The sequence below is a fragment of the Cyanistes caeruleus genome, chromosome 6, assembly GCF_971803275.1.
Source record: "Cyanistes caeruleus chromosome 6, bCyaCae1.hap1.1, whole genome shotgun sequence".
NCBI lineage: Eukaryota > Metazoa > Chordata > Aves > Passeriformes > Paridae > Cyanistes > Cyanistes caeruleus.
Genome location: NC_141706.1, coordinates 26,818,784 through 27,972,216, shown reverse-complemented (window position 1 = coordinate 27,972,216; position 1,153,433 = coordinate 26,818,784). Strand labels below are relative to the sequence as shown.

At 37.4% G+C, this 1,153,433-nt stretch overlaps 3 protein-coding genes and 8 long non-coding RNA genes across 38 annotated transcripts; 2 read left to right on the top strand and 9 right to left on the bottom strand.

Moving 5' to 3' along the window:
• Nucleotides 1-13,240: 13,240 nt before the first annotated feature.
• On the bottom strand, nucleotides 13,241-53,710 carry LOC111930138 (uncharacterized). The gene is made up of 5 exons (XR_015287801.1): nucleotides 53,519-53,710; nucleotides 50,697-50,863; nucleotides 36,696-36,840; nucleotides 14,130-14,186; nucleotides 13,241-13,451 (listed from the first exon to the last, which is right to left on the bottom strand). It is a non-coding gene; the product is annotated as an uncharacterized LOC111930138 (long non-coding RNA).
• An 8,540-nt stretch (nucleotides 53,711-62,250) lies between these two features.
• On the bottom strand, nucleotides 62,251-118,365 carry TTC17 (tetratricopeptide repeat domain 17). 9 transcript variants are annotated; one of them, XM_086892232.1, is made up of 26 exons: nucleotides 116,610-118,365; nucleotides 104,419-104,508; nucleotides 102,897-103,066; nucleotides 101,842-101,953; nucleotides 100,638-100,769; nucleotides 99,831-99,940; nucleotides 99,398-99,542; nucleotides 98,857-98,996; nucleotides 98,470-98,630; nucleotides 98,038-98,150; nucleotides 96,970-97,110; nucleotides 96,459-96,574; nucleotides 95,172-95,346; nucleotides 94,602-94,679; nucleotides 92,218-92,442; nucleotides 89,872-90,058; nucleotides 74,097-74,267; nucleotides 73,484-73,734; nucleotides 72,785-72,950; nucleotides 70,363-70,483; nucleotides 69,886-70,045; nucleotides 69,325-69,408; nucleotides 67,713-67,832; nucleotides 64,676-64,819; nucleotides 63,148-63,308; nucleotides 62,251-62,463 (listed from the first exon to the last, which is right to left on the bottom strand). In XM_086892232.1, exons 1-25 carry the CDS (start codon nucleotides 117,168-117,170, stop codon nucleotides 63,177-63,179), a joined length of 4,005 nt encoding a protein of 1,334 aa, XP_086748358.1. In that variant the 5' UTR covers nucleotides 117,171-118,365; the 3' UTR covers nucleotides 62,251-62,463; nucleotides 63,148-63,176. The 9 variants fall into 9 exon arrangements, with proteins under 9 accessions (XP_086748358.1, XP_086748356.1, XP_086748363.1 ...); XM_086892230.1 differs by having other exon boundaries at nucleotides 63,283-63,308; XM_086892237.1 differs by having other exon boundaries at nucleotides 116,116-116,611.
• On the bottom strand, nucleotides 87,751-89,795 carry LOC147652545 (uncharacterized). Its single transcript, XR_015287798.1, has 2 exons — nucleotides 89,665-89,795; nucleotides 87,751-89,518 (listed from the first exon to the last, which is right to left on the bottom strand). It is a non-coding gene; the product is annotated as an uncharacterized LOC147652545 (long non-coding RNA).
• Nucleotides 90,919-91,450, bottom strand: LOC147652544 (uncharacterized). The gene is made up of 2 exons (XR_015287797.1): nucleotides 91,313-91,450; nucleotides 90,919-91,120 (listed from the first exon to the last, which is right to left on the bottom strand). It is a non-coding gene; the product is annotated as an uncharacterized LOC147652544 (long non-coding RNA).
• A 92-nt stretch (nucleotides 118,366-118,457) lies between the features above and the next one.
• On the bottom strand, nucleotides 118,458-135,725 carry API5 (apoptosis inhibitor 5). Its single transcript, XM_086892240.1, has 14 exons — nucleotides 135,420-135,725; nucleotides 131,833-131,994; nucleotides 130,952-131,045; nucleotides 129,839-129,904; nucleotides 129,324-129,475; nucleotides 127,806-128,012; nucleotides 127,179-127,283; nucleotides 126,407-126,496; nucleotides 125,670-125,851; nucleotides 124,392-124,485; nucleotides 123,844-123,900; nucleotides 122,687-122,763; nucleotides 122,212-122,348; nucleotides 118,458-120,596 (listed from the first exon to the last, which is right to left on the bottom strand). Exons 1-14 carry the CDS (start codon nucleotides 135,486-135,488, stop codon nucleotides 120,517-120,519), a joined length of 1,572 nt encoding a protein of 523 aa, XP_086748366.1. The 5' UTR covers nucleotides 135,489-135,725; the 3' UTR covers nucleotides 118,458-120,516.
• A 35,807-nt stretch (nucleotides 135,726-171,532) lies between these two features.
• On the bottom strand, nucleotides 171,533-313,911 carry LOC111930134 (uncharacterized). Of its 9 annotated transcripts, XR_015287791.1 has the most exons (6): nucleotides 313,218-313,911; nucleotides 305,440-305,559; nucleotides 190,301-190,426; nucleotides 188,156-188,241; nucleotides 187,284-187,346; nucleotides 171,533-171,607 (listed from the first exon to the last, which is right to left on the bottom strand). It is a non-coding gene; the product is annotated as an uncharacterized LOC111930134 (long non-coding RNA). The 9 variants fall into 9 exon arrangements; XR_015287789.1 differs by lacking the exons at nucleotides 188,156-188,241; nucleotides 190,301-190,426 and adding an exon at nucleotides 234,663-234,823; XR_015287794.1 differs by lacking the exon at nucleotides 190,301-190,426.
• Nucleotides 313,912-422,129: 108,218 nt separating this feature from the next.
• Nucleotides 422,130-443,575, bottom strand: LOC111930048 (uncharacterized). The gene is made up of 4 exons (XR_002865011.2): nucleotides 443,497-443,575; nucleotides 428,767-428,846; nucleotides 425,234-427,875; nucleotides 422,130-422,245 (listed from the first exon to the last, which is right to left on the bottom strand). It is a non-coding gene; the product is annotated as an uncharacterized LOC111930048 (long non-coding RNA).
• Nucleotides 443,576-493,283: 49,708 nt separating this feature from the next.
• On the bottom strand, nucleotides 493,284-497,481 carry LOC147652543 (uncharacterized). The gene is made up of 2 exons (XR_015287796.1): nucleotides 497,416-497,481; nucleotides 493,284-493,575 (listed from the first exon to the last, which is right to left on the bottom strand). It is a non-coding gene; the product is annotated as an uncharacterized LOC147652543 (long non-coding RNA).
• A 24,984-nt stretch (nucleotides 497,482-522,465) lies between these two features.
• LOC147652542 (uncharacterized) lies at nucleotides 522,466-536,600 on the bottom strand. The gene is made up of 5 exons (XR_015287795.1): nucleotides 536,310-536,600; nucleotides 535,206-535,264; nucleotides 527,799-528,075; nucleotides 525,551-525,679; nucleotides 522,466-524,434 (listed from the first exon to the last, which is right to left on the bottom strand). It is a non-coding gene; the product is annotated as an uncharacterized LOC147652542 (long non-coding RNA).
• LRRC4C (leucine rich repeat containing 4C) lies at nucleotides 529,445-1,117,148 on the top strand. Of its 12 annotated transcripts, none has more exons than XM_086892221.1 (9): nucleotides 529,445-529,549; nucleotides 536,145-536,598; nucleotides 836,555-836,644; nucleotides 912,016-912,153; nucleotides 982,642-982,720; nucleotides 1,020,071-1,020,156; nucleotides 1,021,468-1,021,604; nucleotides 1,065,269-1,065,401; nucleotides 1,115,038-1,117,148. In XM_086892221.1, the coding sequence occupies exon 9, from the start codon at nucleotides 1,115,080-1,115,082 to the stop codon at nucleotides 1,116,994-1,116,996; it is 1,917 nt and encodes a 638-aa protein (XP_086748347.1). In that variant the 5' UTR covers nucleotides 529,445-529,549; nucleotides 536,145-536,598; nucleotides 836,555-836,644; nucleotides 912,016-912,153; nucleotides 982,642-982,720; nucleotides 1,020,071-1,020,156; nucleotides 1,021,468-1,021,604; nucleotides 1,065,269-1,065,401; nucleotides 1,115,038-1,115,079; the 3' UTR covers nucleotides 1,116,997-1,117,148. The 12 variants fall into 12 exon arrangements, with proteins under 12 accessions (XP_086748347.1, XP_086748350.1, XP_086748349.1 ...); XM_086892222.1 differs by lacking the exon at nucleotides 529,445-529,549 and adding an exon at nucleotides 617,097-617,258 and having other exon boundaries at nucleotides 536,162-536,598; XM_086892224.1 differs by lacking the exon at nucleotides 982,642-982,720.
• Nucleotides 1,117,149-1,143,093: 25,945 nt separating this feature from the next.
• LOC111930043 (uncharacterized) lies at nucleotides 1,143,094-1,145,218 on the top strand. Its single transcript, XR_002865007.2, has 2 exons — nucleotides 1,143,094-1,143,219; nucleotides 1,145,081-1,145,218. It is a non-coding gene; the product is annotated as an uncharacterized LOC111930043 (long non-coding RNA).
• Nucleotides 1,145,219-1,153,433: the final 8,215 nt, after the last annotated feature.

Below are 1,153,433 nucleotides of genomic sequence, written 5' to 3'. Positions count from 1 at the left end.
GTGTTGACTCTTGTTGATATTGTTAAGTGTCTGCCAGATAAATAACAGTTAATTTGTGGTTTGGGAAGACCCACCAGAACCTTTCCACTTATCCTTGTACAAAGCATTCTGGCACAATAGGCTGCCTTCTTTCCTCTTTTCAAGAGTTTTAAAAAATGGAGAGGGACCAAATCACTATTCCAGACAGGACCCTTCAGAAATTATCAGAAACCAAGATATTCAGATGGTATCAGCAAGCTGCATTCATAAAAGAAATGAAGGAGAATAAATGTGTGTATGCCAATCTCCCCAGATTGGTAACCAGCTACTAGGATCAGACTACCCAAAACCATACCTGCTTGTTGAAGCCTCCATTTTGCTGAAATATGTTTCACGTAAATAATACATACCACTTGAAAAAGAGATGTCTGTCCAGATTTATACTGGAAAGCTGGGGGACCCTGAAGGAGGACCTGGACATCCTGCTTACTAATGCTTTATTTGAATCACAGAACCTAGCAATTCATTTGGGTTAGTCATATTTACAGGACAGAGGAGCAAAGTCATTACATAGCAGTCTGAAGAGGGAATGATGGTCAGTATTTCTGTCACTCATTTTAGCAGACAGTCTTCTGTACTATGAAGTTCTACATGTGAGTAAATTCCCTCTTCCCTGTAAAAGCCAAAATTGCCATTTGTCATTGCTATGTACTATTCAATAGATATTGTGTTTAACTCCAGAGAGACTGCTCTCTATGCCTGATGAAATCATCTCTCTATACATCGGCAGATCAATTTGGGATCCTCTGATCTGGAAGTCACTCCAGAGTCATCTGAAAATAGTCTTTTTGGTTTGGTTCCAAGTCACATGTGAGATGCTAAAATCTTCCCTCTCGATGCCATCAGGCAATATATGAGTATATCTAAGGGCAGAATTTAAGTCTTATAGCTTTTCTTAATTTCACTACTGTAAAAGCAGTATTTTTTAAAAAACTTAATTACCATTTCCCAGGTAGATATATTTGTCATATTTGCAAACATGGCTTCTGAAACATTGATTTTTCTTGCTTCCTTATTTACCATTGACTATATGCTCAGATCCCTTTTCTCTCATTGCACAGGCTTCTGATTACATTATAAATATTCTCCAAGTTGTGAAATACTATTTTTATGTACCTCTGTCCTTCTGCTTTTATACCATACCCCTCACGTCTAAAACTGATATTGATCCCATTAAATTAAGTACGAGCAGTATTAAGAACCAAGCAAGTAGCTTTTTCTTAGGCAGTTTTTAATTTGTGGCTGCAGTTTGGAAGGGGTGTGGTGAAGGGGGAAAAAAGGCCTAATTAATCAAAACAAATTTCTTAGTGAAAAAACATAGCACTCCTAACAACTTTTATATCAAACCGAAAAGGCACTTAATTTGATAGCATCTTTAAAAAGTCTTTTGACCCCCAGAAATTTTAGAAACTGATTCCTGATTTTTCAAATTTGTTAACCAGTTATCATAAGATGGGAAGATTTTTAGATGTTTGAATGTTACCTAAAATTTAACTAAATCAGGACCAAAAGTTTCAACAATGACAATGGTTAGATTCGATTAAGATATCAGGTATTTAGGTTAACTTTATCTTACGGTATCAAATCAGGCAAACATCTTCATTTGTGTTAAGTGTCCCAAACAGTCCATTTCATGAAATATACTGTCATATTTCTTGATGATCCTGGCAGGCATGTGTAATTAAAAATAAAACTTGGTCTCTGTAGCCCTTCCCTATCGTCTCCTCCATCCAAATATCTCCAGGTCCCAAGCCTGCAAACATGTACTTGTTTGAGGAGCCCTGCTGGCTTAGACTACTCACAAAATTAGACTTACTCATACGTACAGAAGTGTTTATAGCCTCAGACCTGAACCCCTAAGCTTGCAAGAAAGACTAACCCAAATGCTGACTGCTCAAAACAAGATAACTTCTGTACAGAGTGTTTAGTGTTTTGGGTAATGAAGGTAAAGTTACAGAGGGGAAATTCACATTTGAAAGGCAAGCTATTTCTAAGGAAAATATTAGTACTATATGTAGAAATAAAGGATTAGAATCCTACAGAAATTAAAACCTATTTCATATACTGTCCAGAAAAAACAGCAAGTAAAATATCAGATAAAAACAATAATTGGGATGGTCAACAATAAGTGACAAACAAATAAATCGTTAATCAATTAGTAGTTTAAATTGAGGGGAGAATAAAAATTCAGCCTTTGTTCTCAAGAGCAAAATGTTTTTATATTTTTAATTTTAAAATTAAAGAGAAAAACATGACTGTTACCGTGGAGTTAATAACAAAAGAGGATTAACATTTATTTTTAATATTCATATTTACTTCATAACATATATATTAACAGATGAGAGTGATAAAATGGCAGTATGCTGCTCTGACAATTTTTTTTTTTTTGATCCTCATTTGTTTAACATTTAGTTTCCCCTACTACTACTGCAATCAAATTATTTTCCTTTCTATTTGGGGTTACATTCATGTAAAAAAAAATCACCCTAAACCTGCATTTTTAGTTATAAATGTGCAGAGGAACTTTTGTTTACAGATGACTGAGCCAAAACCTGCTTCTTTTCTGTATCTGAATTGTCCATATGAAGCCAATGGGCTCAGTCCTGCTTACATGAATAGCAGCAGATTCATGGGACAGGACAATATGGATTTGACTGTTACTTAAGCATGCAATTTGTATTTATTTGACTACCTGTAACAGTCATTATGCTCTTTACATATCAATAGCCCCCTGACTAGCTGTAGAAAGAATAACAGAGTAAAGGGTTAGGTTTTTTTTTTGTTGTTGTTGTTTATTCTCTGCTTCATTATAAACTTGGAATTTTATTTTTTTTTTTTTATATTTATTTTTTTAAGAATACGAAGGAATAATACTCCTGGATGCAAAGGAATAATACCTAAGGCTAATTTTTAATGCAAGTTTCTGCTCTGGCCACTCAGATAAATCCTTTCATTTACTGGAAACAAGACTCTGGTAATTGTATAAAAAGTGAGTTACATTTGGCCTTGACACACATGGGCTTGGAAACAGTATCATGCCTAACAGACACACTTATCTTTCACCCCCCCTACAAAATATTCTCTTGCTTCCATGTTGGACCCTTGAGTAAGCAAATACAAACTAAAACTTACATTACAGCTTATTTATACTAGGAAAAGGTGCTTCTAAAGCAACTACTTAAAAAACATCTTCAAGGTCTCCATTACAAAACTATCTAACTTCAGAATATATAAAACAAAGCTGTTAAAATATTCCTTCAAATAAGAAGTCAAGCCTGCATTTATCATGCATCCCAAACTTTTAATTTCAGAGAGAGCCCCCAAGTACTTTTGCTATCTTTTTGATGTTTAATTTCTCTTTTTAGCATATAATTTGCTTCATTTTTGTTCATCCTCACTGGACAGATTAGCTCAATCCATGACACAGCAAGCAGTGAGGCTGGATGCTGGCTCAGCTGACCAGTATTGGCCACCACAGCTCCAAGGGACTTCACACTTGTTACACACCTGCCTGTTTACAAGACTAAAACCCTCTAAAGTTAAAAATTGTTCAGATAAAAGATCAGATGCAAATATATTCCATTTTTCCTTTGACCCAGACTCCCTAACAGGCTGAGCTACTGTTGCGGCAGGGCAGTGGATACACCAGCAGGGCACTGTCTGGTGGCAGAGCTGCAGCTAGCTCCAGGAGGATGGTGCATGTCCCCTCTCCTGCCCACTCACCCAGTCTGACATGCTGCCACAACCTCACGTGTCTGCTGGATTAAGAGAGTGGGGGACTGCCTGCACATATGGGTTTCATCCTAGGCTGATGCTTAGATGACCACATTTCATCGTGCTCTATTAGCACAATTTGCATTGCTTGTCCTCAGATCCAAAATCTTCTATTCATTCCACTAAGTTTCTGTTACTCAAATTCCATACTGCTCAGGGCTGCTAGAAATGACAGAGAACAAGATGTCTTGTTTCCTTCTTGACACCTTTTCCCAAAACTCCATTAGAGCTAACTATGGTTAGCTTTTGGGTACCAGAGAGCAGTACTTCATTTATTTTTAAAGCTGATAAAAAAATAAGTGCTGTATAGTTTGGGGACCATCTATAAGGTTAGAAAACAATTGCCTAAAATTTCAAACTTGCTTGTCTGAGGTTAGGCTCCTAAACTAGGCAACAGGAAAGGCAAGCCAAGCCAATACAAAATCACTGAAAATCAAAGAAGAATTATTTACCGTAATACGTTACACACAAATACTACAGCCACCAATGAAAGAAAACACTATTTTTAGCTCTATAATTAAGCAAGTGGACCTGGTTAAAAAAATGTGGAAAATGTAGTTAGAGGGTATTGGCCCATATTTGCTTTACCACTATGGAGTGGGGCAAAAAAAAATCTCTTTGGATGTGTTAGACACTTCTTAGATATGTGTTCTTAACTTCTCATTCCCTGCGCCAGAGACATTACAGTCTGTTTCCAAATAAAAATCGTGACATGAAGTGATCACCAAAATAATTTTGACCTTCAAGGACAAATTAAAATGGAAAAAAACAGCAAAAAATCTGCCATTTTCCCCCTTGAAGGTTAGATGATGGCTATCCCCTAGATATAAAAATAAAAAAAAAATACTTGTGCATAAAGAAGGGACCACTGCAATACAACTCCTTCCACAGACTACCTCATGGACATGTGCCTACGTTATACATGCACAAAGCCACAGTAAAACTACATAAAACTTGGGGTTTTTTTCTGTATGATTATATATGAATAAAATTTACACAGCTACACATGCATACACACATTCTCACACAAATTCTGACAGCTGTTACTCTCAAATAAACTAGGCTACTGAAGAGACTGATACAATTCCTAGTCAGTTAAAAACTGCCCTTAATTTCAGAGGGATTTGGATCAGGTTTGATTAAACTCAGTAAGGACTAGGTATGCACTTTATAGACAGGTATGATCAAACACATTTTCAAAGCAGCTGTTTGTGAAATCCCTCTCCAGCATAGCTGTTTCACCATATAGGAGAACTATACTGCAGTTTCATGAACAAATTAAAATTCTATGATTCTAACCAAATGCCTTAAAAACAAATGACTTAAGGACAGATTAATTTGATTCAATTTGTTATTTCAAGTTGCTGTATTTTTCCTGTATTTTTAATGTGCATATGCCTACATATATGCACATATACCTAGTTCTCCACATACAGAGTTCTACTCTACCAGTTCAAATTTATACAAGAAATTCCTCTAAAATAAATGAACCAAGAGGCTGATTTAGTTAATAAGAGTGAAAAGCAATGACCATTATTTAACTGAGAAAATGTTAGATAAAATTTCACCTATGGAGTGTGGGAATACAGGGGGACATGCTTATATACCAGTACCCAGTGGCTTACATGGGTGTTAGATAATGTGGGGGCAGGGAGCAGACAGACTGTGGACTTTTATACATCAGAACACCCAAGTTAATCTGAAAAGAAAAAATAAAGATGAAATGCAATGTTACTTTATGCAGAACAATATTTTCTTCCATTTCAACCAAATCAAAATTTTCTGATTTGATTTTTTCCAAGATGGTTTTTCTTGCATGTAATATCTGCTTAAATTTGGACAGAATTAAAATATCTAAACCATGAGTTTCTACTGTATAGAAATATATATCAACTGAAAAAATATATGAAAGGGATGAATATGCCTCAAAAAAAAAGAAGTCAACTTCAGAATAAGAAATTATCACTCTTGAACAAGTACTTTTTGTATACAAGTCTAAAGGAACTTTACTAATGGCCTCACTGTAAGAGCAGAACTGACTCCATAATCTCACAAACCATATGGGAAAGTAAATGAAGGTATTATGCAAAAAGATATGGTATAGCAGGTTACAAGGGTTTCTGCACTCATGTTCATTTGGGAATCTTTAAACCTATTGGTATGACAGTACTTGGGAACATTTTGTTTACTGGGTGCTAAACTGCAGGATCTCCATTGTCAATTTGTGAGCTGTATTATACATATATTTTTAAAGCCCATTATATTGAAAAAGACTTAGTATGACTATGGATAATCAGAGAAGAAACAAGCAAGGTAGAAATACTTTGTGTGATACAAGTTTGGAAGGTCTCTGTTCAGTTGCCAGGCAATAATTGTTAGTGGTATTAAAAATAAAATAAAATTAAAAATTAAAAATAAAGAAAATACCCAAATTTTTTTATTTTGACAACCTAATCAAAAAGGACCTAGAAACCCAAATATTCCTCTCAGGATTTGAATAGTCCCTCTGCCCTGAAGCAGATGTAGCATGGAGCAGGGAATTAATAAAGCCAGAATATCTATTGCTAATAGGTTTACCAAGCGTGGGAACAGATAGCCAATCACACAATGCCAGGACTGAATCCTATGGAAATTGTTCAAACTGACAAAAAAATAGACATTCACAGAGACCAGGCTCCTTTGGGGGGGGGGGGGGGTGTGTAAGACCTTTATCCCCCTTCTGTAACTGGACAGTTAAAAGTAAAGCACAATTCAACAAGAGCTTGATTTTCAACACAAGCCAGATATTTTTACCCATTGTAAAAAGGAAGAGAAAAAAAAATCTCAGATGCAATAGTGCAAAACAAAAGGCCTTTCCCTGCAAGAATCTGTGTCTCTTTACAGCATTTACTGCTGTGAGGAACCCTGTTGTGGTCAGGCTAAGTCCTGGTAGAAGTCTGCTTGGAGGAGGAAAGCCCTTGCTGGATCAGGATGTAGTTACTTTTCTCAAGAAACAGCTGCTGGGTTTGCAATCTACGTACCAAGCTTTGAATGGCAACAGACTGCTGGTAAATGCAAACAGACAGAAAATATTTTTTTGACTAAATTGTTAAAATTGGTGTTAAAAAAACACCTGAATGGAAGTTGCAAAAATGCAGGCAGTCACTGGTCAATAAACATTATTTTTTAAAATGTCCTTGACTCCATAGACTGTGATATAATAAAATAGTCTGCCCTGTACTTGAGCATAATTAATACTGAATAGGCCTTTTAAAAGTTAGTAAATAATTATGAAATGAACTGTAATTTTCTTAGTGTACATTAAAACCTCTGGATCAGTAAACCATCTTCAATTTTTTGTAAAAATTATACCTATCAAGAAAGAGATCACATTTTGCCTTTATTACTTCTACTATGGATTTGCATGTACCTGTATTAGAGAATATGTCTACATGTGCAGGTACACATCTATCCATGCACATAAAGACTCTCTATTCACAAGTACTGGATAAGAAAAACTAAAGAAGAAGTAAAAAAACACCATGTATAATTGTTATAATAAGTTAAACCTATTGAGTAAATTTAAAATTATTATGTAAAAATGTCATGGTTTCTGACATTATTTTTTTTAAAGAGCAAAACCAGAAAGCACTTGGAGAAACTAAAGGAAAAAAAAACAAACAAGGGGAAATCCTGATTTCCCCTTTTTTAGGGTCTTTATTATTGCATTTCATTCAGTTTGGCCAGTAAAAAAATCCTCAACAACCTAAAAGATCAATTATTTATCTTCCTGCCCTAGCTATATAACCTCCTTGCTGTCATGAACTAATAAAAATCAGCTGCTTTTGGTTTTTAATATTAACTATAAAGTGTTTTAATTTAATTTAAAAACAAAAGATAGGAGGTTTTTTATTTTCCTTTTCACAAAATACTACTAAATTTTTTTAAAAAGAAAAACATGGGACTTTAAAAAGTCATTGCCATAGGTTCTTCAAGATTACTTTGAGGGTCAGACTTCAACATAATGTCTCTTATACTGCAAGCCTGATGAGCAGAGCTTCCAAATGTTTCAGCTGCATGACTTGGCACTCTGTTTTTTTAAGTCATGCTATACACGAGTCCTTCCACCTCTTAATAAAGCCTAGAGATGAAGGTGTGGGAGGCCTGCCAGTATATGGACTCGAACAGTTGAGAGTAGAAATCAGTATTGTAAAGTTGGGGTTTTTCTATTGCTCCTGTTTTTCTTAATTCGGTTCAGTTAGCTTGGCCTTTTTCTATAACTGTGTGATGTAAACATATGCATGTGAAGATACACACACACGGTTAATTACAAAACTCTATATAAAAATGTGTAATACATGCCAGTAAATTCTATTTTTGTGTAACGGATTCCTCCTTCCCATCCTTTCTGGCCTCAATTGTCATAAAGCAGGGAGCGTGTGCTCCCCTCTATGCCTTGTAACTTCCATCGTGATCTGCAACATACTGCAGATGGATAATCCATTTCTAAACTTCCTGCAAAGTCCACATCAGCCCTGTGCAACAGGCACAGCAGCAAGCACCTCTCTAATTTACCTACAGAGCAATTAAGCTGAGGAACCCTAAAACCAAACTCAGTAGGTGAGGGGAAGATTTCTCACACTTACATTGACAGGCTCTGATGTCTGCGCACTCTGCATCTGTGATGAGCACTGTAAATGTCCAAGTGCCCAAAAACAGTGGCCAAGCCAGCTACTGATCACGCCTGTTAAACTGGCTGCTCATGCTCACTCTTCTACCTTCTGCCCTGACTCCCAAATTTCGCCTCTTGTGCTCACCAGGAGCACACATCTTGTGTGCATTGTAGGAAACAAGGTCAGAGGAGCAGTGTAGCAGGGGAATCAGTTGAGGGCCCTTTCCAGGAACAGGTGTCCATGGAGGTGGGTGAAAATCTGGGAGACACAATGGAAGGAAAACAGAGAGACAAGAGTGCATGTGCCTGAGTCAGGACAAAGGAGAAAGAACAATGAAATATAAAGTAAGGGAAAAACAGGAAAATAAAAAAAAAAAAAAAAGGAGGGAAGATTGAAAGTGGATAAATGGGAACTGTCTTTCCATGTTCCCATCACGAGCTGCATTTAGTAATTTCTCTACCTGTGCCATATCATGCTTCCCCAGCAGACGTTCCTGTGAGGGTAAGGAGAGTGACTGAGAAGTGTTGCTTTGACGAAGGTGAGTCTGGGAACCAACAGTGGACAGATCTTTCTTAAAAGCCTACCTGTCATTCTGCTAATTTGTTTCTTTTTTTGGCTTCATAAATCCTGATTTGGAAGGAAAAGAGAGTTACCAAGTATACTGCCAGAAAACAGCACCCCCCAAAATTAATGTCATCTGTCCCTCTCTTTCTACGTCTTTGAGAAGAAATCTAGCTTCTTTTCCAGCCAGGAATTATGTGTGGCCTTACACTTGGGACACATGGGCTGGAGACTCTGAGGAGTGAGAGGCCACAGGAGCAGATCTATGACAAAGAGATCTATGACAGCTGAGAACTGTGCCCAGGCAGAGAGCCCCTCACTGCACCATCCTCACACTGGAGACAGATCAGAAAATGGCAAATTAGCAACGAATATATATGTATAACATATATATACGTTCACATCCAAACTGGCAAATGTATTGGCACAGCCAGGAACTTCTAACAGGTATGTCAAGATTTTTCACATCCTCTTAGCAAACAAATAGGTTTTCTCTTAAATCACTGGCCATTTTTAATGTGACAAAACAGAGCATATGAATACATGCTGAAAAAATAACTAAAATATAACAGTATAATTAAAGAGATTTAGAAAGGAAATCAGAAAGTGATAGAGACCTGGCATCACTAAGGACAAAGGCAGCTACACCAGACATGCAGAATTTTATTGAGTTGCCCAGCCAGACTTTCCAGAAGGAGAAAGACAAAGGCATTGAGGTGTTTTTGTGTTGCCTTTTGTGTCTTGTTTGCAGCTCATGGTACTTCTGTTAAATTAACAGTGCTGACTATATATTCTATATGTTAAGGTTAAATAACTGATCATGTCATGGCTGCTGGCCACTTGTTCCCAGCCCTTTTCCTAATTAACTGGCCTTTTTTGTCTCTACTCCTCTCCCAGGAAATGCTGGTGTTTTTTCCGGGGTGGACACTGTGTGCCATCCATTCAGTGTAAGATGAAATGCCCTCCCTTCTAGGCCACTTCCCCCTTTACCTCCTGTTTGCAGTGAGGGTGGACACCTGCATGGGCTGACTTACATCTGTACAGCTGGGACTGTGCTGTGACAAGCTGAACAGCAGCATATGTTTTCCCAGTGCTCGTCCCAGTTCCTCTGTTGGAAAATAACCTTATTTCCTTCAGTAAAGCCATAAACTCAAGGGTGTGGTGGGCCTTGATTCGGCAGTGCTTTCTGCCTCCCACACCTCTCTGGTAAAAACATTCACATGAGGGTAGATTATTTGAAGAGAACGAAAATAGAGGAATCCTATTATTTAAAAATGATGTAATTTCTCTATGGCAGTGTCCCACTACTTTACATTTTTTTTTCCATCAACCATGCAGTCATTTTGAAAAGGCATCATTTAAAACAATCAAATTCTCAGAAAAAATATATTTTGCAACTCCCCTTTTTAGAGAGGTTTGCACACAAATTGAGAATTTTCAGGTTTCCCAGGCAGATAAGCTTTGTCCGCTCGGGCAGAAGCCCATGTTAGCTTACGTTATTTAGCATGGCATTATTCCATGCTGCTTACTTATAGCTTGTTGAAAATAAGGGATGATGAACACCTTTTCCAGGGCACACCCTGAATTTATTCTTAGTAAATTGTCTACGATGTTCTTGGCCTAAAAACTCATAATTCTCTGAGCCCTTTTTAAAAAACTACTTGCCCACTTTCAGCTGTGGGGAGAAGGTGACAATAATCCCTTCAGTACCTCCACTGGTGAGCAAAGGGAGCAACTTCAGAAGACAGCCTGGCCACCTCCCAGGAGACAGAGACGCTGCAATGGGAGAGCATGGATTTGTCAAATTCAGAGAATGAGCTTTGGGGATGAGGGAATCCTCTAATAAAATAAACAGAAAATTAAATTCACCTCCCTTTTCCTCTCACATGTCTCCCATCTATGTCAGCTTGGGAGAGAACGTGGTGCTTAGACATTAGCACTAAAAACACCACAACTCATTGACAAACACAGGGGTCACATTTCTTCTCTGGCTCGACTCGAGGGAATCATCTTTTTTCTCCTTCAGAAGTTAATGCTGCATCCTGGTGACCAGCACAGGTACCATCAGTGCCTGAATGCATGTCTTTGTGACCACACTTACAGCTCAGCCCGTGATTACCTGCACATAGACAGGAACGTGGGTCACGGGAAGCACTTGAGCTGTGCTGGAGTTTGGACTGTGGCCATATGGAGTAGATGGTGTGTACTAACCCCAGAGAGGTTCTGCAGAGACTAAAGATGTATTAGAAATGAGACTCATGTCATGCTGCCATGATGCATTTCTCCATGTGTACATAGAAAAATTAATAAAGCATCTTCTATCATCCTTCCAAACCCATCTGAACAACAGCATCAAATATGCTATAAAACACAGATAGCGCTTCTTAATTTAAGTGGAAACTTTGAATTTCACAGGGACTACCTTTGTAACTCTCTTTTACAAATTAAGAAGCTTGACTATCCAGAATTAAAACAAAGTGCCAGAAAAAAAATACATTTTATATTCACATGCACATGCATTTTTTGTGCATGCATGCAGCCAACCCTGTGCCTGTGTGTGCTGTTCTGAACAGTACGTGGCCACTTACACAGAAAATTGAATGTATTTAAATAAGGTGCAGCTTCTCCCTGCTCCAAACAAAGTTCATGGACAATGCTTCTCTCTTCTGGTTATATTTACAAATGGAAATGGATTATATTTACAAACAGAAACAGCACTGTGTCATTTCAGACTAAGTTTGGCTGCTGCAGTGCTCCTCTCTGAACTTTGGTAACTCTACATCCTGTGTTTTTCCCCCAGACTACATATCACGTCTTCAGTACCATAAATCTGCCAATCTTTCCTACCATTTCTACTGCTAATTAGGCTTCATTGGGGTTTCACTCTCCCACTCCCTATGTTAGATAAACGCAGTGTCACCTGAGCAAGCTGCAAGTACTACTACTTGCATAGCTGGTTATTAGGGCACTTCCACTGGTCATGCTAAACCAGTGATGACAACACTGGGAACATTTTGACAAAACACGCTTCTGTGGACACTGCCAGTGAGTCAACAAACCCCATTTAGTATTCCACAATTAGGTCACATAAAATATTTCAGAAAAAGAAAGAGATATAAAAACTTTTTGTCCTTGTCTTTGAGGGGGGGAGGGTGGGGGCATGTACAGAGGGGCAACAACATGACACGAACCAGATTAACCTGCCCTGTAGTAGAAAAGCTGAAAGATATTTATTTTAATTTATAGTAAAAGCCCCTTTAGACATATATTTAAAATCATCTAGTGTTTCAACAAGGCCTGATAGTTACTGAAAGTTACACGAAAAACAACCACTATACAACTTGTCTGAAAATATAATAATACAAATAAAAGGTAATTTACATGAGTCCTTTATAAGAGCAATCTCTATATCCAGAAATGAGATGGCAGCATACTACAGCTAATGCAAATATTATTGCTAAATATATTTGTGGTAACACATCTAAAAGAGAAAGAATGAGAACTAACATGCAGATGATCTGTAAAAGACTCAAATACTAATAAAAACTGGGGGAGAAGAAGGGTAGAAGGACGGTGGGGTAAGACTGTTAAATCATTATTTCATGAGGCCCATATTCACAAAGCAATTTTTTACAGATGGTTGGAGGTATTTCTGAACCCTTAACTGACAGGAATACAGGAGGCTCCGAGGCCTTAAGCAGCAATTCTATTCATAGGCCCTTAGCCTTTATATAATTGTATTAGGTGCAGTAACAGACATAAATTAACATGCACTGACCCCCTGCTCCTAGCAATGTATGCCTTGACCTTTTAAGAAACCTCAAGAGCAGTACTAGTTTAGTATTTGATACATTCTCTTTTAGGGGAGATTAAATGCTGGTCTAGGAGTTGCATGTATTTGAGGCTCTAACAGGCCTTACCCATCTTTGGCTATGAGAAACTGCTTTTCTTTCATATCTTGAAGTAAGCAGTTTGTCTACTTTGGTTGCAAACAAGCTGATACCAGTAAAGCAGTGCTAAGCTTTATGGGTCCTAACAGAGCTAGTTTGATGTAAGTCAGGTGGCAGGTTAGGAGTTCCTAACCCCTGAAGACATCTGCCCATTATGGCAGCTTTCTGAAGGAAGATATTTTTGTATAAATCATATATTGCAATTAGTGAGTAGATAATGTCCATCAAGAAATTAGATGACAAAATAAAAAGACAAAAATGGACTTCTTGCAAAAGTCTTTCCTATGTATTTAGTTTACTAATAAATTGAATTTAAAATTTAAAATATGAAAAAAGAATTTAAAACTCAAAATATCACAAGACCTTTCTGTAGTCACTTATCTGTAAACTTTTCATTTTGTAACTGGAAGGCACTTTGTCTTTCTTTAAAATTGCCACGTCTGGAAACAGAGCAGGAGACCATGGCTAAAAATGACTGAAAAAAGAATACATTTGGTTGTTTACTGGGAGAGGGTCCTTTTGCTTTTGAAACATGTGCTATCAATTAATTTGGCTCTCAGTTTTCTACCTCACGACTATACTGGTAGACAGTAATTTGTGCTAGCTGTCTCAAGGATGGTGGACTAAAAAAAAAAAAAAAAAAAAAAGAAAGAAATCTACCAGGCAAAAACTACGAGAACTGCAAATGTCGGACAATGCATTTAACCATGAAGTGAAAGAGTGTTAACTGGTTATTGAAGAGGGAAAAATGAGGGAAGTAAGGAGATTTTAGGCACTGCTCACTAACTTTTTTCCTTGCCACCTTCCTAAGACGACAAGTTTCACTAGAAATCAATGTGACTGCCTGTCTATGTATAATTTGTATCAACTTTACGTGGATTTGCCCCCCTGTTTCAATGCCCTGACCTCCCTTCCACCATCCTGGGCTTTCTCCCATGCGGGATGAGGCTGGTTCCTGTGCCTGGGGGCAGCAGGTGCTGGGGGTCCGGGGGCAGCTGTGGCCTAGTGCTGTGTCAGGCCAAGCCTGGCTGTAACCAGCACCGGGGTCTGAGGGAACGGCAGCAGCTGGGAACCCGGACGGTTCCCCGGCTTTCGGGAGGGCCCCGTGTGAGGAATCCCCGGGGGTGTGGGGAAAGTCCATCGCTTCTCTCACCTGCCTGCGGTCCCCGCTGCTCCCGAGACGCCTCCGGCCTCGACGGTGCGGCCTCACCTGCGGGGAAAAGCAGAGGGAGAGGAGGGTTAATCGCACCGGGATGGCTCCCGCAGGGGTCTCCGCTCCTCCCCGACTCACCTGGCTTCGTCTCGCCCTTAAGCGTCGAGGGGAGCGGAGACCGGCTCACGGCCCCACCCGGACGTCCCTATCACCCGTGGGGATACACACACACACACACACACACACACACACACGCACACACACACACACACAGAGACACACTGACACACACACACACACACACACACACACACACACAGACACACACACACACACACACACACACGGAGTACTGGAACCAAGCCCCTCCAGCTGCCTCAGGCCCAGACCCGGCACAGCACGTCGGGGGAGGCGAGGCCAGCCCGGGACGCGCCTTGGCAGGGCCGGGCAAGAGCCCGACGGCAGGAGGAGTGGGCCGGGGCTCCCCCGGAGAAGCCCGGAGGGGCTGCCGGGGGTGGGTGCCCGCTCGGGTGCGGCAGGCGCGGCAGCGGCCCGGACCGCCCGACGTGTCCAAGTGTCCTGCAGCGGACAGGAGCCTGCGAGCAGCGAGGGCAGGGAGAGGGGCAGGGCAGGGAGCGGGGCAGGGCGGCTGGCGAGAGGAGCCCTGTGGAGCTGCTGCGGCCGCGGAGCCCGGCCGGGGGCAGCCCCCAAGCAGAGGGGAGCGGCTCCCGCTCCGCCCGCAGCAGCCGCAGCCCTGAGCATGGCAGCAACAGTTGGCTGGCAAGGTAAAGAGACGGGGAGCTGCTCCAACGTGGCTCGGATTTCCCCTCGCGCCTGAGCTGCCCCCCCAAATCACTCCTGGTTTCCATCCTCTTGAGGGACGACAGTAGGCAGGGAACAGATAGGATGTTTTTTTAGCCTTAGCTTGGCTGATCCCTCTTATCACATCTCTCTTCTTTTTTTTTCCCAAGTTCCCTCTACCTTGTCTCTCCCTTTAGAATATGTTCACATGAATAAAACCCCTGTTAAGATGTTTGCTGGCGACCGGAAAGTACAAATGTCTTTTTTTTCCCCCCTCTAAATAGAAGAGGATAAATAGTTATGAAAATGTGAGACTACTTAAAAGATATTGTGACCCTTCCACCTTTGTTTTCATCAAGCCAGCTAGTGCTCAAGCTACGTGTCCTGAGCAAGAAGGAAAGGAGGGAAGGGAGCAATGAGGTGCTTTTGCTTTGCTTTCTTTCCTTGCTTGTCCCTTACCCGGCCTTTTACTCTTTTCTAAAGTGCAAGTAAGTCTTCAAAATATCTTTTATCTCTCGAGAAATATTGACTCTTAGACTGTGGTCCTCACCCGATCTCTCCAATGCAGGCTTCCCTGAAATGCAAGATCAGCCCTTTCTCAGCCGGATCTCCCTCCGTGCCGCTGTCGGGGGGGGGCAGATGGGAGAGCCCTTGTATTTTCTAACAGCTGAGACATTAGATCGCACCCCCACCTCCTTTTTATTTTACAGCCGGGAGAACCATAGGCCCCTGTGTTGCGTCAAGCGGCCACTCTGCTACCAACTTGCTGCTTAGATCTTGTCTCTTTCACGAGGCTGATCTGCACGGACAGATCTGCGCTTAATCGCTCCTTCTTTTGGGGAGGCAGGGAGGGAGGATTTCTCTTTGCTATTTATTTCTTGCCCACGGAATCCGGGCTGGTAATTACTGCAAAGAGAGGGAAAATGCAGCTTCCCTAACTCCTGCCTGAGATGCTCTCAGTGCTGTGTGCATGCACAAGGCAGTTTCAGAACCACAGAGCTGGTGCTGATGCTGCTTTGCTCGCTTGCAATCACCTCGTCCAAAAGCATCGCCTCGGCTGGGTTTTCCCTCGGATTCTGCCTTTTTTACCCTTTTTGGGGGCACTGGTTTTTGCGGAAAGAGTGATTTGAGACATCACCGGACTGCAAGTTGCTTAAAATCAGGTTGGAAGTGGGCAGGGGGGAGGGAGGCGCCTTTGGCAAGCGCTTCCATGGTGCATCTCCTGCTAACTGGGGTCTCCCCCAAACCGCGGCGGCTCCGTGCACCTCCCCCTCCTCCTCCCTCCCTATTATTTATGGGGTGATCCCAGTAAATCCCACCCTCCCCACCTCGAAATAAACCGAGGCTCACGATTACAGAGCATTTAATTAATCGCTCCGAAGAAATTTTTTTTTTATGAATTAATCTCGATCAACTAGGACACCCATATTTTCAAACACGGCTATGCCCTGGAAGGAGGGGGGGGGGTCGGCGGGGGGGGGTGGGGGGGGGGAAGGTGAGGATAGGAGAACTTTTAGGAAGTTTTATTCTATTTTTATTTTTCCATTAATGAAATAAAAAACGCCATACAGTTATCCGAATAAACGTGTGATTTGCTCCTTTAGGTAAAAGTCGATTAAAAAGTTAGGCTACTAGGCGACGGGGAATATTTTGACGTCTGGGGGACCAAGCGGAGTAGGAAAGGGGGGAAAGGGTGTTTATTTCTCTCACTACATAAATATCTAGAGACACATATATACACTCACAGCGGGAGGGGGGTTGGGGGGGTGGGTTGGACGGGGGAAAGGGAAAGGTGCCAGGAATTAATAATAGAAGCCCACAGAGTCTAGATAAGTCCAAGGCTCGGCGATCGCAGCTGCTGCTCCTTCGGCGAATGTGCCCTCCGCGAATGCTTTTTGGGGTAAGGGCTTCCCGGGTAGGTAGTTATGTACAGCAAGCCCAGACCGCAAAAAGATTCGCGAAGGACAAAGTCTCCCGCAGCTTCCTACATCCATCCATCCGGCTGCCACCATAACATCCACAGGACCCACGGGCGATCGGCTCCGCCGTCCCCCGCCACGCCGGGTCCCCACCCCCATCCCCGCCAAGTCCCGTTCCGAAGCCCAGGACCCCGCCGGGGCGAGGCGGCGCTGGGAGGGAAGGGGGGGTGTCCCGCCGCCCCCCTCCCCCCCGCGGCGGGGCCGGCGGCGCGGGGCCGCGGGAGCGTGGCGGAGCGCGGCGTGTCCGCGGCCCCGCTCCGCGCGGAGGCTCCGACGCTGGGCACGGGCGCTGCGTAAAGAGAAAACTCTCCCCCCTGAGCGCTAAATAAATAGAGAGCAGGCGGGCCTCTCATTGGTGCGGGCTAAAATCGTCACCCACCAATCAGAGGGCTCCTCACACTGCCTCGCTCGGCTTTTTTTTTTTTTTTTTTTCCTCCTTTTTTTTTTTTTTTTTTTTTTTTTTCATTTTTTTTCCCGAAAGGGGGAGAGGACAGGAGAGAAGAGCAGGAGGGAAGGAAGGATGGATAGAAGGAAGGAAGGGGGAAAGAAAAAAAAAAAAAGGAGGAAAAAAAAAATCCCTCTCCATGTTCAATTAGTCACCAAATCCGCGACAAGAGCACGTCCAAGAGTGCGGCTGGGCCAGCCCAGATCCCTTCTCGCTTCTGCCGCTCCCCGAGCCCCTCTCCGGGAATCCTCTGCCGAAGGGGCGCCGTTAAGCTAAGGACCAGCCCCGCCGCGGGCTATCCCGGGCGCAGAGCCGCTGGTCCCCCCGGCGGGGGCGCCCCAGGCCGCTCGCCACCTCGCGGCGGGCAGCCGGGGACACGGGCACCTGCCGCTGCCTTCTCCCCTGTTCCCCCCGCCACAGCGCGGGGAGCCTGCCAGACCCGAGGAGAGACCCTTCCGGGTCGGCGGGGGACGCGGGACGTCCCCTCCCCTCCGCTCCTAAGCGCCGTCCTGGGCGCTGAGCCACCTGCCACCGCCGCCAGCGAAGACACCCTCTCGCTAAAAGTTTCCAGGACGTGTCACTGAACTCCAGAGGTCTTCTCCTGAAAGCCTGCGGGGAACCAGAGGCCCCGCCAGTGCCAGGCGGCAGCGAGAGCAAGGCAAACACACCGCGTCGCGGCCCGCCCGCCGGGATGCCGAATGAGCTGGGGCAGAGACCCGCGGGGGACCGAGGGGACTCGCATCCCGGCCCGAACTCCAGAACTTGCAGTTCCGCCACTGCCCCGCGGCGGCAAAGGGTCCCGCGCGAGCGGCACGGGAAACCCACGCCTGACGCCCCCGCGCGTGTCCCATCCCGCACGGCCGCAGCTCCCTCCCGACGCTCCTGCCCGCCGGCCGCCACGACTCGCCGCGCCTCCCGAGCCCCCGGCGAGACCAGCGGCAGCGGCGCGACGGAACGGAGCGGAGCGGAGCGGAGCGCAGCGCAGGCAGGGCGGGCAGGGCGGCCGGGGCAGCGCAGGCAGCAGAAGTTTGAAAACCTCCAGCACTTACCTGGCGGGGCGCGTCCCTGGCCGCTCCGGGGAGTCCCGCGCAGGGTGCAACCATCACCAACAGTGTTTTGGTGTTTTTTTGGTGCTTTTTTTTTTTTTTTTTTTTTTTTGGAAAGCCCAAAAGCAAGGTCCCTTCCTTCAGGTGTGTATATAAGTTACTGTACTGTGTGGGAGGGTCACGATCTCACTAGGTGCAGAAGATTCCCCAGGATTAACCCCTCCTCTCCCTACCCCTTCTGCAACTTGTTGAGGATTTTATACACACACGCGCGCAGGCACGGGCACACGGGCACACACACGCACACACACACAACACGGACGGGAGAGCAAGGAGAAAGCGAGCTCCGCGGAGTCCGGCTGCCCCCCGACGCCGTTGTGATTGGATGGTCTTTTCATGGAGAGGGGACGTCTCAAGTCGAAGTCACGATTTCTCCTCAGTTTGGAACCATCTGTGACTGGAGCCATGACGCAGCCAGAGCACATTACTCACTTTTACAGTCACGACTTGGAAATCCGTGCAGTTTCCAACCAAAATTACACCGCCACCATTGAATTATTTAATAGGATCCAGTTAAGGGTAATCTTATGCATTGTGTCAAGTGAGGCAACGATCTAGGAGGGGAGGGCTGGGAAGGCGAGGGAGGGGGCGAGGAAGGAGGGCATTTCTTGTTTTTAATGCCTGTTTTGTAGAGATATATTAAGAGTTGCAACGATTGGCTGTACGTGTTGTAAGGGGATTTTTTTCTTGCTTTAAAAAAGCAACCAAAAAAAATAGATATCTGGTCCGTTTGTAAATACGACCACGCAAGCTCGGGGAAGGGATGGTTTAGACATTAAGAGGAGCCGTGGGTGGAGTACCGTGCTGTGAATTCAGGCGCTGGTGTTTGATTAATTGCAAGAAATTATGTCTTTTGTATGCCTAGATTAGAGCCATTGCATGCGGTCTTGGCCAGGAGGTGCTCTCACCCCAGCCCAGTGTACTGTGCTATACTGATGTTCATGGCTGCATCATGCCATTGTCTGCAGGATCCGCAATTGTTGCTGGGCTTTGTGTGGTAGGTGCACCATTTTCTAAGCTTGCTTTTACTGAGAGTCTATGGCTAAACGTGCTCCGAGGGAAGCTCCTTCTTTGGCTATTGTCTGCCTCGTGCGTTTTCCGTCCTTTGCAGGTCTGAGTCTGCTGCTAAGCCCCCTTCCACGGCGGTTTCGGAGGGGATACCATTGTCCGGGATAACGCGGTGGTGCATGTGAGTGCCAGACGGTGTTTCCTTGTCTCTTTTAATGCAGTCTGATGACATGCCTTTGCTAGCCGGAATGCCTGCGAACCTGCATGCTCGTAGCCTAGCGAGAACTTCCCCGGCTCTCAGAAGCAGTGAGGGGGTGACGGGTGGTTGCAGCACCGAGGTAACCCTACATAGCTACTCCGTACACACCACAACAATCCCCCACTACTTCGCCTCTAATTCAGTCATTCCACCAACTCCTCTGGTGAGGGCATGACTAAAGACGCGAAGGACGGGCAATAATAAAAACAGACGCTCGCACACACACGGTCTGCAAGAAAGTGTGAGCACTTAGAGGGGAAAAATGAGGTGGGAGGAGAAGGGGTGAGTCCAAATAAAGCAACCTATAGCCTCTTATTTTGCGGAGCACCATCATCAGGTACAGGCTCTTTCAAACGCACGGGCGGGAAGGGCAGGCGGCGCCGGGCGGAGGAGCGGCGCCGGGGAAGCCTCCGCGGGAGCGGCGCTGCGGGAGGCGCAGCGCGGCCCCCGCCCGGCGGGCACCGGGGCCGGCACCGGGACCGACCCCTGCTCGTGGCGGCGGCGGAGCGGCGGCGGGTTCAGCACCGGGGCGCGGACAGCTCCCGGCGGCCGCCCTGCGGGGAGCGCCCGGCCCGCGCCCCCGGCCCCGCCGCCGGCTCTGCCTCTCCCCCCGCGGAGGGCGAAAATAGAGGGGGGGGCGGGCAGGGAGAGGGGCTCAACAGCGCCGACAGAGAGAGAGAGAGAGTTGCAGCTCGCTATTGATTCAGAGATTTACCGACAGGGTGATTCCCCTTTCTACAAGAATTCCCTCTGTCTGAGCTCCGGGCATGCACCAAAATTCATTATGTAGACGAGTATACCCCTCTCGCTTTAGAGGAAAAGTAGAAAGGAAGGAAAAAATAATCCAGGCATGCATAAAATAAAGACAAGACTCACAGCCACTCTCTGCATCATGCACAGGAAAGATCACTACTTACCCAAACGGGAATTCCTCGGTTAGAGGAGGGAGGGGGAGGAGGGGGAAAGAGGGGGGGGGCGAGGGGGGGGAGAATCCAACAATTAATTTCCAGACAGGAGTTGGAAAAAAAATACTGCGGTGATGTCCAGGTTTTCTTCCACCCGCGCTCGCTTTTTATACAAGTGCAACCCTCTGTCTATTTCTGGAACGCGATCAAAACCCTGATGCTATTTTTAGCAGGTACTGGGGAAAAAAATCCACACACAAAGGCATTTTGCTGGAACGCTACGTCCAAAACATTAAATGTGCATTTAGTCTGTCCCCCTACAACACAACAACCCCCAACCAGGCACCCCCATACCCCAGCTTCTTTCTGCAACACCGTCTACATTTGCTTTAGATGCATCATTGCAGAGAAAAAAAAAAAAAAAAAAGCAAACCCACAACAAAAACAAACAAACAGAACCCTCACCAAACGACCCAAACTGACCGCCTTCCATGCTGTCCTATTGCACAAACCCCTAATCCACAGTTGTACTGAGTCTGTCTCTGTGCCTCTCTGCCTGTTGCCTTGCAAGCATTATTGTGTCTGTCTTCCTCCGGAGTCTTTACAAAGTGGGCTTTGGAAAAAACACAACCACCATGCACCCGTTTGCCATCATGCACAAATGTGGATTTCAGGCAGGGATGCTTGCTTTGCTGAGACACAGAGATGGTTTCATATACTGAACTGCACCCAGCACCAAGAAGGGTTGTTTTTAAAATAAATTCTCCCCACCCCACCCACTGCCTTTTCCCCCTTTAAGAAAATCCTTTGTTTGGAGAATAAAGGATCTATAAATATATATGTAAAAAAAGGGGTGTGTGTGTTTGCGTTCTAGTAATTCACTACGAGGGGGGACTGGGGAAAAAATAGAATCATTAGGGCTTGCAGGCTGCAAGGAGCCAGCCTGAGACTCCTTTGCAAGGCTGCGTCAGTTATCAGCTATTGACGTCACGTTCAGATTCTCCTCTTCAGAGGCTCTAGTTCATCATAAAAGATGTCTGTGCTTGGAGCTTTGTGCTTGCAGTAAGGCACTTCAATTCGAGGAAAAGAGTTAATTAGCAAGCCCCATATTTTGTGTAGTGCGGTTGTCTGTTCAGTTGCACAAAAATCCTGAGGGGGCTGGGGCCGGGGGGGGTGGGGGTGTGGGGATATGGGCTGGGGACAGGGAGATATTTCTTAAAAAACACACACATATCCCATGCAGAAGCACAGGCAGGGAAAGCAATCTGCATAGCCAGACCTTGCAAGAACATTACCCCCCCTCCATCCCCCTGCCCCTCCAGCCCCCTTCTCGTGGTTACCAATTTTAACAAAAAGCAATTTGGAAACATAAGCCTGTTTTCTGAATATTTGTGAGGAAAACAGCATGGGGGTTGATGAATATATTTTAGCATCCTTACTTTCTCTCTCTCCCTGTCACCCCCCCGCGTGCCCCCCCTCCCCATACCAACAACAGCACCTGCAGCAAGTCCCCCTACCACTTTACACTTGTATTTGGCTACTGTAGCAAAAGACAGATATTGATAAAACCAGGATTAATTCTGTATATTTGTCAGGCAAACAGCCCCGTCTCCTAGAATGACGCAAATAACAGATTCTATGGCTCTGGCTTTCTATATTCTGCACCCACGCACTCTGCTTGGTCTCCCACGGAATCAGCTACAGAGAGCAATGATCCAGATTATACAGAGAGAGGGGTGGGGGAAAGGGAGAGAATATCAAATGAAATTGCAATTAAAAATTATAATGCTGCTATTGTCTGTACGCAAATGGCTAAACCTGAGCTTGCACAGTGGTACACATACTCGCACCCCCGACCCCCCCTCGCCTCAAATCCAGGCATCAATAGCAACCAGACAAAAGAGAATTGTCTTGCTGACAAATGCGGGGTTTATCTGGCCAAGAGAGGGATTTTCTTTAAGCACCACACCTTTCCCTGCTCCCATTAAGCAAAACACATCTCTGAAACGACCTCTCTTGCCACTAAGTGTGTGAAGAGGGGTCAATTAACAAATGCAGCCGGAGAGGGGAGGGCACCAGGAGCCCTTCCACGGTCCCAGAGGAGCTAATGAGAACCTTGAAGAGCAGATCGCCTTCCCTGTCTCCCAGTCAAAGGGATGCAGCTGTTTCTTAAAATGCCTAAAAAAAGGCAAGCGCAAAGGGCTGTTGCTATTTTTAAACACATCTCTCATTTGTTGGAAAATGGCACTAAAAGCATTAAACAACCTCCTCACCCCGGGGACAGGCTCAGGCACACACGCCAGCACCCGAGGGAAAGCCAAGGTTTATGGGACCATCTCTTCACTTATTCAGGTGAGATATCCTACCATGCCCTGCTCACCATTAGCCCTTTTCACACCTTGTATGAAGAGAGAAGCAAAATGCTGGGGCAATCAAGAAGCCAGTAAGTTATTTACTGTCTAATCTGTACACACACATTCCTTATTTATTAACTCACTTAATTATTACCAACTTCTTTTGCAGACAATGAATTTCCTAATGTCAATAAACTGCAATCAATGAGGTAAGGCTGTCTCCTCCTCTGTCTCTTAGCCAGACAATGCCATTGCGAACTATGATAGTGATACAGCAGCAACCAGGGAGGGGGACATCACACACCTCTATGAGATCACATCATCGGCACTGCCAGGCTTGGGGAGACAGATTAAGCATTTTAAAATCACTACACACACTCTCTGGTAGAAATGAGCATCCATTTTCATTCATACACCTCTGGCATGCCAGCCACAAATCCATCTTCCCAGGACTGGGACAGATGCTGTGCTTCAGATCTAGGAGAAAAGCCCAACCTAAATCGTGTTTTTACCATATACACCTGGGAAAGTGGCCTTTATAGCAGTAGCAGCCCAGAAGCCAGACAGATGCAGAGAAATACCACTGTAGGGAAAGACCTTATACCAAGAACAGATCAAGAGACCTCAAGAGCCCAGAGAGCCAGACACACAACATACCTTCCTTGAGAAACTGCAACAAAGCTCATCCTGGGTTAATAAAAATATTAGGACACATAGGAGTTTGAAGATGGAGGAGTGCATACCTAAGCCATCTTCTGTCACTCAGACCCAAGAGTTTTCAGATAACCATGGTCTACTGTGGAAGGAGGGGATGATCATCTACTCTATCCCCTCCCACACACACCCCAAGGGTTTTGCATGTCTCTGTAATGTTCACCTCTGTGCACATAAACAGAGGAAAGCTGTTCAGCTTTAGTTTTTCTCTGTCACAGAGAAAAGGATATCAACCTGGTAGTGGACCAAGGATGATCTCTGATGTAGGTCAGGAGTGGGCATACTGGCAAGCCTTGCAGCTCCTGGACCTCAGGCCCTCTGTAGCCATAAAGAAGCCTGGAACTCCCTGCTTCACATCCTGAGCAGTTCCTTGCAGCCACATGTGTGGATTATTTAGGTTTGGTTTTGATTGTTTGTTTGTGTTGAAGGATGGAGGGTTGGGGTTTTTTGTGGGGTTTTTTTGTGGTTCTTTTTTTCTCTAAGCTCTCTAGTCTTAATGAAAGAGTAGATCTTCCTACCAATGGGTTTAACGTGTTCTCATGGAAGCTGTTGTACCGTCTTTCAGCCTCATTTTCATAAAACCAGTCTGCCTTCCTCTTTGCTCTCACCTGCTTGTCCAGCCCAATGCATCATCTCCATCTCAGCAGAACCATCTCCTGTCTTCCCTGCCTGCTGCTAAAGGCTTGGCTGAAGTGAGGTCCAGTGCCCAAAGGATCTCTCTCATGAAAAAAAAAAAAAAATGGAAGCTATCCAAACTGAAAAGAATGTTTGGCAGGTGACCATGTACCAAACAGAAATTCCCATTTCTCCTGATCCTTAGAAGCACTAAAAAGAAAATCTATCTTCTATCTCGATATTTTAGTTATTAGCCATCTCATTTTTGAACAATTAAGCCTCCCTGCCAATGAAGTCTTAATGAAAGAAATGGATTCTGTAGTTTTTCCTCCATTGTAAAGTGATATCTGACAGAGACTGAAGCAGCAGAGCCCCCATCAGCTGCAGGTATGTGGCCTTTCACCTATAGCTACTGAAGATGCCAAAGGGGCAGCCCAGCTTCTAACACATATGCTCCACATATCCAACTGTCCTTACTCTTGGAAATTTCCCTTTCAGACTTTGCCCTGATGGATAATGCCCCAGACTGGGATACTGCTATTATTACTAGTAAAACATTAGTGTGCACAAAATTGCTGCTCAAAACCAACTATGATTAAAAAGTAGTATACTTTGAAAATAAAAATACTATAAAATAAAAACTATTTTAGCGGCATTCATAATTTGTTTGGGGTTTTGATCCAGAAAATTCAAGGTACCACCTCCTCCTCAATTTGGCTTTGCTGTAGTTTTACAGTTACGACATCAGAACCTTGGAGTTCTGCTCAACTGTGAGCCATTCAATAACATAACTGCTATAAAATATTATCTTAACCAAGTCTTATTCCCACTAACATTTCAAGTCTGTTCTTGGCCTAGTTCACCCAAGCAGCTGAAAGACATGTGATATGTTCCAAACATAAGGAGAACAGAAGATAAACAGAAACAGAGTGAAACGCCACCAGGATATACTAGGATCTCACAAACTCACCTCATCTTTTTAAATAAAATTCACCTTGTATCAGGCCAACCAATAACTTCTGCTAGTTAAGTCTTGTTACAGGAAAATGTAGAACATAGAAGAAAGAGCAATCACATTGAAATGGAAATAAATTAGAGCAACATCTATTCAACAATTTGCTGTTTCTTATAGGTGGTAGAGTATATGCTAGCAAAAGGACTGAAGAAGAGTAATTTCTAGTTAAAGCAGAGGATTAGAATCTAGATATTCCTCTTCAATCACAAATTTGCTACAAGTGTTGATCTGAAATTTTTCATGGAAAGGCTTTTTCCTTGAACAATTTTGAGGTCCTCCTCAAATTTTAGATGAAGTGCCAATCACTTTATGCTTGGCATATCTACTCATGAAATGAAGATAAGACAATGCTCACTTACCTAAACAGGATGTTCTTGAAGATATCTATAGCATTGAGATAATCAATAAAAGTCATCATTAAGAAGACAGAAATATTATAAATAATCAGAGATCAGAGCATGCAAGGAAGCAAAAGGAGGTAAGGAACACTTTACCTCCAACATCAGAATGAGAAACTGCAGTAAAGAAAATCTCACCTGTGTCAGAAGATCAAGGGCTTATTAAGACTTCAATTTACCATTTTGAGAACCTGAGTGCATATACCAGGACACCAATAAAATAGACAAGTTGTGCAAGTATCATCTCACGCAGATTGTATTAATAAACACTTTGAACAGTTTGGGGTTGAAATGTCAGTATACGTGGGTTGCTTTGTCATCATTAGCTTTTCTATTTACATTATAGATATATATCATTACTATAACATGTAAAAGGATAGAAACTGGATTTTCCTCCAATGGCTGCAAAATCAGGCCCTGGAGACATACTTCTGTGTAACAGGGATGAAAAGAAGAAAAGCATTAGCATAATGAAGCTGGTGGAAAAAGAGTACTAAGGTCTCAATATTGAGGATGATATCAAAAGAAAATCATATCACTTCTTAATAAAAGTTAAACCTATGGAAGAAATACAGTGAATAGGCATCATACTTCAGATACAAGGAGCATAACCTTTGAGGAATCCTGCTACAAATTTGATAAGCCTTTACACTAAGATTTGTTTTTCATTAGCCTTTAAAATGGAACCTGTCACGAATGAGACCCATGACCTTTAACATAATGTGAGCACATGTCTGGCAACCACCTTAAAGAAAGAGTTATAAACAAGACCAAAAAGATAAGACAACACTTCAAGGTAAATTATACAGGAACTTGAACAGGTGGAAAATAAGGGAAGGCTGTGATGAAGAAATGCCAAAAATCTGTGTCAGTCTTTACCTCAAGGTATCCAGTATTACAGTCAGTGTGAGAGAATGGGATATGGATAGGGTGATATTGAAGTAATTTAGGAAGAATTTATTTACTGAGATAATAACACATTAAGACAAAGAATCCATCAAAGAAAAAAAAAGTCAAGTTCTCTCGAGGCAGAAGACAGTGAGGTGGGAAAAAGAAAATTTATTCATTTCTTAGATGGTGAGGTGAGGGACAAGGTGAGATGCCTAGGGTTATGAAGACACGGCCTTGTGAGTTCTTATCCTGATCTATGGTGCTCTTGTAACACTGTTCTTTCCTAATTTGTTGCTTCTGATTTGCTCTTCTTTATAATGTAGTTCAATGTGGCTATCAAAAATTGCAATAAAAAATTGCTACTCAGCTAGAAAATGTAACACATATTCAAATAAGGACAGGATGGTGATTTCATCAGTCACTCCTCTACTTACCTTTTTGGGCTAAAAAAAAAGTCCCAAATTCACACTGTTCAGTAGTCCTGGAATTCCTATCTCTCTAGACCCCCAAATTACAGAAATCCACATTCAATAAAGCAGAAACATCTGGCAGTTTCTAATAACATGAAGGAAAATTAAAACACAAATGGATCAAAAGATCTAGATCACATATGACTTTTTGTCTGAACATCTATTTTTATCCTTGGTTACCATTTATGCACTGTGTGCTAACAGCAAGTTCAACCCTATAAATGGCACCAAGATCCAAGCTGTTTGTGCTCAGATCCAAGCTGTGTTTTCTATGCAAGCCACTGGTTCCCTGACTGTGACTGGAAAACCATCAGTGTGTACAGAACTTGTGGAAGTCCCAGGAGGTCCAGCTGGGCAAGCACCAATGGCTCCTACTTTCCCAGATGCTGAAATCTTCTCAATAGAAACATGCTAGACTTCATATTATTTTATTTTGCCAAATAAATGGCAATGTCTATTAGTACATGGTGTTATTTGGTCATGAACTGGGAGGAGATAATTCATGTGACTGGGCACAGGAGTGGAAACATCTACAAGTTTTTACGTTAAGACATGCTTCAGCTCCCCTAGGGAAAACTGTGACAGCTGCTGACTAACAGCTATCACTGAGAAGACAAGACATGCCATGAAATTCACAGGAAGAAGGACACACTTCATTACTTGGAAAAGTATAGGCCCTTAAGAAAGTCCTCAGAAACTCCACTGCATTGCACACACCTGATCAAACCACTACCACCAGCCAGTATATGGCCAAATGCAGGTAGGGGAACTGCAGTGGTTCTCTCCATTTTGTCCCCTCTAAAGTACAGGATGGGCAACAGCTCTGTCTCTGGTCCTTGCTGTGGCTGTATGTACATCCTTTTCATGACAAGAGATGTGCATTAATACTTACCCAGCTCATGATGTGAACTGGATGGAGAAGTATCATACATAACTTACAGAGTATTAGTAGAATATCTGGAGATCCATGGATGAGCAACAGAGAAGTGCAGGCTATTATCATATTGCTATAAATGCCTGCTGCAGAGCCAGGGGATGAAACCCATATACTTATGCAAATGCCTCACAGATCACTGTTTTGTGCTGCTTTTGCAGTAATTGCAATTATTATAGGACTATATGAACAGAGATACAAAGATTGAATTACATTCCATGTAATGATTTTCTGAGTAGTTCAAGGTTTGCATGTAAAAGCTATTCTGAGTTGTTGTTCAAGACTGACAATGAGCATTTAGCTAAATTTAGAAATGTGTTAATTTTTGTTAACGTTAATATTGTATCAGCTGATTGCTCCTTACATTAGCAACGCGTCACAAGTTAAACTTTCAAACGTGAGCTACATTATCATATGCTGGCAATCTCAGATTAAGCTCCCATCCTACTGGATGCTGTGAAAACCCAGAATAAAAAAGTAACAGTGTGGAACATTCTATATGGGAAACAACACTTGAAAACAGGTTGGAGCACTAAAATAAATCTTGGTCATTACTCAGGGGGGACAAAAAGTAAAAATAATGACAGACAATGTCATTGTTATGTACCTATCTGTGATGTGATAGGTACTGGACAAAATAATGAACAAGACTCAGTACCTGCCCCATAAAGTTACAATTCAAATGGAAGGGCACAGAACAGAGTCCCATAAAAAACAGAGGGAAATCATTTGTGTCCCAGCATAGTTTTGTATTTCGGGATGGTTATCTTTTGCAGAAATATTATTTTTACATTATAAATTATATTATGGAGTTAACAGATTATTTATATTATAAATTATATTATTTATATATAAATATATATTACAATACATATATATAATAAATATAATAGATATAAACGATATTGTGCAGATAATTTTGATAGTATTACAGTAAGTGACAGACAAGCTTATAGGAAGGAGATCTTGGGTTGTACAAAGAGAAGTGGAAAGCAAGCAGTAAGAGCAAGATGCATGGCCTCATACAGTGGGAGTCAACGGGAAGCTGGTGGCTAAGCCTGAGAAGCAGGAGGAACTGAAGGTTCTACACAACAAGAATCTGCAAGAATGTGTTGCAATAGAGCAAATATGAGGGCTGAAACAACCTTTGAATCTTATTTGTGATCCTGGTGTTTCAAGGGGAAAAATGTCATAGAATATCAAAAAATACTCCAATGAGTATGAGGATGAGTGGAGCCACTCATCTTGGCTTGATACTAGGTTTTCAGTTGAGAAAGTAGAGGTGTAATAACTGGGCAGTGGGACTGCACATAGGTGTCACTGAATTTTGGAGTGTCTTTCAGAGAGGTCTGTAGTGGAATTGAGAGAGGGCAGTTCTTCTGCCAGACAGTTTGTGGCCTTGTGTCCTCTTGCTCATTTTTCTATAAACTAAAAGGGAGTCCAAGCAATAAACTGTTTTGCTCTACCTCACCAGCACTGACCTTTTGTCCAGTCCTTCTACAGAACGCACAGTTTAGTAGAAGAAAGAGTTTTGCTTCTTGTGCCCAGAGTTTATAAGGTGGTGTGGGGTTGCCTCTCTGAAGGCTTTTAATGAGAAAGTGGTACTCTCATTGCCCATTTCCTATGAAGAAGATTGTATCTAGACCTCCAGAGGTACTATACAATTCTTGGTAAGACCATTCAAAGAAGTACTTTGAGAAGAAATACAGGATTTTCATCTATATGGCTGTCCACCTGACACCCAATATGGTGACATAAACGACCACCATCTTAAATAAAATCTTCACTTTGGCATTAGCTTATGCAGTCTCCTTGAGATAAGTTGCATCACAGCACATAGTTTAACATGAGAAAATCAGGAGTAGCAGAAGACCATACAAATCAGAAGGAGTCCTAATAAGGAATATCCTTCTGCACAAGCATCTAAACCAACACAAGCCTTTTCAGGGTAAGATCCTGCGTTGATGCGCTCCTGTTCACTGTTGGACTAGGAGGAGATGGTAGAAGAGAGAAAGGACACAGCAGAAAAAGAAGTATCAATTGGCTCTTTTGATACAGAGAATCCTTCTAAACCTGACATGAAAAGACACAGCATCTGGAAAGCTGCAGAAGGGTAGATGAGCAGTGTGCAAGCTGGAGAATTCCCTCTATTGCACAAGCTATGCAAATGTAATTGTAGGCTAGAAAGTGCAGTGACTCATAGGTGAAGTGGATGTGAGAATATCTGGGTTAAAGAGAGTTTGTACAGAGAAGACCTCTGTGTTCTGTGTAGGACCTCAGAAGTTCCCAGAGAGAAAGAAGTGAAAGGAGTTAATGAAAACCCATTACCAAGAGTCATGCTGCCACAAGCTGCTTTCTTGAAGTATCAAGGGAGGAGCTCCTGAAGCTGTTTAAACCTGGTGGCATTTCAAAACATTCAGATATCCAGAGCAGTAGAAGATTTGGGGGATGGGACAAGGAGCAGAGAAAAGAAAAGATGAAGCACAAACTTCAGTAAAAAAGGGTTGGGAACAGCTTGGGCTTTTGACAGAAGATGACAGAGGTCATTGAAGCAAAAATCAGAGGTGTTAATGCAGATTATGAGGGCACAGGTTGGACCTGAAACAGCATCCCAAGGTGACACACTCCTGCTGCTGTAATGTTATGTGGAGGAAACAAGAGAGTGGCACTGTCCTGGGATGTTTCACCTTTTGCAGTCTCATTACTTAGATGACATATTCACAGGAATAAAACACAGGATTTCCATGTTTCCTCAGCTGGACAGGCAAATGAGAGATGAGGGGTCAACAGATGGCAGTAGAGGTGATTCAAGTCCAAGTTTACTTGAGATCTCCAAATTTCTGCAAGGGAGGTGGACCAATGATACAGCAGGCATCAGAAAAATTAAGTGTTGGATATGTTCAAGACCAGGTTGGATAGGGCCTTGAACAACATGGTCAAGTGGACAATGCCCCTGGAGGTTGGAACTTAAAGATGATCTTTAAGATCCCTTCCAACCCATTCTATGACTCCATGACTAAGAAATGAGTGCTTTGTAACCAGCACCCCATTCTTGATAGATCTATCCTTCATGACAAGGGGTGAAAATAGTGTATGAGCAAGTGTGAAGGGAAAATGTTACCTCCTAACCACCTCACTTTTGACTTTCTGCACAACCTGCAACAGCTTTGACTTCCACTGCCACCTCACCCTTCTGAGGCACTTGGTCATCACCCTGCAGTTGCATGTTGTGTGCCCTCTGAGGTCAGGCTGCTTCATGGCTCTGCTGAGTGCCCTGAGATTCCTCCGAAGAAAAGGCATTGCCCAAGGTGTGACACATTACTCATATTGTGCCTTGTGTCAGTTGTCACAAGGCATTATTCTTCTAGTTATATAGAACTTGAGCAGGATTCTCTGAAGGAAAAAATGCTTTCCACTGGTTACAGTAGTTAGTCCCCACAGCTACTTTGGAAACCTTCCCCTCATACAGTGAGGACCACCCAACTTTTTCCAGTTAAAAAACCTGCTCGAAATTAGTAATAAATCAAACCCTCTCTTCTCAGGCAAGACATCTCTTGATAACCACATCGAGTGCAGCAGCAGTAAAGAAAAGCAGGATGTGCACCACAGATGGCTGCAGCCAAGGTGGAGACTAAGATTCAGTAGCTGCTAAACTCCCATTTTCTCGAGCTAACAGTATCTGCAATTTGCAAGCCACCAAGAATTAACCGAGAATTTTGGCATCTTGGCTTGCACATTGCAGAGCAGCAAAGTTTGGAACATGTAATTCTCTTTAGTTTCTCTATAGATCAGCTTTCAGAAATTACTATGTATAAAGATTTCCCTCTACAGGTGGTTAGAGCTTGTAACAGCCTCTCACTTTCCTGCATCAGTTTAATTAGAATTTTTCTCATCATTTACTTTGTTACTATTTTGCCTATTTCCTCCCCTCCACTATGGACTTTCAATCTATTCCCAGTGGTAGCAAATTGTCTGTGCAAGAAATGTCAACTCCCTCCCATCCACCTTAAGCTTCAGCACTGCTGACTTTGACTCTTTCTGCAATTAAAATTTCATTTGCAAGCTCGTTTCCCCAGTGACTTGACGCCTTTCTTCTCCCCCCTCCCCAAAATGTGACAAAATGAAAGTTGCAGCCTCTATAAAAAGTGTGTGGGGGTCTTAAATGCATAGCTCCCTGCCTGCAGTTTGAGCTCGCAAACTAGCATGCTTTCCTGCAGGAACATCAAATGCACAGGACACACGACACGACAGTCTAGAGAACTCTTCACAAGGAGGGGGAATGCAACGCTGTCCAGTCTTTTCCAAGGCAGGCAGCCGAACAAATCAGAAAAGTCTGCTTTTTGTAAAAGCATCTAACAACTGAAATCAGAAAACTTTGCAAAAAGCAAAAGGAGAACACCTGCACACACACACACACGCACGCACACGCACAGAGAAACCTACCTTGCAAAATCTTCTTCACTTATTTTTGTATGCAAAGAAAAAAAATCAACAAAGCAAAACAATCCCCAAACAAAACAAAAATAAATAACTCCCTCCCCTCCAAAACTGCTTTCTCCTCTTCCCCACGCCTTAGCTGGATTTCTAGGGAATTTGGGGACTGGTGGGAAGAGCCGAGGGTGGAGGGGCTATATAAATAAACTAGAGCGTTTCGAGCTGTGTATCGCGAAAGGCTGTGGGTTTCGCGTAATGTGTGCCTGCACTCTTCCAGGAGAAAGGCAAAAAAAAAAAAAAAAAAAAAAAAAAAAAGAAGAGGGGAAAAAAAAAAAAAAAAAAAGCCAGTTCGTGTTCAGAGCCTGACTTGGAGACAGGGAGAAGCAGCAGCCCCCTCCTCCCCTCCCCCGCCGCCCCCCCGCCCCGCCGCCCACGCACCACCCCCGCACCGCCGAGCCCGGCACCTCCTGAGCGAGTGCGCGGGACGGAATCGCTCAGCCCCCGCCGCCCCGCGCCCCCGCCGCTATTTATAGCCCGCGGTCCCGGCCGGCCGGGCGGGCACACGCGTGTCCCTGCCTGCCTCCCTCCCTCCCTCCCTCCCTCCGGGTGCGTGCACCGCCACAATAACGCTGCCTTTCACAGGTAGCGAGGGGGTGGGCTTCTTTTTCACCACACTGCCTCTCACCGCGGATTTTTTTTTTTTTTTTTTTTTTTTTTGGGGGGTGGGGGGAGCGGGGGGCGACTACAAACAGCCCCCGAGGTGCGTGGGGGGCGGGGTGGCCAGGGAGGCGGCGGGGGTTTGTGTGCGGGAGCCGGGGTGTTGGAGCGGGCTCCCAGCCCTTGGCTCCCGGTAGCACAGTCAGTTCCTCCAGTGTGTGCTATTGACCTGCATTGACGTCATTGCGTCATTAGGTCTCCCTTAGAAACACTGACTTTCAAAAATAGTATCAAATTAATTCAACTGGCAGAGAGAAGCCACTAGCTGGAATGAGCCATAAAACTCCAGAATCTTCAGCCCGGCTTTGCTGTGCCAGCCCACCCCCCTCCCCCCAACTCCCCACCCCCCCCCCCCCCCCCCAGCCAAGCGGGCAGAAATCAGATTGTATGGAAAATACCACCGATGGAATAAAAAAAGAGAGAAAGAAAAAAAAAAAAAAAAAGGAGGGGGGAAGAGGGAGACCAAATTAGATTGCAAACCCTAGACCAGCCTCTCTCCCTCTCTTTCCTTTCTCTCTCCCTCTCCCCTCCTTTCCCTTTTCTGATCTAAAAATATCCCCCTTGCTTGAGCTGACTGCGGTATCTTTTGTGTTGCATCTTTCTGTTTTTAGCCTTTGCATGAGCCATTGAAGGGTGGCCTGCAAGAGATCAGAAGCACAAGATATTGATCTATCGATACCCTCTGGGGCCAAGAATTAATTTTAAATGAAAGAGCTGCACCTTGATTTTGGCAGTGGGTGGGTGGGCAGATGACAGGGGTTATTTTAGGATACCATTCACATTCTATGAAGCCGCAGCTTCCACTTTCTCCCTCTAGATTCATTTTAAAAATATCTTTCCTTCCTCACCCCACCTCTCTCACGTGGACCTGTGGGCAAGCACATGTCACCCCCATTCATACAAACACAATGCAACGGAGCAGCGGTAATTTGCAGAGATGGTACATTCACAAACAGCAACCCAGTCGCTTTAATGCAGGTTGATTTCACAGAGAGGACACCGCAGCCCAGAGGAATTTGATTAGACCGGTGACTTAAATTTGCAAGCTGCTTATTGGGTTCCTTATTGTCTTCATTCTAAGTTAGCAAAACTGATTTAATGTCTCTCTCTCTTCCTTTTTTTAAAAAAAAATAAATAAAAGAAAAATTCCATTTACACTGTAGATGGTAGACTTAAATCTTAGAACCAGTGGTAAAGGACAGTGAAAAACATTGATGGCGATCAGCATTTGAGTGCTTTGCATCAAGGCACACACCCATGGCCTGATACAGCTATATCTATCCATGACCTACACGATGCAGAGCTGTATATACGTACCAAGCAGCAAATCTAATCCTGCAATGTTCACAACACAGGAGACTGAGGATTTTTTTTTTTTTTGCATTGGTGAAAATATTCAGAAACATAGCCACAGTGCTAGACAGTAATAATTTGCAAGATCAGGCCATAAATAGGGCTCTAGCCCTGCAAACATTTATTCACGTGCCAAGTGTTAAGACTGTGACTAATCTAATTTGAAATCAAGGGGATTACTCATAGTAGTAACATTAAACTCATGCATGTTTGCAGGATCAGGGCCTAAGTGATTAATCACCACTGCAGCTAGGCACTTTTGGGTACACCATTTATTACTTACAATACTTCAGCACTGTATACACTCAGATCCATGCTGGAGAGTGTGCATTGCTCTGCTGTAGCGAAGAATGAGCATCGTATTCTGCTGAATGAGGAAGTATGCAACACACCCCAATACTCATATGCTCGATCTGATTTTTGCAATACTGATGAACTTCCCAGAGGCCCTGGCTAAAACCACTTGGGGCAAATTTGGAGTCATTTGAGCAAGGAGCTGCAGATGCACAGCCTGCCTGAGATGGGCATCTCACGTGTCATTTGTGTGCACAGAGGCTCCACTCCTAGTTCCGAGGGAGAAATAGAGAAAGACTAAAAGCACGGCCATTGTATGAATCATTCATTCATGCATTCATTCATCTTTGTATTACTACTGATATTATTATTATTACTACTACTATTATTATTGTCATCATTATCATCATCCTCATCATGGTTTTGCAAAAGATGTCTTGGCCCTGTTCAGACTGGTTTGTTCTTTGATATTCATTTCTGCTGCTGCTCAGCACCAGTGATGACACTACTGCAAAAGTGATTGACCTTTGACCTTAGGTCCACACACAAGTTTGTGGCAAACTATGGAGTCAAAGAAAGTGAGTTGCATGTGAGAAGGAAGACCTGCTGAGGCAAGAAGGCTTCCAGGCAGCTTGCTGGGAAAACAACTGAGTGATCCACGTGGATCACAGGGTGCCATGGGCTGTTGGCTAAACCTGAGCAGCACTCGTGCACTGTGCAGGTGACTTCTCTTGACAGTTTTGGGAACAGAGTGATATACATGCTGCTCATGTTTTACAAGAGCTCCTTTTGTCCAAACCCCACTATCTCTGGTTTAAACCAACGTTTGTGAGTTCTCTAAAATAAACAGTCCAATGTTGTTTTAGAAACATAAGTAGCCAGGAAAAATCAGTAATGACTTACTGAGGGAAGATAGAAGACAGTTAAAAACAACAGGATTAGGTTACCTGGAGCAAGGAAAGTGAATGCAGTCAAAGAAAAACAAGCAATTTGGTCATCTACTCCAATATGTCACTGACAAAAAAATCCCTTTAGCACAAACTATTCTGAAGTTCCTAAATTTTTTACATTCTGGGGGTAGTGGACAGAAGGAAGGCTTTGGGGCATGTGCACCGGCTGAAGAGGGGCAGGGTGAGTTGGCTGGATGCAGAACAAAGGAGTGTCTGGAGGAGAGCACAGAAAGGAGAGGATAGGATTCTGAAAGCACAAAAGCAATTAGAGTGAGTGGGTTAGAAGACAACAGGAAAAAAGGCAAGGGAGTAGAGCTGGGGCCTGGTGTAGAATGAAGACCATGTAGGCAGTTATGAGGACAAATTAGAAGCACCTCCCATTCCTCTCTGTGTAAACGCAGTACAGAGGAATTCTGCTGGGCTCCAAGCTTGTCTCTGGCCAGAGCCACCTGGTGCTGTGTAGACATTGCTTTCCTTCATGTGGCACTTTTGCTTGACCAAGAATGAGTTTCTGAATTTCCAGAGCTGTCAACACCCTTCCCAAGGCAGCCTGGGGCTGACCCTTGGCTCTCGTCCCTTGTGCTGCCACTCTGCGCATGGTGCACTCACACCTCAAAGCACTGCTGTGCTCTTACTTGCCCACAGATATGTCAAATAACCTGCAAGTGTGATGTGGGAAGCAGAAGGGTAAAGCTGGGATGGACATGTGGGAGGAAACAAGGGAGGAGAGCTGCAAACAGAGCTGCATGGAAAGGAAGGGGAAGGTGTCAGAAGGTATGGAGGTAGAAAGTGTGGGTGCAATGAAAGAGATTTCAGAGGACCTGAAACGTTGTAGGAAGTAAAAAGAGCACAAAGGAATATGGTAGATGAAAGCAGGGAAAAAAAATGAGAGGAGCTGATCAACTTCAGAACCAACACCCATACCTCACAAGGCTTTGTTTCAGGTCTCCTGCTTGTTGTATGCACTCCCTTCACATTTGTCACACAGTCTCCACTACAAAGTGTAGTCAGTGGCCCAGGCTACTCCACAGTCTTTCCCAATGTCCTCTTCAGAGATTCTTGTTGGTACCTGCAAACACAGGAACATTAAGAGGAAAGTAGTGTGCAAGACAGTGAACAAAATCCAGTGCGGGGACCTGGGCTCTCAGCATGGAAAAGCTTATATTTTTCTGGGTGTGTGTATGTTTGTGTGAACTGAAGAAGACTTGGTGTGACTTGGTATCCAAAACTTTGCTTAGAGGGAATTAAATTTCCTTCATTTCCCTTCAGGAAGTAGAGAAGCAGAGAGCAGGTAAAAGCAAGCAAGGAAACTGAAGAGACCCAGAACTGTTGCAGACATTGCTGTTTGCAATGTGAGCCCAACTTTGCCCTCTGGGTGCTGTCCCACATCAGGGCTCTCACCTGCCATTGCATGTACACTGGAAATTAGTATGGAGGACTCCTGGACAAAGTCTAATGTCTCCCTTGCTGTGGCAAAACACAAGGCAAGGTCACACAAGCAAACAGGTGCAAGTTAGGTTTGGCCTCTGTTCCAGTGCTGAGCCTACATACATCACATAAAAAGATGTCTTGACTTTTCCCTTTCTTTACAGATTCCTTCTGTGCAATGGCCTAGCTCGTCCCTTCCAGTGGCCATATCACATCACTAGGCTGTGGACAATTCCTGCAGACACATTGGCCAGACTTGCCAGTGAACCAAATAACCCACACACCATCTCTCAACATAGACCTTGCAGTGTATCATGATATCAGCTTTCCCAAGCTACACTGGCAGACAATCAATACAGCTACAGTCAACACAGTTAATATACTCAGAATAGATGCAGATAAATGCTGGATTTCCAATTTGTTGTCTGCGATTCTAATAATAGCACACCCAAAGAGAGTGTCTCAGGTCTATTTATTAGGCTCCTCAGTGTTTGCCATGCCACTTCCAGGAGCTAATGCTAGCAGCTCACAGTTAGGATCGTGTTGGGAAGAGATATTTCTTTTAGCATTTCATTGTTGACTTCTTAGGCATTGCAGTCCTATGACTGTTGGAATTTTCTAGAAGAGCAGGGAGTTACCATACCACCTGTGCAGCAGCAAATGTTGTAAGCACTAAATAATAGTGAAAGGAGGCAGTTAAGTGCACACAGTGCTGTATGGTTCAGTATAAGAGAGCGTGCTGTACACAAGGAGATTGCAGTCTAAATGAGGGACTGTACAAAGAAAAACAATTAGAAGAGAGGAAGAAGGATGGACAAAGTAAGTTACTAAATTTCACTGTGGGTGGGACAGATACATCTTGCTATTTTCAGCTTTTAAATCAAATTGGCATCCTGTATTTAAAGACTATTAGGAATTACTGCAAGAGCTTCAGTCCTGGAAGAAGAACCAGGAGATTTTCAGTCTGGATAAGCATCATGGCACATGGCTTTAGGGGTATTAGAGGCCACAGGCTACAGAGAGCACACAAGCAAGTGCCTGTGTCTAGCCTCGAGTCAAAGGAAGATGTCTTTTTTCCCACATGCAGAAGTGTTAGCCTTGGAACTTGATGTCCAAAGGGAAATTTCTGGTCTGCACAAAGTGCAAGGAGTCTGATGGATGGAGAATTTTCCTGGAATTTAGCAAAAGCAAAAAGTACTACCAAAGGCCTGAAAAACTGGTAACACCGTGAGATGTGACTGTCCTGCATCTCACCTAACCAAACATGACCCAGGGGAAAACTAGGCTTCCTGAAGCTTTGCCCACACCACACACAAAATGTTGAATGGTGTTGTGTTGCTGTCAGCATAATGAATTAGCTTCTGTAAGGAGACCCTTATGCAGCAGCCTTGGGTATGATATCCTTTAGCATACTTCAGGCTCTTTGTTTCTACTGATTTCTCCAACAAATGTTATCATACACACATGCCACTGTTTTGTCAGAGCATCTTACATGACAGAAAGCCCTTTGCAGGTTTATTTCTACCTCTGCTGCATTGTACTTGAAATTTCCAGACATGCCATTTTGGAAAACTCATTCAAGACATTAATCTTTTTCAGACTACAGGTAAACCCAGACTGTTTCCCCTCATCTTTTTTTTGTATAAAACCTTGCAGTACCTATGTCTTGCTTGTTCCTGTGCAGAGGCAGAGAAGGACAAAAAGGGCAACATTACCTTCTGACCTGCATGATGAGGGCATTCCCTGCCTTTTTAAAATGAGATGAAGGGGCTTGAAGACTGAATTATCAAAGTTAAACAACAGCGGCTGTAGGCCTGGTCCTCCCATGCCTGGTTACCTAAGGAGGCGTTCCTTGTGACACACCAGTTTGTCACTATGGAGTAATCCAGTATCTCCCCTCTGCACACTGTAGGGACAGCTCTGGTACTTCTCCTTACTGCCTGCCTTTCCTCCTCCCCATCAAAGAAAGTATAGGGAAACAGGAAATAATCCAGGGAGCAGAGGAAGACTCGCTGTCTGCAGCCCTGCCCCTTATTTCAGTGCAGTCTCTAATGACTGCTGGAAGAGTCCTTGACTGCGCCGGCTGGTCACAGCCCATGGTGGGTGAAGGTCTGACAGCATCGCCCAGACACTTGGAGGGGAAGGGCTGCAAAAGAAGGGCGTGGGTTCACAGGGCAGGCAGAATGAGGGTTGCCTCCTCCATCCTGATATCACTTTAGACCATCCTGATCAATTCTCTTTTGTCAAATTCATCCTTGGCTGAACTCCATATCTTGGAAAGTTATGAACTAACTCCCGGCACATCTGGCTCGTTTGGATTAAGAATATAGGTCTCTAAAAAGCCAATGCACCAAATATTTTTTGTGAGGTCCTCAGACAGAAAAGCCTCTGTTCATCTCATATTTTCTTTAATCCATTTCATTGGGAAATTTGTTTGAAAGCAACACTTTACAGTGGTCTTTAGTGGTTCCTAGGGCTTTAATTCATCAGACTATTCACACACACCTGAGACCATAGAAGGACTGGGCTAAAGCATCCCCAGGGGTCCATGCTTCCTGTTCAGTGCTCAGCCCCTCTCTCTTCCTTCTACACTGGTTGCCCTTCGGTGAAACCACACAAGTCCCAACACAGTGCTGTAAGGCAGGAAGAGACAGCAAAAGGTGGGGAAATTACCATGGTGAGGATGGGTTCAGCCACACCGGGCTAGGAGATGGAGGTGGATGTCAAGTTTGCTTAGAAATAAATATTCTGCTTGTAAATATTCTTCTTAGACATTAGTCTCCTCTACTGTCACCTAGTGAAGGAATTAAAAATGTTTGGCAGCTGAGAGCATTTGCTACAAAACCTTAAAAAAAAAAAACAACAAGAAGGCATCCCCAGAGCCAGCTCGAGCCTGTGACTATCACTAAGATCTTCCTGGCTTTAGAGTTGCTGCTGTCATTACTTTCAGTATAATCTGGAAGCAGAAATTCGGCTCCCTGACTCTCCCCTCACCAGAGCTCCCTGCTTCAGCAGGAGAGAGGCACAGAGAGACCCCAGGTGCCCTTTAGCCCCCACCACTTCTGGGAACATCTCTGTTTCCCTGGGCACAAGCCCCCTGGCCAAAGCTCCCCCGTCACTACCCGTGTGTTCTCCAGCAGCATTAACTTATGCACACACCATTCACCAATTGTTCAGCTTTTTTGTCAATGAAGGCACATTTTATGAATTAGAAGAGCACATGCCCCCTTGTGGCTTGACTTCGCTCCCTGCTCCACACCGCCAGCCCCCTCCGCACCCCGGCGGGGGGACTCGGGCGAGGGGAGGCTTTGCTCGAACCTGCACAGAGGTTAAAAATAGCTCACGGCACCCGAAGAGATGGCCGGGGCGTTTGAAGGATGAGCTGGAACGACAGCATGCAAAGAAACACAGAAAAGAAAAAGAATTTTTAAAAAAGGAAAAAAAAAGAAAAAAAAAAAACCCAGTAGCTTGAGCAATAGAGGGATATCTACTTCTACAGGGTTTTAAGAAGGGTTTAGCTAATTGAACTAAACAGAAAAGTAAGGCAGCTAACACATATGCAAAGTGCAGTCCCCTGCTCATCCATGGAGCAGGTACAGCACAGCAAATGGCTTCTGCCTGACCTATATGGCTCAGACACTCGCTAGAGAGCGTGAGTGGAGCTGATTCTTCACAGCCTTTTCTCTCCTCACCCCCTCCAGTCCTTAACACAGGATTTTCTGGGGTCGACTTTGGTAGCAGTTTAACCACAAGAACCAGTTTTACTGAGAACTGAAATGAATCCCATGACCTAATCCACAGAGGGACCCCTGAGAGGATCCAAGTACAACACTGATTTGGGAAATACAAGATTAAAGACCAGAGGAGAAGAAACAAGGCTGACAGTGCACAACCCACCCATGGACCTCATTTACAATCAGGATCATATCCTGCAGTTGTTACTCATGGCAAAACCCAAGGAGATAGAAGCCAGAACAAACCTCCAAAAGCCAGAAAGAGCCCTGGCATCCCAGGTTGCGGGATTGCTGTCTCTGGGATTGTGTCTGGGGTTAGGAACTAAGAATGCCAGACATCCAATTCCGACTATCATATCACTCCTTTCCTAGACAAGTCTCTGTAAAACAAGGATTTAGTTCTCCACCTCCTGGGGGCTATGTGGCTGAATTATAGATGGTAGAAGGTGAAAAGCAATAAACAAGAAATCAACCAAATTGCTAGCATGTGGGAAGAACACGTATTAATACAATTATGAAAAATAAAATCTTTGTTTGTGCAAATGTGGGAAGGAGTGCTGTCTCATGGTTACTGGAGACAGGGAGAGGCAGGACTCCTGGACTGCAATGCTGGCATGCATGCAGCAGCACGTTAAGCTCAAACTAAGCACTCAGGGCAGCTTGGTCCTTACTTGCAGTTGCACATTCTTTGGTCAAGGATTTCCTGGTTATTTTGGGGGGAAGCATCTAGCACTGTGGTGCCCATGGGTGATATTGTGAGGAGACAGGATGCTGGACATAAACTACACACACACACACTTGTGCATGTGCATATTTGCAACCCTTTTGAGCATAACTGTCTGCTTACATCATTAAAAACATTTTTGGCTTGGTATCTTACCTTTATATTTGTGCACACAAAGACCTCGATCATGATTAGGGCTTCTGAGAATGGACATAATAAAAGTTTAAAAATACAAACAGTAGTGGGTGTTATGAATGACCTTTGTTTCCTCTGCCTTAGACAGAAAGACTTGTTTTTCAGTAAGCCTTACACAGTCTTATATAGCTTGTGGGATGTTTTAGTTCATGTGACTGTCGGTTTAAAATACTTGTGTGGAATATTTCACTTGAATGCTTTCCACCTTCTTCTCTCATACTTTGCATGAACCAACACAAGTTTCTTCTCCTGAGTGAGCAGAGTGTCTCTAATACAAGCAATGGAAGCTAAACCTGAAATTGCTGTGTATTCTCCTTCCTAGGTCTTGGTTCAAAATATTCAGTCTAGCAAATAAAGCCCCTTCACACATGGGGAGAGCAAAGTCAGTTAACTAGACCTCTCCTTCCTCCTCAGAAATGCAGAAGAAAGCAGCTTGCTAACTTATCTTTCTTGGGGCAAGGGGCCAGCTCCTTTGGCTCCCAAAACAAGAAGGGGACTCCACACCCCATTTTTTTGGTGAGAAAATTGTCACTGGCACCTGTTCACCTGGAGAAAATTACCAGGACTGCATCCCAAGTTTTTCCAGTATGCTTTTCAAAGGTAAAACACACAAGATTCTACCCAGGAGAGCAAAGATGCTTTTGTCTTACTAGATTTGGAGCTCCTGTTAGAAATGTCTGGAGGATTAGTCCAGTTAGCAAAGACATCCTAAGGATACAATACAGCCCAAAATATCCTTGGTTCTCTGTGCTACAAGGACATAAATTCTGCTAAATTCATTGTGTCATGCCCAGGGTGCCCCCATCAAACTGACCTGATACAGTGGGAGCTGGGGGTGATCAGGGCTAACTCCAAAGGGCACTGGGAGCTGCCGCCATCACTGGTTGTTTGCTCGGGAGAGATCCAGCCCTGCAGCTGTGGCCACCGCCACTCCCAAGTGCAGCGCAGAGGATGTTCATTCTTGCTCACCACACTTGCTCTGGTGTAGTCCAGGGACTTTGTTCCCTGTTTGGCTCATCTGGGGTGGCTGAGATGAAAGCCCTCGCCTACCCATTCTGGGGAAGCTCTGAAGAAGAAAATTGCTTTCCCCTGCCCATGTCTCTGGCACACCTGGTGGTGCCTGTGAGGGTGAAGCTCTTCAGGTCTTGCATGGATGCAGGCTTAAACAGGGAGTGGGAGGAAGATGGCCGGTGATGGGCTGCAGAGCTCTTTGTACTGATGTTATTTCTGCATGATAGAAATTATGAATCCAGATGGTTCATTCCTTTTGGACCCAGAGTTGGAAGAGTGGATGGTAAGAAAGCACCACATAAACCAGGCAAAGGTAGAGGTACAGAGGACAAAACCGTCCTATCCATTACCATGGTGTAAACCCCTGTGGGGTCAGAGCAGTCACATTGCCAGTTACTTGAGCCCACTGCAGACACAGCTGTATTTTGTATTTTACCGTTCCTCCTTTTCAGCTCCTTGTCACAGTGGGGATGTGACTTTGACTCAGGCAGGGCAGGCAGCCTGCCGTGGCTTGCGAATGGAGGTGGGCAGGGGCCGGTGGTGGGGAAGTGGGCTGCGGCGGGGAACACATCCTGCCCCGCAGCCGGGTAGCTACATTCACCTCGGGGACGTCCGGGTTTGTAAGGGGGTTGTTTGGAGTTATTCGCCCCCCAGCACGCAGGGCTTAGGTGCCTGTGCCTAAAAATAGAGTGGAGCTGGGCAGGCCCTCGGTGCCGGGAAGGAGGGCAGAGGCTGAGCTGCCCCAGCGCGGCGGTGCCGCAGGGGCGCGGAGGGGAGCGTGCCGCTGATGTAACCGCGTGTGTCCCGGCCAGGGCTGGGATGTGCGCTGGCTCCGTGCTGGCTCTGTGTGCGGGGCTCACGTGGAGCCACTCCCGCAAGGTGGTGGTGTGGGGGTGCGTGGGGGCATGAGGAGGCGGGGGGGCTGCCGGCGAGGCCACCCGGGCTCTACCCCCGCGGAGGGAGCACGGGGCGGGGGTGCGGCTAAAGCTGCGCCGAATCCCCTTTAAAAATCTGCAGTTTGATGCCTTACTGGGTTTTATTTCTCTCTCCTGTTCATCTCTCGCCCTGGAGTTCTGTAGTAGCCCTGAATTAGCATGTCACGTGTATGGCATGTGGAAATGAATCAGGGGCATGTGAGGAGGAGGAGGACGCCTGTGTCTGTGTTTGCATCCAAGGATCTCCTCTCACTCTGTGTTTGCGTAGGTGTCTAGCTCCCTTCTCCCTCCTCCCATCCCTGCCTGCCTCTCTCTCCCTGCCTCCCTCTCATCCCTCCATCTGGCCAGCCCAGCTCTCCCTGCCAGCTCAAGCAATACCTAAAGCAGAAACTGCAGCTTTTTTTCCCTGCACCCCATTAGAAAAATAGGGTGGCCCTAGGCTCTGGACATGTGCTCAGGGGAGAGCATGCACGCACAGACACTCCCAAATCAAGCTCTCTTTCCCACTCTCCACCTTCCCTGGATTTTTGCTCCTTAGTCAGCACCTCAAGCCCTGCAGACTGCACCAAGGGCAAGCTTATTAATGCTAACAACAACAGAACACAGCCGCAAGCCGAGCCCCAGAGCTGCTTCTGGCAGTGGTACATTGCCCTCACCCCATTTTAGGGAACTGCCACCAGCACACATCTGCATATAAAGCCAGGCATGAATCAAATCCACCCATGAATAGGGAAGGGAAAATGTCCCCAGTGGGGCACAGGAAGCAGTCAGCATCTCCAGAGAGAGGGGCCAGGCATGGCAGGGGGAGCAAAGGCTCAGTGACAGCTGAGGGAGCTGGGGAGGAGGCACTGAGACCCTCTTGGGGACCCTCTTGGGGGTTGACACGTACATGCCATGGTTCTGCCTGTCTGCTCCAACCAAGGTCAGAGCTTGGCTCCCCAGGAAATGGATGATGCCGGGAGAGGGTTGGGGAGCACGCTCTGCACTCATTCCCTTGGGTCACATAAGCTTAGAGTTCCCAGTCCCATTCATGACTCTCCCTGGACTTCCCACCCCCTACCCTTGGGACAAACTCCTCTTTTTTTAGATTCTCCTGCTGTACATGGGATGTTTCTACACTCCCTCAAAAAGGCAGGTCTCACTCTGATCAGCTCCCAGGTACTCCCCAAGGCACAGGTTGCCTCGAGACGACTACATTCAAAGTCTCCATACTAACCAGGAAATAGCTACCTGACATCTCCCTCCTCAAATCTCTTCCAAAACAGCTTCTGTCCCCTGTCAAGCACGGGAGACAGGTCTCCTTGTCCACCTGCCTCCAGCTCCTCTCCACCTTGCAATCCATGCTCATCCAGTCTGCACCCCTCCTGTGCTCTTCTCCCTGCCCCTCGTTGTCTTCCAGGCTTTCCCCTGCCCTCCTCTCCTTGCCTGGGGCCCCGTGTCCTGCCCCGTGGATTGGCCTGTCCTGTTCCCCCCGGGGGGCGGCTGCTGCTGCTGCTGGCAAGGTGCAGCCTAGTGTGGCGAGAGGCTATAAATAGCTCTGTAAGCTCCGCTCTCACTGACACCGTTTGGACAGAGGATGGAAAAATAAACAAAGGAAACTCCAGGCTCCAAGCAGCAGCTACATTCCTCATGCTAAATAATGTCAGATTTTCCTCCAAGGTGTGTGGGTAATATACAGATTGGCACTGCGGGGTGGGGGGGAGCAGGAATCAAAACAAATTATACACACCCAGTGCATGTCAATATTTTGGTCCCTCTCATTCTGCCCTGTAGTAGTTAAGCACACGCAGATTGCCTATATTTAGAAAAGGGTATATTTTTAAATACTCTGAGATGGAGATTGTTTCCATTAATAATGATGGAGCACATTGGAGGAGGCAGACCTGGCGAGGAGCTGTCGAATGTTGCTTTAGTGACATATAGAGGCCTGAGAGATAAAGGACAGGGCAGGAGCAGAACAAATATTTTGAAATCAGGCAGTGATTACCCTGAAGTTTGCAGTTGTGTTGCTATTTTTACACAGGGGGCTGTTTGCACTGGGAGATTGTTCACAGTTCCCTGGTGCAGAGACTCAGACAGTGGAAGAGGAATTATATTATCAGGCGTTTATTTTATTTTGTGGGTTTTTTCCTTTTTTTTTTTTTTTTTTTTTTTTTTTAATTGAGGACAGAACATACACTGCAGCAGAAAGATTCAGCTCAGAATGGATGAAAGAAGGGATGGACACAGAAAAAAACGTAGCATTTATTGCCCAATTCTAGGATGCTAACTCGGTCTTGCTTAGGAAGGGCAATGACTGCATTTTAACAAAATCCTTTTTTTTCCCCCCCCTCCATCCTGTCATTCTCAAAATAGCTTCTCCCAATCTCAGTTTTCCTACAAGGATATGTGAATACTGAATTTTTGTTTATGTTATGGGAGGAAGTAAACAACCAAATAAGATCTGCACCATAACATGTGAGGAGCTAGACATGCTGGGTATTAAAAGGCTACCCAAGGAGCTCAGTATGTGAAAAGAGAAAGAAAAGGAAAATGATGAAGACAAAAGGAAAAAACTGTTTGCAATTACTTTATAACCGGGTAAATAGAAGTTGAGTGACTTACCCAAGGCTGTAGAGATACTCTGTGGCATTGCTGGGACACAAAGCCAGTTTTTTTTGTCTTAGGGCTACACCCTTCATATGATCAAGAAGATACTTACATTTTTCTTTCTCCTAGATGTTTCTGCTTAGCTATTTCACAGGCAGAAATCCCAGTAATCTTCCTATTACTCTCTCATGGAGGGACAAGCACTAGTTAGAGCTGCCCTTCCCAGCTGGTGTCCAGCACGGTGCAGGAAGGCAGCCCCAGCAGCCTCCAAGGCTCTTTCATGTTGGAGTCATTCCTGTGCTCAGCCTGGCTATAGCCAGTGGGCACCTGGGGTTTGGGGTGGCAGCTGTCTGCGGTGACACTGCTACCGCCTGACCCACATGCTGGTAGGGCTGCCCAGGGGGGTGTCCCTGCTCCTGTCCCCTGCTGAGCTGAGTCAGCCCTAGCCCAAAGCTTCCTCACTCCTGGGGAGAAGAGGCCAGAGGAGGCTCCAGCATAGCTCTTCAGATACCTAGTGCAGGGAGCTTTAGCTCTTCCCCCAGAGGTCTATCCTGCTGGCACATGGAAAATCTACTCCTGAAGGGCCATGACTTGTCTCCTATCTCCACCTCCTGGTCAGGGCTCAGCCCCTCTCCCCAGCCATGCTACTTAAGGAAGGTCATCCTTCCTCTGTAGCCTCCTAGGACAGAGAGCTGGTCTTCACCAGCTATGGCAGTTGCCTAATTTATCAGATCTGCACATGCAAATAAACTCCCAGTCTCCTGGGAAAACCCATTCACACCAAATTTTCCCCAAACTTGAATCCAGAGAGAGCAGATATGAGCTGACAGATAGGAAAGCACTGGGGCCAGATGTTTCTCAGGCTTTATCTTGCTTCTGTCATGGCCTGACCTGGGTAAGTCATGTCCCTTTACCCAGCAACATAGTGCAGGGGTAGCTGGGGTAGTCACAGGGTGAGATTAATCAGTGACTTGTAAATATTTCTAAACTCAGAAAAAATGAAAGTTGGGTGATGGAAGACACTGAAAAGTTTGGAATGTGTGAGAGCTCAGAACCAGAGTTTTTTAATCTGCCCTGCACACACACACATGCCACACACTGCTGGGCAAGGACAAGGTCCTTCCTCAACTGGTCTTCACCAACATCAGGGTAAACCTCAAGCTGTCAGAACGCTTGAGAGGATCATGGTGGTTTCTGGGCTTTGTTATTTTTTATCTTGGAGTATTCAGCCCACATATTTGAGTTTTCTCTCACAACTTCCTTACAGATACAGTGAAAGGCAACAAATTGGGCTGCCTTCTTTCTCCAGGGGGAGAGGGGTGGATAGCGGTGGGCATTTAAGGCTAAGCCTACTACACTTGCTGAAAAAACTTCCCTTGAAATACATGTGCGGAGTTCAAATCTATCTTCAGCTAAACCTTTGAATGAAAAATAAGTCGACAGCCTCATTCCGCCCATCTGATGCACAGGCGGCACACCCCACACACAGGAGCTTGGGATTTGGGGGAGAAGCAGTGGAGGGATTCCCATCAAGGAAACCCCGCTCACTGTCTGCTCTGGTAAGATGCGGGGGAGGGCTCCTCTCCTTCTCAGTGATATGAACATGAGATCCGTTGCCTCATGGTTGCGTAATGCCCTCACTCATTTGGGAATTCATGCATTACTCCAATTTAGAGCCAGTAAGAAGAAACCCCTTCTTCTGGGGACTGGGGGCTAAGGACTGCTGCTGAGCAATGTCACCGCGCTTGTGTTTCCAATGTTCATCTCACACTGCATGGAAACCCTTCCCTCTTCTAGGTTTCCTCTCCAAGAGAAATAGCTGCTTCACCTGGGGCTGGAGCTGGAAGTGAGTTAGCATGAATAGCTAACTATGTGTGCTGTGCGACTCCCTCGGAGAACTGGGGACCACAACATGGGAACTGAACGGATTCGAGCTTTTAGCACAACACGGCTTCTTCAATGTCAGCAGGCTGGTAAAGAGTGACATAGCATAGAAGACCAGCCATTTCTGGAAAACTCATCTTGCCCTTACAACCTCCCTCTAGCCTGCTCCTTGGCAACAGAGGATGAGATGGACCCTGGTTTTAAACTATGTCAGGTTACCAACTTCTGCAATTGCACTATAGCTGTATCTATACTAATACAGGTTTGGAAGTACACTAATTTACTCTAAGCTCTCTTCCCAAACCAAAATAGGCTCTTGGCTTCTCTTTATGTTTTGGTTGTTATGGCTCATCAAGCTAATGGTGGCACAGACTGCTCTCAGGGGGTTGTCACAGAGTGGCAGAGCTGGAGGGCACTTGGGTTGCTTTATCTAATCTATCCATCTAGCTGGTGCAGAGTCAGTCGTAACCAGCGTCATTCCTGACAGATGCCAGTTCAACCTTTTTAAAGGCTTTGCCAATATCCTTTACACACAATCTCCTTTTCACAGAGGACCTCTCTGTGCTGCAGACAGTAAGTGCAATGGTTCAGCACTGGCCACACTCATGCCTCCAAACGGAGAACCTGGATGGACCTGGCCAAGGTCCGTGGTAACACTACATAAAGTGGACTGGACTGTTAAATCTGGCAGGCAGCAACCAGCCTCCATGGTAGCCCAGAAACATTAAGCAAGCGTAGGTTGAACATGCACTGCAGAGCTGTGAATCTTGGGGACAATATAACTAAAAGATGAGAGACATCATACCTTCTACTCCTTCTTTTGGAGACTCTTGGAATCATGAAAATGAAATGGAGGCATAAAAAGAAATATAGCTACAGAAAACAGCTCCAAGGAAGACTTGCAATAGGAGGCTGAGGTATAGGAATACTCTTAGCTGAGCCTCAGGACTAGGATTTCTACTGGCCTTGATGACAATAAGCCTGACAATGCAGGATGCTGTTATGCTCTGATATAGCTACAGGGACAGTGGCACCATGCCAGCTGGGTGTTTTATTCATATTTTGCTACTCTTATAAAGATAGGCCCAAGTGACTCTCATGTCACTGACCACATACTACACATTTAAGGTCATTCTCATGGATTTGATTTCTGGGGGTTAGGTTGTTACTGTTTTGTTGTTTTGTGGTTTTTGGCGTTTTTTTTTTAAGATATTAATTTCTTTCCCTCTGCTCTTCTCAATTTAATTAAGGCCATGTAATCTGGAGATCTGTAAGGCTCTAGCATGAAGTCTCTGGCTATCAAGTTCCCATGCTCACAATTAGTAAATGGAGACAAGAAGAGCAGCACTGGAAGAAAGGGGTTTTAACTTAAGATGCTTAAGAGGATCTGTGATCCTGTTGTCTCATCACTGACAGGAGGGCCACAGGTGAGGAAGGTTTTAGGTTTCAAGCCAAGATTCAGGACATTTTAACCAGTATGAAAATCAGACATTGTTGGACTTTCTGGAGACAGACATAAGGAGGAATTCCTAGGACATTGGAATTAGGAGTACTAAAGGGATTTTAAGCCTCCCCCTGTAGTGTTCAAGAAACATTGAACAACATTGATGTCTCCTTGATCTTAACTGAGAAGTTCTCATTTCCTCTCAAATGTCAATGAATGCTGGCTTTTGAGCAACAGAAGCCTGAAATTACCAAAATTAATTTTTTCACATTCTGATTATCAGCGAGTGCTGTATCCTTCTTTTCTTACCCATATCATGCCATAATAGCCTCAGAGACATCTCACTTAAACTTTGCACTTGCTTGTAGACAGATTCTTGCAGAGGGAAAGGGCCTTCAACACAGTCAAGTGGAAGACAAGAGGCTTGGAAAAGTCTAGTTTGGCACCTATGGTGCTTCCCCCAGGACTTCTACACTGCACTGATGTATGGAGAGCACAAGCACACGAAACAGAGGGCACACTGACTCGCAACATCATCCAGGAACTTGCTGGCATGCTTTTGAGTTCAGTACTGGTCTGCCATACTTTCCGTGTCGTGCATGAAAAGTTGTGTCTCATACCACACTCCTGCAATGCTCAACTAGGCATCCTCAGCATAGTTTTATCTTATCTTAGGATGAACTCAAAGTATAGATTCAGAATGGTACCATCCCAGAATTAAGAAAAGTAGATGTGGTGTTTTGGGAAGATTTCAATTAAGTGATTGAATAGAGCTCATGAACATTTTCCATTTCTAGAACAGATGTACTGACATGAGGAATTCCCTGCTATAAATCTCTTCTTTCCAAGAACCCATTTCCCCCCTTTCTTCTGAGGGAGAATTTTTTTTCTTAGATGTTCTCAAAGTGCAATAGAGTGTAAGCTAGGAAATATTTTACACTTGGCTTTCTCAGAGAAAACACCATACCTGTTATGACATACCTGTCTCCAAGGATCTTGCCTCTGTCATGGGATTTTCACTGCCATCTCAGATGCTATGGAGCCTCTTGCTCATGTCCTGTGCTGTACCACAGTAATGGCTTGTCAGTGAAAGTCTCTACACATCTCTCATATAGGCACCTCAAGATGTTGGCTGTGTCCACTCAGACCTGAAAGTAAAAAAATGAGAAAAATCAAAATTTGCATATTTAGGCAATGCTATGATTCAATTGTCATGGGTATGGAAAAATTCTTCTATGCTGGTTCTTGCTGCAGCCACAGCTGAGAACTTCTGTGGGCTGTATCCCTGCACAGGTGGTCTCATGGTGAGATTTTGAATTGCCCACAGATGCAAGGAAAAAACATTGGAATAGAAGTAGGTGGTACATTGGGAAAAACATCAGACCTTCTCACTGTGCTTAAACATGGGACAGATGCAGCACCTAAAGAAGTAATTTCTGTGTAACTCCCTCCTCAGTGATGATGCTCCATTACAGAAATGAAGGATAATACAAATAGCCAAAAGCATGAATCCCCTGGTTCAGCTTCCTAAATGGAAATTTCCTCAAAAGGCAGGTGACTGTCTGGGGGCTTGCAGCCTCCACTCTGATGTGGTACCAAAGATGACGAGAAGATGGAGGATGCTGTTGCACGTTTGATACTGCAGTGGTTTGGCACTGCAGGTTTGGGGAAAGGAGGAAACCTAGCTTGAAGGTTAAAGTCAAAACTGAGAATCCCACCTCCTAATTTGTGTTCCAGGAACTGTCTGTTAGGTGGCTTTGCACAGATAAATGTGGCTCACTGCCCCTCCTTTTATAAGCAGGTTAGTGACACCAGCTGTCTCCTGGGAGTACCTGAGACTGAGTGAAGCAGTGGCTGCAAAGGGCTTTAGGAACCTCAGTTAAGGGATGAGGGTAAGAAAATATTAACTGGCTGGTAGTAGACATGCAAAAGATGCCCTTCTGCATATTGACTATAGGAAAGCAAAGGGAAAAATTACTCTAAGTGCTTCTCCTTTTCATTTTCCTTTAGACTTCTGCTGCCTGATTCTTGTTTCTGCTTCACAGGGAATTTTTTTTTTTTTTTTTTTTTTTTTCATCTGTCATATAGGCAGAAAACTCCTGGACCAGGACTGTGAGGATTTTTTTGGGTGGGGACAGCTGCAGATAGGTAGTAAGCCTGTACATTTTAATCTCCCTATCTGGCTAGATTAAATACATTTATAGCACACAAAATGTGCTGCAAAGTAGAAGCTAGAAGCCTGGCTTTGTTGGGCAGGAGAGAGTTAATCCCTATGGGGTGCTCATGTACGTCAGAGCAGGTTCCTGTCTGTGCAGTGCTCAGCTAGGATTGAGAGCTTTTGTTCCTTGTTGTTTTTCATGATTTCTTTGCATTTAATAGTGTTTGGATTTTTTTTTTTTTTAATACATTTTAAAGAGCATTTCAAGCTGGAAAATGGGGGGCTGTCTGAGAATCCTGTGGACTGCATTCCCCTTGGTATTCTAAGATATTAAAGAACATCATAGACACAGGCAGGACAAGTCCTCACCATGGCTGTGGTTTCTGTACCTCAGCCTTTAGTGCCCGTGCCACACCCTGCTTGGTCAAGTTCCTAAATCATCTCTCATCACCTGCCAGGGGGCTGAGCAGGGACTAACAAATGGTGGTGGGACTTGGGGTGGGGATGCTCGCACCAGTTCTCCAGCTCTGTCCCTCTCGGTCTCCAAAAAGCAGCTTTTACCTGTCCCAGCAGGATTGGTGACTATCAGGTGAGAAGACCTGATGTTTTGCTCCCAGGTTCCAAGTAAAGTCCAGCTCGAAGCATGACTCTCCTGTTTGATTTTTGACTGAATTTAAACAGTTTGGAAGAAAGTGGTGTCATTCTCCGAGCATGAATCCAGCCCGAAAGATTTGAAACTGACAGAGCCTGAGGTGCTTTGTGCTCTGAATTACAGACATTTCAGGACAGATGCAGTGCTGGATGCTGTCTCTACCCGCTCCAGAAAAGGTGAGCAGGGAACTCCCTGCCAATGGGCTGTCCCCTGGGCTCTGGAGAGACAGGCTGCTGTGAGAAGCTGGAGGGCACGCAGAGGTGAGGCACTGAGCTGGTGAAAAAAGCTGGGGAGGGTCATCTGGAAAGCAACGATCGTGAGCTTCGTGAAATAAATAAAGATTAGCCCAGCTGTGACTGAAGTTTTTGCCAAAACAACAACCCACAGTGACAGGCGAGGGAATCGCACACCGCAGCCCGAAGGGCGGATCGGCGTGAGGCTGCACAAAGGAGCATTCCGTGGGCTGGGAGGATCGCCCGGAGAAACCTTCCACGGGCAAACCCTCCCCTTACAGAATCTAGAGCTGAAGTGGGTAAACCCCTCAGAAGTGCAGTGCTGGACTCCTCCTGCCCCGGAGGGGATCGCCGGTAACACCGCGCCGCCTCCTCCTTTCCACCCCCGGCACCCGCATCCCCCGAGTTTCAGACCGTGTGGGCGGGAGGGAAGATCCCCCCCAGCCGCCGGGCGCTGCGGTGCCCGCGGGGAAGCCGGGCCTCCCCCGGGGCCGCTCGCCGGGCGGGGAGGCGGGGACGGGGCGGGGGTTTCCCCACAGCCAGGGCTGTCCCGGACCCGGGGGTTCCAGCCGGGCTGCGGGGCGAAGTGCGGGCGGCCCCGAGCAGGGGAGCTCAGGAACACCCCCGCAAAACCTGGCGCTCCCACGGAGCTACCGTGGGGGCTTCCGTCCCCAAAAACTCAGAACACATCACCCCTTGCCTCCCCCATCGGCCCCTCAAGGGGCGAACCCGGGCCGAGGCGGGAACCCCTCGGCCGCACCTCGAGCACGGAGGGGAGCGGGGGCGGCGCCCTCTGAGGCAGCCCCCTCTCGGCTGCCGTGTGGGGAGCAGCCGGGTGTCCGCGGGGGCGAGCCCACCGGGCTGGGGCCGCGCTCCGTGCGGGGGGCAGAGCGCGACGGGGGAGCCCCGACGGGAGCCTCGGCCCCGCGGCTGCGGCGGCGCTGCCCCGCCCGGCCCGGCCGCCTCACGCCGGGCTGCGGCTGCCACCTGCCGGCCGAGCGGGGCGAGGCGCCGCCCCCGGCCTGCCCCGGGCTCCCCCCGCCGCCGCCGGGCCGCTGAGCTGCGGCGGGAGCGGCGGCTTTTGTCCCTGCCAGAGAAAGGGGCCGGACGGGCACGGACCGGGACATCTGCGGCACGGACGTCCCCTTCCAGCATGAAAACCTCTCGCCCATGGTGTTAGCTCAGCCCGAAGCTGGGGGTACTGAGGAATCAGCGTTACCCTCGGCGAGTTCCTCAGTGCCCATCGCCGGCACACGTCGCACTGGCAAAGCCTGGCCGGGAAAGGAATACAGGGGACAGACAGAGGGCTGCTATGAATCAGCAGCTAGGGGCTCAATACGAGGACCCTTTGGAGGGCAGGAAGGGGGATGTGGGTGTACCTAGGAGGCTCCAGCGCTGCTGCAGGTGTGTAGGCACAAAACTGCGCTACCAGGGAGTCACAGGGCCAAAGCTGGCACACAGAGAATGGCAGAGCAAAAACTGGGCCCTGCGAAAGTGATTCTGTCAATGGAGACCAAGACTGTGGTGGAAGAGGAGGAGAAAAGGTAGCTCAACAAACCCGATGTGCCCAGACTAGCTAAGAGCTGCAAGACCCTTACATCACACTGACTCCCCCCAGGAAGGTGCTAGGACAGTCTGTGGCATGGGATAGGAGAGATGTACTGGGATAGGACAATCTTACCTGCTCCTAGTAGGACAGACCATCCATCCAAGTGCAAATACATCCAGAGAGGAGGCAATACTAATTTTGTCCTTGGCCACTTCTCATCTTTGCTTCAGCTGCCCATTCATTAACTTGGAGGTAGAGAGAATAAGGCATGACAGTGCTGGAGCGCTTCAGTATCAGTGACAGCACTTTTCCCGGCATGGAGAAAGACAGAAGCACGGCAAGGGGGAGGGAGGTGGTGGGCATTGCCCTACAGCCACTGCTCACACCACTACCTGCTCCTCAGCTTCTCTGACGTTTTTCTAGGTGAGGAACAGAAACACAGCTGGAGGGGGCTGCGGAGGGGAGCAGACAGTGAGGCTGGCTCTCAGCCCCTAGGTGCTCTTCCCTCTTCTTCCTCCCACTCCTCCCACTTCCCTCCAGCTGCTGGTGCTGCTCTTTCCTCCCACACAGCAGCTCTAAGAGGCTGGAGGAGACAGTAGGAACAGGGGAAGCACTTACAAGCTGACAGATGCCATTGCCTGGTTTCTTTCCAGAGCCCCATCTTCCTTCGACCTTCACTGTCTCCTCCGCTTGCTCCAAGTTGGCAGCAGTACTCACAGAGGTGGCTGAGCTGCATGATGTGGGGCACAGAGAAATGTGGGTGCCTGGGAACTAAAGCTGGTTACTGAAGCCCTGGGAAGAAGTCACTTTGCTGCAAGTAAGGGAGGATTAATGTAAACAAAAAAAAGTAAAGATCATGGGTTCTCCCCCCCAGAAACCAAGCCATGCCATCCAGGATTCGTTTTGCTGGAGATCTCGTCAGTAGTGTGCAAGCAAGGCTCTGAGATGGTAATCAAGGGTTGCTGGTGACACTTTGAAGAGTCACAGGGATGAATTAATTTCCATTTTATCTGCTGTGACCTTGCTGCTCGTTCTAGTAATACCAACTTTTAAATGAATATTGTGAATTCATTCACACTTCGCATTCCCCTCTCAAACTTCCTAGAGTCATGCTGACAATATTAGAAAGTCTTGTTCTTCTTTTTCACCCACTTGAAAGGTTGAACAAAGAAATCACAGTAACCTGATATGCTAGGACATGCTATCCAGACTGATAGAACTGCAACTGCTATGCAGTCAGTCAAAAAGATTAAAAAAAAAAAAAAAAGCTCAGGGCTAAGCCAATAAATAAAAAGATGGAAAGAAAATAAAAGCCCTGTCCCTGGATTCACACTGGTAATGGAATGGGCTCTACTCCTCTGCCCAGCATTGAGGAAGGTTGAAACTACAGGCAAATAGAAGGGGTTTGTCTTGGCTTCTCTTCTGAAGAGTTTCTAAAGGAACTCCCACCCATTTGGGTTTTTTACTTATTTTTGTCTCTTCCAGGTCCTACAACTGAAGAAAGCAAGCCTTGCCTACACTAAAATACACCAAATTGTTTGTTCTTCTGGTCAAAATGTCTTTGAAACTTTTTAGGAGCAAGTGTTTCATAAGAAACACTCTAGGCTTCTAAAGGCACAAAATATCCTGTTACGAAAAGAGACAGAGGGCTCTTTGTCAGGGTACCAGAAGCAGTGCTGCCCTGATCTGATCTGCTCCTGAGGAAATGCTGTCACTTGGGTTGCAGCCACCCAGTTTTCTAAGAGCTTTCGGTGACTCTCCTGCTAAGGTTGGTTACTGTATGCAGGTGTAGGGTGGCTGTTGCTATAGATATTCAAAGGAAGGCCCATGTAAACCTATGGTGACAAGGATAAGAACTGTTTTAGAGCTCTTGCAGCCTGATGTGCTGACTAAGCTGCTCCAAATAATTAAAATTGCCCTATGATGACAGTCAGGAATTAATTAAGTAGGGTTTGTAGGATCATTCAATTCACCTCTCTCAGATCACTGAAAAAGACTCTAAGGCTGTACTCTAATCAAGATAATATACAGATTAAATAAATTTTAAACCAAATTTTCACTATTGCAGTCTAAGAGTTAATAGAAATGGTTCAGTGACTGAGGTAGGGTTATCATGTTGTGCAAATGTGTGCATCCAGCCATGCTTAGGGACATACACACGCTGTCATCATGCCATCCACTTGCATAGAAAAAACTGCCCACAGACAGACAGTTCTGTGTCACACAAGACACAGAACTCACTATTTGCAGGTTCCCAAGAAAGAGGGCCAAGAATGAGTAGGCCAAATGTGAGGTGTAGATTTTACACCACCCTGGTGTTAACACCTCAGTTACCAGAATCATATCCTGACCTTTCTTTTCCAGAGCTAACTTCAATCTAGGCTGAAAAAGCAGAAAAAACCAAATTATGGATGCTGTACAGTCGTATAAAAACCTTAAAATTTCTTTTAAGCAAGTATTCTACCCTCTCAAAAGAAGTCTAGGCTAAAATCCAAGCTGAATCTGGTCAGGTCTCAGTTTAGTCAGGAAGGCATGTCTTAGATAAGCATGTCACAGAAAAGGTGAGGGAGAAAAGCTGTTAATGATCTTTTATAACACAAGAAGCAGCAGGCTCAAAAAGAACAGATATTGCTTCACTGGAAACTGACCTCTGGAAATCCTGGCTGTAGGTGACCATGGGAACTTCCATTCCAGGGTTTACAGGACACTTCTGCACTTGTTCCTTGGCCAGGGAGGCTGAGCAGCTGTGGCCCTCCAAACTCCATGGACACACTTGACTGTGCAGGAATGCATGTCAGTGCCAGGTGCCCCACTGTCTGAAATGGCTTTGCAGCATTGACTCACGGCTTTTCAGACGTCCCTCTCCTTGTTTTCTGATGTCTCCAGACAACCAGAAGGAACCATCCACTCAGGCCACTGCTTTGTCCTTTTACCTTGTCTAGTTCTACCACCAAAGTCTCTGATGCTACAAAAAGCAGGACCCTTCTCTTCCTTGCTTCTACCTGGAGCTTCCTCTCCTTTCTTCAAGGGTCTCACCACTAAAGCCTGATATATTTAAATATATGATATAGATAACAGAAATACTTTCTGTTTTCACAGAGAAAACATTTTCCTACATTAGCTCCTAGAACAGGAGTGGGATAAGACTGACTCCTCCATCCATTTAGTTTGTTTGGATTGCATCTGTCCACAAGTTAGTGTCCCTTAACAACTTTTATGTATCAATTTTTGCTCCTCAGCATATGGATCACAAGACAGGGTACAGCAAACCACTCCTAAGACATAGTGGTAACTCATGCTATCATACTGTAATCTGTAACAGCTGCAGCTCTGGGAAATAATTTCTTTAAAAAAAGAAAAACTAAACCAACAGTAGAATTAGACTATTAGAAAGGACATGATTTGATTTAGATCAACAAGCAGAACAACCACAAACTTTCCATCGAATTGTAATAGAATGATGATCATTGATTTGTCAGAGTATTATTCTCAGAGACATGTGTATGGCTTGGATTTTAAAACCAAGTGGTGTCACCATGCAGGGACTGTGGCCAGAAGGTTTGACTCAACAGCTGTCTGATCCCAGGCTAAGGCACTAGTAACCACTGAAACTCTTCTGTGGGCCAATGTCTGGGGCTGTACACCCTTCAGAGCAGAAAACGGTTCTTCTGAGAAGTACCTGGCATGCCATAGGCACAAATAAATATGCACAGCAATACTCTGTTAGACTAGTAATAACTCAATTCTGATGGACTGAAAATGGAAGTAAAAGCCTGACACCAGATAAAAGAAAAAAACCTCAAAAAATCAGAACACCTGCATTAAGAAAATACCCCTAGATTATAAATATCACAAAGCTAACTCCTGCTCACCTGTATTCAAAACCATTCCTTCTGTGGCACTGTCATTGCATCTCCTCTGGGACTACCAAAGTTTAATACTATTATTTTTGTTCGGGAATCCAGAAGTAGATCATTAGGTGTAAAAGTTTAAAAAAAACCAGCTACTTGCAAAAGTTTGAGGGAATGCTTTTTTAGGCAGTCAGCCTTATCAAAACACTGCTCCAAAACAATCCTGAGCTCTTCAATACTTAAAAATGAAAAAAGCTTAAAGTACAAGAACCCTTTCCTTTAATTCAGACTGTCATTTGCTTAACTTTCTTTTTGTGGAATATAGGCTGTACCACTCTTGTGCAGATTCCCTAAAAATGGTAGTGAAAACAAATTGCCTTTAAACTCACTGCCTGTCCCTTTGTGGCAATCATTTGCACAACCTTCTGCTGGCTCTCACAGATGACCAGCCATTGGACTTCAGCAAGATGACCACAAATTCATAAGCCTCTGTTCACAGGCCCAAATTGTTTTGTTTGAATAAATACTGGCACACTTGAGTACATTCAGCAAATCGAGAGTCTCATTGACTCAAACATGGCCAGCTGGTCCTCTAAGAATCAAGACAACCTGCAGCACTCCAGAAAGACACATCTAAGTAATGCTTGAGATGGGAGGATCACCTGAACCTGCCATACAACATCCAGTTGCTCTGGAAAAGAGGAGCTTGTATTTTCCTGAATACCCAGGCAAGTGCTTCTAAAGCATTTTCGCTCTTTCAGTGCTAACACAGACTATTAAAAAATTGGCCTATTCCCTGTTTCATAGGCTGTTTTTAATTTGAGTTGCTACTATTTGTAATCTTTGACATTACAACTGTTTCTAACATGAATTCACAAACAGCAATAATTTCACTTCCAACCCCCCTCCCCACCCCCCAGTATGTTCTAAAAAGACATCAGAAAATGTGTGGGAGGGAGAAGTACAGCAAGAAGAGGATATGTGTTGCCTGAAGTCATACAGGAGGACAGCAACAAGGATAGGAACATTACTGACCTGGGTCCAAATCTGGGGGTTCCTAAATTGGTACCCAGAAAAGTTAATGGCAGCTACTGCAAATTGTAGAAGCAAAAGCATCATAATACTGCAGTAGAACTAAATAGCCTCTTCAGCTATACCATACCATTCTTAGAGAAAGGTTGTGGGTTTGTTGTTCTAATTCTTTTCCTGTAAGAGGGAAAGACAGAGGGTTATAGAGTAGGGAAAGAAAGTTGTAAGCTGCATCAGAAAACTTCTCTGAAGGCCATTTTCTACCATAGGTGGTACAAGGCACCCACAGGTGATCTCAGTCTCCACTGCATTTTCAAACCTCTTGTTTGAATATGATCCTACGGTCACTCTGGATGCCAACATGGTATTTTACTGTTTCCTTTTTTTGTGTGCCATGAGTACAGTCCTGATCAGTACTATTGAGGCATCAGCAGTGAATTAAATTCAAGCATTTATAGATAGAAGTGTCTGAATCTTTTCCTGTATCATTCTACCTCAAAAACCCCCGAATGCCAGGAGCTTTAGAGGCTGAGAATTTTAAGGATGCTATCTGCAAACAAATGGGAGACTTTTTTTCCCATTTGTACTTCATTTCTGGATATGCTCTGAAAACAACTGAGAAAACCCCTTTTTTGGGGGATGAGAGGATTTTGCCATTTACCTATGGTTATATCATCCCTAAATCAGACTACTTTGGTGATATGTTAAGCAGAGCCAGTCAATATGAAATGAGTTATCAAGCCTCATTATTAGAAATCGTATTGAAGTTCAGTTTGTCAAAGTATCTCAAGAGTCAATGGAAAGGAACAGGCAGTTTGAACAGGCAATTTGTGACACTCTACAACAGGAAGGGTAGATCACCCTCTCAAGATAATAATCTTTTCCATTTATGAAAGACAGAGCCTACACAACCATCTCATCTTATTTGGAAGGAGATGCATGTACTCTCCAAATAGGTAACTTACCCTGCAGAGAATCACACCTCTGCTCTTAAAAATTCAGTGGCCTCCATTTCAGCATGTTGTCTAACTTGTTTCTGTTCACAGGATCAGCATAATTAATTTTAATTGACTGACATTTGAATGCAAACCACTGAAACACACCACTTCTTGGCATTTATAGAGGAGGGTTGAAGGCATGGAGATGAGTGTTCCATTAGCCTTCTCCAAGGGCAGAAGCCAGCATTCCTCAGCAGATTCACCAGTGGGTGAAATCTTTTAAGACACACACTGTTGCTAGCATTAGGTCAAGTTTATGCTCTCAAGTAGAACTTACTTCCCTGCTTCAGTTGGGTGTACTTCTTGTGCAGTACACATCCAGGAATTACCTAAAATTTCAGAAAATATAGTTAAGAGGGAAGCATAGGCTATTTTAAAATTGGTTGTATGGCAGAGAGACCACACAGTAGCCAAGTAGCAGATGAACATCTATACATAGAAGTTTTATGGGATTAAGGCAGTACACATTCAAGTACTTACCCAAGATTCAGAAAAATACCCCATCATCAGATTACTGCAGTTTTCAGGAACCATTTCTAACGGGCAAATTCTCTGAAAATGCGAAGATGGCAAGAACAGCAATGTCCTGCTGCCTCTCCTTGGTGCCAGTTTACAGTATGGCCACACACAAACTTAGTCTTCCTACATTTTGCTTGATGACTGTACAGCGCATCTTGCTGCATTTCTTAAAGAAATAAATTAGTAAACACTGTACTAAGCAAGATGTAAGCTGGCATGAGTATTAATGACCTATTTCAAGTGCCCACCAATACTGTCTATGAGCATAATCCTTGCTGATCCAGAAAAAGTCTACATTAATTGGATCTTTTGTCAAAGCCATGAATGACCACCTGTGCTCCACATATTGGTGGTGCTTTAGGTTCTCTTAAGGACCAGCCTAACTCTTCACTTAAATCCCAGCATCTCCCATCAGCAGTGAGACAGAGGCAGTAGAAAAGAGCTCAGCACATGGCAACCACTTGATTTAACCACGTGATACATCAGGAAACCAACTTGTAAGGTATGTGCTCCGTACCAAGCTAAGTTGTTGCATGCTGCATTTTAAAACCAGTACATGAAATGGAAGATTTACCAAATGTATTTAAGTGACTCCCAACTATTTATCAACCACTATAAAAGTGAAGCAGATCAGTTAACAAAACTGAATAAAAGCAGCTGCTCTGCACATTAATTCAAAGAAAAACCTTTGCTCTTTTTTTCTAGCTCAAATGGAAATTCTTTCCATTTACTTGCACCTGCCTTGTTATTTTTCCCTCCCACAGCTCTATGTCAGAAATCTCTGTAATTCATTATCCCAGTCCATGATCCTAGTGGTGATATTAGACTTTACATGTAGTGAATCTTCCTCTTGGAGTTTATACAGAGATACAGCTATGCCAGTCTCCAGCCAACAACATTCAACCTTCCAGTAACCTTGGGAAGAGAATAAAATTTGACATGCTCTTGACTCTGTTGACAAATTTAAACATGTTCACCCATTTTTAATAAAAATCTACCCAACACTAGCACTCACTCATACCTCTGTCAGGCTTCTTACCTAAATGGAAATTACTTGCAATAAAAGAGAGGTAAAATTTGCATTGGAACTGCTCATTTTCAGTCATACATAAAAATATTCAGGGATCCTTTTATGAAGTAGTAAGTTCCAGTATTATGAAAATTACACTGATGTCATAGTTTCTACCACTGCCATAGTTATTCTTAATTTGTATCAAGACAGGAAAAATATTGGGGGAGAAAAAAACCCAGTAAATTCATAAACATCGTTAGTTCTTTAAAATGAATCACTAAGAAGCATGTTTAACACTAGAAGCTGTAGAGTGGGTTATGTAACTGCTGAGTTAGTTACCTTTTCCTTATTTCCTTTTGCCACAAACAGAGTCAGACACAGAGGTACAAGGAATTTTCCAAGGGTATGCATGAAATTATTGGCTGATTAGGAGTGTCAAAGGCTTTCCTGGCTCCCAAGGAAAGGCTGTAACTCCTCCAGGTTAACCTGGACTCTCGCAAGTGGCGCATGACACACACAGTACAGGAGAAGCTGTGACTTGTTCATAAACAATTTATTTTATTTCAAATATGTGCCCTTTTTGATTCTGGAGAATCATGTCCTCCACCAACCAAAGACAGAACTGATTTGGTAATCTTCCACCTGACTTTTTTGCTGTTGGTACCTTGACACCATGTCCCTCCTCCTCCTTGGCAGCTGAAAGTATGGCTCAGGATGAGCATAAACTTGCACCTTATTCCAAAACGGCTAGAAATACAGTGAACAAAGAATTAGTAAATCAACCATTCAGGGAGGCAGAGGGCTATGAATATACAGACAAATATAAAACATCTTATTGGGATTTTTACCAATTTTTTTTTTCTGCAAGTATGATTAAAAACTACTTTGACTTTAGGATCCTGCTGTTCCCTCCTTCTGATTCCCTAACAGAAACAATTCCAAAAATGCTTAATGTTTCTCATGTTTTTTAATAAATATGTAGAAGTCTGTTCCTCTCCTTCCAAGAAGCAGGTAATGTGGTATGGAGTGAACAAGACTGGACAAAGCATGAGTTTCGCATGGATGAATTGCTTGATTATCTCTTACTATTTGGTACATTGTGTGCTTTGCATTTCCAGTGGCTTAGATTATACGACATGAAGCAAGTTATTTTGGATGCTGATGCCAATCTGAGCATTACGGAAAAACTAACAGTGCCTAGGTCCTGTTACAGGTGGTCATGGACTCATGGAAGTTTCTTGGTTTAATATTTACACGGATGTTTTAAAATTATGGTCTGTGAAATATTTTCCAAAGATGATCCTCTATTTGACAAAAAAAATAATAAAAGAACCCTTGATCCAAATACCATCTCTTTTTAACAGTCTTGTTAAAAATTTAGATTCATCAATTTATCTTAGCACACTTAAGAGCAGAATAGAGAATAATGACATTTTTAAAAAAGAGAAAGATGCTGATCTCTAAGGAGACCGTCGCTCTTTTTTCAGAAGTAAATGACACTGAATGGTGCGGATTCGATTCTTTGCTGGGGCAAACTCCGGCTGAAGCTTTAGTGTTGACTCATACCATTTCATGGCCTTTTCAAACTCCTCCTGTGAAGAAAGAAACCAGAGTGCAAAGAGTCAGATTCTAAAAACAGTAAACACATTTTCTATGCCTTTCCCATCCCAACCAGTTGTGCAGCATGATATGCACGAAAGTAACCGAACCAATCCTTGTGATTTAGGATTTTTTTCCTTCTCCCACAAATAACTGATATTTTCTTGGGCTAATTATGCAATTCTGCATAATCCATGGAAAGGAGTTGAGTTATTGCTGAGAATTATTGATCAACGTTCTCGCCTTTTCTTTTTAATAGTACACCTCTGTATTCTTGCTGTGAAAGTAACTTTTAAAAACAGATTTCAGTAAGAATTTGAGTAGATCAAAGCTTTAAAATCATGGACAATGCAAAACCATCAACTTTTCTGAAAAGCTAACATTTTTAGAAACAACCTGAAATTATTTTTAAAAGATTACTCAATAAAAAGGGTAAAAACTGAACACCCCTCCCCCACCAAAAAAAAAAAGCCCCAAAAACTTAAAGAGCATACAATAGCAAGACAATTTCGATTGATAAGCTGGACTCCAGGCTGGTAGTTAGAAGCATTCATGTGGAAATAGCATCTATTTTTGTATAGCTGAAATCTCATTACCTATGCCACCCTGCTTTTTTATTAACTAGGAAAGCATGCCAGTATCCAATAATGTATTAAGAGGAAAAATGTGAGGAGAAAAGACCCAAAACATTCTGGGGTTTTCAGACAGTTTCATCACTCATTTTTTTTTCCTAAGCGCCTCTTCTCAGTAACTTTAATTATGTAGGGAGTAGTAGGGATAGTATGAATCTCTGGCCATATCATAAAGACTAACTACACCAAGGTGAGTTGTAAATATTGATTTTTTGAAAAGGTGTATTTTAATAGTATATACAGACAGTATGAAGAAATTTGAGTTCAATCTGCAAATTACGTTGGGCATTGATAATACAGATATTGAAAATGAACTTCGCTTGTGTTTGTTCACCATACACTAACTCTGAGTTAGGTTTTACTTATTACTCCAAGCCTACCTCTTCAAGATAGCGACCAAATTCATCACTAATTTTCTAGTATTATAAAAACATCCTATATTTAGGTGGGTGGGCAACCCAAGTTACCAATTGTTTGCTATTGTCTTCAGAAAGCTTTGCACACAGCATTCTTAAGCCAGCTTATAAAAATGTTGGCCTTAAAGTACCAAACGAGAAATAGGAGTAAAATAAGTAATAAAAATATTGACTTTCTAAAGATACTCCTTGATGATCATACCCCAATTTCTTGAACGTTGCTCCTTCAAAATTATTTGTGGGAATAAAAACTTTCATATGCCTGTAAATAGTGTCCCAAAGACAGCCATACCTGGGCGACAGCACACTCACCATTGCTACATAGACATTTGCCAGTGTGAAATGATTGACCACAAAGTGCGGCGCTATTTCTACTGCCATGGTAGCCACAATGATGGCATCATTCCAGAGTCTGGCGTTGTGGAAGATGTTTGCTAGGCTTATTAGTGGTACATCCTGGAGGAGAAGAGCAAGCAACAAACAGTTTCTTTCCATTGGAATTGTCTCAGGATCAGCAAGACAAACAGAAGAATCCACCATCAAGCTGCACTCATCTGGTTCCTACCCACTTCCCTCTCTTTTGATGCTGAGTAAGGATCCAGACCTATTTTAACAGAAAACTACATTTGGGCCTGAGTTACAAACAAAAAAAACTCACATCCATATCCACCCACAATAGTGAAAAACATTACTCTTGGATAGAAAAAACAACTCAAAAATTAACTCACTTAAGTGCATGTACATTTAGTTTTTAGAAGCTCTTAGACTATTTTTCTCCCCAAAGATGAGATACACTCTTTAGAGACAGGAGAAGCTGCTTTGTTTGAACACCCTCCTTCAGCTCTTGCATAAAAGGAAAGGAAATCTGAACAAAGGGGACAGCAGGAAAGTGAAAGCATGGTCTAACCATTAGTGCAACAGATGCATCATTTTTTGTCCTGCCTGTGCCACAGAATTGTTATTCTGATGCTGAGTAATAGCTATAAATAAAATTTTCTCAGCTAGACACTGATGGTATGTTCTTTATTTCCTGGATTTCCAGACTGTGACCTTGTCTGACTGCAAAAACTGTAGAGCCCTGGCAGCCATATCAGACACTCTGGGAGCTTGGCCTCACACCTTCAGAGCACAAAATACCGCTTAGTACCAAAGCTTAGGTGCCTTCAACAGGACAATAAAAAGTTCTGGATATATGTGATCACAGATTCCTTAACCTTCGCATGTCAAGGAATACCTGTGCTGGACAAGTCATTGATGTTTGCAAAAGCAGGTATTATGAAAGTCAGAATCACAAGAAAAGTTCATAGGAAAATTAATTACCTTTTATTTGCATGAGAAAAGTAGCCAAGTAGCATAAAAGCAAAGAGGAGGATAAACCAAAATACACAAAATAGCTTTTAATTCAGTGCTAACTCTGAGTAAATGTTGCAGCTCTGTCTTTACAAACAAGATCCACAGTTTTCTTTGGAGGCAGCTTCAATATGGAGGATAAAAACAAGGCACAAATTGGAAGACTCATATGGTCTCAAGCAACATTGTATCATACTTCTAGAATACAGCACAACTCCACCATAATCTTGCTGAACTGGTTTCCAATCCATAGTGTGACCCTTATGAGTCACACAGCTAGGGACTCCTTTCCTGAGGAACCAATTACATAGAAAGACAGGAAAATAAGCAAAACCTGCATGCTTCAGGTCTTGGATCCAACCTTGTTTTAAATGGATAATGCAAAGAAATAGAATTATAGAAAACATACAAAGGATGTGCAGTGGGGATATGCATTTCTTAGTTGAGGCATTTCTGCTGTTAACGGCTAAATCCTCCTAATATTATCTTGAAAGCGTTAATTACTTTGTCTCCAAATTTTCAGAGAAAGGTTGAAGACCAAGATTCCAGTGCAGTTCACATTTTTTCATGCTGAACAATTCATTGCTGAGGTCCCAAAGAAAAATCTGCTATGTTGAGTAAGGAGCCTATATTGCATTTATCAGTTTGCAAGGGGGAGCCTGGTGTTTAAGAGCAGACATTACAATGCTCAGCAAAGCACCTGGCAAGGTGAAAGGTACAGAGCACTTCAGACAACTGAAACACTAAAGACAAGACTGTGGCCAAAGTACTGCCTTTTTTTTTTGAGCAAGAAACTACTGCACAAAGTCTAGGACTAGTGTACAACTGACATTCACAGCCCAAATGCTTAAGACTCAAGCATTTAAGTAATTCCTCTAGAAAATCACCTCCCACCATCTCTAAAAGCACAACCAGAAGACATACTTGTTGGGAAGGTAGAATTAGAAAGAAATTATAAATATGACTCTGTATAGCCAGAGTAGCCAGAAAGGCTAAGGAAGAAATACAAATGATAGCATGGTTTGAATAATTCAAAGAAACTGGGCTGCTATGCCAGAACACATTCTTTCCTGCAATAAAACCAAGCTGAGTCCCCTCATCCTAGCCTTATAAGGAAAGGTCTGAAGGACCCTGAGATAACTAAAAATATGCAAAAATAGTGATTCCTATAGGTTGCACACAAATGTTACTGTATTAGTATACTTAGAAAGATTGGTCAGTGAAAGAATAGAATACTCAAATGTATAGTTATATAAGTAATTGCAAAAGAGAATTCTCTCTCTTGTTTCTCTTTGTCTCTCTTGTTTCTCTTTGTCTCTTAGTCCTCTTGGTCTTTCTTGCTACTCTCTTACTACAGTCTGGACTCTCTCTTTTTTCCCCGGCTCTCTCTCTTCTGTTCTGTTACTCTCTTTCTTAGCAATCCTAAGTCTTAAACTCATGCATTCATATTTTACCCCCTTTTGTATTGTTCTCTCTGAGTCCACTTGGAGCTCTATCTGCTGGCTCATAGCTGGCTTCCTCTCTCTCTCTATCCCACGCCCTGAAATAAACTTCTAACACCTAACTCGATTACAGAGGTCTTTGCCGTGTCTCAGACCATCCCCAGAAAGCGTCTCCGACACATACACCCCTCTCTAAAAGCATAACCAGAAAACATATTCCCACCTCTTAGGTTAGAAGATTTGTCCAAAGGCTGATGAAGACTCGGAGTCCTAACTAACAGGAAGAAGTTCAAGTCCGGGATGCCCAGAGAGGTGTCAAACCCACTGAACTGCAGGAAATTCCACTGAACATTTTCTGCAGTTATTTTTTTTTTTTTTTAAGAGACAGTCCATACTAAACAAATGGTGAAAATGGTGAAAACCTCAACTAGCTAATATCTAACACATTAGAGACACCTGACATACAGTGTTTGCCTTAATAATAGTCTGTGAAAGCTTTGCCATGACAAGCAAAACATTCTTTCATCTGAGTAGTGGGCACACACACATGTACACACCTTCATGTGATGGGGTGCATAGTGCAACGCTTGCCGTAAACAATCAATTGCCTTCTTTCCTTGGCCTTTCACCCTCCAGTAAAGAGCTGCCATGCTAGAGAGGACCCACGAAGTCTGATTCTGGCAAAAGAAGAACACAAAAAACTGTCACGTAAACACCAGTAGTGAATAGTCTTCCTACCTTTCACTCTTCCAATTTATTTGATACACTGAGGTAGAGGATGTTACACTTAAAAAGAGCATTAAACTATTTCAAAGCAGCAGAAAGTTTCTGACAACATATATGCAATAGCCAGGTAAATGAGTCTGCCAAATGAAACAAATTCCAAATGCAACATCATTTCCTTAGGAATGAAGTAGCAGTTAAATAGCTTTCAACAGCAACAACAGTTTCAGCAGCCACAACAGCTTCTAACCAGCTCTCTGATGCTGAGCATCTATATGTGCACACACATTACCCAACATGAAGGAAAAAACTTAGCTAAATTAGCTGACTGGACTTGTAGGCTCCCTGCAGTCACTGGAAAGAGAAAGGATGCCCTGGGATGAAGCTCAGTCCAGAAGCCTGACAAAGCCCAGCCTCTAGCTGGCTGACTCCCATACCCTGTGTTACAAAGGAAAATACTGAGAATTCCATTTCTAATTTCTGCACTAAATATTCAGTTTATTTGGATAAATCTTGGTGTCTGCAGGGGAAACTAGCATGTAAGAGAAAAAGCTATATAAGTATACATCTAAAGTGAAAGGAAACTCAATCTTGTAACATGAGGATAAGAGTAATGCCTTTACTTTAAGGGGATGGGCAAAGCTATATTGGTTTTAATTTCAAAGCGCAGTAAGTACCTCAGACAGCCTTCAGTCCAACAGGCTAGGGGCACCAAACTATGTTCACTGAGCCCTCTATTTTGGGATATAGCAGTTTGTCCGTACTAGTTGTAAATACAGAACAGCAATCCCTGGCATCCTTGTCTGCTTTGTCGATCCTGTGAAAATTATGTCCTTAATCCTCTCATTCTAGGACTCACAGCTGAGGTCCTTAGTAGCCTTTAGCTAGGAAGATTTGGTTTCTCTGAGGAGAACAGGAAGTGCAGGCTTGCACAAGGTACCACACCTCTGCCTGAATACATCTGACACTTCAGGCCAACACTGCACCAGCTAGAAGCAGCAGGCTGAAATAACAGGAAGCCCCTTTGAGCTGACTGCTGCATGCCAGGAGTGTTACTGGAGAGGGGAGACATGGCTTAACTCCACTTTCCATAAGCCCCAAGTCAATGTAGCATAAAGTGAAAGAAGAGTGCTGAGAACTGCTGAAATTGTTTAATAAATCAATAATCAGCAATGCTGCTCACTATAGGGCAGGAAATACTGGGACATTTGACAGGCTTAAGTATCAGCAGAGAGATACAGAAGACACTTGATGGTATAAGCATAGGCTATACCTCAACAAAATACCTGTGAGGGCATTACAGATGCTAAATAGACACAAATCCCTAGTCCAAATACTAATACATTTCTTGAGCAGGATTTCAGACAAACGATTCGAGACCGGATTGACCACTATGCCAGTCATGAGCAGTAAGCCCAGACTTCTCATTTTCTCCTTTACACATACCTTTTCCAAAGCTTTGGCTATTCGAGTACCAACTTGTTCTAGTGACTGTGGTGAGTAGTGGTCTTTGCCAAGGTTCTGTAGGACCTGTGGAAGAGAAAGTAAAAGTGTTTAGATGCTGGAATCTGGTAAGAGATGTCCCCTTGCTTGTCAGTTGCTTTTTTGCCTGGGTTTTTACACATGCTGTAACCTACTTCAACCTAAACATCACTGTCTATCTTGAGTTGATACTATTTGTAAAACATGATGCTATAACTCCATGGTACTGAATACTAAGAACACTAGAAAATCTAAGTATGCTGAGTTGGACTTTACTTTCACTAATTCATCCATGAGGAGCTATAAATACAGAGACACTAATGGCGTTTTAGGATTTTCCTCAGGCCAGATTGTTGATGGCTGGGAAAACATTCTGGTAAAATTTCATGCTGCACTGTTTTTAAAGTTTTATCCAGGCATTCAATCACTGAAAGTCACCTCTGGAAACAAGGCACTGAGCTAAATGCACCTTGAATCTGCCATGGTATGGCCATTTTCGTGTGACAGCCTTCAGCTCTGGCATACCTCTTTCAGTTGACTTTCTCCAGTGTAATGTAAGCTGGCCCGACTAGAGACACCTTGCAGGTGGTCCAAAGTATGCATACTGGCTGGGAGATTTGGGTTACAAAGGGGCTCCATGGCTGGCTCCTGCAGCTGTGTGGCAAAATCAATGTGTTCTGTAATGCTACAAATGTCATAAAACAAGTCAAATTAGTTAAGAGAATAGGTCATTAGAAAGCTCTCTAGTGAAAGTAAACTGCCCAGAACTTGGCAGAATCTCATTTGAGCAGCTTAGGAAGCAAGAGAAACTGGTTCTTTTATCTGCACTTGCACTTTTCAAGTCTAACCAATGAAATTACACATGGTGTTTTCAAACTGCTAAGAAATCCTGGCAGTTCTTTCTTACTAACATAAAATCGTCCGTTTACACACACTGAAGACCATGTAACTGTCCTGCTTTGAGTAAGTAACTCACTAAGGACTCATATCCAAGATACTCACTCAATGTTCTTAGCAGAAACAGCAAGCCACGTGCTGGCCACTGTTGTAAGCTCGACCCTGCGGAGTTTCAGGCATTCATCAGGACTTGGCCAGCCAAGGCTACGGTAGTCACGCCTTTTTCCTTGAGAAAGTGAAACAAACATAGAAGAAACTTTCTGGAAGGTGAGCAGATACATCCCCTACATTATGAAAGTCACTGTCTTGCAGACACATTTCTTTAACAACATTCCTGAATCTAAATGGAGTGAATGGTACTGATAGTCTGCACAGACAGAACCAGATTGTGCACATGACAAATTATCAGATAAAGTTTCAAAACCTGTTTCATTACACCTTTTTCCAAAACTACAGATTAAAAACAATTGTCAATCTTGTTTACAGGTAATGTCTCTACTTAAATTCCCTTAAACTTAATTTGTGAGTCATCATTAATGTTTTACAGCTACAGTTAAAAACTAATAAAAGTTGATTGGTCTATCTGTTGACAATTCCAGGCAAAAAATACTGCTACTACTGTTCAATGAGTGTTGTCTAAGACAGTGGTTTTACTGTATTCTTACACTCAAGATAGAAACCTTCCTGAAACTATTTAACAATTACACTTCAGCTCTCCCATTTTGCAGAGAACCAAAGCAAGGCAGGGAAAGGTTAAATAATTAGCTTTATTTTAACAAACAGATCACTGAGAGAAACGTGAACCTGGTCTTCACACCTGAACTAAAGCCTACAATAATCTTTCCCTCAAGTTTAGTGGATACTGTATCAAGTCCTAGGAAACTGGTCTGTGTTAAATGTTAGGAAACATTTTTCTCTCATATCAGAAACATCCAAAGTATTTGGAACATAAGAAAAATTTACTATAGCAGTAGATTTGCACAGTGGGAAGCCAAGTTTAACAACATGCCAGTCATTCAAACCAGCTATGTAGACAATATTTCAGTATTTATTTATAGTTACATGAAATTTTGCCCATTTGGATGCAATTCCTATTTCTCATCCATGTTATAGTAAACCACTTCATCATATTTTGCAAATAATGAACAAGTCTGCAATACCATGTATTTTGTAAAGTATTGTGATAAAAGGGAAATTAATTTCAAGATAGAGAGGGACATTTCAAAGGGAAATTATCAGTTCTCATCATCACCACTGTGAACTATCTGATTGCAAGTTCTTATTGGCATGAACAGCAAAGGACATAAAGAGGTATGGAAATGCTACAGAGACAGTTCGGTAGTCTGGGAAGGAGTGAAACACAAGACATGTACCATCATTCCTTCGCTCTACCAAGAACTCCCCAGGTGACCTTTAATTTGTTACTCAAATTTTGATTATTTAGTTCTTGCAAAGAGTTTACCAGCAGACCCTGCCTCACAGGAATGTTGGGAAGATTACTTTACAATCAAGGGATGCTATGTAACAAAGCCACAAAGTAACTCAGAGGGAAAGAAGATAAAACATTGAGGAAAGGACAGGTGTGTGCTCACAAATGATATTTTCATGTATTCCTTCCCCCTCCCATGCCAAATTTAAATATTTAATTCAATAACCTACATTTGTCAGTTGCTAAAAAAAGGAGGTTGTTAAAGATTTAATGTAAAAGCCTTCAAAATGTGAAATCACTTTCCAGGTCATTAAATCGTCAAGGACTAAGATGCATTGTAGAACTTTGCTTACACATCAGTCCCACAACATTAAGATTTTAGCTTCACTGAGAGGTAAGACAAGAAGTATGGGGGTCAGTTACTTGGGTTTTATTCTTTGGCATCATATTAACAGATTACTCTCCAATTCCTCTTATTCAAGAAGCAAAAACTCCATCTGCCTCTCAAAATCTCATCTGTGTTGGTGCAAAACTTACTCTTCTGTAGCTATAGTGTTTTGGAAGACAGTCTCTAAGTTTTCTCTTATAATATCACTGAACAATTATAGCAGAACACTTGATTTTTATTTATTTACTTCATTTCTATTAAACTAAGCTTTCAGCTTTTTCTCTTTAAGCTGTATGTCTCATGTTTAGGCAGAAGTCAGAATAAATTCTTATTCTGTATCCTGATAAACTAACTCCTCTGCCCATTCAATTTATCAAAAGAGATCACCAAAGTCCCCTCTCTCTTTCACAATTTCTACTCACAGTATCTACCTCTTCCATTCTCCACTCTCACCACCTCATCCCCAGAAGTTCAGGAAATTATCTATTAAGTTTTCATTCAACACATAAAGCTAGGCTGCACTTCATCAAGAAGGTGCAGATAGAAGAGATTTCTTATTTTTCTATCTAGAAAGGAACATTTCACTATGTAGTTTTTGTGATGTTTATTTTCAGTAATAAAGCAGTGTAATTCAAGGCTACAAAGGAAAAAAAAATCATGGTAATACAAAAGCTGCAAATTATTTTCTTTCTCTAGAAGCAGCAGGTTACCTATTGGTCCAGGAGAAGGTATCTTTGGTCCACTGATCTCTAGAGCAGTTTGGTAAAAGTTTTCATTTTCTGCATTAGTCCCTTCTTCCTCATTTCTCCCAGCTGGCTCCTGGAGATCCAAGCTTTCCGCTTTCGGTTTCTTTAAACGTTTGACCTGAAAAGTGATCTACCAAAAAAACAGTATTGGGCAAGGTTAACAGTAAGAAACACCACAACTCTTACCAGCTCCAATGCACTACTTGTTTTAGCCCAAAGATGTTACAGATGAGATCTTTGTCTCACTCCTTTCCTCCCCATCTCAACACATTCTCAAAGCCTGCTCCCTTTCACTGCATCAAACTGAGCAACTTCTGACCTCCAACACAGGAGAAAATCAATTTAACTGCTGGAGAACTGAAAGGCATTTTTCATTCTCTATTTTACTGGTAACATGATGACAAGAGGGATTTCTGTGTTTTCATGCTAACCAGAACTTAACAGGTTAAAATCTTTCTTTTTTTTTTAACTGTGAGCAAGAAGTTGGTAATGCATTGAAACTACTTGTTCATTTCACACCAGCCATCAATGACTACATCTTTTAGGCTTATAGGGGAATTTCACAGATCTGTATCTCCCAATGTTAAACCGCCTGAACTGTTCTCATCTTTCCCTTGTCCACAACATTTAGTACAAGACTTAAGTAAACTCATTCAAACTTACCCATTCAGCTTCATCATCATCACCACAGTCTCCAAAACAGGAACTAGCAAGTCCATCCTGAGATCCCTTCTTCAGGACCCGGATTCCCTGCAAGTCCATCCGACGACCTTTTACTTCCAGTGCCCCTTCAAAAGCTTCTTGAGGCCAAGAATTTTCAAACTCATCCACCAAAGCCAGCATCTCTTCAGACATCTGATTGTCTTCTAAACCCTCCACTCCTTCTGAACCGTTGCTCTCTGCAGTGACTGTGTCTAAGAGGGAATACCATAAAAAACTTCAAAAATTATTTTCCCTCTGCTTTCACAAATTGTACAAAAAGAATCTTTTCTGTGACCTGACTTTTCCACTTGCACAATCCAGGTTATCACTGACTATTCACTGCACACTGCAAAAACAGACAACTAGTCAATGCAGACCTCCCCACTGCAAATAAGCATCCCTGTTGGGCTTGGAGAAGAATGGTGAAGATGAGCAATGATGTTGCTCAGAGGTTACTTCTTCCTTTATGGATAGAGAGGGGAAAACACAGGCTCTCAGTGGAAAACAGACAGCTCTTCTGAAAAATCTAGAAGCCATTTCATTTGCCAGACCTGATTTGGTAAGGCTGACTTACTTTCCAGTCTCAGGAAGGAGGGATCTCTTGCTGAACTCTGAGTAAGGACTTCTGGATCTTCTGTACCTCCCTCAGAGTGTCCTTCTGTCACTGCTGTAGCTGACTCATAGTGGTTGTCAAAGTATTTCTCCTTGCCATAACTGCCATCTGGATTTTTCTCATGACAGTGGCCTGAAAGAGAGAAATTTACTGATATACCATGAGAGAAAGCTCCTCCTGGATACAAGTGCAGAAGCTGTATTGTGGAAGCTACCATCTTCCAGTTTTCTGTGGATTTTCTATGTTTTGCATCTGTGGATTAAAAGAATAATTCTAGAAGCATGAAAGACTTCATTCAGTGATAAAAAAACTGGTCTGCCCATTGACAAGGGTGATCATGTAAAGCAGTTACAGGAAACTATGTTGTTAGGTATATGCTGTGAACTACTAATGCATGAAAAATCAGCTACTTTTCAAGGGAAGGTTGCACAGGAGATGAGAAATTACTGTGTGTTGGCAGTCACTCCAATAAATACGCCCAACACATGTTTTAGTGGCAATGCACCATATGAGGTGTTTGCCCGCCACATGAACTTCCACTTAAGACACAATGGTTACCATGCTTGTGTGCAAGAGAAAAAGGGCCAAGGCAGACTGATCTGGCAATGCCAGACTGACCTTCTATGCCAGCAACAGACAGCATGTGGGTACAACTAGCTTGTGAAACAGAAAGACAAAAGTGAAGAGCATTAATCTGTGCAAAAAATCAGAAGTTTAAACAGCTGAAAATTTAATATCTATAGATTATAAGTTCACATTCCACCAAATGCAAAGATCTAGGAACAGCATTGGAAAAAATCCAAAGGTAGAGTCAGTAATAAGCAGAAATAAAAAAGCACACACTTGCAACAGTAGCCTTTGAGCACCCTTCAGTACCACATAAGCATTCAGACAGTTTAAAGGGTGGCCACCTGCATCTTTGTAACAATACTTTTGATAATAAGTACATTTTAACTACAGACCCCAGATTTTTTAATACTAATTACTTTCCACAGCCAGAGGTGCTTATGACACAATTCTCCACACGTGTGAGAGGATGGGAACTGCCCTGAACCCCAAGGTGCACCTACGGGGCTGAGACATGAACTGGGGGCGCTGGTCTCACCACATGGGAAACCCGTGCCCACTGCAAAATACATATTCCATGTCCACAGCCACTCAGTCTAAGCTCCTCTCACACCCTTCCTTCCTTTATTTCAATCACTTGTGACTGAAAATAGTACACACAAATGAATTAAGAAGCGCACAGCTGAATAAAAGAAAAATTAAATGCAAGATTCTCAAGTACATTCCCCATTCTACCTTCTCTGAGCGCAATTGTACTTCTCCATGCTTATAGGAAGCATTATTTTTTTCAACCAGCAGCACAAAATAACAAGAATGTGAATAAAGTAGATCAGTGACCCCTTTCTACTTCACACAGTGATCCCAACATTACAAAAGAATAACTTCAGGTTTTACTCCTTTATCAGTCCAGTGGGATGAGAGGATGGTTCTAACTCTCATGTAAAGGTAACTTGTTCCACTGCTTCTCTGCAAAGTGAAACTACAGCTTTTAGCTCTCTGCTTCTCCATCTGGGAACACTCAGGTGTCGTATCTGGAGGAGAAAGCAGACTAGTATTTTCTCTGTGCGTGTGATCAAAATCAAAGAAATTAAACTATATTTATAAATACTTCTGGAAAACTATTTCTTGCTCTACCTTGTCTGCTGTATGTAAGACAATAAATGTTATGAGTAAATATATAAAACAGAAGTAGTTAACTTCATGAACTCTTCTAATATCTACCATACAGTTATATTCAGCCTTTCATACTCAGCAGTCGATTCTTTCATCAATCCCCTGCCCAACTCTCCTATTCTGCCAATAAAAAATGTATTGGTTTCATAAATAAACCCCAAAAAACAACAACAAAAACCCAAACAAATAACAAAAAAACCCCCACCAATCATTCAGTATATGGAGTGCCTCATGTTTAATTACGAGAAATGGTGCACTTATAATAACACCTAAGCTGCTCCCACCTGACATCATGCCAGCCTGATTTCAGTGCAAGTCAGGTGCTTCTCAGAAATGTGATGACCACAATTCCCTGTGCTGAGGATCCACTCATTGTTAGTATAAAGAAAGAAGCAGACAACTATTTTTGATTGAAATAAAAATGCCAAAAATAATTTAAAAGGCTGGAAAGCACAAGCAGAAGGAAAAAAAATTGATGGCACTTAAAATGGTACTTAACACCAACTCTGTTAATATTAATTTACAAACACTGACAGCTAAAAACAGACTAGATGACTGTGCTGGCTTTCTTGGGATCTGAGAGCTGCTATATATGGAAACCTGAGTGACCTAATTTTTTCAAATTGCTGCTTTTGGTTGTCTGATGTTGCTGGAGACAAAAATGCTAGCTGAAAAACCAGTGAAACCAATAAAGTGAGTGAACTGTGAAGCTGCTGGTACCGAAACACTGCAACTCAGAACTGCATAGCTTCTGTCAGCCAGATGCCTGCAGCCCACCAGGGAAGTACAGTGGGGAAGAGTGTGAGACCAGCAAGGGAACAACACAGCTCCAAACTCCAGGCACATTTTCTGTCTGTAGAACTTTGGCTGTATCCCTGAAATGCTTCCAGCACCTTCGTTGTGCTAAGGCAATTTTTTGCCCAATGTGAATACACTTGTACAGCATTAGCACAAACCAAATTTTAAATATTGGAAAGATTTGCTAGATTATCCATCCCATTTTCATGATTTTCAGGACCCCTCTCAAATGTCCACTAAAGCTGTGATAACTACTGCAGTTGGTAGGGCAGAAAAACCCTAGACAAAAACTCAGTCTCAAGTTGTTTAAGAATGGGGTGATTCTGAACTCTTAAGTAGAAATCCAGTTAGCATAAGGAGGGAAGCACCCGGAGCGTTGGCATCTGTCACAAGGAAGGAGAAATATTAGGAGGGAGAAGCATTGCAGCAACTTAAAACTTGCTCCATATATGAATAGATAACAAATCTGAACCATATTTAATGTTGTCACATTTCTCAGAAAAGTCACACCTGGAAACCATTATGAACTTTCCTGGTGCTATGTGCTGGGGGTTTTTTTTGGTTTTTTTTTTGTCTAAGAGCAAATTTCTGTCAATTAGGTGACCCCAGATGCTCAAATTGAAAGCGACTCACCTAAGGCAAGGAAAAAAATGTGGGAAATATGGAAAAGAGGAAAGATAAACAACACCCCCAGAGTATCACATGGAAGTGCTGCACCTTAAGTAAGGTCTTTAAAGTAATCAGACCTCACCATTAAATAAGGCATTGATTGTTCTAAAAATATAAATTAACTGTATCTGTTTGTTACTTGTGGTACATCTGGCAGAGAGAATGAGGCCTCATTAAGTATTTTCAGTGTTTGATTCCTATATACCAACTAAAGATATACGATTTGGTGTCATCAATAGCATTAGAAATAAAAACTAAAATTATCTCCAAGTGTCTTTGGTCAGCACAATATTTTTACTGACATTTAGTTCTTTGTCACTGCAGAACCTGCAAAATATGGCATTCCCAACTCCACCACCTATGTTCCAACATCCTAGGTTTATGAAAATTATTGGGTCCTAACTTGTAATGTTATAGGGACTAGTTCCCTTAGAATTATTTTGGTACATATTTAGAAATTACAATGGCAGAATAATGCCTCAGAACTGAAAGTCAAGTAATTTTAAATTTAGGTACTGATTTTTTTTTCTCTACCATTTGGAATAAACAGAGCTGCATTATCTCTTGAATTATTACAGGAGTCAAGGACTGTTGCTGTAGCCAGTGACTTGAATTAGGTTAGGCAAAATGCACATTATCTGGAGATATGTGTCACTTAAATGTTTTGCCTCTTTATGGGTAAACACAGCCAACAGAGAACTGTACTTAATACAGATGTAAGTCAGCCTAATACCTGAGTTGTCAGAGTAGAGAACAAACTGAAACCAAGCCACTAACAGGAGTTATTAACTCCATACTTATTTTTTATGAACGCTTAAAACTAGCATTCCCCATAGTGAGATTCAGTAAAGACAGGTGTTTTTTTTTTCCTTTTTACAGCAGGAATGACATATCACTGAGCTCAGTGGAAATAAGTTTCAATCCCTGAATGCAGATGAACAGTCTCATCTACAGACATCTCAGCAGCAGTGCATCAATAAAGAGTCTTCTCTTTTGCTAGTCACTGCTTACACAGATGCAGAGACACGTAAGTAAAAGGGGTGGTGTATTACCACCATACATATGTGAAAGGGCAATGATGCTGCTCAGAGGTTACATAAAGAATTTGGGTGTGCTCACTACTTGAGTGACACTGTATATTTACAATTAGGCTAAAATATATTCATTACAGAAATTAAACTGAAACCCACCACATCATCACCCATCACTTTTACAAAACCTGTTTTGTTCAGTGCTTTGTGTCACAGGCAATATAATTTCACAGGGTTTATAAAAATAATCTAGAATGAGAGAATTTACCTACTGGAACCTTTTGTGCATCTAGAACTACTGGGATCTCAGCCATCAACATTTGGGCTAACTGAGCCCCTTAAGAACTGTCTTACTTTCTGCACCACAGTGACTCTCTTGCAATCTTACATTAAGCCAGGCAGTGTCACAGGGAAGTGCTGTTTGGGAGACCATCCTCTAGACAACATAAAAACATGAACTTTGACTTTCATGGCAATGTTAACACTGGTGATTAACACACTGCATACTCTAATTATCTTGATCTTTCAAGGTGACCATGGTAATTTCCTATTCAGAGACATCAACAGCAACCATGTTATTCCAATCACATACAAACATATATTTGATGGCAAAGCATTTGCTAAGGGAAAAAATCCAAGCCACTTATTTTGAGTATTTTGAGATTTATGAGTTTTAAGAGCAGTAAGATGAGCAGTAACTACAGAAGAGATCTATCTTTAGCAGCTATTGTTGCTCTGCTTACCTTAATCATAAGTTAACATGGTTCTATTTAGATTTTGCTCTAAAATTAATGCAGTCCTTTTCTTACTGTTTTAATGAAAAAATACATATTTATACTTCAAAATGTATACTCCCATAATTGAGCTCTGAAAGCAGAAACTACAGAACCCTTAGGACTGAACAGGATTGCCATCAAAAATGTTACAGGAAGGTCACAGGCCATAACTGCTGAAATGTACAACAGAAGAAGCAATACCAAAGGAATTTGTTGCTCTCCACACACACAAGCATAAAAAAATACAACTGAAGAATATGCAGTTAAGTTTTAGTGAAAAATTATCACCAAAGTGATAGAGCAGGTAGGTAAAAGGAGATGCAAACTAGAAGTTTTAATTAGAATTAGTTAGTTGTGCAATACAGATCTGTGAATGTTTGCTAGGTCTGTATTTAGCTCAAGAGAAATACACCAGATGTACCACATATCCCCTGTGCACTACAGGACCCAGGAACCATACAAAGCAGATGGGCAACCTATATCTGCAGAAGCATAAAACACTTCACAGCCTTGCTGATGACTTGAAAAGCAACCAGGCCAAGCAGTGGTCAGTTCTGCTCTCTCTGAACCCAACACTACCACTCCTGATTTCAACCACGCACGACTCAACCCCAGAACAGGAACACCAGTGGACCCCCAGTGCCTTTTACAGTTGTAGCACACTGGATGAACCACGTAAAATCTACCACCCACATATCAACACAGAGTCTATTCTGGATATCAAAAGATTGCAGGAAGTTCCCTCTCTGATGAAGTAGCTGTATGGGTACTGGAAAAGAATGAGGAGTGTAGTGCTCAAATTCTAAACTAAGCTTTTAGTGCGTTTTCTCTCTACACACACTGTTAATTTTTAGCTTTCTCTTTTAATATAAATCCTCCTTTAAAAAGCCAGAACTTACAGGACAAAAATAAACATTTTCAAAGGACAGGACAAACTACTATTTGAAAAAGTGAAGTATTGAAAACAAATAATCCAAAGCAAAATTATTTTAAAAGCTGATTTTCATAAATTCCTCCCTTTGATAGCCAGTGGCCCTTCTTCAAAGATGATGAGAGGCATGCTCAAAAAGGAATAGTCAAAGAAAACACTACATAAAAAGCTTTCATTTGATGCATAGCAAACCCCAGGATGATAATTTATGCCATCAAAATTTAGACAGAAGCACATAATATGAAGCATACAGAAGTTCTTCCTTTTTTATTATTTATTCCAACAACAGTTTCCCAGTGAAGAGGTTTATATGGTAACACTGTTGTCACTCTAGAAGTTTTAAAATCTGATTTGTAGCAAAAAAGCTGCCTCTAAATTGGCTAAGCTATAGATTTAAAGGTTATCTCTTTGTCTCATCACAACAGCTCTGATTAAACCTTTCAAAACATACAAATGGCAACAATACATAACCAGATTTCTTGATCATATTGAGAGAAATACCTCACCACTGCATAACAGACCAGTCCCTGATGAACAGATACAAAAATTCTCCTTATGAAATATAAAGAAGTAATAAATAAAAAATGGGAAAAAAATTAAAGAGAAAGACAAGCCTATTTAAAGTAGAACATAATGGAGTTTAATAAGGGACACACATGCAAAACATCCTGAAGAATTCAGTAGGCTACTCTATAACAGAGCAGAAAATGTCAATCTTTCTCCCAGCATCAGGGAGGGGAAAATCAAAGGGATTGACTACCTAAAGCCTTCACTTGCCACCCACTAAAATAGGAGCTTATTTTTTTCATGATTCACATCTAGAAGCAGAAACTTGCTCTATGATGCCAGGAATAGGGCCTAAAGCATAGAAACATATAAATATCTAAATGTAACCCCCCCAATCCTCTCAGTGAATGAAAGAAGACTAGAAAATGTCTCTTTCAGAGGACCTAGTTTCTATGTATAGAGTACAAAGGTAAGTAGCCCTCCAGTCTGAATTTCAGTCTGTGACGTAAGGATAATGATTTTTTTCTGCTCGTTTGTTTTGGGGAAAGAGAGAAAAAAAGCAAGAGAAATAAGCACATAAAAGTCTGAAGACAAAGGCTTGTCCTCAGTGGCCTCTCCTTGGGCCATATTTTTTTACTGTAGATAATAATTACTTATGAATTTCTTAACAGTAAACACTGACCCGCAGTAGATCACAACATAAGGCTTGTTATGAATATTAAGTTACTAATATTTAGATCCCTGTAAATGATACTATTCTGAAACCTGTTTATGATTAAGCTGAAGAAAATGCTTAGTTTAAGTATCAACTAGTGTAAGCAAAGCCTACAGTGGCCTGCATTTTTGTGCTCTTTCTAGTCTTTCCTCTTTTCCACATGTCTGTTATGCTAAACATCACATATTTTTTAAATCCTGCTAGATCCTAAGTATCTATGAACTCAAGTCTAGAAAGGACTTGAAGTACAACAGTAACCTTCTACTAAGAAATGGCATCATATAGTTGAACTCTACGAGAGTTAATACAAGAGTTGCTCAAACAGCAAACCAGTGTTAACTAGTCAGGTAGGCTTGTCCCTTACCAATCTAAGAGGGCTTTCAAGTGCTTGGCAGTTTGCCTGACAGGGCACATTCTACACAAATCCATTAAAAAGCAGAACTGTTGCTGTAAATAGGATTAAAAAAAATAAATTCCTGGTGTTGATGGTTGTGATGATCAAGATTAGCCTTTTCTTAAGTAAGGAACAGAAGGTTATGTTTGACAAGAATACTGCCGGCCACTCTAGATTAGAATTCAGCAAGAAAACACTCTCCTCACACTGCCAGAACAGTACAAAGCCATGGAATAGTTACTGCAGAAAGAATAAAAATTTTTGGAAGAATGTCCTTTCTCCCCAAAACGGTTACATTCAGAAGCTTCAATCTCTTCTAGGGAAATGCTGAACTGTCCTAGTTTCAGTCTCTAGTAACCAGAACAGATGATAGATTTTAAGCTTTGAGGACAGTCAGAGCACAACACAAACTCAGATGAACCAGGCAACCAACCTTAAAAGGAAAAAACAAATCAATAAAGCAGACAGATCAGGGGTAGTTAAGTGCCTGGCACTCCATGGCTCAGCGTGCAGTGCTCATTTTAATCTGAGCACATGGCATTGCATGCTGCTTCAAGACAACTGCCACATGACTCATTACAGGCTGAGGCCACACATCACCACTTTACAAGTTCTCATATTTAAGCCAAGTTAATACAGGCTTCAAGGTCTCAGCCAGCTGCTAATCACACTAAACTACACATTGTCACTTTTCCCATATGTGGGGACCACTTGTTCTTTTCTCTTCCAAACATGCTTTAACCAACTCACTAATCCAGTGTGTACAGCTCATCTAGGAACATGTCTGTGAAACTGCATCTCCCTGCAGATGTAGCTGGGGAATTACTACTGCTCCTAAAAAGGCTGTTGAACATATGCAGTTGTTGGAACTTTTTTAATAGGTCCAGCTCTAGGTGGTGCATCCAATTAAAGTTCAGTAAGAAATTTTAGCAGCAGCATGTTAAGTAACTGCCACAGGCAAAGACAGCCTCTCAAACAGAAAGGAAGACACAGAGAGTCACAAATTTCTCATTTTTCTCTACATTATTGTCACAGAAAAGCACCACAAGAGAAATGTCAATCTGATAACTGGAGTATCAACTTTTGAAAATTTAATTGGAGAGAGAATCTTTTCCCTTCATGCAATGCCTGATGTTTCTCCTCGTCCTACATGAACGTGTAGCTGTTGCTCAAGTAAAGGAAAGATCCAGGTAACATATGAAGAAGAATCTTTTGCACTGTAAAGGCAGATAAAAATGAGAAATGTCATATTACATTTAGTTTAATACTGTACTGCTTTTTCTTAATGCTGAATGGTTTTGCATCAGTAAACTCTCCCTGAATTCCCCTAGTTCGAAATTCCCTTCCACAGTGCAATTCTCATTTCCTTAGTAATTCCAACCAGCAGCTGAGGCCAAGATTTTCTCCTCTCTCTTCTGCTAGCCAATGGCCTTCTGATCTTGGGAAAAGATAGAATGGATACAGAACACTAAATTTTGCAGGCATATCATTCTTAACAGAGCATGATGCAAAGTGAGACTGGTGGCTGTTGGGAGAAGCTGTCAGGTACACAGCCATGCAGGAAATAAGCAGGCCATGTATATAGGATAGCAAGATATACTTTGCACGGTGAAAGAAGCTGCAGAACAAACTCACCCATTAGCATATTTAACACATGCAAAAGAGAATGACATTTGAGCAACAAAGATATACTTAAGGAATCAAGCATTGTTCACAGAAACCTTTAAGATTCTTAATGGCTTTCCAGCAAGCAGCAGCTTGGAAGTAATGTGAGTAAGCAGTGGGTACACAGCCTTTGGATACTGGTTTAGCTAAAAGTGCCACATTCAACGTAGTACCACGCTCTTCAATTTCTCAATTTAAGAATCTCAATCTATACATTTTTTACATAGTTTTGACACAAAAAATACATGGAAAGGAAAGACAGGTTTCCAAGTGAGGCACAATGATATTAGGGAAAGATCATTCACCTTCAAATTCCTTCAGCCACTCAAGAGACATTACATGAAGACTTTGCAGGGAAAAGCATGATTTATAAATCAGGCTCCAAGGAGTGAAAAGTACCAAGAAGACTGCATCTGGTCAGGTATTTTCAAGATCACATCACTAATATTCTAAGCTTACTGCAGCAAAAGCGGACTGTGAGAGCTGCTTCTTCCCTTACTGGGCTAGTGGTGCAGAAACAGTAGCACAAACCCACAATAATTGGGTCACATTTTTCTCACAGAGCACATTCTCACATTGATTTCTCCAAGATCTTCCACTCAGAAGCACATCTGGTGTTTCCCAATACCCTCACTCCCCAGGGATGTTGGCTTCCACCAGGACAAAAAGCAGACCTCCTTCTCCCTATCTCCCACCTGCTGGCATTCTCCAAGATGTTTTCACTCTACACAAGTACAATTTAACCTCCTCTTACTCCTTTAACACTACAGAGCCCAAATATGGTGACCTAGAGTCCACCTGTGTGGCACCCACCAGACCTTTCACATGGATGGTCACTGTACAACCTTCGCTGCCATAGAAGCCTGACTGCCAGAGGAAGAAAGAATCCAGCTTGATTTTCAGATTCCAGGTGCAGCTTGCAGGGTGAACAACAGGCACACAGGTGCACTCCTGTGCATGTACAGGGCAGCAGTAAGCAACTGAGTATTTAACTTTGAAGGATAACAATGATCTTGGAACTGCCACTGTTTCACAAAGAACCCACTTTATGCTACTCCTAAACGACCATGGCAAATAATTGCCATGATGTGCTTCTGAGAGCTCTGACAAGCTGTTCATGTGCTTCACAGAATTCTGCTTGTTGTTTAAAAACCCTACTGGTGTTGACTCTTCTGTTCATACAGATGAACTTTACCATAAGGCAAGAGAGAGAGTAAAAGCAACAGAGAAACAAATGGTCACAGATTTCACCCCTTTCACTAACTCCAAGATAAATAAGAGTACTAATATATGAAGTATTCTCAATAAGGTTCTGCCTTCTATTCTTAGAATTCTGCCTTCTAATATGCGTATCAAGGTGGGAAAAAGCTGAATTTTAAACATACAGAAGTGCTCAGTTCAGAATCCCATATAATTGGTATAGATTCTGGCCTTTTGCTTCAACTAAAACACAATTAAATTCTGAGCTAAACTCAATACCCTTTGTTCCAAGAGTAAAAATCTTAGCGGATGTTTATTCCATTAACATTAATGTAACACCATTAACACTGTAAGTGGTAAGTATTCCTTGGAAGAACAAAATACAGCAGCTTGAGAAGGAGGAAACTACTTTTACAATAACAATGACTAAAAGGACCTCATGCTACAGGAAATGGAACAAAAGTTTAGCAGTCTCTTTTGCTGAGACTATCAAGTCAGTCATAACTGGTAGGGAAAGCTGAGTTAAGTGAAAGGTGCATTTATAAAATGCAAAGTATTTCACATCCCTGTGTCTTAACATACTATAGTAAAGAAAATTATGTGATGCTTTTGCTTAATGTTTTTGTATCTCAAATCACTAAAGGGACTTGAGGTGATTGTAGCTGTCAAACTTGTGTCAGAGGCTTAAACTGGGATGTTGATTTAAGGAAGTTATTTAATCTGTCATAAGCTTACTATTAGAGTTTCAAGCAGAGATTCTCCTTTCAGGTCAACCTCTCCCCTTTAGGTCAATTTGCTTAAAGATATAAGCTTATTAACTGTAACTTCCTTTAACTTGTAAGAACGTAAGTGCTGGGGGATAAAGGGAAATCCATACACACATAAGCTGAAGCACCTTTTCCATGTTTTATTTTAAGGGGAAATAGATGGAATAAACCAGGAGTTTTGGTTCCATGTGGTACAGAGTATTGGTACCACAAGAGGGCACTAAAGCCACACCTAAAGCGGATGCACATTACAGAACTCACTCTGAGGAACAAGAACGAACTGCTTCCACAAACACCCCCGCTGCATACAAGGATTTGGGTTTCTTGGTGGCATGCACATACCCTAACAATGAATTCACACTCCCTCGACTTTCCACAGAGCAGCACAAAGCCTTTTGTAAAAGCACTATCCTGCCAAAGATGAAAGACAGTGAGACTTAAAGCAAGTCAAGTGTCATGTTTTTGAACAGCATCAGTCTATTAGTAAGATTTTGAATTTTGGTCTTGTCTAAAAGAATGTGAAGTGCATGAGCTCATAACCAAATGGAAATGTGAGTCAGAGGCAGATGCTTAGTCAGATAAAAATATTATGAGTACAAATTACTTCTGTTTGCCCAGGCAACAATCCTGTTTACACATACAAAGAAAAGTGTTATCCAACAACAACTAAGAAATCAACGTTTTGATGGACAGCTGACCATCACACTAAAAACACGTTTCTTGTATTCTGTAACCTTTTTAATAAGGCTTGGCAACATCTGAATGTTTATGCCAGCTAGTGAAGTGCCACAGGAACAATCCCATAGCTGGAGAATCCTCTACAGACCTTAATATCTGATAAAAGCTACTTGCAGTGTTTTAAGCCATGAAGCATGCAAGATAAATCTCAGCAATGCACCAGACTCAGCAATGCAATCAGACAAAAATGATGTTGGCTTTCTCTACTAGCTTAGTAAGCCACACAAATATTTCATTTCTGCACCTTTGAGAGCTGACCCTTTTTCTCACATTAAGCTTTTTACACTTGTTAATACACATCACTTGGCCCTGTCAGCTGTGTGTCAGACACGGCTGCTGAAGTTATCTGTCAAGCAACACGAAGTTTCTTAACCTGCTTCAGGAATGACTCACCCATAACCTAACAGCTGATGTAGCAACACCCTTAACACTGCCTAGTCACCTCTAGAAGGATCACCACAGCATAATGCTGGAAGAATGAAGTCTTCCAATTGTTTTCTCAGGTATTTGGGAATAAGCACTGTGTGGGCTCTTGGTGTACAGCATCTATATTAGATGCAACTGCCTGAACTCCTGCAGATGTCTAAAATACATGTCACAGATGATAGGGTTGGAATAACTTAGGACACTTCACACATTCACCTCCATGAGAAAAAAAAAAACCCAAAAACCTCTGCAGATTTAGAAATATTTTACAATGAAAACAAATGTTTATATAAACTTGAACACAAGATGCAAAAGTTAAATAGCAAACTGTTGGTCTGAGATTTTTAATTGGTATTCTCATGTGCATGAAGTGACTTGGGTGTGAAATATAAGTTATCTATACCAGAAGTAAGTTACTGAAAAACAGTTCCAGGCAGTAGTACAGACAGGAACATATAAGCAAGCATCCAAGAAGTCAGCGTTAGTCTGTCACACTTCCAAAGTCCTGTGCTAACAGCAAACTTCCCAACATGCTTGAGAAAATGCCTATTTCGCTTACTTGAAATAAACACCAAGCACATACTGTAATCAAAAATCAGGCCATGAATTCAGATTTTTGATCCCATATTCCATCTCATGCTAGCATATATTTCCCACTGACCATGTGCTGGATTCTGCCGATGGCTCACGGCAGCAGAGCAAGGAATTCCATGTCTCGCTACTTTGTTCAGTTTTCATGAACAGAGACTTTTGACAGGCGAAGCAAAAACACAGCTATCACATGGGCCTACAACCCAAAGCACAGGAAGCCTACTGCTGTTACTTTCAGAAATACTGAAGAAATGCTCATCAAAACAAGATATTAAACCAATGACATTCCAAATTCTTGGTAAATTTTTCAGCATAAGATATTGATCTCAAAGGATATGAATATTTTATGAAATGCCATCAAGTGAATAATAACAATCTCTTTTCAACTGCTTTCCTTGGACTGAAGGAGCAACAGAAGACTCCCAAAATTTCAGGATACTTTTAAGTGCAAAATAAGATTTCTGAGTACACATTCTTGAAATCATTCTGGTTTTAGAGACTTAACCTAACTTTCATATGGCCTGTCAAGGTTCCTCTTGAGTCAGCTGAAGTCTACAATAGCGGGGAAAAAAAATTTCCCCAAACCTTATGCAAATAAGATAGGTAAATCTACCCTTCCATTTTTAAATTTTGAGTTTGCACTTAAACCACAAATCATCATCAAGGCTGAATTAACCAGTATCTTTATTTCACACTCTGCACAAGAATGTACAAAGAGTATTTAAGCTATTTGTCAGGTTTATATTTTTTTAAGTTTCTTGCACTAAAATAAAAGATGACCTAAAGGATATTATAAATAATAATACAAAAAATTAAGACAAGAAGAGTCCTAGAAAAAGGCAAATGATATAAATACAGAATAAGACAAATAATGGAATACTGAAATTTCATGAGCTCATTAACATGCTAAGGCATATTCAGCTCCCTCTTGATTTACCAGCTTCACAAATTCCTTATTGACTACAACCCAACTCCAAGGTATCAGATGAATATATTCATGCTCGCTTTGCTAACTAGTGGCCCAAGCTGGCAAAAAATGGGCAACACTTTTCTCTTAAGCACTTTTGAGATGGGTTTTCCCTCACATTCAAGAAACACAAACTTCCTAAACAGCATATGCTGTAACAGCTGACCTCAAAATGAACATCCTGGATCAGGAACCAATGCCAGCAGAAGCCAGGAATCAAGCAAACTACATTATGACAAGTTTAAGGAAGAAAAGCATATAAAACAAAAGATGTCAAGGATAACTTCGGAATTCAGATACAACCACTGCTCGTTACTGTTTCTGCTCTGTGAATATACTTCTAAATTGCTTTCTGCTTAACTTCAAAATAGAGTAGCTATTACTAAGGTTTGACTGGAATAACTTTAACCTTGTGAGTTACAAACTTTTAAAAGATCTTAATTAAAAGTAAACAAACATTGTACTGTTTTTTATTTTTTAGAATAGCGTGTCTCATGTGATAAAATGTGCAAGTTCCATTACTACTTACAGTATCTCCTAGGATTTTTCTAAGAAGGGCAATCTGAAGTTAAGAGATTGATTGTGAGGTACCAGTATAGGAGGTGACATTATGGATATCAGCAAGAGATCTACCAGCTGGGCTGCTACACCACTCACTACAGCCCACTCAGCCAAACAGCATTCATTTCTCTGCACAGCTGATGGGCTCTCAATCACAGCAAAATGCACAGGGCCATAAAAAGTAGTATTTCAATGGCATAATCCTGGAATTTAATCTATGACAGCATCATCCATATTGGATGATAGGAGGGCTTCCAGCCTCTGTTTAGACAGCACAATTCTAGATGCTAAAATCAGAAGTTTGTCCATGTCTTCTCTTTGGAAAGGGAATTTAAAAAAACCTTCAGAGGAAGTCTTAGCAATGCTAAAAATCACAAGCATTTCTCTGATGAGGTTTACACTTGAAAATAAAGAAAATAATAGAAGGAAAGAAAGATACCTTACTAACAATTTGAGACAGAAGGGATTGGGAAATACATTAATAAATTGTCTTCAAGATTGCTCATGTGTATCATATTGGCCATATTCAAGTACAGATAAAGTACTGAAAATATGCAGTGGGATTGAATAAAATTAAAGAATCCATCTCCAAAAGCTATTATTCTTTTAAAATATAAGTAGCCATTAATGACAATAAATCATTCTGTTGAGAAGATTTAAAGATTTTTTTGCAGGGAGAGATTGGATTCTTAGTCATTATTACAGATTTCTGGAAGGTTAAGAACAGTGATCACAGGTGCCATAGAAATAATATAATGCTGACACAAGACAGTCTATTCCTTGAAGACTGAATTTTAGAAAATTATAACCAAAGTACTGAACACACTGAAAGGATATGAATTAAAACTAAACTGCTCTTCATCAAATTCTTCAGCTTTAAGGAAACAGATCCAGCTGAGTGTAAAACCTGAAGGGATATACAAAGGGGCTGTTGAGCAGCCTAGCAGTAGATGTGCAGTTCCATAAATACTGAATCTAGCATTCCTCATCTACCAGTAAGAGATACTGGTGGTGCTGTTAAGGTATTATTGACAGGAAGTAATTTGCACTCACTGGAATCTCTCTAGATATTCAAGAAGTCATCCTCAAGCAATTATTTAATGAACTGTAACTTTTCCATTAAAAGTAATGTCTCAGCCTTGATCCTTAAAGGTAGAATGCACTGTAAAGCAAAAGGGTGGAAACTTGGAAAAAAATCTCCAACTCCCAAGGCAAACAGACATTACTTGACTTGTGCTACATCTTTCAGCAGTTGCTTACCACTGCACACAGAAGAGGTGATGTTGTACAGGAAAGGGTAAAACTGCAGACAGCGGATCATCTTCAGGCTGCTTTCACACTCCAAGCACTTGGCTGTCAAATCCAGTGCGTGTCTGAAGGCCTGCAGTGCTCCACTAACATTGTTCTGAGCCAGGTATGTGTTTCCTAGGCTCAAAAAAGTCAGGGGCTGTGAAGAGAAAAGCAACACACTGCAGCATAAAAGCATGTTTGCTGTTTGAGATTGAAGCCAACTAGGAAAAACCTTTAAGTCACACCCTCCCAAATTTGATGGGAAAGAATTTAGAAAACTTCTTAAACAGGCATTGCCTATTCTTACAATGGAGAGCTAAAAGTTTGATGCATTGGTGGTAACCAAAAGCTGTTTTGCCATAGGGTTGTGTTAGGAGTTCCATCTTTCTACAATTAAAAAAACAGCTGTTAAATACACACAAACTGAAATGAAGCATTAAGTACTTACTTATAACCATCAGAAACACAATGCAGAGAATACCAAAGGACTAAACAGAAACGCGCAAAGACAATTTAAAATCATTAGAAATCCACAAAAAAGCAAAAATATCACTAATGTTTTAGCAGGACAGATGCACTGCATTTGCCAATTCAGATTTACCTTAGCAAAGCTAGGTTACTGAAAACACCACTGTCACACTAGCCTAGGGGTACACATTTATGGCCTTCAATTCTTTGTAAAACAGTATTTTTGTACACTGCTTTTGGCTACTATCACTAAAACATGTATTTTTTTTGGAAAGTAAAGATTATATTCACCTTTTACACTGGGTAGAACTCTACACTTTAATACAGGCACACAGTAAAGCATTACATTTATTGGTTAATTGAAAAGTCTTTCAATCAGACAAAGTAATTTGCTGCAATTAACCATACACTGCTAGAATAATAACTACAGCATTGTAATTTAGCAGTTATTTTTCTCACTGAAACATTTTTTACAATGATTATCTACAAATATGAAGACTGAGCACTAGCTGAAGATTTTTCCAACTCAGCTTGTATTACTAAACTGCATTCAGAAAACGGTGCAAGCTGAGCAACAGGATTTTTTTTTCTTTTTAACTGCTTTTGCTGATAGAGCACATATTTTACTTCCAGTATCTGTAATAAATTTTAATTAGTATTTACTTTCCATTATATTCCAGGAAATACCATTCAAGTACAATGCCTCTTGCTAGTTTTTCTGGTACAATAGGTATTACAGGACTGAGTACACCTGAAAAAAACATGAGCAGGCATTACTGTAATGAGGAAGGATTTATTAGTATCCTTGAAGAAAAGCCCCACTCACACATCATTGCCCTAAGGATTCCTAGGTTCCTCCCCCTCCAAGGCTGTGTTTTCAAGTGTTGTTCTTAAGGCACATCACTCAAGCACAGTTTTTCCCGTAGTTCCTTTTTGCACTTACCTACCACCCAAATGGACTACATTCCTTTCCAACACCTGAAAATTTGTTTCTGAATGCTACATTGAATAAACTTATTCTGGTTTTGGCTTTTTTATGTGCTAGATGACTGATGGCCTGGCAGGTTTAAATGCTGTTAACCTAAGCAGAGAGGCAGAAGCACAGGAAAGAAATCACTTGAACTTACTGAAGTGTCTCTAATGTGAGACCAAAATTATCTGCTAGAGAAAAGGTGTTCCCTGCTATGCCATTCCCTCCCCCTTCCTTTTCACAACTGTTCTGGCCAGTCCAGTAATTCAAACAGTGTATACAGAAACTGTCTGTCTGACACAGGTGACAACCTGCAGAACATTTATTGTGTTACTGTTCAGAAATACAAAAACCTGGTTTGAATCTATGGTTGGAAGTAAAACCACCAAACAACTAGAAAACAACACATTTTCCTCTACGCATATATACAAAACCTAGGGACAAATAGAACTGTACAGATAAAAAGTCAAGTGTCAGAAACATGTCTGTACAGTCAGAGATATTGGTGGCACACATGCTACTTAAAGGGTTTAAGAACCAAGATACAAAGCTGACAGCTTGACAGATCTCTGTTTTATTTAGGATAAAATGTTGCCAAACAGCAGGATTAAATTCCTTGGAGGCACTGCTGATAATAATAGGTTTTGGGAGGCTGAAAGTCTGTCACTGATTTACAAGAACTTCTCTAGATGTTTATACTCTCAACAATCAGCATCACCCCTGGTGCAGTCAAGAATTTATATGAAAATTAATATCCATTGCAAATCACAAGCTGGAAGATGAACTGCATGCACAGGTAAGCACAAGTAACATGTATTTAGAAAATAATGAGGGGAAACACACTCACTGCTGAGCAGACATAAACCCCATCATCTTACCTCAGAGGCATTGATGGCCAAAGCCTTCAGCAGGAGCCTGCTGGCATCCGAATGAAGACCATAATGAAACAAGAGGTTAGCAAGATTGACCAGAGGGATGTCCTGATACTCATGTGGAGCCAAATTATATGCTTTTTGCAAACAGGTGATAGCAAAGGTGCTATTTCCAACTGCACGCCAGTACAATCCAGCTTCATTAAGCACAAGCCATAGAGGATCTTCTGGCTATAGGAGAGTCAGGGAAAAGGATAAAAACACCCACAAAGAGGTGTCTCAGGAAGACAGAAATGCCTGCTTTTTAATAAGAAGTAAACAGAACTCACTCTTGCATACTACATTGTTAACTAGATACAAATTAGACTTTGCTGTGACTATTAGCAGATTATTCAATCTGCACCGTTCTACTCAAATGGACAGGATTTACAGGCTGAACTGTAATTTAGTAGCAGCTCTTGCTCACACTACTCATATGAATGCTTTGTATCATGACCATAAAATCCCTTAAAATGTACAAGTGACAATGGTTAGTTCACTACAGGAAGCAAGGCTTGTCAAGCACTTCAGAGTCTTAAAATTATACAAACACAGATCACAGATCTATGTAAAATGCTGGAATTTGAAAGTCAGGCAGCTATTAAATTACAGTTGGATGTGCTTTCAGATCTGCTGTCTAACATTACCTTTCCCTGTCAATTTAAGGTTACACAGTTGCTTTTTCTTAGATTTAGTTATCTATTTGTCTTATGAAAGTTGACAACTGGCAATGCATTAGATACTGTTTAAAGATTATAAAATAGCAAGCAATAAGTGAGGGCAGGTGAAAGAATGGAGGAAGTGTCAAATACACCTTGAATGTTCCTTCCTCCTCTTTAACCTACAACAGCAAAAACAAGCACTCAGCCTAAAGGAGAAATAGCAAAATTTAAATATACTGACAGGCTGACAGAGGCAGGTAAAACACCCGCTTTCAGATGCACTTAGAAAATATTTAGAAGCATGTTCTAGTTTTTCATATTTTCGTCATTCTGTACTACCCAATTCTACAAAACATTTACAGTATAAAAGCAACACCTGAAATGGATGTCCAGTCCTACCTACATGTCTGAAGCCTAAGTGCATGCCTGTGTAGGAAACACGCAGCTAGGATTAAGGAAGCAAAACTATAGTGATACTATGTTGAATTAGTCAGTAAAAAGATGTTTGTTCCAGGTTTTAAAAACCCCCTCACACAGAAGTGTTCTAACTGTGTCTCCAGATGAACTGGAAGAGATCAACATGATAGAAAGTTCTTTGTTTGGAGTTTCTTACATCATCTGTCATTTCAAGATTATTAATGACCCCTGTTTTGAAATGCACATACACAACATTGCTTGCATGTTCTTCATTCCAAACTCCTCACTGAATTACTCTCCAGACACAGGTCTCAATCACTTTTCCAAATCGTCAGCAAGTTATTAGCATTTTGTCTTTCCCAATACAAAGATGCTAACTGTGGCATTCCTGCTCTAAGTAGTTTATCATTACAACAGGTAAGACACAAGCCTGTTCTTAAATCAGCAGACAGAGAAGTTCAGGCTTTTAGCATGACAGCAACAGAATACTACAGTTAAAACCAAAATACTCATGCACTGCAGAGCAAGATATTAGACATGTATAGGACTGTTCTGAACAACATAATAATAGAAATCAACTCCTACTGCTCATTTTTCTCCTGGCTAAGACAGATGCACATAGTAAATGGTACTGATTTTAGACTAAAAAAAAAATCTACATATAATACCTTGACACAACTTCTGCAAGAAAGTTAAATTGAGAAATATCAGCTTGACATGTCAAAAAGAGTCAACGTCTCTCTCAATGCTTCCTGTCATTTGACTCTCAAAGGCCCCACGCAAGATGGAGGTGGCACTCCACAGGGCTCTATACAGAGGTACATTCTTTGCCCCAGAGTGCTAATTATCCTGACAGAAGATTGACAGAGGGTTGGTTTCCTTGGAGGGAGAGTAGGGGGAAAAGCAGGGTAGTGGGAAGGAGGAGGAAGAGCACAAGGCAGGCATGCAGGAAGGGGTGGCAGACGGAGGAGTAGTTCCAAGGTACTTCTCTCAATTAAGCAAATGGCTGCCAGAATTAGCTAATGTATTGGTGCTCCATATCCTTGCAACAAGAACAAACAACTACAGGGCTGTCTGATGCACATTAGGCTAAATTAGATACATCTCTATATATTTCTTCTTTACTTGTAAACATAGATTCTTAAGTCAGTCTCATCTCAGTTACAGGCAGCAAATAAACTCCTTTCTAGTGTGTCACTGACTACTTTAGAAGTATAAAAACAAATCTCAAGTACGAATTCTGAATTCATCTCATGTGACAGTCTGACATACCTTTTTCATGGCATGATCTAGAAACACTCCTATCTTCGGCAGTGTAAAAGTTTCATTGTTGATACGAGAATGCAAAACCTGGAACACAAAGATTTGTTTTTCCCCAAACCACTGAATAAATTTTACAGTCAAGATCTATCTATAAGGGCCATTCAACACTTGCTTCCTTAAACCTCTTTAGCAAAGGGAAGATAAAGATATTGTACTAAAAAGAGGATGTGAACACGTAACACCTGAAGCAACCAATCTCCAGAACGCAATATGAAGGCCTTGGTACAATGCAGTAGTAATTGGAAAGGAATTGCATCAAGTGACTCTTAGATTTAAAAGAAAGATATGCCTTCAAAGAGTAAATGAAATTTCCCATTTTGTGTGCTTTAGGTCAGCATCTGAAAGAAGTCAGAAAAATTAACCCTTTCTCCACTACTATTAGAGAGAATTTGCCCATGTTTTTCAGAAGTACTGATTACCTTGAAATATCAAAATCTTTCATGATGTGAATAACATTTTTAAGGAAATAAAGAGGAGGATTTGAAACCAAAAGAAAACCAACAAGAAAACATCTCTTACTTGTCTTGCTTGATCGTCTGGCATCCTGAATTTCAAATCTAGATTAGAGTCTAGTTCCTTGACCAGTATGTTTAGAGATTCATTATTACGAGCATCAGTAATGGAAGAACAATCTGGTGCCTGTGCTTCTCCATGCTCAACAGTATCTCTTGAGGTATTCAGTATTGTCTGGATTCTAGCAATAAGGAGAACCAAGACAAATTAACAGCATGTGCTGCATGTCATCATGTAGAAATACAAGAATCTGCTAAGCGTTGTACTGAAGACTGCTATCAGACATGTGCTGCAAACATGAAAAACTTGGGGATCACCCTTCCCTTGAGAAGTAATTTGTAAGGTCTTTACATTTTTAAGCACATAATAACAAGAACAATAAACAGTGCAGTAGAGATAACAGTAGAGAAGGTTCTCATATTATGCTAATATGGATTCTGTGAAGTTTAGGACTACACAGATATGTGACCAAAAAAAAGCTGAACTTTTATGCACTAAATCTCGATTTCAAAATCTTCAAGAGGTAGCCAAATTACTTACAAAGAACACTCTAAGATGAACACTTTTTTTTCAAAGGAAGCTGCTGGATGTTTGTAGATGGTAACCTTTAACACAAGCTCAAGACTAGTATTATACTGACTAGGTAGAACAAAATAGCTTTTTTACTACCACAGTTACAATGTAAGCAACTAGGGTATTAGAACACTGCATTGATCTACGTAAGTTAGCTATTGCAGTACAGACACATTTGTTTTATCCTATATAATAACAAATATTACTGACTCTTCCATGACCAAGCTGATTTTCTACCTCTGTCTCAAAGGGATGAGCTGGAGTTTTCCACTCCTAATCCTTTTTTAGTGTTGTCTGGTCTTCATCATTTTCTGTTATCATAACTAAAGCTCAGAGGATATATGTAATGTACAAGAGTTAACTGTAGTTATTAAACAGATGCTCACCTCATTCTCTCTGTCAAGGCTTTTTTTTTTCTGTTAATATATCCACAAGACATTCAGACTTGTGCTTAAATCCTCATTCTGTCTGTAATTAAGGTGTTCACCCTGAACTAACACTCAGGGAAGAATCAACATGAAATTAGATCTGGCTGTTATACTTACAGCAAAGACAACAATCAAGGAAAGGAAGGAAAATACCTTCCTTCTGTGGAAAGGCCAGAGAAAGAGGTGTGAATAACTCTGCTGTTGATGACTAACTGCATCCATCTTCTCCAGAAAGAAAATACTCACTCAAAGTGAAGATTTACAAATACAGCTTTTAAAAATCAACACTTGCCTGAATCCCCTGTTTTCTGGAGGTAAGAAGTAAGTTGGGAGTTCTTCTGGATGAGGAATTTTGGGGAAAGATTTCATGCATTCTGACCGCTGAGGCCAAAGAATATGCTGTTTGTCCTAAGGGGGAAAAGAATTATTTTTTATTATTTTCTCAATATTTTTAATATTCTAATGAACAAAGTAATAAAAGGGATATTAAAGGATAGTCTGAAGAAAAATAACAAAACCAGAGATCTTTAAAACTATTTTTTTTTTTTAACATCAGCAGTTGCAATATCTATCTTATCTGTATCGCTTTACATGCAGCAGATGTTTACAGAACTCCCTCTGTGCTGCAGTACTTTCAAAGGATGGGAAACCCGTACAGAGAAACTAGACAGATGCTTCTATATTGAAGAAATTCAGAATGCAATGTTCTCCAGTGCTGTCACACATCAAAACTGTGGCCCAAATGTTAAGAAGTTTCACATAAACAAGGAGAGGATTCACTTTCACCCCTCCTCTTCACTCACTCTGCTGGGCTCCACACTCCACACCGAAACAACAGAACGAGCCACAGGGGAAGACTGCAAGGACTGGCTGTGAACACTTTGGTTTGCATGAAGATCCAAATTCATGGATGTCATACTGGAAGTTGAAGAGTCTTCACCAAACTAAAAACAACAGAAGGATAAATTTTAATTAAGGAGATGGTACATTCCTTGTTGAATTTGTCCATGTTATTTCCCCTCCCCACTTAGGTGGTTAAGCCTCACTGATGAGCTGAAGTGTGGGTAGCAAAAAACACAAAAAGGATTTAAGCCTCTTGATCCACTCAGACCATGCAAGAGTAATATTCATATTGTAAATAGGTCAACAATGAAAACACAAGTGCAAATCAAAGAAAAAAGTGCTAAAAGGTAAAAGCAGATACTTGTAATAGACCACAAATAAAATCTACTTATCTAGATCGCACAGCTCAAGATCAAGGCTTTCAGAATTATCTCAATAAGCTGAATTTATAATTACTATAATAGGAAAACCAATCAAAGACAACAAGAAGACAACAACAAAATTAAAAATAATTATTCCTGTTTCTTAAACTAGTTAAGGGGAAACTGCAGAACAGATTCCACACTGCAAAATAACTGAAATCATAATCCTTATCTGTAGCTCTAACACAGCAGACGAGTTGATCAGGTGGCTGTAATTCTGTATTTTCAGTGTTAGTACACACTTTGCTTCCAAAACTACTTAGTACTCTTGTACCAAATTTTCTTGGTGCAATAATAGGAAACTAAGGCTTTGGACTAAAATGAAGATTTTGAATTCAAGTTATTTTCTTTTCTAAGTAAAACAAAGTCTTTTACAAGAAACCCTCTGCATTTCTACAGTTCACAATCTCTCAGCTTGTATTAATATCAAAAGGAATGCACATTAAAATACTTTGCACTCTGGAAAAGAAAGAGACTAAGATTTCTCACTATAATTACCACACCCAAAATGTAGTCCTTTTGTCAACCCTGAAAAAATTGAAACTATTTTACTAATGAAGCAAATGGGATGTAACTTGAAGCAGTGGTATCAGTTCACAGACAAACCTGAACATATTCCACATTTTCAAAAATGTCTCCACGGTGATAACGAACAGGCTGATCCCACTGACAGTGCAAGCTATGCTGCTGGTTGCCCAATCTGCAAATCTGATGGTTCCCTGCAGAGCACAAAATATTTTTATATACTAGAGAAGTGTGGTTTCTGAGAAGACAAAGACAGCATACAGTCAACCTCTCCACCCCCAGTTTGGTCAATCCTTTTTATTTTCTCCATCAACCCAGAGGAAACTCCAACCCCAAAAGACTCAAAAAGAATTCCCTGTTCCAGAACATACTGCAATCTCTTGTTTTAATAAAAAAAAACCAAAAGAGCCACTCAGGGACATCTTAATATATGAAGAAGTTATTTCCTGACACTTATCTGAGTATGTGGCATATTTCATTGCTTTAATGAGCATGAACACCAAGAAGTTGTACCTAATTGAGCTTCTTTTGCCATCTGTGTCTCATGAATGATGTTCCTCAAGATTTGTTCCTCCTGGATGAGCTTGTACTTGTCTAAAACATCTTGTTGCCTAAGGTAATGGTCATGCTGCTTTTGATATTCCTTTAATTCATTTAATGTTCGCTGAAGTGATCTTGGAAATTAAACAGAGAAGATTTACTTTGAATGCTTTCTAGAATATCATCTTTTCCTACACTCTTGTATATTTTCAACTCAAGGTTCCTTAAAGTATTCTTATGCTTAATTCTATTGCATAATCGAAGAAATACAATAATTTAAAAACAATTCTTCTTGAAATGTAAAAAATTGCTGCAACAGAACTACGGGGGTTTCATTGTATGCATTGCCACTTTAGTTACCTATGCTGGGCTTCCAATTTTTGCTCAAGTTTTTGCTGACACAGGACAGCATGCTTCCTTTTTACAGCTTGCTCAAATCCTGGTTTGGCCTGTAGAGCATGATCATAACACAGGACTGAGTGGTTGTACTCTCCAAGCATCTGAAGAATGACCAAATGAGAGAATTAGCCATTGTGCAGTAACATTTAATAAACAATACTCAGTAACATTTAATAAACAATACTCGGTTCTTAAAGACGCCATTAACTTAAATTTTATTTTATGGTAACAAGCAGCCTGTCATTTCTGACACTCAAGCCACTATATCTATTAAAGAAAGGCTCCAGAAGAATTTTATTGGAATTTATTTCCAGCTGCAAATAAAAGCCTTTGCTAAAAGAGACTTTTGAATAAAAGCATCTTGACAGAATCTTAAGCATTAAGCATGAAATGCACGTGGAGCACGAGACACACTGTAAAAATAAAGCATTACAAGTCAACCCCAAAAGATTAAGTAACATTTAATTTTCTTCAAGTCTTGGAAAATAAAGATTATATTTACTGCGTATATATTTCCTAAAGTGTAATAGCTGGTAAAGAAGTCACTGTAATCCAGAGCTGCATGAACCACAATAGCTGCATCTGCAGAGAAGTGAGCCCGGTGCAAAATATTTGCCAAATTTACCAGTGCAATGTCTTTATTTTGTCTAAAAAAAAAAGAATATAAAAAGGGAAAAAATTAAAAACTAACATTAAAGGAAGGTAAGACTGTAAGAATCATGCACAAGGATATATTAATTTGCCAGTCACACATTAAATATATCACTTACTAGAAAAATGTCTCAACTATTTATATGCCTAGTATAGCACACAGAGACCAAGAACAAGTAACACAGATTACTGCTTAGGATACCGTCTTAGAAACCAAAACCTGTTTACTAATTAGGGTAACTAGAAAAGCAATCTGAGAAGAAATCCTTATTAGCAATTCTTACCTTGAAGAAAAATGAAGGGCACGCATGGCACATTCTACTACTTGGTACGGCTCATTCTTTATTCGCCAGTAAAAAGAAGCCATGTTATAGAGTACCCAGGAAGAAGAGTTCTGCAGTAAAGAGAAACACATGAACTGTACTAGCTACTAACACATGAACTAAAAGGTTAATCAGGGCTTTAATTACTGTAAAATGAAAAGCAGAGCACCAAAGTTGGTGCTCAGCTGCACTAAGCTATCCTCTTCCACTGGGAAGCTGCCATTTGGCCACAGTTGTCAATGTTTAGGAACACTGAACTAGCATATTAGTAATGCATTAAAGAAACAGAATTTTTGCATTTCAGGCAGGTAAAAATACAAAATGAAGTGAAATGAGAGGTGACAGTAGTTTAGGCATCAGCATCTCAGCTGGAGTTCAATGAGGGTTCCTAGATTTTGCAGGAAGACATTTAACAAAAATATACACACTTCAGTACAGTTGTTTCTTCTTTGCTCTTCAAGTACCTGCATTTTCTGTTTAAAAACTCTTATTACCTTGACAAACCAATGAATGTGGCTTGCCAGACAACATAACTACACAAGTCCTTAAAGGTGACAGTAAATATTTATTTACTGGCTTTGCTGATGCCTTCTCCTGCGCCTCTACTTGCCTACCAGAAAATGGTCTCAGTTTGCCTTTTGAAATGGAACTGTAAACCAACAATACACGTGCGAAACTAGATCTGACTGCTTGTACAAGGTGTATCTAAACTTGTGAGGCCTTTCCAGCAGTCTTTTTTGTGTATCCAGCAAGATTACAGTTTCATACCTTCATGAGCCCATCATAAATACGGTGACCTATTTCCTCTATACTTCTTCCCAGCTTCCGTGATAAGTATGTGAAGATTGGATCTTCTTTGGGTAACAGGGGTGCAGAAAGGTTAACCCTTTCTTGGACGCCCTAAAATAAAAATTGAATACAGATATTTGCTGACACTTAAGAGTAGACGAATAAAAACAAAAGCATGACTCCCAGGAAAATGTGCGGCTTGGTTATTTTACAATCTTATCTTGCTTTCAAGATCTCTGGGAATTGATAGAACAATCTCGCCTCTGACAGATAACTATATATCATTGCAGATAGGAAAACAGTAGAAGCAGCCAAAAGCAGCCTCTGCTTGTGAGTTCTACAGGGGAAATATTCAGTTCTGGTAGCACTGTGTATCTAGCAGTTACTGATTTCACTAACGACCACTGAAGCACTTAAGTCAGGGTTGTCAGATGACATGCACACAAGGGAAGTATCCCAACACCTCTTCCTTCGTTCCCCAAGCATAAACATACTTCTTTCAAAAATATATCCAGACCTAGGAACAGAGCTAAAAAACTCCACTTAGTGTTTAGCTCTAAGAAAATCCTTATTTGTTGATGAAAATACTTGCAGTAAAATAAATATCAAGATAAAAGCACTAAAGCTGCATTAGAAAACCTGCTCATATAATGCTGTTGACCAAACCAATTTTCCTACTACTCTTCCATTGTAACTTTTCTAAAGCAGCTGAACTTTGTACTAGTAGGGGACAATTACCTCATCCTCTGGGTTAGGGCTTGGCATTCAGATACCAAACAGACATTCACATTTGTTAGGGGCTACCAACAAAACTGCAAACAATTTTTTGATCCTGAATCTTCATACATTTTAACGACCCTGTTCAGCACTCTCCAACTTTTAACTGAGACAATTCACAAGCTAGTAGTAGTCCCAATGAAAGCTACCAATTTGCTAATGAAATGCGTTATGAAAACAAAATACTCCATTTTCCTAAAAATGTCCTCTAAAATAAGGCCAAAATAACAAAAGAGAAACTGTATACTGATACACAGCTACTTTAATCAGGGTCCAACTGTAGTTTTATAAAAGTGTGAAAGAGTCTTGGAAGATTCCATACGTTTCAACCCTGAGTGAGAACTGCTAGTAAGAATTTTCTATTCCTCCTCCTCATAGGGAAAAATAATTCCATTTGTTCACTTACCCGTAAGTGCTGAAAAGCATGAATACTGTATGGAAGATCTAGAACTTTTGTACAGTCTGGCTGCTGCAGGTCTGGAGGCACTGGGGACTTTGTGTCTATATAGTCTTCAGGGCTGAGGACATAATGACACAATACAAGTTCCTAAGAGACAGTATGGTAGCTGATATAGAGAGTACTCTGATTTAATCATTACAGAAATCCCCTGTTTGGGCACATTAGCCCATTTCTGTTGTATTCCCAGATTTCAGTTGTATCAGGATGTCATGACCATAGGATAAAGAAAATAAATTTGTCTGCTTGAAAATATCAGCATTTGGATAGCCTCCAATACGTATCAGTGTCAACCTAGTGTATCATTGCTATGATTAATGATCTATCTGCCAGGCAAATGGCAATGCATACAGACTCTTCAACTGAAACAATCAAACCAATCCCAAATATGGGTGATGAGAAGTCCAAATGAAGGTGTATGATGATAAAAGGGATCTTTTCTCCCTTCAAGCACTCATGCGATCATGATTAAAAAAAACCCATCTAAAACGGTCATTCCTGAAGATGAATTACCAATGATGCTGAATGTCAAGTACACTGTCTGCTCATCCTTCACTTTCTAAACACAGGGGACAAAATATGACCAGAAAGTTCAACAGCTTGGAAAACAATGGAATTTCATTCAAATTTAAGTCAAGACAGTTTCCACTAAAGCAAATACCTAGTTTTAAACAGTGAAAGCACACTCAAATTCAACCCTCTACTAACATGATGTATTTCACTTTTATTCATGTGTCTGGTCGTATCAGTACAGAGTAACAGTAGTAGAACTGGGGAACAGAAAGGAACAGTTTCAGGGCAGGGCTAGCATAGACAGTTTGGGGCAAACAGCATTTGTATGTTGTACCTGTTCACAACTAGTGGCATAACACAAAACAAAAAACTCCCATCTAAAGAAAGCCAATGCTAGTAATTTTTCAGCTGTATTTAGTGGTACTGTTTATTTTTTTTCCATTCAGTAAAAATCTTAGAATATAAAGCACCTTATTAAAGCATCTTATTACCGGATATCTTTGCTCTCTAAGGTGATGTATGTGCCATCATACAGATCAAGGTCCCCCAGGGGCACCTTTGCTTTAATGCAGTCTGGATCTTCTTTATTGTGCCTTTGTTCCAGCCCTGTGTCTCTGTCCTCATTTTCCTCTATATGAATTTTTTGAGCAACTAACTGTTTCTGTAAGAAAAAAAAAGGAAACAGAAGCATGTAATACCAATGAAAGCAAACACTATAGTTGCTATGATTCAACAGTCCAACTTTTTCCTTAAAACAAAGTTCATCTGAAAAAATCTAAAAAAATTCTTATTAAATTTTGGGAATATCTCCTTATCTTTTATAACATCTGTAGGACTTTTTTGGATTTGGATGGCATATAAATGCTTTCATTAGAGATAATGGAACTTGAATGAGCCCTTATTTCTTCTGTTGAGGCTAAAAAGTAGGTTAGTAACATTCCAGATCCATGGTAGGCAATGTAGGAAAAGAAGAAATGGCTGCTACAAGTACATCCAATTTTTCACATTTGGCCCCCTTTTTTTCTAAGACCTTGTGGAAATAATACGAGACATAGCAACATCATCATCATCATCTTAACTGTTGAGTGTGCTAAGTTCAGCTGAACATGAGTACATGTGAATAGTACTGTACATGAATACCTGTGAAATGAGAAAACCTGCATTTTTAATTAAAGCCATACACATTTGCTTACATGCTACTATGAAACAATAGATATATATACACTAGTAGCAATTTGTACAAGAACTTACAATAGGTAACTTCAGCTGAAAGCCATTTGTGTATCAAGTTGGACATTTGTAATTTCCACACCCACAACTCACACCTCAAAAAGCTTGCAAGTATTATTTTATCCACAGCTAAAACGCCCATCACCACAAAAAAAGAGTATACCCTGATGAGAAAGAATGGCTGAATATAGTCACACCAGGGGCTGTCCTGCTTATTTTCCATTCTCCTACTTCTCCCATTCACCTAAAGCTACCTCCAGCTTTCATCTGGCTTTCCACTTAGTTATCCATCCCAATCTGATAAAACCAAAGCTGGCACAAGAAAGGGGTGCATGGCCAGAAGGGCTGTGAGCTGTTTGCTTACCTAACCCCTACTGTATTTAAACTTCAGTTTATCAGTTCAGTTCATAAAAGCCCTTTTCAAAAGGGTGGTCTCACACTCCTTCTCAAGAATAAATGAGCTTGAAGAAAAACAGAGATGATTTGCTCCATGCTCTTTTGAAATACAGTACAATAGAATCTAGTGACTTCATGCAAAAATGTTAGGATTTATGGCTAACAACAGGGAATGTTGGAGACCAGTTGGAGACAACTGGAGACCAGTTAGGCAGACTTGAGGTAAAAAATTCTTGAGATCTGAAAAATTTTTTATCCTTTCACTGAAGCAGAACTTTGCGAATAATAAATTATTTTCCCCATTTAAAACCATCACTATAAAGTCTACAGAAAAAAAAAAAATCTGTATTTTCATAAATTAGTTAGTACTTAAATGTTATGCTTTACCTCCAGTTCTTTGAGGTAGTTAACTGTTGTTTCTTGTCTCATTAGTATTACCAAATCATGTGGGTTTCTCAAGTTCATTGGTGAATCCACCTGCAAGACATTTTAACAGTCCATCATGTAAGACATTCACCTAATTACAGTGATTTTAGAAGAAGGCAGTTATGTTCATTCAATCAGTTTGCCTGTTCAGAGGCTTTCTGTCCAGTCAACATTCATTATAATGTCCATTATGAAAATCCATACTTCAAACAACATTGTCATTTGAGAATCCAATTCAGCCCATGCTTTAACTTTAAACTTATATTAATTTAATCAGACACACAAGTTCTAAGCATAAGAGGCAAATCGATTTCCACAACAAATATTACTAAGAGTACCTACTGCTGAAATACTAGATGCCTTAAACTGTAATCACAGAAACTTTGTTTTGTAACTTTAAAATTCCTCCACCACGTCCCTCAAAAGGCATAAAGTAGTTCAGCTTCAACTTCTTTCTGCAACTAATTTAACACACTAGCCTACCATTAGGATCTACTGCCTTCAGGACTAATAAATAAAGGAACTATTATTATTATTAAATAAATAAAATCAAGAGGGAAGCAGGTAAAGACTGAAAACTGTGTTACTGAAGACCATGCTACAGCTTCCACAGCTGTGCAAAGGAGTTCACAGCTCCATGAAGAAGGACATTAGAGGCAAGTCACTCACAGAGCAGTTCCACATCAGCCCCTAGCTGGGCTCTGTAAACTACAGCACTTCACCCCAGGGCTGAAACACCCAGCCTTGTCCTCTCCAAGCTCTGCTGTCTCACTGGGTGAGGGAAAGTCCCTACAGTGGTGTAGCAGCATCTGAGCTGATGCAAAGGCTCACTTCCCGGCTTGCAGCCAGTGTTTCCTTCCATATGTCAGTGCGAGAGCAGTAACACTGGCTGCACACCAGCTGTGGTGACCACCAGGATCTCTTGGAAGCTAACCCAAACTCAGGAGCTGAACAGAACATAACTCCTTCCTGGTTGCTTTGTCTGAACTAGTAAACTAAATTGGTTCATGAAGGATTCAAGGAGCATGAGAACAGAAACAAGGAAATAAGAGTATGTGATGACAGCATAAAAAACCACAGTGACAAGAATAGCAACATCTCACACATTTAACATGACTGTTAGATGGCCTACATCAAGATGTTTTTCCTGGATCTGCTCAGTTTCCACTCAAGCTTTCAGGATACAGCTGCTGCATGAAGATGTGAGTACTTACCTGTTTTCAGCTCTGATACTTCTAAATGGGCTGTCCACCCCATGACATCTGTGCAAACTTGATGATATTACAATTTAATGGAAAAGTCTGCCATATACAGGTGCAGGAGAAGCTCCTGAGCTCCAGTTCCTCCTTTTTTGTCACCTTTCCAAGTAGCAAATGTCTGTTACACTCCCTTACTGCAGAGAACTGCATCTCCAGCATATTTTCTGGTCATCCTAATGTGTCCTGTCACCAGATTATGCCTTAGGGCTGTATTCTCTTGGCTGTGAGTCAGATAAGAAGTTCAAATCTACTTTCTATGGACTACTGACTGTGAAGTCTACACGTTGCAAGATTCTTGACTGAGTAAGGACCTTGTCCTCTGAGATATAAACACTTGTTCCTTTCAGTGGACTCTAAGCATGCTTTTGGCTAAATCTGGCTAAGTATTTCTTTCCAAAGCAAAAGCTGCAGTGCTTCTTTTAGTATGGATCCATTTTGATCAGTGGCTACCTGTACAGCCCAAACAGTTACATATAACTCATTTTCTCCCTTAGCAAATTAATTCTCTTATATCATCAGATGAATAGAAAATAATGGGTGCTACTGATACTAGTCCATTTTTACACTATGAATTTGGAGATAATGGATTCTACTGTTGCAAATAAAGGATGACCAAGTATCTATCCATCATGATGCAGAGACGTATAGAAAATACCATTTCAAAAAAAGTCTAATGATTTTGTTAGTCAAAGTATTAAAGTCTACAGCATTTTATTCATGGTCATATTTCCTCCTATGGGCCCCACCTCACTTTGAACTGGTTGGGCACAAAGCCAGAGCTATGCACTGAATGTAGCACTGGTTTATGCCTCATTTGCTGAAGAAACAAATGTGCAAATGAATGAGAGTTGAATTTGAAAAGAAAATAAGTTTCACTGTGTTTAAAGCACTTCATCACCCATTCCAAAATAGCACTGCTCATCTGACATCTAAAGGCTGCATGCATGATACTACACAGTCACTGAGGGCAAAGTCAACTATCAGCTCTGCTTTCAGTGACAAACAGCATCTGGGCAGACATTTTTGGAGAAAAGTTATGCAGGGATCACCAACTAGAAAACCTTATTCTGAAAGATGAAGGATCTTGGCTTGTCATTCATTCAGAAACAGAATGATATTCAGGGTCAGATTCTGTTTTTAACTTTTGGTAAGACAGTCTCATTGAGAGTTAGGTCTGAATTTAGTACTGGAGAATTTGGAGTGGTATGTTACCAACCCAGTGTGTGTGGGTTGACAGGAAAGCAATGCAGGAAGTACCACACTTCCATCAACTACTATCTGGCAGCAGAAACCAAAGTTTCAACAATCAATCAGCAATATCACTGAATTAATTAATGAAGTTACGGAAATCCACCAGGAAATCACCCCAGTCAAGGATATTTTTATTCAGTCTTCAGATTTACTTTTCCACATCTGACTCAGTTTGTCACCAGCAAGTACTTTTTAATAACAGCAGAACCCTTCAGCCTAATAGGAAGTTAACCTTACCAGTGTGCAAACACAAAGTTCCTAACACAGAATTTTAGTAGCTGTATTAGGTTTGCATGGCAAGGGGTGCCTTCTGTGAGAAGCTAGCAGAAGCCTCCCTTAAGTCTGAGAGAGAACACTCCAAGATGGACTCGCTGCTGGCCAAGGCCAAGCCCATCAGTGACTGTGGTAGCACTGCTGGGATAACACATTTAAGAAGGTAAAAGAAGTTATTGTGGCCAGAAAAGAGAGAAGTGAGGATATGCAAGAGAAACAGCTCTGTAAACACCAAGGTCACTGGAGAAGGAGTGGAGAAGGTGCTCCAGGCGCCAGAGCCGAGATTTCCCCAGAGCCTGTTGTGAAGACCACAATGAGGCAGGCTGTCCCCTGCAGTCCACCAGCGAGCAGAGATCCACGTGCAGCCTAGGGAGAACCTCACACCAGAGCAGGTGGACACCCAAAAGAGGTTGTGAACCCGTGGGAAGCCCACATTGGAGCAGGATTTTTGGCAGGATCTGCAGACCTCCAGGGGATCCACACTGGAGCAGCCTGTTCCTGAAAGATGGCATCTTGTGGGAGGGACCCTGTGACATCCCATGGGAAAGAGCCACACTGGAGGAGTGAGTGTATAGAGGGAATCAGGAATAGTGTTAAGTCCAGGAATAAAAGGATGGGTTGGGGGAAGGTATTTTGAAGATTTCTTTTACTTCTCATTACTCTGATCTGATTTGTAATAAATTAACTAATTTCCTCAAGTTGACTCTGTTCTGCCTGTGGTAGCAACTGGTGAGTGTTCTCTCCCTGCTCCTTATCCAAACTCTTGAGCTTTCTCTGGTGTTTTCTCTCCCCTGTGCAGCTAAGGAGTGATAAAGCAGCTCTGGTAGGCACCTGGTAAGCTTTTCATTACCCACTTCTCTGTAGTGACTTTGAAGGTGGCCTTTGAACTGAAACTTACTCATCTCAGATCCAGCCTCATCACCTGATTCAGTCAAATGAGAGAAAAATACACAGATATTGTGACTAAGATCATCTTTTTCAAAACATAACCAACTTTCCACAAGGTTCCTCTGAGATGCAACAGAACAGACATCAGCCTACATAACAAACACAGCCCCATGGTGCGGAGAGTGGAGCCTCCTGCACCAGAACAGATGCTTTGTCCAACTTACTCATTTTTAACTCAAAGTGTTTGGCTGATAGCAAAGCAAGACATTCATTTACTCTTCCTCCAAAGTGCTGAAATTGTGACATTCAAGATGAAGCGCTTGAAATGCAAGAATTTGACTTCAATTCCAACACAGTAAACAGGGAAAGAAACTGTTGCGCTGAAAAGCTTTCTTTGAATTTTGACAGCTACTATAGTTAAGACTGCACTAAGCCTGCCAGTAAAAACACTTCTAGAATAAGTGTTCTCTGTTCAACTTTGCCCAAAGGTGAAAGTTTCTTTATAAAGCACGGTACAAATGTATTCACTGCCACAAAGTACACCAAGAACCTTATTCAGCAAGAAACACAAAGAATTTGTGTAATGAAAAAAGACACTGAGTTGAATCAAACCCTGAAGTTTTACAATCTCCTATGTTACCTCCATATATCAAAGTCTCTCAGCAATTAGACTTGAAAGCTTTGCCAAACCTTCCACCATATTTTCCCCAACAATCCAGCACTAGGAAGTAAATTCTTTAAATAAGAGTTGATTAATGCCTTAGTCAACTATTTTTAAATAAGACTTTTTAAAAAATACTGTGGAAACACCACTGTTACCTGAGGCACAGGCAAATTAAAATCAAAACAGCTGTTCTGCTGTTCTGCGCCTCTGCACATCCTAAAAGCATTATACTACATGCAGAAGGCAGATTATTAGAGAAAGAAGCTGAAAAACACACTGTATCAAATGATGGTGTACAGAAAAATGGACTCTACATATTTGTTTTATAGGCAGTGCATGTTTTGTCACTGTACAAAATAAAGGCAATTCCCCCTCCAATGAGTTGGACCTTCTTGCAGTTTTGAGGGGGAGCCAAGGATCTGAAAACTGGTGCCTGCCTTTTGGTATATTCTTGCTGACTTGAAATACTTTACACTCCAACATGATGCTACATGGAATTTCTGAGGAAGCTGCAAAAAAATCTGTACAGGTTTCAGTGCAAGACAAACTACAAAACTGGAAAATAAATAATGTGACTTATCCAAATGATGAGCAGGCAGTGTTAGAAGATACTTACTATTTCCAAGGGATGTCACTGAAAAAATTCACACAGACAAATGATGTAGAAATGAGTTTTTTAAGTATTGAGCCATTTAAAAGCTTAATGCTGCAGAATCTGTTAGCAAACAGCACTAGATATTTTGAAATTAAGCACTAGTACTTAATACCAGCTGTGCTACAGGGAAAACACAAATTTTTAACACCTGTAGCACTTCAGAAATAAAACCTAACAAAATTGCATTACTACTGAATAGCTCTGCTCAACTAAGATCACACAAGCTATGAATATCCTAGGTAACAGATCTAAATACATCAAAGGGAAACAAGACTTTATTTGAAACATCATGAGCCCAATGTGTTGCTGGTCATACTTAAGGGTATAAATTTCCAACTTGTATATTCTAGGTAAGGTTTATATTCTCCAGTAGCCATATGCTCAGCTGAATGAAAACAAGATGGAGAGATCATTCAGATATACATCTGTAATGAACAAGGACTTTGTTTTATAAAAGCAGACTGGTTCTTGATGTCTTCTCACTGCCAAATCCTAAAAATTTCAAGTCTTCTAATATTGAAAATACAGACAAGAAGACATTATTGCTTACTTAAGACTTATTACTACTTACAAGATACCTAAAAAAGATAAACCCTGAGCAGTAATTTCTTCAGCAAATGAGCAGCAGAAAACCCTTTTTTTTTTTTTCTGTTAAACTTAGAGGGAAATAACTTTCTCCAGCAGTGTATTTTTAAAGCAGGCAGGTACATGAAATAACAGTGGATTTCAGTCTTGCTGACTTTGCTCTTCTGGGCTTTGGTGGGGTCTTTCTGCAAACATGTGCTTGGGCCAATTCCAAGGCCAGCCTTCGGCTGTGAAGTTCACAATACAGGGAAGGCATTCCAGGCACCAAGCATAACTCTCACCACAGAATAACCAGTTTTGAACAGATGATTCATATCATCTTTTCAGATTGTCCAATCCTTACTTTAAAGGTGACAGAAAACAGGATGAGAGGCCAGGAAATCGAAGTGTGAGACCCTAAGAGAAAAGGGGCCTGGGAACACACCGTGTCCAGAGGACAAAGGCTATATGGAAACACCAGGAGCTGAGGAATGAGCAGGACATGCCTACACGTGGTCAGAGACACTGCTACAGTATTCTGGACTTACAGCCTGAACCACCTTGCCGTGTATTATCAAGCTCAGCTAAATCCAGACATCTCTGCACTAAAGCTTTTCTGTCAGCAGTCAAAACCTGGCATAAAATTATGTGCTGGGCTGTGGCAGGTGTGGGCACGGCCACCAACAGCTGCAGCTCAGCAGCCCTTGGGATCTGCCTCTTAGCTCCTCCACCTCAGATGCAAATCTCTGACTGCTGAGTTGAGAGCAGTGGAAGCAACTTCACCACTGCTGCTCCACTGAATGAAACATTTGCATTTCTGATGCCATATACATCATACAAGGCCTATTTTTATAAATTCAGATCTAGTCGTGATGTTCAGAGTGACACAGAAATACATAGGCTGTGCTCCCTTGGGAGAAGACAGTGCAGCTCTAAATCCCCACCTGGGACAAAGATGCTGGCAACTACAAAGCATTCAGGTTCAATAATTTCTTATACACTTATGTAAAGGCAGAAGATTTGAAGAGTTTTGTTTTTTTAAACTACTATTTTTTCACACCACATGATGGCCTATGCTCCTCTGGTGATCAAGAGAGAAGTTCTAAACCAGAAAAAGTATTCCCTTCCTTGAGGAAAACCTTACCTTACGCCTCAGAACCATCCTGCTGCAGCTCTTCACCCCAAGGCTGGATGACATCTAGTGAACTACAGAACATTCAAACCCATCAGCTCAGGTGTCTTTGCACACCCTCATAAGGAGGTACTGACAACTGCTTTGGGGAAGGCATGGTTCCACCTTACACACTTCGGTAGAAATGAACAACTTTTTTGGTGTATGTGTGTGGGTTTTTTTGTTTCCTTGTTGTTGTTGCTGGTTTTTTTGCACACAATAGACTTGGAAGGATAAGAAATTCAGTCAAATAAGAGTTCACACAACCAAGCAAACTAACTTTTAGAGTAAGAGCAAAGCAAACATTCACCTGTCATTTTTAAGATAGGACTGAGCAACTACTTCAATGTATCACAGAAGATGCTTTTGTAAGCAGCAAATACTTTTTATTTGGCTGCACTAGAATCACAGCTTTCCTTAGGTTTGGATGGCTGCTTCTCCTGTAGCCTTGAGCACATGGACCACTGCTCTCATACCAACATGTTAGCATACATGTGCACTCAGATGCCAGACAGAGTAACGCATTAACTAGCTCTAAAGCCACCCATAATCAACTTGCCTTGCTCGAGGTGCTCTTACACTCAAATGAACAACTGGTAGGTATTGTCTCCCCTCTCTACTGCACCAAGCCAGACTGAAGCACACAACAGCACTGCAGGAAATTCAGATGTCACATCTGTTGAGCAGCTGGTTGTCTTAGTCCCAAATAAGCTAGCCAGCATTGCTCTTTGACTCTTCTCTCCAGATCATCTCTCATGAACTTCAAAACACATGACAACATATTAAAACTAAAGCAACTTTTTGCCAACTCAGATTCCTTGCCAGGGGCTCTTTGCTCCTGACAACACTTTCCCAATCCTGCTTTGGATCATCTGCCTGGAAGGCCTCTGCGCTTCTTTTACTTTAATTACTCTAACTTCTTCAGAGTTTACAGCAGTCCACAAGGCAGCTCTTTGAGTCCCCACTAGCTTGATCAGTTTGCATCACCTCCATCAAGGCATCTCTAGCAAGCCCCTACCTCAGCTCTCGTGTCAAGTCTCTGAGCCATGGTAGCAGCTGGTCCCCACCATTAAAGCCATGAATGACTATATTCTGCATTGCATTTAATTTGACAACTGTCTGTCCTCTCTTTATGCCAAGTTTCTCTCTTCTCTTGAAGTACACTAATATTTCTGTAGAGTGACTAGCTTCCCTACAAGCACTGTCTAAAATCAGTTATATATTAGCCTGAACTTTATACTGTGAGTTGTGAAATGGCTTATAAACATGTGCACTGAGCAGATATAATCTCACTAAAGAGAGACGATTATTCAGTCCCTGGCTTTGCAGGCATACATTTGAAGGTAGACTCAGACTAAAAGAAGGACATGAACTGATCCAGAGAACGATGTCTTTGATCTGAAAACCAGCTACTAGAGCAACAGATACAGCTTGATGGTTTTTTTCTTGATGGCTGAGACTTGGAAGTATTACATACGCTGCCAGTAATTTCTTATGTCATTTAGAAATGCTCACTAGAAACTTGAAAAACAGTAACTACTTACTGTTTACTAAGTGTGAAAACCTGTTTACTAGACGAGATCTTGCTGATATATGGAAAAATGTTCAGTCTGTGTTAATTTTGCCACTGCTGCCAGGTTATTGTACCACTAGGAAATCAAGTCTGAGCCAGGGTGTACCTGTGGTCTTGCGTCACAGAAAAGTCAATCTCATTTGAATGCTTGAATGTAGTCTCATATTAAATGCTTGCACCCTTGCTGCACTGTAAGGAGAAATAGCTAAGAGATTTTAGGTCAATAACATATAATAATCTCACCTTTTTTCCCTCAAACACATTCCAGCAGCTACACTCTGTATTTAGGTCAGGATCTGTGACTCCTGCTGTCAGCTCCTCATCCACAGTGCACATTGGTAACAAGGAAAACAAAGCTCACAGTAGCAAACTCAAAGCTACAAGGAAGTCAGTTGTCACTGGTGCTCATCTGCATTTTCACAGATAGTGGCTCATTCAGCAGTGGGAATGTCTGGGTCTTACCATCAATTAAGTTTTGCCTACAACTTAATTATACAGGCTTCACTCAGATAAACTGAAGTACTTCAAATGAAGACCAAGCCTGTACCTCTCTAAAAAGGTAATCTTTGAAGATGTGTTTCAGACTTTAAGAATTAGTATTTATTATTTTTATTAGTAATAATTTTATTAAGAGTAATACATTAATATTAATTATACTTAATATTTCCAAAATTAAATCATATAAATGCAAATTAATACCATTCTTTGCCATCAGCAGCCACTTCCATCAGAGACTGCTGTGCTGGAAGCATTGCAATGAGCAGTGCAAGGTTCAGCAACATCTGACCACCAGCAATATCCCTCAGGGATCAATACCAATCATTACTAACACAGGTCTTTACTACTGACAGTGGGTAAAAGAGGACACCACAAGCTCGGTGTCCTCTGCAAACGTGGGGTAGCATGGCCATTGCAGCGCTGCAGCAAGACAAGGTGCTGGAGAAAGGGCCCTGTCAGCCCAATCCCATTAAGTCAACAATGGTAACGCAAGCCCATGGGATGAAATAGCCCCATGCAGCAGGAAAGGCTGGGGCTGAATGACAAACACTTTTCAGAAATAGCATTTGGGCTCTGGTGGGGAGAAAGCTAGTGGTGAGGCAGCAGCAAGCCCTCGCAGCTGAGGCAGCCAACTGCACCCTGGGCTGCTGCAGCAAGTCTGGAGCCAACTGGGCAAGGGGTGAGACCGTGCCCCTCCACCAGGCACCCATGTGAAGGTGCCTGCTTCAGGTTTCTGTCCTCACTTGGAGGGCCAGCAAAGCCCATCTGAGGTGGTGAGGGCCATGGAGCACACAGCACGCAGAGGTTCCCGTTGCCAATGAACAAGAGTATCTCAAGTTGGAACGGACCCATGAGTTCTCACGATGTGTAACAACTTAATGAAGAATATTTTGAAAAAATAAAGCAAAGGAATGGTCTGCAGTGAAGTTTGAGGCTTTTCTCCTGCTAATAAGTCCTTGGTATTAGGAGGAGAGCTTAAATATTTTGGAATATTGTGGTTCTACTAATGAACTGATAAATCACTTATGAATTCTCCAAGATGTTAAGAATCCTGCCGAGATGCTGCTTGACCTCTGACACATTTGGTGCTGTGACCACTTTGCTGGGGAGCCTGTTCCATTGACCAGTCTGTGAAGAACCTTTCCTAATGTTCAGTCTGAACTTCCTCTGGCACAGCTTCGTTCCATTTCCTTGTGTCCTCTCACCAGAGAGGAGATCAGCACTTGCCCCTCCATTGCCTTGCTTGAGGAAGTTGGAGGCTTGGATGAGGTCTCCTCAGAACGAAGCTGAACAAGCTGAGTGACCTCAGCTGCTTCTTGTAAGTCTAACCCTCGAGAGCTTCCATCCTCCTGGTTGCTCTCCTCTGGGAGGGCACAGTCTAAGAGTTTAATGTCCTTATGCTGAGGCACCCAAAACTGCACGCAGCACTCAAGGTGTGACTGTACCAGTGCAAGGTAGAGTGGGACAACAATTCCTGCCTGTTGCTGAACATGTGGAGACTGTTACTTTTGCTGGTAACTACTGAAGTACTGCTACATTATGGCACTTAAAACAACACTGATGTTCACTAAAAAACTGGTCCAGCAATTCCCCAAAACACAAGGGAGTGATAAAAATAAAATTCAGAGGTGTTATGCAGAATGGGCAATAGCAATAACCACGAATTTAAATATAATGTTCATGCGAGCCAGTGACATGACAGTAACAGATGCCAAAATGCATCTAATTACAAAAGACTCACTGGACAATTCCCAGCACTACATTCTGGGTACTGAAGAATCTGGATCCCCACGTTCCAAGTAACAACATAATTATAACTGGAATTTCCTTGCTGGTAATGGGTGAATGAATTTTGACCATGCAAGTAAGAGCAGTTATTCCTCAGATACTGTTTTCTCACCTCACCTACAGGCTTTGAGAACTTGACAGAGGGAACATGGGGATGCCCCTGCTTACAAAGCATTTGGAACTGTAATAGAAAAGACTAAGGCATAGCAACAGTACAGTGGAAGCCTCTACCTGTAGCATCAGTTAGCTGACATGGTGCAACACCATTCCTTAAAATCAGTAATGAATTCAGCTAATAAGGTTTTCAAGTCATTTTACCTAATTGGATTTTTCCAAGTCACAGCTGCTTTTCATGCAATAATCAAAATCAACACCTGACCCAGATGTTATAATATACACTCAGTATACACACACAGATGCTTCCAGACCATTATCATATACTTACACCACTTCCTCACTATGTTAAGTGGGGAAAGGAAATGAGATAGCACTGGAGCTGTTGTCATTAATTAATTTATTATTAATGAGGGTGTTAGAGCACCTGGATCCACCCAGACAGGCGAAAAGTCCAAGAAGCATAAAGAAAGCAGGAGTTTCCTGCAGAGAAAAGTCTGCTGCACCTGTCTGAGGATCTTAATGCATTTTGACAGGAAAACCCGATTAAAAATCCTCACAAATGGAAGGTGATAATGGACATTCATTCACGTCTCCACTCTTTTCTACAGAGGAAAGGCCACATTGCTTACTCCAGCAATCAACTCTTCCACTCCAGAGGGAAACGGACAGGTCTGACACAAAAGTAAACTTCTGCTCCCTTTACAACAAAAAGGAAGGCAAGCAACCAAGAAAAAGCCTTAAACACGAGATACAGATCGACTCTTTCAAGCCGCTTAGTGAACGTGAGGCACAGCCCACTATCAAAATAAGACATTTTGACTAAAGAAATTTGACTAAAGAAAGGGCGTGCGTGTGCTCCTGCACCGAGCACACACGCCACCGCTTCTTCCCTACTTCCAGCAGGAAAGAAAAGCGGCCGGGTGGGGTGCAGCTGGACGTGAAAAATCGCAAACTCACTGACATCTCCTCCCCGCGGCGAGGAGTCCGGGGATGCCCGGGGCCGGCGCCGCTCGGCTCCCGGCTGCGGGCCGGGGCCGCGGTACCGCTGCTTTCACCACCAAAGCGGGACCCGGCCTCGTGCCGGAGGCTCCCCGAGGGCGGCCCCTGGGCAAGAACCGCCGCTGCTCCAAACAGAGTTGCAGCCGACATCCATCGTCGGCTCGCCCCGACCCACCGACCGCCCCTCCCCGTTGCCTCGCCCCGGAGGATTCAAGCCACGTTTCACAAGCGCCGCCAGCTCGCCGCGGGAGACCCCCGTGCCGGGGCCGCGGGAGCGACCGGCACCGCCAGGCGGCTGCTGCACGGCTGCGGGAACAGGCTGGGCTTGACACCGGGCCGAGGAGACCCGTGTCCCGCGCCGCAGGGCTCGGGACAGAGCGGGGCTATGGGTGAGCGGCGGCGCGGACAGGCGCTCCCCGTGCCTCCGCACCCGCGTCCCTAGGGCCACTCACCTGCTGCTGGATCTTCCCGTCCTCGGTGACCACCCAGTGGGTGGTGGCAGCGGCGGGCCGCGTCCCCGAGGCCAGCAGCGAGCACAGGCCCAGGGCCCAACCGGAGAAGACCCATACGCGCCCCAACCCGCCCCGCCCGGACGCTCCAGCCGCCGCCATCTTCCCCAATCCCGGCCTGCTCGCAGCCCCCGGAAGCGGAACGGCCGCCGCCGCCATTTTGGGAGCGGGCGGTGCCGCGCGCTCGGGCCGGTGCGGCCGCGCCGGGGGCGGGGCGGGGGCGGTGCCCGAGGAGGCACCGGGAGGCACCGGGAGGCACCGGGAGGCACCGGGAGGCACCGGGAGGCACCGGCCGGAGCTCTCGCAGGCCCGGAGCAGCCCCGGAGCCCTGGAGCACCGCTCCAGCACCGCGCACCGACTGCCCCGCGCGGGCAGCCGGGTACGGCCAACGGCGGCTTCCCGCGGCCCTGGCAGCCCCGGGTAACGGCGGAGCCGCTGTCCCGAACACAAGACCGGCGTTAAATGCCAACAAGCGCCGTGTGGCGACACGCTGAACGCTTCCATTTAAAAGAGGCGCAAACGAAGCGGTCCCTGCAGCCATGCACACAGAGGGTGCCAGCGCTCCCAGCAGCTGGGTGAAGAGAGCTCTGAAGAACACATCGCGCCTTTTCCCTTCTAATGCTCTTCAGTTACACAGCAAGACCTGAGCTTCTCCTTTCCTGTTCTAGCTGACGGTAAATACCAACCCATCAGCGAGAGCCTGTTTCCCTAGTACCGAGAGAAATCTGAACGCTGCCCCCTTCAAATTCTGTTCTGTTCGATCTTTCTGCAATCCTGCTCCTTGGGAACATCAAACTTCCCAGCGCCCATTAAACAGCCACTCCCAACTCAAACTCACTAAGTGGAAACAAGAACAAGTTTACAAATGGTGCGCCAGTGGTTCAAGGGATTCTGTTTCCATCAGCCTAGAGAAAATACTGCACAAGTATGACAGTTCCTTACTGCTTCCAGAGTTTTCAAATCAGGTATATTACAGATTTCACAAAAAACTCTAGGCTGCCCTTCCAAGTGGCTCTTGCTCCATCATAAATGTCAGGAAGATCCAGAAACGCCAGAGGTTTATGTCCTAAAGCAGACAGAGGAGTCCTGCAACTTCATTCGAATAGAGAAGAGTCCACCAGGGCACACGCCCGCGGGGTTTTCGCTCTCGGGGTTTCGGAGGGCGCAGCCTCCTTTTATCCTAAACTCCCGGCCGCATGTTGCTCTCTTCCTTCCCCACTGGCTGAGGCACTAGGAAGGTACAGCCTTCCCAAACAGCCTTCCACATATTCCCCCTTGAACCTGCTATTTAACCCCAAAGCCCAGAAACTCAGGCTTGTGCAGATCCTTGTCTGTTTCAGGAGCCCGGCTGTCCGGGCTCTGCAACAAACCTGCTGCCCAAAGTTAGACCAGACATTAGGACCTATTTGAAAAACTTTAACACCCACACCTTCACCCATCACATTGTTTGTAAACATTAACTTTCACAAGGTACTAACAAAGTGTATCACACTGTCAACATCGAGGAGTTTGACAATGACTGATTCCTTTCCACCGCATTTCCAAATAAGATTTATAACATGCAGCTTTCGATGAATATTTAAATTCCCCATCAAAATTCTACATTTGAAAGTTGAATTACTTCAAACTTGAAACAGTTAATGCAGTCTTATTATGATCCATTACTTAGTGGCAAACACCTTTCTGCATCTACAACAATCTAAGGAGTAACTCAACTAACAACAAAAAGGTACCACAGAACCTCTTTTACTAAGGTGACACAAAGCTGCAGAGTAACTGTGAAACAATGAGTCAAACAAAATTACAAAATGAATTTATTCCAAAGCTGTAAGGGAGCATTTACAGTTCAACAAGATGGTAAACAGGTGTTTCCACAAGAACTCACTGTGTTAAAATAGATAGGAAACTGGGGAAAAAGAATCTAACTACTTCTGAGGCCACAAGAACTTTGCACATCACCTCTGAAATACAGGAGTCACACAAAGAAAACTCAAAATTCAGTGAGAAAAGAAGCAGCTAGTACCTAGTTACTAATCTAAATACAAGCTATGTTTAGGCTTTGGGATTACATTATTAAATCCCCTCAAAATACCAATTATAGCCTCAAGTGCAAAATGTCTTTTTTTTCTCCCAAAAGAAGCTTTTTACATATCTAGTGCCTATTTTCAGAGTGACATTTTGACCTCACAAATTTCTCCTTCAAAGCTTTTAGCCAAGTTTCATGCTTTTAATGCCAAAACAGTTTAGCAGCTGGCATGTAATGAGAAATACAAAGTCAGTTCATGTGTCCTGGAATGTCCAAAGTTTCCTACCTACTGCTTCAGAATTAAGCAAAAATAGACTTTGAATTTAGCATCATCATCAATGTTTCCAACTTTGACATAATTTTGGTATTCCGTGCCTTCTGATTGTAGTGATAAATATCAAAGAGTGTTAATGAAAACACCTCAATCAGATTCACAAGCAAATACAAATGGAACTAGGGTGGGGAGACATCACCTGTGGATATCACTGGGCAAAAAAAAGGGAGGATAAGAAGTATTATTCACTTTCTAAAGCCTAAGGTATTTTACATCAACATGCTCTGAAACACTTAATTAAAATTCTTTTCTGATTTGACTTCTTTTTACTATATACTAATTTCTTTACAATGTTGAATGACCTGAGAAAATTTTGAGTGGTGAGAACAAAAAAAAAAAGCATTGTGCTCTTACATTGTATTTTCTGGGTGCACACCAGTAAATAAAAATCTTAAGTTGCTATGGAAAAAATAGCATGGAATTGTTAACTTTTCCACCTGAATTGAACTATGTAGCTGGAATTTTTCAATGTTACCCAAAATACAATTTTATTTATATATTTTTAAATGCAGTTATTGGTTAAAAAAAAGAACCAAAACACACACACACACAAAAATCACAAAACAAGAAAAACCAACCAACCAACCAATCCACCCTCAAGTGCCAACTAATCCAGAAATCTGCATAAAACAGAAAAGAGCCAGAAACTTCTATAGTCCAGCTCCAGCCTATGAAGCTTAATCACTGCATCAGTCTTTACCCATTCCTGAAATAATTAATCATTTATTGTTTTGGTTTTTTATGCTATTCATTTACTGAGATTTCACGGCATAACTATATGCACATATTCATATTAAACATTAAAAATTAATTTTCAAAACATCACTTTTGTATTACAATGCACGGAGAAGAGTAGGATGTGCAAACCAAAAAACGCCACATTCTCCACATCTCTAAGTAAGAAGATTGCTTCATGCTACAAGCAGAATAGATTTTCAGCCATGTTGCAAACTTTAAAAAAAACAGCATGTATCTCATTCAATTCAATTAAAGAAGGTAAATCAAAGCAAATTTAACAATGGTACTCTTCTCCACATATTGCAAAATATGGTTACAGATGAGGAAAGGATTACTTCAGCTGCTAAGCTTATCTAACACGTATCTCTGTTGTCATGCCTTTCCTGTCCATTAATACATAAACTCAATTATATAGTTTCAATTATATAGCTGACTTTTAGGTTAATATACAAACTGTCAAGATGCAGCTTTTGATGAAACATCTATGCTCTTTTCCAATTTTGAATCCTGAAGACACTTCAAAAGAAAGAACCCAAAACTGCTGACTGTAAGCATCCAAAAATACAGTTGTAGTTTCACTATGGACAAGTTGTAGTCCGTTAGAAAAGTAGATCATACATACAAAGGTATAAAGAACATTTAAGTCAGTCTCAATGGAAGGCAGTCCTTGAAGAAAACAATGCTCCAAGCAAACTTGCTGAGTAGCACTTTCACTTTAGCCCTTCAGGGGCATGGAAGATTTAGCAGTCTTCTCAGTAGATTCTTCCTCGGCTGCGATTGCCACGTCCTCCCCAGCCTCTTCCTCGTCCACCCCGGAAACCACCTCTTTGCTCTGAAATAAGAGTCAAAACTTTTAAGGCAGGTTTTATGCTGTATACAGATCCAAACTGAATAGCAGGGTCTGGAGGTACTAAAGGGTAACTTCAGTCTCTGAGCTACGCCTGCTCATGGACCATGAAATTGCTAAGTTATTTTCTGATGGAAAATGGACCCCACTAATTTTAAAAGGAGGTCATGAGAATGAGCCCATCTAAATTAAGTGCAGTCTTTCAGCATACTAATGCTGTGATACATAACTGTCCCTGTAATTTGGGACTTTATTTAGGCCAATCCATCACCACAGAATTGAAAACTGGCTGCCTAGCTCTTCCTCCTGTTCAATAACACAATATTAATCTTGAGGTGTCAGTCTGACGTGCAACTCATTTATATTCATTTTATAGAATGATGGAAACCCAGAACTTTGTCTTTCTATCTGTCCTTTCCTATCCTTAACATTAAGTTATCATCAGCGTATTATTCTTTTTCCTGTGGCTGATATCATCATTCCATTAGAAATGCTAGCTAGAGATGGATACCACACAAATATTTGTATACTCTAGAAAGTTTTTCCTTTCTCTTTGTTAAGAACAAATCTAATCACAGAAAAAAAAATCCCAACAACACAAACCCTAATAGTTTATATAGTTTCTTTGGATTTGTCTGAAAATGTGCCAAATCCTCATTCCCCTTTCATGACTTCTTTTCATGTACAGTCTTAAAATACAGTTTATACTGATCTACAGAGAGAATTGCATGCTGGTTTTAAAGGCTACAGGAATCAGAAGCTGACAGAGGAGGCTGAAGCATCTCACTAACAAGAAACAGAAGCAAGCAATAGAACATTTCTGTTTGAAAGCTTCCCAATCTTTAGATCTGCAGGATTACAAGCTTCTCTTAAAAGACACAGGCGTGTTACCTGAAGTTAGAAAAAGAAATTTGCAGGTGGTGTTATCTCTTCTCTTTGCTTTATATATCTACCAATGCTTTATATTACTTTTTCAACCTGTGGGTGTGTGTGGGTGACAATTTGTCATAGCAGACTCTTTACTTGCCAGGGGTAGGACCAATGGGCCTACAGGAAAGAAAGGGATGGGCCGCTGCCATTGCTGGGCCTACTCATCCGGTCTGCAACTGCTCTTGTGCTTCACCCAAAAATATGACTTGCAGAAAGGCAGATTCAGTGTCACTGGGAGCACAAGGACATGACTGTGTGCAGGCACAGTCAATCTCGCAATTCCCAGAATTTCTGGATCAGGTCCGCAACACCAGCAATGGCTGTATTAGTAATGGAGCACAGGTCCAGTCGTATGACAGGAGGTGACCCAGCTCTGCCGCTTGCTGTAACTGGCCTGTTCAATGGGAAACTGGTGCACTGTGTGTCATAACAGAGAACACAACAGTGCAATTACTAACTCTGGGTTTTAAAACACTACTAAAACTAACTTGCAAATTATTTACGTTATAGGCTGGTAACATTCACTGCAATACATCAACAGCTAGGAAGAGACCATCACAAACAAAAACTCATGACAGTACAATTTGATCTTCCAAGGTATGATATTTATTTGCCCTGCCCCAAGAAACAACTGTCACTAGATAAAGCTCTTCCAAGCTGCCTAACTTACCGTAAGAAAAACTACCCAGGTTACTGCTGTATTTTCCACTGGGAGGATTATATATTTGCCGGGCATCCCTTTTTGGTCCTGCTGAAGCTTTCTTTGGGGGTGAACTTGAGGTTGTATCTTCACTTGCTCTTTTTTGACTGACAAAAGAAAACAAAAACATGTCATTACAGCCTTGTGGTGACAAGTACACTAATAGCAGTTCAGCCACCAAGATTAACCACTGGAAGCCAGCAGCAGCCAATGATGATACCCTGAACAGTAGTATCTCAAAAAAGCCTACAGTTGATTCAGTTTTTAGTATCCCTAAAACAAGACTAAGAACATCTCTCCACAGCCACAGGAAAATACACAGGTGTTATTTTGATGTGAAACTTTAGCTCACATGCTGTCTATATTGTACAGACACAGCTTGGGAGGTTAATTTTTACTGTTTACAAAATAAACCTCACTGTTTTATTACATGAAGAACTCTTACCTTACATCTGTCTTCTGTACTGGTTTCCAGGACAATGTAACTGTACTTTTGTAAGAAGGAGGAATGTGGAAGAGATCCTAAGGGAGGCAGAATTGGACAGTTTATTCTACAGTTAAATTCATGTTGATTGCACTTCAAAATTTTAGATACTTACTGAGACTCCAGAATAACCACTACTTTCCAATAATTTTAAACCCTTTAGTCCCATGGCAGAGACAGAAGGCAGTAGCTTACTGCCTTATCCAGATGCCATTACTAGGAAATTCAAGCAGAATTTATCTTAGCTGATTAGTGTCTTACACTGACCAAATAGAGAATCATAAACTAGTTTGGGTTGGGAGGGCTGTTTAAATACCATCTACTTCAGTGACCCTGCAATGAGCAGGGAGATCTTCCACAAGATCAGGTTGCTCAAACCCCCATTTAATCCAGCCTTGAATGTTTCAAGGAATGGGGCATCTACAGAGAAAGCACAGGCTTCCTCTCCCCTTCCCTACACACATCAAGCATCTTACCATGAACTACAGTGCCTCCTGCTGGAAGACATCTGATATCCCTATGATGGGATACAAGATAGGCTTCTCAATTTGGTAGACCAAATTTTTCGTTTATTGTGAGTGAAAGTGAGATTGAAGAAAGAGAGGAAAAGGGGATTAGAAGATATCAGAATGGTTTCATGGGCTCCAGATGAAAGTCTCTTTCTTGCAGCCCATATATTCTAGGCTTTTTGGAGAAACAGGTTCTGTACAGAAGCTTGCTCTGCCTCCTCCCTCCTTTAATCTCCTTGTACCTCTTTGAACTACTCCGTACTCTTCACTGAGAGGACTACTCTTCACTTCCACTGTAGGAAAGGGAAATGACAAGAAAATCTAGAGACCTCTAAAGAAGCAAGATGATCTTTTCCTGGGGACACTAGAGCTGCAAGAAAGTGTATCCACACCTCATCCCAAGAGCAGTAGCAGCAAAAGCTAACCTGCTTGCAGGATCAGCAAGATACACCTCTTCAGAAAATAAATTAGCACCATCAACTCTGAGCTGGCTACCACCAACTAACACAACAGACAATAACACAATACAACTTGGTTCAAATCTATTCCTTTCTTCTGCATAAGTTATTCTGCTGTGGGAACTTAGTTCTTCATAATGTGAGGACTTACCTTAATTAAAACATTAATGTTATTGGTTATTTTCAAGGCAACCACTTTAATCTTGTTCTGTAAAAAAAATAGAATCACTGAGCATCTAGTAACTTTATGCCAACCTCATTTCATGATGTCCTAACATTAAACTGGTCTTCCTAGTGAATTTCTATAGTAACAGTGGTAGTGAAAGGTGTGTACACTTCCAAGTTTTTATCACAGCTGCTTTTAAGGTTCTTGTAGTTTCATATTAACTAGCTGCTTTTAATGCTCCAGTGTAGCTCCCACTGGATTTTTTTTTCTCAACATATGAAAATTTCCCCTTCAAAACAAAGCCCAGAGCACAAACCAAATACATGTGGCTGCAACAAGAAGCGAACAGTGGTAACTAAATCATCTTCACTTGCAAAATGTAGCATAAGGTAACATGCATTTGCAATGATGTTAGCACTATCATTCCCTTAATCTATTTGCATACTTAAAACTGACTGCAGCCTCTTAATGTGTCCCAACAGTTCTTTCAGTAGGCGCAATGAGAAAAATCAGAATTCCTGAACAATTCTTACCTCCTCTGTTTTCAAAGCTTCTCCTGTTTTTCCTTGAAGTGCCAGACGAAGCTGTCGAATGTACACCTGCAACCCTCGAGCAAAATACTGTAGCCTAAAACATTTAAAAGCAATTCCTTAGTAAAATGTACATAGTCCTGTAGAAAAAAAAGCATAAGCAAAGGGAAGCTGTCATCTTGTTTCTTCCCCCTTAGAAGAAATGCTCAAAATAAGTCTTCCATAGATCTGATTTGTGCTTCTTTAGCATCAGGACAATAACTCACATTTTCATAGAGTCAGAGAATTATAAAGAAGGTTAGAAGAGACCTACAGGATCAGCTAGTCCAACTGTCACACCTAAACCATATCCCCACATTCAGTGGCACATTCAGATGCCTCTTGAACACTTCCTAAGACAGTGATTCCACTACCTCCCTGTGCAACTTATTCCAGTGCCCAACCACTCTTTCAGTAAAATTTTTTTCTCTAGTATCTAATCTGATCCTTTCTTGGTGCAACATAAGGCCATTTCCTCATCCTTTCAGTTGAGACATGGCAGAAGAGACTGACGCCCACCTCACTACAATCTCCAGTCAGGCAGTTGTAGAGGGCAATGAGGTCACCCCTGAGCATCCTTTTTTCCAGACTAAACAGTTCCTACTCCCCCATCAGACACGTGCTCCCGACCCTTCCCCAGCTCCACTGCCCTTCTCTGGACATGTTCCAGCACCTCAGTGTCCTTCTTGTAGTGAGGGGCCCAGAACTGGACACAGCACTTGAGGTGTGACCTCACCAGTGCTGAGTACAGCGCGACGATCACTGCCCTGGTCCTGCTGGCCACATTATTCTTGATACAGGTCTGGATGCTGCTGGCGTTCTTGGCCACCTGGGCACACTGCTGGCTCATACCCAGCTGGCTATCAGCCAGCACCCCCAAGCTCCTTTCTGCTGATCAGCTCTCAAGCCACTCTGTCCCAAGGCTGCAGTGCGATGTGGGGTAGTTGTGGCCCAACTGTAGCACTCAGCACTCCACCTTATTAAATCTCATGTAGCTGTCCTCAGCCCATCAATTCAGCCTGTTCAATACCTTCTGCAAAGCCTTCCTACCTTTCAGCTGATAAACACTCCCACACAACTTGGTGTTGCCTGCAAACTTACTGAGGATGCAGCCAATCTCCTCATTCAAATAATCGATTAAGACGTTGAACAAGCCCCAGTGCTGTGCCCTAGGGAACCCCACTAACACTTTTTAATGAACACCTTGTAACAGAACATCAACACTTGCCTCTAAATCATTACCTGATTTTGAAGTCTTTCAATTTCTCTGCATTCAGCTTGGCTGTGAGGAAGTCTGGAAGTTTGCGACCCAGCTGATGGAAGCTATACAATAAACACTCCACATAACTGAATTGTAACTTGGGCTCTTCATTGCCAGCATTTTCCCCATTTTCTGCTTCCTCTGGAGGAAGGGGCATATACTCCTGAAGAACAGAAAGGAAAACAAATACGTGAGACACATTTATGCTGACTTCTCTTTCACAGTGTTTGAACTGGATGGTTTATCTGTGCTGACAATTTGCAAAGTATCCACCTATACTATTGAATAAAGCCCTGGTGCAGGTGGTTTGCCTACACTTCTGTGGCTCGACTCAAAGGAAATACCTATGGTGGCACTACTGCCACAGGAAGCAATAATGTACTGCACCAATGCTTCTGGAACAGTGCTGAATTTGCTTATAATAGTCAGTGCAGATACAGTGTTTAATGAAATCAACATGAGTCTCTCATGACTATGAAATTTAAAAAATAAAAACACACATGAGTTTACAGGACTAAAAACATTATTCAAGTACCAACTCTATCTACAAAGGCTTTAAATTGTAAAATTATGTTCAACCTTCTATCAGTGGACAGGACTATCTCTGAAGTAGCCACTTCAGAAAAAGGATAAAGAGATGAATACATAAAAATAACTTGTTTTGATGAAAACTTAATTTCTTACTGTTTTACATGAATAAAAATTGTATTAGTCTTACCAGTAATTTATCGAACAGCTTCTTCAAATTTGACTCAAGCTTTTCCATATCACCACAAAATGAACTCATTTCAGCAAGAAGCTTCAAAACCTACAGATAAGGATAGCCAGGTTTTTGTGTGTGAACTGAAAGTATACAATCTTAACATTCAACCTAAAATCAATTCTCACATCACTATGGCTGGCAGAGTAGAGGCCAGCTATTACAACCAAATCCCTCCCAAACTGCAGGAAGGAATACAAGGAAGTACCTGCCTAATTTGTTTTTCCTGTCTGTTAAGAGAACCACAGGTTTGTGCATCTAATCCCAACAAGCATTAGTCAACAAGTAAACAAAACTTCATCTCCCACATCTGCAGCTCAGCTCACCTTCAAGTAATAGCCACAGAGATCTAACTGAAGCTGTAGCACTGATTAATGTCAACAAAATTACAGACATTAAGCCACTCCCTTAGGAGGCTGAATTAGCACAAACTATGCAGCCATCATTTCAGTAAATGCTATGTGCTTAAAAAAAACTGAGAGTAATATAAAAATGATTACACTGATTTACTTATTCTACCTTGCTTCAAAAGCTTGGGACAGGTGACACATGCTTTAAAAGGCAGTGCTCAGTCATGCCTCAATAGAGCTAATGTTTTTTCTAGGGCAGCTACTTTTCCTACAAGCCAAGATATGAAAACTACTTGAGGAAAGAGATTGTGATTTTTAAAACAGCTGTCTTTAGGATGGTTATTAGCCACTGTTTGGAAGATATTTTAGCTTTGGCTTACCTCTAACTGGATATCAAGACCTTCCACTAGAGTAGTCAAAGAGCTGAGGTTTGGCAGAACATGCTCACAGAAGTAAGTAACAAACTTTGTAGAATGAACATTTTTCTGAAAAAAAACACAAAAAAACCATCACACATTATTCATGTTACTCTTGAGTCTTTTTTCCCATCACCCCTCCATCCTTAAAAATGCCTGCCTCACAACTGTACCTTAAAGCTTTATTAAACTTCCCTCTTATTCCTAAGCCACAGACCTCCTTGAAGGTAACCTAAATTCAGAGGATGTCCACAACAGCAGCTGAAAAGATTGCTTGCAACCCAAGTATAGGCCCATAACTGCTGCAATTGCCTGGTATTTTTGGTAGATTTGAAATAATCAAATTAACACAAAATAATGCGAGACTCTTGTCCTAATTCACTGTAACATCTGTAAAGAGAAGAGAAAAACACAAGGTATCTTTGCATTTGGAGGCTTTAAGGATGTTTCCAACCTTTGGATACATCAGAGGTTAAAGGTGGAAAAGTACTGATTTGTGGTCTTTCAAACATTATCATTGGGAACACCAAAGCCAAGCTCCAGTCATTAACTTTCCTCAGTACCTCTCATGCAAAGTAAACAAATACATACTGAGAACAATGGCACTGCCTGCCGAGTGCACTGCAGCAGCCTGTCCACACAGTCCGTATCTGATGGATTGAACGTTTGTTCCAGGTCAGCCTGTTCAGCCACCAGCTCCACCAGTTGTTGCCTCCCACTGACTGTCTGTAAGCTTTTTAATCCAGACAATATTTTCATGAACAGAACAAATTCCTCGCCTGTCACATCTTCTAGGACCTTGACAGAAAAAACAGAAAACATATTTCTGTGGTGGTAATTTGCAAACCTCCAAGTCAAACTTACGGCATTTGAAAAGGTAAAGTGTGCAAATATTTAGCATTTAGTTATTTAAAAACACAAGTTTGAAGGAACACATGAAAACATTCAGTATAATTGAATGCACCTACAAATTAAAGCATGTGTCATCAAGCTGTTCATAGGTAACAGTATTTTTTAACTCTAAACTTAAGAACAAACTCCTATCTAACAAAAATCAAATGCTTCAGGCAGAATAAATCTTAAACAAGTATCTACTCATTCCTGGTTGTTTTAAAACTTTTCACATCTTTCTCAGCTTAGCGAATGCGCGGAAATCCCGTAAGATTCCACAAGGAGAAATGCCAAATCCTGCACCTGGGATGAACTAACTTCCTTGCATCAGCTCATGTAGGGGACTGACTGGCTGGGGAACTGCTCTGCTGGGAAGACTGAGGGTTCTGGGGCACAGCAGGCTAACACAAGTGACATCAGCATTCCTTGGGTGACAAGCAGTGTTCTGGGCTAAGGACAGGACAGACTACGGGAAACAAAGGGACAGAAGACTGACAGGTCCTTGGCTGGGTTCTCATCTGACCAAGTCTGGAATACTGCAACTAGTGTTGGGCTCCTCTGTATGAGGAAGTGCTTGATAAGGTTTAGGAAGGCAAATCAACAAGGTGATCTGTGTCTGGAGCACATGAGCTGTGAGGAGAACTTAAAGCAATCAGGCTTTTCCAGCCTAAGGGAAGAGAGCTGTGGGTGTGGCAAACCAACTAATTTTCCAACACCTCAGAGCAAGACACCACCCATAGTAGCCAGGTTCTTTGATGAGGTAGACATGGTTGGAATGAAACAATGACAAAACTAAAATGGGAGTTTTCAACAGGATAGAGGGGAAAAAAAAATCTGTTGGGGACAATTGAACATTGAAGCTGGCTGCCCATAGAGTATAGGAACTCTCCTTTGCTAAAAGGCTTTCAAAACCCAGCTGGAAAATCCACTGAGACTGATCAGAATTCAGCTGAGCATGATTCACTGAGCAGATCAATCTCTCAAAGACCCTTTCCAATGTGAATGATTGTGTCCAATTCTAATCAAAGTCACTCTTAAAAAATTAGAAGAGCCATGATTTCAACATTACCACAAAAAAATGCTGCAAACTTCGGAGTATATCAGAATAGGTAAACACAAGATCACATTTGTACAGTGCTCAAATAGACCTCCAAAGCAACACCAATAATAAGGGATGGTTGAACAATACTTCAGTTTGAAGTGAAATCAGGCACTCACCTTCTTTGATTCAGTCAATATGAACTCTTCCACCTCCTTTGTCATCACTTCCTCTGGTAAGGTTTTCAGTTTTGTAGAAAGGAACTTAATGGCTCTCTCTCTCACGATATCCTCTCCCTGAAGAATTTGACTGAATAAACCTCCCAAAGTCCCTGAATGAAGAATAAATCGGGTAACACAAATTATTTCAGAAGTTATGACCTGCACCTTTTAGGCAGAAGGAACAAGTTTTATCTTTTAAGATTCCATGACACATTTTAAAATAACTGCTATACTAACTTTTAATAAAATTTACAATTATCATGTATCTTGACATATAAATCCACACTTTTATAAGTCTGTATGATTCAGATTCACAACTAAGTTCAGTACTGTTGGCAAAACCAAAAAATTAGAGTGTGTTTCACTTCTGCACTTAAAAATTAAATTAAAAATTAAAATTAAGTCCTGTTCTCATCCTACCACAGACTGAGGAGTGTTCATAAAAGCCATGTATAGAAAACTGTATCCTTTACCTTTAGCATCCATCTTAAATATACTAAGCAAGGCATTGTTCACCAAATTGAATTCTGCAGAATCATCTGGAGAGAGAAAAACAATTAATATACATCCACTCGAAATGGAAAGATAAGAGAAGAAAAACAAAGACTGCTAATACTGCACAAGAAGTATTCTGTCCTCAGCATTTAGCTATAAACAACATAGCCTGTATTTTTTAAAAACTATTAGACTGAGGAAGTTCAAAGCCATGATTATGGAAGTTGGAAGCAAAAAAAAAAAAGGTATTTGTTGCTTTAGTCTCTCTGTCAAAAGTAAACCTTGAAACTTGATAGGACTGAAAACTTGAAGGGAAGTTGTTAATCTATATATTTGAGTTACGTTAATAAACAAGCTAACTTTCACTTAATTAATGTAAAATAAGCAGTTATTTATTTTTAAACTCTTAAATAATCAACAATATTTCTATGTGGCAACTATTTCTCTCTTAAACCAAATGTAGAATGGTGTAAATCTCAAAAAACCCACATCAAAACCTAACTTCAGAGATGCCCAGAATCTTAACCATACAGTTTTAAAAGAAGTTTGAACACCTAATATTTAACACTTTATAACTCACTGAGATTAAATGTATATTAAATTCTGAATTTATCCCCAAAATATTTGTTTTGCGCCAAAAAATGCAACTGTATGGAACAAAATGCCCTCAGGCTTTTTCAGGTTCTAGAAACTGGATCAGAAATTCAGTAATTCTTTTTCAGAAAGCAATTTGCTGCAGTCCATAACTGGAAGGTTCCCCCCATTGCCTTTTTCTAAGATGCCTTCAGAGAACTTGAATGAAAAAAAACTTGAATGAAAAAAAAATTGTTTTATTTAAAATAAAGATTTTCAGTTTAGATTAGAATAGTTAGTGACTAATTAGAATAATTAGTGACCTTTCAGCAGAAGCAGGAACCTAAGTACAGCAAATAACCTTTGTACAGCAAACATAAAGCAGGAGAAAAAGAACACAAGAAGGACATGAAAAGCACTGGGATAAATTATGAATCAATGGAAAACGTTTTACAGAGCCAAAATTGTATACATATTTAGGTGTGCCATGGGGAGATCAGCCAGGATATGTCTCCTACCTGACTGCAGAAGCTGGGTCAGTATGTCTGCTACCCGAGGAAGATTATCTCCAGTGGCAAACTGAGGCAATTCCTTGATTGCTTGTCGCCGGATCTGTCAAAATTGTCAATAATGTAGAAATTTAAAAAATTTTAAAGATTTCAGGAATTATGTTAACATCCCAAATCCCCCTATCTTGACATATTTATGAAAAAAATAATGTCTTTTTCTTAGATCTAGGCAGCACTGGAAAAAAATCAAATTCAAACAGCACTTCAGTTCACAAAATCATTCCGATAATCAACAAAATAAAGGCTGGAATGTGTATTGTTAATGAGTTTTATTTACTAACAGGAAGGATAGTTCGACAGTTGTGCAAATGACAGGGGTAAACTCTAAGGTTTGTTCCCAGCACTGAAAGAAATCTTTGAATGATCTGTCCAAATCCCTTATGACCTGATAAGCAAGGATGCTTCAAGAGTACAGCTTCTACCAGCACCACAGAAGCAGCATGAAGCATCTCAAGAAGCTTAACAATTAGAATCACATCCCTGTGGTTCTCAGGTGCAAACAAGATTCCATCTCCCAGCAGTATTTACTAGGATCAACTACCACAAAGTGCCTTTTGATAGGAAAACACGTAAATACTATTCAAATAAACTGTAAGTTTCTTTCTACAGAGTTATTCCTCTGATCAGTGGTGGGAGCTAAAAAAGAGAAATGAAAACATCCATCTTCCCAAACCATCACACAATAAATTAAATGCAAGAATATAATTAAATTTATGATTTCCAAAGACCAACCCTCCCCTCCCAAAAGACATAGCCCATTAAACAAAAAGAGAAAAAATAGCAAAATATAAATTCAAAGTATCAGCTTGCTACAAGGTTCTTATTCTTACAGAAACATCTTCATCCTCGCAGAGGTCCAACTGGGCATTGATAGCTGAGTCAGCTAGCTCAGGAAAATGCTTGAAAAACTTGGGAATAAACTGGGCTGCAAGTCTCTTCTCCTTGGCACCTCCTTTCACACCATCCAAGATCACCTGGTAGGCATCCTTATGCTGAAAGAACAAAACAAATACATTTCTTACAAAGAACTATATTCTCTTAGACTGATATATCCATGCCAATTTGGTAATATTCGCCTCTGTTGCTTGGCTCCTGTCTGTTCAAACGTGTACCACTCCAGCTGCCAGCCCCAAGAGTAACACCTCTTGCACACTGTGATTAGATTAGTGCAAGGAATTCTATGATCACTGCCACTGAACTTGGCCAGTTTTTCAAGGAGTTTCTACCTTTTGTATGCTCATGTATTGTCTTTGAAGTAGAGATTACCTTTCCCAGTAACTGTGCCACTGCACATTCTTGTTAACATATACGGTGCTAAAGTATCTCTGGCATTGATTCAGGTAGTTAAGTTCACCTGGAATCTCTAGTATCTATTCAGGCAGTTAACCTGGGATGAAATACAGTGCTTGGAAAAACTATTAAGGGAAACTAGATTAAAAAAAAAAAACAACCCAGAAACCTCCAGTTTCAAATATAGGAATATATATTCCAAATATAGGAACAAACACTTCAGCAACAGTAACATATTCTCTAGCTGCTCCAGCTAGAATCACACAGGTGCTTCTGATTCTGTGCTTGCAGGACTGAAACTTTAAATTAATTGAAGTCTTTGTTGTGGTTAGCTGTTTGTTTGTGAAACAGAAGTCACCATTACTGGGATACTAGTGGAAATCAGGACCTTCTAAGATTAATTTTTCTCATGGTTGTGAAAAAGAATTCTTAGAACAGCTTATCCTACTTTGAAGTGCAACCCTGATAGCACAGGATACTTTCTTTGCTTTATTTACATTAAATTTTCCAGAGGCACATATATCATCACCACTACTCCACATGAAAGTTATCCCATAGTAAATACAGATACTAATTTACACAGCAGTACACTACATGAATACCCTCTAAAGCAAACTGCATTTTAAAATGTAGTGCCCACGCCCCTGAAGCACTCCCTACAGCTTGTTGATAGCTCTGTGTTGCCAGAATCTGGAGTGGGATACGAATCTGGATGAAAAAGAAGCGTGAAAGAATTGGTTGCCTTTCAGCTGAACCACGTCACCACCCAGTTCACTCTGTAGTTGGGCCAATGCAGTGCACTCAGCAGCAAAGGCAGGAATGAGCCAGCACAAACTAGCAATGAAAACACACATCATCACAGACATGAGTTCTCAGGCTGCATGTTAAGAACAAGTTCTGTTGTAGAACACATAAAACTTAATGCATAAGAAAAAGCATTCATGCAGCAATGGAACAAAGTAGCCTGTGTTCCCTCCATTTGTGCTCCTGCATGCTAATTACTCCTACCATGTAGGCAAAATACAGTTCAGGCAGGAGTTTGTTTCACCTGTACCTGGCAGCATGGAATGCTGTAGAAAAACCACAGGCAACTACAGAAGCAGCGTGATCCTTCTGTTCTGTGTGTTCCCTTCCTCTTTACAAAGGAATGTCCTAAACCGGAGACAAGTGTCCAGACTTTTGTCTCTAGTAACTGTTAATTGATCAATCATCCATTAACTTAGTTCTTGAGGCAATTCATACCCTACAGTGCCCTGTGACAAGTTTCACAATGCATTATGAAAACAAATTTGTCTTCCTCTCTATTTTCATCCAGCTTCTTAATAGTTTTTTTCAACTTCCTACCTTCATTCCACTTGTGGACATCTCATACCTGAGCCCCTTTCTCAACTGAGACACTCTAAGCTCAATACTTCCAGTCTTTTAAACTACTTCTCTTGATATCATAACTTCTACTAGTCCCCATGCCTGTGTTCCATGTTTCTTAATTTGAGACAGGGTGACTGACTTTTTGCAGAAAGAGATCATGCTCATAAAGGTTGTTAAGAGATAATAAAGCATTAAGTGAGATAAAATTGATGAACATGGAATGAGCCAATTACTCATGGATTCTCAGAATGCAAAAACTGGGAGACATCAAGGAAGATTATGAAATGACAAATTCAAAGAGGTAATTCCGTCACAAAGGTTAATGAAATAATGAAACGTTTTAGCACACAACCTTTATGTGCCAGAAGCACACTCAGTTCAACAAAGCATCAGAAAAGTTCACTGAAGAACAACCCCACAAGCTATGCTGGTTACAGAGACACTTCCTCTGGGAACCCAAAAGCTGCAGAGGGGCAAAGCTGGGAGTGTGTTTTAGGAATCCTCATTCTATACTTACCTTCAGAGGTTCTTATACACCATCCCTGTCACAACTGCATTTCTTAACCACCCTGGAGCTGGTTCTATCTAAGATGGCCATTCCTTCCTCACAATGGCTACTCACAAGAATCAAGGTGAGATGGAACTGCATGTTTCTAAAGTGCCAAGGTGACAGCACATTTTATTTGCACTTTGTTTTTGGTTCTGAGGTTTCTGCTGGACTGTCTGTAAGGACGCTTTGTTTCACTAGGGCATAGCCACACAAGCGAAGTGAACGGACATGAATTAAAATGAAAAAAAGAAACTTCAGCACCCCCTGCTCCCAATCAGCCACCAAATTACTTGTTTTCTTAAAGAACTTTCTAAATGACCTCATATAGCAGCGTTCTCATTTAGCTTAAAATGCATGGTTAGATATAGAAATGGCAAAAATACTTCCCTATTTATTGATATTACGACCAAAACAAAAAAAAAAGTATCTTCTGCTTTTTCAGGAGGCGATTTGGGAAAATGAGGGACTGATGCAATTCCAAAACTAGCTGTAACTAACCATAGTATTTTCAATTGGTAATATTCTAAGTCATCCTCTTTTCTTGAATAATTCAGTAATAGTATAAACAAATGCTTATATAAATAAATAAGTAAGTATAATATATAAAAATATATAAACAAACATTGCCAAGATTTTACAGAAAAAAAATCAGTCGTAAGGGTCAACCTTACGTGCTTGCATCAAGGAAGAAAAAACCCAAAGGCTACGGGCAGTTTTCAAACCGTAAGACCTCACCTTCCCACAGCAAACCTTTTAGCAAGACAACCCTGCCAGACGCCCTCCGGATCTGCAAGTGCGCTGGATCTCCAAGTGCGGTGTCAAACACTTCAAGACCTGAATTCACCAGTCGAAATTCCCCGCCCCCTTGCGAAAAACAGCCTGACTAGCCAAGAACTGGTTAATATCCGCGACGCCACATTTAAAGGAGAGCTGCCGACACGCCGCGGATGCTGCAAAAGCGACGGGAGCTGCAGCGGTCCTTGCAGGTCCCCGGGCGCGCTGCTCGTTTCCACCCGCCCCGCGCCGCCGCGGGCCTAGGGAAACCCACGCCGAGCACAGCCCCGGCGGCTTGCCGGCTCTGCGGGGAGGCGAGCAGCCCCTCTGACGGCATCCCGGCCCGCCCGCCCCGCCTCGGCCCGGAACACCCCGCGGCGGCGCTACGCAAGCCCGAGGCCTAGCGAGGCCTTGCAGGCCGCGGCCACACCGCACCTGACCCGCCGTCTCCGTGGCGTCAGCAAGGATGCCGTAGTTACGGTAGAGCTCCTCCACGGTGGGCATGGCGCGGCGGGGAAGGGGCAGAACCGCCGAAACACCGAACGCGCCGCTAACGCCGCCGCCGCCGCTCCGGCCGCCGATCCCGCTCGGGCCGCGTCGTCAGCACCAGCGAGGCGCCAGACCCAGAGCGGCCGCGCGCCGCCGCCCGCGCGCCGCCCCCTGGCGCTGGGAGGTGGCAGCGCAGGGCCGGGAGCCGCGGGAGCGCCCGGCGCGCCGAGCTCCGCAGCGCCCGGGCCGAGCGGCTGCACCGCCCCCTGCCTGACCCAGCACAGCCTCGGCTGCGCGCTTCTGCTCACAGGCGCGACATGGACTTCATCTCTAGCAGCTGTTTCTCCCCACCCCGGGCCTTTCTTCACACTCATCCTGTCCTTGACTGATGAGTTCTCCCAGCGCCTCGTTTCTGTCCTGTACAACTACAATACAACTGCTGTTCCTTTTTGTCTGTCCTATACAATTACAATGGAAGATGCTCGGGAAGTGCTTGTTGCACGCTGAGCTCCTAGTAGCAGATGGAGACTGCTTTTCTGTGATTTGGTGACTTACATCTTTTCCTGCAGAGGAAGATGCTCCCTAATTCCTGAAACCAAGGTATCTGCAACTCATGCCAATGACAGCAGCATGTGTTCATTAGACTCTAGTCCCCAAATACAAATTGTGGCAAAAGTTTTAAGGCTAAGGTAGCAGGTCTTCTCCTCATATCTCAATACACTTTAACCTCCTGCAAATTTCACAGGCACTTAAAATGAAAGAGGATTCCCCTTATGTGAATCTGAGGCTGAACGAAGCAAAGCACTGGACTTTACTTTAATATCCTTCTCAGCAGCATGAAGGATGCTGTTAGAGGCATTTGAAGCTCCAGCCTGTCTCCAGAGTCCATGCTGGTAGACTGCATGCAGCAGGGACGTACAGCAGCATCAATCATTTGCTGCCTTTTGTTTTTCCTCTGTTCAGTGTTTCAGCCAGTGGCCGTAGTGACAGCATCAGCCACCTTTGTCCCCTTCCCTGAATTGGGGCTCAGTGTCTTTACCTGTCCACTGGTGGATTCATGTCATTCCTGCATACTGTGATGGGGTCTGAGGGTGTGGGGATCTTCTGGCTGCTGTCAGATCCAAGAGAGCTCTAACCACATCCTCTCCCTCGGTGTGCTTGTGGCCATCACGTTTACCCAAAATAATCTTAAAAGAATATGCTGAATAATCTTAGTAGCGGGAACAAAACACAATGTGAGAGAAGAAATATTTTTAATATAACAAAAGACTGTTAGGAGAACCTGTCATTTTCTAGGGAGGGAGAGCTTCCTCAGACAGACTGGTGGATATTAAGAGATGTCAATCTCTTGTCCTCTAGCATTTTACAGGCAGCATTGCATCTGAATGCAGATTTTAAAATTCATTATAATAATCTTTATCAGCACTTCCACGGCAAGCTTTTACAACTTGGCCAGAAAAGGGGAAAGATAAACATCTAATTTAACTGCTTTTTACTTTCCCTTCTGAAGTGTCTATATAGATGGAGCTGCCTTGTTATCTCCTTTTCTTGCTTTTTTCCTCAAGAACACTCTATCAAACTGTGATTACGTTCCATAGCAAGCATGGATAAATATGCAGCATTTTTGCATTGTTGTATGTATATATGACAGTTGTGGAGAGAAAAAAGAAGTAAGCATGAATGAAAATGTTTATGAGAGGGGCTGTGTACCTTCTGGGAAAGACTGGCTCTGCATTCCACAGCAGAGCAGAGGGGGTACTTCAGACGCTGGAGAGTGATGGGAGATGAACTCCAATGTTGGACTTTGGCTGCATGGCAGGAAGATTAACTGGTAGGGTGAGATGGTAAGCAACTTCAAAATGCTATGACAGCATTATATATTTTGTTACAACTATTTTAATCACATTTTTATAGCATCTATTATAGGCCTTGGAAGTATACTTTTCCAACTTCTGTAGCAGTGATGCATTCAGCTGTTGTCATTGTCTTTCTAGAAAAGAACACACAAAATGAAAATGGGTGTACAGAACCACATTAAAAAAATTGTTTTCTCTGAGGTTTGATCTGTTTCCATCCTTTGATCCTGGAATTTTATTTCCTTAACTATTTCCTTGTTTCTTTACATCTTTCATTTTGATTTTTCTCTCCTTACAAAAATTTCTGTTTTCTAGTATTTAGTTTTCACCTACTTATGAAATATATATATTTTTTGTAATGGACCTGTTTAAAATTAATCACCGTTAGTCTTTAGCTTTTATACAGAAGGAAAATAAATGAAGAACTGATGGTGTTACATGTTTGGAAGAAATTACTTTTCAAAGTTAGTCATTGATCTCTTTGTTAAAGCTGTGATGTTTTGAAATTGCAGCTTTAGGAACTCAGAAGCTTGAAATGGACATTTGAGAATGACACAGCTTTTTCAGACTGCAGTGCAAATCTCCTATTTTCACAAAACAGGGTTAATCTGGCCATTAGTCAGGATTTTTCTCTCTTTTTTTCACCTCAATCTCTGCAAACCCAAGCATGTGGAGGTAACCCTCTGGTAAATTTGATAATGAAGTGGTGTCATTAGACATTTGACTTCCTTTCCAGTGCATAAATCAAGTACTCTGGAATCAGTGCAGGTTCTCCAGAGGAAAAAATAATTTACTTGTGAAATTAATGAAGTTTTCTGTTTTCCTCTGAGGAAAAAAATACTATTCCTATCCCACAAGTGCACTAGTCTTTGGTGGAGGACAGGGTTCAGACAAAGCCATAGTTGGGGCAAGAAAAGACTTCCATTATGACAGAAGGAGAAGACATTCTTAATGAAAATTTCACACTGGAATAGTGGTTTAATCCCATGAAGTAAACTTGGAAAGTTTCTGTGAATAATAAAGTGACTGAAATAGGGTCCATTTGTTGGCTTATGCTGGATGAGCAATTGATCCTGAATTCTTCTAATCTCACTTTTTAGAATTGGGCTTGAGTCACTAGCAGAGGTTTTATGTGTGAAAGGGTACAGCAATTAACCCCATATCCATCTTAAAAATCTGTGGAGAATTTTCAGAAAATGGTGTCCAGATATCACAGGGGAATACAGCGAGTGCATAAATACCTTCACAGATGTAAAGGCAATGTAAATCTTTATTGGCACGCACTAAAATTATCCTGCACAGCTGTAAGCACCTAGCTGCTCCCTTCAGACAAGCGCAGATTTTCCACCGATTCCTTCTAATATGATCGGGTTTTCTCGCAAAATTTTTCCCTGCAAGGAGAGGAATTGTTCCCGCAGGTCGCAGTGGCCGGGCGCAAGGCGCGGTGCCAGGCGGTGCCGGCAGGCGGCGCTCGGGCCCCGCGGAGGAGCCGCTCCCGGCAGCAGCGCCCGGGCCTCGCTGCATCCCGCCGCGCTCGGAGCCGCGCCGCATGGCCCTCGGGAGAAAACCTTATGCCTAGTCTGTTCCAAGTCACATCTCCAAATTCAGCCGAAAAAAGGGATTAGAGAAGTAGAGCCGGGTTTTTCTTTCACCCTGTGCTTTTTTTTTTTTTTTTTTTTTTTTTCAGGTTGCTGCCTTTGTACACAGTCTGCTTGTATCCCTCTTACTGCTTACCCTGCCACAGTGTGTAGGAAATGTAGAACATCCCTTTAAATGGTTTGTGAACGTATAATGCTCCTCTCTTCTACAGTTCAGAACAGACCCAACAAAGCTTGTGCTGTGCACATTAACTGTGGTCAATAGGTGCTCTTGTTTGGAGACCGAGATTCTGCGTGTCTTTCCACACGGGCAAGGCTGGGTAAAGATTGAAAACCCAGCCCTCTTCAGAGTCTTTGATTGTCTTGTTTGTGTGGAACATTCATACATCGATATTCGAGGCAAAACATCTTGAAGAGTAAGAAAATGGGACTGTGAAATATGGTATTTGGCAAGAAGACTTAAAAGCAGACAAAACATATAAGAATTTGTTATCTCAAAGAGCATCTATGGAAGAGGGACACATGACTGTTTTATACTGAGTTTATTCTACTTTTGTTGAAAATTCCACATGTATACAATGCTGCCTAGGGAAAATTAATAGGACAGATAATGGGTACTGCATTCTTCGTTGAAAAGACATAAAATGATTTGGATGTTACTTTCCTACAGGCTGAAGTTTGGATGCATTGTGCCTTTCTGCTATGATGGTCATCATTGACTTGCCATGCCATGATTCCTACCTCCTGGACATTTCAGTGTGAGTCTGCTGCTTCTCTGGGCTCACTCAGGACAATTCATCTCTGAATTTTGCCTTCGAGCTTTTGCATTTTCACACTGCCAGTTCGTGGCCCCCCACAACATCCTTCTTTTCAAACTGGAGAGTGATGGATTTGATGGGTGGAGTGTTGGATGGATTAGGAATCACTTAGAAGATCACCTCCAGAGTGTGGTGTTCAATGGCTCAGAGTCCCAATGGGTATCTGTGATGAGTGGTGTTCCTCAGGGGTCTGTATCAGGATGAGTGTTATTTATTGTCTTCATTAATGACATAGAAGATGGGAACAAGGTGACAGATGACATCAAGCTGAATGGTGCAGTTGAACACATGAAGGACAGGAAGCCATCCAAAGGGAGCTGGACAAACTTGAGATGTGGTCTCATGGGAATATCATGAGGTTTAATAAGACCAAGTGCACCTAGTTCGGGGCAATCCACAGTATGAATATTGTCTGGGAGATGAATAGATTGAGAGCAGCCCTGCTGAGGACTTGGAGGTGCTGGAGGATAGGAAGATGGACATGACTCACCCATGTGCACTCACAGCCCAGAAAGCCAAATGTGTCCCGGGCTGCATCCAAAGAGGTGTGGCCAGCAGGGTGTGGAATTCTTCTCCTCTGCTCTGGTGAGACCCCACCTGGAGCTCTGGGATCCTCAACACAGGAAGGACATTGACCTATTGGAGTGAGTCCAGAGGAGGGTTACTAAGTTGGTCAGAAGTTTGAAGCATGTCTCTTGTAAGGGAACACAGAGAGCTGTGGTTCAGCGTGGGAAAGAAGAGGCTTTGGGGTGAGATAATTGCAGCCTTAGAGTACTTGAAGGGAAGTTACAGGAAAGATGGGGCAAGAGTTTACAAAGTATGTAGTGACAAGACAAGGGGGAATGGAGTTCAAATTGAACGAATATAGGTTTAGATTAGATATTACAAAAAAAAATTCTTAACCGTGAGGGTGGTGAGGTACTAGAACAGGTTGCTCAGGGATGTTGATTCCCCCATCTCTGGAGGTATTCAAGGCCAGGTTGGATTGGGCTCTGAGCAACCTGGTCTCCCCAAAGGTGTCCCTGCCCATGGCAGGGGGGTTGGAGCTGAATGATCTTCAAGGTCCCCTTCTGTCCCATTCTATGACTCTATGAATTTCCCCACCACTTGCCTCTTGCTTGATGAATTCAGCCATGGATGCTGACCTAGCTCCCACGCTGAGCAGTACATTCTGTACCTTCCACTGCTCCTGAGGCTGCTGCTGGTGAGACAGCTGTTGCCACTGCTTCTGAAAACACGTGAGAGCTGTTCTGCAGCACAGTGACAGATTGGAAGTGCTAAAGCCACATGGCAGCAAGCTGTGAAAACTTTTCCACAGCTTCTGTGTATTTGCAGTGGCATTTGCAATGGCATGGAGCACTGTTTTCATCTTTGCTGGCTGATAAGAGTAGAAAATGACAGTGGCTACACAGAAGGAGCTAGGCGGTGACAAAAGAGAAAGAATTTGGAGGAGTGAGGTTTGTTTTTAGTTGGTCCTGGCAATATTATCCAGACGTACTTCAGAAAAATCATGGCACTGTGGATTAAAAACCTGGAATATTCTGAATATAAGTTCAAGTAGCACTTAATAATGGTCCATGCCACCTGGATGACACACTGTGGGCTGTAGCAAGCTGTGTAAACATGACTATGGAAACCACAGTCTGCAGCGCTTGCTGTGCTCCAAGTCATAGTTAAAACAGGATCTCTAAGCAGGTGATTCTTTTTGACTTGGAACTTGACTAGATTAGATTGAAATAGTATTCCTCCAGCACTTGGAGCCCACTCTAATGTGAAAAATCATCCTAAGTAGATGCAGGCCTTTGTTATAATGGAAAAAAATTGATGGCAAGTTGAATCTCCAATTACTCTGAAAAAGAAGCAAAATATTCTTTTTCCTTCTCCCATTTCTTGAACTAGAGATATTAGACTGCCAGAGTTGTTTTTTTTCTGGCATAGCTCTAAGACTTCTGTTGTCATGGGGATGTCAATTAATGGGGCTGTTTTTTATGTTCCTAACCTAACTGTGCCAACTAAGCTTTTGCATGCAGACCAGGTTTTACACCAATCTGAAAACTCATAATAATAGGAACTGGGCTTTCTGTTTAATATATTCTCTTCTGAAGACTTTACTGTATGCCTTAATGTTTTTTTCTCCTCAATACCATACTTTATTAAGTAAATGAATGTATGGGCATGTATTGTATACATACAAATTGGAAGATGTCTTAAACACAGGTTTTATTAATGCACACAGATATAAGTAATCTGAACTTTGTTAGCATGTCTGGATGTGTGTGGGTCCTGCAGTGATGTGTGTTGCGAGGTGCAGGCTGTTCCTGCACTTTGTATGATCTGCAAAGACACTCATATAACATAATGCACAAATATGTGCACATGCACAATGTCTGGCATCATGCATGTGTCAAATACATGGGCATGTGTGTAGTGCATGTCCGAGTGCATGATTACATATTTTGTTGGGTAAATACAAGATGTTTTATACTTTATATACTTATTTGTCATAAATGTGTAGGAGTGTATAGAATTCAATGAAGAGATTTTAGAGTGGGCAGTGTGATGCATAATGAGACTTAAAGCCTGGAAAGCGTCTTTTTGAGCATGTCTCACATTGCATAGTTCCCATGAAAAATATTTTAAAATTATTTATATTTTCAATTGAGCTGTGTCTACTACGATTGCTAAAAAATGTGAGCAGGAATAGATATTACAACAGTTTCCTAGATGTTTTGCACTGGAACTCTTCAGCTGTCTTCTCTACATCAAGAATCCGTGTTTCTTGGAGCACATGAATATTCTGTGCTGAGTAGAGACCCTTGCTGTCTGCCAGCAATATGTTGGTAGTACCCTTTGTTGGCTTCCCTGGGGAGCTCACACAAATCACTTTGAAATACAACAAACAATAAGATCCCTAAATGCTTTTAAACAAGACCAAATTAGAAAAAGTGTTCACATTGAAAACATAATTTTCAATTAGTATCTATTCAGTAGGAATGGGAATGAGGTGGGGGAAAGCTGGCATGTGAGATAAACTGGATTTGTTAACATGCCTTGAAAACACTTGCTGGCTAGCATGTCTTTTTTCCCTTGTGAATACCTTGCTGTAATTTGGTGACATTTCCATAGTCTCTCTGCTCTTGTGCTTCAGATGGAAATGAACTCTGCCCAGCAGGAGGCTTGAGACAACCACCAGCCTACTGTGTTTATGCATCATGTGGAGAGCTGAGTGTTGCTGCACAGGCTCCAAGCTGGGGAAGGAACAAGTATTTTCTCTCCTCAGTTCCTACCTATTACTATACACCAGTTCATAGAGGAGACCACTGAACAGTGAGGTGGATGACTGAATGGCCAGAGACCAAAGTGACATCTCATTCCCTCAGGAGTAATTTAATGTGTCTAATCTGTCACTGATGTGGGAGGTGTTTTTACATGGATAGAGAGTGCTAGTCTGCAGGAAAGGCCCTGGGAACCCTTTACTACCTGAGTGCATTTTGTCAGCATTTCTCTCTCCTAACAGAGGGAGAGCAGAAAGTTATTTGCTGCTGCAACTGCTAACAACTAGAAGAGAGGCATGAAATACAGCATAACTAGCTGCTTCTTTTTTTTTTCTTTTACCCTTTATTAATTTATTCTCCCTACCCTCCAGCATGTGGCAGCATCAGCTGTTTTTCCTTGTGTTTTGCATAAGGGTGAGTGTACCTGGTCCTTTTTTTTCCTGCTTTGGTTTGCTTATATTAGTTTAGCTTGGACCTTCTTTAAATGACCTCCTTGCCTTAGCTTCTCTTTCCATTCTCACTTCCTTTTGTTTCTTGTTTTTGCTCTTATTCAGAATTATCATTTTCTTGCCTCTGTTCTCAGGAAATATCAGCCCTGCCACATCTTGGCATGGCTATGCCATGTTATTTTACCCAATGTATAGAGTGGCCCATCCCTGTGTTCATTTGTACGTGCTGTGTAGGTTACCTGCTCTCTCTCTTGCACTTCAAGGCCCTGTGCTAGAGATGTTCTTTCACATCTGTTTGTGTATCCCTGAGACCACAGGAACTCCTTGGACCAGTGCCTCTCAGCTCATCACCTGACCAGCTGCTCAGTCCCTGCTCAGCCCAGAACAGACCCTGGGATGTGCAGTGCTGCCCCAGGTCCATAGCACTTAATTCCTCACCTTCATTTTTCATTTTGGCAGCAGGGTCTTACGGTATTTGTAATGGTCAGGAGAATCAGCACAGCACCTACTGGAAAGAGGAGTCTAAAAGTTCCTTTATCAAAGCCTAGGCCAGTAGCATTTGGTATTTTCAGGGGTTTTCTGTCAGGACATGCAAGTTCGAGGACACTCATTTCACTAGTTGCACCTGCTGTGGTGAAAGTGTCAAAATTTTGTCACACTGTTCTGAATACTCTGCCTAGCTGAGTTTCCCTCCTTTTTCAAAAAGAAAGACCTAATTAAAATATGCACCTAAGCAAGTGCAGAGATATAATGAAAAACTAAGAAAGTACTTGTAACATTTTAGAACTAAAGCTAGCACGTGGTTGTGTTTTGGGTTTGTGTTGGGAAGAGTGTGGATAATGGGGAGTTATCAACAGTGCTCTGCTGAGCAGTGCTTAAGGCCTTCTCCACTCCTCACCCCACAGGTGGGGAAGCTGGGGGTACACAAGGAGCTGAGCAGGGACACAGCACATCTGACCCCAAGTGACCAAAGGGACATTCCATACCTTATGGCAACATGCTCAGCTTATAAATCTGGGGGAAGAAGATGAAGGAAGGAGAGGGATGTTCAGAGTGGTGGTATTTTATACCCAAGTAACCAGGGTATGATGGCTCCCTGCTGTCCTGGAGATGGCTGAACACCTGCCTGACCATGGGAAGCAGTGAATGAATTCCTTGCTTTTCTCTGCTTGCGTGCATGGCTCTTGCTTTACCTTTTAAAATGTCTTTAGATCAACCCATGGGTTTTCTCACTTTTACCATTCTGATTCTCTCCCCCATCCCATGGTGGGCAGTGAGTGACCAGATGTGTGGGGCTTGGTTGCTGGCTGTGGTTTAATGACAGAATTCTCACATGCCTTGTTTCTCTCACCTCTTTTCCCAGGCTCTAGAGCCAGAGGTGTTTATTATGTACATCCTCTTGTTAGTCTCTGATAAATTGTTCCTCAACTCTATAAAGTGACCATTTTCCTCTCTCCCAACATCTCATCTGTAATATATTCTGAATGAGGACCAACACCTTGATTCAGTGCCTCTTTCATCTCTGCATCGTTTAGAGAATCCCAAGCAAAGGGCTATGTACTATAATTATATCCTTTCATGATGGAAATCTGCAGTTGCAATACAATCTTACACATACTATGGAAAGCTGAGTATAAAATATAGTAAAAGTAAAAAACAAATTCACTCTAGAATGATGTTGCAGACATCATGTAATCTCACAACAGTTTGGAAGAGGCATAGGCTTGGTCTCCATTTGTATTTTTTAAAGTGGTGTGAAACAGTGATTAGTGAAGATATGTGAGGGTCAGCAGAGTTTGTGGCAGTTTGTGGACTGGCTAAACTTTCTCCCTTAACAACTCACTTCTCTTTCCATTCTGAATTTGTGACAACAGGAGACCACTGAAACACCTTCTCAGCTTTGACCTAGTATTGCCCAAACCATCTATTTTTCAGTTCAAACTGAACAAATTTGGTAAGAAGATCCTCTGCAGCTATGTTTTCCTTTCTGCTTTGTTTTATGCAGCACTGAGAACTGTCTCATGTAGGGGACAAGGAGGGAACAGTCTGTTTCTCTTTAGCTTAAGAGACAGTCTGGACTTTTTCTTCTGGCATGGGTTTAAATTTCTTGATTATGTATGGCTTACATACAGACAGAAATATCAATTACTGTCAAGGAAACAGCAAAAGGTTAAACTTCTGGACATGCACTCTTTAGAAGTTTACAATATGAACTGTTTCCTCATTGGTTTTATTGGTCCCAGTGAAGCATTCCAACTGCTCCCTTTCTCTTGCCATTGAATTTGTCCCTTTGGGCAGCCAACTCAACTAGCAATTGATTATTTATATAAAACTTACCAAAGGCAAAATTAATTGCCTTATTCACAAATGGAACAGAGACAAGTTTCTCGGAAACACCAGTTGTTTCCTCAGAACTCTGCATGTCATAGATGAGTGACTGATATCCCACGCAAAAGAGGAATTAGGTTGGGCTGTTCTCTCTTCTGGATTTATTTAGCCTTTCCTGGAGTCAACAGACAACCTACTCAAATGTCATCTTGAACGTACGTCAAGTGATAGAGAAGAATTTTGAACCAGTCTTGATTATTCAAGATCCACTTTTTGACGATGCTGATGCTCAAATCAAAACTCGGATCTCAAAGAACCTCTTTATATGTGAAAGAGGTATGTGAATCTCTTGCATGAGATATTCATGTGTAACCCTTTCCCACCTGCACACCTGCAAAAAATATTGGAGTAGAACTGAACTAACCTGAATTTTTTATTCATCCCTATTAAAACCCTGTATAACTTCAATTGCATTTTTAATTGTAAACAGGCTGTGGGTTTTTCTGTGCTCTTCTGAACAGCTGCAGTGTTTTCCCATGTGTTTCCTGTGTTTTATTGGCAAGTCACAGGATTTATGAAAGGGATTAGATGATATTGTTGCCTGTGATAGCAGAGGACCAGACTCAATGACCCAGGCAGTCTCTGCCAATCCTATGTCCCTATTTTCCTGTAGATGATATAAATGATATTAGGACTTCTGGCATGAAAGCCACAATGCTAATCTTTTTTATTATTGCTTTATCCATTTAGAGCTGGCATATCCAAATCACAGTGCTTGATTTTCTGTTGTCTTGCCGCTTATGCTGTCATTTGAAGTAACCCATAAAGCATGTCAGAACTCATCTGAATCAGACTGGAAAAGCTTGAAGTTCATTTTACCCAGATGTAAAATGATTACCTAGGCAGGGGGAGATCACTTCTCCCCCCACCATATGTTTTGACATACCAAAACTCCAAAGACATTTTTGCACTGTTGATCTGTGAACTGTCTTTTTTTTCAATGATTTAACACTTCAAAGTACAGATACACCTGTACAGGCAAAGGATTATGAATACAGGAGAACTTTAATGCAATGACAGGCTTCTTCACAAGAGAATTAGCATAATATAAAAACTTATAGTTCTAAGACCAAATGAACTAATGAAGTCTGATTTCCTATGGTTTTGTATATTGTGGTTGGATTTTCCAGTATCCTGTAATGCACACACTGCAGGTGAGGCATTGCAGACAAGTTTCTTCGTCAGAACTCTAATGCCGAGTGAAGATGATCATATCTCAAAAATCTTCATTTTCACAGGAAACAAAAATACCAGATAAGAGCAAGACTTACTTCCCAGCATTGTTGTTAGGGCACACTAACCATCAGAAAGAAGCTGGAGCCTTTCCTCCTACTTGTCCATTTATATGACCTGTTACAGCGCACTACTGGTAGATTCAGGAAGAAAAGTGCTGCTCTGCAGCCCATCTGCATCATGGGCCACATCCAGTTCTGCAGCTGTTTAGCTGTGAGAAGCTGATAATTCAGAGGCAGGGCTGCACATGCTTTCTGTGAGATGTTGGCTGCTCCTACAAGAGCCTCTGCCTGCTTTCTGTCACCCTGGAACCCATTACAGAATAAGCATTTTTCTTGTAATGACAAGCATATAATAAAGCACCCGTGACCCAATCAAACACGTGAATCTTCATCTTGGCTCTAAATAACTCTGCAGCTCTTTCATTTTATTAAGGCCCCAAAGTAGGCATTTTGTTGGCCTCTGTGAGGTAGGGAAAATTAGATTGCTTTGCACTGCATAGCTCTTTTATTATAATAAATGCATTGAGGATTGAGCTCTTTAATTAATATCTGGAGAAGAAAGGGAAGGATCTACTACTGAAGCCCTTGGGCCATCTCAAGGAGAGGGTGAGAGTTAGAATTAGCTGGAGAAAAATAAATAAAGCAGCTTTCTGAAAAGAATCCTCCATGATACTCACTTTATGTCGAAATACCATGAGAAACAGGATGTTTTTTTAGTGGAGGAGACATTGCAGGACCATCACAGAGAGAAAATCATGGTGTCATTTGGTCCAGCATCACATTTTATCTTTCACGAATCACTTTCTCTGGAGGTTCTTAAAGCAATTGAGCAATGACAGTTTGGTCCTCTGCCCTCTGGAAATCTGTGTAAAGGTTGTGGTTTCCTTCTACTTGGCAAAGTGCAGCACTGGAAAATGACAGAGCAAGGCACACAGCAAAGAGGTCAAGAGCCTTTGAAAGCAGTGCTCCTCTATCCTCTCCCCTTCTGTCTGTGGTGTTTGTGCAGTTTTGCCAGTTACTTGTATTTTCACATTTAGAAAAAAACCCTGCCTTTGTCTTGCTGGACAACCAGAAAGATGGACTGGCAACTTTCACAGTCTCAAGCGAAGGCGCCAGGAGAGGGTATGCTTCTGACACAAAAAACTGTTCCCCCAGGCTGAATGGCCAGGACTGCAACAGGCCTCTTACAGATGTAACACACACAGCTTAAACACACCAAAAATTGGGAAGATTAAATACCTCCCAATGGAAACTTTGACAGGCAATTCATCTTTTATAAATATTGAATTTTCATGTAAAATAAAAGTGTAACAAAAGAAAGAACAAAGCTGGTCTTTGGCAAAATACAACAAATCATGTTGCATTCTTGAAAGAATGTCAAGAACAAGTGAGTGGTGAGTACAAAATGAACTCTACAGTCTCTTTGGCAGCTGTTGCTCATTCTGCCTCCTAACTTGCCAGCTTAAATATTTAACATTTAAGAGATCCATTTTTTCACTGGACTGGAAGGATCCACGTAGAATCATAGAATGTTAAGGGTTGGAAGGGACCTTAAAGATTATCTATTTCTACTCCTGCCACCATAGGCAGGGACATCTCCCTCTAGACCAGGTTACTCAAGGTCTTATCCAACCTGGCTTTTAGCACTGTCAGGGTTGGGGCATCCACAACCTCCCTGGGTAACCAGTTCCAGTGTCTCACCGGTCTCACAGTAAGAATTTCTTTCTGACATCTAGCCTAATTTTCCCTCTTTCAAATTGTACCCATTACTCCTTGTCCTAGCATTACAGTTCCTGATCAATAGTCCCTTCTCAGCTTCCCTGTAGTCCCCCTTCAGGTACTGCTATGAGCTCACCACACAATCTTTTCTTTTCCAGGCTGAATAGCTCCAACTTTCTCAGCCTGTCTTCACAAGAGAGGTGCTCTAGTTCTCTTACCAAGTTCATGGTGTCCTCTGGAATTGCTCCAACAGTTCAATTTCCATCTTATGCTGGGGATACCACAGCTGGATGCAGCAGTCCAGGTGGAGTCTGACAAGAGCATAGTAAGGGGTGAATCCGCTCCTTCAACCTGCAGATGACACTCCTTTAGATGCAGCCCGGGATTGGTTTGGCTTTCTAGGCTGTGAGTGCACAGTGCCAGCTCATGATGAGTTTTTCATCAACCATTGCCCCCCAGTGCTCTGCAGGGCTGCTCTCAAGCACTTCTCCACACAACCTGTAGGCATTTCTGGGATTGCTGCTATCCAGGTGTAGTTTCTTGCATTTTGCTTTGTTGAACTTCATGACATTTGCCTCAGCACACCTCTCAAGTGTGTTAAAGTCCCTTCTTCATCACTGACTCCATAAATGTCTCCCTCTTGGTTCAAGAGATATTTTACTTACCATAATTCGCAGTGGTTCAACCCCAGTAACTGTTGGATGGTACTCCAAAAAGTGGCTTTTAGCTTTTGCATAGGTTTCATTTTTAACTTCTGCCATTACGACAGAACAGCTATACTGCTTCTGGATTTGGTTCCGGCCAGGTTGGCATTAGTGGGTGTCAATGGATAAAACAGCATTGGGGAGCTGCAGACAGAATTCAGTCATTCTCATTCCTACATCATGGGCTCTGAAGGAGCTGTTTCAGCTTGGCTTCATTTAAGACAGAATCAAACAAAAATGTTCATATTACCAGGTTGGGTGAAGTTTAAAAGGGCTATGGTCTGGCCCCACAAATTTAATTCAGATGAGCTATTACACAGAATCACTCACTCTTGGGAAAGGCTTGAGGCTATACCACGGAACTAAAACGGCACAACAGCTCCTCTTGTCTTTTTTTCCAAACCTTTTCTAGAAAGGCATAAGGAGAGGCTGGATACACAGAACTGACTTGAAGTAGCATCCTTTGGTAATTAAGATCTGACTGACTTTGACGAATTTCTGAAGCACCGAACTGAAAAAAGAGGAGCAGATTCTCTTTTGGCATGCTAATACAAGCCTCTGCTATGAGTAGCTCCAAGGATACAAATGAAGTCAGAAGATGAGTTTATGAAACAAATACCAAGTTTGTCTTTCATTCTCTTTACTTTGATCTCTGCAACCAATTAAAAGATAAAAAAATTTACAGCACATATAAGTCCAATTAGATCTTGTAATGAAATCCTCAAGTATTACTGAGGTGGAACTTGCAATAATTAGTTTTGATACATAAATAAATTTTCCAAATGCAATTTTGTTCTTTTAAGATCATGTTCCACTTTGAGTTTATAGTGTTTTATTATTTCACTGATGTGTGAGAAGTAGCTTCCAATGTTTCTGTTCCCTTGGTTCTTACAGCCTCTATGCTAATGCATTAAAAATAACTAGGATTAATGACATATCTAGTAAGTAATTATTCTAGTGGCAATGCTATAAACTGGAATTCAGCTTTCAGGAACAGGTGAAAAATATTCATAGTCCCTTAGTTTCACACCCTCATCCATGCAGAGAAGGACAAAGACACTGGATTATCAAGGCACTGAAAGCTTAACATAGATTTTACAATGCCACAGTCAAAGTCGTGGCTAAGATGCTGTGTTTGAAGTTATGATGAGTTTTGTAAGCAGCTAATAATTTCACAGGCTGCAGTGACAATTGTCTCCTTAGTGAGGTTATTTGAGTAAAACATCACATATCTGTCCCACATCCCCTTTTTTGGAAAAGATTTAATGAATTTACACAGTTAGAGCTCAAGCCATACATAGGTAGAACTTTTTTACTTGCTGCTTTACTACACTCCTCTAAGACTTGTTTTCATTTAAACAAAGTAAGATACAGTCTCATAGTTTACACTAGGACAATACACAGAAAGGATGGTTTTCTGGCTAAAAACCATTACAAAAACTGAAGATCATGAAAGCCCCCTTCTCCATGCTGCACATTTCTGAATTGATATAGACCTTCATGTACAGTGAGTTTTGGGGGCTTTAGCCTATATGTTCAGAGGGTCAGAGCCTGTCCCCTTTTTGCTGGCAGTTTATGTCATTCAGGTGCTTAAATCCTTGTTTTGAAGGATCAATAAGGGTGTTGTAAAAATAAATACATGAATATTTATAAGAAACATATGGAAATTCAGATAAAAGTTGATTTAGTCATTCTTAAACAGCAATGTTTTCAGGTGTTTGTACCATGGCACTGGGAACTGAGTTACTGCACACAAAAGATAGGCAGATGCTAATTACCATTGCTCATGTCTGGCTTATCTTCAACAGCCATAGACATTCAAATGACAGGGGCTTTCCAGTCTTGCAGGATTCGAGGCATAGTGTTGCAGCTGCTACCAGGCCTGCCTCTTCTAAAATGCTCTAAGCCCAGTCTACTGACTTTTCACCTCAAAAGACTCTTCACTGGACTCCAGTCTTGGCTGCCTTATCAGTGTACTTCTCATGCTGTCTTCTTTCTTTCTTCTGACTGACTCTCTGGGCAAGTAATCCTAGCTCTGTCAAAATAATTTAATGCTACATCCTTGCTGCACGTCTTAGGGTTTATCTTTGCTGCCACAGAGGGAAACTCAGGTAAGGCTTGGGCATATACGTTTCAGACCTAAGTCAGTGCAGACAGTAGAAGGGGGAAAGGCCAGGCTTGTTTTCCCACAACACAGTCTGTGGTCAAAAGAAATCTTCCTGAAAAGAATATGTCAAGCTGCAAGGGGCTGGGAGTTGGTGCACATGGTAGAATAATGAGTCTTATACTCCCCTGATAGCTTCTGTTGATTAAAACATCTTCCTGCTCCAAGTACCACAGAAGGCCATGCAAAGGACTTATCACCTGATTTGCTCTTTATAGATATTTACAATTAACATAAGTTAAATAAGCCCTGGTTTAGGGCAAATCTGGGAGACAACCTCCAAATGGGGTTCTTCCAGAAAACAAATTGAAGTGGCTCCTGTGTCAACTGCTTTGGGAAAAGATTTCTCTGGAGAAAAGTGGAAAAAACCTGTTTATTTAACAGAAATTGAATAATACTAAACAATAAAACCTCTTGCTGTTTGATGAGATGGCAAATCCAGAAAAGTCCTTTTCATGTGATGTAGCTTGCTCAATCTCTTATCAGTCCCTCCGGTGCTGGAAAGTGCCGAGGCCCAGGCCCCAGTGGGCCACAGGCCTGAGCTCCGGGGTTTGGCTGGGTTTTCAGTCCAGAGCAGGTTTGAACAGATCCAGGAAAAGGAAAAAAAACAGTCCAGGGAACCTCTCTGCCTCAGCTAGCTAAAAACTAACAGCACAGGAGAGCCCTGTCCTGCTGTCTGTCTGTGCTGCAGACAACACAGTCCAGGAGCAGGATGCAGGGGAGTGAGGGCTCGTTCTGAACACGAACTGCGGCTTCTTCTTCCACCACTTTGCTGTGGATGCTAGCTTTGGAGCAGGTTGCAGGCCCCATGGCCTCTCAGTCCTGCCTGAGAAGCTAGCCTGAGAAAATTCATAGGAGGATTTCAAAACAATCCTCAGAGACAGAAAACAACTGCCAGGTGCTGTTTGTCTGTCCTCTTGTTTTCCTTGCAAGGGAAAGTCAGGGGGTGGTGAGCCCCACTGACCAATGATGGTGATGTGGTGATTTACTAACCAATAAGAGTTTCCTTTCTGTACTTTTCCACGTATCTGTCTATAAGACAAGCCTAGAGCAATAAACTAAGGGATTCTCCTGTTGTGACTCCCTTGAGAGTCAGTGTCGTTCTTTCCTGCCATTCCCAATCAGAAGACACTTTGCTCTCAGAGCCAGTCTCAAAGGTGCAGAACTTAATATGTAACATAAATAAAGCATTTGGGGATACAAGCATCATAGAGTCACCCCAGCACAAATGCTTATTCTGATGGGAATATTCTCAGCATCACAAACTGTGGATCCAGCCTGATGTACACTGCCTGCTTTAGCAATCTTGCTAAAAATCTCACAGTCTTTATATTTCTGACATCAGGATTACATCAATTTCTATGGCTTTAGGTGGGGATGCACAGACTGGCTTCATTCCATCTAGTCTGGGATGTTTAAATCAAACACTTTGCTGGGGATCAAGGTATAAAGATATCTGTAATCAAGGGAAAGACAGAGATGCACCTCCAGAGGATTACTCAGATTTATCTAGTGAGATGTTGTTTTGTATTAACATCCCTTAGATTAACAGAACAAGACGACTAACTGAAGTAACACCTGTAGTCTGGAATATTGTTGCATTAACATGGCTCTGTATCCCAAATTTTCAACAAGAAAATTTGTGAAATGTGGTGCCTTTGAATGATATACAGTGTTCATGAGCTCCTTCCAAAGTAAAGCTGGAGCTAAGCCAATTTACAATGTTGCTTCAGTACCTTACAAAGAACTGTCAGTGAACTCCCAGCTCAAAGTACAGCTAATGGCAATATGGCTACAGAAGTCTTCTTTTCTCTCCACTAGCAGACAACAGGCATTTTTCATCCCATGACTGTTTAGGCAGTGAAGGTATCAGCCATTTGATGGGGTGCTCCTTCATGTAATTTGCAATTACATGAATTAGTGAAAACAAAAAAAAAACTTGCTTGTTATGACTCTCAGCAATCATGACCATAATAAAATGTCTTTTATAAGACAAATCAATCAAAATCTTATTTCTTAGATGGCAAAATAAATGTCTGAGTATCAAGGATACTAAATCCCACAAAAAAACAAGTGCTAAGGACATGTTACAGATGACCACTTACAAGGATAAAAAAGTTTAATTATCTCAAGAATCATGGGGAATCTGCATAATCATTGCATATCATCCTCAGTGAATCATTTTAATTCAACAAAAAGAGGTGAAATGTTTTTTTCAAAACATCTGTCAGGAGCCAGGCAGCAGAGCAATCCAAGGTGTCTGGTCTCAGCGTTTATTAGAAAGTCTTAAAATAAGCCAGCATGTGGGAGCACACAGAAGCAGCCCATCAGCATCTATTCAAGTCCATGCACAGCCCTGGCAGTCAGCAGGGACACAGTGAGGGGATTGTGGCCCCCAATCTGCCAAACCAAAGCAGGGTATTACTCAGCTTGAAAGAGGAGGTACACCAGTGGTGGCATTTCCAGTGTTCTCAAAGATGAAAAGGGAGCTGGATGATAATATCCCAGAGCAAAAATATTTTTTTACACTTTTTAAAAATACTCAGACCTGTAGTGAGTAACACACAGCGTCCCTGACTTTATTTCTCCCCAGGCAGGCCCTTAGAGAATGATGAGATGGGTGACAGAAAGGATCAAGAACAGCAGTGTGTTCACTTGTGATGGTGGCACCCAGATTCAATCAACAATGGCAAAACTTCCAGTTCATGCTCCATTTCCCCATGGGCTTGGCAGGGTGCTGTGGACACTGTTCTGGAGAGGAGCTGGGTGTCACATCTTCACCCAACAACAATGTGCTGTGGTACCCTGTCCCCTTGGTGAAATAAAAAGTGAATTTAAACAGGACTGGAGAATAGGCAGAGAAAATAAGGCTTTCTTTTCACAGAGATCTCCCTTCTCCTTCATCCCAAAGATTTCCTCAAACTTGCAAACATGCTTTTAATTGAAAAGTTTAAACCATCAATCATATAAAAGAGCTTGCCACATTCCGCACTGCCTACCACCTGCTTATGAGGAAAAAACAGAAAGTACCAAAGGAACATATGAATTGAATTGTACTGAAAATTTACTCATTCAACCTTTTGGGACCAATTCTTGTCTCTCAAAACTGATTTTACTGCACTATTTGTCTTGGTAATATAACCAGAAGCATTTTCTTCCTTCTGGGAATTGAAATGCCTCTTGCTCTAACCTGCCTGGCATCTGAGAACATTGGGGCTCTATTAACTTCTGAGCAAAGTCTCAGCCATTAAAACCTTTCTATTCTCTATTGTGGCCCGCTTTCAGGTACCCTCTGTTTTGAACAGGAAAGACATCTGTTGGGCCCAATAAAGCATTCCTTCAGAGATGCCCAGTCAAGTGCATGCCAGGACTAGCCTGCCTTACTGTTCAGCAGTGAAAAGAGAAAATTGTGATAGACAATGAAAAAGTAGCCTTTACACAGGATTTGAACACCACAACACTTAAATATTGCTGATGTTTTCTAGGAAAAACTGATTTTCTTGTAGCTAAATCCTTTAAAAAGAAATGTAATTCTGAAGCTGCATACTTTTGATGTGGACACTGAGAATGAGGCATTAGAAACATAGAACCACAGAAAGTTTTGAATTGTAAGGGATCTTAAAGATTACGTAGTGGCAGCCTCCTGGACATTGTAAGGGACACCGTCCATTAAACCAGGTTACTCAGGGCCCTATCCAGCCTGCCCTTGAACACTGAGGAATGGGACATTTGCAGCTGCTCTGGGCAACCTGTTCCAATATCTCAGCAACCTCACAGTAAAGAATTTCTTCCTTAGAATCAATCTAAACTGGCTCTCTTTTAGTTAAACTCCATCCCCTCTTGCCCCATCACTACATGACCTCGTAGTGGCACTCAAAAAGTGCCATTTTGGCTTTTTTTTGTAGGCTTCCTTTTGGTACTGGAAAACAAGTTAAAGCCTGGTGTGCAGGCAGGTGACAGTGCAGTTAGCTCTCAGCTATCAGTATTTTTGCAAAGACATACCTCTAACATGTTTGTATTGATCCTTGAAGTACAAGAAAACCCTTTTGACAAGAACCAGGTTTTTTTCCTGTCTTAAATATTCCTCACAAAGCATCTGTTCCCAAATATCCTTGGTTTCATTTCTTGCCTTTTCTTGATCCTTCTTTCAAGTCTTATTCTAGAAGATTGATTTGTCTGTAGTGTGCATGGGAAATCCTCACATGTCCAGTCTACACAACCCTCTAGTCCAAGTAATTTCTCACCTGCTGCTACTGTGATCTATGGGAACAATATATATTGACTAGCGGCTGGACATGAGCCTGTGTAAGGCTGAAGGACGCTTCTTTTATTGAGAACCAATTCCCTGCTTGCTCCATTTTCCTGTTATGAGTTCCAGAAGCAGAGATTAATGACAGCAGTTCCACTTGTTTAAACAGCTGATGTCTCAGGCCTAGATCCCACCTGGGGCTCCCGTCTGGACAATAACAACGCTATTTCTGAGCTAAGCAAAAAAACACTGGTAAAACCAGCAAAGTTTTAGCTTCCAAGCTGGCAAAGAAAATAATTTCTTCAGGAGCAGAAAACAAGTTGAAGAACAGAAAATGAAAACCACAGTGGGCAGCTACAGAATTTTTATGTATAGTCCATATAGTCCTATAGTCCATTACTACTGAATTGTCATAGACACAGATTGAAAAATGCAGACCCTGCTAGGGTGAGATGCAGCTGAGGTGAGAGGGATATGAAGAGACACAATTGCCATAACTGTATGATGGATGTGTTCACAGTGAATGAAATATAGAAGATGACAGGGTCAATGATAATAAATGTGTAGATACAGGGGGAGAAGCTGGAAGAATGGAACAACAAAGGAGAATAGGAAAAAGCATACGGAGCTATTTTGGGCCCTTACAGAAAGTGTTTTTGACACAGAGAATAAAGAGGATATAGACAGCAGACCAGCAAAGCTGGACCATGGATAAAAACCGGTGCTTTAAAGAGTGCTAACCTAGGAACAAACTTGGCATTTCTAGTTCCACACCAAAAGGCCTGGATGAAGATATATATGGCCCAAAAAAAGATGTAGGTTGCTTTGCTTCTTTGGCTACAAGAGAAAGAGGCTGGGAATATTAATGAAACATAGAGAGATTGTGTTGCTGCTTCATGTGCTACAGTTATTCTTTGTTTAGAGGACTTTGGATTCCAAGGTTATTTTTCTGGTACAAAAATAAAATTATTGGAAAAAGTGGCCAAGAATAATAGCTAGATTAAAGGACTACTTGAAATACTCCTACAGGCAAGTACTAAGGGTTCATTGCTTTCTATTTCTGCAAAAGCTCTATAGTCAGGTAATTTATTTTTTTTTTCTATAACATGTATTCATATTTTTAAGTGCAAAATTTCACAATTAACTCTCAGGTGCAATCAGAGAAATAAGAAATAGGCATCATGCAGCCATCAAGCTTGCCAAATATATTTTCTTTCCTCGTTACACATGAAAAATAGCAGCTGAGCCTTGAGTTATATTGCATACTATTGTTACATCCTGTAGCTGCCCTTAACTTGCAGAGATGGGGGAGTTTGGAGAGCCATTTATTTGACTAAGAAACAAATAGAGAAAGGAAATACTGAACCCTCCACCCCCTGTCATCACCGCTTTGTCTATCTGCATCTGTCATACACACAGGCTCTTAGTGATTAAATTTACCAGCATTTTCAGACATATTGAGTGAATACTGCTGAATCAGGAGAATCACAGGCTGGTCTCAGCAATGAGTTAATATTTTAAGCCTCATGTTAGTTAGATCTCCTTGATAAAAACCCAGCTGTTATTTTCAGAGAATTTGAACCAGAGGAGAGCTTTTAGATCCCAGTTTCTGCACTCTGAGACTTTGGGGGAGGAAGGATGAAGAAAATGTTATTTATCTGTGATGACCCGGTTTGTCTCCCTTTCCTTGTTTTGGGCAAAGGAAAGCTACTAAACCTCACCAATACAGTGAGGAGGCTGGGCTGGCCTGGCTGCCACTCTAAGGTGTTCAAAAGGACAAACAAAAAAGTCTGGAGGGGCCTTATTCTGCAAGGTGCTTTGGCCTCAGTGAGCTGCAGAACAGCCTGGCTGAACTGCTGCTGTCGTGATGGAACCAGATGCTCTTGTCTGCTGACCTGATTGCGCTACTCTGCAGTGATGATCCAAAATGACAGAGTGCTATTCTTGGTATTGACAACTTGATAAAGGCTGCCATTGCCTGGGCTGCTTGGGAGGTAAATAAAGATAGGAGCTTCTCTCTGGAAATTTTGTAGATTTTATTGAGATGTCAGAGAAAACCCTGGCTTTTGAGCTTACTTCGTACTGTTGCTTTGGGCTTTTGTGTAACTATCAGGCTTCCCTATGCGTCCTGATGAATCAAAGAGGTTGCTATGTAAAAGTCAAATAAGGCACCCTCAAAGGTTGAAATTTTGAGATGTCAAATAAAGGATTTTAAGGAGACAAGATGGTGGCAAGCTGCATAAACCCCACATTTCTGCTGAAAAACAGCTTGACAGCAATTTCAGGCAAAGGAATCCTGGCTCTCAAGTTAGGACTATATGAAATAAAGCTCCATTGATCCCTTCTGAACTGTCTCACTAAATCTAGTTTGACTCTTCAAATAGCATTCTTCAAATAGCTCCTGATAAAATGAAGACTCAACCTCCAATGTAAGTCTTTAGCCACTCCTTTCCTTTTGCAAACAGCACATAAATGTCAGAGTGGTTTTACTGACCTCAATAAATGCTTGCAGGAAAGCAGGGATGATCCCAGACACTGCCAATAGGAGACCATTAAGATTGATGCTATGTTTCCACAGATTCTGTCAGCTGGAGAGAACCTTTGCAGTTTTACAGTCTGGTGGTAAGCTTGAGTCTGGTGTTGTTCAGGCAAGAGACAGGGCTGGCTGAAGCACGGGGGGAAAAACCAGGAGATTGTTTTCCTCCATTCCATGTCTGGAATGTCATGCTGAGCAGCACTTGACAGGCAGCTCCCATACAGTCAGGTGGGATGGTGATTGGAAAAAAACAAAGTGAAAGGGAGAAGCTGCAGAGATATTGTTCTGTTTCCTACTCAGTACCAGCCAGTAGAGTTTGCTCATTGCATGGGTGAGAATACATTCTGCCTCAGGATGGATTTTAGGAGCAGGAGTGATTCTTTGCATGCCAGAATGCTCTGACGGCTTTCTTTAGAGTCCTGAGGGGCAAATTTATCTCTAACATGAGTCAATGGATTTTCACAAGAGCTGAATAAACTCCACTCACTTTTGTAAGAAGAAAAAGAATGCTTTCAGCAGCTAGGAAAAAAAAATAATTATATGAAAGGTCTGAAATCAAGCTCACATGTGGTATATTGTTTTGGAGTGGCAGATATAAGTGTCTTTCCCCTGCTCTCTCCAACAGCTTCCTCCAGAGGATGCTCAGGGTGTGCAGCTCCAAATATTACAGGAATGCTTCCCTGGTAGTCATTGGGGTGGCAGAACAGCACCCACATAGCCTGACCAAGTAAGGGCTGTGCTACAGAGCATTTGGCTGCTTTGCAACTGCAAATTTTCACAGGCATTTCAGAGACAATGAGGCCCTGGAGAGAGGAATCCAGTGCATTGTGACTGTGTTTCTTCCAATGTTAGAGGCAGAACATTGTAACATTTATTACTTGCTCAGTTTCCCGGTGCTCACTTTCAAAGCATCCATAGAAGAACTTTGATTTGTTAGTGTTTTCTAGCATTGCCCTCTCATTTTGTATTTTCTACTGTACTTTACACAGATTAACAGAAGGAAGATTGAGCAGAAGGTGAGAAAACAGGATGCTGGCTCATATTTATTCTTATACTTAATTTATGAAAAGAAGAAGTCTGACCTCAGCTGGAGAACAATGACTCCTGTAGTGGGATATGAATGTTGATGCTTCAGAAGCCTCAGATTAGTTTTAGTTTTCCATCTCAAGGACAGGAATCCCATAGTGCAGGTAGAGCTTCTCTCTGAAGTTGCTAGACCACACAAAATAGGCACATACATTTATAATGAAGGAATTTTGGCCAGAGCTAAATAAAGTTGGATTCTGGTCTCAGTTATAGCAGCAAAAACTGAATAGGAGTTCTGATGCCAGTGACATAATTCTGGATTTGTTCCTGAATCCTGAGCGAATCTCCAGCCCTCAGTCTTCCCTTCTTTATACTCACAGGAACTTTTGACTGAGAGTATGCATTAGTTTGTATCTCTCATTTCATCTTTCTTTCAGCATGTAAAATCCCAGACTCAAAGTAGAATTTGGAAGTAATAGTCAAGAAACAGATGGAGCCAAAGAAGATGTAGAACTCAAAGGATGATTTTGTCTGTACAGATCTCACACAAATGTTAGTGAACTTGTTGAATATCTTTTCCAAGTTTATTTCAAAGGCTTCCAGTACTCTGAGGAAAGCTGGCTTTGGTCATCCCTTCCTTCCTACATTGTATTCCCTCATCATCCTTTGAAATACTTCACTGTTTCACAGGAGCTTTTCTCAGCCTAACTCGTAGTCCTTGCATCTTTGAACAGAGCAAGGACAAAGTAGAAACAATTGCCACTTCTTCTTTTGGTATTAGAGTGAAACTTACTTTCCAAGCAACTGCATTTGCTACCCAGCCTGTGGGTTTGACAGTCCTGAGGAGTGAAGTTTCCTGTGGAGCAGAGTTCTGTATTGAAAAGCAGTGACTCTCCAGAAATCTAGAAAGAAAGCTTTCCCAGAAAGACTTTCTCTTGCTGCATCTCATCTTTCCCTTGGAGGGAACTCCAGCTTTCAATGTTTTATCCTTTTTCAATTTGTATTTCTTGTAATTTCGATGAACAGCTACTTTGGAGGAAGCACTTACTTCTTTATGCTTTAATCTAATTTAGGCAATTCCCTGATCACAACATACCAATGATATCATATTTAGTGTGTGCTCATTGCAGGTTGTTTTCAAAGACTTCCAATATTTTGTGAATCTTCTGCTTCAGCCATATCTTTCCTACTCTTTTTCTTCATATCTTATTTTCATTGTTTCTCTATCACACCAAAACACCATATTTAAATCTATTTTTCACTGTCCCTTTCGCTAATAGTGCCCCGACAACTGCTGTTGTCAAATCCCATATTAATTTTTGGCTTATTTTTAAACTCTCTGGAGATTTTGAACTTCAGCATTTCTGGCCCTAATTAAATGACTTTAATAAAGCCATCCACATATGAAAATGTGCTAAGTGATTTATCTCAGGAGCATTATGCAGCTGCAGCACTTCCTCTTTTTTCTCCAGACAGAGTCCTAAACCAACAATCCCAGGAGGGTTACAGCCCTTTGATGGCCAAAATATAAACCCACATTCTGGAGAATGTAAATAGATGGAGTTTTGTGGGCACAATACTTGTAGGGAATGTTTTTGAGATTTTGGGATATATCTGTATTTTAATTAATATTGTTGTCCTACATTCTTTTCTGGGAGAAGGGCAAAAAAGCACAATTTTAATGATCTCTCATAGGTTCTTTTCCAGGTAAGTGATAATGTCCAGAGACAAAACTCACAGATCAAGTCAAGGGAAACATAAGAAAATGTCTGCTTAATGGATCTGACTTTGTGTAACAGGGAAGCACAGTTGTTATATGTGAAGAAACTGTAAAAGAGACTTAAAGATAGAACACTAATTCATATAGGATTTAAAGAAACTCTGACAGTAACAGGGAAACAGGAAAGAGGTATGAAGATGAATTTAGGAGATGCATGTGAATGGAAAGGTAAGAGAGTTTCCAATTATGAGATCAAGAAGATGTGAAGTACTAGAAGGAAAATGGTGATGTGTTTGAACAAGCTTTCATTTAGATCTGAAGATGAGGAAAACAGGAGTGAAGTTAAGGGGAAGGAGAATTAAAGTTGATGAAAAGCACCATCTGTCTTTTTGTATGTTGGTTTATTTGAAACATATATTTTCACTTAGATGTTGGTTTATGTTTTCCTCAGATTTTCCAAGGTAAAATATTTTTCAACAGAAATTGGAACAGAATTATATTCTTTAAAAAATATACTCCTTTTTTAGCTGAAAGAAAGAAGAAACTTTCTGTAAATATTATAACTGAAAACAGTATGGATATATTTTCCCAACAGAAAAAAATGGTTTGAAATCCAGAAATAATTAAACTTTCTCAAGGAGTGAAAAAGAGTGCCTTTGCTATACAAGGGAAGAAAGAAATTGTAGCACCAGGAGTAGGACTTTGGTCTGGATGTTGGCCACAGGTATATGGCCCTCTTGCTGACTGCAACCAAGCACTCAAAAGTCCTTGTTCTTCAGCAGCAAGAAAGCAGAGGTGATTTTGTTACATTGCTGATAACTGAAGACTTATCTATGGTTCACTTGGGAGAAGCTTTTGGTTTTGAACCAAATGCCTGTATGAGCATTCTTCAATTACAGAGGGGTTAATCTGCCTGACCAGCAGGATTGATACACCTAAGGACAGACCACAGCACTTGTGGTTTGCAATGTCAAGTTCAATACTGCCATGCATAAAGTATTATTACCAGGCAGCTGCTTGCTGATGTGGCTAATTGCCTGACTAACAAATTGTTTGCTAACAGCAAAGCACAGAAATCAGAAGATGGAAGGATCCCAGTGGCAAAGTAATAATTTATCCAAATCAGTCAGTTGGGTCTACATGAAGAATCAAGATCATAAGTCATATTTTAATTTGTTGTGTCTCCTTCAAAAATTGCTCTACTTTAATATATAAGTTTCTGTATAAAATACATGATACATTTTTAAGTCATCTTTTGTGGACATGGTTTCTGAACCCGAGAGAATTTCAAGCTCTCAGGGGCTGACTGTTCTCAAGGGAAAGTCTTGGGAACCTTTTCTTGCTCAAGGATTTTTTTGTGTAAATAATGTTTTCCTTCCCAAAACTAAACATATATGTTCTAAGCGTGTTTTCTCTCTTGTCCCACCAGTGGGATGAGAGAGGTGTTATTCCTTCTACCAATCAGGGTAACCTGATTGAAACAGCTTATATAAGGGTCCTAAAACCCCAAAATAAAGGCTTTTTTACCTCATGAAAAAGCATCTGTGTAGCTGTGATTTCTCGGAACCCTCACAATACTTCGTGTCCCCTAGTGACAATCTTTGCTTTGCTTTTCATTGCTGTTTATTATATCTGAACAATATATTTCTGATTCTAGTTCAGTGAAAATCTCAGATGTGTCAGACTAAACAAAGAAATTTAGCCTAAACACAGGAATAAAACTTAACAAAGTTGTGGCTGGAAAACAAGGTGTTAACATTGTCCACCTGCTGACAAGCTCTTGCCATAGTGAAAGATAGATTTTTCCCTCAGTTCTCTCAGTTCTGATTAACCTTAGCTTGTCTGGAGTGTCTCTATTCACTTTAAAAACAGAGAGGCAGTATCTGCAAAGTCCAAGGTGTTCAGAGCCTGGGGATTGAAGCTATGGTCTGTTGTTCCAGTGAGCAACCAAGGAATATGGAGGTCTCTATCAACATCATTTCCCCTTACCCTTTACTCGTCTTTCTAATGTTTAACCAGAGTTTCAAGATTTTTAAAAAATTTAATGATCAAACTTGATATTTCTGAAGCAAACTGACTGGAAGAATAATTATGCTACCAATTCAGGCCCAAAACATATAATTTAGATTCTTATGAAGCTTTTTTCAATAATTTATATAAAACATCTTATGCATCAGAATCTTTAGAACTTAAATATTCTTGCTTGTTCCTTGCTTTTCTTCTGAATAGAATGATTTTTTAATTTACCCTTGCTGACCTTCATTTCTCTATCTGCTTCTAGAATTTCTACAGGAGTTGCGCTTTGTTTTATGAACTGCCTTTGTCTGGGCTGCTTCTGTCCTGAGTGCATTTTGTTTTGGCTTGCTGTGTTGCCTAAACCATTCCATGTTGTTTGATGATATTAACAAATTGAGCTGCCTCACTGGATTGGCTTTTGTCCTCACTTATTTCAGAGAGACTTTTGGATTGAAATCTCCAAGCCCATCACAACTGCCATTGTAAATCAAGCTGACAGTCAATTACAAGATGGACTATGTATTTGAACAAGGCCAGCTTTGAAAGCCCAGCTATTTCTAACACACTTAGAGACCTGCAAATGCTCTTTGTTTGCAGGACACAGGGATGCCCACTGCATGTGAATGGCTGGTGGTGGGGTGTGGCATAAAAAATCAGCAGCACTTCAAGACAACTCAGAGGAATTTCGTCAAAACAGTAAGAAAATTGTTGTCTGCCTCCCAAGGAATAAATCTTAGTTGGTGGGATACTATTTTTTTTATGAAGCTTTATTGTATCTGATGCATTGACACTTGCACTGCTGACAGAGAGCAGACAGGCTGGGATGTACCGAGGTGTTTCAGAAACAGCCGGGCACACTGGAGTACATAGGAAACTTGTGATCCATGAAGAGATGCACAATAATGCACCCTGCACCACTTTTAGTTCTAGTAGAAAAATATTGCAGCAAGACAGTTTGTGATATGGGTGTATGTGTCTGTGAGTAAACTCCAGCTAGCACTTGGCATAGTTTAATTCCTCTCCATTTGGCAATTCATCTGGTGTTCTCCCTTCTGTTGCATTTCTCAGAATAAAGTTGAAGGGGCTGTCTTCAAGTGTACAAAAAAAGAGGAAGCTTAGGATGCACAATGACCATGTTCTTAATGCATAAGAAATAAAAGTAGTTCTGTTAGATTTACCATTCTATTATGGTCAAAAATCTGCAGAAATGTGGAAACAGCACTGTCTGGACAACCCTGCAGAAAGCCTGAATACCATGGTATTCAGTACAGGCTTTTCTCATGACAACTGCTCCACTGGGCTGGTGTATATTACTCTGTATAATCTTGTATTGAAAAAGGTCTGACAAAAGCAAGGAAAATAGCTCTTACTTCTGGGAAGATGCAGAGAGTCTAGCCCAGGTGTAGTGAGACAAACAAAATGAATATTCTCTGTGAGTCTCTCTGTCAGTCTTCCAGTTTATGGCGCCAGTAAATCTGCTGGCTTGATTTGAACAATAATAATATACAATAATCTAAAGAGAGAATGGTTTTGTGAGCTGATAGGGGAAATAGAAGATTTATTTTTTAAAAGTGTGACTGTTGAAGCAGTTGAGGAATATCTTCTTGCCTTGGGAATCAACATATATTCTGTGACTCAGACATGGACTAGAAATAAAGACAGAAGTCACAACTCACATGCTATGCTCATGTTACAAGCAATCCTCTCTCCCTTGCCTGCAGGAACTTTGACAGCACAAGGCAAAGCACAGGAACTGATGCTGTGAAGAGTGTACCAGGATTAGCGGGGAACAGGCCTGTCCCCATCTGCTTCTTTGGCCCCTGCTGCTCTCCAGGAACATCCTGTCACTGTATTGGCTTAGACTGGGGCAGAACAATAAGAAAAAACACCACAGTGTTCAAACTTGATAAAGTGCAGTAGATGCAGACCGTGAAATGACCAAGTGCTGCTCTTCAGGTGCTCTACTACTGACTTGACTACCCTCTCCAGGCTGGTAGGAGAGGGGTTAATTGAGATTCCTGTCTCATATTAACTCTTTAAAAACCCTCTTCACCATCTTGGCAAACCTATGACTGAAGATGTTCTTCCCTTTCTGTGACAGGTGAACCCTACCTGTCCCCTCAGTGGACCAGGTTTCCCAGAGCAATTCCCATGGTCTCAGTAGTAAAACATCTCAGTAGGCTGTTGCACTGGTCCTGTAACCCTTTGATGAATTTCCAGACCTGACTGACCTTTTCAAACTCCTTTGATTGGCAGAATTGATGAAAAAACTACCTGTGCTCCAGAGTACTTTACCACCTTCTCTTCATCTACATCATTTACCACCACCACTCTGCATCTACTGCAGAGCTCTGTAATCCTTGACACACCTCAGACTGCCCCTGGCTGTATCACTGGCACCCACAAGAAGGAAGAGCAGTGGGTTGTACAGCAATTGTATGGACTGTACAAGGCTCAGTAGTGTCTCAGTGACAGCCCTGACAGGAGCCTCTGCATCACACCTCTCTACAGAGTGTGTCAGGTCAGCAATTGGATGCCTACATAGCTCTCTGAGGACAGTTGCCTACTTCTTCTACCCATCACCTTTTCTTAGCTGTGCTGGTTTTTACATAAGGAGAAGGCTGTGCTGCCTTACTCCAGCTTCTTCTGATGTGATGGGTATTTCCTCATCTGTCTGCAGAGCCATCAAATGATTGTGCAAGGACACCTCAGGCTCCAGGGGAAGCCTTTTCCTCCTGCAGGTCCTTGCTGTTGCAAGCTTCCATTCTTGGGCATTATTGGCTACCCTCCCTTCTGTGTATTCCTGTGAAGGAGTTTTTGATGGCAGGCTGTGAGTCCACTGGAGATTGTGCTTGGAACCAGCTATCCAGTTCTGTCTCAGCCTTCTTGTCACTATGCAGCTCTCACTGCCTCCTGCATCTCAGCCACTTGCCACACAAAGTGGGGGACTGAGTGTTTCTCCTGCCTCCATATTCTTGTCAGCTGGCAGCTTTGTCTGTTGACAAGATTGTCACCAAAACTGCAGAAAAACAAAATCTCTCCAACATTTTTTAGTGTTAAAAAATTAAGACATTACTTTATTCTGGCCAGGATGTTGTTCTGGCCAGGATGTGCAACAGAAATTTCATCAACACATTGCCTGGGTTGTGCAGGGAAAGTAATTCCAATACACATGCTCTTTACTAGACTTCTCATGTACTTATTCAGTCAAAACCCAGAGAAATTCATTGTTTTAACATTCATTGGTCCCAAGTTATACAGGTCTTAGTACTTGATTTCCTATTGGTTACTGACCCCTTCGCCTTTGATGTTAATTAGTTTCTCATTCTTTGTTCTCTTATCTATCTTTTCTAGGTGTCTCTGTGCCAGGCTGATGTTTGGAGTTGATGTTCCTTAATGATCATTATCTTTTTTGTATCTTCTGTGCTACTTCCAGTCTGTTGAGATGTTAAACTCATCAGGCCTCAAGTGGTGAAAAGCTCCTTTGAAAAGAAACTTCAATTCCTTTGCACCTGAGCAAAGGTGAACAGAACCCCTGACTAAAGTTATGTAAAAAATTTTAAACTTTCTGTCATTTCCAAGAAGATGAGGCTGAAGTGAGAATGACCCGTTTGTTGCTACTAGTACCACAAGAGGCATGATAACAAACTGTCCCTGCCAGCTACTCAGCATCACCCACCTATTGTGTGTAGTTCTTTGTCTTTCACTCAGCTGTAACTTGAATTTGGGCCATATGTTCTGCCGGGTGGATGAAAGAAAGACTCGCTCTTCTTGGATCAACTGTAGTTATTCCAAACTTGCCTCAGGTAGAAGTTGTACATTGCACATTTTATTCTGGCAAGGTTATTGCAGGCAGTGCAGTCTGGTTATCAGAGTAAATTCTCAGGACAGGTGTCTACTCCATGCTATGATTGTGTCAACATCTCACCTAAAAGCTCACAGTGAGTTGTGGCAGAGCTGAGAATGGCATCCATAAATCCTTCCAGAACAGGAGACAAAGTCTCCTGCTACTGCTATTCCAGCAATGCTGCAAGGAGCTGTAGTGGCCCTAGGTCTGTCTCAGGTGTTGAAATATTCCTGGTGAAGGAATGCCCATCACTCCAGAGGCCATACAATATGCTTTAAACGACTTCGAGGACCTATTCACTCTTCTTTTGACACTGTTTTAGAAAAGAAACATCAGGCCTGTGTTGTGGGTGATAGTGGGGGCTTCAGACAAAGTTTATTAGAGAAACCCTGTTGCTGAGCCATGAGGTGCAGAGATAACCCCCTGCATTGTAAACTCCTTCTCAGAAAGGAGTCTGGGGATGGCTAAACCCAGATTTAGCCCCAGAGTGTCAATGGATTAAGTAATCTTGTCCTACAGGATTAAAGATGGCAAATCAGATTTATTTCTATAAAATGAATTATTTATTATGGCAAATTATTAGACCATAATATTAGTTTTAATTAATTACTACACAGTGTAAAAGCCAAAACCACTTGTAGTGTATAGTATAATGCACTATATGAAAACAATAATACTAAAGCTATCAAAAATAAACAATTTTTAAGCAAAGATTGATGTTCCTCACTGTACTAATGTTTGTGTACAGATCTCTTTCACTCAGCCTCAAGGAGTATCCTTGAAGGGCTGTCCCCACTTTAAGGGAGAAAACTTCATACACACTCTCCAGGAAGGAGTATGTTGGAATAAACTATCATATAAAAGTGGACTGGACTTTTATGGTGTTAAGTGGTGTGACTGCCAGTCATACTGATTTTGTTTATCCCGCAATTTTGGTGACAATTTGTCTCCAAGTCAGCCTGGCAGTTTATCTGCCAAATCTTTGTTTCACTATCAGGATGTTAATTGAGAGTTGATGCATCAGATTGGTTTTAGTAGAATTCAACACCAAACCCAGCATGACATCCCCTGTCAGTCCACCACTGATAGCCTTAAAAACAGGGCATTGTCTGAGTTACTTGACCCCATTCCAGGGCAGAGTGTCCTGCTACAACCAGCAAACAAAGTCTGCTCTATATGCTGCAAACTGCTTATGCTTGTGATAAGACTCAAGCAAGAAACAGCAACGATGCAAGTGGATCAGAAGGTCCAGTTTTTGAAGAGGGCATGTACAGAAGGATGTCTGGAAATACTACTTTTGCTGTTTGGCATCCCAGAAAGAAAGGATTCCAGTAAGCTAAAATGAGATCAGATAACAAAGGGATGAAGAAAATTACTTATTATGAAAAAGGAAGGAAATATATACAGACTCATTCTGGAATTTTTCCGCAGTGGTAGCTTATTGTAGTTAAAAATAAGGAATGTGTGAAATACTCATCTCTGTGTAGAGTCCCAGGTATTCATACCTGTTGCCTTATATTTTTCTTGTCCTCATATATGTTTTAGATAAAATTCGTGAATTTCTCTTTTTCCTTATCTGAGTATTTTATGGCTCCAGCACTGTTCTCTACCTTCACCTTACATTTAAGTTTTTTCCCTTTCTTTGGTCATTTGCATAAAATCACAGATACAGCATTCTTGGCCAATTAATGCTCACCAGTCCTTTGGCACATCCTCTGACATTCTTTTTCTGGTTATATACCCACATTTCCATTCACATGTCATTTATACCAACATGAATATTTCCAATGCTAATAATTCTGTAACAGGTTTCTTGGATGAGTAGCAAAATCAGTCACTTTAAAAATATACACTACCAAAGACTGGAATTTATTCTTTTGCAGAGAGCCACCACTAGCTTTAGGTACTGCTCAAGTCCCATTGTCATGGCAGAACTCTCTGAGACTTAAGCAGAGGGAAAAGTGAGACTCATTCAATAGCCCTACTTTGGCTGTCAGATCTCAGCCTGGAGGAGGGAGAGCTACAGTAACTCCTAAGTATGACTAAGAAGTGAGAAAGAAAAGAGCTTTCTCATTTAGTTGACAGCACTCCTGGTGCTGAGGCATGGCTGTGACAAGACTGCTGCAAAGTGCATTGTCAGGCAAGATATGAGGATGGTCCGCTTGTGCTTGCTGCCAGCTTCTGAGCTATCTGAAACCTCATTTTGAACTACCCCTACATTGTTCCCTTTACTTCAACTGCATCACCGGTTTTAATGAATATCACCTAATATCATGCTGGGGAGGAGAAGTCTGTGAAAACAGTATGTTTGCAAATTTGATCTAAAGTTTCAGTCAGCTCATAACATGGGTCATCTGCCATCTATGCTATGGGATTATTTTATGTGCTTGTGATTTATAGACCTCTTGGGTGTCTAAATATTGTGTTAGTTAAACTTCCTTAAACAAAAAGATATTTACAGGTACCTAGAGCTTAAAATAAGCCATTGTAAAACACCACCTTATACTGGCATTTAATTTTTCAGAAGTTTAAATTATCTATACACTTAAAGAGTTTTTAAAGACCTTTTTTTTAAGAAATAATGAATATACATGGCCAGATTTCTCTCCCTGCTCTTGGTTATTTTCTCTACATTCCACTTTCTTTTCTACATTAGCAATAATAATAGTAATAAAAACAAATCTAGCATCCTTTCAAATCATTACATTTTTGATCAGTCTTCATGGAACAGTGACACCAAATTTATTCTAAGTTCTTTTTCCTCCCTTGTATTTGTGTAAGGCAGCTTGTTTCATGGAAGAAGTGGGTGTGCTGGGAAAGCAGTGGTGCTGTCTATGATGCTGGAGTAGGAGAGCAGGCAATAAATCCCATGGAAAGAAGATAGAATCCAAAATATATTCCTTCACTGCAGGACAAGGAATCTTTTGGACAAAAGATAAAATGTAAGTCTTTTTCCATGTACTTCTGATCTTTACCTGTTCTTAAAGAGATATTCCAATATTGCTGCCACTATTTTGCCATGGGCATTTTTCTTTCCACTCTCAGCAAGTAGAAATAGATTATGACCCTTGACAGCCTATCTCCTATGCCCCCACTGTCTTTCAAACATAGCAAACCCAGGACCCAGTAAGAATTATTTTCAAATCTACAATTATGTGTTAAATTGATTTTTAATCCTCCAGTCTTTACCAATCTCCTCTGAATTTGCCATAAATTCAGTGCAACGAATCACTTGGTTTTAGACAAGACTCACTACTTGGAATGAACAACTGTACACTTGGTCAACTCAAGGCCTCTTTTAATATTCTTTTAATGCAACACCACCATTTTGATGCTCTTTGTAGGACTTTGGCAATAAAGAGACATTGAGTTCAACTTCGAACAAAACGAAACCCATTCTAAATAATTACACAGAAATTGTGAACTATGTATCCTTCAATCTATTCCACTCATTTTCACCTAGAGATAAATGGATATGGGTATCCCTTTACTCCTGAGGGTTCTCTGGCTAGTTCTCTTTCATGACTGTTAACTTTACCTGAGCAGTCAGAATGGATGTCTAGGGGAAGAAGAGGAAAAAAGCAAAACCAAAAATCCCATTATACCTTAAAACTGACAGACAATATCTTGATGAAGTTATTCCCTTTCTGTGTAATGATTTAATTTCAGAAGTATATGAATATAAGAAATTTTAGTTGTAGTGTTCAGCTTTCATGATTAATAAAAGACCTGGGTGTGGTTTTTGTGGGTTGATTTGGGTTTGTTTTTTTTAATTATTAAAATTTTGTACAGAGCCATTTTGGTTGAAAAAAGTTATGGTATGCTTTAATATTAGATACCCCTTGAAGGAATTTTTTGAATATTTTTTCACATGGCAGGGTGACCTTTTAATGTATATTTTAGACAATTCAGCGGTTTGTGATAATGTTGTAGATTATTGTATTTCCTTCTTGAGGCTTTATGTTAAATGGATAAACATTTCTGGGCAAGCAAACTCTTCTCCAGTTTTAAAGTTTTTTCTCCTTGCACTTTATGGCAATGTATTTCAATTAGAAAAGCTCTTATGACTGTTTTTTTCTCCTGGCTTTTCTTATGAATGTTTTTCCCTGTGGAGGTAGCAGCACAAATCCTCTCTGCCCCATACTGGAAAAGGACATAAGACATGGACCTTGAGCTCCATGTATGGAGGCAGGGGAGCTTAAACTCACTCTCCCATTCACAAAACCAGGAGCATCTCAACTTTATCAACTGAGTCAACTGAACACTGCAGTTGCTTGTCCAAAGCAGCTTTACACTGGTGTACATTCATTGCTTAATATGTGGTTTCTTAGATATGGAAGACAGATATGGAAGATACATATATATGGAGTCGTGTCCCAGAAGGATGGACACACAGTATTTGTGTTTCAAAACCAGTTCATCTTTTCTGCAGCACTGATTTTAAGATTCAGGCACTTACATTAACAGAAAGTGAAGGCACCAGCTGTTCTGTGTATGAACCAGTAAAGAATGTGAAGTGTTGGGTGGGCGTCATCTGGAGAGGCAGAAGAGACCTGTATTAAAGCCAGTCTATATTTACAGAGTTCACCTTGCACAAAAGCTGTGACTTAAAAAACATTAAATTAATTAAAAATTAAAAATACATTTCATTGAGACCTTGAGCAACAGAAATCTCACCTACATGGCATTGGAGCATGAACTGAAGTCTCTGCATGCCCACGAAGCAGGTTGTTACACATAGGTAGGGCAGTAACTCGTCCTGGAGATAATGGTTTTTGTCCTGAAAGCAGTGTGATCAGCTTAGCAAGAAGCTCTCTACAAGTTGTAGGCAATTGTCTCCAGACCTGGACTGGAATGAAGTGCTTGGGGAGCTCTTTGCATGTGTGTCTCTCATGTATGGTGTAATACAGTCACGATGGAAACCTCTTGTAGGAATGAGCATAATCTTTCACCCTGTGCTCAGAGAAAATTTGATCTATTAGAGACACAGTCTGCTTATGAAGCTTCTGGTCATTCCTTCTGAATTTCTAAACCCTTATATTGCAGTTCTTAATCATGGACATGATAAGTTAGGTGCTACTTGGTGTATAGAGACCAAAGAGCCTGATGAGCAGGAGACTGTAGAGATGGGGATCTGTGCTGTCACCTTGGGTCCTGAACCTGCACACAGCCTAGCAGATCTTCAGCTCTAGTGCAGGTAGGGAGCTAAGGAGACAAAAAAGTGTGCTTTTGCTGTGGTACATACCTGGCATAGATAAAATATCACACACATAAATTATCATCTCCTTTGGAAGGATAGATGCTGACAGTCTATACTAAAGAAAATGATTTATCTGTCTGAGTAGGTAACAGTAAATGCCTCGCAGAGAGCTGTACAGCTCCAGGTCTAAAGATACCTCAGTGGTAATAGAGGGATGAAAATGCACGAGGTATGTTAATTGAGCAATAAATTAAATGTATGATTAAATGAAGAGGTAACCTTTCCAAGGAAGTCCCTCTTAATGTGTGTTACTTCACATTTTGCCTTTGGGCTTTTCTGCACTAGAAAAATAAGCTGAAGTAAGGTCATGTTGGGTTCAGTTAACTCTGACCTAAGAAGGATGACTGCTTTGCTAGTATAGTTGAGCTGCAATGTTTTATGTCTCAAATGAGCAGGTCAAGGGGTAGTCTTGACTCCCTGCAGAATCAGAGTGATCATAGAAACAGCGTTTTCTACCACCTGTGCTTCTGCCTTATCCACTGCCTGCACATGCCACTGCAATCTGTCACATTGTGACAGGCATCAGGCGCTAGGGTGAAGTACATGATTGTGAGCAAGAACAACAGCAGGTGGTTAATTCACACTCCTGAGATTCCTCCCAGAAGAATTGGGGCATGGCTAGGAAATATGTAGGGAAATCCCCAGTCTGTTTCACCCTGCTGATGGTCAGAAAAAGTTTGTGAAATTTGGCAGCTGTGAAGCTATTCATATGTCCAGAATCTACAGTACTGATGAACAGGGGATTGGCTGAGAGCATTGTTTCCCTTCTTGACCATGATCTGTTATTGCAGGTAGCATGAATGTATAGTTTTGCTGGCAAAAACATGAGACAGTTGTCTCATGGCTTTCTGAGTCCACCTTTGATTATTTTCTGTCTCTGTAAAGGAATTTTTGCCATTTGCTGTTCATATTTAGTTAGTGTAATGCAATGCCCTTAAATGGACCACTCACAGCATGTCTTGTTCTCCCTAGTTTGGAAGGAATTTTTCTTTTTTATGCTTGTGAGGTCCTTTGTTACTCTTTGAATCGTGTGCTTCCCCATGCTTGAATGGTTAACTGCTGAGATCCCCTGAATATTGCTGGTATAAGTTCAGGCTGCCTTGCTCTTCTCTGATCAGCTATTTGTAGGTACTGTTGTGCCTGTTCCTACAGAGTCCACAATTTGGCATTTGCCTTAGTGCATGGGTAGCTCAGTGAATTCCAACTATTTCCATACCCACATTTGGACACTGCAGCTCATCTTATGTTTGGCATTTCTTGTTCTTCCTAAGTGTATGTGCTCACATGCTCCACAGGCACTCTGTGATAAGACTGAGGAGGATTAAAGTAACTCAATCTGCAAATCCAGTTGTGATGCTGAGGAAGAGCCAAGCCAGATAAGCATAGCAGTCTCCATGGCTCTGTGATATAAGGCAGGCACCCTTTGTAGTAGGTTTAAAAAGACATTGGCAGTCAGGTGGCAGGGCCAGTGCTTCATGCAGATTAATTCTCATATCTTGCAACTCTACAAAGACTTGTACACGGTATCTTTCCTTCATGAATCACAATTACATTCACTCTGCCATGCCTCTGCCATGTTCCAGATCCGGGTATCCCTTTTAGCCTTGCCAGGAGTGGACCCATTTGTAAGCAGCTGGGCAGCCTAGGGGAATTCAGAGCACCAGGAATGTGGTGAATGCTGGTGTGACTGGTCATGCAGAGTTCACTGACTTCTTCTGACTGCTGTGTCTCGGATTTAAGCTGCACCAAGGTCAGTGAGGGGACTTCAGACAGAAGAAAAAGGAGATCAGACTGAACACAGTAAAAATTATTTGGGAGCTGTCCTTTGAGTATATATAAGGACTTTAATTTACAGCCAGTAAGTGGAGCTAAAGCTCCATGAAAGGTTATTTCTTTAAAAAAGTATGGTTAAAAATTTCTGATGGAACTTTTTTCTCCCCATTTCCTTGTATTTATTTAGTTCTTTTGTTGCACATAAACAATCACACTGCTGGGAGCTCATGGCGTGAGCTCTTAACTTTCCTATTTCATTCCTTGAGTCATAGACAGAACACAGGATCTTTGCTGCATTGACTGTGCAGTTAGCTCTTTCCCATGTTATTTGTTTGCTTTGCAATAGTTCTTCTCCTTACTAATTTCACACAAAATTTCCCCTGTCAGTTAAACACAAAATAATTGCATTTGTGTATATGTGAGTAGTCATGTTTGCAAAGGGACTTTCATACTCATATTAATCTAATTAAATTAATTTCCTCAGTGGCAATATTGTGTACAAGCTTTTGGGAAAAGCTGTGTTTTGGCTACATTGTTACTCAGCAGTTCATGTACAATATCTAATGCTTGTATCTAGAGTTTTGACTTGCACTGCTTTATTGCATCTGTACTTCCATAATTAGAAACATTTTGCAATTGCACTTATTGGTCTCCATTTTTGACTAGTCTGAACCACTTTATGCTTTTATTCATCTTGTCTCCTCTTTATAAATATTAGCTCCTCATTTGAAAAATTTAGGCAGGAAAATACTTAGACTTAAGTGTACCTTTAAGTATTGGATCTGTACAATAGATTCCAATGGGTTAGGAATGTGATTGAGTGCTTCCTTGGGTCAAAGTCATTAATACTTCACCTTGACTTATATGACTAAGAATCCAGCTCAACAGTGGACAACCAGAGACTCAGGCAGTTCTGTGATGTTTATTTTTTCAAAATCCACTAGCAATAATACAACTACAAGTCCTTTGCTGAATAAATGCAGACCTTTGTTTTTTTTTTCCTAACCTGGGCTATTGCTTGAAGCCATAAAATGTATTTTATAGAGCTCAGCTCAATCTCTTCTGATTTTGACAAACTCTTATTTCACTACTGCAATGGTTGGCCATTTAGCTTGAGTTCTTGGCCTGTGTTCTGGGAAAACAATGATCACAGAACAGCCCAGATCTATCATGTGCATTTGCAGCAATTCACGTCTGACCCATATCCATTTGGTCTGGTTTTTAATTTAGTAAATCTGTAAAACGAGCAGTTCTATCCTGCAAAGTTTCAGTGTGATCCTTTAAGCATATTTTGGTGACACAGGATGGGAAGGAGAGGTCTGCGGAGTGTTAAAGAAGAGAATTTCTGGACCTCAGTTTTTCCTTAAAGTTGACTAATTCACCAGCTGTTGCAGACATTCTGGATCTTTTCTTCTGGGTCCCTTTCCACTGACAGTGGGGAAGGTATTTCAAAATCATTACACAAACACATGCACACTTGCTTGTATCCCTAAAATCTCTCTGATATAAACAAACATTTTTGGCATTAGAGTAACACTAGAGAAAGCACCACAGCTGTTTGAGATATGAGGGGATGGAAAAGAGGACTGGCCTTCCAGGGTGAAGTTCTGCCAAAGACATTTTTATATGAGAATATTTTTATGCCCACAAAAATGCTGTGTTAAATCAAGGGAGAAACTGCCTGTCCCTGCTGTGTGCTCCATCCACAGCTGTGCCTATAGCAACATAGACAAAGGACGTATGGGAGCATCTATTCACTGGACAGGGTCCCACAGTGACAACTGGACAGGCTCAGTGGAGATGGTAGCAGTTTCAGGAATACCTTGCCAGAGTCAACAGAAGAATGGAAATAGTTTTAGAAGGCCCTTGTTTGATGAGGCTACTTGCAGAAATAGTCTTTCAGGATAATCAAGTCAAATTATGAGGTGTTTTAGAAACACTAAAGTGATAGTATAAAAATATTTGTGTCTGAAATCTTTGTAGGCTGATTATAAAGCATAATTTTATTTTGAGAATCAAAATTCTTTTCTTCTCATCCATTTCTGGAGACTGAAGTAACTAAAATTATTTAGGGGTTAATTTTCATGAAAGAATGGAGTTATGTCAGGTATGATACTCTTTAGAAGTTTGCTTTATTTTCTCAACAGAGGTTTAAAGTCCTATCTATGCTTTTAATGCTTTCTGCCTTCCTGATATGCTTCATTTTCCCGTGGAAATATCTAATACAAGCACTGGCTATGAACAATTGTTTTAAAATATGTTTTGACTTGTTCAGTACACCACTCAAGCCCTCAAACAAAACCTTTTTCCCTTAGACCAGTTTTATCTTCTTGAAAATCACTATGCATTTAAGCTTTTCCCAATGAGAAAAGGTGATGAGAAAAGAGCATCATCTGATTGTCACTTCCATCACAGTTTTGTGCACTCAAAGCACTTGAAATACTCTGCCAGCTCTGGGTTGGAACTTCTATTGTCTTTAATGGGTGTTTGGGCAGGCATCAAAACCACTTAAACTGCTGCTCCCACACCATGAGCTTTTGTCCTTTTTCAGACCATTTTACCTAAATCTGAGAAAAGGGCTGATTGCTACAAAGCTGAGACAAGTGCAACATGTACTCTAACAAGTGAGAATCTGTAGATAGTGGCAGGCAAAATGTCACCAGCCTTCAACGACTGGCATTCCTTCTGCCAAGATGTGCCACTCACAGCCAAAGTAACTTGCTACCTGACAAGGCCAGGTTGTGCTTTTGCAAGTGTTGAGTATACAGTGGATCATTTGCTCTCAGCCTGACCTTGGACATTAGCAGCCTAGGACTGGGGAATTACAGCACCCTTGCACTCCCCCAGTGAGAAAATAATACGCAGTAGCAGAGATAAGAAGCTGCTAGGATCTGGCAGAACCTGGTCAGAATAGCTGACCATAACATGACCATTCTGAGGATGAGGCCAAGGGCATGAGGATTGCTATCTCTTACCTGCAGCAGGCTGAAAGGCAGCTCAACATCTAGGCCCAAACTACTGGATGGAAAGAAGATGCTCATAATAAATTCCAGTTTTGAACAGACAACCTCTTATTATTTTTAACATGCTGTCAGTTCAACACAAAACTCTTAACATGGCCAGTCAGTGCACTACCTTTTTCCTCCATGGGTAAATCCCCTGGACTCAGTTGTCCCAGGACATGCAGAGGCATAATTATTACCTGCTACTTCTGTGGTAAGAATTTGTAGACTCATAGGACTCAAGGCCATTTTCTGTCGCTGCTCTGAGAACACAATGACACACCACAGAGATGGTATGAAGGAAAACCGAGGGAATGGAGGACAGGAGGAACATGAAGCTCTGATCCTACACAGCAGCAGCATTCAGAGTGTGTACCATCCAAGCTAAATTTTAAACATTTCAGTCAAACAAGGTTTTATCAACATTATCCTGTGCTTGAAGAGGCACCTCTTCAAGCAGGACAAGAGAGTAATGATTTTATGGATTGGGTCTAGGTCTTCAGGAGCAGATTGACATGCTTGAGGGATCATCATTCTCATAGGAGATCTGGTCTTGCCTCCACAAAAATCCTTGAGAACTCGCTTTTCAGTTCACACTCTCAGGTAGCATCTTTTGAGAAAAGCTTCACTCAAAACAGGAATAACATTAAGACTGTGAATTCTCCTAATCAAAACCCAGTAAATGTTGTATAAGAAAGGTTATGTTTTTATACTAGCTCAGGGGCCCAGGTGGCAGTCAGGCCCAATCTAGTGGATTTGCACGCCGTGTTGTGTTTGCTCACCTTTTCACTCTAGGTCATTGCACCATCTGGGCAATATAAGTAGGACAGCTTGGATAATGGGGTCTTAACCTGAGCAAGAAACGTTGATGTGACCAAACTTGCCCTTGAAATCTGAGCTGTCCTTTTATGCCTCACAGTGTGTGCTTTGATGATGCAGCGGTGGTACCTTTCCGTATGGAGCCTCATTCACAGCACAGCATGGGCCCTGCTTGTGGACCGAGCCAGGCTTACACAGGGCGTGAAATCATTTCATGTGAGATGCCTTTGTTGTGTGTTGGAGATGTTAAACAATGTGCAGCCAATAAGAGAAGGAGTGTCAGGAAGAAAAGGAAATTCTTCTGAGTTGGCACCTGCCTGACATATTACAGACATAGATGTTATGCTTGCTTCTGCATTTCTTTATCTATTGTGAAAAAAATCTTTGTGGGAGATTTCTATTAGGAAGTTGGCAAGTCATTTAAAGCTTTTTTTTAGACACAGCATGTGTGTTTCTCATTTTCTGGGTGCCTAGCTTCTAGCTTTCTTTGGCCTCAAGCCACTGAACATGTTGAGGATAGAGACCAAGAGTAAGAGCTTAATTTCACATCCTCTGGGAAGCTCATGTACACAGCTGAAGACTGGTAGGTGCATTTGCCATAACCCCTGTAGCTGAACTAATGTGCTGTAGCTTTCTTCACTAGCTGGATTTTCCTACAAAGCACTGTGAGAGCTTGCCATTGAAAACTGAGGAACCCAATTTATGCACAGCATTGACCAAATGGGGTTTTATATCAGTAGCCTTGGGTGCCTGCACTAGAACTGCCAACTCCATGGGCTGTGCACTCTGCCAGTTGGCCTAACTTGCTTGAATTCAACTTCAAGCACCTGTTTTTCATCCATGAGCTCTGTCTGAATGCAGAGAAAAGAAACAGAACTGGTCCTCTGATTATCACTGACAATGACTGAATCTGTAGTTGAAACTCTTCTTGAAGCACTTGAGCAAATGAAGAAACATGATGGATACTTCCAAAAAGGTACTGCACTGCTCTTGAGAGCTGTATCCAGCTTTTCTTTATCTTTGGAGAGAAGAGGAAGATACCTGACAGCCCATTTCAGTGTGAGTGAATGGGGAACTAATTTCTACAATATACAGTATTTTTGCATTTAGGTGAAATTAAATGAGAATTATACATAGATGCTTATGAAATACATGGAGTATTTGCTATAGGCATGATTGAACTGCTCTGGCCAACTTTTCAGCCACCTAGTCAAATACACTTCTTTAGAAAGAGGGCAAGTACAGTCCACTTTCCCGGACAGTTAATATTCCTCTGGTTAATTTCTCTTCATCCCCAGGACTGAGCACCTCTGTGTAGAGTAGTGAATGTGCCTTCTATAATCTTTGATACTGCCAGCGATAAGATGGGTTTTATTTGCATGCTCTTTCACTTGAGATTTTGCTCACAACCAGCAGCTGGGTGTTTCTCTGTGTATCATATTTTTGCTCCAGGCTGTTCAGAGGCCAATATTTCAAGGCCATAACTGGTGATCCCACTTTAGTCTTTCCCTTATAAGCAGCTGAAGCATCTCTTTTGCTGTTCTTTAAAACATAATCTGAACTATTGGTTTTGATCATTAAGAGGAGAAGCAGCTGGTACACAGAGAGATCCCATGTTATCTAGCTGGGAAGATGAAGTCAATATCAAGTTTAGCGAAATCAGAAAGAGGAGTGGAGTTAAAATGCACAATTGCTTTTGATGTTTGTTTTTTTTTCTCCCCTCCATATTACTGTGGAACACAAAGGAAAAAACAATGAGGGAAAGATTTTTATTTCTGTAAGGGGCAGGGAAAGGGGCAATGCTGACTCTACTATGGTAAGAGCTCCCAGTTGAGATAAATGGTGCTGCTGTTGTGGCACCAAGCTTTTTCTAGGCTTCTTCTTGGCTGTAACATGAGAGTGAATTTGGATCTGTCTCTGAAATTTTATGCTCTGCATTTGGCCACAACTGGTTGGCACCTAGTCCAGTGCTGCATCATGCAGGTGCTCTTAGCCCTGACTTATTTAACCATCTCTGGTTCAAAGATGAGCACTGAAGGTAATAGTCAGCCTGTTCGACTTTCTGCAGTTCTATCAAAAATACGAAAATTTTAAGGTGCATCATAGTGGGGAAGCAGAAGGGCACTAAATATTTAATACCAAAAAGTTAAATATTATCATAAAAGTAATTTAATATAAATGGCTTCCAGCAAGTCCTTATCCATATTTCATGATTGAAATGGGTGTCTGGCTTCTAATGTTTGCATGCAATTAATTTTAATGGGTGTAGCACATTACTTCCAATCCTTTGTCCCTCAGAGACCCTGGTCCTATTAAGAAAAGAAAATAGCAGGACATCAAACGTCAGTGACACTGAGGGTGATGCAGTGCCCTGTGTATAAATCTGAAAATGACAAGTTAATAACCTATTGATAGTTCCTGAAGTGTATAGAGACTAATTATTCTGTGTATCTGGGGGTAAATGAGAAGTGGCAAGAACTCCATAAGGTAAAGATGTCTAAAAATATGAATATGCATTAGCAACACATAAAGCTTCATTTTCTCATGTCTTTGTAAATGTGAACTGAAGTCTCTTTAAATAGGTGTAGTCTTCCCACTGATTTTACAGGATTTAGAAGAGGTCTTCAGTGAACTTTATATGTGTATTAGAGACGGCGTAAACAATTTTGCTTGGGTGAGGTCAAAGAAAAATCCTCCAAACACCTTCATGCTCACTAAGATCTGTGAAGGGCAAGGCTGCAAGATGAAGCAGACTCTATGTTTTGTGAATGATTTAAAGAGCAGAAATTGCTGGATGTTCACAAATGTCCCTCCAGATTGCATGAAGATGTGTAAGGTGTCTGATGACCTCTGAAATAACTGCAGAGATTTATAAAGCTAAACAAATATGTCTCAGACCATTAAACTGGACAGAAGAGAGGTCTGGCACATTTGATACCAGAAGGAATTTCTTAAATAGTCAAAGTGAAAAAAAAATAGGTGGTGCAAGACACATTCTAACACTAAAACTGATTTCATTGTGGGCTTCTGGGGATGAAACTCTCCAGCTTTAATTAGCATCAAACTTAACTGTCTTCTATTTCAAACCTGAATATTAATTAGTGATGCCCTTGGGGTAATCAACCCTTGTGGATCTCTGAGAAAAATGAACTGATTAATAGATTGACCTTGAGAGTTCCAATGGAAGATGATGAAAATACAGACTGTTCAACTGTGCTGCACTGTAAGCTTAACTTAGCGTAAACTAGTGAATTGGGAAGCCCAAAGGAAGAAGGATGAAAACTTAATGAGGAGGTTAGTTACAAAGGATGCCATTCATTTTTCCACTTAAAAATGCAAACTCTTGTTGCTTTGCATTCAAGCCATGAATGGAAGTTCATCTTCAAATACTTTCAGAAGAATCTGACTTTAATTGTATGAACCCTCAAAAAAGTTCTCTGACACATATATCAGTCATTTCAAGTTCAGTTTTTGCTGCTTCCCAGCAAGCAGTTGATGTTTTCAGAAAACAGAAATTTTGGAAAAAATGGAAAGTACAGCACCATATTTGGAGTCAGGAAAATCTGCCTCAAGCTCCCTCATCATGCCATGGATTCTTTGCTAGGGTCTTCTGCCTTTGTCAATGTCTGTGCAATCCTGGATGAATAAAATGTGTCACTTGCCTTTTTTGAGTAGGAATGGAGAATAAAAATCTCCATTGTCCATGATACCTCGTGATCTGTTGATCTGAGATGCTGAGAATGCAAAGAAAAACTTAAATTTCTATCCCTTCTTAGCCTTTTGTATTAAATCTTCCTGCTTCTCCTTCCCAAGGCCTCTTTCTTATATAACAGTTTATCCTCGAATAACTGTGTTATGCCATTTCCAACTTTCTTGTTCTCCAAGTACATCTTACAAAATGGAACAGCTCCTCTGTCTTTGTTGTGCCTTTCAACATCCTGAAGCCTTAGCTAAGAATTCCACTGCATGGGCACATGACCCAAAGTTGCCATTCAAATGTGCTTTTCAGTTTTGATTTCCCAAAAGTGATCAGAAGATGTGAAAGTGTCATTATTGCAAAGCCATAGGTTTGTATTTCAAAGCACATTTGAAGCTAGATAAGCTGTAAAAAGTACTTTAGGCAATGAAAGAATCTCAGGCTTACACGGTAAAATAGAGAAGATAAGTAGTGATGTGCTCTTGGCACACAGTTAGGTGGTCCGGATTTTTGTTTTATTGTTATTGCCGGGTAAAATCAGATAACATGACGACGTGCATTCCCTAATAGAAATTTCTAATATAGGACACATAGTGATACTGAAGGGTAGATAAGAAAATTCTAACTTCTGTAAAACTCATTGATGTCATCTTACCCCTAAGAACAAGTCAAACAAAAGGCATATATTTATAGCACTGGAAAATTGCATGCCAGTTGAAGGTGCTAGCTTTTCTTGATATCCTTGAAGACTCAGATTCTCAGTTTGTCAGTTCAGGTATAGTAGAGCTTGAAGCAGTCAGAGGAAGTCACCTGCCAGGGTGCCTAAAAAGACCCTGCTGAAGGATATGGGCTGTTCACACCATTTAGCCCTTCAGAATAAATCTCCAAGTGCCACCAAAGGAATTGTCTGGTCCCAGCTTGTTGTCATGATTCAGTGAAAATATCATATATGTTCAGACTGAGGCTCGTTGACAGCAAGAACAGGAATGTCTCCTGCTGGATGAACCAGAAGTCAAACCTCAGAGAAGACGACATGACGGTCAGATTGTGGTGTAGTATGAAGAACCTGGAATGGTTTTAGATAGATGCAGGGGGTGGATCAGGAATTAGAAGGTGAGGTGATCAGGATGGGCCATGGCATAGACCATACCCCATTATTGCCAGGCTTTGTAAAGGCAGAGAGGCCCAGACAAGGGAGCTGGGCTGTAGGTAGTGGCTGCTGTAGAGGGTAAGAGTGAATGATTCCCCACCAGTAGCCTGTGAGTCCATCAGTTTAGATGTAAAATCTTGCCTAGTCAGGATTCTTCCATGTTTGTTTTGTTCTAACTCTCCTTGGACTGATTTCCTGGGACCACATTTTTTTCTGTAAGTGCTGCATCAGAAAGAGTGATCCTAATGCAGCAAAGATTGCCTGGGTAAAGTGTAAATTAACTGAAACTGACACCTCTGTTGCCATAGCTAAGCTATTTTTGGTACCTAAGGTAGTTTTTTTCAGCCAGCTAAGGTTTTGTATGCTACATTAAATTCTGCAGACTACAAATATCCCTGCCATATAATTAGAACTAGATTTGGAATATCAGAATACATTGAACGTGCTGGGATGGTGATTTTTGTCCTTTGTACCACTGAATATCTGCCAAATTTAAACTTAATGTTAGACCATTCCATTACATACTGTTTAACAAGTCAGAAATAATCTAAATAAGCTGGGTGAGAGACTGTATTTAACATTATGTAGACTGAATTTTAAATTTTCTTTCCTTCTCAGTGTTATACATCTTCCTCTGCTTGTAAGTGTTTTCAGAGAGAATTTGTATTTTTTTGTGTGTGTGTGTGTGTGATATGAATGCAGGGACTCCAGACCCAATGAAATACCCCACAGAAGTGCTGAAGGTCTATTGGCTTATAAAGAAACACAATACTTTTGGCCCTAGACATCCTGACTGCTAAAGCAGGCAGCACTCTGAGAGGGATGTGGTGCCTGGAGCATGGGAAGCAGCTGTGAAGAGATGAGTAGAACAGTGGGGGGTGGCTGTGGATTAAAAAGCCAAGTTGTGGAGGAGCACAGTTCTGCTAATCGATTGACTAGTGTGTGTCTGAGTAAAATTTAAGGAAGAAATGCTTAGGAACAATCCCAGATGGCAGAGAAATGAGAAACTATTTAATTATTGCCAATGTCTAACAGCTAAAAATGCTGTGTCTCCTTATTTCAACCAGCATTTTATAATTTATTAATTCAGAAATAGATCTGAGTTTTGCTAAAAATCTGGAGCAAGTAAGGTAAAAGACCAAATGACCTCCTCATAAAGTGCTGGTTCCTTTAATTCCTTCAATGGCAAAAGTCCTGATTACTACGTATTATGGTGGTAGCTACTGTGAAATTTACTTGTTAGCTGTAGTTAAACCCATCTGTTTCAAGAATGCTGACAAGGATTTATATTTACAATGCATTTATAAAATTTGGACCTTAGTCTAAGAAGCATCAAAGGTCAGAGGGCCTAGGAAATTCTTCAGCAGATCCCCAGCAGCAGGCTGGGCTCGATGATGGGTCAGCGGTAGGGACTCAGTGCCATTGTGCAATTAGTGGTAGGATCAGAGATTGCAGGCTTTTCCATGGTGGCCTGTGGATCAGCACTTACTTCTGAGCACCTATGGCAGAACTGTAACTTCATATCATCTCTTTCCATGGTCTGGAACTATCTTCCATTCTGTTGCTCTTAAAAGCCATAGTCACTTTTAGAATACTGGACCTCTGTCTGGTCTGGTCTTCCTCTTCATCTAAAACTTTGACCCTTAGGATCTCAGTATCCTTCAGGTTGTTATGTTTTAGTTGTTTATTTATTTATTTTGTTAGGGGTTTCTTTTAGTTTTAATTTTTTTTTTTTTATTTTTTCCCTGGAGGAAAGCAGGGAATAGGGAGAAAAAAAAAAATCTACCTTTGATTAGAAGTGCTGTTAGTGCTGGCAAACTGCTAATTTTTGATTACTCTGTTGGAAACTGTTTAAGGCAATGGTGGTACTCCACTTAAGATAGATGCATTAGGAAAAATGCTTCTAGCCATCACATTCCAACCACAAATAAAAGTCCTAATATGCTACAAGACTCCTGGCTTTGAAACAGCAGTCAGGACAATACAGGCAGGCAGACTGGCTGCTTCTGCACTGTCTCCTGTCAGGTTAACAATTAGTTAATTGTTGCTGCTAATTACAGTGTTCATTAAACAATCCCAGATGGCAGGTTTACCCTTCCTATCCATATCACTGAAACATTCTGAATAGGATTTCATGCACAAGTGGAGGTAATGGCACTTTCTGTCTCTCTTGTACACAGACATAGCATGGTAGCGTGAGTGATATTCAACCTCCCATGTCATGTACTTCAGCTTCATCTGGGATTACTACCTGGCCTCATTTCAAAGAGAAGAATGGCATTGTTCTGTTACAGAAATGCTGCTCTGTTTTGGTTGTTAACTTCTACAGGCTTTGCCCAGTAGAATAAAGATGTTTGGTTTCATGAGAATGATACCATTAATAATGCATGTGACTTACAAAGAAACAGTGATTTACATGGCCAGAGTCCTGTACAAACAGTAATTCATATTAATTTGTATCCCCATAATCTCAGAAATGAGAGCCAGGAAGAATGCATTAGGCTCCAGTAACCAGCCATTTCCATACTGCTTTCTGGGTAGCTGCAACTACTTGTTCAAAGCAAATCACCCAAGCTCCATGTTGTTGCTGTGGTACCCCACTGACTCCTGCTTCTCTAGACATCAATTAACATTTCTGGAGTTCTGGGATTGTGGTGCACTCTCAGCTCTTCTTCTCCCCAATAAAGCAGATTTTTTCTCCAAGGTTCTGCTTTGTACTTCTACCTAATCAATAACTTTGCTCACATTTCAGGTAAAAATCCCCTGCTTTCTCTATGCTTTTATCTCTTCAGGTCTTTTTTTTCTCATCTCTTCTGCTTTAACTTCAAGGTAATGCAGTACATTGGTTCGAAGCACTGGCTGTAACAGGTAATGTGGATTGTATTTCTGACTGAGTTATTTTGAGATGAAAGAAAGAAATAAGGTGTCCCTACCTCAGAGTCCCAGACCATTGAAAGTTGCAATTGTCAGCTAAAAGACACTGTGTACATACAGTGTACCATTATGCACTCTACAGCTCCTCTATATGGCTCTCTCTATATTTGATTTTCTTCTGCTGGCATGATTTGTTTAATTCTCTAGATGTTCTTCAGTCTGTAAAGCTTTTTGTGATGCATTAACCTGAGTGATGCTACATGAACTTTATGATGATGATTCTAATAAAATTGTGGTAATGCACTACATGATCCTGCCTGTGGGACACAGACACTACTTTTCATTTCTTTTCTGACGCAGAGGAAAAGACCATGTGTGTTTTCCAAGCACTCTGTGCACTTTTCTCCCTTTCTGAAGCTCATGTTTCTTCTAATCTCAGTGAAATATCCATGCTGTAATGGTGAACACTGTGCAGAAAAAATTTTGAATACATTGGAGAAAGAATTTTAACAAAGCCTCTCAGATGATGCCTAAAAGAAACTGCTCACAAAGCTATTCCATTTGAAGGTTTATACAAATTCTCTGGCAAGTGTATCGTATGAATGCTTATATAGATAATTTTGGAAGGATAACCAAAATGCAATCCTACTTAAAATTTGGAGGATAATCAAAGCCTGAAGTCTCTTTTCATTCCTTACACCATGGTTTTGCTCTTTTTCTGGCTTTTCTGTAAACTGCAGGAAAGCCCTTGAGAAAATCTCATCAGGACAAGAAACTAATTCTTGCCAATTTTAATATTTTCTTCATAAGGCATTGACTAGAACAGTTAATTTAGGGTTTCAGTGTACTCCCTGGACCATTCCAGAGAGCTCTACGTATAGGCAGCTGAAAATAATTGCTGCATGGAATAAGTTTTTGGCCTTGGTGTGTGGTTCAGCTCTAGGAAACAAAACACTTTGAGCTGAGCTGGTGAATAGTCCAGGCCCTGCTCTGTGATGAGCTCTGAATCACATAAGGCACTAAAAGTTCACAGTGACCTCAAGAGGAGACTGAGGTCTGGCCAGGACACTTTGTCTTGATGAAAAGACACTTTTTTTGTCCAGTGCTTCAAAGTCCTTTCCTCCTCCACCAAACAGTTTCCCTTTTAACTGTTGTGGTTTTTTTTTTTTTTTTTTTTCCTTAGTGTTTCAGATGCACTTTCATTTCTTTTTTAGTGGATTTTTAATTATCCTGGTGCCATACTGAGATGTGGCTGAGATGAAGACTCTAGCTGGTTTTGAGTCACATCTGCAGGTCTTGTAGGTATAATCTCTATGGTAACTGACCCATGTTGTGTAGAAGAAAAAATGCTGAGAACTAAAGGTTAATTGCTGTTTTATTTATACATGTTTTGTGCAACTCCAGTGTTGCAAATTAGGTATCCAATTAGAATATGGCTATTAATAGATTGAGCATTGTTTTTATTTCTTGATATCTGCTGAACTACTTGAAGTACTTTAGAAATATCAGTTTCTTTTTATACAATCTTGTGCAGGGAGGGATTGTATATCAGTAAACTCTTTTTTAAAAGGGAGAAGGAAGGTACCTGCCACTGCAGAGGGAAACCTTTTTCTTTATATAAGTGAAAAGACCTACCCATCATTCTTCCCTTGTCCAGAACAAGAATAGCTTTGTGTGGCCACTGTTCTAGCAGCACACCTAGAGGAAGAGCACAAGGAAAAGCAACTAACTAAACAAATCAACAGATGAAATTTCTCTTATATCACCCATGACAAGCTAATATTCTGTACAAGGCTTTTGAAATCCTTTTGCCATTCAACATGTACACACTGGTCTTCAAATGAAATAGCTCAGGTCTTAAAAAATCTACTAAGTGTCTGGTTTATCTTTCAGGGGATTTCTTAGATTAATTTAAGAAAGTAAAACATTAATTCAATTTAAGAAATAAAAGGCTTGCTGATTAGTTTGCTCTCCTTACAGTATTTTCTGTCTCTGTGAAAATGCTTAAAAAGTACACTGGGGGTTAACTTTGTCACTGGAAAGAATACTCTGTTAAAAAATAGTCTTACTTTTCATGGCCAAATATCATAGACTTCTTTCCTAGAGACGGGTGTATCTGTGATGAAATATTTTTCCTGATTTACTGAGATACTGAGACAACTGGTAATTATGGATTATAGTCAGTTTAAAGATTGGGCTGCCTAATATGGATTATCATTGTGGTTTCTCATGTGTGTGCTTTTGGGTTGTGCTGCTCATGAAAATAGTCTTTCTTCTTTTTCAGTGTGTTCATCTTTTATATTAGGTTGTTTGAGACTGCTATTTTTGGCTTTCCATGCATCCACTAAAACCTGCTTAGAAAAACCTGTATCTTTTTTGCACTTATACACACCAAAGCAACTCTCCTGGGGCACACCATTGTTATCCTTCTACATGAACATGGAAATTTCTAGTAGTAACTTCTCATTATTTTACTTATTCTCTAGGAAGAAATGTTTCTGCATAACCTTTTTGCAATTAAAATTCTTCTAACAGTTCTTCATGAACTCTGGGGAGGTCTCTCTTCTCATAGATCTTAGCAGAGTGAATTAATCTGCATTCAAACAAAATTAGAGATGTAATTACTATAACCTTTAAGAGAATAATTATGTTCCTAATACAATCACCCATGATTTTGGGGACCATATTGTAAAGTCTTCTGGCCCCTGTTGCAGACTTACTCCTTTTCCTCATACTCCCTAACAGAATAGAAAAATTAGACTTTTGAGTCCCTTGAGTGCAAACCAGTGACCTGTAGGTTCACAGTCTAACATTTGGTATTTCTGGCTGTGTTTTTCTTACTGTTTTGGGAATTGCAACTCAGAACCTATGAATGACATTTTGAGTGTAGGAAATCTGCTTTAATTGAATGAAAAAAAAATTGCCAGAGATACTCAGGTCTAATACTTTTCTAAATGGTAAAATATTTTCCATTTGTTTATGTCAGTAAAATGAGAAATATTATGACACATCACATGCTTGGAAAATATTATCTTTCACCATACATTTCTGAAAAAATGTCGTAAAATGTCCTGGAGATTTAGATTTATTGCCTTTATGTATTTCTAAATTAAATCTGCTCATCTGACAAATACAAAAATGTTCTGCTTTAAAACTAAGTCCTAAATCTGCAAGGCTGCTGCTTGCCTGCATGCTTGTACACCAGAAAAACTCAACTTTTTGAGTAAAGCAGTATTATTGATGATCTCTGTGCTAGCTTCCTCACAAACCTATAGGCCCTGCATGATTATCAAAAATAAAGAGAAATAAATTATTTCAGTCTGCAGAATCAGCAAAATGCTACAAATTGATGTTAGAAAGGTAGAAACTTAATGGAAATGATGGCCAACTTGTTCTGTGTACAATGAATATTCATCATAACATTTAAATAATGACGGAAAATGCTCTCATTATAAAAATTCAAGTCTAAAAAATGTAACATGGAATACATTTTAGCAGCACCCTTAAATCCTTTCTATCTGTTTTTGATATCTCACTGTGCTGGTATCCAGTGTTTACTCAAATATATATGTACAGGAGGACTAGCTGTGATTTTTAGAAACAGCACAATCTTATCTATATGGTTTTAACAAACACATAAAATACATGTGTACCTGCAATCAGAAGATATTACATGGCTGAAATGCTTGGGTACCACGTTACGAGGACAAGATGCTATATCACAAGCAGTAATATAAATTCGAACACAAAGGTAACAACCAGACAAGTAATAAGATATGAGACACTCAATGTAGCTAACAGGTCTCTAGTAGCTATCCCTTGTGTATTCTGCACTGTCTGATCCATCTGGCTGGAGAGTCATTGGGCTCCCTGAATTGACATCCACACAGAACCTGGACTCTCCTGCAAGGGAGGCCTGTATGGTTTCACAAACACCGAACATGATTCATTTTTGTCCCATCAGCTCTTTAACTGGATTAAAGAAATATACATTAGTAAGAAAACTAACAGCCATGTTTGCTGTCCTTCTAGGATCTATACCAAACCTGTCAAAGTCAGAGGGAATTTGATAGGTTACTCTGCTAATCAGGCAACAGGTAAAAGCTCCTTTTGAAGAAAAATATAACTGCTTGATCAAATTATGGTAGTAATTAGTCCAGGATACCACTCTCTGCCTTAAGCAGTCATATAATTTGTACATGTCATTTAATAACTGCAGAACCTCATACCAAGATGAAGGTATTTATGCAGCTGGATATGTCTTTAAAGATCTTTTGGGATGAAAGGCATCATAAAAACTAAAGTTGAAAATGAAAATGTGCAGCAGGACAACTGTAAAGAAGAAAATGTCTTGTCTAGGTAGACTTTCTTGAGTAAAGTAGGTGATTTCACCTCTGTACCTTATCACTAGTTGCTAACTAAACACCCACTGCTGCTCAGTTCTTATGTAAGATGCATTTCAGGCTGACTACTTGCCTAAAGGTCTGAACACAGATGAGAGACAAAGGCAGGTTTTTCTGTACACTCTGGATGTTTCTCTCTTGTGGAGGATACGTCTCGCATGTTTTGAGGGGCACAGCTGCCTCTCATAAATAAACGTCCACTGAAAAATGCTAAAGAAATTAGGGGAAAACCATATGAAACTTTCCTACCTTATTAAGAGCTGCAGGGAAAGGCCTTGAAGTTATTGTAAAGATGGAACAGGAGGGTTGTGAGGAGGGTCTTATGTATCCTGGTCACAAAGTCTCTGAGTTGTTGGTTTATATTATTGAAGCATTCTGTACAGAAACATTAATTTAACAAAGAAATTATTTTGTTGCCAGTGCATATCCTATAAGGTGAAGTACATACCTCCTAACTTCTGTGACTTGAAAATAAAGGCCAGGATACTAAAGTAGAAGATGTGTCTCTTTCCCTCTGTGCTTTCTTTCAGATTTTTCTTGATGTTATGTCTCTGTTTATTTTATAATGAAATCCATCTTTGCCCCAAAGTGTATCAGTATTAACGCATTTCCATGGACCTTTAAGGCTATGAACACAGTAAGCATTTACTATGACTTAAGACGTGAAGTGTCAGGATGATGATGCATTAGAGGCAAGTGAGACTCAGGGACATCAGGGGGCCATGAAGTGATAGTTCCTGAAGTTTTCTGTAAGCTTATCAGAAAATCTTCCATGACTAAGGTGGGGGCAGCACTGTCCATACCAGGAACTTTGGTTGCCCAACCGAGGAAGGGGACAAGAGATACCCAGTCACTCCCAGAGAGTCTTAGAATATTACTTGCCTGAATCATAGCACAAGAGGAATGATACCACTCTTATTGGACTTTTAAAAAATCTACAGACCTCTTGGAAAAGGCTTCATCATCACAGTTTTCTCATACAATATGAGTCACTCTGCTTAACTTTGGTGCTGGGTAACCCCAAACACTTCTTAGTTTGACAGGGGCTGACACAGCACCCTGATAAGATTTCAGGGAAGATGGAGAAGGGACTGGTATAGACATAGGTGATTTACTTCTCACAGGGTGCTGTGTTCTCTTGCATAAATACAATCACATAAGCATTTGTCTGGCAATAAAACATTTTCTGCTGTAAGTACACAGGTTGGTAGTGGCAGCTCTGGGCAGTTCAGCCATTTTTGTAATTTATTAAGAGTTGTCAGAGCAGACATTTAAAAATACTGGTCTGTTCATCATTGCAAAGTATTTCCAGTGAGATTTTCATGTGAAAATCATTCTTGATCCATTCACTAATATTTACCGCCCCTTTGATTTTTAGGTCAAATACAAAATTATTGTTTCTTCAGGGAACCAAGTGTGAAAGTCAGACATCCCCCGACATGCCTCTTCTGCAGAGCTAGGCACAGGTGTAAACAGGGCCATAAACTAACTGGGCACTTTGATTTGATGATGCAAGATTTCTTACTGGCTAAATCTGGTACAATGTAGTCCTAATCCATGCCTGTAGCTCTTAAAAACTATGGAGCTAGAAATAAATAGCAGTTTGTCTAATAGCAAGGATATTGTTTTTAGTAGTGACAATAATGATAACAATATTGGTGGTGATTATAACACCACCAATACAACAAAAGCAGCAGCAGCAGCAGCAGCAATAATAATAATAATAATAATAATAATAATAATAATAATAATAATAATAATAATAATAATAATAATAATAATAATAATAATAATAATAATAGTAATGCTTGTTTATTTGCATGTGTTTGATAAATATCTTGTACTTAGCTGCAGCTCAAATCAGCAAGCCAAGGCTTTAGGGAATGAAGTTCATTTGCTGTGTTTTGAACAGGCTTTGGCTGGCAGAATCCAAATCCAAATCCAATTCCAGTCAGGGAAGACCAGCCTGACTAGGAAGGAAATGCAGATGTGTGATGCTAGTATTTTTGGGTTTTTTTAATCTCAGCCAGATTTTTTTTCTTCACTGATTGGCTTTTGGGGCTTTTTTTTTAACTGTATTTTTTGAAGAGGAGTTGTCTTGATGGACATAACTCAGTTGGTGAATTGCTTAGGTTGCTTGTAACAACCATTCCTTTGAGCAATCACCACAGAGAGCTCACAATCTCCTTTGCCTGACTGGTCAGCTGTGTTATTCAATGTGGTTTCTATTTTCTCTGAATTGTCAAGAACAATAAATTTTTATGTATCTGCAGCTTTTCACAAATTTTCATTCATGAAAAATTTCCTATATTTGGAAAAATATAATCTTCTAACAAAGCAAACAAAATACAGCTGTTCAATTCTTCACAGAAGTGAAGCTGAAAAGATGATTAGAGCAACTCACTTATCCTCACAGCTCACTTATGTTTTGCATTTGCAGGACCAATTATGTCACGAGAGGACTGTGACACAAAAGAGACATAAATATCATGGAGACATGCTCTGTAAGGGTCCCGTGGGAGGCACATCACCAGGAGGGTCTGAGGCATACAGGGAGCTGAATATGTGCTTTGATGGTAAGGAAGATGTTACCTACACTGTGATGGTCTCTGTGACATGGCCTCATCTGGTCCTTACTGTGCACTGCATCTCTGCCAGGAGGGGCCATGGGTCCCCTCCACCTCACCCATGGGCCCTTGTTTCCTTGCAGGGAAATACACAGAGAAAGGCTGGGAAGCCTCTTCAGTGTACTCAAAGAAGATTCATTTTCTGGTCAGAGAGACCATATAGCAACCTATTCCAAAAGGCTAATGCAACCATTAGAATGAAGAAATAAGGGAATAGAGCAGGTACTGAAATATCTGCAGTCCAGGGAGATGATTGGCTATTAGTCTGAATACACTGAAGTGGCCAGCTAAAAAGTGCTGCAACACAGTGACAAAAAGAGCCAGCTGAGGTACTAATACCATGCTGAATGTACCCAGGACAGCTAAAGAGAGGGTCAGTGCTGGAAGGAGCAATGCCACAATTGTGAGCGTGTGGGAGACAAATGTCAGAAAAGTTTTGGCAGTGGTAGTCGAATACCCAGTGTCGGCAGTGGAAGCATTAGTGTGCCTTCTATTACCTTTGCACTTAATGTGCAGGGCTTGGCACTTTCTGGCCATAAAGTTAATTCTGTATGTACAGGAACAGATGGATAGATAAGCTTCCAGCTGCAGAGCATTCATCTAAGGGAAAATACAGAAGGAATGTAAATTCATATGCATTTCTAATCATAGAACCCTTTGGATTGCAAGGTAGATCTCATGGGTCTGTTTCCATACACAAGAATTCTTGATCTGAAGCTTTAATATTATCCTTGTATATAGATATTTTCCTGAAGAATCTTCATTTTGGTTTTCATAGTAGGGGCAAATATTGGTGCTAACTAGATATTCAAGACATTTTGCACTAAAAGAGGTTGAACTAGGACTTTACTTTCACTTGGGCTTTTGTCCATCATGTTTTCTTCCTACACACAGAGTTAAAAGAAGTACAGACAGAATTCTCTTGCCCTCTTTGGTTTCTGGCTTCTGAGGAGGTAACAGGATTCTGTCTTGGCCTCCTCCCCCCTCTCCAGGCCGACCAGGCCGCGGGGTGGAGGTGGGGAGGGGGAAGAGAAGCAGCGCTGGTCAGCCGAGCTTGGTTTTCAGTTTTTGCTGCTAGACTGAAACTTAACACCATGAACTCTTGCAGTTTTCCTAAAGCTTTTAATTCTTTTACTACCTGGATAAACATACAGATTACTCCTTTTCTCAGAAAGACAGAGAAAGAGAGAGACAATCAACATAGAGAAGACATCATAGAACCACCAAAAACAGTGAAGAGTTAAGTTTAAATAAGAAAGAGAGAATAAGGAGATGCTTTACATCTGAAATATCTTTCTGTTAAAGCTATGGAGATGGACAATAATAGTATAAAAAGACTCCTTTAATTCATGATGAGTATTGGGAGGAATAAAGTATTAAAAGTGTAAGTTTTGAGCAAAAGAGAGAGAGTACTTGTGATACTGTGAGCTGCTGGAATTGAGTAGAGTGAAGATTTTGAAGCTTTGGGGGGCAAAGAGAAAACTGTTTTCCAGGAAGGCTCACAGAGACAGATAAAGAAGACTTTTGCCTTTGGATGACGTATCCTTAAAAATAAAATCCCTAAGCTCAGTGACCCATACACACCTCGGAGAGATGTGAGATGGGAGGAGAAGATCTAATGACAGATTTCCGGGCAGCTGGCATTAGAGAAATAGAAAACTATGACAAAAAATAGTTTTCTCATGAGAAACTCCGTAAGCTAACAGAAAGAGACTTCTGTTTCTCTACAAAGACTGATGAAAAGACTGTAACAAGAATTGAGACTGTTTTTAACCACCAAAGTTCTAAAGTTATTTGTCTCTATGTTGTCATGTGTACAAAGAAATAGTTAAGATGTGGAAGATAAGGGAGTTTTCTGAAAGTTTATTCTGGTGTTCTTATTCTTGTAGTTTGTTAATAAACTGTCTTTATTCCTTTTAAGTTTTAAGCCTGTTTTGCTCTTGTTCTAATCCATATCTCACAACAAGAAATAAGTAATTTTTTTAGTTACTGGTATAAAACCATGACAGTGGGGGAACTACAGAGCTGAGGCAGCATCATGCAGAATGTGAGCACCTGCCGTGTTGCTCTTTACAGAAAGAAGAGTAACCTTTGTATAACCTATAGTCTCAGGTAAATGTGTGCCTGGCAAAACCCAACATGGATGCTTCAAAAGAAGGGGATATTTATTCCCTCATTGAGCCATGAACAATGTATCTCTGGATTTCTATTTTGACCCCTAGCCCCACCTTTGTGGTAGTGGCAGAGCCTCAGCTTTGTATGTGATACAATGCAATAGTATTCAAGTTTGTGATGTTTCTTTGGAATAGTGTGCCATCAAGATACAAAGGTATAACCTTGACTTGTTACTCTGACATGACTGTATCTAAATGGAGTGGCATTAGTACACCTTAAGGGAGGACAAAAAAGATGAGAAATGAGGTCTGCATTGCTTGCTTTATTCTCTGCTGCAAGCTCCTTTATTGCTCTCCCTATAAAGCATCTTTGTTCATGGGTGTCATGTGCATAAGGAAGCACCTGCTCTCCTCTCTCACCATTTGAAAGCAGCTCTTTTGTGCAATGCCACTCTTCTCATTGCTCTGAAATTTCATAGAGAAACTCTCTACTGTCTCTCTTAGTGAGTGCCTTGTTTCATTATGAGGCTAACAGAGAATCTGTTAATAGGAAAAATTCAAAACTAAACAAACAGATCAATGTGAGAGTTTTAATGTTTTCATAGTGAAGTGCAAGTCAGCTCAGTCAGAGAAAGAAGGACAACTTGTTTGTTTTGACTTGCTGGATTGGTGCATATTTAGCCACATCAGCACCTTGCAAAAAGCCCTTATTTTTTGAGCTTTTCTTTTTTTATCTTGAACTTTATTAAGTAAATAAATTACATAATAAATAAAAATTCTTATATTTGGAATATAGGGTGACATTCAGAAAGCTGCATTTGTATGATTACATCTGCTAAAGAATTTAGCTCATTTCTAAACATAAGGGTTGTTTTAGAACATATCAGCTCAATGTGTTGTAAATCGAATACTGTGATATAAATATTATACATATATATGTACAGACATATGCAGCCACTGGGGCTAGGTTCTCATTCTCTGCCTCCACATTTCCAATTCAATTTATCTGAGCTAGAAAACAGTTCTAGTAGAGTGAACTTTGTTGGTTTTCCATTCAGTTTGGAGCTCTATTCAGACTGACTGCTTTATCTCCCTGAAACAGCACATTTTAAAAAAAGGTTTGTATATGCGTTAAAATTATGGCTTCTTCATTGTAGCAGTTCTAGGCAGCATGTGAGGTTTGAGAGGAACAGACCACCCCTCCTGTCTGTCTCTCATTTCAGTCTGCCTCTGGTAAGAACTGTTTAGCTAGAGTGTGATGCCCGAGATGGCAGCATCAGTAAACTGCTTGCACACAGTGAGTTAACAGGTTTAGAATGTAGGGTCTGCATATGCCCAGTACTTTTCATCCTGTTCAAATTAAAGTGTGTATAAAAATGGGAAGCAACTCACTAGATTTTAATCACTCTGCACAGTCAAGGCTTTAAATACCTTAGTTGGTTTTACACAGAAAACCCTGCACAATGATTTATTATACATAGGGGAATAAAAATTTCTTTCTTATGCTTCAATTTTCATGGGAATAAAGTTGCATAATTGAGTCTGGGTGGCTTAAACACAGTGCTGTAAAACAGTTCCTCCTCATTATTGCTTTTAACTTTATCCAAGACTAATAGCATTTAAGTGTGTTATTATATTATGACTGTTTGGTACCATCTGAAGTTATTTTTATGGGCATTCACATCCCTTAATGTAAAGCAAAATTGTGTCATTCATACCAGTTCAGCTTTTGAGTCAAGAACTGAATTTACACAGAGACTGAATTTTCTTCTGGTGTCTCAAGTAAGACCTGCTGTGCACTGGATGTGACAGTATGTGAAGGAATCCTGTTTTGCTGCTGACACAGCTTAGAGACTTCCTGCTTGAATGCTGATAATGTACATTTTAGTTTTATTTAATGCATAAATTCAATTTCAGAAGACTTTTTTTTGTTTGTATAGTCCTTGGATTCCTGCCATGATGACAATAAACGGCTCATGAAATAAAGGGGCTTTTACACACCTGTAGGTGATGAAGTTAGGTGAGATTTTGGGCTCCCTTTCTAGCTGAACAGGTAATTTCATCTTAGTGCAGCCTATGATGATAACCCATTGACACATTTATTTATGAGATTTTCCCTCTAACTGTTTTCTAACACATTGTGTCTTATTTATACAGAAATGGATTGACTTTTTGAAAATCAGATGAACATCACATAGAATATGAATCTATGTTTCCCTATCTGGATGTGACTGGATGTTCATGACTTGAATGCTTGTTAAATTGTGCTGAGCTGAGTGTAGCCAGATGATGAGTAGAACCATATGAACAATGCTTCCATCAGCGCTTGAAGCAGATAAGTCCATGAATAATTCAGCACAGGAGAGTGCCTGGCTCTTCTATGGTAGCTTCACAATAGGTCACAAGTGACTAAGCTCAGAAGAGGATGTGCCCTCAGTATAATTAGTCTTTCTTTAACACTACTGAATTAGCACTTCTGTTTTATTGTACCCTGAAGGTAAAATGGTTATCAGGTTACAGAACAAGCAAATTATTGCTAAATGCCTTGGGCAGATTACTCAAGAGCTTCTGACTATCACTTTATTAACTACAATTTACGTCATCAAAAAATATTAAACTTGCAAAATTGATAAAAACTACAAATGTTACTATAAAAATCAAAAAACAGGCTACAGGGGTGAGAAAGGAAATTAGAATTCAGCAGTTGTCCAAGTCTGATGCGCATTATTCACATAACACATCAGCCATTGTTCCCTATGTCATAGTTGTTCAAATTTTTTTATGTAAGATTTCCATTTTATTATGTCATAATTAAAAAAATACAATTTGAATATTTGGCTTGAACATAATTTAAAAAAAATTGTAACACCTCTTCCTCCCCCCCATTCCAAGGCTCAATGCTGCTGCAAAGAAGTTCTTTCAATTGCACTAAGATTTCTCTTTACAGAAACCCAAGCTGAGGCAACCAGGGGACTATTTTCCTGGAGCAATTTCATAGCTAAATTACCCTCTCTAACCTGGCTTAGAAAGCTTAGAAGGAGCCCTTGCTGCTTGATTAGTTCTTCCTGATAGTACCTTCCAGGTACAGGGCCCTGAACAGCAGTGCCTTGGCTGGAATCATTACATGCAGGCTTTTGGGAGACTTCCAGGAGCTCCATCCCAAGGAGCCTTATGATGCTGTCCCAGAGGATTATTTTACAGCTGGTTTTACTGACCTGATATAGTGCAGGTACCTCAGCAGGTGTGTCAGGGTAACTTAGTGGCTCAATGGGATGCCGGGCTAAGGAGAAGAATGAGCAACAGTTCTTGGAAGTGCAATTGCAGCCAATGTTACCACCTTGGGAAATTAGAGTCTATGTCACTTTGGCACATAGATTTTTGGCCTGAACACTCACAGGTATATCTCCTGGGCATTTAAGCCTGCCTGCAAGTTAATCTGAACCACTGTTACAACATACTCTCTGTCTGTTTCCTCTTCAACCAGTTAGAAGGGGGTGACCAGAGTCCTGATGTGGGAGATGGATGTGTGACAGACTGACCCAGGTGCTAAAGTGGTGGGATGGAGCCTACAGACAGCTTAGCAGCAGCCTGTCCCAGATAGATGGATGGACCCACCTGCTTGGAAGACTGCAGTAGCAGGTTCAGTGGCAGGTGCCTGTGTATCTGATGCTTTGTCTTTGGTAGCCCTACACATATAACACCAATCAGAGTGAGAAAGTGTTAAATCTGATGAGTGTGGCTGAAATATTCTGTTAATTTGAAGAATCATCAAGAATAAGCAGCCTCACTTTTGGTGTTGTACTACACCTTTGTGAAGGTGTATGGATGTATTTTAACAGGTGTGCATTTTAATATAAATTGTGTCCACAAAAATAAATCACAGAAAAAAGACATGGAGGGGTATATTAAGTCATGAGTCAAGGATTCAGCAGAAAACAATTTCCTACAAAAATCATTTTATGTTGGAAATAAATAATGTTTAAACTTTTAGAAGTACATAAGTCACTTCTCAAAACTTGAGGATTCAGAAATAAAATATGGCAATAAAATATGTTGGGAAGAATCTCAGGACTAAAATTGCTAATAGCTATATTGCACATTTTGACATGCAGCAGTCAATTACCACAAAAAAAAAGGAAGTTATTTTGTGACATTTTAGAGCTCTTAAGTAGACAGAGAAATCTACGTAAAGTATAAAGAATTTCAGAATAAATGCACATCTTTTAAATGCACATTGGGGTGTTCTTTCATTTTCTGCGGGGTTTTATTAAAAGGCATCAGCTTTCAATCAAAGGGCCTGAGAAGAGCCTTGCTGCTGCTGAGATCAATAAATTGGTAAGGAATGAGTTGCATACAGCTGAACCAATAGCAACCCGGTAGGGGAGCAATCAGGGAGAGCCTTATAACAATGCAAAGACAAATTCTCCACATTGCAGATAGTTCACACCTTGCATATATGTCAGACATATAACTTATAGCATATTTAAACATATTGAAGCACTGCATAACCCATAGAACCAGCTTTTATCTGGGCTTAATTGGTATCATATAATTTTTGTTAGTGTGTCTAAAATGGTTGGTTTTTGTTTCTCTAACCAGATCAGCCGTCCTTCCAGGTAACCCTCCCCTGTTTATATACTGGCCATCACATTCTATGAGGGGAATATCCCTCTGGTGAGTTTGTACCTGTCCCAGCTGTGCTCCCTCACAGGTTCTTTTATTGACCTCCTCTCTGGCAGAGCATGAGACAAGGAAAGAAAATCTATGACTTAGGAAAAACATCAAAAACTAAATCAGCAGTGTGTTATCAACCCCATTCTGCTTCTGAATCTAAAACACAGCACTGTAACAGCTACTGAGTATAAATTAACTCTACCCTAACTAAAACCAGGATAGAAGCTAAAGTGCTGCTATTTCTCTGCAATTAAACTTTTTTGTTTTCCTGCTATGCAGAAGCTTCTGCTAATAGGAAAAGATGACATGAACCCCTTTTGGGTATTTGTTTGACAGCTCAGTGTTAAAGGTTCTCTGATAACCATTCCCTACCAGAGGTGATGGCAGTATTGGATTTTCTCTCCCTTTAATAGCTTAGAGTTAATGACCTGCAAAGATTTATGAATAGAGTTGTGTTAATGTGATCTAGTTAAGTCAAACTCTGAAGGAAAATAAGGCTGGGGGAAGCTTGTGTTTGGATTTTGGGATCTCTTTTTGTGTGTTATTCCACTATATTCCACAGTAACAAAGTGTAAGGCAGATGCTCGTTATGGTGCTTTTTCTTAGCATGATGGTGTTTTTTTTGTGAGATCAGGAACCGAAAGGCCAGGAAAAAATAATGGAAAATCCCAATATAAAAACAAATTAAAGATAAAGATGATTAATTTGAATGAGGCTGCTATGAAGCAAAATCTATAAAACAGTCAAATTTCAATTTTCATTAGTTTGCATCAGAACAAAAGAACTGCTTTGAGAAAGGTAAAAGGGTTACAGCTGCTGCCATGCCAGTGGCCTCCACGCTGAGATTCTCCAACAGATCCCTGCCTTCCTACCAAAGCGCTGGTGGAAGGGGAAAGACACTGCCCCCAAGCTCTTAGGTTAGTCTGGGATCAAACAAAAGGTGTTATGAAAAAATAATTGGATGCAACTTGAGTGACATTAGGCAGTGTAACTTCCAGTATTAATTGAGTTTCCATACTGTGCTAAATAAAGTTTTAACCGACTGAAGCATGGAAAATTTGTGGATGCAGCAGGTTTTCTATTTGTATAGTACTACTATGTGCACATAATTTCATAGAAATGAGGGCATTGAATATCCCATTTATATTCCACCTGATCCCTCCAGGGCTGCAAAACCTTATGGCTGTGGACAGTAACTAAAGGTGATGATGAAGGCAAGAATAGTTTTGGATGTGGCAAATGATAACAAACTAGACAGAATCCACATTCAATAACTTATTCCCTTCTTGAAACGTGCTGAAAGATGTGCAGATAAAATGCTAAATTAAGACCTTATTAATGGATATTGCTCAAAACCAAAAAATACATTTTGGGTGGGTATCCAGAAAACCAGAATCTGACTTAAAGACAAGTCTGAACATTATTTCCTGTTGAGACTGATCTGGAGATATTTCTCTTTTATCCCTTAAACTCTCTGAACAGAACAAGAACCTTGCAAACAGTGTAATATGTTAACAAAGATAAGTTGTACAGTACCAGTTGTAGGTTTCCATGGCAATACCTATTGAAGCTCTTTGAGTTACCAGCACTGAAGCTGACAATAGTGAGACAAAGAGAAACCTGTCTTATTGCTCCTTTAAGGAAAAAAAAAAAAGAAAGATAATTTCATGCTAACCATATGCAGTGCAAGTTTTTCTTTACAGGTCACAATATGTTTTCTGCAAAGGTTCTATGTTTCTGGATACCATCCAGGACAGCATGCTTTCAAACTTTCTAAGAAACCTTGGGAAGTGCTCCTATTATAGTGACTGGCTCAACTCTATAATCCATACCAGATTTTAAAGCATGTAATTATTTTTTACTTAGTGGCAACATAAGGTTTCTTAGGGCAGGAGTTCCAGTTCCCATTTACAATCAGAGGAACATACTTGTCTACTTGTTCCTTACTTTGTAAGGAACATACTTGTCTAAAAATTCATTATTTCTTTATTGATTAGGGTTATGGTTGGAGTGATTCTGTTACATGGTGGTTGATGAAGACAGAAAAGAAGACAGAAGAGAGGAAGAAGATTCAATTTGGTTATCTAAGGCCTAGATGAAATTCAATGCAATTTTGGTGCCTTTTGGTGATACTTAAAAGCCATGAAATGCAGCTGATGTAGATCAGCAAAATAAGAGTTTTCTCACACAGCTCTGAGTTGGAAGAAGATGTGCAATATAAATTTTACTGTTTTGACCTTGAAGTGAAATTAAATGTCCTTGTGAGCTGCCTTGAAAATCCTGGATTTGGCAAAATCACAAAGCCATTCTTTCTTGCTGTGATTTCACATTGCTTGTTCTTCTCTTCAGCAGAAAATCAACTGAGCAAAACAGACTGAATATAAGAAAAGAATAAAACTTCGTGATGCTTAACCAGACTCACTTAGCAATCACATTCTGACTGAAAATTCTGCTTGGTTGGCTGGGTTTTAAGTTACCCATGTTTTATGTTTTCTGATGTCTCCCTATTCCACAGCAGTGGCATTATTTATTTATATTATTTATGGATTAAATATTGCAACCTGAATTCAGTGGTATTGCCTTTAACCAAAAAGTCTGTTTCAGCTGGTGTATTACATGGCAATTAGAGAACACAAAATAACAGTATTCAAAATATTTTTTTGCTATAAAGTACTTTGATTTCTACATATTAAAAATATATGAAGGGCTGTAAATTATCCAGATTTCTACAGCTTAAAACTCTATAAAAGTGGGTATTATTATTGTTTTTGTAATTATTATTGTAATTATAATTTTTTTCTAGGAATTGATTTTACAGCTCTGGACCAGTCTTAAAACCAACATAATCCACCAAGCACTTAGCAGTTCATTAACTCACCAGTGATGCTGAGTTCTGTTATTAGCAGTTTTTTATGTGAGCTATTCAGGTCTGATGGGCAAAAGGCTTAATGGGCAAAGGATCAGACTCATTCTTGAGCTCCAAATCCAAAGGAAGAAGCAATGGATAGCTGGCTGTGAGTGCTGCCAGGATGATATTTCATTTTGAAGTAAAAGCTGTCAGACAGTTATTCATGTTGATGCCTTGTAGTGTTTGCTTAGTATTGAAACACACGTTTTAGCCACTTACTGATTTCCATGCAGTGATAGAACATATAATCTACTTCATCTTGCATGATATTCTGAGCTTCCTGTTTCAGAGGGAAGTATAAGGGGCTGATACATAATCTGTAACAACTGGGTATGAAGTTATTAAAAGAACAAATTGCAGTTATTAATAAATGGCTAACTTTCACTGCAACTAATCATAGAGCATCATGAGTTGGAAAGACCCACAAAGATCATCAAAATCCAATCATGTATTTACACAGAATAGTCCCAAGAGTCACACCATGTGCCTGAGAGAGTTGTTCAAACACATCTTGAATTCTGTCAGGTTTGGTGCTGTGACCACTTCCCTGGGGAGCTTGTTCCAGTGCCCAGCTACCCTCTGAGTGACTTTTTCCTGATATCCAACTTAAATCTCCCCTGACTCGGTTTCTTGTCCTGTCCTTGAGTCCTGCCACTTGTCAAGAGAGTGAAGAGATTGGTACCTGACACTGCTTCCACTTGTGAGGAAGTTGTAGACCTCAGTATTTCCCCTCAGCCTCCTCTTCTCCAGGTTGAAGAAGCCAAGTCACCTTCGTAACTCCTCAGAATCTTATTCCCCAGTCTGTCCCTACATCCAGGGTTGTCCCAATACAGGTGCAGAATCTGGCACTTATCTTTGTTAAACTCCCTATGAGGCAATTGAGGAAAACTGGCCCTAGAAAGAAGCCCTGAAGACTGACTTGTCACCAGCCTGATATAATGCCATTTATTATAACCCTTTGCACCCAGACCATGAGCCAACTGCTCACCCATTGCATAATGTTTTTTTTCTAATGTTTACCTAATATTTAGAATGCCACTGTATCATTTAATTTCTCTCATATGAATAAAATTATAACTATTCTGCATCCTGTGCAAGTTTAGTAAGGACAACTAGAGAACACTGCTTGAAATATTAATGATTTTTATGAAATGTAGTCATATATATTTCTAGCTTTGGACTGTCAAAGTAGAATCCTTCCCAAATCATTCTTTTATTAAAAAATACGAACATGAGTATACAATATACAGATTCAGGCTGGCAGATATAAAATATTTTACTTAGGTTTTATGCCTGAAAATTTGTCTCATATGTGTTGTAGAAAACTGTAGGTTTATAAAATAGCATTTTCTAGAAAGAAAAATATTCTGCTAAATATTCCACCACCTGCCTCATGATGGCTAACTTATAGGCAACAGATTATTTTTTTAATAGATAGCATTATTAGGAGCTACTGTACAAAATGAACATTTTTTCATATTAAATAGAACAAATTCTCTGATATAGCTTTGTGAAACAGGAGTATTTCTGCAGTACTTTTTTTTAGCCAGAAAAAAAAGAGGAAATAGTCTTCCTGGCTTGCACCAGATTGTTTATGTTTTTGAGTGACAAAGTAAAATGATATCTGGCAGGAATTTCAGAAAACTGGGCATACCCTGTGCCTCAGAAATGTGTGATTTATGTGGGGAAGTATAGAGTGAGGGGTCTGTGTGCAGTATAAGCTTTCACAGGAAATATACAATGAAAACCCAGGATGCTTGCATTCATTGAAGAGCTCACACTGATTTTCACAGGACAGAAATTCTTTCTCCAAATTGTATAGTTCATCAAAAATGTATCTTAATTATCAAACTACTGGAAGATGATCTTATTACTGTCTGCTAATGAGCATGCCCTCCTACACAGGCACAGCAGACACCTGTTAGAGAGGTTTCTGTTATAGGTTATTGTTAAATATTGTTAAACAGTCACCATGTTGCACTCCTATAAATACATATTTCATAAAGTGTTTAAATTCTACTGGCATTCCATGAGAGATAAAAGCTATTTGACTCATTATTATGGTGGGAAGAAAGCAGTAAAATGTTTGTCAGTCGGCCAGAAATTACCTACCTAATTAAAATATGGATACAGAGAATATTTATGGGTGCGTACAGCTGAATAAAAAATGTTAAAGCTATCCAAACCATTTGCACTCCAGCACATAAGTAAATTGCTACCTGTTGGGTGGAAAAAAATTTAGAAATCTTCATGAAATCCTTTTTCATGAAGAAAATTGTTGCAGAGGCATCTTATTTCAAAATTGTCTGACAGTTGTTAAGAACTAGACTACTCATATTTTCCCTGTTAGTAGTTTTTTTAATATAAGTATATACTACCTTCCCTATCTCCACTATAAAATTTTTCTTGCCTCATGCAAATATGCCAATGTGAATAGCACACAGTTGCTCAAGGGAGGTGCTAAGAGTTACTGATGCAAAGGCATTTTGTTATTTTTAATGCTATTATTCTGATGGGAAAAAAGCAGCAAAATATTTGTTAGTAGGTCAACTATTTTCTATTACTGAAACATGGCTTATAAGAAAAAAATGGCTTATAAAGCCACTGAAAAGATTTCTTCAAGCATGGGAAGAGTGAATATGGTACTGAACCCACATTCTTGGCAAAATAGCTTTCACTGTGCTTTGCCTTATACTTTCTTATGTATACTTAAGTATTTTGGATGAAAGGACTTTAAAATTCTTAATGTTCTGTTCCAGTACCATGAAAGTCAGTAATAAATTTTCTTTAGCTTCAGTTGCAGAGAAACTGGATCTGACAGATTAAATCTTATAATTTCCCATCAAAATACAGGTAGGTTGTCATCATTTAGGCTGTTTTGCAGTGGGACATGCTTGAAAAATGAAATGTCAAGAAAAGAGAGGTGACAGAGATGTAAACAAATGCAAATTTGCTAATTCTTAGGTCTTTCCCTTGGCTCTAAACATTAGGCTACACAGTGTGTAGGATTTTTTTATTTGTAGACTCCAAGCATTTTGAAACTGTCTCACACAGGTGTGCCCAGGATGCCTAGGCTGAGAATGTTCCAGGTGACACCTGGCTTCATTGGAGCACATTTTTTTTTTTTCTATGTGAAATGGCTAAATTTCTTTGCTCAACAAGCAGATTTACCAGCAAATAGATTAGACATGGCTTTCACTCCTAATCAGCAACATGACAGCTTCTTAAGCAGACTCCTGTTCACCTATTTGCTGTTCTGTTTGAAGGAACTTGCCAATCACTATTAAGGTCTCTTAATGAGTTTAACCTGAAAAATCAGCTGCTGTGCTGCAGATGTCCATCCATCAATTTGTTCCTATACTTTCCATCAGGAATGTATGACTGTATAGTTATTTATCTGCTAGGGCAGTAAAACTGTCCCAACTTCTCATATATTCTGGATGGGTGTTTAAGAGACCATGATTTAGAATTATAGAGCTATAAAGCCATCTTCCTTCATTATTTAATAAGCAGACTCTAAATTAATGTTATATATTCTTCCTTGTTTGTAGATCTCATGTCCTTTCTGTTATACCCATATATCCATGTTGTTCTGGCAACGATAATAAAACCTTACCATAGAGAGAGACTTTATTCTGAAAAATAATTTATTTCAATGGTTAAAGACAAAGTAATATTGTAACCTATATTTAACACTGGACAATCTGTATAGACATGGAGTGAAGTGAAAATGTAATGAATTGGAAAAAAAATGAAATGTGAAATAGTGAATAAAGTTTCAACTGGAAGGAGCTCTTAAGTCGACAGCAGGGAATTCACTACTCAGACAAGATTTTTTTTCTGTTTAAGTAATTTATAACATCTTTCTCTGGTGTTCACTGAAGACTGCAGTTTTACCCGCCTAAATGGCACTAATAAGGTACCTCAATAATTGTGGTCATGAAACTTAGCAAAATCTAAATCTTAGATAATTCTACTTTTCTCTCAACTATATTGAAATGGAATAGTGGGGAAAAAAAACCCCATAGAGCAAAGCTGTACAGAGTCATTAAAAAAGAGTCTAATAAAATGTGAAAATTATACACAGAAGTTCATTATCTTAACTTGCATTCCCTATGGTTAATTTGTAAAGATGTTAATTATTTTCTGTAAAGCTCAGTTAAGTACATCATATGTATGATTCTGGTCTAATTGACTCCTAAGTCAGTTGAAGCTTTCTTAGATCTGTCACTGCACATCCAAAACACAGATCTCCCTCCCGTAAGGAAAACCTAAGTGAAGGAAGGGCACAATTGTGCTGTGTAATTGTGGCACAGTGGAAACTTGACCCTAGAGAAAGGGAATTCATAATCACCTAAGAGATGGACCGTACTTCTCAACACCCAAATGCATATAAAAAAGGTCAGGAAAAGAGCATATTGGAAATATCAGGAACACAAAAATCTCTTCAGTAAGGAGGCATGGTGTCAATTTAACAGCTGCAGAAAAGAAAAGAAACAAGGTAATATAAAAGGATGAAATCAGAGTCAGTCAGATAATCCTCCCTGATTCTTTCTCAGGGAGAAAAACAAATGAAAGCTAGTGAAAATTATTATGGAAATAGATGTGAAGAAGTGCTTTTTAAGATGAAAAATAATTGTTGGTGCCATTAGACATGATTGAGATGAAGCTTAAAGGAAGTTTCAGAAATGAATTGCACATTTATATGAATAATAAACACATAGAATGAAATTACAATAACCAGGGTTTATTAGGTTCTTCTAATTCAATATCATGCATCTACCACATATGCTAGAATTAAACTTAGATCTATATCATACTATAATACAATAACAAAACAACAAGAATTATACTCCTTCACTTAATGGACCCAAGAAGGCCTAAAAATAATTATAAATGATTGACATATATAAAAAGTTGTTATATGCAACAGGACCATGTGGGACAAGCAGCCTGCATCAGTATCACAGCCAAGTAAAAATTAGAGTTCTGTTTCATGTCCTGACTAGAATAAAGATTGAACAGACTGCAGAAAATCACACTACAAATAATTGACCAGCTTCTTCTCAGAAAAAACTACTTTCCTAGAGAGACAGTTTGCTTGGTAATTAACAGAATATTTTGCTCTAAAACAGAAATTTTATGTTGCAAGTCATTATTTTCTAGGAGCAATTTTACTCTGGTTGCTGACTGAAATGGCATTTTCTGAAGGAGACAATCCCAAGGCTGCCAGGTTCTTTCACTGCAATTCATGAAGCCAATGCAGCACCTCTACTTGCATATCTCAACAACCAGATATTGAACCTGTGTCTTGGAACTTATTGGTAAAGGATAGGAAAGTGTGGGGAGAAGAGGAAAGGAGAGAGAGAGTATGGGTGTGTGGGTGTGTGTGTGTGTGCAGGTGTGTGTGTTCACTCATGCCATGGGATACGGCTCTTGGAAAGTGTGAAGAGCTACTTCCAGGTTATATGGTCTAGAAGAAGGGGTAAAAATTTTCTGCCAAAAAAAAGGGAAGAGGAGATAAAAAAAGCAAAAGGACTAGACAGCTGGTCCCTACTTCATTTTTGGACCAGGTATAGCTTTCCTTTGTGTCACTACAATTATCTACTGGCTTAGATAGAAAGGCATCTGCAAAGGTCTGCTTTTTCCTGGCTCAGGGAAATAGTTACCATTCATAATTAGAGATGACAAGCTACACTATATGGGCCCCATGATTTGTTTGCTCCTATGTGCAAATAATGCTTGAGATGTTTCTAAAACATCTAGATAAATTAATTTTTCCCAACCCAAAACTGTCCTAAGGGAATTAAACTGTCAAATCTCTACCCACACCTCTGTGCCTCAACCAGAACCATGGAGGTGTTGTGTCTTTTATGGCCTTGCAATAGGAACAATGTAGTTATTGCCAATTTCACACTACATGTGATGGATGGGAATAGATTAAAATATTGTATTAGAGACAGTAGGATGTTTACTTGGAATATTTTTATTTTTATTTAGTAAATGGTAGAATTAATAAAAGAAACTGCTTCTATCAGCTTTCACAATAGTTTAAAACTTATTGAGCACAACCAGACAAGAGTTTAGTTATCTGGAGGAGAAAGATTGAGCAATGAGCTGGAAAAGCAAGGTCTTTTAAAATATACCCATTTTTAAGATTTAGTTTTAGTCTCTTCTTTCCCTCCTCCCTGTCAAGTAATTAAAGTTCTTGACTTGTTTCAAAATGACTCAGATTAAATTTCATTTTGTTAAGCACCTCAATTTTTCAGCTAGGAAAAAAAAAAAAGACCATTAGGAATTTGCATTATCCATTACAGCCTCCTTCATGATCTGAAATTTATATGGGAAATACTAATTGGACATTCATCATAATAAAGATAATGATTTCTGTAGTCTCCGCAGTGATAATTAAGATGAAAGATGAAAATGATGCAGAGCGAACATTGTATTCTTTATTTGCTGTGAATGGAGAATGGAAAATTAATTCTGTCCTTGTCTGCAGAGTAGGGGTGCCAGGCAGGGATAGAGAGGAACATGTACAAGAAATTGTTTTGCCTAAGACATCTGAATTTGCTTAGGGGAAAGATGGTCCTGCTGATTTTACTCCAGTACTCAGATGAAGAAGGCTGATATTGAGTGTAACCTCCTCCTACTACTGGGAGCTGTCCTGAAGACAGATGTAACTAATGAAGTATTTTTCATTATGCTTGCCTTCTTTTGCTTTCCAAACAATGTGTGTTCCCGTTCCTTGAGGGGAAGAGTCAGCTTCCATGGTATGGAGTTTTAAGTGCATACAGTGCCAGAAGCAGGCTTTGTGAGTTAACTGGTCAGAATATTCATTGCCATGTCTATGTGCATCTGTTTTGAGACTAAAACTAAGTCAGTAAAACAAAGTTTTGTGAAATAGAAAGAATTTTACACAAAAATCTTTCTCTTACATTTGTTTTACTTATTCTACAAAAGAGATTTGGTAAATCAAATCCAAGATTGAGATTGTTGTCTTATTTTTTCTGAAACTGGAATGAATTTACACTGTCAGTTTGAAGTCTTTGATGAACCCACAAAGGACCCAAGAAAATCCAATATCACTAATTATCCATTCAGAAGGCCAGTGTGACTATGGATAGGCATAATTTATCAGGAGCTTGCTGGAAACCTATTTGTCAGGAAGGATTTATGGCTTCTAGGTGCTCCTGTGGGCTTCTGCTCTTGAAAGGAGAGTTGGAGACCAGACAGAGACTACTCTGAGGCTTGGAGGAGCCACAGATTGGTTCAGGCTGGTGGGCACTGTGCTGCAGGCCCCTGGGAAAGTGGCAATCTGGAAGTAGGTGGCCAAGGCTGGACCCATCAGGCACCTTCACAAATCATCTAGTCCTTTTGCCACTGAGGGCTAATTGGAACGAGCCCCAGAATGAGCTGGAATGACAATGCCTGCTTTGACAAGGGTTGCTCCAGCTGGTGGCTTCCCATTGCAGTAGGATCAATAATATTTGGTGAATAGAGATCTATGATTCACTCCTGGTTTTGGAGAGTGAGTTCTATAGATCCTGATATCGTTCAATAATCCATAACAATCTTTTACACCTGCCCATAAGTGTGGAATGCAAGAGAAACAATTGCATGTGCAGAAAGACAGACCATGGAATCTGGCAAAAAGCTCATTGTGTATACACTGGCACACAGTTATAAGAAGGAGGCTGTACCTTTTTCCTTTCCAAATGGAAAAAATCAGAGACAATTCAAATAATACTCCAACTTGTTTTAATACCTACTGATTTTAAGTCATTTCAGTAGCACCCTACAGGTTTATGAGGCGATAATCTGGTTCCTGAAAGGAGGAGCTTTGAGGACAAGTAAGACAGTGAAACATAAGCACTATGCCTGGTGTGAACAGCTTCACATGGGGCTGTGCAAATAACTGACTTCTTGGTTTGCTTGCAGAATTATGGGGGAGGGGGGAAAGCTGGGCCAGCAGCAGTGAGAACAGAAAGACAATTTACTTGCTTCTTGATCCAATTGGATCAACGCAAAATGAGTGAACAGAAGAATACAATTAGGTGATTGTCCTCAAATAGTGCTTAAAAAACAACAGAAAAATTCCTCTTTTTGGAGGTATTCCACACCATAGAAAAGATTGGACTAGACACCAAAGGGTGTGGCATGGGTGGTTAGGAGATTCACCTCAGACTGAGCTATTTTAGCAGCAGCCTCTCTGCTGATGGCCTTCTGTTATCAAAAGCACAATGGAACAACTTCAGAAAAACAAGTTCTGAACTTCAAACTACTGGTCAGAACAAATACATTATTATCTTCTGGAGTTTGCAAAACTGCCACTGAAATATTTTCCATTTTTGGAGAATGATCTCTATGTGGGGTTTTATGTATTGATACTGATTTTTTGCTGAAGAAATCAGCATATTTTCTTTACATATAGTGGGGAAGAAAGTTGCAGAGAATTAATTTTTCTCCTGAATTGAAGTGTTTCCTAGATTATAATCATATTTAGAATCAAATGGGAATTTGAGGTCCCAAGAGATAGATTTTTCAGAAAGTCCTTAGGTGCTTTGAATTAGTTCAGAGATTGTCTGGAAATACTCTGATTTGGCCATAATAAGATGCCTATCTAGAACTTTTAAAATAAGGCTTTAATGAATTTCTGCATCAGCCTGAACTTTCTTTTTCAGCTTGCTCATATTCAAAGTTGATCTATCTTGAACTTTTATATACAACTCAGTCTCAAGCAGGACATCTGATAAATCATGAATGTTGAAAGCATTCCAAAAATTGTCCTGCTTCCTTTTTTCCTGGTCAAATTCTACATCTGTTCCTGGACCCCCAGTGTGTCCAAGCAGAAGAAGCAAGTGACAGATGTTTCACAGACTTTTTATTCCAGGAGGTTCCTTGACCCATTGCAATAGGCTTAAGTGAGTAAAATTACTGGGATGAACTAGAATAAGAGCTCAGATCCAAATCCTACTTTTCATGGTGCTTGAGCCACTAAGTTGAATAATTGTTTTTCTGACAGTTTAATGCTTTATGGAAGACATGGCAATTATCCACAATTTTTACAGATATTCAGAGTATCTTTCATTTAATAAAGATACTTTTGCTTTTCACACACATTTTAAAGCACTGTTCATTCTGTTTAAAAAGGGGTACAAAAGTTTAAAACTGACAGCTAATTGAAAGTGTATATAATTATTTGCTCATGAAAAGAAAAGTCTGCATGATCATGGGATGGCTGCTCTCTGCCATCCCATGCCATGTTCATGGAAAGCTCTAAAGCAGTCACACTGGAAATAAGTAATTATCCAATCAGTGCTGCACAGAGGGGTTCACAGGTGATGTTTACTTTCTCAGGGAAACTGAATTTATCTTCTTGATACTGTTCCTCTCTCTTCTTCTCCCTCTAACCTACATAGCAATACACACACTGTGTAGGAAGGTTGGTGCTTTCTAAGGGAATAGCTTTCAAACCCAGACATTAAAGGAATGTAAAAAGACCCCATGATAATTTTGATTTTTCAGTGCAGTAGAGATCTAGGAAAGGAGACATAGTTTCCAAGCCTCTACTTGTGTCATCTCAGCCTTTGATTTCTTCAGTTCTAATGGATTCAGTAATTTTAGGATTTGTTTGCACTGGAATGGAAAGTTCTGAATTTCATGATCAGGCACATCAGGGAATGATCAGGGAAGAAGTCTTAAACCATCACATAATTATCCATCCACCTATGTGCATGCACAGACACACACACACACACACACAAAAGAGCTTTTTAAAATTTATATAACTGCAATTTTGGGATTATGCTCTGGTCAATTACTATTGATGAATCCATTTTCTGCTATTCTTAGGCTATGTAGATTGGTCTTGAAATAACCAACAAATCTAAGATTATTTGTTTGGAACCCAAGAAGATGAGGAGCCTTGACTACAGATAACAAGTAGTTTATCCTGCTAAGTATCTTCTTAAGGGTACTTTATAGTGTCACTGGATTGAAGAATTACATAAATTTGAAAGGAACTAGTATGATTCATTAGTGCTGCTATTTGAAGTGGTATAGCACAGCACTGTGCAAGTCCTAGGATAGAATTTACAAAAGATTTGTTACCAGCCTACACTTGACATATATCACAAGACTTCATCAAATTCAGTATTACTTTTCTTTTTCCAGGAAGTTAAAAAAAGATGCTTGATTGAATTAGCATGGTGTGTGAAGAGAAATGAGGATGCATCTTTAATCTTAATGTGTTTGCTCTACATCAATGAGAATTCTTTTGTATCAAGGTAGTGTTTGTGGAGAATCATACCACAGCCAGATGTATTCACAGTAGAGTTACTAGCAGCCTTAAGGAGAAAAGCAGAAGGGGAAGTGACAATGCTTTCATGGAACAGGCTGCAAAATAGATTGCAAGCAGGCAAGCAGGGAATTTTAAAGAGATTGAAAGATACTGTGGAATAAATAGGATATGAAAACCTTAACATGTGTCAGGATTTTTCACAATAGTTACTGTAAAGACAGTTTCTCTTTTGGGAAAACTCACAGCTGTAGGAGCATTTGTAACAGTATCAAGAACATTTTTTCTTAAGCAATACTGTCTTGCAGCATACGTTCATCAGATCTTGTTAGATAACCAGGCTCAGACAGGCAGTATTTGACTGAGGAGGCCCAGAAAGAACATTTACAACTGAATGGATGGTAGAAATCTGTAGGTGAAATTCTTCTGACGCAGAATCAGTTGTGTGGTAGAAAAGTTGTTGTAACTTAGCCAAGTCTACAAGGGCTCCCATTATATATAGTGTACATGGTTTGTGGGTGGATAATTGTACCATGACAAAATTTCACTTTGGGCAATTTAGTTGAGCCTATTCAGCTTTATTTGGTGTTTTCAATGTTCTCCTTTGCTTTCTTTCCTGTGAAGCTTTCCAGCTTTCCTTTGGGTACCTATGGACATGCTCCAATAGTGGGTTTGCCATGGCATACAAACTAATCATTTTATACTTTATCAAGTTTGTAAACATAACCTAGGTCCTATGTAGACACTGGTGGTATAAACCTAGCTTTGAAACAATTGCTTAAATAAAAATGGTGAGGTGGAGAACCTCCAGCTAATAAGGAAGATGACAAAAGCCTTGCATTTTTCCAATAGTGTCTGTTAAAGGGCATAGCTCTCCTGTGGTTACAGGCACAGAGGTATTGTATTTGCTGCTGTATAAACGTGCATACAAAATACAAACACCAGAGGATTATCATATAATTAGAAGAATATTTGGGTACCTGTTTGACTCATGTAGAATCTGTTTCCACTCGTTGATTGAGATGGAATTGGCTGAGCTGCCTCTTGAGGATGAATAACAAAATTCATGTTTCAGGAACCAGGGTTTCATATAGCTAAGAAATGATTTTGAAAGAGGCTGAATGAAGAGTTGATGACTAGAAAATGGAAATCCAGGTGACAAAAACCATTAGAGTGTATAAGCTAGATTCTGCTGCCTTCAGCTAAAGTTTTAGTGTTCAGTCTTTGTTAAAAACTAGATTGCTTGCTCCTAAGAGAGAAGATTTTCCCATTCTCCTCTCAGTGACACTTGAGTTTAGCACTTCCAGCTAAATAGCTAATTGCTTTTCTCAAAATAATAAAACATGCATTGGCCAAAGAAAGTCTTTATTGACAAAAAAGGCAGTAAGAATGGGCTTGTTATTAAAATTTCATATGAAAGCATCATAAAGAATATGTATAGTTTTATAATTTATTTATGTGCTTACTTCTAAGCTAAAATATTGCAACTAACCTTTACTCGGATTTGAACTGGGAATAAAAATTACTGATATATTTTCTTTTTGAAAATCTTTACAGCCTCATGGCAAGTGTTTTTCTCCTTTTCTATGTTCTTTCACTTTTTCTCAAAATCAGAAGGTGTTTCCTTCAGTTCTCAAATAAAATGTTTGAGGATTTCTTTTAACAAAACATCACTCCGTAGGAGTTTCACTTCAAATACTATAATTTCTGCTGTGACTCACTCTGTTCAGCTTTTCTAAACATAGCTAACACAGTAATCCTGTGGCTGGAAACCATGTCCTAAGGCAGGGAGCCGGCTTTGATGCCTCCAAGCTGCTCCAGCCCAGTCATCTTGATTAGACAATTCCCTATGTAATTAGGCTGCACCTTAAGCTGGGTGACCTAGAAACCAGGACTGATGGAAGCACATATGCTGCCAAATCTCCATGCCTAAATGGGTGATATCTACTGGAGTCCTAATGAAACAAAGTTAGTCCTCAGTACAGAGAGAATCATGTTGCTGGCTGCAAACTATTTAAACTGGAAATTCTTACTCTTTTTAAGCACTGCCTTATGTTTCACTGAGTAGACAGTAGAATTCACCATGGTTCAGAAACCCAAAACATGGTCTATGCCCCCCTTGAAATCATTGAAACTGACTTCAGTCAGTCAAGTCATATTTATCAGTCCTTAAGTTACTGAATCTGGCGTTATGATAAGAATGTTATTCCTGTGGTTAAGGAAATATTCAGAATACATTCCTAAAGCAACAAGGCAACTTCCAAGCTCAGCTTTGGCAAAATATATCATGCTATTCAGTTTTCATACTCCTATGAGCTAGCATGCCCTCTATATCTGCAGATTACTTATATGGCCTTCATCACTTTAGCATTTTGGTGCTATGAGTTATGCATATTATAATATGCATAACTTTAATGAGTAACTTCTTGTCTAGGGAATTAATGGGAATTCCAGATAGGTGAGATTAATAGTTCTTACAGGCTGAGTGGCTCAAGTGACTTTAAACAGGATGTAGAGCTGGCTGCTAATTCAAATTCAGCCTGGGTGAGTGATTTCCAAAGTTCTTCCTTTGACAAATGAGAAACAGGACTGGCTGCTGTGAAAGCAACAGGGATGAAAAGTCAAAAAGTTACTGGATGTTGGCATGAAGGAGCCGAGCTTTAGCAAAAGAGGCTGCAGGGAGTTTCAGAAGAAAGTGAGAATTATGGTGTGGATGGCAGTCACTGGTGACCTTCTGGGCTGGAGTAGTAAGATGTTGTATAAGCCTTCCCTGAGCCAATAGGTCTGGTTAGGGGGGAGCTGGAATGGATGTAGCAAGGCGCTGTGCAGGTTGATTAGAGGTGCACCAGCAGAGTGGTATGTGGGGAGTTAATATAAAACCTTCCTAAGATGCTGCTGGCTTACTGCCAGCAATATTAAATTCTTGACTTTCTGTTCACGATATACACTCAGGATAAAATTTATGAACACATTGCTGAGAAAAGAGTCCCTGATCCCCACACAAGCTGTACATTTCTTTTGGCATCTTAGTTTCTTTCAGTGCTTAATCCCTCTTCACCTTCCCTGTCTTTATCTGCAAAGGCTTTTCAGCAGCTGAAAGGATATAGTTTCTAATAGTTTAAATTAAGTAGCGCATTTACATTTTGGTGTAAATTTAGTTTTGGTTGGTTCCCCCCCTTTTTCTTTTTTTGTTGGCTTTAATTTCAGTGAGATGTCATCACCTCTTGGATTTTAGATTATAAAATGCAAGGAGATTTTTGCATGAATTGAGGAAGGATGAAATGCCTGTTGACAAAATTGCACTGTGAAATTTGGGATTGCAAGGATTTGTTTAACATTTATACTCGGGTATTTTTCATGGCTGTTTATATATTCTGTTCCAAATAAATATATGTATATATATCCTTCATGCTTTTCATAGTGCACATTTTGACATTGTAAATTTCAAAAACCAGAAAACATATATTTTATAAAAAATTTATATTTCGAAATTGTACACAGTAAGTGCACACCTACACAATGAAGTGTTTTATCTGTACTTATGAAAAAAAAGAGAGAATTTTATTAATTTCAGTGCTGCCTTCAGGAATAAAAATAAGTTAAAAACAATATGCAGAAGCAAGGAGTCCTATCTTCTCAAAAGTCACCGAGGTCCAAGGGAGACAATAAGGGTTTAGCTGCAGCCACTAGATGCTGGGACACCTCTTGGCTTCCCGGAGGCACTTGGAGCAGTGGATGGAGACTACCATCATCTGGTCATGGGAATTGTTCCCACACAAATAGAGTCATAGGATCAGAGCGTTTTTCTTCCAGCCTAGATGTGAGGGAAGCCTGATGCATACTACATATTTTAGGAAATGCAAAGAGGGACATGGATAGACAGAACACTGTGCATGCGTATTGGTGGACTTGCAAAAGGTGGAAAATCAGCATTACAGCTGGCTACTTCCAGCTTTGACAACATGGGAAGATGGAATGGAATGGGCTTCAGAAAGATTTTTTTTTCTAATTTTACATGAACAATAACAAGATTTGAGCTTGCTGATAACCACAACTTTCTAATAAAATTTTCATACAGAAAAGTTGAGACAATATTATTTTGAGCTTATTAAATGTTTGTCTAACCAGCCTGCAGACTTTTGAGTCAGCTTGGTGTCTCAGGGATGTTGTGAAGTTCTTTTATAGGTATCAGGTCTTTTTTTGTTTAGATGAGAAGGTAAGACTGGAATCTAAAACACTTTATTTTGAAATATTCGTCCAGCTTTAATTGAGGACAGACTGTGTAAGAAAGGTTTGCTCTACTTCCATTCTGTAAGTAGTACTCTTTATCTTCACCCAGAACTGTCAGCCCTTATTCTCCATGAATGCTACATGAGCTTAAAAAAATTAAAGTATTTATTTATTATTTATTTACACATACATATACTTTCCATCTCATGAGAATGACCTTCAAATAATAGATCAAAATATGAGAGCATGCTGAAACATGTTTGAGCTGAAGCTATGGATATGCTTCAGAGAGATAACAAAGTTTCTCATTTATATGGTTCCTTTCATAACATAAAATTAACTATTTATATGGTTGATATTGATTTATACAAAATGATGGGCTTTAAGCATATTGTGATCGTGCAAGATTGAGATATTTCACTCACAATAAGAATAAGAAGAAGAAGTTTTAGGAAAACTATGGCAGTGCTGAGCAACAGTCTTAAATATATTCTAGTTGTTAGGGCCAAGTGAGTGAACAAAATAGGGAGCAACATTATACCATTCAAGAAATTTATGCTGCAGTTGTGTGATGTACAGCCCTGTTCTGATTATCTTAAAGAGGATATAACAGAATTAGAAAAGATTCAGAAAAAGGTTGGGATTGGTTTTCACATAATGAGTGACCATGAGTCCAGGGCTCCTTTGAGCCTGGAAAAGAGATGACTTGAGGTCTATAAAGCCATGAGAATCATAGAGATAGTGAACACAGACCAGTTTGCCTTGTCTTCCAAGAGATGTTCTATGAGTTGTCTTAATGATGTACCAGCTGACAGGCTCCAAACTCTCCAATGAAAGTGGTTCTTCATGTGATGGAGATGTAAACGTTGCAACTAAAACTCTATTCAGATGTGAGAAACAATCTTCCTTATTTTTAATTTTACCTTTATCTTCTCTGGAACTTTAGACATTATATGAAAGACTAGGCCCTGAGCTGATAGCTCCCAGCTGGCTTGCTGGAGTGATTTCTCTCGAGCAGCAAAGACTCAGTAGTAAAGAACCCAAAACTAATTCAAATAAAATCCATCAGGCCACACTTCCCTTTAGAATGGACTGAAAGCAACCAAAGCAAATTGACTAGCCACTACAACTCACATTGCTAAGTTCAAGAATGCTGTTCAGACACATTAGATCTCATCTTTGTCAGTCCAGGAAGACAGGAATGGGATGAATTCCTTGTAGCTGTTGTTTCATACACCACTCCTTAGGCAATGAGAGCTTTATTGCTGAGACTACTGACACTAGATCAGGTCTTTGGGAAAAAAAACCCAAAACCAACAAACATTTTATTTTGTGAATTATTACAGTTGTGGACTGAAACCCTGCTGCTGTCTCGAGTAAGCTGGGGCTGACTAATGTCTGCAGCCACAAGGAAGGAAGGTTTTGTAATCTACACTCTCTCTGAGAAGATACAATTGCATCCACCATACTAAATCACAGGAAACGTTGCCTCTTGTTGAAAGTCTGAGATTAAGGCAACAACAATTTCTTTTTCTTAACTCTGTTTCTTGTTCTTTGTCCATCTGTCTTTAAACAAACAAGCAAGCAAAACCAAATAAAACTGAAGCAAAATAAAAAAAAACACCCAACAAAACCTTTCCAGGATGATATTCTTCAGACCAATACTGCATTTCAAACGTGTCTTTTTCTAGGATTTTGAATACAGTGAGACTTTACAAAAAGACACTTTATGCAGGAAATATGTGTCAAATTAATGGTCATAGCTTATAGCCCATTTTAAGACAAGGCTGAAGAGACTGATATTTTACTGTTCAAAGAACAGGGCCACTGTTTTTAGCAGTTGTTTAAGAGCATCTTTAGTTGTACAAAGCAGTAAAGTGCTGATGAGAGCTGTTCCTACCCAGTGGAGGGTGGCAGCAAGGGGCTCTGCCCTCCCAAGTCTCCTGACACCTCAGCCACCATAGCTGAGATTTTTTCTGTGAATTTCTGCCATCTTTCTTCAGGCACAGGGAACTGTGTATTACTTAGTCTTCTGTAGTGCACATACAATCAGGAATAAATTAAGCTTTCCACAGCAAATAAAATTTAATTGTTTCTTTCCAAAGAGCAAAACCAATGAATTTTTTTTTCTTGGTTATCATTTTTGTTACCATAAAGTCAGCTTTCTGGCTGTTTTTTTTAAGTCATGCACAGCAAACTACCATGCTACTCTGCAGTAGTGTTTGTCCTTGACCACACTGCAACCCCTTTCCTTGAATTCTTCCAGCCCCTGTGATTACTGGTGCATGATTTGTTGTCACAAGAACAAGAGAAGAACTAGATCAGACTTAGGGTCAGCATTTTAACCACAGCACTCCCTAAACCAAACATTTCTCAGTCACATGAAGGCCATTCGTGCTGCAGGTGATGTTAGCAATGGTGGAGTGGCACCAACAACAGCAGTGGCAGAATGAGTCAAGGCAACTTGTCTAGACAGGAACCTTCTCAGAGCACACTGCTCTTCTACTTTGCTTTCACAGACCTACACCTTAACTACACCTTGAAATATACAGGGGGTTGTTGTAAAGGGATCTAATAAAATTCCCTTTATTACTGAAGGCCTCTGTATTTCTCAGGTTATGAACATTTTTGCAGCACTGCTGGACATGAAGGTCTTACAGAAGCTGAGGTCACATTTTGCTGGATGGTTTATGGACCATGGACCAAAAAACATATATATACAGACTTAAATGTGTGTTTGTGGTTTATGATTATAAAAAAAGGACTATTACTAGAGACTGCATTTTGTTAGAATCTGCTGATAACAAGAAAAATGGACAATTTTGCAATACACAAACTTCTTTTCATTAGAACAAAAACGACAAACTTCAGAGAGCAAGCTGGGATCAGTGACTCTAACGTAATTTAATTATGCTAATCAGATTGAGAATTGGAGGGAAAAGGCGACTGGTATCCATGGAAGGAAAGGTCCTAGCAAAGAGAGATGTGAGAATATCGTTAACCCTGTGGGGGAGAGAGAGGAAGATAATTATCACCTCAGGAGATGGATCACGGGGTAAATTCCAATGTGCACTACACAGCTATGTATTTAAAGCCATTACCTACAGAAAAATATTTATAATCAAACCAGGTTAAGGGAAACAAAGGTGAATAAATGGGAAGTAACTCATTCTTTTCTCTATCTTCCTCTGCTCTAACTTCCTGTAGCAAATTGCCTCTCTTACAGCTCCTGATACACATCAATCCTTAAGAGAGAAAGGATGGCCTGATGAGGTGAGGCAGCTTAACTCCAGCTGCCCCGTGAATAAATCATCAGCAGAGTTAGGAGCTGTGACCTCTCTCATCCCAGTGAACCTTCCAGACATAACTCCTCACTCCTGCTGGAGGCTGAAGTTGGATCTCAGTTGAATGGGCTTTTTTCTTCTCTGTTATTAGGTGTGCCTGAAAATGTTGTTTTATTAGGCAGCTCCACTTCTAGGAGAGAATAAAAAGCTGAAAAAAAGGTTGAAGAATAAAAGCCACCTCTGAACTTTGGAGCAGCATGAAAATGAAAGCTGTCGGGAAGAATGTCTGCCTTTTAAATTACTCATGCATCATTCAACTTGGACAATAAGCAAACAGCTGGGTCTGGTGGAGCAGCTTCACTCTCTGGAGGAAAATGGTTTACATAGGGTGAGGGTTTATATTTCCCCTTTATTGTCTGACTGAATGTGTAATAAAAGACAGTCCAAGTGAGAGAGAGATCATTAGCATCTGTTAATATGGGAGGATTTAATAATTTGACATATCCTGGCCAAAAGATGGGATGAAAAATCAGAGAGAAAGTAAAAAAGATAAATTAAAAATGATGTCTACCCTAACTTTCATTACATTATTAAAGCTCTTTCCATCTGATCTCAAATGCCATGTGGATGGGTCAATTTGCAGATTGCCATGGACATCCTAATGTTCATGTAGGCACTTCAAGACAAGCTGTCATAAATAGTTAAGTTGCCCTGGGAGCAGCGCCAAAATGCATTTCAGTGATGACTGCAGAGATGCCTGCTAAAAAGCAAACAGCACATTAGCAGCCCTCAGAGTTATTGTGCAAATGGAGTGTGAAATTCCAGTCCATTGCTCTGCACTATAACTTTTTGTCTCCCTGATAATGATTAAGGGAAGCTTTGCTTGATTTGATGGTGGGTGGAAAGAAGGGTGTGAAAAATGAAAAAAATCTCCTTTGGATGTTTCACTTGACCTTCCGGAAACTGCAGGGAGGGTTGGTTGTCTGAACTACACACAGAGGAGTTAACTGGCTTTGTTTGTTCTAAAATCTGGTGCTGAATTAAGAAGCCCAGGGATGCATGATGTGGAATCACCATAAAATAAAATGTCCCAAGCAGTTATTAAATATTTAAAAAGCAATCTGAACCTAACTGTTGGTTGAAATGAATGAAGGGGGAAAGATCATACTGTAGCCCTTGGGAAGAAATGCTATGCTTAAAACCCACAAGATCGGAACTGATTTGTGGTTCTGTGTTAATTTACTGGAAATTATTTTTTTTGCTCTTTCATTATTATTATTAATGATAACACTTCATTCTTTCAGACCATCTTACATCTCAAAGTATTTCAAATAATTGAGCCTCCTAGTCATAGAATGATTAGTGCTGGTGGAGCACAGAGTGCAGTGCCTTAGAAGGTGGGTAAGTATCATCCCATTTTACCTCTAAGATGGAGAGGGATGTAGAGATTTGTCAGGGCTCACATTGGTGGCAGATGCAGGGTCAGAACATAAATTTTCTGACCTGTAGCTCCACTTAACTGTGCTGCCTGTCCAAAGCATTTGTTTCATCTGTCTTCTGCTACCAACTGATAGGCACAAAAGTAACGGCCTGAGAAAATGACACAAAGATTGCTGAAATCAGTGGCAGTGCTTTGAAGGAGCTTTAGAGCAGCCTTAAAATTTAAAATCTTTAACTTCATGTGGATTTTATATTCTGCTTTCCAAACACAGGGGCCTTTTAGGTTTTAAACAATGAATGCCTCCAAAATTGTAAATTACTTTTGAAACCTCAATGGCAGAGCCAAGCCAGAGAAAGGAGGGGTCTAGTGTGCTTTAGCACTAGACTAAACTTCTTCCTGTAATTGTTTTTAGTGTCATGCAGTAGATAAAATATATTATGGAGTTCAAACACATACATTGGGCCAAGCTGTAATTCTTCCAAAGAACAGATTCAGGCAAAGCATTTGTAGATTTGCCACTACCACAATTTTTACAGAAAACAGGATGGATACCTTTGATTTGCAGTGAAAAGCTTTCATCACTAACCATTTCTCAGAGGGAAAAAAAAAAAAAAAGAAAAAAAAAGAAAAAGAAATAGAAAACAAGGCTTAATCAGTAACTGAAAACCAGAAGGGAAAAGTTTGCTTGTGTCTTATGACATTTTGTGTAGTTTTTCAATAGTTAAAGATAAGACTTTCTTTCTGCCAGTTGAACAGTTATTCTAAGTACTATGTAAGAAGTCCATGAAAGCTTTAGTGAGGCCTTGAGAGTATGCTATAATCAATTAACTAGATCAGTTTAATACACAAATTAAAGACATTATCCAGGCATCGCAGAAGGCAAGGAAAGCACCCCAAATTAGAGTCACATCCTATCTAAATGAGAAGAAACAAAGTAAGAAAAAGAAGAGATGGATTATATACTCACTGCGAAAGTTGAAGCAATACATTTCCAACTTAAAATTGCAGCTCTGTTGTATTGGAAAACTCCATAGTGGTAAATAATAAAAATATTAGTTTTCCTACTGACTGTCAAGCATGAGAAAAATGAAAAAAAACCCCCAAAGAAACAAGAATACTGAGTGTCATATATTGTGTTTCAGTCACTGTAGGGACCAACATAAAGATGCCTGTGGTCTGTGTCTCTCCTCAGCTGACAGATATAGGCTGATGGATACTTGCTTTCCATCATAAGACAGTACCTTAAGAGAAGCCAGTTGAAACATGGTTGACTTTGAATGCACACTCACACACATGTGAGACATAGCAGCACATATTGGGATATGGAGAGGGTCTGCTTGGCTTGGCTGACTGGCCTTTGGGTCTGTGGGTCAGACGTAAGGGAACGGTCCTGGGCTTGCTGAGCCACAGGGTCTGAGATCTCTTTGTTTCAGAGTGGCTTTCCTTTGTTCAAGTTAAACTGTTCCTATTGTATAAAGGTTGTTGACTGCAGAAGCACCAGCATTTTACCAGAGTCAAATCCATGCATGCACGCACAGAAGCTTGGAGTGAGCTTCTTTACTCTGAAGTTCATAGCACCTCAATTATTCGCAGTATGGATTTTTTTCCTATAGTGACTACATAAAGCACACCAGCTGAGACATGTTCCAATGGGCATTTGGAACAATGGAGTAGCTTTGGGCAAACACTGTAGAGTTAAGAATTTGTTTGACAAATTTAGCTTCCTTCTGTATTTGCAGATTATTCATGAACAGACTTGGATTTGTTTGAATCTGCAGAGCTGGTCAAACAGAACTTGCCAAATCCTAGGTTCTCTCAGCAGTGTCCTTGACCTGGTTTGGGGAATATATTTGTGCCTGAAAATATCCAGCTAATATCACATGGGAATTTAAAGGACAATAATGAAATAAGACAGTTTCCCAATGAATTTCCAAATCTGAGCCTGACTTGTCATCAAATACTTTAGCTGCTCTTCACCTGACTGGATGAACAAGGTCCCTGCCTCCCAGCAGGATGAAATAAGTGCTTGACTTTCCTACCTAGATTACCTCCAAAGCATTGTGAATATGAAAAGATGCAAACACAGGTGAATCCAACCAGAATTCTAGTTGTTTTCAAAATAATTTAATCTCTGAACTGACTTCCTTCTTACCTATGTCTTGAAACTAATTCAGTGGTTTATTTAAGCAGTTGAATAAACTTCTTGGCTGCTAAAGGATATTGGTCACAGATGTTGGCTGCCTTTTTCCACAAGCCCACATAGTGTTTTCAAATCAGTTGCATAAATGTGATATAAATACGTTCACATTTATACCCATGACCCTTTCTAGAAATAGTTTTGTGAGAATAAAGAAAGCTATGCAAGTAGTTAATAATTCCTATACAAGTATTCCACAGATCCTATAAAAAAGGAATAATAGATTTTATTCAAAAAATGTATCCAAACACTTTTTAAGTGTCTGTTTTGTTCTCTCTGTTCAGTGTATTTGTTTAATATATGCACTGCAAATCAGAAGAGAGATCTGAGCTTAAAATATCAACCTTTTTAATTATTAACATTTATGCTATGTGATTAGTATAAATAAGAACCAAGTTCTATTGAACTTTTACCAACTGGTGTGTAAAGACCCTGGGGATGATAAAACTGCTACAAAGCACATTCAAATCCCTGCAAGGTCGTATGTTTCAACTTCCTGAGGCTCTGTTCCTAAAATGAACACTGTACTTTTATCCTGCATGCTGTGTGCAGTTTCATCTGGATAAAGTCTGGAGAAGTGCTTTAAGAGTGGGTTTCTGGCAGGTATATATGGCATTTAAAGAGATATTTTCTATTTTAGAAATTTACTGCATAGCTCTTCAGGTAAACCTTTTTAATAGAGCTTCCTTTACTCATGAACTTTGTCTATTCTAAACAATGAATCAAATTTTCTAAAATAATTTCACAAGATTCCTTTAAATCAACGTTCTGGTTTCACACACGCTAATTCCTCACATTCCTTCAACCTCTACTTCAACCAAATTGAATATAATATGAGAAACACTGTTGGGGGCTCAGGATTTCATAAAGGCTCTGGATACAAGTAGGAAATGTGAAGACATTGTATCTGAGTATTAGTAGCAGATGAATTTTGCATTTCATTATTACTACTTTTCTGAGCACTGTTTAATTAGAAAGTAAATCAGATGTGAATTGCAAATGGTGTCTTTAAATACACCCCAACAATATTTATTTAGGAGCTAATAATTTTTGGCAGAAGCTTGAGAATTTTTTTAATTCCAGGTATTCAATGTAATATTGACCAATTTTAATTTTTACTTGATGTTTATGTATGCCTTAGCACAGTTGTTTTGGTGGCTTTCTATAGCTTCTTTTAATTTATTTTTTTTTTATAATTTTTGGACTCTTTCAAATATATTGTACAAGACAGTCCTCAGTGGAGGAAAATGGCAGATAATAAACCAGAGCTTTAATTTTTATCCCCTGTACTGCTGGGTAGACAATGGCCAAAGCTTTCCATTTTTAACATTATTACACATCATATAATGACTATCATATATTCCACAACAGTTGATGAATATGTTTGTGGTCTGGAAATCTGAAGATACTCAAAGAAAATGCTGTGGACAGTGACAAATGTCCGGAGCATACTCTAACACACAGACAGCCTGAACCACTCAGCAATGGGGGTAGATTACTACAGTGTGAGGAGAAAACAGGAAGAACAGATCAGATGTTATCTCCTTGGTTTTGGGACACAAGCAGACATATTGAAGAAAATGTTAGCTGTGTAAGGTCACACCTTTTTTAAGAGATGAAGGAGTTATCTATAACCCAGGCAGGAGCATAGATATTTTCTTAGTTTAGAGTTTTATCTATTCATTAAATACAAATATTTCCAGCAGTCAATTTGTTTTCCTTTAAGAGAAAGCAACTCAAAAAATCTGTAAAGAAGAACAAAATTAAAAATAAAACAAAACTCAAACTAATTCTGACATCAAATGAAACATCAAACTGGGCTTCTCCAGCACCCCTAACCATGATCCTTCTGATGACATGATACCTCAAAACTGAAATCTCCAATATCTTGCATACTCCTGTTAGACATGGAGGACTCCTGATCTCTGTGATTTGCTCTTTTACCTCACCAAGTTTTGCATCTGAAATGTTCTCTCCTTCTCTTGAATGGGAGAATTACTTTGAGAGGAAAGTCAGGCACAGCTCATGCAACTTGTGCTCTGGTCACATTCTGTCTCTGTGAGGTGACCCACTGAGGCATGGTGGGCTCATCTGTAACATGTATGGGACAGGAGAAGCCTCTTTTGGCCTCTCAGGTCATGGTTTTGGTCCCAGGAAGAGTATATGTGTGTCAGGGTACAAAACCTCTCCTGTTGTTCTGGGACTGTGTAATCTCTCCTCTGTATTATTTTGGCTCTTCCTCTGTGTGAAGAAGAGAGGAAAAGAGAAAAATGTTTGGCAGAACAACTACACTGGAGGCAGAAGGCTGAGGGTCTACCTGCAGTGGCTCTAATATTGACAGGAAAACAGATGATATGAAAACATGTCCCCTGTCTGGTCCCTGACCTTAGAACCCTGCGGGCTCCTCTCCACAACTTCTCAAACAGCATCTTCAGAACACTTTTTCTGAGTGCTTCTTGCAAGAGTTTTAAGTATCAATTTATTTCTGATGAGAGATTCTGTGTTTACTCCCTGTGTGGTTTTCTGTAAGATCTATAGCTGGTTGATGTCAAGAACTATTACAATCACACACTCTCAAAGTGGCATAATGAGATTTTCTTCCTTTATCTGCAGTGTTCTTCAATGTTTTCCATAAAGACTCTGTTTGTGATGAATTCATTCCTCTGATTGTGATGTAATTTGCATTTATATTATAAGTTAGAATTTTGAAATAACAGATTCTAGCTTTGTTAAAAACTTTGTGACTTAGAAAATCTCATAAGTACAGATAAAATAAAAATGAAGCAGTCCTTTGTTTAACTAAGCAGGATTTTTTCCTGTGCAGGTGAATCCTTGGGTATTGTAAAAATTTTTATCTAAATCTAATGTTTAGGTCACTTTTTAACACATGACTTGCTTGAAAGCTTAAAATAAACAAAAATTCATTTAAATAGTTAAGGATATTTGCTGCCTATGAATCTGGAATATGAATGACTACGAGCATCTATCTTCTGAGAAGTAAGCAATATATTGGACTTTGTTATTTTAATTTTCTTTTACCAAGTTCATTCATCATGTACCTGTCAGTGAAATCCATCTTCTTTCCAGTCCATCAAATAAACTTGTAATAGCATTTGGTTTTGACTGGTTTTGAATAACAACTTTCAGAACAAGATGGAAATTCAGTAAACATGAATTGTGAATCTGGTCCAAAATAGATGTTTCCTACTGTGAGGAAGATGTTTTCAGTTTTTTCTGCTCCTACCCAGTCATTCTTTCCCTGTGGCATCAATGTCTTGCTTTTCTACCCCTCATTCTAATAGTAAAACTGTTATTTAGGGGTACTCCATAAAGCTGATCAATAAAATGTTCCAAATTAAGAAAAAATTAGCCAGCAAAACATTGTTTTAAACACTGGAGTAATTTTGCAACCAATGCTAGTATATCATGGAGCTATGTTCTTAATATCCTGGTCTGTAAATCAAAGGAATAGATGTTTTCCTGCTGAGAAGATGGCCTAAACTTATTATTAAATTACAGGATAAAGATTATGACTTGGTGCCAAAAGTTTGACTTGGTGCTGCATGGTATTGGCTTAACATTAGCCTTGATAGCCTACAGGATGAAAGAGGAATTTGTTCTTGTACTCATAACAATTTCAGCATCTTTCCTAAGACTGAACATCTGGCAAAGTAGCTTTGGAGTGGTGGACATTTGCCTTCAAATATTGTGGACTAAATCCCAACCATTCTTGTTGAAAAGTAAAAATTAGGCAGCCAGCAGGCAACCATCAGACAGTAAAATTTATTTGATATGATTTTCTATCTATGATCCTCCACTGGTATCATTTGTTCATACAGGGCTAGAGTACTCCTTGCCCTATTTCAAATAAAGTTGCCTTATAAAGGTACTTGAAAAGAAAGCTGAGGCTGTAATCAGGTAACAGATCACATCTTCCACACAGTAGTTCAGCCTAACAACTTTCAAAATAACCTAATAGGAATGTGATAAAACTTGCTTATATAATAAGTCTTAATTTCTGTGTGTCTGATGCTGTTTGACATGGCCCGCATAGTTAGAATATTTCCTGGTTTGCATATCCTTTCAGTTTGCCTTTTATTTTCCTTGCATTTTACACAGATTCAAGTAGTGCTTTGTGAGGCAACAAAAAGTTTGAAAAAGTGCTCTAATATTTGCAAAACTGCATGTCAGGTAATGGAGATGGGAGTGCTGTATGAAGACTGTGTTCAAGGGAACCTGACTTTTACCACTGAATAGGAAAACATAGATTATTCTGGCAAGATTTGCTCTCTAGGATCACAGGCAATTTAGCAGCATAGCTGCATTTAGCAGAAAATATAAATGATCTTTCCTTTTAAGGCTTTGACACTGCCGGCCCATGTACATTTTTATGCATACAAAACATACACTTTCAAGTTCAACCAGTCAGTTATAAAAGCTATTTTTCCTGTGTGCTTATTATTCATCTGTCAGGAAAAAAATGCATATTTTGTAGGTGAACTGAAAGGCCCACTTTAAAACTGAGAGGCACTAGACTGTTTAAGATCAGATTTAATAACTTAGCAGTATGAGTGCTGACATTTTAAAATGACCTACGAACAGAACAGACTACAAGGTTGAAACTCATCCCCAGTTTAACCCTTGGAGTCCTAACTTCAGGCTGAGATTAGAAGGTAGCCCAAAAAAATGACCTGTAAATGCTGTTCTCAACACATTATTTTTATGGGAATAAATAAATGTCTTCAGGTTTCCTTGCTTGTTTGTGCTTTTGTTTGGAAAAAAATGAAGGGTAAGAAGAATATCTCCTGATCTGTCAGAGAAATAAATTCAAGAACACTTGTCAGGGTGTGTTTGCATAGTCCTCCTCTTTGAACTTTAGAGCTGAAGGATGAGGAGCGAAGTCTGGAAGAGAAGCAGGAGAGGCAGGAGCAACAGCTACTTTGTGTACGCCTTCCTCAGCAGAAGGATGAAAACATAGCCCAATGCTGGGGGCACAGCAGCATCTTCCAGGTGAGCATGGAGCATGGGCACACAGAGATAGCCTGAACAGTCACAGGTGCCCCAGATGTGGGGAGAAGTGTAGGAATGTGGCAGAATGAAGGAGAAGAACCTGTAGGCTGAATCTGATATCTTGATCTGAAAAATCAAACCTATCTCTTATTGGTAGGCAACCGTTGGCCTAAAAAAGAGAATGGTGTTTGATAGTAGCAGGGTTTGAGAACTGGAGACCACGACATTCAATAAATGCAGTAATGAGAGGCTGGACATGTTGCACATAAGATCCCACATTCCACACCAAACCCCACAGTTAAAACTAACTGTCAAATGTGAAGGGTGAGGAATTATTCTACAGATTGGATCAAACCTGCAGTTATTCATTGAATAATGGAATTATTTTGTGAAAATATAATTAAATAGTGTGTGAATAATCCTACCTATAGCTACAACATGTCAGATTGAAATGCTTATTTAAAAATGTGTCTACTTTTCTAAGAATATTCTATTAAGAAATAAAATAAATACTATCCCCATGTAAGTTCTTCTAGATAAGACTGGTTTTGAGAAATGCTCCTGTTGAATCTTTTTGCTCTCAATTAAAATAAATAAATAAATAAATAAATCCTTGTATTTATCTTACTACACCTAATTCCAGGAAGATTGCCTATGAAAATACAAGAGGACTTTTTTGTAACAATTTTAATTCTGTGGTGAGCTCTCTATCACATTTAATTTAGTTCCTCTAGTTTTCCCCGAGAATAATATTTCCCCTTTTATTGAACTGTAGCAAATAAACAGGTATAGGAAGACATGCTCATTATTCAGCTGTGGCACTCTAATGTATTTAGACCTGGTGTAACAAAAGAGCAAAGTGACAGGTAATATGGTATGGGAGTAGGGGTGGACAAAGTTACAAGAGATGGTACCACATGCCTTGTATATTTGCTATTTAATTTCTTTGTAGAAAACATTAAAAAAATGTTACCCTAAATTCCCCAGATTTCAAATCAATTGAGGTCTTGGCTCAAGAAATGCAGACGTTCTCCGCACAGCTCAAAGACTCCACTGGCAAGTGCTGCAAGAAGGCAGGTGATGTTTTTGCCATGTCTATAGGTTGAAGCTGTTATACTGGGTGCATGTGAATCAAACTCAGACTCTGCCTTTTCATCAGATCCTCTGATAGAAGAAAGGCAGCAGGGCAGGCATTGGCTTTGAATGTACTTCATCTTTTCTACAGTAAAGACTGTGTAGCTGCCTAGTACTTCTTTCAAAGTCAGCAGTGCTGGTTTGAAAGAAAATATATTTCTCAGGACACTTGGCTGTCTGCTTACTCAGTCCATTTCTGTCTGCCCACCTGACTAACCGTGTGTACCAGGGTTCTCACCATGATATCTTGAGTACCAGATCTAAAGAAGAAAGTTAAAACCTTTCTTTCTTCTGCTGCGTCTCACCACCTCCAGAATATATACTGAAGCTTTCTTGGAGCAAACATTAAAAAAGTATCAAACCCTCATCAAAAGATGTTAAACAATAGGGGGATGGAAAAAGGAATAGAATTAATTTCTCGTAAATTGTTTATTTATGAGCTCCTGATAATTCTCTGAAGAACAAAAAAGGAAAGACAGGCCAAGGAAATATTTAAAAGGCATCTCTTAAGTTTCTGAATGTTCCTCTCTTTAAATGGAACAATCCAGGATTTTGATTCATAATACACAAAGCCCTGGAAGTAATAGATTTGAGTTCTATAACTTGAGTTAATTTCCAATTAATATAACAAGTAAAATGTTGGACATGCTTAATTCAAGAGCAAAGAAGCATTTAACATCAATATGTGTTTTTCATCTATCATAACTGACAGCCAGCTATACCACCCAGACACCTTAAATACCCTTGTCTTGTGAAGCATAACACTGACATCTTACTTAGATCAGAAAATAAATGATTTTACTTGTCATTATAAAATTTTAAATCACCACCAGACAGTGGAGCTAAAGAGCCACACGCAGCACAGAAATGAACGTAAGGTTTCTTTTCTATATATTTGTGTGGAGTATGTGAATTTACAAAAAAGTCAAGCAGGTATAATTCATTTCTATATGCAAGTGTTAAGTCATAACACATCTGATTGAATGCAAAGTAAGAAGAAAGTAAGTTTTGGGCTAAATTGAGTCCTGTCACAAGGGAAATAATTTTGGTTAATTCAGAAGTGAATTTTGTCCATCAAAAGAAACACAGTACCTCTTCTTTCTGGTTCCTTTGGAAAAGAAACAGAAAATGCAGCTATAAAGTCTTCCCCATCTGATTTATTTCATGTTGCATGCAAATGACTTAAGGCCAACTCCAGTGAAATTGTGGGAGGCTTGGTCCTGCAGTGCTTATTGAAATGGGGAGAGGCAGAGTGGGGCAGGTTCACACAGGACAGAGGAGAAGCAGCTGTCTCTACCATCACATTTCTGAAAGGTTGAACAATTTCACAGAACAGCTCCAGACTGTTATTTTAAAGGAAGTGACAGAGGGCTGCTGAGAAGAAATTGCACATGGACATGCTGTGCTGAGATGCAGCAAAAAGCCTATAATTTAAGGTCCACTCTTACTGTTCTGAAAGCCTTTTCTGGCATGAGGAATGCAAAGTTTTTTGGCTTATTAGTGGTAAAATGTAAGTTTGGAAAGTTTTTTTCTATCCCAAAAGATGGTGAGCTCCTTTAGGAAGACTTGAGGATCTTCCTGCTCTGATCTGCAGCTTTAATACTATCATGCTTTTTTACACAGATCTCATCTATCAGTTCATCAAAACAGACAACCTGTCTTGCTGCTAAACTGCAGTCTTTTTCCACCATGGGAATTCAGATATGATGAGGGTGAGTTTGGGATGCACAGAGATATCAACACAAAGCCTGGATCAGCTGTGCTTTATTAGAACTGATATCCTCTTCGTAGGGATTCAGCCACTATAGAGACAGTCACAAGCATGTGATTCACTGCCCTGCAGCTATTGTTGAATTGTAGCACATTCATTTTAAAAATCAATTGGTATTTAGTTCATGTTTGCAATAGTGAAATAGGATTGAGTCAGATGTTAAAACCCAGAGACATTGTACATTTGGTGATTGAAAATGAAGAGATAATTGTCTTCACTTCAACTTCCTTATGTTGATATTCATATAAGTAAAGCAATAAAAACGGTTGCTTCAGTCCCTCATTTCATTCACTAGAGAAAATAGAAGCTTATTTCCTTTTCTTAATTGATAGGCACTGTAGTCTGGAACAATATCTTGAGGAATAGTTATTAACTTCACCTCTGAGCTAAATCCTGTGGCTCCTGAGCTTGTTTAAGCAGAGATCACTGAGAAGAATGCACCCTGAAATTATTTTCAAAATGACTGCTACATACAGAAATCCCTTCCATCCTCTGCTCCATAATTTCTGTCTGTTACTGGAGAATATTCTTGGTATTACTACATAGCTTTTGGGGATGTGCCTCCTTCTATTCATCCTGAAAGAAATTTGCAATGTTTTTGTGAATGAGGGTTAGCTGGAAATGCTGTGGTATTGGACAACCTCAGTGGCATAAATCTTTGCTTAACTATAGGCAGGCAGTGTACAGATAGCAGCATGCAGGCTTGCCTTTCACTTCAGTAGCTTTCAAATCTAGTTGAGGAGGGATAAGGGGTGGTGCTCAAATCTGAGCATCCATGTTGTGCTTGGCTTCTCTCTGTGACACCAAAACAGCAAGGGTGACTACAAGTCTTACAGTGTTGCACTCAAAGCACATTCTTCCTACAGGAGCAGGATAAATATGGGAACCATGTAAGCTTAGTAGTATAATAAATTGATCAGACTTTGCATTCACAGCTCCCTTCTGCCTAACTCGGTCTAAGCTATACACTTTTCCTGGGGGCTCTCCACAGCTCAGAGATAAAGAGATTTTCCTCATTGTCCTCTCAGTTAAGTTGGTTAGTGGCAACGCTGAAATCCTTGGTGGGCAAGAATTTGTTTCAGAATTTATTTAATATTCAAAAAAGGTATATTAATTTCAATGAACATTGTGAGGATGAACATGTAGGACATTAAATTTAAAATGATACTGCTGTGTCTAAAATCACTAAGAGTTTTTCCTATTGTATCCAGTGAAGCACCTTGAAATTTTGTAGCATGACTATGCAAGAACTTGAATAGTAAATGCACTCTGCCATGCTCCTTACGTCTAATCTAGGCCTGCTCTGTTTCAGTTTTCCACTCCTGTTTTTACAGCTTTCCTCTGGTTTGTTTCCAATAGTTTACACTCTGCCAGGAGTATCAAGAGCTTGTGGATATCTCCATATTGTGACAGGATAGGAATGGAACTCCAATGGCACAAAAGTATGAACTAGCTAGGGACAGAGCAGGGATGCAAGATAACAGCCTCATGACGAAGCACTTCTTCATTTCTCAGGGTGACTAAGGAAGACAATGCATGTCCACTCCCTCAGTGTCCCTAACCAGGTCATCACTAAAGCTTTGCATTAATAAGCACTACATTTAGCACTAACAACAAGAGTAGAAGAGATATCATCTGGATAATAGACTGGTTTTGAGCTCTTACGCTATAACTCCACAATTTTTTTGAAATTATCCTTCATGGACAGAAGAGTATGTGAAAGTGAGCTGAGACCAAAGCCCCAAGTAGGATAAAAGTTAATTTTCCTATCCTAGGGCTTGTCTACAAAAGCATGTTGCACAGGTTTAATTCAGGTTATATTTTTAATTGATGTAGTGAAAAGTAATACAAATCCTTTATGGATCCAGTTAATTCAATAATTGAACTGAGGCAAATCCATATAAATCAGTTATAAATCAAACCTATTCATATGGGATATAGAACAATTTAACTAAATCCATACTCATGCCTAGGTTGTAACCAAAGCAATGGGATGCTTCTGTGTCATCAAGGTTGAATAACCCATTATTCTCTCAAATTTTTACAATTAAGCTGGAAGATATTTTTGAAGCAAACCAGTGTTACTGAAATAATTTTTTAAATTTAGAGCTTCTGTTGTTTATGGTGTACTTATTGTAAACATGGATAAAGTAAGTATATAATTGAGTTTTTTCACTAAGACATCTCTAAAATTGCAGAAGTTTATTTGCAAACACAAATCCTTACAAGTTTCATGGTATGGACAATGTTTTATCCTTGTTACCAAGAGGATAGTGAGATACAGAAAAATTTCTGTCAAATATTTCCAAAAGTACTTTTTTCTCAAGTCCAGAAACAGGTGTGCCATAGCAGGAGGCAGGCTGAGAGCACAGAACCTTACATGCCCCGAAATCTTTAGGAGAAACATCAAGAGACCTGCATGGCAGCAGCAGCAGGAGGCACTGCTATGACACGGAAAGGAACTGTGCTGCCAAGTGAATTAAGAGGGATAAGAGATTTCTTTTGACCCTGCTCCTCAAGTATGAATTTCTGAGCTGTTGCCTGTAAATTACAAAGCTTTGATTTTCCAGTGCACAATTTAATACACGCTTTGACCTTTCAACATGCCATATGAAACTTTGATCCTTACCAGCCGACTGTCAGGGTGAACTTTGCATAAGATGAAAACAATACATTTCAAAATCGTATTCCTTCTCCCTTTTAGAAAACCCATAAAATATTTCTGAGGTGGAGAAAACTCATCTTTATACACTGACTCAGGGTAAATGCTAGAGAAGTGCTACATTTAAATGGGTATGGTCAGAAGCCTTGATTATCAAGACCTTTATGCAAGGCTGATAAGAAGCACAGATTGTCTAGGAAGAAGGTAAACGCCTAAGAAGAATATCAATCAAGAAAGAGTATTCTTACTTCAGTCTTACCTTGGAAAGGATGGGGAAATCATTAACAGGGCAGTCCATAGCTCAAAATGTCTTTGAAACTAGGAGGTAGTTGAATAATTTCATGCATAATTATCGGGTGAGTTCAAAAGGTCTAGTTCAGTCCAATTTAAGAAGAGCTGGGAGATATCTGAACTGTCCACCTGAGAACAATGAAAATTTCATAAACTCAAAATCCTGTGATATTTCTAGTCTTGCTAATCCTATAAAAGTAAAAAAACCAAAACCAAAACCAAAACAAAAAAAAACAATACCCCCATGATGAAAAAAACTAAACCAAAAGCATAAGTAGAAAGAAAAACAGTACACAAAAAAGGCGAAAATAAATGTTTGCAGCAGAAAGTACTCTTTATTTTGTTTTCATTGAGCTTTTTCTCTCTGGAATCCCTATAAAATCAAGTTGCAATGTTTTAAAGACTAGATAATGTATTACGCAATTTCTCCTATGCATGGTAACCCTATATAATTTTATATCATACATTGTAACCTATTTTCATCAATTTAAAACACAAAGAAATTTGCAAATTTGCTCTCAGTGAAAAAACTGTTCATGTTTAGCATGGATGCATACTACTTCCTTTTTTTTCTTTTTTTCTTATGGAAGGATATTGTGGAAACCTCCCTCCCCCAGAAAGAAAAAAAATTATATTTCCTAGTCTATGTGTGAGCTGCAACATTTCCCAGAGTTGTTGTGCTGCTGGTATTTAGCTCATTGTTTTACAGTGCACAGTGAAAACCTGCAATATCACTTCACAGTCTGCTCTAAACATTTTTTCATATCTACAAGCCTTGGATGTCAGTTTAAAGGCAGGCTTTGTCAGTTTTAAAAGTCAGTTTTTTCTAATCTGGAAAGTGACTCTAGAGGCAGCATCCCTGGTACCGCATCCTTCCTTCATCAGTGCTTTCTCTCAGAGTCATTCTGTTCCCAAGCCAAAAGATTTCCTGGCTTTCTTCTGACTGCTAGTAGGCATATATTCCCCATATTCACAGAAAATCCACCAGCATAAATCTCTCTGACTTTCCTCCCTTGTCATCATGTGATCAATGGGACTGGAAAAATGTGCACAGCTGAGTGCAGTGACAGGACTCCACAGCCCAGCAGGAGATCTCAGTTGTGTTCGTGCTCAGCGCAGACCCTGAAGGAGGGGACACTGCTCCCCTCTGACTCTAGGCAGCCTGGGGTGCACCTTCTGCCATTTGAGCCTGCTTGGCATGTACAAACACCCAAGCCATGCTAATTCCTGTACAAAGGAACTCCCAGGGAAGGGTGTTTTAGCTTTAAAACTGGCTATACAGATTCCACATCAGTCAGGATTGGCTTTTTTCCTTTTCAAGCCTATTTTGCTGCCAGTTAATGCCAGCACTGCTACCTGACCTCCTCAGCTGCTGGCATAAATTGCTGAAACACACCCCTAAATTTCCTCTACAGGGAGCAGATTTGTTGAATTAGAAGGTGGAGTCTTTAGATAGCTACTTTTCTGGATAACATGTGGAAGCCAGGAAAAACAAAGAGTGCATCAACTTGATCTGTGCTCAGTGAGGAACCAAAATGTCACAGGAGCCAGCCCTGGCTGCTGCACTGTGGTGGTTGGGAGGACAGCAGGACTGATTCATAATAAGGGGAGACAGACATGGAAAGTGAGAAGAGCCATGATTACAGAAGAGAAATGAAGAGTTGCCTGACAGTGTCACACTGGGAAAGAAAAAGGCAGGGAGGATTAAGGATGGTATCAGAAGATATATCTCACTGCTCTGTGACTCCAGCATGGCCCTGCTCGCAAGCCAAGGGAGAGGGGGTGTGTTGAAAAAGTCCTGTCTGGGAAAGTGATGAGGGCCTGTGAATCACTGATGATGATTCCTGCTTTTATTTTGATTGCATTAATGGTCTGTGGTGTTTCACAACCTGTTTTCAGTAAGGCATTTCCTTGGTAACAGGAATATAGTTTCAAATGCTCTTCATGCAAGATGTAGAAGTAGTACTAGAAACAGAAGTCTGATATGTAAGTCTAGGATAGGGCCAGGTTGAATAAAAGGTGAGGTAATTTCCCCTAACTCCTCTGTATTATTATTAAAAGGCCACTAATTAGAAATAGAACATAATGCTCCTAGACTTTAGGCAGATTCACCACAGCTGCAGTGATGTTATTTGGGAATGAGAGGGAGAAAGGATGAGATTATAAATGAGAGGGATTGTAGCACAGACTTTCAGCACCACCAATTAAACTGTGCCTCAAGGACTATCTTCACATTTTCAGTCATTTGGAGACCTCACCATAATTTATAGGAATAAATCACATGGCAAATCATGTGATAATTCCCTTGCAACCTTAAATAATTGAGACTCATTGGGGTCAGCTAAAGTCAGCTGAAGTAATTTTCACTTGGTTTCTAAACATGCATTAAAAATTAGCTTTGATTCAGCTGGAGAAGGCAAAGGAAAAAACCACAAAGCAAAACAAACAAAAACAACATGCATATGTTCTCTCTGATGTCTGTATTTGCCTGATCCAGTGTAGCCTGACTTTCAGTGCATTCTGCAGGTCCTCACTCAATGATATTTGATAGTTTTCCCAACTTAATAATTATAATCTTGTCTTAAAAGATGTAATTTTTTTTTTGGAAACAGAACAGGATATGATATATATATATTTCCATTTCCAGCAAATCTGAAAACATGATAAATGAGCACCTGACACGTTAGATGGGTGACATTTGAGATGCCCATGTTCAAGAATTGGAAGAACTTGGAATATTTGATCTGGGACTTGTTTATAAGAGATGTTAGCTAAGCAGATTTTATGCAGATGTTCAGACTTTCAGACTAGTTTCCTATTAAACAACAGTTTGGAACAAATTTTGAAAACTTTATACATTACTTCATGTAGTTGACTTCGCAGAGATTCTCCATCTTTTCTATTAGTACTATCCCCCTACCTCATTAGTGCACTGAACCTATCTGTACTTAAACAGCTTCCTAGTGTGGATCACTATAGGCTGCTGTCTTCTAATTGCTGAATCAAGTATGCATAAATAATTTACTGAAATTGCATTGTTGCACTTAGACAATTTTTGAAATTCCCTCATGTAACTTCATTAAACTTCAAATCTGGAACATTAATTTGAGGGAAGAAAAATCACTACTTCTGTATTATTAGATCAGTCAGGTGATAAACATGTTCTCAAAAAAGTCACCTGATGAGTTTCAGTCATCACATTCAAAGTGTAAATGGAATAGTTGTCTATGTATTAGAAAGCACATGCCATGTTTTGTTAACATAATCAGAAAAATGGAGCTGCCACAAACTCTTTCCCCATCTGCCAGTCATTGCATTAAATGTTTCTGCAATTTTATTAGAATTCTCTGTCTCTGCAGATCCTGCTCAACTGTGAAATTGGAATTGCAAACAGAAATATTACATTTCTACATACAGTAGTGAATAAAAAGGTCCAATTTTCACATGTAGAGAGACAGGGGAAATGTTTTCTTAAGATAAAAAACAGCAGAGAGAATATCCTCTCTTCCCCCAAGTATGAGGCAGAAAGTAAAAGTGTCTGTTTCCTTTATGATATTTTTCTATGACAGCAGGTAGAAACTGAGAGATGCAGGAGCAGCTTTCTGTCAGTAGCTTTAACACAGAAAGGGCAAAAGACTGCCCATCCTTCTGATCAGTGGAGATGGACACCAGTTGAAGGTTAATAAGCCTGAGTTGCTCTGATTGCTGCAGATCAGACTGCCAGAATAGATGAGTAAAGGCTGGAGAAAGAGTGTGCAAACCCTGCTGCCTAAATCCTTGCTTGTAGCCCCATTCTTAATCTACACTTGTTGCAATAATGCTAGAGGTGTTTGGAAGGGTTTATCTAATTCTGATAACATCACCTGTATTGATATTCCTGAAGCATTATCCAAAGCTGGTAAAACACAGTGGTCAAAAAGAGTTTGGTGGGTCTGATGATTGAAGCATTTTGTCTACAGGAAAAGTGTTTTCACATGACTCTTAATAAAAAGTCTCAATATAAGGTGTTTCTCCACATCCTCACTTTCTCTTCTCTTCTCTCATTTTCCTAGTCTCATGGTATTTCTTATATTCTTTTAAAGGGTTTTTTCCAAGAGTCAAATGCAAACATTTTTGCATTTTCAGTTTTCCTGCAAAGCACATTTGCATCTCTTCTGGAAAATGAGAAATTAAAATGGAAAGATGGACATGAGAAGACTTTGCTTGTTTAGCCCCTTGTGCAAGCATCCTGCCTTCACCATTCAGAAGAGGTAAAAAGAATGACCTCTGGGTTATCTGGGAAAAAATAGCAGTGCCTCTGTAGAGCTGCTTCTTTTTCCCCTGTTGACTGCAATGGTCTCAGTCATGAAGTTTAATCTGTCCTGCATCAGCAATACTTGATTTTTCAGCTCTTTACATTGATTGACAATTACCTGCAAACAAAAGGCAAAAGCTATACACACTTAGTCCAGTGTTCCTAAAGGACTACTACTATCTCCTTTCACAAGAGTTAATGTCCTTGTTTTTTTCTTTTAAGTTAATAGAATGTCCAAGAGCTGTTCAAAGATTTCTGTCTTTTTCCACAATTTTTTCTTCAGCAGTCTCCACCTTGGATCAAAGTCTTGGTCTACTTTTCTTTCTCATCATAACTGAACTCAGGTATTAGCCATGGCTTCTTGGGATTTCTATCTAGTCTAGCCTACCATAATGATCCATGGAAAATGGCACTCGGAGGAACAGCTTTGTCACACTACCTGACTGAGGACACAGAATCTGCAGCTGCCTTCACTCTCTGATGTCATTATGAGTACTTCATAAATACTGCAAATCAGCCTCCTGCATTCATCTTTCTCTCCCTAATAACATTTAACCTTATATATTTTTTAAGAAATTTAGCTACAGCTGTGTCCTCTTCTTGCATGGGGCACAGCCCACAGGGTGCCTACTGCTGGCATGCAGAGTTCTTACTCACGACAGGAGTTAAAGGCAGATTCCCTCCCTCCCTGGTCTGTGGGCATCAGCATCTTTCCCTTTGCTGCAGCCTGGGCTGACATGATACCTCCAGAACAAACCTGTTACAGAGCAGTGTCACAGCTGGTTACAGGACTCCCCTAGGCAACATCCACCAGTCCCCACCCTAAGTACTCTTTTCTGAAGCTGCTTCTTTTTCTGTTTGCATTTTGAAGTGTGTAGGCAGATGTTTGTGTGCCCACACATACAGAGCTCCTCTCACAGCTAAACCCTTAAAATTAACTCCCTCCTTCATTTTGTGGTGGATGACTATAAGTACATCACTTTGGCACCTATTATCCATAGCATCTTGAAGCAATTTAATCTTGGTTCTTAATTATTTACATCAGGTTTAGTCTAGTGTTGATAAGGTGCAATAGCAGTGATGCAAAATGTGTATAAGCAGATAAGGAAATGAGACCCCATAACTCTCTTTATAATCTGCCTTGAATCAGCCTTCTCATAGGTTATTTAGAAGGATTTCTTCTTCCCCCCCCCCCCTCATTTGTAGGTTCTACAAGCTGTGCTTTTGTTACAAGTCTTGTTTAATTAGGATTTAAGTTTAGAACAAAGACACACTTACTTGGAAGGTCAGGGATGGCTAGATTTTACTCTCAGACAATTTCCTCAAATCAAATTCACCCAAGGATAAACAATGAATTCAGAAAAACTGTGTAATGCCCTTCTAAATGTCCCTTGATATAGGCAGGGGGCAACATATGAAGAGCTTCAACATTTTGCAGTCACACTATAACACGTAATCTAACAATTTTACAGAAGAGAGATTTTCATACCTCTGCAAACTTGTCTAGAGTAGTTTTAAGATCTGAGCTTTCTTGACAGGACCTACTCTGCATTTCTGAATTTCATATTCCATGTGAAAAGAAACTGGCACTTTCAGTCTGAATAATTTTGCTTTACTTCAAAGAAAACCAGTGAAAAACAAAAAGCAAACACAAATTTGTTGTGAGGGTGTATGACATAGGGACTTCTTCTTCAAGCTGCCATCTTGAATCTTTTCACTGTAGCCATCAAGCAGAACTGCTTAAATTTAAAAGTGTTGCATAGGGAAAATAATAATGAAAAATAACATCTTTGTAACACTGTAATGAAGAATGAGATTCTGCTTTCACCCATGTTTCATTTCCTTCCGTAATGACCTTCTTGTACTTGACAACATGGAAGCAGGAAATGAAGCTTACCATGGCATAAATTTATTGTTATGACCTTGATGCATAACTAAGTCATAAAAAGGGACAAAGCTAGGGTTGTGTAACAACTACAACAAATGAGCAAAGTCTTGAAGAGAAATTGAACTGATTTTCTGCAAATGTACCTTGTTCCGTAGGATGTCGAACAGTATGCAACAAAGCCAAGTCAGAGGACCACAAGCCACAAGTTGGCAGATTTTTCTGGAATTTTTTACTGACTTTAAGTGAGGATGTGGATGTGGATGTGTCTAAACACAAGCTGAACAAGGTATTCCAGTTCAGTTTATCCTAACTGTATCTGTCTAGGTCTAGATCTAGATCTTCATCTTTTTCATTATAGAAGAGAGAAAATATTTTAGCTTGCAATCTCAGTGTAGTATTTCCAAACTTTTTGTTTAAACTCAACCACTTAAAGATTTTGCCTGTATCTGGAATAGTTACAAATTTATAACTGCCCTTTCCACTTTCTTAAGAGATACTATCAATAAATTTTCATCCCTACAAACTATAGGGTTTTTAGTAATAGATATCATTGTCATCTGGCTTGTCTCAAGCTGGTGCAGCACAAATACATATGATATTGCAGACTTAGTCAAAATCAGGCCATGACCAATTTACTCCAAGATTTCAAGGTGACATAAGATTTTAACTTTGCAGGAGATCTCATTCCTTGTGAGGCCTCCTGTTAGAGACTTATTTAATATAGATTTTTCTTACATGATCTATAGATTTGTAGAAATGCAAGACCTGTGTGAAGATGATTGGGGGTAAAATTAGAGAAAACTGGGAAGTTAAATTTACATTCTAACAAAAGTTATAAGAGTACAGAAATTATAGTAAAATGCAGCTGCTATTTCCTGGATAGAATGCGGTTGGCATGCAGAAAATCTCTTCAACAATGATTTCTCCCACCTCCAGCCAGACTGCAACCTTAAGCAAGTGCTAAGAGGAAATAAATGGAGGGTGGAGTCGAATTGAAACACTATGGCCAGGTTCTGCTACATCTCTCCAGGGATGTAAAACTGATGGTACCATGTAGCCAATAAATTGCATAGCAGCCATCAGCCAAGGCACATGGGACATGTCTTGCTGTTGAACCAGCAACTGTGGCAAAATGACTGTCCTTGGATTAACTTGCTTCACTGTAATCTCATTGCAATATCAATGCACACCTGAATCTGTGGAGTTAAATCCAAAGTTACCTGCCTCCAAGGTACGACAGCCCCTCACTGACCTTGCTCTCTATATTTCATTGACTACAGCTTTAAGAGTGAAACCAGAGAATTTTACGCCAGTCTGTAATGAGGGTATGTATGACTAGTCAGTCAAGCCCCACGCAAATATAAAGAAATAGTATAAAAGTGAGGTAAGGGTGGGGAGAAATTAGGGAAGACTCCATGATAACTTCAGGAATCGGTAAACAGCCTGAATCTGTATTGTCCTCCATAGAGATGCCTATTGGTTAAGAACCTTACTCTGTGAACACTAAATGATTATCTCAAGATAGAACAATTTTGTATTGTCAGTGTATTTATTAATGAAATGTATTATTCCATCCTTATAGGGTGCTAGCAGTTCCTGGCAGTGATAACATACTCAGCTAGGAGTGGAGAGATCCAGGAAGAGGATTGTCCTGATGGGACACTTGTGGCTGGGTTCTTTTTCCCCCTTGGACTGATATTGATTAGAGAGAGGCAGTTTTCTCTTGTTCGGACTTGGTTGTTTATTCTCCTTTTATCCACATTACATGTATACAAGGTACAAGGAGCTACGTGCACTAAGATAAAAAGGTGAAAAATGGTTAATAAAGAACTTTTTCAAGGTCTTTTATATGTCCATTTATCCAATTAACAAATGCCAAGTAAATTATTTTTTTTAGTGACCCAATGACCCAACACCTGTGTGCTGCACTGCGGCATTCTCTATCCAATCACTTACTACTACCCAAAAACCTCTAGAAGAAGAAGATGAAGAAGAAAGAAGAAGGAAAAGAGACAACCCCCTAAGTCCTCCATCTTTTGTTCTCTAAACTAGCTTAAACCTTAGATTTTAACTTTTTCACCCAGTGACTTAAGAAAACTATCTAATTTAGACACTTGCACTCCTAGTTTTTCTATTTAACAGTTGTTTTCATGGTGTTTTATGAAATTCAGTGCTTTCTTGGATGTCAGAGCCAGGTATCAAAGACAAGGGCACACACTCTGTGCCTCTGACTCCAACAGGGGAACTCTCTTCCTAAACTGAAACAAACAACTTGCTTCTGATGAGATGCTGGCGCATGTCTCTGAACAAGTCAGTTGAACTGGCCACCAATATGGTTAGCTGTTCCTTGGAGATCCCACGATGGGACACTGACAGACTGATCAGCCACAAAGATCTCATTATCTCTGGGGCACTGGCAAGCTGATCCAACATAGGAAGGTTCAAGAAAACCAGCTTTTCACTTGACAATATTATTAGCTGATCACTGATTTTCTGCAGTCTCTAAATCATTTATGAAATGGCAGGAAGTGACATTCCTCAGTACTCCAGTAACCTATTCCTCCAGTAACATAACTATGAGATGAAAGGCTTACAGTATTTTCCCCATGGCCTGAGCTACATTTTCTTCAAACACAAAAGAAATTGCTGTTTATGCACTGGAATTATTACGTACAGTGTTAAAACAGTTATAATATAACATTAATTTGTATATATTTATTTCCATCAAATCTAGCTATTGAAAAAATAAGAATATCATCTGGGTAGCAAATATGCTTTTCCTAGCTGATGGCAGAATCATATGCTGCCTGGCTGAGCATATAACAACATCCAGGGATGCCATACATTTGTGCTCTCAGGGTTTTGTTACTATTTCACAGGTGGCCTCTGGATTGAGACATAGTAGGCTGACTCAGCCTATTCTGTTTTTTTTACTCTAATCCCACTGTGAGATTGAATGCTGCTCTGGTATGAATAGCGGATGACTTTTTTGAAGTCAACAGAACAGTACCCACTTGTGCCAAATGAGAATCTGTCCCATATTGCTGTTTTAATTACAGTCATGTCAGAGCTGCTGTTTCATACATATCGATTAATCAAAATGTTACATGAAACATATGGCACCAACAGGCGCACAGTAAAGGACATCATCCTCCACTAGTCTTATCACATGAATATTAAGTCCTCATTGCTATCAGATAATACTTAATGCAAGCATATTTCAGTCAGGTGTACAAAACCACAGGGATATAGTCATCACTATTAGGCTGATGCAAACAGCGGTCCACAAGGGATAAATTTAATGACATACTCCAGATGCTGTTGAAAACTGGCTCCAGAAATCTAGCAACCTGCCACTACTCATCCTTCCAGATCCAAGCTCCCAGCTTCCAAACTGAGCTTTTCATCTTTTAACAGTGCTTAATGATAGCTGATTCTGTAACTTCATAAACAAATCAAGAGATATGGCCCAAGACCAAAATATTTTTTCCCTGAAGAGAAGTCTAGACACATCACAGTAGCTTTTATTTTGTTGGCTATTTTTTCAGCGCTGATTAATCCACCCAGGCTGCATTTTGAAGCATCACCAGAGGCAATTGGCATAAGCTATTTTGTGTACATGGTTTCTCTCCATCTTTTCAATGTCTTTGTATCACAGGAATCACTCTGATCTATCTCAACTAAGTGTGGTGGCACCTAGCAGCTGCTGCTCTGCCAGAGTTCCAGATTTCCAGAAATATAGAACAAAGGTCCCAACCTTTCATGGTCATTAAAGCTAGTCTTGCAATTTACCATACGGATCAAGCTGTTGTGCTGCTATGCCCTTGATGGAATCTTGTCTCTGATAATTGCTCTGCCTTTATAAATTACTCTCTGCTTTTCAGCTTTACAGTGGTTTTATGCTGATTCCACTGAATCCCTTGGGTGGTTTTGGCACTTCACTACTTAGCTCAGTGAAATTGCTTTTTTAAACAACTAAGTTGCCACTTCTAGTGTTGAATGTGACAGCAACTTCAACACCATTCAAAGATATTCAGTCTTTAAGAAAAACAATGATGAAAAATGTTGAAAGTTGAGTGTGGATTACTCAATAAACAGTTATTGTGTTGGATTTTGGCCAGATAGGTTTGCATCTCTATTCTTATGAGGAGTGACATGAAAGCCACACTATTGAAGACTGGAATTGACATCAGGATGTGTAATGGGTAGGAAAGGATACTGATGTGCCACAGTACAACTGCAATCTCTCTTGCAGGTCTGTATGCAAAGCCAGCTGCTTCCACCTTTGACCCTGATTCTTGTGCAAAATTACAAAGGATACATCTTAAGCCATGCTCTTCCTGAAGTAAATTTTCTACCTGGAAAATGATCTGAATTTCATTTGTGGCTTCATAAACCATCACGATGGTATGTGGGGCCAGATGCAAGATGAAACCACATCCTATTCTCTTAGTTGTGTGGGTATTTCTTCAATTATAATTTAACATAAACAAATGTCATGAGCACATTTTTTTCTGCATACACATACATAGGAAGAATAAACTATTTACTTCACATTTCAGATAGCGTTATCCCTAAATATCTCTTGTTGGGCAGGCACTCTGAGAATGATTCTCAAGCTACAAAAGATAACACCAATACTATGAGCCTGCATCTCAGGAGCATTTGGAACATAGAAACACATCTATGTGATAAATGCCAAATGAAATTATTTATGCTAGATAAAGGAAATAACTGGCCTTAATCGACTGCACTATGTCATCTGTATCCAGAGTTATCTGTCCTGTCATTTGAGAATTATCCAGTCACAACAAAATTTCCATGACAAAAACCACAGGTGTTTTGCACCTGAAGTGAATCTGCTAATGCAACAATGAGGGAAACTAGGCCCTAAAGAGAAACTGACAATGAATTTCACTATACGCTTCATCTGAAATGCTCATGGTTCTTTTATTAAGATATAAGCCGTTCATCTTAGAATAAAAGGAGAGGTATTTGTATCCTTATGCTTGCTTTTATTTTCTATCTTACAAAGAAATTAAACAATTTTCTGACTTTTCAAAAGATCCTCTAATCTTGGGCACCTTTTCCAAGATACTACAGACACTGTAGTGTCTGTAGTGTCATGGGCAGCTGCAAATGTGCTGCTACTTAGGAAAATCTGGTGCCAAATCTCACCCTGCAGACAGTGCACTTGGAAAATATGCAACCAGGTGATTTTGTTGGATAGCCTTGAGAAGGGGCTAGACAATGGATTTCTCAGTCACATGTTTTCTTTTCAGCTGAGTACAGTAAAGAGTGAAGACTGAAAATCTTATTAAAAGAATTCCTTCTAGGTGCTTACAGCCCTTACTATTAATATACATAAATGCATCTTTCTGCGAACTATCTATCTCCAATGTAGAAACTGTTTGCAAACAGTGAAATTAATAACTGGAAATTTTATCACAGTACTGACACCTTTCAACTGCAATCTCCAGAAGTCAACACTTGAAGTTTGATGAAGAAAACTGAGAGGTGAAAAAACTCCTTTCTGTCCCAGAAGTAATCCCATACACCTATAGTAAAGAAAAGCTGCCAAGGCTTTGGGAGCTTAACTACAGTTTTTGAGCTTCAGTCACATCAGCCATCTCTGCATTGTTTGAATTTCCACATCCTAGGAGAAAGGCAAACCTATACATTACAGAATTCATATGCGTTAATGTTGGGGTCAATAAAAACCTTGATGGAAGGCTGTGGGAAAAACCCTTGTAGTTGTGGAGAGTAAAGTATTACCCACAGTGCCCCCTGAAAAGTTATATGTTAATTGTGCTAGAAAGTTCTATGGTTTCTTTGTTATTATTGGGTAAATTTTACTGCATTATTTTACATATTCCTTATTCCCAGTTTTTATTGGTTCCTTTCCCTTGAACTCCACCCTTAACCTATGTTATCTAAGTTACTGTAACACCCTGGACCCCAGCCTTTTGTGTGCATCCCCGTATGCTGTTAGGATTCTGTGTTTTTTACTATGCTTATTAAAGGTCTTTACTTTTTGGGTTACACATTTATGCCCATCCCTCTTTTTTATCACCGCCCTTGGACCTCATGCTGGTTTTCTCTGAGCTAGCACCTGGCCTGACCATCCTGGCCTGGTGTGCTACAGATTAATTCAAACCCTTTGTACATTTTCCTCAGGTCCTCCTTGAAGAGATGTCTTAACACGGTGATATCTTATCAAAACCTCTCACAAAATGATTTCAGAAGAGAGTTTTTGCAGACTAAATTGTGTTAAGATAGAGCAGGAAAGGGAATAAGAGACAACATGCCACTATTCTTATGCTATGCATTTTCTAATTTTTAATCATTATCTTGGGACTGGGTGCAGGTGGCACTGACCAGTTTGACACAGGCTGTATGTTTGTTTGCATTCTTATAGAGGGCAGGATGACATCTTGGAAACTTGTCAAGGTTGCTACTGTCTTTTAGAAGAAGTTCTATTTCCTGGGGGTACAACAAAGCGCTCACAAAAACATTTCAGAAGTATAGAAGCCTAATTGACATTTTACCCAAGATCGCAATGCATTCAACTAACTTTTCAAAGTGATTTCTGAAGTACAAACCATAATCTGCACATACACAAATTCAAGGTCATCTATGCGTTACATTTTTCTTGCATGGAAGGCACATTGATGCTTTCATTCTGAACAAAACTCAGTTTAGTCATGGAGACAATGAAATCCAGAAGAAAAAACAAGAAGTCAGCATACATCTCTTCCCCCTGTGATCATCTGCAATGCTCAATGCATAATGAGAGCTGTTACAGGCTCCCAGCCTCTTATTGCTATTCTTCTGTTCCAGGGCAAAGTCAGCTGGCACAGCATAGACAGCCTTCACTAGTGTTTTTAGCTATAATGTTTTCCTTGTGCTGTAGTAGATGAGGATCACTCACAAAACAGTTCCTTTCCTTCTGCTGGCCTTGTTGTGGGGTGGGCAACCCACAACAGAGGTGTGGTACCAAACTAGATGAGGTTTAACAATGTCTTATATCTCTGTAGCTGAAACTGCAGAGAGTATCTGAATACAGGCTGAATTATTACATTGAATGTCACACAGAAGAGTGGCTGCTCCTGCAGCTAGGAACACGTGAAAATTTAATGTTATGGTGGTACAGGTGGCACTAGAACACTGCAGGGCACAATTACATAAAATAAGGAAAGTTTTGCCAATTTGCACCAAAAGCAAAGGTGCAAATGAGTATAGCTGCTTGAGAAGGGATGCTTCTAGTCTGTGAGCTTATATAAAATTATGTCTTCTGCTAATATGAAAATATGTTAAAACTATGTTAAAGTAAATATTACCACTTTTTCTTTTCTTTTTGAAATGATTAACTCTACCATACTCCTTAAGATGTACTTGAGCAATTGAAAACTCAATTTGAATTGATGTTGCAATTGTATCCTTAAATAATGACCTTTACAGTTGATGAGGGATGAACTCTAAAGCAGGTTACAAATGATTAATTATTAGGTCTTAAAGATGGTTGCACATATATTTGATAAATTTTATGTTTGTTTCATTTTATCTATGTACCAGTGAAGTTGTGTTGAAAAACTGGTGGCTAGAGAAGCAGCTTTGTTTAGTTGCCATTTGGTCATAGAAGAAAAATACTGACTGAAATTGACTGTTTCAATGTAAGCACAGAAATGTCTTTCATTCCTCATTACAAATTGCCATTCACCCTAGTCAGAAGTTACTTGCATGGAACTTTACTGTCTCTGCAGTAGTTTGTATTAATCTGATCTGGAAGGAAGGACTAGAGACAAAGTGTTTGACCTGGAAGGTGAGGCATTCTAGGGAAAGAATTCACTCTCTGAGTTTTGCCGTGGTTGTCTTGGTTAGCTGTAAATTCTTAACAACAAACTACACATGTCACTTCTTTTATTGTCATTGCTTTTGGGTTTTAATTAAAATGCAAACACAGTAAAACAGTTTATTTCTTTGAGCTATGTGCAGGCTTCTTAATGGGAACTTTTGATTCTTGCTTCTTTAAAGAATGGAGATTCATATGTGAAAAAAGAAAGACAGATCCTGTTCTTCCTTGTAACAGTAACAACCAGAGGCCATTAGAAAAGCTATAATCCAAACTGAAGGAGAAGTAGACAGAGAAAACCAAAGTAGACTGATAGATATGGTCTTAATTCAAGGTACTGGGATCAAGGGGTAGGACATCTGAATCCAGTCAAAATTTGGCAGAGTTATTTCCCAGGCTTCCAAAAATGATTTTCAAATCACTTACATTTGGTCTCTCCAAAATCCCGCTCTTGTTGCAGATCTTGTTTACGTGATTGAAAGTTGTTTTGCATGAGTACTATTTCTTGATGTAGTATTCCTAGATGTAATATCCTAAATGTACTCTTCCTAGCCATCAAGGCCTTTGGGATCACTTAGGGCATCTCATTTCTTTTGAAATACAAATAATACTCATAAATAGAATCTGGTTCACTTAGGAAAGGAAGGTGGCATTTAGCTGTTTCTCTGGCCACTAGTCAATAGACCAGAAAGACAGAGAAGAAAGACAAGAAAAACTACAAGAGAAAGAATGGAATATGTCTAGAAAGAAGATTATGCTGAGAAAGAGATGGGAATGGGGTCTTGAGAGACTGAGGTTACAGGAGGGTAGAATGGGATACAGAGCAAAAAAAGTTTTAAAAGAAGAAAGAAAAGGAAAAATATGAGGGTGAGAAAGGACCTGGAAAAGAAAGAATAAATGGGAAGACTAGAAAAGCAATGAAATTTGGGAGAAAATATTTAGGAGAAACAAATACACTACAGAGAAAGGAAGAGGATAAAAGAGTAAAGAAAGCATGAGGGAAAACAAAGAAACTCAGAGCACTGCGATACCTTTGTTCCCAGAGCATATGCATCCAGTGGACATAGGAGATAAAGAAAGTCATTCTGGTCCATAATGAACTCTTTGATTCTGTAGGATGGTCATTAAATACCTATATACTCATTTGTGTGACTGTATCAGGCTAGAAACTACTTTATCTCATCACTGAAATAACAAGACTTGTCTCTGAAGTATTTGCCTTGGGTATTTTCTCACTAAGCAGTATTTTAGCACTAAAAGAATGCAGGAGTAGATGGAGTAGGGCAAAATTGGAGAAGAAAGAGCAAGAGAAAAAACGAAAAGAAAACCCAGGTTTAAAATTACAGTTGACACTTTAGGTAATTTTATTGGCAGGATCATTCAGCCTCTGCTCTATTTCATTAGACTGCTGTACCTCTTAGCTTTTCCAGGGTGTATTCACAATGTTTACTGTGTTCTGTTCTTCAGCAAAAATTACTGACCAGTATTATTATGATCAAGATAAATAAAGAAATAAATCAATTTATCTTGTATATTATTTATAATAATTCAGATACTCACTCTGACTATTCCTTGCAGTGGCATAAAGAATTGCAATCAATGGAGTGTTAGAAATTATTTATATCTTTCCTTCTAAAACTAAGCATGCTGCCCTTTGTTTTTAATCTACTAAGTGACATTAAAATAGTCATTTGGAAAATGTCCTCTGAGGCTGCTTTGTTCAGTTGACTGTTCTTGATTAGACTTGTATTAGTAGCACTGAAACCCCCCTTTGTCATCTGGAAGCTGTAATAAGACTTATTCTAGTCTTATGTCATATTTTATATTTAACCATATTTAACATTATCATGAGCCCTAGAAAAATTGTCTATATTATTTACTGATAATTTCCACTGTCTCTGGAGATTTACCAGTGCTCTGTGTTAAGCAATAAAGCTGTAGGTGCATGTTCTTTATGTGGGCCTGTCTTTAGATAGGTAATCTAGACACTTAAGGTATTTAGATAGAAAATGGACAGATAATATTGCTCATTCATTTGGTAATGAGCAGGCCAGAGAACGTGTCATGAATGGAATCAGAAATTACTAGTAGCAAGGTTCTAAATTGCTACTAGTAGAGGACATTCTTAAAATGGCAAAGGCTGATAACCCTTTTAACCTCAATTACTTTCTTATTCTATGATAAAAGTGGTGATACACAGAGACTCTGTGCAGAGACTCTGCACATTTCCATCTGTTACATGAGACAAGGATGTATTTCTGAGGTCACAGATGCAAAAGGGACAGAAAACTAAACATATCTGTAACTGTTCTTGAGTTAAGTGACTCCAGTCAGCTTCTACTGTCCAGGTGATACACCTGTCTTTCCCTCCACAATAATGATTTTCTCATTAGACTACGTCAGGTCAAAAGACTTGACTGGACCTGTCTTCAATTGACTTCCAGATGTCTGCTGTTTAAACTATGATTTAAGATAAAACACATTGACTGCTTTTGAAGAATAAAGTAGGGGAAATCCGTATTGCATAGTTTCAGTAACTTGCATGGGATTTTTCTTCTTTTGTTATGCATTTTTAGAAGTTGCTTGTTTTTTGAGGCAGGAATTTCAAGAAGATAAAGTCTCACAGTTAAAGCAAACATATGCTGAACTCAAGAATCAGAAATCTTTTCTGATGAATTCTGATGTGTTGCTTAGCAAGTGACTTCAAATCCAAGTGGGGTTTTCAGATGGGGCCGTTTGTTCCCAGGGTGCCCAGCATGAGACTCTTTTTCCTGATTGGCAGGAGTGTAAAATCCTCACAACTATAGCTGGAGTCAATCAGGGATGTGCTCTCAGCATACAAAATCAGATCAGCTGCTAAATACTCTGAAAATAGAGATGCTACATATCTCAGATAGTGTGCTTGGTGTTAGTGGCTGTGTTTGACTTGAACTCCTCTGTGGCTAAGTTTTAGGTCTACAGTAAGAGGATAATGACAGCCTTCACCTCACCTAGGTTGGAGAAGATAAATTCATTAATGTTTGCAAAGCACTTAGATATTAGTCATCAGCACCATGGAAAAGTCCACAAGGAAATGAACAGTTGTGTATTCAGGGCAGGGTTTGAATGTAATGAAGTAAATAAGAACCAAGAGCACACACTGAACTATAAGAAGAAAATCAAATAATAAAGAGCTATTCATTAGGCACATCCTGTGAATTCTGAGCACTGATTGAGACAACAGTTCTCTGTAAATAGAAGTGAGTGATCATGGAACTAAGAGATCTATTGTGATGCATACATACCAGATGCTAAACTACCTTTGCAGGTACTCCCTTAGTCCTGTCATTTCCTAATTGTCAATTCTTACCCTTGAAACTTTGATAAAAATCTTAAAATTGTGCATGCAATAATTTCATTTTGATGTAAACATATTAATATATACACACATCCTCTCATAAACACACACAATCACAGACCACAATCTATTTTGCACTTTTCTATATATTTTGTTTTTCCTCATTCTTCTGATGCCATTTTGGCATCCAATCTGGTTCATAACAGTAAATGTAGATGTTGTGTTTAATGACTTATACCTGAGTATAAATCTGAAGGATAAATAGTTAAAAATATTAATAGATAAAAGAATGACTTCTTGTAAGTAACCAAATACATTTTTCCAGACACATTTTCATCCCAATATTCCAAATTATTAACCTGGCAGTATCCCATATATCTCCCTGATATATTTCTTTCATTGCTTTTTATGATCAAGCCAGGTTTACATTTGCAAATGAAAAGTATTAGTTTTTTTAGTATGTGAATAACTTTTAGTGCTGGAGTCTAAAAGCACATTCTATATAGGTAATTTTAAAGCCATTTCAAAGATAAAGGGCTAACAACACAGCAAGTCAGAAGTGTTGGATATTGCAAAACTGAGTTGCCACCACACAAAATATTGAGGGCGAATCACTTTTGTATAGAAGTCAGTGCTTATTTCGCATATACAAATAAGATACAGAGATGTGTTTTTTATTTAAAATAGATCTGGGTAGTCCATGCTCTAACAACATCTTAAGCAGGTCATTAACTTATGACCGGTTTTAAGATGAGCAACAAAAATTGCCTTACTGCTGTTCTGATCTGTTCTAATTCCTGTTGCAGGGCAGTTTTTCAGGATGTCTCATGGAACATTCACTTCAGGTTTTCACCAGAACCACAAAATTTGACTTTGCTGTGAAATTTACACTGATGTGCCCAACTTCTGACAAATGATTTATCCATTTATCCATTGAATGCATCTCTGAACAAATGTATAGAAAGGTGTGGAAAATACCTGTTTGTAAGAAACAGGGATTTCATAGACATACACTCCTTTTGCTATTGTTTTAATCCAGAACCTTGTATGGCTCACAAGCAGGATGTAGTGTCTGTACAGAACCTGAGGATGGGAGCACAGCTTGAGGGATGGTTTGGAGATGATATGGAGTGCCCTGTCTTTATACACAGAGTGAAAATTATAGCTGATGTTCCAACAGCACTGAACATGGGTTTACTTAGCAAAGACTATTTCTAGTCTTTCATTCCTGTGAATCCTCCCACTATGCTGTGCAACAGGATTTGTACCATTTATAGCTTTACAGAAGAAACAATCCTGGGACCACGCAAATCCATGAGAGACAGATTCAGGAGTAAACATTTCAGTGTTGGCTTAATTTTGAGACTGATATAGTACAAGTGATGTAAAATAAATGTCAAGGTGTGATGAATTCATCATAAAGAATATAATTAGAGAGTGCTGATTATGTAAACAAAATACCATCCTTCTCTCCTGTACAGAAAAATGAATTCCACAGAATTAATTTTGAACACATGCTCCTCTCTGTCAGTGATTTTTTTTCTGACATTTATAGCCAAGGGATAAGTTGAATAAATTAATTTTTCTGATGCCCACATGACCACCCTTATTTTTTGACATGGAAGTTTGCCTATGCATTCAGGCTGGTAACATTTGGATGTGTTTTTTGTTCAGGGCCCACTCTGCAGGAAATTTGTACATGAGCAACAACTAATGAAAGCTAATTAGAAGTGGTCCAATGATCTGTTTTAGAGAAGATATAGTGATTGACTTAATTCTAAGGAAGTATGGATTTAATTGGATTACTACGTTTTATTTTCAACATTGATATTCAGGGCACAAGTGGAAAAAAAGAAGAGCTTAGATGCTGGACAATAACTCATTTGGAAGGACATGAAATAATTTAGACATGTCTGTGAATTGCAGGGAAGAGTAATGGTGTTACTGTATGTACCATGGCTCTATACCTGAAAAAATAACAGGATTTGATCAATGATAACTTATGTAGAGGAGGGATGGGAGATGATGAAGAACCAGCAGAGGCATCCCTGAGAGAATAATGATATCTTCCCCCATGGTCCACGTCGCCCTACGCAGCAGGTGCGTTTGGATTGATGAGAGCTGTGCCGAGGGCAGTCAGTAGTAATTTAGTGTGGTAGGCCATGCACAAACGACTTTCGTTACTGCTGACAGCTTCATTACAGCAGGACCATCCTTCACTTTTTGTAGACCTTCCTCCATCAAGCTGAAGACAAATGAAGGAATGACCTAGACCCTATATGTTTGCAATATTATCCTCTCCATTACTGTATCCTGGCCTGTTTTTGTCTGTAAATTCCACAGTTGTACCTTCTAAGTTGTACCCAGAAACATCTCTAATGCCTTAATCTGCATGTACTTACTGTATGTACTCCAAAAGATACACTAGGAGAAAATGAAAGAGGGGCCTTAGGGTAGCCTGAAAGTGCAGCTTTTCTGATATCTTATAGGAAATTTCCAGAGCATGCTGGGTCACCATGGAGTCCTTTTCTTTCTGGCATGGCATCAACCATCTTTCTCTAAAACTTAGTTTCCAACCAATTTTCTAATACCTTTTCCAAAAGAATTATTAGGTTTCTGTAAAGCAATAAACCCAGATATGAGTCATCCTCCTTTAATCTTTTATGGAGGTGTATGCCATAGAATGGAACAAGGCTGCAGTCAAGTCTGAAAATTCCTTTTTCTCACAGCAAGTGACTCAAAGCAAAAGGGAATTCCTGTCTCCTGTGATAGAAAAAAGTATCATGAAGGAAGCAAGGGGGCTGCTCAGATGCTTTATGTATCCAAGAACTGCAGGAACACAGAATGATGGAATAAGGAATATACATGCCAAGGTTGCATAGACCTAGATACAAGAAATCAGAGAAATGAAAGTTTAAAGGATCTTAGACTGTCTTATAGTCTCCAAATGCATGTGAGAAGGTGCATTTATTCCTGCTGGTGAAAGGGGTTTTACTAATGCTACAGGACTGATTGAATTGTTTGTGAGTTTCTATAAGCCCTGTAAAATCACTGTTTATGACAGCGTTTGCCTCTGGTTGTTATCATCCCACTCAGGAGATCTGTCAACGCCAAGGCAACAACTGAGATTCTTCCTGGGGTAAGTTCTAAGACATTTGTTAAATTATACATTCACCTACCTAGAAAAAGACCAAGACACTGTACATAAAATGAATAGACTCCATAATAATAATATTAATAATAATCAGAACATTGAATGAATATAAAGTTCTATGTAAATGTTTTATCTTGGATTTGGAAGGTGTTTGAATTTATTATTCTAAGGCTGCATACCAGATAATAATGTAAGTTTTTTTATTGACTATGGTCTCTCTGACTGCATTGCACTAGCTTTTATAGCAGTCCCTACTGGAGGCTTGGCACTGCACCATGGAAGCTCAGTACTCGTGTGTATGAATAATGTTCTGTGCATTTGTTACACAGTAAGTTCACTACTGCAAGGGGCATGTGCGTTTGTGTGTGTATCTGTTAAATCATTACACTCCCTGCCTACTACAGGAACTCTCTGCAGACTCAGGTCTCTGAGGGAATATGCTGACTGTGCTGTAAAGAGGGGCCATCCACCTGGCACAGGCAGGCAGAATGAAGGTGCAGCCTATGTGGTAATTGGTAATTGTGGATTATGACTGGACTTTAATAGTAACTCAGGAATTACAGAATAAAATGGAAGCCTTCCAAGTCTGTCCGAAAGACCTGAAACGTGACTCTTGGGTCAAAGGCAAGAGACTGGACACACAGAAATCTAGTCTAAAGCAGAGAAACCACTGGCACACTAGGTTGGTATAAAGTGAACATATATTCACAGCTTACCCATTGTTAACTATTATAAACATATGGTAAATGAGAGCTTTGAAGGAACACTTGTATGAAGACAATTAAATAGCTTTGTAAATGCTCATCTTAGGGTTCTTGAGTCAATACTCTTTCTTCCATGCTTCTTTGGAAACAACTTGTAAACACTCTGTAACAACAGGATCTGGCAAAAAAACCCAGTTAGAGTTCCTAATTGATTTATTTTAAAAACTATATGTTTTATTAAAAAACCCTCCACATAAGTACCTTATGCATGATGACTTTTCTGCCAGGTGCGGAAGTGGCAAATTTCACGAGCCATCTGGACAATTACCTAGAGAATGTTTTTCTGGAGCTGCTGGTGAATGTTCATGTGGATAACAGCAGCACTGGGAGAAGTAACAGTGGAGTTATGGGGAAAACCTACAGCTATGAATGAGACAGTTGGCGTGACATAAATCTCAGGCACTTCGTGGAAGGGCAATAAATAGTGGAACTCTAGAAAAATCAAAGAGGAAATTAGAGACTAAAGCTTTATGCTGAGGAAAACACAGGGACAGAAAGCGCATTATTGGTCAACGTGGTTAATATAAATTAACATTAAAAAATTAAATCTCTAAATTTGCACCACAGAAATGTTTCACATTAAAATTTTGTGCTTTTAATGAAGAGAATATTATGAGTTGTCTTGACTTTGTGATCAGGAGGGGAATTCTGGTTATGCAATACTGTCAATGAAAAGGGAACCTGCAAGGACTGAAACACATCTTCAGTGAGACCTGTCTTTTCCCATTATTGTTACCTAAGTGTCAGGATAAAACACTATGCAAAAGTTACATCCCTAGAAATCACTGGTTAGTGTCCCTTGAAGCAACTATCTTCAAAAGGAAGAACAGTTACCACAGATTCAGATTCAGCAATCTTATAGAAGTGAAAAAAATCACTACAGTAAAATTTAACTTCAGATTGGAAACTGTGGTAACCAGGAAACTTTTTTTATAGGATGAAGGGGAGTAATAAAAATGGTAAAATATCTTCAAGAACTTTTAAAGGCACCATATTGCATCCTCAACATAAACGTTTATTCATATATAAATAATCTAAATGACAAAAAAAATTAGAATGTGGTTAAACAACAGAGGGAAAAAGGCAATTATAAGTAAAATGGCACCCCTCAAAAAGAAGAATTTGCATCCAAAGCTGCAAAACAAATAATGTGTAAAAGTTCTGATATGCAAAATGTAAAAACATAATAACCTGTATCAAAACTGATTCTGAGAAGCAATCTGCTAAAGGCATGTAAATTGGTAATACAGTCTCTCTAAAACACATGAAAACCAAGCATCCTTCCCAAGTCTGTAGAGCTGACAGATGGCTCAGCCATGAAAAAAGCACTGGAGGATGCTGTGGCCACAGCAGAAAGGCTGGGAGAACTGCTTACATTAGTGTTATCCACACAGAGCTTAGAGAATTTCTGCCTTTACTTACAGGAAAAGAGTCCGAAAAACTGCCTCAAAGTGAAGTGTCAGCAGAAGGGGTTTTAGAGCAGATCAATAAAATGTATAATAACAAACACTGTAAGAAACAGATGGTATTAACCCAAGAGTTCTCAAAGTTGCTGCTGAACTACTAACTGCTCTGAGTGAACTCTTGGATAAATTAGTGTTTACTCCAGAGAAAGAGCAGGTGGCAAGCAGAACACCCATTTTTAATGGACCCCTGGCGTGTGTGTGGGTGGGGAATAAGCAGGCTGTGAAATCTACGAACAAAAAAAAGTCTGATATTCTTATCAAACAAATGGATATGAGCTGTGATAAAGAATAAAAATAACAGATGTGGATAAATGTGACATTCTCAGGCAAAGTCAGTTAAGCAACAGTAATCTGTTCTTGAGATCTTTGGGCATGTCTCAACCTTCTGATATAATGCATTTTGATTTCCAAAACACTTTTGATCTTGTCCAAAAGTCTGCTGGTCTTAAAAGAACACAGTCTCATAAAAAGAGAAACTGACAATGTATGTCAAAGATATAAGATCACAAATAACTTGAAGAAGGTAAATAGAGAATGATTACGCACTGACTTTTATAACACAAGGAACTGTGTTATGTATAATAATAACTGTGATTATTAACTGAAATAGCTTAAAAAACTTGGAATAAAAAAACCCAGCTTTTTACTCAATGGGTAATTCAACTGTTGAACTTGCAGTCATGGAATGAAGAAACCAAAATCATTACAAGGTTTAAAAAGTGACTGTAAAAACTGATAAAGTGTAGACACAATATGACATATAACCATAAAATGTGTATTTAAACACTGACTTAATCTTTGGTCTATATAAAATGGACTGACCTCCTTTCATGTTCTTTCCAAAAGCATAATTTTCTGATCAGTGTTAGAGAGAGGATATTGTCCACTTCAGATATTCTTTTTGATGTTCCTCTAAATGTCAGTATGGAAAACAGACTTTATAAGATGCACCTGATATAATAATATTAAATACTGTATGACTCAAAAGAGTAGAGAAAGTGATGGAAATTATTAAATTAAAATATTAAAAAATTACCACTAATTTTTTTTGTTCAACTGATATTTAAACTTGAGAAATACATTAATTCAAACCAAACACAAATATAAACAATTTAGTATATATAGTTCTAAGGATATGTGGGAGAAATTTATCAGAAAGTGTGGTTCTACAACTAGAGTATTAAACTGGATTTTGAACTTACCAAAATCCAGGCTGGTGCATTGCAAAGTCTCTCCAGGCTCTTCTGTCTCTCATCTGCAAAACTGGTTGACCTCCCACAGTAAGTCCTGACTTCAAGAGTGTTGTTAGTATAAGTACTTATCGTTTCAAGGCACCCAGAAAACGTGTTGGAGAAGGCTCCTAGCAAGTTGCAGTGTCATTAATCTTTGCAATTTGTTTACAAGCCTTCAGCCACTTTTCAGCCATGCGACAAAGGCTTACATCCAAGCCTTTCTGAATTAATTCTTGTGAGGCATTGAATCAATATAGTGTTTTCTGTTTAACTTACACTTTGAAGAATATTTTACATTAATATAGCTCTTCTCAACCTGAATGGTATTGAAATGCTTTGCAGAGTATGTTAATGTAACTGCAGCACAAAAATGCTGTACTAGCAGAAAGTGTAGAGAGAGAAAAAAATTACAGCCAAGGACAACAGGGCACACTTTCTGTTGTAAGAAACTGTTTCAAAGCCTTTACTGCACATTGAAGTTTGCAAAGAGAAATTGTAGAATGGTATGTCATTGATAACAGTGCTGCCAAAGCAAGACAGAAACTGAAATATCACGGGGCACTCCACATCAGGAGTGCCCCGTGATATTTCAGTTTCTGAAGGCACACATCTTGTGCCTTGACTGGAATCTTTCCTGATCCCATGGTGTCTGTCATGTCTTCTGCTCTCTCTTCTTCTGTACCCTTGGATGTGATGAGGGCTATGCTGCTCTGAAACTACCCTGAAGCCACATTATCCCAGGGATGATGAGAAATGTGTTTCTCAGTTTTCTGGACTTTAGATTTGCTTCAGAATCTCTGCCTTGCTGCAAAACATTTGGAACTGGTTTAACTCGCATTCAAAAAAGGGCTGGTTCTTCTGCTGAGTAGGAAGCTGTGATGCTGAAGGCAGGAGCTGTGCCTATCATCAGCTTCAATGCCTCACCATAACTGCAAGTTGTGGGAGTGAGATTTGGAATTTCTCCTACCTGACATTGACTCCAGGACTCTTTCCATGCTGCTCTAATCCATTCAGGAACTGTAGGCAAGTTTCTGATATTTGTTTTTCAAATTCCTTTTATCTAGGAGTGCTGGCAGCTGTATTCTGCTCTGCATCCTCAAAGGCTCTTGAACTGAACTCCAGTTTTTACCTCCTTTTTGAGACATTCACAGTCAGAGAGATGGATGTAATGAAGGAGCTGGAGATACAGACCAGTATATAGTGTGAAGTGAGGGCTGTGAAAAGATAGACTGGACAGGTACTTTGTCTCTGCATGGAGTCTCTACTGAAATGAGGGATCAGAAACAGAGTGAAATTCACCATTACAAACCCTCTGGGGCAAGCAGAGAAGATATGGGCCTCAGGGTCACATTAATGGACTCTTCACTGTCACAGCCCAGGCTCCAGGATTACAAGGAGAGTGGAGCCACAAGAACCTATCAATCATGAAAGGTAATTGCTGAATTGTACATCCATGGATCTCCATTGTGAAGTGCCACCATGGTGGTGTGGGTAGGTGACAAGAGTAGGGCTGAAGGCTGTTTCAGAATTTTTCTTATCTCAGACTTTGCTTTCCTGCTGCTGTTAAGCACCACAAATTGACACAAATGTCAACTGGCATTCCAAGATTTTCTAAGTGCACCAGTGTTACTAACTGTGGTGTATTCTTTAATGGTTCCATTTCTAAAACTGCAGTGGCTACCTAAATTTCGCATGTCATTTTCCTTTATGTCATTTCATACCTACAAGTAAAATTCTTTCTCTCCCTTCATCACAGGATTTATACAGCTAACTTGTGAAGAAGGACTGCTACTGACCCTGGTCTCTTCCTCTTTTCTTTCCCGAATCACTTGCAAAGTTTTGTCTGATATCAGAGAAACAAAAACTCTCAGCCTGACTTTACCTCCTGAAAAAAAGAAATTGCCTTAGGTCCTGAAGCCAAGGATGGCTACACATGACCACTTTTTTAAGGTTTAAGACAAATATAAATGCTAGGTTATGAACATGCAGCACCATCTAAAGTAATTTACTGCTTCATGGGTTGCCTGGCAGGAAGAAGCAAGTTGAGCTGTTTAGAATTTTTTTATATGTAATTAGAATAGTTTTTTATTAAGATCAAGTTTGAGTCAGATTCCCAACAATAAATCTGATGGCACATGAAGTCCTGAGAACTGCAATGCAAGCAGAAGCAAGATGTGAATTTTAAGTAGAAATGTCCCACTTTTCTAGCCCCCAACAAATCTCACTCCTAATCTTTGCTGCCCACAAAAAGCATGCCAACCCAGTAGGTTTACTGTGGCAATGGAAAAAAGAAAAATAACTGTAATGATTCACAATGGATAGTTATCATTAGGTCCCAAGAAAATTAGGATGTAGCACATAAGCAGCAAAACCTGCTTTTCCAAGCTAGATTCATTTTGTTATTGCCAAAATTTAACAGTGATAATAAATTCCATGAGGTGCATATCAGCTTTTTGTTCTGTGCTTACAATGTCCAGCATGATGAGGTTCTGATCCACATCAGAAAGTCCTTAATTCTATCAAACTATAAATAAAATAATTATAAAGCCTTTTAATAACCATTCCTTCTCCAGTTTTTTTATCCAAGCCTAATGAACTTGTTGTTCTGAATTTGTTCTCAAAGTACCTATGTGAGAGCTACTAAAAGAAAATGCATTGTTTTTTACTGAAATTTTTATTAGAATTTATGTTTTTGGATTTCATCTTTTGGTGTTACTTTTAACTGAATATCCATTCCTTCTACCTTTCCTTCCTCTTTCTTTCTACGAAACATCTGAAACAGTGGGAGGAGAAGTGGGATGGGTAGAAAGAGAGTGAAAAAAATAAAAAAGGAAAGGTCCAGCAGAGAGCCTGCTGAGATCAAAAGTGGAAAACCAGCCATGGTCATGTTACCTGCAAGCTATTCTTTGCCTGAGTTACTTCAATACTGGGCTGTCCACCTAGAACAGAGAGGGCGATTCTGTAACCCAGCAGCAGCTGCATGAACATGGGTTAAGATGTGCTCTGTTCTTGTCACAAATAAGCATCTCAATTCATGTGGATTTTGTGACCAGACCCAGGCAACGGCAAGCACATTTGCCAGCACATGAAAAGTTATTGCCTGTAAATAACCTGTCTTTAAATTAGCATATTCACCTTTTTCTCCCCATGATATATTTAAATACATATATGGCTCTTAGCAGCCAGTGTCTAATCTACAGGATTTGTGAGATTTTCAGATTCCTGGACCCTCCGGATTTTTGGGTCTAAGCATTTATTCTGGCCACATTCAGACTCACATGACAAATATGACACCGGGGATGTACTTTTATTTGTTACTGTTGCCTTCTTATCCTGGAAAGGAGCCAAACTGCAGAACTCTGTTGTTTCCTCACTGAACTGGTTGACTGAGCAATTTTGTAAATATATCTCCATATGTACATGGATGCTCCTGCTTTTTCTTATTATAGAGAAAGTTTATAACTAGAACATATAACACAGGTAATGTTTAGATTGAATGTGAAACAGTTCCACATAAAATTAGAAGAAAATCACTTCTTCCTGCAGTTTGGCCTAAAAGGAAATTAACTTAATTGAATATGGACAGCTGTATTTTGCAAAAATATCACAGCCAAAGTTAATTTGTTTTTTGAAAATATTTTAGTAGACTATTTCAATTTCAATGAGATTGCTTGCTAGAAAATTAAATACATTTTTGCTTAAATGCAATAATGAATTCTATTGTCTGCATTGCTCAGGCAGAACTATAATATAATTGTGTTAAATACAATTAAACCCAGTTTTTATTAAAAGTAATAATGCAGACTATTGTCTACATTACTCAGGCAGAACTACAATATAATTAATGTCTTGTATCAAAGTCAGTCAGAAAATATATATGCATTATTACATGCTCATTTTGAACTTTCCATCCTCACAGCTCTCCATGCTAGTAAAAAATGTTTTTCCTCATTCTAGTGGACCCCTGTTGTTATCAGCTGGTAACAGATTTGCACAAAGTAAATTTAGTGGTTTTACCCCAGTTATTAGTGTACTCAAACCAGCAATCTTTTAATATCTTCTATTCCAAAGCATTTCTCCTCAGTTTTTACCATCTCTCATGCCTTTTAGATAGGGGTCTTAATGCTTAAATATCTTGTAAAGGGCTCCAACAATCCTGAAAACCTTCAAAGATCCCACAGTGAAAACTGCTATATACTCTGGTTAAAAAAGTACTTCTACTTAAGAATTGTAACAATTTAAGTAATTTCTAATGCATGATAACAGAACAAGGGCGTTAAACTGACTAATGAAGTAACTTACACTTCTTGAAAAAGCAATGCATGCTAAAAATTGTCATAGAGTGTCTGGTTTTTATAAAATACAAACAGAACATTGAAGAATAGGAATGGAAACAAAAATTTGTGGAAAGTAACAAATGTGATTTTGGAAGGGGTTGTGTCTAACTGAGCAAATATTCATTATTCATTATTTGACAGAAAACCTTTAATAAACCTTATTTCTCTTCAAAAGGTGATGAGAGGGAGAATGGGAAGAGAAGGATAGTCACCAAAAGTGACCAAAGATAGAGGAAACAGAGTAAAGAGATATAATATGAAGTAGGGAAATAAAGGTGGAAAAAAATCCTGGAAAATTTGTTGATATGGCTCAGAAACATTCTGTGAGCATCAGATCAATCCTGGTGACCTGCTTGGCATCATTCTTTCTAGAAGCAGAATTTACCCCTGAAAGAGCATATCTGCTAAAAACAGTTCTTGCCTTTTACTTTGATCATCTAAGTTTTTTTTTTGGGTGGGTTTTTTTTTTTTTTTTTTTTTTGTTTGTTGTTGTTGTTGTTGTTCTTTCTGTTCCTAAACACGAATTTGGTCTTATGTATTCACCCAATGACACAAGGAGGCAACTCCTATTCCCTTTCCCCCCTCTCTACTTTTTTCCTATTATTCTTTTACCTCCAGAAGGCACTGAGGTTCTCACTGTTGTGGAATCAATGTATAGCTGCATTGCTGTATTTTAGCCTCCAGCACAACTTTGACTAACTATGGAAAATTAAACTTTTTAACATTTTCAGTACCATTTTATAAAAAAAATAGAAGTATTGCTAGTAACTTTGAGGCCTGGGTGGTGAAAAGATCATAAATTGATGGGAAGATTTCTGGTTCCAGGATTCATTGCCTTGGTTGGGTTCCACTCAACCACCCACCCAATCACAGATTTCTATTTTTCACTAAAGTTTTCTTTCTACCTCTAGAAAATCAGCTTCTTTTTGGGGGTGGGGGGTTTATAAAATAGGGGTGTAGAAACCTGCTCCAAGAAAGTTCTTTTGCATCTGTGTGGATTTTGTTTAGTTCAGTTTAGAAACTACATAAAACCTGATACAAGGATACATTGACTGTTAGCTGTAGAATTATTTTTTTTGGTAATTCAGGAAAATAATGATGGAGAATTTAATGGTTTTAAAGTGTTTGTGATACAAAGGGCTCCTACTGCACTGTAGGCACTTGTCTGCTGTTATGTCCATTCTAGTATTTCAATTTAAATTTGACACTTGGATTTTGTTCCATTGGAGATAATTATAGTTATTTTCATTAAAATAATGCCTGGTGATTTAAATCAAAATTAGAAAACTTTTGCCAGGTAGTATAAAAACATATGACAAGACATAATTCCAACCCTGAGAAGTTTACAATTTAAATAGACAGGATGCACAATGGGAGACCTAATTGCATATGCACGCATCAAACCTCAGACCTTGAATACCAGACTGCAAGTGGCTTGCCCAAATATAAGTGGGATTTGATAATACATTTCCTCAGTTCCTGGCAACTCTTTAAAAAAAGACTGTAATAGCTGCAGTGTGAAGAATTATTTTCAGTTTTCTGAAATTAAGTTCTGATCTGTAGCCATTATTTATTATGTGTTGTGGAATTGCCTGTGTCCCAGCTCACTGCTGTTCTCAGGACTCACAAATGCTGCTGTTGTATTCACTTTGACAATACACCTCACCCCAGTCCTGTAACTTCCACTGCCAGCCAAATGCTCCCCACATGCCTAAACCTTCCAAAGTGTTACTGACCTTACCTAAAAATCCTCGGTTTCTCTTTTTCTAGGGTCTAAGGGATCGAAGGATGATACTAGGATTGTGCAAATAATTCTCAGCATGTACGATCAATAATGTAGATGTCACCTAACTCTTAATTTTGGTGATCAATCTGAAAGCAAAACCAGCTATCCAAAGGTAAGACATTCAGTACTTTTTTCACAGCTCAGTTTTAGCAGTTCCCTGCACTAAACAGTTTTATGGGAACACAAGGTCTGAGAAAAACATAAAAGAAAATAAATATTTAAAGTCATACAACATTTCCAATTGGCTAAATCAGTCTAAGCAGTAATTTTATATCCAATAGAAAAAAAGAATTAAAAGAATTCAAAGCCTTTTGCACTAGATCTATTGTATACTTCAGTACATCCTAAAGGCAGAGTGATTTTATTGCTGTTTACTCACAAAGAGACTGAGACCAAAGTATTGAACAATTTCTACTTCTATTAATCACATGACTTTCATACTTAGACTTCATAATGTATCATGTATGTTTCTTTGTTTAGATTTGGTGGGGAATTTTGGTTTTTGTTTTGTTTTTTAATTTGATTCGGTTTGCCTTTGAATGGAGCAAAACCAAAACTGATTTCCTTTCAGAACACTTTGTGGTTTTGGGATGTCTACAGACATCACTGGGAGAAATTAATCTGATGTCCTTTGTCTGTAGATGTAAGTCAATATCTCCAAAACCTGAAATAAATCTGAAAACCTTTAAAAGGAAATAGTTACAAAAATCAGGGCTGTAAATAAAGAAGAACCCCCCAAACAATATCTCTTATAGGCAATGCAACCTAAATTATCATAGCAATCTTTGCAGTAACATGGAAGGAATGAGTGTGGTGAGGCAAAAATGGAGGAGAAGGCTTTGCCTCTCTTTACAGTAGGTATTTATCTAGTCTTGCTGCTGAAATATCTGAGCACACAGCAGTTGAAATATATTTATTCACCCAGTGCTACTGAAAATAGAAGCTTTAACTATCAAGAAGTCCTGTGAATTGTAGGTAGTCATAGTGAAAATGCAGATATTTGAAGACCTAGGCTTGTGCAGTAACTTTGAGTAGTCCTTTCTTTCTCATGAATAATCACAATTACTTCAGATGGAACACATTAAAGCAGTGGTACTGTGTCTAGTCTTACAGAGTCTGCCCTGATTCCTCAGCAAGCTCCCAAGAACCAGGAAAGGCACATAGCATGGATAGCTATTTGCTTCGCCTGAAGCTTCCGCTGCACTTGCGACACACATCTCAAGAGTTAAGTGAAGCAAAGGATAACAACTGAGCAAAACTATGTGAGCTCATCAGCTATCCATATGCTCCAAAAATTCTATCCAGCCATCTATTTGTGGCTATCAAAATAATTTTGGCTATCATCTATCATTTATTCTATCCAGCCATTCCATCCTCCCCTCCCCTCTCTTTAAATTTTTTTTTAAAATTTTGTTTCTCCTGGTTAACATATTATGAAGTATTTAAATTTAGGATCTTTCTATCCCATCTTATAGGCTCCATATGGTTCAAAAGTACTTCCCCTGGTTAAAATGCAGTGACTGAAAAACCAATTTTTTTCTCTAACAGGCAGAAACAAATGTGGGATCTTAATTAGACATGTCTTGTAAGTGACAGAAAGCAAACACTGGGGCCAGATTCTGTTCTATAACCTCCTTTCAAATTGATTCAGGTGTACAGTGTAGCAGGAATGAAGCAGAGAAGGTGTAAATGCCGTTAAGATCAGATAGATATGGACAAGGTGGAAGTTCTGTTCATTGTCAGTGTTCATCTTAACATGAAAATGTATTTGTTTCTCCTCAAGGGGCTTAGAGCTGCTGGAAATAAACCAAATACAGAATATTCCCATTAGAGTTAAGAATTATCTTAGCTTTTGGGGAGTATTTGGTCTGCTCTAGTTCAGGTCTGATTGATCATAGTTTAATTAATAACCAGAGAGATGAATTTCTGGCAAGTCTATTATGTCAGGTTTTAACTGCTAGCAAAAGCTAAGTGTGAAGTCTTGGAATAGACTTGAGTTTTGGCTTACCTATCTCCTTTGTGATATGCATATATTGGTAATGATTCCTGAATTGATGTGGCACAAAGAGAAACAGAAGAAAATTAAGTAGACTTAGAAAGCAGTAGAAACAACAGAATAAACTAATGGAAGAAAAATCCATCAAAGACCATTGAAAACAAAGAAACCACCCCTAATTCAGAGAGTTTCTGAGCTGCAGACCCATGGGTATGGATCCCCTATAGCTGGTATACATTATCTGGCACTCGCCTACTCTTATATTCTGCCCTAGGCAACTGTCTAGGACACTGTTTGAAGCACTGATCTGGCTGGACCAATGTTCTCACTCATTATGGACATACATATTTTTGTGTGACAAAACCTCAGATTTCACTAGCATTACTGTGGACGTCATTGCTATGGAAACTAACTACTGCAATTTACTGTCTACACTTTAAAAATACATTAGTGTTGATGCATTTCCATCAAACCTCATAGAAATTGACCAACACCTTTGTATTTTTTTACACTTCTGTGTAATGATCCAGCAATAAGGAGCTGTCAGGCTTGACTAGTGACTGGCATAACATGCAGAAACATTTTACAAGCTCCATGCTGATGAAGCTATGATATCTGCATAGGGCCATCAGGGCAAACAATTTTGTTTTTATAGTGCAAGACACAAGAGGTGAAGAGTCCAGGGCTGTTCAGCCCAGAGCCTGTTTCCTCTCCTCAGGAGCTGCCAGGAAGAAGCAGAACATGAGTTGTCTGGAAGAGGGTCTTGTTACCACCCCAGCAGCTATTAGACTGCTATCGCTGTAGTGTTGTGCTGGGAATTTCACTCCTTGGAAGAAGTTCTAACAATATCAACTGCATCTACAATCCTTTGGCCCAAATATTTCTAATTGGATTATTGCAGGCATAAATTTGTTCTACAGAGTTTATGCTGAAGTTACCATTAACTCAAATATTTATTTCAGACATTTCTCCCAAATTTTCTGTGCCTGCTAAAGGCTGTTCCAGTGCTCAGGGTCGTTACTTTTGTGCCTTGTAAGTTCTGAAGGAGACACTTTGAGGCACTGAATTTTTTCCGATGAGATTGCTGTGGTGTACATACATCCTCCTATGCACGTGAAAAAACAAGCATCACCTCTTCTCTCCCTAACTGATTAATGGTGAGGATACATTATCAGAGCTAATAGGAGTCAAATGAAGAAAGCTAGTCGAGTGAAACCCTGTAAATTGGTTCCTGTGCTTTTTCCATCACTTCTAATACCTAATGCCAGGAATTTTCATTCGTGTCCAGCCAGAGCTAAAAGGGAAAGGATTAGAAAGCAAATAAATCCCACACCTGCACTAGGGGAGCAGTCAGCTGTTTCATTGCCCCATTTATTAGCAGGACAGAAATGTAAATTTACATAACGTATTTTTTTTTCCTGTACAACCTGTCATTATTCTTGGAAAAGTAGATGTGCATACTAGCTTTTCACCTATATGTCCACATTAGTATGTCTATGCATCTTTATTATTCTTTTCCCTGACCTATATGACCTTTACCTAGGAGAAATTTTGCTACCAGAGAGCAGGCTAGATTTGATCTGATGCTCTTAGATGTCCTATTTTAACACTTTGGTTTTAGCTTAAAATTCCTACCATAAAATTCTGCTTTAGTGCCAGGTGGCAAAAGAGTCCTGTAAGCATAAACCAGTGGGTGGTGTTCTGAAGACCTAGTTCTAAGACCTACTGGGAAAATACTGGGAGGTACACTGTCTAGTTTTCCATCAGTCATTGCTAAGGACTAGCAGTGGTGGGAAACCTTATAGGGGAAAGCTGCGTAGATTGGAGCAATATTCCTTGCTCTACAGATACCCAGATAATAAGCTGCTGCTGTCCACCTGTTTTCCATGTTGATTTCCCCTTCTGTCTCATTCTCTCTCATTTATCTACCACAGAAATGAATTTAAAAAATTTGTAATTGCTATTTAGTTTCTGCCACAAAAAAATGCAATAGAGAATAAGTGAAAACTATCAGTCTCTTGGAACAGAACAGATAATTATACTGATCTGTGCAGCCCTACTACTTGCAAGGATAATAGTGAGAAGCTGGGGAGATTCTGTAACACTGTAACAGTGAGCATTCAGAGTGGCCTGATGTCTGTGTGCCTCTGAGATGCCCTGGGCTGTTCCCATGCTTTGGTATCATTACACTTTCTGTAAATCATGCTGCAGGCACCTGGGAATGCAGGATTGCTCCTCTGGATGAGACAGAGAAATGCACAGGGAGATAAAGAACAAACTTGTTTCCTATGCATAGAAAGATGAAATTTCTCTACATGCATACCTTGCAGTTGCTCTCTCTCTTTCTCTCTCACTTTGCTTCTGTCACCCTGGCAATAGTTATCTCCCAACACTGGTAGTCAAGGTAATCTCTCCACCTTGACATAGACTTTGATTCAGTAAGCCTCTCTGCCTAACAGCTGCTGTGACAGAGCACAGAGTCTCAGGATTTCCTTACTTGAATGCCAGAGAAACTGTCTGTTTTCTTTATCTTCTTTTCTCTTTCTGTTTTAGAAGCACTACATTAACAAAACAAATGACATAAGCAGACTGGACTGTCTTCTCTCCTTTCTCCCTTCTCCTCTCAGTATTGATTATTTGAAAGTAATGCAAAGACAATTTCCATGCATAATATTGTTATGCATATCTTCCCTCTTCCCCAGTTAAAGAGTATTAAATTAAATGTGTCAAGCTGTAGGACAGTGTAATCAAACATTGTGAGCACAACTGGTTTTGCTTCTTGTTTGAATGACATTTTTCTTGTTATTTTTCAGCTTGGATCCCTGGAAAACTGTAGAATTAGTTTAGTTCTTTGTGTTTTCTTTCTAAAGTTTTATTTAACATCTTTCTAAATAAGAAAGCCAGTGACCACACTTGAGCCATCAACAACAAACTCTTCAACTAGCAAATAATTAGTGTAAAGCTCTGAATTAATAAGTAGTATGAACACATTAAATCACAAAATGTATCTAATTCTCTATCTGACAAGCAACTATTCCTCTTACTGAACTGTAAACCTACGTCTGAATAGCAACAAGCCCTGAGGAACTTGACCCAGATTTATATCTCTTATTACTATAGCAGGAATTATATGGTAATAATAACTTTATCAATGCACTCCCTTTCTTAGCAGTTCTGAGTATCCCAGATACACACTTGCATGCAAATGCCTAAAAGCAACATCCCAATAACAAACTACGTTATGTTCCACACCATTCCTGATTATTTCTACGGTAATTTTTTTCTATGCATGTATACTATTTGTAAGTAACAGTGGGAATGAACTTAGGAGCTGCTCATAAACTTCATTATCTTCTGGTAGGTAATCAAGGCACATGATTGCCACCTAAGCTTTTTATACTTAATTGTGGTCCATGGCTACAAGAATAACACATTAGTTCACAAACAATGGCCAGTGATGGTTTGATGTCAATATAGATGTTACATAAAACAACGAATTCCCAATTTTTTTGTGAATGTGAGAAGATTTTCTACACAAGATTTTGTTACAATCACAAATATAATTCAATTTAACAAACTGGTTATTTTTAGAAAACAAAAGGTTATCACAGTATGGCTCAGCTAGAATTGCTGCATAACTTCATCTACAGAGCTAAAGTGGCAATGTTGTCCATTTGCTAACAACAACTCAAGTGATCCAGTAAATACGGAAAACGAAAAAGCCCTTATTTCCATGTCAATATAATCCCACTTTGTTCTATAATTCTGTATCTCTCAGAATGTCTTTTTGTCTCCTCTAATAAAAGGCATGAAACCAGAAATGCTGAAAATAGTAACTAGAAGCTACAAAGCCAGCTGATCTCTCACATAATACTGCCATTACTATTTTGTTTGGGTCAGTACTGGACAGTCTTGGCTGTTAAACACCAGCTCATTCATCCTTTACAGGACTAAAATAATATTTCACACCATACTTACTAAATTCCATAAAAAACTGCTACTCTTTTATGATCTAGCTACTTTACTATGAAGCTGCAATATTGGTATGAAGAGTATGTTATGCTGGTGTGAACAGCATTGTCTTTTTAGACATTAACTAATAGTGGTTTAGATATCTATCAGTCATACAATTTTCAGTTTATTGCTGAGGAAAGCACACTATTAACAAATGGTGGTGAGCAGACCAAAACCCCAAAAAGGAATAAATGTTCACAGTGAAACTAGATTGGAAGAGAGAGATTCATCATTACAGACTTGTGCCTATTTTTAAATATAACATTGCCTCAGGCCTGGGACATGTATTGGAATACACAGATCTCCGTGACTAAAGGCACAATGTCATGTGCACTATATGCAGAATAATATCTTCATTTCTGTGTCAAAGGGAAAGGAAAGCTTTAAAATGTTTAGCAAAAAAAATGTCTGGACACAGTAAAAAATATCCCTCTAGAGTTATTTGACTTCAGTGAAATGCTCCTATTATTTCCAAAATTACTCAGGTATGAAAGCCCTTCTTTGTACTTTTGAGGATAATGTCTTAATGGCAATTCATCACAGCAGCCATGAAATCTTCATGACAAATCCATAAACCCTGAAAAACATTTTAAGGAACGTAATCTCCTAATTTAAACATGAGCTAGTCTTGTTCTTAATATAATAAAAAATGAGAAGTAATTTCCTGAGTAATGTGCACAGATATTTAGTGTGACTTGGAGTGTACACATCTAAAAAGACTCCCAACCCTTGGCAGTTTAATTCCCTTGTGAAAATAGCCCAGCCCTGTCTCTCAGCTACTCCTGTGCCAGCTCACCCACTGGCCTCTCTAGTCCTGCACATGCTATTGAGCTTAGCAGCAGCAACATTTGTCATGTCCTGACCTCATCATGGTATGAAATGAAGGGTTCACCTTGCAAGAGCAAAATATGCTTCTTCCAATCATTTTCTTAAAGTCCTACTACCTGCTGTGCTAGCATGTCTGAGCTATTTTATTTTATTTTATTTTATTTTATTTTATTTTATTTTATTTTATTTTATTTTATTTTATTTTATTTTATTTTATTTTATTTTATTTTTTTATTTTTTACCAGCTAACACAATCAGTATTTAATCAAATCAATATTTTTATTTTCTCTCTGAAAATATTTTACTTTACAGTGGAAATTCCTGTTTCTACAAATTTCAGTTTTAGATGTCCTGATTTCAAACAGTCACATAACCTTCTGGTATGGTGATTGTTTTATGATAGTTTCTTTTTACATGGAGAAGTTAGGTACAAATGTTTTTAACTAGTTCTTCTTTATTGTTAGTAAACCAGGGCTAGAAGTCATAATAAGTCAGACTTCTTACTGAGTTATTTCAGCCTATGACCTGGCAAAAACACATCAATAAAAACATCACAAATAATTTCTAGAATTCCCCTCTACATCTTACACAGTATTAGGCTTTAGGAACTTGTTATGTAAACCAGACTTTCATGAAGCTCCAATAACGTCGCCCAGCTGAGGTCCAGTCATTATAAAATTGAATTAACACTATATTTTATTTCTGTGAAATCTAATGAGTGTCACCAATAATTAAAAACTTTTAATTAAAAACTATTATTTTTTCAAGTTTAATTCTGTTTATTACTGGATATTTTAGCAGCCTCAGGAACCCAGGAAGAAGCTAGTACTCATAAATTTGTGACTGATATACAAATCTTTACCTTTAGGTAAGGCCTGCTTAAGTTTTTTTATTAAAAATCAAATCAAAACAAAACAAACCAACTATATATCCAGCATAAAATTCAAACTCCATCTTTTTTACCCTCTCATAATTTCCATTCTTCAGTGTTTGTGCTAGTTTGTTAGACTTGTGAGGTAATGTTTGTAGCCATCCTGCAACTCCTGCAGCAGACAAGCTGCTGCCCACAGCCCCACAGCTACTCTGCCAGGCAGACAGGGGGGAACAGTTTCATCAGCAAAACAAAAAATCTTTCCAGACCAACACAGCCCACAAATGATGACAGACCCAAATTTGTCAGAAGTCTTTCTGATGCCTTAGCCAGCTTGAGCAGAGAAAAATCACTTTTTCTACTAAACTAACCACTATCACAACTATCTTCTGTCCAGTTCTATGTCCCTGCTGAGCAACACCCTTATGACAAATAGGAATTTGCTGCAATATATAAATTAGTATTTGTAAAATTCCTTTCCACAGTATCCTTCTGTCAATTCCCTCTTATTTATCATTGTAACTTATATATATCTCCATGCACAAGAGAACAAGCGAGGGCATGACTGATACGTACCACATGCACAGAAACTTGAAGTTGCTGTAAAAATCTAGCAGTTTTTTAAAACTGAAACATTTAAAAGAAGTGATTTGGTTTTTACATAGTTGTGATGTGACAAGGATACTGTCAGATCTTCAGTCTGGTGCCCTGGGACCCGAACACCTCAGCTTCCCATCTGCTGGGCTGATCAGAGTTGAGAGTATAAAGATCCTGGCATCCAACCCTCAGCTGCTTGTCAGTCTGGACTCCCAGCTTCTGGGACAGCCAAACCCACAGAGCACTTCCACAGGTTGCACACCCCAGGGAATCTGTGCCATGAAGACCGTGGGGGTCAGATCTCTAGCCCATTTACCAGAGAATTACAGACAACTTGGATTTTTGTCCTGAATCAATCCCAAATTACATTTCAAAGTACTGTCTGTGAACTGGAATTCTATATCTCTGCAAATCTCATGTTATTAACAGCAAAGAAATACAATATATGAATTTTTAGTAGACCATGCCCCAAGGTATTTCAAAGCTTTTATTTCATGTTATAGTGAAAGATGCATATAAAATGGTCTTCCAACATATAGAGATAGAAGAAAATCAATACTTTGGAAATGCAAAGAACTTTCCATCTTACAATTATAGGCACTCTTGGATTTAGCCTACATACCTTAAGGTACTTTACTAATTTAACTTGGCTGTAGCAATGAACTATACAGAACTAAAATTGATTTATCCAATATGACACAGGGAATCTTGAGAAAAGCCAAGCTAAGAAACCAGATCTTCAAAATTCACGTCCTATGATTTATCCATGCATTTGCTGTCACTCTGTATTTCTTTACATGGTCTGTAAGGCTTGGAATTTATGCAAAGTGAGTGGAGATACGCTAGGTTGTGTTCCCTTTACTGTCACAGAAGACAGTGTCAGAAATACTTTGGTAGACTGTATAAGGAGTAATGGATTGCTCTTTGCCAATCAAGATGCCAGCTGACAGGGCGCCTTTTCATCCACTGCAGTTACAATATTAATTTACAAAGCAATAGTTATACTTGGAATTGCCAAAATCATTAAAACCAGAGTTTTCATCACCTGACACATGACACAGGCATTTTCAGTCGTAAGTGATGTCCGAAGTCAGTAATAAACACTGGGTATTTTTTATGCATTCTCTGTTACTTTATCTAAGTCAAACAGATATTTGAAGTGCATGCTATGATCTCCTGAGATGAAGGCACTACATAAGTTCCAAAGATTAAAAAGGTGCTTATTCTCTAAGACCTGAATGTGTTTGCAATTCTAATAACTCAACAAGAAAGCAATAGAAAGTAAGTTTGGTGTTCTGGTGCAAGGCTGAGAAGCTGCTCTTGAGTACATTGCTGTTCATGACCCAATAAAGACAGGGTCATACTGTCAGTGGTTTTTGGCTTTTGAATTCAAAAGGGTATTTATCAGGAAGCAAAAGGAACCAACCTAGCAGTTCTTAACACTGAATTCCTTTGCAAAAAAACTTTATCCACACATCCTGCCAATGTGTGCCTTCAATGCTAGGCAGTGAATGGCCACTGAGACCAGAGTATCTCTCTGCCTGAAGGCATTCTCTGCTTCAGAGGTGAGGAAGGTCTACAGAGAGAAATGTGTGCAGTAGTGTCACTGCTCAGACTTCTCTGAACATAAACAGTGGACATCAGTCTCCAGGATTGTTAGCCTACCACTCAATCTGGCATTAAACTCACTTTTAAAAAGAACACACTACTGATTAATAGAAAAGTTTAACAAGGGCAAAACCAAGTCTCTGGATGACCTAAACGTGTGAAAAGAGCAGAGGACACGTTGTTCTTTTTCGAGAGTTTACTTCAGAGTCTAAAAGACTAATAGCAAATGGATGAAAGGAAGGATACACCAAAGGATATTTTCAATGTTTTTTGGTGCCACAGAGTTTCAGTAATGTGAGATGGCTAAGCTTGCATGAAAACAACAAAAGGGAAAACTTAAAAAACTGTAAGGAGAGATGCTTGGTTAAGTTAGCATTTCCTTTCTCAAAGCCCACAGTGCTTTCCCCAAGGAAAAGTTATGGCTAATTTAACTATTTCAGATTTCTGTGCTGTAAGAGAGAGGCTATCAGGATCAGGTTCTTTATAAAATAATAATCTGTAAGACAATCTGTGACTTGATTAAGTAAAGCATGTTTTAATTGCACAGTCAAAAGAAAATTCTTGAATTGTGGTCATAGACAGCTTTCTAAAGCCTTACAAGTGGGAAAGATGGATTTCTAAATGTCTCAGATGTTGAAGAGTGATGGAAAAGAAGGAGTGATGGTGAAGTTATCTGAAAAATGGCTGGCAAATTTTAAAGTATCAGAAGGTAGAAAAGTAGAAGCAACTGCAGCCCAGGGGAGTAATGGAAAGAGTGAGGAATGAGGGTATTTCTAAAAGAATAGCAACTGCCTTTACTTTGTGGCTGATCCAGAGATGAAAAAAATGATCAGCTCTTAGGGATCTGTGCTTCTAATAGAGAAGCTATGAGACTGGCTAACATCACTAGTGAAATCTTGTTCTGCTTTGATAAAATTTTAAATGAAAAAACCAAAGCAAACTAAAATCTCTGGTTTCTATTGAACTATGTTAAACATATCTCCTAAGGTCTCTTCTTGTTAAGATCATTAAATTCATTACTAAGTTTCCCATACTGTCTGAAAGTGCTGGTAATCATAAATGAGAAGACTAGGAATAGAAGCAGAGTTGATATCAGATTAAAACTATAAAGCCTCTCCATAAGATTGTCAAGGACAATAATTTTCAAGTACATGAAGTTTCTCCATTTTTTTCTTCTTATGACTGTTTTATCATAATAGAACTTACTGGCTAGAGTGAAGGGTGAGCTGCATGGTTCTAGCTGTATTTACAAGTAGAAAGACAGAGCTGGTATCCTAGAGAGCTTACCCATTAAGTAGGTAATAAGTGTGAGGATGAAAATCTCAAAAGCCTGGGATGCTTAATCCTCCCTTTTTGCTTAACATATGACTACAGGATAGTTCACGTACACTAGGAAGATTCTGAGATGTAGAGTTGTAAATGGCTATGAGTATCTACTTTGTTTTTAATTAATTGTAAAATTAAGTTCAAATATTGTAATTTCCTTTTGAAATGTATGAAATACATTAAAACCTCAATGAGAAAATCACTTTAATAAAACAGATTATGCCATTCATGTACAACTCTAATTTTGTGGTTAATGCAGCCTCCCTAGCTGTCTCTATGTAATCTTCCCAATCTGTCCTCATGGGACATTTCAAAGTGTTCTCAGCCTGTACTTCAGTAATCAGGTAATATCAAAAGAAGAGACTCTAGAAAGGGATCAACAAAGTTTGCTATTGTGCACTGTTAGCTACTGCATGCAGCAACACTAGGTTAGGTTTAACAGGAGAAGTAATATTTTTGAGCAAAAGCTAGTTTCTGGAAGTCAAAACTGATAGGAGAGCTCCACTTTTTTTTTTTTCTTTTAAGAAAACAAAATACTTTGAAGGTTTGTGAGTCAATGGAGGATGACAGATACAAATCTTTAAATGGCATTATTTTTTGTTCTGAAGGAGGTAGCAGAGACACAAATATACTGATATTTCCTTGTTATATGGAGGTAACAACAATAGTCTTGCATGAAAGATTCTCTCTCATTGCTGCAAAGGGATTTTGGCTAAAGTCAATGCAAGTATATTTGGTTTAAATTTCCACATGAGACTGAAATCTAACTCTGAAAAATAACAGATCATTCTAATACAAATATGTGTCAAATTAAACTTATTGATACTAATGTATTAAAAAATCAGTCCACCAGTCAAATCTATATGTCTTGAGCTTCTAATGTATTTTAATATTTTTTTTTCCCCTTTCTTTTCACTTGAACTCTTTTGTTGAATGTTTCAAGTTTCATGGGCAATACACTCAGTCTTTAAGTCCTTAGGTGTGCACAGGCATGCAGAGTTACTTGAAAACTTCAGCACTGTCCAGCTGGTTGCAGAGAAAAGACTGCTTGGTTACACAAGTAAGGGAGTAAGGGACTATGGAGACATCTTCATCTGTGGAACAACAGGCTTCAGTGTTTGATGCAAAGCTGGAAATATGAAATGGAGGGATAAAGGAGAAATGGAGTGAAAGGAGAAAATGTGGCAAGACAAAAGCCATTTTCTTCTCTTAGAATATGAATAAATGTTTGCCATTTAGGTTCTAATGGTTACTGAAATTTAGCAATTTGGAGCCATGAGTTCTTTGCTGCATTATGCCAGTCTGGCAGGTCCTGGCATTAATGGAATTCACTGATATCCAGAAATATGTTAAGAAGATTTAACTACAGGGAACAACTACTGTAAAATAAATTTTGTCCTGGTTGAAGTGGTAGAGACCTGCTTTGTGATCTGATGATAGATAATGTGCTAAAGTGGCCAACTAATAATGTATTGTACAGGTGCCTACTGAATGTAACCTGCAGCTGTAATGTAACCTGAGCAGATCAGATCTGGGAGCACATGGATGTACAGAGCAGATAGTACACAAAGAAATTTGTCTTTGTTGCCCATGAATGCCTGGGAAATACAGACATTAACAATTCAAAGCTATAGAAATTCACCTTTCAATACCAAGATCCTGAAGCAAAGTCTCAGTCAGTGTACCCAGGAATTTCAATATGTGCATCATCTCTCCTCTACATGTGGGAACCACCTTGCATTTTGCAGTGGGCTTTAACAGTCCTTTCTCTGTGTCCTGGGAGACACCTGGAGGAGTTCAGGGGCACGACAAAGGTCTTCAAGGGGTGATAGGGACAGTGTGTGACCTGCAGCACCGAAACACTCTTTATGCTCCTCAAATGTCAATGCATATTTGCTGACATTTAAAACTGAACCTTTTTATAATTGGGGATTCATTTTGAAACTACAATGAAATAAAGATTCTTTAGAAACAGGAAATGATGGAAGAATCCAGAAAGGATCACCTGCATTACCAATGACAAAACTCACTACAGTCATTCTGATGCAAATTCTCCTCCTTTACAATTTTTTTCCCCTCTCTCCGTGCCGCAAAATCAGAGATAACAACAAATCTAGATTCTCTGCATTAGATTGTTTCCCTGCTTTCTCCAGAGATTTTCCTCTACAGTATAAATCCAGTACAATGTTTTAAGATTAGTAAAGTTATTTAGCACACTGTCCAAGTGGCACACTTATTAACACTATATGTAATGAAGATTTAACTGTGTAGTAACTATAGTGTCTTTATATTTAGCATAAGAAAAAAGGGACTCCCCTCCCTAACAAAACACACAACAACAAATGAAGTTTAGAGTGTTGGCTGATTGCCTTCAAGGATGAATATGATATTCAAATAGCCTTTAAACATATACTGGAAGTTTATAAACCAGTTAACTGTGCTCTAATTCACAGAATGAAAAGACTCACATCTGTTATTTGTTTCAGATGCAAAAGAATAATAAAAAGAATCATAAAAATCTGCCTGCTACCTAGCAGAAGAAGGAGACAGAAATCCTGCACTGATGCTAGGCAACCCTGGAGGAAGAAAGCATTGATTTGGAACAGTCCTTTCAAAAATGGTGTTACAGCAGAATCCCACCAGCACTTTCAAATCTGTCACAGCTTTCTAAAGACACAGTGTGACCTGTATTTGACAGCACAAGAATAAGCAGTGACAGATAGGAACTCTTCATTTAAGAACACCAGGATATAATGATATTTTGAATTCTAGCAAAGATGCAGCCAGTATAAACAAGTTACCATACCTTTGCTGTTATGTAGGAATGCAATTGAAATTTTTTATTGGAAGAATCAGAAGAAATAAGGCTCTCCCACAGAGACTTTTCCAGATTTAGGAGATGATAAATTTTAGAGCAGATATGCAAACCTTCAAGTTGGTTTAACATTTTAAAGGCAAGTTTTCACAGAAGTCTTAGAAGTGAATAACATCCAGTTTTTGATGGGTAGTTACTGCCGTCACTTTGCTAGATGAAAGGAGAATTGCCTTCTCCAAGCTGAAGGGAGAGATGTTGAAATACTTGATATATGGGGAACTGTGGGTAGGGCCTTCTCCAGGAGTGAGACCATCACTTGGCTAAAGGGGAAAATTCTCACAGAGCATCTTTCACAGACTTTACAATCACCCAGGATATACTAGATCCTCTCAGTTCTGGTTACTGAGATAACCAGATATCTGTTTGGATAGCCCTTTGTTCTGAGGTGAAGAGTATATTTTCATGCACAGAACATACTTACTGTTTATACCTATAGTCTGCCTCAGTAACAGTTGATTTACAGACTTCCATAAAATATATGCCACTAACTAACAGATTATATATTTAGAGACATAGTATTATGCAGTTTACTCCAATATTTATGCTAACAATAAGTTAGGTAAGGAATAAGTTGGGTAAGGAAGATTAAAGGAAGATCTCTTTCCCTAGCACTAATGAAAATAACTCACAATTTTCACAATGTTAGTCATTCAATATTTAAATACTGAAGGAAAAAAACCCCTAAACAGTGGTTTGTGACTCATCTGAAGTGCTTACAGGTCCAGAAAACCTATATGATTGCACATGTTGGTTGTTAGATGTAGAATCCTTATGAAAGCCATAACTGCTAAGAAGCTATTCAGAGCCTCCATACACTGATGAAGATGATCCAGTAGTTTTATTAAATATTTTTCCTAGAGACTGACTCTACCGAATCTTCTGGCAAGCTTCTACTCCCTTTCTCTGTTTTTTACAGTCATTGTAATAGTATCTGAGTACTCTGCATTTCACTTAACCTAGCTTTAACTCTTTTTGTTTCATATAAAATAAAAAATTGTTAACTTCTTGAATGTTGTGTGGTATTCTGAATGGGTTATAGAATACATCACATAGAATACATTTTAACCCGGAGAGGCAGGGAGCTTTCTGTCATCTGACTCTTTCTTGAAAAATTAATTCTAATATCTTTTTTTTAAAAGCTCTGACACTGATGGGTCACAGCTGGGAAAGGAAATGCTTCACAAAATCAATGAGTCACTTCTGAACTGTTGCCTACTCCTCTGCTAAGGTCACCCCTGCCCAACTGCTGGAGATCATCTGCTGGAGATAACACAATGTCAGTGGGTATCTCCAAGGGGAAAACAAAAAACCCCATAACAGCTCACCTCTTTATCTGCTGTCTGTAAAACATGATTTTTCTCTAGAAACTGAAGTAATTTTAGTCTTGTCCTCGGTACAATGAATACAATCTTGGAGGTCATTAAACTGAATTTAGGTAAACAGCTTCAGGGACTGTGAGTTCCTTGTCACTGTTCTTTCTGGTAAAACTTCCTGCCACAAAAAATCCCACCAACCCTTTAATGACATTGCAGAGGATGTACATATTTGGCTGCTGAGAGCTGATCCTAGACTGTTAATCCTGCAGGTTCCTGGCAAAATTTGTTCTATGGTGGTCACACTGTAACAACATAGATCATATCCTTTCTGATCATGCTCTTCCTATACAAGGCCCTTTCCCAAAGATGTTATTCAAGGTGGTTATTCATTCTTCATTGACACATCCAAGCCCACACAGTTTAAACAATTTCCAAAAAGACAGAAGCTACTTTTTAAACCTTTTGATCTTGGGCTAATTTTAAACCTACTCCAGCTGAAATATTTACTGCATGTCTTCCTCATAAATTATGTCATATTCAAAAAGTGAAAACCCTCATTTCAGCATCATCAGCTCAAGTGGAAAAACTGCAAATCCTCCAACAGAAAATTAGGGAACATTTGTTCTGTCTGTAACAGCTCAAGTGTGCAGCAATTTTTTTCCCTGGCACAGATGTATTTAGGTTTGCTAGCTGGTGAAACTATTGTAGCTATTCTGCTGTGTCCCTGAAGCCAGGCATCCTATGGCTACAAATGACTGTATTATTTAATCATGAAAAGACAAGACTTTGAATAAGAGAAAGCATTTCTAAAAGAAAAGTTACCAAGAACTCTGGGATCTGACTGCATAATTCAATCTCATTTCATTTTTTGAATGAAAATGGAATGCTGCTGAAATGATGTATTCGTGCCTTGGGAGTACACTCAGCACACACTGAAGTGCAATGATGTACTTTTTTCCAGTCTTGGATAAAAATCAGCTTTGTCTATAAGAGTACAGGAAAATATGCTCTCTGAGCATTTCACAAACATTAAACACTTCATGCCTCCATTGGAAAGATATGCACACTGTCCTTCATTTGCAAAGTAGATAGGTACTAGCACTGCTTTCAGCTTTGGGGTGCATCTGAAATTCTTTCAAGGGGTTTGATTTTTAGCAAGCATTTTGTATTTTCTCCTGCAAAATATGTTTGGCAAATACCTCTATGGAAATACTCAGTTTTAAAACGTAAAAAACATCACATCATCAGGCATGTATGCACTTTTATATTGAATGGTACCATTTTGCTCATGTAAATGCAAGATACAACTTTTGTAATTTACCCAGAAGTGACTCAAAAATAAAAGACCTGGTGAAATTATGATGAAGCCTAAGCATCAAATACATATTGTAACTAACTACTAGATGGCACTTTGAGTGCACTTCATTTCTTCTTGCCCTTTAGATTTCCTTTCATCCATATCTGATTTTTTAACTTCAGTTATAGCAAGTCACATTTTTACCTGTTCAGTCACTGAGACTAAAGCCAGCTAAAAGTAGATACACTTTATAATAGTCTAAAAGAAGCAACAGATTTAGGAAATATGGCAAGTAGAAGGAAAGTAATTTAAAATTATATCAGCAATGCAACTACAGGAACTTTATCAGAAATAAAGTAAATTTAAGTCTTATATCTTTGAAAACTGTAGGAAATGCTACCTTTTTGCTGTCCTTGAAAGGCAAAAATGTTCCTTTAAATTGGAACAAGTAAAGAAACTTCACTTCTAGATTAATTTTTGAGATGCGAACAGATGTGGTTCTTCTGTGTTCTTCTTAACCTTGTATGCCTGTTAAAGTTCACACAAATGAATGAGTCCCAGCTATGGGAGATTAAAAGAACCTAAGGTTAGTGTTTAATCACATTTCACTACACCTTTCAATTAACATCTCTCTACTGTTTTCCCCTCCCCTTGACAGTGGCTCTCATGGTTTGTTCATAGCTCATCACTGAGAAAGAGATTAAATGTTGTCCAAGGATATAGAAAGTGGCAATCTGTACACTGGGGCTGAGGCAGGTCACATTCAGTTTGACACCTGACTGCAGGAGCTGATTCCACAGCAAGCTCTGCTTTGGTCTCTGTAGGTGTCACCAGTGTTGTAGAGAAAAACATGCAGTGCAGATATGGGAACATTCCCTCCCGGAGAGATGGACTCAGTATCGAATTGAACACTTGACAATGGAGAGTTAAAATATTCTGGCCCTCACTTTTTACAACATGCCATATATAAAATGGCACAAATGTTCACATTAACTGTTAATTTTGTCTTTGGTTTTTATGACCAAAATCTCAAGTGTATCTGTGAATGGAAAGGATACAACATGCCTGTAGTATATTGTCACATTTTAAGTGCTATCACACTGATTTATATATGATCACAGAGAATTATAGAGCCAGTTAGACCTGTGGCAAACAGGCTGCACAGTGCACTATTATACAGTCTCATTTACCAATTTATAAAAAAAGTCAGGAGTCAGCTGCTTTGAAGTTTTACTTTGATCTCACTTGAGACCTACAACCTGGCTTGTAGCCAAAGGAAAGGAGCCTCCAAGAATGAAAAATTGAGCACCAGAATTTTAGAGTAATATCAAGAACACAGACAGATGGAAGCTGAGATTGTTGGGAAGTCAAATTTCATTTTATAATCACTAAACATTGGGTGGCATCACACAAAGGATATGAATACATTTTTGTAGTGCTGAATCCCATGTTATGCTTTGAACCTGCTATTGAGATTAGCCAATTCAGTGCACATTTAAGGTCCAAAGGAAAAGACATGCAGGTGGGCACACTAGTCAGGCATGAACTCCGACAAGCTTCATCTTTAAACTGTGATTAGATGTAAAACAAAAACATTTTCATCCTTGTCTTCAATCACACTCTTCAATGATTAAAAAATTATCCTCAGTTCACTACTACAATTATCACTCTGATATCCTTCATGAGCTCTCAGATTTTTAGCTCCCCATCTGAGGTCATAGTGTGGCCCAAGGGTAGGGGTGATGCACCACCACACCTTCCCTCCCTCTTTGAAGCCTCTGGGATGTTATTTTGCCAACTACTTCAAAAGAAAATCAATAGGTCCTCATGCACGTATGCTTGCAGTTTCACAATTTTGCTGACACAAAATCCTTATCTTGTAACAGAATATTATGATTTTTCTCATTGTATGCTCACTATATGAAAAGAACTTGATGTATTTTTACAAAGTTACCCATTCTTTACCCTAAATTGAAAGCCCTATGATAACACTCCATTTTGTCCCTTTATAGGCTAGAAGATCTTCAGACAGAGCTTTCTTTTGCCTGTCCTTTGTTCTTCCCTCCGTTCTCTTCATTCCTCCCTTCCTCCCTCCCTCTTGGCATAATTTATCGACATGGGCTGTCTGACATTTCATTGTGATGATTACCTCTGGGAAGGAGACTTGATTATTAACAGGTCAGCTGGACTCTTTATGCTTTAAAGAACAAAGTTTCCCTCTCTTCCAAATGCACCCTCAGTTTAAGGATACCTAATTTAATACTTTGACTCTTTACAAAGAGATCACAGAATATTCTGAGCTGGAAGGGATCCATCAAGATCATCAAGTCCATCTCTTAAATGAATAGTCTATGCAGGGATCAAGCCCACGACCTTGGTGTTCCTAGCACCATGCTCTAACCAACTGAGCTCACTGACATGCTGAAGAGTGGCTTACTAGCAACTACATCTGGCGTCAGTGACAGATAAATTGAAATCAAAATTAAATGTTCTGGAATACCACTTTGTTTCTTGAGTTAAACACCCAAGGCTAATCCAGAATAGCACCTTTGTTTTCCATGTGTAAAACAGAACTGTAACTCTCTTCACACAGCTGATATAAATATTAATGTCTTTGCTGAGAACTATGACACAGCATTATGAAGACAGTAGACTGGCCTTTAATTCTTTAATTTATTCAGTGAAAGTATTAGATGGCATTTAGTAAATAAAACATGGGAGTCTGTGCAATAAAGGCTGAAAATGAAAGGCACTGTTGAATGGCTACCATTCAGTAAGTACAACCCAATTGGTGCACTAAATGAGGTAGGGGACCCATGGGAAACATTTGATCTTGTAATTAAAGACCATCAGAAAACCATATGCAGAGGGGATCTGAATAAAGGTTGCACTGGAAACATTAATTCTGGCATTTTGTAACTTCAGAGTGTTAGATTTTTCAAACTTGATTTATTTTTAATGTCATTTTAAGGAAATATGTAATATATACAATATTTGCAGTCCTTTATACTAAACTGCGGTTCACTCACAGCTTCTGAGGGGAGGAATTTTATTGTCAAGGGCATCAGTGAATGGTAAAATATCTTTGAAATCACAAAGGAGAGTGACATACCCTAAGCAGACACACTGAACATTGTCAGAATAACAATAAGATGTAAGAGGGCTTCTATAAGTGCAGCTCATAAAAGAAAAGTTTGTTTCTGGTGAAAAGCCCCATTACTCAACAAATTTTAGGAGTAGGCACTGGAAAATTCATGAATGAGAATGACCTTGTTTTGACAGGGAAGGAGAAAAGGCCTCAAAGAATCTGAAAGATCCCTTTCTAGATAGCATTTCAGCATTGTCTCAATCCACTTCTGCCCTGGATTAGTTCACTGTTATAAATGTTGCTGCTCTCTCTGCTATGGGGCTGGACTTTATCTTAAGTAAATGTGGAAAGGCTCATAGCCAAGCGCTCTGATTACTAGCCAGAGAAGACTTTGCATAGGATCATTGACATGGTTCCTCCCAGATGTTCTCTGACGGTGTCACAGTCTGAGGGAACTCTGTAGCTGGTTAAATGTTACCCAAAGGTTCAGCTCAGCTGCAGAGATGACTTTAAAGGCTTCTGCTATGCAGAACCTGGAAGTAGATTCTTAATGTGAATAATCATATTGGTATTATTATTGAACCATGACACAAAAGCATCATTAGGATTGTGTCCTATTAGTTTGAAAGCTATGCTTTTCCATGTCCAGAAGTCAGGCCTTGCCAGCATGAACTCATGTCAAAATCTCAGTGAGATTGATGAAGCTATATGCAGATAAACTATACAATGTCGTATATTTTGGACTTTCCTACAAAAGGTGTGGTGCAACCTACACCATGTTCACTTCTCATGGACATTTACCTACTGTCAAGGAAAGTCATAGAATCAAACATCACCATCCAAACATTCTAGAGTGAGCCCTGGATTGCAGTAGGCCTTCAGTGCTGGAATCACACTATTTATATAAAGAAGAGAGAAGTAGCTTCCATGTAGTACTGTAGTACATCAGACTTATTATCTTTGCTTAGGAGTGTGTTGCATTATGTGGGCATACAGTATATTTAGCAGGGGGTAGTCTCCAGAATGGTTCCCTTCTTCATGCAAGCAGCTCAGACTGATTTTGTCTGCAGTCAGAGGCACCTTCCATCACAAAAAAAGTCACTTAGCCAGCTGAAAATAGGACTCTAAGTAGTTTTGATTAATTAAAAAAAATGTTTATAGTGCGTAAGTCTCTCAGCCAGTACTGCTAAATTCAAATTCTACAAATCTGTATATTATGACGTGCAGAATTTAAGTGTTCATCACATTCTTCCCACGCCAGACATTTAGAACACTATGATATATATCTACAAGGTACAACTGGCACAGCATATTGCAGAGTTGATCATTATGTAAATGAACAGATTTTTAGGTCAGCAACTTGACAGAGACTACACTTGTTCGAGTCTCCTTGTGAATAACATTATTTATTTCTTCAAACTTCTACACTGAGAAATTAAAAGAAATACCTTAACACTACAAATTCACAAGTACTTAAAAAACTTAAGCATTTCTGTTCTGCACAGCATAGTTTGTGACTTTGCCAGTTTGCTTTCCTTAAAGCAAACTAAATGGCAAGAAATCTTGTCTGATCTTTCTAGTAAACACAACTTCAGACACAGGGACAGTTTTATGGTGTAAATAACAGTCAGGTTAAATTGCCACTATAAAAACTTTCTATTCATGATCAGTGGTTTCTACTTTTCTAGAATGTATTTGCATTTTGACATTGCAAAAGCAGAATATATATATATTTATTTTTGTTGCTCTTGAATATATAAAGAACCTAGCCCAGCAGCTAAATCAAGATAAAAGACATCAGTATTCTCTTTTCCTGGGATGTATCAACCATCATTAGGAATGCAGACAGTAAAAAGGCAATTTGGGACTCTGAGAGCAGGTTGAAAAAATAATTTACAGTTGTGTTCACTGTTGGCATAATACTAAATCACATCAAGACTCTTCATTTGTTCAGCCTACATTCAGTATGGTATTAAAAACAAGTCTTTCCACTGGTATTTTTATTGTTTTTTGCAAATAGGATATTTTCTTCTAGAGGTCTAATGTGCCAATAGAGACATCTCTGCACAGATACCAATTAGTTACTTACGTTGTAATGATAGACATTACAAATCAGGCACAGTGTGGAATGAAAGCAACTTATTACAGCATTTGTCAGGCAAAGTTGCTTCTCCTTCCTTTTCAATTATATGCAGAAGCAGTTCTATCAATGCTCATATATTAAATTTACTGCCAGTTTTAATTACTGAAAATCTAGGATAAACATACTGAAGTCTTACCTATTTTACACGCTTTTTCCTTCTGGAATATTTTTCAACTGAATGTTATCTCAAAGTGCTTCATAAACTGTGAGTTAATCAGGAGAGCCACATGTAACAGTTAATACTGTTGTCCCTTTCTGTGAGCAGTCTGTACTTAAATTTTTCCAGCATCTCAGACTGAACCAGTAGAAAAACCAGAAAAACTTCTCAGATTTTCATAACGACTCAGTTTGGTGTGTACCAGGTAAAGCTACCTTCTGTTCCCTTCAACAATGATCTGACACAGAAGTTGGGATATAACTTCAAAATATGATTACCTTTGGTTTATGGTGTTATTCTCTTCTGCTTAGACAAATACTTTCTCTTTGCTGGATTCCCTAGTTTCTTCTTCCATGAGCCAGTGACTGCTGTCACTGAGATGTCTTTTCACTGCTGCTGCACTGCTATGCAAACACTCTCCTATCCCTCAAAAACCAAAGGACTGTCTGAGTCCTTGTCCTTCCCTTTGCATGAATCTGATCTTTATATTGTGAAATACATATACTAACCTTCTTTTCTATACTGCTTATTTTCAAGCTCTGTAGCTCTGTAACTCTGGGTTCCAGACAGGGAAGAAAAACCCAATAAGTGCAGACATGAGCCATTTCACCGAGATTTAAAGCTCGTCTTTTAAGACTTCAAAGTAGTTTGGATCAGTAAATAACTCTCCTCTCTAAAAATGTTAAAATAATTTCTTGATTAGTAAATTTTAATGTTCTTCTTCCTTATTTGTTTGGAAGGTTAATACTCTTAAAAAGAGAAAGAAAAACTTTAGCAAAAGAGGAGTGTTTTAATTATGGACTCCAAAGTATCTCTAATCCTCCTGAATTTTCAGGTGCTTCTCTGAGGGACCCTCAGATGCTGTCTGGGTCACAGGCTGCCCTCTTGGCTTTGAGACTCCCAGTTCTTTTCTCTAGTGTAAGAGCTCCCAGATTATTTCCACATTACTCACTCAACTCACAAGTAGTGACATGCTTTTGTCCTCCAAAGCAAGGCTTTTACAGGGTGGTAACAGTGCTAAGAACTCATTTCCTCTGAACAGCAAACCTGAAAAGAGGCTACGATGGCTTGTGGCACCCTGTCACATATTGTAAATTGTTCTCACAGCACCGTATTTCAAAGCTGATGGCAGTGTAAACTTATGGGTGGGTACAGTTGGAAGGTTACACCCACAGCGAGATTGTGGGGTATCAAATCTGCTCTCTGCCAAGGAGGTCAGAACAAATTGGCTCACTTCAAGAGACAGAATATTTTTTCTGTCAGGTCTTCACAACCAGGCTAGATTCCAAATCTTATTTATGTTAATTCTATCTTGTGTATTAATAACTGATCATATGTGAGAATGGAAGAAACATGAAAGCAGAAACATTTGCTCTCCTGTATTTGTATTGTCTTGACATGGAAAGTAAAAAGAAATTTTTGTCTCTATTGAACCTTATTGATGACTCTGGCACCAAATCTGTGCCATTCTTTTGTGAACTATTTCCAAAGTTCAGTGGATTTTATTGAAAAAAAAAAACCAATCCAGTAGTGCTTCAAGACAGATGGAATATTAAAAACCTCTTCAATCAAAAAAAAATGTAAAAATATTTTCTATTTAAATGAAAATCTATATGATGACTTAATTTATTGCTGTACTAAAAAGCATATATATTATATACTAATAGAAAAAAGTAGTATGCTTGCTCTCGTACTGTAAATGCACTTACTAAGCTGAAGAAGTAAATTGTCAAATTCCAAACATTCACTTTATTGACTTGAGAAATTAATCAAATTGGCGGCAGTCTTTTCCTATGGTACAGAAAAGAAGCCATTATTAAAAAAAAATTATTTTCATTACAGATTCCATTTAAAGGGGGAAATTTGGAACTTGATAAAAAAAGGGGAAAATTTTGTTCCCTCTTCTGGCCCATAAATAAAACCTGGGTATAAAAAAGAGAAGATGAACTAGTTGTAGAAAGATAAAGGATTTGGTGATGAGAAAAAGTATATTTGATACATTAATAATAAGTGATTTTTCTTTTTTCTACTTAGAGACCGTTCTTGGTGGTTTGGAAAGACTTGAATGAGGTCAGGCTTAAAGTTTGCTAATTTTGCTTGGATTTAGAAGAAAATGAAAAAGAAAGCCAAGATTTTGGTGCTTTAAAAATTTTCTTTCAAGTGCAACTTGCCATAATTTTTAAGACAATCATTACATAAAACATAAAAATGTAGAATAATGTTCAAAAAAATTGATGTGATATTTAACAATTTTAATGGCTATAGAGTCAGCTTTCTAAATGATCTATATTATGCTTACCATGTCCTTTTGCATCAGTAAAGACAAATGCCATATACAAGAAATGCCCTACAGGAAATTTTATATGGAAGTATATATATGTATATTATATAATAGGAAAAACTGGAATGCACCATTAGAAATAGAATTTAAGAAGTTTAAAACAAATTTTCTACTCACTGATTTGAATAATGATCAAAATCCTCTAATTTCAATCTCTTTGAATTAATTCTGTCCCCATAAAAAGCACAATAAAACAAAGAAAAGCATTATTGTAGAGATCACCTCAAGGACTTGTAACGGCTTATAGCATGTTAGCTTTGTAAGAAGCTTAGCAAGTAAATTTTGGGGAAGCCATTAGTATCCAAGAGATTATTGGCCTGAGGCAATGAACCAATTATAAGAACACAAGGGATGGCAGCATTTCTTTTTTCTACTCTGGTTCTATGGATCCCAAAAGATGGTTAATGATAATTCTCTATTGTGCTTTCTTTTTCCTCATTCCCTTTCCATAAAATGCAGGCCTAGTAGTAAGTGTGAAGAGGTTTTTTTTGACAGCTAACATAGCAAAATGAAACATGCCCAGCAGACACAAAAGACTGGGTGCATGCGGAAATTAAATTTGTTAGTGTCCCATTGCCCATCAGTCTCACAATATGATTATTCATTTTCTATGGTAAGTGTATAGAATATTTCAATGAATTAAAGAGAAAGATCTGAACCTAAATTATGTTTCTAGTGCAGCTTAATCAATAGCATCAGGTAATACTGTGTTTAAACTATGAATATATTTATATTTACTGAAGCTAAGGATTATGAAAGATACCCTGGATGACAAGCCTAAAAATTAATTCCTATCATTCTATTTGGTCTCAAGCCTATCAGTTATAGAGAGGGTATAGACAATTTCATTTAGCTACGTTGTACAACTCAAGTGAGTCCTATAAGACTGAATACAGTCAGCATTATTTATAAAACCAGCCTATGCCCTTATTTAATGATTTGGCAGTCGTGCTAAACCACTGAACCTTTTAGTGAATGGTGTTAGCTGAATGTCAATACATACGTATGATTGCCTTTCATCTGCACAGAGAAATGGTAATTAGGATTTCCATTGAATTTCTGACAGAGGCGAAGCTGAATTAAAGCCTATTTATAAATATTTTAATATCATAAAACAGCCTTAGAGCATTCAATTTGAGCAGCACTGTAAATATGCCCTTCATTATGTAAAGGTTGGCTGTTTAATAACAATATGCAAATATCTTTGCAAGAGTACTTGTTTTTGTTTTTTCCCTTTGTTTTTTAGGCACAATGTTTCTCCCACTGGGGAAAGTGTACAGACAACCTTACTATTCCTTTCATTGTTTATTTGTATATATGGAACTTCTTTATAGTTTTCAGCTGAATCAAAAACTTATACTCCTGGCAGCTTTTTTCATTAAAGCTTCTATTAAAAGTTGACTTAGTATCATGGGAATATTCATTATTTACAAGTCAAAGTCTAGTGACAGAAGCAGAAATCCAGACACTTTTTAGCCTGTATGAATTGCTGCAACTCCACTGACTGCAGATAAGGATCTGTCATAATAATCCAAATTCTTGCTCATGCTAGCATTTCATCCATTTTGTCTGTTTCTAGATAAAGCTGAATATCTAGCTCCAAGGGTGACTTGCTGTGGCCATAAGTGACTTTATTCTGGAATAAGATTTTCTGCCTAAAAAAAATCTGAAAACAGCTAGATAATTCATGTGTTCCTTTTTTAAACAGGAATTCCAATAATGTTAGGATGACACAGAGACATCAAAAATGAAATCAGAATTTGAATGAGTTTTAACACACAGATGCAGGTGAGATTGATAGTAAACCAAGAAGGTGCAAGATGTAAAACTGTCATGACAAACACAGGAAACAGACCCCAACAAAATAATATTCCTATTCACTTGTGGAACCCCAACAGGGTTAAAGCCTATACTCTGCAATGAAATCAAGAACATTCTGACAGATTTACTGCTAGTAAGTTATAGAACTTCAGGGTTTTGTGTGGAACTGTCTTTCTATTCAGAGCAATATCATGTGTTCTGTGTCTTCTGTCTCTTTCTTTTACAAGGTAATTTCATCCTTCATCATCAACTTGTGGAAGATTTTCAAAAAATTAAATTCCTGTTTTGGCCATTATGCATAGAATTGCTTTAACTTATCTTTCTGAATTTATATAACATTGAGACAAATTTGCTATCTTTCCACTTGCTCCGAAGCTTGTTGCATTAATTGAAGTCATATACTATTCATAGATCAGTAAGGAATTTTGTTTACAATGCCAGGGATCATTTTTGATCTAATTTTTGTGTGGGGGTCAAAATAAAAGCAGCACAAAACTTTTATCTGTGCTTTGAAAAATAAGCACAGACAAGTAATTTTGCCAAAGTTTTTGATCAAGAATTGCCTCAAGGAACCAGAGAGGAGAAATGGAAATGACCAAAGTGATGGAGATGTTCCCTTTCTCTCAACTGGATTTCCCAGCGTGTCCATCACTGAAGACAATTACAACTACAGAATGGTAGCTCAAAAATATTTGGAACAGTTGAACTAGAACACCACAAGGCGTTCTTCAACATTAACTAGTGTACCAGCAAAAGAATTTTACACCTCAGTTTTTACATACTGATCATGTAGTACCATTCTGGGTCACAGGGAAAAGTCCCAAGTAGTTCAGTTCCTCTGTTGCAAGGATGCAGCTGTTTGCCAAGGGAAAGTGAGACTTTCACTTCTTGTCCGGGTAGACATTGCAAACCTAACACTTGGTAGAGTATCCTGTAGGATAGCCACAGTCTCAAATATCCATGCTGTTTGGATGGAGTATGATTTATCGACTCGGTTACTCTTATTTCAACTAGGCAGCTCTCTAGAAAAGTTCACCTGTTTTAGTAAAAACTTGGAGGTCACTAAAAGCTTTGAAAATGGGCCTAAGCTGACATGTCTTCATCAAAGAAAACAAAATATTAAGCACTACTTGTATCAGCAGTTTTGTGTTTGTGAGCACAAAAAAAACCTCGCTTGTGTAAACATCTGCAAAAGAGCTGAAGTCAACTGGTGCATTAAGACAGTCAAAACACATATACAAAAATCATGCTTTGAGGTAGCTCTCTGTATTTTTCAACAAACTCTGATCTTTATTATGAAGCTAATAGGCTGTCTAGAACTGGTCAGATATTAAAGGAAAAATGAAAAATAATATTGGGTGAAATACTTTAAGATTCCACTTACGGCTGCTTTGTGTTTGCTTTCTGTCACATTTGAATGGCATTTTCCTTGGATGAAATATCTGGTTTTTATGAAATCTAAAGGAAGTGCTTACTGTATGTACAAGTTATCTTCTAAGACTGATTTGGCCTGTCCTTACTTTATGAGAACGGACAACACAGTGGATTTCCAATAAAGACACCTGGAAGAAAATGCCATTTATCCATATCCAAGCCAAAAAGTGGGAGAACATAAAGAATTAAGCAGTTGTCATGCTATTAGAAGGACAAAATAATAATTTTTCCTAGGAAATTAGTATTATTGTAAATAGTACAAACTGTGAGTGTTAACTGAAGAACCAGTGGTGTTTTAAAGCTATTTCTTTAGTTCCAGTCAGGAAAAGGCTTTGGTTTATATCTCCTGGGTGTCCCCACTTACTGTATTTTTATTTATAGCTCATTAAATGGCTTCCTGTCAAAATGAGACAGGAAACCAGACAATGTGCTCTAGCAGATTATCTACTGGGCTTCAGCTACTAATGGGTACTCAGGCTACCAGAAAAGACTAGATACAGCTAGTCTGAAATGGGATTGCTGGTAAGGGAATAGTGTTGGTAAGGGAATAGAAGCCAATACTGTTTACTGTAATTGTATTGTTGATGTTTATTACCTTCTAGTATCCACTCCTATTGCATCACCCTATTCGCTAACATAGTTGCATCCAATTCTCTAACTGGCAGCTTCTCCAAGTTCTTGCTTCATGTTGATCAAATATACACAAGACACATTGTAAAAGAGTTTATGGTCTTGTCTATAGGAACAGCCTTTTTGGGGACTTTATTGAGAAATATGAAGATCTGGAAAAATCTTTAAAACTGCTGTCACTATTTCAGTGAGTTGCTTTTTATTTTAGTTCTCACAGGCAGAGGCAACAGAGAGGAGAGAAAAATACCAGTATCACTTTCTTTCCATGACCAGGTAGAAAGAAGATTTCTGTACACTATTGTCAATGTTGTATATTCATTTGATGCTTCTCTGTACTCATTATATCGTTTGTCATGAAAGCACAAATATAAAAGCTAGGTTTTAACTATAGGTAGATTTTTCAAAGAACAGTGGCTGTGCTTTGGGAAGACAGAAAGTGTCTGTCTTCCACTAAAATGTCATAAAAAAATTTTCATGTCAAGACTAACAAGGGTCAAAAGGCAAGATGTTAATCTACTCTACCCACATTATGATCACAAGACTGCAGTGAAAAATGAGTACATTAGATCATTCTTATGTGGATTTTTTATTTTCTTTGGCTGAAGTTGACAAGTAGACACATGATATTACTAGATGTGGGTCATTGAAAAGAGCTAATGATCACCTGTAGCAAAGGCTACCTGTAGGAAAGGCTAGGGATGGGATACCACACCTCAGCATCAGGCTAAATACAATGAAAAGCTTTCCTACCTACTCCAGTCTCAGAAGGTACATAATTACTAATACACCATCACAGATATTAAACCTTGTTCCAAATAAAGCTTAATTGTATTTTTGAGCCTACATAACACAATTTCTGCAACCTTAGCTAAGTACTGTAAAAGTATTGTTGAGGCAACCTATGATCTCAGAATTTATGACCAAGTAATAATCCATATACACATATCAGCTTTTAATTTTGAAAAGTGAGATTTTATTGCGATCTTTTAAATTAATCCAGGAGTTAGCTTTCTTTAATGGTATTATTATAACTCCTTTCCCTTCACAAGATAAATTTGTAATTTAAAGTTGGAATCTTTATACCATTTAATAAGACCCGGAGGAGAGAATACAATATTACGAAAACTATTTGCTATTGATTGCATTAAAATCCTGTTAATGACAGAATTTTAAAAATACCCTAGATATTGTATAGACTAGGATCCCTGGTAATTGCCTTCATCTAGTAATAAAAATGTGAGAAACTTGAAAAATATACTAAACAAGCAGGATAGGTGAGTGTGTTGGACAGAGAATTTGAGTAGGTATGGTTAAAAACAAGTAGGAAGTATACAGTCCTTAAATATCCAGCTGTAGCAGTAACAACAGCTTTTCTGTGAGTTCCAGAAGACCTGTCAGTAGAAGATCTTCAATTTCCTGAACTGAGGCATAAGATGTCATCCTAAATTGTCCCACGAGAAGTATTTTACACATTGCAGTGGCATAGTATAGGGAAGGTAATGGACTATATGAGCTGAGAACTGTTTACTGTTTCTGAACTTTAGAAAATATCCTGTCTCCCTTTGAACTCATGGGGAATTTAAATTCCAAAAAACTTGAAGCTAAAATTACAAATACAGGAGAGTCTTAATTGGTAGCTGACTCAAAAAGTAGAAAATGTGTAGATGAGTGAATCAGACAAGAGAAGAAATCCTTAATATGACTGTTCTGGAGACACACAATTCCTGAAGTAATAAATAATAATAATAAAAAAATTACCCAGGACCAATGTATCTTGCCTGCCTTTTCGGTGATAAACAGAGAGAAAACAGTGCAACCACAAGTTTGGTCATCTCTGAAAAAGATCTCACCTGACCACTCCCTGTTTCTTTTTCCTGAGTGTTAGATTTGCCTCAGAGACCTTAAGTATTGTCTGTATGAGCTTGTGAAACCCAAAAGTGTCCTCCAAGATATGTATGACTGGTAACTTTGGTTCGTGCTTGTGTCAAAGAAAAATGGAGAGGGGTAGCTGTATATTTATTTTTCTTGTAATCAAAGTATATAATAGCTTATGACAAGGTCTATTATCCCCTGGAAGGAAAAGAAAACAAGAAAATGCCTTTATGCTGCAACAAAGGCTAAATCACTTCAACTGTCATCCTCCATTAAGACACAGCTTCCCTCCATTAAGGGACAGTGATTGCTAAGCCAATTTGTCTATCAGTTTTGAAAAGTGCCAGCAAATATAAATAAAGAAATAGAGATGAATGTGTTTCTATAGGCATTATTATGGTTGATTTCCATAGATATAAGCCACCCCTGCTGATAATTTTCATGTCATTTGGAGATCAGTGCTAGGAGCAAAATGCAGCTCTGCTCCAGGATGCTGAGAAACAAAAAGTAGTATTTCTTTTTATGCTAATAAGATTTGAAGAATGTCCCTTCATCCCTGGAGGTTTATCTTTCAAAGGACAACAGCAGTCACTTTCCTGTGTTTAGGTTTGATTTATGCATTTTCTAATATCTCTAAATTAAGCAACCTGTATTAGAATTTCAAATCTTGGTTATCTTCCTGTATCCCAAAAGTTCTCGATGCAATTCAAAGTCTCTTTCCATATGGTACTGGAGCAGTTTTCCTGCTTAAGGAAGAAGGTGGAAGCCTGCTAGAGGCAGAATCACTTGGGCTGATGATTTGCCAGCAGGTTCTCAGCAAGCCCATCCCACTGAGAAATGCAGCCAGTAGAATATATTCAATGTCCATGCTTTACAGATCTGGTGTTAGTCAGGCTGAGAATTCATAAGGCTATATGACAGAGTGTGCTTGGTTTGGCTGGGGCAGAGTTAATTTTCTTCACAGTGACTGGTGTGGGGCTGTATTTTGGACTTGTGCTGAAAACAGTGTAGGTAATACAGAGGTGTGTTTATGACTGCCGGAGCAAACTCACACAGACCCAAGGCCTTTTCTGCTTGGTTGCTGGCTGGGGTTGAACCATGACACATAGAAAAATAGTCTGTTCCAAAGAGAAGGAATTACTTTTCTTGTCCAATATGAAAATGTATGCTTTTCTTAAGTAGTAGGTGGGAATTTGTAGATTTGTATCTTGCATTCACTACCACATCTAGTCATCTGAGCTTCAATTAGATCAAGCAGCATAGTTGTTTGCCTGAGGTAGCTACAGATCATAGTATCTATCATAGATCATAGTATCTATCTACCCCTTTTTTTTAACCTACTTTATTAGGGTGGGTCAAAGTACTTGCTTGAAACTGTCAAGAAAATTTGACTCTGAATTCTTCTCTTGGAAGTGCAGAGATGTATGGAGATGAAGAAAAAGAGAAGAAAATATGAAAAGAATGTTCTTCCAAGGCTTGAAAAGAGTGGTGGATAAGTGTAAGGGCTTGGTCATGACAAGAGAAAATTTTAGATATGTTCAATGATACATTAACATGCTGAATTCTAGGGAAAACAGCTGGGCCTGATTTTTGTACAGGATAGCAAATACTCATGATATAAATACCAGAAAGTCTAAGCCTTCTTCAAAGAGCTGCCTGATGGGTGTCAGTTAGGCCTCCAAATCTCTTTCTTTTACTGTCATCTGTGTGATGGGGATAGTAGCAAGTATGATAAACTTTTGTTTAAAATCCTTAAGAGTCTAACTTCTTATGTTAGTCACATTTTAACTATTCTTTGATCAGAAATCTCATCATTCCTCTTTTTAGTTCTGTTTTTGTTTCTGTTTCCATTAAAGGGATTTTTTTTCTTCAAATTATTAGAAATTGAATGTTAACAAGCAATAATAGCAGGAAAAAGAACTCATAGATATAGGACACATCTTTCAGGAATATCAATTAGCAGCATTAGGTTCACTGAAATTGATGTGAATTGAGTCACTGACTTCAGGAGTGCTAAAAGGCCACCAAGGATGTTTTAGATGGAGATATGAAAGGAAACCTGGAGAGATTTTTCAGGCAAAGGTTTTCTTTTGTTTGTAGCAATCTCACTGATTTCCATAGGGATTTCTAACAAGGAGAAATAAAAAAGAACTGCTCAGCCTGAGTGGCCTAGAGGATAAGAGCATATAATCCATTTAAAACAAATTAAAAATTTGGTTTCATCTATAACTGTGCTTTTTCATTTTGATGTGTAAAAGAGAATTTGGAATCCTAAGAAAACTCAAAATACTGTTAAAATTTGCAGACATAAGTTTTCAACATTGTAATAGCCTTCATTAATTTCTGGAAGTGCTTCAAAACTTAAAATGTGCTCTGCATTGCTATTCAGTTCATATTTCTAGTTTCAGGAACTCATCTCCTGACTTTGAAACAAGTATGTTTTCAGGTGGTTTTAAGTGTCTGTACCTCCACACAGTCACCATGATTGACAGCTATGTAACTCTCAATAGTAAGAAACCAGACTGATAGCTGTATAATCAGTTGAGAGGGCAAAAAATTCCTGATTATACCATGTTCTACCAGTATGTACCTAAGTTTTGCTGTAGAGGGAATTTAATGAAAAAAAGATGCTAGAATAAGCTTCCCTTCCTGGAAACTGGTGTTTTGAACAGTAACCTGCTTTATGAAGAGCTTAAATTGTGATTCATTAGCACTGCTAAGGTGAACTCTTAAACACGACAACTGGCTTCTGCAAGAGCCTTCAGGTGCAGACCTGTACATATTCCTTCTTCAGCCAAACTTAACAAAACAGTGACTATAAACATGACAAGGATCAGCCTATAACTACAGAGGTTTAACTATATGCCTGATATAATTAGGCTCAGAAATGCCTAGGGGGTGTCCCCCCAAACAGTGAGTGTTATGGTGTCACATGGCTGTAAGAGCCTTCATTGTGGTTCAGAACAGCCTGGGGCTTGCTGTTCTCAATCTCTGTGGCCTGGTCCATTTCAGCTTTTCACTGCAAGGATTTTGGACCTTTGCTGTTTATATATAACCATTCAAGGTGCAATCTCATTAGATCACAGTGTGGATTCCTGTGACACCTCTACTATTTGTCACTACTACTTCCCATGAGGGAGTAGCACTGCAGAAGGCCCCTGAGGTAATTGTAGTTTTCAAGGCCCCAAATTATACTGAGGTTTTTGTTTGTGTCTTTATACTTCTGTAAGTCTCCAAGGACTCTGGCTTGAATAAGGAAACTCTTGTTTTCAGTTTTCTGCTCAATAAAAAGTCAGCAAAACTCAGATGATGTTTTCAGCAATAGAAATATTTTTGCTCTTTTTCCCAACATATTTTCTTACTTGAAAGTGTATTCACTTCCATTCTTAGATCACATTTCTCCTAGGAACATCATATTTGGAACTTATTTTTCATTTTAAACTTAATTTAATTAAAAAAAATTAAATTAGCCTGTAATTTTAAATTAGCCCGCATATGCACTTAGTTTTGATGAAACGACTGAAGAATGCCTAAAATAAGACATTTAAATACTTAGTTATTCCAAGTTAACTGGTAAGATTTAACATGAAATAAAAAATTCTAGTGAAGATCATTTCCAGACTTTATAAAACCTTGGAAAAAAAATGTAGAAAGTTCAGGGGTTTAGGATTTGCAACAGCAATTCTCAGCCCATGTTTTGGCATCAAATTTAACTTCCCCACATCCACAAGGTGTAGAGAACCCCTCTCGATTACTGTGACAGAACAGCATCTTGCAAACAGCATTTGACCCTTGAGAGGCTCAAGATCAAGTCCTCCTCCTGATATCTTTGGAAGTGGTTAGATTAACTGAAGAGAGTGAATCCTCAGCCTTCACTTTCCCCCAGAGCATGATATGGACAGCTGAGAGGAGCATACAGCAGTCTGCATAGGTCTGTCAAAATCTGAGGTATCAGATATTCTATAGAAAGTAGGAGGAAGGAACATATTTCTGAGATACTGAAGTACTTTGGCAGAATAGACCTACTAAGAACCTCTGGGCTCTGCTGTTATTATAGCCACATGTTGATAACGGAGAAAAGCTATATGTAAAGTAAAAATAATTACATCATAACAACTGATACAAGAGCTTACAAGTTTCATTAACATAAGAGAGCAGAAAAACCTTTTTATTGAGAGCTGATAGAGTGCTTGACTTGCAAAATCACCTTGTTCATGTTTTCCTCTGCAACAAAACTAACAAGATTTGGTAGATATAAAAATTACATATACAGACATGAAATTTCTTACCTAGCTTTATAAGATAAATACATAGGTGCATTTAGAAAAAGACTGTAGACAAATAAACAACAGTTATACAGAGATATTCTATAGATGGCTGAATAGGATGAAAGGTAAAAATTATTACCGAAATGTTTGGACATGTTAAAACAACAAACAGTTCAATATGATTTATTTAGTCAGGGTAGACTAAAATTCACTAGTATAATAACAAAACCATTTGTCTTAGCAAGTATCTTGTTATTGGTGATCAATAATGTAGCTAAGATGACTGATGGCTTTGTTTTCTTGTGGTGCCTCAGCCAGACTAAATTATTTATTTGACATGCTGCCTCTTGGCAAGTGCTAGGAAACAGTGATAAGAAATTTGCATTCCTCCATATATACCTCTGAATGAATATGAGATATTCCTCAAACTTTTGGTGAATGACATATGGCTGTAGTTTGAGGGACAGTTTTGCTGACCGGACATGATTTTGTCTCCTGAATAGCAGTGAGGACATCAGAATGAAAAACAAGGGGCTACTTTTTTTGTTGTTGTTGTACATGGCAGAGGAGAAAATGATGGCATTTTCAGAAATATCCAGAATTTGGATGCCTCTGAATGCCCAAGAACCTGCCTCAGTTTGCCAGGATGTTTAAGTTGTTAGAGACAATTTTAATTTACCTTGAGACAGGTAAAGTGTAAAATAATAAAAGAGCATAAAAACTTATTAGCAGGACAGAGAAAAAGTCTCCTAAGCTCACTAAGCTCATTATTATTGCCCCTGACAGTGGCCAATGGAGGAAAATGAGTTGAAGAATGAATATAAGAGTATTGTCAGTTCAGAACAGTATTTGCCCTTTTGTATCTTGCCATTTTTGTGTCATCTGTTCTCCACAATGAAGAGTTCTTTAATTAAATATATACAAGCCTTTCAATAACTCCAGGCATCCTTGTTCTTCTCTGTGCTGCTGTGTTACAGTCTATTCAAGATACGGTGATCAAAACAGCACTCAAGGTATTTGTGGAAAAGGATTTACGCATGGTTAAATAATATTAATTTTTCCTCTCTATGTTTTCTTAATACATAAGTCATAATATTATCTTTTTATATTTAATCCTATTTCACAGATTATTTTAAATTCTTGCTGGGCATGAAGCTGATACTTTCAGACATCTATCCTCAATAATTCCAGTGTCTCTTCCCTAGGTGTTAAGAAAAATGAGAGTTTAGAGACAGGCATCATGCATTGTTTTCTCCTTACACGTTACTTTGGTTTTTTTTTTCCATTTAATTTAATATAATGTTGTTGAGGGTTAGGTGTCCTTTTTTTTTTTTGTTTTGTGTTCTGGCCTGCCCGTGGAATTTTTACCCATTATATGCTGGCTTTCTTCGGCTTCGGGGAAGGACGTTCGTGTGCTGGGTCGCGGAGCTGCTGCGGTAGAGAGAAGGGAATTTTGCCATCACCCAGACGGAGCTGCTGCTTCTTCTCCTTTTCCCCTCTTTGTTGGTGGCCTCGCACCCCCGCCCTGCTGGGACGTGTGGCAGTGCCAGGCACCGCCGCGGAGCTGCTGATCCACCTCAGCCACCAGCCCAGGTGTATCAGGTGGCCACTGGCTCAGCTCATCCCTGCTGTTCCAGCCGAGTGTTCCTCAGAGCCCTGCAGGAGCACCGGGACTGACTGCCCGAGGGGTTTGTGAAAACAAAGCTTCTCCTCCATCCCATCTCAGCCGAGAAGGCTGTCCCGGGGTCCCTGTTTCTGTTTTCTTGTTATTGCTGTAGTTATTATTTGTTTGTTTGCCTGGTTATACTAGTAAAGAACTGTAATTCATATCCCCAGATCTCTGCCTGAAAGCACCTTGATTTCAAAATTATAATAATTCAGAGGAAGGGGGTCTACATTCTTTCATCCCAAGGGAGGCTCCTGCTCTCCCTAGCAGACACCAGTCTTCTAGAACCGAGACTAATGTGTTATAAACCAGTTGCTTAGTATCACAAGACCCTTCCACAAAGCTTAACTATCTGGCCTAGTGTGCTGGTACCAGCCTGGAAAACATGCTCCTGGTCCTATGGTGCTGCATTGCAGCTCTGCAGGCCTCCAACAGCCACAGCACTTGGCGTTTGTTTGGATCAACCAGGACACCTAGGGGTCAGTGCTGGAGGATGGCAGAGCTCTGCTAGTTTTGTTCTTTTGTAATTCACAACTGGGCACCACCACACTGGCTTTCCACTGCAATTTTTCCAGTACCAGGAACCAATTTTGATGCTCATGTGTGGCTCATGACCAGTTTTGTAATAGCTTCCAATATTTTTGGTCTTGAGATCTGTACTGCAGCAAGATGAATCTCTGGAAAAAACTCTTGTGTCTTGCTGTGAATCTTACATAGCAGCCAACAGCACTCTGAAACTTTTGTTTATTGTACCTATTCAGAGAAAATTAGTGTGCTTTGAAGAGGTAAGGCAGAATGGATGATTACTAATGCTGTTAAAAACTATTACTTCTCATTCCATTAACAGAATTTCCTAATGCACAGCTCTAAAACTTTTCACAAGACCTTTAAAATACAATCAGTTTTCCTTGGCTATTTCCTAATAATTCAAACTGAATGCAGAACCTGACATGCAATCAGGCTAATACAGGTCGATATCCATTTTCTTTCAGTTAAACAGGAATTTTAACACAGTGATACCAGCTATGGAATCACAAACTGCTACTGTATATCTATTTGTCTATTTGCTGAACAGGCAGGGTGGGGACTGACTCAGCTGCCGTGGAACCAACCACTGTAACTCACTAGGTAAAACAAAGCATATCACTACTGATTAAGACAAAACTAGTTTGAGAATCATTCAACATCAACCATATCTTTTTCATTTACATTTCATTCACAAATACAAGACTTAAACACTTTAAAAATTTGGTGTGATCTCACTTGGGAAAGTGGAGAGAAGATATTCTCTAACCAGAAGAGTTAAAAACACAGCTTATGAGATCAAAACCAAGCCCTACATAAAATACCTACGAAAAATCCTGAAAAAAATTATCCGCTTGTCTGCAGAAAGATCTGCTCTGTTTTTAGAAACGCACAGTAATGGAAGTTGATGGCTAAAATCTGCAAAACAATTCTCCACCCAGCTGAAATTGCCACAAAAGCTTAGGATACCATGAGGAAAGGAACTGTCAGAAGCTTGCCTAAAGACCGCAGCTAGATATTTGTCAATAGAACTGTGAGATGTCCAGGGTTTAATTTTACATGTCATCCAAAAAATGCCACAGTCCCCCCAGATGACATAGCAAATTATTCATGCATAAACTTAATTACCCATATGACATTTATCACAAACTTCTATCTGCATTGGCTGGTTATGATAACCTGAATTCTGAGTTTTTAATGTTGCTATGATGCAGTCATTAAAACAAATTAGGGACAGATAATATTAATAATTGCTTCATTTTTTTTTACAACAAAGTTCTTGTTTTGGTAACTGTTTTCAAGGCTGAGTGACTGAGATTTTGCTGATGCATCACTCCATGCAGGTGTAATAGTCTACCTGAAAATGACTGATTTCATTCTGCCATTACAGGACATGGCTAAAATGATTAAATTCAGTTTTTTTCTAGGTCTCAAAGTATCATTTGCTTGTGTTTGGAAAGAAGTGCATGCTAGTGACCAAAAGGGAGGAAAAGACACATAGCAGACAAAATTATTGAGATGAATAGTGGACTACATAAAAAAACTCTTAGAAAGAGTTGCACAGACAACAAGAAATCCAGAGAAATGGAACTGGGAGAGGATTTCCATCTGATAAGGGTGTGCTTTATTGTCATACTCACCTGGCTCCTTTTCATTCTATTTCACTGCAGGTGGGTGAAGGAGCTATGACAAAGTTGCATTTAAAGCAATAGTTGACTGTGAACACATAGACAGCTTTAGGGTCTGGGAATTTTAAGCCAACATCTGTGAAAATCCTGTGAGATTGCTCAACCTGTAGTTGATTAGTAGACAGTGATGTCTAATCCAAGAGCTATGAATCCTAGTACACTTGTGAGCCCTTAGTTACCATTTTGCACAGAGAATGAGAATGACTGTCACTTATGGTTTGGGTCATCTGAAGGATAACATCTATTGGAAGAACTGTGTGATTTTTTTCTGTGGAAATAGTGAGGGGGAATGTCTAAAAGAGTTTAATTAATTTGCATCCCTACAGGTGAAGAGTTAGACACTGTTGAGAATTAGAGAGTTAATGTAACTGTGAAAGCTACATGGGATGATTTGGTGTGTCATATTGAATTATGGCAGCCTATATCCATGTCAAACAATGTATCTCTAAGGAGAAGATGTGAAAGTCAAGGACAATTTCTAGAGGTACCACCAATAGGCATTAAATAAATATTAAATATTCTGAGTAAAAATGCAGTCGAGAAGGAGCAATTTGGAACCAAAACATTCAAGGGCCTTGAAACCACAGAAAATTTCTACAAAATGTTAGGGGAGAGATAGTGGAGACACCTACACCACATTTTTAATGGTTTAAAAACTTTTACAATTATATCATTGCTTCATTTGCACTGCATATAAGATGGAAGATCAATGCCACAGCATTAGTGACTATGATAAATCTTTACAACCAGGCACAGCCTCTTGCAAAGAATTTTGTGCTATTGAAAATACTGAAAATTATATAGAGAGCAGGAGCTCTTGCCCTCCCAGAGATTATTGTGGAGCCACAGGCTGCTTTACACAGACAATTTTCTGAGGATAGGCACAACTAAAGATCTCATCTCAGTTGAACAATGAACGTAAAAAAAAGTATCTACAGGAAATTCTGGATGCAGAAAAGAGCAACAGGTTATTCTTAACACAATGATGTGCATCTGATGGATTGCTAAGGATCTAATAACTGTCCAGTCTATCCTGATAAATCCTGATTCTAACCAGAACTCCTCCTTCCTGACCTCTGAAAACAGCCCATTTTTTGTGTTGCTACCGTCTTCAGAAAGACCCATTATTCACCTGCTTGAAAACCATATAGGCTGGCAAGGTTGAACAGTTCATTAATACTTCTAGTCTTGCATTTACATTGGGCATGAGAACCTGAGAACCAAGTGTTTTGCAAGAGATCAATAGACAATCTGGACTGGGTTGCAGTGTGCTAAAGTATATGTTCCAGTTGCAACAGGACACAAAGTAATCATCCTGTCAATCAACACCACATGTAATGGTGCAAATGCAAAGCTGAGGAAAGGAACTCTCCTTGATTTTAGCAAGTCCATACAATATACACAAATATTTGACAAGACCCACTGGCAGACATTCAAGCTGTATTGGAGTTTACTTTGGCATGAAAGAGTAACCCAAGCAACAAAATGATTTGGTGATAAGGGTGCTAAAAAAGGTGCTCACACCTTAATTTTTTTTCAACTGTTTAGCAGGTAGTTTTTCACTGGCAGCTGTCTTGCAACCTCTACTATGATCTATTTTGCTTCAGAAGGACAGAGTAGAGACTACCATCCCTATGCTGTGCTCTGAGTTCAGCATCTTAAATTCACTGAATCTGCAGTAATCTTCAATAGAGCTTTGGTATTCTTCATAATGTATCTAATGTAAGAGGTAACTATATTATTTGTCTATATACCTGATTCTTTTTAAATACTACACAACTGGACTAATATTCAGTGCCTGCAACATTCCATTGTGTTCTGGGTTAAAAACAAATTTCTTTGTTACCTCTTTAAAAATTGTCTTCTGAATTTTCAATAGGTTTATTTTTATTTTTATTTTTTCGTGGGTCTGTAGCAAAAAATAACTAGAAGCATTGGAATTGCCTCCTTTGCACAGCTCATTGCGTCAGAATTTTCTCTTAATCTTTGCCTTGCCACTACAATTTTGTTTGTCATCTCATGCATGAAATGGGCACTTTGCATGAAACATATACTTGGAGTAACTATTATTTTATTTTTGTCCTTTGTGTTATTTTAGTGTTCACTGTGTCTTTGGCCTGTTTACAGAGATGGAAAAATCCCCTGTGTCTATATTTTAATCATTTTATTAAAGTTGCTGATATGATTAACCTGTCTAAGTTTGGACTAGGGATATTCTGAAGTCAGTGGTATACATCCGGAAAAGTTATTCAGACAGTTCTAGATTGTCTTTACCTGTACAGCTCCATTTGCTTTAAAGGGGTAGCACTGGGGATGTGAGCTCTTAAAGTAGTCCAAAGTCTTTCTATCATGCACACCATGCAGCCTTGGAGGTGGAGAATAAAATAGTAGAACCTGGATGTAAGCAAATTAAAATGATCAGAATTATAGTTCTTTAGTTCTCATTTTTTTTATAGAATGTCTGTTAAATGTTTGTTAAAATCTGGTTAAGGGAAAGGATTGGGAGAGTCACCATCTCCCTGGTACTTTAGCAAGCTGAACTCCTGCCCTGAACTAGAAGAACTAGCATTTCTACTGCTCTGGTATTGTTGGGTCTGTGACATCAGCCAGTGCATTTCATTTTTTGCTAGAGAACTCAGCCTCTGTCATTTCACTCTGAGACACTGAGAGCCTACATTTGTATGTGTCCTGGGGTGACTTTATGATACTGGTATCCCCAAACACCTGGTTTATGTTAATCTATTAACTTCTGTACCTTTAAGACTGGCTTTGAGAGCTAGGGAAGTTGAAACTGCTGGAGGCTGATGGGAGTTTTTCTCCTAGCCAATAACTAATAATTTCTAAGAATTGACAGTGGTTTTGACCATTGAAAAGTGAGATCAACCTGTGAACACCTACCTTAAGATGTAAGTCTGGGAATTTCTTGTTCTCTTTGGTTTCTGGCTTCTGAGGAGGTAACAGGCTCCGGCTCGGCCTCCCCCCCCGCCCCAGGCCGGACAAGGCCGCAGAGGGTGGGGGTGGTGGGGGGAAAGTGGGGCCGGCCGGGTCAGGCTCGGTTTGCAGTTTCTGCCGCTGAACTGAAACCTGACACCATAAACATCTGCAGCTTGAGCAAGACTAACTCTTTTACTACCTGGATGAGACTTGCAGATTAATCCTTTTTTCCCAGAGAGAGGGGAAGACAGAGGGGGAGTGATCAACATGTAAGGAGACACCAGAAACTATCAAAGAGAGTGAAAAAATGAATTACGTTTTAGATGGGGAAGAGAAAATAAGGAGATGCTTTAATAAGCTGAAATATTTTTCTGTTAAAGCTATGGAAATGGACAGTAGTGTTCTGAAAAAAAAACCTAATTTCATTCATGACAGAGTATATTGGGAGGAATGGAGTGTTTCAAAGTGTGGATTTTGAGCAATGGTGAAGTAGTTGTGATCCTGTGAGATGCTGGAACAGAGGGGGAGAAGTAATAGTTGATTTGTGGCCTTTAAGAGGCAAAGAGAAAACTTCTGTTTCCAGACAGGCTCACAAAAACAGATGAAGAGAACTTTTGCCTTTGAATAACTCATCCTTAAAAATGACATCCTTAGACTCATTGACCCATAACACACCTCAGAGTGATGTAAAATGGGAGGAGAGAACTGATGGCAGAATTTCCAGGCAGCTGGCATCAGAGAAATAGAAAGCTATGAAGAAAAATAGTTTACTTGTGAAAAACTCCATAGATTAGCAGAAGAAGACTTCTGTTTCTCTACAAAGACTGATGAAAGGACTAAAGCAAGAATTGGGACTATTTTAACCACCAAAGTTTTTTTTTTTTTTCTGTCTCTATGTTGTCATGTGAACAAGGGAATGGTTGGGTAGTTGGAAAAAAGGGTTTCTGGAGGTTTTATTCTGGATTCTTGTAGTTTTTGTTAATAAACTTTATTTGTTCCTTTTAAGTTTAAGCCTGTTTTGCTCTTGTTCTAATCCATATCTCACAGCAAGAAATAAGTAAGTTTTCTAGTGATTTTTTTAGGTACTGGTTTAAAACCATGACAGTGATATTGTGCTGAGGTTTTAAAAGAGGAGCTGCTAGATGAAGTGGCTAAAAGTGATTTCAGAAAGAGGATTCATTTGGGTCATTACACTGTGACAGGCACTGTGGGTCAAACCAGTGCCCTCAAAGGTGAAAAACAAATGGATTAGTCTAGTGCCCTTTGCATCCATAACCATCATACCAGATGTCAGCAGCTCTACATTTAAGCTGAAGCATCTTGGATACAGTTTCTTCCAGTTCCTGGAATGACATACTGTGTCTCCTCCAGCCGTTTTTAACAAAAGCTCTTGGGACTCAGATCATCTTTTTTTCCTTTTCAGTCAATTTCCTTATAAAGCAGGGAACATTCCTCCTGCATATTTCAAATCAATACCAAAGCAGCAGGATGATCTGCATACAAATCGACTTGCAAATTTACACCCTGTCTGACTCTGCCAACAGGATTAAAAATCGTTCATGAAACAACAGCTCCCTGTAATCACATCCAGGCAGATTTCAATAATAGCTCAGGCATATAAAAGCTTCTTGGTTTCATATGTATTAAAAACAGTTTCTTCTCATTTTCTACCTCTTCCTTGGATAGTAACTTCCCATTTTCTTGAAAGCTTTCTGTTCTGTGTTTTATCATCCATTCTCCAAAACCCCCATCTACTTAGTGACAGGAAAGATTTTTCCCATTAACCAAAATATATGGCAATTCTTTATACCCTAGTCTGATAGTAGACAGGATTTGGGAAAAAACTTGAGTCATCATCATTTCATCACAGATCGCAGCCACTATTGCCAAATTGTCACTAAATTTTGATGTACAATGAACCTGGTAGTTGTAATTCTACTCTCCATGGACAGATGTCCACTTCAGAAAAAACATCAGTATCCTGTTCAACATCTTATGAACAATAGCAGGCAAAACAGTTAAGACTTCCTCACTGGGCTGCTTTGATTTCTGCTTCAGATTATGATGTGACTGTGTAATTAAACGTAGTTCCTGCTGTCTCTAATTACACTGCATTTTTTTTCTGGTTCACAGATTCATCTTGATACAGTGTCATTTTCAGTTATTGTGGAAATAGAGCAGAGAAAAGGGGGTTTTCTAAAAATTGAAACAATACATAAATACAAAAAAACATACTTCATTCTGCAGTTCCTTTTGTCCAGGAGACCTGAGACAGAAGTCAGGAGCTGTGAACAATTTTTGTCTTTCGGTGACAGGGCTGTGAAAGACCGATTCCAGTCGGAGTTCTTGGTCGCCTCATGGGGACGATCTGTCACCATTTGTCAGGGGTGATTCCTGCATCCACAGCTTTAGAAAGAGTAGTTACTGACTGCAGGTATAATAGGATGCATGAGTTTGGAGGGCAAAGCAAGGTTTTTGGCAAACATAATAATCACTGCAGAATGAATTCAGTCTGAAGTGCCTGAAATCTACTTGTATCTTTTTAGTTACTTAACCATTTCAGCACTCAGAGCACAGATCTGAAACTCAGCCCAAACTGCCCCCAAAGTGAAATGATAATAAAAGCTACAGTGTATTAATTTTTTTCGTATTACTTTTTTTTTGAACAAACATAGTTATTAATTAAGCAATCTGGAAAAACATCACTTGTACTAATTTTTCTTTTTTCTTATTAGGGGGGCCAACAAATTGGCAATCCCAGGAGAAAGTATGTGAGAAGAGACAAATAGGCTGAGTTGCTGAGAATAAGACTAACTCAAACCAGTCACCTTCAATGCAGAACTGTGGATCAACACAGTGGTTTGGTTTCCCTTGTGCACACAGTAAAACTGGCCTTGGCACTCATATATAATGTGCAACAGGCACAATGCCTGTGCTTCTTGAGTGTTTTATGAAGAATATATCTTGCAAATATCCAAATTCAAAGCAGTTTGAAACAGTGAAATGGGTATGAAAGCAACTACCAAGTGGTTTCTTTTCCATTACATGTATTGCTCCCTGCTGGCATACAGGAAGAGCTTCTCAGCCATACCATTACTTCTATTGTCATTATTTAATAATGCCATTATTTATTTTTGCTGCTTCCACAGTGAGCAGCTGGGATGCTGCAGGCATGGGAAGAGGAGAGTGGGCTGTGTAAGTTAAGGCTGAGAGCTGTGGTGAGTGAATTGCTCTTAGAGCTGCTGGAGTGGTGGTCTATAGAGAGGGGGTACAGTAATTACTGGTGCTACTGGGAAGGAATACTCCATGCAACATCACTACCTCTAAATGTCATCCAGTCCTACTGCTGGCATCAGGTATCAATTCTGAGGCTGACAAAGGCATTACAGAGTAAACAGGTGGAATGTAACTATTTACTGCTCTCACCCACAGCCTGCTTTGCTCATATCTTTGGCCTGGGGCTCACAAGACCCCATATGATTAATCCACCCCTACTCAGTGAATTAGCAGAGGCAAGGAACAGCATCTGCTTGACTTTGTAGACAGTATATTGCTCTAGTGAATTGAAACTATGAAGAATTCTTTAATGCTAAAATGAATCTGGCTTGAGAAGCTATGTCATGAATAGGATCCTAGGCTTGCAGGTCTTAGATGCACCTGGATCTGGGGTGCAGAAGTCACAGAAGAGTTTCAGTGTAGTTTGGCAGTAATGTGAAAGTGAAAAATCAGACTGTATTAAAGGGAGTGCTTACTTTCTGTATTTGATGGAATAATAAAATTACTTCTATGTTAATATGTTCTGCAACATCTTTAATTCTTTTGCTTTATACAAGGACCTCTTAAATCATACCTTTGCTGTTAGAATCAAAATAGAAAGCAGCTAGGTCTGCTTAATGCATGGTTCTGGAACTTGCCTGTTCAGCAAAGGGCCTCAACAGAGGCAATCAAAAACATCCTGTAAATTAGGTTGTAGTACTTCACTGTGATTTTTTGACTCTAGCTATTAACATAAATGGACTCCTTACGCTCTGAGCTCTCTTAAAATGAAGACTGGAAAGTCTCTTCAAGGGAAGTAACTTTTTGTACCTAAGCAACTAGTTTTCATGCTTTCAACATGTGCTCTTTACATATTTGTATGTTCAAAATACACAAATCAGACTGACTCTTATGACTAAGCTATATTTGCCTAATATAATTTTTTCTCATGGAAAAGTTCTGTAGTTATGAGTACATTATGGCAAAATGAAACTAATGCTGATAGTGCTTTCACACATGCACTCAGAACTGCACATTATGCATCCATTATGTAAAGTAGGACAAACAACACACAGCAACTTCCTGTTGCGACACTGATACTTTTTGGAGATGTGAAGAAGAGAGGTAATACAGAAATGCAAAGTGCTTTCTTCTGTGCAGGTCTGTGGATTTCCATGGCCACCATCACCCTGGCCTTTAATTGAGATCACCGTTCACTGGTAGAGCTGGAGGCAGAACTTTTGGGATGGTGAACATGGTGAACATGGTGAAATGTTGCAAGCTTTTCTTGAAAACTGTCTCTGCTAATAAATCCTAGCAAATTCCAAGGGCATTGAATCTTAATTGCTAGAGTGGCACCTGGCATTTCGCCCATGACAAATAGCAGTTTCCCAAATTATTCCTGGGCTTTGCTTATTCTCAATAAGCAGTTTGCATGCAGCACTCTGTTTCAGTAGGTCGCAGAATAAACCAGCACAGGCATGGGACATCCTTTGCCACTTGGCATCAGTATCTAGGAATGTTCCTGCTCACATTACATTTACTACCATGTGATGTGGCCAGAATGCCTCATGCACTGGGTGTATTAATGAGGGACTGCAGCCCTCCTGGTCCCTTGGCAGTTCTGCACCTGTTTAAAGCAAGCACTGTATGCATTATGTGCATCATAAAAGAGAAATCGTAAAGAAAACAAGGTATGGAAATTAAATTCTTTCTAAACCATTTGGCTTGCATTGCTTAATAAACTCAGTTTTGGAATATCTGCTTTGGTGCTTATTTTCTGGCCAGGGAAATGTAAACATACAATCCAGCCTCTTTGGGAACACATGTCATAAGACATTAAGGAGACAACTGGACAAATGCCAAGAAATATCTATAGGACTTTGACAGATATGCCAAATAGCAAACATCACACTTGCTAGTCATATCCCCCTGAGTCATCATGTAATTGGGCTGTGAAATTGTGTGCCAATGCTGAAGGCTGTGCCCACCTCCTTAGCTACAGCCAGGAAGTGAAAGGAGGGAAATGTCGCTCATGTCCTTCCCATACTGGACTACTGCTGAGCTCTAAAATATCACCTACTGACAAGGTGGGCCAAGCCTGACAGACATCAGGACTGGTGCTTGACACTGGAAACTCAGTCTCGATTCAGTGATACAGAAAAGGTGGTTATCACAGGAGAAAATATTAATGTTAGACACAAAGCTTTTCCCTCCTTCCTCTGAGGAGAAGACAAGACACTGGATGGAGTATACCAAGGTGAGATTTGGTCTGCAGGATACCAGCCTGACTCTACCTGTTTAGACCATCCTGAGGGCTACTTCAAACTGCATTCCCAAAAAAGTCACATTCAGACATATTTTGTTTAGGCCTAAATCCTATCAGCATTGTGGCACAAATACCCCACTGCTTTGTCTTTATCAGACTATGGTCAAGACCATTTTCTTGAATACGACAATGAGGCACTACTTTGGTTGTACCATAACTTGGTCCCCTCCCCTATTTCAGTTTAAGTTCTGAGATAGGAATCTGGGAATGAAGTGCATTACTGACAAAACAGGCAAATTAAGTAAATGGAACAGAATGTCTCTATTTCAGAGTTGCAGTTACTTTTGATACCTGCAGTGTGCATCAATGAACTGTAGAGCAATGCTTTACAAAAGTTATTAAGACTTGGTAATATGAGACCACTTGACGATAACCACTGGGAGAGATGTGCTTAGACCTGGGGTGAGTCTGTAATGTCTTTCCAGGGGAATAAAAAGCACTGATGCCATAGACTTAAGCATTAGAATCCACATGGTTCTGTTAACTCCCAAGAGAGAGAAAATTGATAAAATGTTGTCATTAGGATGCGTTTCCATAAGTGCTTTGCAAGACCGCTATTTACATGTGATAGTAAAATGAAAAAAACCCATTGATTTATATGGGGGTTTTATCACTTTGAGCTAGATGTGCACAAACCACCATGGTTTTCCTATAAAATGTCACAAGCTAATAGCATCTCTGGTGTAAAAGCTGACTTATTTAGGATAAATTCAGATTTCTGATTAAAACAGCAATTGGTATTAAGCATATAGGGAAATTTATAAAGAATTTTTCTGATGGATTGTTGGAAGTACTAATTTGTATGAAGACTATTTGTTACTAATTTATATGAAGATTATGCATAGTGCATAATCCTCTTTCTTTCTTGTGAGGCTAACATAAAACTGATTGTTGGAGAGGTGCTTTCAGGAGAGTAAGGCAGTGTCTTAGATAAGGAAATCCCTTAAACATCACCTGGTCAGGTGAATTCTAGCCTTGACTGTTGTTATCAATGAATGTTTGAGATCACTGAAATAATCACCAGCAAAGGTATCAGTAAAAACCAGATTTAGTATCTAGCAACAGCAGGACAGAGTTCATTGGCAAGGATTACTCTACTGCTTACTAGGTGGTTAAGGCATACCAGAGGAAAAAAAGAGCTACAAACAAAATCCAGTCAATTAATCCAAACTGAAATTAACCAAGAACTGTGTGTGTGTTATGTGTGTGTGTGTGTGTGTGTGTGTATTTGTGTGAGACAAAAGGATAGGAATGGCAAGGATAATAAGGAATACGGCCTAAAGGCTCACAGCACTCAAACTTAATAGTACTTAACAATTTAGCAAAGGAACAAGACTTTACCAGTATTTAACTTAGCTGATAACTTTTCAGGCCTAACTGATTAAATACCTAAAGTACTTAAACACCTAAGAGAGCAGCATTTCTTCCAAATTTGCCATAGCATTTGCATATGTCTGTGTTAACACACACAGACTTAAAGAGTCAGTGCAAGGTGCCTGTGACAAATTCCCCTGGACGGCAATGAAATGCTCACCTTGGATGCCTTTGTGTCTCCTGACAGCTGAAGGGTTGGGCCTCGAGGAGTGGGGGTTTCAGCCCAGGATCCATTGTAGTTCAGCAACCTCTGAGTACAGCAAACAAGAGCTCTCTGGCTCTAGGAGGTGCCCCTCAGAGGGAGGGTGCTGGTCCTGGAGAGCTCCAAGGGCCTCATTTTGGATCTCTGTCCATAGGCCGCAAGCAAGGGCCTTAATCACAGCAATGTTTCACCCTGGCCACGGTTTGGGGAACTTTCTTTGAAAGAACAAAACTGTTATGCCATTCAGGCAAGAAAAGTCGTTTCCAAGGCTGTTCATAATTAAAGAACCCCAAGAGCCCGTTAGAGCAGCAGTTTCTGGAGCAGATGATGTTTCTGAGGCACTCGAGATGCTGAGTCCAGGCGCTGCTCATCAGGGCTGAGGCCTAACGAGCTTCTGGGGTCATAGTGCGGCCTGCAAAGGGATGGGGGAATGCTCCTCCACATTGACAAATGGGCTCTCTAGCCTCTGATTACTTTTTCATACCGCTGAAAATCTGAGATCTGTTATTGTACCATGTCTGTGTTACAGGGTGCTAGAGAAATCTGTGTCCTGTTTTCCTGACAGATCAGACTGACAGAGCATTAGAGGCAGAAGAAAGAGCTGGTAAGGCTGGTACAGGCATGCCACAGCTGAAGTATCGGGTTTCAACCCACAGGGTGTGGGTAACACAGCACAAGTACCAGTCCTCCTGATTGTTTGAAATATATGCCTTTAAATCCTTTGTTGCAGTTAGGCTACATCAATTTGCCTGTGACTCTGTCAGTGAATCCTACTGCTGCCTACAGGATTGTGAGAGAGAAATCCACTGGGTGCAGTGCTCATTGGCACTTCTGGAAAAACCCCACTGGTTTTGAACTGTACCCACTGTAGAGTTTTAATTGGTGCAGTCTGGCCAGACGACTGCAGATGACAGACGGGACAGACTATTTCAGTACTGTCACAGTATCCATAACATGATTCTGGATACACACTGTGCTATCCTAAGTGTAAAGTCACTCAATCCTATGCAAGACAGCAGTCAGAGTGAGTGGAATAAAAGATACCTGAATTATGACTTTCTCTGATGCTACATTTTGTAGGGGCAAATTGAGTGGTTATTTAATCTTATAAATGTCAGCTTCCCCTTATTTGACTGTGCTGAATTTTCAAAAAATTTGTATTGCAAAGCACTAGAAATCTTTAAATAAAATGGACTACCTAATGGTAATTTCCCCAATATAATGGCATACTAATGTCCAAGATAACATGAGATTAATAAGTTTCTTGGCCTTTTCTCTGTACAATGAATGAATCAGGTAGATTTATATTAATGTTTGGTTATACACAGAAGATATGATAATATATGTACTTAGTCATCATGCTATCAGAGTCAGAATGGAAGGCAAATTTAAATATTTGGCACTTTTGTATATGAGAAACAGACATTGTCACATGCATCCGTGAGCACATGTAACAATTTCTGTTACATGAATACTGGATCTGGGAAGAAGCCATGTCATAACATCTGCACTTATAAAATCTGGATTTAAAACTCTAATTTATTCCAAAATTTACTTGTTTAACTTAGTCCATAACACAACTGTAGGAGAATTGTATCTCCAAGATCTCTCTATAAAGAATAAAGAAAAATCAAATTCTATATAGGGTGATATATAAAGTGATTTAGGCTACTTTTACCTTTTCACTAATCATAGAAGAAATCTCTGGCTATCAAGGTTTTTACCAGGCTTTAATTCCATGATGATTTAAATTGAGATAAATTCAAATCCTTGTTAAATTATTTCCTCCTCCTCCCATGTTCCAGCTATGATGCTCATGTGTCCCTCTGGTGAACATGTTCAATGAGTGAAACTGGGAAAAAAACTATTTTTAGAGAAAAAAACCAAAAATAACAAAACAGCCCAAAAAGTAGCTGTCTATAAGTTTCATTCCCTGTATTGGATATTTTTACAATATGAAATACCTAGATATCTAATAACTAATATTTAAATTATATATATATATATATATAAATAATATCTAAATCTAATATCTAAATATCTAATATCTAAATACCTAATTACCTAAATATCTAATATCTTGGCTGGCCCAAGAGATTAGGCAAGCATGACTGGAGACAAGAACAGAGATCTGGGACTAAGGACAGGATCATGACAATGTTAACTTACATCTGCTTTTCATTAGAAGTGTCTGGATTTAAATGGAAAACAGAAATTGTATACTGTAATTGAAAACAAAAGATGCTAGGGAAATTCAGGAGCTGTAGATACCTACAGAATTTCAGGCCTAATTTTAGGCTTGGCTGTAGTTTTGTTATGTGTTTATAGGCAAAGATAAGCTTTAATCTGTATCCAGATTTGTGCAAAACAAGTGCAGAGTGAGTTCAAAACATTGTCATATCAGGATGGAAGCTGTGTCTAATTAATTCCCCTGATACTGTAGGATAATTTTCCATTGCATGCTCAAGAGTATTATGTTCAATTGTGAATTTTAAATAATCTATCCTTTTGGGTGTCTGGTTTTTGTAAGAAAAGTAATTCACAGCTCCAAACCAATGCTGTTGGAAATCCTTTGAATGATCCTTTATTTTCCTTAATTTAGTCTTAATTTTTCTATTTACTACTTTATCAAATGTGGCAGGCATAGTGATGGGAGATAATGAACTTTTAGCAAGCTTTTATCTTATCTGGAGGGAATGATAGTATGCAAATCTAGCTAATTAATAAAACAAAGAAAACTACAGCTCTAGGTTTGCCAACGTAGTGTCTCTTGCTAACCAGTTCTCAAGAGCAAACAAGCTCTGCCGTTGGAAAGGTGTTGGAAGCATAAACTTCTCATAGTATAGCTGCACTGTCTTAAGAATGGGAGCTGTGTCTCAAATGCAGGCTCCCCAGGGCTTCCATGCTAGCTCATATCTGGAGGAAGTCATATGGCTGGCAGGCTGTAGATGAGGCAAAGCTGGAACTCCAAGATGGAGGCTTGAACTCCCACCCAGGCAAGCAAGTTGAGTCCTTCACCTGGCACATTGAACTGAAGCCACAATCAGTCAGACATAAAAATGTAGTTCTACAAATGACTTCTGGATGAGAGGAAGAGGCTGAAAATGTGTTACTTGAAACCCATCCTCAGGGTTAAGGAGAGCTAACAGAACTTGTAAGCTGCAATGATGTCAATAAAGTATTTCCTGTGGTAGCTCATCAACTGACTGCAGATAAGAATTTAAAATTTCCTTTATTTGCAAGAATAAGAAGCAGCATAGCCATTATCTCACTAAATTATGTTTTTACTCGATCACTTTCAATTAAGCATATTTTCAACAAGTCCATTCCATTTTGCAAGATAATACTCCTTAGTGCATATACTTTGGAATGTCTGAGAAGAAAGAGAACCAGCAGTTTCAAACCTCACCTCATCAAAGCCTTGAATAATATCTGGTAATGGCTTACTCTGATATCTCTCATCATGATGGACATTGAAACCACTTGAGAAAGCAGGGAGAGAAAATGACATCACCTTTCACCAAAATGCTGCCACTTAAATGCTGCCACTTCTGAGGACAAACACTCAAGTGGCAAACAGGGGAATGACGGCAGATGAAGGATGCTTTCTGCCATGAAAAGAAGAAATAATGAAAACTAAGTACAGCATCCAATCATGAAAACCATTTAAAACACTACCCTTCCCTCTATCAATAGGAAAAATTCCATTAGTATTTAATAACCATAGAATATTAGGGGGGTTCTTGGTTTTTATTTCAAATTGAAAAATGACACCTGGCAGCACAATGACTCATAAAAAATACTGGAGACCTCGTTATTATTAGCTTGGAGTAGAAATTGTTATTATTTTGTACTGCAGAACTACATCATGCAAACCCCTTAAATTTCACTGGAAGTTTGCATCTAACTACTGACCCATGTTGTGCCATTTGAAGAAATCATAGGCTGAGGCAATATAATAATAATGCTATTTGGCACTTTACATCTTTAAAGAACTATGGAAATGTTAATTAATTTCTACAACAGCCTGGGGAGCAAATATTTTCATACTGATTTTACAGATTAAGGGGATGAAACATAATGTGTGGACATGACTTCTCCAGGCCACTCTATCAAATAAGTGTCAGATGTGGGACTAGAACTCAAAGATTCATCAGGCCTTTAAACAATGTTGCCTGGGGGCAGCCACTCATTTATTTATTAAAAGTAACTTAAGCCATTTACAGCTTCTCTTTAATATGCTATTGCACTGTGTATTGATTATTTACAATAAAAGCTGATTATGAGGACTTGTTTTGTTCCATTTTTACAAATATTTTTTTTATATTTAGACTCAACCTCAATATTCTTTTCCATAAAATTAAGTGCATTCCAATACAGAAATCAGGTATCTTAAAATATGTTCAGAAAAGATCAGGATAGTGTATTGGAGCAGAATGCCTGTGTCAGAATGAATGTATTAAATTTGTCTTTCCTTCCCCTGTTTAGCTGCTTTTTCTTAATGATATTTCATTTTATAAAAGTGGATCCTATTCTTTTGGCCTGTTGTTTTGTTTTTATTTTATTCTTGCTTTGAAACAGTAGAGAGAAAAGTTTTGAATACATATTTAAAAAAATTATTATTAACTTAAATCTCCTTTACCCAAGAGCTCCAATGTATTTTGGAAACATTTTTAGTACACCAAAACAAAGGCTAAGAAATGTAGCAACTTGGCCAACAGATCAACTCAGTGGCCAAAATGCAAAGTATTTGAGCAGATAATAAACCTAATTTACCAAACCAATACATCTCAAAATTCATATTAAATACAAGGACAAGAAAACAAATAAGACAGACGTGCTACCTTACTTAACATAATATTTAGTCTGATAAAATTTTTTAGCCTGGGACAGTCAAAGAACAAATCCAAAAGCTGAGGAGACCTTCTTCCTCTACTTGATTGTCTCCCTAAGTATCTGAGGTCTGGTCTAACAGAACTAACAGATGTTTTGCTTGTGCTGCCCTACAGCGCATCTAGAAAAATACACTTTATAATGCAAAAGGGAATGATCCACTTCCAAAATAAGCACAATTCTTTCCAGTCAGTGTCCCAGTTTTGTCAGTCTTAAGACCCTGAATACACTTGAGAACCAAGAGTGCAGAATTCTCCTGACAGCATTAGGCCCATACAAAATCAATCTGTTTCATTTTCTCTTATTTAGAAAAGAAGCTCTTCAGCTTCACCCTGCAGAGCATTCATTCATCTATGCCTAAACAGTGCATTTTGCTTCCAGTTCACAAGAATTCATTTCAATCACTATTTGAAGACTGAGACAGCTGAATTGAAAGCAATATATTTTCCTATGAAAGAAAAATAAAGATATTCTGTAAAGTCCTTTGGAAGGAATTCTGATAGGAATCTGATTAGGAGTCCCACTCCAGATTTTCTAGAACTCTGTCTACATTTTAATTCTGTTACAGCTACCAACACACAATAGTGTGTTCTTTGCAGTAACTTGTGGCAAATATCAGTGCCAGTTCAATTGGTTTGTTGGCATGGTGTTTGGGAAGATGACCAGGATTCTAGCATACAAAGAGTCTTCTAAGGGTGCTCCAGTGCAAAAAGGAGAAAGAAGTGAGGGAAAAAAAGGAGAACAGCAAAAAAAGTGCTTGTCACTGTTTCTGTTTACACCTTTAAAGGCAGGTGAGTTCTTGGGCCCAAATGTAGCCAAGCCAGAGGGCAGAAATCATCTTCCAAATCCAACATGACCAAAATGATTCCAAGCATAATTCCCAACATAGTTCCAAATGATTGGAATCTGACACCAATGTAGAAATCCCATGCTCTTCAGGTTAATTAATTAATTTTATTATCATAATAAGCTCTACTAAATCTTTAATTAACATCCAGACAAAAACTTGTTTAGTTAGAACAGCCCCAAAATCTGTTTCCTTCTCTACTGTCCTCAAAGACTGCTGATGTTTCTTATTAATATCCACCTGAGAACATGGAATCCTGTCTGCACAACCTGATTTCATGGCCACAGCAATTTCAGAAGAATGAATATGGTACCAACATGTTTCTGCTAAAGAAGCTTTCCTTCTTTAAGAAGACTGCCCTTAGCAGTCATGAAATTTCAGTGGAGGAAGCTTTCCACTGGCCTATTTCTCCTTCCTCATTATAGGATTCCTGGTTTTCAGCAGTCTTCACATAAAGAACTTGTATTCTCCCCACTACTACTCACCCATATAGGAATATTGTCTCTTGCTGCACAGGTATCTAACTAGAATCACAGCCTAGCCCATAACATCCTATAGTTAAGAAAAACACACTTCAATCCACTTGGAGTGATCCAAGGAAGTAGACAGTGCCATTTTTTACTGAGAGAAACCTTTATAATACCATGCAGGCTAAATTGTGGACATTGTAAAGACTTCTTAACTACTATTTTACATTTCCATGTAATGGAATGGATGACAGTACTGATTTCATATAAGGTATGGAGGGTCTGTCTGTTTTGGTGAAAACCCTGACCGTTGTGGAACTAGGTAAATCTAGAGCTAGGGGAGCTGGCACAGCCTACATTTGCTTGAACTACAGCTCTAGTTAAAAATGGCTACCTAGAAATTATTCCTACTGGTCACCATCTCTGTAGCACATGATTCAAACCTTCCTGCTGAGACTTCTGCAGGAAACCCACCTCTTTCATAGGCCTGTTCTCATCTCCCTCTTAAAACAGTGTCCATTTTTCTTCTCCCCTCACTGGTAGTGAGGACTACCAAGGCAGCATTAAAATTTGGGTTTTCTTCCATCCAATGACGAACAGAGTGTCCCAAAGACCTTTATGTAAGCCTTCTGGAAGAAGGCATTCAGTACCTTGTTTAGTTATGGCTCCTCCATTAACATACATATGATGATGCTCTGAAATCCTCTTGAAATTTTTTATTAAAAAGACCTTTCCCTTGCAGTGTCTGTTCAATACAATACTCTGTTTCCTACCCTTTTCTGTGGTGTGGTTATGTGCTCTTTGCTGTAATAAAAAGCCATAATTCTTCACTTTTGTGGTGGCTATTCTTCATATCAATATCATATAATATGATGGGAATCCACAGGATGACAGATTGTGCAAATGTACATCAGTCTCAATACTGTCTCAAGTACTGTCTCAGCACTGTCTCAAGAAGCATTGAGCTTTGGATGCTTTAGCTTTTTATACTTAAGTAAATGAATTCTTCAGACCTGGAAACAGGTATTTTTGTAAATTGTTGTTTGTTTCGGTTCGTGTTTTTCTAAAGGTTGGTTTCAAAGAAAGTTAGGTCAGAGCATTAGTCACTGCTGTCAGCTTCTGTCATCTTTGATCCCCTGTGACAGGATCTGAAGGCCTGTGTGCAGTCATACCTATCTCTGTCCTAAACATGCATCGGTGGTTACCTGAAAGGCTGTGGATGAGAAACTGCCATCTCCCCTTGAGTAATTGTAACAAGGAAGGAGGACACTGTGTGCACTGGTTTGACAAAGGATTAACCTGTCTCCTCTCCTGTAAAGTTGTAATGGGCTCATTCATTACTCACAGAGCTTCATGACACATCACATGTTAGGGAATGATGCCTCTGGTTCATTCCAGGAGGTGAATGGTTAGGATGGAAGAGATGGGAGCCAGACAGGAATGTTGGAGGAGGAGGGCTAAGTTAGATAATAACCATTAATGCTGAAAATAAGCTGGGATAGCAATTATCTGATTTTAAGCAGTGTTTTAGGGCTTTCAGAGTGCTATGGAAACATTAATTAACCTTTACAATTGCCATTCTGAGATGGGTAAATAACCACCAGTACACTATGATTTGCCCAAGAAATCCACATGATTTGAGACAGAAAAAAAAAAAAAAAAAAAAAAAAAAGCAGCCTGGTTGTGATATGTATGTATATTTGAAAAATAAAGCTGTGCAAAAATCATTCAACCCCATGGTGTATGTCTTCACCATGCTGTAAATGGCTGTTGTTTTGGGGGCTACCAGTTGCACAGAATGGAGCCCTGGAGCAGTGGTGAGGTGATGCTGGCTGGAACAGTCGGCCCCCCCCGGCCCCGTGCATTGTCTCAGCCCTAGCACAGGCAGGCAGCACGTGTAATTGCCCACACTCCACTCTGGCAGCTTCCCCATGTCAGAAGCCTGGCCCATTTCCCTACGCTTAAAATTTAATCAGAGATTTTACTGCTCATCAACAGCTTAACGGGAGCTGTTAGAACTCTAAAACTTTGCATATTTTGGCTTAATTACCACTAACAGACAGATGCCACTTTCAAGCACTCTCCTTTCCCAGCCCTTGCTCCCTGCAGCTGCTCAAACCTGGAACATAAATTCATTGGTTAAATAACCGATAAGAGGCAAAATGATTAGGGATTAATGGGAAAGCCAGAAATCTCCTTATTTCTCTTTGATGTTTTAATTTTGGTTATCTCTGCTAAATTGCAGTCTATACCTCCCATTTGGCAAGATAACAACTCCTCTTATCCCTCCTTTAAAGCAACAAGTAAATGGAGACAATATAGAATGGTATAGATCTTGAAGTGTCAGGGCTTACTGCTACCATGCATGATTTGTGTGTATAAGCAACAGTAGAATTCAAACACAGTAAAGAAGCAGCTCCTGACACCCCTTCTCTGGATAGACTGTTCCCATTTGTTCCTTTTTTGCATGCTGGGTTTCTCCTTTGACACAAGCGGTAGAGCAGCAAATATGCAAATAGCTGTTTTAAATACAGGACAAAAACTCAGGTGATCCTGGAACAAGAATTAAAGTGCCCATGAATGATGATGGCTGTTCCTGGGACAAAGGAGCTGTATTCATTTGGGGCACACATTAATCTCCTACTTAATCATTTCCCATTGCTTCCAGAAAACCACATTTTAAGTGCACTTCTGTTGATTGAAGCAATAAGGAAACTAGCACATTGAAAGAGGAGCCAAATGGTCCACTTTTTAAGTTCTCCCAGAGGAATGGATCCTGCCTGCACTTCCTTAAGTTTTGTGGAAATGTCTCTTGAAATGGAGAAATGCTCTTCCTGCACATCTGAATATTCTCACTAAGGGTTAAAGGTTTTGGAAGGTAGAACCTAGTATGCTGTTTGTTGTCTTATTTATAAGGTAACTTGTGAGGTTAAACTAGATCTTAGATTGAATGTCTGCACTGTTACCTGCTTTTCTCAAAACAATAGGTAGTTTTGGAGACAGAAAATTGTTGTGAGCTCATAAGAAAAATACTTAGTTGAAAGCCATTTCTATGGCTGGATGCAGGACCAAACACAGATTCAGGATTTATCAGAGTCTATTGAGAATTTGTCATTGCTTCCTAGAAAACAAGGGTCATACTTTCGATGATTTTTAAAAGAATTAATGACAGTTAGAGGAACAGATTCTTTTATGCCCATAAACTACTCTGGGGAGAAAGGAAAGAAGAAAAGAAAACCCAAAGAAAAAGTCAGCTATGAAACACAGCAGAACTTTCAACCAAAGAACAGTCAAAACCTGATTCCCAATCCATGTGAGTCTACAGTTGCAAAAAATTTTTTCTTGCAACATTTTTTTTTGCCTTGTCAGAAACTCTGAGAGAACAGAGAATGAAGTTTGTTCTGTCTGTTCTGCCTGCATTTTGCATATATGAAAGAAAATAGACAACACAAGTTCAGGATTAACAACCCATGAGAAGAGCTCATTACTACACTGTGAGACAGATCCTGGATTCCACCATGCGGCGTTGGTTTCACATCACTAACTCAAGAGAGAAGATACTCTGCTTGTGTCTTGCCAGTGCAACAAAAGTGGCTTTCTGCACTTGCTCACCTGCCTGATTTGAGGGACACCTTGAGGGCAGGGCAAAGTCTCAAACAGAAACAGCCCTGATACCGTCCTGTGTTGACATGTAAGCAACAATGAGTCAGCAAACAGAGGTCCAGTAGATGGTGCTCAAGACTGCAGCAAAATCCTAGGTTTTGTAAGGGTAAACTTCAAATGGATTTCACTGTACAGCTCTTTAAATCCACCACGTATCCAGCCACCTCCCATTTCCAGAAAGCTTTCAGTAGGACTTCTCAGAGTTCCCAGAATTTAGAGGCACCTCTGCTCTTAACTTTGACAGAGTCAGCATAAATCTGACTAAAATTAAAAAAAACCCCATTTTTTCAGATGCTATAGTCCCAGTATGGATTGAATATAAAAGAGGATCAGTATTTTTAACTTCTAATAGCTCAAGATTTCAGCGAAGGGCCTAGGGTTTACATTTACCAGCCTTTTTGTCACTATTTTCTACTTTTCTGGATTTCTCTCTGCTCATTGCAAACATATTTTTAGAAGCAGTAAGACAATCTTTGTTCCTTACTCACCATGGCAACTGGTGGCTACACCAGCTTTACAGCTCTTTTATCAAAACATTAAGGCTGACTAAAGGTGTAGTAAAGTCTGTATTACTGAACACTGTGATCTCTGTTTTGCATAATTACAGCTTTAGACATGGCAATGTAATTTGTCTCATTGTGTGGAGAAGAGTTTGATTTTGTTCTCTGAGTGATCAAGAGATCTGGGTTCATCTGGTTTGGCCACAGACTTGTGTGACCTTGACTAAGCTGTTCAATCTACCACTCCTTCATTCCTGTTTGTAATGGGAGACTCTTTCCAACTTTTCAGGTTGTTGGAGAACTGTACTTGTTAGTGTCCAGTGTGAAGATTTCTACAACTACAATGATAAAAGCACTTAAAATGTCACAATACATTTATATACCTATCTAACTGACATCAGGTAAAGACATCCTTTGATAGAAAGGACATAAGGAAGTTTAAGCATTTCAACATATCTGTAACATCACAAACAGTTATTAATTTCCAAATATTTAACCTCCAGAATATTCTCCCTTCAATAAACAATAGAGCTTGTGAATTCTGCAGCAATTACTTGTTCTTCAGCAAAGCATTCTTGGGAGTTGTATTTTTAGATATGGGAATTAAATGACTCAATTTTCCCTCTTGTTGTCTCCTATCTCAGCAAGCAATAAAATGTCAGCACTGTGGTAGGTAATGGGAAGGAAAAACACCTCTATTGACTGAATAGAGTTATAGCTGAATATTTTCATGAACATTCTACTGGTGCCTTAAGCACAATAAACACTGAAGGTAAAAGATATTAGAGATAACAAAAAATGAACTGAATACAAATAAAATCATTCATCAGATGGCAAAATACCACAATTCATAAGGGAGAGCTTTTTAGACTTCAGCCAGTTACTGCACTTTATTTTTTCAAGCTACTTTTGACAGGTTCAGATAGAAGATGAATACAATATCCACCAAAAAATAAGGTATGCTTCAGTAATCTACCCCTGTCACGGAACTTAAATCATGAAGCCAGTTATTGAAAGATTGTTGTACATTGGTTTCCCAATTTAGGTAAGGAATATAATTAGAATTAAAGAGGTGAATTTCAGCTCATGTTCTGAGTGTTGAGCTTGGAATACAGGAGGGATCATCAGAATATTTATTACTGCTTTAAATAAAGCTGAAGTTTCCATAACACAGGGCTGTGGTTTAAACCTAGACAGCAGTTCAGCTGCTCACTCCCTCCTGGTGAGATGCAGGAGAGAATGGGAAGAGTAAAAGCAGGAAAACTTGTGGTTTGATATTAAGGCAGTTCAATAGACACAAGCAAAACAAAATAAGGTATTAATTTGCTGCTTCCTACGGGCAGACAGATGTTCAGCAATCCCTAGGACAGCAGGACTCCACCACTCCTGATGGTTACTGGGGAAAACAAATGCCATCACCCTGAAAGCCCCTTCGATTTTGTTCTTCCCTCAGCTTTATATGCTGAGCATGACACCATATAGTCTGTCATATCCCTTGAGTAACTTGGGTTCAGATGTTCTGGCTGTGTCCCCTCCCAGCTCCTTGTGCAACCCAAACCTGCTCACTGGTGGGATGAGGTGAGAGGCAGAAAAGGCCTTGACTGTATAGAAGTGCTGCTCAGCAGTAACAAAAACTTGCCTGTGTAATCAGCTCTGTTTCTAGAACAAATCCAAGGCATGGTCCCTCGTACCAGCTACTATGAAGAAAATTAACTCTGTCCCAGCTGAAGCAGAACAGCAAACAGCTCAGACTAACTGAGCCTCCAAGCAGTGTGGCCAGGCTGAAAAAGCAGATTCACCTATGGCTTCTGATCTTTTATATGTCAAGAATATTGAACTTTTATTGTATAAAATTATATTGATGCCCCACTTATGTTAAGTCTGGCCTCTTCTTAACACCTCCCAACTTACTTTTTCTCATGCTCCTTTCCAGCTGACCATGAAGTCAGCAGCAAAGAACTCCCTCAAGCCTTTTCTCCAAGAGTTATATAGGACACATGCTTTCTCTGTCGAGTTCTCAGGTCTCAAATAGCTTCAAAGAATTCAGAGCATCTTGCAGGAACTCCCAGCTAGTCACCTATATCTTTCATCATATCTGCAAGCTCTTTGGTTTGACCATACAGGTCACAGGTCTAGCTTCCCTTTAAAAGTTACCTAGATGGAAAGCAGACCCTGTCCTTAGAGTCTGAGAGTTGATGAGGTATGTCAAGAGCTTTGAAATTTCTTGGCTAAAAGCCTGACCTAACCTTTTCAATTTCTTTCATGTGGGAGCTGAGAGTTTTACTTTAGAGATCAGAATAGAGCTTTCCATATGTCTGATGGCATGTATATTACACACACACACACACACTTAATATATTACCTAAGTTACATATATATGGATGTCTGTATTTATATCTGTCTGTTCATCAGGTCCTCTGATGAAGCTGAGAAATAATTCCAGACAATATAAAATCCAGACAATGTAAAAAGGGAGAATTTCATGTGGGGCACATCTAATGGCAGTAGTAACTGTTTTCCCCAAAGGCTGCATGCAGTCAGGCTGCTGGATGGCTTCATTGAACTTATCCAGGCTCTATTTTCATGATCAAAAGAGTAAGAAAAAATAGCTAGGAGGAATCACCAAAGATTGCCTGGTGAGTTAATAAGGATCCTGATCACACAGCAGGGATGATAGGGGGTAGGGGGGTTGTGCAAGTCTGCACAGCTTCTGCCTTCCAACTGAGTTGTATTCATGGTGTGTGTAATTAATTGTTACTGTTCATTTATTTGTACAAATCAATGAATTTGCAAGTGAGTGCCACCCAGTGACAATCTAACAATTGACATTGGACAGCAAAGGCAAAATTTCCTTCTGAATAGCAAAATAATCTCCATCTCATTTTTATTCATTCAGGTCTGCCCAGAATTGCTTATTCCAGTTTTCTTAGGCTGCAGAGGAGTCTTCTTTCCCAGAGGAGTTGTTTATGCCCCATTTGTGGAAGTGTTCAAGGCCAGGTTGCATGGGGCTTTGAGCAGTCTGACCTAGTAGAAGGTCCCTATCCAGGTAATTAAATCTGAATCCAAGGACAAAGGTGTGTGTGTTTCTTAGTGATATCAATGAAAAATACTGTGTAAATAAAAACACATATGGTTCATTGCCCTAGTTTGAGACAAGTTAGGAGGATTTATCAATGTTCTCTTTTCTGATTTGGACCTCAGGCTTTTTATCCTTTACAAACTTTTCCTTATGTTACTATCCTATCTTAATGAAAACATAGCCTTGACTTTGCATAGGCAGAAACCTTTGTTTCTAAACAGAATTAGGTATATTCTGTTTCTATTTCTAGGGGACTTTTTTTTCAAATGACCTTGAATGAACTTGAAGATAAAATAAGCCAGAATTCTACATCCCTAACATTGTAATTATTAATCATCCTGTTTACAGTTGTTTTAAACATAACTTGGAGTTCATAGTATAAATGAGAAGGGGTATGTGTGTCTGTATGCACGCATGCAGACATTTAGGAAGCTGTGAAATCTCCATGACCTTCAGTGCAATGTTCTTATGCTGAAGCAGCAGTTTTCTGCAAAAGACATGCCTAGTTTAAAACAAAATCTCATTTCAGTCTTCCTTAACTTAGGTTTAGAATATTCATTTGTCCTTCTGAATTACTTGCTGATGAGCCTTGAGGTATTTAATTTATCTGAGCCTCTGTTCCCCGTCTGTAAAAGGCAGGAACGAAGAGCCTTGCCTTTCTGTGTCAGGTGCTTGAGCATTTGTGTACTGAATCAATCATCCAGAAGTTGGGAGCTGTAACTGAGATGAGATGGGCAACTGAGTAAGAGGGAGGATTAGTTCACAACGCTGCTGGAAATGAAGGTCAAGATTTCTTTCCAAAGATGCACAATTAAACCCAGCAATTTCTAAGAGAGAAACTGTGAAGGGAAGCACCTTTGACATACACACAGAGAATGCCACTTCCTAGGATATTGTATAACTCATGAGTCAATGTTCAAGAAGCATTTCCCCCCTGCAGAGCAATGAGTTTGTTATCAGCTTGCACATCTCCTAAAATATATTATACTGTGTAAAATTAATACATGCTGCCTTTTTTATTACAACTCGCTATTGATTCTGGCTTATTTATAGCATATGAAAATAAAATGCTGTGGACTGTGTCCTATATGTAATTACTTCCAAAGCCTTTTATCAGTGCAGAGAACCTAGCTGTTAGAGAAGCTGTGGGTACATTTCCTTCAGGGAAAATATAATCACTTTTTATTCCATTCTAAACCTAATTCTTTCACTATATCCTCACTGTAAATTGAGATGACAGACATGAGCTGAAAGATTGTCAGAGCAGCTCCCATAATTTGCTGACTTCCAGTAATAAATGTTCACCTGAAACACAGTCCACAGACTTACACTGAAAGGGCCACATGAAGAAATAAAGGAAGGAATTCTGCAGTGATGGTAGAGAGGAGCAATAAATCTCACATGACACAGAAGTGGGAAAATAATGACTTTTTCTGTAGCGTTCACTCTTTGCTTTTTGTATTGATTATTAGGTCTCAACCTCTTATGTAAGCTCCTATAGTTTTAATATCCTTAATGTGCTACCCATGCATCCACTAAATTGCTTTTCTGATTCACTTTCACCTCACACCACCTGTACCTAAGCAATAGCTAAACATTTGCAGAGCTAACCCTGCTGTCGTGTTACTGGATTGCCACTAATTTTAATTTTTTTCACATTGGGTCCTGATTAAGGTCCACACCCCAATAAAGTGATATAGAGATTAGACCCATAGGACATCAGGTTCTCCATGGACATTGTTTGGATTTAATCTTGGAAATGGGACTACTGTTCTGAAGTGAATGAAAGATGGGGTGGGGGAACAATTTAAAGAAATCAAAGTCTTTTTCCTTGCCTTTTTGAGGAAGAGATGGATCAACATTTGTATTCCTAATTAAAAGATTTAGAGCAAATTTTGCACTATCAGGGTGCTATTTATTTTAATTTGAACATCTGCTGAAATTTGCTGGGCAGTCCTGATAAAGAAAAACCAACCCTGATCCAGGAGGCAAGAATTAATAAAAGTTAATTGTGTTTTGATGTCAACATTGTTTATCAGCAGCAGAACAGCACAATCCTTCTGCTGTGGATTTCCCACCAAAGTGAGGACTACCATCCTAAACATGCTGGAAAAATGCATTTTAGTAGCTTCTTGGAGCAGATCATAGTTTCAATATGATATTAGTTTAAAATTAAAACTACAAATTCCCAACTGAGAATTAACAGCAGTGAATGATCTGTGGTGAATAAAGCAGCATTTTCCAATTAACAAGTTCCATAATGTTATGAATTAAGTTTTCCAGTCAATCTGGAAAAATGATGTGATGTCAGTTTATGCTTTTTGTGCTGTCTAGAGAAGCACAAGGAAATGTTTGGAAATCCCTTTAACAATTGGCGTTAGAGAAAGATTATCAAGTAAATGTAGTCACAAACTGCTTTCAAAGTTAGATACTAGTTAAGGAAAGCAATCTAAAATACTTTTCTGCCCCCCATAACTACTGTCTAGAGGGTCTAAAAACTAAACTGGTTTTCTTTACTTATCTACAGCAAAAATACTTATGCTCTGTATAATTCCAGATCAGGTTCTTCTAAAGATTGTTCGAAGCATCTTTACTGCTTTCATGTGTTATCTAAACTTTGTTTTGACTGAATAAATCAGTGAAATTGGTATCTCTTTTTTTTTGTTTGTTACTTTGCTTGCATTTTTCTTGTTTTGATTTATTAAAATGAATTAAAAGGACACAGTGAAGAACTTTTTTCCTCTCCCCCTCACTACTGTTCTATTACTTTAGTATGTTTAATTCCACTCACGTTTGCTATCAGTTGCAACTTTTAGACAATGGCATTAATGACATGTAGGCCAAAAGTTTAATGTATTGAGGTATATCTTTTTCTGTATTATCAAAGACCAATAGAAAACTGTTTTATAAATAGACATCTTCTGTATCTTATTTTACAGACAAGAAACGAGTAGCAATGAATATACAGTCAAAGCCTACTAACTTTTCTCAAAAAGGCTGCCCCACTAAACTCATGCTTTGAACTATACTAAGACTCTCTAACTAATATCATTTGTCAGCTAATAGTAATCTGCTTCTTCAAAAATAAAGCCTACTTTTTTTTATACTACTAAGCAGCTTTGAATAAAACACTTTGAATGCTTCAAACTATTGCAAGGAGTTTGTATTTTATATTGCTGGCTTTTTCAAAATTTTCTATAAAAAGTCTGTGTGGGAAATATTCTGCTATGTTTTCTGCTTTAGCTTTCTCTGACTTTTTCTTACCAGCTAGGAAATAGATGCTTATTTATTACAAACTTATATCGAGAGGAAAAAGAGCCTAGTTAATGCCACAAAATAGATCATCATGTGATGTAAGTGTTCCCTTCCTTTTCTATGAGGCTCTTGACAATGCAAATAAATCCATCTAAATTCCACCTTTAACAATTGTCAAGTTGTTTCTTTGATGGCTGAAGAACCTCTAGAGTAGTCATTGTTTCATTCTTTCAGAGAAAGAACAACCCCAAATCTAAGTCCTTGAGGAGGTATATGATTGGAGTGAAGAAAAAGAACCATTTGTTTTCATTGTAGAGGAAAAAGACATCAGATGGGTGCAGCTTTCTTTAAAAAGAAAATCCAGAAGAAATGAAGTTTTGCATTTAACAAAGTCTATGCATCTTTCAATGGCATGAATATAATTTTTTTCTATTGCATATATCAGTGTGGTTCTAGTTGATGTTAATGAATCAGAATAATTGCCTCAATTGTATTATCTAATATGAGGGCTGCTTCCTGATTTCCTTATAGAGCAACTTTGGCATACCATTATCCTACTCCTCTTCAAAGGGACAGTAAATCAGACCTACCTGGTTAGCAGCAATCCTTTGAGGAACAAAGGACTGTGCATTCAGATAAAGAAGAGCTAACTAAGATTAAAACAGTAAGAGCCCAAACTCATTTCATACATTGCATACATATCTATACATGTTAAAAAAAGAAAATGTAAAAAAAACAGACAACCCATAAAATATCTCCTCATCTTATCTCTTTCCAGTAAAGGGACATCTACATCTAGAAAGGGGTTATGTTTCAAAACATCTATACTCTATTGTCAGAAAACCCAGCTTTCCCTTGCATATTTGATCTCCTATTTGCTGGCATAGTTATGAAATTAGGCTATTGAAATCAATGTAGTATTTTATGCATTTCATCTTGTGTGTGTAAACCAACTCCATTTCAACACTTATTCACAATTTACCATCATCACAATTTATATCACATCATTACAATTTACAAAATACGCCTGTATGGGTTTTCATTGGTACTCAACAGCTGTAACCTAGAATGAAGTCAGATCCTGGCATAAATCATCCTTTTTTCTCAGAATATAAATGCTGTTAAATAGGTGTCTTCCCCATAGGCATGTTTTAAATCTAAATTCCATTACATATAGAGAAAAATGTGAAATATTTATACTGAAATCTGGATTAAAAAATGAGAGAAAGAAAGATCACTGTTCAACTCAAAGCGACTCTAAAATAATATGGGAAAAGGTTTGTGATAGATGCCTAGAAATGACCTCAACAGATATTTAAAATCTCTGTTTGGGGGGACAGGGAAACAGGAATGCAGTTGCTGATAACAGATCATAAAATAGCAGGAGAAATCATGACTCAAAGATGTCTTCAAAAGATGTAAGGATCAAAGAAGAACGTGTATTCTTAAGATATGATCAGTGTTACCACTTCCTTTAGGAAGAAGATATTTGACAGAATAATTGGCAAGTACAATATTAATGCAAAGATAATGGATGATTAATAAGGGTTAGATACAAAAAATGAAGCAATTTCACCTTGTACATCAAGGATGCTTACTTGACACATGATAAAAGTCTTTAGGAGACTAAAAAAAAAGGCCTTGAAAGAGTGAGATACTATAGATCAGTAAACCAAGACAGTATTATAGATGAGGCCTTTTGTGGCTACCTAACAGGTTATCTATAGCAAAAGATCATATGATAACAAGAGACTTCAAATACACACATATAGCCTGGGAAAGAAAAATGGCAGGTTAGAGGATGAAGATAGGCTACTTACCTAAATTTAATACAAGAATTTACTTTGGGCTATTCACCTCAGTTTGGGATATTATTGCTTTGTCCAGCAATTCACATACAAGTGATTCAACAAATTCTTAAGTGTTCCAATATTTTTTTGACTATAAAGGAAGGGATATGTGAAGGTAGGATTGAGCCCAAGTGAAAAAGATAAAGTGATTGTATTTTCCAGCCACAAAGAAAGAATGGAAAGCAAAATACAAACTTTAAGAAACTACGTGGGTCGGCATCACTTCAGGGTGAAAGCTAAATGAAAGGTAAAATATAGGCAATAGATTTTTATGTTTGGTGTTTTTCTACTTTCTCTTCAGAAGTTGACTCATGCTGTTGAATTTTACAATAAATAACCCGAGGCTGAAACAGCCGCAATTTTTTAACTGTTATCTGATAACTCATGCAAGGCAGATAAGGCATCAGAAGCCCAGAGAGGACACATCTTTAAGCAAGAAAAAGGAATGCTCAGTGACGCAGCCAGCAGCTTACTCTCAAGTTCATAAAGTACTTCAATGAGTAATCAAAAAATAGTATTTATGAGCATTGGAATTTTTGTCAGAAGGCGAATGACAGTGAGTAAGCATGTAATGAATATATTAAATCACACTTATGCACAATGTCTAAAAAGGTAGTAGGATTACTAGAAGGATAGTGGAATAGTAGGATAGTAGGAGTAAGAAGAAAGTACCAGAATTTACACAGCTAGACTTCAGTGTTAGGGAGTAGTGTAGGACTGTATTTGGTCTTCTCTAGTATGTTGTACCTGAGTGAGTGACTAGAGAAAATCCTTATTTCAATTTGTACATAGTACCGCATCATGACAACAATAAGATGAGGCTTCAAAACTTTCCTGACGTACTGGGGGAATGGTCTGAAATAACAAAATGCAGTTTAACAAAACCAAGTGCAACTTGCCACATTGATACACCCAGTCTAAACCAACAATCCTAAACTCTAGGTGAGGTCAGTGAGGAAATCATGTGCATCTTCTAGGAAGGTTGGCTCTTTCAAATTAGTTAATGTAATGGCTATTTAATATACCTGTGTCCACATAACCCTATGCTCAGATTCCTCTCCCGGCTTTTAGAGAAATGTGTTTTAAAATTTGGATAATTTGCAATCAGGTAGCAAATAGAAAAGTCTGAATTTGTAGTCTAGTGGCTGGTGAGTTGAAAGTAAAAGAAATATAGAGAGTGTGTAATTCTAGTCTGCCATAATTTCTTTTTTTTCTGTTGGTTGAAATAAAAAAACAAAAAACAAAGCCACTGAGGACAACACTGCTCTTTCTTTCCCTCTACTTCCCCATTAGTACTGTGCTTAGAAGCAGTGCAAAGATTTAAATTCCATTTCATTGGTCTTTTACTGTTCTGTATTTTTCATAGTGCAGAATTTTCCATTGTGCTTGTATATTGTGGGCACAGGCATATATAAGTGGTATTTTTCTATGCCAGTCTTCTGGCTGTGTGAAGTAGCAGGAGCCAGTAGCAGGCATTCATTATGCATGGGACAGCCTTGCATGAATTGCATGCTGAATAATAAAATTGCTGTGTTACTTACATGGAAAATACACATTTTTATTTTTGAGACTGCTCCTCTTTTTAGAATATGCCAAGACATGATGATACAAAGACAACACAGGACTAGTTATGATAAGCTATTAGTGGAAGAAGGATTCTTGTATCCTGTAAGGAACAGTTATCCTGTATGCTCTCAGATGAATTTGTGTTATCCAAGATGGTTTAACTATTTTTAGTATATAGGAAATTTTCTCTCTATTTTGCTTAAAAAAAACCATCCTGAAAAAAGCCCTGTCTGATCTTAAAATCTTAAAATACTTCTATGGTCATGAACCAGTGACCAGCATTTTGGATTCTTTTGGAAAGACAAATCTGAAAACTCCTAAAGTTCAATTTCAGACATGCCTATACATAGGATATTAACATTTTATATATATATATATATATGCGCAACTATGTAATTTCATTTGCAATGTTTTGCTCTGAGGACCTATAAAAATACATTCAAAAAAAGCTCAGAGAATGAATTCTAGGGATTCTTATGGTAAAAACAAGCCTTTAGTGGTATGAAAGGTGACATATCTTGCATTGTAGCAATTTAATACATGCCCAGACTACTTTTCAGAAAAAGCATGAAACAGATTACGAGCCGAGTAAAATTCTGGTAAAAAAACTGCTACATTATTTAAAACTAAATTACGTTTATTTCTATTTTTACTATTATACTGTGCAATAAACAGTGTTCTTTCTAGATCCATGCCTTTGGTGTCAGTGAGCACAGTTGGGGAACACAGAGAGGCTAAATGTCACACCATCTGGAACTTGCAAGTGATTTTGGCTACAAATTCAGATTTTTGTATCTTGTGTTCAAAATCAAAATCTGAGCAATGAATGCTTTAGAATATTTCTGCCCTTCTATTACTTTGAATTTATCAGTTCCCTAAAGGAAATCCAATTTAGGCACTCAAAATGCAAGCTAAGTGAATATTGAGATGTCCACTTTACATAAATATATAATATATAGATAATACATATTATAAGCAGCATTTGATTTGATAGTATGGGGGGAAACCACTGATTTTTTTCTTACTGGTGTAAATGAATTCAATTGAATGACTGTCACCATTGTCATTGACAATCAATGCTGATTTATAGCAATTTATTGACCTGGGCATTTTATGCTAACACTGACAGGCTTCCAATACAAATCAAAGAAAGTCAGTCATGCATTTCATTACAAACTTATTCATTACTTCACAGTACTCTGAAGTCTAGTAATAAATTCAAGTATTGTGGAAAGGTCCTAATGAAAATTTTTTCTAGAAATGGAAAACTGTTGGTTTTTGCTCAAGGCCTTAGGGTTCTTAGGTTTCTAATTTACCCAAAAAGAACAGAGTCCTCAAATGAAAGCCTAGACTTTACCCACAGGTTTTTCCCTATTTATTTCTTCCAGGACAAAGTAACTCTATTGAAATACTATGCTATGAGTGGTGCACGTTTCACTGTCCTACTGAAAAAAAAATTATCAAAAAACCCATGAAAAAATGAGATCATTAACTCATTTGATTCCTTTCCAAGATGGCTCATTGCTATATACAAAGAATGTTACAGTAAATAAAGGACTGCATTCAGTAAGTCTCAAAAAACACCGCTGTAAAGCCAGCACAAGTAAAACTTGCACGTCTCCAGCTCTTCTTACAACTTTACTTATCTGATTGAGACCTAAGAAAAATTTCTGTTTCAAACCAAACAGGAATATTTACACAATTGCTCATAAAATTTGCCTCACCTCTTGTTCACCTCCAACACATTCACTTTTTTGCAGCTATTCCCATGGTCACTCAGTGACTTCAGGAGGGGTCTTCTATCCAGCATTAGCCAGTGCTAATGTAGCTGGAAACCTCCAAACCTAAATTCCCATTCTGCCAACTCCCTTAACGCTTGTGGGGGAATCCCTTGGGGTATGCCTGCAGCATACAGTCAAGTACAGCATGAAGATTGGAAACTGAAGCGTTCACACAGCATTGCTTAGTCGGGAGGAGAATCATGAGATGTGAAAGCAGACTGGCCACACTTGACATTGCCATGCCAGACTCATAAGTTCAGTCTTTCATCACTGCAGTGTATTTGCTCAGAGGCTGAGCTGAAACTGTAGTGCTTCTGGTTTGGAAGCAGCCATGAGCATCGCTGTCTCAAGGAGGTATGCTGCACACTCCATTGCATTGTGCAGATGTGCCAGCAGTCTGCCTGAACCTTGAAATCCTACCTGTAAAACAGGGACAGTGGTTTGACCTATAAAACATACAGATGCAGTAAGTAATACATTTTGACAGTATTGTAAAGTTTCCCTAGAGCTCAGTGTAGTGATGAGGGCCAGATGAATAATGCAGATGTTTGAGCACTCATGCAAAACTGCACAATCCTTACATTTGTTTCCTCAGAGTTAGTGGATATTTTTGAAAGTATCACTGATTTTTCCCTTGTTCTAAGGTGAGGCAAGGTCAGCGCAGGTGTCGCATCCCTGAGGGCACTCACAAGTCTAAACATCTATGAACAATGTCAACTGGAATCTCTATCCACCTTTGCTGCTGTCAGGACCAGGGGCTTTATTTCTGGTCAGGACTTTCATCCCTTCTTTGGCTTGTGCTGTGGATGTGCTTGTTTCCAATTATGCCTGTATCTCTCAGCCTCACAGCACAGCTGTTTCCTGCAGAATTGCCAGCACTGCCCAGAGGAAGTATCTTGCCATGCCTGGGGCTGTTGCAGGGTCCTATCTGTGCCTGACTCAGCCCCCACAGGACAGTACCAGCTGGTGAGCACACAATCTGTGCTGGGCTCACCTTGGCTCCTGCCCTGACCCACTAATCACAGACAGCTAGCCCTTTCTGTCCCCTGGCAAGTACTAGACTGGAGAAACCCTGGACCTTCTGCTGTCCTTTTGGGACCAGGACTGCACATACTGGTGCCAAGCACAGCTCTGCTGCATTGTTCACAATTGGCTGCTTCTGCCCAGTCTTGACCAGCAGCCTTGTGCTGCCACTCTGGAACCCTAAATAGCTGAGAAAGGGGTCAACATGAATAACACTGGGAGGTTGGATCCAAGTGATTCTTACTCCCAGACCCTGATGTCACTGAATTAGAAGTTAATACGTATTAATGAAGTTAATTCATATTCTCAGTTTTCTGAAAAGCCAGAATTATTCCTTTATGTAGTCAGAAATGTGGGGCATTTGAGAGACTGATAATGCTGGTGGGGAAAGCAGCAACGGCCTTCTAACTTGGGAGACAAGAAGAGATTTCACCAAAAGTAGTAGACATTGAATTATGAGGCTACTGGAGGACAGGGCATTAGCCTGCTTAGACTGTATGGAGATAAGGTACTTGCTGTCTCCATTTCAGTAGCTGATTTTCAGTGATACTGTTGAATGCTTAACAGGGCTGATTTTGCTGTGTGCTAAATACCTAGCACTTGTACTGACTTTTACATCTTCAAGGTGCTTTTTGGACACAAATTAACTGGTATCATTTTGATAGCAAGAAAGATGAAGAGAGAAGGATTAGAAAGATCAGAATTATATCAGCAGCAGTGTATGACTGTGCCACATGTTTTTCTGATTTAGTCTCAAAGACCAGATAAAACATAGCACTGATAAGAAAAGTCCGTCTGTTTTTCAGGTTAGTTCTTGCTGATAGGATCTGAAGAAATAAGGGTGAGAGGGAAATATAATAGAATTGCTACCATGCTCTTATAGAGTACTTTTGAAAAAGAGGGCAAAGGATTTTTAACATATAAAAGTGATGGGAATTTTACTCTTGGTGACTGAAGACCCCAAATTTCCCACAGAATAATATAGCATAAAATCACATTGTACATTACTAACAATTAGTTTTTCTTTACGTGTTTTTCTTAGAAGTCCTTATTCCTTATATATATTCCTTATTAGTTTTCTGTTTCTTAAGGAAGTACCAATGACAGTGGTTTGTGGTTAGACTGAGACTGTCTAAATATTCTGCATAGTTCATCAAGATAACATCTGCTTCATCTGGTCCGAATCCCAAGTCAACAATCAGGAGGTAAAAATTTGTGTCCATCTATTTCTGCTGTTCTGTATTGTAACAGGTGGGGTAAGTATTGGGAAGACTTGCCTGCTAGATGTTTACCTGTGTGTATGACTTCTCTTAGTGATTATTCCTTCTGTTTTAAGACAATTACCTGTATTTGCATGCACCCATAAACTTTTCAATAAGATAAATTTGATGTCAAAAGCAGAGGTTTACACCTCTGAATGAAGAAACTCTTTCTTAGCAGGTCCTACCGTTGTCTTATAGATCAATTAAATCCATACTATATGCTTCAGTTTTAGTGGAGCACATGCTAATGGTGCAAATACTGTCACAATTTGATGCAGAACTGTTGCCAGAAACTCCTAGGATTCCTACTGTTGTATCTTTCTCTGCCTTGACTCTTATCTGCTTTATCACTAAAACCATACAATTAGTGCATACAGCTACTGCAGTGTTAACTCTTCCCAGTTAGACACTGGTTCAGTTTCCCCATCCCATATTTTATGCCAATTAACAAGTTAGAATGTGAGTTAAAGGCATAGAAATAATAATTACATCCTATTTTCCCTCTCCCTGGAAGGGCTCAATTAGTTTGTAATGAAAGTTCATACACTTTAAAAGTGCTTTGATCATGTTAGATAGGTGATCCTTCCAGTATCTCTACAAGGTACTGATTTCACCTTGTTTACTCATTTTGTACATCAAGAGACTGACAAAATTGGATACCTTTCCCATGGCCTCAGAAAAGATGAGGGTATGTATTGGGGGCCATGCTAAAACTGATATTTAAAAGTTTCCAGAGCCAGTGACATTACAATATAAGTCTGACTCAAAAATAAGTACTATTTTCCCTTTCAAGGAATTTTTGCACTATTTCTCTATAAAGCAGCTTACAAGGTGTGTAGTTTCTCCTTCTCTAGTCTTTGGCTACTGTAGTATTTCTTATGTTAAAATTCCTGTATTTATTTGAAATTTAGAGGTTCAAATTGTGGTAAATTCAGCAATATTCTCTCTCTTCTCTGTTGTAACACTCACTTTGTTTAAACTAAGTCTCATTCAAAGGCAGCAGTCTCATCCACTGAATTAGGAGGACAGTTATCTGAATGTCTGTAGGATATATAAATCTTGTTTGAAGATATAGATAAGTTATTTGGAAGATAATCCAGGAGGACTGGATGTGTATTCACTATTTCAGAGGAGAAACTCAAATTTTATTTGTCTCCTTCCTTTAAACAATCCACTCTAGGACTCCAGCTCCAGACACCAAAACAATTTGCCCCTCTTTCCTTTAAGAAGCTGTGCATGGGGAGCTGAAATATGGCCAGTGATTCACCATAAGAAAAAGCTCCTTTTAACTTTCTCTGTAATGATCCACTCCTTGTCATTGTCTGGCTTCTCTGTCAGAGAGATTTAGTGAAACAAACTTACAGTTCTTTGACAAAAGACTAGGCATAAACCTTCTAGTTTGTTGCATGAAAGAATTACTCCGTTGTAAACGAGCTATGAATAAATGTGCTAAAGGAATGCATCAAATTTTGTGGGTTCATATAGTATACAATAAAAACACATAGTTCCCCAGTTATAAAATCTATTGAAGTTTTTCAACAGTCCCATATTTTTAACGTGCCTTCACAACTGCGAGCAGCTGCCTCTACATATGTTCCTTGATTTTTATGGCCATATTACAATGGCATTGGAGCACTCCTGGCTGTGCAGGCACATTTTTTATCCACCTCCAGCCTTCTGTTGCTGGGAAGGTAAATGCATTTGATAGAAGAGTAATGGGAGTGTGGGGTTAATATAGAATATGTGGCACAAAGTCTCTGATGGAGGTAAGGAGGATTAAAACCTGGATGTTTCCTAGCTGAACTATGGCATGATATCCTGTATGAAGCATTCAGTCAAATATATTCAATCTGTCAGGCCTGCTTTACAAGAAGGCTCTTTTATATTCCATGATAGGGCCACAATTTTATATAGAGTCTTTGATCTGGAATTCTCAAAATAACTAAATAGATTTTCTATAAATGAATGCTGCTCCTGTCATAGCTGGAGCATAGCCAGAAAAGAACTCTGCAAAGGCTTTGTAGTGGAGTGTGTAGGGAAACAGGGGTATCCTCTTTTCAACAGTGAGGAATCTGGGGGCAGGTCAATGGTGCACTTCAAAAGGTACTCCTCACTGGAAGTGCCATTAGAGGGAAAACAGTACTTTTCAGGTCTCATTCACACATCTTTTTAGTAAATTGACTTGGTATTGACTAGAGTGGTTTCTTCAGATTGTTGTGTAAAGAAAAAAGTTGCAGCAGTTTAGGACTAGAAGTGAGGGCATACAGTCAGCTGCAGGAGTAAATGGACAAAATGTAATTAGTCAATGAAATTTGATTTGCAGTTTTGTGACAGTCTTCTCTTTCTTTTTAAAGGAGAAGTATCAAGTAGCCTCCATAGTTTCAAGAGTGATGTTGACATAATATATAAATATAACTCTAAATTATTCTCTTTTAATCTTCCTAATGTTTTCAAGTTTTCTGTTAATTGGTCCTACTTAATTTGTAAATTTTGATCTTTTAAGAGAACAGGGTCAGCATGCCATGCTGTGTCTGCAAGTAATACCTGAAAAATACCTGAAAAAAGGTAAATAAGGAAATAAAGGAAAATAATCAGTGTAATTATTTATTGTGTTGTACAAAATCTGGCTACAATTCCAATCCAATTTCAGTTACTTCTTCATGTTTCTCTATGCTCTACAAAGAAATTGCTGATTAATACTTCTGAAGCACTATAAACACTAAAAACACTTGGTCCCTCATGACTTAACAATGCCAGTAAGAGCTAAAGAACTTTTCCTGCTGCTATCTTCCATGACAGCAAACTCAGGGCTTTGTCCAGTCTATTTTAAAACCACTGTTTAAAGAAGTTTCACACATTTCTTCTTTAAGACAATCAGAACCTAATAAATATCTCTGATAGGAAATATCTCTTAGTCCAGCCCCAAACTGTATAGCTACCATCTGCTTAGATAAAGAGAGAAAGAGGAGTGTTTTTATCTGTCTCTCTGAACATCAGATAAGTAGACATGCTTTCTTGCACTCTTAAAGTTATCCCAATGCCTTGCAATGTGTCAGGAGAAAACAGCAGTTACTTGACCAGCAGAATAGGCCCCCAACAGTTCTTATGGTGAACATACAATCATTTTCTTTCAGTCAGACAACTTTTGGCAAGCTTATTCTAAGGCAGGGGAAAGTTAATTTGGGCACATCATGTCTGTCACTGGATTTCATATGACAGAGGGAGTAAGAACTCCTGGTGAATTTATATTCCCAAATAAGAAGAACACGTTTTCTGACACTTTTTTTTTTTTTGCTTCACTGAATGGGGCTCCCATGTGAATTCTGCATTAACAAAATGTTGAGTTAAGAGTGAGGAACACACCAGCATTTTTCTCCTGTGCTGCTTTCCTTTGCTTAACATTGTTGATGTGTGAAACCTCAAAAGCTCATCTGAATTTCAGCTTGATGACATCTACTAGACTGAAATTACATCTTGTCATTGAGTATGGGTGGATAGAGACACAGGGGCTGGTACAAAGTGTATACAGTGGTAGGAGCTGCTGTAAGCCAAAGAAATTTTCTGCTCGAGTTCTGTGGCTGAGTGCCTGCCTCTTTATGCTTGTGAAATAATAGAAAACAGCCATAGACCAGCACAGGTCTATTATGGCAGTCTCTTGTGGGAGTAGATTTTTTTTTTTTTTGTCTAGTAACAGAAATCATTCCTTCTTAGAGGAGCCTTATGCAGGGTTTTAATCATGAAAACACATCCAGATGTCTTTGCCAATCTTTGCTATGTGTTTACCTTAAAAGGCGTTAAGAATAAAATGAATTAAGGGAAGGAAAAAAATTGATAGCACAAGAATCCCATTTAAGTTACTGCTATTGAATCTCATCTAAGCTAAATAGTGCAGTAATTAAAGCAGTATTTACAATGCTATAAAGACAAAGCTAATTACTGGGAAATATGAGATGGATGATGCTTTTACTTAGGGAAAGTAGAGAAGAATCAGGCCAGAGCAATAAATCCTTCAACAACCTCATTTGTTAATTATGTTCATAATCCTCTTGCTTGTAATGATCATCTAATTTATTACCAAACAGAAAAGTAATGTGAGGTGAAACAACTGAGGCAGTCAAGTAAGTCAAGTTTGTAAGCCTAACTCTTCGGGCTGTGTGCAGGAACCAGGGCTGTGGAACAGTGATTTTGTATATTGACTTGTGCCAGTTGAAACTGAAGCAGAATCTGTCAGAAGGCAGAGGCTTCATCTTAGATAAAGCTGTGAGTTGCTGCTAAACAGCAGGCATTCATGGGGATCTTCTCAAAAGATTTTCCTACCACAATTTAAAATCAAGGGTTTCCTACCTATTCTAAGATTTTCAGGGAGGACAAATAAACCAGATTATTCTATCAAGCAAACTGGAAGAAACTATTTTAAGTATATAAGTAGCCCCTAATTAAATATGGTACATTGCTTTTCAGAAAACGCACCAAAAAACTCAGAGCTTACATACTGGTTTCCATTCTCTGAAGGAGTCAATGGCTGTAGGTGTGAAAGAACAAAAAACTGATTTTTATGGTATATGGTTTTTTTCAAAGTAAGTGAATGAATTCCTTTTCCAAGGGTTCTTAACCAGGTAGGAAGAAGCAAAGATCACCATAGAGTTAATTAACTAGTTCAAATATAAAAAACGTGGGAAGGAATGGGCAGTGTTGATAGTAGAATGAGGTCACTTAATTGTCTTTCTATGTCTTGTACCCTTTGGCACAATTAAAACACAAGAGAAAAGACAGATTTTCCCTGAGAGATCTTCCAAGTCTGATGTTGAGCCTTTATTGTCCAAGACAGAGTTTCCTGAGCTGACTCTTAAGTGAATTGAACTGCAAATGGAGAGTACTACAACCCCATACAGATGTTATCTTAAATCCCCAAAGCAACTTTGCTGCATCAGTGTGGCTTTGCATTTAGACCAGCCTGTCCTGCTCATTGGCTGAAATTCATTTGTGAAGGTTCAATGCCATGGTGGCATGGTCATATAGCATTTGATGGTGATCTGTAACAGCACAGGACTACTGTGCCAATTCCCACTATGCTTAAATCAGACAGATCTTGAGAGAACAGAAAGCAGAGATGCCCATGTCTGGGAACCAGTGTGACTACCTGAGAACCACTAGTATATATTTAAATCTTAGTAAAAATCTAAAATGTAAAAGGAGGAGGAAAGTAGGAAGAACACTATGAAAAAAACAAAAAATGTCTCCAGAAAGATGGTATGGAGTCGTGCTTTTGAAACTCCTGAACAAAACATAGAGATGGTTTGTCAGTCAGTGTCCCTCAGTCCCAGTTTCCCCAGGTACATGTTACAGTTCTCAGTCACATTCCTGAGGAAAGCTTGCAGCCAAGGACAGTTGCCTGCAAATGTGAGGCTGAGTAGGATCTGCTGGTCACAGAGAGCATCTGGCTTGGAGAACAGGTAAGGGTGGGACCAAATAGAATTAAAATATTTTTTACAGGTCTGAGAGCTGAATGACTGATTCTTTCCCTGAGCTGTGCAGACATACCAGGGCAATAAAATATATTTTCTAGACATGACATGCCAGCAGTGAATCATTGATGGTGACGACTGTTTTATTCTTTCTGCTTTCTAAGCCCCACATTATTACCCTTTTGCACTGTCAGATATTAAAATCATATTAATGATCAGGAACTATATTAAACTGTCTGAAAATGAAATAACATGGTAGCACATTTGAAGGTTAGAGAGAGCCCTTGGGTGTAATTCACTAAACTGTAATCTGCTTGCCTGCTACTCTGCAGATGAAGCAGGAAACACTGTTTGTGGGAAACTAATTACCACCAAGATATACACTCCCCTACTCCCAGACATGCACACAAACGCTATTCTTTGCATCTCAAGCTGCTGTTGAACCTGGACAGCTGGGAAAGGATAGTCATCCATACACAAACCAGCTTAATAGACAACTTCTGCATTGCCAAGTCACAGTTTTCTATAGCATGGCCATGAGAAGGAATATGTTGCTCCAATTATGTGCAAAGGTATGTGAAGGAGGGAAGAAAACCCACTCTCTAATGATCAGAGAAAGAATTAGAGGTCCAGCCCATTGCCACAGCAAAAATAGGCAGTTACCAGCAGTAGTTTAGGAGCTCTTTGAGAAGTGACTGAAATCCCCTAGAAGGAAATTAGTTTAGTGAAGGTAACACAACTCAGCCAATTCTGCCTGCTGGTGTTTGTAAAAAAAAAAAGTCTGTGCCCCTGCTCTTACATGAAGAGTTTCTTAATGAAACAAATTTAATTAATGTTTAAACTTACTCTTCTCTATAACACAGATGAGCTATTAATCCAGATTCCAAAGAAAATATAACTCAATCAGTTCCTTATGGAAGGGTTGTACTGTGATAGATGTGCCATAAATCATGTAGAAAGGTGATGTCCAAACCCTTTCTGAATTTTTATAATCTAATTTTATCCTCTCCAGAATGAAGAATGTCTTATCTGGCAGACAATAAAACAGAAACAACTTTATTAATTATGTTTATAACACAACTGAATTGAAAAAGTTTCTCCAAAATTTAAGTTTTTTCTAAAAGGGTCAAATATATATATAATATAATATATATATATTTAATTTGAGGACACAGTAGAGGGAAAAGGCAGGGAAAGGAGAAAACCATTCGGATATTTTCCCCCATATCTTGATTTTTTTTTAAGCTTTTGCTTCTTCATGGTTCTGTAAAACTGAGTGACAAATCTGTTAGAATGAAAGATTTTGAAAATAAGAGTATTTTACAAAAAGCTTGGTGCTATCCAGAGACTTTTATTTGGTCTCATTGCTGAAAAAGATCACAAGTCCCACAGTTGCTATGTGTCAATGAGCTTGCTACTGCCTTACTGATGTGGAAACAATTTCATGATGCTTTCTCAGTGACAGTTAGAATGAAGGAAATATTAATTATCATCTTATTTTTCTAATGTGGAAGTATAAAGGCTTGAAATACTTCACTCTGCAATGAAATCAGCTGCAAAGAAAGGACAAAACATCTGAGATTTACTGTAGAATTCACAGGCAAAAGAGGCAAACTTTTTAAGGGAGTAGTGAGAGGGACCTTCCTTATACTGCGCATATATATATATATATATATATATATAAACATATATAAACTTTGACAGGAATGACTTCTGTGTATTATTTGATGTAAATAATCTAGACAAAGAACATCATCAACTGTCAGATTTACTCCCAGTTATAGTGTCAATGCAAGTAACATATGAATATTTGAGAGCAAAACTCTAGAGCACAGTACTTCAGTAAAAGGATTTGCTAGTTAATTGTGACAATTATTTGTGTGTCAGAACAGCATCTTAATTTCACCTTTCTCTGTCCATCAGAGTGCCAGGCAGACATGATGTTCTTCTACTAATGTGCTCAGGTACTCATGGATAAATGCTACAATAGACAATGATGCACAGGCCTCTGCACTTGGATTAGTCTGTTTGGCATTATTGCTATATCTTTGGTACTACTTACTGAGATAATATATATTTTTCTGTGTGAAAGGTAGTACAAATAACTTTTTCAGGCTGAGCTGCTACAATCTTTTTTGCACAATCTATTGTTTCATATGCCTGTCAAATCTACCAAACGCTCAATGTTCATATCTTCTCTGTTTCTCCACTACAGTTGGCTCCCAATTGGAAGCAAAAAAATACAAAAAATTCTAGCAGCACTCTCCATTAATCACTGAAGTCCTTGATTATTGTGTAGTTGCTATGGTGGATGTCACAACCCACTCATCTAGTCTTCTTTTTTTCCTAGAAAAAAAACATTTACTTAGTATTTCCACCTCTTGAACCACGGGAAGCTTCTGTAAATCTGGAGTTATCAAAAGACAGTTGCATTTTCCCTGCTAATAGAAGATTGTCATATTATGGTCATGTTAAACAGAGGTTGAGTGAAATGTCTTAAAAAATTGAAGTGTGTCACTTTTAATGAGAAAGCACACATGTCATTATATACTGCAAGTGAGAGTCACCTGCAGGTAATAAAATGGAAGGTTTATGTGCATTGAGACAAGGATATACATTGTTCTGTTCTCTACAGGAAATTTTCCTTTGTGAAATCTCTCTAAGATGGCATACACTGCTTAGTGAATGTCATATACTTTTGCTTTCAATAATCTCAGAATACATTTAAATACTTAAAAAAAAAAAAAAAATAGCTCTCCTGAGAAGTAAATTTTGTATTTCCTAGTTGAAAATGATAATTTTAAGTCCAGCTTCATGTAAATCCTGTGAGAAAAGAATTACAGTCCTTTTCTGTTTCCTGCAGATCATTGAACTAAATACGGAAGTACAGATTCTGATATTGTTTGGGTGTTAATTAGGCTAAGCTTTGACTGAGGTCTCTGGGAGATTAAAACCACAGTTCTCAAAAATATAATCTAATTGCAAGTATACAGCAAATGGATAGTCTCAAAAGTATTTTTAAGATAGGTGCCAGAGAATCAGCTTATGTGTTTGATTTCTGCTTCATTTCTTGCTGCTCAATGTCCTGCTCCAGTTAACTATGGAAGGATTATTAATATATGAAAACAGTTCATAGTTAGAGGGATGTTGATAAGTCATTCCAATTCATGAAGGATCATTTGTGATACAACAGCGTTTGCACATTAGGTTCATTGACCTAAAATGCCTCACATGATCTCCAGGACTGAGGCAAATTTTGGCAAAAACCTGACATTTGGTACATGCTTTCCAGTCAGAATTAGGGTCCTGGGACTACTTAAACCATGTGAGAGAGTGTCTCTGGCCAGCGGAGCCTTAGGCAGCAGTGAAAAGATCTTAGGGACCTTTAGTTTCCCACTTTGTCACCAACAAATTCAACAGTCAGGAGGTTGGTGGAATGAAACTGTAGAACAAAAACCCCATAATTTATTAGATCAAAGATCTATTCTAACTAATAGATGCCTGGCATCCTTTTGAATGAGACATACCTCTTCTGCCTTTGAAATCACAGTGTAATGCTGTTTTCTGCAATCACCAGAGTAATCACACTATTTGACATAAACTCTCCCAATATTTCTGCTGCATTCAGGATTCTGTTTTCTCCCCTTTTCAGAATGGTTGATTGGCAGACACAGCTCAATAGCTGCTGCATTTCACCCTGCAATAGCTGCTTCTCAACAGTGTCTGTTCAGTAGTTACTTCAGACATATATTCATAATTTACTTTATTGTGAGCAATTGGTATCTTTTGGGATGATGGTGACATGATAAATCTGACTTTTGCTACAGGGATATTTGAGTGAGAGATGTCTTGCCTTTGAAAATTACATTTGATGCTACTTCTCTTATAATTATCAACCAATGCTTTTCTAATTGCATTTTGCTTTTAACAAAATGACTATGAAATAGATAGAAATTATCCTTGCCAAATGACTGTTTTTCCTGCATGCTAAAGCTCTTCATAATTGCTTCCTCTGTGGGAACATAACTTGGAGGATTTTTATATTGCTTTGAAATTTTAGGTCTTTCTGATTTGAAATTAAAAAATGGAGAGCTCCCCTTCCTGTTTAGTTTAATTTTGAGACAGGCTCAAGGCTCTGTTGAGCTATTCAGCATTCAGACTCAGTATTCAGAAGGTTGGGGTTTTGGTGTAAAAGCTCCTCCAAACATAAACGTCACTCCATCTCTCTGAAATCATACTTGTAATCCATGAGTTATGTCAAATACCTAATGCTATGTCTCTTGTGAGACACTGTTAATAGAGCATCGTTCCAAAAAAAATGGAATTCTTTTTCTGTCAGATGCTTAGGACAAAAAGCAAAACTGCGTAGAGAGAGGCCTAAATAGAGTCCTGTCTGCCTGCTGTTCCGAGTCTGTTGTGTTTACCAGCTGCCAAAGAAATGATAATGAAAAATAGTTACTGACTATTCCTCCGAGTCAGTAAGTTTATAGTTCATCCCAGCAGGAGACTGAACCTCATGGGTTTTGCAGGTATTATCTGCAAATGAAACCAGACACGCTGCAAACTCCCCTCCACCCCTGTGTTTGAAAGAGATTCTGGAAGGCATTCACAGCCCAGCTGGTCATTCTGTACCAGCACTGTCATGCTGGTGCCATGTGACCTGTAACATCTGTTCCTTCACCAATTAGACCACTTCTAAAGGATAAATTAAAAACAATTTTAATTAAACACTATAATGGAACTATCAATCTGTGTTCCTGAGGAAGAATAGGATGTAATTAGTTATTGATACAAAAAGATTTATTTAAACTGTTTTGGTTTGCTGTTAGCCATCATAGGCTTTTAATGAGCTTTACACAACCTGAAAATAACCACCACTGTATCTTTCTTTTAATCGAAAGAGACACATGGGAGCAGATCCTTGTAAACTCCTCAGTCAGTCATTCCATGTTCCTCACTACTTTAGGCAAGAGATTTGCACATTTTCTTTAATATTTTCTGTTTTGACTGGCAATGCATTGCTTCCACCATTCAGATGATCTATTTAAGATATATTGTATTCACAGTATAAGTAGTCTTTTCTTTAAATATCCTAAAACCTGGAGAAGAATTCTTTACGTTTCAGCATTTTCCAACCAGAGCAAATGGTGTTTTAAACCCAGACAAAATCCTGCACAGTCAGATTTAAAAGGAGAGTGTGGAGACAACATGGTTACTGTATATGAAATGCAAGAGGATGTGGGAAGTTTTACCTGAATGGGAAATTAATGTAAGTGACTCTTCTTTGCAACACAGAAATCTGATGTGTTTTTTTCTGGGGGGTGAACTGTGATGAATACACAAAGTGCAAGTTTATTACAAGATTGCATTGATAAAAATCAGAGGTTTTACCAAAAAGAAATATGGAAATAGCTGGAAGTGAGCTGGCTTTAGTAAACCAATATTGCATTTTATTCCATTTTCATTTAATCATTTTAATTAGTTTTCCTTCCCTATTTGCTCTATAGTTGTTCATGATCTTATGGTAAGAGTAGTCATATTGTTTGGACTCTGTCTTAAACCGAATGAATTGTGCCTGTTCCTCAGATACTGTGCTAATTCTAGTATCATAGATTATTTATAAAGCTGCCACATATGCATCATTTTTAAATGTGTGCCTTCATACATCTACAGGTCTCACAAAGGCTGAACTGTTCATCAGGGAAAGAAGCAGAGAAATTTCTCCAAGAGTCTACTGGCAATAGTTTGTAATCTCTGCTGTAATTTGCATCTTCTCATCCACTTCTGCTTCCCAGGCAACAGAAGTGAGTTCTAATGGAACAGAGAGATAGATATTACACTAGAGTAGCAACTTCATCTGAGTTCTAAACTGTGAACAGTGCCTTTTCCCCAAATTAATTTTATTAGAAGATTAAATAAAAGGAGAGTGTAGCCCGATAGTAGTTTGTTTCTCAGTAAATAAAAAATCTAGTAAAAAAAAATATATTTAAAAGTATTATAGCTTTGTGTTTTGGTGTAGTTTCTTTTCAACCTTCAAATTGCCAAGTTGTCCATAAGAAGCCTAATAAAAATTTGGACATTTAGAAAATTAAAATATTAAATTCTTTTGGAATAGATGGAGGAAACGGTTTGTAAAATGCAGGCAGATGGGGTTATTTTGTTCTGATATAAGTACACCTCTACTGAGATGAACACTGTACTCCTCAGTCATATCCTTAATGGAAAGCAAAGTCAGCACCAGATCACTGCTGCATGGAATTTTTCATGTGCTACCAGACAACAATTAACTCCTCTTTGCACAACATGGAAACTTGTTAAAAAACACCCTTCCATCAACCTGGGTTTATTCTATTAAGTCAAGACCAAACTCTTTTCCTCATACTTCCCTCTGTCAATCTGAAGGAGAATTACAACTAATATAAGAGAGCATTTTATTTCCAATCATAATTTAGACACAGAGTTTTAGTTATAATCCACATATAAGGAGCCAGTGAATGACAGATACATCATATTAAATTGTGGCATGGTCATATCACCAGCCTATTTGCTGGTGTTCATCGATAAAGCTGTCAGATTTTGACCACATTGGCTACAGACAGCTTAGGCCTGATTTAAAAAATATCCATCTACAGAGTAAAAGGCTCTTACCTTTTTAAAGTCAATTCCACTGCTCAATATATTGGTTAACCCACAAGTGTTCTAGTCTGTGGGAACAAAAGCAATTGCTAACACATTAAAAGAGCAGCATGTCTCTGTTGCAAGGCTCACAAGGACTCTGCTGTATTTTTCGTTTTGTTTGGCACTCTCTTCAGTGAGGCTTAACTCAGCCTGTGTAGGAATAAGTTATGTAAAAAACCATCTGTATATGGTTTAGATTGAAACAAAGATGTACAGCCTTATAATAGATTTTATAATCTAATTTTCTGAAGTTCATTCTTGCTTCTTTCACCCTCCTTTTTTAAAGAGTAGAAGAAAAATATGGTAATTTTATTCTGTCAGACTTAAGTCTGTGATGAGAAGTGCTAAAAAATAACCAACCAGCTAATGCATCTGAGATATCATTTGTTTTATTCATACTAATGCATTTGTGCAATAAAAACTGTGCTTTCCCCTGCCTGTTAGGGAATAGTTGGTAGAGCATAATAGTCTCTCAAATTAACTGTGAAAACAGAATTTAAGTTCCTTTCTTTTTATTTAGTTTCTGTGTATAATCTGCTATAAGATTACTTTCAAATTTGTAATTCCACTTGGAGACAAGAAAATAAGGAGTCATGTTACAAATTACTACAGAGGGAGGTGCTTGATGGGAGTAACACTTGAAGCTTCTTTATGCCATTCATATTGCATTTTAAGGCCTGGAATCTCCTGTCACCAGTTCTAGTGAGTAGTGAGCATTGCTTTACATAAGTGTAGACTATTTTTTAAGCTTTGGGAGAACAGCACACCACATACATGACACCACATTTGTCACAACATACAAGAAAACCAGGCCAAAACACATCAGTAGAAGAAAGTTAGACATGTAAGTCACATAGGCATGGCTAGTTAGCAGTGTCTTCATAGTGCCTAGGCAGGTAAGATGAATCATTGTCCAAAACAAATGTGAGTTAACACAGCTGCTGTCTGCTGGGATAGATTATATCTTAAACCCATCACCATTCAAGTTGCATTTCACCAGCAAAAATTTTCACACATCCCAAAAGCATTAAGATTTTATAAGCAATGTCCCTGGTGTTGTGCCATTGCGTGTCATGCATCATAAATTTCACCAAAACCTATGAAAAGTGAATATTCAGAAAGTAAATGTTTTTGAGCAGATGTGCAGTTAGTTCACAGGAGTGAGTATTTTGGTGAGTGTTTGGATATAGTGAAAACAGCAGAAATTTTTATTGAGTTATAAATAGAATTTTCTTCATCACCAAGAAAAAAAAGTTTTGATTCAATAGCTAATTTCTCACAAAATAAAATTAGATGAATTCAATTATTAGACTGGGAACAACACGTACAGTGATGTTTCTAACTTGAAATAGAAACATCTTAAGGAAGGACTCATTTTCTATAAAGTAAATATACCTTTGTGTTGATGGATGCCATGGTGGCCTTTGAAAGAAAAAAAAAAATCCTATATAATCTGGGTGCTGGACCCAAGTACAGGATTTCTATGTTTAGAATAATTGAGGATGTACAGCCCTAAGAAAACAGTCCGCCCTTGCTTATAGAAAATAAGTTTTGAGTTCTGTTCCTCTACTAACTTGTACAGCTGTAGATTGTAGCAGATGGAGTACACCATGAGGCCCACTGGGATTTTGCTAGTATTTACAACCAGCTTCCATTATCACATTCCCTTCTACTTTTGCCACTGCTGCAGTCTAAACTAAGACTAATATTTTAGAATGATGGTATTACCAGACAGGTGTCCTGTTTTGGTTTGTTGTTTTTTTTGTTTTTTTTTTTGTACTGGAATATCTTCATTAATTGTTATGTGATTTATAGATAATTTTAGAGTATGATGTATGAAATACCCTGTTGATTCTCACAAGCCATAGAAAATATCACCATAGGGGCCTGGTAAAGAGTGTACTGTGAATATATGTGCCTCAGCAGTCCCATGAGTTATACTTGTGCAACTATTATTCATTACAAACCAATAACATGGCTGGAACATTACAGAACATAGATGAAGTGATAGCACTTGCTACAATAAGGTTAGAGCTGAGAAGCTAACTGATTATGTTTCAGAACCACAGGGTAAGGGATAACCAGAAGAGAAACTTAGTGCAGATTGGTACCATTAATTTTCTTGAGATACATTAGTAATTAGCTGGCTGGATTAGCTGGATAGGTAGAACTTAATTATTTGGCAGTTAAGAGGATTGTACATAGTAGTATTTTAAATAGGAGTTTAAATTCTGTATTAAAGGCACATTTTAATAATTACTTAATAAAAAAAAATATTAATATATACCAAAACCAAGTTATAGACAGGAATATCGGGGCTCTATATTTCCAGTTGGAAACAAACCAGATTATTGTAAACCATAGTTCCAAGCAGCGAGTTCACTGCCTGGCTTTGGAACAACTTAATAAACATCATGTTTGCTAACACACTGGAGTTTTGCTTTGGTAACTTCCCATACACCTATATACTACTACAAGAGAAAGACATTACATTTCTGTCTGTTAACCAGAATAACAATAGAGTGAAGTGGTGATTTGGACTGTTCAGAGACTTTTTTTATTAAGGGCCATTTACCAAGAACTGCAAGTGTAGCCTCTATACTATTCACTCCCCTGGAAAGAACACCCAGACATGCAAACACCTGAGCAAAGCTTGGCTGCAAAGCTACCAAGAGTAATGCATTCTGAGTTATGTTTCCCTTATGATATTCCTCTGTCATGCTTCCCTGTAGAAAAAATGGGAATTTATGTGATAAATCCATGGCAATTTGGCATTCAGTGTTCATTCATGTTTCAGAAGTCTGTTCTGGAAAGGTGGTTTTCTGTCATAAGGCAAAGTGTGCTGCTGAGTTATGTACAACCTACCTGCTAAAAGCATTATCTAAGTCTCAGTGAAGTGACTGGATATATTTGCACTATATTAAAAAAAAAAAAAAAAATTGGATGAGGTCTGCTGGTTCCTGCAAATTTCAGTATATGAACAAAATGATAGAACTGTGATTTAATTTCTCCTTAATTAGTGAAATTCTTTTGATAACACATCCTTCTCTCCCTTGACAGAACAATGAGGAAGGCATGAATTCTGTGCTTGAGTTCTCTGTGGAGGATCAGGCCTCGTAGTTCTTAGATTGGAAATGACCTGGAAGATCATGTTTCCAAGTACTTTGGTGTTTCATTAACATTTTGGCTTACAGTCAGGAGATTTTCAAAAGCATCAGCCTAGTTCTATTATGTGCTGCCTTTGTTATACAATGATATGTGAGTAAAATGGAGCTCTTGTAAAATACAGCATAGAATTTCATTAAGAGGAAGTTACTATATATTTTTTCACTCTTTTTACAATTCTGAAAGAGGATGTGTCCTGATTTGGGCTGGAACTGCAATTTTCAGCTTGCAAACTGGCACAGTTGGCTAGGAGGTACCAACCACTGTTTGGGTTTGGGCTGGGCATTGGTCAGTGGTTGGTGAGCAGCTGTCTTGTGCTTCACTTATCTTACTTGGGTTTTATTCCTCTCTCACTTCCAGTACTGTTGTTGTTTTTGCTATTTATTTAAAAAAATTATTTCAGATAGAGTCTTCATATCTCAGCCCATGGGTTTTACCTTTTTCTGGTTCTCCTTGCCATCCTAACTGGCATGAAGGAGTGAGAGAGTAGCTGTGTGGTACTTTGTTGCCAGTTGAGGTTAAACCATGACAGAATGTTGTAACTTTATTGCCATTTATTGTGACTATCAGTGTGTCTTAGGTGCTTCTCCTCAGATGTAGACCCCCTCGCTTTATGCAGTGTAAAAGGGCTGAGTGTTATTTTGTACTCCTTGTCTTGATATCTAGCACTTTGTTCACCATATAATTTCCTCCATATACTATACTTGAAATGGCTGTTTCCTGATACTTTTTAAAGTAACTGCTCAATGTAGCATTTGAAAGTGCTGTGGAAACCTGTGTGAGTTAATTGTGTAAAGAGGACTATATAAATGGCAAAGGATAAAGACAATATAAAGTATTGATTTTTGAGATGCTTTCCAGATTATTATAAAATCAAGGTGCAAAATGTGTTTAATTGCAACATTGAGTTCTAGCTGATGTCCCTACCCATCCACAGTAGGGAAATAAGTTAATTTTAATTTAGTATACAGCTTTAAAAAAAACACCAAAATGCACATCACATTGAAGTACATACCAGTTCTTCTAAGAGAGAAAAACAAATCTCTGCTTCTTTCAGTCTGATTACTTCTGTCTGTCTCTGTAGTAATTACAGATCAGACCAGCTAGTTACAGGAGGATAGGGCACTATGTTTCATTTAATTCTTATTTTAAAAGGAAATCTTCTGCAAATATATTATTTACCCTCAAATGCATGGAAAGTAAAAGGCCGAATTTCTTTCTGAAAAATGCTTCTCTTTCTTTGCCATCACATTTCTGATATGTAAAATATATCCCTGCAGGGTACAGAACAGAAGAGTCTGCAAAGTACACTGTAGGAGATTCTGTGCCAAGGGTTTGGGGGATTTTATGCAGGCTGTGGTAAAAACTGTCTGGGCAGATAAATCTAAGTGGAAGCTATGGGACATAGCTGAGTTAGCAAACATATAGGTTTGGCAAAAAAAACCCAGGTTAATTAAATAGGAGAGAGGGGTTATAACAAAGGGTAAGCATAAAGATTCTCACATACATAATGGTTTTGGTCAAAGATTTATTGCTTGAATTATTTAACCAGTTTCTATTAACATGTGATAGCACATTGGAAATGACCTGGGTATCTCCTCAAATTTCTGAAGGGCCTAATTCTCACCTCAGCTAGATGAGGAACCTTTATTACTACCTGGATGTTCCCAAAAGAAAAGCTCTGTTATCCCTTCTTTATTAAAACTCTTTAACTCAGAAGAACAGAAGAAATGTATTCAATATAAATAGTTCAGTGTAAACATTTCTGTATCAACTGGAAATGAGAGGAAAAGCTAATTATTTTTAATGTGAAACTTCCAAGCAGAGCACTCTATCTCATTTCTTTTTAATTATATTAATACCTAAATCCCACACAAAACAAGAATATAAATCTAAGCAATAATATGGTATATTAAAATCGATATTGATTATTGGGAGTACAAGTGCTTTATGAGAAATTATAACAACCCTTTAGGATCCCTAAGGAAAAAATATTGTAATAAAACTAGAATAAATTACTACAATCTAATCACCTTTTAAATAACTAAAATTCTTTAGTGGAATTTATGTTGTCAGAAGAGCTGTTGCTTTTAGGCACAGAGCAAACAGCTGCTGCTGTTGCTGCACGTAGTTAGAGCGTGCAGGAGCTGTGTCGACAATCTGCTCTCCTGATTAACTGTTCATTGACTCATTATTTTTCCCCCTGAACCATTTTTTCACACTCTTTTTTTTTCTTTATCTTGTGCCCTCTACCTCTGCCTGTCCAATCCAAGATTACCCTTATGGGCATGAGAAGAGTGGGGCAGTTCATGTGGATCACCTGCCCTAGAAATGGCCTTTGATCTCACTTGTGCTAATAGATTAGGAGAATTAGACAATAAACTGCCCTTTGCAATATGTGTCTTGTAGTCTTGCTCTTCTGTAGAAGGAAGCCCAGAATGTCTTATTTTGAATGGTGTATTACTTTTCTTCAAATCTGTTAGAAGAGATAAATACATTAGAAGAGATAAATCGAAGAATTAAACCTTACATTTTGGCGGGGAAAAATGAGATTTGTGATGGCCATTTGCTGCTGGGAGTGTTCAATGACAACTTCACACAAATGTCTAAGGCAATTTTATCTGCACACATGAACTTTCCTATCCCTGAGAAGGGTTCAAGGTCTAAGCTGTTATTCCTGCTCAAACTTTAGATATGCCAGGTCCAGACAATTGAATGGTTCTAGGGAAAGCTGTGACTTTGAACTCAATTCAGTATTTTATAGAAAGAGATTTTAGTGAAGTGAGGAAAAATTTGATGTACTTTCAGTAGCCTGTGTTGCTAGGGAGACGTGTTATAATACAGTATTAGGAATCCAAGTGCACAAAGACATTGTGCCTTGGTCATGCTGTCATACAATGAAGACATGAGAAAGGTATAAACATGCAAATCCCATTTATCACCCATTCTAAAGTGACTATTTGAAATCTGTTTAGTAGATATGACCCCTTTTGTTAAGACCTATGATTAGTTGCTAATTAAAAGTTGCTCCAAAATAACTTTCAGAATCAAGTATGAATTATTTTGTTCCCTCTGGTACTTGTAACAACTGAGAGATAAGAGCTGGCTACTGCACAATATTATGCCAGAGGAAGAGGCTGTCCCTGAATAAATTCATCTGAAATGAAAGCTGGCAGTAAAGCACTTGAGTTAGTTAATGCCACCTCGCCCATCTTCACTCTAACCACTGAGGCCTAAAGAAAAAGCTGTGGAGAGTGTCAGTGTAACCTATGAAATACTGATATTGCAGGGCATTTTGCCTAGCATACTTCTGACAGCCTTGCTGAAGTGATGAAATTCTGAAAGAGTAATCTCTATTATTTATAGCAAAAGAGATCTTTGTTATTTTTACTGGCATGTTATGGGACAAATTGAATATTCCGTAGAACTGCTGTTTACCTTCAGTTACAGTCTCTGCTGATAGGACCAAATACTTATCTGCAGCTGAAAAAGTGATGCTTTTTTAGTTTGTTTCCTGGCTATACTCTTTGTACATGTATACTTTGTCTTTGTATGCATGCTTAGATACACCAGTGAAGGGTGAGAGAGCTAAGGAGGTGTGCCATGTTGCACATTAATATCAGGACCGACTGACTGGCTCTGTAAGCCTCGTATAACCATATCCCAGTCTAGTGAGGCGCCATAAGGGAATGTGTCCAGAGCATGCAACCAACGCTGGGGCACCACCTGGTCAGTAGGCTAAAGACTCATCAGTTAGCACTGGGACTATACTCATCCTTCTGTTGTGCATCTACAGTTTATCTTGTGACAGTTGTGGCTCAACAAAATTAATATCATAAGCAAAGCAGAAAATTTCCTGATTTTGAAGGGTCTTGCTTTTTCAGAAATATGATTGAGTCCAATTACACAAGAACAGATTAAAAACCACACTAGCTTAAGAAAATTTGATGGGAAAATTCATGTGCAGGTGATGTTTATGCTCTACATATTCTTCCCTCAGGTTTGTTTTGTCCCTCAACAAAGTGAATCCAAACAGGCTGCATCAGAACGTCCCAATCTGTAATTCCCAGGTAATAATATATCCTTGAAAAGAACAGGAAATATTCTTTACCATTGGCATCAATTCATCCATTTACTTGAGCAGGCAGGGGGTCACAGACATCTCTCAGATGCTATAATGCAGGTTCAGTGATGCAGTTTGGAGATAGGTCCCAAAGAGACCCCTGATATCAGTATATGCAGACTATTTGTGTTTCAAGCTGCAGTCAAAATGACACCACCAAATGGCATAGCCAAAGTTGGATCCATGACTAACAGATACTTTGAGCAAATTAGTGACATCTTGAATTGGTTCAGATGCCATTTTTTTGCATTAAACACACATGATTTCATGCTTATATATTTTGGATGTTATTGCTTTAATGAACTAACTATTTCAATGATAATAATAATCCACACTGGATCGGAAAGAGGCATGTGTGGGTGCATGTATTATTTAGACAAATAATTAAAAATTTCATATTAAATATACCAGTCTACTCAATTTGAAAATATGTCAATCAGGCTTATCTCTGTGCTTGATATAACAAGCTTCTCCTCATGGACTTTTTTCTACCTTCTCTGAAAGTATGGGATACATGGTCATTGTGCCTGAAAGTCTGCATGCATTCATTCATTCATTCATTCATTCATTCATTCAGTCATTCATCATAATGCTGTGCATTTCTGAACTACATGTTTATTTTGATGTATATGATATACTCAGACCCTTCTATGTCTTACAGAAGCCAGAGCTAAAAAGAATTCTGAAAAAAGCCCCACAAGATGGGTCAATGCATTGTAATTTTTTTAATTCCAAGTGATGTTTCATTTTTTCTAGAGAAAGCAGATGTTTGAAGACCTGCAATGGAACATTTCACCCATTACAACAGTGTCACCACTGACTGGTTCCACAGAACAAAACTCAAATCAAGGTATTTGACTTGGACAAAGTGTAGTTGGACATAAAGGAGATTACATGAACACCATGTTTCATGGCTCTGTAAAAATTATATTTCGGGGCAATCAATTTACTCTTGGAAGCTCCCAGGTATAGACCTATTATTGTGCAAAAACTAAGTCTCATTTTGCTTATTTTTCTTATTCTTGTGAGAAAGATAGCAAAAGGGAAAATTAATACCTTGAAAATATAATGACCTTCACACTAAAGATTACTCATAATAGAATTTAAATTGTTGATGACTTTCATAATTGTCTTTTTGATTTTATATCATTTTCAATTCCTTTACTATAAAACATTATTCCCTTCCTCACCTTAGATGCTTCATTACGCATAATATTGCACATTAATTCTCAAATACTACATTATTTCTTTGTCATTTTGGTGCTCAGTTAGGGTTCACTGAGTTTGTAATTGGGAATCTCCTGTATTTTTCCAACAGTTGAAGACAGAATATCATATTCTGGAATACTACTGAGACTATTATTTTTCATTTGATTTCTCTATAACTATGAAGTGTTTCACTTAGGTCAACACTCTTAGCAGCAGAATTACTTCCTTACTACTCTTTTTTTCTATTCCTATCTCTGCTAATCTGAAAATTGTTCAATATCATGTCTGAGAAGAATTGAAAATTCAGTCTGTGAAGTGTGCACTGGTTTATTAAAACCATGTTTACCGCATCACTTTATGATTTCAACGTGACAAATGGTTAGAAAAGTAGGGTGAGAATTTATAACATGTTCTGGTTTTTTGTAAAAGAAAATCCCACTGACCAGTCTTTGCTATGGCTTCCTTATGGCCTTATCTTCAGTATTCATCAGAGGACATTTTGATGCTATCCACGTCTCGGAATTGATGCTTGATTTTGAAGCTTGGATTTTCAAGTTAAATTACATTGATCCCTTCTTTGACTCCTGTGTTGAAAACTATCCTGAGTGGTTTTAGCATAGTGACCCAGAAAGTTTAAATTTTAAATGAATGACCAAGGGTTCAGCTTTAGTCCCTGTCATATTAGGAATTATACTGAAAAATCTCCAGCAGCCTCCCTGTGTGCTGGAAAAATCTTTTGGATGACACCTTGTCAAAATCCTCACTTTATTCTTGCTAGTTTTATGTTAAGTTGCTGTCTGCTGGAAACAGGTTTAATCACAGCTGGAGTTCAAGCCAAGGTATATTTCAGAACCCGCAAGCAACCCCTCAGAGCTGTCGCAGTTCTAGAAATGGGTGTTCTTCTGCCTCTGCCCCACATGGGCAGGGGATGTGCTCCAGGTCCTGCTGAGGACAGGGGCTGGTAAAAAGAGCTTTGATCTACAGTACTACATCAGCCTGCACAAGCTATTGCAGTCAGAGCCATAGACTGGCTTAGTGACGGTAGAGTGTGACTGACAGTCACATCAACCAGCCTGCCGAGATCATGTCTTGCCTGGGTGAGTTGAGAATGCCCTTCTGTAGTTCACACACCATAGTCTGAGCCAGGAGCAGTGCTGTGGTCAGGGAGACCCCAGCTTGTAATTTAACCCTGCCACTTGGAAGACATTGGGGATGCGGTAGCTGTAAGGGCTGAAAAAGGGATGCCTCTTAATCAATTATTCTTTTAATGTGGATAGTCAGGAGTTTACTTCTGTGGTGAAGTCTAACCACATTCTCTCTTCTCAAATCTAAGTCAAAACTTAATAGATCAGGCTGCTCAGAGCCCCATGAGCCCCATCCAACCTGACCTTTAATGTTCTCAGGGATGGGGCATCTACCATCTCTCTGGGAAACCTGTCTCAATGTTCCACCACCCTCATTGCATAAAAATTCCTCCTTTTTGAGAAAGATCCTTCCTTATAAGTTTCTAAGATTCCAAATTTATCAGTTCTATGAATGATAAACCAGGTTTAACCATTTCTACTCTCAATGTACCTAGTGAAATCTAAACTTCTCTCTTTTTCTTTCTACTTATTTTATTCCCAGTCCATTGTCCAAAACTTAATTGAAGACTTCCTTTATTACATATGCTTCTAAAGGTCTTCCAATATCAACTTCCCAGAGAAAGAATAAAAATTATCTAGAATAAGTATCAAATTTTGTAGCTGACACAAAAAAATCTATGCCTGCTTTGCTTCAGAAGTCATTTTTCTCATGTGAGGTCAATGTAGCTTTTCTGCTGTATTTTTGACATTTGTAATATGCCAAGTCAGTATTTGTAGTATTCTTATTCTTTATTAAAAGTTTTTACCATTTTGTTTTAGATTTTTAGTCCCTTAATGACCTACAAGATCTTTTTCATTAGTTTGCTCCAGTAAGTAGTATAGCATGATAAAAGTAGAGTATCATAATAGGGCTGAAACTTTTATTTCAGAAATGACCAACCAATCTGTGCTAATAGCTTACATTATCTTCTGAAGGTTTTCAACCTGACCTGCTGTTTTCAATCACAGTTCAAACTGACATCTTTCCAAATGTCTATTTGCTGTTACATATGAATTTCTCACCTCTGTTTCTTTTCTTGTTTGTAAGGATGGTATTGATGATGACCTCAGAATTATTAGGATTATTAGCTGTGCAGCTCTCTGCATTAACTCCAAGGTATACTTTTCCCTACACTCTCCTCTGGTTTGGAATTTTTTGGTTTTTTTTAAATCTTTAGCTCAACACCTCTTCCTCTCCCTCAAGACTTGCCAGGATTCTCTAGATGCTGGCTTTTTCCCAGATAAAAACATCACTAAATCTTATTAATCTCAATAGCATAAAAATATTTTATATTCTACAGAAAAAGCTCACATCCCAAAGCAAATCAAAATAACAGTGTTCACTAAGCTGCTAAAGGAGTATTAACTATTCAGAACATATCTCGTGATGGTATAAGGGCAGAGGCTGATGTGTCTATTTTAGGTAGCTGTTTGTCATCAGCCATATGGCCTAAATTTTATTCCTTGGTTGGTTATTGAAATATGTTTTCTTTTTTACATCTTTATTTAGTACTTTTAGGTCTCTGTACAATCAGAGCGTTCTGTTAATTTCTTCCTTTGCATTAATAATTTCTCTGCTGGTTTATCTTATTTCCAAGTCAAGAAACCTCTTTAGTTTCTCTCAGCCCTCAACTTTCAGGCAAAGAAAACTCAGGACAGCAGTGGCATATTGGGTGCACTTTTCTGGCTCTACTTTTTTATTTTATTAAGAGCATCCCTATTTTCAGGATGTCGACCTCCAACTCATCTGCAATTGTATGCAACTAAACTTTACACTGTACTTATTGCATAACAGGGGTAAACTAGCCCCTGTATGACCCAAGTTTTTACTTTTATTCTCCTCCTACTGGGTTCTTTCAGTACCATCTTTTTTCTGCTCACATGTGCATGCCTTTAGGGTCAAAACCTCCTAAATACTTAATTTTGTGACATTTCTCCCTGGCATCCAGTGATAGGATGTTCATGAATGGTCCAAAGCTATACCACAGAAAGTTTAGGTATTAGTAGGCATTTTTTACTGAGAGGGTGGTCAAACACTAGAACAGGGCTCCCAGAGAGGTAAGCAGTGCCCCAAGCCTGTTAGTGTTTGGAAAATATCTTTAACAATATTTAAATTTTGGCCAGGCAATTGGACTAATCTTTGTAGGTCCCTTCCAACTAAAGGTGTTCTGTTCTGTTCTGTTCTGTTCTGTCCTGTCCTGTCCTGTTCTGTTCTATTCTATTCTATTCTATTCTATTCTATTCTATTCTATTCTATTCTATTCTATTCTATTCTATTCTATTCTATTCTATTCTATTCTATTCTATTCTATTCTATTCTATTCTATTCTATTCTATTCTATTCTATTCTATTCTATTCTATTCTATTCTATTCTATTCTATTCTATTCTATTCTATTCTATTCTATTCTATTCTATTCTATTCTGTTCTGTTCTGTTCTGTTCTGTTCTGTTCTGTTCTGTTCTGTTCTGTTTCTTTCTAAATATAGAAGTAAATAAATATTTCTTGCTTTTATACTGAAATAAATACTCCTTAAATACTCATAATGAGAAGAGCTTCTTCTCTGGAGCAACAAGAAAAAGTTTCACACACTAAGTGAACTTGTTAGTGAAAGAAATCATACAATCTATTAAAGGTCTTCTAAAAACCCATCACTTGTTGATACAGGTTCAAGGCTCTTGTCACTGTGTTCCAGTCAAATTCAGCTCTAAAAATTCCAACAGCTCTATGTTTCTACTCAGTATAATTCTCTCTACAATTTATTTTCTTCAGACACAATGCAGTGTATGCAGTGTTTAGTATAAAGTAGCCTGATATTTAATTGTTTTTGCATTGCAGTACTTGGGTTCCTACAGCCATTCTCCAAATATTGGTATTTGGGGCTATACTATTTATGCATATTATTCACACACAATATTATACAAATTATGCTGTTGTGCTGGGAGGGAGAAGTGCACACAAGGTGTTCCTCTAAAGAAAAATAAAGGATTAGAGACTTTTATGATGCAAAGTTGTCATGCTCCTCAAAAGTCTCAAAATTAAATTAGAATTTAGAAGAAAAGTATGAGAAGCTATTTCCCAGAGTTCACATATTTCAAGATGTTCTTTTCCTTTCACCTTTTGTATTCTTCATCTTCTCCTATGATTGCTAAATGACTTCCTGATCTCTAATTTTGACCCTACTCTGAAGTGCATGCTCCTAATTCTGTACTATTATACCTTGATGATTAACTGGCTTGTCAAATAAATCACTATGAGCACTCAGCTACCATTATTAATCTATTAATCACTTTAGCAAAGAAGATGTTAATGCTATTCTGTCACCTTCAGACGATTCTAGAACAGAAACACATTGTGGACTTGAGCTTGCATTCTAGCGTGACTCTGCGCATGCACACCAACAGCAATACAAAACACAGTTTATTGGTAATTCAGCATTTTTGTAGGAAGACTCGAATCAAGCCAGCAATAGTACATGACATTAAGATCTATTATACAAAAAAGGCACTATTGCATGCTTGTCTGCCTGGAGTTGACCAATGACATCATTATCAGAACTCATGGTGAGAAATGGGGGTCATGATGGCACTTAATGACACCAGGATGAGCAAAGTCTATGAGCAATGGCCTTTGTCACTCCCACAACATCATTACATCAGAGGGATGGCTCTGAAAGGGGCCTGTTTCACCTTTCCAAGATGGGTCATCTTGTCTTATATCTTTCAGCTCTGGGTGCCTCAGGATGCCTACTCAAGGCTTCTTTCTGTTCTTTGTTTTCTTCAAGTTTCTTCCTTTCTCTAGTCTCTCTGCTTAAGCCCTGCTTTTACCTTGATAACTTATTTAAGATCTGCATCAACTCTTGGCTTTTCTACTCTTCATATTCTGAATCCATTTCCATCAAGGCTTATTCACAATTAGAATGTTACAAATATTTAGTGTACTAATTATTCTATTTTACCTTGAAACTAACCAAAATGCTCAGAAATAGATCCACCTCCTCTCCTGCAAAAGAATTTAGGCTTTATTGTTATGTTAAATGTTTTCAGAGATAACAAAGGCAAATTACTTGTTGCACTATATTCACAGGAAATCCATTGTCTTAATGGCACTGACAGGGAGTAATGTTGTAGAGAAATGGAGAATTTTAAACTACAGATTTTGTTTTCATTCAATATCTTCTCTCAATTCCACTACTTGAGTCTGCGGGTTTTGAATGACAAAATGGCTACTCAGTTTTAGACAGGTTTAACTGGCATGACATTGTTTCTTTTCTGTATCTAACAAATTGCACTTTTACAAGGAAGATTGCACTTTTGGTCTGTTTGCTGTAGGAACAAAAGGGATATTGCTTTGATTCATTTTTATAACCCTTCCTAAGAACAACACATATTTCTTTATTTTTACTTAGGCTGACTTTTTACAAATCTTAAGAGACTGTAACAAGTTCCAGAAGAGAGATGTTGAGAGAGACATTTCTGAAGGACTGCATCTTTTTCCATTGAACAGGATTAACTTTGCTGTTGTGTAAGAAAAATCAGTTCTATTGAGTCTCAGTAACTTTTTCACACTTGGAATAAAAACATAGGTAACTAAAACAAAAGCCATAATTTATGACTAGTAATGAATGGGTCCTTTTACTTGGCTCTTCTCTTTAGTGAATGGAGTATCAGGAATTGACAAATTGAAATTGTATTAATATTATGACCACAATATATTTGAATTCTGTAGTCCCTGGTTTGGGTCTCCTAAGGTAGAAATAGGACAAGTGCAAGAGATTGAATACAGCATTCCTGTTATTTAAAAGCTGAGATACTCAACTTCTCTAATAATTAAGGCTGGGACAAAATAGGCTGCAGTTGCAGTTTCAGGCTTTGCCTTTTTTGTGTATTTGTTTCTACCAAAAACTTGTGCCCAACCCAAAGCACCAGCAGGACAGCATTAGAAATGCATAGGATTTGCTGAGGCAATTTTTATTAGCAGGCGTGAAAGCAAAGAATTGCTGGGAGTCAGCAGAAGGCCTCAGAAGGTCCTCTCTAGGAGTTCTTCTAACCACTTCTCAGGTCATGGCAGATAGTTTCCTCTGTCTACAGAGCACATAATATGTTAGGAATCCCTCAGCTTTTTAGATGCAGAAACATAATTTGATTCACTGCACTGCCTGATGTACGGCAGACTAAGTGCAAGTAAGTTTTTGGCAATTCAGAAACAGAAACAGTAACCACAAAAATAAAAAGTCTCCTTCAAATCAAATAAATAAGCTCCAAGGACATTGGAGGTCTGTCTTGAAGACTGATAGCAGAATACTATTGGCATTCTATTAGGAGGGGCATGCTAAGAGTTGTGCATATTTTTCTAGAGACGTCTTCAGAGCAATTTGTTTAGGCTAATAAAATGAAGCAAAGCAATGCTTGATGGCAAAGTACTTGATTTTCTTGGGGAAAGGTAACTTCAGCTTTCCTTTGTGTTATAAGTATGTATTTTATCAGAAGCTTTGATATATGTTTTTTTCTAAACAGGACCTTTGGCTCATTCAATATCTAGAATGAGTGCAGAATTTTACAGATTCAGCATTACACGTGCTTCTGAGGTTTTCTTCCATAAAAATTCTTGATTTATCTATTGGAAAAAAATGTTCCTCATGTAATTTCTCTGCATTTCATATTAGATATATAAGATACCTATCCATTTACTGGGGTGTCTAAGGGAGTATTGCCTGCACTCTGAGACTTTCAGCTGTGTGCTCTGACCTCAGGCTATGAGGCAGGAAACAATATCTTGAATCCTCTAGACCCTTCTCTTCTCTCTTACACAGCCAACAAATTTCTGAGGATTTCTTATACCAAGGGCACATATTATACATGCTGAGCACTGCATGCATTCTGTGCTAAGAGCTGAGTCCATACAGAGCAAATCACCTCAAAAGTTGTTGCCAAAGTATTTACTGACCTGGGTTTCTTCAGTTGCTAACAAGGAAAACTTATTCTCCTATAAGAAAGCTGCCATCTTAAGAGTCAGCTAGGCCACTGTCTAACAGAACTTGCAAAAGCCACAACTGAATAATGTTTTAAAATAATGAATATTCTACAAATAATGTCATATTTGTATAATAACAAAGTAAGAAGATTAAGTAAGAATAGAAGCAATGAAAAGGAAAACAAACCTGTCCGTTGGGACCGATAAAATATTCTGAGTCGAGATTCCTTAAAATATACACAGAATGGACTTGGTGGGAAAACTCCAGGGTTTTTCTTTTTTAATGGATCCATTCCTTTTTTTCCTAGTGAAGTTGATTAAAAAAAAAGAATTTTATTATCAATATTGGTAAGAAATGCTTTACAAGCAATGACTGCTGGTGGTTTACATGAAGCAATTTTGCACTTATAATTTTAAAAATGGTAAATCGGTCTACATACATCATTCCTATGGAAAATGGGGCACAAGATGAACTCATTATATGACCTCATTATTATTTCATGTCTTAAAGCAGAATCAATGAGAGCTTAAACATTGCTGAGTAGCAACCTGTCCAGTTTGCTCTTAAAAACCTTCTCTGGTAGAAAATCACAAGCTCTCTAGGCAAACTGTCTTATTACTTAACTATCCTTATAGCAGAAGGGTTCTTTAATGTCTAACCTCAATCTCCACATCTGCAATTTTAATCCCATAAAACTGTTTTACAAATCATGAGATTTTTAAAAGTAATATCCCTTGGGATTTTTTTATTACTTGCTAGTTTATATTACTTCTAGTGTTTGATCCTTTCAGATTAACCTTTCCAAATGTCTCCTAGCAGCCATGAGAACTTGGAGCTTATTTTCTGAAAAGAAAACTGAAAGCTGGATTTCTTGTAAAATAATGTAACTCTGTAAAGTGGGATTTCAAGGGAAAAAATCCCACCCAAAATTGCAGGGCTTGCAATAAATCTACAAAAGCAAAAAATTGTGAGAAATACATGATGAGTGGTGTGCCATATTCTGTTAGTCCACATCATAATTAGATATGCGTTTATATAAATTAATACAAATTTAAGGCTTGTTTCAGAACTCCTAGACTGGTGAAAATAAGGAGAAGAATTGTTATAGTCAGTGAAATGTAAACTGATGTAAAGTAAGAGTAGATCTCATGTTTAAGAATGCAAAGTTGTGTGGTTTCTCTTGTAAAACAGTAACTTTTTGAAATTATTTCTATGAACTGTTTAATGCTGTTGTATGAACACCATTAAAAGAAATGCTTGAGAGATAAACATGCTCTGCATGTTTAAGTATTATAAACCATATCAGCTGGAACAAGCAAATGTGGAGCTAGATTAATTTTTGAAAGCATTTCTAATGTTAACTAATGTGTGTTCCTGAAACCTATTTATTAGACACCATTAATGCAAGGAGGTAATATAGCTTGGCTACATCTCTGGGAAGTTAGACATTTAAGTTTGTTCTCCGTGTGACCAATTACAACTTTAATTTTTATAAGTAAAGGAGAAAAAAAATCAAAAATCATGCTTAGCACTACTAATATGCAGTTTTCAACCTAATTAAAGGGCAACATCTCTCAATCCAGCATTCATTGTATTGTTTGGGAAAAAAATGAACAATATAGTAGTGCATTTCTTTAGCAATCTTTCAGATCATCAGTGTATATATCATTATATATCAGTGCTCTATATTTTCTTTATCTGATGTAGGACAGCAGATGAAGGGCTGTAAGACTTTTAGATGTGCTCATACCTTCCTGTGCCAAAATTACTTTCTTTTGTATTTGCAGATGCGAGTACACTGCTGCTACTACCCATGCCTGACTTACCTGGGAATTGGATTACTGCAATACTCTGTTCATGGAAACAAAGTATAAAACATATTAGGAGAGCTGATGCAGGAGTCAGTGAGCTGAAACATGGGTGCTGTTTGCCAAGTGCAATACAAATTATTGGCTTTGACCTATAAACACTGTTGTGACTTCAAATCTGAAGATCAGCAGGACTTTACAATAATGTTGCAGGTGCTATCAGTGACTATGTTAAAGTTTACCCTGGTTTTAAAGGATCTTCCATCAATGAGACCTCAGGGATTCATCCTGACTATCAATGACCAATCCACTGATCTTCAGGATAAACTGCAAGCCATCTTTTTTGCCATACAACAGATGTCACTAAGGTATAGCAAATGGAGAAGATAAAAAGAGGTAATAGACTAGGAAGTGGAAGTGTTTGTTTAGTTCTGCCACTGACATATGGGAAGAAGCCACTTTCCTTTCTTGTGCCTTTATTTCCCTTCTATAATTTAACTGCAGCTAAAACAAAATATGTGAACATCTACAGCTGGTTTTTACACTTTTAGATTGGTTACAAGGAAAAGAGCTAGAGGGAAATGTATACAGACCATCCTTAGACTTTATCAGTCATTGAATGAACCTTGACTCTCTTTTGCCCCAGTATCTTTTCCTTGAAATACATCCTCCTCCCAACTATAAAGCTGATACATCAAGAGGGAAACTGAGTTACAGACTGACTTTATTAACTTTGATATCCATGTTGGACTATTCCAAGGAACAACTGGTCTGATGCAGCTTCCATGATACATCCTCCCAGCTTTTGACAGTCAATAATCCAAATAATCATAGAATGGGTTGAATTGGAAGGGACCTTCAAGATCATACAGTTCCAGGCCCCCTGCCATGGGCAGGGATGCCATCCACTAGACCAGGTTGCACAAGGCCCCATTGAACCTGACATTAAACACTTCCAAGGATGCAGCACCAAGTTTTCCAGACAATCTGTTGCAGTGTCTCACCGCCCTCACAGTGAAGAATTTCTTTCTAATATTTAATTTAAACTTCTCTTCTTTCAGTTTAAAGCCATTCCTCCTTGTCCTATCCCATAAAACTCCCCTTTTTCCCTTTCTTGTTTAGATATTGGAAGGCTGCTCTATGGTCTCCCCAGAGCCTTCTTTTCTCCAGGCTGAACCTGAACTCTCTCAGACTGTCTTGACAGGTGAGGTATCCCACCCCTCTGGTCATTGCTGTGGCTCTCTTCTGGTCTTACTCCAACAGGTCTGCATCCTTGTGTCGGGGGCCCAAAAGGTGGATGCAGTACTTCAGGTGAGGTGGAGTGGCGGGGAAGAATCTTCTCCCAAAGACTCCAAGTGCCAGAGTCTGTACCTAAATGGTTCTGTGTTTTTTGCTCTTTGACTTACCCTCAATGCAGTTTTGTGGTCTCTTTTTGGAAGCATTCCTGCTTTTGGCTTCCAGTGTGCTCTCAGAAAGAAAAGCACAGCAGATATCAGTATCTCTTTGTGCTGCTTTTGGCTGAGGTAGAATTAATTGTTTTCACTGTGCCTTGTAAGGGGTTGTATTTTGGACTTCTGCAGGTCTCATTTTGTGTTATAATAATCACTCATTTTTCATGAAGACATACACCTCTGCCAAGGTCCAACACAGAGAGTATGTAGAGTGAATGTCTATGTTCCTTATCAGATGCCTAGCACAGGAATATGCTGGAAAGCAGATTTGATTGCTACTATTGTGCTCTGTCTCTCACATATATCCAGTAGCTTATTTGAGAATAATGGCTTAAAGGAATAAAGACAGTGCCTGTCTCCCTGTGTGTCTGACCCTTCCTTAGCTGTGAATCAAAGAATCACCAGGAAAACATAACCCAAACAAAAGCATACACTCAAAGAGGAAGATTTGGATTGATTTTAATGAAAAGTTCTAAATGTTTCTCTTCTGTTGTAGCATGCTTCTTACTGATACCACATAATAAGGCGTCAGGCATCACAGGCCACTAAAACAGGAGTCTTTTTATGCTGAATTTATTCATCAACCAAGCTACAATAATTCTCATTTTGCTGGAGATATCCATTTTAAAACATGCATTAATATATTTCAGAACTGTATAATATTATTATTATTATTTTATTTATAATTATAGTAATATGGAACTGTCAGGCTGGAATGTCTCACAGGAATTATGCTCTGATTTTGTGTTAAAATAAATAAACCCAGATATTCTTACAAGAATATTTCTTGTTTACCTTGTGAAGCAATGCAAAAATGACTAGGACTTATACTTTGCTTTTCATAAAAATATGACAGAGACCAACTTCTGTGGCACTAAACAAACAGAAAAACATTAGTCTGGAAAGACCCCCAACAGAGAAGTGAAACCATTCATTCTGCTGAAGCTATTAAAAACAGTAAGGCAAAACCTGATGTAGACCAACCTCCTTCTGTACAGGCTCACTCCATTTGTTATGAGAAATAGCCCAATTATGCTCCATTTCAGTATGCATAAAAATGATCCAACCAGGTAACCACAGATAATAAATCCAACATGAATGAATGGTCCCAGTACCACTGGTTGCTAGACCGAGGGAGCTTAGCCCAAAAGAAAACTAATAGCTTTAGCACTCACAGAGGAGAGATCCAAGATGATGTAGAGTGCCTATGCCCTGGTTCAAATCCCATTACCGAGAGGAACAAAAGAAAAATAATTTAATTTTTTGGTAAATATGTAGCACAAACAAAAAAGCTCCTATGTATCATAGGGAGTCAGGAGAGAACCCCCTAATCTAGTTGTTGACATATCCTTCAGAGCTCAAGCTCTGGGCAATGGGGTCAAAGTAAAGCCCTCTGAGAGGTCTTCTAGTTCTCACTTTTCCCAAGTACCTTTAACTAGAAGAAAGGTAGCCTGGTAATCTGAGGTAATAAAGCAGTTCACACCCTAGCACACACATGGCAGTTGCATTTCTGAAAGGAGAAGCTACACTTTCACTTCTTGATCTCGGTGATCATCCAGCTCCCTTCCACCAGCTAGGAGCTGAAGTGTGAGCTGGCTTCTCTTCAAGGATAAAAACTTCATAAAATGAATGACAAAATGAAGGATGCCAGAGCTTTCGTGATATGATGGAAGAAAGGCTATTCAGTATATTTCTAGCTTTCTTATACAGTTCGTCAGTCACTGTTGTGAGGCATTCTCTTACAATTTTGAAGATGCTTTCCTGCCTAAAGATTCTTTTCTGGAAAGGAACATAATATGAAATTTGAATCTGAAAATGCTTCATAGTCAAATAGCTTGTGATTTAAGATTGCCTGCACTTAATGGAGAAGAAAGGAAAAGCCTGAAGAAATAATAAATGCTGTAGTGCAGAGCAGTATTGAATTAGACCCTATAATTCCCAGTTCTGCTGCAAACTCAAGCTCAGCAATGGAGCATTGGAGACAGCATAACAAACGCTGAAGAGAGAGTTTTGATAAAGGAGCAGAGATGTAATTCTTTATCAAGTCCCAGAATTTACATAAAGAACTGTGACCAAGTGATAGATTCTGGAAAGCACAGGACAAGTTAGGAAATTCTCAAGGCTTCTCCTGTCTGACACAGGCCTTGCTGCTGAGTGACGGGAGATGACCTAATGTATTGATGGCTGTGGACCTTTTCCCATATATCTGAGAAAGACAGAAATAGAATAAGACAGTAAAAAAGCCTGTCTGCTGCATGTTGATCAGGTAGACAGAGGAGATTTGATGTTTCTCTTTAAGCCTAGTGCTTCTGAAGGGACACATTTTAGATCTGCTATGACCCCCTGGAGGCACATTGGCATTTCTGGTTACACACTCATCATTACGCTTTTTAGTTTCTGGCTTAGCATAGCAATTACTGTAGTACACCAAATGTTACCAAGAACTTTATCAGAGTGTTTGAAAATGAAAAAAATTTACCATGTGTGCCAGCAGTACCAGTGGTGGACATGCACGTGTATGAGGAACTGGAATGTCAGAACCAGGTGTGCTGGAGTCCTAGTATTTGGACATAATTTTGCCTCTGAGCATTTAGTAAGAAATTCTACTTCTCTGTTGCTGTAAAGAAAAACAAGCTGCAATCTAGGCTATTGTACAGACCTTTGAAATGTGCTATATACAACAGAAAAGCTACATTGCTGATGACCTCTCTCTGTAGCATTGCCACTGAAGGCAGGACAAAGTGCAGTTCCCTTTTCTTTCAACTTTATTTAAAATTGACAATAGAGATTTTATTTTTGTACACTGCAATGAAAATGCCTCTTGATTATTCCATCATGATGCTGTTCTCATGGATGCAGTAGAAAATAATATCTTCTAAATTGCTAAGTATCTTAACTCATAAAATTTTGCCACATAAATATGCTGTATTCCATGCTACTCCAGCTGGGAGCCATATATATTCTTCTGATAAACTAGGTGGATATTCTTCCATATACTAAGGTAACATATGGCATCACTGTCACATAGTGGCTACTGCTCTTCTCTACCTATTTGGACTTTCAGCTTCCTAAAAGGAATCACATCTAGGTTTCTTTTCCTTCAGGGGTGAAGGAAATCAAGCAGATTCTTTAAAATTATATATTAATATATATTGTTCTGCAGATATTTATCTGAGTTCAGACCTTTTCTCACTACTTGCTTTGAATAAACTTTGAAGTTCTTATCTTTGCAAAAATGCACTTTTCTGATGTACAGAAAATGTATTTTTACTGGAATATAACTATGTTTCACATGTATTTTTAAAATACCCAGACCAAAAAGTCTTTTTCATTTGAATCTACCACAAATAGTCTACAGTTTTTCTACTGATTGACAGCTGGAGTATTTGAAAAGAATCAAAAGCAGGCTGAATACCTTTAAAATTAAATATATTGTGTTTTCTAGTCATATGTTGTGATTTCTGGGAGACTGTCAAATACCACCCTGATGCCACTGTTTATGTCTCTCTCAGTGGCACAGTTTGACTCAATTATCCTTACTCTAAAAGCTTTTGATGTGAGCTGTGATAATTGGAGTTGTTTATGCTGCATTAATCTAGGAGGCTACAGATCAAAACTGCCAGAGTGTGAGATTGAGCTGACTTGGAAGAAATGAATTCTACAAGACCAGCTGCCAAAATTGCCATAGAAACATTAGGAATAAAGGCTATGAATATGCCCTATCTGATTTTTTTTTTCTCATGAGGCAGAAACTGTCACAGAGTTAGTCATGTTGATTCATGTCTAACTACTTCAGTGTTTTTTCTCATTGTGTTTTGTTTACAAACTGACCGAGGTGCTTACAGTACAGACTAGGACTAGAGGCTCTGAAAGGCACTGTGGGGTTTCACAGAACCTGGATATTGGTGAGGTAAAAAGCCCTTGACATCCTCCCTAGAGTCCAGGTAACACTTGAACTAAGGGATATTTTGTCACCTGGGCTGCAAAACTCAGTTTTCCCTCTCTGAAACCAATAGTGTTTGGCATCACAATGCCAGAAGGAAGGAGTATCCACCTTCATCCCAGTGCTTGCTGCACCTAATAGTAAGAGATTGCCCAAGATGTGAGTGGATTTTGGACAACTTCGGCACTTACAAAGGTTACAGCTGTGGTTTAGTAGATTCCAGGGTTCCTACAGAAACACATGAAGTGTTGCAAACAGCTGAATCTCTGTAACAAAATTACTCCCTTTGATTGTTAAAAATTAGGAAATTATACCTTTGGTCAATATGTTAAGCACATTTACCTGAAATTCATGGAAAACTGAGATGTTTAAGTATATTTTTGTTTGAGATTCCAAAGCATTAGGAAAGAAAACACAGCTGTCTTGGGTAGTGAAAGAAAAGAGGAAGGGAATTATCCTCTTAGATAACAGAAATCAGCATTTGGTTAAGTCTCCCATTCATAAAATCAACAGCCACTAAAAGTCTCTGGAATGTCCTCCTTTTCCCCCATATGAATTAATCATGTAAGCATTCTAACCTTAAAAATTGCTGCAAGAGGTCTTTCTTTGTGCTTTGCATTGCCTAAAATTTTTGATCCCCTTTAATTTTCCTTTCCTCACTTTCAAGTAGTGTGAAGCTGTTGGATTGAATACCTGGAAACAGCAAGACAAATGCAGGCAAGACTGAAAAGGCTTTTCTGACAAGGCAAGTCAATGAGTAAATTTATGGTTGAAATGTTTACATATGAACATCTATATTTGGGAAAATACTGATTGACTTAGACTGTCAAATCATACTTTAATTGAATGCACTCTTATTTTTCACAACAGCATTAGAAATAACATGTTACATGAAGGGTGGTTAGTAGAAGATCTGTTAGAATTATTCCTTTGGGGAACTCAAGTGGGAGAGGAATGATGTCTTAGAAGAGGTAAGTCATCTGTAGACAGCTGGGTCCTACACACCTGACATAGCTGGGGCTATAAGACCTCTGGATGAATACTTAAGATCAAATGTTAATAAATCCAAGCAAGGGAATTATAGTATCTTTGATGAAGTAAATCCCCATATATAATAGAATATAGAAGTTTTACTCATGAACACACATAAAAAGCAGATAAATCCTCACTGTGCTAGGATAGTAATGGAGTCCAGGTAGTAATTTTGTTAATATCCTGTGCTGGAAGAAGTTTGTACTCTAAGTTTTATTGGCCTAGGATACAAAAGAGTCTATGAGTCATAAGAACTTCAGCTGTTTAAACATTTCATCAATTTATCCTAAATTTTTAAAAATTATTTAGTGCCACTACCAAGTGTCTGTCCCTATTCTTCTCATTTTTTCATTGCTTTTTTTTCCCTTTCATTGGTCCTCTACATACTTCCTCAATTTTTAAAAATAATATAATCAAAACAATTGTAGGTAAGCAATATAAGCTGAGAAAGGCCCTCAGAGCAGAATTAAAATCAAGGAAACAAAATATTTTTTTTTTGTGAGGAAGATGGATTGTAAAAGAATTCTCATGGAGAAAATATAGAGGAAAAATTCTAATATGAAACAGAATGACCATGGGGCAGGCAAGCTGAGGGAGCCTACAGGAGATGTGGAGCTGGTTGCTGCTGTGAAAAGGGCCCCTTTACCAAAAAAATATTTGGGTGACATTTTTTGTAAATTATCCTAGTAACAATTCTCTAGTGTATCCCCAGAATTCCCAGAGAGATGAAATATGACTTAATGTGGCCTAGAGTATCCTCTCTCAGTTATCTCTAACTCTGGGGCCATTTCCCCAGAAACGTGGGAATGTGTTTTCTCATGGGACAAAGATCATGTGGGTGTCTAGTGCAGATCAGAAGAGAGATTTAAACAAGCCCATTTCGAAAGGCAAAACCTTATAAAGTAGTTAAATCTAATGTAGGACTTTAAAAAACTTGGATAGGACAGCACTGTCTGAAGTCTGAGAAAGGAAAAAATGGGTACATTTCAGTTGAATTTTTTACACTTTTGGGACCTGGCCTTCCTGTGGATAAAAAATTTAATTTTGTTAATGCTACACATTTTTGTGTTCTGGTCTACTCCTTACCAATAAAAAAGTCTAATTCTCTTTTCTCTCTCCTCATATGTGCCTAATTAAATCTGTTTCCCCAGAAGACCAAAGTACACAACTTATTCTTTTTTTCAAAAGTGAAACTTGAAGGATTCATCAAACTTCATTTGGGTCTGTGTTTCTTGACCAGCCTCAAAATGTTTTGCTCTGTGTGGAAGCAACACTGTTTTATTTCTGCATATCTATGTTTATCTAGCTGCATAATGGTGTGCAAGGATCAATTCAGAAATGTGCATCCCAGCCTGAACAGAAAGCAGTGAATGAAATTTGCAAACAGACATTTTGAAAAGAGGTAAAAGCACTTGCCTGAATTTACACTCAGCTAAAGTATTGCTTTAGTGTGATTTAATATTCTATTAATCAGACAGTAATTTGTACAAGAAGTCCTCTTCATCCTTTGACCTTTGAATCATTTATCATTGCTCTGACAGGACAGCCATTTGAAGTGAGCTCTTCTAGGTCCTCCATTGTACATCTTCTGGATAAATTTGCAGTTCAGTGTGGTAAGCAAAAGGTTAATGCAGGATGATTCGGAAAGGTTCAGTTGGAACGGAACACTTAGAGCACCTCTCCTTTTTTTCTATTTCTTTGTCTGCAAATGTCCAGCCTGCTCAGCTTCTCTCCCATTGCGCAGCCTTGACCTGGCAACCTGTCATGACAATAAACGTGGGCTGAAAGGGCAAAGATGTGTCTGGGTTGTAGCTTCTACAGTGTTTGGTTAGTGGGGTGCCACCTATGTTTGCGGATTTGGGACCATCTCACAAGACAGACCGCTCTGTAATATCCAACCTCCTTCAAATCTGGAACTTTAGGCAATAGATGGCAGTGTTGGACTAAAAACTTAGACTGGCAAGGAAGGTGACTTCAGGGTCCTGCTGATGGCACCCTCTATCTCTGCTGCAGGAAGAGTGAACCTCTTCACTGTTGCGTGCACACCCCCGCTGCAGTCCCCCTCCGCCAGGGCTGGGAGGCTGCTCTGCACCTCTCCCGGGGTTCACTGCCCACCTTAGAGCTGCATCAATGGAGAAATAGGCTCATCACTTCTCCTCTCTCCTTTTGATCTTTTGTTTGTAGTCTGATGATTAATAGCTCCAGGTGAGTAATAACAAAAGAGAAAAGTTACTTGTATGTGCTGCTGTTATTGAATAGCAGACAGATTAAATGCTGCATGATGCTGAGTTTTCTAAATGAGAGTATTTACTCGAGTCTGCTTCCCTCTCATGTGTGTATTTTTTTTTTAATGCTGGTAGAGAGACTTCATTAATCAATAGGTTTTACAAGGGACTATGTATTTTAGCAGCAAATTGTCAGTTACAATTCTTTGCTGCTTAGTTTGTCCTCCAGCACTGTTTACTTCATTGTTCCCTATTAATCAAAGCAGCAGAGGTGAGGACAGCTAGGAAAACTTGTGCTGGATGTTTCTGTTCATTCATTTATTCTGTGATTTGTTATTCTGCCCATCTCTCAGAATCTTCCTGCACTTACTCAAGTGGATCTATGTCATCATCCCCAGGGTTACAAGAAGAAAGCGCTGATTTTTAATTTCTACTGAGCTGAGGTCTCAATTTTTTTAGCTACAACAATGAAAGCCTCTATTTTGCAGTTTTGAGTGGTTCTGCACCAAGATGTTAAAAATTGAAGCTCACAGCCCCCTCAAAGGCAGGTCAGCCTTGCCTAATTTAGCAGTTGAAGCAGTAAGTCATGGATTTTAAATGTCTTGTCCAAGGTCACGCTGCTGCTCAGTAGCGGAACAGGGACTAGGACACAGAATCATCACCTCTCCATTTTGTTTCTACTCCTCTTTACCCAGATTTAGTCACCAGACTGCACTAGAAAAACTGATTTTCAAGTACAATTAAATCTTAAAAACTGCAGACAGAATGCTGTTTCAAGTCCCAGTGATAAAAACACTCATTGAGCCATGCTGATCAACTACATTTCTCAAATGGAAAGACTGCATTTCCCTCATCAAAATTTTTCCCTGTAAAAGGAAGTCTATGTGTAGACCTCAATGATTTCTTTGTATTCTTACTGTCTTTCCAGATACTTTATTTCACTTTCAAACGTTTGTTTCATTTCCAAATAACAATGCTGTAGACAAAGAAGCTTCATTAATGTAATATGGAGGCAGTTCATATTCTTGAAACAGAATAGTCATACCAAAACTTCCAAGGCTTTAGGCTCTCAGCATTTTTGAAAGCTGGCAAAATGCAAGAGTTTTGATCAAGAAGAAATTGGTCAAATATATTTCAGTTTATCATTAATGCAATAATTGAACAGTAGTAATTTTGCTGCTGTTGTTATTTTTTCTTGACTTTTTGCAATGGTCTCACTCCTGCAGAACAGAGGAAATAAAACAGTGTGTTGTAACAGTCCATTTGGAAATTGTTTTGATATGTAGCCTATGAAAAAATGTTGTCTGGGCTGCTGCGATGCTATTGCTCTCCAGATCAACTAGAAGTAGATTGAATAAGGAGAACTGGTAGAAAGATTCAAATGCATAACTGCAGAAGGAGATTGATGGTACCACGAGAAAGCATTGTGAGGAAAGCTAACAGTCCAATTAAGGTGAGTGTGGAAGGATTAGAGTGACTGAGAGAAATGTATATATATAACTCTGAATTTATTGAGATTTGCAGATTAATATTTTCACTCACAAATTAGTCCACTTTTTCTGCATCTGAGACCTCTGTTTTTGCCACATAAAATCATGTGAAACAATCACTGTTCCATGACTTTTTTCAATTTGTCACAAAATAGACACCATAAACATTTGTGATCAAGCAGAGACTAACAAAATCTAAATTATATCAAAATGTTCTACTATTTAATAAGTTTAGATCAACATCTTCTGGCAGGAAATCCCTGAGAAAGGGAAAAAATGTCTTTCTTTGTGTGCATTAATTATTGAAAATTACTTGCTCATCCTGGGAATGAAAATCTACCAACCAAGCTTGATAAAGGAATGAAGAGAAATGTTTGGGAAAGGGGAAAAAAGGGGCAAGGAAAGCATTGTGGATTCAATCAGCTTGTTGGGAAAAGCACATCAAAGGATAATGACCAAAATGTTCTTTCTCTGTGTAGAAGTTAGTGGTTTCGGCAAGTGTGTTAGAAAAGAAAAGAAAAAAGATGAATGGAAATGAAAAATATTCAAAAAAGGATTAAATTAGTAAGGTGTGTCTAATGTGTCTGATCTACTGAGTTGCCTTTAGAAATTATATTTAATGATGCACCTAAGAAAATGAAAGAAGAAATCACAATCTCAAATTAAATGTTTGAGAGTTCTTTATGGAAACTAGGAAATATTTCTTTTTCCATTACCCTAAAACACCTGACCATCTAAGTCCTGTGGGGCAGTGTGTCTCTGTAAAAAAATCTTTTCTACAATTTCTATTTCTGAAAAAATCTTCTTTCTACATAGCCAGAGTGGTCATTTAGATTTGGACTATAAAACATACACAGAATATCCTTTACCATTGAAATCAGCAGGAACATAGGAGCTGCAATGCTTTTTTCAATGTCACATTCCAGTTTTTGTCTCCTTTTCAGCAATGATTACTAACAGATGCATCAGAGACACAGGATCATAAATGGCTTAGATTGGAAGGGACATTAAAAATCATTTTGTTCCAATCCCACTGCAACGGGCAGGGGCACCTGGTTGCTCAAAGCCCTATCCACCCTGCCCTTAAACACTTCCAGGCATGGAACTTCCACAACTCTGGACAACCTGTTCTAGTTTCTCAACACCCTCACAGCGAAGGATACTTGTTCAAGCACTGCACACTATAGTACATGTATATAGTACAAAATTCTGCTACAATCCGGGTCTAGATAAAAAACAGGTTTATGTCCCTAAGTGTACAGCTTGAAATTTATAAAATTAATTGAAAAATTAAGATATTAATCCATTTTTAACCAAATAATTTTTTGAAATGTAATGTTAAATATGCCCTGATTCTCTATGGTTGCAGTGGGGCTATTTATTAAAACATAATCAAATATGTATGCTTGTAGGCCAGGCCTGAGGTCTTTGAGAGTTCAGAGCTTTGGAAAGATTTTTGCCATAAATGAATTAGAGGTTAAGAATAATAAAATGGATATAAAGTTGCAAAGTGGCAGAGCAGCCAGGAAGAAAAACAGGATTTTACACAGTCTAGATTCTGGTAGGACCAGGCAGCCTGAGCGTGACTGTAACAATATATTAAATTTCATAGTAACTTCCGGAATATTGTTTTCTCTGTTATCTTGTATCAGGAACTCTCTCAGTTTCCCCAACACTGAGATGTTGTTCAATTAGTGAATTGCTTTTTGTGAAGAGTTCTGGTAAATGGGAAGTGCTTCATATTGGCAGTCAAAGCTACAGAATAATCATCCAGGAGATTTTTCTGAAGGTCACATTGATTTAGTCATTTGCAGCCAAATTGGACAAAGCAGAGGAGATTGTTTTGTCAGCAACAGTCCTGCACTAGGATGAAATTCAGCCATACACGGAGGATCAGAGCAAAACTTAAGCAATCAAATCTTGTTTGGAGATGTTAAGGCAATCTAAGTGAGGCACAAGGATTCTGTGGTACTTTTATGATATTCACAAATATTGTAGGGGAATATAGCCAACACCTAAACCAGAACTACTGAACATTTTCTTTCTTTATTTGTATTTATTATGGTAATATTAGAGGGTACAGCTATTGGATAACAGTTACTGCAGGAAGATAAAAGAAACCTGAAATCACTATTGAGCAGGAAAGAAAATTTTGCATGCAATCTTAAAATGTAATCAGCAGTTGTCTCCACTAAAAAATATCTGTTTCTGTTGTGTGTTCTGTATTGTATTCCATTGTGTCTAGTCTTACACTCCACTTTCTGTCTCTTTACAGACAGGTGCTGTGAGGTGAAAGGTGAGAGCAGATGTACTAATGGAACTATGATTCAGGTTTGCAAGTGTAATTTCTGGCTTGATCCCAATCTTTGTGGGTAAATTATATGATTTGTGCATCTACCTTGCACTCACTGAATGAGATGTGTTTTTTCCAAAGTTTATTTCCTTCTAGTCAGTACTTAGATATATTAGAGCAGTCTTTGTCTCTAGTCTGTACATGTGCTAGTAGCTTGAAGTCCCAGTGAGAGTACTGAGTGATTCAGTTCATAAAGCAGTTAGGAAACCCCCATAACATTGCTTAGGAGCAATTTTTGGCCTGACATAAGTAATCATAAGAAGTGCATCAGAAAGTATTTCATATTACCAACGATAATGTATTTCCCAGTAAAGAGAATGAGGACACTGCCTCTTTAAAAGTGAAGCTAATTCTGTGGCAGATCCAGCATTTTCTCCAAGAATAAACATGAAACTTGAAATTATCAGAAATCTCAGTAAAGAAGAAATCAACATCTATGAAATCAGCAGTTTTTAAAATAATGATACTTTTTTTCGTCTTTTGAAAAGTATCACTTTAAAAACATTAATGGTCAATAAACTCCTATGTGATTAAGTATGATTATTTCTGATCTTATAAATGAAGAAACAAAAATCTTCACTTTCATAGGAAATCATAGGACAATGCTGCCTTTTATGCAAAGAAGAGTCCGTCACTGCTGCTTGACTCTGAAAAAAGTCTCAGTGGCACAGAGATCCCTATGTGAGAAAACAAAACTGTGGAGTTGATATTTCATTAAATTAGCCTAACTATAACTTTTGACTTTGGGGTCAATCAGCTGCTGGCAATATTTCATAATTCCACTGCCTCTTTGGTTGTAGAGCTCACCTTTGACAGCATTTTTGCCAAATGAAATACCAAGAGAGACTAAAAGTGGGCCTGAAGCACCCCAGAAGCGTCTGCTTTCTTAGTGAATTTAGAGGATTCTGTGTCATAAGCTGAGCCAGTGAGGTTTTGAAGATTGAGTAATCCTTCTTAGCCTTGTATCCTGCAGGGAAAGGGGCTTGGAACAACATCTAACAGCTCACACATATGAAAAGACTCACTCAAAGGCAAAGCTGTTCACTCAAGTAGTTTTATTTTCTGAAGTTCTACACTGGCTCTTAGGACTTTACTATTAGAAGAACAGAAATGGTTATATTAGGGTGTCTAAATCAGATTCCCTGTGCTGGTCCTCTTTATATTGTATAGGAATTCTTGAAAGAGGAAAGCATCCTAAAGAAATATATAGTATTATAATGCACTGTAACCCAAGAAAATAAAAGTAATACATCACAAATGGAGAAGAACACAAAATGAAAATTTGGGCCAGTATTATTATGTTTTACAGCTCAGATGCAAAATCTGTAGATTTCTGCATATGAAGTGAAGAGTCCTCCTGAGAAGTTATGCATTGGGGTTGTATGTGCTTATGTTTCTCTCTTCCTCTCTTAATTTTTTGTCTTAATTACATACAGGATTTTTTTTCCTTTTTGACATATGTAAGGGTAGAAAAAGTTCTGTCTCAGGAGCTCCTAGTTTTTATTGGTGTTGCACTTCAGGTTTGGGGATGATTCTGAGAAGAAGTAAACACAATCACAAAATTCCTGACTGAAGAAAATTTTCAGAGTTTCAGAGGTGAGACAAAAATTTAGATTCTTTCTATTTCCACACAATTTCCCTTAAAGGCATGGTGAATTCTTCTTCAGGAGGTGCATTACTGATTGTTAGTGCTTGGTACAATAACAGGATATAATGAAGGAAATCTGCCTTCAGGCCTTGCCTTTTTTTAAAAGAACATATTCATGTTTGGCTCTCAAAAATACAATTTATCAACAGAGTGCACATTGAAGTTACATATGGTTAAAGACTTGCTGGTAAAACTTTTACTTTAAAAGTTATATTTTTGAATGATACCTACCTCAGATTTTCATAACAAAAAAAAAGTTTAAAAACTCAAACTGAGACATCCAACTCCTGAACCTACTCTTTTAATGTCTAAACTATTTTTATTTTACAGCCATTTTCAACTGACAATTAGTCTGATTGCTGTATTTTGCTGCCAAAAAGTTAGCAAAAAAAATTCAAAATACATAAAAGGAAATAGTTTCCAATTATCTCCTTGTAAAGGAGACAAAATTGCATGAATTCCCCTTATAAAGAGCTGTTCAGCCATCTAAAAGATTTAACATTATTATTAACATTAGTAGTCATAGGCCAGAATTTTATTAATTTTAAAATGAAGATAATTTTAAATTTTTGAGAATTGCTGAAAGCAGCTAAAGACTTAACCCCACTTTTAGCCTAGCAAAACAAAGGGGGTCATGGTAAATGCAGAGGTATCTGAAAATGTATCAATATGTCAGAATTGCAAGAGGAAACACCAATAATGAGAAAGCAGTAGAAGCCTAACAGTTTGGAAAACATTCAGCGTGTGTTTCTTAATATTAAAAGATTGAAGAGCAATCTTTTTTTTTTTTTTTTGTGTTTTATTTGTGTGTTTAGGACTTTTCATCATGTTAGGAATTTCCCTACTTTGCATCACAAAAATGCTTAACTGCCCATTCTGTATGAAACACAGTGCAGCACTCTGATGAGTTTTTGTGACTGTGTGAAGAAAATTTTGAGAGCAGAATCCAAGGGCAACTGAAACTGAAATCCAAATGCTGCAAGCTTTGTCTCAGATATGTTAAAAAGTACCTCTGGGTGAAACAGTACTGTGTTTGTCCTTGAAGCATCATGTCTGACTGTGTTTTTACAGGCTCTCCAAACACAGGAGAAGAATACTGTGCTGGCCAGCCAAAAATGGCCCGTGGTGTAAGAGACAAATTGACAAGCTCAGGAAAATACTCATGCTGAATCAAAAAAATAATGTAGAGAGTAGAAATATTTGTAGAGAATTGTATCTACCAAATAAAGCAGGCGGCTTTCTTCAGGTCGCCTTTCTGATATTTTTCTTTTCTAGTATGAAATAGCTTGTAATTTTGAAAATTCTTTTTGCAATCAAAGAATTGTTGAGAAGTTTTGTTGTCAAATGACCATCAAAGCATTTCAGCCATCTAGAAAGAAATTAATACTTCCATATTTTTAATATAATTTCCCCTTCTATTGTACCTGAAAATATTCACAGAGCTTTACCTGACTTCTGGAGTTTCTGGGAGTTTGAGATTTCATTTTACTGCTTGTGAAAAAATGTCATCAAACCCTGGTCATTAGCCTTGCATTTTAAAAATATTTGCAGTGTGTCCTCTGCCAGCAAACCCTGATAGAGTCTCATATCAAAGGAAAGCAGAAATTACTGAATTTGCTACTTGCAACTTTCTAAGATTAAAGAAAACTATTTACTGATAACATAAAAAAAAAACATATTCAGGAATAAATAAATGAATAGTGTTTTTCTTCATTTGTAAGATGCAACTAAAAGGGACTAAATTGTGTTTAAAACTACTCCACTGTGTATTTCTTAGGTAAATGTCATTGCTTCTGTTAGAGTTTTCTTAGCACTTTCTTCACAGTTAGATGTCTGTGAGTTCAAAATATGTTTAATTAGCTGTAGAGGCTTAAAATCACTTGCAATCAATGTGTGCAATATCATTGGCTGATTTTTTTTTCCCTACATTGAAAATGCATCAACATTTCAATGAAATCTACTGGGAAAAGAACTGTCAGGTGAATTTTTTGCAAATATGTTCTTGTTTTTGTACATTCTGTTCTACTATGGTATGAAATCCTGCCTGCTAATCCTCAGCCCTTCTTATAATCACAAGGTCACATTTCTTCCTTGATTTTAGGCCTTTTGGAAGCCTGTGCTTGCAAGTGTAATACCAAACTTCCACTAATTCTTGTAGAAAATGTTTGTAAAAATACTGCAACTTTAATAGCAAAATTGGCAATTGCTAGCAGCTAAGTTTCTTTGCCAAACACTAAATGAAATAAAGCTTAAAAACGTAGCATATATTCACAACAATATACTGTAATTGGAAATGCATGCTGAGGAAGGAATATCTAGATTATGTTGAAAATCCCCACATTTCTGCACAGCCTTTGTAATTGCCGTGCTTCTATTATCCTGAATGTATCTGACTGCTGCATTTACATTAAATCAGGCATTTAAAAATCTCATTTAATAGCAGAAACATGTATTGAAATTGGAATAATAATATCTTGATGCTCATTTGCAGATAAACTTTGTTAGATAATTTGTTAGCAACTACACATAAAGTCTATAGATAAGAATAACCTGACTGTATTTGTTTGCACATTCTACAGGGAGCTGGATATTTATATTTAAAATTTTAAATTAATTAGAAATCATATGTAGTACATCACAGCTTCTTCAAATTTAAAAGTTTACAACATTCCATAAGGACATTAAGTATTTATATGCATAATTTTACAGAATGAACAAACAAGGCCAAAAGAATCCTGCTATAAACATAACTTCTGATGAACTCTGGGCTCTCACATCAATTTCTTCTCTTTCTGTGCTTGACCCTGTGACTATGTTTTGATTGGAAAGATGAGTTTTTGAATGAAATCTCATGTTAGTTAGTATGTGTGAGGCAGTGGTTGAAGTTCGGTTCTCCTAATGGTTCATTCCAAGGAAAAAGTTAGGATCCTGTCATTCAGCATAGAAAATTTAAAATCTCTGTGTTTTCTTATAATAAAGAATGTACAATTTTAACTAAGCAGGAAAAAGTAATTTATGAATATCTTATGAAGAAAAACATTCTGACCCTTATTAGTATTTCCAGAAATATACTACTGTGCCCAAAGGAACTACAAAAAATGTATACCTCACTTAACAAAGCTCCTGATTAAGTACTGTGGATAAAATTAAGTATGCATACAATTTCTCTTTCACCTGCTTTTGAAAATCCATGAGATTTCTTACCAATGGCCAGAGGAAGTTTACACTGTATTTTAGATAAAAAAGCTCTGATTTAAGATGTATATACAGCATTGTTTGTGTCTTTGATTTAAAATGAAGTGTATTTGGAAAGAAGGCTGAATCATGGCACAAAGATGAGTAATTACTGTTGGTTTTATGCTGCTTCTTACAAGTGACATCACCCTTTTCCACTGAGCCTGCGGAAAGCATAATTCTCCTTCCACTGTGAAAATTAAAGTGGTGTCTCAGATGCCAGAGAAACCTGTTCTAAATATATCTTGTCAGAACAGTGCATGTTAGTTTTAGATATGAGTGCATGTGTTTCTTTTCCTCTTAGCATTCTTTGTAGTTTTTCTACAAGACTGATGTAGAAACTCCTACTAAGTATTTACAGCACTTTATTTTATGGCAATATTTTTTAACTGGGGTCTTCCTACACCTAATTAATTAATGACTAAGAAAAGAAACATTCCACAGGTCAACAAGTAAGAAGTAGTTTGGATAGACTTACAAGTGAAAAATAAGTAGGTCTACCCTTGATGCACATTTGCAGCACAGCAGTCACTGAGATCCATTTGAACCTGTGAAATTTTGAAACCAATATCTAGTAAGATGAGCTTAGTAAAGAAGACATCTCTGTCTCAATCTTCTCTGCAAGGAGAGCTTAATGATTTGACCAAGTTAACCTAAGAGATGTCTGGTAGCAAACTGATTTTTCCATGTTAGGTTTGGCTTGAGAGAGTAAGTAGCACAAGTAGAGTACAAGAGTGTACTCCATCTGTAAGTAGTACAAGTGTAAATTTTACCCAGAAATGAATAAGTTAGAATGATTCTTCTTCCTAATAAGCACTTTCCTGGGGGGTGATAGTGTTGGTGGTGAGAAGGTGGATGAGGAGTGATAGAGACTAAGGCAGGAAATCAAATTGTTAATTAGATTAACATTCTTGCAGATGGCTAGAAACTGGAAGGAAACAACAGCATTAAAATGTGACTACTTTGAACTAATTTAGTTGTCTTTAGTGTATTTGTTAAAGGTTGCAAGAATCTCCAGGGCATGGCTCTTCTTTTTTTTTTTTTTTTTTTTTTTTTTTTTTTTTTTTTTTTTTAAAGATGAGCTCAGTTTAGGGAATTAGCTAATATGGGAGGACTTGATCTCTTTGTCTTTTTCATAAACTGAGTACCATTGCATTCTGTGAGCAGTGTCAGTGATGCATGATGCTTGAATTAAATGTCACTTTGGCTGAGGCCATATGTCTCTGACTAGACATTTAGTGATATAACTCTCCCATTTGCTTGTACAGTAAAAAAAGAAGATATCTACACAGACATAAATGACAGATTAATGTTAAAATGTGAATTCTGATAATCCTGGTCATTATTGTTGAATTTGTAACTTGTGTGGTGAGAGGAAAGATGTTGGGTGCAATTCCAACCTTTGATATTAGTAAAGTTTGTTTGTGGAATTTCAGCTGTCAGAATTCAATGAAAGAACTATCTCTGTGTACATTTTATCAAGACTATATTCGCAAGCACATTACTGTTTTCACACAGATTTCCAACCAGATTAAAGGTTTTCTCTTCACTTGAGTACTTGAAAGAGGGAAGAGGTTAATTTATTCCTTCCTGAGCAAGGGAGTCCTGCATGATTTAAGATGCAGATCCCTAGGAGATATACCCCTTGGATTCAGAGGCATAGCTTTCTTACTTTTGGCAGGGCAAGGCTCAAACATGCTCATTTAGCTCTGTAGTATTTTCTTACCCAAAGCTGTTTTCCCAGCAGTCTGAGAGTCCCTGGGGAAAGAAGAGGTGGAAGCCTGAAGAGAAGATGCTCAAACTTTCCATTCTCCAGGAATGCCAGCTATAGTAGACCTGGCTCTGCAGCCCAGGTCTCCATGACCTTTCAGTTGTGATACCTGTGGCTGGGGATCTGAAAGCACCTTTAAGTCATCCTGGAATTCAGGTTATGTTCACAGAGTTGAACAGACCCCAAAGGAGGCCTCTGAAAACTCTTTACTCCATCTTTTTTATTTTAATTGGGTGAAATGAGAAAATATGAATTTATCCTTGATTTGTAGCCCTTGGATACTCCTCTGGCAAATAAGACTATTTTAAAGCTGTACTGATGACTACACCCACAAACACTAGGTATTGCACCAGCATAAGCCTTTCACACCTTCTCACTGGAAATGAAAACAAACTTGAATGAAAGACTAGGGGTTATTTGTCCTAGTTTGTCTCAGTCTACCACTAAATATACTTAAAGCACATTCCCCAAAAATCCTTGTATTCACTGGCCTGTTCACTTTTATCTTCCTTATTTACTTCAGATTTCAGAGTTTGAGAGAATTATTTCCACGTAATACACTGGCACCTCTGTGTAAGTACAGAGCCTTCACCTGAGACTTCATAAATGTGTTCACCTGCAGTTGCTGTCACTCTGCAGCACTGTGGGAAGGTGTGTACAAGCACATACTGACCACTGTGTCCTGATTTGTGGAGGTGTTTCGAGTTAGAAAGTATTATCTCAATCTGATCACAAATGATAGCCCAGTGAGACAAGGCGAAGACACATCTGCCTAAACACAAGGGCTGATGTACTGTCCATAAATCCTACAGTGTTTTGTTCCCAATGACACCTGCCTGCCACAATCACTATTAATCTAGCCCTCATTTTACATTATCTTTAATATATCTCAGGTATTACAGAGGTGCTCTGGTACAGCTGTACAGCTTGGGACATATAATGAAATGCTGTTTTTTTTTATTTTTGAGTAATTTAAGACAAAGAGAACAGCATAGTTTTGGTGGTTTTGTTTAAACAACCGATAGAAAGGATAGAAAGGGTCATCCCTGATTATAAAAAACTTTGGAAAAATTTTAATCATCTTCCTCTAAGATTGATTTAATCATTATTGTAAAAAAGGGATGCAGAGTTACTATTTTTATAAAAATGTTATGTCAGTATGAATCACAAACAGTAAGAGTGAGGAGGAAGAAAGCTCTGAGTATACAGCAATTGTAGCCTTGCCTTGCATAGTGTAGTATGGCATATGTAAATACATACATACAAATGACATATACATGCTATAACACTCGTACCTTTTAATTCAAAAATTAAACAATCAAAATACATGGGAGGTTCTCATGACAAATGCTTCTCTTCTAATATTCCTATTTCTTATCTTAGCTATTCAGGGATGAATACAGCAGGACATGAGAATAGGAAAGAACAGTAGACCCTATTTATGTATTGCAGAAAACTTTAATATATAAAAATAAAGAACAAAATCAATAGACCCATCAAAGCTTTGTGAAAAATCACAAATCAGGAAAAAACAATATACTCTGGCATTACTCTTTTAAACCTGTGTGAAGTTCCCTCTGAAACCACAAGACTTTTCAATTTCTCATCATAATGATATTTTACTGCCTGGGACTTGAAATAATGAATTTGTTTCCAGTACTGGCTGTTGATAACATACAGTCTGTGCCCAAAATCACAGGTGGACATAAATGACCATTGCAAAACTCTGTTACTATTCCTCTTTGAAAGAAAATAATTAATTTTTCTGTCATCAATTATCAATCCTGCAACAAAAATTGAATGCAAGTCTTAATGTTGTGATTCATTTTTCCAGACAGATCAAGAAAGAAATAAAACTGCAACTAAAAGTGTGAAAATACTGAATTGTGTTCACTGGAGAAATTAGACTTTTTCTGAAGGAACTGCTAGGAGAAAAAAATTCAATGTAACATCAAGGTCTGGCTGAATAAAAAGAGTTGTTTTCCATTTAAAAATCAGGATCTTTCTGTAGATCATTGAATATATGTATGGAAAGGAAAATATATGGACAAGTGTTTGAGAACTTTGCAAACTCTACTTTTTTTCAATTATTTCTTTGGGACAGACTTTAGTGCTTGAAGTTTTCTTAGCCATTTGTAAGTTGATTCTTAAATGTTTCATTCTTTTCTCATTTGTATATGTTAACAGTACGAGGTATGTGGCATAAGATTAATTTCCAGTGCTGTTCACCATGCTACAAAGGTTATTGTTAAAAAGCCAACATTGATCCACTGTAATTGAATCTCAGCTAATATAGCCACTGGATCAATGGCTGACATTTTAGTGACAGCTATAAAATTCTAGCACAGAGAAATATTTTGCAAAGCCCTGTTCTTTAAGTGTATCTCATACACTACAGTACTTTTAGATAACAAAGATTTTTTTTCATTCAATTATGTACAGACCTTTAGCAGTATTAATGCTACATGCAAGAGTGACACACGGTTTTACCACTGCTCAGAACATCTATGCACCACTTAAGACTGTTACTAAGAAATACTTTTCTGGAAAGAAAACAATTTCATGGTTTTAAGGGTGTTTGTGAATGTTGGTTGACAGCTGGCTGAACATGAGCCCAGGGAGGCCAAGAAGGCCAATGGCAGCCTCGCCTGTATCAGCAATAGTGAGGCCAGCAGGATCAGGGCAGGGATTGTTCCCCTGTATTCTGCACTGGTGAGGCCACACCTCGAGGGCTGTGCCCAGTTTTGGACCCTCACAAGAAAGAGTTACTGTCCAGAGAAGGGCAATGGAGATGGTAAAGGGGCTGGAGCACAAGTATTATGGGGAACAGCAGAGGGAGATCTGAGTTTGGAGAAAAGGAGGCTCAGGGGAGACCTTATCTCTTTCTACAACTTCCTGCTTCAAGTCCTATATTTCTTCTACACTGGTTGTATTTTAAAGGGTAATCACTGATTTTACAGAAATTAATAATTCTGTCATTTATAACCAGAACACCTAAAACAAGTGATAAAATCTCATGTATCAGTGTATCTTTACAGTTGAAGAGTGGTCACTTGAAGAAAAATGACCTTTCATTAGAACATAAGATAACAACTATTGCCAGTGGCAATGGAAGAAATCTAAGATGTGATAGTTCAGTGACAGGATAATGTACAAGAACTTATGTATTCCAAGTGTTTATTAGAGTACTTTGTTCTAATAAAATGTCAGTCTTAATCAATGTTATGCTCTAGTGACTGGGAAAATGAATAAGCAAATCAAGAGCTTTAGATATCCAATCAGTTGTATCTGAATAACATTTCATTTCATTTGTACTATTCCTTTATCACAACAAGCAAAGAAACAAATGAGCAGAAAAAGCCAAGAAGAACCACCAAATAATAGGGGTAACACCCTATAAATATATGATGTCTGTGATTGTGATATCCTTCCAATTAAACCACCGTCTTAAAACACTGAAGCACTGCAGAGTAGAGGAATTCTGGTGTTAAAGAGTTCCAGTGACTATTTTTCCTATATCTTGTGGATGAATTTTCAGTTCTGGTAATTGAAATGATGATACTAATATGATCCCCCAGTTAACAGACCCCACAAAACATGTGAGCTTATATGGTCATCTGTCTTGCTTTGTCAAAATGGAATGCAAAATATTCTTCAAGGCTCAACAATTATGTAGGCTAGAAAGCAGAATGCAAAACATTTGCGTCTTTAGATATCAACACTTGCACCCACTGAGGGGCAGGACTAAAATAAAACTAAAATAAAGGCTTAAAATGTAACATCTGTCTCCCTCTACTTCTGTAACTACACTATCTGATGAGATATGACACTAATGTCTGCTAATATTGACTGGAGAGCAATTTCCAGTAACAGTAATAGATTCATATTGACAACACGTTATTCAATGCCAAAAACATGCCCTTGGCTCTGTCTGGAGGGATCTTTCTGCTGTTTTGGGAACACAGCACCAGAGAGAGAGAATCAGGGTTAAAGTGGGTGTAAATGTGTTTAGCAGGCTGATCTGGATGTTCTGCCTTGTTAATTCTCCCATTGCTTCAACAGACTGGAACAGTTAGTCTCATGTGATGTGGAAAATCCCTGTGCATACAACATCCATTAAATAAAGAGAAAAACGACATAGTAATGCAAGCGTGGTCCCACGTGTTCTGAATAGAAGGGAATAATCCCTTCCCTCAAACTACAGTCTTGCTAAACCTCTGGCCTTCTTTGTCTAAGTCACTCCTAACTGACACTCAGCCTGCTCTTCATGAACAACTCTCTGCCCATTTCTGCTCAGCTGCTCTGTCGCACTGTATTAGGAACAGCAAAGTGATGACACAGACTCTCTAGCCTTAGTTGCAAAAGGAGAGCACTTTTTATTCTTCCAGATCTTCTTTTACAGACAGTTATGAGAAGATCTGAAAAAGTAAACCTCTCATTGGTCATCAAACCAACACATCACCATCACTGGACAGTTAGGAACACCACCCCTTGACCTTTTCTTGCAAGTAAACAAAGTGAGAAACACCACAAAGGTTGTTTTCCTTCTCTAAGGACTGTTTGGACTCCTACTTATGATTTCCCAGGCCAGAGTGAGAAAGTTGTGTACTTGACTTTCCCACAGGTTCAAGCTAGTTCTTGAAGTCTAAAAATCTCTTATTTGACCACTGTCAGTCCTCACACTGCTCTAGAGCAACTTGCCTGTTGCTTGTTGCCTGCTGCTTACACCTCACTTACAGGATTTCTCATCTGCTTTTTATGGACTTTATGTAGCTCCTGTTAGCCCATGACTCCAGACTGTTGAGGTCTCTGAGTAACTGCTGTGTACTTCAGTGCATTAACAACTGCCCACAATTCATGGACATGCTGATGGTACATCCATCTCGTCACCAAGATGAGTAAAAAAGATGATGAACACTATCAGTGTTTTATCACTGACCCCTGAGGAATGCCAATAGTAATGAGGTACCAGCTGGTAGGGGAAGTAGCTGGCATAACATGCAGAGAATCAATCCATATTTCCTTGTAAAACAGGGTTTGTGCCAATAGAAATCTCTTGAAGTTCAAGAAGGAAAAGTGGAAAATTATGTGTTCAGGGTAGTCCCCATCACTGTGGGCTGAGAACCAGCTGGCTGAGTATCAGCCCTGCTATAAAAGAATATGGGGCTGATGGTGGACATTAAATATCGATCAATACAGCAGTCTTGTCTGAGTAAAGGAAAAGTGGCTAATACACATTAGACTATGAGGGCATTTTATATGATATGATTTTATGTGATATGGGGGCATTAGGGGACTGTATGGAACTACTATGGACTATATGCCTGTAACACAGAGGGACAGTGTGGCAGCCAGACCAGAGGAAAATATCAGCTTTCTCCACTCAGCATCACTGATGCCATACCTGAAATACTCTGGCTACTTTTGGCTCTCCACCTCAGGAGAGATACGAACGTATGGAGGGGTTAGTTCCAAAGACAATGAAGCCCAACTCTTCTCATTAAAGTCAGTATAAAGTAGTGCAAAAGCCACTTATCATTTATGCATGTTTAGAATAGATGATGGGGGAAAAGAAGTAATCACAAAGCTGGATTGCAAGGGGAGAAATTACCTAGAGAGGATGATTAATTTCCATCCTTGAGATTTTCAAGACCCTGCTGAACAAAGGCATTGCTAACCTGATTTGGAGCTTTACACGAGTAGTTGGAAGTAGTACTTTCCTCCCTAGTGCTCATTACCATAAACCCAGAAAATCATAGGGTTTTAATAGGACTTTCTCGATCTCATACTAGTCTTGGAATCTTGTAGGGTGCTGTGTTTTAACTTCAGATGTCAACTAAGTGGCTAATACAAAGTCACTCTCACTGAGAGACACACACCCAGGTGGGAAGGGGAGGATGATCAGAAAGAAGGTAAAACTAGTGAGTTTTCCTAAGAACTGTTAAATAATGGAAACAGAATAAATAACATAATGAGCCCACCTGGATGATGACTGAAATCTTTTTGGTTTGTACTCACTCAGGGATAGTGCTTACCTCTTATTCTGCCTCATTCTCCTTTTCTACTGATGGTCCTGTTTCATCCACGTCTACTAAAAAAGGTGATTTTCACAGTAATTTTTTTCTTGTGTAGAAGGGCAATTGATACTGGCATGGGTTGGTGCTCTTGTTCAGTGCAGTGCCTGTTGCCAGGGTTGGAGTACCCACAGTGCCTGTCACAGGACATGCAGAAGCCACAGTGTCTGTCACTGTGTTTTCAGATACAAAGATCTTCTCTTCCCCTTGAGGGTATTCAATAGTATTGAGGAAGTCTTGGGGAGCATATGTCAGGTCCCAGCACCTTCCAGTGATTTGTGTCACTCTGGAATTGCCAAGGTGACATAATTATATTTTATATATCTATATAAAATAAAATATTTCTAAAAAATATTTTACTGTTTATTTTTTCAGATTCTGGACTTGTTTAGGGGTAGAGTTCCAAAAAATTGAAGGCATCTAGCCCTAGGCATTTTCCTGTTCTATCCATTGCACACTACTACTCATAGTTACCCAACTTAGGGCATATCTCTAGGTGATAATCTTAAATAGCTGTTAAACCTCAGGAAAGCTCTGGTACCCATTCAGCAAAACATCTTACTTCCTACCAATAGGTTCATGTTGGTTTCGATAACTCAGTGATATTCAAAAATTTCCACGTTCTTAAATGGTGCTTCCCCTTTCCCACTAAACTTGTGGGAAAGGGGAGGATGTGGTAAGATGTCTCCTCCATAGGCTGAGCCTCTGAGGAGAAAAGTTGAAAAGTGTAATTATTAATAGTTTCAGATTGATGACTCACAAAGTATGGAGACCACAGCAATGCTGAGTACAAATACCAGACTGGTTTCATTACCAGAAGTTCTATTGTATCATAAGCCAGTGTTACCACGCACAGCAGCATGATAAACTTAGCCCTGCTCCTGCAGGTGGTAAATTCCAACAGGGAGCATACACTGCAAATAGGAAATAAGAAAATTAATAAGAAAATTAACTCTATCCCAGCCTAAACTAGGACAAGACTGCATCTTCAGTGCACCTTTGGAGAATTCCCAAAATGGGGATCAAATCAATCTCCAAAATGGCTTCTTAGGAGAGTAAGTAAAAGGCAGACTTTGCTCATTTCATCTAATCCTTGTTATCATAGGCAACCATGTAATGACTATATTTGACAGATTTGCTGCCTTTATGAACTAAAGATACTACACTGAAATTCTCACAGTTGGAATTCTGAGGTCTTCAGGATCTCTGAGACAGAAGCATAGCTTACAGAAACTAATACTCTGTTCTTAAGGTTCTGCCAGCCTCCTAGGTCTGATGGATTTGCTTTTTCTTCCTATCCAGGTAGAAAGCATTCTAATTAAAGACTTTTGAGATAGTTTTATTTGGTTAATTCATTGTGAGTTTGGTTTCAAACAAGGTTTCCCCAGGATTCCTTTTGCAATTATACAGTGGCTACTTGCTCCTTTGCTTTCCATAGAGATGTTTCAGTATCTTGTAAAGGCATTAATTCTTTCAACATCTTCAGACACCTCTACAAGCAAAGTCTCATAAGTGAACATCTTCTGCTAAAGCTGAATATGAGCAATATGACCAGATTAAAAAAAAAAAAATCCAGAATTTAAAATACAGATCTAAGCCCTGATATGACCTTCATTAATGACTTTTTCATTTCAGTATTCAACACCAACAGAGTCCCTGTGCTGAATATCATGTACCTGGAGACCATTTAAGTACTATATTTTTTATCTGAGGTTCAATGTTTTGATATCTCATTTTACATGAAAACCTAATGATGTAGTTAAGTGACTTAGTGCTACAAATTAGTTCAATGTAAGAAGTTCATCTGTATACAAATGCAACAGGGTTGGGTTTTTACTGCAGGAATCGATGCATATATGCTATTTACTTCACAGCAAAGCAGCAATTCCAGTTCCTCGTTTATTTGAAAACAGAAATACAACATAAAATTTGAGTTTTGTATGACACTTAGGTTTTCCAGTTACAGATACAATGGGAAAACAGAAAGACAAGAAAGATTCTTCTGCTGATAATTCCACAGCCAGTTTTGTCATAGGAATACCAAGTTAATATATTTGGTTTAAACTCAAAACAAAACAGGAAGAGAAGAAAGCATTTTTGCAAAATAAAATAAAAATAATATGCAGTTTAGTTTTCTCTCTAAACTCTTGATGCTCACTTACTCCCCAAAACTGTGAAAATACCTGAGGGAAAAAAAATCTATCAAAAGGCAGGTAAAGAATCTCAAGAGAGTGACTAGACACCTCTGCTGTGGCCATCACATTACTTGCTACAGATAGGTTATTAGTAAGTAGAATACAAGGCTAATAAAACCTGTGTTATTTATTCTGCAGAGCAGTTCCTTCTGAGGCATGTTTGCTTAGAAGATTGATTAGTCTATTTATTGTGCAAACTTGAAAAATGCGAAATGATTAGACACAGCAATTTTTTTAAATCCTGCTCTTTACATCAACGGTGCCATAGTCCTTCTGGTATTGCCTATGCTAGTGTGAAAGCTGAAGTTCAGCCAGAATGGAAAAATATCTTGAAGGGCAATTTGACTGCATTATAATGAGAGCTGGGAAAAAAAATTAAAGTTTTCTACCTTCACATTGATTCATTAAGTTTACAAGGAAAGTTTTACATGAGGGGAAAAAAAGGATGCTTAAAGCACAGAATATTGCTATGTAGATCAACTACAATGCCCTTTGCTCCCCAGCCTGCTCAAACTGAAGAAAGTGACAAAACTCTCTGTATCTGTAAACTCTATCTAAGACTGGAATTCCTCTGAAGTAATTACTTAAAATAGTGAGGAGTGCTTTAAATTTTGCCCATATTGATTTTCACAGGTGCAGGAGTACTTATGTTGACATAATCTGGAGCTCTGTGTTCCCTTCACACCTAAGGGTCAGCTGGCTATACTGGGTTTTAAGTCTCAAGGGTTTTTTTTTAAAAAGTAGGACTCCTGTATGACCATGTTTGTGATAGCAGCTAGCAAAGATCTGGTTACAGTTATTCTGTATCCAGGCTTATGAACCAAGCAAATACAGTCTTACCTGTAAACTTAAAATGAGATTTAAATTCTCATCAATTGCCTTGGAAATCCTACCAACAATGGTGATTTAGGATCAGCAGTTGGTCAACAGAGAGATGAATAAAGTGCTTTTCATCCCTTTTGTTTCTTTTTTGGACTATTTGAGAAATGAATTCTTAAAAATGCCACAAAGGACAATCTGCCTGCTAGACCTGTCACTCCTCTCAAGACAGAAATTTTGGTATTAACAATCTCTCTGAAGCAGAGTTGAGAAGCAAACCACAGGGAAAATGTACTAGTTGTACTTTCACTGGTATGTTTACTACCTAAAATATAAGTACAGAGGAAATAAGAAATTAATCCTTTGCTCATTCCTAGAAGATGGAGAAGTTGTAACCTGAAATATGCCTTAAAAGTATTACAATTGTTACATCTAAGCATCCAAGATTTAATGAAATGATTTAAAGAAAGAGAAGTACTGGGCCCTGTACAACCTCCAGCTTTTCAGAGGACTTGTGTATGTCTATATCAGGAGTGAAAGGGCACAGTCCAGAGGACTCCTTTCACAGATTTCTCAATAAAAGGCTGTTGAAAGCTGTACAAGTATATTAGATCTATTCTGCACCATCATCTCTCAGGAAAGAGAGGTGAATCTTTCACACATATTTGTAGTAATAAGTGTAACACAGTGGGCTAGATCTTGGAGTATTAATTTTGATCTAAAGGCATGAAGATGTCTTACAGTAAGCAATAGCATAGTCTAGTACTCTCCAGCACCTCTTTTCAGCTCTGTTCAGTTTAATGGGCCCTGCTGATCAAATTGTTCCCATAATGATACAGAAAGATGGGGAAATGCCATGCCATGACTCAATGTGATCCCACCCAAAGACAGACCAATGCCGTAAACACACAAATGGAGCTTTAATAATTTCCGATGGATCACAGCTGGGAGTTGACCTCACTTAACAATAGTGAAGATAAAAGGACCCAAGTCCTGCGTCCTGTTCATTTATACAGCACCAGAATAGAAATCCATTGGCATTGCAATGCGACTCCTGTTTGGGTGACCCAAGCATTTGACATCCAATTCTGTGAGAATTTTGGAGGGCAGGAGCACAGGCTCCTACTTACTGCGCAAGTAGGATAACAAGCTCCATGGTAGTTTTAGCTGTGCCACTCCCTTTTTGCATTCTCTGACCTTAGGCAAATAATTTTAACTTTCTCTGTTGATATTCAGCTTTTCACAGGTACAGTGAGAACCTTGTAAGAACACAGCTACAGTCAAGTGTACAGCACTTTACTCACGAAAAAAAGATTCAAATCTTCCTTTCAGGGATGGATAATAAAGTCAATTTCTGACAGTAAACCAAGCAAAATCCCTTGAAAATACAGTTTGATAGGAATTTACATCTTGCTTGATGATTCATTTGAAAGATGAAAGCTATTTTTTATTATAGGAAAAAATTAACTTTAAAGACAAAACTTCTGAAAAATAAACCCTAAAAGCCTCAGTTCATGCTTTCCCCTTCTTGAGCTCTAGAAAATAAATATTCTGAACACTCAGGGCCTCTTAAATAGAATAATTTAAGGGAAAAACAAACCGCAATTGTATGATTGTAAAGAGAAATTAGCATTTTGCTCAAAAGGAATAGCAATTAGCAATGATGACATTGTGATTTATACTAATTGAGATTAAGTCAGACAAAATGGCAACATTAGTAATCATTTGAAGTACTGTATTACTCATTATACTGTGCTTTGTAAACATCTCTCTTGAAATTAAAAAGTAATTAGTAGCATTTTAGTAATTTAATTCACTGTAATTAGGATTTTAAGGAAACTACAGCACTGATGCTGGAAGCCTTTAAGGTTTTGAATTGAAGGAATGGTGGGTTTTTTCAAATCAGCTTTTAGTGGTGCCTCATTTTCTGTGGTCCACAGAGGGAAATGATATTATTGGAAGTAATATGAAGGTATTCATCAGAGATGGCTTGGAATCGACATATTTATCAATCTTAATCTAGTACTGTGAACTCACTGGTTTAGAGAGATGTTAATAGGGTCACAGGGCCACATCCAGATCTTGATTAAAAGTCAGTCTTGACAATGAGTAAGTAAAATTGTTACTTTCAAGGGGACCTAACTATGTCCAGTGCAAAACAAGTTGTCATCTAAGCAGAACATGTGGCATGAAATCGTCCTTATATAGGATCAAGTAAAAGGAGACACTTGAGCCATATGCTTTATGTGCTTTAAACAAGCAAGCATTCATCCTTAAAGGTAAGGTGTGTCTGCAGAATTACCCTTCTCAATGATGAAAGGACACATTGGTAGAAAATGAAGCGTATTTGACACCTTCTAGTGTGAGCAGTCAGTTGGCTCAAGGAAGATGTGAAGACCTTACCCTACCTAATATATCCCTTGAACTTTCATAGGACTTCCTGTAGCATGTGCTTAAAGACAGTATATTAAGGGCTAAGGAAACTAATTATGGAATTCTAACACACAAAATCAGCCTCACTTGTACACAAAAAAAAATGGGATAACACCAAAAGACTGGTTACCAACAATGGCTGCAGCGCTACAGGAATGCTGCTTGAGGAATCTAAAGCAGGAGCTTGAAACTCCAGTGCTGCATGTCCAGCTCAGACCTTTTGGTTTGAGGACACAAATGTTTTGTTTTTCTTGGTCTCTCCTGACAGTGGTGCTAAATAATTTAGCACTTACTGGGGTACAAAACTGACTCACTCCTCTGAGTCATACACAAGAGGGAATGCGAGTTCAGGGTTTGCGAACCAAGATTTTAACAAGTCTCATTACAGTGACTGAATACCTGAACAACCAAGATGTTGTTTAACAGGGTTGGCCTTCTTGCTGTCCCACTATATGTTATATAAGGAGCTTTAAATCAGTTTCTCTTAAAATAATGACTTATATAATCTGCATCAAAACTGTAACCAGCTATACTAAAAGCATACTGTCATCTCAACGTATATTAAATTGTGTTATGAAAATTAAAACTGATTATAGGATTGTGGAAAGACAAAAGTGCTGAAAATCTAGTTCTGACTGTCCTTACAGGAGTGTTCAAAATGGCTCAGAGATTAAGATTCAGTTTCACTGTATTCATTACAAAATAATCACAATAAGGGAACTTCATTGGTTACTGTTTTCTGGTTTTAAATAAAAAAATTAAAATAGCACTTGAGACACCAGTCTAAAGTATACTTACTATATATATGTTTATGTTTACTTAATGAAACACTGTAATTTCTCATAAATATACCCCCAAAAAAGCGTCATGTTAATTGCTTCTGACACAAGTAAAAGACAAATGACCATCAAAAAAAAAAGGATTTTTTTTCATTTTTTTTTTTTTTTTTGCATTTTTTTCCTCACAGATGGGTTGCAGTAAAAGAACGGCAGAACAGCACAAGATATGGTGGAAAAAGAAGGCAAGTGCCTGACAAGCTGAAATGTGTTTATTTTAACATGACTTCTAAATTTAAAAAATGGATTTTATCAGAAGATTCTTATAATATTTGAAGCCGTACAACCAAAGTAGTGGCAAGCCCAGAAAGTAATTTATTTTAAGAACTGATATTAATTTTTTCTTTACCAACTAGATTGTCTTCAAAAAGTCATTTGCAAGTGTTATTACTAGTGATCTACTTTTCACTACCCTTTATAAGCTTTAGTTAATTTCCTTTGGTCAAATCTTCATGGATTTGTTCCATGTCTCAGACTCCATGCCCCCTTTATGCAATCCTTGACTCATTTTCCTGCTTCTTAGACATTTCTTCAGTGTATTTTTAGGCAGGAGACAGAATGGAAGGAAGGAAGAGGATTTAATCTGAGGAGCTCCCACTGCCATCACAACCTTGTGCTGTACTCATTTTAGATGTGAGCCCTTTTTACACTTATTATCTCTTTATTGTTGACCTGCAGTATCTTATTTTTTAAATCTTCCTAATCCTGTTGTTTGGTTCCAGTCTGAAATCTTCTCTTGGATGTCTTGTCATCCCTTTAAAATGTCATTTGGCCAGAATAAAGTTCTCAAATAAGAGTTGGTCCAACATTTTAGTTATACCAAAAGGAAAGTGAAGAAAGAAAGAGTACTCTGACATCTATTTTTCTGCCTGAATTGTGTCTGGTCCCTGCAGAAGCCATAGGACCTGGCATATGTTAACAGTGATAGGTTTCCCTGCCATCTTCTGGGATTATTTTGGTTATTTTGGCTTTAAGGCATGAAAGAATATCTCTCTGTCAAGGGATGTTCTTCCATTTATGGCAGATGCTTACCTGATTTTCCTGCTGTCACTGGAAGAGGGGTGAGAAGTTGACCTAGAGTGTTTTATACATGCCTGCAGGATTCTGCAGGAAGACTGCATTGCAGCCCAGGGTAATGTAAATGAGCATATTTAAACAGGTTTCTGAACTAATTTACTGTTAGAGGCTCCTTCTATCACTGCATTCTCCTGGTGAAAGGAGGAATTAGGCATTTTTTAATCCCCACAGACAAGATAGAGCTTCAGTGGGCTGATTATATATTAAACTTAACATAAACAGTTTTGTCCTGACTTTGATACTGTTGTATTACACCTAAAAATAGAGACTGATTTATGCATAGCATCCACTCTATTTATTATTTAGATTTTTTTCTGTGTTATCAAATTAATTTTTGACCTTCTAATTCCTTAGATGCTTAATCTTTACCTTTTAATCTTCTCCAGTGTTCAGTTCCCATTCATCACCAAAATCTACTAGATGGAACACAAACTTTACAACTTGAAATCAAGCTACCCCATCCACCATGTCTAAGTACTTTCAGAATCAGATGAAATGAATCAATCTGTTTTCTCAGCATAAAAGAACTGTTGATATTCTTCCTGATTCTCCTGAAAGATTGTTGTTCCCAAAGAGAGTTACAAAATCTGTAGACATTGCTCTTATGAATAGTAAATAAACAATCCCACACCACACAAAGTTGCAACCAGCTTTGGAAAGGCAATTCACTCAATGAGAGCTGAAATCTCTCTCTTTGTTAATGTGTGCCTTGCCCATCTGTGAGAATGTGCAGATCTGTAGCTGGAGGGTTTTGTATAGAAACATAATGCCAGGAAGACAAAAGCTTTATGATCCAACAGGGTCATTCCACAGGATAAAGAATTTGTTAGTTAGCATATTGATAGTGCACTGGAATTAATGAAGGTTGACATGCCACTTGAATTGACATAATTTGTTCCTGTAATGACTAGTGATTCTACTGTCCAGATTGCTCTACTACTTCCTCAAGCTCCATTAACAAACTTCCTTTCTTCTGCACAGGTGGTTTCTTTTCTCTTTTCCCTTCCTCTGCTAAAGACAATAATCATTGCCAACTTACTATCTAAATAATGAATACTGAGGAGGATGGGCCCCAGCTTGATCAGAGCTTTGATTGTCTTTAAATCAAACTATCTGTTTCTTCCACACGAACAGCGTTTTTATAATTGTCACCATGCCAATTAACTGAGGGTTCAAGTCTCCTCTGGTGCTTGTGGGTAAAAGTGCCAAGCCCATTTAGCAGCTGCCAAATATTCACAAACACACCGAAAACAAATAAATACTCCAGTCAATGATACTGGAAAACTGGAAATTCTCTTAGGAAGATGCAGATCAATGGCATAATATGAGGGTCTGGGGGTTTGGGAATCTCTCCTTAACAAAAATATATTTTTGTTATTTTTAAAAAGACACTAATAGCTGATACATGCTGATAGTTTTGCGAGGGGTAATAATGTCCCCATTGCATTCCACTACTTTTATATGTATTTTCTCTTCCTTAGGGGAAGTTCTTTATATTATATCTGCTTCCCTTTAAGTAAGAAGAGCTGGATACATCTCCTAAGTCAGGAACATTTCTAGGTCAGCTTTGCTTTACTTCTATCAAGGAAAAAATTGTGCCATCTGTATTTCATTCTGTATACTTGTCTCATTTGGACTGATTTGAACAAGGCTCCCTTGGCAACAACTGCTAGAAAGAGACTGGGTGGTGTAATGACTGGTGTAATGCCATGTCATTACAAGAGACACCCCAAAAAAGTCAATCCTGTCTTGAAAAAGGAGCTCTAAATACTACTTGGGAAGGATATATAAGTGAAAGGATTTGGATCTTTAATCAAAAATAAGGGAGTGGGCTGGATTTAAGAAACATTCCATCCCAAGTCCTAAACTGCTATTCTAAGATTGTAGTTATTTATTTAGAACAGCCAACTTTATGAGACTTCCATTATACTAAACTTTTTTTTTGGTTACCTTTAAAATTAATTGTTAGTGTACTGAACTCAGCATAATTACTCTGCAATTACAGTGATAAAAATTGTAAACCAGGCAATTAACCTTATGACTACAGAAGTGTATATTCAGTACAAGCAACAAAACATGTTAGTTCAGAATAATGACACTGACATGAACTGAGTATGAAACTCATGAGATGATGATGAATTCACTTCTGTAGTTAACCTCCCTGTTACATGAATTAGCTGTAACTACTAATATAAAATCATCCATTATATAATTGCATCACAGTTCAAGGAAAAGAATGGACACAATCTTGCAACTTGATTTATCTAGTAAAGCCAAATAATTTCAGTCCATAGGCAACAGAAAAATAATCCCCTTTCTGAGAACATTTTTAAGACCTTGACACAGTTTTGAAGATTATACATCTATGTTTTTGTCCTAAAATTTCAGTGCAGACAAATAAGTGGACCACGTGTACTATTTCCATAGTAAGACCATCAGCCCAGATCTCAGTGTGGTGACTGCTGGTTCAGTGCATGCAGAATAGACCTATACTTTGATTTCTGAAGGACAGGTAGCTTAGTCAAAGCTCTGCCTTGCTTTAGCTGCCTGACATCTCAGAGAAATGAATGAATTTTCTCTCCTTCCATTCACAAAAATTCAAAGCAGAAAGAATGTATGTGTGTTGAAATTCCAGATGGATAGTACAAAAAGAGTCAGCTACTGAACCCTGGCTAAATTATGTGCTTCAGGAGATAAAAATGTTATTATTTCTGTATTAATTTCCTCTATTATTTTGTGCCAAAAAGCAACACAGAAAAGCAGAAAGAACTTCTCCTGTGTTAGAGAAATTAGATCTTGAAGCTTATGGTTGGATGTGAGCCCTCTTTTACAGTGCAAGTTTGGAGAAGTAACAGTAAAAAAGTGTCAAGAAGTTATGCAAGAAATCTGGCCTACCATTGCAGAGTAATGTTCTGTTATTATCTGTAAACTCTATGTGATTCTTTCCTTAAAAAATCTCTCTCCACTGCTTGAATAGAACTACCTATACTAATATTCCACAAGTGCAGCTGTTGGCATTTTTCCTCCTGTTCCCAATCTCAGCTGTGTTTGATTTGTTAGTAATAATTAAAAACATAATGTGCAAACATGTAATTCTATTTTATCTCTCTAAGTTCCCTTAGTAGTTTTAATTTCTCAGTTCCTAGATTGAAGTATTCATGAAGTTACTATATGCTATTGCACAGTTTCATCCTTCACTGTATTAGCAGCTCATTTCTAGTCATGAGTAAAACTTTATTTTACTCTTTTAAAATAAAACAGAACACCAAATAATCTTAACAGGTAGAACTAAATATTTTCCAAAAGAACTGTCCTGTTTTTCTCTCGAGGAAATAGAGACACAAACTTGTGAAATAAATTTCCAAGATTTTCAGGAATGGTAGTAATATCAAGGAAGATGAATCCTCTCTCTTGAGCTAAAAGGTAATCTAATTTTAGTGTTCTTTATAAAGGTGTAATATAGAATACTCTCTTCAAACGCAGGAATATGTGTATACAATTAAGTCAAGATAAAATATTTTAGAAAAATAGAACCTTGCCATGTCCTGAATCCTCCCTCTCTAGCCCATGGTCAATGAGTGTAGCAACATGCAAAGACAGTTACTCATTTTGCATCAAGTAATCTGTGCTTTTGACAGTGAAATTTATTTCAAAGAGGCTTAATCCCTTAATAATGTAGGAACCTGAAGGAAATGAATGATTAATGTCATTTATTTTATTCACAGTTAAGATCAGAGCAGGAAGAATCTCCTTTGTTTCTCATAGACAACTCCTCAATCATTTAATTAAATTTTTTCTACTAATCTGTACAATCACAAAACAGGTCACTGAAAACAACCTCTAACTGAGGTATTCAGTCTTTTCATGTTATAGATTTTCACCAGGCCTTTTAAAATATGTAAATAAAAAATGCATTAGTCCATTATACAACAAATAGCTGGTAATGGCAGAAAGCCTATGAGGATTAAGCACAGATAAAATGAAAAAGTGATAAATTTGAAAATATAACTGTTGTCATGAGGTGTACCATAGTTTCCTGGAGATTCAAGTTAATAGGAAAAAAAAACCAGTAGAAATTTTAGCTGGGCAATTATGAGGCAGAATATAAAAGGGAAAGGTAGGTCACAAACTTTTAAGCTGCATAGGTGATTAAAAAAATACTGTGGGAATTGTGTCAGAGGGAGCACAGCCCCAGAAACAAACTGCTAAGAAGTAGTAAGAAACTAGTGGTTTTGCAGTGAGAGTGGCTACATCAAGCCTTTTGGTCCCCTGATTTCCGGGCAGAGGGTGGTGAAAATAAATAGGGGCAGGCACAATTGTGTGATCTGAAAAGTGAAGATCTTTAATAAGCAAAATAACAAACACATAATCCAAATATCATGTAGGGATGCGCACAAAAGGTGAGGAGGGCCAAGGGGTTACAGTAATTTATATAAACTAAGGTAAGGGGTGGAGTCTGAGGGGAAGGAGCAAAAAACTACCAGGGATTACAAATATATTAAATAATGCTGCAAAATATAACCAATGGTAACAAACAAACTATGGAACCTCCTAGTCTTATTAACATGTAACTTCAGGGGGCGCTCTAGGTGATACTTTACTCTCTGCAACTAGGAGGGCTTTTCCCACGGCCTTCTATCAGGGCTTTTAGCAACCCCCAGCATACTGCATTGAAAGCAAAAGATTTGAAAGATTAAATAAAAAGAGGAAACCTTGCCTGGAGGGATTCTGTGGATTTCAGTTGAATTCAAAGTCAGAAAATGTATAGCATTTACCTCTTCTCCTGTTTTCCCAGGAATTAAAAAGGCAACTTCAGACAGTCCTCTGATGGACAACTCCTTAGAAATCCAGTAGGAGGCAGAGGAAAAGGCTAGAATAAGGTAAGAAGTAATTTTCATATCTTTATTAATGTGCTATGATAAAAATATGCAGATAATGAATAGAAGCTCTTCAAAGAATGAATTGAAAGACTATCAAACAAAAGTTAATCAGAGGGACAAAATTCAAACTACTCATAAAGAAACTCACTCTTGAGAAAATATGACAACTGGGAAGTACCAAATCTTCTTCCAATCTTCTCCTTAACGCTGAATATCTTTCTTAAATCTGAAATTTAGTTGTTTGGAAGGTGTTTTTTTTCCAGCCAGCTAGAAGAGACTACCTTACCCCTCTCCCTGGAGTCCCACTTGTTCACTTTTACTTTGTCACCTTTGATTTATCACCTGCTAAAATGAAGGAAGAATGAAATGCAGCTCTTGAGGCCAGAATCAATACAGTTTTCATGCTGAGAGGCAATAGAGGAAAACTTTGGGGAAAAAATGTCACCAAAAATGTTTGCGTGGGAATTGTATGCATATTGCAAAGTACATTTGCATTGTGACAGTGGAGTTTTGCTAAATGTGTTTAAAACTGTAATAAAAGTTTGTAGAATATAGGAAAAAAATTCTTAAAATCAGGGAGATTTTAAGAAATCTATAACATTGAAGGAAGGTATTATGCAGGTATTTTAGAAAACATTTTCTAGTGCTTTATTTGTATCTGCAGTTAATATCTATGAGAACCATAGATGTATTTTTGAATGAAAGCAGTATAAAACTTACTGTGGTAAAAGTACAGCAAAAGTACAAAATTTAAGATCTCTCTTCCTGATTTTCCTTCCATCACTTGCAATAATGCTGTGCCTTTTCTAGGTCAACACCTCCATGGACTGTCCATTAGTAACAACATCAAGGTTTAGTGTACCTACTTCTGCTATGCATTCCAAACAAGTCTTCTCACATCTTTATACTTAAAAAATAGAAGACAATATATAATTTCATCTTTTTTCTTCAATGACAGTTCTTTCATGTAATTCCATCTACAGAGTTCCCATGCTTCCCTAGGCTTTCCCTCACCTTTTACACTTTGAAAACACTTTGTAAAAACTATCACCTTTGATCATATTGGAATCAGACGGGGGAATTGTTTCAGTTTGTTTGTCAGCTACACGGACTCTTTATTAGTTAATTATCTTCTCCATCCAATTCTCTACATAAGAAATGAAATAAAGACATTTCATTTTTTTCCTCTTTCTTCTCCTCTTTTTCTGTGGGTTACCTTCACTGCAATTAATTCCAGATCACAAGAATTTCAGAGGAGTGGTCTCTATATCTTAGCCAGTAGTTCTGGTCATACTAGAAGTGCTTATACATTAATAAAAAGGAAATAGAATTCCAATATTCTTACAAAACTGAGAATATATATATGCTTTAATCCCTTCTCCAGAGAGATAGAAGAAACTAGGATTGAACTAAGCGTTGTTAAAGTCTCAGGGAATTTATTTGCCAGAACGTATCCATGTTTGGGGGCATATATACACATTGTATACATGGATGACTCCCATACATTTTTACACAGTATATAAATCTGTATGGTAGTGGCTAAAGGACAAGAGACTTCACAGACAAATTGCTATCTAAAGTCCTGATGGAGGTGAAGCACTATGATGTACATGGACACAAGAACTCAAGAGGAACTCCAGTAACAGCTTGTATTAGCTTTTCTGTGTAATATCCTATAGCATTTGACAGGAACAGAGAGAGTTCAATACATTCCAAGGTTAAAAGACAAATTGAAGCAGGGAACAAAATCAAGTTGCAAAGCATCTTTCTAGCCCTGAAACTTTATTTCTAGTTTTGAATAGAAAAACTTCTTAGTGGGCTTAATATTGTCTGTCAGAAAATCTGTGATACTTGCACTCTCATCTGCTGCATGGATGAAAAAATGAAAGAAAAAAGAGAAAGTCCTTACATACATAAAGCATAAGCATTTTAAAATCTAGAATAGAACTTAAAAATAATTTTAACAAAACAAGCCATATAAGGTACTATCTCTATTACTCAATAGCTCTGTACTAAGGAACCTTCTTAACATTAAAGACTTTTAATTAGCAAGACCTTTGTTTTGAAGTACTCAGACTAACCATCCTAAAGCTCAATGTGTTACAAGAGATACTCTCATCTGCTGATAACTCAAATATGCAAATGTATTCAAATTTATTCAAAACAATTTTTTTTTTTAAAATTTCAAATATATTCAAATGCCATGCTGCAATATTAGTTCTCAATCAACTGGATGTAATGTCTGCTGTAGACCAGAGGACAATTTTAAAGTCTACAATAAATTAACAGTAGAAATCTACTCTTAAATCATAACCTTCTTTGTGTAATTAATGAGCAACTGATCCTTTAGGATTCTTGAAATTAAAATTGTATTTTTCATTAGTATTTAATTCTCAATCCAAACCCCAAGAATGGGCTCAAATTTCAGTTCTACATTTTCAGATATGAAAAAAACCTTCCACTTATTTCAAGAAATCATGTTAAAAATGTATTTTACCTAATGAATTTACCTCTTAGAAATTTTACATGATCAGTGTATGAAAAGACTCAAAATCATAGAATCAGAATGGCTTAGGTTAGAAGGGACTTTAAAGATCACCTAATTATAACCCTCCTGCCAGGGACACCTTTCACTAGACCAGGTTGCTCAGAGCTACTTTCAGCCTGGCTTTAAACACTCACAGCGATGAGTCATTCACAACTCTGTTCCAGTGCCTCATCTTCCTCACAGTAAAGGATTTCTCCCTAATATTTAATCTAAACCTTTCAGTTTTCTTTCAGTTTGAAACTATTCCCCCTTGTCACTCCATGGCCTTGTATAATGTCCCTCTCCATCTTTCTTGCAGGCTCCCTTCAGATACAGGAAGGTCACAATTTTGATAATTTCAACTAGTTCTCATCTTCCATATATACATAATAGACAAGTTTTTATGCATTACTTTGATTCTGTGATGTAATTAATTAAAATCTAACATGAACACCAAAACTCCTTATACTGAAATTTTGTGTTCCTGAGCTTGATTAATTGCATTGAAAATACCAGTCCTTAAGTCAAAATACCTTAAATTAATGTGATTTATTCTTGCTTCATTCATGTTTCTGACTAAACAAATATGGCTAAACAAAGTATGTCTCCAGCTAAGGTGAGATATTGCTGACAACACTTCATAATATGTGCCCACTTGATTTATATATCCTCTTATCTTTCAAGATCTAAGAAAAAATCTAGCTCCTTTGACATTGCTAGTAATATATAAACACTTGAGCACTGTTTCTAACTTGGACATAAAGTCTGTATTGAGTTTTGCACACTTGCAAAGCTGAATTTCCCTCCTCATCCAAAGGCCCCAGAAAACACTCAAATAGATTATTCTTCTTTCTCAGATAAATCTATACAGATTATTTATCCAGAATGACAAAATTAGCCTGCTGAACCAGTTCTGGGTGACTTTTTCATTTGTTTCTCTTCATTCTGATGCTTTACTTCAGTGATTGGATTTTGAAAATAGAGATTTCATTGTATCTGACACACAGGATTTGAAGTTTAAAATAGACTAAACATCTTTAAAGATATAAGGTTTCCAACTACAAGTTCCAATATCTACTCATTATCCTTTGTCTTCTTTCTCATAATGGAAAAAACATGTATCTTTAAAATTTTCTTTAATTCAATAATACAGATAATATCTGTATTTTTTAATATTCTAGAAAACCAGGACATTTGAAAGAAATAAAATATTTATAATTTATTGGGAAAAAAATTAATGTTTTGAGTCACACTCTTGAAAATTAAATATCTCTTTCATCCCACAGCATTTTGATTTCTTTAAAGTTTTTATTGTGAAATTTTTTAAAAACTTAAAAATGTCTTCTTGCTTTTTTTTTTTTAACAAAAGCAGGTAATTTTCAACCAGTTGAAAAAACAGATTCTCCTATTGAAACAAATCTTTTAGCAGAAATTTTTCAGTCTAAAAAAGAGTAGAATATTCTCCAGGTCTTTAACCCACCCTTGACAGGTACACTGAGTTTATCAAAATAATTCCAAGAAAAATAGAACAATGGCATTGATATTCAATATCTTTCTTCTTTAACTACTGTTATACATGCAGGAGCTGCTGCATTGATCTCTAAACTCAGGCAATAAAAATAAAATTTTTTAGTAAAAAACCTCCTCAGTGATAGTCTGTTTCTCTTGAGGATATTTCCACAGGACCAAAAAGGCCTGAACACACCTAAACAAACAGAAATAATTGCAACCCATATTTAAAAAAAAAAAAAAAAAAAAAAAAATCAAGCCCCTTTTCATTAAATTTGAACTTGTCACTTACGACTGCTCTAATGATACATTCTTAAGAGAATAATCTCAAGATCTTGTCATTAGTCAGGGCAAACCTCCAATTCTACCTTTCCTTTCCCTTCACTTCTTGGCATTCGTGTTCTCTTTAGTGCCTTTACTAACTACTGATATGAGTATTAAATGTGTTAATTAATCTCAAGGAATAAAATAATTGTTTATACAGGTCATGTTTTTTTCTTCTCCATGTGACATTCAGGGACACAAAATATAGTCCTCAAAAATTTTTGATTTATTTCTGAAAATTATTCTATATAATCTAAAATTAATTTTAATTTCCAGCTGGATTAGATATATTTCTGAAATTCAGTGTGAGGTTATTGAAAGTTTTGATCATCATTTTAACAGCTACTGGGAAAGAAGACATTCAAGTCAGGCTGATGTTTTTAACATTGACTCTAATATACTTTTACCCAAACTGAAAAAAAGGCATGAAAAATGTTTGGATACAATTTGGAGTTTGAATCAAAATATGCTCTTCCAAAAAGATCTAAAGACAATTTTAGAAATCTGTCTAAAGATATTTTAGAAGATAGAACACAAATGAAGGAATAATCAATCTCAGCTAGGCCATAGCTAAATGAACCGGTTTTGCATCCTTTAGTGTACGTCTATTATTGTTCCTGTGACCTGCTTCAGGGAATAATAGCTGAATTATCGGTCCTGTTAATCTGGGCAGTGTGCATCCTTCCCACTCATGGCTAGAACTTTTTAAAACAAATTTGCTATATCAACATTGTATAGCATTTGTAGCAGCACCAGCTGGGAGCACATTCCATAATCTGCTGTGCCTACTTAATGAAGGTATGTTGTTCCGATTGGGAACGGCTAGAAAGAATGACACTGGACTCTCAAGGGAGTCACAACACGAGAATTCCTTAGTTTATTGCTTCAGCCCTGTCTTATAGACAGATACGTGGAAAGTACAGAAAGGAAACTCTTATTGGTTAGCAAAGTGCTACATCACCATCATTGGTCAGGGGCACTCTGCCCCCCTGACTCTCTCCTGCAAGGAGAAACAAGAAGACAGACAAACAGCACCTGGCAGTTGTTTTCTGTCTCTGAGGATTGTTTTGAAATCCTCCTTTGAATTCCCAGGCTAGCTTCTCAGGCAGGACTGAGAGGCCATGGGCCTGCATTTTCTGCAGCTCCCTGCAGCCTGTTCCAAAGCTAGCATCCATAAAGGTACCCTTCAGCACGGCACACTGACCATCTGTCTGCCCTCATGTGCCACATTCCTGCACCAGCAAATTTTGGAAACAGCCATAAGATGCCAAACTCTTTTCAGAGCTCCTGGAGACAACAGGCTGCAGCTGCAGCTGCCACTGCTGCATTCCCAGTGTGACAAGTGTTATAATCCTGTCGGGTCTGCCACTGCACACTCTTGTGGGCCCAGAAACAAGGTCAGTCTTGGGATAGGACATCAATGATCAAAAAATACCTTTGAGGAAGAATGGAGTTGTTGGTTGTGTGTGGAGACTCACAAAGTTGCACTGTGGCTTCAGGAGTCCTAACCTGGACATGGGCCTGGTCTTCTCAATTGCAGAGTAGAGGGATTACTTTGCTGGATCTGGTTTTCTTTGCTGCCAGGGTGCACTACTGGCTCACAAACAGTCTGCTGCCTGCTGGGACACTTGTGTTCTTTTCTTCAGAGCTGTTTTGAACATACAGTTCCCACATGCCAGGTGTGCAGGGTTATTTTTCGCTGAGTGTTGCACTGCCTGCCTCCCTCACTCCCCATGTTTTGTGCCCAGACGCTGCTCTCACACAGCGTGCTGGCAGCGCCCAGCAGCAGCAGCAGCAGCAGCAGCAGCAGCAGCAGAAGAAGCAGCAGCAGCAGCAGCAGCAGCAGCAGCAGCAGCAGCTCTCCTTCTGGGCCTAGCGCCTCTGCCCTCAGCCTGCTCCTGAGGGGCCGCAGCCTGTGGGCAGCGTGGAGGAGCCCCACGGGGAACCTCCAGCAGTACTGAGGAGTGCTGACTCCAGAAATGGATAGTGAACCCCTTGGGAATCAGTTTCATACCAGGTGGAGACTGAGGGGAGAGAGGGCTGGGGAAGTCAGGCTGCTGAGGGGGCTTGTGAGGGACACTGGCTCCTGGTTCCTGGCCCTCCTGGGCCATGGCAGCCTGGGAGCTGTCCAGCTGGGATTGCTGCCGGCTCTCAGCAGCCATCAGCTATCCCGGCACACCACTGCTGTGACAGGCAGGAGCTCCTGACCTGCTGAGGAAACAATGTGCAAGAGCAGCAGCACCATTTTTCCTGGTGCATATGGCTGAGGATTCTGAGAGGGCGCAGGCGTGAACGTTTGTCACTCCTTGCAATGACATTTTGACAAGTCATTTATTTACTTCGCTTGTAGCTGCCACTAGAAATGATGATTATTCTGTTGCTGGATCTGACCAGTTTGAATTTTATACATCCAGTCCATAAAAGATTTTAATTTTTCAGTAGAAATGTATATGCACTTACTGGTCTTACTTGTGTATATTTATGTGTCTTACAGAGACAGGGACAACAGCTATCTTAATTTGGTTGGGTTTGTGTAGATTGTCTTGATTTTTTTTGGACCTAGCATAATTTAATTTTGCTGGCAGAATTCCAGTCCCAATTAGGTTCTCACCTTTGGTGATGTTTGTTTGAGTGTTCAATTGTCACCATCTCAAAAGCAAAGTGAAAAGACTGTTAAAGTGACCTGACTTAGTCTGAGGATTTGTCAGCAGCTGAAGGGGACACCTGTTCTCTCAGGTCTTGGTCACTAACAATGTCAAAGGCTAAAAATATTTATGAAATAACTATCTGATTTTCATGTACAGATAGTTTTGGGTACAGCTTTGACATTTAACCTTTCAAGTTATGTTATGCATTTTATTCTCTCACAGACTTTTCAAGGTAGTTTCTGTGACACTAATGATCAAATACTATGAGTGACAGCCTATTACAAGCTTTAAGATATTCAGGGCATGCAGCATATACAGTGACTTGCTATAACATCATTCCCTTTCTTTGAAGAACCTCATGTGGCCCTCATTTCAAAACTAGAATTCTTCTATATTAATAAATATAACTGGTTAGTTTATAAAATCTTGCCAGTGAGTAGGCTGGGGATGCACAAGAATCTGGGAGGAAATACAGCCAGCACAGTTAACCCCAGCTGACCAAAGGGTTATTCCTTATCCTATGATTTCATGTCCAGCAATAAAAGCCAGGAAAAAGAAGAAGGGAAGAAGAGACTTTTGGAGTTTCTGTTTTTGTCTTCACCAGTCACCCTGGCACATGGATGTAGCCCTGCTTTCTTTGGAAATGGTTACACATCTGCTTTCTGATAAGATGTAGTGAATGAATCTCTTATTTTGCTTTGCTGTTTTGTGTAGCTTTTGCTTTGCCTATTACTGCCTTTATCTCAGCACACCATATTTTTTTTTTTTTACTTTCACCCTTATGTTCCAATTCGCCTTCCCACTGAAGGGAGGAGCAAGCAACTGTGTGGGGCTTAGCTGCCTCCTGTGCTTAACCCACAATGTAAGTTGTTTTAAAAGGAATATAGCAGTTTAACATCTCAGTAAACGGCAGAATAAAACAGGATGGGACTGAGCATAGTAAGAAAGTTCTTCCTAAAAGTGATCAGTAGTGAAATACTCAATATTAACATATAAATGGTCATTTTTATGTTTCAAAGTTAACAAGCAATAAAATGAATGAAACAGCTTAGCTGCCTTGCAGAAAATGCAGATTAGCAGCAGAATTCAAATTTTTTAGAAAATCTATGTATTAAAGTAATACATCTACTATGCATTATGCTGTTCTTGAAAACAGAAAAGCTATCAACATACTTGTTATGTTCTGAACAATTATTCTTACTGTGAATCATGAATACCATGATTAGATTTCTCACCAATAACTCAAAAAATATGCAGGTTATTTACATCTTAAAAATGGAGATATTTTTTCACGTCAGTACCTCTCTCATCAGTTTAGTTAAAAAATAAGATTTGGCTTCATGGATATGCATTTTGCCTGTCTTTACAGTATTAACTAAGAATTTTGTTCCATTTTTCACAATGTCTCTGGCTAAAGACCCAGGTTATCTTCATTGGAATTCCTGCCAGTATTTCTTCATAAAATACTCCATAACAAGAAAATTTCAAAATTAAGTGTTCTTTGGGGACCTCATATTCTCCAAGCCCTCATTAAATTGCCATTTATACAATATGCTTCCTAACCACCAGGGTCACTTTGCTGTGAAGGTACATCACAAAGGGAAAGCAGTAAATCTCAGTGAATATTTCACAACCCTCTCTGGCAATTAAAGTTTTAAATGGCATCTTCTCTGCATAGACAATAAAATGAAAATAAGAAGGCAACTGCAGGATAGCCCAGATAAAATGAGCCCACTGCTGTCTCATAATATTTCACATTGAGAGAAAGAACACACACAAAACTGAAAGACAATATACATTGTTATGGCACCTCACTGTGCAGCAACAAAAACTTCTGTGGAGTTCTACCGACTCATAGGGCAAAATACTTGCAGGAGCTAATTTCAAATACACTGAATAACTTTATCATCTTAGCATTTAGAGAATGAAAATCCATTTTCTTTCTCCCTGTTTGAGAAATGCAGTCTGTTGCCAAGGAGCCGCTGTCTAACTGTGAAAGGCCTTCATTGAATTCAGTCTGGACGATCTCTTCAGTGCTTCCCTTTTCCATTAAACTGGGAAAAGGATTATATGGTATTTCCAGCCAATTTTAGAAGTTTTCAATCCACTGATCATGCTAACACTTTTTGCAGGAACATCATAAGTGAGTGAGGCTAGACTTGCAGAGGCTGGAGGGTTGAATGTTTTTTGGAAAAGTACTTTTGCTCATTGTATTTTGGATACTTAAAAATGTTACAGAGTACTGTGTCAATGCACCTCTCTGTTTTTGTGCAGAAAAAAGAAAGTCCAACAATGTATCCAGGAATTTTATATCTAGATACTTCTCAAATACTGGATGATTCTCCTATTGTCTGTGAAACTTATTATTTTAAATTACCTAATATTTCAAATTACACTTTGAAAAATTGGGAAACTATGGAAGAAATTCTGGAAATGGTTCAGTGAGGGTAGAAAATAAGGCACTGTCACATATATGTGGATAAATATATAAAAGATGCATAAATATGAATTTACTACTCAAAAATGGTAGTCACAGATGAACGCTTTAAGCTGTTACTGATGACCCTCCACTTGTTATTTATTCTAGGTATAATATTTAAAATTTCATATGTAGGGTCATTTATTAACTCCTGTCACTGAATGTTATCTTTCTACAACTGTAGTCCATATGAATTAGTAAAAACCAGTTATTTACCAGGTGAGAACTTGAGGAAGTCAACAAGTTCAAAATTTGCTTTTAATGTTATAAATTTAGAAAAATAATTAAACAAGTAAGGCTGTCTCAGAATTACCTGCATGTATCTTGATAGTCTTAATGGAACCTAAAAACAAAGATTACTAGTCTATAAGCATAAAAAATGTTAAGAATTATTAAATATTCTGAAGGTATATTTTCTTATATAGCCCTCTTACAAATTGTGCATCTCCTAAAATAAACTTATATACTTAAACAAACACATTAAATCATCAAAGCATGTTAATTTTAAAATGCTCAATTAAAAGCTGGGTTTCATCAATAATTATTTTACAGAGATCTTGTGTTCCAGAGATTCTCAGCCTTCTTTAAAAATGTCACTTAATTGTGTAATAAGGGGTAACTTTTTTGGCATGGAAAAAAAAAATCCCCAACACTACCAAGGTTATGAAATATTCAATAAAGCCCCATAATTTTTAAGTACAGATGATATTAATGAGTCTTTGGTCTTCCCATCTATTACTATTGTAGGAAGCTCCATCAAGGATGTGAAGAAGATGAATAAGATGCTGTGCTGTGTTGCTGATTAGATAAAAGTTACTCAAGACTTGAATATTGGAAAAGTAAGTCCTCTAGAATCTTACAGGTGGCACAAAGTTGTTGTGAGGTAAACATGAAACACAGCTTTCTCATATGACTCTAGTATTGCATATTACCCCTGATTTATTGCATACAGAGGTTGTGGATGTCCCATCCCTGGCCTAGTGTTTAAGGCCAGGCTGGATGAAGCTCTGAGTAACCTGGTCTTGGGAAAGGTATCCATGGAAGCGGATCAGAAATAGGTGATCTTTAAAGACCCTTTCAACCCAGGCCATTCTATGATTCTGTGTTTCTATGATATGTGCTCCTAGAAGTGATGATTTTGCCATATTTTTTAAAAAGCAATCAAGCACTTAGATTAAAAATCGAGAAACAATGAAGTTATATTTCTCATTCAATCTTTGTGATTGCAAGCGTCTGTGACTTAAAACCCTATGAAAAGCCATTTTACATTCAGCATACCCTAGGCAGAAGAAAAGGAAGCACAAATTCAGATAAAAGATAGTCTAGATTTTACAGTTTTGTCTCAAAGGGTAAATGACACCTATTTATAAGTGTAATACGTATCTAGGTATCTTTGAAAACCAGAGATAACACAACAGACCCACTTGAACTTACTGTGTGTTTTGAACTGCAGTGCAAAGACAGGCTGCAGAGAATAGATGTGTACTGTGTGGACAGAAATGATAGAGGTGATAGAGGTGATAGAGTGATAGAGGCTTAAGTGTAATGAAAAATGTTATTTCTCTGCAGTCTGTTTCTTCATACAGTAGATCTTGCAGAAAGAGTTGAAAAACACTGTTCCAAAAATCTGGAAACTTAGAAAAAATAAAAATGCTCAAAACGGCAGGATATTTCACAGTAGAGATAATGAAGGTTTTCTTTTAAAATTACGCTTCATACAGTGAAGTTTCTCTCATCTGCATACCAAGTCCTGCACACTCTGAACTGTCAACACTTGCTGAACTAACAGACACAAGGAACACAGGACATGAATTTCAATGCAGTAGTCAAACCACAGCAGTTCAGCACTCTTTACTTGCAAAATTATTTCAACTGTTTTGACCCTTCACTATTGAATAAGTTATTATGCTTCTAGTTGTGAAAAAAAGAATAAAAAGAAAAAACTTGGTAAAAAAATCAGGAAATTTAATTTTTCTTCATTTTAACCCCAAAAGCATAGGGTTCAAAGGAATATGGGAACGAAGTGGGAGGCTGACACACGTGCAGGGGCTATTCCTCAGCTGTGTTTCTTCGTGCTTTTCCTTTACACCTTCTCTTTAACTACATGGATGCTTCACAGCAAAGTAGAAGTTAATTAAAGGCTAATCAAATGTTTCTAGGGAAGCTCTTTCTCTTCCTCTTTCCAGAAGCCTGCTGTTGTGATGTATGAGAGGATAATAAATCTGCTAGGGAACAGCATTACTTGGAAAGAATGCAGCTGACTTTGTTCTGGTGATGTTGCATTGACCAGTTATTGACACTTAGAGATTAACTTTCATATAAATAACCCAGGTTTATTCTTGTGCACTGGATTTTTACAATAACCTCTTCATGTGCTTGATTCAGCAGGCTGAGTTCTTAGAGCTTAGGGAAAGATGTTAGAAAAGACTGCTAAGGAATACTTAAGTTCTTCTTTAGCTCTCTTTGTATAGATTATGGCAAAAACTTTCTGCCAAAAGTGAGCTCCTCTTTGAAGGTGAAAACTCATAAACATTTATTTTGACAGTATAGGGTCTTGTGCTTTTGCAATATCTCAGGATTTACTAGTTTATTTTAACAGTTACAAGTTTTTCTTTTTCTTTTTTTTCTTTTTCTTTTTCTTTTTCTTTTTCTTTTTCTTTTTCTTTTTCTTTTTCTTTTTCTTTTTCTTTTTCTTTTTCTTTTTCTTTTTCTTTTTCTTTTTCTTTTTCTTTTTCTTTTTCTTTTTCTTTTTCTTTTTCTTTTTCTTTTTCTTTTTCTTTTTCTTTTTCTTTTTCTTTTTCTTTTTCTTTTCCTTTTCCTTTTTCTCTTTTTCTTCTTCTTTCTTCTTTTTTTTTTTTTTTTTCTTCTTTCTTTTTTTATTTTTCACCTCTTCACCTTTGAAAAGCAAGACTCTGGAAGTTACTCTACCTCTTCATTCCCCAGTGGCAGCTCTGACAATAAATTCAGTTATCTAAATTTCATTACCATCATGGTTATGACTGTGTTAAACACAGTGTCCAGTCTCACAGCCTGACACTTGGGAGTCATAAATGTACCATCTCCAAGGAGAAAGCAAAGGCTATCATTGTCATTTAGTGTGACATTAAGTTAGCTGAAGTTGCTCCTGTGTGAAAATGTTATCTTTTGGGAATACTCAGGAACAGTTGGAGAGAGGAGAGAATTTCTTTGCAAAATGGTTAATCATTACTGCTTATGCTTGCCTTTGAGCATTTGAACACATAATTTGGTAATTAGCAGATTTAATTGCTTTCTGACACTGAGGATTAAGTAGCCTGCCCTGCTCTCCACTCCCAGAGCCATTAGTGCGCCTGTTGCCAAGGTCAATTGAGTTCATTTCGGAACTATTTCTCATCTATTTCCCTCTTATGAAGTGAGTACTCCAGGATGCCTAAGAACAAAGCTCATATCAAGGCCCCATTTTCTCTATTCTCTACAGCAGACAATTTCAAGATAATCATACCCAATTCTTTTACTTTGGAAGCCTTTATTTATATTAAGAGATCAACCAACAAAGCTTACAAATTTTTCACTGTTCAATACCTTTTTCCTGATGCAGTGTAATTAGTATTAATAATAATAATTACAGGAAGCATGGCATCATCACCTGATTATATAGACTCAGAAAGCAGAATTCAGCTGCAGTGTTAAATCCTATGATATCATGCGGATTGTTTAACTTTTCTTTAGTTTCTCAAGTTGGGTGCAATTTTTTTAACTTCTATTTACTCTATTATTTATAGCCATTTGCATGTTGTTTTCTTCAGTCCTGAAGATGCTAGGACCTGAAAGAAAAATGCTGGCCTTTTGTATGCTTTTTGTGAATTTCTGTGGTTAACTTATAGAAATTAAATTCTTTATTGCAGTGATTATATTCACATGTATGCCCATGTGCCATGTCTTTCATATTACCTGACATGCATACAGGAGTTTAATACTCACTAAGTTCCTTACAATAAATGAATGGCAATACAATGTTAAATTATACTATTACAAGGACCATTATCCTTACCATGAAACATATAGAAATGCTATCAAAACAGAAAGCATTGAAATAAATGCTTTCCACTGGAACAAGAGAGCACAGATTTTTTTAACTCTCCAAAACCCCGTTTGAGTTTCCACTAGGGAAAACTGCAAAGGGTTTGTTATATCAGTGAACCATTTGAATTGGCATGGCCAAAAGAAAAACCAAGGAAAATATTCTTTGTTCACTGATGGAAAGGTAAAATTTGGTCAATTAAATTTATTTTTGTCTAAATTATTTTTTCAAGTGTGGGGAAGTGATTGCACTCTGGGCTTTTTAAAGAAGCCTGTGGATGGTAGAAATTGAGATGGATTTGGAAAGCAAACAAATTAATAGAAGAAATATTCATCTTGAAGTTCTAAATATAAAATCTTCATCTCTATTTGCTAAGGTCTACAAATGATACACTGCTGGATTCTGGAAGAATATTCAAAGTGTTCCTCCTCTTGCTTTAATTTTTATGCTCTTTCCAGAATACCGTAGATTATTTTGTGCAAAGAACACTGATTTAAATGGGCTTCACTCTATTTTCTTGCAAATTACCTGGAAAGGATTATAAATTTTAAGGTGATTAAATTTGCTTGTGACACTTTCATAATAATATAGATGACGACCATTGTCACAGAATAATATACTTTATAAAGCTCAGTGTTTAATAAAATAAAAAATACATATTTAGTGAGATAAATGTCAAATGCTATCTAACAAAAATAAGATTTATTTTCATATGTAAAATGATGGTTTCAGAGCTGGCCATTACCACCCAGGAGTGAGATTATGGGGTTATGACTCACAGCTCTGTAAAAGCATCAGTTCAGTATGTAGCAATTGTGTAAAAGCAATACCATGTTAGAAATCATTAGTAAAGAAATAGATAACAAAACATGATTTAACAACTTCTTGGACAGTGAGTGTATAATACAGGAAATAAGGCTTTTATTAACTTGTTCTTATACCATCATGGAGGACAGGACACATGATTAGATGATGCATCAGTTTTTCCCAGTACTTCCCCATATTTATGAAGTTATCTTTGGATATTCAGATTAATTCACATGCAGAATTATTTAGACTAACTTCAAAGAGCAACCAAGAAAAGCATAAGCACAAGTCACCATTGCAGTTATTAATGTAATCAAGAAATATTGAACCTTTTAAATAGCCAATAGAAATTTTGACCTGTCCAATTAATGTTACTTTGACCTTAAATTCATCAGTCTTATGCAGGACTAGGCCCTCTGACAATATAATGCATCAACTCTCCGTTTGAGACTTTTGGAACTGATGAGTTCAGATGTTTTAATTACCTAACTGATTCTTGTGACTGTCCACATTGACATAACTGTTGAAAAAATTTGCATTAGAACAACCACCTCTGCAAAATGTTGCCCTCATGATAGGAAGAGCAGCACATGGCCAGCGTTGCACTGGCGAAGATGAAGTTTGCTGGCTAGAGTTAACCTCGTAGGTTACATGAGCTTGCATTTTGACAGCTCTTTACCAGTGTCCAGGCTCTTCTAACTTAAAGCCAGTTTTCAAGATAAAGTTGCAGTGGGGATAATCAAATAAATAAAGACTTTTGTGGAAGCTTGACTGTGAGTTAACCTGATAGCAAAGCCACATTTTTTATAACCAGTAACAAGATTGTTTTTACTTTGATGACCTCATGCTTTAAAGTGTAGATACAAACCTGGAGTTATATCCCAAAGAAGCACTTGGTCATTAATAATGGAAGCTTTTACCTTTCATTTTAGACACTGTCAGATATATGGTCTGATTCAGGATATTCTTGTCTGTGGAATATTAAGATACACTCCTTGTCTACTCCAACCACCCACATATAATTGTCTCTAAGAGGAAAGCATAAGAACACTGGAAGAAAAATATAATGCAGAGCATTAGGAGACTCAGCTGATTCCAGTAAACAATAGTTTGTTTGGTTCCAACACTTATTTCATACACTAACATGTTTAGAGATGTTGATTTTGTCAAGAAATGGATGATTTGATGTAACACCTTTGATGTTAACAACCATTTTTGTTTTGGTCTTGAAGTTTATAATAGCCCAAGAACCCAAGCAAAATATTTCAATTTCTTATGTGCAATTTGCTTTATAATTCCTCTATTATTATTCTGATTATTGCTCTCATCCTACTAGCTTCTTCACCTTGAGCTAATGTGACATTGGAGTGCTATGGGAAATCAATGTGGCAAAAATTTCTCATGCTACCACAACAATATTGATTTAGGCACAAAGACTAAATATCAGATAGAATGGATAAAGAGATTAAAAGAAAGAATACTCATGTGTTTCTGGATATCTATAAGTTGTTTTGTAGTCTGTGGGGTAGAAAAAGGCTTGTTTATTGAGTGCATGTAAGAGGAATAAAGCTTTCTTCCAGCATAAGTAGCAGTAGCCTTGCATCTGAACCTGGCAGCATATTTCAGGCTTGACCAAGATGACCAAAGGGATATTCCAAACCAAATGACATCATGCTCAGTATATAAAGTGTGGTGAAGAAGCAAGAGAGGATGCTTTGCATTTTGTCTTCCCAAACCTACCTGTCCTTTAGGACTATTGTCCATGCCATCATTTATATTTAGGGTTTTTAGGGACATAGAATGCATAAAGACAGAGGTATATGGTGGTTTAGTAGTATCCTTGAGGTGGTGACCCAAACTCTGTCAGGTCACCTGGTTAGTTGCATCTAACTGGATCATGTCTTTCATTCTTTACTCTGTTTCCTGACTTCCTTTGTGCTTGTGGTTTTTCTGGAAACTGTTTACAGTTTCATCTATATGTTTGTCTGAGAATTTTAGAGAGAGACAATCTGAGAAAATATGGAAAAACATAGAGAGTGTGTCTGAAATTAGATTAATTTGCATATAGCTGCTACCTAAATGAAAAAAATTAATACCCATTTTCTCTTATCAACAGCAAAGAATGAAATTTTCTTAATTTTTGCCTTGTAACATTCTTTTTCATGGTCAGAAGTAAGATTTATCCAAACTTGACTTGAAGTATCCATAAGTCCTTTTTAAATTTTGTTCAATGTAAATTTATATGGATATTATTTGTTAAATATTATGTTGTAGATAGCCACAGTGAACCGAGTGAAATTCTCTCTCCTATTGCTCTACAGCATTTTGTCAACATTTCTACAGTACAACTGATTTTTTCACCATAATGCAAGAAATTTTCTTAATAGTATTATATATATGTAGCATATATATATATATATATATATAGTTTTATTATATGTATTTCTATAGTATAGTTGAATAAGATAGAATTCCATGCTAACATCAACTATACTGGATGCATAATAAACCTTCAGTACTTTGAATAGTTTCAACTAGCAATTAATTTCTATAGGTCTGCAGATAGTGCAAGTAGGAGAAGTTTATATATTTTTGGACTGATCAATGTGATATAAACATATAAGAGGTAACATGTTCCCTTTGTATGTACAAAGCAAAAGAAGTGTTTCCTTTCCTGAAATACAATTTTCTAACACATTCATTTTTAGGCTATTATTTAGAAAATATATCAGTCTTTTAAAAGGCTGCTGCCATATTTTTTATTATTCATTGGTTTGGTGAATTGTCATTCCCTTCTGCTCTCTTCTCTTGCCCTTATTTAGAAGGCTATTTATTTATTTTTCCTGTTGGAATGTAGAGAGAATGAATTTACATAGTTCATCTTTAAGTGCAATAGCAGTCTTCCTCATGACTAGAAAAGAGCTTTTGTCAGCATATTTTGACTTTTAAAATTAATTTTAGATAATGTTTGAACAGCAGTAAAAGTTCTTGGACAGTTCTGATTTTGAAAAGGTGCATCCAATATTTAGGATGTTTTGGATTGCTCTTTTTTGCAATTGATGACATCCTTAGACTCTTGTGACAAGTTTTTATCATAGCCGTCAGACAAAAAAATGAAAATAATGAAAGGAAGCACTGGGGACAAACAAATCACCTTCCTCATAAATATTAAGTTTCTTTGGACAAAATAGGCAAAGAAATTTTAGGATGCCATTTTTCTGCTTTCTTCAAATGAGACAGAAATAAGAATTACAGTAAGACAAGAATCTCTACCAGCTTAGTTTTAGAAAAAATATTTATTCATATCTTGTTGATTGGTCTTGCAAATTAAGGTTGCTATGCAAATTAAGGTTGGCTATGTAATGCAAAACCTTTTTTTCCAAAGGTGACCAGCGTACTCTATTTGGATAGATATTCTGATTCATTTCAATCTCTTGCGCTGCAAAAAGAAAAAGACTTGGAAGAAAGATAAAGAATAAAGTCTGGTCGATGGGTTGTTATCTTAACTTTCCAGTACTTGTATGGTACTATAATATTGAATTTTTTTTTTTTTTTTTTGCTTCCTTTAACAACATCTCTTTTTATTATGCAGGTAATTTGCTTATTAGTATAACAATATTCTCCAAATATTATAATCCATTTGAAAACACTCCACAAAAAAGTGACTCCCAAGGTGCACTTCATCCCTCTTCAGATAAATTATTTCATTGACAGTTTTTTTCTCATGTTTCCCCGCTTGATTTTCAGCATTTAGTATAAATAAATAGCCTTAGCATGTTCTCAGGAGTTAAGCAATCAAAAATGTTTTCCTTTTATCATCTTAGCAGCATATGCTGCCTTTAGGCCACCAAAAAATGGAGTGTCAAACAAGGGTATTAGAGATTTCCTTACTACAGGAGAATTCAAGCACCCCCAGAGTGAGGCCTACTTAGAGCCAAGACTGAGAACTGGGTTCAGAAATGACAAAGGTGGGGAGGGAACATTTCCATAATATGTGCACTATCAAAATCCTACCTTCTAGACAGCCTCTGAATGTCCATATATCTACAACAAAATTATAACAAACCTTTGGTGTGTTCTAATATACAGAAGTGGTTCCTGCAGGTCTAGGCTGGCAAGAATTTGAGCTATACAAATATAATATGATGTATGGACTATGTTCCTAATCATCATTTTGTCACTGTGAACGTGACAACAAGTGAATGTTCTTTACTGACATTGAGCACTCTCTTTTTGCCAAGAATATTTGGAGAGGACAAATACCTTTGGAATTCTCGTATTTTTATACTTGGGCCTGCCACATCCTAAATAACTGCTTGTGAGTTTTGAGAACAGTGTGCATGCCTTTTCATAAATCACAGGGAGCATTAAAACTTTAGGCTGTCACCTTAGAAACTCTCCGATGGGTTTTTAATCAGGGTAATTGCCGGCACACAGAACCCATCAGAAGAACTATGGCACCAAAGTGCTTTAAAGCAGACAGAGTGGAAAACTGTCAGTCAGGAACTTGGCTGTAAAGACTTCTAAACCAATACACTTATTCAGATGGGCAGGACTTGATCCACCAAAAAGCAAAGTTGCACCAAATGTAATCATTAAACATTTCCCAGCAAAAAAATCCCAAACAAACAGACCAGAGAGTATGTGATAGCCACTTTGAGTAGTGTTGCATCTGAGCTGCTTGCATCTTTAGTCCCATTAAAAGGTTAAAAGATTAGTTGTACTATTTCCCCTGTTACATGATAAATTGGGAAATGGAAAAATCAAGAGATTACTGATACTTTTTCCCATTTAAACCACTTGTTTGACCTTCCTAGTACAGAAATAGCAGCTTTTCCCCCAGCAGCACAGATTCAGAAGTGGATTAGAGACAAAGCAGCAGAGTTAAGAACTCAAAGCATCAAAATAGAGCATTTATCAGCTAAACATCCCTGTGACCTTGCTCCTCAAAGAATGCAAGTCTATTTGTTACATGTCTCAGATATGAACACAGAATGTATATTTTACTCAAAATCAACAGTGTGACCTGTGAAAAACAATTTCTGTTACCAGGGACCAAAAGTCAGAGGTTTTTTGGTTTTTTTTCTAGTGAAATATTAAGCTAAAATTCACATGTCAGGATTAACATAGGAGTGTGATTCTGTGTCTCAGCAGCCACCAGATCGGTAGGAAAGTTTTCTCTGATAAGCAGCTGTCTCAAGAGATGAACAAGGTTGGAACAGCAGAGCATCTGCAGATACATTTCTATCAGAGAATTGATACACAGCTAGAAATCAGGATAAAGGGATATTATTAATATCATAAACAATTTAATTTTCTTCCTGAATACCTGCACTGCTGATGGGAGCATGAAAAAGATTGCTTTTGTGAAGCACAAATAATCCAACTTTTCCAATTATTTAAAGTGTACATAATTCCTGCTGCTTTTTTTGAATTTTTCTTCCCTGGAAGGTAGCAACATGCTTTTAGAACTACATCTGCTGTACTGTTTTTTTTGCCTCTGACAGTGGTAATCTCTTAGGTTTCCACCAACAGCCAAATCCAAAGGCACAGGAATGTAACAGCTATCTGTTTTCAATGACAGGTACTTTGTAAAGTGCAGAGAACATTTAACATCTAGGTTAGGAGCCTTGCCAAATAACTTTACTACATTTCTGAATGTAAGTACTTCTCCCTCTCATGGAGTCTTAGTTTATTGAGAGAAGGAGAATCAGGGAGAGAAATCAATGCATGAACATAAAGGAAGAGTCTCCCTATTCAGGATTCCACTCAGCAGGAGATGAACATTTTGTAATGATATCTATTATCATATATAAGTTGTAAGCTGTCTGTGTAAAGGACAGATTTTTTGAGTGTTTGTGCAGCATTAATGAAAATTAATAAAAAAAAATAACAAATGTGGAAGAGCTAAGAGCTTCAAAATGAATAGAGGATTGCCTGAACTAAAACTTAATGTACATCCCTTATTTTTAGAAAGCTTCCTTAATAAGATTTTATTTGAGAAGGTATCAGTGTGTGTACTTGATCTTATTTGTTTCATATCATATGATATCTGTATGTCAGCACAGAATCCCCTGGCATGGATCAATGTTTCTTTATATTCTAAACTGCTTGAGAACACACACAAAGACCTCACTCAACTGCCTGATGTAAATGCTACTGCTAATGTTGTGGTACCTGCATAGCTGGAGGCAGAGTTTGACAGTAATAGCCTGGATGATAAACATTAATGTTTTCACTCTGATTTGTGCTGCTGAATGTGTTGAGATCTTCTGGGATCTGTATTATATCATAAGAGTCTATTCTGTGTAAGAGGCATACACGTTGCCTGGTGACATGATTCTGGCTTTAGCAACTTGCCAGTAATACCAATATGAACAGGAATCCAAAACAGATGAGTAGAGGTTAGCAGAGTAAAACCACTGACCTTCACATTATGCCTGAGGGAGCTGTTCAAGTGATGCGATTAGACCCTTGGGTATGAAGAGAAGAATTAGAGAAATTCATTCCATGTCTCCATTATACTCAAAAGTTTTGCAGTTGTTTTATGGTAGCGTTTTTCTCTTCAATCATTTATGAGATGACATCAGTGAATAAGATGGGTCAAAAGCATTTACAATACCAGTAAAATAGAAAAGCCTCCTTTTTCACCTGCATTTGGGCACTGCGTAGCGGTATCTAATTCGTCCAATTTCCAATGCTTGAGCTAAATAGCACAATTTAAACGTAAGATTCCTCCGGTGGAATCTGGGATTTTTTGAACCAGAAATTTCCATAACTCAAGGGTAATAAAATACATTCTTCAGAACTATCCAAGCTAAAATAGCACCCTTGTCACAGATATTCTCCAAAAACATAAGTGAACTCACAGAGGCAAGTACTGTTTTCCAGCTCTTCTCTGTAGTTAGAACAGGTTCATGGCTTAGGTAAGGCATCTGTGAAAGTATGAATTAACACTTTCAGCATGATTAGCCCTGTTTGGTAAGCAGGGAAAAAAGCAAGCTTCTTTTCACTACATGCCTCTCATCAAATGCCTTTTAGCAGAAGAATTGGTTTTTTGGCAGGCTTGCTCCATTTTCTTGTCTGTGCCAGCTGGCTCTAGTACCCATGTGGATTAGAGAGTATGAACAGCCAGTACTTCCATACTTCCTTTTCTAGATCTGTCCCTGGAAAGTCACCAGGGTGATTTTATTCCACTAAAAGTCCAATATATACTGCAAAAGAATGTAGGAGAAAAGCATATGATGAGCAAGTGCATAACTCGAGCTTTGAATGCCTGTTCAAGAAACCTGCGGGTGTTGGTCTAAGTCACACAGTCTACTTAGCACCTGGTGATGAGCAAACCTCTGTAACTGGCAGCTCTTCAGCTACCTCTATAGGTGGTCAATGGCAGAACAATAATCCTGCTCCTAGCATAAAGGCAACAGTACTTTTGATGATTATTCCAGGCATAAAGAGGTTTCTGTCCCATTGCACGGATCAGTTTGATTAGTGTGTTTTTTTATTAGCTGTTTTTAATAAGAAGGTTGATAGGGAAATTCAAAATTGCTTTACCCTTGATTATGTATATTCTATCTTAGGCTATAAACATTCAGTACTTTCCCTGACTAGGAATGCATTTGTCCTTCCCTTTTTCCTGTCTTTGCAATACAAATCTTTCATTATAAGACATTGGACTATTCCAATTATAGAACATTGTAGGAATTTACCAGCCTCCTGGCAATTTAGCAAGTAAATTATTGATTCAAAGACACTTTAAGCCTGTTAAAGAAAAGCTTAAAATTTGCCGATTTATTGTCTTTATGTGGTTAAAATTTCAAGTCCACATAATCAAAGTCTTCCAACAATCTCAGCACATGGCAAGACTCACAATGCATCCCATGAAAGTCAATATACTCTATAAATTGCCTAGAGCATCTCAGACAAACACACAGTTCTTACAGCTTGTAGTAACTGGGCTCTAAAATGGGAAACTTCCTCTTGCACAGGTGAAAAATCATGGATATCTCAGTATATGACCAAACTATTCAGTAAGCTTCATCATTTAGCACCTTGTACTTGTTAGAAGGCTGATGTTGTATGATAACATCTGAATAAGAATTATATATGTATACATGTGCATAAGGAAAGACTTTATTTGGGGAGCCAAAACCTCTATTTTAGTTATGCCTGGTTGGTAGCTCTGACCAAAGACCTTACAGTAGCAGACCCCTTGACTATATTTTACTGAACGTGACAGCCACATATTTCTTATCCTCCTGCCAAGATTTTCTTGTGGTGTGGAGTTGTCAGTCACCCCATGATAGGAGTGCAGGAAGGTAAGCAAGAACTTTTTATAAAAATGACAATGTTCTTAATATACATGCTTGGAAAACACCATGTCTCACTCCTATATGTCCAAGTGGCTCTATAAATGTAGGATGTTTCAGATAGACTAGAGAAATTGTAATGTTTAGTATTCCATAGTTAACCTTCCTGATATTAAGACAAATCCCTTCATTGTTATTGCTCTGTCTAGTGTTTATTTCCTGAAATTTTTTCCCCATTAGGAATAGATTGGAAATACAGAACAAGAACCATAGCCAAGGAGAGAAACTAAAGAACAATTTCATTTTCTACAGTGTGCTCAAACAGGAAGATCCTTATTGTGGTCTCTTGAAACCATCAACTTTTCTCTTTCTTTTTGCTACTTCACCTTTCCCTTCTCCCCTCTCACATTTCTATCCCTCATGGGAGGAAAAAACCCTCAGTTGTTTCTCCAAAATGATTGCAATCTCTGTGTCATCTCAGATAAGTTACTAGCAGCAGGTGAGAAGTGTTGTAAAATGACTTGCCTGTGTTTTGTAAAATAAAATTTGTCAGTGAAGTATGTGCTTAGAGTCTACTCTGGGGATTTTCTTTTTCTCACCTGTTCTGTTTCCACTCTCAGTCTCTCACACTTGTAGAAAACAAGTACTTACCAAAGGCGCTTCAGGACTCCTACTCTTGTCTCCCAAAATGTTAGCAGGAAGAGAGAATATTCTTGGGCAAGAACTCTGGCCTTGCTCTTTGTTTTCCCCCTCTGTGCCCCTGATAGTTGGAGATAAAAATAGACCAAAACAAAAAGGCTGACTAAACGCTCTTCCATGGTTCAGTCGTATGAAGAATTTTCTCAGCATCTCCAGTAACAGCAATTTCAACTCTTTGGCAGGGCATTTTGGAGACTGTTTTCTTCTTCACTGCTTTATGAATTTTGGCTTACTGAGCAAATGAAAGTAAACATCCCAGGATATCCAAGGTATCTCTGTCCTACGCTCTAATGGTTCAAAAAACTGTCAACTAAGTCTTCTGATTTCATTCAGGACTTCTAAATGAAGTAGATAAAATGAGCTGGGTAGGCCAAACGTTCCCTTCTCCCATTAAAAATGAATGTTTACAAGCATCGAAGATTGCTATCCTTACTTTAGCAACATGTAGATGTGATAGAGGAGGAGACAGAATGATTTGACTGAGCACTGTAATACAGTAATACAAAGTACAATGTACAATATACAAAATACAAAGTCAGGATAAACTGTCATGAAGCTCAGTGCTTACTCTAGTTTAGATTTGTAAGAAAGAAACAGGAAAAATATATACAAACTTTGTTAGAAGCTTCCTAGAAACTTTGAGATATTTATTGGGTATTTGGGAAGTTGATATTTTGTACTCCTGATTTGGTTTTAATAATCTATTATTTTAGGTATCTAATTTTCTTCTTACTTTTCAACTGTCATTACTTTTGTATAGAGAGTTTTACCCCAATTGTTGTTTCTTATTCCTTTATTTTTTCAAAAAAACAGTAGTAAACCTGAAATATAAATTGGGAGAATAACATCCTTCAGTTATTCATATTGAGATTTATATTCTATAAACAAGCATGTTTGTATTTTTCTGTACTACACCTTACATACCCTAGACTTCTGATTTTTGTAGTTGTACCTTTAAGGACTTTGTATGCTGGGAAGCATGGCAGTTTTTTTCCAGAGTGCACAATAACGTTCCAGAGGTATTCAAAGCATCTGTTTGAAAGAAAAGAAACATAAATAGAGGAGGAAACTTTATATTCCTCTTGTTGGAGTGGTTGGCAAAATACTTTTCTTCAATAAACCCCACAATATTATGTGTGGATATCTTAAATATTCCTGTATTGTCTTAACATCTTAAAATATATAATCACACATTCTGCATTAGGTCTCCTGTACCTGTGTTTTCATTTACAAATGGTGTTCAGACTTCATAAAGCCATGAGTGAGAATGAGAATAGTTGCCGTTTGATTACAGGAAGAGAGGCTAACATGAAGTCTATCCAAGACACAGGTTTAGATATGAGCTTCCATACAAATAGTACTGAAAGTTCTGAAATATTTTTTTCTTGCTGTCACCTTGGAGACAGTTTGTACCTAATGAAAATATATTGCAGGTCCTAACGTAGTAATCACTATGAGAGAAATTGCACATTTTTAATCCTTTAAAGATGTCTTTTAAATATTATCTATCCTCTATGAATATTTGATGCTCATTAAATATTCCCTGAAAAAGTAAAAATAACACACTTGTCAAAAGATTTTGGCAGCAGTAATATAACCAGAATGGTTTTAACTTCTAGAATTAGTAATACATTCTCTTTCTGCAGGCCCATCTCACTCTCAAAAATTAGAAAGATAAATTCCCAAAGATGGAGGACAAACAGTCTGGAAAAGGTCAGAGGGAGCAGAAGTAAAGCTACAAGGGAGGAACCATGGGATGTATTTCTGTCTGTTTTCTTCTATAAGAAAAATATGTTGTGAAACATCATTTTGAGAAAATGTATTCTGTATTCCAAAGAGCTTAACTGCCTAGATAAATCAACCCCTCTCTCCAGACTGCAGAATATTAGAAAGACGAGATAAAAGAACATAACAGAGTGGTCAAAATCAAGGGTATACTATTAATTCCATTCTCTTCCCTTTCCCTCATCCCACTGTAGATCTGTGTGCGTAGGTCTGTGCATGCGTGCTCATGCACACATAGGCACTTCACTTAGCCTGACTAGTTTAGTTTAGTTACAGAAAGTGAAGCTTTCCTAACAAAATCCTCTGTTTAACAACTGTGGTGTAAATCTGATTAGTACATATTTTCAGGCTTATAAACCTTATGTCTCAGCAATTTTTGCGGCCTGAAACTTCACAGGATAACATTCATCCAAGAAAGGTTTTTATTTTGTCATTATAAAAGACGTTATTTCAAAAAGGTTCCCATTTTAATTTATCTAAATCTGTTTATTATTTGGTGTAAGGCTGATGTGACCTCTGTTCATGCCTCTAATGATAACAAAAGCAGTAGTTTTTCTATAGTCTGTTCAGTGACTGATATTTTTTTTATTGAATTATTCATCTGCCCCCTACTTTTAAAATTGCTTTCTCATGATAGATTTTCATTCCAAGCAGAGTAGCACTGTTGCGAATTTCTTAGGTGTTCTATCAGTTAAAGATGTTCCCTGTTTACAGTCTTGAAGAAGCTGTAACAGGCTTTAATACTCACAGTCATTACTGTGCATCCTGAGTATGCAAATGCAGTAAAACTGTTATTCCTCTCTTAACATTTCCTTCAGGGTCTGTACTGTGAGTTAACACTTGGTTATATTAGTGAAGCCAGGGAAATGATATGTTTAACACTGCAGCTCAGGAAATGTATAGTTAAGTGTCAGTTATTAGCTTGGCCATAAACCTCCTTTGCAACATCAAAAAATGGCATTTATCACCTTAGGAGAAGGCTAATTAAGCTAGAGGACTTTGTTTAAATTCCCAAATAGCTTGCAGTGCATGAAGGTCCCTTGTGCATAATCCATTCTGATTCAAAATGCTACAGCAAAACAAGAGCAAGACAGAGACTGAACTAGAGGAGCAAAGGGGCCATGGATTAAAGGCACATACATTATTCAAACATTTCTCTGGCTTCAGTGGAGAATTGAATTAAAAGTTTTTGAGCTTTCATTATTTGGATATGAAACTAAGTTCTTCCTTCCTGGAGAGGCAAGAGTGTCTTATCAAAATGTTGGCCAGCCTTTATAAGTGAGGTATATAGGTATTGGAGTTAAGTGAATACCAGCATGAGCTTATTCTCCTTATAATTTTATACACAAACAAGCTGGGACCATTCTTTTTTCTTTTCTTTTTTTTCTTTATTTTTCTTTTTTCTTTTTTCTTTTTCTTTTTTCTTTTTATTTTTTATTTTTCTTTTTATTTTTTCTTTTTCTTTTTTCTTTTTCTTTTTTTAATCTGTTTTTTTTCTGAAGGAACCTTTTCATTCATGTTTCTGAAAATCGTATCCCTGTTCCGTAGGTATGTATCTATATGAGTAGTAATGGCTACAGTAAGTGTAGTCATTGTGATGTGATGCCAGAATTGCAGCTGCAGTGAGCAGTACAAAGACTTACTTGTGGATCTGGAAAAGAAAGTGGCAGTCCCAGAGTGGGCACAGGATTCCTATAGCAGTAAGAGGAATCAGAACCCATTCTGGGCCTGGTACCCAGAATGGACAAATGGTACCACAGATTTTACAGAAAGTAATTGTATATAGAGAGATAACTGGATATTAAAAATCTTGTTGACAATGCTATACATTATAATAGCTTTACTAAAAAAGGCAAGCTAACTCTTTTACATGAAGTAGATCAGCAGATTTTTAAAGGAGTTATGGAAATAATTCAGTTTCTGACAAGATGTGGGAAGAATTTGAGCTACCACCTATTTGAAGGGTTTTGAAAGATTTCTATATACAATCATGATTTGAGAAAATGCAGATTTATTTATAATGGCAAGAAGCAAATAATTCATAAGATCCTATTCTGAAAGCAAAATAATTACTTCAGTTGGGAAGGATAAAAGTACATACTGATGTGTATATATACATGCATGTGTATAAGTGTTGAAGACTTGCCTGCTTCAGATTCTTCCAGCTTGTAAACTACTTTGTTCATTAACAGATTATGCACTAAAGCCAGAGTGGTTTTGCTGTCTTGCAGCTGAATTGGTCAGCCCTCTATATAAGTGTTATTCTGTGTGGAATTTGACCTTTTTTTGGTTTACCTGTTGAGGAGAATCCTAGCTTTGCATCTGCTCATGTCTTTGCCCTTTATCCATGGAGTTATGTGTACTTTCATCTTTCTTTAGAAAAAAATTAATTAGTTTATTCTCACACGGTAATGTCTATTGATTTGTTTCCTTATGTTTTGATTGTGCTAAGACAAATATCTTCTCTGCTTGACTGCTACTTACATGTAAACTTAACTACCAATTACTTTTCATATATTCCCTTCCTTTGTTCATAATAGTGATTGAGAACAAAACCTGTCTTCTTTAAAAATGTATAACTATTTAGTTGGCTTTAGATTGGAGTCATTTGGATGAAAGTTCACGAATTCTTTGTTTAAAAAAAGAATTCTGTTGTCTTTAAAGGAATTTCAAGATATTCTTTGCATTAGGGTCTTACGGTAAATGAGCCCACTGGAATAGTGGCTCAGATAGTTTTCAGTGCTTACAAGAAAAGAAGGTGAATAACATTTAATGCACATTCAGAAACGTGCAGTGTCTTAGACTAGGTTAGGAATAAAAATGTTTGGATTGTTGATGCTTCAAGGCAATGTGTAAGTATTTCTGTTAATACAGTGATTCAACTATAATGAACATTCTGTAGGATCACAGAGTAAGAGGGAAAAGGAAAAACAGGCAGAAATTTCCAGCTCTTTGAGAAAAAAAGGCTATCTGGAGATAAGAGAAATTAGAAGAAAAAAGTAAAGGAAAAGGATAGAAATGAACTCTAAAGTTCAGTAAGTCAGTGGAGTTTCCCCTATGTTGAAATTACTTTCAAATGCTTTCAAATTCAAGTCTAGGTTGGGAATCCTTTCATTACTGTTCCCTCTACCCTCCTATTACAGCTATCTTTCTTCCCTGTGAGAAAGATAAAGTTTCTTAAGAGGAGCTGGAACTGTGGCTGAAGATGAGTGCCTTTCTGATATCTTTTGAGATGAGAGCAGCACTTCACTACACTTTGTTATGAGTTGTAAAAGAGTAACTTCTGGTGGTGAGATCTACAGTAGCTAGCAATTTAGTGTGGTGGAAGTAAGGCAAACAGACAAAAAAAAAAAAGGTGTTGAAGCCCCTACAACATTACAGGCAGCTTAGGATTCTTACTTGGGACTAGATCTATTCTTTTCACTCGATCAGTCATCCTCACTACGCAAAAGGGTCTGTCCCTGGAAAGGGTTTGAAAATATGGTGCACACTTCAATCAGAGAATCTTGTTTAACTCTCTCCCAAAAGAATCTACTTAACATGTATTAGAATTTCTCTGCGAAGAGACCAACACAAGAAAAATTGGGTTGAGAGTTTTATTTCAACCACTACACCAAAACACATTCTGTTCTGTCTCTGAATATCAAAGTTATGACTTTTTGTTGAAGGAATAACTGATAAAAGGGTCTGATAATGGCAAACAAATCTTACACAAATATTTCTCGTTTTGATAATGTTTTCCAGCTTTTGTGTAGTTACTGATATAGGAGAAAATGAATTGCCAGCTGGTTGACGAAATCCTCTTCATAACCTTCTCTGAATTAACATGTTAAAGAAATCCACTCCAAGTTTTAGTTTTCTGCAGAAAACTAAGAACATTACTAGGTTCTGTTTGGATGCCCATACCACATAGGCAGGATCAATAATGGGGATAATTCTTTTAATACTGAGCCATAAAATATTAACTCAAAAAGCAATTTTGTTGGGATAGATTTGCAAATCCTTTCACTGTTGTCTCTTCTGAAGAATTATATTCTATTTTAGTTCACCTGCAATTTAACACATAAGTTCTATAAGTAAATGAGCTGTAACATGCCTTCTTTCCCATTATGTGTGTCCAGAGACATTACTGCTATCGAAAAGCTTCTCTCTGCTGGGTATTACCCCTACCATAAGGGAAAATAAGTGAATTTTGTTTGGTCACACTAGCTTCTTTGAGAAAAGTGGTTTTTATTGTTAGTTTTTTGGGTTTTTTTTTTTTATTTGGATTGGAAATAAAACATTTGCCTTCAATTCTTCATAATAGTCCATAATATAGCAAATATAGACAGCACCAAAGACACAATAATGCTTTTCCAAAATGAAAAAATCTATCTCAAATTGCTTCCCAAGGCTTTGAGGAGAAAATATGTAGCCAGTTGGAGCCAGTTAATAGCTACCTATTAAGACATTTCTATTTGTCCTTCAACCACTTCTTGTTGGTAATACTTAAGATTCTCTGACTGAATAAAAAAATTACATTAGCAAATTGAGCTGATGGCTTGTTATAAGCTCATGTTGGTCTATCATGGTTCTAGAATAGAAGAATTAATCAGATGGGTATTAAGTTTATTAATCAGAATGCTACAGATTTCCTAAATACTTCTGAAAAATACTTAAAAAAAGTTCATTTCACTTCTTGCAAAGCTTAAAACTTCTCTACTGAAAATGAGTTTACTTCAAAATGCCACATAAGGAAGTGGATGAATACAAAGAAAGATGCTGCAAATGGTGCAGGATGGCACCACTGCACTCCCTGGTGATATTACACTGCTGGCATTCTCTTCTCTCACCACAGGACAGGAGAGGGGAAGGCACAACTGTATTATCTTAGCTGTTGTGATATATTAAGCCTGACATGCTGCCAAACCCCATGTGTTTTAATAAGTTTCTCCCACTGATCCCCAATGGCACTCAGATGGGTTCATTGGTAGATTGTGGCAGACATTTAAATGTTTGAGCTGGGCAATTTGAGATGAACTGTCATGATTCATTATCCCTATTGAGGGAACAGTGCCAGGAAGTATCTGGCTGATGACTTGAGAGACACCTAGTAAGCAGAATAAAACCCCAACTCACTCAGCAAATCCTGCAGCATTGCTGAAGGGTCTAAACCCAATGACCAATACAACACACTGCCACTTTTAATAAGACAGGAATTAAAAGCTGTTGTTATTAGGGGCTTAAACTCAAAGGTTGGCAAACAATATGCTCCCAAATCACAGTCTATCACCAACTGACAACTACTGCCTGCCCCTTGCCTGCTGGGTGTATCTGGGTGTGTGTAAATGCAGATTGGACGACAATAAATTACCGGTTACAAGAATAAACAGCTCCTGATTTCTTTTAAAATGTAGATTTTTTTAAACGTCCCTGCCTCCTTTTAAGGATCTGATTGTTGACAGCAGTACAGAGCTGAGCCATTTTGCAGTACTAAGTAAAAACTTTTGACTAAAAGGGTCAAGGTGACAAAGAGAAGAATGACTGTTTCTGAATCCAGCCTATATTCTGTCTTCTTATGTATTCTAAGTGGAGTTCAATTGTTTTGCCTTCTATTTTTTCTCAGGTAATACACAGAATCTTCAGTGCAGTGATAATAAATCCTTACACAAATTTTTAGAGGTTTTACTGTCCAGAATGCTATCATAGATTGTTGTAGCTCTATTTTTAAAAAAAACCTGAACTAACCCCCAAAAGTTCTTTGATAGAACAAGAAGAATGCTAAAATTCTGGGGAAAAGGAATTATATTAGATTTATAGCCTAATATAAAGAGAAACAGATACACACATCTACCCTACTGAAATATGATTTTTCTTTATGAAGGAATGTCTTTTAAGATATAGTGATGATTTTCCAACATTGCTGGAAAATCAAAGGTCTCAGGTTTCTTCACCTGCCATTGTAGTTTCAAATATGTTTACATATTTTTTTCTGTGAAAAAATGGATGAACCATTTTTACTGAAGTTCTTCTAAAGGTCTGTAATTAACTGCTTTGGCACTGAGATTGAATCTACTAGATAAAGGTTAAGTCTTATAGGTTTACAGTTCCAGATTTGTAGGACTACTATGGTCTCTACACTGCTGCTTAGGCTTGCCAGGCATTGTGGATTGCTGTCAGACGTTTTCAAAGTCTATAAAATAAATTGTGTTTCTTCAAAAAGTATTTTCTTAAATCTCTTATCTGCCATTTGTCCTCTCATCTGTACGCATTTATTAAAGATGTGTCAGCATGAATGGTTTAGAGATGTGATTATTTAGCCTTTTTTGGTGGAAGAAAAAACAGATAAAAATACCTGAGGAGCAAATCCAACTCAGCATTCTTTCATATTTGTATGAATACCTACATTGTTAGAGAAAATGAATTTTGTGACCTTTCCTACTACTATCCTTTGTTGTGCAGCATTCAGTATGAGTGGTGGTTTTTGCTTTGAAGGCACACTCAGTAAGTCACCATTAGGGTACCCAGCTGCCTGGGAGCCATGGTGCAGAAAAACAGAGGACAATGACAGTCAGGAATGAAATGCCTTTGCAAAGTTACTGTGGACAAAGGTATAATTATGTTGTATTATGATTCCTTCATGCATCTCCTAGTCTACAAGTGCAAATGCACCCATTTGTCTGGATAATGCTTTGGTTTGAAAAACTCCTTAAGGAATTGTCTTGTCTCTCTCATTTCTTTTTGTGGCACAGTGATTTGATGTGTTTATAGACAGTATGATTTGGCTAAATTAAAATCTATAGCCAAAATAAAGCTCATTGGGACTTGAATTTGTATTTAATATCTTTCAGTGTAGCAAAAAGAAGAAGGAGGGTTTAATTAAGGCTCAGTGATGATGTGTGTGTTAAAAAAATGCAGTATAGAAATAGTTCAAATTTTTATATTGTAAAAATATATACAATATGACAAAATGCAAACTAGATAAATACGTGGATAAATACTTGAAGTTTTAAATGGGGGTTTTTAAAATAAGTTTATATGTTCAAATATTGTCAATTCATCATTAAATTGTTTGTTTGTGTTTCTTGCAAGAAATGAGACATGCATTAAGACCCATTTTTTAGGAACTATTCTTAATACTGATTTTTTGAATATCAACACAGTCTAAAGAACAGATGATTACTTTTTATCTGGGGAAAAAAACAAAAAGCAAAGTGTATACCAAAGGTAATATGTTTCAAAGTAAAACCATAAATAGAAAAAGCTTGAGTCTGAGATGTGCTGCTTTTTGATGTAATGAATACAACAGCAGATGAGATGCAAGGTGTTGCATTAAAATGTGCATTTGATGAAACTGGTTATTTGCTTTTTAGTATCTTCTCTGTGGGTGCCAAACCTTATATATGTTATCAATTGTGATACAAACAGTAAGAAAATAGAAAGGACAGAAAGACTTTAACTCATTCTCAAGAATCATGGGAAATTTTAGGTTAAATTTGCATGTGTTTAGGTTCTTCTGTACCTGTGATTAGATGCAACATTAATTTATTGCATGTGTGTGAAAATTTGACATATCCCAGAAAAAAAAAAAAATCAATAAAGTAAATTTATTAATTAATCCTGTTCCTTTCCTGCAGTCAAGAATGTGAAGCAGATTTCAGCTCAATCATCAATTTAAATCAGCTCAAATCAGAAAGAATCAGAAAGATGCCCCTGGATGATTGCTTTAGGGCAAGATTTGATAGTTTTGAAACCTATTCCTAAGAAAAATATGTTTGACTTTCAGACCACACTAGGGAAACTAAAACTGATTGTTACCCACTTTAGCATTGTCAGATAAAAGATTGGGGAGAGAAATAGCTTATAAAATCAAGTAATCCTATATATAACCTGCAGAGATCCTTTTAGACTGTGGTACTTCCTAAGTAGCTACTTAGGAAAAAAGCTTGTAGTGATTCTGGGTTTTGTAGAGAGAATCCATTGTTTAGGACTGTCAGTTCAGAAGCACAAGAAACCATATTAAGAATTTACAGTTATAGCTGTAGGCAGAAGCTGAAATGCTCCCTTTTGGGATAACTACACTCTTAGAAAAGCATTTAAACAGAAAAAAATTAGAATCTGTTCCTCATCTCTAGGAGGGGTTAGTGAATGTGATTGGGTTGATGTAGTCTGGTTTTAGATACATTGTGACTAGGTCAAGTTTTACCATGTGTATTGTGCAGAAAATAAAGAGCACTGTTCGGGATCAGACTGGATAAGAATGTTCAAGAGAAAAAAAAAGAATGTTTTTTATTGTTCCCTATTGCTCCCTAAATTAATGGAGTACAAATTGGAGTTCTGACAAGATGAAGAACTTCCTCTTTTAGTCTCTTTCACTTGCATGTATGAAATATGAATTCATGCATATCCACGAAGAGACTAGCTGTGGGGATTTTAGTCAAATGAACTTAAGAGCATCCATCCATCCATCCATCCATCCATCCATCCATCCATCCATCCATCCATCCATCCTCCACCCAAAATCTGCAACCTCCTCTATTTTTTCTGTAGTCAGTTTCATATTCATATTCATGCCTGTTTCATATACACAGTCATTTGGACTGGGCACCACTCCTCCAATCTGAGGGTCTTGTTAAGTTATACAGAAGTGGCTGGTACAGGAAATACATCATAGATTATAAAAGAAGGCAGGAATTTACATCAACAAACACAACAAGATGTTTGCAAGTAAGTAAAATATGTCTTGCATCTTTTTCTCAGTCTTTTTTCTCTCTCACTTTCTGATCACCATTTTTGTGAGTAGAGGAGAAAGTTGTCTCTAAACAGCCAACTAATTCAGTTTTGATTTGCATGTAAACTTTTCTGATTTAATTTAAATCAATAGTTGCTTACCAGAGGGCTGATTAAGCATTACAAAATTGATTTGCAAAGCAAAATTATGTTTGACATAAAATGAAGGTTTCTGACTGTCAGTTATTTTGTGGGATGTCCTACCTAGCCAAAAAAATGTTTAATCAAGATTCTTTACCACGGCTGATTCCCTCTGTCAGAGGATTTAAGTCATACATCCTGACTATGCAATAGTATAGCTTTGGGCTGAAAGATGTAAATGTGTTTAATAAAATCAATTCAAATCCTTTTTGTAGGCCTCAGGATTACTAAAAGCAAGACAAATCCTCCTCTTAAATGACATCTTAAGATCTCAAGCTCTCTGTTACAATATTATGATTAGTATATAAAATTCCATTTCATTCAATAATGAGTAGCTAATGTAGGTTTTTGCCATGATTAGATGCACACAGAAGTACTCAAAGCTGTCATTGTTTTCTTGCTCCTTTGCTTGTAACATTAGCAAGGTTGTTTCTTTATATGCAGCAACAATTATTTGTGGTTTTAGAGCACAAATATCTGTTTCTTGTTGTTGTTAATGAAACTCCAGGTGACCACAAGGTGCTGCAGAGTGACAGCTGTAAAATCCTTGATTTGTTTGTATGCAAAATAGTTTGTATGCAGAAATAGGACACTTAGTGAAAACAGTCTTTTTTCTGATACTTGATGCTAAATACTGAAACCAGTATTTTTAAAAGATACTAGATCTAGACATAAGTCTTTCATCTACTATGTCAAGAAATAAAAAGATGGGATATTTAAAAATAGATTACTGTAATTTTGAAGACCCACTAATAGATATTTCAGTTATGTTTCAAATAAATCTTTTTCTTTTAAATCAAGTGTTAAACAGAAGTGAAAAAAAAAAAATTACCTTAGATGCCCTCTGTGTGAAAAGTGCTCAAGTTTTAAACTGGTGTGAAATAAATATATCAAAATGTTTATCCATTGGCAACATTTAGTTATCAAAATAACAGTTAAGATTGTGAATCACTATGTGTTGTGTAAGAATGTATTTAGCCCATATAGCAAAATTATATACTAATAAAAAAATTAGGAATCTATTCCTAGTTTTTCTCACTCGAGGCCTTATTAATAAAAAATTCCCCATCATATTGCACAAATTTTAAAAAGAATCTCTGTAATTACTGTTTTCTGATGTAACAGAAAGAGTTGCCAAAACACTTTCTAGGTTTTAATAGAAACAACCACAAAGTCTTTGATAAAGTCTGAAGAAGGTGTTTTCAAAGTCAGAAGATACCTACTCCAGTTGCCACACTGTGCCTTTTGCTATTTTGTTAACGCTATGCTCAATCTTTTGTGGCAGAAGAATTGAATGGCCAATTGGATTGCTTAAATGCTACCTAATGGTGTTTCTGTGCTTACAGCATAAACAGTGATGTTATTACTCACACCTAATAGTATCTATGTCAAGAGCTGCACTGTAAAACTGAAGAAGCAATATAAAATCCTGTCTTGTACCACCTTGCCACTTCCAGGTCATCCTAAACTCTCATTCAGTCTTCCTTTCTTAAGCCAATGAAGAATACTAGATACCTGCATGCTCAGAAATTAATCTGCCTCCCTCTCAGGGGCTACTGTCTCTGAGAGAAGCTCTGTAGTTCTCAAGGTTTGACAATTTCCACAAATTTCAAATCAGGGAGGATCAAGGGCTACCATGGTAATTTTTTTTTCTTATATTTGTGTTTCTATTTGCAAGCACACTGAGTGAAATTCTCTCTCTCATTCAACATCTATATACTGAGAATTATGTTTAAATACAAAAATGTTATTTAATGTTAGCCAGAGTGGAAAAAAGAAAAAATATAAAGATAACCCATTATTGCCTTGAGATCAGGGATATTCTTTTAGCTATGCCACAAGACTCACACAGACACGACTAGTTTTTATAATCCCCTTGGGCAATGCTGAAACTATAAACATGATGGGAATGAAATCTCACCATGTGTATCTTATGGCCCCAAAGAGAGTAACTAGAATTGGTGCTGACACAGCATTTGGCTTTTCTTAAAGGTTTAGCATACTACACAAATCCCTGTGGCTTTTGGATCATTAGAAGAGGCTGTGGTGAGAGGCTGTCCCAAAATACATGGGGCTAGTGGGGTGTCTGCTGGTGCCATAAAAAAGCTTGCAAACTGAGGTGCTTTGCTCTGTTTGGATAGAGCAAATAGCCCTAGAAAAATACAGGTGTATGCATATATCTAACTCTTGCTCAGGCAGTAAAGGCAGAGCATGGAACAATAAAATGTATATTAAAGTGATATTAAAAGTGTATCAAAATAATAGAAAATATTAATAGTTAATGACATTATTAACCAGTTAAATTAATCAATTGATTACTAATTTAATATTAAATTATTATTAATATATACTAATGCATATTAATATATAAAGATATATTAATGCATGACAATGTGAGGTAGTGATTGTTTGATAGATATGTGTGTGTACATATATCTATTTGTGTACATACACATATGTATGTATCTGTGTAAATATTGCTTAAATTTTATGAGATCCGTTTACATTGACACACATTGTGAGTCCCATAGAGAACTTCACTTTCCTCCCTGCTAACTGATGTAAGAATGGAAAAATGTCACTGCAATGAAAAGGTACTGAGGGATTCAACCAAATCAAGAGTATGAAAGACAGACCCTGAAATATAGATGTAGTCATATATTAGAACTTCTCTCTTATTCTTTATATTTAAAATTTCTAGTATAAGAAATACTTTGTTACAAAAGAAAGGTATTCCATGAATAGAATAATTTTCAGAAAACATAGATTAAAAAATATTAAACTCATTATAAGAATTATTTTCAGACAGTTCATTTCTACTTGAAAATATTTCCACTGAACAATTCTGACTGGATTTTCTTTCCTGTTCAGATGTACACTACATGAGGAATTGCTTTTTCTCATCAGTGACGTTTGTCTACCTGCTAGGAAATCTAATTCATTTGAGAAATGCTCAGCAAAATTTGTCACTCAAACATTGTAATTACAAGGAAAGCAATTTATACACTAACAGACATAGACTTCGAAAAGTTTGCCACATTCAATACTGGCATTTCTTACCTTTCTGCTTTCCTATATGAGGATTTCTTTATTTCAACCTTTCCTGTGAAAAATGTCTCCTATTTTTGACATTTCTCATTTCTTTCAGTTTCTTTGTTTACGTGCTATTTTATCTTTGCTATGAAATTTTGTTACTTGGGTTGCTTGAGCATTCAAGTAATAAGACTCCCACTGTTTTTTTCCTAATGACTTCTACAATTCATGGGTTTAGGCAATATCAACCATGTCTCAGTTAAATATAAAAGTGAATTCTTACTTGTCTCTGCTCCCTTTGTTTAATAATAAAAGTCTAAATTCAATGCAGCCCTAAATCATGAGTTCAGGTTTGGTTCCTAATCAGTTTCCTTGCCATCCATACCAGAAAATTCCTGTCAGATTGAATTATCATTAGATTGAAGGTCAGCTGGAGTCATTACTTTATGTTTATATTATCATGTGTGCTGCTTAGGGTAACTTAGTCTCCAGCAGTTCCTCAGGCTTCAGTACATCCCACTTGACTCAATTTGTGTCTCTTGATAGCTGTGAAATATTCTTAAGGATTGGTAATTAAAGTTTGTTTCTAAATTACTGATAATATTCTATATAAACAAAAGATATGATAATTCAGAGAATGAGTGTACAATTGTGTACCTAATTCAAATGCTCTAAGATATAGCTAAGAAGAATTCAACAAAGTGTTTATGAAAACTGCCGAGCACATATGTAATTTTCTATTGAACATGCACAATGACCCCATTCACATGTACAACTCTATCTATTTTTCAAAAAAAAGGTATGCAGCATTATTAATATTTGGAACCATACAAAAAATGCCTGAAAACAGTGCTTGTGGAGATCTGAGGTACCTTCCCTCTTTCCTGCAAAGGTTTCCCTACTGAGATCCTATATGTGATCAGTGTCTCTGGAGGTAAAAAGTGTCTAGAAAGATAGATGGCCAACTGTGAATTTCCTGAAAATGAAGGAATCCATAAGGAAGTGTAGAGTATGCTACTTCCAGTACAGCACATACCAGCTCATATTGTAGTTGTCATGAACCAGAATGTAAAGGCTACAATGTAGGTACAGGCAAGGGTGAGAATTTCAGAGAAGAAATTCTTGTGTCACAGTATTGAAAGTATCTAAAGTGTCCTAACTTTCAGTTGAGACAGGCCATCTTTTAGAATCAGCCTCCTCTCTAATGGGTGTAGATATTCATTATGCACCTTGTCCATTCTGAGGATTGAATAGGGCTTGTTTAAAGTCTTATTTCTGTATAATTGCTGTCAATATTTATTAAACCTCATTGCAAAAACAGAGCAGAGCAGGGAAATCAGCCTCACTGGTGACAGCCTGAATTAAATAGAAAGAGGTAGTAGCCAGCTTTATGCTATATTTCTCATTGAAGACTAGGTTTTAATTTAAATGCTGCTGAACAATTTGGATGACCTCTAAAACAATGGCAAGATAGCTGCTGAAAAATGAGATATGTTCCACAATTCATATTTTTTATTATATTACCTTAATTTGAAGCTCATAGTTCAGCTTCTACCCCTTCCCTCTGAGAGCTCATGGAATCAGACTGTACTGATAAAAAGACAAAATGGCCATTAAAGAGAAGAACGAGATTTTTTTCTGGAAAGCATTTCTGCAGTCATTGTCTACTGCAGCCACAGTAGACAGGTTTATGCTTTTAGGAAGCAGTGCCCTGCCTCCAGAGCTCTTATCTCAGGACAATCACAAGAAGCAAAATTGATTTATGTGACTTTTTTTACCTTTTGCCTCTTCACACTTGCACTGAGGGCTTCTATCTTATCTTCCTCCTTTCTAAGACTATTCCCCTGAGCAAGTTTTATCTTAGATGATGCTTCTGTAAAAATGCTAGGGTGTACCATTTATGAAACAGCTGTTATTTCCTCAAGTTCTCTCAGCTCATGCTACTTCATCCTACCTCAATTGATTCACAATGACATATGGAGAGGGGCAGCTGTGGTCTTTAAAAATCCCTTCTTTTGAATCCAGTACTGGCTACAGTTTCAACTGTTTCTACTGTAACTTTTTAAACCACCCTAACTGTTTTCAACAGTTGTTCAAAATTTCATTGTGTTTCTATAGCTTCAAGTTTCCAATGATATTCAAATATTTTGTCTAGAAATATTTTAACAATTTTGGTCATTTTGCTTTAAAATTATATAGGTCTCATAGTAGCTCCTCTTTCGGAAAGCTCTTGAGTTCCTGAATCTTTTCAAGTGTCATTAATTGATAAACTTTTGCTAGAAATCTGGTAACAACAAATCCTCTGTGACAGCAAATATACTGCTGAAAATGTCCTGTTCTATCTCTCAAGAGTATGCTCTATTATGTCCATGAAATAGTAAATGTCAGTTGTATTTTTGGGGGAAACTGAGCTGAGAAGCCTTAGGAGACTTTTATCCAGCACACAAAATGAGTCTGTCCTAATTTTAGGTCTAGAAACAAACATGCATATCTTAGTTTTCTGAATTAAACCTTAGTTATAGTCCATCTGTTCTGAGAAGAGTGGCTTAGAAAGCCATGTCAGTGAGAACTTTTGAACTCAAGAGATAAATAGATGGTCATCAAGTCTCAGCTAAGATACAAATCCAGAGTTTTTATTGCAAATTTTGCTGCATAGGAAAAAGAGAAAATGCATGCATTTTGGGATCATAAGGGAAGTTTATAAATCTGGAGGCTAGAGAAGAACAGGTTTGATTTTCACATATTTTAGATGCACACTACAATCACAGGGAGACAACTGAAGTAGAATTGGATTAGGTGATTACAGAAAGCTATTAATCTATCTATCTATCTATCTATCTATCTATCTGTCTGTCTGTCTGTCTGTATGTTAAATTTATTTATTTATTAGGGATAAATATTTCAAAGACAAGGTTGGAATGAACTTCAGGATGTCATTCAGTTCACCCATTTTGAACAATGCAAAATACATAAAACTGCACTACACAATGAGCAGTCAAGTTTATTCTTAAAGGTAGTTAGCAGAGGAAATTTCACATCCTTTCTAATCTGTCTTGCAAGGTTTTCATCTACTGCTTCACTGGAATCAAAAATAAGGAAATAATGGGATTTTGAGAATGCAGGATGGGGATTCTTTCCATATCGCTATGTCAGTTAAATTTCATGCATAATCACTAAAGAAAGTTATCCTTCTTGTGGATTAATTAAATAACCCTTAAGGATGAAGTACCATGAGGGACAAGGTCATGGTGAAAACTGTAATTATTTCCTGGAGCTATTGATTTTATGCTAATGATTTTAAATGATGCATATAACTTGCATCTAATAATCTTACCTCAAATGGCAGCTGCTATTTTGGGCTTTCTGTGTCACTTGGGAGAGGGCTTGTTTGGACATATTTCATCCCTTGTGTCTACATTGGTTAATGCAAAGGTTGATGTGTGGGAAAGGCATCTCAATATCACATCAAAGAAAAAGTTTTTACTTTTTGTTAGGGCAGCTAAAGATGGAGAGAAGAGAAACTAAAATAAGTGAAAAGAAAGAGCTAATGTGTAAAACAAGCCAGAACAGGATATCTCTGCCTACCCACTGAGTATGAAAGGGTTTTGAAATCAAGATTCCTGTGGATGAAAACAGTTTCTCCTAGAAAATTCCCAAGACAAGAGTTCATCCCTGAAGTATCATATATCACAATTTCTTTCTTCCTTGTGTAGTTTTTAAAGGCCTAGCCATGGAAAAATATATTTATCTAAATGTTACAGTATATTTTATCTTCTTGATGCTTATCTTCATGACTTAAAAACTATCAGCTATGCATATATTCTCAAAATAATTGTGTATTTCACAGACTTTAAGGTTCTTGAAGAAGGCAAGAAATCTGTGTGTTGTGAATGCATTGATTTTGTGTCCCTCAGTCTTTCCAGTTATCCATAATTTAGATGACCACCATGGTGATATTATAAATTATTTTACACTCTTATTGTTGATCAGGAAAAACTATTAATCTGGGTATTCTGCTTTATGGAAGCAACTTTTTTTTTTTTTTTTTCCCAGAAGAGGTCCATGAGATTCTCTGGAAGTGTTTCATATTATTATAGTTTGTGTACATAACAGATCACATCTAGATTTTCATATAATCTAGATCTGCATACTAAACTCCTTTTGTTATGTCATCTTTTAATGTCCCCTGGTAATAACCACTTATGTGGAATCTTCAATAAGGAAGAAAAACCCCAACAATAAAAGAAACCCATAAAAAAAGGGATCTTAATTTCATGTTTACCAACCTGCACCAAAATACTACAGGATGAGCAGTCTACCAATATCCAATCATTTACTGTCTGTCCTGGCTAACTGAGGAGGTTCCCCACCTGTCTGCAAATCTGATGCCCATCTACAAGCAGAGCTGGGAGAAGGATCCGGGGAGCTCCAGGCCTGTAACCTCACCTTGGTGCCCAGGAAGGTTAAGGTTACTATCTTTATTGTCATCTGTTGGCACAAGCAGAACAACCAGGGGATCAGGCCCACTCAGCATGGATTTGTGAAAGGCAGGTCCTGCTTGGCCAACCTGCTCTCCTTCTATGACAAGGATCCAGAAAACACAGGCTATTACCATATTTACAGTAGATACTATGCCTTCCTTAGCAGTGGGTGAAAGAATTAGCTAGACCAATGGACTGGAACTTTCTCACTTTCTGAGAGATTTGACTTGGCTGCAAAATAGATGGAACAGGCTGGTAAGCAGTAGCAAGGACAAATTTTGTTCAGTTATGGCTCATGTTGTGCCTATTGGAAGGACTAATATAGATTTTGGTCACTGTATCTGTCAGTCTCACACTTCCCACTGGTTCACAGTCAAAAGAAAGGAAGTAAGTAAAAGCAATGTTAAAGAAAACATTTTGGAAAATAATGAGAATGGGAGAAGAAGGCGCTTGAAATAGTGAGAATAATTTCAATACACTGATTACTCACCTGACAGGGCTTTATTCACAAGATGATCTTCACATACAGATGCTACAGCTCAAATTATTTTTAGTATCATTTGGGCTATACGTGTTTTTTTCTTTCCTGCACTGCCCACATTTCAGTGTGATCTCTCTTTAATCACATAGCACTTAGTGTCTCCTCTGCCATTCTCACTAATCATCACTTCTGATTATTAATGGCATTGGGTCTCCCTGTGATTTGACCTTTGTGGCCAGCTACTTTTAATTTGGTCTGCAGCAACTGCAAAAATGTTAGAGGCCAATTACAGAGCAGAATGATGCTAGGCAATAGGCCTAGAGGTGTATTATTTTTTTTATTTTAAAAATAATTTTACTATTATTATTTCTTAAAACTATAGGATACACTAAGATTTCTAGTTTGTGAAATCATTTAGAGGTATTACCACTCCAATTTGATTTAATCTGCTATGAGAATGAAAAAAACCCATCCAAACCCAAAAGATTTTCTATTAATCTTTTAAAACTGTTGATTGGAAATCCAACAGGCTGAATTGCAATTCTAGACATGTATTAGAGACCTTTTATGATAATTTATTTACATGAGTAATACTGCTGTGGTGTTTATGTGAATAAGTGTTAATCAGGGAGCAAAAAATGTTTTGAAAGAAACTGTTCATAAACAATCATGAGGCTTTCATTACTAGATTAGATTGCTACTAATCTTCGTTGTATAGTGTCTGCTAAAACCCAAGAAGATAATCTTAGGAAACAACATGGCGTGAATAACATATTAGTTCTCATGGAAGTTTAGCAATTTCTAGTATATAACTGTTATTTAGTATCTTAAATAGAATGGCAATGCTGTATTGTAATTTCAGACAAGGACAGAAACTGCACAAATTTACTTTAGTTCTAGTCCTGGTTTTTCTGAATGTCCTGCATTAGTAAATATATGTGTAGTAAAATACATGTAATGAAGAAAAAGGCAGATCACCTTTACTGAGCACGAGTGGATATGTAGGTCAGTGATTCTTTATTCCACTGTAAACTTGCATCCCAAGTAGAACTGCATCAACAACATAAGGATTAATTTAGCATTGAAAGAGATAAGGAATAATTTAGTGCTGAAAGAATATCATTCTAAATGATAGACCTTTCTTCAGTCATGCCTCCAACAGCTTTGCTTGGAAAGAAACATAACTATTCTTTTCTTGTTTTAAAAGTGTTTGACTTCCTTTTTGCTTCACAAGTGCAATTCCTAGCAGTCTACTCCCCTGTATACACACACACACACACACACACACACACACACACACACACACACACCACACAGAGTCTTCCTTTTTATGCTGAAGAAGGTACTGAAATGAAAATGCTGAAATATTTTCTGTTCATTGTTTCATAGATATTTCTGTGTTATGGCATTGTCAAGGTGAGGCCAAGCTGAAGGTCTTATAACCACCACCACTACAACTAGTTTGTGAAATGCTACCAGTTCTTTCCTTTCTTTCAATGAAAATTATCTTTGATCCATCCTTTCTAATTCTTGTTAGCTGTTACCACTACTAGTCAAGGGAATTACTGGCCTTCTCTAAGAAACAGCAGTCATGTGTCAAGGCATAATGACAACTGATTCTAAAGAGCAATAGTCAGCTGTGGAGGGAATGCAGAACCAGCAATAATAGATAAGGTTGCAGGATGAAGCCAAGATGCAGTAAGATGATTTTTACCATGTTTTCTGGGAGGTGGTTCTAATAGAGACCATGAAAATTCACTGTTAATGTGCTCATGAAAAAAATGTCATTGCCTATGCAACACATGCCTGAAGCTGTAATTCTGAGTAAAATTCCAGATAAATTCTGAGTAATTCTAAGTGAAATAAACAATCTCTTAGACAGCAAGTCAATAACATCATGTGTCACTTGTGTTTAATTTTTATCAGTCTTTGCAAAAAACACTGTAAATGAGATGAAATAATGATCTGAAAATCTGATTTCCTCTTACCAAGGGAAAAAAGTGTCTTCCACATAGGCGACAAGAGTAAATCTACAGCTATTACAATCTAAAGTAAGATGACACTTTCAGTAAGAGGATATTAACATTCATCAGTTGATGGTAGCAGATCATGCATGTTCTTGGGCACTCAATAACCTCTAAGACACTGAGAAGTTATGAAATAACCTTGTGTACATGATAGGAGGTATCGAGCTCTTTATCTGAAATATTCCAAGTGAAATTTTTAATACGGGTTATATAAAGATTTTAAAAGTCTGAAGGGTACTGAGAACATTTTCCATACCTACAGGACATTACAACTGTGACTTCTTCTGTGTATAAGATGACGTTTTTCAATTCTGTCCTAATGGTGCCAAACTGATGACCTTGAAAACTCCGAGTTCTAAGCAGTCCTTTGCTGAACACCACAGAACAGACAGAATTACTGAAGGCTTCATTTGAGCTGCAGCACCATTTGTCTGAACTTTCAGCCTCCAGGGATCTGCTCTAAGTAGCAGTGGTGCACATTCATAAGGATGTCACTTTTGGTAGCAATTTTTATGAGAATGCCTTAGGAACTAGTTCATTTCATGTAAACTACTAAAAAGATCTCTGACAGATCTTTTCAAAAGATCTCTGACTACTTTTATGGATTTTAATGTATTTGCAGGGGCAGAATCATGTTACCTAGAAGGACATCACATAGCAGAAAATATAGATTACTCCTCTCTAAAAATTACCAATACATTCTTGTAATATATAGCCCATTGATTAATTTTTGAGTATTCAACGCAAGACACTGATTTAACTGAAGAATTCTCAGTGCACTAAAGTACATGAATCTTTAAAAGAATTCTGTCAAGAATTGTAACCACCAAAATTCTGACTCATGTTAAAAAATAAATGAGGATGTGGGCCATTGCTCAGAAAATCCATTATAAATTGAAATGCTTCCCACTTTGCTTGAACCATGAATAAAAGTAGGGAGATTTTTAACTTCCTCCTTCACTTTGAATCAAATTTTAGTAGTTTTAAAAACTTGTCTGAAAGTGAAACAGAATATACATAGTGTATTTGGCCAGCTCCATCTCACTGAACATCTAATTTACTCATTCTGGCGTGATATAAATAATAAAATATGAATAACCTTTTTTAAGCTATTTTTCTTTCAAGAAATATTTTTATCAGTGCTTTTTTTTTAACACATCAGATCTTTTATTGATAAAATAAGTCTAATTTAGATCAAGAAAATTGAAATAGAAGCTTCTTCTCTACCTAAAATTATTGTTTTGCATATTTGTCACAGGTTTTTCAGTAGAATTGATACAAAATTTGAATTCTCCAGCTGAAATTCAAAAGACCAATTGAGTGTAACAGAGAAGAGATAATTTAAGCTTTTCCTTTAACTAAAATTTCAAGAAGATATAATGCAGATTTTGTTTTTAAAAGCAAAAGCTCAGTAGATATATTTGAGATACTCCAACATTAACTTTCTACACTATTGATGGTACTGGCAAAGGGCTGCTGATATAATTTAGAAACACCACAGCTTAAGCACACAGATTATGGTTTGATCAAACTGAAGAGATTTAGTGTATTTAGGGAGTAATCTGATGCAGAACACTTCTTTACTCCAGTTAAGTATGATTTTCCCTTCATATACCCATGCTTACTGCATAAAAACTAAATTGACTAAATTTAAGTTTTGATCCAGCTGGCCTACTGAATATATTTCCAGTAGGAATTGCCAGGAGAAATAGTCATTATTTTGATGATTCACAAAGAAATACACAGCTGGAGAACTTTTGAAAAAGTGTTTATTTTTTAATTTCTTCATTTTTTCCTGATCAGGAAATGTCTAGCATATACTCACTACAACTGCATCCATGTTTTTCTGCCTGCTAATCTTGATTTGTAAAGTCTCTGCAAAGCAGTAAAATCCTGAGCTATCCAGCTTCATAGAAAATCAAGGTTTGATTTATTTCCTTATTTGAATTTCTTTCTTCATTATTCCAGCAGTTTTGTTTATTAATGTGGTAGCTGGCAGAACATTAATATCTCACACTAGTTGATAGATTTGTCGATAATGAAAGGATCAATGGACTGAGGGTGCAGTCTGGTTGAGGTGTCAAACCTTTTTAGTACTGCTGATATTCTTCTGAAAACCCAAACTATAAAGTTGAAAGTACAGAGAGACACATCAAAGAATTTTAATTGCAGTCAGATTGGTAATAGAATTACCCTCTCCTGGGTATTCTTAGAAGCTGAATACATGTTTTTTCAAAGTCAGCAGCTGCACTTCAGTTTCACCAAATCCATTAGGAGGTTCAGCAGAGCGTGGCTTAGCATCTATCAGAAGAGTACTAGTATACCAACACTTGTCTGGCATAAGAAGCCACTTTGGCTGAAGAAATGGTAACATATTTAAGCACTGAATCATCAAAACGTGCAAATGAAAAACTGAGCATTAGTGTTGAGACTAAAGAAGTCTAATTCTCCGTTAAAAGTGGCTTATTAACATAATACTTATTGATTTTACAAGAGGCAGAATTTGAAGCAGAACCAGATCAGCTCTTCTTCAAGAGTCAGTTTACATGTCTAAGGAAGAGAAATGTCTAGTGTGCATTGGGAACAAAATAGGCAGTGCTGAATGACCCAGTATATTCTTTCAAATGCAGAGGAAACCAAGGTAGTAAATAAATTAATAATGGAATGCATTAATAAATTAAGAAGTCATTCTATGAAAACTAGATAAATCATAGGAAAGAGATTGTAAGCACCTTGAAGAACATTGTCTGTCCTCACTGTCAGAAGTCAGGGCCTATATCACTCCTGAGACACATTCTTCAACTTGCTATTTGAAGCCTCTCATGGTCTGCAAGCAGACAACACTAGTGGTCAATATCCTTACCAATGGAATGTCTATCACCAACATTGTCATGTTAACTCTTTGTGTACAGTTACCTCTCACTCAGTGTGTATTGGCTTGAAATGCAACCAAAGACACAGTGAGAGGCTCATATTCCATTTCTCTCAGCACAGATTTGGCTACTGTACTTATGATTATTTTTAATGACCTTTGTTTTCTCTCTGTATCTACTTTCTTCTTAAAATTTGTTATGCAGAATTAGTCAAGACTTTTGGAAAGGACAGGTTTACGAGGATAGAAAGGGTTCAAATCACTGCTTCATACATGTAACATATTATCTCTGTTTAAATTTCCTAGTAGGATTATTGGACTTTGCAGTACCATGATATTGTTGGCCCATAGTTCGTCTGAACCAGTATAATCCATACATTGTTTCTATAGAATTTCTGCCCACCCAGTCCCTCTGCAATAACATTAGTTGAAACACGCCGTACTGTGTGTCACACATTTCTGTTTTCAGAATGCATTGTCAGGCTGCCAAAAAACCTTAACTGCTTACCCTTTGGTCACTACCTTGGTAAAGTTTATGGGAAGAACAAACATGAAATAGGTCCCCTTATGATAACTAGTCAAGACAATGCCTAAATCCTTGTTGCTGATCCATTTCAAAGGATTAATTTGGCTTTCAGAAAGTATTTAGCTTTGGGAATCAACTAGTGTCTTCAAATTTTACTTTGATCATGATTTTTGTACAGAAGTGGTGGGGATATAAGGAAAACTGCATTATCTGTACAGAGGCACTGTAAAACCAGGAGAAACATGGAACTAGTAAGGCTGTACTTTAAAACAGTTTGACATAGAGGCACTGAGTTTTCAAGTTGCCAGATCAAGAACTGAAATGAGAGGTATTTCCTATATACACAAATGACAGGAGAAACTCAGACTCTCTTTTGATGCACTATCATGGTCACTTCATACTTATATTTAGTGTTCTTCTTGGAAGAGGAGGATATAATTAGAGAACAGCCTTTTTTCAGTCTTGCATGCTTTGTGTGAGAGCTTGGCTTTTTCACATGCTGTGTCCCAGTTAGGAGTTTGGGACTCTTTCTCTATGCTGACTTGATTCCTTGACTGTAAATCGCTTATATGCAATAACATATGGTAACATAGTCAATAGACATGATTGTGGTTGCAGTTAGCTGCCAAAGGCTGGGATAGTAAATACATGAGACAGGAAGGAATGTAAGTACTCAGAACGGATTAACTGAAACATAAATTAAGAAGGCAGTATAAATGAAAATACTATATTGAAGAAAGAACTAGGAGCTCATTAAACAGTAGCTGATTTTAAAGATGCTTTGTGTAGAACACAGAAATAAAGAAATAAGAAAGAGGAAGGTTATCCAGTGACCAGATGGGGCATAAAGCATAATGGGGAAAAAACACTATCAAGTTAAATATGAAAGAAAGCAGCATTCCACTTGTGATAGAACCTCACAGATGACACTGTTGCTGGGCTTTTTTCCTTAAGATATTTGAACTAGGTGACGTTGACTGCATCCAGTTTACTACTTACTCTTTTCCTATAAACAATAAGCTTTAAGTTATATGTTGATTTGAATTTCATTCAGTGTCTTGTCAAATTAAACACTAGTTTTTTCACCATTTCCTTATCCCAGATCTAGTATTGTCTATAATAATATAAAGAAATTACAATATCAATTGGAAAATACATTATTTTGAAAAATGAAATCATATTTTTCTCTTTCTATTTTGAGCTAGATCATTATTCTGGATCATAAAAAGAAAACTGATCATATTTCTTTGATCACTTTATTGCAAAGTCTGTCTTAAAGACTTCATATAAAAATGTGAAATTTGTCAACACTTGTGTTCGTCTTTGCAGCAGCTTATTATTGCTGCTGCTCATCTTGGCATTTTTAATGTTATCATGTTCCAAACATTCCAGAGCTTAAAAGTAAAGGTGATTTTCTAATTACCGAGGTTTAGTAATTCCTCCCTTGATTTTCTGCAGCAGCCTACTCTGAGAATGACAAGTCATTGACAGAGAAGATTCTTGCAAGCAGAAACTTTTCCTCCAGTTAAATCTTTCTCCCGGCTCAGTCTAGACACAATATTTTAGATCTTTTTCATGAGCAGTGTGGATAAAATGGGGATTGAGTCAAAGGGAACAGCAGTGCAAAGGCCGTGCACTTTTGCAATGAAGAGTATTTATTTGGCTGTCAATGTAAAGTGCGGCTTTAATGGTTGTGCTCTGTCTTCTTGAGGCTACAGCAGAAGAGGTATGGGATGGATGGAATCAGTTCATAGTCTGGGCATAGTCTATTTAGACTAAATAAATGTAAACAGTGGGAGGCAGATGAGGGATGTAACAGCCTAAATAAAAATTATAGTAGGACGAGTTTTTGTGGCATCAAACTCTACTTTAGGAAAACAAAGTTATTTTTTTTTCTTTGTAGTAGGTTAACCTTCTACAGATTCTGGTCCTTCCCCCCCAAGCCACTTTCTCACTCCTCCTCAACAGGAGGGGGAGAAAATTAGGAAAAGCTCATTGTTCATGATAAGGATAGTGAAATCAATTACCAGTTGCCCAAGTTAAACAGACTTGACTGGGGTAAATCAGTTCAATTTATTGACGTTTAAAAATATAGTAGGATAGTGAGAAAAAAAGACAAAACTAAACCCACTCTTTTCCCTTCTTCTACCTAGGCTCAACTTCACTCCTTTATTCCCGACTCTTCTATTTCCTCAAGCCCCAAGTGGCACAGTGCCATGGGGAATAGGGGATAGGGTTAGTTCATAACACTCTTTGCTTCTCTTTCTTCCATGTGCTCTTCCCTGCTTCAGCGTGGAGTCCCCACAGGATGCAGTCCTTCACAAACTGCTCCAGTGTGGACCAAGCTTCAAGAACTGTACTAGCATGCATTCTTTCCATGAAGTACTGTCTATCAGCAATGCTCTGTTCCAGTATGGATTCTCTCTGGGCCAGAGAGCTCTGTGGGCTCCTCGCCATGGGCTGCAGTCAATTCCAGAAACCCCTCTTGATGTGGGCTTCAGCATCATTCAGTCCTTACCATAGTCTTCTCCATAGGCTGCAGGGGAATTGCTGCTCTAGCACCTCTTCCTTCTTCTCCTTCACTGATTTGGTGTCTGCAAAGATGTTTCTCTCATATTTTTCTCACTCCTTTCTCCCACAGCTGCTGAGCAGCATTTTTATCTTTTCTTAATTATGTAATCACTGAGGCGCCACCAGCATCACTGATAGGCTCAGCTTTGGGGACCTAAATGGGGGAACTGAAGCCACCTGGCAGCTCCTCTGCACTCATCCTAGCAAAGTCTTTCCACATAAATCAAATATAATCTTGAGAAAGTTCTTATAATTCAGTTGTTACTGAATTGACATTAAAACTTCTCTGCTTTTTAAGATACTTATGGAACTAGGAAGAAGATGTCCATGTACTAACCAGGAAAAAACAAGTTATGTTCACAATGACACAAGGACTAAAACGGAATATGGCTTACTGCCTGTGGATAAATGGCTATGGCACTTAAACATTTTTATTTAAAACACCTCTCAAATTGTATTGCTATCTATACTCTGTTTATAAGAACCATTTCAAATAAAAATTGCAAAAATTGGTTGCTACAGACAAAATTTCTACTCATTTAATATTTTTCCACTTGAAATATGGACAACACAAGCAATAAATGCAGGCCTTTCAATTAATTTTATTTCTTAGGGATTTTTGTTTTCAAAAAGTATATAATTGAACATTTTTTGATCCCTTTTTCCTTTCATTTGCTTCAAAAGGATAAAAAAAACACAAACCAAATGCTACTGGGTTCTTAATTTCTTCTGCCTGAATGATAGTCACTGTGTGCCACCCCAAGGTTTAAGGAAGCAGATGCAGAAGTTTCCATACCTGCTTGTACAGCTCTGAATCAGGAGGCAACAAACAATGTTGACAGGACAGGTCAAGTCTAAGAAACATGGGAAACTTACCCTCAAGCACTGCAGCCAAATATAGAAAGAACTTACGTATTTGACAGTTATTTTTAAAGATTCCTGTAATGTGAGTCCTGTTACCTTTGAAAGAAAATAAAAGGCACAGACAGATGCAAGCACAAAATAGGTCTTTTTCTTCCACTGGACTTCCAAAACTGACACCATGTTTTGCAAAACATCAATGGAACAACTGTTTGTGTGAATAATATTGATACAAAAAATGTCTGCCGAGGTTGTTAAAGAAGGGTATGTCAGAGTTAGGAGATGAATAATTCCAGTTCTCTAAAACAAATGATTCTAAAGAATTCAACAAGTTCCCCATTGCACACATTCCATGAGTTTATGCAAGGTTGCTGTCAAGGGAAACTGTGAATGTGCAGGTCTATAACATCATTTTTTTCTTATGTAAATTAAAGACAACACATCCCAGCAGTGCATGGCAAAGTAAGGACTCAGGCAGCGATGGAGTTTTGCAGACTTTACCCAAGCTCCACTGAGCATGGCTTTTGGGCTCCTGTAATACAACAGATCCTGGTCAGCATCCCATAGGACACAATTTTGTGGTCTTGTTATTTGCCATGCTAAACATGTGTTTTCATTTGCTTAATATCTAAAGCTGTTTGTGCATTAATGTTGTGTGGTTTTCTAACCATACTGGGAAAAGACAGGCTTCTGAAAATTCTAGGCACTGTTTTTTGCACAGGTTCATGAGCCTCTCCCAGGCACTCACTGCATTTGTGTGCATCTGTTCCTTTCCTAAGTGAATTACTGAAAACCTTCAAGACTGAGAGAATTAAATATTCTTAAAATGTCAGTATAAACACAATGAAGGAAATTCTTGAGAAGAATTGTAAGCTGTAATTTTTTTTGAGTTCCTCCTGTACTAAACATTTTACAGAATAAACACAGACATGCCTCTCGCCCCAAGGAACCCTGTATGTTTTGCAGTCTTAACAAGAAATGAGGAAAGGATAGAATCAGCACATTTAAATCATATTTTGCCTTCAGCCCTAGTGTTCACTTAGTTAATTAAGTCAGTTTTATTTAAAGCAAATAAAAACATTATACCAGTTATTTTTCTATCCTTAGCTAAGCTGTAAACTCGTAAGTATTTTAGGAACATGTATATGACAATAGCCTCCAGATATAAAGGCTGTTAACAAGCTGACATGGAACACTTCTGCTTCTACGTGCTACAAGTGGAAGCACTGCAGAGGGACTGCAAGAATATGGATACATTTGGGAAAAATATGTTACAGAAGATGTAAGTATGACCAAGAAAAGGGCACTAAAATGACAGTTAAGCCAACTGAGACATCCTCTGAATTAATTAAGGATTTTATTATGGTGAAGCTAGAAACCCTATATGATTCCACTATCCTACTTGAAGTATCACAACAAAAAGAATGTGCTAAAAAAAGCCAGCATGTACACTACGTTTTCAAGATGATCATGGTGGGTAAATATTAAATACAGACATATTGTAAAAGGGCATTTTTAGATGCCCTTCTGATTAGACAGCATGTGAAAATGCCTTTCTCCAGCAAACCGTGTCTATACTCTGTATTTATTCTGACCTATTTTCTTTTGCATTAGAAGTATATTTTCAATAATATTTACACAAGTTAATGTTGCAGTGTGTTTCTTGTTAATGGTATGTTCGGTTACTACCTAAGTTGATGGTTTGGTCCAAAACCAAACCCTCCCACCCCATGTTGTCAATCTATCCTCAGTCTCCTGTCAATCTGTCTTAGGCCCACCGCATGCTTGGAATTCCTCTTCGGAAGTCTCCTAAACTTAGACGCTTGATTAGTCCGTGTGACCCAATTTCCCCCCCCACCTCCCTCACTGGATGATGATTTTGTGAACCCTGCCTTTTACCCTCCCCAGGATATCTCTGATTAGCTGATGCTTTGTACCCTCCCTTTGAACCACCTCCCTATTTCAGCTGTTGCATGCTCGCATTTTCTGTCTTTTGCCCCCAAGATTCCCCAGAGCAATAAATCCTCTATTATCCCATGCAAAAGACCTCTCTCTCATCCTTGTCTCCTCAGAGCCCAGTCTGACAGCCAAAAAGCCATAAAGCAAGTGCTGTAGTCACACCTCGGGTCATCCTGCTCTGGGGTGTGACCCACTCCTGTCGCAGGCCCAAGTGACAGAGCCAGGTAAGCTCCAGCGAGATGTGATAAGTTAACAGTTATAGATTTATTTATAAATTCTGTATTATTTTCATCTAAGAGAAACTCAACTGTAGATTGAAATACAGCTGGAGACATTAAGGTTCTATTTATATGACTATTAGAAGAAAAAAAAAAGTTAACTTATTGTTTGAAAAACATAAAGAGATGATGAAGTTGCTTAATTTCCAGGTACTCTGTGGAGAAAATCTGAACTACTGCAAAGCAACCAGCTCTACATGACAAAATGAGCAATCGTCTTGCTTCATGTACCATGGAACCAGACAAATCCCATACTTACTAGGCTGGCTCTTTAGCTGTGGAAATACTTTGAAAGGTGCATTAGATCAGGACCTACACAGAAAGATCACTACCCTTGTATATCTGGACAGTTTCCAGGGGTTAATTTTTATGGAATTATTATGAGATATTTCAGCAGAAGCTGAATCTGCACTATGTTTAACAGCTGATGAGAGAACTATCCTCAGTAAATTTCTCTAATCCAGTCTTCAGCTCACATAGGTTTCTGGAACCTAGGAACCTGGCGTAGTGCATTCCACAGATTAATATCACACCTGAAAGTACTTTGCCTTTTCAGTACAGCAGTTTCCTGACAATTTCCCAGACAGCCCTCTAGTTCCTTTGCTGCTGTTTTATTTTCTTCTTTCCTTTTATGATTTGTAGACATCTAGGAAACAGCCCATTCCAGCTGTCTCTTTTCCAAATTGAAAAGCTTTATTTAGTCATTGCTTGTATGGTAGCTCTTCCTTATCAGAGTTATTCTTATTATCCTCACCTCTGTCATCTATGATTTTACAATAGTTTTTAAGATGACATACCCGGAACTGTATGAATAATCAACATATGGAAAAATCATGTAAGAACATATCTAGTCCAATGTTTTGCTTTGTTAGAGCTTTCTTCCTAAGAATACTATGACTTGGAAAATCACAGCATGGCATTTTTTCAGAATAAAAGCTACATATAAATTGATGTTATATTTGGTCACTTATTTTAAAACTAGTCACTTGCTAGCCATATGGGAATTTAAAAAGCAAGGACTTAACACTGAGAAAATTTAATCTGTCTTTTATTTCATTGCCCTCCTGAGTTTGTGCAAATAACTTATGGACTTTTTGACTTTGTTAATGGTGGCTGTGATGTAATTGAGATGTCTGAAGCCTAATGACAATGTAAGTAAACCACTCAAAATATGTTATTTTAGCAGAAATACTGATGTGCTTTGGTAATATGAAAGAAGATAGTACACAAATCAATACTTCCCATTCCACAAGTTCCATTGTAAGTATAAGATTTTAAAAGGCTCAATTCCAGTATTTTAAATTCAATTTAAAATGTGTTTAAGAAATTGTGTGATTTAGTTTTGATAGGTTACACAGGTGTCCTGCTACAGTTAATCTTTTGATGTTTGTTAGCATCTTTTTTTTGCTGTTTCTTTGAGTGTATATTTTTAATATCTCTTTAGAAACCTCTGCTTTTCATAAGTATTGCAAAGGGAAGTGTTCATTACTAAAGTCTGATAAAACAAAATAGAAAACCAATCAGTGGCATTACTTCACACATGCCATGGACATTAATGATACAATTGTGATTTATAAGGTCTTGGGTAACAATATCTTCTGTCACCTAGTAGCTAAGTTTTTAATCCATACAATTAAAATATATGCATATTGTCCTGATTTTCCTCTTCTTCATTTTGCAATCCAGACATCTAATTTCAAGCATCTGTGACATAGAAATTGTTTGTGTCAGAGAGGAATAGAAGGAAAAACAGCTATCAGCACCACAACACTGAGAACTGAGAATGTGGTCTCTGATGAAACATACTGAAAGGCCATTTCACAGAGACGCTGCCAATGGATTTTTAATGCCACCATTGCTGCCAAAGTACACTGCAACCCATCAACTTATTTCATATTGAGTTGTCTGTAGACCCAGTGTGGTATGCCAGATATGATTCAGCTGACTACATTCACGTAACATTAAATGTATGTGTTTTCAACAGAATAAAAATAAAATGCCAAGCTGATATTTCAAATAAACTTCTGCCTTTTCTGTGGAAACCATTTTACCAATTAATGTCAGGTATTAGGCTGCTGCAAAATTTTTTTTTCAGCTGCAATTTATTTATAATTATTGATCATGAACATTAAGTATTTGACATGTGGGTTGTAGCATGTAAAATGAACATCCTCTGAGACAATTTTGCAGGGTAGCTGTGTATTTGTATTGAAATGTAATCAACTGACTCACAAGAAAAAACATCCCTTGATTACATATGTTATCTTTGATATAAAAATCCTACAACTTGGAGTTTCTTTCTTTTGTTAAGATCAAAGGTGAACTGTACAGCTGTGTTAAATTTTAACCTCTAATGCCCCTGTCAGTGGTGCCTCACTTCAGTAAAAGAAGATGGGCACCAGCAGAAGACTCAAGCTTGGACAGAAAAGATTTCTTAAGCAGCATTAGATCATCTTCATCTATCATTCCATACTTAGGCCATCTTTGTCTCTACTGTCAGTCTAGGCCAACATGTTTGTCTGACCTCAGCAGGTTGCCTGCTGTGTCACTGGCAAAGTATTCCTAACACTGAGCCTTTCCTCCCCTTTTATTTCTCATATGCTTGTAGGGTCTAGGAGTAATCCTTTGCCTCATGTGTTTTTCCTCTATAAGTCTCTTCTTATCCTACTCTGCATAAGGGAATTGCTGTGCATTTTTAATATGTGCTTATAGTGAAATTCGTTTATGAAGTGGTCTTTAGCTAATCTTAGACCGAGAGAGTTATCATGGGATGCTCTTGACCTTTCCATTTTAGAGAATAATTCACAGCTGGGCACTTGGATTCAAGCTCTGTTTAGCAGAAGAAGAATGAAAAAGTTCACTGGGCTTACAGCATGAAAATGTTGGTCAGCATTTTATCCCAAAATCCATTTCCAAGGTTCTGGGTTTTTATTATATTTTTGGTTTGTTCATTGTTTTGGGGGGAAATGTTGATGGTGGTGGTGGTTTTGTTTGTTTCCTTTGTTTTAGTTTGGGGTTGTTGTTCTTATTGTTTGCTTGGTTGTCTTTGTTTAGTTGGTTTTTGCTTTGGTTTGGGATTTTTTTTTGTGGGTTTTTTTTTTGTGTTTGGGTTTTCTATCTCCCCTACAAATTCATATACATAGCTCAGGCTGGATTGAAATATTTTTGTTTCTATATGCTTCTTTCTCATCCAGAGATAATGTCTTAGTCACATGCACCTTTTACCAAGTGTTCAAGTCAAGTCCAGTCCTTCTGTCTAGATTTCCATATCCTCGAGTATGTTTGCATAAAGATAGGAGCAGAGTGTTTCTGTTTCAGTTAGGAAATATCTAAATTCAACAGTCTCTGCAAAATTTAAGCCCCTTCATTACCTAATGGGTAATTAGTATCCTGAACAGAACAACTGAAGTAAAGCACCAAGCTAATTCTGAAGAATCTCTCAAAACCACTGGAGCTGCATTAGCATATGCTTTAATCACCCACTAGCTGTCTGCTAAGAGAATTCCAGACCTCAGTTGTATAGAATTCTTTGCAAAACTACAGAGTGTGTGTTGCACATCTCACAGTTAAGAAAGTGATGATTTAGATCAAATAAACTAATTACCTGTTGTGAACACATAATTTTATAGAAGAAGACTCAAAATTTCTTTCCATAAAATTTGAAGAAATCCTAGTTCAAATACTTCAGTTAGGCAGTTTCATGCTGCAAGAACCATGAAATCACAGTTCACAGAGTTTCTCTTTTTTAGCTTCTCTGGCTAGGATTCCTTTTATTGCAAGATTTTCATATTCAGAAACCAAGCTGTGGCATGCCTAACTGTTTACACAGAGCTTTCAGGGAGGTGAGAAGTGATAACTTTGTTTTCTTGCAACAGTATCCATCCCAAATCAGAAATAAACTTTTTTTCACAGTTACACATTGAGGGGTAACTTCAAAAAAGTGACTGCAAAATGCGTGCAGAGGTAGAAGATCTAAGTGCCTCCTCTGAAACCATTTTCTGTATGAACCAGTATTTATACATAGTCCTGTACAATAACAGGGTTTGCTACCAATGCAACTGTATGTATGGGATAAAAATATTCTGAGAATTAGAGATTCTAATCCACAAACTGGGGGAAGATGGGTAACATTGGCAGGAATTTCTCTTCAACTTAGTTGACAGGGGGGGTGATAAACTGACTTTATTTCCATTATCTCGAAGAAATTTCCAAGACATCTCTAATTGTAGTAGAAAATTATGGCTAGATATTTACTTTCATCTTCATGCTATGACAATCAAACCATGTCCTAATTTGACAGATTTTGCATACTAACATAATTCTACAAATGGTTATAGGTCACAGGAGTCAAAAATAACCCTTCTGTGAAAAGAGTCAAAAAATATTTTCGTTGTTTGTTACAGATGTTTGAAATACATAGCTGTAAAATTATTTGTTAAAAATTCCTATGCAAATTAAGTGCTACTGTAATATTAGGAGCTACTGGGGTTAAATAATAAATGGAATATCTCAGATAAAACATTAAGTGGTATTTTCTGTCCTTAATGTTATATATATAAAATATAATTAGGCACGGTGTTACTTGAAATAAGAAAACATCTCTTAGGAAAGATAAGAAATGGTTTTGAATGCAATAATTAATCTTTATACTATGTCTGCTAGGGACCTAGCAAAAATTAATATCAAAGCAAAATGGAATCTAAAAACCTTTATCATCTAGTTATAATTAAATCACATTTATTTAGCAAATATGGGGGTTTGATCAAGTTGATTTTCAGAAAAGATTTAAAGGAAGGTGAAGGCAGTTGTCAAACCCTGTTAAGGAACAAGTGCTAGGATTTAGAACACAGTTCTATTTTCCTGTGTACATTTTGTGTTGGTCAATCTTTTTTCCACTCTCTTGTTCATATCTCTTATCTCCCAATCTTTATTTTCTAGAGCAATTACCATTTAGTAGCATTTTTAGTCCAACTAGAGCCTCTAAATATTATCTTTGTCTGAAAGAAAATAATACCACATATAAAGTACAAGTCCTAAAATAGTCTAAAGAAAAGAAGAGAGTTGAAGAAGAAGAAAAGAAGAGAGTAGAGATTTTGTGGTCAGGCCAGGTTGTAGGAGAAAAGTACAATTTGCCTTTAAACTGTAGCTGGTATTTTCAAGATAAAACATTTTCTTTTTCTAACTCTGTGGACAGAAATACATGCAAGAAATGGTCTGGGGAGATCATAGAGTCTTCCTTGAGGGGTGCTATTAGGAACAGATTAGAAAAGCACTGAGGAAGAATAATATAAGCACACTGATTTTCCAACCAATGAAAGAATTAGAAGACCTGAGAACATTGCTCTCTGCTCTGAATTTTATTATCAGATGCTAAAAGTGATAGCTCTAACTTTTCCTGATTCTTGTGCAATCTTCCATGTTTTCCTTGTAAAAAGTGTAGTGTCCTGCAGAGACAGCTGAGAAAACAGAGGCAGAGCTCAAAGTTTTGGTCAGAGAATTTGGATGGGTTTGAGGGATAAATATCAAGCTTTGCAAACAAATACCTAACTGTAGAATGATATCAACAAGTGTTAATACTGTGCTATGAATCATACCCTTTCCTAGCAGTGCCATTCAGTAGTGCTCACACTGCAGAATGACACATTGCCATGCATTGGCTTTGACAGACAGTCTTTGTTACCTAACTAGTGCCCAAAATCTCTACAGTTTTTCCTCTTAAATTTGATGTATTTGCAAAATACTTTTAAAGCTAAGTAGAAAAGGGCTTCTGATTACTAAGCAATTCATTCCTCTAAGAAAAGAGAGCAGGTTTAATGTTTACTATTTGCATTGATATAGCACCAAGAAATAGGAAGAAACAGCTTAATAATGACTGTTAGAAAGAAAAATATAAGTGGAAAACTTCTTCCTGCTACTGTTACTCCTACCAGAAAATGCCCATGAAGTAGGTGTCAGGCAGGCATCAAATATGGTCAATATCAGTCTTGATATTGATTACATTTTGTTTTTAAAGACAATAAAAAAGAAAGGTTTCATCTATTGAACCATTCACGCTGACACAGGTAAGACTTAGAGCACTGTCGACTTGTTAGTAGTGAGCCTCCAGCCTTTCTTTCCTACAGTCAAATATTGTTTAATTCCAAACAGATCTGTTTTGAATTTGGACAGGGTTTTTATTTATACCTTAAAACAAATATTGTAGGAGTGAGTATTATTTTAGGAATTCATCAGAGACAAAGAAAAGAACAAGAGGATGGAACAATAAAGATCCTGGTAGAGTTTCTATTATCTCCCAAAAAAATCATAACTACATATGGAAATTCTTGCATTTCAAATTACACAAGCTGCTTCATTATGTGAGCTAATTTTCAGAGTATAACTTTGAACAACTATTGGACAGTCTGCTTAGCATTTTAGTGGGACTACTTGAAAGTATTCTAATTAGAAAAACTAGTATAGAGCTGAAGAATATAGTATAGTCAACAGCTGATAGAAAAATTCAGAGGATTTACCTTATTCTGGTAAATACAGTGATCTGCTTTCTCAGTGAGCCTTTAGTAGATAAATAACATGCAGTCGGTAACAAAAACATCTAATGAACAGCCAGGGGCTTGACTCCTCTGATCATAAAATTACTTTGGCTGCATTTTTATGAAGAGTACAGACCAGTGTCTTGGGAAAACAAACAAACAAAAAATTCTAAGTAATATTTCTTCTGTTAAATTTCATTTGAAATTACTTCTGTTATCATATTTGACTCTAAATTTTAATATATGTTGTGATACAATAAATAGCTGAAGCACAGATGTGCTGCAATTTACATATGGAGGAACTGATTTTCTTACTTGATAGAAAATAAAAGTTTTACATTCATTAAGCAACCTCATGTTACATCAACTTCAAGGGAAACTTCATCACAGTGCCCAGTAGGATGTTGCTATGTTATTTGAAAATCTTGGGTAATCATAAAGGATTCATTTTGCAAGAGATTATTCTATTCCTGTTTGTCTATTACTAATATTCACTGAAGACCTTCATAAATTTTGATTTAATATTATATAGGAAGCATTAGCTGAGTTTTTTCTGAAGTTACGGGTACTGTAAATAATACTTCTGTGAGGCTGATTTTAAAGTCTTGTATTTCCTTTTTCTTCTGACCTTTCATATATAGTATGCTATAGAAATTATTTAGAATGATAGATACTTGTAAATACTCATCTAATGTCTTACATATTTTCCTCTCCTATGAGGTAACAACTTAAAAGTACTTGTTATATTTCCTAGAGATTTATTATAATTTGACTTCAGTGTAATTTATTTTTATATCATTGGCTTATATTCAACTTAAAGTAACTTAAAGTTACTCTCAGCTACTCTTCCCTTGCCACAAATGTTTCCGAACAAGAGCAACATTACAAAGCATAGATTTGAATCAAGAAATAGATCCCAAAGCATTTAATCAGAAATTAATATCTTATATAAAATGGAAAAGGATCAGGGTAATGAAAGATGGAAAAAGGCCTAAAGAAAAAAATAATTTTTTCTTCCCAGGCACTGAACTTTTAATAATATATATAACTTCTGAAGTACATTAAGTATGTAAGAGAGTTTAAGGGAAGACTCCATTTCAGTCCTTTGGCCATCTAAGACTTAATATGGTCTATTAAGAAGCCAATGAAAACTTTAAAATCATTGTGAAATGATTACTGAATAAAAATATTTTTATGCCTTTTCAATCATCCCTTATGGAGGGCATCTTATGTCATATTTTTGTTTTGAGTTAAGAAAACACCCTTATTCCTCGTAACTTTTCCTTTTTCCTGAATACACACTTTAAAAAATGTAAATTCCTTATTGCCCATCTCTTCCTATCAATGTTCATTATTCCTAGGAGAGAACAGGACTGACCTGCACAACAAAGGGTAGATTCATTGGTACTTGCAAAACCTATATTCTGTCTGGTTTATCTGTAGCCAGTCATAATGAAGGATTTAATTAATGAAAAAATTGCAACTACAGAAAAGCAATGAGTTATCTTCTAGTTAGTAACACCAGAAAGAAATCTCCAAATGCTATTTATTTTCCCTTGGTCTCTTTCCAACTACTGATTTTAAACTTTTTTTTTGAGACTTATCTCAGTTGAAGATGCCACACTCTTCTGCATTGGTGTTCACCTTCTGAGAATGCCTTCTGTATGTACCAGTATTGTCACAGGTCTCTTGGAGTGTGCCTGTGTGCCACTCAGTGGGGATCAGAGGAAGGATGAATGTTTTAATTGATACTTCCTTCAGGTGAAGCTGCATAACTGGTTTGAGCCAGTTCTTTCTTTATCTGGGATCTTTTGTTGCATTGCAGCTGTGATAGTTTGCTCACTGGCTGCAAGAAACAGCATTTCTTACCAGAAAATGTCTTTTTAGTGACGTGGATATGATTAACGATTTTGACCAAAAAACCCTTTTTGTTTGGCTGTTTTCTTCTTTTTTTAAGTTTTTATCTGATTCACAGTTCTGAAATTCCATGTAGCAATTCATATATATGTTACACATCTTGCTGTGTGATGGTTTCAGTTGCACTTTGGCTTGGTGACTTTGGAGAGTGATCACATGTTGGTCTTGAAGCAGGTCCAATCACACTCATAAAATCATACTGGTTTAAAGGTCAGGGACTCTTCTCATTGGGTTTGAACAACAATTATTGCGCTGAAAATTCAGAATTACTGCAGTGTAGGTAATACTTGGTTTAGACTATTTATCTGTTTTGAGATTTTTGGTATAGTTATCTGTGGTCCATGGTATCATTTGTGGATTCAACACCATTTTTTTCCTTAGTCTTCTTACTGTTTTATCAGGCTTTGTGATAGGTATCTCTGGCACACAGGGAGACACAACAGTCAGTAGCTGCCAGCTGGAAATCTGTGTAGTTCACAGTTCTGTGTAAATCAATGCTTATCAAATATGAATTTCAGGTACCTCAGAGGCTGCCATTTATTATGTTGTATGTTCCTAGGGGCATGTTGCATCTGATCCTGTATAAGGCTGGTTAATCTTAGTTTTCTAGGAGGACTAAGATTCCTCTCTTAGTCAGACTCATGAGATAATGGTGTCTGTAAATGTGCTTTCCACCTGTTATACAGCTGTAACACCTTAGGTGCACTATGTGCTGCATCCAACATTCATATGCTGAATGACTGATGGAGTGATCTCATAGGAGATTGGGCAGAATGGATAAAAACTGTATATTTTGGTCAGTGTCATGAGAATGGAACAGTATGTTGTGTATGCTTTCAGGAAAATACTGTTCCATCCCTTAATAATCTTAGAATCAGGTAAATATTTATATTTAGACCATAAGAAGACCATAAAAGCCAGAGCTAAAACATATTATTTTTTTAATATTTAAATTTGTTTTACTCTCTATGAGACTAAACAGTCATCACACATCCCAAATACTTACAGAACTAGTAATATGAGCCCACACCTGCTCCCATTTACTTCTGTTGAGAACTTTCAAATAAAGCAAAATTCCTGTTTTGAGAAGGAAGCAGAAAAATTGCTTCCTCACACAGGCAAATCATTGCCTTGGGATGTATTTTGACACTGTTTGAAAGTTCATCAAACAAAGGTTTAAAACAAAGTATAATTCTTTAGTTTATATATAAAACTTTTTTAGTTTTATATTTAGTTTATAATGTTTTAGTCCTAATTTCATCTAGCTGGAAGGGTCCTATGGTGCAATAAATAATAGTACATTTTCTTTACACTCTTGTCAGAATGTGCTTTGCAAATACATAGCTTGCAGTTATAACAATTGAGGCAATGTTATTGACATTAACCACATGATTTGTGAAATAGAATTAATATAGAAAGAATATTTCCTAATGGGTTCTTTTACAGCAAAATCTGTTCATGAGAGAATATGAATTGTCTTACCTTTTAGTTACTTAAAATGTTTTCCTATGATTTTTATTATATGCCCTATTAGTAAAAACATTTATTGAGTGAATAAAATATAAATCTACTTATTAGACATTCCCATTAGCAATTTAGCTGATGTAGAGAAGAAAACATATGGATTTAGGAATGGTGATGAATATTAGTAACTCTTATTTGTACTGAATTGAAATTAGCCCATCAGCTGTGACTTGGCACAAGATTTGTTTGGACATGTTGTCTGTTTCTAGACTATGATTAGGTCTGGTTTTAGTCTGTGCTTGAGTCTGTATTTCAGGACTTCAAATTTCAGCTTTGTTGTAGATGTTAGTTGTATCCTGGATTTGGTTTTAATTTTTCCATTATTATATAATTATTATACAATAATTTCCATTTTGTAAAACAGGATAATAATAGTGAATGACAATAGTGGTCCAAAACTAATGATAAGTTTAAATAAATAACCATTAAATAAAGTGTCTGTCTCTAGTGTAAAATTAAAAAAAAATTCCAATTTTTAAGATATAAGACCTAAAAATATTTTTTTTTCAATTAATATAGACTTCTTGTTAGAGAATTAATATGTGAAATACTTTCTAACTTGCAATCAGTGCTTTTATAAATCTATTTAAGATTTTGCTTCAGAACAATACCAGGTATTGCAGTAACACAGCTATTCAAGCCCTAGATATATTAATGTCTTAATGGGAGTTCTCATGCCCTTCTAAGTCAAGAAACAGTGTATATAAACTGCTTTTGATGAAATATTGTATTTTAATAAAAATCAGTTTAGTGAAAGGCTTAGGGCAGTAGAACTAAAGCCACAATGGATAGCAGGAGTCTTCTGTCTGCTTTCTCTACTGTCTTAGAAGTGCTGTTGATTCTTTGAAAAAGGCAATAGAAAACGTATATAAATTTCATCTAATTAAAAGTTAAACTGTATGCCGCTTTGTAGGGCACTCAGAAAATCTATTCCCCACATTCTTTTTGTTTTACAGCCAACTTTTTTAGTAGAAAATAGATTTTGTGAGGGCATATGCCTCCTTATGAGCTAATAACATATTGTGAAATAATAATTGAGAACTCAATGTTAAATCTAAGAGAAAATTCTAAAACTCTTAACTTCTAAGGAAAAATGAGTTTTAACTTCACATTGATGTGAACATTTACATCACAAGTCTGCTGGGCTTGTTTACACAGGTGATGGGTGCTTGAAATCTGTCCTGTTTTGAATCCATGTGGATATAAAAAATTATAAAAAAATTGAGTCTCTACCATAAGTTGTTCTGCAATGTAATACACTAAGAAAACTAGTGCTTAACATATTGTTCTGATTGGCCCTTTATAAATATCAACTGCAACTGCTGCTGTACCTAGATGAAACTCTGGAGATTCTTACCCAAAAGCACAAATATATGTATTATTTGTTTGTCATGGGAAGCCCAGCACCAGAAATGGCAAATCATTGCCATGCCCCCTCCTGGCTACTGCAAAAATTAAGACTCTCCTGACTGGAAACAGGACAAGAAGCTAGAAGCACACATGGTTAATATGAAAATGGCAAGAGCCATTTTTATTTGTAAGTGATGTTTTGGGATGCATGGGGATGCTTTGAGTGTAACTGCTGTCTGACTGCAAGATAAGTCTATAAGAAATCAAATTAAGATCATGGGAACACTGGTGGTTACTATAACCAGGGAAAGGAATCATCAGCTTGTCTACTTGCCACAGATCTAAGCCTTCTGATTCCTTTTATATGTACATTAATTTACATCTGAAATGATAAATTGGAGTTTGATGCTTTCTGCCTAGACAGTAGATACTTTTACTTACTGAATATTCGGAAAAATCAGTTTCTTGCGTGCTGCCCTCGCTTTGAGCCTTCCCTGGAACACTTGTAACTTTACAGCTTGAACAGTTTGGCTGGATCCTGAAATCCCAATTCTTGATGATGGAACATGACAACAGTTTGTTCCCTAAATAATCCTATCATACTAAAGGAAAGTTCTTGACAGTGGCTAATCTCTAAGTAATCCCATCACAGGGTAATTTTTGGCAGTCATTCCTTGAAAAAAAAACCAAACCCAGGGAAACTTAGTAAAAATATTAAACCAAATAAATAACATGATCACATTAAAAAATAAAACAAGACAGGATTAAGTCAAGAGAGGGGGAAAACCAGATATGATTGGATTTTTTCCATTGCAAATTAAAGTACAGCTGCTTGGGGCAGAGACACGATGCTAGGTTCTTCTTGCAGTAATTAGAAAGCCAGTGCTGCCAAAAACTGTTTTCCCATCTGCCACTCAGTTTTTGGGATGTTCCTAAAGCCCCTCTCAGAAGGCTAGTGTTCAGTATTCCCAGTCAGCCATGAAAAAATTTGCAGCACACACCAATAAAACAACCCCAGAAAAAGAAACTGGGAGAGTACTTCCATCTGTGGTCATGTCACAAAAGTATTTTAAAATCTCAGAGAAGGCAATGTCTTGATCCTGAAAAGAATAAAAACTTTGTTGATGTTAGTGGTTCCTATGCAGATGGAGGAATGGTGGGCCTTTCTAACAATGTTTAAAGTGTTATCTTTTTATCTGTTTTAAGGTGCTTTAGAAAAAGTCCTAGGATGTTTTGAAATCAGACAGATTTTTTTTTTTTAACATTGTATCTTGTTTTTATTTCCAAAAGATCAAGATTCACAATTATGAAGAAAAGGTACTTAGTAATTTTCAGGTTTTGTGATGAGGAAACAATTGCAATGAGAAATTTGATTGAAAAGACTAATAAGGGAGGAGATCTCTCCTACTGGAACAGAAAATCTTAGCCCTCTTTTCCACAAGTGCAGTGTATTATTCCATAATACAATTGTTTAATCTATTCTGATTTTGTACTTGTTTGACGATGAAGTTTCCATCAGATAAGCCAGTTGTCAGACTGATTTCTGTATTTCCCACATGGATTAGAACTACTTAACTAATATTCAGTAGAAAAAAGCTAACCTGATCACTTTTAACTTTAACATGCTATAAAAAGGCAAGGGAATATACACTCAATATGATGCCTAAAAAATGCTTCCATATGTTTTTTTTTGTTGTGAGCTGAAGGTTTTTTAAATTTAAAGTGTTGATTTTTTTGAGAGACTAATATCTAGGGTTATTACTTTTGAAATCTCTGATAAGCACAGATATTTCAGGTATTTTACACTCATTAAGAAAAATGTTTATCCAGTTCCTTAGTTAAACATACTGAGCTTGTAATGGTGCGATGCCTTACAGTTTGAAGTATAGATTTATTAAATAAATAAATAAATTTATTTTTATTAATAGCTTTTAAACCATATGTAGTTGGTATGAGTTTTAAGGCATTATTTAAACACATTTTTACTTTGTCATCATTACAGTTTTTCACATACAAAATTGCAACAAAAGGTTTAACTCTATTTTGTTGCATGGACAAGTGGACCTGTGCTGTATTCATGCTAAGGCGGTCTCTCAGTGTGCCTGCGTATTCTGAATTTGCAATGTGTGACAATCAGACTCTTCAGAGCATTAAAGGAGAGAGATATTCTCACAGTCAGCTCCAAATGTCTCAGCACTCTGCAAGTAAATAGCTAGCAGCATGAAGTCCTTCAAGTGAATAGCTGATGGGACTCTTTAGCTCTGGCAAGACAGAAATCAGTTGCCAATACCTAAAATGGCAGGGAATTGTAGACCAGCCCCCAACAGGAGACAACCATTGATCCTGAACCACCCACTGGGTGAGCTGGCAGAGCCTCCCATTACAGACAGAGGTCTTAGCATGGAAGTAGAGGTCATTGCACAGCATGCACATAGGCATGGCTTGCTAGCCACTTTTGGAAATATTTCCATCATCTCTGCTACCCAAAAGCATTTTTTTTTACATGTTTCTCAGCCTTTTTGGATGAGCTGATAGTCCAGAAACCCAAGAAAGGAAGCAATCCTGTGACCTTTGCTGCATCATGCAAACACCACCACATGCACAGCTAGTGTTCAGCAGCATTAATACAGAGAGAGAATAAACTTCTTTCAAGCAGTGGCTTAAATCAGTTACAAACAATGGCACAAGAAAATGTATTCCTTTGGCCTTTGTTACTTCCTTTTTGCTCATACCAATGCTATAGTACAATCACATGGCTTCACAGAGGTCATCTGTTGCTGTACTTTCTGGAAAATCAGCCTCCACAGGTAAATACAAAGAATTTTTGGTCCCTGAGCAAGTGGTTGAAATAATTTCACAAAAGAAGTACCTGTAAAATTAAAAACCACTTAACCATAATGATTAATTAGAATGCTTTCATATAACCTGCTTAAATGTGTCATATACAGACAAGAAGTTTTGTTGGATGAATGTTGATAGCCAGAGTAACATTGTAACAGGTTAAGCAGCTAAGATCTGAAGATACAGTGTGTATCTGGGAGGATTTCTCAGTTATTTTAGCAGATTTACTACTGGCTCGCTACAGGATTCTTGGCACATCACCCAGTATCATAGAATCATAGAATGTTAAGGGCTGGAATGGTCCATAAAGTTTATCCAGTCCCAATCAGCCCTGCGATGGGCAGGAACACCTCCTGCTGGACCAGTCACTCAAGGCCTTATCCAGCCTGGCTTTGAACACTGCCAGGGCTGGGGCATCCACAACCTCCCTGGGTCACCTGGTCTCAACAGCCACACAGTTCCAGTGTCTCACCACTCCACTCTCACAGTAAGGAATTTCTTCCAAATCTAACTTAATTTTTCCCTCTTTCAATGTGTACCCATTACTCCTTATCCTATCACTACAGTTCCTGATAAAGAGTCCCTCCTCAATTTCTCTTTAGGCCCCCTTCAGACAGTGGAAGGTTGCAATTAGGTCTCCTTGCAATGTTTTCTTCTCCAGACTGAAGTGCCTCAGCTTTCTCAGCCTGTCTTTGTAGGGGAGGTGTTCCAGTCCTCCTACCAACCAAATAGCCTTCTCTGGACTTGTTCCAACATTTTCATGTCCTTCTTACTCTGGGGACACCAGAGCTGGATGCAGCATGGCAGGTGGGAACTCACAAGAGCAGAGTAGAGGGGGAGAATCCCCTCCTTTACCCTTCCTTTGCATGCTGGAAGCTTTGGATGCTGGATTGGTTTGGCTTTCTGGGCTGTGAGGGCACCGTGCTGGCTCATGGTTGGTTTCTCATCCACCACCGCGCCCAAGCACTTCTCTGCAGGGCTGTTCACAATCACTTTGAGCTTCAGTTTACTGCCATGCTAATGATGGAAATCAGGCTCATTTAACTGTTCTGAGAATTATACAGAGCTCTGATTTAAACTGAAGGTGCATCGTTAAATGCAAAAGAAAGCAACTTTGATTGTCCATTTGGGTGTTAGACTGGATGTTACAGAGCTTACCAGATACTTTAAATTACTAGAGAGTTCCAGAGAATGCTGTATGTAATAAAATTGAATTAAAAATTAGGTACACTTCATAGCAAAGTGTTTTTAACATTTGTCATAATAGATATGTCATGAAAGATGTTTACAGTACCTTGGAAAAACTAAAATTTTGCTAGGCCAGCAGAAAAATCAACCCAAAATGAATCTCCACTCATGATACAGAAGCAGCAACATATGAGTATATTTTGCAAAAAAGTAAGGATGCAAGGGCAGCTTGATTGATGACATAAATAAATGTAAGGTGTATTACTAGGATTAGTGTATAGAGGTGTTAGCACAAATCAAAATATGCAGTACCAAATTCAATTGCTTGCTGCACAACAGAAGTACAGCAGTCTAATGGAGAAGATATAGTATGTCATAAAAAAAGCAGAGTGGTTTCCAAGTATTAAATATATTAATGTTATTAATAACGGGGTAGTGCAGGATCTTGTGCCTGTTCTTATTAAACATCCTCATTAATAACCTGAACCAAAGGGTAACATTATTAATGAAATTCGGTGCTACTGATGACTTTGTGAAGTTGCAAGCCCTCTCAAAGTATATTAAGACACCTGAAAAGCCTAGGAATAGGAAGGAAAATTTAATTTAGAATCAGTCTGTGAAATGCATGTGCTACAATTTTGCTGCCTTCAATGCATAGTGAACTGAAGTTTAACAATTCCTGAGACATACATAAATATATTGTGCATATGAAAGACATCCAAAAATGTGGCTTCAGTTGGAGAGAAAATCCTGAGCATCAAAAACCTTAAGATAGAAAAGTCTGTTGAAAACTATTTTACAATGCAATATGGATGTCTTTTGGGCTACACATATATATGTATCCTACAACATGTCAGGGACATTTTATATGAAAGTCTATGGTGCCATAGGACCCCTATCTTCAATACATGCACACCATCAGACTCATTTGGAGTAAATGATTTGGAAAAATGGGTATGATACTTGCATAATAAGTCATAGCCATAGAATACAAAGTTAAAAGTTAGCAAATTGTTCTAGGGAATCTGCAGAAGTGCAAAAACAAACAAGCGTGCAAAAAGTTCAGAGGGTCAAGGATGTCTTATCTATGTCAAAAGTATAAAAAATATGAGTAAATTTCCATTGGTGTTTTTAAATGAGAAATGGCCAATAGTTAGCTTGGGTGTTCTGTATGGATATATAGTCTAAGGCCTTGACTAAAAAGTTTCTTTACAAGGGACAATAAAGCTCATAAGAAAATAGGGAAGTTATATCCTCTGGCACAGTGAAAGCTAGATTAGATAAATAATGATGGGAAAGCAACAGTCCTTCAAGTTGTTAAATAGGTCAGTGGATTAGGATGGGCTTTCAGAACTTCCCCAGCTTCTATAAATATTATCAATATTTTTACCCATCAATATCAAGTTTGTACAATATCTGGTATGTTAAAGATATCGAAGTACGAATTTTTCAAACTTCACTGAAACAAACCACACACACATTTGTGTTTTCAACTTTCATAAATTTGAAATAATTTGACAAGTATCTAAGCAGTTTGAATGATTTGTCAGAAGTTAAATAGGAAATAGTCACATATTTCATAGGAAAGAGTCATCTGAGATGTTCCTTTGGCTTGGATCTATGCTATCATACAGAACAGTGCATGCTGTGCCTAATATTGATTCACATCCTGCTCAGAAATGGCATTATGGAAGTGTTCAGTGCCAGGCTGGATGAGGCTCTGAGCACCCTGGTCTACAGAAAGATGTCCATGTCCATGGCAGAGAGTTTGGAGCTAAATGATCTTTAAGCTCCCTCCTAACTCAGGCCATTCTATGATTCCATGAAAACAGATGTTTCTTAGAGATCCTAAGTACCTGGTAGGCTGCAGCCAAAATAGTTTAACTGCTGTTAGTGCTACAGGGACAAGAGATGGGAAGGCACCCACTGGATTTTATTCTTACAAGTTATCAAAAATAATTGCCTGTAAGAGCCTGTTACTGTTTTTCACAGTAAATAATATATTTGCTGAATGATGAATGACAAAGCCTTAATCTGCCAGTTACGCTTATTTTATTGCAGTTTTGTTAATGGTTGTCTTTGTCATACTGAGGTTTTTTTCAGTGCTTTAGTGAAGAGGAGAAACTTTCCTTCAGCATGGTGAGAATTTCTGGTATTAAAATAAATTGTATATTATAGAGTGCAGCTAAATAAACACAGTAACGCCAAGTTTAATATACAAGTAAAAAAGACATATACACCACTATTTTGAAAAAAAAAAAAGATGAAAAAGTAAACTGAGTTTGTCAAATGATGTTAAATATTTTCAAACTTCTCAATTTTATTGCAGTAATAATGACTGCTACAGAAATCAACACACCTTGCTCAGTAGATCAGAACAGTTGTGGATGAGTAGCACCTTGAACCTGGAAGTTCAAAGGAAAGTAAAAGTTTAAAATTGTACAGTATCACATTCAGTGTCCCATGGCACATAAAGAGCAATATACTGTCATTCATGCTAACATTAACTACTGCAATATTTCAGGTAAAAGAGTATATGTCTCTAAGGGATAATACATTCAATTAATTAGGGATCAGAGTCAGGAATAGGTTCTCAAATAATTTCTGCTTTTTCCCACAAGATCATTTCAGAACTGTCAGTAATATAAATGAAAAACAGTAGAAACGCTATCTGGCACTAATTATAGCACTTACCCCTACTGTGATAGTAAAGATTGCCTCCTGCAATGGTAATAGCTAACATTTGAATGGTGCCTTTCATCTCCAAAAATCCCCAAATGCTCTAGGAATTAGAAATTTGATCTTTCTGGGTATATGCAAATCCCTGATGAAGGATGTCTGAGACAGAAAGACATCTACGTGTCTGATGACCCTGAAGACTTTATCCAGAGGACACATTGATTTTTGGAAGTTAAATTACTCAGACTGAAAAAATCATTTAGACATCAGAATAAAACCAAGTGTGCAAACCATATCTCCAAACCCTCAAACACTGTTTAATTGGCACAAAAATGTTCAAAGAATTGTACTTTGTAATGACATTTCTTTTCCTTCCTCCCTTTTTGCACTTCTTTCATAAGTATAATTTTCCATTACCCAGTTACTCACATGTAAATATACAAAACTCCTTGTAGCAGAGGCATAGCTCAGTACATGTATTTATTATGCATTTTTACCAGTATTAATTCTACCATCACCATGCAGGAATAACTCCCATCAGTTTATCTGACACATTTTGAAATAAGAATTTATTAAACAGACCTTCTTCATGTTATGAAATATGGTAACTCTGAGCCAGCACAGAGGTTAAGAAACTATATAAACAAGCTATTTTTCTAAATTGAAGTGAATGAAGAAATGGGCTATTTTATCAAGGGAAATGTGGTTACTGACAGTGACATCTGGGCTGGGTATGTAACTGAGACAGAGGCTCTTATGAAAAGGTTCAGGGGCCTTTGCAGATCCCAAGAAATGAGAAATCTGTATTCTGGCTCAGCTGTTATTCAGTGGTAAAGAACACTGCATTTCTAGAAAACTGATCTTCTTCACAAGCATGATTATTCACCTTGCTAGAGGAATGAGAGCTGGTTTCAACTCAGCATATTTTAATACAGAAGAGATTAAAAATATTTACTTCTGTTTTATCTTTTTTTAATGTTAAACTACATTTTCTTCATCAGCCAGTGAGATTTCATAAGGAGGAAGGAAATGTTCATTGCGGATGCATAACACCTAAGCTGGGGCTCTGAAATTCTCAAAGAGCTTTAGAGAAAAGCCAGAAATGTAAGTGTTTGCAAATTTAGGCTTTAATCGAGGTGCTAGCCCAGCTTTAGCAAAGCACTGAAGTACATTTTTGAGACTAGTTTACTTTGATGGAATATAAGCACCTGCTTAAATTGAAACACATATTTAAATAAGCACCTGCTTAAGTGATTTGCTGAAAGTGAGTTTCCACTACTTTCTCTGGGAGAACCTTTATGCCCTTCTCAGCAGTAAGCATCAATAAAGAGGCCTGATTACATTATAAAATGTCTAACAAATACTGTTTAATGCTGACTTTTTAGGTCATCACTGCTGGGAATAGCAAATAGTTTTTACTTTGCCAGGTGAGATTAATTTCGAAATAAATGAGGCTACAAAATACCCTACACAGCACCTGTGGGCTGTTCTGCTCCTGTAACTGGAGAGAAAAAAAAATATAATGATGCTTTTTAAAAGCTTCCAGTTTGAAATATGTGGCAATATCTTTTGTTTATTTTCTCCCATTAAAAAAAAAAGAAAGGAAAAAATCCCAGCTAGAAATATTATAGGTAAAATAATGGGTAATGATTTCCTCTTGTAGCTGTGCTTTAAAACAAAATGCTGATTTTCTTCTGTCTGTAGTGTTAAAACATGCCAGCATAGATGTAAATGGAATGTACAAATAGAGGAAGACTGACCAGCTCTCTTGAGAACAAGCTGCTAGTTTCCAATAAATACCCTCACTATTTGTATCTTTCTAAAAGTTTTATTTCAAACTGGGAGAAAAAAGTATTCTTTATCACCAAAACCTAACTGCCATCAGTAAGTGTAAAGTTAGGCTATTTTATCACTTATAACTTTATCACTTATGCTATTCAAATTTAATGATGTCCAGTATGTATCTGCTCTACTAATTCTGCTCTACTGTTCAATTACCATTAAACAACAAATACTGTATTCTCCTCTGACAGTTTTTATGCATTATTTCATTAGTATCACCTACTAATATGAATTTTTTAGAACATTTTGCTTTGAAATAGACATATAAGAGGCAGACAGTGATCTGTCATAGACAGCCTGTACAGATAGGCTGGTTGTGAGATTGAGCTGAAGTTCCCACTAAGAGGAAGTTACTGCTCTTCCTTGGGTTATTGGCTTCCTAAAAATCCATAAACATAAAGATGCTGATCAAAAAACAGAGGAAAGAAGCGTGATAGAGAGGATAGGGAGGACTGACTGTCTTTCAGTGGGTGAATACACTCTAGAAGAGAATAGGTCTGCTTAGGATAGCTTGGTCCTTTTCCACTTCTAATCCATCCCTAGAAGAATCTGTTCTGCTGCTGAAAGCAGTGTGACACAGGTAACTACTGTCAGCTCATTCAGACAGTGCTGGATTAGTGTTCAGTTAGGATTTAATCAGGGCTGCTGTGCTAAAATGCATTTAACTCTGCCAGACCAAATTTTAGCTCTTTGGAAATGAATATGTTGAACATTTCCCTGAAAGCTTCAGTGATGAACACAAATATTAAAATTATAATCTTTGTAGTTTGACATTTCAAGTGTGATCCAAATGCATCCAAATGGGGTAGGAAGAAGAAGAAGATGAAAAATACTTGAAAATATAGATTTGCAAAACTAAATTTGAAATTAACACATCTGAGGATAACTCACCTGAAAATTTTATTTGGAGATAGAACAAATCTTCCATTTATCTCACTGCTCAATCTTTTATCAAAATATCCATTCTAAAATTAATCACAATGAAAAATAAGAAAGCAGATGCCTGCACTTGCTGTTGTATGTTTAGAACCTTAAATCACTGTTTTTCTGTATAGAGTATTTTACCTTCTTGATGCTTGCTATATCTTAGCATAATTTCAAAATATGTAAGTCAAAAAAGAAAAATTAAGAGAAACTAATCTGTTTCTTCAAATCCTTTATTTTGAGATATAAATTTATACATTATACATATATATATATATATATATGAATGAATATAAAGAAAAATGGCCTTTAAACATTTGAGAGTTTCCTCATTGATATTCGCACTTCCTAATTACACTCCAGAAGAACCACATTCATGGCTTTTCAAGCACAACAGTGCATGACTTTGCCTTCTGTAGAATGTAGTAAGAAAATTATCACTTGAAATAGGAGAAATACGGGGACTTCTGCAGTCAAAGATTTCAGCATCCCTGTTCCTCTGTGGTATAGATTTGTCCTGCTCAAACCATTATTAATTAACATGATGCTACGAATAACTGAAGGTCTGGACAGTCTCCCTGTTTCCAGTTTCCAGTATTTTCAGTGGTTTTGCTAAAGACTTTATACAGTCTAGATTTTATAGGCAATGTGATTATTGTAAATATATTTCAATAATAATGTATTAATTTGTGACCTAAATCACATGATCTGGCAAGTCATATTATTGTCATACCAGTACTGTCACTTCTCATAAAGTTGTTAATTTCTAGCAAAATCTCAGCTTCAGTAAATATTTGTCTTGACTGCACTTTGATTTCTCCACTACCTTACAATCTGTGAAAAGTCAAAGCACCTTCCTGTTTTTCTGTGTTTGTTTTTCTTTTTTAACCTGTGTTCATCCAGATTGGCTGGTGAAAGGCAGTCTGAGGAACTGGTTGGTTTTGGAGGCTGTTTTGTGGGGTATAATCAAGAATTCAGAGTTGCTTTTGGTTGTTTGATTATGACAATGAAATCTCAAGACCACAAATTGCAGAAGAAAAACTGTTTTGTAAGCCAGCTATGACCTGCTGCAGCAATGTTTTTCTGTGTAAAGTGCACAGAAATATAAATGCCTCAGCAGGGTGTTAACTTTCAAGCCTAACAAATAATTTTAAATTGTCCAGTCCCAATACTGTTACTTTCCAGCCAAAAGGGAAACCTATTTTTTCTTTCTGCATATTACTTTACCCAATAGTGACAGGCAATTACCTCCATGTTAAAACTTTGAAAAATGCAGATTAAAAGTAAGAGGATGAAGTTGAAATGCTGAAGGATCTTATTTTTCAGCTAAAGGAATAATTTAATCCTCATAAGTTCAGTGATAACAGAAAACATCAGACTAGTCTTATTTCCTTTTCTAGAAAAAATGGACTCTACAGTGTCATTTGTTTATGTATTTCTGTAGTTCACCTTTTCTCATTTTCATTTAAGAAAATACAAACCTAGCACCTCACCCTAAAAATTAAATTCTCAGAATCAAGCTTCTCTAGCTCTACTAGCTATTTTTCTCTTTTGAAAAGAAAGCCCTCATCTACACTATGCATCTGTAGTTATAACTTCATAGGTAGCATTTTACATATGGTAAGAACTTCATTTTTTTAGCCTGAATATGTTATAAATCACTGTGCCAAAGACCACAACTCTCAGTTTTTCAGGGAATTTAATGATCTATTTAATTCAGAACACTCATGGGTTCATTCACTAAGCACCCCAAATATTGGATCACTTTCCACTGCCATTAGTATATATAAGGTCGGGTGCCTTCCTGCCTGCCTTTCCTCTCTTTCTCTCTTTCTGTCTCTCTTCCTTTCACTTTTGTTATGTGTGCTGGTTTTGCATTATGGCAACAAGTAAGCAGCTTAATGTATTCATGGCATGTAAGAGAAACCCAATGGCACTTCAGATGCGAGAGCAATTCACATTTTTAGATCTTGTCTCACAGTTCTGCCTCAGGATAAAATCCAAATTCTGCTTCATGTCTTTTGCTCATTAAATGTATCTATTTTTCATATAAGAATCAAATTCTTAACAGATTTACTTCCTTGTGGAAGAAAGCATCAAAACTTGACAGTTACTGAAAGAAATAACAGGAGATCTAGATTACAGACTGCTTCCTCAGTCACAAATGTTCAATTCAAATAGTCATGAGTCTACGAGGCAGATAAATTGTTCTCCTACATTATAAAATTTGTCTCTAATATTTCCTTTATGTATGCATGCAACAAACAGTTACTGTGGCCTAAGCAAAATTATTAATTTCCACTTGTTCCAGCTGTTTCAAACTGTATCTGAACATAGAATTTACCAAAGGAAATGCAACAGGTTATTTTTTAAAAAAAAAAAGTATCATGGAGTGATTTCTATTCTGCTAGGTTTCCTTTGACTGGATGGATTTTTGTCACTCAAATGAAAGAGGTATTCTGAGAAGCATAAAAGCCCTTGACTCTATCTTTTTAAGCCCTTTTTAAGGCAGAAGTGCTGCTTGCCTTTTTCCAACTGTTATTTCTTTGCTTTTTCTTTCTGCAGCCTTTTGACTGGTTCTTCCATGCTTTTGCTGAACCTCCAGCCCTCTTGGGAGTAAAGCTGACATGAAATTGTCACTGTGATGCTTTCAGGTAAGAGCATAAATCTTGCCTGAAACTTTCATGTTCTACTTTGAGGAATCCAGTATGAATACTGTGATTCACATTATAGAAAATGCCATATAAAAATGAGATGCCTGTAGCAATGCTGCATTAACACTTTTTGAGTTTGCACTGCTCTGAAAAACACAAATTAGCTCTGTCCCTGAACAATGCTCACAAGAACATGTGTTCCAATGAGTTTATCACCATGGCACTCCAAAAAGGGGCTATCAACTCTTGGGGTTTTCATAAATAATTCCATCTTTCCTAGAGAAAGACAATTTTGTGAAGAAGAATGATAGGTCTTCCTTTTCCCTTCACATAACCAATTCAGCAGTTCACACCTAAACTGATGCATAACTTCATCTGTCTCCCATCAGGCTTCCCTTTCCCTGTTTTTGAAATAGTAACTTGCATTTTTTTTTTTTAATATCATTCCATGCCATGTTTTGGACTGTTTCCTGTCATTACTCAATAAAGGCCAAGGCCAGCGTGCCTCTGGGTTGTGTGCTAAAGCTTCAGAAGGCACAGCTGACCATGCCTGAGTCGGCTCAACCCAGCCTGTGCAGTGACATGTACTTGCTCCCTTCATCTCTGAGAACTGGTAACTCTGATGTCCTATAGGTGTCCTTTTCAGTATTGTCATTGTTTATTTACATTATTTTATCAACTTTACTTCTCTTTTGTGCTTGACTTTACAAATGAGGCATAAAATATCAGCAAAGAAGTCCTTTCAGGGGGAGTATTTTAACATGTGGGAGACATTATTATCCCAGTATCATGTAAAGCTGGAAAACTAATGTAAGATTGAAATATAGTTTAAAACAAGAATTCTGCGCTTTCTTTGATGATAAATATTTTAGAAAGTAATTTCAGACTGGAGGAGTTTTAGGTGGATCATTGGTTTTTGCAAATCAATTTGCACAAACCTGCACAAGAACATTTGCTCAGAAAGTCTTGTTTCTTGGGCGAGTATGTCAGTTCTTTCACTCTCTACTCATCAAAAAGAAATCTAAATCAGGCAATACACCCTTGGGAAGGTGAGCTACTCCTAAATTCTTCAAAGAAATTTTAATTAAAAAAGCAAGAAGGAGTTTCTGTTTTCTCAATTATTACTATAAAATCATGTATGGACAATACAATTGAAGTCATACACCTGTTATGAAAAACGCATCTTTAGAACAAAACAGTCCTTTCCAATGTTTGATACACGTGGGAAGACCAAACAACAGCTTGAAACTAGTGATTTAAATTGTGGTGGTGAAGTTACCATATGTTTAATAACACCTAAGGAAGACATCTTGCAAAGAAAGGTGAATAGGTAAATCTCATCTCTTCCTGGTTTTAAGACTTCTTGCCAAGAAAGTCACTGCTGTAATATGAGAGAGGTATTGCCATGTTGCCAGCCACAGAGTCATCTAGAATCAGACATCACTTTTCCACATTGTCTGACTTCGTGCTTGAGAAGGTTTGCACTCCTGGATTTAGGGATAAATCTGAGGGCAAGGTGACATATACAAGACACACTTTACCACACTGCTCTTTGTAATGCACTTTTGAAAAGTAAAAGTAATAGTACTTTTACTTCCTTGTACAAGACAGATTGGACACTCATAAATAACTTTAATTTAGGCTTCAGTTTGGGAATTTATTTATTTGCTGAAAAATACTGTATAGCTCCACTGAAGAAGCCTTAACATTCCCATGTTCTAGTACTCGTTTTAGCTACAAAAGTCTCATCATGCAATATGTGCAGTAAATTTTTTGAGGTAAATCAAGTCCTCCACTAAACTATGTCCCTAAGTGCCACATCTACATGTTTTTTGAGCACCTCCAGAGATGGTGTCTCAATCACTATCCTGGGCAGCCTATTCTAATGCCTAAATTCCCTTTCAAATAAGATTTTTTTTCCTAATTTCTAATTTAAAATCCCTGGCACAGCTTGAGGCAATTTCCTGACATTTGTTACCTGGAAGATGAGACCAGTCCTCATCTTGTTATAACCTCCTTTCAGGTTAGGCTTGAGAACTTCCTATACCTAAATGCTGGAACACAAATACTGTCCTAGGAAAAAGGATAATTGGTGTCTTCCTCCAACAGGGATGGTTTGCACTTCCAGCTGTTCTCTGGCCCACAGGCAATTTGAAAGTCAGGCAGAAGGATTAATGGATTCATGGTTCCGGCAGTGATAACCGGCCTGTTCTTCACCACCGTTTTCCCCCAGAGACTTATCACAACACTTGGAAGTGTGTAGCACATGAGCAATGCAGCTCAGAATGATGAAAAAGCAGCCAGGAGCAGCCTGTCACCCACAGAATAATTTATCTAGCCTCAAGTCTTCTGCCAGAAGGCCATCTCAAAAAAAATGGCATTCAAGAGCAGATGGAGAGCCAGGTAAGCAGACCTAGTTGACCTCCTGTAACATCATATAACTCATTTAACCTATGAGTTGTAGTGCTGAGTAGGTGCTCATTTTGCGGCCAGCAGAGAACTTAATGCTAAATCACACTTCCAAGTGTTCCCTTTAGGTTTAAATTGGCTAAGGACAGCTAAGAAACAAAATGTAAATTTACCTCTCTCTCCCATGGGAAATTTTGATATTTCAGAGTTTTTTTCATCAAAAATCAAGCTGAAATATAAGAATTTCTTGTGAAACATATAATTATGTTTATGTATTTAACTGATAACATTAATATATCCCTTTCCCCATAACATTAAGCTGAGTTGCCATGCTAACCTTACTGGAAGTCCTTCTTCAGAGAGGTATGGAAATGGGGTCAGAAATAGAGAGACTTCCCAGGGGCACTGTGGCTACTTAGATTAATAAACACACTAAAAGTAGACCATCCCCAAAACAAACATTATGGTTTGCTTTCCTGATCAAAAGTGACCAGTTTCCAAATTTTGCAGTCAATGTTATCGTCTTGTGGACTCCTACATTTTGCATTTGTTTTAGGAACATGCAAACAAGCTGCAGATATGTTTGAAAAGAAGGTGCAAAGTCAGATGTCAATGAGAGATGATGCATAAGACAAATTAGCTAACATCTGCAAGTAAAAGTTCTCAAAAACCCCCAGTGTATAAGTATGGTAATAAGAAATATGACAGTCTCTTTATGCATTCACCTCACTACTTCAAGTGATAGTGGGATTATTTTATTTTATTTTTTCAATTTTTCAGGTGGTCTCACATTATCCTTATGGCCTCATATGAAGGGAAAACCATGGTAGTCATTACTACCTCACCCCTATCTAAGACTAATATAAAACTAGGTTAGTTCTAGATCATTCCCACTGTATACATTCTTGGTGTTAAGCAGCTATGTATGTACTTTCCAACTTAGGGCTCATAAATTAATTTTTACTAGTAATTCAGCAGTAAAAAGAATCTTGAAATCATTATTATGACAACTCATCATACAGTCTCTACAATATTTTGTAATTGTCATTTATGCCATTGACTTAAATAACAATTACATGTACGCATAAGCCCATACACACACAACCAATGGGTTAAACTTAGAGGTTGGGAAAGCATTTAAACTCCCTGGCTGCAAAATGACATTTTTTAGTGGGGTATGTAGAAACAGTCTTTAAACAAATGAGCCCATTGCTGGATATCAGAATCCAAATGGGAAATGCTATTTAGTGGTTAGAAAAAAAATTGTCTGTATGGTGAGGAATAGATTAGGCTGCCTCACAATGACTGAGCAGAGATAATAGAAGATTATATGAATGTGGAAATAGTAATTTGCAATGGGCCTTGTAACAGTGGTAGCACATATCTGAAAAGTCAGAACATGGTAGAATGGTTCTACCTTTCCTTACTAAATAAAGATGTGCTCCAGACATTTGCCTGACTGAGCCTTGTGCAACCCTAAGTTTGCTGACTCTTCTGCTCTATTTAGGAAAGGCTGTTTAAACGGTTGCTTTAAACAGTGAAGATTTTCTTTTGAGCAGAAAACATGCATCTGTAGTCAAATTTCTGAATGTAGCAGTTCTAGCCTCTCAGTTTTGTGGCATTCTCTGCACTATTTTATTTGACTTTCAGAAAAAAAAATATTTTAAATCTCTAACTAAAAAAATGCTAACCACAGAATCATAGAATCATATAATATCCTGAAATGGAAGGGACCCAGAAGGAATCATTGAAGTTCAACTCCTGACCTTGTTAAAGGACGAGCCCAAGAATCACACCATGTGCCTGTGAGCATTGTCCAAATGCTTCTTGAACTCTGTCAGACTTGGTGCTGTGACCATTTCTCTGGGAAGCCTGTTTCAGTGCCCAAACACCCTCTGTGTAAAAAACCTTTTTCTAATACACAACCTAACCCTCCCCTGACACATCCTGTCGCTGCTCACAAGAAAAAAGATCAGTGCCTGTTGCTCTACTTCCCCCCTGTGAGGAAACTGTTCACTGTGATGAGGTTTCCCCTCAGTCCTCTCCTCCTCAGCCTGAACAGACCAAGTGACCTCAGCTGTTCCTAAGGTCCTTCACCATCTTCATTGCCCTCCTTTGGTGACTCTCTAATAGCTTTATGTCCCTTTTATATTGTGGTGCCCGAAACTGCCCCTAGCACTTGAGGTGAGGCTGCCCCAGTGCAGAGCAGAGTGGGACAATCCCCTCCCTTGCCCAGCTGCCGATGCTGGGCCTGATGCACCTCAGGACATGCTTGGGCCTCTTGGCTTCCAGGGCACTGCTGACTTATACTTAATTTGCCATTGACCAGGAACTCCAGGTGCCTTTCTACAGGGCTGCTCTCCAGCCTCTCATTCCCCAATTTGTCCATACATCCAGGGTTGTCCTGTCCCAGACACAGAATCTGGCACTTGCCCTTGTTAAACTTTACATGGCTCTTGATTGCCCAGCTCTCTAATTTGTCAAGGTCTCTCTGCCTTCGAGGGAGTCAACATCTCATCCCAATTTATTTTTGTTGGCACGTTTACTTAGTGTACCTTCAAGTCCTGCATCCAAGTCATTTATCATCCATGCTCTGCAGGAACCTTCTGGGCAGTGTGTGCCCGGCTGTCTTTTCAGCAGAAAACAGTGGCTGAAGCTCCCCACAAACACCAGGGACTGTGAGGGACGCTCATTCCAGCTGACTGCAGAAATCTGACTTCCTCTTCCTGATGGAGTGGCTTGTAGCAAACACCCACCAGAGTGTCACCCACATTGCCTGTCCCTGAATTCTTACTTGTAAGCTCTTTTTCTGTTTTTCATGCAGCCCTAGGCAGAGCTCAGTACATCCCAGTTTGTCTCTCACATAAAGAGCAGTTCACATTCCTGGCCTGTCTTTCCTAAAAAAGATATAGCCATCCATGACAGCATTCCAGTCATGTGAGCTATCCCACCATTTCTCTGTAACTGCAATGAGAACGTGGCCCTGCAACCTCACACAGATCTTGCATAATTCCTGTTTATTCTCATGCTGCGTGTGTTGGTGTAAAGGCATTTCAGAGAGGTGATCAAGTGTGCAGATTTCCCTGAAACGGTGACAGAGGCTCCACCACAGCCATTCACACCTTCAAGGTGGTTTGCCTTCTGGATCTTGTCATGAGAGGCAGGTAGGGAACGTTTGTCACTACTCTGGTGGGTCTGGCTTATTCCTCAGCTGGATGTGATGTCATGAACATTGTCTCTGGCCTCTCTAACCTGAGTCCTTCAGTTCAAAGCCTGGTTCACCAAGCTGGCCAGCCTGCTGCCAGAGAATCCCTTTCCAGGGAAAATTTTCTGTTTTTCTAGACAGATGGATGTATATTTGAAATATATTTGAAGGCATGATTAATAGAGTTGGAAAATGGCGTTCTAAATTAGTTGCCAAAAATAGAAAAGAATGAAAGAGGTTTATCTGTCTTTGTCAATGATGCAATATTAACAAACTCAACAGCTTCCCTGGGGTACCTTGAGAGTCGATTTGGTACTGAGAAGTTGTGCAAAGCTGCAAATTTTTCACAGTACTGCTAAGCACACAACAGAGAAAGTCATCCTGACAGCCAAAGTTCTGTCTCCAGATATTTTTTTTAACAAATGATGGCCTGAGCAGCCAGCTGAACTTAAAGCTAGAATCAGATTTTAAAAACTCATGAACTTGAAAATTACTTATGGCATGTTATTGAAATTGTTTGATTGATAAGATGATGCTCCAGATGCTTCAGAGATTGAATCCACCTTGTCTTTTGTCCAAAGAAAAAATATAATAGAAAATTGAAACACATGGAATTATGACAATGATTCCATCAGGACCAGGGTGGTGCCAGAAGTGCTTTCACCAAAATAAACAAACAAAAAAAAAGAAACGTGACGGAAGGTTCTCTGCCAACTGTGGCAACCTGCATATTTCTCTGCTTCTCTGACCTGCCTTTGAAGAGAGAGACTTCCGTGGTGTTGCCTAATTGTCAATGTTTATTTCATGAATCTTGGACTTTTTATTAAAAAAATTGCATACAAGCTCATACAGCTTGAGTTTGAAAACAACAAAGAAAGAAGGTTAAAAAAACCTTTCCTATTACAGATTCATCCTGTTTTCTGGGTGTTAGGCACTAGAAGGATATCCAGCTCAATTTTATCTCTCTTAAAAATGGTGTTTCTACTCACCATATCTTTCAGAATGTTGTCTTCAATAACCTGGAATCAGTATTGTTGTGGTAGATTTTAGTGCTGGCTAAAACAACCAGGGCACTTACTCATTTTTTTGCTGTGAGATATGGATTAGGGGAAAGGCAAAACAGGCTTAAAAGGTATAAAGAAACTTTATTAACAGGACTACAAGAATAAGAAGCATCAGAATAAAACCTCCAGAACACCTTTCCTTCCCCTGCCCAAATTTTTCCTTTCCCAACTGACAATGTAAATACAAAACCTGGGATATTAAAGCAGTACCAACTATACAACAGTCTTTCATCAGTCCTTGTAGGGACGGGAATTTTCTCTTGTCATGCCATGGAGACTTCTCCATAAGAAACAGATTTCTCATGGCTTTTCATTTCCCCAAATAGCAGCTGCCTGGGCAAAAAGTTCTGCATTGAGAAATTCCTCCCATTTTCACAGCCCTCCTAGAGGTGTGTCCATGGGCCATGAGCTCCTGGGGTATTATTTTTAGGATGAGTTGTTCTAAGGCAAAGGTTCTCTTCATCTGTCTCTGTGATCATCTCTGGGAGCAGAGGTTTTCTTCTTTCCCTGGGGACAAAGGGTCTTCATCAACTCTCATCTCTCTCTCTTTCTGTTCAAGCATCTCATGGGATCACAGCTACTCCAACATCTGCATGGCTTCATCAGTGGATGCCTCTACTCAGATCTACAGTTTGAATACTTCATCCCCCCATACTCCCATGAATTAAAGGAGATATTTCAGTATATCATTGTCCATCTCCATGGCCCTACCAAAAGAAAATTTCAGTCCTGTCCGGCATCTCATTCTCCTTCCACTGTGGCTTGTCTCTATTCTTTACTGAACTTGTTTTCATGGTGTCTTTCTATGTGTCATCACTCTGTCCTTTCCTCTCCCCAGAGAGAGGAACAGTGGCCACAGCAGTCACAGTGATGGATTTCAGGCTGTGCTGGGCACCTGGCTACCTGGCAGCTGCTGGGGGAGGTGGTCCTGGCTCAGCCTGGAGCTGTCTGTGTGGGCTGGGGGGAAGGGGTGAGGGTTTGGTGTCAGCAGCCCAGCCTGGGGCCAGGACCCACAGCCTCCATCCCTGCCCAGGAGCCGCTGGGGTCTGGCCCAGCCTGGGGCCAGGACCCACAGCCTCCATCCCTGCCCAGGAGCCGCTGGGGTCTGGCCCAGCCTGGCCAGGACCCACAGCCTCCATCCCTGCCCAGGAGCCGCTGGGGTCCAGCCCGGCCTCCCCCAGGCCACACTGGTGGGGCCAGCCTCACCAGAGCTCTGTTACCTTTCAAGGCTGGAAGCAAAGAGAAAGAGTTCCTAGGTTTGTGGTTTTTAAAATGTGGATTTCACAGGGGTGGATCTAATTTCTCAGTGGTGCAAAATGTTTTGAGTTCTCAGAACTAGCCAGCTATTGGCCTTTCCTAGGCTCAGAGGAAGCTCCCAATAGCTTCTCTTAAAGAAATCACTTCTGTGGGTGGTTTCTTACTCTGTTCCAAATGTCAATGTGAAACCACCACAATTGTCTAATCCTTTGCTACTTTACACCAATGGAAAGGGTGAGTAGGCCAGCAGATCAAAAACATGTTTCTCATATACATTTACTCGCTTTGTAGGAGAGTATATGATAACAGATTGAGAGTCTTAGTGCAAATTTCTTTCTAATCTTCTTATACTTTCTTTTTAACAAGCTATATTTAAAGCTGCATTAAAACTTAATTTTTGTGAGGCCTTTTTTCTTCTATCATTATTTTCCACCTGGTTTTAGTTAATGTTCGCACAGTTCTTTGGAAAAGCAAGCACCAAGTCTTAGGGTTTTTTCCCTTCTATGTGAGTGGAAAAACCCTGACAGCCCTATACATAAAGATGAATGAATGACTTATAAATAATTCGAGCAGTGACTACTGCTCCTTTATCATTCAGTTATATCCTTTTCATTGACTAATGTGGAATTGCAGGGAGCCCTGTATATAAAAAGAGCTGTGTACTTTCATCGTCTTTAAGCAGCAGAGCACCTAACTGCTTAGTATATGTGCATTCAAATACAAAGAATTATGTAAAGATGTAGAATATGCCCTAGGTGACTTGTTTAGCCTCAAGAACTTGTCATTTCTTTCAAAGAGGATGCAAGAATATGATAGGACAACAAACCCACTATCATTCATGTAGAGTGCTCGCCAATCCCACTGATTGCAGTACACCTGGCAAGTTATTGTGTCTGTTCTACAGGTGAACAAACTGAGATATGACATTACTAGAGAAAACCTTGTAGCATCTCTGCATGTTGAACAGTTCATTTGACTTGAGGGTTTTTATGATGGACAAGTAAGAATGAGAGGATACTTTTGAATATTGGATTAGCACTTGCCCTAGGATTTTCTGTACTATCATCTCTTCCTCTTTCCTTAACTAGGCAGAACATGTCTGAGATGCATTTTAGGGGGGGACCTTAAAAATATACACATATATTAAGTGTCACCAAGCTTTCTCCCATGGGAGTAAATATCAATTACTGAACATGAATGATATCTAAGAAATTTTCATCTATGATTTGATAGTGAATAACAAAAGAAACATTAATAGTTTTCCTCTTACTATGAGAGATTGCTGTTTTCTTTGTACAGAATGGCCATTTGTCAGAAAGTGACCTGGGCAGCACTTAACAGTGAAGCTTCAGAAAATGTGCTCATATGATAAGCAAGCTGCAAGTATGATGGGCTTTTCCAGGGGATCAGAATATAGCACTTGCTGGGAAGCATGCAGAGGAATAAGGTTTCTCATGAGTCTCTGATGAAGCGATATGTCACATGCAGCATCATAAGCAGATGGCGAGTCAGTCACATCATATTCATCATCACTTCTGATTCTTGAAAGACTGAAACAGCAGATATCAGAAAAGAATGGACGTTCATGAGCTGCCAAGCCTCCACAACTAACTCATTTCTTGAGGACAGGCTCTGAAAGACATTTCAGCTATAGCTTGCCAACTGCATACAGAGAAAGAGGAAGATACACTGCATACTTCAACTTTGAAGGTTAAAAATGTCTTTTCATACTTTTCTGATGTCCATATCCTGATAAAAACTAGTAATATACTGTTTTTACTTTTTTTTTCCCAATAAATTTTGTTGCAGTCTTCATTTTCATCTTGCATGAGAAAGGGATCTTTTCAAGTTCCATGACTGAAATCAAGTCACTCCTCCCTTCCTAGTGTCCTTGTTCAACAGAACATTAGAAGACTGTCATCCTAATACATTTACCTGGAGTAGCCAAAGAACTGCAAAATGCAGATGAACTGGATGGCATAGGCTGTTCTAAGAAGTGTACAGTACTGACCTGTAGAGATAGCACTGCTCAGCATTACCCAGGAAATTTCATGGACCTGTCACAAGAAAGACTATGGACCACAAAGGTCACAAATTACTTTTCAGCACCAGCTTATCTTGGAAAATACAGCTGAGGGAGATACGGTTCCTAGTTTCCTACACTGTCTGCAAGTCAATCATACTCCAGAAAGAGAGTGAAGGATGAGAGACTCCCATTCCTTCCCTTACTCCAATTTATTTTATCAGGTATACCATATTCACCTATTCAGTCCTCCCCATTTCCAGTAGCCAGCACTTAGAGAAGACAACCAAGACAACAGGAAATGCAAGTTGCTACCTGGACCAAAACTGTATAAATGCATACAATGAGATCATATTCCTCTTGTTGGTACAGTTACACAGAGACATGGGAAACTCTTGTCTCAGCTAGTATGTATTAAATATTGAGCCAATAACCCATTTTCTGCACTGATACAGTGATATATTGCCAATAGTTTGTTTCCACTGGGAGGTATTAATTCCCTATAGGAGTTTGTTAGTGCTTGATAGAGTTCAGATTTTACTTCATTATAATAAGTTTTGATGGCATCTATTGCAGAAGCTAGCTTTCTGGTGCTTTTGGACTCTAAAGGAAAAAAATTTTGGCATAAAGATGCTTCCCAAATTCAATATTAACTCTTTTTTTATTTCACAAATAGAATCTCTGTTGCAGACACAGTGCTCAGTTCTTCCATGGGGAGCTTCACAGAATATATAAGAACATTTCTAGAAGGATCTTGACAACCATGTCATGCATAGAAGCACACAGGTCATTGGCATCTTCAGTCTCATTTAATAATGTCATATCCCTTAGAAATTTGTAACAGCCTGCTCTCATACTTACTACAAGCCTTTAGGTGCCAGATGGGTGTCTCTTAGGAGGGATATACTTGCCAGTTCTTTACAGAAAACACTCAATTTCATTAAGTTGGAAAAGACCACTCTCCCTCTCCCAGAGACATTATTAATTGGCCATGCTTTGGCATGACAGCATGTGCACACAGAAGAGAGCAGAAGCTGCTGAGAAGCAAGCATACCTTCTACAAATAATTCCGACTTTAGTTCCTCACAGGAAATTAAAAGTTGTGTTTTGCACACACAAATTATACAATTTTGGAGTAGTTTGGTGAGACAATTATAGTGATTCTACCATAATATATTTTTGCTTTCTGCAAGTTAAAACCGATGCTCTTTTTCCTCTCTGCTCGAGTGTCTTATATTGGAAAGGGGTTGAACAGAGACATGTTATGGGGGATCATTCTGGAGGACAGTATGATAGCATACCAAGGCACACACAATGCTCAGTTTTCCATGCCTATGGCTTGGAAACAGTTTTTACCATCAGATTGAGAAAAAGAACATTTACTGAGCCCTTTCATGTCTTAGAGTGTCTTAGAAACTCTACTAAGGGGAAATGATTACATAATTATGACCTGGTTTGGTTATGTAGTCATGATAAAGTCCTTGTGAAGGTTTTATGGGAGTGATTTTGTTTATTTCTTTATTCAGTCTCTAAGTTATGCTTACAGTACGCTGACTGCATATGTCTGATTATCTGCTCCTAAAGATCACTGGTTTACTGGAAATCATTTTCCAGTAATCAAGTAGTAAAATTTTTACTGTATTTTATTTATTTATCTCTTCTGAGATAAATCCCAATAGTGTGAACACCAAGCACATCCTTACAGGTGTCAGAGTTCTGACAATATAGATATTGCAACATTTTTCAGAGCAAAATTATATTAACAATGTGTTCCATTGTAGGTAGCTAGGGTCTGGCAGCTGGAAGATGTCGCGATGTATGGGAAGACAGAATCACCCCCCTAAATAGTTTATGGTAATTACCCCCTTAATAAGCCAATGGCACCTAGCTGTGATGAAAGCAGATGGGAGTGACTTTGTAAACCCAGGTTATAAAGTGTCAAATTCTTCACCAATAAACGCCATTTGCCATCCACCACATTGGTGTCAGCAAGCAGATGGACCGAGTGACCTGGGGGTGGTCACTGTGTCGTCCCTGAACCAGGTCGCCGCGCCTTCTGAAAAAGGCAACGTTCCATCATTTATTCCAAATCTAACCACTATATGCCTTTTACTTCTGTAGGTCTGTAAAACTGCAACAGACTTAAAAAAAATACCTCTTCTCACCTTAGTATGGTGTCATCATCTCAGCCAGCAACTAAGTGCAATACAGGCACTTGCTCAGTCCCCTCCCCCCTCTCCCATGGCAAGGAGAATTGGAAGAACAGAAGTCTTGTGCATTGAGATAAGAATAGTTTAATAATTAAAACAAAATACTACAATTGTGATAATAGTAATAATTTTTTAAAGGAAATGAAAGAAAGACAGTAATAACACCTGAGAGAAACAAGTGTTGCACATTTCAGTTGCTCATAATCAGCTGAGTGTCCCTGAGCACCTTCCAGACAGCTCCTCCAGTTTACATACTGGGTGTGGCGTCCTATGGTGTGGAAAATCCCTTTGGCCAGTACAAGTCAGCTGTCCTGGCTATGCTCCCTCCCAGCTTCTTGTGCACCTGATTCTTGTCAGAGCCTGGGAAACAGAAAATTCTTGGCTTAGAAGAAGCACTACTTACAACAAAAACCTCAATGTGTTGTCAATATTGCTGTCATACTAAATCCAAAATACAGCACTCTACCAGCTACTAAAAAGAAAATTAACTGTCTCCCAGCCAAAACCAATACAGGCAAACAAACACATGTTCTAAAATTGCACATTCTGGTATGCAAATCCTCCTCAACCTCTCTGAGTTAAAAACATGGCATGACCAATCTTCTCTGATATAAACTTATGAGACTTTAGTTCTAAAATACTCTTTTCTCACTCTGTTTACATCCTCCTATTTGTAGGAACTGACAAGACTAAAAATAAAGTATCTTAAATTACATTTTAAAATATGCATAAGAATATCTGATGGGATGAAGACAGCCTCAGGAAGTCATCAGAGCCCATATTTATCAAAGCAGTTAGTGACTTTGACAGCCTGGATGCCAGAGGGGTGACCTTTTGCCTCATTTTCACAGATCCAATTAATCATTTGGAATCGACGTGAAAGGAAGATGATCAGAGTTATGTTAAATCTGTGCATACATTGTTCAGACTGTGTTCTCAAATGGAGACAAAGTCTGTACCCTAATTTTTGTCTATTAATAATGACATATTTTTTCCACTAACTGGGGTTAAGAATTTGGCATCTGGATTCTTTATTCTTTTTGGTGAAATATATGAGATTGTCCATCTTGTTTATAAAATAAGAGCTGACAAGCTGTGTCAAAACTGAGTCTTACAGATTAGCAAAGCATAAAGTGTCATGCTCTGGTAAATAATTGTGATAAAATAACTTCACTTTTTATTGATATTCAACTGTTCTGGGGGAAAAAAAAAAGCAAGCTATTAAACAGGAGAATGAGAAAGGTTGTTTTTGTCTCCCATAACTGACTCCACTAGGCACACATCAAACAAGACCACCAGGGAAGCTTGGCTCATAAACTGAAGTTTATGATGCTTTATTCACTGGTAAAAATTGTATGGTGCCTTGAGACCTCTTGAATGGTATGTGCAGAAATCTCTGCCTCTTAGAACCAAAATCATGCACAACATGGTACTTGTGAGGAGCAGGTGAGGTCCAGAAGAGCAATGCCTCTAGACTTGTGTCACAGAAGAGAGAGAAGAGGGAGAGTTGGCATACAGAGAACAAAAAGAGAATGTTTCCCATCTTCCATTTTCAGTTATCTGGTCTTATAGGTGCGACCTGATAGAAAAAAAAATGTTTAGTTTGCTGTCCTAAGTACTCTTTTCCTTTGCTCATCTGTCAGATGGGTACCAAATGAAGACATAAACAATAGATAATGACCCATGACCCATCCAAACTTGAAAGAGCTTAGTTGAAGATGCAGAGTGGAAATTTCCAGACAAAGTCCTAATAAACACCACACAGATTCAGCCTGATGATACTTTAATACAGGTCAGGTTACTTTTCTCAACTTGTGGGAGACTGTGAAGTGGAAGCAGGGATGAAGAAAGTGTGTTGCTGAAAATTTTGCTAGAGCCCAATATTTGTAGTTCTCTGTCCTTCAAGATTAAATTTTCTCTAATTATCCAATTTAAAGCATAAACACATGAATTGTGCATCCTTGTCAATGACATTTCCTTCTTATTTAACTATTCAACATGGTTACCAGCCAGAGAACGATGGCAAAAGCTGTTTTAAGTCACTAGTACCTCTACAGTCTGATATCAAGAGATGAAGTAAGCAGCAGGTAGAAGTCTGTGTGCTTCATTTGTTACACAGTTAGCCTTGAAAATTTTTTCTAGCCTAGCCAAAAGGCTGTCATTCTGTAACTAGCAGTTCTTGTGAAAACAAAGAAAAACCCAACATTTTTCTTTTTCTGAAAGACTCTGCACAACATGTTTGGCCTGTCAGCTAACACACTTTGGAACCGAAAATATGGCCTTAAGGACAAGGAAGACGCACCTTCCCTTGATTATATTCTGTCTCTGTCATAACAAAACAAGATTTTTACTGTTGAGTTACAAAACAAAGTAAGGTTTGGGGCAGCTGTCTTAGTATATTTTGACAAATCTCTTCTTTCTTGTGCCAACTAAGGCATTGCAATATAAATTAGTTGCTCCAAACAGCTTACTACCGTAATTAACTCTGCTACGCTCTAGGGTCAGAAATAGCTGTTTTATAACTGTTGCAAATCAAACAGCTCTGCCATCCAAGTAGTCACTTGCCAAGAGACCATGACACCTCATCCTTTAGATGGATATTGCTTGAAAACACCCCTTTTTATTTGTCCCTGTGAGGCTGAATGGGCATCCACTATAAATTGTTCTGAGGGAAATGGGAGTTGAATCATTGACGCATTTAACAATGCATAGCCTTTATTATTCTGCTCCCAGGAGCATTGAATTTGCATGGCTTAGCAATTTGCAAGCTGTAATGACAGCACTTAGGACAAACATTGGTAGCACCAATATCCAGTGAGAAGAGTAGACATAGCTCAGCTTCAGAACTTGCAGAAATATTACGGAGCTGTTCAGCCACTGGGTAATAGCCTCTAATTCCTTGCATATTCTTTGTAAGACACCATTATCTTTGCTAAAGCTATTTGCTTTTAATATGGATATAATGTGTAACACTATCAAGAAATCCAAGGGATCCAGCCATTATTTTTTCAGTACTTTCCATTTTTGCTACTATGCTTTATCTAGTTGAGAGGTAAGAGAAAACCATGTTGTGTGATAATGTAACTACATCTGGAACTAGAAAAACCCACTACCTCTGGCCCAATGGTACAGAGTGTCAGGCAGTGGATAGATTTTTGCATAAGCAGATGAATATAGAAAGATAAAGTTTAGCTACCTGTAAATATCTTTAAATAAGGCTAAAATATACAAGTGTTTTGCTTTAGCTAAAATATTAATTATTACTAGTATTCTTAAAGAAAATTTATTTCATATTGATGTTCATTAGATGGTGAAATAGTATTTAATATATTGGAAATGTACAGCACATGAAATAAAACTTAAATAATATTTTTTTTTGGCTCCATTTAAAAGATTTTAAAATTTGTTACAGCAATATAGTCCATAAAAATATTTTGTATTTACTTATTAGCTGAACCTTTCTTTTTGATTTCTTGGGGTGATTAAGGCAGGCAGATATATCTATGTGCAGGGTATTATTTTCAATTGATCACTGGGCAGGATTGGTGACACTAATTTACTGAGGACTAATTTTCCCCAATATACTTGTCTGTCACTGAAAACTCATAGGAGATGATGGGAAAAATCCTTGTGCTTTGCTTGAAAATGATAAAATTTGAAATGTGCAAAGGTGGTGGCACATTCAAAGACTACATTCTTTCAGAAAAAGATGATTATGATCAATGGTATCAGTTTCTCATGTCTAAACCTTACCAGAATATGGCAACCAGGTAATAGACCACTAATTGCATCTGATGACAGAAAGGAGCTGCTGATTATAAAGGAAAGAGGAGGACAGGAAGAGGAAATAGGGGAAAGAAAAACTGACTGAGGAGTAGACAGATATCATAGGCAGAAAAGCAGTGGGGTGAGCACATGCTGCCAGACAAAATTGAATTCCAAAATTCACATACAAACACAAGTTATGAGACAAGTGAAGTAGATTATGTTTAGTGTTCTTACAGCTGCCTGGGGTTTATACTCTTTCAAATGAAGAACTGTGTTTTAATTTGAAGACTGACCTTTGAATTTTAATCAAAGTTATTTTAATGAAGTATTGGAAGCAATGGCAGACTGGTGATTTTACCAGTAAGTGTTATAAATTTTCTAAGTAACCAAAAAGCATAAGGAGATATATTTATCTTATAACAGGTGACTTACCTCCTTTTACTCTGTTAAAACTTCAAGCAATGGTTTCAGATTCTTCTGCTTGGAGCTATGGAGAAGCTATGGAGAAGAAGGGTAAATGGATTAGGAGTTAGACAATACACACTGTCCAGTAAAATCATCAAGTACCTAAGTTAATACAATGAAATGTTGTTTTGCTAATATAAATTGCATTCACTCACACAATAAAGTAAATAATTTCAGTATATCAGTCTCTGGAATACACTCAAATGTTGTTCTTTAGCCACCACATCTATCACAATGAAAGGGCAATTCAAAGCAAGGTCCCTAAACACGTGCAGGTTGGGTTTTCTTTGAATTATTATATTTAGAGTAGGCATGCAGTGAGAAACTACATATAGACTAAGAATTCTCTTTGGGTTACTGGAAAACACCGTAATAATTAAAAGGTATTAATAAAAAGCATTTTTTAATAAATTATGGTGGGTTGAAATGTAATTGTATAGCTTTGTGGATATTGGGCTGAATTTAAAGTTACGTGTACTGGAAATTTAATGACTCCTGACTTTTGAACAGGGCTGCACTAATTAATCAATTGGCAATTACAGCTGTGATTAACAGCTGTGATCATGACTAGTAACAAGTATTGATTAATTCCCCAATAATTCTGGAACAGTTGAGAGTAAGAAGCACTTTGCAGGATGCAGGAAGCATGATTAACAAAAGCAATAATAAAAACACTTCAGTCTCATTACAGAGCTGTCTTGGGGGAACAAGATTTGTGAAAGTGGGAAACCTAGGTAGATTCACGAAGGTAAAGCAGCCAAAGATTGCCTTAATGAAAGAGAATTATTGGGAAAAGTGGGTGCATTTTTTCATAATGATAAATTTCCTCCAGACTTAAAGTCATTACGTCCCCACTACTGAAGTCTTTTTTCATAACAATAGCGCGTTCATTTTAAACTGGACTTAGAAACTCTTTTTATTCCCATAAAAGATAACATTTACACACTTTCCAAAGTGCCATGTGAATAGAGGCTCATTTTCTACTCCTACAAAGAGCTACTAATGATGGGCACAAGGAGATGAAATATACATCTGCTAACCAAAGCTGACAATTTCATTTTGTGACAATGTCTTCAATTTTGTTTCCTTTGTTCCATAGCAGAACTGAAAAGAAAGCTTTTGAGAATGTTTGCAAAAAGTAGGATTTTACTAACATATCTATTCAGAACCAAAGTCTCAGATTCATATTGTCAAAAACAGGTAGATATTTATGTTAGCTGCTGGCCAGAGCATTGGCATATACAGCTGTGGGCCAAGATTCCTATTCCTTTACAGCTGGCACAAAGACTTTTACCTAAGGCCTCTGTAGGCCAAGTGCAGAATGAGCTTGAAGCTGGATATGTGCAAAAAAAATAAAAGAAAGCCTTGTGATTAGTTAAAAAAAAAACAAAACCAAAAAATCCCCCAAAAAACAACAACCAAACAAAAAACCACAAAAAAAAACCCTAAGAAAAAACTCCCACAAACAAACAACGTAACAAAGAAGATTACTGTTAATATTGAAAAGGATGTAGATGAAGAGAAAATTTTTCTTACTTTGTCATTTATTGCATATCAACTTTGGGCACCATTCCTATGCACTATTAAAAAAAAGTGAGTATGAACTGATATATTTCTCCTCTGGAAAGGTACCAGTGACAGGGTGGTTTTTTTCAGTGGACTTCTATCAGTAGGGGAAAGAAAAAGTTAATTAAAATCAAGAGCTTCTCTTCCAATTCCAAGATCTTCCCCTGCAATTTAGAACAGAGACTTCTGAGTCAAAATAATTTTTATACTCTCAACTGTTGCCATGTTACTATGATCTTTGTTGTTTGTGATGATATTAATGCTTTGGCTTTGGAAAATCCAATCAGCTGAATATATGAATAGTTAACCATTTAAAAAGAAAACTTAATATTTTCTAAAAGCAAGAAGAACTTACTCATTCCCTTGATTTTAAAGATTAGTTTGAGAGGCACAGGTGGATGATAAATCATAGTTGACTTTTAAACATTTAAAATTAGGAGACAAGGCATGAAAATAAGCTCTAACTTTTAAGCTTATCCCGTGATTTCTGAACATGACTCACCATTTTTCATGGCATATTGATACTCTGTTTAAATCAGCCCTCACAAAGAAAGTTTCTGCTTCTAGTGGTCTCTTGTGTCTTTGCAGAACCCTTTGTCTTTATACAGTTCTCCTTTAGTAAAGTCAGATACTCATACAACCCTGTAAGATGGACAGGGTCCTGCCAATATTGTCCTCTGCCCCCAACTGTTTTTATGCCAAACTTAGTACAATCCCAAAGTAGTGTTGCATAAAGGAAGGAAACAGGGGGGAGAGAGAGAGAGACTTTTTCTTATGTAGCAAAGATTTTGCCACCAAGGCAGTTTAAATGTAGTACAAGTTATTAAACTAGACCTTCCTCAATGAAATCTACCAAACACTTAGTCTTCACATTCAGGACCTTGGAAATGGTGATCCAGTTTCTAAAGAAGTAGGAATCAAGATTAGATATAGCTGTTTCCTTCATAACCAAATAAGTTTTAATTAGAAATTTTTGTTTGCAAAATTAGAAAAGTTGAAAGAGCACTGCTTGTTTCCTGCATATTTTTATGGGTGGCTGGTTCCAGCTGCAGATGGGGTTCTGTGGCCTGTGGCTCACATGTCTGTCTGCAAAATTTAAGCTGTAGGTATGGGTCCAGGGTCCTTAACAAAGCATCAGAAGTGGTCAAAGCCTGCCTGAGGTGAGGCTTTTCAGGTTATGTAGTTTTTCCAGATTTTCTGTCTTTGTAAACTGAGCTGTATTTTGGGAATGGCAGCTGAGATGTGTCTCACTCTGGATCCGGTAACTCAAGATTTTAAAACATTATAGCTCCTTTGTAACTCAGCTGCTTTTCAGTGGTCCCCTGGAATCTCTTTGCTTTCATATGAGGGATTAACACATCTTTTCCTATATCATTTCCATCCATCTTGCATTGAAACATGGGAAGGAAGGGGAGGATGAGGATGATCACCTCTGTGTCAGGTACAAACAGCAAAGCAAATAAATTTGAGCCAAACCCATTAATTTCCTCATTCAAGCAATTTCATTCCCACGCAATAGGCAGTATCAATCAGAGTGTGCTTCCATATGCTAATATTTACAAACTTCTCTTTCAGAACAGGCCTTTACAAACAGCAGAGGGATGAGGACAACAGATTATGAGGAATTATTAGATCTTAAGACACTACAACTTAATGAATAGTTGTACAGTTACCCTGTGCCCACCAATGAACATTCCAGGCTAAGGTTTACTAAGTTTAAGAGACATTGCTATCTAGTCAGTGGTACATCTGGAATATTTGAATCAACTTCTTTTCTAGTAGTTCTGTTTCTCTTGTCATTAGTCTATTTTATTTTTATTACACATATGGAACCAATCTGATAAACCTGCCAGACGCAGAACAGATTATTCATATAGCATTTTCTATGTTGTCTTTCTGTAGTATCGCAAAAGTGTGTATTTGCATTTCCTGTCTTAATTGTGGATAAATAAAACAAAAAAATATACTTTACTCTTTAGTAAGTGTGTAACCTTATTTATCAGTTGCATATGAATGCAGTTTATGTGGCCCAGAGGTGCCAGGAGGCAGCAGGAGTTCTCTGCATTGTACTGATATGCAGGCAAGACATCACAGAAAAACCTTTTCTTTCATATGCTGGTTTGAACCAAAATGGGAACCAAATTATCTGTATTTCACCCTGCTCTTGTGGTGATTTGCAATGTAGGAAGAATCAATGTGAAGAAAGAGAACACACCAAAGCCTGCAAAGGCAGCAGACACAAGCGGCTGTGGAAACAGAACATGAAAAGCAAGAGATGCACATATGTATTGACAGGATATTTCTGTAAGGAACTGCAGGTTGTGTGGTGGATTTATCTCATGTATATTTCCTTGGGAGAAAGCAAAGTTTGCCTTGCTGACAGGAGGGCTGGAAGAAACACCAAATGAGAAATTTTGTGAATATTTTCTTCCCAGAAGATGGCCTATCTCAAAGGAAAAAACTATTTACCATTCTTAAAAACAGCTTCTCTTTTGTGTCTCAGCAGATAAAATTGGAAATTGTTCACACCTGAGGAATATTTCCAAATACTGAAATATATATGTGTATTTCATGCATTACATATTTTCTATCTAAAGAAGTGTCAGAAAAAAAAAACAACTCTAAAGGTGGAGGGAGTGGTTTTTAATATTGTTAAACTCTATAGGGATGATGGTCATTCAGCTCAGTTCCTCATTCTCCCTGCAGTATGTCTACACCTTGTTTGTGACATTTTTTACAGTAAAAATCCCCAAAACACTTCAAGTAAGTAACCTTGAAAAATTAATAGTAATAGAGAAACCCTGAGTGATGTCATGGAAGGTATGGTACAACAAAGCATACTATATTCTAAAGCTGGTGGTTTCTTCATAGGAATGTGATGACCACAATAATATCTGCTACAAAGCAATGGAAATTTGCAGGTATCTTTTAATGGAGGAAACAGCACTGTGATTCATTGTCAATTAGAAGCCTGCAGGGAGCTTGATGAAAAGATCCCATCAAGCTTACAGTACACAACACTAGAGGTAACAGCTTAATAAAAATTCATTTAATTTTTATGTAGTTGTTCAACAAAACCTTCTAATTACCTCACAACCATGCAGTTAAAATACATCAGAAATAATAAAACCTCTCAGAGTAATACATAATTAAAACAGTCAATCAAATTTAGAAGGAATGTCTTGAGGTTTCTTGAAAAAGCAGATGAATCTATGAACCTTCTTCATAGTTCTTTAATGGCTGAGATAATGTCATAGATTCCACTTATATGATTCCTTTTTGACTCTCTGGACATTGAAGATATTTACTTACTTTCCATGAAGGTGACTCCAAGCTTAGTGGAGCTGTTGACACACCTGAGGGACAGGATGCCATCCAGAGGAACCTGAAGAAGATCAAGAAGTGGGAGCATGGGAATCTCATGAGGTTTAATAAGATCAAGTGCAAGACACTGCACCTGATCCAGAGCAGCCATGGGTATCAACACAGGCTGGAGGATGAGCAGATGGAGAGCCATCTGGCTGAGAATGGCTTGGAGCTGTTGGTGGATGAGAGGCTGGATGACCCGGCCATGTGCACTTGCAGGCCAGAAAGCCAAATGCATCAAAAGCAGCGTGGCCAGCTGCTCGAGGGAGGAGATTCTGCCTCTCTGCTCTGGAAAGACCCCACCTGGAGTGCTGCATCCAGATCTGGGATCCTCAATATAAGAAGAACCTGGACGTACTGAAGCAGTCCAGAGGATGCCCATGAAGATGGTCAGAAAGCTGGAGCACCTCTCTCACAAATATAGATTGAGAGTTCAGCCTGGAGTAGAGAAAGCTCAGGGGGTACTTTATTGCAGTTGTTCAGTACTCAAAGGGGCCCTATAAGAAAATTGGGGAAAAACATTTAAGCAGGACCTGTTACAATAGAACAATTAGTAATGGTTTTAAATTAAAATTGAAAAGATTTAATTTAGATATAAGTTTTTTTGCAACAAGAGCAGTGAAACCTTGGCACAGGTTGCTAGGAGAGGTGGTGGATGTCCCTTCTCTGGGAACATTCAGTGGCAAGTTGGACAGGGCTCTGAGAAACCTTATCTAGTTGCAAATGTCCCTGTTTATTGCAGAGGGGCTGGACCAGAAAAATTTTAAAGGTACCTTCCAGCCCCAAATATTCTATGATCCAATGATAAGTTATTTTAGACCCTGACCAGAACTTGCAAATACATAAACCCACCATCTGTTTAGCTAGAAAGAATATGGGTTATAGCATAGAACAGGAATGGAGGGAAAAAATCTCCCTATTTTGAAATTGTTGGCCAAAAATTTGGAATCGAAGCACCTGACTTTGGACAACGTCATTAAGAGCAATGAACCTTAATTGTTATGGAGATGCACCTTTTTAATACAGATGTGTCTAGATCTAGATTTATTTTGTCTTCTCTGTTCTCAGTACAAAACTACCAAGTGAGTAGCAAGTGGGTTGCCCCTCAAGGGAAGGTTGACAGCAAGACAGCACAGGGACCTCTCTGACAAGGGCTCCATCCCATGGGGTCCAAAGAGAAGCCAGGGAGTCAAGTAAAGAAAGTAGGGTCAGGACTGGCAGGGTACAAGGCAGGCATAGCACAGCCATGGTCCAGCTCAGTCAAAGACCAGGGACCAGGGCATGAGCTCAGCTGTGGCTCTGGAGCAAAAGAGTGTAGGGTGGACATGTGGAGGCTCAGGGTGGGGTATCTCTGTTTTATTTTCTCACAGCTTAGCTGTTTCCTTGGAAGCCTGGCTCAAGGTGCACTGTAGCAGGGCAGACTCCAAGGACTGTGATGGAAGAGAGGAGAGGTTGCACAAGAATACTGACAAAGAAGGTGCATACAGGCTGGTCAGGGCAATTAGACCCTGTTGGTGCACCCAGTGCTTTGGTATCTGAAATGTGCATCAAAATGTAGTTTGAGTACTTACAAAGATGGGCAATAAACCTAAATCATCAACTTCCTGTGCTTCATCCATATATTTATCCATAGAAATGGGGGAAAATAAAATGAGCTGCTGTGACTTTTATTTCTGTAATAAATTTAAGTGTTGCTCAAGATTCACCCAAGTTCCGATTTTCATTCTTTGATGGCTATTTATAGTCTTCTTTCATGCTTGAGCAGTTAGATAGAGATATATGTCACTATTTCAGTTTCCCTGTGACTAAATGATTATAATATAACTCACTCTCCATGATACACTGGTGTGTCCTACTGAATCTGCAAAGTGAAATGCATGTCCACAGAGAAGGATCAGAGCTACAGAATCGCAGAATTGTTTCATTTAAAAGGAACCTCTTGAGGTCATCTGTTCGTGACCATTCAAATATCCTAAATTTGCTTTCCGATAGAATAATCAATGATATTTTTCATTAGAAGTACCAGTTTTTTTGTTATTTTTTGTCTGTGAAAAGTTCTTGGTATTCTCTTTTACTTCTTTTCTTAGTTCTGTTATGTTACCTGACCAACTAGCAGAGTTCCAAAGCTTTTTTCACCCATGCTAGGTACTCAAATGATGAATCGTCTCTCTGCTGGGATAGCCTTATGTACAGTTCCTCACAGAGTTATGACTTTCTCAATAGTAATGCATAAAAATTTCCCTCAAATTTAATTCATATTTTCAGATGGATTAATATATTGATGTGCTTTCTCCTCTTGAGATTACTTCTGCATACATTTGTGTAATTAAACCAAAGAAAAGTTAATTTCCAAGTTGTTGCATACAATAACGTATAGAAGCAGAAGATTGCATTGACTGTGGATCAACTCCTTGTACAAATGCTTTTAAAACCTCTGAGCAGACTAAGCTACAACACTGCAAAGAGCAATGAACATGTCTTTATTTTACATATATACACCCTGTTGAAATTTTTTTTTCTGTGGTCTTAGCTTTCATATCATGCTTGTAGAAAAATGAATTTGTATGAGTAAATTTAATAAGGATTGTTTGTTCTATGGTGCTGTCTTTGGGCAGATGTAAAAAGGCAAATGAGAAAAAAAAAAATAGAAAAAGATAGATACTGGCAGCAACTGAGATTTGCTCACTGGGTGAGAGTATGATACGGATAATGCCATGGGTGCAGGTTTGATCCCTGTACTGGGCCATTCAAATAAGAATTTGAATTAATGATCCTTGTGGGTCCTATCCAACTCAAAATATTCTGTGACTGTAACTGTAGCCAGGGTTTGCATTTAGGAAATGTTAGACTGGCATAACTGAGCTCCATCCAACCCCATTGTAAGCCAGCTTTGAAATGTGTCTTCTCCATCCTCCATGTGAGGTCCTACAACAGCCCATTACCCTGTTCAAATCCACCAGCAGGGAGAGAAGCACTGCTAGAGTAGAGGGATTAGGCAGATGGTAGCTCAGTGCAGAAACACAGGCAAGGGAAAGTGGTGCATTGACAATTCAGACCAATGAAAACAAACAGAAAGCAAAATCATAAAAGACTCATGAGTGGATAACACAGGAATTGTATTTCAGACACAAGGCTTGAATGTGTGATGCAGTGATTGGTGTGGTGACAGCAGCAGCTAATACCTTTGGCCTCATTTCACATGGTAGTACTCAGAACTGACTCCACTGCAGTATCAGTGGGTCACTCACAGCTGGTTTTGCCCTTTCTACAGGCACTTTATGTTAGTTCAGCTAAAGGTATTCCCAAACTAATGCAAGTTAAACTGGGACAAAAAAAGACATATCAGAAGAAGCAAGTTTTATAAAGTTAACTCAATGACTTTATTGCCCCTCTACTTTGTGTTTTTGTAACCTTTTGCTTATGCAATAAAACCCTGACAATGTCCAAAAGTTTTCCAGTGGGTATATTTATTTACACAGAACACCATAGTTTTGCTCATCATTAACATCAGAGTAAACATTAACATCCTCAATAAACACACCAAGTTTCCTCATGTATTTTTCCATGAACAATTTAGTGAATGGTGTCACACAGTAATATTAACTAATTAATTTTTTAATTATTCTTTGAAATTAAAATTAGTTATATTTAGATCTTATTTAATTAAAATAGTCAAACTATATTTCATGTCCCTACTGCAGATATTTTCAGAACATCCTACTCTTTGCTCCACCACAGACATAATTAATAGGAAAGTTTTCAGTGCAATTTCAAGAAGAAAAGCCAGAATATCTTTTCCCTTTCTAATGATAACCAGCAGTCTCAGCTCCCTGCACTTTTCAAGTGGGTAGGTAAAGAATGTTTGTTATTCAGCACAATATGCCACAGTGACATTTCTTATCATTACAGCACTATAGGACCAGAGGATTCTTAAATAGTATTTGCCTCCTGGCAACTTTATTCCATGATAATATCCTTTTGATGCTGGGGCTGTGAACAGTTGAAAGAACCCCCAGGCAATTGCTGTACTTCCAAAAGTTGGTATACTGCTTCCTGGAGAATAACTAACTAACTAACTAACTAAGAATTAATAAACAACACGTGCATCAAAACCAAGAGCAACATTAATTAATGCATTTATTTGGTTGTAAAAAAAGCAAAAAAGATACCTTAAAGGTTACAAGAGAATCACAAATGGAGAATACTGTCCCACAGATTCTCTTCTAGCTGTGTGTAATTACACTAAACCTCTGAAGATAACAATGAAGCACTTCAAAATTCAGGACTTATTATTCCTGCTTTCCTGAAATTCTGCATCCATATGGTTCTTTCTGAAGACAGGTTTTGATTTGTTTGAGAACTTTGAAAATCAAAAATATTTTCTATGAAATCCCTTTTTTTGTTGCAAACACAGAGACCTTTTCAAATCTGCCTTCTGTCTTGACTTCAAAACTGATACTGTTTATCACCATATTCAAAAACGTTCAAACACCTGCTAAAGGAAAAAGGACAAGATCCATGTCCAAAGATGTTCTAAGAAAAAGGACTGGGAATGAAGTAATGGCAGGTGCAAGAAAAGAAGCAGTGGTGGAATGAGGCATGGGAGCTGAGCCAAGTTGAACACTGCCTCCACAGCTGTCTGGAAAAGCGATGGTGCAACACAGACAATCTAGTTCTGGGATTTTGTCCATCATTGTTTTCTGGTGTCTTGGGCTTGGGGATGGGAAACACTAGCAGTGGGAACAGTCACAACCCTGTCTTTGTCCTGGTCACGACATGGAACTAAGCTGAGGTGGTGAACTACTCTTTTTGGGAAAGAGCCTTCCCTTTTTGCATACTTTTGTTCTCAATACTGTTGCTGTTACTGTGCATTCCTTATTCCATTTGTATTTGTTTTCAGTGAATCATTATCCCAACCCAGAATCTCTGCCCTTGTCCCTCTCTTTTTGGCAGGGGTGATGGGAAGGGGAGTGGATAATTTGGAGTCTAATTTCTGTGGATGTCTTTGTAACAAAAAGGGCTTTACAATATGAGACTTAAATATGTGACTGTCACTTTGACATAGGAAGTTCTTGGAAGGCCTTATAAACTGTGAGGTGTGATGACTACCCCAAATGCACTGAAATTAACTCTATACAAGAAAACATTTCTGCTGTAAACGTTGTACTACTGCTGATTTCAGAACTGAGCATTCACAGCATTTAAAAATTATTTCCACATAACATCTGTTTTTTCCCTCACATGAAAGCTAGAAAATAGCTGCTATTCATGCAAATACACTTGTTCATAGACAAGGCAGCCTGTCTATGTTCAGCTGATGACTTAAAATAAACCCCCATGTTTCCTGAAAATTTTCTTTTTTACTCCATTAAGTATAGAATTGCTAGGGTTTTCTTTCCTTTTTCTTTTCTTTTTTTGGCAGTGCTTTGTCCCTAGTGAATATTAAGGTGCCTCCTCTCATGAAACAGAGGAGCAAATCAATGCAATGTCTTCATTTGTGGTGTGCATTTGTGGCTATAGAAAACCTAAGAGTGTCTTGGGGCAGCCTCATAGCTTGTTTTCTACTCAAAGAAAAATTGCACAAGACAAAAAAATGCCTCTGAGGTTTAATTATCCTTCTTGGTTACCTCTCACCAGAAAAACGTACTGTAGCGCTGAGTTTTTCATGACCAAGATACCTGTGCTTGGTTTTTTTTCTTGCCAGTGGTAAATAGGTCTTTAAAAATGAATTGTTTCTCCTTCTTTTTTCCCTCTGTGCTCTCAAGTGTTTCTCTCTTCTGCACAGATGTGCAAATGTGGTGATGGAGCCTAGAAGAAAAATTAATCCAAGTCCCCATGTCTGTTTTCTGCTGATGTATTTATGTTTGATGCCTGGTTTTTCACTTACAGGGATAGAGTCTCAATTATTTAATGGTTTTCTGATCCCCAGTGTTCTCCATCAGCTGTTTCTTTCATTTGGTATCAAATTCTTCTTTCCTTCTTGTCTGCCTTACTTATTCTTAATATTCTGCTAAAATAATAATAAAAAATTCCCAGTAAATTTTCTTGAAATTTAGAGTGGAAGCCTTACATCTGCCAATACCAGCCATATTAGTAAAAAGCTTCCATCATCTCATTTCTTGTGGAATTGCCTTAATCATTTTAGGAATAAAACTGCTTGTGGGGCAGTTTAGAACAAGATGTCCTCATTCTGTGATACTGTTGAGTGACTGGTACCTTCTGGTTCTTCTCCATTTGGTACTTTTAAAATTTTTACTGAATGTACCTTATTTAACTACACATTTCCCATAGGATAACATTTGCTTCACCTGCATAAATGAAAAATGAAATATGAAAATCAACCCTGTCCTGTTGTGAGGGTCAGATGCAGCATCTTTCACTCCCACAACATTTGTTATTCCAACTGTCTGGAATCTTTCCAAAAGCCTCTGCATGATTTGAGGCCCTTGAAGTGACTATTTTTCCAGCAGCACTATGCAAGGCCAGGACAGAGGCCTCATTAATGATCTGGAAAGGAAGCGTAGATTTTTGACCAGTTTTTCAGCTGCTAACATAGGTTGTACTGTGGAGATGCAGAGGACATGCATTATGAAATTGTGAAAGGATTGGCCTCCCAATTAGGAGTCACCAACCATAAGTACCCCACATTTCTCCAAAATAAATTCTGTGTAGTTTTATGAGACAGAAATAATTAATGTATTTTATCCCACAGATTTACCGAGAGAGTAGTTGACTATGTCCTATGTGGTCATTAGAAGAGCCAGGCAACAGAAGTTATAAGAAGTAACTTCCTGACATATTTTTCATTCACACTGAGAATTTTAATGGTAGAAGAGATGTTAATTAACTTTGTTCAGTAATATTTTTCTCATAGACTTGATTATCTTCACCTGTAATGCTGAATGTAGAGATAAAAAGAGATTTAAGATTCTCAGCCCACCAGAATGACGATGAAAAACTAAAGCAAGTATCATCTCAGGCAGATTATAGCAGGAAAATTAGGGTCTGGATTTTGAAACCTTTTCTTATCCTTTTATTTTATTTTATTTTTCTTTTTGGCCTAGAGCTAGTGAGGTCCTCTTCAACTACTTTTTACCTAATTGCTTTTTCACTATTTGTGGAATCCTTCTGCTCTTTGCTGGATGATTTCCAGCCTCTCCTACTACAAGTGCCTGAGTTATATATGCTTGGAGAGAGAAATGCAATGAAAATGTCTGGTACTATAATAAAAAGTATCATGAGGAAACTACTTTTGCGCAGGTGTTTACTAGTGTACAACACAGTATGGATAATTTTTGGTTGGGTAATTAATGACAGCAACTTACCCATGGTTCTGAGGCCAGCTGAGTGTGGTTACCTGCTGTACAGGAGCATTGACAGGAGTAGGAACAGACAGCAGAAGGCATCAGGGCCTTGGGCACTGTCACTACCAGCCCTGTGGCGGCACCAGAGCTGTGCCCAGAGCACTGTTCCCTTGCTGGGGTCACAGGGGACCAGAGTGGGTGAGGCTGAGGGCCCAGTGGGGAGCAGGGTCAGATCTGGGCTGTGGGGAGAAGGGCCTGACCTGGCTGTGGGGAGAGGGGCCTGACCTGGGTCACTGCCTCACAGGGGCTGCACAGGGGCCAGGGAGTGCCCTGCAGGCACCAAGGGGAGCAGGGAAGAACCCTGGCTCTGGGCAGCCGTGTTCATTGCCAGCTCCTCCAGCTTCTTGGGTGATGTAGGTTTCACACTGCTCCTCTCCTAGAAACAAATGTGCTCCAACTAGGTTTCAAGGTTTCAGAAACAATATATGTATATATATTTTTTTCCTGGAGGGAAGGGATAAACTATAATGATTTCCAAGGTTTAATATGACATTCTGCTGCTTAGTGATTGCTTGCTTTATCTATACAGTGCCTGGATACATAAACTCCATTTGCAGCTCAGGTACATATATCCAGCTGTATTGTTTTGATCTTACCTCACAAGAATGGTGTTTGACAGTGAATGTCAATTTGCAAATGTGTGTTGTCTGCACTTCTTGAAGAACAAAGCAAGATACTGATTTAACTATTATTTTTTTAAGCCAAGTATAAAGGTCTAATTTTTTTTTTAATATTAATTTCACTGAAGTATCAGAGCTCAAAGGATTTAATTATGGGGCAAAGTGGAAACATCCCATAGAGAATTTATATTCTTGACGACCTTTAGTACATGTTTTTCAGTAAGAACAATAATTTTGGGACTCAGCTGGAAAATGGATTATACTGACAGAAAAGTGTAATTGTTTTATATTTGCTGAGGAGGATCATGCACCTGAACCACATGCCAGTTACATCAATAAAAATACTTTTCAATACTTTTCAGCTGTGGCTTGTTCTGTTAGTGTTCTATAGAAAATGTGGGATGGTAGCATGAGACTGAGAAAGAAAGATAAAAGGACACTATAACAAATGGACCGGTTAAAAGATAAGCTATATACAAACACTTTGCACCTAAGTAGATGAAGAATTATCTATTGAAGTTTAATGAGGTTTTGCTAGCAGTAATAGAGACATAGGACAGAGATCTAGCCTTTGTATCAAGTAACCTTCCTAACTACAGAATTTTTTTGGTTATCAAATATTTAAGGTTTTTGTCTCTGTGGCCTTTTAAAACCAGATAACAATAGAGACTGTAATTTTGGGAACAATTTCTTCATATGCTTAGGAAAAATGTTATGTCCCCTAACAACACGTTTTGTGTTTAGTTTTTAGGTTATTTCCAAGCATGTGGTAATTTTTAAGGGTGCCCTTCATGAGAGTCCTAGGCTTGGGTTACTGGAATGTTGGTAACCACAGTGTGTTAGAGGGCTGTTCATGAGTGAACTGGACTGCTGAGGTGAGTCTGCAGCCATTTCACTCAGCTGCACTCCATTCTAAGATTTCATGTGTTCTGAAACACAATTTTACTGGGTTTGCAATAGCTGAGAAGAAAGGAAGGTTTTGTGCTTACACAGCACAGGTTAAGATATAAAAGGTGCAGTGGAAGACTTGTAGATGCCGAAGGTCGCGTGAACAGTCAGGGTTGCTTGTCATATTCTATCAAGTACCGGGTGCAACACAGATCTGACCTTTACTGTGCTGGTGGAGAATCCGATCAAGCAGAATGCCTTATATTGATGCCTTGAGAGGCTACCTAGAACAGAGGCTAGACAATGTTAAATTAATTTATTAAAAGGCCTTCAAAGGATACACCTTGGGCAGAACATGAGCCTTGCCTAGGCTACACCCAAGATGGACAACAGGTCACGAGTTTTCACACTTTTATAAGTTTTGGTCCATTTACATATTGGGGTTAATTGTCCAATTACAGCTTTGGGTTATGAAGTCACGTTGTCTCAGTTTGCTCTCCTCAATTTGCTGTTGTTTATATTTTTTGGGCCTGAAGCTGCAATGGTGTTCTTGGTTCTCAGGCTGGAAAAAGATTGTTTTGTCTAACTAAACTGTGAAGAGAACTTGCTAACACTTTGTATGAAGTTCAGAGTTATATACTAATGCAGTACAGAATCTGGAAAATATGAAAGCTAAAACTTAAGGAATCAGCGTGATAACTTCCCTCAAAAAGCACTCATAATTTTGTTATGCTTCGACACAGGGAGATTATTCTTTCAATTTATGGTAGAGACTGGGTTTTTTCCTTTTTTTATACTAAAACTGGATAGCATCCCAGAAGGATTCCTTATCACACACACGAAAGATTTATGAATGAAGAAGTAAACACTTACTAAAACTCTATTTTCTGTGTTATGCAGTCATATTAAATGAATATAATGATTCTTTTGATTTGGTCATATGAAAGTCCATGAACATTTGCATTGACAAATACACTTGCATTGACAAATACTTAAATTTTCTTTTCAAATATCAAAGTAAATAGGGTTAACCTAAATCTCATACAGAAGTTCTATGTAGTAAAGTGTCTGAGCAAATATGTTATTTACAATCTTTAAGGACCCTGTTAGAATGCAGCAAAGGAAATGCATGTTCTGGCCACAGTGGTCTGATAATATGGCTGTATGAGGCTTCTTGACCAGACCAGAGCTGACTCACATTGGCCAACCAGAAATGCAAAGTGAAAGAATTCACACATGTGCACACACCTTACAAGCCCTCTATCTTTAGATGTCCTTGAAAGACCAATCAGATCATCAAATATAGGTACCAGTTAATGTATCAAACATTGATATCAAAATCACAGAATCCTAATTCCAGGCAAGAAACTCAGCTGTTTCACCTTCTGTTATACAAGTTATCAATAGGATGGAGTTCCATTTTGCTGTTATTTTGCCAAAGAGGGAAGAGATGACAGAAGAAGAAAGAACCAAGTGATTATAGAGAATTTGCAATGATGTTAGTTATAGTATCTGTGTATGTGTGCATGTCTATACAAATCTTCTGAATTCTAAATTCAACTAAATTGTACACAGGCTCATTGGGGAAACAGAGCTTCATGATGTTTTTATGGACTGGGTTTTATAACGGGGCTTTGCACTTAAGAGTGCATGGTGCTCACAGGATGCTGAAAAAGCATTAACTTTCTCAAAAAATTCCTTACCCATGTTAAACTTAATTAACTTTAGCTTTAGTTTCATCTATTAAGACTGATATAATAAAGTATTTTTCAGAGGAAAATATACGCTGATGTATCTGCGTGCTATTAAATGATTAAGTGAAATTAATTTCTGCAAATTTGTGATGGAAAATAACTTTACCTTAGCAGATCAAATGAGCAAATCATGTCTCCTTAGTACTAAGTGTATCCTTCGCTTTGAATTATTCACCATTATATATCTATATACTTACATAAAAAACATGCATGTTTTTTTATGTACAAAGCAGAGGCTGGGTGAGTCTGTTGAAAGGATGCCTTCAATATGCTCTGTCATATTTCAAATTGCAGAGCAATTCAATGTGCAGAGCAAGCACGAAACATGTAAGGATTTTCCTGAAAATTACAAAATATCCAAACTGTGGTGAGATTTAGAACAACATAACGTATGTGACTGTCTCTCGGGGATATATTAACTGATGAGTAGGAATGGAGCAAAGGAATATTGTGCATTGTTCACCTTGGCCTCATTACCATGCCAAAACTTAGTTATGTGAAGCACTGAAATAAAAAATTGCTCTTACTTTGATACTGTATGTTCTAGATGGGAGCTCTGCACTGCACACAGATATTAGCCAGCTGGTTTGTCTTCAGCAGCTTTATACAGCCACAGCTTAGGCACAGACTGCTGTCAGGAAAAAAAACTCTTATGTTGATTTGCTGAAACAAGTGACAGTCTTTCCCTATTCAAAGGATACATTTATTCTTGGCTTTGCCTACCAAAGCTAATCTCTGAAAGAAAGATGGATAAACTCTCCTGGTTTGTGTAATCTCTTGTAAATATGCTTTAAACTAAGCAGATGTCAAATTGTCATGCTTGTAATGCCACACATGTATGAAAGTTTATGACATGCATGGCAGCATGCTCCAGCAGCAGAGCTAATACCATTAGTAACACAGCAGTCAGATATCATAAAGTGGAAATAACAAAATTGGTAAGAGGAATGTGCAAGAGGCCAATCGCTTTAAATCAATCCCATCTCACATGACAGAACAGGGCTACACTTAATTTCCTGTTTCTCTAAGTCTTACCAGTAAAAATATGCTACCTAAAAAGAAGAAAGACATATCGCCAGGTCTTTCCTTTAGCAAGGAAGAAAAAGTCTTATTCCCCTCAGACCTACAAGATAACAGGAAGATGCTGACCCTGGCAGCTGTGAAAAGGAGTTTGAGTAATAGCACAGTTACTCGGTCTGAGTGATTCTAAGCTAACATGCTGTAAGTCAGGACACCAGAGACCACAAATAGAGCTATGATGGTCTGTCAGATGTGGATACAGAGGCAAAATTATCTTCTTTGCCATCAGAGACACTGGCTTGTGACAGATAATGGTCAGAACTTACTGATGGTGAAAGGTGCTTTTTGTACTTAATTCTTTTTGTTTTTTTCAATTCGCCTATGTTTTGCAGTTAGTTGGGATTGATGGCGTCAGACTGCAGGAATACCAAAGGAAATCAGAAAATGTCAAAACCATCCAAATGCTGACTACTAATTGTGACTCTGGGCTAAAAGCAACGGTATTTTTCTTCCAGCTAACTTGCCCAATCTAGCCACAAGTCTTACTGTACTGGTAGTTGGATGCCTTCCTGATGTCCCCATTGTGACTAAACTACCCTAAGTTATACCTACTCACTCACTGACAGCAAGGCAGTTGTTAGGAGGTTGTGCTGTGACTTGGCAGCTGTTAGGTCTGCAACTGCACAGCAAATTAAATATTGTAAGTCTTCGTCAGCAACATTTACAGATTGCTATATTGAAGAGAATGACATTAAGGTAAATGTTTTGACTTTTTTTCAGAACAAACCCATTGGTTTTTTTATATAAATCAGCAAAGAATTTTAAACGTTTCTCTGAAGACTTCATACAGCCATGTGGATAATGAGAAGTGAAACTTGTTTCCAAATATATGTATTGGCAATTTTATTCCCTTCAGTCCATGCTTGGATTCTGGCTGTTTGCTGTGAGAGGTGTCAGACAGCTGAGCATCAGAAACATTTCATGCTGGCCATACTCATGATAGGCAGGTACCACATGTCACCTTCACTTTCCCTAATGCAAGGAGACAATGTCATGAGGAGCTCCAGTGAAGATTTACAGCCCATTGAGATCCCTTCTTCTCTTCTCAGGAGCTAATGTAAGCAATAACATACACAGGCTCATGGAGCTACATAACTCTTTTTGTCAGCTGTGTCATTTGGATTCAATATATCCCATACTAGGTGACAGGAGTGTCTGCTATTGTGTGGTGAATGTTCTGAAAAACCAAGCATAGCACTCACCTCTTTCCTTACCACAGCCCAACAAACAGAATCAAATCTTTGGACAATAGCAACACAAGCCTTGCAGGCGCAATAATGTATCTGCAAGTGATTTCCTAGCTCCACCTGCATTTTTGCTTTCATGCATATCTTCTCTTCTTTGCTCCTTTCCCTTTCCCACTCCCCAGATACGACAGAGGCAAAGTGCTGTCATGCCATCCTCTGTAATTCTTGACAGTATAATTTCCCTAGGTCAAAAGTAAAGCAGTGTAACTGTGAGGAAAAGAGTATTCTTCTCCTTTTCATAAGGGCAAAGTGAAACTTCCAAAGAGATTTGTCACTTTCAGGAAATAAAAACTTGTGATGAGTGTTTATATAACTTTTGATTTAACTTATGCCAGTGTTTTTTCAATATTTGTCAGCACTATTGCTAGAATAAACAGCAAGTTGGGACAAACTGGCAAGTCTGTGTATTCTGCTTTTTTTCTGAACTGAAGTGTGCTGCTGCCTATCGTAAATTTGTTTCACTGAAAATTAGGACAGTCTCTTTGTTTCTGGAGCACAGTGAAGGAGGAGAATTACGACAGCCAAAAAAAAGTTATGATGTGGCAGGTGTTATCATTGCTATGGGTAAACTGGTTTGGGGGAGGTTCATTTCTGTTCTAGTTGTTACTGCAGAGATTTGAGTTGCTACTTAGGAGACCAGAGCTCTGTCACAGTATTGTGCAGGCTGACAAATGACTTTGTGCAAGAAAGGTATTCTGCTTCCTGGGTGACATTTCAGGTGACATTTATTAGTTAGTAATAGTACAATACATACATACATACACATATATATATATATATATATATATATATATATATATATTAATATACTATCTGTTGGAAATTATTCATAGAGCTGCACAGGGGAATCAGTGATTCATTCCAGAAGAATCCACACTTACTACATTGTCAGCAAGTCAAGCTCCTTGTTTATATCCAAAGGGGAAGAGGCAGAAGAAAACAGTATTTTGTTGGACATAGACAAGGGGTGGGTGAAGAAGGAAGTATACTATAGCATCTGGACAGATGTTAATTTAAGAGATTGATGTAAGTGGTCATACCAATCATCTGGGTATATTTGATCATTGCTAGCAATCTGGGCTTAAGAAATTCAGTAAGAATAAGATGCTTCAAAGTTCTTTTCTCTAGATCTGAAAGACTCATTCAAACTATGTCGATTCTCTCATTTTAAGCTGTAGCTAACTAATAAACACTTGTAAAATATTTTAATCCTGGAATATCTCATCTCCAATTTCTCAGTATGTATACAGCCCTTTGTATCTCATTGCTTTGCCTTAAAGAAAGACTGACATTTTCTGCAAGGGCTGAGATGGTAGATTTTTTGAGATAATGAAATGTGTTTCCAAAAAAAATACAAAACAAACCAACCCAAGGAACTAGAAAAGATCTAAATTAGAAAAAGGAATGTGCTGTATGCTTAGCTAATTATGCCATGATTTTTGTATGGTTTCTTTTTAATCAGGCACCAGAAAGAAACCTCTGAGCTACTGCATTATTTTCCTTCTCTATTTAGCACTTGAAGGAAAGGATGTACTAATTTTGCTTTAATTTTATTTTTTGTGTCCTTACACTCATAATTAATATGTTTTGTACTGCAGGAGGGTGAAATTATATGCTTGTTATAAAATTAATTAAAGTCAGATTAAGACAATTGATTCACACCACCATCCCTGCTGTGATAAGACTTTGGGGGGACTTCTGACTAAGGCATTATTACATTTTCTTATTTCCTCTGGAATGAGGTAAGAACTTCTCCCCCGTTCTAAAAGAAGGAATGCAATTGTACGTATTTGTTTTCAGTTCATTAGATTTACTTAGTGTTTCAGTTTTGCTTAAAATTTGGAAAATTGCATGAGTCAACCTGGAGTCAACTTTTTCCTTGGTTTTGGGGTTTTTTTATGTGGTTGGCTTGGGTTTTTTTCAGTTTTTTCTGACAGGTTCTTCCCAAGTCCCGGAGGTCTCTGATCCTACTGGCAGGGATGCCAATGCGTATATAAGTAAATCATGTAACTCAGAAAAGAGTATCCCTGGTGGCTGCTCCCCTCAACCTCTCTGCTCGTCTCTCCCCTTTGTAACTCCTGGATGAAGTTCAAGGGCTTACATCAAACAGATGACTATGGACATCTCATTGAAATTTTAACATTTGGACTACACTCTAGAGAGATAACAGTCCTGTTTTGTTGTTTTATCCAAGCACAAACAGAATCTACTGTAGGTAACAAGAGAGTAATTTGTATTGTCGTACTTGTTTATGGTTTAAAAGATAACCAATGAAGAAGAAAAGGTAAAGGGATGTTAACATTCCCTACAGAACTGTAAATTGAAACACTGGAGTTCTTACTTGACTCCAAGACTGAGAAAAGCAAAGACTAAAAACAGAATGTGTAAGTGAGAAGTTCAAAAGCAAGTGAATAAGCACTTTTGATGTGATGCTGTAGGCGGAAAAAGCAAGAACAAAGTCTTGGAATTGGTGTGTCTTGCACTGGTAGGCGAGTTCCATATTGAAAGGAAGTCAGTGAGCTGTGGCTACACTGGGATTTGAGCTGTTTAGTACATAGGTAGAGCAGTGCTTCCCCCAGCAGTATGATGTTTCCCATATGACAAAATCATAAGGAAAGATATTGAGAGTAGAAATAAATTAATAATTTTCAGATAATTAAATGAGATGTCCAGTGCAATTACTTGAAATTCTCAGCAATCAAAACACTTTTCCTTTTAATAGAGTTCTTTTCTGTTTAAAATATTAAGAACAATTTAAAAAAAATTAATGAAAAGTATGTCATCTGCTGCAACATTAGGAAGCACGTCCCAGCTGTGATTATGATGATGATGTGGAGAAAGTGTTTATGTTCTTAAATTATTGCATTTGTACAGTATTCATCTTGTAGTTTACTTGAATATTTGTTGAGGGTGCACTTCTTATCCTTTTTGTCTTTGTCTTTTTTCTGCTGAATTTTATATCCTTTTAATAAGAAAGTTATTTTGCTCTAGTTTTACCAAGGGAGCCATGCAGGGTCATTCTATTTTGTTGAAGTGTCTTTTTTGTTAGAACAGCAGATAGCCACTCACTAATTAAAGTAAATGGCACACATTAATGTCTCTGTGGTGCTTTCTTTATTTCAGATTGATATTTCTTGTCACCTATTTCTGTCTTTTGATAAGAAAGATATCTGTGCCCTTCATTTACTTGTGTAGCTTTGTAATGTTTACCCGGCTTTATGAAATACCACTAGACTGTAATGAGATCAGTGATTAGTGATCTTAGAGATTAGTGATTAGAGATTAGTGATCTTTGAGCTGTTTTATGATTTCTGACACTGGTTTGGTAAGTGGTCTGAGCAAGACTGTAACAAGTAACTTGAATTGGTAGCTTTGGACATTACAAACAAAACCTAGTGAAACTGAGCTTTGAGATGTTTACATTTATTAGTACAAAACATACAATACCCACTGGAATAGTTGAGCATCCACTTCAAGCTTGCTTAGCTACCTTATGGAATAAACAGTCTTGGAAACAATGCCTGTTCAAAGTGATTTCCTCAGTCTTACAGGTAATTTCTGATAAACAAGGTGATAAACAAGGTGATAAACAAGGACCTCGACATAGACTGCATAATACTTTTCTAGCTCAGTGTCTCACTTCAGTAAGCACAGGTGCCCTTAAAAAAATTGCCTCTAGCATTATGTGTATTGCAATTTATTAATCTACCTTTAATTGTGAATGATGCAAAAGTGGTTAATTATTTTCACCCTAGAGGATCAACCGAAGTATTGGAAATTCTGATGCTAATTTTCCCTTCCTAACCATGTTTTTCAGAAAGGGAGGAAAATCTGGAGACTCACAATATTAATGAATAACAGACTTCCTTAACTGATCTCTGGCAGGTCCTGTATGCAACTGTTTCTCTTCAGTGTACCTGCATTTTTTACCCCTTTCTAGAACACTAATATACAAATCCTCTTTTCTATCACTAGGCTAGGAGACACATGACTGCAAAAAAGAATTGGCTCTATTCCACGACTGAAAGAAATAACTGCATGTCAGCAACTCATTGCAGTGTAGAATGAAATGAAAATAAAACACTCGTCAAGGCATGAAAGTCTAATAAGTCTTCTAAACTTACATATTGAGATTTATATTCTCTTTTGAAGTGGTTACAAATGTATCTGACATGCTGTTCCTTGTTCAGGTGATCTTGATGAATGTAGCTAATTGTTCTACTGCTGTTATCTGTTGTAGGTTGCCTAATAACTCTTCATAAAACACCTGTGTCGCTATCCTTTCAGTCATTGAAAGGATGCTATAAAGTGGAACTATTAGAGTCACTGTTTGAGGTGCCACACTAAAGGCTGATAACACCAAAGCCTGATAACTAACACCACACTATTAGGTGAAAGAAGCATTAGAGCTAGTAGCAGGAGTGACAGCAAGAATTGGTGAATATTTATTATTTTTAAATTATCAAACTCTAGTAGAAGGTGTCTCTGCCCATGGCAGGGGAGTTGAAACTAGATGATCTTTAAGGTCATTTCCAACTCAAATAATTTCATTATGAGTTTTTGGGCCAAGAGGGAGGTAACAAAGCTTTCCTCCTTTCTTCATTATTCCTAGCGTACTTTGCCTTCCCTTTAAACCCACCAAGTCTTGCAAAGGAAAATAGCCTAAACAGGCTGAGGACTAAAAGTAGGATTTGGGTTTTGTTTGTGCTTTTATAATGTAAAAAGCACAGCTGAAAGCCTTTGGTTTTGATTTAGCTTTTTGGACACAGTCAGAAAGTTCTCTGAATTAAGGTGTACTAAGGACATTACTATAGATCTATGTATGTATGATCCTATAGTAATGTACTATAGACATTACTATAGGAAGAATTAAAAATAGGTCTCTAAATGGGTGCTGAAACAGAAAATAAAGAAGTGAATCTTGAAAGAATTTAACTCTGCTCTCTTGAAAATTGATGATGTCTTATATTCATTAAAAAAGACTTCTGTTTTTTTCAGAGGTTACAAGACAAGTGTGAATCAAGTCAACAGAAAACTGCAGAGGAAAATTAATGCTACTAAGCTGGTCAATAGATTACAAAACTAAAATATGCATAACAGTTAAATGGATTCTCCAAGGCCTTTGGTCTGTGAGGAATTCAGGAGACTTGATGCAGGTAATCAATTACCTGGAAGGGAAACTATTGACTACACAGATTCTATCAGTCTATTTCAATAACAACCCAAGTGAATAAACTGACTTTACAGAACAGTGCTCCTCAATGAGCACTTTCAGTCTGAGATTTGAGTGTATGCCAAATTTTCCTGTTGCATGACTTAAGAGTTTTTACCTGAGTTATGTTTTTTTACTTTTATAAAGTAGTAATATACACATTTACACAATTAGATGGAACGTGCATATTTGCCACAACAGTAACTGGTCAGCAGCTGGTAAGACCGAGGCCCTGTTTCTGTGTGTGAACTCCTAGTCAGCAAAACATTCTTGGGTTTATCTGTGACCCCAGCATTAATCACTAACATGGTTGGACAAACGAGATAATTAGCAGTTTTTAAATAAGATCTTTTTGTTGCACTCCAAAGTAGATAGTATCCTACTGAAGAGCTGGGAAAGTAGTAAGATAAATTTTCTTTTTCTTACAAGTCAACCTTTTATGGAAAAATCACAAGTATTTAAAGAACCTCATTTGATAAGGTGTGTGATGACTACTCAAATCTATCAATATTTCCTCAGAAAATGTAATGATGAGAACAGTAATAAGCTCAAAGTTTTTTCCTCAAGTAGTCTCCTGTTACAACTAAGTTGATCTCAAGTAATTAAAAGGATTGTTTTCAAAGCTAATAATTGTGTTGGTCTTTCTGGATTTTCTGTAACTGAAATGAGCTTGATTTTTAAATAGACATTTGGTATGCACCCATGATTTCTGGGCATTATCCTCTGGATGTACATAGCTGAACAGTTAGTCAACATCTCTAAATAATACAAACATTGACTCTTCAAGGTTATGATGAAGGTACTTTCAATGGCATTTCACTCCAGTGTAAAATTTTCTCAGAGGCTTAGAGCTTATCTTTTCTGTTAATATAGATTTGTTTTTTCCCTCTATCCATAGATTGACCTTGCTGATTTTACTTTCTGGGAAAAACAAAGTGTATTGTCTTTAGTATGTTTGTACCTCAAATATCTCATTCCAGAGGTTAAAAAACCCCAGTATTTTTTAAAGTAACAAAACCTTGTATTTGTTAAAGAAAAATCTTCAGAAATAGTTCTTTCACTTCTGAAGGGTCTCACTGCTTTGTAGGAGTTATATGTGGACAGATTTTGCTTCAGAAACTCTCCAAGAATCATGAGAGTCTGCAGATATCTATAACTAACATAAAGGGTGACTTTATCTAGATTGTAGCATCCCACACAATATTTGATATTTCCATAGCACATTCTTGATTTATAAGACCTGAGAACACCTCAGGAAGGTGGGAAAAATGTTAATCTCCCCATTCTTATATACTTAGAAAGTAGGTCATGTTATTCACTCATTTCATGAAAAGATTTTCCTTCTCTTTTGCTCCACAGTGATATACTTTTTTTTTTAACTGCCAGACAAAACAAGGTGTAAAGACCACACTGCAGGACAAATGGTGTATAAATGGATTTTTAAAGTTTTGTCATATCTATGCAGACATGACAAAAAGAAGGCTTCCAAGTGTGGATGGTTAAAACACAGCACAATTCACAAACAGCTAGATCAGCTTCTCAGTTGCAGTCATATTCAATATATTGCTTTTGGAAGTTTAAAAACATGAGAACTTTTCTTACACTAAAAGTTAACCCCATTCATTACAGGATGGGCCAGAATTTGGGAGTATGGTAAATTAAGATGTGCAAATAGGTGCTTTTAGTGCCTTTTCACATCTCCAGTTCCAGTGCTGCTCTGTGCCAGAGGGTATAACTATTATTGGAACCCGGGGGCTACCTTGGTCATAGGAGTGAATATGCATCAGATGGGTGTGAAATAGTTGGCAAGTTCTTATTTAGCTCTATAAATGCAAAGTTAGTTCCTTCCTCTAGACGGAAAATGCAAAATTAGTCCTTCTGGGTGGATTAACATGTGAAGTGATTCTAGGCACTTAGACATTTATTTTGATTATAGCCTATATTTTATTTACATCAGTTAAACTGGATTTGAAACTGTTTCTACTGGCTTTCAAGAAGCCAACAAAAGTGTAGCAGAGTCATTTTGGATATTCTGGTTTTATGTCAGGTTGTCCTTAACAAATGCCATTCCACTTAGACAAAGAATAATATCCTTCTTCCATTAGAAGGACTGTCTTGACAATACAGAAGCTGTCACTGTTTTGTCAGGCTAAACTGCTGATTTAACATCAGTGTGGTCAACTGACCATGCTAATAGGATTTATGTATAGCTTGAAGAAATTGTCTTCTATGTTCTCACTAAGGCGTTTCTGAGCACAGGTGCCAATACAACAGCTTGTGGCCTCCCTGCTGCACAGACTCTGATCCAGAATACTGGCATCTTGAAAGAATCCTAATATGAAATATAGTAAAATTGAATGTTACAGCAATTCATACAACTGTCCTCTTTCTTCTTCCCTCTTCCTCAGAGCATAAGTGAAGAGATCTGGAGTACTGGAGCATCTATACATAAAGGCAGACCTTGACCAGAAATGTCAAGGACAGAAAAAGACATGTTTTTTTTTTTAATATTTAGCTTTGAAATATCCTATCATTTCAGAGTAGAAGATTAGCAAAGATATAAGCCAATGGAGTCGATAAGATGCCTTGTGGATACCAGAGATAAAGAGCTTTATTGTGTATTTATCTTGTAGAGCCTAAATTTTGTCCTTACTGTCTTCTCTTTCTGCATTTATCTTGGAGTTTCTTTACAGATGAAAAGTTTATTGAAAGCTCTGCAAGGAAGCCCAGTTCCATATTCTGCTGGGAACTTTTTGGCATATCATTAAAACATGTGGATGTACAAAGATTAAAGACAGGAACTGAACAAAATCAATGACATTCAGTCCAAGAGGAGCTGGAGAATGGTGCAGTTTCTAATATCTGAAAGAGGAATGACTCTGAGTGTCACGAGCTTTTCTCACTGTTGCTCTGGGAAAGGTATTTGAACCCTGAAACAGTGCTGCTCATGAAATAATGGACTGTAATCTAAACCACCTTGCTACAGAGAGAAATAAAGTCATAAAGGGACAGAAAACTTGAGTTTTTATGCCTACTCCCAAGCTTTTGAGACAACTGAAAACACATAACTAGAGTTTACATTCTGTCATATGACACAATCATTAAAAGCTATGGCAGGTTAATTGGAATGCTAAGCCAGTATCTGGGGAAATCTAAAGGCAACAATTAATGTGTCCTGATGTGCTGCTGAACATCAAAGAGCCAAAACTCTCTGGTAGTTGTTAGCTTATTGCTTTTTCACTCTCCTTTTGTTACAGCAGGGACAGCTACCTTAGGCATCTCAATGTGTGACTGCCTGTTCTAACATGGCTTTTATCAACATCATTCAGAGCCTCATGAGGGCAGAGAACCATTTCTTGTGATGTACACTGGAGCTGTGAAATCCACCTCTAGGCGACTCTAAGGGCTGAAGCAGAGGTAATGGACAAGGCAGGCCCATTTTCACCAGAGCTCAGGGAGTGGAAGATTAATTAGTTGAAACAGTGCCTCCTTGGGATTGACTTTAAAAGGCAAAATATGTTGAAATACAGTATCTCAGATCTAACCTTTAGTCTCAGTGGCCCTATGTGTCAAGCAACTGAGCATTATTTTCCTCATTAATCAAAAAGATAAAACCAAAGCATACAGATTATACAGGGTTAGATTATGTACTTTGAAGAGATCAGGGTTCGGGTTTACCGTTGTGACTCACAATGTCCCATATATCTTGTGTTGTTTGTGCTGGAGTAAAATGACAGCACCATGGTGACATTGATGCTGTGCTGACAATGCTGTTCAAGTGGGGATGCATCTTGCTTGTTTTCCCAGTGGATGCAAAATTTTTCCAGCTCCTGTCTCATGAAGACTTGGTCAGCAGCTACACTTCAGATCCAAGTTTAGTAGTGAGATTCTTGCAGGGTATGCAGAAAAAGAGCCAATGTTGTGCTATTAATATTTATACTTTGGGTTTTCTATCTCTCACTATTTTTTCTCCCGTCTGTTGAAGACCTGTCTTTTCACTACACCCAGTGCAGCTCAGCTTCCCAGTTTGTAGTGCCTTCACACACCCTGGGGCCAGCACAGACTGTACTGATGGTGAGCTGAACACAGTAACCACTTAAGGAACTGAGATGCAGAGGCATCCTTTGTCCAATTAAGTATTTTCTCCTGCTGCAGCTCTGTTGAATTCCTGAACACTTATTTGCTTTCTCATTATTGGCTTAATTCAATTGTATGGCCTGAAATTTTCTTTTCTGGGAAGAGAAGGCTCTTCCTTACATGCCCCTGTGAGCTTTGGGGATTCTACCAATTTGTTTGCTGCTGGTAGATAGAAGAAGACAGTTTCACTCCTGTTCTTCCCAATTAAAATATGCAATGCTTTTTCATTTATTTCACTGCTCTGTAGATATCGCTTCTAATTCTATTGCTTCACATTTTTATTATTAAATTGGCATTGTTCTCAAATTTTTTCTTAAAGAAAAAATCCAGCAAATCATGGAATTGTTTAGGTTGGAAAAGACCCCTAAGATCATCATAAATTAATTGTTAACCCAGCACTGCCAACTCCACCACTAAACCTTGTCCCCAAAGTGCCACACCTGCATGTCTTTTAAATACATTAGGAATAGAATACCTTAGAAATACATATATATATATACACACACCTTAGATAGGAATGAGGACACAGACACTTCCCTGGACAGCCTGTTCCAACACTTGGTAACTTTTCCAGTGAAGCATTTTTTTCCTAATATCCAATCTATCCAATCTAAACCTTCCCTGGTGCAACTTGAGGCCATTTCCTTTCCCTCATCACTTGTTACCTGGGAAAAAGACTGACTCCCATCTGTGTACAACTTCCTTTCAGGTCCCCACTGAGACCCATTTTCTTCAGTTGAAGCAGCTCCAGCTCCCTCACAAAGTCCTCATAAGACTTGTGCTCTAAATGCTTTATCAGCTTCTTGCTCCAACACCTCAATGTCCTTCTTATCAGGCCTAAAACTGGACACAGTATTTGAGGCCTCACCTGTGCCAGATCCAGGGGGATGATGACTGCCCTGGTCCTGCTGCCCACATTATTGCTGATACAAACCAGGATATATACTTTTGAGGTCCTGTGAATTCCATTTACTGAAATTCCTGTAGATTAGATTTCCTGGAACAGAAGGGAGGAGATAAAATAAGAATATTTATAATTTGTATTTATCACTTCTGAAATCCCAAATTATGTGTGTATTTAAAGAAGCCATTAAACTCCTTTGGGACTGCAACATTATAATTTACCTCTGCAAATTTCTATTTTGAATATAAGGTTTCTATATTACTATCTAAAAAATTAAGTAGATGTTAACTAAACCACAAATAATTGCTACATGTCAGGAACACTTTTGTTCTGCCACAACTTTCATAATGTTGCATTAACTTACTGGTTGGGGGAATATTTAGGATGAGAAGCTTGATCCGTATTAGCACTCCTAAAACCAAGTAATTCCTGGATAGATTTAAAAGCTTTGAGTTCTGTGTTATGCCTCTAAGATATAAAAAGCTCAGTGCACCAAATGGAGTGTTCCAAATTTTGAAAACTAAGTCAAGTCAGCATTTTCCCCTCTAAATCTACTATTCCATGTACTTTAGGAAAATCCAGGTTCCATCACAAGGGACACATTCCACTAGGACTGAGATTCTTTAGTGGGGTATTTGGCAGTGCGCCCTTGCGAGAAAAGCAAGGGGGAAGGACACCGGTTAGTCTTTGGTTTCAAGAATGACTATGGAATCCAGATTAGCTTCTTCAGTTTTCTGAGCTAACTGGAGACCACATGGCCCACAAGTATCCCTTGTAATCAAACTTCTCTGTTTCAAAACTAGTCTGATGTTCCAATTGTTGGTCTGCCGTAAGTATTCATATAAAGACCTTGAGCATGCCATTAGAATATTGACATATCATATGCAATTAGAATTTCAACAGAAAGTTCTCAGGGTGCTTTTCTGTTTTTCTGAGCTTAACACTGTACTTTGCAGTGTTAAAGGGTAATAACCACAGCTAAAAGGTATAGGTGCCCACAGCTGTTACTGCATTCAAACCAAACAGGAGAGCTCCTTGCATTCTGCCTTTTATTGTAGCATTGTCCAAACAGTCCTGAAAGCACCGATGCTTTTAGTACTTGATAGGGACTGATAAATTTATGTGCTTAGAAGCAAGTACAAGAAGAAACATGGTAGATCCCTTGGGCTCTTGCCATGAAATATCAGTGGTTGTGAGCTGTCAGTAGGATCTTCTGTAGTAATTAACCATTTCTAACTTTATCCACCAATCACAGACTGTGCTTAAGTGGAATTAAGCATCTCAACCTATTAGCTGATATCCCTGAGCAAGTCAAGATGCCAAAAGTCTATTATGTGTAATCCTTGATTTCCTATCATTTTTATCCCAAGATTATTGAATCAGCAGGCGGATGAACTTTAGTTTGTAATCCTTTGGCATGGTTCCAGGTACTGTAATATCTGAGATTATTTGTAAGGCATTTACACATTTTCAATAGGAGGGAAAATTCTCCAAATGACTCCAAATTAGCTGAAGAACAGGAGGAAGAAAATCCATGAATTATTTACAAGAGAACATATGCTCCTTCCCATTCCTTTTTGCACATGGCTTGTCAAACATCTTTTTCATACATTTGGAAACTCTAAGGAAAATACTGTTGAGGCAAATGTACGTACATCTAGATGTCTACAAGCAGGTGTAGTAAAGCAAAACCTCCAATAAGATGTGTCACAGACAGAATGTGCACATTATGTTTACATGCTTAGTAGTGATGTTTTTCAGAGGCTGCTTAGTCATGTGCCTGAACCTGTGAGTGTGTACTGAGGGATCTGTACATAAGTATAGAGGGTAAGGGTTTGTTATGTAAAGGTTTGGTCAGCAAATTGCTCATGACCATTATTTCTGAACATTAAAGATTTTTTTCCATTTACCATTCCATTTTGTGAAGGAGTAACATTATGGGGTTTATTTTTTCATCTGGATAAGAGCTTTTAATAAGCGTTAAATAATCTAAAGTTTCTTACGGTCTTAGTCTTAAAATTCAGTGCATTTCAAATAACATATAAACATTTAAATGCGTTCTGTAAAAAACACCAAAGCCACAAATTTTTCTAGAGAACTGAAAGCTTCACTTCCTCTTGTAGTTTCCTGATTTTTTTTCTGTCATTGATGAACTTAGTCTCAGATGTATCTTAAAATACATCCACATAACACAAGGCAGTACTATGGTCACCTGAGTTATCTGCAGGACAGTCAACATGATGCAAGCCACAACATGAGGCCATACAGAGAAACTTCCCTGCAGCCTTGAAGCAATATACCTCCACATCAACTAGCTCTGCATCTTAGAAGGGAGTTTTTGAGGCCTTTGTTACTAGTCCAAGTTCTCAAACCAGTTCATTTGGAAATGATATAGAGCCTCTGCTTGATGCCCAGTTCATGCTGTAGGACATTCCTTCTAGGACCTTTGAGAATTTTCTTTTTAACCCCTTGTGCTGCAAGTTGCGTGTCTGTAAAACAGAAAATGTAAAAATTGCAGTACATCTCATGCATTTGGTAATTGTTTTTTCATCTATTAATGAAGAATTTATGTAAATCAAAACTGGTGTTAGAAAACACACACACACGCACAGCATTGTAACCATGTTCACCTGTAGAAAATTTCTCCACAGATGTGCAAGACCTATCATAATCTTTCAGCAAAACACTTAGATTTTTGTGCTTCTTTTCTGAAGACCTTGTTGTGTGTGCCAGTAATCACAATTATTCTAGTAATGACACTCTGTAAGTGACATCCTGGAGTTCTCAAAGCTTGCTAGCAGCGCTGACAGCTATGATAGAACATATTAGCTTTCCCAAGGGGAATGTCAGTCAAATTCCCTTCTTGCACTTTACTGTTCCACCTTAGGTATGTGCATGCACGTGTGCACACAACTTCTGAGGACTGAAAAAGGAGAGCCTTTCTGCTAGGTGCCCCAGAAGAATTTCACCGTAGAATTCCAGCAGAAATGCCAAAACAAGTTCCATATTTCCCTCTCTCTGGTGACCACCTACTCCACCTGTTTATTGTTGCTTGCATCTGGCTTGGGAAAATGCAGGGACCTGGTTATCAGTCAGAACCACGCATGCAGCAGCTGCCAGCTGGTTTGCTGAAACTTGGGGAGTTGTTTCCAATACATTGGTAAGCATTTCTTATAATACAAGTGCTGACATAATTTCAACATGAAACAAGTTAAAAGTGTCAATTTATATCAAGGACATGAGTCAAATGCTTTTGGAAAAAAAAAAATATCAAAAATATCTTTGTGATGCTTTGTTCTTCCCATCCTGCATGAAACAGAAACTGTGAGTGGTCCTTGGGAAAAGCAGATTTCAGATTCTGTTGCAGAGCAAAAATATCCTGTAATCTTTGCAATTTTATAGAGTTTTCAAGGTAAATATTAGAATAAAAAGTCATTTATTTTCATGTTTCTCTGGATCACTATAGATAAAAAGTAATTACTAACCTTGTTCTGCAAAGGAGTTGGCAGAAATAATAATGTATTTTTTTGCACTAAGATTGTTTGTATGAAGAATTGCTACATAGCAACCTGCTTCTGCTTGAAAAGAATTACCATCTTATTAAAGTGTGAATAATTTCTATATTAATTTAATAACCCAACACCAAGAAAATTTCCAGAACTGTTCTATTCTTGTGTAGAGAATTAGGATGTTCTGTTTTTATTATTCAGTTTATCTGCATTTTAGATGAATGTTAATGTTTATGATCCTACCTTTCACTAGCCACTGAAGAAAACATATATGTATTGCTACATTTTTATAGAACACCTATGCATAAAAACATAAAGATTTTATGGATGTTCATTTATTTACTCTTAGAACTGTGTAAATCCAGAAACCAATGGTTAAAGAAAACCTGTGTGGAGGTTATGTGGCTGTTCATGTTGGAGGCAGGGGAACACTGGCAACTGGAAGGAAACTCAGGTAAGTTTCAAAAAATTCACTGAAAGATATCTCAGATTAAATGCAAATAAAGGTAGAGACTTAAAAGTTCTAGAAATGGCAAAGGTGGCTTCTGAAAAAGGTGGCTTCCTAAAAATATATATACAATAGAATTTATTTAAACTGAGAATAGTTTCTGAATCTTCTGATTGAATGAAACCAGTTAGAAATTTACTTCTCAGCATCCTGAATGATTTAGTGAAGTAGGAGAAACAAAAGCATGTTAACTGAGAAAATAAGGAAGACCAAGATTTACCAATGAAAGCCACCAGCTGTCATGATTCAGTGCGAGTTTAGTGGGTATTTTAATGTTCAGTGCTTCAGTGAATGACAGACACTGCTCCTAGTTCCCTTTTATTATGTTTTATCCTAATCTAATCTGGTAGATTGCCATGATTTCCACCTGTGTTTTCAAACAGATCATATTTATTTCATTTTAAACACTACAGCTGTGATGATGGTGAAAGTAAAATCTGTGAGAAAATGCAATACTCCTGTGTTACTCCTAGAGGAGTAGTGCAGCATTCCTGAATTTAAAGTAACATTTAGCTTTGGAACAGAGCAGGCAGTTTCATAAAATCAAACTGGGCTGCATAAGCTATATGTGCTTACCTTGGACATGTGATGAGAATAACCCCAATAACAATTTTAAGCAGAGGTATTGGGACTACATCAAAGAATCTGTGAAGGATTTTTCCCTGTCTGACCATTCAGGACCACTCTGGTAGTCACACTCCCAGCACCAGACACATTCACTGATGGGACTGAAGCCCCTTTGGAGCTGGTGGCTCCAGTGATCTGACAGGAGCCCTGCTTGATTCCCTCTCTGCACACCCTACACTCACACAGACAAGATTTACCTACCAGCTCGACTTTCAGGCTTCCATAGTAGAGTCTCAGACATGGCATTCCTTAAAGCATTTTATTCACAGTGCAGTAACACAGAAACAGCTTAAGCTGATGCCTCTGAGGAGTGGCCTTAAACAAAAGAATCACTGGGATTGTATACCCTCTTATAATGTATGCAATCTAAGCACACTGAAGTCTACCTGCATTAAATGTATTCCTCAACAAATCTTATCATTTAGTTTGGAAAATATCTCTAAAATAACAAAGTACAACCATTAGTCCAACACTGCCAAGTCCACCACTAAACCATGTCTCTAGTGCCACTCCTGCAAGTCTTTTAAATGTCTCCAGGATGGTGACGCTACTGCTTCCCTGGGCAGCCTGTACCAATAATTGACAACCCTTTCCTTGTAGATTTTTTCATAGTATCCAATCTAAATCTCCCCTGGTGAAACTTGAGGCCATTTTCTCTTGTCCTATAATTTTTTTACCTCAGAGAAGAGACCAGCCCCCACCTCATCACGACGTCCTTTCAGGCAGTTGTAGATAAGAACCCCCTCAGCCTCCTTTTTCCCAGTTTAGACACCCCCAGCTTCAGCTGCTTCTCCTGTCTTGTGACCCTTCTCCAGGGCCTCCATTGCCCTTCTCTGGGCATGCTCCAACACCTCAATTTCTTTCTTGTCATGAGGGGCCCAAAATTGGACACAAGAGGTGTGGCCTCACCAGTGCTGAGTACAGTGGAATGATCACTGCCCTGGTCCTGCTGGCCATATTATTGTTGGCCAGGATGCCATTGGCCTTCTTGTTCACCTGGCCACACAGTGGCTCATGTTCAGCTGACTCTGGACAGTACCCCCAGGTTCTTTTCCACTGGGAGGTTTCCCAGCCACTCTTCCCCCACTTGAAGCACTGCATGGGGTTGTTGTGACCCAAGTGCAGGACCTGGCACTTTGCCTTGTTGAACCTGACATAATTGGCCTCAACCCAACAATCCAGCCTGTCCAGATTGCTCTGCAGAGTCTTCCTGCCCTCCTGCAGATCAACACTCCTGCCCCACGTGGTGTCATCTGTGAACTGGGTGAGGGTGCACATAGTCCTCTTGTCCAGGTAATTGATAAAGAGGACTGGACTGTCCCACTAATGAGCTCCAGGGAACACCTCTGTGACTGTCTGCCAGCTGGATTTAATACCCGTCACTAACGCTGCCTAGGGGCTTCTTTTAGCTCTGGGAGGAGATGTGGCTCCTATCACTCCTGGTCCTGCCCAGGTCTCATCAGCCACTGTCACATGAGCTGGCAGCTCCTGGCAGCTCCCTCAGGAGAGCTTTAGCAACACTGAAATAGCTTACAAATTCATCTTCAGTTTTGTCAGTTCTTCATGTCACTTTTACAGAAACCCACATAAAGAGATTTTATCCATTTTAATTAAAGAATAGCAGGAACTAACCTAACTAGTGAAGGATCATATCTATAATGAAACAGTACAAAATAGTTTTTCACATTCTTAGTTTGACAGGATTCCCTGGGAAAGGGAGATTTTATGCCATATGATGAAAAATAATCTGAATTGACAGGAGATTTTATACGTCTGGTTTTGCAGTTCTACATTAAAGTCTAAATTGTAATTCATGGAGTTTTGTCTCAAGTTGTAAGATACTTGTAAGATCTGGTCACAACTGCAACACTGATCAGAAATAATAATTTAGTCTGTTAAATGTTTCAGAAGCCAGCATAATGTCAATCATCACATCCAGGTGGAAATGGGTTTGCCTTTCTAAACAAGGAGCTTACAGTGGTAATCAGCCAACCACCTTCATATTATATATGTCTTTCTAGTGTTTATTTATTCAGCAATGATAGGTAGACAGCTGGTATGAGCAAAACAATTCTGAACTTAGTTAGGATCTAACCAGTCAGATGGAACAACACATGCTAAAATAACATATCTTGGGTTCATCATTCAGGGGATAAAAGTTGTGAGGAGGTGAAATTCCATTCCACTTAAGAGGTCATACTTGAACATATGTGAAAGCTAAATAAGTAAATAATTTCAAAATTTTCTGTAATAAAAAAATAAATTCTTTGCTCCTGACAAAAATAATTTCAGACCCTTTGCACCATCATATGACATAACACATTATCAAAGTATTTGAAGTAATTGATTTCAAAATACAGCGTGAACTGTTGTGTTTTGATGTTTAATTGAATGTTACATGAGCTATAAAAGCTTTTGAGTTGTAGGAAAGATGCAGAAGACAAACACTTCTCATTTAACAGTGTTAACACAATGTTAATTGTGGCTTCCTCCAAATAATCCCACATGCTGCTTGTGATTTTCAAAATAATAAACATGTACCATGAAGTTCCATCTTTTATATTAATTCATTAAATTAGTTCCTAGCATCTCTATTCACCTTTGATGTTTTTATTACAGTCAGCTGAGCATACCAGTTCAGCAAATTTATCCAGAAATAAATTTTTACTGGAATGAACTGGGAATGAGATGGAAAAGACACACGCATTAGTGGGGTTTTTGTTCAGTTCTTTGGCTGGGACTTTTTTTTGGGTGGAAACAAGCAACCTTTATATTTTAGTTTAATTTAAAATCTTTTGTAATCTAAGGGCTATAAGAGGAAGCTTTTCAATCTTATGGTTATACCTGTACTATTACCTTTAAGCTACAGCAGTCTTCTACTGTGCATGTCTGCCCCGCTGAAGTCCTTCCTATGCATATAAAGTTGCCTAAAAAAAGCCTTTGTGGGGATTATGTAACCAACCATGGTCAGAAGTAAGGAAGAACCATTTATATGAGCATATTTTTATAAACACAACACTATATAAACCATTTACCTTACAAAGCAGTAATATTACAAAGCATTTACGTTACAAAAAAATTAAATTATCTCATATGCCTAAAAAATTGAATTTATTTACAACCCTTACATTCTTGGATAAATTTACCCCTTCAAACAATTGCCTTGTGAATTTTGAGGTGGGTCAAGATTTCTTTGTAAATACTTTGTTTCCTCCCAAACGAAAGTATAAATATCAACTGCATGCAAAGTCTTAGCTGGTTTCAGAAGTTATTAGTGCCTGAGAATGAACATGCAAACTTATATGTAACAGTAAATATATATATCTAGGGAGAGAAAGGGAGAGTGGGTGCAGTTGTAATCCCACTGCCATTAGCAGTGGCTCTCTAAGAGGGTCTGGGCAGTTTCTCACCCTGATACCTGGTCTTGATGGTGGGTAGATTAGCTTTTTTTTCAGACCATTAGAGTAGTCTGACTTATAAACATTGACCAAATAGTTAATGCTAAGGCATCCTGTTTCTTTTGCTTACAAAACATAATCCAAAACCAAGCTGAAGGGTTTTAGCTCACATAGAAAGTAAATAGAGTAGAATTAAGGGTGCCTGTTCTCTGCTTTATCTTTCTCTAGTAGCTGAGGTTTCTTGTTGGGTTTTTTGTTGTTTTGTTGTTTTTGTTTTTTTTTTTCTTGTCACTTTTGACAAAAATGCAAGGATTTTGATATTTTTATCTTTTTGGAAATTCACTGTATACTCAGCTCTTTCCCAGCTGATTTCACATCTCCTCACTTGAAATGTTCTTTATGGTAATACAGCCTGCTGCTTGGGTATTTACCATGACACCTTTCAGTGCAGTGTATGTCAACTGGCTTTTTCTCTCCTGCAAAAAGTAGTCTTTTGAGATAGTGTTTGAAATTAACCTCTGTGTGTGGTTTTTGCATTTGTTTTTTATTGTTTGATTTGATTATGATTATTATCTAACAGGCTTAACACCTTCCTAATAATTGGCTATTGTGCTTTCCCATTTAATGTATTGCTATTCTTTGATATCACTTACTTTTTGTCAGGTAATTGACTTTTAACTGCACTCTTTAAAGCAAAAGGCCTTGTTATTTTTTCACTATTTTGCCAGCTCTATTAACTCAATATAAAATTTTAAAATACTTATGTCTAGTACTTAATGCAGTCTTTTCTGCTTGAAGACATGAAAATCTAGAAGGCAGAACATTTCCGTGTAATTTCAAAGAAATTAAAGCCTGGAGTCAGTTAAAACAATCCTTACACCATACTCATTGTGTAAGTGGGAATTTACAGGCAGATGAGCAGGAATTTCACTAAAGATCTAAACAGGTAGAATAATTCCAGAAAACTGAACAATCCAGACTGGATCAGTTACAAGGTAGACAATTGTTACTTGTGTCTGGCAAGAAACTGGTAGCTGAGAGATACACAGTAATTTATAAGTCCAGTGTTGACAAATGCTTACAGGTCAAAACAAGTAAAACTTGCCTCTTTGTTTTCAAACCTGATGATGACAGCAAAAAATTCTATTACAGACCTGTCAGTCATCATAAGATGCACTATGCTGAAGTGATGTAAAAACACAAATAAAAACATTCAATAATAGCTAAAGAAAATGAAAGTGTCTTCTGCCCACATAGAAGCCCTTTCTGTCTCACCCATGTCTTTGCTAATGAAAACAGATTTAAGAGGTGGGATATTTATTATGGAAGAAAGTTAAAGAAAAGGACTTGTCAGTTTGATGGAAGATGTTATTTGTGAAACAGAAATAGAACATGATATAAATTGCAAGACTAACCCAGGAAGGGCCAGCCCTGCATGGGTAATATGTATATTGTACATGCATAATAGGTATATTTCTTCTAGTTGATGTAAACAACTTGTTACCATTCTGGACTAAAAGATAGCAGATTAAACCAGAGCAAATTACTGTATGGAGTATGTCTTGTACAATACTTACCAAATACAACTTGCTGTGAGTGAAAAATTAAATTGTTTCATACAGCTTAATGATACAATCTGTGAAGAAAAAGATTGTTTACTATGTGAGAAGTACTGGGGAATTTATCCCAGCTTTAGCACAGAAGGGCAAGTTATTCAGTCATTTGTTGGCATCTCTGAACCTTAGTTATCTATTGCCTCTTTGATGTGTGAAAATTGGGTCAGCCTGTACCTAGGCCTTGACATCTGTGGTCACTAGAAGTGCTTAGATGGATTTCCAGACTTCTTCCAAAAATGTATGACTATAAGACAAGTGAAAACTAATTGTTTTAGAACCAATTTCCAGTTTATATGCAAGTCTGAGGTACTGATTTTTTCACTTGTTTACAAGTTTATAGAGAACCTACATTCTTATTAAAAATCTGAAGCCCTGCTAAATAAATCCATGGGTTTTATCACAGGGCTACCCTCTATGTATGCTCTAGATCTAACGGTTTATCAAAATCAATCTTATAGTCTTTGTCATTTTGAAAGAACTATTTACAGAAAACAAAGAAGAGGAACTATTTGCTAATAGAAGTCAGTTTACAATGGATTTGAACCTAGCTGGGAACAGTTTTCATGTATTAATTAAAGAGCTTGCAACAGAGCATGCAGTGGTATAAACATGCATCTCTGAACTATTTTTCCTGTAAATCAATCAGGAGAAACATAAGTAGAATTATATTTTTTGCTACAGTCATAAAAATTTAATATGTAATTTTCCATTTATTTTCAACCATATACATCCCCCCACAAAGAATCTAAACTTGCTTTCTTCTAAAGTAAACAGTAAAAGACAGCTAAATTAACACAGAATTGTTAGTGTAAATAGCTAGAAAAAAACTTCAGTGAGACATATTTTCTCCTTGCTACTGCAGGTTTATTTTTTACGGTGGTGCATCACCTCCCTTTGCAGGCCGCACTATGACCCCAGAAGCTCGTTAGGCCTCAGCCCTGATGAGCAGCGCCTGGACTCAGCATCTCGAGTGCCTCAGAAACATCGTCTGCTCCAGAAACTGCTGCTCTAACGGGCTCTTGGGGTTCTTTAATTATGAACAGCCTTGGAAACGACTTTTCTTGCCTGAATGGCGTAACAGTTTTGTTCTTTCAAAGAAAGTTGCCCAAACCGTGGCCAGGGTGAAACATTGCTGTGATTAAGGCCCTTGCTTGCGGCCTATGGACAGAGATCCAAAATGAGGCCCTTGGAGCTCTCCAGGACCAGCACCCTCCCTCTGAGGGGCACCTCCTAGAGCCAGAGAGCTCTTGTTTGCTGTACTCAGAGGTTGCTGAACTACAATGGATCCTGGGCTGAAACCCCCACTCCTCGAGGCCCAACCCTTCACCCGTCAGGAGACACAAAGGCATCCAAGGTGAGCATTTCATTGCCGTCCAGGGGAATTTGTCACAGGCACCTTGCACTGACTCTTTACGTCTGTCTGTGTTGACACAGACATATGCAAATGCTATGGCAAATATGGGAGAAATGCTGCTCTCTTAGGTGTTTAAGTACTTTAAGTATCTATGTAAGTTAGGCCTGAAAAGAAGTTTAATTGATTTATAAGCTAAGTGAAATGCTACTAAGTCTTGTTAAGCTTAAGATACAAGTTTAAGTACTGCTAAATTTGAGTGCTGTAAGCCTTTAGGCTGTATTCCTTTTTTATCCTTGCCATTCTTATCCTTTTGTCAAACACATACAGACACACATGCACACACATGCACACACACAATTCTCGGTTAATTTCAGCACACACACACAAACATGCAGATAATTCAATTTGCATTAATCGACTGGATTTTGTTTGTAGTTCTTTTTTATCTTGGTGTGCCTTAACCAACTAGTAAGCGGAAGAGTGATCCTTGCCAATGAACTCTGTTGTGCTGTTGCTTCATATTACATCTGGTTTTTACTGATGACCTCACTGATGATTTTTTTAAAGTGATCTCAAACACTCATTAGTAACAGTTTTCTATATCATATCATTGCCACATTTCAAAAGCCAATAAAATCTTTACTGTAAAGAAAAACAAAATCTGTGTTTAAAATATACATATTCTGTGTGTGCATAATTATTTTAATTACAACCACTCTTTCAGTACTTGTGCTAAAAAAACACCATTAAATACAGTTAAACCAAATAAAGGACCGTGAGGCTACATCCCCACTCCTCAAAGTCAGTAGAAACTTCAAGGCAGTTGGCACAAATACTTGAATATAAAAGGAATGCCACTAGATGACAGAAAGTTTTGTTCAGTTAAATTCTATTGTTTCTTTTAGGAAAAAGACCCCATAGTATTACTTTCCAAAGTTGTTATTTATCATGTCAAAACTAACATTAATTTGATATTTTCACTGGGAATCTGGAGAACTCATAGGATATCATCCACAGTCTTTAAAAATCAGAGTAGTCAGACATTAACTTTAAGCTTTAAAATAATAAGGTAAGTCTTCTGTCCACTTTCATTTTGTATGATGTTAACTGAAAATTTTAGGACCTCCTTCTATTTTTTACTTGTATATTTAGTATTGATTCACTGGCATAGAGCTTTAGCAGGTGTCACTAAAATTCCTTTCTGTACAGGAAATGAAGAGGAGGTCAGTGTAAATCTCATTCCACTGTTAATTTACGTCCTTTTTTTCTGTGTGTGTGTGTTTAAAAGAAAAAAAATAACTATTTGTTGTATTTATGGTTGACCCAACAATTTCAGCAACAAGTAATATGAGCAGATGGCTACTAGAAAATTAAAGACACTAAAATCTGAATATTGAAAAAAAAGTGTTTTTTTTTAAAAAAAAGTGCTTACCAGGAGCCAGGTCCAGGGTCTGTGAGCTGAGTGTCAGTTACAGCAAAGCAAGCACAAAGAGTGTTCTAAGTATGGAGACACGATCTTGATGGTCAGAAGGAATAAGAAAAAGAATTTACTAAAATATCTACAATATTTTCCTGCTGAGTTAAGTTCTGAGCATAACAAAATTAATTGTATTTCTAATTTCTACTTATTTTTAAATGAACAGAGGAATCACAGACATGTTTGACCTAAGCCTTCTCTCGGTGTTAAGGATTCACATGATCACACACCTTCTCTCTGAACAGGTGCATGCTGAAGAGCAAACCTACTTTGAATTTGGCTTGTCATTAGGTGTCTGAGGCAGTCCCACCTGGAATTACAGCAGGGGGAGTACAAGTATGCCTCTGACCAGTCTGATGTAAGCTGAAGTGAGAGGAGGAGACATCTTGGTGTGACATAACCAATCAAAGGTGGGCAGCAGACCCTCTCTCCAGTAAGTCAGACTGGTACTTCCTCCACACAAAACTCCCTGTGGTCAGGCAGGTATGAAGGGGTGAGAGACTACATATCTAGTAACCAAAAATCACCTAGATAAACCAGAGAATTTTTAAAGGAAATAAGTTCAAAAATTTTGTAGGATAAGGCTAGAGAGTTTGCTGAAGGAAGAAGAGCAGATGGGTGGATCATGGGTAAATCACATGGGAAAAGGAATGGATGTTCTGATAAACATTTCATGTAATGAATAACTAGCAGGAAAGGGTTGCTACATATATTAGATCCACACTTCTTTATTCAAACATGTCCAATTGAGTAGGCTTGTGTTCTGAGTTAAACATACTTGAAAAACTTTGGTCCTGGATATTAAAGATTAATAAATAATTTGAGACAAACTTTTAACCTTTCTATCTTCTGCACTTCATTTTTTTTCTGAGTTGTTACTTTTCTTTTTATATTAGATTAATACTTACCACAAAAAATAAATACCACCAACAATAGAAAAATGCCTGTGACGTTCATGAGTTTTAATTCAGTAAACAGGAGAAACACAGCAGCTAAATTACAGTACTACTACAAGGGAAAGCTATGTCCATTCCCCATGGAACAAGTAAGTTTGACCTGCCAAAAATCCATTATAACCAAGATCAACTTTGGATGCAGATTTTGTGTGGTAAAAGCAAATGCTCTGTGAAGTGTTGGTGGCTCTGATTTGAATTTTGTGAAATGTATCATTTCCGCAGATGGAAACGAATGTCAGTGAGGGATAAATGTACAAGGTACATTGGGTTGATGAATATGCCAACTTTAAATCAAAATGGAAAGTTGAAGTCTGGATTGCACTGCCACTTTAATGATTTTCACAAGATTAGATAAGAGCAAAAGCCTCATGTCTCAGGTTAACAGTCTTTTTGAGGAACCTGAATCTTGCTTTTTGTGGGTAGGATATGCCAGTTCTAATAGCTATTCCATTTGCCAAAGTTCAAAATCCTCAGCTCACCTTTTCATTTTAAATATATGAACTTGCTGGTTTTTAAAAATAATCTGTGAAGAAAACAGCATCCTGGCAATGAAAAGTATTTCTATCTTTCAAGTACCAAAATTTCTCATTTTTATTCTGCATGACAATTTGACGTGGATAGGATGGAGATGCTACATAAGGTGATACAAAAACTGATGATTTTTCTCCTGCCTCTGGGTACAAATCACATCAAAACTAATATTAATTTGATATTTTCACTGGGAATCTGGAGAACTCATAGGATATCATCCACAGCCTTTAAAAATTTCCATTATCGCTAAATATTATAAATCAATTCATTTCGAGCATACATACTGCATATTATGAATGGATTCTCCTTTAAAAATATTTCATGGTCTGTGCTTATGTTACAAAAGAGGATGTTTTATACTGTTTGAGTTCCTTCAGTGATGGCTTGGTGGATGAGAATTATTGTTCTCATTGATAAATCAACATCATTAATTTAGCATAATTTAGCATTAGTTAGTTAGCATTAATTTAAAATAAGGACTACCTTATATAGGATTGACTTTTTCCAGAAATGCATCTGAGGGGCAGGGCTCTGAGCACACTCACATTCTCCTGGAGTCCTGGCAGCAGGGCCCAAGCCAGCACAGCCCAAAGCTGCTCCCCTCCTGCTGGAGGTCTTTGGGTGAGGCTCTGTAGCACCTCTGTGGTGGGGCCTGGGATCCATCCCATGGAAGCTCACCTAGGATGAAGATTTAGTGCTAAAGCCCACTGAAGATCCCATTCCCACTGCCTCCCCACTTGGCCACTGCCTGGTCCTAGGCTCCCAGTCTGGACCCCAAATATATCTGAGAGTTTCATGATCTTCAAAGATTAAGCCCGAAAGAGCTGGTCCTAAAATATATGAGGATTCTTACCTGGCTGATGAAAGAAATTAAGGACAAGCCCTCGTTCTCTGTCTCAGATATGTAGTTTGATGCTAGGTTTAAATGTCTCTAGACTTTTCAAAATGCCTGTTTATTGAAGCATACAGGTACATTACAAAAAGGGCTTTAAAGTATTCACTTCAGACTTCTGATGTCTGTCAGTATATATGGTGTGCATCAGGTCTCTTCATTTTGTCATGTCAGTTTTAAACCCAGTACAGAAATGAAAGTGATATAGGGAAATATTTTATGATCTCAGAATTGTTCTTAAAAGAAACTGAACACAAACTACTTGTTTGTTTGGTTGTTTTTGTGCTGTCAGGCCTAGGCTGACCCACCAGCTGTATGGCTATGAATCCCATGGATGTATCTGAAAATCCTAGAACAGCTGCTAAGAGAGGACTTGATCTCTGGCCATGAGATTATGTGGATGAATATTCCCAAGATCAGAACTGCAAAGAGTCTTTTAGTTCAGGAGCTGTGCCTTGAATTTGATCCCAAGCAATAGGAAGGGAGCAGCAGCTATCAGAAACCATTCTACAGTTACAGCCTGCTGCATCACTGTCAGCCATTATAGAAGTATAAGTATTAATTTTAGGTGTATCCCAGGCAACTCAAAATTAGGTTTGTCACAATTCATAAAAGAGGAAATGAGAACTGGGATCTAAACTAGCTGGAATTTAAAAAGCAGATATGTCCCAGGAGATCTTTCCCATATGAATGCTGGATTGACTTCTGTTTCCAAAAATGCCCTATGTTTTCTTACTGACAAAGTCTCTGTGCTGGCTTAGATACTGCTGTCTTACATATGCACAGAAGCCAAGCACTTCAATATTACACATTTAGAGATGGTTTACCCACACTGCCATCTACAGAATGTTACAAAGATCAGCAAATTATGAGAGATGTTATGTTAAAAGATTCTCCCTTTTTTCTCTTTTTTTTTTTTTTTTTGTAAGTGCATATTGCTTGCTCATGTATTTGCTTTTTACATAGATTTACAATGGTAAACTACAATGAGTGCTGTACTGTGAACAGCTTTCCAAGTGTTACTGTCTAGCAGTCCTACAGCTCATCTTATTGATGTCTGTTTTGTGGCTGGTGTGCATTTTACTGCAACTTTCTCCGTCTTGCGGGACATCTTGTGATAGTGATACCACCTTAACAAGTAGTCTGTTAGTTCTATTGCCCAGTACTGTAGTTGAGTGCACAATCCCAGGGCTCACAGGAGCTCACTCATTGCCTATCCAGTTAGTTATTCCATGAAGATCCCAGGGAACCTCAGTTTAGCTTAATCGTGGTAATACAGTGCTGACATATGTGACCAGTGTGAGCAGATGAGAACCTCCAGTGTACAGCTAAGTGCCTTTTAGTGTTTGCCCAGTAGTCACAGCTCTGCTGCTGCTGCTCCATTCATGACCCAGGCAACATTTAGAGTAGAAGAAAAAGTTTCAAGCTGTTTCATTCAAAGTACCGCACTAGGGAGGAAAGCAAAGCATGCAATCTCATCAGCAAGACTTGGCAGTTATATGAGAGATAAAGGAGGCTGAGAAGTATTGTGTTTTTTCAAGAATTCTCTAAATATACTGTAAAAATACACTTATCATTCTTAATGATTCTCTGCTGCCACTTACAGTGATTGGAGCTCCATTTGCAGTTGTTTTTTTCTTTTTCATTTGAAAGCATTTCAGTCTTGAAACAAATTGAGTAGATCACAGAGAGTTCACATTTCAAAGTGCTGAACAGAAACTTCCCTGGTTTGGATGGTTTTTGTAATTTACTTCTGCCAAGATTTTTTCCCAGGCACATAATACACTGTATTGCTGGTATACAAAACTTTGATTTGTGTAAATAAATGAGCCACAGGAGGAACTGCTATATTCTCCTGTTTGAATGATTCATGCACATACAGCAGTAGGAAATTCCACACTATACAGAATCCTACAGAAGTAGCTTGTGTTGCTTTCACAACAATGGGATGGGATGCCTAGCACTGAAAGATAATGAGATTTCCTGTGAGCTGAATATGTATAGTAAGCCCTTGGGATTCAGTTTAAGCATGAAAAATAGACAGCAGATTATGAGAAGAAAGAGAGATGAAGATAAACTTTAAGATCATTCTTCAAAAAAGTACTTAATTTTTAAGCATTTACAATAGATCCTCCAGAGAACAGTTCAGATATTGTTTTTCATATTCAGGAAGTATTACCTCAATCCTGATCCATCACTCTGCCCTGATCTTTTCAAAGGCTGAAGGATTTCTTTCTGTCCCTCAAGGATAAATAAAAGGAATGAAAACAAAATCTTCACTGACTTTATTCCTGTTTTTAGATGCCTTACCAGCAACCACCTCTGGAAGCATATATTATTAGTCTCTCATTTTAGAAATAAGGGAAGTTGTCCTCATGATGACATCCATATTTTGTCTTGCAAAGAATGGCAACCTTCAAAGATTCAAACAAACCTGCATCTTACAGGCATGGATGAGAAAACCCAAGACAGTCAAGAGAGAGCCTGACAACGACTTCAGAGGAGCCTTGTGTGGACCAAGGCCAGGAGCTGGTCTGTTGTGAATGAGTGAGAGAGGTTGGGAAATAGGAACTTGTCTGAATAGTCAATCAAAATTAAATCACATTCTTTTTAATTAAATATAAAATAATTAAACATTTTTTTCTGTTCCCTGTTTCCCCTCTCTAAAAGCAGTGCAGGAGAACACTTTGAGAATTCTTCTGATGCTTTGTGCAGCTGAAGTGCCTGTATCTCCCTCCTCCTGTTAGCATCACAGGCATGTTTGTACCTACATCCAAAAGGACTGTGGAAAGACCTGTGGGCTAAACTGTTTACAGATGAGAGCATCATCCTCTGCAAGTTTAATCTGACCTTACTCTAATTAGATACTCTTTTGCCAGCTGAAGATCAGGGAATGGAAATTAATATTGTATTTATCTAAATAATAATTAATCATAAAGAGATCTTTCAATTGGAAAACTGTTAGGAAAATCAATATTATTTCTATATATTTAAAAAAAATATTTAAAAGCAACCTTTTAGAAACTTAAGTTTTGGCCAGTCCACAGAGTATTATGAATTGGAAGGGACCCACAAGGATCCTTGTGTCCAACAGTCCCACTCTTAAATTTGGTAGTTTTAAATCAGAATGAAAGCGAAGCATAAAATATTTTATCAACTATACTTAATCAAAATTGGGCCTTTCCAGGAGGAATTTAGGCTACTATTTATAGATATTTGTTTGGGGTTTTTTTGAAAAAAAATCAAAAATATCCATATTTTGTACTTAGTAGAGGAATCATAATATTAGTATGCTCCTAGAAATTATATGACAATATTCATATCCCCTGTAAAGCCCTGAAATCAGTTGAATGATAAAAATGGGAACAGATCTCTCTCTTCTGTCATCTTTTAATCTTTATGTATGTTTTTAATCCCTCAGGTTTTGAAGTTTCTTTAAAACCCTATTGCGTGTGTTGTGTCCCTGTATTTTTTGACTTGGAGAATGATAATGGCAATGTTGCTGGAAAGTCTTAGTGGGTTTTTTTAATGATTAATAGTAGTAATGTCTACAAATGGTAATCTTATAAACAAAAGCAATTAGTCTTACAGTGACTAAAGAAGAAGCAGGCAAGTGACTGAAGTGATTTTCCTTTGGATCCATGGATTCAGCTGAATTACAGACTCATTCATTCTCTAATTTCTGTGTTATGTTATGTTGGATCCCATGTGTGAGGGACACTGTTTTTTTCATGCTGTTTGCCAGAGATTGTTTCTGGTTTGGGCAATGAGTGTTTCCTGTGCTGCTCTCCTAACAAATGCACATTCAGTAATGAATTCAGCTGTTTATTCTGAAGAATATTAGCTATTTACTTGAATAAGCAGTTCTTCCTGGAAGGTGTTTATATCTTCCCAGAGTCCAACCACTCACTTCCCTTCTAAGACACATAAAAATAAAAGAACAGAAACCTCTTATAGAAAATTATGAAACTGCCTTTAGTTCTGAATTCTGAAGCTTCACCTATCATTTGTGTCTTGGTTATGACAGCTGTTTGTAGGGCATGAGGATTTTGGTTGATATTGATTACTGGAAATAATTTTTTTTTTTTTTTTTTTAATACCAGAGTAATTAATGACTTTTGCAGTAACTTAGCAATAAAAACATATTTTTAAGTAAAGGTTGCTGATCAACAGAGTTATTTTCATTTTCTGGTAAACTCTTCTTTCTTGAGGAGAAAGGATTCTGAATAATCTAGCACATGGATTTGCCAGTCTTAAGATTCCAGCTTTCCAAATTAAAAATTTACACCACAGGCAGTTTGGAGATAAGGCTAAAAGGTGTGCAAAGGCAGAATTGAGCTCCTGGTGCTCAGTCGTTTTGCTAGATTGTAGCTCACCATTTTCTCTGATCAGCATTGCACACTCCAATCCCTCAGCAGCTAAAAAGGCACTTTGTCAATTTCATTCCCCAAGCATTGCTGCCAAGAGCCTCATGTCAGGTACTCTCCATAAGTAACAAGTGGAAAACACCTACTGTTAGAGATGGAAGAGCAGAACCACTTCTAGGAATTGAGAAGGGAAAGCACATTCTTGTTAGTGCCTTTTCCATGTCTTCATTCTGAACAAACACAAGCAGCTATGATATATCATACTGCTGGACCAAATTTCTGTCACTGCTATTGCTTTGCTTAGTTCCTTGAAAACCAGCAGGTTTCTGGGGGAAACTTCATTAAAAACAATGTGAAATTTTCTTCTGACTATTCTGACTTAAAAATGCTGCTGAGATAAGATAGAGAAAACTTGAAAAAGTTGGTTTATTCCCTGTTTTCCCATCACACGTATTCCCTTATGATTTAGATCTATTCTATGTCTTCAGAACTTGCATTCTTGTGAAGGAAAAGGATGCATATCTGGAGCATACCATCAGCATTTTGATAAGGGCACACAGGACAGATGTATAGGTTCATCCCTGAGACTTATTTGTAGCTTCTTTTTTCTACTCCTCTGTACAGCAGAGGCATTTCACATATTCTATTCTAAAAAGAGCTAAGTGATTTGGGGATTTGTTTTATCTTCTTTTTTTCTCTTTTTTTGGAAATAGTAAACTTTCTGGACTCAGCATCCCCAGACTATTTGCAATGTCAAAATGAGTTCCCCCGTGTCATTTGATATGATTACTAAGTAATGCTAATGGAGGATATAGTAATGAAATTGGAAGTGTTTGGATTTTGGCTGTTTTGCCAACAGTAAAGATAAAATATTTTTATTCTAAATAGACTGGAATTCCTAACAGCAGAGAGGGCAAGAGCTGTCTTAGTGAAAATAAGAAAAAGAAAACATGCCACATCTGGTTCAGATCAAAAGTTGAGGAGTTTTTAAAGTTTAGCTACTGAATTAAAAAATCAATTATTTTCACAGCTCCTCCTGAAAAGCCATACCAAACAGTACTTTTCTGTCTGAACTTTTCCCATCCTGGAGAATCCTTAATAAAACCTTCAGGGAGGATGCATGAAGATTGTAGCAATCAACAAAACCACTACAGTGCTGTTGTGGAAAGCATGATCTAGATTTACATTGATGCTGGCCACTGGCTATTTGCAGGGCAGATCTGTTAAGGATCTCAGCAGTATCAGTCACAGCAGTGTCAATGCCCCATCTGGCAAAAGCGCATCCCCAGTTAAGACTGTTTTGAGTCACAGAAACTTCTTTCCAGAGGAATACTTCCAGGGCTTTAGAAGGAACAAATTCAGACAGTTGAACTTTTGTGGGAGTAATGCATCAAATACTGAAGACACTTCAAAAATTCTAATCATCCTCCATCCATGCCAGAGGTTACACCTGGACTGGTTCATCAGCTGCTGAACACTTACTGACTCATTGCCAATCTTCACATATATGGGTGTTATTCACTTTCCTGTCTTTTGCTTAAAGAAGTCTCCAAGTCAATGTAACTTCAGTTTGTGAATCTGCCTATTTAATGCTAAGGTTATAGTAAAACTACAAGGTATATTTGGAACTGGTCCTTGTTTTTGTGTTAGAAGCTAGCTTTAGGTAGATTATCCATGTAGCAATTAAGGCTGTTCCACGGTGTGCCCTAAGCAGGATCAACATGCGGATGTCGCACAGCAGTCCAGGCACGTGGGTGTTTCCAAGCAACAGCCCTCCCTGAAGTGCTGTCTACAGCAGCCCAGCAAGCTGCCTGCCTTGCTCAACAACTGGGTGCTGCCAGACTGGCCAAAGCTGCCTTCTCCACGTGCACCTGGAGCATGGCTGAATTCAAGGACAGTCACTGCTGCCCTGGATAACAATTGTGTACAGCCTGTGTGTCTATCGATAGAGTATCTCAGAAAGCATCTATTAAACAAAGCTGTCATCTTCTTGTTTTAACAATTAGGAAACTGGAACACAAAAATTATTTGCCTTAGGTAATCCAGAAATTTTGTAGAGAAAGCAGAAATAAATTCCAATTGACTGGACTCAGAGTAATGAGATCACATATGAATTTTTTTTATCTTTTATAAAAAGAGAAGATTTTTTAAGGATATAAATTTGTTTTATATATGGATCTCAAAGGAGCCCAAAGTTTGAATGTCAGATTAGAACTCTGGGTTTCCTAGGGTTATTGAAATTCTTTAAAAATAGCCTGCTTCACATAGCTGCACACAGCTCAGAACACTGCTGTGGCTGTTAATCACAGCACTGTGTAAACATATTTTCTGTTTAGAATTCAGCATACATTTAATCCTTCAGTTCAGAGAAATGCTGACAACAAAGAATTTTCATCTGGCAGATTAATTTCTCTTTTATTACCTCTTCAGAAAATCCTACACTTGTATCTCATCTTCTCTCTAAATCATCCAGAGAGTACAGGGAATTGGATATACCTGTAGTCAACTGTTGCTGAAATCTAGTTTATGACTAATAGACAACCATCCAAAAGAAAAAAAAATAACTGAAGATATTTGTATAAGACTGCGAGGAAAAAAGACACTTGAAAGAATAGAGTTGCAGGAAAGTCTTTTTAGGTCTGTATTCCCCTTAATGATACTAGATAAGAAGTTAAAAGACAGCCCTAACTTCTCATAGGCATTAAGAAACTGTGGCTTATCACAATTCATAAGGGCAGGACAGCAAGAACATGAAGCTAAATTTTACTAGAAATTATGAAGTTCTCTTTCTGAATTGTTTGCATTTCCATCCCTGGAGAATGATCTACCTCTGAACTGAGGAAAATGCAACTTTTACAAGAATGTTTTCCATGGATGCTATTTGGTTTCATGAATACAAATAATCTATTTTATTAGTAGTACAGTCATCATTCCGGTAGTAGAGGCAATTAAAACCATCAATAGAGCATACAGATCTAGAAATAGCAACAACATAGCAGCATGCAAAATAGCATAGCCAGGTCTCTTGTTTCTCACACAGAATGCAAAAGTTCTAGGATTTTCCAGCACACAGACTGCATTATGCCCTTCAATTTCTCTTGCAGTGCACTGTGGTGAACTGTTAACTGTTTCCTTAAGCTTCAAGGGAAAAATACTTAGGTAGCAGATGAGGTAATACCTTTGCATGGCTTTGTCAGCAGTCTGCAAACCATAAGGAAAAAAATATGCAACCCATAATACAAAGTACTTTTAAGAGCTTCTAAGTCTCTAGCTTCTACTACCACTTAGTGACAAATTCAGCCAGATATCCATGACCATGGCCTTAGGCTGCACCAAAGCTTTTCACATGCAGCACTGGAGGCATCAGCTCACACTGAAAGTTTCTAATGGACCTACAGTGCACTGATTCAGTGTCAAGAAGTGCTGAAACAAAGCAAAAGTAATGCCTAGACAGCACTATTGATGCCCTGTGGCATGGCATGCACTCATACACCAGGCTGGTGTTGTAGTGGGGAGAGACAGAAAGAGAGAGAGGATAACAACTTTATTAGAAATGACTGCTCCTGCTAGAACAGAAGAGCAGGGAGATATTAGTGGACCTGCTGACTGTGCACAGAGAGAACAGATGTTGAAGGTTAATGGAGCATTAGTAAAAGAAAGAAAATCAAAATCTTCTAGTACCTGGAATGGTTATTTTAGTCAGAGGATCATTTACCAAAATGCACAAGGTTTAATAGTTGGTGAAATATAAAGTAAGACACTGCATGGCCTTGTTTAGCATAAAGGGTTTCAGCAGAGCTATACTTGGCTCCAGGATTGCCCTCTCTGAATTTCTCACTTCAGAAGTATTACCTGCAGCTATTGCTATCAACTTAATTTAACTGTAATCATTGTCTCTCCAAACACACATAAAGATTGGAAACTTCCTTCTGAGAAATTATTTTGTGTAGTGATGAACAACAGATTAAAAAAAGGAAAAGGATACTTACATCAAGAAAAAAACAATTATATAGTATATAAACATGCCCTGCATTTATGTTGTACAGTTACAAGACATAAATTGATGGCTTGTTTACTGTTTACCAGCAGTAAACTCTGGAGATAAGTGTTTTCCAACTGGTTCATAATAATTACTTTTTCTAATACTAATAAAGATTCCATCTGACACTGTAAAAATATAATCTATAACTTCAGGATTCTATTTTCCTTTAATAGGGAGACACTTAGGACTGTGGGCTCCCAAACTCCTGATGAGAATAGTTTAAAGATCACTATGTGCATTTCATTGCTAAGTAAAAGAACTATGTGCTGACAGACTGAAAAACTGAAATCAATTGTTTATTGAAGGAAGCCTCAAGGTAGTGAAAAAAGATAGCAAAGTATTCTCAAGCTGCTCAGCTGAAGTGTCTCAGAGTTCAGTCCAGCTAAGTGACCATATATCCTGGCTTTTCAGATGACATTCATTTCTCGCAGGAACTGCTTGGGGCACTCTGGAGGTGTTCAGGTTTTGAGTTGATTAGAAAAAGGTTTTTGTTTTGTAACCACAAACTGTTTCCTTTTTGCTGCATTGAACATTAATGATTCTTCTTCAGTGTCTCATGGCAAATTTAATCAGACACTAGGTTAGCAGGAGAGTTCTGTATCCTGAGAAACACAAACATATCACTGTTGAACTACAAACTGGCAATAGTAATGCTAAATAATTTCTTTCAAAGATGCTTCTGCATGACTATTGCATTTACTTGAAAATATAATCCAAAGTGAAGCAAGTAGTTTGCTTCTTTGTTTTAATAAAGAGTTTTCCTTAGTAGTAGAAAAATGGAAACCAGATCAGACTAATTTAGCATATTGTCTGCTCGTGAACCATGAAGCTACAGTTCATAAGCAGAATGAATGAAGCTAGGTCTAGGCAATGGGCTCTTGGCCTTTAGTTTGCTTTAGAATTAGTGTTTAGCTCAGATGTACAGCGTTACAAGTTGTTGATGTTAGCTCAGATATAGTGATGAGCTCAGTGTTAAGCAGAAAATGTGCCTGTGCTGTCAATACATTTCTCCTCTCTTAGTCCAGAGCCCTGTTGCTCATATTGTCTTCCACACTTACACCAGTCTGCTTCCAGGTTCCTTCTGGAGGGAACCATTTTCAAGTATTTCAATAGTATAAAGAACAACAAAGAAAGTGAGCTATAAATGTCTGGGTGTCAAAGTGCAGATATTAGATTGAGAAAAATCTAAGCTGAATAATTGCAGAATTCTCCTAAAAGGGAAACATTCTTGACTGTGAGGGGAAGAAGCAGAAGCCTCATCCCTTGGGGCTTTAATAGCACACCAGAGCAGAAAAAATATTCACAAATATACTTTTTGCGAAAGGCAGACACATTTTATAAGTTTATTCCAATTAGGAAACACTTTGGAGAAAAAACCTATATTGGTAGAATAACAAATAGAATTATTTAGTAGTGTTTTCCATAAGTAATTTCAAGATGTCTTTTATTAACAAACAATGTTGTAAGCAGTATCTTATAGTCCTCAATACAAAACCAGTTTCTTTTGTTTTGCTCTCACATCCTCCATGGTAATAACAAAGGCATTGTCAAACAACCTAATGTTTCCTGCTATTTCACTCTCTGCACCTCCTAATACCAAATCCTTCAGAAGAGCATACTGGGAAAGACCAGGATCCTATCTAAGAGATCAGCAGAACATTTATTTCAGAATATTTAGGAAGCAATGCACAGCATATCTTTATGAGCCATTCATTGAAGCACAGCTCCCAACCCCATTTCCTGAGCTGGAAGTTGCCTCTAGACCAGAAGAAGGAGGTAAAAAAATCTTTTCATGTCCCTGATCTGATATCAAGTCTCACAGTTGATAAGTAGGAAAATTTTCATTCTCTTAATTCTAACTGCAATCATGAATTCTATTGCTATTGAAAAGGAATGATCTATGATCAAAACTCTAGGGTAATTTAGCTGTAACTGTGTATTTTGTGCTTCCTATCTTTAGTGCTCATTATCATTCTAAATCTTAATTACCATCTATAGCACAAAAATATCTTAAATGTGTGAGTTTCTTAGTGTCAACAACCTCTTTCAAAAGAAGGCATTATATATACAATTTATAATAGAGTGTATGAATGTGAACACACAATCAATAAAAGAAGCAGACCTTGCAAAGAGCCAGTTAGATAGGATTTGAAATCTTGGTAAATTTAAGACTCTGAGGAGTTTAAGAACTTCTGCATATGTCAGACATTAAGGTTTTGGGTTTGGGGTGGGTTGTTTGTTTTTTTTCAGATAATAACATAATTAGCAAAGAAACAAGATAAGAAGCTAAGTGGGAAATTATATAAATGATGGTGACAGTTTAATTTTTGCAACTGTCATTTCAATTCAGAGTTTAGACTTGCATATTTGTGTAGTTACTGGTGCTCTTGGCTCTGTATCAAAAATTGCCTTGAATCATCAAACAGACAATCCCAGTTTCCCAAAAAAACACTCCAACCCTTTCTTATGCCATTTCTCTTACAGAAAAGTAGAACAGTTCAAAAGATACTTGCCACCTCATATTATGCTAACCATTACAAATGCTGGTAGTTACCAGTAGATATATGACTTACTAAATATTGGCCTTGTAAATTAAGAAATGTCCTAATTATCTTTGTATGCATATCATGGCAAACCATTGGGCAACTGTATTCTTTTTACATAACCCTTCATTTGGCCACATACATGAGATTCAGTCACTTCCTATTCTAATCAGCTGCTCAAAGTAGTTGCAAGAAATTAAACAGCAGCTGTTTTGTGCCTGCCATATTAAATGGCTGCATTGCATTAGTGAATGCAGTCATATCTTTCATCCACTCACTCTCTTCAGATCTCTTTTGCATTGTCTGCTACAAGGAAAATTTCTCTGAGAACAAGAGGAAGAGGTGTAAGTTTAATATTCTGAAGTGCCAGTCTCCTAAAAATCCAAAATGAAGTCCCTATATTTTTTTCAGTGTACTTTGGCTTCCTAAGAAGATGGAAGATTGTGTATAAATGCAAGAGATTAATTTAGTACCACATTTCTTACAGCGAGAAAACAAATATTAGATGGTCTGGGACATAGTCCTGGCAGCTGAAAGGAGTCTGTAAGATACAGAGGAGTTCTTCATTTCCCTTAGTTTAAAATTACTTTTTAGAAAGAAAACTGCAGATTCAATAAAAAAGTCTCAACTGACTGCCATTTTTCTGTATGAGCTCATATATCAGTTGTGATGAAATGGAGCTGGCTTGGTGGAGTGTATCGCTGGAAGAGGCTTTCACATATACCTCACTCCTCCAAAATGCTCAGCTGATTTGCCACCTGGCACTGGAAAACCACCACGAAGGGAGCAATTACTGAGAAAGTGGGAGAAAAAGTAGTCATACTGCAGTGCCACTCTTAAATTTGCTGAGAACACCTGCTTTTTGACAGCGTAGGAAATAACAATAGAAGGTAGTTAGGTAGAATGAAGAATTAAAAATGTGAAGTGTCTGTAAGGAACAGTTTAGATTAAAGAATAACTGAAAGCTATTATGTGCATTGTCATTTCATCCATTTCACACAAAAGAGCTTCACAGAAGCTATGGCATATAGACACAATTGTTCTATGTGAGATTACCTCTAATGAAGATTATAGCCCCAAGCACATTCCATCACCATTCCTCCAAAGTCAAGAGACTCTGGTGAACTTCCTTACAGGCAACTACAGCCAAATGGCTCCTGCTGTCCACACATACTCTCTTGATAATAAGTGCAGTTAAAACTAAAGAACAAACATAAATGTGGCTCATGCCAAAACAGGTGAATTTGGCCAGTCAGGGTGCCCTCAACACAATTGTCAGTTACTTATTGCCTGTTCTGTGGTCATGCCTTGGACAGCTTTCCTATGTATGAAAATTAATTTTTCTCCATGAAGATCATTCTGTCAAATTACACTACAAATGACATGGGCTGCTACAGCTACTGTGGTTCTTCAGGGGAAAAGCAAAGCCATGTTCACAGCAGCGAAATCCTGCTGGAAGTATCTATTACGAGATGTGACTACACATCACTGCCTGTAAGATGGATGGCATAATAAAGACGTGAAAGAGGGCACTTCTCAATTCAAATTGACACAGCGAATCCCAGAAAGCCTATTTTAACAAGATTCAATGACTCCAGGACAGAACTCTTACGACTACATTTCTAACTTTCTCTCTTTTTCCACCCAGTCATCAATACTTTCAGGACTTATATGCCTTTGCTGTGGGTAGGAGCTGATAACTTGGGAACTCAGATAAGACAGGACTGCTGAAAGCAGTATTCAAATAAGGTGGCCTGATTGGACACACATTGTCTGCAGCACACTCTGCTTTCCATATCAAAAATTAAAGGTTCTGCTGAAGCTTGCATGTGTTCTAGACTCAAGAGTTTCAACTGGTTGAGGAGGCACCACTCAGTAAGAAGCTAGAGAAAAGCAAACAGCTAAGAGCAATAGAAGGAACTTAGAGGCAGAGATATGGAGGAGACAAAGCAGCCATCAGCACAATTAAATCTGAATTTTTTAAAGAAAACCCATAATATTGCAGAAGTGAGGAGTTTACTCTCCCTTTCGGATTTTCTGCCATGCCCTCTATAAATCCCCTCTTGTAGACTCCAGTGAACAGGAACAGAAATTCCAGAAACAGACTCATTTTTGCGCAAGCCACTTAGCCAATATGAATTGCTAGTCACATCAGGCCATTGTTGTAATCCTCTGTAAGAAGAAATTGTTTTATAGGTCACATCACTTTTTGAAAAATGTAACCCAAGCAACACTGATTTAGGCTAGCATGGAAACACACATCTAAAGCCATTAAACCAAAATGACAATTTGGGGGATGGAACAGAGTCAGACAGGGACTAGAAACAAAAGAGTATTTCTCCTGTGCTGTCTTTAATTATGAAGCATAAGTATAAAATCCTTTGTAGCAAATTCAATAAGAAAATCTAGTGGGATTAGCAATTAGCACCATCAGGATCCTTTTAAACACTGCATCATCCACACAGTGCCTTTGGGGATCAGAGAGGGAAATCTGAGTTTTTGCTCATTCTTGGAGTCCCATGTGGGGAGATTAGAAGGCAACATATACTCGTAGAAAGTACCAGCACTTCTCTACAAGCCAGCCTAATAGCCCACTGACTGAGGTGACATAATATACCAGCAAGAGTCTGCTCCTGAAATCACATTGCTGTGGCTGCTGCTGTGGCTGTTATTCAGTTAAAATAGCATGCAAGGACAAGCAAGATAAAATAATCCAAAATGTACAGCAATGAAGTGGGACACGAGTTTATACCTTTAGCAAAAGTTTTCTGGAACTTCTTCACTGGTAAAGGCTTTATCCAGATGGACAAATCTCCTGTCAAATAGCTTTAAATTAGAAAACATAAGCTTTGGCTTGGCCAATCCAAGCTGGTGGGACAATGAAATTTTTGCTAATCAGATAATAGAGATGCCATTTAGGACTAGCGAAGAGCTAATGCATTTCTACATATCTACCTATCAAAAACTGAATTTTACCTAGTATTTTTTTTTTTTTTGATTGAAGATTTTTTAAAGCAGTAGAGATATTTCACTGTATTTCTTCACTTTCTTCACTGTAAAACTGTATTTCTTCGCTGTAAAACTAACAACTTTAAGAGGCCAAGTTTGCCACAGTTTCAAGACTGGATACAGGAAGAATCAAGGTTATATTCTATTGTAAAGACCAGGGAAAGAAACAGATAGTCTTCCCTCCAATTCTAGGGCTGCCAAAGACCAGTTTGATGATGTGATGATAACATCTAAATTGGCAGAAGAGTTTAGTAGTGCAGAATTATAGAATTCCCTTCATGAAAACTGCTCACACTGTAAAGGCTTCTTGCCCTGATTTTCCCCTTCTACTCCCTTTCTAACCCACCTACCAAAGTAATTTCTGGGCCTTCTATTTGGTCTTGGTAGGAAGGGAAGACACCACGTGTTTCACATCATCTCAGCCACAAAGCATAGAGAATTACTGTGTTTGTTATACAGCTGTCATCTGTAAATACACTTAACAATCTTAAACATCAGTTTCTATACATAGATTATCCTAAACTTTGAATCAAACACCTTAGAGATGGTAGAAATTGTTCCAGTGCAAGTGTTACTTCTTTGAAATGTCATTTTCAGCCATGACATTTGAGTTTGCTTTTGCTTTTAGATCATGACAAATGCTATGAAAACTTTTACTGAAGAAGGAGATACAGGAAGAGAGTGGGAAAGTGACAGTTCTTCTGAGTCTGTCTCCCAGGCATTCATATTAGAAACATTTGTTCTTTTATTTTTCATAAGCAATGTAGTCATTTTCATAATTACCTGATTTTGTTTCCCAACTGAAGCCACTGTGGTTGTAGCTACAAGGCAGTGGATATGAGGAATTAATTATTGAGGAAAGTGGATGGTAGAGAATAAATGTAGTGTCGCTGAAATGAAATGAATGCAGGAAAGAGAAAATAAAATGTCAGTTAAAGAGCAGTAAATCTTGCCCAGGAAGGGAGCAAGGCAATGGTGAATGGGTCCAAATACTCCTTTACAACCTCTGTGATGACTGCAGATGGTGACAAGGTGACACTTTATGGTTACTCTCCTGACCTAGACATAAACCAAACATTAAGGGGCTATTTGCAGAAATCGTCTTTCTCTTGAGGCTCTCAGCTGTCTCTGTGAATGTTTTGTCCCTTTCTCCTTCCTTCACTTTCTGTTCCTATAGGCAAACATGACGAGTTTTATACCCTCCGATGTTCCTCTGTGGAATGTCAGCCTTGAAAATTCAGCTTGAAAATTTCTCTCCTCCCCCATCTATCTTCTCTCTTCTGTCTCTGGGTGACATCTGGTGTATTGGCTGAGGTCTCCAGGCAGCTTTGCACAGCTCCAGACTCGCCTAGGGCAGCTGGCTGGAGTGATCAAAGGGGACGACTGAGTTGTTTTGGTTTTGCTGAATGTCGGTTTCTTTAAGTCACCTTTGGGTTCTGGGGATTTTCAGAGCAGCTTTTTATTTGCGAGTGACTTGCACACAGTCTTAATGTTGGAGGAATGGAAGCAGACTTCAAAGAAACCTACAGTTTTCTTTAGTTCTTGAAATGTGCTCTCCAGTATACTAACTAAATGGAAGAAACTTTCACCTTGGAAACAATGGTGCTTTTTAATGACATGTTTTATTGTGTACTGAGGAGTCAATAAATTTTCTTCGTATTTGTTAAGGGGATGCATACAACTGCCTTTATTGACAGCAAAGATAATTTTCCTCAGAAATGAAGCAAATTTAGGATGTTTCTTATGTGGATAACCTCAGAAAGAATATATATAGATTAATTTTTTTTGTGATTGTGAAGTTCCCTTGTCTGGCCAGATTGTCTTCATCTTTTATCCCAGCTTACTTTTAACTTCTCACTTGCTTGTTTCCTTGACATAAATACTAGACAGAGAAAATCTTTCTAATGCACTGTTTCTAAGTTATATTTTTTAGTCTCTTTGTATTCTTCCCTTAACTCCTTCCCCCTTGTATCAAACTCTTCTTTCTCATATTTTTTCCTCCCCGATTATGAGTGGGTTTTGTTTTGCCTTTACTCATGAGATCTTTCCTGTTTTTCCACTCTGTTTTTTTGGGCTACCAAAGCTGCTTTGTCCTTGATGTTCAAAAAGCTGCTTCTAGCATCTATGGCTTAATCCTACACCTCATGCCCTTTGCCTATCCCATCTGAATTGACCTCTGAAGATAATGCTCCTTGAGCCTTTGCTCTGACTGGACAGGAGGCAGAATGGTGACTCTTGTGAGCCAATCCTAGTGCCAAAAGCCTTGAAGGCCAGGCAGATGACATTTGTGTTCTGCTAAATTCCAGAGGAAAAAAGACCTTTTCATGCAGAAAATCAAAGTACAGAAGCATTCTGCTCACTATCTCATCTAATCTGAGAGGTAACTGGCATAAGAGACAGCTTTGTCACCTCTGCCAGTTTTCCTGAAGCAAAGCATTTTAGTGCCCAGATAAATGCTTTGGAAGGATAAGCATCTCAGTCTGTTTCAAGGTGCCTTTGTCTTCAAAAAGATGAACTGTTTCGAGACAGACCCTAGATTATAAAGTTTTTATACACTCAGAGAAGGAACTCAGGATTTTGCCATGGGCTTTAAATAGATTTGCATAGTACAGTGTGCCTCTGCAGAGATGCCCTCAGATTCTGTAACAAGTTGGTGTTTAAGCAGAGCTACAAGAGCTGCAGTTACTTTATTGAACTCCACAACTTACATGACAAACCTTTTTGGTATTTATGGAGTGCAGTCTTACAACCTACCTTAGGGTTTGTACTATTTTGTGGATTGTGTCATAGCAGAAAATCCACCAGCCATGGTGCTCAGTTCAATCTAAGATATAATTGTAATTTAAAGAGATCCTGATCTAAGGTATTGTTGTAAAAGTTCATGTTTCTAGCCATTACCTGTGGCTTGAAGAACTATTTGTTCACAATGGTAACAGCATTCTTTGTGTAATAACTGGAGTAATTTGCCTTCGTCTCAGGAGTGCATGCTGAACTGTACCCTGAACATGTCACCCAGCTACCGCATCTTCTGACAGCCCCCAGGGCTCCTCAGGACACTTTCAACATCCAATATACACCAGAAAATAATCAGTTATGAATACATTAGCCTCAAGGTCTGCTGAATATCACAGCTTGAAATGCAGGATATGTCTGCTAGTTGAATTTTTGTTTAAGAGCACACTGCACTGTTACTGTATCTTCAGTGCGAGCAATCATTAGATGGAACATGACAAACTGCTCAGTCATTCAGCCAGATATATTAAGGAAGCTGAAGATAGTGTATTTCAAAAGGAGCTTAAATCCTAAAGTAGCTAAGGCCATTTTAAAAAGTGGCTATTAACAAAGAAAACTCTCCAAAGGAGAGGCTGGAGCCTTTGCGAGGTCCAAAGGAAAAGAACATTAGTAAGGACAGTAAAAATATGGACCAGGAATAGAAGGGGAAATTTAAATTTAATAAAAAGAAGATCCAGAAGTCAGGTTTACTGGTAACTTCCCTGGTAGTTGAGTTAATAATTGGAAACTGAGATCTGCACTCCTAATTGTCCTAATTCAGTCTGGTGAAAAGTCAGGCCTCTTGCTTCTCCGGTAAATAAATAATGTTGCTGTTTAAGGAATCTTGTTTTATTCATTCTTATATGCGCTATTTTTTTACAGCAAATTATATACTTTCAGTCAACAGAACAGCACCCAAAACAAATTTGAAAGTGCAGCTGGAAGGATGGTTTTTTGTCCTAAAGGGTGAATCCAACTGGTGAATCTCAAGGAACTGGTTGTGCTTCCAGGGACAGGCTGAAGCCTGTGTTCACACATCATACAACAAAAATAATAGAAGTCAATAAAGCAGACATTTGGAGGAGGAAAAGCTTTACAAGCATCAGATAATGTGATTTATCCAAGAAGAAATGTGAAAAACAGAATCATCTTTAAAAATTAAAAATACCCAACAGAATAACTGAATGTCTGACACTGTCTTTACAAATAGTATTCCCTAGAAAAAAAGTAGTGTTTTGTTTTGTTTTTTTACCCACACACATTAGTCAGTTATCTCTTGAGAGGCAATATACAAATTGCCTTTCATTTCAGGTACTTCCCATTTTTATATTACCATAGAAATTATTATTATTGGTTTTCCCCTGACAAAGTCTGATTTATGAATATTTCTAAAGGAACTAAACTTTTCCTTGCCTTGGCAAAAATGCTGTTTTTCCCATTTCCTATTGTTATCTGCAAATGATTCACAAATAGTTTTTCTTCCTTTTCTGGTTACAAGTAGTTGGATTGAAAAAAAGTATTTCTGCCCTATTTTATGTTCTTTTTCAGCTTTTAGCAAGTCTATAAGCATTTTGTTAAAGTACATTGCTTAAATGTGTTCTATGGGCACTTCCACCGTATTTCAGGTAGATAATTCTTATGGTTATCCATCTTTAATGGATCTGGTTTCACCTGCCCAGGCAGCATGGAAATAGAAGTGGTTTGGAGAGCATTTTTTAATTACCTGAGTGAATACTGCTCCATGTATTACTTTCACCAAAACTAAGGGTCTCCTACAGCTGCTTGGCAAGATATGCAGTCTGAGTTTTGAGCTCTGAGAATGCTGTATATTCAGAGCAATTACCTGGACAGGAAAGTTCCCATCTGAACCATTTGCCTTCAAACCCCTAATTTAATTTAATGTTTCCTTGCCAGATTCAAGTGAGATGTGGGTTTTTGTTGGGTAGAGATTATCTTGTTTTGGTTTGGGGTTTTTTATTGGTTGGTTGGTTTGGTTTGGGGTTTTTTGTTTGTTTTGTTTTGTTTGTTTTCTGGTTTTTGGTTGTTTTGTTGTTTGTTTGTTTGTTTGTTTGTTTTCCCAGTGTGGAAACCTCCACACTTACAGTTTTGCATGCATCGCTCATATTGTGATTCTGTTTGGATTCTGATTTCAAATGTACTTTTTTTCTGAAAACCAGTTGCTCAGCTGTGCATAGTGTTGACAAAAGAAATTGTATTACTTAATGGAAATAATTTGTTCTGTGACACTTATGTGGTCTTTTTCATAGAGCATGATTTCTCACAAGTGTGACATATTTTAACCCACAGTTCATTAAATATGTACAAGACAGGAAACACTGTTGGTTTTTGTGCTCCAGGGTTTTCACCAAATGGGGAAAAGTAGAATTTTATCAGCTTTCACTACTAGTAGAATTTTGCATGATCTTTGCAAGACTTGGACTGCTCTAAGGAAGAATGGCAAATACCTAAGCAGAGCTTTGTCCATGTTTAAGGTGGCAGTGTTGGGTACAGACACCATTCAGCTCATTACAAACTAGCTCTAGGAATTATACTGGAGCTAAAGGTTTTTGATGGAAAGAGCAGAGACAAATATTAGAGAAAAATGTCCAGACTGGCTTTAAAATGCTGCTAAACTGAGGATCTGACATGGGCTACATTCTGGCTGTGCTGAACTGTGACTGCTTCAGGAGTATTAATAAGGTCAAAGCAAATAGCGTGAGGAACTAAAGCATGAGCTTCTCCAAAATGCCTTGTCCTGTGGAGGTAGAAACTATTTCAGAAGATGTGAAAGGAATCTAATGTGACTTTAATCGTAAATCACACTGATGGATGATGTTAGAGAAACCAAGTTATGCCAGTTAAGATAAAGATGTCCCTAGTCCGAGTATTTGGATCCAGCACACTTTTGTTTAGATTTGTAAGATGAAAAATGAGTGATAATACATATAGTGAACACAGACCTAAATTAATTCCTTTTTTGTTGTGTGTCAAAGCACTGGATTTTTATGTTACATTTCATTAGGGCCAGGATAATGCCAGCCACTGATACTCAAAAAACAGAAAGAACACTTTCATCTTGGTGCAAATGTCAATTTGAGTAAGTTATTTTCTTTGCAGGAGAGAAGCTATCAGGTAAACTGATTTACTCTAGTGTCACAAACCTTAAGGAAAAAGAAATAAATCATCTTTGTGAATAGGAACAGTTGTTAGAATGAACTAATTTGTTTTATATTTGAAAACATGATCAAATAAGTGGTAAGAGATACATGTGACAATGTCAGAAAATAGGGATATTCACCAAACTTATACTAAACATGCCTCCATAAATTCAAGTTTTAGTGTGCTTCAGGAAGAACTCTGAACATTTGTTCAAAAATCTACACCTAATATTTTAAAATTAATCTGAACCCAGATTTGCCTACCACAAATATGGAGCCATAACATTTTGCAGAATTTCCAGTCAAAGGATACATTTTCATCATCCTAGTTCCGGCAGGGCATAGCTCATTTTTGCAGTAGCCAGGAGGGGGCATGGACAGGACAGAGTTCTCATCCTGCACCACCTGATGTCACTGCTAAGGACAGGGGGCAGGGAGTCTCCTCTGAAGGGAAGGGGTCTCTTCAGCATAGTGTGAAGGAGGGAGCAGTCAGATACTGTCTGTTGCCAGAGGGGTTCCGTGTGAGTCACCAGCCTCTCTCTTGTACCTTGTCATTACCTGCTGTTCATTTTCTTATCTCACTGCTGTTTTCAGTGAATTGTTCTTAGCTCATGATCTTTACCTTTCGCACCTCCATTTCTCCTCTTAGGCCACTCACAGGGGGATGGAGGGGGACAGAATGTGGTTTGGAGTGTCTCAGTGGGAGAACAAAATTGAGGAGTACCATTCCTACACCATGGCAGTCATATATAAAAACATCAACCATTTTACTAGGATGTGGTTTTCAATACAGCTACAAAAGAGATGTAAAAGCAAGATATATCTAAACCACAGAAAATCAAGATGTGATTTTGGAAAGAATTGACAAACTTGATTACTGAAGATCTGAATTTGTCTGAGAGTCTTGAAGATATGTATGTTGCTAAAGTCAAAGGAGAAATCTGCTTTCTTTCTGTTTCTTCAAAATTATATCTTTTTTCCAGGAGCTCTAAAACGTCCTTCATGGGACCTTGCTGTAAAATTTAACTTTCCTGTTTGTGAAAGAATACATTTATGTTTAGGAAATACAGGGGTTTTTTTCCCCTTCTGCAACTGTGTCTCAACTTCAGGTGCAGTAGTAGTGATTCTCCATCAACAGGAAATATATATATATATAAAGTAGGTTTATCAGTCAGTCTATTTTAGATTAAAGATGTAATAATCACACATTTCCAGTTTCAAAAATGTCTTGCATTAATCAACAGCAAGTAGAGCAGCAAGTAATGAGCCAGAAGCACTTACGGCAAATGAAGACATTTAGAATTCAGTACAGTGAAGATCTCATATTAAAAAAACCTCTCAAAAAGTCAAGATCACCACTGTCTAACCAGATAACTTTGACAGATAAGAATTGCTATACTCAATACTATCTTATCTGTTTCAGAAGCAACAGATGCTATAAAAGTTATTACCTGCTAAGTGGAAAATTACAGACCAGATGGAGCTAATTAATTTGCAATTAAAAAATTGCCACAAACCAAATTATATAATTAATTTTATGCAAGATATGGTTATGCAAAAGATTGGTCTGCCACTTTTAAGACATCCAAAACATTCATAACAGTTATATAAGCTGATGGATGCTATGGAGTTGGATAAACATCTACAAATTCCTATGTGTAGCAAGCTTTGGTGGAAAATTGCAGACCTGGATAATAAACTTTCAGAGAGCTCTGAAACTTGGTGTTAATCTGGCAGCTCTTTGATCTCAGCTGAAACCTCTGCTTAGAAAAAAATAGAGAAAAACGCAAGTTTGCCTTTGTCCAGCTACAAACCAAGTCACAGAAATATTTTTACAAACTGGACTGTGCATTTCTACAACTTAGTTGAAGCTCTGAACCATGGAGGTTTCTGTGCTTCCCTGTAAGACTCCTGTAGCTCTTGCTTTAACTCCTTAATATAATAAAAAATCTTCCTTATTGTACAGTTGTACAGCAAATATTGAAGTGATTAGAGGATTCAACCTCCCAAAATTAATTAATAAACCTAAGTGCTATTTTGAGATTTTTCATGTGTGAACAAGTGTTTATATATATATATATATATATATATATATATATATGCACGAATGCATAAATAAATGTTTCAGGATCAAGCTTTGCTGTACAGTTTTAAAAAAAGATATTTTTATCCCCTTGTTTTTTGCTCAGTTTGGATATTTTTCATACAGAAAAAAGTCCAAACATATTTGTGAAGCCATTTAAAATCCTTCTAATTAAACCTTCTGGAGAGAGGGACAAAAGACTTGAGCTCTTTCTCCTAAGAACCTGCTCAGGACTCTCATGTTACCTTTTATTCAACAGCATCATCACTTCCTTGGCATGAAACAGACAAGGAAACATTTCCAGTCAGATAATGAATTTTCAGAGACCTATTCTCAAAGGGAAGCAGGAGGACAGAGTTTTCAGTGGTTTCCTCACTGCTGTTGTGCACAGCTGTGGCACTCTTTTCACCACAGTGCACTGTGCAGCTTTCTGGGCCCTGTCACACCAAGGGTTTCAAAATTTTTCCTGAGACTGATCCCGAGGCACCATACACAGTGAGTTATCTAACAGAGATGGGGTAAAGGTATAAAAGGCTAATTTGGGAACTCTTCATTTCTTGCATAAATTTAAATAACTTAATAGATAATTCAATTGCTTTCCACTTTTGTGTTCTGTGAAGTAGAATGAAGAGAACCTTCTAAGTCCTTCAATGTCTATGCAAGAAACCCTTTAAAACTGCAGCATGTTCTTATATATTTACAACTTATTTTGTACTTTCTTTTCACGGCACATGGCACACTACATTGTAGCTAAGAATTCTGTATTTGGCTGCTTCAGGGATATTACAGACTCTCTAATGAAGGGAAATATAAGTGACTCCACTGCCTTGCATCCTTTGTAATGTTGTTTTTTTAAAAAAATAGCACAGTTAACCTTCCCCTTGATCTTCATTTTCTTCAGCATCTTTGAGAATAAGTGGCTGAGATTCTATCTCACAAAATCCTGACCACAGGCTGTGGTCTCAGGACAATCTAAATCTCCTTGGAAAATACCAAAGGGTATTTTGCAAGGGTGAAAAGAGACCTGACCCAGCGATTCATATGTAAAATCATTATTTGGTATAAGTCTTCCCCCAGAAGATTAGGAGATTTTTACAGAACTTCAGTTCACATAACCTTGCTTACAGGAAAATGGAAAGAAATAGCTAAGAGAAGATTTAAAGTATTAGGGATCATGGGAAATTTAGAATCATAGTAAAACTGGGCACAAGATATCTGAAACAAAATATCTAAAATTTGAAATGTTGAAACTCTTGGTATGTCTGAAATCCTCTCCCTCTGCTTGATCTTTTAATGAAATCATGGAGTGAATATCTCCCTTGCAATGGCACACTTGTACACTCAAACACAGAGTTAGTTACAGTGCAACAAGGAAAACCTTTGCAAATTTATTGAGTCCTTTTTATGGCTGTTCAAAATACTTTTTTCTTCTACCTGATGTTTTCAAGAGCACTTTAAATATATGAATAATTATTTTAGTCTTTTAAATCAGGTACTGCAACTGTTAATTTTCTTCTTTATGCAAAAAGACAATGCCATAAAGCTTTTTTCTAAGTGTTATCTGGTGAACACAAGGGGCAATCTCAGAAAGAAACTGAAAATTAATTATCAAAATAAATAGAAAAATTTATATTAATTTTAGTAATGCATGCTCTTTCTCCAGCTTTAAGTTTTTGTGTTTTTTTCTCATTTAACTTCCTCAGCATATTCTGAATTAGTATATTAAAAACAGAATGGGAGATAATACATTAAATAAAAAACACAAATAGGAAGTTTCATCTTACTCTGCTTTCTTATGTTCCTCTATTTCAGTAAAATATGACTGAAACTTACATAGAATCTGTCTACGTACATGGAATGTCATTTTATGTCTACATATATATAATGGACCACAGGGATTACTTTTCCTCACATGTCATTTAAAAGGAAAAATGCACTTATATATACAGGAGCCACCTGTATTGATTCTGAGGACAAACATAGACTGTTCTCATGATAGCTAAACTTCATAAATGGGCCTATCATATTTTAAACTCAGAATCATTAAGTCCAAAACATGAAGGATAAACTTAAACGAGCAAATAAATATTTTTGTGTGAGGACTAAAGTTATTCTAAATGTATCTTGGCCAGATATGACAAGAACTAAACCAGCAGGTTATGACAAAATCAGACCTATTCTAACACCCATCATGGAGCCTTTAGAACTTTATTATGCAAGAAAAAGGGAATATTGTGATCCCAGTCATTTTCATAGGAACAGGATACAAAACTCTCATGATGACACAAGCCACAAAGCCAGAAGTTGATTTGCTTTATACATCAGTTTCTGGCTGCACCTTTTCCTCTGACTGCTAAGATGGAAGAAAACTTGGGCACAAGCATTTTTCAATTCAACGCCCAGGGTATTCTTTCTTGATTCTGCCTGGGTTCTGGCTTGCAGTGTCATTCCTGCCCAGAATAAAGAGAAGCAGTGGAGAGGAGCCTGTGATCATGGCAATGTGTGACACCCTCTCAGCATCGCCTCAGACTTGGTTCCCCAAGGACAACAGCTCTCCAAACCCCATCAGGGTGGCACATGGGTACTTCAGTGTTCCTTAACAGAGTCACTCACTGCCAGCACTCCTCGTTTCTTCTTGCTGTATCCACTGAGAGCTGCTAGTAGTTTTTCTTTGCAGTCCCTGTTTGTGAGTATCTGTAGCTATTAAAGCTTGAGATCTGGCTTTGGTTGTGATGCTGGAGGGTAAAGATTGAAGCACAATCCTGATTTTGTGGCTCACCAGGGTCTGACATGCCTCATTCTCTGTGGTGTCTGCTACAGGAGCAAGTTCTGTAACCACTGATCCATTCCCTCAGCTGCTCTAATGCTATGCAGCATTTAAACAGGTCCTGAAGCACATCATCAACCTGTGCACATCTTTTCCAAGTACTGATACTTTCTTCAGGAAAAGGGACCAAAGATTCATTGCAACCTCCCATCTGAACTGAAATATCCTTCCTTAGCAGTGCAGTGTGGGTAGAGGCATCAGATATGTCAAGGGCTTTCTCTGTAGGAACACTTGTTTTTTCTCTGACACAAGTGCCCACCCTCCTGTCAGAGAATAGAACACTTCCTTGGGCTGTGTATCTATGAGATGCACAGCCCTTCTTATGCAACCTTCTGTACAAACTGCTGGTCCCACTCTGTGACCTCTCTCAATTCCTATTTTCATGCCCTGCAGCAGATTAGAAGATGATTTATCCTCTAACACATCTTCAGCTAACCGATTCATCAAGAATCTGATGAATGAAATCTCTGATTGAGCCCATCATCAGGGAGCTCTGTGGTAAACTAAACAGACATCTGTACTCACCCTGCTCTTTCTGGACTAAAGAATAAACACTTCACCCCAACTTTCTAAAGCTTTTAGAAAATACTGGACTCTATGTACTCTTTTAAAAAATTTAGAGAAGTTTTGCTATAACTAATCCTCGATTGGTTCTTCAAGTCCAACTGATAAAGTTCTGCATCTCAGCAGAAGTTCTCTTACTTCCTCTTTTCATATTCTAAATGGCCACTTGCCAGCACTCTTTCTGCTGGCAGACAGTCATGTGGTAATGATTAACTGACACTGATGATCTGTTTCTTTTAGTTCTTTTGCCCAGGACTTCTCATCCAAAAGAACTTTAAACAGAAGAGAACAAAACAAATTAATTATTTCAAGAAGTTTGAAAATACATTCCGATGTTTTTTGGGTTTGGAACAATTGTAGTTATTTAGTCCTATTAAATGGAACTTATTGTAAGCCTTGCCTGCTTACTTGCGATTTTGATAAGAAAATATATCTTGGAAAGTCAATGACAGAATTGCATCACAGGATCAAGGAAAAAGGGGGCCTCTAGAGGTCAATTAGTCCACCACCAACCAAGTCAGGAACACCCTCAATATAAGATCATCTTTCCTAGGATCTCAGGATTTGAATTCCTACATTCACAATACATCCAAAATGGAAGAAATGAAGGGACTAAGGAGATGGGAAATCTTTCAGCCCATCTTATCTATTTCTGTTTTGTGTTCATGTGTCTGCTCCTTACAGACCTAACTAAAATTTGTAGACATAAAGGTGTAATTCATTAATATTCCTGACAGAGGTGAAGAAAAATTGCAATGTGCAATTTTGTGGCTGCCCACCCTTAAAACCGTAAGTTATAAATCATAGATACCTACAATGAAATTATCAGTCTGCGTTGTTTTATGTACCACCAGCAGAGTGCACTGCATTTCTCAATACACATTCAGGTTTCAGAGTGTGATGAGAAATACATCTTACTCTGATTTTAATTTTTTAAAATCATTTTTTCCTTTTATTTGTTGAAGACTGAACACTTAATTTATAAAATGCATAATTCCTCTGTCAGACTGCACCTGGTCTATGACTAGACTATTATTACTGAGAAAGGTGTATAATCAGTCATAGGAAAAGTAAGACTTGCTATACTCTTCTACTTGATGATCAGTCCCCCTCTTGATTTGAGACTGAGTTCTAGGTATTCAGGCATATTCACTTTCGGATATTGTTAGTCTGGAATTGTCCAAAGAAAAAATATTTAACTTAAAGGTTAAAGTACTAGTTTCTTTCTCTAACTGGAAAAACAGTCAAATTGGATTTACATTTCAGAAATTGGCAAGAAGCAACCGAGGAATAGAACTATGGCTAAGTAATAATGCATTTTTTTCCTGACTGGCACTGATTTCCCTTATGACTCTCCTCACTGTGTTGTAATGATGAAATTAATGTGCAGGTTCACTCTGTAAAAGGTCAGTGTGTCCAGTGAAAAAAGCCCTAAAGTGAAACTGTCCTAGATTTATTATCAGGCTTCCCGAGGAGTTCACCCATAGGATCCAAGAATGATTCTGAAGCCAAAGGCAGACGTGAGATGACTATTTTTTCCTGCACATCATGAACTGTCACAGACTTGCACCTCTGTGTGTTTTGTTCTATTCACAAACTGTTCAACATCTCCCTGAATCACCACAGTTTACTTTATAGAACTCCTCGGCCTGAGCTCTTGAATTTGGTAAACCCTCCAAGCTCTGCAAAGAAAACAGAAGCATTCACACACTTGGATATCATCTGGACATTACATATTTTTATGCAAAGTGGCATTTATTGGTCATCTGGACACAGTGCTGAATGCTGAGAAAAAATGCCTTTTTGCCAGATTCCTGGCAGTCACAAAGCACATTTACTGCAGTACTTTCCTAAATCTCTTTTCTCTGGTGTTGGTGTCTGCCTTCCTCTCCCTCTCTGACTCCTGCAGTTTCTGCCAAAAGCTGTGTTTCATATGATTCATCTGACCTGCAGCACAAGACAGGTAGGTGTTCAGAGATTTCTGGGAAGGTGTTTACCTCAGGTTATTTTCTCACTCAGTTTCTGAATGGTCATTTGGCTCTAGGTAAAACCTCTAAGCGAATAACCCAAAGCAATATTTTAATCCATACTTCCTCTCAGAAGTCATACTCTAGGGCAATTAGCTGCTGAAATTATTTGTGGGAACTGCTTTCTTAAAGTCAATACTGACATTCTCAACTACTCAAAACAATTACTAACAATGTTTTTATTTTAATGTATATAAACCCACATTTTCAAATATTATGATTCCCAGAGAAGTTCAGGTTATTTTTTAGGGAACATATATTTGGGGGAAAAAATTGAAAAAAATGGTAAATAACAAAAGTTCATATATCACTTGGTGATTAAGAAGAGGTGCCCATTTGATTCCAGGACAACATAAATTGTCCTGGCTTTTGGTAGTTCAAATGGAGATAACATTTTAAGAGAGCTGAACATGCTGTATAACAATACCTTCCAAAAATAAACATTTTTTATTAATGTAAATAATTTTTTTGTAAAAATGGAACAAGTGGAAACATCCGGAACTTGATGATTACTCACAATTATGTTTTCTAAAACTTCTTACAGAAGCAAAAGAGGAAACCAAGTTAGGGAATGACACACAAAAGCAGAGATTTTCTTCAGCTATAAAAATTATTGTAATAATGATACTTCTTTGCTTGTGGAAGAGTTCATAGGGGACTCCGATGGCAATTCCAAGCTTACTTGACTGGTTTTGCCCATATGGGCTTGCAGATTTGGCAGAAGGAAGAGGAAGAAGCATTAATGTTGTACAAGGTATTCCCATGATTTTTGTTGTATTTTATTATTTATCACCTGCTTTGTACATAAAGGCTTTTTCCTATTCCACCTGCTTTTGCCCTGTAATAGTCATCAGCCTCCAAGCCCGCTACTGCTCATGCAATATTAACATTTATGATCTTGCCAAAATGTTTAGAACAGAAGCCAGAATATGCTTGCACGCATGCACACACCAGGGATGGCATACTTTCAGATCACAGAGGCAATATCCCAAGCATATGAATGCACTATGTAAGCAGAACTGGAGGGATTAGAAAAACTGGAGAACTTGGCTGCAATTGACTGCATGATTAATAGGTTAAGTAAAGCCTTTCCAGTAATTTTTCGCAGCATAATTACTCAACGCACTGCTTTTCACAGGGCGGAATGCTTTAAGCAAGACTGCTTCTGAACTGGACCTGTAGTTGTAGTTCAAGATAATTTTTCTTTTAATAGAAGCCCAGTATATTTACAGAAGTCACAGAAATTCTATATAAATTTGTGTTTAAAATCTTCTGTTTGGAGACAGAAGTATGAGCTGGGTATTTTAGAGAGAGAGAGAGATGTCTACTGTTTGCCTGAGAGCATGCTATGTGAATATTTTCAGAATTGCAACAAACATTATTTTTTTCCAGGCTTACTAAATAAAATGGAATAATTGGAAGAACGGCCTCATTTCAAGCAGTCTCTGCTAACTGGTTAGAAATATCAGCATTTATAACCTTATAGAGCTTTATAGAAATGTGAACCATGGAAAAAAAGAGATATCCCCATCAAAGTACAATGAGGTTGGATCTAATCCTGCAAGTGCCTGGTGAGCTGTATCCTTAACACTGAACATTTCAAATCCATAGTCAAAAGGCTTAGCATGAGGAAAGGTGTTTTATTTTCACTTCAAAAATCATTGGAAGTTCTAATTATACTTTTCACTTTTATAAAGTTATAAATCATATGATCTCAAAAGGCATTGCAATCCCTGATGAACTTAATCTCATAATGCCCAAGAAATAGAAAGCTTCTTTAAATAATATTTGCTAGGGCTTATGGGAAACTGTTAGCTCAGCCAAGCATAAAACCAGATCTCCTTACCCCTTTATCTATGCTTCAGTCATCAAAAAAACTGTCTAAGTAATGGCTCTCATCTTCTCATTTTATTTTCTTAATTTTCTTTGCAGTGAGATAACTCTGGTCTTCTTAACAGGCATCAAAAAACTTTGACCAAACAACATCACCTACTAATTTGCTGAAAAACCAGAGTAGTTCTCAGCTAGATCTCACTTCTTCAAGTATACTTATAAAAGGTTTATTCTTTAGTTAAAATAAGAAACAGTAAATTACAGAGAACCGTTATTTAAGAGGCCAAACATTATGAATACCATCTTTAATTAATGAAAATTTGCATGCAACTATATGTAGGGTGACTTCACAAAATTTAATTCCTGGAGATCTTATGTATCTCATATAAATTTTTTAACAGATTTGCTTTTTTTGTTTTTGGGGTTTTTTTTTCCATTTTCACCCCTGTCTTATCAGCCTTTCATGGAAACTGTTCTTTCTTATTCTTCCTTTTTGTATCACAGAAAGAAACAGCAAAGATTTTTTTTTAATATATATTGGGAATAGGTCTTTAATACTTCTGAAATTTCTCCTGTGTATCTCAAATCAGCAGAATTTGAAACTTGCAATGAGAAAGTGAAGTTTAAAGATATGTGCTTTAGTCACAGAAACACATTCCACTGTCAAATGCTTTCTATTCCCTGAAAAGTAGAATGGAAGATGAACCCTGCTAAATTCTGAGTCATAGTATAGATTCTTAGTGAGAAATGGGAGAGACCCAAGTAAAGAAAACACATAGACAGATCAGCAAGATTTTGAGGAAGGGGGGACTTGACTATGCCTAAATATACTGTTGAGAAATAAAATCAGAAGAAAGAAAATATTTGAAGTAGATGCAAACAATATTTTTATTTCATGTAAATTAGTAAAACAATATGAATTAGTTAAGCAGTCTTTTACCATTTACAGGTGAGATATAAATAAGTATTAATAATAGAAATACAGTAAACCTGTTATTTAAATTACCTGAGTAACTGCTGTTGATGGGCTGTGGTGTAGGTGGCAGATGTGATTGTACTACATCTTTCACTCTTAAGGGGTGATAAAATTTGAAAACACATGTAACATTTAACCAAGGCCTTTTTAAAAATCTTTTTGAATCTCAGTTGCTTGGGACTAATGATTTCATCTAGATTAGATGTCTGAGTTGTGTAACTTTTGCAAAAATTCTTGGAAGGACAAAGAAGTTTGAAAGTCCTAATGTCAAGAAAGTTTGCTTTTGTTCCAGCGTGTTTATCTCACAACTTTCTGTAAGCCATCCATATCACATGGAATAGGAATTAAATGTTGTGGTTGCAAAGTCGGTGTTTTATCTCAAAACTGAAGGTAAAATTAAAAGCTGATGTTATGTTGTTAAACAAGAATAGATAGCATTTAATAGGCTGAAAAGAATGTGCACAGTCAAGGAGAGCAAATCTTTTTGCTGTGAAATCTGAACAATTACTGCTAATCTGTGTTACAAGGATGTTTGTTTTTGACAGATGATCACTGATAGATTGCAACTTTTAGAGTCCATATCTTCATAAAACCAGAAACAGTCAGCTGCTTGAACAATTTTCAGTGCAAAAGGACAAAAATGAATATATAAATTGGATAAAGGTAAAGATAAACCCTGGCTATCAATAGAGGTCAACATAGGATTATTAGCTTGAACTACTGGCTTGAACATAAAGGGAAGAAAAAATAGGGTCTATTTCATAGAAAAATTGCATACTTACTTTTCTTAGTTTCTGGAATAGTCCCTGGGAGCACTGGTGGACTTGGGCTGGACATTCACAAGAAGCCAGGACAAATTAGCAGCTATAAAGCTATACAAAACAATTCTCTATATATTAGATAATGTGATTGTTATTATTGTTGATTTCTCAATTCTACAAGTGCTTTCAAGGTGTCTTGGTGCTTGAGTTTGCAGAAAAATCCTGTCCTATCCACTCTGTACTGCACACGTAGCATACCAGTATTTCATATTGGTGACCTTGGCAGTCAGTGAACAATTTTGAGGAGCTAATCAGGCTTTTACAGCTTTCCCCTGAAGAACTATTGGAGTAGCATCTTGTCAGACAGTGCAAAGTGGACAAGCCTTACTACTTTATGATGTTTTTTCTATACTTGTTTTGACACATACAGATCTTTGTTCACACAGCTGATACAAATACATACAAACAAAAGTGATTTATGTTTAATTAAAATGCCTTTCACAGCTTGACTGAGCATAAAAGTCTTTCAAAAATACATCCAAATAAGGACTCTAGGGAAACATTTATAAAACAAGATAAAAATGAAAAAAAAAAATAGCAAAATTACTTAGCAAGCCAAATTCCAATTTAATAATTCATTCCAGTCCTCCATACCATTACTTTAGATGAGGAAGTGGGGATGGTGACAAAGTGTTCAAAAAGGACTTGTAAATGTACACTTTGGGGTTTCTGAATATTTCTTTCTGTATGGGTCAACAGAACCAGTTCCTTGAGGAGAAGTGCATCTTCATTCTAGAGATTATCATTTGATTTATTAACCATTCAAGCTAACTCCTAATTGAAATTGTTGTAATTCATTAGAACTTCATTTTACCCATTATTTGCCCCAGTACTTACTTCAAAATTTTATTCCTTCCTCGTTAAATCACACTGTTGAAGAAAATGACCTTTTTATTTCCCTTAAGCCTTTATTTATTTTTTATGCTCATATAAACAAAGAAAGAGTAATCTGAGTGTAATTGTCACTTGTATGCAAAATATAGACACTGATTTTTCCACATTTTCCCATAATAATTTCTCAAATATTTCCTCTCTATATTTCATAGGTGCAGAAGAAATTTTTTAGATTAGAAACCTTGTTAAACCCAGTCCCAATCTCCCTATTTTCACTACTGAACAACACTACTTGTCTTTTAGTATTAAATATCCAATGTCAGGCTGTCTCCAACTAGAATTACAGATTTTTCATATTTTTTTTTGAACAAGGGAAGCATGGTAACTGGTTAAAGATCTCAGATTACTACTCTACTATGTAATGTATTCTGGCAATGTAAATAGAGCTCATTGATGTGTCCTGGCTGACCCTTAGCTCCTCATTATATAGTGGGTTAATTGTGTGATGTTAAGCAAGAGGCAGGAGAAGAAGAAGGGTAGATTAATTTTTGCTTCTCATGGCATATTCGACACTTCAAGGAGAAAACATAATCCAAACCCATATTTTTATGGGATTTGAAAATACTGTGAATTCAGTAGGGATTTACAGGACAGAAGAATAGTGAATACATGTCATATTTAGTGTGGAATAGGTTTTCTTACAGAGGAGCAATGTGAAGGTTATACAATTACTCGTGATCCAATGACAGTCCAACTCCTTTTTCCCATTAAGGAATACTGAAAAGAAACGTGAACCATTATGTGCTGCATTCAGTATAAAAGTAGAGGGCTTGTGTCAAAGGGCTTATACACTGAAACTGTACAAACACATTTAGTTTTATGAAGTTAGCATTTATACACCATTCCACTGTAATTAATTATACCCATGACTCTTAACTATGAGTGGTAAGAATTCAATCAATCACATTTTGAGATGTCTCAGAATTTGCACTCTTGATATTGCAAGAGGTTGCACCAAGCCTTGTATCATACTCCTATGACTCTGATTCACTTAAGTGAAACAGTTGTTCTCCATGAAGATCAGGATGGATTGATGTCCATTAAGAACCTTCCATCATCTCTAAGACATCTGTGTGTGTTATTGCCACTCTTTGTCATTCCTATCAAGGTGCTGAAGAAAAGAGTGACAGGGAGAAGCTAACAAGAGTAGCAGGTCTTGATGGTCCCAACATTAGCAGTCATCAGTATTCCAGCACATGGAGGGGTTGGAGAGCGGTGGGGAAGGGCAGGTTGGGAGCACTTATGACTCATATCAGCAGAGACTAATGACCCCTTAATTAGGGAGCAACCAACCTAAGAAAAGAGCAGAAGAAAATGTTTTACTAGTTGACATCCTGTTCACCTGTTCTATCGCAAGAAATTCTCTAGAGATCACTTGGATAAAATCTTGGTTTCATGGTTGCTGGCAGTGCTAGTCGGATGCACATGCGTAGTGCTGGAAGCATGTAGGTCTAAATATGTCTATGGTAGTTAGTGAAATCAGTTTTGATACAAAAATGAAATTATCCTGTCCTGCTATGATATTGCTTATTGAACTTTGCTACCTTGTTGCTACAACACTCCATCAGTTTCCCACAAATCAATAGCTGTCAAAATACAGTTATACAGCCAGGCAGTGCTCATCATTAAAATGGAAATCTATTCCATAGAATTAGAGAATATACAGGTAGCAAAAGTTCAAGAAAGTTCATCACTTATGCTGCAACATTACTAAAACTGTTTTCTATCTCCCCATGCTGAGCTTTCTTTTATCTTCCATTTTCTGGAAGATGTGTCTCACACAAGTTATGCTTTGTGGCTGAATGCCAAACATGGTTTTTCTCCTACAAATATTGTGGAAGAGGTTAAGAATCTTAATCATCATTATACTAATATAAAAGCTTTTTGTTCCCATTAAGACTTGCTCCTCATTTTTCAAATGTCATTTACAACAATTGATTTGTATCTTGCTAATTTGAAATAATTCATCTGAGATTGCAAATAATAATTAAAAATAGTTGCATAAATGACAGATTCTTTAACAGGATTACTATTACAAGACATTTGTCTAATGGGCGTCAATGTATTATTGATTTTCAATCATTGTATTTTCTAAAAATAGAATGATGATTTATTTCATTTTTCTCATCATCTTATCTTGTGTTATGGCTCTCTGAAATTGAAAGTGCATTATATTGTGGATCTCTGTATCTTCTTATACTGCTGTGGTAGCACACAGCTTTCCTCTGCAGTTCAGTCTTCTAACTTGGGGTTTTTATTAGGCTGTATAGAAATGTTACCTGGGTTGGCAGAGCCAAACAGCAGATCCAAGACAGCTAAACGGAGGCTGACAGAAACAAAGATGGAACAAGAAAAAATAGGCAGCAGGAAAAGACAAATAAGAACTGAGGAAACACAACATCACCATGTAGCTGTGGTACCTGGGGATTCAGTCCTAAAATTTCTTCTACCATTGCCTTGCTGTGTTAATGTTCTAAACTTCAACTGGGTGTAGGTGGAAAAGAATCCTAGATTTTAATTTTAATTTTACACATCTCCCTTACAATTCAGACTGGAGGAGAGGTAACCAAAATCCATGTCTCAAATTAATGCTATGTTTGTCACCTATAGATAGTTTTGTCTATCTTAGTATGAAGAAACAAAAAAGCTAAATTTGAAGAAGGTTGCAAACATAAATTCTTAAAATGTTGAATATATTCATCCTATCCTACTAATTAAAAAAGATGGGTCACTGGACCATCTGTACTTAATATACAGTTTTTATAATGAAAACTGTAGAAAACATTTCTATCTAATGACACTTACTAAAGTTTTCATAAGCCAAGCTACACATAATTATTTATTATTCTTTTCACTGCATGCATATGAGCTGTCTCTGACCTTTCATCATTTTGGCTTTTTAGATTTATCTCAAAATGAGATCTTATTGTCATGCAAACTCTGTCAATAAGCTGAGGAAAAACTTTAACTGAGATTTATAATTGTCACAATCACTCTTCTAAATAAACAACTGATAGGAAAAAGGTTAGCTGGTAGAAGACTGGAAAGTGAGGCATGAAAAATCTCCTGTTCAGGCAGCAGAAGAGGACATTAATCAGTCCCTTTGTGTGCTTTTCCTCAGGTCTAGTGCATACCACCATCTAGTGGCTCTGAATATAGTATGGAAAATGACACTTTAGTGTAATTCTTTTTGATGTTTCAAATTAAAAATCCTCAAATAAACTTTTACAGGAACCATTATTGGTAATGTAACATTTCCTGCAGCATTACAATCCATCAGAATTACATGTGAGACTGCAAACTGTCTTGGCCTTGACTAGGACTAAAGTGCCATGCCAGCACACAAGGCAATGGAGGCAGGAGATAAATATCCCCTAATCCCATTCTTCTCTCTTCTTGGCACTGAGAGCCCTTGAAAGAGAAGATATAATACCAATCTATAAAAGGAGAGAACTCCTGCCTTTAATAAGGAGGATTGCAACCACATTAACTGTAATACAGTGATAGTGAGCAGTCAATTAAAAAAATGACTTTGCATCTACCTCAGAATTCCTTTTCAAAACTGTTACCGTGATATTTAATGGTAGACCTTCCTGCTTCAGTGTGTGTGTATAAGGCACTAGATAAATGCAGTGGTATAATGTGGGGTTTGTAATCATGGAATTTAAGACCTGATGTGAATGGCAACTTTGTGGAATCATGATAACCAAAACTGAATACCTGAGCATGATTTAGTGCATGAGCCATGCAGATCCTGAAACTCTTTCATGACCAGTAAGGCATAACAGTGATTTCCTATGCAGAGAAATCTTAATCTTTCTATGTGCAGTCATCTTAATCTGATTTGGAGTTCAACAAGGCAAAGCAGTCCCATTAGACAAGATGCTGAACTGTACATAGGGAAGTCATGGGACGGAAGATAGAGACAAGGAAAGGCTCACAGACAAGATGTTGCATTTTAGCTCTATCTGTCAAGTGATAAATTCTAATTTCTTCTTGTCAGTTTAGGCTGCACTGGAACCAGGAATGACTCATTCAAGAAAGCTGGCTAGAAGAAGGACTGGAGGCATTTTTCCATGTAGCTCAGAGACAGGAGTGGGCTTGGCAGGTGCATTTCCCATAGAGAGTGACAAATAACCCCATATCACAAAGATGGGCAGAATGCTGAACAATAACTAGGGAGCAGAAAAATAAAGAAAAAGGAAGAGTAGAGGAAAGCATGCAAAAATATATTGAAGGTCAGATGGAATATCTGTGAGTTACATGGTACAGGGCTGTTCAGAGCGCTTCCAGCAAGCTCAGGCCCTCTTCTGTAATACAGTGAAGTCCCACAAATTTATTCTGAGACATATTTCTTAATAAATTTGCTCAAAAAAATGAGCAAAACACTAACATAAAACCATAACCTACTCTTCTACCAGTATGCATGAATTTTATTTCAGGGATGCTAACAATTCTCCCACACAACTGTTTTCCCATGGGAAACACAGCCTGTGACTGGACATACGGATTTTCTTTCCATTAGTAGCCAGTACTCCCTGTGGTGAAAATGAAATCAAAGAAAAAACATCAGCTTTATCTGTCAGCTTTTCAGAAAGCAATTTTGGAGAGGATATTCCTATCAGGAATGTAAATTTGTGGAACAAGAATAATTTCCAGCAAATATACTGTTATGCAATACATTTATCTCTTTTTTTTTTTTTTTTTTTTTTTTTTTTTCTCAATTTCTGCAGTAGAAATCATCAAAGATGCTTTGAGCAGTGCCAGATGTCCTGCTGGTTACTCATAAAAAGCACCATTTAGTGCAACTATGGAATTTTAGCCAATACTCTCTCTCTAATTATTTTTGGTCCTTTTCTGCACACTCAAAAGAGTTTAATATGTGATGGAGGTTGTGACAATATGTTTACTATCTAAAACTGTTCATACTAATAGTGACAGAGATCAGCAATTTAAATTTGTTTTGGCTCTTAGAATGTTTCTTACTGTAAAGGTGTTGCACAAAAGGGAAAACATAAATTTTGGATATGTAAGATAAGAAAGAGTAATTAATTGAGGAATATTAATTCTTTTACTATGCATACTTACAAGTGCTTATAACTCAAGAAACTTCTTTTTAAAAGAAAGGTGGTTAGAAATAATGAAGGAAATGCAGAAGTTTAAGAATGAAAGGAATAGAGAACATAAATGTCTTCATTTATTTATCTTATTAGAGAAAAAAAAATAGAGTTAATAAATAATTATATAGCATCTTCACTAACAAAAAAATATTAGATATTGAAGAAGGTCTACAGTATAGTGAAGACATATGTAGTAAGAAATTATGTCTATAATTTTAAGAATTAAAATTGGAGATATGGCCTACACCTTTAGCTGTAAGGGTAATTAACCATGGCAAAATATTACTTTGGAAAATTGTCCATTCTTTACCTCTTCAGTGAAGGTACAAATTATGGTCCTGTAATCAAGAGTGACTGGATGGAATTCTCTGGTCCGTTAGACAGAAGGTAGAATTCAGATGATAAAACTGTATTTTACTGGCCTTAAAATCAATAAAAGGGTTGTAATTTTAAGCCCTAAGTATCATAAAGAAAACTTATCATGCAAATCTGATTTGTCTGTGCTATAAGGAATCTTCTTAGTGAGAAAGAGTGTCAGAATAATGTAGTGCAAAAGGAACATTCTCTTCTGCTGCTTCTTTTGCCTTTCTCCATATGGTCACAACTTTGGGACTTGTCATCATATCTATTTCTTCATTACCCATAACAGTTCTAGATTGCTCCTGGAAATAGTTGTTTGCAGCCAAAAGTAATGTACTGGAGTTAAGTGCAATATTTTCTGTCACTAGACCTATAATTTGTGGGCAGTCCTTATTAGTTCACAGCTTTACTCTGGCAACATAACGGGGGAAGGAGTTGTCGGAAGGGTAAAGTGCTGAGTATTTCACTTCATGTGTGAAACAGTAATATTTGCTTCTAATAACATTCCTCCAGGCTGCATCTTCCCACAAAACACATGGAATTGTGGTGCATTTTCATGCCAACTGATCTGTTAGATAACTCTATTTGCAATACAAAAGAACTCTGTTTTAAATGGATATACTCTCTGTCTCCTCACCCTTTTTTTTTTTGCATGGCTACTTTAGAAACAGTATAAGAAGTTACACATGGTAACACAAATTTGGGGTGGGAGGTGCTGCATATGGGTGCAAAAGATTGCTTCTGTTCAAGCCCTACAGAAATCTATCTGTGATGCTCATAAATAGTTTGAGGAGGAGAAAAAAGGCATTCCTAATTTCATTCATTGGAAGAGGGGGAGAGAGATGACTTATAAAGATAATCAAATAGAGAAAGATGAGCCAATATTAACATCCTGAATAATAATACAGAGATTGTCCAAAGAGATTTAAACACTGCACCACACCCTGGGAACAAAAATCCATTTTTCTGATTGCAGTTATTGAAGATGAGCTATGGCAAAACAGTTTACAGAATGAATGAGCAACTACAGCACAGGAATAAAAAAATACCTTAGAATACAATCTGGAATGGTCAGATGTCCTTTTGGGGCAGATCTTGTTACCCATCAGTTCAATGGCTGTCTGTAATATCAGTCTTCATCAAGAGAGTCAAGTTTGGTTTCCAGCATAAATGCCTTGATAGCAAATTACTTATTCTTCTGTGATTTCTTTTGTAAACTGTTTTGGTTTTGCTCTATTCTAGACATGAAATACTTTTGTTACGATTGCATTTTATATATTCTGTTGTGCAGGTTCTTCACAGCAATCTATATCTAAGGGTTTTATTCACATAAAGTAAATTCTTGTTTAGACTTAAATTTACCACACAAAATTGGATTAGGTAGTTTCAGTTTTCTTTCTACATATTTCATTATTTTATGTTTTTAGTCTCTGATAATTGCACTAGATTAGTAGCATAGACAAATATGTCAAACACATATAATCCTTAAAAAAATATAAACCAGAGAAACGTTAGACATGAAATAACCTGAATCTCCTTTTGACAGTTGCGCCCATCTCTGAAACATTAATCCACTCTAAAAGCAAGGCAAATGGCAACTTTTGAGTTTGAGCAGTACCTTCTTTGCTCTTGTCCTCAGCTACATGCCATGAAGTGAGTCAACCAACAAATTTAAATAAAGAGGATTTTGCACTGTCTGCAAAAAATTATTCAAGCAAGTTGTGGCAGTAAAAATGCTTTATCTTTAGTCAGGGCAATGGGGCCACTAGGCAGCCACAAAAGACTAAATGTACTTTGAGTCTAACAGCTGATTTCCAGCTATCAAGCCTTTAAGAATCTTTCTAATTTATATTTGTTTTTTACTCATTATGAATATCACAAAATATCTCTAAAAATCCTAACTTTTAATAAGCCAAAACTCACCTCATCTGTAGAGGTGATATAATGCACTAGAATGATATGAATCATTCAGTTAAAAAACTGGATTTTTAATTGCACAACGCCCCCTGGTAATCACATATGATTGGTTTGTTTGGATTAAACATTCTCCCTGATAAACCCATTTATCAGTGGGTTGAGTCAATCCCCACAAAAAAATGCCCTTACAAAGATTTTCATATAGGGTATGCAAAATACCCTCTCATTAGGGTATTTTGGGTAAGTGATGTTTTCTTTGGGGAAAAGAGTAATCTCATGTTTCTTTGGTTTGTATACCCAGGACAATGTCCATAAACACCTTAGGACTGAAGAGTGGCATGGGGGTAGGTCCATCACCACACTGTTCCTTTGTCTTAAGCCAGACACAGTGAGGCAGGGCAAGTTTTACAGTGTTTTTCTGCTGCCTACATCTCTTTTCCCCAACTCATTATCTTTGGTCCTGGCTCTAATTTTACAGTGTCATTTTCAGCAAGTGGCAGTTATGATTTTTTTTTTCAGCCTTCTAGAGTTTTATTGCCAAATTAATATAGCCTTAAAATATCTTAATACATTTTGGAATTTTACCACAGGTATTTAAAAATAGCTATTTTTCTATAAAATGTTATGATTGATACAAACTATTAATCTCTGTATACAAAGCTATGTGTATAAAAATAGCTGAATAACTGATTTGAACTTTTGAGACAGTGTTATTTTGTTAGTTTCCATATGATCTTTTGTTCTGCTGGTTGTCTGTCTGGTTACACACACAAGTACAGGGATAGCCCTACCTTGTCAGGAGTTTAATTATTTTCTCATCTGTACTTGTGTTTGAAGCTTTGAAGCTTACTGAGGCAAAGTATGTGGGCAGCACAGCTGTCACCCTTCTTGCTGTAGCTCCAAATATGGTAGTCCTGATTCCCATTGTACTGCAATTAATCTTCTGCTTTGCACTAATGGATGAACAAGCATATTTACTGCAGCATAAAATTCTAATTATTTCCTGAACAGATGCATAAAGGGAATTTAAATTAATGGCAAGTGACAAATGTGATAAATGTAGATAACATCTTTAAATACTAATATTCTGCATTGCAGACATTTTTTCAATAGTCAGTTCTAAACCTGTATAGGGTGTCTTCTCCTTTGTAACGAAGCTTTTTCCCAGCCAGATGTTTCAGGCACCATCTAACTCCCTCTGGAGACACCCTTTCCCAGCAGGCATGGCTGAATTGTATTGGATTCACCACAATTGCAGACCCTAATTCTTGAGCAAGGTATTCAGTGGCCTCCTTTCATCCCAACTCCTTTGCTTAATAATCATGCAGTATTTATGGTCACTAACTTATGAATGAGGTCTTCATCCTCTTCTCTTTGAACTGCCTTTAATGCATTATATAGAGATAAAACAGATTAGAATTTAATTTAATTAATTCTAATTTAATTAGAAAATTCTCTACAAAGGAAGTTTTCTGGATGACCACATGTAGTTGCCATACTAGCAGTGAGAACGTTAACAATTGTAGCACCTAATATTTGCCCTGTCTCCAGGGAACGCTAACTTAAATTTTCATCTGCAAGGCTTCCAGGAACCATCACTACATGACATACAATTCTGTCCCTTTCACAGAGCACAGGCTCTACTTCTAGATACTCTAGGATCTGTTTCTCCAAATCCGTCAGGGCCTGACTTGACTTGGCAAAAGATGTTTTATTTTTATCTCATGTCAAAGGTTCTCTTTTTTTGTCTGGGCAACCAAATGTATCAATGTGCTGCTTTATTTTAGCAGTAGCAACAGCCCAAAGTCTGTTAGTGCATGCATCTTGTGGGCTATATCCCTTGACAAAACAAGGATAGTACCTGGTCTGTGCAGTTTTAATAATGCTTTCATACAAATATTTGGGGGTGGGGGGAATGAAAAGCTTTAATTTTTTTCATCTTTTCACTGTTCAGATTTTTGTCTGCAGTTATTCCCATCTGTCATTTAGTCTAAGCTTTTGAGACATCCATGACTCCAGAACTTCACACAGGTTTCCTTTTTTGCCAGTATTCATTCAATGTTGTCCCCACTCTTTTAGCTCCCCTTGTCCAAAAATAGCACTTCTGTGCCATTTTTGTCACTTTTCAGTTCTGTCTTTTGTCTGGCCATGTCACTGTTCCACTTTGCCCACTGCTGTTATCAGCTCCTTACACCTCCTTTCTCAAGTGTGTATTAGATTTAGATATCACTATAATGATACAGCAGGGACTCCAAAAGTGCTGCAAATTAGATTTGAAAGCGTATATTAAAATGAGCTCTCTCTTTTCCTGCATACCAAGAGGGATATCAGGAGAAACTAGGATAACTGAAGGTTTATCACTCCCTGGAAATCAGTGGCACAGGTAGCAGAATAAAAGTGCAGACAAATACAAAGGAAAGTCAGTGTAGTATACCAGTAGAATTAACAAGATAAAAACCTAGGTTTTTATCAGAATACATTTGTCATAGAACATTGTAAGAAGCATTCAGGCTGCTACCTTTTAGCAGTTAACTTCTGCCCTGAGGTACGAAGGTTTACATTCTAGTAAATTTTTATCATGTCTAGGTTCTCATTATCCATGTAAATGTATAATTCTTTATTAATTCCATTTAGAGCTCTTAACCTCAATTACATCCTGTGGCAGCAAGTTCCATGGGTTAATGACGTACCATGTTTAAAAAATTTCTCCTTTCATCAGCTTTATATTTATCTTTAGCAATACTTGCTTTATGATCCTATTACAATTTATGTAATTTCCTAGAAATTGTCTTTCTTGTACTCCAGCATTGGGTTTTGGTTTTTTTTTCCTTTTCTCAAGCACAGAAAAATCTGAAAATTAACTTTTTTTATTATTTTAAACAAAGCATATATGAAATAATTAAAATATGTGAGGCTGATGTCAGTTTTTTTTTTTTACCTCAGGATCATCTGACAGAACACCTTCACATATTTTATTTGATAAATTGAATTAATCCAGAAGGTTATAATGAATAAAATATAATTTCTGCAACAGACACTTTGTGTAGAAAAAAATGCTCTTCACTCAAACTACTGCACTTGTTAGCAAACTTGATATTGTGTTAATTAATTATTTCAAGCTGAAACTGTAAAACATTAATAAAATAACAACTGAACCACCTTGTTTCTCAAAAGCCTAACCAAATCAAAAAAACATGGATACTATTAGCAAAGAACTGGACTGCTACAAGCAGTTTGTTCAGCCATGGAAATATATTTCTCAGGTTATATTTTTCAAATATAGAAACAGAGTATTAGCAAAGATAAAATCTGTGGAGATAAACTTTATGGAAGTAGTGTCTTTTGTAGCTTTTTAAGTGTTACATATAAGTATATATATAACCTGCTGTTTTTTGCAGTCATAGACTCATATACTCAGCTTACTGGAAATGTGTATTTGAGATATTGATGTTGCCAAAATGTTATTACATTTCTAGATCTTTGTTTCCTAATTCTAATTTTCAAAAAGACTTATCAAAGGAAACATTATGACATATTTAATGATTGAACTCAATTTTGTCTGATGAATGCATTCAAGTTTTTTTCCTCTCAGTTTTCTCAAACTAATTCCAGTATGCTATTGTTGCAGAAAGATTGTGGTAGATCATCAGGAGATTGGCTACCAAAGCATTATCTACAACAGAATCATTACTTGTGCTTTTTGAGGCCATACGTAGTTGCAGTGGATGCACCAGGAAAGTTTTTATTACATATGAGACATGCAGATCCAAAACAGCTGCACAAAAAATCTTAAGCTTCCCTTTAGTTGCCCTGAGCAGATATAGGAGGTTCCATTTTGTTTGACAGAGTCTCTTCCTAGCACAGAACTCTGTAAAAGGGCTTGTTGTATTTCGCTTTACCAAGAAAAACAAACAGATTTGCTGAATGATTTGAAGTCAGGATGACACTTCCCCCCAGTTAAGTCCACCCCAATGTATTTAGGGTACTCTGTAAATTTGGAGATGTAAAGAGAGACAAGCAAGGACAGGTAGTTCTTGTGGCCTTCATAAAAGAATAGCTCTTGACTTTTGAACTGGTCACATTGATTTGAAACTGTGGGAAGAATCAGCTTGGAAGCTCACTGGCCCACATCTTCTGTGACTGACACTTCAAAGAAGAGTTTAAGTGCAGTTCTTCACCCTTGTCGGTTCTACATTTACACAAGTATAGAAAAATAAATCCTTAAAAATGAGGATTTAAAATGAGACTCAAGTTTCATGAATCCATTTTTCTGGCACAAGTTCAGTGGACTGAGTTTTATGAAAACTCCAAGCAGAATGAAAATGGAGGTGAGGGTTCATTTTTAATGCATCCTTCTGTGTAGCTTTCCCAGTCTCTGCAGCCTCTACTACATAAAAATCCCAAACAATTCTTAAGGTTTCTGTAATGTGATGGCCTTCTTCCTTTTACCTCTGTTCTGTATAACTGCAAGTGAATTCCAGAATGTCATCAGCCCCATAGCTCATAATAATTTCAGCACAAATTCACAAAGACTAAGTATCATGCCTCTTGGTATGGTGTTTAATTGCGGATGCTTAATTAAATCACGCTTGGTAAAATAATACAAATTTTAATGCATCTCATTTGATAAAATTCACAGCAGACTTACTGGAAGTATGACATATGTCTAAAGTGAAAATATTTCTTAAAAGTAGAGTAATATCAGTAATTCTGTGTTGGATTTTGGAAATGTAGGAAGTCATCAGTCCTCCTCCCTATAGTCAGGCTCAGAGACAATGACAGGCCTGGGAACAGAACCAAATCTTCCCATGTGTGATCCCTGTGACAATATCGCCTTTCTTTGCGTGCTCTGTAGTGTTCTCAGGCTTTTGGTGTTCAAGAAACAGTGGGTGAGACCTTTCTGACTGTAATTATAAGTAGAATAGAATGCTAGAAGTACGTGATACAGTTATTTTCTCTTTTAGTAATCTGTTCCATTACTAATTGTAAGAAACAGGAAAAAATCAATTTGAAAGACATTTTTCATTATAAAGTTTGTTTTCTTCTTACTTCTTTTAACATAAAACTTTAAAATGAAAGGTCACTTCAATATTAGAAAAAAAAAGAGAAAACTCTTGTTTCAGAAAGATTTGAATGAAACAATTTCCCATATGAAGAGTTGGAGGTTTTTAACAAAGTATTTTCCTAGAAGAAAAAAAATTTCACCAATTTAAAGAAGGTTTTGTGTCTGAGACATGGATAGAAAATTCAATAATTCATGGGGTAAAATAAGACCCAGTTAATTGTAGCTTAGTGGCTGTGCCCTTCAAATCTAACAGAAGGAAACTTGTTCAATCACAGTCAGATGATTCAAACATATTCTAGCAAGTATGTACATAGATAAGGAATAGCTGATTTGGACAGGCTTGCTTTTGACCATAAATCTACTTTCAGACTACTCTTCAGGACAGCTACCAGTTACAGCACTCCTATCAGTTCAGCTGAGCAAAAAGGTTGCTGTAGACTGGGAGTGTCAGAACAATCTCATCTCAGATGGTGATTTTTATCCAATTCTCAGATTGTGCTACATGACACTGCAGCAAGATGTAAAGGAACAAATTTAAAGTATTTATTCCTTGCTACAACTGAGCAAAAGTGACAGCAAAGCTATGAACAGGCACATACAAACTCTTTCTTCATAGTAAGTAGATATTTGCCATGGCCCAGTAAGGACCCATGTGTATGGAGGGACAGCTGTTTATTATGGCACAGTTCATTGTGCGGGGACTTTGCACATGCACAGATGAAGGTGTCCTGGCTAGAGCATGCAGAGGCTTTTTTTTTCCTTGCCTAAATAAAAAAACCCTTTTCTTTGGGAGAAGGGGTAGCACTAGTGCCAGTGTGGATTTTGGACTTAGCTGTGCCACAGTATGGCTTTCAGAGAACAGGAAGATGAGCTATTTCAAAAGGTCCATTGTTTAGATGCAGACAATGACCACAGTGCTCTACTCAAGTAGCTCATGGGTGACTTCATAGGCCTCAGGGTAGCCAGTAGAGGAAAAAAAAACCCTTATTTAGGGATATCTTTGGTGATAGCCTTACTTCAGGCAATTTCAGAACTTCTCATGAAATCTTACTGTGAAAACTCTCTAGGGAACCTCTAAGAACTGCAACCAGTGAAAAAGCTGCAGAAGAAGCACAGCAGATCAAACTTTCTGTCAGGCTGGCCAGCTGACCCTCAGCTTTCATGGCTCCCAGTGACTGTCTTTGTCTAGCAAATATTAATAGGTACTAGCACAGGATTTCAGAATGAAGACTGAACCAAAAAAGAATTTGTAAGACCCCTAGTATCTTGTGAAACAACTCTTCTTTCTCAGAGACAGATGGTGTCCAATATGAACTCCTGTATTCATCTGCCCTATGATGACAGCTAAGAGAAGTCATTCATGCAAAAAGATGATAGCACTTGACAAGCAAAATCTGTAGTTTATAAATAATTAAAAAATATTCCCATGTTCTCTTTCTGATTGAATATTTAATCATTTGTTCAGTCAATACCAATGTCTCATTTATTATTCATTAAAGATAAATACTTTGTAGTGCTTCTGGATTGAAATGTGTTACACCAAGATTATTAAGAGCACACAGAGTTGATTTATTATTTAGAAATCGATTAAACTTTTGTACAGAATTTAATGACTTAAATAACCTTTCAGATTTTTAAAGTTAATAATAAGTTTTATTTAAAGATTGTTTATGTGAACACAAGCAGTGATGGGGAAAAAAGAAACTCTCAGGCCCGAGTTTAGCAATTAAACTGAGATGGTTCTGGACAGAAACATGTCACTAATGTCAGACCTTCCTCACACACCTAGAAGGACTTCCTTCTATTTTTAATGTACAACAGTACATGCTATGCCATAAGCTTGCCATCACTTAGTCCAGTCTTCTGAGGAATCATCAGAACTCCACTCCACACCCTCATTTTTACCCCCTTCACATTATATTACTTGACCTTTTTGAAGGGACTTATGTATGATTTATGGAAGTTTTGCTGTAGCTCTTCTTCGTTTGTATCCTGAATAAAGCCAAAGATCAGGAAAGGAGAGTTTCATCTCTTCACATCCTCTCAGTGGTAACTTACCACCTGAGGAGTATAAGGAGAAGAGACACTTCTTTCTTCTCTGCAAGTGGACAGTCAGCCTAGCAGCAAAAGGTCTGCTGTCTCTCTCTCTAAAAAGGTTTCTGACTTGACTCATAGTGACTAACTGCTTAGTGAAACCAGTCTCCAAAATGAAAAGTCTTTGATTTTTATAACTCCTTAATTACTGGGGCAAAGCTGGAGATTGCAGCCCAGGTGAGGAAATGTAATTTACTTGAGGAGACAAAGAAGAGAGTAAGTCATACCTGAGTGGATCAAATAACAACTAGCTATTGTTTATACCTTCAGATCAGAGATCTCTGGCTATATATGTCATGCAAAAATTATGGAAAGAATAAATAGATCAGTGTATTAGTTTGTCATAAATAAACAAAAAACCCCTTGAGGTAGTAACATAAAAACTGAAGGTTTTTCTCTACTATTTTTTTTTCAAGCTTTCTATTCAAGATTTGGAGCTGTTTTTTCTTCTTTTGAATAATGCGGGCCTTCCCAACCCCACTAAGAGAAATTTTTTCTGGTCATTCTTTCCTCAAACATGGGAAACATCTTGAAAGAGTTCAGCTACCCAAAAATATGTGTTGCACAGGCTTACAGATTGCAAGGGCATGGAAATGGCTGCCATATGGTTTCTTTCTTCTTCCAGCAAACCACATTTCCTGAAGTACCTTTGTTTCCCCATGCTTCTCAGTTAGGCAACATAGATGTTGTTGGATGGCAAAGCAGGCACTGGAGGAGCGAACCTTGATAGATCATAGCTATCCCCTTCAACCCCCTCAGAGAAGGTATAAAAGTTCAATGGAGACAGCATTTACTAAAATTTAGAGATATTCTCTCCCATTCTGTCTTATCTGTACTCAAGAAGAATAGGGAGAACTTATGTAATTCCCAGGAAGATTTCCTCCTCTCAAAAGCAGATCTTCCTTTTTTCTGAATGCACACGTTTCTGAGATTACAGACATGCACATTTTCCTGGAGTAGGACGATATTTGTCTGCACATCTTCTGTGCAGATTCACTCCTGTTTCATAAAGAATGAATGTAAATGTCAGACAGAACAGGCAGAAAGGTTTTAAAACAAATGTTGAAAAAGCACCAAAGTTGTTTGTGCAGCAAAGCAAGGGTCACCCATGTTCAGTGTAGAGGGAATTGTAGCTGAGCACCAGAGCTGGCAGGAGTGAGGGAGGCTGCTTCATTATGGAAAGACTTGGTGGAGAAGAGAGGCTTGAGGAAAAGGAAGTTTTGTATGTAGCCTTTGGCTGCATCCTAACAAGCTAGACAATTAACAGTTAGTGCCCTGCCATGGGAAGGAGCAACATCTTCTCATCTGTCATACAAGAGACAAAATAACTTCCACTCTGTATGTGTCCACAAAGGCTCCTGAGAGCATTTCCTCATTAAAAGTGAAGGGTAGAGACAGGGTGTAAATATCACCACTTTTCTGTAGTTCTACCTGATGTTGGTTTTATTGAATCAAAGCCACAGTTTTCTTTAGGTTCAGATGGCTGTGAATGGAGTGTGTCCTGTCTGAGAAAAGCTGATTGGTGCTGCTGTGAGACACTGGGACTGAATAGAGCAGGGTGAAATTCAGGAAGAAATGTGCTGAGCAGAGGATGAAAGTACTGGTCTGGGGAGGTCTTCAATAAAGACAAATTTGCTAACTGTTATAATGCAAAATATCTGTCAGCAGTTTTGTAAACACACTGTAATTAAGATTAGATTATGTGTGTCAAACTCTATAATTAATTTCTGCATGTTGTAATTATAGACACCAAAAGAAAATTGAGTGATTACAATATAATTAACATAAACAATCATTAGAAAAGACATAAGAAAGGCACTTTTGAGTACTTCAGGAAAAAATTGGGGGTTAGGTAAAGAATTTTGACTCTTTTTAATTTTTAGTAAAAACTTGAACAGTGTTAACTCCTCGCTGACAAAATGATTTCTGTGTCCCAAAATGATTTGAAGTGTTCCCAATATGCTGCTTAATACAGTATATTAGAAAGGAGTCACTAAAAAGACAGGACTTTGACACTTTTAAGTATGACTTTAAAGTAGTTTTTAGTGAAGAAAATGTATCCAGCTAGGAAGAAATGAAAAAGAATTTAAAATAAATAAATCTTTGGAAGTGTGGAGTGGATTGTGTGCTGTAGATGATTCTGGCAACTTGAAAGCTTTGCACTTACAGAGACCCATCTTAAAAATTAATCTCATCAAGAGAAACACTTTCATCTGAAAATGACTTTGCTGGGCTTATTTATAACAGACTTCATGGATCAAATTCATTGAAAATATAGTTAATGAGATTTTCAGTGGGACTCAGAGCCAGTATAGGACCTGAAACTCATTGAAGTCTTTTACATGTTATAGCTGGAATATTTTTTAATGTTGTTTTAAAAAGAGGCATGTTTCTATCAGTTTATAACTAATCACATCATTGGCATGAAGACCTTAGGGCTTTGTATTCTTTGGTATTTATTTTGCCTTTATGTATATTGAGAGGAGTGTAATTTCATTAAACCAAAAAAAAAAAAAAAAAAGGAATGTTTCTTACATTCTTGGAAACAACGAAGTAAAACAACAAATACATCCTTTTCTTAATATGGTGAACTGTCCAAATGCTCTGGTTTCAGTCTGTGTGTATATCAGAATATAACATATGGTTTGTATGTATATCTCAAAGATGCTTAGAATACATGATGTGACTAATTTAGAATTGATGTCAAACTTCTATTGTGACTTCACGCAGATCAGTAAACTGCTAGCTTTATTCACAGTACTTACACTTCTCACTGGTCCTACTGTCTCTAGGAATATTTTTGCTGGGTTAGAATCTTTATTTTGTGTATGAGCCTGCAATGTTAAAAGGTTGTTAGAATTATTTTTTAATATTTAGCATTACATCTTTGAACCTTTCAGTTTGTTGTAAAATGCTGAAAAATATTAGGATTGTTTATATATATTTAAATATTTCAATCTAATACAAATAAATTAAAAGGCAGCATTAAAATACTGCACTCTTTCCCTGCCCCCTCTTCACATTTCTATATGACATCTTACTCAAAGCCAGGGTATGGGAATGGTATACTCAAAGGTATGGGAATATGTGTGATAAAAATGGATTTCCACCTTGCCTTTGTTTTGGTTCTAAAAAGCATCTTCCATTAATTGTGTGGGATTTCAGGTTTGGAGACTGAACATTTTTTGTCCCTATAACCATATTGATCCCTGTGTAGTCTAAAGCCTTAGGAAATTATAGTTATAAATTCCATGACAAAAACACTAGAGTCTTCCAGCACTTCTCTCCTATAGAATCAAGATAAATGGTCAGGAGGAATGCAAGGTTTGAGGCCTTGTTTCTTTTATTTTACTCTTTGCTGGCAAGGAAACTCTTATAGGCACAGCAGTAAAAAGAAGGGAAGACTAAAGAAAATGGACTTTGTTGTTAGCTTAAGCTACTAGAAGGTATTTTTCAGCTCTGAGGCAGGGATTTTACTCTCCTGAAGGAGACAATGTTTTAGATGTCCAGTCTACTCAAACATACTGAATAGTTTATAATTCCCATTGTGACCTATGAAAAATAATTTGCAGTCTTCTCTATGACTGATAATGGAAAAAATGGACCACAGTCCTGGATCTCCTTCCAGCTTTAGTTGTGAATCTTCAAGAAGCCAAAAGACAATAGAGTATGCAGATTCAGAATTCTGCCTAAGGCGAGCTGCTTATTAATTAAAGTGTCATAATCCATCAAAAATACTTGACCACAGTATGAAAGGGTCAGACTGTAATTTTTTGAAGGCTGGGGAATTAAGACCTTTTTTAATTCATTAAAAAAATAGTAATTTTTTTGTTTTCTTTTTCTGAATTTGATCCCACATTCTTACAAATAACCAAATTGCCAGGTGACTGTTCATTGGGGAATATCCAGTTGAGAGTTTTCTGCCCCAAAGACTATGGAAAGGCTTAACTAAGAAAGAGATGATCCTATATTTATATGTGTATGTATGTACTTACACACACACATTTGTGTGTATATATATATATATATATATATATATATATATATAAAATTTCTGGCACTGAATTTATATTTTAACCTCTAAAGGCTTTATGGGTAGTGTTTGTGTCACTTGATTATCCCCTGACACATAGCATTAAAATAATTTGTCTCAGCTATGGGTCAGTCCCAGCAGAAAACATGCCTAATGAACAAGTTCAAATTAAACTTCTCTAGCAGCTTGCTTTAGGCATATGGGGCAACAACTTGGGGTCAAATGTCAAAACTCTCAGTTTTGTGGAAATACTGAAGACTTTGCAGCAAAATACCATGCTTCATCCAGTTCTAGGCAATGCTGGTGAAGAGAAAATTGATTTTCAATGTTACAATTGTGCCCATCTTTATACATGGAATCCAAGAGATGAAGCCTCAGGTTGTGAATAAAAACTGTGGTAAGACTGATAATTAGATTTCACATTTCAGAATTGGAGGAAATATTACAACAGAAGATAGTCTTAACAGAAACTGTATTTCAGCAAGCAGCCTTGATGCCCAGCTATGTACCAAGGCCTGCTCTGGGTATGACCCCCTCAGGAATTATACGACAGTGTTTAGGTGATCTTGGGCCAAATGACATTTCTCTTCTCTGCCTGAATGCTTTTCACAGGAGATTTTGTGGTAAGGTGTTGCTCATGACCAGCCTTCCCAAATCCCAATAAGAGCTTCAGACTGTGCAAACCTCTGTGGGGCTGTGGAAGCCCATCTGTTCATTCAGATTTTGACGGTTGCACACTAGCTGTGATGAGGTTTTGTTTATAGCCTTCCTCATATAATGGGTTGGATGTTACCCTTGTGTTTATGTTGTTACAGCATGGGCTTGCAGTTATAAATTTACATTCCCTTCCTTTGCAGGCAGTTGCTGGCAGTATGACATCGAGTGGAATCTAATTGCAAAATAAATTCACCTCAAGGGACTTCTTTTTAATAAATCAAAATATACATTTAGAAATAAATCTTCATAAAGTTGTATTAGGTCACAGAAAATATGCTTATTAAATGTTAAACATCACTAAAAAAACAACTTATTTAACAGAAGTACTTTGAGAACTATGTCTGATTTGCCTCTAGATCAGCAATGGACATTCTGACATTGCTAGACACTTATTTTTGATTGTCTATTAAATTTTCTTTACAGATGTCCAATCTGTTCTACTTCAAGTTTGACATCAGTAGAACTCGTAGAGACACAAGAAGGTTATTTGTCAGTTCTCACTGTATGAAGCAAGAATTGTATCTTTACTTTCCAGAACATGTACAAGAGCTCTATCAATATTATCTCTGAAGGGCTGCTGTGAATACTACAGCAGACAAATACACACGACTTTGGAGAAATCTTACAGTTATGAGAATCCCATGCCAATTTAATGAAGCTCCTGAGATGATCAGGCACAGCTTGAGATACTTGTCTAAATCAAGCTGTTGTGGATTGTCTCATGATTCTCTGTTCATTGCTGATTCACCCTTAAATTTAAATGGAACTATTGTTAAGAGTGATTTGAATCACTGTCATTTTACTGTTCTCATATTTTTCTAATAAAAGAATAGTTGTTAATTATTGCAGATAAAATTTCTCTTTTGGTATCAGGGTTTTTTTTTCTTCCTTCACTTTTTGTCTTATCACCACTGACACCATTTCATCTGACATCTCCTCTATAATTTTGCTATTGCTGCCAAAGTCTAGAGAATGCATTGGCTAAATACCAACAGTCGTATTTCTTTCACAAGGGGCTACCTCTAAAAGTGAATTCCCTAACTGGTACTCCACACAACCCTTCTGCTTCTAGCATGTTAGGTGTATGAAGTGATGTAAAATAGTATGGTCCAAATCTGTGGGAGTTTGAGGGCTTGTACCTTTCTTAAAAATATATTTTGGTTCTTAGGAAGTGAAGCTCTGGTTTATTGATGAGAAGAAAGCTAAGTTCTCTCTTGCAAGCACTGTCATTCAAGTTGTAAACAACCTCCACATGACATTTTTGGGTCTCACCCAGCTCCTGTTTAAAATATGTCTAAAAGGTGCTTAGCATATCATGGCCTACATTATGCTGAGTGATTCACTATCAACTTGGGAGCTACTTTCTTATTACTGCCCATCTGTACCCAGTCTTGTACTGATGATCTTATTGAAAGCTTACATTTTGGGGATTGCATATTGCTGAATGAAATTGGAATGCAACAGGCACCTTCTGCCCTTGTTTTGAAAAGGCTACTGTCAGTTCCTCTGATCTTATTATGGTTGATGTTCATTTCTCTTCCTATACCAAAAAAAAAATAAAAATGAGAAGTTCCAAAATTACAGAAATAGAGGTTTGGAATAAAATGTTGTTGACATGTTCATAGCTTTTTTAATGCTTTGGGACATAAGTCAACATGAATGAGCAGAAATTTCATATGTGCTTCTTCCAAGGTCTCTTGAACACTGCTCTGAAACATGGAACTGCTCCACCTTGGGGTCAGAGCTTTTTGCTACATAGAAAACTTATTCAATCCACTCGTGGTTTCTCTGTTTCAGGCAAATTAATAGTTCATTGCTGCAATGAAAGAAATGCAGAATAACTGCAATGAAAGCACAGGCAAGACAGACACTAAGATATCACAACTGATCCAATCTTTGAAACAGTTCAGCTGTTAAGTTTTCACCACAAAAGTACGTCTTGGGGGAGTACTGGAGCAAACAGTGGGTTACACAAATTAATTCTGCTATGATTCTTAATTGGATCACACATGGTTTGTTTCTCTACTACTTTAGACCTTTATTTGCAAAGAGCAAGTGAAAAGTAGACATGAAATACAGCTGTTCTATCTCTGGCAAAATCAAAGGTAATCTGTTTAGAGGGAGATTACAAATGACAAAACAGCAGATAATTTAGCATACATACTTCACAAAATTGTGTTTCAAGCTGAATATGAGATAGATGGTGTTTGAAAAATCTAGATAAAATCTCCTAATCAAATGCATCAGGTTTACAGACAGGTTTTAGAGAAATGAAGGTGAAGTATAGAAAAAAAAATGTCTGTCTAACAGGGCTGGACTGGATATTAAAATACTTTTTTATTTATGTATCAGCAATGGAAAGAAACCACAAAGATGGTCTCAAATAAAAGCTTCCACAATGGAATCAATGAGTAACTCTACAGTTACTAGTATCAGCATGAATGCAGCCTGTTAGATTTGTGCAGTTAAAATATAAATTGATCTGAGGCAGAACAGTTCACAGTACTTCTGAAAAGACTGCTTGCTTTGCTGAGAAATTGGTCCTTTTAGTCATTTGCTATAAGTGATTTCAAATCCTGATCATTGTTTTGCTGTTAATTACACATTTTCCTGAGATAGTCTAATGGAAGACTTTAAAAATAGAAATACAAATTAGGTTTACCCATGTCATTAATTCCTCGCCCTTTCCAGGCTGTCATTGAAACTGTCCCTGTCTTCCTCAAACTGTCAGTCTGAGTTCTTTTTCTAAGGCCAAGGAACAGCATCATTAACAGACTAGTGATAAAAGAATATCCAAATGGAAAACATCTCTTCTAAATTTTTTATATCTACCCTGTTGATTACTAGCAGGGCTGTGCAAATGGCTGCAGATGTGGAGGATGTAGAGATATATTAGTGACTGAATGAAAAAGATGGTTAAAAATACACTTATTTTGTTACTAATCAAAAGGCACTTCTACACTATCACTATGTTATCTCTTTGCTCAGCTTTGTTTGATAAGATAAACGATTGAATTTTTTAACATTGTCAATGTAAAACATTTCTGTTACCCTTATGTAATTTCTGAAGGTCTTTTCTCCACACTTTCAACTTTTCTAAATGTGTTAGAATCTCAGTACATATAATTTTCTGTTTTTTGTTTCATCAATCACAATCAAACATACATTTCTTATGCCCACTACAACCTGTTCATTTATTCAGGGATCTTAATTTCCAGTTTGACAAAACTGCATATTAGATGCTCATCTTGAGTTGCTAGACTGCTCTGGCTTTTTTTGTCTGACTCTTAAGATGAGATCCTCCTATGTATTTTGGCTGGCTTTGTTAGCTTGGTTGAGATAATACCTAACTTCAGTTTGAACTACATTATAACAGCTCTCTCCATTTCTGTTATTGGTCCATATGAAATGTGGAAAAATAATTTATTATGGCTAGGTGATTAGCATGTAGAATGAATATTCTGTGTTTAAGCAACATATCAAGATTTTTAGATTTTTTATTTCTTCTATAATATCAAATAACCAAGATTGGGTAGCTACTGAGAGGACTTTGAAGAAAGAAGAGTAAACTGCTCTAAATAAAGTCTCAGTGTACTCAGTTCTGTAAGCACCTTAAGCTCTTGCTAATTAAGTAGATTGCAGCTGATTTTTCAAAAAGCTACTCAGAACTTTCTATTATAACTTCTTTGAGGATTATTTACTCACAGTGAATAAAACTGAAAAAGTGCAAGTGAAATATATCAGTTTGAATTTAGGTACAACTTTTAAATCTTCCCTTTTAATTGGGATAAAATTTTAAAAGCTGGCCTGGCAGCACCATTCTTCTGTGTCTCAGACAGTGGAGCATTTCTGCTTTGTCTTTGCAGAGTTTTGCCTTTCTGACTCTATTAAAAACTCATTTATGATTAGACAGGCAGCATTGCTGAAACAAGAGAGGACACATAACCTATAGGCTGGAGAAAAAGGCTATGATATTTTTTGATTTTGAATGAGCGTGGACTATCATGATAACTAGAAGTTAGGAGATAGGGAAGAAATTTAGGAAAGTGAAGTAAGAAAGTGGAAAAAAAAAATTAAGCTGTATGTGCCATTAATTTTGTCTGTAACTGTGTTATTTTTACAAGTAAGGAATAAATGTTGCTGTTGAGCATTGCATACAAAATTATTCATTCCTGTTCTAAGAAATGCCCTCTAAGTACCACAAAAGGCCTGAACTCGACCAAATAATGTATCTTCTTACTAAGTATGAGCTTTGAACATGAATGGAGCCAGAAATCATTGCCACCTTCTATCTTTAGTGTAACCAGAAGGTGAAAGCATCAGGGAAAAGTACAAAATTCACAGAAAAACCTATAGATTGTGAGAAACTGCCTTCAACTGTCAGAGATTAACTTTTTCTGTTTTGTGCAATGCTGCCAGAACTTGAGAAGTAAGCTCTTCATAGTCCCTTTTATTTAATATCTTGTGCATAACATGGGATGAAAAATTGCATACAAGCAAATAGGCAACAATCATTATATTAAGATTATAGAACAACAACATCCATAGACTCTGTAAGCAATAACAATAACCAATAAAATAAGGGATGTTATTTAAGAAATCAAGTTCTTTTAGTGAATATTTTCTAATAGAAAAAGCAGAAAATTAATTATTTCACTGAGTTTATTACTTTATTCTATTTTTAGATAATGTTCCTGACATTGCAAATAAGACACAGTGCAAATACTTTCAAGGAAAAGAGACTTGACGGCTGGTATGTAGAAATCTGATGGCAGAAACAGGAATGGAATATGTCAGAAAAGTGATTAGAAATCTGAGAAGTTCCAGAGGGGAACAAAAAACAAAGAGAAAAATATGTTTACAAGATTTTGGTGAGGTAAAACTAGAGATGCTGGGGGAAAAAAAAAACAAAACATCTTAGTGAAACAAAATTTTTTTCATGGAAGTTCCAACCATTTTTACCAGGAGAAAATTATATCTAAAATGATAAATTGACCACCCTTTGAAGGTTTCTCCTCATTTGGAGACACTTACTCTCAGCTGAAGTGATTACTGGCCAGTTCCTGGTCATGACAGCATGGAACAATAGGCAGGAAAAACCCCAACATTAGCATCTTAAACTGTTGTGAACACTGGACTTCATAACTAGCTTTGGCAGGAAACCAGAAATTCTACTTGTCTGAAAGTCTGCATATTTTGAAAATAAATTTTTGTCCTCAACCAAGTGGAAAAGCTGACATTTTGAAATGTTTCATAGACATGTTTTTGGGTTGATTAAAAAAAAAACAAACACCAGATATTGAAGTACTTTGTTTCAATGGTGTAGACGAAACACACCAAATAATATGAACAGATGAGGAGTCAATATGGGATGAAACAATACTGAATTCAATCTTGAATTATAACTTTGAATATTTTAAGAAAATGTTTTTGAACATTTCTAGCATGTGCACATTATTGTGAAATAGTTTTCCCCATGAAACAGCATTGTCCAAACAAGACACTATTTTTTGTAGCCTCCTATATAATTTTCCTAAAAACACCTGTACAATAAAAATAATGAAATATCTAAATAAAGAATGGTTGCTATCTTTCAATGGGTTGTTTTAAGAGATAGGAAAGTGCTTAACCATGTTTATCTAAAAAAGTTTTTATTAATTTTTCATGCTAGAAAATAATTTCCTAATTGATATTCTCATAATGTCCCCATAATATTCATATTTCTCTTTCTCGAATGAGTCAGACTGATTTAATGTATGTAAGCTGCTGCTTTTAAAATGATTTTATTAAAATCTCATCTGCATTTTCTTTTAAACATAATATAATTATTCAGACTTCAAATGTCTTTTCATAACATTTGTGATAGCAGAGCATGAGGACTTGAAAAACATAGAATATTTGAAGGTATTTCAAATGCAATCAAACTGAAATTTATACTAAGATTCAAACATAATTGCAGAAAAAAATTCTAGTCTCAGCTTGAAAAATTTGAAGGTCAGTTTCTAATTCTATGGCAACTTGTTGATTTATGTACTAAAGAATATCTGAAGGTATTTTATTTTAAAATAGGTGACTATGAAAAATCACATAGTTATTTATTAGTTTCAGACTGAATTCCTGTATTCAGTTTTCCAGAAAAAAACCAAACTTGTGCCCACGGTGGACTATGATAGGAGAAATTAGAAAAAAATCGATAGTCCTGTCTTTTTCCGTCATCATCTTTATGAAGATATTGCACTCTGAGCTCCCATATACAATGTAAAAACTAGAAATGCTGTAAAGATGAGTCTTTCAATGTTATGTAACATCTGTGTCTGAAAATTATTTCTTTAGCCTTCATAATATGGTTATTTTGCAGATCCATAAATTGAAAGTTAGAGTAGGACAAATATTTCCAAATTGGGGCATCTGAAGTTCTGGTGACTAAACAGAGGTCTTTGGTTTCCCCATAGCTCCAAAGTCAGTGCTATGGATGAGAACATATTTTGTTTTTGGCTTGGTGGCTTAATTCTGGCTATCTTTTGATGCATGGTGATGTTAGTATTTTGATAGGATCAACTTGCACTTCATTGGTGATTGCTTATCAAATATCAGATAAACTGAAGTCTTAACTCTGAAATTATTCATAGGAATTCATGCCATTGATTTCAAGAGATCTGTCTTGAAACTGCTTTCTACATCCATTGAAAAGAAAAATTTCAAGTCTGAGTTCACATTAGCTACTGTTATATAGATTTCTAGTACTATTTAAGAGACAGAGTTAAGAGAATTCCTTTCCCCCCACCACCCTGTATATTCAAAATTATAAGCACCAAACAAGTTCTCAGAATCAGGCACTCTTTTGGGTTGGAAGGGACCTCCTGAGGTCTCAAGTCAAGCCTTCTGTTCAGAGTATTTAACACTGGGGATAAACCATGTTCCTTAAGGTTTCATTAATTTAGCCCTGGGACAGAGACTGTATTATATCCTCCCAGAGATTTCTTTTTCTGAAACAGTTATATGGGAGAACATGTATTCCACTTGGCTGGCTAATATATGATGAAGCTTTCCCTTTTTTCATACCCACAGTATGATGCTATGGTAAGCCAAAATATTTCACCATAAAGTTGGTTTCATAAGGAGCAGGATTTAGAGCAGAAATACCATATACTGGAGCTGGACTAGAATAACTAGTCAAACTTTGATGGTTTCATTGAGACTTGAAGTTTATACTTCCACAAATGGACAGGGAAAATGACATTAGGAAAACTGAAAAGTCCTTAGGCTTTAAGACTTTGTAAAATTTCTTGCAAGACTTAGGGTTTCTAAACTCTATCTGATGAAGTTTAGGTAGTATTTGTTACACAAGGATAGTTGCATTTTTTTTTTTTTTGCAGTCACTTCATGAAAATATTTCTAATTTTCATGTCTCGTCTGATCAAAAAATTGACACAATTTATGGGTCAAAATGAACACTGAATATCACTTGTTTCTGGACCACTTGTTTTCCATGCAGTGTCAATGAATGAAGCTGAAGTTTTCTGTCTAGCTCAGTAGCTTAGCTGTTTGCAGGTAAGACTGCATGGAGGGTTGACTGGTTGTAGCAAGAGGACCTAACACTTCTCTATTGGAGTACAGAGTAAATATCACTACAGAATTTGTCTTGCTTTGTGTCAGATGTAGTATGAGTTTTAAGTTATAGTTCTGAAATAATACATAGGAATGTCAGTGTAGGAGGTTCTTTGACATCTTTATCTGGTACCAAAATAATATTGCCTAAATATGTTGCAATTTATGATAAATTGTCATAAATCAAGATATAGAATGCTGGTTAAAATGGAACATTTTTATTACAAGATATCAGGTTGTACCATAGTGATTTTGTGTGTGTGTGCTATATAAGACAACTTTTGGTCTGTTTTCTGTTGTATGGATTTGAATTAGAACACACATGAATGCATATTCAGTGAAGATTACTTCTCTGTATTTCACCTTCAGAGTACTGATGCTTCATCATTTAAACTGGTCAGAAGAACATAGAAATCATATTTTTATGATGGCTAAGTTACATTAATTTTCTTCTAAATTTCCTATTCAGCCAATATTATAACAGGCTAAATAGGTCCTGTTTGGATATTTCAACTGTCATGCAAAAGCTGCTAAAATTAATATTTCAAGCACTACAGTTAGTATTTGATGGGTTTGAATGGTCAAAGCATGGAGTTAGAAAGAAGCCTTTTCCAAATATAATTTTGGTTGTCACTGCTCTCCTATCTTTCTTGTGATGTATTTATGCATCCCTCAGTCCGAAATTCTTCAAACTCAGATCTTAACGATGAGCTTGGGATGTGTTAATATACGCACCTGTCATTGTCTCAGTGTGAGTGGCCTTTATAGAAATGCTGGTGATCTAATGGCAGTTCACAGCTGTGTCTGGGGCAAAATCCAGGCATCCTTACAGTGTGTTTGGAGTTTGAATCTCCCCAGATTTTTATCCCAGGACAGGTTCCAATCTCATTCCCTGTAACTCAGGTGAAAAAATGTCTGGGGCTGATTGCAGAAATAAACATCTTTAATGCTATCTGTGCAAAAAAAGGGTCATATTTGTTTATGGAATGAAGGTTTAGTTAAGTAAAAGAGGATTTCAATTTCATCCTTATTTGATATGGGCTTTTTTTCTTTCTTTTTCTTAAAAGACAATTTTCAAGTAAAAAATAAAATGAAAATCTCTGTCTATGCTTGCTTGTATATTCATAAGCAGACTTAAATAATTTAGTAAGAACTTAATCCTTTTCATTTTTAAATACATTACATTAATCCATTTATATGAGATCATTATTTCTGACTCTTCTGTTAGGCAGATATTCATTACCCAACATAGCCTTTTCAGTGGGGAAAAAAAAAAAGGAAAAAAGAAGAAGAGATAAAGATGACAAACTTCCATGAATAACAACAAATACGAGGTTTGCTCCCATTACAGTTTGCATGGTGGTAGCTTTTACCCCACCTCACGGACAGTTAATACTAGTCCACAATCTGAAGCCAAGTTCAGTTTCTGTTTTCTCACATAACACTGCCAGCTCAGGTTCTGTTTCCCATACTTTGCCCTCTGTTCTGCCCTAGGCACCCCTTGCTGTTGGTGATTCTTCCCTTCACCTAGACTGTCCATTAAGGAAGCACCTAAATCCAATTTGGGAGCATATTTATGCTCCACAGCTCTCATTTCAGAAAGTTTGCAGATATCTAGCCCGAGATACTGTACAAGATGGCATTTCTAATCATGAAGAGCCCATTACAGTAAATTCATCCTAAATCCTTTCCAAAGGCCAGGCTAACTGTGAAGTCTCTCAGGAGCTACGTCTGCCCTTTGCAGATCAGGCTTTCTGTGTTCCCACAATGCGTAATTAAGCTGAAGCATTGCTTGCAACAGGGCACTGTGGATGCTTAAACATTTACATAGTGTCAAAAAGCTATTAGACAAATTAGAATGGAAAATAGATCCATGAGGGTGTTATTAACTGCAGAGATAACGCTTTTGCTTCAGGAAATCACTAAGCCACAAGCCCCTGCAGCTGGGAAAGCATATCAGAGAGTCACCACTGTGTGACCTCTAGGCAGGCACTCACATATGGCCATCTCCCATAGCAGGACGCCAGGCTAGATGAACTTTTGTGCTTATCCAAAGTGTGCAGACTGCAATATTTTGAATGGATCCGACAGGACAGAAAAAAAGCCAGTAAAACTTCCACTAATGGAAGGTTAGATTTGTTTCTTTGTAGCCAATGACAACTTTGCTGGAGCCAATGAGCCACGGGCTATTCTAGCTAAGCATATTCCAGATCTGACAGTGTTGAAGAAACTCGTATGAGTGTGGCTAATCTGTGAGGAAATGGGTGTGTACAGTGGTGGTCATTTCTATAGTATTGCATGTATAAATTGAAAACACACATTGAAATTCAGTTAAATTTTATTAATAACAAAAGGGCCATAGTTGGCTGATACACTTGAATAAAACAGCTTTACAAAGAACAATTGATTCTCTCTTTGTCACTCAAAAGGAAAAAATAAAGTTTGCTAACTGATAAAGTTTCTGGGATTTATCTTGTCTCTTATAACAATAGCAATATGTGAAAGGAGGCTGAGTAGGATGTAGGAAAATACTCACCTGTTCAAATACCTGTATCATGATAAATGAATTAATTTGTACTTAGATTCACTGCATTAGCTCAATTTCTATAGCTCCTTTCACTGAAATGTGTATTCCCTAAGTGCCATTCAGATTTACTCAATGGTTATATAAATGAGGGACACAAAATACTGACATTTCTTTCGCAGTACAAAGCAAGTTGACCTAAATCTGCACGGCAGGAAGAGACTTGTTAATATTCATTGTTCACACATAGATAACGTCTCCACTGAATCGAGAGCTGTCTGCGCACATGTGTTTTGCAGCGAAATTTGGAGTTGCATCAGCAGCTAGTTCTGCCCACAGTCCCAAAAGCAGCACAGAAGTGTGAGCTGATGGAAGAGTACAGGTGTTACTGATGCAAAATTTAAGGAATGATTAGAAGATTCCCAAATGACTGGGAAAACAATTACCAAGACCATCAGCCTGCATGCTTAAGGACATTTAAATTGCCACCGAATAGCTCAGAAAAGATTTACATATGTTCTGTTACAAGGCTACTCCAGTTGCATTTTCTTCTGCTTTCCACTGAAGCAGTAGATAAAGGACAATCTGTCTGCCAAAACAGTTGAATAATTTATTTCACAGAGGCATTTGCTTACAGAATTCATTCATTATATTTACATAGGGTATTCTCATGGACTCATAGTGTCTAAGTTAATTGGTCTTTCTATATGTATACAAACCTGATAAACAATTCTAAAAATGAACAGAAATACAATTTGAAATTCTCCCCAGTAGCCAGTTATGCTGCATATTTTATTAAATCTCTTTGCAGTTTTTTTTCCAGTGTTGGTGTACCTACAAGTGTCATAAAAGGACACTGTAAGGCTGGTTATCCAGGAAACAAATGTCATGGCAGTATCTGTAAAAGGTTTTACCCACTTAAGAGAAGAGCAGGGAAATTGAAAAACAAGAGGTAGACTAATGAATTAAAATTATGTGTGTTATTTCATCATTTCCATTGCTGTTAGCACAATCACAGTTGGTGATCCTAAAATTAAGATTTCTTTTGTGCACTTAATTTTAAAGGATGAAAACATTATAGTTAATTTCACCGACAAAAACAAATTTCAAAATTTAATGTTCTGTTATTAAATACTTTCATTTAAAAACCTATTTCTTTAAAGATTATTGTGAAAGATAATGTGTTTTATTACAATTCTAAGCTAATACTATTTGGAAATGTTGTATAAACACTGGCGTAATGACATTTGTTTCGCTTGCAGGGTTTGGCTAGAGAAAAATGGTACATTTGCTAGATGCTTTATACCAAGAAATAGGTATTACCAATATTTGCATACTGTATTTCACTATTTTCTCTTGATTCATAGCTGGTCCCATTTACAACAGAGATTATGTGCTGAAAGACAGAGACCACTGATCCATTGAAAAGACTGCTTACACTCCAGACTGTTAAAGTCTATTTCATTATGTTTCTGTTAACAGTTTTTCATATTTTTCTGAGGACTGAGATGAAAATCTCTAAAGATGTTCGAGATTATGTGTTTTTGTTGAATGAGTTGTCCTCCATACTGGTGGACTTTGGACTCTTAGAGAGCCATGTTGGGTTATTAAGGCCACCTTTGACCTCAATGCAGAAGGGTGTTGTACTGTCTCAAAAGGTGAAAGTCATTTTTGACCTTGAAAGCCAGGAGCACTGATCCAATGGGACAAACACCTTTATTTCTGGAATTCAGTGTAGTACTGGGTGGTTTTTTTGTGGGTTTTTTTTGGGTTTTTTGTTTGTTTGTTTTTGTAGAGTTTAAATAATGTAACTTAACTGCAATAAACAGAAACCCATTTCAAAATTGTAACTTTATTGAAACTAAAAACTGTGAAATAGCCCTGTTTCTTTAAAGATTATGTTAAAAATGATAACTTTTTAGTGCAACTCTATATGCATGATTTATGTCAGAAGTACTGAGAGAGAAGAAACTAGGTTTTATCCATATAAGTTCATCACCTCTTCCCAACAGGAAACAGACAGGAGAATGCCAGTGAAAATGAAAGCTGTTTCAATTTTTAAACCTTTATTGACCAAGCCTGGTTATTATCTCCCTGAGATCTGTTCAGTGTATCCACTGGGTCAGATTCTGCCAGTGTTTCTCCAGTTCTAGTTGCACCAAAGTATTACAAAAGTATGTTAACATTTAGTACGCTCAGGCATGGGAGTTTGAAGTTAAGTAGCTAAATTTGAGCAATAGAGCTGCCTGTCTGAAAATTCTTTCCAAATTCAATTTACAGAGTGTTGTGTGTAAGGCGTGTCCATACCATAGCTTTCATTTTGCCCGTAGCATTGTCAGCAGTGCACCTGATAACAAATTTTGACCAATTGTATGGCTTGCCTTTGGGCCTCATTGCAAGGAGATTTTTAGCACACAGTGCCCTTCTTCACCTCTCTCACAAGACCTTCTTCATTAAATGAAGAAATAACTACGTGAGCATCCGTATGGGTGTTTATACAATGTGGTTTGGTTTTGTTCCTGCTACCAGGCTGCACAATCTCAGCAACAAAATAAGGGAGGCACTTCTTGGATTTCTGTGATGAAACCACAGATAGCAGGAGGTGGAAAGGTACAGCCTTAAGGAGGGAGGTGTTATACATCCCAACTATAATATTTAAGACTCTCTGGAAGGTGAACAGAGCTGCTAGTGTGTTGTGCTTCTAGGACAGAGACAAAAGCTGTTGATGGGATCATATTAACTCTGTGTATGTAGTATTCCTCATAAGGGACACAGATTTTAGGGAGGAAATATATTTTTTACTATGGTGCTGGGGCTTACCTGTTTCCATTTATCTGTGATAGATTATGAATTCAGACCTGCTCCACACTCTTACAAGTAAAGACTTAGATTACTCTTTTCTCAAGTAACCCAGCCTGATGACAGAGAAGTTACTCAGGAAAAAGTTGGGATGATTTAATATGCCAAATGTTCAGTGAGAAGACTGGCATAAAATATCTTAGCACTTAAGGATATGAGAAAGTGTAGAGGGATGCAAACTTAGAGAGATTTGCAGTGTGATTCTGTGGGATGGTAGACTTACCCCACTATATCCATACCATGAAAATGAATGGTAAAATGAGTTACTTAAAAAGGACAGTGACAGGATAACTTACCACTTGCAAGATTAGAAAACCAAGCAGCTTTTCTTTTTGATTGCTTTTTTAGATATTATTTTAAAAATATAAATATTTCTTCCTTATGATCTCTGCTCTACTGAGTGATTCAAAGTACCTGAAGTTAAAGAAGGCACCTGTTTTGCACCAAAGGTGCCTAGAGGCACTGGAATGTACACATATACTTTTCAGAGATATATGTAATAGCATTAAGAATACTGAAAGGCAGAAATTTTTATGAGTATTTTTGGCTGTGTGTGACTGCATCAGAGAAGGAAGTTGCTGTATATTGTATATTCTGTGACTATTGATCTGTCATTTTGAGAGGCTATGAGAAGTCAGAATGGCCACAATTGTACCTTCCAACCTTCAGTGAAAATGCATTTCTGGTTTGCTTTGCAAGCCTGAGAACAGCTCTCTGTTGAATGCTAAAGAGCCTTATGAAATTAGGTGAGATATTTGATGCTGTCTGAAAATTTGATGCTGACCAAGACAAATTTTGCAGAGCAAAATCTAAAGAATTTCAGACTTCTGTGTCCAAATGATGGTACTCTTCACAGTCTAGACAGTAGAGACTCTCTATTGTAGAGAATTTTATCTGTTATCCCCAGAAATGGTTTTGCTCTAAGCAAAAAAAACATTTTATCTAGAATGGGGACAATTTAGCCAGATTACTGTTGTGTGGTCCTGAAGAGAACAGGTTTTAAGAGAACAAATAAAATCAGACTTTCTGAGTTTGATAAAAATTAGTATCACAGGACTTTAACCCAAAAACTCAGCTAAGAAGGGAAGATACTTATGATTAACTCCTCAGATGCAAGTACTAATTAGAAACCGAAGGAAAAGACTCCAAAAAAAATTTGAAGAGGTTTTGTTAGAGAGACTAGGAGGTACACAAAGCTGTTGCCTGCTTAAATGATCAGTATTTTCAAGAATAAACTATTTCTGCCCCATATATTTTCATCTTTCTTTAACTTAGAAGAGGGTATATGTTTTGTTCTCATTCTGTTTTAGACGCTTACTTCACCTTGCAAAAAGTGAGTATACTGATACGGATGTTGAAAAGATAATAAGTGTTACCATATGTGACAATTGCCTTTTGTCAGTATGAGGCCTTGAACTTGCTTGAGAAATAGCAGGAGTTCTGGAAGGGAATGGGGAGCCAATTTACCTTTCAGGGTCCCTGGAGTGAGCCCTGCTGAAAACATTAAAAGTGGCTGACTTTTCAGGCTGTGTGGTGTCATGTGCATGCATGTATTTAAGGCTTGCCAGGAGATCAGATACAGAGACCTGAATTTCTTTATGTACCCAGATGTGTATTACCTGGTTAACAAAAATTGAACATTTTCCTTAGTTTAGAGGATACAGAATGTCTCTATCCCTAAGAAACACTAAAATCATGGCACATTTTCTGTTTAGTCATCTGATTTTGAGTCTTCAAATTGATGTGAATATGATATTTTTAATCTTGTTACAGGTCAGGAATTCAATGCATTAACCCAGATGTGTTTAGGAAAGCTTATGTGACCACACATAGTTCATGGATCTCTAAAAGACAGTCTTATCAGACACTTCTTGCTGAAACACAAATGTTGCATCATGTATTGTGTTTGGAATAACCTTTTGTGCTTGTTCAGGGAGTGCGAATGAACAGTGGAAATTTTGCCACAGAATTTCATATTTAGAAGTAAATCATGGCACAGAGGAAACACAAAATGTAATTGTAATTGAGCAAAAAGAAAATATGAAAATATGAGCTGGGCAGGGAGTTCCTAGAGGCAGGAAAGCTGAGCAACAGCTGAGAGGCCCGAGTCACCAGACCCTGAGTCACACAGGATCACCTGGAAGAAGCAACGAGCAATGGCCATTGATGACTTCGCACTGCAGGGGACAGGGGCACCCACCTGCACACCTAACCTGTGTCCTGAGAAGATTGTTGCCTGCCAGGGACTCAACTCAGACACGTCACAGAAAGAATGCCAAGGCTTCTCAACACATCTGGCTATTACTCCCTGTAGGTCTTTCATACAGGCATTGATGAAAACAAGGGTAAATTTGAAACCATCATACGTGGTTTCAGAGCTCTGGGGACACTGGACAATGGTCTGTATGCTGAGATAATTTTCTCCTTGATACGGCCAATTACCATAAATGTTGAGAGAAAAACTGGTTTCCCAAATAAATGTCTAGCTACATTGCTGGTGTTGGCAACAGGGGCTTGGTTTCTATAACCATGGGACCCTGTCTGCTGGCAGTTGATAGGCAGAGATGAGATTCACCTCACTCCTGCAATTACTCAAGCATAAGCAGGAAATACACAGGAGATGAAAGCCCACTTGGAATGAATATTGCTAAAAATACAAGCCAGCAGGAGTGGCCCACACCCCAGAGGGCTGTGCGTTCCCTCAGAGGGAACCCAACAGTCTGGAGAGATGGGCAGGGAGGAACCTTCTGAAATTCATCAAAGAAAAATGCAGGGCCCTGCACCTGGGAAGGAATAACCCCCAGGCACCAGTACAGGCTGGGAGAAAGCTGCTGGGAAGCAGCTCTGTGGAAAAAGACCTGGGAGTCCTGGTGACAACAAGCTGTCCATGACCAGCAATGACCTCATGGCCAAGAAGAACAATGGGAATCCTGCGCTGCAATAGGAAGAGCTTTGCCAGCAGGTCATGGGAGGTGATCTTGCCCCTCTACTCAGCCCTGGTGAGGTCTCAGCTGTGTCCAGTTCCCAGTTCCTCAGAAGAGAGACATGAAGCTCCTAGATGGATCCAGTAGAGGGCTTTGCAGATGATAAAAGGATTTGAACTCAGGACAGGCTGAGGGACCTGTGCCTGTTCAGCCTTCAGAAGAGACGATTGAGAGGAGCCTCATCAATCTCTATATGAAGGGAGGGTATCAAGAGGATGGATCAGGCTCTTCATGATGCCAAGAAATAGGACAAGAGGCAAAAAAGCAGGAACTGATGCACAGGAAATTCCATCTGAATCTTTACTGCGTGGGTGATCGTGCACTGGAACAAATTCCCCAGAGAGGGTATTTCCTCACTGGAAATAGTCAGGAACCATCTGAACACAGTCTGGTGCAATGAGCAATGAGGGAGGACCCTGTTTGGGCAGGGAGGTTGGATCAGATGACCCACTGTGGCCACTTCTAATCCGACACATTTTGTGAGTAATATCTCCAGATATCCTGGGCCTGGAAGGAAGTAAAGGAGGGCTGTTGAAGGACTAATGGATTTGAAAGGAAGAAAGTATGAACACAATGGATGTTATGATTCAGTTGGGTTACAGAAAGACTTTTGTCTAAGATTGAAGATTTCATATGTGTGATGCAAATGAATTTTAATTGGAAAAGAGGAAAAGAAAAAATTTGGAACCATATTGCCTGGCAAAAATACATACATGGATAAAGTACTGATGCATAGCTCAGTAGAACTTGATGACTATTCAGTATTCATAAGCAATTCATTTCTGCTAGTAGCTTTAAAATGCTTATTTCATGTTCCTAGACATATTGCCAGCTCTTCAGTTCTGTGCCCACTTGACCAAAGTTATAATATTTTCCTTTCAGCTAAGGCAAATTTTATATGGAAAAATGCAAATACAAGAATTTCATGCCCCAGGCCTGAATTTTTATTCTAACCAACTCTGTCTTGCCCCTTTACAGCGCATCACACTAGATTCTATATGCAAATGTATTGAAACAGTGCAGCTTCGGTTCTCCCTCTGGTGGGAATGAGCAGAACTGCAAACGCTACGAAAGTATCTGGTCAGATCAACAGCCCTGGAAACAAACCCTTTTGTTCTTTTTCTGAGCCCTTGCCTCATGCATTTTGTTTTGTGCTAGCTGTGCCTTTTCATTATGCCCAGTGTTATAAAGCTGCTCTGAAAAAAAGAGACACCAAAAAAAAAAAGCTTATGTAACAATGGCAGAGCAGCTGTATTTCTGTGCTGTTATTCCAATGACCTATGGAAAGTAGTAAAGAATGCTTTCTCCTCTAATTGGCCACAGGTATGATCTAGACATTTTATGGTTTCATCAGTCATAGTAACAGGCAAGAAAGAACACTTTCAGATTGTTTTAATAGGAGTTTCCATTATCATTTTTGAGTACATGATAATATCCCTTGCCTTTACTTTAAAAAGACTGGTAGAAATTTATGCATTTGGCAGTAGGAAGTGCATATATGGATCCATTTTAAAAAACAGCAAGATCTTTTTTCTTTTATAAGTTTTCACAAAGAGATACAATAAGAGAAGTGTGATAAGACCCAATTAAAATTTGAAAATTATTAAAGATGTTCCAGAAAAAAGCAGAGAAATTTCTGTTCTTACTTTGTGACAATCAAGATTTTAAAGAAGGATGTAGACTGAACATCAGAAACATTTGTTCAGCTGGAGATTATACAAAACAATACTGAAATAATAGCTCTTGGTTTTATACATCTTCCTTTATAGGACCCATATTCCTCAATAGAAAATATGTAATACAAGAGAAACATTTACATTCAAAATTAATTTAAAATTTCTTTATTATGTAGAGGTTTTGCAGAAAATAATGTCTACCTCATTCTTGAATTTTCAAAGTACTTTATCTTCCCTGTGTCTAGAAGCAAACATTTTAATCTTGTGTGAAACAAAAGTTGAAATGTCATCTTTTTTTCCGAAAATTGGAGCAGAGCTGTAATCCAGAGTCTTGACAGTGAATAATGCTCCATGAATTCCCTGATCATATTGTAGACTTGTGAAACTCAGTGACAGAGACAAACTTATGAAAAAACAAACCCACCCCCCAAATTCAAACTTAATACCTTTTCTACTTCTAAAATGACTTTTTAATGTTCTAAACTTACAACATCACTTTGAGAAAAAAATTCAGACTACTGATAAATTCCAAAACTGTTTCTGTCTGCCTATGCCTTTCTCTGTAGCACTGAAGCTATAGTTATTTAAAACTGATTTTAAAAATTGGCATAGTAGTTAAAAAAGTCCAAAACAACCAAAACCTTCAAACAAGATTTGTTATATGGCTAGAGAAACATTGCAAAAATTATATTAACACCACAAGTTCAGGAAACAGGCAGCAGAACACAATTTTTTTAGAAGGGCAAATAAAAGACAAATTTCAGAGAAAACAAAGCAATAGGTGCACAATAAAAAAAATAAGTGATATTAAGAGATGGCTAAGAAAACCCTATCCCTAAATGATTAAGGCTTGAATAATATATCAGGAAACATTTTGTAAAAGTACTCTAAAGTCAGAAGACACTGAATAACTGGAAAAGCTACATCAGGCAAGTAAATCATAGTGAGTAGAAAATCTAGTAGATAGAATTAAGCAAAGTGGAAATTTAATTTTGCCTTTAGCATCTAGGTTTTTGGACTGGGCTCAGGTTTCTAGCCCCATCAAGAGCCTACATAAGAGACAGAATATTTTAAGAACTGGAAAAGCACCTGCCTTCTAGGTAGATTTAATAAACAAGAAATTGAGTTGAACACAAATTTAGTGCTCTTGAAAACTGAAAATCCAAGGGTTTTTTGGCATCTACACATAGACATTTAAAAAAAGTTTATATCAGGAATATCTGTTCTTCTTTTCTGTATAATAAACTGCACATAAAAGGAGACTTTTGATGACCTTTGGTAATGCTCTAACAGTCATAGAGTGAAGCAAACAGAAAACACAGCAAAGAACCATGGACAGAGTAACAGAAGGATGGTAATCTGGCCCAGTAAAGGTCAAGTGGTAAAGAACTTCTGAAAGCTCCTGCTTTGAAAAAGGGAGCAAATATATTATCTGTTGTTTGTTTCTTTCTATGATCAGGCTCGTGACCTCTGCAAATAAACAGACTGCAGCAATGAAATATACAATGCTAAACCAGTGTTTTCTCCAAAGGTAAAAGACTACAAAATCTGAATTTTTACAGTTTTGTCTATCAAGCAGGAATGATATTTTTCTTACTGTGCAATAGAATTCATGTAGTTACTTTTTTTTTTTAGTGCAGCTGTTATGTCAAAAGCTTCTGCTTTCAGAAGAAATATTCACCACAGAGAATATATGGGACTTTGGTGTTTATAAAACCAAAAGTAGCAGTTTCTCTAGAAATAAAAAAGAAAGATTATTTCTCAACTGCAGAAATTTCACAGCCAGAAGGAAAAATCTGAAGTCAGTTGGAAAGCTGTATGACAGCAAGGAATCACAGAATCACAGAGTCATAGAATGGTTTGGGTTGGAAGGGATCTTAATCACCTGTTCCAGCACAGTTGCCACGGGTAGGGAACTTTCCACTAGACTAGGTTGCTCAAAGTTCCATCCAACCTGGCCTTCCACACTTCCAGGAATGGGGTATCCACCACACCTTCTCTGGGCAACCTGTTCCAGTGCCTCACCATCCTCACAGTGAAGGATTTCTTCCTAGTATCTAATCTAAGTCTACCCTCCTTCAGCTTAAAGCCATTGCCCTCTGTCCTATCACTACTTGCCCTTGTGAAAAGTCCCTCTCCCGCTCCCTTTATGTCCCCTTTAGGTACTGGAAGACATTCTACAGTCTCTCTGGAGCTTGCTTGTACCCAGGCTGAAAAACCCCAGCTCTCTCAGCCTGTCCTGTCTTAACAACAGCGGTGCTATCGCCCTCAGATCACCTTTGTGGCCTCCTTTGGGCACACTTCAGCAGAGGACCACATCAACCACTACCCCCCAAATCAGTCTTTTTTCTCAGGGCTTCTTTCATATATCTGTGTTTGGAATTGCCCTGACCCACATGCAGGACCTTGCACGTGGCCCTGTTCAACTTCCTGGGATTTGCACAGGCCCTGCTCTCAAGTCTGCTGAGACCCATCTGGACAGCACCCAGAAGGGAGCACTGTCCTAATCCTAATGCAGATGGGCATGGCTATGAAGCTGTGCAGCTATTTCTACTGCAAGAAACACCCAAATGCATGTGCAGGCTGCAACCTGGCCTCTTTCCCCTAACCCTAACTCTGACACTAGGCTATGTTTGATGATATTATTTTAAAAACTGATACATATAAATTATTCCTAGTTACACTGATCCATGTGCCAGTCTCCCCATTGCAAATGCTGCATTATGAAAGTCCCAAGCAATTTTGGGAGTTACTGATCTCACACTACTTCTTAGCATACAATACAGAATTCTTTTGCCTAAATATTTTCTCAGCTTTCTGATTCTGATATAATAAAAATTATTCTGAGCTAGCTACATATTTACTTAATATTTAAGCAAATATTAGAATGATCCATGGACAGCAGAAAACTGTCAAACTATCAAGACATCTGTTGTGTAAGAAGCCAGAATCTGTCCTTTGTTAATATAATTGTTATATTCCCTCTGAGATTTAATGCTGACATGTATAGAGAAAGAAAAACATTCTAGTCTTGTGCTTGCTATTAAAAAATAAAAAAAAATCCATTGTTATGTGACTTCATTCTTTGATATATAGCATGAAATTTCAACAACAAAGTAAAGAAAAACAAATAAATTAAAACATTATTGTTTAAATATAATTTGTCAACTAAAGGACTGCAAAGCACTTTTAACTGAGTCTTTCCACAGAATTCCCTGGGCTTTGGATCAAGACTTAAAGAATTAACTCTATTAGCAGCCCAGTGAAGTAAAATGTGACTGGGAAAAGTCAAAAGTAGAAAAGATATTTAAGTTATCCACTCTGATATAATAATACTGTGAATAGAACTGAAAAATATTTTCAGTCTTATGTCATGTACCTCAGATACATTGCCAGTCATAAATCACATTCATTTTAAGGCCTTGAGGCACTATACAGAAATCAGTAATCACTTCTATTCTTAGAAGAGTACTGAGAGTACTAAATGCAGCAGGATAGAACAGAGTTAACCTGTTCGATTCTGTTTGCAGAAGAATGTAAGAGAAATAGCAAAGACTCCAATTCTTTCACTAAACCTAACTCGTAATTTTTTATTGACCATCTTGAAGAATAAAAATCACTGATTGTCTTGGGGAAAAAAATATTTGGTTATTTACAACAATTTACTTGGAAATAGCTGTGAAACATTAGGGATAGCCTGAAAAAGAAGGCTTTCTACTCAACATCCGGGCAAAATTATCTGATTCAGTGGTCAAATAATGGCCTTCAGAAACATTTTATTTGATTTACAGTAATTTTCTTCTCTTTTCAACTCTTTAAAAAACAACACCATATTGACATAATTTAGTATCCTGTGGTTCAAAACAGGTCCAGGCATTCTAGGGAACAGTCCTAATCTATAAAATATGGTCTTCTTTCTACAAATCATTACATCCATGAGTAACTTTATGTACAAGAGTTATTCCAGGGATTTGCAGGGACTCTTTACACCTCCTCCCTTAATCATTCACAGTGTGTACACTAAAGGGATACAGGTAAATATTTGTCTGAATAATGCATCAAATTAAAAGGCTAGGGTGTTTCAAATTCACCTGTAGCTTTCATAAAGGTACGGTGAATTTTTAAAATCATACTGATTAAGGGACGCAACAGAATTCATTCAGCAAGTAGAAAGCAACACTGAAGAAAGAATGGAAAAACGTGTCTTGACGTTATCAAGATATGTTAAACTGTGTGAATGATGTTTCATACCAACAGTATGAGGAGTGTAGAAATCAGTTCTGTAGTAGCAGGACTATGACAGCAGAGGAGGACAGCTGGAAGTGACAGGCAGGAGATACTTAGAAAGAGAAGAAAGAGGGTTATTTAGTGATACACTTGGCTGTGAGAGGCGGTTCCCCATGTCAGTGCTACAAAACTGGAGCGCAGATAGCTGATGCAGTGATGCTGAGCTGTGGCAGTGACTGTGGAGTGATACTGTGGAATGATAGATGTGGGAGCTCTTGGCACCACTGACAGATAATTAGGGAAATTGGCAGGGCTGGGGGGAAGGAAGCTGAAATCTATTGTGCACATAAAGAAGATGAAAACCTGTTGTTGGGAGGACTATAAGGGCTTTTATCTCCTCTAAGTAAGGAGGGAATTGAAAGCTCTCTGATGAAGGTAAGAACTTAGTGTCAGAGAGTGGAGGATAACCTGAAGGATGACAATTTGCCAAGCTTGAGCCTGCTGCTTTGTAGAGAGCTTGCCGTTTAAAATGAGAAGCTTTCGACAGGGGAGAAATATAGAGGCAAAAATACAATTTGGTGTCTGCAAAGGCAGGTGTTACAGAGATTCATGAAAAACATTGGCAAAAAAATGCAGTGTAAGGCTGAGTGCTGTGATCTTTTTTTAAGATGCCTTGGAACTTAATCAAAGTTAACCACAACAGTTCAGTTTTAGCTGTAATAATAGTAATAATAAACATGGCAATGTACCTTAGAGTCTTCCAGTCAACTTCCTCTGGAAAGCTCATGCCCTAAGTACCTGTAACTGCTGAAATCTGCATTAAGCGAACTCTCCTTTGGACCTTAGGTATAGACTCTGAAGTGGATAGGAATGTCCATGTAGATTGGAGTGTCAAATACTGAAAGAAAACACAGAACCCAAGATTAGCTGTGCTTGTTCAGGCCAAAGGATCCTCCTAATACTGTGCCCCTAGTGAGTGCAGATAGGGGCAAGGTGGCTAGCAGATATAGAAGAGCCTAGAATCTGTTTGCTATTACTGTGTTAAATCAGGTTGCCTTTAATCACAGGTTAATGAGTAAAGTTTTTATAGCTGTGGCCACACTTTACTGCAACATATGTGCATTTTCTTCACTCACATAAAGTGTACTTAAATGAATTAATTTACCCTGTGTTTCTTACCTGGGCATTCATCATTTGACTGGTAATTATAATGACTGTTCTTTGTACTTAGATTCTTTAGGGAGTGGGCTGCAGGTAAAGTACCTTGTATTCTTTAGGTGTTTATATCCTATTAATTTCATTGAAAGTTAGACAACTAATTAGAAGGTACATGCCTGAAAACCTTTGATAAGGTAGGCCTTTGTTTCTGCAAACAGGTGCTGTGCTGTTGATAGTACTGCAACAGGGTGAAGTTACAGTGTGGATGGTTTTGTACATATGCAAGAAATTGGACCTTAGATAGTCCAAGACTTTTAAATTTTTAAATGCCCTTCAAAGTACTCTGAAACTTAGTGAAGTTATTCAAGCTCAGCAGATCTCAGCTCTTTAGCCACTTTCAGTTACCAACATCTGTTTCTTTTCAAGACACGATATGGGCAACATTTTCAAGATGACTGTGGAAATATGGGACCAGATAACTACAAATTAATAGAAAGGTGAAAAATAGATGCAGATAGCTATGTATTTTATATATTTCAATTTAATTTCTGTACAGTGCACATATGCACTCTTCTTGATTAGGAAGGGAAGCAAAACACTTCCTTCGGTTAAGATAAAGATCTGTTTCCATGACTATCTAAATGTCTGTCTCAGTATTACAAATACCCTCTACACTGCATTCCACAAGTCCAGACTGAAAATGAATCTCTTTGAAACTGACTTTTTGTCTCCTATTTCTAGCTCCAGATAGTGAGAGGTGTATTTGAATGGAGATCTTGGTTCTTTCTGGAGTATTTAGATGTACAAGTCTGCCAAAACATGCTTGGTCTAAACAGTGATGCCCCAAGAAGGCTGTGAGACTTTCAATTTTATTACTGAAGTGAGTCTACGGCTAAAATGGTTTCCTTGCCTCGTGTGCAATTTTCTCATCGTTACACTGGGGAGCAGAACCTGATTGTATAATAAAATTTACTTAGTATGCACAATTCCAGATATGGAATCAATGAAGGTACTCAAATAGAATTTAATGGTGATGATGAGTGAGAGATGAGAAACTAGTTACCTCTTCTAAACCTGGACTAGGTTGAATGAAACCATCGAATTGTAGATGTTCACTAATTTCAGAAATGCCAAAGATGGCTTAATTTTAGTAAATTCAGTCAAAATCCAGTAAATGTAGGTTTAAAAAATGAAAATTATGAGCTTTCTCAGACAGAACTGCCTCTGTGTTTCTTTTCCAAAGAATATATGGTCTGTAAAATTCATGCAGTTGATGCAGCATGTGAGCTGTGCAGCAGCACCGACTAGCAACAACTGCAGATGGGTTAGTTTAACTGATAGTGAAGTACATACAGTGTTATGGATTCTCTCATGAGAAAAACAAAATCAACTAGAAAATTTTCTAGTTGTTGATTTGAGTATTCAGAGAGAAGGAAAATGTGCACAACAAACCAAAGCCTGAGGAAAAGACTTGGCCTTTGCTCTCCCCAGGTTCAGCTTAAGTCAAACACTGCTCCACCCCACTTCCTATGTCAAACTTTCCTCAGTTTTATTCATGTGTAGCACCCAGTCCCCCCCAATTCCTTTGGATAAGAGATGGGAAGCACAGCTTCAAGTCAAACACTGCTCCACCCCACTTCCTATGTCAAACTTTCCTCAGTTTTATTCATGTGTAGCACCCAGTCCCCCCCAATTTCTTTGGAGAAGAGATGGGAAGCACAGGGTCGAGGATTAGCACAGGACCATTCCTATCTGCTTCTCCTCTTGTGACCCATGGCTGGGGTCCCTCAGGGCTGCTTCTGCCCCAGGGCAGGTCAACCACTGCTGAGGTTTTGGGGTCAGTAAGTTGCTTACACCAGCACTGCAGCCATCTGGAATTGGTTGTGACTGGCCTGGGGCAGTTCATATCCTCCTCTGGGCAGTGCTGCAGCTTCTATTAGTTAAACCAGTTCAGGCACAATATGCTCTTCTAGACTTTAATAGGAACTGACATATTTTTTTGCAGGTGGTTTTGATTTTTCTTTTCTTTTTTCTTTTACAGACATCTAGTAGAATTTCAGAAAATTTTATCAAGAGATTAAATCTCTGCTACATAAGGTAGCTAAACAACTGCAAAACACTAAGTAGGGCTGAAACATCAAGTTTCAGTCACTTGCTAATAGTGACATTCTTTCTGCATCATTGCATGGAAAGGTGTTTAGGTGTGCAGTGGGAGGTGCAGCTTCCTGGATGGATATATGCTGTGACAGGGAAGTAATATCTTGTTAAAAATCTCATTTTGTTTTTTTTTGAGTAAGAATGGTGGATGTAGTAGTTGCAGCTCAGATGACAATGTTAACTCTGAAGATTTGGCTCCTTTTAGCTCTTCCTCATTTCTTTTTCAGAACTGCTACTTGGGCTGCATTGTCCATCACAAAAGTAAATTTGGACATATACCCTGAAATCTAATGAAGACAAAGGAGATGCTAATGAGACACTAGGAGCAAAATCAAGGCCACTATGTACGAGACAACAGCTTGCTGAAATGGCTGTTTTAAAAGCCTGAGGTGAAACATATATAACCAATATTTTTCTTCTGTGCAATGATAAGCATATTTCTCTTGTTGATGAGAAACACAATCTTTCTGAACTTGAATTCTTCAACTGGGTGTATGGGATTCCCCTTCCTCCCCTTCCCCCCAGTTGCTATCATACTTTTAGACAACTGTACAAAGATTTTCTCTTCATTTTGCAACATGTGACAATGAATAAATGTCCTTACTTGGTTTAGAGACCAATAAAAGTTATGCTAATACTTTTGCATTCAGGAATATTCTTCAACTAAATCCCTTGAGGTATAAAAGAACATTCCTTCCCTCGCTATCTGTATAACACCCTCCTACAGTCCTAAGATTTTATTATATATTACACTGATTTCTACAGTGACATTTTGATTACGAAACTTTTTCACAAGGAGAGAATTCTTGAATTAAGACTACATTTTTTTAAAGACAACTTGCCCTCAGTGCTCTACTGGACTCAGGTATACACAACTGTATTGTGCCTTAGTAGAACGTAGTGGATATAAAAATAAATTATTTTAGCATAACTGTCTGTAGAGCTTACTTGGGCTCAGGTATTTTACCTTGCATTTGCAAGGGGCTAAAATATTTCTGCTCAGCTGCACTGAGTAACTCATTAAAATGTAGCAACACCTCCACAAGTCTAAGCCCTCTGTGGCTTCCTGTTCTGAGCAGCTCAGTCAGGTGCTCATATTTATAGGATAACAGTCAAACCAACGTAGTCACAGGATTAATCTTATGTGGCTCCAGATGTGTGGAAATGACTGCATTTATATGTAGGTTCACAGAAATAGCTGAATAATAGAATTTTATATCAGTAAGTATTAGAGGCAAAAAAAGGCTTACACCAGCTTATCAGTAGACTGTACCTTACACCAACAGGTGTCTTAGATGGGGACCCAGTGCAGGTTTGTGTGCACAAATAGCAGAAACAAAGGTTTCACTGGGCAATTCCTTAAGCTTGGTAGTGAGATCATTCAAACACTGACCTCTGAAGAGAACAGAAATACAAGTTCTAAGAATGTCTCAGTAGTACCAGGTAACATATGCATAACTGAAGCACATACAAGTTTTGATGATCTCTTAATGCCACATAATGGAGGAAACAGGGCACAAGAAGCTTCCCCACTAAGTGACAAGTGATGAGTAGCTCTAGTGTGCCCCAGGCCTTTACAGATTTCCTTGTGGTTTAGCTGGAGCTGTAGAAATAACCTTTGAATGTTTCTATGCGGTGACTGCATGACTTGTTTTTATTCTAAATGCTGCTAAACTAGCAGTTTTGCTCTGCCTGACCTTGTGACTGCTTCATGGGACTTCCTGGGAACAGAATTACAAAGCAAAAGCCTTTTCCATGGGGTTTATCCTTACACCATCTGAGAGCTTAAAGGCAATTAATATTCTACTGTTATTTTCCAGTTCTTGTCTTATAAGGAGTTAATGCGATGCCCATTTTGCATACAGAACAGAAGTTGCGAACATTTCAGATAAAAAAAATCAGAGCCAAGATACAAGGAGACCAGGATTTTGGATTTCATGCTCTCTAGTACATCCTAACTACCAGCAACTGTGAGGGATCACAGATATTTGATGGTACTTGCGGCAATCAGTGCTCAGCTGGATGGGGGTAGGTGCAGTTTTCAGGTGCAGCCTAGGAGGAGTCTTAGGAGCTTGCAGTGATAAAAGGAGTTTGAAGCAACACAGAATACTTTTAGGTTTTCTCCCCCCCACATCTGTGGACTACTGTTTTGATCAGACCTACTAGTAGGGTTGTATTTTTCAGGAAAAGACTTCTGATTCTGGGAAGGATGCTCTTTGGGAAAATTGCTGAGAAGCTCCTGATGAGTCTGAATGTAGGGCTGGTGACTAATGCATATGTGATGCTGTGTTTAAATTGCCTTTACCTACCTAATGGAAAATACTGATTATGGAATGATGCACATGTGATAGATGGGTAATATGATGATTTGCTCTCGCAATTAAGGGATAAATATTATGTGTATGTTAAGAGAAGTTTATTGATGTATAGTTATGTTAGTGTGATTTGTTCTCCATATAGGCCCCTTTCCCCTCCCTCCCCCTTGTACCGTTGTCACTGGACAGCCTTGGTAGTCTGGGTATTTGGGAGGAGAGCAGGCTTGTTAATAAGGGGTGTGGCATGGCAACACCTGGCCTCTAATCAAGTTGCAAGGAAGCAATCTCCACCAATGGATGGTGAAGAAGAAGTTTACTGACAGACTGTGGGAGGGGCCAGAGTTGCCCTCTACAATGCCAGGTGGAGTGGACATTCTGTGAGTGAGCACATGGTGGCTTGGTTCCATGTTTCCAGTGCTGCTCTTTCTCCTTATTTAGTCCTTTTGTTATATTTTGTTAAGGTTTAATAAACTCTTGAATTTTTAAAAGTGAATGTAACTTCTGACAAATGGGGGTTTGGTCCAGGATATAAAACCTTGTCTCTGTGGCCCTAGGAGATTTTGGATAAGGGGTGCATGTGTGCTGAGTTTGGCAGCTCAAATGACTTCTTCTGAGATCATTGGTGATTACAGGTTGACACCCTGGAGACAACAAAAGAATGAACAACAAAAAAGAAGACAGGAAGAAGGGAAAAAGCCCCTTGAAAAAACTGCAGGCAAGGATTGTGAGCATTTGAGTGTATGTGAGATGGAGTCCTGGGGTGTGTTTGGAGTGTGTGTGAGACTTGAGAGAGAACTGCAAGTGGGAGGGGGACTCAAGAGTACCTGGGGGAGGCCAGGTTAAGGTTTACTGGATTTAGGGTGACTCCAATAACACCTGGGAACATCAGGTTGAGAGTTACCAGATTTAGGGGGGGCTTAAGAACACACAGCACCCTCAGGCTGAGAGTTATTGGATTTAGGAGGACTCAAGAACACGTGGAAATGTCTAGTTGAGGGTTGCTAGATTTAGGTTAGACCAGCAGTGGGAACCACCATGTGGCAGGAATTGGAGGCGGTGAGGGGCTGTGGGCAGCAAGAGACTGCTGCTAGGTGCTGCAGAGACTGGAGGAGCCAAGCACAGCAGCGCCCAGCAGAGGTGACCCAGCTGCGCGGGGTCTCAGAAACCCCGGGTGGGAGCCTATGCAGGTAGCTACCGGTGGGGACCTGGCACAGTAAATCCCAGCGCTCACTGACCCAGCTGAGGAGGTGGCGGCATTGAATGCAATTTTCACACAGTGCTGCCAAGGCTTGGGGTTGTGATAGCTGGGTTGTGCAAAGGTCTCAGAAAACTCAGCAGGCACCATGTTGGTGGCTTCTGGCAGTTGCCTGCACTAGCAAGCCAGGAGGTACCAGAGTGCTGGACCATGCTGCCTTCCTTGCGGTACGCACTGGCATGAAGCTGTGGGACCAGGGCACCACATGGGTGGCTTTCAGCAGTTGTCCACACTAGCAAGCCAGAAGCTACCGGGATGCAGGACAGTGGCAGCTCCTCCGTGATACCTGCCAGTAAGCTGTGGGACCACAGGAGTCAAAGATAAGGTTCTTTTTCCTTTCTTTTTTCTTTTCTTTTTTCCTCTTGCTCTTGGGAAGGTAGGTCTTGTTGGGAGGGCCTGAGGTTGGTTGATTGGGAAGGCAAGCCTTGTTGGGTGGGCTGGTGGTTGGCTGTTGACTACCTCCTGGGGATCTGAAGATGCCCACTGTATGCCCTAATTGAGACCACAACAACCTCAGGGGAAGCCAAAACATGAAGGATAATAGACCTCAAGAGGAACTGCCCCCAAAGGGAAAGGGACCTGAAGGTTTATGAGAATGAGCAAAAAGGGGAGGAGGAAGACTAGGGTAGGGGTGTCAGAGGCTCTACCTCCTGGGGACAGAGTATCATCGGGAGCCCTTAATAACCTTAAAATAGGTCCCCAGGAGGAAGAATTTGAACTGTTGGTGGACACAGGAGCTGAAATAATTTGTGTTTTCAAAAGAGGTGCGAGAAGAGTCAAGATACCATGCAAGTAGTGGGTACAGAAGGGGGAGGATCTAAAGCATTAATTTATAATGGTAACCCTGGACACTGGGTACTGGTCAAGTAATGGAGAGATCAGCCTCTAACCCCTCAGTGGGGAGGTCCCTTTCAGGTATTGCTCACCACTCTATCAGCTGTGCAAACTGTGGAGTGGAGATGGACTCATGTCAACAGACTTAAAGGCCTGGTGGAAGAACCCAAAGAATGGACTATAACATCCTGATCGGGTGAGAGAAGATTGGCTCTTAAGGAGACACCAAGAGATAACCATAGAAACATCAGGACATCTGAAAAGTAGAGTCAGGCTTCCACTAGCCATCTCGAAAACTGTTTTAAGTAACACTTTGGGTAGGAAATTTGAATTGTATTGGTTACTGATGTAATAGTCCAATTTTAATGGATGGGGATTGTGAGTGTCTGTTGAGGGGAAGCACACGGCAAACAGTGAGAAGTGCTGGAGTGTTTCACTTGGGAATTGTCAAGTGAAGTAAGACAGAAACTAGAGGGCAATACCAGGTTGGCTGCTGTGCTTGCTACTGAGAAGACTACATAGCCCTGCTACAGGCAGCAACCCCTGAGGCATGGTAAGGTGGGGGTAGAAGTGATACCAGCCCTCTGTCATTCCTCAATTGTCTTTTCACTCCAGAATCAAATATGGGTACAACTGACAAGAGGAATACAACAGGGACTAGAGGACAAGACTGAGATGACCTCTGTACTTGCCTCCTGCTATGGGAAGTGACCTCATGGATATTGTAGATGGGGTAAAAAGCCATACTGGACCTCCGTGATTGCCTTTTGTCTGATCCAACCAATGCATGTCACAAATTCCACCAAGCATTTTGCCTAAGGAAGACCCAAGGTTTTATTCTCTTGTTCCCACTGTCCTCACCCACATCAACAGATGCTATTATGACTCATCCAAAAATTAAATTTGACTCAGGGGAAGTAGGAGTGGATCATGGATATTGAAAATGAGAATTAATTGCTCAAGCCAAATGACTTATAGAAAAGGAAAAGGGGAGATTGCTATAGATGGGTAATGTGATGGTTGGGTCTCACAATTAAGGGATGAATATTATGCATATGCTAAGAGAAGTTTTATTGATGTATAGTTATATTATTGTGATTTGTTGTTTGGATGTCCTCTGTTGTCCCCATAGTCCCCTTTCTCCCCCCATATTTTTGACACTGGATGGCCGTAGTAGTCAGGACATATGGAGGGAGGGTGTGTATCTGTTCCCCTTGCATGGGGCAGTTGGGAGGAGGGCAGGATTGTTACTAGGGGGCATAGCATGACAACACCTGGCCTCCAATCAAGTTGCAAGAAAGCAGTCTCCACCAATGGATGGCAAAGAAGAAGTTGACTGACAGACTTTGGGAAGGGCCAAGGCTGACTGATGCAACACCAAGGGTATAAAAAGCAGAGCAGCCATTTTGTGAGTGGGCATGTGGCTGCTGGTCACAAACTGCCAGCTGTCCTTCTTCCTTATTTAGTCTTTTCTTGTGTTTTGTCAAGGTTTAATAAACCTTTAAAACTTTTAAAAGTGAGGGTTTTTTCTCACATGTCTAAAGTGACTATGCTTAGGGAGCATTTATATGGTTTGCAGCCCTTTTCTGAGGGTAAATAACCTATTCTCAAAGGCTGTGTGAAAGTTTATTATATTTACTATAATAGGCTACCGAAAATAACTATGTGGAAACACCACATGAGAAAATAAGTTCTCTTTCTGTATGAGGACACTCTGGGTTAATCACTTGGGCAGTGGGGAACCTGGCTTCAATCTAGCTGTGAGTTGTCTGGTTCCTCTAAATTTTAGAGGCATACTCTAGTCCTTTGGACTTCTCTGACGTTTCTTTCCTTTTTATCACTTAGTGCAAATTCATCTTTATGTTCCTGTAATTTTTGGTCCATCTCACCTCCCTGTATTTCAGACATTTTGGCCTCTACCCTTTGGTGGCCTGGCTCAAAGTAATGCTCTGTTGAATGGGTGTGAATGGCACGCCTTTAGGCTTTGTATGTTTATCTTACAAGTTCGCAATGCTTTCAAAATATGGACAAAAATTTTCTGATGCTGGGAAGAGCTGCTTGATAAATAAATTTTATTCTAGAGTTCAAGTGCTCTAGAAAAGTTCAGTGGATTAACTGTTATACTGTGCTTAGCAAATCAAAGTAATTTTAGTGTAATTTTTGCTTTCTGAAGTTTTTGAATTAATTTTTCTGAGTTGTTTCGCCTGAAGGAGGTACTTGACAGATGTATAATCCAAAAGTGCTGCATTTCTGTAAAATTCTCAACTGTCAATGAGAAAGTATTTTAAAGGTTTTTACTTTCGTTAGAGTGAATTTTATAATCAAATAACCTTCATTATGCATGGTAAAATCAACGCCTTCTTAATAGTTTTGTGCATAATCTTTTTGAAAAGGAAAATAAAAATGAATGCTTTCTTGTTGGAGTTTTTATAATACTTCAAGTGCCAACAAAATCCTTGTTTTTCTTCTTTATTCATGCTGTTTTGAAAATCCACACCAGCTGTTTGTTTTTTCTCTGTTGGATCATGGAAGCTAGCAATGGAAAAGAGTTAATTCATTAGGTCACCTAACACCCATCACTTGCATAAGATTATTCACTGTTGTACTCTTATTTTGTCCGGTTTCATTTCAAGTGAGTCCTCTTTTAAGACTTATGCTGTTTCCTCTGAATGGCATTTCCAAAGCTGAAAATCATTTGATTATCATGCAGAGTTTTCTGTTTTACAATCTAAGCCTTGTTTTACTTTAATTTCATTTATAATTTCTTAGTGAAAAGTTTTTTACCATATAAAATTATTTTCAGCTTGTGGTTAGAAGTCAGGGTATGTTTATTTTTTTTCTATATGTTTACATTTGCTTCTAAGAGTTATGTTTCCTGACAGTCTTTTGTTTCCATCCAAATGACCTAAATCAAGGTAATATTTAAGAAGCTTTTCTCTTACTCTTGAATCAATTCGGGCAACTTAGGACATACTTTGTCTCACACAAATTATTTGCAGTTTGGGTTAAATTACGAATAGCTTGTATTTATTTGGTTTTGAGCCAAAGTCTTGTAACAAACTGCCAGTGATAGCAACTGGCAGCCACTGGACCCTACTGAGTCTTCAAATGCATGTGAGTTGTTTTTGATGAACGTTATTATATGGAGTAATGTGCTGTCAAAGGAAGTCAATTTTGGTTGGATTGCTTCAAGATATTCTAAACAAGGATATTTCTTCAAGTTTTCTCTAAGATACTTACTTCCTCTCTTGTTTTGTAGCTTGTGAAGCCTTTAATTGTGTTTTGTCTCTTGCTTAATCCTTCAACCTTCTATTCATGTGAAAACAGTATTTGTTTTAGTTTTATAGAGGTTTTACCTTTAGTCACAAATTTTCAGGCTTGTCCCATCTGTCCCTACACTACTTCCCCACCCCATTCCCCTGCCCAACATTTTCCCTTTTTGTTTTTCTGTCCTACCCTACCACTCCAGTCAATGCTTTCTGGTGTTTTTGTGTTCATTCAAAGATATCATTATTAATATTTCACAGAATCTGGGGATAAGTTTTTTCTGTAACATATTCTTTCTTCCTACCCCTTGCTGTCTTTTCATTTTCTCCCTCACTCATGGCAGAGAGAACAGGCTCACCGAAATGGCAGGTAGGATGTAGCTCACACCCACTTCCATCACTTTTCATTACATGTCCAAAATATATTTGATGGACCCTTTCAGGCTCTGTTAATTATACTTTCAGTAATTGCAGCTGATTCCAGGGCAAGCAGGTGTCAGGAAGATCCACAAACCCCAGAGGTTTATGTCCAAAAGCAGACAGAGGAGTCCTGCAACTTCATTCGAATAGAGGAAGAGTCCACCAGGGCACACGCCCGCGGGGTTTTCGCTCTCGGGGTTTCGGAGGGCGCAGCCTCCTTTTATCCTAAACTCCCGGCCGCATGTTGCTCTCTTCCTTCCCCACTGGCTGAGGCACTAGGAAGGTACAGCCTTCCCAAACAGCCTTCCACATATTCCCCCTTGAACCTGCTATTTAACCCCAAAGCTCAGAAACTCAGGCTTGTGCAGATCCTTGTCTGTTTCAGGAGCCCGGCTGTCTGGGCTCTGCAACAAACCTGCTGCCCAAAGTTAGGAGAGACACCAGGACCCTTTTCAAAGATATTAACACCCACACCTTCACCCATCCAATTGTTTGTGAAGACATTAACACACATCTTTCCAATCACAGGGGATCAAGGTAGAAACGGAATATGAGTCTTTATATTGACTGCGGTGCAGGAAAACCTTATTTCTGTATCATTCAGGTCAAGTAGGTACAGAAAAAAGTTGTCAGGCAAAATACACCATGTTCCTGCTCTAAGACTGACTAAGAATAAGGAGGTAGCATTGACAATATCAGGCAGTTAACTTTTTACAGCACTTTTCGCTAGGGTTAGAATTAAAAAAGGTTTTTTTCCCCTTGTGGTTGTCACAAGGAAAAAAAATGTCACAATGACCAACAGGTCATTGAACCCTTTAGATTTTATATGGAGCTTATCTATTTGCATAGCAATATATATGGCAGGGTACTTTCTTTAATGTGATTGCAGATGAATGTTAACAGTCTGCTACTACCAAACACTAGCCACCTTCATGAAATGAATCTGTCTGAGCTACTCACTCAAGCACTTCTGGGCCTGGGAGAGTTTGGTCTTCTACTCCCAGAAAGAGGTACCTAAAATAAAATAAATTCTAGTGCTCTGAGGTATGAGCTCTTGCAAATGGTGACTATAAAGGGAGTGTGAGAGAACAAACTTGTGTGTAGGTGTAAGACCACAAGTGAAAGGACTGCTGTCTTTAAAGGTAGTTAAATGCTATTTTTTCTGAGACCAGTAAGAAAGAAAAAAGCAAGCTCGCCTTAAGTCCAAAATGATCTCTTATCTCTTATCTGTAAGCTTAAAATTTAGCACAAGAAAAGCTATCTTTTACTGTCTGTTGCCCATGGTGATGTGTAAGTGTAAAGGGGAAAGGAAAATCTTGTGCACGTGAAGGACATGTCTGCAATGGCTGATGAAAATTGATAAATGGGAAAATGAGTCATCTAGCAGCCTTTATCAGCATATGAATTTTTGAGGGAATAGAACTCAGTGCTCATGCAGTGTCTCTTCAAAGCATTAACTCTGAGATCTGTTAGGCTCTGGAACTGTCTCACTTGAAAAGTAATGGAGACGCCATTGTTCAAACTTAACAATTAGACTGCAAGCTGCTGAACGTACATTAGAGAGCAGCAACTCAGAGGTTTACTTGGTTGAGAGAGATGGAATTAATAGATCGCATTCCTTGATCAGCCCAAAAGTGTAACTATTTTCTTCAGACTTTCCACATTAATGTGCGAGCTTCATTTGTCATGGAGCACAGTACTAACCCTTAAAGTCTTGCAGATACAGTTGTGTACAAGGTTTTATAAATATCTATACCAATAGTTTAAGTATCTGTTTTGAAGCGAAAGTAGCTTTTTTTTTTGCAAATTTTGCAGTAGCTATTGATATCTAAAGTGCTCACAAGCCTTTGTTTCCACTGTGAAGTGAAATGTCTTATTACAGGCCCAGCTTGGGTTAAGCTAGAAAGAACTAAAATACCATTTTTTGAAATTACTTTTGTGTGTGAAAGAGCAGGCTTGTTGTCACAAAATTCGTCTGAATATAAGTAAAACAAAGAGTTTTACAAAGAGATCTCACAACTGAGACCTTTGGCCATTTTTTGTTTTGGGTTTTTGTTGGTTGGTTGGTTTTTGATTCACTATAGTTTTTCTGCATGCCAACCAAGTTTAATGACTGAAGCGTCAGCTTGCAACTTTGTAAATATTCTAAAACAACTTTCCAAAATACTGTACAGTCAGAAACCTACCAGAAGACATTTTGAACTCTCCCAGTCATCTTGGTAATCTGCTACAGTGTTCTGATAAACATAGAAAGGACACCTTTGTGACCAAAGAGAGCTAATTTTACACTCGTCCTGATATTTGCCTTGTTTAGCAACGCTAGTCCCACTACTGCTCAAGCTGATTTGCTGAATTCCGGTGCAGACAAGTGAGACTTGAAAGGAAACCTGGAGTTGGGGCTAGAGGGAAAATGCCAATCTCTGGAGAGCAGGAATATTGATGAAACCATACCTCAGGCATTCCTAATTGAAGTCAGAAAATTTGAGTCAGTGTAAATAAAAAACTGCTGATGGGCACAAGTGGTACAGAGAGGTTAGTCAAAGCTCCTGGACAATTAAAGTATTTGATAATTGAAATACTGGTTCAAGATATATGTGGTAATCACAGCTTCAAATTTTTCTATTTATTTTTTTTTTTACCTGAATGTATGCTAAGTTAAAGGTCTTGAAAAGATTTATGACCAAATAAAAAAAATCAAATTAAAATATTCTTGCTGCTTAGAAAAGAAAAATCATCTAGGAAACTTAAATGTACCAGTGCAATACCCTGATCTTTTTGATATCAGTATTTCCTTAGTACACTATAAATAAATCCAAGGTTCTTAGCTTTAGTTCAGTAAGTTTCATCTTGTTTCTTAAATAGTGATGAGTACTAAGGCTACCTGCATTTGCCAACAATCCAGATGTTTTTAGCAAGTGCTCAATGACGTGAGAATAAAGTCTAGACAATTACTTTAAGTCTCTTTTCACTAAAAGAAGTACTGCACACTTTAATTCTTGCAACCTATCTCTCTAGAGGGAGGAAGAGATATAATGGTCACAGAGAAATGCAAGCGAATGTAAAAAGAGTGCTCATATTAGCTCAGGCTGAGGGTCTCTGTACTGGAGTATTCTCCTTGCAGAAGTAGCTGCTGAAAGACAGAAATAAGGAGAAAAAAAATGTACTTTATCTGCTCAGTTGACCAGTGAGGAAAAAAAATGTAATTTTCTTTGGAAAGGGGATGGAAGTGTTGTGAGGGAATGGTATTTATCAGAACAGAATAGCTATGTAGGATTTTAGATTTTGGAGTTTATGGGCATAGGTTTTTGATATATATAATTATTATTTTTTTAATGTTCATGAGCTGAACTTCTAAAACAGCCTTTGTTTTTCATGCTTTCAAACAAGGCTTTAAACTTCTTTCTTTTCTTTGAAGGAAGAAAGGTAGGAAACATGTACTTATCTTTTAGTTCTGACTTTTTATCAAATTGGTTTTTTGCCTGGGATATTAGGGTTGGAAAATCTGTCTTTAAATAATAACATCCAAGTAGCACAAAATCAAGGTGATTATAATTTGTATTTTGTATTTCAGCATTGTAGAATTAATTTGAAATTACAGCCTTGATGAACTGAATTAGAATTTTTAGGCAGAAGGTTAGAATCTGATGCTAAGTCTGTTGGAACTAAAAATACCCACAGTGTAAACTACTCAATTTTTCAAAGTACTTGGTTAGAAAAAAGCAAACTGACACTATATGAAAAGCCTGCCTTTATTTTAGGGCGGTAAATAGTGAAATATAGTATTTAGTGTGTTTCTCAAATTCTGAGGGACTCACTTGTGTTGCTCACTAGATTATGACTGTGAGTTTTAAGATATAGAGGACATGAAGAATCTGCTTGCTGCAGTTTTGCTGTTGCACCTTTTCCCTGGAGGAGAGATATTGGATGAAAGAGTTATTACTGTCACTCATATGTCTACTGCAACAGTAACGCATAGACCCTGACAGAATATTATCTACAAAATTCTCGTAACTATAGAAATCTGCTTACTACTGGTCTTGAATGTAAACTTTGCATATATTTCACAAGTTAGCTGGCAATTAGTTTTTCTCTTCTCCAACAATACATTCTCTTGTTTGTTTTTCCACTTTCTTTCACTGTTAGTCTCCTGAAAATCTATGTGGTCAACAATAGGCTTCATAACTCCCAGGAGAAAGATTGGTTTTTTTTTTTTCAAAAATGTTTCCAAAAACCTCAGTATTGTTCAGTTCAGTTCTGAAATTGTCTGAAGTCAAGCAGTGGCAGTGGGTGCTGGCTTCCTTAGGAACAGCTGCCACTGCCCTCTAGCAGAGGCTGGAGAAGCTTCATGTGCTGCTTTACAATTCCTGTAGTTTTGAGGTCAGTGTATAAACTTAGAGCAGCCACTGATCCTAGCTTTAAGTCAGAACTGCACCAAGCCAAGTGCATCCAAGCGGTGGATGAGAAACTGGGTTTTCCTCTGATTATTGTCACTGGGGTGCTCACTGTGGGTAGTGTGCACTCTGGCAGCTGTAACTCTTCGAACTTCATCAGCCAGAGGTGCCTGGTTGTACTGGGTGCCAGCCTCAGCCTGTCTAGATGATCCTCTCAGGTTATCTTTCACCCCTGCTATGGTCTTGCTAATGCTTTCACAGTGTGGAAATCATACTCATAAATATGACTATTACTTCATAAAGAAACTGAAAATTAAGAGGAAATAAGGGAACTGGTTGCAAATGGCATATGGTTTTTGGGGTTCACTAAATCAAATGATGTCAATATAATAAAAAAGTGAAATATTGCAAAAAATATTTGAGGGGCTTTTGGAGGCTTTTTGTGTGGGAGCATGTGTGCTGGGTTAGTACTTTTTCTGTTGAGGGCTTTGCTGAGCAATAAACTTGTGTGCTTCCCTTGTGCTGAATTTCAAAAGTTTTCAGAGGAGTGATATTGATATTAACTGACAGGTCATCAAATTCAGCTGAATGAGGTGAGGGCCAAGAGGCTCATGGTGAGGGGGAGCTAAAGTCAAGTTTCCTTTTTTTTTATTTTCCCTCAGGAGGTGGGATGGGGGAAGGGAGTGGTCTATCTGCCTGGTTTAATACTGCATTGTAAACTGCCTTTGTTTCAACCATAATGGGGAACATGAACAATGATGCCTGTAAGACTGTAGTAATCAGGAGAATGATGAGATATCCAAAGTGCAGCCTGTTTTGGGGAATCAAAAAGCAAAAAAAACCCTGGAAGTGCAAAGAGTGTTTTTTCCTTTTGATTAATGTGAAAGCAGTTAACAGGTAGTATAGTTTATAAAATGACAAAAAGACAGGTGAGATAGGACAAAAGTCCTTAACTGCACCTTTGGGATTATGATGAAGAATATTTGGAAAATACCAACAATAACTTATTCTTGCACAACGTTTAATCTTTCTTTCCCCCTGCCTGCATACCCCCCTATCTTCTTCAACATGTACTCTGTGTCATGGAAATTAGAATCCAAGTCAGTTTAATTACTTTTGCTGTTGTTCCAGTCCCATGGATTGTAAATATTAGATTTATGAATAGATTTAATTAGCTCTGGAGCTTTTTTAATATACTCAAGCAATTCTGGCTGCACCTAGAAAAAGGTTGTGGAAAAAGCTGTCCACAGTGGACTTTGGTCTAGACATGAGGTCTTTCTTATGAAAGCTTAGCTGACTAGTTAGAACTATAAATGTTACATCCCTGATGAAGTTGTTCATCTGAGAGTGGCAAAATTACTCCTACCACAGTCTAAGAAAACAGAGCGTGCTATTAGGTTCATTATGTATGTGCTCTGGGATGATGTGTTCTCAAGTAGAACGTGGCAGTGCTATGCTCCTGTGGCATGCCTGTGGCATTTTGGTCACTGCATGAGGTGGAAAAGGTTAGTGACGAGTGTTTGACTGAATAGAGCAAAGTCAATATGAAGGGCAGGTAAATGCATTAGGGCTTCTCAGCTTGAGGAAATGAGTCCAGGCTGCTTATGATAGAAGGCTATGAGTCTGTGAGTGGCATACTAAAGTGTGCAGAGCACTGCTGTCTCTGGCTTTGCAACTCCTCGTGACACAGATAATGAAAGGTTGGCACAGTGTACTTGGAAAACCCCACCATTTGCTTCACTTGATCTGATGCTTGCTTGTGACAGTGACCAACACAGGCAAAACTTTGGCTGGATGGATCTTCAGTCAAATCTGCTGTGGCAGCTCATGTTCCTATGTGGAACATGTTTATGTTTGTGGATGAGCAAGAATCCTCTCTAAGATCTGTAAGTCAAGAAAACAGCAGCAGCATATTTCATGCAGTGTTTGGGAATAGGATGGAGAGTGAAGAAAAGATAGGGTGGAGAAGCAAAATAATTGCAGAAAAGAAAAAACAGTTACAATTTACAAATTTTCCTGTTGGTTCAGTGGACTTTTATATAAATAAATCATTTTAGATTTAAGTTATACAGCAGTTTAAGCTTAAAAAGTGAACAAAAGCCCAAATGGTTATGTGTGCTTGGAGAAACAGTGCAGGTCTTCCATCTTCTGAAACTGTGTCCTACATTTCTCTTTCCAGGTACCACAGCCTCCTTCTCATTCTGTGTGGCTTTGCAAATTCACTGGCTGTTAAAACTTCAGGGTTTACTTAACAATAGGAGACTTCTACTCCTACTACTAAAAAATGTGGCCACAGTGCTTATGGATCGTGCCCTGTTACATTGCAGCATAACAGCTGCCATGGTCAGTGAATCCAGCCTGCTTTGCCAGCTTCCTATGGCTGGTGTATCTAGAACTCCCCAAAGCACTTCCACTTGTTCAAATACAGTTTGGTCGCTAAAACTTGTGGTGATAGCTCTTTCTGTGATATGAAGCATCAAGCTCACTTTATGTAGCTCGTTCTTTAGGGAGCTCTGTCAAGTGCATTTGGCTGCTCAGACCCATGAACTGGTTCCTTAACAGTCCCTCATAGTTATAATTTACTGCAGTAATCTCAGACCTGCTTCTGAGGAATAGTTTATTTTTGCTTTCATGTTTCTGAAGGAGTCTCAGGCTTCAGTCTCCTGAAGGAGTCTGAAGTGTCATCTGCTGCAAAAAGCTGAAATTATGGATGACAAGTGAGACAACAGTGTTTGCATCCTGAACCTGATGCAGAGGGTCTGAATTACCTGTGGGAAAGCAAAGGCAATATGACTGTTTTCATATTTCATGAGTGAATTACAGCTAGGACTTGTACTTACCACAGCAGAATACTCAGGTTCATGAACCAGTGCAGGTCAGCTATTTAGGCAATACATGGAAAATCTGTTTTAGTTCTTGGACTGAGAACTCTAAATTCATTTCATAAGTGAAAGGTTTTGGCAGAGCAGTTCTCACTAAAGGAGGGAATTTCAGGCACCTTCATAAATGCAGTGCTGGATGTCTGCCTCCACTGACATTCTAATTTTTTCTTTTCCTGCCAGAAATCTTTTCTTTTCTAAAAATATTTACTTGACTCTGCATATTGCTGCCTAATCTAAAGATGGATAATATAGTGCTGATTTTAAAATCCCAACTGTTTCAGGATATAAGAATGACTTTTAAAACATTGCTAAAATGATCCGTTTGGAACAAATTTTCTAACTGATTATGCTCTTCTGGCTGTAGTGTGGTTTCTACACTACCAGCCCCCCACTCCCTCCCTCTGTAACCACTACTGCCATCCTAATCTTCTAGACCATTTAGTACCCTCCTCTTATCCTAAGTAAAATACAATTGCTGGCTCTGATATTCATTAGGTGATAATCCAGATTAATTCAGACTTTGATGTAGAAACAAGTCCTATTTCAGCTGCCAAGAAATCCAGATCACCCCATGGAAAATGCACACACACATGCACGTACACACACGCGCAGGCAGTATGTAGGATGCCTTAAAGAAACTGTAGCTAACCACCTTATTAGTATTCCTCCCTCCTCTGTGTTTCACTTGCAGCAACAGAGGGCTGAGCAAAATGCAGTAGAACAGGGACAGAGACAGAGCTGGCAATCATCTCGGTGCAGGCTGCTGAATGTAGGGGGTGGGGGGGATGCAGCAAAGCAAGATTAATAACCTTGCCATAATCCTGTGCACCCTGGAAGGAGATACCTCCGGTGACTGAGCTGTTCTTGTCTTGATTAATTGGACTGAGTGAATGAGTGGCTGGCAATCCACCTGGTTTGGAGGCGACCCCCTGGTTTTGCTGCTCTCTGAATCCTCTACCCATCTGGGAAGGTAACAGTGAGACATACCATCTGCAGCACACACAGCAGCTATTGGAGGCTACTACTGACAGTTTGCACTACAGTTTTTTGGTGAGCAAGAAGCCAGGTATATTGTACAGTAGGATATTTCTGTACTCAAGCTACTGAATTTCACAATCTGGTCCTTCAGCAACCCCCTACGCTCCCTTTCCAATTGCCTTTGAGTTCTGGGCTTACTTTTGGCATAGTCTCCTGGACGCATTTTGCTGGGGATGGAAGAGCAGTAAATGGAACCTCTGAAAACTAATTGTTTTGCTTCTGTATGACTCGAGAAAAAAAAAGCTAAAAGAATCACATCTACTTGGAGGAATTTAAATTTCTCTCTGAGAAGTTTATAGAGGGACTGTACTAAAGGTAAGTCCAGGGGATTGTCTACCCCTTCTGTTTCCTTGTTTGTTTCCTGCTGACTTGCTTAAAGTAGGGGAAGAAGGCTAAAACATTAGTACTGGGTGCATACAGAGTGGGGTGTTTGTAACGTCTGTGCTTGTAATTTTCATCCCCTTTTTGCTTCCTTTTCTGGTTATTTTTTTTCCCCTTCTTCCCCTGCCATTTGCACAGTAAAAATGCTTTCAAAATAATAATCTATAGGGCTCCTGGAAAATGTTAGTTAAATAGCACTATAAAGCTCCTTTTATTTCAAAGTTATTAGAATTTCTAGGAAGAGAAATCTTTTTATTAAACAAGCTAAAATGTTTGGGAAGTATCTCAAATGGGCAAGAAATATAACTCATACAGTATCTTCAATAGAAGCCTCCATATTTTCATAAATCTTGTCTAGTTTTTTTCTCTGCATTTCAGTCAGCTCTGGAATGATGAATATGTAAGTACAAAGCTGTTTCTGCTGCTGTTAGCCAAAGGAGAAGGTAGCAGAATAGAAATTTGTGGATTTGTGCATCCACTTAGATGAAGTTCATCTGTTTGCTTCTCATTAACCTTTCGAATGCTGCTTTCATTTTTTTTAATTTTTTTTTTTTCAGCTACAGAGTTTATGCACTATGTAGGACCAAAACAGTAATAACTCTTATGGTATAAAGTGCCAATCACAAATGTGTTCTTATGGGGCATTAATTATTGGGATAGGGGTGCTACTAAGCACTCAGGTGACCAAATGCTTCATCCAGCAGGGTTTATGGCACTCCAGAATTGCTGGAGATCAGTTGTATTGCTCTGGTGCTACTCAGTATTTAAACCTGGCACTTTTCCTCCCCCTGCATCCCCTTCCACCAATGCAGTTTCTACTGTAACAGCATGACTGCTGTAGCCTTTCCCATCATTCCATTAAATAATAGAAATAAAATACCATTGCATTACAATAGAATCAGAGCTCTTGTAGTTGAGCTTTTTTTATTTTATTGCTGCAGTGATAGTACTTAGCATTCCCAAGGAGGTAAGCAAACCATCTGTAAATACATTTCAAAGATGCTTCGTTCTCCAAGTGCAATTGCTAGGTACTCATGCCTTTTCAATTATATGAATATGAATGACTAATATTGAAGAACATGGTATCTCTTTGAAATACTGCATAGCTGGATACGTACTGTAAAAAGACAGGCATCAAAATAGAGTTCTACTGAATAACTAGATGCTCAGGGGCTTCTGTATGTATGTATGTATACAAATGTAATGTAAGCAAAGAAAAGGGGAATTACATCAGATTTTTAAATACAAGGATGCATCAAATAGGATATTTGGTACAAAGAAATATAATGACCCTTGTAATAGATCCTGTGTTGTAAAGCTAAAAACTTAATGAAAAGGCTCTGCTTCAGAGTAATCAAATCACTTTATATTATTGCATCCTGTCAGTCAGTCCCTCTATTTCCCACTGGTTTTGCATAATAGCTTTAAAGATGGATTAAGGAAGAAAGGAGAACTGCTTATAGGTGTGTTTCCCCTCATTTTCTGGAAGCGATGCTTCTGTGTTGCATGTGCATTTACTGTTCATGATTATGACAACCAGATCTCTTTCTGGGCAGGATGCAGTTTGCCATAGTTATCCCTTGTTGTACTTTCCTCAAGCCTCAATTGCATGTTGCACAGGAATCTCTTGCACAGGCAATGAACTGTGTTTTCTTTTAACTATGGGGAACAGTCTCTGTGTAATGAGGGCTAAAAAAAAAGTATGTGTGTGAGAAGAGATGACAACTCATTATTTTTAGAGCCTTACCCTGGTTTTAGAATTGAAGTATTGAATGAGACTATCAAAGCAGAGATGTTGACTGGATGAAAACAGGGGATAAATGTTCTGCCTGGAGATGAAACTTTCCTGTTCTGGCGAAAATACGACACATTTTTCTTTGCATCCATTTCTATATGTTCTGATGTATGGAGTAAAATTTAGTAGTGTTGCCTTAAACTGAGTGGAGGAGCAGTCACCTGTATTCTGGAAAAGAAGTATGTCATCATTCTTTATGGTGTCCAGCTGTTACTAATCATCTGGTTTTTATGTAGTCATGCTTTTTCATTATCTCCTAATATTGCAGACTAAAGCAAATGGTGGTTATTTGGTATTTAAACAGGCTCACTGAAGAGGAAACCTTGTTCTTCTCTTCCTATGTTACTCCAGTTGTGTTGGTTTAGTAGATTTCCACTAGAACTTTTCTGGAATTTTGATTCTGATTTCTTAATTATATTGTCACACTTGCTATTTTTGGGGTTATTTTTGTATCTCTTATACATAGTATTGTATGTAACGTAACATGTCATCGCAAGATCATTTTTGTTTTCTAATACTATTGTTATTCTTAGGGTAAGAATGGAAATGAATAATACTCAGTTTTAGCAGGTTTTATGTGGGAACAGGCTTTAGCACCAGTTGGACAGTGTGGGGGTTTTTTGTTTTTAAAAAAACCCCACAAACCAGTAGTCAATCTGTAAAAGGAATATTGTTTCATTTTAGCAATCCTTGAATTTCAATTGCATTTCATAGTGTAATGCCCCATATGCCTGCAGTCTCACCTAATGTGTAAAATGCTTTCTCCTCTGTGCTCTTTGGCTGCCTGTGTGAGCTTAATCCACTACACTTTGTGCATCTTGCTGGAATCTGACAGGAAGGCCTGCATAGATCTTGCAGTAAGTGTGTCACAGGTAAATTGTCTCAGTAGGAATATGGGCACAATGAGGTTCTCAGGAGCTGAATTGTCTAAATATTGTTTTCAGAATAAGTGGAAGATAACTAAAATTTCTTTTTCACTTAGTTCCAGTTAATTGAGCAGCTTCCTTTTCTTGTTGCTGAAGTCAGCCAACCAGGCACTAAACCTTCTCCAGCACATGTTTCTGTGTTTCTAAGACCCAGGGTACTTTACACATGAATTCTCTCTTTCTTCTGAAACAAGCTGGGCTGACAACTGGTAAGGCAATCTTGAAGCAGTGCAGTCACATAGAAGTAAAGGGAGGATGGGAGAGATGTACCAGCAGTTCCGGGACTTAAACCAAAAGAACAAGTTCTGTGGGATGGCAGAACATGTCATTTTGATTGCTGACTCATTGTCTTGGTCTGCAATATTATCTTACACTAATGTGATGACACTGGCCTGATTTTGAAATAAGGAGGCAGAAAAGAGTAGTTTATCAGGAATACATTGCTTATGAATGTATACTGCTTTGACAAATGATCTGATCACTGGAAATTCATGCAGATGGGCTTAGGGTTCTTAACTCTTAAAAAAAAATTAATAGTAAAATTTATCTTTTGCCACTTGAAGAAAAACGAAGTTACAAATACATCCTTTGAATTAACAAGTTAGGTGAATAAAGTAAATTACATTCCACACCTCCCTCCCCTTTCTGTATTACTTTCCTTCCCATTTCTTTTCATTCTGTGTTAAAAGATGAGGTTTAGGAGTGAAGGAGACTCCAAAATTTCTTTCCATGGGCTAGCAAGCAAATATGGTAGGTAATATTCTGCTTAAGAGTCTTGAATCTTCAAGATTTTAATCAGTTAATTTTCATTTTTGAAACCAATTTCAGTATTCCTAGTTGGAAGTGTGAAAGTGAAGCTTGAGAGATTTTTTTAATTTCTTAGCTTGTCAAAAAGACAGCTAATTGGGTTGTTTAGGGAAGACACCCACTGTGGTGCTATTTATTATTTGTCTTTTCACACAGATTGAGGTAGCTAAGAAGGCATCCTTTAATAGTAAGAGTTAGTGCAGAAGTTCATGTACTTTTGAATTGTAAAAAAAAAAAATAAAAAAAATATAATTTCAAAATGAGAGAATATGTCTATTTAGACATTTCATCTTTCAGGAGTGGTCAAAAACAGTAGTGTGGAGAACATGGTATATATTTGTGGTTATCTGCTTCTAGAGGCTGTTATGTCTCAGATTGCTAAGATAGTGACGGTGAAACTCTCAAAGTGGAGATCAAATGACCCAGTGGTGTGCTGAGTTTTCTACAGCCATTTCACACTGCTAAGGAGGAAACTTAGCGTTTCGGTGTTCTCACAATCTGCAAGATGCTGCTGTGTAAGAGCTCTTGCTGCCAAACTTAGAGTGGTTATATAAGGTAGAATCCTATTGATCCTGGGGGAGGGTGGTGGGCAGAGATTGCTTCAGAAACTGGAGACTCTTTCTCGGAACAGATACTGCAGAGGCAGAACTGTAGCAAGAAATCTAGGTCTCTTCTCAGTGTGTATTGAAGAAACTTTTTGCACAGACAATAGTTTTGTAATTTGTCAAAATTTCTTTACTTATCTGGCCATCAGTGGTAAGTATTCTTTGTATTCTGTGCCTTGCAGAGGCGAACAGAAAGGTGTAAAACAAAAACATGCTTAAATGAATTTTATAGCTGCAGACATGGAGGGCTTATCTTCCTGTGTGTTTTACATGTCTTTGAGCTTGCAACCTGTTGCCAGCAGATTTTTCCATGAGGCCCATTCTAACCTCTTTGGTAATTTTAGATGTTGTTTTGGTAGGTTAAATTCATGTCAAGGAGACCCATGAAGTCCGGCATGTACTAGTAACTACAGAGTAAGTTCCAGTCCTGTTGTCTGTCCTGCTTACAAGAATAAGAACAAACTTACATCAGTCTCTGTTTATCTTCTCTGAAACAGCTGATTTGGTGTGAAGGAAAGATGACAAGTGGGGTGGGAGGGCAGTATCTCTTTTTGGGAAATGTTTGCTTAATTTCATGTAACTTTCAGTGGGAGCAATAGAGGCCCTCTCCTTAATCTTATTTAGTTGTAGGAGAAAATACAACATGGGGTATCAAGCAGTGGCCATATTTTTTGTAGAATTTTTGCTTGCTTTTTGAAACTTGTCTACCAGTGTATAAACTTTACTGTCTTTTCTGGTGTCCCAGCAATAATTTGGCAAATGAGAATGAAAAGCCATGCTTCTATACTAGTTGTGGTGCATCACTAGCTTATTAAACACATTATAGACATAATTTTGGTATGATTATGTAAATCTAGGGATGTCACCTCTTTGTGATTTTCCCCTCATGTCTTACTGTTCATCAGTTAAACATTCTTGAAAGTATCATTAGTAGTTACTAGCTGAAGGGACAAAGTGAAGGTGAATGTTCTGAGAGTTAGGCCTTTCTACAGACTCTCACGCTGGGGCTGCATTCATTTCAGATTTTTCATTTTCTCTGGAGCCACTCAAGATAACAGTGCATTTCATGTAAACCTATAAATCTTCACTGTGCCCTTGGTTATTTCAGGAAGAAAATTATGCACTTTGAAACTAAATGATCTACCTACTCAAAACCTCCAAGAGTAGCTGCCTTGTGGAAAGCAGAAAGTTCATAGGAAAAACTGGAGAGAAAAAGGTGGAATAAGGTGAACTCAGAGATTACCTCAAAGGCAGAAATAGTTTCCTGTTTTTGCAAGAGTAGAAATAGGGATTGCATTGTTCAGGCTGCATGTGGAAGAAAGTTTTCATTTTGCATGCAAAGTGTATTTTGGCATTTTGACTAGGAGAAAACTGGTTGTAGAGCGTTATTTTAAACATTTCAAGCATATGCTTCAGAAATAAGTCCGGTCTCCATTTTTATTTTGAATAATGTTAATAACAGAAGTGGCATGATGAAAACTCTGTAAGGGATTTGGCACTCTCTTGAAAAACCTTTGAAAACTTAAGGCTTGGACTTGAAAATTTGAGATACAGTTCCTTAAATAAAAGAATATATATATATATTAAGTAAAAATAAAACTCAAGTCAGAAGAGAACTTCTTGGAAGTGTTGCCCACCAAAGACTCTTCAGTTATTGTATTACAATTGTGTTGTAAATATTAAAGTCATGTTCTTTATCTGTTCAGATATGCAATCATTCCTCTCATTAACTAAAAATAGCTAATGTTAGGATTAGTTTAATTTAGAAAGCCTGAAGCAAACTGAGGCATGCGGAAGAGGTAATTTACTATGTAGGTATGCAAGGCCCTAAGTGTCCAGAAATAGGTTCAAATCAAGTGGCCAATACATTTAAATTTTGTTTTGTGTAAGAGAACTGAATGGGTAGGCATTTTCACTACTGAAAAAAAAAAAAAAAAAAGTTGTGATTTCCAGAGATTTATACCTCAGAATATTTGACAGTGGCAGTTTTTATGTAATCAGCCATGTCTTCCATGAAAAATATACACCTGAAGTGTGTAAGCTTTGACGCTCTTCGGCAGCTAAAGAATGATGAATAGCTTTATATTATCAGCTTTAAAATATGCAGAGGAACGTGGCTGAGTTAATGTATGGCTGGATTAATGTAACCTGTGTCATCAGGAAGTAAACAATTTTCTTTCTCCTCTTCATGTTTCATATCACACCTGTTCCACATGGTTTTCTGCCTCTGAAATTTGCAGGGGGTGCTCGCAGTGGAGTGGGCTGTTTACAGTAGTGTTGCTCAGAGGCACATCTTGTTTACTGTGACCTGCAGAAGAGTGTCTGTGCTCTTTACTGGAGAGCAAAGTGGCTTCAGGGAGCAAGGATTGCCCTGGTCCTCCTTGGCTCTGTCCTGCTCTGCAACTACCATGTGATTCAGATGAGTGGTGAAGGAGAGAGTGTAGCCTGACTTCTGAGCTTTTCCTTTTTCTCCTTTGTCATTGATATTCAAGGCTTGCTGCAGTAACCCGATGCCCTCCTTTTACACAAGTCACAACCCTTTCAGACCACAAAAGATCCCTTCAGACTGGGATTCCCTTGACAATCAGCTTTATAGTTTAAGCAGCTTTATGCAATACTGACAACAGTGACAGTTGAGAGAGGTAACTAGGAGACTTCTTGTATTATAAATACTTGGCTTGGGAGTGTGTGCTTAAGGGTCTTAAGCTGCCTAAAAGAGTCTCTTAATCTGCCTTAATTCTTCTTATTATATTAATTTCTGAAGTAGGCGGAGATGCACAATCTTTCCTTTTATTTAGATGAATAGAGAAGTTCCATACCTGTCTCATTGAACACTATATTTTTATATGATATTATATGATTTATATGTTCTACTAGACATGTTTACAGAATATAGAAAGAGAGGAGAAACTTAGTGAAATGTCTCTCCAGAAAACTTATTTTTATGTAATGTATCTTCCCCTTTGAAATCAAAGCTTTGCTTTGACTCGTGATCATTTCAATGATTTTTCATCTGGCATGTAATGGAAGATTCTGAGGTCTAGCAGTGGGGAAGAGTAACTTAGTCCCTTATCTCTTATCTCTCTTTTTACATAAACCCACTTCCTTGTCTCTGTCTAGGAATGAGCCAACTTGAAATGTTTGTGTTGGTATCAGCAGGAAACAAGCTTCCTCAAAACCACCATTTTCTTTATGTTTTTGCATACTGGAAGGGAAACTGTAGGAGAATGTAGGAGAGCTTAGGACACCCTATAAAGTCATGTATCCTTGAGGATACAGAAGAAGTACAGAGATGGATAAAGTTACTGCTCTGATATTCATAAATGTTTACTTCGCTGGTGGAAATGAATTTTGTTATTATTTGGGGAGGAGAAAAGTCATGACTTGCCAAAATGATCCTTCTAAATCTATGAATATTTAGAAAAGTAGCATTCATTTCTAAATGTACCATGAGTAATTATTTCCTAAGGTTATTTTGTCCTAGTTTAATGTCTATTATGCAATGCTAGTGCTATCTTTTTTTAAGCAGAAACCATGCCTAAGCTTTTAACACTTAAATTCTTTTACTTGTTGCTGATGGTTGTCTTTCTTTCCATATTGTTTAACTGTCATTGTTGTACTAGAAGGTTGCTTGCATGATCTTGTCCAGGCCCTTGGGCAATGGAAATGAGTTGGTACTTCCAGTAAGGATATCAGTTTATGAGAATAGATGTTTGATCTCCAGTTGTTCTACAAATTATTGTCTAAATAGTACTTTTCAAATTCAGGTGCATTTCTGAAGTCACTTCAGGCTGAGACGTGTTTAATTATTTAAGCCTAGTGGTGAGCACTACAAGAAGCAGTGGAGAAAAGGTCACTGGAGCAAGAGCATGTCTTCTACAAAAGGCCCTGATGTTCCATTTGATTTTAGTAAAATAACACAGACACTAGAAAACATTAAGAATTTAAGGTTACAAGGGCTTTTTACCATTGTTAGTAATGGGACTGGAAATTGCCTTTTGTTAGTGTAATACTGTTTGAATTTTTAATATTACAAAGCAAAAGAAATGCTTTAATTGTTTCCTTTTCTGAAACAAATCATGAACATGCTCCTACACTAAAAATGTTTTGAGCAAGACTACTAGTGTAATACTATGGTGGTTTGGTTTTCTTTTAACATCACATCTTAAAAGCTGCCACTTGAGCTGTTGGGATTTTTTTCCCCAGTTCTCTAGAGTCTCCATTTTATTTTTATGATTTGATGTGATTATTGAGGAGTTGATGTGTGGGTGATACGGGATGAAACTAATGTGTTTTGTCTTTGCTTTTGTCCCAGCTTGGAAGTCTGTTGGATTCTGTTGTTTTAGTAGATGAAAGAAAACAATGCACCTCAATTGTCTCATTGCCCTATCCATTAGACATTATAATACCCAATAGTACTGAGAACATGCACTGCCTTTAAATCTAGGCTATTGCTTTGGCCCTTTTGGAAGAAGCAGGCTCTTTTTCTTTGCCTGTTGACATTAATCAAGTTCAGGTAGGTATGGTCAGAAAGAATAGTCTTATTTGATCTATCATAGGCATATGTAGCTACTTTGCGATCTCTTACTTTTGCTTTCTCTGTGACCAGTTCTCCTGCAGAGTAAAGAGTGTATAGATTTATGTGCTGTATAGACTCCTAAAACTGTTATTGGCAATTGCATTATGCTGGAAAACACTCCCCCAGTGCATGGTTACTACCCCTCAGGACAAAAATGAGAAGCTTCCCTGCCACCACCTTTTGTTCTGTCACTTGTGCTATTTCTGATTAATCTGTTTGCTCTGCATTACAGTAAGAAATATCTTTAATGGCATTTCATTATACATATCATGCCCCAAGTTTCATCAAATGAAGAAATGCTTTTACCTGCTTGGGCTTTCAAATTCTACTCAGCAAGCAGTAATTTTTTTTTTTCTTTAATTTGTTGTTGAATAGCTGATAAAATGAAGTAATTTTGTGAGATCCCTTTAGAGATCATGCTATTTAAATTGGCACAACAGGGACAAAACGGGATGCCCGAGAAATGCATTGTTATAAGGGTCAAGACTGTGGTTCAAATATTTGGTCACTTACTACCTGTGACCTTTAGTGCCAAAATTATTCTATCAAGCTGCTCATCCCCAGGCAGGAGTGAGGATCAGTACAACAGTGTTGCCTTGCTGCTGCCTTTTGCATTACCTTCATTGGCTAAATAGGTTTAAAACTGCACTGCAGTAGTGCAGGTCATGTGGAAAAATGGATCACGTTGGAGATGCCTGCATCTGAATTACCTGCAAGGTACTACTACCTAGCTAGGACTATGCAACTGCTGTTCATACTGGAGGAGGGCAATAAAACCAGATCACCATGTCATGATAATGGGCAGCTTTTGTGTCATTAGCAAGGTTTTTTGCTTTGTTTGTAAATATTGCCTTAGTCAGTTCATTCTTGTTCTTTGCTTGCTTGCATGCCTTTGCTGGTAAGGATGGAAATGAAATATGCAAGCAACTTGTGACTCATTCCCTTCCACACTGGCTCAGGAATAATTTGAGAAGGATTAAACAAGAGTTGAGTCACTAAATCAACCATGAAGTTCTGACTCGCTGTATTGGAGGCTGTGTCTTGCTTTCCATTGTTTTGCATAGCCTCCATTCACAGTGGGTGTGAAGATCTAGCCACAGTCTGTACAGCAGATTATGCTAATACATCATGTTACAAATCCTGCTCTGGAATTGCAGGGTTGATTCTGTTTCCCCCAAGGGTAGAAACAACAAAGTAGGACTGTGAGATCAGTTTGAATAATAGAGATGAGTATTACAAAACCCATACAGGTGTTGACCTGCTTTAATTGCTTTGTAGCTGCATAGAGGAACTTGAGGACAGATACAGCCCTGAGGAGACTGACTGACAGAACTCAGAATAGCTGGACCATGCAGCAGCTCCGGGGCTTAGAGATCCTGCAGCAGCCCAGCCAGCTGCTCCCAGCAAAGGCTCTGACTGCAGTGTTCGGTAAAATAACACCTGTAGCAAGAGTTTTAACAAAGTTAAGATTATGGTGCCTCAAACCTTTCAGTCACAAATTTAGAGGAATCTCTGCCCCCTGAAGATGATGCATATGGTTTTAATGAATATGAAGATTATAAGCTTCCATCAAAAAGTAATATGGCTGTGGTGATTGCTCTTAAATTTATGGAATATAATAAAACATTAATGCAGTATATTCCTGTTGAATTTTCCAATAGCGTTTAATGTTTGGGGTGTTATTTCCTATTGAACTTGATTTGAGGATCCAAAAATAGAAAATTATTATTAAAAAAAAGGTTTTCACCCTTACCCACCTTAGTATGTATTCCTTTACAGAGCAAATGTAATTAAATATAGGTTCTTACTTACAGTTGAAGCACAGAAAACACTGTAACACTTTAGCCCTTCACATCTGTTATGGTACAGAAGATTTGTTTAAAATGGTTCATAAAGATGGTGGCTTTGAATTCTGATTTTGAAAATTAATGCATTAAGAACTTGCAAATTCTTAAGAGATTATGAAAGTATGTGGGGTTTGAATTTTCAGTTCTTGGATATAACAGAGACAAAATTGAGGCGATATGTTTACACTCATTACTATGTATGTATAGTCTTCCCCTAGAAAGCTCAAAAATAATTTAAACTGAATAAGAAAAAGCACTGAGTTATTCAAGACAATCCCTGCCATCCTCTGCATAAATACAACTATGATTTAAATAATACAATTAGTAACACTTTAGGATTGTTATGATGTTCTGTCACTGTCAGAATGAGGTTGTGTCTGTATCAAAATACTTCTGGCTAGTTTCTTTTATGAAATACCTTGACCTGACTTTGCCTTTTGACTTCAAATCATAAATACAGATACCCCTTTTGTCTCTGCTGCCTTCATTGTTCTCTTCACACTGCATGACACAAACATTTTCAGACTTTATTCAGAGAGTTACACAGTATTTAATTAGAAGTCCATTGCTGTTCTCATGTATACAGCTAGAAATAGCGTGTATGCAAGCATAAACACTCATCTATTATTTCAGAAGTTTCAAGTGCTTCTGTCATTATCATTTCTGCTACAACAGAAGCTGTTTTTCTGTCCAAAACATTAAAACTTCTTGTGCCTGTGAGATGAACAACTATCAGAAATTATCTAGATTAAAGTTTTTGGTTTTGTTTTAGCCTATGGAAAGGAAATCAGGTTTTAGCTGGTGTTGGAACCAGTGTCCCCCTGCCTTGTCTCCAAACATTAGTTGAGTGTTTCACTGACCACAGACATTTACCTTGTCTCCCATAGAAGCTTTCTCCACTGAGCTTCCTCTGCAAGTCTTTAGAAACACTGGAGCCCAGTATTGAAAGACCATTTAAGTGAGCCCCTACCTCTACTTTAAATCTTTCCATCTCTTCTCTTTTATGTTTTTTCTGGGCTCCTTACTGAGTTTTATCACGATTGAAAATATTTTAAAATCGGGTTGTTTTCTTGGTGACCTGGAGCTGCGTAAAGTGTAGCTCTTAAAGAAGCGCCTCTTCTAAATTCAGTGTATCGTAGTGCAGCAAAGCCTTGGGAACAGTCAGGGCTCGTGGAGCACCGGTCCAGCTGCTGCTCCTGCAGAATTGCATGGGAAGGGGAAGAGTGGAGTGAGGAGGCAGCCGGGCTGACCACGTTAAAGCATCGTGCCAGCGGAGGTGGTGCTAACAACTCATTATTTCATTAGCTGCGGGTGTTGTTATGGCTTAATATGCTTATTGCAAGCATGTAAATCCAATAAAAATTAGGTGAGATGATCTTATTACCTCTTCCAATCTCCCCCCTCCCTTTTCTTATAACAGTAACTTCTCTGATCCAGGTATATAATTTATTTGTTAACCTGTTTGATCTAAAAAGCTAGCTAAAGCTCAGGGCATTAAGTACTATGTTAAGAAGAGATGTTGATGACAGTAACATTGCTGAATCTGTTCGTTGAGTAGGGAAGAAATTGAGCAACAGAACAATTACCTAAGCTTACTTCAGACACTGATCAATTTAAAAATAAAAAGCCTTTAATGTTTAGAGAAAGAAATGGGCAACTTTTGTTTGTAGTTTAGTTTTGATCACTCCCTCTGATCCTTTTGTTTTTTTGCATGGAACTGGACTGTCTAATGTGACCACTAGTTGTTCTGCCCTGTCGGGGATGCAGAGGTTCTTGGTTTGATGAAGGAGACTAAAACAATCTTGTAACTACAATGAATAATGCTTGTTTCCACATTGGAACAACAAAATTTTTAATCCATTTTTTTCCTAGCTGGAAGAACACAAATGTTCCACACCCATCACCATTATATTTTTAATTTTTTATTTCTTTGGCACAGGGTTGATTTGGTTAGTGTTGAGTGTCAGAAAATAAATTACAAATTATAAATTTATATTAATTTATAAATATATAAATATATAAATATATATGTATAAATTTATAAATTTATAAATTTATTACTTATAAATTCATAAATTATATTAAATCATAAAGTACTTGTTTAGTTCCTAAATGAACAATGGCTATTTTCCCATGAAAGAGGGAGACTCTATAGCTGCTTATGTGCTAGAATAGCTGTTAGGGTTAGAGTTATCTTTAGGAATGAGAATAAAATCCCATTCAGACAAATGTAAATTGTTCTTGTTTCATGATTCATGTAGATTTAGGTGTGCATAATCACTTTACTTTTAGCTTAGTTAGCTTTTAAGGCAGCTTTTAAGTCACAGGGCCCTAAATTTGGAAGACCTGAAATCTTCAATTCTACCCTAGATGAAAGCTTTTCAGCAAAGTTCTATGGCCAAGGGCTAAAACTTGTGCAAAGTCCAAAACTGCAAAATAGTGAAGTTTCCTTTAATTATTGCAATTTGAAACTGGCCCAAATAGAAGTTATGACTATAAAAATTAAACCTATGATTTTGTCAGAAAACCATGACTGTTTCCTAGCCTCTGTCCAGACTCTAATGACTTGGAAAGTGATTACGTATCTGTAGTGAACCTCCCTACCAGTATAACAGAGTGTGTGACTGAATTAAAATAACTGTTATTTCAATTTTTCTGTTAATCCACTTGACTCTTGAAGTACAATACCGTATTCCTGCTTGCCATGTAGAACTAGGCTTGCGGTAGGACATTCAGTGGCTTGATTTACTAAGTGATTTCGTAAGTCATTAATACTTATGAATCTATCAGTGGGGAAAATATCTTGCAATTATACTAAGTGTGTAAGCATAATTTTTTTTTTCCTCCCCATTAAAAAAATTCTGAATCTGTTAAATGGAAGTGTCCATGGAGTTTTGTAAGCTTGGAGAGAGAACAGTTCTTGAAGTCTTTCTATTTTGAAAAGCATTGTGGAAGTAGGACTATTCTTCTGCGTTTCTTTCAACTATCAAAATTTCTTTGAGAACCACCAGCCTTTGCTTTTTCTGAAAATGTTACCCCTTGTGCCAGCTTGTTAAATGGCAGCTGATGCTAGGACTATATCTGAAAAGCTATGGCACAAATCAAGCACATGTAAAGGACTTCATACATATGTTACTGGTAATAAGCTACAGTGACATGATGGAAATTATTCTAATATACACATGGGGAACTGAGGTGCTCATAGTAAGGCATGCTAGAGATTTACCTCTTTAAAGCATGTTATAACCATTTAAAAATGTTTCAGCATCCTTTTGATAAAAAAAATAAAACAACCCAAACGAAAGAGAAAATGATACTGAAATATTGGTAATTTTTGTGTATTTGTGTTGGGATAGCACTTTAAGAGCATCCTGCTGCTTAGCTAATGATTACTCATTCATTCTGTTTTCATTTGGGTCAACAAATTGGGGTATTCTGTTAGTGGAAGCCCAGTACAATATTAGGTATTCCAAGATATTATAAATGTTCCTTCAGAAAAATCTACCTGCATATTGAAATTGTGCAAATACCATAACATTATAATGAAATGTACCATGGTACATTCTGTGCCACAACTTAAAATATTTTATCTTTTTGTTTAGGATATTAAAGAATAAATGAACAGTTTAACATATGGCAAAGCCACTTCCAAATAACTCTTCAAAGGACTAGAGAAGGAGTGTAAAGAAAAACCAAAATTTAAAAATCAGTTTTCTTAGTTTCTTCTTTAGCTATGAAGAGTAATACCAGTGTCTAAAAGAAGCAGTTTTCTGCACTGTAAATGATTCTTTCTCCTGCTTAGAACCAGACCTTTATTAATAGCTAGCACAGTTGTCAGTAATTTTAGAGCTCTTTTGAAAACAGTTATTTGCTTCCACTTCTGTCTCACTTTCTGTTCTTATCTGTGTAAACTTTGTCCTTTTCTGGGAAGAAAGACACTTTTCTTTCCCTCTGGAAATCTCACTTGACATTTAGCAAGGGATGTTTGTAAGAATGTCAGATTGATGAGAATTGTTTGCTGAAGTCTCACCATGTTCATTCAGCTGAACAATATCTCTTGTTAACAGCTATAATTATTATGAACAGGTTTAAAAGGACAAGCTTATTGCTGTACTTTGGCAAGATGTTTTTGAGCTACTGGTTACTCAAAAGAAATACTTGGCAAATTGTGTTGCTTTTTATCATCAAAGTGCTTATGGATATTGACTAATTAAGTGCATCAGAGGATATCTGTAGGTCCTTTGGTTGAGGGGAAGTAAATACCAGTTTATATTGTACAATTTGTGGGTGTTTGTGTTCATAATGACATAATAATGGAGACATGGCCCTTGTAGTTGATGTATGACTCTTTTGCTGCAGTTTTGCCTCGGGCTTTCAGACTTGGCTTCACATTTCCAAATAACCTGTGGGAATTCAGTAACTATCAATGAATCATTAAGGTTGGAAAAAAACTCAATTATCATTGGGTCTAAACATGAAAGCTTTTCTTCTCTGGTAAAACAATACAGCACAAATCAACCTGAAAATCAAGGTGAGGCAGCACAGATCACCTTACTGAAGGTGCTGGAAGCCACTGCAAGTAAGAATGTCCAGGAACCTTGGGAAAACAAAATTACTTTTGGAGTTACCCATGTGCAGTATTTGCAATACAAGCCACACAGTGTACAAGTTGTATTAGTGAATTTTACAGTCATTTAGTTTTTACCTGGGACTTCTTTTATGACACAAGTTGCTAGTGATGGTTGTTCTGCAAAAAAAACCAAAAACAACAAAGCACTGAAAAGAAAAATGAACCAAACCAGCTTACTTGGGCCTAACACGATTGTCGTGTGTCTTCTAATGTTTCTCGGCTAGCCAAGCATGGGATGTGTAATATGCAAGAGATTCCTCTCCTACATAGAATATATTGTACTTTATTATGCAGACAGCTCTGGGCAGATCTGTAATCAGATAAGTACTTGAGCCCAGGCTCTAGTGACTATTTGTGCTAATTGATAAAAAGATTGCTGCATAGTAGCCTAAATGGTAATTGGGCCATATGTTAGGAAAGAAAGCAAATGTTTTGCCAGCCGATTTCATTGAATATAGATGGCAGAACGAGACAATATCTTACCCCTATGTATTCCAAGTGTATGACACAGGAAACTAGAAATCATAATGTAGCTAAATAGGTACTGGAAATGTGCAGCTTTTTTCCTAAAGTTTTTGAGGGAATATTGTGTTTATGGAAGTAATCTTTTTGTTTGTCATCCCGCGACTTTGAAATAGAAAGAAATATCTAAATAAATTTCTCTTCCATTTTGGAGGAGGTGATAGCAAGTGAATTTCAAGACATTAATTTCAAAACATCATAAGCTGTGTAATTTGCTGTTTGGGCATTTATATAAATTGTTGCAAAGAATTATGAAATAATATTTAGCTGATTGTTAGTTAACTGAAATATGCTCAGACCAGCTGTACTGAGCTTGAAACCGTGTGACTTATTTGAGCCTTTTAGACTTGAGAGCAGTTATCAAGAGATCTCAAAAATGGATTTTCTTAGATCTTATGTGTTCCTTTTGCATAAGCACTTTGAAAAGTTCTCCTCAGCTACAAATTCTTATTGTGACAATAATAGCCACATTTGTTTCAGAAGGCTTACATGTGTAGTAGTTGCCTCTTCATAATCTGACACTTATTTGGACACATAAATCAGAACTGAGCTTTTCAAAATTCAGGCCTTTGTTCATTCTGGTGTTGTTTAGATTCAGTTATCATATTTTAGCTTTACACCTTCTCACTCCCCACTTTATATATCTTCAGCTCTGGACAAAACATTGCTGATGATCATGAGACTCTGGCTGTTCACTGACATTGCTGGGAATTTGTAATCCCTGTCACTCTGGGCTGACTTTTTAGCTGGCCAGGTGTTTTTCTTTCAAGTCCTGAGGTGCTAATAAATAATTATAGAGAAGATAATTCATTTTTCTGTAGGTTTGCTAACTTCCTGTGAGCCTTAGTCCCCACTTTACAGCCTCTCTTTTGATGAAATTGTCCAAACTGACCCTGATTAACATTGTTAGGGTGATTCATAAACCTTAAATACACAAAGCTTCTGGGTGTGCTTTTTAGGATTTCTGTCTACTTAACATTTTTTGTCATGTCTCTTATTATTAGGTGTTATATTCATTTTGGGAATGATTTCTGGTGAAATGGACCTTATGAAGGGAGAGACCAACCCGCTGGGAGGCTACAAATTAGGATAGATTAAAGGATAAGCTTCTTTAGGTGTGAGTTTGAAAGGATGTCAGTGGTGTCTGTCCACAGAATCTGTACTTGTATAATTTTTGGCAGATGTCTAATTTCTTTTTAAAGACCTCCAATGATGAAGACTATACAGACTCCCTAGGCACGCTTGTCCTTTCCATGAAGCTAGTGAGCTGTCACTGAGAAATTGGCTGTAGAGTTTCAATATTATAAATACCACTATTAATGCAGTCAGGACCCTCATCTCTACACCTATATACTTTTCCATATTCCCATCAGCATGTGCTGGATGACTTCACAGATTACAGTCCTTTAACTAGAGCATGGCAAATTCTGTCTGAGATTAATATTCCTAGGCCCAGTGCACATTGTGTGCTCTGCTAGACTATTGCTGGGAAACCTGGGGGGTTAGGTTTTACTTGGGACTGGTTCTGGGGAGATTGCAAGCATTTCTTTTGGGACCTGACTGAATAAAGAGGCAGCTACTAAGGACAGCCATGGGAAGAAGCATGTAGGATTTTGTTTCTTCCTAGTATCTTGTGGCTTGCTATCTGGAGTCACTTTGCTTATAACTATGTGATCTTCCCTCCAGCAACTGAGTATGTTTTCATAAACAGAACATAATTGGTTTGATAATGCTTTATGTGAATAGGGATGTTTCCATACCCAAAAGGTAGGGATTACTAGATAAATGGTAAGAGCAGATGGCACTGTCATTATCAGAGGAAAACAGCTAAAGAAGTTGCTTGAGAGGGGGAAGTGAATCAAAGAACACTGTGCATAAGCATGCTCTCAGCTGTCTTTGTACAGTTAGCATTTCAGATTCAGCTCCTACCTTCTCATGCTGCTTTTGCTACTTTGCTCTGCTTTCAGCTAGAGGCAAGTCCTCCCTTTGCTTCACAGACAAAGAGCCATGGCAGAGCTGTTGAGCTAGGAAGCAGTTGGGTGGGAGGGCAGAGTAAAGAACTGGTCTCCCATGGCTAGAGTCATTCTCAGAGTACTGAGTGACCAAGAGGCGGAACAGAGATGGGACAAGGTGGGGATCATGCCAGTTGTGGAAGACAAGCCTTGCTCAAGCATCTGGAACTAAGAAATTCCCTTGTTTATTTCTCTGAGTGCACTGTCCAGTTTTATCTCCCGTATGTGGTTAGCTGCTTGCAGTGCTCGCTTGCTAAGATTTATGAAGTCTTCATGATGTTGATCAGCTTTCCTTTTTAGAGCACTGAGTCGGTGTAAATGCCTCTAAGGTGAACCAAGTCAGTATCGAAACTTTGGCTGTGGGGAGAAAAGCAGTCCAGTGGTCTTAATTTGGAGCTAGAAATGGAAATTTTGGTGTGTTTCTCACTAATCTGTGAGTAGGTTTTTGTCACAGAGTCACCACCCAGCAACAGAAAAAAATATGGAAACCCAAAACAACTTTCTGTAAAGCTGGCTCTGTAAATGAAACATTCACCAGTCTTTGTCTATCTGGAGATATGTTTATTGGTTTTAAAGTGTTCGGAGACATTGGTGTACACAAATGTAGCACAAAACATTTTGTGATGACTACTTTTCATGTCACTATTAAAATTTTGAATTTTATTTCTTATTATCATCCAGCTGCAGGGTTTTTTTCCTAATGTGATCGTAGTTAATACAAATGTTTTCCCTAGACTTTTTTTGTTTGTATTTTTGAAAATATAATTGAAAGTATTCCTTTCCCGTCTCCTGAATCCTTATTTTTGTTTTGTGGCTTTTGATTTGCCGGTTTCAGATGTAATGTGTTAACTGATTTTTACTTGCTATTTTATTACATTGATTCTTTGGCTTTCCAGAATGTGTTTCTATTGTGAAATTTGCTGTGCAAATGTAGGAGAGAGCTGATCTCTCCCCACAAGATTCTGTGCTTTCATGTGTGAGCTGGGGGGCAAGGATTGTTCAGACTCAGAGAATAAATTATAGTGTGTGAAAGGTTCTTAGTATATTAAACACGATGTAGGCAAAAAGAAAAAAAAAAATCTATTTTAGGAGTCAGGTTCTCTATTTATAGTTCTTTGCACACCTTTCTAAGACACACATTAAAGCTGCATCACCTGACGTGATCTAGCAGTCGGCTCCCCGAGAAGGTGCTCTTTGAACGAAAAGGCATGGAGAGGCTTCGGGGGATCAAAGAGCAGGCTCCTTAGTTCCCTCCCCGCGCTGATCACCGGCGGGAAGCCCTTCCCTGCCTGCTCTGTCCTGCCTGCGGGAGCGGAGCGCTGCGGCCGCCCCGGGGATGCCGGCGCCGCTCCCGCCCAGGCGCCTGCCCCGCGGCCGCGCTCCCGGGCGCTGCGGCACTCGCTCCTCGGCAGCGGGCCCGCTCCCGCCTCTCGCCTTCCAGGATGCTGCCGGCAGCCGGAGAGGAGCTCTGGAGTCCCTAGTGGTAGCGGCAGGGAAACAAACAGCTCCTTTTTTCTCCTTATCCTCGGCAAAGAGCGGGACCGGCACCGCGGTGAGCGCTAACCGGCGGCTTTGCTCCGTGCCGCTTGCTGACCTCCTTTCCTTGTGGCATGCTGTGTTTACCTTCCTAGCCGTGTGGCTGTTGTTTTGTGTCACACTTGCAATAAGTTCTCAGCGGGGATTCTCTATCCTTCCAGTTTTCTTGTATAACTGGATTGCAGTGTCTTCATCCTGCGGGAGCTGCTGCAACTGAGAGCAGGAGGAGTGAATAAGTTGCTTTGCGTGGCTTGCTTGTTTTCCTTTTACCTTCAGGCCAAGTTCTTGATACTGCAAAACAAAGTTTTCCTCTGTACTCTGGCAGAACCTGTGAGCATTCTTTTTATGCTAATTTTTATCATTTTAGTGTGACCCAGGGTAAAAATTGACTTGTTATTATCAACCTGTGTATCTTCTACGAAAAATGCTTTTGAAATGCTGTGTGTGTGTGCTGGAATATTCATGATACAGATGAGGATATGAATCTCTAATGCCAGTACTCATGGATGTTACCAGGTACTGCATCTTTGGTTTTCCACCTTTCCGAGTTGAGGTACCTTGTCTCTTACCTCCTTCTCATTTTATGCTGATGCCTTTGTGGAATGTTTTGCAGTCTGTAGATGTTTGATTATTATTTTGGTCTGAAATATATTCTGCTATTTCAACACCCACCACCTCTTGCCCCTTGCTTGTGAATTTACACTGTGCAGGGCAAAGAACAGTTTTGCAATCTGGTGTGTGCCAGTGGTAAAAAGCCTGGTCAAAACAAACAGCTCCAGTGGTGATTAGTGACTTGATTTATGCTGGGTATTGAACAGGCAGGGTACAAGTGTTCCTGTTTCACCAAGTGTGAAGTAGGACATGGCAGATTGGTAGGGTCTGCAGCAAAGGACAAATGTAACCTTCAGTGGGATTTGTATCCGTGTATCTGGGTTGCTTTCTGTCATCCTGTAACCAAGGGCTCAGAAGTCACCTGTCGCTTTCTGCAGTGTTGTTGCTGTAAGTGGAGTTGCTTAAAGCTGTATATAAAACCTCACTGCAGGTATAATTTAACTATTCTCTCTTCAGTGCAGAAGAGTGAGGAGCACTGTCTCTGTACCTTGTCACCCCGTATGTGCTGTAAAAGATTTTTCTGTCATATCTATACCCACATGTATTTCGTTCTTCTTGCATAATTCATTGTTGAAGAATTTGCATTTCCCTGAAGTTGAAAGTTCCAGGAGTGCATTGTAATGATGAGAAAAATGGGGGCAGAAGAAGCTGGCTGGGTTTGTTTGTGTTTTTTTTGACCTAGCACTTTTGAAAAATTATTTATTGTATAAAAATCTCTTAACTAAGAGCCAGTTGAACCAGTGCCAGTGGAATATTTCAGACTTTAAAAGTGACAAGACCCATTTATATTCATACTTGAAAAAGCATTTTCTGAGCTGCCTCAGCACAAGGTGACCATCTGTCTGTGTCCCCTGCTAACCTGGTAGTGAGGGAGAGCTGAACCTTTGGCTCTCTCCTGTATACAGACACTCATGTGCCCCTTTTTTCAGTGGTTTACTACATGTTTGATTTGGGGGAATAGTCATGGGCAAGTGGACTACTGTTTTGGGCAGATACACAACAGGGAGGTTTTGGTGTGGTACCAGGTAGGAAACTGTTGTCACAGGTAATAACATACAAGTAGTTTAAACAAGAACCAGTCTCTAGTAGTTGGGGATCTGATAAAATGCATAGAATATGTGTTGGGACAGCTACAGCTGTTTCAGAGATCTCACTATTCTTGAATAAGAGGTAAGTGTGCATGTGGCTTTCTTCACAGATTAGTGTGGTGGGTTTTTTTTATTTGGTTGGGTTTTTTTTTTGGTTTTTTTTTGTTTTTAATTTTAGTAGATATATTTAATGGTAACATGGCATACATCAACAAGGATTTAAAACACATAATAAGAAAAACTTGGTGAGACAGCAATTAGCCCTCATTGAGGGGTACTCTTTATGTTATGCTGCATCATTGAGTCATGGGAATACCCACTGTTGTGCTAGGTCTCTCCAGTACTTCGTCTTCCTTTCCAGGGTGTCACTCTAAAGGCTTCAACCTCTATAAGAGTTTAGCACCTTGAACATGTGATGGAGGCCATATCAGGTTGGGATGTGGCTCATCACAATATCAATAATGCTATTGATGCCATACATGGTGCTCTTGACAGAATGATGCAAACCTAAAAGACAAAGTAATCAATTGTAGCTGAGAAGTACTTAGCTGGGAGAGAAGGCATGCTGAAAGGCTGGTGTGACCTTTCCAGATCATCACTCTGTTTAGTATAATTAATGAAAATCTCCCTGCTGAAATGAAACGTCTATGTGCTTTTTTTTTTTGTTGGAGTGGAGGTAAAAGGTGGGGAAGGAGCTTAGGGGAAGATAGAGATAAAGCTTTTGAAGAACTTAAATGACCAAATCTTGTTGTGAAAAAAGGAAGATTGTAAAGAATTAGGCAGCTCAGGTATGCACTGTTTCACTGTCAAATTATTGAAATTAATGTCTGTGTCACTGTTTGCGTCACTGCAACATGTCTTCTGACACCTCCGGCAATTTCCCTCTTGACTGAGAATCATTTTTCATCTTCATGATGCACCAGGAATCTTTTATCAGCACTACAGAAGTGCTGTGTATGTATTCATAGCTTGGCTTTGAAAAGAGGCACTTACAATAGGTTAAGAGCTCAGACAACCATAATTTCCCTTTTGGCAATGCTCTGTTTGATCCTTTTTTACACATCAAGTAAGTACACTGGAGGTCAAGGGAAGTGGGCAGTGTAACAAACCCGAACACTGACTGATACAGCCTAGAAGTCCATTTAGTTAAAACTTGTATTCAGACCATGCTACTGCATGTTCTGTGTTTAAAAACAAAAATGTCGTAGAGTTTCTGCCAACAACTGGAGCTGTCCAATTTAAATTAATCAGTTATTTGTCACTGTCTGGCATATTTTGTCTGAGTTGTTATACATTTTTTGGTTGCTGTTTCCCTCCCATGTTTTACTGGAGCAACAATAGCATGGAGACATTTGTCTTGCGGAAAAAGAAAATAAATCTCTGAGAATCATTCAAACATGTTTCACTGGCTTTGTCATAGTATATTTGTATGTCTAAGAAATGAGACTTGTTGCTTGCTGTTTTCTTCTGGTGCTGCTGCTTCTCAATGGTTAGGTACAATCTCAGACTGCTTCCCTTGAGAAACACAAACAGTAGTATGATACTTAATCCTTTCACAACCAGAAACAGCAAGTGAATGTAAAATTGATGTAAAATAGATTTTGCTAAAAATACTCTATTGCTGTTGCGTGGTGAATAAAAGACCTAACTGATCTTAAATTTTAGAAATATGTATATGGGTTTTTATAGGGGGATTTGGGTTATTAGTTTTGAGACAGCAACACTGATAGGACTTACATATATGTATGTGTGTATATATATATATATATATATATATATATATGTTTATTTTCAAAAATTCCTTCCAGTCACAGGACATTGTAGACCACTTTGCTGTAAGGGCCAGACACTCAATAGAACAGAGTGATTATGAAGTGAATTTCTTACCTTGGGAGAGAAAATTATGGATTGTGCTGTTAGTGTGCTGCTTCCTCTGACCCTACTGCAGTGTGGCTGAAAAATGGGAAAGTATTCAAAAATGGCTCACTTGGCTGCTTCTAAAATTCACAGCCACCTTCACGTCTCACGATAGAGACAAGTCTGGATTCAAACTGCTGAACAGTTTCCTACAGGCTATGTCATAGCAGTGTCCTTGTAGAAAGGTCCCATGGCATTTAGAGAGTTTGGAAGGCAAGTTAGGGAGCTCCAAGGGTTTTGTTTTATGGAAATGCTGTTCTAATTTCAGCAAAATAAGCCATTTGTGAATGGTTGGCTTTTTCTAAACAGTTCCAAAAGCAATAAACAGAGGCAAATACGGAGACAAGATTTTATCAATCCTTTCTTCCCCAACAGCTACTGGTGTGAAAGCTGATGACTCTTTGTGCCAAAGAAAAATCTTGTTCTGAATGTTTATTCTTTCACTAAAAGGGCAGTACTGATGCCACTGAAGTCTTAATGAAGTTTTGGAGAAAAACATAATGATAACTTTTGGCAGAGGAGATTAACAACAGTCGTCTTGCACAATCTTTTTAGTCTTAAGCTTCACTACTGAAGTGATTTCTTACGACTCAGAAAGGCTGATGTAAACACAAGACTTCTGAGATTAATGTAAATCCCATAGCATTTTGTAGATCTTCAGTTGTATAAAAGAACTGGGGCAAAACCATCATTCCCTAATTTGACAATAGAGACTTGCCTTGGTTTTGAGCAGGATGTGTGGCCTCCTTTAATTTTCTACCTCTAAGGATATCAACACAAGGAAACAAGAGGATTTTTCAAAGATAGCATATTGTGGTGTGTTTCCTCCAGTTGCTGTTTACCTGTGTTACTCTGACCCAGTTCAGAGATGGAAATGGGCCTTTTGAATTCAGCAGTACACACTTAGTTCAGCCTTTATGGCTGGTAATGGAGTAGACATAACTTTTTGGATGCCAATAGAAAACACATTTGTTTAATTGACTCTGATCCTTCACTCTTACCTGCCCAGTGGGATGCTTCAAAAGGAGCATGGTCTTCTGCAGAGATTGTATTGAACAGTGAAGGTTTGCTTGATGCAAAAATTATTCACTGCATGTCTGCCATCTGTTCTCCCAGTCTCTCAATGCTCAATATGATCAGTAGAGCTCCTCAGTTTTTTGACTGAAAAAACCTTGAGTGAGAAAATGGCATTGATGTTTTATGCCACTTTTTTTGGCTGAATAAACAATAGTGGAGTACACAAAGGACTAATAGATCCTTCCTGTTGGGCTTGAACTATATTATTATGAGAAATTTTGTCTGCAAAAATATGAGCCTTACAGTACCTCTGCAGGCATAAATTATCTGGGTTTTCCTCTTGAAGGATAGCTTGTCTCCCTAGAGGCAATTTTTTTCATTTACAATGTACTATAACTTTCATGTTCTTGTTCCAGTACACGCCCCCATATGCAGTGTGTTGCCTCCCTGCATCCATTAATGTTGGTACCTTAACAAAGAATCAAATCTAAGCTTTTTGTATAGATAACTGAAAGCTGGTATTGCATAGAGCTGGCCAACAGAAAATCTAAGACATAGCAATTTAAAATAAAAGCAAAACCATGAAATGTTTGAGCCTTTTTTTTGCTATTCATGTGGGATTATGGTATTGCTGTAGAGTGTGGGAGCTTGGGATGCAGGTTCCTATTTTGATTCCTGCAAAGTAATTTGGCAGATGAAAGCTGCTGGCCTCAATTAAGCATATTAAGGACCCAAACCTGAACACTGTGCCACAAATCACATCAGTGGCCTCTTGCTGAGATGGCTGTACCTTTGTGTTTTCCTTTTTCCAACAATCAGAATTGCCTACCAAAGTTTATCTAACACTTCTCAAATGTAATTTTGTCTGAAATTGCAGGAGGTCAGAGTGCATATTGAAATTTTCTTTTCCTGCTTCTAGGCATCACAAGAATAATACAAAGAGGTTCACTTCTGCTGTTTCCCCTCTGACACTGACAGTGAAATTTACTTTTGTGTATGGTAAATTTAATCCCACATGAGTACTATAAATGGATTTGTGTATGAGCACATGTTTGCGGGGCTGTTGTCTGATCAAGACCTAAGTGAGCTTAAGGTAGGTTTGATGCTGGCTCACTCCATAGGATTCTGTTTCATTGCATTGGAAAGTTGAAATGCAGAGAAGTTTCAATCAAGTTAAAGCCACACAAACTTCAAAATAGCATAACTTCATGGCATTATATATCCTAACTAGATGCTACAGGGGTGTTGATTTATCAGACTGCTGCCTGTTCCTTCAATATGCTGAAGAATTTGTAGAAAGTATTGGTTGAAGTTACTATAGAAGATTTCAGACTGTGTTCTGTTATTACCTTTGCAAGGATTTCAGTATTCTGTTTTTTTAGTCTCTCAGTCTTTCTTTTTGTTGCTGTGTTGCCTTATTTCTAAATATTAAAAGGTGACTTCTGTGTAGAACTGAATTTGTGTGCTTAAGGTCAGCAAAGTTTTTAAAAGTCTCCTGTACTAGAACAGAAGAAAAAAATCACAATTTGTTTATTGCTCAGAGAGCACTCATGCATTTGTCAACAACCAAGAACTTTTCTAAACCTTTAGGGGATGTAAAGGAGTTGTATTAATTAAACCTGATCCAAATCAACTGGTATGGTTTGTGTTATGAAAATATTTTAACAAGCCCATTATAATGTTTCTATCAGAATCAATATACTAATGGAAGCAGAATTGGGTATTATATTTTGGACTAAATTTTTTTACACTATGCTTTCTTATTAGGGGAAGCAAATTACTCATGTATGGAAGGCATGTTGATCAGAACTGATTGAGAGAATGTTTGTGATTGAATTTTCCATAAACCAAGAAAAAGCAGCTGGCAGAATCTTGTTGCTGAATTATGTAATATAATAAGGCATATTACTGAAGTCATAGAATCATTAAGTTTTGAAAAGATCATTGAGTCGAGCCATTAATCCAGCATCACTGTGTTCACCATTTAATGATGTCATCAAGTGCCTCAGCCACATGTTGTCTTTGAATGCTTCCAGGGATGGTGACTCAACTGCTTCCCTGGCCAGCCTGTTCCAGTACTTAATAATAACCCTTTTGGTGAATAAACTTTTCCTAATATTCCATTGGAACCTCTGCTGGCACAGCTCAAGGCCATTTACTCTCTCCCAGGTCACTTGTTACGTGGGAAGAGAAAGAAAGCCCCACCTGGCTGTACAGTCCTTTCAGGTAGTTGTAGAAGTGCTGAGCTTTTCCCTGAACCTCCTTTACTCCCTCATGCATTTTTCACAGGATTTTTACCCCAGACCCTTCACCACCTCCGTTGCCCTTCTCTGGAGCTGCTCCAGCTCCTCAATATCCTTCTTGTCATGAGAAGCTTAAAAGTGGACACAGCACTTGAGATGCAGCCTCACTGGTGCTGAGTACAGGGTGACAATCACTGCCCTGGTCCTGCTGGCCATATTGGCCACATGCCATTGGCCTTCTTGTTCACCTGGCCACACAGTGGCTCATGTTCAGCTGACTCTGGACAGTACCCCCAGGTTCTTTTCCACTGGGAGGTTTCCCAGCCACTCTTCCCCCACTTGAAGCACTGCATGGGGTTGTTGTGACCCAAGTGCAGGACCTGGCACTTTGCCTTGTTGAACCTGACATAATTGGCCTCAACCCAACAATCCAGCCTGTCCAGATTGCTCTGCAGAGCCTTCCTGCCCTCCTGCAGACCAGCATGCCCACCCAGCTTGCTGTTGTCTGTGAAACTGGCAGAAGGTAAACTCAATTCCTTTATTGTTTATTATGCTATTAAGCAGGACTGGTTCCAGTACTGAGCTCCAGGGAACACCACATGTGACCAGCTACCAGCTGAATTTAAGGCCATTCACCACCATGCTCTGGGCTCAGCCATCCAGCCAGTTTTTACCCAGTGAAGAGTACACACCATCAGAGAGCCAGCTTCTCCACGAGAATCGTGTGGGAAACTTTCAAAGGCTTTACCAAAGTGCAGGTAGACAATATCCACAGCCTTTTCCTCAACCCTTAAATGGGTTACCTTGTCATAGGAGATCAAGTCAGTCACGCAGGATCTGCCTTTCCCAATCTCATGCTGTCTGGGCCTTATTCCCTAGCTGTGCACTCCAGATGATCTGCTCTGTGACTTTGCCTGGCGCTGAAGTCAAGCTGACAGGCCTGAAACTCAAAGTCATCCAGGATTTGAACCTGAGACCTCTTCTATCCTATGTAAATATCATACCCTTAGATCAACAAGCTGCCATGGATATATTAATAGTTATTTCTAAGTATTTCTCTCACCCCTGAATGTTGGAAAATAGAAAAAAAAATTAAAACTGAGACTTTCATTTTCAGTAAGGACTTAAAAACTCAAGAAAACAAAGCCAAACTTTTGTTATTTCATTGCGATATTCTGAATGAGGAAAATGAACAAAAGTACATAGGGTGACAAAATACATCTGAGTTGGCAAAGACTTAAAGGATGGAACAATTGTTACATTTGAGTCTTTTTTTAAAGTTCAAAGTGGCTTTTAAAAAGCTTGTGAAGTTGTTACAAAGCTAATTCATTATAGTGAAGTGCAAGGTAACAAACTTTGGAAAGCAGTTTGCAATGTTCAAACACACTGAGAAGTTCTAAGTTAAATGTTTCTTTTCATTCATACAGTTGACTTTTTATTGGATTACTGAAAATATCTGCTTAGTGCTCAGCTATGGTCAAAATGATTAAAAATTACACTTAACAATAGTTTTTGAACAAGAAAGGGATGAGAATATACTAGAAATGTTGCTGTATCAGCAGAGGATATGCAAAGTGTTTTCTGGGGTTTTTTTGGTCCTTTTTCTTCATTTTGGAGAAAAAAGAATGGAGGGGCAGAGCTAGGAAGAAAACATTAGAAACAAGTAAAGAACTCTCAGTTTTTCTCTGGTTTTACTGGAAAGATTTCCATTGAGTGCATGAGTATATCATCAAGACTTTTGGGGGGGAACTGTGATGAACGTTTTAAATAGAGAAGAATAAAGACAACAAGAACACTGGGCTTGTAAGGGTTCTTAAGATTTTACTAAAGGGAGAGAAGTTAAATAAGAAAGAATGTTTCATCTGGATTTATTGGTTTCTACTCTTGGACAAGTAAGGATAACATGTTTATTTAATGAGAGTGGAAAAAACAGTCTTTTCAAGCAGCACTTGTGGAAAAATTAGTTTTATTTGCTCTTGATGCATAAATAGAGAATCACATGTTGTCTCTCTGAACCTTTTCCTGAGAACAATAAAAGAAAATAGAGAAAGTGGGGTGGGAAATAAATATCTTGTATCTCTCTCACCTTTCTTTTCAAACAGAATAAAAGAGCCTAATCCAATTTTTCTTGAAAATGTAGAACTAGAGAAAATTAAGAGGATTTTTTTTTATTTTTTTTATTATGAAGATAGGACTATAAAAAAGCTGTGCCATACCAATTTTGTGCTTCCAAACGTGTGCTAGCTGCTGCTGACCATACCTGAACTTCCTAAAGGAAGGAACTTTCAGATCTGCAACCTACCTGTGCTTTAATCTAAAGGACCTTGTTGCTCTTGGGTCAGGTGGGGCCACATCTTAGACATCAGTGCTTATGGTGATGGTTGCTTATATTACATATACAATTTTTGTCTAGTATCATTTGCCTCATCTATATCTTTAACTGTTGTGCCATGACCTAAAAAAGGGATGGCCTTATATAAAATACTGAAAGAAACTACAGAACTATTGAATTTAATGGGGAATCTTAGAACTGTAGGGATCTTTAAAAAATTGTAAAGTGAAAAGAGGGGTTCCTGTGTCTTAAAATATGCATAAATTATGGCTTCATTTCTGTTTCAGGCATTGGTGATGCTGCTCCTATGGTTTATGATATGAGTGGCCTGAGGCAGCAGAATTAAAGAAATAATGTGTTCCATTATTCTCTATAATGAGTTTATCACACAACAGGAGTGTGTACTGGCTGTTTGCTAAGAGCTGCAGTCTTCAGGGTGCAGGGTAACTGAGTTTCAGCTGTGTGTGTTATAGGTGTTGAAATGACTGAAAATGGACTGTGTCAGCAGCATAAATCTCTGTTAACACTTTCTTGAATATGAAGTGTGAGAATACTTATTTATTTTCTTTCCAGTGTTAGCAGTATGCCTTCAGCCAGACAGTGAATATAGTGGGGATTTTTATGTGTTGCATGTTGGTTTTTTGTTTTGCCAGTGGCAGGGCTTGTTTTACTTATGGGCACTGTGACTGTTACATGTGCTTGTATGCTCTTGTATCCTTGGGATTTTTAGATAAATATTCTCATTTGTCTTTGTGACTTTTTTCCCCCTTCTTTCTCTTTGAAGAAAAGTTGAGTTGTCCTGAAAATGTTAAAAACCATGAATCATGATCTCTCTTTTTGCAGAACCTCATCTGCAAAAGCAACAGTAGCTCAAGCCCCTGAATTCACTTGGTATATCCACAAGTTGTCTGGAAAGGCTCTCTGGGACTGATTTAACTAGTTCAGTGCTGGGATAGAAAAAATGTAATTGACTTCTCTGTTAAGACTGTTAAATTGGATAGTATGTCTTTAGGTAGGAACAGGCTTTAATCTTCCTTGTTTTTTAGTACTTGGCACAAACTACATAAAAGAAAAGCACTAGACAGTTTTAGAAAGTCATTAGAAGGGATTACACTTGCAAGAAGACTATTGCTTTCATTAGGATAACTGAAAACTTTGATATTCCCTACTCCACCTATTATTTTTCTCAGCTTAGAGAAAAAAGAGAAATGAGAGAGTATTCCTTTCCCAAAGAAGTATTGCAAAGGTGTTAGGATAATCTTAGTAGGGATAAGATAATGGTTAGATTAATCTAAAACACTTTGTTAAGTTAAAATTTTCTTTTATTTAGGATTTGTTGATATTTGTATGTCAAACATTATAAATTACAATTTGTTTTCATGCGTCACTTTTCACTTCTTGGTACCCATGGGTGCTGTATATTTATTTTTTTTTGTTGTTGTTGTTCAGTGATGCATCCATGACAAAGAATGGCAGTATATTTTTGATGGTTTTATATGTTAATTTTACCAGCCTCTGTGCTTCAGTACTATGGAAATAGTGCTCACACATACACCCCAACCAAAGAAAAATCCTAAACTGGGAAAGGACATGACTGTGCAGCACAAAACAAAACTGCCATAGAGAGAAAGGAATTCTCTGCAAGGTTCCTTTAACATTTTTTGATTCTTTCCTGTTGTATTACTTTTTCTGCCATAATTGTCAACCTCTGACTATTTAGAAGGTATTTTCACCTTCTTTTATTCACATCTTGGCAAGACTGGGAAATTCAGAGAGAACACAATATATCAGAGCACTAAAGGAGATGTGATAAAACAAGATGGAACCAGAATTTCTGTATAGCTCCCTAATAACGTGCTTAGAAAAATGCAAGTTTGAAATGCAAAAAGCACTAGAGAAGCAAGAAAGGTTTGCTGTTTATTATTGGTGCACATTTGTATAACTCATTAGTTCATAAACCCACATTAAAATGTTTCTAGTTACGAATACAATGTAACATATGACACATGCTAATTTTAAAAATATATTTTAGTTGGCTGAAGTATTTATGGTAGTATTTAGCACAATTAGGGATGTTCAGAATAACACTCAGTGTTAACTGTTGTACTCCAGCAAATTAGTGTTTCCAGTTAATTGTCCCTCTGCATGTGTTGCAGAATATGCCTGCTCAGGTTCAGCATCATGGGCAATAGCTAGAGAAAAGTAATTCATCTTTCCAGTGTGTATTTGGGTGTCAGTTGTTTCACTGATGTTCCTCTGCCCCAGTTACCTGTCATGAAATTTTTATTTATTTATATCTTTCCTATGAAGATAGTAAATTCCTTGTACTTTTACATTTTTAAAGTCTTGATGAAGTTATATAGATAACATATCATTCATAAAAGCATTTGTCCACAGGGGCGTGATCATCCCAATATTTTTATTACTGCACCTAAATTGGCTAGAAAAGCATACTCTTTCCATTGAATGATTTATGAAGAGAATTGCCTGTAAGTCCTATCAACTTGTGACATAATTTTATCTATATCTAGATCTTTTCTCTGGACTCACAATTACATGATTTTCTGAAACCTATTTGCCATGTTGGTCAATGAGCTAATGCTGTGTATTGATGATTGTGAACATAATAATATGTACAGTCACTTGAGACTTTAGAATATTTTTTTCTCATTTTAGTTGTAGATGCATATATTCTGCATATGATTTTATGAATAAAAATTAACATAGAGATTAACACAGGTGAAGGCAAATAATATCTACACTTAATAAATTATTTATGCTTACGGTCCCTAAATGACTTATGTGATGGTGATAACATCATAATGCTTGAATTTAGTTTTCAAGAAATATTCATGGGTAGCCAGAAAGGAGATGCAATTGCTTACTAAACATATCATGCTTACAGGAAGAGGATACATTTACTGTTTTGTCTCTTGAAATGTTATCAGTGCTTTATAGGAATTAAAAAATAACTTCTTTTCTAAAAGTGCCTAAGAAGTTAAGCACCTGTGTGGTTCTCTGCCTGGAAGCTGAAGGCAGTTCTTTCAGGATGCTCAAGCCAGTTAAATAATTGTATCAAAGTGAAATAGATCCTTACTGTTATAAGAGTTGCTATAATCTTGAACAAGCTGTTACATTGGGCAGCATGGGAGGCTGTGTATAACCTTCATATTATGTATTTACTTGCTCATGGTAATGTCTAAATTATTGAAAGTCTGTTCCTTAACACCTTCTAGTTCAGGAAGGGTATCTAGCCCCCATATTCTTCTGTCAGAACCAAGTAAAATTGTAGAGTTACGTGATAAACTGTGGATTTATTGGTAGCAGATATAGGGAATAAATACTGAAGTTCATAAAAAACACACTTCATATCAAATATTTGTATTAACGGACAAGTTAGCCTCAGAATTAAATTACTGAAAGTCAAAAAGCATTCAAGTCCAGATAGAGGTGCTCATTTCAGGCCCTCTAATTCCTTCTGTTTTTGAAGTTTCTTGAGATTTTTTTTATTTTTGTGAAGAGGGCAAATAATACAAACTAATGTATGAATTGGAAAGTGTTTACATTTTTAGAGGGAAGGTGTAATGTTAAAATAAATGCAGCCTTCTTACAGGATGGGGGGGTCATTTACACTGCAGTATGTGACTGTATGTTGAAGTAAAGAGCTCTCTTTATGGACCTGTAACCTTCTGTGTTTTTTTTATCAAATTCTTTTTGTTTATGATATAGCTAATTGGAGTTCCACAGAGGGTTTTTTTGTGAAAGTCATATTTCTTGCACCATCAAGAACGTGCCAAGTACAGCATTGATTTATGAGCTAATAATAGATATTTCCATTTGAAGCTCTTTTTTTTAAATCACCTTCGCCTGATTTTTTATTCCTCCATGTATCTTTTTCTGAGTTCTATTAAAAGTTTCATTACAATTCCTCAAACATTTGTTTCTTTTACATGGATTTTGGGTCCATTTCTCCTCTGACCTGCCTCAAGGTGTCTTGCTTTATGAGAATGGGGCAAAGAATCCATTGCTTTGTGTCCTCCTTGTGGTTACTTGGACCTTTGCTGCCACTTAGTCATAACTAAAACAATGTGGTTCAACTTTGTTTCAATGAACTCCTGAAAAGAGAATTAACTGTAGTTTTTCTTAAGCCTGGTTTCCTTGGGTAAGCACATAGCCTTCCTTCTCCCTGTCTGCATGTCTCTGCTTTTTAGTCATTCAGTTGGTCACCACTGGTATTGAATATAGATAGCAAGAGAAATCAAAGGTACTGGTTAACAGAACTTTTTAAATTAATAGATGTACAAATAAATTCAAACCGAAGAGAAACCTGAGTACTGATGAAAGTTTAACATATTAGGTACAAGAAATCTAACCACAGAATGTATAACCATTTCTATGTTTCTGGGAGGGTAAGCTTTGTCCAAAACTTGGGAGTTATTAGTGATAGGCATCCTGGCATTTTGTGAGAGTTTTTTTCCGTGTATTGTTTGAATCTGTAAGAGTGCTCTGTCACAGAAAATTTTGTTAAATCCTTTAACATGTCAGTTTGCTTGCCTTGGTGACTTTGGTCTTCTCTATTCACTAGTTAAGCTGTCTTGTTTTCTTGCTAAGCTTTTCCTGTGTGTTGTTGCTGTGCTTATTGTGGCACAATGTTGCAGGTACTACTTCAAAATAGTTTTTTAGACTCAGAGAGGCAAAGTACTTGCCTTGTGACTTCCCCCATTGTGCCCAAAGGTGTCCTCCTGTTCAGTGACCTAGTGAACGACAAAGAGAAATGAAAGGGGACTTCTGTCTTCATGCTCTGCTCTGCTGGAATGAAGGAAGCCCAGCTGCTTTTAGACAGCAAGACTGAGGAGAGAACCAAATTACACACTGCGAATAATTAGAACAACATGGATTTAATATCATTATTGCCAGGCATTATTGTAGTCATTTCATCGCAACTGCTTTGTTCCTGGTTCCCGTAAATAACGTCAGCTTCTAGGCAGGGAAAACAAATTCATATTCAGTTATCTAAGTTATTGCTCATATACTTTTCCAGCTTTTCTATTGCCTCTTCAATATAACATTTTTCCTTGACCTAGATAACTTTTCATTTGACTCCTTGAACACAGTAACAGAAATGTTGAGAATATTCACCCCTCTTTTTGGATGATTTTGAGTACCCTTTCATTGATCCTCTTCCATTATATTTTGAGTTTCAACAGCCTCGTGGCACATTGATAGATACTGCCTTCTGAATGGTAAAAAATAAGAAGCAGTGAAGGAAGGATGAGGAAGGGGAGAGGAGGAAGCTTTGTGGTTATAAAATCAGAGGTGATGTTGGTGGCTGCAGTAACTCTGAAGGTCAGATTGTGTAAATGTAAAATTCCATCTTCTGTGAGATGTAATGAATGAAAAATTTAAAAGAGTGTAGTCTGTGACATCCACTGATAAGCCATAGGACTGTGTGCACTGAGTAGTGTGGGTCTTCTGAAGAATGGAATAATGGAGTGTGAGGTGTGTAATTAGGAAGTCCAGAATAGGAAATGTGGATATAGTTTTATAGAAAAGAATACTTAGCTAATAAAATGTTTCCTGGTCATATTAACTTTATGAGACTTTATGACACCTTTTTTTTGGGGAGGGGGAAGGGGCAGGGAGGAAACTCATGGGAAACTGAAAACTAAACTTTTAACTAAAAGTTAAAAGTCAAAAGGGAGTTGCACAGTGGAGGTGGTCACTACATGTATTAGCGCTGCTAAGTCAGATTTACTTAGTCATTTATTCCTGAAGCATACCATACCTGTGTAATTTGATATTCTAGTGGTTGAGACTATACTGCCAGTGACTTGCATATGCAAGCCATTTTCTCTGGAAAGCATCCATCTTGTGATGCTGTGACTGCTAGCCTTGCATAAACTGGCCAGATGTCAGTCAGAAGCTGCACCCGTGTTCTCTGCAAGGGATGGGTTTTCACTGGCGAGCTGATTTACGTCAGGACTGTGATTTTGGTATTGTTTCCCCAGTGTTTGTGCTTGCCTTGCTTTGGCTTATCTCATAAGTTGGTCACAGAGCACAAAACCTGACTTTTAGATGAGCCTGTTTGAGGCAAGGTCATGTCCTATGTTCCAGCACGGAATTAGTGCTCGGTTCCTGGGCTCAGGCTGGGGACAGTCAGAAGTACATCCTCGGCACGTGTACCATTTGAATGCTGAGTTGCTCCTGCTGGGCTGTAGCTCCTACTTGGCAGAAATATTAGCCAGCACATCCATAGCTTTTGGCACAAAAGCTGTAGGTTACTGACTCCTGTAGCAAAAAGTACAGTGATCACTAGGGGTGAGTTGGATCTGAACAGACAATCTTAATAGTGTCTCTGTCTGACTCGAGTGCTTGACCTAATGATCACTTCACATCTGCTGTTGTAATGTGTGGATGGAAGGTGTTTTTCTCCAGGCTGTGCAATACTTTGGATTTTCCATTTTTCTTTTTACTGTTAATTCCTGATTGCTGAATTGCCATTCATGTTTCCTCTTGTCCCACGACACCTTCTTTGTTATTCTTCAGTGTTTGTTTTGTGCAATTTTAATTGACTACTTCCTTCTTAATTAGATACATGTCTGCAACTTTGAGGGAAAAATCCTGGCAATTGATTTCCCATTCCAAACATGTGTTTTGAATATTTTTAATGTTGGTACAGTGCTATTAAACCATAGCAAAGAACCTTAATATCAGCCTAGCTTACTTAGGTGATTTTAAGACAGCATGTTTTTTCAGGTCTACTCTGTAATGCTTTGGTCAATAGGGAGAATAATCCCCCAAGCCCATCTGCTTCTAGTATTTGAGTGAAAATAAAAGCTGGGTTTACTTATAATTTGCAGGTGGATAATCTCTGATGGTTGCTGTATTTTGTTAGGGTATCAGCATCTGAAAAAGTCATGAAACCAGCTGAGCTAGGAAGGTTAAAGAAGCAGCTACTCTGTGTGTCTGTAGTAATCCCATGGAAGTGAGACTGCTGAAGAATCAAAAATATTTGGGGTGAGGGAATCAAATGGAATAATTTTTTTTTTTCTTTTTGAAAGAATACTTTACTTCAGCAGCCAAAGTACTGTGTGCTGTTTTCCATAAATTCTTTCAAGCTAAGCAGGATCTGGTGAAGTTAGTATAACATACCTTTTCATGCAAGACCTGTTTCCCAAAATACTTCAGGGCTGAACAATGTGGTGGTATTGTGACACTGAAACTTATTATACCTATGGGGGTGAGGCTACAATGAAATTAGATGACGTGACAAGTTTTGTTGTTTTAAAGTAGCTATTTACAAAACCAGCCAAAACTTTTATGTATTAAAAGATATGTTCAACAACAGCACATTATTTTATCCTGTTTGCTCTGCTTTCTAAAGTAGAAAGCAAGCACACTTAAGACTGTTTTGAAGATGTTGATCCAGTGGTCTCAAACATATATGAGAGTCCCTTTTTTATATGAAACAACCTGATTTTTTTAAACCCTTCTTAGAAAGACATATTATCATTTTTAAACGTTTAACTAGGTTTCATCTCATTCAGGATAAATGAATTTGACCTGAAACTGTTTCTAGTAATTTCAAGAAACAAGCAAAGGACTCTTTATCATCTCTGCTATTACCTTTTAATTTAGATAGTCGGTGTATGGTCAAATTAGAATCTTGAATGACTTGATCCTTTCACTTTAAATTTTCTCATATAGTACCTATGTATGAGTTTTTTAAATTTTACTTGTAATCTTAAATAATTGTGTGCCTAAATATATTCAAGTTTTCTTTTTGAAATGGGTAATATTTAGAACATGGGCAAATTCTGTTTGTGTTCCTGTTTAAATATTTGCCAAGTCTTTGAAATTTCTGGAGGAAAACCAGAGTGCTAACCATGTATTCCTTAGCAAGGTATTCAAGACATCATAAAATAACAAAATCCCCCTCAAACACAGTTCTTGTTACCTACAGCTTTTGTATAACTTTCAAGCACCAGCTGGTGGATCTTTATATAAAAACACACAAGTGTAGTTGCAGCACCATTTTCAACTCTACTGAAACAAAATGAAATGCCTTGGGGCAATGTCTCTACTTACATGTATTTTAAACCTTCCAGTAAAGATGTGCATGCTTATGTAACTAATATTAACTTTCTCTGACACTTTGTTGCACCACAGTGAAATTATACTGGTTCTTGTAGCTTTTTGTACTTACTGAGTTGAGAAAGACAGCACAACCTATGTTAATGGGTTGTAAATGGCATTGTTTAAGCTTGTCTCATAGCTCCACTAAGTTTTGATATGCTTTTCTGCCCTCATAAATATTTATATCCATCCATGCTTGACAGCTGAGGAAAGTTTGTCCAAGCAAGTCTTCTGGCCTAATCAATGCTAATTTATAGAAATTCCTTTCTGGACTGCTGAAGGCAGAAAGAGAAAGCAACTCAAGTGCTGCTGCTGTGGTCTCCATACACGTCAGAAGCAAATTCACTCTCTTGTGACATGGGAAGTGAGAGTGGGTCAACATTTATCGTAGTCTGCATAAACTAAGTGCTCGCAGTAAAAAAAGCTATCCTGTGTCCTGCCATTCATTGTTAAAACTTTAAGGATTTATAACTGTAAATATTATCAATATCATGAATTGGAATAGGAGATCTTTACCATACTTACTCCTCCTCATCTGTGGAACATGTGTTCTATTTTTTTCCCATTTTATATTGTTGGTGTGAATATGGCAGTGCTTTATGGAAACTGTTCTGGGAAACAGTGAATGGCTAGGAAACCCTGAAATGTAAGGGTCTCAAACCAGTAGAAGGTGCCTTGTAATAAATTAAAGGAAACTAACAAGAGTAACTTAATTTTGGATAGTTTACAGCATACTGGCAGGATTGTGTTAGAAGGATATCTATCCTTTATTAGGGCTTTAAAGTTTTTTCCAGCTATTGTAGGCTCTAAAAATAGTGGTAATGGTGGTATAAAAGTCCCAAGGACTTTTACTCCAAGGAGAGGAGGTAGAGTGGCAATATGGGTAGCAGACTCCTGTAACTCCTAGCTCTTTTCCCATTTCATAATGATGATCCAGGATCTGTTGGAAGTCAATGAGTTTTGAATGCCTTTCTGTTTGCAGCAACCTGAACTGAGTTTGCTGTGATTAAATGTGTTCAGACGTAGTAGGTGCCCTCTGGGTGCTCGAGTGCTGGCGAGAGGAGTAAAGGTAGGAGCAGCTGGAGACATTAGGCTAGCTGCAGGTTTTGCAGATGCAGGAGAAGAGATGGCATGTAAGCGAGCATGTAGGAGCCCTCCCCTCTGGCAAGATGTCAGGATCCATTTGGCAAACTGATGCTCAGCCTGAACGAGGGCTGAGCCTGCCGTAGAGAGCCCAGCTGAGGCAGGTGCTTGTGCACTTGGCAGCAGTTTGGGCTCTGGGCTTTGCTGTCTTGGGAAGGAGGGGTCTGCTGCAAGCTGATAAATTGCTGTGACAGAGAGGTTCTTGTGCCTGGTGATGATGTTATGGAGTAACTACGCTGTAAAGGACTGATTTAAGTGCACGTTCAGCACAGCTGGTACAGCATCACAAGGGTTTTTCTAACATACTTATGGCAGAGAATGTGTTAATGCCTCTCACTGTTTTCCTTAATGCAGTCAGGGATAAATCTTTGAAATAAGTGCCAGTTACTTAAGCTGTTTACTTCAGTTAGGTTAACTTCAAACTCCCTGTACCTCGCTTATGTGACTGAACTACTTTAACCCTGTGGATAATATTACACACATATGACATGGAGGTTGTGATACAGAGGGTGTGAAGACTGAAGCTGACTATCAGTACTGAAATCATTACTGTACAGGGTGTGATTTGTGCCATTTAATATGTCTAGTTCAATATTTGGCATCTGGTCTAAACTGTAGTACTATCCCTTCTCCCATTCCTATAGAGTCAAGGAAGGGAAGATTGCTCCTCTCAAATAATTTATAATACCTTTTACACATCTAATTTTAGAGTATGGTGAATCATATTTATGACAGTAGATATTTCCTTAAATTGATTAGCTAAAGTATGTTGGAAAATTTAGTTGTCTAACCTAATAAAGCTAAATGACTCTAAATTAATCTTTATATAAAGGGCAACTGGTGTCTTGCAATTTGTTTTGTAAAGATACGAGCATGAATGTCTAGTATGACACCTGTTAACTGTTTGGTATTAACCTTCTCCCTTTTCTTTCTAAAACATATCACAAAATTAATTCTAAATTTAATTCTCTAATTTTCACTGGGTGATTTCAAAAGCCAAAACAAATCTGAAAAGTTGAAAAAAAATTAAAGCATTACAGGCTCTAAGTCTATTAACTCCTAATTGTGGCCTAAGCAACTCAACAAAAACAAGGAAAAGATTTTGATCTTTGAAAATGCTGCTTCTGTAGTGTACTTAAATATCATTGAAATGGTAATATAATGGTTAAAAACAAATCAAAAGAGAAAAAAAATCAGCAAAACAAGTCTGTGAGCTATAGATATTTTGCATTTGGAAACTGAGTACATTTGATTCAAGCTCTCATTAGGCAGTATTAGCTACAGAACATTTTCCATGTGTTTTACGTATATTTTGTCACATGTTTTGGAATCTGACCAGACAAAATAATAAAACTTCCATTTGGGACTTCAGAATAAAATCTCTTTGCCAAAGCTTGTTTGCATTAATTCTCCTTTAGATTTAGCCAATTGAGTGATGTGGCTGTAATCTGTAATCATTTTGCTTGCTTAAGCATGTGTGATATAAAAAATAGTGTTTATAATGCAGTTGTCACATTGATGCACAAGGATGTGCTAGCTCAGGGCATCCATTGCTGACATCTGCATGGTTTCTCAGCTGTAGGTGTTGAGGGATATATTGTTAGCTAAGATTTTTCCAAGAGAATGAATCTTTAGAAGCTTTAGCAATGTTCAGGCGAGTCTGAACTTCTGGTGTTCCAAATGGCCAGGAGCCATCATCTTTGTACGTTTAAATGGTGTGGGGGAATGGAAAGCTTATGAGTCTACCAATATAATAGCATGGCAATGGGATTAGTGTTGATCACTTTGTTCAGGAGAGAGGCTTGATTGAGAGTGATGTATGGCAATATTATGTTAGGTTGCTGTGTAATCCACTCTGTAATAGCTGCTGTCAGCTTTGACTTTGGGCATTAATCACAGTTTGTCCTCCACACGTACTCAGCTGGGGTTGAACACCGTGAGCCTTCCCTGTTCAGCTATCTGTGATTCAATATCAAATTCTACTCAGTGTGCCAGTAGCCAGGCTACATCAGACTGTTTTCGATCACAGTGAAATGTGGAGCTAGAAAAGACCTCTATTCTATAACTGTTTTCAAACACTTTTCCAACTCTTAACCTCGACCTAGATTTGTGCATCTCTCCAAGAATTTGTTGTTTGTCCAAGAACAACACTATATACATGAACATTCCTTGTGTGTGCTATACCTATCTAAAGTGAACAGCAAATGAGATTCTCACTCTGAAGGGTTATATTTCTATGTATTAACTTACTGCTGATATGTTATCTGAGAATTTGACATACTAGCATTTTAATAGGAAACCAGTTTATTTCTAGAAGTCATCATGTTCCCCTTAAGTTGCTCTAAAAATCTAATCAGATCCAATGACATCTGATACCTTTTCTACTGAGACCAGCTTATCTTCATCACAACTTTGAGATCATTCCCCAGGATTTAAGTTAGTTACTTGCATCTCACTTATGGGAGGCTGGCTGAGGAGCTGGGTGTACTTGTTCACTAGCTCTTTCCCCTTCCAAAAAAATTATTGTTTAGAAGGAAAGATAATTACAAGGTTGAAGATGAATGGTCTAATCTGCAGTCTTGAATTTTCTCATTTTCCTGCATTGTTCATATTTTTTGGATGGGTGTGGGAAGCTCAAGCTGAATGCTGATTCCCATGCTGGCTGCTGTCTGTTCGCTGCCACCTGTTTCTTTCCAGGAGAATGTTTCAGGTGTGCACCTGTTCTCCAGCTCATGATTTAGGGGAGTTGCAGGTTTGAGTCTTGTATCTTTTAGTTGGCACCATACCATGTGCTTTTAAAGACTGTGGAGCAAAGTTTTCTGACTTGGAATAAACACAGACAGCTCTACTGCCTGGTGTCTATAAACCCCAGGGAACTTGGGGAGTTTAGCCTCCTCTGCCTAAGGATGAACTGCTTTTGTCTGTCACCTCTTGTCTGTTAAAGATAAAGCATTTCTGCTTGGCAAAATTGCTCATTTACCCCCATCTCTTCTGAAGAAAAACATCTTTCTTAGTATTTTAAACTGTGTTTTTTCTTTTTGCTGCTTAAGTTAGCAGCTCCTAAGACTCTGGTCTGTGTTAGTTCCCCTGGCCAGAGAAACACTCTCACTTCTGAGGCTTCAGTGAAAAAGAACAGGTTCTGGACTGAGAAATTGCTATAAAAGTAGCCTCAATAAAAGGCCCTTATGGCCCCAAAGTTGATAATAAAGGGTAGGGTTCAGTTCAAGGCCACTTTAACATAAAAACTGAAAGCTAGAATTTTGGGGACCTGATAAAGTTCTCTCTGTTAGTACCTCAGTGATGATAGGACTTTTACTCCTGACTCCACCTGGCGTTTTTCGTAAATCTAAAACCTGAATGACTTCAAAGGATTTTTGCAACCTTTATTGTGCTATTTATGTTGTTTTCTCAATTTTCAATTATTTTCAAGTATAAAACACACTTCTGTAATGTGACTGAAAAACTTCAGCATTGCTTTGGCACTTATAGATATAGAATATAGATCAGAATTTAAATACATTTATGAGATGAATTCCTTCCTGAAGAACACTTCAAGCACAAAATAGCACAATGATGCTTTGAAACCTTCAATGAAAAGGTTAATGTAACAAATGCCCTCATGGTTAATGCACTTTCATACAAGTTACACTTTTATTGTATGATCAGAAAAAGGTATGACAAAAAAGACAAGGACTGACATTGCTTAATTGGTGTTGACCTCTGTGTCTTTATTTTGCAGTTATCTTTGTTAGTTCCCCTTGCAGCTGTAGCAGTTGGTACCTAAACCAAATATAGTCTGGAAAGCTGCATCCTAGAGAAAATACTGAACATCTAAGACAGAAACATGATGTCAATTCTGATCTGTGCCTAGAAGATATTTTCAATTAATTTCTATTCAGACTGACTCAATTTAGCATGTTTTGTGCTGTTCCCAATCTCATTCTTTCCACAGAAAAGTAAAAAGTAGATGGAAAGAGATAAGGAACTGTTGATGAAAACTGTTAATAATATCTCAAAAGTAATTTGAATAGAATAATTGGAAGATCGAATAAGCATGAATGAAAAAAACATGCCTGAGTCTGTTTTTTTTTGCAGGGTCAGGCACTCAGAAGGATCAAGGTTTTTAAAATATCCAGTGAAGGAGTAATAGAATAGGGACAAAGGATTTTTCTATGGGAAGGGAGGTTGTCCAGTAGGTGATGTCCAGTAGTCATTGGTCAGTGTTCTGAGGCTACATTGGAGCTGTAGTTGGAATCTGAAAGCAAAACTGTGTTTGCATTACTGTTACTTTACCTGGTGTTAGAGGAACAGTAATTGGGATTTCCTCATTGGCTTTGAGGAGCAGTAAGAGAAAAAAACAACTGGATTAAGTGACCTTACTATATCTGCTTTCAGTTTTGAAAATGAATCTAGATGAGTGTGAGTATCCTTATTTGTCATGCCATCTGCAGTGACTGTGCTGCTGCAGCCATTCTGCTTGAATCACTAGAGAGATGTTACAAGTTTGTAACATCTGTGCTAATGCTGTAAAAGTTGTGCTAGCTGCTGGACACTTGTTTTTCCCTGTGTTTTAATTCCATTCTCTTGGATGGGCAGTTTGAAGAGCACTTTTTCTGTGCTAGGAAATGGAAATTTCAGAGCTGTCATGTTTATGACTTGGTTATGTTTGCCAGCCGCTGGTTATTTTGGGTTTTCTCCATATGATGCTTCTCTGTGCATTTCAAATTTTGATCTGCTCCTGTAATAAGCTGATTTCTCCTTTGCACTTTGTTATCACTTGGGCCCAACTTTTGCCATTTATTGCTATGTAATGTTGAATGGTTGTTTCATTTTTTGTGTGAGCGTCTTAGTTTTTTTGTTATTGTGGGTGGAGGGAATTTCTTGTGGTTTGCTCATTAGTTTTTGTTTAGAAAGCCACCTGTTTGTCTGTTTGAATTCAGTTTGCTTAATGAGAAGAATTTTGTGGAGCAAAGTTCTGAATGATCTTTCCCTCCTCTGCCCTGTGACTTTGTCATGAGGAGCACTGCTGTTAGTAGTCCATTAAATATTAATGTCTCTCTTTGCAATTTCTCTCTAATGTGCTTTATTTTGGTACTAGTCCAAGCTGTGGAAATGAAAACCCCCTCGGGACCTTACGTAGAATCTAATTTGCTTTGCAGTTTTGGTTGTAAACATGATAATAAATTAGAGGATGTAATGAATATTCATTGAAGCGCACAAGGGTTTTCTTCACCAATGTCTGCTTATTGTTTTCCCTCCAAACTATACCTGATGAGAGGTAGAGAGAGCATGGATGTTGGCATGTTCACTGTGTGGTATTTTTACCTTAGAAAAATAGATTTTAAAAAAAAAAAGTGGTCAGAATGTCTTGTCCTTGTAAAATTCACAGGAGAAAATAACCAACCCCTTGGTGTTCCAGTGTGTTTAATGTCAGTTAATAAGTTTAAAGTCATAAGTTAGCCTTGTAGATGGATGCAGCTTCAGTGCCTTAGTTATCCTTTGTGGTGGGATTCAGGCCAATTTCTCTCACTGGAGTGAGAGGTGGTTTGAAAATCTGCTTTATGTGTTTTGTCAATCAAGTCCTATTTCTCTGCTAGTTTAGGCCAGGTCATAAAATTTAATTCATAGCAAAGGGAAAAAAAAAGGGTTCTTATTCACATTTCAGTACAGTTTCATCCTTTATAAGAATTTTTTTTCCACTTTTGGTACTAATTCTCACTTTAGTCCTTTTCAATTCTGATTCTCTTTTGGACTAATTGGAAATTTGCTGTATATGTAAAGGGTGAGAAAGGCTTGTCACATAGAAGTTAATTTGTGCAGTTGTTATGAGAGATTGTTAAATTCTAAGTACTTCTAAATTTAAAAAAATAATTAGAGTAAACTGTCTACCTAATTATCTCTCAGTATATAACTGTTTATAGAATATCACTGATTATAAAGCACTGTAAATATACTGCACAGGCTTTGGATGAGAAAAGCTTCAGTTTAGGAAAACTCATACTGGTCTGAAGCTTTTTGTTCTGTCCATGTGCACTGAGTAGCAACTATGAATCAGTTACCTATTTTTTTAGTGCCTTCATTTAGAAATTGCATGGACTTTTTCTATAAAAATTTTTGGTTAAGTAAAAGTTTTGATGGAGGTATTTATTTATTTATTTATTTATTTATTTATTTATACTTTGTCAATGTCTTTGAGCTGAATACAAAGTCTGTATTTTCATAGTCTATTGAGTTGTTACTGGCTTGGGATATCTGAGAGAATCCAGGCAATTTCTGGTCTGATTGAGAAAAAGCAGAACTTTTAGTCTGGATTTGTCACAGCCCTATCATGGACTTTAATATCTGTCAGGCAATAAATATAATGTGTATTTTTCCTTTATGCTGGATCATTTGGAGATGCAAATAAAGATTTTTCAGTCCAGAATAAGTGATTTCTTAACTCTCTTTAGTTGCTTCTTTTCCATTCATTTTGATGCTTTTTGATGTTGAGCTTCTTCATGAAGAAGTTAATACTTTATCAGGAATTTCTGCATTAAGACAGTTCTGGTGTTGAGAATGTCACATGTCACAGTGTCACAGTGGGAATGGCTAGAAAAACAAATAGATCTTCCCAAAATGAGAATATGGTCTCATTGGCTAGCTTCACTAAACATCTTGCCCATGTGTATAGGAAATCCAAAATAGCTCAGCAGAGCATCTTTCCTGTCTAACATCTTTCGTTACCTTTCAGAGTTTGCTACTTGCACATGTCTTACTCAATCTTATTTGTGTAACTCCATAATAAGTCTCTGTTTTCCCCTTTGCAATGAGTTCTATTTATGTTTAGCTTGGTTAGAAATGCTGGCTGCTGGTTATGTAATTAGTGGTATAACAATGTCACACGGTACTTATCAGTTCTTGCTGGTTATGCTGTTTTTGTTTCCTTATGCTTGTGCTCAAGGCATTTGAATATTAATTATGTCTTGCTGAGTTTGATTTTACCTCGAGTGCAACAGGTTTCTCTGCTTCAGAAGCACCAATAGTTCTCTGCTGGTGCTGGCAAAAATAGTCTTTTGAAGTATTTACATTTGTGACACAGATGTCAATGTTGCTTATTTATTCTTCTGTCTCACTTGGTGGTGTAAACAGATCAGAGTATTGTGGGATTCCTCATTTGGAATGTTGACTCTATCAGAAATAATTGAAGATGCCTTAATTAGGAAAATACTATTGCCTTCCTAAAAAAAGCTTATCTAATGATTTTTAGGGTATGATGATGTAGTAAATAACTCACCATCCCTTCTCTCACCAGTAACCTCGAACTAGGTTATCTAAATGGTCACTGCTGCTGTCACATGGGTAACTGACTTGTTGCAGTCCAAATGATGGGAAATAGAAATTATGTCATCCTATGGTTCCTGGAATGCAGAATCCCTAACAGCAGTGTTAGTGCAGAATGTCTGGGAAAATCCTGATTTTCAGCTCTGCAGGATTACAGCTCCGACATCTGGTCCCTTCTTGAAATATGCCCACTACTGGCAACACTGTGCCTTTGCCTATAATAAATTTGGAAGAATTGCTTCAGCCTCACCTTGTCAGCTACTTTGTTCACTTGGTTAATAAACTTTATTATACTGGACTAAAGACTGAAACTGAGTGCCAATGTTTTCTGCCAACTGTGACATAATGAGTTAGTGAAGAACCTGGCCTCGTCCAGAAGTCCACATGGCTGGTGGTTTTGATGTACCATGTTCTGGCAGCACCTTGAACAATGCCTCCCTCCTTCTCAGCCTGCAGGTCTCTTGAAACACACCAGAGCCCTGTGGGTTCTGCTGGTAATAATGCCCAGGTCTTCTCCCAAATGCAGAATCCTCTGTACTTCTAGATTCTCATATGACTAAGCTAAATTCCCAAGCTGCAGCTGTTGGAATCTTCAGCCACTCATTTCCTGGATGCTTAGAAGGAGCACATGCAGCTCTCCCAACAGTCTGGGCTCAACACAGCCCTCTTCTGAGAGCCCTGTGTACCAAAAGCATTTCTGGACTATTCTTGGTGTCAGCGATTCTATCTTTAAAGCAGTTTCTCAAAGTTCAAACTGTGTCAGTTCATGGCTAAATTATCTTCAAAGCAGCTCTGCCATTAAATACAGATCTTTGTAGTCCCTATCTCTAGCTAGATCATCTTTTCTTTCTGTAGATAATCTATTGCTAACATTTCCCAGTAGACGTATATCTCACCCTAATACCTGTACTGGGGTCTGCTCTCTGATTTTTGCTATCACAGTGTACGATTTAAGACAAGGTTTGTTCAACATTGCATTTGAGAAAGAGGTAAACTGCTAACAGTACTAATAGTTTAAATATACATTAAAAAAAATGTATTTTCCTAATGCCCTACCTTGTGGAGAAGGAAGACCCTACAATAAAAGAGAAAAATAATGAAACTAAAAGGAGAAACTTGTTCAGAGACATGAGAGGACCAAGGTAAATTGGCACTTGTACAAACAGCTCTGTTTCAATTGTAAGAATATTTTTAGTGCCTCTGGATATTTCTTATCACTAAACCATAAGATGTAGCTGCTTATTTGAAGTATTAAAGTGGGTACTTGGTCTAATTAGTCTGCATCAAGCACTAGGAATTTATGAAGACCAAAGAGGGACATGTTACCTTCAGAGGAAATTATGTGTAATGGCCATAATATTAATTAGAATAAAAATACATAAAAGCCAGGTGTACTCCAGATACTGGATTCAGTTCATACTTCTTGCATGAAGACATATTGTGCCATGACTCATCCAAAGCTTATCAAAAATTAATTATTAATACATTTGGATGTGGTATTTTCACTTGTCAGTCATAGGATGTAGCTTTTGTATTAAACTTCTCCATATCTTAGCAAGAGTCTGTGTTACTTGGAGCTGACTGTGAAAAGGTGATAAAGAATGTGTGACTATATTGGCTGGTCTTCTGGCTCAGTCAGATATGTGTGTTGTCATTAATCTGTGATTAATTAGTAGATGACTTTAATGTCTATGTATAGCCTGGGATATAAAAGGATTATGCTGATAAAATGTAAAGTATATGGTTTTGAGATTAAGTCCTCTTATTGCCACAAATTATATTTGATCTTCAGCTAATACTCTGGAAGGAATTAGAAAAAATAATAAAGAAACCTATCCTTCATAAAAATTCTTTCCAATATCTATATTTTTTGTTTGCTTTTTGTTCTTTTTTTTTAATTTGACACATAGATAGGAAAGCATTTTAAAATAAACTAACAAGATGTTTCAAGAGGAATCTGGAATACCAGGTCTCTGAAGTTCTTTGTTGATTAACTTTTCTTCATAACAGTTGTATTTTAGTGTAAGCACCTTAATTTTGAAGATGAAATTAAAAGAAGGGAAATACTTTATTTGTGAAAAACTTCATCAGCAAGGGCATTGGAAGGATCAAAATTTAGCAATTAGTCTTAGAGGCTGTTTAAATACTATTGAAATTTGTTAAAAATCAAAATCTTTGATAGTTGACCTAGTTAATGATCTTGTGAACAAAAGACATTAGCATAGACTTAAAGTTAAAATTATGGTGAACTTGTTTTTCCTGGTTTTCTTTTTTTTTTCTTTCATTTTTTCTCTTTTTTATCTGTCTACTTCAATTGATAATTCTAGAAACTTGAGAATCCTGCAGCTTCCCATCATTTAATTTTCCCAATGCAATATTGAAAATGGCAGCACACCAGAGACTGTGGATAACTGGATAAAATTTATTTAAAAATGAGATCTCATTGACTTTTCTCCATTCCTTATTACCTGCCTCTTTTCTTTCTTTGAGAGATATCAGAACTAATTTATTTTTACAGAAAATTATGTGCATATATAGCTATAAATTATTTTTCTACTGTTTCTTGGCTAAGAAATTCAGGAATGAGAATTAAAAAGTTACTAAATCATGTATTATTATTGTGATTATCACTCATTTGAGGAAATAAAGGACCTTTTTCATTAGAAATATATTAGTTTGCTTGTGATCACAAATGGACAAGAAGAGTTTCCAATTAGAATTTAAAACTACTTTTCCAATACTGACTCCAGAAATCTAAGTCAAAGCTGATTTGTACAGATTGTAGTACAAATATATATATAAATTTTTACCTTTTTATTTCTATTGAATTGAGAACTAGGACCTTTTCATGGTATTTCAGGAAATGAATGCACCTTTACCTCTTTCATTAATGGCTTCCATTAACCCTCCAGTTATCAGAATAACAGCTGCAGAATATATAAAGCAAGGGCCAACTATGGTGCTGAAATAAATATCTGGGAAAGAGCTGTATAGAGCTTTATAATTACTAAGGAATAATTCAGATTCTAGAATGACTGTGTTGAATGACCTAGTATTGCATATTTGCTTTGAAAATAGACAGTAAAAGTAGGTATTTTTGTTTATCACACATACACATAAAAAGTTTTTTTGCAAGTTAATGACCCTCTGTCTCCAGCAAGGTTATAACCACTGGAGGAGCTTGATTCCATAAATGAAACTTAATTAGATATGAAGCTGCATGAGTCAGAGCAGAGTCCAGCTGGCTCACTTGACTATAGAACTAACAGCAATGAAACCAATAGAAGCTTTTGTCAACAAATTCATTAGTGGAGACTGTGCTGGCTGAGAACAACCATTTTTTAATAGTTTTTTTTCCTTTTATATTAAAACCTTCTTTTGGACTTAGAACTGATGTGAGGAATGGATCATAATGCTTGATGCAGAGCTGTTTAAAGCATATTATGAACCCTAATGAGTTGCTCATTGACTTCTCATCACATCACTTTTGTTCCTCCAGAGAGGACAGAAAAATGCTCATTTTGCTAATATATATTCCTTGCATAAATAGCACAGGACAAAATGTAACTGTTGACACTGCTTCCTGTTCATCACTTGACTGTCTTTGCTCAATTATCTCAGCAGCTGGATGAATAGGATGCAAGGTCTGATTTCCCTATTTTGCATTAAGTATAAAAAAGATAACAAATGCAATTTTGATTAGAGGGATGGTTTCTGTATATGGCAGTCAAAATAGGAAAGGACTTTGGTATTTACTCTTCTGTTCTGTATGTTTAGGCCAGCCTCTAAAGGCAGATGTTGGTGTTTTATCCCCACTTCATAATACAATGTAGTTAATTTTACTGAGTGTCCAATTGTATCAAAGATTTTTTTCATTCTAACTTGTTTTCCTTTTTACTTTTTTTTTTTTTTTTCTTATGCTAGCCTAGGTGGGAGGCTGGTTCTTTACTGTGGTGGTTCTAGAGGAGGCAGTGTTAAACTATTGCAATAGATAATTTTTAAAATCTTAATTTTTTTATTATTTTTTTTTCTAGATGGTTAATGCAAAGTAGAAATCTACTACTGTGTTGGTGTCTACTAGAGACTTGAAAATAGAAGAGGCTAAATCAATGACATGAGTGTTTAGGAGAGGGGGAGAAGAGCAAGGGACTTCCTTCTGAAGAAATTTTGTTGGGGAAGCTTTGCAGAATGGATTCCTTCTGCATATTTTTAGTGGTATGGGCAACAATGGCGAGGAAAACCAAAAAAATATAATTCAAAAGAAGGCAGAAAACCTCCAGTCCAGAAATAAAATCTGCCTTGACAAAAAAGGAGTATGTTCCTTGTTCCTGCAATGCTAAGTTTGCAGTAAATTTATCATTTTACTCTTTCTACAAACCAGTGAGAAATCTGCTTTCTTGTGGTGGTGGTACCAAGAGCAATGTATAAACTGTGTTTTAATTCTATGGGCTGTTATTGTAGCCTTCCCTCATTTTCCTTGAGAAAATGGGGAATAATTTGTGGAAGTGAGGAGGGAAAATGGTATGCACCACTTTTCATCTGGATTCATATCAACATTTTCTTGCAGCCACTATTAAGAATGGAGTGCACATAACAAAACAGGTATCAGGTACATGCTGAGTTTTGCATTTAAAACCTTTGTATATGAGAGTTGGGATGGCCAGAACTGGGTCTACTGTTAGGGAGTACCAAAAATAAGGATAGTGGAAATATGGAAAAAGGGGAAATTTGCATGGAAAGACTTCATGCTGGGAGTACACTGTGGCAATAAAATGTCAAATCTAGCCAAGGCTGGAATATCCAATTGTGTTTTTTGGATATGTTAAAAGAACTGTGAAGAGCTTAATGTTATATTCTATGGACTTTGCCTTTATTATGGTCTATACTTAGTTGAATCTATGTTCCTATTACCATTTCTTTGTCCACAAAATTTACCTGTAGGAGAAGAGAAAAACTAAAAAAAACCCCAAATAACAAAGCACTGATGTTTCAGTTGTGAAGAAGAGAAATTCCCTGAATTTCATTCTGGAAATCTAGGTGGATCCTGTTGTTGTCATCATGACCTAGTGAAGGAATTAGCAATAGGTTATCTTCTGTAATCCATGATATAGCAATGAAGTGCATCTGCCCATGACTTCTGAGTACATTTCATGCCAGCAGGAGTTGGATGTGAGCATTGGGTGAAGGATGTGGTTTGGTGGGGTTCTGTTTTGTTTTGAGGCATGCTGGATACAGGCATCTTCTGTAATGCAACTACTGAGTTACTGGAAAATTCATAAAGATTAGCCCAACTTCTAAAAAGTAAAATATCTAGTAAAAAAAAGGTGCATGTATCGTGAAGTGAACATACTGAATTGTCCCAGAATATGATTTCATGAAAAAGAATAAGCAAGGTGTAGGGAGAGGAATGGGTGGTTGTGTGTATCTGTGTAATTGAATGAAGTCTGTTGTTTCTGACCTGATTAAACAGTCCACTTTATCTCCTTCTGCTCTTGGCCTCTGCAGTCATAAATAATCCTTGGAATCTGCATACTGACAAGGTTGCTGCGTGCAATGGATTTCACGCCCTTGCTGTAATCTGAGCATGTTGTGATGCCACACTGTATGTGTGTAGATATGTATGAAATTTGAGTGAGATTACTGACTTTTGATATGCAAAATATAAGCAGACTAGTCAGATTTTCAGTTTATGCTTTGCAAGTCTTGAGTGTTATCTCCATGAGAGCTTAAGCAAGATTTAGTAAATAACTTGAACAGCACATAAAAAGGGCAAGTTCTTGTTTCTGTTTTTGTTTTTTAAGCTGTATTTAAACCCCATATTTACAAATCGTTGTGCAGTTGCTGTTGTAATACAGAAGTGACACTGAAGTCTGGTCTTCTGCTGTTAAGAAAAGCAATTCTCCACCCTCAGAAGTGAAGAAGAGATGGAATTTGTGTGCTTCTTGCAGATTAGATTTTACAGGGCAAAATTCATATTGGCAAATTGAGTTCCTCTCAGGCACTTAACGATGGCAAATGTTCCAAACCTAGATTAATATTCTTTTACAAAGTCTTTGCTATAATGTACCTCCCACCTTGACAACCTGCTTAATATCTCCTGCCCAGAGGGCAGTGCTCTTCTGTAGTCCAGTGCCTGTCCTATCCTGCTGCAGTAGATGGGCAAGTCATATTCTGGTCTAGTGTTGAGAGCTTTTATGGAATTTTTCTGTGTGTCAGGCTGTGTTCTGTGTCCAGGCTGTGTCTCTGTGACACAGTAATTGGAAAGATACAGGAAGCCTTTTTTGGTAGATACTTTGGTGGGATTCAAAAAAGTTAATGTAAAAGTGCTTTCAGATCAAAGACTGAGGTCTAAAAGGCAGCAGTAACTTCAGGCTCTACTAGGTCATTTACCCTAACTCACCTGTCTACCCCACAGCTGTGTACTTACATATCTGCAAGTTCTGATATACTATTTTTTATCTTGACTCATCTTTCTTTCTCAGCCATGCTGGTGGATCTGAATTTTTTGTCAATGGCAGTGTAAGATACAAAAAAACCAAATAAAATAACAAACACATTTCTTTAATTGTACTTCAAATATTTTTTTAAAGTACTATTAACCAACTTCAGAGAACATTATAAATGGTCCTAATAACAGATTCAGTGAGCTTCTGTTGCTGCATTGAGCAAATAATTGTTTTGACTTAGCTGCACTTACTGCAGTTTGCATCAACTGAGAATCTCACTGTAGCTGGAAGCAGCAGTTCTGGTGATTGCTTTGCTTTTCTGCTTGTTCCAGTACATAAATGAAGCACAAGCTTGTATGTGTTCTTTTTATGAAATTTATCCTGCTCATATTTTGCAAGGTAGGTCTTACTGAATGCTGATGAAAGCCACACCTGTCTGCTAAATTAAGAACAAAGAATCCAGTTTATTTGCTGTTCATCAAAATCAGTGTTTCCCTTGGATGAAAGCTTGTGTCTACTGATGCCAATGACAGCCACCTGCATATGTCTGACAACATAATATAGACATTGGTAATATGCTGCAGAATAGGAAAGGACCAGGAATTGCTGTACTCCAGATGGAATAAACCCAGTAAAACTGTAGTGCTAATGAGGCAGATGACCCCATGTGATGAATTTACTTTCTCTTCTACTCAGTGAAAGTGTTGTAATGTAGTAATTTCCAGGTCCTTCTGTACATTGCCTCTTCTGCTTATTCAAGAGTAAATGCTGCAAAGAATCATAGAGAACTGCTAAATTATTCTAATCTACATCTTTCTTAGAACAGGGAACTGCTCTTTTAAATACAGTAATTTAAGCAGAAAAGGAATAGTCAGAGCATAATGCTGATGTTTTGGTATTTCAGAATGTGTGGCAAATTGCTCAGCTTAAGCTGTATGTTTAAATATAAAGAAAACTTACGAACCTAAGCAGGTCAAAAACCAATGACTGCTTCGCTGTCTCTTAGTACATGCAAATAAGCCTCAGCACTACTGTTCTATGAGAGTGCTAGTGAAGTGGCCATTTCCATCAGTAAGAAACTTGCCACTTGTAGCATAACAGTGTAATGTTGCAGATAACTTCATTCTCCACAAAATTGCTGTGACTGAATTTGCAATTGATTGGTCCCAGTGATATCAAGTGGTGTACTTGTGGTAGTGAATTTAAGCTGGAGAACTTAGAGAATCAGCTGCATTGAATCACAGAAAAATAGGAATTCAAGGCAAAATTCAGAGCAAATACCTTCTATTTTATAAAATATGTTGTTTTTTTAATTATTACTTTTGCTATTAAACTGTTTTGAAGTTTGTCAGGTATAAAGAAACATGTTGCATGATCTTATGAATGTGTTTCTTTGGTTCAGAATTGAAAAAAAAAATACAAAACAAAGGGCTGGATCCTTTTCTCTAAAGTCTAAGTAGACAATAATGGTGACGATGTTTAGAAGAACTCGGCTTACTTTGTGCTTCCATGTACATTTACTGGTGTGTGGCTTTGTTTTCATCTTCTGAAGTGCCTTGTTACATTAGGTGGAATGATCCTTATCTTATTTTGTATACTGACAAGGGCAAATTCTGAAAGAATGTTTGAAACAAATTACATAAAAGTGATGGAAAAATTTTATACAGAGACATTACTGTTTTTCAGTTACTGAGGTAGCCTTATATTAGCCTGAATAACAGCAGGCTTCTTTACTAAAAACAATGATCAATCATGTATAGTGGAAATGTAACTGAGGTTAATTATGGGGTTGGGATCATGGAAATGATAATGAACCATAGCGTTTATTACACTGGAAACATCCCATTCAAAAGACAAATATATTCCAAATGTTCAGGAAGGAAGGTCATAAAATAAATGCTCTTATTTTTTGTTGATATTATGGTGGGTTTTTTATGGTTTTATTTAGTTTTCTTTTCAAATTATTGTGCTGTATTTATGGCAAACTCAAGGTAGTGTCTCCTCACAAGAACCACCAGGATGGCTTGGTGCTAGAGTTCTTCAGTGCTGTCTGAGGTTCTTCTTGTGTTCACATGGTAAAAAAAAATGGAAGGAGAATAAGTGAGTGGAAAATTAATGTATCCTCGTGAGCCACTCAGCCTGCAAGTAAGGGGAATCTGTGTGTCCACTAGTTGAACAAGATTAGGGAACAGACGTGGCACGTAAAACATTTTGTTTTGCTTGGTTAACTCTCAGATGGATTTGTTCCAGCATCTGAAAGATGCACGGGAATTGGTAGGGTAGAAACAATGGGTTGATTGCTACTTGACAGGTTTTATGTCAGCTTAAAGCAATGAACTACAATGCTTGCACTGTTGAGCTAAGACTGACATGCAGCTGAAAGGCAGGCCTGCTTTTTCCTTTGCTTCTACCTGATTTTAGTGTTGCTTTTTTGTGTATGTTTTGTTGTGTAGGGTGGTGATGTTTGTTTTTTTAGTTTATGTAGCTGCACAAAATAATCAAATATTTGTTAATCCAGTAGTGGATTAATTTCTAGCAAACTGAATATACATGTCTCTGCATTGTTAATGTTTAGCTTGCAGCTAAGTACTAACCTACTGAATATATGGTATGTTGATCTAAGGTAATCATGAACCCATTTTTAAAGACAACTTGCATCTCATCTCTGTTTTAATTTTGAGATGCAGGCTTTGTAGGAGACGTACACCTAGGAGGAAGCAATAACTTCTGGTCCTAGGACTGACAAAGAGCTGTTGATGTCCAGCTACTGCCTTTCTACCCTCACCTAATGCCAAGTACTTCATCCCAGTGAGTCACTGCTATCACCAATATGATGAGTGCCTGGTGCATCACTAACATGCAATTTAATGAAGTTCTGATTTAAATGTCTTTTCTACTTCTTATGTAAATGACATAGGAAGCTATAAAAACAGATGGCAGACTTGGTAACAAAGTCCTTTCTATTTTTTGTCACCTACTGTCAAGTTTATGGTTTCCTGAGTGTCACTTCCATATACTTCTTGTTAACTTGTGTTGAAGAGGAGCTCCATACTCTTGTGTTGTTAGATCTTCACAGTTTAGTTTAGCTGCTTGTTAATCTGACAAGAGTGCTCAACATTTCATTTAGTAATTCAATCTCTCTTTTTCTGAGCTGCTCCCTGTGATTCTGAGGTGGGAGGCATACATTAGAGATCTTATGATATGCATATTAAAAATTTAAAGATTTTTTTTAAAACAATCTGGACTGTGCATAGTAATGAAATAACACTTTTCATTTAAGCTGTAGTATTAAACAAATAATTCATAGTGAATTCCTGACCACAGAGGTTACAGATGAAGGGGATGTGTGTGCACATGATCTGAGGGAGCATAATAAAATCTGTGAGTCATGTCTATCTAAAATGCATAATATTTCAATGGCAAGCAAAACAGGGATATTTATGAGCTTGGAACTGAAGAGCTTCGAAGTTCTGATGTGTTTTCATGAGAATGAAGTTAATTATTTTTCTCCAGCGATTTTTTTCAGATACTGATTTGGTTATTAAAAATTGCATCTGGTTCCAAAGTGTTAAACATTCACTCTTTGAAGTTGGACCTTGCTGAAGACTTACTGACCTTGAAGAGTACAGACAAAACAGTACTGTTTATGTCTTGGTGCCGGTAGTGTTGGCTGAAACTAGGTGTACTGAAGTGGCTGTTTTTGAGTGTAGCTTCTGGGTGAATGTAGCTAGCCAACAGGATTTGCAGGGAAGCAGGTTGAAGGATGTTTGGAAGGTCTGAGAGGCTTGTTTGGGTGCAGGCTTGTGCTTAGTACAGCAGCATAAACCATAACATAAATCTAGGGCATGGCTTCCGTTTGCAATTTGTGCAATATTTCTTGTTTTGTGGGGAAAGTGGGAAGTGGTGGCAGGTTTTGTTTTTTTTTATTTATTTATTTTCCAGGAATAGAAGCTACTCTAATAATTGATGTACTGTACAGTGGTGTTGTATATAGGTTTCTACTTTCAGACCTATCATGCCCAGAAAACACATAATCCTCACTTGAATTTTTATATTTAAGTAAATAGAAGAAGTCTTTTCCAAGAGAGTGGTGATAGGAGAAATTTTTCTGATGGATGTGAAGCACAGCTTTCTCAGAGAACAGATTGCCTGTGAGATTGTAGGTGAGATTTAATGAACAGTGGTAAAAAGCTAAATAACCCTCAAAAAACTCAACAGCCTCCTTCCCCCAACATTTATAGACAAATGGATCACTCAGCAGAGCCCAGAGGAAACATGAAAATTGTCCCAAATATTCTGGATCTCTTTTCTGCTCAATGAATAGAGGATGACACTTGATGTGAATCACTGAGAAAGCAGGTGCACACAGGGTGCTAATGTATTTTGGTTCCTCTTTTGTGGAAGAATGGTGCTGTACAACTTGTGATTTCTGCCAAGCATAGAGGGAAATTGTGTTCAAAAAAATGAGTCTTCTAGATACATCAGAACCTCTCTAAAATCATAACTGCAGTGCTGAGGATGTATGGACTGGGCTAGAGCGCAGAGTCAAAAAGAAGAAAGACAATCATCAGCCTGCCAGAATATGAAAAGAAATCATGTAACTGCTACAGTATTAGGAGCCCAATTATTCTTCTTCCTATTTTTAAGATTAATTGGAATTGCTCATTTCTAAATTTAATCTTGAGTAAGCGGTAACTAAAATATGGCTATTTCAGTCCCTGGATTTGAAATGTGGAAAAAAAATATTTATGACCTCATTAAGAAAGACTAAGTAGGTGAAAAAGAAATGAAGTTGCAGTCACGTAAAATGATGTTACTTCTTTCCAAATTCCTAGTAAGTAGGAGCAAGAATCTAGAATACTTGTACATTCAAAACATAAAATACAAACGTGGTTATTGTTTTCTATTAGTTGCTGAATCACTCAAGAAAATGGACTGTTCAGTTCCTTGCTGTGTATAAACTGATGAACAGAAAATGCTTTAGCACCGATGGTTTCAACTTCCATGTCATATGTTAGAGATGTAACGTTGCCAGTGGTGCGTGGTGTCTCCTGCCCTCCCAGCTCAAACAACTTTAGCACTTGCATGGACTTCAAATTCCATGTTCAAAACCCTTACACACAATGTAAAGTGTTTTATAGTGCACGTAAATCAGATGGAATAAAGCATGACAGAACTAAAAAGTGTATGTTGTAATAGGATTTTGACTTATGTGCAAAAAGGAAGCTCCAAACCAATAAAAATAATGCCAGATGCTCAATGCAGCTAGGTACAGCTGAAAACAGATGAGATTCCTGAACTAGGAGTGGGGATTTGGAGAGAAGACTAACTGATGCTTGGGAAGTGTTTTCAGAATGTTTATGCTTATGATCTTAAAAAACATGATTCATGGGTCAAAACAAAGTTTGTAGAGAAAATGAAACTTTAAAAATATAAAATTCATCTTAAATCACTTCTACTTTTCTTTAGTAACTACAAATGGGAACATAAAATGACACAGTGAGGTTCCTCAGGTAACAGACAAAAGGATGATGTTTAGAAATTGTGTTTAAAATATGTGTATTATATTAATAGAATGCATTTCATATTTTTATAAACTAGCATGTATGTCTTGGAGAAAAAAGAAAATATAAGAAGTTATAAATCTAATAACATAGAACCAGTGGTATTACTAATAATTTGGGAAGGATAAAATGCCTTATTTTTGCTTTAGAAAAGTACTAATTTATATGGCTAACTGAATTCTTTTCCATTTTGCTAATATACTTTTTTGAAGAGGAATATTTTTAATCTTTGATTTCCATCAGGATATTTGTACTGAATTTCTGGCACATATTTTAAAACTTATCTGGACAAGTCATCTGTAACATTGGAATAGCCTAAATCTTGGAGCATTAGGGAAATTCCAGAAGGTTGATAGTGTTGTATCAGTAATTTAAAAGAACAAAGAATGGATGAATGTTCAACCTAAGACCTGTATTTTATGTGTAAAAAGTAATATAATTATTTCTAATCAGTAAAATAATTTTTAAAAAGCATAATCAGGGTAGCTTTTTTACTTTTAATTAAATTACAAGTGTATCTGATATTACTTTAAGTTAGAACCTTTTCAGTTCAAATTCTGATACTCACTCACTAGTCCCATATGAGACTTGCATAATCTCTCTGGAATGCACGATGATCTGCAGCAAATGAGATTCATAATTAACACAGAGTTGTGCAAGGTATGCAGAGCTGTGCCTGAATCTTGGCAATTTGGAGACCTTAGTGGGGTGAGGTTGGGATTCACACCCTGTGCTCTCTTCTTGACTTCAGTTTTGGGTTAGACCTTGAAGTTCAAGGATCAGTGGATTCTTCTATTGGAAGTAAAAGTTCAGTAAAGAGTTTATTTCTCCTTGCAGGAGGTCTTGTATACACATGTTGATGTTGTAAACATGGTGCTTTTGGTTCTCTGATGACAGATGCTCAGGTGTCTGGGTGTTACAGATGTATTTCTGCTAAGTCCCTTGGGAACCTGTACCTGGCCCCACGCTGTTTTCTGTTATTAACCTGGAGGAAAACTATACAGTGGTTAAGATCTCTGGTGATGTGGAGTAAAATAAGCAGTTTTCAAGAATCAAGTGAAGGTAATGATATTCTTAGGAAACCAAGATACAATTTGTGAGTTGAAAATTAGTAGAATTAAGCATTTCCCCTGCAAATACAAACAACTTGCAAAATTAAACGTTTAGAGACTGTAATGGTAGATGATCCAGAAATTACAGTGCAAAAATACTGCCTAAGCATGTTCTACTGTAAAATAAAAGCTGGGGGAAGACAACAGAATAGCAAAGAAATCTTTTCAAATAAGACTTGAAGTGTCTTTTCAGTGAGGAAACGTGGATGAAAGCTGCCACCAGGCAACAGGAGAGAAAACTAATGAAGCAGCTGTGAAAAATATGGCAGAAGACTATTTGAGCCTATTTACAGAGAAAAAGGTTGTGACAGGAAGATAATATTTTCTATGCAGTATATTGAAGCATCTGTGCTTCTGGTTTTGTTCTTGTTTGTATAAACATTTGGCATTAGGGCATGTGGTTGTATCCTACTTGAAAAAGGATAAAATGAGAGCTGATGTTTAATTCCTTAGCTAAAGTATTGGAGTTAAAATGTGCTTCATTTTAAGTTGTCATTCTTGCATCCTGTTGGTAACATGCCTCAGTTTCCTCATCTGAATAAAAGGCCATAAGGGTATTTCTGCAAGAGATTGATTTGAGTTTTGAAATATTTAAATGCTGTGAGATACTTTTAAGAAGATATTTCTAGATCTAAATTAGTAGTATAATGATGAAAGAAAAGCTCTTATAATCTGAGATATTTGACCATTGTATATTTTTCAGGATAATTAATTGTTAAAGAGGAGGATAAGGGGAAAATCTATCTTTTATTGGGTAAGCTTCATTAAAGACATGCACATAGCCCATCAATTATGAGAGCCTTCGTCTCCATGAGCTTCCTTGTCTATTCATTTTTCTTTCCCACCTGCACTCACAATGGTGGCTGTTTGCTCCCACATACATTCAACAATGCGTCATTTGTAAGCTGGCCCTCATTCATTTCATCCCTGTTTGAAAGGCCTGACAGAAAACCCTGTGAAAAGCCTTTCAATGCAAATGCCAGTTTAATGACTTGGTTCATTCAGCAGAGGGTAATCTGAGATAACTTGACTTGTCCTCACTGCAAATACAAGAAAATGTTTTCATAAAGCCTTGGACGTGTCGTGTTTTTTTAACAAGATGCTTTCAGTTTGCAAACAGAATCTGATGGCTTTAGTTTTTGGTTAAATAAAATCTCGGGATTTTTCTGCACTGTCAACCCTCCACACCTCTGCTTGCATGTGAGGGTTCCAGTTGCCCTTGCTCTGCACCCTCTAAAATGCACCTGCCTTTGTAAGGTTTGATTTGCTTCATTTTCTTGGCAGAGCAGCAGTTCTCCTTGAGGATAAACCATTGTTTGATTGGCTCTTTCTGAACATGTTTAAAGATGAAATTATTGGGAAATTACAAGTGTAGTGGCTCTTGTTAAAGCCAAAAAACAAACACATTTAGTTGGTTTCAAAAGCCTGCATTGTGGCTTGGTCTTGGGACATGTATGCTTCTTAAATTAATTCCCATTTCTAAATCATTTGTTTACTGGATTTTCTCACAGAAAGATAAGACCAAAGTTACAATAACAAAATAATGGATCTCTCTAGGCCACACGTGTGTATTTGGGACAGAATTTGAAGACAGTGGTTGTAGCATTGATGTTGTAAAACAAATTACTGACTTTATTTTCTGTTTAAGTTTAAAAAACCCACATTAGAGTTATTGGAAAATTTTGAGAAACTGATCAGGAATAGAATGAATAGGGTTTACATAGACTATGATAATTTATTAAAAATAATCAGAAATTAAGAGAGCAACTGCTTTTTCTGTAGGTTGTTTGACCAAGGTTATGAGTATAGCAGTGGGATGTCTGTGACAGACTTCTGTGAAGCAAGAGCATAAATTTCTCATTTCAAGTTTGACCACTGTTCTTAGTGTTGCAAAAGCAATATAATATTAATTTCAATTGCTTCCTCCACTTGCACATTAGTGTTCCACAAATGGTATTAAAATATTTTAAACGGTATTATGTTTTAATATGATTTTTGAAAGAGATATTTAACTAATTTTTTGGATCTGATGGATACCCTGAAATCAATAATGGAATATCCACACGAGTGCCAGACTTAGCATTTTCTTGTCGCTGCTGATCAATTAGACACAGGCCACTTATTTTGGTAGTAGGTCCTCTAAGTGCATAGAAATCAGATTGGAAAAGTGGAATTTAAGACTGATATTCTAGAAAGGAGAACAAGAGGAAAGAAAACAAAGCAACTCTAGTGTTATCAGGTTTCCTGTAAGTCTTTGACAACTTATTCCTTATTGAGTTGCTCTTAAAATCAAAAAAAGGCATAATATGTTAAGTGTTAATATGTTTAACTAGGAATATCTCTTGGTATCATAATACATGGTAATGTTCTGGTCTCAGCTGGAATGGAGTTAACATCTTTCACAGAGGCTGGTATGGGGCTGTGTTTTGGATTTGTGCTGAGCACAGGGTTGATAACACAGAGATGTTTTTGTTATTGCTGAGCAGAGCTCACCCAGAGCCAAGGCCTCTTCTGCTTTCCACCCTGCCACACTGCTGAGGGAGCTGGGGGTGCACAGGAGGCTGGGAGGAGACACAGCCAGGACAGGTGGCCCAAAGTGGCCAAAGGGATATTCCAGACCAAAGGGATACTCCAGACCATGTGGCATCCTGCTCAAAATATGTAGTGGGGGGGGAAGAAGGAGGAAGCAGAGGATGTTTGGAATGATGGTGTTATCTTTCAAGTAACATGTGCTGGGGTTCAGCTCTCCTGCCTGAACACCTGCTTATCCATGGGAAGCAGTGAATTAATTAATTCCTTGTTTTGCTTTGGTGTAGGCCTAGCTTTTGCTTTCCCTATTAAACTGTCTTCTTCTCAACCCAAGAGTTTTCCAGCTTTTGTCCTTCCTATTCTCTCTCTGATCTCAGTGGGAGTAGGGGAGTGAGTGAGTGTACTTGACTGCTGGCTGGGGTTAAATCATGACAGGTAATTAGGTAATTACGTTCTTTATATTCATAATACTTAGCCATATGTGCTGGTTACTAATTCTTCATAACCAGGGGATCAGTTTTGTCTCTATTTTCTGAGAGGTAGACGGAGTCAAAAGGTTAAGCCATTAGTCTAAATCTTGAGAGAGTTGGTTTTGGAACAAGTAGCAGTGTGTGCTTCTGTGGCCAGAAACCTAAACCTGTCTTGTCAGTCAGACTGTCTTTAAAAACGTGGGAGACACACCTTCATCTATTCCAAGCTCAACAACTTCAAAAGCAGCCCCACTGAAGATCTTCAATTACTTGTGTCTTGTAGAAGATTCAAATATGAGCCCCTTGAATGAACTATCAACCACTACATATACCCTTTTAAAATTAATACACAATGACATATCAGCTCAATTACCTTCAACCTCATTGGTTCTATTCTGTGCTGTAGTAATTATATTAGGATAAATAACAGCATGTACCACAATAAATACTCGTGGATCATGCTGAGCTTTTGTGTGTTGTGTTTGGTTGCCCTTGACACACACACACACAGAGGAGCAGATGAAAAATGAAACACTGTAGCCTCTACTATTAAGGTGGAGGAGAGGTGGGTTAGGAAATAGCATTCATATGATTCAAAGCAGAAGCATTTGACAAAATATATTACATATAACAGAAAAAAAAGTATTACTATTAAAGTGACAGAGTATATTAGGGTTTTGTTTTTTTAGTCTAAATTTAATCATTCCAATATGAATATATCTTATTTGTGGGTGGATGAGTGTTTTTGGTTTTTTGGTTTTTTTTTTTGGTGTTTGGTTTTGTTTTTTTTTTTTATTTTGTTTGAGGGTTTTTTGTGTTTGTATGTTTGTGTTTGTTTGTGTGTTCTTTTTACATCATGCAATGTTTCATTGTTTTTCCACTGGACTGAAGGTGGGCTCACGTGACTTTCATTAACAAGTGATCTGACAGGGTATTGATCTAGTCTAATTTGTGTTATTAGACTATCTCTTGTAATTTAGGAAAAATCCATGTCCTTTTGCAGTGCAAAATTTTATTCCCATGTGTAGAGGGAGAAATGGCTGCCTCAAATGGTTCATTGACTGAACAGATAAATTTGTCCTGACTTGTCCAAAGTGAGAAAGCAGGCTACAGTTCTCGGACTATAAATAGTGACTTCTAGGCTTATAACTTTAACTTGGTTTTGGAATTCAATCTCTTTTTCAGTACACACCACTGAGATTACTCTAGTGTAAGGGAAGGAATGACCCCTGTGACTGAGCTATTGCTGATGTGAAATGTAATGGATCTGAATACCTGAAGTCTGACCTTCCCTAAAGCACATCCTGTGTGATCTGGATGGGCAGCAGGCTGCTACCAGAGCAGATATCACTATTGTCCTGCTGCTGCCTCCTTGCTGACTCTAAGGCAAGGCAGATTTGAATTGGGCAGTTGGTAGTTTATCTGAGGGTAGGTGCCTGTGGGTATTGGCATTTATGAGATGGGAGTATGAGTTAAAATGAAAATTGAGCAGGAATGTTGTGGATTTGTTCTTGTTTGACACAAATGAGAAATCCCTGTGGTAGGTGTCCCTGCCCTCATTTTCCTGTTGTGTTCTGAATAATACCTGGTACTAAAACCAAAACAAATGTAGCTATTAATCTAAATAAAATGGTGTCAAGGCTAAAAGATTCACTAGGTGAGTCTTTAAACTCCCCAAGAACAGGAGGATAACTCAAAGATTTAGAGTACTTGTCATCTAATCTGGCTATTATAAATTTATTTTAATTGAAATACATATTGGATTCTAATAATAGTTCTGAGGCACTATTTATTTTCAGTTGTTTTTGCTTTAGTGAGAGGATGCTATGATATGTATTTCAGAAATATAAACTCACTGAGCACTCCTTACAGGGATATCCAAATGCTGGACTTCAGCCTGGACCACAAGTAAACTTGTTGCTCGTCCTTACTAATTTCTCAGATGTTCCATTGTTCTGTGACAAGTAAAATCCTAGGATCATAGAATATTCTGAATTGAAAGGAACCCATGAGGATGACTGAGCCCAACTCCTGAGTCTGCCCAGGATGTTCCCAAGAATACCAGCATATGTCTGAAAGCATTGTCCAAATGCTTCCTGAACTCGGACTAGGTGTTGTGATTTCCCTGGGGAGGCTATCCTGGTGACCAACCACCCCCTGGCTGATGAACCTTTTCCTGATATCCAACCTAAACTTCATAGCATTTCCTTAAGTCCTGTCACTCATTAAAGTGAAAAGATCAGTATCTACCCCTCTGCTTCCCCTTGTGAGGATGTTGAGGACCACAGTGAGATCTCTTCTCCAGGCTGAACAGACCAAGTGACCTCAGCAGCTGGCAGCCTGTATTTTCTCGGATCATCCTTCTTGCCCTTCTCAAGAACCAGGACAATGTTGGCCAGCTTCCACTCAGCTAGGACCTCTGTGGATTCCCAATACTGCTCAAAAACTGTTGAGAGAGACTTTGTGATGATATTAACTAGCATCTTGAGGATTCTCAGATGAATCCCATTAAGCCCCATAGATTTGGAGGGATCCAGCTGGAGCAGCAGATCCTACACAAGTTCAGGGTCAGCTGCAGGTCAATCAGTCTCACAGTCATGGTCCTCCAGCTCAGGGCACCAGCACTACTTTGGCTCATCTTCCATGTCATTCTCATCTTAAGGTAAAGGTAAATCTCATTCCTTGGGTTGCTCGTAAAGATGGTAACCAGCACCAAAAGGCAAGAGATGATTTGTGTTTCTTTCCTGGGGGTCTTTAGCAAAATCACTTTGCAGGCCCTGGAAAAGAAATTGAATTGCTGTTGTACAGTGAAAAAAAAAAAAATAAAGTTTGTATATATTTTATCTAGGGAAAGTAAAATAGAAGGCTTATACATACCTGGTGTGTAAATCATGCAGAAGGGAAGTAATATAACTGAGGAGTAACCGAGCATGCAGGTAGAAATACTTGAGTTCTAGTAATGTAATCAATCGAACTTATTTGTCTCTGCTAACAGCAGTGTGTGCTCATTGCTCAAAAACAGACAATGAGTCTATGTGACAGAGCAAAGGAAGTAAAAGTCTGCTCATTTCCTAAATAGGCATGTGTTATGTACATATATATATATTTATATACCTGCAAATATATGTCTGTCTTTGTATTAAGCTAGGAAAAGAAAGGCAGGAAATTTTGATACAAACCATGAGAAAATCAGTTTGGCAGAGGGGACTGTCACACCAAATGCTGATCACAGATATATCTATATCTACATATCATTGAGTAAAAAGAGTCACACTTATAGACACTTGACTTTAAAAAGCCTAATGAAAAGACCCTACAGGATCTCAAATGTGTTTTTGTGATGCAGAATAAGATGTGTTAGTATGGCAGACTAGCCTTTAATAAATTTACAGGCTGTTGTGCTTTTTGTTTTAATTCTAAAAAAAATTCTTGCTACAGAATTATTTCAATTACGAGATAGTTGAGCCACCAGCTAAAGGCTTTGAACAGAAATTGCAAAAAGGAAGCAGTCTGAAAGTCATGTAAATGGAATGAGAGAGGCAATCTGTTGAGCAGTGAAACTGAGTGGAGGGGAACAGACATGGTAAATGTCTCAGTAGATATGCAGGGAAGGGGGAAATATTTTTGTGTAATGAAGAAACAAAAGTAAAGCATCAGCAAAACCAATCCTGTTATTTGTTGTATGCACTGTTTTAGCAATGTTTTAAACTACAGAATAAAATAAACATTTGAGTGTTAATTCTTGAAAGATTTCCAAGTGGCTTTTACCCGATATCCTGATACACCTGGTAGTGATGGGAGGTAACACAAGGAAACCAGAAAATTTCATGAGTTTTCACTTCCAAAATCCTGATTTCTTCCAAGTACTTCTTTACTGGGAAGTAGTCTGATGTGTAAGGAATCTTTAGATACATTACTTCTTACTGTATAAGATTTTAAGGAATCATTTGCCTTGCAATAGAGGGATTTGAGTTTCTATGTGTTTCTCAGTGAAGGTGATTATTTTTGATAAGGTGCTAAGAATGTTTTTTTAGACCATTTGGATAAGCTAAGCACAAAGCTGTTTCTCATGTAATTTTTTTACTACATATTTCTTTGAAGACTATACATGTAGTCTGAATGCATTTAATCAAGTTTTCCTACTCAGAACAGGTTTTTTTATTTTATACATGTCTTGGGACAACCTTGGGCTTGATTCCTTTTCTAATAGACTTGGAGGTAAATTTGCCAAAGCTATGTAGTATCATCATGGAAAATATCTAGAATGTTTTACTTAGACAAGTTTTAATATTTTTTTTCTTGCTATATTAAAAAAAACCCCAAATAAACAAAAAACCCACCTGCAACTAAACAAGAGAAAAATCCCAAACCAACCCCACAAGTAACCAACCAAAGAAACCCCAAAATATTTTTTAAATTTTAAGAATTTGTCAGTGAAATAGACAAGTCATGAATTTGAGTGCTGGTCATTAGTGTGAGAGAGAGGCAAACAAAATTGTGAAAGTCTGATATTCTAGAGTTGAGACAAAGAGAATTTTCAAGAAAAGTTAAGTTTAGGCAAGTCAATATAATTGTATTTAGAGTGGGCAATAATTGTAGTTATAACTCCCTCTCTTCCAATTCTTAGGCCAAACTAGAATTAAGATTTTGTGTTTGAAATTTTTGAGTGGTTTTAAATACTATCAAATCCAGATTGTCATGTAAACACTGAATTTTGATCACTATATTTCTGCTATACTTTCATTGTGAGGATCTGCATAAGTGACTCCTCTGTTGACAAGTTCAAGATGCATCTTTAGGTTTTTATGATACGTTTCCCCCTAGTATTACAGGCCTTTTAATGGAGTTTTCTGAAGTCTTTTATCAGCTATCTAATTTATCACAGCTTAATGGTAGTTGTTAAGAAACATAGCCAGAGTTCTTGACATTGTTCTTTATTTTGCAGAAAATGATATATATCTCCAACTGCCTTATCACATACAAATTTGCAGCTTCCTAGGATCTGATCCTGTGAAGTGTTTAGCTGCTCTTAAGATTAGTAATATTATTTACCTCTCCTGAGTGTAAGAGTTTTCAGGGTGTTTATTGAAGTGGTTTTATCCTGTTTTGTTTCTGTACAAGTCATGCAGTTCATTTTCAGGATTTAAATGCACCATTTGTTATTTTAGTTTCCACTGACATGTCAAGTGTATCATTTTCAGAACCCGCCTGTAGCACTATTTCACATTTGATACTTTCCTAACTAAGAAAGAAAGAAAGCTGCATGTTTTGTTTTTGTATATGACATGAATATTTATACTTTTTCTGCATCTCTATAAATTTGAAAACAGTGAGATGAATGAAAGTAGGGAGTCAGAGAGGACAGTGTGTGTGATAGTAGCAGAAATTTACTACTCAAGTTCTTAAGACCTGATGACTTAAAGGATGCAGACCACAATCACTTCAGATCATAGTCAGATCTATATCATTCAGTAACACTGGAGGTTTAGGTTTTACAGCTCCTTTTGGTTTGTTCCCAGACCAGTGTCTAAAACCTGTGAGAATACTTATAAATACACCATTTATATGTGGATCCTTCACCTGTTTTGTTCTTCTAAGGCAGTAAACTGCACCATTTCCAGAAGTTGTGTTTGTCTTTCAAATATTTCTGGAACTGTTCAGCTTTGTATAGAAATGTCTAGACTATAGTGCAATAAAGACCAAGGTACATATCTAGCTTAGAAATGATACTGTTATAATGAACTCAAACTCTTACCCTTATTCTCTCTTCCCTGTCTGAGCTTGGATTCCATTTTACAATTTTTTCTCTGCTTTTGCTTTACTTCAGTGACTCATTGTATTCTTCCTAGTGCACCCTGAAGCTTGAAACTTGATGCCAAGTTGATTTATCACAGTCATGCATTTCTAAAAACTTGGTTCTGCTGGTTAGTCAATAGAAGGAAAGCTAAAGAAAAAACATTGACAGATGAGAACAGTTTTGTGTGACCATTGCTCTTTGAGAATCATCTTGGTGTGGTCCCTTTGAACTCTCTCACTTTTTTTTTCCCTTTATACAACAGAGCATCATTAAGAAGTGTCAGATCAAAATATGTGATAACGTATTTTTGCTCTTATTAGTTTCTAGGAGCATTTTGCCTAAATATAACAATGCTGATGAATAGCTTACATTAGAGATGTATGGAGATCCCATAACTGTAGGAAAGCTACTCTGGTAATGTTCATACTTTAAAATATAACAAAGAAAATGTTTTAAAGGTAATATTACATGTAAAAACCAGCATTCAGCATCTCTACATGATGTGAAATGACAAGATGGAGATACAAAACTACATGAGAAAAACATCTCTTTTATATTCTTTTATATTGATTTTGTAAATGAAAAACTTAATTTTAGAAGCAAAGTCACCCATGACATAACCACTAACAGATCAGAAACGAAAGCATTGAATAGACTTCTTCCTCTCCATCTCTGTGATTGAATTTTTTTTAACTGCTTAGTTTGTTCAGCTATAGAGCATTATATTTATTGTGGGTATTACTTCATTGAGCAATATATGCTATGTCCAGGTAACACACTGAAGAACAGTGGATTTGGATGGCCTTGGTCATAATGTTACACTTTGTTATTTTCACAGACTGCAATACCTATAATTTTCAAATCATTGTATCATGTTGAAGCTTTTAATTATTAGTTTCTTTGGATTTTTTTAGAAAATCTATTCACAGATTTCTTGAACCTTTTCTGAATTCACTTGAAGACAAACTGGATTAATCTGAGAAGGCACAGGCTTTTGGCAGTGTAATGTACATGATTGCCTCATCATATCTAGCTGGAATAGTGGATTCTGTAGTTGGTCAGTAGTGCTTCCTTTCAGACTCAATCCCTCTTTTGAGGGATTATATAATCTGCCAATCTTCTTTATGGAGTGCAGTTGGTTTGGAAAGCAGAGGGAAAGGACTGTAGAATCAAGGTAATCCAGAAAGATAGTCTACATTTACAGAATACACCTTTTACTCTCTGTGGAAGATAAGACTTACGTGCTGTCTCCTGGGGGTTATGGAGGTGCTTATTTAAGATCTGTCTGAAAAAGTTTTCAAACTATATTCAAGTGTTATTAAAAGGTTTAACTTTTCTCTTTGTTTTGTACTGCCCTCATTTGAAGCCTTCAAATTTTGTGGATTTAGCAGGGCATCTTTAATAGTATGTAGAAAAAATGTCTTTGAAATGTTAATTGCTTATTTGGCAAATAAGCTACAGTGATTCTTACTACCCAAATCTTTGGATAGTTGAATCAGATTTTGTTTATCTGTGGACACTTGTGTGTTTTCTGCTATCACGTAACTTATGATCAATAAGGGGGAAACAATATTGCATATATTTTCAGTCTGGAAGACAGAAACTCTAGGACTGATTAAAAATCCTCACTTTCATGAAAAGAGGCATCTTTAAAATCTACAGAAGGTTTCAGTGAGTTTCCAACATTTTCATTTCCATTCCAAGGCAAACAATCTGCCTGGCTGCTGTAAAATTGGCTCATTGGTCTCCTTTAAGGCTAGTCTGGTTTGTGATCTTATAATAACATGATGAAATTCTGTTGCAAATTAAATGAGTTCATGGATGATAGTTAAATGAAGGGTGGTTAATATATTGGCAGCATATTAATTTCAGGAGCTGTCTGAGGTGAAATTAGTGCAAAGTTGGGAGCATATTGACTGAAAATATGTTCTATACATTCACTGAACTTTGTTTCTTTCCCTGGCAGGTGTGCAGCCACTGCTGGAGGTCACTGCACCCAGTAGAGAAAAACCCTGTTGGCTCAGTATGCTCTCACTGTGGTCAGCTTTCAAGGACCATGGGAGAGTTGTTTCTCAAGACAGTCGAGTAAACAAAAAGCTCTGAAATTATGAATTGTTGGATCTGTGAAATCATGGCTGTTAAGATTGAGTGAACAAATCTAATGAGATCCTAGTTGCTACTGTCTTCACGAACTTTCTCTGTCCATGAAATGTGCATGGTGGGCTTAAGGTATGACTAAGGCCCTACAAACAAAGTGGCATTCAGAGCTGATATTTTTGGGTGTCTTACCATTTAAATTCCTGGGCTGACCAATTTGTTACTTATTTTAAAATGGCATAATCTGTAAGCTAGCTGCAGCCCTTCTCAGATTGTGAGAAGTTATTGGAAATGCCTGTGATATCAATTTAGAAAAAATATTTATCATTCTCCTAGAATCATAGAATGGTTTGGTTGGAAGGGGCTTTCCCCACCCCAGTCAGGGAATAGCTATAGAGGAATCAATTCACTAATGACTGATGTTGCAGAGCCTTTTGTCTTGCTTAAAACTTTTCATCATTTATTTTTATGTTCTTATGTTCATGACAGTAAAGAAAGGAGAAAGGAAAACTTAATGGCAAAATCAATTCTGATCAAACAAAGGCAGACAATCAAAGCGTCATAAATGCAGGAAGCCCAAATTTGGTTTTCATGTAGCAGTCAAGAAATGTGCACTTTAGACACACAAAAGTTGAAGATTCAGAATCAGAAATTCAGAAATTCAAATTCAAATCAGAAATTTTTTGGGGTTGTCTTGAATAAGTTTTGGTCTTTGGTCTAATTTTTTATGCTAACTTTAGAAATACAAACACACATATTTATAGATGTAAACAAACAAAATCCCAAATAACTCTACCATTTATTCCAAAGACAATAAAATATAAATCGAGCTATTTGTCTCAATAGACGGATGTCTTACAAAGGTTCCTCTGTGTTCTTTGCACTAGTCAGTCCATCATTCCTATTAAAGCCTTTTCTACCTGAAATCCTGTAGTGTTTTTCACCCTCACTTAGGGTTTCAACTCTTTGACTAGCCACGGATTTGTTAGGATTGGGAGTGGTAGGTCCACTTTTTACTTAGATTCTTTTTTTTATATAGTGTAAAGGTGCAAATGAATGCACCTATTGCTCAAATTTTATAGAATTCTCTTTTCCCTTAAAAGATACTGAAATTGTTTAAAGAATGTTTAAATTATGTGTTCATGTGGCACAATCTGAGAGGGGCATGACTTTACCTCTAGGCTGACTTTTATGTACAGCCTGGCACAAGGCATGTGCAGTGGCTTTTGAGATCTAGTTTAGTTAGATGTTACACGTGGCTAAAAAAATCTCCAGATTTGTTCTGGCTATAATTTCAGAGAAAAAAAAGAGCTATTTTCCTTGTGAACTATAAATAGAGAACTAATTTTTTTTTACCTATAATTAGAATCATTAACAGTATAAATCATCTAGGGAGGTTCTGTGTGAAGTACTTTCAGGGGAAGAATGGAAGGTGCCACACAGTGTCGATGCAAGTGTAAGCAGTCCTACTACAGACAGTTTAATTTTTTTCCCTTTTTGGCTAGAATAAGTTTGGTTAATGCTTCTGTGGTGAATGCAGCTGCTTGGAAAAAAACAAATAGAGAAGACAATGACTTTTCCTGCTGATATAAAATGCAAGTCACTGTACCCAAAGAAGCCCTTTTTTTAGTTCTCTGTTAATATTTTCAACTTTCAGTAACTCTTAACTTTAAAGGAGGAAGAAGGAGCATAGCATTCCCAAGATATCTGATGGGTACAACAATTGACTCCAGACTTTTTGTAGATTACAATTAAATAGATTGACTTTACTTACATTGTCTGTGGCTTTACCCATTTTCCGAATTATTGCCTTGGACCATAGGTCTGTCTTTTCTGAAGAGCACAGCACTGCTTAAAGGGTACAGTTTGTGTTGCAGTTGGGAAATATTTGAAATAGGAAGAAGGTAGACAGTAATGGAGTCTGCCACCCACAGCACTAATTAAATTTATCAATCTGAAAGAAAAACATCCTCACAAGTTACTTAAGGTTAATGGACTTCTGTTTTTTTTCTGTTTATTTTCTTTCTTTCATAGGCAGTGAAAGCACCTAATGTTTTGAGGGTACTTGGTGAGAAAAACCTGAGGATAACTTTCATCAGAATCCCTTTTCTAATTGAGGAAAATTTCTCCAAAAAGTCTATATTTGAGTTAAATATTGGAGGAACTTGTTAAATATTCCTAATGAATGAATGAGTTGTGAGATTTCTAGTGTATCTGGGTATCAGTCAGATCACCTGAGTTGCTCTTCTGAGGAAATTGCTGTGGTCTGTGGGGCCTCCCTGTCCAGAGAGTGGGACTGGGGTGCAGGCTGGGGACAGCCCCAGGACATCAGACAGCTCCATGGGACAGGCATGGGTTGGGCCAGGATGCTGGCCCTTGGGTGAGGGCTGGTGAGGTGGAGTCAGATGCTGCTTCAGGATGGCTGGGCGTGGCCATGGGGTGGAGTGGGACATCAGCTTCTTCTGCTCATTTTCTCTGGAGGTTGGATGCAATAGTTGGTGCCATCGCACACCCTGGTCCTGCATTGGACAGAAATTACTGTTTTCTGTCTCTTCCATTTCACAGAAATAAATGCCCATTTTACCCTTTCAAATTCCCATTGTCAGTGATGTTCGCAATTTAATGTTCAGCACTGATTCTTTTCTCTGTCTGCCAGGTAATTTAGTACACATCACCACTGCTGCTGACAAAAGTGGCTGCTTAGAATGAGCGGACTATGAAATTTGTTCTTAGACAATGTATTGCTTGTGTTGCGAGGAAAAAAGGCTCCCTGATGTCAGCCACATGTAAATTCTCAATTTCAATGAGAAAGGAAAATATCCCTGTTTTCAAAAACAGGCAGAATTTTCATAAGTAGATAAAGAACATTAGTATATTCCTGCTGTGATAGGTATCAGTTTTTTTTGTACTTTGGGTGTATGTTTGCATATGATCTTAATGTTATTTTTGAATTTTAAAGTAAGCTCTGGTTATTTGGGTATTAATATTAGTAATGGGATATAATGGCACAAGTTTTAACATAGCATTTTGTAATGTACAGCTACTTCTGCTCAGAAGAATAGTATGAGCTGAATCTATGAATTTGTAAATAAGGAAAGTGTCTGTAGAAGAAGAACAGGCATTAAAATTAAAGCAAGTCTGAAGTTGAGAGCCCTGATAGCAGAACTGCAAGACTGGAATGACTTCAGAATGTCCTGCTTTTTCAGAATGTTCATTTAATTAATTTAATCCTGTCTTTTCAAAATGTCCATTCCTCTTTTTCACCGTTTTATTTTTTGTGTCCCATGGTTGTTTTTACAGTTTTAATGATCTGGGGTAAATACATACTTAGCTTTACAAATTAATTAATTAATTAATGCAATGAATGATACATGGTAAAATGTTCATGTTAGGGTACAGCAGGTTTCATATTTGGTAGGCAAAAATTTGTCTGTTTCTAACAGAATATGGAAGATTTCTTTATTTTCTGTCCCTAGCTCTATTCAGCAAATGTACTTCTGGTACAGTAAGAGGTACTTTTTGGAGAATTTAGCTTTTCCCTTATTCTGGATATAAGGATTAGCCCTGAATATTACCATTATCCCTAACCTTTAATTTCCACAGATGAATTGTGCACTACATATAATTTCAAGGATATGGTACCTGAATTCCTGCGTAAAGATTGTTTAGTCAGTCCAAGGCTATCTAAGGTGCAAGTCCGCTTCCATGCAAAACTATTCCATTACCAGGAGCCAGACACTTTATTTTTCTCCCTCTTGTCTAAGTCATACTTTTGCTGAGAGAAGTCAAAGACCAAATTAGCATCTGTAAAATGAGAATGCTGGCATTAAATTAAACAAAGAAAGTTTTTGGGTTTGAAAATCTTACAAAAGCAGTTGCCTGTGATTACTGCAGCTGAGAAGCAGCAGCTGTACTGACTTGCTGTATGAATTTAAAGAACTAAACTGCTCTCAGCATGTTCCCAAAAAGCTATAAGTGCACAGTGAATGTTGACTTTGTCACATGCTTATAAAGTGCTCAGTTACTTCTGATAGATCCATATGTCTTGCATCATGAGCTGACCTATGGAAGGCATAAAGACTTGGAATATTTACACTTTATTAACTTTTTAAGGTCCAATTGATATTCCTATGTTACTCTTAAATTTCTGAATTAGACAGGTAAAGAACTTTTATTAAATCAAATAACTACCGAAGTGCCAGAAGTAAATAAAACTGCCAATGGTGGCATGTCAATTTAAATCAGACTGTGATTACAGCACTTTATGTGTGTCAGCTCAACTCCATGAAGAGAGAGCCTGAGCTCTGTCTCTTCGGGAGTTTTTAAGAACATCAAATTAATATTGTATATGTAGGCCTGGCAAAAAGTGATGATAGTTACAAACAATCATAATTATGGACTAATGTGAGACACCTGTGGATGGGCACCATGGCTTAGCTGGAAAGACTGCAAAATGGACAATGTGACCGTTTTGTGGAACAAATACTTAAAACATATTTAATTATTTCTGATCTATTGGAAACTGGCTTTTTGAGTGGCCTAGTTCCCAGAGGGTGGGAAGATGTGACCTTGAAAGGTGTGATTGAGACAAGGTTTAGTTACTGGGAGCTTCTGAAACCCTTTAGAAAAAGCTGTTCCTGACTGTTTGTGTGGCAAGTATGCAAAGACCTAGAGCGTTGAGGCAGACCTCTGGCTTCCTTACCTAGGCCCATTTCTTTTCTATTTGTACCAAATCCTTCCAAATACTGCTGCCTGGAATGGAAATTATCAGATATATCTGGAATTAGATATTAATTAAGATAATTAGATATTAATTAAGGGTAAAGCTACTCATGCTAAGACATTAGTTGCTTTTATGCCTTAATTGTATTTGAATTTCACTCTAAATGTGATAGCTTTTCTGATTTTGTGTATGTGCACTTAGGTAGTACAGCCTTTATTCTTTGCATGAATTCTGAGAATGAGGACATGTCATCTGTCTTTCAGAGGTGAAATGCTTGAATCTTGTTAATCACACTTTAAGTGAGAAAATGCACAATAAAAAATGCCATGCTTTGAACTCAAGGACTTTGTCACTTAACTGTTGAATAGTCTAAATCAGTTTAAATAATTTTCCTACCTTTAATTTTTTTAATATTTTTTTTCATATGATCTCACAAGAGTCTTGTATTTGGATCCCAAAAAAATAATTTTGTAAAACTACTTTGTACTGAGACTGGTCCTCATGTATACCCTGTGGAGGGCAACAAGGAATTGCAACTCATATGGGCACATCCATGTGGCCTTTGAAATGTCAGTGTATTCTGATATAACCCCCTTCCTGCTCATGTCAGTCTTAGTAATATCCTTTTTATCACTGGGAAAGGGACAAAATATATAAAACATCAGCAAATATGTATTGCCTATCAGGAACAATCAATAGGCAGCATTATTTGATTTACTGACTCTGGGACAGCTGATAAGTCTTTTCAGGTCAGCAACCCTCAGGGATATAAGGAAGTCAGCCTTTATTTTTCCTTGAAATGGGTCAATCTTGTATTAGCTTGCTTTGACTTTTTCAAGTCTTTTGTAGTCTTGGCTTATGTACTTCCTCATACCTTGAAATAATATTTTCAGTAAGAATGAGCCAAGGTCACATCTTAGTAGTGCACTGGGGTGCCAGTGAGACAACGTGCTCTTGGACCAACCTCCATGTTCAGCTGGCATGTATTCTGGGATTAGGGATGTCTCATGAAGGATATTTAGTATGTAAAGCTGAATTTTAAAAATAAACTTCAGAAAGTCAACAGCAAACAGGCTCTGAACACTAAATGATGGATGAAATGCTTCTGTCTATTAGATCTGATTGCACAGAGCAAAGCTCTGGGTTGGTGTGTGTGATGGGTCATTAAACCCAATGAAATCAACTGTCTTAGGTCAATACTGATGTTAGACCATTCATATTATTTGTAACAGCAAGTTTTTCATGGTGTCCTTTAAAATTAGAACACTTTCACTGTTATTTTCCTGCCTTATTTTCTTTATTAATGAGAAGGGACATGTTTGTCATATTATTTCATAACTTTCTTTAGTTCATGCTTTAAATTTTTTTTGGGGAGTTCTTCTTTAGACTGGCATTTTAATATCAAAGGGGAAAGAAGATAGTTCTGGACATGGGATTGGAGAGTTGTTTTGTTTCATATAGGTGATAAAGCAGAGAATCCAGAAAAGGTTTTGGTTTCTTTAAACTTTTTATTTTTTTTCCAGGTGTCATTTTTATAATTTTAAATTTGTATCTTAGCACCATTGCACATATACGCATCAGCTGTATTTTCCTTCTACCATATATATTCTTCCTGTGTTTTGTAGATTGTTAAAGACTTAATTTAAAGGGGATCTCTCTCAATCTCTTCTATATCAGTGCTGCTGTCCTGCTGAAAATCTGAGGGTGGAGGCTTCATCATCCCTTCACTACCCCACCCTCCTGATTATCTTTTCTCTAATCAGAACCTTCCCAGCTGAGAGCAGTGACAACAGGTTATGTAGCGTTACATTAGTCGGAGCATCTCTGACTGACATAAATTTTAACTCCCATTCAAATACTTGTAGGCTGGTGTTAAATTTCTGCTCAGCTTCCCTTTAGCCTGGCCAAACAAGTTCAGCTCAGGTTTTATGCCTAAAGCATTTAAGCTATTTTAAGATGCTTCTGCCTTCTGCAGATGAATATTTTTGTTTTTCTTCTATGCCTCATTTTGTTTTCTGTGTTTTTACAGGATCCTGAGTCTCTTCCTTCTCCCTTTGTCAGCCGTTCCAGACACAGTTGAGCCATAATTCTGTACTTCTATCATTCTGTCTGTAAAGTCTTTGAAAATTGGTTGTCATCTTTAGGTACAGCACTCTTATGGTAGTCTTCATGACCTATAAGCCACTCTTTTGACAGAATAGGTGTTTTGTCTGCAATGCTGCCTTCATGGGTAGATATTAATGCAGAATATTTAGTGGATTGTGGGAAATATTTTTAAGCGAGCTATTTTGGATGGTTATGATAGCTTGCTACTAATGAGCACATCTAATAAATTGGCATATAAACAGCAGTTCGCTGTTTTTCAGTGTGTATTTAGAAACCTTCCTTATAAATGTCATAAAAATTTTCACAGTAGTGTCTCAAGTACACTGGCATATTTTTTATGCAGTGTCACTGGCTGTCAGATTGCTTTCTTCCAACACTTACTTTTCAGTATTTGGGCATGAGCTTTCCTGGGAGATAAAATTTTCTAAAAGAAATATCTCTTTTGTCCCTTTTGTGTTTGCTATGAGATAATACAGTGAAAAAATGCCACAGAGAATTCTCTAGCCTATGCTTCTTATATTGGTGATGGAACTATGTTTCAGCTGACCTCTAGTTCTGTGGCATAAATATGAATATAACAATTTTATTTATGCAAGATGACACTTAAAGAGAGAAGCAGTATATCAGTAGAACTTAGAATATGCAGCAAATGAACTCATAAGAGCTTTTTTACAGGTTTCTAAGTCACAAGAACTCATTTTGTCTGCAGTGAATATGTTTACAAACTTAATGGCAGTGGTTAGGAATTTTCAGTTCCTGAAACAGTTCAAACTGTGTAGTACACACTGGGTGATGGCACAGAAAAAGCTGTCTGACCTGTGTCTCCCACTACCTCTGCTATATGCAGCCAGTAAAAGTCATTGGCAGAGAGTTTGAAAAGGGGCCCTAAAGAGTAATACCTTTATGCTAAGATAAAGGGATAAAAAACAGTCAAAGCAGAAAGCTGGTGATGGACGGTGTGTGATAGGCACAACCCAGAAGGAATGTTTGAGGTTCTTCAGAATCACTGTGCATTTTTATGGTGCAAATGCCTGACATTTCTTTCTGTTAGGTCTGAGTGATGAATATCTAGATTAAAATATTTTAAGGGAAACATGGGAAGTGTTAAAAAGTCATATACTATCTTGATAAACCCTGCATTTATATTACTACTTTGTTGGTTTTTTTTTTAAACTCTATGTTGAAGTGAATTGCTGTGCTTCTACAGAAATACAGTTCACATTGGCCTTCCACATTACCTTCTCTCACTATAATGCTGCATTTGTTACTTACAAATATAAGAAGACTGGTAATTTCAGTAGCTGCAGAAGAAGGAAGACTGCTTTAAAAATGTCAGGCTGCTTTAGTTTTTAGATTCAGCTCAAAAAACAATCTGTGTTTTTTACTTCACTCCAACATTTATTGTATTATTCATCCTAATGCTTTTCTAGTAGGGTATCACTGATGTAACTTTCTGCGCTTTGAGGAGATTTTTAACTACTAGATATATATTAGAATAAATTTTTTGTATCTACTTTTTCATCTGTTTCTTCATGATAAGATATTCAGGCTGCTTTATATGCTTAAAGTGATTTGAAAACTTTAAAAATCATGGCTTCAAAATTTCAGGGTTGGTGACAATAATATAGATAATTGCTTGCTGTTGAAATATAATTGATCAGCTTTCCTGTGTTGAAGACGGGGATGCTTTCCAATGACACTCTTAAGGTATTGAGGTGAGAGTTACAGCTAGACTCCCCTCTGCTTCCAAAAAAAAAATCCCATTGTATGCATTAGATAAAAGATCTACTTAAGGAACACTAAAATTATCATATTCTCCAGGAGTAAAAAATGCAATATGCAAAAACCTATGCAGTGCTTCACCTGATGTAAATGTCCACATGCCATTCAGTTTGCCTTCTTGCTTCTGTCTGATCACCCATATTTTGACCAAAATACATATTTTGATGAAAATATATATTTCAGGAAGGATACAGCTTTGATCACAGCTTACTTGAGTGTCAGATGCTGCACAAGATTCCTATTATAATATTATCTGTAGTTCCACAGGTATTGAATGAAAATACTGAGTTGTTGAATTGCTGCTTAGCTTTTCTAGCTGAAGGCTTTAGTAGGTGATGTGTTGATTCCATATATGCTAGAAATAACTTAGTGAACTTGATTTTCCTTTCCCCTCCACTGAGAAACAGTGAAAGCCATTATGGATATAGTAGACCTGAATCACAACATTTTAATTGAATTTGAATCAACTGGGTTGGTTTGCTGACTTGTTTGTTGATTTGTTTCCTCTAAACTGCTGTGATTCCTTAAAGGAGTATGTGCATGGACAAGACATTCTGACTGACATCCAGAATTATGTGTCCAGTTAAACCTTTGGATGAAGCACTGTGGCATGTTTTAGGACAAACAGCTCAAAGGTATGATGACCAGCAGAGGCAAACAAATCATAGAGCCTTACAGAGACTCAGGTAGACTCCATACAGTCCAAAACCAGGCTGACACAGGTGGTACTGCTTGGGAATGGGAAAATCTTCACTTTGATCCAAAAATCTTTGTTCTGGAATTTTTAAATATTTTGACTGTATGTAAATGGTAATCCTGATGGAAAATGTAATTTGAAATGTTGGATTTTCTCAAACAACAGGAAGTATTACTTTTAATCTGCTTTGAATTTTTTGGGGTTTGTTTTATTTTGGGGTTTCTCTTGCCAGCTGTTAGACTTTCTGGATAATTAAGACATTACTATCCCAAGAAAGTCAGAACTGAGAACAAGTAAATCCCGGCACCACGTTAATTATACATAATATTTGCATAGTTTTCTACCTTCAAAAGCGATAAATGTATATTTATAGCTATTTGAAAATCTTAGCTGATGTTTTGAGAGAAGAAACTTTCAGATTAAATATAGTACTTTAGATTAATTTCTTTTAATGATGGGATGGCTGTAAGTTAGAAAAAGAAAGAATAGTATTGGAGCAATTGTTGAAGAAATGTGGCCACATCATATGAAATGTAAAGACTCAGTAAGCCTAGGATTAATTTTACCCAGGAGAAGAGCTTTCCTGTATGGGAAGCTGACATAGCAGGCAGTGTCAGCTGCAGTGCAGCGTTGCTGGCGGGGATCCCCATGCGGGGGCTGCGCCACCGATGCAGCCCACATGCAGCTCCCGCTCCTCCTCTGGCATTGCTGGGGCTCTGCGTGGTGCTGAGGTCCCTGTTGGCCACCCCCAGTGCAGGAGGGAAGTACAGAAAAGGCTGAAGGTGTAGAAGTTGTGGTGGAAGGAGACCTACCTATCCCTCTGGTAACAAGCATCCCTGGTTAGTAATGGTTTTGTATTGATTTGCCTCATGAGAAGTGTTGATGGTAACTGTGCTCTGCATTCAAGAGAAGCCCTCTCAAATGGGAAGAAGTAATGGAAGTTTTTGCTTTCTTGGAAGCCATATGATTTTTATTTTCTCTCTGTGCTCAGGTTTAAAATACTCGTAAGTTTATTTAATGATGTGATTATTGAATTTACTTAATATTTATTCCCCGTCATAATAAAGTTATTGCCCATCTGTACTCCATCTTTAATTGTATGTAGTGACAGATAGCTCCACTCTACAGAGTATTGATGGAGGTGATTACAGACAATTTTCCAAAACTGCAAACTCAGGGTGAATAAATAGTCCAGGAAAGAGCTGCAGTCTGAAAGTTTTATCTTCAAATTACTCTGAATTCTAGCAAAACAATTCCTTACATGGTTTCCTTTATTTTCTGGTAAAAAAGCTATGCACATGTGTACAGCTTAGTTTAAAGTGTAGTGTATCTTAATTATGTTTGCACTATTGTTAGTACTCTATCACTTACGCAGCCTTTCTCAAGGGACTTGAACAAGAGAAAGTAGACTTACGACCACCTGGTATGGAAGAGGAAAAAGGAAATTCTTCCCAGAAGCACAACCCAGGGAGTGTCATTCCTCTCCTGTTGTTTATGTGTGTCTTGTTTTTCCATTTCACAACTGTACATATCAGTATTGGCCACGTTCCTCACACTTCCACGCGTAGCTTGAATACAAAATGTTACTTTTTGCTTCATGTGACCAAAAATGAATTGTTCTTGACTGATACACAAGATGGACATGGGACATTCCTAGTATAAATAATGAAATAAACTGCCTTTTTAAATAAGTTGTTTATTTGTGTGGTGTGATTTAAAATAATCTGTTTGCTGGTTGCTTATGCTGGATTGTGGCATTGCTAAGGCATTGAATCTTGCTTCATGACATTACTTAGTAAAGTCTCCTCTTCTATTACTTGTGTTATAACAAAATTAAATCCCTCTGCTTTTCTTGTAGCAAAAGAGAAATTAATTGAATTCTTGTGTTACTGAATAAGATGTCTCTGTGTTAAAGGGTTAAACTGCTCTGGCATGGCTGAAAGTGGAGAAATTCTCTTAATTAGGAGCTACTTTAAATACATTCTCACAGGGATTATCAGCATTTCAATGGGGCAGTTTTTTTGGTTCCCTTCCCAATACCTGGATTAGTATATCTGCCTGAAGATTTTATTACTCTTAGTTCCTCTCACAGTGTCTCTAAAATACAGTATTTGGTTCATGTGACTCACTACTTTTGAATAATTCATTTCTTCATTGTTTACACATATTCTCCCAGTAATTTAAAAGGTTTTTTTTCCTGACTTTGATTAATTCATTAGCTTGCTTTTTTTGAGCCAGTGAAAAACCAGGCAATTTAATCTATGTATGAAGCTTTTTTTAAACCTCAGCTAGTAAAGAGAAGGAAGAGGTGATGTAATTCATGGTGCCTTAGCTCCCAAACAGGAAACAAGTACATGGAGCTGTTGACATATAATGACTCAGAATGTAGGTACTTGGCTGTACCTGCTAAGTGTATATTTATGTGGAATAAAATGTGCTCTCCATGAGGCCTGGGCAGGATTTCTCCTGTGAGCTGCTCTGAGCATGAAGGTCACCATGTGTCATTCGGCATAGTAGGAGCTGCTTTTGAAACAACCATGCATAACTTCAGATAATGTTTGTATCAGCATGCCTGTGGGTGGTAGAATCAGAAACCCTGATACCTACTGAAAAAGGAGCTATAAAAAAAACCTGGCAGCTGAGGTAATGTAGACAAGTCATATAACATGTAAAAGAACTTACTGAACTGTGAAGACTGACATTTGCATCATAAGATCAGGCTTTGTTTAACTAAGTTAATATATTTTAAGCTTGTTCTGTCTTTTGGTGTAATAAAATAGGAGTGATGAATGATTAAAATTGAAAACAGAATGGATTCCATTTTTTAAACCACATCAAGTTTAATTCAGTAGATATATTAATTTTTCATTTTGTCATTGTTGAAAGCAATGAAAGGTTTTCATGAACAATGCTTATGCATGGCACCAAGTTTGACCTTCATATGCAAGTAATTTGAATTGTGAATTTAGTACAAAACAATTCTGAGATCCTTAATGAAGGCAGCATCCCTTTCTTCCTGCCTCCTTTCCTTCTACAAAACTAAGGGACCTTTCCTCCCACCATTGCAAACTAGTGGTTTCTGTTGTTGCTATGAAATTACCAGATAGGTTGGGCGATGAGAACAATACCAAGTTCTTGTGTTTTCTCCTCTACCACCAGTTCCTCAGTGCCACTTCATCACTCTATTTATATTCCCTAAATTTCTGCTGTGATATAGCCCTTTCTGCATGAAAAATTGTGTGGATATTTTATCTTTTTTTTTTCACTTCGGCAAAAATTTTTCCTAACTCAATTAAACTTATGATTCATTTGGTGATTTTTTCCAAGTGTCCCTGTTTCACTGTTACATCTCTAAGGTGAGGAGAAAATGAGATTTAATTCTCAAAATAGCCAGTTCTTACTTGATTGATTTCTGTTTACTCACTCACCACTTACCTGTCACTTACTTGATACCTATGTCTACATGCATGGTCCCTTTGATAAATCTCAGTCTCTCATTTTTTCTATTCTTTACTGTCCTTTTATGCAAGTGAAATTTCTAGTTCTGGCTGCACAGTAACACCGTTTTTAAATAACTCCTCAGAGAAAATATCTATTACCTTAGGTTCATACTTTTTAACATTAATATCCATTAGCAATTTTATTTTTGGTGGTTGAAAGCAGATAGAAGCCTCAAAGCAGGGAAAATATTTAGGAAACTCCAGCAAATAACTGAAGCATCTTGTGGGGCAGAATAAAATTATCGAAAGGAACATATTTTATTTTCTACCTAAAATTAGAATTTTGTGTCTGTATCCATCAAAGATCAGAACTTTTCCTCAAGGTTGGCTAAAAAACCCTGTAGATCAAATTAGCAAAATGTGCAAATGATCACGCTGGCTAAATTATAGTGACCATGAAGTACTTACAATAGCGCCTGAAATGTTCTTAAACTTGCTCTGTTAAGGGATGGTAAAGTTTAGAGGCACAGTTTGACACTAGAATTTTCTGCTGACTCCATTAGTATAACCTCCTCTTCTGTCCTAGTGGGTTTGCTACAGATGGTAAGTTTTGATAATTGTGGTGTGTGTTTTACATTATTTGAAAAGTATTTACTTAGATTAAATACTTAGAGAAAACACTTCTTAAATCACTTCTTTAGTGTGTGATGGCATGTGAGTTTTTAATTTTAATAATTATAAATAGAAAGCTTTTGGGTACTGGAGTAAAAACCATTGTGATAGAATTCTTGTAATGTGAGTTACCTCTGAGACTGCAGGACCAGAAATACTCTACACTCATGTAATCACTGGTGAATTTTCGGTAGGCAAATTGCAGTTGCAGTACTTAAATTGGTTTAGGGCACTAGGGAAGACATCTTAAACATTTTAATAAATAGGAAGAGTTTTAATTCTGTTTTATACCTATACCAAAAGATAAATCTCCCAGTGAAATTACTTTCTTTTATGAAGTGGAGAACACCATGTTCATCTTCCTGAAATTTAATTTAACCTTCCATCTGCCTTGCATAGCAGCCCACCAAATTGTGATTTGCCCAGCTTGCTTAACTTTAGCAAGACAAATACCTGAGACAGTATTGGCTGTATTTTTCTCAGCTTTTTCATTTAACCTAGGAATTCCTACCAAACTGTAGTTTTATGGCAAAAGCAACACCTAATATCTATTTTCTATACTTCTTTTAAATATTTAACATCTTTCTCGTGACTCCTCACTCTTTTATCTTTCTAGTTATTTTTCCCCAGCAGCTTCCTTTCCTCCCCAGCAGGTGCCAACTTGGCAGCCTGCAGGCTTCCTCTGAACTTGGTGCTGTGGCTGTTTCCAAGGCTGTTTAACAGGGAGCTCTTATGTGAGCAAGTGCAGCTGGAATTTTGCTCTTCCTCCTGCTCTCCTCCCTGCTCCCCCCGTGTTCCCCTGGCTCTCTTGGCAGCAGCAGTGCCCTTGCAGCCTGGTGAGCCGGGGAGTGAGAGCGCTTTGTCACCTGCCAGGAGCCAGCCCTGCGCCCGGCTAGGCAGCCTGCCACGGGAGCTTGGAGAGATGCTCCCTTCAATTAGGAGAACACGCACCACACAGGGCTGGAGCTGCATCTTTTCTAGCTGAAATGGCACACGGAACAGCCACCAGTCTGCCCTCTCCTTTGCATTTCCGTCTGCATGAGCTTCAAAATGAAATCCAGCGTGTCTCGTGTACTGCGCAGGGACATTATTTCTGCCTTTCTTGTTGTAAAAGCAATACACTTCTGCCACAGCTGATGGGACAACTGAGATAATGAATCTATTCAAGAAGAAATAACAACAATGATCTTGGAACAGATTACTGCTTTGGTGTTAAGATGGAGGAAAATGTCACTACTGCCTGTTGTTAATTTTATTGTTCTCTTATTGTAACTGAACTATTAAAAAAAATGGCTCTTTGAAGTTTCTTATTAAGGAAATAAGATGTTCAATCACAAGAAAGAACAAGAGGGATATATTTTCACTTGTTGCCAATTTTGTCTATTTTAGAGCAAAGTTTTGTTGTGTCTTAATCATTAACTAAAATATCTTCACAGCAGATAAGTAAATTTTTACTAGAAAAATGTAAGTCTTAGTTTTAATATAAGCGCTAATATTAGTATGAATTAAGGATTAGCATTAATATAAGCTTTAGTACTGCATTTTGGAGGCATTATAATAAATCAGTGGTAGAGACAGAACAGGAGAGCATCCAGGCACTGTTAGTGCTTTTGTATAGAGAGGATGGAGAATGTCTGGAAAATGAATCCTTAAACAACCTCTTTCTTGTAATCTCAGTCTTTTCTTTCCTGCACAGTAATTAGGGGAGGGAGGCTGAGGAGAAAAGAGAGAGGATTAGTAACTTCAGAAATTACTCAGACTGCACAGATACCAGTGCTAAGTTTGCATAGACATAACATGAGGAGCCACTGCAGTCTCAGGGAGAAAATCTGCAATGTCACGAGAAGCACCAATACCGACAAAAGTGTAGGTCAAAGTGCAGCTCATGTTTAGTGTGTGTGTGTGTCTGTGTGTAATCATGCATACGTGTGTTGTCAGTGATGGAGAAAGAATGAGATATGCAGAAGCTCAGCACAGCATCTACTGCTCTCTGAAAATGGTTGTGCTGGAGATGTCTAGCCTAGATTTAGCCTCCTGGAGTGGCACTGAGTGTCAGAAACCCATAGCTGCATCCTGTTGAAACAAACCATAACAGTGTCCTCAAAGCAAGTAAAACACTGATGCAGTCAGTCTGCCAGCTGAGCATTCTGCTTTAGACATGCTCACACCTTCCTAAGCATCACTGTAATGCTCATTTATTGTTACTTCCTTGGCTGTACATGCAAATTGATCCTCTGAATTTTTAAATGGTCACAGTGTACAGGGAATCACATAGAGGGGAGCTGTTCCAGGCTTGCCAATTTGCTTCCTCAGATTGCATCTCACTCACTGCCACTCTTTATCACTGCTCTCTTTAATTTTGTTCTCTGCACCTGATTAAGTAGAGAATTTACAGTGTTATATTTTAACCTTAGTGTTGTCTGGGCTGCCTGTTTGGAAAGTTACTTGAGGGTTTGCACCACCTGCTGTTCTGCTTTAATTGTGTGGTATTTCAAAGAAGTTGTTTAGTTCAAGGTAGCAAGGGATTAGAAGAGGAACATTTGATTAAGAAGGCCAATGGTATTACCTGGGCTGCACTAGGAACAGCATGGCCCTGGTGGGGCCTCAGCTGGAGTCTGTGCCCAGTTCTGGGCTCCTCGGGACAGGGGAGGCATGGAGCTCCTGGAACAGGTTCAGTGGAGGGCTTCAAGGACAATTAAGGGCTGGAGCATCTCTCTTACAAGGAAAGGCTGAGGGAGCTGGGCGTGTTCAGTCTCAAGAACAAAAGACTGAGAGGGGATCTCATCACTGCCTATCAGTATCTGAAGGGAGGGTGTCCAGAGGCTTGGATCCAGGCTCCTTTCAGTGGTGCCAAGCAACAGGACAAGAGGTAATGGGCAGAAACTGATGCACGGGAAGTTCCACCTGAACATGAGGAAGAACTTCTTCCCTGTGCATTTGACCAATCACCAGAACAGGTTGCCTGGAGAGGTTGTGGGGGTCTCCCTTACTGGAGATGTTCAAGAACTGATTCACTGATTGCAAGCATGGAAAAGACTACTCTGCATATGCATTTTTCTCTCTCAAAAACAAATTGCAAACTCTTTCCAGAAAGCATATTCGGAGGTGATGATTAAGTCCCTGCATTCTGGGCACAGGAAATGATGGGCCTCTTCCTTTACCTTTTAGACCATTTCATTGTTGGGTCCCTTATTTCTAGGAAGTTGAAATTTGTTTCAAGACTTAATTTTTTTTCAGTTATGCTTTGTTAGTAAGAATCGAAGACCTCCAAATGAGGTTTTCTTTGTTTCTTTATGCAGGTTTTCTGTGCATACAGTCTGTCTACAGAGATCTGAAACTACTTAGCCTGCTTTTGGATCAAGAGGGTTGAATATGAGCAATGCTAACCAAACCAGCACCAAACTAAGATCACTTTCACACTTACTAGGTTTCTTTTACACACTCAAGATGTGATGACCCTAAATGTCTGATTCTACAACTTCAAGTCAAACTAGACTGCTCATCAGAAATTCGAACCCATTCTCTATTGCTAGGTTGTATTATAAAGTGTGGGGAGTGTGTGTGGAGGTTGTTTATTGAATTTTGGTATTTAGTTCTCTGTGTAAATGTACCTATTCTCATTACTGCTATTCTGTTGCTCTGCATGGTGTCCTGAGAACACACTTGAAAATAATTTTTGTCACAGGTTCAACAATCAGAATACTAGATTCTGGATTAACCCAAGAATATCTGCCCACTGATGGGTACATTTTAAGACATGTGTATACCTGCTTAATTTATCTACTGTGAAAGAATAATTGCACAGGTTTCCAGCAGTTTACAATCATCATGAAGCATATATCAGTCATGCACAATGCATGAGGGAATAGAGAGAGGATATATAAGGTACTATTATGGTATCATATACTGGTATTTCTGCTAGGCTCTATACCAGATGCACTATTCGGTTAAATTCTCATCCTCTGTTGGAGTAGTTGTAGCAAAAAAGTCTGTTTTAGCAGCTCTCCTGGAATTTTCAGAGAGCCAGAAAATACTACACTCCTTTATCACTGCTGCCAAAGAAAGAATAGATGTCACTGATCTTGATAGTAGGCATCACTTACTTGGAAAGTTAACAGGTTTTCCCAGTTCTTTCAACACCTGTCAGGAAGACTGCCTACATCAATTCATAATGGACAGAACCTGACCAACAAGTTAAAATTATAGCTTATTAGATTGTCCTTGCTGTGCTTCCCTTTTCTCTTTTATATATTTCTTTGCTTTCCTTCCTGAAATTCATTACCACCAGCAGCAAATGGTTTGAATGAAAGGACAGCTCAGTCTGATTCTAGAGAGTTGTGTATTTCTCTTTTCCATTTCACAAAGCAAAATAAATAATAAAAAATACATTATAATGTGTTTGCAATAGATTGAATCTCCACTGTAAGAGTCAACCTTGTTTCTTAGGAGAAATCTAACCTATTCTGATAGACATTGTGGAAGTAGATAGTATTGTTGTTGTTATTGTTGCTATTATTATTATTTTATTAGATGTTTTGTGCCTTAGGGAAAGGAGTATGGGGTGGCAGTTGCTACGGAAACTGGTTTGAAAGAATGTTATCGGGAATCCATGAATCTGTTTCTAAGACAGCTGTCAATGTGCACAAAAATTAGAACTATCCTCATTAGTTAGGTGCTTTCTTTCAGGGAATAGTGATTGTTAATCTGACATTTTCCATATTTGAAAGATTTTCTTGTGCAATTCTTATTTACAGGAACAGGATGGCTGTTAATGGAGTCAATGTTTTCATTAATTTCTTCTTGTTATACATTCTAATGCTAAATAAATGAGGGTTTTTTGTTGTTGCTGGGTGTTTTTTGTTGTTTTCTTTTTTTCTTCCCGAGAAGCTACTAAGGAAAAGAAGTTTTTTTTTGTTTTTAATTCCACAAACACTGATGGCATATTTTCCAGAAATACAAGGTGGTAAACTCGTATGACAGAATACACACATTTTAGTGTGCCCGAACTCTTCATCCTTATGGGCTGGTCCTTGGGGTGATAATTCAGCAGTACAGTTTTTTCATAGCTCTGGCTGTTTTGCCCCATTAGTCTTGTACCCTAATCTCCTCTTTCTGTACCTCTTCTATGCATAAAGTAGAGAATACATTTTAATCAGCCACTGTCATCTTAGCCAATTGATGCCTTTGGGGAACTAAATGCAGACTCTTAATGCTGCTTTTTTCAGCAGTTTCTTGCAAGGAATTTCAACAAATATACAGTTTTCTTAGGAGGGAAGCAGTGGTTATTCTGTCTTTGTGTCCTCATGTGCTCTGAAATGTATTCATATGCAGCTTATTATTTTACTTTTAAAACACTCTTTGAAGGGACATTTTTAGAACAGAGGCTATCTCATGTAACCCCTAGATGATAAGTTTCCCCTTCATCTGCTCATCTCAGGAAGTGTTTATCTGGCTAGTAGTTAATCATATTGGCCAACTAGACGACTAAGTATTTTCTATGTGCTATTTGGGTGTATTTAGAGTCTTTCATAATTCTTCATTCTATTTGTCATTTCATTATATTTCAATCTTTTGTGTCTCTCTTTTGGTTAGTAGAATCAATATGGTTATAGTCAGAAATTTTCACTGGGAGAGGAGAAACAAATCCTGACCTATCCTATAGTTAGAAACGTCTTGTTACAAAATACTGTGGGGCTTTCTAATCAAGCTGGAAAGGGGAACAACTGCTTTCTCATTTTATATAGCGATGAATGGAGATAATTACCCTAGAAGGTTGAGGCTGGCCAAATTTAAGTTAGAAATGGGTACTTTTTAACATGAATGAACACAATGAACTGCTAAAATAAACTGTCATGAAATGTATATTTTCTTATCTTTTGATGTAATTTCTGTCACTTTTAGAAAACATGCCTTAGCCAAATACAGGTTAAGCCTTCATTAAATGCAATTTTCATTAAATGCATTAAATTGCAATAAATACAATGTGAAGGCAAAGTTGGATTATGCAGAATGCTCACTTCATCCTCAGCTTTAATAAATCAATGTAGTTGATGCAGTACACTGTAGTACAGTGTAGTTTTCCCTCTTTTCCCTTCTATTTATTACATGATCCACCAGATGAAACTGACCATAAATAATACTTTTGTATAGTAGTTTTCATTGCTAGCTTGTGTAAAAATTTGTGACAATTGAGAGAAAAGTGCTGGAGCTGAATGTAGGACTCTATCTCCACATTTCTATAGCAACTCCTTAATGCAAACTAGTAGGCTGTGAACAAAAGGCACCGTAGCTTTGCTGCTCTGCTGTCACTTCATTAGGCCCCTGTATGTTCTGCTTTTACTCAATCCTGTCATTCCACTTCAGATCTCATTCCTGTAAGCAGGATCTGGTGTTGCATACAATGATTTTTTTCAGGATGAAAATTGCTGCTTTCTTGAAGCAACCAGATATGGCAAAGTAATTTCATTATGAATGAGCTAATAGCAGTGAAATACCTAAAATATTTTGTTGTTTGATAAAGTACTGGACTAAGCTAACTGAACCTGAGCTGCTCTATTTATGATAGTTTCTACTAATGCAGTCATTTTGTTTTGGATTACTTGCCTGTACAAGTATATGTACAAGCCCTCCTACCCTGATGCATTTCTCCTGTGCTGATAAGATTGCAGGAGGAAAACATTCTAATTTGTAAAGGGTGGAAATTGTATAATGGGATTAAGCAGTTTGTGACATTTGCATTTTAAACCGGTATGCCTAATGACTGTATGAGTAGGTTCAATTTAACTTTCATTCAGGATGAAACTTAGTCATTATGACTGTTCAAATGTCATTTCCTTACACCTGTCTATATACAGTGTTAGCTGATAATAGTAGTTGACTGAAATTTGATCATCAGACACCAATTTCATCTCTGCTGTTTTTCATTTTCAAAATTGATTTCAGTGACTTGGGGGGTTTATTTGTTAAACAGTTTTGGTCATTCAGTTCTTGGGCTACATTATGTCACATGTCCCTAGAGCTGCATTTCACAGTCAGAAATCTGTGTCTGATAGCAGCACACACCTGCTCATACACTTCTGATACACATCTGATACCTGCTCCAACACTTCAGTGCAATGTATGTTACTAGGAGCTCAGCAAGGAAGTGAAACAAGAGCTCTGCTCTTTATATTGTACATTCTACAATAATTTTAAAGGGTGTCTATGTCTGTAGTTCTTTTTAAGAGCAACAGAATCAAAATAAGGAGCACTGCTGGCAGATAAATAGAAATTCTAAATAAAAGTTTTCTGTGGTAGCATTGAGAAAAACTTAGGCAATTGCTTTCATCTGATATTTGCAGAGGAGCCTAAGATCTTAATGTGTCTTATTACAAATTTATTTATAGACATACATACAGATTTACGCATACAAAGATGATCTTTCAGTTAATACCTTTTCTTGAATACTGTTTCCAGTGGCTTATTTTATACAATATTTGAGGAAAATTGCATTTAGGAATATCTCTGTGGAAAAAAAAGAGCTCTTGTTTTGCTTCAAATGTTTTCTTGAAATTATTATAAAGGACAGGCAGTATTTATCCCTGGATTTTATTCAAATTGTTTGGCTCAGGCTTTTATCATCTGTTTAAACAGTGATCGATGGTCCTTGATATGCTTTGTGACTTATCTCAAAATCATCCAAATTTTTGTCTGGAAGATGAGGCTAGAAAGCTCATGAGTGCAACCTTTCATCTGCCCTGTGCACCCTATTAATAAAATTATTAGGAACAACATTTATTTCTATTGTAGCCATGGTATTAAAGCACTGCAGAAAATTCCTGCATAATTCTATTTCTGAAGGGATTTCTGATGGATTCTAGAGGGATTATAAACTGAATGTCACAGGAATTCTGTGGAAGCTTCTGAGAATCTCAGACATTTCACTGTGTCCCACTTCACTGTCAGTTTAAAAGGTTAAAAAAAAAACCCCAAAAACAGAAAAAAGAGGGAAACAGAAAACCCTTCACATTTGGTGATTTGTTCTTGGTTACTATAGTGATGAATCCTGTATGAAAACCCACACAGTTCTGACTGAAATTCAGACATGCAGATACTTGTCAGAAAAGAAAACAAAGAACAAATTCAATAGCATAACATTGAATGGTGGTGTGAATGAAATCTACTTGGATGAAATTATTTACCTGAATTTTCATCTGTATCTTATTGTTTTGGACGCAGATGTTTAATAGTTTTAGTTCTTCCAGACTGTAAGCACAGAAAACATAAGTTCTTGGTGGAACATGGTGCAGGTAGTCTAAAATTAAACTTGGAGTACAGTTCTGGATAATATTCTCAGGGAAGGTGACACCTTCATTGTTCAATCTTTTCTCTTATATGTCCTTTATCCAAATGTAGGTACCATAACAATTATTTTTACTCCCTCTGTGTCTTCAAAATTGCTAGACATCTATCTACTTGGATCTCTGGCTTCCTTTTCATTCTAGTAAAATTAGGTCACTCTCTCAATGTTGCTTCTGTAGGCTCTGAGCTTGGCTTTCACTTGACCCTGTATCTTCTAGGTCCCCCAATCTATAGACCTGGGGTACTTCCAGACCCTCTTCAAGCTGTGAGGCTTCTTGCACCTTGTCCCCAGAGCATTGTGCCCTCCCTGGGTTAGTGACAGGAACTGGATGTTCCTTTAGCTTCTCCTCCAAAAGTGTCCTGTCCACATTCTTTTTGCTTCTATTCAGTTGAATTGGGAATTTCACTCCAGTTTTCATTGTCGTTCTATTGATCTTTTCTGAATGCTCTTTTTTAATGGGGTTGTTACTGAGTTTAAGAATTTTCCACTTTAAGGCTTTTTGAAAGAAGTTACAGATTCTTGTATTTCATAGAAATACAATTTGTTTAATGTATGATTTAAATGATGCCATGAGATTTGTTTGGTTTTCTTCCCAGCTGGTAAAGAGCAGGGTCAGAAGGTGCAGACGACTCTGCTGCCTGGACTGATTCCAACTCTGAAACTTGCCAGACTTCAGTATTTCTGGGTTGGGGGAAGCACTAGAACAAAGAAATTCTTTAGTCTGTTGAGACATCAGGACTCTTTAGCCTGGAAATCCACGTATGGTCTTTTTCAAGGCTTTTAAGGTCCCAGATGGACCCTAGGATATCTAGGACACTGGTGGTGAGAAAATTCTTGAACTGGAGCTTCAATTCAATGAGATGAGCAGTGTCTTCTGAAAATGGGACTTACTGCTCACATCTTGATTAGAGACTTGTGAAAAACTGATATTTATTTTGCTCTTCAAGGAATTCTTTATGTGACACCAATAGAAAACTATAAAGTAGGTTGCTTAATGTGGTGTTTGCTCATTTCTTACTATCAAACATCTTCTGATCTGGGGCCTGTTGCACTGGCAAGTGCACCCAGTGGTCTCAGAATTCAGCTGAGGGCAGGAATCCTGGCTCCTGCTGCTGCAGCAGATCCTCTGGCTGAGTCTGGGTCCTCATGGTCCTGTCATCTGGCAGGACTAGAAGCATGGAGAGATTCCCCACAGCCCAGGGTCTCAGGTCTGGGCCCCTCAGCTCATTAGTAAGGAATGGAAAAGACGTGATACCCCAGTGATTCCAGCATCTTTTTCATGAGCTCTGAGTTTTTATTCTCTTTACAGCTCTGAAGTTATCCCAGTTCTGGGTTTAAGATATAAAATATTCTCTAGTTTCAGTAGATATTAAACCCAAAGCGGAGGATAATCTTGAAATTTCAGATTAAATCTCATAACTGGCCAAAGTTTCTCACATTTACACTCTAATTCTCTGCTTTGTCATTGTCATATCTGAACTTTTCAACAGAGGTTGTTGATATGCTACTGTATCTTCACAGCATACACTAATCAAACTTCATAAACCTTCTACCTTGAGCAAATGTTCATAGTGAAACAATTCACCTTTGAAGTGTTTTAATGTGTATCTGCTATCTCAAGTCAGAAAAATAATCTCATTAAAGATGCTAATAAATTAAGCTAATTATTTCAATCCTATCTAGTAAAGACTACTATATTACATGGATCAAAAGGCTGACTTTAAGGTGTTTATGTCTCATTATTAATAATTACTTCTATTAAGCTTTCATCTTTAATGTTACCTCAGTGCCTTACCTGAGCAATGAAAATACTTAAAAGAAAAAGGTAATTTCATTGTTGCTGTCTATAAGTATAGAAGATACCGGTCTGACTTTTAAGAGTGTTTGCAAAGCTTGGCTCTCACTGGAAACAGCCATGTATAGTGGAACATGCAGAACTTTAATGGATAACTTATACAATGTCACATCTAAATGTTCTAGACCTGCATTTATTGTGCATAACATGTACTTGTACAAAGTCACCTCAGTGGGATTTGGTGATGATCCTTTTATCTTGAAGCCAGTTTTAATGGGGCTATAACAATTCAGTCTTCCTTTGTCACTGTGCTGACAATGTCCTCCTCCATGATCTGAAAAGTCACTTGTAAATGAGGTCAGCAATTTTTCTCTACTGGAGCTTTATAAGGTACAGTAGTTGCAGTGGTTGCAGTGAAATGTGATTGAAACAAGCTTTCCTCAGAAAACCTCATCAGTAACTCCTTCCCCTGTTCCATGCTGCCCTAGGCAAGTGGGAGAAAATAAGAATGGCAAGTCCCCCCCTGTTTATGATTACTCAACCAGATTAAAGTTAGGAGTGTATCTAGGAACTGCCCTATTTTATCAGACTAGTGACATATCTACCTGTTTTGTCTTGAGGCCAAATAATATTTGGTGTTTTTCAAAATGTTCAGGCCATTCCAATATAGGAAGGTATTGATCTTGGAAAAATTTCTTTCTGAAGCCCATGTTTAGTTTCTGATGTGAAGCATCATGAAAATTGAACTGCATTGTGCCTGTATTAAGTATACTGAAATTATTAATTTGATTGTCTCTTTAACTTTTTTTTATACTTTCCCTACATGGTATCTGTAAAGTATATGAATGTAAATAAAACTTAATTTTCTTTTTGCTCAGTTCTTAGGTTTGAAATCAAAGATCATATTCTTTGACATCTAGAATGCATTTTGATATATTACCTAATTGAGAAGTTTTGCCAGTGCTGGTGGGCTTTTGAGGTAGGTTCACTCCACCATGGCTGGAGCAGGTGCTAATAGAGCCCCACACTCTCTGTTCTGAAATTTTGGTAGGTGCTAAACCCCAAAATCACAGTCACATCACTTAAGGGAGGTTCCTTATCCACTGAAATGAAAGTCGGCCATTTTAGCTTAAATAATCAAATAATATGGATTAGTGTGTTAAGTATCTGAAGCAGTTAAAACGCTGTCTTCTTGCATTTAACTGGCTGAGTTGTGAAGCTGCTAATTTCTGGCTAATGGCTGGCTGATGGTAAGGGACATGAATGGGATCTTCTGAAAGTCTGTTACGAGTTCAGATAGGTTGGAGAGAAGTCTCTTGGCTTGTCTTAAGGACGTGACTTTTACTGGTTTCTGTGACACAGCTCAAACATGTTAGTTCATTAAGCTTATCACACTTAAGCTATGCACCCATGCTTTTAAGCTTCAATTCAATGAGATGAGCAGTGTCTTCTGAAAATGGGACTTACTGCTCACATCTTGATTAGAGACTTGTGAAAAACTGACATTTATTTTGCTCTTCAAGGAATTCTTTATGTGACACCAATTAAGTATTTTGGTGGTGGTGACTCATTTGTTAGAGGTAAATGTCCAAATGGTAAAATGAGTTGGCATTAACTTGTAGTAGAAGTAATTGATCTGAATAAGTATCTCTTAGCCAGCTCAGTAGTTTGCTAAAATTATAATTTAAAAGTAGACAATTAAGGAAATTGAGCTTGTTAGAGAGTTAACCAGCTCTAATCTATTGAACTAAAAATAGTCTTAAATGGTGGTAATAGCCAATTTCTTGAAGATTATGTTTTCATTATTCATCCCATTTTGGCATTTCTGTCTTACCAGAATTAAAATATTCTATATATGACTTTTCCTATAGATACATACTTGATTAATTCTAAAGAAAAGCCAAAGCCCATTGTGGACCATGCAGATCTTGTTCTTTATAGTGTTGGATGAAAAATGGAGAGATTTGTGTTCTGCTTCTTCTTTCCTTCTTCTCTGTTGGAGGCACTGGGCATACTGGGGAGCGATCATTCAGGTTTTGGTTTTTTTTCTTCAGATATTGGTTATTGGTCACTGTTAATTGATAGGCAAAGGAGTACATACAGCTGTTCTCATATTCTTAATATGTGACATAAAGCAAAAGATACTTAAATTTATATATAATTATATATAAATTTATAATACTGCTTCTTGTAATTTCTCAAGAAAAGGGATACAACAAATTTAAAATAATTGGTATATGACAAGAAGGGGATCTCTTGAGTCAGGAAGATCAGATCTGGGTCTTGGATAATAAGCTTGCTTGAAAATAGTTTTTGTATCTGTATCAAAAAGAAAAAAAATAAAAGTGAAGCACCAGTCTTCCTGCTGAAAGTCTGTTCTAGAATATAATTTATCTCATTATAAAACCCCATTTTAATAAACCATCCTCTTTGCAATTTTTAGAATTGTTTAGTGATTGTATCTTGCATGCCTAACAGTGTAGCAACTTATTTGGAGAGACAGCCAGTCTTCCCTTAAAGACTCATTTGGAAGGATTTGTTATTTCCCTGGTCATCTGTCTCAATGTAGTTTCACTTGCTGCTACCGCCAGTTTGCATTGTTATTTTTTTTTTATGGTTACAATTTTACTGTACCATTTCCAGCTGTTGAGGCTTTTCATGCCTTTCCTTTTTTCCTCAAAAAAGTTTTTATAATTCCAAGTGTTTTCTGGTTTTGTGCATCACATGACCATTAGCAAACTGACTGTGTTCCTGCTTTCCTTAAGCTTTTCTCAAAGACTGTAGAAAGGTGTAATGCCCTGGAAGGTAACCCTCTGCTTTACTACCTAGCCATTGAAGCCACATGAACTTCAGAATCCTGCCAGTCTGATGAGGCACAGGACTCCTCTGAATCTGCTACTCCTACATGTCATAAATTAGGATAAATATGACTGTTACATGCCATTGTGTGCAGGTATTTTTAAGAGATTTGTAATTGTAATGTAATTACATTTTAAAATGTAATTTAAAAAAAAAAAAAAATACCACCACCTCCACATACATGAATTTGCCCCCCTTCACCCTCTCAATAAAAAAGCAAACAAACAAACAAACAAAAAAAAAACCCCCAAAAAAAAACCCCACTTGATTTATTTTGTGGATTTAGTAATTTAGTGTTTGAGGCATTGTTAAAGAATAATAAAGAAAATACCAAAGTGCTGTTCTTTTAAGAAATATTATTAAGTTTTTTTTTCTTTCTTTCTACTCTGTAAGCATATTTGCATATTATTAATAAGGATCACTAAGCCTCAAGGACAAAACTGCAATTTAAAAATGCAATTCCCCAAATTTGAAAATGTGTTGTTTAAAATTGTTTTTCTGTATTAAATCCTGGCCTGCTGTACAGAGGGAATGATGAGATCCTCTTCTCACCTGGAAATTTAATGAAATTAATGAGTCTTGCTTTAGTGCTGCTGTGGTTAGTTGGGGTTTTTTGGTATTCTTGTCCTTTTTAAGATTTTTTATAAAAATTTATTTGAAGGACAAGGAAATTATCTCTGCCTTTTGCTTGTCCATACAGCTGGAGGGGAGCAACATTTCTCTGGTCATAGGTGTGAGACATTGACTGACTGGACATTGGGTGCTCTCTAAGCCGCTCTGTCACTGTCCTCTTTGGCTGCACAGGGGAGAGAAAACATAATGAAAGGCTCATGAGTTGAGTTAAGGACAGGGAGAGATCACTCACAAATTACTGTCATGAACAGAACAGACTTGAGGACTTGAATTGAATTTACTGCCCATCAAATTCAGAGTGGGGTAATGAGAAATGAAATGAAATCTTAAAATGCCTTGCCCCCACCTATCCCTTGCTCCCAGGCTTACATTATTCTCAAATCCTCACCTCGAGCAGTGCAGGGATACAGGGAATGGGGGCTGCAATCAGTTCATCACATCTTGTCTCTGCTTATCCTTTGTCCTCAAAGGGAGGACTCTTCACACTTCCCTGCTCCAGCCTGGGTTCCCCCCACAGGAGGCAGTTCTTCATGAACTTCAACAAGAGTCCTCCAAACAGGCTGCAGCTCTTCACAGACTGTTCTAGTAAGGATCCCTTCCAAGAGGTGCAGTCCTGCCAGGAGCCTGCTTGAGAACAGGCTTCCCATGAGGTCCCAGCCTCCACTGGGGATCCAGGTGCTTCGCCTTGGACTTCCATGGGCTACAGGGGAGTCCCTGCTCCAGTGCCTGGAGCACCTCCTGTCCCTCCTTATTCACAGCCCTGGATGTCTGCAGAGCTCTTTGTTCACTTGTCTCTCCACTCTGTTTTTTTCCTCCTCCTTCTTTAAATGTGTTATCACAGTGGTGCTTCCACAGTCGCTGATGGCCATCTTGGATCTGGATGGAGTTGGTTCTGTCAGGCATGGGGAAAGCTGCTGGCAGCTCCTCACAGAAAGCCATCCCTGTAGTCCCCTCACTACCAAAACCTTGCCATGTAAAGCCAGTACAACAAGCAACACAGTTAGGCAGCACAACTCTTACGTTATGTCAAATAATAGCAGCCTGCCATTTTTGGGTAAAACTTTATTTTCCTCGTTATTTGTGGTCATTCCAAATTTATACTAATTTTAGAGATGAGCACCATCATATTGGTTCTATAAATTATTTTTTAATAAGGGGATTAAAAATGAATATCAACATACCACTTGGGGAACAGAAGAGATATTGGCCCATATGAGGTAATATTATTATTGTTGTTTAAAAGGTTACAACCTTGACAGTGAGTGTATAATCTGGCAATTATTATTAATCTCTAAAACATATTATGCTAGACATAAGACCTAGAACACTGATCTCTATAAATTGTAGTTTATATAAATACAAGAGTGTGATATGTTTCAGGCTTCATGTCTCTCCTGATTTAGCAAGGCAGGGGGAATTAGTTGCTTAAATATTTTCATAGATCTCATGTTTAGTTATGGGAGCAAAGCAGTAACTTTGTACTATTAAACCCCCACATGAAAAGGGTATTACAGCCTCATTAAAACCATTTAGTTGAGAAATTCTGTTCCTGAGTGTTTTATCAGAAGCAGAATTAAAAAAAATTATGAGGAAATAAACAGTGACTGAATATTTGCTTGTCTCCGGTTATCAATAGTTTACAAAGGGTCCTGATACATCTCAGTAAACTCTGGCTTAGAGGTGAGGAAACAAATCAATTTCATGATATTGAGAGTACTCTGGATTTTACTTCTTTCGTGAATTCAAGATGTCTTAGATACATTAGAACAAACTTAAAACTAGGTGTGAATCTTTTGGATGCAGTAAGGAACCGTCTGAAGAGGCACTGATGGGGTTAAAAATGCTGCTGCCACTAGGTGTCATGCTGGGATCATGTCTCTGAGCATGAGATTATTAGAGGTAGTGGATGAAGGAAGGAGATCTCCTGTATGTATTTCAGTATCTAAAATGGCTGATTGTGCAGGCTGCAGCAGCCCTGTGCATACCCCGTGTATCTGAGGCATTCTCACATCTCATCGTGTGAGAAGGGTCGGTGCTACACAACCTAAAGCAAACACAGATGTCAGACATTTCCTCTTTCATTTGATCAGATCTTTGACAGAGATCCTCAGGTCACACACACCTGCTCAGGAAAATGTGTTAAAATTTCTTCAAGTGGGCGTACCTGGTAATACGGGGAAAAAACTTGATTTTTTTTAATCCTCCTCCAGTGTTTCCATCATATAAAGCTCAAATGAGCCAAAAAAAAATAGAGAACACCCAAACAGCCAGCAACCAGAACATAATGCAGTTTTTTATAAAGAAGGGCCCTTGAGGAAGACTTTGGTTTCATATGCACCAAACACAATGTCAAACACTTAACTTTCTATTTGTTGAAATTAGTTTTATAATGTGAAATTGAGACTATAAAATCACTATGGGGGTAATGCTTGGTTTTGATGTTGTTTTTAATAAGCCTGCCATGCTGTGTTTTTTTCTATACTTCACTCAATCAAAGTTGTCACATTTCTTAGCAGTTCCTTAACATTGGCATCATACCAATACATGTAAATACTTGATGGGAGGGAAAGCAGATGAATCAGATGCCCAGTGAAAGGAGAAGAGGAAATTTTAAAAAAGCTGGAATTTCTAGTTTTGCAAAAGGAAAAACTTCTAACTGTGCAGTGATTGATTCCCCAACATGTTGCTCACAAAAGTTGTACAATACCCTTGGAGATACTGGAGAACCACCTGGATGTGATCCCCCTTGAGCAGGGAAGTTGAATTTAGATGATGTCCAGAAGTGTCTTCCAGACTCAAGCATTCTGTGCTTCTGGGTGTTTTTATTCTGCCTATTGAGTCATCCCTGGGAATACTTAAAAAATAAGCAAAAAAACCCCCACCAAAACAATGCAAACACCTTCAAAAAAAACCCATCAAACAAAAGCATAAGAAATAAAACCATAATACATTATGGTAAACATTGTGATCATAGGCTTTAATTGTCACATAGCAAAGAACTTTGAACAGGTTTTTTGATTTGTGCTTTTTTCTCCCACAAAGGGAAAAAAATCCCTCTTTCTTTACATCATATGCTTTAAGTCTAACAGGTTGTAAAGATTCTGTCTTTTGAATCTGTTAAACCTACTGCTTTGTTCCAAGACTGTACATGGCTGAAATATGTACACTCAGGTACTGAGAATAATTTCTCACTGTTCTGAGGTTGATTTATGGTGCTTTACCCTCCAGCAGCAGTTTCTGTGCTGGAAATTGAAGTATAACTTGAGTGTATATATAAACATCTCCATGCACACAGACTTTCCTCTGACACTTCTGGTGTCATGAACAGCAGCCTCACTCAAGAAAGCTTGAATTGACCAGAGGCAAAATTTTTTGTAGCCACTTACAGGATATCACAGAGTGTCTGTCCATCAGTGTGATGTCTGTGCCTCACAGACTCTGGGGTATCTATGTCAGGAGAGGTGTGCCCTCCGTCACACAAAATACGTTTTTATTTCTGTTACATAACTGCTGGGTCTCACTCTCCTACCTGAATTCTCCATGTATGAATATGAAGCAGATTTCCTTAGAAGTTTTTTTTCCACAAAAAAGGATAGTATATGTAGGCCAATGCAGTGTGGCGACACATATGCTGCAAGTTCACAGAATGGGTTCTCCTGGGTTTCTGTTCTGTACGTGTGAATTCTGTTATCTCAGATGTGCTGAGATACGAAAAAAATTAGTGATACTTTCAAATATATTTTTTGCCTGTTGATCTGTATCCGTTTGTTGTCTTGGTGTGTATCTATCAACAAATGCTTTATTCCAAGGGCTGCTGGTTTGTTGCGTAGTGTTTAGCACAGTGAGACACTAATTTGTGTTCTTTGTGCCTAGTCAACATGGTGGTGAAAATTTTATTACTGGCAATTAAAGAAGCAGAAGGATTTCTTATTCCTTTGATTTGGTATTTTCATTAAGAATGTGTGTGAAGTAATAATGAATGTATTTGTGCATGACAGCATCTTGAGAGGACTGTTGGATGCTTGGGAAGACAGTGTTGAATGTAACATTTTTGTGACTCCTGGGGAGAAATGACCTAAAAAGAAAACATACAAAATTGTGTGAAGATAAATTGAAAGTGCTACAAGTAAAGGAAAACACACACATGGGCAAAAATATGTATAAGATATTAGGCAGTTCAGCATATAGAAGCACATAGGGAGTTTCAGGAAACAAGATTCTATAGAAAAATGAGAAATATTTTGCTATTGCAGGATAATCAAATCTGTTGGTGTTTATGGAAGAATTGCAGAGCAGTTGGGCTTTGTCTGGCAGTGATGGGAATGGGACCTCATAAAATCCTCTTGTTCAGCAGGACAGTGAAAATCTGCAGGCAACTTGGAGAGTACTGTGTTTGGAATATGAAGAACTCATAACAAAGCATGTTAATGGTGTCAGAGATAAAGACCTGAATGGAAAATAGGGGTGAGGTTAAGTCTTTAAGATGTTTTCATTCCCATAAAGTTAATGATCTGAAACTGAGATCTGCACAGTACTTTCTTGACATAGGACAAGAATGTAGCTGCAGAAACAATGTCATACTGTGTGTTTTAATTCTGGCTATGTGAAAATACTGAGATATAATGAAAACAAAATTCTCCAGAAATTTGCCATTACCACCACTTAAGACTATTTTTAGTTCCAACAATATGTCAATATACTGAGATAAAAAGCAGCTCTTTGGTGACTGGACACTTTTCTGGATCACTTTTCTGGTGTCTGCCAGCCTGGGATTCTGTTTCTGTCAATCTCACCTGTTGTAGAGAGTTCTCATTAACAAAAATAAAATCTATTAGATATTATTAAAATTGAAATTTTAAGTGGTGATGTGAATAATGTTTGTTTCACCTAGACTATTTTTACATTGCCTGATTAATAATTGGTAAAGACTGTTCCATCTTTGAAATTTCACTTTAGAAAAAAAAATAAACTATTTTCCCTAACTCCAAGTGAGTATATATGGGATTGTATGATTGATAACACCATAAACTGTTATTTGTTCCTGTTCATATTAGTGAGGATTGGCATAGACAATTAGCCATACATTCATACAGTTTGTGTTCTTCAGTAAGATGGAAACATGGGATTTGTAATCATCTCCCTTTGGACAGATGACTAATGTTGGGCAAGTGCAGTTTATGTGTTTTCTACTTTAGGGAAGAATGTCAATGCAAGTGAGTGGTACTTTGTATTGCAATGTGACAAAAATTTTAGAAACAGGTGCCTGACATCAATTTTGGACAGGTGAGTATTTGGCCTAGCATCTGAAATTTAGTAGCTTCTGCTACTCATAATAGTGAATAGTAAATAATGCTCATAATTATGAAACTCAAGTGTTTTTTTAGTTACCTTAATTGTGGATTTCAGAGTTAAGTTTAAGGTTAATTTCTTTTCCACCTCAAAAACTCCCATGTAGAATTTTTTCTCTATAGAATTTAACTTGCTTACAAACAAACAAACAAAAACAAGCCTTAAACATATTTAGCATGGCAAATCTGATTTATGCTGTGGATCCTATTAGAGAAATACAGTATTGGGCTAATGAAAAGTAAAATATTGTACCACTCTCCATATTAATAGGAGAGAAGAAAAGCTGCTTATCAGCATATTCTGTCTTAGCTTAAAGAATGAAGAGACAGACTGAATAATGATTCATTTAACTAATTTTCTATTAACTAATTTTTTAGCTGTTGGTCATTGGAAAGGTCTTATTATCTCATATTCTGGCTGTTAGTGATTTATCCTAAAAAACTGGAAGCAAGTCTTATGGGAGGAAAAGGATACATATAAATCCAGCTTCAGCCTTTTTAAAGACAGAAACAACTCAGGAAATGGAAAACCATATTGAATAATTTATATTTTCCTGGATTTGTTTTCCATAGTATTGATTAAAGGTATGGTGTTGACCATGGTCTTCTCTCTTTAAGCAAAGGCAATACCAAACATTCCATACTCTTGGGCTTCCAGGGGAATGGACTAGATAATCATTGAAGTTTCTTTCCAACGCAAACCATTCTGTGATTCTATCGTAACATTTCTAAAGCATACAAAAAATAAGCATTGCATTTCTAGTAAAGAAATTCTAGTATATTAAATTGAGTCTCTGTGTGTGTGAGTATCTTGCAATCTTTTATTCAGCCATATTGGACAATGTTCACATGGACTTTCATCAGTCAATCAAACTTTTATTGGCTGCTGCTTTCTCTACCAGCTCATTCCTAGCTTCTGCCAATAATTCACCCTTCACTAGCAGTCCTGGTTGAACCCAGCTGGTGACTACACACCATACAGCTCTCTGCTCACACCCAAGCCCCCAATGGGATAGGGGGAATTGGAAAAAGGTAAAGCCTGTGGGACTAGAAACATTTTAATAATCAAACTATGATAAAATATAATTATATTTATTGTAGTGATGAAAAGAGAAACAACAAAAAGAGGTAGAGAGAAAAATAAAACCCAAGAAGGACAAGTGGTACACAATAGTTTCTCACCACCCACTGACAGATGCTCAGCTTGCTCCCAAGCACCAGTCAGCACCTCCCAGCCAACTCCTCCAAGGTGATAAACTGGGCATGATACCCTGTGCTATGGCTTATCCCTTTGGGTAGGTCGAGTCAGCTCCCCCACTATTGTCCTTCCCAGTTTTTTTGCATTAGGAGACTGAAAAGTCCTTGACTTAAGGTGAGCACTCTTAAGCAACAACTAAAACACCAGTGTGTTTTCAGCATTATTCTCATACTAAGTGCAAAAACCCCAGCACTCTCCCTGCCACTAGGAAGAAAAGTGACTCTATCCCAGCTGCAGACAGGTATGATCCTTTATTAAAAACCAAAAGGCTTGACAACATAGATTATTTCACAGTTCTGGTTTGGGTGGCTCTCCAGGTACAGGTGAAAATTAGTTGGAAAGGCCATTGATTTTATTGCTGTCAGTGTTCAGTTAGAAGGGTTATTTTTAGCTATCGCTAGTCACAGATACTAATATGTAACAGTGACCTGCCTCAAGGTCTTAATTCTCTTTACCAACAACTACAGGTTATTTTACTTAACTGAGCAATGCAACTGCTTTTAGACATGTACCCTAAAACAGATTTCCAGCTGGAAAAGAACCAGACCATAAATCTTTAAAGAGAGGAATTTTTCTTTTTCTTTCATATCTTTTATTTCGGGTTCCATGATTAGTGCAAGTCCTTTGAATTTTGGAAGTGTTCACTGTAATTTATTTCCTACTAAAATCTAATTAATTGTAGGCAAAGAAAATGAAAGGTCTTGTTTGCCAGACACCTTGTCTGTGGTGAAGTTCGCTTCGGAAGAAACTGTTTAAATAGAAGGGGTTTGCATAGTCTGAATGAACTTTGAGAAGACATTCAAATGTCACATTTCTCTGAGTCTTGTCACAGTGCTCATCTCTTCAGAGTCTTATCTTCTGCTAGCTGTTTACTCAGAAAAGAGTTTTAGAACCTGTATTTTAACAGTCCTTTTCTTGGGGATTTTTTGACATTGGTGTGTCCTTGTTTCACAGAGCATGTCTTCACTGAATGGAATTAATGAGTTTTATCATAGGCTGTGCGCTGCAAACATCTAAGGATGATTACCTGTAAAGCCAGTTATTAGGAGTTTGCTTCTCTGTCTGCATTTTGTTGATCTGGTGTAGGTTGAATGATTAAAATATTGTTTGTACTATAAGGTATAAAACACCACTGGTGCCACACATATATATCTTATATATGTGTATCTTATAAAATGTTTAGAACCAGGAGGCTTGTGTTTTCCTTGCTAAACCCTTGGTGTCTAGAGGATTTGCCAGTAATCATGTGGTCCTCACTGAGACCATCGGGATTTCAGTTATGGACTGAATCATTTCATTAAGTCTGGAGAAACAGCAATAACTTACTCCTTCTTAAGGTGTTAGTAACCTAGCAGAAAATTTGCTGCCTTTCCTCAGTTTTGATTTAGAAGTCAACCTTTTGAACAGAGTTAGTATATTTGTGATTTTCTAATGGGCTTTAGGGAGGAAAATAGTAGATGTACAGTCTCAACCTGGAAAGTGACTGTTGCTTTTATGGGCTGCTGGACTAGGGCACAAATAACAGTGTTGTTAGGAAAAGTGGGGAAATAGTGATCTCTGCAATTTAAAACTTAGTATACCTGAGAATGATAAGGCATGAATGATAAGGCCATTTTTTTTATTCTGGCATGTAGGAAATATGGCTTAATTATGTTTCCCTCTCTTCAAAGTGGGAAATCTATTTTACAGATTCTCATACAGAACTTCTTATTTTTTTTACTATACTATAGGAGACATTAGACTATTTTGAAGAATTTTAATTACAGATGGATTTTGGCTGTGATTTTATGTGAACTATATTTATATGAACTTACTATATGCTGTATGTGTTTGGAGTTCTATTTTTTAATGTGCCTAGACTGATTGATATAAATTTATGTCTATCATTGCAATTTTCCCTAGTGTATATATACAGAAACTAAAGTGACACAGAATATGATACCTTTGGCAGGATATTGCAGTAAAAGTTGCAGTGGCAACTGAGAGAAGAGATTGTCATCTCTAATCTTATCCCTCTTCCACTCATGACTGTACAATTCTTTTGGAGGATTCTGTTTGATTTAATACTTTGATAGTGGCCTAAAATGCTGAATGTATTCCTGATGGAAAAAAAACCCAGCAAATTATTTAAAAAAATTATATTTTTCCTCTTTTTAAGTAAAGAAATAGGAATTAAAGAAAAGGGAATGATTCATATTATCTTAAGTATCATTAGGAATTAAAGCTGTTTTGGAGTTGGGGGCAAGGGATGCTTAAGAGAAGCTCAAAAACATCACAAAAATGTATGCCCTATTCAGTAGATTGCTGTGTAGAAAAATATTATGGATTTTAAGACATATTTCTCTGTCCCCTGAGACTGCAAGGTTGTTTTATCATGAAGGTAAATAACATGAAAAGAGAAAAGTGGATAAGGTGCTTGTGGAAGCTCGAGAAAAGGATTTTTCTCCATGTTCAGAAGGCATTCAGTGATGTGTTGTACCCTTGGAGCAAGAGCTCTTTCCCTGCGTATCCCACCCTCCAAGTTTTATGTTACCTTTATGACAGACATCTGTACAACATGGTTGGGATTTTTTTCCTTAAAAACATTATCAGTTATTCAAGTGGACGTTTCCATGTTTCCAAGCTGGAGCACAGTGTTTTGCAAATTGTGAATTTCTTCCTTCTCTGTCAAGCTGGTTGGTTTCCATGACTTGACTCAATGTTTTTGAGCGTACACTGGAGCTGAGTCTCACTTTAGTTATAAAAGTGATAGGTGTGGTAATGACCTGTTACAAAATAGATCTTGATTGCATGGTTTTAACCATAAGCACAGTAAAGTTTTCTCCTGTGTATTTGGCTGACAGGCTATTTGTCCTTGTGCAGTTACAATTACCAAGATAACCATAAAACAAAATATGTTCCATTTGTGGGAAATTGTGCGAGTTGAAATTACTGAAAAGATGCAATTTAAGAGAAAATTAAAACAGTATATTTACCATAAAATGACTGAGATTCATGAAGTAGATAAGAAATATTTTTTTTGTGACTGTTGGCAAGACTGAGAGATGAGAAAACAGATTTAGAGGAGGAGGTAGATATTCCTTGGAAGATCAATGAAAAGAGGTTTGATGACACATGCTGGTTTAGGGCTCTCATGTCTAAGTGATGGGGGTGGGAATAATGTTTATCAAGCACAAGGTGAGTGGGTTGGTTGTCTGCTTTTGCACAGAAAAGCATTGGTTTTGTTGGCATTGTCATAGCATGTGTAGTTCCATGTGCTGTTTGTATGGACTTTGACTTCTGGGCTTCACAAATTTTCTGTCTAGGTGTTTTTCTAGCATCATTTTGAATTCCTTATCATGACAGATTGTAATCTATCCTGTGTAAATTACAGTTGGAACTGGGTGACTTTCTCTGCTTAGCTGAATGCTATTGGTTTGTTGATGGCTTATACAGTACTTTTTGAACAGTTTCTTCCTGAATTTTTATTCTGAGATTGAAGTTACAATCTAGTATGTTAAACTAATCTCAGTTTTTGAAAATAGTAAGATTTGTCCTACCCCTTATATAATTTATAAACTGCTATCTTTTTTTGTTCTCTCATGTAAACCTCACATTATCTTTCCTGTTTTTTACATTAAGTGCATAACTCAGCTGGTTTCACAGTCCTTCTTTCCTGGCTTAAACACTCTTAAATGTCCTTCAGCTGCCCTGGCCATATAGAAGCTTTATTTTCTGTCAGGATTACCAGCCCCCTCTAGCCCTTCTTTCAGGCAGCTTTTTGCTCTTGGTGCTATGGTTTAGTAATGAGAACAACCAAAAGATGTGACCTTGGTTCTAATGAACTATGTGTAGAACGTGTCTACCACAATCATTCTGGATGACTCGTAACAAATCCTGCTGAAAGTGTGATTCCTCATAAGCAACAATATCAGGCCCACAGGTTTCACGTATAATAGTCTGCTGCTTTTCTGAAAATAATTTCAGAATTGTGTATATATGGAAATCAACTCTACCTTGTGCACACAGTGATTCCAGTGCACTGAAGGTTTGTCAAGCTTGTTAAAACTCTTCTGCACAGGAAATGTGCATGAGAAATGTGGTGGAACCACTCGCTTTCTGATCAGATCTGATGTCTGAAATAAGGGCATTGCTGCCATGCTTCAAAACAACAGAAGCAGATTTCAAAATTTCAAAATTTATTTATGTGTAACACTCCCATATCTGAGAGAGATAATTACTACATTTAAGAAAGTATTGATATGAAATTTAAAAATCCCTGGGCAGGAATAACAACATAATTTTGTTGTGTCTGGTGTTATTTCAGCTTTTTACCATTTTCTTCTCTTTGCCTAATAGCTTGCTCAAATAAATATTCTCTGGGTAGCTCCCTTGCTGCAGTTTGGAAAATCAGATAAACACAATATAGTGGAAGAGGAAAAAAAAAAATACATTCAGTTTGAAGGCAGAACTGAAAACTAATGAAAAGGAAAAGCCAAAACAGTTCTTCCCTCACAGCTGAATTGAGACATACTGTGTCAATTAATTCTTTAAAATACTTTTAACTACTCAATTTAACTATTTTTTTCTTTTGAATTGGGTCATTTTCAAAAAAGTTATGTTTTGAATGAAATACATTATTTAAAAACTCCAAAAACTTCTTAATGCAAAATAATATGGTGTCTGAAGGTTTCTTTTTTAAAAAAGACATTAATCAATTTTGAAATGTTCCTTTTTTATCTCAAAATATTGAGTTTTGAATTGAATACTTATAAATTGAATTCAGATTAACCTTTTTTCTCCAAGACTTTTTTTTAATAGTTATGCTGCTTATCAGCAAATCTCCATTATACAGGGTGCTAATGAGAACCAAAAAAAGGAGGGTAGGAAGGAAATCTCTGCTGTGGAGAAAATTATTAAAAAAAAAAATTTTCAAATCACAATTTACTTTCAAATCTAGTGGAAGACAGAGGAATTACATCTATGGAAATTGTTTTAAACAGCAGTGAACATGATAGCTCACAGTGGTTTAAATTGCTGGAATATGTAGCACATTGTTTCCTGGCATTTCAGATTGTTCTGCCATTAGCCAGGCTGTACCTATCCAATTTCAATGGTTATCCAATTTCTTAATGCTGCTAACCTAGTACCTATAATTGTCACTAAACCAATAGGAAAACTCTTATTTATTTACAGCTGGTGTTTAAAACTGCTGCAGCTTGTGCTGTACCAGCTGAGTGATTTCATTTACAACCTCTCCCACTCCAATAGAACTAATTCAGTTTTCTGTATGCACCATTTGTGTATTAATGACAGAAGTTTATCTATTCCATGTTTATAATTATCTTGTTTCCAAAGTTCAAAGAGGAAATCCAAAATTCCTCTTTCTCCTTTTTTTTTTTTATACTGTTTCTCTTTTTTTGCTTCATCTTTGTTCAAGACTAAATTTGTTCCCATAGGTTGAATTTACATTTCAGAGAATTGTCCTCTAAAATCTTAAAACTGTATTTCCTTTTACCTCTTCTAGATACGGACTTTCCTATGGCATTTCTCACTAGACTATGTCAGATCTTATTAGGAATAGAAAGGGGTCTGGGATTCACAATTTTTGAGCATCATAGCATTTGTTGTGTTTGAGTGGAGCTGCTGTGTACCTTCATGCCAAAGCTTTAAAAATCTGTTTATACATGTTACGAAGGGTTGTGCACTCAATCCACAGCACAAACAAAAGTATAATCAAAAGTATTTGATATTACTGAGTTCAGTAAACTGATTAGGAATCCATCTATGCTGGCCACACAGAGATAGACAAATTTTCAATTACCATTAAATATGTTTTTGCCTTTTTAGAGTGCTGAATTTTCAAAGATTCTGCTGAAATTGATTGAACCATGAAATACTCTGGCACCTGGAAGAAAGCTTTAATAATGTTCCAATTTTTTTTTTAATTTTTTTTTTTGCTTTATTTCCTCTTCTCTGTTTTTTTCTGAGGTTTGCATTATTACCTGATTAATTCCAAAATTTGAATGCACGTATGACAAACCAGACAATACCACTTGTCTCTACTAGTTGGAAGGGTATTAAGCTATGAATACATTTCACTTTGCTCTGGAGAATCTGGAAAGGGTTTGCTTTTTCTGGGGCTGAAGGCAGAAGCAAAAAAAAATACAAAATGTGCAAGAAAGAAAGTAGATACTGAAATGATGGTGCTGAGCCAGAATAGTTAAGTACTTCGCAACAATTCCACAAAATGTTCATTTCTGTGCACCTTGTGAGACATTGTTGATGATAAAGTGACACATGGCTTTGAGAATTATGTTCTTGACTCTTTCATCATTGTTGTACTCACAGGATGGACTTTGGCAGGGCAATTTTAGCATCTGCCTTGAGAGCTGGGAAGGCAATGTGGAACAAGCACTGGAGGCCACAGTCAGTAAAGCTGCCCTTGTTGCCAGAATGGCTGCTTTCACTCAGGGTAAAGTGAGGAGTCACAAGACCTGAGCAGGATTATAAGGGGTCCAAGCCATCTTGTAAACACAATGACTCCTCTGAGTGCCTTTCCTGAGGCTTTGTTCATTTTGCTCTGTTTGCCTTTACCTACAATCCTGTGATTTATGTATTGCTCTTGACTTATACTTCAATAATTTCACCAAAAAATTGAAAATAAGAAAGTATTACAGATAATAATGCTGTTCTAGTTTAATAAATGAAACTGCTTGATGAAAATCTACTGCTCAACATAAGTAAAAGTACAGATTTGACCTTTGAATTTTGCTCATTTTGGGACGAAAGCAGGGGCAGTTTAATATATTGAGATAAGAAGGACAGTAAGCCACCAATTTCATTCTAGTGTGGGCTTCCTATAGTGTATGAGCAAGATGTGAAAAACATCTGCCATGGGAAGGGGACAGAAAATTCAGATTTCAGATGGTGTTCTTGATATTTAATAAACTGATAAAACCAGAGTTACTATTGACTTTTTAGCTACTTCCTCTTTAAATAGTGGGATCCAGTGTGGTGTGCAGATCTTGACCAGGTGCCATTGTACCCACCAAGCTGCTCTATCTCTCCCATTCTTCATCTGGACATGGGAGAGAAAATAAGATGGAAAACTAATTCTAGGTTGAGTTAAGTCAGTTTACTAAAGCAGAAGTGGAAGACTATGTGCATGACAAGCAAAAGCACAAAAAGAACCCAAAGATTTTATTTTCTATTTGCCATCAGCAAGTGGTGTCTGTCTACTTCCCTAGAGGCAGGGCTTCTCCACATGTTGTTGCTCTGGAAGGCAAATGTAACTGACAAATTCCCCTCTTCTTCCTTCTTATCTTAGCTTTTGTACCTGAGCTAGTGCCATATGCTATGGAATCTTCTTCTGGTCAGTTTGGCTTAGCTCTCCTGGTTGTGTCCCCTCCCAAGATTTTGCCCATCCCCAGCCTTCTGAGAGGTGGAAGAATATTGGAGGAAGCAGCACTGATGCTGAACCAGTGGTGCCAGGATGTAGCCAAAACACTGGGGTGTTGCCAACACCTTTGCTGCTACCAAGGCACAGCACTGTGGGGGATGGCATGGGAAAGATGAGCTCCTTCTCAGCCAGACCCAGTATATCCAGGAACAGCTTTAGTGAGAGGTGATCAGTTTGATTTCCTTTCTCACTTGATTGTGTAACACTGGAGTGTTTTAAAGATGAATGACTGAAACCCATAATTTATGTTGAATTACATTTTTTTTCCCCCTATAAAAGTATCTTAGCAAAATAATTCTTTGGATCTGAATCAGAGTTTCAGTTTCCAAACACAATAGATGTGCTGCTTATCAGAAAATATCCAGCTTTAATAATTAAGATCAAAGGACTTCCCATAATGAAAAGACTATAGCAGGGTTTAAGCTACTTGACCACTGGGGCCAGAAGCTGAAGTTGCATTTGACGTGAAAGTTACATGGCTATGTATTTATGAAGGCCAGTAAACAGGCAGAAATAAATGATTTAACAGCACCATTTCTTACAGCTCAATGCCTACTTGAATAAGTTGAGGGGCAATGTAACCTGAAAAATTTAAAAAAACAAATTGTAAGAGAACATTTTGATCATGTAGAGCCCAGTCTCTTATATTAGAGACAAAATAATGACATAAAATTATTTTTATCAGGTCCAGGAAATCTTTTACTACCACTACTACTACTACTACTACTACTATGACTACTACTACTACTACTACTATTACTACTACTACTACTACTACTATCTTTAAAATGTAAATCTTAAATATACTCTACAAAATACCTAATTTATCTTTCATATGTGTCTAAAGGGGCTGTCTAATTCACAGCCCCTTTACAAAATAGCCCACTAAAAATTGTTTTTTCCTTAGCATGAAGATTTTATATTACAAATGTAATTTTTATGGGATGAAGAACATAGAAAATGCTCATTGCTGTTGGTCTGTCTATTATATATAAGCACACTGTGGCCTGCTATCTTAGAATTATAGAATGGCCTGGGTTGGAAATGACCTTAAAGATCATTCAGTTCCAACCCCCCTGCCCTGGGCAGGGACACCTTCCACCAGGACAGGCTGCTCAGAGCTCCATCCAACCTGGCCTTGAACACCGACAGGGATGGGGCATTCACACTAGCAGTGCAGTTTGTTGGGTTTTTTTGGCAAAAGAAATTGGTAGATGTCAGAGTTGACTTTTTAAAGAGAATTGTTAATTTTGCTAATGAAGTGATGTAGAGAATGTTTCTGATGAATATTCTCCAAAAGGAAGAAAGACAACTTGGGAAAAATAATCAATAGGCACAATTAAAAATCTGATAAATTTGGTCAGCTCTAGTAGGGAGACAACTTCTTCATTGCATGTGAAACAGAGGCAGTAAGAGGAGAGATGACAAGCATGAAGCATGTGGCACCATATGCTACTGGTTACATGACAAATCACTGGCCTCGTGTCTTGTAACAAGTTGAGTCTTCATAATGTCTGGTTCTAGCTTTGAAGAGAGGTCTGTTAATCTGAAGTTCCAGGAGAAGAGACTTCAGGTAATGGTGGGGAAAGAAAATTAACTCGAAACACCTCTCTGGTTGTGTTGGGCTCCATTTGTTGGTCATAGTTTCACATTATACAGACTGGCCAAGATTTCCTCTTGGAGGGAAGTCAAATTTGAAATAGAGGCAGACAGTGGTTTTTACTTATGGATAAAGTGTCTACAAAAATCCTACTGAACACTGTGTAGTTCTTGCTGAAGAAATGAATAGAAACTGTAAAAGGAGTACAAGAATTCTGAATCAATAGGGCTAAAATAAAGAAGGATGCAAAATTTTGGACAAAAAAGTTTTAAGAGGCTGTCAGACTAAGCAGGATGAGGGTGGAAACCTCATTCAAAGCTTTGAGCAGGAAAAGATTGTCCAGAAACATAGCTGGAAAAATTCCTTTATCTATGCCACAGTGAGATATTTTCTGCGGACCTGGAAAATAACTGCTACTCAGGTTGGTGGTAAATGGAGTCCTTGGGCTCACTGCTGAAATCACCAGTGTGGAATGTATTTGCATTTTATGAAACGGTCTAAAGCCCATCATTCACCTCTTAGATAGTCTTTAGTAATTGCAATGTCTTTAATAAGTAATATAAATCTTGAATAGTTCCTGCTAGAAGGCAGGCTTGACTTCAAATCTATTTAAAAAAATATATATTAGAGGGAAAATAATTGTAAGCTGTCCAAAAGCCTGAAGCAAGATATGTTTATCTTTTTGTGTCTGACATATCTAAATATCTCCTCTGGATCTTTGGCACTGAAAAAACCCCAGCGATTTAGACAAAAGGTTTATGATTTTTTTTTCCCTTCAGGCTTTTAAGAAAATTAAGTACTTGTTGGGATAGTTGAACCTTTTTTGAGGCTTTCAGAACATATGAGTAAAAAAATAATGACAAAACAAGAGGTTGTTTGATAGCTATTGTAGAGCATTTAAAGATATTTGGTTCCTGCACATATGACTATAACTTTCTCAATATTCAGCAGGGAAGAACATTTGAGGAACAGTTTGAGTATTTCTGCATGATTTGACTACAAGGGATAGATCTTAGAGAAAAATTTTAAGGTATATTGGCAGAGCTCAAGGGGAAGAGTTTGACCCTGTCATAGCCTCAGCAGTGTTTTCTCATGAAAAAATCATCCTTCATTCCTTATGCTTTGTCACTGAGAGAATGCATTTAATGAAAAATGCATTCAGAATGCATTTTTCACATTTTCTACACATCCAGAAAGGAAAATAAATATAGCATAAAGTGCAGTAGAAGTGTATTATCCTGTAAAAACTGTGCACTTGAAATAGCTTTGTTTTTCCCATGCTACCAGTCCAATAAAGTATTTTTTTTTTTTTCTTAAATATAAAACTAATGCAAAACCATCTCCAAGAATAATTTCACTTTTTAGCCTGAAAAAGTCATAACAAAGGTTTTCTCTTATTGCAATGTAGGGGTTTATCATGGTTTATCAACCATATCTGCTAGCCTGGCTTTTGAAGAATTTATTTTGATTGAAACACTCTTTGGTCATTTCCAAAACTATTTTGTTCTTCACACAGGAAAGCCTAAAAAAAAAAAAAATCAAAGCTGATTTTTAAGCTTGATGAGGAATTCTTACATTTGGATGGAGGGGATAATACAGAGTTTGAACAATTGGATTAGACCTTCAGAAAGCTTGCAGGCATTGATGTGCTCATAAGAGGACCTTTTAGACTGTGTTGGGAAAATTCATTACTCTTAATTTTTTCTGCTTTTAGTCCAGCAAGTCTGGTACTTTAGTTTGGCAAGTATTTTAGTCATTTGCTTAAACTGTCACCTGTACTTGTTGAGAAGAATTTTCTTTCTGTATGTGAGCATTGCCATAGAGATGCGTGGCTACATAAGACCCCAGTATAGAACAATTCATACAGACATATTTCAGTGCAAAACTGGATGAAACTTACCCATGGGTAAGGAAGCTTTGAAATTCTAGAAGAAATCCTTGTAGACACTTTCTAAAATTAGGTGTAAATAGGATGAGGGAACCTAGAGCCATAAAAACGAAGAAAAAGAGGAAAAGCAATATTTTTCAACCTGCTAAAAAATGGTAAAATATTACTTATGCCAAGTGTGCTGTTAGTACTGACTCATGTTGACAGCCATTGATAGATCAGAATTTGTAGATGCCTACAGGGTCAATTGTTGTTATATTAACATTTGTATGTCAGACTATAATTCTGTGTGACATTTGGTATTAAAGCTACAAATCCTGATCTAAGGAGCTTATAAACTAGCTTGAATCATTGGGAAGAAATATCATGAAGTGACAACAATATTTTGTGTCTCTGCCGTGAAAGTTGAAAGACTTTTTTTGCCAGCAAGTAAGGTGTCTGCTCTACTTCTAATGACTGAGAGAACTTGAGTATCTGGATACTAGTTTTGGATGGATTCTTTCCCCCAGAAATGAGGAACACAAATATCAGAAGATTCAATTAAAAAACTTTACTTTCAAGCTGCCTCAGTAACTGGAGTTTGAAAATTATTTTGAAATTCTTTAAGTCAAGCAAATCATATTCCCATTGTATGTTCATTAACATACTATCATGACATCTTACATTATCAGCTAGAAGATGCCAAAGTATTTGCTGGTTCAGGGAGCTCCTTTGCCAGTACCTTCACTCACCCAGTTGAACTGTTCCAGCCCCAGCCTGTCCTGCAACAGAGCACTGGATCACTCACCTGTGGGGAGGTTTCCTGAGCTGGGAAGCCCTCAGGTAGTGCTGAGACTGGTTGGGAGCTGCAGCTGCCAGAGAACAGGCTGCCCAGGGAAGTGGTTGAGTTACCATCCCTGGAAGTACTTATCCACCTCAGTGTTTCAGTGATTCTAAGTTAATCTGTCCTGAAGAGAACCTATGTCTTGACAACAAACATCATACTGGATGATGCTTAAAACGTGTTAAAATGATTTAAAACGTGTTCTGGAAGCTCCTTGTCTATGAGTATAGTTATTAAAATGTGGGGTATTTTTTTGAGGAGGTAGAAGGTGAAATGTGAAAACCATCACTAGTTTAGAAGTAAATTCATAATCAAATAAGGAAATACTGCATCTGCAGAATGCAGTCTCTACATCTCAATCTTTGAGTAGGTGGAATAAGATCTTTGAATAAGCATTTTGGAAAAATGTTCCATGGAATGAAAATGGAATAATTTTCTAAAGTATTTTTTGTAGATCTTGCAGTTTGATGTCTTATATATTGTTTTCCCAAGTGAAGACTAGTCTAAACTTACCATATGATGCTCTTGACATCAGAAGAGGGTGTTGTATCTGAAGAAAAAACTTTTATCAGTTCCTTCCATCTGTTCTGTTTCAGGAAGGTTTCCTTTAGAGTATCCCCATTGTTGTCTCCTGTCAGAGACCAAGGAATTATATCATGATTTCTTTTACCAAGACTACTGTCTATGGTGGCCAAGTGGTAGTCTCCAGTCAAGATAGGGCCCTGTTTGGATTGCTTGGTAGTTCTAGAAGTCTCATTCTGGGAAGAATTTCCCATCCCTAGCCTGAAAATGCTATCAACTGATCTGGAACATAATGTTTGAGGTTTGTGAAGAGAAAAGATGAGTTGTGCTGTGTCCTTGACAAAAAAAGTCCATCCTTCCCTGGCGTATTGTACAATGTTAAGAAGAAACATGAAAGCGTGTACATACTTCTCTGTCTATGAACTACAGACACTACATTTCTCATTTAACTAACAAAATTTCCAGTGGCTGCCTTCCTGCAGCATGACACCCTGTAAAAGGTACATTGCATAGATGCTAGTGTAAGGAACATGCTCTGGAAGTTTCTTTGCTCACCCTTTACAATATTACTTGGATTTTGGTGAAGATTTATGCTTTAAGGAGATAAGTCACAGGTGATGATGGGTGCAACATGGTCTTGAAAGAGAAATATAGAGGAAAAACCTCTTTACTGATAAAAGCTAAAAGATGATTTCCTGAGTAGAAACTGGATATTGAGATAATCATGTCCTGTTAAGTTGCCAGAAATCCTGTTTTCTTGGCAATAGCTTTGCATTCATTGAAAATTAATGTAGATGCTAATGCTCCATAGCCTTAAATGAAATGCAGATAAAATATGCAAACAACAGAAATATTATATTCTATGCCTTTATGTAGCTTTATACATTTATAATCCAGTACTGCTTGTGTCAAAAACCAGTAAAAATTAAAACAACTGAGACACATGGGTGTTACTTGAATTAAGTGTTCTGCTTAGAAAATTTGGAAGTGAAATGAATGATTAGGAAGCAGGGATTTTGAGAGGACTTAATTAGATTTAGAACAAGTGTGGGGAAAATGACCTATTCTAGTACACACAAGAATGGAAAGTGAATGCTTATTTCAGTTTGTTCTCATTGTCCATTATCGTGTATCCAGGCTGTTTAATTAAAAAAAAAAACCAAACCACCTAATGAAAACAGTTACATAACAAGTTTTTGTTTTTTGTTTGTTTTGTTTTGGTTTTGGGGTGGTTTTTTTTGTGTTTGTTTCTTTTAATATGGATCTGGTTGCTGTTTTGGGAAGGTAGAAGAAGAAAGCAGAGATAGGTGAGGATGGGAGAAAAATGTTGAAAAGCCATATAGTGTATAGGAAAGCCCACGTTAAGAAGCTCACATTAAAAAGCAATATAGGGAATGAGCAGTTTCTCTGCAGTACTTTCAGTGCAGGAAGGTGTGTCAGAATTTGCATGTATGTTAACACACTTCTTTCTCTGAAGTAGGGAACTTCCTCTGCTTTTCTCCATTTAGGTGTATTCACTCTGACACACACATTTCAATTTTATAAATAAGTTTACATATTAAATCACTTTAAAAAGCCATACTTTTGCTTTTGTCCTGTTTCTCAGAGAAAAACAAGGAGGTAACAAGAGTGTGATATGAGCAGTAGGGTTAAGTAGCAACTTCACATTTTGACTGCCTTACATTTTATAAGTGAATCCAATGCAGTCTTCAGTGCTCATCCCTAACTACCCAAAGGGATGGGTGGAAAGCCCAGTTAAAGGGAATAATATTCTACTTTGAACATGAAAGACTCAGGCATTTGAACAGCAGTCTGACCATCATTACTTCTTCTAGCCATTCTTTTTATCAAGTTGGAAATGGATCATTGCTTCACTTTGCATCATTTCACAATTCTTAATGATAAATGTTTTTTAATGGTCAAAGATGTCAGGCTATAATAATAAAGTAAAAATATAATGAATTGTTCAGTGAACTTCTAAGACTCCTAAGGTAAAGAAAAAACAGAAACCCCATTTAAAAAGATGACCCTTCATTCTCTCCGTGAAATGAAATTGCCTGCACACCCTTTCTATTTTACCTTGATTGCCAATTGATTTCCAGAATTTATTTCTATATAATCTCTGATTTTGTGAGCAGGGTTAGTTCTGAATTAAGCCACTACATCTAGGCATGTCTGAATTTCAGGTTCTGGGCAGCATGATTGAACTCTGAAGAGCCTAGGTTATTTCCAAAACCTGTATGAAAGACTGTTGCTTGCTCTGTGGCATGCTTCAGCCTTAGCATACAAATATATCAACTAAGGAAGCAATTTCCATTGTGATTTTTAGGTGGCTACCTTCTCCAGAATAGCAAGCTTAGCTCAGTACCAGGGTTGCTAAGCAAGGTCCTGACATTCAGATACAAAGGCACATTTTCACAAAGGTGAGCTAATTGTCAAACTGGTTAGAACTACAAATTCCCACCATTTTACACCAGTCCTGGAAGTCACAATGAATTCCTTGATCAATTGGAATTATAAGTACTTTTATTTAATATCTTATTCTTTTCCCAACACATTAATTATATTTCTCTGACTCTACTAAATTCTTGACTGCCACTTAATTTCTGGAACTAAATTATGAAACAGGACAAAGTGAAGCATTTTAACTGCTGCTGTGCTGATCAGTTCAAGACTGAATCCTTGGTTTATGACTTTGGTATTTAATTTCTTATAGGCAGATCAAAATATTAGGGCTAGAATTACAGTGTTCCTATCTTTGGGCCCTTTTTTCTAAAGAATACTTCATTCTAGAGAATTAAGACTGAAAGCTACAGGGTTTCTCTCTCTACATTTCCCTTTGGTCAGTAACTTTATTTCAGGTTGTATTGGATACTTAATAAGTGTCACTTCTACATCTCTTATTGAAGGTGGGTAGATAAACCAAAAGGTATCAATAAATGTGCAATATTTCATACTGCCCTAGCCTTTTCCTGTTAGAATCACGACCTACTAATGGTGGCAGCTTCCAGGAGATTAGTACTATTCTACTGTTCTCTAACTATTGCAATTAAGTTTCAGAGATCCCATTAATCATAAAGTCAGAATCAATATGTGCTGGATTATTTATACTATTTGAATACTCACAAGCAGTGTCCTTTCGCAGGGAACCTTTTCAAACAGTAGATATTTAATTTCTTGCCTTCAAAAAAAGTTACTTTTGTAACTCATGAAGTAAGAGCGAAAGAACAATATCAAATATTAGAGCAAATAAAATATATTTATCATCTTTTTTTTTAAACCTCTCTGAATCATGCCTCTAGCAAAAATACAGTGTCCTAGAATCAGATAATAAATCAGGTAAATAAGTGGGCAGGTGAAATTCTGAAAAATCCATAGTAGTGACCTCATAAAATCCTGAGCAGATTTTTGGTTTCCCAGGCTGTTACTTGATTTGTTGCTGTTACTTTAATCTTTCTAAAAAGTCACAAGATTTTTGCTACTCACTGCTCCTGTGAAATCAGTGGGAGCTGCAGATAGTGAAAAGTGTCTGTGGTTCTTACTTTTTGAAACTTTGTAGTGAAAATAAAATTTCCTTATCTCATGCATTTGATAATAAAGATGAGGTAGTTACTATAGCCAAAATATCTTAAGTCTTCAGAGATAAATGACCTACAGAGCTCAAATCACAAAATTGGTCATTTAGATTAGTTTTTGATTTTCCCTTTGAAATAATGCTTTAATGAACAGATGGCAAACAATCCAAACCCTGACTGTTCTTGAAGTACTGTCATTTCAGATCAAGACTGCAGTTCATTAGCACAGAAGAAAAAAATCTCTTCTTTCTGTAATGGGACATCTTAGTATCAGGCTTGATCAGAAGGATTCATTAAACAGGAAAAGTAGCAAAAGGAGTTTCTATTGATACTGACTGTTGATTTGAAGTGTGTTGCACAATGGATGTAGTAAAGAATTTGCATCCTGTTCTTGAATCTGCCACGGAGTTACTTTGGACAAGTGGCTCAATCAGTTATTCTTGATTTCTCCATCTGTGAGATGTAAAATTCTTCTCCAGGGTAGCATAAAATCTGATGAATGCTTTTAAAGTGCTATTAATTTCTTAGGCAAAAACCTCTTGTTCATTGATATGTTACCTATCTACCAATCTGGGACAGAGCAGGAGCCTTACAAGCAAAATTCAACAGAGGACAAAGATAGACAATGATTTCTGACAACAGGCAACAGATCTTTCAGCAACATTTTCCTTTATGTGTGTAGGGAAAGGAGTGATGTAAAAGGGGCAGTGAGTACACAGATAGAGACAAGATATTAACTACTTATTTCAAACCTATTTACAGGTTCGTGATTTGATCGTGCAGTCTTAGTTCTGTGAGAGACAAAATGAATCAGGAAATAGACAGCAAAAACCAGATCTCTCAAGTGGACTGCTTGTCAGTACAACTCAGTTCTCATAGATGTTAAAATAATCACAGGATAGCTATGAATCACGTAGAATAACTGCATTATGAGATGGAGAAAATAACAGAGGCAGAATGGGAGAGGAGGAGGGATATTTTTCAGTTGATATTTAGAAAAGGTTTTGTAATGAAGAGGTTGTTATTGGGAATTGAAGGAAGGTAAAGAAAAGATTTTTGCTACTTCCTTTGCAATGACTTTTTTTTCCTTCAGCGTGATGGGTGGAGGCTTCACGAAAATTCTAGTAGTTGGGAGGATGATGTTTTTTTAAGGAAACTTTCATTACAAACTTGAACAGAGATTAAATTGAGGGGATGCTTTGGCAAAGATTTTCTGTCCTTAAACTTTGATTATTCATATTCCCAAGAAGAGAACTATGAATTAATTTTTCATTGGTGTCAAGAAGCACAAGAAAAAGGTCTTTAGTCTTTTATGTTTCAGCTGAAGCTATTTGCAACCACTGCAGTACTCATTTCCTAAGCTGCTGTCCTTTAGTGAGTTAAGTATTACTTTAAAGATGAAGCTTAGAGTTATTACAAGTAGGAGTTTTTTGGTAAAACAGAGGACAAAATGAAAGATAAGTGTTGTGTAGGACATGTTATTGGTGGATATAACTGAATCCAAGGTACAGAAATATAATGGGTTAACAAATTGGGTTTAAAGAGCCTCCTTGGCTAACAAGCATAAAGTGTCAGGAAAAAAAAATCGATATCATGGCATGCTATTTCATGATTTGGGGTGGTTTTGGGGTGGCAGAAACTTCCTTTCAGCACCTATTGAAAGTCTCATTGTTTTCAAGGGACATTTTCAATAGGTTACTAATACTTTTTGAAAGGGATTCTACCTTGTATTTTAGTTGACCTGCTGGAGTTACATTTTTAAGGTCTGCTTCTCCAAAGTTTTCCAGCTGAGCCCTTTTATTGGCAGATAGTGGGCTCTGAAAATTTCTGCTTGATCCTGGACCTGACAATGTATTGCTTCTATAGCTTGTCATTGGGGATGCTTGTGGAATTTTCTTGCATATCCCAGTGCCTCACACAGAAATTTTTTTGGGACTTCCAGCAATACATATTTTTTTTATCTCTCTTTGTAATTGTGATTTGAGAGTTAGTAGACCTATTAGCAATATAGAGATTTTTATCTTTTTCTCACTAACGTACTTCAGTAACTATTAGAATCAGCTTTAAAGTTGCATTGATTTTAAACAAATAATTAAAATTCATTTCCTAACAAATTGATTTGAGCTGAACAGCCCCATAGCTGCTACAAATTCACTGAACAAAGTGAAGACACAATGAGTTTAGTTATCAAGCTTTTGTCATTCATCAACAAGCTAATCTGAGTCACCATTTTTTGCTTAGTAATAATTGCTCACATTCATCCTTTGTTCTGTCTTTATTGTTTTTCTATTTCATTTATTGTAAACCAGTCTCATCAAAAGAAATAGCTGGGATTTTGAATGTTGAAAATGTGCCTTGGAGCAACCCACGAGCGATGCTATGGCACATTTTATAGCGCTGTCCATGCTTGGGAGTGTGCTCTCCAGAGACATCGATCGGAGCTGCTCAGCCTGAGCTTGCAGCAGGTGATTAACATGCAACCTGTGGAGCATGAAGGGCTGGCTTGTGCATTCTGAAGAGAAGCTTCAGTGAAGCTTTTCGTGCAGTGTGCTTCTCTTTCTTTGAGGTGCAAAAGAAGCACAAGGCTGCTGAACTTCTCCCACATAAACAGTAACTTTTTTCCTAAAGAAGGATGGGTGCATACTCAAATAATTTTTTTTTACTCTGAAAAGAAAAATGCTTTCACTGCTATGACTTGTTCCATGCACATAATTTTAAGAAACTTACCACCACAAAATGCTAATAAGTGCTGTGATTTTGTGTGACTTGGATCATCTCTCTGTTCCAAAAAAAAATATTATACCATCAGATAAACCGTAAGTGTGTGTCTGTTTGTATGCTTATATCTATTATCTTAAAGTAAGTAGAAGTAGCAGCCATTTACACATTTCCTGACACATTTTCCCTGCTGATTTATTTACTGAAATTGTTGATATTGACACAACTCTACTCAGAGAGACTGGACTGTTCAAGGTAAACTGCCTTGTTTAAATGATCTATTCAACCTGGATTAAATCTATTGCTAGCACAAGAGTGATTTGGGGGGAGGAAGGAGGGAGGAAGGCTGCTAGTATAACTGCTCATAATTAATCTTCTATTTGGAAGAAGAAGATTAATAATCTATTTAATCCATACTTTTAAATTATATTTTCATATAAGAGTCTTGCCGTATCTTTAATAATATTTTGTATCTGGGTCTTCTACTGATTTTGTATTCATTTTCTTTTGAAATGTTAAGTTACTGAACATTATGATAATGTAAGTAATATTTGGTAATGTATTTTAACATAACCATTATTTGTTTAGCTGTTTATTCTTGCATCCTTTCTTTAACATGGGTGGGGCAAAGGTGTTTACTTCCTCATAGGTCCCTCAGAATTGATGGAAGTTTTATGTTGAAAGCTGTTGCCATTTTAGGCAAAAGTCAAGTAATAAACTCTGAGTGGCTGTAATATGGTTGAAGTTAGCACAGCCAAAATTAGCCTGTTAGGGAATCTGGAGAAATGTAGGTAGAATTTCATTGTCACAGCTGATGTAGACTTCATTATGGTTGTTCACTGTCCCTCATTGCAGGAATTGCTGTGAAATGAAGTGTGAAATATTAGGTAGGATTTAATGCTTTGTTTTTTTGGTTTTTTTTGTGAAAAGAACTGAGGGAATATTTCGTATGGTACTAGGATACACTATGTTAAAAGAAGTCTCATTTCTCTGATGCATTGAGCCACTAGAGAAGGTTATGACTGAACTCAAAAATTCTATTCTATTTTTGTTCTCTTTTTCCAAGAAGGTCTTGTGAGCTGAGACAGCTAATGGGAGAACTATCACTCTTTCTCCTTGGTTAGGAACAAACATAGAGCAACTGTTGAGAACAAAGGATGGGGACATAGGGAATAAATCCTGTAGCATATGTGTGAAGTAAGTTTTTTGAGACTCAGTCCAGCATCATGATTGGAAGACTTTGTGGTGATTGGTTTTCTTGCGCTGTTCCTACACCTTTACATGTCATATCATAGTATCCTTGCCATGTTTGCATTATCAGTAACTGCTATACTGGAAATGTAGTTTTGGGCATGAGGCACAATTTATTGTTAAGATTTGATGAGAAAGCTGCAGCAGTCCTCTATTTATTTTCATCAATAAATCATGAATTTGACATCAACTTCAGGTTTAGAACTGAAATTTTTAATTGATTGTTGTAATTGTTTAATTGATTAAAACCATCGAATTATTTGTATTATGACCTTCTCTGAAAGAAGAATCCTTTGTTTAGGGAGGGGATAAGACCCTGAATGTAGCTGTGTGGACTTCATCCAGTTTAGAAATAAGCGGACTTGTTTTTAACATCTCAATTAGCACAGAAAAATAATTCTGGCACTTAACCTTAGGATTTCCCAAACCCAAGGTCATTGAAGTGATATCCAAGAGGAATACAGCACTACTCTACTATTTTTAAAATGTCTTGGATTGTAACTCTTCAATGAAACTGTCTTCCTCTCCACCTGCTTCAATCTAGTGATGCCAAAGTGATAGCAAGCACCTGGTTGTGGACACTCCCTCTAACTTAAATTTTTTGTACACTCTTTTTATGCTGCTTCTGGTTTGATGTATCTCAGACAAAGATGAATACACAACTGGATCCTCTAAACCATGAATCCATGAATACAGCTTTTGGATTTTTTGTTACTTGTCAGAATACAAGCACCATGTGCATATGTGCAGTACATGTACTCTCCTGATTATATTTGACAGATGTGTGTATGTTCTCACTTTAGGAAGATTTTGAGTTCATTTCATAAAGAGAGGGTTCATTCAAATCATTAAATCCTACACAGTTCTAGTTAATAAAACAAAATCTGCCTGCACAGTGTTGAATCTTTTCTGTGACTCAGAAAACTTCACTTTCCCCCAGCTTGTTGAGTCACTAAGCAGATTGCTTTTTAATACCAAATTTATTTGGATAGCCTTGATTGTAGACAGTATAAGCTGGATATGGGATATAGATGGTACATTCCTGTAGAATGTTTTATTTCTGAGGTGATGACAAAATACTGTATTTCTAGAATGTAGATGAAGTTACTTAATAATTAGGAAATTATTTATACATTATTTATATTATTTATTATTTATGCAAATAATAAAAAGCTTTCTGGTGCTCAGTTTTGGGTACTTCAGAGCATCTGATTATGTGAGGAAACACTGTTCATAAGAGAAAGCCTGTGTCGTAGTTTAACATATTTGGTTTTTAGTTAAGGAAAAATCTAGGAGCTATGGAAGTGATTCCCTGTAAGGACCTTGGAGGCTCCCTTTGGACTTGACAGAACCAATCAGCTGGCTAGTTTTGAATATTGACTCAGATTGGCAAACGAAAACCACTACATTTAATTGGTGTTTCCACCTGGGACTTCCAAGAATGTGTTTGTCCTGCTTTAGGGCAAATCTGGGAGGAAGCTTCCAAAGGGGTCCCTCTAGAAAGCAGATTCTAGGGGCCCTTCCCCCAGCTGGTTTGGGAACATATTTCCTTGGAGAAAAGTGGAATAAAACCTGTTTATTTAACAAGCCAAGTATTCACAAACATAAAAATGAATATTTAACAATAAAACCTCTCTCTGTTCTGAAGTTGGAAGTGCCGTGTCTCAGGTGGGCCACAGGTGTGAGCTCCCGGTGCTCTTCTGGGTTCTCAGTCCAGAGCAGGGCTGATCAGTTCCAAGAAAAAGAAAAGCCACAGTCTGGGAAACTTTTCTGCCTCAGCTAGCTAAAAAGCACACTAACTAAAAAGCAAAAGAGAGCTCTCTCCCACATGACCATGGTGCAGACAACACAGTCCAAGAGAAGGATGAGGGGGAGCAAATGCAGTTTCTGGAAACAAACTGTGGTTTCTTCTCCCCCTCTTCATTCTCAGAATCAGTCTTTAACGTGCAGAACTGAGTATTCAGCATAAACAGAAGAGACAATTGGGGATACAAGCATCGTAAAATCACCCTAGGACATTCTGTATCTTTTCTGTACTCATTTTTGCAGCATACAGTTTTTTCTGTCTGTATCAGACAATGTCTGATATCAATTATGTATCAATGTCTGATATAAAAGAAGCTTCTTTGTACGCTTTCTTTCAGTTTTTCTTCCACCTTGCCTGGGTGTTACTTCTGTTGTTATGCAAAATCATGTATTCTGAGACATTCCGCAAAATGATTTAACATACTGGTCAATTAATTTGAGGCTTCTTTTTTTAAATCTTTTTTTTAGACCTTTTGAAGGTCAGTGTCACTGATTTCAAAGGTTCCCCTTTCAACAATTTAGTCATTAATAATGTTACAAGCTTTGTCTGGTGCTCGGTCTCTAATTGTTAGCAACACTGAGGAAGAGCTAGGTCTTCTTTTGAGTATTAAATCTTAAAATAATGATAATCATTGTACAGTTTTTCAGACCCTTATTTAATTCTCTCCTGGTGCTTCAGCACAGTTTGAACTGATTTAACTTGTTACTATGTCCTGCAGTAATGCTTATAGAAACAGTAATTTAAACTACAAAATATTAACTAAATTTAGTTTTGCTCCAGTTTTCCATGGATTTTCCCTTAAAGAGAAGGATTTTTTTTTTTTTTTAAAATAGATTTTCTGGAGTGTGTGCTCCTTTTTCTAGTGCTGCAGGTTCTTCTCATCTGGCCTCTTATATTCACATTTTTTTCATGTGATACAGAACATTAAACAAAGAAAGAAGAAACATATGAAGGAAACTTAAAATAGGCAAATATGTTACGTTTATCCAATAAGAAACAGTCAGTGAAGTTTTGGGATAAATGTTTATTTTTTTCATGCTACAAAGTATTGGTTTAAAATGCTCAATATCGTATATTTTGGCTTTCTAATAGCACTGCTATATTTTTGTCAGAACAGGTCTGGGTTCCCACAAGCACCAATCCTTTGAAAAGTTGCTAGAAGATGCAAAAGAGTAAGCAATGTTTTAACCTCATCAGTTGTAGAAATAAAAATGGACATGTTGGCTTTATTACATTTTACTGAGAGTTCTAGTAAATACCATGTGCAAGAAAACCCCTATGTTTATCTTGCTCTTTGAACAGCTTTTTATTGTTCTGCCTTTTCACCTGTTGTAAGTATAGAAGGAGGAAGTTGTCAGCCTGTATGGATTTTTCCACTGACACAAAATGTGCTATAGAATCACTATCTGGCATCATAGCAGGCTTGGGCTGAGCTGTTGCTGAAATATGGCAACTTTGCCAAGTGAGACCCAGTAAAGGGGTAGATCTGTTCTGCGAATAACATTATAAAAATGGAAAATTATATATAAATTTTATATATAGAAATTATATATAAATGGTTTATTTTCTGAGTGAATCAGAATAATTCAAAGTTTCATGAATTATAAGAAAATTAAAATAAATAGAAACATATTAAAAGGTGAGTTGAGACCTGTATAAGATTTACAGTGTTTCTTTGTACTAGATTATTTTCTTTTCTCTTGTGTGATCTGGACCTGACGTTGTTCATCTTGTATCATTTGCTTCTAATTGTTTTCCCTTGGGAAGTGATTTTTGCCAAAGTAGTCACAGAAGATGCTTCACTGTTAAAGTATCCCAATTTGTTTTCTAAGATGATCAGTGAATCTGCAATTTTTCCTTCATCTTCCACTGAAAACGTACTGAAAAAGTATCCCTTTTCAGAGAGTTAGACAAACAATTCCTAGGTTTTTGGTGAAAATTCCCTTGGTAATTATACAGATGTCTGGAGAAGGCTGCAGGTCCCTGTGCTGGGTCTTTAAGGCAGTGGCCCACGGCTTTGCCATCTGTTGTGCAGGTGCATGATATAACCTAAGGCTATAGGGAAAACAAAAAAAAGCTCAGAAGTCAGAGCAGAATTGACAAATTAATATAATGTACTGTTGTGGGATTGTAGATATCTACATTTTAATACTGGCTTTTGTTTTGATGCTTACTGAGTGATTTCAATTCTTATTTTTACATTTCTTCCCACATACATGGAAAAGATACTTTTTGTTATGGGGGTTTTTTTTTCCCCCATTCATATGCAAGAAATGATGTTCTGAAGAACAGAAGGATTCTCAGTATGTGTTTGAATTCATACATGTGCATTTCTGCATCTGCCCATTTGAGTAGATGTATGTTGGTATATAGTTTTTTTTTTAAACCCACTGAGCCATTCATGGATTGTGGTTATCAGACTTTGTATATCACTGTAAGAAAACGCTGGTGTAGAGAGAGTTATCTTGATAAGAAAAGTGGCACATGCATTTGTGTTCCACTGCTCATGTCTGTGACTAGTGCAAGGTTAGTTTCTCTTGCTTTTCTGTAATTAATAGCCACTGAATCAGTATTAAATGGCATTAACAAAAATGAAGCAAAATATTGAAATTGAAATCAAAATTGGAAATATCAAAACCAATTCAGAATTATTTATTTTTAAGTTCCTGAGAAGAATAAATCCTGATATCCGACATTTACTTCAGGCTTTTATCATATATTTATGCATCAGTCAGATTGGTTTAAAATTTAAAGCCATTTTTAGTGCTCATGAGGCTTAGAATTATGTTAAGACAAAACAGGTGAACTCAAAAGGGATGTGTGTATATGGGCACTATTTGAGCCAAAGTGCTTTGCAGTAAACCAGTGTGATTCATTTAAAATGCTAATTCTGGAACTTTTAGCTGGGGGATAAAAGTACGAATTTTAGGAAACATTTATAACTGAAGGTCAGTTTTGAGGTTTGAGAGGATGCATTTTTTGTCTATATTCCTCTGTTAGAACAGAAGTTTGCTTTTGTTTTCAGAGAAGTTTCTTCCCTTTTACCCCACCTTTTTGCAGCTAGAGAAGCACTAAAGAAGATTCACTGAAACTGCCAATTTTTGAGTGTTTCTGCAATCTGTGAAGGAAAATTTTGTTTTGCTTTGGTTTCTTCTGCTGAAAAGGTTAGTTCTTTTTGTGTGTCACTGGACGGAGAGAGCAGAATAGGAAAAGGAAGTTTCCAGTATATCTTTAAAATCCTTATTCTTCTTTCTGCCATTTTCTATTCTCTTTTGTTTCTTCAGATTCAGAAAAAAATGGTCTCCTAGTAGGCTTTTTCATTTATTTCAGCTGCAAGCAATTTCAAGTCAAATCCCAAAGTCTTCACTAGTCTCTCTTTCGTTTGCACATTGTCTCTTTTTGCAGTACAGTTCATTTCCCAAAATATTTTTCCTGTGTGAGGTAATTTTTCTTCTTAAGGAATTCTTACACTTGCTTTAAATTGCACTGGAGACTGATAATATATTGTTCTTGCTTACAGTAATCATGTTGCCCATGTGAGAGTAGATGGTGACTTATAAGGGAAGTTTTGCTCTTTAACTTTAGGATCCTACAGTTTTTAAAGGATGTAAATTAGCTTTTGGCTCCCGTAGGAACTCTTCTAGATTCTGTATGGTTGTTATTTGTTGCATGAAAGGAAATTCTAAGCGTTTGAATTCCATATATAAATTTAGAATTCAGTGAGTATTTTTTCTAACTTTTGACTTTGAAAGTTTTCTTTTTACTTCTTGTGGAAGTAATAGAAGAAATTACCTTTGTTTATTACTGTTTGCCTGCTCTTTTTATCTTGAGTTGCTAAATTTCCTATTTCTGATTGAGTATATAAAGTAGATATTTGGATATTTGTCTGGTTCTTGAAGAGGGTTGCTTGGGATGGCAGCCGGATATATCTAGCCCATGATTTCTCTTGTGTGCATCTGTGGGATACTTTTGTGCATGTACATATTGCTAAAGTCAAATTAATGAAGTCTCACTTTGCAGGGAATGGGAGATTTAGGGTGAAATTTTTGAAGGTGACAGATCAATCCAGAAAGGACTTGCAATATTGCACTATGTGTCAGATGATTGTTTAATTTGTTTTCTTTTCATATCATGACCAAACTGAATCTAATCTTTGTTACCTATCCAGGGAGGTCTCCAGACCACTATTTATATACAATCTTGAAATATAATTTCACAATTCACATTTTTGTTCCTAGTTTTGTGCTGTTGTAGAGTCTGTTTGGTTTTAAGCGTTTTCTTTCTTGAGAATTATAATATATTAATAATTGTCTTCCTTGTAATGTTAATTTTGTTTAATTGAGTTTTCATTTGCTAATGAGAAATAATTTTGTCCCTCACTGCTTTTCCTTTGTTTCTTAGATAACTTTTTTCTGCTGACTTTTTAGAGTGAATAAGAAAAAAGTTTGCTCACTTTGTCTAGACCTTACAAGAAAATTAGAACTGAAGTCCTTGGTATCATATTTTTCATATTTCTTCTTAACTAGATCATGATATTACAACAAGCAAAGTCATCCACAAATCTTTCTCCTTCCAATCATTGCTCATTTAAAGCAGTTCTGATTACCTATGAGGTCATTGGAGGTGAAATGGTAACTATAGCAAGTGCTTTCTTTTTGCTGTGTTTTGGCATTTTGCTGTATCTCACATCTGGCTGAAGTTCAAGTACTGAGACTGAGACTGTGCTTGTCTTCTGTCCTTTAGATTAATCTTTTTTACTTTTTAACATTTTATCCATAAGTTTGAAAAAGATCCCTATGTTTTTCCCGCTGGGTTGGAGCTTTATTTTCATCTGTTTCATTTGATTGTTCCTCTGTCAGTTTTCCCTTGAGCAGCAAGTTAGTCCATCCATAAAAATAATTAAATCTAGCTTTGGAACAAATTTTCAAATATTTGTGGGTTGAAAATAGTGAGGAAAAAACCCAGAAATTCCAGAAATACTTTTCACCACTCCAAAAGTTCAGAAGAAGTTGTAATAAATTTAGGAAAAAGAATTTGGCATGTTAGAACAGTTTGAGAATTTTCTGAATTTACATGTTGCACACAAACAATTATAAGTTTATAGAAACAGTATTTTTACAAATAATGTCTTTTTGAGAACAGGTTCATGAAAATCTCTGTGTAGAACAAAGATAAATTTGATTAATTGTATCACTGGTTTTTGCTGTCAACCTCATTGATAATACAAAGAAATTTTTACCTTTTCTTTAAAAAAAGTCCTCGTGGGCAGCTGGATGGAAGAAGGATAATATGATAGCTTACATGAGTGAGAGCAAAAGCCCAAACCGTTTCTAACATGGAGAGTGCTTTTGCTTTTGTTTGTCTAATTACACTGATTTTTTAATAATTTTTTTTTCTGGAAAGGAAGAACCAAAATAGTTCTCTGCTTTTGAACAAAGTCAATTATTGTAAATGTTTTCTAAATCTTGCATGGCTGTTGGGAGTGAAAACTGTTCTGAGAGCTTTACAAGCATCTCTTTTAGGAAGTCTTTTGTTTCAGTTTCAAATAAAATTTAATTACAAAGGGAAGCTTGACATCTCCCATGAGTATTTTCTTGTAATAATCTTTCTAATGCAGTGGTCCTCTTACAAATAAGAAATGTTCTTAGTTTTGGAACATGTGGATTTTTTTTTTTAAATGTGTACACTCCCGCTGGGCTGTTAAAAATATCTGTTCAGGGATGAAAATTGATACATTCATGAGGTCTGACATCTGTTAGAATTGAATATTTACATTTTGTGTTCCCTTGATGGCATGCAAGAGATAACAGAGAGGACTGCTTTTCCCTTTTTGTGTACATATGTAGTTGATTAGCATGTTACGAATGTATTGTTAGTAATTATTGTTTTGCTGTCTTCAGAGTTCTTGCATCCATTAAAAATGTAATGAATGGGAGTTTAGTAGTTACCCTTCATATTTTTGCTTCAATGTTTCTTGCACTTGGTAGCACCAACTGTTATCTATTCCATATTGCACAGTGTCTGTATTCTTCTGGAAAGGCAGAGCTTCCATGTGTGTACTGTAAAATTTAGGAAATTGGAAATAGTCTTATTTTCAGATCCACTTGGAGACATCAATTATCCTCATGGTGAAATCTTGTATTCCAGTTCACCACTGGAAGCAGTTCAGGCAGTAGCTGTTCATCTTGTGCACAGTAGCCTTTATTTTTGGCCATTTTGCCAAGGTCTGTGTACTATTCTCAGCCTTGGATCAATAACGTTAAAAAAGACTGAATCGGAAAGCTTTAACAAAGCAGTCAATACTTTAGCGCATCCCTAATCATCTGTGCTCTGGAAAAACACGTACTGATCAAAAAATTGAATGGCAAATCTGTTGATCATGACTTGATACTTAGCTTCAACCTTCAGAAGAATCTGATCCCTGGAAACCAGGTAAATGCTAAGGTAGCTCAGAGTAGATACCACAGCACTTTTCATGGAATGAAAGTGGTGACCACAACTCCTGTCAGAATGTGGACAAGAATGCAATATAGTTCTGTGATGTTATTGTGTATTTTGCTTTTTTTGTCTGACCTGGAAGATAAATGAGAGGGTAATCACAACAGGCATTCAAGTATTTAGGAGAAACTGATTATGATTTTGAGAAGGTCCTTCCTTTTAATTTTTTTCTTAATAGAAATTAACTTTCTCAATTTTCTCACTCTTATTCTGTAAGGTAAGGTCATGCTGTTCCCCTGAAAACACATAAATGCATGTAATTATGAAAAGAATGAAAGTAGGTTTTTATTTTTGGATCTGAGACAGAAATTCATTTTTTGAATGACTATTCTGTAGTCCTGTAAAGTTACACTTTTATTAAAGATTATGAATGTAGTCCATATTTTTATGTCACTTGCCAGAGGTGCTTCAAAAATGTGTAACACTTTATCAGTTTCGTGACAATGAAGTGTTTGTTCAAAGGAGTCTTCTAAATTATGTTCTCAGTGTAATTTACATATTAAAAAGAATGTGTTAATTCTCACATTCTTATGTTCAAATGGCTGCCTAAGGGCACAAAAATGACCTCCTGCATCCCAATTCAGCACTATCTGAAGAACTGTGTATATTTTGGTCTGCTTAGTAGGTTATACTTTTAACTTGAGGATTTTCTGTGGATGTTTGTTGTATGGGTACTACACATACCAAGTGAAAAATCATTGTGGATCATTAAGTGGATAAGTGAATATACAATTACAGTTTTCTTCAGGGGGAAAATACTTTGCCAGATATTAAAAAAAAAGAAAAAAAGAAACCAAAATTTGAAGCCTTTGTACTTTTCCTTTGTTAAGTTGAATGGTCTTTGACATTTATAATAAATCATGGAATTGCTGAAGGGTGTACAGAAGGATTAGACATCTTGATTGGCCTTTCAGTGGAAGATGAGAAATTGTGTATACAGAGGTGGAGAAATTAAACTTTGTTATAATTCCCTGTTTCTGAAATGTATTGAGTTTACCTTGCTTTTCTGGAACAAGGTCTCCACACTTTAGTGACTAGGTCATCACAAAAAAGTAATATACTAATCTAGTACTTTTGGTGAAACAATTTTCTCTGTTTATTGCCATAGTCTGCACAGTATTTATCTCAGGTTTTATCTGGGTAAAGACAGAATATGAGCATGTCTCTGAAGCCCAGGAAACAGCAACAACAACAAATGCCACCACCCTGCAATTTTCTATTTGTGCAGTTTCCAATTAAAAGAGTAATTTAATCTGTTTAATTTTCAGTGAAAAATTTCCTTGTATTTTTTAAAAATTCCAATCTTTCTCACACAGAATACTATTACTTGCTGATCGAGGTTTATAAATGTGATCTCAGTTCCCAGAGAGTAGGATTTTCATTTTAAGGTAAAAATCTGTATTGAGTCTTATAATAAAATGTCCAATTATAAGAAGATAAACCCTTTTGAAAAAGGGCCTTGCCTACTGAGAACTAAACCTCAGGTGTTTTCAAATCTCCCTAGTGACAGCTTAAGAGCATAAAACAAATGAACAAATAGATTTGAGTTCAGATGTGGTTGTGTGTGTAGACTGGGGAATGAGAGACATTTTAATAGAAGAGAGGAGAGCAGTGCCATGGGAAGGGATCTGAGGGTCCTGGACTATGGGAAGTTGGATCTGAGCCAGCAGTGCCCTGGCAGCCAGGAGGGCCAACCCTGTCCTGGGGGGCACCAGGCCCAGCATCACCAGCCAGGCAAGGGAGGGGATTGTCCCACTCTGCTCTGAGCTGTGGCAGCCTTTCCTTGAATATTGTCTGCAGGGTGCCACCATATAAGAAAGGCACTGAGAGCTTAGAGAAGGGCCTTGAGGGTGCTGAAGGGTCTTGAGGGTAAGCTGCGTAAGGAGCGGCTGAGGGCACTTGGCCTGTTCTGCCTGGAGAAGAGGGGACTGAGGGGAGACCTCACTGCAGTTCCTCATGAGGGGAAGAGAAGGGGCAGGCACTGATCTCTTCTCTCTAGTGAGCAGTGAGAGGACCTGAGGGAATGTTCTGAAGTTGAGTCAGGGGAGGTTTAGGCTGGGTGTCAAGAAAAGGTGTTTCATTCAGAAAGTGACCGGGCACTGGAACAGGCTGCCCAGGGCAGTGGTGACAGCACCAGCCTGACAGAGTTCAAATAGTGTTTGGATAATGCTCTCAAGCACATGGTGTGACTCTTGGGATGACCTGTGCAGAGCCAGGGCTTGGCTGATCCTGATTTGTCCCTTCCAACTCAGGACATTCTATGATTACATGAAACATTATGTATGTGGTGGGAGCTTAAATCATTTGGAATGAAGGCAAAGAGCATCTATTTTTAATATTGCTTACTGTGTAAAATATGGACCTTAAAGAACTTTTAAATAATAACATTTCACAGAATGCCAGAATAGCTGAAGTTGTAAAAGGGAAATTCTGTAGCTGAATGTATATTTTATATATATTCAAGACTGGAAGAGAGAACACAATTTTAGTGCACATAGAGGACAGGTAGTAATGTGTTTATAAAACATTTGTACCTTTCATGTTTGCCAAAATTTCATGTTGAATTAGTGTAAGTAGCTTAAAAATATCTAAATATTCTTAGATTTTAAAGCTAGCTGTATTGTAGCTCTGTTTTGTAGTCAGTCCCTCTCTTCTGTTTCTTCTGGTTTTTTTTTGTTATTTGCCAATTTTTTCTTTCTGTTTCATTGTTGAGAAACAATTTCAAAGGATGGTTTTTATAGCCATGAAGATGGTTTAATATATGTTTAGTCCTATATTAAATGTGAAGGTAAGCAAATGAAGTGTAGAAATGAGGTGGTATTAAATACAGTACAGAGGTAGAGTTCATAAAATGTTAAATTGGAGGAGAAATTACTAGCAAGAATATGAGAAGAAAATGAAAATTGTGTGTGCAGTCACAGAGATTGGCGGAAGGGACTGGGAATAATGATAATGAGGGTTGAGCAACAAAGGCATTAGGTTTGAAATAGGAGGTTACGGAAGTCTCGTATGAGGCAGAAATTCAGGTTAAAAGGACAGATTTATTTGTGGGGATTCTATCCAGCAGGTGTAAACACAGCTATCTGAAAGGCTCCTTGCCTCCTAAGAAGCAAGGACAGAAAAAAACAACCCTTCTTATTCCCTAAGCAGCCTCTATTCCATAAGCAGGCAATGCTCATCAAATACATTGTGGTTCAAATCCAAATGGATAGTGGGATGATCAGTCCCAGCACATGGCTTCTCCAGAACTTCCCAATCTAGTAGCAGTTAAGATCTGTAGTTCCGGAGAATTGAGCCCACCCATCTTCAGAGTGTAATTGCTTGCTCCTTTTTAGTCTACTAGCTCTTTCTATTAGCCTTTGATGCTGTCAATTTAGGCCATGTCACATTTTCTGTATGCATTTAGAAAGGCCCACTGAACTCTAAATTATAACACTGCGTTTCAGAAAAATAAGCCATCTCTCCAATTATTTTTCAATATTTCTAACTTTGGCAGGGGCTTTCCTTGGGAATTCATTATCATATTGAGTTCTTTTTGTAAAAGGAAGTAAGAAAATCAATTATCTCAGCTAAGATAACGGAAAGAGTCTTAAGCTTGGATGAAGTCTTAATACTTTGAAGGTGAACTTTGACTTGCATATGAAAACAACAGAGATCTTTAAATCCATGAACAAAAGGAGAGATTCCTCAGCTGGTATTGCAATTAAGTTAGTGGTAGATATAGGGTGGAGTAGTGTTTACTTATGTGGTTTCTAAGCAAAATATAATACTTGTGGGAAATTAGATCATATTCAAAGCCTATTGCAATTAGTGAGAGAAACCTCATTCGGTTGATGAATGGCTAAGTTCATATTTTTGTAGATCTGACATAATACTTTACTGCTGTAGCATGACTCTGCTGATAGATCATAGAGCACTTTACAAACTTTAATTAAGCGAGTTCAAACATAATCTTGGCAAATGTTTTCAGGAATAAAGCCATTGAGCTGAATACCTAGCTGGAAAGAAATGTACAGAATATGAACCTTGTCTCTGATGCTTTTGAATTAGAGTGAGGCCTTGTTTGTAAATTTACATTATTTGCTCATATCTGCCGGCAGAGAGTTGTACTGCACTTGGAATTTTCCTGGTCTATTTTTATTAGAATAGTAGTAGTACACCAGGAACAGAACTTGTTTCTGTATTGCCAAATTCACTTGAATTCTGCTGTCGTGCAGTCTCTCATTCCCATTCCTCCAAAATTTGGCATATTTTTGCTTTCAAGTAATTTCAGAAATGAATATTTAAGAGTTTACTTTGCAGTTGAGTTGAAATCTCCTAAAACTGCATTTGCCAACTGTGAGATGGTGGAAGTCTTAACCCAGCTCTACCCTGTGCTACTTGAAAAGGGCAAAACTGGTTTCTGCTCTGGGTTGTGTCTAATCTAAAGAGCAGATCCATAGCAGTGAGTCTGAGAACATGATAGTGTGTTGAAGTAAAACTGGTTGATTTGATGGCAGTACCAGTGTCAGTCAGTGACAGCAGACTGAGTATTAACAGGAATTAGTGATTCAGGAAGCCCTGAAGCCAACATGATCAAAGGAAGTTGAGATGGTAACATGTTGTGCATTATCTCTTTCCAGAACCTTAGTGCTATGCTCTCCCTGCACTATCCACCCTTTTCTTAGACAAGAGAAGCTTGTGTGTGCTACTTTGATAAACCATGGGAAACTGTTCAGTTGTTTAGTGTTCAATCCAAAGTCCTTGAACCACATAAAGCAAGTTCTCAGTGATTAGTAATTCACTGGCATGCCTCAGTGTATCCATATTGGTTTTCACAAAATGTTTGGCTGAAGTTGTAGGGGTTTATTTGTATTAGATAAGTTTTAGTTCCCTATAAGTTAACCCTTTGTTCTTACCTGACAACTGAACTGAGACCTAAATCGCTATTTTTTTAACATGTGTTTTCTAATGAAAACTTTCAAGCTTTTTTTTTTGCTTTACTACCAATGGAAAGGAAAAGGTAGCTCAGCAAACAGGCAAAACATTAATTAGGGAGGGTTACAGCAGTGTTGCATTTTGCATTCTGTGATACATCCCTGATATAGTTAGCTCTTACCCTGAAAATTGCAACATTAATTCACAGTAATTCATCACACCTTGCACATAGCACTTCTCTGGAGTATTAAATGCATTACAGTCCTCAACATGCCTGCTTGTTTTGAAGGGATCTAAATTCCAGAGCCAACAGATGCTAAATATTTCCATCTTCAGAACAACATTTATGACTGTTGCTTCCTTTTCAGAAGTTTTGGATGTATTTTCTCCTGAATAATTAGTTCTTTTTATTATTCTGATATTAGAGGGAGGAAAATGCAATGCCAAGTCTGGTGCAGAACAATGATGGTATCTTTGGTTTTATCAAAACATTTAACTTGATTACAGTCAGCCATAATCAATTACATGTAATTTCCAGTATGTGCCCTTTAAACAATATAATGTCTAGGATCAAGCCGGATATTACAAATTAAATGAGAGCTGCTGTCTGAGGTTTTCTAACGGTGATTATTTCGGTAAAGGAAATAGCAAAGAGTGTTCTTACTGGCAGAGCCCAATATAAAACCAAATAGTGTAATTTTGCTAGTGAACTTTATTTTACGTTTTCCTGAGAGTAAGCTATTCAAGTAAAGTGGATTTTTTTTAATGACATCAAGCTAAGAAATTTATGAAAAGCATTATCAAATTGAAAACTCACACTGTGGTTGAACGTTAGGAAGACATGTAACCTTATTTTTTGAGGACTTGACTGGAATTTGATATGAATCTTACACTAGACTTTATGATGATGAGAAGTCAATGCTGTCATCTTCCTTAGTGACTGAGTAGTTTCCAGCTGCACTAGGTCTTCAAGCAGATTGAGTGGGTAGGCTGTTGAAATTAAATTACAGCAAACCTGAGGAGGATTAGAGGAACTATTTCTCCTTTCCCTCTTCTGTAAGCACCAATGTTTCTGATATGGAAGTGCACGAGGGAAATACAAGACCTACAGAAGGCAACTCGTTAACTTGAAGCAAACTGACAAGACATGCTGCATCGTATGACAAAAACCAGGCAAGTTTTTCACAAATTATATATTCTCTTATTCTCATGGCTGGGTGGCTTTTCTGCAATTGCCTAAAAAGAAGGTGAGTTATGGGAGAATCATAGGCCCTGTAGGGCCAGAAGAGCAATGGTGAATGTGGCCTAATATTCTGTCTCTGTAAGTGTTCATGAGAGCCCTGGGGAGGGGGAGAGCAGCCCCAAACCTGGATGCTTTCAGTGGCCACTACTCCCTTGCTTGCCCCCTCATTTAGAATTTGGGGTGCTAGAGTAAAAGAACGAGACTTCTCTTCCTGGGCATATCAAGGCCTAGTAATCGTTGGTCTTCCCTAAAGCTAGAATCATGTCACCACTATGGCATCAATATACTTTTCAAATTAACAAATACATTCTTTTGTTTTTGGTGACTGGTACTTAAAACAGGTGTGGTATGTTTAATCATTTGATTCTGCGGTGCTGAGTATGACTTTTGGTTAAAGAATAGAAGATAAATAATTTGGTAGAAATACCCTCCATAGTCCCTCCCTTTTCAGTGCTATTTTTTTCATTATCAGAAATCAGATATTTAACATAATTAAAAAAATTATTAGTGTCTCATGTACTCTTAAAGTCGGCCCCTGTTAGAACAAATTCCCTTCCTAAAAACAAGTCTCTTTTTTTCTTCCTAATTTCAGATACTTTTTGGTTTATCCTTCATAAGTCCTAGTTTTGTTCATTCTGTTCTAGTTTTTGTGTTAGAATTTATTTCATACAGTTTTCTCATCATAAGTGAAAATGGCTTCACTTTGAGACCTGAGGAGTATTATGTCACCAGCTCTAGATAATGGATATAAACTTTGACTCATATTTTTTTGTTTCCCTTAAATTTATTGCCTTCTTAAGGGACTGATAAGCTGTATTTTTGAAGCGGCAGCTTGTTGCACTGACTCATTTCCAGATGTTTCTGGATCAGGATGCTGCTGGTTATAGCTTTTCTCACTGTATAATAGTAATTTTGAATTTGTATTTTCGTAAGTAGTAATAGTAAAAAAAAAAAAAATTCAGATTATTTTCTGCAGTGTTGATTCCTAAGTGATTTTCAGAAGCCTTTTCTGCCTCTGGCACTGTGTATTAAGACCATTATCCTACTGTACAGTGTAATAATGACAGAAAACATGCTGTGTAATGTAAACTTACAATCCAGTTCTAGGCAGATCTTATTAGACTGTCAAACTCTCTGAGTAACAGCAGTGGAATTAAAAAAATCCCAGACCAACATAAACACCCATCCCCAATGAAACCTACAAACTCACAAAAAAATCTAAGTACCCTTCTCTCCCTCCCACCCCATCCGTCCTGATAGCAGTAAAAACTATATTCATATCTGCCAAGTGATTTTGCACTCATCAAGGTTTTTCTTCCTTTAGCAGGTTCTTTTTATTTAGTCTTGTTTCCCTTGCATCACCAAGGAAGGCCAATTCAATCTAGACTACATGTAATCCTAGTGACTAATGTGACATCATGTTATTTTTCCTTTAGGGGGGAATTTGTTTTTTTTCAAAACAGGCCACCTTAAGGAGTTTAGGAGAATCTCTGGAATACAGATGTTAGGAATGAAGCATATGCTATAATAATTCTGTGCATCTGTATCTGATTTTGTACAAAGAAGTGAACCTGCCTTTCATGTGGTCTGTTTTGTTTATAAACTAGGTGTACAATCAAAGACTCACTGACTAAATATTTCTCAGACTCTAATAATTCCTTCTTCTATGGATGTTTGTGTGTTAGGGAGGCACTGCCATAGCAGCCATGCAGATAATCAAGTTCCCTGTAGAAAGCTGTTCCAGACTGTGAAGAAGTACCAGCAGCATTTTTGATCCCAAACTTGAATCTCATCTGTAGTTTCAAAGCATTAACTGACACAGCCTTGTGGTGGGAGAAGAGGGTGTCCTGGGAGGGAGGGCAGTAGAAAGGGCTTCTTGCAACATTACAATTAATTTCTCAATATTACAATTAATTTCTCTTTCCTTTGAAGTTCTGGTTCCCTTTACTTTAAAACTCACTTTTATAGATATGTTGACAGAAAATTTTCTATTTCTTGGTGGTTCTGTGTTATACTGTGCTTCAAGTTAAGCAGTTATAGAAACTGAAAGTCTGGTTCTGAGCTCATCTCTGTTCTGTGAGTATCACAACACTGAGATTTTTCAGTTTTCTCTCAGCTTTGTCCTGCAGGCTAAAGAAGTCTGGGACATCAGAAAGGGACATTCTGCCTGCTTCCATGCCTGTTCAGGTGACAGACAGGCTCTATCTAGGGTGCTGCTTGTTATGACTGCCCCTTGAGATTCTTATTAGTTGTCTATCTGATGAAGCAGTAGAGGGAGACAAGCATTTCAGTCTCTCGCTACAAGACAGTGATGTGACCCTCTGGTTACAGCAGCAACATGTTTTATTCCTTTATTTTGCAAATAACCTTATGGATTTTTTCATCTTGCCCAGTTCATGAAGGAAAGGAGGAAAAAACATCTTTCTTCAAATTTCTTTTTATGCAGCTTGCTTGTGATCATAATTTGTTACATCATTTGCATCTGGTACTTTCTTTGGACATGAAGAGAAAAAGAAAAGAAAATAAACAAGAAATAAGGAATTTTCCCACATACGGAAGGACTTGTGCATCTTGTCATCCTGAATAGGTACCTTTCACTACAGAAAAAAGTAAATCTTGGTTTTATGTGTACCCATCAGCTGAGACACAAGGGAATGTGTTGCATTTGTAAATAGTTGCATAGAAATTTTGTACTGTTCCTTAAATAGTCATTATGTCTACACCAATGTCTTGGAAGGAAATTTGCTGCTGCAATTTATATATGAATAATAATATGAATAATCTGAAGGTCAATTCATCATTTGTAGGAAATTCTCCATCTGCTGTGTGAATTGTATTTTAAATGTTTCCATTGAGTTTTCTGAGCTGAGTGGTTTTCCTACTCTCATAAAGGCGAATCCTCACCCACAAGGATCGCTGGCTAAAAATCATACTCCAGATATCCTGAGAATGCATACAGCTGAAGTGTTTGATTTGCTCTTTCTGTGACTAGCTGCTAGAGGAGAGGGTTTGGATTTGCACTCTTCCCTCCACAGTGTCTTTTACAGTGTTTGTTACTTAGTGGTTTACAGTGTCTTTTCCCTGTGTGGTTCTGCCATGGCAGGGTTACCTGTAGCTTTCCTGACTGGCACATCAAAGGGAATGATGTGCTGCAAGTGCACTGCTCTAGGCTGAACTCTCTAGAACAACCTGGTGGACCAGCAGTTGTAGGTACTTTACACTGAGTATTTGTCAGGAATTGAATCTTTGAAATTAAACATACTGGGAATGAAAAAAGCAAATTAATGCTGCTATGAGAATGTTTGGTAGCCAGTGGGATTTGTCAGTAACTTTTAATAGCTTGCTTAGTAACAGGGAAGAAACAGACCTTTTAAAATTAGGAAATCCTCCATTTGGCCCAGAGACAGGAAGAAGATCCAAAATTCTGCCCTGAAACAGCCAACAGTGCTAGAGTGAGGGGAAAGATGTGTATTATAAGTTGTTTACAGCCAAATGATTATTTAAAGTTCTAAATATCCCGAAGAAATAGGCCAGGACTTAAAGCTCTGTGATAAAATATTTACAGTTGTCAGGCCGGCCGAGGTGTATGGGGGGGTGGATGGAGTGTGGTATGTGACCTAGATATATCTGAAGTCTTTCTAGATGGCAGAATATGATCTGAGAGCGGTGATCCCTGAAGGTTTCTATCACATGTCAAAACCAGGGTGGTTGTGAAATGTTTCTCTTGCTGAGATTCTCACACCTGAAAAAACACTTCTCAAGCCCTTCCCAATTATTTCTTACATCTAAATTACTTTGAGTGCTGTTATGCTTCTGATACGTTTTATGCAGTATTTTATGAACTGCAATAGTTTGTCACTTAGAGAATTGAGTTTTCCATGTGTTCTGCAAGGGAAGAGTGCAAAACAAAGTGGACAGCCTACGAGACAATTGAGGCTTTAAAAAAAAATAAATATATATATATATATATATATATATATATATATATAGGTATAAAAAAATATACCAATTTCTCTCTCTTCTTGGAAGATTTAATTATTTGGATTTACTAAAGATGTAAAGAGTTCTCTTTGGGCATGATGATTGCTCAGTGGCTACTTTTCAATGGGATGTTAAAAAGTAGAGGGGCTCGTGATCTGCCATTTTTACCAAATATAGCTGCTTTATAATTTAAAAGAGTGCTACAGGGCCCTTGCTTCTTTTTCAGCAAAGCAAATCCTGCTGCAGGTGAGGTTTCCACCACATGTTCTGATAGGTTGCAATCTTGTAAACTGATGGCTTTGCACACCTGAAGAAATGGAAAGCTTTGTAGGGGCATAGTAGGGATATAGAACTGGGTGGTAAGAGAAGGAGGAGCTTTTCTTAACGACCCATTGCTGACGGACTAGAAAGCTGTGGTTAAAAAAGCTGTATTAATGTTTTGGTTTGGCTTTTTCTACTTCCTGTCTTATTTTTCGTTGGTGCTGAGAAGTTTATAACTGCACTGAGACCCTTCATTGCTGCAAAACTGCTCACTGTGTGTTATAGGAGTAAATGAACATTTTGTAATATTGCAAACGATATTTTCAGAAGACATAGGACTACAATCAGTGCTTATGAGCTTTTCAATCAATATTTATTTTGCTGAAAAAAATTAATAATGAAATGGTTTTTATGCAAGTATCCTATTCTCATAATTTCATCCTTTTAAAAAGGTATGATTTTATATTTTGTAGCTTAAATAAATTTATGCTAAAAAACACAGAAATATGGGGGAAAGAAAATAAAAACAAAATGTTGAAATTAGACCAGTTTGCTTCTATTTTCCATCTCGCTTTTTAGTTTGTTATTAATAGTTAATCTTTTGTTAGTGGGGCTTTTCCCCCCAAAAAATAAGGTGGACTTCTTTTGTCCCTAAGAAATTCAGTATGTAGAAGAATTTTTATCCTTTCCTTATGGATGGAAGTGACCTAGTTCATCTTACTGGGCATGTACAATATCAGAATATTTTTCTTAAAGGGGAAAAAAACCACCAATTTTTTCTTTAATTATTTTGGGGAAAAATGGAAGATACAATAACAGATTTCACATTTTTCCAAGTGAGAACTGTGTTGCTTTGGTGAAGTTTGATTGACAGTAGGACAGTAGTTTCCACAGTGATTTCAGTTCCTTAAAGATTGAATACCAACTCCATTTGTGTCCTAATCACAGAAGTGTGCAAAATTAATTTAGCCTGGAATCTGATGTAAGTGTGCATTTCTCAACAGCTTCACATTTCAGTAGTACACCAAGATGATTGAAAAATTGTAGCTATTTTTAGGCTATTTTACATTAATCAGAGATGTTTAATTAGCTGTCTATTTTAATCCTAGCCTTTTAGGTATGTTTCAGTCACTTGTTATGTTTGAGTTCTTCTGTCAGAAGAGTAGCTTATATTTATACTGTCCTTTGGCTTTGAAATGTACTAGAAACACAAAAATAAGTTTTATATTCATCAAGAAAGAGTTTATAATGTATTTATATTTTTATTGAGTAAGAATATTATACAGATATAATGACATAATTTTGTTTCATGCTTTGCATTTCTTTGTCTCTAAGATGAGTAAAAGGCATTAAGAAACATCCCAGAATACAGCTATAGTGAAACCATAGACTATGTGCTGTATACTGATTTTTCCAGCTGCTATTAAACTGTTACATGTCAGATGATCCTTGTGGGTCCCTTCCAACTCAGAATATTCTGAGATTCTGCAAAATGTTGGTAACACTTACTTCCAGATTGTTGATCAGTGTTGGTCTTTTGTGTTTGTAATCAATAAATGGACAGAGTTTAAATGAATTGAATTGTGTTGAATTTGTTTTCCATACATTAATTCAACTTATAATTAAAAACAAATATTCAAGCAAGGTAAATGAAAATTTTAGTCTCTTGGTGTATAAAAACTCTGCTTATATTCATTGTTCTGATCATTTTGCTAAAGATGTATATACTGTAATGTCAGCTGTTTGACTTTTGCATAATTTAGAGAAAAAATTCAAGTGTATTTATGATGCAAAATCTGTCAGGAAAAAGAAAGAGGAAACCAAATGCTGCTCAGTTGTTTCAGATAAAATTTCAGGCTCTGGTGAAAAGTAAATCTCCAGATTATTTTTTCCAATTTTTTTTCTCTCTACCTAGGAGTTAGGTAAAGAGTGATAAGATTTTCAAAGTTGTGGCAAAACTTATCCATATTACAGAAATCTACATGTCTGCCACATCTCCCAGGTCCTCTGGGGCTGGATGAATTTAAGCCAGAAGACTGCATGAAGGATCAGATGAAGGCTCAGGAGACAATAGGATTGTTGGAGATAATGTGAATAATGGGATTATGTGTCTCAGTACTCAGAAATTCATGCTAGGATACCCAAAGTATGCTTTGTATCCTGGGCCAAGAACAGAGTCTGGATTTCAGCCAGATGCTGGATGTTCAAGGGACCAAGTGTTGGAACTCAGCCTGAAAACCTGCCCCCAAAAAGGGCACATAACCAGATCTGTGAAAGTAGCATTGCTTGTCTTAAAGCATTTCTGGCATTTTTCTTTCTACTTCACTAGAAGAATCTGGGTATAATATCCCTTACTCTCCCTCTGGTCTAACAGGAAAAGCTAAAGATAAACAAGGTTGAGAAATGGCTCAATTGTCTGTAATGAAAAAAATGCGCTCGATGGACACTTTCATTTTACAGCTATTACCCTTAGGGCCCTCCTTATTCTCTCAACTCGCTTTTGCCGATGATTAAAGTCTTGACTGATCATTATTCTCTGAGGTACTTTTGTAGGATTTATGGCTTTGAAGTGGTTGTCACATATGCCACTGAAGTACTTCACTCCTTTTTTTATCCCATCCCGACACCTCCTACAACCATATAGGGATTGGCTTTAGTGGAACTGGAATCATAGCAGCTTTGCCAGAGAGAAAGGGTTTGAGAGCAATTTAGTACAAAGACAGGCTTTTAAAAACAGAATCACAGTGTTTCAGATGAGTATTTGTAGGTAAATTTTACTTTTTCAGACGTGTTTTCTGTTTTTTTTCCATTACTGTTCAAGTGATTACATCTTGATCAAATATGGAATGGAAGGTATGTTTTTGTTTTGTGTCCACAGCATAAGAGGGTAAAGAAATTGTAATAGGTTTGCTTTAAAGAAAAAAAAATAATCTTAGTATTAAACGATGCATTTATGGAGTTAGTGTAGGAAGAGAAAACAATGTTAGAGGTGCTACCAGGAAGATACTCCATCTGGGAGCCTGACCAGGATGGTTAAACCAGAGCAACCCAGATGAGAAACCAATAAACTGAATTACAGGGTGCACAGTGCTGGGGCAAATTCTGAGTGGAAGAACTTCACAGGCCCTCATCAACTGTGATCAAAACCATTACTTCAGAAACTTAGAACAATGAAGTATAAAATATAAAACCACCATTGAGTCAATATCGACTGTATGAACTGAGATGGGTGAAATGCTCTAAGTACTGCAAAACTTCTGGTCTCTTCAACTGAGTGAGAAAAACTCGGGCAGTGAGCTGTAAGAGAAATTTTAATGTACTCTAGATTCAAGTTTTTCACATGAAAAACAGTTGAAACAGAGGCTGTGTCTCCTCAGCAAGTGGAAAAGATATCCAGGCTGCAGGACAAATAAATTCTGCTGAGGTCAGGGCAGGAAGTGGTACTTTCAAATTCACTATTGTCAGGGTACTCTGTACATATCTCTGTGACAGTTTAGCTAGATTTGAACTCCAAAACTGCCTGACACTGTGGTTTGAGGGAAGAAAGGAGGCACTATGTTCTTGATCTTACTTTGCTCTCTACCCTGGTGATAGTCACTCAAGGAAGCAAACGCCAGTGTTATTCCTCAGTGTAGTAGTTTTTTCTGTAGTGGTTGCTCAGTAGTTCCAGCTGACAGAACTGTTTTTTGATGGGCTCTGGTGTATGGGGTTGAATCATCTAAGTTAAACCAGAAAACTTCTTCCAGAGGCTGGTGGTCCTTACAGAATATAATCTATCACAGGTGAGTATTATCAGCTTGAATGGTGATGGTGAGGTGGTCTCTGTTGGCTTATCCTCGTGGGAGACCAGCAAGCACAACTACCAGTTTGCTTTTACTGTGTAGTGGGAAATGGAGTAGCTTTTTAAAAGTAAGAACTAATACTTAATATCACTAATCCTAAAAATGGAAGCAAAGAATATTTTAGGGACTTAATAACCGTCATGTTCAAAACAAGAATGGCTACAGTTGCTTGTGATCTTTGAGAGGTGAAGTAGTAGACAGGATAAGATTTTCCTTCCCAGTATCTATTTATCGCACTTCCTTTGCAAGCCACCAGAGTATATTTTGTACCAATCACAGGTCCTTAAGTTTGTCTCCAAGACTGTCTAGTCGTTTGATTCCCCACTGACTACCAGAAAAAAAATACAACTCTGAACTGGGGGGAAAAAAAAAAAAAATTGTGTCCTGATCTGATACTAGAAAATCTTTTAAAAAGGTCTTGTCTTCCTGACTGCTTGACAGTATTAGTTCTGGCAGTTTCAGGGAAAGGACAGGAGTGAGAATTACATGTTTCCTTGTCAAGTGTCATACCCTAAATGCACTTGGTAGAGCCATTAAGAGCTGTAATGTCAATATGTTGTCAAAGTTTCCATCTCAAATGCAGAGGTGAGCTGCTAAATACTCCAGCTGACCTAGGTGACAGGCTTTACCTTTCTTTTGTAGCACATCCTCCTCTCCATTCTCCTTACCTTGTTCCCTGTATCAAATTGTGTCTCCCAAGACTTCCATTTTTTCCCTTTTCTCTCGACATGCTGTCTGCCATTGACTCCCCACTAAACGAAGCAAGGCTCCAAGACAGAATCTTGCAACTAACCTGCAGGCCAGCATATCTGCTGTAGGGATAGAGGCACCACGAGGTGGCCAGCCAAGAGGCAGGCAGCCAGCCACTTGGACTAGGTGGGTGCCATCTGGCTTCCCTGTCAGCACCTATCTGTTTGCTGGCCAAAATACACCAGCTCTCTGACTGCTTAGCTCTGCTCCCAGAAGGTGTGTGCTGCTTTTTTAACTCGCATGGAAAGCTCAGTGTCTCGCACAGCCTATCTGATTTGGATTGTATCTTGTCTGTAGTACGTGGCCTGTTGTTTTCATTCTGTTTATTTGGGTTACATTTAGGGATTGCTCTTCAGAATAAACTCTGTTTTGTCATTATTTTCTGAAGAATTTTCAGCACTTCAGTTTCTTTGTTGTTGCAAATCAGACTTTCATGCAAGACACTATAGGCTGTCTTATTTTTCCGTCCTTTTCTCAATAATTTTTTATAAAACAACAATCACAAAACACTCATTAGTTCTTTAGAGGGTGTGGGAAGAGACAGCATAGAAAATTCCACATTACAGCTTCTCCTGAACTTGCAAAACTATCGGATTCTTTGACCCAGGCAGTTTTATGAAAGCTCTGGCGCTGTCACCTGTTCTGTCACAAAGGACTTGTAAGTAATTTTGATTGCTCCTGTAATATGTCTTTCTCTAGAAACAATGCTGTGCTTAACATTTTTAATGTTAAATAGCAAAAGTCAAGGACAGAAAAACTTCAGTGATGGTAGTTTGTGAATTTCAATCTCTGTGATTTATTTTGTGTCTATGTAAAAATTATTTTTCTGTTATTTGACTCACATTGAGCCCTGAAACATTTTCTAAACAATTTTGTTCTTCCTCTGTAAGGAACCTAACTTAGCTTCTTTTAATTTTTTATTTTAATAATGACACTAAATAATTTATTTCCAGTTCCTTTTTTCAGATACCTGAGCATAAGCACTTGTAGGATTGGCAGAAGTTTGTTGTTGTCCCGAGGTGATAAACCTATGGATGTGAATGTAATGAAAAAGTCAGCATGTGTGCCAGGAGATGCCAATGACATCATATACCATGGGGTCTGTGTTCTTTCCCTGTGCAAGGGTTGGTAAGAGCAAGGTGTTGTTAGTGTCATGATATAAACATCTCATCATAGCAAAAATGTCGTGCTGTGTCTAACTGCTATGTGTTTTATGACAAAAGATTCGTGCAGCAGTAATCCTCAAAAACATAGTAGTTACCAGGAATTAATGGCTGGATTGTTAGTTAATTCCCCAGGTAGGACAAAGCACATTCATTTGTGTCCTGCCTAGCTTGTCATTAATACGGTAATGACTGTGTTTAGGAAAAAGGCTGCTTCTGTTAGGATCATAACCTGAATTGTTATGATCAAAATCAGTCTGTTCTTGCTTTTTATGTTTCTATAGTCCATTTAATTTGTTCATTAGTTTTGGAAAACTGATCAAGAGGTAATGAACAATTTTGTGCTTAAAAAAAATAAATTCCAAAACCCTTAGTAGAAAGACGTTCAGGAGGACATTGGAGATGTACAGAAATAATATCTAGCTAAGTTCTAAAACTCTGAAGGAAAAAGAAAAAATTAAGGATGGGCCTAGCTGAGTGTCCCAATATACTCTTCTCTCACTGTCCCTCTAGAAATTTAATTCAAATGAATTTGGCTTTTTTTTTTGACTCTACCTTGTAAAGTTCATCAGTTTGCCTGAATTTGCAGGATGTAATTGAGCAAAACAAACCCTCATACATATATCTGCTTTGTCATAATTCACAAAGTTTCAAGGTCAGTACTAGAATCTGGGAGTTTTCTAGGACAGATTCAGTGGAAATGGTATCTGTCAGTGCCAGGATCTAGGGCTTAAGAGTTCTGGAATAGGGTCTTGAGAGCTTCTGCTTATTGAAGCCAGCATTTTGCAAGTTAGAGTTTGAGTTTTATAGAAAAACAATATGTTGCAATAAAGAATTGAACACCAATATGAATGAGGAGGCTGCTTTGTTAAAATAGGATTTGAAGAGATTCATGCATTATATGAAAAATAATTATATTTCTATATTGCTGTTAATTTAATAATTTTGAACAGGTTTAATATAATAACAAGTGAAGACAGCTGATGGGTTGACATTGGGAAAAAACATATAGCAAACCATCTCTATAAAGCTTGTCTACTTAGCATTAAAATACAGTTGGTTAATATGGCTCTGAATTAGAGCAGGGAAAACAGCTGGCATAAGTCCTGTGCTATAAACTGTGTTCTGCTGGTAAGTCACCCTCTAGTCTCCTTGTTGCTGCTCTCTTGAATAACTTTCCTTAAGCAGTTGGGTTTCCTGCTGTGAAGGAAGAGGAAATACATCTTTAGTTACTGGACTGTAGCTTTTCCCCTTTTTTTCTGAGCAACTTGTTTGTATTGGAAATGTTGTTTGAAGTTAGGGTTAGGGTTGGGATAGTCCAAGAGCCTACGGCTCCAGGAGCTCTGGGGCTGGAAAAGGTGTGCCAAGGCCATCCCAGCAAGGCCCCAGCATTGCTGCTCCTACATTTTATCTGATCTGGACCACCCCTAGTGATGAGGTTAGGGTTAGGGTTAGGGTTAGGGTAGCAGTGACTCTAGTGGGTAGTGGTGACTGTAGTGAGTAGTTTGTAATGGAGATTCAATGAAGCTATGACCCCCCGGCAATGACTTCTTAACCCTTGAGAAGCTTTCCAGGTTACTTCAGCATCTTGATGTTCATTTTCATCCTGCCTTTGGAGATAATTATTTTAAAATAAATCTTTGTCTCTTTCATAGAAAGTTGCCTTACCCCCTCTTCCTCTGTTTGAGTGTTAACACCTAGATTGATTTTTAGAGCATTATCATATATTTTTGTATTCTTTTAGCCATGTCAGAAAACTAAAAAGTTCATGTTTTCTCATATACAGAACTTAAGATAACTACAAACCTAGAAAATTAAGTCAGAGAAAATAGGAGAGAAATTGTTGTCATCATAGCAGTTATCTGCTACATCACCTTAGCATTTGCTTGCAGTTGGACATAAGCAGTTCTCAGTGACCCATTCACATTAATTGTTTCTGCTTATGCTCTAAGAGTTTCATTTGACAGCTGAATATTTTAGTTTTCTGACAGCTAATAATAAGAATTAGGAAAGAGAGGGTTCATTGTGCTCAGAAAGCCTTGCAGAACAGTGATGAATCTACCATGGGGAATACAGACTCTGCTGTTCTGATACTTAAGAGACCATAATGGTACTGAAAGGAGAAGGAAACCACAGGGACCCCTATTAGGGACTGGGAGTCAGTTAATGGGAGAACAAAGATAAAGACTCTGATGATTGGGAAATGAACAGTGTGAAGATTGTGTGGCTGGGGATGAAAATGGGAAGTGAGAAGTGCAGCAGAGAACAAACTGAGAAACTGATGCATCTGCTTGCATTTTTGGGGAAAACAGTTATTCCTGTTTTGGGAGAAAGGGACATTAGTGGCATCAGCAGTACTGTGATGGCTAAGGAGAAAAATAAATAGGCTTGAGAGTGGAGAACAGGATATCTGCAGAGAAATACAGGGTTTACAGAAATTGGGGGCTTTCTCCATCATGAACTAGAGAGTTCTCAAAAAGCTAGGGAGTTACGATAGCTGTTAGTTACACAGGTGTTATAAGGACACACATGAAAAGGAAACCAGTGACTATATGGACAGAGTTAGGGCTCTTCCATATTTTGTTATGGGCCCATATTGTTATCCTGTGTCACTTGGGAAGGGAGCTTCTGTGGCTTTTGACATGGAAAAGATCAGGACAGAGAGGAGAAGTGCTGGGATAGCAGGGAGAATGTCAAGGGACCACTGTGTGTTAAATTAACTTGGCTTTCAGAAATGCTGAACGTTTAATTTCTCTGAAAATATTTATCAAGTATATAATTTTTAAGCATCTCTCAAGCAATAATGGGTTTATTCTAAGTGATGCACAGTTGGTGTGTTTCATCACTGCTTTGATGCAGAGATGCCATTTGTCCTACTCTTGTGAATGTTTTCTGTCCTATTTGTTGGATTAAAGATTTTTAGTGATGCCCAGCCTTGGAAAAATTCAAGGAGACCTCTGGAAATATAGGTTGGAACATCCATTTCCTCTTTGAAAGTCTGAGAAGAAGGAGTAGCCAAGGGATAGAATTAAATCCACCTATGTTTGTGAACTAGAATTTGAATGTCTGGTAAAGAACAGTTGTAAATTACACAAATATGTGGTCATATTAACGTAGTGATTTATGTATTATTGCTACCATAAAAGTTTTATAGGGCTGGTGGTGGAGTAATTTTTTGTGCCTTTCGACAACATTTGCAATCCAAAAGAGTGGAGAAGCACAATCCAAGTGCACAAGTATTTTAATCTTAATGCTTTGCATGTTTTACATCTTGCAAAGTGGAAAAATAATTCAGTTCCTTATGGCAGATGCTTTGTGTTTGGAAGCCTACTTTTAAAAGAGTACGTTTGGAAAGCTTTTTGAATGGCTTTTTATTCATACATTGCCTGATGTCAGTGATGTGTGTGGTACTGCCAGTTACCCATCTCTGCTAGGATCAGGAACTTGGATAGCACATTTCTAGTGACATGTTAGTGACTCCTCTTTTAAACACCTGCGATTTTGGCTTATGAGGCTGACCATTCAAAATTCCAGCCACACCAGAATGCATTGCATTTGCAACCCCTCTTCAAAGCCAGTTTCTTAACTGGGTATGCAGGTTGCATTTATCATACCATCTCATATTCAGACTCACATGTTTGCATCCTTATTTTCTCTAAGTTCACAATATCTCATTTGGAGGTGTTATCACTCCCTTTTTGTAGTATGCAAATGACACTGAGATCTTTCCTGTGAATCTGTGCATGGAATAAAGGAGTATTTCATTTAAACAGAGAGTATACATGCAGTAAATGCAGGCTGGGATGTGATAGATGAGAGCCTGTGGTTCTTCAGGGAGGTTTACATAATTATTAGCAAAAACCTGCTAATCTTCATGAGAACAAAGTTATTACAGGGAGAGGTTTTTGAGACTACAAGCATGGCAGCTTCATCTGAACTGTGTCTAAAATCCTGTGGGAAATGAAGTAGCCAGCAAGGATTTCAAGTTGGCTTATTTTCCAGCATTCCTAATCTGCTTATTTCATGATAGGGTTTGATGCAATAATATACTTTCCTTTTGTATTGCAAGCTGCTCAGTATGAGTCCTTACAATTTATATTTTGGCATAAGAAAATAAAAGAATTCTGTCTTAGCTGTCCTATCACAGTCACTTTGCCTACCCATGAAAAGAAATTGAGGTTAGAGAGGTCTGCTTAGAAGGTTTCACAATAAGATAGAGGCAGGGGCTATATTAATCATGAAAACAGCAACAAGAGGAAAAAACAAAAAAAGGATGGCGTATAAACTTTTCCCTATCCTTTCAGAATGACCTTAGCAATCCCAAATCTGGGTATTTTCAGTGAAGTCTGGAGGACTAGAACAATGGAGTTCATTGCCCTTTGACAGACCATTAACCCATTCTGACAGTGGAAGGCAACCACAGGTAGAGGCATTAAGATGAGAATGGATTTTAAAAACGTTAAAGTTCAGAGTTCTGTTTCAGAGAAAGGGGACGGATGTGCTGCCCTTTTCTCTACTGATTTTGTATCAGGAGCAACACAAATAACAGTAGTTATTCCTGCATGTGTATATGTCCTGTTGGAGTAGACAAAATAAAGTGTGGTTGAATAATGGAGAAATGACCAGGAACACTTGTAACTGAGAACTGGTTGAAAATCAGGAGTCCTTCTCTCAATTTTTCATTGGGTGGATTTACGGCAAAACAAAAAGAAACAGGGGTTTGTTGTTATCTTTTTAAAGTCTATTTATTTGATTTCATAAGTTCAAAAGTAGTGGCCTCCTGAAAAAATCTGAAATAATTTGAATTCTGATTTAAAACTCTTCCTTTCTTGTGCAGAACAAATCTAAAGATTTATTTTTAGTTAATTTGCATTTATTCTAAATTATTTATAAGCTATCTTGTCTTGAAAGAATGTATATAAGTTTAGTAGTGAGTACAATTTGGCAAATTTAAAACTGTATTTTATATAATTCCAAACTTCATACTTCCTGCCCAAACTTTTTTGGATTCTTCTGGATTACAACACATTAATAATTTTGATGCAGTGCCCTTGAATGCCATTGAACATATTTGCTCTCTAATGTTCACATCTGTTAGTCTTTGAAATCTTTAGATTCTCTCCTTCTCTGCTGTCTCTCCCAAAGAGCCCCAAGAATGCCATTGTGTTAAATTGAATTTCAAAAGTAGCCAATAGACTTTGCCACATGTTACGCTTCTTTCTGGCCTCTGTTGGTAAGAGCAAGCCTCATCTAGTATTTGTGCTACTGAGTTGGTATTGCTGTCTGTTACTGTGGCCTGAAAAGCAGGTCTTAGCAGGTTTTCATTGTAGCAAAACCTATGTGGTTTACCTTCAAAGGAGTTTCCTAAATCCAGGAAAAAGAAATTAAGTTGTTGGTTAGGTATGGCTCACAGTGATCTGGAATAATTACTGGTTAAAAAAAAATAAATAAAAAAAAAATAAAAAAAAAAAAATCAAGCTTATCTCTTTTGGTTTGTTAAACCCCTGTCTTTTGTGAAATCACCTAGTGAGAAGATGTGTTGATTGATGGCTGCATTGAATTCATTGCAGAACATCATGTAACTTTCTGTGAAACTCAGTGAGGGGGAAGGTGTTGAAGATATTTCATACATAGCCTTTTCTTAGGAGTGTTTAAAGTTGATTTCAGTTGCATAGCAGATTTACATGTCAATTTGTTCTTTTATTTGGTTGTTGATAATATTCTAAATCAAAAAATGAGTTTGAGTGGCTGTTTATATTTACCAGATAGGAAGACATAAGTGCCAAATACATAAAATGAAATCTGGGACCCTCTTTCCTGCTCCTGCTCCTGAATCATGGATCACATAAAAGACAGCCTTCTCTCAAAAATACTGAGCACACATCATAAATAAATATTACCCTGGACAGTCGTAAATAACATTCTTAGCTTTTAATCCATAATTAACATTGACTACTAGCAAGTAACACAGCTGAATAATTATGCCACATTTTAAGACTATTTCTGTCTGCTTCAGCCATAGTCAAGCAGTTAAAATATGGCCAGTTCTTTGGGGTTTGGCACAGTAATTTTTAGCTACAAATTCCCAGTGAGCTCTTTAAAAGTCTAATTAGTAACAACCATTAGTGTTGGCTTATTACTTTGGTTTAGACACTAAATAAGCAGCCTACATTTGTAGGGCAAACTCCTCCTATATGCTCAGATTACCAGCTACAAGGTAAGCTGGTTCATTTTGCTTTTCCTCCTAAATGAGTCCCTTCAGTTCCCCAGTGGTCTAAGTGGCTGAACCCAGTAAAGCTTATCTCTGTTGGGTACCACACTGCAGCCGTGCCCTGATCCCCTGTGGCCAGGACACCCCACCGTGCAGTGGGAACTGAAAGCCCTCCCTGGATCACATATTTGGTGGGGACCTGTGCTAAGTTATCTGCTTATACACAAATAACAAAACAAATAAAGATGATGACTAGCTGAGCCTGCCTGTATGAAATTTGGCTGAGGTTTGGTGAGAAGACAGATCTGGGAGGGTGCTAGTTACTGGAGTCTGGTTGCTTCCATGAGTTTGTCCTCAGCCCTCTGTGAGCAGTTCATTGAGTCACAATATGCAACCCAGGCTGCTGGCTGCAGTGTGATGTAAAGTGTGCAAGTATACAAAATGTTGGAATATTGGAATATATATATTGGAAAGCTGATTTTGGAATAAAACCCTACAGCTGCATGTCTGTGCTTTAGCCTGTAAGATGCCTAAAGGGTGATGAAAGTGTTGTCTAAATTTAAAGAGCACTGTGTGCCCTTGTTTTCTCATATACAAGTGTTACCGTGTGTGAATGTGGTGGAGTTGACCCAATTTAACATTAGAATTCTAAGAGATACTTTCGAGAGGTTTCAGTTCAAGAACTGAGAATTGTAGGAAGATGGGTGGATTTACAAGTATTTCTTAGAAGACTGATGGAACAAAAAAAGTGTCATGCACTGGAGAATGATAGTTTTGTACTGATTTTTATGTAATGCCACTTTACATGCTCAATACCTGTATTTTGTCAGTACAGTGAGTAGCTGTTACGATTTATATTGCATATTGGTAGTATATTTCACATGAGTTTTACAAACTGTGCACAGATAATGCAGCATAAGGCCATATCAATGAAGGTCTAGGAAACTGCAAATATTTAAAATGCTAATTGTCTTGTTTTCAAAGTATTTCTATGTAGTGCAGTCAAAAAGAACATGTAACTTTCAATACTAAATGAGAGTATAATACTTCCAGTGCTACTTAGGACTTCTTGCTTCCTGCTGCCTCTAGCTAACAGTGTCATTAAAAGCGGTTATTTTCTGTCTTTTAGGGCTTTATCTTTTAGTGACAAAAAGTCTCTAATTTGTGAGTTTTTAGATTTTTATCAAAGAGTAGTTATCTATTTTGATCTTGGTTATTAATTGAAGAACTGATTTCCAAAATAATTGGATCTTATGCTAATTTGACTTTATGTAGGAGTTGGTGGCTATTGAGTTACTGTTCCTGTATGCTACTATTTCTTTGAGATTTTATTCCACTCAAATCACTGTCTAATGTCTATATGCTTTCAAAGCTGTCAGTTTAGAGCATCTATTCATCTTTGTTCTGTGCAACAAGTGTTTTTAGATCCTTAAAAATGGTAATTCTAAGTCATACTTTTCGATGTAGGTTTACTAGGGGATTTGAGATATATTCCTACTATGTTGTTGAACTTCATATGTTAAAAGAGGTGTTACAATTACTGTGGGACTTACTGGGACATTGCAGTGAGGAGTAACGTAACACATACTGAGTTTTTGTGACTTTTTGAAATGCTTTCTTTATTATTCCTTAAATGTAGCAACTCGTCTGTTTCTCACCACATCCTGGTGTAACTGGGAGAAGTGCAATGTTTTTACCTGATCTTAATCTTTTAATTGATCTGCTGTATCTTGGAATTGTCTAGCTAGTTCTCATTTTTTTTCCCCCCACATCTCTCTTAATTCTATCACCTAATTTCTTTATAGTAGACTTTGTCCTTTCCCTTGCTTTATTTACCCAGACAGGTGATGGGAGTGACTCCAACAGGAACACTGTAGGCATAATATATCCCAAGTTCATCACAGAAGGATGAGGCAGTGGCCTTGGAAGACATTTACTTCATTTCTGTTCACTGCTATGGATCCAAGGAATTTTTGCTGCTGTAAAACTCTGTTTGCTAATGCAATCCAATAACTGATATTTCTGGCATGAATTCATCCTTGCTGGAAATAGTCCTCTTGCTTTCAGCAGAGCTATTTTAGGGATGGATTTAGTCATCTAACTTGTTAAATTATGTCCCTTTCTTTTCCTTGATTTCCTCCTTTCCCACAATGTGAAATCTGTAGTCTTCTCTCTTGGGTCAGCATTTTATTTGCAATGTGAAATATATGTACTGGCTCCAAGGCCATAAACCATTCAAACATCTTCTATTATATTAAGGATTAATGTGAAGTATTTATTCTGCCACTGAGTAGGAGTGGTGGAATACTGGAAAGTCTACTAATATTTGCCAAAATGTGTTCATTTGCATGAAAGAGACAGGGCAATAATGTGGAAGATTACATTTATTCTGTGCTGTACTTTGAATTTCAAGAGATAACAGAAATTCAGGAGGGGAAGGAGGCGAGATAAAATGTGGATTAAGCAGCTGACATACAACAGACCTGAGAGCATCAGAGTAGTCACACTCAGCCTTACAGTGAGTGATTTTGTCCGTGTAAATTCTTGGCTTCTCATATCTGCAAAGCTATTTTGCTAGTTCTGCTAATGATTCAGCTTAGCTTTTTTGTTTTGTTTTGTTTTGTTTTGTTTTTAGTAAGGTCTATTCTATTTCAGCTCTGGAAATGTGATCTGTAAATGAATGGGTATAATTATGAATCTGAGCTTTTGTCAGTCCTTCGAAGCAGGCTGTTCAGTACATCTTAGAACACCCTTTTGGATCCACCTCAAAGGAATTTGAATTCCAGAAGATCAGTTTTATATTTTGTTCCTGAATTCCCTGTAGATAAAAACAGAGTTGCAACAGCTGCACAGAAAACTATCCAGACCAATGAAATATTATTTTGGGTGTCTGAGGCCTCTCTTTTATTTGGCTGGGTATTTTTCCAGTTCTGAAGAATGCATGTCTAAGACTGAGTCACACATTTGCAAATATATGAAATGTTTAAAGTATATGAAAACTAAATTATTATATTGAATATTAAAATAAGTAGTTAAAATATTATGGAAGAAGTACAGATAAATAAGATTGATTTTGTTGATGGTGGCTTTTTTGGGAGGGGTTTTATTGGGTTTTTTTGTTTGTTTTTTAAAATTTTTGTCCTCCCCATACAGATTTGCTGAGAATGAGTGTCCTTCTGGATCTTTCTGGCTTCATTAGCATCTGTATAGTCTGTGCAAAACATAATTGAAGGACTTTGGCATGTGAATCTGAAAAGAGAAGCACCAATTACTGATACTCTGTCCCTGTGGAGAAGCTTTTGTTCATATTTCAGGGCATGATGTGATCAGTTTAAAACACTTACGATAAAACAATCCAAAAATGGGGTTACAGAGGACAAGCAATGTTTCCTTTGCTTGGTTTGCCCACATTAATGACAGCTTTTGAGATCTTACACTGGATGAATCAAAGTCATTTCAGACACTAAGCATTGTCAGCAGCAGAGGCTGTGCAACCAAGAGGTGAGATGAATAGGCCAGGACCAGAAAAGAATTCAGAAGGAAAGTGAAGATGAATTAGTAAAACTACATTACACATAACCAATAAATGTAGTTTGTGTCCTCTTGCTCCCTGCTGCCCAGATACTTCAAGGCTGAAAGGTACAAAATATAACTTCTAAAGAGGGCTTCAGGAAGACTTGGACAACTGCATGTGACAGATTGCTAAAATCTGTACAGAAAGCAAAAGGCCTTGTGGATGAGTACATGGGGGAAAGGGCAGCATGACTTTGTAAAGTGAATCCCTCTGTACAAAGCAATGAGCAGGGGAATAAGAAAATAACTCCTTGAAAGGGTGAATCAGTGATTTAAACATGAGGAACACAGGGAAGGAACAAATGATCAGCTCCCCAAGTCGCTTTCAGTGGAACTTAAAGATAATTGTGCTGGGACAAATTGAACCTAGCAAATTGAACAATGTACAACTGGTCAAGTAAAAAAGCTTCTTGGTGATTATAACTAGAAATATTAAAGTGAAGAGCTTTTGAAGGAAGATCTTGCACAACTCAGTAGCTGCGTAATAAAGTGGCAAATGAAATTTGGTGTCGGTAGAGGCCAAATTTTCCACATGAAAAATATAAATTTTGACATATATATATATATATGAAATGAAGAAAGTTGAGATGACTTTTTGTAGTCATAACGAAGATTTTTGAGGTTATACAGCAAAAAGTCCATAAAGGTATCAATTTAGTATCTGGTAGCAAATCAAAAGAAATAGAAAAACAAACTAACTGAAAGAAATTATTAGAAAACAGATAACTTGGGTCACTGTATAAATACAAGGTTTACCCTTATCTTAGTTATTTTATCCCCCAATCAATTACATCTTTAATATCTTCACCTATAGATAGTAATACCTAGGGGTTGAGAGATATGACAAGATTTCTCATGACTTGCATTCTGATAATGCCAACTTTTGGCTAATGCCTTAACTTGGAGCATTTGGGATAAAACAACATGGCAATTCTTACTGTTTTTGCTTATGGTAGAGTAGAATAAATAAAATATCATCTGACTTCTTTTTCTGCAGTCCATGAGCAAATTAGTTTCTCTTTAGCATATGTGTTTTGTCTGTTCTTTAGCACTTCACATTCACACACAATAGCATTTAATATCTTGGATTTGGGAACTTTACTAACAAATGGCCATGTCTAAAAAATTACTATGTTTTACTCATCAATTTTTGCCTCAAATCTAGAAGTATTTTATTTTAGTTTGTGGCCATGCAAATAGTTAAAAAAAAAATTAATTCCCTATTTTCTCAGTTTTTTTCATTGTTTATAGCATCATGCTTTTGGTATCTCCATCACACTAAGAGAAAACACCCTTTGAAGTTTCACCAGGTATCTGCTGAGATCTGCCTGTTTAGAAACTGAAGAGTACTGACCAAAAAACCTGATGTTTTCCAAGAGGAGTTTTTTTTATCCAGTGTGAAGCTGGTTTGCTAATAGGCATCAGGAAAACAACATGTAGCAATAACATCAGATTAAATAACAGGTTTAGAGCAGCAACACTTTCCTTTAGGTGTACTTTGTGTGTGAACAAAGGCATGAGGAAGTCAGGTGTAAGGTGGATACCAACGGGACTGAGACCCATCTGTCACCTCGGCACACCTTTCATCTTAGATGGCTACAAACACTAGCAGCTTCTGCATGCCCTGTAAAAGCTGCTGTTTCTTGATCTCTTTTCATTCTGTACTGTAAGGCATGAAATCATAATTTCTGATAATTTCAGGCTCAGCAAGTCTGGTCACTTGGAATAAAATGCGTGCAAAATCAGACTAGTTAAAGTATCAATTATCAGTGCTATTAATTACAAATGCAGTCTCTTCTTCTCCTTACCTTTTAATACATCCCTGTTTCTGTGGTTGTAATAGTCATTCATAAATATCAACTATTTATAGCAAATGATTTTCAACAACTAATGGCATGAAATGAACCATTGAAAATGGGCAATTTATTTGCTTCAGTTATTTGTTATTCACCGCTTGGGGTATAGCTGGTCTGTACATAATGGATTATTATTTTACCATAGATGACTGAAAATTTTTAACATTTAGAATAAGGAAATTTTAGTTTAGAAAATGGTGATATAGCGTTAACTCTTATTCTGATTCCTAGCATTTTTCACTTATTTTTATTAACATAAAATTCTTTAAGTTATCTGGTTTAAATGCAAATGTAAAAAAGCCAGGATGTGCACAGTTCTACAGCAGCAGATAAGTAGATAAGTGCAGGGAGCATCACTTCTGAGGAGGTGAGGAGTTAGGACTGGGAGAAGTGTGTGCAGGACAGCCCTTCCACCAAGGCAGCCTTACAGAGCTCATGTTTTGGACTCTAATATCTGAGTTTGTATTTTATGTCTAGTGGGTTTACACTAGTCCCTGCAATGCTGCTAAATCATATACCAAGAATATCTATATAAACTGCTCTGTGTGATCTTTTCTTCTACCTTCCCTGTCTTACATTTTCTTTTCCCTGATGCTATAATTTACTATATATTTGTTAAGAAAATGAGGATTAGATTTACCAGTTCCTTGTTTACTAAATCTGCTAATTTACTTTATCTGGAATATGATAAATGCAAGATTTGGTAGAATATCTGTTTGATTTAGAAATAAGATTTTTTTCTTTTCTTCTGCTGGCACTAAGGTGTGTAACAGAGAGCACTACTCCTACAGACCTCCTGGAAAACTGACTTGTAACACAAGAGCTTTTTGGTGATTTGAGAGACATTATGTTAAAGGCAAAACGATAAATGATTCCTTCTCCACTGAGGAGGAACATAAGAAATAGAGATTGGTATTGCATCATCAGATGCCTTTTGAGAAAAAATCAGTAATTGAACAAAATTTAAAGGAACAAAAACCCATGACATTCAGAGGCAAACTAGGGAAGTGCAATCTAAATAAAATTACCACTATGCAAGTAGTAACTATACATAATTTATAGACAACCCAAAGAAGCATAAAAAATTATGTCCTGCAATAACCATGTTAATCGACAATTTTGAAAGGTTGCTTTGATCTGCATCTTTCATCCATATTCCTATTATTTTGATAGATAGTAATGTTAGAGGTGAATGTCTTAGTGAGATTTCATTTGCATTTGAAGCAGTCTTGCACTTTTGTCTCCTTTTCAAGCATGTCAGCAATCTAATTTTTATTTTTTTTATTTTATTTTAATGTTAAATTTATGTGTGCAAAAGCTAATGGGATATTAAGCCATTTTAAAGCTCTGGAATGTGAATAGAGATTTTCAGATGTTAATTGAAAATATGATCGAATAGCAGAAGGCTATTGTTAAAATTAAAATAGGTCTAATTTAGAGAGAATATTTCTGATAACAAGAGGAGTTTTTGCGTGGTGACACTCTCTGGAGAGTTGTACAGACCCTTGGCTTGTGGAGAGGAAGCCATATGCAGAGATGTGACTACTGCTCCTGAGATGTTCCATGTTGTAACTGTGAATCTGGGATTAGCTGGAAAGTAAGCTTCCACTTTTCTACCAAAATGCGGGGTGAGGGGGCTCCTTCCCCCCGTTAGACCTGGAGCCATGTGCTGACTCACAAAAGCAACTGTGAGCCCTCTCACATCTTTGGCTGGATGTTGGCATGCTGCTCAATCTTGGGAAGGGTAGGGAAGAATTCTTTCACTATGTTTTTTTTGTTGTTGTTGTTGTTATTTTTGTTTTTTCCATTGGAACTGCTGTGCTGTGACTTCCAATGTCTCTGTAGCGAGACAGGTGGCAAAAGCTCATTGCAATGCAAAAGGTTCAAACCCCACTACATGCAGTTTATAAGTAATTGTTTCAAGCTCACTGAAAATTACCAATCCATGCCAAATTAGCACAAGATTGATTTTTTGTCTTTATTTCTTTTTTTTTTTTAGTTTAATTTCTTTTTAAAGCTTGGGAAGCTCCAAAAGAGGCAGTAGCAGCAGCAAAATTTACCATTTGTTATGTGCAGATTCACATTAAATTATGGGTCAGCATGCAATTTCTGGTACAATTGCATTCTCCATTTTCAAACTAGAGGCTTCATTTATGCAATGAAAAACACAGCAATAAATTAGGTGGGTGACTGCACAAAAATATTAGAATGAAAAGATGGGTGCATCTGGGAGGTGCAGTGGGGAAATACACATTATAAAATAAATGCTTCCATTTTAATATTTCCACCTACTCTCCTTATGGTGATAACATGTGGTTCTTATCCTCATTTTTTTCAGCCTTCATACTTTCTTGAGAGAAGGAGTATTTGGGAGGATGAAAATGTAAAAAAACTGATTTGTCAGGCTGTCCTCTGCAAGCTGTAGTTCCTGCAAACATTCTGGGGAGAAGATTCACTTTCAAATCTTTCTGCCCTTGAGTATTGCACCTTTTTATTTATGTCTTACAAAACATAGCTGAATTTTATATCCCTTCTTTATCCACTTAATCAAAAATGGTAGTAAAGTAGAAAAAATATGCAGGAATGGCCTTCAAGTTGTAAAACAAAGAACACCTTTTTACCAGGACCTTCTCTTGTAGAAAAGTATTGGGTTCTGGAATTACTGCCAATGGCTGTAATGGAGGCAGGGTTTACCCCCTTAACTAAAGGAGACCTATTGCCTTCCTTTCAAGAATTCTCAATTTTGCATCTGTAACTATACTTTATATGCATATCTATACATACTCTATCTGCATCTTTGAGTTTTTCAACAAGGGAGTTTCCAAACACTTTCCAGGATTTCCCAGGGCTTCCCCATATTCCCAAAAGTTTGTGTGAAAAAGTTTCATCAGCCTTTTGTTTTCTCCTTGTACTGACTGTTAGTAAAAGACCATCACTACTAAAACACTGCAAATTCTGCCATCTGTCTTTTATACTGTTAACTGAAATATTTTGGCTGTAAAACTAGAGCCTGGCTCACAGAATCCAATATAAAAATATCAGCAGATGAAACAGTACGATATTTAAGAGAATGTTAAGAAGGAAAAAAAAGAATTCTTGGGGAGGGGAGAAGGGAAAACCAAAGGAACACAAATTAAATGGCATGTGAAAGAAAGGAGTCACAAGTTATGTATTCCCAGAATGAAGCAATTTTGAAGGAGTACAGCAATCAGCTGAAGTAAATAGAGCAGGAAAGTAAATCTGCCCCAGCAGATAGAAATGCCTGTATTTTATTTGCCAGAGTTATTTTTCTATAGTAAAAAGGAAACGGGAAAGGTGAATTACTGAAACCATACTTTAATGCTTCCTTGTTTTGGTTTTTTTTTCCATTTCCAAGTAGTTTTTCCTCTTCTCATCTCTTTTCTAGAGGAAAATGGGTCATGACTTCTCTGCTGTGACTCTTCTCCTTCTGCTTTTTTATTCAAAGAACCCCAGCCAAACTGTCATTTTGTGTTCAGGGTGTCTCAGCAGAACCTCTGGGATATTGATAGTAGAGGAAAAAAACAAAAAAAAAGGAAAAAGAAAAGAACATTATTAATGCACATAATGAACATAATGCAACATTAATCCAGATGACAACTGTAGGCTTCAAACCGGAGCATCAGACCTCTGAATTTCAGCCTTATAGACCATATAGATATGGTTTGCAGGATGCATTGTGGTCTATATGTAAAATCAAGATTAAATTGCAACTATATCAGAAATGTAGCACAAAGCAACTAAAATAATATTCATAACACACTTCAGAAAAGTCAATTTGAACCCTTCTCTAAGAGTAAACAGTTTAACATTTTGAAAGGGGAAGAAACCCCTGTGTGTTCCTCTTCTCTGATATCTGCTGTTTTTTATTCTGCTCTGAAAAGCTTTCAGTTCTGTCAGATTTATGGGTTCCATAACTACACTTTCCATTTGTGTTGTGATTGTTCCTCTCCCCTTTCATGAATTATTCTTGTCCTGTTTCAGATGAAGTACATGTTCTTGAAACTGTGGGCCTAGGTTAAGGGATGCACTTTGTAAGAATCTACATATTAACAGTTTTATATGGTATTAGGATGATAATTGAAAGGGACAACTAATTCCATGTAAGTACAAAGAAAAGGTAAAGAAAAGGTGAACACGTTTGTAGCACCCTTAAACCAACTGTGGATCTTAAGAGAAAGCAGTGTTTTTGCATTTAATGGAAACCTAAAAAAATTGTAGTTAACAAAATAGCTGTATTTAGGCAGAAATTTCCCTTGACTTTCTAGAAACACAAACTGTTCATTACTGGTTTTTAGCTTAAGTTATATGGAACAGCAGAATTGGTTCAGTTCTTAGTACTTTCAAGCAGTTTGTATTCAGTGTTCTTCCACAAATTATTTCTGTCTTAAATAATGTGGTAGAAAAAGAATGGTTTGGATGGAAGGGCCCTCAAACATCATCTAGTTCCAGCCTCTGCCATGGGCAGAAAACCTTCCACTAGATCAGGTTGTTCAGGGCTCCATCCAACCTGGCCTTGAACCTGTCCAGAGGTGGGGCATCCACATCTTCTCTAGGAAACCTGTTCAGTGCCTCCCAGTAAAGAATTCCTTCCTAATATCTAAATTAAACCTCTTTCAGTTTAAAGCCATTCCTCCTTGTCCTGTCACTACATGCCCTTGTAAAAAGACTCTCTCCAGCCTTCTTGTGGGCCTCCTTCAGGTACTAGAAGATGCTGTAAGTTGTCTGAGTCTTCTGTTCTCCAGTCCTAAGAACCTCATTTCTCTAAGACTTTCCTTGTAGGAAAGGGGAGAAGCTTCACTCACCCATTTATCTTCAGGGATCTCATTCCATAATAAATGTAATGAAAATCTAAATTAAAAATGTGAATATTGATCAGTTCCTTCACTGACTTTCTTCTATGCTCTTTATTGGCACTAGTATTAGGAAGTAACACTCAGTCAAAGTTGGTGAAACCACCAACTTTCCTTAAATATGTTAATAGTATAATCTTTTATATTTGATTCTCTTGCATTAGGTAAGACTACGTCCACTTTGTCAGCTAAGAAATGTGATCTTTCCAGCATGTACCACAATACTATTTAGGTGGCATTACAAGGATTTTGTGGCATAGAGAAAATGTGAGAATCCTTTGACACTCTGCTAAGTAAAATACCTGGAACTGCCAGAACCTGCAGGGAAATTCATATGCAAAGTGTAAATGATGCTGGAGAAATGAAGTTGGATTAGCAGACTTAAGGGGATTTATAATGAAATAAAGGGAAAGCTAACACCTGAGGGACATTTTTCCCCCTAAAAATCATTGCAGCCATGCTTTATTTTTTGCTGATACCACTCATTTGAACATTTCAGTGTTTAGCAAAATACTTTTAATGATGTTGAAAAGTAGACTTCTTTTTTTTCAGAAGGTTTATCCAAATAAAATAAATGGTATCGTTATAGCAGTGTTTCTTTGAAATGTTAATTTGATCTATATCATAATTTGAAGTGTTAATCTTTACAAGGTCTTGGCTAAAATCCACTCATGTTAATTACAGTTAGCAGACCAAGTTTCACCTGGCAGATTCCAATGAAGAGAATTGTTTTATTTCTTTCCTGAAGCATTACTAGAGTCTCTTAACAGCTGTCAAGTACAGCCCTGGAGATTTATTAATCAGAAAGAATATTAGTAATATACTGAAGTGGAAGGTGTAATTCAAGGATTTAAATTTTAATTTTCAGATTTTTTTTGTAGATTAATGTTATTAATAGGAAAAAATAAACCTTTCAGTAATAACTTATAATGTTTTTCAGTCTGTAAGGCAAAGAATTTCTGGGTTTTTTTTGACTAACATGCTCTAGGCAGTGGGGTTAAATGAAACTGGTTTTACAGTCTAGTATATGGCTTATATCAATGAGACTACTAATGAAATTATTTTTCTGGCCTTGTGGCTGTGTCTGTGTAACCATGCAGTCCAATACAGTTTCAGAAGCTATATCACAAGAAAAATAATTTAACCTCTGAGACAAAGTCTGAGTTATATTTTGTGATATAAATATATTTCTCATGCCTTCTGCTCTTTGACTCCCTGATAGTATTTTCTCTACTATTTTCCTTGTTTTTAACAACCAATGGATAAACTGATGTGTAAGACATAGGCAATTTATTCTGCGTGTTTCCATAAATATGATTTTATAGGAAAAAACCAAATTAGTACTGTTTCATAGGAGAATGGCTACAGTTGTTTCCAAGAATGCAAAAATCTCCATCTTTAACTTCGAATATTAGAAAACAGTGACATGACATGACAGATGGCAAGAACCTGTATTTTCTAAGAAACATTTTTGTTTGCTTTTAGTGAATCACTGTGGCTTTTTGAGGATGCTAGAAGGCCGAGGTTACCGTACTGCTTTGTTTTATATTTAATGATAATGCACTTTGTGTCATTGAGAATAAAGGGAAAATCACTTTGCTGCAGCATCCATGATAGAGTCAATGCATAGTGACAAGGAGGTTGCTTTCCTACCTTGCATTAAATGTGACTTGGCAGTGTTAAAAAAAACCCACAAAATCAACAAAATTTTGAGTTTTGTTGGTTGGTTCATTTTTTGTTTGTTTTTTGTTTGTTTTTATTGGGTTTTTTTTTGTTCTTTTTGTTTGTTTGGTTGGTTGGTTTTGTTTGGTGTGTCTGTTTTTTTGGTTTTTTAGCTGGGTTTTTTTGCTAGCAAATATTTATAGATATATTGGGAAAAATGACTTGGTAAATGCCCAAGATCTCAATTGGTAGCTTTGAAGGAACAGGTGAGCCACTTCACCCTCCTGAACAGGTGTTAACTGCTACACAGTGAAGGAGTCAGTACTACTAGCTTTCAAAATTTTGTTTTTGTTACTCACTGTAAGTAGGGGGCTCTTCAGATGCAAAGTTCTAAATTTCTACAGTTGATGAGAATCACAGCAGGAAGTTGGAATAGAAGCCAGTTTCTCATTCTCTGATGGCAGATGTGAGCTCCATAGCTGAAAGGAAGTAAGTCCAAACTTTAGCCATTTTAAAAAATCTCCTTATTATTTAAACTATTTGTGATTGCTTTAGAACTTGACTGATGGACTCTGAACTTCTGGGGGTGACAACAGAGTGCAGGTGCTTCTTTCCCTGTCCTAGGTGAGTGGTGGTTTCTGCCTGAAGCCACTCTCTGCCAAGTTACTGTTTACATAAATATTTGTTCTAACTCAGAAAACACATTGAGAGCTGTATTTAAGGTATCTTTTTCCTCTTTAAATAAACAACCCAAGTATAATAGAGTCCCTCTCTCTTACACCTCTCTGCTCTAGCTGTGTTGTGACCTTCTTAGTGCTTCCAATGCAGCAAGTGTACAAGAGCTTATTATTTCATAACCTTCTGAGTACCAAGTTTTGGATTGTTTTTTAATTAACATTTTAATTGCTCATCAAAGTAATTGAAAACTGTGTTGGAAAAATTGTTCATTTACTAATCCCTTTGGTACCAGTTAACACTAAGCTTTTTTCAAGGTCAAACACATGCTTGTGGTGGTGTTGGTAACTTTCTTTGCTGACATGATGCCAAAGGCTTGGTGGGTAGAGATGTTTTTACCATGCCTTGCAATCTGTCTTTGCCTGTGGTGGGGGAACAAAGGTATTATTCTGTGCAGAGCTGCTTAGGCAACATTTTTTCTGAGAAGATGTATTGCCTTATCGCTTCTCAAAGCCAGCCTTCACTGGCTGTGAGAGTACAAGATGAGCCTTAAGAGATTAATGCTGCTAGGGAAAGTTTCATTTATGACAGTACTCTTTGACTGGGCACTCAGGGATGCTCCTCCCATTGCTGAAATATGATCACTGGAATCTAGGCTAAGGCTCAGTTCCTGGAACTGTCTAGGGAAGACACTGAACAGGCAAGGATTCAAGTAGGCTGGGTCATATTAAGCTGGAAGCTGTACTGAAAGGCTATGAAATAATTGTTCAGATATAGTTTAAACAAGCTCTATGAGTCTTCACTAATACTTACAGGAAGCAATGAAATGACCTCCCTAATCAGTTTGTCTTGTATTACTTTGAATCCCCTTTGGAAAATCCTGCTTGTTGTCTTCTGGCCTCAAGTTTTATCTTGCAATGAACTTACCCTTCTTCAGCTAGAGAAATGTCTCTGCTGGGAGGACTCAAGACTGGTGAGAGGGAGCTCAGAAAGAATACTGAAATGTGAGATTTATCTATTTTCTCTAAAAATCTACAGTTTCAAATAATTGATGTGAGGTACTGGGAATTATATTGCCTTCCCACTCGTGCAATGGCAACAGTGATTATTGTTGTATAGTCTAAAATTTGGTGTGTGTAAAATTAAAATTCTGTTAATGTCTTTTTTATGTCTAATTTCCTCACATTTCCCTTTAACTCATTCTTATTGAAGAGGATTTGGCCATCAAAGTCATCATAAACTGTATTATATATCCTTATGCAATACCAAGCAATGCAATTTATGCATTTTCTCCCCGGCTTTTAGTTTTTACTAAAAATGCTTTGTTTTGAAATGTCAATACCCTACTTCTCTGAGGAAATAAAATGTAATGAATTGGAGAAAAAGCTTTTAATTTCAGAGATAAGTTTCTGTCCTAATTTATGTTTTCTTTTGGTTTTTTTACAGTATTTGTGGTTTGTTCCATGGCATAGTTGCATAATTATATCAGAAATTCCCTGTGGAACATATTCCAGGTCTTGACAAACTTGAATTGGTTTTCTCCAGTCCAGAGCCTCTTTGTGAATTTAAGATGGAATATTTGTTATTTTACCTGCTTTTACTTTATGAAAAATTGCTTAGATAAATTCTGTACTAAAAAGTATTGTCCATTCATTGACAATTTATTGTAATTTTTTCACAGCAAGTAACTGGTCACAGTGCTTGGTAAAGTTAGCGTATGTTGTTTCAAGTCCATATGAGCCCATGTTTAGTATTTATTTTTGCATCCATATTAAGAGATACACCTTAATCTATTAAATTGATCAGTTTCTGAAGCAAAAGTATATTGAAAATTGAGCAAGAAGAAAAAATGAAAAATCACTGAAATAACTTTGATGAACCTTCAAAGTGCCTCAGGTCACAGAACATCTTAGAAAAAGCCCATTTTACTTTGTGCTCATTGGCAAATTAGGATAAATTGCTAGCTGAGCTTGCAGTTGATGTGTAATTGGCTCATCGTCACTGCAAAGGCTTAAGATGGGAAAAGTACACTGGTTATTGCCTTGGAAATTATAAATAGGAAGTGTCTGCTATGTTTGAAATGAAAATAAAACAGCTAGAGACTGACCCATTGAAACACTTCATACTTTTCATTGCTAGCAGGAGATCCTCAGTGAGGCAGATCAAATGTAATTATTGAGAGAACATAAAGAAAACATCTTTGTTTGCCCTGTTGTAATGAGGACAACTCAGCAGGATTGGTCCTGAGTGTTCTGGCTTCTGACTGGGGTACAGGCTTGTACACTGCAGAGTTGGCAGGGGTCTTGGTTGTTTAATTACATAGAGTCATTTTTGCTTTTGCAAGCACTAGTAACTTTCTTTTGAAAAGATGCAGGAGCTTGCTATACTTAATACACACTTCATGTCCTGAAGGTGCTTTTCAATTATTCAGCAATTAGTGTGAATGCCACTTGGGTGTACTTCTGTCCCTTCATATGTAAGTTGTAGTGACAGATAGAAGCTAAACTTGAAGATGTTCATTTACAGATGGAGGAACAAACCAAAAGGAGTTCTTTTGGTATGTCTGAAATCATGTTCAAAGAATCCAAAGGATTGCTTTCCATGTGATAGCTAATCAATGACCAATTTAGAAATTCGACTTGGTGGTGAACTCCTGACACTTTTGTGCTAGATGAGGGTTCTTAACTCAAGTTCTGATGTTTGAGTCAGCTTACAATTCTTGTACCAATAATTTTTCTTTTACAGGTACTAATTTGAGCATTGTCTAAACTGTTTAGGAAGGAAAGAGTATTTGTACTTCTTCATTTTAGATGAGAATGTTAATTTCTTAAAGGTATGATAGTTTAAGTCTTCTGTATCTAAAGAGGACAAAGAGGAACCTTTATCCATGGTGAGCCTTTATCTCAGGTGACCATGAGCAGAAGTCTGATAGAGGAGTCTGAATTGTTCTCTGAAGAATGATTTCTGGATTTGTGGATTATGTAGGGCCTCAAGGGAGGCCAGTTTCCCAACTTCATTCTCTAATATTAGGCAATGTTAATATGCTCTTCTGTCCTCTTGAAAATCCAGGATTTGAGTTTCTTATAACAAAGAGCTTTGGCAATGAACACCTACATATATAAAACACTAGGACTTTGAAATATGAAAATAGTGAGCTATGTATGCCAAAAATATATAAACAACATGTCTAAAAAAGTAACTCATTTTTTACTATAGTTGATAACATTTCTTAGTGATCAGATCGTGATCTTAAATTCTTTGGATAATGACCAGCAATGAAACCAAAAAGGTTTTATTAGTCATCACAAAAATAGTGAGACAGCCACATTTAATATTCATATATGCTCAAAATCAGAATTTTCTTAGGTTTCTCAGTGTGGAATATATTTAGCCACAAACAACACTGTGAAGTTACAAAAAATCTTGAATTATTTTTCCAGTGGGAAATCCCAACAAATTGGCACTGTTTTCTTTCATTTCCAATTTAAAATGAAAAACTGAATTTCTTGTTCCTTAAAGAATTTGTTTTGATAATTTCAAAATGCGTTAGTGTATTCTGTTCAAATAATATTATGTCATAGTTCAAAACAAAGGATATATTAGGGGTTAATATTTTCCTCATCAAAGCAATATTTTAACATGATTGAAATTGAATGGGAATGTATAGTGATTAATTTTGACATTGCTCTCTATGAAATTCTGTCCACAACATTCCTTCAAAATGCTGCTTTTTCTGATGGAAAACTGTTTTCCCAGTTTTCGCCAATTCTTATAGGAAAATATTGGTCTCATACACTTCCATAATTTGGACTACATAACCTTTTCCTGAACACATAGAACATTGCATATTAAATTTGTTGTAATTTTAATTTTTTCCCCCTTGCATAAAAAAAAAATCATAATCGGTCAAATGTGGGTGAGGTTAGGCAAAAAAGTAGGGAAAATTGGATGACTTTTCATTTCCTCAGATTAATCTGAAATATTAAAATAGTGCTCCCCTCATTAAGTAAAATTACTTTTCACTGTGATAAGATTGATTGCAAATGGGTCATTCATTGAACTGCAACTTTAAATGCACTTTTAAGCACCATGCCTTGTGTCTGAACCTGGCCTGAGTGTGCCACAGGTTCACCGTGTGCTCTTCCTCTTAAGCTCCCTCAAAACAAACAACAGATGATTGAGTCCTTGGGTCCCAGATGATCAGGATCTGTTTTACTTGACCTTCCTAAATTATTTTTCCTCTTCTAGGTCATCTTCTTATGACTACAACTACCAGTCAGAATCCTTAATCTCTCCAGAATGTTTGTGACTTCACTTTCAGTTTTTCTGAGCTTGGGATCAACTCCTTGTGATAGGAAAATATTTTTGCAGAGCTGTCTTTCTGGATGTAAATCATACTGTTTCTTCCTTTGGTTTACGTTCTTCAGAGATGTAGTTTTCTCATTTGATTGATTCTGTGTGTGCAAAACAACCAAATACACGGGAGATCTGTTTTCTTGTCGAATGTGTTACTATTGTCTTCCTCTGTCTGCTCACCTGGAACAGGAAAGAAAATCTTGTAAGAGCTTAGCAGTAACAAACAGTGTATTAAGAAATGAAAATATCAATGTTAAGGTAAAATACTAAAACATTTTTTTATCCTGTAAGGAAAGAATGAAGAAGATTAATCATTCTGTTGTGATATTGGAAATGGTTTTGAGTTGATTCACCATGGGTACAAGCTTCCGCTTGTGAGAAATGATATGATCATGAGCTGTTTAAAAAAAACAACCCATAATGTAAAATTCCAAAGCATGTAGACACATTTTTTTTTGTTTGTTTCCTAAGGTTTTATTTTATCTGAGCTCAGTTTGAGAGTTTAGGGATTTGTTGACCAATCTAGAAACTTGACTTTTTCAGTCTGATAGAATATTCTGCCCTCATTTGCATAGTCTGTGTACATGTGCCTTGAGCAGTTGTGACTAATATCTGACACATGCCTGGGAGAGAGAGATGAAAAACCCTTTTTGTGGGTTGTTTCTTCACTGTCGGCTTTTGTATATAAGCAGAATGCAGGACACACCTATGAGCTGGGATGTTTCATAGCTTGTGAACTTTGGACTAATATTTTGTGGCTGTTGGGTGCTAGAGACTTTGTGGTTTACTTTGGGGATTTTTTCTTAAAAAAAATATTTTTAACATATATACAATGATTAATGGAGACTTCCATGGAGAGGAATGTTCAAGAGAAGCTTACCCATGTTGTACTCATATTTTTACTAGTAGTCTACTTGCTGCATTGTTGCCTATTCTCCCTTCCTTTATGTATGGGAGGGGTAGGGAAGGGCACTGTGCAGGTACCCTCCTGACAGGTAGTAGAAATGAGAATTTGCCTATTTGAGTAGTGGTTTCTTGATGCATTGGATCAAAAATGTCCATGTTTATGAGATAATTATGAGATCTTTGAATTATTTGATGTGCCTTAAAACTGAGGATGACCCCTTAAAGAAAACCTGTAGGACACTGTACGTGGTATGTGTAAAACATGGCAATAGAAAGAAATTCACAGCAAACTGTTGAGTGAGGAATATTTTTTAAATTAAATTTCATAGAATTACTAAGGTTGAAAAATACCTCTAAGATCATCTATCAACTATTAACCATTAGAAGTAGTTATATATATAAATGCTATATATAAAGGTAGTTATTAACTATTGGGTGCTTTCCTTTTCCCTTATAAGATTTGTTTGACTGTCCTTTTATTGAAGCAAAAGAAGACAATAAAATAAGGATAAAATAAATGCATCAAGATTTTTTAGGTCCATTTTATCTTAGGATGACTACAGAATGTGGTTTTAGCAGCGGGAGGTGACTGAAGTTACCTCCACCTGGATTGTAAAAGGAGACTAGTGTGCTGGTTTTCCATAAGAAGGAGGTAGTGGTAGACAAAAGAAGAGCATTCTTCAAAAACAAAAAATAGAGGATTCTTCACTGGTGTTCAGAACAGCTAGGGGAGCAGAATTTCAGGATATTAGAGCACATTTAGCAGGCAGTGTAGGCAAAGCCTTTATGTGCTTCAGCCTCTAGACATAGTAGAGGATGACCAAACACAGTAAATATATTAAACAGTATTTTTAAAATACTGTCTCAGTGTTTGGTGTAAACTGTGATAATCCTAAGAAAAAATAAAGATATGAAAGGAAAAAGGAGAGGATACATTCTAGAAAATAGTTATTTTGTATGTATGTCTGTCCTCCTGTCAAACACCTAATAGGGAGGAATGGAGGCCAAAAAATTATAGTACTTTTCAACAATAATCAGGAAATAAGAAATTTTGTACTGATTTTTGTAGCGAGTTGGTTTTCTGCAAAATGAAGCAGTTTCCTTTTCCAGAGACTGGGAGAAACAAACACTTAACCAGTTTTAGAGAATTTTGCATTTCCTCCTGGCTGATCTTTTATGGTATTTCTTCTCTGACTCATGCCAAGAGCTATTTCAGCTTGACATGCCGCAAGTGCATTTTCTGTCTATAATGAAATGGAGAAATGTGAATGATGGATGTGCAGTAGGCTTGCTCACTCCTCTATGCCTTGCTATTGATAAGTAAGCTGGGGTAGCCAGAAATGAACTTGTATTTACTTAAAAGCCATCTGGGCTCCCTTCATTCAAGTTGTCTGTAGCACTGTGGGTGTCCTCTTGTCCTTGCAGTGATTCATTCCTCTCGCCGCAGAAGATTTCTACTTTTCTCTTTACCTCAGACCTTGTAAATAAGTCAAATGAAACAGGTCACTTTTTACATGGCATCTTTTAAATGTACCATCTTTCCTCTTCTGCAGACAGCTAGAACACTCCATGGTAGCTCTATTAACTTCAAGAGCATGTGTTAATTTTTCACTTGATTTCTACAGTGCATACATACTGACACTGCTATAACCAGACTCTAATCTGCTGTTGCTCAGTCTACAAGCAAAAAGTGAGGATGATATTTCCTTACACCCTAAAGACTCTTTAGTAGAAAAGAAACATTTCAAGCAGTGAGGGTCAGTTGCTGACAGCAAGAGTTATAGCTCAAGCTTGTCAGCTTCTCCATGAATAATATCTTTCTGATTTTACATTGGGTATTTCACATGTCCACACCTATTCGTTGGATTTTGCATCCACAGTTAAGTGTCCTCTGCCACTATTATATGGCATTCTGACTTTGAGCTCATTATCTGGCTCCTGTTAGAGGAAGCTGATAAGAAGGTTATGAGCACTATCATCCCCCTTCTGACTAATGTCAGCTCAGTTTGGATGGTAGATCTGTCATTTCCTACCAATTTAACTTTCAGATATGTGTGAAGTTCTTTTTTCACAAAATGAAGGTGAAGCTGACCAAAAAGTTCCTGTACCTTACCTCTCTCTTTGCTTTAGAAAATTAATTTCAAGTAATGTTAAGGTCTCATTTAACTTCTAAATGCTGGAAATAGACAAATCTGTAATATTTTTTTCCTCTATTTGAGATAAACTATGCGTTTGTAAAAGTAGCCAGGACAAGTAAAACTCAGTCCTGTCATGGAAATAAAAATAGCCTCATGGATAGGGAAAACAGGTCTAAATTCTGACCTAGTCTTTATCCCTGAAGGAAGATAAAAGGTGTGCTGGTGCATCCAGTGGGGCACTGGGAAATCACAAAAACAACTTGTGAAACCCTCGGATTCTGTAGCACGCAATTGGAAATCACCACTCATGTCTCCATGAGTGACATTTCTGCCATTTGGCAGAAATCTTAACACCAAAAGACTCCTCTCTCCCTCCAACAGTTACTGTTTTGGCCACCTAAAGATGTTGCTACTCGAGCTTTGGTTGATGCATTACATTTTAGCAAATATTAGATCAGAAAAAAATATCTTGAGTAAACTAACCAGAAGTTCTCCATGTCTTCAGTCACACACAGTCTTCAAACTGAGAATGTTATATGCTAGTTATTTTATACAGCTGCTGGATTTTTAAGAGAAATGAACAAACTACAGTTTGCAGTAGGAGTAATAACGTTTGGTTTATAGTCTTTTCTAGCATTCCTGTACTGATTCTGCAGTCTTCCATAATTTGAGATATTTTAAAGGATCTAATTGCTGTGTGCTTTTACTTTCTATTACAGATAATTTTTTTAAAAAATGATGCCTATAGAATTAACCTTCAGAAGCTGAACAGTGTGAGTTGAATGGGCCCATAGTTATAGGCTAACTGATATCCAATAAATTCTCAGTTTCTAATTTTGACTCTTGATAGTGTTGTCAGCCAGCAGCTGTGGTAAGACCATAGTAACCCAAAGCTGTATAATCCATTCTTTTTGTTACAGTATTTATTATTTTTCAAATCAACAAGAAGCCTGAATCTTGAGCATTGAGATTATCTTTTCTCTCTACTGTAATTAACAGTATCTTCTCAGTTCAGTTGTGAGTTGTTAACTGCTTAGGATGATCTTATCCCATTGAAAACTTCAAATATTTAAAATTATACATGAGAATGTCCATAATGTGGTTCTAGGAGGGGAAATGATTTTGAAATAAGTCCTACTTTGAATAGAAGATGCTGGTTATTTCTAGGTGTAAAACAGACAAAAATTAATTTAAAGCTTCAGGCAATTGGATATGCATTTTCCTGTACTCTTCTCCAATCTTTAAAATGGATTTTTGCCCTCCTTCTTTCTTGCTGAAAATGTTAGTATTCAACACATAATATGCTATTAAGACTCTCTAAGTATTAGAAATCTGACCATGGTTATGCTGGGGTTTTTTGGTGGGATTCTCTAATGTAATGTATACATAATTGTTACTGAGGGGAGATCTCATTGGGATCTACAGCATGAGGGGAAATGGAGGGCGGATCTCTTCTCCCTGGTAACCAGTGACAGGCCCCGAGGCAGTGACACAAAGCTCTGTCAGGAAGGTTTAGGTTGGATATCAGGAGAAGATGCTTCCGGCAGAGGGGGCGTTCGGGCACTGGAACAGGCTGTCCAGGGAAGTGGTCACAGCACCAGCCTGACCGAGCTCAAGAAGTGCTTGGACAATCTTTTCAGGCACAGGGTGTGATTTTTGGGGCTGCTCTCTGCAGGGCCCAGGAGTTGGATTCAATGATTATGTTATTAGATGATAGGGATGCATTTATTGACATGAAGCTTGAAGACCTCCTTATTGTCCTATCAAGTGAACTTTAAGGTTTTAAAAATTCAGTAGCTTGAAAAGATGCTCCAGTAAACATCTGAACTTGAAAATTAGACAACCACATCTTGATGGAGAAGTGCTGAGTGATTAATTTAGTGTTTTCCAAAGGCCTGTAGTTTATTCCTGAAATTATTTTCAACACCGCTGATAATTAATGAAAATATACTATGGGTTGAAACCACCTTATTTTTTGGTTACTGACTTGATTTTGGATTAAAATACAGAAGCCTAAGGCAGATTTTACTGGAGATTTGTGTGTCTGGGAAGAAGGGAAGAGAATTCCAGCTCCATGCCACATCTACTTTGACATACCCTTTTCATATCCTGGCTAGTGTCATTGAAAATTAGCATAGTTGTTCTACCGCTTTAATGTAGACTTTATCATTTCACATTGGAAAATATAACTTAGAAAAAGTATATGTGTTAGAATCACGAAATAAATCTGAGAGCATGTATGTATCATCTAGACTTTACAGTGAAATCCTAATTTTGAGCTACTTCTATGCATTGTGTCTGCAAGTCCTTTCTGTGGGAGAGCAATGAATGGACTAATGAACAGACACTTTGCTTGAGTCCTGCTTTCTTGTCTTTATGAATGGTTTGGTGCACGGCTGCCCCACTTGCAGAAAATGTCCAACTTGTTGTTTTGGTTTTTATTTTAAGTTTTTGGGTTGGTTTTTTTAAAGTTTTTTTAGTGTATTGAATTGCCATTTACAGCAGCTTACAGAGCATCCCTAAAAAGGTTGTTCTTGATGGCTGAATGTAGTGACATACCTTATAAAAGAAATGGGAGCTGTTCTTTTTTCTGCTTGATTAAATACATATTATTTAATGTCTTTTAAGCTAAAATTTTCTGAAGAGCCATTAAATGGAATAGCTGAATGATGAATTTTCAAAGTACAAGCCTCTCTTCAGCTTAATCATAGGATCTCTGATATTTTAATTATGTTTTAAGGCCTCTTGAAGTGACAAGGTTGATATGAAAAAATAACATGCAATCACAAAATAACTGCATGTTATGTTTTTCAAAACACTGAGGTAGCTACATAATAATTAGTTTTGGAGCTATTAAATGAAAACTCACAGCAGTATTCAGGAATATGTGATTACTCAGAGGATTTCTTTATTAAATCTCTAACTTGCATTAAACAATAAGTGTCCCCCTTCCTCCCTTTATGCAACACCTCGTGTTAGATGATGTTAAAGTATTTTCCAAATTTGGTTAAAATAATCCCTGGGGCAAATCTGTTCACAGTGAAGGCATAATATCAGTGACTAAGCATGGACATTAGTTAGTTAATACTGAGTGATGCTGTACAATAGGAGGGTGGACAAAAGAGAAATACTTCTTTTTGAGAATATTTTCAATGCAAAGAGAGATCCACGTCAACAATGGCATTGCCAGGTCTGATTTCTACATTTGAACCTTATGGTCTGAAATCAAGCAAGAAATTTTTATCTCTTTTGCAAATATTGAGTACTTTTTATAGGTTATTAATGAGTTGAAAAAAAAAAATACAATGTTTTTCTGAATAGACATTGAAGACATTTTCTTCTGATTTTTAATCCTGTTTTTTATTTAATTTTTATAGTACATCAGTACTTTAAGAGCTACTATATAAAGATCTTCCATTTTCTGCTCCCCTCCCCACAAAGAGTAATGAGAACTCAAAGCAGAACACTTACTTGCTGAAGGACAAATAGTTTGGGGGAAATTTCAGCTGCCAAGCAGCAGGTATGCAAGAAGGATGTTTGATTCCAGACAGGTTCAACATCTCTGTAGCAAAAGGTTTGCAGTAAAGCCTGTAACAAACCAAGGAAGAGATATGTTTGCATCTAAAACCAGCTTTTACATCAGTGCTTCCTTCCTCTTGTTATTACTATAATAATAACAATAATAATAATAATAACAGCAGCAACAATAATAATAGTTATGATTATGTGATTCTGGCATCTGTTTTACAAAACACTGAATCACCTGTGAGAACTGCAAGGACAATAATGGATTGAATGGATCTGGATGTGCATAGTAATATGTAGTAGAGATGGAGTGCATGCAAAATAGGCACAAAGACACAGAAAGCTGAGGCTATTGTGCTTTACCATGTGTAGTGAGTCAGAAGAGATGTTTAATAATGAATAATATCAGAAAGAGGAACATTCACAACACAGTCAATTTTAAAAAGGCAAACTGTAAAACAGTTTGGGTGGTTAAGGTTACTGAGAACACTGTTTGTACCTAGGGTGCCTAAAGTTTAGAAAGGGAGTTAAATCAATGTACCTGATACAGCTGGTGGAAGTAATAGTTGATGACAAACATGACACAGGGGTGCATTTGCTCTGGGTGATGCTTTGGGGACTGCAAAGTATTCCAGCTTGCCCCGTTTAATGGTCATACTCAGTACTGAAAGAAATGCATTGAAACCTGTTTTATAAGCATCTTTTGAACACAGAGCTCTGAGAAATTCTTTCTGTGGCTGAATTGTCCATTGTCTTTAAATCTTCCAGGTGTAGAAGGCCTTGGGTTTTTTTTGAAGAGTGTGGGTAGGAAAAATTATGAGATTTGAAAATGAGAACTTGGTTGCTTGTCTTCACCAAAACACAGAAAAAGTTATTTATCTTGAGGGAACTGTAGTGCTAAGAAACGTTAAGCAAACCAGATATCCTAGAGATCATTGGTAAGAAAAAATATATAATATATCACCATAGTGGCTGACAGCCTGAAAGTGAAAAATAATTAAGAATGCTTCTTGAATTACAGATTTTGTTATAAATGGCAGAGTTAGCAGGAAGATTAATTGTTCTTGGCAGCAGACAAATTTTTATCCATTTTTGAAGGAAGTACAGAAGTAGTTCTACTCTTATACATTACTATGACTGTTGAGAATGTTTTATCATTCTCTGAGCCTGAGAAAATGGACACACAGTGTCCATGATTTTCAAATGTAATAGTAAGTCATAGATGCAACTTTCTAAGCTATATTTTTGCTATGAGCATTTGAAGTTTCATTCTGATTAAAAGAAAAAAAACTCAATTATATGCAATAATAATGCAATTAATAATTCAAGTCTTATAAAAAAGCATCCTTTTCTATTAGTTCAGTAATTGACATATATACTGCATTATATTTTTTATTTTAGCTTGAAATAATTGCTTTTCCAAACTTTCCTTGGGTTAGAATAAGTAAAAAAATAAATTCCCTCTTTCCCTCTCCCTCATACACTTAACTCCCAGTCACTGCTGTATCTGTTAGGTCAACAGAATTCCAACAAGTTGTTTTCCTTGTGTTTTTCAAAGTAAAGAATGATAGAGGGTGTAGTGTGGTCTCTATATTTTAATTCAGGAAAAGCTCAATCACTGATAAGCTGATAAGTGTATGCTTGAGAGTTTGGTTTTTTTGGTCCCTCCAATGATCTTTTGGTTCTCTTCATTCCAAATGTTAGAGAAGACTGTTTGGTCATTTCACCACAGTCAGAGAACAGTACTATGTCTCTCAAATATTTTCCAAGAGCATTTATTTCTCCATTCATTGTCACAGGGAAGAAGAGAGAATGAGACTCTTCTCATTGTAGACACACTGATAGTTTTTAAAAGATTTTTCAGGACCATGAGTGAGTGTTACCACTGAAGATGAGTAGATCACGCGGACACAGATTGAGGTGTGGTGAAGAATGAGCAGAGTTTATTTTTCCTCCAAGGATTTATAGGCTTCTTACCATGGCCAGGGATTGGATGGTCAGGATAACACTTTCCTACTGCACTGGCCATGAGAGATGTCCATCACAAGATGTGTAACAGAAAGAATGTAGACATATCTATGTTTACAGTTACTGTCCTGGGAAAGTCCTTAGAAAACTATGTTAGCAAGCTCAGAACCTGAGTTTTCAGGGCGAAGTGAGTTTTCATCATACTGCTTTTGCTGTTCTGCATTGTGGCAAAGTGGTGTTTTGTGGCAGCAGAAGTAGACTAAAACATCCATAAAACTGAGTGGCATTAGCTGATCTGACAGTATTATTAGTCTACAGAAGAGAAGTGTCAGAGTATGCAATTGTTCATTCTAGATTCCAGTCAGGATAATATGTGAACATCTCTAACTTTCAAAAAAGCTTCTTAATGATCAGCACCTCCATTACTACATTCTATTCTGCATAAAAAAATAAAACAGGTAAGTAAGACATCAACAACCTTGTCCTTAGTATGCAGAGATAGATGCAATTCTTGCAGCTTACTGTGAGGTGACAGGTGCTTGATAGAGCAAGCAGCACAAAGGAGCTGGAGCTGTTCCTGCATATGGAGCTGTCTGCTAACTGTCTAGAATTAGAGTCCTCTGTTTATGAGACTGCCCTCCCCTGAGGGTTTTTCTAATTTTAGCAGGAGCTGCTCAGTTGAGGCTGACAGAATTCAGCTATAGATACAACAGCAAGATAGATAACATGTAATCAGAGAGTAACACTTAGGGAGAACCTGTGGTGTCTTCATGCCAGCATAACGACCTTGTGTTTATTAAAATAAATATCCTCGAGCAAGGCAGTGCCAAGGAGTTCAATAACAGAAACATTTTCCTGTCCTCCTGCTGCTGAGTGAACAGAGTCTGAAGGTGCTACCTCTAATTGAAAGCATTCTGCTTGCTCATAACAGTTAAGGCTAATTTATTTGTTTATGACAAATAACTGCATGCAGCGTACATGGGAAAGAGGTGGTATAAGGCAAAATTGAGTTAAATTTTCCAGCTGTGCTGAGAAATGATGGCGGATTCCCTGCACTATTCTTGTAAGTGATGCTGATGTTGGTAAAAGATAAGGTAATAAAAATGTATCAAGGTTGTTGCAAGCATTTTTCTGTTTTACAGGTAGGTTGATTTTTCCAGTGACACTTATGGCATCTTCAAATGTCTGTGATTCTGGTAATAATATGTACCATTCAAACTTGACTCACTATGTGAGATCCAAACTTGCAAAACAGGAAGCTAAACTGGTCACCAGCAGTCTTGTGTTCTTGATAATACCTCTGTCCAGATATACGTGGTCCTGAGCCACCTGCTCTAATTGACTTGAGTTTTGAGACAAAGATTGGATTTGGGTTATCTTCAGAGGTCCCCCAGCTTCAACTATTCTGTCATTCTGTGAAACTGTCTGCTGATAGATCCTCATATGTTGTCAACTGACATATCCTCAAAATACCCCCACAAGATGGAAAATTCTAGAGTTATAGAACTGACAGAATACCTCAGGGTGATGCAGTCATCTTTGCAATGTAGAATATCATCAAGTATGCTTATGTCATTCCTGATACTTCTTTTTCAGGAGGATTTGATTTCATGGGCACCAGCTGTGGAGATCCTTTGGTGCAGCTGCTACTTAGTGTATGGCCAGATGAGATCAGGTAGTTGAGGACTTTGCTCACCCAGGTTTTCAGTATTTCCAAAAATGGACATACACATCTTTCTGCAAAGCCAACTTTTGACAGCCTTCATGGCATTTCCTTTTCTTTAAACTTAAATGCAAGTTTAAGCAGGTTACTCTTGTTGCAGTTTGTGTTAATCTCCTTTCATGTGTCACTGGCACTGTTCAGGAGGGTCTCTCTATTCTTGACAGCTTCCCATTAGGCATTAAGGTAAGACAGCTCATGAACTTTTTCTGAAGTCTAACCAGCCTCATTTTCAGTCCTCCTTATCCATCATGTTCATCAGGCTCTAACTCATACTGGCTGCAGTTCAGTACCTCAACATGTCTTGTAATCTGTGTTTTATACACGAAGTACCCACAGACAGCAGTTGAGTCTCACAAGTGCTGTAGAGGGAAATAATCACTTTCCTCAATCTGCTGGCTGTCACTTTGCTGATGTAGCCCTGTGTGCAGCTGGCATGGGTTACTCCATCCCAGCGGCAGGGCTTTGCATTTGCCCTTGTCAGACTTCATTAGGTCTCTGTCAGCCCGTGTCTGTGGAAGGCCAAAGTGCCTCTGAAGGGATTGATTGCAGGGACAGAGGCATCACAATTTCCATATTATATTTTATTGTATTATCTTCCACATGGATAGGTTTGTGGGTTGGTTTTTTTTTTCCTTAGGACTAACTTGGTTCTTCCTTTTGATGCAGTTTAAATCTGCTACTCCTGGTCATGTAATCCCTAAGCATGGAAAATGAATTCATGCTATCCTGTTTTTCTCAGCTCTTTAGGTATTTGGAAACTTATCATAACCTTCTATTACTCTTTTATTGTTTTCTCTCCTCCTCCTTTTCCACAGCTCTTAATCTCTTTTGTAATTTTTCTTGTTTCCTCGGGACTATCTGCGGTTGACCCTAATCTTCATTGAAATGCCTGAATTTGACGTGATAGTCTGTGTGAGTCTTTATCCTTTTTAAATATGGTAGAGGATAATTTCCAGCCTTTTCAAGGCTGTGTATTAGCAGGTACATCCCAAATACAATTTACTGCTTTTACAACAGCATAAAATTAAGCTTAGCTCCTGAACCATAAAAACCTCCAAATCCTTTTCTGTGAAACCATTTTTCCACACTTCCACACTATTTGTGTAGGAGGATGATGACCCTAAAGTCAAAATATTGTCCACCTTTAAGGATAATTTTTCTTGGTTCAGTTTGGTTCTTTAAATCATAGTTACACACTGTCAAGATGACAACCACTTAGAAGCATAGAACTGAAAGTTTTGTTTTATCTTTCAGTATCCTCATCATTAATGAAAACACTGAGTGTACCTGAATCATGAGGAAACTTCAACAGATGTATTTGTTTCATTTGATGAAATGGCATTGATAATACCTTTTGAAAATTTTTCCCTGAGCAACTTTGCCTCTGTGGTAATCTCTTTTCCACTATGTTGTGCTTTTCCTCCTGTTTATATCTGATGGGGCAGTGTCAAAACCCTGAATTCATGTGCTAGGAAACCATCATAAAACCTTTTATACTGTAGTAGAAAGAAATTGCTAGTTGTTACACATTTGATTGCTTTGATGGCATTTTTTTTTTTCTACCAGTATTTTTCTGAGAACTTAAATTTAAGTAAAACCCTCAAAACTCCCCAGCTGTGTTTTGTTCCCAAGAGTAGAAAGTTTTTGCCCTCCTCTGGTCCCACCACTGTACTGTATAGTAATATTGTTATCAAACAACATGCCAAGGGTCAGAAAATTGTCATAGGACACTGCATATGTTGCTAAGAGGTCATTAGCACACAATATTCTCTTCCTAATAGACAGCTATTTAGTTAAATTTCTCAATTATCACGAGTCCAAATTCTTTCTGTTTACTTACTTATTTATATGATGGGACTAGGTGACGAGGTCCTGCTGTAGATCTGCACACCTTTGTAATACCTAGATTGTCATGTGATCAGTTTAAATGCTTGGCATGCATATTCTGGGGCCCTCCTTTGTTCTTTTCTGTGATTCTTCTGCTTCATAAAGTTTTAGAATTACTCATAATTTTTCTGCCTCTCTATGGGTTTCTGTTAATGTCTTCCCTCAATCATGAAGAGCCCTGTAACTCAGTAATTAAAATATTTTTTCATCTGTCTGGGCTGTATTATGTTGCCATGAAATACATCCTGTGGTCAAAAGATGAATATTTCTGGACCCTTCTCTGCCCAAGCACACATTGTCGTTGTATCTGCTTTCTCCCTGAGCCCTATACATTTGCCTGAAAGTACTGAAAACACAAAATTTGATTGTGTCAACCCTTAAACCACTACTTTCCTTTATAGACACCTTTTGTTTTCTTAGAGAAGCAATAGCAGTATCTGCACAATTTGTTTATATTCAGCAAAACAAGTCAGTAGCTTTATTTTTCAGATACAGCTTTTAAATGACACAATATCTCCCAGAGGTTTGTGTAGTTGTATTAGGAATGCTTTAAGAATTGAAATACCCTAATTTCAAAAGGAACTAGAAAACAAATTTCAGTCTGATTGCTTTTCCACCCAGATTCTATATGGCTCCATATTGACTATGGATACCTGCCAAAATAACTTGGATTAGGTCATCTCATCAATAAGCAATGTCCTTCCAGGAAACCACTTTAATTCAATTAATGTGGCAAGTCAAGCTAGGTCAGAATTGAAATTCAGTAGATATTTGTATTGCAGAGACATTTGTTAATTACATACAGTTTTACATAAAGGACCTCATCAGATAAAGGCCTTAAAGGGGGAAACAGAGGCATCCAATTGTACAATCAAGACATCAATGTACATTCTGTGCAGGTAGAGGAAATTAACACTACATGTGTCAGATACTCCATAGGAAATTAAAAAAAAAATTAACAGAGAGATGCAGGGGGGAGGTGGAGAAGAGCAGCCAAGTGAAAGGCATTTAAGTGGAGCTTCATTGATGAATAAAAGCCCCAAACAGCAAAGATAATTGAAGAAACACTCATACCTTGAAAAAACAGGGTTAAGCTAAAACTCTGTCAAGATAAAACATACACTCTGTATATGATTACATGCAGTAATTGCTGAGGAAATACTAGAATTTAATGCAAGTCACCTAATAACAGTATTTGTGACACCATCTCTGCATCTCTTCCACTGTTCATATTTAATATATTGAAAACAGGCAGGCAACAACATTGTACTTGATCACAATTTTACTCTAACAGCAAACTTCTGACGTGACATTTTAAAGTCTGCCAAATTCAAACAAAAGATAATAGAGAAGATGATAATGTACATCGTGTACTTTTGTTAATTGACAGTGCGAGTAGAGTTAGATGATTTCTGGTTGAAATAGTAAAGTGCTGCAGTGAATAGTTAAATGAGTTTTGTATGTTCCAGCATTAGATGAACCAGAAAATATATAACATGTCAATGTCTAAATTCTTGATTTTTGATAGACATATTTAAGAAGTTAAAAGTTCTTTGCCTCGTGTTTTACTTCATGTAATCTTGTGCTGGTTTCTCAGGAGCATTTAAATATCCTCTATCCCAAAAATGTTTTTGAGTTAGAAGGCAAATGTCAAGCAAGATAGTGAAAGGTGATACTGTTTTTCTGTGCATCAGTGTAATTGATATATTAATGTCCAAGCTGCCTGTCCTGTTACGAGAATGTAAATTGCTGAGATGAATTCCAAGAAGAGTTTCAAGAAAGGCCTGTGATTTGCAAACTATAACCAGTGAAAGACTTGAGATATTCAGTCTGCTAAATTTATCAAAGTGTTGATTGAGAGATGATCTTGGAATAACTTTCAAGTATATTCTTAAGAAGGCAGTTGCACATGGATTATTCTTTATCAAAGTTGTGAATGTGGCCTCACCATTCCTATGTGAAACAAAATGAGGCTAGAAATAAAGCTAAAAAAAAAAGAAAAATACATGTAATATAACACAGCACAGTAGAATTTCTTCTTTCTTTATTAGTGCTGTTGACTCCAAGGTTTTTGCATGGGAGGAAGACAAGACCACTGATTCCAGTCTCCCAGTTACGAGAATTATTATGTTTTGAGGATATCAGTAACATTACTGAATGTAAAGCAGCACTTTCAAGAAAACAACTGTCTCTAATCCTTTTCAGGACCTGATTTGTTAGCCTTCCTGTTTCCATACATCTTCAACTGAAGATGCAACTCTTTGAAGCATAGAGCATTAAATCAGTAACAGACATCTGCTAAAATGAAATTGGAATGGTTGGTAATACTGTGGGATTTATAGCCAATAGCAACAGGCAGGTGCTGAGGCAGATTTATTGATGCATTATAATGATGTGAAGTGAAAAAGCCGCAGCAGGAGAGCAAGGACCTGCTTTTTTTGTTTGTTTATTTAATGCAGTCTTCTAAGGAACACATCACATTTCTGAATTTGGGTGGTTTTATTGACTCTTGCTACCTGAATGAGGTCTGAATTGCAGCCACCAAACCGATTTGTTTTGTCAGATTTGAAACTCCAGCCTTCTTTAACAAATAAAAACCCCAAAGATTGGATTGGGAGATGCTGGCAATCTTATTGTTCTCTTGAGCCATTACTACTGTGAGGGGGTGAAAAAAGCAAATATCCAGGGAGTTGGCTGGTTTGGCTTGATGACATTTAGAAGCATGGCTCATGCAGTCAATACAAGATATAATCATGTTGTATTTTGTGAATCCTACATGGTAGAGGAAAATATAGTTGTTTGTCATCATTACTTGTCCACCCTACCAGTGGCAGAGCTGTCATCCAGACTGATTACCCCAACGCAACAGAAACTGCAGCGGAAGTGCCAAACTAATTTCAGTAGCTAGGACAGAACAATAGCTTTGTTTAGGTAGTTTAGTGACTGATTTAGTCAAGCATGCACTAAGTGTAGGGCAATAAAGATTCTAGGATATTTTTTTTTTCTGAGTTGTTTGTTTTACAGTAATGAAGTGTTTTCAGGCCAATTTTTATCTAAATACATTATTGATTTTTCTTTTGTTGAGTACAATGTTTAACAAAAGCAGTAATAGTCAGTTTTAAACATGTTTTTAAAAACTTATTAATTCAAAAATAGGTGTTTGAATCTGATTCAAACAAGCTTTTACATTATTTTTTTGTCTGGAAAAAGAAACAATTGAGGTGACTTGTGCTGTAACCAAGGTGCTTTCTAAGCTTGCTCCCACATTTCTGCATGCAAATTCTAATGGCTCCTGGATACATAGGCCCATTTTATGACTGAAATCTTACTTAATTTGCAGTTATAAAGCACCATGGACACAATTTCAAAAATTAAATGAGACTTCCACCTTGAAATATATTCTTTTAATGTCATATATTATTTAGTAAGCCTGTGAAAGTAATGAGAATATTATTATGGAATAAAGCTATGCTTATATCTCAGGTTCATGGATTTTATGGAAGAATAACCTGATCCTAGATCTTGTGAGATTTCCATACCTATGCAGCATAATTTCCAAGCAGACATGTTCTTAGCTGCTAATTTGCAATGCAGATGAAAGAGTCCTTCAGTAGCAAGATTTCAGTCTTTTGCCAGCAGCTTAAATTTTCATTTAAGACAATGTTTAAGAAATATTCAGAAGATAATGTAGCAGAACTCATTAAGAGAAGACATCAGTGTAATACACAGGATATTCTAATCATTACCACAAAGTTAAAAAAAAAAGGTGTTTTCAGAAATGTCTTAAATCAACTGAAGTAAGACTACTACTTGGTGGGAAGATTCCAACTTCTCAGAAAAAAGATAGGCTTGAGAGACTTGGTAGAATCTACTACAAAGGATTATTGATATTATGCTGTTATGAAAGTGAAAGAGGTTTTTTAGGAAAATAAATCTTTGGCTTGTAGATGTAAGTGAAAGGTGGGGTGCTTGCACCTAGACAAAACTACCAGGTCTTTAAGTCCAAAATAGGACATGATCTCAAACACACATTCAGCATGTGTAATGCAGTTGCTACTGGATAAAGTTTTAGAGCAGAACTGTCTAAGAGATAGGAGAAAAAAACCTGAAAGTAATGAATCTGTGTCCAAAAACTAAGAAATATTTCTCCAAAAAGAATCCTTCATCCTGGCTTAAGATCTGCCAACTTCTGATCAGATAAAGGGGATGTTGAAAGCTCTCAGACTGCTTCAGCTAAACTCTTAAGGGAATGGATTTGTATAATTTATAATACACACATATTAGTATAAAAGATTTTGTATGGACATTTTCTATATGTGTAAAGCATTATAGGGTAGTTGAGGTTGGTGGTCAAGCCTCCTGCTCACTGCCAGGACAGCTTGGTGTCAGACCCATGGCCTGACCCAGATGGGTCTTGAAATTCCCCAGGGACACCAAGACTGCAGTTTCTGTGAGCAGCCTCCTTTAAAGCTTGATTATTCTCATGACAGAGGAGTCAGAACCTCTCTTGTTTCAACCTGTGAGCTCTGTCTCATCTTCCTCCCTTACACCACTGTGAAGATATCCTCCTGTAGAAGCTGTCCCTGCCACCTCCCACCCCCCACCCCCATTATTTGTTCTGAACCATCCTAGCTCTCTCATTTTCTCCTCACAGGACGAGTGAATCTAACCCCATCCCAGTAGCCGTTCACTGAACTTCCTTCTGTTTATTCTTATCTTTTGCTGTATTGAGAGAGAAAATGATGTGCTGTTTTCAGTAATTAAAAATCGGCTTTTGTTTAAAAGTTCTCTTATGACTATATTTTGATTTTTTTTTTTTTTTGTCCCCCAATTCTTTGGGGACACACTGCTGCTCAGTAGAGGCATAAGGCTTCCTGCCAGACTTAACAGTTTGCCTGATCTCAGATTTCATGGGAGATCTCAGAATAGAAGGAAAAAAGGACAACACAGAAAATACCTCACCCTTCTCTCCACTGGAAATCTCACCATGTGCTACTTTTTTTTCCTTATGGTAAGGAAACTTTTCTTTAGAGTCTTTTTGGATCACAATTTGTATTTACTCAAGACTGCAGGAACACATCCTTCTGCAATCCAATCAGCTACTGTAGTTTGCCCTGTGAAAATCTTAAAATCTGCATGGTTTCAAGCAAATTTATTTTGATGTGATTGCAGCCCTTTTTTTTCCCTTCTTTATGGCAAGTTGTTGATGCAGAGGAGAGGAAGCTTGGTTGTCCAGTCTGAGTGCTTAAAGCCTGCCAATTGTATGGTATGACAAAAGAAAGTAAAAAATATATATTTGTTACTATAGCAACAATAAAACTCTTCCTCTAGCTGCATTGAAAAACAACATCTATTCTCTCCTCTTGAACTGTTAAGAAATTATATCCAAAGCATTTTCTGTGAGATATTCTACACTGAACTTTAACATGTATTGGTTTATTAAACTTAGACCTTTACCCCCAAGAAAGCATTATATTCATGAAAGGATATCATAAAACTCAATTTAGTTTTCACTGCAACTTTATCAAAATTAAATTAAATTAAAGAAGTTTTATACAGAAAAACATGATGAAAATCCGAAGTGTGCATTGCACTTTGCTGTATTTTTTGTCCCTGTTCTGTTCCAGAAATTGTAGTATGGGGATGGACAAGTTTCTGCAAAGCTGAACTAAAGTCACCATTGGCACAGTTTTATTTGGTTTCCCACTGAGGGATGTCAGTTGTCAAAGTGACCGAGATTTTATTACAGACAGCACTGCTTTTGAATTTGGTCTTTAATGCTTTTGTCCTCATAGCTGATTTTTTCACCAGTTTCTACTATGTGTTTCACGTTTTTTCCAATATATTGTGGAATATGCTGTGGTGTGGGTAATGATGAAGTGGTGCATCCTTTTAGATAAAATTCTATTAGCTGCTGTGATTTCAGGGACAGAGTTTGATTGCCCACTCTTTAAAAATGTTCAGTTCCAGCCACCTGCTTCAGTACTTCCAGCACATCTGATGACACTCTTAGCAAAAGGTATTATCAGTTCAGCAGACTACTGCATTGCTTTATAGCCTCTTCAGCAGAAATATTTAATTTTATTCCTGTCTTGCATGTAATTCATATAATACAAAGAGTTTTACAGTCAGTCAAACTGAGTTAACATGAATTGAACAACTCATGAAGGTATTTGTTTGTTTTGGTTTTTATTTTTGTCCTTCCAAAATCAAACCTGTCTCTTTATTTGTGCATTCCCTTGGCAAAGCGATTTTCTCTTGAAATACAAAGTGACATTTGGATAAAATTGAATCAATTTAGTAATTTTTTTCTAAGAAAATAGTTTTAGAAGCATCAAAATGAAGTTTCTACTTATTTTTTTCCCCCTGCTTTAAATTTTATAATGTGTCTATATGACTTTAGAATATTTGGTATTAAAAGCCATTGAAGTTCCTAATTCCTTTGGGTGCTAAAAAAAAAAAAAATAAGTCTTTCTCATGTTCTCTTTAACTTTTCATGACAGAGAATTATTGTGCATGGTGAATACATACTAGAGCCAAGAACAAAGCATTTTGAAGTATCAGACTAGCATTTTAATCCTGGTACACAATGATTTGCCACAGTATTTCACCTTTAAACAGCGTCTGTAATTAAAAATCCAGCCTTTGAACAGAAATTACTCATTATTTTCCTGTACTGATATTTAATTGCTAATGGTATATTTTTGGATGCCTTTTGTGTTCCATTTTCAAGAGGCTGATATTGTGATATTTACCTCAAATCTACACATAATTGTCTCCCCCATTTAAGGAAATTGCTGTGCTTAAGTGACAATCTCGACTAGAGTTTATTTCCCTCCTCTATACCTGTGGTATGACTTGGGGTTATATAACTATGGTCAAGTTAGTGAAACAACTCAGCCTGTCTTAAAGATGCTCTGAAAAATGGCTAATAAGGGCATTTTTGGTTTTTTCTTCAGCTACACTGTTGTAGTTACCTAGAATGCAGGAAAGATGCAGAGTAGATCTGCTGAGCTGCTTGTGTCAATTTGGTGAAAATGCAGTTCAGTGACACAAATGAAATTTTTAAATAAAGGTACCTCTTTGATGAAAAATAATTCTGTTACTCTGTTCCACAGATAAATCATATACAGGGTGCTGTTTGCTTCTTTCTTCAACTGCTTTTTCTCCTCTCCTCAGAAACTGTCATACATTTTGAGCAGCTTCTTCTCTGTAATTTCATGATCAATTTTTACTTAACCTCTAAGGTTTTAAAAAAATAAAATTATTTGTGTTATAGTAAAATAAGTAGAAACATTTTCCTTTGCATATTTATTGTCTTGAATTGTATAGTGTTGACCTGTGCTGTGGAATGGAAAATAAGGGTTTAGACAGTAGAGACTGTGCACAAAATGTATAATGTGGAGGTGACATAATCACTCTTCAGTACATAAGAAATAAAACAACTTCCAGCAGCTACTGCTCTCTTTCTTGGATTAAACTTCTTTTGCATTGTATAACAAACTCCACAGTCCAGATTACAGTTTTTCTCTGTCTTTGTATAAATATTTTGTTGTCAGCAGTGATTGTCTGCTCCTCTTTGCTGACCCAAGAACAAACTGATCCTCAGCCAGAGATTCACATCTCTGATTCTCTGTATGCCACATATCATGTCTTCATTGTTCAAAACATCTCCAAAGCATTAAAATTTACCAACATCCTGGAGATATTTCCTCTCCTGTTTCTCATACTGTGCCTTTTTTCCCCTTTTCACTTTCAGAGAAACCCTGAATTTTTTCTTTTCCCTTCTTAAAATCCTTTTTATGGATTCCCTTAGAGATGTGACATGTCCAGAAATGTTCTTAATAATGTTAATGTACTGTTCCCATACCACTATGTTAATTCTGAATCATACGCATTTTGGGGGGGGATTCTTTCAAATTCTCTGGCAAAATAGTTTTGACAGGAGCTAAAATGGTATAGTCAGAGCTATTTCTGTTCCAATTAATCTTTACATTAAAAGGTGTTTCACAGAGAGCTGCAGAAGTGAAAATTCATCTTTCTGAAAATTGCCAATTTCCATCATCATTGTAGCTGGCTAAAGAACTGTTTCTAGGACATATAAAATTAAACTGAAGGAATCTTTTTTCCTGACCTTCAAACAGACTAGTGTTACTAGCTTCCAGTAAAACTGCAGTTGATATATTTTGTGGAAATAAATTAAAAAATGATGAATTTAGGCAGACTCAAGAACAATCTTAGCAATGGTGAGAGTTATTAGGTTGCAGGACATTGAAATTTCTCACAACTTTCATATTTATCCTAACACTGCACTGGTCAACAGACAAGAAAATATATTCTTAGAGACAACATTGACCAAAATAAAATAGCAGCACAGAAGTTGAATTAGTCAGTTGACCTTGTGTATCTATGTCCTAATCTTCTGTAATGAATTACTTGTTGCTGCGCTGCTCAGGCCAGCACTGTAAGTCATCTTATGTGTGGGGTCTCTGAATGCTGGAAAAGTTCATTCAATTTGCAGGAGTAATGATCTCCCCACTGTGCCATCCAGCCCATCCATTTTTTCACATGCTGTGCTGCATCATGTAAATAATCCCTTCTAAAATGAAACATCTCCATTTGGTGCTTCTGTTCCCAGTTGTGTTGATTAAAAAGAATGAGGAGTATTTTTTTGCTCTTTGGTGTTTTTGTTTTGATTCTGCTTAAGGAGTTTATTATGGTGATTTAAATTGAAATACTGGTAAATGAGGTATTCTGATAGGAAGTTGCAGTTATCTTTAGTATTTATCTAGAAAATCACAGAAACTTTTTATTTTGACTAATGCATATTTATGCTTCCCCAAATTGATTCTTCAGGGTATTGCCTGGTCATTTATTCAGTACATCATCCATCAGAGCTTTGGAAGGTGTCAGGTAAAGGTTCCTGAAACTAAAATTCAAGAATGACTGTTAATGATGTGTCCTTTCCCAGAGACCTTAGCTGTCTGTCTTGCCCTTAAAAATTAAATATTAGATCAGTCTTGAAACGTGAAGTTTTTTGTCTTGTTAAATTCTTTGATACTTGCCAAAAGCTTCTACTATAACTTTACACAGACCTATTTTTAGAAATTTATGGTCTCTCTTCATATCACAATTCTTACTGTGAGAACATAAACACATTCTTCTGAAAGCGTGGGCACATTATTTGGCTTACTTGCTTCCAAAGCATCTAGTGGCCAATCTTCCACAGACTGTTGGTGGAGTGTTTTCTTCTTGGTGTTCTATGTTTTCTGTTGCTGAAATAAGTCACATGTCAGGCAGGAGGAGAAAAGGAAATTATACTCACTGCTATATTTAAATGCCAGCTTAATGTAGTCTTGGTTTGAGTAAGCATTCATTGATTTTCTGTGCACTTGCCCAAAAACGCAACTTCTATGTCTAGAGGAAGGAGATTTTTTTCATACTTCACTGTTTTCTGGTCTGAATATGTAGCTATAAAACTTATATTTTGTCTTTCAAGGAATAAATGAGATCCTGAACTTTTGCATTTTCCTTTAACAGAAATATATTCTGTGACAAAGCATTCTTAGCAGTAATCTGACCATGAGGGTACCCTGTGATGTAATCAGATCAGATGACTCCAATATTGTAAAAATTTAGAGTAACATGAGAATTTAGGATTTAAAAATACTTGACATAGTTTCTATGTAATGCATTTTCTTTGTGTGTGTCATATATTCTATCTACAATTTACAGAAGGAAGTAAATATAAATGTATAAACATGGATATAAGAAACTAACAGAATTAAATGGCAGTAAAATACATGCAAAGATGGAATCAAACACAAATAGGGAGAATTAAGCAAAAGATTAGCCTTTCCAAACCAGAGACTCTGGAGCTGATGGTTTGGTCTTGGTTGGGTTTGCAGCTATGCCCTGGAAAAGTTTAGAAGAACAAGACTGACAGCATCCTGTTGGGGCAAGAGTGCAACTGTCCAACTTGTGTCCACACTGCACCTGTCAGCCATGCGCATCTTTCTGGCTATTCTCATACCTAAAACCTTCAGATTTCATACTGGAAGAGAGAGTGCTTTTGTAATGATCAGGTAGAGACAAGAGTAGAGCATTGGCCTTCCGGCTAAGCTTTTAAAAGAGTATCTCCAAGGATGAGCTAGGGAATGAAAGTATTGGGATTGACGAATGTCAAGAAGAAAAATGAGGGATGGGACCACTTTGCTTTGAAATGGTTTATAGTAAGTAAGCCCAATAAGATATCAGTCTCAAGGTGTGAGATTTAGAGTGGAGCAACAAGTCAGCCATAGCTCAAAGTAGGCACGAGTTTCTTCTTCACACAGCAATATGTAACATTTTGGTCCAATAGGCAGTTGACACGAAACTTGTTTCTACTAAATAACCCATCACCTTTGCCTAATTCTGCCGTACTGTGTCTGTCTCTTAGCCAATAAACTGGCAGGTCACCTACTCATACACACATCTCCATTACATGTTTTAGATCCCTAGCCTACTCTGTAAGTCATATTATTACAGTTCAAACCGCACACTATTTTACCTAATATAATTTCTTACTTAAGACGTACTCTTACTTACAATTATAGGAACATAATTTTATCATTTTTCTACTTAATATTTGTTTACCTTTATCATTGCATTAACTCAAGCTCTTTCCAAGGCTGCAGATTGAACCCTTCAGCACCTGTGGAAGTTTCTATTTTTCCATTTCCCACAGACCATGTTGTACTTACCAAGTGGTTACTGCACATTTGAAGCTCTAGTGTGCATGGGAAGTTAAAAAAACAAATGTGTTTAGAGCCTTTGTGCTGTGCCATGGTACCTGAGCTTTGAATCAGGGTGCTCCTGATCAAGGTCTTCTTACTAATTACTTCTACTCAAGGAGTTTGACTGAGGCTTAGGAAGTCAGTTTTCTTTTGTGGGTTGCTGCTTTCAGGAATACAAGTTAGTCACTGTAAAAATATTCCTAAGAATAGACAATTCATACCCTTGCAGTGCTGGCACTGAGAATTGCCAGTGTTCTGTAGCCTTAAAGCTGGGCAGAGTTTAGAACATTTGTCTGAGTCCTTGTGTTGCAATTATTGCATTGTTAGTAGATTCATGGCCTGACATTTGCTACTGTCATCATAACAACCATTGTTGTAAGAAAGCAATATTCAAACCTGAACTGGTTCAATGCCTGACTCCTGAGAAAGCACCACTGACACTAATTTATGGTCTCAAAATATGCTGAAAATTCCTATTATTTTTACTTGTGTTGCTCCAGTCTGTCCCCTTGAGGCAGTAAGAAAGAAAAGAAATACGGTAGAGAAATTGATATATGTTGAGGAAATACAATTATTTTCTAAAACCATTCTTAAGGCCTCCCTCATCTTTCAGATATTCAGGATAGAATGAAGTGGGTGTGGGGAGATCAGAGCTCTGTTTCACTGATTTATCTTTAACTTTCAGTATGTCAAACTTATTTAATTTTCAGGGCTCCCTTCTTCACCCACCATAAGCAATCAATCAACACTAGTAAGCATAAAAACTTCTGATTTAAGTGTTTCTTTAATTTTAAACTAATTATTGAAAAATACCAGTTCATTTATATTTTCCTGCTTTAGTGATCAGCATTATTTGAATCCTTCAAGCTGTTCTTTCATTTAATCATCATCATCATTATATCTCATTTTTGCCTTTTAAAATATGCCTATTATAAGCATTTTAAAAGTATCTTATTTGTCTGAAAGTTTTTCTCAACTCCTTGAAAGGACAGAGGAAAATAGAATAAAAGTGTGTTCTTGGGTATTGATGTGAAATCATTTTCTGGGTCTGTGTTTCTATCACTTCAAGGTCTCATCTTGAGATGAATGTTGCCTGGGAACTGAGAACCAGGAGAAAGATTCTCCCTTACTAATAAAACCATCTTTTTATCTCTCATCCTTACCTTCAGGTGTTCTCTGTGTCTGGGGAAATTGGCCTGAAAATTCATAATTCTAGGTGTGAGACCAGAGTTAATAAATATTTTCACAGGAATGTTTAAGCAGAAAAAAGAGAGGTGGCCTGGATTTGTTGATATTAGCAATAGAGAACAAATACATGAAGTAATGGTTATTAAATTACTTTGACATGGTAAATTACTTCTTAGAAAGTATAAATGCAGAAAAGAATTGAGTCCATCTGTAAGTAGATCTTGCACTAAAGGCCGACACTTCTCTGCACCAAGAGCAACCTCCTTCAAATAGAAAAATATTTCAAACCAGGGAAAATGTCATTTTATATAGAATTCTCTATAATTTTACATAGGTATATTCCTAAAACTATTTTACCTTCTTCCTAAGTAGATGGGGGAATGGATTATGTTATTCAGCATGAGATCATGGCTCAGAAAAAATATTACAAAAAGAGAATGGCCATTATACCTTAGTAGCAGAGTAGGAGAGAAAGGTGGGAGCACTTCTAAGTGAATCTGAAAGGTTTGCAAAAAGATTGTTTGTGCAAGAATTATGGACAGAAATCAAAACAAACAGGAAGGCATCTTCCTGGCATACTAGCTGCATTCTGTAAAAATAATGATATTAATTGTTGTTCTCCTAGTGTATTGCCAGCTAATTCCCTTCATAACCAGTAGATCTCTCCAGGGTATATACTGGAATCACTTGCCTTATTGTTTTACTAAATTCACCTCACACATCTGTCTCAAATCCCCTCTGATCTCTAGCCTTAAACAACCTGAAGTTCACCTTCAGAGGCCTTTGCAATCCTTAACTTTTTGTTTCAATGCTGATGTCTTTTAGGTCTTACCCTCTGAAGCTTTTGTACTCATTTTGGATGGAATAGCATTAATTTTCTTGGGAGTAGCTTGTGTAGATTTGTGCTGAAAAGAGTGCTGATAACACAAGAATGTTTTTGTTATTTCTGAGCAGTGCTTGCACGAAATCAAGACTTGGTCTTCACCCCCCTGGCCAGCAGTGAGCAGGCTGGGGCTGCACAAGGAGCTGGGAGGGGACACAGCCAGGACAGCTGAGCCCAGCCATCCAAAGGGATATTACAAACCATGATGTGTCGTGCTCAGCAGTGAAACAGTGAGGGGAGAAAATCTGCAGGTGCTGTTCTTGGTTAGGGACTGGCTGAACACTGGTTAGCTCGTGGTGAACAATGATTTAGATATTTTTAATCATTCGCTTCTCTTGGGTTTATTTTATTTATTTTTGTTGGGGGTGGAAAAAAACATCTACCTTTTTTGTCATATTAAACTACTCCAACTCATGACTTTTCACAGTTTTAGCATTGCAATTCTCTCTCACACATCAGGGCAAAAAGCAAGCAGGCAGTTGTGTGTGTTCATCTTCTTGCTGGGTTTAAAAAGTGATATTCGTTCAATTCTACAAAAAATTTCCTTCATTTATGTTTTTCACTTTCAGATCTATGCCTTCTCTCCTGCTTCTTTTAGCACTTGGAATGATCTCTAGCTTGCATTAATTTTCCTTTCTTCTGATCATCTTTCAAACTTTCCTTACAGACTCTTTTTTCAGTGACTTACAGTGTGGGGTGCTCTCCAGCTGTTGTGACTTCAGTTAGCAATAAACCGATTCCTGTTTAAACTCTAAATTAAAAGATGAGGACAAAAGTATGGTGATAAGTATTATTTTATTTACTTTATTTGTTTGGCTGTTGGACTGGATTAGTCAGGATTCTGCTTACATGGTGTTACAAGGTTTTATGCAGTGCTTTGTAATGAATCTGCTGGTAATACAGCAGTGTAGTTTTCTGAAACTACAGATGAATTATTTCCTCTTTTTTAGTATGTAGGTCAAAAAATGTGAACTCATATTTGATTAAAAAGTTGATAATTGCTTAATAATAATATTGTTAATATGTTTTTTTTAATTTCATTTTCTTAAAGTTTATCTATAGACAATTCACAAATACTTTCAAGCTCATAGCTAACACTTTTTAAATTTTGATTAGTTTCAATTATGTCTGTAGTTTTAGTTTGCTGTTGAAAGGTTATACAACTAGTCAATGCCACTGAAAATTTTGAATTATGTATTAAAGGAGGTGGGTTGCTGTCACTTAAATTCTTTATATTTTCTATGTGATGTTCAGTTTACTTCAGTATATATTCTAATATTTGCGTTTGGATTTATTTATAGTGACTGGTTTCTTTCCTGATAATACTGATCTAAAACACCCTCAGAAATGAGGTGTAATTTGATCAATACCTATTTAAATAAAAATATTAAGGGAATATTTAAATAAGGGCAAATCAACATCTGAAAATAAATATTACAATTTCCAGAAAGCATTTATTTTCATATGTAACCTCTCTTTGTTTTGGGAAGCCACCTAGGATGCCTATTTCAGTACAATAGTGCACCTTTCCTCTGGTACTTTTTACATAACTGATACAGAAAGCTCTTATGAATATAAGACTATTTCTCTTCTGAATAGAACATTAAGGTTTTAGTTCTGTTTAAAAGCAGAGATTATAAGCAAATTTCAATTACATCTTAAGATAAATTTTAACTTTAGCAAATGTTTATGTTCTGTTATGATAAAAAATTTCATATGTACAGGTAAGGGCATGAGTAAAAATTAGATAAATGATTGCAAATATTGTATAATAGAACTTAATTACTATTTTCTAATTGTTTTCATGAATGTTTTAGCCTTTTAGATATTATATTAAGGAGCATCTTTCTTGACAACTGACAGGAATTTTTTTAAATATTCGGTATTTTTCTTATCCATGTGTTTAATAATTGTCACATGGGAAGCACCACCCCATGAGATCTGGTAAAAAATCAGTGTTATTGCCTGCTGTCTCACTTATGATTTCTGCTTTTATTATGACTGACAGTTCATTATTACTTTTTTTGCAGTTCCTGCATTATGTTTCTTGCTTTTTAAAAATTCCATCAAATTTACATGAATGACATTGAGTTCCCATGGCATTGTCTGGACTGCTTTTAGGTTGTCTACTGTTTTGATGATGTTTGTAGTTCCATGCAAGCATTTAAATTTTAAGGAGGTAATCCATGTTTGAACACCTGTTGGAAAAGAAGCATTTTGCTACATTCACAAAATGCTAAGAAATTGCCAAGAACTGGATGACATGTTTATAAACACAGTAAACAAGGTTAAGTAACATCTTACATTTCAATTATGAGACAGTCTCAGAATTGAAATGTATCATGAATTGTTTTCTCAGTTCTCTTTTAACTGATATGGTCTCCTTTTTGCTCACTTTTGAGACTGTAATCATACAGCAACCAGACTGACTTTAGTTTCTTTACATGCAGAGCTTCAGTTTCAAATCTAGTAAAGCCTGTTTAAACTTATGCACTGACCTTGTTTTTTCTGAGCTGTGTACCTATGTTCCATCAGTAATCTCAAAGAACTTTTACTTCCCCTTTGCTAAATTTGAAGATGAAATAACATGGCAAAGTTCACAAGGGAGATATGAGAATTGAGGTGAATCTTGGATGCATTAACCTGTAAATTTTGAGTGTCGCTTATCAGGACACCTTAAAATCCATTGATTTCAAGCAATTTCAGTTCTGCAAGTGACCAGGATTCACAAATACCCTGACTGATTCTCTGTGTTTTTTTTCCCCCCAGTAACACATTGACTACCAGAAGTGAAGTAGAATTTGCTTTCTTTGTCTTCCTTTTTGCTACAGAGATTTGGTCCTGCACTATATGTGAATACAGAAATAATGTTCAAAATAGAATTGTAAAACATTTGGCTAAAACAGAGGAAACACTAGCTAATCTAATGCCTACAACATATTTATTACTTCTCTCTTTGTGGGAAGCCCTGTTCTAGGCTCTGAAAAGATTCTGCATTTTTTTCATAATGTTAATAAATTGTGAAAATAGGTTGGTTACAATAATGTCTTGTCTAGGCAGTATTTTGCATTATTTAATGCATTTATTAGGGTTAAGGAAAGAGGGCAGGAGAGTGTACTAGGAAAGAGTAAGTCTCTAGAGGTGGTGTAAAAGAAAAATTCCAAAGTCTTTGTACTTTATTTGTGAGATGTAGTGTAGCTGTTAAACCCCAAAGCAACACCACCTGATGTTGTGAAGGTTCTTGCAGCCGCAGACCGCACTTTCTGCAATAAATTCAGCAATTTCTGACAATCTGTGTATGACTCCTGGAAGCTCAAAGTGGTACTCAATTCTGTTCCTATGAGCAGCTTTCACTGATTGTTCCTTGTGCCACAGCTGTAAAACAAACAAAGAAAGCTGTTAGGAGAGGAGCTTGTGCATGGTAGGCACTCCTGTACCTTAATGACTCTGTATGGAAGCAATGCCTTAGAAATATTGTTTGAAGCTATCACCTTTCCTTATGGATAAAGCACAAAACTATACCCAAGCTTTCCTGTAGTAGTAAAAACATTATCTGCTGCTTAACTTTTGAGAAGTAGAGGTACTGACCAAAACCTGAGCTCTTCCAGTTAATTCAGTGTAGCTATATAACTTCTGAAATGTCTGTTTTAATAACACCAGCACTAACTTGGATTGTTTTGCTCTGTGCTTTGTGTTTTGCACTTGTGTTGGCTCTTAGACATTTACATTCTGAATTCTCAGAAGGATTTTGGTTGAGTAGTTGTCCATGACAGTGCTGTATTTGCATTCTAATGTTTTTAAGGGAAAGAAATAATTTTAAATATAAGAACAATGTTACATAAGCTTCAGGTATGCTAACCCAATTTCAGGATGAATATTGAACCTGAAGCAAAGTCCTTAATTGGCCCTTCTGTTTACCCAACACTACTGAAATTAGGCACATTTCAGTCTTTTTTTTTTTTTTTTTTTTTATTTTCAGCAAAAAAAGCTCTGTTGTTAAATTTTCTCCCTATTTTGCTCATTATAAGCATTGTTTTAGTCCCCTCTACACTATTACCTTATGCTTCTCTAAGTTAATTTAAGTTAATTTAAAGGGACTGAGTAGCACTGAACATGTTCTGTTGTGGGCTAATTGGCTGGTCTTGTGTCAACTCTGCTGTTCTTTGTGTCATCCAGATAACTTCATTTACTTTGTGTGGCAGCGTTATGGGTTGTCTCTGTAGCAAAACCCCCCAAAACCACAACCAAAATAAAACAAAAAATTATGGTAGAAAAGCAGCATAAAGGTGGAGTTGTGTGCAGAAGAAATATCTGTATAAGGATAACTTTGGAAAGGCTGGGTCAAAATGTGACTTATAACTACAAAAAGAGTTGTAAGACTTTATAAGGAGAAAGTTTTAGAAAAATATTAGATTTAAGAAAATATAAAAGGCATTGTATGATTTATTGGGGTAAGTGAGCATATAACAAATGCCTGAAAAGAAGATGAGTTTTTCAGTGAATATTCATGAAGAAGGGTTAAATACAGGTATTTTTTTAATAATAAATTAAAATATGGGCAAGAATAATTGATAAATATAAGTTATTTATTTTTTGTATTGTGGTATCCTGGAAGTTACTTAATTAGAAACTGTTAGTTTTGGAAAACTTGCAGGACAGACAGCTTGAAAAGAGTCAGCATTGCACCTATCTGGGGCTTTTAGATGACTATAAAGTACATTTAACACATTATCCTGCTGCTGAAGTGGCAAGTTAAAATTAAAAAAAAAAAATACAAATGCAATAGAAATGTATGTACGACATAGCAATATTTCCATTTCACTCAGCTTCAGGTGGGGCATTTTGTTTACTCTGGGTTCTGGAGAATTTTTTGATAAATACAAAAATTGTGATAGTAGGAAAAAAAAAATTGGTGAAATTCCCAAAGGTTTGTAGTGTGGGTTTTTACAGTGAAGAGTGAGAGCAGTTATTTTCATTCTCACTGCAGGTGAGACATAAAGTTGTGGTTTTTATTTTCTAATTTTAACCAGTGGAAATATGATATTAGGGATAACAGAGGTATGGAAAAATACTGTCATGGATGCTTTTTATTAATAGTTTCTCAAAGTACCTAGAGGGCAAGTAGGCAGAAGGCTGTCTGAACATCCTTGATTCTATTTCAGTAAATCAGTGTATGTGCTTGTGGATTAGTTGAATTCTTCTGAAGTTCTGCATTTGGAGGATGTTAATAAATAAAAGTAAGTGACACTGCTCTGGGGGTGTGGATATTTAGAACATCTTACACACTTTGCTGTCTTTCAACTTGACGTTTAATCATCGTTCTCTTAACTACAATGTTTCAAGTTCAAGACCCTCTGCGGTGTAGACAACACTAATTATAATACCCTTGACTAATGTTTGTGTAAAATTTTATAATTACATCAATATTGCATCATGCTGATTAAATGTGGTTTCACATTTAGAGTATCTCACCTTTACTTTTTTCTCTTACTACTTTTTCTGCCTTAAACTCACAGTGCTAAACTTTCAGTAATGCTTATTAAAACAATAAGTTTTTGTATGAGAAGATAATTGGTTTCAGCTCTTCATGTTTAACAGTGGTAGTTTTGGTCACTATTTGAGAATGGGCTGTGGGACAAACTCTTTTAAACTACTTAATATTTTTACTTTTTCATAAAGCCATTATACCCTTTCCTGAATTATTTTCTGTGATATACCATACTAATGACTTCTTAAATGTCAGTAAAAGGATTCTTTTCCCCAAAGTTTACGTCTGACTCTGGCTAAAACTCTAGTTTCATTTATTTTTCTCACTCAAATTTCTAATATTTTTTCTCTAATGATCTTTGCTTCCATACACAGTATATTCACAGTAAGCACATGGTATCAGGGGCTGTGTGGTCACTGTAGGCCTAATCACACTTACACTCTTAGGTGGCGGTCTTAATCTTATGTGGCTACACACATGGGTGTGAAACAAAGCTTCACTACATTATCCAAGGCAGAGAGGCTGCACTGAACTGCTGCATTCTTAGGCAGAAATAATTTATCTTTTTGCTGGTCCTGTGGAGATATTTCTATGAGAGTCAAAGCAGGTGAGCCACACATGAATGAATCTTTGGAAATTTTTTTCTTACAAGAGACATCGTTTGGTGAGGGAAAGGCTACAGCTACCTAAGTTCGACATGTAAAGATCATTTTACCGTGTTTATACATTTCCTTACTCTCTGTGAACCCATGCATGACTTTTGAACAACTGGAAGTCATCAAAGCAGGCAAGGGGCTATGGGGAATAAAAGGATCATAGAATAGGTTGAGTTGGAAGGGCCCTTTTAAAGGTCATCTGGTTCAACCCCTCTGTTGAGGGCAGGGACAACTTCCACTAAATCAGGTTGCTTGTAGCCAGTCTGTATTTCTTTATGTCTAGATAAATGCAGGATGTCAGAATCATTGTTCCATGAAAGGCTGACAAAACTGGAAAGCTGTTATCATGCTACCAGAACTCATTCCATGAGTACCTGCATGCCATCACTTGTTGCCTTGTAAGAATTTGATGAACCTTTAGATGTGGATTTATTAGATATAACCTGTCACTTTCTCTCACTGCAGTTTAACCTCAGTGATATTTTCTCTCAGTCTTGAAAGGTTAAAAATTACTAAAAGCTTTGAAGTAATTTTTTTCTTATTTCCTTATTTCCTTATTGTTTAGTGTCCTCATCTGTAGAACGGCTGAGGACTGGTTCACAGGGGTCACAAACAGTAAGGAAAAAAACCTAATAATTTAGTTATTCAGTTAAAAAAAAAAAAAAAAAAGGTCAGGAATCTGAAGGAATACATTCACTTGTCAAAAATGCCTGAAATTCCCTGCTGACATCCAAATTCCACAACGCTGATTGAAATCTTACAATGTTTTGTTATTTTAGGATAAGAAACAAAACTTGATAACTAGGGTTTGTTTACAGGTGCATGAGGCAAAAATTTTAAAATAATTTTAATTTCCTACTAGAGGGAAAGTTATGCCCTCTTAGACTTCTGTCAGAGGAGTAGAGATGAACTGCATATCGAGTATATATACGCATGTATATATGTATAGAGTAGTCTTCATTCTCTTGCCAGCCTATTCCACTCTTAAATTGATTTTACTGCAAGAGTCTATTATTCAGCCAACCTGTTTCTTTTCTTCATGTATTCTCATTAATACATATTGAAAAGGGATAAAAGGAGGTACTCAGGGATATAATATGAAGGATTTTCTTCCAGTCCTTTTCCTATTAATATTCAAGGAAAATCTGGGTTTTTTTTACATAAGAAAAATGTTAGGGTTTTTCTGGACACGATTACATTTTCTGCTAGACTATTTGTGAAAGGCATTTTTGGTAGGAATTGAGAATACTTGCTTCCTGAAATAAAACCTTTGCTCCTGATGGTGCAAAATAAAACAGAAATATTAAACTCCCTGCGGCTCAAGTAACACTAACCTATACATGAAACATATTTTGAGTATTATAAAATATTAATAGTATGCTTACCCTGACAAATAAAGATTTAATTATGCGGGTTTTTTAATGACATTGTAGCATGCTCCTGTAAATTTCCCAGCTGTGGTAATGCATTTTTATGTATTATCTTAATGTGTCTACTAAAAAAATGTGTATCATTTGACCTTACTTTTTTTTTTTTTGTCTTTCAGAAATGAATTCCTTTATTGCAAGAAATTGTGATTATTTATTGATTCAGAAAGAAAACAGACTGACGTTCTCTTGGGTGTTCTGAACAACATGTAAGTTTACTAACTTTACTGTAACTGATAATGTCTTCAATTTAGGTAGTGATTATTATTTGATTTTAGCAAAGAAATCTTTGATTAGAGATGTTTATGTATTTTTTTTTTTTATCAGAGCAGCAGCAAGGTGCAGTGGCAGATTGTCTGCCAAAGATATTTTTATCCTCTTTTTTTACTTTGCACATTAATATTCATCAGGTTCTACTAATCATTTGTAAGCTTCACATAGGAAGGTTCATAGCAACACAAGTTAAAATAAATCCTAATTGATAAGCGAAGCTCTAAAAAAAAAATTATACAGGGCCTACCTGGTCAGCAAAATGACCTGGCACTAGATAAATGCCTTTATTCATTAACTTCCCCCCAAAATAACAGTATTGTGACCTTTTCTGGCAGGAACTGCAAAAACACAACTTCACAGTGGCTGACAGAAGTGTAAACTCTGATTAAAATTTTCAGTTTGGAGGAGATGCTAAATAATATTAATGACCTTCTCTGACTTAATGCACTAGTACAGAAAGGGAGGCTAAAAAGGCCATTTGTTCGTGCCCAGGGCAACGTGTGCGGAGCATTGTCGCTGCTCAGTAGCAGCATTGTTTCTGGCATCGCTAGTGGAACAACTAAGTCTTAACTTTTCTTCTGCTGATATTTGATTTTGTTGCCATAAGCACTTCCTGCCTGATGATGATGATGCCTTGACTTTTGAAGGGCTAATTGATTCAGCTTTGTTCAAGTCATTGTTTTAGTCTTTTCTGTGCACAGACATTTGCGGGGACAATTCATGGGCTCCAGTGTTGGGGGACTCAGTATCTGTCATCCTAATAAGTCATGCACTCACATAGAAAGAGGATTTTGAGCATCCTGGTTTTCAGTGTTTTCAGTATGATTTCTGTCAATGTTTTTAGAAGTGCTCCAGTCCACGAGTAGAAAAGATGTCACTGGCTGAGGTGACGTGTCATATCTAGTGACTAGTCAGAACTTAAATGTGAGGTTTGACACAGAGCCAGCACACTTGTCTTTGTTCAGGTGAACTTTTCAACAACTCTAAAAAAATAAATTACTTTATACAAGATGGTATTTTTGCAAATATATTATCAATTGAAGGAAAGAGTAGTTTGAATCTGTTCAAATGTGGGTGGGGATTCTCAAATTGGGATATAAAAGCTATGCGATGGAAACTGTAGCATGTCTGTGTTCTCTGCTGAATGTCTGACAGCAAGAAGCTGCAAAATGGATCCTCTGGACAAAAAAGTTGAAGGTGTGCTGTCAAAATTCTTGTTTTAGCTGAGCAGTTGACACAGATGTTTGTAACTTCCTGCAGGATTAGACTGATAGAAAAATAAAATCACTGGGCATCCCTTTATCAACATCTAGATAGTCTTTTTTTCTGATTCATAAATACTTCCAGTGTCATGATCAGAGGGTTTAAGATCAGGGTTTTCATTGTTAGGGAAAGAAAATAGATTTTTCATTATTGTCTTGGAAAAAAGATTTCTTTTATTTGATATGTGTCACCCTGAAAATTAAGCCTTCTGATAATGTTTTCATAGTTTTAGTTACATTCCCATGTAAGTCCTATGAACATAATTTGTTTATCACATTCCTTCTAAGAAACTTCCTTTGATGGATGTTTCTCATGACCAGTGTGCTTGGGAAGGTGGTAACTTAATTATCCAATCCCTGGTCATTGTTGAGAATCTGTAAATACTGAAGTCAGAGAATAAGAGATGTTTTTTTGTTCTGACACTGAGAGTGTTCATGTGAATCATTTTGTGTCCTTTAGCAACAGATATGCTCATTAGATTTTGTGATAGATGCCATCAATTTGAAATAAAAAATGAAATCTCTTAGTACCATTTTATTGTGCAGACTAAAAGTTAGGTTACAGTTGGCCTAAAAAAGCCTAAAAAGACTGTTGGCTGTAGCTGATGAGGAAGCCTCAGCTTTCCATTTGTGACATCCCATCATTTACATTTCCTGCTATTACTACACTTACAACTTTACAATGCGTGGTTCTTGTCTCTGCTTTTTGGATGACTCCTAGTCCCTGCTGTTGTAAAAGGTTAATAAAAGCTGTGCTGCACGCAGTACTAATTTATGTACACATCACCCCTCAGTCCAGGAGCTAACAAGATAACTAAACACACATGCTGATTGATTTTCAGCACATTCAGCAATCAGAGGTATCCTGGCAGCCACAGGGTGGTGTCGGTACTGCTGAGAACTGATCTACGCTTTGCGAGAATTCTTTTCACATCAGAAAATGCAGATTAGTAGAAACTAAAATGTGTGTCCTCAGCCTTTCATCCCAACTGGCTCCCTGTTATAACCTTTAGGAATAGCCATGCTTTTCCACTAGAAGCTAATTAAACATGGTTTTCTCATGGAGGCTGGCTGCCACAAAGCCTGGAAGGGCGAAATTGGGCTGTGCTCCTAGCCAGAGTGTTTTTGTGCTAGAAGTAGCTCCTAGGGACCCTGAAGGCCTGGGAGATGGGGCTGGAGCTGTCTGTGCTTTTAAAAGGCTTGTCTGTCTCAGGGGGCTTCACTTCTGGGGTTAAATTAACCCCCACCCTTCAGATCAGGTTATGGGATTTTTGAGTACTTGACAGTACACTGAGGATCTGTGAACCTGGAGCAGCTCATGATACATTTCTTTTCGTTTTGTACTGCTTTAATATCTTTCATTTTCTAGAGTTCTTCCTGATTCAGTTTGTACTGTGTTTTTTCTTTTAAAAAATATCATTATTTGATAGAATAGAAATTCTGTTAGGAGTTTTATTGCAGTGTGATTTGGGGGGTGAAAAATTAATCATCTGAGTAGTGCTGATAATAGTCCAGGTACATAATATTTTAAAGTAGTTTTATGTGGATATTATTCTTCAGCTGAAAACACTATTTGGGAATGATTGATTTAATTCTTTTGTCTAGTTAGAGACTTGGCTTCTAACTGGAAGCATTTTACACTGTGTAGTTACTTGAGGCACTGTTATTTTCAATTCAACAGGAAATGGCTCTAAGTAAGAGCAGAGAAATGAGTGACATTGTGTTAGGGGACTGTGTATCTCAAAATACACAGCTTCAGCTTGCATGCAAAAACATCATTTAGCTGTGATAATAGAAATTAGATTTCAATCAGTGTGCTCTTTGTTATTAATCCATTTTCCTCCTTTCATCTGAAGAGGTCCTAATAACACGTTAGAAAAATCATACTCTTTAAAAACTGATTTGAAATAAAAATGCTTTTGAAGCCTTGTAATTTCAGGCATGCATTTTCTAATAATAATATGTTTCCTTGCTGCTAATGCATTGATGCATACTTGTAAATGTGCACAATGTTGTTCTTTTATTTTGGTCCAAGTTTATTGTTAGGAATTAAATCGTTCTTCCTATTTAAGAAAATTTGTGAGGGAACTGTAGGAGATACAGCAAGAACACTAAATTTGAAGACCTAATAAAGACCTTGAGTTCTGAGGACTGGTTATTAATTTGGAGGGTTGAAGGCCTGAGGTTAACTTTTTCCTCTGGGGCAGCAATGGTGGTGTTTCAAGTAGTTATAAATCTTTGATGTTTCATCAGTTTCAATTACTGTCTGAAGGTGAGGATTTTGTAGTGTGTGCACCCAAGCAAACACTTCTGTGTGCATCCTGCATAGCAGAACTCTCATAGAGCTTAGGTTGCTATTGGATTCTCAACTGTGCATTTTTATGCAGCTACATTCTAGCAGACATTTTTTTGGATACAGAAGGCTTCTGATAGGCTACTGTTTATCTTTTTTGGTTTCTGGGGCCAGCTTGAAGAACAAAAGACTTACTGTCAAAAATGTTGCAAAATTACTGCTAATTTAGTAACATTTCTTAGTTTCTGCTGCTTTTAGTCTAGCAAGTCTTACCTACCTAATATACTCTTTTCAAAACTCCCTTTGAAGTTGGGGGGAGAGGAAAAAACTCCCCGCTATGAATGTGGCTATAATGCTCTATCTGAGCACACCCCTTCCTGACACTCCCACGTTGTGCCACCCCAAAAAGGGATGGTGTGCCCAAAATCCTTGTCTTAAGGAGCTTAAAGGGGCCTCTCAGTATTATTGTCTGTTGTCCTGCAATCTTGCTGCTTCTTGTAGGGCTGATTTCACCACAAACCCTTTTCCCATACAGAGTCTTGCTTTTCAGCATCCTTAGAGCTTTGTGAGTAAAATTGGGTTGGATGAGTGGGATCCTCTGGTCCATGATGCCATACGTGAATGGATAGCCCATGGATAGGAAAATCCCATTCATCCCGCAAAGGCTCCTCTGGATGAATGGGACCAAGAGTTTGATATATTCCTGTCTCAAAACCCAGCAGCTTTAGGACCTCCTCATGGACCAGTGCCCAGTCCCAAGAAGCTCTTTTTAAATCATACAAAAGCCAGGCTATGATGGAAAAATCAGGAAAATTCTTCCTCCGACACCCCAGTAATAAGGGACACAAACAGGTGCATCTTTGTACAATGTTTTTTTATCTGCTCTGGCCTCCTGTGGTCATCCTCCCCCAGGTGGGGCTCCTGCTCTGGTAGCCACTCTGGGGCTATACTGGGGCTCCAGGCACGGGTGGGACATTGCTTCCAGTGTGCCAGGGACTCACAGCTGCACTAGAGGCTCCAAAGGGGACGTGGTGTGGGGCAGAGCACCCTTCCACCTCCACTGAACTTGATCTGCTCCCTCCCAAACACACCCAAGTTGTTTTGAGCCAGTCATAATTTTTTCAATCTTTCTCAGATTGCTGAGGTACTGGGCTTATAAAAAGTTGAAGCATTTCAAGCATTAATGTCTGCGAGAAATTATAGATAGTATTATTAGGTATCTGAGCCACTTCCACTCACCCAGGGCAGAAAGTAAAAGAGTAAAAAGAAGGCTTTGATTAAAGTACATCAAAACTACATGCAGTTCAATTTAGTCATCATAAACCTTCATGTATATTAAATGCAGTTGTTTATGTGTTAAAATTGCCTTTACTTTATTCCTATTAATTAAACTTATTTGCATTTCTTAGATACTTTCATCCTCTGCAACTTAATACACTGAGTGTTATTTATACCATGTATCACAAGTTAAATACAACCTTATTCCCAAACTCTACTGACTCACTTATAGATTTTCAGTTATCAGACTGCAGATCTGGCTGACAGTGAAATTACTACAAAATTGTTTTGTCACCAAAGTCTCTTTAAAACAGAAATAAAATAATTTCCTTTGCATCATCAGTTTGTGGTCTTGGCATTTAAGATATTTCCAGAAGGTAGGCATGATTGATACCAATTCATTAGCTGAAGCTTCTTAAGTTATACCCTAAATGTTGACAAATGACCATTTTTTCCCACCAGTGTCCTTAGAGCTTTGATATATTTACGTACAAACAGCTTCTGAAGATGAAAAATTAATCAAACATGTTATCCACTGTTATTCTCCATGACTGTCCTTTAAAATGCCAGAACAACAGTTCTAGATTTGAATTTGCCCAAATGGGAGTGTTCTTGGTTTTGCAGAAAGGCTAGAAGGATTGTTTATCTCTTAAGCCATTTTTGTTATATGGCCCTGTGATCTTTTGGGCCAAAGAATCAGAAGGTCTCATAGGTGACTGAAAAATAGGAAAATGCATGGTTTTGTGTATACTTGTTATAGACACTTTTCTGCTAAACAGAGGGAAGCTTCCATGGTGCAGACTGAGGGATGCTGCTTGGCTCGAGAGTTTTCTCCTGTTTTCAGAGTTGCTGTTTGGCCTGGCTGCTGCAGAGGTGCAGGGCTGCTGTCACACAGCTGGCAGCTTGGCCCTGGCACAGGGAGCAGCTGGCTGTGCACCGGGCGCTAGCTGAAAGCTTGCAGTTGGGTTTGGAAGCGAGGTGCATGCCAAGACCAGATACGTGATGAAATGATCTTGTTTTGAAGGAAAATTTTGATAGAAGTCTTACAGTACTTTGAACTTGGTATACCAAAAGGGTGCTCACTTCTCTCCAGTTCTGAAAAGTGGTGTTTGAAATTCCCTAGTTTTGAGGTATTGAAATCAAAACTGCTCTTGGGTGCCTCTTTGTTGCTGTTGTTTTATTGGCATCCTGACAGTCCTTATCTTTGTTGAAGTTTCATTCTGTTGAAATTCCTCTGTTTGATAAATGTTCCAAACTGCTTTATTAAAAGAAAAGCCAGATACTTTAGTCTTATGAAGTATATCCTACATTTGTTGTTAGTTGAGAAAAGGGGCAGAATTGATATGGTAACGTTTTATCTGTGGTGTGAAAAACAAATACCAAGAATTTCAGCTCTCTTTTTTATCTCTGGAAACTGGATTATACCTGAAAATAAATTCCAGCTCTATATACGCATTTATGTCTTGACCATAGTAAATATTCCTAATATTTTTGTCATAAAAAAATAAATATATGATAAAAGAGTTTTACACTTGCTGTGCACGGTTGTTTTTCCAGCAGACCTGCTTCCCTCAAAAATAAGATGATAAGTCTGTGATTTATCTATATATCTGTCTAAATAATCTAAATATTAATGCCACAGAGAAGATGTATCACTTCAGTCCTGGTATTCATTGCCAGTTTTGTTAGAGAATTGTCACTTCTGTAAATGGAAATACTTTAAGCATTGGGGAAGAGTAATTAAGTTTGGATAATGCTGTTTGGCTAAAATAAAACTAAACTAATTTCTTCACTAAATTCAATTCCAAATCTACTCAGAGCTCTGGAATATTAATTTACCAATATCCTATCCACTACACACATAGTCACTCACTCATGTTTGCTACCTAATTCTATTTTGTTCTTTTGGAGGATAGATACTGTCTGCAATCAAAAATGTCTGTGTTAATTTATTCTCATTCACTCTGGTGATCTGTGTATGTGTATATTATATTTTTTAAGGCATCATGCCTTGTGATTTGAGAAAACAATGCTGTTAATTATGGTATGGCTATGACTATATACTTCTACCTGAAGAAGCCATGTACTTTCCTCACATTGACTCCCACTGTAATGAGAATAGTAGGAGAGGAAAAGAAGAGTGAGTGAAAATGCATGTTTATGGGAAATATCAGCTATTTAACGTCATCTGAAATAGTAAAATAAATTCTGATGAAGAGGTTTTCCTTAATAGGTGATGTAGCTAAAAATACATGGTAAATCACCAACAGTTGACTAATGAATATGAGTACAAATAATGAGTATTACTGATAAATAAAGCACATATTTCTCTAGCTCATCTTCTTCCACTTATCTCCATAAATACAAAATGCAAATACACAGAGAAAGGCAAAGTTGCATTAAAATAGGAAACACCTGAAATTTCCCAAGGTGATCATCATAAAAGAATTAAATGCTATGAATTGTTTTATTAAGCAGTCAATTTATTGAACAGTCACTCCAGTTCTGTTGCTGTCACCTACATATACTTAGATCACATTAAACTCTGCATTGTTTTCTACTTGATATGCTTCAGGTCTTATGTCACAGGGGGACCTGTGGCTAGAGTAATCCGTGAATGCTATCAGGCAACGTGAAAAATACAGCTACTGTCACCCTAAACACATCTGAGAAGAATCAGAGCAGCTGTGTAGCTTTAAATGTCCCTGCTGCTGCACACCATGAACCTGAAAATGGATCACCCCTGTTCTCCAGAACGCAGTCAAAATGTCTCAACAACAGAATGTGAGAGCTTCCACAAGCTGTCTCAAGGCTCTGAGGGTATAACTCTTGGAAAGCTACTTGGCTGAGCCCAGAGTAGTAAACATTTCTGTAAGGGTCTGCAGCAGCCCTTTTCAATCTGCCTGTGAGCTTTGAGAGAGTCAATAATAATGCAAGGACACACTACATTTTCACATCTTAGGACACAGTTGGTAGTAATACTCTTTTGAGTATGGAGAGCTGCATTAAGTGAAAGAGCTGATGAAAACTATTATTGCAACAGTTCTGGAGATACAGACAGCAGTCTGTTCTGCTGTCCTGACCTGAATTATGGGAGGCAGACATCTGAAGGAAGGTATAATCCGAGATGATAGCTACTAGACATTCTTATATCCCTCTCTTGTTTTCCTCAACTTGAGACAACTGGGTTTCTGTGAGTTTTAGGTGATTTGATTTAGAAAAAAAAAGGGTCAAAAGGTAGCTTCAGGAAAGTGGGTGTCAAAGAAATCTTTCTGAGGATGCTGTGATTTTTCCTAAGGGAATATTCTGTTTCACAGTACTATGAGACAAATCTATCACTTACCAAAAGATGGGATTTTACACAAGCTTCATACTCCTGGCATCTCTATTAGAAAGTACTTAGATGATTTTCTATTTCAAATGTTGTTAACGTGGGTAAATGCCCACGTTTCATGTTCCAATTACTGTACATATTTTTAATGCTACTATCTTAGTAAAACAAAGTAAAAAAGGTAGTGGTGTAAAACTGGTGACTACCTAATTTGTATTTCCTGTATGAAAACCAGAACATAAAAGAAAGAACCTTTTGCTTTCCTTTCATTGTGTTTTGAGCCACTTTTCAAACTTCCATGGAAGCATTTAGCCAGAGACATGGAAAGGATATCAGAAGCTCTGACTTCCTGCACTTTCTGTTCCCTTTCTGCCAAGCCAGAGCAAATGTATATTTGTTACTCCTCAGTGCATGTTATGAATCAGCAGCAAAAAAGAGGACAAATATAGAAGGATGTCATTCAGGGTGAGATAGAGTGGTATTTTTTGTAATTCTTCCGTTATGCCTTCTATTTTCCTGGTGTTATTGTCCTCCTAGGCCCTAAAGCACTTTAAAGAGCAATACAAAACAGCTTTGGTACCATACTGACTCAATTTCACTGTCATTAACTCCTCCTCCATCTCACAGAAATTCTCTCATGGTATTCTGAACATTTCTTTTTCAATTCTTTTTCATTTTCATAAGCAGCTGTCTGAATGGCCAACAAAGTGCAAAAGTCTCTCTTTCCCATATCTATAGCCAGAAGGCACATCAGAAGTATAAAATGGACTGAAAAAGTATCCAGTGACACTAAGTGGTGGTGGACCACACAGAAGGAAAAAATTCTGTTGATACAATGATGGTGGAGATGTATTATACTGCATATCCAGAATGAAATTTGTTTATCCTCACCTCTGTTCATAGTGTGTGTTGTGTTTTCAGAAATGGAAAATAACCTTTGTAACCTTTTGTTCTGTTTGGATGGAGTAATTGATGTTTACATCTATGCTATATTTGCCCTCTTTTGAAAACAAAGCACAACAACACATTCCTGAAAAATACTTAAGCTTTACAGAACAAATAAGACGTGCTTTATGGAGTGTTAGCTCCATGTCTTTACTGACAGCTATTCCTGTTTTGTGAAATACTTCCCAGATGATAATTTATTAAACACTATCAGATGCTTGATATTGTCCAAAGAAACAAAAGAACCTTTTGGTGTGTTTTGTTCTGTCCATTTTTTTGCTGCTAAAACACAGAAAGTGATTACTTCACATAGAATAAAACCCAAAAAAACCCCTTTAAAAGCATTCACACGTTGTTTTTGAGCATGTATGCATTATGAGCATGTAGGCTATGTGTGCTTATCCATAAATTATCAGATTCAGCATTTGTTGACTGTAAATGTGGCTCGTTGGGCTTGTTGCAGTTGGACTTTGCCAATCTAAACTATTCTATGATTGTTCAGCTCACAGTTGGCAATTCTGTTAGGTGCTGGTTTAAGGCAAGGAAGGACTGCAGAGGGAACACCCTGATTTTGTGGTGGGGATCCAATCCCCCAAATGTTTTGACTTCTGCTGGCAGAAAGCTGCCCCCAGGATTTGCTTGTATACAGCAAATGCCCATAGGAAGAGAGATGCATCATCACTGTATAATATTACTTTATTAAAGTCTTCATACCAGCCTAAATATACTTCATCAAGGTAACTTAGTGAACTGAAACATGGATGTTCTTTTTTAGATAAAAAAAAAAAATAAAAAAAAATACCCCAAAAACTAATCAAAGCAAAACAAAAACAACCAAAAAATCCCCAAAAGAAAGAAAAAAGATATATATATATATATATATATATATATATATATATATATAGAGAGAGAGAGAGAGAGAGAGAGAGAGAGAGAGAGAGACAGAGACAGAGAGAGAGAGAGAGAGAAAGAGTCAAAGTTGAAGTAAGAGGCTACAAGCCCAGAGAAGTCCACCACATGTAAAGGAAGCTTCAATGAAACCTGATGAATGAGATGGTAGAAACAATTAAATATATTTAAGGGGAAGAATTGCTATCTGTCGATGTATTTACAAATTCATGGATGAAATCGTACAGGAATAATAGGATTATTATATGTACTAATAGATTAGACCATGCCATTTCTTGAATTTTTGAATAAAAATAAAAATAAAAAATAAATAATGAGGTTTGAAAATGAATAATTCTACTTTACCTAAATTTCTTCAATGGTGCAGAAAGTTGTCAAATACAAACCTGTGAAGATTATTATGCTGAAAAGGCAGCATTCAATAGTTATATCATGTCTCTAAAGATGTTTTTCAAAAAGTCTGAATGCATTTTTTGTATATACAAAAACTAAATTTCTGGTACACCAGATTTATTTTAGGAATACAAAATTCTTGATCTGTGTACTATTTGAATTAGCCATCATTTCAAAATTCCAGATAACAGAAGCCTAATCAGTTTTAGATGGCAGAAATCAACTAAGTTGATAAACTGGAGTCAGCTGCACTCTGAAGGAAGTGATATATCATCAACTGATAGCTCAGACACAAACAATCTGAATTAAAGGTATAGTCCACTCCTAGACTGTGTGCTAGAAAAGCTTAACAATTTCTCAGCTCACCAGTGGATTTTGTTAGTGGGTTTGTGATGTTTGTTACATGAGTCCCTTACTTCCCTCAGCTTTAAAAATGAATGTTATACTTACTGATTATTTATTAGATACTTTGAGATGAATTGTAGAGAAAAATGAAAATTTGATAAGTATGTTTCAAGTAATTCTCATGCTTTGTTCCTCTGTGGCAAAAAGTGCAGAAAACCAAACCAGTTACAAATATAAATAAGGATTATTTTTTTTTACTGTTTGTTATATACTTTAAGTGACCTTGAATTCAGCAGATCATTATTTTTCAGGGAGACTTTATTTCTGTAGAATATTTCCGAGCAACTATAAATTAAATTATTAGTTTACACTACTGCTAATATTTTAACCGAGAGAGCACAACTCCTCCTTTTTTGTTTTGCCTCCTTCTTATACTTATCTGAGTGCATAGCACAGGTTATGATCAATCATGATTCAAATATAAGTTTAGGTTGTTTTCCCAATTCTGTTGCCTTCAGTCTGACAGCTGCTCCCTTGACATCTCCCCAAACTAGTCAGACCTTAGAAGTAAATAATGACAGGCAAACTAAGAACTGTCTCTCATGCTGACAGTCATTTTTCATTCCTGAAAGATACTGTCAGTTTCTTGGATGACTGCTTGAGTTTCTTGGACTGCAGCCACATTTGTTTTATTTTTGAGAAGTTCAAGAGATAGCAGTGTGAAATGAGTGACCCTTTTCATCCTTCATCTTGAAAAAAAAAACCAGTTAAAATGATCAGGTTGCTCTATTTCAACATAAACTTAGCATTTTCTCTTCCTTTCTTCAGGCAAAGAGAAAATAAATGGAATTTATTTCCTCAAAATTGTTTTGCGTAACTTAATCCACTGCTCCAGTAGTCAAAATGGACAAACATGTCAACGAAAGTATTTATCTTTGCACGAGCATTTTGTTAATGTTTCACTGGTATTTCTGATCCCTTCAAATAAGTGCTGTTGTGAAAAATTAGAAACAAAGGAGAAACAAGTTTGCTTTAACAAAGTAGCCATGGGATGTTAATGAATAATTCCTGCATTGAAATTAGAATTCTTTCTGCTCTTATTATTTCAATGAAGATGCAGAGCCAGAAGACCTATGGAGTCAGTCTTGTGTACATGAGGGGAAACCCACAAATACCAGGGTAATGCTGACTGACCCATTAGATAAAAGTTGTTTGACAAATCTATAAAGAAAATAGATAAATCGCTAATCACTTTCTCTTTTCCAGTCATAGAGAAGAAAAACAGGCAGTTCTTGCATTTCCAGTGAAAATGGAATGAATGAAATGTTCAGTAGCATTTTCCATGGAGGGCTGGAAATTTAAATATAAATAACACACTTTCAAGATGACAGTGCATCCAAAAAATCCTTTGATTTTAGGCCAAACAGCCCAAGAGAAAAAGAGAAATTCCTAATGCTTTCTGCCAAAGAAAAATAAATATGATTCCAAATTGAAACCCGTGAAGACGGTTGCGTATCTCTGGTTATGTTGTACAGTGGAAGTGTTTTTTGATTGCATGAAAACTAGTTGTAGGTCATGGATTTTAACCGTCAATACAAACAAAATATAGGATAACTGTTGATCTTCTAGCCTCACTTCATGACATTCTGCTTTTACTTTTCAATCAAATATACAGGAAATCCACATTTTAACTTTACAAAAAAAAAATGCAAATTGAATTAAATTTCTTTCAACAAAAATACATAGAAATTAGAGTGGCAATACAGTCTGTGTGCTTGCATCTTTTGCTGCTTTTGCTGAAATCTTTCTTTTGGCTTTAAACTTTGGGCTTTATATTTTATCTCCTTGCAGATGTAAAGTATGTATAGGTACAGGTATTTAACATAGAGCAGATATTCAAAGTTCCAAATGGTTCCTCATTAAATAGTAAGTAATAGTAATTTATACATGGAAAACCTTGATGGTAAGTCTGGTGATTTTTTCCTCAAAGGGATATATCCAAATATATCCAAAATGTCTCTTGAAAATCTCACATCAGAAGAAATTAATGTTCATTTCTAGAAATGGATGTTAAAGTGAATGGAGAAATGGCATTAAGAAGGAAATACCATTATATTTGGTGCATAGCTAGCCTGAGTAATCTATATAATTATAGAAATTACAGGAATCAGGTATTCAGAAAGAGATTAGGCATGTAGAGTTAATATTGAGAGCATCTGCAATTTCATTAGTGAAAAGCATATCTGTAAGGATTATAGTATTTATTATTAAAGGATGTACATTCAACACATTCTTGGTATTAGAGATAAATGTGCTTCTTTGGCTAAAGTATAATTGTAAAAGTCTCATTTCACTACTCTGTTAAGGTTAAAATAATGGAGCAACTCAGATTTAATATGGCACATTGACAATCAGGGATTTTTTTTTGAGTTACAGATATACCGTAATGCTGAAGGCAACAGAAATAGAATGGGGGGAAATTCCAAATACGAGAGGGAGAAACTTCAGTGATGGATGTCTTTGTCTTGGCAGCACAGAGCATCATCTTGTTTTTGGTTAATCGCTGTACAAATTTTATGGTCTATAATTATCTTTAATTATAGAGATACACAACCATTATGCTGAAAGGAAGATGATAGTTGTGCACAGTTAAACAACCTTCTTCTATATCTCTTTATTTCTGGAAAAGAGTATAGTATTATAATACTCGTAGGTGTTTCTTCTGTCAGTTTTGGAGCAGTATACATAACAATTATTTCTATTATCAACTTTCATCACTCATTAAACAGCTTTGAAGAACTGGGAGGAATATCTTGCTTTGTGTCAGCAGCTGGCAAAGCAAATTTGTAGAGCCAGCAGCAGGTGGATGATGAGGCTATAAATGTATTGGTGTTTGACACTCCAAATGATCTGAGGCATTGGCCTAGTACTTCTGGGGAAGGGTGGTCCTGTGTCACCCAAAATTTTCCATGGTTGCTTCTCAGTCAGGAGTGACTGAGTAGTTTCAAGGTCAGGAAGGAAATTCTGTTAGCACTTAAGAGATCCAAACCAGGCATTGGACAGCGAGCAGTCTGGAAATGTGCCTGCGAAATGCTGCAGTGTAGATTTGTCACTCCCTGAGGGAAAGAAACTTCTCTGTGCCTGTTGGACCATATTGAAGCCGTTCAGTGGTGTGAAGGTATTTGACTACACAACTGGAAAGGAGTTACGAGAAGAAAAGCAGTGCATCTTAATTTCAAAATTTAAATGAGACATGGTTTTGCTTCTGAACAAGCAGGAATATATCATGGAGTATATTGCTCTTTGTCAAAGTTGGTAATGTAGTTCCAGATCATTCTCCTGAATATAATTTCTCAGGAAGGGCCTCTTTCTGGAATCAGCACCCCTTAATTCATCAAACATCAGGCAAAGAAACATATCAGTGGTATATAATCTGATGATGTGTTGCAGTTTTAATTAATGCATGTTTTGCTGATGACTTCTTTTTACTGAAAGGGGAGAAAAAGTACAGGGAAAATGAAAAATTATATAATACTATGATTACTGTATATTCTTTGAAATATCTTTTTTATGTTTCACATAATTTTTTTTGGCTCTGAAAACAAGTGCTGCAGTTGTAAGACCATGTAGGTGCATTAGATGGCAAAAATGGAGCCACTGACTGTTCAGTTCCTTTGGTTTTAATCAGAGAACAATAAAGGAGTTGCTTTTATGCCATTTACAGGTTGAGAAAGTACATTTCATTTCCTTACTTTAATTTTCAGACTGTCAGCAGCCTTCCTAGCCCATCCCATTTTTGTCTTTCTTTTGAAAGTCTTGATCAGAGAGCTGCTCATGCCATCTTCTCTTTTCCAAGCAAAACTGGAAGATACTAAAAGTTTACCCAAAGGAAAACTGCTGCTACAATGGCAGAGATCTGGCTTCCTGCACCTTGTTTCTTGCTGTGTGCCATGCAGACTAGAGGAGAGACTGCCTTTGTCCATGGTGTGTAATATGTGTGAGGTGTGCGAAGAACAGACGCAGAGCTGGGCACTCAAATGATGGCAGGCCCTCATTCGTGGTCAGACTTAAGTTTTATTTAAAGGCTTGTCTTATTGGGATTGAATCTGACTTCAGTGTCATCTGTTGGTACTACTCACATGGTTCTCTGTAGCACTTGACTTCATTTTGTTAACAAAATGATGAACTAACAAAGTACAGGGATCAAAAAACCCAATGCTATTATTAGATTTGAGGAAGGAGTTTCTGAGATAACTCATAAACTCATAAATATTCTCTTTTTTATTAGGATTGCATTATTTACTTCATATTGTATCTGCTTTCCCCTTCAAGGGGCTCCTTTGCTTTTAAAGTTATTTTATTAGAAGCCCTGGAGACATGCAAAACATGGTTTCAAGCTTTCTCAACCTCTTTATGAGGTGCTTAACTGTAGAGGAGATTTTGTAATTGGAGGAAATTTTACATAAATGCATTTTGAGGTTTCACTTTTTATTATGTCTGCACAGATAAGAAAATGAACCTCGTTTTATATGTGATATTCTGCTCTGATGGTCATCTTATTTAAATATCTGTCCATTAGGGATGTTGGTGCTATCCTAAAAGACATTTCACAAAAACACCAAAAAATGAATAAAAATACCTTCCTTTAGCTAAATAGACCTAAAGAGCAGCAGTCTAGGGATTCACACCTCTCTTCCTAATTCCTGAATCATTTGATTTTTCTCTTGCAGCCTATATTGGCTGTAGGTTACAGTAGGTGACCAACTTTACTCTTTGCTGAACAAAACTTTTATTTCATAGTACAATACAAATTTTATAATGCAATTTAAAAGAGTCCTCATTTAGGGATATTTTTAATATTCTTGGAGTCATCTTTTGAATACTAGCTATGCCAGGTAATTGTTATCCAATGTTTCTTTTTCATTTATCAGATTATTATTGTAGTTATTGTAGAGGTAGGCAAAGATTACAATGCCATTTGAAGTATGAATACATTGCTTGACATACAGAAAAGTCCAGACATACTTTTCCAGGACTCAGCATTAAAATTATATACTTAAGTATAACTATTTATGATTTATGAGGATATAAATGTTTTGAAATTCTACCATTTCCTTACAGTCTGATTTGTTACTTTTTGTTTGTTTGCTTTTCTTTGTTGCTCTTTCTTTTCACAGCTAATATCAGCATGTATGATAGAGCAGCAACTTTGAAAATTGTCATTTCCTTGAGTGGATCTCAATTATTACAAGATCACCCAAGGCAAATTGAATCTTAAACTCTTCCTAGGAGGAGTCAGAAAATGTGTGTCCAACACACTGTTCTCCTGGGCAGTGAAAGAGGAATTTACAACAGAGGTAGAGAATATAAAAATTCAGTCATAAATTTATACTGTAAAGGTCTCCATCATCTGTTCCATATTCAGGTGAAGATTTCAAATTACAGTAAACAATAGCATCTACAATACTCAGAGGAACAGTGGCTTTCTTTATGAGGGAGATCTGGAAGAGGATGACATAATTAATATAGAAAAATGAGCAGTGAGAGTGGCCTTGTTTATTTTCTCTAAGTGTATGGACTGCCAGAGCAGGAAGAATCTATTAAAATCCAGTGCAGGCAGAAAGGTAAATGGAGAAATTAGACATGAATACATTTTGGTGGAATATTTTAAAAAAGCAGTTGTATAGTCCAGCTAGAAAAGAGCTTTCTGGGGAAAGGGAGAATTCTTATCACAATTCTTGACAGCCTCTGATAATTATGAACATGTTTGCTTGAAAGCAAGAAGTTTGATCCAGTCACCTCTGAATTCTCAGATATATTTTGTTTTCAAATTTTCTCCTTTTCTCAATCTGCAAAATTTTCTGTCTTTGGATGCCTATGTACTTTTCTGAGAGAAAAGACTTCTTAAAATTTCTTTCCCTTCAGTCAGTAGGTCATGCCTAGGAGAACTGCAAAAGGAAGACTTAAAAACATGAGTAAAACCAGATGTTCTGCTGACTGCTTTCATTGAAAATAACAGAGCAGTTGGGACCAACTTCAAAATGTGTCTCTTGATTCCAGAAAAAGATCTTGGTAGTCAGGCTGTAGGCAAATGAAAAGGTCTTTATAGTCCTCTGTGGGTTTGGCTGACAGGGAATGGTTTGAAAAGGGAATATGGTGAAACCTGTGGAAGCATAGACCTCTATTCCATATAGGCACCATCCAATGAGTATCACATTTGAATAACTTTCTTACATTATTCATTTACATTAAATAAAACTATTAAACTGAAGAGATTAATAGTAGAAATGGATGCAACAAGCTGATACCATGTAAAAGTCTTGAATTTCAGAAGGGGTCAGTCTTTAAGGGCTTTGCTGATAAGGTAAATCACTGTAAGAAACTATTACAGTCCAGCAAATCCATTATCCAAAACTGAAGCACAGCCCTTCCTCTGGGGTCATGTATGGCAGCTATTCAATAACACACACAAACACTGGAGAGTAAAAAGAGATTAAAAGGACAGGACTATAACCATATGGGCACCACTGCAGTAAGTACATAAAAGGGAAAAGACTTTCAGATGATGCAAGAATTTTTTTCTTTACTTCTGCTGGCAGAGGTTAATAAGAAAAACCTGAAGAAATCCTCAGAGAATCCATTGTTCATAGGGCTGAATTATTTTACAAATGTTGAAATTCAAATTCTATCTGCTAATAACTCAGTTCAGAATACACTTGAAAAGGCCTGTGAGGGGATGAACTTTTACAGCTAATTTTAGTCTTCATCGATAACTCTTTTGAGAGCTGTTGAATTGTTGGAATCTGTAGTGGAAAAGAACAATTTTGAGTTTCAGAAGCTTATATTATGGCTATCCTTGTTGGTATTTCCCTTGGAATGCTGGAATATTGGAAGCTGTGTGCAGGAGCAGATCCTATATGGAGAAGATGTCATGTTCTGCCTTGTTCATGTTTATCAAACTTAAGTTAATTTTAAATCTGCTAAAAAAAGAGGTGTTTGAATTCAACAATACCCAAGAATGAATTTTGACTGGTTTTATCCAGTTTGGGAAGTCAGAAGCAAAGATAGACTAAACAGATGTCACAAATCAAACAAAGGTCTTCCCATAGTTATTTCTCTGTCACTGAAAAAGAAGGTAATCCTCTATTTAGGATCTTGAAATACTGGAGCATGCAAAACAGGCTGCAGAGGAAGGAAGTGGCCTCTGTTCATATTCACAACATGAGCAAGTGACACTTCTTTTACTCACAGCCACAGATGGGTGTGCTTTCCAGTTTTCTCTCTTTCATTAGATTCAGTAGTTCTGCAATTGTCCTTTTATGATGACTTTTGTGCTGGTGAAACATATCAATCAACAAATCTGAATATTATAATTGTTTTTTGGAGATTAGGATAGAGTATGCAACTGCTATGGAGTTTTTGAAATTGTCAGTGTGCCTCAAGCCTCAACCATTGAAACCTTGTTTATAAACTGGAGAAGCTCTGTCTCCACAACCTATTCACTGAAGAATTCATAGGAATTCTTCATCCTGATTGTTCTATTGAAGCAGCACTGCCATCCCCAGCTGGTTACATTAGCTTGTTCCATATAACTGAGGAAACCAAGAGATGAGCAGATGATAGACTGCTTAGACTTCTTCAGTGAACTGATTATACTCTGCTGATACCACTTCACTGTGCTTGACAATTTTCACTGTTCTTTTGAATGCTGAACTAAGTTTAGCTTTTGGGCTTTCACCAAATAGAACTTTGTTGAGGGCTTTATTGGTTTAAACAACACACACGCTTCCTTGACCCTACTAAATTTGTGCTATGCCCAGCCATTCAAAATGTTGAAACCAATTCCAATTAAAAGCATGCCTCTTGTTATAATATTTATATATCTCTCGTACTGGTTTGCATTGTTGTAGAATTTACATCTTATGCTGAGTTCAAACAAGAAAATTCAAAGATACCAAAATATCACTGGTAAAGCAGTGTTATAATGTAACTGTAGTGGCTGACTGCTGCATTTCAAGTAATTTTTTAGTTATTTTGAATGCTCACAAAGTTATAAAAATTAGTGATTACAAAGCCAGATGTGGCTCAGTGTAGAAAGAATTATGCTTAAAGATATTTTAGCCATCTTTATTTTTCTAAGTGAAAAAATAAGGTTTTTTTTCCTCTAATTCTGAAATGTATTTTAGACCTTGAAAACAGTTTATACACAAAGCAGCACTTTCTCTTCTGCATTAATACTGTAGCCTTGAAAAAGGGAAAAGCCAGAGGGAAAAGCCTTGAAAATTAATACCAATAAAACCACAACATTCTATTCCTTTACAAAAAAAGCCCAAAAAAGCAGCGTAGCATAAATAGCTTGTCGGCCAAATAATCTAATAGTCCGTTCACTATTTCTGGAGAAGAAGAATAAGTTTCTAAATGGAAAATATTTGCAATGACTTAATGTTTACCTGAAAACAAACTGCAACAAGTAATTTAAAAAAGTAACACTAAGTTTTATTTAGAAACTACTCAACCCTTTTAGAACTGGGACAGATTATTGGAAGATTGACTCTGGGCCTGTGTTTGTGCAGACGGATAAAATCTGATTACACAGATGCAATTCTTAGGGAATACAAGTTTTGTGGCCCCACTAAGCAGTGCACACTGCAGTAAGGGGTATGAATGGATGAATTAACTTTCCTGCTGCTCTACAAAAGGAGGGCTTTACTGAAAAAAATTTGCAATTTATTTGGAACTTTTTATAGTCCTCTGTATTCTGCTGGTGTCCAGCTCCAGCACTGAGAACTCTCTGAAATCTCTTCTAATTAAAAATTTACCCAAACCAGAAAATTTGTCTTTGATGGTAGGTTATTTTGGTTTACTTGCTTAACTATTCTTTCATTCTCTTCACCACATCAAATGTAGCCCAAGTTTCTGTGCTCAGTTTTAAAGAACATGATGCAACATTCATGTGTGAAAGGGAAAATATATATACTCTGAGGTTTTGAGATAATGCTGTGTTGCATCCTAAAAATATGATGTGTTTGTGATGTGTTGTCCTCTACAAAAAGCAGCCCAGGTTACTCGATTGTACATGTTTTTACTAGAAACAAGAATAGGAGATATTGAACAAGAAGAGATGTAGCATTCATAATTGCTGCATTACCTTTGTGATCAATTTGAAGCATTTTGCACATCAAATAATATCTGAAATTAATAAAGTAACTTAACATCATAGTTCTTTTAATTTTCAAACAGCATTGTTGAGGTGCTGTGATGCTGAAGGTTTTTGGGTTTTTTTTGTTTGTATGTCCATCTAAGAGTGAAAATCAAGCCCAAAATCATACATAGCTTTCTCTGATGGAACTGCATCAAAGATCACTTACTGGATAATATTTTTATTCAGCACATATAAACTTTTAAAGACATAGCCTTTTAAAAATTTCTTGTACAACTACAGTCAATTAAGATGGCCTATGGAAGAAAAATTGGTTGTTTTATGACCTTTTAAAAAATGAAAAAAACCCAAAACCCCACAGTTTTAAGGTAGATTGAATGCCTAAAGATTGATGGCTATATGAACTATGTGAATATTTGACAATAATTTTTGAATGAAGGCAACTTCATGTTTTCCATCTTTTATCCAGTCCATTAATCCATTTCAAATTTAAGACAGATTATTGTAAAATATGTACTTTCATCTCTCTAATTTTAAATTATAAGACTCATTTTAGTACATTAAAGAAGTATGAAATTATTTAATAACCACATTAAAAGTCACATCTAAAGTCTGGCATACCAAAGTAAGTTTTTACAGATAGAGTTCATATGATACTTTGTATAATGAATCCATGACAAGAAGTTTTTATTGTGCCATTTGGACTTTCTGTAACATTATTTTCTTTCATATTTACACAGGAGCTGGAGGCAGATCCCTTGACCTTCTTATCAATATGTCAATAAATACGTGCTGAAATTAGGGAAAAGATGGAGACAAAGATAAAAATCAGAGAGAAATAGGTGCTGGTGCTGAATGACTCAGACAAATTATCTCATCTAAGATGTTGAAAAGAAAGAAAAAAACCACTTTTCTAGCAAACTAAATGAAACGTAAACTACTTTTTCTTTGATTCTGCACACCATATTGAACCTACGGACATAGGTTATATGGATGAAAAATTGACTGCTAATACTTCTCCAGTACTTATTGACTTCAGATTAGAAATATCTAACTCTTAAACCTCTTAAACTGTCCAATATAAGAGAATACTTGTATACTTGTATTTCTACTATTTGTTACAATCAATCTTCAAATATCTTATCAGTGTGTAAAAAAATCAAAAATTGGTCCTCATGACTACATGTCTTCAGTCTTGTTGCACTCAGTTCTGAACAGTGACACTGTACAAGCTAGATCACCAAAAAAGCTTATAACCTCTGTTACATGATAAATGTAGGTTCAATATTAAACTATTCCTACTAATTATAGAACTCTGTCTTGCTAATGATAATTCAACCTCAGATTCTGGTGATTTAATTTGTTAAGGACATGCTTCCTAACCAGAACCAGATACACTTTCTTTGCCAGTGAAATCTGTAATTTTTAACTCATACACTTGGAGGAAGCCCTTACAGTTTCTAAAAACAAGAGCAATTTTTATTTTGACACTTCCGTAGTAATTGTTATCACCAGATAAAATAGGCAGAAACTGTAGGAAGAGTGGTGTGTAGCACCAGCTTGATGCTTTTTAAATTTGCAGTGAAGACTTGATTTAGTTGCCTAAATCTAGCCTCCAGCTGCCTTTCCAGATGGGCATGAGTCTCCCATAGATCCTTTTATATCTGCCAGACTCCTGACAATATCTCACATAATCCTGGAGCATGACAAATAGCATTAGACGTTTATATTTAAGCAACAGATTGAGCCCTGTATGTTTAAATACCAAGAGTATATGTCATTAAGCTTTACTGAGGGACTTCAAGAAACATTGTGGAAAAGTAAAGCACTTTTGAGCTGGGATCAGAACAAAACTCAGTAGTTTAGTTCTTTGTGAGTCAGGATTTAACTGCAGGCCATCAAAGGAGACATTAGAATGAGTTCCATAGATGAAATTAATTTTTTCTAGACTCAGGTCAAATTCAGTGTTCATTTGGAATAAGGCTTTTAACTATCCCAAATAAGGCATTCTAATGAGTCTACATTCATTAAAAAAGAAGAAAAAACAACAAAAACCCATCAGACAAAAAAATAATCCAAAACAGAATGAAAATGAAAAAAAAAATAAAAAATAAAAGGAATACATCTCCAAAAAAAAAACCAGTGATATTTCTTCTGGTTTCTTTGCTATTTAGAAGTTTGGCTAATTCTGCTCTGTCTCAAAGCACCCTATGGTTTTTAAATGGATAAGATATTTACATCTACCTACTAATCTAAAGGGCTGACAGTGTTCATCTGTGCTGTTAAACCACTGCTGTGTTCTGTCTCATAGTTGGCTGCACTTCCATAGTAAATGGAATTAGTCTATTATTATAGAGTTGTGAAGTGCTTTGAGGTCTGTCAGGATGTATAATATCTTGTGACTGCTTGCCAGATAGGTAAATATCTGAACCATTTTACACTCAGAAAAATATTAAACTATACATTGTCATTTTCATTATCATTATTACTGCTTTTTAACTTTACAGGAAACGAAAATCCTGAGGAAGAAGTGGTACACTGAGAATTTTCCAGTCACCTCTTTTCAGAAATACACAATAGGTATTCCAATAGCAATGAAATACATAAACCTGATTTTTTTCTAGGTTTCAGCTCCTAATTTTGTTACTTTTAATATTTAGGCAGATGAGGAATTAATGAAGCATTGTATGTGTTTTCATCAGAACTTTAGGAAATTTGGGTGTGTTTTTCACTCTCTTGTAGGAAGGAAATTCAACACTTTTCTCAAAACTAAAAAGGAATAAAAATAGTCTTTCTATATGCTGTGTTTTAGTGACCTCAATAGTGGTATCATCCAAGAATAATTTGGGTTGGACGAGGCCTCTGGAAGTTGTTTTGTCTGGCTGCACACTTGAAGCAGAACCAGCTTAGTTTGGATGAAGATGTTCTTGAAGCTTGTTCAGTTAAATTCTGAGCACGTCCAAAAATGTAAATTCATCAGCTTCTCTGGGCACCTGTTTCAGTATTTGATCACTGTCAGTGTGAATGGTTTTTTTTCCTTATATCTAATTAGAATTTCCCTTCAAGCATCTTGCATCTGCTGCCTCTCACTCTGCCACTGTGTACCTCCAGATAGTTCTGGAGTACCTGTCTTTACCTTCTCACTAAATAGTTCATTGTGGCAATAAGATCCCACATTAGTTTTCATTTTTTTAGGAATAAAATTAAGTCAGTTACCTCAGCATCTTCTGGCACATTGGGCTCTCCAGTAGCCTAGACATCTTGCTGGCCCTTTGCTGAATTTACAGGAGTGGTTTTCCATTCTGGCATGACAGTATCTTTCTTATACTTGGCATCTCAAAATTAAAGCATGGTATTGATGGAGTCCCAAAGACATAGAATGGAGGGCAATGACCACTTGTGTTAACTTACTGACTTCAAGCTCTATTACTGTACATAGCTTGGTATGGTTTAGGTCATCTTTACAACAAGGACACATTGCTGTTATGCTTCTTTCTCTCCAGAGTCCTGTTGCACAGGTTGTTCTATTCTAAATGCAAGAAGACTGCATTTTCCTTTATTAAGCTACATTTATGCCATGCATGAATGCCTGCAGCATGGGAATCTCACAGGGGGAATGAGTAGTTGATGTGCAGTCACAGAGCTATGATCTCATTGGAATCACAAAGTGAAGGATAGGTTACATAATTAGAGGGCTGCTCTGGGTGTGCCCATGCTGCTGAGAGGATAAGGATGGGAAGGAAGAAGAGATGTGCCTTGCCCAGTAAAGAGCCTGTAGCTGTGTCTCAGGAAAGATGAGAAAGATGAGAAAGAAGAGAAAATGTCAGTATTACAAGCTTTATCTTTAGTGTGTGCTTGAACATCTTCTGCAAAGACAGCTTTAGAGTCCAGCTCTCTTGTGAGCATCTCGATCCAGGCATTGATGGGGAGGTGATCCAGCAGACCTGCTAGGGCCAAATAAGAAAGATATGGTCAGACTTGTGGAGTCTGGTGGGAGCAGTATCTGTGGAATTCTGGGTGGTTTAAGTTCTGGTAACTCACCATGCTTGAATTGTGTGACCGTCAGACACACTGAGAAAACAGATGCTAAAACAAATGCTGGAGGTTGGTGCTAAGAGTTTGCATTGGGCACTTGATGATACTGTAGGTGAGTGCTGGAAATTGCTGTAGTGTGTGGTCTGCTAGAATCTTCATTGCCACTATTTTTTAATAAACTTTTTTGTGGGTTTTTTGGTGTTTTTGGGGTATTTTTGTGTTTGTTTTTTGCTTTGCTTTTACTAAAAGATATAAAAATATCAGATGAATGAGGACAGAGATATTTTGGGAAGGCTAGCTCCAAATAACTAACGTTGAAATGTTCTCACAAATTACTTTGGAACTCCATTATTTATACAAAGGGGAGAAGGAATCCTCCCCCAACCCAAATCATTAAGGGAATATCACTGAACTTGCTTCACGGTGGATGACTGAGAGACACCTATTTCATTTTGTTAATTCTCCATGAGCAAAACAGGAATAGAAACGTCAGGATTTTAAATTTCTTTTCAAGACAAACCAATATCAGAGAGACAGTATAACAAATAGAAGCAAATTAAAGAGAGAATGATTAAAAAATATTGTGTAAAAGTTTTATATTTGGGCAGTAGCAGCAAGGGTATTTTTATTCCTTGGACCCTTATTTTATACTAAATATCTGACAGTTGAAATAAACTTGCTTCTTTTCCCAGAGATCTGAAAAAACAATTGGCTTGGCAAAAGTGGGCTGATAAAATATTGTAGTGTCCTCTTTACAGTGCCAGAATATTGGAAAATAATCACAGATTGTTTTCCATTGTAAAATGAAGGCCAGAGATTAAATGGATTAATGTTGCTTCTAATCATGTACATTATAGTCATTGCAAAATATAGTAATTGCAATTTTTATAGTATTTGGATTTCAAACAATAATTTAATTAATGTGAAAAATCTACTAGGAACTCATAAAATATTTCTTTTGATGTTCAGGCCCTAGCAGAGGGAATTTCTATGAACTGCCAAAGTAAGACTTGCATTAAGGTGCACAGAGTTTTAAGTACCTTCTGTCATGTAATTGTAGATAAAAATCCCTCATTTCAGGGCTTGTGGTTTCTTCTGGGAATGCACTGATGAGGAATTGTTTGGAGAACAGTGAAACTAAATAGAAAACAAAGCAATAAATATGCTCGGGGGTAAAAAAAAGTTTGGCTTCTGATACTAAGAGTGCCTAGTCCTTTTCTCTTTGCTGGCATTTATGAAACAAACAAAAAAAATTACAAAATAAAAACAGAAGTACTGTTCCAACTGGTAGAGAAACTCCACTAGAATGGCACTGGGAATTATTAAATTTTCAGTCATTTTCCAGAATGTTTGTAACTTATTGGGAAAGAAATAAACTGGCTTCTCTATAGCCCAGAAATTATGATTCATGGTAGTGGCAAGGCTAAGTTATAATACAGTCTAAAAAGAGAAGACAGCACCAGGTGTGTTTGAATAAATAGATTCCAGGTGGTATAACCTCCAAATATTGGATGCCACATGGAAGATAAATTTTTCATGAACCACATCTCAGTATACAAGATAATATAAGAGATGAAACATTTGCACCAAGGTTAAAAATACTCAAAAATAAGTGAAATGTCAAGTATATTTCTAGCTGTTATTTCAGTTAGCAAAAGGCATTTTGAAATCTCTTGACAAACATAAAGGAAAATATGTGTGTGTGAATTATGAATAGGTCCCCTTCTTCCCTGATTCCAATGTAAAATCCTGAGAACTGCTGGTTCTGAAAAGATTTCAATAGCATATGCACTATGGGTCACAGTTTAGCTGGAATCTTGAGATTAATGCAAAAACCCCCAAAGGTACTGCTAGCTACAAAGCCCACAAGTTTCATCACTGATTTGTCATAAATATGCACATTTTTGATTACAAAATGCACATACAGCATTCAATAGGCACTTTTATTGATTTTGTTCCTCCCTGATCTGGAAATGACTAGGTACACATTGTCTTTTCAGAGGGACTATTTGCATCAAATGAATAGTTTTGAATGTCTGGAATTTTTTTTTTTTTTTTTTTTTTTTTTTTTCTGTAAATATGAACTTAGATTCTGTTTGAATTTGGCAATAACCCTACTGAGTGAAAGCTAGAGTGGGATCACATTACATTCTCTAAATCTTCTTGCTAAGCCATATGGACTTTGGGTTCCCTATAGCTCTGAAAATTGTCTTTCTGTCACCACTCTGGTTTCACTTGTAGAAGTCTATTTTGCTCTTATTTCAGTAAATCCCACAACGACATGTTGAGATACCTTTTTTTTGCACTTCTTCAGTGCAAAGCATCTCAAGAAATGTGGAGGGGTCGTTCCAGCAGTCTCTCATCATTCCTGGTGGTAGCAACAGTTGCACCAGAGAGAAAACAGAACACAGGACTTCCCCTCCTTGAAGCAAATTGCAACATGTAAATGTTGCTTTGGTGGCACAAAGGTAACCACAGTGCTATCCGCTGTGCTGGCATCAATGAGGAAAAATGTTTAGGACAGAAAGAGGCAGCTGAGGGTGTGGGAGCATCTGGCTGGAGATATGCTCTTGGAAGGAGGCACCACGTTGCAAGGATGCTAATAGCTGCAGGAAAACCTGAGGGAGCAAAGAACATATCAGAAAAGAGACAAAAAGCTAAGTGTGGGAGAGTAAAGAAGGAAGAAGAACAAAGCATTTGAGGGAAACATTTGTGTACATGACCCTGACATCCAAGGGTTTGACTGCATTCTTTTTCTGCCCCACGCCTCGCTTGCCTTACTGCACTAATTAGCAGTAAATTAAACCAAGTAGAAATTCCCCAATTTGAGATTATTGTTTGTTGCATGTACACATAAGGCTGAAAAAGGGGATTGTATACGTAGCACAGTGACTGAAAACCTAAAGAGCTTAATTTCTAAAACTAAGCCTGATGTTAGCCACCAGTTATTTTCTTAGAATATCTGAATTTTAGCTTTTCAGCCTGGGAAAGCAAATATTTGTAACCAACAATATTTCTGGTAAAGTCTTGGATTGTTTCTACAACCTGCCTCATACAGGGATAAATACTCTTTAACATAATTGGCTTTTTATGGGAAGGATAAGAAGGAGGTTGTACTTACATTACTCCCTTAGGAGTTAATATAGTCCTCAGCACTTGCGTAGTTTGAAAATAATTAGAAATTAAGAGAAATATTTCCAAAAGTACATGTAAATGTTTTTGCTACATTTTCACTGTCAGTATGCATTTAAATAAAACACACTTCCCCCATACACACCCACATACAGAAACTAAAGGAACACCCTTATGAATTCTTACTCTGCACTGCAAATGTCCCTTCATCCTTAAATTTATATTTAGTGTTAGGACTACTGGTTTTAGTAAAGCCACTCAAATGCATAGTTATGTTCACATGTGCTTTGAGGCTTGTTGCCTTAGGGTTTTCTTTCTCTCTGGAGTTTAGTGGTCATAGATCATTTAAGCAAATCAATTTTTGTAGGGTTTTGAGGGGAGCAATCTGTTGCTGTGTCTTCAAAAGTCAAAAGAAAAACATGCCCCACCCCTAACACACCCTCAGCTTCTGGAAACAAGTTTGAAGATTCACATTCTTCCTTCAATGTGATTTAAGATCTATGAGATCAGCCACCAGGAATAATAAAACTTGGTGATGACGTTTTCTTTATCCCAGCGAGCATATTCTGTAGAAGTACCCTATGAATGCAGTTATGGAATCCAAATATCATTCCATTCTTCTCAAAAAAATACCAAAAAACCAAACAATACCCAAATTCCTAAAAAAACCCATGAACAGCATTGGATGATTTGGGTTGGAAGGGACCTTAAAGATTATTTAGTAAGGACGATGTTTAGAAGATAAAGAGGAGCATTAATTAAACAGTTTAGTCACCAAGATAAAACACTATTGTGCCTTTCCTTGGTGTATTCTAGGATAGTGTTATTTTTCCCTAACAGATAGTAGAACAGATTAAAAATATTTTAAAATTGCAATTATTTCCTCTCCCTTAAGCTATTTTCTATAGCTTTTAAACAAAAAATGATAAGAAATATCCTTTATTTCAAACTCAAACCCTGTGCTTTCTATGAAAAATGCATACCTATTGCCTATAAATTTCATTTTCTCTATATAATTGCACACAGACTGTCACTTTAACTCAAGTTTTCTTCATGCCTTTACTATAGGACATAGAATATAAGTTTGAAGCTGTGAAAATCTTACTGCCTCCTATGCTGTCACTACTCTTTTTACTACCAGCTTCTCTGACATTTCAGTATCAATCTTCTGTGTGATGCTAGGAGTGACAGAAACTCTAATGAGTAAGTCAACAGAAATCCTTGGATTGTGTGGGGGGAGTGGAAAGTTAAAAAGATTCCAGCAGTGAAAAACCTATAAATTCTGGTATTTCTTTCATTGAACATCATCTCCACTGTTTTTTGCAGTGTTCTTTAATCAGTACTGGCCTGGAAACTTAAGCCACTATGGAAGATGGAATGTTGTGTATAAACTCCAAGTGTGCAGTGTATATTGCAGTGGTGTAAAATGTAGGTCACAAGATTTTAAGTTGAAGTATAGGAGATGCTGTCCAAGGAGAGGTCTTGGCCAGCCTGCCAAGAGGCGTGCTAAATGGGAATGCATTATAGAATATGACTTAGAGATACAAACTATATTTTAAACTTAGCAGATAGTGCAAAGAATATCTAGAAATAGACTATCTGTTGTGGATAAAGATCTCTTCACTATCTTATGTGTTAGATACAATTGTTTTAAAAAATTATTTCTATCATAGATCCTGATACATATATAGAAGAACATTAGAAAAATAATGTTTAAATTTTTTTGTTCCACTAAGTGTGCAGGTGTATCATAATTTGGTATTGATGATGGGTTTGCCTTCTTTATACTCAATTATTGCCATTCCCAATGGAGTTCTTCTAGTCTATTATCTGAAAGTTATTTTTCTAATAAACTTAAAAATACAGCTTTGCAGAGAGTTAATTTCTTATTTTAGCCACAGGTTAGCCACTGTGGAAAACACAGCAATAATATGAGTGTTTTCTTACTGTTTCCTTTTGTGTTAAATGGTATATATATCATAAATTTATCAAGCTAAGTGAGCACTGCTTAGTTGCACCTTAAAGGCCTTTTACTGCTATTAACTAAGGAGGATTTTCCCTGGACATAATTTTGTAGAGAAAAGGGATCTGAGATATCTTTAAACATTGGCCCTAAAATTCATGCATGAGTGATTCCTTATTTTGCTAAAGGTTTCATTTTTCCTTTAGGGATAAAAGCCCCAGTCACATAGTAGCATATCAGGTAAAACAAGAATTCTAATCAGTGATTCTTTGGACATTGCATATACTGCAGATGTGTGATTTGGGAGGGATTTAGCAATCCAGCTGAAATCAGCAGCAAGTGTTTGGAATTTGGCCACTGTGTCATTTCCTGCTGCTTAATCTGTTCATTTTAATGTCAAAAGGAATTACAAGATAGACCAATCACCTGAGTGACATTAAGAAAAATCTGTTCTCTTCATAGCTCTGCCTGATGATTTAGCAGGTGAATTGTGGCAAATATTATTGCACTGTCTAGATTAAGCATTAGGGTCATTGGAGGGTCAAGTTTTCCATCTTTGACTGAATGTGTAATACTGCTTTGAGAACCCTCCAAATGGCCTAACACCTCTCTCACTTATCTCTTAAAATAAAGTGTATTTGACAGAAAATGCAATCTCTGCTTCTTCTCAAAGGACACACTAGAGGTGCAATGGAATACAGGCCTATCATCCTGCTGAATTACCCTGTTTGGGAAGAAGGTGATAATGCCTCTAAGTGGCTTCAATAATCTACTTCTCGTCACTCTTCCTGGAAAAATTGTTTGAGATTATTCTGCTCTGGAAGAGAGCAGAAAGAGGTAGGGCTTGAAATAGCTCTAAAGGGTCTGAGTTAGTTTAGTTGCATAAATCCTATAGAAGCAAGATACCTGCTGCTCTCTTTAGATTTACTGAATTTGTAAAACTAGAGAGCAGCTCAAGTACATCTAGACTTTAGGACTTTGTTTACATTTGAAATAATTGTAGATGAGACTGTGAGAGAAAGACCTTGATGAGAAAATTCAAGATAAGGGTTTTACCTGGCCTAGTTACTTCATTTTAGATGTTTTTTGGGGGTGTAATAGCATGTGGCATACAGTAATATAGTAATTTAAAAAAATAAAATATTATCTCTAGTTTGCCCAACAAATGAAATATTAGAAAAAGATAACCCAAGATATTGAACAACCAGCTTAAATACATAACAAAGCATTTTTTGACTCTGCTGTAAATCTAACTTTTACTGCTTCATCATATCTGGCCTTGGTCAAATCACTGAGCATTCTTCCTCCATTTTTCCATGTATCTCACTGCTTAAAGATGTCAATTTCCATACGTCAGCCCAAACAATCACTGCCAGTGGTAACTTCTGAGGCAACCTGTTGCTTCACTTAGACAAGCATGTGAGAAATGACATATTTACAGACAGTGTAGAGTCACACACAATTCAACAGAAAATTAAAAGCTGTCTAGTCAGCACAGATTTAATATATTTATGAAGTTATAACTGCATGTACTTGATACTCTCAGTTGCCAAACTGTGTTCAGAAGCCCAAGTAGGACATATCCTACCCCAGAATTTAGATATGGGAGAGGCTTGTGGAGAAATTAATGTGGATCCACTTCTTGGACTAAGAAGAGATTTTAGAGAGATAACAGGTTTTAAGCCACGAATTTCAAACAAAATACAGAAATTTGGATAAATATATCACCAGAAAATTTAAATTTTTGTTCTCCATGAGTATTTGAAAAAGATAATTTGCACAAAAAAGTCACTTCTGTCTGAGATATATAAAATTTTACACCATAGATGCCATGGATCTGTTTTTAAACTCTTGAGAATCCTCTAGTTATGAGCTATTTTCTTCAACCTCTTTATTTATTAAATCGTATATTGAAAAAATATAGATTGCTATATTTCCTAATTGTCACTTTCCTTTTGAAAAAATACTTATGTTCAATTAATGTTCAGTCCCCATATACATATTTTTAATGATGCTGGGATTTCTATTTTTAGTTACATTATTTTTAGTTAGGTCTTTGTTTCTATAATAAAACCTAATTTTATAAACTTCTCTAATACTGCTAGTAATACCCTTTTAGATATTTCTTATCTTTTTGTGTCTTTGCAGTTATTTCTGATCTCCCTTTCATCAGTGTGTGCCATCCTGAGCAGTAGAATTTTGACTCTGTCCACCATAGTATCTCATCTTTCTTGTATTTATCAAAAGTGAAAATTGTCAAGAAATGCTGGTAGTTTTCACAGTCTCTTTTAAAGGGGTGTTATGTGCTCTGTGGAGTCTAGCTCAGAAATGGAAAAGATATCTTCCTTTTTTCCTCTATTAAAAAGTTTTCTTCTTAAGAAGTATGACAGTATGAAGTTTTGCAACTAATGTTATCAGAAGTTATCAGTTCTGATGCCATGATACACATATATGTTATTCACCAAAAATTAGTAAATGCTATTCAGAGATAAAACTGGAATTTAAAAATGGGTAAAATATGCACGGTGAAAAAATCAGTGCATGGAATCAATGCATGTAGTACAATGTGCTTAACAATTTCTATGAAACTTTTCTCTTTTCAAGTGTATTTAATTTCAAAGACAAAACAGTGGATAACAGTAGTGGATAAAAGTAGCTGCTTCTTGCTGTGTGTTAAAAATAGGTGTTGTATCTTCATTCAAATACCATGGAAGAGAAGCAACTTCTACTTTCCTGAGAGTACCTTGACAGGACAACCCATCAGCAAGAACCTGACTGTAGCTGACAGAGTCAGGGGACATTTTCATGATGGCTAAGCTGGCATTCAGTTGTGAGTGGCAGTGTGTTTTGGTGTGGGTGCTGAAAAATATAGCCTGACATGCTACATTTGTCACTCTAGTTCTAGTGCTTGTCTGTGGTAATATGAGTGTTAAGGAAGGAGGGTTTTTTAAGTAGAATGAAAATACTCTCTGCTTAGATGTTTTCAGGGATAGGAGATAGCATTTTCTGTGATAGAAGCTGATAGTTTTCTATTGAATATATCCCATAAATTAAGACAACCTATTACTTTAAATAGCACATGAATCTGCTTAGAAAATACAAATAGTCATAAGAGAATGACACCTACAGAGTACCTTTTGTGCCTTCCAGCTGAAACTGTTTGCTTTGTAGTAATGTTTAAAGGTTGCTCAACTCTGAGCACTGCTAACAATGACACAGTAGCAGGTCCATGGCCTATTATCAGAACTAATCATAGTACAGAGAGAGCTGGTGCTTCACCTGAAAGTCTTGCAAGCTGAACTATTTGCTATTCGTCTGTGTTTCGGTGAATGTACTAAACAATAGAGTATACACTAGGGAAAATAAAATTTATCTCCTTCATGGTCTCAATGGGTAATCTGATAGAAATTAAAGATGAGAATCATTGTATTGGGTTTGAGTGGCAAAGTTTTGAGATTGGAGAGTACAGAGGCAGCTTCAGTAAGAAGATTCTGGAACCTCCTCATATGGAACCTTCAGAGACACTGACCAAAGCTGAGTCCATCAGCAACAGTAGCAGTAGCACCCCTGTGATACCTTATTCAAAAACAGGGGGAGAAATCCCAATCCCTGTTGCAGAACAGCAGCCAGAGTGAGAATATTTGAAAAAAGCAGGCCTGCAGACACCAAGGTGCAGAAGGAGGGGTGGGAGGTGCTCCAGAGCAGATTCCCCTGCAGCCTGTGGTGCAGCCCAGGTCAAGTCAGGCTGAGCCCTTGGAGCCCATGGAGGTCCATGGTGGAGCAAATATCTACTTTCAGCCCATGGAGGAACCCATCCCGTAGGAGGGTGTTCAAAGGAGGCTTCCCATAGGAAGCTCCACATTTGTGCTGTCTCCTGGCAGGACCTGTGGACTTGTGGGATACCCACAATGAATCAGGCTCCTGAAGAATTTGTGACTCCACAGAGAACTCAGGCTGGAGCAGCCCGGTCCTGAAGGACTGTACTGTGTGGAGAAAAGACATGTTAGAGCAGTTAATGAACTGCAACCTGTGTGAAGGAGTCATACTGGACAAGTTAATGGAGAATTGTCTCCTGTGGGGTGTACCCCATGCTGAAGCAGGGGAAGAGTGTGAGGAGTACTCCCCCTGAGGAGGAACAATCAGGGGAGACATGTGATAAATTGACAGTATCTGTCAATTCTCTCTGTTCCTCTCTGCCATTGTCATGGGAGGATGGAGAGAAAATTGTGGGAGCGAGACTGAACCCAGGAGCAAAGAGGGAGTGAGAGGAAGGTGTTTGAAAGTTTAGTTTTTATTTCTCATTATCCTGAAGTGCCTTCATTGGCAATAAATTAAATTAATTCTCTGAGTTGAGTCTGTCTTTCCCTTGATGGTAATTGTGAGTGATCTCCCCCGTCCTTAGCTTGACTCGTGACTCTTTTGTTATATTTATTGTCCCCTGTCCAGATGAGGAGGAGGAGTGATAGGAAAGCTTGTTGGGCACCTGTCATGCAGTCAGGGTCACTCCACCACCCTCATTTAGAGATTACAAATAGATAAAGAAGATGAGACCACTTTGATGCTATTACTGTATATAGGCGTGAATTCTCAAGGTTGATTTAAAGAATTACTGGGTTGTAGTTATTTCACTCATGCATCCTAACTCATCACACTAAAGGAAACCTTGGTGATGAAGGATGGCCCTTACAACAAATCATAGCTAGGAGGCTAGACCACACACCAAAATGTGAGTTTCCACAAGTTGCTACTCTAAACAGCAATTGAATTACTCCAGGGACTCATAGCTGACAACCTAATGTTCAAGAAAGACGATGAATGGAAAGGTCGATAATTGCAAGGAAAACATCTGACAGTTTCATTTGCTTAGAATTCTAACTACAGGTATTTGGGAAGATTGCTTTTATTTTGTTTTACAAAGGACCACTTGTAGGAGCAAGTGCAGGGGGCAGCTCAGTAAAAAAATGCCTATTTTGACCTGTGATACTGACACCACCATGTATTTTACCAAGAAAACTACTATACTAGCTATGTAACACAGCAATTGTTAGCTTTGCAGAAAGTTTGGTTTTGGATTCAGATTTAATTTAGACTTTTACAACCAATATGATTATTGTCTTCTGGATATGTTTGGAGGTCTGGACTTCCTCAGAATAACCCAATATGCAAATATGAATCCACATAACTCTTTACCTCCCTGTTCTAAAATGGATTAAATAATTCAGGGTCTGAACGAGTATCTTTGTTTAACATAGTAAATAGTGCTATCCCTTGAGAGATTGAGTATGAATGCCTATTGTGTATTTTTTGTAACACAGAGGCCAGTGTTATGTTGCTCTCCAAGTGAGAGAACCCTTTGAATTGGTGCTGGTTTTGCTCTATGTTATATTTTATCATTTGTAAAGCTTTATTCTGGGATAGACTTGTGTGACCATCCAGCTGTTTGATGGGACAGAAACTACAAGGATGGATTAGTGCTTGGGATATATTTCCTCTGACTAATTTTGAAAGGTAGTATTACTGGTCTTCATTACTGGGGGCGTATCACTGTTTTCATTACTTGTAGAAGAAGCTGTGTTTCCTCTTGTAGTGCTGTCAAATACTTAGCAGGGATATTACTGAAAAGAAATCAATAGCAATAGTGCACTGATGCAAGTACTTATCCCTCATGAGAAATGGAGAACAGCAAGGTTAGCAGGGAAGGATAAAGGCAGCCACACCTCTTACATATCTCATTGGATTTTGAACATAAGCTCTGCATTTAATGCCTCTGCCCATTTGTTGTTATAATTGGACTAAGTAAATCTAAAGATGAAATAAAGCTGTAATCCAGTAAGAAATCCTGAATTCCTTACACCGTTTTCAGAGACCGAAGAAGTGAAAACATTCCTTAAAAGCCCAAAAGGTTTTTTCAAGGGATAAGGTTGTTAAAGAAATGGATACTTTTTAGAATTAATAGTATAATTTCATAAAAAATGAGGGACCTTTTATAAGGGACTAGAGTAACAGAGAAGAGAGGGGGAAAAAATCTGCACTGATGATTCCAAATTTCCCTTTGTCTGAGACTGCTGAAAATGATATATAATCAAACAAAAATTACCATTTAAATAAGATTTTAAACATCAGAAAATTATGTACAAAATGTACAGAAGGATACGAGAAGGTCCTCTAGCCCATCTTTGGACATTTCTATGTCCTTTTCCTCTGGAGGACAGCACCTGCAGTGTACACTTCCTGAAACATAATAAAACTGAATTTTAGAACATTAGTTATCCAGAGTAAGGTATGTGTTCTAATGCTTGCTTGTAGAAATTACCCAAAAATGTATTGCCTTTATGATAATTATGTAATATTTCTTGTTGAGGTACCAAGAATGCTTAATGGAGAATAGTTTAATCTCTTTGCAGTGGTCTTTTACTTCCCTCAGTTGTGTCTTCTCTAAACTGAGTAACAGCTATTTGTTTCATTTGCTGTCACAGAGTACAGATTCTAGATCAGTTTGATGTTTGGAAGTGTGACTTCCCATTACAGAGATAATTTTGAGTTAAAGCTTTTCCAGGGCAGGGGAGACTAAAAATACAATTTCCTTTGTCTCCCAGACAATTTCTAGTCTACCCTTTAAGGTTTCATAATTACATTTTCATTAAGCCTGCTTATTCTGACTTGAGGTCATTTTCTGACCTGCAATATTCCATTTTCCACTGATCTTTGCTGGTCAGTAAGTTCAGTTGCAATTATTTAACCACAGGAAATATGTTTTTTCATCTATTGGTACATCTGGATAAGATTAGGTTTTATGCTCAGAAATGTGAAGGAAGTCTCAGCAGTTCTTCTACATGTGAGATTTTAGGCTTTCTCTCCATTAAGTATTTCAGTTACCAGGAACAGTTTTGCTTAAAGTTGCACATTGACTGCTGCTGTGAATGCTGGCTCTGTGCTGAGCCTTTCAATGCAGTCTGCTAAGGCACACTGTCTTACAGCACTTCATTTGAAACACCTTCACTCCCTGACTTATGGATGTTTTCCCTTGAACGTGCTGAGAGTATCATCCTGCCTGTGGCTTTTCATAACATGTCTTTTTTGGTTATCTTGATCTCATCATTGATCTCACATGTCTTTCATGTAGCGTGTCAGTAAATGGATATGAAGTTCAAACTCTTTCTTTGGAACCCATTGACTTTTAGTCTCTTCAAATAACAAGAATAAAAATAAGACCTTTCTGGAATAAAACTTATTAGCCTCCTATACTAGAAACATTTCTTTTTTCTTTACTCTTTATGCTTGTAAACTCTCATATACATAATTTAGATCCCCTGCATATCAACTATAAACAACAGCAGAGATTCTCAATTTTAGGAGAAGGTTGCTCATTCATTTTGCTTTGTCAGTGTTTGTGAATGGATTATTCTCCCAACCTGTCATTTTAAGGATTTATCAATTATGTGTTGAATTTGGTAAACAAAGAATTTCTTTCATAATTTTCAAAATTGGAACATGAGCTTTGCAACATTTTACATTTTGTTAATGTTATTCACTGGTAGTTATTTCCTGGAATAGAAACACTACAAAATGAGGTAGTCTGGTTTGCCTCCATTTAGATAAAATTCCTATTCATTTAGAGGTTTGTTTTTCTTTTCATGTTAGTTGTTTTGTCAGTTCAAATAGATCCATACACATAGATTAACACCTAAAACCATCACTGAATCACGTGTATGATTTTTATGTTTTTTTACACACGCATTGACGTAAGAGCCACTATGTGTTTACCACTTGTGAAAGTCCAGATGGTTTTGATGCTAAGGACCCTGAGTACCCATATGTGGCTAAATAAACAAATGTGTGTTGATTTGCTATGATTCTACACAATAAACGTTCCTACTGACTAGGGGAAAAGACCAAGGTGCCAAGCAGAACTTCTAGAATACCTGCTACCTTTGTATGTTTACTATTTTAAGTGCTTAACTGTGCATCCACAAAAAAAAAGAAAAAAGAAAAAAAAAGTATGTATAGAGATTTATCATAGTACTAGGATTGACATATTTTCCTTTTTCACTTCTCAAGTTCCCGCAGAATTGTATTCAATTTTTAAAAATGGTAAGAGAACAAAAATAGCTTGCTGTTCTATTAGAGAAACTTTAATTATAGTGCTTGCAGGTGGGAAGAGAGGCAGTAGGTCATGTCTTTATTAAAACATATCTAATTAAGTAATGTGGATAAAGCTTTCCCTTCTTACAACGTGTCTCATTTTTGATAAAATTCTGACAGCTGATTGGGCTGGAGTTAAAGAGTAAGTTTCGGGTCAACTAGTGCACTCAGATGTTGCTTTCCCATTGAAGCCACACTCAACCAAGGCAACAGGAGTCAGTTTTAATGAGGCTGGAGCTGCCTCTGAAGGAGATAGATCATAAATTAGTCATACAAGAAGAAGGAGACATAAAGGGATGTACTGAGGATCTAAAGCAGTTTTGGCAAACAAAGAAAAGTGATTTCCCACTGATGGAACTCACAAGTCCTTCAAAATGAAAGTAACAGATGGCAGGGGCATTGTCACTAGGTTGGGATGACATTTCTTTAGAAGCTGATTATTTTCAAGGATATTTCTCTGATAAAGAATCAGACATGGGCTTTTCTGAATTTTGCTTGACATCTCCTATTTATCCTCTTGCACGGCAGACCACTTCAAATGGTTTCAAGGTTTGTCTCACACCATAACTGTGATGTCCATTTTGTGTTTACAGGTACATGAGCAAATGATGATGTCAAAGTAGTGAATTTTGATGGAAAATCTGAAGCCTGATTTAATAGTAATTAAAATTAAACCTTGAAAGAAAATATATTTTGAGAAGCAGGCTTATCAGTGAAGGGGTTGACATTTCTATGATTTGTTTGCCACTTCATATTCTGGAGTATGTTACCCAATGTTAGTAAATTTATCCTCATAATGAAGTTATGATATAATAAAATACTGTTACCTCTGTTTACTTAGAAATAACTGTGTCAAAACTTGAGGAGACAGGCTTAACAGCTGTATGTTTCTTTTATTATTTATGATAATTTATTATTTATTACATTTTAACTACTAGTTTCTTAGATCTTTTGAAAACCCAGTTGTGTATTTAGAGTACATATATTGAGCAGCTGTATTATATTGATGCTGCTCCATAATGTTCAGCCATCCAAACCCAGCAACATTCTTGCAGAAGAAAATTATAGTTTTAGTATGGAGAGGATTTGAGGAAACTGAGGGCCCCTATAATAAAGTCACTCATCTAAGATTGCATAAGTAGTCTGAAATAGAGCTGTGGAGGAGCTTTATGACTGGACCACAAGAACTAAGACCATCCTTCCTCCTTGTAAGTGTTGGATCTGAGTAGAAATCTGTCTTTTTGGTGGTTTTAGGTAAAAAAATGGGATTGTCACAAATACAGTTACTAATCTTTTTCAGAAAGCTCAGAAAATATAAATCTTGATAGTCTGTTTCTGCATGAGCTGTCATTGTAAAAGCTATGCCAGCTATAGTTTCTTAGATAATTTATTTGCTTTATACATCATAAATCAAATAACTCACTAGTTTTATTCACTATAGGCAGAATTACTTGTGTTATTCTCTTTTCCAGTACAGCTCATTCTTGCAGTTTTGCAAACCTTAACTACTGTGAGTGGTTCCAGCTAAGTCAATTAGTTTAATGAAGCTTACTTAGAGTAATAGGAATTAAGTCAGTGCTGAAAAATAAGCTACTATAAACTATGTTCTTTGTGATAATTTATGCAAAAAAACACTGTTGATTCTAGGATACAGTGGCAAAATATTCCATTAATTAAACATTTCAGAACATATATTAAACTGTTTCAAGAACTCCTTCCTGGCATAAGATAACATTTTATTCTTCAGATGTTATTTGAGTATGCAGAACGTTACAGTCTGTGCTCAACTGAATTAGCACAATTGAACATTCTCACCATTTAAAACATTTAAAACCCTGAATCAGATCCTAAAACCCTCCATTCCCTTATTTACTGAATCTCTAAGTATTTGGATAGTAGAAGTTTTGTGACTGTTTTGCTTGTTTGGCTGTTTGGTTTTGTAGGAGGGGATTCTTTCTGAGGGTTTGGGGTTTTTTGTTTTCTTTCACCTTGTTATACATGCAGCATTAAAATCTGGTTACCAAAAAAAAGCATGAAAATTATGATTTTGCAAAACAGATTCATTCTTGGAGTGGTGCTTTTAAGATAAACCCAGCATACCAAAATATGCTAAAACAATAGGGCTTGTCAGCATTACTAATGCTGTAAAGCTCTTTTCAAATAATCTGCCTTCTCCAAAATGATTGGTGAATTTGGTCATTATATCTAATTAATTTTCATTTTAATGAAAGACAAATGATACATTAGTTAGCATTTGTGAGTCTTTCTGTGCCAGTGTTAATTTTAAGAAAGCAGTCTCAAAGCAATTTTCTAATAAAACTTGTTTAGAGTGAAAGCACAATCAGGAATGTCATGAACCAGTTTCTCAGGGCTCTGAGGCTGCAGACCTTCCTAAGACAATGGGATAATTCCTGTCTGTACTGCTGTTCTGTTTTACCTAAATATATATTAGAATGTCTTGACTTTTCTTCTGGCTACCAACAGGTGTCCACAGAGATAAACCCTCTCATTTTCTCAGAGAAATATATTCCTATCAAGAAATCCCAGGATACCTAATCATATTTATTTATCCATTTGGTGCTGTTTTTTTCCTGCTGATCTTGTTTCAGCGTTGGGACCAGTGAGCTATGAAGCTGTCTATTTCTGAGTTTTCCTCTGACTAGAAAAGAGTCTAAAGGATGATCATTTCCTGTCTACTCTGAAAAGCTTTCTTTACAGCTTATAAGTGACTTTTAACAACATGTTTACTAGAAGAAAGTAAATTTCTCCAGACTTTTCAGAGCTTTTCCCTTACGTTTTTATTTTCAATGTCTGATTATTTTATAGTTTTGTAAATGTACTAATTTTACATTGAAATCCAAATAACAAGGGAAAATCATAGAAACAAGAAGAGTAAAGTACCTGTTAGTTCTTACTACTTCTCTTCTGGTCAGGACCATATTTTGAATATTCTTCAACTGCTTCTTCAGTGTCTTATTCACAAAAGAAACTCCACTGGTTAACTAAATTTGGAGTCTTCTATATAGTTTTGAAGTTTCCTGTTGATTTAATATTATTTTTACTTGATCATCTAATTTATAAATCTATAATTATTTCAAACAGAAAAATAAAACTTTTTTATTTGACATATTGAACATCTATTAATAAAGAAGACTTATGTGCTCAAATGAAAAGATCTAAAATGCATGAATTGGACTGGTTTGACAGCAAGCATGTTTATAAGCTATAATGATACTTATATTTCATTTTTTGGTGATGGAATTCAATGTTTTAGGGGCTCTGAGTATCTAAAAGCAATTAAGAGAAAATCATATTGGAAAGACTGTCATTTCAATAACAACCAATACTGTTATGACATCAGAAAAATACAGATGTTTAGACAGTATACCAGATTCTGAGTGGATGTAGCAGTTTTTTGTAAGCCAGACTAGGCAAGTTTCTGCAGACTGTTAATCTGCTCTCTGAAGCAGTTACTGAAATAGAGCTGCACTGAGTTATGTTCCCTCAGGACTTTCCTATACAAAATTTATTCTACTCAAGTAAAGCTGCCTTTAAAACCCTCACCATTTGAAGTTGCAGATAATGCAGTACTTCAAGTGCAAACGAGCTTCTGTGTATTCTGCAAGGTTCTTATTCTTAGCATCAGTGAAGTGTGAAGATAGGCCTGTGACTTTTGTATCATATGTCTTCAGTAACTTATTAAAACTGACTCTTACATTTCAGAGATGATTGTTAAAGTGAACAGCTCCATTGAGATGAATGGAGAAAACATCTTTTCCCTAAAGCATCTTTGCCATCTTTTCAGGCCATTATTTGCAGCACGACTTTATATCAAGTTTGCATATGAAAAGTTGTTTTCAAAATTATGAGGTCCATAAATATTTTCTTGACTTTTTCCTATGCTTAAGTTACAGATTCAGTATTCAAAAACTCATAAAATTTATTGAAATCAACAAAAAATATCTTTCTGCTTTTTTTTACTTCTCGTTCTTATGGAATTACTTTCAAAAGGTAGCAAGTGCAACAAACATTTAACTTGTTGGTTTGTTAGTTTATTAGTCAAAATTAGAAATAGATTTCCTTTTTTTCCAAATACTTACAGCACTTGTAAGCTTGAGAGATCCTAAAGGGGAAATCTTAACAGAATATAACCCTGCTTTGGTTTGCTATCAAGCAGCAAAGTACTTGTTTGTTAATTTTGATCAGTTTCTATCAATGTTGATTATATTTTATTAAATAACTATCTCCTCCTCTTGAAAAACAAACTTCTGGTTTATTTAGCTCAACTGAAATTACCCTCACTCCCAAAATCTCTTTTATGCAATAGCATTTTATTATGTGGTATTTCAGATGTTGGCACATTGACTGCACCCAGCTGAGGATTGCTTTACATTTTGCTCACATTTTGACTCAATAACATGTTGAGATATGCAGATAATTCACATACTTTAACTCTTTGTTTTGTAGCCAAACTGAAATGAAACATAAATTAAAAGGGTTTGGGCTTTTCCAACAGGAATTTTTTTCATTTGTCATGTTAGGTTTAATGGATGCATGAGAAATGCTTAATTCCAGAGGTGGGTTTTTATTTTTTCAGTTGGGTTGTTTGGGTTTTTTTGTTTTGTTTTGTTTTGTTGTTGTTTTTTTGTTTTATTTGTTCAAAAGCAGGGGAGTTTTTGAAATAAATTCCTAAATTGCATGTAAACTTGAAACAGAGCAAGAAGTGTAATGGTTGTGCTGATGACACATCTATTATCCTCCCAGAAAATGGTACTTAGAATCCTTAGCTGACAGATAAAATGATATGATTTAGCCTTTTATCTCTTAGAGTGTTTTGATATGGTTATTCCTCTTCTTCAAGCAGCATCCTTTGCCTTGCATGACATAGTACCTTTCCATGCTGATGGATAGTTATGTTACTCTAAAACTTAATCACTGTAGATATGTTTTACACATCATTAATAATTTTGAATAATAAACTTACGTTATTAAATATACTGTTACTAAATATACTTTAAAATAGTTTCAATTCAAAGATAAAAAGTTAGTTTTGTTGTAATATATTGTATATCACCAGCTACTTTTGTATTATTTGTAACAATAATTTAAATATTAAATGCTTCTAAGCAAGATTATCTTTTAAATTAAATGTTTGGCTATCACTAATCAAAGATTCATATTAATATCTTTACCTAGAGCCAGTTCCTAGTCATATATTGTCATGTATCCAGTATATTTATTTAAAAAGAACTATACAGTGGATGAAATGAAAGAAAGACTCTTCGTTGTGTAGTAAGGTCTCGGGATTTTGCTTATGCCTTAATTATACACTGTGTAATGAGAAACACATATACATTATATTTACATTTTGTATTAGAAAAATTAAGGAGACTTCTAAAGAGCTTTCTGAAACTGAAACAAGTTAATTTTTTATATGCATAAAAAAAAGTAGACAAAGCCAAATGTCTTAGTTTAGTTAACAGCATTTTTGATATAGTAATAGAAAATACCCTTTTAAGGACAATCTAGGCCAAGGTAGGAACAGGAATTAGATATACAGCAGAGCTTTCTGATCCTAAAATACATTCCAGCTTCTTTTATGTGCAAACCATATCAGAGCAGGTGGTAATAGCTGCTAAGAGTCCATCTCATTAGCATTGCTGTTTTTTAAAGTAATTGTCTCTCAGATCTGTACCTAAGGAATAAGAATTTGCAGAACTGAGGTAATTGAGAAGACCTGTGAGGAAACAAGATGAACATATGAAACCAATGCCCCTTTTTTGCCTGACATGTGCTGTCCTTCCTAGAATGCTAAGCTCAGACCTAACTATATCCTTGGTTATAGAGGCTTGGGAGCTGTGACCTGGAGCCAGTGCTTGCCTTCTCTGTTTGTCAGCAAAAGTGTTACATTGTCACAAGCAGAAATTCCTCTTCCCGTGATGGAAAGCAGAAAGGGAAGGCAGACAGTGTCAACTTCTTGGTTTATTGCTGATGAAGAAATTCTTCCTTTAATAAGAAACAAAAAAAACCATAAACAATTGCCAAAATGGTTATTTTGGATGTCTGTATTAGTTCTTGAATGATGAAAAGAATATTTGTCAGTTTTGTGTCATTTCTTGTTTTAGGAGCTTTCCCCCCACAAACAAACTTTTATAAAATATTTGTCATGAGCTGTGAATTCCAGAGAATTCAGGTAAGATTGCATGGATGAATTTTAGTGTAAGTTGGAATGACAAATAATTGCAGCTGTAGAAATCAGATTCATGATGATCAAATACACCCCACAAAGGCACACTTATGCACATTGAGCAGATTATCTGCCAAAAGGGAATGTAGTGCAGTTGACTATAGCTATACTATAAAATCTGTTTTTGTACCAGAGGCATTTAGAAATTTGTAAAATCTTTGTAGAAAGTGGGCTTGTCAACTATTGACAGGTTTTCTAAAAATCTTTTCTGTACATTTAAGCACCTGGTGTCAACTGCTCCACAGGATCATGTCTAAATGAAATGAAATGTGCAGTAATCCTGGCCATTAACAACAAGAAAGTTAAACAAGTAGCCTAATTTTAATTTCATTTTAGGCCATCTGCTAGGAAAATGTGGTTATCTGCGTAGTAGAAAAGCCTGGGGCACAAAAATGGATTCCTTAGTGGGCAGACACTATAATGTTCCATATAATTAAGCTCCTCTAATGAGACTGTATGAATGTTAGTTTCTCCTCTATGTCTTTGAAGGTGGTTCATAGGTTTGCCCTGACTGTAGAATCAAAAGTTCTGGTACATGAGTGTCTCATATTTTGGGGGAAGGATCCTTGTGTCCAATCCATGCCGAACTTAATGTTGGGGAAGTCCAAGACTAGCCAAGTACCTGAGGATTTTGAAAGAATGTTTTTAATTTACTAGAGTATGTTGGAATTTCCTGAATACTGTTTGCTAACTGGTAGAGGATGTATTTCTGGAAAATCCATTTGTGATATTAAGGGCAGAAAGTGTGAGGAGATTTAGATGAAAATTTGGGCACTGGAAAACATTGGAGAGAATCATCAGGGGTATGTTTACTAAGCAGTGAATTCATATGAGTTGCTGAACTGTACCATTTTACATAGTCAGGTAATATCTTAAAACTAGATCTTATGCTCTGGAATGTGCATAAAAATATCTTTGGCATACAAAGGAAAAGATACCTGAATATTTTTGGTATCCTAATAGGGACATAAATTATTCAGTTAATACCTTTTTTTTTTTTTTTTTAGTTCTGTTTGATTAGAACTGAAATATCAAGACCTGAGATTTTTGCCAGCTTTTTAATTTGATTCATCTTCAGTTTTCTGATTAGGTGAGATCCCAGGCATTTCCTGTGTCTGGGATTTTAAACTAATACTTGAGAGATAAAAAAAATTAATTTGGGAAAATTTGAGGCATCTTTCTTTCTTTGTTGTACCTTTGTAATTTTTCACACAAGTGAATTCAATTTTCAGCTTTGAAAAAAACACAGAAATGCTTTGAGAAAGGAGCTTTTATTTCACTCTTTGTATGGTTTCTGGTAAATCAGAGGGTAATATGCATATTTTTGTAAAATAGTTCTTTGTATAATGCATTTCACCTCATTAGCTCAGTTATTTATAAAATGTGCATTCCTAATGATTGTTTTTAATCTAGGATTCCTTTTGTTTGGGGTTTCGATATGTTTAAAGGAAGTGTTGAAAATGAAAGACAGAAAAAATAATTTATCAAATGAATCGTATGAGAAAACTCTGTGCAAAAACTCAGCAGTCCTCATTTAACTCCTAATTGGAATATTTTCATGAAAGATTGTCTACCTCAATTATTCTAGTTTACCAGAGAACAAATAAAAAGAAAACTTATGTGGCTGATTTTATTTGATCTGCTGTCATTATAATATCTGTATTCAAATGTAATTCCTCATCTAAAAATACAGATTACAATGAAGTGAGAGAGAGCATGAAGAAAGTAAACATAGTGAGAGGATAGTTTGGTATGGTCTAAAGATCTAAAATTGGCTAGAATTTTTACAGAGCTAATTCTCATGCTAGAAAAATTGAAAAAATGCAGTCATCTTGAGTCCTAAATTTTATTGAGGATTAGTTACAACTAGAAAATAAAAAGTAGATTATTGAATAAGAGTTATATTAAAACAGAGAAATGTTACTTATTCGACAAAACCAGGTACTTCTATAATACTTTCTTGGTTTTTGGTTTGGTTATTTTACAAATTTTTTTTGTATTTTTTACAAAATTACAGTCTTTAGAAAAATAACTTACCTTTTTTGAGGGGAAGATTGGATCACAGTAAAATATTTAAAGTTTGAAGGTGTATATCAGTCAGTTTCATAGAATCCTAGAATAGTTGAGTTTGAAGGAACTTTTAAAGGTTATCTGATTCAACCTTGCTGTAGTGAGTAGGAATATCTTCATCTAGATCATACTGCTTAGAGCCCTGTCCATTCTGACCTTGAACCACTCCAGGGATGGGAACTTTTATGGCTCTCCAGGGTCAGGAATCCAGAAATTCTGTCTACACTAGAACTTTTGTTTGTGGCCAGCATCAAGTTTAAGATAATTTTTTAGGTTTCAGGTTGCATCTCTCTTGTCATCATAAAAGCTGTATTTTGGAAGTACATGGACTTCAGAATTTGCAGTCAACTAAGTTATCTGCAGATGAAGTATTTAGCATTTATTGACAGGAATTTCTGTCTCCAAGTACTTTCAGCTACAGAAACCCAGTACAAGAGAACTTTGGAAACAAAACCAAACTGTTTGGCTTAACTGTTAGGATGTTTGGCCATGACAAAATAAAAAGTGCTGCAGTCCTATTGTGATGATACAGAAAGAGCTACAATATTGCAAAATGGTTTGGGTTTGGTTTGTTAGTTTTGCTTTAAAGGAAAAGGATTCATGCATCACTATATCATAAAATATATTTACAAGTCATGTAAATAGAATTTAATGTGATAAAGGTTGGGAGAAGCCTCAGCTCAGCCTAAGTAGAGACCATGAGATTGTGGTCTTCACTACAGGCTGAGGAGGAAGCAGGGAAACAAGTAAGATTGCAACCATGGACTTCAGGAGAGCTAACTTTAACTTCTGCAGGGGTCTTGGAAGAATCACATGGGAACAGGTTGTGAAGGGAAGAGAGGTCCAAGAGGGTTGGTTGTTGTTCAAGGGTCACTTCCTCAAGGCTCAAGAACAATGCATCCTAATAAGCAAGAAATTGGGCAAAGCGGGGAAGAGACCTGCATGGGTGAATAAAGAACTTCTGTCATTCCTCAAGTAGAAGATACACAGGAGTTGGAAATGTGGTGAATATAGAAATATAGGATGAATATAGAAAGATACATATATAGAATTAATATAGAAAGGTTTACAGAGAAAGTAGAAATGGGATAAGCCCAAGACCCATCTGGAATTAAATCAGACCAAGGGTGTCAAGGACAACAAGAAGGACTTCTTTAAACACACCAGTAACAAAAGGAAAACTAAGGACAATGTGGACCCACTGCTAAATGGAGGGGGGAGGTGGGGCTGGTGACAAAGGATGCAGAGGAAACACAATTACTGAAAGCTTTCTTTGCATTCGTCTACACTGACAAGATCAGCCCTCACGAATCTCTGACTTAGAAGGGTAAAGGAATGTTAGAAGACTTTCCCTTGGTCTAAGAGGATTGGGTTAGAGGACACCTAGGAAAATTTGTCATTCACAAGTCCATGGGCACCTAGGGGATGCATCCATTAGTGCTGAGAGACCTGGTGGGCAGGTAATGAGGACACTTATGGTCACCTTTGAAAGGTCATGGTGATTGAGAGACGTGTTTGAGGACTGGAAGAAAGCAAAAGTTGCCCCAGGTTTCAAAAATGATAAGAAGGACCCAGGGAACTACTGTATAGTCTGTCTCAGATCAATCCCTGAATCAAGCAATGACCAGCTAATTCTGGAGGCCATCTCTAACCCCAGGGATTGCAAGAAGATGATGGGGAGTAGTCGGCATGGATTCATTAAAGGTGAGTCATGCTTGACCAATTTGAATTCCTTCTACAATGAAGCACCTGCCTGGATGGATGAGGGAGAGCAGTGGATATTGAGTCTCAGCTTCAGCCAGGCTGTTGGCAGTGTCTTTCATAATATTCTTGTAGGCAAACTCAGGAAATGTGCACTGGATGAGTGGACAGTGAGGTGGATTGAGAACTGGTTGAGTGGTAGAAAGACGTAATCAACAGAACCAGAGTATAGGGGGAGCCCTGTCACTGGTGCTCTCCACCAGGGTTCCATACAGGGCCCACTGTTGTTTAAATAATTCATCACTGACTTGGAGGAAGGGGCAGAGTTCCCTGCAGACACAGCTGGAAGTAATGACCAATATCTCAGAGAGCTGTGCAACCCTTCAGAAGGAACTCAACAGGTTTGAGAGATGGGCAGAGAAGAGCCATCTGAAATTCAAGAAAGGCAAGTTCAGGGTGCTGCACCCTGAGATGAGATGTAGGCTGGGGGCTGAGCTCTTGGAAAGCAGCTCCGTGAAGAAGGACCTGGGAGTCCTGGTGGAAATGAGCCAGCAGTGGGCAAGAGGGCCAATGGGATCCTGTGGTGTGTTATGAGGAGCTTTTCCAGCAGCTCACAGGTGATCCTGCCCTCTGCTCAACCCTGGTGAGTGAGGCACTTCTGGAGTGCTGTGTCTTGTTCTGGGCTTCTCAGTACAAAAGAGACTTGGAGCTTCTAGACCAAGTTCAGGGAAGAGAAACAAAAGTGATTAAGGGACTGGAGCATCTCTCTTACAAGGAAAGGTTGAGGGAGCTGGGCCTGTTCAGTCTCAAGAACAGAAGACTGACTGGGAGGGCACCTCATCACTGCCTATCAGTATCTGAAGGGAGGGTGTCAAGAGGATGGAGACAGGCCGTTCTCGGTGATGCCAAAGAATTGGACAAGAGGCAATGGGCAGAAACTGATGCACAAGAAGTTCCACCTGAACATGAGGAACAACTTCTTCCCTGTGCATGTGACCACACACTGGAACAGATTGCCCAGAGAGGCTGTGGAGTCTCCCTCACTGAAGATATTTTAAAACCATCTGGATACAGTCCTGTGCCATGTGCTCTTGGATGACCCTGCTTGAACAGGGAGGTTGGACCAGATGACCACTGTGGTCTCTTCCAACCTGACAAAACATTTTGTGATTCTGTGATTATATTAATATCATTCTAGTATTATTAATGCTAGTGAATGGTCATAACCCATTTAAAGTGTCTATATTTTTGTCTCAAGCAATGATAAATTGGTTTCTCAGGTTAAGGTTTAGTGGCCTTGGCTTAAGTCTTCCACAGAGCTATGATCCTGATCTAGTGAAGGCTGTAAGGTGTATATGTATATGTATATTTAGGTGTATATAAGAGGCCTTCACTAGATTGAGATAAAAATATGCATTGTTTTGTTTGGCTAAGTGCACCAGGCCAAAGGTGTCGATCAAATATCAGAGTTACTGCTCTCTGGTAGGATCCTGTGTAAATATAACTCAGTACAACTTTTGGCTCAGATTATTGTCATAGTTTTTATATTTGGGCCTTGCAATTCTGTAATTCTTCTGCCATTTTCAGTTGTATTGTTTTGAATAGTTTTTCCTTACCAAGGGGAAAGATAGCTGATTTCCTTGGAACTTAAGTAAATTAGATGGGAGAATGGCAGGTTGTTTGGCTTTTTTTATCAGGTATGAATAAAAGTGCCCATGCACTTGAGTCCCTTGCCCACACACACGCTTTAGTAGAAGAAGTAATTGTTCAGGGCCACTCTGGCTTAACCAGAGGATGTGACAGAACACTGCTGTGGTAAGGTGAGGCACTGCTAAAAGCAAATCTGCCAAAAATATAATTAAGGTAAATGGGAACCTATATTAATGAAACTCATTAAGAAGCTGATGCAGGAAGAAAACGTGGTTTGAGAATAATTATTTGAAAGCAAAATCATCAAGGTTTATTCCGTGAAGTAAAAAACAGTTATGCACTCAATGACAGTTTGAAATTAAAAGAAAGTAAAAGATTGCAAATCAATAACAATAAAAAGTGCACTAAGCTAATGGATCCCTTGTTTCAAATTGAAAGTGACAGTTTTGAATTCTAGAGTAAATCTTTAGTGATGGCCCTTTTCATTACCACACAGCAGCCCTTGCCATTTCAGCTTCCATAGCTGTACTCACCCAGCTATGTGCTGCTTTGATCTATGACTCTATTTGCCATGCCTTTCAGGGATAGGGAAGTGGGAACTCATTACTGAAAAACACCCCAGTGATTTGGAAGATAGATTTTCATGTCACCAGCTGATCCCTAAGGCTCAACATCCATCCTTTGAACAGAAAGTTAAGTAAAACCTGAGAAGATGTTTTCCATGTTGCTCCTTTGAAAGGGACCTTGCTGACTAACTGATTTAATGGGCATATCTGTTTACAGGCTCTTCTGTGTTTTCCAGTACAGTTAACGCTTTTCCTTGTAGAGAAGAAATAGCTTGGTGGGTTTTTCTGGTCCTGTCTCTTGCTTTCAGCTGTGTGCTATTCCCATTACACTCTGCACTGCTGATGCTTGACATGTAGGAGTTGAAATAATCAGAACTGATTGGAATAATCAGGATGCAATAGCTCAACTTTATACCATAGGAAAATATTCTGTAGGCAGAGGTGCTTTAGTCTCCCCTGTTTCCCTAATTTCAATGATCTACAACGTTAATTTTCTTTAAGACACTTGTGATGATTTTTCCTCTTAACTACTTCTAAAATATTTTATTTAGAAAAGAAAAATCCAATGTACCCTATGTTTACTTGTATATTAAAGCATATGCTTCAAGACAGCAGCTGGGTTGTACGCATAATTTTGTTTCTCAGGATAAATAAAAGATGACTCAACCAAAAATTACACAAGGCTTCGATTTTAACTTGATCCAAAATATTCCTATTTTTTTTTTTATGTTTTTAACAAGAACGTCTATTATTTTTGTAGTGAACATGTGAAGAAAATATGGTTGTGAGAAGACAAAACCAAGTTTCTATTAGCACCACATTAGAAGCCTTTGAAATAAATATTTCTATGAACATTTTTTGAAAGTGACTATAAAATAATAATAACCTGTTCCATTCTACAAACAGAATAAATCTTCTCCTTAATATGTGGTAGACAGCTGCTCTGCTGTCATGTAAAATACTGGAGGAAGTTAGATTGAATAATCTAATGACTGGTGGAAATAGTGGGGGTGACTGATACCGTGTAAATAGCTTGCATTCAGATAATTGGAATTGCTTGGGCATTTAATTATTTCTAAAATATATTATATGCCTAATTGCTTTATCCTTGGATCTGGGGTCTACTCCTCTGCCTCTGCAGTTTTAAGTTTTAGATTATTCATGCACCCATTTCCCAAAGGAAAAAAAAAGGGTAAAATGATCCAAGGCTGAGAGAGTTGGGACTGTTTATCCTAGAGAACACAAACGTCAGGAGGGAAATTTATTGATGTAGATTAATACCTTAAAGGACACTGTGAAGAAGACAGAGACATGCTCTTTTCAGCATTGCCCAGTAAATGGACCAGAGGCAAGTGGCACAAACTGGAGTACAGAAAGTTTCCTACGAACATCAGAAACTGGGATAGGCTGAAGTACTGGAATTGATTGAAAAGTTGGAAAAGGAAGTCATGGAGTCTCCCTCTTAGGAGACTTTCAGAAACCATCTGGACTCTACCCATCTTATGTGTTAAGATGTTAGCACAGCTTTGGTATTGTTTGATGATGCAATTGAACTTCCACCAATGAAAGCAGCAGTACTGCTATTGATTTCAATGACAGAAGTAGGTTCTCCTCCTTAGTTAGGAGTTTTATTTTTTATTACCATTGTGCACACAGGATTAAAGAGGAATTAAACCTGGGAACTTCAGTTTGAAAGTTGTATTTCTGGTTTAGCTGATGGCTTGCTCTGTGACCTGGGGCAAGCTGTTTTAATTATTTGTGCCTTCATTTTCCAATTTGTAGAACCCAGATGCTAAAATGTACCCACCTTGCAGGGATATTGTTTCAATTAGCGCCTGTGAAGCACTCTGAGCTGCAGAGATAAAATACATCATAGCAATAGGAACTATTGTTATTTTTATATCATTATAATATGTGTTAGCTCTGTGACGTTAAGCTTTGTCTATTAAGAGACTTACAACTCACTCCTGGCTACCTCTCTTGTGCATTAATTTCCTCCATATACTGAAGATAAGTGTCACATTGGTATATAACTGTACTGAATTTTATATCTCTATGCACTGAGTTTCATGAGATAATAGATATTTTTTAAAGCTGGTGGAAATAATCCTTGCTTATTGACTGTAGTGATTTTACTCGAGTGATATTTTTAGCTGTTATTAAAATGTATTGCAATTAATAATGCATTGTTTTTAAGTGGGACTAAAATAAAGCGTTGTGTCATGTGGCATTATAGCACTTATTTGAAGTATGAAAATCATAATGTGTACTTGCTTTGGTAACTGCATTATTGCATATCAAACCTTAGAACAAGTACAACACGTCACCTTGAAGAATGAAACTTATTTACTGCACACAATGTCTAATACATTACTTTTATTGTATCTGAATTAAACAGGGTTTGTTGGATGACATTTGCTTGCAAGTCTGAATCCCTCAAGTATTAATCAAACATATTGCATAATGCCAAAACAGTTGTGAAGAGAAAAAGCTATGCAAAGTAGTATTAACAATAAGTGATGTGGTGTCAACTAATTGATATTCTGTGTATCGGAGATCACTTTTAGTGGCTGGTAACTTGGTGAATGATGTTGAAGGGCCTGGAGGGGAAAACAAGAGGAGGTTGAGATCACTTGGTCCATTCAGCCTGGAGAAACGGAGACTGAGGGGAGACCTCATTGTAGCCTGAAGCTTCCTCCTAAGGGAATTAGTGTCTACCTCTCACAGAGGGGTAGACACTAATCTGTTCTCTCTGATCATGATAAACTGTGTCAGGGGAGGTTTAGGTTGGATATCAGGAAAAGGTTTTCCATCTAGAGGGTGTTTGGGCACTGAAACTAGAAGGTGGCTACATCACCAACCTGACAGAGTTCCAGAAGTGTTTGCACAATGCTGTCAGGCATGTGGTGTGACTCTTAGGGTGTCCTGTGCAGAGCCAGGAGTTGGATCTGATGGTCCTTGTGGATCCCTTTTAACTTTTAAGGTTATCCTATGGATCTCTCAATCATGTGCAAATAATTTTCTATAGCATTATCAACTAATATTAATTATTTAAAATAATATTAATTTATCATTGATTGTTTAAAATTGTTCCATGTAAATGATATTATTTTTGTACATTGTTATTTAGATAACATAAATAATAAGCGAATATGTAAATAATATATTTGATTGTGAAATCTAATACATTTTTAATGTAATGCTGTATATAGTTATCACATGGTGTAAAGTGCTCAGCCAAAGTTATTACTAGATCATAAAGACAAGTGGATGATGGCCAAGTGATTGCTGCAGAAACCAACAGGGACTTCAGTTAAGGTGTTTCTGCTTTAAACTGTATTTTTGACCACTCTCTGTCGTTTTATCTCTTGGGTCATAGGATAGATTTTTCAGTGAATCTCAGCAGCAGTTTATTGTAGGTTGTGTGGGTTTGAGTTAAAACACACTGCATCCTTCCATGCAGCAGTTTGCACTGACAGCGGAGGGGAGGAGCGTTACCTACATGTTTCTTCTGTTGTTAGGTGGAAAGTTGTAGCAAGGAGGTTGTTAGGGTGGAAAAAAGAAAGATAGAGAGTCATAGGGGCATTTTGTTATTGTTTCACTAAAGACAGGTTTCAACCTCTTTTGAATGAAATTAAAAAGTAGGTTCCTACTTAAGTACCATGACATGTTTAAGTAATTATATTTGTAAGTACAGGTATCTATAAAACCATTTGCACTGTGAAGATTGAATCCTGAGGTGAATATTTGCAGACTGAAGTGACTTTTTCTGATCTAGATTAATTATCTTGCTGCTTCATTTCTAAGGGCATGCTTTTTTATCAAAATCCATGTCATTTTACGAGTGTTTTATACTGTTAATAGTGAGTAATAGGAGATTAATTAAGCATCGCTTCTGCCACAAACAAATATTGTGCCATATGTTTTTCATTAGTATTTCAGATTCTTCTTTTGCATTTATTAGTTTTAAATATTGAAATAAAAGAAGCACTAAATAAAAGGAGTCTCTAATGACATTAATGTTGCCAATTTTATTTAGAATGGATGTTTTGCAACCATTTTAACCTCAAGCAAAGAAGCTGTTGCCCCACTCAGCCTAACTTAATTGATGTCACAGCTGAACAGAAGTGATTCATCCACAGTGACTCTAATGTTTTCATGAACTTAGGTACATAATGAGATAAAGAGTACATTCATGTAATGCAGAGTATTTAATCTGGAAGTTAAAGTGTCTACTGACAAAATAAGACTTTTAACAACTGACAATTTTGATCTTAAATGAGCCTCTTTCCTAATTCCACAATCATTGAAACATTTCAATGGTCTGTGCTTATATTTGCAAGACAGACTTTAGAACACAGTTCTTAGTCTCCCTGTAAAAAAAGATTGTGAATGCTCTGAAGGAGAAGAAATCTTGATTAAGGTCTTTCAGATTATTTAAACTTGACAGCAATATTGTTTTCAATAGAATATTTGCCTTGTATTGAAATAGAGTTGGGGTCCAATCTCTTAAGTCTAAATACTTTGCACTTTATCCAAACTGGGAAACTGAAGTAAGCTGTGAAAAAAATATTTCTTAAGTCAGACATTGAATTTGTGGTTTGGTGTTTTTGTCAAACATGGAAAACACTCTTTAGCAACCACATATCTCCACTGGCTTTTCTGGTAATAATTTAAAAACCCTCTCTAATCATCAATTTGTATCTTCTTATTAAAATAATCGACCTTCATAAAAATCTGTTAGTTGCTCCTTTTCTTACTTCCCTCTTTCGTATTTTTTTCCTTCCTATTGCCAATCACATGTCAAAGTGGTGACTGTCATGTCAAATACAATGTATAATAGTTTGGTGCAGTTTATCTCCTGCAGTCTTTTATCAGTGTTTGCTCCCAAGTGAGTATTTTTAATTGGGACATCAAGAAGAATATTATTCATTGCTGAGTTGTATGTATCATGTATGTGCCTTCCTTTTTTTTTTTCCTTTTGCCTGCCTGCACATATTAAAAAAAAAATAGAAGAAATGAAAGAGGATTTTTTTAGCAAGTTTTTTGATTTAAAAGTGAATTATATGAAAAAAACCTTGTCAAGATTAGCAGGTTTCTGAAGATACTTTGCAGTGAGTTGCATTTGCTAAAACAGTACAAAGTCAAAAAGTCCCTTTCATTCAGTAATGAAATGATGGATTTTAGTTACACATTGTCCATTAAGAAAAAGTCACTTTTCTGCTGCTAAATATTTATTTTTTTTTGATACACAATGTTTTATTATGTCTTCCCAAGGATATTTTTTTGTTGAGATGCAAGAGATGCAGTGCAGTTTTCAGAAGAGACAATAACCTTTGTGCAGAGTTGGGCTGCCTGTTGTAAAATATTGAACTCGTGCTCAAGTGGGACTGTATTTGAGCTCTACTAAAAAAGGCCGGAAAAGTCACTCCATTCACACTGGAAAAGAGATTTGAGAACTGTGAAGGGCAGAAAGAAAGGAGAACATAAATGGAAGGGAGTATGTAATGTAAGCAAACCTATTTCACAGAAAGGACAAGGGATGGTCCATATGAAAAATGAAGCTTGTACAATCATTACGTCTGGTAATGTTAGTGAATTTCCATCTGAGGGCATAAACAGATGTGTCAGAAGCAGAATGATGAAACAGATTTCAAAATAATGAGTGAAATTTTTAGTATAGCTAACTGCTGGTTTATCCTGCTATTGGAACAGTAATTTACATCGAGAGCTGGTGATTATTAAAATGGTAATCAAAATTATGAATCATGTACGCTTAATGAGACATTTGATGTGAGATGCAAGTTTGCATTGAAATGAAACTCCATATTACAGAGTCAAGAGAGTAGCCCACCATCACAACATTTCTGAGAGTATGAGTTAATGAAAGAAATGGCACATTTCTGACCATATGTTGTATGGATTTGCTTATTGAAATTGAATTCACGGTTACCTTGGAAGAAAGACAAGAAAAGCTGTATAGGCTCTCATCTTCTTAAAGTGTTTATGTGGCCTGCAGAAAGTACTGCAACTCTCAAGTTAAAAGCATTAAATTAAAATTAATCTTAATTTAATTAAATGATTATGTTATTGAAAAAGCATCATGTTGCTTTTGCTCACAAAAACACGGTAATGTTGTTATTCAAAAAATAAATTTTCTCATATTCATGGATAATTTCTAGACCTTTTTAGCAGAATATTTTATCCTGAAAACTGCTAATCTGCCAGAAAATCCAGATTATTTTATTGAATTTTCATAATCTAAATTAATATCAAGAGTAAGATTTTTTTTGATGGTGAAATGTCTTTTCTATAGAGTAGGTACCTCTAAATCACTCGAGGGAAAAACACAAATTCCAATGGAGTAGAGAATTTTTCTTATGGAGCAATTTTGTTTGGTATTACATGAGAGGGGCAAGTTAGAGGCTACTTCTTCCTTTGACTGATGCAATATTTTGTTTTTCCCATTAAAGAGAGACTGTCCATTAGAGTACAGTCCTGGCTATGCATTATAATATATATAGATATAGTAACATAATTATTGTTCCTAGAGAAAAATTAAAATAAATAATTTGATCCTGGCAGAGAGGAAGTAGATTTGCAGTTTTCAAACTATGGATAACAAATTATTTGTATAGGCTGAAGAAAAGAAACACTGATTTAATTAAAAAATTATATTGGGAATTTTCAGATCATCCTGAAGTGTGTTGGTCTGTGAAGGTCCTACGTATTTTATAATACATGTTTTACTTGGGATTTCTGTGGCATTACATCATATAATCAGAGATGTTGTTGATTTTTCTGTTGTTATATTTAATAAAACTTGAAGGCACCAGCGCAAAAAAACATGCATGCCTTAAAGAGATTCATTTAGAAGTGAGTAGTTATGGTTAATGGTCATTAACCTCAGGTGATGGCAATTCATTTGTTTTTTCTTGGCTGGGTTTTTGTTGTTGTTGTTGTTTGGGTTTTTTTGCTTGTTTGGGTTGTGATTTAGCTCCAGCTGGTAACTAAACCCTACATAAGGGGATGTGGGAAAGATTTAGAAGAGTAAAAAGAGAATAAACTTGTGGGTTGAGGTAAAGACAAGTTAATAGGTAAAGCAGAAGCTGTTCTTCCAAGTAAAGTAAAACAAAGAATCAATTCACTGCTTCTGTGGGCAGGTGTTCAGCCATACCCATGAAAGCCAGGCCCCATCACATGCAATGTTTATTGGGGAAAACAAACACTATCACTCCAAACATCCCCCCACTACCTTCCTCTTTCCCCAGATTTATATTCTGAGCATGACACCAAATGATCTGGAATATCCCTGTGGTCTGTTGGAGTTCCCTGTCCCAGATGTGTCCCCTCCCTGCTCCTTATGCATCCCCAGCCTCCTTGATCAGGAGAAGCAGAAAAGGCCTTGAAACTGTGCAAGTGCTGCTCAGCAATAACAAAAGCATCTCTGTATTAGCAAGGCTTTGTTATGCACAAATCCAAAACACAGCCCCATACCAACCACTTGGAAGAAAATAAACTCTACCCCAGCCAAAACCAACACAGTTTTCTTTTTCTGTCTATTGGCCTTAAATGGTGACCAAGAGTTACACAGATGAATTGTGTATATTTTTGTCATTTGTGGAATTGGTCAAACTGTGACGATTCCTATGCATTGTTAATTCAAGTTATAATTTGAAACTTCAGAAGGAAAAAAAAGGACATTGTTTATTCTTCGATAGAATCTCTGTAAAATACTGTTAGACATTTTCATATACTTTGAAATTTTAAATGACTGTTCAAATTCAGGAATCATTATGTAGTTTTTCTCTCTTTTCTATGTATTGTGGAAGTACAGATGTTTCACCACTTGGAGTTATCAGACCATGCTTTCTTAATGTTCACTGCTCCCTGCCAGCCCCCATCCCACTATTTTGCTCACAGAACTATTTTCACAACTTAGTTCACAGTAGTGTGGATGATTTCAGGAGAAGAAGCTTAGTACAACAGACTTTACTCTCCAGTACTGATATTTGCTATGCAAAGCTCAGAGAATCAGAAAATTACTGTTAAAAGTGGTTGAGATATTTCTCTGTAGATAGGAAGGGAGCAATTGTATTAAATGTCATATTTTCTGTTATCACTTTTCTGAATGTGACAGCACTATAAAATGTTGCCAATGTTTGTATGGTACCATAAATGTATCTAACAACTGGCCTTCATCTTCTCTTACAACAAGACATGAATTAAGTATGTTTACAGTTGGCAGCAATCCATTTCAGTGCTGGGATATAGCATTGGAATTATGTGCTTCTCCCCAGCCCTTTCTCTCCTGCCCTTTAAAGATCATGATGGCATTCTCACAATTTAAAAGGAATTATATGAAAGAAAATTCTAAGCCTTTGTCTTCTGACAGTAGAAGAGAATTACTGCCCATTTAAATATGTACTTTGCCCACATAAGGGATTCATATTTAAGTTTTCATGTCGTTTGTTAGTTTCAGTGTAAAGGAAGAACAACATGAAAAATATAGAGGCTCCCATTTTTAAAAATATTATTAAATAATGTTTTAGAGTAAAAGCAAACATGTATTGTTATTCCTTCTTTACAAGTGTTCCTCTAATAATTCAAGTCAAAAAGAAAATAAACAATGTAGTAGTAGAAAAATGTCTTAGATTTTTACATTGTTGTTCTTGTATGTTTAGTGCTGCACCATTGAGCTTGTATTGGCTCAAATAATGAAAATCAGTTTCATTAGGGATTTATTCTACAACAATTTAATTAATCTGCAAAAGTTATGCTACAATTTTCATCAAACATAGTGCAATTATATGTTATATGTGAAAAACTTGGGATGGAATTATGATGGAATTATGATGAAATTATGGGTGATTGAAATGTTTGCCAGGTGAGGCATGACATGGAGAGATGGGTATAATTTGTGACAAGAGAACAGGTTGAAGGTGGTGTCTCACTCACTGGACAAGTCTGGTGGGCTTTTGTTCTACAGAAAGAGAGGGCTAGCAGGATGTGCTCCATTTGAAAGGAAACAGCAGTAATTTGTTGACTGAGACATGAAGGAAGTAACTTGAATTAACAATAATCTTAGACTAGCTTCTAACATGCTTCATCACCTTTGATGAGGCACTTGGGGCTGGGTCAGCTGCTGTCGCTCTTTGGAATGGGATGGTCTGTGGTGTTCCTCTATTGCCATGCTCTAGCTCTGTTTTCCCCCTTAGATATTTATAAATTTTATCACATTGGTGTTTTTTCCTCTTGAATCCTGAGCTGCCTCATAGTTCTTCTCTATCTCTGCAATTTTACCTTTCATGTCTCATTTGACTATAGGCTATGTAGTATGTCATAGCTCCTTCCAGTAAACTAGTGGCTTTTTTAAAAGTCCTATCCAATGTTATGTACTAGTCAAAACTAGAATGAAGTCACAGAAAAATTAATCCCTCCAGAGAGAAATAAATATCTATTTTTTAATTTCAGGGACTGATCTGCAGCTCAACCCTGAAGTGGTCTTGATTCCATTAAGTCAGTACTAGTGTTAATGTTGAAATAAAGAGGCCTAAAATTTCCTCTTAAGTCTCTAGTTGTTAACTTCTCAGTTTTTTTAGTAATTACTCTGCTTAACTGCATTTTAAATTATTAATAGTGGTTTTATTTTGATGTGTACTTAATATGTAATGCTGCTTGTTCAAAGATGATGTGCGTATTTTTTTTAGTTTTCAATGTCCATTTTGCAACTCATTTAACCAATAAGAGGGTGACCATTTTTCCCAAGAGCTAATCTAATTTTTAGCAGCAGGATTCCACAAACATTTCAGATTCTTGAAGAGTCAAAGATAAGTAACATGGACATAAACTTAGGTTATAGTAGCAATGCGTCGACACATTTATAAACAGAGGTTTGCAGTTGGGCTGAGCAGAATGAAAATTCTGTTTTGCATGTTTCCCTTCTGATTTCCAGAGTAGTATAACAGGTGTAGTGACAAGGTTTCAGAATGGATTGATCTTTTCTTTGTCTTTAATTTCCAGCTCTACACATCTCATCCCCTCTGAGTGTTTCCTCAATATTTCTCAGTATACTTTTCCCTCTAAACTTTGAACCAGTACCAGGAACTGAAAGATGTGGCTGAAGAAGAGAGGTGATTGGGAAATTAACCGCTCAGTTTGTAGGAAGATGCAAAACTCTTCAGTCTTTCATCCAGCCATGACCTGCTTGTCACAGTGTAATGCTCTTCCTTCTAATGTGTTGACTCTAATGTGTCTGCATGGGAAAAAAAAACAAACCAAAAAATGCTTTAAGCTCTTCTTTTGGAATCCATCCAGAAATATTTCTCCCTAAGCTTGTAACAAACAGCTGCCAGGACTCCATGAGTCCCTAAACATCCTCCTCATAAACATTGCATTAATAATGTGCTTGGTCAACAGTTTCACAGAGGACTGATCCAAGGATACAGAGAGAGGAAACCAGGACATGAGTGACATTGCTCGACTTCCTGCCAAAAAAAAAGGCCTTTGTTTCATGCTTCATTTTCACAGCTGCTTCAGCTGATTGATTGTGAAAGTGGAGTATATACTGTAGGTATATCCAGTATCACCTGTCTTCCCTCTTAATATATTAAGAAGTTTGTTTTCAAGTCTAGAGCTTTTCCCCTCTGTCGCAAACTTGTGGCTGGGCAAGCCCACCCCCTGGACTTGTACCTCAGATGCATATTCCTGAGAAGTTTATAAAGTCATGCCAACTTTTAAAACCAAATAAAAGTTAGACTAGTATTCATTGTGTCTGAATTTTTGTTCATGTAAAAATGGTTAACTGAATGCAGGAAGAACAGGGACACAAACAGGAAGTAAAAAGACTATAAAGAAAATGCTGTGGCCTGAATTGCCTGACCTGAACTAGATGAAATTTCGTCAGTGTTTTGGAACAAAATTAATTGTTTATATATATGTATTTTTAACAAAAAACTGAACCCCATGGAATGATGAAACTGTAGAGAACTAAAATCTATTTACTAGTGGCATATGTGATTCAGTAGATGGTGCTCTTCCCTCTACAGATCGTTTATGAATCAAATTCTGAGGCTGTGATAGAACAATGCCTCATACACCTTGACTCCAGACAGCTGTAGCTTTTTAGCTATTCAATAGACCATGTCATAACAATAATAACAGTAAAGATTAACAGCATTTCTCGGATTAAGTTTTCTTTTTTTCAGTGTGCATAACTTTTCTCTTGCTCTTTCCCCTGAAGTGTAAGCATGGACTGGGGCCTGAATATTCTCTTAGTCCTGTGCCCCAAAGGATTTCTGAGCATCTCTGACTCAAGCAATGATGTTAATGAGTTTGTCTCATTTGCCTAGCAGGTTTCTTAATCATAATTAGTCATATTTCTTATATTTTCTAGTTTCTTCACAGGAGGATCTGCCCTTCTGTTGCTAGCAAATATCCCTCCCTTGCCCCATTGCCGTTAAAGTACCCCTCCCACCACCACCACCACCACCAAAAAACCAAACCCAACCAAACCCAACCAAACCAAACCAAAACCAGAAACAAAAACAAAACAAACAAACAAAAAAAAAAAAAACCCCAAACCAAACAAAAAAAAACCCCAAAACCAAACCAAAAAAAACAAAACAAAACCAACCAAACAAAAAAACCCAAAAGCGTAGAAAGCCAAAAACTCTCATAAATCTCTCAGGTATAGATAACAAACTAACAAACAGTCTCATGGGTTTTCAAGTTGTCACTTCTCATCTATACCTTCCTTGCAATGTTTTACCAGTAGCAGCCCTTCCCTCAGGCTCTTCAGAACGCAAGGAAGCAGGACACTGATGGAGTCTTGGGTCTTTAATGCATTGAAAAGAATGCATGAATGCATTGAAAGGAATCCCAGATTTAATTCCAGATACTGGTCTATTCTAATAAATATTCATTCCACCAGTCCTTTCTCAGGCACCTCAATTGCTTTTTGGTCTAACTCATAGGGCACTTATGTTTCATGTAGCTGGGGAAGAGACCAGAGAAGATGATTGTGGAAAGCTGCTCATGGGAAATGTGTGCATTCCTATTGACACTCCTTTGAGTGCCATCACAGAGCAGTCAGTCACATCTGGAATCTGAAAGGAATGATCTTGCACTTGCAATTTGCAATTTGGATGTGCCAAACAGGTACCATTGAATTGTCAGATCTTCTTTGACCTTACTAAGCTATGTATCAACACATAATATTGACTCAAGTTTTTCTGAGTCAAGGTGTAACTTTAAATACAAACATGTGGCAGTATTTGGTGAGTTAATAATGTTCCATTCCCATGTCTTTTTCACTTCTGCTTCAGGGCCTCAGCCACCTGACTGAGGTCTCACAGGATTCTCTGTCAGTGTAATACAAACTTGTACACATGAAAACAAATTTTTGTAGGTGTGTGAACATAAGCTTACATGGACATAATTGTCATAGAAGGACTGATTTTTTTTTCTGTGAGGCATATGAATCTACCTTAAAGTCTTATATAAATGATGCACAATGAATTTAGTCTGCTAAAGTGCTTTGGCATTAAGTGAATCCTGTTTATGTACAGGGATCGTCATAAAAATGTCAAGTCTTGCCAGAAAATCATTATAGATTTAATTTTTGTTTTGTAGGAACAGTCTTCTGGATTGTTGGCATTCATATATCTGTTGACAGTTTTTTGATTTTTAATAATTATTGTGTGTTTCTTCTTTTTTATTAAAAGTTCTTTGTTTTGGATATAGTAAGGCATTATTGTGCTTCCATTAATGTTTCTTTTAATTGAGACTGAATGTATAAAGACATGGTAAAAAGTAAGTAGATCTTTAAGACTGTTCTAGGCTTTTCTTTTGTATGATATGTGATACTAATAATGCCCTATGGGAAAATAATCTCAGAACTTCATTATTATAGTATGTTTCAGAAAGAAAGCATGACAGCTGTGTATTATTGCTAATTTAAATTACCAAGCTTCTTAGCACCATGCAAGTTAGTCTTTGAAACAGAAACTATTCAATTTAGATTATATGGATTATAATTAAATCATTTTACATTTACACAGGAACAATTGCCATATTAATAAGACCTTTTCACAGAACAGTAATGTCATATATCTTTACATCTATTTAGATGCATACTTCTGAAATACTTATATTAATCAAATTTTAATCTTAAAATAGATAAATACAGCAGCACTTTCTCTATGGAAATTTTAGTAGTAATGCAATTCCTGTTATTGAGGTAAAAGAAAGACGTTTTTCCTTTTTTTACCAGATTCTTTTTGTCCACGATTTTAAGAAAGTGATACCAGATCATTTACTTAACTGAATGAGTTGACTCTAGCACCATTGCAGCAATTACTTAACTGGGGTTTTTTTTTGTGATCTTATTTAATAAACAAAGTATTTATTTTTATTTTCAAGATGACTGCTAATTTATGATCCTAGAATCTAGGTGCATCACTTCATCACACTTTGTCTTTCTGCTTTCCATAGATTCAAGTTGCCCTTAATTTCTTTGAGAGTCAGTTTGAAATGCAGGTGCTTATCAACCCTTCAAAAGAGGCCATATATGACTCAAAGCTGTAGGCATTGTCATGTAAAGTTAAGAAATCTTTTACCTTTAACAATAGTCTCTTCCAAGTGGGTGGTGATGAGAACGAGGTAGTAGTACAGCTACTGACACTGTTTCTGCACTGTGGATGAGGAGAGAATTTAAGTCTCCATGGCTGTCAATCCAGCATGAAATTTGGATATTTTTAAAATTATTATTTTAGCTCTGTGAGTCATTCTGTGATACATAAGGATATGTGCAATAAATAGATAATAGGTTAGATCTAGCCAAAGTGTTTCAGTGTGACACTGGAGATACACTTGTTATGCTTTTTGTCTTTGTGTCATTTTGTAGGAGTATTTATAGATATGTAAAATCAATGATTCAAGTTTAGGTAATTAGATTTTAAATTCTGCTCATTATCTTCATATTAAAAAAAAAAAAAATCCACAAAGAAAATATAGCAAGAGTGTGGTTGTCATTTCAGACACAGATTCATGTCTCAGTCTGAGTCAGTTCCACTCATCATATCTGATCTCTCAAAACAAGTCCTGCAACAGAGCTGATAACACATAATGCTGTATGAAAACAGAAGAACTTGTGAAGATCTAAAATTCTCCATAATTCTAGTAGCAGTTTGTTTGCTGCACAAACAAGAATTTTGATTATCATTGATTTAGCCTTAATGAACACAGATGTATTTAGTCATGCAGTTATTCAGCATTTAGATATCTAGCCATAATATTTGACTCAGTGATATTGTCAGCATTGATGCTGAGAATTTAAAATGCTAAACACTGATGAATGTTCTCAGTAGTATGTGGAAAAGTTTGTTATCATTTGTTTGTTTGTTTTTTTCCCCCAGTAGAATATGTTAAAGAGCAATAATGGAGAATAAACTGTATTATGCATCTCTCTTACTGTTTAGCACACTGTTTCTATTTCTTGTAAAAATTGTACCTCACAAAACTTCTTCATGTGCAAATACTGAAATCTTGTACAGGTCCTCCACATATTTTTTAAGTTTCAAAGTTGTTTGTGCATTGCATATCAGCATACAGCAATATATGATACCTACAGATGAGTTCGAATCTGAGCATATACAATCTGACATCAACTTTAGAGCTGGATTCCTCTGCAAATTTGGAAGATTATTTTAGAATAAGAATTGTAACATCCATTTAGCATACTAATCAGTTTAGTATTTATCTTCCTTTACTATGTTGATCATAATTTAAGCTTTCTCTTGATAATGTATTTCTATCCTTTTTTTAAATTTTTCATAATATACCTATGGCAACTTGTTATTCATTAGATGTTATATAGAGTTGCCATGTCCTGACACACCATATGTATCCAGCATAAATATATATATATATTAAAAAAAATAATTCCAAACTGTTTCTATTATATCTCTGAACTGACTCCGTAGGCAGAATAAATATAAAATATAAAATTGGTTTTCCCTTTACTTCACTCCATAGAGAATTCTTGTTAAGCACAGGTACGTGGTCATTTCAGAAATTCTGAGAGCAAGAAGAGAGGACTTACAAATTAAGGTTAACACAGTAAAAAGGCCATCAAAAGAATGAGCATATTTCTGCTAATGAAGGGATCTATTTGTTACCTATCAAGAACAGGTATCTGATATTAATATTTATCATGAATGTGTCCTCCAGAAAAGAAGTAGAAGCATCTAATGGGAATGAATATTTCAACCAATACTAGGGAAATGGAACAAATTAATGGTTTAGCTGTTACACAGGTTTATAACATACTTTCTTTATGATGGTCTCTGTACTCTCTAATTTCCTGCAACCACATTTCAGAAAAATGGATGAGAAACTCTCATGATAAAAAAAGCTCACACACTTTATTTTCCCTAGTTTTGCAATCTTTAGCAGTAGAAACCAACGTGCAATTATATTTTGTCATTGGAATTTCAAGAATTGTATCTATAAGTTGTGTTAGTTTTCCCCAAACAAGGTTATAAATTATAAACAACAGATCTGACCCTGGTTATTTTCATCTTTAATTTCTGTACTGGCAAGGAGAGATTTTTCTTATTGCTGTTGGCTTTCTGTTGTCAAATAACTGGAGATGGTGGTCTTAAAAATGCAACTATTTCCAAGGACTGTTGTTCCAGCATTTGTTGGGGCAGTGAGAAAACTTTAATTCAGCTATCCTTGACACAGCAGGACTTTTTGACACCTAAGCCTGTTTCTTTCCTTGGAGGTCTACAGACTCTGCCATCCTATCATTCTAGTTCACGTTCTTATTTTCCTGTAGTCTTCCATGACATGAAAAGTCTTGAGACTCTTCATCACCTCTCTTTTGCCCACAGCAATCAATATAAAGATTCAGAAAGTGAATATACTCTATTTTTGGGTAATCTACTTCAGACATCTCTTTCCAAAGTGGTATTTAACCAAGATACATGCCCTATATAGGTGAAGAAATCAAGGCATAAGAAATAGAAGGGGTAGACAGTGTTACTATGCTTTGGTGTTAAATCTCATCAGTTTAAAAGTGAGTTATTTCTCATTTAGTTTAATATATGTGTTTTCATTTAACCTGGGGTATTTTTTCCCCCACACAAAGTTTTTACATTCTCTTCCCAATTATATAAATCAAAATTTTTCTTTCCTTTGGGTGTTGGACTCAGACAAAAGTACATATTTACCTTTACAAAATCAATAAGATGAAGTTCTGATATGGAATATAAAATAATTCCATGGGAGGAAGAAAAATAAGACCTTTACGTCTATTTGCCCCTCAACCCATTTGTTGTTCTGGAGAATGCTAATCTTGGTGTCTTCTTTACTTTGTGTCAGAGTTGTTCATATAGTTCAGCTGCACCACTATTTTGAAACATTTATAAGAAAGAAGAGGAAAAAAACCAAAGCCTCAATAAACAAATTCTAGTAAGAATTTGTTTCTGTGTTCAACTTTCACTGTTTGTTGTGTAATCAGTAAAATAAAATGTATGGAATATTTCAACACCTACTCAATGTGCATGCATATCATTGTATCCACCCATAACAAATCCGTCAGTAAAGCCGGGGTGATGAGGAATGATTAATGGTAGGAGATTCTGAAGTAAACAGTCATACAAGTAGGAATAATTGTAGAACTCAATTTTTGCATGGATTTCTGTCTGGTTTTGAGACCTTTTATATTTTATATATGCATAAAATACCACCATGGTTTTTCTTCTGAAAGGTAAGTGTCATAAAGATTTTTGATTTCCAAAGCAAATACTGTATTTTAAAGGTAATTGTGGGCATCATAATAGAATATGCTAAGTGGCTTATGTCACTGATTGATTTTCAAACTGAAGAAATGTGTATTTTTGGAAATTACTTTTGGAGAATAAGTATGTGAATATGGTCAAGAAAATTTCCTGTGTGAGAATACAGCTGACCAGAGACTTAAAACAATTAAAACTGATTTTATTGTTGTAATACACCTTAATGACACTGGGTCTCTCTTCTACAAGATCACCAGATCATCTATTTCCTTTCTTAAAATCAACAGCCTATCTTAATAAACAAAATTCCCTGAATTTAGTTGACTTTAGATTTGAAAGGAGAGTTGTCCCCACTTTTCAGTGTAAGTCTGTTACAGAAAATGCACCATCTTAATGTTCAGTAGCCTTCTCCTGTTTTTATTAAGAAATGCATTAGGGTATGCACATTTGATTTTATGACACTGCCCTTTACTTTAAATGTTCTCTGCATCTTTCTAATTTTAACAAGCTAATACATTTATAGACTGTCTCTTAACCTTCATTTTTCTAGAGTGAATGAGCTAAGCATTTTCCAGTTCCTATTATAAGATTGGATTCAGTTCTTTCGATGATGATCCTGTTATCTTCTACAGCTTGAATTAATATTCATTGCACATGAATTGTGATCTACTAAAGTCCAGATTAGGTTTTGTATAGTTGCATTAAAAGTGGAACAATATCAGCTGATTCATTATGGTTATGTTTTCTTGGTTGTCCAGTAACTTCTACTATCATTAAACTTTTCACCTTGGTCCTTCCATACACAGTTTATAAGATTGCACATTTATATAAATCCTTTTTGCTCAGTGAGTGAAAGACCTTGGATATACCACTAAATGTCATCCAATTTATTTTCTCCATTTCCAGATACTTGAATAAACACAGATAAAGCAATCAGACTTTATGAGCATGAAAAATCACAGGTATTTTCTTGTTTAAAATATTTGTCAAGGTAGGGATGGATAATATATCTTCAGTCAAGCTACATTGCTTTGTATTACATTTCACATATAGCTGCATCTTGGATTACTTTTATCTTATGAATTTTTTCTGAAAGTTCTCAAATCTGCAGTTCTTGGGAGAATTTCTCTCACTGCTTTTGAGTAAATATAATATTTATTCATCTATAATCAAAAATAATCATATATATGTAGGTATATACGTATATATATATATACACGCATATATATGTGTTTATACATATATATATATATATGTGTGTGTGTATATAGGTATGCCTGTGCTAGTAAATTGTATAAAAAAAATCTTTGATCTTCTTTCTTTTCCTCTTTATTTTCCTGAGACTTTGGCTTTTCCTATGTTCAAATCAGTAATTATAGCAATTATCACAAAAGAAAGTTATGGTTTTCCAGATGGAGCTACTTAAATTCCTCAAATGTCTGAATGAAGAGGACAGAATAATCTTATTTCTTGGCATCAAATGATTATGCTGGATATTCAGAATGCACAGCTCAGGCTCTTCAATGCCAGATATCCCTGACACCTACATGCCTGATTAATGGACTCTATGCAAAGAAGCAATGTATAGTTAAATTTTTTATCCCTCTGTGGGACTATTTTGCTTTCCACTGTTGTAAACACATCTCCACACTTGTTTTTTCAATACTTCAGTGATTTAAAGATCATGTCACTGCATTATTGATTGTCTGTTATGGATTTTAAAAAATAATAAAATTGGCTTCTTTTATTATCTTTCAAAATTGTTGTGTTTTAATACAGTTCATAAAATTTCTAACGTCCTACCAAGGTTAACTTTAAGGTTAATAGCAGTTTAGTTAAGCAGGAAAAAGTAATCTTTTTCTCCTTTTCTATCTAGTCTCTGGATGGATATGTAATACTTTCTTGTTTTGCAGCTTTGCATCCATTTCAGATAGTGATTTATTTTTCTCTTGTTTTCCTTCTTATGCAATGAATGCATTTAGAAAAGTCATGTGCAACTGGTGTATCAGCAGTTATATAATACTCATGGGACCTTACAATATTTGCAAGTATAAATTGGGACCATAAGTCCACTGTGGATTTGCTGACTTCTCCTGAATTCATTTGAGGTAAAGAGGGGTGAATAATATTAATTATTACGATAAACTGATTTAACGTTTTACAAAGTAGAAACACTTTTCTGATGAGTGGAATATTTTCATATTATCTGTGGATAGAAGGGCAAATACATTTCTGTGATCAGAAGTGACATATGATCCTTGATCCGTGGCCATCTGGACATGTATGTGACTAATGGGAGATGATCATATAAAGCAGCAAACAGAGATGATAGATTATTTTTATTGTGTCTGTCTTTTTATCTCTCTGTCCACTTAGTTGAAGAGGTTGAACTCCACTGAGATTGTCAACAAAGCCATTATTCCACTCATTGGTCAATGGGTGTTCATTTTCTGCTGATTGCTGCCGGGATCAATGCAGCGAGTGCTGATCTTTTCTCAGGTTCATTTTCCAAGGGCAGTTATGTGGAATCCTCATAGCGTGGTTTAACCCCAGCCAGCAGCCAATACCATGGTGCTGCTCACACCCTCCCTCACCCACCAGGCTGCAGTGGGATGGGAAGAGAATCCCAACAGCTGCAATACTTGTGGGTTGGCATAAAGACAGCTTAGTAGATAAAGCAAAACTCCTGTGTACAAGTAAACCAAAACAAGGAATTCATTCACCACTTCCCTGGGTTCTGTAGGCTTAAAGCTTACTTGGGAACACAAATGCTGTCACACTCTGATCATGTTCCCCACCCAGCCCCTTCCTTCCACCCTAATATACCGAGCATGATGCCATATGGTGTGGAATGTCCCTTTGATCAGCTGGGGCCAGCTGTCCTGGCTGTGTCCCCTCCCAGCTTCTCATGTACAACTCCTTGGTGGTGGTGTAAGATAAGGAGCAGAAAAGCCCTTGACCCCAGGTAAGCACTGCTCAGCAGTAAGGAAAACATCCCTGTGCTGTCAAAAGTTTCCAGCACAAATCCAACCCCATAGAGCTACTATGAAAAGAATTAACTCTATCCCAGCCAAAGACAGCACACATCTGTTCATCTGTGCCATAATAATAGATCATAACTTATAATTAATAGGTTGCAAGCTGTTGAAATAATAAATCACACATGGGGAAAATAATGGACAAAGGAGTGATAGAAACTTTCATCTCTCCTTTATGCAACTACTGTAGTAGATGCTATGGTTTGTGTGCTAATTTTTGTTTTGTTTTTATTGGTCTGGTAACTTTTATTTTATCTTTTTAATTTAATAAAGGAGGTCATATATATGTTATCACACACTTAGAGGAGAGGTTCTGTTCATAGATGGATCTGGGCAGAGATGGAAGAAATTGCAAATCAAAGTGTTTGGAAAAAAGCCAAACTTTTCCACTTATCTTAGTATACACCTACAGGTATGCCTTATTGCTGAAATAAATAAATACTACTTAAAAAAAACCAACTTTGGTCTTTCACCAAAGATGTTTGCTGTTATTTTATGATGTGAAAAATGTCTTTTAATTGAAAGTAATCTCTGGAGAGTGAAATGACCTAAGGCAGTATTTGCAAGAAGTGCCTTGATATAGCACTCTGAGCTGTATATAATGAAATAAATCAAATTATACTGAACATAAACAGAAAATGTATGGCAACTCTCCATATTGGCTCTATCCAGTTAGAAACCTCTGTTTGAATCAAAGGTTTTTGAGAAAATTGAGGTTTAGACTGATGTTCGCTTGATCTGTGCTATTTCTAGTGCATATGGATTAATTTTACTAGAAAATATCAAGAACTAGATCTGTAAACCTGCAAAGGACAATAAGAAATATATATTTCTGTAAAAGTTTAGGTTATAGGTTTTCAGGTGTTTTTCTGTTTGTTTGCTTGTTTCTTTCATTTCTCATTTAAGTTATGTTTAAGTAATAATGATGGAATTGTTTATTTTGACTTTCTCAGGGATAAGAACCTGTCTCAAATTCATAAATTGCAGTATGTGTATCAGCTTGTCTTTAACTCTGAGCACACAATAAGGAAGAGATAATAAGATACCTTTTACAATATCATCCTACTATGAGGCTCAAATTCTATTTCCAAGGTATTTGTAAAATATAATACCAATTCCATAAACTCAGGCTAATCTGATTGTAAGATGTTGCTTATTTATAAAGGAATTATCTATATCCATATATTTGTGAGAATAGGATAGTCCTTTTTTGACCTTAATTAGGTATGGACTAATGTTTTTAGATATCTGTGAATTCTAGGTGTATACAAGTAAATTCTGGGATTTATATTTTTCAATTGCTGAGGAATAAAAATAAAACTTCTTTTTGTTTTTTTAACATAAATAATTTTTTTCCTTGCTTAGCAGCCTTTACTTTTCAGATTAAAGCTAAGTACTGTCCTGTCTTAATTAAATCATTAAAATTTGACAGTCATGGTGAGGAAAATAGTTGCACTATCTGCATATATAAATGCTAATCATGATATAGTTATTCCCTTTGTCCAGGAGTAGGTTTTCCATTTTGTGATAAGCAAATTTTATATTGACTTTCCTAACAGAGTAGCTTCTTTCACAGAGTGTATGAATATGACTTAAGTCCAGATATAATTTGTGCTGAAATCCTGTAATGACTCATAGCTTCAGTTCTTTCAGTGCAAGCCCCAGTGTAGACATTCATGTTCCAGAATGTGTCATATCTTGATTTAGTTTAAGCCAGCTAAAAATTACTTAAATCAATTTAATGCAGTGTTAAAGTAAGGAATGTTTACACAGAGGCTTAAAATATCAGTAGTATTTACACTGAAATTTCATGCAAACTGTATATATAAGACATCACTTAAAAGCTTAACAACCAGTAAAAGCTTCCACTGCACTGTCCCATCTCCCAGTCTATCTCAACCCTATCGCACCTCAAGCTGTTTCTGTTACATTTAGGAGTTGAAGGGACACATTTGAGCACGATGTGAGAAGACTTTCCTCTCAGGAAACCTTTTGTGCCTGGGAGAGAGCACTCTGAATCAGCTGGTAGTGCTCCTGCATGGTTTTTATTTGAACCGTGCCACTTCCTTTGCAAGGATGAGGAGGAGGCTCTCCTCCTGTTATCTTTGGACACAAATGCATCCTGGGCTCTGATTGAATATCCCCATAATTAAGTATAGCTATTTTCACCCTGTTTTGCAACGGATGTAATCACACATACCTGTGTGATATGGATACAAAACTTTCCTCTTCTGATTTTCTTGCCATGTGTCTTGTGTAGTTTTTATTCTGCACAGGTATTGTTGTGTCCACCCAAAGCCAGACAGTAGGGAATGGGTTGAAAAAGGTGGTTCATGGCAGTGACTGTTATTTTCTGTTGTGTTGCTTGCACTTCTTATTTTGTTAGGAATGGAGGAGTAGAGTAGTTTTTCAAGAGGAGAAAAATTAAATTATCGTTGGGAATGGAGAAATACCCTGTCCAAAGAAATCAGGCAGTTTAAGGCAATAACAGAATAAGAAAATATCTTTATAAAAAGTGCCTAAACTGTGGCTTATTCCCTATGCAGTGGTAAAGAAATGGTTTATCAACCTGTCTTTAAGTAATACATTTTACAAGGCTGGAAACTATATCTTCAAAAGCTGTATGATGGTTCATACATGCAAAGAATTTTTGTGTGTGATACGTGAATGTTGTTCAAGAAAGAAAACAATAATCCTTTTATAAAATATGGTTGAATTCTGAGTCAATTTACTTCACTGAATGTCCCAGAAGTCTATCTCAGTATTAGAGTATCAAAACCATTTTAATTTATTTTCCCTAGGCAATAAGAGAAATAGATGTGCACATTTTATGTCACTTTCAGACTATGCCAAAAAATTGCATGATTTATTGGCTTAGTAGGGACAATTGATTAACTTCCATTAAATCCCAAGTATAAACCCAAACAAGACTTCTGCAATGTGGTATGTTCACTTAATCTCTTTGGGAGTCAGATTCTTTTCAGCATGGAACCACCATGAAACAAGAAAATAGCCCTGAATGAGGTACTGAAAGTTTACATCCTTCAGGAAATTCTGGATAACTATATGAGCCTACATAATGCATTTCTTTTTTATAACATTATGCAATGGTATCAAGAATCCAAATAATTCAGTCTTAGTTATCGATCATCAGGAAACAGTAGTACCATGGATTTTTCTAATTTCCACATTTGTAATGTGAAATAATTTGACCTTGCAAATTTCTGTGAGGGATGAGAAAGACTGTGAAAGTAATGCTTTATTTCAATACAATATGGTGAGAGATGAGAGAATGTTTCCTTTCATAACCATGTGATCTTTGTGGTGAAAACAGAAATCACATCAGACTGAGAAATAATATTTTTTAAAAGAGAAACCGGAATGTAGTGATATGTACACTGACAAAATACCAGACAGCAAAACCTAATCAGAATTTGAAATTAAAGGGTCAAAAATTAATTTAAAGTTATGAGGCACTGGCAGGTTGCTGAAATACAGTAGAGTGCTTTAACAACAAAATACTGGGCTAGTAGTAGATGAAAGATCAGTAGGTCAGTCTTTTCTTCAGTGGCCATTGTATGGTAGGAGAGTGATCAGGAAACAGGATTCTGTGATGTTAGAGGCAGGATGAGAAATAAATAAACTGATGCTTACATTAGCACATCCTCAAAACATTACATGCCTTTTAAACCTTGGATTAGATGGTCTTCACAGATCCCTTCCAACCTCAAAGATTCTCAGTGATTCCCAAACACAAAGTGAAAATTGTTTGGTAATTAATCATAATGTGTAACCGTATTTATACTTCAAGCAGTTCCTCAGGGGCAATTTTAATACTTGTTTAACAACAGAAGGACTATTGATTAGTGCTGTTATTACTTTTATATGCAAATGTCTGCATGAGGTTCTTATCACTGTTATATGCATTCTCTAAATAGTTCTGGTTATTGTTTACACACACAAATAGAAAGTATACAATGAATTACTATTGTCATAAATTACTGTCATAAACTACTGGTGGCAGGCAAAATATTTGAGGTTAATTTAAAATTTAGTAATTTATAATTTGTAATAGCAATTTCTAAGATGATATGTACCTTCTATTTTTTGACAGAGTGGTTCTCATAGTTTTAATGGTACAATTAGGCCAAGTTCTGATCTTCGTGCAGCACAGGAGCACTTTCCACAATGAAGTTTTCAAATGATCCCGGTGATTAAGTTTCAGAAGAGCTGTGATTTTTTTAGTTTTCCCTTATATAATAGTAAATTAAGCTGTGGTATAATCTGTGACTGTGAATGTGTCTGATGGGCTTTTCTCTCCTGTGTCTATTTTTGTCCCCTGATTATTCTCATTTATTATGAAAGATGAATAATAGATCAGTGGTGTAGGTGTATGTATAAAGCATTTTTTTCCTGCTTTTTAAACACTTTTTACTTTTATATTTTATTTCCTATATATTTTATTATTATATTTTTCGTGTAAGATTAAGTATTTTTATATTTTTACATTTCATAAATATGAAACATAATATATGTTTAACATCTGTGTTCAAATAGGAATTCTTTCTGATGATAAGAAATTATTAGGCCCCTCCAGTTAAGCTTTAAATTATGATTTTGCTTTACTAGATACCAAAGCTAATCTTTCTTATATACATAGAAAGCAGTCAGCAGAGACAATTTACAGTTAATTAATAAACCCACTGGATCACAATAAGCTATATAAAGGCAAGTGATAATGTGTATTTGGGATAGAAAATCACTTTTAGGAGAAAAAAAGATAGAAGTGTTCAAACATTTATTTTATTTCCACGCTGCCTATTAACTAGATACATCCATTTTTGTAATTTAGAAGTATTAAATATGTATCTGATATGATACACGGGAGAAATTGCAAATATTACAATATCTCAAATTAAGGAATGTTACTGTATTTTTGTTCCTGAGTTTTCCTTCACACATTGCCTCTTAACACAGAAGAAATGAGTCCTCTGGCATTCATGTGATTTCATATTTTCTGTGGAAGTATTTGATGTTTGGCATGAACTTGTCAGGTATATCTGTGTTCTGATAATTAATTAGAGATCACCCTGTTTACTACCAGATGTTTTTTTAATTCAAAGGAGAAATTACATTTCCAGGTATTTGAATAACTACATTGTGTAAAATTAACACCATACATACCTGCCTTAAAATTTTGTTTGCCTTGGCAGAGTATCTACTACTATGAAGCAGTAGTTACTATAGCTACTATAAAACAGCTCCAGATTAGTAAAATACATAAGTAACCATTAATGACAACATGTCACACATATATGAAACAGCTATGGAATCAGAATGATGAAAAGCTTGTCCTCAGGGATAAAAAACCCAAAACCAACACTGTTCAGATCTGCAGCTAGTAGGGAAGATTTATGTCTGTCATGGTGATGATACCCAGCATTTAATTCATGTCTGGAAGTAGCTCTACTGTCAGAGACAGTTTGTGCACAAAGAATTCCCAAGTTCCCAGGAGCTCCCTAGCACTGTACATTTGACCTTGAATGTACAGCTCCTGCCAAGTGCAGTAAAATGCTATAAACACTGGAAAAAGCCAGCCCACAATAAAATAACTAGCTGCATTTCAATGTATGCAGTTCAGAGAAAATATAATGATTTTTCTTTGTCATTGAGTTCTAGTGTGAATTGGCAAATATTTGTCTGGTAAATGAGATAATGACTGTAGCATAGAATACCCACTTTGTGGTGACACAAGAACAAGTTCCACATTATTATTAAAATTATTGTTGATTAAGATTAGCAGAATAGAATATAACTCCTGGTTAAAACCAGATAAATTCTTTCTTCTTTTCTTTGGTTGTAGATTATATATTTTAGGTGGTCTGTCTAAGAAATTTCAACTACTTGCACTTTAGAGGTGTTTCTGTTTCATAATTTTTCACAAGACTTTTATGTTCATTCTAAAGCACATGATAATCTCATGCTCTGTCAGTATGAGACACACCACACCATGAAATGTTTCTTTTCCCCCCTCAAAATGCACAGGTTGCCAGGAAAAAAAGGAATATGCAATGGAGATTGTTAATATGGATATATCCTGACACAGCGTACCTTTTGAGAAAATAAATACACAACATTTTGACCTGAAGGACAATTAACAGTGCCATGAATTACTGAGGACAGGTAAACTGAAAATTTCCTTCCATTCTTTAATTCATTAATATTGTGTATCTATTAAGGCCTGCTATTACCTTCTTTCCAAACCTTGTTCTTGCCTGTTCATTTACAACTTTTCCTATATACACACAAGGTTTTATGAAAAAAAAGTCTATAAATGGGTGATCGGTGATCAATGTTTCCAACAAATCTCAAAATGACTTTTAAGTTTGTAACTGTAGGCTCTTCACTGACAGCAGACACAAATTATAGGGAATGAATTTATTGTGACTCTTCTGTGTCAGTCTTGGAGTCGTTTGTTTGTGCTTAATGTACAAAGCAGAGCTAAGCATTAATCATTGCCAGTCAGAGAAGTCTGCGTGCAGTGCAAGGGATTTGAGGTGCAATTAGCATGGAGCTTTTTATTAGCACATTAGTGTGTGTTGAGATGGGAGCACAGTCTTGTATTTTGTATTTGTACAGAGGAATACCATATCATGCGAAAAATTTAGGGTACAGAACACCCGTGAATCAGTCTTTTCATTTTGTTGCCTTTTTCTGTACAGTTATGATTGTGAAAAGTGAATTCTGATGGCTACCAGCACTGGAATGGGAATTGTACATTTTCATTTTTCATATAGGTAAATGAATTTTGAAATCTTTTGGAGGTTAAGAATCAGTTTTTTCTTTTTTCCTTGTATTCACAATTTTAGAGCCTTTATCTTACACACAAGTGTGCTATTGAGTGAGAATTATTTTGTGTATTGAGTTCCATAACCATCCACATGGGTTTTTTTTTTTAAAAAAAAAAAAGTTTTCAAGATAAAAAAAAAGCCAATACTAAAAAAATTAGAAATAATAATATTATAAAAATATCAGGGTTTTTTCAATTATCTTTCTTTCCCCCTAAAGAAATAAAATCTGTATAAATCGAAGATAAACACTTTTTTGTTCTAAAGTATAATTTGTTTATATTTTAGTATTTTTCAAATGTATAGAAAATAATTTTATTGAAGAGCAGGTTTCAATATGCACTGTAGTAGAATGTTACTATCTTTTCTAATGCAAATATATATTAATGGGCAGTGATGACTGTCATGTTTTGACGACTGCTGAGATGTGTTTTAAGAAAGTTTTTGCTGTGTTGATGCAGTACAGTTGGAGAACTTGTAATGATGGTGATGAGCTAAATTAGAATTCATTTTCATTGGTTGGTTTTTATGTAATTAATTTAATTCAATTTATTTATTTTATTTATTTATTTATTTAAAGGTAAATTAAAAAATAAAAGAAACTCCAAATTTTCAAAATAAATGTGAAGTATCATGGATGTAGACCTGTCTGAGCTGATATTTGGTCCTTTTTTCTCTTCCTTGTAGGAAAAAGAGTTAAAGTTAACATGGCACTTTCAAGTATTGGTTCTATTTCTGCCACTGGTCTGTGAGAATTCCTATCTCCAATCTATTTAATCTGTTTACCACCTGCAGGGTGGAATTCTTCTCATTTACTTTTATATGTCTTAGAGTTTCAGGTTTTTGTTGTTTGATGGGTATCTTTGATTGGTTGGTTGGTTTTGGTTTTTCTGTTTTGGTGGTTTGTTTTTTTTGTGTTTGTGTAGGGGGGCAGGGGTGTTTGTTTGCTTTTTGTTTCTTTTTTCATAATATTTGCTGAAGAGTCATACCGGGAACTTTTTTGGCTGCTATATAAAATTACTCAAATCATATGTCTTGGTATAGGTAGTACCCCTGTCAGTCTTACATTTACAGACATATTTTTTAAAATACATTCTGGGATTGCTTATTTGCACTGCAGAAGAGAACTGTTGTGTATGGATTAAAATTAACATTCCACAAACCTCTGCTTGAAATGCATAGGTTTTTATAATGCTTGAGGAAGCACAAATGGCATGTATGGTGCTTATATTATCTAATTACCCATGCAGTTATCTTCTGAATAAACTTAGAAATTCCCAGGCTTGTTTATTGGTTTTGCATAGTGAGGTTTAGGTAGCTGGAGGGCTACAGGGATGGTTTTGGTGGGAAGCTGCCAGAGACTCCTGCTGTGTCTGATGGAGCCGATGGCTCCGGGATGGAGCCGCCACTGACCCATCAGCGATGGTGGTAGTGCCCCTGAGATAACATTTTTAAGAAAGGGATAAAAACCCCACCTGCACAACAGGCAGCAGCAGTGACAAGCGAGAATACATGAAGGAAACAGCTCATCAGACACCAGGGTCAGTGAACAATGAGGAGGAGCAGGTGTTCTGGGCACCAGAGCAGAGCTTTCCCTGCAGCCTGTGGTGGAGCAGATCCACCTGTCCAGCTGAGCAGGGGGGTGATAGAAAGGCTTCAGGGACAGCTGGTATCCAGCCAGAGTCAACCCACCTCAGCTTGCCATGAAAATGTTGTAACTGCACAACATTTTTTTTTCTCTTTCCATCTCCACTTCAAATGGTAGATTTACAGGTTCTCCAGGATTAACAAGATGTATTATCTAATATTGGATATAAATTGCACAAGCCTATGGCATTTAAAATACTGTGCACTAAATACACATGTTATGGTATTGCCATTTTTTACATGGGTGGCTTAGCTTTAAATAATGTCTGTGTTTAAATGCATTTTATGTGATGGACACAGAAACTGGAATTTATGGCAGACTTTAATGCAAAAAAAATCAGGTATATTATATGTACTTTAGCAGCAATTCCTTTATAAGTCTTAACAGCAAAAAGTAACTTTATCTTCTTCAGCTGGTGTAACTTGAGGAATTGCAAGGTGATAAACTTGAAATTTTCCTATCTTTTGAACAGCAATGGGCTTATGTAAAACTAATCTCCTTTCTGAATGACTTGGCCCATCTACAATTTATTTACAATGGAGCAAATGTTTTTAAAAACGTCTCAGAAAGCCCTTAGGCTTGAGCTATACCTTCCATCACTTACGAGATAAATAGAAGTGCCTTAGTAATTGTGTTATTAAGGGTCAAATTCCAGAATGCATTTCAAAGTCTAGACAACTAACCTTTTTTGAGGGAAGAGAAGGCAAATGTTCCAAGTAATGGCTGTTATAAACCACCAATAGATGACATATCAATAACATTTATTTTCAAAATTTCATACTCACACTGGGTAATGAATTGGACCTGCTGAACCTTTGTCCTCTCACAGTTTGTCATCTTCATCATCAAAATTTCCTTGGAGCTTTCCCCAGGAAAAGGATGACAACCAATGCACTGTCAGAAAAGCAGATACAATGCTTGAAGGTTCTGAAGGCTTTATGTATAAAACAGCAATTGAAAATAATGGCTCAATACTTTGCAACTTTGTGACTTTGTAATCCATATTGTATAGTCCTCAAAATCCTCTGTTATAAAGTATGAAAAATACTGTCAACATTTAGGCTTTAATGTGCTCCAAAGGATCAGATTCACCATGAATGTACTATGCTTGAAGACTGATGCTTGAAAAATCTGTGAAATGGTAGCCTTGCAATCATAAATTCACATATCCTCAACTTTTTGGAAAATAGTCCTTCCTGCATAAGGTTTTCTAACTGGCTAAATTTCAAAGCAGTATCTATTTCAGTACCAGCTTCTATTCTTAGGTGAGAAATGTTAAAAACTTCAGTATTAGTGGTTACTGGTACTCTTTATCTTCTCATACTTAGAAGCAGGAAGAAACTAATTACTGTGTGACCAAAGGGGGAGGGCAAAAATAGCAAAAGTACAGAAGTCCAAATGTCAAAAGCAAAAAGCTAAAGCTAATATATTTTAAAATATCTGAAACACTTTTGTGTCACCTTATGTAGCATTCAAGAGGAATGTTACTCCAGTTGTTATTGCAGTATGTGAAGAGCTGGCTGAAAGTGCTCAGTTAGTCCTCAAGGAACTGACCTGCCATCAGCAGGTGAAGGTATTTTGGAAGATAATATAAATTCTTGCAGCCAGTAGCTGATGACACTTGCTTCTTACTGTTCATCTGCAAAAGGTGAATCTGTTTTCTACTCAGGGGCTGCCTCACTGCTTCTGCTGGCACATTTCACTGATGTGATCGTGGGATTATGTTCTCTTGAACTCTCACTTTCTTACTAACATTCAAGAACAGTAAAACTTTATCCTGGTCCACAAGACATCCTGTATTTGTGCTTAAAACTTTTCCCATGCGTTTTCTTCCTTTTTAGAGATATAATTTGCCACTGAATCCATGTCTCTCAATGTGGTTTGAAAATTTCTAGAAAACTTGGCCTATATTTGAATTATAATGAAATGTGAAAGCAGAAGAATTCTGACATGTTCCAGGGTATTTGAATTTTTAACTGCATATCATTTTCAATTAAAAATCAGCCTATAATAGCTGTATTTAAAAGATAACAAAAATGTCTCTCCCTATTTAAAAGTATGTTGGATCATAGGATGTTTTGTAAATAATAAAATTATTATTTTGGAAGAAAATAATTAGAGCAATGGAAATATTATAAGCAGCAGTATTTTTAATCCATCTTATTTTCTTAATATTGTACTTTTAATCAAAAGAGGACATTTTCATAAGTGAAAATTTGAGCACAATTCCAGTTGAAATACACAAGAATCATGTTCCTCATTTCCCACATTGTCTAAAATACTTAGCATGAATCTGAGGGTACTGTGTGTTCCCTAAGGATGGGAAGTTTGTCGCCAGCTCTATTTCAGTTTCAAGGTGTGGACTGTATTTCTTGGACTGTACTGTGCACTGCATTGCCTCTGTTGTGACAATAACTTCAGGACTCAAATGACTGTTCCTCTTCACTTTCCTCATTGCAATCCCAGGTAGTTTTCATGTGAAGCTACATCATTATGTTGCTGATCAAACATTGCATTTAGAATCTCCTACAGTCTAAATTCCCTGTGGAAGGGCATGACACTGTTAATATGGAAGACTCCTCTCAAGTTTTCATTTGCCAGGAAACAAATAATATTACTTAGGAAGATGACCAGTACTGCTAAAGCTACTGAATGTACTGATATAAGTTTAGAACTTTTACAATTCTTAATAATAGCCCATTTCTTTAATTATCAACTCCCTTGCCACAGTTTAAAAAAAAAATAAAACAAACCAAACCAATCAAAAACCATGTGATCCAACCTAGATATGATATCAGGCACCATTTTGGAACATAACATAATTATGACTTAATCATAACATAATCTTATGACTTTTGTTTCTCTTATTGATCTGGATAGAGATGTTTTACAATGTGAGATCCAAACCATTTGAATGGATAACTTCTTTCACATATACATATTTTTTATTTCTTCTTTCTTTTGTTTATCGCACAACCCTTCATATTTCCAATGCTGCAAAATTATGTGATACCAAAATTTAGGAGTGAAAATTTCCCACATCATGGGAGCGAAGATTACTGAAATAAATATAAAGAATAAGAGTCTTCATCATGGCTTATGAGACAGCATTATAGATTGTGAAGGTGAGTTAATGAGCAAAGTGGAGGATATGAGGCAAAATCAAAGCTTCATGGTTAAGTGCATTATCATAGAAACATCACACAAAATGGTATATGATTAAATGATTAGCTGCAAGGCTAGAAAGGTCTTTAAAAATATTATCTTCTACTGTCTTGATACACATATCTGGCTTCATGTGTGTGATTTTATGAAAATTAAGTGCTCTTAAATTAGTGATACCAGCAGCTCTGTATTCTATATGAGTTTTTGTGTATTTAACTTCATGTTAGAAGTCCACATTCAATTGAAAGAATAGGAATTAGTACAGAAAGAAATGGACATAATTTTCAGTGAACATTAGAAATAGGTGTAAAATTGTTTGAGTTGTATATGAGAACCCCCTCAGCAAGGCTGACATATGGCTGGTGATATCCTGTAGGGAACTGTAGAATGCAAGGTGGTAATAATAATCCTTCTTGGAAAATAAAGGTCACAAGTGATAGCAAGTGCCAAGAAAGCATCAGGGAATTTTTTTAGAGCCTACTGGGTCAGTAAAACTCAGTAGGCTCATGTATTTCTTTAACTGTAAAAAAACCAATTCAATTTGGATCAGGGAATATAAGGGCTTATGAGTGAAGTATAGAAAAAACTTCTGCCAACCCTGAACCAATGCCTGTTTCTTCTAGGAGGATATATTAGTTTTAGGAGGTTATGCATTGGAGCCATTGACCTGATTTCCAGCTCTGTTGATACCCTGAAAATCCAAAGTTAGTAGAAGCTAAGGCAGTAAGCATTTCAGGGAATCTGTTCTAATATTTTTATATATGTATACTGTTACATATATATAAAATATATGTCTGTATATTTCATATAAAAGCATATTTCAAATTAACATATATTTAAGGAAGTTCTGTGTTAATAAGTGATTGACAGAAGTACCCAGAAACTCACTTTTTTCCTTTTAGATTATTCTACTAATGCCACATAAAGAATTATGAAAAATAATACCCGTTTTCTTTCTTTCTTTTTTTTTTTAATGATATTGGTTATCACTCCAGCTGGTGAATGATGGATATTTATATGGAAAAATTAATTTTTGTCAACAAGTTAGCTCCAAGGGGAACTGACATGTACTTAACTTTTAGGACTATGTTCAGAAAGAGGGAATAGAAATTAAGTCATGTATTCATGCAACTGGATAAGTGTTAAGGCACGTAAGCAGAAGTATAGCAGAAGTTAGGATGACCATTAACTTTTTTGTATGTGGAGGAATTCAGATTTTCAATTATGTCTTTGCAATCTAACACTGACTCATTTCTCTGTTGTAACTGACTTCAGAAATATATATTAATTGATGTGTAACCCATGCAACTATGTATAGAAATATGAGAATATTTGGGATATGCTGAGATTCCCAAAAAGAAAATAGTTTGAAGACTGCATGTAATAATAATGCTGGAAAATTATTTGATTAGCCACACTAGCCTTTATTTGGAATTCGGTCACTGTGTTGTGTCTCTATCAAACATTTACTTCTTTGTGCTTGGAAAAAATTTGCCCCTACCTCACCAAATATAATAGACTGCATTTGAAAATACAACTTTTTTGTTAGTGTGAAGTTGCCTCCTGGGGTTTTTTTTTGTCCTATACAGGTTTTCCTCCCAGATCAACCTTTATGTTTTCAATGAATTTGTCACAAATGTCTTTATAGCTTCTTCAAAAGGTCTCTTTACAGCTTCTCTTTTCACGGTACATGGAATGGTTTTCTTTGATGTGCAAACTGATGGTGTACAGAGATCCATTGTTCTCTAGATTGGTAGCTTCCTGTACTTTGTCTGTCATGTAGCTGTGTTCCTGTTCCTCAGCATTTACTGTCCACTTCATCTGTATTTATAAAAAGCTAGTGTGATGCAGCTTGTATTTGCACCTGCACTACTGGAACAACTTCTCACCATGGCTGACACCAGAATTAGTATCATTGTTCATCGTTCACTGCTGATAGAGATTTTTGTGTTTCTAATTTTTATATAAACTGCATTGCTTTGGGAAATTTGATGACTTATGATAAGCTTGTGAATACCTTCATTTCAAAACTCAGTCTGTCTATATGGTTTAACTTACTTTAACTAACTCGAATTCCTGAATTCCCTAAGCTGCAGTGTAACTCACCCATCCATCAGGCTTTATGATGAATTTTTGCACTATGGGACTCATATATGAAAGTTAAGGGGTTTTTTTAAGACATATGGATAACAGCAACAAATTGAATTTAAAAATAACTAATTACTGATTTGTATTCTGTGAAATGTTTGTGCCTGGAAAAATACTGAATTCTAACTTCATAGAAATATTTTAATGTCCACTAATCTATTTGTCCTGTTTCCAGATGTAGGGTTTTAATCCACTACACTTTTTACATCTAAATAATCTGTAACAAATTACTTGAGAAATCCTCAAAAAATTCTATTTCATGCTAATACCAAAATACAGTGCTTTATTAAATTTTAGTATTATTATTAATCTGGTTACTCCTACTTCTTGACAAATGAGAGCTTGCTTAGTACGGATAGGATTCTTTGTTAGCAATAGTTGATGGCATTAGATAAATTTATGTTTCTTTAGCAATTGCATTAATAGGAGATTCTCAGATTCTTGTGGCCTTACGGATTTGGGCCATAAGAATTTTGGTTTTGTGAAAACCTTTGTAAAAATAAATAAGGAAGTTAAACTCATAATGTTTGCTGTAGTGCTTTTTCTGGATTACTGCCAGTCTGACTGGGAAAATCACTCATGAGATTATTCCAGCAATTATACAGAGCTATAGATCTAGCAAAGTGCATACATTATATAACAATACAATAAAAAACTAAAATAGCAGAGTGGAGAGAAGAGTGAAGGAAAGTCATTACACTGTGGTTTTGTGAAATGCAGCACTGTATTCACTCACAGTTGATCATATGGCATCCAGCTCCTCACTCTCTGTCATCTGTCCTTCACAACAGCTGTATGAGGTCTACAAAGATGGTGTGTGGACCTAGTTCAAGCCAGTATTCTTTAATTATTATCTTTTTAGTACTCTGAGGAATTGTCCTCTCATTGAATGAGGCTATCTTCAATCCTTTAGCCTCTGGTCATACAAGGAAATAAAGACTGACTGCGAAACTGAGTCTAATTAGTGGGAGGCTGTGTGCAGCTTTTTGATATTAAAACTCCTTTCAGAGTAACAAGCAGGTGGGATCATGGGGAAGTTATTAATGCTTTTGTTCAGCTTGTGCGTTTGCATGTTCTTTTCTGCAGATATGTAAAAGTTTAACACATGGAAATTGAGGATTGGCTTTATGGAACCTTAGCTTAATAAACAACCTGTGCTTCCTAAATGATTTTATAAAGAAAAATTCATCACACTTCCCTATGTTCCCTGCAGACATAGCCTTTTCTTTTTTTTTCCTTTTTTTGATTTGTTTTTGTTTTGTTTGGGTTTTTTCTTGGTTTTTGGGGGTTTTTTTGTAGTTGTTTTGTTTTGTTTTGTTTTCAATCACAAATGCAGGTTAGATCCCCTATCAAGTGCGAGTTTAGTCCAGTGTCACTAGATTTTTATGCAAATCATTGGCAGTGGAAAGGTTCCTATATTTAGAGTAATAGGCAGTCAGGGTGTTCTAAAGGAAAAGACAAAGCGTGAGAGGAAGATAATAAAACTGCAAGTTTTGTCATGGTGTGGACTGTGATGATGGCTTTTAGATGTCATCCTATCAAAGTGGATTCAAATGTGAGGAAGAAGGAGATGAGGGTAGTACCATCTCTGGCTGATCAGTGTGTCTCATTCGCCCAATGTCCTCAGTCCTATTCCCATCCCCATCATTTCAGAGAGAACTTAGAAGGTTTCTTCCTCCTAGCTTCTCAATGAAGATGTAAAATATTTTAGACTCTGTTCCTGTGTATAAAGAAAAATGAATCATGATTTCAGAAACCCCTAGATTCAGCACACAAGAAAACATAGTATTTCCCCTCTCTCCAATGCTGTTCTGTAGAAAGCTGGAAGGGTGATAAGCTTAGAGAAGGAAAGTTGCTTTAATACTATTAATTTATGAAACATTTGCATCACATTAAAGTTTTCATGTTGTTACTGATTTTTTTTGAAGAGTGTGAGGAGTAAAACTGTAATGCTTTTTTTCTAACTTTAGTCTCCTTTCCATTCAGATATGACTAGGAGTTTTCATACAGCCACTGTACTACTCACTTATTTTGTGGTGGATGATAGTGGTTATGTAAAATGTATGGGGTTTTTTATTCTACAAAAAGCATCAAAAAATTTCTGATCTTGGTACCACCAGTGTCAAAATCTTCCTGTGTCTGAGAGCTGCAGGATATATAATGCATACCTCAGAAAACTGGCATTAGGGGAGTAGTTGATGGGTGGAGGACCATAACAGCTTGTTGGGGGTTTTTCTCTGATAGAAAAACACCATTAAATTAGCATAGCCATACAAGAAGAAATAAAATGTTTAGGTGGTAGGTAACTACTAATATTTTTTGAAAACTTTTTGGAAAATAGCACAGCTTTCCTGAAGTTAATAGAACAGGGCAGGTTTAAGCCATCTGAAAATTTATTACTTATATTTTAGAACCTAAAATTATTTGTCATTAAGGGTGTTGGCTTGACCATGGTTTCATTGTATGGTTGAGATTGGCATCAAATTTCCGAAGGCACTTTCCCTCCAGTAAATGCATAGCAAGTCTGTTTTGATCTTGCTGTGCCCATTTAATCATTATTTTTTGCTGCTGTTGCTAAGAATGGTGCCCATTTTAGTTTGACTGGTGATTTTTCTGAACATCAGTCTGATATGCACTGTGCTGAGATCCACCAAACTTATTTCAAAATACAAGTGAGAACATCCCACCCTTTACTCCTCCACACACTGCTCTTAATATAGGGATTGTATTCACATCAAAGCTGTCAGAATGTTTCTGTGATCTCATTAGCTATACTTATTTCTACCTACAGAATAAATGAATCATCAACTGAAACAGCACTAAAGACCAACTGCTAAAACTCACATGGCTATAACTATATCCATCCTGAGAAGAGATATATTATCAAGGCTGGAGATTAAAGTTGTTAAAATCACTAGTTCTGCAGTCCCAGAAAGGGGTTAAGTCATTTTTTGAGATGAATTTGGGTCTAACGTCTTTAACATAGAAATAAAATTTTAAAATCCATTAACAAGTAGTTTTGTAATTTCACATGGAATAGAAGTAAAACCCTATCTGTTTATATAACACTGAAGGAATTGAACCAAAATTATGTTTTAATGTTTGTGGAATTTTTGCTCTGTTTTTATTTATGTAGTTAAAATACAGAGTTGTTTCATTTTACAACTGTGTGGTAAATTAGATAGGTGGTACCAAACAGAAATTATCTCAGTTAATTCAACCAATTTAAATCCTTATGTATATAAACATTCACTGCAGGGGAGTAAAATCCTGTTAAGTGAGAAAATGAAGAGAAATTGGACATGGAAGCTAGGTCTTAAATAAATGAGGTAGATATATTCATGGTGGATCATCATGCAGGTATGAGATCTGCATAGTGAAAAATGAAAACTATTCTGATGTGCAGCTGCTGGTTACTAATACTGTTTGAAGATCATTTTAGCAGCTCAAGTGGGAAGTGTGGTGACTGGAAACTAAAATCTGTAACAAGCAGCAGCCATTTCCAGAGGGGCTGGGCAGCATGAATGTGTCAGCAAGTTGAGGCAGGTACCTCTGAAATTTGAGGACTCTCCCTCTTCATTGATGAGTGAGATGAATCTAACAGAAAAGATAAAGAATTCAGACTTTATTTTTTGGTCATGGAATTCTTCTAATTCTGCATCTTCTTTTTAGATAAGGGGAAAAGAGTTTACAGACTTGACAAACTGAGATTTTTTTCCTTTGGACAAGTAATGTAAAGTAGAGGAAAACAGAAAACACTGCATCTTCTCTTTCTCCTTCATTGAAACATAGATATGCAGTTGGAAAGCATTCTTTTTGCAGAGGAGCTCCATGTGTCACTGCCACACACAGCTCCTCTGGGCCCCTGCAGAACCAATCTAGTGGAATAAGTGAATGTCTGACCAATCAAAACAAATCTCACACCAGTGCACAAGCACACTCGTATTCTGAATTGCAGGAGAAACAGCTTTTCCTGGCATAGCTCTTCAGGAGTTTGTGTCTGCATCTGTCTCATCTCAATAAAATACATTAGAACTAGGATTAAGAATTCCTACCTACACAACTGACATTTCATCTTTCCAGAATTAAATGATCAAATGCTTCTTTTTTTTTTTTTAGTTATAAAGTTAATGCAAATGGAGAAATGAGTTTTGCAAGAGGCCATGTGTACAGTATAGTGTCCCTAGTGATACTGTGGGGAATTTCCCAAACTCTCAGTCTGAGATCCAAGTACATTGCATCAAAATTGCATGTCCTTAATAGTCTCTTGCAATCATTCAATCGTGTCAGCTCATTATCAGACGCTGGAGAACCTCTGGCAGATATTGAGCAGACAATCTTAATTGTTTCCACATCATTCTGTATCATTCTGAGGCAAATTTTCATAGGCCAAAAGGTAAAGCTACTTAGTAGTGATTGGGTGTGTAACTCCAAAAGGAAAAATTGCTGTGTATATGCAAACTGTGTGAGACATTTCTCTCACGTAAATTGGCTGAACATTATGAAGATTTTCATGAACAGTGACCTTTGAAAATCTGGTATTTCAGTATCATGAAGTCAAGTAATAAATTTTGTGATACAGTATAGCTGATTTAGCTGATTCTGTTTACTGCCACTCTGCATATGTGTGTCTAGATCAAGGAACTGAGAATTTCAGTGCAAAGGCTTTGAATGTCCTGCAGTCAGCTTGTGTCCAGTCAGGGAGTAAGAAGGAGTTGGCAGTGGCAGCTTGCCAAAGGCAAATGAAGAAGGCAGCAGCATGAGCTCCAGGAGAGGAAGGAGTCTGTGGGAGGGAGCAGTCCTGTGATAGTCTAATATGTCTATTTTAATCTATTGTTTAATTAATCTCATTTATCTATCTTATCTCTATTTTTTACTTATTTCTGTTTTACTGTAAGCAGAAAGGCTGTAGTGTCCAGAAACACAGCATGAGAAACAACCTCAGCCAGTATAAATCAGCATACTTTATTCGAAGGCAGAGAACCTGGCCATTAATATCATGTATAGTTACTGGATTTTGATTTCCAGGAGAGTTGACTGAGCACACACATCTCAGGGTAAAGTAAATGGAAGAGACAGGCTCAGTATCTCTGAAAATCAGGCCCGTGATTTCTAATAGGTCATAGGCATTTATAAAAGGAGGATTAAATGCTGCTGTATTTTAAAGCCTGTGAACCCACCACCTTAGCCATAGTAACAGAGCTGTGTGTGGTAAACAGATATAATTTAGCTTATGGAAAATCATGGTTTTGTTTTTTGTGTTGTTTTTTTTTTGTGGTTTTGGTTTTGTTTTGGGTTTTTTTCCCCCTTTTCTCATTCTAGTTTAATTATGAAAACATATTTGCTTCTAGATGTATTTTCTGTGTTATGATCGACCATGTTGTTTACAGATCCCAATATTTTAATTAATGGATTTCATAAAGAAAGAGTGCATTAGGGGAGACAGGACAGGCTGGTTAACGTCTATGAAATATTTGAGGAAACTGAGTACAAGCTTTGCTATGGGGATCTGCTAAATCTTTAAATACAAATTATTTTCTGGTAGGGAGAAGGCAAAGGCTAGAAAACTCTTTTGGAATTTACCCCCATTCTAATTCAGGCAAGTGTCATTAAGAGTATCAGGTCCAATTGAATTGTGCCTGTGCTATGATCAGTCCATCCTCGAGGCACATACTGCCCGTGAAGGTGAAAGAACAAGAATTATTTTCTCCAAGGAATTTTCACACACATTGGGATTCCTGATTATTCCCTCTGCAGATAATGATTAAAAACAAAGTGCTATGCTAAACCAGATTTTAAGTTGTGTTACTGTGTACATTTGTATGGATAGTAGAAAGAAAGCATGGGCCGTAAGTCAAAAACCTGAAGTAATGTAAACTTCTGTTACACTTGACATTTGAGCTTTTCCAGTGAGTTCTTTGTGTAAAAGTCCATTCCTGGGCATTACTGTCACTTCTGCTTTCTCTATGGAACATTAACTCTGTTTTCATTGCTCACATCTAGCAATGATCAGATGAAGCGTGGCATATCCAAGCTGATAACCTATGATTTGCTTTCTTTATGTACAGACATATACACATATTTCAGTACTGCTTTCTTTTGTTCAAATGCTGGTTGTTCCATGTAGAAGGAAAAACAAAAAAAAAAAGAAACCAACCCAAACAGCAAAAATCTTTCCATTTTTAATGTTTTTTCTTCCTTTGCGATGAAATATTTAAAGATGTGCTTGTGAAATGATACAACTGACCCATCAGGCTGGATCTTTACAGGTCATAAGGTAGCTCAAGCATCACACCCACTATCTTCTATCTTGAGTCATCTCTCAGGACTGAATTTCATTAGGATGAAAAGAATTACAGGAGGGATGTACCTCTGCTCTGTATGTAGCTCTGTTTTGGAGAGTTGCTGGTGAAAGCCTTGCCTTGGGAGCTAAGACTGATAAGTCACTCCCCTGATCTTCCATTTCTGGAGGTATAAGAGCAGTCTGAGCTACCCACTGAGCCTCCAGCCAAGAGAGGGCTCCTATGTGCTGCAGTCCACTGCAAACTGTGCAGGTGAACTGTATTGCCAAACAGCTCGTGTGGCAGCTTGAGAGGAACGTGCATAACTCAGCTGTGTGCTGTGGGCAGAGGGGCTGTGCTGATGGGGCAGCTGGAGACTAGAGCAACAGTGAAGTTAGTGATCTGGTGTGAAGTGAAACCATTTATTTACAGAAGATTTAGTTTCATGTGGTTTTCTGTTGATTTGTTATTACACCAACTTACCTGTTAATAACTCTTATTAATTTTAGGATGATGTGAATTAGGGTGCTGGGATAGAAAGCTTGGTCCTCCTCTATGCATTTTAAGTGTTATCTAAAGTATTTAATATTTTCTATTCATAGGGCTACCATGCATCTTGTAACATAGATGATAACATAACTATAATATGCAGGAATGAGACAGTCTAGCAGAGGATATGAGGAATGTGATGCGGGGCAGAGGGATAGAAAGAAAATTATGGAGATTGTAAAATGAGAGTGATTACAACCAAATAATTGTACTACAACTTTTGAAGTGCTAGTTTTCCTTTACCCTCGAAGGCTCTTCTAGTCTCCATAAGAAGAGAGGGCAAAGCTGAAACAGGTCATACAGAGGAAAGTAAGAGTTAAACCAGTGGCCTCAAGACTTAATATTCCATTGGTCATTTTGTTGAAAAACAGTGGATTAAGGGAAGGTGGAATAATCTTGCATTATGCTGTAATTATTCTCTTGAGCATTGGGTGTTAGGTAACTTTGAAAAGAAAAACTGCAGATTTGCAGCAGAGTTAAACATCTCCTACAGCTGAAGCCACTAACCTGAAGTCACTAACTCACTAGGAATATCTTATGGCCATATGTGACAGTCATTAATTTTCAGAATTGCTCAACTCTTCGTGCAGATCTGTGGCATTTTCAGATTTAGAGGCAGCCAAGTGTGTGAACTTCACTAATTTCCATATAGTGTGTGGAAAATTATCCAGAATGTTTTACATTAAAATTCAAGGTTCATACAGCACACCTTCCGTATAGCACTGCTGCAGATTAAATTCACTTACACATTAGGAAAGGTGCCAATGCAATCATAATAGAAGGCTGAAGTACTGAAATGATGGAGTAGCTCTTTTGCTGCCTTCCTTGGCACATGTTCAGCACCCCACTTTGATTCAAACATCATACCCTATTTGGTAAGACTCTCCAGAGTAATAATAAATTATCTATTATGAACCTGATTTATTAGGAGAGGATGTGAAGCACACAGGAAATCTGGTACAAAATAACCATAGGTTTTTCAGATCATGCATATAACAGTTCTGGAAATTTAGTTTTCATGCCTGTGTACTTCTGAATAAAGAACTTAGAGTGGCTCCTCAGTAAATGTCATGGGAATATAGTCCTGCTTTGGATGTGTGCCACAGATAGAAAAGCAGGCAGTCTCCCAATCTCATCGGCTGGACTAAGCCCATTGAATGTTTTTGCTCACAAAGCGATGTCATCTGTGTCAAAATCATATAGCATGTCATTTTTCTGTGCACTCAGACTGATTGATTAGTTCTCAGTCATTCGAAATGTATTTCTGTTAAATAGTCTGTAGAGCTGATTGCTTTTGAAAGGATTTTTTTCACAGAAAAAAGGTCATTAATCCCAATAACACTTTAGAAAGGAACTGCTGCTTTTGGCATTTTATTTTTGTTTCAGCACTTTTCATATACTGTTTGCATGAATTTCTATTGGAAATGTTATGAAAATGTTTATTGATTTTTCTAGCTTGAGGCTGATCTGATATTTGGTGAATGATACAGAACATTTCGATGACTTCCTAATAATTCCCCAGATACTTAAATGAACAAAAAAGACATTGATTACAAACAGAGTAAGGTGAAAATAATATTTTATACTGCTTAAAAATACTTTATGCATTTTTTTCATTGTTTAAATTTCTAATGCATTTTAATGCTAGAAAGCATTCTTCCTCTCCAGTAATTTCAATTTCAAAATATCATTTGGAGGCACTTTTAAAAAGTTTTATAAGAAGGTGTTAAACAGATACAGTGTTTCACCTTCAGATTGTAAGGTCTGTATATGTTGATGTGCTGGCCATTTCAAAACATATATAAGTATAGGTAAATACATATATATGGATGTGCAAATTTTTCTAGTAAGGAAGAATACTGATTTTTTAGTAAAGCAGATAAATAATGGTAATAAACATAAAGCTTGCATTTTTTTTTGATTCAGAAGTGGAGGTAAAAGTATGACTACATATTTTTTTAATATGATAAATTATTTCTTAGACAAGTGACTCAAAAGTGTAAGAGCTGTAATTAGGTGCAGATTGATGGTATCATTCATCAGTGAAAACCAGGGAGAGATCTTGTTCTGAATAATTGCACTAGATTGAAATCCAATAATAAAGTCTGGCATGAGGACACCTCTACTAGGAATTTAGGTATAATCTTGGGATTTAGCAGTTGGAGGTGGTGGGAGAAGGAAGGAATCTGAACATATTGGTCAGAGGATGATTATCTGCTGACACTGTTAAGTAGCAGGGAAATGACAAAGCAGGTTCTAAAAGGCATTCATGGGAAATTATTTGCAGCCTTAGAGGAATAGCGGTACCATATTTTTTAATAGGCAATATGTGGTGTGACAGATACTTATATTAAGAAGAAATAATGTGATTTAGAGTATGTTCAGAGTAGGGAGAGCAATAGGGCAGTTTAGAGAACATGAGACAACATGGTCTGTGTAGTGCAGTCCAGCTGAAGTTGAGAGACGGTTTTCTCTAAACATATTGGAGAGGGAGAATAGCTATGTTAAAAGATAATATTAAAACTGCATAAATTATTATTAACCAATCATGAACTGAAGAACATCTGCAATAAGTCATGAAGTGAGGTTCTAAAATGATTTTTAAGGAAAGTAGAATAAGAGAAACAAAATGGTTTTAAGGTAAAGTTTGAAATAAAGGTTATGTAAATACATCCAAAAATTCCTGCCATAAGTAGGAACATATTGATATCTGATGTTCTGTTTTATCTGAAGAATTTTGAAAGTAGTCTTGCAGCCTCTGATTTGCACTTTTATTTATTTTAATTTTAAACTTCAAAGCTTTCCTGGTCATTTATTGAGGTCAAGAAGTTTTCTTTTTTTCTCCTTTCTCTTCTGCAGTTGCAGAATCCAGTTTTTAAATTGCTAGAACTAAAACTCAATGGAAGATAATATGGTAGCAAATTACACTGGAGTTAAAGTCTCCTGTTTCATTGTGTATACTTAGGTTTTGTAGTTGTAAATTTAGGTTTAAGTTATTCTCTATATTTAGGAATAGAATGAAATTTAATCTTATCTGTTCAAGTTAATATGGCTATCAGGTTACTATGTTAGTATAGCTGTCTTTTTTTGTTCTGTTCTTTTTTAAATTTTTTATGGTATTTTGAGGATTTTTTTTTCCTCCTCATTCCCAGGGATGTATAGTTCCATTTTCTAGGGTGATCTGGAAGCTTCATGAAAGGAATTCCTTGCTATCATTTATCATAGGATATGATATTACATTTGTCTTTGATGTCTTCTGTTCTTTTTCTGTGGCTCATTATAGTAGTGGAACTCAATCTCTTGCTGTGTTACACATGGATGGCCAAACAACCTTTGCAAAGAATTACAGAAATCACTGAGAAATAATTCTGATAAAAATGCCTTTTTTTTCAAGTGTAGGATTGATTTTTTTAGTATATGTGGACTTACAAGCTGCTGGAGGAATTTTCTATAGTATTAATTCTTCACTGGGAAAAAAGTAATTGGATGAAGACAAAATAAGTTCTCTCCCTTTTGTCTGTACAAAGTAAAATGGCAGTTGTATGAGCCCATGTAAAGGGCCAGCTTGAAAGAAAGAACTCTGATATGTGAGAAATTTTCTTTCAAGAACCACAAAGAAAGATGTAAAACTGTAAAGCTCAGAGAAGCTATTTCACTTTCAGAACATCTGTGTCTCTTCATGGGTGTTCTCAGGACCAACTCATGCCAGTAGACAAAGCATATAACAATTGTGCTTGGAATCATAGAATAATATCCTGAGTTGGAAGTGACCTACAAGGATCATCATGTCTAACTCCTGGCCCTACAAGGGACAACATCAAGAACTGCATCATGTGCCTGAGTGTGTTGCTCAAATCTTTCTAAGTTCTGATAGATTTGATGCTACCATGACTTCCCTGGGGAGCCTGTTCCAGTGCCCAACCACCCTCTGGGTGAAAAACCTTTCCCTGATATCCAACTTAAACCTCCCATGACTCAGCTGTGTGCTGTTCCCCTACCAGAACCAGTCACCAGATAGAGATGAGTGTCTCCCTCCTTTTCCTCTCACAAAGAAACCGTAGACTGTCATGAGGTCTTCTGTCAGACTCCTCCAGGCTGAACAGACCAAGTGACCCCAGCCATTCCCCATATGACTTCCCCTCTAGGCCCTCACCATCTACATGGACCTCTTTTGGACACTACACCTTGTGGAGCCCTTATTTATGATTTACATATACAAGGAGTAACAGAAGCTGTATGTGCAAAGACTTGTGCTTCGATAATTGCATAGTCTAGATATCTTTGGTTTTCAATATTGTGTGTATCAGAACTGAATTTCCCTTCTCCCTGGGAATTCTTTCTGCTTAAAAGGAATGTGAGTACTTAGGGTTTTGTAATCTTATAGGCAGCTGTTATTTTGACTTCAAACTGTCCCCAAGAAGCTCTCATAGGGGGTAATGTAAGGAGTGAAAATGGTCTGGAGTAAAAGCTGTGTATGAGATCTTTTCTCTGTACCACAACTGGAAGATGTGCTGGAGTTTTGATAGAATTTCTGTATCCTGAAGGGGTCATGAACCTGACATTTAAGTAGAGTGCTCACGCAAATGAGTAGTCTTGAAATTAAAAATGGGAATCTTGTAATCAGGAGGGGATGGGGAGATGAATAAAGGACTTGAATGTTAACTGAATGTTCCAACCAAAATGAAATCTTTGGGCTACTTAGGCAGAGAAAGCAATTTGTCAAGCTCAGTAGATGTAGAGAGAGTGGAAGGCTTTGGGCATGGACAATGATCATTTTGGCTGCAATGCTTTTGGATTTTACCATTAATTTATAATTTCATTGTTCTCTTAAAAGGCAGAGAATATTTATCTCCATCCCGTTTAATGCAAAAATTGAGATTACTCTAGGTTGGTAAAGGGTGTCAGGAGCAGTGGATGCTTAGGTACTGAAGTGTAAATGGATAATATCAGTGCATGGGGCAGGGCAGGATTGGGGACAGTGTGGTAGCATCTGTTTTATAGCAGGTTTTTTTGCCTTGTGTGTGCTTTTCCTTGCTTTTCATTACTTCAGGGACATAAGGCTGCAGAAAATGTGGTCTAGTCAGGATAAGGATTTGGTTTGTGGCAGTCATACTGTGTCTTGTGAAATCTCATATATTGAAAATCTTGGACTATTTATTGGTTTTCCGTAGTGTCACAGTCATGGGGGTGAATGCAAGTCTCCCACATGTTAAAAGTATCTAATAATTAGAACTGTAGAATAGAATAAGCAGAGTACTCCAAGTGACACCTAAACTTCAGAGAAGAGTAGGTTAATAAAAAAACCCTTTATAATCACACAACAAATTGAATACATTGATAGTTTCTAAATTTTCTCATTTTTATGATTGACATTAATTATGTAGAACTAGTCTAGAATCTTGTATACGTAAAATAGTTTTTTAGTTTTAGTGTGAACTCTACATTGGATCATCTTCAAAATTTAGAATCAATCAAATGATATATTCCATCCGTAGTTTCTATCTTCAAATTATAATGAGAGAACATTTTGAAATATAGCAAAGATATCTCTGTATGAAAATAGTGTTTGATTGACTCACTATAATCTCTAACTTCAAATATCAGATTATTTTAATTTTCCAGGGATGCAAAATTTTTATATTGATGGCAACAGTCCTGTCCTATGTATTTAACACATACCACTTGTGTGAATGAATAGAAATGTAAAAATCATATATGCAAGTATGAGTGTAGGAACCTGTCCTCCCATTCTGATCTACTGTGGTCTTAAGTTACTAACAGGCATGACTTCCCAGGTGTTTGTATTTTTGTGGTATCATCTATTAAATGGGATAAGGTGTTACAGTAGCTGGACAAATAAATGCTTATTTCAGTTATTTATTACGGATGAATATTTTTATTCAAGGTTTTGAAATGAAAATTTTCTGGGTTGAACTTAGAACGCAAAGACATTAACTTCTGTCAAATTTTCTTTGGAAAATTCATGGTGTTTTTATTCTTTAGAGGTATTTTGGATGGGGTACAACACAGAAGACATGTAAAAACAAGTGTTGGGAAAAAAAGGAGATAAAATTCTATTTAATACATTAGATAAACAAGTGGCCACTAGGAGAATGAAAGTTAATTATGAATAAGAATCTGTATGGGAATTAAATCAGGTGTTCATAATAATTTTGGATTTTAATATAACCCTGTGTTTATTTTTATCATCAAACTTAATTTTTGTGTGTGTGTGTGAAAAGAGGTTTTAAAAACCTTTCAATTTAATAATTTTACATAAATAAGAGCTTTCTCCAGACCAACCCTCTCAATCAGGTTCAGCAAGATGAGAGGGCTGATTTTAGAATAGATGAGTGACTAAAATTTGCTATTATGCAAATTGATTTGGCATAGACAAAGATATTTTCCCAATGTTTCTTTGCCTTGCTGTCATTCAAATGAACAACCATGAAATTTTGTGTCCTTCTAGATAGTTTTGTGTTAGTTATTATACTTCCTGTGTCATAATTAGTATTAATGATGATAACTTTTGAAAGTTAAAAATGTTAATTTAACTCACTAGGTCTCCTACTTCATTAGTGTCTTCAACAGTGTCATTTAGGAGTAAATGCTTCATCAAGCAGTGGTGATTCAATCATAAAAGACTGTAAGAGCAGAAGCTAGAATTAGAACTCTCATGATCCAAAGCCTTTCCATTTTTCTCATGTCATTCTCTAAATAGGACCAGTTACTTCAAACAAACAAAATAATCCTTTATATTTACATACAAACTTTTGCTTCTTGAGGGTACCTAAAGGCTGTTGTGTACAACATTTATTATTTTACCTTTAAATATGCACTCAGCTCTGGACGGGAACAAAGTGGGATGCTTACAGGCTCAAATTTTCTGCTCTTTTCAGGATGACTGCTCTTTCTTGGAGGAGAAAGCAAATGGTGCAACCTGTTTTAGAAATCATATGCAAGTAATGCCAACACTGGAGTCTGCAGACTCAGCATATATTGGGGAATTTTATAGAAAATAATCTTTTGTTTTCTCATGACAGCTTTCAGCTCAGGACCTTCTCGTATTTTCTATATGTTAATAAGCTTGTGTTCAAAACCCTGTTAGCAGTGCATGCTCTTTTTTTTTTTTTTACTTGTGTTTGTTTAACAGATGCACCTGAGAGATATCAAACTACTAAACTATCCACGGCTATAGTGTAATTCTGCACACTCAAATTCTGACTCGAGTTCACTTCTATAAGTTCACATGTGTGATTTTCCAGCACTTGTGATAAATATTGAAACATGATCCAGTGGTTCTCATTTCAAGCTATTTTATCATCTGATGAGCCCAAATTCTCCAGTGTCTGGCGGGAAAATCATACAGGGAGAAATCTGAATGAAGGCTTAAAATAGGCACCCACATTCAATTGTTATGAAGGGTATAACAGTACTGTTAAACAAGATTTTCTAAGTTTATTATCAAGAAATACAGAGGACAAAGCAGCTCTACTCTGTGTGGTTTGGATAAATCTTTTTTATTCCTCCTCCCTCTTCTTCCCTCATGCTAGCAGTGCAGATTAAAACAGCTTAGAGCTGACTAGACTGTTCTTTTCTGAACTGTTCCAGCTTAATTTAAAATCCTAATTTTACTGGGCAGCTTGTGATTTATGCTAACAGGTGCTGCAGCTTCTAGGGGATCCATTTGACTGCAGTGTCTTCTGAGGCAAATCAAAACCATATTTTTCCTTGTATTTGTAACATTTGAGACAGATAAATGCCTGACAATCTTCCTGATATTAGGTGAGCTGCATTTGTGCTTCACTGACTACATTACAATTTTGAATTTATTCCTACCTCTAATGCTTTTGCTTTTCCACCTCCACTCTTCTCTCTAGTTCTTCTGCCCACTATGTAAAATCTCTATCTTTTCTTTATTATCAGAAACAGTTCACATAAAAACCTGACTGTTAGTACTTCTGGGGTTATTGGTATTTGATTCCATTTTAACACTAACCAGCTACACTAGGGAGGGTATATAGCTTAGCTGTTATCTTCTGAGGGTCTTAAAATTGGATATAGTCTAAATAAGTCTTGGCAGGTACAATAAGTACAGCAGCTTTCAACAGTCTGAAATTGTCTTGTTGTGTTGGGTTTTTCTCCGTATAAAGCAAAAGTACTAATGTTTTTTGTCTGCATCATCCTTTTTCTATATTGAGGTATAGACTTGGGAATCAATCTATGAACTGTCTGTGAATTATTGCTGGGATTATATGTCAATCCTCTATTATTCTTTTGTCATATTTTTGCTCCTTATGTCTTGTATTCAGAAGACATTAAATAGGTTACATGATCCAGAGTTTGGGAGAATGTTGTCTAAGAAGAAAAATATCTTGGCTGTATGTCAACTCTTTTCATTCAGACTAGTTTCAAAGAATTACTGTTTTAAGGGAGTAGAAGAGCCTTGCAAACAAAAAACAAAGAGATGAGTTGTTGATGTATGGCTCTCAAAGTCCAATAAAAAAAGTTTTCTGAGGTAGCCCAGAGGGAAAAAAATGAAAAAAGAAAAAAAATAGAGGGAAGGAGGTTTACTTAAAGAAGGATTAAATACAGCTAAAAATTAAGACTACAAATTTTGAAAAGGCTTCTCACCCTGTGAATGAAGTAGAATGACTAGCATAATACTGTAGATAGATAAATTGCTCTAGGGAATCCAAGAGAAGAAATGCCCATATTTCTTTTGGTCAAGTAAAAGCTCTATGTGTTTTAAAGCTTAAAGACGCTCAGTGCTAGAAAAATCTTCACAAAATCTATGTCTTTCCTTAAACAAATATTTCTATTTGAAATGTTACACTGTGAGCCAGCCAGCACCCATGGATCTGGAATCTAGGAAAATCTAGGTATTAAAACTTGATGGCATTTGTTGTTTTACCATCCTTTCTGCTACCATTTCCTTACCATTTTCTCTTGGGAACCTCTGTGGATTGAAATTGAAAGAGTGTCACGGAATCACCTTCAGGTCAAAGAACTTTTAAGAGATGACAGCCAAACATTTTTGTGCCATGTCTCAGGGCTGGTGTTTCCTTGGTGCACAGTCCTGGGTAACCAGTTCTCTTGTGTTTTCCCAGCAGTGTGGGGGACAGAGTGTTGTGCAGAATGGGAAGCCAAGTGGGTGTCTAGGAGATCTACCTCATCTGGTTCTTGACTTGTCACTAAAGGACAGGAAATGATTCCCATGAAAACTCTCAATGTCAGAACAAAAAAACACCTTTTATTCTCTGACTCCAGTATTTATAGATTCTCAACAATGAGCAGGGATTGGATAATTAAGTTACCAACCTCCCAAGCACACTGGTCATGAGAAACATCCAACAAAAGAAGGGACTCTCTTAGAAGGAATGTGATAAACAACTTATGTTTATAAGACTTTCATGGGAAAGTAACTAAAACTATGAAAATAATACCAGAAGGCTCCATTTTCAGGGAAACATTGACTAAAGAGGGGGTTTTCTACTTTGATGAAGACTTTAATGAATTTTCAGGTAATCTACTATTCTTCATGTCTAAATATTTTTCTTGATTTATTTATAATTGAACCTTGAATATAAGCCTAGAGATTATTTGCTTATACCAGGCATGCAAACATGCATACACACAAATATATAATTTTTATATTTCTATACATTCTTGCCAGACAAAAACAGTTCTTTATTCTTTTTAAGGGGAGATACTATTTTAACACAATGAAAAACTGATGATCATAATTAAAAGGAAAGAAATAATGTATTTTGAAAAAAATTGTATATAATTCTTTTTTGTCAAGAGCAGTAAACATGACATACAGATAGAATTCCAGTTTTTAAAATGGTTGCTGCCTATTCAATAGAAAACTCTCAATTTCTCTGAAGTTAAGGATCTACCTAACTAAAATACTACAGAACCTTTTATTCTCCTTCTTCTTCTCCATCTTGCTCTTTTTTCATCCTTTTTTTGCTTTTTCTTTTTTTTTTTTTCCTACTTTTTCCCTCTTATTACATTTTTTTTTCTTTTTTCTTTTTTTTTTTTTTTTTACCCATCTCTTTTCTTAAGGCTTGATTTTACCTTTTTAGTAGCAATGGCCGGCCTGTGTGGTGGAAATTATGTGGACTTAATCACAGAATCATAGAATATGCTGACTTGAAAGGGACAATTCCAATTTATCAACTTTTCAGAGTCATTGCAGGCACTTTGTGAATTAATTCACAGTAAAATTTATAGGACTTTAGACTTTACTCATCTACATGTGAACAGGTCCATTGAGTTGCTATTGGGTGTGAATAAAATAACATCCTATTGTATATCAGTGATATAGCTTTTTCATACAGTTATGCAATTTTAGATCCTGTTCTTCCTGCCTAAAAAAGAAATGAAGCCTGAAAATTGTGAAAAATTTATTCTCACTTCAAGGCTGTTCTTTCATCTAACTTATTATACAGCCATCATCTTCAAATCATGCAAAAGCTGCCCTTTTCATACTGAAGTATGATGAATAGGTATTTAATGAAGGCTTATCAAAAAAATTGTACAAGAATACAGTAATATCAGCAAAACATTAGTGTGCCAATATCTAGTGCATACACTAGCACAGTAGATGCCCTTTATGGACATAATTAGTGTAGTCTTTGGGCATATGGACTGACTTTGTAGGGGAAGTGCAGCCACATCCTTTACAGGATATATTCAATAACGTGCTGGTTATGTGCAGGGGACACACACCCCCGTTTTCAGAGCTGAAGTGGATGTGATGCTTGGTTGTACCTGGTCAGCTCTGCTCTGCTCTAACGTATGGCACACATTCAGCATCACAGCTGCTGTGCTGTGCTTAATTTGACAGTGAGAAAGAGCTTCTCAGTAGTGGTAACTGTTTGCCAGAAAAATAGAATAGATGTAAACCACGGGCAATAAGTCTTTATATTGACATCCTAGCCTTTATTATTAATAGCTCTGTCTATGATACCTCATGAGCTACCTGATCTGATTTTCAGTAATATCATTACAATTCTATTATTTGGTGAGTTTTGGTTGGGATCCCTACCTAACTGCTAGTTTAAATAACATAGTTTTCTGATTATAAGATATTTCTAGTATGTAAGAAATTACTTTTTTCCCTCTAACAGTGTCTGGAGGAGCTGAGCTGGAATAGTCTTAGCTGTACATCTTCCTGTCCTTATCTTTCAAGAAATACTTAACATAAAGCTTGTATCTCCTTATGCATTTAGTACATTCTAGTATTATATTATAATGTAAATAAGACAAGGTTGTTTGGGAAGAGGGTCTTACACATTTCAAATTGCTTATTTTCCTCAGCCTTATAAGCATTAATTAATATTCACCCATCTGTCTCCATGCACTTCCTGCTTCCCTCCTTATGCAAATAAGACTATCAGTTTAGAGTGGAGGCTGTCAGGCCATTAAGGGGTGGTTTGTGCTAATGCATTGCAAAAAAAGAATCTTCTGGTTTCTCATAGCTATGAGGCTGGCTTTGGAAAAGCATACCTTTTCCAAAGTATGAAATTTCCAAGTATGAAAATGTAAATAAAATCTAATGCCAGACAAAATCTAATCATCAGAACTATGTATTTTAACAACTTATGAGGAGTGTGCCAGGGAATAGTGAGGTGTATTCCTGCAGGAGTCTTCATCATGAAACAAGTCAAGGAACGAAAAGACTATCTATGTAGGATCTTGATGAAGTCAGTACAGGATAAAGACCAATTTCTTAAGGCATTTTGCAGCCTAATCACTCACAGCATCAAACACATGGATCTTGTAGGTTGGAAAATAGCTTTAAAATCAACAAGTCTAACCACTGATCTCCACCTTGTTAACTAGACTAGCACTAAGTGCCAATGTCCATTCAGTTCTTGAACACTTCCAGGGATGGTGACTCCACCATGTCCCTGGGCAGCCCACTCCAGTGCTTAACAACCCCTCTGTGAAGAATTTCCTGCTGATGTCCAACATCAGCAAGGAAACAAGTTGCTCCCCTGGTGCAACTTGAGTCTATGACCTCTCTCCTGTCATTAGTTGCCTGACAAAGAAGACCAATCCCAATTTGGCTACAGCCTCCCTTCAGGGACTTGCAGAGAGTGATAAGGTCTCCCCTGAGCCTCCTTTTCTCCAGGCTAAATAACCCCATCTCCCTCAGCTGCTCCTCATGAGACTTGTTCTCCAAACCCTTTCCCAGCTCAGTTGCCCTTCTCTGGACACAGTCCAGAGCCTCAATACCTTTTTTGTAGTGAGGGGCCTGAAACTGAACACAGGATTTTAGGTAGAGCATCTCCAGTGCTGAGTATAGCCTGGTCCTTCTGGTCACAATATCCTTGCTACAAGCCAGGATGCCATTGGCATTCTTGCCCAGCTGGGCACACACTGGCTTACATTCAGCACCCCTGGGTCCTTTTGTGCTGGGCATCTTTTCAGCCACTCTTCTGCAAGCCTGCAGCAGTGCCTGGGGTGGTTGTGCCTGAAGTGCAGGACCCAGCACTTTATCTTGTTGAACCTCATGCCATTGGTCTTAGCCCATCCATCCAGCCTTTCCACATCCTCTGCAGAATCCTCCTACCTCCAGCAGATGAATGCTCCCACTCAGCTTAGTGTCATTCCCAGGCACTTGTGTCTTCCTAAGGTTGAATATTTCATGATTCCCCAGTCTTAAGCCCTTGCTGAAAATTATGAGATTTTTCTGTTTTCTAGGTGGACAGGGGAGAGTAAGGTAATGGTTGAAAGTTGGTCATTGGTGGTCTGCGTGTGTTTTGGTGAATCCTAATCCAACTCTTATTTGTCATCTGCCCTAAATTTTTAATATCTTCATCTATTGCAATTGTTAAAATATTCATTATACTGTGAAGTAGAAAGATGTTATTAATGCTATTGCACAAATGGAGAAATTAGACACAGACTGAATGCTAGGTCCACAAAGAGAAGTTCCTGACTCTTGGACTATCTACAAAATAAGGCATCTGAAAGGGAGAGTTTATATATTTGCACTATTAGAACGTAAAGTAGGAGAGGGAAACTTTAAAAGCTCTCCAGTATGAGAACAGTTTGTATTGCATGTAAGTTGCTCCTTTCAAAAACTGAAGAGGCTGTGTTCTTTGTTTTTCAAGTGCACATTTCTGATCATGACTATTCTGAAAAGTGAATCACAATGAAATGAACTTTTTAGCTTCTCTCTTTTCCTGGTTGAAGCATGCCTTGGAGCTTGAGGATTTATCTCTCTCTAAAATTATTCTATTTCACATGTTCTCATTAAGCCTATTAATTCTAATGCTTATCTGAATTCTATTAATCTCATTTTGTGTGCTATCTGAGCACAGTTAAAACTATATATTGAAGGTGCTTTGTTTTAAACTTAAAAAAAAAAAAAATAAATCCTTCTTTTGGCTTAAACTGAATATTGCCCTCCTCTTCTTTGAGTGGCAAAGTTAACAGGTAAGTTCTCCCAGTGAGGGTTGCCAAGTTTGGGGTATCTCTTTTGCATTGTCCACATAACTGTGTAATCACCACAGATTGTTAGGGTATCTCCAAATCATGAGCAGGTGGCCAAGATCATCCATGTTAGGGCCTTGAGTGTCCTAATGGCCCAGACCAGCCTCAGCTGTGGCCTCCATCCACATCTCTGTCCATAAACCAGAGAGCTCTGTGTTGGCTCAGTCTGGAGTCTTCTGTCTCAGCTATGCTGGCAGTGTTGGTTGCTGGCTGGCTCAGCTATTTGTGTGTCCAGACACAGATCCTGTTGATCTGGGTCCTAACCCATGGACTGACATCCTATCTTAGCCTGTCCTGTGTCTCTGAACCTGCTGACTGACCTCTGGATAATATCTCACCCTGATTACCTGTAAGTGCCTCTGACCTGTAGATTGTTTTCCTGGTTTGATCTGGGTCCTGCCCTCTGGCTATGTATCTCTCTGCTGATTTGCACTCTTGGTTGAACTTGGCCATTATCTCTGCTACCTCTCTGATAGGGCACTTGGTAACCTTTTTATCTCATTTGGCTTCTGTCTCCTTGTCACTTAGGGAGCAGCTAACCCTTGCTAGATGATCATCCTGTGCTCAGATCTGTGATGAGGAATGATAGGAGAATTACTATCTGTAAAAGCTGCCTCATCATGCTTTGTGACATGGTGGTCAAATGCAGAGTGAGAAAAGAGTTTAAAATATAAGCATATTTCAAAATTCTCTTTAGAATGTTGTGAAACCATTCTTTATATTTGAGTGGTGTCATCTCTACCATGCCAGACATAATACATAAGCAGAAAGGAAAAGTTCAGTTCTGAGAGTAACCACAGAAATTAAGTGGGGCTGTATTAAGACACTTAGAATTTGATTGAAAACAAAACTGGTCTTGAAAGACATTCCAATTTTGGAAACTGGGCTGCAAATTGGCAGCTGACTTGTAAGTAATCTCTGCAATTATCCATGAATGGTGGCCTGTCTTTTGGAACCACATTTTCATATAGTGCTCTTTGTGACCACCAGGTCACAATCAGTAGGCAAATTGTAGTTAACTAGAAAAAGGGACAAGTGTGGACTAAAGGCAGATGACTGATGCTCTTGGCTGCTGTGTTCAATCGATTTTCTGTGTGCTGAGTCTGATTGCCATAAGGAACACTTTACTGTGGAAAAAAATTTGGCTTACCACACCAGGCATGAGACCAGCCAGTACCAAATAACATTTCCACAAATTGTTGGTCTTCCACAAGTGTATCCAAGCCAGCTAGGCAGTTGTTTTATTCAGGTTTGGAGAATGTCAGCAGGAGTAGTTCCTGGATCTAGAACTGGGAAGAATCCTATCATCCTCATTACTATTTATAAGACTTGTATTAGCTAGTGCCAAATCCAAACGTGGATACAAAGATGGAAATCTGATGGGTAATAGAAATGCTAAAACTTTGTTTACCTGTCCTTCTGGTAGAATGATTATGATTTGGGGGGAAGCACTCTTGAAAGCATAGCCACTTGTTGGTGGAAGCACTTGCAGGGGTTTTCTTGCTCTTGTCAGAGTGGATCTCATGGCAAGGCCCTTGGGTATTCTCAAGAATATTGGGTATTCTGTAGACAGGTCTTGTCTGCCCTCCCTTTCTACTATAAGTGCATTATACAACCATTGACTGAATTGAGATCTCTTTGCTCTTGGTACAAGGTTTCTAAAACATAGTCTAGGACAGCCTTAACAAATCAAGGACACTGCTCTTGCTAATGACTATTATAATTGTTAACCTTCACAATGACTGTCAACCACAAATTATCTTGCTCTAGAAAAACAGACTTTGATTGACAATATGTATGTGATATATATTCATGGCACAGTGTGTGTGGTAAGATATAAGTTAAAGATACACACCTTCCTAAATTAGAGAAGATCTTAAAATTTCTCAGTTGTCCAGTGGCTGTTCTGGCTGGCACACAATTGCTGTATCCATTTGGTCAGAAAAGCACACCTCAAAACTCTTTGTAGTGTTTTAATATTCTAAGTTTTTGGTGTTTGTTTGTTTTGTTGCTGGTTTGTTTTTTGTTTTTTCTTTGCAAAGAGATAAAATTTATCCTCCTAGGGATAAAATTACTACTGAGTATCCTTTCTAACTTGGTACAATTAAAATAGTTATATTTTCTGTAATGTTCAGTGCTGAGTTTGGAAAGATAAATTGAAAGATGGATTGAAGGTTTTCCATCACCAAAAGCTAGGTTATGATGAGTCCTGAAGTTGAAATACTGTAGAAGAGTATATAAAATGCCTTTAGAAGGAATTTTTTTCTTATTCCTTCCTTTCTTCTTTCAAATAATTAGTCCTAAAATGTTTCTGAAGTTTCTTTGGTACAGCCGATAACTAAATAAGACAGTGGTAAAATGGTCAATGATGAAATCACACAATATTTTGAAACTGAAGACTGAGTAGTGTAGATACTGGTTTTTTCATTACATAGCTACAAATTTAAATAAATAAATACACCTGAAAGCAGCTTGTGAATGCATGTGTGTTCATCACATGAGTATTGCTTTGCTCATCAGATTGGTGTCATACCTCTGTTATATTTCAGAGAACAGGTACTGTAAGCATCACATTGCATAACATATTAGTTGGAAGTGCTGACTGCATGGTTTTGGATAAAAATTTCCAAAGCTCAAGGGCACAGTTTTCTCAGTTTATTACACCTCTGTTTATTACATTTTTTTAGTAACTGAAATGCTCCCTTAGAAAATATCATAAGACAAATGAGAATATTGAGATTAGAACATAAGTTGTAAAATGATGCAGTACATTTTGGGTCTTTCATCTATAGTTTCTGAGCTGTAGAGCCACTTATCTTCATGGTTTATAGTTCATGCATCTATGTCTGTTTCTTACAGATTTAAAAAAGAGAAAAAATGACCTTCAGCTTTTCATTGTTTGTTATGTTCAAAAGGAAACCTCTTCAAGTGTCAAATGACAAAAAAAAAATAATGGATTTTCTGTTAGCACAAAAAACTCCTTCCAGTGTGCAGATTTAAGAAAAGGATCCTTAATAAAATGTTTTTGGTAACATTAAAATTTCTCTTAAATTGAGTTGCCAGAACAAAGGACAAGTCTTCATTAGGCTTTTGAAATCTATTTGAAGCAGAATGAAATTTTATGAAGCTGAGTTTATTCATTGCTTAGCTGAAAACCTTATTGTATGCAGAAATGCCTCTAAAAGAAGTTTCAACTTGTAAACAAGCATTTTTTCTCTTGAAATACTTATATTCAAAGACAGATTATATATTTTAACACAGGATTTAGATGTGCCTGACAACTGCACACTTTTTTTTCTCTGCAGATGAAGAGGTTTCGTGTAGCTAGTAGAGAGCTAGCAGGCACTTCTTGTTTCACTTCAGTTTTGGTCTCTGCCATTGTGTGAGAATACTCTGGCAGTGTGTACAATTGAAAGAGACTGTAATCCATCCTTTCCCATATGAGCTAAACACCCTGCATGTTTTTTGGCCTTCCTTCTGAAGCTGTTTTGTTTACTCCATTGCTTCTTTGATGTTTAAATCATATGCCTGTTCTAGAAAGCTCTTTGAGTGCATATTAAAGCGAGACACTTGGATCAGCCACGGTAGGAGAAAAGACTGAATGAACTATTTCACATGTATGTTACATGCATGTAATGCATTGTAATACATTATAGATCTGAAAGCAGGTATTGGTGGTAATCTAGTACTTTTTGTTTGCATTTAGGACTTTTCATTGAAAATTATTATTATTGTGTGTGTATATTTATTTTAGATTTTACAAACAATTCTTTTGTGGTTGTAATTGGGATGTCCAGAACTGAATGAGATTTTCTTCCAATGAAGTAACTGAAGCTCTTTCCAAGATTATGTAGTTTACCATATTTACCCTCCAAAGATCACCTCGAGAGGCTGTGAAGACTGATTTCATCAGTCTGGCTTAACCTCTGAATCCAAAGGACCTTTTACTTAGCACTTTAGGAAATACTGAGGCACTTTTATATTTACAGTTTTTGACAATGCAGTAAGCCTCACAGGCCTTTCTTCCTAAGTTAAATAAAATCAGTAGTGCAAACTATGCAAATGTGTTTTGTCATTCTCCCCCCAGAGCTGCCTCTTAGTATTTTATCTCAGTGAGCATGATTAGGTTAGAGTAGTGGTTTTCCTAAAAGCACCTGTTGTACATCTAAAGTGAAAAGGAAAAAAAAATTAAAAAAAAAAAAAAAAAGATGGGGGGAAAAGCTTACATCCCATGGCTTTGAGCCATGTCTCTTTTCTCTTCAGGGAATGGCATTAACGCTGCTAGCTGTAAATGTGAAATCACTGTAAGATAACCACCATTAAATAAGGGTTTCTGATGATTTCATGTCTGAGGTACCGTTCTGTACTGTTGCCTAAGCTTTCTTATTCCAGTTGGATTAAAAAAATTAAGGTGGTCAGCACTTGAATTGACTATACCAGTAATCCATGTAGCTCAGACAGAGCTTTTTCCAGATGAAACCTAGGGCTGTGGGGCAGGAAGTTCAGAAAATAACTTTCTTTGACTTCATCATGCTGTAGCATGAAATTAATTGTGGAGAGGGTAACGTCATCTCCCATCAACAGGGCCTGAGTCTAATTAGCAAAAGAGTGGCTGCTACAGTCTGTGAATTTTTGATTACTAGATGAAGTGTAATAAGCAGGAAGAATGGGTTACATCCTTTACTGACAGAAAATGTGTACTGAGTGATTAGTGCCCTTGTCAAGTAACCGGGTAATGGTGTATCTCACTGCCACAGGTCTGTGGTTTTCCACGTGAAGAAATAATCTAATTTATGTGCTTTCTATTCTCCATGCTTTAAAAATAAAAACAAAAACATAAAAGCAAAACAAAACAAAAACCCAAAAAATTTGTGTTTTAAAATTAATCTGTCATTTGTGGTGTAAATTCATTCCATATCAGGACTTTAACTGCATTTAAGTTTATACATAGTTTAAAACTTCAATTTTGAGGCCATCTAAATCTAACCCAGCTAGAGCAAATGAAGGTAATAATGCAGTGACTGACACTACTGAAGCCTTTTTTCAGGTATCATTTTTATTCAATTAGGCCTCAACAGTCTGACTTCTCCTCAACCAAGAACACTCAGGACTCCATCAGAATCAGTACAATTAAGGCAAAATATAGATCCATTATCATAATAGAAGCAATGATCTGTCTTTTAGACACTGTATCATACCATACTCAAAAAAGTACTGCAGAAATATAAAATAGAACAATATAGCCAAACAATATATTTGATTCAGCTCTGAAAATGAAAAAATGCACCTTAGATGGTGCATAGACCATTTAAAAAGTGTATGAGTATCAGAAAGTTTGCTTAGTAGATAATGATGTATTATTGAGAATGGAACTGTGTAAATTGAAATGCAGGTAAAGGAAGAAGAGGGTAAACCTTCAAGCTGTTGAAGTGTATTAACTGGCTAGAGATGCAGTAGGTGTTTTGTCTCTTCATCTCCTACAAAACCCATTTTTTTCCCCTGCATTTTCTTTTAATTTCCATAGGTAGCTGTCCAAGGAAATCAACCATGAAAGGTATATGAGTTCAGTGAGCAACCAAAAAGCTTGAGCTAGTAAATGTACAGCCTCCAACCATGCTCCTGGTGCCTTTTTCTTTAGTTGTCTTAGTAGCTTTATTTATCTATGATGGATGATGTGATACTGGATACTGACAAAACTGTGGGTGGAAGACATCTCCAAGGCTGCAGAAGAAGCTCTATGTGTTTGCGAGTACACTTGCACTAAAATTAATATTGTCAGGGGACCATTTTAGTGGTTTTATAAGGTGGACCTGCTACAGTGTATGAGTTTAGCTTTACTTATGACAAAGAGATAACCTATATCCATATAGGTAAGACATGGGGCTCTGATGGTTTTAATGCCAAAAATTCCTCTCTTGCATAGTTTCGTCAAAACCTCAATCTATAAGAAAGTATCTGTCAAGGTTCTGAGAAACCTAAACTAAGGTAGAAGAAGGAGAGATAGCACTTGAAATCAAAGAAATGGTGAAACTATTCATGAGGTTTAATGATTTGTCCCCTTGCCATTCAAATATTCCATGAGCAAGTAACCTGAATAGCTGTTATTCAGTTATAAGAATAGGTATCATATTTCCACTGCAGAAGTATTGAAGCTAAAATAACTTTATTGGCTGCAGAGTTGTTTTGAATCAGGATGGAGAGATATGGATTTCAAATGCAGTGTCTTTTAAAAGAGAATGAGAAGCTAAGAAAATATTTCAGAGGTATGTGGTCAGCAGCTAATGGACAATTGCACAGCTTTGCTGGGATTTTCCTGAAAAAAGTTGGTGTGGTTGTTTCCTCAGCTTTCTCGGGGTTGTCTTAAGAGCAAAGGATAGTTGGAACTTTCTCCCTACAACCAAATAACAACTAATATTTTCTTGAGGTACACAAATAGAAACTGTTAAACTGTTGAAACCTATATATATATATATATGCATGTAAATATATGTATATATATGTGTGTGTATATATATATACACGTGTGTGTAAACCTTCATGTATTTGTTTATGTGTATTTTTTTATCTGCATATATAGATAGAGTCAAACACAAGGGTATTTGACCAGAGATCTCTAAAGTCCTTCCCACACTTAATACTTTGACAGAAAACAATTTGAAAATGAGAGAGCATTTGCTGAAGGTAGCTAGATAGCACACACTGGAGTGTAGTAATATCAAAAGATAGTGAAATATTTAGGCAATTCTGGAATTTTTGTTTTGGTTTTTTTTTCTTGCTTTTTTTTTTTTTTTTTTTAATTAATCTCAGTTCTTTACTGGGAATCCAACAGTCCCTCCATACAAAAATAGGCTGCATTTCCATGGAAAGTATTACCTGGCTTTTCCTTAAGCATTGGGAGCTCCTTCTGCTCTCATGAAAATAGTGAGTTCCTCTATTTTACACAGACTAGAGGACCTCAGTGGGACAGGCTGTTTCTAGAAATCTAACTTTGTAGTAATGAGTTCTCAGTTTACAGAGGCTGAGCAATCCTGAACATGATGTTGGTACTGTTTCATCTGCAAATAAATTCCCAAAAGGTCTGTATAGATGAGTTTGTACACTACACTATATTTAATTTTCCTTTGTTCTCTAATTTTTAGTAGACTGTAGAAATTTTTATCATACTATAAGGAATAACAGGTCATTGATATCTAATTAGTTTTATGGGCCTGTGAGTGGGTTTTTTGAATGTTACTTTCATTGGTAAGAACAAATATCATGTAAGAGCACATTATTATTATTTTATTAAGCAAGGACAAAACAAGCAAACTAAAATTTTGTTTTGTCATAGTAATTCAGTCTTAGAAGACAGGACTGTGCACTGCAGAGCTTGGATAAAACCAAAGCCCCACATGGAAATTAATGGTAGCCTCATTTTTGAAATATAAAGGGGTTGTATAATAGATTAAATGTATATTCATGACTGTGATGAACTCCATAAAAATTGTCAGCAGATAGATCTGAAATACTGGCTATCTTGAGTGACTTGTTTGTGTGCAGTACTCAGTTGTTATGTTTAAGCTTCAATATTATTTGTTTGTAGAAAGAAAACCAGAATTTACAGGGTATCATTAGTATCCTAACCAGAAATTTACTTTGTTACATTTTTACTCATCCAAAGAAAAACTAGCATTCAAATTTCTTGTTCACTGTTTTTTTGAAGCATTTATCTTAGTTTTTCTCTTGCTTGTGTTTTTGATTTAGTTGAAATTAATATAGCTAATCTTGTGTGCTACCTTTCAATATAAGGTTTACACACCCCAAATCATCTTTCATATCCAAATGATTTAGCTTTTATTGATTTAATCAGAAGAAAAATACTGTGATCTGATGCACTTGGAGACTTTCAGAATTGCTATCAAAAAGATCTTTATTGACCAGCTTTATTTACCAAATATTCACTTGAGCCTAACAGCAAAGATGAGTGTGACACTGAGATTACAACAATTCAGAAATAAAACATATGTCAGCTAAAGAAAGTATAAAACACCTGTCATCATGCACTTCTCTGTCATTGAACTTCTCTAAATAATATATTTATGGTTCATGCCAGCATTAACGCTTTGAGCAAGTTGACTCATTTCAGCACTGGATTCAGGGTCTTTGTGTTTCTGATCTATATGAATAATAATGTAAGTAGAAAGTTCTTGCCATGCTTTTAGAATTCAAATGCTCTTTGATATTCAGGTTGTACATGTTACACTTGAAGGCATGCTTACAAAATGGATAAATTATTTCTGAAGAAGTTTACAAGGAAAATGCAAGTAAATCAATGATAAGGCTGATTGCAAAGACATGTGGGATGGCATAGCTGCTGTTTTTCCCTGCATCTGTCTTGTGCCTCTAGTGCAGAGAAACTGAAATGTAAACAGTAAACACTCTCCACATGGACTCAGATCACTGCTGGTACTCTTGTAATCTGGTTTCTGCATTTGAAAAGTTTCTGTTCCCAGCATAAGCCATAGTTTCAAATGGCTGAAGTTTATGTAAGGGCAGCTCTTTGTACATGCCTGTCCTTTTCACTAATGAAATCTGAGTGCTCTAGTGAGACAGTGGCCTTTTGTATCTTAGTCATCCCCCTAAAAAAGCAGGGTAAACTGTCAGAGACCATTTCTTTGTTGCCTTATAAATATACCGAGTTGAGGGGGAGAAAAAAAACAACAGAAATTAAACTGCTTTAATTTAGCTCAGGCAAATAAACACAAATGTACTTGGTTCCTTTTTTTATTATCTTACACGAGCTCTCCTGTTGGCTGCTGAAAACCACCAGAATAGTCCAAACCCAAAACAAAGGGCAGTTTATGCAACAGGAAACTAAAATAATATTTTAAGGGAATGAGTTATAGTTTTGAGACCTTTTCCTTTTTTTTTCCTTCATTTCATTCATGGGTTCAGCAGCCACGTAACAAATTAGTAGAATAAAACATAATTATTTCACTTAGTTTTCATGGGGTTGCTAAGTTCATAAAGTGCCTGCAGTCTTGGAATAGTTATTTTCATTACATCCCTAAAGTCTCAAGTTCAGTGCTCTGATACTATCTGGTGTGTGTGGTGGAAACTGCAGAATGGGGTTGTGTTCTTCAGCTTAGGTCATTCAGCAAATCTCATTTGAATCCTCACTTTACAATTCTCCCCCTTGAATTATGACTGTGATAGTGTATATTTAAATAATTTAATCATGGGAAAGCTATAATTGTTTAACATGAAGGCATTTAGAAAAAGGTATATTTTAAACTCCTGTACCCTTTCTGTAAGTATCTGACCATTTACATCAGGATCTTCGACTAACCTTCCAAAAGGAACTTCCAGGCTTCCCTCTCTCTCTGCTTGTTTTCCTCTCAGAGCTCAATGAGTCCTCATGGACTCTGGCAAATCCAACTGGAAGTAAGGTAATATTTTAAGCATTTTCATGCTTTGTTCTCCTCTTGTAAAAGACAGCATTTTTATTCTGTGTGTTAATGTTTTTAAAACCTTATAACTTTATTATTTTTAAGCAACTTCCAAGGTTTTGTCTTCTTGTATAGGAAACTGTTCCTCTTTTTCTTTTCAAATCCTAGTAAAGCTAAGGTGCAAAAACGAAAGAACAAATGTATATAACTTTACCATATCTTCTACTCCCTGTTTGAACCATATATAGTGTGTTTATAAATTTATTGTCACTGTATTTAGTATTGCACATAAAATATTTACTTGAGAAAGAGATTATACACTACTACACACAGCATCTTTATCATGTTCTTTTGCTAAATCACAACCTACCATAGCTTGTATGGAGTGTAGGAAATCATCAATTTGCAAAAAGACATGGCATTTTTGAAAGATCTTTCCTCTTGGGATGGAAGAGTAAAATGTGGTTAATGTTCCCATTGGCCATGTTGTCACTGATTGCTGAAGCTGACAGTCTAGACTCAAGCAACTTGTCATGTAATTACCTATACTTGTACTCATTAGTGAGTGTTTCAGCAGTCACTGGGAATTTGCATGGAGTTAAGTGGGCTAATTTAGTTACATAAGTCTTAAAGAAAATCCATTAGCCCACCTCATGCCCTCTTATGTTTTAAGGCAAAACTCAGATGAAAGGCAGACATACACAAAACCTTCATGCTTCCAGCAGTTTGATTCCTCATGGAATCTGCTAGTGAATCCTACTCTTTTTAGTTAGAATCTTACTGTGAGATGACATCCAGAATAGCATAATAATAGGGATTGGTGTCTCAAGAAATTGCAAAAGTGGCTATTTTTTTGAGTCACTAGAATAAATCCTTTCTAGATGAATAACAGAATATATTCCATCAGGCTGTCTCAGGCCGTTTGCCCAGTAGACACAGACATCCTGGACATTGTCAGTCATCTGTTGTACTAGGTGGCCACATCATGTGGAAGACACAGAACATGTTAAATAAACACTTTGAGAAATGCTTTAATTTCTAAGCCCAGTGTTTAGAAACCTTCTCAAAATGCAGACGGTATGGAGCAATCTTGCAGATGCAGCACTACAATTGTTAAGCATGGTGTCAGTACTCTCAAATGTTAAAAACTCCCTCATCATCTTGTGCCTATCCATTCTAGGTTTCAAAACCACTTAAAACTTTAGAACAGTATTGGTTGTGGCTATCTGCAATACGAATGAGTCTAATAGGTTCATCTTGGTATGTCATATGGTGCATAGAAATTTCCTAAGAAACAAAGTACTGCTGGTTTCACATGGACAAGTAGATTGTACAGTTTATTTTCTTAGAGGTAGGAAGATTGTTCTTAAAAGCAGAAAATTGCTCTTGTTTTGCAACTTTGCCAAAACTTTGTTTTTTTTGTTTTGCTGAAATTAAATTCTTTACATCAGAAATGGTTCTGATTAATCAATCAGCTTGAAATAATATATAGCATGGAAAGGTGAAGATTTCTAAAAGCTTTGAAAGGTCTTTTTTCAAAATTAATTTTCTTTTTAAATAGCAGAGTTTGAAATACTGACAAATTTATCTCAAAAAGAATCAAAAAATAAGATCAAGATTGAAAAATGAAATACTTTAGTTGTCCCTAGCTGAGCCTGTTGAGAAATTCCTGGCTGTGTGTTTAAAATTCTTTTGAAGTAAGAAAAGTAATATATTAGTAGGGGGAAAAATAAAAAATCCCATCCAGTTCTTGCAGTTCTTCTGTAACAAGATGATCTGGTACTGTTGAGATCCGTGAGAAGGAAATAGCCCCCTAAACCTGGAAAGTGAAGCAGCTGCCAATTACAGGGGCAGCAAACATCAGTGCACCCATTTATGTACAGATGGATGACATAATTTAGGCGTAGTGGTATCCTGAAGTACACTTTTAAAACAACTTCCAAGTGTTAGTGTAAACACTTACTTGGTGTTTCAAGTGCATGACACAGTGTTCTTGTAGGAGATTCTGACAGTGAAAGGTCTGCACTTTCTGGCGTATAGTATCTAAATAGAATTGCAAATCAGAATTACTCAATACTCCTGATTTTGGCCCTTTTAACAAATTGAAAATGAATATTAAAACAGCCTTGACTTTTTTCACTTTGCTTTCCAGTTGTTTCTTGTCTTTTCAGAACTTGAATGTAAGCAAATTCCTATAGAAAATACTTTCAAAATAAAAGCTATTTGTAATCTGAATCTGAAAAATACTTGTTTTTCAAACATTTCTTGTATATTTTGAAATAAAAATTAACAGCTGACTTTCTCATGAATATATTGCTTCTCTCCTCCCAAATTAACAGTGTACAAATAAAAAAATAAAAAGATTACCAGATCTCACATCCATTCTCTTTCCTTCTCTTAACAAGAATGTACTGTAGTATTTAAAGTCACAAATTGTAGAGGAATTGCTTAACCCAACTCATCACGCTTCCTATATTTAATATAATGGAGACATTTGTGTGTTGCTTGACCCCACAGAAATTTGCTTCCTGACTAGAAAATTTGGTACCATTTAGTACAAGGTAAGCAGAAATAATACTGCAATAATTTTGACGTCTAATTATGGTGTTTAAGTTAAAGACTTTTAAAATAGAAATATTTTCCTTGTCTGTTCATCTTTTGAAGTTGGCTTAAAATATCTTTCATGAAATACAAACTCCTTTGGAGGAGGCTAGAGCTATAATGTTTAATACTCAGTGAAGTGGAACGGGATCAAGCCTCCTTAAACGCCTCATGATCAGCTGTTTGGAAATTTTAATAGAACATCATATGTCCAACTGGCTCAAAAAAGTTACAGTGAACTAATCTTTATTCTGACTTAAGTTTGGACCATAGGTTCCTCAAACATTGAATTCACTGGTAAACAAGAAAGCTTAACTGTATGTTCAAATTTTTGTCAGGAGGTTCTCATCTGAGGATGAGACAACCACAGTGAGATGTCCCAGTTGCATGTGGATCTTTGACAGCATATTTCTCTGGACCATGGGACGAGAAAGTGCTATTAACATAAATGCTGTCAGATGCTGCATTGAATCTGTGTTGACTGTGTTGATTGCTGACATCTCATTTTCTCCATCTCTCAGGGGGTGGAGGGGAAGTGGTGTTGTCTTGAGTGTTAAACGTGCTTAAAAATAACTTCTGAAATGATCATTTTGCAGCCCAACTTTTCTGATAGGTGTCATAGTTTGCTGTTGTTAAGTTCCAGTCCAACCACTTATACTAATATTGGATGTTTCATATGTTAACATTCCGAAATCATATATACCACATGTATGCACTGCTGCTTGATTTAGAATCTTAGAGTTGAGTCTTAGAATGGTTTAGGTTGGAAGGCACCTTTAAAGATTATGTAGTTCCACCCTCCCTGCCATGGGCAGTCATGCCTTCTACTCCTCCTGGTTATTCAAAGCCTCATCCAAGTTGTCCTTCTGGGGATGGAGCATCCACAGCTTCTCTGGGCAACATGTTCCTGTGCTTCACCACCCTCACAGTAAAGAATTTATTCCTCATATCTAATCTAAACCTACCCTCTTTCATTTTAAATCCATTTCTTCTTGTCTTAAAACTACATGCCCGTGAGAACTGGCCATCTCCATCTTTCATGTAGTCTGCTCCCACCATAACTTGTAAATAAATGAACCTTATAAAGTACCTTGATGCTGGTTTTTAAAAACCCCAACCTTAGAATTCATGCAATTACTGGTGGTATATTTAGCAATGATGTTAAAACGATTGTAGAGAAGGGACTTAGGAAAAGGTGAAGCTCTTATGAAGAACAGAACAGACTGACTTGAAGAAAAGTTGTTGAGACACAAAATAAATAAAGAATGAAGAAAAGTGAGAAAAGAATTGCTTGAAACCAGTGGCCTTTGGGAATATGCTGTAGTTCATTGAACTGGACCAAATTATCTAACAAATATATTTAATAACTTGTTGTAACTAAGGGCAAAACAGAATGTTTACGAGAAGTGAGTTTCTTGGAAAATTAACATTTGGTTTAAATTGAGGAAACACGTAAGGAGCTGGTAAAAACAGAAAACACAAAAAAGAGAGTAAGTTGTTGTCCCTGGGTTTTACAAGAGTCCCAGTTAACTGAAGGCATTAAAATTCAAGCTTTCCATTTTATTCATTTATTCATTGATAAGCTTAGATGAAATCTTTGGTACACCATCAATTATGGTAACTGTTATGCTTTATTTCAGGCTTTTAAAAAGTTTTGATTCTCACTCCAATTTAAATACAGACTCTAGTAAGTCATATCTATCATATCCTTTATTTCTAAAAGTAATCAACATCCATTCCATCCAAAACCAAGTTTGGCCCTCTAGGTTCCTCTGTGGTGTCCCTGTGAACTACAATGCAAGAGATATTTGTAGTCAGAGGTTTGGCTCCCACTGGAGTCCAGACAAATTCAGCCTTCCATTATAATTTGGAAAAATCAATTCTTGTCCTTTCTATTCCAAGTTATCCATCTAGTACTGCTGAAAATGGCAAGAGAAAAAAATGGTGGCTCTTTTTTTTTTTTTTTCTATCTCAACCTCATTGCATTATCCCTTCAAGCTGAGTTTTAACCTACAGTAGGATAAACAATATTATAGCTGTGCTGGGATTTGGCTGTAGCTATTGATTTTTCTGTTTAAAGCTCTTGGTGGTTAATTGTGGCAATATAAAACACCAAAATAGTTGCATAAGAGTAAAGTTTTGTCCTTGGTGGCTTTAATACGTTACCTTAAGCAAATTTCTTTATGCTGCTTCATGGGACATCAGAACACAAGAGAATAGAGTGAAATCTATTTAATTCCACAGGCAAGCAAAGTGCTAAATCAGAGGTAAGTCCCCAGATGTTATGTAAATAGAGTAAAAAAAAATAATTCTCCTCTAAAGCCCTAAGTTATTAGAGAAAGTGCTGACTACTTGTTTGCTGCCATCTGTAAGTGAGAATTGTTTCATCAGGTTTCTGAGTATATTTTGCTATTGGCCAAAGCATGTGTATGTTTTTAGCAATTTGTTTTCTGTGTCTGAACTATGTTTACCGAGACAGTCATCCCTAGAAAAACAGAAAATCATATGGGGAACTATTTACAGTGACTACCCACACTTCCTGAGGTTTTTATACTAGTTTCAACAGACCCATCTGAAATGTTCCTTGCTTGATGAAGTGACAACCAGACACCCCAACTGTTACGTTAATATCGTCATGATGAGCACTGTACTTGTCAACAAGCCAACCTATTTCAACAACCCAAGAGATTTCCACCTTTTTTTAAGCTGTGAAACAACATTATTGACCAGGATCTTACCTGCTTGGCCTCCACCTTGTCCTTCTGTGCACAGTTCGTAAAAAGTTTTAAGCTGTCTTTTCTGTTTTCTGTCTTGCATTTGTTTCTTGGAAATGGGAATAGAATTCTATTCCTTCTCCCAAAAGTCACAGTTATTTTTAATAAACTCTAATAGGTTTCTTTGAACTTCATCATTACTGCAGATCTATAAACAGTAAAAAAAAAAAAAATCCAGGACACTGATATTTAAGGATGGTGAGCTATGAGTATGCCAGGTAACCCAAAGCAGATTTTCTGTGATGGATTTTCAACAGAGTGCTTTGCAACTTCCCTTTGTTCTTGTTTGCAGTGCAGTAGATTGTAAGTTCATAATTTGATACAAATACATCCTATGTCAATAAGCCTTTCAAAAAGGCTTTTAATTTTGTCCTGATGAGACAGAATGTAGAGCTGTTACCATTCAGTGTCTTCTTGTTTTTCCCTGCCTTGATGTAACTCATATACTGTAAGGACCTTTTTCTGCTATTGCCAGAAAAAAGTGTGTTCATAATTTTTTATGCATTCATGGGTAAGGGCATAAAATTTCTTTATTTTGCCTCATAAAATAAAAAAACAAAAAACAAAAAACAAACCAAACAGCACCACCACTCATTGGCCACATGAAAAAACTGTGACTGACTGACATCCTGATGTGAGTTTGCAGGGGTGTGTGTGTTAAGTACTGGAGGAAGAGGTACTAGTGTAAAGGAAATGGCACTAACAACTTGCTTTGGAGATGGAATGGAGCAAAAAAAAGATACTCAGTATCAGCTGTGTAGAATGTCTGTGCAGGGAATATTGAATAGGACACAAAGAAGGATACACAGCTCACATGCATCAGGAAGGGGTCATGCTACAGGTAGTTCTAGAGACAATCGTGATCGCATTAGCAGTGCTGAGCTTGACATTAAATGTCATGTTCAATTCCAGCTTATTTAAGGTGATGCCTCTGGCTGTAAGAGTGGTGAAAAGGCAGATGAATGTTTTATCTAATAACTGCTGGGAGATCTGTGGGAGTTTGGCCAAACACTGATGAAAGGAATAGAGAAAAAAAGTACCTACTATGTTGTGTTATTGAGCAGTGCTTTTCTGTGTGAAGATTTAATTTAGTTTCTCTCTCTTTGCCTATATCTTATTATAACAGAAAGATATAGGTTTACAACTGTTGTTTCCAATCAAAAGATTCTTTCTGTGTCTGTTTCAGCACAATTCATGTGTTGTCTGCGTCACTGGGTGCTACAGAACTACTGTGCTAACATATAATTTGAAACCTAGTACTTTTTTCCATTGGTTTATGGGGTTTAGACACTCTAGAGTCTTTAAAAAATAATGCTTTCTTGGATAGGTCCAATACAAAAAAAAGGTTATTAATCTGCTTTTCCAATTAACATTGAAATCCTTATGAATGAATTGTGGATTAGATAACTACATGTACAGCAGATGTCTCCAGCATGTGCAGAAATCTGAGTTTCTGCTACAAAATTGAACATGTAAAACTCCTGGGCAAGCACTCAAAATTATTTGAATTATACTAGGAAAAATGTTGCAATAGAAATGGAAGAAACATTTCTGTAAACAAGAGTTATAGACTAGCCTTAAAGGAAGGTCTTCAGGTTCTATGTTTGTTGCTCAACTACTTTTATGAAAAACTAAAAAGATAATTCACTGTTTTTCTCCAGTTCCTACTGAAACAGGGAATAAGTGGCAGTGTAAGGTGTGAGTGAATTCTAAAACTTCTTCAAACAACATTTTTGAATAGTAATTTTTGAGTCTCTGGTGCAGGTGGTCAAGCAGAATTGTTGCATGTCATGTCATCCCTGAGACCCTATTATAGGCCTGGGCAATCAGCCACCTTCATGAGTGCCTGAGCAGGATTTGGAATTAGGCAGTCATCCATCAGCAACGTGAAATCATTGCACATGGTTCAATTATTACTATTTCCACTGATGGAAGAGTAAATTTTTTTTAAAAAAGGCTTCATTGTACTATGTACTGGGTAGACAGAGAACAAAGGTGTTCCCTCCACAAAAGAATTCCCAGTCAGAGCTGTAGATAAAATATAAGAGACTAAATAGGAAAGAGGGAAGGGGTTGAAGTTCCATTAGCAACATGTGAGGAATTCATGATTACTGATAGCAGTGGTTTCTGTGGGGACAGGTGCTAGTCACCTGACTGATGCCAGGGTTAGTGGCTTGTCAGGTAAGGCAGGTTATAAATGGTTATTAAATTGATGAGATGGCACTAAACATGTGTGTGAATATATACAAATTTAAAATGCTCTGGAAGTTCTTTATGTGGAAGCATTATTATACAAAGCATCTTTGGGGAAAGATCAGGGGAATATAGCAAGAAAGCTTCAGTTGTTGAAAGATCTGTAGGTGCTCTAATATAAGAAAGAATTTATTTTTTTTTGCTGCTTCTGTGTGGTGATGGGATTAGAGGTAAAATGGAAAGGTAAGCATGACTAAAGGTTATGAGTGAGATTTGAAAAAACGTGTATATTTAAGTGCCATAAGGCCAAGGGATCAGGATTGAGGAACTCAGTGATCAAAAGAGATGAAACAGAAGAGCTTCAATAAGGATTTTACCCCTTTATACAGGCACAAATGACCACATCTTCAGTAAACTGCAAAGTCAAGAGTAGGCTGACTCTTGATGAAGTGCTTTGTCAGGTCAGCACATTTCTGTCCATAGAATTAATGTCTAAATACTTCTTCATTGCAGCCAAAGTCTGCAGTGGAAAAAAAAAAAATGGTTTTAATGAAACGTTCACTAAGAAAGCAAAAATATATTGTAAAAAACTAAGGATTTAAAGTGGGATGAGAAAAAGATGTCCTGCCTGATTTGAAGTGATCTGGGGTGAAAATGCATGCCCCAGTTCAGGTGGAACTGGACTTGACCATAGTTTTCTGACATGTTCTACCTGTGTTCTCAAGATTAATCAAGATTACCTACCTTCTCCATTTGGAAGGAATGGAATTTGGAATGGAATTGTTTGAAAAGCTCTAGTATTCATTATAAATGTGTTAAAACAGTTTGCTGCTATGAAGGCTCAGTTTGAGAGCCTTCTGTGAGATTGTGAGACTGGATGATGGATAATTTTCCACATCCTTTATTCACACCTGATTGCTACCAAATGTCTCTGTGTGAGCTTCATGATCTAAATTAGAGGCAGACTATGAACTCATTTTTTGGGAACCAAACAAAGCAGATTCATCAGTTCTAGTTCAATTTCAGCTGTGTGTGAAGCTGTAGTGGTTCTATTTTAGTCCTAGCTAATAACAGTCCATATATTTGGTTTAAATGAATTTGAGTTGGATCACTGTAGTAAATATATCATTGAATAAAAGGTTGTGTAATGATCCTAGAACTGAAAAATGTGGCTTCACCTTGGGAAAGATTATTGCTCCCTACTTAACCCACTGGAGCCTGGTTACCTCTTGGGTTTCCAATGCTGCACCATCACTTCTCTGCAAGTCTCTCAGACTTCATAAGGGCTTTGCACCAGGAGGCACTGCACCATGTTGTACTAAGGGTGATTTCCCCCTGGTCCCCAGAATGGGTGAGGGTGAGAGGGTAGATAAACTTAACACCCACTAAGATCCTGTGTTCCTCTACTTCTAAGTCCTGTACAGACATGTATAAAGCAGAAGCATGAGATGCATACCTAAATGTGGTTGTGATATGTTTGCAAGTGACCTCCTGATCAGTGGAGTTTATGAAATTCTTTCACAGAAGAGCCCTTGCAGGCACCTATGGAATGTTGGAAGCTATCCAGCTCTTCACTCTGAGCTACAGGAATGAAGAGTATCAAAAACATTTCAGTAGAGTTTGCTCTAACAATGAGGAGTCTTGATAGTAAAGATCTTGAAATAATTTCCAGAATAGCGTGGCATGGAAAATATTCACATGCAACAAAGATGGAGAGACACTATTTACAGGACCATGGGGTGACAAGGCAAGGAGGAATGGTTTTAGTCTGGAGGAGAGTAGGTTTAGATTAGGTATTAGGAAGAAATTCTTTATTGAGGGTGGTGAGGCACTGGAACCAGTCGCCTTGAGAAGTTGTGGATGCCCCACTCCTGGAAATGTTCAAGGCCTGATTGAATGGGACTCTGAGTAACCTGGTCTAGTGGAAGGTGTTCCTGCTTATGGAAAAGAAAGAATTGGAACAAACATGCCTTACAATCCAAGTAACTCTGTGACTATGATTCTTGTCTTATTCACACTAATCACACCCTACTCTTATTCTTCCAATAGCAGATGAATTAAGTGTGAATTTCACTAAGATTTATATTACTCACAAGAATTTTTGTCTGATATTGCTTCTGTATTGAGTATCAGAATGCTTTGCTGAAGGGTAGTTTGAGTGATTTTTGGGGTTTTGTGGCCTCAGGAAGATAGAGAAGCAGTACTGTTAACTTCACTGCGGAATAATGGGAGCTGGGTAAGCATACTTTGTGTCACAACGTGCTGAATATCTTTACCTGGAGAATTACTCAAATTTGTAGTCTAGAGAGTTAGTTCTAAGCTTGATTAAGTATGCTATTGCTTCATTTTATTAGTGTAATGTCCTCATTTAATGAATATGCAATTTTGCTTAATGTCAATGTAATACACTGCTGATTGTCCTTAATGTGTGATAATATTTTTCAGATTCTAAAGTCTAAAATTTTTTCTCTTTTATTTAGAAACTTTAAAAAAAAAGTTATTTTCATTTCTTCATATTGAGAGGAATTAATATTCAGGGGTATATCCTTGGCATCAATTTTAGGTTACTCAGGCATCTAATTAATAGACTCTAATGTGACTCGAAGTATTAAAATTTAAGTCCCAATGTAGTCCCTGGAATCAGTTAAGTGTATCCAAAAGTTGATTTAGAGCATTTAAATTATGTCAGAAGAAAAAATATAGCATCTGACTTGCATAAGATAAGGTAATTTTATGTGAAGATACTCACACTTTAAAACTGGGAAGTATTTCACTTATATTCTTAAGCCAATCCTTAATGCCAATCTTAAGTGAACAAATACATTGTGTTTTGAAGAAGTGATTCTGTTAGTTAAATCTAAGACTCCAATAAACAAGAAATTTCCACAGCAACTGAAACTATTTACTTTTAAATAGGGTTTTTTTTTGTATTTTGAAAGCTGTACATTATCTTGATTTTTACATTCCCACATTTCATCTATGGTAAGACTTTGCTGATATATGTTCTACTAGCAAGTTCTTTAAAAAGCATAAATACTGCATTAATTTAAACAAACAAGTATGTTATCTTCTAGAACAACATCTAGTATATGCAGCTAAATTAAAAAACAACACGAATTAAAAAAACGCACAAAAAAATCAACAAACAAAAAAAACCAACAAAAAAATCACCAGAACAAACAAATATTTTTAATATGATTGAGAGTCATGATATTAAAAAGGAAAAAAGATTTAGGTAGTCTCCAATAACTTTTGCAGAACATTTAAGAACCATCAGTGTTTTATTAAAATAAAAAGGCCTGAAGGAGCTTAAAGAAAAGTATTTTCCTGTTGAAAATATTTTGCACTTTTGACTGCTAAAATTGCAGAGAGATAAAAAAATAAAAACTTTGCTTATAATGTTCTTTGTGTTCTGTATTAATGGTTTGAAAATCCATACTAGAAAACACAGTAAGTGGACAAGTTAAAACATGATAACAATGCTAAAAAGACATTATTTATGATTCTGCATCATAAAAAAAAGATATATATTCTAGCCAAGTTATTTTTTTGACACATCATACTTCCCAGTCAGTGACAGAACACAAAAACATCTTGTGGTGGAAGGAAACAGAGTATTTAAATAACACAAACTGATAAAGTAAATCCCTCCAAGAAAACACATTTCAATTGCATAATCAATTGTATGCTAACCAAGCACTGTGAAAATAATTTGCAGTGAGCTAATATAACAGAAGTAAAGCCATAATTATTTGCATAACAAATACATTCATGAAATCTGAAGTTTTTTTGCAAATAGTTTCTGGAAATAACATGTTTTTGTAAATAGTTTATTTTGGATGTGTTTCTCAATTTATCTAATCTTTATTTGGAAATTTTAATAGATGGATCTATAGCAAGGGGACATCCCTTTTACTGTCATCACAATTGTACCCTCTGATATGGAATATTGTATTAGTAGTGAGATGAAAAATTACCATTATTCTTGCTTTAAACCTAAGTATAACAGTGTAAAATACCTAGGAAATATTGACATAAAGTGGTGGTGACAAACTTCAGCTTTCTGAATCTCTTGCAACACTTAAAATCAAACAGATATTGTGACATTGCAAGGCTGACAAAAGTAAGCTGGTTGTATTTGTATTAATTGGAAACCAAGTGAACTCGGTGATGTTGAGCCCAAAGTGCTGTCAGTGTACGTTGACTCTCGGGAAGGTTTGCTGTCTGAGAGTGAGTATCACATTAATTCCCTTTTCCTAGCTCCTATGTGGGAAGAATGAGACACATTTTTATAATCCTTGGTGTTTCTAGAAAGAGTTTTATAATGCTTCTGACATTCATGTGTGAAAAACAATGCCTAGAACAGGGCTGTAAGTGGGAGGAAGGGGGTTGAAGTGAAAGTGTGAACAGTGTTATGCTCTTAGGTCTGATGTCTCACAGATGATGTAGCCTCTTTAAGAAGGCAGGATACTCCAGGTCAGACAGCACAGCTGGTCTAACCTACCCCAGAGTTCCCTCAGGGAGAGAAGGAATGTCTTGCCATTTAGTGGGTTCACATGATCATACTCAAAACAATTTTAAGATTGAGGAGGTATGATTGCTCCTCATCAATTCATATCCTCAATATATAGAGGAAAAAAACCTCTTTGGCCCACAGCTCTGTCTGTGAATCATTCATATTTGATGGTTTAACCTTTGTCTCTGGTTGCACTTCTTCCTAAAATGGTGATTGTGAGACTTGGCAATATTTTTGACTGTAACTCACTGGATAATTATAATACTCCTGACTCTTCTAGCATGTTTTAATATAGTCTGAGATGCTTACCTACCACCATGTCAGCCTCCAGCTGAGTCACTGAACAGAGTGATCTAAGATTCCATGACTTCTTCACGAGCTTCCAGTCACTTACATTTACAAGATGGTTTGTAGTGAAATTGAGAATCCCTGGATGTCTTGATTTAGATTTTAAGTGCTCTGTACTTAACTGTCATAGTTTCCTTAAATAACAAGCCTTAACAGCTCTGGAAATCAGACTACATACATGTAGATACCAGAGTGTTTAGATAGCCTGGTTTCTAGGTAGAGGTAGGACAATCTTTTTAATCTTAGTTAATAAATTGGTAAAGGACACTGAGAGGTACCTACAGATGTGGTGATTATCAACCACCTCTAAAATGAAAATATTTCATTAAAATACAAACTAGAGCTGAAAATACAAACTAGAGCTGAATAGAACAGTAGTGCAAAACCACTGGGTGAGATGCATCAGGATATTTTGTCTAAGAAGCCATGGTACATAATGATAGCAGTAACACCTCCTCATAAAGTCTTTGCTGGTGTAGCCAGCACTTTCATATCATAAAGTGCATGTTTAATCTTGTTCAGTACATCTTGTCAGGGAAGGGCTCACAAGATCTCAAGTAAAATTTGCCCCCTCCCCATGCCCCTTGTTGATGGCTAAATCAATTAATGAAATAATTGTGTGGACTAAGTATTCTCAATCAATGATTTAGATATTTTTTAATTTTTTTTCTTTGCTCTGGTTTGAAGAGCATCTTGTTCTGCAAAATTTATGTGTTTGGAAGGAGTTATTTGGAAAGAAATAGATTTTCTAAGAAACATTCAGGTGAAATAATTTTGTTTACTTTAAGCAAAACTGAGCAAAAACGTTGAAGACTATATGAGGCTGAGGCAGAAATTTAGTTTAGTGAAATTTATTTAGTGAGAAATTACTACAAAGATTACAGAAAAAAGGCAAAAGAATTTTACTTCCCGATGAAATAGATGGAATTATTTAGCGTAGGCTGAATGCTTTATCAATGTGCAAATTTGTCAAAGATATGAATAGTTTCATTGGAAGCCTGTGTGAATCTTTGAGAGTTTTGAAGAAGTCTGTCTTTGGTAGTATTTTGTTAACCTTTCTGCAGTGTTGATGTCATTCCCACAATATGTTTGCTCCCAGTGCACACACGAAACTGTTACATGACTAAGAACCAGTATGGTTCTTACTTGATTGAACACTGATTCCACTTGATTCAGAGTGTTCAGGAAGGAGGTGAGGGAGCCTATTTCCTACAGAACCTCAGCAGCGTGACTTTTAAAACATTATACAATACAACTTGTGAACATATACAGGATATATATACCATGTATACAGGAATAATACTGCTTAAGATCAACACTGCTGCATAATCTGAGCTCCAAACTGTTCTCAGTACTAAAATCTGTCCTTTCAGACTGACTGTGCTTAAGACTGAAATTTGATTTCTTCAAACCTGATTATTAATGGTAGTTGAGATCCTAAGAATTATTTTAGAAATCAGTGTAAGAAAGATCATTGATGAATATAAACAGTATTTTTTTTTTTCATCCTGAATTTACAGCTGCAAAAGCAGAGGGCTTTTCTAGAGGATGCACAGCATTTGGTTTGTGTACTTTGGGGTAAGCATTTGGAATAGCCACTGTTATTTCTTCAGAATACAAACATGTATATGCCAGATCAGCCCTTCAGATTTTTCTTGAGTGAGCAATGCTGGCAGGTGACTGCTTTGCCCTTCAGGCTGCACTCTGGGCCTCCCTTCACAACCCATCCATGCATTCTGTGATGTCTCTGATATTTAAGATTAAGTACATGTTTAAGCATGACGCTGGAGCAGAGCTACAGTGCAGTGCCAGCATTCTGTGCAGCAGAGCACAGTGAAATGCTCTGCTGTAGACCATGACGAGAGGAAGAGAGGTTTGGTGAACACAGTTACAGGAATATTATTCTTTGATTCTGTTTACCAGGTGAAACCTCACCTCTGCTGAATGACTTGGCAGCAGTACTCCTATGCCTTTCTGGGATGCAGGCATGAGCATTTTACCAAATCATGATTAGACTATATTTAAACATGTTGTAACATTGTGAAAAAGTTGTTTGGGAGTTCAGGAATTGTAATTGTCTATTCAAAATTTTCACATTTTGTTATGTGCCTCTTATGGTTGCATCCTATTCTTTTCTCATTCATGTTCCAGATTCTATCAAAAGTCTGTTTATGAGGCAGGAAGGTGTACAAATTTCTTTTAAAAATAGTTAAGATGGGAAGGTAGGTGAAGAGAAATAATATATTAACAGGGTTTGTTGTTGGTTTGTATTGATTTTTTTTCCCACTAGCAGAACAAAACTTCTCTGTGTGTAGCATCCAGATAATTCAGCTGGATGTAATTAACTCACACCACTTGCTGACTTCAGACTATGAGACCATGATTCAGATGAAGACTCCATACTTTTGGTTGTTGTATTTGTTTGGTACAAGCTAAGCATCATTAGGGGAGTTGTAAAGATTGCTTTGCGCCTAGGATGAAGTACAAGTTTAAGGCAAGTGATGCAGAAAGGCTCATGTTCATGTAATAGCCATGTAAAAGTTTAAAGGAGTATGAGGGTGATTTAAAACACAGCAGCTTCCATGGTCCAGGGAATGCAAGAAGATGTATGGCATGGGGGCAGTGTCTGAGAAAGCAAAGTTCTTCCAAGTACTTTGAGAACTTCTGTGCTGGCTGCTTCTCCATATATTTGTTTCTTGCCTATTAAAAGTCCTATAAGCAGTACGATGTTGGAAGTCAGCTGCATCATATCTCGTTATCCAAACTCAGAAAGAATATATTTAGTGTTTTTCAATAAATGGTTATCTTGTTCTTAAGAAAAAACAAAAGAAAAAGCAAAAGGCACACCTGAGGAGTTATGTAAAAACATAGATGAAAGTTGTGATGTTGTGGGCACAGAACTTAAAGGTTGTGTGGAGGTACTTAAAGGGAGTGAAGGTACTAAGTCAAGTTTTGAATGCCTTCTCCAGCTCTGGACTAAATTTGCGGCTCGCAAAGCATGTGTCTCTTCTGTAGTGACGGATTTCTATTTAGTTTAAACTTTGATGTATCAAAGACTATGGACAATAAAAAGAAAAAAAAAAAAGGAAAATGTTCCCTTTCATTATTGTAAATGTGGTAAGTAGTTTCCCTTTATTGTGTGAATGTCAGAGGTCAGGTGTGTGCAAAGAGATATGAATATCAGCTAAGAGTCATTGCAGACATATCCATAGACTGAAATCCCACCCAGATCAGATCCAGCTTCTAATCCTTTAGATAAAACAGGATGGTACATTTTTTGTGTGACCAATATATCTGTGTTTTGGACAGTAAACATTTCAGGTCAGGGTCCCTTTTTTCATAGTGAAAAGCCTTCTCTAGTACTTTTGAATAGTACAATTCCAATCTTGTACTGTATATACATTGGAGATTACTTTTAAAGTTATACCTAGAGAAACATAGCAAGGAGTAAAAGGATATTCAAAGCCAAAATTAATAAATTCTGCAGCCACACACTGTGGGAGGTCACTAGATTAATAAGAAATTAACTACTCCTTTCCCATTAATTGCATGGGGGCAGAATTCACAGCCGACATTGTGTTGTGCATATTTCCTGTTTTCTGTGTGTGAAAATGGAAGATCATCATCAATAACAGATAATGTGCATGTTATGTGTGCTATTCTGCAGTTTAAAAGTATTTTTGTCTCTTTTGGTTGTCCAAAAGGTCATTTGGCCAATTTTAGTAAATGTGGTTGATAAGTAATGGTGGCCCAAATGCCGTAGGGCTAAAAGATTACTTGTTTCTTAAGGAACATAATAAGCTATTACACAAAAATGTTTTGCTTGGAACGACAAGTTATTGACAGGAAAATTCATGTATAAAACAAGAAGTAATGTTTATTTGGCAAATTTTGTTTTTATAATTAAGCCATCTGGTGCATCTAGTGAGATTATACAAATATCAGTGTATAGTTGTCCTAGAAACACATGTTTACAGAATACCTGTGGTGCTTATTACTAGAAAGTTCTCAAGAAATGAAGATCTATCAGAAAGGGTCTAGAATAAATGATTTCCAGAGTAGATGTAGTGCTCTGAAATTAACAGTTAACAAAAAGTATCTATTCAGTGGGATAGCTACAGGTGTTTTAACTAAAACCCAAGTTAAGTAGTGAGTGACACCACCTTCTCTGTGAATGATCTATAAATCATTCAGTTACACAAAGCTGGCTAAAATACCAAACTTGTCCCCCATAGGTATTTGAGCCTGTGCCAGTTGTTTTGATAAAAAGGAATTGTTTCTGTGTAGCATTGAGCAAGGATGAAACTAGCATACAGCAAACCACAGGTCACACTGAGAACTCCAGGATGCCAGTTAAATGATATGAAGAGAACAGAACAGAAATAATTGATATGTCCTCAGTAATTTCTATATTTAAAAATTATTACTTGTAATATTCAAGTAAAGTAGATGTTACTACTAATTTCATTCTTTTCTACAAGAAAAGTTTCTGAATCTGAAAATTCTGATATCTTTGGGAGCTGGATTTAGATCACACTTAATCCAAATTTGCTTTCCCCTAAATATTTTGTTACAATGTGTACCAAGGAAAATTAATTCAAACAGAGTATTTAATACTGCAAAACCCAAATTCTTTCCTACAGTGCATTTGTACCTGAGCTTGCACATATATTTCATTTTTTTCTAGCTGTGATGACTATAACAGTTTGAAAAAAAAGGTCTGAAATTTCTATGGTGAAGAATCAGACCTTATTTGTTTATTGATATAAATAGCTAGTTTGAAGATAAGCTTCAAAACTCAAAGGCTGCCATAAGGTCAAAACAAAGCTCTTTGTATCTGCAATATTTAATTAGGTGTGATAATTCTTTTTACATTCTATATAATAACATACAGTCTTGGGGAATTTATGTGGGTGTTGTTAGATTGCTGACATTCTACAGAGGCTCATTATTTAAATATACTTTCTGAATGGAAGGTTTGAACTATGACCACTGTGCTTTCATGACATGTTTTGTACCTGATATTGAACTTAGTGTTCTAATGAAAAATAATAAGGAACAGTTTGAAGATAAATTATTTTTGTTTTAATCTAACATTTAAGAATTATTATGTTTCATCTTAGAAATTATAGAACCATATAATCATAAAATGGTTTGGGTTGACCAAGACTTTTAAGATTGCCTAGTTCCAATGCCCCTTCCTTCCATGGACACCTTCCACTACAACTGGTAGTACAATGCTTCATCCAGCCTGTTCTTGAACACTTTCAGGAATGGGACATCTACACTTTCTTTGGACAATGTATTCCAGTGCCTCACCACCCCCACAGTAAAGAATTTCTTCCTACTGTCTCATCTAATCCTACTTGCTTTCAATTTAAAGCCATTCCTCCTAGTCCTACCACTACATACCCTTAAGAAAAGTCCCCCTCCATCTTTCTTGTAGGCCCTCTTTAGGTAGAAAAACCACACTGAGGTCTCCCAAAAGCCTTCTCTCCTTTAGGCTAAATAACTTCAACTCTCTTTGCCTGTCTTCATAGGAGAAGTGTTCCATCCCTCTGGTCAACATCAGTGTGCCTGCTGGACACACTCCAATAGGTCCATGTCCTTATGCTGGGAGCACCAGAACTGGATGTGTTACTCCAGGTGGGGTCTCACACGAGAAGAGTGGAAGGGGAGACTCACCCCCTTTAATCTGCTGGTCACACTGCTTTTGATGCAGCCCAGGATACATTTGACTTTTTTGAGCTGTGAGTGCACATTGCTGGATCATGTCCAGCCTCTCATTCACCAGCATCCCAAATCCTCAGGGCTGGTCCATTCTTAGACCAGCCTGCATTGGGATTGTCTCAATCCAGGTGTGGACCTCCCACTTGGCCTTGTTGAACTTCATGAGGCTCATATTGGCCCACTTCTCAAGCCTGTTAATGTCCTTATGGATGGCATCCCTTCCTTCCAGAGTGTCAACCATGCCACACAACTTGGCATCATCGCCAAGCTTGCTAGGGATATGCTCAGTGCCACTGTCCGTGTCACCAACAAAAATGTTAAACAGTGCTGGTCCCAGTGCCAAGCAGATGAACACATGGGGATCATCATTGATCTCCACTTGGACATCAGTCATTGATTGTAAATATGAGATATTTGATATGATCAGCAGTAAGCAGAAAAGAACTCACTTGAATACAGTAAATTGGAAGTTCAATTCTTAGTACTTAAAAAATCCTTGCTGAAAGAAATCCTTTTTGTAAGCATAGTATTATGATGTGTCCTGTCATATAAGAGGGACAGTTATTTTTTATCATTAAGGGTATTTTGTATTCTTAAATTTGTCTGACACCTCTCTATTGTTGTACTGAAATGGAAAAAAACCGAAAACTAGAACAAAACGCCTAACCCTCCCTCTTCTCTGCCAAAAATCCCCAAACAACCCCCAAAACATCAATCCTCTTTATTGCATCTTCTTTTAGAGAGTTATACTTTGGCTTTCCATAAAAATACTTTTCTATACTAGGGTATAATTTACTAAACTGGGGTACCTTTATTATAAAATTACTTGGGATTCTTAATGGGAGAAACAACTGTATAAATACAGGTTTAGGCCTTTACCACCTTTACATTCAAATAATATTAAAATCTTTTATTCTGTACTTCATTTCCCAGCCTTCAGCTCCCAGTTTTCCCATTTGAGGAATCTGTTCATTATGGCCCATCTGTCATAAGTTTGGGAAGAGAACATGTCTTGAACCAGAAGAATCACTCGTGTATCGTATTTCTGATCTTTATGTGTCTAGCATGCCCATTTATTGTGGGACCTGCCGCTGTCATTGGGAACAAGCTTTGCTTTTTGCTTCCTGACTTGCTTATCTTTTTGGGGATATGTGTTTGAAAAGCTATGAGCTTTTCCATATGCTAAAGCAGTAAGTTCTGATTTACTTTCCTCTTAGTAGAGATCTTTAAAAGACTTTGCACAGGTTATACCTTATGCAGTTCTCTGTCATTTACTATACATTTGGAGCAAATGAGTGCAGATAAAAAATTAAAAACTTCCCCACAGCACTTCATGTTGATTTTTAATTATGAAGTGTGGCTTTTAAAACTGGGATTAGAACCAGCTTTATCCAGTATCAGCAGGACAACTCTTTGCGTAGGAATTCCCAAACTGGTTGGTTTGCCACTTAACAGCCAATGGATTACATTGTGTATGCCACTAAGGGCTGTTTGCATAGCAGCCATCCTCAGCAGAGCATGTTGACTGTCAGGGCTGGAGCAGCTGTGATATTTCTTCCAGCTGCTCAGAGAGCAGAACTTCCTGCAAATGAGCTGCCAGAAAACCCCTCAGCTGTGCACTCTTGATCCTGACCTCTTCCCAGACCTAGCCACAGTATTAGTAGTAGTTACATGTCCATTTTTGTCACTGGTCCATGAGTGGTTTTTTTTGTGTCCAAGATGAATTCACACCACCTTTGTGGATTTTTTTTTGCCAGTAACATATGTTTTGTGGTCCTCTACAGGATGTCTCATCTTTAAGTGACTTTCTGCTTTAGGAAGTCTACCAGCTTGGATGTTGCTAGAATATACATTTTGAGATATTGTGAAAATCTTGTTTTAACTCTTTAGTTTCTCTTTAATTAAAGGTAGAGAATGAGGGAAAAGATGACAAGGAGGCAGACAAGGAGACAGAAAGGCTTGTTCCAAATACTAAGGTTCTAAGGTTCCTATCATTTACAGCAAGCCCTGCATGCTGCAAAAAAATAAATAAATAAAACAACAAAAAAACCCAAAAGAAAATTATAATAAAAGAAGAAATTATTTATTTTCACACTTTGACCTCCACATAAAGCTCTGACTGATATCCATAATAGATTCCCCTTCTCTATAATCAAGAACAGAAATTTAAAATGCTTACTATTTACAGAATTTCTTAGAGCAGAAAAATTAAGAAAATCAGTCTTGAGTTAAATTTGTGGGTTTGTTTTGGGGTTTTTTTATCATTGTCCAATAAAATACTACAAACAAACTACTTTTCACAAGTACTAAAATGCTAACAATTTAGTAGTTAGAATATTTCCTTTTTATGAATCTATTTGTTCAAGTAAACTAGAAAATTAGGTCACAAAGCAGGTGATGTGTGTCTCCACACTTTGGACAATCTTTGCTCTTCAAAGTGCTGTCATTTACCTCAAGCTGTGCAAGTTTAGGATATCTTCTCTTTGAAAGCAAATTGAAGATGAAGAATCCAGCTGAACATTTACGTACCATCAAGCAGCAGAACAGACATAAATTATCATATATTCGTTAAGTAAATTAAACATGATACCTTTAGGGCTGTAACTTGAAAGTGCTACAATGGAAATGAGATAGATGCAATGCCAGTTAGTGGGAGAAAAGCAACAAATCTACACAGAAATAAAATAACTTTCTCATATGACATATCAGGCAGGTGACTTCCCAAATCTGTTAGAATCCTGTCTGTGCCTTAAGAAAAATTGTTTTAAACAATGCTCCACTTAACAGGAAAGCAAGCATAAAGACTATCCAAAATTTATTTTAAAACTTTGGTTATGGTTTCAGATCTATAGTTTGTTTAATGAACTGTTATGCAAAGAGTATAACCACAGAAGTGCTGGCCAAAGCATGTGTAGAAAAAATTGTAAATGCAATAGCAATTTCACAACTCTAGAGGAATTTGTATCTGGGAGGTAATGAAAAAAAACAAACTAAAGCCAAAAATACAACACTGTCCTTACCTAAGAAAGAATCAAAAAAGCTTGGAGGGATGGCAAATCAGCTTCTTCCCTTCTTTTAAAATAGCCATTTTAAAGAGTTTTGCCAGCTGCTCAAGTTATATTTCCAGCCTAGTCTTCTCTCTCAGATATATTACCTGAAATCAGTTTCAAATATTAATTTGCTTAATGTGTAAAAAAGCAAACAAACAAAAACAATAACCCAGTTTAGAAGGTAGGTTTCTGGATTGCACAGACATGTCAGATTGCCAGGTGGTAAAAAGGTGCTCTATTTATTGCATTCAACTTGTTTTGTCCCTATACTTCTCAGAGGATATCAATGCCATATTCTATGTTTCTTAATGTATAGGGTAATGTATACAAAATGGGCAAAAAATAGAAAGGAAGTTCCTTTTGCTGAAGCCTCAATGAGCATGAAAGTGCCTTAAAAACAAGTAGGTTATGGCTTAGTTCAAGAACCTGAGTATGTGTCTGTGTGGCTGAGGATCTGCATCCAAATTTAACATTCTAGCAGATTTTACTTACTTGATTAGCATGATGGTAGTCTATATACTTTTGAGAACTAATGTAGGGAGGGTTCTTAGGACTCTCCAGTAAATCCTATTTTGCCAGCTGTTTAAAGCTTGCTCAAAAGTTTACACTTAGATAATGCACTTAAAAGCACAAGTCCCCATTGGAGTGCATGAGTCATAAAGGCAGTAGCTGCTATTTAATTGGAGTTTAATTCCCAGCTGTTTTTTTAAATCATCACATATAGTGTGTATTGTAATGGCAATCTAGATATGCTTTTTGATAATTTTTAAATTAATCTCTCTTCCTTTTCTTAAGTTGTGCCTTGGTGTGCTGTAAGTTGCTGGAAAGCCTTGTTCACTTAAGGCATGACTATAAAACAAACACTCAAGTCCACTGTTGTATCTGACAGGAGTCTGGCTAGTTTTAATTAAGGTACACGTAAGCAGAGACGTTGTGCTATCTGGAGTCTCTTTTACACCAACAGCCTTTTAGGCCATACTCCTGTGCCTGAGAATTCAGAAATTTAGTGACTCTGTCCCTGAGACCTGTAAAAACTGATGAACTTATTTTCTGTAGAACAGACAGGATTTTGAAAAGCCACAGGAGGTTATTAGCCAGTGCTATTTTAAAATTTATTTCCCTTTCAGTTTGGGATGAAGATTCTACTTGTAATGTAATTTAACAAGGCATAATGCTTTCTTCCTGACACATGTTGACAGAGTGTGGGAAATTGAACAAGACTGGCAGAAATGGCAATAGGGATTTATGTAAATTTTACTGCAAACTTGTGTCAATGAAAACAAAATATATTTTAAATAAGTTTCCAAGGGACATAACTGGCTCTTTTATCTGAAGAAGATCTTTATTTTGGATGAAAAATTAGTTTGCCATAAAAATAGATTTTAAATTACAGGCTAACAAATTTGGTCAAATTATTTGTTGCTTTTTCTTTTCAAGATAAATATAAACTAGCTATTTCTGGGTTCACATGGAATTTCTAATATTCAGATCCTGATTATCACTTTGAGCTTACTGAAGACATCATAAGAGAAATTTTGCATTTCTTATTATGTGTGCATTGGAAGACTTACTAGTTAGAAACTATGGGCATCTTTCAAGATTGGTATGAATTTGATTGCCAGCTCTAAAGTGTTGACATTGATGACCCTATCTGTGTCTTTTTATATTTACTTCATATATGTTTCAGGACAGTTTCACTTACTTTGCCTGTGCCTCAGTAAACTTGTTAACTTTTAACTTGTTTGGTCAATCTAAATCCAGGATAATGAAACTTCTAAATCTATAGGATGGGGTTGCAACCTGGATCAGCTACAGCTGCCTTCTTTTCAAAATGCATCTGTGGGAGAAGCCGTGACAGCCAAGCCATGATGCAGCCATGGTCTATCAAAGTACTGATGGATATCCAATTCTAAGATATTCAATTTTAGATAAAGGACACTGAGATCCGTGCCTGTTAGATTTTAGATATATTCGCACATTTCCCAGGAGAGAAGTTACATGGCAGATGAAAGAGTCATATTGATATGTCATAGCTATGACAGTTTAGGATGATGTCTGTCTGTGCTTGCTATTAATTTCTCACATTCATTTTCATCATTTACCATATGACTAATAACAGACCAGATTCACTTAGTGATTCTTTGCAGACATTGAAATATGAAGCTAGTGTCTGCATCTGCTTGAAATTATTCCAGAGTACATCCTAAAGGGTGATATGGATTAGGAAGATCCTGGAATGTCTGGAACTATAAGTACTTGACTTCTTTTTCTCTGCTTCTAAAGGAAAAACTTGTGATGCAGAGTACTACATAACAAAACATGATATAGTTTCCCAGATAGATGGAGGATGGCAGGTGATCATGCATTTTTATATAAACTACTCCTTCATAGGAATTCTGGTGATTATATAAAATTAAAGTCTCCAGGATAGATATTTCTTCTAAAGTAAATAGTGCTTTTTAGCAAAATGCACTTAATATTTCATGTTAGGAAGTTCCTTAAATAATACAGTGTAATCATTACTTCATAATATATTCTTACATAAATGTCATGAGTGATTGGTTTATGTCACTTAAAGAAGCATTGGCAAAGGTATCAGCAAAAGTCAGTTTAATACAAATTTGGAATAGCAGGACGAAGTTTGATGGTAAGGTTCACTCTATTATTTACTAGGTATCCCATGTTATCCCATGAGTTTCTTGTAAGGTCAAGGGAAGAGGTATTGCCTAACTCATTACTTAAAGCTGGGGACTAAATAGAATTCCTGAGATTTTAGAGCAGCCTGAAGAGGTGGGGACCCACACCCCCCGCAGTGATTTGTGACCTCTGCTACAGGATGCAACACATGATCCTAATGGCTCATCTTCCTCCTTAAGTTCTACCCACCCTGTGGAAGAAAACAAAAAATGGACCCAAACATTCGCTTTAATACTGGAAAACTTTATAAAGACTAAATAAGTATCTATTTCTTCAGAAATTCATAAAAATAGTCTCATATTATGAGAGGCAGTGTGGGACAAGGGGCTCAGGGTGTGGGGAAATGTCATCAGCCAAAGAGAGGGAATATCCTTTCCTGTTATTCGGTGCTTTTAGCCATCCATCAGTATCAGTGCTGCCTTTATTAATGTTCCTCACTGCATTGCTTTAAATTTGCAGATAAAATGAATTGGCCAGCAGAGACCAAAAATACCCTGCAAGTACAGATGTGCCCTTATTTCAACTGCAGATTTTGAAGAAAGTATTGATATTGCACAAAGAGGAGCTTTTTGAAAGCAAGTTCTATATACAGATGATGGAAACTTTGGATGGATTTTAAAACATGGCATTTGCTGACTGAGGAGTGAGTGGTAGGGAACAGAGATTAGACAACAGCTTACTCTCCTATTTACTGGTGACATCAGACTGGAAGCAAAATATTTCCTGTGAATGTTTTGAAGACTAAAGACATCTATTACATGAGATGATAAGTTTATAGGTGCACAAGAGAGACACAACTTTTGAGCAATTTCAGCTACAGGGAAAGAACCAAACACACCTTCTAGAGGGTGCTAATGATGAGCATTATCTTTTTGCCATCCCAATTCACTCTCAGCCCAATAACATCTTGTAATAAAATAGGTGGACCATTGATATTTCCTGCTTATAAACTCTTCCCAGAGCTCCCTAGCTACTTGGTAAATCTTTGGAATCATCATCAGACTCTGAACACCATATAAGAATTTAATTCCTTCTGAAGTGTAGTTATCCTGAACTCAGGGCCTCCAGATACTTTGGCTCTCTAGGAAGGTACTCCACTCTTCTTCCATTCCTCCACCTGAAAATGGGTTTTATTTAGAATTGAATTAAATTAAATTGATTTCTTTCTAGGATGGAAATTTAGTTTGTGGGATATTGTTTTTGTAGGCGATGCTTCAATTTTACTGTATCTATCCCACTGCTTGAGGGACACAGCATGTTACCATCTCATTCTTCCAATACTGAAAGTCTTAAGTAAATATTGTTGGCCTGTGAAAGCATTTTTTGCTGTAGTGGCATAGGCAAATTCAGTTGAGACAGCCATCATGTGAGTGAAAAAATATCAACTGCCTGTTTGACATCAAATAGAATATTCTTGTTCCATACCTAAACACTTCCTGTAAAATAAAGATTGGATGAATCCACTGTAATGCATGTGGGGTGCAGAGGTACCATGAAGGAGCTGTCCATCAACAATGTGACTCTCCCACATTTTGTTCCTTTTGCATGGGTGATTAGCCAGGAGGTTTCTGTTCACCAATATTCACTGAAAATCTATACTTCAAAATCTGAAAAAGAAGACTTCCCATGTCTCTTGATATGATGACATGTATGATATAGTTGCTGCTGAACTTGTTATTGATTTTCCCTTGTCCCTGAATCAGGTATTTTCACAGTGCCAAAGAAGCAGAGAATAGATTATTTGGCCAGGAAAATACATTACTATAGAAATAAGAATGTTCAGAAAATTTGAGGTTAGTTAATAATGATCTAAGTTGACTATAAAACCAGGTTCCAAAGTACTCTGTTTTCTCACATCACAGGACTGAATCAATTAAAGGATTAGATCTATCTTTTCATGAAAATGCATATTCTCCACTCCTTTATATATTGAAGGTTAAAAAATAAATTAAGGGTTAGGATTTTCATCCCTTTCTTCTCTTTTTCTCATCAAGGTAGCGAAAAGTAGCTACAAATATTTGGATCCCGTTTCTATAAAACTGATGATCTTGTTCTTTGGGACATCCTGTGGCTTTTAATCAGAGGATCACTTGATACCCACATTGATCTCTAGATCAGGCACAGCTTGCATGTGTGTACACATGCTGCTTCCCACAACGGCATGAAGGTGGTAGCAGTTGGGTAGCATATGCTGCTAGTCTGCTGCATGGTTACACTGAATTTGCCCATTAAAGCCGTGTGTAAATAGAGCACAGTGGTGATTGATGGCTCTGAATGATTTCTTACAACACATGGCTATGGATGTCCAGGTATTTTTATGTTTTGTTTTCTGCTTGGGTTTTGGGCAGTTGAGATGGTTAATCTATTTCTGATTAAATTCATCCTGTTACTGTAGGAGATCCTGTGAATAATTCATAATCTCCTTTAGGGCTAAACAATTTTGATACCTGATATAGCGTATTATTGAGAAAATGTCATCTGATGTTTTTTTCTGAAATTTCTTTTAAAACTAATAGAAAATATGTTAATTCCAAATGAAATTTAAACCAAAATTTTTGTAAGGAGTAAGAGCTTCCTGTGTTCATTAAAATTTCTGCACGATTTTTGTAGTGTTTTTGTTGTTAAATTCTGATAAATGCTGTTCAAATTCAAACGTGGCTAATTACTGTATTCTAATTTCTTAAGTACTTTTCCCTATATTTTTTCAAATTAGAGAGTTTCTTCTTTATTTTTGACTTGTAATTGCTTTGCCTTAGTACTGTGAGTACTAAAATTTTGCCTTTATTTCATTGATCAACACAAAAATCTTTGATATCTTGCTCTGTACTTCATGAAGTCATTTTAAGCAAGTTGAAGTGAAAATATTAAAAAGACAGTATGGGAGTGATCTACAGTAATATAATACAGTTTGATAGTATTTTATATCTACTCTGATTCATTGAGCTTGTATTCCATCACGAATAATTGTTGAATGATAGCACTGTCTCATTTTGAAGTATTCACTTTTCTAGCTGACTGTGAGGGCAGACATAAATTGTGGGGGTCCCAGAGAAGAGAGGATGATATATGCCACATGACCCTGACAAGTTCTGTCTTTGACAGTGTAAATGAATTTTCATCTTTTTTTCACCACCTTACAGAACTGCAAAAATCATGAGAGGTCAGTGTACAACAATTAGGAAAAATGTGGGACAGGGGGAGCATCAGGGTCAAGTATGCAGTCAACCATGACAAAAGCCATTTACTTAAATTATAAAATGTTATCTGAATGGCTGGAAATTTATATATTGACTATAACTAAAATTCATCTTACTTCCAGGAGTTTATGCTGATTAGAAACTCCTAATGATCATTTCTTTTAAATTAATGATCATTTGGAAGACCAATGGTTCAGTCTCTGACAGGGACAAAACTAGGCTGCCCAGCAATGCTTAGCCCTCCTAATAGAATATGGATTATTTTTATGGATGCTACAGTTTCAAGCTGGTATCCATAAGGCATAGCTAGAAGCCAGATTCCATTATTTTAGCTCTTTTAATTGCCTGTGTGATCCGTCTGCATTCTCTCTTTCTGGTTGTGGGGACTATGTCGGATCAGCCCCTTCTAAACTCTGCATTTGTTCCAAAGTACTGCAGAGCTCTATAGTTTAATACTCATGCCCATGCTGGGGGAAGAAAAGTCTGCTAGAAAATCACTGTGGTAAATGAGCAACTAAATTAATCAACTTTCTCATCATGACGACAAACAGAGCTTCCTGCTTCAAGTATCTACCTTGGCTTTTTATAAAAATGGGAAAAGAACCAGACTCATAATGCTGCATTGAGCTCTTAGGCTCATCTCACTATAAATTTTAAAAAGGCCACAGAAGGCCACAGTGATGCTAAAATTCAGTGACCCTTGCTTGAGCAGTGATAACATAAACAAATACTCCAGTGCCAGCCTATCATGAGGAGAATGGATCCTCCTGCTACCTTCAGACCTTGAGGGGGTCAAAGTGGTTAGTGTCAGTGTATAGGATTTTCTTTTGCAAAACAGAAAATATACAATTACTGCACAACAATAGAAGGATAGGCATTCATTGAAAATAATAAAACAATGAAGAAATCAGCAATGGTTTGTGTCTCTACTCTGTTTACTCTATTCTCCACCCAGATATCCCCCTGCATTTAGTTCATCTGTTCCTCTGCTTTGTCATTTGCACCATCAGTGTTTGTGCAGTGAGAGCACAACACCCTTGCTACCTCACCACACAGTGGTATATTTTAGGATAGAACTTTGCAAATGTAGGTTCTGCTGTTCAGAGGGAGTGAGGTTTGCTCCCAATCCAAGAGGAAAGGGAAGAGGGATTTTTGTGGTTCCAGTTCACAATCTGTTTCCCAGTGGGACAGTGTTTCTCCCAGATTCAGTTTCAGACTCTGGGCTTGCGAGACACCAATAGTTAAATAATAGTTCACTTTAAAAGCATTTAGAAACTTGGCATTTAGACAGATATTACTTGATGAATATCAAGGTTATTAACATTTAGAAAAATACATCTCATAGTAGTCGTGAGAACAATTATTATACCTGCTTTATTGATAAAATGAAGTACACAAGTGGACAGTCATTCTTAAATATTCAAAATCAGTGCACCAACAAGAAATCAGGGTTTGACGGGGTAATATTTCTATACTTGCTCTTGAACAGGGGAGAATTTTTACCTAAAGAGACCACAATTTAAAGATTCAAAAGTTTTTCTTGGCTATGTGTGTCTGTACTAAGCTAATTCCAGTTTTAGTTTCAGACTTCCTGAGTATCCTCATATTTCTCTGTAAATAGTAAAAGCAGAATGTATTTTGTACTGGGTACAATATATGTCAGACCTAATTGTTATGCCACCAAATTGCTATTTTAAACTGGCCTTTAAAGATAACCTTAGAAACATTCTTTCTCTGCATCCTTTAAAGTAGGGTTTAAATCAGAGTATAGATTACTTTTTGCCCTCAGTAGAAAGGTAGTACTACTTCTTCTACTATCAACAGGACAGTAAATGTTCATTAGATAATGAGAAAGCTTTATAGTCAGTATGGCAATTAAAAGGGAGATGTCTGCATCATGAAGTTGATTCTTTGAATTTACTTGGGGAAAATTGTGGGGAGATAGTGCTACTGAGACAGCCAGTGTCATGTCAGCGTTTTTTCTGTTCAATTTGTCTTTAAAAGAAGGGAAGAGAACACAATATAATGCCCTGAAATACAGTTATTTGTAACTAAAAGTAAAAAATATAAAGCAAAATTGTAAGTAAAAAAAAAAAAGTTGCCTGTTTCCATTGCACCATGGAAAAAAAGAGAAGTGAAATGGTTTGTTGAGCATGTTGTGAGAGGCAAGAACAATGAGCTAGCTTTGCCTCTGAGTGAATATAGAACAGAAGACAAATAGCAGCAACACCAGGTGTACTCATTACACAGCAGAGTGCTTTCTGGGCTGTCTATTCATGGCAATTTGCATTCATGGGGCACTATTGATCCAAGGTGATCCATGCAAATGTCCATCCGGTGGCTCAGGGTGTTGCCTGAGGTCAGGAACCACAGGACCAGCTGCATTGTGAAGCTTGGATCGCTTCAGTTCAGTTCCCATCTATGCACAGGGTTGAGCTCAGTTCCAGTCTCTAGTCTGAGACAGGTTATTTTGTCTTGTTGGACTTTTTTTTCTGGAACTTTATCTACAAGTATTAGTCTTATTTTTGTGTTCCATACCAGAAGGGATATCACCAGACCATGTCACAAAACAAACCCACCACACCACAAAAGCAGAAAGAGGAGTTCAGGAAATCTTTCATTCCTTACATGCCATTCATCTAAACCTGGGACTAATAGAAACTTAATTTGATGTTAATTCTGCAGGGTCCTTTAGAATTTTACAGCTCTTATCTTGATCAGTAATATTTCACTTTCTTTATATATTCTACTGAACTATCACTAATAATATCTAACAGCTGCATCTGAATGGATTCCAAACCTTTAATTATCTGGCAAGAAGAAGTGAGTTGTTTGGCATTAAACTTGCTGCCTAAATTAAATATATAAACTCTAAGTCCTACTCACAAGATTATTTTGTACCCAAAATCTGATTTGTGTTTTTGGAAGCACTATATTCAGTTTAAAAAACCAACATGTTAAAAGAAAATCTTCTAATGCAGGAGATAGTGATTATCAAAGTGGCTTCAATATTGCTTGAAGTATTTCTATAAAATAATATTTTATATATATGTACATACACAGTCAACATGATTTAAAAGTCTCTAAACCATTATCTAGAGGTGATTTGATCCCAAGTGCCCTCATATCACCTTGAAAAAATCCTAACATAAACTTTCAGTGACTGTATAGTAACATTATATCCGTATTTAAGTAGAAAATCAAATATTTACTATTTGTCACCAGGGTGAATATCTGATGCAATAGTCGAGAAAGATGAAAAGAATGGCTGTTCTCTAGGTTTGCATAACTTAGTACAGGTACTATTCCTCTGCTCTGTACTTAAAATTAAGGGTGCACACACTTCACTACATGATATAAGCAGACTCTCCTCTTGTATAGCTGCTGTTTCTTTGGATGTGACAGATTAAACAATATTCCAATTTCCAAAGGTTTCCAGTTTTTAAAAACAACACAGCAGATATACAAATGTGTTTTGGCATCCAGGAAAAGAGTATTAGTCAAGAATCAAGCTTATTTATTTCATCAAGGTCTTAGATGAAAAGTGTTAGTTGTTTCGGATATTCCATAAACATCTCTGGCTTCCTGTCTGGTTTTATCAGACTAAATAAATTTGATAATATGACCCTTGTGTACTGAAAATCTGAAATTTTTACTCAGCCCCTGCCATGAACGTGAACTAGTATGAGCTTAACAAAACAGTTTTAAGGAAACAAGAAACATATTATAGTTAAACACAGTTTGCAAAAAATATATTGACCATATATTGCCTTAGCAGTTACAATAATGTGTAATATATTAATCTGTTGTTCATTATTCATTATTTTATAGCTATTTTTCAGGTGCTAGAACTTATTGTTTGCATTTTTATGGTAGCTACTGCATTTCAAAAAAAAATTATTTCTTTAAGACAGTCTTATATTACACATTTTCTTAATATAGAAAAAAATTTTCTTCTGTTAAATTGTAATAAGAGACTATAAAAGACAAAAAAAAGTAGGAAGCAGAACAAACAAAAAGCCCATCAAAACTGATATAGCAGAAATATGTAGAGGTGACATTTTTATTTAAGACTGATTATATTAGTTCTTGAAAAATAATATATTTTTCCAGACATGTTAAAAGAAAAAAAAAGGTAATTTTGTTTCATTTGATTGAAAAATTTCCAAAATAGAACAAAAAGTTAATCAAAGTTTATCAAATATGCAGAATATTTTACCATCACAATATTTAATTCTGTGCTATGGCCCTTGGTTCCAGTATATTTAACATCCTTTTATTCCTCGACACACACCTTGTCCATTTTTTGAGACGTGTCAAATAGAAATGAAAACATATTTGCCTGGAAAATCTACATATACATGGCCTTTGTGTACCCTAGAATGTCTTACCTTTCTGACCAAATTATGTGCCTGACCTCAAAGGTCAGGAGAAAGGGTGAGCGCACCAACAATTAACTTGTTTGTCACCTGGGCAGCTCTGAGGGGGTTCTCTGTTCCTTTCTTCCTTCTGACATTTTCGTCTAATAATTTGACACTTTAGGAAAATTACGATTTCTGCCTTTTTTTTTTTTTTTTTTGCCTGTTAAAGCGCTTTTGATACAGATCAATGCATCTGAATGTCCCTTAATTTTTAATGGTGCGGCAATGTTAGATACTGACAGCTGCAAACCTTAATTGAGCAGATGACAGGAAAGTAATGGACGTTTGCAACCACTTATTCTGTCTGACCTTGTGTTTAATATCAAAGGGTAAATGTTCATTTTTCTTGGAAACCTTGAGAAACTGAGGGGATACAAAGGCAAGTGAGAATCTGATCTTGCTCAGACAATGATATTGTTATGGGAAACAGGCATGTCTCACATTCCCCCTTGTCTTTTAAAAAAAAGAGGATGGATACATCCTGCTTTGTTTGTGGTGATTATGGATGGTGTGTTATGGATGTCTATCAGTAATTCCTTCAGCCCTATGAAACACTGTAATGAAAATTAAGAAAAAAGGAAATAAAATAATGACATTTGGCTGGATGGAAACTGATGATATAACCTGGTATAAGCTATCCTTTTATATTTCTGACCAATCCAATGACCAACACCACATCTTAAAAATCTGAAGTGTTTTTGGCATTTTCTTGGGGTATGTGATTTGGTTCTTTGGTGGGACTTTGGGGTTTAGGTTATTTTGGGTTTTTTGTTTGGTTTTTTTTCAGATGAAGATAAGATTCAAGCAATCCAGCATCTATCACTGCCAGTTGTGTACTTTTTATACCCACTGCTGCTCTAAAGAGTCTTCTTTATGGCAAGCAGAGATTAGAAGCTTGTATTCCTGAAGCATCCAACTCGCATCGGTTGACTACACATTGCATATTTAAATATTTCCAGCTCTCTTAGAGAATCTGTAGTGCAGTTAGTGCAGTAAAATTAATAAAAACAAACTTTTATTTTCCAGTCTTAAACAGATCTTTAGATTTTTGGTGTTACTATGATGATAGTTTTATTTTTTTTTAATATTTTTGTAGATTAAATCTGGATTTATTTTAATGATAGACACAGTTCTCATGATGATGTATCTGCATATGTGTGCATTTTTAATTGAGAATAGGCTTTTATTTTCCTTTAGTTAGGTACCATTTGTCTTTCAGTCCTGTATTCACATTTTGATTGTACCTATAAATGTAATTTCCATTGTTTCAGTGAGTGTAGAATTAGGAGCTTGTTTCACGAGGGATTTTTTCCAAATGACTTATTTGCCAAAAGAAAGCCCTGGAACTGGTAAAGAAGTTAATGATTTTCTATTTAGTATGATCACAACAAATGTTATCACAAGGAGCTGGGGAGATCTCTTGCTTGAAATCAGAGATATTGCCAACAATTTCAGTTAAATGTTGTGAAAAAAAACCAAGCAAACCCAGATTCTTGTAAGCTGGGATAAAAGCCAGTCTATATAATAGCAAAAGCTGATATTTTTTGTTGATGTTATTTTTACAGAGTCAACTACAATAATTTTTCTACAGTATGAATGGCCTAATGAGAACATGAAGCTGAGCAGGCAGAACCTGGAAAATAGGTAAAAATAACATGTGTCAGCAGGGAGGTGGGAAAGTTGTAAGGATATTTTTCAGAATATTTCTAAGGCTATTTCTGGAATATTTCCAGGATGTTTTGAGAAGGTCTTTACCATGCTCAGTGTTAAAACTATGAAATAAGACTCTGACACCATGAATGTCAAGTTGATAACCTTCATGTCATAATCAAATATAATTTGGTTAACCATATTTCACCTCTGAAATTTTATTCTTGTCTCTCCATTGGTCACAATGAATGACTTCTTTCTTCCTTTGCATTCTTTCCTTCCAAGCAGTCTGCTTGATCAATGCAAGGTGAGCATAAAAGATTCCCAATTACACCAGTAGAGACTTTTTCCCTCTTTTTGCCCTCATAGAGATATCTTTGTAGTTTGAAAGCTAATGAAGAATGGCTGTAGTCATAAATAGCTGAGTAGTCCTGAAAATTAAAGGCATTTACCTTCCTCTGCCACACCTAGAGCCTTAGCTGAAAAAAAAAAAGGGTACGTTTGGATAGCTTGTTCTCATTAGTTCTCATTAAATAGTTTAGGCACACATGTTGGCTTATGCCACCTCTAGGATGTTAGTGGCACTTTTACATGTTCCTATGGAAACTGAAAAAAGAAAAGTGTGGTTCTCTGAAAATCCTGTTCTCAGCTCAACAGCTGCATGGCTCTTCAGCCTCACTGCCAGACCCTGTTTCCCTGGGACAACTGAGCCTGTAGAAAAAATTCACTCTCAACCCCACTGTTCCCATAAAGTTTTCATTATACAGGGAGTGTATCTCAAGCAGGTACTTCCTATCCGTTCTTATTGTTTCCTGCTCCTTTGGAAATAATTGGGCAGTGGTTTGGCAAGTTTTGGGAATATTGTGCAAGTCAGGTTAACTATATAATTGTGTTTAGTATTATGTTATTATTACTATTTCTAATGTTATTATTACAATAGATCTTCTTGTGCAAATATGTGTTTGTTTTACACTTGTACCTACAAAGTTTGAACAGAATATGTTTGTTAAAATCTATAGTAGTGGCTTCTGTAGAAGCAAAGAGAAGAACTTCTCTGCTGAAATGCATCATTGACATGCAGTGGAGAGAATAAGCATTAAATTTAATTAATAATGGATTTTTTTTCACCTTTCAGCTTTGAAAAGAGAATGTTTCTTGCATTCTGTAGAGTTTTATTTTATTAACCACACAAAGAGAAATAATGCTTCATTTAACTATGTCAAAACCAATCTAAACTCTCTGCTATTTACTTTCCTTTCTATAAATTTTAATGCATTTTTAATTCCACACCACTGGTTGGCAAACCAACCATTGAAGTTATTGCTGCCCTGTAATGTATTTCAGTCATTTCTAATAAACCTGGACCTTAAGATGATTTATTATTATCTCTGTACACTATGAAAATGGATTTGCTGCCTGTGCTGGGTCTCAGCCCTTTCATTACTATGGGTAGATATGTATAAGATTGAAGAAACAAACAAAAATAACTAATCAGAATACAGGCAATTTCTAATTTTGTGTGCTTTTAGGAGGAAAAAAACATGTTTGAGGGACAAAATGCAGAAAATGGATGAGCTTTTTATGCATTTAAAGGAAATTTTCCTGATATTAGAGCAACAGAAAGATTAAAAGTTATTTTAACAGGATTTTTTATTATAAAAGCTGTGGGACTTTTATCTTTGAAATTAACCCTGACATATTTCGTAGTTACTTTCTTAAGCTATTATGAAAACATATGAATTTATTTTACAAAATTCTGTATGTTAAAAGTTGATTTAAGATTTCAGCAAGAAAGCTGGAAAATCAAAATAATATAATCAAAATAATAAAAAAATAAAATAACTGATGTATGATTAAAATATCATATCAAAATGTATCATAAAACATCCTTGTCCTTTGAATTTTTTTGTTCAAATAAAACAAAAATTCACAGTTCTCATGTTCTTAAAGTCACATCAAAAATGCCTTGTTCATCACATCTATTACAGGAAAATAATTACCATCAAATCAAAACAAACTCTTTTATGTTAAGTTCTTACAAGTCAGAGCAGTAAGAGATTTGAGTTCATGTTCTTCTCATCCTTGATTTCTGAAGAATTTCTTTGTGTCCTTAACAGTTTTTCTGGTTTTGAAAATAGTTCTGTTCCTTTGTGTGACTGTTCCTTGTAACCCAACTTTTACATACTGAGTGTTTTTCATGGGCAAGGAAAAATATTTTCAGCTGCTGTTATGACTGGCAACTGTGCAGTTTTTTTCAATCTCTCTCCTTCAAGCTGAGTTTATTTTATTCAGAAATTGCCTGAGGAATGTCAGGTGAAAGTGAACAAATCTTCATTTATTCCTGCTGGTGGCTAGAGGCTCTCAGTTTCTAGGGCAGATATTTTGTGAATTCCTGTAGTCTTTTATAATGATTAACCTTTCTTAAAAGAGCTAGCTAAACCTTTAAAGTTACTTTCAGCATATTTTGAAGGGAGGAGCTATTTCAGAAAATGATACCTTGCAAAATTTCCTTGAAATATTTACTTTCTGTCTGTACTAGTCTAAATTAACCATGTTTGCATTTAATAACTACACTGCACAGCCTCATTGCTGGAATTTGGCTACCGAAAGATGTCATTAGGCAAGCTCGATTGCCTCTTAATATGCCTCACATATTCTGAAAAATCAGCTATTTAAGCTTTACAATGTTGGTTTATCTTATAAGAAGTTACAGCCTGCACCCAGACAGCTGACACTGGGGATAGGTTTTGTAGGGCCTATCATGTCCTCATACATCTTCATCTCTGTGGTAAATTTTGTTTCTGTAGGATCTGAGCGCAAAGTACCCGCATGGTACATTGGAACAAATCTGTTCCTACAAATTACTTCAGTAATATAAAAATATACTTGGCACTTTGTGACTCAGCTTATCTATTTTTAAAAAAGTAGATAATGGCAAGGTATGATAATCATTATTTTTTGCTCCTAGTGTGTTACTAACAATAATTCTACTAGATATGTATTTAAATATATCAGCTCTTCTGAGAAGTTCACGATTTAATAGAAGTAAATTTGCTAAGGTTTTTAAAACATCTTGAAAGGTCATGTATTGAGATTAAATTAGTCCCCCTTCAGGATACTCTGCAACTTCTAATCAGTAGGAGCTAGAAATACAGGCTGGATTGCGAATGGAATGCAGGTATAAACTATATTGCAGAGGAAAGGGATCTCATGTAGATTTTATTGATAAGTATCAGGTGGCTTTTTCATAGCAACTATAAAATTTAAATGCCAATCCATATTTTCTACTGAAAATTAAAGAATTCATACAGGTCTGTTTTTGTTTTGTGTTTGTTTTGGGGTTTTTTGTGTGTGGTTTTGGGTTTTGTTTTTATTCTACCTTCTTGCTATTCTGTTTGATTTTCTGTATCTTTATGATTAGGGGTCATTCTCAAAGCAGATGGCAGTGGTGAGAGGCAATCTCCACTTACATTTATGCACTCTTTTAGTGTTCTTCTTCACACTGGTGACATATTTCCCCATATGTTGAACTTTATCAGTATCTGACCTTAAAGTCTCAGAGGTGTTAGGATCAAAGAATAAACATTTTTGTGGTGTGGATAAGAGCTGTAAGAATGATTAGAGGTCAGAGGATTTAAAAGTAAAGGTTAATTGAGCCTGATATGTAATATATAGTTTAGCAGAATGAATGGAGTTTTGGGAAAAGTATCAAAGGGAGAGCTGCATAACCACCTCTAAAGGATATAAACTGCAGTGGCTGAATTGTGCTAGTCTGTCACAGACTCAATGTAGACAGTGCAGAGAATTATTTTCAGAGCTCAGGGTATAGAAAGAAAGAAGTTACCTCGTCTTTTAGGAAAAGAAGGCAGGTCATTTGATACCTTGGTATTGAATGATGATAAGGGGAACAACAAGTAATTTTATGACTTATAGCAAAACTTTTGAACGAGCTAACTTGAATACAGATAACTCTTCTACCATTCTCTTTCATGAGGCAGGCAAAATCAGCCCCAAATACCAAAACAATTTAACACTGAATATTGTAAGTAAGCACCACTGCCAAATAGCCTGACAGTGGAGCATAATTGTGATGAACTGGTTTATTGGATCCTTTGGAACTGGGCGTAACTGAGTCAAGGTACAAATCTCAATTCAATATTCTAGATTTTTCTGTGCAGAAGTTTTATGTCAGCTTTCAGATTCAAAGCCTTCTCGATATCTACTATAAAACTATTCAAACATCATTCGTCTAAATATCCCCCCCAAAATGTGAATTTTTTATCTTGAATTTTATTACTATTTGAGCTGAACATTTCAACTTCCTTAACATTTTCTGAAGCCTTTGAAAGCCATCAAGACAAATTTTCTTCCACTTTCTGCCCTACAGCATATTTTACTTCTGCAAAATAACATTTATCCATTGGAAAGAAAAAAAACCCAAAAAACTGTTGGTATGGTGTCACAGTGAAACACAGAGAGGTTGTGGAGTGTTATCCCAGGGTACCTGCTCTGGTTGACCCTACTTTGAGCAGAGAGCTTAGATGAGATGATCTCCAGAGTCCTCTTCCACCTTCAAATATTTTGTGATTGTTTGAACTTTGGCTCCCCTAACTGAATAATGATTAGAAAGTTATATATTTATATATATATCTCTATATATATCTATATATATGTATATATACAGATATAGATATATAGATATATAGATAATTTATTTTTTTTTTTCTAAAATATATCCTTTGGAACAAACTTCTGCTTGAAAATGATTTCTAAAAAAATTTTTTTTTCAATTCCAAGAGCTGAATAAACTTCAGCATATCTACTTTAAATTTTAATTCAACAAACCAATCTTTTAAAACAATGTTGAATTTCAAGAAGGCAATATTTTTTATATTTTCCGGCTAATTCATTGCCCTGATTTATTACTGGATTCTCTGTAATAATTTGGTTTACACAATAGAATTGTTCTCATGTGTTAAAATGTTCTCATGTTAAAAAAGTAGTGCTTTTAGCTACTTTTTAATCTTGAAATGAAAAATAATGACAATTACAGAAAATAAATAATAAAAATGAAAATTAATCTTAAATAATTTATTTATTTGGATTTTGATTTATTTGGTTTTAGTTGCTAGCAAGTGCAGAAATACTTTTTGCAGTCAATCTCTAATACTGGTATTTATTTTGGTAGAAAGAGAAGTCTAATAAAAATGAAAGACCATTTTACCTTAAATTGATGAGTTGTGGTGGCTTCCTTCAGTCTAGCACACCAAAATGGTTCATTCCTGAAGAATTAGTTTAGCTGTTAAGTAACCAAGAAATAAATGCTGCATACTTCAACCAATAAAAGGAATTTAAATACCTTCAAGTAAAAGCTTGAAATGAAAATAGATAGGCTGTTTTCAAGTGCTGATAAACAGGAAAATCTATATGATAGACTTGGGTCTTGCCTCCAGTAAAATCCCCAAATTTATCTTGGGTTGTAGCATTTTCAAAAATCATTCTAATGTTCTAATTATGTGGATTGTGGATTACGAGATGGTGACTGTGGTTTGGTGTTGTTGTTTTTTATTCTTGATTAAAGTACGTGGTTGGTCTCAGCATCTTCATCTTCAGCATCAGAAAACTCTGTGACAATGTCTGTCTTTCCATCTAGAGCAGATGTTGCTGCTTTGAAAGCAGCTGTATCAAAGCTGTACACACATCAAGTCATAATCTAAGATGTCTGATGGGATAAAAGATGTTTTGCAAAGAAGTGGCAAAAGTATAAATCTATCCAAAAATCTATTATCTGAAGTATGTGCATACCTTTCCAGGAATAAGGAGGAAACAATATTAATCCCTTCATCTGTCTAGAGACAAGGGTATGAAATTAGTAGTCAGCAATACTTGATGTCACAGGGTTGTCAGCATTAGGACAATCTGGATTAACTAATACAACATAGTTTTTTTCTAGGTAATAATGATGGCTCCCACACTGATGAGAGAAGAAATTAGATTTTATTAAGTCTTTTAAACTACTGTTCAGACAGAGTTTTATTTTTTTATATAAGTTTTAATTTTCCATGTCCTTTGTGAAATATTTTGGGTTTGAAAAGTGTTACAGAACTTCCATGGTATCTGGTAAACTCTGTGAGCCTGCATGTTGTAATCCTATTGCAGCACTGTCTTGTATCCATGTAAACTATTTTTCAGTACTGTAGGCGTTAAAGGAAGCTGTTTTAAGACGTTATTTGGAAGACCATGTCTCATCTCATAATCTTCTTTCCTGTTGTCACTGGAAGAGTGGAGACATTCTTCCCAAATGTCACAATTCTAGGGATGCTGATGATAAAACTTGCATCATTCTACGTTCACCATGTGTATTCATTTCCCACAAGGGCATGTACTCTAAGGACATAAATAATTCGTTTATTTACAAAGTAGTTCTGTATAGACTGAAAAACTTCTATGGAAAAAAAAAGCTCCCTTTACCATATTTTTCTTTATTCAGGAATTTTAAAAAAAAAAAAGACTATTAGTAAAATTAATATGTCTGTGATATTTGTTTGGATGAATAGACTGAACTAATTTTTTTAGTTATTGAATATTTTAATTTGGTTTGAAAGAACTGGTTGTGAATTCCAGGTGATTGCTTGTACATATGACTTATAAAATGTCTTGAGTCTCTGCCCTTTCTAGTCTCAAGTATTAAAGAGAATATTTGTGGTGTTGTCTTTAAAAGTCATACCCACATCTTGACTCACAAGGCTGGAAAAAAATTTCTATCTATGTATTTTTGCTCTCTTAGAAACGTAGTTAGTGACAGGGTATGAGACCCACATATGAAAATAAAAGGTAGAAAAAGTTAATGGATTCATCTAGTTAAAAATATTAATTCTTCTAGTACTGTATAAAACTGGATGAAGTTTCAGCTCAAATTTTTACCAAAGTTTTGGAAGAAAAGGGTTGAATTTTAAATTTATGGAAATTAAGAATTAGTCAGGTTATATTTCACTGTGTAACTTAGATTCTCCTCCAAATTAATGCATGATTGGAGGACCCAGACTCACCTGCTGAGATAAACACTGATGTTTTTTTTCATAAGCCACAATAATAAACTTCTTCATACAGGTCTTATTTATGATTTGCTTCTGTGATTTTTCTCTGTACACTTACAATAGGTGGATAAAATGTGATTACACCGAGTGGGTAAGTAATGCTTTTTTTTCAACACATTTTCACTTGTCTGAAATCAGATTGGCATCTTATTCAATGTATTGGTTATTTGCAAATATTTGGTGTTTAAATGACAATAATAATTCTTCTTCTGTTCGGTAAGCAGCAACTTAATGTCGGTTTTTGAATTTTTAAATATGAAAGAAATTATTTTATAAGTCTCTGACTTCAATTTCTGCTCTGAATAAGTACATAGAATTGATTGAAAATACTCTGCTGCAGATGCTTAGTCTACCAGTAATTTTTGAGAAAAGTCTACTCTAGTAAGCCTGTTTGCTAGACTATGTCCAGAGGGAAAAAGAAAAAAAAAAAAAACAACAAAATAAAAAAGAAAAAAAAGAGGAATGAGCTGAGTTTAAAAAACCAAGCAAACCAGTTGGACGTGAACACTGAAAATTCTTAAGGCAGTTATATTTGCCTAAAATTAGTAGTTATATTATGTTGTATTTACTGTCAAGTGAGTACGTGGATATAAATTCTTTCCCCTGAAATACTTTGGGGATACACTAAATATATTAAAGAAAAAGTATAAATCTACAGTTTATCTTGCTCACTATGCCAAAAACATGCTCAGAGTCTCCTAAGAAGTGGACAAAATTATTTCAAAGACCAAGGTTCAAGTCCTGCTTTGTGTTTGGAGAGGTATGTTCATCTGTTCCTGTCTTAGGCAGAAGAAATGAGGAGGAAAGTCTTTCTCAAAAAGCCTGCCCCTCTTTAAGGGAGGGAGCCATCTGTCAAAGAGCTGGCACTGCTGAGTGTGGTTTCCATGAATGCTGCCCCACTGAGCAACAGGCTTGAGTCTGAGAATGATAATGACCGAGAGAACGGCCTCTGCCCTTTTTAAACCTGCTTTGTCCAACACCAGGATCTCTGAGGATTTCGGTGCTCTTTGTGCTTTAAAGTAACATCCGTTCAACTTGCTGAACTATTTCGTTCTGTTCAGACTCGGTTAAGCAAATGGAAAAGTATGCAAAACTTTGGTCTTGGTCTTTTTGTTGGAAGAACAATATTTTATAAAAATAATTGGATCTGTTTATTGTCCTGCTTTTATTGTTCAGTTCTTGAGGAAGCAGGGTAACAAAGCTGAGCATTGTAAATTCTTTAATTAGAAGGAAAAGTGATAAACTCTGGGAATATTTAGATTTCCTTTTGACTCATTTTGCACTTTTCGACAGTCAATCATGTTTTATGATACTGTTAATTTCATTCTTCATTCCTTCCTAAGAAAATATATTAATGGCTTTCTTCATATTGACTGTATTTACAGGAAATAAAAAAAAATCTTAAGGAATTTTGGAGAAGCAGTTTTAGAGGTTTTACTGTTGACAGCAGAATATAATTAAGCTAGCAACAAAGGGCTAGCAACAAAGAATATAAAAACTGACAGAATTAAGAAGTTAGATTTTTCTTGGTTAAAATGTTTTAACATTAATTGTCTCTTTTTCAAGAGTATGAACAGATTGGTCCCAAAAACTTAATCCCATCAGGACATACATTGCTAGGTATGGTACACAAATGTGTAACTTGAGAATGTTCTTACAAGTCTTTTCTGTGTATGAGCATTATTTGTGTAGACTCTAACACAAAAATATTTAATTATTTTTTAATATGTAATGCTCTAAAAATTTTAGATTATGAGTTTTGGACTAAAAAAAAGCAAGCTACAAGCTCTCACCTAATGTCCCTGACATTTATTTTTATCCTACAGATACGCAGTTAATCAAGATAGACTGTCCCTGATAAAAATATTTTTTTTCACAGGATGTTAAGTTGTACATCCATTAGGATCTTTCCTTGGAGAAAAAAGCCATGAGTTTTCTGTTGCTAAGGAAGGCTGCAATACATATGCCTAGTATCTTACGTGGTCTTCATTATTGTAGTATCATAGCATTCTCAAAACAGATGGGGAAATGTACAATGAAATTAAATTCAGAACTACACAGGAAGTCAATAGCAGACTTAGAAACATAAATGAATCTTTCATTTTGCTTAATATAAAATTGTCCATTCATTGTAAGAAAGAAGCATTATCTGAAGTAAGAAACTTGTGCATATGCTTTCCAGAAATCATAACAAGCTGTTGATATATGGAAAAACGAAGTGCTCATGTTTATCAAGGGTTCCCTACTTGAGGATTAGGTCATTGTTATTCTCTTGAAGCTACCTTTAAAAATTCATTTAATAATTATTAACAAAGAAAAACCCCTCTTAGCTGATTTCCTTTTTTCACAAATATAGACTTTTTTTTTCAATCAGATAATGCAAAATGACCCTGACATTTGCCGTCCCCTAAATCTTCTATTTCTTAACTGAAAGCTGTGTTTGGTATTTAACTGCATGATGTAGGCTGCATCTGGTATTTCACTATATGCTGGAAGGTTCTCATGCTTTTCAGCATTGTTATTTTTCCCCCTATGGCCAGGGTTAATGCAGGTCTTGGTTTGTAATTGCAGATGTAAAACCACCATTTTAATTACCAGTCTGTATCCTTATTTTCGTCTCCATTTCTGCTTTATCTTTAGGCTATACTGTTTGATAGACTGTGATCATGATTTCTTTTATGGAATCTTTTACCTTCAGTGTCTCCTAAAAAACTTTGCATATATTTGGACTGGAGATGTGCTGGGGCTGCAATGGGGATGCTTCAGTATCTTGCAGAAATAGGGAGGCATATCCCAGGAAATGAATTTTATGGATCAAATCCAGTAAAAAAGGTAGCTATATTCTGCAGCCAAAATTCTATTAGGGCAAATACTTCTGACTTAAAGGTACCAAATCTTTAATCAGCATAAAACACTGCCCCTTTGGACAACAAATAATTGAAGTTATTTATCATGTGCTTAGCAGTTAAATGAACTATTTCTTTGCTGGAACACTACAGCTGTTTCTGAACACTAAACAATGTTTCAGAACTGTTTAAGTGAAGAAATAGAGAACAACCTGCTGAAAATGTAGGTAATTTCCTTATACTAGTTAGACTTGGTTCTGGAGAATCTAGAATCAATGACAGCCGGATTTTCTCCAAATGCCATTTCAATAACCTTTTGTGGCTAGTGATGAACCTGAGCTGAAAGAGTTGTGTTCATCAGAGGTTTTATATGCCAAGCTTAGCTGCTGGCTTAGATTGTTTCTCTGAAATAAGGATTCCAACCTGGCTGGTATGTTGCTGATACTGCATTCAGAAATGTCCCATGCTTTTTGTGATGTTTCTATCTAAATACAGCTAATTCTGCTCTAGAATTGTTTTGCAATCAGAGCCTGAGACTTTATTGAAATAATATTACAGCAGTCTGCAGTAAATGTAGCATATTGTTTTTATCAAATTACTTAGATTTTAAGCTGCAGTGCAAGCTAAGGATACTATTATAGCATATCTAATTATCTATTTTATTTTTTTAACGCTTCCTGTTTATGATATTGACTTAATTTGGTTAATCTACATATTAGTTAAACTTCCAGTGGCATATTTCTTTGCTTTTATAGATCTTTGTCTTAGTATATATGCTTGAATAGATAGCTCGAATGGTTTTACACTGTCTCCAGTTCTGATGTTTAATCCAACATGATAAGGTGTTTTTGCAAAACATGGGGACTCGTGTGCTAGTGGGCAGCAACAGGCACTTCAGAATTTGGAAGCTGTTTCTAGAATCTCCACCTTATGTTGTCTAAAATGGAAATTACGTTATTAAAAATAACTTGATTCGCCTCAGTGCACCTGTTTCTATGCAACAGCAAAGGCACCTGTGTCCTATTAATACTTACATTATGCAGCACATTTGGAAATGTTATAACTCAGGTGGATTATCCTCCTGGGAACCACATACATCGCTCCTGCCTCAGCTCTTTCTCTATCTATATGTCAGGTTGTTAAATGGTTTTTGGGTTACTTCTATGCCTTTGCAGCTTGATTTCTTAAAACATGATACTCAGACAAGTAAGAAGAAACATATTCCAGATGGCTGGTAGCAGATCTCCATGTTTTTCTATATTCTAGTTGTACAATATCTGTTTTGAATCCATCCGTTTTTTGGTGCTGCCATTTAAAAAGAGAGGTACATAGCTGGAAGGTCGTCCACATTTGCTTATCTCTAACTCTGTTGTTCAGCTAGAAATAATAATGTATGCTGCTTCTTGTCTAGGTCAATTATTTTTGTTATAATATCAAAGAGGATTTGCTATTTTGTTATTGTATAAATATTAACTTAATTTTTACATTAATATACTACAGAAACTCAAGTTCAGGTGACTCTCATAGAAAAGATGAACGAGGAATTCACTTATTTTGCCTTAATCTTATTGAATTATCTCTAATGCCAATAATATAAACTGACATCAAGGCTGTGGAAATGGGTTGCATATTACTTGTTAATTAAATGTGATGTGAAACTTTTTATTTTCTGCTGCAGCATCACTAAGTATGGCTAAAAGCAGTATACTAGGAAATGGCCAATATGGTTACTTTTCATATTTAGCAGCTAAAACTGACGGTGTGTAGTATTACTACTACCTGAGTTATGATTATCCAAGATCTTTATTTCTGCTGATTTGCAATAACACCTTCCCTTAGCTACTTCATAGTTTTCTTGATTCAGTATTTTAAAAGATAATAACTCTTACTAAATAGGTTTTTTTGTGTTATACAGCAAGGAAATCTACTCTGAGTAGTAAATCAATCATTCAGGATTAGTGGGACCCTATTGAAAGAGACCTGAACAGGAAAAGTAGGCTATCTCCCTCTTCAAAAATAAGATAACTGACAGATATTTATCTATCCCATACTTAAAACCATTACCTAGACTTCACAGGATCCCTTGCCTGGCAGGTAGGCCATATGAAATCTCACAGAACCTGATTCTCGTTCTAAAAATGTTTGGGCCTTTTTCTGGTCGCAGTTTTTATTTTCTTCCTTTCTTTTTTCCAATGGTGTATTAAATTAGGGTCTGAAAAAGTCTGAACTGCTGATGTCCTTGAGAAGATGTGATTGTTGCCTATTCACAGTGTCTTCATTGTATTTCTTTGGTCCTAAGAATAAATTATAAATATTATATGCTTTTTAACCTGATGTCCTAGGTGGGAGGAACACAGTAACTAGTGCCTTTCCCTTTCTTTGAATTTGCAAAACTGGCTTGCATAAAATCTATTGAAAAAGTATGGCTTGTGATAGAAATTGTTATGAATTGTGTCAGGACTGTAGCAATCATTAGCCAGTGAGTGGAGTTAGTAAGGAATTTTTACCACTATCTGAGTAGTAAGGACCTTGTTGGTTATTTTTTTTAATCTCATTCTAGAGCCCGGAGCAGTCTCTGCTGTTATGCAGTGAAATGCTTGCAAGTGTTTGTAAGTGATTGTTGGGAGAACTGTGTAAAATAGGAGAAGCAATGTGAAAGATCTGTTATACATCTGTCATAGCTCCAATAAAAATTCTGTTCATATAATGTTCTTCCTAACAGGCTTTTCAGGAGCTTTTAAATTAATTAATGTTCTGTCATCTCTTTAAATGGTTCTTACATGTTTTAGTTCATTGGAAAGCTTGTGAGACACTCTGTTTGCATTCTGGCTAAAGAAAATTATATCAGTCTCCAGGGCAGCCAGTTTAGATAGCATTGCATACTAACCACCACTTTTTTTTTTTTTTTTTTTTTTCTGTAGAAGTCAAGCTTATTAATTATTTTCTTTTTTATTTTTATTTGTTTGAAAAAATACATTTATTTTTATTTATTTGAAAAATACCTACTTGCTCTTTGTGTGAAACAGAAGCTGATACTGTCTCTGTGGTGCAGATGCCTTCATTTCTCAAAGTGTTTCAATTGAGATCCAGATTCCAAGTGCTTACATGGAAAAAATAATTATTTTTTTTTCTTTTTCTGATGCTTTCCTAGATGACTCCCTTGTCAAATCCTGACAATTTGTGAAGATTGTACATTTTGGTAGAAGGTGTAGCTCTGTTCTCATGAGAGTGAAAGAGTGTATGACAACTGCAGTAAATGATGTATGAAATGGTTGTGTTACTCTTAACCGTACGTCATATCTGCTTCTAAAGTGTTTCTGATGAGTCTTATTTTGCTGCTAGAAGCAGAGAAATTGTGCCCATAATTAAACAGTATGAAGCTAATTCTGATTAAATATCTCTTTTGCGATGAAAAACATTTAAGAAAGGATCATGGTTTGTTTGTAGAATAAATCTCTTTAAAGGACTAAAGAATTGTTGTAATTGCCAACATACAGATATCCAGTGGGTTAGGAACAGGATTTGTAAATGGACCAAGGCAGTACTATGGATACAGGATTTTAAATTCTCAGTAATGTGTTATTATTCTTGTACAGTTTCCAGAGCAGAAAACTTCTCTTATTGTTTATATGTACATTCATACATGAGATTCCTTCAGGACTGGTCTTCCTGAGTGAATCAGTGACAATGATCATAACTGTGAAATTAACAATTCTAATGTTTGTTACTAGTCTTCCTTCGAAATTTGTCCTGAGCCCCATTCCTAGCAAGCATTCAACTATTTAAATATAGAATTATTTTTATTGAGATAAGAATTAACTAAAGAGATAATAATCAAATTTACTTGCTTTTAGATTTGGTTTTGCTGTGCTATGGGCTTTTTTCCTGTTGTCATTACATATTTGGCTTAACTAGAACTGAAAGCTTGAAGTTTTCACTACTAGAAACAACTCTTACAATTTTTTTATTTTGTTATTTAGGATTCTTGTCATATCACCATGCTGATTCAAGTCTCTAGCACATTACAGCGTTTTAAATTGACATTTGGTTCTGCCATATGTCATTCTGTGTTGTGGCACACCAGAATAATATCATGTTTTATCAAGTTTATCAATACTTAATTTATCCTTAACATAGTTTTATCTAATCCATCTCTTCATTTGACTTATGCTCTTAGTAGCTAAATGCCAGAGCACAGACACATGGTTTCTCCTGGAAGATGCTATTGTGATGCTGTAATTCAGGAGAAGTTGAATAGTGGTTTAACCAAAAGGTAATTCTGTTGTATTGTAGAATTTCTCAGATAAAATTTCAAATGGGTTGATTTGAAGATTTTGCCAGCAAGCTACGGGGAATTATCTAGAACACTGAAAGACTAAGGTTTGAATGTGTGAATTAAAAGAGTGATTGTTTTGGTTTAATTAGTTTCTCACTGTGTTGCATTAATCTAGCCAGTATTACCTAATTATGACATTCAGGCTGTTTCTGTCCATTTGGATTCTAATAAAGTCAGGGCAGGGAGTCAGAATATAATTCATCAGGAAAAATGAAGAGGCATGGCTGGTTAACAGTGCCTGTACCCCCGTTATGACCCACAACGTAGCAAAACAGTTTTCAGAAAATGCACTGCTGAATAAAGGAGAGAAGAGAGACAACTATAACAGACAAAACAATGTTCTGGGGAGATTTTATTTTCAATAAGATCACAATATTTTTTCTTTCATAAAAAAAAACCAAAAAACAGCATTTCAAAGTGGCTAATTAGGATCTAGGTATGGGAAAGAACATTTCTTGTCTGCAGTGATTTGTCCATTCAAAACCAAAACACAAAGCATAACAGCTCAAATAAGGTGGAAAATTTCTAGGACAAAAAGACGTGACCCCATGGAAAAGAGGTTGATTTTACACATGTCTATCTGGAGATTGGTTCACTTTTTTTTACTGCTGCCTTACCCACAATAAGTCATAACACAACAAAAATGAAAACTTGACGATATTGGAAGTATTTTACTAGAAACCAAATTATCTTGAAAATGACATGTAAATGCATAGAAGGGGGAATATGTAAAAGGACAGGAATTTTAACTTCTCTAATTATTATTGTCACCTCTAGGAGTTCCATGAGTAATTTCTTCTGCTGTTCCTTTCATATGCTCTTGCATAGAATACTATTCTGACTGAATATTATGGATTGTGGAGGAAGCTCAGTGTTTCTTTAGAAAAATAAAGTTAGGAAATTCTTCTGTCTTGTCTGTCTTCCATTTAATGTACATATCCTTTGAAATGACCTATGGAGAAGGAAATTTTGCTAATAACATGTGAATATATTTTCACAATGGATAATGGTTGCAGGAGCCTGTTTTTTTAACATGTTGCATTCTATTCTTTCTCTGATCTGTCTGTCACTAAGAACTTAATCTGAAGCCCAGTGAAGTGCATGAAAGTCCTTTTTCCATTTGTCCTTCCTCTCAGTTTGCACTTACTTGTGTAATGAAAGTCAATGAGATTTTTTATGCATGTTGTAAAAAAATCTAGTGATTAAACTATTAAACCTACTGATAGGAGGCTCTTTCTCTGGATATTTGTATCTATATGTTGATCTATATGATTCTTAGTAGATGTTAAATCTCTAGTTTTCTTCATTGAAATTGCCCTACCTGTATTTTCTTTTTGCACTCCAAAGAAAAAGCCATAACAATAAGGTCAGTAGTAGATTGTCTTAAATTCTGCTGATATGATAAACTCATATTTATTCCTAGAAAGGTTAATAGTTGGAAATATTTTGTATGGAAATTATGGTTCAGAAACCAGAATGGAAGTCTATTAGCACACAATCAATCCTTTCTAATATTTTTTCATCCCTCAGTGTGTCTGTCATGTAAGTGTTCATTAGGGTTCATCACTAATAGTGTTCATCAACTTGTGAATTTAATTATTCATTAATAGAAACTTGTTAACACTTGTTAGGTGACTTAGGAGCCTAATTCTCATGATCATAAATTAATTACATAAGTAGAAACCAGAAATCCATTGAAAACCGATTAGTTTTAGGTCTGTGAATGCCATTTACACTACAGAAAACAAAGCTTATGCTCCTAAATAATTTAGGCACTTGGATATTTTTATGCTATTTCATTGCTAAAAAAGCAGACATGAAATTTTCTGGTATCACTTATTGAATACGTGATAAAGATATAACTGTAATTTTTATGTTTTTTTAAACATTTTCTATATGAATGAAACAACCATACTACTCAATAAATTTTAGGTCCAACAAGCATAAACAGTTGAGTAAATTCCTGTGTTCTAGCTGAAGATATTTCATGGTAAGAAGGCTCTGATTATATTGAGACCTCCAAGCCTCAAAAGCCTTACACAGCTTTCCTAAAGTGGGCCTGACTAATGGTGAGTTCTGAATTCTATTTAAGAGAAGGGAATACAGCAAAGAAGAGTAAACTACTAAAGAAGCTCCTGGAATTGCCTGCACATAAATTCCTTCCAGTTTTAATACTGATCTGATTAGTAGTGTGTTTGGGGAAGCTTTCATGTTGTGAGTTCTATTCTTGGAGTTCTTAGTGGTAAAGTTCCAGATCTCACCGCCACCAAACAGCACGAAGGAACATCTGCTGCCCTCATAAACTTTCATTTGATATCCTCCCTGCTGCCTGAGTATGGTGTTGGAGATGTACTATATAGGGCAGTTGGCCAAATTAAAATTATTTACTTATATAGCACAGACACAGTATTAAATCTACATAAATCAGTCCAAAAAAAACCATATTACAGAGGAGGGGGAAGAGAGCGGTGGCTTGATGTATAAAAAAATGATATTGAATTAGCTTATTAAAAAAATCCTTAAGTGGGGAAATACGAGAGTGGTAAACTTTAATACTACTGCCCTAAAATAAGTAGTCATATCTGCTACTTTTTGCATAAATGCAAGACTTATGCCTGGAAACTATATATGCATCACAATATATAGTGAATATATATATGTACAAATACACAGAGTCTGTGTGTGAATTGCAACATATAGGCTACATTTGATGATGGAAGAATTAAAAAATAAAAACAACTATGGATGTTTAAATTTATTGTTCTTGAAGGCTTTTGCTTTTAGAAGTAAATATGCTTCCCTCAGTCATAAATATAGCAAGTATTGTTACACAGTTTTAAATCTTAATTAGAGTATTAAGATAACATAGAGCCCAATAATGAAAAATGGAAATTAAAATACCTTATAAGTAATACTTTTAACTAATTCTTGACACAAATACTATATGGGTGGATATGAAATGCACAATATTTCTTTAACTATTTGCACATTATCTTCATCCACTAATAGGAATTAATATAACTTTAACCAAAATAATGTTTTCAGAAAAGGCCCTTCACAAGTAAAGTGAAGGGGGGCTTTTTCCTGAGAACAAAAGATGAAACAAAAAGATGAAATTCTGATCTTCTTTTACGTCATAGAATTTGATATATATATATATAACAGATGGGCAGGGAGGATTGCCATTGATTTTTAAATTTAAATCGATTTAATGAGAAATGGGATAAATATCAATGCATCCGATGTCGTATCTGTTACCTTTACTATGTAGCTTTATACTGCATTATCTGGAAACGTGAGAGAGTTGCAATATATTTACCGAAAAGATTATTGGCAGTATATTGCTTTGTATATATTCTTTCTAAGCTTCTAGTCTAGTAAGAAGAAGGGTGAGGGCAGGATGGCCCTCAATGACGGGCTGCTGACAGCTCCTATTGGATCTGTATTGGGTATGACAGCATATCCATTGCATAAATTCAGGTAGTCCAGGAATATGAACCTATTTGAAAACAATCCAGTTGTGATATGCAAATGTCACAGATTTCAGTGTTTTTGCAGTTTTCTGTTAACAAAAGTGTGTTTGGAACAAGACAAAGCTTAGAATACAGATATTCCAGGACTTAGTCCATGTTTCTCTAGCTAATTAATCAAATACTGTCTTTTGTAAAGCAAATAAATCAGCTCCTCAGAGAAATATCCTCTTTACTGTTTCTCAAAGTACTTGCCCTGACTAAAACTCCACATGAAACTGTAGACAACAGTCTGCTTAGAGAGAAAGTCTGTAATTCTTATGCAAAAAAATCCTCCCACTCCAGAGTGGTTTACTGTGTCATTTCAGAAATCTGTCTCTAGTCTATGTATTTTAATGTCAATAGAATATGCTTCTGTTTTTTATCCCTGAACGTTTTGGCAAACATGAAAGTGATCAGTTGACCATCTGATAGACTCAGTCAAGTTGCCTGTCAGACTTCTCAAGTTGCTGACTCCATCTGGTATGAAGTCAGGCAAACTGACTGAAAAGAAGTTCTAATTTTATTTTTTGACTCGGTAACCTTTTCAGTGAGTTCAACCCATGAATTCAAACCAGCCATAAGAAAGGCCAGGTAATTACTTTATGATAAGAAGAGGAGCACTGAAGGATTTGCCTGGGGCTCAGAACACTGATTGTCGGATAAAACTCAGCAAAGTCCATGGCCCCAAAGGACTGCTGAGGCTGGATCTGCTGTAGGCTAATATGCTTAGAGGAAAGGTCAGGCAGTTGTGGAAGCCTGAGCAGCAGACTGTCTCAGCTCTGTGGCTGGAGTGTTCAGGAGCTGAGTGGGGAGCACAGAGGGATTGATTTAAATGAGTTAACTGATTCCTCTTTTCTTTAGGCCCGCATGCCCCAGACATGTGAGCGGGTGTTTGTACTGGCACTGCAAACCACTGGAGCTCTAATGTGAGCCTCCTGCATAATTGGAGTGGGACAGGAATATTGGATATCTGAAGCCCTGGGTCTAAAAGCTTTCCCCCACCCTAATTTCATGCAGTTACTTTATATGGAGTGTTTGGAGCAGGAAAAAAATAATTTTTTCTCTTCTAGATGTCAGGTTATTTCTAGGAAATTGTATTCTTGGTTGCATCTTATTACATATTGGCCTCCCACCTGATAGGAGTGGCTAATAGTTTCTATTGGCAACCACTGAAAAATCAGAGGAGCTTTTTAGCTTTGATTTATGAGAGAAACCAGAATACTCGGGAAGAACATAGTAGAGATTTCACTTTCAGTAATTCTCATCTCTGGCTCATTTCATCTGAGTGCAGTTAGGAACGCAGCCAGGTGCCTTCAGCATAGCCACAGCCTTCAGTAGTTACTTCCACAAGCAGTGATTACACATGAAAGGATGGAGGACTGCTGGGATTCCTCCTAAACTTGTAAATACAGTAGCTTTCATTTACTTGAATATTCTGCTTTTAAGATTGTGTAAAGATAGACTAATTAATAATACCGCCAAAAGTAGGTTATCTTTTAAAACTTGTCTCTACCTAATAAACTTCTAAATAAAATTAATCTATAGACTAGAATGCTTTCGTACTCTGAAACTGCATTTATCTTCTTAATCCTCTCAGTCATATATTTAAATATGAATTGTGCAGCTAACCATTACAGAAAAATAGTTGGAGGTTTTTTGTCTGATTGTCAGGGTAATTCTGCAGGATTTTCAGTATGCTATTTGAATATGGCAGTTGGTCAGAGTTTTCTATTACAACCCTATTAAATTCAGCTCCAATCATAAAAGCATTCTTCTTGAAAGAAAAAAAAAATAAAAGGAAAAGGGGTTTATGTACCACTATTTTCCCTTTCAACAATCTCAGTGTTTTCAACCATCACTGCATCTTGCATTATTTTTCTTCTCTATGCCCTCTTTCTTTATCTGAATCATAGGAGATATTTTAAAACCTACTGGAGTAGAAAACTACAAACTAAAGAAAACTTCCTTCTCTACTGAAATAACTGAGTCAGAAGGAATCCCTGTCACTGGCATCTTTTCTGAATTTTCTAAGTAGCAGACACGTCCCAAAACAATCTGGAAATCATGAAGTTGAGACCTCCACCTATTTTGATATAAATTCCTAAACAGCAGGTAGTAATTTAACTTCCGACCTCGCTGGAGGTTGTGAATGTAACAGGAAAACACCTTCAAAATTAATGTTTATATTTCACATCTACTCTTCTGGCTTTCCTTCTTGATTGAGTTTTAAGGGATTAAATGTTTATGGTAGTTTTTTTGTTATTTCCCTGGCTTTAATTGAAGACTAAATTGTCTGTTGCAAATTAATCTAATAACTTCAGCGTGAAAAATCTGAAGACTCTTTAGTCCCTATGAAGTTTTCTGAGTGGAAATAAAGGTCAGAAATGCATGATTCTTGTAAAGCTTCCACATGTACATCAGAATTTCAGTTTTACTACTGTCATCTCAACATGGAGCTCAGACAAATAACTACTTACTGGACCTACTGGAAAGATATTGTTTGTATTCAATTTAGGGAAGAAATTGAAGTAATTATTTTCATATAAAATAATATGGGATAATGACAATAATATTCAGCAAAAGATAATTTGTATCTCATTAGAATCTTATTATTTTTGTTTTAAATACATACATACATACATGCATACATACATATGTACTTACATATTTTTTCCTCAGTGTAAAGATAGAAGCTTCACATAACTTTCAAATCTTTAGTCTCATTGCCTTGCTATGACTCAGTAAACTTGCAATTCACTTGAAAGTTTGGGGAATCTGCAGATGACCTCAAATGTTATTTTTCTTCTGGGTAAATAACGACGATATCAGGCAAGCAGAATGGCACTGTTGTGCTCCAGTGTTTGGAGGTCTTCACCATGTCACAAAATCCATTGATTTTGTTTGCTTTGGTATGACCACGGGGTTGCTCACATATCAGTAGATGAAATGACAAGATGAGGCTTTGAAATTGAAATAACATGCCAGATAGGTTGTAGTTGTATGTTCATGAGAGATGTTACTGCCAGAGTAGGACATATGACTGCTCCCTTCTCTTGTGAGGTACCATAGTGGATATATAGAATAAAAACCAATCTTAGGAGGAAAAGTGTCTTGTGTAAAATACGAGCATGGCCAGAAGTGCTCCTTCAAAATAACAGAACTGTAACCAAAATAACTGAGGGCATGGTTTCACTTCTGTTTTCACCTCTGTGTTAGTGTATGGAGGTCATTAGTGTTTTTTCCTGATAGTGTCTGTGGGCAGGTACTTTCAGACTCTGGTGCTCATGCATACACAGCAGAGGTTTTAAAAAGCACTCTGGTGCCTTGAAATGACTTCTCGGAATGAGTGTCTGTGACAGTGCTAAATGTTTCCTAGCAGAGGAGTGCCATAGGCACTTTTAATAGAATTTAGGAGCTGATAGAAAGAGGCAAACTCTATGCTGAAATCCTGCTATCTGCAGCACAAGTCTAGCAGACAGGAACAGTAAAACCTTCTACCATTCAGTAAACCCCATAAGATGTCTCCAGAGGAATTGCTTCTAAGAGTTGAACCAAAACCCTTTTCTCTATGAGCATCAGAGTCTGTGTCTCGCTGCAAAAAATACTGGCCAGTGCTTGAAACGTGATGTTGCCTATGACATTGGCATCTTTTCCTTGAGAGGTAAGAGAAACATGCTAATCTATTTCATATAGACAATAAAGATTGCTGTCTTCTGGCTGGGATAGGTGGAGTGCTTCCTCCCACTGGTTTTATAGTAGAGGGTTTTCTACAGTGTTGTCACTACAGCAGTGCATATAATGTGTCCTCATCTGTGAAACCATAATTGTTGGCCTTCCAGTCCCTACTGTAACTTGCTTGGGAAAAAAGTATTCGGGGTGTTGTGATTCTGAGGGGTAACGTGAGTGCTGTCCTATTTGCTGCAGGTGACTTCTAAGAAAATAATAGAATAACATATTGCTCTTTGTATGCAAGTAGCTTTTAGCTCCCTGAAATTTTGTTAAAGATATTGAGAGTGTTCCAGGAATAATTTTCTGTGTTTTTTTTAATTAAATTCTGCACTGCTGAACTGAGAATAATCAGCATATTTATCAAATACAACAGGTGAGGTTTTTCAAATATGGACTTTTGAAATTTTGAAAATATGGCTGGCCTTGTTTTGCTGAAATTTTCATTTGCTGCTCCTGAAAATGAAAAAGGATGTATTTTTTAACGGCTGCACTGTTAAATACAAAATGAAGTATTTTGATGAAGGAAATTATTCATGTCATGTCATGTTACTTATCCATAACAAAGATGCATCCAGAAAGTTACTTTGCAATGAAAATCAAAATAGTTTTATGTCATCTCCAAAGTTAATTTAGCAATGTCTGGGAAATAATTTTTCTGTTCATGTCATACAGCCAATGACCCTGGAAATCCGGGAGGATCCTTTTTTCTGAGGCATTATTATTCATTAGAATAGAATCTTAATAAGAATTCATAAAAATAGAATATTTTATATTAAATGTTATAATTTAAAAAATTATTGACATCAGTAACAATTTGGGCCATGCTTATGGTGCTGCTTGAATCAAGACAGTCTATGAGACTAGAAAATTCCACTTCCTATATACTTAGAATGCTTTTCACTAAAATTAGAAAGCTTTGTTATTGGCCCATCTAGAGAGCTCTCAGGACTTTAGGAACAAGAAGTAACCACTCTTCCTAAATACAGAAACCTACTTTCCTGTCTACTCTGGTGTAACTTGGAATAATTGAAGTGGAACAGCTGGATGTCAAAGTAACCCATGTAGTCTAAATGTCCATGCACCAGTTGGTATTTACTTCTGCTTTAAGACAGACACTACTCAACTGAAAGTTTTTACCTATACATTCTGCTGTTTTGATTGTAAGGACTGGGAACATTTGCAGTCTCTTCTGTTCACTTCAGAGTCGGTAACTTTATCTGCTCCACGAATGCCAAATACTGCTCTGCAGCATCTGGCTGTTAAGCTGTTTTATCTCCCTGGGAGAATCTTGGTTTAAACCCATGACTGAGAATCATATAAAGATATGTCCAAGACAGATGACCTTCAACTTGAGTAACATTTGATATTGAAGTGTATAATAAAGTCAGTACACTTCTCAGAACTCTCCAAGTAATTTGGGCTCTCCTGAACCCAAGGAGAGTTTGAAGACATCACTTATTTCTGTGCTGTACCTTGAGATCTTCAAGACACAAGATTTATGGCATCATTTTTTTTTTTCCACATTTGAGTCTTGCTGCTTCAACTCTTGTAGTTGTGAAAAGCAAAACTATTCATGTGTCTTGAAAGGATAGTTAAAAGCAGTAATGAAAAAGATGGTGTATGTACATGTACTTATAGTACATGTACTGTACACTGATTTGATTTCTAATAAGAAACAACAGAACACTGGAAAAAGAAACAGGCAATATCAATTATTACTGTTACCTTTCTAATGGTAGATCTCAGAAAAAAACCCAAACATTAAAGCAGAAACATTTACCTTATTTCCAGACTTAAATATTGTCCTTTGCCATTTTAGAATAATTTTGTTGATTTTAACTGTGTTACAAAGGGACTTCTACCTCTAGAAAACAGCATAATTGTTTGTTTGGAAATGACATGAAAATTTATCTGTTCTCTGCTTAAAACAACTGTAGAACTTAATTAGTGGGCAAATGCATACTTTTTCATATATGTAAAATGTAGATTTGCTTAAAACATATTTGAAATATGTGTGACTTTAGATTAAATTACACAATGGTGTATGATTCCTATATATACTTTGCTTTTATACTAAAGATTTGAGTCCTGTGGTTCTTCTGTACTCACCTCATATAAATAAGGTACACAGACTTATGTTTCTTGAAGATGTAAAAATCAAGGACAAATGCCAAAAAATGTGAATATTAACAATTACACTCTATCTTATTTTTCTTATAAAGAATGTTAGAGTGAGGAAAAAAAAGAAAGTTGGGGTAGCCTAATACAGATTTTTGGTGGAATGTAACTATCCAAAATGGCAACATGACCACACAGTGAAGCTTAACACCTTTTCTTGTAGAAAAACTACAGTTTGAAAAACAACTATTTATTAGCAAGTACCTCTACTACTGGGCCACAGATCAAGCAGGCACTAAGAAGATAACCTGCTTATTACTGCAAAAATATCCTCTCGTTACACCACATTACGAAATATCCATGACTTTGAAAATTATCTGGTTGATGTATCACTCCATATCATGGTAGGGGTCTGTGCACAACACTGAATAAGTTTCTGTGGTGCAAAAAATTTTTAATAGAAGCTTCACCTGTGAACTGGTCAGACCACATAAGTGTTGAATGATAATCAACAGTTGTTATTTTTGTATGAATATTATTATTTTGTTTATTTAAACAGAGAACATTTTTTCCTATCTCAGTTTATTATGTTAGGCATTCAGTTTTTGGTCTTCATCATGTCATTGCTGCTTCATGTATCCACTCCACATTACCATTCTATCCTCTAAAAGGAGCAAAGAGTAAAGGTGAAGGGAAAGAATGAACAAGGAACTCTTACTCCATTATACAATAGCTTTTTGGTGGTTGAGGTTTTTTTCTTCTTTTAAAATTGTGTCTTCTACCAAGAGCTTTAGGGAAAACAAAAGTTTTCAATACTCTTGTAAAATAACAGGCAGATGTATATTTTTTGTTACAGTCACCAGCATTTGAGGGTAAATGACCTCAAAATACCAAAATAATTGTTATATTGGTTATTTTTACCCAATTTATTGGGAATGCTGTAAACATTTTTAATCCACTGAATGCCAGCTAAAGCCAAAGCAATTTTTCTTTTTTTCTCATTTTCTGTATATCTGGGATTTTTTCTTTGTTATTTTATTCTTATATTTATTTCCAGCCATAATAGATGTTACAGATTTGTGCTGAGGGTTTCAGTACAAGTCTTACCAGGCTCATGCTAATGCTGTCTAGACTGCTTCTATTTAAATTGTGAGAATGTGACCTACTTTCATCTCTGTCACTGCATCTGTGGATTCTCCTATTCATGTCATATTAATTCGTCCAGGTTTAATGATTGTCCTGCCTCATTAGCTGGGCTTACAGGACACATATGGGAGACCTCAGCCAGGCCAAAACTCATTTCTCAGTCATGCCAAGAACGTGTCACTATGTTTATCATGCCCTTGTGACACGATGATCCCAAGTAAATATGCCTAGTAGTTATTATTAATGGTTGCTGAGAAATATTTCACAAAGTTTAACAAAATCACTTAATGATGGTCTGTCCATCTGTACTTTAATGATGAATGAGTAATATTCACTCTTATGCATGCAGATGAAGCAACAAGAACTGAATTTTAATGCTGGTACATTTTTTCTTTGAGTACTGGAGAGAAACTTTCACTTTTAATCTATGTCTTGATGCTATGTTTCATGACAGAATTTTTTTTTCATTTTGCCAGAATTTAATGTTTTTTGTTTTTGCCTTTGTAAATGTAGAAATTTATTTAATCTCTACTACTGTTATTTGCTGTTTTCCTACTATCTGTCAGCTAATAAGCAAAATAGAAAGCATAAAAACATAATTCATTAAAGAAACTTTAGCAGACATAACATTGTTTATGAAGACAACTGGATTTGTCAATTCAGTATTTAGATCCTGCAGAATATTTCAGCAATTTCATAGTTAAATTGCCTCAAACTATTCTTAAAACAATGCATTTTCAGTTCTATTATCTTCATAAGCAGTACTGCTTTAAATATTAATCTCTTCATGGTATGGAACACAATATTTATTAAAGAAGAAATTAAAAATGCTTCAAGTTGCCCACTTAATAGATTAAGTTAAAATAATAAAATTTGATTAACAACTTCCTTGCTTTTTCTGCTCCCCAAACTTATCACTAGTTATTTTGTCTACTTAGGGGTGGTTTTCAAGGGGTTGAAGGGGGTGAAATTATTGCATGTTAAGTTGGTAAATTTGGCTTTCTGTCTTAGTTGTTGAAATGTTGCAGGCTGTGTGGAGGTAACGGTTCCATAGTGAGCTTTAGTTGGTGTTTATTCATGGTTCTTGTCACACTACAGTGAAGTTGAAACACAGTATTTCTTATAATAGCAATGTACATGCAAGATCTGAAAAATATCCTGAAAATTAAGAGAGTAGGACCTGACTGATGTGGAGCTTCAGAGAGGTGATTCTGAAAGACATAAACATCCCTGGCCTAATGGTGTGGTCAGTAAGTATGAGGCTATAATCAGTGATGTACATATCACCCAGATAAAGGAATTATTCTACATACAGTTTGCTACTAACTTATCTATAAGAGGCCTGCTTTATCTCAGCAGATGAAGCAGTCACTGTGCAAAGTTTCACACAAGAGCCATGGACCAGTAAAATTCTCAAGTAAACCTTAAGTGGTTTTTAAATGGTTTCTAGGCCTTCTGGTAGGTTTCTACACCAGTGTATATTGTAGTGTATATATCCCTATGAATTAGGATCTTTGATAGTAGGAGTCTTGTGTGGTTACTGAAATACAAACTGTGTTCAGCATACAGTTGTCTTCACCACATGGCAGAGAGTTGTCTTCATTATTCTGGTGTTCAAATTAAAAAATATAAGCAGATTATCCTAAAACTAGAGTTAGCAAATTCTCATGCAAATTTTGTAGAACTTCCAAATCTAAGTGCTTTTCACTGAGAATATTAATTATCCTCCTAAGGATTTTGGGGGACATTTGGGTTGTTTTTTGGTTAGTTGGGCTTTTTTATTTAGAGTTTTTTTGTTTGGGTTTTTGTGGGTTTTGGTGGGGTTTTTTTGAGGTTTTTTTGGTTTTTTTTGGGAGGGGTGGGTGGGCTTATTGGTTTTTGTTTTCTTTTTTTTTTTGGTTTGGAAATATAGCTAATGTGAATATTTTCTCTATAAATATTTTCCAATACGAAACAGAGCTGCTACGATCATAAATGTCTCGTTGTGTTTGGACTAGATTTTCCAAGAGTGTACATTTGCAATTAGGTATGACTCACACAGCATTAAAACTCTGCAGTGAATTAGTTTAATTGTATATAAAATGCAAGAAAATGTAAAACTTAGAATAGGGTTTCTAACAGCAGAAGAAAAACTTTCCTTCTCAGTTAAAAAGCCTCTGTCATGTTAACATTACTGCATTAACTGAAGAAACAGGAATCCTTAAAAAATTTATTTACAGTTGAAAGTCCATCAAAAGGAGAAAAGACTGAATGAAGCTAAAAGATTCGAGCAGTCCAATAAATCTGGGATTTAGTAGGACACTGAAGGGTTTCCTAGTGCAAGCCTTGGATGCAAAGTTGTGGGGTATTTTTGAATACCGCAGCTCTCAAGACCCTGATTGACCTTTGATTTATGAGTTGGCATTTACAGATTTTAACTACTGGTTGGAAATAATCAAAAAGTCACGGAGATGAACTCAATGATTTTGCAATTATTTTATTGGTTAGAATTGTAGGTACCAAAAGTTACTGTTTAAAGACTAGTGGGTTTGAGGATCACACGGAATGTAAGATATTCATAATTCTTTCCCCCTGTGCCTTTTTTTGGGAAGTAGTCCTTGCTTCCTTCTTATGTGCACTCAGCAAGTGTGCACGTCAGAATCTTTTTGTAACTTCCCAGAACAGCCTAGAATGATTAAGTTTACAATAATACGCTTGTTTTTATTAACTCGTTCTTCAAAGAAATCTACAAAATGGAAAACAGATTAGAGCTCAGTCTTGTATAAGTAGAGATGTGGCTTCCCTCACAGATAATATCAGAGTGTCAGTGTGATCCCAGCTGAATGTGACATATCATTTCTTCTATATATGCCTATTCAGATAGTATGGCCTAAGTGATACACTCAGGTTTTTGAGTTGTTTTATGATCAGTGATGATGTGATGAGTTGACTAACAGTATTTTTATTTTTCACTTTCTCTCCACAGACATTTTAGTCATTAAAATTCAGTTACAGAGCTTATGTGGTCTTCATTCTATTTAAGATATAAAAAGTCATGTATTCTAAGTGCTGAAAAAGCACTGTAGGATGGTACTCATCTCTAATGCTCTTATTAAACCCAGTAATATACTTAAAGATATTTTCAGAGAGTAGTTTTTCTGTCCTAATTAAACCCACACAGGCATTTTCATGGGAATGACAGGGACGTCGTTGCATGCAATGGTTGTTTGTACCTTGTCATGAATCAACTTTGTCTCATTTCAAATGTAGAACGAACAGTTGAAAATCATCACTCTGAGTCACATATAGTGACATTTTTTCATCTTCATTTTTTGCTATAATATTTATTGGGTTTTTTTTTCTCTCTGTCCTAAATTGCTGATCTAAATTACAAATATCTAGAAATATGGGCATCTGGAATGCATTTTTCAGATGTGAATTTAAGCAAGTGTGATTAAAGTGGTGGTAAGTGGTCTTTCATCCTTCTAAGACACAGTGCTGTGTTTAATACCAATTTTTGGATGGGAAAAATGAATGGAAACCAAACAAAAAAAACTGGATGAAAAATCATAATGTTAAGTACAGACAGAACCATTTGAATAACAAAATAATAGCTGTGTTATCTAGAATAATTTGGGAGTCACTTAACAGAGAATTTCACAAAGCAATGCATAATATGATGTGGAAAATAACCCAGAAGTACTTGATGATATGGACAAAACACTTATAAACTGATTGACATTTTCACAAGTAGTTTTTAAATGTGTACATGGCAATCTTGGCAAAACAGTTTCATATGAACAAGTTATTTCCTAAGGCCAGATTGTGTATCTGTTAATAATTAGGGTTTTAAGGTTATTTAAAGGCATTTTAACCTTTGAGTTTGTGTAAATCTTCTTCATTTTGAAAGACAAAAATGATGAATTCATGCATGTGTTATGATCTTCCAGCTAATCCTCTTAAATTCAAAATCAAAAAGAAAAAGTATACTGGTGTCAAAATAAAATAAAATTTTCTCTTGTTTTCTTTCTATTAAAACTAATTTTGGAAAAAAATAATTTCAGAACAAAAGGCACATTGCTTGATCTTATATGCATTGTTTTTGCTCTGGATTTCTGAGGGTTTTAATGAAATTTGAAATTCAGCTTCAAAAAGGAGCCATTACATATCTTGGCAATGAGGAGAAAGAAGGTCTAGAAAAACTGGCATCTCAGAAAGAACTGAAACAAGTGACATTGAAAAGAAGAGAAAAATGAGGTATGGAAGTGGGGGAGCAATAAAAGTTTTCAGCAGAAGAAAAGTTATTGCAAACAAGGGCTATCCATGCTGAATAGGGCAGGATATGTTGGTTAATATAGGACTTGGTTTCTGTAGGATGTGGGTTTATACTGTAACACATTTTTCTATGTTGCTATTGGAAATCTCATTCTAATATAGACACTGAAATATTGGACCATAAGGTAGTGGAATATCTACTACTAAATTCTTCCTGAAGAATGTAGAGTGCTTATCAAAAAGGATGACAGGCTATCTTGTGAGAGAGGGTAGTGAAAAAAAACACTACGTGCTTAAAGGAACTAATTTTCTAAATAAAAAACTTTTTAGTTTATAAAAAACTTTAATATTTTATAAAATATAAAACAGGATAGAGGGCTCTAGATTCAAGGTAAAATTTATTTTTACACTCAAACCTCATAAAATTACTTTCTTTCTACATTGTAGTGTTTCTCTTGTATTGGTAATCTAAGTACAAACCTGTCCTTAGTTTTGAAATGGCAAACAGACTGGTCTGTACTCCTGCTCTCACTTGAAAATATTCATCACATATTTCTGCTATTTGCAGCCTCTTTTAAGACTTTCAGAATACAAAACAGCAGTGGTTTTTCCCATAGATTGCAGGAATGAGTTGTTTTCCTCAAAGAGAAACTATAATAAAATAAATTAATTTAACTAGTGGCTTAATATAACAACAATGACTTTCAAGAGGCAAACAAACTGTTTCTTGTTATGAGGGAGCCAGTCCATGAGAAGTAAGTGCAAGAATATCACAAAATCACTCTGAGATAAATATTCTGAATTTTTTGCTAAGGGAAATTAACTTACTTCCTCCAGACTATTAAATCATGGCTAGTCCAACAAGTAGATGTGTGTAAATCAGAGGTTTTACTCCAATTCTAGTGTCAAGGTGGGTATTCATGACAAATTCAAGTGACATTAGAATTTCTTCATTTTGTCTTGTACTTTTCTAGTAACTTGAGAATTATTCAAGGATGAATTGATTTGCATGTATGAGGATTTAAAATAAGTCTGGGAAATGCGGGCATAAAATATGTACTTTGTAATTTAAGGTCATACAAAATACAAATGTTTGGACAAGTCTGTGTGCAACCACTTTTTCCTGTGAATTAACATTACATGGCAACAGATTTGAGTATTATTAGAGTGGTTATTGAGGGCAAGGAGAAAATCAAGAGTTGACTCATGTATTGGTGATTTTACCTGGAACGGGGAACATATAAGTTTGCTTATTTCTGTTAGGTGATTTTAACATTTTGGAACTAGAATCACAATCAAGGTTACTGTGCAGTTTGAAGAAAGTTGTGGTTACATATTCTTAAAGCTAGTAATTTTTTTTTCCCCCACTCCTACAGTTTTCTTCTGTTGCTGTAAATTAAGCTACATTTTTGCTTTAACTCATACAGGTGCCAAGACAATTTATAATAATAAGCATGCAAGTTAGCCTTGCTTACATTTTCCTTCTAGCTGTGTTCTGGAGGAGGTACAGGACTGTCTTTTACAGTTATAATTTTTATTTTTGGGGAATAAAAAAAAGAAATCCCTCTTCTTTTTGAGACTTCATTTTTTTTATTATTATTATTTCTAGCAGATATTTTAAGAGTAGTTAATAAGGCATCATAACTCCTTAAATAACCTGTTTAGTAGAATTCATGTGCAACCCAGTAGGCATAGGTCAAAACATCCTCTTCAATCTCCCAGATAGTCTTTCACAGGTCTTTGGCCATATATACATGGGAGAAAGGTATCCATAGCCAGAAATGCATTCTGCTGCATTGGTCACACCTTTATCAAAACCTGTACAGAGTTAACTTCCTTGATGAAACAGTTACATAAATCTCCTTTACAATACACAGCTGTTATGAACAGGTAATGAGATAAAAAGGAAACAATTTGGTCTCTTTTTGCTCCAGTTTTTTAATCAGTTGGTTTTGTTTCAGAGGCCTTGATGCTTTGATAGTGCTGGCAGGCAGCAGAGAAAGACTGTCAGAGTTAGACATCTCCATTGCTTGTCTGAACTTTGGCATAAGAATGACAGTTGTCAGGAAATACCTCAATTTATATGCTGATCCCTAGTTGATTTTTCATGTCTTCCTATAATTTAGTTTTCTCTGTCCTCATATGATACCTGTTAAATTTTATCAGTATCTCCAAGTTATTTTCTCTAGATTAATATTTGCAGCTATATTTGCACACAAAATTATTTTTACTCAGCTTGTATGGAGCAGACAAAGTAAGTGTATGTATACACACATACATATGTATGTATAAAACAAGAATAGCTGACAGTCATTTTATGTAAGTGAACAAATAATATAGAATTATAGAGTATATTGAGTTGGAAGGGACCCACAGGGGTCATTGAAGTCCAACCTCTGGCCCTGCTATTCAGCTTTTCTTATGAAAGGAATTTTGACAAAATCACTGTGTATACTTGCTTGAGCAGGTCCAGCAGGAACTGGCTGGTAATCATTAGAAATATCTGAGAATAAATCCTTGGTACACATTTGGCCTCCCATTTCAATAGATATGAACTGTGTTTGACCACAGAGTATTTTATGCATTCTCAGTTTTCTCAAGTATCATTCAAAAGTATGATCTTTTTATAAGCTCAGTAAATCTCTTTCTTAGTATATTTATATCCTAAAGTTACCATTACTAAATCTTGTATTTTATATAATTTTATTTTGATTAAATATTTTACTTTAAACTTACATATCAGTGTATTAGAAAGCCTTTATATATTTTTATCAAGTTTTTAAACTTGCTGCATTTTATTTTTCATGAAATGTCTTTTTAGTCTGACTTCTAATAATTCAGAAACATATGCCATATCTATTAAAAGTATAAATTTATGTAAGCTAAAGTAGGCCAGTTTCATCTGGAATGATCCAGTGTAATTTGAAATGGAAAATACAGCTGCTTCTGACACATTTGGGTAAAAGTTATACTGCACCAGTATATTATATTATATTCTACTTTGTGTATTTGAAAGACTGAGATTTGAAATGAGCATTTTTATGTAGGATAATTCCTTCTAACTTGATTTTCAATAGTGAATATGTACAGGACACCAGAGTATCACACAGAACAGCAGGATACCAACAAAACTCAGAGAATCAAACCAGATGTCCCACAATGCCCTGTTGACAATTTTGCATAAAGATCATCTCTTCTTTAGCTAATAAACTTGTTGAGATGCTGGAGATACAGATGTTCTCTCTTCATTCTTAATGCCTTGATGCCACTGTTCTGGTTTTAAGGTTGCCTTTTCAATACTTTCATTCTGCATTTAAAAGTATAATATTCTGTTCCTTGCACGTTTCTAGTGCATAGATTAGCATAACAGGTGCTATTTATTTCTCTGACATCATGTAGTAGGTTCCCATTCAATAGACATCGCATTGCAATGATGAATTCAGCTCCCAGGACAGGATAGGCAGCATTCCTAAGCCATTCTTCTCTCTCTGTAGCTCCCAGTTTTCATATTAATAATAGGTGAAAAAAACCCTAAAACTCTGGGGTGCTTAAAAAGCAGGTAAGATATGCCAGAGAGACTGTGAGCTCTTTTAGGTGTTGTATGTCTCTGCTGGATGTGCCTTGAGATACTTGCTCTAATCAGACATATTTTGAGCAGGACACTGGACTGGATGACACCAAGGTTATGGCTCTGTAATTTAATTTGTCCCTTGTAAATATTAATTGAAATAAACAACCAACCAACCAACCAAACAAAAAAAACTCAAAAAAAACCCCAAAGCAAAAAAAAACACCAAGAAAACCCAAACCATTAATGTTCTAGAAAGAACATCACATACTGCAAAAGTATGTTCCCTCTCTCCTTTGTCTTTAACTTGCTCAGTTTTCCCATAAAAAGTGTAAAGATGAGGTGGTTTTTTATAACAGATTTTGCTAGAAGTTGTCAGATAACAATTCTGAATTTTATGAAAAATTAATTATACATGGTGCAATGCTTATTGAAATCAATTGACTTTTTAATGAAGATATGAACACATATAAATCCTTTCTAGTTTTCACTTTCATTTTCACTTTTATAATTTATTCATCCTCACCTCCCCATGTCACCTTTGCCCTCAGCCATGTTGTTCTAAATTGCTTGCTTACTGTTCTCACATTGTTCAGTGACTTAGGAAATGGTCACACAATGAGGAACCTACTTTGTACTTCTTAGACTATTAAATTCCTGATCAAGTTAGAAAGTTTTATTCAGGTCCGTTGACATTAGTGTCTTTTGAATAATGATAAAAAATGGTGGTGACTTGACGGTGACATTATTGTCTTTTACCTACTAAAATTTTAAAAGAAACTGAACACAAATCCCAATTCTTGCTCTTGATGTGAAGGTTCTGTGGCACTACTGCAAATCACCTACCAGAAGTTATGAGGCTGGTATGTTTTGTGGGTCTGTAAGATGATTCCTATACACAGACTGTAGACACACTGCAATGAAAAAACCTGCATCAATGCAACTTAATGTGTGGGTGTTTTGTTAATTGAAAGGTAGTAAGTTTACAGGGTTTTACAGGTAGATTTTTTAATATATTTTAAAATATATTTTTATTTAAATATATATATAATTTTAATTTAAATATATTTAAAATTTTTTAATGTTACCAGCAAATTGATATTCTTGATAAAGGAGCACGATAATTGGCTTCTCTTAGTAGTTTCTTAGTAAATGCTCTGCACGTCAGTCATTGCTGCTCAAACTCCTGGTATAACAAGGAAGATTACTGTGTGAATTTTATCCATATCATCAAATGCATTCTGAAAGAAATATCATGAGTGTACCATAGATAAGGTTTGGAAGTGCTGATACCAGCTGCCTGAAAGTCTCACACCCTGCATCACTGGTTGTGATGGCACTACAGTAATGCTTTCTGACCTGGTAAGTTTGTTTGAGGATTCTCTGAATTTCTGCTAAAGCCTGACTCTAAAGTCAAAACCAAAATCCCTAAACAGAGAGTGCTGCAGTATAAGAGGAAAGAAAATAGAAAGAAGCAGAAAAATTCAAGAAGTTATCTCAATATTGCAATCATTTTAGAGATGGGCCTAGAAAATAAATTTGCACATTGTGAATTCACTGTCTGCAAATACTCAAGAAAGCAATTTTTTTGTCAGAAAAAACCTATATATTTTTTGTTCATAAAAGTTAGTTTTCAAATACATAAGAACTGAGTTTGATGTTTTATATCTATAACAATATTTTCGTATTCAAGAAATTCAGACTGCCTTCTTTATCTAATCGACTCATTTGTTGTGTGTATGTGTGTGTTTGAACCTGATACTTATATCTGATTTCCTTACTTGCTGACTTACTTATTTTCATTCTTCCTGGGTGATTTTAGGTTTTTCCATTTGTGCTTCCTCTGACTCTGCAGATTCTACCTTCTCTTGATTACCCTTTTTTCATCAGTGCAAAGCACTGTGCTGACGCTCGTACCCACGCAACCGTTTGTGCATCTGACCTGTTCTTTTGTCCAGATCACTTTCTCCAAGACTGATATATCTTGTTGGATAGTATTTAGTGACTATTTTGCATACAGAATTCTGACTCCACCTCAGAAAGTCCTTTTACATATATCTCCATTTGTAATGGATGAATTTTGTTGGTTGTCAGTAACCAGTTGATGTTCCTCTTGCTTCTGCTGCCAGATCCATTCCACAAAGAGCAGTAAACTTGTGCCTGGATAGTTACAGAGGTATTTTCCCCAAATGACCTGTGCTTCTGCAGCCCCTCTCAGTCCTGCTCAGCACTGATAATGTGCAGCTTCCTGCTGCGCATTATGACAGTCTGAGTGACACGCCATGCAATGAATAATAATGTGTCATAGCTGCAAGTAGTTAGAGCTTCCCTCACTTCTAGCACCTTGCCTAATGTGCCTCTCCCACACACTTTTGTGACAAAGGGCTGAGATATATTTATATACTTGCTCTCATTTAACCAAAGCAGGAATTCTTGTCATTCTAGAGCTTAGCATACAAGGTCTTCATCAGCATGGTTGCCCTATAAATATCTCACTTAAATACCTTAGAGAATCAAATCCCAAGGATGGGCATAGGTATAACACAGAACTAGTCCAGAGAAAACATCAATCAGTTTGCTAAAGTAGGAATGTTTATGATGCAGGTATTTGAAACTTTATGCAGCAAGGTGCAGAAGAGGTATCTCAAATGTTTTCCCTGTTCTAGTATTAGCATATTCTGAAAATAAATTCCCATCTGTGAATAAATTGCTTAATGTATATTCCCTCTGCATAGAATTGCCCCAGTCATTATGACAAGTTGTAGTTTGTTTTGAGATTTTTGGGTTTTCTTAACTGACCAGCAGGCTTAATGACTGACTCATACCTTGCCATGCACTGCCTCCCACCTAATACCATAGTGACAAACTGCTCGTTTTCTTCTGTTCAAAAGAAATAAGGAATAGAAATAAAGTCTTTCAAAAAATGGATTAGTCACCAATATTGATATGATTAAACTGACCTGGATGGTGCTGACTACCTATAAAATTTACTCCTTACCCCTGCAAGGTTACGTATGGACCTTAAACATTTAGCACCTATTAATTTTTGTTATATTAACAAGCAAAAAAGTAAAATTCTTTTCTAGAAGGCTTCTAAAGATGAAAACATATGGGAGTTAGCTGATTAATGCAGTTAGACAAAATCTGTAAATCACAAATTTTTCCAAATCCACATGTTTAAGTACCTTGTAAAATATCTCTTTGAGATTTTGTTTGTAATAAAGTCAGGTTTTGTGGTGTTCTGACATTGCTCAGAAAATTTTAAATTGAAGAATTTCAGCAATCACAAATTCTTGTGTGAAGAGTAAGAATTTCTGATCTTAAACACATTAATTTAATGGGAACAATGCCAAAGCTGCTCTGCCTACAAACAAGCTGAAAATCCTAAACTATTGAGTTCAAGGACCAATCTGATCGATCTCTCTAAAAGTATATACTTTCTAATATCTAAAATCTAGTTTATTTTTGAATATTTATCTAAATTTTGTCAATTATTTGTCACATATTTTTGAAAGGTTCTTTCATATAAATATCTCTTCCTTAAATCTGTATGACCATAAAACCTCCATGCCAATTCCATTTAAACATTGCCATTTGTCATGATAAACATCTATGTACACAGATTATCTATCTCTAAAAAAACCCAGAAACAAACCAGTCCTTGATTCTCCTATCTGCAATAGTCATGCAGGAAAAGAAACAGCAATTTTAATACAATTCTGTGATTTTCAATAGCTATGTGAATTCTTGAAGAAATGTTAAGGGAAAGTAATTCTGTAAAAAAAGATCACTTTGGAAACATATATTTATTGTTTCTTTTAATATCAATAAATAAGAGTTGATTGATTTATATTTTGTTTGTACATATTTGCCTAAGAAAACTGAGAGCAGGAGCATTAAATTTAAAAAAGCAAACTATTTTGTCTTTAATTATCATATTTCTTGGAACAGGTTTTAATATGAAGTTGAAACAGCTTTGCAGCCTTAATTTTGTGAGAGATTGCGTTAAACTTTTCTTTGAACCGAATATTTTCTTCTAAATTTCTCTTCCAGAAAAGAAATGCTAGTAAAATGTACTGGATGTGCTTTAGGATTATAGGTGGTTAATTCCTGCTTCCAGATCTGTGCCTTCATGTATGGAGTTATTAAATGCTTTTTCCAAAAGTGATGACTCATTGTAGTTGGCTCATTTTTGGAGAACACATTTTAACTGGAGCTGGATTTAGCAAATATTGCTGTGCTGCTTTTGAAAATAAGGCCCACTTGGAACATTTTAAGGAAAAGGCCATATCCCTTTACCTCCTGATTTTTACAAAATGTATTATACATTAAGTTTTGAAGAACTTTTGGAAAAGTTTTCTTCAGCCTCTTATTCTAATTTTCTTAATATTGGCCCTTCTTATTGTTCAAAGACTATCAGTATTATGATTTTTGAAGCCAGTAGTGCTCCTTATCTCTGATAGATTTTTTTTTTTTATATTTATACTTCCACCTACATGCGCAAAGGAGTGTAAAGCAAATATAATTTAAAGGAAATGCAGTCTCAATCTAAGCTAGGAGAACAGTGCATAGAGAGAGAAATAGAAGGTCTGAAAAACCAAAAAGCATTTAGTACAACTCTGGATAAAATTCAGTCTTCTGTGCATCATCTCCTGGGGTCTGTTTTTTTTTCCCACACTCAAATAATTATTATAATCATGATGTGCAGCTTCTTAAAACAATGTTTCATCCCTTACAGGTGTTTTATCCAGTTCATCACTACAAGTAATCCCTTTAACAAGAAACTCCTCCCTAGACCTTGAAGATCAGATGTGATTCAGTAAGGTGAATATTTATTTAATACCATACAATTCCACCTGGGAATGAAGTTCAGAAAGTTTGTAGGAAAACTTAGACTAAATGATCATTAAAATAATAATAATAATAATAATAATAATAATAATAATAATAATAATAATAATAATAATAATAATAATAATAATTTATTGTTTATTAATAAAATATAATTAAAATAATAATTGGAATAATAAAAATAAATTTAAAAAAATAAGTGTTCTTTGAATAATCATTATTCTTGATGAATAATTCATCACTTTCACTGCTTTTGACTGACAGCATTTCCTCTTATTAGGATGTCTAATGTGGGGTCAATAAGGGGTGAGAAAAGTTCTCAACCACAGATTTTTTAAGAACTTTTCAAAGGATCCTGCCCTGTTGGAGACAAAAATATTAATATTAAACCTGTTTCCTCTCATTGTCTCCAAAATATAGAGTTGCCGTTTCCACTTGTAACGTTTCCAGCGCTTAAGTGCAAATCCCAAATCTAATGAAAATTGGTCTTGGCTATTCTTCCACTTATACTGCTTTATGAAGTGAAAGTTATGGAACAATCTGATTTGGAATAATCTTGTATTCTTTTTAGAAATGACACTGCAGTGGACTAGGCAGACTATTGATCTGTTCTGGAGTGGCAGTATCCCAGTAAATTCCAAAAGAACATCAAGAGGGGCATCATTGTCTTGGAGTGTTTCATCCATCTCTCTAAGATAATACTGAAAGTTGATTAGGTAGTTCATATTCTTTTGAAATTATGTAGAATTTTAATGTGTATGTGAAGATAGAAGGAAGAGCTGAGCACCTGATGAGAAAATCCTGAGAAATCAAGGTTGAAGAGTAATTTTTTAAGTAACCTATACCATAGACCAGAACATTTATAAATGTATAAATACATTTAAAATACATTTATAAATGTATAAATGCAGTGCTTCTTGCCTTTGTTCATTTCTAAGTCCTAAATTGTTCCCTGACTTCTCATCCATCTAGTTTAAGTGAACATCTGTCAATGTACATTTATATTACAACACACTCAGGGATCTTAAATTATTTAATATCAGGTATTGACTTCTAGGGTACAGAAAAGAAAGATAATTATTTTATAGGGATGGGTTTTTACCCTCTTTGCCACCTTATATTTTCCAGTCTGCCTTGCCTGGTGTAGTGCACATCATGTGGTGATTCTGGGGTCAGGTCAGGCACTGACACTACTGGAAGACTTTACTCTCCCTTATCCAAGTACTGGTGAGTCCTTCCTGTTTAACACATGCAGTAGGTATTATTTCCATTTATTATTTACAGGTAGAGTGGCAGGGTGCAGAGAATCAAGCAGTCCATCCTGAGATCATGCAAAGCCTTTGGAAACACAATTCCAGTGAGTCCTGGCTATAACACTTTTGATGCCCACGTCACCAGCAGCAGTCCTGCAAGCACCAACGGTAAGAAATCAGGTTATATGCAATGCATTATGGTATTTCAATCCATTTGAATTTAGACAAATCTGGAAAAAATAAAAATAAAAAGCTTGTATTGTTTACTGGTGGCCAAGGATGGGTGATAAGTACTTTAAGGGGAAAAAAAAAAGAAAAAGGAAGAGGTTTGAAAAAAAGATCACTATGAAAGTACAGGGCTTTTTTTCATATTGACAAATGAGGATGAAGTTAAATCTTTTTTTCTCATTTAAAGATGACTCCTCAATATTGGACATGGAAACAGAACAACCTGAAGTTATTTAGTTGGAGTAATCTATTTATAGTTACCCAAAAAGAGATCTTGAAAATTAAAGTTATCCCCTTCAGAAATGTTATTTCACCACAAAATTTTCTTATTTTCTCCACTTTGACAATTTGCCCTCTCTATGCAACATTTATTTTCCTCCCCAATTTATTGAAAGCTGTAACTTTCTTTGCATGGTTTAAGCAAACCATTATGCTTTTTGTGATGAAAATTTAGAGACCTTGAATGTTACCTTTTCTTTGGCTCAGAAGTTAAACGGTAAATCTTTCCCCTGTATCAGAATTTAACTTTAAATGTATGTTAAACATAAGGACAAGGTAGGAAAATATGGTTGCTAGGTTGTCTCTCATTAAAGTTTTGAAGCATATGTGGTTAGGATTAAATTTGCAATATGTGGAAATTGTATTTTTCCAGTCAAAATAACTCCACAGGAGAAGAAATTAGGATGTCTGATACATTCATCTCTGTGTCAAAGTATCATATTTTTCCTATTTAATATTCACTGAAGGAAAAAAAGGCTGTCACACTATAAAGATATTATTTTCAAACAGATGGATCATTGCTGCCCAAGTCTAGTTGTCTATATTCTTAAATTTTACATTCTCAAAAATTCAATTTAAAAGAAACAGTCCTTCTTTTTCACTCTACTAACATTTTCCAACCTCAATGATTTTATAATTGTGTGATTTAGAAAACCAAATACATATTAAATGGGGCATGGATATAAAATGAAGAATGCTCTATTCTCATTTACACCTGCATTAATCTGGAGATGGTCCATTGGAATCAAAGGAGTTTTTCCTCCCTATGGAGTGAATTCACGACAGCTTAATGTCAATGGTGCTGAGTCCTAGAAAGGAGAGAATTCTTCTAAATCCAAATTCTAAGCATGAAATTAGTGGCATAAGAAAGTGACAGGATTTGAGTACTGTTCTCAGAATTGTTATAGAGTGAAAATACTTGAAATTTGTATGTCCTAGTCAGAATTGCAACACAATTCCAAAAGCAAAATTAGGAAATGTTTACCTTTTTTCTGTTAGTAGTTTTCCTTTCTCATATTTGTTTTCCTCAAAGCATCTTTCATTTTAGAAAGTAAAAGAGACCCTCTGCTAGGGTAGAGTTGAATGCTAAGCACATAACTCTCTTATGCCCACAGTGAATAAGAGAAACTAAGAGCACTTTAGAAAAAAATATTTTTACCAGTTAAGTATGTGGTATTCCCTTTTATGTAAATACTTCTATGGACTGTTAAATTGCAGAATCGTAGAATACTTAAGGGTGGAAGGGAACTTTTAGTTTTACGTAGTCCATCCCCACTGCTCAAGCAGAAGCACCTGGAGCAAATAGCCTGGGACCATGTCCAGATGGCTTCTGAATATCACCAAGGGAGGAAGACTCCACAATGTCCCTGGGCAACCTGTGCCAGTGCTCTTCCTGTCATAGTAGAAAACATTTTGTGGTATTCAGAGGGAACCTCTGGTGCTTCCGTGTGTGTCCACTGCCTCTGCTTCTGCCACTGGCCACCACTGGATCCATCCTCTTTGTACCCTCCCTTCATGTACATGTAGACAGTAATAAGATTCCCCTCTTCTCAGGCTAAACAGTCCCAGCTCTTCCAACCTTTCCCCATAGGAAAGATGCTCCTGTTGACTTCATGCTTCTTTTTTTGATTCTCTCCACTCTGTCCATGTCTTGTGCTGAGCAGCCCAGACCTGGACACAGCTCTCCAGGTGTGACCTCTGTGGGGCTGGGCAGAGGGGAAGGATCAACTCCCTCGACCTGTTGGCAGTGCTTTGCGTGGTGCGGCCCAGGATACTCTTAGGCCTCTCTGCAGCAAGGGAATGGCTCTTGATCAGCTTGGGAAATTGGTTTTGTCTCTGCATAATGAAAACTTTGACAGTATGTGACTCAGTTCCATAAGGAGAAATTCTAGAAAGTCTAGAATAAAGAGCAATAAAGAGCAAGCTGTTTTCACTCATGGATGGTTGGCATGGAAGATGAAAATCTGTACGAATGTACAACAATTCTAAATCTGTCCTATTAACCCAACTGCACAAGGAGCATGCAATAAACATACAGAAGTTTTGAGAATGTGATTCCCTTCAAATGTAAACGACAAACCCCACAATCCGGTTCCGTCTTTACCAGAAACAGTTGTTATTATGATATTATGAAGAGATGAGTTTATTGAACAGTCATGTACACATCTGTGTGCCAAAATCATGTGCTGTGGTTTTACCCAGATTTTCCTGGAAGGAAGATATCTTTTACTTCTTCCAAGCCATTTTGACTGAGTAGAAATTACCTGCAAAAATAATATTTCTCACTAGAACGGTAACGATCAGAAAAAAAACCCATAAAAATTAATAAATGAGTCAGTATTGGTCAGCTGCTAATTCTCATGGTTATGCACCTGATTTTAGTGCTTGTTGTATTAAAAGAATTGAACAATAATCAGTGAAATCACATAAACAAGAAATTATGTACTGTGGGCTCCAGTTACAATAGAAAATTCACAGTCTTCCTGTTAGATAATAGATGATGTATTTTATACAGTCTGAGAGTTTTAGCATCTCAATTGAATTCATAAATTGATTAATGAGCTTGATCCTAGATCTGTGCAATCAAAAGTATGTTTGTCAGCAATTTTTATTTCCTTTTGAAAGTTGTAAGCTATAAGAGAATTCAAGTACTCTCTCCATATGCAAAGAGGTTCTTGTCAGCAAAGCTAAATTAAATAGAAAGAATATTGTGTTCCACAGTTTTCTTTATGATTTCCTCATTTTTATTTAAAAGGAAGACAGAGCTGTCAACTGACTTAGGAAAATGTTGCAATTGCTTTCAGTTTGTCTAAGTAAAGCGGTCTGGTTTTACTGTTTTTTTCCTCAAAATTCGGTTATGCTTATTCAGTTATAGTGATCCTCTTCTCCTTTGTTTAGGGCCATAATCCTTTTCTCTTAGGCTTTAGCCATGTTTCTGAGCATTGTGAATATTTGGTCTTTTCCACTGGTCTCTTCCAGTGTTAGTCATACACAGAGACTTCTGTAACTGGCCTCGTCTGTTGGAAAGGAAAACAATGTATATAACAATCTGTATAACAACCTGCAGTTCCTGTTTATGATGTGAAGGTTTGGCAGTACATACACTTGAATATTGTTATCCTTCCATACTCAGGTTTCGGCAAGTTTGAAGGCAGTATACAAACAATAAAAAATGTAACTGTTCTTTCCAGAGTTCATGATAGCCTTTTAACATTTGATAAAGGAATGAGTTATTATAATGCTACCAAAATATTTGTTTTAAATAGGTTTCACATGCACATGACATATATGCTTGTAAAACATATAATGCAATTCTATTTTTTTAAATTTTTTTTAGTATAAGGATATTTAGTTCATGTAGCGTGGAATGTCATCCTATAAATATTGCAAACTAGATTGTTATAAAGTTATGTTCTAAGAAGCTAATCACACTATCTTCTATGTTTATTAGGTGATAAAGCCTAATTGATGTATTAAAGATAACAAACTTTAAGAGAGATCATATCATAGCCTAGAGCGTGTTGCAGTTTTGTTACATTTTTAGTTTAGTCACATGTATGCCAGCAAATATATTATCTTTGTATATAGAGAGATATTTAATCTATTTAAGCAGTTATCTGTTAGAAATGTGTATTTTGATGTCATTTGAAAATGTGCACAGCAATATCTTTCTACCATAAATATCACTTTGTATCAAGAGAGATACTATAGCAATAGCAGACATTTGTGACTTAGATTATGATTGGATGCCCAAAATTGTGTATCTTCTGCACCTGACACCTTTATATTTGTTTAATTCAGTTATAGAAACCTTCCCTTTCACTCACAGATTCTTTAATAGCAGGAAATTTTTCAGGAACTTTTTGGAAAAAAAATAGTGTAAGAAACAGATTAGACTGTGATGTTTTTATCCTTCTGGGAAAAGAAACAACTTGTGTTTTTCGGATTTTGAGTAGTAAAAAGAAAAAGACTCTCATAAGATGTTTGTAGACCCAGAATACTCCAGCAGCATCAGTGAATCAGACAGGAACAAAATAAGCTCACCAACTGAGAAAAAGATTGTTGCTTGTCAGCAACTTCATCTCCTACCACACTCACGACCTTCCCCCAAAAAAAACAGAGACTTTTTTAGCATTTTTGAAAGATGGTTAGGTTTGAGTTATTTATTATTGCTACACACTCAGCCTTTTACCCATTGCAGGTAATTTGTGTTTGCCACTGATTTCAGGGATAGAAAGATCAGATACTAAATGTGCCTGGTTCCAGTTACTTAACTTATATCTAGTAGGACCTTCTCACTAGAAAGCCTGTTGAGTCAGTAGAATAAATCTGAAAGTCAATGTTAATGATTCAGTAAGTGTTACTTGACTGGATTCAGCTAGCTTATAGATTTTATAGTTCTGGAAAAACTTCTAATATGATATGGAACTTAAACTTTGTTTTATTTTCAAGTATGTCAATTTCACATAAAAGCTGAAGCCTGAGTAAGGACACCAAACATAACTTGACTATTTGGGAGAAGACTGAGTAAAGAGCTCGTTATATTACTATATGCATGGAATAACTCAGAGTTACTGCTTAATATTTGAAGTTTGCTATAATTACCATTGAAGTACCTGACTTATTCTTTTTTTGGGGGTTGTGTGGAGGAGTTAGATCTATAAATAATATCTTTCTGATTTTGAGAGAGACAAATGCCAGCACATACATCATCCATATTCAGTTTCTATGAAGCGAGTAGTGTGTTTGACCTCATGTGTGCAAAATTTTCTGCAATATTTCCATAGATCCCCAAGAGAAACAAGACACAAGCCCAATTCTGAATGCTTTAGGTAACACACATAAGGTATAACAAACAAGTCAGTACTCCAGGAACCCAGGTTGGGGAGCCGGTTCAGAAAACTCCAAACTGCATGTCAGAAGTCATTCTAATCAAACTGTGCCAGATTTGATAGGCAAGCCTAGACATTGCATTGTTGCACTGCTGTCACAGCTTACTGAAGGTAGGATTTAAACTCACTGAAACCTTGAAGCCATTCAAAGGGCTTTTGCCCTTGAAAAACGGCCAAAGTGGAGCTTTAGGTAATTTGTATGTGCGTACAAGTTTTAAACAAACACTGATTTCTGTAATTGGAAAACAGATTGTCTTTCAATGCAAATTGTATTCGCTGTTTTAGTTTTTGCAAAGATAGCTTTATACCTTGTTTCATATTATTATCGTTCCTCTGCATCTGTGGCCAGAGCTGGTACCTGTGAATATTGGTTGCCCTGTACTTCTTTTGCAAAGACAACTTTATACACCATTTCATTTTGCTGTCATTCACCCTGCCTCAGCAGCTAGGCTGGAACCTGCGAATACTGGTTGAACTGTCAGAATCAGGCAGGCTTTTAAGAAAATGAGTTTTGACATTCCTTTCCTTAAGATGATCCCTTGTTTTTCAATTACTCCGGCTTGGAGATTTCTGAAGGTAACCCTGAGTTTGTTCCCAGTCTGTCAAGCAGGTGGCAGCAATGCCACGTCGGAGCAGCTCCCGGCCCCCTTCCCTGACATCAAGTGTTAATGCAATTGACCAATCAGTGCTAAGATGATGGGAGGTAATTGGGTAATTGTATTTTACTGATCACAAGCAAAGAAAAAGGGAAGGGGGCGGGGGGGGGGGGAAGAGAAGAAGAGGAGAGAGGGGGTAAAGAAAAAAAAAAAAAAAATAGTAAAATAAGCTGCAAGAGAGGAAGAAGGGAGAGAACGGAAGGGGAGAAGGAGGAGGGTAGCTAGAGAGACCGGCCCTGGGACATTTGCAAATCCTAGGGTGCCTCTGAAAGGTGGGGAGTAACAGAAAGCCAGAGCGACTGAAAAGCGGAGCTACTCCCAGCAACAGCAGCAGCTGTCAGGAACTGGATTTACACATCCATGCGTCCCTACATGCACACACGGGCAGAATTCAAGCTGCAGCTCATAGGAGGAAGGAAGCGTTTCGGCTGTGCAAAGGGCTATGCATGTCAGGGATGAAACTAAAAGCTGAAAGAAGCGGCTGCGCTCCTGGGACTGTGTCATCTTGGAAGGGAGGGAGGCAGGAAGGAAGGAAGAAAAGGGGGAAGATAACTGGCATGTGGAAGAAGATGGGAGACTAACTCACTGCTGTGCAGAAGGGAAATCCAACTTGTACGTCTGAAATATACCGGGCTCAGCTTGGAAATGAGATCAGACCTGCACTGAAACACAGAAAGGGAGGAGAAGGGAGGCAGAGACGGGAGAGCTTTTATCCTTCTTCCTGTCTCCCTTTCCTTCTCTCCTCAAAGAAGAAACAGAAGTTTATCCGTCTCGCTGCTTCTGGATTCATATAGCTGCTGGACAAAAGATGGAGAGGAAGCTAAAATGAAAAGCAAAGTGTGCTTCTGAAATTTACAGCTAAGAGGACAAATCACATATTCTCGGTTTTCTTCGTGCCCCATCGGTGGAGTTTTAACGTCTGAAGGATTTTGAGAAGCGGGGGGGTGGGGGGGAAGGCGAGAGTGGGCGTTAAAAATACCCATCCCAAGTGTTTAAAAAATAACGAGGTGATGGATTTATTCTTGACAGCTGGTGGGAACCTTGAATTTTTCTCTACTCCCTCCCTCCTTCATTTAATTTAATGTGAAATTATGAAAATGCAGAGGAGTTGGAGGGAAGGCAAAAGGATATAACGTGGAGTTTGAAACAAGGAGAGGGTGCTGATGCTGTGGATTGCTGGCTTCTTGCCGAAATCAAAAATCCAATTGCGCACTGGGTTGTGATTGGAAATCTAATCAGATCTTTGGAGAGGGGGGAGAGAGACTAAAAGTTTATTGTTTTGACAGACAGGAATAAAAATTTCAATGCAAAAGGAGATCCTTTTCTAAAGGAGTGTGGGGGTATAGAGGAAAAGAAGAATGGGAATCCCCATTCTAATGTGGAGACACATGGATTGGATAATTGATAGTGCAGCAAAGAAGGGGGAAAAAGAAAATTGCCTGGCAAGACCTGGATCTTAAGTGTCACAACAAAATTACATTAAAAGAATACAGATGGAGGATTGCTTAAAAGGAAATACAGTTATTTCTGCTCTCCAGAGAAAAAGCAAATAGAGAGCAATGGGGAGCAGTGGAGCCAGAGAGGCAGAAAACCTCAAAAAAAGGAAACTAGGCAAACAATCCACAGTGGAATGAAAAGTTTCAGAAAGGAAAAGGACCATTCATCCTCCTCAAGGATTTTTGTTTTTTTCCTGTTATTTTAAGCCACTGTTCTTCAGTGAAGGTAACCATCGACATTACCACTACAGAAATTTTAAGCAGAAAAGTTGAAAGCCACAGAGAAAATAAAGGACAGAGAAGAAGAAAGCAAATTGCCAGAGGGGGAGAGTTCAGCAGTGTTGGGTTGGATTGGCACCTGTATGGACTGAAATTGCTGGGAAATTGCAATTGGATATCCTTTTTCTTTAATTTTCTTTCTTGTTTTTAATTTTGGTTTGGTTGCTGAAATGAAATAGTTTTCTAACCCCTCCCCCACCCTGGTTTTTCATAATCACTCGGATTTCCAGCTGGATAGTCTTTGAGGATACAGTGAGTACACTTTCCATTTTATTATTTTTTGGAAAAGGAAATGTGCCCCCATTGCCTCTCTTCTTTCACCCTTGTGCCTCTTTTCTCGGTCTTTCCCCCCACCTGCATAAAGAACCTGGCTGTATTTTGATAATGGCTGGAGGGGGGGTTGGGAAGAGAGAAGGGAAGGAATGAGGCTAGAACTGAATTATCACAGTAGCTCAAATTCCTAAAACTCGAGCCTTGATAGGGTGTTGCAGACACCTGCCCGTGTGTCTCTGTAGCATTTGTAAATGTTCACTAGCTAAGAAATCTTTTGAGAAAGCCCTTGCGGGGGGGGGGGGCGGGGGGGTGCTGTCTGATTGCCCAGTCTCTACAAATGGATGCAAGTTGCATGGAATTAGGTGCACAGAGGAGATTTATTTGTTTACTAAGTGTTTAAATAGTTCAAGGCTCTAATTTGAATGCAGGTATCCAGTCTGACATTGCAGATCAATATGGTGTATTAACAGGAACATTTTATAATCGAGCAGGGAGGTGAAGGATGACTTTTGGCGGGAGTGGGGGGTGTGGGGCAGGGGCTTTTAATGGATTTTGAGGATGCAGCTGTGAGAGAAATGACATGTTTTACACTCCATTGCTAAGAAAGGACAGTAACAGGCAGAGAGAGGACATTCTTCTATTGAAGAGGAGTTTAGGGAACTGCTGTACTGGCCACCCATGCCCTCCGGATCTCCTAGGAAATTCTTTGTGGTTTTGTGGTGAATCCTTCAGGGTCCCCGTGGACTTTCATGGCAGTTGAAAGAGATTTACTTGGAATGACCAGCAGTGAGAGGACTCTAAGGTGTCAGGAGACTTTATTTTATTATTATTATTATTATTATTATTATTATTATTATTATTATTGTGGTGGTGGTGGTAATGAAAATAATTAAAAAGTGGCTTGTAAATGCTGGGGTTCACAAATTAGCAATAATGTGTAACAGACCAGTAAATATCTCTCCCTTCCTGGAGAAATGTCGTGTGGGAGTGTGGAATAAAGGGAGGATAACATGATGTTTAAAATAGAGGTCCATGTTTTCCTGTGGGGAAGAGCGCTACTTCCGTCCCCTCACCTGGCATGACTGCATAGCTCGTGGGTAGGGACTTTTCTTTCTTTCCCTCTGTCCTCCCTCACCTTTGCCCTCTTCAACCTCGGCCTTCACATGTTAAGGCTCCAGCTGAAGGTATTAGGCCAAAACTGGTGCAGAATGAGAGGGAGAAACAGCTAATTAAATGAGCCATTGAATAGAAATGGGGTTTTATTGGCTTTTGGGTTTTTTTTTTGGCAAGCAGGGTGCAGAACTAGCTTTGCCACTCTTCTCTAGCAGCAATATTCTGGTGAAGGGGAGAGCAGTCAGGAAGGAAAGAAGTGTTGGTAGATCCAGATTTTAGCTCCTAATTTCTGGCAGCATTTCTCACTTCACAAGCTGCCTGTATGAAACAACACAAAACAAAGCTGTAATTTCCCTGGATAAATGCATAAACCATTATTAGCCTCCTCCCTTTTTCCCCTTCATTCACTTATATCACTACTGTTACTTCATGTAAATGTCCTGAATCTTTTGGCATAATAGAAATGAGAACTTCTGCCTCTCAAATGTGTCCCATGTGCTTCTGTTTGGAGGTCATGCCTCTTAAACATTGGCTACTTGAAAAGGATTAAGATAGGAGCAATTCTGCTCCTAAGGAAATCTCTGGGAGTTTTTGTTTGGCCACGCGAACAAATCAGACCCTTTGTGCAGTTGTGTTCAGAAAAAGAAGAAAGCAGGCACAGCAAAAATTGTTTCTTTCACCTCCAATTACTTTCATCTTTCTCAATATAGCTAAATTGTTTTAGTGTGAAGTGCTTTAGCCTCCTTTTTCTTTTTCCTCTGGACCCATGTTTTCTGATGGGACACTAAATGGGTAATAAGTTTGTCAGCAACTGAAAAAAGTGCAAAATTGTCTCTTGTTCATTCCTTCATTTATCATGGTAAGTCTGTGTCCTGTTGTGGGCTACACTTACATCAGCAGTTGCTGTAATAGAAAAGCTAAATTTATGTTAAGCTGCTGCTCAGTAATTACTGAAGGAAAAAAGAAGCTGGCTAAGGAAAAGGCATCTCCAAGCTTTTCCCTGGATTGCTGTCAAGTGAACACATAAACAGAAAATTTGATAGAGCAGATCCAGTTTTGGACGATAGAAAGCTGTCATAGGTGCCCCATTCATTTTGCACAATAACTAGCAGGATTATTTTCTTGACGTGATAAGGAAGCACTGGGAAATTTTAGTCACCAGTTTGGGCTGAAATAGGCAAACCTTGTCAACATTAAAAAGCTAGGGATGTGTGTCTGCTTCCAAAGAGGCAACAGTTTCACACTTCAGTGAATCATTCACTTAATACAGTAGCCAAAAGACACGTGGAACAACCCAGAGTTTAACTCATTCAATAACGAAGTGGGAATGAGTACAGCATTTCTTGGAATTTGTGCTGAGGCTTATCCAGAGCCCAAAGGGCTGATCATAAAATAAACAGTCAATAATAAACATTCATCCAAACATCCAGCTATGTGAGAAGCAACACTCAGAGTCTAGAGCTGGCTGTGTCTGCTGCTTCCCTCACAGGTGTCTGAGCACAGGTGTGTCATTCAGTGGCATATGTTGGTCCTTAAGGCTGTCTCCTCTTCAAACCATGGCTGATAATTTTGGTAGTGACCCCAGGCAGCTGGGATTTTGGCACTGTACAGGGAGCCATTATGTGTATATTTAGGCACTAGATGCTTGTACAGGAGGAAAGATAAAGCTGCATTGGAAGGTCCTGATATGTTTGGTGTGATTGCTTTCCAGAAGGTCAGAGATCACATACCTCAAACCTCAGGCAAAGTGTAAGTTATTAATGCAAGGGGGTGGCTGGTCTGTGTCTTTTCTCATGTCAGGCATGATTTGTACTGATCTAGAATTGAAGCAGGTTCAGTTTGCTGGAGCGGCAAATTGTGTCACAATATCTCCCAGCCTGATACCGCTGACAAGTGAAAAATGGGATTTCAGATTAGGTGAGACCCAAGAAAAAATGCTGTAGATGTGAGCCAATACAAGCAATTGTGTGGGACTGGAGAAAAACAAAGGCATTCCAGAGGTGTTGCTATGGCTTCCTATATGTAGGCTTTCAGATTATTTGCCTGTGACCTAAAAAGCTGTCTCCCATTTGGCATGAAGATTCTTGCTCTTGCAGTATGAGGAAGGAAGATTTTGGATGGGGCTCAGGGCAGGATTTTAGCACGTTTTGAGAGAGCTTGGTGCTGGTGCAAAATCCCAAGCCAGGCTATCCAAGTTGCAGCCTATTCACTGAAGGAGTGCACTGTGCACAGCAGCAGCATGAGAGAGCCTCCATCTCGGTCTAGCCAGAGTGGCTTCGTGTTGGCTTGGAGATAGGCTTTTGTTTCTGATTGCTAGTGAGGGAACAAGGAGAGAGGGAAGGGTGCTGGAATTAATGCCGTTTTCAGTCTGGGATGAAAATTACTTTAAAGATATGCAATTGGCACCTACTAAGTATTTTCTAGAGTAGTGAAGCTGACTGAATTTTGGGTTAGTATTCTCAGGAGCCTTTCATCCCATTGCCAGCTGCTGTATGAAAATCATAAAGAAAAACAAGCCTCCTGCAGCCCCACAGGATAGCCCAGATGAGAAGGATTTAGGATAGCAGTAGCCATGCTGATCTGGAAGGCAGGCTTGCAGCATGCTCGAGTCTAGCAGCTTGGAGAAGGAGCAGCCCTTGGAAAAGATCCTGCCTCCTGTCATGGCAGAAGACATTGGGGGATTGGCTTGTGACAATTTAGAGTGGTTTATTTAATGATTTTATTCTACAAAGAAAAAAAAGGATACCTGTTATTGAAGTGTACTGTCATGGCCATTTTTTTTGTCCTAAGGGGTAGGAATGGGCACACGAGAGTTGAGATGATTATGCCACTGGTGTGTTTCAGTTGCACATTCACAAGCTGCAATACATGGAAGTGAATTAATGCATAGTTCCTGGTAGGGGGCCTGGGTACTTTGCTATATGTTAGTGAAAAAGGCAAAAATCAGACGCTTGTGCATGCACACAATAAAAGAGAATCAGGATTTACATTTGGTATCCAAGGAAGCGAGAGCAGAATCCTGCAGGGCTTTCTGTTCATTGTTTAAATGTTGCCATAGCGATCTCTCAGGGCACAAGTTACATGTTTTCCACTTCTGGAGTTGAGCTTTCCTTCTCTCTCTGTGTCTCTCTTGACATTCTAAACTACCAGGAATATCTCCACAAGAACTTTGCACAGCAATGGAAAGGGTGCTTGCAGGCTGCATTATCTGATGGCATATCTGCCTATGCTTTTTGCTGATATTTGCTAATTTATTTGAAACCAAACTAGAAGGAGATTGTTGGATAGAAGTGGAGTGTGAGACTTGTTGTTAGGACATTGAGCATATTAGAATATTTTCTGTAGTGGTGATATGTTAATTGGATAGCTGCGGGCAAGCAAAGTGTAGCAGTCACTGACAATTAGAAGCAACAATGAACTTTCCAGGACTGAATATATTCCTTGGGCGTATTAAAATGCATTTCAGGTATATACCATAGCTTGTGTAAATTTAAATATGAATACCACTGTAATAAGTCTTGAAATTTTTGTTTTCACAGTGCTAAGATGAGATTTACCTTTGCTTCTCATGAAAGGGAGAGAGGCAGCATCAGACCACCGAATAAAATCTACCATAGTTTTGCTGCCAAGCTTGTACTTGTTATGTCAGGACTGTGGGGGAGCAATATAACCAGGAACCAGAAGAATTAAAAAGGAAACAAACCACCTTCAAAAAAAGCAGAAGACTCCATCAACAAATATTTCACTTGTGACTAGATAAAACTTACTCAGAAATTTCGCGGCAAGATAAGTAAAATAAATGTTGTTTTCTCTGCAAAACAGCAGCAATTCAGAGCATTCAGTAATGCTCTTTTCCTTTAAGGAATTAGTTAGTTGACAACTATAGAAATATGGGGTTCATACAGTCCTGTGCATTAAAATAATCCTCAGAAATATGAATGTAATTTCCTTTTATATTTGTGTGGACTTCTAGAAGATCCAGGAGTTGGCTTTTATTTCACCATACATATAAGAATGATTACCCAAAGGATCTGACCTGATGCTGAAAAACTGTGATAGTAAGTTCCAGAAAATATTAGTGTCCTTCAGATCTGCAGCACATTTTGATTTTGTTTCCAAGCCTTTCTTCACTTTCATGGCAATAATCTCTTCCCTCCCATGCCACGTTACATGGGAAATAAAGCCAAGCACACAAAGAGCCTGGTTATCGGTGTGGGGGTGTAGCAAGAGTGAGAGTTTCCTCACACCTTAGACATGATCTTAAGCTGAAGACTATCTTAAGACATTAAGCATGCACTTATTCTGTTCATATACTTTCAACTTACCCCAGAATCTTTGCAATGGCAGAAAGGTGGCCATCTGTGACTGCATGGGGGGTACTCACCTCACTTCTCATGCACTATGCCCACTCATCAAATTGCTGAAGATCATCAGATTCCATTGTCTTGATTGGAACTTACTATGGTAAAGAGTAGAGGATGAAAGTTTCATCATGCTGGATCTTCATCAGCTATAGGCCAACATTTTACTTTCTTGTTAATCTCCAAAAACAGCTATTAGTGGACTATTCATATAAGACAAGTCTGTCCATGAACAGGTATAAATTAAATTTCTGTCTTGCAGGAATAAATTAAAAGAATTGTTTGGGGTTTTTTTCACTAATGCCCATTTTTTTGTCATCATTTAGCATTGTAACGTGTATGGGCTAATTGGTTCTGTAGCAATCCTTCCATGCAACCAGTTTAATTCCTTTTAAATTTTTCTTCTGTCATTGTGAGACCATAAACCCAGTTTTGCTCCAGCTCAATCAGATATTTAGTAATTACTTCAGCAGGACTGATCTTGCGCTGTAGGTCTGTTTTTGTTTTTTTCTTTAGTTACAGAAATAAATAATAGAATAAGTATTTATATATACAGATATAAAAAGATGATCCAAATACCATTTTGAGTCAATATGCTACAAGCTTCAAAATTTCCAAAGGTTCCGTGTTCCTTTGCCATCCCTGCTGACATTCCAGGTGTTAGAGCATCTTTTTCATCAGTGTGTTATGGAATAATTGATGAATTAATCTCACTGCCACAGCAAAACCTCATCTTATATTAACAGAAGCAGCTTTTTTCAAAATTACATATTTTAGGTCTGAATTCTCAGTCCTTAGGATGGTGTAATCTCTGTGTATTGATTATGTATGTCAATGAATGAATATGTTAAAGTGTTACAATCAGTTTAACAAAAATCTTATAGTTTAACTTTTAAAAGCTAGAAGAGGCTTTACAGGGACAGAAATAAGTGGGTTAAGGAACCATACTTTTCCCTCCCTCAATACATGTGAGTTTCAAACAAAGTGTACTCAAAATATATTTAATTCCATGGGCTTCTTTTCCAAAGGGCACGTGTGCTGTGTTAGGGGTTCTTAGCTGTTTGGTTTGGCAAGGATTTTCTTTGCCCCTACTCAGTTGTGAGCCCTTGGACAGTTGGACAGGCAGCTTCTTCTACAAGTGGTAATATATTATTTTTCCTGAGGAAAGCTTTTATATTTGTTACATCCTTTAAAGGACTGAGGTTCATTTTTATTAAGGCTGTTGATGACACAGCTACCAGAGGGGAAGGATGGCGACCCCATTAGCCTTTCAGGTTGCTCATATGCAGTGCACAGCCCACTACCTCAATAAGAGCTTTATTGCATTTAACGCCCGTGTGAATTTTGACTGTATATGGTGCAGGGAATTAAAACCATAATGGATTTCTCCTTTGAACCAGAAAGAGGTCAGAAAACTTCACCTTCAGTGAATGTTCATGTTGATATCCCTCTTTCTGTAATGTGCATTTTCCTGAGTGGTCTGGCCCTGAAGATTGAGTTACATACATTAAGTAAAGGCCTGGAGGTATCTGTTAAGGATACTGAATGAAACCGTAGTGGAGAATGGCTTAGTCCTTAGGTAACTTTCCATAACATGTGGAAAAAATAATTGCGTTTTTAATGGGAAATTTCAGGATATTTGAGGATATGTATGAAAATGTCATGCAGCAGTAGTAGAATGTCATTAAAAGTTGCAAAGAAGTATAGATAATAAATTCCTATCACAAAAGGTATTACATCTAATTTAAAATATCATCCAGATAAGATTTTTTTTGTGGCAAAGAAAGACGATGATTGCCTATGGCAAATCAAAGATGAAAAGTAGTCAATGATGCTGCTTCAGAAATACCAATCTTCTAAACCTGAAAAATGAGAAAAAATTATTGTAAAGGACATAAACAGAAGGCTGTGAATACAAACTGGTCAGTTTCTAGGAGTATGTTGTTTTGCCGTAGGAAAACCCAATTCATAAAAGAGTTCATATTTGACTTTGAGTCTGTCTTTGATACAAGAGAAAAGTAAGCAAAAAATTAGCAACTGAACCAAAACTGATATCAAAACAAACTACTACATAGTAGGGAAAGAAGAGGAAATCATATAACAACCTCTATTAAAAAATAAAAGGAGTACAATTGATGTCATAGGACAGAAGTGTTGGGACTGTGTGGTAGTCTTGGAATGCACCAGAAATAAAGGAGTATTACTGTTTTGTTTTTATTTGCCACATCCTGTAAAGAGCTATTGGCAGTAGTGATGTATAACTATCAGAATAATTCAATTACTATTAAAAAAATTATTATTAAAAATGTTATTGTGAGGAGAGAATGCAAATTAAAGGATTTTGGGGAATACTTATTAGGGATAAATATTCTTAAATCAACAGTAATGTTTTACTTTTTCCAGAAAGCTTTCTGGAGTCTGAATCTAGGAAGGATTCTAATGATACGAGTGAAACTTATACGGATGTGGTAACCATTACCATTTCACCTGGCATAAATTTTAGGGAAAGTAACTGAAAATACAATGCAGGATACAACTGGTAGAAACTTAAAGCAGGGAAAAATTTAATGTCAATAGTATGGTGTTTTAGGGGAGTAGTTTCTATGAAGCAAACTACTGGACCCTTTTATATTGCCTGTCTGGTCGATAGAAGTTACCATAAAAACAAAGTACACTCAAACTTTTAAAAACATAGGATATTTATGTAGCTTAGAAGCACTTGTAAGATGATTAAAAGTATTGTGAGAAAAATATTTTTTAATGGATTATGCAGATATTTTAACTCTTTTCACCATAATTGTACCTAACATTGTACCAATGTTCAAGATGAATCACTGACAGAAAATTACACTTATATTAAGTGTGACCTTGATAAGAACATCTGTTAGGATGGTTTTGTGAGGGTAAACTGAGTGAATAAGATTAACTGAGCTAACTGAGAGGACATTTCCCAAAACTGATAACGCTAAAGAGGAGAATTGGAAAAAAAAAAACCAACCCAGAAACAGAAGCAAATCCCTAAGCTAGGAAAAAGCACAAATACACCTCCAATAATCAAAAACAGTAATAAAAAAAAGCCACAAAACAAAGCTTGAATTAGAACCTGAAGGAAACATGAAGCTTTTAAAGCATCAATGGTTGGACAGGTTAGAGAAACAGAGGAAAAACACTTCTGTGATGCTGCCTGACATTGACCCCTTTCATTTCAACCTTTGGCTTGGTCTGACCAAGCTGTGCTGGGCACTGTGAGGAGCCAATGTCCGTCTGATGGAGTGACTGCACAGGGTGACCTGCACCTTGTAAGAGCATGCATGAACTACCTGGGAGTGCTTTCTTCCCAGCCTGTCCATTGGCAGGTAGCATGGGAACAGCCAGAGTTGGAAACCCATGTTTTGAGAGGCAGGGTGAGCAAGTAGGGGAGCCTGAACTCCCAGGAGAGTGGATTTGCTCATTACCAGCACAGCCTGTGAGGATATTTGAGTGATGTTACTTAAGAGGATTAATTATATACAGGTTTTTTTTTACCTTTTTTAGATATTTGTTGCCATTTTTAAAGTGTCTACCTAGTATGAAGATTTTTTTTGTTGCATTGTTGATCCTGAGCTGGCAGACAGTGCCAGTTAATTAAATGTCATTGGCAATTGTGATGTGCTTTCAGTCACATGCATTGATAAGTTTTTCCTTGAGACTAAGTGATGCAGCATGATAAATAAGACAGGCATACTGAGTAATATTGGTTGCAAAATGTTGCTTAAAAGAGAGACAAATTCTGAATGAGATACATTCATCTGTAAAACCAACTCTGAAGAGAATTTGAGATTCCAACAGGCAAGAATTTCCACATGACCTCCCACAGCGCTAGTGTTAAAAAGTATTACGACATTCCAGAGAAACAGAGTAGTGATTTTTACCAATGTCAGTGGGAAAACTGGAATGCTGTTTGCCTTTTAATTTGTCCACATTTTAAAGATTATGTTGAAAATAATAGAGCCACAAAAATATTCAGTGCTGAATAAAAAGGAAAAATTTAGTACTTTACTATCAATCTGTTCATTAAGAAGCTCAAGAACTAATGCTAAACTAAGTTTAAGAGGAAAAAACAGACGTTTAAATGTTTTATAATATAACAAACAAAATTCTAAGAAGAAACAATCGATGGAAGCTGAAATCTCATAAACTCATAATAGAAATTAAGGACAAAATTTTAATGCTGAAATTAATTTACCATTTTTTAAATTTACGGAGAAGTATTTTTGCTATCTCTTGGGGTCCTTGTCTTTGTGGAAGACGGTCGTAGTGAAGTGTTCCTTATTGTGTTTTGTATATTTTGATAATTCAGAAATGCAGAGTAGATGATTCTGAGGTCCCTGTACCTGCAGGTAGAAGGAATGTAGCCTGGGCATCTATAACCCAGCTTCCAAGTCTGTCATCAACAAATATGTGTCTTGCTATGAGCAAAGCACCCTAAAGGATTTCACTCTGCAGTCCATCATTCCCCCTCTGCAGAGGTTGTTATCAGAACACCAAAGAAGTTTTTGGGTCATCTGCTGCTTTATGACAGTACTCTGACTCAGTGCCTTAGACTTCTGCTTGGTTGGAAAGATGTCCTTTGAAATCTGTGAATTTGTCACATCTGAAATGTTCTATAAAGAAGAATTTTGAGAGCTGTGCTGTGGGTGAACAAATACCTTGTGTGTTTACTTGTTCACTTGGTACCCGATCCACAAACTTATTTATGTGACCAAGCTCCTACCTCCTTCAGAGTTCTCTTCGTAGTGTAGAGGTTTAGGTGTTGTCCTTCTGAAACGCTCTTTTCAGCACCCTAGGCTTCCAGCTTGAAGAATTCCATTTGATTAAGCTGACCCAGGTGTTCAACATCTATATCAAAACCAACCAAAAGTATTGTCTCTGAACTTGTATCCAGTTTAGGCTTCTGATATGAATGTGGATATGAATTTCTGCAATAGCTGGTCAGATGGTTGGTACCTATTTTGAAATAGATGCCAGACTACTTTCCACATTTAAATAGAGGTGTCCAAGATGCTCTCTGCTTACAGGACACTAAAGATTGCTTTGAACACTTTTCTTGCTGTGAATTGAAATTGAAATTTGGGACTAGAAATATGCATTTCTGTCTTCATAAAATAACTCCATTAGTGGACTTGATTTTACTCATTTATTTCTCTTCCTAATTCCTGTCTTAGGTTTGGGAAGACAGAGAGGAAGAAAGAATTAAGTGAACTTTCCCCTGCGTCTCTGCATAATAGCTTTTGGTAGCATAGCTGACATTACTTGCAGTCTCAATGGGCTATCTTCTCCTATTTCTAGTTACTTTTCACCTTCCTTGGACACTATTTGCGTTAAAAATTTTTGAAAAAATTGCTGATTGGAATCTAAAATAAATATACATCTTACATACTTACTGGTGAGGTAGGTGTTCACCTTCTCTGTTTGGTATTCTGTATTTCATGTCAGTTTTTTCATATAAATTGACTTTTCTCCATTCATGAACCTTCCTGGAGTAGGGTACAATTTCATTGTTACAGCTGAGTGGTTGTTCCAAAAGGTCCTGGAATGTGTATTCTCTGAGGTAGCAAAGGGCATTCCTAATGTTAGGAAGCTCTGGGTGAGGTTAGAGACAGTTATACTTCCTACCTTGCTACTCTTTTCTTTATTCTCCTTTTTGCACCTTTTCCCCTGCCTTTGGGTAAATACTACTTTTGCAGGAATTATAAAAGTAAATTGGGTGATCTCATGTGCTTGTTTATAGGAGAAAACAGTGTACATCACATGAATACAAAACACTAACCTGCATTGAGCTTGCACTGAGATTGCTGACATAGCTACTGCATGTTAGATTATATTACCCAAAAGCCCTGTTTATAATGACTGAGAATATCTGTCTAGGTAGTCAGTGTAGTAAGCAGAATTTTGAAAATTCATACCCCATCTTAATCCCTATGCATTATTCCACATAGTCTAGTCCTGGATTTTAGAAGGAGACTGAATAACCTTTACTGCTCCCTTACAACAGAAACCAGTAGATGTCCCTGTACTGAAATCCTTTTCTCCAACATCTCTTTCTGCAAATTCTCTTGTCAGAAATTCATGTCACTAATTTCTCAAGCCATTGACCTGGCCTGGGACCAGCCACGTGATTGCAGAGACCAACACAGAACTGGTTTACTCAGTAGGGAATCTGACTGTGATAGGGCTGTTCCTTAATCTTTGACTAGAGATCCTTATGAACTTTTTCTGTCAATAGCTCATCTCCCTCCTCAGTGGCAGCAGAGCTCTGAAGCTCTTTTTCTCACATTGTGGTTCCAAAGAGTACTTTGCTGCCAGAGGTCTCTGGAAGACAAGAACTATCATTGAATGATCGTGGCACTGGGGAGAGGTGTGTGAGGAGACGAGGAAAGTGAGCTGTTGCCTAGTTCTGAGCGTTTCTGTAGCTCTTTTTAATGAAAAGTTAAAAACTTCTAGGATACAACACTGTTCTTGTCAGCTTTTCCATGCAGATGGAGCTATGGACCAAAAGAAGCCTCACTGAAACTAAAACAGATTCTGTATTGAGGTAAAAATGTACTAGAGGAGCTGTCAGTTTAATTTCACTGGCATGAGCTGAACTACTTTCACTGCTGAAGCTAGATATTTCTATAAGTGTATGTACGTGTGTTTAAGTGGATAGATTGCTCTTGAAAGTTTTGGAGTGTATTTGGCCTTATGACATATTAAAGTGATGATTCTTTGCAACTGTGGTTACCTTGTAGAAAAGTAGCAGGGAAATTGTATTTTTTATAGATATTTAGCAAAGCACCCGCTTCCATTTTTTTTTTGTTTTTGTAGGAGTCGGATATAAATCTCCACACATTAGTCATCTAGATCTCTGATGATTTATAACACCAACTACATGGCAGTTAAATAAAAAAGGAACTGCTTTCAGAAAGGTTTAAGACTAAGTTTTTTCCAGAAGAAGTAATGAAACTATCACCCATCTCCCAAAAGCAAGAAAACATAGCAGATCTTGTTTCACATCTCTCTCCCCTCTATCATTTCAAATGATACCGTTTGAAAGGAAAATGCAATTAGGAGATACATTTAAATATAGTGGAATGGTCAGTCTTGTGTACTGTAGTGGGCACCACTAGAGATTTCTTTCTCTTCCTGACCTTTCTGTGGCCTCTTAGCCATTGTTTGAAACAAACCACAAAGAACCTATCTGCTCCTTTTTACTTCCTTGTAACTTACAAGAAATTACCTTCTCATATTTCAGGACAGATCCTTCCACAATATATGCAGTCAACATATTTATCTCTATTTTTAAGAGTTCAGATATCAAAACAAATTTAATGTAATTTAAGAAGTGGGAGTGGGATTTAATGAGAGATTTTGTGAACATCAGACTCAAGTTGTGTGAAAGGTACTTAAATAAAAGACATTTTGTGAACACAGTTTTTATTGCAATCTGTATCACCATATATAAACAGTCTTTCAGTGCAGACTAAGAGATGAAAACAAAAAAATACATACATCTTTTATATTATATATTCCATTCATTAAATAATTCTGGAGACATGGATCAGCTTTTTTTTTCTTCTCCTTCCATTGCTAAGAAAGGTTTTTCCTGATCTACCAGCAATTCCATACCCCTATTTTATATTCAGACTCTTGGCAACATTTTTCCTGTTAACTTACTTTACTCTGGGCATAAATTGAATTGCACAAAAAAAACCAGATAAAAATTTCCTTCCCTGAAATTAAGCAAGATCATAAGCCTACACCAATTCTTACTCTTTGAGAGTACCTAATTGCAAGCATAGGCTTGTTTAAATATTGCTTTAATATTCTATCTCTAAACAAGTAAATAAGGAGTATTCAAGCACAACGTTATGAGGCTTTCTACGTATTATACACCAAAATTCTTATTTATTTTCAGTTTATATACTATAATGGTTGAAAAGCACAAATTCTCTTTTTCATGGGCAATGTGAAATTTTATCTACTCTGTCAATTGTCAATGCTCACAAGCATTAGAGATATAAAGTTCTTTTTGTCATAATTCATAGAAATGATGTGCCAGTTTGTTATGCATTTAGTAGATGAACCACTTCCTGCTGATGGAGGACAAGTTTCTACAGTGCCCCATTAATGTAGAGATGTCCCTTTTTACCTTGAACCTAGGACACTGGTTTCTTTACTTTGTCTTATTGGAAGGTTAGCATCAAATCAATGACAAAGATCTAGACAGCTAATTGCCAAGTATAATATATATGCTAAATAATATATATATTATTGTTAAGTATAATGTATATGTGCAAGAGGTTATAAGAGTTTTGGCTGTATCAATGCCTAGGACCTGGTGTAGATAACCCTATCTTTTGTCAGAGGTATTTAGTCATGACAGTATTTGCTTATTGTTTTATAGCAAACATGCGTGGAAAGGTATAAAGTCAGCAACTTGTGTTGTGCATTTTTATTGAAATGGTAGCGCAATCTCCGATATTAAATCATCTCTTTTCAACCTCCTCTCTAGTTCTGCAGACACTCATCCTCTCCCTTCTCTACAAACAAGCAGATGGAGAGTATGTGGACTTTGAAATGTGACTCAGAGGTCAAGAGATTTAGTCTCGGGAGGAAAGTGAAATTCACAGCTAAGGACAATTTACTGTGACCAACGTACCCCCAGGAAACTCCCAGCACAGCCAAAGGGCTTGGTGATGTCTCGATTTCTCACATTGTCAGTTGCCATGAGTTTGCACAGGAAGGCTTGTCTACTACTGAATCAGAAATACTCTGAAGAGTAAAAACTGTTTATTTGAGAAGGGGTTTTCAAGATCAGAAGTTTGTCTGAATGTAATGCTCCCAGTGTACTGTGCTTATACAAAAATCACTTCAAATTCAGTACAATAACATTTTATCAGACTCAGGGAAAGGGAAAAAATATTAGGTTCCTTTCTTTTTTTTTCACTTTTAATTTTATTTTTATTTATGACTGTCTGGGGAGGTAACAACACAATTAAAACCCTGAAATGGATATCATCACCTGCTTGCTTGCATCTGCTTGGCACATTAAGTGTCTTTTATGAATTGAGTTTAACATAGAGTCTTTGTCCTTTGGCGCTGTGGTACTTGGAGTAGCTTTAGTGAATTGTTTAATTGTTTTTGATTTCATAATTATTTGGGTTTTATTCTTCCGTTCCCCTAAACCCCACCTTAATTTCATCCTCTTTTAAAAGTTCTTGGAAAATTTTACATTCATTTAGAGATCCTTATCAAAGTTTTGTGCATTGCATAAATTCCATGCTGCCAGAATAATCAGGACAGAAGTTACAGAGAGGTACCTCAGGAGTTAACTAACTAAATAAAGGAGAAATTGTCCACATGTTCTGAATTCATTTCTCACATTGGAGACAGAAGATAGTTATGGTAAATTTTGCAGCAGGCTACTCCCACAGGGTCATATTTTATTAAACTGAGAAAATTGGATGAATCAGAGCCATGTCTGTCTAGGAATTTAAAGAAAATAATTGACGCTTTTGTCTCCCAAACATACTGTATTTTTCTTTATTTTTGTGGTGGGTGTTAGGTTAAGAGATGTCTGCATACACTTCAGTTGATGAAGAGAACAAGATGGTACTTTTTTTTATTTTTTGCATTTTGCTTTGGCTTGCATTCCACAAAGAAGATCTGCTTCATACATGACTTTTCTACACATTAAACTCCTCTCTGTTACTGTTCATCAAAAAATTCCTGACAGTCTTCCTCTATTTTTTAAATCTATCTGATTTTCCTGTTCTGTAATAGCAGAGTTGTTCTGCTATTATGGTAATAGTGTATGTGCAACAGTGGACTCAAAGCAGAAAGCTAAAGGACTGCTTCAAATTTTAGCATGGCAACTTTCCCTCCACCCTCTGAGTTCATAAATGAAAATAAATGGGCTACAATGCCAAGAAATTAGTATCCTAACACAACTCCACAATGCTGTGAAAACATAGCATTGCATAACTGTGATTCCACTGAATGGTATCATTATGACTAAAATTATCTAACGTTGTGTTGCCTTTTTGTTCAAATCTGGCAAGAATCAGACTATCTCACCATGGTACACAATACGTTTTCTAAATATGGGTGAAAAACTAGAACATTCTTCGGAACAAGTATTGCCTAAATACAACAGAAACGAATGGAAAATTCTGGCCTTATTTGGTGATACTTTCTTGCATTGAAATGTGATCAGCACATCAGACATCTTTAGAAGGAAGTAAATGCCTGCTACCAGATGGAAAATAAATTAAACTGAGCATTTATCATTCTTCAGGCAGTAGGTGCAAAAACAGAAATATTTTTAAAATACTATATTGCAATATTTTAAAAGAGCTGAAATTAAAAAATCATGTGTTTTAAAATGTAAATTAATTTTAAAGATCATTGTATTTTGGCTCATGCTACCAGTAGACTTACCCAAACAGTGTAAATAGATATTCCTAGTTAGTTTCATTCTTCTTGAATAAATGTGAATGAGATTTGAGTAAATGAGAGACATTTGTTATGCACCATGACTAAAAAGCAAGAAGTGATGGTCTGGGGCGAATTCTCTTCAAACAACAAGCATACACAACATTAATGCCTTGGGACCAAGAATCCTCAATTTAAATTTTACGGACTTAGTGTTTCTAGTTTCTTTATCGCTGCTGTTCCAGAAGGCATGGGAATTAGCTACCACCATTATCTGTGGCAGCAGAGGGTATAAACTGAAGCTCTCAAACTTCAGCTTTTTGGGTAAGACAGCGAAACCTCTGTCTGAACACTTTACATACATAGTTTGCATGTGTCAAAGAATCTCAAAAGATGCAGTTCTCATGGATTTCAGCTCCTATGATACCATTAAAAACTGTTGATGTCTAACATAAAGTAAATCATGTACTTAATCAGACCTGCCTTTCAAATATAAAAGAATTAATGTAGCTTGGTTTTATGTTTATCTTCACAAAGTTTATGTTGTTAGATTATGTCAGTGTGCTTGAATACTTTGGAAGATGAATGATCACAGTCCTATGGTACAGGCTATACAAACTCTTATTAAATACAACTGATAAATGTAGTTTAGCTTAACAGTGCAATTGCATTTATTGCCAGATCAAATCTCTCAGTGTATAAACAGCACGGGTACCCTAAGTCCAGTCCTGCTGTGTGTGTATCAGAGTGGCATGTACAGCACTTCCATGGTGTGCTTTATCTTTCTTCCTTACCTGATTCTTTTATAAAATCTCTTTTCAATTTGCTAAGATTAGAGTATTACAGAGAAGATGCATAGTAAACGACTTGCTGCGTTAGTTACTCTCTGCATTGCACTGAGGAAAATATAACACCATTTAATATCAGATGTGCAATCAAGGAACAGCTGGGTTCCTTTTGCATTGTCCCAGAGCTAGCCAATAAAATTAAAAGTCATTGAGTAATTATTCTCATTGTTTGTATTGATGCATTAGATCCTAAGTCCAGATAGAGTGCCCCAATCATTAAAACAACCATTTCCCCTTCTCCTTCCTCCTTCATCCAAAGGCATTTAATACAGTTTTAATTATTAAAAGAAATTTTCATTTCCTATGTTGTTTTTTTTTTTTCCATGCTTCTACCACTGTTCTGAGTTGTTGTATAGGTAGAATGGACTGAAGGAATTCCAAAGGGATCAAGATACAGTAACCCTGAGGTATTAACATTAAATGGAGCTCTTTTCCTGAAAGGCAATAATTTTATACTTGCTTTTCTGTAGGGTAGAGTAAGTGGAGCAAAATTTAGGAGCTGTTACATGTAAATATTATAGGTAATTATTTGGTTAGAAACATATTAATTAATAACAAATGAAGTAACAAAAACCTCCAACACTTGAAATAATGGTAATTCAAATAAAGAAACAAGGAAGTGTATTAAAAAGTATTAGTTCATGAACATAAGACTAACACCTATCTGAAAAAGCCTGCTTGAAAATTCAAGTTTTATTGTGCATAAGATGACAATACAGATGAGAGTAAATGAAAAGCCAGACTGAACAGTTGTTCAACTCCTTCAGTAGGAAAAGGAATATCCAGAAAGAATCTCAGGAAGAGAATTGTGGTTTAGTTACAGTTCCAAATCAGACAATGCCTTGATCCATAAAGAAAAAAAGTATTGCAATCTGTTTGTTTTGTTACCTCCTTTGCATAAGTATTTTTCAGCTTTCTTCTGTGTTGCCAAAGCAGTGTTGCGACTCTCCCTTCTACTTCTTGTGTCATCCTTGCTGAAAAGGAGGTATTTGCAGACTGGGATCTGGATACAACCTGCAGGAATCAGGATGCTTTGCTGGATAAGGACTAGATCTCTCTACCGTGCAGGACTGAGCCATTGAGGAGAAATGCAAGTTGCTATAATAAGCCAAGTGCAAAATAGGATTACAAAGTCATTAGAGGCTGGAGTTGTTCAGAACCTTTTAGGCTCTTGGGAAACAAATGAAAGTGGGTTTAGAACTAAGCATCCTATTTTTTTTTTTCAAAATAATGGTTATTAATTTAAATTTTTTGATTATTGTTCATATTATTGGATTATATCACATATAAAATTTAATTTATGATGCCATAAATTAGTATATCCATTAGGTAAAAAAAATTAAACCATGATTGGTGTTTTTCCTCTTCATCTGTTTCTATAAGTTAGACATTTAGATAAAAAAAAACCCTATTTTTTCTACATTTTTCCTAAAATTTCTGGACTTTTGTTTTCAAACATGAGTGCCTAAACCCTTAATTTACATAAAATTGTTAAACTTCTACTTAATTCTTGCATATTTTAAGTTGATAATTAATTGTATGGTTTATTTAAGAGAAAATATCTGTGAATATGTCTATGTAAGTGTTGCTACTTTTATAATTAAATAAAATCAGGAAATTACTGTATGGAAAGGACTATTAGAAATCATCATGACCACTTGCCCTCCCAAAGTAGTCAGTGGCAATGCTTGTGCTCAGTCTGGCATCCAGTAAGTCCTCCCAGCTCTCTCCCTCAGAGTTTCTGCTGGAATGGACAATGGCACCCCTTGAAATTTCAGATATTTCTATTGACTCAGGCCTTAAGTTTTTCAAAATCCCCTTCTTTCAGGAAATTAACTACGTAGTGGCATTTGAAAAATATTTTTCTGGGTTTAGATTGCTTCGTTCTAGATTCAAGAAATTTGAGTTTGCTTCCTTTTTTCATTAAAGAAAAAGAATAACTGTCTTTTAAATTACATTATTTTCTCTGCATTCCTTGGTAGACTCGCACAGTTTCTCTGGTTTGCAGGTGTATGATAAGTATACAGTATTTTGTTGTGTATTTTGATCATTCTATAAGCATGGCATCAAAGGTAAATATTGTGGATACCCTTCCATTTTCAGCCAGAGCTGAGTGCCTAGGCCCAGGATGTGGTAGCTAAAAGATCCAAGTGCTGCTGTAGTGATTTGGTTCCCTATCTCCTTTAGAGAAATGCTAGATTTCAATCATAACTCATTGCTTTGCTCAGAGGACTGGCTTCTGGCTTCCAGAACATGCTGAGAATAACCTGATCAAACAAAACAAAACTCCAAAATATGTCAAGTTGGAACTTTATGTAAAATAGCTTTTTTAGCTGTTCTCGGTGTTCTGTAAAGATAACAAAAAACCCTTTTCCTATAATAAAATATGGAATGGTCAGAAAAGCTCCCTGTTATTTATACATAATAGACATACCACTCTGTATTATGCTCCTTGTAATTGCCCTGAAATGAGCCTGGTTGGAGGGAATACTTTCTTATTTAACTATCCTTTAGAAATGATGGAGCCTTTGAGTCAAGTTAGGCTAAGCCATTTGTTCTTCCAAGGCAATCATTCACTTACCTCACAATACATATCCCAAGAGGTGGTAAGGGCTACCAAGGCAAGAAACCCACCAGGTTCTACTTGATTTCAATAGACTGCCTTAACATTTCTTCCTGTTCATCAGAAATGAATACAAATATTGTGGTTTTTTTTTGTTTTTTTTGGTGAGGGGGGGCTTTTATGCTTGAAATTACTTTTAATTTCAAAGTTTCCTTTCATTGTATTATAAATAAGAGAACAAAAACTCTAAGGTCTCCTTGGAATTCAAACCAGATTAGTGCTTAGTGAGAGACAGCAATTCTTCAGTAGTATTCTTTGGGATGTTTTTTTCCAAACCTAGCTCAGTGCATATACTTTTTTCAGCAATATAAAGCTAAATTGTATTCCAAGTACTTTTTGTATATTCTTCTGTCTGGAGTTCCTGCATTCTGCAGGTTCTTTTGGTATAAAAAGTATCAGTGGGCCATGAGATTGTACTACCACAGGTTATTTATGTTTTACTTTGTTATTACTTATTTATTATTTATTTTAGTCTTGCTTTATTCTTACTTCATTATTTATTTATTTATGTATTTACTTATTTATTACTTATTTGTTTACTTTTAAACATCTTATTCAGTAAACTTTTCTGTCACATCTTTCCCACACAGTCCCAGATATGCAGAACCCTTGTTATTCCATTCTTGTGTGCCTTCAGTGCATTCTGCCAATTGTTGAATTTCACCAGCCTTTAAGACTAATTTAATAGAGGATGTGAAATATATGAGTTTAAATCATGCTTTCAGACTATCAACCAAAAAATGTTATTTTTCCTGGAGCTGAAGTGAGAAGGATGATAAGAACTTCTGAGAATTAAAAATAATAAAAAAAAAAGTTTAAATTATGCCTCACTTTTTATTATATGCGAAGAAACAAGCAGGGATTTACTTCCTTTAAAAGAACCTGCTCTTACCAAATACCATCAAGTCTTTTAAACAACTCTATGTGGAGATCTTTCTGTTGCATGTACACCAACAAAAGGCAGTAGAAGCTTTTTCATAATCCCTCAATTGCACACTACAAGTGAAAATCAAGATAATAACTAAATAAAATGTGGAAATATTTTTTTTATTATTATTCGGAACAAAAACTTTGGTATTTTATTGAATGACATGAGATTTATATTTCTTAACTTTAATACTGACAATGTTGAGATGATTAGGATACAAAAAACCTTATTTTTCAGACACTTGTTAAAAGAGACTCAAAGTAGATATTTTTGCATTGGAAAATTTATAATAATTTCATAAGAGGCCTAACTTCTTTAAAATACTTTAAATACTAACAGCTATTGGCAGAAAATATGCTATTAGGATACTAGCAACTATCTTTGTATTTTTTCTCCTTTTTTCTTTGACATTTAAAAATGTTTGAAAAATATCCTTGGAAAAAAAATTGAATATTACTAAAAACATCATAGAGATTTATTACACATCCCCTTTAGCAGATATAGAGCATTTAAACAAACATGTACAGATATCCTTGTATTTAAAATAGTCTCCCAGTAAAGCCAGAATGGGTTTGATTTTTTTTATAATTTTTTTTTTAAACAAGGAGAGAGAAGCATTTATTTTCTTCTGTCATCAAGAACTTTTGAATACTACTTTCTAGACTTGTATGAATATTAAATCTTTTCTCTAAAATGCTTGCAGGCTTCAAGGCTTTTTGCTCTCTTTGGAAGAGCCTTAGTCTATTCTTTGTGAATGAACTTTGTATATGGATGTATGCCTGTGGTAAACAGTCATGATACTTAACATTTTCTCCAGCCCAAATCTTTCCTTACTCATTCATCTACTTTTTTATAAGGTCACTGACTTTTGTGATAGGTGACCTTATAAAAATCATGTGACTGCAGAAAAGTACATTTTAAGAGCGGAATGTTGAACACTGTGTCCAGATGTTGCTGAAAATAGGTTTTCAGATATAAAGAACCAAATGTGAAAACATTTGGGTAAACACAGTGATTATACAGATTGTTCCTTTAAAGCCAGAGGAAAAAGAAGGGAAATGAGGTCATATCTATTTTGATAGTGCTTTCAAAAGGAAGAGGAAGGGAGAAAGAAAATGAAAGAAAGAGGTGTAAAATGTAGTGGTGCTCCAGAATGATTGACTAGAAGAAGTAATCTCAAAGACAAAAAGGCAAATATAGATGATTTAGCCTTCTGTGTCATCAGTACACAATTGTTTCATGCTGTCTCATGCTTTGTCTACTCTATTTCCAAATGTTCCTGCCTTACAGAATTATGTCTCTGTTGGATAGATTTCAGTCTCATGAAGTGTTTTGCCACTATTCAGCTTATTACCTTCATTTCATATTATTGTTGTTTTACTGGCATTTCATTCTCGCTGTATCATGCTAAATTTTCTTCCTCAAGATGTGTAACCTTCAGATATTCATAAAATCACTTTCTTTCTATTTAGTCATGTTGGACTAATCTGTCCTAAAACTAGCTTTTCTGGTCACTCTTTCATCTCTGAATATCCTGCTTGTCATTATCATTTTAGTAAGAAGATTGCTTAGACTTGGGGTGACTTTGCACCCATGATTGCGTCAGACTCATGTAAGGTATTTGAAGGAGATGATGGACCAAGATAATGTGAGATATACTGATAACATTTCTTTGTCATCCAATAATTCTTTGAATCCAAAATTCCTTCAGGTGCCAGCCAAATACATGATCAAGGCTGTGGTGACCTGGCAGTATCTCCTCCTCAGAGGATATCATTCCTTGTCAGTGGAAAAGAGCTGGAGCAAAGGACAAGTTTTTGGTTTCCCTTTGCTCTGAAGGCACATTTGAGAGAAAATTTGTATTTTTGACAATTACCTTTGAAACATTCTTCTAGAACTTTTCTTCACACTGAGACTGCCACTAATGCAGCATGAATGAGATTCAGTATATCTGCATTAACAATGCATATGTGGTTTAAAGTTTCAAAGTTATTCAAAACTTCATACCTGCTTTATTTCATTTTTATTCATTTAAGTACAAAATAATGTGAGTAATGGTGTAATAAAACTTTAAAATTATGTTGAATTCCATTTATGAAATATTTTATTGATTTTCAGTGATTATGATCATTCCACTTCTTAGGAGGTGATTAAAATTACATAATCCTTTTTCAAAGGAGTGGATTGCCATACATTATTTAATATTCTGTGTTGGATGTGTTGGTATGCAAGTAACCAAGTTTAAATACCCTCAAAGTCTGAATTTACAAAACTCTGATGATGCCTGACTTTGAATTCACTGGGACTTCAGTAACCCTGAAGTTCAGGCCATAAGGTTTCCATCACTGGGTACCCAAAACCACAACTTTAGTGGTTTTTAGTCTTAGTTTTTTTCTTTTCTTTTTCAAAAAAATCCAAACCAAACAACAAAACAAAAGAACCAAATAGTCAAAACAACAATAAAAAAAATTCCTTTGGCTATAATTCAGCTCTTTAGACTCCTAGACTGTCAGTAGAGCACCAGGATAAGCTTACAGATGTTTCATCTATCACATTTTTTATATGATTTAATGCATTCAGATGAAGAGTATTTATTGTGAGGCTAATAGGCCTAAGCTGCAGTGTTTTTTTTTCATGTAGCAGCATGTGCCGTGTGATATATAGTTTCCAGAAAGTAAGAAAAAATTCAGTCCCTGAAAAAAATCCACATAATGCATATATTATCAGTTCAGTAAATGGCAAAAGAAGAAAGGGAAAGTGTTAATGTTTTTATATTTCACAGGAAAAAATAAAGAATGAGAAAGGTGAAGTCACAAAATTAGTGGGCATTAAACAAGTGACCCAAGAATGTGTTACGTATGGATATTCAGAGTGTTGTGCTGCCATCCAGAGGGATCTTGAAAGGCTGGAGAAATGGGCTGACAGGAGCCTCATGAAATTCAACAGGAGAGATGCAAAGTTCTGGAGCAGCAGCCCCTTGCACTAGTGCAGGGCCAGAGGCATCTGGGGCCTTGAGAATGGGTTTTGGATCAGATGACTTACAGAGGTCATTCCCAACCTCAGCCGTTCTGTGATTCGATGGTATTCCAATACACTGCTCTGTGTAAGAGCTATACTAATGAAATTACTATTTCAGTGTTGTCTCTACAGAACTCTAAGTGACTGCTACCATCAGGTCAGGCATTTCCTAGCAGCTGATGACCTTCTGGAACAGCTGAAGCCAGTTATATTGAAGAGTAGCCAATTTAAAACTCTTTATTAGTGTTAGAAACTGTTATAATTAATTGAAATGTATAAAGTCCTTCTCTATTTCTGTGGGGTTTTTTTATTTTGATTTTTTTTAATTTTAAATATTCTGTGTCTCACATGTTTAAGTTGCTGTTGGCATTAGAAGGTTTAGTTTATGGCACATACATATATGGCATGTACAAAAATTAAAAAAAAACAACATATAAAAGAATATTTTTTGTGTTCAGTATAGCAAAGTTTGCAATGGGTTTTGTTCTATGGAGCACCATCACCATATGAAGTAGTAGGTGATAGGTTACTAAGATTATACATGGATATATATATATAAAAAACTCAAGGATGATAATGGTTGCATTAGTATTAAAGTTCATATTCATGCCTTTCCAGCAGACCAATAACCAGAAGTGAGAACAGCTGTCACAGATGCAATTGTACACATCAGAAAGTTTTGGTGAAGGAGTGTCTTATTACAGAAAAATTAAATGTTTGCTGGGTTTGGCTAGCAGATGACTTCTGTTCTGGAAGAATCAGTTTTTTCAAGCAGAAACAGCAGCCTTGTCCCAGCACCATCTAATTTGGCTTTATTTCATTTGTCTTCATCTTGATTTATTTCAAAGTATCAAGAAATCCAAGACCGTATTTTTTACACAAATTTATTCTTAGTCTTTTTTGTCCTTAAGATGATTACTGAGATTACTTAGTGGATTTCTAGGCAGGCTGTTGCCTTTATCATATTATTCTCTGGCAAGGACAAGATATTTGTGAATTTCAAAAGCTACCTTTAGTCTGTGAGAGGGATTTTCTATTCCTGTTCTTTTACTGATCAAGCTACCAGTTGTCCTCACATATAGCTTAGTTTTTACTGACTACCTGGTAGTATTTGAATGCCATTTGAGTTTCTGCTTCTTTTTTAAATTGAATGGCTTGTTTGTTTATCATACAGACTTAATTTCAGGTGATCCATGGATCCCAGTGTGACCTAATGTAAGTCACTGGAAATGCCTGTGTGTTTAATTTTTGCAGCTTCCCGTGATTGGATATTACTGGTGGGAAAAGCACAAGTGTCATTAATTTACTGAAACCCAGTTTTCAATTTTTGTATCATTTCAAATTCCATTGATTAGATTGCCTGTTACTAATTGTTGTTTATATGATGTGTGTGCTGAAAATGTATCTGAATTGTATGTAAATGGAAAGTATTGGAATAGGTATTTGTAAATAGATATAATATAGTAAAAATATCAGAAAGATATGATGAAAGAGCTTTGATCTTCTGATTCCCAGTTTGTTGACCAGTCCACTGGAAGTTCTATAAGCCTGACATTATTTTTAAATACAGAGATTTCCTTTTTGAATTAAGTTGGTTTTGAGGCTGTGATTGCAGTAACTAATCACTTGGTCTTGTGCTAAGTATGTTTTCCTCTGCCTGATTTTAGAGACCATTGAGGGCTGCTAGGATTCTGAGTAAACAGTTTTATTAGGAATTAAATTCTGTTGGGTGCTGGAAATCTTCTCTTCCTCCTGAACGCTGCTGAGGGTTGCTAGGCACCTCAAAGGGTTAGTGACTATCACAGCTTGCTTAGCACATGGTACTACATATGTCATTTGCAATCTCTGAGTAGAACAAACTTCTACTGCTGTCACTGTAGATTATTCTCTGTGCTTTTGGGGTTGTTTTGCTGTGCTTAGAATGTGACTCTTTCGCTCATAAAATGGTAGCATTCTGTGGATGGGGGCTGCTGGATCCAGCAAAAATAAATCACTGAAGACATAGGAACAAAAGATTTGAGATTTTTGTATAAAAGCAATAATCATTCTTCTGAAAAATTCATAGAAAACCTCTCCAAAACATCAAACCAGCCAATGACAAAGGCAGTGTGACAGTAATAATAAATCTTAATTATCTTACCGTTGTTTTTAGGCCTTGTTCTTTTAGTATTGTTTGTTGTGACATGTGGGTTCCCACAAACTCTGTGTAATGCCAGCAGTACACAGGATGCACACACCACAAAACAAGCAGATCCCCAAAGCCTCAGGGTATTGAACTGCCTTTTTGCTCCATGTATCCTCTTGCAGAGCGACTCACAGAGTGACATGCTTTACTGCGTGTCACCTTATTGCTTTATTATTAGCCTTCGTAAAGGTCAGACGGGCCTGACTCAAATTCGAGAGGAAGTAATGCTGTACGAAGTTTTCCCTTCATTGGAGGACCTGCATATTTTTCAGAGATCTGCAACAGTATTTTTAATATCATGTCGAAAGCAGAGAACCATTTTCAATTCCCATTGCGGTAATCAATGAGATGTAAAATTGCAGCAGTTCCATGCTGCCTAGAGCCTCTCCTGACAAACCTCGTTTGGTTTGTCAGAATGCATAAAGCACTCATAGGAGCGTAGCATTAGCTCTATTTCTCTGTGATGCGAACAAGCACAGAAAGAAACCAGCTCTTAAGGAGACATTTTCATTTGCTTAAATAGCCCTGCCGTGGCTGCAGTACAGCAAAATCTTGCTGTGCTATGCATATTTCTTAGGATGGGAATCAGAACCGTTAGCTGTATGTGTGACTCAGAAAAGCAATAAACCCATGGGCTACCTCAACAATTATTTAATTTCTGAAGAAGTAAATCACACATAGAAAGTCAGTCAAGGTAACAGTGCAGGTATGCTGTATATGCTGTACTTATTAGCATATTTGTGATTACTCAGGAAGGTTATGTTTGTCACTGTGCTGCTGTCTGTGACCATCTGGAACTTAATAAATTACAATGTAGGATTTGCATCCTTCTTTTACCCAGACAGAGAACTCTTTCACCTGAAGTAAAATAAATTTTCCAGGTAGTAGCAACTCCAAGCCATTGAAAGAAGTCAGCAGCCAGGAATCTACTGAATTATGAGTATATAAATTAGTTTGATAGTTCCTTAGAAACTCTTTTACAATATATATTTAGGAGGAAGAAATGTTCAATGCTGGATGTTTTGGAAGTATGCAGAGTATGATCCCAGATAATTTCCTGTGGGTGTCATTATAGATGGAGTGATTGGGTAGCCTGGGGCATTAGCAACGGGTGAGGAGCTCCTTGCCTATGCCTCTGATGCCGATAACTGCAGTCATCCCTTATCAATTCCTTGGAGGTGTTTATAAAGTGTTCTGTTCTCATTCCCTCTGCTGCTGAAGCAAACATCAGTTTTGTATAATAACATTTCTCTTGACTACCTTAGCTGATAAGCAAAGAATTGAATGAATGTTTGTAAATTAGGTATTCTTTCTCTCCACTGATTATTCTTTAAGCATAGAAATTAAGGGGATTGCAAGTTTCCACTTCATTCTAGAACCAGCTTTCAGAACCATATGCCTATTTTCTTTGCTTAATTTTAATTTTTCTAATGAATAAATATGAGTAAAAATGCAACAGCTAACATTTCCAAGCTTTCACAAATTGTGTAAAACTTTTTGACAGGAACAAAAAAAAAATGTTTAATAATACATGTTTCAAGTATTCCATCTACTTTCTTAATTAACAAGTCAACAAAATATGAGTTTCACATCACGACTGTATTGCATGATTCAAATTGAGGAAAATACAGACTTTGGAGATAATAACATGTAACCCCTGAAAAGAGAATGGGTAGAGAACTGCATATTGATTACAATATGCAATATATTGCAATTGACTACAATTGATTTCCAGACTAGCTTTGGGTTACTAATCTTGAAGATGCATTTTATATGGTCTGGTTACTATAATCCAGTAATACAAGTAATAATCCCAAATGAAGGAATCAGAACCCAGTACTATCTTCCCATGTCCAGCTCACCACCTCGTGTGCTCCCTCTTTTCCTGCTGTCCGCAGAAGTTTTACATGGCCAGTAAGGATGGTTCTCCTTCAGATTGCATGAAGCCTATTTCATCACTTCTACAACCACCTGAAAAGAGGTTGTAGTGAGGTGGGAGTTTGTCTCTTCTCTCAGGTAGCAGGTGGCAGGAAGAGAGGAAATGGCCTCAAGTTATTCCAGGAGAGGTTTAGATTGGATATTAGGAAAAAATTCTTGACAGGAGGGGTTCTCAAGCATTGAATAAGGCTTCCCAGGGAAGTGGTTAAGTCCCCATCCCTGGAATGTTAAAAAACACGTGGATATGTCAGCTGAGGCCGTGGTTTTATGGTGAGCATTGTGGTGGTGCTCGTTGACAGTTAGGCTTGGTGATCATAGAGATCTTTTCCAGCCTTAATGCTATAAAATAAACTTTTTTTCTGGAAGACCCTCAGTTCAAACTGAAGTAGGAATTGAACTGAGTATCCCTCGTTCCTTGCAAGTATTTTACCTACTAGGTTATATTCAAAAGAAGAAAGTCTGTACTCCTGGTCTTTTAAATAACCAAGCTTCTTTTTTTACCCTAGGATGTGTGCACACTCCACACTTGTAATTATGTTAAATGACATTTTATGGGTTATTACACGTGCATTGCACTGTATCTAAAACATGTAGACTCAAGTGTAGAATTAAAAAAAAAAAAAAAGTGGAAAAGGGATATTTTGAAAATGTCACTGTTCCTTATTTTCAATAACAAAAGATGGTATTAATGTATAGATAATGCAGTACAACTGTGATTCCCAGACCATATAAATTAATACTTGAGATGATATAATTCTGTTTGCAAATATTTCTAAAATGCTGAACCAGATCATCTGGTTGAAAAGTCTAAGTCTGCTCTGAGACTTTATGAGGCCAGCTAGATGCTAACTTTGATTTCAAATTTGCAATGTGAAAATGGGCAGTGCATATTTTGGGGAGAAAATTTTGCAAGCTGAGTTCATGTATCTTAATGAGGGTTCATAAGCTGGGCACCACTGCCCGTGGTTATGTTTGTGCCACTTTCTATCAGTTTGTTTCATTATGCTTGTGTGGATAGTTCTTTTGCATGAATACTGTTTTGACAGTTTTGGAAAACTGGAGTATTGAGCTGGAACTGATGGTATTTTTCACATCTTGGTAGTCAGTGTAACAGGAAGCAAATGTTCCTGGTAGAGATCTGGTGACTATTCCCTTTCTGCTCTTCAGAGGGGAGAGAACTAGTTTTAAATTGAACGTAATTTCCAAAACATCTTCTTTTTAAAGGAGATAAAATGATTTTTATGTCCTTTTCATGTTTAAAGCCTCAGTTTCTTTTCCCAAAGATGTTAAAATGTTCTCTCTTGCCTGTTTCTATCTGTTGAAGTTGGATCACCCAGTCTGAACCATGAACATTTTACTATATGACCAATCAAACATAATCAATCTGTTAATTTGAAGGTTTTGATTTCTTTTATCTGTACTTTTTTTTGGAAAATTTTTGAAAATATCTTTATTAGCAGAGAAATATATCACTAATTTATAGACTATTTGCAGATAAGAAAGCAACTGATATTTTTAACTGCTTTGGTTTGTACTTGTAGAGTACACTGTTGCAATAGCACTCACTGGAAATATTTTGATCTTTAATCTCTAGTGGCTCTACACTGATCGTTTGATCGGTTTTTTTTCAGTTTTCAAGAACAATTTGGGGGTTTTTCCCTGTTCTTTTGCAGGTAACAGTGCATACCACCTTCCAGCAATGCAAGCCTCATCTACTTCTACTCAGTATGTTGCAGGGAATAATATTAGCTGTGCTTCAGTCCCTGCTTGTCAATCTCCATCTTATATTTACCTCAAGAGTAACAATGATATGTGACTATGCATATATACTGTAAAATAAATAATGTTCTTCATTAGTATAAGACAAATCATATTCTTCAAATCCTTCTGAAAGGAGTTCTTCAGCTACAAAGCAAGCATCTTTCAAAATCTTTCTTTTTGATAACCCAGGGAATAAGTTTTTCCCATGTGCAACACCAGCAAATGATGTCAATTTATTTAACAATACCTTGAGGGTACAAAGGGCAGAAAATAGATTAAATAAGGGGGTAGGTCTTTTGCATTATTGATATAATTGAAATTTTCTGTATTTGGAAACTCTCTGATGTAGGAAATGAATTTTGACTCGGAAGTATCCACATAAACTAGTGAGTAGGAGCATCCTGTAATTCCTTTCATGTAACAGAATTATAAAATTGTTTGTATCAGAACAGATCTTAAGGGTCATTTAGTGCCAGCTGCTTGTCTATCCATGCTTTGTTTCTGAAGTTGAATTACATAAATTCACTTCTACTTAATGATTGAAAACTCTACAGAATGGTATTAAGTAGGTAAAAGATTCATAGTATTTTGATATAAGTGACATATACACCAGCAGAGGAATAGAAAATAGGAATAACTCACATAAATAATAACAATACTAATAATCATAGAGAATTTTAATTTTCATTTTGAAAAGAAAAAAATAATGGGTTTAGCTGTTTTGCAAAAATAATGACTTGTATCTTACTGTGATTAAAATAGGGCTCTGGAACTGAAAATTTGTTTTCTGAATTTTTCTGTGGCTCTACATCTTTTAAGACCGTCACCCTCCTCTTTTGTAGAGATAAAGATCCTCACAGACTCCTTTGATGATATGACATTCTGGTATGGCAAAATTCCTTATAATTATTACTAAGCTGGAGCTACATCAGATATGCTGGTAGGGAAGGTGAATGTAAGTTTAAAATTATCATTTCAGTAGAACTCAGTAGAGCTAATCCTATTGCTTTGTCGACAACGAGTTGTTTTTCCACCTAAGATGAAGATTTTTTTCTCTATCCCACTCTCTGTTTCATTTCAGCCATACTGAATTTAGCACTTGATGAAGTGGGCACTAATTTATTTATTTTGCTGTATTTGAAATTCTAGACAAAACTATCAAACGTTCTTCAATCTCTTTTCTTTCTGTTTGTGAATATCACACTGTGTTATATACAAACACAGCAGGGATGAAAGCTAAAACAAGTGCATATTTGTGTCTAGAGCACCAAAATGTGTATTTATAGATGAAAAAAAACAGGTCAAATCTTTCACAGTAAAAAATAAATTAAACAGCCATTTGTCAGATGAGTATCTGGAGACCATTATTACGAGTCAGTAGAACTGATCTTAAAATGGGGGAAATATTGTCAGGGGAAAATATTTTTAATGACATTTTGTGTTTATAAGCACACACAGACACTCACATTACAAAGACACCAGTCTGCTTTTCACACTGTACTTCTGCTCTGAAATGAATCACTCACAGCTTTGTATTAGTTAGGCTGAGCAAGACAAATAGTCTAGAAGATTGGTTTAACACATATTAACTAGTTTATTGATTAGATGTACAAAAACATTTCCAGTCAATAGTGTATGAGTGAATATCTTTGCTGCAGCAGATCACAGAGAAAATTTTTTTAGAATTTAGAATGTATACCTTAACTAAACTGGTTTTGGAGAGATAGCCATACAGAATTACCTAATCCCCATCTGCTTAATTCAAATGCAGAAGTATAAAAATATTAGCATACCAGGCATGTAACTATTCTGTGGTGTGTTTCCATCTGGCATTCTTGAAAGAAGAAAAAGAAGTGCAGTATATATAGAATAGGTTAGTTTAATATATAAGTTTTATGCAGGAGAATAATCCTTACTCGGGGTTTAACTAAAAAAAAAGATCAAGAAAAAATGTAGTTGTGACCTTGGCCATAAATAATCAGGGTTTATGAAAGTTCAGCCAATTCTAAAGTCTAAAAAGTGTTCTATTCTGCTAAGCATATTAAATAAAATAGAGCTCTGAAATTGCAGAATATGTCAAAAACTGAAGGGAATGAAAGGTAGTAAGAACAGCTTTTCAAACCAGAAAGGAAACACCAGTAGCTGGTTTACTGCACAGTGAGTCAGCAGTCAGAGGTGAGATTTAACTCTAAGTACTTTATATTTACTGCTAGTAAAGGATTTGTACAAAGACACCTTTCTTTAAGGAACTTTCTAGAATTTTCTCTTTGTACTCTGACCTGAAAGTCTTGTGTGGGCATAGCACACGATGATTTTCTGTTTTATTAATTTTACTCTTGCTACTTAACATGTAAGTACTTAAGGCTCACGCAAATTTCTACTAACAGCTTGCAAGTGATTCAGATTCATAAATAACAGAATCTAATACTATTTCACACATCCTAGGATATCCAAGACTTCAGAAGCAGGCAGATAAGGCCTTGAATCTACAAGAAACTTGTGCTCTTCCGAAATGGCAAGCCAGGGCCAGACGTAGTAACAGAGTATAACAACCTCCTTTCTTCTGGCAGTTGAATGTTACCCTGTTAGTGATATTTATTAAAAATAGCAGGAACTGGGTAACTGTGTTTTCTCTTCTGCTTATTTATGTTCTTTACTGTCATCGTGTAGCATATGTTACTATGTTTAGTCTTTCTTTAATAAATCTTTTTACTGTGGCTCTTTTCATCCCTTTGCAATCTATAAAAATATAGCTGCTTTGAGAACGATTACAAAAGCCCTGTTATAACTTCAATGAGTTTTTCTTACTTACTGACATAATGAATTATTAGAAAACTTTTAAATATTTTAGACCAAATTTTGGTCAGTTACTGGCCTAAGTCTGAAGTAAAATCAGTGCACTTGAAATGAGGAGCTGAGTGTTAGAATAATGCTATTGATTGTTTTCAAAAGGTTTCTTGCAATTCTCCTTGGTGAGTTAGTTATTCAAGCAAAGATTATACTCTTATATTGACGATAATTTCCTTGTTCTCTTTTTCCCCCTAAAGCTTAATTTCCTTTGTAATGATCTTTTACCAGACCCTCCTTAGCATTTCATTTTTCTGTAGTTCATATCCAGAAAATGAAGGCATTTTGCACTTCTCTTTTCTTCCAAGGAAAGAAGGGAGGGAGGGAGGACGGAAGGTTGGATTATCTCTCTTTTTGGTATACTCTTCTTTTGGGAAGGAAGGATGGATCTCTCTTTTTGGTATACACTTCTTTGGGAGCATAAGTGCATGGCAGGTGAGGTTTTCCAGTGTAAATGTAATAGATTTAGTATCAAAATTATAGTCTCTGAAATTTTGGATGGGGCTGCTTGCAAGTTATTTTTTCCATAAACATTGAGAAAATTCATTTTCTCGGCTAGAATTTCCTTTGCTGGCTGATTTGGTGCTGTTCAATTTTATTCTTTCTGTAGAAAACCCTATTATATTTTTTATAAAAATACATTAAAAGGTCTTTTTCTCTATTGTCTATTTGCATGCCCTTGAACTTATTAAAAGCAGACTTCTCACAAAAGTGAGGAAACAGACATGTAAGTCTGTGCTTCTGGTACTCTTCAGTAGGTTTGTTTTCAGAGAGTTTGACTTAACATTTGAAAACATATGTAATTGTGATCATACTTTGTAAGGAGAAGAAACACCACATGCTCAAGTTTTGCTATAATAATCTTGCTCTGTGAAAAATGAACATACGTATGGAAACTGATTTTCAATAAGCAACTACTTAGTTTTGGATTATATTTGAAATTTATTTGTATTACAATAACTCAGAGGAGTACAAATTTACATTACTGTGTAAAGTGACAGAGGGAAAGGAACTAAGAAAAATTTTTATAGTTTTATAATTTTTATAGCCTACAAATAGAAAAATGAAATCTCAGATCTCTGTTTACTTCCAGTAATTTTCTTCCTCCTGTTTACTGAATAATTTTGCCCATTTTAGTTTCTATGGGTATTTTCACTGTTTATAATTTCCTCTACAAAATGTCACTCTTTTAACCAGTAGGTTATTTTTTAATAGTTCCTATCATTCATGTTGTTGCTCTTATTTTATTTCATTGGACATTGATATGCCACACAACATACATATTTTTATTGCCTGTTATAATATTGAGGAGATTTTTGTAATATATTCTTTTTCTGCTCTTGAATTGGGAGTAATTTTTTACTGATGTATAAGTATATGTAAACACCAAGATTTAAAAATGCTTCCATAATCCTACAGTCTTACAACAGCCTAACCTTTATGCATGTAGCTCTGTTGGTAAGAAATTTAGCGGAAGTTAGAAGATCTGTTTTCAGGTTTATGTTCTGTCACAGATCCCCTGTGTGTCCTTTAAGGACAAAACATAGCTAAAGGTCAACTTAATCAGAAAAAAATTGAATGAAGTGATTAAGGCATATTGAGATATCGTAAGACATATTGATTTGTTGTGTTTCAGGCTTCAGTTTGATCCAGAAGCAAGTGCAAGTTCTGCCATCTGAGTTCAGGGTTGGGAATAGTGAGACACAAACCCCACGTCTCCACCATGTGACTACAGGCTATGAATACCTGGCATTTCTTTACCACATCACTAGAGAGAGTCTGTTAAGTTCTTCAGGACACATATTTGACCATCTCTTCCTCTCTCTTTTTTCTTCCCCCCCTTATTTTCGACTGGAGGATATTGCTGTGTTGATAAGGGCATAAAGTATTTGTAAAGTGCTGGTTGAATAGAACTGGCAAGAGAATAAGTATTTTCTTAATGTAGCATAGGGATATTATCTGTGACATCCTCGATTTTGCACTTATAATGAAGGAAATATAAAAAAAAACCCAAAAAACAACAACAAAATCCCTGAGGAAATAGTCTTTTCTATGCAAAGCTGATGGCTGGCTCAGGGAAAGACAGTTTCAAAGTACTTATTATAACAAGCAGTCCCATCCAAACCTTCCAGATTGTCCTGCTTTGAGTCACAGACCCAGCACATCGGCTTTAATCTCCATTTCCCTCTAGAGGTTGGTTGATACTGGAACTGCTGGTGACCCAGAGCAGTAGCACAAACTGTCCTCATGTTAAGTAAGAGCTGTGGGCTGCATGAGCACAGTAACCTTACATCAGCACCTAGGATTTCAGTGTGAAAAATCTTATCAATGAATCAAACCAACAGGCAGGCAAGAAATACCACTGCCACTTACATCAGTAGCTTCCTACAGAGACTAAGGGTTTGTTTTTAACAGAAACTGAGGTTTGCTTGGTTCCCCAGCAAAATCGAGGAGGCAGGTACCTCTCTGCAAAACCCAGTCCTGCACTGAGACACTGAGATGACATGTTTGGAATCCACTCCTAGAAGGAAGGAACAAACAGGTCTTTGTTTCTATATCCTCCTTATAGACATTCTCGTAAATAAATGTGTAAATGAAAACTCTCCAGAATTAGTATAGACTAAGAAAGCTCTGTGGGGGTTGCTAGGCAGCCAAGGCCAAAGGAATAGAAAGCAGGCAGGTCTTTGAAAAAGAGAATCAGTGACTTATGGGTTATCTGAACACATGATTTACTCAACTGTAAACAATACAATAATGTAAATAAAATGTAAATAATATTTGCTAAAGAAAAATAAATTCTACTGTCTTTTGTTTTGTAATAAACAAAAGACAGTAGAATTTATTTTTCTTTAGCAAATGAACAATGTTTTTAAAAGATTTCAAATAAAAAGATTTGAAAAAATAAGGTCTGTTTTACATCTCATACCTATCTGTGTTTTGAAGCTATGAAACTTTATGCATGACTGTTGTTTCTAATCTTTACTTATTACTGATACAGAAATTTGATGCAGTATATAGAGGCTATAACTTGAAAATTGTTTATCAAATTAATTGCTTTTTTAAACTTTTTTCCAATTTTTATTTTTACCATGGTGTGCATATAAGACTCTAGAAGAAAGTTGCCAGTGATGGAAGGAATGCCTTGCCCTCAAGAGGTGCACATATGCAAGTTTCACTGTCACTAATGGCAGGAAAAGGCCTAATTTCAACCACCTTGCCCTGTATGGTGTATGATGAAAATACTCATTACAGAAGTAACCACCCAGTAATCCTATTACTGCTGAGTATGCAAAAATACAGGCATTTCTAACAGGCAAGGCAAAGCTGTCATATGCAAGATTAGGTGATCACATTATTGGCTAATTGCTCCCCTTGAAATATCTGTTTATATTTGTGCCTTAAAAGTCTTCTTGAAATTAACAGTGCCTTCAGCAGTTCTGTTCTACCTGTGTACATTGAGGGGGCACGGTAATCCTTCACCTGCCCTCCCTTCTCAGATTGTGTATGACAACTCTAGATCATGGTCTAGAATTATTTAGGTTTAGTTATTTAGAATAAGTACCTGAGTTATTCTCTCTCAATGTCTTCAAATAATGTCTAGAGAAGATTTAATTGCTGCATCACAGTTTCTCAATCTGTGTTTCTTCCACAGGGTGGATGCTGTGGGGGGGTCCAAGCCGCTCTGTGGAACAGTCTGCAGTGGGCTAGTAGGATGAGAAGGTCCAGGGGTAGTTTGGGAAACGAGGAGAAGCATCACCTCCCGAGACGGTAAACCTCCTGAAAAGGTAATTCATGGTAGGGCATTGTTATGCAAGTCAGCTTTTCAGGCTCCGTGGATAGGCTGGAATGCATGGCAGAAAACTGGTAGAGAAGGGGAGCACAAGCCTCTGCTGTTGTCTGACAGTTCATACACAGTCTTCTGAATCCAGAGCTTCTTAAACTGTGCTGAGTTTCAGTTCCCATCCTTGTGTGGGAGAGAATTTAGATGCTGCATCTTACAAGGGTTTTCTTGTTTTCCTGTGGACCTGTTAGAGAATACAAATCACAAATTTACAGTAACTTTCCAAGAAATTCCTTATTGGAATGAAAACCCTGAAAATACCAGCTTATAAACTCTATAACAGTTTAACAGAGTAAAATGTTCTTTCACAGGGAGAGTTAATAGCTGAATTTTTAGAAGTACATTATCTTGTTTTATTGGGTTCTTTCAATCTCAGCTACCGTGCTTGTGGAGACTCTCTTCCTACCCTGAAACCTTAATTATGGGTGTTTGTGTTCCTAGCATTTCAGAAGTCCAACAGAATGTGCAAACTAAAAATCTGTCATTCCTCAGAGTACCTGTAATGCTTCTTCCTTCATGTTAAAAGGTAGAGTTGAGGCATGAAGCATCAAAACATTTTCTGCTGTCCCAAAAGCCCAGCTATAGGTGTGTATTTGAGCCCCACTAACTGATCATATGTTCCTGCTGTATACACATTTCTTGGTTCTCAGCTAAAATTAAGTTTGCTGAACAAACAGATTTTGTTCACTCATCCTAAACCGATCATTTCCCATGGTACATTTTGAAATATCTGACAGGCTGTCTTGTTTCTTTCCTTTATTAATGTATCTTAATGTATGCAGAGTGCAAGAAAAATAACAGTGGAAAATCATACTAGTAGAAAATAAAATGAGATTTTTGATGCAAAAGTTTTTGTAAGGATCTATTCCCACATCTCGTGAGACACCAAAAACCCATAAAATATCATTTAATGGGGAAATATATTTTCTTTGCTCAGTATAAATGTTTTGGCTGGTTGAATACTAGGCTAGGCTTTCAAATGTGTCTGGGAAATACCTTCCTTTTTGCTGCTGATGAGCTCCCTCCAGTTCCCTGACATTCATTCATTAAGACTGCTCAGAGAATCCACTGCTACAATTCACAAAATCATGACAGAAGAAGGGTTTGATACAGGAAAGGGAGGCCTTGCCTCCTGCATTTATACATGTGGTGATAGTTTTCAGCTTATGATCTGCTTTTCAAAAATCTTCCACTCAAACTTGTTGCTAATCAATTCAACCTAGCTCCTCCAGACCTAATTTGGTTTTCTATTATCTAATAGAAATGAGTTTATGTGGCTTTTTTTAGTGAGGGACTAGCAGCCTTTACAAAAAAAAATGTACCAATTTGTCTTAGGTACTTTACTATAAGTAGAAAAAAGAGGAATAGTTTGTTTATGGTTGGAACTGGTCTGAGATCCAGAGGCTCCAGTGTTGGTCCCTTACTGTGTTGTAGGTGTCTTCTTACATTTTTCTACATCCAGTGTAGGCAGACTCTCATGGAGCTTCTGTAATGTTCCTTTGTTGATGCTTTAGCAACAATCTTTTCTTGAAGGGGTAAAAGGATCTTTGCCCAGTAGTTAACAGGTGTCATTAAAAGAGCTTTAAACTAGATTTGAAGGGAGAAAGGGTTAAAACCAAGCTCACTAGAGAAAAGCCTGGGGGTAGCACGCCAATGTCTGTGGGATGGTGTGCTAGCAGGTCCTCCAGTCTGCTCAGTGATGTGCTGAATACACCTGAGCACATTTAAAGTGCCTTTATACTAATACAAACAGCATGAGCAGTGTAGTGTGGTTGACCCTGGCCAGATGCCAGGCACCCACCAAAGCTGCTCTGTCAGTCCCCTCCACAACTGGATAGGAGAGAGAAAACAAAAAGAACATTTAATGGGCTGAGATAAGGACTGGGAGAGATCACTCCCCAAATACCCTCATGGGCAAAAGAGACTCAAACTGAGGGTATTAACTGAACTTATTACTAACAAAATCAGAGCAGGATAATGACAGGTAAAATAAATCATTAAAACACCCTCCCCTCATCCCTCCCTCATTCCCAGCTCTACCTCCCCCCATCCAGCAGTGCAGGAAGACAGGGAATGGGGGTTAAGGTCAGTTTATCCTGGGCTGTTTCCACCACTGCTCAGGGGAAGAAGTCCTTCCCCTTCTCCAGAATGGGATCCTTCCCAAGGGAGATGGTTCTCTGTGAACTTTTCCATTGTGAATCCATCCCACTGGCAACGGTTCTCCAGAAACTTCTGCAGTTTGAGTCACAAGAACAAGTGCAGGATTCTCCACTGGGGAGAGGTCAATGTGGTTGCGTGTACAAATCAGAGAAAGTCTGTAAAGCAACCCTGCAGAATGAGAACTGGGGAACTGGGTCAGTGACAAATTGAATATGCAGTGCCCTGGTAACCAAAAGAGCCAGCTGAGTCCTGGGGTACATCAGGCATGGCATTGCTGCTTGGTTGAGGGATTATTGTTCCACTCTATGCTTCAGCCCCACCTTGAGTACTGCGTGCAGTTTTGGGGGCCACAAAAGAAGTACATCCACCTATTAGATTGTGTCCACAGGCAACCAACATGGTGAAAGGTCTTGTGAGCAAGACTTATGAGGAGCATCTAAGGTCACTTGGTTTGCTCAGCTTGGAGAAGAGAAGGCTGGGGTGACCCCATTGCATGGTTCTATGAACCCAACCTCAGTGCCATAGGGAATCATTTGTTATTTCGGGCTTTACACTGGGAAAAGAAGTTACACACCCTCAAGACAAATATGGAAAGAAATTGGAGGGGATGACATTGTGATATCTTCATCTGCAACATATTAAGTGAAGTTTGAACTTCTCCGCTCTTAAGACTTCCTGAGAAATAGGAAACCTAATGAATTGATGTTTCAGTCTCTGATTTCCTGCTTAAATTGTGTTCCATGTGAACTATTCTTGAAATGACATTTTGACTGAAGGTAGGGGAAGATAAGAGGGCTGTTTTAATATAACTTGAAATCTTGATGGTAAAAGGTAATTTATATTTTCAGTAAGAGGCTTTCATCTTCATTGGACTCTAGTGATATTGATCTGATATCAGTACTAAGTATATATCCTTGAATTCTGACCAGATTCTGCTTCTGGTGTGAATGACAAATGTTTCACATTGTCCTAGCAAATAGAGCTCTTTCTCTGCATTTCTTTGGCTGGTCATTTTACAAGTGGCTGCATTTTGCCAGTCTGTTTGATCAATATTTTCTTTTGGTTCATTTTAAGATGAATGCCTGTGAATTTTAAATCACTGTGCCCCTTTGAAGGTATTTATAGTAAAGTCACAGTAGTCAATGCAGGGTCTGGTTTTGTTTCCTGTTTTGTAACAGCTGAGAAACTAGTTGTCTTCCATGCTTTATGGAAAAGTCCAAAACTTACAAATTAAGTGTATACAGCTTCATAATTAATTATGTTCTTAAACATAATGAAAATCTCCATTTGAAAATGAGGCATGCCCCAGAGTTTGAAACAGAACAGAAGAAATGAGATATTCAAATCAAAACAAAAGTTCTTTTTACCTAACAAATTCCATAGCCGTCTTTAGAACAAAGCTTGTCTCTTGAATGTTTGTTTGTGTGGGCAAAGCTAGCTCTACACAGCTGGAGATTAACAAGACTACAGTCACAAAGCGTGAGCGTGCAAAACTGGCAGTGCCCCTTGCCAGCAGGCAAGACAGCACCAAGAATCTCGAGGGTTTTGTCTTAGAAGAAAGAGCCCTTAGGCAGAACCAAAGTCAACCCTTAAGGGTCAAACAGAGAACAGGACAAGTCAGCAGCAATTCCTTCAGTATTTCACAAAAAGACTAAAGACTGTGCCATGACAAGGATGGAACATTGGATTCTGAAATGATCTGAGAAATCTAATATGGAAGAGATGAGCTACCAGACAGCCTTCACCTGCATTATTGAATGCCATTTAAATTTCTGTCTCTACAGCTGATAACACTGTTTATAATATATTTCTTATGCTTCATATTCTTTTTGTTTAAACTTACTGTGTGAAATTCTTTCATTCAAAAATTGTTGAAAAACTAGTGTGACACACCTTACTGTGTCGGAATGCAATGATTTGGTCTCAATTTATCTCTTTCTTTTCCTCTGCTCTGTAGGGTCAAGCTTTGTTCATCTACCATTTTTTTTTTCTATTATTTTTTCTTTGTTATTTAATTTCTTTCCAATTATCCCCCTCTCAGTTTGATAAATTATGATTTCATATTTCATTTCTCAGGTTCAGTTGTGATAGGTGGCAGAAAACTGGTCATCTGATACTGTAGGAGAATAGTTTGTTACATTAACTCTTTGTAAGACTGGATATCTTACAAAGACTAGGTACCTTCCTCTGAATATTGTGATTCCTGTACCATTCCAAAATTATGTCCCGCAGTTTTTAGCACTTCCTTTAGTAAAAATTTTGCTTTGACTACAGTAGAATAAAACTTTGTGTGGATGAGTTGATCTGAATACCAAATAGAAATTTGTTTTTCCCTTATTCCCTTGACATATTGGGGATTTGGAAAATGTTAGTTGTTGATTTGGCAACAAAAAATTGATAGCAAAAAATCAGCTCAAAACTACTTTAAACCTTTTCTTGCAAAAGTGAACATATTAAGGCAGAGTGAAGGGGAGGGAAAGAATTTACTCTCAAATGCATCAAGTAGATCACTTTTTATTGAGGTGACATTTGCATCTGCTGTAGAAGGTGAGACGTCTGTGAGAAATTGCTAACATACCAGAAATCAGATGCATAATATCTTTTGTTTATATGCAGTGTCTGATGTAATATTTAACATGAAGTTATTGAAATCTGAAAGATTGAAGAGCTGAAGTTTGAACAGTCTGGGTTAAGCAATATGATTATTAGCAAAGGAAATGAATACACCTTCCAAGGTGTCTGACTGCAGCTAGAACTTCCCAGGGCATTAAAATCCATACCAAAGTAGTTGGAGATGGAAGTTATTCTTGTGGAACCTCATGAAGTGAGGGGAAGGGACAGAATTCATGTCTAAATGGCCTTTGAGCAAGAGCACATTGAAAATGTGTATGAGGGATGTGAATGAAGCATCCTTGTAAGCATAGATTAGAAAGGTGTTTTATGGTGGGCTTTGGGTTTTTTTTTTTATCTCACAATGCTCTGCTTGCTTTGCATTAAGCCATAATCTCAAATTTTGCTAGGTATAACTTCTTTTATGTAAGCCTGTCCTTGCTGGGGAGCAAGATTCACAGAATTCACAGAATTTACAGAATTGCTAGGTTGGAATAGACCTTCAAGATCAGAGCGAGACGGGAGGGCTGTCTGCATGGCTGAGGGTAAAAGGTCAGAAGAATATGTATGCAGTGGAAAAGGAGCTGCACCTCGAGACTCTCGTGCTGAGAGCACTTCCTACTGCTCTGTGAAGCATCGTTATGGGAACTGTGAATGCCAAGTATCAGCCTTTGGGAAGGAATTCCCTCTGGCAGAACAGTTCTCTTCCTCCTGCTTAGAAGCAGATGGCGAGGAGGAAGCCCACATCACCAGGCAGACCTGGGTATTCTGTGCCTCTGTAGGCTGAAGATTGCTTTAATCCAGTAAGTCATTGTTCATTTCAGGCACACAGATATTTGAACTGACTTAGAAAAACCTGAAAATTATTTTGAGGATAATCTCTGCACTTTTTATATAAAGAAAACAAGCAGTACAAACAAGGCTGGTTTTATACAAGATGGAACATAGTAGCTAACAGAACTAAACTGTAAATATATATCTAATATATTACAGCATTGCTTTATATTGGCCAAGTAGATTATTATACTTTGTCATAATATTGCTTCTAATGGTTTTCTAACATTGTTATATTCTGGCAGTGCCTTTGACATTTTATGAAAAGAGCTATTTGAGCACAAAATCAAAGAGAGGTCTATATCGTTCAGATGCTGCAATGAGGGAAGCAATATATTTAATCCTCTTGATTTACAGTTATTACTTTTTTTCTTTTAAAACTTTTTTACTGGGCTGAATACAAGAGTATTTTGCTTTAAAGTCATTCACTTCTTTAGATACATGAAGTAACACTGTACACAAAGAGCCTCTGATGAACACAGAAAAATACACTACATCAGAACAAAAATGACAGCACACTGGTTAATTTATTTAATAACCAAGCAGCACAGACATGTTCAAATTCTCTGAATATTGCATTCAAAAATGTGATTCTATAGCAAAATTTCATGTTTAGAAGCAGTATAAGTGAAATTGAGTAGGTAATTTATCTTTGCAACTTCTGTTGGATCATTACTCCAGATTTACAAAGAAGATGCAGCATTAAGAACATTGTGGGGTAGAACCTCTTCCCTCCTGCCTTTGATCTGGAAATCTGGGTTGTGTTCCCCACAGAAAGCTCCACTTAGTCTATTTGAATTTGCTATTGTTTATCTTTATAACTCTTTGAGGATCTGAGATACTACAATTTAAAATTACCTTAACATGTCTAAACAGAGAAAAGCTGTCTTAGTTACGGACATTTCATAGAGAGAGGCAAGAATGGTCCTGTCTCCAGTCCTATACCTTAAAAATAAAGTAGCACTTTTTATAGCAAGGGATTAATAGCTAAACTAGAAAATATTTTTCAGTTGCATAAGTATCCCTAATTATTTTTGCTAGGAATACTAAAGTTTTGGCACATCACAGTCCACTATGTTTTGAGTTATAAGCAAGAGATCTTCCTATTTCTTCTGTCCTGATCTCTTCTAAGTATACATAAAGCATTGCAAAATTGCTGAGTTCCATAATAATGGCAAATATCCACTAGTAACAAATCTGGGAGCCACCATAATCCATTCCTTTACTGCAGCTAAAAGTTAAATTTAAATTACCAGTATGAAGAAGAAGAGCTCTATAAGTAGAAATTGTCATTCAATACTGAATTGCTGATCATTTAAAAATGTAGTTATTAAAAAAAAAAAAAAAAAAGTGTCATAGTTCAAAAAGAAAAGAGTGGAAGCTTAGGCTTGCACGCTGAATTGGATTGATCTGTGTTAGCAAGAGCAAATTCTAAATGTGCATCCTGGATGGTTGCAGAGCGAAATCATTGCTCATTCACTTGCTTATATCAAAGTTGTTATTTACCTGATTAGCAGCAAAAGAGCAGAAATATGTGCTGGGTTTGGGTATTTGTGCAAGGCAATGACACCATTGCTGTGCCTCTGCTGTGTCAGAGTCGAGTGATCAGGGAGCGCTAGCTGATGGATCTCCTGAGCAGTAGATCAATATAAAATGATGGTTTGCATCCTTTCTTGACTCCATGTTTGTGAAGTATGGTTTTGTTGCTATTTTCTTCTGTAACACTCCCAGGCTTTTTCCTTCTAATGGTTCTGTTCGGACAAAATGCCACCAGAAATGTGTTTCTGATGACCTTTCTGCTGCCCCTGTATAACAGGCTGATGAGATTCAAATAAAAGCTGAAGCCTAATAAGAAAATTTGAATAAACAGAATGTACAGCCATTCACAATAGATGTATTTTTTTTTCATTTTATTTTCTTTTTCTGCTTGATTAAAAAGCACAGTATGAATAAGGTTTTATAAGGTGAAAAGAGAACTCAGATTTTCATGGGATTTAATCTGATGTGTGAGAAATGTAAAGCTAATCTTCTATTTTGGAATGCTTTTCTTGAACTTATTGGCATTCATCTTCTGTTCCACTTTGCTAAATGTGTTCTTCAGCCTCCTTCATTTATGGATATGGAATATTAGGCATTACTTGTTTTACTTGCCAAAGTTTCATCTATTCCTGAGCCAAGTGTGAACAGAGAATTTTCTAAAGTAGAGTCTAATGTAGAATTTGGTGAGAATTCAGGAGTTAAAACTATAAGATATGCTGTCTGCAAAATGAAATAACAAGGAGATTTTGTTCCATCAAATTTAGAACTGATTTTCTTAAAAAAGGTATTCTAGGTTCTCATAGGAAATGACATTATTCATCCCTCTATTTTCAAATGATTAATATATTAATATAATCAAGAAACATGTAAAAACTTTGAGACCACTCAGATGAGAAAATTTCATTATTATAATGAAGCTTCCATTTTTTGTCTCAGAAACAGATTTCAGCATGTTTTCCAGGCATTTGCTACTCTGTGAAGTTATCACAGAACAAAAAAGAGAATAGGAAAAAGTGAATATTTTCAAAACACAATAAACTATGGTAAACCTAGACTCTTAATGGATGGAAAGGCACTCTGACTTTCCAGAGGAATGTTGGAGCTTTGCTTTTACAATATATTGCCTGTCCATTCAGGTATATGAAGATATATACACTCTAGAATTTTTTGTTTATTTTGTTGTCATGTTAGCTTAGATAGAAAATTTTTGAGTGTTGATTAAATTGCATGTATGGATTTTGATGATTTCCACATTACTACAGAAAAAGCATAAACCTCAGAATTGTTGTAAACAAGTGAAATGAAATATAGGATGGGCTAATTTAGAATGCAGAGGAGCTGGGATTTTGCTACAATAGTTAAGTTTAATTTTGAAAGAAATTAATTAAATTATGTCAGTTCAGAGGGACGTTTCAGAGCCATTGACATATGGTGCTTAGAACCGTACCTGCCATGCTGTCATTTCAAAGACATCACAGTTATTATCTCCAATGCCCTGCAGATGAAAAGAACAAATTCAATCTCATTATTATACAGTATGTTCTTCACTTGAAAAGGCTCCATATTCCCTAGTCATGCCTATGAATTTAGTGCATGTAAGGAATTATATTGAACTGGATATGTAGACAACTATGTTGATCCTTACCCTTCTCTATATATAGCTTTATTAATTATTTTGAGCAGTAAAATGAAACTAAATTTAGGAGGTTTGTAAAACTTACTAATGATTAGTTAATTTGCAACAACTGAGCTTTATTATTTTATTCAAATTTTAATAATTTTTTTACGATTTTTGCTCTGTTACTCCTATGACAATTTCAATAAAAGTGTGCTTGCACAATCCATTTATAGCTCTACTTTTTACTTCATTTATTTTCTGAACCAGAAATTTGCCATACTTCACCTTTTTTGTTTCCCCTCTTCAAAAGGAATGCAGTACATATATCAGGATTATTATGGTAGAAAATCCTTTATATTCCCAGTAAAATGTGGGAGGGATAGAATCGTTATACTGAATACATCAATATAAATATTATTATATTATTCTCAAGTGCATGATCATGTTTTAGTCATTCCTTCTCTTAAATTCACCATCTATTCAGAGCTTGCCTCATTTGTTGCAGAGGATGACTTGAAAAAGGGACTGCAAAGACATTTTGGGATCTTTTTTGAATGCTTGTCTTTGCAATTGAAAGAAAGTTCTTTGTTGGTTTTTTGTTTGGTTTTGGTTTGGTTTTTGGGTTATTTTAATTAAAGCACATTGCTTTAACATATATAATACAATTTTCCCTGCTATTATTCGGAATTTAGAAGTCTTTCAGTGCATACTCAGGACTCTGAGTATAAACAGCTGGAGATCTGCACATGGAGGGGAAGCAGGCCACTGAGTTGAGCTCAGCAGCGCATCTGAGAAAGGAGGGTTCTTCCCTAGATCTGATTTTTTTCCTCTGACAGCAGGTAGTACAAAAAGAAGGGATGTCAAGGACTAAATACTCCAGATTCCCTGACTTGTGCTGCTATTTGCATATTTTACACTCCATCAGTTTCTCTCCAAAAGAAAGAGGTATGCATTTATAATATGACATTTGGTTTAACTTGGTATTGTTTATATAAGCTAAAAGGAAAATTGATTAGCTTTCCAATTTTTTCCTCCTGCAACTCTGAAGAGAGGTTTTTGGTCTCCTTTGATGTACTCTTACTCTGCATTTAATCAATGCTTCTGTATTTGCTTTGTCTTGTAGTTCTGTCCTTGCAATCTTCAAGAGTCTTATCATGTTTAGTTCTTTTAAAGACCTCATGGAAAACACTGAAAACAATTATTCTTGGAAACAATTCTGTCATCATCTCATTGATTTTGTCTGCATTAAAGCGATGATTTTTTTTTTTTTTTTTTTTAATTTTTATGTTGCTGACTCACCCTGTCCTTCTCTACTCCAGATATGTGCAGGGGTTTCCGTACACCCTCTGTCATTCTGTCTTCCAGATTGCTGTTCTAGTTAGTAATTAGTCCTTGTCCTTGCATCCTCCAGCTCTATTTCCACTCCATCCTGATAGACTAGTACATTTTGCTTAAGTTTATTCTGTCCCTGTTTGCCCCCATGACTGCTAATGGGGTTGCACGATGAAATATCTATTTTATTGGTATATAAAAGATCTATTTTAAAAGTATTCTGCCTTTACAGGAAGGCTTGTTATTAACCTGAGAGTTATAACCCGCTTTTCCAGAAATCTCTGCAGTGAGTGGAATGGTACAAGCACAACCAAATGTGTGTTCAGGGGATGGAAACCTGGCTGGGGACACAGGAGGCAGGATCTTCCAGAGAAAGTCACAGTTGCCAAGAGGAACTGTGGAACAATGGTCTATTCCCTTGCCATCTCTCCCCAGATCTTTTACTTTATTGATTCCATTTAGCTAAGTTTCTGAAAGTTAAAGACCCTCTCAGCTCATCTGTTTTGGCATGATCTCCACTAATCAGTATTAACAAGTCCCCCCAGGACAGGGGAGTGAAAAACAACTGCACTTATTGACTTCTTCATTTTGGAGGAGCTGAACTGTTTCCAGCAATTAAAGGCAATTTGAGTTTTCTGGGAAGTGTAAAAATTGAAGTAAGTAATAATAGTGTCTCTTATTTCACAGCCCTGCAGAGACTGAGCTGTTGCTCACTGATAACTCTCTTTTTTTTAACCTTTGTGTGACCTCCAAGGGATTTATGACTCACAGTTAGAGAAATCAGTACTAATCTAATGCCCTACTTGGTCCCAGATGTCACCTTTTTGTGAATAAAATGGGTCATCTGATCTTCTCTTGTGGCTCTGCTCCTTTGGAACACCATCAGGAGAAATGCAATGTGGAGTGTTGGTTTACTAGGAGATGTATGGCAGGAATGTGAAGCCATGCATACACAGAATTTGTTAAGCAGCTCAAGTTGACTAGGCACAAGTAGCTAGAAGCCAAGGACGTGAGATCCGATCAGACAGAACCTCAGGGCAAGGAATGACAAGTGATGACATAAAGATAGTTCCTTCTTACCTAATTTTTGCTCTTAGATATCTTAACAGTCTGTTTTACTGACAGATACATGTTTCATAAAATTGTGCCAAGCCTGTGGTGCTATGGGAGGAGCTGCCTCCTGTTCCACTGTAAGGATTGTGGCTTGTTAGGAATTCTGTACTTGGGGAGGATGATGTAAGGTGCTGAAAACTCTTGGGCTTGGTTTCCAATCTAGAATTTGTGGCTTGTATTACCTACAATTAATGGGTATTCTTCCCTATAAGTGGACAAAAAAGACTTCAGTTTCTCCCTTATTTCTTTTTTTTGTTGTTGTTTTGTTTTGGTTGTAGTTGTTGTTGTTGGTTGGCTGGTTTGCCCTGCTTTGGTTTCACTTATATTACCAACTGAGGGATGTAGACTTAGAAGTGTGCTGAATTTTTTTCTCAGCATCTTTTTGGAGCCGATCCCAATCTGGCTTCACCTCAAATGTTATATGACATTACGTGTCATATAACATATACACTGACTATATATCACTGATATGACTATGATTTGAAATTAGTTCAGTCATGAAGTATTTGCCTTCTCCATTCTAAAGAATACAAGGGATTCTTCTTTTTTTTATTGTTTTATTTCCTGGTTTCTTTTCTGTCATTGTTTTCATTCATATAATATGTTCACATAACAAATGAATGTGAGAATTTTGGCTACTACAATCTATATGGTGTGGAAAATGTTCCAATATAACTTGGAGGAAACAGGAGAGAAGCCCAAGAAAATCAGACAGAAAGGTTTAAACTTTGGACCAAAGTCAGCTCCTGCTGATATGGTACCACTCCAACACATCCCTCATCTTTTGAGAACAGTTCATGTGCCTTTCCATTAAATACCTGTTTTTTATGAGCCCCAGGGCATTCCCAGAAGTTCTCTTATACCACTTCAAATAATAACTGTTACTGCTAGGGTCTAAGTGCTTTTATGTTCTCTTTCAGGTTGTGAGGCCTTAGGGTGACCAGTGCTTTCCAAAATTCTGGTCTCTAGCTTAATGCTGCAATCTGTAACTTTTATGTCTGAAGGCTTAGATATTTGTCATATTATAAATTTAAGAGAAAAACTACCTGCATTTTTAAACCAAGATCATAGAAAATTCTTTGCAAATGCATTTCATTCTCTCTGGTTCTAGTGCCTATTACACTCAGAGCTCAGGAAATACCTGGACATGTCCATAATTGAAAAGTTAATCAGTTGTCCTGCTTTTTTTTTCATGACCCTCCTATGCAAAAAGCTGACTACTGGGGAGCTAGAGCCTCTAAGATGAATGATGAAAAAATAAGAGGTAGTATTTAAAAATACTGTGATTTGCCTTTTTTTTTTTTTTCTTTTGGGTGAAACAAGAAAAACTAATATGTAAACTTTGATTTGATATTGGTATCTTAATGGTAGGTTTCTTTAATACATGTCTTCAAAAAGTGCAGTGTTTTGAAGGGCAATTATGTCCAGACTTGTGCAGACAATAAAGAACAAGTGATCAATGGTGAATATGTAGAATTGAAAAGAATGGGAAATTTGGCAAGCAGAAAGAAGCAAGGTAGGCATCTATACTCTGTTAAAGAGCTCCATGGTAATCAAGTTTTAGAGATTTGGAATTTAAAAAATTTTAGCTGCTTTCTTAAGTGATATATGCAGTGTGGGAGATGCAATTACATTGCTGCAAGCAAAGCTGCAGCAGAAATATATGCTGTAGATAAGCATTTAAAATGACAGTGGTGCGGGCATAGAAGAAACCTGACAAGTTGTGAAAATTGGGACTATATGGCTGTATCACTTCTTCCATGATATTCTGGGAACTATGTTAAAAGGAAACAGGAATAATCCTAATGAAACATGATCTCTTCTCTATTCCAAACTGCTGTAAACTGAATCTGACTGGCTGCTGCACTGGTGACATTTTCTAATCCAGTGTAATGGATTCCAGCACTTGTCCAGGCAGCTGTTGAAACCCCCCATTGATTGCAACCCATGCCATCTTTTTATCTGCCTGTTTTGCATTTCAATTATAATCTCCACCTCATTTTACCTCTTGTGGTCACGTGGGTATCTAGCAAATGTCTACTATGAAAATAACAGCTCACATTAATCTGTTGTGTCAGTTGATAACTAAATCACACTTCGCAGATAAAACTCATCATTTATTTCCCATGTTTTCCAGGCTCAGTATGCTCATTGCTCCTCACTGAGTTTTGATTCTTTATTGCACTTACTTTTAAATCTGTGATGGTCTCTTTCATGGGCAGAATATATTTTTTCTTACTGTCTTGTTCATAAAAGAAAGTTGAAGTCCGAGAACTGAGGGAACTGAGCAGCTCAATTTTTTTCTTTTACCACTGTTTTGTATATACAGCGTTTGGTATGTCACTTAAGCTGCCTAAATTTAATGGTGTTTAAAATGAATACCATAATACTTAATTCACTGGATTATTTTGATCTAATTAATGAATCCTTTGAAAAACCCTTTGAAGTTCCCATTTATAAGGTGCTTTATAAATATGCAGTAGTCATAGCAATAAATTTATTTTATTTCCTGTGTTTAAGCCCAATATCATATGGATTTGGAAATGCTGCTTTGTTTTACGCTCCCCACAAAAAGAGCTTCCTTTTGTGTGTCATAACTAAGTTCTTTCACTTCTCAGATCCACCTCTAAGTAATGATTGTTTCTTGTGAATAGATGTATCAAAGAGAATTTTAAAGATTTATTATTCATACTCCATATGAACCACTGGAGTCCTTCATTCTAAAATAAGCCTTTTGAAAAATGTAGATTATTTTCCTTTCAACCTTGTCTGCAGTTTAGAAGCATGCAGTGAAAATGTGCTGTTTACGGGTGAGGGATATATCCTGCACTGGGAGTCCTAAAGAGGCCTGAACATGTGGAGTATTATTAATACTGTTTGGGACCATAAAATATTACCCCACAGCTCTGCAGGTGGGGTCTCAGCAGAGCAGAGAGGCAGAATCTCCTCCCTTGCCCTGCTGCCCACACTGCTTTGGAAGCAGCCCAGGATATGTTTGGCTTCCTGGGGTGCAAGCACACTTTGCTGGGTCTTGTTCAGCTTTTCATCCACCAGTACCCTCAGCCCTTCCCAGCAGGGCTGCTCTCAGTCCTTTCATCCCCCAGCATGTATTGACACCAGGGGTTGCCCTGTTGTGCAGGAGCTTCCACTTGGCCTTGTTAAACTTCATGAGATTCACATGGAAGCACTTTTACCATTTAAATTTCCTTCCCATATTAAAATCTACTCCAGTTTCGTGTGATAAGAATCTTATGTCACAATGTAAGTACATCTCACGCATAAGTAAAAACGTGGCTGTATTAAATACTTCTAAGGTTAGGACCCAAGAATGTAATCCTCATCCTGTGTTAGAGCAAAATACTGCATTTTATTTATATCTTATAGATTTTTAGATCACCTTATTTTCAAAGTATTCCTCTAGCAAGTTCATGAGAATGAAGAACTAGGACAATTTAACAGCTGAAGTGGCTTTTCAGAAAGTTGCCAAGTTATTGGCACCACTGACAATTTGCCTGGCACTGTGAGGTCTAATGCAAGATGACTAACTTCTTTAAGGCTGAAATATTAGCTGTAGGAAGGGCAGAGAACTGAGGCTGTAGTTCTTTACCCAACTATTGCTTAATCATTTATATTTATTGGTTGAGAAAGGATTAAATAATATTTATCTATACAAGTATAGTTGACACCAATTTATGTGAGTTTATGAAACTAAAAGAATAGAATAGGCAGAACCTTTGTAATAAGCCTGAGAACAATATCAGTATTACTTGAGTTTAGGGAATAAAATGGGGAAAATATTAATAGGCAGATAATAACACTTGTAAAACTCTAGTAAGAATTATTCTTCATGTCTTTCACAAGCCTTTACAAATATTGGAAACACTGCATCTGCAAACTTTAATTATACTCTCACTGCTCCGCCGAGAGTTAACATTTTTAACCCTGATGAAATGAAAAGTCATGTGGCAAGTTTGATTTTTAATATAAATTTAATCTGTCTCCTAATCTCGGGGAAAAACCCCAGAACAACCAGAACATAGTCTTCTTTTTTTTTTTTTGTATTTATATTTAATTTGCAATAATACCGCAGGCATTTTAAACATTTACTTATGTAACCATATAAAACACTGAGATATGCTTATAACATGATCAAAATAAGTATGAATTCATGAAGTCTAAAATTTAGGATGCATTTTATAACAGATGAGAATAAATTCTAAAATCTAGCTTTTTTGTCCTTTATAGTCTCAATTAACTAATTTTTACTTGCAATTGAGTTTTATAGTAGGAATACAATAGGAATTGTTTTTGACATGGGGTTCATATGATAGTTTCACACGTTGTTGTTGCCTTTGTTGTTGGAAAGATATAAGTGATATTAAAGTTTTGAATATTTTTCTTAGTTTCTTGTCATTTAAGAAGCCATCAGTCAAAGAATAAACAAGAGATTGATTTTATTGTACCAAGACTGATTTCTGAAAGTGCTTATATAGCAACATCTCTAAAATGAAGTCTGGGCTTAGGCAAAAACATCTGTTTTCAAAATTGTCACCCTGGTTGATTCTGTGAAAGCCCACAGGAATTGAGAGACATTAGAGATACTGTAGCTTGAACCTTGATCTTTTGCATTTCTTTCTTCTAATAGCTCTACATTAAATACAAAGGAATTCTTAAAATGGAAAAATACTGCTGAAGAGATGATGGGTATTAAAAAAAGGGAGAACATGAGGAAACACTGTGCAATTGGTAGTTTAATTTCTAAGTCTTTCTGCTCTGGTTTTATTATTCTCTGTATTTAAATATTAATAGAGTCAGTGCTATTTAACCAAAGTCGTTCATATCATCTCACTAACCTACGTGGAATCAAGGCAGAATGAACTTCAGCTCTCTAAGTGAGCAGGAGATAACAATGCAGCATGACACAGAAATGATTGAATTTGCCAGCAGTGTTTGTGCAATGCTTGCTAATTTACAAGGGCATTTTCAAGTGATTCAGTGGCTGGGATTCCTCGGGGGCAGTTCTCTTGGGCACTGAAACTGAGTCAACATTTAAATGGTTTTACTTTTGGAGTAGCTTAGAAAAACCATAAGTAAATAGATTTTTTTCATAATTAATACAGCAACTGCAAATCGTGCAAGGATCATTTGCTTTTTGAAAGGAAAGAAAACTCTTCTCATTTGGCTGAGCATTTTGCACTGTATTTGTTAAAACTGTGTAGAAATGTAAAATGCAGATTGCTGGAATAAGACAAGTCCAAGTACTCACTGATCTGGATGAACCAACTCCCCACTTAGTAAATAGTGAATCTGCTGTAGAGGAAATAAATCGAGCTGGAAGTCAGAGATCTGAATTCTCCCTGTTTTACCACTGATATGCCTGTGCCAAGGCATCCCACCTTTCCCTGCTTGAGGTCTGCTTTGGCTAGAAGCAGGAGAGGCAATGACCCCTTTCAAAATAACATCCAAGTAAATAATTTTGAAGTCACAATGTGTTATTTACATCCCTTAAGTGTTCCCTCCAACCTCCAGGAACTCCTATTGTTATTTTCCTTTGTAACATCCCCAATATATTTTAAAATATGACTATTAATGTCCTGCTGCAGTGCCCACATTTCAGCAGCAGAGAGTAAGGATTGCCCTGCTCCTACAAATGTACTTTTTCTGTGTACTTGTAGGCTGCTATACATTTGCCATGTTGGTGCAAGAAATACCTGTGCTCACTTGAATGCTGTAAAATCTAGTAAAGCTAGAATTTGAGGGCTAGATGTCTCCTTTCATAACAGGAAGGAGAGTAACATTTTGGCAAAGACACAGAGTGCCAGCAGGAGACAAATCTCCTGCTCTTGCCTTCTTGATTTCCTGCATGTTACTGGAAGTCTAGAAAAAGTCAAAACAAAAGTATTTTTAATTAGACAATGACTTTGGTAAGTTTCTGGCTTCAGTGAAACTCCTTAGACTTCATCTTTGTTAGCTGCCACCCATGGGTCTATATTAACTCTTTAAAATAAAAAAAAAAAAAAAAAAAAAAAAATCTTTCTCACTCCATATAAGATAATATAAATAGCATATTGATGGAGTACTTGATGATTAAAGTCTTTTTCTCTTACAAAATCTATAGAAGGAAAATTATAAAATTCAATTCTAGAAGTCTCTAGGGAGATAGAAATCCCAAGATGGCAATCCTTTGTAATCAAAAAGAGAAAAAAAATAATATTTTCCTTGACTTTTTTCTAATGAGCACCTGAGATTTTGTACATTGCAAAAGAGGTTCATGGAAGAGGAAAAGTTGCTGATTGCCTACAGAAGCACACTAGAGAATTCAGAAAAAAATGGTTGATTCCTCTGTCTCATATATAGCAAAACATTAGAAAGTTAAGCTATTGTTCTTACTAAAGAAGTAGTTCAGCTTCTAGGGTGTGAACACTGTTGCTTGACTCTTAATGTTGGTGTTATTGCCTATTTTACATGCCATTCCAATTCCTTGAATTTTTCTTGACTTCCCTAACTGTGAAGTAAAGACAAAATCTCACAGGATCCTTTGGCTGAATCTGCATCAGGGTCCTCAGCTTCTGCCTAAAGTCTAAGTACTTTAAAGTTTAAATACTTTGGAACTTTACAGGTTTACCCAATGAAGCTCCTTCCCCAAATCTGTGTCCTTGTCACCATCTAGTAGTGAAATTTCTAGTTGTACTAAACTTGAAACTTTCAGCAGGCAACTTCTGTCTCTGAACTAATACTTATTTTTTGCTAGGCTATTACCTAGAGAAAAGATGCAAGATTTTCTGTATTTTTGAAGTTCTTTTGCACACACTAAGATATGAGTTTTGGGTTTAGGTGATTGGTTTGGGATTTTTTGGTTGCTTTTCTTTTTGCATTCAAACAAAACCAGTTGGCTCATCTCCTTGTACAAATAACTCAAAAGTAAAACTAAAGAAGTGAAAGGACTGCTGAAAATAGAGTAGCACTGACAATTAATGGCCTGTTGCCTCTGAAAACTGCAGGTCAGATGAAATCTCTTTGACACCAAAACTGGAATTTCATATTTTAGTTCACATACATATTCAAACTTATATATGTGCATGCTTTCTTCATGAGATGCACCTGAAATTTCCATCACAATTTATGTTGACTGCTAAAATGCTTTCAATTTAAAGGGTTATGTTGTAATTTCTGTTGCTGTTACAGCCTTTGGAGCTTATGAAATTACCCTGGATACATTGGCTAGATATACCCACAATGATTAAGATTCAAATCAGAGTACGTCAGTCAAGTTTGGGAAGATAGTAGTAAACATATTTAACTAATCTCAGAAGGAAGGTTGTTTAAAACCAGCTGATGCTTCCCAGGAACAATTACAGTGTTTGCGAATATAATTATGGGTAGAGCTCCTGAAGTCTGACTTGGCTGCAAAATCTGTGTAAAAACATTGGCTTTTAATTTTTCTTTTTTTCTTCTACACTTACCTCCTATTCTCTTCACACTGAAGTGAATTTTATTAGATCTTTACTTTGGAACCTACTTTTATTTATTTCAGGTTTATAAAACCATGTTATCTATTTCTGGTTTTGGTTTTATAGGCACTGCGTGAGAACCATTATACTCGGACTTAGGAAAACACTTCCAAATGAATTCTAACTGGAGATCCCTACCCAGGCAAATGGCTACAAATGTACTCTTTGGCAGAAGATATTTCTCTCTGTTGGAGGTTATTGCTATGCATCTTTCACAGTAGTGAAAGAAGTTTGAAAATACTCAAACAATTAGGGGATATGTGGCAGCAGTATGTGATCATAATTAGTGGCTAATTTCTTCCATTTTGAAAATGCCACTCTATAAAATAATTGGGAAACTGTGCTGGCTCCAGGGCAATCTATACTGCAGCAGCATACAACTGGTCACTAACCAGGAGTGACACCAGGCAGAGCCATGCCTTAGAGTTTTTATCCACATCATTAAACAACTGGAGTTTTGCCCACAAGTTCGAGCAGAAGACTGATGCTGGAGAGCTTGGGCCATAGATGTGCTCTTGATTTTTTCTCATGGGGTTAAACAAATAACCTTGCCTCTGCCCTCACTTTTAAGGTCAATTTTGGGGTAAGATTCTTTCAGCATTACCACCATGATTTGCACTTCCAGACGTTACTGCAATAAATGCAATGCCTATGATGAAAAATAACACAGTTCACCTTTGCATAAGAAACATTGTGTGTAAAATATACATTAGCCTTGACTGAATAGATTAGCCTTCAGTCGGTAAGACCTACCTATTATTCTGCTAGATCTAAGAATATATTTCATCTGTCTCCAACCCATGTTATCAATCTAGACTGTTAAATCTTCCCTCAGTGGATACAGTTGCTGTTTTTTCTTATAGTAGAAAAAAGTGTGGAGAATAGTTTTCCCTGATCTCCTTTTCTTTTTATATGAGTCACTGCCATTAGCAGATTTATAGAGATTAGTCAGCTATTTGTTTTTATTTTCAGAATGGGGATAGACCTTAATGAAAAAGAAAACACTACTGGCTTTAGAGTTAAGGGAGAGCACAAGGCAGCTGGTGTAAATCTCGTTGCAGCTCATTACTTTTAAACAATAGAAACAAGGGGGTTTATTGAGCACTAGAGATATAGCAGATCTATATGTCTGGCTTTGACTATGGAACCATGAAGAAGACCATTCACACAGGTCATTCAGCCCAAATTTTACACTAGCCTCAAATGTGCTGAGTCAAGAATGTAGGAGCTGAGCAAGCTTGGCAAAAGCAGTCATGTGGAGCAGAACTTATTGCTAAGACTCAGGCACTTCCAAGCCACAGTCTTACATATCTGGAGCAACATAAGATACACAGCCAGTTCTCTCAGCTAGGCTCCTTGGAAAATCTTAGCTTTAATGTAATTAAGCAGCGTAGTGAGCTCCATCCGCCTTGACGGTGCAAGTCTCACGCACCTTGCTGACAGTTTCAGTGTTGCTGCATTATGTCTCTACTTTGATTAGGCCCAGATACATTTAATTAGCAGGTTTTTTGATCAATTAGATAATGAACCCTAAAGTCACCTTCTTGCTTAGATGTGCTTTGAACAACAGTTTTAATCTTAGTGACAGATCCTCGAGAAAGAAAAGAGGAGAAACCAGTGTAATTAAAATGTGAGCACACAAAAATGCCTGTATGACTCTGGAGCATGAAAATAAAAATACTTTGAATTCTAAAGCACAGAAGACATTGAGTTCAATGAATGGAAACTCCAAGGTTTTCAACTGAGTTATCATTTGATTATGTCTGTGATGAATAGGAGAAAGATATTTGAAAGTGTCTTTGCTCTCACTTCATTGATTTCTCTAACATCAGAGTTGGGCTAATACTGAGTCAAAATTTAATGAAGTTTAGTGCAGCACTCTCATAAAATGCTCCTGAATTTGTAATGAATAGTAGTAGGTAAAAAACCAAAAATGAGAAAAAAAACAACACAACCGAAACCAAAAAAAACATGACCATTTACTAGAAAACACTTATTAGTAAAATTCTGATACTGTGGGATGGAAAGACATGAAAGTTCTCCTTCAGACAATTAGAAATTGCCTCAGCTGTGTTGAATATATTAAATTTGGAGTAAGAAAGGATCATGGTTCATCTTGGATTGTGAAATTATGAGCAGGCCACATTATGCCATGAATAAAAATAAATGCTTGGGGGAAAAAGGTGAATTATTTTCAGGGATTGGCTTCTCTCTGTGTCTTTAGGCTTTACTTTGCTTCTGTATTTGTGCTTTGCAATTTCAGCTTCTTCATCTGGAAGATGTTCTACCATATTGAATCTTGGGCTGTAAATAAAGAATTAGTATTTAATGTAATATAAGCTGCATCAGCAATTAACATGTCAGTTCTTTAATAGCTACTATTTTAGTGACTATATAAATGATTCAAATACTGATCAAATTTCCACTTCTGGCACCAAAATTTTGGCCAAATACCTAATCAAGGTACAAAGCAAGATTTTTTTTTTTTTTTTTTCACCTGATCAAAGTGATTTAGGAAGCAGAAATAGTCTAAAAGGTGTAGGAATAAGAAACAAGAATTTGTATGTATGCATACAAGTGTGTGCACATGTTGGAATATATGTGCCTATAGCATTCTTGCATCAAACATTTCTGTTTGTCATGTTTCCTTGTCATGAGTATTAATTTTGAAGCCCACTTAGGAGGGAAAGAAATTAACTCTTTTCTATTAATCAAATTTTACTGTGTAGAATTGGCAGTATATAAGCTGTCCAAAACCAGGGAAATGAAGTATTTCTGTCTGCATTCCTGGTGAATAGTGAGGAATCCTGTTATTACTTATGTGTTTTGTTGGTACTGTGGTAGAGCATGGTGTATTGTCTAGTAGAGTTCCACTGGAAGTACTTGAAAGAATTTTTCTTTCAGACTTTTAGCCCATCTGTAGAATTGTTTATTACTTTACTCTGTTATTGGAAAACACCTCCAGTGACAGCAAATATATTCACTGCTTGAATTAAAAGAGATGTCTTAAAGATTGTGGTTCTTATTTATTTAAATATTTGACTTAAGAAGCAGATATTATAAATGTAACTAGCTGGTACTGACAGCATTAAAACATCCCAATCCAAATGCAGATACCAATCCAATAAGAACAGGGTTAATTGTATTCTCTTGTCTCTAACCACCATCAATGCTTAGTATTGAAGAGATTTTTCTTGAACATCACTCACACTTTGTGGGATGTGTCTTGCATTTTCTTTTCTGTGCTTTAGTCACACACTTGTTTTCATATTTAAGTCCCAAATTCTTGCAGAAAAGCAAAATGGTAAACCTCCCCATGTCAAACAAAGTCCATTTTATGTTTGTTCTTTACATTTTCTTCAATGTCCTAACCCTTTTTTCATTTCTGTAGCAGGTCTCTCACTTAGGGCAATTAGTATTTTGAAACATCTGATCAACACATTTCTTTTAATGCATGATATTAATAGTCTCCAACTACACAACAGGAATGCGAGAATGGTCTTTTCAAGTCAGACCAAAAATCCATGTATTTCAGTATGTTTTTCCTGTAGTAGCACATAGCAAATATATAGGAAAGATTATAGGAAAAGAACAAAATAATAATAATAATAATAATAATAATAATAATAATAATAATAATAATAATAATAAAGCATTTATTTACTCTAGTATTTTCAACTTAAAACTTTGTTGGGGTGTTATTTTTGTGTTACTCTTGACAGTTTGTCATTCTGCTAGCTTGTCTCCTTGGTTTTTGATGCAAGGTCACCTGGCTAGCTGCTTTTATCATGATAAATGCCTCAACATAAGGATGGTGATACTGGCCAAGGTATTCTTTTTCTATAAGGAATTTTATCAACATGCCAAAGACCTAGAGCTTGTCAACCGTTTATACTTCCTCCCTAGCTAGGTAATCATCAGTCTCCAACTCTTTACAGTTCAGATTAATTTCTGAGCCTGAAGTAGAGTAATATTTAATAATTCGTATTGGTTTACTCTTCCAAAAACTCGCCTAGCATCCTCTTCTGGATAACTACCTTCTCTCTGAAAAAGTATTTAGTTTTGTGTCCTGATGAATATACTTTTTTGTTTTCTAATGCTTGTGTACAGAGATGCAGCAAAACCTGGACACAGTGCTCCAGGTGAGGCCTCACCAGGGCTGAGTAGAGGGGCAGGATCACCTCCTGTGAGCTGCTGGAAATGCTCTTCTAATGCACCCCAGGATCCCACTGGCCTTCTTGGCCACTGCTGGCTCATGGACAGCTTGTTTTCCACCAGGACCTTCAGGTCCTTCTCCACAGAGCTGCTTTCCAAGAGCTCAGCCCCAGCCTGTGGTGGTCCAGGGGCTTTTTCCTCCCCAGGAGCAGGACCCTGCACTTGCCTTTCTTGAATTTCAGAAAGTCCCTCTCTGCCCATCTCTCCAACCTGTCGAGGCCCTTCTGAAGGGTTGCACAACCCTCTGGGGTATGGGCTGCTGCTCCTGGCTTTGAGTCAGCAGGGAACCTGCTGAGGAGGCCTCTGCCCCTTCCTCCAAGTCATTGATGAATTAGGTGAACAAGACTGGGCCCAGTATTGAACCCTGGGGGACACCACCAGTGACAGGGCTCCAACCAGACCCTGTGCCACTGATCACGACACTCTGAGATCTGCCACTCAGACAGTTCTCAACCCACCTCATTGTCCATTAATCCAGTTCATACTTCCTGAGCTTACCTATGACAATATTACATGAGGCAGTGTCAAAAGCTTTGTGGGAGTAATGCACTTAAAGAGTGAATGGTAAAGCTTTTATTTTTTATTCTTTCCCTAATAATTCCTGATGTTAATATGATTTTTTGACTGCTACAAAATTGGTTTTGTAGAGTTAATCACTGTTACATCAAAATCCTCCTCTGCACAGCTGTTTCCCTGCATTACAGGATGCATTTATCTGAATTGTCCTTGCCATCCTCTGACCATCCTGTTCTTCCTACGTGTGCCTATCCCTTTCTGCAGTAACTGTATGGGTGATGAAGGTCATTACCCCAAAAAATAATAATAAGAGTAAAAAAATTAATTGCAGGATAAAATTATCAAATTCTATGTGTGCTAGGAAGTCTAAGATACTGTTTCAAGCAAACTAAAGTGAAAAAAACCCCTAAAACATTAAGATTTCTTACATAAGCTTAGGTGCAAAGATGGGCAACAAGAACTGTGGAGAATCAACTTAAGCCAGACTTACAGAACTTTAGAGGAACAGGGTCCAGGACCACCAGGAGCCTGGCTCTGCAGCAGATAGAGAGATGATCTTCGGTAGTATTTCTAAGTAGGGCTGACATGTTTTCTGGACTTCCCATTCCACTGGAAGCTCTGACAAATTTGTTTCATTGCCAAGGATTTTGTGAAAAAAAGTTGTAAAATTCCTGACCAGTCTTATTATTCAGTCCACTAAGCATAAAATCAAATCTAGGAGGTGACCATTAACTCTCAGGGAAGTCTAGAATCTATCTTTATTTAATAAAATAAATTTTATTAAAACCAGAAAAAAAAACAGTGGATATTTACACATGGACTGTAGCAATTTCTGCAGCAAATTCCAATATATATGTGTGGCCAGTAGTCATTTTAAAGAGAAAAAAAGTATTTTGTCTGACTGCAGGATGGTAAAATAATTTGACACATAAAAATACTTCATTATAAATCATAAGAATTGTCAATAGCAGCATAATGACTCACCAAAGCAGGTAACTCATTATCATGACCTAAATAGAAAAGAAGTAGGAATGGCTCTGTCAAAAAGAAAAGATTAAGGCATCCTGAGGAAGAACAAACACCAGCAGCTGAGTTTAAGGAGGTCTATATAGAAACATTCATATTTTTAAATGTTAAACTAATTGATTACTTTTCATGCAATAATGAAGCCTAACCACAGGACATACATGAATTTTGAACTCCACCTTGTGTATAGAGAATCCTGGGAAACACATTTGCTCACACAGTGTTACTAATAATAGCATAAAATATTAAAGTGGACAGAATTTTTATAGCTAATGCATGTGCACTCTGCACTCTGCACTTTCTTCAGCACCAATAAGATTTTGTTTCTGCCAACATATTGCTGTTATTTGTGATCGTAGCTCTGCAGGAAAATGTTAAAATATAAATTAAAAAAAGGTGAAAAAGAGGCAAATAATCCCTTGTGTTTAAATTAAATTTTCTGTTGACAGTACATTCCTGTAATAGCTGTTTCTTTAATGGGAAATATAAATAACTAAAGGATGCACATTTAAATATGTGCCAAATGGCTTTGATAATCTCATTATTGAGATTGACATTGTTCTTCAAGATCTTTCTAATGAACAAAAATTAATTTTTGCATGTAGGAAAAAAATACATTTTAGACAGATCTTAAGTTTTAGAGAAATCTTAAACAAGTAATTAAAAATGTTTTGTCTTTGAGCTGAAAAGAAAGGGAGCTAGGAGATACAAAAATTAATTTTGTCAATAATTTCTGTACCTTGCTACATTTTTGAATGCTTAAATCTTATTTGCAGCCACCATCAATAAAACAACTTTAAAATACAGTTTGAGTATGCTATGTTCAGATACTTGAGTTTGTTTTCTAAGATTTAACTTTAGAACAATTAATACCATAGTATTTGGAACTGGGCATTGATTTTAATGAAGTCAAGCTGTCTGGGGTAAGTGTAAATTTATAGAAATGTTAGGTAAGTTGGAGAATACAGAGACAGACTTTGACAGCTGTGGTCTAAAAAATTTTGTGACAATTTTCTGCATTTCTTGTATATCATATTTTGCTGAATATTTCTAATTCTTTTTAAAGGATATTGCTGGTGCAAATGAAGTTGCAATGCATTCACTCATGTTTTATCCTTGTGCATATACATACATAGTTTTAAGTGTGGTGCAGAAGAAAATGCCATAGATCTATTTTTGAACTGTGGTCACGGGAGTTTTAATTGCTTCTTTATGTGAAAAGCTTTTCGTCAACAACTTTGGAACATGCCTTGTCCTCTAATTACTCTTTCTGCAAAAATTGTCCGTGATCAGAGTTTCTCTGACTGCCTTTTCCCTCATTACTCTCTGCCCACTTTTAGAGTATGAATAGCTATCAGTACGTGATTTTTCTTTCATATCCTGCCAAGGGAGGTCTCTACTGTGCACAGCAATGTGTTGGTGATTTAAAAGAATCCTTCTCTGCAGGAAGCAATAACACTAGAAATGATTTCAACAAAACCTAAAATGTCACCTTAGACTAATGAAATTCCTTCATCAAGCAACACAGAGTTGACACTTCTGTGAGATCCTTTAAAAGTCAGATTAAGAAGAGAAAATTAAACTTGAAATGACAGGAAACAAAACCAGCTCTGTTTCCCCTGAACATAGTTGAGAACAGTATGTTGATTATTCTCAGACAAGCTGATTTCACGGGCAGTGACCCTAACTCAGCATAAAGAACAGCTAACAACATGGCTTTAGATGGCTGGCAATGTTATCTGTTGTTCGCCATTTAAAAAATGAAATAGCCGTCTGTCTTGGAGCTGGCCCATCTGTAGCTTCACTCATACATCCCCTCATATGCAGGGAGACAGTTGAGGAACTGCCGTACTGGCTCAGCCTAGAGATTATTTTCTTCCATTTTTCCCATCCCTGAGAGTGGGCAGTACAAGTGCTCTAGTGGAAAATATAGAATTCCTTGACAGATGGCAGTTATAAAATAACCTGTGTGTAACGGAGTTTTCTTTTAAAGTCATCTCAATAAATATATTGATGCATGCTCTGAATTGCAAGTCTTTGTAGCTCTTTTATTCAGTTCAGTAAAGCTGTGGGTTTAAACCTCTTGAGGTATGTGCAATACCGAGACCCTTGACCCTCACATTTAAATCTAGATGAGCCTCTGCCCTGGTGATAGCTCTTGGTGAATAGCAGACTCCAGCTGCTTTTTTGGGGACGGCATCAGTGTTTATTGAGGTTCCTTGGTTTTAGTGGAGCACAGATGTGAGAGCACAGCGCTGGGGAACTGCTTCTGTGATCTGCAGCTTTCCTGAGTAAGGACTTTTACGTGTCCTATAGGGACACTCTGGTATCACTTCACAACGCTACATTTGGCTGCACAAGACTGGAAGAAAAAGACATTCATAACATTTAGGCTGAATCCTGAGGTTGGAATCTTCAGCTTCTTTTAGGATCAATTAGAAATGGGAACTTAACTCAGATAGTCTCTGCACACACCACCATTTCCCTCTCAGCTGCTCAGCTGCGTGCGAGAGTTTAGATGTAATTTTGCCTTGGGCACAGAGCCAGTCCCTGCAACACTGAAAGAAGCGATAGTTCAGGGCTGCTCTTTTACGTCTTTTCATCACTGCTGAGTGTTGTTTTACTTTCCTCATTTCAGAAAGAAACCCATCATCCAGTGTGTGGGCTGTCAGCAGCTCCCTCGCACTCTCATTTTCCGCTGCGGTACAGCCCGATGGGGACTGCTGGCCATCCACGATGTTTCCACAGCCCGGCTGCTCTGCCCCCAGCTTTCCAGCCTCCTTTGCCTGCAGTGAATGCCCATAAATTCCCCCTGCAGACACGGCACTGCACGCAGTGTGATCGCCACGCAGCAGCCGCAGTTGTCTAGAGAGACGTCTGCTTCCCGCAGGGAGAGGTTTTACCATATTGGATCAGGTCACAGAACCATGACATCCAGCATCTTGCTTTAAGCAATGACCAGTACCTGATGTTTCAAATGAAGCTGAAAGCACCTAACAATGTAACCGGAGAATCGCGTGTGGCAGAAGGGAAGAGTTTGTTTTATTGGCTCTGGGTACCTATGGAATTGAAAACCCAGCTACTTCCATAATAAACCATAAAGCCATGACTCCCTTCTGTGTCTGGAGCTGGACTTAGGAATACTTTAGTAATAATGACAAGCTGTCTTTAATTGGTCTGGGGAAGAGAACGTAGTGAGAGCCAGAGATAACATCTGCAGCACAGACTTGGTGATAAAGGTGTTTTCTATCTACCTGAATTTACTGGTAAGCAAGTCGGAATTTTCCCGGCCAAACTAACAAAACCACTGACTGATGTGCTGCTAAACCTAGCACACTGTGCTGTTAACACTGGTTCATTATATTTTATTGCTGATTGCAGGGCTGCTGGTATGGAACACTGTGTTCAGATAAAGCTCCTCTGAAGCACCAATGTGAAATAAGGGAACCCTGATAACTGCACAAATTAAGAAACCTTTAATGGGTTATGAAAGCACATTCTGTCCACAGCTGTTTTTAGAAACTGATAGTGATTTCCCTGTTCTAGTGATCAGGTAATTTTTAAGACCTGTGATCTTTGCTGATTTTTATTGGCTGTGATAATTTTGATTGAACTGTTTATACTCACAGTGATCATAAGACTAAAATGTTCTGTTTAACGTAATTTTATTTTCAAGGTTTCAGAAGGACTAAAACTATGGGTGACAATTTTTTAGATGAAATCTTTGATGAGGCAGTGTTTTAAGAGGTCATTTTAGTGTGTGCTGAATCCCAGGTGCAGTAAACTGTACATCTCTGTTACGCTGCTGGATGTGTTTTCAAATGAAACACCTAATCCAGCATCTATAGTACTTTATAGGGACATTGGGGTACCAATTGCACCATAATGAGGTTTTTTTTAAAAGAAATAGGTCTTCAGCAAAGGAAGATTTCCCATGTGAATCCATCTTAGAAAAGTTGGGGTGAATTTTAGACAGACTAAACAGAACTATTCCTGTGTTTATGGACTTGTTTCCCTATGCTGTTAAATCCAAAGGATAAACTAGAACTGAAAATTTAATGTAATTAAAACACTGAGCTATAAACTTTTTTTTTTTAAAAAAAAAAGTGAGGTTTTTAATCACATAAGAACATATACTTGCCAATTCAACAAGACACATTTGAAGGAGATTTGGAGTAATTCTGGGGACTGGAATGTAATTCTCTCATGTTTGTGTCTGGCCCAACACAGACACCACTAATTAAGGGAATGCTCTTTTGGTTCACTGTGCAGAGATTAGCTTCATTTCAGTGAAGGAAAAATCTTGGGTCCTGATTTAAAAATAGGTATTGCAGACATTCCAAAAGGAAAGCTCTTTGAAACGTCTCCTTGGGTACATGCAGTTCCCTGCATTTGTGCTTAGTAGTAGACCATAATTAGATTTCAAATTAATGGATCACGTGACTACCCTCCAACAAGGCTAGGCTAGGGTGAGTCAGTAGGCAAGTGAGTTAATTTCCTCTTTTGAGACCTTAATTCCAGACCCTATCTCTTTTTAAGTATGTGTCTCTATGAAATATATATGTTTTGGTATGTTTATATATTCACCTCTCAACTAACAACAGAATAGGCAGTCAGCTGGGCTAACATCCTTGGCAGGATGAAACAGCACTTGTGAGTGTCATGATTCGTCTGGAACTCCACACTGCAAATAAGTATCTGAGGAGCTGGTCTCAGCAGCTTAAAGGCATGATTATTCTATGAAATAGAAAATGGCAACGAAGACACTCATCTTCCCATTTCATTACCTCTCCCCAGAAGCAATTCAGTTTCATTTGCATAGCACAATATTCAGGTTGTTGAATCCTAGTCTCTCAGGATTTGCCAAAGGACTGGTAATGGTTTCAGATCCGCTGCATAAACATCCACTGCATGCTATAATTCTGCACTTTCCATCATTTTTTCATATTTCTATCTGGAGTGCACGCACTACTAAAAGGGGTGGTGGCACTAAATTAGGGATAGAGGACATCACAACATGGCTCTCTTTCTAGCTTAGAAATAGGTGATCTGTATATTACTTAACTGGACACAACAGAAGAAGGCTTTTAAAACTCCTGGAAAATTATTATGAACAATGCAAAAACGAGCTGCAAAGAGTGGCTCTGGCTCAGATCCTCAAAATTAGGTAGATACCTTACTCCTACTTTAGGAGTTAAAAGATTTGATTATCATGAAGCATGCTGGCTTCAGTCCTTTAAATCTCCATGTATTTGTGCTTATCTCTAAATGACTCACAAGAAAATACACATCAATGAGAGAGGACCCGATGTAGCATTTAACAGGCATGAAAAGAATAGAGATCTTCTAAAAATTGAACAGGACTGGATTTATTTTCTTCTTAGAACATGTGGAGTGTAATGAACCTATTGTGGGAAGAAAGTATTTCTCTAATTATTTTACTGGGGCCAGCATTTCCTCCCCAGAACCTAACTAAAATTATTTCTTTTAGATAGCGGTTGGGGGTAATCTTGTAGGATGGATAAAATTCTCTTGTAAAGTCTGTAGAAATTAAATTCTTTAGATTTTTATCCCCAGGCTCTGCAAAAAGTATTTCCAGGCTTTTGTATAGTTTATTATCATCAAAACCACTGTGTACATTTCATGGTATTGCATAACAGGCTATTGTTCAGTAAGTTCTCTTGGCAGTAGTTTTGGACAAGGGGAGGAGATGAAGTAAAAAAAAAAATTAAAAAATGAAAATAAAACAGCCTATTAAGAAGATAAGTTTTCTAATTATTTTTTCTCACAAGTACTATGGTTTTTGCATTATTTACCTACTTACCACATAACTTATATTAGACGGTCAGAGGACTAATTGACCATAAATCAATTATTCTATTTCATTTATAATTACAAAAGAGTATTTTTCATGTTTAGTTTGCTGGTGTGCAACCTTTTCAGTTGATTTTTCACACCACATGAGTCAGTGGCACTAATGAGGGAGATATGGTGGTAGTAATTAGCTGAAATGAGCTTCTTGATTTTTTGCCCCCCTGTGATTTCTTTTTATTTATTTTTTTTTAATCTGGCCCTTTATTGGGAAAGACTCCATAACTCTGTGATCTTGAGTCAGAAAGCTACTCTGCTGAGTTTCAAGATCAAATCAGCTTTAGCTCAGACTGAGTAATGACCCCAACAGCATCTTTTAGCAGCAGGGTGTAAATTTATAATCCTCAGTATTGCAGCACAAAAGTTCTGCTACATGTGCTACAGGAATTACCCCATTAACTGTGGCACAGGACATAGTTTTCTTCAACTGAGAGTTGCAGCTAATGGCAAATGTCACATGCACTACTCAGCGTTACTGTGAATGAAGAAGAGGCAGGGTAAAATATCCCTACACTGCTTACAAAAGCTAAGTTTTAATTCTGTTTTCCTATAACAGGTGTAAGATTAACTTGTGAAGACTGATCCTTCAGATACATCAGGTTCCTGGTACCACATGTAGGCAAGGAAGTATAGGGGGGAAAAATCCCTGAAAGACTGACTTATTTGGACAAATGCTATTTTTATTTGCATTTTATTAGAGTTCTACCCTGTGAAGTGAGTAAGAATATTTTTTTTTCCTATACCAACATATTGAGTGATACTATGAAGTATATCACTATTGCACTTTCAAATACATTTTGATCAACTACAGGTCTCAAACTACTGAACAATGTTTGAAGTTCACTCTCTTGGTAAAGTCCTTTTGAATTTTCCAGATTTTGCAGCCAGCTGCTTTAAGTAAAAGGAAAATAGTAGCTCATATTTGTGAATAAGAAAGGAATCAGCATCAAAGATTATGACTACTTTTTCTAATACAGTCCTGATAGTTTTATACATTTGTTTTTCTAACTCAACTGAAGTGCTGTGAGGCCTCACTAAGATCAAACATTCAAAGTAATGGAAGGCTGCTGTCTTCTCCAGTTGTTAACTCATGTTTAAGAGAAATCTGTAACTTTAAACAGAAAGGTGGTATTTCTGCATATTGCCTAAGAGAATGTGATACTGTTGAGGGGTATGACATTTGCCTGAAGGGACAAGTGGGAAACAGCAACGTCATAGAAACATTCCAACTTCTCTTCTGAAATCCTCTCAATCACTTCACTGGTCAATGGCACAGGAGCAATCCTGGAGTGAGGTCACTGGGGAAATAGGGGAGATAAAGTAATTAGCTTACTTTCTGCAGTTCAAAATAGCTGATTATGTAGTACCAGCTGATGAAAGTACATCTAAAGTGGATTTAATATGATAATGAAAACAACATTGTTTACAGTAAAAAAGAAAACTTGAACTTGGGACTTTTGATTCTGAATTTGTCAGTTACTTTTGGTGTAGCTTTTTCAAGTCATAATCCATCAGAAGAGGAGTGAAAATGGAATTTAAATTTAAATAATTATAATCTAAACCTTTTAATGTCTTCATTCCAGAGGAAAGATTCCCATGCATATCAAAAACTGAATTCCTCATAACCATCATCCACATCTCCTAGGAACCTCCCCTTGTTTATTCCTTGAAATCCAATTGTCATTGTAAAGGACAGAGACACAAATTGTTGTAGAGGATCTTTATGACCCTGCTGTTGATTAAGTGAAAACATTTTTGAGAAATACTGCATTAAATATAATGTATATATGAATATAATGAACTAATTACCAGACAAATATTAAAAAACTAATTCTTTCTCATTAGCAGTGAACAAAGAGAGATTATATCCTTTGTTGTTGTTGCTTTTCTTAAGTGTATGTACTTTGGCCCGCAGTTACCTGAACCAGCACTTGGATGAAAATGTTGGATCAGGAGTTTGAGAAACTATTTAAATGGATGCAGCGAGACAGAGCCTGTGCCAGTGAAGCTGCACTGATTTATACAAGCTGTGGATCTGGCCTATGAATTTTATTTTTGACAGTAACCACTATTACCGCACAGTCAGGACTTTCTACAGGCATTTTTCATGACATAGAGCACTGGCTCAGCATCCATAACTGATTTGGTGTTGAATGAAGTGATCGCTATGCACTGAACTGATATTGAAACTTCCCATTGAGAGAACATTCCAGAAATAGCAAAATTCAGCATGTGTTCAGAAAGAAAGGACCTTTTTCTCAGTAGCATAAAAAGTCAGGTCATTTTAGTTGTAGCATGAAGTATGGATCTTTGAATTTTATTCATGCTTTTGATGATTGTGCCACTATATAATGGGCAGAGCGACATGGCCAAGGACCATTGGATCGAAAATGGAATTGGTCATTATTCCTTGCAGTCTGCAAGGAAGGTGAAGCAATGTCCAGTTCAGAATCCTTGAATCAACAGTCTGAAAATCAGAATTTCACAAGGACAGCAGTAGCTCTATACCAGCTTCCAGGTATACCGTCTGCCGTTTTTGCATTGTTCGTATTGTTCAGCAGTGACTAATAAAATTATTCCTCTCATGTCCTAGTATGTTCTTACTTTGCCTTTTAGTAAAAATTGGGACATAAAGAATAACATCAAAGAGCAATTGAATATGGTCCAGTAAGTGCATTTCTCACTCTTAAGTATGGCTTGTTAAATTTCATTTTGAGAAATGAAGCTGTATTTAGTATAAATGTGAGGGATCCTGCTGAGGAGAAAAGCACCCAAGACCATTAAAAGAAAAAAATCTTTTCTTTTTGCTGCTCTATAATTTTGAACTTACTTAGCAATTTGTACTACACTTATGGAAAAAAGAAATTGCTGGCAACTTGGACACAAGACTGTAGGTAAATTAAAATTTAAAAGAAGGATTTAGTGTTCTTTAAGAAGGAGAAATGAATTTTGTCAGTTCTTTAAAGACCCTTAATTAAATTGAAAGGTGCCTTACTATGCTACTTTCATACGTTAAGGAGAAATTATTAAGCTGTTTTGCTGATTTCAGTATACTGAATTTCTGGGCTGATATGTGGAGCTGCAGAAAACATTCCCTCTTTAAACAGCTGTAAAGCATTATGAAAATATTTTAATATAGCTTTGCTCTCTTTTTGTGGTTACCCTATAGAGTGGGCTTTAAATCCTGGTATTTGCCGCTGAGCATTAGTTTGTTACCTGTTTTAAGCATGAAATGTTGCTCAGGGCAGTCTGGACAGCAGAAAATGAATGTTAGTAGATCCCACCAAATGATGGTAACTCTGAGGAAGAGGTAAGATAATTCATGTCTGTTTCCCAAGCAGTCTCTCACACCCTGTCTCACTCATAACAAATACAAAAAGACACTTTCTGGCACATGCTTCGGCAAATACCAATAGAGAGATTATCAGTGTACTTATCTTACAGGATGCAGGGTACCATTCTCTTCCCAGTGGGTACCTAGTTCTGTGACTCTCCTAAAAAGGATCCATTGCATCTGCTGAACAAAATGGAAAGTTGCAAGAAGCGTTTTTGTCAAATTCGTAGAAGCGGATTTTTCTCCCAGTCTAATTCTACAGCAGTGCTCTAGTGCTGTTCTGACAGAAATAACTGTTCTTTAACATGATAGTGGGGAATGAGAAATCCAATCCACTTGGAGTCAAATCCTTTTCCAAATATGTACTTTCCAAAACACTAGGGAAGTTTACCCTAATTTCTTTATGTCAAATTTGAGCATAGATATATAGCCCACATCTTTGCCTTTGATTTCTGTTGAAGACAGCAGCCTTCAATATTTCTTGATATAACATGGTAAACTATAAAAAACCTATGCTATGGGCCTCTGCAGAAATACTTAGGTTTCAGTGGGAAATAAAGTAACTGTGATAGATTAGATAGATAGATAGATAGATAGATAGATAGATAGATAGATAATAGATAAATTTATTTTTTTTCAGTGAAGGATTTAAATCTCACAGGGAAACACCTAGATAAAAGTCAATATATAACTCTAAGCTATTGCCATCTATTAGTCAATGTCAAACCTCTTAAATTCTATGTACATCAGACAGCATTGTAAAGGAGGAGATAAGAACCTCTCTTTCCTTGATGAGAATTATGTTTGCTGGTTTTATTTCATAATTTTGATTGCAACTCTATAATTTATCCCACTAAGGAAGCAAAAGGAGAAAAAGAAATAACTGATTATTCAGAGAAAGGAAAGTTTATTTCTTGAGAGCTAAAACTAGGTCCACTCTTAAGGTATGATTACTATGCTTTCAGCATTCAGCAATCAGAATTCTTTATTACATAGTTAAAATAAAACTGTTCATTTTGTCTTACCACAGATAGTTATCCATCACACCATCCTAAGCCTATTTTATAAAAGCTCCATTTTCATAGCAGCTGGCTGTCTGAACCTATTGACATTCATAAACCCATGAAATTATAGAATGGTTTGGGTTTGATGTGATCTTAAAGATCCTCCAGTCCACCCCGCCTCTGCCGTGGGCAGAGACGTCTTCTACTAGATGAGGTTGCTCAAATCCGCATCCAGCCTGGTCTTGAAAAATTCCAGGGATGGGGAATCCACAGCTTCTCTGGGAAACCTGTTCCAGTGCCTCACTGGAATAGTGAACAGCAAAGAATTTCTTCCTAATATCTAATCTACACCTGTCTTGTTTCATTTTAAAGGCATTTTCTCATGTTCTATTACTGCATGCCCTTGTAAAAAGTCCCTCTCCAGCTTTCTTGTATGCCCCATTTAGGTATTGGAAGGCTGCTCTAAGGTCTCCCAAGAAAACTTATTTTTCAAGAATGGATAAATATAGTTTAGAGAGTACCAAGGATCACAAACTGGAATAAAATTCATCTGGTTTCATTGACTTGAATGAAACAACTCCAGTTTATCCCATCTGGGGTATTGAACTAAGTTCAGATAATTTCTTAGAATTACAGAGAAAAATGTTGCCTTCAATCTACTGAAAAGGAAAAAAAAAATATAAAGACCAGACGCAGGAAACTGTTATGTATATCACTTTCTTTTCCCTATATAATTTTTTTCCATCATCCCTCCCATCTAGTCATAGCTTAGATTTAGATCCATGGCTGCAGTGTTAGAGAAAATTCTTAAATCTGTGCATGTTCCTTATATCTGATACACAGCAGCTGTCCTGTCTTCCATGAAATCCTTCTGAGATTTAGATCCCAGTTCAGAAATCAGGTCTAGTAAAGAAAACTATATGCTTCTATGTGAAGCATGTGAGACAGACCTCCCTGAAATCTTTGCTGCTTCTAGTTTCTGTAATTACATTTTGTCACTTTCTGAGCTTTCTTAAGTATGGAACATATGAACAGCGATATGAATAAAGAAATTAAGGTGCTTTTCTGAAGATGCTTGAGCCCAAGTTTTAAAACCATTCTTGCAGATCAAAGGCAGACAATGACAGACAATTACTTGGTAATAGCTGCCATTAGGCATTATTGCACAAGTGGATACATCTAGAAATAGGCAAAGAAATGCATTTGCCTATAGGCAGATAGCAGAATCCACTCTACAGTTAGTTAATCGTGTAATCTTCCAGTCTAAAAAGTCCACTCTGTGATGCAGGTCTGCAAGGCATTGCAGTGTTGGGAATATATACTGTGTGTATCATTGATATTTAAATGCAAATTAGCACTTATATTTATCATTGCTTTTAGTAGCTCACAGCCATGTGGAATTGGTGAATACTGAAATACTCTGGTGGCAGAGTGCCTGGTGATGCCAAAAGTCTTCAGACACTTCACAGGAGGATTGCACTATCCATATCCACTAAAAGTGCTTACATGGCTGCCTGCTAATGACACCTTGGAAATATTTCATGTGTTTGTCTTCATGCATCTTTCTGGAGTAGGAAGTATACACAAGAATCCAGAATATAATTTTGAGCCGAAGAGACAATGCTTGGACACATTAACACTTTTGTTCTTCAACTGTATTTTTGATGTGCTCAGGCTAGAGTAACAGAATTCAAAAATTCAGAAAGTATTTTCTTGATAGAGAACAAATAAGTGCCTTTTTAAAAATAATATTGAGGTATCTTTAGGTGCATTAGGTATAGCTATGAATGTATAAATGCATAAGTTTGAATGAAAGCTTCACAGGCTATGTTGTGTTTCATTATTATCTTTAACTATTGACCAGATCATGTGTTGCCTATGCTAACTCTTTGTCTTTCAATGAACAGTATGAAAAAAAAACCCCTAAATTCAGTACTTGGGTCAGTATCATTAAAGCTCTCCTTTTCTAGAAGCTATTTGTTACCATAAGGTATGACAGCTGCCTTATATCAGCTGCATTAATATATTGACATTTTAAAATATTATGTTACTGGGATTTTTATAGCTGATTTATATATATAGGAACTCTTTTTTTAGCTGTCTCAGTTACTATTTTTTCCTTTTATGCTCTGTGACAGTTTTAATTAAATGAAAATTATGTTTCCATCTCCCTGAAAACTATCCTAAAAGAATGTCATCAAAGCCCTAGTGCTTACATCAGCAATAATCTACAATTGGCACTATATAGCAAATTCTTATTGATATATGGCATGGAGTCCTGACTCCACTGAAACCAAATGCAAAACTCCCTTTGGTTTCTGTAGGAGTAAAATTTTACCCATGATTTTCCTCTCATGGAACTAGTTAAAAATGCAAGTGTGTGGTGAGCTCATGAACACAGAATACTGTATCAGCATTTAAGAGTCTGAACAGCTGAACAAGCAGGCAGCGCTGCTGATACTGGCCATTAGAGCCTGTAGGTAGCTTGAAGCAGATACACAGAACCATGGTGAAAATTATCATCTGCTAAAGTATTATAAGCTAGCTTTCCTGAATCTGATATGAATTTCACATTGGTGGAATAATACTTTGAATTTGGCCAGTGACTTTGACAAGCAGGCTATAAGGAGCCTACGTAGAGAAGATATTCCATTAAATAAATGTGTATTCATCAATTTTAAAACCATGTCTATGTGAAAAGTCATCTATTATTTTTATCTATAAAAATTACTATAGTATAAAGTTCCAGAGAGATAACATCTATTCTATCTTTATAATTTATGATTCTTGGATTTATAGGTGGTCTGGACACAGAGAATAACTCATATAATTTGCCATATTTTCTCACAAATTCCTTTAAAGCCTTGGATTTTCACCCAGCTGCATTCAAAGCTCTCTTTGTTAATCATAACTTGCTAGGCAGATCTATATTATCAATTCTTGAATCAGATGATATATTCTGAAAAGATATGCACTATGTCTTGGATACCTCAAGAAAACACATTTTGGGATGGATGATATGGGATTTTGCTAGTGTCATACTTCAGCACATATAGAAACAGAATGTTCCAATATTAAATTACTCCATAATTAATTTAACATTGGCATAAAATTAAAACTGCTTAAAATAAAAATACATATTTATTAAATTTTGCCATTTAAAGTGGTTGACACTGTTCTAAAACTGGACCTAGTTCTGTCTCTTTATTCTTGCTTCCAATGTCTGACTAAACTAAGCTAGCTAAAGGGGGAGAATATTTATTCCCTGTTAAGGTAAAATCCAAATGTTGTCTTATATATGCATGCATGACCCTATGATTATGTTTTACACAAAGATATTTGAGATTAAGGAACTAATTATTGGAATCTAGAAATTAGAACTTTAGTAATTAGTCACTTTAGAGTGAAAGTGTTTCTGAAACATTATCTTTCAAAAGTTCTGTAATACATGAAACATCAGTCCTTTACCAGGTGAGAAACATGTTTGTTAGAGAAGAATTGACACTTGACAGAATATAGCTAATAAAAATGAGGTCTGTAAAGTTTGTATCAGTCTGACCACATACCAGGGAAGGTCACAGAGCAGATTACCTTGAGTGCCATCGCACAGCATGTACAGGACACCCAGGGGATCAGGGCAGCCAGGATGAGTTTAGGGAAGGCAGGTCTTGCTTCACTAACCTGATCTCCTTCTGTGACAAGGTGACCTGCCTAGTGGGTATGGGAAGAGCTTTGGATGTTGTCCTCCTGGAATTTAATAAAGTCTTTGGCACGTTCTTCTGCAGAATTTTCATTGGAAAACTAGCTTCTCGTGGTGTGAACAGGTGAACACCTCACTGGGTGAAAACCTGATTGGATGGCTGGGCATGTTGGTCTTCCTTTTCCTTCTTCAGCTACTGAGGCCAGTTCCTTGAAGGCGGACTGCTGTTCTTTTTCAAGGGCTTTACATCTCCTTGGTTGGATGGCCCCAAATTATAATGAATGTCACATTTCACCAATTATACAATCCTATGGAAGGATTTTCTGTCAGCTTTTATCACTGTAGTAATTTTATCATTATCATTGTTGGAAGGATTGGACTGCGTCTCAAGTGATCCAGACTGATGGCTGTGCTTTGTTCTCTGGGTAGAAGAGACATCCAATGAGTTTCAAGTAGGAATAGCATTATAAATTGCAGTTTTAAACTCCCAAAGTATTTCTTCAGATTTGCCATCTATAGCATCAACAACTTGCAGCAGATACTTGATAATACATGTATTGCATCTGGGCAGCGTGGGGTGTGAAGCTCATGTTTGCAAAGTGTCTTAAATACACACAGGCTAAATTTTGGCAACTGATTTAATTCATTGTCGCCTCTACAGTTTCTTCAGCTGTAAAGGAGAATTTTACCTGTCCTTTTTCCAGAGGCCTTTGGGAGAGTGTGTTTATGTTTGACATCTAATTATGGCAATCCAATGAATGATGGATATACGCGAAAAACTAACATTGTGTGCAAAGGGTCCTACGGTCTGTACATCCATGCAATTCTCAATAACAGAACTCTCAGGTCAAAGTTTATTGTTCAGATCCAGGAAAATACTTGTAAGTAGTTGTTATAGTCCCCCTGAGTCACCACATAGTTTCACTCTTAATTTTATTTCACTAGCTGCCTCTTAAATTGAATTGAAACATTTTCCCACTTGCAATATTTAAAGGTGTACAAATGCTGTGTGCAAGAGCACCTGTGACCTGTTCATTGCCCAGCAGTGATAGATCTGGTAATAATGTGCTTGCTATTCTGGCTGTACTGCACTTTGGTAACACCTAGGGTTTAATTGAAATGCACCCTGACATTGGTTTTGTTCATGAAGCATAGAATGGACATAATTACTATGAATCTACTGAGGGATATTATGGCAAAATGTCGTATTACTAATTTTGGCTCCTCACTCTCTTTGGGGGGAAAAAAAAATCACAGATTTCAGTAAAAAACAATGTGCTGCAGTTTCATAGAAGTCCTGAAACAAGTAATTTTCCAAAAAATTAACTTCTTATATTTTTCTGTACCTATTTTTTCTCTCAAAACACTATCACAGTAGGATAATTGCATTGCCCCTAACAGTTTCATATTCCTTCATAATTAAATAAACAGCTTGTAAATTGCAGACCACAAAGTGCCTGTGTTCCACTCTTACCTTAAGGGGTTTCCATAGTTACAAGGACAAGAAGTTTAACCATCATTTGCCAGACTCAAGGCTATTTGCAGCCTTAACTTTTTAACTCATGTCTCTTTTTCTCTTTGCTGCTTTGTTTATTAACAGAATGAGGGAGTAATTTGGACTCACTTAACCACTACAAATGCAATGATGCAAAATGGACTCTGGTGCTTTAGAGTGTTGTTAGCTGGGTATGTTTTTCCCAGAAGGTATTTTAAAATAATACATACTAACAATATAGTCTATAGTTATCAAGGTTATGAAATACCTACCAAGCACTTCTCCAACTCAGCATCAAATAATTCAGCACTTAAAAAAGGAAAGCAGGAAAACACCATTCTTGACACATCATCAAGGCACAGAAGTATTTAGGCAGATATGTATTTTGAATCATACTCCAAAAAAATATTGATGCAGGTTTTGCGTGGCTGCTTTAATATGATTTCCTTTCATACCTCGTTCTCCTCTGCTTTACATAACACAAAGTGCATTTGGAAAAACTGCAGTTGTCATGGTATAAACTCTATCTTTTCATGCCACTGAAATGGACAATTCTCTGAATTGCTAATATCAAAACAATCTTCAAATCTTTTAAAATTACTTTGGATTTTATCAGAGTATTTCTGTTGCCAAACTGTAGAGAAGTATAGAAAACTGCTACTGCATTACATGTTCTTGAAACTAAAATATTGTTGTCTTATTGTCTATGTTACCTGCTGAGGTCAAGAGCTCGGCAATGCTCAGAGGATTATGCGTATGGGTGACAATAATATTCAGCATTAGGTAGACAAGTGCAAATATTGTTATTTAGGAAATTAAGTTTGGGGCTTTAAAAACTAGGTTTCAATTTTCTAAGGTGAGGATGAAACCTTCTTAAGTGCAATTGTTTTGTTTGTTTGTTTTGTTTGTTTGTTTGTTTCTCTTCATCATACTGGCTGCATTTGTATATGCATTCTTAGGTTGTTCTCATCTGACATTTCCCACATTTGTTTTCATCATTTGTGGGTAGTGAGAAAATTCTGGAGTAATCAGGGGTAATACCTTGGATTCCATGAACCTTGCACATTTTTGCCTTTCCATTTTTGAAATGACACAAACTTTAATATTACATATACTCAAAGTTCAGTGTATGTATCAATATGAAATGTCCTAGTACATTTTTGAAAAGGATATTAATTTACAATTTAATGTTTCCATGTATAAAAATTTATAACATACCAGACCAAAACTAGTTTGTTAGAAATAAAGTATCACTGTCCTCTGTTTAAATAGATGTTGTTAAATCACTGCTAAAACAAACAAACAAACAAAAAATACTATAGTATGTAAAAAAATTACCCCAGTACGACAGGACTAAGTGCTTTAGAACAGCACATAATTTTTTTATTAAGGGTTGTTTTTATGCTAATTTTGTTGTGGTTCTCAGATGCCTTCCTAACATGGATCTGTGATTTTAATTTGATAAAAAATGAAAAAGTAATTAAGAAAGTATAGCTCTAGAAATAATGCAGTTTTATAATTTCTCACTATGATATTTCTGCCATAAGAGAGGGAAATCTTGAAGGTGCTTGTATGACTTCCCCTTATATCATAGTTGGCACATGAAGTGCTGTGACAGACTTCTGTAATTAAGAGAATTTTATTATCAGGCTCTTGTAAAATTTCTGTTGTTCAGTTGCCTATTTTCCCCTTGCATAAATATCTGTCCAGAAGGAGATATGAGAGGAAACAAACAACAAAATGACAGAGAAAATGTACTTTATCAACTGAATTAGTGAAGCAAAATGGAACTTCAGTAACCCAGGGGGATTAGTGATGAGGTAGAAAACCTTTTTACCTTTATGTAATTGGTTTGAATCAAGCCCAAGTCAATACAGAACAAAAGTTACTAATGTCTATATGGGGTCTCGAGAAAATGAACCCAAATTAACTTTGAAAAGGGACTAGCTAAACTACATTACATCCTTTTATGGACACTCTTAATTGAAGTTACAGTGGCCTTGATTCAATTTAGCTTAAATTAAATTCTAAATAAGAATGTCCACACTAAGATTTAATGCAATAGAATTAACCCACTTAAAAGTTAATTCCAATTGAATTTCTAGAATGTTTCTGGGTGCACTAGAACCAAGCTGTATTGTGGTGGCTTTTATGAAAGAATTTTAGTTCATCATGAATGGTTCATGGATTGCTCCTATTCATACAACTGTGAAGAGTCTGAAGAGAGAAGTTAGGGTTGTTTTGTCCTCATTACCCTTGGAGTGACTCCCTGGAATGACAGTCATATAATTCCTCTTAAGAAATCTAAGTTTAATTTAATGCTTAAGTTTAATTTTTAATGCTTAATCTTAAGCACCATTGGCAGTTTGTATCCCCAGTAAAACTTATTTCACAGGAAAATGATAGAAAGCATCAGATGATATGTAAATTCATTACATACATACAAACTGCCAATGGTGCTTAAGAGTAAAATTATATTTTTAATAAAGAGAAATACCAGACTGAGATTCAAATACTTAATTTCTAAATAAATATCTTAATTTCTAGCTAAAATGCAAATATTTTTTCTTGGACCAATGTGCACTCAAATTCTTATTTTTAAAGTGTTTGTATCGTGTTCATTTCTTTTGCCTGATGTTAAAGAGAAAATTTTAAACCTTAGGAAGAAGTGAGAGAGAAAACATGAAATCATGCTGGAAAATGAGGTGGATGAAATAAAGCTGTTTTCTGTATAACAAAATGAAAGACAAGAAGAAAAAGGCAGACTGGGTCAAACTCACCCTTGATTGAACTCCCCTGAAATCAATGGTGATTCAGGAGGATTGAATGTGTCCAATCACATTTAGGTCTTTCAGATCAGTGTCTTAGTGATCCAGCCGAGCCCTAAAAGGCTTGCAGGAGAGAACTGGGAAGTATCTGCGGTGCAGCAATATCCGCTCTGCCTCCTACACTTAAATGCTTCAAGGAGCCACAGAACTATGTCCCAGAGCAAAACAGTGAAACATGCAAAGAGGAGAATAATTTGCATTGTGAGTGTTTTGATTTGTCTGGTCTCATGAGTAATCAGTTTGCATTGCAGGGCTGTCTATCTAGCCCGCTTTGGCCTCCGCTGTATTTAAATAAAAATAAAATAAAAAACAAATAGATAAAAACCGCTGGGCTTTGAAACCTCACAGGTCTTTAGACATTATTGCAATAGCTCCCTTAACTGTTGTTGAGACTTTTAAAGTCCTAGAGCAGTGAAAAGGGAAAACTGATTTTTAAGAACGTGGATAAAGTTACCCAGTTCTATAGTCACAGATGCGGGGTTTCATTGTAAACCAATCTGTTTGGAAAAAGCCAAACATCTCTGACAGGAGTCAATCCATGAAGAAATAAAAAATAAGATTAGGAAGAGGAAGATATGAGATCTACTGTAAACTGTTTCATCCATTTTGCATGATGATGCATTGTAGTTCTCTGTTAAAAGCATAGCATGCGTTCCTCTGACAAAAGCATCCCATGGAAAATGAGAATGGTATCATTGTACTGTGTAGGGGCAGGGAACAGCATGCAAACTGTTTGCACTGCTCTTGAACTGAGAGCTCAAGTCCTTGAGGGTTTATCCAGGTGGAAAGGTATTTCCTGAGAGGAGAGGGGGGAGGTGAGGTGGGCAGGAGGTTATGGTGAGTGAATCCCTGGCAGTGTGGTTCCATCGGCCCAACCCTGCACAGCCATATGGGGACGCACATGTGAGGCTGCTGGAGCATTTGCAGAGCAGATGTTGGCAGAGGATTTCTGACCCCGGTGGAACTCCCTGCCCACAGTTCAGTCTCTGCTCTGGGACCAAGGTTAACCCTCATGTGTTTCAGTGCTTTGTGGAGCTCAAGCGTATTGTGTGCGTGTCTCTACGCTGAAATTCCCTTGGCTGCTTCTGCTGGCAGTGCTGCCAAAAGGGGATCAGTCTCAGGCCCTTGGAGCATTCAGAGTTCCTGAAAAGACAGTCAAGAGTTACTTCTGCATAAGGTCACCCTGGGATTTGGACCTATTTTTACTGCCATACTCCATGCTCTGTTCCATACAGAAACTATTTTCAATTCTCTGGTGCTGATGCTACCGGAAGAGACTTCCCAGCATAATTAGCTGCCTGACGCACCTAGCTCCTCTTCACGTGTTTGGAAATCTGCTGTTTGACTTGCAGCTGTAGAGTATTTTTTCGGAAAAAATGCAGATATCATTGCAAAGGGTTTTTCCCTCAGAAAACCTCTTTAAAAGGGTGTGAGGTACAGCATACATAACTGTGCTATATACAGTGAAACAAAGATGTATTTTCTCAATGCATTCATATATTCGTCAACTAGAAAAAAATTAAAAAACGTTATTTGAATGCTTCTCATCCTGAAATTTTCTGGGACACAGCTGAGGGAAAGTTTTTCAGGTTTAGCAATTATTCAGCTGAGGCTTAACTGTGATGTATTTGTGATGACGTAATTTTACAGTGATAGTTTAATCACCTTGTACTTGATAGTTTCTGTCTATATTTTCAATGCAGTACATATAACATCACATCTAAATTTTTTTCATGGCAGCTGTACATCATGAACCAAAGTGTGCTAGATAATACTGTAACTTAAACCATATATTTTGATAAAGCCATGGCCTTTGTACTGCACAGCTTTGCTGCTGAGACAGTTATTCAGAGACCCACAGACAAGACAGAAAGCAAAGTATGAGTTGCCAACAGCAACTAAACTGCCAGTGATCCAGCTAAGGGTCACTGGAGCTTGGGGAAATATCTTTGCCACCTGCCATACCTCATTAGGCAGATCTTTGGAAATGGTGTGGAAGTTCTCTTTTATTATCAAAGCCCCCCATTACAGGAAAATCTTTCAGCGATCAGAGGGAGCATAGTCACTTTCTCCTGGTAGTACCGCAAAGGGAGAACAAAGCACGTCAGGCTCAAGACCCAATTACCATAGGAATAAAAAAAAGGAGATATTGTACTATTACAGTGCCCATAAGGAAAACATCTCTGCATACACATTTGGCAAAGTTATGTTTCAGTAGGGTAATTACGGCATCCTTCAAGCTGTCCCTAAGGAAAGCCACACTGTGCTTGGCTAGAGAGCTGGATTAGCTCTGTCATTCCTTGCTTCCTCTTCTGCAGTGGATCTTAAGAGGGCACTGCTTTTATCTCAGAGGAAAATGTGTAGTACATCAAGAGTAACAAGGAGTAACAAAGACTCAGATAGATATAGAGAGGAGAATGTGCATATAAAATGTCAATTTCAAAAAAAAAAAAGATTTTCTATTTCTGTGCAAATAGAAAACCAAACAAACAACTCTCCATGTATGTCTGGGAATGTCTCCATGGCCATAAAGGGAATATACATTACTGTGCTAAAAAAAAAGATGATATATGCTGTAGTAATTAGAGCAGTGCCACAGACAGACTTAAGGCCATGTTTGGAAACACATTTGATAATTGTACTGTGTCTGGGGAACCAACTGTGCAGTAAGGAAATTCTTAACATTTTAAACTAAATTTTTTAGTCTATACAGCAGAGGGCACTCGTGGTATTGAATTGACCATAGAGTTGCTATTTTGGTACTAGAAAAATGAAAAAAAAAATTACTTAGATGACAAAGAGGCGTCAACATAGACTAAAGAAGCTGGTTGATGGTCTGTGTTCCATGTGTGGGTTTGTCAACCTAAACTTTCCTGTGTCTCTAGCATAAATAGGTATTGAATAGCAAATTACTCTAGTACAGAGCTCCAGATGGATCTTTATGTAAAGTCCATTAAAATATTTCCATAACACCCTTCAAGGCTTAAAATTAATTTTCCACTGTGATTTTGTGCTGGCTAATTGTTTTTCCAGAGTATTTCCAAGATATTTATGATTTAAAATTACCCTGATATGAAATACCTTCAGCAAGGCCTCCTGAATATTTAAGTTCTGAGCTCTGGAAAACCACCAGCATAAAAGAAATTATCTTTTTACTACATTGTTCCTGCTACTAGGAATCTTACTGCCCTATGACAGCCTCATGCAAACTTCATTAGCTGGAAGTGAGGACTAGCAAGGTATTGCCTAGTCTATTTTCTGCTGGTCATGGTCACCTTTTTTGGATCATCAGCTCCCCTGTACTTCAGCACCACCAAGTCCACTTAGTGTTGTCTTGTCCTAAAAACTGCATTTTGCTTCTTGTATTGCCAATGAAGAGGGGGGAAAATCAACTAATATAAATAAATCCAAATTTAAATCGTGGTGGCTGCAAAAACTAAGATTTGCTCTCACTGTCCCCTGGAAAATGTTGCAGAAGGATAGAAATGTAGATATTCTGTACTTATATATTAAACAGGATATGGCTTAGACACAGAAAGATCAAACATACGAATACATGTGAAAACACATCTAGAACTTTGTATTCACATATCACAAAATGGGGATCCTGTCTTCAAAATTTTGGACTCAGAGAAGCTATCAATTAGTCAGTAGCCAAACTTTTATTTGAAGTATGCACAGATTTTACAGAAAGCTGAGGGTGTCAGATTTCCCTGGAGGTCCTTGATAGATCATTTTACTAAGGCATATGTTTGATTGAGACATCCCTAGCATAGGACTAGGGAGAACAGTAAATGTAAAAGCCACAGGCAATTTTGGCCTTCAGTACAAGGAAAAAGCTGTTCTATGTGAATGATTCATTGTTTCAGTCAATAACCAAAAATAGGAAGGATATAGGGAATTTAGATAAAAGCATTGATTTCAAAAATCTTTTTGCAACTGAGACATGGAAATATTTGGGTTAGGGTTAGACAACATTTACTGATCAGTCTCATAACTGGATAATTTATTTGTTGTAATGATGTACTGTATTCAGATAAAATTATTTTTTTTCCCCCATGGAGCACGTGTGTAGTGATGAAAAGGGAAGATTTGCTGGATGAAGATTTAGGTAAAGGAAATGTTGGGAGATACCATCAGGTTCAAGTAACTGGAACAGGAGGAAAGTGCCTTGGAGTGCTTGCAGCATGGCTTGGGATCATCAGCTTTACATAGGCTAGGAGAGAGCAGCTGAAGGGGCTTGGTGCATACATAGTCTGATGTTGAGAGTACTTGTTCCCCCATGGCCTTTCTTATTTCTCTGTACTTCTTGTTCTACAAATGCAGTACTTTCCATGGTCCTTCAGGGAACCCAGGATGCAGGACTGAGAGCAGACAGACACAAAAAGAAAGGTAGAGAAGTTGTATGACATCCTACAAATCTGGCCTTTGGTAGAGAATTGGTCTGAGAAGATTCCTGTACCTCTGCAAGCCCCACGTGCTGCCTGTGCCTCACCTCACTTGTACAGAAGGGTAACTGGCAGCTCTGAATGCAGGCACAGCAGGCTGAGTTCTCATCCCAGTCTCAGTGAAGACAAAAACATTGCACCAGTGTAATGGTAAAATAATTGGTTTGTTGTGTTTCTCTCTGTTTTATTACTTGTTAATGGAATTCAATATTCAGTCCAAGTCCTCAGGGTAAAAGTTTAGAAGAATTTTAAAAATGAGAAAGGAAAAACAAATTACTGAACAAAAAAAAAAATAATAATAATAAAAAAAAGGTGACAAAAATGCTAATACAATCACATTAACTGTCACAGATGATGGTTAATTACTATTCAGCAGCAAAATTCATGGGTCTTAACTAAGGAACTCGATATTTGGCTCTAATAGTATTTGTTTGACCACAACTGCAGACTTCTCTTCAAAAATATGTAAGAAAGATGGGAACTATGGCCTTTTCACCTGCTTTTTGAAGATACTTTTACTACACTTGGACTTTTGCAAGAGAACTTGAATTTTAGTGATTAGAGTGTTTCTCCATACATCCTATTCAATACCTGTGAAGAGACAAGTGACCTTATGAGCCTGCAGGGAAAAGGAAGGTGTGTTGAGCAGCCAGCCCTCATCTAGTCTAGTACCTTGTTCTAAACCCTAAACCCATGAAGCTGATGCTCAGGAGTGCAGTTGTTGGCAGAGGGAAGGGACGGAGGGGTGGGAGCAGTAACATCTAGCACTACAAGCCACAGGGTTCTCCAGAGCCATGGGACCAAACTGTAAGCTGCAGAGAGAGAAGTTGAGTGACTTGCTCAAGGTTGCAAAACACATTAGTTTCATGAATCTTTCATAACAAGAATGATGTTTTATAAATAGCACATACAGGAAGATCAAACATACAGATAAAGCCCAGACTTTCTAGTTCCCCTCACAGTTTTTTAGCCATTATATTGGCTTTCTCTGCAGTAAATTATTAAAAATGAGATGAGAACACTTTCTGGCTCTAAACCCTTATAACAGGTTTTTTAAAAATGCAGAAATGAATTCTCAAAAACACATTGTCTGAATATATAATTAGAGAAAAAAAAAGGTCTTTCATTAAATGAATTGATGTGAGATGAAAGGTAATATATTTTCCTTGTTTGAGTTCTTTTTTCTTTTTGGTTGCTTGGTTTGTTGGTTGGTTTGTTGGGTTTTTTTGAGGTTTTTGAGATTTTGGTTTTTTTTTAAGAAAGGTCTCCATTTTTTACACAAAATGAATCAATTTGGAGCCTGGAGTGGAAAACTGTTGCCTTATGGTATTTTGTTTTACTGAATATATATGTACTATCCATTTCGGTGCTTTAGGTTATAAATATGCTTTGAGCTTGCTGTAATTTCTAAGACTTCACTTTTGGCTGTTTTATAGAAATTTCATTAATCTTAGCTACAGAGGAATCTTGAACTGAGCACCAGATTGAAAATGAATTGAATGCTGGGGACTGTAAAAACTGCCACACATGAATCAGTACTGAAGTTCTTAAAATAGTAATGATCATTTGTAGTGTAAAGGTCTTTTTTCCCTTTGCAGTAAGAATTTTTTGCGAGTTTTTTCAAGGTGCCAATGAAACTGCCAGCCCTGCAGCTACAGGGATATTTTTCAGCATTTAAATAAATGGCTATTCTCATTTCTGTGTTCAGTATACATTTGTGGATGAGTTTTTCTTTGCTTTGGGTGCCAAATAAAAGAATTGAAGAGGACATATCATTAAATTGGATGGAGCATGCTTCTTTATTTTATTTTTTTCTTTTTTTCTTTACTTTTTTTTAATTCTTATAGGCAAGATCTTGCCCTGTTATCTGCATGACAGTTTTAGAGAATTACTTCTGGTTAAAGTCTGATTCAGGAATCATGTGTATAGACAAAGATTTTTATCCATACCACAGAAGTCTCACTTGCTTTTCATATTATCTGTTGTCTTATCTTACAATGTGTAAAAAAGGTTATCACCTTGAATACTCTGATAATTCCTATCTTAGTAGATTCCAATGTTACTATGTTCCTATGTTGCTAACTCTTTGCCTTTTAAGATGCTTGTCCTTTCTTTCAACTCTCCCCTGAGTTACATTTCTTTCAGGTATTCACCGTGGTTGAACTTCTTATCTGCCATCCACCTACATGCATTGTACATTGGAATGTGCAGGAGAACTAATGTATGGCTATTTCTTATCTCACTGCCAGCTGCAGCTGACGTACATATCTGTACAGAAAAATAGTATTAGCAATTCTTTACCTGTTCCCACTATCGAATTTCAAGAAATTGGTAGAGGTGACTGAAAGGACTTGAGGAAGCCTTTGTTGAGAGAACACAATTATTTGAGATTAATGTTCTCCTTCTCCTTTCTTCCTTTCTTTCAGACGATTCAAACTCCAGAAGGACCAACACCAAATAAATTATGAATGTTGAACAAGATGACCTTACATCCACAGCAGATAATGATAGGTCCTAGGTTTAACAGGGCCCTATTTGACCCCCTGCTTGTAGTGCTGTTGGCTCTTCAGCTTCTTGTGGTGGCTGGTTTAGTGAGGGCTCAAACTTGCCCTTCTGTCTGCTCCTGCAGCAACCAGTTCAGTAAAGTGATCTGTGTACGGAAAAACCTTAGAGACGTGCCAGACGGCATCTCCACCAACACCCGGCTACTCAATCTCCATGAGAACCAGATCCAAATCATTAAAGTTAATAGCTTCAAGCATCTGAGGCACCTAGAAATCCTGCAGCTCAGCAGGAATCACATCAGAACAATTGAAATAGGGGCTTTCAATGGTCTGGCCAATCTCAACACTTTGGAACTCTTTGACAATCGTCTGACCACTATCCCAAATGGGGCTTTTGTATACCTGTCAAAACTGAAGGAACTGTGGTTGAGAAACAACCCCATTGAGAGCATCCCTTCTTATGCTTTTAACAGAATCCCTTCTCTCCGGAGGTTGGATCTGGGGGAGTTGAAAAGGCTTTCGTACATCTCAGAAGGTGCCTTTGAAGGTCTGTCCAACTTGAGGTATTTGAACCTTGCCATGTGCAATCTTCGAGAGATTCCTAACCTTACTCCGCTTGTAAAACTGGATGAGTTAGATCTTTCTGGGAATCACCTGACTGCCATCCGGCCAGGTTCTTTCCAAGGGTTAATGCATCTTCAGAAATTGTGGATGATACAGTCCCAGATTCAAGTGATAGAAAGGAATGCTTTTGATAACCTTCAGTCGCTTGTAGAGATCAACCTGGCACACAACAATCTAACACTTCTGCCTCATGACCTGTTCACACCACTCCGCCTAGAAAGGATCCACTTGCATCACAATCCTTGGAACTGCAACTGTGATATCCTTTGGCTCAGCTGGTGGATTAAAGACAAGGCACCCTCGAATACTGCATGCTGTGCACGTTGCCACACGCCTCCCAGTTTAAAAGGAAGGTACATTGGTGAGCTGGACCTGAATTACTTCACATGTTATGCTCCAGTCATAGTGGAGCCACCAGCAGACCTCAACGTCACGGAAGGCATGGCTGCAGAGATGAAATGCCGGGCATCGACCTCCCTGACCTCCGTATCTTGGATTACTCCAAATGGATCTGTAATGACGCATGGGGCATACAGAGTTCGGATTGCTGTGCTCAGCGATGGCACATTAAATTTTACAAAGGTAACTGTGCAAGACACGGGTTTGTACACGTGCATGGTGAGTAACTCTGTCGGGAATACCACGGCTTCTGCCACGCTGAATGTGACCGCCCTGGATAACCCTGGTTACACGTACTTTTCAACCGTCACGGTAGAGACTGTGGAACCTTCTCAGGATGAGGCACAGACCACAGAGCAGGTTGGGCCCACACCAGTTACCAACTGGGAAACCATTAACATGACAACCTCACTCACTCCACAGAGCACAAGATCAACAGAAAAAACATTCACCATTCCTGTGACGGACACAAACAACGGGATCCCAGGAATAGATGAGGTTATGAAGACTACCAAAATCATAATTGGTTGTTTTGTGGCTATCACTCTTATGGCTGCTGTGATGCTGGTAATTTTCTACAAAATGAGGAAACAGCATCACCGGCAGAACCATCATGCTCCAACACGGACTGTAGAGATCATTAATGTGGATGATGAGCTTACAGGTGACACACCCATAGAGAGTCATTTGCCCATGCCAGCAATAGAGCATGAGCACTTAAATCACTATAACTCTTATAAATCTCCTTTCAACCACACAACAACAGTTAACACAATAAATTCAATACACAGTTCAGTGCATGAACCGTTATTGATCCGAATGAACTCGAAAGACAATGTTCAAGAGACTCAAATCTAAAACATTTATGACATTAAGGGGTGGGGTGGGGGGACAACAAAAGATGGTTTATAAAACAAATGACACAAATGACTGGGCTAAATCTACTGTTTCAAAAGTGTCTTTACAAAGAAAAAGAAATTTATTTATTAAAAATTCTATTGTGATCTAAAGCAGACAAAATTATGTGTATTCCTCAGAACCTGTTTTTGCTGCAGTTATTTACCCTCCTCGTTCCCGTTTTCCTGCCCAACCTACCCCAACTCCCATTTGCCATATTTTTCATAGGAGATCTTGATTCCCTAAAAGAACTGATCTAGGAAATTTTGTAAGAATTCTGTTACACTTTGGGAATTTTTATGGTGAATTCTAGTGGTGAGATTCGGTCTATTTTGTCACTTTCTCTTTTTTCTTTTGTTTTCTCATGCCCTTTTTCAAATTATTCAACAGAGAATGGAGTAATAACAGTAACTTTGAAAGTGAGAAAAACAAGTACACCTTTTTTTTCTCCATGTAATGATTTGCTCTGTATTTACCAAAAGCACCATTCTGTGAAAAAAATGGAAAAAAAAGTAAAAAAAAAAAAACAACCAAAAATTAATTTACTTGTGAAAGCCTATAAAACCCATGATCTTTTAAGCAATTCTAGAACCAGAATTTGTAGTTCAAACACTAAACTAAGATTATAAATAAAATATTGGTTTTTTTCTGTACTTGGATATAGCTCATTCTTAGTGTGACTTTAAACATCAAAAGTTTGTTAAAAATTCTTATGATAATCTGCTCTGATGGTCCAAAACAATCACTTTAAAGAGAATAATTAAAGCATTTTGTATCATTACTGAAGGATATCAAAGTTTTCATTTTAGTTGATGAAAACATCATACTGACAAACAAGGGTGTTTGATTTCTAATGCAAGATTGAGATCATTCCTTCTAATGGTGTTTCCAATTATCTTTATAATATCACAAGATGCTTTTCACAATGCCAGAAAAGTTTTGCAAGGAGCTTCAGTTGTCACTGAATTTATTAGACAAAACTGAAAACTTTTTTTTTTTCTTTTTTTATTATTTATAACTGGCAATAAGAAAATTCATCTTTATATCGAAGCTAGTGGTTTCCATTTCTGTTGTTCTGGGACTTCTAGGCACAAATATGAAAGAAGCTTAGCCATAATAATACCTGTAATAAGAGCTGTATCCCTATGTGCAAAATCAAATCAAAATGCTGTTCTAAAATAAATCACAGGAAGAAATCTGAGGATTTGGGTTTAAAAAATAGAAAGAACAAAGTCAGACAAATCAGAGGATATTATAAATTACTGTAATTTGCATGACAATTTGAATCCCAGATTCCATTAATTTAAACTCAGACTCATTTACCAATGGGAAATGCACACCCTTTGCCTTTCTGTTTACATACATTCTCTGGATTTAGCTTATTGGTATAGGACTGGTGTATATCGTGCACACTGAAAGCTAAAAAAAAAGCTTTCCATAAGAAAACCCACTCCAGGACATTGTGTTCTTCCAAGCAGAAGTTATGCCAAATTAAACTTCTTTATGCACTGGCAGCTGAACAGAAGCATTTTAAAATGATTTAAATTAGGGGAAAAAAGGAATCTTATATATAATTTCCGAACATTTTTTCACCTGTTTTCTTTCTTAACCACCTTTACTGAGGGTTTCTGGGGTCTTGTTCCAGGTAAATAATATTGTTAGCAAAATCTGTTTGGATCTTTCTAGTACAGAACAGCATGCAGGATGAAGACCCCACTGAAAAATATACTTCTGTAAGTTTAAGATGGAATTCTGATAGGTTAAGGAGGTAAACATCTCCTGTTGGATGCACAGTTCTCAAGGTTGCAAGTGAATGTTGTGGTACGAAGGCCTGATTTAGAGAGGACAAAGTGGAGATAGGTGACAATGAATCACACCCTGCAAGGAGTCTGATAAGTATAATACCGAATGAAACCCAAAGTTCTATAACAATCTCTAAGAAACATTTGGCAAGGCATTATCCTTTGATGTGCTACATGAAAAATAATATCTACTCAAAGGGAATTTTAATAGAGGGCAAAGATGGACCTGAATGTAAAACACTGCAGCTGTGATTCCTAGGTTTGCCTGTTTCTTTAAAGTGAGGTTGCATATTTCACTGGTGATTTCTTTTAAGCATTGTGATAGATTCTGTACAAAACTACTACAGTTACACATTCCTCTGTGTTCTTTGCCCATCTGGCTAGTAATAGGCTGTCCATGGCCAATGCTAATCTGAAAATTGAAAAAAAAAGTCCATTTAGGAAACCTAAATCTGGACTATTCAAATCTGTAATTAATGGGTTTATGTTAACAAATTATGACTACTCTAACCAATATTTGTGAAAGCAGTTATGGTCAACATGGTTTTATAAATATGTAGTACTTTACTAACCCCTAAAGTAGGTTAGAATGAGGCCTATAAGAAAACAGGAATAGTTACTGTCAAGTGCAACACTGCATCAGTGCCAATCTTTGATCCTTTTTGCAGTAATACAAAATATTATCAGTGACTATTTTAAACAATATATTAATTCTTATTGAGTGTTAATGCGGTTTTATTGGCCAATCAAAAAACCAGATACTCCTGCTTGTTCATAATAAACATAAGGGAAAAGCATTTGGGTGTGTTTGGTTGGGTAAGTATGTATGTGTTACATGTCAATCATATTAGTTACGATTTTTCCATCATGTTCCATATTCTTCTTGGAACCACAGATATCACTTCTGATTCCTTCTTAGTTCCACAAAACACTCAGCTTTTTTGCAGGTGAATTAAATACCAGAGTTAGAGAAGATCATAATTTGAATTATGAACTGGGCTCTGCAATAAAAATGAAAGGAGTGCTGTGCTCTCTTGTTTTGGTGTTCGAATCACACGCCTACGCCTCCTGTTACTGCTCCAGAGACAACAGCGTTGAGAAGGAAGCCTGTATCTCCTGTATGACAGACCATAACTGACAGAAAGTTCTAATGAAATTTCTCTTGCAGGTGACCGCATTTTGTGTGATGTAAAACAATTGTGCAAAAAAAAAAAAAGAAATTGTGCTCTTGATTATGATCTATCGCTTTCTATTGGGCTCATGAGAAATGATGAATCATTCTTCAGTTCATTTGATGGAGTTTGAAGATGTTTATCTGCTGTCCTGTACAAATAGAAACTGCAAAGCATTTTCTTTCTGGAATTTTCATCAAGTCTTACGAATTGTGCCATATGCAGAAATAGCATGTGAAAAGCAAACCAAGTGAGTCCCATCCAATTCATCATAGAAGATGGACATTTTGTTTTCATTCAAAAAGGGCTAAATGTATGAAAAGTAATAGAATAATTGTATTTTTTGCTAAAATATTCTAACACATTAAAAATTATATTTAATCATTTCAAGATTCCCTGTTCCCACTGATCACAAGTTGATAACAGAATTAGAGAAAAGACAAGTAAATTAATATTGTACTTTGTTATACCAGCTTCGTAGTCTTATGAAAATGTTTCATAACAACTTTTACGAGCTTTTATGTGTCAGGCATGACCGTTAGTATAGTCTTTTCAATGAGGAGCATGGAAAATCTCTTCAACTTTTTCATCCCTCACTAAAGGTTACATCCCATTTTTACAAGAGATAAATACATAATTTTTGAAATTCTCACTGGTTTTTTTTTAAGTCCAGGAGGTGAAGGTCTAAGAAATGTTAGGAGCTACCCTGCAATTTCATACCAAAAGAAGTATATGAAGAAATAATTTACCACCTTCTAGATGTAATAAAAGAAGTTAGACTTTAGTGCCTGGGTTTCTGTTTTTCTTAGTAAAACTATTTAATTTTTCATTTGTGCAGATGTTGCCAAGAAAAATCTCATTTCTAAAATTTGATCTGCAGTTAGTCCAAAGGCGGTGGTGGATATTTTATTACAGGGGTGATATTATATATTGGTATTATAAAACACTAACATATGGAGGCACCACTACTGACATAGCAAAGATTCATCAGCAGGGGATGGGCTTGGGGAAATTCTGGGAAACCCACCAGGTAAATCTGCAATGCCTGTTGGCCCTGCAACCTCTCTTACGGTGGTGTCCGCGTGAAAACACCGTGGTTGTGTCTAGTTTGTGGCTGGAAGAGCACAGCAAGGCAGAGGAGATTTGGGTTGGGAATAACTTCATTGGCTGCTCCCCAATTAAGAGCATAGATGCAGGAGTAATCAGCATGCCAGCTAATAGCTCAGGTCCAGATATGCAGTGTGTGATTAGGTACAAGTAGGTTGTAAGGCTTAATGCACACTAAACAATGGAAAACCTGAAGAATAAAAAAAAGTCACGGATTTACAGAGTAAGTTTTACACAAATGGCAAAATTATGCTTTTTTTTGCCAAAAAAATATGAATGTTGGTTTGATTTATTCTAGGATAGTTTTTTTTTCAGTATTAAGACATGAGATCTGTACTTTAATAGTTACATGCTATTTATTTCAATAAGAAAAAGTCGTGATTTTATTAGGTGAGAAATGTATAAGGAAATATTTACTTTAATTTGTCTTGGTTTTACTCCTTGCTCTTCTTATAACATGCACCCAGATTTTCTGGTAATTTGTGCGCTCTCCAAAGGGCCAAATCAGTGAATTTTGACTGACTTTCATGAGACAAATCTTTCATGTAATGTAACTCCAGTGAGGTATGAAATTTTGGAATGAGGGGGAGACAATGAACTGATTACATCACCAGATAATTTTATGGTCAATTTTTGTAAAATAAGAAAAATAGTTTGTCTTTTTTGACAACTTTGAAAAGAAAATCTTTTGTTAAGATAGAAATTCTTAGCAGAAAAGAAACCCCAGCAAGCCAGAATAAATTAAAGTATTTTTGGACTTGAAAGGAACAGTAAGATGTAAAGTTTAAAGCAAGAAGTGGGAGTTATATATTGCAGATAATCTTTACATATTTCCTAACAGCACAATTTGCAAACTCAAAAATTAGTTACTTTTTTATGTATCATGCAGCTTCTGCAGGGATTCTAACTGCTTTATCCTTACTTTTCTGTTTTCTTCTTGTATTTTGCAATACATGTACGATAAAATCTGGGCTTTCAGCTCTGCAACAAGTTTTCATACAGAGTATTAAAGGAAATTCTCTTAAATCATCCAAACTCCATTTATTGGAGGTGCATGTCTGTTGCTCTCTGGAGCTTTTTTCAATCCACTTGAAATGGCTTGTGCAGTGAGAGATTCCTTAGTTTCTTCAATTCTCTGCTACTAGATGCAGATAATAAGATATGATTAATATCTTAGGAGAAGTTTTTGCATGGGTTATATTTTCATCAAATTTAAAATTTAACCTGCAACTGGTTTTTATTTTAGTAAAACATATTGAACTCTATTGACTTGAAAAAAAAGTACTTCTGTTCCTTTCACAGTAGCTCAGTTAAATGCAACTAAATTACAAAAAAAAAAAAAGAATTAAAAAAGAGAAACTATCTGTCTTGGAATGCTCTGCATGCAGATGGGTCTGTATATGTGTGTCATTTAAAAATTAGTTCTACAGGTGAAATCAAAAGAATAAAGGAAGAAATGTTTAAAAAAAGAAAATAAGGGAGAATAAATGAGTCAAGAGAGAACCTTGTGAAACAGAACTGGAGCTAGTGGACCACAGAACTGATCCAACCACTATAACTAATTTAATTCCGCAAGGTGTAATTCAATTTGATTATATTTGCTCATTTAATTCCTCAAAAGGACAGTTAGTTGTCTAAAAAAGGAGGTGGAAAGCCAAGTTCTGTGTTTGTCAGTACCCACGTGATATCAAGCAGGTTTTCTTTTTCCTTGCCCTCCTGGGCCTGGCATTTCTGTTGAGCTGGTCCATTTTCATTTTCTGAAGCTGCCTTCCTGAGGCACCCACCTGTCCAGCCTGTGATGGGAGTGAATTCCAATGGACAGTGAGACAAAGACAGGTCAGTGTTGTGCTCCTAAGCAGAGCCTCTGCAGTACTTGTTTAAGTTCCCTAATTCCTATAGAACTCATTCCTATTTCATAAAGCCAAGTAGTTTTATAAATAATATATACATTTTGAATATAGTATATAATATTAAGGTTGTTGATGGTATGCCATCTTCCATGTTGAAAGAGTCTTTTTTTTCTTTTTCTCCCTGTTGGAATATGTTTCTTTGTGATAAAGAAAGATCAAAATCAAGAATTTGATCAAATTATAAAGACTTGACAGACTTATCAATGCCTTTGAATATTAAGACTATATAAGGATTATGAATTGTATAAAACTACCTTAAAAAAAAAAAAAAAAGAGAGTAAATAGCAATGCTCTAAGATTTGCAGAAAGCAAATGCCTGAACAAAGTCATCACGACCTTAACAGACTGAATAAAACAGAGGAATTGACAACTTCCATGGCTTTTACTAAAACTTCCTTGATAGAAATTGTTCTATTCTCCTATTTTCATTCTTTAAATAAATTCTATTTCTTATGTCAGGAGTGTTTCCATCAAGATGGACATGAGTAATTATTGTTGGAAACATTGTTCCCTCCTGTTTCTATCTGGAGAAACACTGGCTCTGGATGTTTATTTTTTCAACTCCCTGCTGATTTCTGACACTCCTGTGGTGAAGCAATCAATTCTGTAGTGCAAAAAAAAGCTTTTGTCCATCTAACACAACAAAAAAATAATAAAGGGCTGAACCAGGCAATGAAGAATAAAATAAAATGCAGTAGTAATGGTGAGGGAAGTGTCCTGAGAAAATAAACATTACAGGAGGAGAAAAAAATATATTGAAAAGATGAAGGAAGTTGAAGAAGAGTGTGAAGCTATTCTTTCCTTCTCATTTTGTGCATTGTGTTCCCTGGTGCAGCTGGATCATAGCTGAACACATTGGTGAATTCATTTTAAATACATTGGAAACTCTTTTAAGGATTATTTTAAAAGTAATAGAATGTTATTTAGACCTGTGTGAGTTAAAAAACTATTTAGGTTGTTGTAATGTACTGCTAGAACACTTAAAGTTAACTGTAGAAAGAGATTTAAGTTGGAATTCTGAAAAATAAACTGTTCATACTTTACAAGAAGAAAATAATTTCCCAAAAGAAAAAATAGAAATATGAATTCTGGGAGAACCCAATTGGTAATTTCTGCATGCATGTATCATTTTAACATTAATTCTTCTGATTTTAAAATTGGATTTATAAAAACCAACCTGAAAGAAGCACTGGAAAACATAGAATGGACAAAGATGGCAGAAGTGAAATAATTAATTTAATAGAACTTTCCATTCTTATCCTTTCAAGTTATTTTCAGTAATAAAATATTTTTCATTAGGAGTTAAGAAAAGGCTTACATTTTTTCCCCTTTATCTCCTCAAGTGGAGATAACATTTTAGGCTGGCTCTAATAAAACTGGTATTAGAATTTTAGAAAAGAAAAAGGAAAGATGACTTGTGAAACACGTGGTAATTTTGTAGCATGATTTTTTTGTTGTTGTTTAGTTTTAAGTTGCTTTTTCTTGCCTTTACAAAATAATTGAAGGAAATTATAAAGTAGAAAAATTTTCACTGTGATGAAATTTTGGAAAGCACGAGATATCCTTATTTTTGTAGAAGATTTATATGTCCCTACTGTTTTCCTAATTTCATTCTAGTTAGCTGGCACAAAAACGTAGGAAGGCCAAATAAATCTTCCTTATAATTTTTTTCATTATCCTTTTGGTTATGAACATTATGTTTTCTTTCACTAATCAAATTATATAAAACGGATTTTATTATGTTTCAGTATAGAAGTCTTTACCTATATTTACAGTTTCAAGAGCTTTCTGTGCCTTCAATTTTCACTCAACGTATCTTTTTAATTAAAAAGCTGAGTCTTTTGAATTATGTATTTTCTCCGTGATGCTGGGTTGTAGGATGCAGTGTTTCATCCCAAACTTCCTGGTAGTATCTGGTCTCATTCAGTACCCTCACAGCATTTTTTGGTTGTGTCACTCTCTGTCTCTGATTGAGAGTCAGCCTCTATGGTCACCAGGAAATTTTCCTTCACACAAAGTGTCGATAGTAAATGGAAGAGCAGAACAGTATGACTGCCCAGCACTTGTTTGGAGGCTTAGCAGCACAACATGGTAACTTCAAACTTCCCAGGTTTCTGTGGCAATTGTGGTTTGGCTGCAGGATGTCAGCAGAACAGCCAGACTGGAGTGAGGTAATTAATCTATTCTGCATATCTTAACACAGGAAGACTTTACCTCTGAAGAGAAGAATTATATTCTGTCTCCTCTAAAGTGTGTTTTACAACTCAAGTGAAGAAAATGCTATTTGGATTTTTTTTTTTTTTTGCTTGTTTGTTTGTAAGTTTTTGTTTGTTTTTTTTAGCTGTTTTTTAATTTAAAATTTTGGAAATCTATTCGAAGTTTAGCTTACTGTGACCATATCTCATGCATGGTTGGTGGAGGTGCCAGAAGATTGTTTAGTTTATATCACTGAAGAATTGGATCAGCCTGCTTCTAAATGGATTTTCCTTGTGCTGATCACAGATAATTATAGGTCTTTTTTGAAATGCCTTTTAAGTACTGATAGCACAGCTATGGAAGCGCATTGCTAGGAATGATGCCAAAATTTTACAGTTGTGCAAATTCATCACATCTAATCCACTGGTAGCGATCTGTTGCTTTAGTTTAATTTTAAAGTTGTGATCTGACGTGTTGCTATATTGGTTCAGTAGGGGAAATTATTTTGTTCTTTTAAAATGTTAATTAGGTCCTAGGAGAACTGATGGGCTGAGAACCAAGTCTTTCACATTGCTTTGCTGTGACAGTGTTGCAACTTTGATTTTAAGGGTATACCAGAAGCACATGTGAAGTGTTTGTCTCTTCTAAGCAGTCTTCTGTGACAAATGCAGTTCTCTGTCTGGCATTTTCTCTAAGATGTAAACTCCATCAGACACATACCAGACACACTGCAAATAGGCCACAGGATATTCATCATGGGGTAATAAGTATTGATACCTCTTGCTTCTGAGTTTGGCCTTGGGTTAAATTTCTATATCTTCATTTAAGTTTCCATCAAGTGCTTTATCTTATTGCTGCTGCAAAGTGTTTGATAGCCTACAGCCTGTCTTTGCAGGGTAAGTTATGCAAAATTAAAAGTGTCACCACTATGTGTCTGTTGTTTAGATACAAACTGCTCTCTCTCCATCCCCTATGGAAACTTCCAATAATCTTGTTTCTCTGCAACCCTAATTGTCACGGTTAATTCTTTTTATTCCATTTCATTTCTCAGGGTGTTTCCAAGGAACGACACAAGTAATGGCAAGAAGAAAGAAGTTGGTGATTTTACTTCCAGAATATATATGCATCCAGACAATCATAGAATCACAGAATGGCTTGGGCTGGAAGGGAACGTATTAGATGTAAAGATGATCTAGTTCTGTAGGCAGGGACAATGTTTGAATAAAGTGCCCATGAAAAAAGAAATACTACAAGAAATAGATCAGTCAAGTCACAAAAAATTAGAAATAAATATAAATCCATTCATTTCTCTCTTGTAGACACACACACACACACACATATACACACATGAATCCATTCTTTTGATGCTTTTCATCAGGTCTGCTCTGGAAAGCAATTCAGATGCAGAGGAGATGTAGGGCACTTTGTGTGGTTAAGCTGCCCACTGGCATCTGTGGCAGAGGAGGAAAATGAGACAAAGAGGCTTTCACCAAAGGTAAAAGTTCTGGAGTGGACAGAGTCCCACTGTCCCTGAGGTAAGAGGTGACCCCATGCATACAGTGCAGGGAGTCTGGAGGATCTCCTCTATTACAGGACACTATGGCTCCTTATGTATAAACAGTGGGAAAGAGTACTCAAGTTTGTGCATCTGAAAGTGGGAGAAAGTGAATATCTCTTTCTGTAGTAGTTCTAGTTTTGCCACTGGTCTTTGTAATCAATATGTAAAAAGTCTTCATTTCACTTTTTGTAGGAATTTCCCCATTTGCAAAATGTGTTGGGAAACACAAACATGAAAACTAGTATGAATCTTGGTCCATGACTGCTGCTGCTATCTGCTGGGGTTGGACTATTTTTTCTTTTCTTTTGTGTTTCTCAAGCATTAAATACTCCTCTCTGAGAATTTCACATGGAGGGGTCAATGAGTCACTGTCTCCAAGTGAAACTAGTACAGGGTTTTGTGGTATTTAAAGGATATGGCATCGTTTGTGCCTGCTGTGCACCTGTGACACCACTGCCAAAGGCACAGACAGTACTGTCACATGTAGTGAGATGTGAGCAAATCATGGAACACACTTGCTTCTCTTGTAGGTTTCCCAAACATTAGCTTTGTGAGAAAGGGCAAAGCAATCAGTTATTCCATCCTCTAGGAAGAAAATGAAGGGATGCAGGAAAGGTGCGGGCACACATGACATGCATGAAAGAGTCAGGAGAGACAGAGATGGGGGAATGAATTTCATTTGGGAAAAGTTGTAGGAAATATCTTGTTTGTTCCTCAGAGAAAAAAGCTTCTCGTGAGTAAGTAAGCTTTTACAGATTGTTGTAGGTATTTTTTGCGTTTTAAGAGCACATTCAGGCTTATCTGTTTCAATCTTATCTTAAATATGGACTGTGCAGTGTTCCATCTTCAAGAAAATTGATTCAACTAAAGGGCAGAAAACCTTTATGTAAAGGAAACAACGCATTAAACAAGAACTTAACTCTGTCTTGTAAACAGAGTTAAACTCATGCTAATAGGGGTAAGGAGGAATCGCTGTCATTCACATCTTTCCACTGGAAAGCACAGTGTCTTACAGGCAGTGCACAAATACTTGTTCACAATTTCCCTCCTCCTCAGCTGTTAGAGGGAAGTTGTGAAAATGTCTGGGTTGTTTCCTCCCAAAGTGAAGTGAGTGTGGTGAACACCTGGGGCGTGGGGGGTTCCTCTGCCAGGGCTTTTCCCCAGAGCATATTTGGGCACACTTTGGGAGGGGAGGCTTTTGCAGCTCATGGATGGGAAGAGAAACAAGCCTGCTGAGACCCTGCAGGGATGGTGCACTGAGCTGTGCCCTTCTGTGATGAAAAACCAGATTTGCCAGGAACTCAAAGGTGTCACAGAGTTTGCAGCTAGCAGTGAGTTGAGTGAAGGGCACAGTGAGCAAGGGGAGGGATATTAATTTGTAAATAATTCTAGTGTCAGTTCTGTTTCCTCTTACCTGCTTAGAAAACAGATTATTTTAATATATACAAAGCTATTTAAAATCTCTTTCGTATTTTAAATAATTTCAGTGTAGGCTCAGAACAAAGCTAAAACTATGTTTTCTTTTTTTACAAAGTAGAATGGCTAAGTATAAAAGAGTAGTATAAATGCTGAAGAGTATGAGTGATTATGAAAGTTATTTGTATTTAAAATATTTTTAAGATATTAGTTTAATAATAAATTATCAGCAGCACAGTCACCGAGTAATTCTTGCATAACCAGCACAGCTTAAACATTTTAAGTGTATTTCTTTACCTGATGACTAACCTTTCCTCATTGCTACTACCAGCAAATTGTTCTAATATCAAGATGATATAAAGATGAGGCAGACTTATGCATGACAACAGTAAAATGATTTATTTTCTCAGACCAGCATATGATAAAAATCTGATGTGGATATGAGGGGAAATTTGACTTAATGTCTTCTAATATTGTTCATTTCTGGGAGCAGGGGAAAGAGAAGTTATATTCTGTATCTCCTCATTCACTAACAACAAAACCCAAAAAAATCTATCCCAGAGAAAAATATGGGGGATAGTGATGTTTTCAGAAGTGCCACAAGTTTTTCTGGCTTTAAAATCATTTTCCTGAAATAAAGCATAAAAGTTTCTGGACAACGTCATTGAAGAAAAATAATTTTTAAACAGATGAAAAGTCGCTAACAAAGTATTTGCATCAGTGTTTCAGTTTTTAATTTAGGAGAAATGGGTTGTATGGTTAAAATTTTTTTTTTTTTTTTTTTCCAAAATTAATGATTGTCTAGAAAAGCAACACAAGCAATTACATTTTTGTTGTCATTGTCTATATGAGTTAATTAGAAATATCAATGACAAGTGTGGGTAAGAATAGGACTTTTGCAATCCTATTGAGATAAATGAAAAATTTCACATGATTTTACAAAATATCTGAGAGGACTTATTTTCATTATGGTTATGGTTTTCTGAGGATTTTGCTGACTTAAGAACATTCAGATGTAATTTATATTTTTCTTAATTAAAAAAACCCAAAAAAACTAATGAAAATCTGCCCATGAAGGAGACTGAGCAGTTGTCAGCTGTCAGTGGTTACTGAACTGTGAGAAAAAGGGACTTCATTTGTGAAAATTGAGGAGAAAGCCTTATTTTGGAGGAAGCCAGAGAGAATCAGTTGTAGAGGGGCGATCAGAGAGCAAGTTGTGCAGCTGCTGTGATGCAAGGGAGAGAGGTGTCCTGGGCTGCAGGCCACAGCCTACTGGGATGGCTGATCTCATTAAGCACCAATCTGATGTAATCACTCTGCTCACGCTGCTTTACTGCTTGGTGCTGGACAACGCGTTTGTGCTTCAGTAGAGTCACAGTTTGGGATTCATGACATGTAACAATAGCAAAGCTCTTCAGTGAATGTCTGAAGTCCTGCTGTTTTTCCCTTTGCCAGGTGGTTGCCCAGAGCTGTGATGCTGGGTCACTGGTTTTGCCTTCAAATGCAGCTCTGCATATCCTGAGGCTTTAATGCTGCTGGGGGGAATGCTGAGAGGGCAGATCTTGGGCTAAGGGAAAGGCACAAAGGGCAGACCCTGGAATGCAGTGGGATGTACCTCTTAGAAAGCTGAAAAATACGTCTCCCTACACAAAAAAGGCCTGCAGGAAAACAGATTTGATGGTCGAAAGGAAATCAGTAAAGGAGAAGGACAAGATCTTCCCCATCTTCCTTTGTCTTATGAATCCTATGTTCTAATACACTCAGTAGAATTGTGCTACTTGATATAATATCAATACTTCATTTAAAATAGTTCAAATTAAAATGTTATCATCTCTTAACTGCTATAGCTGGCCCTGGCTTAAACTTTCCAAGAAGAGTAAGTCTTAACCAGACAACTTCAAACAACCTGGTAGATGAAGTTGCACATTCTAGCTTGGTAGCTGGTATGTGTGACATCAGTCTATTTCATTTTAATTCAGTGCTTCAGGACTGGCTGTGAAGGCGGCATAAGTAAGTTTTATGCTATCAAGAACATGCTCCTCTTACTGTAACTATCATCTGTCTTCCAGCCTTCTCCAAAAACTCTCGTCTGTAGGATTCATTAACTGCTTTGCATAGCTTTCACAGTGTCATAATAAAGTAACAAAATGTCCTCAGCTCGAAGTCTCAGATTAAAATAAACAAAAACCAAACAAACGGAACAAAGCAAAACAAAACCAAAAACAATACAAAACAAAAAACTACCCCAAACCTCTGTGTGTGTGTGTGTGTGTGTGTGTGTGTGTGTGTGTGTGTGTGTGAAAAGCAGACAGAAAACTCAGAAAATGCTGTGTGTATGTGAGAAGCACAGCACTGAAGTTTAAGGAATTTCTGATGTTGTTGTATCCAGGCAGCAGACAAGACATTTGCAAAAACAATAACTGCTCTCTACCTTTCCCTCACACCCCCAGGTAATATTTATTTTGTGAAAGGATTTTCCCTTAAAAAGCACAGTGTACTCAGGGTCATGTAGCTAGGCCTTTTGAAATCAGAATCTGGCTGCTCAGGCAACCATGACCACATTTTAAATTGCTTGATTATTTGTCTATGGGGGATGACCGTTTTATTGCCTGAAATAACACAATTATGTTGCATCCCTCAATGCAATGACTGCCAAAAAGAGTAGATAAAGAAATAGACTGAGCTAGTTTTGAGTATATTGTGGACAGTAATTATTTGAGGATACAAACAGGAATTGTGAGGCAATACCCAAGGGACTGGAAATCTCACTTCTGAATAAACTGTATTTAAAATGTGTTCAAGCTTCTAAGGTTATTAACCCTCTTTTGTGTTGTAAGCTGTGTAGACTAGAAGTGATTAAATTGCACCCATTTGCCAATGAATCAATTCCACTGCAATGTGGAAGAAAGAGCGTAACTTACCTGTCAGAGAATGTTTGTAACCAAAAAGAATTGAATTGTGCTGTTCCTGAACTGTGCTGCAAAGAGCCACTTTCACCTCTCATTGAAATTCTGTAAATTAAATCTGCACCTTAATTTGAATACATAAGAGTGTTATACCTTCTCTTTTATAATGGCTGTACAATAATTTTCAGCAATAAAATCAGAGTGACTTTCAAGTCCAGGTAGCAAGATGCATGCCTTGTATATTGGAACTGGCTCTCCTTCATCTTTCTGGGATTTCAATTTACTTTTCCTCCCTGTGCTGCAAGTAGTTTGCAATTGAAATTTGAAGGAAAGTAGTGCCAGAACAGGTCTGTGATGAGGGGTGTTCTGAAATTCCACAGTCTACAAAAAGGTTACCACAGGTGAATTTGGTATAGGAATGTTACCTACAGAGAGTTTAGAAATATTATTCTTTAAGGGCATAAAATGAATTTTATTGAAGTGTGGACTTTTCAAAGCTAAACTTGAAAATTGCCACCCTTTGCAGAAAATGGGTCACAGTTTTCTCTCTAATAGTTTTATTTGCTAATTATAAAATTAACAAATGAGGAATTACAGAGGAGAGAGTGGTTCCGCAGAGCATAAACCTTTGATCTGCAACAAAGATTCTGGTTCCTTAAGTTACTGGTGTTTGGGTGTTAGTTGTTTTGTTTTTTTCCCATGCATCCTACTCTCAAATCTCAGTTTTGCTATATATACATTCTAGAACATATATATTTATATTATATACAAGAATATGGATACAAGAATAGATATATATATGTATTCTTGAATATTTATATATGCCTTTGTGCAGCTTTAGTTTCCTGAAGCTAAAATAGCTTGAAGTGTTTGTGATTAGAGCTACCCAAATTAGAAAGCTGAGTGCAGAGCACAGCTTCCATATGTACGTGAGAACAAACACAAATATGAGCTATTACATAGAAAAACAGCATAATATTGGGAAATAACAAGGAAATAGAACAGGAAATAGCAGCCAAATTGAAAAAAAAGCCCTGCTAGGACTGCTGCATTCAGGTGGTTAATATGGACAGATTGTTAACATAACCTGGAAGACCAACTAAGCTAAAAATGTAGTCAAGCAAAAAATTTTAAAGGTATGCTATTTGTTAACTCCATTATCTGCACTATGAAGCTGCAACATGGGAGAGGGTAGATAGAATTCTGCAGAAGGTGATGAGATCCAACAGCATGATGTCATGTCAGGTTTCCCACTTCTTCCAGGAAGCAAGTAACTAAAACTTGGAGATTCATAAAAGGCACATGGAAGCCAACAATCTCCAGAGGAGTGAGGTATCTTTTACATAACTAGTTAAAACTGGAAGAGTGAGTCTAAAAACATTACTTTTTGGTTTAACACAAGATTAATGACTTATTAGGAAGTTTGGTTTCATAATGAAGTTAAATGATGGGTTGATTTTCATTGACAATGTAAATTTGCCTCCCACAATAATGAATTTTTAAAACTTTTTTCAAAGTTTTTTTTTACTCAGTTGTCAGTTTGTGAGCAAAATTATTAATATTAGAGTCTTTCAATGAAACGTACTGCCATGAAGAGCACTCACACAGATTTCATTTCTTGTAATATATATTTGATTTGAGGTTGATGATTGAGCCTCTTTGCGAGGAGGTTGAATGGGAGTATGTACATGTGGATGAGGAACTGCATTCATAAATGTCTTCAATGAAACCAAAAACAGTGTCACCAGCATTCTGTTCTCTCATGTGCAGCATGTGCACTGACTAACATTTTTCTTTTAATAAGCCTATAAATCTTTTGGGGCAATCTGTACTCCTTTATCACTAAGTGAGCTCAAATTTTTAAGTGTAAATGAAAAAAATATTTAAAAAGCTTGGACTTATTTATTTGTTCTTTTTGAAAGCATACTCTTGGGAAAAAGCAAGTGCTTTAAAATATCATTAGAGAAGCAATGAAATAGATGCAATATTTATATATCTTAATGGCCTGATGAGAGCTGAATCATGCTGAAGGATGTGCTAACCATTTCATATATCATAAAGGAAAGAATTAAGCCCCATGCAAAATTCATCCCATGTGGACTCTTTTAAAGCTTATCAAGAATTTTTATTTGTATTGTTTTATTTGTTTTTAACTTGTTTTAGTTTAATTTCTTTGTTGTCAATGGAAAGCAGTTCTTACAATTTTTCAGTGGAGCCAACACTAGAAAAAAGCAAACAAAGGCATATGAAATTGTCTCCTAGGATATTTGCTTTTAATGGCAAATTCTGCTACTACTTAAAGTCACTTTCACTGAGCTACAAATAAGTATTCATCTTTGAGCAATCCACTGAGCAGTTTTCAAGCTTTTTCTATCAAGGGTTCATAAATCAAATCCCATTATTTTCTTCTGCACAATTCTACTAATGAATGGCTTCAGTTTAAAAGAACATATTATTTTGGCTTAACCTTTATATGAAATGCAAAATATTTTCTCTCACATCAATTAATTTTCAGAAAATGTACTTGAGGATGCATCATTTTGCCAACTTGACTCCTAGTTATGGCAGGTAATATCAATGTTTTACAGGAACTTGCTGGAACTTTTTTATTTACTATAGTAGGGTTTGACCATTTTATAGGTTTTCCTGTTCTTTACCATGCAAATAAAATGCCGCTCTCTTTTGATTTAATGAACTTATTCTTCAAGGTTAATTCTTTTTTCTAAGAACTATTAACTATATAACAATTTAAAAGCAGGGTGGTTTTTTTGTGTAATTTATGTGCAATTTACCCCTTAAATATGTTCCAGTATTTAATCTTGAATTTCACTTCCTGAATATATCCAAGTACATGGGCATAGCAATGTTCATACATAACACATGATGTATACTTTAAATATCATGATTAATACTTTTTCTCCAGAAATCTGCTATGGGAAATAACATACAGATGTAATGTTTTAAAGGTAAAATGATGGGATAACAATGGAATTTGTGCCCAGAGAGATGAAGGCTCTTTTTCAGCGGATCAAATATATAATATTTACTGTCTTTTTGATCATATAATTTGGAAGTACCCTGGTTTGAGGTGTACAGTCATTCACATTCATTGATTCTCTGGAAACAAGAATCAGTGACTTATTGTTTAGATCAAGTTTTCTTTGTTTGAAAGAAAATTCAAAATGGAAACCTCAAGTTATGGTGACAGCTCCATGTTGACACAGTGCTTCTTATATCCTCGACAGATTTCTGTGATTTCTGCACAAGAGTTAAAAACACCTGTGCTGATGTGGGTCCCAAACACAAGAGCAGTTTGTTACACAAATGAATAATCCTTTCCATATTTGCATGGCTCTTCACATTGTCATTTGAACAAAACCTTCCCCTGGGGATCACTGGAGCTGTGTTTGCTGCCTTGTGGTTCATCCCTGCTGAGAGAGGCAATACTAAAGACCAAGTCTGCTCACAGTAAAGCAATAGGTGCTATGTCTTGGCACAAGGACTTTGTAAATGTTATGCTGTTGCCCTCTGTTTGATATTTTGATAGTAATACAGATTTCTGGGGGCAGATTCTCAGAAAATCAGATTTGAATATGTCTACTGACCTCACAGGATCTGCACTTCAGGATCTAATACAAATATCTCATGTGTGATTTGAGATAAATTACTAGCCACTCTCCCCACTGTACATTTTTGTTTTAAATTTTGCTCTCTTCTTCTATTTCTATTAAATAATAAAGCAGATCATGGAGCACCATCAAAAGCTGGATAGCCATTCATGTCTATTATGAGTACCTGCAATTATACACCTCCAGGGTAAGAGAGCTCTGCATAACAATTCCCTTGACAATTGCAATCATCTAGACAGTGGATAGTTTACATTATTCCCAGACCAGTATTTACTACTCAGGGTCATACCTGAAACACAAAGAAGCAATTGAACTGATTCAAGGGTTCAAGGGTGATAGAATACACAGTGTGTAGGGGCAGGGGCAGCTGTACTTTGTTGTTTGCTTGTTTTCCTAGGTAAACGGGGAATTCTGTTCCTGATGTTAATTTAAAGACACTGAGGACTTAAAGATGGTAGAGTCAATGAAATCATACATGATATGGCATATTTAAAATGCAGTATGTTGAAAAGTAAGTTTTTATGCTAAATCATGTGTGATCAGATTTCTGGGGGCTGAAGATGTTTGCTGTTGTCCTTTGTGCAGGAAGATTATTTTATATCCTTAAAGCTATTTCAACAGCTAGGCAGCAAGCATGTCATCCTGAACACAGGAATTGCAAAGCACTTGATTATTGTTTGGCATCATTGCAATTTACATTTATAAGCAATGAAGAGGACTCAGATGGAGCATTATTATATTTTTTTTTTCCCAGTTCCTGATTCTGTCATATTTTTAGTGCTGGTTTGTGGCTTGGAAGAACTCTGTCACTGCTGGTCTTCTCAGGGAACAGAGAAAAGAGGTCTAATGGAGTCAAAGGGAATTTCTTATATAGAGTTGTGACATTAAAGTGATGGGATGTAGCAAAAAACTGGTGTCCAAGTGAACAGTGTTATTTTATCACCTCTTAGAAAGACTGTGATTTTCAAGAAGCTGTCTAATTTGCACTATCATGTGATCTTCTAATGTTTCTCTATGAAAGAATAAGGGGGTAACCTTGGACTATTAGTCTATTAGAAAATTTATCTTTTACAGGAAATGCCTGAAGTTGATCATGGAAGACTGGGGCAGACACAAGAGTTTCCAGATATTCAGATGCTGTCAAATAGAAAGTTCAATGGCAAGTGCTGTAGAAGGAAAATCAGATATTAGTTTTGAAGGGAGTGCTTCCGTGGTAAGGAAGAAGATAATGAACATAGTGCAAGGCTGCCTTGTCCAACTGAGTAAACAGAATTGCTGTAAAATATCCCTTTCTGCAGTTACAGAGACATTGATATACTCTGGCATTGCCATTATAACTCTTTGTGGCTATACCATGAAGGCAAAAATACAATGTAACCAGGTTTGTTTTGGGAGGTTGCTGTACACATGTGCATCTTTTTTTTGCTTTCTCAAAGGTGCTTCTGAATCCTGCTAGAAGTGAAAACCTACATACACATGCATAATTTCTGTATTTCACTAATACACTGAGATATGCCTACGTGAAAGGATGAAGATGATACATACCCAGACATATGCACTTATTTGTGTTCTGTTGCTTCATCTGAAGTTTTAAATCATGTTTGACATATCAGTTATTGAATAGTACACTGTCCATAAAGGCCTCTTGAAATTCTGAGAAAATACATCGTGTTCAGATAGGAGAGAATACAATTTTTTGTATTCTGTAACAAGCAGATGGTTACAGCTGATATCCCAGCAAAATCTGTGGAAAAGGCACCATGGCTCTGTTCTGACAAAACACTGTCTTGGTGGCCAGCAATGGGCACATACACACACAACCTCGAGATGCAATTTTACTGGCAGGGGCTGATGGCAAATTTGCTGGTTAAAAAATTACTGAAGTTCATGGCCAAACCCAAAAACCTGCTTTGGGCTGGTTTATGAAATCCTTCTGGTTACCTAGCAACAAGCAGGAAGGAAGTGGGGGAGCAGGAGGGCGCTGAGGCAATACATAGCAGCAATAGTGTCAGTTCAGCAATGCAGACTTTATATAGGTCGCTGTATTTATATAGGTATCTCTGCTAAATTATTACAGTTACTGAAACACAATAACTGTAAGTGTGACATGGTCTGACAGTAGCATCTCCTCACATGAACCTGTCAGAGTGGCAGCTTCCGTGCCAAATATATTCTCACATCTTTGGAAGAATAAAATATCAGCAGAAGAGGAGGGTGGTAAAGCAGAACAGAACAGAGAATTAGACTGGAGATTAATTGGTTCTTATCAAATATTCAAGGTTCTATTTTGTTCATGTCCTGTGAAGGTACTGTCTTGTACAGAAGGAAAAAATTCCTTTTACAGTTTCTGTCTGCACTAAAAATATCAAGAATACTTCCCAAGGATTTCAGTATGCATTCATCCACTGACATATTTTTACCTTCTATGTCTGAAATGAAAAAAAACAAACAAAAAAAAAACCCACCTGTAAACTAGTTATCCAGTTGCTTATGAAATAAATTCTGGTAGTTTCCAATTATTCCAATCCAAATTATTTTTCAATGTGAGTTTGAGCATATCAGTGGGAAAGTGGAGAGAGGAACAGTTGCAGTAGTTTGAGGAAACAATATATTAAATATTCCTGTTCATAAATCCATCCAGTAAATGTAGTATAATGAGGTTTCTTTTTAATATCTGATTTTTGTGTGTCCCTTGTAAAGGCTGCAGGACAGGGGTCCTTCCTTACTATTGTTGTAGAGATCCATAGCACAGAAGAATCCTATTCTCAATTAAGCAAAAATTTATAAGAATTCAGTGTTAGGGAGAATGTAATTGCTTTTATTTTAAAATATATGCTTGATATTTTCAATGAAAAAACACAAAATGTTTGAAGTTCTAATTATGGGAAATTTATAAATTCACTGACATTGGTCAGAGATTTTCTTAGGATAAAATACAAAGAAGAAACTGAGCCAGTGTAGTCCATTATCCAGATTCAGGAAAAATCTAATTTCTCCATGGAATTTGGAGTGCTTTAAAGTGGGTTCAGGCTGTTGGCTTGGGGGTGGGTTTTTTTGTGGGTTATTGAGGTTTTTTTTTCTATAAACAAAGAAACAAACTTAGATTTCATTCTGAAAGCCTGTGATGCTGCTGATACCATCTTTGAGTCTGTTTTCTGTAGGACCTGTCGTTTTCCTCTTTTCCCATGTTTTAAACTGTATGAGAACAATTCCTCTTCTTTACTGCAGTAATGGATCCCACTGCTTAAACATTTACAACTTCATCCCTATAAAATGTTTGATGGTTATTATAAACTATTTAATGAGATGTCATAAATTACAGATACAAGTGATCCCCTCTAATCCTCCTCAGAACCATCCTCCTTAGCCCGCCACTGTAAAACATTAAAAGCCTTCTTTGTTATGTGTTAATTGGTATTAATGGGGTTAATCTTTGCAAAGTAGAGATTATCTTGCTATAGTCAGACATTCTACAGAGAACTTAATTAACCGAAGGCAAAAAATTATGGAAATATAAGAAGACTCGCATACTGATGTAGTTCCATAGTCACACATGTAGATGTTGGGCTGCATTGTTCATTTTCAGAAGCTCAGGTCTCAAAACCAGAGCTCTGTGCTTATCATAGAATCAGAGAATGGTTTGGGTTGGAAGGGATCCTAAAGGTTACCTAGTTCCAGCCCCCCTGCAATGGGCAGGGACACTTTCCACCACACCAGGTTGCTCAAAGCCCTATCCAATCTTGGACACGTCTAACCTAAATCCAGCATCTAATCTTTCAGTTTAAAGGCATTCCCCCTTGTCCCATTACCATATGTTCCTCTTCATTGAGTGTCCTTGCACATCAGCAAGAGGGTTATATTGAGTGGAATAGTGATGTTTTTATTTATTTAGTTTTGCTATCTTCATGATTTCCTAAAGTCTATGAGGTGAGATTTTCTGTCTTTCAAAAGGCAAAGCCAGGAAATAAGCTGCATTATTTATATGAATTATTCAGTTAGTCTGCTAGATAAATATGGTCGTAATAGAAGATCCAGAAAAATTTATCCTATGACAAGTGAAGAAATAATTTAATCAAACACAAGTAAATACAGAATGGGATTTGTTTTCAAGTATATTTTATGGAGGGAGATAATATGGTCACAAAAGGAGAGGCAGTGATTGTAGAACACTGACTAATAAAAAACTGTTCCACACAGACTTGTGCTTTTTTTGGGGTATTGTACAATCTTCATTATCTGTTGGTTAAGATTATATGACATCTTCACATCATTAACATCTGCATTCTCTTTTTTAAGATCTGCAGCCTCTGGTGACTGGAGTTTTAAAGGGCATTTCTGTAGAAGTTAACTTTCACACCACAGTCAGCTTGATTGGATCTTTTTCCTTGAAGATGGCACAAAATTTTCAAGTATATCTTATCATTTTCTAAAACAATTTAATCTCAGTATTTGTTTGGGAAGATAACTGAAGATATCTCCATTTTTTAGAAGGGATAGTGTTGTTTAACTAATCTCTATTGTGTTACTCTTTGTTCATTAAGCTATCTAAAGTCAGTCTAAAGTTTCTACTCCTTCACTTGAGCTAGGACTTAATTCCCCAGTGTGGAAGCTTTAAAGTGGTTTTATCAGTTGTCAGTGGCTTCTCGTTGTTATGGGAAGGGCCTACAGTTTGGTACTGATCCTCTATTTTTTTTTGTGAGCTTTGATAAATATGGTTATGCTCCCTTGTTTTTTGACAGCTAGAAGATTTAAAATCTCCGTTTTAGCTTTGAATTTAACCAGACATGTACTTAAAATTATTTTAATAGCCCGGATAAGCAGCTCTCAGTGACTGATGTGTTCAGATTTCAGGTTCAAAAATCCCTTTTCATGATGCATAACAGTACTTCAAATCAAATTAAAAGAAATAACGTTTAAAAAATTTCCCATCCATTATGTGTGATAGTGATCCAGACGTTCAAATTTGATTACTATAGTAATGGCAAATTCTACTGATGCTCTGTTCTACTAGTGCCAACATGTGAATCTTCTGTATTTTTCCTTCTTTTCCTTTGAAAATTTTGGGTATGGAATGTTAAGCATTCCTAAGCTAAACATATAGATAGGCAAATATTCCTCTGCACATTTCAACTTCAACTATTATTCTATATTTCTTAAGATTTTGAGAAAAACTGTAATATATATATATATATATATATATGAATGTTTGTAGTCCTCATGCAGAAGGGTGCTGGAGAATTAAATGACTTACAAAACTCCTCCTGTTCCTCCAGACATTGTCTTGACCCCTATGTAACTTTTATTGCGATGTCCTTTCTGTTGAAGGAAAATGAAGACATCTTTATGCAAGATGCTTTAAAATTCTTTGAAAACACAACCAACTGATTTAAGAGAAGAACATGCTAAATGGTTATGTTTTATATATGACACATGTACAAGAGCACACAAAGAAATAAAAATAATTGTTATGGTTTTTAATGCTGAGAAACTACAAAGTCCAGGGAAAGTAATTACAGAATGAATATATAATATGTATGTGCATAGCTGATTCCACGGACACAGAAAATAGCAAATTCCTCTATAACAAATATAGACAGAAATTCTCCTTTTGAAAATACAGGGTAAAAAAATGTTGTAATACACAATTCCAATTTATATAAAGAACAGGATAATTTCAGTGTGAATAGAACTTCATATCCATCTCTAAATTACAATATAATACTACAGGAGATAATCTGAAATGAGTCCTTTCATTCTTCAGGAATTTATAAAATATCAGCGTTTGTAGGGTTAAATTTGAAACAAATATTTTTCCTATGAAGTACAAGATGATGAAGAGGTTTTGTTTTTTTTCCAGAAGTATTAAACAGATATTCCCCCTGAACTCAATGTTATTTCTCTAATAAGTTCACCGTATATTTTTCACTTTGAATATTTAGAGATTCAACTGTCATAACACCTTTAAATTAACGACGAAAAACCTGCATTTATTATCCTCACACCACAACCAACAAAAAAAAAAAAACAAAAAACCAAAAACCAAAAACCAAAAACAAAAAAACAACCCTAAGAGCTATTTTGCCCTTGAGGAATAATTTGCTTCCAGTGTTCATTTTTATCAGATTCTGGATACTTTTTAAGCACGTTTGCAACAATAAACAATTGGTTCTTTGCTTTGAATATATTTACAATAATAATAGGCAAGTAGTGCTTTTTAGACTGTTGTAGAAACAGCCACACCATTCAACCTAGAAGCCTCTCTTGGCAGAGCTAATGGTAGATGCCTGGGAGAAATATCTTGTTGGAAACCATAACAATGAAATGGTAGCATAGAAATACACTTCTCCAAGCTTATATTCTGTGCTACTTGTAATCAGCAGCTTGGGCATTCCAGTACAAGCAACTGCAACTGCATTGTGTTAATTATCCTTGATGGCCCTTACTTCCATGGACCTCTCTAGCCACTTTGTAAACACATTTGGGTTTTGTAACATCCTGTGGCAATGTGTTCCATAATGTAATTACGTATAGAATGGAAAAGTGCATCTGTTTCTTTTATACCTGCTGCCTAGTGATTTCATTTAATGCCTCCAAGTTTCTCTTATGTCGAAGAAATGAATAAACATGTCAGTTCTCTCTCTTCATGCCATCCATGATATCACTTTTTTTTTTTTTCAAATGTCCTGTTCTCTGACCCTCCTTCAGACTGAGGATTTGTCTAACTAAATTTTTCTCTATTTTCAGTCTGTGCCAAGCTTCAGATTATCATTGCTGTTGTGTATTTTCTAGGAATGTTCTTAAGAACTCTTCTAGATCTCCAGTATTTTTATGATGAGGCAATGAAAAAAGAAAATAATATTCCAGGTGTGGAACTAACATCATTGGAATGATGATACTTCCTGTTCTCTCTGTATATTTCCTAATAACTTTGAACATCTGTTTGCCTTTCTGATTGCTTTTGAGCTTCAAGCTTTGAGTTGATGATTTCAAAGAAATACCAGTGCTGATATCAAGATTTTTCTCCTGAATTGCAGCAGATCCTTTGGAGTCTACTGCTGTGTATGTTTAGTCAGAGTAGTCCCTTTCCCATGTGGATTACTTTGCATACTACTGCTGGTTTGTCTGTGCATATTCATAATTCAGGCTGACTACTGATTAATGTTGGTTTATAAAAAGCAGCTGTGTGACCCCAAGGAGATGCATGCATTAAACCCCAGCAACTCATTTTGTGTAGGCTGCTGAACAGACATTAGACGAAAATGACTCCTGCTCTCTGTTCACCTGGGCTAATTTCAAACCAGTGTCATAGGAGTGAAATGCTCTGCATCTTGTTAGAAGTCTCAGGAGTTTACCCAGTCAGATCCATTTGTGATTCAAAATTTATTTATCTTGAAACGTGTGCTCTGTTCCTTATAGACCTGAAAATAAATAAGAGATTTATACATTTTCTCCCTGTGACTTCTAAAGGAGGATAAATAATTTTTTTTTTAAAAAGTCACCAATACTGCTATCAAGAAACAAATCCACTTGTTATTTACAGATACCAAAGTGTCAAATGAAGCTGTACCCATTTCTTACCAGAACTTCACATACATGTGTAAATTAGAATTAAAATAAAGCTTAATTTGATGATGCATTGATGAAACCCTGATGGCCATTGTCTGAGTGCCCTGGGTGTTCAAGCTTCTGAGCATAGCAGAGTAAATCTTTGAAATTATTTTTTTCTCTGAATGAAACAAAGCAGCACTATCTGACCTGAATTTATGAGTGTTGTTTATCAATGTTAGCATTAATTTTCTGAGACTAAACAAAGCTGCAAGGAGCAGCACACAATCACGTTCCCAAAGGTGTGTTGGCATGTTCTGCCACTTTCTATTATGTGCATTTAGGCCTCATTGCTTTAATTATAAAAAGTAAGATCAAAAAGCTTTAAAAATATATAAATCCAAAGAATTTATAAATCCAAAGCTTTGTCTCAGAATAATATACTGCAACTATTTAACATGTAAGTACCTAATAAAATGCATTATGTATTTGCTCCTTTGTCTGCTTTTAAAGTACTCATGTCAGAGTTCTGAAGTCCTTCTGCACTAGACACCATTCTCCAGAGTACTGAGTTCACCCTGTAACTAAAATAACTCTGTTGCCTGCTTCTTGGTGTCAAATTATCTGTCTTTCTGGTGGTAATCATTATAGAACCAGACATATCACAGCATCTAAATAATTGTCTGTGCCAGGGAAGTATTATACTCTTTCACTTCACAAATGTTATTGTGAAATATAAAATGCCAAGAAACATAAACTGTGACATCAGACTACTGCTGTGACTGCCACCACTGTGGGATGACCTCCAGCCCTCACTGAAAGCTAGGAAGGACCAAGCACATCTCAGAAAAGCACAAGATGGATCAACAAGATGGATGGCCAGACATCCTTCAGTCAGTAGCTGAAACCTTAAGCAGTGGTCAGCATTCTCACTGAAGCTGAGGTGAGTTAACAGAACTTAGGGCTGACAATGAAATCAGAATTGGTAACTTTATACCTACACTGTAGGTAAATGTTATAGATTAGATCAAGCAAGTAGTTCAGTCTTGCAGCCTCCTCTGAAAGCGATGGGTTGCCTTTTAATTATGAATGGTTTCTGGAAAGCCCAAAGGCTCCTTTAGGTGAATTCAGAGATCCTACTGTGAAGGGAATGTACTTTTAATCTTCAGCATCTTTGATTGATAAAAATCCTTTGCCCCTTTCTTTTTCCTCACAATTTCATTATTACAATAGATTTGATATTATCTGCACTTATCTTAGATGAATAGGGTTTATTATACCAAACAGACTTGTAAATTGCATAAGGAAATTCCTGCACAAGAAGGGGGAAAATTATTATGGAACAGGTACCTAGAGGCATGAAAAGGTAAAATATGTGTTTAAAATACAGCCACAATAGTTTCCTTTATAATTTCAGGATTATCTATTTGTAATCAAACATTTCCACAGTAAATGCATCACACTGAGATAAATGGGAAGTAGGGCGAGTTAGTTCATTCCAAACCTTTATATAATGACTGCTTCATAATTGATGGGAAAAAGTAGAATAAAATGGGCACAGCCTATTACTTTTGAGAAGTGGCACGAGGACTTTTCTTTCTCGTTAATGTTTTAGTAAGATTTGTGATTAATTAGCCAGCTCAATTTTACATGTTCAGCCTTCACTGTGGTGATACAGGCAGTGGCACAGGGTAGTACAGAAGGACCCACGTGGCAGAGGCAACCACTGGTGATATCCTATGGAGAACTACATTCTGAACAGACCCTTATTCTGCTTCCTGTGCTCCAAGTAACAGTCTGTTAACTTAATTGGCCTCTAAGGTTTTACCATAATTTCCCTGTCTATCTGTGAGGGGATGAAGCCTTGGAAAAAATTCTGGAATTCCATTTATAGCTGGCATCTTTCAGTCTGCTATCACAGGGATACCAGCAGTGATAATTTGCACTATAATAGGTGTCTGCAATCTCATTCTGTTTGAGCAGTGTCTTAAAGTGCCTTGGTTTTGCCAATACTATCAAAAACACTTTGCCTTTAGCTGCCTGAGCCCACTATTAAACAGTGTCCTTGTACTCAAGCTTCGTGTGGCAGGAGACTGCCTAGTATTTTGCACTGTATTTTCTAGCATTTGTCAGAGATTGTTCATAATAGGTGTTAAAACTAGGAGGCTGTATCAATCTGCTATTTCACTACTCAGCTATGTTTTATTATGGTTGATGTGTCAGTCCAATTTTGTAAATCTTTTCTCCCCCAAAAGCATGTCCTCAGTATGTGCTAAGTTTTATAGGTAGTAATTCACAGATGCTAAAATAGGTCCCAAGTGCTCCATAAGTTGTTGTGGAAAGACCACGCCTACCTGCAATGCAGTTTTACAGACAGACAAACGGAGATTTGGGAGGTGAAAAGAACTTTAAATCAGTGACTTGGACTGTATGTGTTCTCAGTTCAAGCTGAGATAAGGTAAAAGTTCCTCAACTGTCAATACAGATGTGTGTGTTTACCAAAAGTATATATACCACCTAAATACTAAAAGTATATACACACATATATGAATCTGTATATGACAGTTTTTCCTGAGATAAGAACCATTCTCTGAAAAAAAACACCTTCCATGTTCCCCTATTATATAAGATTTGAATAAATTAGGTACAGTGCAATTAAACACCACAATCTGTTTGTGTAAGTACACATAAACAAAATGCTGGCATAATGATAATTAACCTTACTTTCACCCCAGATTTAAATTAAGTAAATGCTTTGTAAGGGAAAGCCTGTCTCCTGACTTATCTGTTTTGTCTCTCCCTAGGAAGGTCTGTTTTCTTCTGCAACTGCTAGGCAAAAGGATATGGATCCTGATCTGTTTGAGTCAGTGGCATATTCAATCAATTCAGAGGAGGTCATACAAGTGTTTCTGCAGTACACACAGTAAATGCTTTAACTAACAGTTATTGAAGTCAATCACTATTGATCATCAAAGCTTCGCTGGGGCTTGTGCTTGTGAAGAAGAAAATACAGTTTTTTCCTGTACAGCACATTGAGGTCACTGAATGATAGAATCGTTAATTTTGGAAAAGACCTCTAAGATCATCAAGCCCAACCGTTAGCCCAGCAGTGCCATGCTCATTACTAAACCGTGTCCCTAAGTGCCACATCTACCTGTCTTTAAGAGCTTTTCCAGGAATTCCACCACTTCCCTGGGCAGCCTGTTCCACTGCCTCGACTTGCTTCAGTGAAGCAATTTTTTCATAATATGCAATCTAGCCTTCCCCTGGCACAACTTGAGCCCACTTCCTCCAGGAAATGCTATCAAAAGCTTTACTAAAGTCCAGGCAGACAACATCCTTTCCCTCATCTACTAAATGGGTCACCCTCTCATAAGGAGACCTGGCTGTTCAGGCAGGACCTGTCTTTCACAAACCTGCACTGGCTGGGCCTGACCCTCTGGTTGTCCTGTATCTGCCATGTGATGGCACTCAGGATGATCTGCTCCATGGCCCTCCCTGGCACCAAGGTCAGGCTGACAGGCTCATAGTTCTCTGGATCCTCCTTCCAACATCTCCTGTAAGTGGGCATCGTATTTGTTGACTTCCAGTCAGTTGGGATCTCGCTGGTGACTCAGGGCTCCTGGTAAATGATTAAAAGTGGCTTGGTTGAGCTGTTCCCTCAGCTCTCTCAGTACCTTTGGGTGGATTCCATCTGGACCCATAGACTTGTGCGTGTCTAAGCAGAGCAACAGGGTGCTGACTATTTTCTCTTGGATTATTTGGGTTTCATCATGTTCCCTGTTTCTACCTTCTGTCCCTGTTGTCAGGTCAGGGGGCTGAGAATCTGAAAACAATTGGTTTTCCTATTAAAAACTGAGGCAAAGAAGGCATAAAGTACCTCAACCTTTTCCCCATCCTTTGTCACTGGGTTTTTCCCTTCATCCAATAAAGGATGGAAATTCTCTGTAGATCTCCTTTTGCTGATGATGTATTATTAAAAAAAAAAAAAAAATTGTTTTCCTTTACAGCAGCAGCTAGATTAAATTCCAGCTGGGCTTTGGTCCACCACAACCTTACAACATCTCTGTACTCTTTCTGAGTTGTCTGCCCCTTTATCCAACTGTTATAAACTTTTTCCCTGAGTTCTAGCCAAAGTTCTTTGTTAAGACAGGTTGGTCTTACTCACTGTCTCAACTTTTGGAACGTGTGGACAACCTGATCCTGTACCTTTAAAATATCCTTCTTAATGCATGTCTAGCCTTCCTGGACACCTTTGCCCTTCAAGATTGCCTCCCAAAGGACTCTGTTAGCCAGTCTCATAAACAGGACAAGGTCTGCTGCCTGGAAGAAGTCTATCATTCGATGATCACTGTGTCCAAGACAGCCTCCAACTGTCACATAACCTGTTCACACACAGGTCCAGCAGGACACCTTCCCGAGTTGGTTCACTCACCAGCTGTCAGGAAGTTGTCTGCCACACTCCAGGAACCTCCTAGACTGCTTTCTCTCTGCTGTCTTGTACTTCCAGCAGACATTTAATAAGCTGAAGTCCCCAATGAGAACCAAGCCTAGGGATCGGTGACATTTTTTTCCCAGTTGCCCATAGAGTATTTCATCTGTCTTTTCATCCTGGTTGGGCAGTCTATAACAGAGTCCCAGGGGGATATCTGCCTTGCTTCCCCTGATTGTTATCCATAAATACTCAACCCTATTTATAGCCACCCATTGTAGGATTCCAGTTGTGCAAGTCATCCTGCCATGTTTCCAGTCCAAAATTAACCCCATTTGTAATGTCACTGTGGATTCTGAGCACTCAGCACCAAGTGTTTTTCTCTGCCAGCTTGGCCAGAGAGCCCTTAATGAGATCACACAGAGTAAAGCATTAATACAGTTTTAAATAGATTTAAATAGAGTAACAAAAATGTTTTACATATGAACAATATTTGAGACAATGCAAATCATCATAATTGCTCAAACTTCCTTTAAGGTTAATTATTAAAAAGTTAATAAAAAATTATTAAAGTTAATTATTAAAAAATGCTGCAATTCTTTGATCCAAAGTACTGTAGCTGGCAGAAGTGCTGAAACCATATGGAAAAGAGCAATATCATAAAATATTTGTTCAAAAATCATAAAACTAGTCCACTTAAAATTTTGTCTGAGGCTGGACACTCACTACATGCTCTGTCAAGTTTGTTGAGCAAATTTTGTCTCAGTGCTAATAAACACCTTATTTAAGTACATTATAGTCCTGCTAAAAAGAATCTCTTAAAAAAATTCATGCACTACGTAAGTTTAAATACACGATAATACAGTTTCAGATCTATTACTTTTTAATCATAGATTAAAAAGATTAGATTATTAATATTAATTATATATTAATATAATATATATTAATCATTAATTATCATAGATTGTTCTACAATGTGTGTTCCAACATGGGGGAATGCAGTTACAAAAGACTAAACTCTGTCTTTTGAAAGCAAGCTACTTTTAAAAATCAAATGTAGTTTCAGACTCTTAACAGGCAAAATAGTTTGAGAGCCAGCAGAGAAATATTGATACTACTGTACAAATTATTAGTAAGAATACATCCAGAGCAAGTGTCCATGGCTGCTAAATTCAAAGAGGAGGTAAAGAGAAGAGCAAATAAAATTATGAAGGGAAGAGAAAACCTGTTTTAGGGACTAGAAAACTGTGATGTTTAACCAAGTAAAGCTAAGACTGAGAGAGGAGAGGATTGTTCACTATGAATGTCTCACAAGACAAACATCGGAGATGAAGAAAACTGGTTAAGCTGAAGGACAATTTAAGCACTAGAATAACTGGAGAGAACTGAGTAGGTGTGAATTTAACCCATAAGGGGTGAGGAATGAGAAGCTGGAATGAAGCTTTCTCTTGTTATAGGTGACCTAAAGATTCAACTTAATTTATGAATGAGAACCCACAAGGAAGTCACCACTCAAAGGAGGAGCTGAAGTGCAATGACCACTCAGAGACCTTCAGTCTTCCATCCTTATACTTTAGAGGATAAGGACAGCACTGATCTTCACAGAATTTTTGAGAATATTCCCTGTAAATATGATTTTTTTTTTCTATAAATGTTTGTACCAGATTGCTTGCAGCCTCATAGAGCAGTAAAGGATTTATTCAGGATTCACAAAGATCCTGAAAGCTATGTATAACCTGGAAAACAAAATGATTGAACTTTTATGCGTCATGTATTTTGACAGTAAACTACAGATGACATTAAACTTTTTGGAGATTTAAACATGTCTATCTCATTATGAAGAAATTTAATTCAACCATGCTATTCATCTGGAACTCTAAGCAAAGGTAATTATATATATAATTGTAAATGAGGGTGATGAACATCTTCCTAGCATCTCAGCTCTGCATGTAAATGACATCAAAACATTAAATGGTGAATGATGGCAACAAATGAAAAGGAATTTGCTCTTAATAACAGCTTCATAAATTTGATGCTGACTTCTCTAAAGTTGATCTTGGTGTTGAATTCTCTGAAGTTGATCTTGATTTATACCAGTATAGTCAGGAACAAAATGTGTTTCAGAATCACTTATGTAAGTTCATTACATCTTAGGTCAGTAAAAAATTAAGTAAAGTTCACTGAATTAAATGGCATTAAGTAATCAGGACTGTACTAATATATATTTACTCAGACCTAGATGGGTGTTCAACTCAACTGATTTTTTACTACTGATTTTTAAAATATCTAGTTTTCATAAATTTTCATTATCACGGTAGTCAAATTTTTTATGCACTGTGATCAATTTTGTGACATGTGTCTATGGACTTGGATCAGAAAGTACTCTGCCTTTGTCTTTCCCAGGAGCTGTTATGTGTGATCCCCTTTCCTGGGGTTGGCCGAAAACCTGCCTTCCCATGGGAAGTGGGGAGTGAATTCCTCGTTTGGCTTTGCTTGCCCTTACCTCTTGAACAGCTTTTTATCTAAATCCATGAATTTTTTCACTTTTTGTCTTGCAATTCTCTCCCTCATTGTGCTGGAGGAGGGCAGGAGCAGGAAAGCACCTGTGTGGGACTCAGTTGCCACCTGGGGCTAAACCACAGCAATATGACTCTGGTGGATCTGTGATTCTGAATGGCTTTTTTCCCCTGGACTATTAGCATATTGGTCTCAACAGCAGACAAATTCCAGCCATTTCTCAAATAGCTTTCATACTATTTCATAAGAAATATTGATTACAATAAAACACTCAGATCTTCCCGCTCTCTTGAGGGTTCCTTGTTCCTTAGATGTTGGCCCACACATTCATCATCTCTCATTTGCTGAGTCTCAGTTGGACATTGAAACTGTAATTACCCCATTCATCCTTGGAACAGCTCCAGGAAGAGAGACAGCAATGGTGTGCCTTCCACTGTCCTGCTCAAGCCATAACCATCAGTGGGGGTGGTGATTGCCACATATCCAGCTTACTCTGGACTTCGGGGGTGGATGGCAGCATGGTAGCTAGGGGCAGTCTGGATCAGTGATCTAGATGTCTTGTTGGTATGCAAATACAAATGAATCATCTCACTTTATAAACAGCAGATAGCCCGAGGTCTGCTGAGCTCTCCTGCACGTCAGCAGGCTGCACGCCAGGATCTCCCTTGAGTAGGGGCTCCTCCCAAGGTCACTCCTGGGGGCTGAGAGATTCTTTGCCATAAAAAATCCTCAGATTGGTAGCATGCTAGGCTTTGAAGTCATATCTAGTGTCTGGGGACCTCAGTGATGGGAGGTTCAAAGGCTGAAGGAGTGCTTCTAGACAAGAAATGACCACAGGCCTTCAAGATCAAGGCAGCGGTGGAAAAGGCACCTGTTTGTGTATTGCACTGTATATAAAAATTGGAACTAGGCTCCTGTAATTGTCTTTAACAGCATGGTGCATGGTTAAGGTAGAATAAATACTGTCACAAATAAATGAATACTAATGATAAATAATAAAACTACTAAATGTCACAAAATTATGTAAAGCCTGTCACAGAGTTTGCCACAAGCACTGGTGACTTATTAGAACTGCAGTTCAGCAGGTGCTGATTATGTCATTTATGAACTAGAACAGACTAAGAACAGTTAATTAGAGAATTTACAGTAGATTGGTGAGACATCAGTGTTTTAAGGTGTTCCACTAGGGGTGCTTTGATCACCACAGTTTATCAGATGTTCAAACTTGCAGAAATGGCCTTAGAAAAAGCAAACTTGACTAGCTGTTAATTTTAAGCCATACCGTTGAATATTTATATGCTTTGATACAATGTATTTGTTATCAATTCTGGTTCTTATAAGTTTTACCTCTAGATTTGAGTGCCTTGAGTGGATAACCACTCTTACTTCAGATTTTGATGATTCAGATTTACATGAAATCCAGCCAGGTTTGTGTTTACATTTTGTGTTATGCATCCTCATATCTTTCATGTCATCAGATGCAAACCAGAAGTACATAAGTTTCTGAAAAATATTCTATGAAAATGGTGGTATTTGCGTCATGCAAAGGACTCAAGAGATTTAATACCACCTTTGATGAGTGCAAAGCAATGGTACAAATTTAAAATATCAGTGCCTTGTTCCAATTTGCAATTTAAAAACCATTGCCTAAGGTAAATTAAACTTTTAATGGCCCTGTAAATGAAGCTGTGGAAATCTTCAGGACTTAGGTTGTTCTTTAGCTTCTTCCAGCTGGGTATAATAAATTCCAAATGCAGCTTGCTTTCTGATATCCCCAAGTCTGTTTTCTTTCTACACCCTCTAGCAGTTTTCATTTTCTACTCCTACCCTTGAGTCCATGAATTGTTCCAACAGTGTAACAATTCTCTCATAGGCTGGTACCAATATACCATGACTACTACAGCTGCTGTTTGTTTTGACGAAGCCTGCTATTTATTTATGATTTTTGATCATAAGTCATTCATCTTTTCCACTTTGAAGGAACAATTCTGGTGATAAAAATCTAAAAAATGAGGAAAGTGTAATTTAAGTACATTTGGTAAGGTACTTAGTAAAAATCAAAAAGTATTACATGAATGAAAGTAGAAAAGGAAAATGTGTTTCACATGCAACCCAGGGCTAGCAAAATTACAATGATAAAACAATTACTTTGGTAATTATTTGAAATATTTCAGTTGAGAACATTAGTATAACATGTTCTGAAACTACCTAGCCAGAAAAAAAAAATTGCATTTGGGAAGAATATTTTCCAAAAAAAATGGAACAATTTTGGGACAATATATGATTTTTTCGCTTGAGTCTACAGTCTACAGAGATGATAAACTGATATTTTAATGTAAGCTGCTGTAAGAAATTTCTCCTTGAAAATCTTAGATGAGACATACAAAGGGCTCTATGCCTCTGTGACATCCAGCAAAATATTAAATTGTCCCAGATTTTGTTCACCTTCCTTTTCTCCATTCTACTTTTTTTTTTTTTTTTTTTTTTTTTCCCATCAGACAAGGTGTTACATTTCCTGAGTCATCCTTTCCTGTGTTCTGAAAGTCTGGTCACATGCCTGGGGCAGCTTTCACCACCTTATCAGACAAAGTAGAGCAATGGGAAGGTGTCAGAGCCATTTATAAGTGCTCACTGTCTTGGAAAGGGTAAGGAGGCACTGAGGGCTAAAAGCGGGGCTGACAGGAGTGAGACTGTGGTGCTGAGCATGCCAATATAATCAAAAGACACAAAGTTGATGATATCCAAGTACCACAGGGAGTAAAATTATTTTCTTTCTCATATAAATAATGATATTGTACAACATTTTATTGCCTTGACTGCATAGCTCTCCTAAGTACTTCAGGGAATTATGAAGACTGCAGTTTACAATTATTTTTCCTCATGTAGAATGAACAAAGCTTCTGGTAAATTATAACTATTCAAGCAATAGAAAGTCTAAACCCTTTTTTTTTTTTTTTTAATTACATTGAAGACAACATGGTATGCTTACATAAAAGCAAATTGTTATTAGATCTGTAGGTACCATTCAAAAAATCTCTGCACCAGTCCTGCACAGGAATGGTGGTACAGTAACAAGTTCACATTTGGCAGCATGGCACAGTTATTACATAGCTGGAAAGGAAAATGCAGGGGCTTTTTGATGTTCACTCATGTACTTGGCTTCAGTCTGTGTTCATATCAGAGCATATATGAAGTGACCTACTTAGCTTCAATCCTGTAGTAAGCTTTTATTTTTCATAGCCATTAAACCCTTTTTCTTTTCCTTTTATATTAAATTTTGGAACTTTGAAAGTATCTGACATGCTGGTAATCATTAGGAAGTTTACATGGTTAATGTGTTTTACTTTCTTCCTCCTCTTTGACTTGTGGGGTTAGATTTCTATTGGGATCTTCAAAATCCAGGAGCTTTCAGATTTTTTCTAGACTCAGATTAAAACAATCCATAGCTTCCTCTATTTATGAAGTTTCCAGCTGCAGCTCATGATAGCTTTGGGGTTCCCACACTCATGATAATTTGATACATTGGCATACATATATCTCCTTTAAATCTGGGCATACAAGCAATTTATTAAAATAATTCATAATTAGCTTAGTTTCTAATTTGCCTTTTGGTGAAGCACCTCTGGATGCACAGCATTAGAAGTTCTATTGAAGTGTGGCCTGATTAACTGATTAATAGATTTTGCTTCTTAAATATGTGAACATAATTATATTCTATCACTTTCAGGGAAAAATTGAGTAATTGAGGCAGAGAAATGCTTTGGTCTTGTTATTTAATTAATTTCATGTTCTGTGAAAAGGCCAGATTGACAATTCTGCACAATCAAGTTCTCTTTATACATAGCACTATTCAGCACTGAACTGACCCCCCCACCTCGTACCCATATCTGCCTTGTGCTTACCAGTGTGCTCCAACCTCAAGCAGAAAGAATGTAGAAGGATCAGTTTATTTCAGGATGCTGATTTGTCTTGAATTTATTTTTTTATTTCTTCTTTATGTTCTAATTCTTTATCTTCCCAAGTACTTGTGGTGTTTCGATAGGGTTTGCCTTTCTGCAATATCTCTGGAAGCCTCAAGTGTCAACTCTTTTGTTAGAATAACAATGGTTTGGAGTGCAGGAAGGTACCAATCAACCTTTGCAATGTATTTATCATAGAAAAGACCATGATGGCTCTATCTTTTTTGTAGGAAAGAAAAAAAAAAAGGA

What these genes read in the sequence shown, in the direction of transcription:
- TTC17 (XM_086892230.1), bottom strand. Translation starts at nt 117,170, where the DNA reads ATGGAAGCGTTCAGCGTGTCGCCACACGGCGCTTGTTGGCATTTAACG. An exon ending in AAATTGGAAGCCCAGCATAG is followed by an intron (nt 98,631 to 98,856) that starts GTAACTAAAGTG and finishes TTAATTTCCAAG; the next exon opens with ATCACTTCAGCGAACATTAA. An exon ending in GAGAAAGTCAACTGAAAGAG is followed by an intron (nt 69,409 to 69,885) that starts GTATGCCAGAGC and finishes TCTCTTCCACAG; the next exon opens with GTCCTACAGAACCTTGGCAA.
- API5 (XM_086892240.1), bottom strand. Translation starts at nt 135,488, where the DNA reads ATGCCCACCGTGGAGGAGCTCTACCGTAACTACGGCATCCTTGCTGAC. An exon ending in ATTTAAGATGGATGCTAAAG is followed by an intron (nt 129,476 to 129,838) that starts GTAAAGGATACA and finishes TTCTTCATTCAG; the next exon opens with GGACTTTGGGAGGTTTATTC. An exon ending in TATTGACTGAATCAAAGAAG is followed by an intron (nt 128,013 to 129,323) that starts GTGAGTGCCTGA and finishes TTTTCTGTCAAG; the next exon opens with GTCCTAGAAGATGTGACAGG.
- LRRC4C (XM_086892224.1), top strand. Translation starts at nt 1,115,080, where the DNA reads ATGTTGAACAAGATGACCTTACATCCACAGCAGATAATGATAGGTCCT.